Source organism: Giraffa tippelskirchi, chromosome 6 (assembly GCF_054371585.1).
Source record: "Giraffa tippelskirchi isolate mGirTip1 chromosome 6, T2T-mGirTip1v1.2.pri, whole genome shotgun sequence".
NCBI lineage: Eukaryota > Metazoa > Chordata > Mammalia > Artiodactyla > Giraffidae > Giraffa > Giraffa tippelskirchi.
The window spans coordinates 13,100-1,114,146 of record NC_137280.1 but is presented as its reverse complement, the minus strand read 5'-3'; the positions used below and the strand labels follow the sequence as shown (position 1 = coordinate 1,114,146).

Genomic DNA, 1,101,047 nt, shown 5'->3' with positions numbered 1-1,101,047 from the left:
GGCTGTTCTCTTGTCTCTTCATCCACTCCCACCCCCAGTGAGCCGCTGTGGGAAAGGCTTCCCCGCCCAGGGGCTCCACAGAGTCCTGCTCCATTTCGCTTTCCTTCACCACGACCTGGTGCCAGTGGATGGGCTTTTCTACATGCCAGGCAACCAGTTCGGTTTGGGAACGAGATCACCCAGCGAGAGTGTGATGTACAACCGAAAATTCGACTAAAGATGAAACCTCACCAAATGTTTGAAGTGGAAGCCTTTCAAGATATGCCTCCCTGGAGGAAAGAATTGCAGATGCTACGAGAAACAGAATAAAGCAATGTCCTGGGAAGCACACTGCCTTGTATTTACTTAAAAATCACTTCAGACAAGGAAGTTCTCATTCACAGCAAGATTTATTTCATTCTATGGGAAATACAGTAGTTTAGATGTTTAAGGACACATCTTTTATTAATTAAACTTTTTAGGCTTTGCTTGTAGAACAGTTCAGGAGGGGCCGCTGTGAGTAGATACCCCTTGTCCAAGGTAAGGAGCAGCGGCTGCACTTTGCTGGAGCAGCCGTGAAGAGATACTCCACGTCCAAGGTGAGAGAACCCAAGCAAGACGGTAGGTGTTGTGAGAGGGCATCAGAGGGCAGACACACTGAAACTATAATCACAGAAGACTAGCCAATCTGATCACACTGACCACAGCCTTGTCTATCTCAATGAAACTAAACCATGCCGTGTGGGGCCACCCAAGATGGACGGGTCATGGTGGAGAGGTCTGACAGAATGTGGTCCACTGGAGAAGGGCATGGCAAACCACTTCAGTATTCCTGCCTTGAGAACCCCATGAACAGTATGAAAAGGCAAAAAGATAAGACACTGAAAGATGAACTCCCCAGGTCGGTAGGTGTCCAATATGCTACTGGAGATCAGTGGAGAAATAACTCTAGAAAGAATGATGGGATGGAGCCAAAGCAAAAACAAGACCCAGCTGTGGATGTGACTGGTGATAGAAGCAAAGTCCGATGCTGTAAAGAGCAATATTGCATAGGAACCTGGAATGTTAGGTCCATGAATCAAGGCAAATTGGAAGTGGTCAAACAGGAGATGGCAAGAGTGAATGTTGACATTCTAGGAATCAGCAAACTAAGATGGACTGGAATGGGTGAATTTAACTCAGATGACCACTATATCTACTACTGTGGGCAGGAATCCCTTAGAAGAAATGGAGTAGCCATCATGGTCAACAAAAGAGTCCGAAATGCAGTACTTGGATGCAATCTCTGAAAGGACAGAACTATCTCTGTTCATTTCCAAGGCAAACGATCCAATATCACGGTAATCCAAGTCTATGCCCCGACCAGTAATGCTGAAGAAGCTGAACTTGAATGGTTCTATGAAGACCTACAAGACCTTTTAGAACTAACACCCCCAAAAGATGTCCTTTTCATTATAGGGGACTGGAATGCAAAAGTAGGAAGTCAGGAAACACCTGGCGAGACAGGCAAATTTGACCTTGGAGTATAGAATGAAGCAGGGCAAAGGCTAATAGAGTTTTGCCAAGAGAACACACTGGTTATAGCAAACACCCTCTTCCAACAACACAAGAGAAGACTCTACACATGGACATCACCAGATGGTCAACACCGAAATCAGATTGATTATATTCTTTGCAGCCAAAGATGGAGAAGCTCTATACAGTCAGCAAAAACAAGACCGGGAGTGGACTGTGGCTCAGATCATGAACACCTTATTGCCAAATTCAGACTTAAATTGAAGAAAGTGGGGAAAACCACTGGACCATTCAGGTATGACCTAAATCAAATCCCTTACGAGTATACAGTGGAAGCGACAAATAGATTCAAGGGACTAGATCTGATAGACAGAGTGCCTGATGAACTATGGATAGAGGTTCATGACATTGTACAGGAGACAGGGATCAAGACCATCCCCATGGAAAAAAATGCAAAAAAGCAAAATGACTGTCTGAGGAGGCCTTACAAATAGCTGGGAAAAGAAGAGAAGCAAAAAGCAAAGGAGAAAAGGGAAGATATTCCCTTCTGAATGCAGAGTTCCAAAGAATAGCAAGGAGAGATAAGAAAGCCTTCCTCAGCGATCAATGCAAAGAAATAGAGGAAAACAACAGAATGGGAAAGACTAGATATCTCTTCAAGAAAATTAGAGATACCAAAGGAACATTTCATGCAAAGATGGGCTCGATAAAGGACAGAAATGGTATGGACCTAACAGAAGCAGAAGATATTAAGAAGAGGTGGCAAGAATACACAGAAGAACTGTACAAAAAAGATCTTCACGACCCAGATAATCATGATGGTGTGATCACTCACCTAGAGCCAGACATCCTGGAATGTGAAGTCAAGTGGGCCTTAGAAAGCATCACTACGAACAAAGCTAGTGTAGGTGATGGAATTCCAGTGGAGCTATTTCAAATCCTGAAAGATGTTGCTGTGAAAGTGCTGCACTCAATATGCCAGCAAATCTGGAAAACTCAGCAGTGGCCACAGGACTGGAAAAGGTCAGTTTTCATTCCAATCCCAAAGAAAGGCAATGCCAAAGAATGCTGTAACTACCACACAATTGCACTCATCTCACACGCTAGTAAAGTAATGCTCAAAATTCTCCAAGCCAGATTTAGCAATACGTGAACTGTGAACTTCCAGATATTCAAGCTGGATTTAGAAAAGGCAGAGGAACGAGAGATCAAATTGCCAACATCCAATGGATCATCTAAAAAGCAAGAGAGTTCCAGAAAAACATCTATTTCTGCTTTATTGACTATGCCAAAGCCTTTGACTGTGTGGATCACAATAAACTGGAAAATTCTGAAAGAAATAGGAATACCAGACCATCTGACCTGTCTCTTGAGAAACCTGTATGCAGGTCAGGAAGCAACAGTTAGAACTGGACATGGAACAACAGACTGGTTCCAAATAGGAAAAGGAGTACGTCAAGGCTGTATATTGTCACCCTGCTTATTTAACTTATATGCAGAGTACATCATGAGAAATGCTGGGCTGGAAGAAACACAAACTGGAATCAAGATTGCTGGGAGAAATATCAATAACCTCAGATATGCGGATGACACCACCCTTATGGCAGAAAGCAAAGAAGAACTAAAGAACCTCTTGATGAAGGTGAAAGAGGAGAGTGAAAAAGTTGGCTTAAAGCTCAATGTTCAGAAAACTAAGATCATGGCATCTGGTCCCATCACTTCATGGGAAATAGATTGGGAAACAGTGGAAACAGTGTCAGACTTTATTTTTTGGGCTCCAAAATCACTGCTGATGGTGATTGCAGCCATGAAATTAAAAGACGCTTACTCCTTGGAAGGAAGGTTATGACCAACCTAGACAGCGTATTTAAAAGCAGAGACATTACTTTGCCAACAAAGGTCCATCTAGTCAAGGCTATGGTTTTTCCAGTAGTCATGTATGGATGTGAGAGTTGGACGGTGAAGAAAGCTGAGCGCCGAAGAATCGATGCTTTTGAACTGTGGTGTTGGAGAAGACTCTTGAGAGTCCCTCGGACTGCAAGGAGATCCAACCAGTCCATCCTAAAAGAGATCAGTCCTGGGTGTTCATTGGAAGGACTGATGTTGAAGCTGAAACTCCAATACTTTGGCCACCCCATGCGAAGGGTTGACTCATTGGAAAAGACCCTGATGTTGGGAAGGATTGGGGGCAGGCAGAGAAGGGGACGACAGAGGATGAGATGGTTGGATGGCATCACCGACTCAATGGACATGGGTTTGGGTAAATTCCGGGAGTTGGTGATGGACAGGGAGGCCTAGCGTGCTGCAATTCATGGGATCGCAAAGAGTCGGACACGACTGAGCGACTGACCTGAACTGAACTGAGCTGAGCTGTAGAACAGTTTAAATTTTCCCCACTAGATGAAGGTAGTGTTTCCTGTTTCACAGAGGAGCTTGCTTTGCCTTTTTGTTCTCCATTGCTTTAGAAAAGAGAAGAAATATCTATTAAATATTTACTGAGTCAGGCACTCAACTGTGTGTTCTGTATACATTATATTCTACTATCCTTGCAATAATCTGAGTCAAATCTTGGCATTCTGCTGTTCAAAATCCGCCAGTGGATTCTGATCACTTTCCGAATGTGTCGTTCAGTGCTAAGTTATATCCGAGTCTTTGGGACCCCATGGACTACAGCATGCCTGGCTCCCCTGCCCTTCACTGTCTCGAGGGGTTTGCTCAAATTCATGTCCATTGAGTCAGTGATGCTGTCTAAATAAAAGTAAAGTAAATAACAATAAAAAATAATAAATTCTGGTAACTTAAAAACACACTGTGTGAGAGTTGTGAATTTTAGTTTTATCAGGGTCTTTATGAAGACTAGAGCCTGGGAGGTAACCACGCAACATAAAGGAGGTAGGGGAGAAGCCAGCTTATATATGATTTTTGGCTAGGAAATATGCACAGTCAAGCATAGTTAACGTTAGTGTTAGTTGCTCAGTTGTCTCCAACTCTTTGTGACCCCGTGGACCGTAGCCCGTCAGGCTCCTCTGTCCACGGATTTCTCCAGGCAAGAATAGTGGAGTGGGTAGCCATTCTCTTCTCCAGGGAGTCTTCCCAACCCAGGGATTGAACCCACATCTCCTGCACTGCAGGCAGATTCTGAGCCACCAGGGAAGCCTACAGTCTCGCATACATCTTGTTAAAAGATTCCTGCTGATCACAAAGAACAGGTATATCAAGTTAATGATCTTAACGCTTTTGTACGTATGGGAAGATGCAAGAGACTGTGGTCACTGAAATTCTTCCGAGATACGCATCTAACTATCTAAGGGCCTGCTCATCCAAACCGTAGATTGCCTCCTCGAGTTTTTTATCCTGAATTCCTTTCAGGTTGCCCTGCCCATGGTCAGCCACAGTGGGTTATGATTTAACCCATGTAGAACAGGGTGGTAAGCAATGCTCTTTGTCTTCGTGATCTTGACTTGCGTGCACAGCCTCAAAGTCCTTATCAAGGCTCGCGAGACCCTATGCGATCTCCACCCCACTGCCCTCACCAGGTGCCCCTGCTGTCCCTGCATTTACAGGAAGCATTGCTGCCTCAGGCATTTCTTCTGTCAGTCGCTCAGCTGTGCAGCCCACCGGGTTCCTCGGCCCACGGGATGCTCCAGGCAAGGATACTGGAGTGGTTTGCCATTTCCTTCTCCAAGGAAATCAACTTTATTGAGATATAATTTAAGTAAAATAAATTGCATCCATTTAAAGTGTATAAATTAATGATTTGACAAATTTACACACTGGTGAAACCACCACCACAATCAAAATGCACAGAACATTCTCAGTACCCCCAAAAGTTTCCTTATGCTCTTTGGGAAAAGGACAAGAGATATTTATTAACTTCTAATTACTTGGGGTTTGCTTTACTCTTCTTTTTCTATCTTCTTATAATTGATTTTAGGCCTCCTTTACTAATATACACACTTAAAACTATAAATTTTTCTCAAAGCTCTGCTTTAGCTTTGTATTGTACACATTTTGAAAAGTTAACTTTCATTCTTACACAGTTCAAAATATTTCTAATTTTCTTTGTGATTACTTCTTTGACCTATGAATTATTTAGGAGTGCATTGTATTCCAGATTGTATTTGTATTTGTGATTTTCTAGGTATTTATTCATTTTTAGTTTAATGTTGTATGGTATGGCTTATACATGGAAAACATACTCTATATGATTTCAATCATTTTAATTTTATTGAGACTTATTTTATGGTTCAGCATGTGACCACCATGTTCCACCTCTTTTAATTCTTTCCTTCCTTTTTTGTCCTCCTGTGGATTTCTTGAAACCTATTAAAAAGTATTTCATATGCATAAGACAAATGCTCAGGGCTGGGGCAATGGGACGACCCAGAGGGATGGGATGGGGAGGGAGGGGGGAGGGGGGTTCAGGATGGGGAACACATGTAAACCCATGGCTGATTCATGTCAATGTATGGCAAAAACCACTACAATATTGTAAAATAATTAGCCCCCAACTAAAATAAATAAATTTATTTTAAAAAAAAGTATTTCATTATAATTTATCTACTGATCTTTTAGCCCTTTCTCTTTGCATTTTTAAAGTGATTGTCCTAGGGATTAAAATATACATCCTTGAAAAGGGAACCTCCTGTGCTGTTGGTGGGAATGGAGATTGGTGCAGTCCCTACGGAAAACAATGTGGAGGTTCCTTAAAAAATTAAAAGTAGAATTTCCCTAATGGTGATGTGTTGTCTCAAGAAAATGAGAATACTTAGCTTCCCTAGTCCATGCTCACGAAAACCCAGGAACACTCCCAATAACGAGATAAACCACCCCCTTCCCCACCTACACCCAAGTTTCCCAAAGGTATTCTTGAGTGGCCCCTTTCCTGCAGAGTCCCAGTATCATTTCAGTTCAGTTCAGTTGAGTTGTTCAGTCGTGTCCAATTCTTTGCGACCCCATGAACTGCAGCACACCAGGCTTCCCTGTCCATCACCAACTCCCGGAGTTTACTCAAACTCATGTCCATTGAGTCAGTGATGCCATCCAACCATCTCATCCTCTGTCGTCCCCTTTGCCTCCTGCCTTCAGTCTTCCCAGCATCAGGGTCTTTTCCAGTGAGTCAGTTCTTTGTATCAGGTGGTCAAAGTATTGGAGCTTCAGCACCAGTCCTTCCAATGAATATTCGGGACTGATCTCCTTTAGGATGGACTGGTTGGATCTCCTTGCAGTCCAAGGGACTCTCAAGAGCCTTCTCCAACACCACAGTTCAAAAGCATCAATTCTTCGGTGCTCAGCTTTCTTTATAGTCCAACTCTCACATCCACACATGACTACTGGAAAAACCATGGCCTTGACTAGACAGACCTTTGCTGGCAAAATAATGTCTCTGCTTTTTAATAAGCTGTCTAGGTTGGTCATAGCTTTTCTTCTAAGGAGCAAGTGCCTTTTAATTTCATGGCTGCAGTCACCATCTGCAGTGATTCTGGAGCCCCAAAAATAAAGCCCCTCACCATTTCCATTGTTTCCCCATCTATTTGCCATGAAGTGATGGGACCAGATGCTATGATCTTAGTTTTCTGAATGTTGAGTTTTAAGCCAACTTTTTCACTCTCCTCTTTCACTTTCATCAAGAGGCTCTTTAGTTCTTCTTCACTTTTGCCATAAGAGTGGTGTCATCTGCATATCTGGGGTTATTGATATTTCTCCCGGCAATCTTGATTCCAGCCTGTGCTTCATCCAGCCCAGCGTTTCTCATGATGTACTCTGCATATAAGTTAAATAAGCAGGGCGACAATATACAGCCTTGATGTACTCCTTTGCCTATTTGGAACCAGTCTGTTGTTCCATGTCCAGTTCTAACTCTTGCTTCCTGACCTGCATGCAGATTTCTCAGGAGGCAGGTCAGGTGGTCTGGTATTCCCATCTCTTTCAGAATTTTCCGCAGTTTATTGTGATCGACACAGTAAAAGATTTTGGCATAGTCAATAAAGCAGAAATAGATGTTTTTCTGGAACTCTTTTGCTTTTTCGATGATCCAGTGGATGTTGGCAATTTGATCTCTGGTTCCTCTGAATCCAGCTTGAACGTCTGGAACTTCACAGTTCATGTACTGTTGAAGCCTGGCTTGGAGAATTTTGAGCATTACTTTGCTAGCATGTGAGATGAGTACAATTGTGCGGTAATTTGCACATTCTTTGGCATTGCCTTTCTTTGGGATTGGAATGAAAACTGACCTTTTCCAGTCCTGGGGCTACTGCTGAGTTTTCCAACTTTGCTGGCACATTGAGTGCAGCACTTTGACAGCATCATCTCTTAGGATTTGAAATAGCTCAACTGGAATTCCATCACCTCCACCAGCTTTGTTCTTAATGATGCTTCCTAAGGCCCACTTGACTTCACATTCCAGGATGTCTGTTCCTAGGTGAGTGATCACACCACCGTGGTTGTCTGGGTCATGAAGAACTTTTCTGTATAGTTCTGTGTATTCTTGCCACCTCTTCTTAATATCTTCTGCTAATGTTAGGTCCCTACCATTTCTGTCCTTTATTGTGCCCATCTTTGCATGAAATGTTACCTTGGTACCTCTAATTTTCTTGAAGAGATCTCTAGTCTTTCCCATTCTATTTTTTCCTCTATTTCTTTGCATTGATCGCTGAGGAAGGCTTTCTTCTCTCTCCTTGTTATTCTTTGGAACTCTGCATTCAAGTGGGTATATCTTTCCTTTTCTCCTTTGCCTTTGGCTTCTCTTCTCAGCTATTTGTAAGGCCTCTTCAGACAACCATTTTGCCTTCTTGCATTTCTTTTTCTTAGAGATGGTCTTGATCATTGCTTCCTGTGGAATGCCACGAACCTCTGTCCATAGTTCTTCAGGCACTCTCTTTATCAGATCTAATCCCTTGAATCTGTTTGTCACTTCCACCATATAATTGTAAGGGATTTTATTTAGATCATACCTGAATGGTCTAGTACCATTTTTAGTTCAGTTCAGTTGTTAAGTCATGTCCGACTCTTTGTGACCCCATGAGTCACAGCACAGCAGGCCTCCCTGTCCATCACCAACTCCCGGAGCCTACCCAAACTCATGTCCATTGAGTCGGTGATGCCATCCAACCATCTCATCCTCTGTCGTCCCCTTCTTCTCCTGCCCTCAATCTTTCCCAGCATCAGAGTCTTTTCAAGTGAGTCAGCATTTCGCATCAGGGGGCCAAAGTATTGGAGTTTCAGCTTCAACATCAGCTCTTTCAAGGAACACCCAGGACTGATCTCCTTTAGGATGGACTGGTTGGATCTCCTTGCAGTCCAAGGGACTCTCAAGAGCCTTCTCCAACACCACAGTTCAAAAGCATCAATTCTTTGGCGCTCAGCTTTCTATATAGTCCAACTCTCACATCCACACATGACTACTGGAAAAACCATGGCCTTGACTAGACAGACCTTTGCTGGCAAAGTAATGTCTCTGCTTTTAAATATGCTGTCTAGGTTGGCCATAATTTTCCTTCCAAGGAGTAAGCGTCTTTTAATTTCATGGCTGCAATCACCATTTGCAGTGATATTGGAGTCCAAAAAATAAAGTCAGCCACTGTTTCCACTGTTTCCCAGTCTATTTCCCATGAAGTGATGGGACCAGATGCCATGACCTTAGTTTTCTGAATGTTGAGTTTTAAGCCAACTTTTTCACTCTTCTCTTTCACTTTCGTCAAGAAGCTCTTTAGTTCTTCTTCACGTTCTGCCATAAGGGTGGTGTCATCTGCATATCTGAGGTTATTGATATTTCTTGATTCCAGCTTGTGTTTCTTCCAGCCCAGCGTTTCTCATGATGTACTCTGCATATAAGTTAAATAAGCAGGGTGACAATATACAGCCTTGACGTACTCCTTTTCCTATTTGGAACCAGTCTGTTGTTCCATGTCCAGTTCTAACTGTTGCTTCCTGACCTGCATACAGGTTTTTCAAGAGGCAGATCAGGTGGTCTGGTATTCGCATCTCTTTCAGAATTTTCCACAGTTGATTGTGATCCACACAGTCAAAGGCTTTGGCATAGTCAATAAAGCAGAAATAGATGTTTTTCTGGAACTCTTGCTTTTCCGCTGATCCAGTGGATGTTGGCAATTTGATTCATTTAGTGTCATTGCAAAGGAAAACCACGTGGTGGCAGCATATACCAAAGTTGAGTATTTCTGACACAAGGTCGAGAACTTGGGAATGAGCTGGGCTGAGACAAGAGGACCTCAAATTTATTGGTAATGTTTTATTTCTATCACTACAAAAAGGTGGCAAAAATATTGAAACTAGTGTGAATGACGAACACATCAAAATTTAATTTTCTTCTATTTTAATTTAACTTTTAAAGACAACTTCCCTTCTTTAAAGGATCAACTGAAAGATCTGGACAGGATATTGTTAAGCCATCAATCTACTTCCATTCACAGAAAGAGAATAAAAATTGTGGCAGCTGGAGATTCTTGATTTCTATTAATGGTTAAGAATAATGTACATCTTTGAACGCCATGAGAATGTGTAGACAGAAGCAACACACCACTTGGGCGAGTGCGAGAGATGGCACAGAGAAGGTGGGATTTCAATTCTCCTTTAAGATCAGGTGGCAATAATACAGGTGTATACGAAGAGGTGGTAACAGTAATGATGAGTGTGTGTGTGTGTGTCAGTCACTCAGTTGTGTCCGACTCTTTCAAGACCCCATGGACTGTAGCCGGCCAGGCTCTTCTGTCCTTGGAATTCTTCAGGCAAGAATGACTGGAGTGGGCTGCCATTTCCTTCTCCAAACAGTAATGATAGCTAACATGTTATTAAGTTTGTAGTCGACAGTATTTTTTCTCAGATTTTATTACTCTTCTCACTCTGCTGTTCACCCCTTTTCCAAAACTATTCAAAGCGTGGTCTGCCAGCTGATAGCCCTTACCTGTATGGAGAGACACTGAGACTCACAGATATTGAGAGAAATCATTTAGAAATGTTTATAGCAATTTGACAATTTTCTGTCCGTTCACTGAATAGTAAAAAATTGGGGCTTCTGCTTTGTATGTTTTTTAAAATTGATTTTTATTGTATTTTGCCAAAGTGCCAGTCTTCAATGGATCAAAAACGCACACACTCATATGCCCATGCATGCACACATCTAATCCATATCTACCAAAAGCCTGAGTAGCACTGGTCCCGAGTGTGAAAACAGCAAGAAGGCATGATGCAGGTGAATGGGGAGAGCAGGAGGAGAAGGCTCAGCTTTAACAGCTTCTGTCTGTGACAGGTGGGCTCATTTAATTTTATTTAACCCTTCCAGCAGTCCCGTGGGATTGGTAGTATTATCCTGGTTTTGCAAAGGAAGATAAAATTTTAGAAAAGATAATGAACTTGTCTCAGTAGAGCCAGGAATCAAACCTTGATCTGCTGGAATTTTCCGTCCTTCGGAGACCCTGGATGAATCGCCGTGTCAGCGCCCTCTTCTTGTTCAGGAGCACCTGCAAGTCACACGCTGTCCGGGGCCGCTGCTCCAGAGCTCAGAGTCCTGGCCCTTTGCTCACTGGTCCTCTGGAGTCAGATCATGAACCTTTCCCTTAGTTAGGAGAAAGAGTCTGTTTTCTAGCCAAGTGGAACATGGTGTGTTTCCTACATCAAAAGAAAGATGAAAACAATAATAGCCTACTGGCATCCCAACTCCTGTTCACATCTACACACACACAAACACACACAGAACCTTCTCATTGAGCATGAAAAGTAAATTCTACACCACCTCTCACTGGAGTAGTGGTATCAGGTATACTACTGACTCGATTGTCTCCCTCCCACCCCCCGCTTATATTAAGGTCTTTTTAAAACAGATTTTTTAATCATAAACTTTTATGATAAAAGTTTCTATCATGAAGTTTTTATCACAAACTATTACACAAGAAAATATTTTACATAATTTGTTTTCATTTTCATTTTTCAGATGAAGAAAGCTGTCTGAATTCAAATGAAAACATCACTAGATTTAAAGGGAGAAATACCAGAAGACAATCATGATAGTGATATGATTTACAATATGCAGTTAGAGATTTTGGATAAAACAAAATATTGTTTGAAGAACGAATAATTAGGAATAGGTAAATTTTTTTTTCATTTTACACTTTCAAAAAGCTTAAAACTATTAAAGAGAGATTTAGTGGGGCCAGGTCTGCCCTTCTCTTTTCTTCATACTGAAGACCTATTAATAATCAAAAATTAAAGAGATAGCTTGAGAAAAATGGATTTGTTTGGAAACAAAAACACAGTGGAAAGTATCTGGCAAGAATTTCTTCACCTTTTCCTCCTCCTTTATCTTCTTCTTTTTAATATTAAAAGCAATAATGAGGGACTTCCCTGGTGGCCCAGTGGTTAAGAATCCACCTGCCAACGCAGGAGACCCATGTTTGATCTCTGCTCCAGAAGGTTCCACATGCTGCAGAGCAACTCAGCCTGCGCTGAAGCCCACAGGCCCTAAAGCTTGGGCTCCAAGTAAAAGGAGACACCGCAACGGGAAGCCCAGGCCTTGTAGTAGAGTAGCCCCCACCCTCCACAACTGGAGAAAAGCCCAAGCAGCAACAAAGATCCAGCTCAGCCAAATACAAATAATAAATAAAAGTATTTTAAAAGAGAATGATGTTAAACAGCTATTGAACACATCGCGTATACCTGGGAACTTTACATAATGTTATTTCACTTAAGTCACACAACATCTCTATAAAGTAGGAATTACTCCTGCTTTATTGATAGAAAATCGAGTCTAGAGAAGTTAAGTAACTAGCACAAGGTTGCAAAGTTGGTAAATGCCAGGATCAAGATAGAAGCTCCATGTTTGACGGTGGAATCCATACAAGCTCTTGATAGTCTTTGTAACAATTTTAGACTAAAAACAGGAGCAACAGCAAGCTGTTGATCTAATTAACCCTGGGCGCGCTACTCATGTGAAATGATTTTCATAATTTTTAGAGAATGAAGCTCAAGTTGCCTCATCTCTCTGGGCCTGCTTCCTGAGTAAAACCAGGACAATCCTCATTTTACCATTTGTTGCAATTAAAGGAGGTAACAACCACCTGAAGCATCTTTAACGCAGCAGATGTCAACACAGTGGTAGCCACAATTATTTTTATTTTGTAAAGGAAGAAACTGGGAATTAAGCACATTAGTTAAGAAATTACAGGTATGCCACTGGGTCCCAAGTCTGTCTGATTCCAACCCAACATTCTTCATTGATTACCCCATGGTGCTGGAGAAAACTCTTGCGAGTCCCTTGCACTGCAAAGCCGTCAATCCTAAAGGAAATCAACCTAGACAGCATATTAAAAAGCAGAGACATTACTTTGCCAATGTTGATATTTCCCTCTCGGCCCCGCCCCCCGGCCACGCGGGGCTCGGCCACGCCCCCAGGTGGGCGGGCTCTCCGGGCACCGCCCGCCGCCGCCCCGCGGCAGCCAATGGCGTGTGAGCTCCGCATGGCCCCCAGCAAAGATGGCGGGGGCGGCGTCAGTGCGGGCAGGCTGGGGCTCGGAGTCGAGCCCACGGCGGACCGCGGAGACGGAGGGCGCGGCGCGGGCCATGGAGGGGGGCGGCAGCGGCGGCGGCGGCGACGGCGGGGCGCGGCAGCGCGAGCTCGAGCGCATGGCGGAGGTCCTGGTCACCGGCGAGCAGCTGCGGTGAGGCGGGGGGCCGTGCCGGGGCGCCGCCAGCCCGCGCGCCCGCGGCTCCACTGGCCCCGGCTTCGCTGCGGCCGCGCGGGCGCGGGCGGCGGGCGCGCGGGGGGCTCCGGGGTCTTGCCAGCCGGGCCCCCGGGCCGGGGCGAGGGGCGCGTGGGCAGCCCGCAGCCGGTCTCACCGCAGCCCCGTTCCTGCAGCCCCCTGCCGCTCGGACGCGCAGGGGGCGCGCGGGGCGGTGAGGGGCTCGGGGAGCGGGGGCGGCTGGAGGCTCCGGCTGTGGGCGCGCGGGTGGCGCGCGCCCCTGCCCGGGCGCCGGGGTTTGCTGGCCCGGGCGCGAGGGGCGCGTGGCAGCCCGCAGCCGGCCCCGCCGAGGCCGCGCTCCTCCGGGTGGAAGCAGCCAGCCCACGACGCCGTCACTTAAGGTGCACGCTTCGCGTCGCTGCCTTGAGCCCCGGTGTCATCGTCCGTGAAGCGGGGCTGACCACGGCGCCCCCGCAAGGTCCTTATGGGGCCAAACCGAAGGCTGGAAACCCCGTGCCTGTGCCGGCGTCCGCACGCGCCCGTGGGTCGGCGCCCGGGTCCTCAAGGGGCGTGGAGGCTCGGGTCCCGCCCGCTCCCCGCGCACGCCTCGGGCGGAGCGCGCTGGCCCCGGGCGGCTGCGCCCCGACTGCGTCCCCGCGCCCGGCACCGGCGGGGCCCCGGGCTCACACCCCGTCACTCCCATCCCATCGCGGTCCTTGGATTCGTCTCTGAGGGTTGTACTGACGATCTGACGGGTTCCGCAGCTGCTGGGCTTGTGGTCATAGATCGATTTGCCAGGGAAAACAGAACTCCTTGGCTTTATCGTCAGAGCCCCTTGCATGTGGGCCGCTAGTCCCATCAGACGGCGTGCGCGCCTCTGCCTTCTCCTTGTTGGCCTGAGTCTCCAGGTTCGTTTTGGTGAATAAAACGCTAGTTTCAGAACCAAAGGAGAGAGACCCTTGCAAAGATCCCTAAAGGTTTGGTAACCACTCTGCTTGCTGCTCTTGGATTGAGGAAGTAAATATTGGAGGTCCGAATTAATTGAGTTTAACGTTATGAAAGGCAAATCGCACATTTCTATTCCTTGATGGTTTTTAATGTATAGCCAAAATTCAACAGAATAAAAGCTTCTTTTCCATCAAGAGATTTTCTAACTGAAAACAAAAATCAAAGCCTTTCTGATACAACTTGAAACACTAACATTTTAATTTATCAGCTCAATTGGGTACATTTCACTTCCTTTTAAGAAATATGGTTAAAATGGTATGTTCTAGATTATGTGACTTTTACCACAATAAAAAAGACATTTAAAAAAGACATCACATTATGAAAGATTGTTTTCCAAAGGATGCTCAAACTATCATCTCAATAATGAAAAAAATAATAAAAAAAAAAAAACCGTAAAATATTGCATGTTGCCTGTCTCCAGAAAGAGCTTTCTCCTTCAAACATGCGTAATTGCCCCATCCTTAGGGGGGTCCCCAGAGCACTTCCCCTCTTTCTCCCTGCACCCCTCTGCACTGCGGCAGGCTTAGTGTAGGAAGACAGGGGTCTCTCTCACTGGGGTCAGGTAGACCTGGGTTTGAACTTCTGCGCAGCTACTTTGTTGCCAAGAGTCAACATTAAATTGTTTTGAGGAAAACTTTAAAGCTCCGTGAATTGGGTTTGCTACTTTTACTGATGCAGGAGGCCTTGGACAAGTTACTTAATTAGGAATGACTGCTAATAATGGAACCTACCTCATGGTGTTGGGATGAGGGTTAAATAGCTGAGTTGGTGCTTGGAGCAGTACCTGTGATGCAGTCAGCACCATGCCAGCCTTAGTGTGACGGTTCTGTGACTTTGGACAAGTTAACTCACTTGTCTGGGCTTGTCTCCTCACCTGTGAAAAGGCAAGATAAGCACCCCATAGGGTTGATGACTTTCCTCTGGGCTTCAAGTATTAAGGAGCATTCAGCTGGTGGTTGCCATAGTTAATGAGGTTATTGGTCGCCTTGCATCACCCCACGTGCCTTCCAGTTGAGCCAGATCTAGCAGGAAGGCCTGCATGCTGGCTAAGAACACCGGTTTAGAACCAGCTTGCAGGGGCTTCTGATTCCGGCTCCACCATTTATTAGTCCTGTGACTTGGGGACAGTTTGCTTAACTTCTCGGTGCCTCAGTTTCCCTTCTCTTGCAGGGATTTTGTGAGGATTGAATGAGGAGATGCTACATGTAAAAGACTTAGTAAATGTTAGTTGTTTAATTTTACTTTGGAAACGTGTCATCGTTGTTTTTTAAAAATCTCTACCGTCTTAGCACTGTGGTGAGTACCAAGTACACAGCAATTCCTCAGATACTTGAATGACTAGTGTATGTAATTAAAGATACTATTGTAAATACAGATAATATGATATTCAGAATTTAGGGATTTAAGTGGCCGTGCACGCCAGTGGCTTTTTGGTTACTGGAGGAACCTCACACAAAGGAGTAGGGAGACAAACCTCCTTGCTGTCACTATCACAACATGTTTTCACATAGTGCTCCCGTACAGGCTGATTGTGGGGACTTTGTCATGTCCAGGCTTCCTGCCTCTAATTGCCTTACACACACACACACACACACACACACACAGAATTGCTCTCTTCCTTCTCCTTCCTTTCCATTGCTTTCTGGATCATCAAAGATGAAGCGAATAAAAGTGATGAGGAAAGGAGGCGCTATGATTGGGATTGGAGATGCAGAATTTGGCTTCCAGGTCCAGCTCTGTGAATGCTATTTATTTCACATTTGTTTATGAATGTATATATGGATGTTTCATATATGGATGATGTATTTATTTTTAACTATGTTTAGAAGTCAGTTACTCACTTTGGGCCTCAGTGACTGTGCCTGCAGAATGGGAATAATAATACTCTTCCAAGTAAGATTTGTGGTTTTGGATCAAATTGGGCATAATGTGGGAAGGAACTTTGTAAAATAAATCAATAAATCAAGAGTCGTGGTTGCTATGATTATTATAAGCTCCAGAAGTGAAATTGAGGGCCGGCTCCACAATCCTGACACTTTGGTAAGGGCAGCTGGTTGCGTAAGGATATGAAGTTGAGTAACATTTAAAGACATATTCTGCTTTCTTTTCTAGCCTGACTGTGGAATCGTTTTGCCAATCTCTTTGTGCTTTCTCTTGTCCTAAAAGATTTACTTCCTTGCAGGTTTTTAAATCTTTTTGTTTTTTTGAGTGATGACCTTAACAAGAGCAGGGTTTTTTTTTTTAACCTATGTATTTATTTTTGGCTGTGCTAGGTCTTCCTTGCTGTGTGGGCTTTTCTCTAGTTGCGGTGAGCAGGCTTCTCACTGTGGGGGCTTCAGGACTTGTGGCACACGGGCTTAGTCGCTCTGCGGCGTGTGGGATCTTCCCCAAGCAGGGATCGAAGCTGCATCTCCTGCGTTGGCAGGAGGATTCTTTCCCACTGAACCACCAGGGGAGCCCCAGGTTTTCGTGTCTTAGAAACGTATTTGAATACGCTTCACATCCCCAGGACGGCTACGGTCAGAGAGACAGACAATAACAAGTGTGGGCAAGGTTTTGGGGAACTTGGCACCCTTCTACATGCTGGTAGAAAGAGGAAATGATGCGGCCACTTTGGAAATCATTCTGGCATTTCCTTAAAGACTGAGCATAGAATTACCATGTGACCCAGCAATTTTACTCCTAGGTATATATTCAAAAGAAATGAAAACACACGTCTATATAAAAATTTGTACACAGATTTTCAGAGCAGCATTTTTCCTAGTAACCAAAACCAGGAACAACTCAAGTGTCTGTCAGCTGATGCATGGGTCACTATGTGTGATGTGTCTGTACAAGAAGTGTTATTCGGCAGTAAGAAGGACAGAGTACTGACATATGCCGCAGCGTGGATGCACTTTGACTTAGGCTGAGTGAGAGAAGATGCAGAAGGACACCTGACCTGTGACTCCTCTTACATGACGCGTCCAAAAGAGGCAGATCTCTGGAGGCGGGAGGAGGTGGAGGGTGGTTGCTGATGGGTTAGAGCTTCTCTGGGTGATGATGAAATGCTTTCACCTTCACTGCGGTAATGGTAACGTATCTCTGTGTATATGCTTAAAAACCACTGAATTGTGTACATTCAGTGGGTGAATTATGTGGTGTATGAATTATGTCTCAATAAAACTATTACACAGATGCGTTTGGATGACACATCAGAGTGGTGAAAGACAAAATATGAAAACTTTTCAAATAAGCTTTCTGCTCTCTTTTTGGATTGGCCAAAGAATGCAGGGATATTTATCATTAACTTGATAACAGCATGAATCACACCAGATGAGATGGGACTGATATTTTACATATATCTCTGTTTTATTAAATTTATTTTTTGGCCACATGGCACATGGGGTCATAGTTGCCTGACCGGAGATCAAACTTGTGCCCTTGCATTGGATGTGCCACATTATAACCACTGGACTGCCAGGGAGGTTCCTGCATATATCTTTTTACAGTATTATTCTTTGTTTTTTTTACACTATTATTCTTGATACAACACAGAGAAAACATGCCATAAATTGTCTCAGCACATTCTTAATTTGAAGATAATTAAGCACAAGCTGGAATCAAGATTGCCGGAAGAAATATCAATAATCTCAGATATGCAGATGACACCACCCTTATGGCAGAAAGTGAAGAAGAACTAAAGAGCCTCTTGATGAAAGTGAAAGAGGAGAGTGAAAAAGTTGGCTTAAAGCTCAGCATTCAGAAAACTAAGATCACGGCATCTGGTCCCATCACTTCATGGGAAATAGATGTGGAAACAGTGTCAGACTTTATTTCTTGGGGCTCCAAAATTACTGCCGATGGTGATTGCAGCCATTAAAAGACACTTACTCCTTGGAAGGAAGGTTATGACCAACCTAGATAGCATATTTAAAAGCAGAGACGTTATTTTGCCAACAAAGGTCTGTCTAGTCAAGGCTATGGTTTTTCCAGTGGTCATGTATGGATGTGAGAGTTGGACGGTGAAGAAAGCTGAGTGCTGAAGAATTGATGCTTTTGAACTATGGTGTTGGAGAAGACTCTTGAGAGTCCCTTGGCTGAAACTCCAATACTTTGGCCACCTCATGCAAAGGGTTGACTCATTGGAAAAGACCCTGATGCTGGGTAGGATTGGGGGCGGGAGGAGAAGGGGACGACAGAGGATGAGATGGTTGGATGGCATCACCGACTCGATGGACATGGGTTTGGGTAGACTCTGGGAGTTGGTGATGGACAGAGAGGCCTGGCATGCTGCAATTCATGGGGTCGCAAAAAGTCGGACACGACTGAGCGACTGAACTGAACTGAACTGAACTGGACTGCAAGGAGATTCAACCAGTCCATCCTAAAGGCGATCAGTCCTGGGTGTTCATTGGAAGGACTGATGTTGAGGCTGAAACTCCAATACTTTGGCCACATCATGCGAAGAGTTGACTCATTGGAAAAGACCCTAATGCTGGGAAGGATTAGGAGCAGGAGGAGAAGGGGATGACAGAGGATGAGATGGTTGGATGGCATCACTGACTCGATGGACATGGGTTTGGGTGGACTCTGGGAGTTGGTGATGGACAGGGAAGCCTGGTGTGCTGCGGTTCATGGGGTCGCAAAGAGTCGGACACGACTGAGTGACTGAACTGAACTGAACTATATGTAAATCATTCATGATAGTGAGGTTTCATACTATAACTTAAAATCATTACTTTTTTATGTTTATGTATAAATCTCTTATCTTGAAATTTGCCATGCAGCCGTAATTATGACATTCTAATGACAGCATCCAAAATCCACCTTATGTTTCTGCTATAGGTTAATTCCAAAAATACTTAGCAAGAAAGTGGTTTGTAAAGGAGCATTTAAAGAACCCCATAGAATATCCCTGTTCTCTCTGTGGTAATGGTAGGTGTGATAGTAATGACAGTAATACTTGTGTGTGCATGCTAAGTTGCTTCAGTCATGTCCAACTCTTTTGCGACCCCATGGACTGTAGCCTACCAGGCTTCTCTGTCCATGGGATTCTCCAGGCAAGAATACTGAAGTGGGTTGCCATGCTCTCCTCCAGGGGTCTTCCCAACCCAGGGATCGAACCCGCATCTCTCATATATCCTGCGTTGGCAGGTGGGTTCCTCACCACTAGTGTCACCTACTTATATGGCATTTATTATCTGCTAAAGACTTTCCGAGTGCTTCTATGTATTAGGAATCTATAGTGTGTGTATATATATGTATGCCTGTAAGCTTTATAGCTACTCTGTAGAAGATATGCTTGTTCTCCTCATTTTACAGATGGGAAAACTGAGGAACAGAGCAGGTGCGCTAACTGGCCGTAGATTATTCAGCAAGAAAGTGCTGGAGCTGAGAGTTCTTGCCCTTAAGCAAAATGCTAGACCTCAGTTTAACCGTGTCTCCAATGAGTAATTTAGAGGGTTATGAAGTGTCAGGATGCTGCTGCTGCTGCTGCTAAGTCGCTTCAGTCGTGTCCGACTCTGTGCGACCCCACAGACGGCACCCCACCAGGCTCCGCCGTCCCTGGGATTCTCCAGGCAAGAATACTGGAGTGGGTTGCCATTTCCTTCTCCAGTGCACGAAAGGGAAAAGTGAAAGTGAAGTCGCTCAGTCGTGTCCGACTCTTAGTGACCCCATGGACTATAGCCCACGAGGCTCCTCCGTCCATGGGATTTTCCAGGCAAGAGTACTGGAGTGGGGTGCCATTGCCCTCTCCGAGTGTCAGGATGAGACTAATGCAAAACAGAATCATGTGTATAAGACTATCAAAGTGTGATAACTTTTGCAAACAAGCAAGGAGACAAATGATTTTTCCCTTCTGCTGGGAAAAAGCTAATTAATTTCTAGAAGTGTTTATGTCTTGACAAGACAGAATGGTCACTTTCTCCATTAACTTTAAAACCAGGTGTTCCTTGCCATGTGGTCTTGAAAACTTAATTTGAACTCCACTCATTCTGAATTTGTAATCATTTTAATGGGAAGATATATTACAGTTCACTGTTTTGCCAGCTGTGAGGATGGGTGGGTGGGAAGGAGAATTAGGACCGTGATGAGGAATGCTTGATTAAGAAGGAAAATGCTTTAAGCTTTTCAGTTATGCTCATCTACCTAGACTAAATATGCTAATTACAAAAATCTCACCCAACCATTGAAGCTGGGTCCCTAAAAGCAATTTACTAGGCAGTGAGCTTTAGCTAAGTTGTAGGAAATTGCAGTTCTTTCAAATTGTTTGCTATCATTGCCTTTTATCTACAACAGACTGCCTTTCCAGACTCCCACAGGCTTGCTGTTGCCTTGTTCATAAAAACATGTTAAATCAATATTGAGTAGCTTTTCTGAATTTGCTTTGCCAGTGTTAACGCAGTATGCAAACTAAAGGTAAACAGTCAGGTGGTGGAACCAAAGGCCAATCTACCATAAAGTAGATATGAGATACAGAATTCAGAGATGCAGAGTAGAACAAGGAGAAATACAGTTGACCCTTGAACAATGTAGGGGTTAGAGCACCCACCCTCTGCACAGTCGAAAATCCGAGCACGACTTTACAGTCAGACTTTCTCTTGATCCCTGGTTCCCCATCCACAGATTCAACTCACCATGACTTGTGTTGTACTGCAATATTTACACTGAAAAAAGTCAAATATAAGTGGACCTGAGCAGTTCAGAAGGGGTCAACTGTAGTTCATTTTATTGAACTTTGAACTTAAGGAACTTGAAGATTGGCTTAGAGCAGGGGTCTCCAACCCCCGGCCATAGACCAGGACCGTCTGTGGCCTGTTAGGGACTGGGGTGCCCACCAGAGGTGAGCAGTAGCAGAGGAGCCTGGTGTCACCTGTGTTTACAGCCACCCCACCCCTCACAGCGCTGAGGAATCTGCCTACAGCACAGAAGACCAGGGTTTGATCCCTGGGTCAGGAAGATCCCCTGGAGGAAGAAATGGCAACCCACTCCAGTATTCTTGTCGGGAGAATCCCATGGACAGAGGAACCTGGCGGGCTACAGTCCATGGGGCCGCAAAGAGTTGGACACGACTGAGTGACTGAGCACACGCCCCTCACTCACGATGCACACCCCATCACTCGTGTCACCGAGCTCTACCTCCTGCAGATCAGCAATGGCACTAGGTTCTCAAAGGAGCGCCATGATTGTAAGGTGCTTGAGTCATCCCCAAACCAGCCACCCTCCACCACCACCCCCCCGGGCCCCATGGAAGCATTGCCCTCCCCGGAGCCGATCCCTGGTGCCAGAAAGGTTGAGGAGTGCTGGCTTAGAGAAGGTCTTTGAGAGTAGCCCCTATCGGTGTCCATCAGTATGGACGCTTAGCTCTACTAGACGTGGTAACCAAAGGGAACAGCAGGAAAGCTTCTGCCGAGATGCTCCTACTGAAATGTAGAGATCCAAAAGGAAGGAACATGCCTTTATTTTCCTAAACAGCAGAGAAGATATCCTGGCGTCTGGGAAATTACCACCTGTTCAGATTAAAAAAAAAAAAAAAGATGGGGAGCTTTAGAAAATGCAGTCATTGTATTTGGGGTCGGGCGGAGGAGCTGTGTGTAGAGCTGAGCTGCCTTTGGACCGGAGGCTTTTCCCGTTTACAGACCCTGTTCCATGAGTGTCTTTTCCGTTTCGCCCCCTGGATGCGGGGGCAGCGCACAGACCCGGCACGCAGCAGTCTCAGCAGAAGGTTCCTTTCTTTCCCGGAGAGGGAGCCTGGGAAGGTGCTTTGTCATTTGCAGGAACCCTCGTGCAAATGGGAGACAGTGTGTGCTCGGTAAATGATTGTGGGATTATTTTACACTTCTCTGCACTTATGTAAGCCTGTTTCTGAAATGACGGCAGTGTTGCTTGTGAATAATATGTTTGTGATGACTTTTCTAAAAGGCCAGTGCTGGTACTTAGAGCCTGCCTTCTGACAACTTTGGAATCAATAAACCTGAAAATAAGTCAGATGACTACCCCTCAAAAGAAGAGAATAAGAGGTGATGGATGATTCTTCTCTCCTGTAATTTCTAGTATTTATCTGGGTCGGACTCACATCCCTATTAGACAGTGGCTCTTAAATGGTTGGTGTCTCTGAGTTTAGTGAGGAGGAAAAGATGCGGGGAACAGTATCAGCTGTCTGTCTGCCGTTTCCTCTGTTCCTCATTACGCGCTAAGGAGAGAGGTGGGCTCCAGGTCTGGGACCCCTGTCCCCGTGTTACCAGCTTTAACCACACTGGGAGGCTTATGTCTGCGACGTTTATGGATTGTCAGACGCTGGGAGGCTACGGTGGGGCTGGGCTGGTAAACAGCCGTGCCCCGCGGCGCTGCCAGTGAGGGCGATGGGACTGCTCTCATCCGGGCTGAGATGGTCCACGCTGGATGCAGGGACTTACCGGGTCTGCACGAAGAGTCACTTTGCTGTAGCTTTTCAAATATTTTTAAGGGTGACGAGGAGAAGCAAGATGGAGAAAGAACACATGCCGGGGAGTGGGGGACAAGATGGCCTTTCATCCGCGCAGTTTGCTGATAGCAGCTGTTGCCAGGGTGTAGCAGGAGCAGACAGACTCCGAGGCCTCCAGCTGGAGGAAGCCCACGGCAGCTGCACGGGGCGGGGAGTTGGCCGCTAGCGTCATCAGAGCAGGGCCCAGCTCTTTCCCCTTGGAACCTTGAGCTGTTGCTTGTGGTTTTGTTAGTGTTGGTGGCGTGTGGTATTTGCTTTAACCTTGATGACACTGTCTCCCTGCAATACTTGTACTACAGATTTCTGATTCTGGTGTTTACCCCGAGGTTCCTGTCATGGAGGCAGACCGTGGCCCAGCACCCACTCAGGTCCTGGGCCCTCCTGTGATCGTCCAGCTCTGGGAGCTCTCCCTTGGCTGCTGAAGTTGGTACAGCTCCGACGAGCCGAACTCTGCGCTCCATGGCAGACCAGGTAGCCTTCTGAAGGATGCTCGTTCAAAAGGCTCAGAAGCGTCTCCGGTCACAACTTCAAGCATGAGAAACAAAGTGTTAGCGTGAACATCATCCTCTCATTAAGCAACAGAGCCGCGTCTCCAGCCGTCCTGTTTTCATCATGGTTACCTTAGTGCCTGCACTTTTATTTTGTGTGAAGTGTCGCTGTTTTTTAATGAGTTGTAAAATTCTGGAGGAATACACTATGAATGGTGTGGCCACAAAAAAGGAAACAAAAGCGAGGGGGGCAGGGAGGGGGGTAGTGCAGAGATGTATGATGAGGTGCTGCTTTAAGAACAACCAGCGTATAAATGGGGGCTTCCAGCTCAGGTGGTAAAGAATCCGCCTGCAGTGCAGGAAACCCAGGTTCGACCCCTGCGTCGGGAAGATCCCCTGGAGAAGGGAATGGCAGCCCACTCCAATATTCTTGCCAGTAGAATTCCATGGACAGAGGAGCCTGGCGGGCTCAGTCCATAGGGTCGCAAGAGTTGGACATGACTTAGCGACTAAACCACCAGGGTATAAATGTGCAAATTTGCAAAAAAAGATATATTAAGAAAGGACTGGTTTTTCCATCTTAAAAGGATTTGGCACATTTTCGATTGAGTATCCTGGGTTAGTTTTCTATCAAAAAAGCAGTTCTATTTATAAAGTTAGTACACTGTTTATAAAGAAAGCTGAGCGCCGAAGAATTGATGCTTTTGAACTGGTGTTGGAGAAGACTCTTGAGAGTCCCTTGGACTGTAAGGAGATCCAACCAGTCCATCCTATAGGAGATCAGTCCTGGGTGTTCACTGGAAGGACTGATGTTGAAGCTGAAACTCCAATTCTTTGGCCAGCTGATGTGAAGAGCTGTCTCATTTGAAAAGACCCTGATGCTGGGAAAGATTGAGGGCAGGAGGAGAAGGGGATGACAGAGGATGAGATGGTTGGATGGCATCACTGACTCGATGGACATGAATTTGGGTAAACTCCGGGAGTTGGTGATGGACAGGGAGGCCTGGCGTGCTGCAGTCCATGGGGTCGCAAAGAGTTGGACATGACTGAGTGAACTCAACTGACTCTGTTTTTAGGCACAGAAAGTGCCAGTAAAGCATGAGTTTTTGAATTGTAGAAATCCTGTTTTCCTTCCCGATTCCTTTCCTCTCATAGCTCAGCTGGTAAAGGATCTGCCTGCAATGCGGGAGACCTGGGTTCGATCCCTGGGTTGGGAAGATCCCCTGGAGAAGGGAAAGGCCACCCACTCCAGTATTCTGGCCTGGAGAATTCCGTGGACTCTATAGTCCATGGGGTTGCAGAGAGTTGGACACAACTGAGCGAGTTTCACTTTCCTTTCCTCTTCTCCAGGAGGAAAGGAGAATGGGGTAAACTTGTATCCTATTTTCATCGAGTATTTTTATAGAAATTCTACTTACCTTTGCTCTTTAACATTCCCATAGATGAAAATGAGTTTCACCTAATGTATTCACTGCAAAAGCCAGAGGTTTATTCCGTGTGGTGACATAAACTGTTGTATGTTGAGATGCCAAGTGCCTCTTATATCATCTTTAGTTAAGCTATAATAAGCTTGATAAAATAAGACTTCACCAAAGCTCCTACTTGTACTCTTTTCTTCTTAAAAACACAAGACTCAATTTAGAGATAAGGTTTTAAGACAGTTATCTGATGCATAACCAGGATTCATTTTCCGTCACATTTGTTAGAATTTACTTTGTTAATGACTGTATTGTAGACTCTGATAGTCAAACCTAACAGTGGGTATGACCTGTCTCTATGGGAGAGGATGAATAAACCTTGGTTGCCATGATGGAAGACACTTACCCTGCCACTATACTTGTGAGAGCCAAACGTTATCATAGAGTATTTAAGGACATTCACATATGAGGGACGTGAGTGAATCAGAGCTTTTACCTCCAACATCTGCGTGTATTTGCACTGTGTTATTGAATCCTGATAATTCTATATTATCCCTATTTTTAAATGGAAGAAACGAAGGCATGAGCACTTTGACCAAAATCACATGGGCAGTAAATACAGGAGCTTGGTGTTAATCCAGGCCCTCAGGGTTTCTGTTAGATGCAAACAAGTATGGAAATCACTCTGTAAACTGTCAAGAAGTGCGGCCCATCCTCTTGCCTTCAAGTCACAGACTAAGCCAGGTGGAGAGGGGAAAAACATGCAAGCATTTAAATAACTTATGGGGACGGTATAAGAAGAGGGATGAGTTGGAGTGGTTTGAACAGTGAAGGAAATTTCTTGACTTATGTGATGTTGAGTTTCAGAGGTGAGGAGACGTCACGTGAGACTCCCAGGTCTGTCTCTCTTTAGGTCTCTTGATTCTGCCTCTCTGGGCTCTACTTTGCCTTCAGGAAGGCTGCTTCTGTGCCCTGACGGTGGCCACCAGCGCCAGTCCAGATCCAGGAGAGAGGACTTCCTGGGGGCCCAGTGGGGAGGCTGTGCGCTCCCGCTGTGGGGGTTCAGGTTTGCTCCCTGGCCAGGGAAGTTCTGCATGCCACGGGCAACGGCCAGAAAGAGAGAAAAAAGACCGAAGAGGGGATTGCCTGCCGTCAACCATCTACGGAAGTTCTGAGGGGCTTTCATGTTCTTGGATCATCTTGACTCACAAGATATTAAGACACGCTAAGACAGCAAAGTCCTTCGCTGGCTTACCCATCTGCAGTGTCGCCGCAGGAAGGATGGTGTTACGTTGATTGCCTTAAGTCGGGCAGGAGGCCTGCTCCCCACTTTGGGGTTACAGGTGGGGTCCTAGCTGCCATACTGTGGTGGAGGATTCATTGAGTGTTAGGGGGATAAGCCCAGAGTCCTTCATAAAAGATTACTTGGGCTCAGTGATGAGAAAACACTGGAAAAAAATTATACAGTGTATGATGTCATTAAGGCCAAATTTTAGGAGAAATAAAGTTGGGAGATAGGGAGCTTATAGAGAAGAAAAATTGCTCACAGAAAAACCACAGGAAGGTACAATTTGGGAAAGGTTAGGAGACATTGGTGGGACTCAGTGGTAGAGAATCCACCTGCCAATGCAGGAGAAGGAGGTTTGATTCCTGGGCCCGGAAGACCCCCTGGAGAAGGAAATGGCATCCTGCTCTAGTATTCTTGCCTGGAGAATTCCATGGACAGAGGAGCCTGGCAGGCTACAGTCCATAGAGTTGCAAAGAGTTGGACGTGACTGAGCAGGCACGCAGGAGATGTTGGCATATATCCTGGACGCTAGTGATTTCAAAGCCCTTTTCCCTCTAAACCTCCCCGCCGTGACGGTCGCCTGCTCACCACCCACATGCTCCCTCCCTCACCTCCCACCCCTCACCGTGGTCTGAATTGGAAGAGATGCCTCTGGTGTTTGGGTTTTGCTCAGTAATAGAAGTAAGATAGAACTCTCAACAGATGACTAAATTGGAGGTGGCTCAGGTTCAAATTGCCGAGAATGATTTTTGCATCACTTGGGTTTTGATGTCTTTCCAAGTAACACCTCCACCCAGAAGGACTCCCAACCAAAGCTGTAGAAAAGTCATCTCTTTGTTTAAGCACGGCTGCTTTAGGAATAATTAAGTTGCAGACTTTCTGGGGAAGCTGCAAAAATGTTCGTTACTTACATAACTAAGAAAGGTCTTTCAGGTCTTACATTTCAGTATATTTTGTTAGTGTTTCCCCTGCCTTCTTCAGAAATTGGAAATAGGAGGTACCTTCAACGATCGAGAAGGCAGGTTTTTTTGCCACTGTTAGGAAGATTTAAGCTTATATCTCATTGCACGATTGCATTGACTTCACAATAGCGACTTTGGCAACCATTTAGTATCGCATCTTGCCATAAAGATAAGTAACAAAAATAAATCCAAATTTATTCTTCTGGTTCTTGGATAATAACTGCGTGAGTGTAGCTTTTTATTCTTCAGAGCGGGTGGCGTGTGCGCCGTTGCAGCACACCTTTCGTCCTCGAGGCCTGACAGGGACTGTGATCTAAGTTGGGACTTTTCTCGTGCCCGTGTTGGCTGCGAACGAGAGACGCTCCGGAGAAACCCATCGAGAAGGGTCCTTGGAACCTGGGAAGCTGGGCTCGGACCCAGTGCATTTGTCCACGTGTTCACCATTTGCCGACTTGGCAAGAATCAGGGCTTTACGCCAAGCAGAGCAGAGTGTGATTACTCAGGTCTTTATCATGATTTACAATCATGCCTCTCGAGTGGAGGCTTAGTGGTTAGGGCCAGGGGTTCCTTAGAAACCACGATCCCAGTGCACCGGCGGAGAAAACCTTCTGATTATTTCCAAGCCTAATGAGCCAGAGGGAGTCGCTTCAGTTGTCTCTCTGCGGCGCCACTTTGGGTGGTGATTTTGCTGCTAGATAACTTGCCTTCCGAAAGGGGAAGGCAGGGAAGGCGAGGAAGTCAGTTTGGCTCTTTGTCAGCAGTTCTGGAAGAATGTTTGTTCAGGGTGGAGTTTGAGCACTGTGAGAATTCGGGGATTATCGGAGCATTTTCAGTCCTTTGATGTCGTGCCTACCCAGCAAATGCTCCTTCGCTGATCTCCTGCCCTCTGCCAGAGAAAGCTGCTTGTGGCCAAGACTCAGTGTGCGGCTGGTGAGGTGTAGGCCCCCGTTAGCGTTGCAGTCATACTTAGGGAATCTGACATACATTTGGGGAAATCACTGTGGTCCTTATTGGTGGCTTATGTGAAAAAAAAAAAAAAAAAGATTTTTTAAATGAAATTTAGCCTAGCATTCTTAAAAGAACACCCACAATTTTTTTTGTTGTTGTTTTACTCTGTAGTCAAAAATGCTCCTCTTGATAAGAGCATAGCAGTAGATATTAAATTATGTAGCTTTGGGGGAGATAGGCCTTTATGGAGATTATAGTGCAATATGTAAAAAAAGAAAAAACCACTTACTTAGAGCTATTTGGTGGTCTATTCAGAGATGTGTTCAAAGGTTAAATCTGAGAGAGTCAGTGTGTCGCTTAAAAGCGCATATGCTGGAAGGCAGATGTTTTTCACTATTTCCCCAGGAGGCCTGGGGAACGGTGTCTAATCTGTGTGGTCTGGACCACCTCCTGTACCAGCAGGATTAGTCAAAGCAAGTGTGTTTCTCGCAGGGCAGATGTTTTGTTCTCCAAGAGCCTTGCAACGGGTTTGATGGGCCTCCTGGAGGAGGGTCAAGGTGATTGCATTCCTGCCTCCTCTTCCCCTCAGGCTTAGGAATGGAAGGTGTCAGCAAAGGGCGACACCTTCTAATTTTTTTTTTTGGCCATACCACAGGGCGTGTGGGATATTAGTTCCCCGATCAGGGATCAAACCCCCTGCCCTGGAAGCACAGAGACTTCACGCTGGACCGCCAGACAAGTCCAGCAGCTTCTGAAGGGCGCGTCCAGCTCTCCCTGCTGGACTGCTCCTGTGACCTAGAACGGGTGTTCGGAGCCACCCAGTGCCTCGTACAGACATCCGTCAGGGATCTGCACCCCTTTCGATGTTTGTCCTCCTTGTGTAGTGAGGGGGGGAGAAGGTGAATTCCTCGGGTTTTGGTGTGGATTAAAGAACACCTTTCCTGGGGTGACGCCTGCTCCTCCACCCCCTCATTATTCTGGAGTTGGGCGTAAGGGTGAAGTGGCCTGACTCACCACGTGGCTCTCCTTCACAGGAAGGACCCTGACCCCCGCTGCACAGCCTTCCTGTAACACAAGCGGAAGCGTGGCCTTATCCCTGTGTTACAAATAATGTGAACTCAGGCTCCTGAGAGTCAGAGCTGGGAAGTACCAGCTACCCTGCCCTGGAGCCCTGCAGGGCTGCTTTGAAGTTGCAGCCCCTCCTGCTGGGGAGAGAGCAGGCTCCAGTCCAGGGCGGCCCACCAGCCGGCAGGTTGAGGTGGGTCTCTCAGGTGACGTCCACAGATTCTGCTGAGTCCTTCCGAGGACTCTCTGCACACTCTCTGAGGGAACATGTGGCACCTTATTCTTTGTTAGATCCGGAACTTCTCTGCCTAAAATCCAGGAAGAGGCATTTCAATGCGCCAAGTGCATTTTGACTTACTCTGAAGTTTTGAAACGAGGACTTTAAACTTTACCTTATTTTATAAATGAGGGTATTTAGTTAAAAAGTCAAACTCGGTTAGGTCTTTTAACCTCTGGCCCTGTTTTTAATTGCTCAATACCCAGCTTCCTTTTGCTGGGACCTTTGAAGTTTGACTTGCCTCTGAATATTCTGTGTTGGGCAAAATTTCAACTTAGATATATAATAATACTTATTGTCTACACACATGAAAAAGATGAAGAGCAGCATTAATGCATTGAAAATTTTATTAAGAAATATTTGAAAGCTAGAGGGGCTTCCCTGGTGGTCCAGTGGGAAAGGCTCGGCGCCCCCAGTGTGGGGACCTGGGTTCGGTCCCTGCTGGGAAACCAAGTCCCTCATGCTTCAACCAAGAGTCCGCATGCCCCAGCGGGGATGCCGTGAGCTGTAGCTAAGAACCGGTGCAGCCAAAATGCCTTTTTTTTTTAAAGGAACCTTGAAGAGCTATAAAGCCTGGGTTGGTTGTGTGACTCAGTGGCTGTCCGCACTGCTGTGTACGGCTCGTTCCCAGGAAGCTTCTGACGAGCGCGTGTGCGTGCTGTGCCGGGTCAGTCTGTGTGTTTCACGTGAAGGTAACAGCAGACGCACTTCACCTGTGGATTAACTACAAATATCAGAAGTTCTGGAACGTGAGTCGACTGGGTCGTATTTTGGGCCCTGGAAGGATACTTAGTTATTACCACTTCTCAGCGACATAAAAGATGCATATCCCCAGATGTATGTTTTGCATGTGAGAACTAGATTGATCAGTAGAATCTCATGCAAGAAACATTAAAAGATGTTCCAGATATTATTTTGGAACTTTTCAAAGGGATTGCTCAACTTCTGTTTAGAGCTAGAGTAGATTTTTTCTTAGTTAACTGTAGATCCTTTAAATAGACTAGTACAGAGATTTTGACTTGTTGCCCTCAAAGAGTGCACGCTGAAACAGCCAGCGCTGGGCATTTCCTTTAAGATCCTCTGCTTTCCTTTGTAGGAATGCATGAGGCATTAATGATTATAACTGAATCTTTCACACCAAGCCTTTGGATTTGTAGGAAAATAGGTCCTGTATTTTAGGTGTTGATTTTAGGATTAGAAGAATGCAAAACTCTCAGGGTTGGGGAAGTTTGGATTCAAGGCAGAATAAGTATAAAGACTTTCTAAGCTCTCAGGAAATTTGGGCCTAATGCTAGAATTTCAAGTATCCTGAGAGGAAAAAAAGTAAAGACTTAATTAGCCATATAGAATCCTAAACTATTGGCTCTCTAATTACTCTCCCCATCATGTGTGCCTAAGGCCTGTGGCATCGTCACAGAGACCATGAATCATGGGTCTGTGACTGTAGACTTATGCGCTCTGAGCACTCTTGCCCCAAAGCCCATATTCCTTTTAGTAAAAGCCAGGTCAAGACTGTAATGCTGTTTTAACCAAATGTGAAATGTTTACTTTAGTTTCTCGCATATTTTTTTTTCCTTCACCCAACCCTCTGTCAGCCGCTATAGATACCATAGTGTTACAGTTATAAGGTCATATTATTCTTTAATGTCTCCTTTTCCTGTGATACAGCACTTTCTTCACTTTTGCCCTTCACTGAACAGTTGCTTGTGTGTATACATATGTTTTCAGGATTCTTCATAGCACTAAACAAGAAATTACATTAGAAATTAGTTCTTACTTAGCTGATTTGCACTTTAACCACTTACAACTCTTCTCACCCCTGTTAATTCTTACTCTTGGTCTCAGGACCTAGTCTAGGAACTGAATAAAGAAGGAATTACCTGCTTTTTCTCCATTCATCTCCATGTGTCCTGTTAGTGGGAAAAGTTGTGTGTCAGATAGGAAAGAAGGCATATCCGCATTCATTTAGACACTTACCATAAACTTGTAGAAGTTAATGCTTTACATCTATGCAGAAACCTGTGTGTATTTAAATTGTTAGTCAAGAACTTCACTTCAATAAAGTATCTATTTTCAGAGACAAGTCTTTTGTCATCAGCAATTGGAATAGGTTTTGCTTTGTAAAACCTTTTTTAACAAAACCTAACAAATCTGTTATGAAACAACCGTGGTTTATATTCTTTGAATCACTGTATAGCTCACAGAAACTTGCTAGCCTGTGTCAGGATCTTGCAGGGACTTGCCTGCTGGTCCAGAGGCTGAGGCTCTGGGCTCCCAAGCAGGGGACCCCGGTTTGGTCCCTGGTGAGGGACCTGGATCCCACATGTCACAGCTCATAGTCTGCATGCAGCAGCTGAAGATCCCACATGCCACAGAGAAGATGGAAGATTCCGCATGGGGCAACGGAGACCCACGTTGCCAAATAAATAAGTAAATATCCTGCAGTGTCTGTCCATCTCGGAGGTCCTAAACGTCACCTGGACTTTCTTACCTATCTGATTAGAAATCCTTCCAGCAGTTGGCCCCGCTCCCTTAGTGAGAGTCTTAGGCATATTCTCAGAGTGCTGTATATACAGTTCCTGTTTATAAGCTTCCTTCTGCCGAATTTGTAAGAGCCTCTGTATCCTTTCAGGAAAATCCCTTTTTGCTTAAATTAGCCAGAATTAGTTTTGGGTTCTCATAACCATCATTGACAAAGAAATTAGTACCAGGAATGAGGCATCTAACAGAAATCACAGATACCTATTACATGAATGTATTTTTTTTAGTTTTTCTTTTTTCTTTTTTTTTGTGCTAAAAGCACAGAGTCGGGGATATTTATATAAAATATTGTTGGTTACAAAGTGTCAACAAAGACTAACTTTACTTGGAATAGAATAATCATCTTACAATTCCTCCAATTTGTTTGAGCTTTACTCATACAGAAAGTGTTTGACTTGTAACCACATTTGTTATGTAGAAGGCTGCATGTGATTCTATTTTTGAAACTGGTGGCATCTCCACTGTTTAGGAATAGGGTAGAATATAAATAAATGCTTGTTGACTGGCCCCTTATGGAAAGTGAAATTGCTTTCAGTTTTGAAGTCATGAAGTTTCATTTTTCTCTTTCCTCCTTAAAAAATAGGGAAACTGAGGTTTTAGGAATTAAACTTCTCTCTGCTTTAGATTTGACATTAAGCATAAGAAGCAGGGTGTTTTATTTAATTCATTTGGTCGTGTGCAGTTTTAAATCTCTTCGTGGACAAGGACCCTTATGCAGTCCTATCATGAGCCAGTTAACATTTTTGGTCTGTTTGTATTTCTAGCCTCTCACTTCAGTGTGCTGTTTAAATTGCTACATATTTGGGGACAAACATAAAATCCCACTTTAGAGTCCTGCAATTGCATGTAAGATGACACGCAAACATTAATATTTTTAGCTTTCACAGATGCTATTACATGTGATAATTACAGCCTTGTGGATCCACAGCACCTATTAGTTGATGGTTCAGATGCCTTCAGGAAAAATGGAAGGAAGTCATACTGTGAGCCTTTGGTCTGTAAATTCAGAGCACCTGCTGGGTGAGATGAATATATTAAAAAATTCCATGATAACAATTCTTTCCTTTATCTGAGTTTATGTGATAAGTATTTGTGATACAAATCACAACAACTAACATGTAAACCGCATTTTTGTTTTTTATTTTAGTAAGAGAATGTATATGTGTCATTTTATTGATTTCTTAACATTTTCTTGATCCTTAACCTGTGAGTTAGGAGGAATCTGAGTGATTATTCTGATTTAGAAGAAATTTAGAAGCTTTACTGAAGTTCTTGTTCGTTGTTATGTCCCCACAAAGATGGGTACATGGAAAAAAATTGGCTCAGTGATAAAATAAATGCAGCTCAGGGAAATTAAGTGACTTGGGCCAAGGACACACAGTTACTCAGTGATGCAGGCAGAACTCAGATTTAAGGTTTTTGATTCCAGATCCCACGTTCATCTTTGTAATGCTGATGCCCCAACAAGGGCAACTGAAGTTGTGTTCAGTGGTAAGAGGTAAGATGATGAAATATGTTTGAAAGCTTAGAATGCCTCTCTCTTAAGTTGAATAAGGGACTGTTTTACAGCTGATACTAAGTTCTGATGCATTCGGGTGACATTTTAAGAAGTCGGTTGGAGAGCCGCTCTTGAGGGCCACGCCACTTCGGTGCTCACAGCGAGTCGAGTCTTCACATTTCAGGCCCTCAGATGTAAAAGTACCTTTACATGGTGGGCTTCCCTGGTGGCTCAGCTGGTAAAGAGTCCACCTGCAATGTGGGAGACCTGGGTTCAGTCTCTGGGTTGGGAGGATCCCCTGGAGAAGGGAGAGGCTGCCCACTCCAGTGTTCTGCCCTGGAGAATCCCACGGACTATACAGTCCATGAGGCTGCAAAGAGGTGGACACGACTGAGCAATGTTCCTTACTCACTCACTCACTTACGTGGTGGGGACAAGGAAAGTGAGGTTTACAGAAGTGCGCGCTCCGTGAAGGCAGAGTCCGCGTACGTCTTGTTACTTACAGTGCCTGATGGATGTTCAGTTAATGCTTGTTGACTGGACAAGGTCCAGGAGACGGACGTAGTTGCTCTCAGTCACAGTTAAGTGAAGGTCTTCCCAAAGGCTCGCTCGTAACGTGGTTGACTGACATGCCCTGTGCATGTCAGGTGTGTACCAAGGGGAGAGTGGTGGGTGGGATGAAAGAGGGCTCGGGACTGACGTTTATTCACTGTTGATACCGTGTGTAAAATAGATGACAAGCAAGACCCTCCTATAAGCACAAGGAATGTAACTCAGTGCTCTGTGGTGACCTAAATGGGGAGGAAATTCAAAAAAGAGGGGAGATATGTATGCATATAACGGATTCACTTTGCTGTACAAAAGAAACTAACACAGCATGGTAAAGCATCTGTAGTCTGATAAAAATTAATAAGATGTAAAAGCATTCTGGAAGTACCGCTCTCTCCCAGCCCATCTGTAAGCTCTCTGCCGACCTGGGCTCAGCGGCTGCGTCTGAGAGCAGGGTGTGGGCGCTCTCCCGCCCCACCTCTCCGCAAGGGGACGGAGGAGGAAGGAAAAGGCTCTGTGTGATTGCCCTCCTGAAGCTTCTGTCTTCAAGGTGATTGCAATTAAAGAGAAAACAGCTGTGAATAAATTTCTCACGTGCATGTGAGAGTCCCTGACGTGCCAGGCCTCAGTGATGGTCCTGTCCTTGAGAACAAAAGGTAAACCACGGGACCCCTGTCTTCAGGGAGCTCACAGACCAGAGATTCTCGCCAGCTAGTGCCAGGGCTGGAAATGTAGGTGGTTGTGACACAGCAGAATAAGATCTGGGACAGACGGGTGTCTGGGATCCCTCTGGGATAGTGGGAGCTGCAGAGACATGTGACCGACTTTGCCTCTGAGGGCCCCCTGAGCTGGGTTTTGAAGACGTTTACTCAGGAAGCAGGACTGTGAAGGGAGGAGATAGATGCCTTTTAGAGAAAAGAGACGGTAGAGAGACTTGAAGCTGGGACATGTCATAGCGCGTTCAGGAAAGTCCAACTTGTCCTGCAGTCCGTCGGTTTTCAAATGTCCTGCTTGCCCGTCCATACCTGTGCAGATATTTTGAGTATAGATTCCCCTCAACATCAGCATATTGCCTGTGATACCCATGGACTGCTGTATGGATGCATTAGGCATATCATAAACATACCCACCAAATAGAAAGTTAAAAAAATCCCTGTAAAAGTGAGATAAATACAGATGTTCTGGTATTGTCTAGCACACCCCAAAGGATGGTCTTAGGTTCCTCCTGTGGAAGCCACTGTCTAGACTTTCAGCCCCACGAGGGAAGTTGGGCTTTTGTCCTTCTCACGGCTGTTTCTCCCCTGTCTGGCACTGTTTCTTGCATTACTAGGCACCCAACAGTGTCACTGGAGAGTAAGCCTCCCTGATAGCTTCCCTGGTGGCTCAGCTGGCAAAGAATCTGCCTGCAATGCAGGAGACTCGGGTTCTATCCCTGGCTTGGGAAGATCCCCTGGAGAAGGGAAAGGCCACCCACTCCAGTATTCTTGGGCTTCCCTGGTGGCTCAGCTGGTCAAGAAACCACCTGCAATGCAGGAGACCTGGGTTTGATCCCTGGGTCGGGAAGATCCCCTGGAGAAGGGAAAGACTACCCACTACAGTATTCTGGCCTGGAGAATTCCGTGGACTGTATAGTCCCTGGGGTCGCAGAGAGTCGGGCACGACTGAGGGGCCTCCACATTCATTGGAGAGTAAGCCTAAAGTGGTGAGCTGGTGACAGATGCCTCCCAGCTCTCCTGAAGGAGGACCTTGGTGGGTTTTCCCAGGACCTGAAGCAGAACACCAGAGCCTCAGGTTCAAGCTCTGACTCCCACCATTTATCTTAGGGAGGGCAAGCCCCTCTCAGAATTTCTCTGAGCCTCCCGAGGGCACCTGCGCTGTTCAACAGGGAGCAACACTGTGCCCGCGTGTCCCGTGGGGCTGGTGGTGAGTGACTAACGAGAGTGGCATTGGAGGCGCTTGGCAGCGATGAAAGGCCTGTCCGAATGGTAAGCAGCCCTTGTATACGCAGGCGGGCAGAGGGAGGGCCATTCTCCTCCCACCAAGGCTCTCGTGGGTACTGAGAGCAACATCAAAAGCATATTTTTCTGCTTTGACTTTCAAGAATAAGGGTCTGTGGTCTTCTAGCCACAGAGCTGTCTTTTTCACACGGAGGCACACACAACAGAAGCCTGTCACAGTCCTTGCAGCTGATAAATGAGTTTAAACAAGACTGAAGGCAGTGTGTGAACTTCTTAAAAAGCGCAGTTAATATTTTATTATGGATTAGTTAAAATTATAGGGGAGGAGAGGGATAAATTAGGAGTTATGGATTAGCAGATACTACTCCGGGAGTTGGTGATGGACAGGGAGGCCTGGAGTGCTGCGATTCATGGGGTCGCAAAGAGTCGGACACGACTGAGCGACTGAACTGAACTATGTATAAATTAAACAGGATCCTGCTGTATAGCATAGGGAACTATATTCAGTATTTTGTAATAAACCATAATGAAAAGGAATATGAAAAAGAATGGGTATATATAAGTGAATCACTTTGCAATATACCAGAAACTAACACAGCATTGTTAAATCAAGTATGCCTCAATTTAAAAAAAAGATTATATACTTGTATGTATATATAGAATACAGATTTCTTCTGCATATTTCAGAAGAACCGAGATATACTCTTTTTTAATTTTTTCCTCCCAGAAAAATTTCTTATACACATGCCTGCTGATTATATTTTATCTTTAGTTAATCAGCCTACAAATATTTATTGAGAGCCTGTGGGGCCAGCTTTTGCTTGCATTGGAAAAAATATCAATAAATAAACAGCATGATTCTTGCACCCAAAAAGACAACCTTTTAGGTAGAGAAGTAGAATAGGACTCCATGAATAAATGGAGGATAATTGAACAAAATATTGTGAAGAACCCTGGGAAATTAAAGCAACAGTTTTAAAAAGGAGAACTCCCCATGACTAGAAAAGGAGGCGATGGCTTCGTGGGACGAGAGGGGAGATGAGTAGGTTGTGTGGAAGTGGGAGGGAGGAAGGTGGGTTCCAGGCAGCGGGAACACCATGGTTAAAGAAACGGGACTCTTAGTCCAGGATGGCTAAAGATACTGCCTGGTGGCTGGGACAGGTAGGGAGTCATTCCTAGAAGTCGGGTGTTCGGGAGGAGGAGCTAGCTTGGCAGGGAAGGGCGAGGAGAGAGCGTGTGTGCTGATGGGTGGGCATGTGGAGGGCGGGAGAGAGAAAGGGGGAGAGAAAAGGGGAAAAAAGAAAAAGGGGAGAGAGAAAGCCTTGAAATGGCTTGTGTCCGGCGTGTTCTGTGTACACTGAGTTTGGTGGAGACCCAGTGGGGGTGCTAGGCTCTGACAGTACCGCCGGGAATGCAGTGGATGGACACCCCTGTCCTCATGGTGCCCCCTGAACTGGAGTCAAGAGAGGGATCGCAGGTATCGACGCCGATTCTGGAATCAACTAGGAAGTTTGGAAGTACCGTGGGATGTAAAGTAAGACTATAGAACATGCAGAAAACATGCATACCCTCAAGTGCAAAAAGCGCTTATTATCTGGCTTTGAGTTTTTCACCACTTACTTTTAACCCAGGATGTTCACCGTTCTTTTGGTCATCTCCTGATCTTCAACTCATGTTTTCAACAAACGGCAGAATAAGCATCATATTAAATAAAAGTTCAGTGATCTACTGTAAGACTCAAGCGCAGTGGTACATTACAAAGACAAGTTGAATTCATTCTCAGCTCTGATGGCCACACTGCCGGCACAAGCAGCAGAAGTAGTTGTCCGTCCGATGTGATGCCTGGACTTTAGTCGTTGGTACACGAGTCATCAGGGCTCCCAGGTGGCTCAGTGGCAAGGAATCTGTCTGCCAATGCAAGAGACGCGGGTTCGATCCCCGGGCCAGGAAGATCCCCTGGAAATGGGAACGGCAACCCGTTCTAGTGTTCTTGCCTGGAAAATCTCATGGACAGAGGAGCCTCGTGGGCTTCAGTCCATAGGGCTGCAAAAGAGTTGGACGTGACTTAGCGACTAAACAACAAGATGATTCACTGAGGAAAGTTTCACTGGTTGAGTTTGGTTTGGGTAGGGGCTTATCCTTTGTATTAAATGTTCAGAGAAGATTTGGGAAACTAGGTAGTGTGGTCATTGCAGCAAATAAAAAAATAAAAAGGAGAAAGACTAGAGGAAGCAGGATTCTTTTTTGTGGAAGAGTTTTGGACATAATCGTAATAACCCAGGAAAGACTGTAAAGTATTGTGTGGCTCTGAACTCAGATGTGTTGTTTCATCTTATTTGTTCAATAGCTTATGTTCACCAACTATTGTATTAATTACCTCCAGACGATTCTTTTTCTGTTATTAAGCTAACACAAACCCCTATTACTTGGTTGATATTAGATCCCTTTATTAAAATGCATATTTAGGGGTTTCCCTGGTGAGTCAGGGGTGAGACTGTGCTCCCAGTGCGGGGGCCCAGGCTCCATGGGCCCCTTAATTCCTGGGGGGAATTAAGACCCCAGATGTTGCTTCTAAGCACACGCCACCACCAGAGAAGCTTGTGAACCCAGTGAAGACCCAGCGCAGCCAAAGTAAATAATAAATTAAAAACAAAACAAAATGCATATTTAATTGTTTAGTCTGAACCCCTCTTATTCTGGGCTGGTTCCACTGTCTGTCTGCAACTCCTCCCTTAAAGCAAGGAACCTGAAAACCTGAGTGGCTGTTGAATCAAATAGCAGTCTAATCAAATTGCGTATTTATCCCGTCGTTATGTAATCAGTGGGAAAGTTACAAGTCTGATGAACGGGGCCTGATTTGCAGGACATCGTAAGTTTTCTCAAGGACCAAACCAAATAATTTAATGTCTCAGACACTCACAGGACAGACACTGTGTTGTAAATGAGTCCCCTCGAAACAGACTCTAGGCTTAAACACATGCCTTCAGTTGGGACTTCCCTGGGGGTCCAGTGGTTAAGACCCTTTGCTTCCAATGCAGGGAGGCTCGGGTGTGATCCCTGAGTCGGGGAACTAAGACCCCACATTCCCCTTGGCCAAAATAAATAAATAAACATAAAACCCACTAAGTCACGGAGCGCAGGTATCATTTGCTTCTTGGCACCTAGAACGAGGGTGGTTCTGTTGGCTTCACTTGCTAGCCCCGTGCACACAGGAAGCAAACACTGGGATGGGAAGACGCTAGACACAGGCACAGTAGCAGAGCGAGTTTAAACTTTTAGAGACGTTCTGGAATCTTAGTGAGAGTCCATTTTGAGCTTCGCTCCCTCGCCTCTGGTGGCCTCATTAATAGTGTGACTTTTTAGCTGTGGAAATCCACTGCAGTTCAAGTGACAGGTGTCAGGAGAACATGGCTGAGAGCTGGCAAGATCTTCAGGCATCCAGCTATCTTTAGGAGACAGTGTCTGTGATGAGAGCTGCAGTTCATAAGTAGCCACAGGTGTTTGGAACCATGTTAGCATTTGGGGCTCTGAATAGAGTTTGATAAGTTTTCAGGTTCTTTATATAATCATCAAGGGAGTTTAAATACCTGCTCATCCACCATAGCAAAACCAGGAGTTGGAGAGAAGATGGAGTCCTTGGGGGTACTTACAAAGTAATGCAGGACCCTTGAAAAGCATAAATATGTGTGTGGCGGAGGGTTGGGAGAAGGGGTAGTGAGGGAGTTTGGGATCGACACTGCTGTGTTTAGGGTGGAGAACCAACACGGTGCCTCTGAGGAGCGCAGGGAACCTGCTCAACGCTGGCAGCCTGGACGGGAGGGGGGTTTGGGGGAGAAAGGACACACGGATGTGTTTGGCTGAGGCCCTTTGCTGTCCGCCTGAAACTGTCACAAGGTCGTTAGTCAGCTATGCTCCAATATAAAATAGTTCAAAAAAACTAATTTGGATACCAGTAAAGTTTGATTAAACTGTATATCTACAAGAAATTAAAGGACAAAAGTAGAGGATCGTTATAACTTCCTCCTTTTCTTCCTTATGACAAGTTTCATAATTTGTATTTTCCTAAAAGTCTGGGTGTTTAGACCGGCTTTTCTCACTTATTTTAATGTGTAAGGCGTCTTTGTTTTCATGTTTTATCTCTTTTGTAATGTGTCTAGCTTTGTTTTCTCAGTTTTGTTTTAGTTCATGACTTATGTATTTATTGGCATTTCTAATAAATTACTCCTGAGTTTACCATTTAAAAAAAGAAAATAAAGACATAAGTATGCAGTAACACTACAGATACAACCACTGATAGAACCAGCCACAGTCATGCAGGAAGATTCTTACGGACGAACGAGGTTAGGTATGCTCTACACGGGTCGTGTCTCGGCACGTGAGGTATCGTACGGTCTAGATGTGATATGTGGCTTTGCCGCTCGGAAACTGTTAGTGGCCAGTTCCAACCGCCGGAGTAAACCTTCTTCTCGTCTGTAGATAGGGATTCATCACCTGTCCCCTAGCTACCTCCCAGGGCTGTTTGCAAGATCCAGTAAGATGAAGAGTATGGAAATCACTGATAAGCCATAATGCGCTCAGCATATATATGGCTTTATTATTATGTAGAACCACGCTGGGACTCGGACATGGGAAACCGCGTTTGCCAGACTCGGCGCCGAGAGCCTGTCTCGCGGCAGCGCCGTCCCTTCTTGGCCGTGGATGGTGGTTTGCTGCACTTCCAGCCTCTTCTCTCTGACCCTCAAACAGTCTGAGTGACCTGAAACCCAGGTAAGTGTGGGTCTAGGAACGTGAGGTTGTAGGTACCAGAGCTCATTAAACACAAACATACACCAAGTGTGCTCAGCAACCAGAGTGCACACAAGCAGCCTGAAACTTTAAGCTGTGCCGAGCACCTGCCAGGGTCACTGTGTCAAGAAAGGTGACCCAGGCAGGAACACTGGGGTGGGAAGCCACTTCCTCCTCCGGGGACCTTCCCCACCCGGGGACCGAGCCCAAGGCTCCTGCGTCTCCTGCATTGGCAGGCGGGTTCTCTACCACTGAGCCACTCGGGAAGCCCAAGGAACAATTAACTCCCTTCCACTGAATGGTTCTTAGCAGCTTTCTTGTGACCTTTTTTGGTCTCCTAATTTGTGAAAGTGAAAGTCGCTCAGTCGTGTCCGACTCTTTGCGACCTCATGGACTATACAGTCCATGGAGTTCTCCAGGCCGGAATACTGGAGTGGGTAGCCTATCCCTTCTCCAGCAGATCTTCCCGACCCAGGAATCCAACCAGGGTGTCCTGCAGGTGGATTCTTTTCCAACTGAGCCACCAGGGAAGCCCGTGTGTGTGTGTGTGTGTGTGTGTGTCTGTGTGTGTGTGTGTGTCTGTGTGTGTATGTCTGTGTGTGTGTGTGTTGTGTGTGTGTGTGTCTGTGTGTGTGTCTGTGTGTCTGTGTGTGTGTCTGTGTGTGTCTGTGTGTGTGTGTGTGTGTGTCTGTGTGTGTGTGTGTGTGTCTGTGTGTGTGTGTGTGTGTCTGTGTGTGTGTGTTGTGTGTGTGTGTGTCTGTGTGTGTGTCTGTGTGTCTGTGTGTGTGTGTGTGTGTGTCTGTGTGTGTCTGTGTGTGTGTCTGTGTGTCTGTGTGTGTCTGTGTGTGTCTGTGTGTGTGTCTGTGTGTCTGTGTGTGTCTGTGTGTGTCTGTGTGTGTATTTTTACATTACTGCATGTGGAATTATCAGTATTCTCTCTCTTTATAATGTAGATGTTTTAAAGGGAGGCTTTGTTACTAATTTATTTGTGGTCGTTTCCCTCCTTCGTGTCTGTGCTTTGTCGCCTGTTCCCCGCCACCGAGCTGACTTGGCCCGCGGCATCTCAGGACCGGAGTAAACATGCGGCCTTCAGGTTTGGCTCCTTGGCCTTGGGGCTGCAGATGCTGTGGCCTTCTCCCGACTCCACTCCTGTCTGGTGGTCTGGCTCCTCTGTCCGTGGACTCCCAGGGGGCCCCGGCCACCGGCCTGAGCCCTTCCTGCCCAGACCTGCCTGGATCCTGGCAACAAACAGACCTGGAGCTAAAACCAGACCCCTGCCGTGTGCACATGCTGTGAAGGATGGTGTGGGCTCTTCCCGAGGGAAGAGTTGCTTAACGTTTCTTTTCCAGGGAACCAAACACACGCAGATGGTCCAAGTACCCCTTCATATTCATGGAAAGGCAGGGGAGGAACACTTTGAAGTACTGCCCTGTAAGGGCAACCTGGATGGGTCTGCAGCCACTAAAGGACCCAACACTGGAGACTCAAACCTACATTCTGTTCCGTGGTCAGATTTCTCTCTGTCCAGCTAAAAGCAAAGATGAAACCCAGGCTCATATTCTGAGCATCATTTACCGTTAGCCTTGTCCTAGACACTTTGGGAAATATGAAGAAAGGAGAGAGTTTTTTCCTCATTCAATTTGTGCTGTAAGTAATACAAAGTAGTATATGGGTAGACCTGAGCATCGTAGAACCTATGTCACAGAGGCATCAGGGAAACCAGGTCATATCTAGTGATTGAGAGAAGACATTACAGAAAAAGATTGAGTTGAGCTAGGCTTTAACAGAGCCTGAAGAAGGAAGGGCATAAATCTAGAGATAGAGGCAGAAAGGAAGGTGATGCATTTGCTAAAACAGGAAATAGATGAAAACCCTGCTGGATAGCTTCAGTTTTAACTGGATTGGGAGGATTATGGAGAATGTGACTGGCATGTGTGTGTGTCCTACATACATGGGATACAACATTTTCATTTGAAGAAGCAACATCTGTTTCAGTTACGGAAACTAGTCCACGCTAAGCTGTTATTTAAGCTATGCCTGGTATGCAGTTGGAGCTCCATGAATGTACATTGGTTGAGGAGCCTTTCACAACCCCTCAGGGGAAAGCTGCCTCCACCATAACCACAGATGTCCCTGATAACACTCTGGAGGGCTCTTGGAATATCTGTAAGGCATACTCGGTTTTATCTGTTCCCTGTTGTAGACCCACACACAAAACCTGTAGCCCTTGGACAGCTTCCCCACGTCTGTCCTGGGAGCTGAAAATAGACGCTGGTAACCCTAGACGGATCACCTGCTTAGCACAGGGTTCCCTCTGATATGTTCATCCTCACTTGGAAGCCCGAAGGAAATGCAATTCGCTATTTTGTGCTCTTCAGCCTTGTGGTTTGTGGCAGATCTTTTCAGTACAAAATGTGCCCCAAATGGCCTGTTCTATTTTGATCTAGTGAGTGGGGATTTACCCTGGAGGCTCTTCAGAATGTGCATTAAAAAAAACCAGAGAAGTTAGAGTTGAAAGGAAGTTTAGACATAAATCTGGTCAGCTTCCTCCTTTTCCGGGTTAGGAAACTGAGGTCGCAAGTTGGTTAGAGCTTTCCTCTGGGTCGTGTTCAGTTCAGTCCAGTCGCTCAGTCGTGTCTGACTCTCTGCGACCCACGCACTGCAGCACGCCAGGCTTCCCTGGCCTTTACCAACTCCCAGAGTTTGCTCCAACTCATGTCCATCACGTCGGTGATGCCATCCAACCATCCCGTCCTCTGTGGGCCCCCTCTGTCTCGGTCACGCCCCCTAGACAGGAATCCCAGGCACTAGGGTTCTGGTGGCCTCACACCTCCCAGCGCCAACAGGGCGCCGGGCGTCCGCGGACCCACCCCCGGGACGAAGGAGAAGGCGGCGTCCGGAGACCCGGTGCTGCTCTGACGTCCTTCTCCCTAGCCGGACCAGCCCTTTCCTCCTCTTTGCTTAGTCACGTGTCTGCGGGGATCCCTGGTGGTCAGTGGTTAGGACTTCGCCCTTTCTCCGCCGTGGACCTGGGTCTGATCTCTGGTGGGAGATCTACGATCCCGGAAGCGGTGCGGGAGGCCAAAGAAAAGCGTCACGCACCTTCCCTTTTAAACCTCTTCCCCGTCGACAAGGGCCAGGTTCACAGGGGTCGCTTATACCTGCTGCTCAACTGGTAACGTCTAACGTGAGTGAGCTTGTTGCCTGTTTCTCAGCCAAAGACCCATCTTTGAAAAGAAAAAGCCTTGCACACCTTATTGGGTGGAAGACCCTGCTCCCCCTCAAGCTGGAGGAGCACCAGCGAGCGGGTGGGGAGACGGTTAAAGGAAGGGGGCCCTGCAGCTCGGCGGGGGGCCGCCGGAGTGAGCTCCCCGGTGAGGTGTTGAGGAGGTGCAAGCCCACAGGGCACGGGTTCCTTACTCCCCGGGGAAGGCACCCCGGGGCCTGGAAACGCCCCCCGAAAGTATGTCCCCCTCTGAGCCCGCCCCGCCCCGCCCCCCACGTCTGCGGCTCCGCTGACGGCCGCTCCCCTCCCGCCTCCCAGCACCTTCCTTTCCTTTATGCCCCGGCCCGGGTTGCTTCTGTTCCCCTCCAACCCAGTGGTTCACAGAGGTGCCCCCTAAAGCCGCATCCGCGTCGGCGGGGCCGCCCCCTGCGCTGACCCCCGGACCTGCTGCGTTAGAAGCTCGCAGGTGGGGCCCGGCCTCCTGTGGTCCCTCGAGGCCTCCAGGCAACCTTCGCGCCGCGCCGCGCTCACCTTCTCTCACGTGAATCTCTGCCTCCGTGTGCACATCACCGGCTTGTATTTTTTATATTCCGGTGGGGAGCGGGGTTTTGTGTGCGCGCGCGTGTGTGCGTGCTCAGTCGTGTCTGACTCGCTGCGACCCCGTGGACAGTAGCCCGCCAACTCCTGGATTCACGGGATTTCCCAGCAAGAATTCTCGAGCGGGTTTTCATGTCCTCCAGGGGATCTTCCTGACCCAAGGATCCGACCTGCGTCTCTGTGTCTCCTCCATTAATTAGCAGGTGGATTCTTTTTCCCAGTGTGCTGCCTGGGAAACCCAGGAATCCTATCTTGAACAATATTTTAGTTACTGTCTCGTGATCTTTTGTACTTTATTTTTATGCACATTGTTGTTTTTCCTCAGGGAAGATGTTTTCGGTTTCCTACGTTAAATATCTTGTTGGAACACATGGTCTCGCTGTTGGCAGAGATGACTCCCAGGCTCTCGGAGGCAGGGTCTAGGCCAGCGTTCTTGGCAGTGACAGAAGTGCTCCTTGGGCTTCCCTGGTGGCCCAGTGGAGAGTCTGCTCGCCCACCAGGAGACAGGGGTTCGATCCCTGGACTGGGAGGATCCTGCGTGCCTGAGAGCAAGGCAGCCCTCACGCCCCGACCCCTGAGCCTGTGCCCTGAAGCCCACGCGCCCAGACCCCTGAGCCTGTGCCCTGGAGCCCACGCGCCCCGACCCCTGAGCCTGTGCCCTGGAGCCCATGCGCTCCAGCCCCTGAGCCCACACACCCCGACCCCTGAGCCAGGCGCCCCGACCCCTGAGCCTGTGCCCTGGAGCCCACGCGCCCTGACCCCTGAGCCCACACGCCCCGACCCCTGAGCCCACGCGCCCTGGAGCCCATGCGCTCCAGCCCCTGAGCCCACACGCCCCGACCCCGGAGCCTATGCCCTGGAGCCCACGCGCCCCAGCCCCTGAGCCCACGCGCCCTGGAGCCCATGCGCTCCAGCCCCTGAGCCCACACGCCCCGACCCCTGAGCCTGTGCCCTGGAGCCCACGTGCCCGGACCCCTGAGCCCACACACCCCGACCCTTGAGCCTGTGCCCTGGAGCCCATGCACCCCGACCCCTGAGCCTGTGCCCTGGAGCCCACGCGCCCCGACCCCTGAGCCTGTGCCCTGGAGCCCACGTGCCCTGACCCCTGAGCCTGTGCCCTGGAGCCCACGTGCCCGGACCCCTGAGCCCACACACCCCGACCCTTGAGCCTGTGCCCTGGAGCCCATGCACCCCGACCCCTGAGCCTGTGCCCTGGAGCCCACGCGCCCCGACCCCTGAGCCTGTGCCCTGGAGCCCACGTGCCCTGACCCCTGAACCTGTGCCCTGGAGCCCACGCGCCCCGACCCCTGAGCCTGTGCCCTGGAGCCCACGTGCCCGGACCCCTGAGCCCACACACCCCGACCCTTGAGCCTGTGCCCTGGAGCCCATGCACCCTGACCCCTGAGCCTGTGCCCTGGAGCCCACGCGCCCCAGCCCCTGAGCCCACGTGCCCCGACCCCTGAGCCTGTGCCCTGGAGCCCACGTGCCCTGACCCCTGAGCCCATGTGCCCCGACCCTTGAACCCACGTGCCCCGACCCCTGAGCCCACGCGCCCCGACCCTGGAACCCACGTGCCCCGACCCCTGAGCCCACGCGCCTCGACCCCTGAGCCTGTGCCCTGGCGCGCATGCACCCCAGCCCCTGAGCCCTCGGCCCCGAGCCCACGCGCCCCAACCCCTGAGCCCCCGAGCCGAGCCCTGAGCCCTAGCACCCTAGAGCCCGGGCGCCACAACCAGCGGAGCCGGCAAGTGGGAAGCCTGCACCCACCACTGGAGAGTAGCCCTGCTCGCCCCAACTAGAGAAAGCCCGAACAACAGTGAGGACCCAGCACAGCCAAAAGTGAATAAACTTAGATTAAAAAATGAGTAGAAAGTTAGCTTAAAAAAAGCACTCCTTGACACAGCTGGATTAGCGACAGCCTGTTCGTGGCTCCCCGGGCAGCGGAGGTCAGCAGGTGGCCTGGTCAGAGGCAGGACTCCAAGGTTGAACTTGCAGCAGGGAAAACACAGGCAGGTCACCCACTCCAGTACTCTTGCCTGGAAAATCCCATGAACGGAGGAGCCTGGCGGGCTGCAGTCCATGGGGTCACTGAGTCGGACACGACTGAGCGACTCCACTTTCACTTTTCACTTTCATGCCCTGGAGAAGGAAATGGCAACCCACTCCAGTACTCTTGCCTGGAGAATCCCAGGGACGGGGGAGCCTGGTGGGCTGCCGTCTATGGGGTCGCACAGAGTCGGACATGACTGACGCGACTTAGCAGCAGCAGCAGCACCGCATTTCTCCATCTGTTTTCCCGTCTGTAAAACAGTGATGTTGGGGACGGCTTGAACTAGATGGCTGGAAGTTTCTTGCCAGTTAAAACAATTCAGTGATTTTAGTTATCAGTTTGGTTGAGACCTTAGAAGAGGTGGGATGGATTCTAACAAACCCCACAGAAAAGCAAGGCCGAGATGTGTGTGCAAGGAGTGACTGAACACTCGCCCACCTTTGGTTCTCTCTGCTCTTACCTGGTAGCTCAGCTGGTAAAGAATCCTCCTGTAATGCAAGAGAGACCTGGGTTCAGTCCCTGGGTCGGGAAGATCCCCTGGAGAAATAGCTAACCCACTCCAGGAGGATTCCTGCATGGAGAACCCCACGGACAGAGGAGCCTGGCAGGCTACCGTCCATGGGGTCGCAAAGAGTTGGACCTGACTGAACGAATAAACTTTTACCCAAGAAGAAGGTGCTTAACAAAGAACAGCCCTGTCTCCGGCAGTTGCTAACCCACCCTGATTGTCCTGAGATTCAATCCCAGAGACATGAAGCAACTTCAGTTCAAAGTCCTGCATCCATACTAGAAAACAGTGGTCGTCAACTGAGGATTGCATTTGTTCTAAAAACCAACTGAAGTGCATATTTAGTGGCATTTTGATGGGGCTTCTGGCACGGTCTGACAAGATATATTCCCTGGGAATAGTAACAGCAGTGAGTCACCGTTTACTGCGAGCTTGCTGTGTGCTCAGCGCTGAACGTAGAGTCTCTCATCCCATCCTCACACTGTGACACGTGCATTATTCTTCCCATCTTATAGAGACAGTTGAGGCACTGAAAAGTTGAATGCTTTGCCCATAGTTACACAGCAGGTAATGACTGTTACTTGGATTTGAGCCCTAGTCAGTCTGGTTTCACAGCTCCGCTGTGAGTAATGATGAACAGTGAATCAGGAAGGCAGGAGTGGAATTTGGGAGCTAACGCAACTGAATCCCTATTCCTGCCTGAAAGGTATATTTTCTCTCTCTCTTTTTTCTGTTCTTTGGCCATACCACGTGGCATGCTAGATCTTAGTTCTCCAACCAGGGACCAAACCTATGCTCCCTGCAGTCGGAACGTGGAGCCTTAACCGCTGGACCACCAGGGAAGTCCCACCCACTGCCACCTGAACAGCACTGTTTATTGGGCCTGTGCCCGGTCTTGGGGAACAGGGTGAAGGAAGGGACGTGATGTTTGCTCCAGTTTGCAAACTGCTGTTCTGAGGAATGAGCAGAGCTCTGTGTTTCGGGGGGAAGGTGCCGGGGGCACCGCGGGGCCAGGCGGCCGGGGTCAGAGCCGCCCCGAGCAGCCGAGGGCCGCCCTGTCCTCTGCTGAGAGCAGGACCAGCGGGCTCAGGGCCCAGCGCCAGTCCTGGGAGTCCCTCTGTGTCCTCGGCGAGTTCCACGAACTGTTCTGAGCTTGTTTCTTCGTAGGTAAAATGGCACTCGGAAGCCTGATTCTGCTGGGTACAGTATGTAAACAAATAATGACGTGTTTGGAGAAAACTCTTGGAGCTTCTTGGAAAGGCACTATGCAAGCCGGAAGAGTACCTTTCTTGTGACTCATCAGAGAAAGAGATCAGAACTTGAGAGGCTGATACTGCTTCTTATTCCTCGGAACTGGAGACCTCCTAGAAAAATGCTCACGGGGAAGAAGAATTCAATGACAAATCTCAGATCTAACAAGATAAGGGAGGCTGACTTAGGGACCTTCCTGTCCTGACCTTGTATTTACATCTTATCTCAAGGATGAGATGAGGGGTTTCAAAGGGCCTTGTGAGCGGTTATGCACACATCATTAAAAAGTGTTTGTTAATAGGACCTTGTTGTTTATCCCTTCTACATACAACTGAGTCATTTTGCTGTAACTAACGCAACATTGTAATTCAGCTATACTTCAATAAAGAATTAAAAAAGCAAAGTGTGTGTTAGGGGAATTCCCTGACAATCCAGGGGTTAAGACTCCGGGGTTCCACTGCAGGGGGCAGGGGACATGGGTTTGATCCCTGGTCTGGGAACTAAGATCCCACGTGCCGTGTGCTTGGCACAGCCAAAAGCAACAGCGGGTTTTTGTTATGTGTCCCGAATGAGCTGATGCTGACTCTCTGGGTGTCATAAGTCACCGTGTTCCCTTCCGGCCCTTGGGGAATGTCATGGTAATTATACAACACTGGCTCAAGGCCATCATGAAGACAACGTGATGACTGATTTTGTAGCCCGTCTGTGATCCCCATCTGTATTTATAAGGCAGTGTTTGTGTGATGGATAAATTGCATGAATTTTCACCTCCCCCTGGCATTTTAGCCTGACTGGAATGTTTTCTCTTTCTTAGCCTGTATGAGCATAAACTAGGCAGAAGACAGGTGCTTCTATTTAAAGTTTGATGGCATGGAAAGTTCTCTAAACGTAGAAACTAGATCTGGGTTCAAATCCTAATCCCACCCTCTATTTTTAAACCATCGTCATTGCTTTGCTGTATGATTTTTTTTTTTTAGCATTTTGTTTATTTATCGGCCACGCTGGGCCTCCTTGCCGAGCTCAGGCGTTCTCCAGCTACGCTGAGCGGGCCGCCCACTCGCTGCACAGATTCTCATCGCATGGCTGCTCTGGTCGCCGGCACGGGCTCGGTCACCCTGCAGTGTGTGGGCGCTTCCTAGACCAGGGATTAAACCCGAGTCCCCTGTATTGACAGGAGGATTCTTAACTACCGAATCACTAGGGAAGTCTCCTGCTCTTTATTAGAAATTTAGCTTGAGCACATTAGGGCTTCCCTGATAAATCAGTTGGTAAAGAATCCACCTGCAATGCGGGAGACCTGGGTTCGATCCCTGGGTTGGGAAGATCCCCTGGAGCAGGGAAAGGCTGCCCACTCCAGTACTCTGTCCTGGAGAATCCCATGGACGGTACGGTCCCTGGGGTCGCAGAGTCGGACACGACTTTCATTTTCACGCTGAGCACATCACTGTCACCATTCGAGCTTGCTGCCTTCCGTGTCTCCTGAGTATGACAACGCCTGCCTGATCCACAGGGGTCCTGTCGGGCCCTTTCTGATGGTGCTCGCTTCTGTTCAGATGTGAAGTGTCAGCGTTATTATTTCTGCTAACACTCCATCATGATCTCAAGCACAACACCTGATACATGGGACTCGGAATCAGGCACGCTTCCTTCTCGGCTGTGTTTACCATCTCAGCTCGCTGAGGTGACGAGACACACAGCATGCGTGGGGCTTTGCTTTGCACTGACTTGGCATGGGCCGTGAGAGGGCTCTGTGCAGACCTGTGACTCAGGCTCTGTTCCTGATTCACAGAGCCGTTGCTCACTGCCCTCCTGAAAAGGGGGCTTGCTGATGGAGCGTCTGACACTACCACCAGAGGAGATGGCCACTGCAGCTCTGTAGTGTGTGTGCACGCGCGCGTGTGCTCTCAGACCAATTCCTTCTGGCTCCCTAGATCACACATACTCTCTGTACATTAACCGGTTCTTCTTTTTTTAAGTATAGAGTCTTTTTCTATTGCAGTAAAATATACACAACATACAATTTACCATGTTATCCGTTTAAAAATGTGCAGTTCAGTAGCGTGAGGTCTATTACACTAACCAGTTCTCTATTCTTTCTATCACCATCTGTATTATTCCTTTCTTCTCGTCAGGCTGAGAGAATTCAAGCGTCTTCTTGAAGCAAAACTACGTGAAATGTCTATTATGACCCTATTTTCTGTAAGAGTATATGTATACAGCTGCACACGTGGACATCGGAGGTTTTTTTCAAGAATACGTAAACAACTATTCGTACTGCGTTCCTTTGGAAAGTGTGGGTTGGGACTTCGCTGGCGGTGCAGTGGTGGACTTCACCTCTCAATGCAGGGGGTTCAGGTTTGGTCCCTGGCCGGGTCGCTATGATCCCACATGCCTCGTGACCGAAAAAAAAAAGCCAAGTCATAAAACAGAGGCACTAGTGTAACAAACTCTGTAAAGAGTTTAAAAATGGTCCACATCAAAAAATACTTATCTTAAAAAAAATGGGGGTCAAGGAATTTCAAACCCCTCCCAAAGTAAAAACAATAGTGCAGTGCACGCCCACACACACGTCTCCTGGCTTCAACGAGTATCAGTTCATCACCAGTTACCCAGCTTGAGGTTATGCATTTTTGAAATTTTTTAATCTACCAAAGGCATGGATTTGTTTGATCATTTGAATTTCTAATTATAAAATAAATCCAAACACGAAAAGAAATGCAGTGTGTTAGCTTTCATTGGTTCCTGTCTTATTTTCTTATCCTTTTAGACTTGGGACCTTTCAAGGGTGGGTGAGTAAGAGTGATTCCCTCTGAATTCTCCGGTCCCCGAGGACAGATACCGGCCATTCCTGGGCACCTGGAGCGGGAGGCGGCTTCGGGCTGAAAGCACATTGATGTCAGTGCTGTTGCCCAGATCACAAGGCTCACACTGTCAGCCACACTGTTCTGCTGGCTGTGTGTTTTAATTAAACTGTTTACTTCGGCTGGGATTTATGACGCTGTTTTTAAATGAGAGTATGTGGTTTCTAGCCCTCTTTTGTTCTTTTGAGTCCTGCAACTCGCTGCAGTTTTCCACGAGCTGTTTTTTTGAAAAACAATTTCTGCCTTTCTTATCTGATGGACGGTAATTTCATCGGGATTATTAGCACCCTGCACGCCGTAGTGTGTGTTCTCTTAAGAGCTAGAAGAGGAAATTGTCAGATGGCACTTTCAGCAGCTGGTTCGCTGGCAGTGAATAGAATATTACAGAATCACCTTGACTCTAAAGCCTGTGAACCAGCTGTCTGAAATGAATGATGGGAAGGTGGTTTTTGTATTTAAATTCTCCAGCCAGTGGCATAGAAAATGCAGTTAAAATAGAACTGATTATTCTTCCCAGGGGTTCAATGTGGATTGATTTGGACTCTCTTCTTCAGAAGACTCTTCTGCCGCATGCATCTCAAGGCTCAGGGTGTGGGATGCATCAGTTGATTTTTCCCATCAGTGAGACTCTGTGCCCTGCCGTGTACTAGGCACCGGAATTACAAAAATCAGCAGCTCTCCCCTAGCATCCCTCACCCACTCTGAGCGTAACGCAGTGGGATGAGTGCTCTACTTACCAGCAGAGGAGGGAGGGAAGCTCTTTTTCTGCTTTAGGGTGGCAGGGAAAATGTTCACAGTGGCGGTGCTTTTAAGCCGAAGAGCAAGTGGAATTTTTTTAGTTATTACAGGTGGGAGGAGGGGGTGTTTTAAGCCGAGGGGTTTCTGTCTTGAGGGAGGTGTGCAGGATGTCCAGACTGTGAGATGGGCACCCGGTGCGCGACGGTGAGGACGCTTGGAGGGGCCGCGCTCACTGCGGGCCTCCAGGGCCGGGGTGGGTGCAGGCCTCGTGGAACCGGAGCCGAGACTCGTCCGGAAGGGGCTGATCCTGTTCTGGTTACTTTCAGAGCGCGTGCAGCTTGGAGGAGGCTCTGAAAGGCTCGAAGGAAGCGCAGCGCCCGCGCCGGGGGGCCTCCGGCCGTCTCCCCCCTGCCCTCCCGGAGCTGGCCTGCGCCCCCGCCTTCCCTGGTTGCCCGGTTTCTTATGATCCTGAGGGTGTTTAGCCTGTGTTCTAAACACTTCATGTGTTGGCTTGGCCAAAGAGTCCACTTGGGTTTTTCCGTAGCATCCTGTGGAGGAAGCCGAACGAGCGGGCTGTGGGTCCGCCTGGTGGATGGTCCCCGGCGCAGGGGGTCTGCGCGGGGGAGCCGCCGGGAAACCGGGGGCGTCCGGGCCGCGAGCTCCCCGCTCTGAACCGGGACCCTCCTCACTGGTTCCCTGGGTGGGCGCCACCTCGAAGGAAGGCTCCCGGCACAGACAGGGCTCGAAACCGCCAACCCTGTTCCCGCGTTGGACGGAGCCGTCCTGCGTGGCTTGGCCGACGGCCGTCCCTTGAGTGGGGAGAATCCTGTGGCTCCGTCCCCTCGCCGAGCAGCCGGTGGGTGCGCGGGGTCCCCCGTGAGTCAGGGGCTCTCAGCCAGGCGCCGCCCCGGGCGGGGAGAACCAGCTCCGGGGGTTGCACCCTGCCCCGGGTGGCTGGGATGTGGGAGGCAGTCCGGAGCTGAAGGGGCTGTGGGCCTGGCAGATGGGGTGACGGGCGTGTGCAGGCACGGGCGTGTTTGCAAGGGCAGCTCAGCCCCGCTCAGCCTCTCACCGGGTCTTCCTGGAGAAGGCCATCCCAGAGAGGCTCACGTGTGCAGAATTTCTCTTTTCCTACAAGACTTTGAAATATTGCCTCCTCTACCCGCTTCTTGGGGATCATGCATATTCGTGTATTAAACGTTGTGGAAATTTGTAAGCAGTAAATTCAGTTCAAAGAAATGGAAATGCCTTTTTCAAAAAAAAAAACCAACCACATATACAGGGGGATTCCCTGGTGGTCCGGTGGTTAAACTCCACGCTTTCACTGCCGAGTCCCTGGTCAGGGAACTAAGCTCCCACAAGCCACACAGAATAACCGAAAAACAAAAAACCACATAGACACCCACACAACAGGGTTAAAACTTTGGGAGTGGACAGCCCCAGGAGTGAAGCCATAGACGTTTTTTTTTTTTAAGATAAATTCCATAATATTAGCTGTTCACTAAGTCGTGGGGTGAGAAGCTTCCCTACTGTTTAGAAAAGGGTGTCATTTCTGTTAGTGTCCCTGTATACTTAGTTGTTCACCAAATATTTATTAAGTACTCACAGTGCCAGGCAAAACACTTGGTTATTTAGAGTATGAAAATTCTTATCTCTTTATTGGGATCATTTTTCTGGAATTTTTCATGCTCATTTTTAGCATTCCGTGTTTCTATCAAAGAGAAACAGATGGTAACAGTTACTGAACATTTTTAACCCCCGATAACATGTCTGAAAAGATCAAGTTCTAGGTCTGCCTCCCAGATCCGACGTTCTTTCTCCTCAGTATTTCTGCCCGGTTACCTACACGTGGACATACACCAGATCCTGGTGGGGCTGTGAGGGTCGCGACCAGAGCTGCGTGTACTGTGCGGTGTGAGGTTCAGAGGGAGGCAGGCCTGCTCCAGAAGGAGCACCAAACCCAGTGCTGAAGGGAGGTAACCCAAAGGCTCTGTTCTGTAGTGTTTAAAGACAAACATCACCTAATACATTTTTTTTTAAGTTGGAAAGTTTACAGGAGCTGAAACTTGTCTCTTGGCTCATAACATATTCCTCCTCCACCAAATTATATAGCAGCTGATTCCACATTTCAATTTCTAGATAAATTGGTCCTCATTATTCTTAGATTCCTGACAGACATCTCGTGTGAGAATTAATGTTTCGCATTCTGCCACTTTGAGCATGTTAAACAAATTACTCAGTGTCATCATCACTGAATTAATTAGAATGATTCATGTGATCACAGCACACCAACGTGAACGTGCTTTTTTTTTTTAATTGAGGCTCATTTACTTCTTATTAATACTTACAGCTCTACTTTTATATTATCTGTGACTTTAACATGAGCAGCCTCGGGGAGCTGTCAGGAGGATTAATGCCAGTAAAGCAATCAAAGCTGCATGGCTTTTAGTAAGGGCTCAAATGCTGTCTTTATCCTTATTAACCAGCTTTGTGATCGTGTGAGGAGATAATCAGGGTAGATGCCCTTATCCTGGTTTTACCAGCAAGGATGCTGACACTCAGAAGTTTGGTCGTCTTGAATTACTGGCCATCAGGATGAGAGCCAAGTCCTGTGTTCCTGACTGTCCTCATAAGTAACATTTTGGGGTTTAGTATTTCAACATGTGAATTTGTGGAGGATGAAAGCGTTCAGGCCACAGCAGTTAAGTCATTCGTGAAAATGCTTAGTTCAGTGCTGAGCATATAGTAGGAACTCCATTAAAAGTGTTGTTTTCTGGACCTTGGTGGTCTGGTGGTTGAGTCTGCCTTGCAGTGCAGGGGACGTGGGTTCGATCCCTGGTCAGGGGGCTAAGCTCCTACGAGGCGCTGAGCAGCTCAGCCTGTGTGCCACAGTGGAGATCGTGCGTTCTGCAGCTGAATCCCAATGCAGCCAGATAGATAGATAAATACTAAATAGAATAAATGGTTCTTTTCTCTCCGTGCACTTTGTATCTGTTAGGACTCTCATCTCTCTTCTCTCCCCGCCACCCGTCAACACCCCAGCTGAGCACTTCATCCCCAGACATCTCTGGAGCCTCCATCTTCAGCAGTTGGTGACTGTCTTCACTCAAGCTGCCACAGCCAAGAATCACCGACTGGGTGGCTTAAACATCAGCAGTTCACTGTCTTATACTTCTCGGGGCTAATGATCTGAGATCACGGCACTGGTGGGGCTGGTCCTCCTGAGGCCTCTCTCCGTGGCCTGTAGACGGACGCCCTCTCCCTGTGTCCTCACTGGTCCTCTGATCTGAGATCACGGCACTGGTGGGGCTGGTCCTCCTGAGGCCTCTCTCCGTGGCCTGTAGACGGACGCCCTCTCCCTGTGTCCTCACTGGTCTGATCTGAGATCACGGCACTGGTGGGGCTGGTCCTCCTGAGGCCTCTCTCCGTGGCCTGTAGACGGACGCCCTCTCCCTGTGTCCTCACTGGTCCTCTGATCTGAGATCACGGCACTGGTGGGGCTGGTCCTCCTGAGGCCTCTCTCCGTGGCCTGTAGACGGACGCCCTCTCCCTGTGTCCTCACTGGTCCTCTGATCTGAGATCACGGCACTGGTGGGGCTGGTCCTCCTGAGGCCTCTCTCCGTGGCCTGTAGACGGACGCCCTCTCCCTGTGTCCTCACTGGTCTGATCTGAGATCACGGCACTGGTGGGGCTGGTCCTCCTGAGGCCTCTCTCCGTGGCCTGTAGACGGACGCCCTCTCCCTGTGTCCTCACTGGTCCTCTGATCTGAGATCACGGCACTGGTGGGGCTGGCCCTCCTGAGGCCTCTCTCCGTGGCCTGTAGACGGACGCCCTCTCCCTGTGTCCTCACTGGTCTGATCTGAGATCACGGCACTGGTGGGGCTGGTCCTCCTGAGGCCTCTCTCCGTGGCCTGTAGACGGACGCCCTCTCCCTGTGTCCTCACTGGTCCTCTGATCTGAGATCACGGCACTGGTGGGGCTGGCCCTCCTGAGGCCTCTCTCCGTGGCCTGTAGACGGACGCCCTCTCCCTGTGTCCTCACTGGTCCTCTGATCTGAGATCACGGCACTGGTGGGGCTGGTCCTCCTGAGGCCTCTCTCCTTGGTCTGTAGATGGCCGCCCTCTCCCTGTATCTTCACGGGTCCTCCCTGTTGGCCTGTCTGTGTCCTGATCCCCACTTCTTGTAAGGACACTACTCCTGTAAGTCCAGGGCCTGCCCTAGTGACCTCATTTGCTTGTAATTACCTTTTAAAAGACCCTGTCTCCAAATGCAGTCACATTCTGAAGTACCAGGGATTATAGCCTCAATGTATGAATTTTAGGGGAACCCAGCTCAGCCTATGACAGTGGTGTAGCAAAGAAGAGCATCTTGGTCTCAGAGCTCCAGCCCAGAATGTTCCCAACTCAGAGTCATAACCCCTGGGATATCAAAACCCATTAAATTCCCTTTAGTTCACTCCAGCTGGCTCAGTGGGTAAAGAATCTGCCTGCAGTGCAGGAGACACAGGAGACCTGGGTTCAGTCCCTGGGTTGGGAAGATCCCCTAGAGGAGGGCGTGGCACCCCACTCCAGTATTCTTACCTAGAGAATCCTCATGGACGGAGGAGCCTGGTGGGCTACAGCCCACGGGGTCGCAAAGAGTTGGACTTGACTGAAGTGACTGAGCACGCAGACACATTAAAAAACAACAGGCAGGAGCAGGACCTAGTTCCTTCCTTAGGGAAAGGGAGGGGGTGGGACCTGGTCTGTGTCGGCTGCTGTCCTGGGTTGCTGGTGCTTAACAGACATTGTGGCCCCAAATCTCAGCATCACCGAGGATAGGGTAGGTGCTGCTGCTGAGTCGCTTCAGTCGTGTCCGATTCTGTGCGACCCCACAGACGGCAGCCCACCAGGCTCCGCCATCCCTGGGATTCTCCAGGCAAGAATACTGGAGTGGGTTGCCATTTCCTTCTCCAGTGCATGAAAGGGAAAAGTGAAAGTGAAGTTGCTCAGTCGTGTCCGACTCTTTGTGACCCCATGGACTGTAGCCCACCAGGCTCCTCCATCCCTGGGATTCTCCAGGCAAGAGTACTGGAGTGGGGTGCCATTGCCTTCTCCAGGGTAGGTGCAGTTGCCTCCATCTGACAGAGGAAGAAAGAGATGTTCACCTGGTTTCTGTGCGATTACTCAGTCAATCCTATTTCTCTGCAATATTGAGATAATGAAGTAAGATGCATAGGAGTCATGTGGGTGACCCCATGGATGTGCACTGCCAGGCTCCTCCATCCATGGGACTCTCCAGGCAAGAATACTGGAGTGGGTTGCCATGTCCTTCTCCAGGGGATCTTCCCGACCCAGGGATCGAACCCGGTCTCCCGCGGCTCCTGCATTTGCACCACTTGCCCAGCCGGGAAGCCCTGGTCTGTGTAAAGAGCCTCACAAGGGGATTGGCTGTTGCTCCTGAGAGGACGAGACCAGCAAGGGCAGGCATCTTCCTGCGTTTTCCGACTTAGGTCTCTACTGCTCGGACGTACCCGATGGGCAGGTTGGGTAGACGCTCATTCGTGTTTGCTGTGTGATGGAGTAAATTCAGAGGGGTTGGATTCTCAGTGGTCTGTGATGAAGAGGAAGTACCTGGTTTCCACCAGTTTCTAGAAGTTTATTAGTTGGTCGGTTGCAACTGTAAGCCCGCTGGTGGAGAGAGAGTGAGGGAGGGAGGCAGGAAAGGGAGAGAATGCTCTCCGGACTGACGCGGAGCGCTGTGTTGTCAGAGCTTGGGTCTTCCTCCCCTCCCTGTGTCATTCTGGATCGGTGCGTGGGGTCACTTTCTGGGGCCTCTGGCTCTGACCGGAGGGAAATGGCCCGCTGACAGAAGGGTATTTGGATGGCACTCTGATGCGTCTCGGGCTTGAGTTTTGTTACTGCTCTCTGGGATTGATTCAGTGATGGCGTGTTGTCATCAGAATTCCTAAAGTGATTGCCTACTTTTCTTTCCAGGCTCAGGCTGCATGAAGAAAAGGTGATTAAAGATAGGCGACATCATCTTAAAACCTACCCAAACTGTTTTGTCGCAAAAGAACTGATCGACTGGCTGATCGAACACAAGGAGGCCTCTGACAGAGAGACAGCGATTAAACTCATGCAGAAGCTGGCGGACCGGGGCATCATCCACCACGGTGAGGGAGGTGCCAGAGCTGTTTACGGCCAGGCGCTGTAGCGGGTGGGATCATGGTTCCCCAAGCAGGGATTGAACCCGCACCCTTGACTGGGAGTGCAGCGTCTTACCCACGGGACCCCCGGGGAAGCCCTGTATCTTCTGTTTCAGAGTGAACCCACCCGTGTAAGAAACGGAGCATTTTACTTTGTCTCCCGTGTGCCTCGCCCCAGCTACATTCCCTCCCTTCTTCCAAGAGGCATTTGGGTTTGTTTCCGTGGGCTTCCTTCCTTACACTTTTCCGTTTCTGGGTGTGCACCACTGAGCAATGTAACACGTTGTTTTAAATCACTGTAGAGATGCATGTTTATGCTGCTGCAGTTTGACCGACACCCTGTTTGTGGGATTCACTCACGCTGATAGTGTATCTTGTCCGCTCCTTCTCACTGCAGCGTGTACCATGGGTCCTTTGGCCATCACACCTCCATCCACTCCACTGAGGGATGGTTGGGCCGCATCCAGGCTTTTCTGTCACTCTGTGTTTCCGTGGCCATTCCAACCGTATTTCTCTGAAACGTCTAACCCTGGCCAAGGCCCTTCACGTGCTGCTGCTCTCTTGGGCTGAAATGCCCGACATCTTCCTTTCAGCTCATTTTCTACTCCTTCTTCAGGTCTCCACTTGCACTCAGGCTCTTCAGAGGCGTACTTCCCCGCAGTGGGGGTACTAGGTGCTCCTTTCATATCTCCTCAGCTCTTTCGTAGCTGTATCACATCATGTTTTAATTACATATAGCTGCTGCTGCTGCTGCTAAGTCGCTTCAGTCGTGTCCGACTCTGTGCGACCCCATAGACGGCAGCCCACCAGGCTCCGCCGTCCCTGGGATTCTCCAGGCAAGAATACTGGAGTGGGTTGCCATTTCCTTCTCCAATGCATGAAAGTGAAAAGTGAAAGTGAAATCGCTCAATCGTGTCCGACTCTTAGAGACCCCGTGGACTGCAGCCCACCAGGCTCCGCCGTCCCTGGGATTCTCCAGGCAAGAGTACTGGAGTGGGGTGCCATTGCCTTCTCCAGTTACATATAGACCTGTTTCTATCTCGCTGGATTTCACATTCTTTCAGGCTGATGCCTACCCTATTATCGTGCTCAAGAAGAGTTTGTGGAAAGAAGGGTGAGTTGAGTTTTGTGACTCTCTTAACAAATGATGATGATGATAGCTAATAAAATGAGCACTTTTCTGTGCCAGGGACTGTGCTAAATACATGTATTAAATTGTAAAGTAGTATGCTTGAGAAATTAGGTAATAAAACAGATCTTAATTAGCATCTGCGTTCATCTGAGTAATTAATAAGAGGTTTGCTGTCTGTTTTTATTTGCCTCTCTGTGTATGTTGTCTTTCAGTCTGTGATGAGCATAAGGAATTCAAGGACGTCAAACTGTTCTACCGCTTCAGGAAGGATGATGGCACCTTCCCCCTGGACAACGAAGTGAAGGCCTTCGTGAGGGGACAGAGGCTGTATGAGAAGTAGGTTGCGTGTGGAACCCTCCGCTCAAACCTTGTAGGGCTCTTTGCATGTTTTATGATTTTGACTTCAGCCCAGCTCTTCCATGTGGGATGGTTGCATAACCCTTCCTTTTAATATGAGAAAACTCCATCACTCACTTGCTTTTATCTTTGCCAGAAATTAAGTTGGTTTCATGAGATTCTTCATAAGGAATTTATTTCAGTAGTATTTTCTATATTTAGGTCGATTTAACATACTCCAAAGGTGAAAACAGAAGGCTGGCCTTGCCGTCTGCCATGCGGCGATGCAGTTGCCTGTTTTAAGTGTTAGTGCTGGACTTGGCAGCACAGTCGTGTAAATGGCTGCAGAGGCATCGTCAAGTGCAGGGGAAGCTCAGGTTCAGGCCAAGAGATGAGCCGTGAGAACTTCAGAGGGCACAGTGGGTGAAGAGGAGTAACCTCTCAGCCCTTCGGAGGAGAGGACTGTGCTGTGGCCCCAGAGGCTTTGGTTGGTGGATCTGGGCTCTCCCAGCGCTTTGTCTCTGAGCTGACCTGCTGTTTCTGTGGTTCCGTCCCAACCTACCTCCCTGGTTTTTTCCAGGGCGACCCTTAGAGAAAGGAATGAAGGGGCAGTGGCGCCCTTTCCTGAACTCGGCCTGCCTTTCCCAGCACGCATTCATCACATACAAGAGCCTCCTCTGCAAGTGGGTGGGTGCCGGGGGCAGAGGCACCTGGGTGGTCCCATTAAGTACCATGAGGGTCAGGAGCCAGGCCAGCTTTGAGTTCTAACCGTGTGACCTCACCCTTGTGAGCCTCAGTGTCCTCCTTTCTGACATGAACGTGGGTGATGGCGCTGTTCAGCGCTGCTGTGGGAGCGTGAAGAATCGTCTGTGTCAAGTACTGAAACACCTGGCCCAGTAACTCTTGTGTGTCGTCAGATCCCGTGGAGGACAGCGTCTCAGACACCAGCCTGACGCTGCGGCCACCCTCGGTCCTGTCTCTCCCGTGTCCTGCCTCTGGCGCTGGGGCTGTGCAGACGCTTCCTGCCCTGTCGGTGCTATTTCTCCTGGTTCCCTCACCGCCTGCGCTGTCTGCAAGCATAGGAAACCCTCGTCTCCCTGATCTACGCGACTTTGACTGGGAGGCTCCGGTCAGCGCCTCCGCCTGTATCCTGGGGAACGTGCAGTGTGTCGCTGCGGCTTTCTTTTGCTTTCGTCGTTCCTTTTGGAAAATCCTAGCGGGTGTTGAGTATTTAGGACCCTGCTGGTCCGCTGACACTAGTAAGACTGTACGTCGTCAAACACACACTTGTCAGTGTTCCCAGTGGCCCAGTGCGTAGGATTCTGGGCTTTCCCTGCTGGGGCCGGGTTCAGTCCCTGGTCTGGGGACTGAGATCCTGCAAAAAACAAACCAAAAAAACATATCATTTCCACGGAAGGATGCCCAGGGATTCTGTAGCACTCTTTTCTAGCTGTACATTATCTCTTGAGACCTGGGTAGTCACCTTATGGGAGCCGGGGTCACTGACAGTTGAAACGTCTGACAGAGAACTTTCCTTACTAGTGGGACGGGTGTGATAAGAAAGTTGAAGGAAGTTGTTCACAGCGTCCAGAAAACGCTCACCCAGCCCCACCCTTTGCTGCTTCTCGCCTTACGTCCTCGGTACCATTCACACCACACTGTGCGTCTCTTCCGCCTCTGGGCACTCATTAATTCACGAACTATTCCACAGATGCTTACTGAGCCCTCCGCGCTTGGCAGGCACAGTTACAGCCCCTGGAAATGTGCCCTGGATCAAAGACAGACAAAGCCTCTGCCTCTGCGGAGCTCGCGGTCTCGTTGAAGAGGCAGATGTTAAAGGGGTAACAGGTGAAGATGAGTATAGTTTAGTACAGGGTGTGTGGTGATAGAGAGAGAGCCTTCCCGGGAGTGGTGAGGTGTGTTGAGGGACAGGGAACACATCCCTAAGAGGCGGTGTTTGAATGAAGCGTGGATCTGCTGGAACAGCTTCCCGGGTGGAGGGTGCAGCAGGGTGAAGGCTTGGGTGGGAATGCGCTCAGCGTGTTTCAGGACAGCGAGGAGGCCAGAGCGTCTGGGGAGAGGAGGGAGGGGGTAAGCGGTGGGACATGGACTGGGCCAGGCTGCCGCAATGTCGAAGGTTTCACGGGAGGTGTGACGGGAGCCCGTTGCGGGGGGTGGGTGGCTCCGGTGGTGACCTGATGTGCTTTTGCATATGATGTCGCCTTTGTCCAGCGGACTCTCTCTGCCAGGCTCAGCCCTTTCCCTCTGACTCTTCCGGGCCTTGTGTTCAGTATGACCTTTTCTGAGCATCCGTCCATGTCCCCTTAGGATGGACTCAGGTGATGCTCCTGTATGTTTACTCCGTGAGAGGGGCTGTATTAGATTTTCACCTTTGTGTGTCTGCAGCATTAGACAAGACATTTAAGCAGAGGAGTTGCTTTATACTTCTTTCTATTGCCTGCATGTTCACCTGTGCCTCGCCAGGCATAGATGGTAAATAATTTGCTAAAAAGGGTAACAAGACTTTTGATGCCTGGACGAGCTGACCAATGTTGCTGGACTTTTTGTGTGTGCAGTTGGCTTTCTATCCACTAGTGTTCAGTGTCTCGGTTCCAAGTAAATTTATTTCCTCAAACTGCTTGTAAAGTTAGCAGTAGGAGAAGTCATTTCATAAGCACCTACCCTGGCATGACCTAACTGTCACCTCACAAATCTTGGCTCCTACTTTTTCGATTGCCAGAATGCGTATGGAGCAAACTCTCAGGCCTTTGGAATTGATAGTTCAGTTTGCCTATTTGATCAGTTTAGTTTAGTTGTTTTTAATGCATTTTCCTTGTTTCTCTGGCCATCTTTTTCATGAATCTCAGCATGGATTATTATTTTCTAAGTTTTGGATACTTAAAAGGATAACATTAAGAAATGTTGGTTTTGTTTATGATTCATGTTTTCAAGAATTTTTATTATTTGAAAATTGACTCTGGGACTTCTCTGGTGGTCCAGCGATTAAGCCTGTGTGCTTCCACTGCAGGGGTCGTGGTCAGGGCACTGACATCCCACATCTCACATCCCACAACCGACAGCAACCAAAGAATTCACCTTTCCCCTCTGTGTTATTCCACCAGAACCTGTGTTTAGGATATTTGCAGTAGTTGGGAAAGAAGATCTTGCAAAATATATGTTCCTTTAGTTGTGTTCCTTTTAAGATAATAATAGATAATATTTGTTGATTGATAGCTATATATCAAATGTCTTGACTAATCTGTTTTATTTAATCATCATAACAACCCCCTACTTAGATGCTTCATTGGTCCCGTTTTATAGATGAGAAAAATGTCACAGGGAGAGGTTAAATATTAAATCTTTTATCCAAGGTCACTTCATTAGTAAAAAAGAAAACCAGCTGGGTATGAACCCAAGGGTCCAGAGTCCAAACATATTGTTACTACGCTATTAATGAATCTTTTCTGTTTCCTTCAATGGGGATTAAATGATTGGAATCAGTATTTACTTCCAAAATATAACATGGAGTTTGTGAGTACCCGAGTATAGAATTTCCTATAAAAATTTACTGAAACTATTCCAGGATTTTAAAGTAGATGTAGGAAAGGAGGAGTAAAGTGATTCTTATTCATGGTAAATCTCAGTGATGTTCTGTAAATATAATAAAAACAACAACTTTTATTTGTACGTTAAGCTTCTCAAAGCACTGCATTTAGATTATTTTGTCTGAACCCCCTGCATAGAGTGATAATAGAATAATAAATCGTAATAGTAATGACAGTAACGATAGCATTGCTGTTCAGTCGCTCACTCGTGTCTGACTCTGCAACTCCGTGGACTGCAGCACACCAGGCTTCCCTGTCCTTCACCATCTCCCGGAGTTTGCTAACTTATGTGCATTGAGTCGGTGATGCCATCCAGCCATCTCATCCTCTGTCATCCCTTCTCCTCCTGCCCTCAATCTTTCCCAGCATCAGGGTCTTTTCCAGTGAGTCAGCTCTTCGCATGAGGTGGCCAAAGTATTGGAGTTTCAGCTTCAACATCAGTCCTTCCAATGAACACCCAGGACTGATTTCCTTCAGGATGGACTGGTTGGATCTCCATGCAGTCCAAGGGACTCTCAAGAGTCTTCTCCAACACCACAGTTCAGAAGCATCAATTCTTCGGTGCTCAGCTTTCTTTATATGCATATGTGTGCTATGTGTTCAGCCGTGTCCCACTCTTTGCGACCCCGTGGACTGTAGCCCACCAGGCTCCTCTGTCCATGGGATTGTCCAGGCAAGCATACTGGAGTGGGTTGCCATTTCCTTTCCAGGGTCTTTGTATGCATAGTAAATAGTAATATAAAATGGGTGGGGCCTTACCTGACTGTCGCAGAAGGAGGGGAGTCTGGACCTGGAGCGGTGACGTCACCTCCGTGTTGCTGCCGCAGCTCCAGGGACAGGAGAGGTCAGCTGGGATGGCAGGTACGCGGCAGCCTCCCCGCCTGCCCGCAGCCCTGAGGGCCTGGCCCTATTGTCAGTATTTCCTTTGCGCTCTCCTCTGGCTTGTTTGTTCTGTGTTATTAATAGGCCTTTGTGTAACTTGGGGGTTTCTGGCCGGAGTTTTGCTGAAACATGCTGATTTGGGGGCCCTCTGCCTTTCTAACCCCTGGCGCTGTCAACCTCATGGACTTGTGGGTTCACGTGGATGGACTGGTTTCAGCACGTGGGGCAGGGCTACCCGAAGTAGGAGCCATCCCTGCTGCCAGCTCCAGGGGGTCTGAGAAGGAGGGCTGTGCTCCAGGTGTGTGCCAGACGAGCCATCAGGGGGACTTCGTCTCAGTCCCGCGGGCCGCTGCGCTTCAGCAGGCTTCCTGCCGCCTTCCTGGGCAGCTGTGGACTCAGGGCGCAGAGACGGGGCGCATGTCTCCCTGGGGGGCCTTCCGGCTCCACACTCACCTTTGCACAGACACACAGACTCACGGACACACAGACTCACGGACACACGGACTCACGGACACACGGACTCACACACAGACTCACAGACACACGGACTCATGGACACATGGACTTACGGACTCACAGACACATGGACACATGGACTCACGGACACAGATGCACAGACACACGGATGCATGGACTCACAGATTCACAGACACACGGACTCACACACAGACTCATGGACTCACACAGACTCACGGACACACAGACGGACTCATGGACACACAGACGCACGGACTCACAGACACGCGGAGTCACGGACACATAGACACACGGACGCTCAGACGCACAGACTCACAGACACACAGACACACGGACTCACGGACACATAGACACACGGACGCACGGACGCACGGACTCACAGACACACAGACAGACGCACAGACGCACAGCACAGGGACGGATCGCAGGTGCTCCCAAACAGGGCAGTTCTTAGTTCTCCAATATCACCTTTGAAAGGAGGAAAGGCATCAGTGCCTTAAAGCAGCAGCCCGGACTCTGCATGTTGCCCTCACATGGGAGGTGTGTTGTGTGCACCTTCCAGACTGCAAAGCTTGACTATCTTGCAGCACTTGGCACAGTAGATCTGTTTCAGAAAAAAGGGTGAGCTCAGGAGAACCAAGTGCTCCGTGTACTAACAAACGGTCAGCTACGCAGAGAGCATATGAGTGTGGGCACAGTCTGGACCGAGCTTACCAAGACTAACAGTTGAAACGCACATTTTTAAACTAACCTTGATCTCATCTTCAGGTGTAGAGGAGACTTCTTAGTTTTATTATTGTTTTTTTAATTTAGTTTTTATTTTATATTGGGGTATAGTTGACTTACAATGCTGTGTTAGTTTCAGGCGTACAGTAAAGTGAATCAGCTTAGACATATACATATTCCCTTTTTTTTCAGATTCTTTTCCAATAGAGGTTATTATAGAATATTGAGTCTAGTTCCCTGTGCTATACAGCGTGTCCCTGTTGATTATCTATATATATTTTGTATATAGTAGTGCATATATGTTAATCCCAATCTCCTAATTTCTGAGACTTCTTAATTTTAATTTAACTCAGTGTTAATATGGAGTTTAACCCATTCTAGGTCTGGTTCAGGAAGGCATTAGTTTTTCATCCAGAGGGTCTTAGTTTTCTTATTATCAGGATTTTTCTTGTTACCAGTTTCTGTCTCCAGTCACCAGCAGTCTATTTATTCTGCTTAAGAGGGTACACTGGTTGAAGAGTTAAAGTCCCGGTATGCCATTAGAGTTCTTCCAGTTCCCACTGCTTCCTTTACGTGCTCTATTCCATAGAACTGACGAGAAATATTAAGGAGAAACTGTATACAAAGGGGAAAAGCCCTTTTGTGTGCTTTATCTTATCAGAGGTTTCTCTACCATGTGCCCCTGAGATTTTTTTTCCTGTTCCCTCCCAGTGGCTGGCACAATAAATATTTGTTGAATGAACAAAGAACTCTACATGCAGGGATTGCTACGAGCTGCCCAACTGGAGCCACAGAAAAGCGAAACAGAGCTTGCTTTTCATGCTAAGCGATGGGAGTCAGAGGTCTACCTTACCTTACCTCTTCAAAGCTTACAGAGCATCCTGGCTGTTCACACGCCTGATGCTGCATAGCTCTCTGAGTTATACCCAGTAGGCACCGTTAATCCCATTGCAGAGATGGACACGTGAGTTGAAAGAGGCTTAATGGCTAATATAATGTGAAAACACGGAGCTGGAGTGTTTTTTTTTAAAGAGACTCAAGTTTTTGTTTCTGTCTTCTTGCATTTGCTGAATAAAAGTGCTTTCCAAACTGAGATCTTGAATTCTGCAAATTGATTCAGGTTTTATGTTCAAAATAGATCTTGATTATTTTCCAGACTGTAATAAAAGTACTTCCTAATGTGTTAATTAGTGGTTTCACAGATTCTTGGAGTAAATGTTTCCTTCTTGGATTATTTGAAGGGTATCCTAAAATTTCAGTGTAAGTGGATTAAAAATTGTTACCTTTTGTAACTGTTTGGTCTGGGGGACAAGGCATGGTTTTGATGCTGTGTGACACGTGTGGAGAACAGTCGGAGTCTTGCGATCTTATCTTACTTGCACGCTAACAAGTTCGCCTGCCGCCACTTCCTGGATGTGGGCAGGAGACCCCCAGGTCCGGGAACAGAGGACAGGTCATCATTCTCGTAGCGAGAGTGGCGTCACTTTCTCAGCAGTTCTTCTAAGCCTCGGCTCCCAAAGAGCAGCTCGGTGAGGTGCAGCTGATGCCTGCCCGGGTGGGGTCACCGAAGAGGAACCCAGGCTCCAACCTTGTAATGTCTTCAACAGACCTGCTTTCCAGCCCATAAGGAGACATTAGCTTTATCTTCCAGATCTGTTCACTGTGCAGACCTGCTTGAAAAGATGGTAGAGGAGTTGGAGAGACAGAGGAGGAGGTCTGAAGACGCTGGTGATCCTGATGAGGGGCTAACAGGGCATCCCCGATGCTCAGTGTAGACCGTGACTTTACGTGCGCTTTGTTAGCAACGCCTCCCTTCTGCACCAGGGAGATACAGACCGTGATTCTCCCTTCAGCAAGTAAGGAAATCGAGGCTAGAGGGCTGAATGAACTTGCTTACCTTCAAAGAGCCAGAAATCAGGGGGAGCATTTCAAACCCTGGTTTCCAGCTCCAGAGCCCATGAGCCCGCATGGAACCATTTTCAGTCCTCAGCTTTGAGTTTACAAAGTTTCTACCCCTTCCATCTGAGGTTGTAGCAGGAACGAACACCAGTAAACAGTGGTAAACAGAATGCAGCTTGATAGATTTTTAAGTGGGCCTGTGAGAAGCTTGCATCACCTGGTTCCTACCGAGGCCTTGGGCCTGGATTTGGAAATCGCGGTTCTTCTTGACTGCTTCTTGGCAACGCCGTGCTCTCTCTCGTACAATGAATACACGGCAGTGAGACTGGGGCTTTGTTAACATGCAGGACAGGCAGCAGGCCAGCTGCACTTGTCAGAAGTCGTCAGCCCTAGATTGTCATCTACAGATTTCTAGCCCTGGTTGATTATTCAGAAATGACTTGATTTAGAGGTAGACGCACCTAGCTGCTTCAACAGTAGAATTGATTCATTGACGGAGATTCATTGCCGGTCATTTCTGCCAAGTTTTGCTAATCTTGTGTAATCACAGGGCAGCGAACCAAGCCTCTGTAACATTGATTTCACCAATCAATCTCTGTAGTTATTTTTCAACTTGGTAGAATGGAAAGACCGTCTAAGATTTCTGGGGTTGGAGAAGCGTGTGTCAGAGTTCTTCCTCGGCCACTCAGTGAGACAGTCAACCTTTCTGAGTCTGTTTCTCATCTGTAGAATTGGAAGAACAGGCATAACTCACAGACTTGCCGTGAGGACTAGATGAGGTTAAGCTGAGCAGAGTCTCACCTCGTACTGGCTGTGTCGTTTCTGATATATAAGGGAAAACGCATATCGTCCAAGTTATCCTTGCATGACCCAAGCTGCATAAAAACACACGTGCTTTTATATACGAGAGTTGGATTCTGCACAGTGAGAGGGGCCTAGCCTGTGTGCAGGACATTTCTGTTTGTCTTCCACACTCATCCTCTGCTCTTTCTCAAGCTGCTGGGTGCCCTGGGGCTGACTTTCGTGGTGGCCGTGTCAACAGGCTGTGTTGCCATTGGGGGGTCAGCGTGAGGGCTCAGAGGGAAGTAGGTGGACGGGAGGAGAGAGAGGTCAGAACTCTGGTCTCTGCTCCCTCCCCGCTGTGAGGGGCTGAGCTCCCGTCAGCAGCCTCTCTGTAACACCCAACCCTCCCGGGCTCTGCACGCTGCTCTCCCTCCATAATCCTGGGGCCCGGGCTTGTTCATGGTCCCAGTCCCATGGGCTGGGTCTCCACCAGCTCTTCTAGTTTCCTATAACCCTGCCCGTAGCTTGAGTGGTTCTTTTATGATACACTACCTCTGTGGTAAAGAATCAGCCTGCAGTGCAGGAGATGTGGATCCAGTCCCTGGGTCGAGAAGGTCCCCTGGAGGAGGGCGTGGCAACCCACTCCAGTATTCTTGCCTGGAGAATCCCATGGACAGAGGAGCCTGGGGGCTACAGTCCACGGGGTCCCAAGAGAGTTGGACACGACTGAGGACTGAGCACACATGTGCGTGTGCCACAGGAAGCTCCCAGGAACCTCCTATGAGCCCATTTGTAACTTAAAAAAAAATACCATTTATATATGTGGCTGCGTTGGGTCTCAGTTGCAGGGTCTTCATTGCAGCGTGCACGATCTTCCTTGTGGCAGGCAGGATCTAGTTCCCTGACCAGGGATCGAACCTGGGCCCCCTGCATTGAAAGCTCGATGTCTTCGCCATTGGATCAGCAGCAAAGTCCCAGCCCATTTGTGCATTTTTATAGTTTCCTGCTGGGACCCTGATTGCTGGAGCCTGGAGACGCTACCCAGGATCTGAAACGAGTCCTCTCCTATCTCCTTGAATGGACAGGCATGCAGAATTGGCCCACTCTGTTGGTGAAAATTTCACTGGCTCTTTCTGTTTTTTCCTGAGCATATGCCATGTGGTGATGTCATGGTTGGAGCTGACGTGGGGTACTCTCCCTCTTGTATGAGTATGGAGTATGGTTGGGTTATAAGAAGGTTTTTTGGCTTGCTTTCTGTTCCCGTATCAACCTGAGTTCTAGCTCAGCAACCTCATCAGCTGTTTCTCCAAGATGGTTGTGCTTGATGTTTCTGTCTGTCCAGCTTGACTAGAAGCTCTTTGGGGTCGTGGACCTTACAGTTGCACACAACATCGGAGCCTCAGTGTCCAGCATATAGCATGTAGCAGATAGAAGTTTGCTGAAGAGATGAACAGATCAGTGAATGCATGGTCAGCCTTACTTAGGAGAGCCCCTTTCTGTGCTAACCTTGGAATGTTCAAGTTGAACTAAAGCCAGTGGTAGATATTTACTAGTCTAAGTCTAAGATCACTATTTGTATTTACTCATTGCAGGTTCTGATCACAAACATTCAAAGGATAAGAATGATCATTACAACCATCATTTTAAGCCATCGATTATAGCCATACTTACAGCCATCAGGACTCATAGTGAGGCTGAAACCACAGCCATACTCAGGACTTTTGTGCATTAGGAAAGGTACCTCACCATCTTAGAACACACCATGCTAAATATTTTAATTCTTGCTCCACTTCCAAGAGGGAGAGATTTTCCCCATCAATTTACAAGGAAGGAAGGCTAATTTGAGATGGGCCAAGTTACCTGCTTCAAACCTCCAGTTGCTAAAGAAGGACCCTGGCTGAAACTGCAGGCTCTGTCCTTTCCCACAAACGGCATTAAAAATTAAAAATCTCTGTTCCTCGAGCAAACCTGTGGAAGAGGAATGCTGCGTGCGCAGGCTTTGGATCCGGGGACTCGAGTAGCTGCGAGTGTCAGCTGATTCCATCCAGAAGAGATGGGGACGTGGAGTCTTCCAGCGGAAAGGGCTTTGGTCTGTTTTTAAGCGTTAGTCTGGAGAGACCGGTCCAGAGGGCCGGGCGGGGTGGGGCGCTGCCCGGCGTCCGCAGTGAGGTCTGCAGTGAACGGTCCAGAGGGTGGGCAGGGTGAGGCGCTGCCCAGCATCCTGCAGTGAAGTCTGCAGTGAATGGTCCAGAGGGTGGGGTGAGGCGCTGCCCGGCGTCCCACAGTGAAGTCTGCAGTGAACGGTCCAGAGGGCGGGGCAGGGTGAGGCGCTGCCCAGCATCCTGCAGTGAAGTCTGCAGTGAACGGTCCAGAGGGCCGGGCAGGGTGAGGCGCTGCCTGGCGTCCCGCAGTGAAGTCTGGAGGGAACATCCAGAGGGCCGGGGCGGGGTGAGGCGCTGTCCGGCGTCCCGCAGTGAGGTCTGCAGTGAACGGTCCAGAGGGCGGGGCGGGGTGAGGCGAGGCGCTGCCCGACGTCCCGCAGTGAGGTCTGGAGGGAACGATCCAGAGGGCGGGGCAGGGTGAGGCGCTGCCAGGCGTCCGCAATGAGGCCGCGGAACACCCAGAGTGGAGGAGGAAGGGCCTCCGGGGAGAAGTGGCTCCGACCCGAGCGGAGTGAACCGGACCGTCCAGGACTCACACCCGTGGGGTCTTCTGGGCGAGTGGGGTTTGGGTTGGAGCTTATTGTTCCATCATTAGAAGCTCTGCGTGGAGGCCCCTTGGGTAGGTGGTGTGGTCTATAAACGCAAAGATGACTCCAGAGGTGTAGATGCTTTTTTGTTTTTCTTGCTTTGTTTGCTAAATGGAAACATCCCTGCTTAATCACTTCTTCATGTAGAGCTGGGGAGTGTCAGCGATGGCTTTATTCTACCAAGTGGGAGAAGCACCCAATTGTCAGAAAGCATTTATTAGTTTCAGAGCCCCTAACGGAAGGCCTTCAGACCAGAAAGAAAATCCACAATGCATTTTTAACTTTCCTAAAGTTAAATGTGCGGTCCAGCTTTAACTAGGAAGTTAAACGGGTTAAAGTGTAGTGTGCATACCTTGCACGTAAGTGTGCAGCTCCGTGTTCACAAATTGAACACACACACGGAACAAGCACCCAAATGGTATTTTTATAAATTTGTCTTCCGTATTCTACCATGATTCAGGCTCCTAAACAAGGTTAACTTTTCTCTCAGTGGTAGCATTCTCTGGAACAGGAACTTCCCTTCAAAGTAGTTAAACATTTGCTTTTCTGCGTTTTATATGTCCTCTCCCCAGCACGCTTGGAATGGGTCCCTTTGGCCGGTTGGGAGGTTGTCCCATCTGAGAAGGACCGACAGGAATTGCTGAGGGCGCCCCTCCAGGGACGTGGCTGCTGGGGTGTGTGTGTGTGTGCGTGCCTGCGTGGATGCCTTGTTCACTGTGGCTCGGTGCCTTGTTCACTGCGGCTTGGTGCCAGGCGCTGTGCCGGATGCTTTACAGAGATTAGCTGTGACTTTGACAGCACCGTCGAGGTCAACATTCTTGTCTTCATGACACACAAGAAGAAACTCGGGGTCCCGGAGCCCGACCCCAGCTCGGAAGTCGCGGTCCAGAGGTTCAGACTGGAGGCTGGCCGTCACCGCCGCTGTCCCTTCAGACCCGTGGAAAGAAGGATGTCGTCCAGCCCGGTCCCACACTGCTCCTGCATGGACTGGGTATCGCTGTCCTCAGGAGATCGCCCACCTGCCCTGGGCCAGAGACTCGGGAAGACCGGGAAGTCTCTCCTTGCCAGCACGCGGCCCTCTCCGCCACACTCTTCCCTCTGGTCCGTGCCAAGAGGTGGCTGAGTCGCCTTGAGCAGTCACCAGCTGCTCCAGCTCACTGGGGGTCTCTTTCATCTCTTTTCTCCTGGACTGAGGTTATCGACTGGCCCTTTGCCGGTGATGGCTGCCTGCTGGTTTCCAGCAGGTGGCTGAAAGCAAAGTGTACAAGAGCAGTTTCAAGCTTTCAGGAAGTTTGGTAACCTTGCTTCGTCATCGTCCTTCCCGAGTAGGAACCCTGACTTGTTCTTTGTGTTCCAGTGACCGATGCAGGGCAGGGTGAACGGTGATATGTTTGTTGGGGGGGCAGTTATGATGGCACGATGGAAGACCTCGGTTGGAAGAACAGAGAAGAGACTGTTTCCCTTTCTTTTTCAGGTAAATTTAGCAAATAGGCAGGACAGAGCACTCTTTCTGTCACTTGGCCTGTGAACCTGCAGAAAGCAGTCCCTCCTTACTGTGTCCAGTTTTTTGTGATTTTTCCCTTACCTCGTTAACGTATACTCATTTGATATTCCCTAGTTGGTATTCTCTGTATTTTTTTCTCAAGTACTTTATCTTACCTCTTCTAACTGTCTTTCTTTGCCTTTTTTTACCCTTTGTTTTTGGCAGCAAATCCTTCTATTTTCTAATAATTATGGAAGCATCCAAAATAAATAATAACCATTCCCTTAAAAGAAGCCTTTATAATATGTTTGAGAACCCAGTTGCCCTTGACAGTTGTTTGAAAGGCCTCACAGAGGTTTGAATTGTTTTGAATTCAGCGTAGAAGGGCTTGATTTCTCTCCTTGTTTAATTTTTTGGTTATGAAATTGTAGCTGGACGCAGCCTTTTAGGACAGCCGTGGCCTCGGAATTCACACTCGGCTTCTGTCTAAAGCTGATTCAAGTTCAGTAACAACAACTGAAATGTTTAATGCAACCGCACTAAAAAGCTGATAATATTTAGTACAACAGCACTAAAAAACCATGGGGAATGTGAAAATTATAGCTTAGGTTCCGAATTATCAGTCTCGTCAGAGCATAAAACCAGCACTAAAAAAGTTCTTGCTTTTTTTTCCAGAAAATTTGAAATAGCAAGCAAAGAGGAAGGGATATTATCCTTCAAAGATAAATAACACTCTGTTACTGTTGCTTGTGGCATACCTTGTTTTCAGTCAGTTGATTAACAAATGTTTGTTCAGCACCTAGTATATACTGCCTCCCAGGGCTGGGTTTTCTAAGAAAGGAAAGCTTTGAATGCATGGTGTCTATCCTTCAGAAGCTTCCATCTGAGCTAAAGGGGTAAAAATAGTGTGCTAAAAATTGAGAGACTTTATATGAAACTATGGTATTGACTTAAAGTTCAAAAAAAGGAGAGATCTGTGTGAATTACTTCTAAGTTAGGCTGTTTTCAGAGAGAGGGCAGTACTTCCTCTAGCCCTTAAAGCCCCTTTGTGCAAATGAGAAGCAGATACCCTTTTGCCCTTTCCTTCAGACTCCTGCCATCCTGCTCGTCCTCAGGGATGGCTCCTGGGGAGCGGGCACTGGATCTTAGACCTCATTTGTCACTGAAGCCAGGCTCCCTTGTGCAGTGAACAACCTGAACCACTATGCAGTAAGCTTCCTATTTTGGAAGAATGGTTTAAATGTTGCCAGGGAAAGGGAGGAAGAAGGATGTGAGGGAACAATACAAGTAAGGAAAAATAGTGAGAAAGAGTATGTTCTGTTCAGTGTATAATATGAAGACAAGTGAAGGAAGGTGGAAGGTATTTGTTGGCAAAGTGTGTACGGTGCTGTTTTTCTTCCTTTTCCTTCACTTTTTTAGTATATACTCGGGTTTTACTGACATATAGGAACCAAACAGCTTTCGGTTTACTAGTTCCAAACCAAATGACTATGAAAATTTCATCTGTTTATCCCTATCACGTCTATTCTATAGAAAACAGCATAGTATTCAAAGCTGACCAGTGCTCACACGCGCATTTCCCCATGATTCGTACTTTCTTCCTCTTCACACAAGTCAGTGTTGTTCTTTCAAACTGTATTTTGGAAGCATACATCTAAATATGTAGTTTATACCTGGGGAGCAACTGTGTTATACTGAGTATTGATATAAGCATTTGTTCAGGGACAAGTCATCTGGTTAAATATAAAGTTAACCTTAGGGACTTCTCTGGTGGTCCAGCACTTAAGACTCCAGGCTCCCAACTCAGGGGCCCAGTTCTCCTGGTCAGAGAACCAGACCCACCCATCACAACTGAAGACCCTGCACACTGCAGCGAAGACCCCACGGGCCCTAACTCAGCCCTGGTGCAGACAAATAAGTGAAAAAATTACAGCATAAGTAAATAACCTTAATGTAACTTCTTTGTTGATAAATTCCCCCCTCCCCCCCGTTATAAGCATAGTATATTCTCTCTGGGGAATAATTTGAGTGATAGAGAATTCTATTAAGAAGAAAGGAAAAAGCGTTCAGAAACTGCCCCCCGGGGTAAAGTAACTCAATATTTGGATGAATAAATTTTTAATTTCTAATGGTTATCATGTATATAATTGTATGTTTTGCTCTTCAAAGTAATTTATCATCATATTAACACATGACTTTTTTTTTAAGCTTTCTAGATTCTAAAGCATCTTTGGGGCCTCATAGCCCGTGGGTCACTTTGCCTCCCTGGTAGCTGTGCCCTGGTATACTGTTCACATACGTTCCCACGTTATATGGGCCTTCTCAGTTCTTTTGAATTTTTTTTCAGTGCACAAGGAGATTGCCATCAGCTGATTTCTATTCCTGTCCTGGCCCCGAAATGTAGCAGTTCCTTCTATTGTGATGTTGCCTTTCCCCTGGGTTAGAGTGAGTCTGGGAAATATGACTCAGATATATATCCAGGAAAGGGTGAACTCAGTCACATGCCCAATAAAATCTGTGAATACTTTCAGGAGGTGAGTTTTGTTAATACCTAATACCTTAAGGCAGGTGACAGTCCCTGGGGTCACAAAGAGTCAGACAAGCCTTAGCGACTGAGCCACCCCCCCAGCACCTCACGGTGGCTCAGTGGTAGAGAATCGCCTGCCAGTGCAGGAGACACAGCTTTGACCCCTGGGTTGGAAGATCCCCTGGAGTAGCAAACGGCAGCTCATTCCAGGACTCTTGCCCAGGAAATTGCATGGACAGAGGAGCCTGGCAGGCTGCAGTCCATGGGGTCCTAAGAGTCGGACACGACTGAGTGACTAAACAAGAACACCTTATAGGGTGTGTGGGTTTGTGTTATGAGTATAGTCCCACACAGGGCCGTTTTGACTAAAGATGAATTTGTTCCATAAAAATGAGACTCTCAGAGCACCTTCCCCATTTGTCACCACTAATTAAAATAGAATTGGTGTTCTTGTATGTAGAAATATACACAGAATAGTAATTCATTTTGCCATAAAGAAAGGGGTTAAATCTTCGTAGTCGTTACCATCATCTTTACGGCTATAAGGTGTACTGGGCCCCGAGATTGAGGCATTTTGTGTGTTGTCACATTTAGGCTGCTTAGCAGGTCCCCGGGGGGGCACTGTCTTTATCCCCAGTTATGCTCGGGGAAGCAGTCAGGTAGCTAGCAGGTGTGCAGTTAGGATTTGAAGCTACATTTGTCATTGATCTCATGATTTTAAACCAGTGTAACTCAGGCAGTTGACATTCTGTGACTTCTGAGCCCAAGCAGCTTAAGAAGGCCTGGCATGGTTGCTTGGTTTTTAACAAAAGTCAGAAAGATAATTCAATGGAGAATAAATAGTCTTTTTAACAAAATGGTGCTGAGATAACTGGATAGCTGCATGCAAATAAGCAGTTTGACCTTCGCCTCATGCCTTCTAGAAAAATTAACTCAAAATGGATTATAGAACTAAATTTAAGAGCGAAAACTGTAAAACTCTTAGAAGACAATGCAGGAGTAAACTTTCATGGGCTGGTGTCAGGCAGTGTTTCTGACATGTGACCCCAAAAGCACAAGCCACAAAAGAGAAGCATAGATAAGTTGGACTACCTCAAAATTGAAAACTTTGGGACTGCAAATAGCCATGAAGACAGTGAGAAAACACCCCATAGAATGGGAGAGAATATCTGCAAATCATTGTCTGATTAAGAAGTTGCATCAAAGAATATATGAAGGATGCTTAAGTTCAAGCAACCTCATTTTCCAGTGGACAAAGCATCAGAATAGACGTTTCTCCAAAGAAGATATGTAAATGGACAACAGGCATACAAAACCATGCTTAATATCAGTAATCATCAGGGGAATGCAAATCAAAACCACTCTGAGACATCTCTTCACACCCGCCAGGAGGATCCTGATGAAGAACAGATGGCAAACGCTGGCGAGGACGTGGAGAAGTCAGGGCTCTCACACGGCACTGGTGGGAACGCAGAGTGGCACAGCCACTTTGGAGAATGTCTGGCGTTTTCGCAAAAGATTAAGAAGAATTATTATATGACCCAAGAAAACATATGTCCACCTAAAACCTTGTACATTATGTGTATATAATGGGGAATGGGGATGGGGATGTGGGGGATGATTGCTAATAGTACAGTGTTTCCTCTGGAGTGGTCAAGTATGTTAACATGGATTGTAGTGATGGATGTACACCTCTATGTATATACTGAAAACCATTGCATTTTACATGTTGAATGGGTTAGTGGTCTGGCAAGTGGATTATATTCTGCAACATCTTACAAAAAAACCTAAACAAACTTTTTGGCCAACCCAATATATTAACAATATTCTCTCATTATTATTAATGTCTTAATATATTAATGAAAGTATAAATGAAATTTCTGGCAGCATCTGCTTCCTTCCTCTTGAGCTGTGCATCTCAGTGTCCAGGGTGTCTCATGGGAGAAGCTATGTTGACTGAGGAGCCCCCAGGGCCAGCCATCCAGCCCGAGCCACCGTCTGCCTGTATTTGCATGACTGATCCCAAGCAAGGCTGACGGAAGAACTGCCCAGCTGAGCGCCGAGCAATCCACGGAGCTCTAAGATACAATTAAGTGCTGGTTTCTTAAAAAAATTATTTTATTGAAGTGTAGTTGATTTACAGTCTTGTGTTACTCTCTGGCATACAGCAAAGTGATTTGGTTATACATATATATTAATATGTGTATATGTATGTATGTGTATATGTATACATGTGTGTGTTTGCATATAGATGTATGTGTTATATATCTGTATCTGCTAACCCCAAAGTCCCAATTGGTCCCTCCCACACCTTCCTCCTTGACAACCACAAGTCTATTCTCTCTCTGTGAGTCCGTTTCTATTTCGCAAATACGTTCATTCATGTCATATTTTAGATTCTACATATAAGCGATATCATATGGTATTTATCTTTCTCTCTCTGACTGGCTTCACTTAGTTTGATAATCTCTAGGTCCGTCCATGTTGCTGCAGATGTTATTTCATTCTTCTTTATGGCTGAGTAGTATGCCATTGTGTGTATGTACCGTATCTTCTGTATCCATTCGTCTGTCAGTGGACATTTAGGTTGTTTCCCAGTCTTGGTTATTGTAAATAGTGCTTCTGTGAACGTGGGATGCATGTATCTGTTCAAATTAGAATTTTGTCTGGATATATGCCCAGGAGTGGGATTGCTGAATCTTAATGGTTCCCTGGAGGCTCAGCTGGTAAGGAATCTGCCTGCATTGTGGGAGACCTGAGTTCGATCCCTGCATTGGGAAGTTCCCCTGGAGAAAGGAAAGGCTACCAACTCCAGTATTCTGGTCTGGAGAATTCCATGGGCTGTATAGGCCATGGGGTCGCAAAGAGTCAAACACGACTGAGCGGCTTTCACTTTCATGGCAACTCTATTTTTAGTTTTTTGAGGAACTTCTATACTGTTTTCCATACTGGCCGCACCAATTTACACTCCCGTAAGTGGTGGTGGTTTTAAGTCACCAAGTTCTGGGGCAGCTTGTTGCTTAGCAAGAGATCCGTGGACCAAGTAGTGAGTCAAATGATTGTTTTAACACCATGACCACATGCTGATAGTAAAATCAAATCCCCGGCAAGGCTTTGTGGTAAAAAGGATCTGGGCAGGAATAGCAGGATTCCTGCTATTCCTTCAAGGAGTCTAAGGGGAAGTGAAGTCAGAAGACCTTCAGGGTTGCAGGGCACGTTTTAAACGGCAGGTGAGCCCAGCCTCACCCAGGGCTTGCCAGCTGGTCTCTTTGCTGAAGCTCACGTTGGCAGCGGCAACTGGCCAGCCATCTGTCCAGAGGCCACCAGCTACTCAGCAGGAGCTCCGGAGGGCTGTCAGGTCATGGCTCTGGTTACACGAAGTGACCCAGACAAACCCCTGTCCAGCTGTCCTCGCCACACCCCGAAGGGAAAGTTGCTGAGCTGGAAGGGACAGTGTGGTCGGACAGCAGGGGAAGGCTGGCGTCTGGGTCTGTATCTTAAATGGAGAGTCTCAGTCGGGAGGGAACTGCTGACTCACCACGTCTCCACGCGGGTCATTCTAAGGGTGACTTTCCCCCCCCTTTTTTGGCTGCCCTGCGGCGTGAGGCATCTTAGTTCTTGAATCAGGGATCGAACCCACGCCCCCTGCAGTGGAAGGATGGAGTCCAGGTCCTTGGGCTGCCAGGGAGGCCTGAGGGGGTCATTTTCTACATACTCCCGGGTAAGGCCCTGTCAGAGGGGAATGCAGAGAAATGAGCTTCACGTATTCATCCAGCAAATTCTTCTTAGGACCTGTGGTACTAGGAAACAGCTGTCCACCCCAGAGACAAGGAGCCTGGTCTCAAAAGCTCATAATTGAGTGGGCTGGTCGTGTCCGCAGGGAGCTGAGGAGGCCTTGCAGGGAGCCCTTAAAAGTGGCACATGGTCCAGATTAGTGGGATGGGCGATTCTCTAGAGAAATAAAGGCTAAAACTGGAAAACCAAGGAAGCTAGTTTTCCTCCTCTTCTCTCTACCTTATCTGAGGGCCAGAGAAACTGAAGAAATAACGCTGCGCTTTACTTTGGCATTTTGTTTCCTAGGTTCCCATTACTGATGTGGGCTCCCAGGCGTAACTCCATGCGGCTGTACTTTATGCAGTTTATTTCCAGGACCTTCTGGGATTCATTCACTGCCCTTTCAGTACCTTCCAACTGATGTGACATGTCTCTCTTTGTGGGTTTCACCTTTTGCCCTTACCCCCTGAGATGAGGTGGCTCAGTGGTACAGAGTCTGCCTGCAATGCAGGAAACGTGGGTTTGATCCCTGGGTGGGCAAAGTCCCCTGGAGAAGGAAATGGAAACCCACTCTAGTATGCTTGCCTGGAAAATCCCATGGACAGAGGAGCCTGGCAGGCTACAGTTTGGGGTTGCAAAAGACTCGGACACAACTTAGTGTCTAAGCAACATTGATACGAAATATTCTAGTTATCTATTCCTACAGAACAAATCACCTTCAGACTGAGTAGTTTAAAACAACAGATGATGTGTTATTTCTTCTGATTCTGTGGGTTTTAGGGCCATTCCTGTGCTGGATCCCCCCCGGGCTCATCCGTACTGTTGCTGGGAGGTCAGCTGAGCTGGAACACCCAACGCCGCCCCCTTCTCATGTCTGAGAGTCGGTGCTGGCCACTGCCTGGGCCTTGTAGCCTCTCCACCGCCCGTAGGTTACACTTGCTTCCTTACCCGGCAGCCTCAGTCTGGCATTCCAAGGGGGTGAAAGGGGACGTTGCAGGGCCTCCTAAAGCCTTACCTCGGAAGACAGTAATGCTGCTTCTGCTGCCTCTAGTGCAGCTCACAGAGGCAGCCCAGGTCCAGGGGATGGGGCACTAGACTCAGCCTCTTGATGGGAGAAGCAGTGGAGTCACATTGGGAAGAAGCCTGCGCGGAGCTGTGTGGCCACCTCCTGTGACGTGTCTTCAGGATTCTGGCCCTCGTGTTGATTATATGTGGCAGTTGTCCCTTCTTCTAAGAAGGGCCTGGTCATCATTACAGGCTTCCCTGATGACTCAGATGGTAACCAATCTGCCCGCAATGCACAAGACCCAAGTTGGATCCCTGGGTGGGGAAGAGCCCCTTTAGAAGGGCATGGCAACCCACTCCAGGACTGTATTACACACGGTTCTTACGGCTCATACACACTCAACTGCTCTAGCCCTCTGAAAGCAGCCTCAGAGCTATTTCTCAGCTGGATTGAAGTACAGAAGAGGGTTGACTTGGGAAGAGATCTAAATATTCTTTTCTGCAGATTTAATTTTTTTATTGAAGTGTAATTACAATATTATATTGTAATTACTGCAAATTAGTATTGTAATTTTTCTTGAAATAATTTGCAGTGTTATGTTGGTTTCACGTCGACAGCACAGTGATCCAGTGATGCCTGCGTACATACTTTTTTTCAGGTTCTTTTCCAGTGGAGGTTATTACACGAGAGTGGGTGTAGTTCCCTGTGCTACACAGTAGGTCCTTGTTGTTTACTTATTTGTATATAGTAGTGTATGTATTAATCCTGAATTAACCCTGATTAATCTCTGCCAAGCTGGTTTTATAAAAGGCAGAGGAACCAGAGATCAAATTGCCAACATCCGCTGGATCATCAAAAAAGCAAGAGAGTTCCAGAAAAACATCTATTTCTGCTTTATTGACTATGCCAAAGCCTTTGACTGTGGGCAATCACAATAAACTGTGGAAAATTCTGAAAGAGATGAGAATACCAGACCATTTGACCTGTCTCTTGAGAAGCCTATATGCAAGTCAGGAAGCAACAGTTAGAACTGGACGTGGAACAATGACTGGTTCCAAATAGGAAAAGGAGTACGTCAAGGCTGTATATTGTCACCCTGCTTATTTAACTTCTATGCAGAGTACATCATGAGAAACGCTGGGCTGGAAGAAACACAAGCTGGAATCAAGATTGCCGGGAGAAATATCAATAACCTCAGATATGCGGATGACACCACCCTTATGGCAGAAAGTGAAGAAGAACTAAAGAGCCTCTTGATGAAAGTGAAAGAGGAGAGTGAAAAAGTTGGCTTAAGGCTCAACATTCAGAAAACTAAGATCATGGCATCTGGTCCCACCACTTCATGGCAAATAGATGGGGAAACAGTGGAAACAGTGTCAGACTTTATTTTTTTGGGCTCCAAAATCACTGCTGATGGTGGTTGCAGCCATGAAATTAAAAGACGCTTACTCCTTGGAAGGAAGGTTATGGCCAACCTAGATAGCATATTTAAAAGCAGAGACATTACTTTGCCAACAAGGGTCCGTCTAGTCAAGGCTATGGTTTTTCCAGTGGTCATGTATGGATGTGAGAGCTGGACAGTGAAGAAAGCTGAGTGCTGCAGAATTGATGCTTTTGAACTGTGGTGTTGGAGAAGACTCTTGAGAGTCCCTTGAACTGCAAGAAGATCCAACCAGTCCATCCTAAAGGAGATCAATCCTGGGTGTTCATTGGAAGGACTGATGTTGAAGCTGCAACTCCAATACTTTGGCCACCTCATGCGAAGAGTTGACTCATTGGAAAAGACCGTAATGCTGGGTAGGATTGGGGGCAGGAGGAGAAGGGGACGACAGAGGATGGATGGTTAGATGGCATCACCGACTCAATGGACACGGGTTTGGGTGGACTCCGGTTGTTGGTGATGGACAGAGAGGCCTGGTGAGCTGCAACTCATGGGGTCGCAAAGAGTCGGACACGACTGAGCGACTGAACTGACTGAATCTCTGCCAATAAGATTTTTTTTTAAAAGAGTTCTAAATAAGGTTTTTAATGAGTTCAGTTATATGCTAATAGCTTTTATGTGTGCGTGAGTGCTAAGTTGCTTCAGTCATGTCACAATCTTTGTGACACAATGGACTGTAGCCTACCAGGCTCCTCTGTCCTTGGCATTCTCCAGGCAAGAGTACTAGAGTATGCTGCCATGCCCTCCAGGGATCTTCCCAATCCAGAGACTGAACCGATGTCTCTTATGTCTCTTGCATTGGCAGGCGGGTTGTTTACCACTAGGACCACCTGGGAGGCCCGGTAGATTTTATAAATACTCTTAATTGCTTCACGGCCTTTTGGCTAAGATCCAGTGTGGTATCTATTCTTACAGCGTATTAAAAAGCAGAGACATTGCTTTGCAGACAAAGGTCTGTCTAGTCAAGGCTATGGTTTTTCCAGGAGTTGTGTATGGATGTGAGAGTTGGACTATAAACAAAGCTGAGCGCTGAAGAATTGGTGCTTTTGAACTGTGGTGTTGGAGAAGACTCTTGAGAGTCCCTTGGACTGCAAGGAGATCCAACCAGTCCATCCTAAAGGAAATCGGTCCTGAATATTCATTGGAAGGACTGATGCTGAATCTCTAATACTTTGGCCACCTGATGTGAAGAGCTGACTCATTTGAAAAGACCCTGATGCTGGGAAAGATTGAGGGGGGGAGGAGAAGGGGGACGACAGAGGATGAGATGGTTGGATGGCATCACTGACTCAATGGACATGAGTTTGAGTAAACTCCGGGAGTTGGTGATGGACAGGGAGGCCTGGCGTGCTGCAGTCCATGGGGTCGCAAAGAGTCGGACACGACTGAGCAACTGAACTGAACTCTTAAATATAAAAGCATACACTATGTTCTTAGAACATTTTTTTTAACAGAAATTTTTAATGACAGCAATCCAGTGAAGGCAATAGCACATGTATTATTTTCCTCATTTATTATGAATTTGGGGACACTGGTGCAGTAAAAAAAAAAAAAAAAAGGAAACCGTGTCATTAGTTTGTGGCAGAGCTGTGTCTGAGTCCCATGGTCTTCCTTCCAATGCTGTGACCCTTTCATGGCTTCTGGTAGATCCCGGAAGGTTCTCGGGAGAGAGGAGATGACTCAGAGGAGTCCCCAGAGCTGTTGGTACAAATTCATCCTGCCCTGAGGAAGGCACCATGACTAGTTAAGTATAACACTTTCTATATACATTGTCTTTTGTATCGTTAAGTTGGTTTACTCACACTCACACGTGGTTCTCACAACAGATGGATGAAGCTATCATACTCTCGAGAGAAAGGAAGATTAAAAAAAAGAAAAAAGTGACTTGCTTTTCATCTCACAGTTACCACGTGACTCATGCTGAATAAACTTAAACCTTCAGGTTCCTGGTCCTGTGTTCTTGCCACAGCAGGACTGGGCTCTACGTCTCAAAGCTTGAAAGTGAGCATCGTGTAAGTACACATCCAGGTGTGCGGGTCAGTTGCCCGCGAATGATACGGTTTGTAAACATCGATACAGTGCTCGTTTGCATGACCCGGAGCAGGGAATGCTGGCATTCAGTGTTTCTCATTTGGATGAGAATTACATTTTTCTCATAAATAAAGAGGGAATTGTCTTACAGTGATCCCTAAGATTTCTTCCTGCTTTAGACTGAAATGATGCATTTTGTGTTGTATATTGTTGTTAGTTTGAGAAGATTAAACAGTGGAAGTGACAAACAGATTCAAGGGATTAGATCTGATAGTGCGCTGGAAGAACTATGGACGGAGGTTCGTAACATTGTGCAGGGAGGCAGGGGTCAAGACGATCCCCATGGAAAAGAAATGCAAAAAGGCAAAATGGCTGTCTGAGGAGGCCTTACAGATGGCTGGGGAAAGAAGAGAAGCCAAAGGCAAAGGAGAAAAGGGAAGATATACCCACTTGAATGCAGAGTTCCAAAGAACAGCAAGGAGAGATAAGAAAGCCTTCCTCAGCGATCAGTGCAAAGAAATAGAGGAAAACAATAGAAGGGAAAGACTAGAGATCTCTTCAAGAAAACTAGAGGTACCAAGGGAACATTTGATGCAAAGATGGGCTCAATAAAGGATAGAAATGGTATGGACCTCACAGAAGCAGAAGATATTAAGAAGAGGTGGCAAGAATACACAGAAAAACTATACAAAAAAGATCTTCATGAGCCAGATAACCACGATGATGTGATCACTCACCTAGAGCCAGACATCCTGGAATGCAAAGTCAAGTGGGCCTTAGGAAGCATCACTACGAACAAAGCTAGGGGAGGTCATGTAATTCCAGTTGAGCTCTTTCAAATCCTGCAAGATGATGCTGTGGAAGTGCTGCACTCAATATGCCAGTGAGTTTGGAAAACTCAGCAGTGGCCACAGGACTGGAAAAGGTCAGTTTTCATTTCAATCCCTAAGAAAGGCAATTCCAAAGAATGTTCAAACTATTGCACAATTGCACTCATCTCACACACTAGCAAAGTAATGCTCAAAATTCTCCAAGCCACGCTTCAACAGTATGTGAACCGTGAACTTCCAGATGTTTGAGCTAGATTTAGAAAAGGCAGAGGAACCAGAGATCAAATTGCCAACATCCGCTGGATCATCGAAAAAGCAACAGAGTTCCAGAAAAACATCTATTTCTGCTTTATTGACTATGCCAAAGCCTTTGAGTGTGTGGATCACAACAAACTGTGGAAAATTCTTCAAGAGATGGGAATACCACATCACCTTACCTGCCTCCTGAGAAATCTGTATGCAGGTCAGGAAGCAACAGTTAGAACTGGACATGGAACAACAGACTAGTTCCAAATCAGTCAAGGAGTACGTCAAGGCTGTATATTGTCACCCTGCTTATTTACCTTGTATGCAGACTACAACATGAGAAACGCTGGGCTAGGTGAAGCACAAGCTGGAATCACGATTGCTGGGAGAAATATCAATAACCTCAGATATGCAGCTGACACCACCTTTATGGCAGAAAGTGAAGAAGAACTAAAGAGCCTCTTGATAAAAGTGAAAAAGGAGAGTGAAAAGGTTGGCTTAAAACTCAACATTTAGAAAACTAAGATCATGGCAAGTAGATGAGGAAATAATGGAAATAGTGACAAACTTTGTTTTCTTGGGCTCCAAAATCACTGCAGATGGTGACTGCAGCCATGAAATTAAAAGATGCTTACTCCTTGGAAGAAAAGCTATGACCAACCTAGATAGCGTATTAAAAAGCAGAGACATTACTTTGCCAAAAATGGTCCATCTAGTCAAGGCTGTGGTTTTTCCAGTGGTCATGTATGGATGTGAGAGCTGGACTAGAAAGAAAGCTGAGCGCTGAAGAATTGATGCTTTTGACTGTGATGTTGGAGAAGACTCTTGAGAGTCCCCTGGACTGCAAGGAGATCCAACCAGTCCATCCTAAAGGAGATCAATCCTGGGTGTTCACTGGAAGGACTGATGCTGAAGCTGAAACTCCAATACTTTGGCCACCTGATGCAAAGAACTGATGCCCATCACCTGACCAACTGAACTGAACTTAGCTGTTTCAAAGACAGAAACAAGCTTTCATATAGAAGACAAGAACTCAGCAGGAATGGTTTTAAAGGAGGATAACGCAGTGATGGTAGCATTTTATGGAGTTATGTTTTTCATTGAACAAGGTTTCATGGACTCTCTCCTGTTGGAGCTTTTACTTGAGAAGGGAAGGTAGTCTATAACCTGATAATCACACAGACTGTGTAGGGAGCCCTTGAGGAGTAGAGAGATAGTGGAGTGAAGTGGAGGAGACCATTCCAGCTTTGGGAATGGCATGTTCAAAGGCCCTGTGGTAAACAGGAACACTTTGGTCACCTGATGTGAGGAGGCAACTCATTGGAAAAGACTCTGATGCTTGGAAAGATTGAAAGCAGGAGGAGAAGGGGACGACAGAGGATGAGATGGTTGGATGGCATCACCGACTCAATGGACATGAGTTTGAGCAAGCTCTGGGAGATGGTGATGGACAGAGAGGCCTGACGTGCTGCAGTCCGCAGGGTCGCAAAGAGTTAGACACGGCTGAGTGACTGAACAATAGCCGAATGTTTGAGCTGAAGGAAGGCCAGCCCCTCTGGATGATGGGTCAGAGGTGAGACTGTTCCACAGAGGCGGGTCAAGGTCATGCATGCATTATTGGCTGTAGAAAGGGTTTTGGTCTCTAGCCTAAAGGCAATGAAAAGCCATGGCTTTGTATCTTCCTCAGGGTCAGGACATTATCGGATGTGAATTTTTACTTTTTTATTTTTTAAAACTATTCAGTCCTGTGGCCACCTCGCGTATCATTTGCGGGCGGGGCGCAGAGCCTTGAGGGGACAGCGCGCACCGCCTCTGATGCTGTCAGAGGGGCTTCCTCATGCGGCGGGTGAAGCCTGTGCCCCGGGGGGCTGTCTGCACGTGGAGGCGTCAGGAGAGCCTGGGCAGGGGGGTGAGCTGTGCTGTCGGGCGAGGGGGCCCTAAGGGAATCACTCAGGTCACTGCCTCAGTTCAGGCCGCGTTAGCAAAACCACTCTAGACTGGATGGCTTAAATAACAAACACCGTTCCTCGCTGTCTGGAGCCTGGGAAGTTCAGGGTCAAAGTGCTGGCCGACCTGGCGTGTGCTGAGACACCTCAGTGTGCAGAGGTCTTCTCACTGGGTCCTCACGGAGAGGAAGAAGCAGCAGTCCCTTCTTATAGAAACAGTGATCGCAGCATGGGCGTGTAGGAGAACACATTTTGCCGCCCCAAAATATCTCTTTGGTACGTGGATTATTTTGAGCTAAAAGCAATCAAAGCCCAGAAGGGCTCCAGAGGAACATTTGACCTTTGACCTAAAAAAAATTTAGATAGAGGACTTGTTCCAGGAAAGGAGCAATCAGTGTAGATAACTACAGTCTGAGCTAGGTGCGGAGACAAGGAGGCACCCAGTGAAGTCTGTCTGTTTGGGTTCCTCTCTGCACCCGTTGTCTCTGCATGCCGCAGCAAACAGCCACAGCAAACGCTGGCTTACCAAACTGTGCCTTTTTGTCTTCATCTGAATCTCTTTCTTTCTCTTTGAAGTCCTGAACCATTACCCCCAACGTCCTCTTCTGACTTTGGTGGTATTTAAGGTTAAGGTTTTGCCCATTTTGGTGAGTTACTGTTTTCCTGTGTCTCTCCCCCGTACACGTTACTTAACTTTTGTTTAACTTTGTCCTGTTAATCTGTCTCATGTCAGTTTAATTCATAGACCAGCCAGAATAACCTACAAGGGTACAGGAAAATTTCTTCTTCCCTAACAGAGCTCCCCACTCATGAAATAATCACTTCTCCAAATCCCCATCTCTAAATTGTACCACATTTGTATTTAGTGTTCCAATATATATAAATTTTGGGAGGACGCAAGCATTAAGTCCATAGCAAGTAATCCAGTGATTTGGGAAAAGGAATCATGCCTTTAGGAAAGAGATGTGAGACGTGTTTTAGAAAGGGTGCAATTTGGTTAGTAACTCCCGTTCAAGAAGGCTAAATTGAATACCGAGCTTCCCAGGTAGCACAGAGGTTAAGAATTCACCAGCCATTACTGGAGACCCAAGAGATGTGGGTTCAATCCCTGGGTCAGGAAGTTCCCCTGGAGTAGGAAATGGCAACCCACTCCAATATTTTTGCCTGGAAAATTCCATGGACAGAGGAGACAGGCAGGCTATAGTCTATGGGGTCACAAAGAGTCAGACATGGCTGAGCAGCTGACCACACACACACACACACTGATTGCAGTTTGTAAAGCTAGAGTTCTGGATTGCATTTCAGTGTTCCTACTAATCACCAGGAAAAGATGCCTCTTGTTCACTTCTGAAGCAGCTGCTTCTCCTGATGGTTGCGTTCGGGGCAGCACATGGCAGCCACATCTGTCTGTCTGTCCGACAGCCTCGCTGTGATACTTCACGGAAGCCTGGGATGCGGAATTCCAACTAAGTGATTTTCCTTTTATGTAGGTTTCTTTTCTTTCTTTTTTAACTGAAGCATAGTTGATTTACAATATTACATTAGTTTTAGGTATACACCACAATGATTCCAAGTTTTCATAGATTATTCTCTGTGGGGGCTTCCCTAGTGGCTCAGCCAGTTAAGAATCCACCTGCAATGCGGGAGACCCAGATTCAGTCCCTGGGGTGGGAAGATCCTCTGGAGGAGGAAAGGGCAACCCCCTCCAGTATTCTTGCCTGAAGAATCCCATGGACAGAGGAGCCTGGTGGGCTACAGTCCATGGGGTCGCAAAGAGTCCCACACGACTGAGCAACTAACACTTTCACTTTCATACTATATGTAAAGTTAGTATAAAATATTGTCCATATTCCCTGCACAGGACCACATCTCCTTGTAGCTTGTTCATTTTGCACGTGGCAGTTTGTGCCTCTTGCCCCCTCCTCCCCGCCACTGGTACGTGCAGGCTGCCTTATCTCCTTTCCCTTCCTCCGCCAGGTTGATGAGCCCCGAGAACACGCTCCTGCAGCCCCGGGAGGAGGAGGGGCTCAAGTACGAGCGCACCTTCATGGCGTCCGAGTTCCTGGACTGGCTGGTGCAGGAAGGGGAGGCCACGGCGCGGCAGGAGGCCGAGCAGCTCTGCCAGCGGCTCCTGGAGCACGGCATCATCCAGCACGGTGAGCGCCCGCCTTCCCTAAGCGCGACCGCGTGCTCATTTCTCACTCGCGGCTCCCTGAGCCAACCGTGCTTCTGCTCGGGCTCAGCCTAGCTCGCCTCTAGGCTGGGGGTCAAGTTCCAGGCCTTCTCATGCTGGGACTCATATAAAGGAGCATCCACTCTCTGGGGTTTTTTCTTTTGGAATATGTTGTTTTGATGGATGAGGCCCGATCTAGAGCAGGCAAGTAGATTCTTTCAGTGTCTCCAAAACTTTCTGCTTGGGTGAAATTTAGCGTCACAGCTTCACATCCGACAACTGGTCATCTGGTCAAGTCTGGATGGGAAGTAGATGGCCCTCACAAAGCTAGTTGCAATGGAAGAATGAAGATTTGCTGAACCGTGGTTCAGGCTGCCATGCTGAAGAAGCATCCAAAAGGCCTTCGTCAAATTTCCCCCCGCCTTTTTTTAAGGGCCGAATCATAATAATGCAATATGTTAGTAGCATATTGTTGAAGAAGTGTATTAGTTACCTATTGCGGTGTAAGGAGTTCCTCTAAAACTGAATGCTATAAAATAATAGTGAGTGTTTATTATCTCGTACAGTTTCTGTGGGTGGGGAGTCTGGAGAGACACAGCGGGTGGTTTGGCTTGGCGGTCTCTTAGGAGGTTGGAGTCGAGACGTTGTCCAGGGTCAGTCATCGGAAGACCTGACAGTCCAGAGGGTCTCCTTCACAGTGGCTCGCTTGCATGGGCACCAGGTCGGGGCTGGCTGTTGGCAGGAAGCTTCTGTCCATTGCTCTGTAGACTTCTTCATAAAACTGCTTGAGAATTCTCATGACGTGGCAACCAGGCCTCTTCCAAAGGCGTGATCCAAGGGAATGTGAGACAGAAGCCAGGGTGTCTTTAGCAGAGCCTTGGAGTCACACACAGTCATTTCTTCACCACTGCTGGTTGGCAGGGCGGTTCCGTTCAGTATGAGAGCGGACGTGTAAGGGTGTGACTGCTGGAAGCAGGGATCACTGAGCCCCCTCAGTTCTCATGGGGCCGGCTTCCACGGGAACACAGCCTCTGGAATCCCAGCGCTACCGGTTATCAGCTACTTACCTTCTCTCATCTGTGAAATGGGAGTGCTTGCATAGGGTGCTTGTAGGAGCAAACGAGGCAGATGTAAAGTGTGTGGTTCAGTGCTCTGCTCTTAGTAAGTGCTCAGTCAGTTCATTTCCTTTGTGAAATATTTTCATTTATTTGATCATTTGTTCGGCTGTGTCTTAGTTGCAGCCGGTGGGATCCTTCGTGGCGGTGCACAGACTCTAGCTGTGGCTCCAGAGCATGCGGGCTTCATTGCTCTGCGGCTTGTGGGAGCTTGGTTCCCTTACCTGGGATCGAACCCATGTCCCCTGCACTGCGAGGCAATACTTCACCAGTGGACCACCAGGGAAGTCCCTCAATCAGTTTATTAATACAGCTGCATGATTGTAGGTTTGGAACAGTGAATAAAGGGCTGGAGCTAGATAAGCCTTTCAGCCTAGGAGTCAGTACGAGAGGTAATACCTGAATCATTCTTGCTATCAACTCCCCTCCCCACACTTCTACACAGGCCTAGAATTTCTCTCCCAGCGTTAGGGAGAAAACAATGAAATTATAGAGATGAAAGAAACTTTTGAAATTATTTGGAGCAGTGTTTTATAAACTGCAGATTGTAACCCTTTAGTGGGTTTAAAAGGGCTTCCCTGATAGCTCAGTTGGTAAAGAATCTGCCTGCAATGCAGGAGACCTGAGTTCGATCTCTGGGTTGGGAAGATCCCCTGGAGAAGGGAAAGGCTACCCACTCCAGTACTGTGGCCTGGAGAACCCCATGAACTGTATAGTTCATAGGGTCAAAAACAGTTGGACATGACTGAGCAACTTTCACTTCAGTTGGTTTAAATATGTAAAATAATTAAATTAAAATATTAAGAAAAATTTTAGCACAGGGAACTGTATTTAATATCCTGTGATAAACCATAATGGAAAAGAATATGAAAAAGAATATATGTATAACTAAGTCCCCTTACTGTATAGCAGAAATTAATACAGCATTGTAAATCAACCATACTTGAATAAAATTTTTTTAAAAAGGAACCACTAAAGAAAAAAAAAATTTTTTCAGTAGACTAGATTGGACTCTCATAATACTACTCAAGGTATGGTCCATGGATCCTAAGGGTCACCTGGGAACGTGGCAGAAATGCAGAATCTCTGATCCTACCCAAGTCCCACTGAATCTGATCTACATTTTAGCATAATCTCAAGTGATTCGAATGCACTGTAGAAGTCTGAGATGCAGTGGATTGGATTTCACTAGAATACATCATTTCAGAGCAGATTTTATATAGTAATGTCAAGGATTGCTTTGCAAAATGTTTATTTCAGTTAGAAATACACTATATAAACATATGGCCATGGTCATGTGTGCCGTGATTGGTAACATGAAAACTGTTCCTGTGCATTGGGTTCAAATACTTTGAAAACCAGTGGTTGGGACGCTCTGGTTTGAAAGGCACTCAGGCCACTCAGGGGGTTTGGGCTGTTTCCTCCTTTCTGATGTTGCCACAATCGCACTCTCAACTGTTTATGGATGGTCTAATATGTCTACGACTGGGCTATTGATTGAAGTTTGAAAGGTGAATAGAATTGTAAAATGCCAGTGTGGTCCCTGGCCTTAAACAGCTTATAGTCTTGTAGGGATTATAAAATGGTTATAGAAGCAATTAGAGATCAATCGAAGACGTACGATATATTTTGTTTATTTAATTTATATTGTGTGCCAGACACTTTTCTAGTGATTTTACACATTAACTTTTTGAAACCTCTTAAACTTTTGGAGGCAGATATATATATATATATATATATATATATTTTTTTTTTTTTTTTTTTTTTTTCCCATGTCAAATGGCTTGTGGGATCTTAGTTCCCCTACCAGGGATTGAACCTGTGTCCCCTGAAAGTCTCTCAGTCGTGTCCAACTCTTCACTGCGCTGTGGACTATACAGTCCATGGAATTCTCCAGGCCACAATACTGGAGTGGGTAGCCTTTCCCTTCTCCAAGGGATCTTCCCCACCCAGGGAAGTCCTGAGGCAGATGTTCTGTAGACTTGGCCCAGAAGTTCTTTGGGGTCTTCTCAGGGCATCGTATGGACAGACCCAAAGGAACACCTTGGCAGCCCAGTAGCTGTTTGTGCACGCGCTCAGGTGTGTCCCGTCTCTGCGACCCCGCGGACTGCAGCCCGCCAGGCTCCTCTGTCCACGGGATTCTCCAGGCAGGAACACTGGAGTGGGTTGTCATCTCCTCCTCCAGGCGATCTTCCCGACCCAGGGATCAAACCCATGTCTCCGGTATCTCCTGCATTGGCAGGAGGATTCTTTACCACTCAGCCACCTGGGAAGCCATGTTATTGTTGCTAAAAGTATCTTATTACAGTAAGAACAACTAAGGTGAGATCAACCATCTTAAAACATTTTTAAGTGAACAAATTAGTATCAGTAACTATCGGGGAGGTATTTTTATTATCAGCATTTAACAGATAAGGAAGCCAAAGCATCCGTAGGTTAAGTTATTTTTCTGAGGTCACTTAGGTAGTAACATCCAAGTGGGTATTATTGCTAGTACGCGTGAACTCAGAATTGATTGGAGTGACTGGGACTTTCCATTGGTAAAAAATGCCGTTTGGGTTGGAGTTAGTACTGTCATTTTTGCTCCAGACAGAAAACTTGGTGATATCAATTTCTAGAGAAAACCAGCTTTTTATGCTACCATTTACTGACTGATGCTATACACCTCAACTTCGGAGAGAAGACAGAAGATGCCACAAATGGTTTCCAAATGATTTCCAAAGAGTAAGTGATTACACCTCAATTACAGTGTAATTCTGTAATGCTATAAACGTAAATGCTGCAGTGTTGTGACATAAAGGGTAAAATAGGGTGTTATTGATTTGTTTTCCATGGTTTCAGGAGGATTGAATATCTCTATATAGAGCAGTCAGAGTTTCCAAGGGAGTTCCCATTTCTCAGCCCAGCAAGTCACTGCTAGATCACAGACTCTAACTTTGAATTATGAAAATATGACAACCACATATGTGTATGTTAGAGTTAATGATAAACACCAGTGAGTGTTTTAAGCGAAGCTCTGAATTGTTCAGCTAATAATTAGTTTAACTGGTTAAACATTAAAGAAAGTCAACCTTTAGGCTTTGAGCAAAAAATTTCTGGATAAAAGTGGTTCTCTAGCTTAAAACCAGTAAGCATAAAAATCAGGCCCAGGTATGAAATCCTGGCCAGATTCATTTATGAATGGTGCTCTATAATCAAGACAGAATTTGTTAGCTGAGTAATGAACTTACATGAAAATATATATGAATGTGTGTATATATAAATACTCCTGCATGTTTACACGTATGTAATTATACACCTGTATGGATGTTCATTAGTATGTACATATTTATCTAGATTTTTCATTTATTGAGGTTTACCATGTACTAGGCACTGGACTAGACACTGTATAAATTTTAATGTATAAATACATTGTGTATTTAATATTTACATGCTTCACATATATGGCATATATTGTCTATATAATCTCATTAAACCCTCACAGCAATTCTATGACATTGGTATGACTATTATAGTTCTACACTGAAGAAATCTGGAATTCAAAGCTTAAAGATATTTTTCCGAGGTCGCCTAGCTAACCAGTAGCTACCAGTCCTTGTGCCTTAGAAAGGAGTTTCCCTTGGTCCAGGGTGTATGGATTGAGGGCAGGAGGAGGAGGGGACAGCAGCGGATGAGGTGGTTGGGTGGCATCACCGGCTCGATGGACATGAGTCTGAGTAAACTCCGGGAGCTGGTGGTGGACAGGGAGGCCTGGCGTGCTGCCGTCCATGGGGCCGCAGAGAGTCGGACACGACTGAGTGACTGAACAGCAGCCACCTGGGTGTACAGAACTGGGTGCGGCTGGCTGTGGAATGAGCATGGCCTTTGGAGAGAACAGACAGGGTTTATATCCTAGCTCCTTCACTTACTGTGTGACCTTGTCACTCAGCTCCCCATTCCTCAGGTTGTGCAGTTTATGAAACTGGAGTCACACTATGTGCCTTTGAGAGTTTTGGTTGGTTGCTTGCTTGGATTTTTGGTTTTGTTTTTTGAAATCCTAGGACTACCCACATGTACCAGAAAGACTCAACATACGACTGGATTTCCGGCTCAGATTTTTTATGGTGCAATGACGCAGAGAAGGATCAGCAGGGGAGAAGGCATCCTGGGTGTTGTCTGGAGACCCCCAGGGGCCGCGGGGAACTGACTGCTTCCTCCAGCAGGGACCTGCAGTAGCATGCGCAGGACGTCTCTGCCCAGGGAAGCCCGCTTGAAACTCAGAGGGCAAGGTTTTTCTCAGTGGCTGCTCACAGGGGCATAGACTCGCCTGCCTGGGCAGCCCCCTGCAGCCTTCCAGACTCTCAGCAGGGAAGCACGTGTTCTCCATCAGTCACACTGTTTGTGCAAACAGTCTAGTCAGGCTGGTGCAGCAGAATGCAGTGCCCCAGGTAAGCAAAGGTGCCTTATCAGATGGTCACTTAGGGAACCTTCCAAAAGTCAAGTTCCCAGAAGCTAGCCGTGGACCAGCCCCACAAGCAGGCCTTTCTGTTTCAGGGCTGCTACGGTAACTGTTTCTTGCACAGAGCTGCTGTGAGAATTAAACGATAGTGGTGGTCAAAAGCTTTTAGCAGAGTCTACCTATTATGGCCCTCAAATGCAAGCTATTGTGCTTGATCTGATCATGTCTAAATAACTGTTAAAATGTACGGAGTCCCTACTATATGCCAGACACTGTTCCAGTTCCAATCACTGTCTTCATTTACTCATTTACCCCTTTAAATAATTCTATGAGTTAGTTATAATAAATCTCATTTTTAAAATTAGGTTAAGTAACTTGCTGAAGACAAGAGCTAGGAAAATGATAGATTCAAGATTCACATCAAAACAATCTGGCTCTTAATCACTAAAGAAGATTGGGTGCTAATTATAAGATTCACTAGAGGAGCTAAAAAATTCTCAACTTTTGCATCAGCTCACACAGCCTGTCAGATATTGCAACTGTAATCATCGTTAGCTCATAAAATAGTACACTGTTCCCTTTTTACACACAGTGACCAAGTGCCTTGAGATTTTTGTGTGACCTTTACAAACGTGATGAACACATTTTTTACTCCCACAAATATCTCCCTCAACTGCTTGAGCTGTTCTCCAGCTATCTTGTCCTTAAATGGAGGGCGGTAGACAGCAGAGAGTCACGTGGGTAAATTGCTCACAGCTGCAGCAGCTGACCCTGGATAGTCAGGCTACTGCGACTGTGTCCAGGCGTATAATTCCTCTTTTAAAGATTTAGTCAGAGCACTTTAACAATTTCAACACTTCATCAAGCCCCCTTTCTTTGTCTTTTGTCTGAGAAATATATTTATATAACATTGTGCAACGTGCAAAGCAGTTTTCCATGTATTATATTTTTAATCCTTCCAGCTGCTCCAGGGTAGTTTTGATGATCCCATTCCCCACTGGAAAACAGTCACTGAGACATTCTCCCTGGGAGCCATGAAGAAAAGAGCTTGGGGTTTTCTACAAAGGAAGCTAGCTGCCAGATCCAGACAGGAATTAACCCCATCTTCTCAGTGATTAAGAACATGGATGAGTCCAGCCCAGCCTAGAATATTCTAGCCAAAAGAAGAGCGAGGCGGGGAAGGAAGCGTGAAAGACGGAAGAACGGGTGGAAGGACAAGGGCGCTGATGACTGAGGAGGCTGAAGACAAGACTGCAGCTTGCCCAAGGCCGTGTGATGTTACAGGAAAAACAGTCATTCTGACGCTTGTTTAAGTTGTGAGGAGGGTTTTATTTAAGACTATTGCAATAGGAGTATTGCAGCGGGGGGAGGGAGATGGCTCACGTCCAAGTACAGCAAGAACAAGTGGGGATTTATAGCCTCGGAATGGGGTGAGAGGGATGAGCAGATGGAAAATTATGGGAGGCGCCAAGGGTTGAGGCCAGGGACGTAGACATCAAAGATGGAGCAGGATAAACTCAAAATAACAAGAGCATCGGGTGTCGCTGTTTCGGGGATAGCGGGATTCTTTGCTAAGGCTGGGCTAGGTTGGCCACATGCCCCCCTCCTGATCCTGGGTGATCAGGGCCCTTTAACTGACAGACTCACCACGCAGGGGAGGGCATTCTTCCACAAAAAGAAAAAAAATTGTTTTGGAAGTTCTGTAACCGTAGGGATAGGAGCCCAGGTGGAGGGCCGGTTGAAAGGAGGGCGCGGAGGGGCCGGGCTGGAGTCTGGATAAGTAGAGCACCTTCATCAGTGGCCCCGTCCTCGCCTGCCTGCCTTTCCTCCTCTGCATCAAGGCTGTCCCACTCACACTGTCTTACTTTTGCTTTTGTAACTCCTTGCCACCAGCAAGGGAAGACTCTTCCTTTATGGTTGGTAGCCAGCACCTTCGTCTTTCTTTCCTCTTAGCTAGAATGCAGGAGCTTTGAGGACAGAGGGTCTGTTTTCTTGTCTCTGCATTCCCCGTGCACGGCTTGGCATTTATATATTAGCTACTCAGTAAAACATGCATTGAATGAATGAATACAGTAGTGACCGCTTTTTGAGGAGTTGCTGGCCCAGTGCTGGGTGCTCATCCCAGGTAGAGTTCCCTGACTATTATAAGCAGGCGCAGTCATCACTTGCTTCAGATACATGGCAGAACTAGCTGATGGTTGAAACACGGAAAAGCCAGGCCGCCTGGAGAAGAAGCAGAGCTAATCTTGGGGGTCCAGTTGCCAGGAGCCTGCGATGCAGGGGGCCCGCACAGCTGGAGGCCAGCTGTTTCCTGCCTCTGCCCTCCCGCTGTCTGGAGGCTGCTTGTGGAGGACAGCTCTGACTGGCTGAGACCGGGTCACGGGCCCACAGCTGCACCCTGCACGGGCAGGGCCCTCTGACGGCCGCACCAATGGTGGTGGGACATTATTCCACCAAAAAACCGAAAGTTATTTTGGAAGTTCTGTTACCACAGGAAGTGAGTGCTGGGCAACTGGACGCAACAGGCAGGCTGACCTTTATTGCTATTAGTTCATCTAATCGTCCCCCAAATCAGTTCACTGGATCTTATTATCCCTGTTGCTTTAGATGACAATGTTGAGTCATTTGCAATGAGTATAATCATTCTTAACTCCTAAATATTAAACTCTGAATAGAAGAAAATAAAAATTGGGTAGAATATTTTCTCAATCTGCTTTCAATAATTAATGCTTCATCACTACTTCAGTAATTAAAGCATTATCTTTATCAGTAGCTGTTATTTACTATTAAAATTTTTCCTTTCTCAATTTACAATTTCTGGGCATTTTCCTGCTGTGTCCCCTCTGATAGGCTGTGGCTCTGTTTTACTTTTTATTACAGCCGAATCCAAGGCAGAAGGAAAACTGGCACAGCCAGCATGCTGTTGCAATGCCAACATAAGGGAACAAGGCTCCTTGGTAAAGTCACAGGCCAAGCCTTTGGCACACAGTATAGTGTTGGTTTTGTTAAAGGACAACAGGTCTGTAGCTGCACTAAGCGTTGACTTTTAGAAAGAATGAAGGAAGTGAGAGATGCCTCATCTCACGTAATCTTCCAGAAGAAGGGAGTTATGCACAAAGAACAGAGGTCTTTTGTGAAGAGTGTCATGACCGTACACATTTCTCTCCTTAGGTGACATCTGTATAGCTTTTGTCAGATGTCCAGAAACTGATCCTCTACGTACAGACTGTGTTTGGCTCTGAAGCCTGGGCCGCTGCTAACTCTTAACTTTGCTTCTGACAGCTTGTGGGCCAGTGGCCGCTGCAAGTACGTGGGCCTCAGTTCGCCCAAATGCAACTCTTTTACAGCAGCACACTGTCTCTGCGCAGATGAAGTGGGTGAAGGCGTGCAGTCTCCCCTAAGTCCTCAGCCGTATGTTCTCTGTCCTTTATATAATTTAAGGACTCAGAGGGGTTTCTCTGGTCATTTTTGGAGGGCCGTGGGGGCTGCGGCACCAAGTTTATTAAAGGAGCAGCTTAGCGGGATCTCCTAGATGGAATGGATGGCTCAGACAGCTGATGATGCTAACTCTTTCCCTCTCCTGGGCGAGAGGCAGTGAGTGGTCAGTCCTGGTTACTGATGGACGTGAATTTGACCGCAGCCCTCAAGGGGAGGCTGCGGGTGGGGCAGGAAGTCAAGGTTCTCACGGAGGAACAGAGCGCCTGTGTCCTTCTTCCCCTCACAGAGGCCTTGCTGGCTCTGACCCTGTTTCAGTCGTCAGGAAGCTCCTTTCTCAGCGAGAGGCTGGAGAGGAAGGGCAGGGATGCTCGTGGGGGACCCAGGCTCTCCCCGGGCTGTTGTGCTGAGTATTCCCACAGCCGTTTCTCTTGGCCACACAGCGGCGTCTCCTGGTTCCTCCTCTCGGAAGTCTCCACCCGCCGCTCACGGCTCTAGATTCTCAGCGGCTCGCTGTAACTCAGCTTTTCTTAGCTGATACACCCGTCTCAGGCTGCGTCTGGGTTGTCTTGTGTTCTGGCCTGTAGTTCTTTGGAAATGCTCCCTCTTTCTATCTGCCTCCTCCTTCTCCCCTCTTCCACCAGGAATGGAAAAACAAACTCCAGTCTGTTGATGCCATGGAGTGATTACTAGGTATAAAACTGACTGTATGTTAAACCACGGTGAAGTGTCAACTCCCGCTGGTCAGAATGGCCATCACCAAAAAGTCTACAAACAACAAAAGCTGGAGAGGGTGTGGAGAAAAGGGAGCGCTCCTGCACTGCTGGCGGGGGTGTGAGTCGGTGCAGCCGCTGCGGAGGGCAGTGTGCAGCTCCTGCAAAGACTAAAGCTAGGGAGTTCCTTGGTGGCCTGGTGGTTAGGATGCTGTGCGTTCACTGCCATAGCCCAGGTTCAATCCCACAAGATGCAGAGAGCTGCCAAAAAAAGGAAAAAAGAGTTAGCAGATGATCCAGTGATCCCACTCCTGAGCAAAATTCCAGAAAAGATGAAAACTCTCATTTGAAGAGATACAAGTACACAGATGTTCATTGCAGCACTGTTTATAATAGCCAAGACATAGAAACAACCTACATGCCTGTTAACAGATGTGCAGATAAAGACGAGGTGGTGTATGCATAATGGAATATTACTCAGCCGTAAAAAAAGATTGAAATATTGCCACTTAGAGCAAGATGGATGGACCCAGAGATTATCATACTAGGTGAAGTAAGTCAAAGACCAATACTATGTGACATCACTTATAATTCAAAAAATAGTACAAATGAAATTATTTACGAAACAGAAATAGATTCACAGATATAGAGAACAGACTTGTGGTTACCAAAAGGAGGAGAGGTGGGGGGGGTGAAGGATAAACTGAGAGTACGGGATTAATAGATGCCCACCACTGTGTGTAAAATGGAGGAGGAAATGGCAGCCCACTCCAGTATTCTTACCTGGGAAATCCCAAGGGCAGGGGCCTGGAAGGCTACAGCCCATGCAGAGTCAGACCTGACTAGTGACTGAGTATGCATGCATGCATATATAAAATAGATAAGCAATCAAGTTATCTGTATAGAACAGGAAGCCATATTCACTATCTTAATAATAACCTATAATGGAAAAGAATCTGAAAAAAATATGTATCCCTGAATCACTTTGCTGTATACCTGAAACTTACACAATATTATAAATCAACTATATAATTCAATTAAAAAAACTGGCCATACGTAAACTGATCATTGTGGCTGTGAGAGTATTAAGTTAAAATTTAAGAATTACACACACAGGCACACACATTCTTATTACAGTTGAGAAAACATGTTTATTAATATTCATAATTTTAGTTAGAACTGGACATAATTTTAGTTAGAACTGGACATGGAACAACAGACTGGTTCCAAATAGGAAAAGGAGTACGTCAAGGCTGTATATTGTCACCCTGCTTATTTAACTTATATGCAGAGTACATCATGAGAAATGCTGGGCTGGAAGAAACACAAGCTGGAATCAAGATTGCCGGGAGAAATATCAATAACCTCAGATATGCGGATGACACCACCCTTACGGCAGAAAGTGAAGAAGAACTAAAGAGCTTCTTGATGAAGGTGAAAGAGGAGAGTGAAAAAGTTGGCTTAAAGCTCAACATTCAGAAAACTAAGCTCATGGCATCTGGTCCCATCACTTCATGGGAAATAGATGGGGAAACAGTGGAAACAGTGTCAGACTTTATTTTTTTGGGCTCCAGAATCACTGCTGATGGTGACTGCAGCCATGAAATTAAAAGACACTTACTCCTTGGAAGGACGGTTATGGCCAACCTAGATAGCATATTTAAAAGCAGAGACATTACTTTGCCAACAAAAGTCCGTCTAGTCAAGGCTATGGTTTTTCCAGTGGTCATGTATGGATGTGAGAGCTGGACGGTGAAGAAAGCTGAGCGCTGAAGAATTGATGCTTTTGAACTGTGGTGTTGGAGAAGACTCTTGAGAGTCCCTTGGACTGCAAGGAGATCCAATCAATCCATCCTAAAAGAGATCAATCCTGGGTGTTCATTGGAAGGACTGATGTTGAAGCTGAAACTCCAATACTTTGGCCACCTCATGCGAAGGGTTGACTCATTGGAAAAGACCCTAATGCTGGGTAGGATTGGGGGTGAGAGGAGAAGGGGATGACAGAGGATGAGATGGTTGGATGGCATCATCGACTCGATGGACATGGGTTTGGGTGGACTCCGGGAGTTGGTGATGGACAGAGAGTCCTGGCGTGCTGCAATTCATGGGGTCGCAAAGAGTCGGACACGACTGAACGACTGAACTGAACTGAACCAATTTTAGTCTAATTTAGAGAATGACTTTTTGTAAACATGTTTGTTTTAAAATTGATGTGACATTTTGAAGTCTTTGGCATCTTGTCTGGCTTTGTTCTGAGAAGCTCCCCTTCTCTTTCTTGGCGCCCACCCCCTCTTCTGTCCACCCCCCGAGGAAAGCCCTCACATCGGGGTCTCCATGCTCCCCATTTTCCTGGAGCCGCTGCCTCAGCTGGCGCCTAGGTTTCAGTCCAGTGAGAAACCACCGAAGCCAGCAGGCCCGGGAGCAGGGCTGAGTGTGTTGGTTTTGGCTGCTGGCAAAACCGCTCCTGTCACTGAAGCCCTTTCCATGGTTGTTGAGCACACAGCCTGAAGCAGGGGTTCCTATCAAGTGGGAACAAAGTGTACTTCCTCATCAAAATGAATCAAACAGTATTGGGGCGGATAGTGTGAGGGGGAAGAAAACCTCACCGGACAGCAATGACAACAGCTCTTGACCACTTGACTGTCAGGAGCTCAGGATCAGGGTCACCTTCTAGGACAACGCCTCTCCAAGCGCTGCACGTAAGGGATGGACTCCTGAGCTGATAGCTGATCTGTGCCTGTGAGATACCAGCCTCAAGACTGGATTGCCACAAATGCAATCCATGTTTGTGATTTAAACTTTCCAAATCGCCTCTGCGAAAAAAAGTAGAAATAGGTAAAATTACCCTTAGCAATGTATCTTAACACACGATCTCCAGAATGTTATTTCAAAATACAATCAGCATGAAAAGTAGCAATCAGCTGTCTTACCTTCTTTTTTTTTAAATAGTTAATCTTCAAAATCCAGGCTGTATTTTATGTGCGCAGCTCATCTCAATTCAGATTCACTGCATTTCAAGTGCTTCTCAGCTGATGGGGAACACAGATCTAACCCTTTTTTGTTTTTTAATCACTTTATGTATTTATTTCTGGCTGTGCTGGGTCTCTGAAGCGTCATGGGCTTTTCTCTAGTCGGGGTTGGCAGGAGCTTTGGTGCCGTGCCTAGTCCCTTCTCTTCCTGCAGAGCACAGGCTCCAGGGCGCCTGGACTCAGGCTTTCTTTCTCGCTCTGCTTGGTCACTCGGTCATGGACCCCATGGACTGTAGTCCACCAGGCTCCTCCGTCCACGGGATTCTCCAGGCAAGAAGACTGGAGTGGGTAGCCATGCCCTCCTCCAGGGGATCTTCCTGACCCAGGGAGTGAACCCAGGTCTCCTGCACTGCAGGCGGATTCCTTACCGTCTGAGTCACCAGAGAAGCCCCTGGCTTTAGAGCATGGCCTTAAGAGTTGTGCATGGGCTTAGTTACTTTTCGGCACATGAAGGCTTCCCAGATCAAGGTTCAAACCTGTGTCTCCTGCAGTGGCAGGCAATTCTTTACCGCTGACCTACCAGGGAAGCCCTCTAGACCTTTTTGAAACCAGCACAAGTGTTGGTGGTGTCTTGGTGAGCGCATTTCATTTTTCAGCCCCTTAGCTCAGAGAACCTCAATGGTTGAAATGCCTGAAAATTTGTGTTGAGGAAGCACCTTGGTATCTCTACTTTGTCGTGCCAGTTTGGACACCTGAATAAACCGGGGCGCCAGCCACACAGGTTTCTGGAACGGAAATCACGTTTCTCTATTTAGCACAGTGGATTCATAGTCATGTTTTCTTTCTCCTCTGATTTTTTTTTTAATATTTCCTTTGATGAAATATTTGCACAGCTCAGAAATTGTTGACTGCAATCATTTGGACTCTGTCTGATCTCGGTAGTTCTCTTTTGGCTCAGAACAGGCTTATCCAGGATACGACCCAAAATTCAGGAGCATTTTCTTAACGTCTCTGTCTTTTGTTGTGGGATTCTTTGGGTTTTTGTTGACAGCAGAACAATATTATCTATTCATGTGTGGGCATCATTTGCAGTCCTGTCTTCAAGAGAGCTATGGCTTCCCATATGTGTATTAATTGCACTTGCTTTGGATTAAAGAAGTTACTGTAACTTCTTTTCCACAGATGGAAACAGTGAGACCCAGGGACTGTCCATAAGCAGCTGTGTCACCAGGGAATCAGAGCCGAGTGGGAAGGCGTTATCTTCTGCCTGTAAGACTTGCTGTCTAATCACCCTTGGCTCCTGACTCCAGCATAGTTTGTTATAAGGTGTGGGCTGTAGAAAAACAGAAAGTGTTGTTTTTTTAAGCCTTTGATTTCAGTCTCCAGACCTGAGTTTGGAATAATAACAGAACTGTGTTTTACTACAAATAGGAGAAAATGTAGCAATGCCTGCTTGAACACAGCAGGCGGGGCAGGGGGTGGGGGACGGTTTCCTTTTATTTAGGGAGGGTCACTTCCCCGGAGAGTTCTACCTGCAGCGCCAGGGCCGGATCGCTGTCACGTGGTGCCCTTTCCCGGAAGGCAATCAGTGGACCCTGCTGCTGTGGCCGGCACTCCCGCCCTGTGCAAATAATGAAGGACGAAGAGAGGGAGACTGGATTTGGACAAGCAGCTGGCCTTGTCAGCCACAGGACAAACGTCTTTTTCATTAAGTAACTGAGTGACCTTCCCTCCGAAACATGGGCTTCCAAAGAACAGCTTGCTTCCTGTGTCCACACAGGGAGTTCCTGGAAGCTCTAAGTTAGATTTAAAGCAGGTGGGTGTCCTGATGGTAACGTCTTAGTTTTTTTGACCCCTGTACCGCGTTTGTCTTAACATCAAGGGGTACTGGGTGAAAAGTATAGGAGAAATGTCCATACTATCGTTACAGCTTTTTCTGTATAAAACTGAAATTATTCTAGTACATAAAGTTTATTGGTTAAAAACAGGTGAAATTATTCCTATATTTTCTATCTTCCTTTTTTTTTTAAGAAAAAGTGAGTAGAAATATAAATAATATAGAAAATATATGAATAGGATGCTAGATTTCTACTTTAAAAATGAAATAGATATGAAACAAGCAACAAATATTACTGGGAACTACCGCACGTGGAACCATAGTCAGCATCTTGTAATAACCTATAATGGAAAAAATCTGAAAAACAATATCTGTGTGTATGTGTAACTGAATCACCTTGTGTACCTGAAACGATGTAAGTCGACTATCCTTCAATAAAACGTATATATTAAGGAAAAAAAGAAAATATATGGAGACAGGTTTTTGGGGGTTTTTTTTTAGCTACTAAATCTCACCGCTGACACCCTCCTTTTCTGAACATCTGTTTCCTCCTCCTACAAGGGTCCTAGTCTCTCCAGTCTGGAACACCTCATAAATTACTGTACAGGTTATGTAACAGGGTGCATGGTAGCCTTCCCCAGCACGGTGAGGCGATGCCATCTGGGCATAGTTCTGGTGGGCCTTCGCGCGCAGTGGTTCCAGGGTGGTATTTACTGTGATGCCTCCGGCGTCACACTGGATGTCCTTGTGTATGGTGTTGGCCATGCTGAGTTTATTTGGTGTAGGTAGGATGCTCCTGTTCCTGCAGACCGCTCAGAGTTTCCTCCAGACACACACACATAGGGGAAGTCTGAAAGGGGTCCCACCTGGGAAAGGTGTCCTTGGGACCCTGAACCGGTGGGCCCTCCCTGGAGGCCTGTGGGTGGCTGACTGCGCACCTCTGGGCGCTGGAGGCTCTAATGCACCGCTGACCTCTGCAGTTTCGCTACTCCCATGGCTCGTCTCTGTGGCAGAATAAAGCTGAAGTTCAGGGAAATTAAGACACTTAGTCAAGAGTGAACCAGCGTTCAACCCGGAGCCATCTGTAGGAAGAAGGGTGTTTACCAGGCCCTCGGTCGGCCCTTTTAATAAGCAGTTCAGGGTAATCAGCGTTTTACCCTGGCGAAGCATTTTGTAGGAAGCATGTTCAGCCAAACTGTCCTCTGTTACCTGGAGACAGGAGCAAGCGAGGAGAAGCAGGCTGTGTCCCTGGGTTTGTGAGCTCATCCCGCGCTCACTGGGTTACTGTGGGAGGGGGACAGTCTAGTGAGGAGAATAACCGACGGGGTCCTTAGACTTAGTGTTTCTTTCTCGGATCTTCTGGTTAATGACTGTGGGGCCTTGGGCAGGTTGACCTCGTGTAATCTCATCTGTAAACTATGAGTAATTGTAATAGCTCTCTCTGCTGCTTTGAGAACTGAATGATATAATCATGCCATGTGCTTAGCACAGGACCTGGCACGGTGTATCACTTTGTAAATGTTGGCTGATGGTTACTCTTATCATCAATATATCCTCATCATCAGATGCCTTGATGGGTGGAGATTAATAGGTTTAATGGCCTCATCCACTGCTGGTCCTAAACAATATCTTATATGTACTCTGTAATGAATACATACTGTAAAAAATCAATACTAAAGGCCCTTGGACTTATGTCAATAATTCCAAAAGATCTGGAATAGACTTGCAGATATCTTTTGTTGAATTTTGTATGTGAAGTGTTCCATTTGCCAAAGTAAATTTGTCTTCAGACCTCTCTGCACTTGTGACATGAATTAGTCTCTGAAAAACAACCTCATCTTTGAAAAACATGTGCTTTGTTCTGAATTTTATCACTAGCAGTACAAGGTTCTAGGCTTTGGAAGGTACCCAGCTATTATTTAAAGGTGCACAGAGAAGAACAAAATGTAACTTGACCTTCCATCTGTTGATCACCTTCACTTGTCTGGCAGCCAGCCAGAGCAGCAGCAGAAACCCGCACAGTCACAGCACGCGGCCTGCGTTTGCCTCTTTCCCGCTCTCTTACTGGAGATGCTTCCATCCTCGTTTCCCCTTTTCCAGCTCCTGGCCTCTCTTCCGTCAATTAAATGAGTGTCATTGGGTTCTAACCTGGCGTATGTGAAGTGTTTTGTTTTAGTAATGTCAGTTTGTAGAACTTTATGCCCTAAAATCAATTTCCTGCTTTCATATCCCCTTCTAAATGTTGTCGGGACTCAGGTAATTATGTTAGTTCTCTGATTCACTGTTGTTACTGCCTCTTGAAGAGGTTTGTATCCCAGGCACCTACTGGCCCCGTGTGGTGTAAACACTTGAACACAACTGCTTGACCTTCTCGAATCAAGGGCTGTGCTGCTTAGAAAAGCAGAGCTTTCAACTCCTGCGTCCCTTTAGGATGGTTTGAGGTGGGTTGTTATGGCTTTAAGTGTAGTCTAGATTTTCTTTAATGAATAGGTTTCATCTTCTGTTGTAATTAATGCTCAACTCATATTTTCCAACAGACACATGATTTAAACAGCATAATATTCCTATTTGTTAATCTTGACAGTTTTTTTTAATGTGCAGCATACTGAGTGACATGAAGTGCTTGGACTCGGTAGGACCGTGATCCAGCGGAAGTGGATCCAACCCAGGGCACGGAGACAGCTGAAAGCTTGTGTTGGAAGGGAAGATGCAGCGTCTTCGCAGGCAGAATTGGTTTGCCTTCTAGAAACACTAAGTCTAGGGACTAGATCTACCACATCCTACTCCTTGGGGTTTGTTGCTGCTCTTAAACAGTGCCTATGAGCGCTGAGTGGTCCTTCCAGAAGGAAGTACAGGTTCTGTAGGCTCTGAAAGAGAAAGCAGGAGGGATGGAGCCAGTGGTAAGGTGGCGGGACATCCCTGAGCCCAGAAAGACTCTCCACCCATGACTGTGCACCCAGGAGGTGGCACTCCATGCCCGCCCCTGCTGCTGTGGAATGTCCTTAAAAATAGTTTTATTTATTTATGTTTGTCTGGGCTGGGTCTTCACTGCTGTGTGGTCTTTTCTCTGGCTGTGGCGGACGGGCTTTTCTTTGACTCTGGAGTGCGTGGGCTTTGGTGGTGCACCTCTTGGGCTCAGTAGCTGTGGCACACGGGCTTAGTCACCCCGAGGCGTGTGGGATCTTCCCAGACCAGGGATCAAACCCGTGTCTCCTGTACTGGCAGGTGGAGTCTTTACCACTGACCACCAGGGAAGCCCCGGCATGTCCTGAGGGTAAGGATGCTGATCACAGCTTGCGAGGGTCCTCTCTCTGGAAGGTGACCTTGAGGACCTTGTAGTTTGACACTACCTTGCACTTTCAGTCCTGTCCCCCTCAGCCTCATCCTTTGCTGGCCTTTTTTCTTTGCCATTGTAATAGTCAGCATCCTTATTCCCCTGTTTAAGCACCGCCCACCGCTGTGGCTGTAATACAAGGCCTGTGCGACCTTTAGTTTCCCCTCCAGGCATCGAACCTGCGCCTCCCGCCATGGGAGTGTGGGACCCTGACCACGGGTGGTGGTTTAGTTGCTCAGTCATGTCCGACTCTTGTGACCCCATGGACAGTAGCCTGCCAGGCTCTCCTATCCGTGGGATTCTCCAGGCAAGAATACTGGAGGGGTTGCCATTTCCTTCTGCAGGGGATCTTCTGGATCCAGGGTTCAAGCCCAGGTCTCCTGCAGGCAGATTCTTTATCAAGTGAGCTACAAGGGAAGCCTTACTACTGGAGCCCCAGGCAATTCCCAAAGCTTCTTGACTCTTCCGAATTCTAAAACTTGTTAAAATTCCTGATGAGTTGCAATCTAGGAAACAGTTGATGTCCCCACTTTCTTTCCCCTCTCCACTCCTTAACCCCACCGTCTTACTTTCTTGTCACACTGCTGGATTCAGTGTGAATTGCTATTCCATGATGTCTGTTGTGTTATGTCATCTGTCAGCAAATATTTCAAGGCTGGATGAAAGTAAGTGATCTTCCTCCCTCCAACTAGAAAAGTAGCTTAAAATGTCTTCTCTATTCAACGGAACTTATGGGGCTTAAGTTGAGAAGTTTTTAGATTCATCCTTAGAATATATGTGTGAGTGGAAGAGAAGCCAATTCTCCTTCCTTCAGATAATCAGCTTTAAAAATTTTCTTCCTTTGATAAAATCACCCTAATAATTTCTAATGGGAAAAATGTAGCCATATTATCCTCCACAGAATGTCTCTGAACTATGTCACTTTACCCTTTTGGTAGATGCGCTGCGTGATAGCCCCTCCTGCTTTCTGAAAGGTGAAAGCTGCACTGAGCAGGGATCTGTCCCCTTTACCAGGTGTCGCCATTGTGAGTTCAGCGCTCCTAACGCCCGCACTTCCCTAGACAACAGGGCCGCCTTGTATTTGCTGCAGCTTTCTGGCTGTTTCTCCTTTTCCTTCTGTTTTATGTCACGGTTGGAGCCAAGCCAGGTCAAGCCCCTGGAGAATTCGACCAGGGCAAAAGGGAGTGCTTGGACAGTCCCAGAAAGTGTAAGCTGCATGAATTGGAAGTTGTCGGTGTTCAGCTGTAGCTGGGGTGGGAGCCCGACGAGCGTAGTAGGTGCTGGGAGAGCACGGTGCGCCTCGTCTCTTCTTACCGTTTCCCGATTAGACGGTAACCTTCTCCAGGAGCAATTCAGCCAGCTAGTCCTCAACTACTAGGCAGTAATGTTAGTTCCAAATCTGTGTAGTTGCCAACAATGGTGGTGTGTACATCTTAAGAAATATGTATTCTCAAGGAGCAAAGGACAAAATCTGTTAAATTATGTATGTACAACATTTAGCATAAAGGAAAGGTCTTGTGTGGACTGGAGACTGGAGATTGGGATTGGAGAAATGAAAAATTGGAATGACCTCAAGATTAGAGATACCAATCCCTGTTCTTGATTTTCTTTCCTTGTCTTTCATATATTTTTCCCAGACCTTAGGAGCTTTCTTGTTTATTGTTGTTGTTTGTTTTTTGAATTAACAAAGAACAGTTTGCATATGTAGCAAATGAATTTTGCATTTTATATAGAGATTGTCCCATTAAAGTATAGAGAAGAATCAATTCATTCCTCTCTCTGGAATATAAACTATATGTCATTTAGCCATTTTTATTTCTTGAGACTCTACATATGTAATTTGTGTGTGTATGCGGTCAGTCACTCAGTCGTGTCCGACTCTTTGTGACCCCATGGGCCGTAGCCCGCCAGGCTCCTCTGTCCATGCGATTCTCCAGGCAAGAATGCTGGAGTGGGTGCCATGTCCTCCTCCAGGGGATCCTCCCAGCCCAGGGACTGAACCTGAGTCTCTTGAGTCTCTACACTGGCAGGCAGGTTCTTTACCACCTGGGAAGCCCACATATGTAAGCTGTGCCTATACAAAAGAAACCTTTGGCTTTCTTAATCTAATTCCTTCTTAAAACTTCCTTTGTCTTAACTCACTCCTTTATGTCTTTCTTTTCTTTGACTTCTGAGATTTAAATATCTTCCAGTGGGATACTTGCCAAACTGGATATCTGGTTAAGATTTCATATTTCTTATGACTGAAAGGTGACTGAACTGCTCGTGGGAGCTGAACGCAGTATTCTTTGAAAGAAGGACAGGAAAGACAGAGGGCACGGCTTCTGTGCAGGGGCTTTTGTGATCAGACACTGAAGTCAGTCTTCAGGAGCCTGAGAAGAGCAGGCGCGGCCCCCAGGCGCGGCCCCCAGGCACGGCCCCAGGCGCGGGCCCCCAGATGCCATTTCAGGTCTCCTGTGGAAGCTGTCCTGTTTCTTCTTCACAGCAAAACTGTGCAGAAAAGTTGAGGTTTAAATTGGATAAGTTGCCCAGATCACTCAGCGCAGAAAGGTGGCAGGCCTGGGAGCAAAGCCGAGGTCTTCTGACACTTGAGCCCTCGCTTTTCATTGCGTAAAACTGTTTTCCGAACGTTATTCAGCATAAGAGAGTCTTCAGAAAAGTTCTGACTTAACTGTTTTGTTCTTAGATGAAGCGATGTCTCTTTGGGAAGACTTTGGTATTGATGACCTTGAAAGGAGGAGCAGCTGAAGGTGCCACAGTCCAGTCAGCACCCTAAGGGGACACGGCTGGGCTGGTGTGGGGCCCTCGCTTGGTGCTCAGTCAGCTGAATACGTGAATGACGTCACGAGTGCCCGACGGATGCTATAACATGGCTACCTGCAGTCTTAGCTTTCGTAACGACGGTTATCTCTGCTGTGCCTAGGAGCGCACTCACAAACAAAGCAGATGTATAAGACTGAGCGTTTGTGCATTTAAACTTTAATGAGAGGGAAAAATGAAAGAGCACTTTTAAAAGCCAAAGATTTCATTGAAAACAATGCAAGTGACACATGCAATTGTTATGTCCCTGTTCTGAGAGAAGGATTTCGTCTCCATCCCTGCTAGCCACACAGCTGAAGGGTGCACATGTGGAGGACTTCGTGTCACAGCGTGTGGCTGCTCCCGAGGCCCTAAAAACCAAACCAGTCCTTCAAAATGGAAGTGCGGCATTAAATGTAGTGTCGCATAAAATTGAATTCCCATAAGTCAAATGACAGTATATCATCAGCAAATGATGGTCACAGTAAAAACAACATGCTAAGTCGCTTCAGTTGTGTCCAACTCTTTGCCACCCTATGGACTGTAGCCTTGCAGGCTCCTCTGTCCATGGGATTCTCCAGGCAAGCATACTGGACTGCGTTGCTGTTTCCTTCTCCAGGGTGCTTTCCTGACCCAGGGATCGAACCAGCATCTTTTATGTCTCCTGCATTGGCAGGCGGGTTCTTTACCACTAGTGGTTGTAAAATAACAAATCTGCAATTTATTGAGTTCTTTCAATCTTGGCATTATGTTTACCAAGGATAGTCCACTATCTCATACAGTCCTAGTTTGTCCTGATTTGGTCATGTTTAAACATGTAGATTATTGGAGAGACAATGTGATGACAAAGGGCTATTTAAACTGAATCCTTGTATCTTATCTTAGGTGATATGTTTACCCTTTTAGATACAGGTGGTATAGAACTCAGGAGGTGGAGAATGGGAGTGAATTAACCCTTGGCTCAGTAGGTAAAGCCTGCAGATAACTTCAAATTTCCATTTCAATTAAAAATGTTTTTAAAGTACTTTTGTCTGTCATGGAATTGGTTTAGATTTAGAATGCTATTCTGTATTTATTTATACCAAAGCCAATGTTTTGTGTCATTCACTGTACAAAGACAAACCAGTAGGTGTTAATAAGGGTATATACAGTACTGTGTGTTTTCAGGTTATAATTTAAGATACTGTTGCCAAAGTCACCTTGAGGATTTTAAAAATCACAGTAAACTCAGAAAAGGTTGTCAGAAAAAAATAAGTTATCTATAAAATTAGTGTTATAGTATTACTGTATTATAGTATTATTGAATGTAGTGATGTAATAAATGTATATAAAAATATGACTATCATGGGAGCCACTATTTATAGATATCAAATCAAAATGTAATTGACCTATCTCTTGGTCTAAGATGTATTTATAATCTCCTGAATACAAGAATGTATTACTTACTGAGAACATGCAGCACCAACTCTGAATTAGATGTGTTTTCCTTCATGGCCAACATCATTCATTTAGTTGAAGTGAATAGTCTTTTGTTGTCTTTGTGTAGTTGCTAAATCACGTCTGACTCTTTATGGTCCTATGGCCTGCAGCACACCAGGCTCCTCTGTCCTCCACTGTCTCCTGGAGTTTGCTCAAATTCATGTCCATTGAGTCGGTGATGCTATCTAAACATCTCATCCTCTGCCACCCCCTTCTCATTTTGCCTTCAATCCTTCCCAGCTTCAGGGTCTTTTCCAGTGAGTCAGATCTTCACAGTTCAGTTCAGTTCAGTCGCTTAGTCGTGTCCGACTCTTTGCGACCCCATGAATCGCAGCACACCAGGCCTCCCTGTCCATCACCAACTCCCTGAGTCCACCCAAAACCCATGTCCATCGAGTCGGTGATGCCATCCAACCATCTCATCCTCTGTCGTCCCCTCCTCCTCCTGCCCTCAATCTTTCCCAGCATCAAGGTCTTTTCAAATGAGTCAACTCTTCACAGCAAGTGGATAAAATACTGGAGCTTCAGCATCAGTCCTCCCAATGAATATTCAGGACTGATCTTTAGGATGGACTGGTTGGATCTCCTTGCAGTCCAAGGGACTCTCAAGAGTCTTCTCCAACACCACAGTACAAAAGCATCAATTCTTTAGTTCTCAGCCTTCTTTCTAGTCCAACTCTCACATGCATACATGACTGCTGGAAAAACCATAGCTTTGACTAGACAGACCTTTGTCAGCAAAGTAATGTCTATGCCTTTTAACATGCTGTCTAGGTTGGTCATAGTTTTGCTTCCAAGGAGCAAGTGTCTTTTAATTTAATGGCTGCAATCACCATCTACAGTGATTTTGGAGCCCATAAGAATAAAGTCTGACACTGTTTCCATTGTTTCCCCATCTATTTGCCATGAAGTGATGGGACCGGATACCACGATCTTAGTTTTCTGACTGTTGAGTTTTAAGCCAACTTTTTCACTCTCCTCTTTCACTTTCATCAAGAGGCTCTTTAGTTCTTCTTCACTTTCTGCCATAAGGGGGTGTCATCTGCATATCTGAGGTTACTGATATTTCTCCCAGCAATCTTGATTCCAGCTTGTGCTTCATCTAGCCCAGCGTTTCTCATGATGTACTCTGCATATGAGTTAAATAAGCAGGGTGACAATATACAGCCTTGATGTACTCCTTTCCCAATTTGGAAGCAGTCTGTTGTTTCATGTCCAGTTCTAACTGTTGCTTCTTGACCTGCATACAGATTTCTCAGGACGCAGGTCAGGTGGTCTGGTATCCGCATCTCTTTCAGAATTTTCCACAGTTTATTGTGATCCACACAGTCAAAGGCTTTGGCATAGTCAATAAAGCAGAAATAGAAGTTTTTCTGGAATTCTCTTGCTTTTTCAATGATCCAACAGATGTTGGCAATTTGATCTCTGGTTCCTCTGTCTTTTCTAAATCCAGCTTGAATATCTGGAAGTTCACGGTTCATGTACTGTTGAAGCCTGGCTTGGAGAATTTTGAGCATTACTTTGCTAGCGTGTGAGATGAGTGCAATTGTGCAGTAGTTTGAACATTCTTTGGCATTGCCTTTCTTTGGGATTAGAGTGAAAACTGACCTTTTCCAGTCTTGTGGCCACTGCTGAGTTTTCCAGATTTGCTGGCATATTGAGTGCAGCACGTTCACAGCATCATCTTTGAGCATTTGAAATAGCTCCACTGGAATTCCATCACCTACACTAGCTTTGTTCTTAGTGATGCTTCCTAAGTAAGGCCCACTTGACTTCACATTCCAGGATGTCTGGCTCTAGGTGAGTGATCACACCATCGTGATTATCTGGGTCATGAAGATCTTTTTTGTACAGTTCTGTGTATTCTTGCCACCTCTTCTTAATATCTTCTGCTTCTGTTAGGTCCCAACCATTTCTGTCCTTTATTGTGCCCATCTTTGCATGAAATATTCCCTTGGTATCTCTAATTTTCTTGAAAAGATCTCAAGTCTTTCCTCTTCTGTTGTTTTCCTCTATTTCTTTGCAATGATCACAGAGGGAGGCTTTCTCATCTCTCCTTGCTATTCTTTGGAACTCTGCATTCAGATGGGAATATCTTTCCTTTTCTCCTTCGCCTTTCGCTTCTCTTTTTTTCTCAGCTGTTTGTAAGGCCCTCTCAGACAGCCATTTTGCCTTTTTTGCATTTCTTTTTCTTGGGGATGGTCTTGATCCCTCTCTCCTGTACAATGTCACAAACCTCCGTCCATAGTTCATCAGGCACTCTGTCTATCAGATCTAATCCCCTGAATCTATTTGTCGCTTCCACTGTATAGTCATAAGGGATTTGATTTAGGTCATACCTGAATGGTCTAGTGGTTTTCCTTACTTTCTTCAGTTTAAGTCTGAATTTGGCAATGAGGAGTTCATGATCTGAGCCACAGTCAGCTCCCCGTCTTGTTTTTGCTGACTGTACAGAGCTTCTCCATCTTTGGCTGCAAAGAATATTATCAGTCTGATTTCGGTGTTGACCATCTGGTGATGTCCACGTGTAGAGTCTTCTCTTGTGTTGTGAGTCTAGTGAGTGTGAAATAGCATCTCACTGTGATTTTAATTTGCATTTCCATAATAACTAACGAGGGTGAGTTTCTTGTCATATGCTAATTGGGTTTTTGGAGATAGAGTCTATTCAAGTGTTTTGAATTTTGGGCGGAGGGGTTGTTTGAGACTTCAGCATGTTGCTGGCCGGCGTGGAGCATTCTTGGTTACTTCCCAGAGACCAGAATGACCTCGGCATGTGGCTTTTGAAGCCTGATGTCTTGCCTGTTCTGCATCTCCACGATTCATGAGCTCAGAGTGTAAAATTGAAGTTGCAAATGGACCACAAGAAATCCCTGAGGTATAGAGGGTATTGCAGCATTGGGTGTAAAGTCTCTGTCAAGCCTGTTGCTCCTGTCTGTTGGCTGGAGTCTCCCGGCCGCAGTGCCCAGTGTCTGCCGGACACTGGACGGCCTCATCCGCTGCTTCTTCTCCGCAGTGTCCAACAAGCGCCCGTTTGTGGACAGCAATCTTCTCTACCAGTTCAGAATGAACTTCCGGCGGAGGCGAAGGCTGATGGAGCTGCTCAGTGAGAAGTCCCCGTCCTCCCAGGAGACGCAGGACAGCCCCTTCTGCCTGCGGAAGCAGAGCCTTGACAACCGGAAGTCTGCCAGCTTTATGTCAGGTGCGTGCATCCCACTCTGAGCACGTGTGTGTGTCTGCTGGGAAATAGCACAGGCACCACTCAGCTTTGTGAAGTCTGTTCTCAAGAAACCGTTTTATTTATAACCAAAAAGCTATATATTTATTTATTTTGCCCCCCAAAGAAAACATACAAACACACCGCCAAATTGTTCCTGGGTAATCAACTTCGATGCCATGAAGTCTGTTTTATAATTTTACGTATTTAAATTACAAAAGACCACTCAAGCTCTCACTCATAGCTTATTTACTTTTCATTTACGAACAATTCCAGGTCTCTTGTATTTCAGGCAGTTCTTTACTACCTGAGAAACAGTCCTTACATATCACTAATTATCCAGTTTTCTAAGTCCAGCATTGAAAATCCATATAAGGGTGAATAAGACTTTTGAGGGCATATAAAACTAAAAGGAAACTGATTATCAATCTATCACACAGGACAAGTTTAAACTATGAAAGGCAGACATAGGAGCTCAGAAAGCACAGTATTCTGGGGCATTATGTATAAGGTCAGACAGTCTCATATTGACAGTTAACCCGGACAGAAATGGTGACTGATGTTCACAATGATAACCCCACGTAAACAAGCTAAACTGAACAGAATGACCTCATTCACTCAGGAAAAGGCTAACTTGGCGTGGAGGATGGAGCACACTGTCTTCCACTCCTCTGGAAACTTGACACTGACTCAGGAAACTGGTCAGCCTGAGGCTCGGAGCCTACGGGCCCGGGCTTCACCCGACACCCAGAACAAAATGGAAACGTGTATTGGTTATAAACAGGAGGTGACAGAGAGAACGCTTACAACTAGAAGTGCCGGCACGGAGCCGAGCTTGACTGCGTAAATTTTCTCATTGAATCCTCACTGTTACTCTACGAGGAAAAGCCTTACTTATCCCCACTTTACAGGTGGAGAAATGCAGTCACGGAGCGGTCGAGTGGCTTAGGCAAGCTCCCACAGCTAGGAAGTGGTGGGCGGAGCTGGTCTCGCAGGAATTCTGTCCTAACCCAGCGGTCCTGTCCAGCCTTCCACATCCCAGGTTCCTCAGACATGGCTGGGAAGGGACAGAGAAGGAAGCAAGGGCTGCGCCAGGAGAGGAAACGCTAGCTGAGGGTCAGGGCCTGAGCCTGTGCTTGGATGCCCTCCAGCTGTATGCCCCTAAGGTGGCAGCCTCCTGCAAACGCAGAGGAACCGTCCACACCCTCCCTGTTCTTCACCGAGTCCCAGAGACCTGAACAGGTGACCGTGATAAGGATACGGTAACCATGGTGACCGTGAGGGCCAGCGTAGCTCTCTCCGCGGCTCCTTTCACTGCGTCCCACACCGTGCTCTCCTCCCGCTGTTGAGAGCCAGCCAGCTCCGCGGAGGGAAAAGCGAGGTCAGGTCCCTGAAGGGCTGCTTCAGTGCTGCACGCCTTCAAAGCCCGAGGTCATGCTCTGTGTTTTAATCTTCTTGCGTGGTGCTGGGTGGTGAATGGTTTAATCTTTAATCTGGAGGCACTTATTGTCACCGTTAGTTCATTAAGTGTCTTGCCGACACTTAATTTACATCCTCTCAGGGATGCTTGGCGTGAGCTCCGTGGTTCTTAAAATAGTATTTCATGTAGCTGAGTGCTTTCACCTATATAACCACGCCTGCACCAATCCCCATGGGAGAGCATTATTCCCACTTTACAGTTGGGGAAACTGAGGCTTACAAAACCCAAGGGACTAGGCCCAGCTTGTGCTATTCATAGGTGGCGGAGCTGCCCCTCAGACCCTTACTTTTCTGATGCCAAGGCCAGAGGGCTTTATTTGGGCACACAGAGGCTGCCCCACGACCCCGGCAGCTACAGGAGCGCCTGTTCTCGAGAACTGAGCTCACCGCCGCGTGTGACCGTGCGTGTCCCCAGGGACCCAGCCCATGGCTGTGACCGCGTGTGTCCCGGGGACCCAGCCTACCCCTCGAGTGACCGCACGTGTCCCAGGGCCTGGCCTACTGCTGTGGGTGACCGCGCATGTCCTCGAGAACCAAGCTCACCGTCACGCGTGACCGCGCGTGGCCCCGGGGGCCCAGTGGACCCCTCGAGTGACCGCGCGTGGCCCCGGGGCCCGGCCCCCGGCCGTGACCGCGTGTCCTCGCCCGCAGTCAGCCCCAGCAAGGAGATCAAGACCGCGTCGGCCGTGCGGAGGAGCAGCATGAGCAGCTGTGGCAGCAGCGGCTACTTCAGCAGCAGCCCCACCCTCTCCAACAGCCCCCCGGTGCTCTGCAACCCCAAGTCTGGTGAGTGGCCGGCGCTGCCGTCTGCCCGAGGCTGTGGGGACGCGGGCGGCAGCTGGCTTCCTTACGCGGTTATCTCATTAAGTGGAGGGGACGATCGGGGGGGGATCTAGGTGCGTGGTGCGATTTGGGGGCACCTCCTCTTGGATGGGGGCTTCCCGGCAGCGCTAGTGGTACAGAACGCCCCAGCCAGTGCAGGAGACGTAAGGGATACGAGCTCGCTCCCTGCGTGGGGACGATCCCGCCCCAGTGCCCGGAGAATCCCTTGGGCAGAGGGGCCTGGCGGCTGCAGTCCAGGGTCACAAACTTGGACACGATGGGCCCTGAGCAGGCAGGCGCGCCTGGGCGAAGGAAGGGAGGACGCAGGTGTGCAGACGGAGAACTGGGATGCAGTGCGCACCCCGTGACGGCTGCGGCTGACCCCAGGTGGCGCTCTGGAGTCGGGGGGCCTTGGAGACGGGCCCCTCTTGGGGGAGGTGGCCAGGCTGTTAGACCCTCACGCTGACCGGCCGTTGGATGCTGGCCGCCCCTTGGAGCGGGGCATGGCCTGGGGAAGTCGGCTCTCTTTGCAGACAGGGTTCCCAGGACAGCTGCGAACACCGGCCGTCTGAGGGCCTCCGCGCCAGCAGCACCAGCTCCGGGAGCAGCTGGCTTCTGCGGGAGGGTTTGAGCTGCGCCCCGCAGGGGCGGTGCTGCTGCCCGGATCCTAACTGATGCTTGGATCTGCCAGGTCTCTGCACCCACAAGGGAGAAGTGCGGAGCTCTGCAGCCCAGCTACCCTTGCAGAGGACTCTGCCTGCCTTGCGGTTTCAAACTCTACTCTTCAACCTCCATAGACTTTATGTTCCAGAAAAACAACAACCCAACAGCCTAGGCACAAAGATTGGTGGTGAACTCGCACTTAGACTGAGTCACTCCTCGGCCCCACAGCAGCCTGGACCCAGGGCTGCCTCCGCCTTCTCTCTGCCCCTGACCCCCTCCTTCCCAGGAGTGGACTGTGGTCCGCTGGGGCCAGCGTGGCCTCAAGGACACCTTCCAGGCCGCTTGTGTAGCGCCCGGCCCCGCGTTCAGTGTGGCACCTTCAGGGAGGAGGCTCTTCCTTTGTTCGTGCTGAGTCCTCACCAACAGATGCTGCAGATACGAGGAGGAGAGGTCACGTCCCCATCCTTCACTGAGCAGATCATCTCGCTGAGAAAAAAGTAAAAAGCTTTCATTAGAATGAGGACAAATAGGTGTTGTTGAAAGGCTTTAAGAGAAAACAGTCGTCTAATGCTGCCTTCTGTAGTGGAGGTCTAGCTCTTGGTATAAAGTTTTAACCTGCAAATAAATGAAAAAACTTGCTTCCACACTGGCTGGGAGATCTTCGTGCACCCATATATGACCAAGTGTTTTAGTTACTAGCGCATTGCTGATAAGGGAGTATGAGAAGAACCTTATTGTTAGAAATCTCATGTTTGAAGTCCTAATGGAAACCGAACACTCTTAAAACCAAAGGAGTTCCACTTCCGGACAGTGTCAGTTGCGCTAAGGTCGCTGTACGTGTTTTGATTGCTTGGCTGAGTAGGGACAGTGTCAGTTGCACTAAGGCCGCTGTACGTGTTTTGATTGCTTGGCTGAGTAGGGACAGTGTCAGTTGCGCTAAGGCCGCTGTACGTGTTTTGATTGCTTGGCTGAGTAGGGACAGTGTCAGTTGCGCTAAGGCCGCTGTACGTGTTTTGATTGCTTGGCTGAGTAGAAGGTTGCATCTTTTCCGCTTTCTCCTTGCCCCCCTTGGCCCAAAGGGGGAATTTCACTGACGTGCAGACAGAAATGGAAGGTTGAGTCTCTAAGGACCAGAACTGTCAGGACTTCGTTGTGGTTGGTAAATCCTACCTCTACGTTCTGACAAGCTCCTTTTTCAACTCTTTAGTGGATTCACAAGATGGAGGGAGTGATTTTTTTTTCCCTCAAGTAGGTAAGCAGGCTTCACGGTAAGGCATTTAATCATTGGGTATCCATCAGCATATATTTATAATACTGTATGTAAATCGGAGAAGGCAATGGCACCCCACTCCAGTACTCTTGCCTGGAGAATCCCATGGACGGAGGAGCCTGGTAGGCTGCAGTCCATGGGGTCGCTAACAGTTGGACACGACTGAGCGACTTCACTTTCACTTTTCCCTTTCATGCACTGGAGAAGGAAATGGCAACCCACTCCAGTATTCTTGCCTGGAGAATCCCAGGGACGGTGGAGCCCGGTGGGCTGCCGTCTATGGGGTCGCACAGAGTCGGACACGACTGAAGCGATTTAGCAGTATGTAAATGCCCTAATCCAGATTGTGTGCTATAAAAAGTATTACAATCAGTATCATTGTGATGAGTAAATAAGTTCTCAAGGGTATGAGAAGAGCAAGCTAGAAATGACTCCTTAGGTTTCAAAGTTTCTACACATTTTAACATAGGAAAGAGCGACAGTGTATTAAATGGTCAGCATTGTTGCCAAGTATTACAATATAGTGTGACTCAAAGTCACACTGAGACATCCCCTGACACCTGTCAGAAAGGCTGACATTGCAAACAACACATGTGATGCATGTTGGTGGTCATGCAGAGAAAGGGGCCATCGTGCGCGGTCGGTGGGAATGCAGACAGGCGCAGCCACTGTGGGAACCAGTATGGTGACTCCTAAAAGAAGTGAAAGAACTACCATGTGATCCCGCAGCTTCACTTCTGAGTGTCTATCTACGGGAAAGGAAAACGCTCCTTTGAGATTTTGTTTGCACCCCCATGTTTATCGCAGCATTGTTTATAATATCCAAGACATGGAAGCAACCTCCATGCCCGTCAAGGCATGAATGGATAAAGGAAATGTGATATAGATCACACATACACACACACATGCAGTGGAATGTTATTCAGTGATGAAAGTGAAGGAAACTCTGCTCTTTGCAACAAAGTGGATGAACCTTGAGGTCGATATGCTAAGTGAAATGTCAGACAGAGTGACGGATACCACCTGATTTCACGTGTATGTGGAACCTAACAGAAGCCTCATACATACAGAGAACCAGCTGGTGATTGCCAGAGGGGCTGGTCAGTGGGGGTGGGAAGGTTGAGTGGGCAAAGGGGTGAAGGGGTCAAAGGGCACACGTTTCCAGTCTCTAAGCACGTGCTGGGGAATGCAGTATACGGTGTGGTGACTGCAGTTAGTAATGCTGTGTTGTGTACTTGAAAGTTGCTAAGAGGGTAGACCTTGTTTTCTGTTAGTATTCTTGTTTATTTGGGTGCACTGGGGCTCAGCACAGGGGACCCTTAGTGGCAGCAGGTGGGATCTGGCTCCCTGACCAGGGATTGAACCTGGACCCCCTGCTTTGGGAGCTGAGGGTCCTAGCCACTGAACCACCAGAGAAGTCCCCAGGGTAGATCGTAAAAGCTCTCATTTCAGTAAGAAAAAGTTTGTAGCTACATGAGGAGATGACCTTAACTGGATTAGGTGATCATTTCATAATACATACATCATTATGTTGTAACACGAAATGAATCTAGTGTGTCAATTATATCTCAATAAAAGTAGACTGTGTCATAGGATATGGTGGCTGGTGTCAGATATCACAGTGCAGTGTGATCCCGACATCCACCCCATAAACCCCAGACAGGACCTGAGAGCTGAGGAGGGCTTAACCGACAGGAAGTAAAAAGGCTGCAGTCCTCAACCACGGGCCCCTCCTCTCCCCTCCTGACCATCTGCTGAGAGCTACTGTTCTTGATCTCAACCTTCTTGCTCTGTAAGGGAGACAGTAAACCCATGTCCTCCTTTATGAGCTTTCTGAAAGCAAGAGCGATCATCCCTGTGCGCCGTCGGGTCAGCGGGACGCTCCCCGTCGCCCTCGGCTGAGAAAGAGCCGGGCAGGGCCCCGCCCAACGGCCTGGCCTTGCCACCTTTTGTCCTCCACTGCCCGCTTGGCCCAGGCCTGGCCTCTGGCCCCCGAAGGCCCCGCAGAGGGGGTGGAGGCCGCTTCGCCGTGTTGAGCTCCGGCCCGCCCCTCCACTTTCGCCGTGCGCTCGGCTCATGGTGTCTCTACACCAGGTCAGACGGCCCCCGCCCCCTGCCTCCGGCTGCCTGGGCCGCCGCGGCGGTCTCTGCTGCTCTGGCTCTGCCTGAGCACCGGCTGGACAGGGCTCATTTTGCCGGGTGTTTAGGCTGCCAGTCAGGAAGGGACCGCGTCTTTGCCGTCTGCTGGAGCCCGGCGGTGGTCTGCTGGGAACATGCGGCCGTGTTGGGGCTTCTGCGCCCTTTCTCCTGAGGGTGGGCAGTGGCATCCACGCTTGAGTTTGCCTCTTGGGTCCGTTTGACGCTGAGGCCTTGGACACAAGCTCCGTCACTTTCCTCAGCTTGTGCTTCCTCCCCAGTAGACTCGGGATAAGGATGAAATGACCCATTAGTTCTTGTGATGATGAAACAGAGAATGTCAAGTGCTGAGCAGAGCAGCCGGCATGTGTTAAGGATGCAGAAAAGCTCCCCGGTGTCAGGGTTCAGGGCCAAAGGCAGTGCGCGCACAGCCTGGGACTTGAACGAGGAGCTCCGCGGAGCTCTGGTGAGCAGCATGACTACAGTGTGGTGGGGGTGTGGCTGTATGGCATTAGCTCTGGAAACGTGGCTCTCACCCTGCCAGAGCCGGGACTCCTCTTAATTTTGGCATGTCGAATGCCTTGTTGTTGTTGTTACTTAGTCACTAAGTCGTGTCTGACACCTTTGCAACCCCATGGACTGTAACCCACCAGGCTCTTCCGACCATGGGATTTCCCAGGCGACAATACTGGACTGGGTAGCCATTTCCTTCTCCAGGGGATCTTCCTGACCTAGGGATTGAACCCGAGTCTCCTGCATTGCAGGAGATTTCTGCCCATCTGGGAAGCGTTGAATACCTCCGTTCACTTCAGAGGCTCAGTCGTGTCCGACTCTTTGCGACCCCATGGGCGGCAGCACGCCAGGCCTCCCTGTCCATCACCAACTCCCGGAGTTTACTCAAACTCATGTCCATCGAGCCGGTGATGCCGTCCAGCCGTCTCGTCTTCTGTCGTCCCCTTCCCCTCCTTTTCCCTTCTCCAGGGGATCGTCCCAACCCAGGGATTGAACCCAAGTTTCCCACATTGCAGGCAGATTCCTTACCAGCTGAGCCACAAGGGAAGCCCGTTGAATGCCTATTTGGGCTTGAAAAAAAGAAATTCAAGACGCCCCTCGGCACCCCTGCTCCCCCCCCCTCGCTCCGTCCCTGCTTTCTGTAAGTTAGGGTTAGGGTTGTTTTCGTTTGCTGATATTTGCTGCCTCTGTTTGGCTAGAGTTGTAAACTGGGAGGCAGGGCTCTTCACCACTTTGGGTCACTGATGTCACAGTTGAGGCATTCAGGACGTTTCTCCTGAACGACTGAACCGAGGGCTGAGAGGGTTTGTGCCCTGACCCTGCGTCTGTCTTACAGTGTTGAAGAGACCCGTCACTTCTGAGGAACTCTTGACTCCCGGGGCTCCGTATGCGAGGAAGACATTCACGGTAGGCTCCTCCTTGGGGTTCTCCCCCGCTCTGCCCGCCTGTCTGGAGCATGTCAGCATGGCGGCATGTCCATGTCGGGTTTAGGGATGGACTTGGAAAGGTTCTCCCAGTTCTGCTTTGGTTTTGAGCGTCATTATGACAGTGTGACTTTCTTGACCCTTTGGCAATAAAATGCATTAGGACTTGACACAATTTATTATTATTAATCCAACATTTCAAATCGCTTTTGATGTTTCCCTAAAAAAAATTCATTATGTACCTATTCTAATATAATGACAGATTTAAAGGCAGGTGGTAAAACAAATAATGCCAACAATCCCTTTCAGCACTATAGTTAATTATAAAAATTATTTAAAGCATGTTGTTGTTTAGTCGCTAAGTCACATCCAAGTCGGCAAAAGAGTGTTTTGCCACTCCATGGACTGTAGCCCGCCAGGCTCCTCCGTCCATGGGATTCTCCAGGCAAGAACACTGGAGTGGGTTGCCATTTCCTTCTCCAGGGGATCTTCTGGACCCAGGGGTCGAACCCACGTCTCCTGCATTGCAGGCAGATTCTTTACCACTGAGCCTTCAACGAAGCCCTATTTAAGACATGAGGAAGTCTTAAGGTAGAGAAAGAAGGTTGTTCTGTGATGACCAGTGATGCTTTTGACAATATTTTAGTGCCTTGAATTACAGAAGGACCCTGTTTGGATGTCATACCTACCTGTGACCATCTGCCCTCTCTTGGAGGATCTTCAGCCTGCCTCCTCCTTCTTCTAAGGCCCCCTGGTTTCCTTCAAACAGAACCCAAGTGCTCCGTTTCTCATTTGTTTTTTTAAAGAATTTTGAAACATGAACCATTTTTAAAGTCTTTATTGAATTTGTCCCAATATTGCTTCTGTTGTATGTTTTGGTTTTTCGGCCGTGAGTCGTGTGGGGTCTTAGCTCCCCGACCAGGGATGGAGTCCACACCCCTGCATTGGAAGGTGGAGTCTTAGCCTCTGGACCCCCAGGAATTGAACCCGCAGCCCCGCATTGGAAGGTGGAGTCTTAGCCTCTGGACCCCCAGGAATTGAACCCACAGCCCCGCATTGGAAGGTGGAATTTTAGCCTCTGGACCCCCAGGGACGCCCCCAAGCTCTCTGCTTGACCTCACCTCCCCCAGTTCTGTCCACCTGCCTCTGTCTCTCGTCTCCTCACACCTACATCAACGGCTTCTTTAAAACTTCTTCTCATCTTTTCTTTAGTCTTCTAATGTTTGTTTTAATACCTCAAGGTGGGGAAAAGCTTTCCACTCGCATCCATGCTGCAAACATTTGTCAAGGACTGGAGCTCATTCTGAGCAGAATTAAAGCTGGTTGGGTCCATTCATAGCCAATCAATATGAAAAAAGCACTGGTAACACGTCCACAGCAGAGGAAAATGTAAACTATACATTTGGACGTGAAATCATATATAAAGAACTACTAGTGCCAAACCCTAAAGCCAACAAAGTACCTGATAAAGAACTCCTCCGCTCTTCCCTGCTGGTCCAGTGGCTAAGAATCCACCTTCCAATGCCGGGGACATGGGTCTGATCCCTGGTCTGGGAAGATGGCACATGTCATACGGCAACTAAGCCCGTGCTCCACAGTTACTGAATCCGGAGCGCCCTGGGGCCGGGGCTCCACAACGTGAGAAGCCACTGAAATGAGAAGCCCGTGCTCCGCAGCTGGAGAGCAGTTCCTGCATGCAGTGGCTGGCACAGCCAAAAATACGTAAGTCAAAGAAGAACTTTCCAGACAAGCAAAAACAGAGTTTATGAATACTAAACCTGCCCTGAAAGTCTTCAAGAATGGTCAGAAAAACGTCATTTGCTTCTCTGCTTTCCCTCCGTCTCTGGCATTCCAGAGACAGCGGCGTGTATTTTTTAGGTATATTTCTCTTTGGTTTTGCATGTCAGCGCTAGCATTGCTAGTAATTGATTGTGAATGGCTGCCGTCTGTATTTCGGCTGGGGTATGGGTCTGGGAGCTGCCCAGCAAATGCAACTGCCGATTCTAATTACAGTTCTGTCGGGAAGAAGCAGTCTTCAGTTCCAAACAAATTTTGGACCAGAGTTGACTTGAAAACGAAGAACTTTAAGTCCTTTTTCACTGTCTTTTCTTGGTACATTAAATTGTGTTTCAAGAAAGCCAAGACTGTTCATGTTTCTCCTTCTCAGTAATTGAAATGATTACTTTCGAGTTCAGGGACGTAGCAAGATCATGAGGAAAGCATCCTTTGGATGCAGGAGAAGAGAAATTGGACCCGGAGGGAAATTTCAACTGTGTTTTTCAGATCATCTAACCTTTCCGTTAGAGTCTGACGGTCAACTGCATGGCAGCCTAAGAAAGAAGCCATCTTCCACTTGTGTACGGGGTTCACAGAAGCACCTTCCTTCCGCCCACAGGTGTTTCTCGGCCGCACCTTCTGCGTAAACGTGTGAGCCTGTTTGTGACGGAAGCAGGCTGCTCCGTCCCGACGGCGCGGAGATGAGCCGGAGAAGACTGCCTCCGGCGGGCGTTCACTCTTGGGTCTTCTCTCCTGGAGGCTGGGCACCAGGGCCGTCTGCGGGTTGCTGACTGTGGTTTTCCTCCCTAGATCGTCGGGGACGCGGTCGGCTGGGGCTTCGTGGTGCGCGGGAGCAAGCCGTGCCACATCCAGGCCGTGGACCCCAGCGGCCCGGCGGCGGCGGCGGGGATGAAGGTACCGATGCGCGCGCCCGAGCCTCCGTCCGCCCCGTCTGTCCCGCCTCCGCCTGTGCTTGCTCCTTCCTGCCCTTCCTTTGCCCTTTCTGAACGCGGTTGAGTTGAAGCCAAGAGCCTAGGAGGTCGAAACTAAAAGAGCGCGTTTTCCTGTCCCTCGGACTCGACCTCTTTGTTTCCTAAATCTCCCTCAGTTTTTTGTTTGTTTTTTACATTTCTCTCCTTTACCAATACTTAATTTGAAAAAAGAAAGGTTCCTTTTGCTTCTTTTTTTTTTTTTTGAGTGACAGAAACATTTTTATTTTATTAATTTATTTAACTGGAGGCTAATTACTTTACAATATGGTGGTGGTTTTTGCCAAACATTGACATGAATCAGCCATGGGTTTACATGTGTCCCCATACTGAACCCCCCTCCCACCTCCCTCCCCATCCCATCCCCCTGGGGCCTCTCAGTGCACCAGCCGGGAGCACCCTGTCTCACGCATCGAACCTGGACTGGCGATTCGTTTCACGTATGATAATATACATGTTTCAATGCTATTCTCTCAAATCATCCCACCCTCGCCTTCTCCCACAGACTGCAAAAGACTGTTCTATACCTCTGTGTATCTTTTGCTGTCTCACATATAGGGTCATCGTTACCATCTTTCTAAATTCCATATATATGCATTAGTATACTGTATTGGTGTTTTTCTTTCTGGCTTACTTCACTCTGTATAATAGACTCCAGTTTCATCCATCTCAGTAGAACCGATTCGAATGTATTCTTTTTAATGGCTGAGTAATATTCCGTTGTGTATATGTACCACAGCTTCCTTATCCATTCGTCTGCTGATGGACATCTAGGTTGCTTCCATGTCCTGGCTATTGTAAACAGTGCTGCGATGAACATTGGGATACACGCGTCTCTTTCAATTCTGGTTTCCTCGGTGTGTATGCCCAGCAGTGGGATTGCTGGGTCATATGGCAGTTCTATTCCCAGTTTTTTAAGGAATCTCCACACTGTTCTCCATAGTGGCTGTACTAGTTTGCATTCCCACCAACAGTGTAAGAGGGTTCCCTTTTCTCCACACCCTCTCCAGCATTTATTGCTTGTAGACTTTTGGATAGCCGCCATTCTGACCGGTGTGAGATGGTACCTCACTGTAGTTTTGATTTGCATTTCTCTGATGATGAGTGATGTTGAGCATCTTTTCATGTGTTTGTTAGCCATCTGTATGTCTTATTTGGAGAAATGTCGGTTCAGTTCTTTGGCCCATTTTTTGATTGGGTCGTTTATTTTTCTGGAATTCAGCTGCAGGAGCTGCTGGTATATTTTTGCTTAACTATTATATGAGAACTCCACTGCCTTTGTTCTACACAGAGTACATACTTGTGGTGTTTATGCCACCGATAGAGCACGTTAAGACCATAAGAAACAGCAAATAGTGAGAAAAAGAACAAGAGTCATGGCGTTTGGAAGAAAAGTCATGGCGTTTGGAAGAGGAGTTTAGTGTTTTTTTTAACCAGCTGTTTGAATAAGTTTCATAACATCTCATTGCCTGTTTCCTCCTTTTGGAAATGATCATTGTATTTCATTCTGCTGTTTTATGGATTAGGTATGTTGAAACACTTGAAAAGTGCAAAGACCTACACACACATCAAACAATTGAGTGAATTGTGTAAGATTTTTGAAAATAATTTTTTCCTATTTTGTGCATTAAAGTAATGAATATAGAGTTAAGAAATTTTGGAAAATACACACAAGCAGGAAAAAAAATTATAATTGCCTATCATCTTTACTGAGAGATATGTACATTTTTAAGCAGCACTTTGGAAGTATAATTGACATAAAGTGTATAGCTGTTAACATCTTTATTTATATTCTTCCAGATTTCTTGTATGTACATAAATTATATATACATTGTTTTTATTTATAAAGAAATATGGTATAAGAGGATATTGAGATCATTGGTTTTCTGCTTCAAAACACGTTTATCTCGCAGTTTTGTCCTGTCTCACAGAGGGTGTTTATCTCTTGCTTATCTGGGATCATGGGCAGATGCAGAAGATGTGAAAGCCACAGGTTGTGGCTTTATGTCTCCAACACTTTCATCCATGCCCATGAGTCCCTCTTCTAGAGCAAGAGACCAGTGGAGCAGCAGGTGCGGTTTGGGTCTGCACTGCCCTGATGCCCAGCGCTTACCCCCTGGCAGTGACTCACCTTCTGGACAAGAGAGGTGGTCTGCCTAGACCGCACAGGTGAGCCCAGAGCAGGGATTATCGCCGGTCTGGATGATTGATGCCAGGTTTGGGATTGACTGCCCCCTGATTTGAACACCTCCTTCATACAGGGGCCTCTCTGGTGACTCAGAAGGTAAAGAATCTGCCTGCAATGCAGGAGACATGGGTTCAATCCCTGGGATGGGAAGGTCTCCTGGAAAAAGGAATGGCAACCCACTCCAGTGTTCTTGCCTGGGAAATCCCGTGGACAGAGGAGCCTGGTGGGCTACGGTCCATGGGGTCCCAAAGAGTCAGACACGACTGAGCATAAGCAGTTTCCTTTCATTCAGGGGCACAGGCGTGTGCTCTGGGCATGTTCCATGGGCCTCGTTGGCCGAGTTGCCTGTACGCAGTGGGCACGGTACCAAGGAACCCAGAGCAGGAAAGTTGGCAGGGAGCATTTGTCTCTGTGCCGAGGCTGAATTTTTTCATTTTCTAATGGGACTCTTGGCTGTAGGAAGAGTTTCATATTTTGTTTCCACAGTAAAGTACCTCCGTATAAATTGTTTTTGGCAGAGGGCGTCACTTCTGAGCGCACACTCACTCGCATGGCGCTTTGACTCAAAGCACATTTCCTTTGGGGAAAGCGATGGATTTACGTTGCAGCTAAAGACCTTGGTTTGCTTGCTGCTGCTGCTACTAAGTTGCTTCAGTCGTGTCCGACTCTCTGCAGCCCCATAGATGGCAGCCCACCAGGCTCTGCCGTCCCTGGGATTCTCCAGGCAAGAACACTGGAGTGGGTTGCCATTTCTTTAGCCAGGTGTATTTCATTGACTTTAGTTCATCATTGTCGATTAATATGCATAACTGTTCTAGATGTTGTCAGTTGCTTTATTAATTAACTCCTTGATATATCTACCCTGATTGATGGGTAAGATGGTGTATTTTTGTCAGTTTCAGAAGCTAACACTTCATACAGTTTATATTATTAGTTTGTCAGGGGGGTGTACAAAGGTTTTTGTATGTTTTAGGGCAGTACAGAATTCAGCAGAGCTACATTTCCAAACTTGCATTATACAGCTCTCTAGTCCAGCAAAATATCCTGTCCTGAGGTTTTGTGAACAAAACAGTTTTCAACTGTTGCACATTTTATTCCTGTCTCGAAAATTTACAGAAAAGCCTATTAGCATACTAAAAATGCTGGGAAATTGAGCCAAAGGAAAAAAGTTTGTTTAAATTATCTAACACAACATGTATCATTTAATAGAAGCACTGAAATGGAATCTTAAGACTAAGATACAGCCCTGTTCTAAAAGACTGCTTTTGATCAAACTCTGTATTGGAGTGAATGTATTGAGATGTATTTTTGAGTTGTACTGTTGGCTAAATGAAAATGACAGAGCAGAGTGAAAGAAGTCAGAAAGAGAAAGACAGACGTCATATATTAATGCATTTATATAGAGGCTAGAAAAAAGGTACAGATGAACCTATTTGCAGGGCAGGAATAGAAACACAGATGTAAAGAATGGACCTGTGGACACAGAGGAGCGATGGGGTGGGGAGGCTGAGGGTGGGATGAACTGGGAGAGTAGAGCTGACATATATACACTAGTGAAAGTGACATAGACACCAGTGACATATACACTGGTGACATATACACCAGTGACAGTGACATATACACCAGTGACATATACATTGGTGACATATACAACAGTGACATAGACACTGGTGACATATACACCGGTGACATATACACCAGTGACAGTGACATATACACTGGTGACATATACACCAGTGACATATACACCAGTGACATATATAGTGACATATACACCAGTGACAGTGACATATACACCAGTGACATATACACTGGTGACATATACACCAGTGACAGTGACATATACACCGGTGACATATACAGCAGTGACATATACACCAGTGAAAGTGACATATACACCGGTGACATATATAGTGACATATACAGCAGTGACATATACACTGGTGACATATACACCAGGGAAAGTGACATATATACACTAGTGAAAGTGACTTATACACCGGTGACATATACAGTAGTGACATATACACCGGTGACATATACACTAGCGACGTATACACCAGTGACATATACACCAGTGACAGTGACATATACACCGGTGACATATACAGCAGTGACATAGACACTAGTGACATATACACCAGTGACATATATAGTCACATATACACCAGTGACATATACACCAGTGACATATATAGTCACATATACACCAGTGACATATACACTGGTGACATATACACCAGTGAAAGTGACATATACACTAGTGAAAGTGAAACTCGCTCAGTCGTGTCTGACTCCGCGACCTCAGGGACTATACAGTCCATTCTTCAGGCCAGAATACTGGAGTGAGTCACCATTCCCTTCTCCAGGGGATCTTCTCAACCCAGGGGTTGAACCTAGGTCTCCTGCACTACAGGCGGATTCTTTACCAGCTGAGCCACCAGGGAAGCTACGATGTGTAAAATAACAGCTAGTGGACGGAGCTTGGCTCGGTGCTCTGTGATGACTGGGAGGGGTGGGGGTCCAAGAGGACGGAGTGTGTGTGTATGTATAGTTGATTCATATTGTTGTACACCAGAAATAAACACAACATTGTAAAGCACTTGTACTCCAATTTAAAAAGTTTTAATGAAAATGGCAGGGAACACCACGCTCTTCCACATAATTTACTTGTGTATATTTATTTGCTTAGTCCATTACTTTGTTACAGAAAATGGTGGATAGATGATTTCCTATTTTTGCCATATGCATTTGTTATAAAATAAGTTCTATGAAAAGCCCTTGTGTAACCCAGTCCTGGAGGCTTGTTCCCACTGACCTGTCGCGTTACGGCTGCTCTTGACTTCAGGGCAGTGTGTGTGGGCGGCAGCGCTGGCCCTATGAGAGCCTGTCCTGGGGCAGGAGCTGGTGACCTGGGCAGTGATCCACCCGCTTGGTCTGGGTGGTAGACGCTGCTCCAAACTCTGGCCAGACGCCTTTAGCCTTACCGACTGGCACAAGCTACCCTAAGACAGTGCAAAGCGCCCACCTTGGCCGCCCGCGTTGCCATCTCCCAGAAGAGCAGGCTCGCCCCTGAGGCAGAGCCCGCGTTCTCCTACTTTTCAGTGTAGACAGCGCTTTGCGTCTGGCCCTCTGTGACCTTCCCATCCAGCGGAATTTTCCTACTTTTACCGTGGCTGCCTAATTTCAATCCTTTCCTTGCCAAAACAGAAACTGTGCTGTAACCAGGTTTTGGTATGTTTATCATTTCTCAGTTTTAGTTTACTTTGGAGCTTGGAAACTTTTCAGCGTCAGGGCACCTTTGTGTGGACAGGACAGGCCCGCACTGGAGAGCCTGGGTGCTGATTCCCCTCTTAATGCTTCTTGATCTTTCTGGACCCAGAGAGGAGCGCTTTGCCTGGCTTAAAGGGAACCCTTAGTCCATGAAGGTTTCCCAAGTAGCTCGGTGGTGAAGGATCTACCTGCCAGTGCATGAGATGTGGGTTCGATCCCTGGGTCGGGAAGATCCCCTGGAGGAGGGCATGGCAACCCACTCCAGTATTTTTGCCTGGAGAATCCCATGGACAGAGGAGCCTGGTGGGCCACAGTCCATGGGGTCTCAGAGTCAAACACGACTGAACGACTGGGCAAACATGCTTAATCCATGATGAGGTGAAACCGTTGTGCCTGTATTAGAGTTTCCTTCTCTAGAAGTTCTGGAGGAGCTCCAGAGAACATGCCTGCTTAGGGAGAGTGAAGAGGATCACCCGCCTTCTCCTCTGGATAGGGTTGGCGGAGTCTATGACCTGCCCCCACGCCCAGGGCCTCCACGCCGCTGACCCTGCAGCTGGGGGCGGCTCAGGCAGCTGAGCTGCGGTGGGGATGTCGCTGAGACGCAGGCCAGGGAAGCTTCCAGCCTGAGTTCCGCTGGAAATGGAATCGACTCTTCAGAGTTTCAGTCAAAAGCCTTTTACATCATCTCCAGCTTGTTAGAAATTTTGTTTTCACTTTCTGTTTTCGTTCTTCCCTTCCAATCACCTCCTCCTCACGCAGTCATAGCACGTTTGTCCCAAGACACCAAAAAGGGAACAGGTGTTACAAGAGGCGCCAAATATAACCTTATTTTCGGTTCTGTCTGAATCAAGACTCAGGTAACAAAGACGCCAATTCATTACACCTTTTCTGATAAAGTTTTTATACTCTTTTCATACTTCTCTCCTCTGCTTTCGAGCCTGGAGAATAATGGTGATAGTATCATCGGAATTCTCACTTGATCCACCATCTTTGAATTCAAAGTTACTTTTTAAAGTAATTTTATTATTGTTATTGTTTTTATGGTGGCGTTTTCTTTGATGTTTATTTACTCATCTTGCTGAGTCCGGCCCTCGTTGCCGCGTTCCAGCTCTCCAGCTGTGGCACACAGACCTGTTGCCCTGCAGCGCGTGGGAGTGTAGTCCCCGACCAGGCATCGAACCTGCATCCCTGCATTGGAAGGTGGATTCTTAACCACTGGAGTGAAGCTGAAAGTGTCTGCTCAGTTGTCTCTGACTCTGTGCGACTCCCTGGACTGTGGCCTGCCAGGCTCCTCTGTCCATGGGATTCTGCAGGCAAGAATGCTGGAGTGGGTTGCCATGCCCTCCTCCAGGGGATCTTCCCGACCCAGGGATCGAACCCGGGTCTCCAGCAGTAACCACTGGACCATCAGGGAAATCCCAGAGTTGTTCTTATTTTGAAAGTTCTTCTACCTGAAAAATGAAATCTGCAAACCCCTGGCATGGAGGGCCTCTGCTTGGCATGGCAACTCTAGAATGGAGCATGAAACATGGGAACCACCAAAAGCTGAGTCGCCCCACGCCATGCGTTTTCCTCTGAAAGACTTTGGTCCCTACACTTTCCCCTCAGTGGCTGCTTTCATCCTTTAGGGATTCCATTCAAGTAGCTTCTGGTTCATTTCAGCGCGATGGGGAAAGGAGGAAAGAGAGAAAAGCGGTAACTTCCCGGGTGTCTTCTGTGGGCCCGATCTTTCTGTGCGTGAGTCCATTTCATATCAGCAGCCAAATAGTAAAATCCTAAAGAAAAAATGGTCCCAGGAGGAATAATTGTATTTCTTTAGTCTCTTTTCCCCTACGTTGAAAAAAGGAATAAAATTCCTTCCCCAAGATATTCTACAGGCTCCAGTCTAATAATATCACTTAAACTTGGTTTCATATCACAACCTTTAATGACATCCTCTTATTTTTTTAATCACAAAAGTCTGTCAAGTCTAAACCCAAATGTGGGTCCCATTCTCTATCCTAACTTGATTTTCATGATCCTCAATAGCTGCCTTCCATTTGAGTCAGGGAAGACCGGCAGATGCATCATGATTGTGCCTCGATACGTGCCTAGTTTGCCTAGTAAATCTAATCATATGACTTTCACTCTTTGTTTTTTAATCACCAAGTCGTGGATCCCGTGGACTGTAGCCCGCCAGGCTCCTCTGTCCGTGGAATTCTCCAGGCAAGAATCCTGGAGTGCGTTGCCATTTCCTTCTCCAGGGGCTCTTCCTGACCCAGGGATCAAATCCGGGTCTCTGCATTGCAGGAGGATTCTTTACCACTGGGCCACCTGGGAAGTTTGGCTTCCCCTTACAGTGAGAATAAATGCCAGACGCCTTCCATGACCCTCAGAGTCCATTAATCTGGGCTCTTGTGGTCATAGCGTTGTCTCCAGCCTTTTTTGCTTGCAGCTCCATTGGCCTCAGGCTGAATGACTGCTCCTGTGGTTGTCATTCAAGTTTCAGATTCAATGTCAATTTTTCAGAGAAGCCTTCTTTAAGCAGCTTGTCTTCCTCCAGTTACTCTTTATCGTATTACCCTGTCTTATCTTTTCAAGATGTAACACTCATCAGAGTCAGATAATAGCACTTAATAGTTTATCATTTGTCTCCAGTAGAACCTTGTCTGCCTTTAGCTACTATATTCCCCGTCCTTTCGTAAGTGCTAGAAGCACACGTGTTGCCTGACCCGGTGAGTTGGTTCTTCTGGAGAAAGACTAAGGCGCTCACTCATTGAACCCCTGCAATGTATTCCCACAGCTTTCATACCCACTATCTCTCTTATTGTTCTTACAAGTCTTGAAAGGGGGGTGGGAAGTGTCCTCCCCACTTTGCAAATGAGGAGACTGAGGCCCACTTAGCCCCTTTCTCAAGGTCACCAAGCTTGTGAATGCCAGAGCCAGCTTCAAATCTGGTCTCTTTTGCCCCAAACTCCTAATGATGTTTCCTTTTGTGTTCAGTTCAAGATGAGTTGTTGAGGTGGTCACATGTCCACCTGCCTTTGCTTGGAGAAGATCAAATAAATAATTCTTATTTTTGGCACCAGCCCCTCACCTAGGTCAGGACTAGATCTTGCGGGGTCATCCAAGTGAAAGACGTGAAAAAAAATGCACGTCTGCTAGTTTAATCAAACACTTATCTGAGCAAACCATTCAGCCTTCAGACTGTGAAGGAATTTGAGCCATATTTACAAATAAGAAACAAAAGATATCCTTGCTCTTTTCTGGGAAGTTTTTTTTTTCTTTTTTCCTGGTGGGAATAATTAAATCCTGTGAGAAATGGTATTGAGGTTTTCATGCAGCCTCATGCCAGCTCTCAAAGGGATTCCGAGACGCCTGGCTTCTCCTCTTGTTTCCTGCTGTTATGAATTGATGGATGTGGACGTGTGGGGCCTCTTTTCACTGTTTGTTTGTGTGTTTATATGGAGACAAAACCTTCTGAATCACAGTAAGGAATTAGTGGTCATTGTGTTCTTTTTTTCCTCCTTTCAAAAATTCCTATTTCTCATATAGAAGAAGAATGTCAAAATCCTGCTTTTTGCTCTTTCCTCCCCATGACCACAAAGCTGGTATATTTCATGGAATTTTCCTCCTAACCAAGAGAGGCCAAGTTGGCCTCCCAAATTCCTAATTAATCTGCCAAGACCGTTTGGGCACTGGAGTAGCAAATGTTGGGATGACAGTCAACGCGTGTGAAGAAAACTGCACACCGTGAGGTTTAAAAGTAGCTCCTTTCCAGCTGAGTTCAGGAAGGCCGTACGGGGGGATGCGCTGCGCCATGCTCTGCTCTCAGGGATGTGTCTGTTCTCAGTTGACAGGGAGCAGAAGGGCCAGTCCTTTGCTCACCCGGGCGTGGTGGGCGGGAGAGTCGGTGGCTCTGGCTGAGGGGGGCCTGCTCCTCGGGTCCTCAGCTCTGACCTCCTTTCTGTTCCCTGCCCTTCCTGACCGCCCTGGAGAAGACAGGGCAGCTCTGCAGTTCTGTGTTCAGTTCATATTTCTTGACCACCTACCGTCATGTCAGGCCTCCCTGGGATTTATGGTCTGGAGAGGGAGCAAGACAGTCACCCCAGAGCTCCACTCTGGAGTATGTAGTTATAAACAGAGATGCAGGGACAGAGGACCAGCGTGGGGATGACAAGGAGCACGTCCGGGGGAGGATGCTTGAGCTGAAACCTAAAGGGTGAATAGACACGGGGCCTTCCGTGGAGGTGCAGCGGTTAAGACCGCTTCCGGTGAAGGGGGCGCAGGTTCGATCCCTGGTTGGAGGAGTAAGAGCCCACCGCCCTGTGGCGCGGCCGGAACACCCCCGCGCTCGCGCACAGAAGGAGGAGGGGTCAAGTGGGCCTGAGCACATCTGTGCGTCGTGTGCGCATGTGTGTACACGCTCACGCACATGGTTGCAGTGTGTTCACATGCTCAGGTGTGTGCACGCACACACACACGGAGAGTTTATTCCATAAAGAAGAAACTCAGGGTGGAGCTGTGGCCGGGGGCAGGGATGGGGGAGGACAGCTTGGGAATTTGTGGTGGGTGTGCACACGCGGGGGGACGGCCGCAGGACCTGCTGTGAGCGCAGCGGCAGCCTGGATGGGAGGGGAGTCTGGCGGAGAAGGGATCCGTGGATGTGTGGCTGGGTCCCCGTGCTGTCCGCCTGAGACTGCCTCAACGTGGTTAATCAGCTGCACTCCACTGTGAAATAAAAAGCTAAAACAAAGAATGGAACATAGTTCCTTGGAAGAAAGGACTGACAGCTAAGACTTGACTGCACTGTAAAGGGAGTTTTGGAAGAAAGGATGGCAGTGAGTTGGAGCAGTGTCTCTCCACCTGTTTTTTCTATCTTCCTCTTAAGGAGCATTTTACAGACATTTTCCCCCTTAATCATCTCTCTCCGTAAATGTAGATACCACATATACCTGTTTATGGACTATCTGTATGTACGAATATGTATGTATATGCTTCATACATAAAAAGAGGAAGATTGTTTTTGATACACCCAAGAGGTAGGTTTTTTTCCCCTTTGGGAACCAGGTCACCCCCAGTGAGAATGCATGAGTTAGAGGGGGAAAGGTTAAGAGATTTATAAAGCTGGATTTTGAGTTGAGTCCTGACTTTCGTGTGATGGGTTTGGTGAGCTGGCGAACGTGCGCACCTGCGTAGTCGTGTCCGGCTGTGGACCCCGGGGACTGCAGCCGCCAGGCCCCTCTGCCCACCCGGTGCTCCGGCGAGGACACCGCCGCGGGTTGCCGCGCCCCCCTCCAGGGCGTCTTCCCGGCCCCGGGATCGCGCGGCGTCTCCCGTCTCCTCCGTCGGCAGGCGGCTTTCACCTGGGAAGCCCCCAGAAGGGCGCGCTCTGCTGCGCCCCGAGGCCGCAGGGGCCTGTCTGAACCCACGCCCCCCGCGAGCGCGTTGCCGCCCGTTCAGAAGCCTCCCAGCGGGCGCGCGCGCACGCTGCGTGTGGGCAGGTAGCCGACGGGGACCTGCCTACAGCGCGGCACTCCACCCGCTGCTGCGCGGTGAGCAAATAGGAAATGTAAACGAGGGGGATCCATGCAGGCTCGGGGAGGGGACGGATGTGCACCTGTGGCTGATCCGTGCTAACTGTGGCGGAAACCCACACGGTATTGTAATTATCCTTCAATTCAAAGTAAACAAAATTAAATTTTAAAAAAGGGGATATATGTGTACCTGTGCACTTTGCTGTACGGCAAGAAGCTAATAGAACATCGTAAAACAACTATACTTCAATAGAAATTAATTAAAAAAAAATCTCCGAGAGGATTCCCAGAAGTCATGTCTGACTTCTCCCTTCCATCTGATCCTTCACATCGCCTTTATCTTGTGGTCCGTCCCGTGTTCACCAAGGGCTCCGATCTCTTGCTTGTGTCTGGCACTGGGTCATGGGAGCACCCAGCTTGGGTGTCAGACACAAGATGTTTGAGTCCCAACTTCACCCCTTCCATAGGACCCAGGATAACCACTTAAACTCTAAGCCTGAACACCTTTTTACATTTTTTTTTTCACTGAGGTATCTTTGATGGGAAATATTATTTAAGTTTCAAATGTACAGCATAGTGGTTAACAATTTTTAGGACTTTCCCGTGACTCAGTGGATAAGAATCCACCTGCCAGTTCAGGGGACTCAGGTTCGACCCCTGGTCCGGGAAGCTTCCACACACCACAGAGTATGTGCTGCAAGTCCTGAAGCCCGTACTCTGCCTCTGCGAGGGGAAGCCCTCACCCCTCAAAGAAGAGTAGCTCCCGCTTGCTGAAACTAGAGGAAGCAATGAAGACCCAGTGCCGCTAAAAGTTAATTCACTTAAAAAACAATTGTTAAAGGTTATACTCCGTTTATAGTTATTACAAAATATTGGCTGTTTTCCGTGTTGTACTATAGATCCTTGTAGCTTGTTTATGTATTTTGAATCCTTATTTATTCGGCTGTGCCAGGTCTTAACTGCTGCCTGCAGGATTGACAGTCTTCGTTATGGCATGCAGGGGCCTGCAGGGTCTTCAGTTGTGGAGTTTGAACTCCTGGTTGCAGCATGTGGGAGCTAGTTCCCTGACTAGGGATCGAATCCAGGCCCCAGAACTGGGAGCACTGAGTCTTAGTCACTGCGCGGCTGGGGAAGTCCCAGTTTGTTTATTTTATACATAGTAGTTTGTCCCTTTTAATCCCCTACCCCTATCTTGCCCCTCCCCACTTAAATTCTTCACCTGCAACATGACACTTATAATAGTTGCATTAAATGAAGTGCGACCCAGCACGGTAGCTGGCTCATAGTAAACAGTAAGTGTTTGCAGGCGTCATTTATGATAGTGCTGGTTAGAATCTTTGTGTTCTTCTGTGTCTTCCGCCGACTCTTGCTTAAGTAAGTTTATGTTTACAAACACAGAGAGCACAAAGTAACAAAACAGTAGCCAAAACAGGGGATCGTGGGAAACAGAATCGGTGTGATCACGTTTCTGCCATATCGCAGCCATCACAATTCTGTCACTTTCGTAGAAACTCCAAACCTCCGTTTCTCATCTTAAAATGGCAGTGTTGCTTGCTTGATGGTGTCACTGTGAGGATGAATAAGAAATGTGTATGAAGTATCAAGCCCCTTGCCTGTCACATGATAGCCATTTTGTGAGCATCAGCTAACGTATTTCATCAAATATAAGATGCATAGAACGTAAGACGTGACCCAATCTCAGAGTTTATTAAAGGTGCATCTGACAACAAGCGCTTCCTGGTGTTACATCCGATTCCAGTCCCACTGACGGCTGTGCTTGGATTGGTGGGTTTGCTTTTGTTCCTTGCTCATCTGGTTGGGAAGATCCCCTGGAGAAGGGAATGGTAACCCACTGCAGTGCTCCTGCCTGGAGAATCCCATGGACAGAGGAGCCTGGTGGGCTGCAGTCCGTGGGGTCGCACAGAGTTGGACACGACTGAGTGGCTAACACACACACACAAGCTTGTTTTACGTTGAGGTGAAACTAAGCACTTTTATTCGCAACTGTGGAAAAAGGAATCTTACAAACCAAAGAATGGCAAAGTTTAGAAATATCTCAGTATAGTGCTGAGTGGTTCCCAAGTCGATCTGCTGGGGGATCCAGTGCTGGCTTCTTGTTTATTTTGCTTATTTATTTTTGGTTGTGCTGGGTCTTCGTGGCTGCATGCCAGCTTTTTCTGGTTGCAGCGAGCGGGGCTCTCTGTGGCCGTGGGAAGCTTCTCCTTGCAGAGATTCTCTTGTGTGGAGAACAGGCTCTGGGGTTCTCTGTGGCCGTGGGAAGCTTCTCCTTGCAGGGATTCTCTTGTGTGGAGAACAGGCTCTGAGGTTCTCTGTGGCCGTGGGAAGCTTCTCCTTGCAGGGATTCTCTCGTGTGGAGAACAGGCTCTGGGTGCACGCGCTTCAGTAGCTGTGACACTCCATGGTGTGTGGAGTCTTCCCAGACCAGGGATCGAACCCACGTCCTCTGCATTGGCAGATGGATTCTTACCTGCCGCACCACCTGGGAAGCCCTCATACTGGCTTTCTTTGCTCTCTGTCCCAGGAAGCAGAAGGGCAGCTGCCGAGACACGGACAGCCTGGAACCCCTCAGTCCTTAACAGATCGACGGGAGCCCGATCTTTCTGTGTGTGTGCGCTGTGCTCAGTTGCTCAGTCGTGTCCCACTCTCTGTGACCCCGTGGACTGTAGCCCACCAGGCTCCTCTGTCCATGGGGATTCTCCAGGCAAGAATAGTAGAGTGGGTTGCCATGCCCTCCTCCAGGGGATCTTCCCAACTCAGGGATCGAACCCAGGACTCCTGCATTACGGCAGATTCTTTACCATCTGAGTACCTGGGAAGCCAATTTTTCTGAGTCCTAACTACATAGTGTGAGGCCAGCTCCTGTCGACCCTCTGCAGGTCTCTTCAAAATCAGGTAACCCCTGATTACCTGATTACCTGATACACCTGCCTCTAGGTGTAAAGTCAGGGACCTCCCCAGACTGACCTATATCTGCTGTCTCTTCCACCTAGAATTCTCTTTTCTTGGCTCCTTATCTTCCACACCTCACTTTTCACACTTCCTCCTGTTTAGTTCTGCTGGGAAGGCTTTTTTCGTTTGTTTGTGTCTCACTACTCAGCACGTGGATCTAGCTTCCCCGCTCAGGGGTTGAGCCTGTCTTTCCTGTCTCTGCAAGTGTGTGGTGTACAGAAGATTCCACAGTTTAAGGTGGTTTATCAGTTATAATTAGCTTCCTTTATGAGCTACGTGAAATCTTAGAAAACAGTGGTTAAGATTAGTATTTCTTTGCCACATAAAAGTTGAAAGAAAGTTAGTTCAAGACTGAGATATCTCGCTGTGGTCTGTGTTTTCCCTTTGTTCACTTTCCATTCACAACCCCACCTCAGGGTCTAGGATGGCTGTTGTAACTCCAGCCATTAGCTTTACATTCCAGCTAGCCATAAAGTAAGAAGGGAAGCAGAAGGGCACTATTCCTCCCTTCAAGGTACTTCCGAGAAGTTGCACACACTGCTTCTGTTTATATCCTACTGACTAGCGCATAGCCACATATGGCTGCACTTAGCTGCAAGGGAATCTGGGAAATGTTGAGTTTATTCTGGATGAGTCTGATGGATTCAAGTGTGTCCTGGTCCCAAAAGAAAAGATATATTGAAGTCCTAAGTCCCAGTACCTAAGAATGTGACTTTATTTGGACATAGGATCTTGAAAGAGGTAATCAAGTTAAGATGAGGTCATTAGGCCTTCATCCAGTTTGACTGGTTTACTTATAAAAAGGGGCTATTTAGACCTAGATCCAAACAGAAGAAAGATAATGTGAAGACACGTGTGGAGAAGATGGCCACGTGATGGCAAGTGATGTATCTACACGCCGAGGATTGCCAGCAAACATTGGATGCTGGAGGGTGCAAGGAGGCGGTCTCCCATAGAGCAGGAGAAAGCACGTGGCCCTGCAGGTACCAGGATTCCACACTCCCAGCCTCCAGAGCTACGAGACAGTGAATTTGACTGCCTAATACATGTGGTTCCCTGTGGGTCCGCTGGTAGCAAAACAAGCTCCTGCCCTCGTGGAGCTTTGGGTCCAGTGATGAAGTAGATGGTAATTATTCACTCAAATATTTAAGTATGAACTGTGGTGTGTCTGTTTGGTAGGAACATGACTGGGTGCAAGACTTGAGGTCTCAAATACACATTTTTGTAAGTTTGCACATTTCATTCGTTTTCAGAATTCCATGCTCAAGATTGCAAAGTCGTGTGCTGAGCCTACCATTTTGCCTTTAATTTTAGAGTCTCTTACTTCTACCCATCGGTTTTTTTCTGCCAGATAAACTCAACTATTGTTCGTATGACAGTTACCACTTACAGGTCTCCCAGGAGAGCTTCTGAGGGAGAGTGAATGATGGGAGCCAAGTTGGGAGAACATTTGTTTGGCAGAGGGTCGGGTCCCTGGAACGGGACTCACGGATGTTGAGTTGATTGAATGCTTTGTTTTCCACATTCCTGTCCCTCCTCCAGTCTCTTCCATCTCAGTGAATCTCATTGCCGTCCACCCAGTTGCTGAGGCCAGAAACCTAGAAGTCATGCTTGCCTTCTTCTTTTCCCTCCAATGCAAGATGCTTCCAAAATGTATCTCAGATGCATCTGTTTTTCTTTATTTTCCCAAATCCAAACCACTGTCCTCTCACCAGGACTAATGGGGCTCTAACTGGTCTCCTTACTCCTACTCTTTTTTTCCTTACATTAAAAAAAAATTTTTTTTCAGAGTTTTGGCTGCGCTGGGCTGCTGCACACAGACTTTCTCTCGCTGTGGCGAGCAGGGGCTTTTCTGTAGCTGCAGTGCATGAGCTCTGCACTACACTGGCGGCTCTGGTCGCAGCACAGGCCCCAGGGCATGGAGTTGCAGGAGTTGTGGCGTGTGGGCTCCGTGGTTGGGGTTCATGGGACCAGGGGTCAAACCTGTGTCCCCTGCACTGGCAGGCAGCCTCCCAACGTCTGGGGCAGCAGGGAGGCCCACTTATACCAACTCTTGCAGCCTCATTCATTCTCCACCTGGCAACCGAAGGCAGCCAGGTTCTGCCGCTCCCCTGCTTGAGGGCCTTTGTTGGTTTCATGTTGGGATCAGGGTAAGATCTCAAAGGGTCACCTTAGCCTCCCGGTCCCAGATGATCTGACCTCTGCTCGCTTTTCAGAGCTTCTCTCCTGGCCTCGTCCCTCTTTGCTCACCTCCCTCACCACGTTTCAGTTCCTCAAGCCAGGGGTTGCTTTCTCTCTGTAAAGTGAAAGTGAAAGTCGCTCAATCGTGTCCGGCTGTTTGTGACCCCATGGACTGTCCATGGGATTCTCCAGGCCAGAATCCTGGAGTGGGGAGCCTTTCCCTTCTCCAGGGGATCTTCCCAACCCAGGGACTGAACCCAGGTCTCCCGCTTCGCAGGCAGATTCTTTACTAGATGGGCCACCAGGGAAGCTTGGATTTGCCGGCTCTTCCACCTAGAATTCTCTTTTCTTGGCCCCTTATCTTCCACACCTCACTTTTCACGCTTCCTCCTTTTTAGTTCGGCTGGGAAGCCTTTGTTCGTTTGTGTTTCACTACCTGGCACATGGGGTCTAGGATCCCCACTCAAGGATCGAGCCCGCACCCCCCGCAGGGGACGTGTGGTCTCAACCACCAGGCCACCAGGGAAGTCCCAGGAAGGGAAGTTTTCGTAGCGTTTCTGCCCACATCTCATTGGCTGAAATTGTACTGTCTGGTCACTTCAGAGGGGGCTGGGAATTGAGTGTTTCGTCTTCCGCCTTCCCTGGGGCGAGAGAGAGTGGACGGAATGAGGTGAGGTGGGCCAGACCGACAGTGTGTGCCAGAGCCCCCCATCGCTCAGAGCTCCCCGCTGGTTTCCTTCACGGGTGTGTGTGTTTTCTCTGATCCCTTCCAGGACACATGCTCTGTGAGGGCAGGGATAATATCTAACCCCACCTTTTTTTTACTACACGCACATTGAGTGTTTGTTGAGTCCATAAATTAACTGCTGTGGGTAGAGACAGTGGAGACTCTACTTCAAGCAGCATCACTGCTTTGCTAGAGTAAAAAAGCTTCTTAGAGTGGCGGGTAGACAGTGGAATTTCATTCTAACACCTACCGCGCCTCGTGACACTTAACAGGTGCTCACCGTTATTTTTTAAATCTCAATCGATTCCGTTTATTCAGGTGTCAAATAAATAATTGGGAGTCAATCCCCAAAGCTCTATAATTATATTCTAAGACAGAGAGACAAGTATAAGGTGTCCCTCAGACCAGCGGCGGCCATATAATTCATATGAAAATCGCTGGCATCTGGCCTGGTACAGAGTTGGTACCCATTTCTGTCTTCTAAACGAATTTGAAAATGGCTGTCCAGACAATATATTAGTTATTTCAGATAAAGAGGCAGATGGCATTGAATGTATTGTATAAAAAGGTAGTCTTTCCATTTAACATTTTGGAGCACCTGTCCGATCCTTTCAGTAGATTTGATGCAGACCTGGTGAAAACAGTTCTAAGATCAATTAAAGTCACATTGGTTGAGTGATATTACGTGATGAGAACCATGCTAGGTGTATTATCTCTGCTTTATCACTGATAACAGCAATTCTGGACAGAGGTATTATCTCTATTTTTACAGATAGAAAAAAAATGTGGTTCAGAGGGTTAAGAACTTTGCCTAAGGTGAAGATTTGTGTATGAATTCAGACATGCCTGGCTCTGGACCCTGTGCGTTGGAACCGTTATTGTAAATGTGAGGAACTGATTATATCAAGAGAAAAAATAAGCCAAAAATGCCCTTACTATGTCTTAGGGATTTAGATGATCCTGTGGACAGAAGGGTAATACTGCGTTTGGGTTGGCGCTGCCTTGGCTCTTGTGAAACTGTGTCCTCCAAGAACATGACAGTGATGGATGGCATTCTTGTGAGTTAAGAAATTCAGATCAATAAAATGCTTAAAAGTAAAGGCTTGAGCCGTGAAAACTAGAAAGAATGTGTCCATGTCTCTCAGCTTTCTGTATCCCAAGGGTTCGAGTGGCCAAAATCAGTTCATCTTTAGGCTGTAATATGACAATTGGAGAAGGAAATGGCAATCTACTCCAGTATCCTTGCCTGGGAAATCCCATGGATAGAGGATCCTAGAGGGCTACTGTCCATAGGGTTGCAAAGAGATGGACACGACTGAAGTGACTTAGTGCACCAAGCAGGGACAGACGTGATTTTAAGCGCTTTACCTTATGTACTGCTTCACTTAAGTCTCATAACGACTCTGAAAAAGTGTCCGTTATGTTCCTTATAAGCACAGATAGGGACTAGAGAGCTTTTATAGCTTCATAGACTGTGAATTGGTATGCTCCTTTGGAGGGCAATTTGGTAGTACCTAGCAAGAAAGCAATGGCACCCCACTCCAGTCCTCTTGCCTGGAAAATCCCATGGACGGAGGAGCCTGGTGGGCTGCAGTCCATGGGGTCGCTAGGAGTCGGACACGACTGAGCGACTTCCCTTTCACTTTTCACTTTCGTGCATTGGAGAAGGAAATGGCACCCACTCCAGTGTTCTTGGAGAGGGCAATGGCACCCCACTCCAGTACTCTTGCCTGGAGAATCCCATGGATGGAGGAGCCTGGTAGGCTGCAGTCCATGGGGTCGCACAGAGTTGGACACGACTGAGTGACTTCCCTTTCACTTTTCCCTTTCGTGCACTGGAGAAGGAAATGGCACCCACTCCAGTATTCTTGCCTGGAGAACCCCAGGGACGGGGAGCCTGGTGGGCTGCCGTCTACGGGGTCACACAGAGGCGGACACGCCTGAGCTCCGGAACGAGTATGCTCTGCGGGTTGGAAGGCTGAAGGCATGCGTCTCAGTGTCCCGGGGTCCCAAGCGTGCGTCCTGACGGGTGCGCGTAAGGGGCCTCGCGCATGCGTACCAAGCACCGTCAGCACCCTCGCTCCACGCAGCGCTTCAGCAGCTGCTTCCCTTCTCTCTCTGCCTGTCTGGCGCTGGTCGCGTTCTCCTGGCTGAGCCCTGTCTTTGGATCTGTCTGCCTTTGCCCTGAGGATTCGTTTTCGGCTCCGTTTGTCATTCAGCCGCCGTGCACACACATCCTCCCCTTAAACCGGAGAGTGGATCTTCAGAAGGCCTCCGGACTGGCAGGGACCCAGGGGGCTCTGGTCCCTGCAGGACTCTCTGGGCCAGCGTAGACCTTGCCGGTCTTTCAACATCGCTTTCAAACTAGTTTGACTTCTGGGAGGTGAAAGAAGCCGTTGACAGCATTTAATGGTCATTGGCTAGATTTTATTCTTGGCTTTCATCCAGGGTAGATTTATAAATGTGTTTCAAGTTCACCCATATAAAAATGTCTTTTGAATTTCCAACACCAATAGGAGTGTTATTTGCACTACCAGTAATCAGAAACTTAAGAGCTGAAAAGATTCCACTGGCTCTTAACATTATGTAGGGGTCATATGCCTCTTTGAGAATGTAGTGACAGCTATGGGCGTTTTTCCTAGAAAAAAAAAGGGGGTGTGTGTGTATGAGAGAGAGACAGAGAGAAAGTGAGAGACAGAATTACAGTTGCACACAGTTTAATGCTATTTCTGCATCATCTACCTTTGGACCCCAGGATCTAACTCTCCCGGTCTAACCTCCTTATTTTACAGGTAAGGAAAGTAGAGTCCGCAGAAGTGAAGTGACTTATTCAGGCTTAAGGAAGAGAACCAGAACTAGGATCTGAGCATTCCTGACCGTGCTGTGAAAGTGTGTGTGTGTGTCTGTGTGTGTGTGTGTGACCATGCTGTGAAACTGTGTGTGTGTGTGTGTGTGTGTGTGTGTGATACCAGTTTTAATGCCTGGCCTGGCCTGGGGAAACCCAATCTGTATTATTTCCATCCCCACTCCACCCCTGCCATCATAGTCACTTCAGTAATTAATATGATCTGGCCTCTCTTGAGTTTATATTGTGTTCAACTGTTTTGAATAGTAATAATGAAAATGCTTTGCTTTGGTTAAACATGGTCAAAGAATATTACATTTCTCACAACTTCCTGAAACAGAGCTGAGCGAGTACTATTAACTGCATCTTACATGTCAGAAAATCAGAGACCCAAGTTAAGTTGTTCCGGGCCAGCGAGTGCACAGCGGGTTCCGGCTCTTCTCGTGCCGTGGGTTCCAGCTGGGGGACTGGGCTTCTGTCTAATCCTCTTGTTTAAAATGAGCACAAGCAGGAACACGCAGGTCCTTGAGTGAATGCCCAGACCACTGTGCCCAGACCACTGTGCCCAGACGACTGCCATTCCTCAGCCCTCAGCATCCCTCAGAATCACCTGGAAACCCCGACAAAAATATCCAGAGGTTGGGACTCCCTGGTCTGGGGTGAGGCTGGGACATCAGCACTTTCCAGAAACTCACAGGTGATTTCCACGTGCAGCTGCCGAGTGAGGAGCACCACCCGGACCTCAGTGCTGCCTCATCCCTTCCTGCCGTTGGAAGAGAGGCTGTGCTGGTTCCATGCCTCAGATTCAGACGGAAGGTGGGGTTCCGTGGCTTCTCTCTGAAAGATACTGCAGAGGCGTGTGGATGCTGTGCGTTCGGCATGGAGGTGTTTCCTTGCCGCGTATCGGTTCCGAGCATATATGACACATGATGTCGAACTCCTCATGAAGCCAGACGGCAGCCCCCAGCCCCCGACAGCGTGCCCAAGCCCCTGTGACGTCTGCGTTCAGCTCGGTGGCTTTGAATCGTTGCAGCTGGGCCTGGTGGCGTTCCAGAAGCCCGGCTCCCTGAGAGCCAGCCTCAGTCACAGCTCTGCCCCACGTCCCTGAGGAGGGATGGGCTTTCAGGATGGGCTTCCTGCCCCTTTGGATGACGAGGCTGCCACAGAGCTGCCCAGAACAGCTGCGGTCCCACACCCTGGGGAGATCCCACTGTGTCGTCTTTCGGTTTAAAACGTGGGTTTCTCTGCCGAGGAGAAAGTGTTTCCTTCCCCTCTCTCCTCCGTGCTAGACCTGCAGCCGCCCAGATTTGGCTACAGCTTGTGCTGAGCGGTGAGAAGCTCCCAGGGCAGACACTGAGATGGGGCTGTCTTGGGGGCGGGGAAGCCCAGCCATCTGCCCAGGAGGCCCCAGAGCCCCCCGCTCTCAGACGAGAGAGAGCTGCCTTTGTCTGGGGCCGTGTGTGACCAGCTGCTGGACCGCAGGGGGCCACAGTGGCCACTGCACTGTGCTCTGGCCTGCACGTACCCACAGCTGGGGCCGATGAGATCAAGTTCCAGAATAATCAGGGCCAGGCACAGACCTTATCTTTGTGGGCCCAGAGGTGGCACGACCGCCTCCTGCCTTGGCGAGGTTGTGGGGGCGGGGTACTGTGTGTTCTGTGCATGCTGAATCACTCAGGCGTGTCTGACTCTTTGTGACCCCGTGGACTGTGGCCCACCAGGCTCCTCCGTCCATGGGATTCTCCAGCAAGAATACCAGGTGGGTAGCCATACCCTCCTCCAGGGGATCTTCCCAACCCAGGGATCGAACCTGATCTCTTATGGCACCTGCATTGGCAGGCGGGTTCTTTACCACTAGGGCCACCTGGAAGCCCTAGGTGCCGTGGGCCACCCCCTTCCATGTCAGCTGGAATCCAGAGCTGTGGGTCCGTGGGTGGGGCCCGACGTGATGCCTCTCAGACTCTTTGGAGCTTCTGATCATGTGGAGATGGGATATATACAGAGGGGGAACAATAGGTATCTATAGTCATGTGTTCCATTGGGGGGTTTTGTCTGTTTGTTTTCAATCTGTGCATCTGCAGCAGCTCTTCTTTGCAGCACGTGGGCTCTCAGGTTGCAGCATCTGAGACCCTAGTTCCCCGACCAGGGATGGAATCCGGCCCCGCCGTTGGGAGCCGGGAGCCTTAACCTCAGGACCGTCAGGGAGGTCCTGGGCGTTCCGTTTTGCAGTAACGAGTCCATGCCCGCCCCCACTGCAGCGTTCGCCGCCTCTGTCTCCGGACCCCCAGTGTGAGTCCTCGCCCCACACGCTCAGCGCTCAGGGACATGCTCCGTCTCATCTGGAGGCCGGCGGCCGGCGTGTCTCATCTGCGTAGCAGTGCCTCCAAGTCCACGCTCTACTGTGCCTTAAACCTGCTTCTTCTGTCAGTCCTCAGCTTCCATCCTCAGATCTCTCAGGCCTGTCTGTGCAGCCGTCTCCACTGCTGGAACCGGGGTCCTCACTCTCATGCTCGTCTCAAGCCTGTGTCACTGGTTCCTTGTTTATGCATCTTTTAGAGGGTCTGATGGTGGGCATGAGAGTCCTTCTTGTTGGACTGGCAGTTACAGATACAGGGTGGTGGTTGGGGAGGCAGGACAAGCTGGAGGCTGCCAGTCCTCTGCGTTTCTTTCTCACCTCAAGGGCAACGGAGAACAAGCTGCAATCCATTAGCGCCGCTGCGTGTGTATTGATAACTTCCTCCTCATTGCCTTCTCTGTGGGCTCTCAGTGAGGCCCTCGGCTGTTTATGGTTCCCAATCTTTATTTCTGGTTGGGTGACTCCACCTTTCTTTCCTGAAGGTTCTGGAAAGGGATTATCAGGGAGGCTGCTGAAGAAATCTCTGGAGGACTATCTGGGAGCCCTGGGTTCGAGCCCTGGGTGGGGAAGATCCTCTGAAGAAGGGAGCGGCTCCCCACTCCAGTACTTGGGCTGGAGAGTTCCGTGGACTGTACGGTTCGTGGGGTCGTGGAGAGTCAGACACGCTGGGGCGTCCTCACGTGGTGAGCTCACGGCCCGTGGGGTTGAAGCCGCTCTCCTCGGCCGGGGTCAGGACCCGGGTCCGGAGCTGCACAGGGCAGGACGGGCCGTGCTCCACGGCGTCTCTGCGGGCCTCTGTCACCAGGGCAGCCGTGAGCCACGCCGGCTTGCACCTCCACCTTCCAGATGCTACACGCATTTCTCCCGTGCCGCCGTGACTCCGAAGCTGCCTTGGGGAGGGACTCTGGGAAGTGGACTTCCCGCTTGGCCGAGTGGACGCCACGTCGCTCTGTTGCCTTGTTTATATGTACATCCTTCCTAGTAACTGGCCCTCAGGATGTTCCTGGTACAAGTATGAGGAGGGGATGGGGAGAGTAAACGTGAGATCCATCCAGCACGGGAGAATGAGGCACCCTCACGAGGGGTAGCTCTTTCTTTGCATGCGGTACCTGGTACATGCTGTTGTGTGTGGAATTGTGTTGCATAGTCTAGAATGAGGTTGCTTTCGCCGCTGTCTCTGTGAGCAGAAACCCCCCCTGTCTTGTCCCCTCTGGCTCCTTGAGGCCGGGGCCCAAAGTGGATGAAGTGTTTAAGACAGGAGTCCTCGCTTTGCTCGTCTCTCTCCAGACTTCTAAGAGAACTGGTTCTGGCAAACTCCAGTTGTATACACGACCTAGCTTATTTTGGCTACTGCGTGAAAGAAGCAATATGCCCAGCCTGAATATGGCCATCTGGAAAACATCCCTGGAAGCATTTTTGAATGCCCGGCATGGAAGTCCGCTTTTCAGGGTTAGCCTATAATCACTTTCTGACATACAGGCTTAGCAAGAAGAGTTTGGTCCTGGCTAAGAATCCAGTGGATTAGCCTTAGAAGTAAACATTCACAGGCATGCGAGCTGACCGGGAGGGTAGACTGCTTAATGTAACTATGTCTGGTATGTCCTCTGGGCATGGTGGGAAGGAGGAGCTGGGCTCGGTTGGGCTCAGACTGGCGCTACACCATTGCCTAACGCGTGTCATCTCCTGCCACCTTTGTCACACAGCCCTGTGAGCTGCAGATGAGCTGTGTTTTATAGTCGAGACTGAAAGAGTGACTCAGAGCCTCTGGTTGTGCAACAAATGACAGAACCAAAAGCCAGATTAGCCCAGGTCTGTCTGGCTCCAGGGCCCTCAATCCTTCCATTATATCATGATGCTCTTTGCATCAATTGACACTGTTTTCCTTTCTGCTCTTCAGCTGCTCCATCTGGCTAATCTTGGCAAAATGTGTTATCAACTCTGCCCGGGGTTAGGCATTTCTCTGGGAATAGAGATATTGGAGGGATGCCCAGTCTTCAAATCCACACGTTCTCTGGGTCTGGTGTGTGAGGCTTCTAACGTGGACACGACCCGGAGTGTGACACCCCGGGCTGTCCTCTGTTTACCGTGGACGGCGGGAGCCCGGAGGTGGACGGCTTTCCTGCCCCAGCCTTACGCCACGTCGGTGTGGAGCTCTCCTGACCCTTCAGCGCAAGTCCCTGAGCTGAGACGGTCTGTGGAGGCTGGTCGGCAGCCTCTTCTCTGGACACACGGATAGCTTGGTCCTGAGTACAGCCCCGGCCACTGGTAGAGTGAGGAAGGGGCTCCAGAGCAGAGCTGTGGGCTTCGCTCCAGCCTCCTCAAAGGCTGTCTAGGGGTCTGGGTCCCCAGTATCCTGCCCCACAGGAGGTTGCTCTGTGCTTAGTCCTGTTTATAAACCTTTTACTTTTCCCATCAAAACACTACCAACTAGAGAGTGGCCTGTGTATCTGTGCAGAGTGCGCACACACGCGCACACACACACATTTTGTTCTCAGGCCAAATCAGGGCAGCACCGCTTCTGAGGAAGAGGAACAAGACTGGCCTCACGCGGGAGCCCCTGGCCATCCAGCGGGGAGGACGCCACACTCCAGGGCAGGGGCCCGAGCTCGATCCCTGGTGGGGAACTGGGAGCCCGCAAGCTGCGCAGCACGGCCGAGTAGAAATGCTAGAAACAAACGGCGCAGGCTAGACTCGCCCGTGCGTGCTAGTTAAAAATAAGTGAATTTAGAAAATATACGACAAGCACATTGCATTTGTGAAAACAGTTGTAACGCCCGTTTTTGCGTTACGAAAACATGAATAACCTCATGGATAACCTTAATGTGTTCTGTATCTCACTGAATTTGAAAATCTTGGGTATAGTAATTTTACATTTTAGTATAATTCAGGAAAAAAAGCATAATAATTTCTGGGTGTCAAATGGCTAACAGTAAACACTCTAAAGGCAAATGCTAATTGAGTAAAGGTTTCTTGTGGAGGGAAGAATTCGGGGTCAGTGAGGAAGTGTGACCTGGCGCCTCTTTGCTTTGGCCGTCGGCTCCTGTGGGAGTGAAGGCTTGTCAGCTGGTGGCAGAGCCGGTCTGCACAGAGGGGGAATTCTCGGGAGCGTCCTGAGTCCGCGGGGCAGCCAGCTGTGTGGGAGGGGTGGGGGCAGTGATCACGGCCTGTCTCCTGCCGTGTGAAGGCTCCCGGGTGGCGGACTCCTCCAGCAGTGCAGGAAGTCCGGGGGTCCCGCCGTTATCGGTGCCTGAGTTGCTTCTCTTCACTTACCTGAACATTCTTATAGCCTGGGCACACCACCGGGTCAGAAGCGTGCTGTCTTTAGCTCAAGCAGACCTTGGACGCCGTCCCATGGCAGCGTGCGTTGCCTGTAGAGGTGACAGAACTGCCAGTGTGGACCACAGATGCCCTGTCAGCCCGGCCCGCGTCTCAGAGCATGGCCAGGAAGGCGAACGTTCATCCTGACCTTGGGAACCCAGGTTCTCGGGACTGAACCCGAGCTCCTCACGGCCGAATCCCCAGAAGGGCCTCACAACCACCCCACTCCTGCAACTGAGCAGAGTGGACCAAGGCTGGGCCTGGGTCTGACACACACCTTTGACCGGTTTGGGCTGGAAGGGAGCAGATTCTTTTTGAAAGCAGCAAGCACTTCGAGTTTTTCAGTTGACAACAAAAGTTCTTTAGTTGCTTTTTGTTGTTGCCCTTGTTGTATTGTGTTCTTGCACACCGTTGGCCTTTCAGGGCTAATTGTGGAGTCTGCTCTCTGGGGACACCGCAGAGCCATATAGCCTCTGAAAAGGCATCGAGTGCAGGGGAGACTGTAATTCTCCGGAGAGCGGCTCCTGTGTTTGTCTGAGAACCGGATCTCTGCCTCCTCCCACGCCAGCCACTCTCTAGCCAGTTGCATACTTGGTGGAGAGATTTATGGAACTGAACCTACAGCTGCAAATTTTCTTTTTCTTTTTTTCCAAGAACAGCGTTCTGCTGTCAGAGGTGTTATGCAATAGCATAGACACACAACTTCTTTCCTCCAGGAATGTCCAAAACTCCTGAGGAGTATCCATGTTGAATCTGTGCGTTTATAAACATACAGCATTCTGTGGATGGAAGGAACTCATTCAATAGATGTAACTGACATCTTGACTCAGCTTATGTCTCTAATATTTTGTTCAGGGACCATCCATGAGTCTAGTTAACCGCTGCACGGCTGCTGCAGTTCTAAAGCAACTTTATTAAAGTGAATCTCTCAGGGACCAGAGCAGAGATTCTTCTAACTGAACCCCACTGTTCTGCCTACTTTAAAACGATGCTGATTATTTACTAAGCTTATGGATTCTTTACCCCATGGGGTTCTCTTGGATTGGGAAAATTTTTCTCCTATCACCCTGTGGGTTTTTTTATGTTTTTCTTTTTTTAAATTTTTCTTTCTTTTATTGAAGTATAGTTGGTTTATAATAGTATGTTAATTATAGGTATTCAACACAGCAAATATATATATATATATATATATATATATATAAAATGATTCAGCAATTCAGAATTAATAAATATATATAATATTCTTCTTCAGATTCTCTTCCCTTATAGGTTATTACAAAATATTGAGTCTAGTACATGTGTTATACAGTTCATCCTTTTTGGTTATCTGTTTTATATACAGTAGTGTGTATATATTAATCCCAACCTCCTAACTTCTCCTTCCTATTTAAATTTATCCATTTAAAATAAGTATGTTTAAACTTCTGATCTGAATGAGTAACTGCAGCTTGACATCTGTTTCTGTTTCCCAAACCAGAGCCCGGCTGCCTTCCCACCTACGGACCTGTGCAATGGTCTGGCTCTGTTTCAGCAATCTGCATCCACAGGGCTCTTTTGGAGAGAGAGGTTGTACAGGAAGAGGGATAGAAGAGAAAAACATATATTTATTTAGCGTTCACTGGTATTAAACACAGGGCTTAGTACCTCATCAGGTTTGATCCCTATAATAAATACAATCCCCATTTTACAGTTGAGTAAAGTATAACTCAGAGAATTTGTAGCTTGGCTGAACTTGTAAATTATAAAAAGTAAGAGTTTAAAAAATTGATTGCACTGTATAGAAAACGTACAAATTATTCACGTACATTTCAAACTATATTACAAAGCAAATCACTACTGAAACTACTCCCCAGGAATTCTAAGATCATGGGTTAGTTGTCTGCTTCTGAAATTTGTATAACTTTATCGTATTGCAATCTTCATATTGGGGACATATTTGGAAGTGGACTGCTGGATCATAGGCTATTTGCATATGTTACACTTAATGAGAGTACTTGTTCTAAAAATCGTGTCTCCCTTGCAAATGTAATGTAAGCAAACTCCTGGCCTAGTTCTTAGCACCTAAGTAACCAGGAAACCAAAGTTGTTATAATAGTAAACAGTTGTTCAATCACTAATTAAGAGGAGTTATGTTTTCTTTTCTTCAATTTTTTTGACTGTGCCACATGGCTTGCAGGATCTTAGTTCCCCAACTAGGGATCGAACCTGTGCAACAGCAGTGAACACCTGGAATCCTAACCATTAGGCAACCAGGGAACTCCCAAGTAGGTATTTTTTTCTCATTTTAGAGCTGAAAGGTGCTGTAAAGTGTCATATAATAATACACATTTTCCCCCAGCCTCCCAGTTGATCAAATGAGGAACTAATGGTTGGAGAAGTGAAGTAGCATCTTCAGAACGATTCAGCTCTCTGGGTGCAGAGCTGAGATGAGGGTTTGTCTCCTGACTCCTAATCCAGGGCTTTCTCCACTGCCCGTGCTTAACTGATGTGTGTGTGTAGTCTCTCCCTCGTGTCTGACTCTCTGCGATCCCGTGGGCTGTAGCCCTCCAGGCTCCTCTGTCCGTGGAGTGAGTTGCCATTTCCTGTTCCCAGGGATCTTCCTGACCCAGGGATCAAACCCGGGTCTCCTGCACTGCCGGTGGACTCTTTCCCACTCTGCCTCCTGGGAGCCGCCTTGGGGAAATCCGCACTGGGGAGGCAGGAAGGAAGGAGAGAAAGAGCAGATCCCTGGAGACACGCGTTTTAGGACTTTTTCTTTTTTACGCGAGTAGCTGAAGTTTATGGACTGAAGATGCCTCACGTTGAACATGGCAGCCTCCGCGCTGTGTTGATCCCCTGACACCGCCCTTCTCGCCCGCCTACAGAAGACACAGGGCCCGCCGCATCTTCTGCTGGCGTTTCTGTTGTGAAGCCAAGATTGCAATAACTAAAAGGGAATGTCAGTTAAAGGCACAGAGTAGGTGATGTCATTGCCATGACAAATGGGGTGGCTTGGGGGAGCTTTCTGGCTGAGTTATATGCAGCATTGTTACCAAGGGTAATTATACAATCCTTTATTCATCTGGTGTCCTTCCTCTGGGAATCTTTAAAATCTGCATCCAGGAATCATGACTGTTCACCTCACTCTAGCAGAAGAGTTAAATGAATGTGGTTACTTACACTTTGGTTGAGGGCCGTAAGACCTGATGGTGCAGCCAGTTGTGAAGCCTAGTCTGGATTCTGCTTTTTTACTTCCGTGTCATTGTGTGTGTTTATCTGCCTGTGCTGGGGCTGAGTGTGCCACATGGGTTCTCACTGCGGCGTGCGGGGTCTTCAGGTGCAGCGTGCGGACTCTTAGCTGTGACAGGTGGGATCCAGTTCTTTGACCAGGAGTTGAACCCTGACCCCCTGCACCGGGCATGTAGAGTCTTAGCCACTGGACCACCATGCAAGTCCCTGAGTTATACTTGAAAGAGTAATACTGCCCCCTTACCATTTTCCGTCAGCTTCTTCCCTGATGATGAGGAAGCGAGCATTATTCCATTTTTCAAAGATGCTGGAAGGAAAAAGCAAATGCGTTGTTCCTAAGAGACGTGTGTGTGAGGTGCTTAGATACGAGGTGTGCCTCCCTGTGGGATCAGTGGCCGTTTGAGGGGAGCTGATTATCTGTCACTCAAGGGACAAGCTAGCCTGGGGCTTCAGTGTATAAGCTTGGAGTCAAAATCTGGGTTCCACCACTTACTAGCTTTGTGAACTTGGGTCAGTTACTTTTTTCCTCTGTTATCTGTACCCCCAACTATGAGATGTGTATAATAAGTGTACCCTCTTCACAAGATGTGTTGGGAATTTTAAATGAGATTGCACATGTAAAGAACTTTGGAAAAATGTTAGGCGGTCCTGTTAGCCATTAGAACATTGCCCGTGCTGACTGGCAAGTTGTACCCTGAGAAGTGATCCAGGTGTTTGGATCAAATGGCTAGACTTTCCCAGGTATGGATAACAAAGGAAAGACATTTAAAATCATCCATAAAGAGATAGTGCTCTATTTAAATATTTATGCTGTTGCTTTCACTGTCTCGTATGTTAGATTATGAAAGCCATGGTATATAATAATTTGGAGCAGAGTTTAAAGAACTTTGTGGTGCTAGTGGTAAAGAATCTGCCTGCTCATGCAGGGGACGCAGGAGACATGGGTTTGATCCCTGAGTCAGGGAAGATCCCCTAGAGAAGGAAATGGCAACCCACTCCAGTGTTGTTGCCTGGAGAATTCTGTGGACAGAAGAGCCTGGAGGACTACAGTCAATAGGGTCGCAAAAAGTTGACTACTACTGAGCGTGCATCGTTAAAGAAATAGGAACAATTAAAATATACCTTTTTTTCTTTCTAAACTTTCAACAGCTTTCAAATATTTCTTAATCTATTCATGACTTCCTTAATCCGGTTCACCCTCAGCCTTCTTTGTTTCGGATACTTGGCTGTCAGAAAGCCTCAAGCTCCATCCTAGCAGGTCTGGCTGTGGTGTGTATTTGCCACATTAACATTTGACTCCGGTGGCTCACATATTGCTGTAAAGTGTGTGTGGTAACAGGGTGGCAGGTTCGGTTGTTTGGGGTATTGCATTTTGAGCAACTTGGATATTATCTCTGACAATAGATCTCAGCTAAAGCATTTTATACATTGTTATTATTCATTTTAAAGTCTAAGAAAGAAAGAAAGTGAAGTCGCTCAGTCATGTCCAACTCTTTTGCGACCCCATGGACTGTAGCCCGCCAGGCTCCTCCGTCCATGGGGTTTTCCAGGCAAGAGTACTGGAGTGGGTTGCCATTCCCTTCTCCAGGGGATCTTCCCGACCCAGGGATTGAACCCGGGTCTCCAGCATCACAGGCAGACACTTTACCCTCTGAGCCACCAAGGAAGCCCTCATTTTAAAGAAATAGCAAAATTTGGCTTTAAAGATGAAATAGAAACTTCCCTGGTGGTCCACTGGCTAAGACTCGATGCTCCCAATGCAGGGGTCCTGGGTTTGATCCCTGATCAGGGAACTAGATCCCATATGCCACAACTGAGACCTGGTGTAGCCAAATAAATCAATAAATATTTTGAAAAAGTAAAAATTTAAAAAATTAAAGAGATTGCAGGCAAGTAATAATTAGAATAACATCTGAAATGTCCGCTCCCCTCTTGTATTTGGGGTTGTTAATTTTCAGAGCTGTAGGATGTATTCAGTTCAGTTCAGTCGCTCAGTCATGTCTGACTCTTTGCGACCCCATGGACTGCCTCATGCCAGGCTTCCCTGTCCATCACCAACTCCCAGAGCTTACTCAAACTCATGTCCATCGAGTCAGTGATGCCATCCAACCATTGAATCCTCTGTCGTCCCCTTCTCCTCCTGCCCTCAATCTTTCCCAGCATCAGGGTCTTTTCAAATGAGTCAGCTCTTCGCATCAGGTGGCCCAAGTATTGGAGTTTCAGCTTCAGCATCAGTCCTTCCAATGAACACCCAGGACTGATCTCCTTTAAGATGGAGTAGAATGTATTATCATGATACTAACAGGTATAGGATGGGCAGTGAGACTAACTTCTGGTACAAACACTTCTGGTGGACGCTTGATAGCAATGTCTTCCAACGTTGTGCTGTAGCAGAATCACCCGATACGCTTCATGAAAGTGCGTATTCTTGGGACCCACTCAGTGAAGAGTCAGATTTGTAGGTCTTGGGTTGTTGCAGTTCAGTCGCTCATTCATGTCTGACTCTTTGCGACCCCTCCCTGTCCTTCACCAACTCCTGGAGCTTGCTCAAACTCATGTCCATTGAGTTGGTGATAAGATCTGACAATTCACATTTTCAACAAGCCCTCGAAAGGTGACTTCTATTTACAGTGCAGCCTGAGAGCCGCTGTTTTATACTTGGGTGGGGTTTTCACTTAGGCAACTGAACAGGGACTTTCCTGGTGGTCCAGTGGTCAAGCATCCGCTCGCCAGTGCGTGGAGCACGGATTCGCTGCCTGCCCGGGGAGGACCCCACGTATCCGAGCAGCCAAGCCCCAGCACAGCCCGAAACAAACAAATGAATAGTTTTCTACACGTTGGCTTAAATAATGTAGACTGAATTTGTAGCTGAAACTTCTAACATGTAACTGGCTCAAAATAAGCTTCTTCACTAATCAGTGTATTTACTGTCACGAGGAACGTTCTAGTAGGATAGCTGGGATGCCTGGTGGGATTTGTAGAGAGGGATTCTACTTTTAGTGGGAGCTTGACTAGGGTGGTCTCTAGAATACATCTGAGGGTTCTACTTGATTAGGAATTCCAGTGTTAGCTTGCCTGTCACACCTTGGTTCTGCTTTCTGTATCCTTTGATTGGACAAGCTTCTGTTTCCTGCTCGCGGGGACTCAGCTCTCCCTGATTATTTTCAGTGTCTGGGTCTATCTTTTTTCCTTGTGACTGTTTCTGCCTCTGAAATATTATCTGTCTTGGTCTCTGTCTTGCTCAATGGTTTATTATTTTCAGGGAAAGCCTGAAGCAGCCTTTCCTTCCAACCCTTCTTTCTCTTTCAAGATCAGAAAGAAAAAAAAGAACAGCTGAGAGTAGCTTTCAGAGGAAAGTTTCCGTTGCAGGGACCCGAGGGGCCTGGTGGAGACAGATTTCCGGGGCGGAGAGAAGACACTGAGGTGACCCCCGGGGTGGTGTGTCTCCTCTGCCTCGTTCCACTGTGGATGAAACACTCAGATGATGTGATGGGCCCCAGCCATACGAGGACTGATGTGCAACTGCACAACGCCAAGGACACTCGGTCTGTTCGGAGGGTTAGCGGCCAGCATCCGAATGCCAGCACAGGTGCAGGGCGGGAGTTAGGGGCGAGGTTATTTCGTTGGTTTGGCTCCTTCTCAGGAGGAAGCCTGGGGTGCAGCCTCGGTGTTTATCCAGCCTGATCGCAGCCTGCGGTGTCCGAGTCCTGCCCCCTCTTCTTGTTACCTCCTACCTGACTGACTCTGGTTTTCAGAACCTTTCTGCACTGCCCTGTTGCTCAGAGACATCACATACCCAAGACTTAGGAAGGCTTTGTTCTTCCTTTTCATTAAGGATGGTGTTGTTCAGTCGCTCAGTCATGTCCAACTCTTGTGACCCCATGGACTGCAGCATGCTAGGCCTCCCTGTCCTTCACCTTCTCTCGGAGTTTGCTCATTAAGGATAATGTCTTTCATATCCCTTCTTTATAAAGTGAAGGTAAAAGATATATATAGGAAGACAAGAACTGAAGGTAATATGCAAAAATAATAAGTAGTTATATTCACTTGAATTATGAGTAGTTTTTTCATTTCTGCAAAGTTCTCTAATACAGCTGGTATACTGCTTGGTTTTTTAATTAGTAAACTGTTGTTTTTGTTTTTGTTTTTAGAGAAACAAAACCAAAGCACCGTTGAGATGAAAACCGGGATGCGTGAACTAGGGGGAGAGGATTCAGAGCTAGAAATTAGCAAGTTGTGAGGATGTAATGTACAGTGTAGGGAACATAGTGAAAAATACTGTAATGCCTTTGTATGGCGACAGATGGTAACTAGAGATGATCATTTTGTAATGTATAAAAGTATCAAATCACTGTGGTGGCACACGTGAAACTAATGTAAGTCAATTATACTTGAATTTTTAAGTAAAAACAAAAGGTTAAAAAAACAGTGAAGGTGTCCTCCTTGCAGGAGATGAGTTCAGAGCAGCTACAGGCACTTATAAATGAGTTCTTTTCAGTGAACTGTGGAAATGAGGGCATTGAAGTCAAATGTTTGAAAACCGATCTGATAAAGATAATTGTAAGCAGAAGAAAAACACCACAGCCTCCCTTGAACTTTCATGACCACCTGGGGTGGCATCTAACGGCCTCTGACCCCGGGCAGGAGCCGGAACAGACCCAAGGCTGGTCTGTTCAGCTGTCATCACGTGTCCTGTGTGGTTGTGCTTTTTCATATTAGTAGAGAAATCATTTCGCCCAGGCTGTGTGCTTTTCGTTGTTACCTGGGTGTTGATTTTCAGAACATAGTGTACCAGAGACGCTAGTTCGGAGTTCGTTAAAACCAAATACATTGCATAGCAGTACCTGCCTTTCCAGATCATTTTGCACATTTTTAGTAACAGGACATTGGAACTGCTGGAACCACAGTACTTGTTGGGACCACTTAGGGAGAGATGACATCTTTCCAACAGCCTGAGTCTAAAAATACTACCTTGAAGATAAGCAGGATACATGTTTGAAAGGCTTTTTTTTTTTTTTTCACTCATTCAAGGGGAAAAATGAAATAAATGTCTAAATTTCTGTATCGTTGAGGATTTTAAGTGACACAAGAAGCAAGTCAACCTTAACTAAGTAAAAATGTTTAAAAAGAAAAGTATGAAGTTGGAAGAGGCTAAACATCAACATCACAAGATATTTGAGGGAACCCAGACTGTTTAATTAGGGCTTCCTTGGTGGCTCAGATGATAAGAGTCCTCCTGTCTGCCTGCAATGCAGGAGACCTGCGTTTGATCCCTGGGTCGGGAAGATCCCCTGGAGGAGGGCACAGCTACCCACTCCAGTGTGCTTGCCTGGAGAATCCCATGGACAGGGAGCCTGGCGGGCTACAGCCCATGCAGTTACAGCAAGTCGGACAGAACTGAGCAACCAACACTTTCACATTGGTTTTGAAGCACCAAGCCCTCCTCTCCTTATCTCTCTCTCTGGTGGCCCCAGATCAGGGTTCACAGATTTTAAACACCTCTCAGCCAGGTGTAGGAAAAATAGGCAGTGCTGAGGACCATAGCAAACGAGAGAACGTGGACCATTACAAGGGGCAACCGCTATGGAGCCGAGTCCAGCGCCATCCACGTCTGGTGTGGTTAGATCTTCAGACTCTTCCAAAGACGCCAGAATCTGGAATTTTTAAAAAAATATTTGTTTTTATTTGTTTACTTATTTGGCTGCACTGAGTCCTGGCGGTGGCACGTGGGATCTTCAGTCGTCATTACTGCGTGCAGAACCTTTAGTTGCAGAATATGGCATCTAGTTCCCTGACCAGGGGTCAAACCTGGGCCCCCTGCATTGGGAGCGTGGAGTCTAGCCACTGGACCACTAGAGAAGTGCCCTAGAAATCTATATTTTTATGTGAAAATTTCCTAATTTTTAACTGTTGGTCAGCGGAAACAAACACTACGTAGGGGACAGAATACAGTTCTGGCTGAGACTAAATGCTGCAGGCATTCCCTGAGCAACAGGCAGACGTCTCACCCTTGCGAGCCTGTGAACGGTTAGCCAGAGTGTAGGCTCACCGGCAGCTGCTGCCCTCTCCTTGGGCAACACAGAAAGACTTTTCATCCGTTTGCAGGAAAGCAGCACCTTGCGCTAAAGTCAACACTCCGATCGGGAGGGGATGGAGTCTCGTTCTTTGACTCCTGAGCAGAAAACACAAAGCTCTGGCAAGTGTCTACAACGCTGTTGTTCAGTCGCTCAGTCGTCGCGACTCTTTGTGACCCCATGACTGCAGCGCACCAGGCTCCCGGACTTTGCTCAAACCCATGTCCATTGAGTCGGTGATGCCATCCAACCATCTCATCCTCTGTCGTCCCCTTCTCGTCCTGCCCTCAATCTTTCCCAACATCAGGGTCTTTTCCAATGAGTCGGCCCTTTGCCATCAGGTGGCCAAAGTATCATAAGTTCAGCTTCAACATTGGTCCTTCCGATGAATATTCAAGACTGATCTCCCTTAGGATGGACTGGTTGGATCTCCTTGCAGTCCAAGGGACTCTCAAGAGTCTTCTCCAACACCACAGTTCAAAAGCATCAATTCTTCGGGGCTCAGCTTTCTTTATAGTCCAACTCTCACATCCATACATGACCACTGGAAAAACCATAGCCTTGACTAGACGGACCTTTGTTGGCAAAGTGATGTCTCTGCTTTTTAATATCCTGTCTAGGTTTGCCATAGCTTTTCTTCCAAGACGCAAGGGTCCCCATTACAATAGCCCTAAATTGTCCTGCAAATTAGTCGTAGTTTGCTTCAGGACGTACTCTGACCTGCTCACGTGACCGAGATTCTGACCAACCACGGCTGAGAACTGCTGATTCTGTACAAGATGTGCTCTGGAAGTAAAAACAAAAAACATGCCCTGAATTCACGAGACAGGTTTGTGGAAATGGGAATGGAGAAACAGCGATGATTCTCCTGTACAGGACAACAGCGTAGTTTGTAGGTTGAGTGGAGGACACAGAGGTTTATGACAACAGCCTGTGTTTATTGAGTAAATAAACACTGTCTGCTACTCTGTACACTCCACTTTGTTTTGCATGTCACCTTGAAAAAAAGATATTTTTAAAGGAACAGAAGTTAATTGAAGCCAGTATTGGTATAGGGCTTGATATTTGCAAAGCAATTTTAAATTCATTAATTTGAACCGGTGAAGATAAGTGTTTTTATCCAACTCTTTCTTATAAATGATGTCACTGAGGCCTAGAGAAAGACAAATGACTTTATTAAGATCATCCAGAACAGGAAACTAGGACTTAAATCCATATCACTGTATTCCAAATCCTGTATCTTTTCCACACACAACTGCCCTTTTAATATGTTCCAATTTTGATTTATGTAAGTAATAGGTATAAGTATCTTTAGACTTACTAATATAGTATTTTATATGTTGTATTTCATATTCTATATTATTTATATTTCATATTTGTTATTTCTGTTAGTACAGTGTTTGAGTTTCTGTTGATCCTACCCACTCAGAAAACAATGAAAGGAAATTGTGATTTTCAGGTGTTTTAGTATTTTCACATTCTTTGTGTCATCAGCACTAACATAATTTATGAATAAATAATTGAGAGCAGGTGTGCACCTTAACGGGCTTCCCAGGTGGCACTAGTGGTAAAGAGCTCACCTGCAGGAGATATATGAGTTCAGTCCCTGGGTCTGGAAGACCCCCTGGAGGAGGGCATGCCAGCCCACTCCAGTATTCCTGCCTGGAGAATGCCATGGGCAGAGGAGCCTGGCGGGCTACAGTCCATGGGGTCGCAAAGAGTTGGACACGACTGAGTGACTTTCACTTTCAGCTTTAGCTTAACCAGTTCTGGTGAATCCTTGTTCTTCGCTTATGGTGAAAATTGGCATGATTTGACCTTCCCATTAGACAGGATAACACCTCTCAGCAGCTGTAGCTTGTATTCCCTCAAGAAGTGGGAGGGTTAGAGCCTGAGGTTAGCACCCCTGGTAACAGATTCATTGAATTAATCAATCTCAGGTGTTCCCTGATGGTCCCCGTGGTTAAGACTCCGAGCTTTCAGTGCAAAGGGCTCTGGTTTCGATCCCTGGTTGGGGAACTAAGATCCCACATGCTGTGCAGTGTGGCAAAAATAAATGAATATGTTTAGTTTAATTTTTATTGGAGTATAGTTGGTTTACAATGTTGTGTCAGTCTCTGCTGTACAACAGCATGAATCGATTGTTCAGTTCAGTTCAGTCGCTCAGTCGTGTCTGACTCTTTGCGACCCCATGAATTGCAGCACGCCAGGCCTCCCTGTCCATCACCAACTCCCGGAGTCTACCCAAACCTATGTCCATCGAGTGAGTGATGCCATCCAACATCTCATCCTCTGTCGTCCCCTTCTCCTCCTGCCCCCAATCCTTCCCAGCATTAGGGTCTTTTCCAATGAGTCAACTCTTCGCATGTGGTGGCCAAAGTATTGGAGTTTCAGCTTCAACATCAGACCTTCCAATGAACACCCAGGATTGATCTCTTTTAGGATGGATTGATTGGGTCTCCTTGCAGTCCAAGGGACTCTCAAGAGTCTTCTCCAACACCACAGTTCAAAAGCATCAATTCTTCGGAGCTCAGCTTTCTTCACAGTCCAACTCTCACATCCATACATGACCACTGGAAAAACCATAGCCTTGACTAGACAGACTTTTGTTGGCAAAGTAATGTCTCTGCTTTTAAATATGCCATCTAGATTGGCCATAACCTTCCTTCCAAGGAGTAAGCGTCTTTTAATTTCATGGCTGCAATCACCATCAGCAGTGATTTTGGAGCCCCCAAAAAGAAAGTCTGACACTGTTTCCACTGTTTCCCCATCTATTTCCCATGAAGTGATGGGACCAGATGCCATGATTTTAGTTTTCTGAACGTTGAGCTTTAAGTCAACTTTTTCACTCTCCTCTTTCACTTTCATCAACAGGCTCTTTAGTTCTTCTTCACTTTCTGCCATAAGGGTGGTGTCATATGCATATCTGAGGTTATTGATATTTCTCCCGGCAATCTTGATTCCAGCTTGTGTTTCTTCCAGCCCAGCATTTCTCATGATGTACTCTGCATATAAGTTAAATAAGCAGGGTGACAATATACAGCCTTGACGTACTCCTTTTCCTATTTGGAACCAGTCTGTTGTTCCATGTCCAGTTCTAACTGTTGCTTCCTGACCTGCATACAGGTTTCTCAAGAGACAGGTCAGACGGTCTGGTATTCCCATCTCTTTCAGAATTTTCCACAGTTTATTGTGATCCACACAGTCAAAGGCTTTGGCATAGGCAATAAAGCAGAAATAGATGTTTTTCTGGTACTCTCTTGCTTTTTTGATGAGCCAGCAGATGTTGGCAATTTGATCTCTGGTTCCTCTGCCTTTTCTAAAACCAGCTTGAACATCTGGAAGTTCATGGTTCACGTATTGCTGAAGCCTGGCTTGGAGAATTTTGAGCATTGCTTTACTAGCATGTGAGATGAGGGCAATTGTGTGGTAGTTTGAGCATTCTTTGGCATTGCCTTTCTTTGGGATTGGAATGAAAACTGACCTTTTCCAGTCCTGTGGCCACTGCTGAAGTTTCCAAATTTGCTGGCATATCGAGTGCAGCACTTTCACAGTGTCACCTTTGAGGATTTGAAATAGCTCAACTGGAATTCCATCACCTCCACTAGCTTTGTTCGTAGTGATGCTTTCTAAGGCCCACTTGACTTCACATTCCAGGATGTCTGGCTCCAGGTGAGTGATCACACCATCATGATTGTCTGGGTCGTGAAGATCTTTTTTGTACAGTTCTTCTGTGTATTCTTGCCACCTCTTCTTAATATCTTCTGCCTCAGTTAGGTCCCTTCCATTTCTGTCCTTTATTGAGCCTATCTTTGCATGAAATGTTCCTTTGGTATCTCTAATTTTCTTGAAGAGATCTCTAGTCTTTCCCAATCTGTTGTTTTCCTCTATTTCTTTGCATTGATCTCTGAGGAAGGCTTTCTTATCTCTCCTTGCTATTCTTTGGAACTCTGCATTCAGATGGGAATATCTTTCCTTTTCTCCTTTGCTTTTCGCTTCTCTTCTCTTCCCAGCTATCTGTAAGGCCTCCTCAGACAGCCATTTTGCTTCTTTGCATTTCTTTTCCATGGGAATGGTCTTGATCCTTGTCTCCTGTACAATGTCATGAACCTCTGTCCATAGTTCATCAGGCACTCTGTCTATAAGATCTAGTTCCTTAAATCTATTTGTCATTTATACTGTATACTCATAAGGGATTTGATCTAGGTCATACCTGAATGGACTAGTGGTTTTCCATACTTTCTTCAATTTAATTTAATTTAATTTAATCGGTTGTACATATTCAGATAGCAGCTCTGTTTTAGATTCTTTCTCCATATTAAATCATGACAGAGTATTGAGTAGAGTTCCCTGTGCTAAACACTTACTTATTATATATGTATTACTGTGCCAAGTAGCTTCAGTCGTGTCCGACTCTGTGGGACCCCATAGACTGTAGCCCGCCAGGCTCCTCTGTCCATGGGATTTCCCAGGCAAGAACGCTGGAGTGGGCTGCCCTTTCCTCCTCCAGGGGATCTGCCCGCCGCAGGGATCGAACCCCCGTCTCCTGTGGCTCCCGCGTTGGCGGGCAGGTTCTTGACCACCGGCGCCTCTCGGGAGGCCCCACGTACAGTCGCGTGTGTATTTTCCTCCGAATCTCCCCGCTTACCCCCGACCCCTTCCCCCTGGTAACAGCAAGCCTGTTTTCTGCATCTGTGACTCTGCTGCTGCTCGGAGATGAGCGCCTCGGCGCCCTTTTTAGGTCCCCCGCGTGCGCGATCCCGGATCCTGTCTGCCTCCCCCATCCGGCTGGCTTCACCCCGTGTGGCGGGAGCACCGCGGGATTCAGGAGATGCTCTCTCTGTCCCCTAGGTCTGCCAGTTCGTCGTCTCTGTAAACGGGCTTAACGTGCTGCACGTGGACTACCGGACGGTGAGCAACCTGATCCTGACCGGCCCGCGGACGATCGTGATGGAGGTCATGGAGGAGCTGGAGTGCTGAGCGCGGCCGGCCCGCGGGGCAGAGGCGGCGCGGCTGCGGGGAGGCGGCGCACGCGGGCGGCGGCCCCGGGATCTTAGGACGAGTTTCCTACACTGTTTCCCTGTTGAATGTGGAAGAACCAGGGAGCATGTCTTTAAAAAAAAGACAGCTTCTGTCATTGCAGAAAAAGTTTGAGAATAGAATTTTTTTTTTCACATAGTTGCATTGCCTTACTCAACTTCCTTTTGTAGTTCTCATCCATTGTTTTTGGTCTTGGTTCACAAAAAGTTGTTGAGATTCTTCTCTCGCCAAAACAGCAACGTGCTAAAATCGCCTTCATGGGAATCAGAAAAGTAGTTTTTCTAGACTTTAAGTTGTACTCTCAGCAAAACGAGCCTGGATCTGTTTATTAGAGGATCTCAGTTTCACTGAATTTCAAATTAAGGCAACATCCAAAGGAATCGCGCTTGTTGACTGGCGTTTTGAAGGCTCTAAAGCATTTTTTGACTTTTTCTTAATTCTTGCCTTTAGTACCAACTTTTAACTTAATGTGTGTTTTCAATTATGGCAGTGGTCGAAAAGCAGAAACTCTGTGATGACGTGGGGGGTAGAGAGAGAGATGATTACTTAAGACTGTGTGCGCTCCGTTTTCCCTTTCTGAGCCTGAATCATCTGTCAGTCAGCAGCAGCAGCTTTCTAGAAGTAATTCTGAACATGTTGAATGTCAAACAGACATGTTTGTATATACATAGATAATTCAAAATCATGCCTCTGGCAAGATTTCACTTTGAAGCTGTCCCTTGTGAAGTGATGTATTCTAGATCTTGGCCCATATATGATAAAACTTGAAACTAAATTGCCTGATTGGCCTGAATTCTCACTCGCCTTCTAGTGTGACGTATTCTAAGGACATGACATGCTGCTTATTTGGTGGGATTATTTTTCACCAAAAGCACCTTCTTGTGTTGTAACTTTTTTGCCCACTTGTACATATGCATGTTTTTCTCTTTTTTGGTCTCGAAGAGAATGCATTTTGGAGCCTGGTGCATAGAGGGAGTTCTCAGAGTGCCAAATTAGGGAGTCAGGGAATGCTCAGTTCCTCTTATTTTCATGTAACGGGTTCTGAATGACAAGGCTACTTTCTTATCATGTAGTAACAAAATATGAGTGTTGTGCCTCAGCCTTCTTTTAGTGATGGGTTATAACGTAGTGGTACTGGTGGAGTGGACACGCTGTGCTGAAGATATCAGACGCCTGTGCCCAGCTTTTCTCGTGTAGCCTTAGTCTGAGAGCAGGGCTGAAGTAATGTAGGATGCTGACTTTAGTCCTGTTGTCTCCGTGTGTCCGTGCGTTTACACTGTGTGCCAGGCGCTGGGCTCTCTTTGCATCCTCATCACAGCCCTGTGGGGAGAAGGCAATGGCACCCCACTCCAGTACTCTTGCCTGGAAAATCCCATGGACGGAGGAGCCTGGTAGGCTTACAGTCCATGGGGTCGCTAAGAGTCAGACACGACTGAGCGACTTCACTTTCCCTTTTCACTTTCCTGCAATGGAGAAGGAAATGGCAACCCACTCCAGCGTTCTTGCCTGGAGAATCCCAGCGACGGCGGAGCCTGGTGGGCTGCTGTCTATGGGGTCGCACAGAGTCGGACACGACTGAAGTGACTTAGCAGCAGCAGCAGCAGCAGCACAGCCCTGCGAGGCAGTCAGAACCGCCCTCATGTTCCCAGCTTGGAAGCTCAGTGTGAGCAAGTTTAGAAGTGGTCTCTCAGTCCCCACGGTGGCAGGAACTCCTGGGTGACAGAGCCTGGATTCAGACACGGTTTGTCTAATGCGGATGCCCTGTTCCCTCACCCCCAGCTCTTCCCCAGCTGGAGACCGTCCGAGACGCCTTCTTCTGTCCCCGCTGCTGCGCTCACATTGTGCCCGTCTGTCCTGCTGACCTGGGCGGTCAGCGGTGTCGTCACCTCCGTGTTACAGCTGAGGAAACGGGCTCATCAAGGCCTGAGGCTGTTAATAGTAAGTGGGAGGCGTTAACCATCAGGCTTTCTTTAAAAGGTCGTCCTAAACGCCTTCTGGGCCTGGATGTTCACAGTTGACTCGAGAAGAAGGCAGGCCTCCGGGAATGGCATCCTCTCGCCTGCTACTGCTCCTTGACTCCTGTCCTGATGACTGTTCAGACCTTGGCATAACTCCACGTCCCTTCAGCCAGTGTAAGCACCAGACAAGAGTTTTAATCAACCCCTGATTCAGAGGGTGGCGTTGATGTCTTTGCTGAAATGCAGACCCAGGTGAAGGAAGGAATACTAAGGTAAAGGGAGGGAAGCCTTTGGCTCCCACCACCCTGAGTTTAAAGCCCAGACGCCAGAGAGTTCTGCTTCAGGATGTCCCCTGAACCGTCGTCCCAGCCCATGCTGCATCCTCACCCTGTCGTCCACTGAACGCTCCTCGCCCACAGGGGCCTGGCTGAGCTTTCTCCAGCTTTTGCCCATGCGGTTTTTCCTCCCTGGAATGTTATTCTTTCTCTGTCTTTGCCTGGAAAAGTCTGTCTTATGAACTCCCCTTAGGTATTGTCTTAGATATTCCCTCTGAGAAATCTTCGCCAGCAGTCTGGTTCTGGGATGGGTGCCCTTCTCTGAATTCCCAGGGACCCCTGTACCCCAGCCCCCCTGTGACCCCAGCACTGCTGACATGCCCTCGGAAATGGTCCCGTTACCCGTCTGTCTCCCTGTGTTTAAAAATCACTGCTTTCAGTCCAAGATAGACTCTCACTTTTCCAAATACTCATTCCTTTCAATTATGTCATGAAAATAATCTGCTCTCAAGATCTGTTTGAATAATGTTAACTATTCTCTCCTGTTGAATATTAATCGTGTTTCATTTTGATTATCCATGATCGGAATAACCCAAGATCATTTCAGTTTTGCAAATTGGTTGGAGTCTGTTGGTGTCATTGACCATGGTTTTACTCATTCAAAGAAGAATTTCAGGTAGAATATGTTTTTCCTCAGTTCAGTACCAAGAGGACAAATCTACCATGTACCAAAAGGAAGTTCATAATCAAAGTCACTATATGGTATTGTCAAATGCATTAATATATGTACTTAATATATATGTTTATTTTTAAATTAGGTTTAAATTTATTTTCTCTGTTTCTTAAAAGTTACAGCAAAATAATTAAAATTATAACAATAGACAGTATAGCATGAAATAAATGTTAAATTTTTAAAACAATACCTTTAGGGTTTCAGCTTTTCTTTTCTTTAGAACAAATTAACCATTTTTTTATCCTAAGAAAGAGTTGATTGTAAAGCTGATCTACAACTAATCTATCAGAGAAAACACATGGGCCTGGTATCTGATTCTCTAATGTAACCAAAAGTGCCATTTGTAAAACTTCTTAATGATGGATGTTTTCTGAAGCTCTTTTGCCTGGAAAAAAAAAAGTGCATTAAAAAGGCTTTTTCTCTATTGTATTTGAGTTGAAATCATTTTCTCCCTACACAGTTATTGAAGAGTGTTGCGAAGAGTTGACTCATTGGAAAAGACCCTGATGCTGGGAAAGATTGAGGGCAGGAGGAGAGGGGACGACAGAGGATGAGATGGCTGGATGGCATCACCAACTCGATGGACATGGGTTTGGGTAAACTCCGGGAGTTGGTGATGGACAGGGAGGCCTGCTGTGCTGCGGTTCATGGGGTCGGAAAGAGTCGGACACGACTGAGCGACTGAACTGACTGATGGAATAGTCTATATGAAAAAATGCTATGTGGTTGCTATTTTTGAAATAATGCTATTTTTTTTTATTGTCAACTAATTAGGGAATCATTTCCACAATTCAATGCATGTAGGGTATAAGTAAGGAGGTGAGTGGTACCCAGACTACATTCAATATTAATGAAAAGAACGTTACATTTTTCTCTCATTTATTCATGTATTCACTTGTTCGTTCATCCAAGAAGCCTCACTGAGGGCTTGTGTGTCGCTGGGCAGAGGGCTTGTGTTTTGCTGGGCAGAGGGCTTGTGTGTCGCTGGGCAGAGGGCTTGTGTGTTGCTGGGCAGAGGGCTTGTGTTTTGCTGGGCAGAGGGCTTGTGTGTCGCTGGGCAGAGGGCTTGTGTGTTGCTGGGCAGAGGGCTTGTGTGTTGCAGTATATATAAGGCTCCCTCATGGCTCAGCGGTAAAGAATCTGCCCACCAATGCAGGATACATAAGAGACAGGGGTTCGATCCCTGGGTCAGGAAAATCCCCTGGAGAAGGAAATCACTACCAACTCCAGAGTCCTTGCCTGGAAAATTCCATGGACAGAGGAGCCTGGGGGCTACAGTCCACAGGTTCGCAAACGAGTCGGACACGACTTAGTGACTAAACATTATACAGGCCCCAGGAGCTCAAAGCTGAGCAGACAGGACCCTGCACTCAGCTTCACGAGTCACGTCTGGCCGCCTCTAGAAAGCTGCTCTCTATAGAGGGGGTGGAATATGCAATCCTGGGGCTGATACACAAACCGCCATCCAACCCCAGATCCAGAACAGCAGTGACAGCAGCTTACAGTTACCTGCTGGCCCTTCCCGATCCCGCCCCCACTTCCCCTTACCCAGGGTGAGCGCGGCGGGGAATATCGTCACCGTTCTCGTGTTAGTGAGAGCGCCACGTCCTAACCACTGCACCATCAGGGACTCCCCCGCCGTTCATTTGTTTGGGGGGTGGGGAGCCTGCCGCGTGTCATGTGGATCTCAGTCCCCAGCCGGGGACTGAACCCGTGCCCCCTGCGACGGAAGCGAGGCGTCCTAACCGCTGACACCAGGCAAGTCCCTGTGCTTTTTGTTCTGAATCATTGTTTGGGTGGTTGTGTTTGTTTTTTTTTTTAATGAACTTATTAAAAGAACATCCAGCTTTGTGTAGACTCTGGGACTCGCTTGTTTTTGTTCAGGATTATATTACTAAGATTCTTCTAGATTTTTGTGTATAATTATAATTCAGTGTTTACAGCTTCCTACATTTTCTGTTTATTTGTCTATTTTCTTGTCAGTGGGTATCTGGGTTGTTTCCATTGTTGCTGTTGTGGTTGTCATAAGTAGGATTACTATGAACAGTCTGGTACCATCTCCTGGGGACAAGTGTAGGAATTTTTCTTAGGAATCCACTTAGAGTCAGAGGACACGTGAATACTGACTTCACGAGGTCACATTTCACTCCCTTTCAAAGTGGTTGAACCAAAGTGGTTGCCCATCTGAAATATAAAAGTGATAGATGTTGATCAGTATCTTCTCCAAATTCTGAAACTTCTTAATTTTTGTCAAATGTTTATTTGGTCAATGATACTGAGAATTCTGATTTACTGCAAAGCTCATAAAGTTTAAAGTACAAAAAATGTGAGAAGTAGTTTGTCATCCTAACTTATTACATCAGTGTCTTCATAATGCCCAGGATGTTCTTGAAAATTTTATCGTGCTACAGCTCTGATTATTATGAGGCAAGAATTATTGGTGTTGTCAAAATCTTGACTCTGTGAGCCAATGCCAAACAGAAGTACTGAGACAGGGTTACAGCGGAGAAAGAAAGAGTGACTTTTTTACTTGCCAGGCAAAGGGGGAACACAGTAGGCTAGCTCTTCAAGAACTCTGCCCGCTCCCTGGTGAATACAGAGAGGACGTATAGTCAGGGAGGGCACCCCAGGGGGCACTAGTGGTAAAGAAAGAAAGAAAGAAAGGGAAGTCGCTCAGTTGTGTCCAACTCTTTGCGACCCCGTGGGCTGTAGCCTATCAGGCTCCTCCGTCCATGGAATTTTCCAGGCAAGAGTACTGGAGTGGGCTGCCATTTCCTTCTCCAGGGGATCTTCCTGACCCCGGGATCGAACCCGGGTCTCCCGCATAGAAGGCAGCCGCTTTACCCAAGCCACCAGGGAAGCCCTCCCATCTGCAAATGCAGACGTGAGAGGCGCGGTTCGACCCCTGGATAGGGAAGATCCCCCAGAGGAGGGCAGGGCAGCCCACTGCAGTCTTCCTGCCTGGAGAATGCCATGGACACAGGAGCCTGGGGGGGCCGCAGTCCATGGGGTCTCAAAGGGCAGGAACCTGAGCCAACAGTACACACACAGGCAGGCAGGGTGTGTGATGAGGATCAGCAGTCTGGCTTGCTTCTTTCTTCTGCAAAGTTTCAAAGGGTGGGGCTGCTGATACGATTAAGGTCTCCTAATCCAGCTTCTCCTGTCCCAGTAATCTTGCCTCGGGTGGTTTCCTGACTGCTCCTCCCTGGATTAGCAACTGTTCTGCCCTTTGGAACTCAGGGAAGGTCATGGAGGTTGGAGTCTTCCTAAAAGAAATGGAGGACAGAAAGCCCTTCCTGACCAGGAGCCCACAGGGCCCTGCCGGCATCACTGGAAGTCACAAATATTCAAAAGTGAGAGTTGCTCAGTTGTGTCCGGCTCTGCGACCCCAGGGACTATACAGTCCATGGAATTCTCCAGGCCAGAATACTGGAGCGGGTAGCCTTTCCCTCCTCCAGGGGATCTTCCCAACCCAGGGATGGAACTCAGGTCTCCCGCATTGCAGGTGGATTCGGCGGATTCTTTACCAGCTGGGCCATGTAGGAAAAAGGTCTTAGGTGTGGCATGGTTAGTTTTTATAGGCTAATGAATGGGTGGATTATTCTATTTCAAGGAAGGGGTGGGGATTTCCAGGTTTTGGACCACCGCGCACTTTTTGGCCTTTTAGGTTAGCTGCAAACTGGTGGCTGTGCCATTCAGTATGCTAATATATTACAGTGAGCTTATAATTGAGGCTCAAGGTCTACTGGAAGTCTAATCTTCTTCCATCCTGGATCTAGTTAGTTGTAACCAGCTTTTGTCGTATCCCATGGCTACGTCATTCTTTTCAAGGCTGTGCCCTGCCCCCTTCCCTCATGTTTCACTATCAGTTCAGTCACTCACTCGTGTCTGACTCTTTGCGACCCGATGGACTGCAATACACCAGGCTTCCTTGTGCATCACCATCTTCCAAAGCTTGCTCAAACTCATGTCCATCGAGTTGGTGATGCCATCCAACCATCTCATCCTCTGTCGTCCCCTTCTCCTCCCGCCCTCAATCTTTCCCAGCGTCAGGATCTTTTTCAATGAGTCGGCTCTTTGCATCAGGTGGCCAAAGTATTGGAGTTTCAGCTTCAACATCAGTCCTTCCGATAATTAATGTTTGTTAAATAAAAGTATGTGTTTGTAAAAATCTCAAACTTACAATGTACTGTGCTGGGATGGAAGTGGGTTTCGAAGTCTTGATACTGCCTCCTCTTTCCTTCCTGTGACTTAGGCGGCCCGTGGAAAGCCCTCCTCGCCCCTGGAAGCAGGCTTGTGTGTATCTTAGTTTTCCCTTGGTCCTCCCATGAGGTCAGAGTGACATCTACTGGGGCACAGGAGACCTTCAATGTGGCATCTTTCTGGGAGAAAGTAAATTTACAGCAAGGACAGGGAAAGATAAAGGGAACTTCTTTTTGTTATCCACTACCCCAGTCTTCATGGAGGAGGACATGGCAACCACGCCAGGTTCTTGCCTGGGTAATCCCATGGGCAGAGGAGCCTGGCGGGCTGCAGTCCACGGGGGCAGAAAGAGTGGACACGACTGAGCGTGCCCGCACCCCATCCTGTCCCTCCCTGCTTCCCCGTCCCCACCGGTCACCACTAGTTTGCTCCCTGTGTCTGAGTCACCTTCTCTTTTGTGATCGTCACTGGTTTGTTGGGTGTTTCGCCTCCACATGTAAGTGACATCACACGGTATTTCTCATTCCCTGACTTATTTCCAAGTCCATTCATGTTGCTGCAAACGGCAAAATTCCATTCCTTTTTAGGGCTGTGTAGGATTCCATTGTGTATATAGGTATATAGTTCCTTCTTTTACAGGGATATTTAGGTCACAGACACACCATAAAAGGAATCAAGGCAAATCTCCAGAACTCCAGGCTTCTAGGAAAAGTTTCTCACCGACAGTAGTGATAGCTATAAAATGTCCATTGTGTGCCGTGCCCATGTTAAGCATCTTATGCGTGTTACTGGTTTATTTCCTCTCTGCACATTGTCCCAGGTAACCGTTTTCTAATGCATCTCACAGCATTTCATCAGCTCCACCTTTACTTTCCATCCTCTACCTCCCCTACAACCTCCATCGAGAACACAAGGCCAGAGCTTTGTGATACAGCTAGACTGTGCACTCACGCACAAGTGCGCGTACACACGCATGTGAATGAAATTTGCGTCTTAATGCAAGTTGTGAGAGTTGCTGCTGTCTTTTCATCCCTGACAAATTCTTCATTCTTGGATCTGTTGTGCTTTTCGTGCACGAATTAGAAGTCAAGAAGAGGGTGTCGGATTTCCCTGGTGATCCAGGGGTTACGAATCTGTCTGCCAGTGCAGGAGAGGCAGGCTTGATCCCTTGTCTGGCGCTCGATACGCCAGCGAATCTGGAACACTCAGCAGCGGCCACAGGACTGGAAGAGGTCAGTTTTCATTCCAATCCCAAAGAAAGGCAACGCCAAAGAATGCTCAAACCACCGCACAATTGCACGCATCTCACACGCTAGTAAAGTTATGCTCAAAATTCTCCAAGCCAGGCTTCAACAATACATGAACCGTGAACTTCCAGATGTTCAAGCTGGTTTTAGAAAAGGCAGAGGAACCAGAGATCAAATTGCCAACATCCGCTGGATCATTGAAATAGCAAGAGAGTCCCAGAAAAACATCTACTTCTGCTTTATTGACTATGCCAAAGCCTTTGACTGTGTGGATCACAATAAACTGTGGAAAATTCTGAAAGAGATGGGAATACCAGACCGTCTGACCTGTTTCTTCAGAAAGCTGTATGCAGGTCAGGAAGCAACAGTTAGAATTGGACATGGAACAACAGACTGGTTCCAAATAGGAAAAGGAGTACATCAAGGCTGTATATTGTCACCCTGCTTATTTAACTTCTATGCAGAGTACATCATGAGAAACGCTGGGCTGGAAGAAACACAAGCTGGAATCAAAATTGTCAGGAGAAATATCAATCACCTCAGATATGCATATGACACCACCCTTATGGCAGAAAGTGAAGAAGAACTAAAGAGCCTGTTGATGAAAGTGAAAGAGGAGAGTGAAAAAGTTGGCTTAAAGCTCAACATTCAGAAAACGAAGATCATGGCATCTGGTCTCATCACTTCATGGGAAATAGATGGGGAAACAGTGGAAACAGTGTTAGACTTTATTTTTTTAAGCTACAAAATCATTGCTGATGGTAGCCATGAAATTAAAAGATGCTTACTCCTTGGAAAGAAGGTTATGAGCAACCTAGATAGCATATTGAAAAGCAGAGACATTACTTTGCCAACAAAGGTCCATCTAGTCAAGGCTATGGTTTTTCCAGTGGTCATGTATGGATGTGAGAGTTGGACAGTGAAGAAAGCTGAGCGCCGCAGAATTGATGCTTTTGAACTGTGGTGTTGGAGAAGACTCTTGAGAGTCCCTTGGACTGCAAGGAGATCCAACCAGTCCATCCTAAAGGAGATGAGTCCTGGGTGTTCATTGGAAGGACTGATGTTGAAGCTGAAACTCCAATACTTTGGCCACCTCATGCGAAGAGTTGACTCACTGGAAAAGACCCTAATGCTGGGAAGGATTAGGGGCAGGAGGAGAAGGGGACGACAGAGGATGAGATAGTTGGATGGCATCACCGACTCGATGGACATGGGTTTGGGTAAACTCCGGGAGTTGGTGATGGACAGGGAGGCCTGGCGTGCTGCGATTCATGGGGTCGCAAAGAGTCAGACACGACTGAGCAGCTGAACTGACTGGGAAGATCCCACATGCCTTGGGGCAACTAAGTCTGAGCACCGCAACTACTGAAGCACAAGCACCCTCGAGCGTGTGCTTGGCAACAAGAGAAGCCCCCACAGTGAAGCCCGGCCCTGCAGCTGGAGAGGAGCCAGCCTGCTCGCCCCGACCAGAAAAAAGCCCGAGGAGCAACAAAGACCCTCAAATAAATAGTTTTAAAAAAGAGCATGTTGAAGTTTTCACTGAGAAATGGGAACATGTCATCTGATTCTGGAAGGCTCCCCCAACTTCCTAGCTAAGTTACTCTGATAGATTTTCTTAGGAGAGAAAGGGGCTGTGAATAATGCAAGGTTGTTGGTGCCCAGGAGGAGAAAGCTCAGTGGCGACGCGTATCTGTGGCTGGTTAACACAACGCACGGGACTGTTAGGGGGCTGCTTGACTGCAGCTCCCAGGCTCTGAAGCAGAACTCCCCCCAGCCATGCTCATCCGAGCGGCTGGAGTGTCCTCTTCTTACTCCTCGGGACGCCTTCTGTTCTCATCCACTCTGTACCCGGTGCCTTTGGGTGACGTCAGCCTCTTCCCATGAAAAGCAGCAAGTCCAGAAACAAAGCGCGCCTTGGTGTGCCAGGCGGGGCTGGTGGGGCCGGACAATCGTGGGCTCCCCAGGGGCTGAGGCCCCCCGGAGGGACACAGACTCCTCTTCTGTGCCGGCGGAGTCCTCCCGCGCCCCGACCCCTGCCGCCCCGACCTCTGCCGCCCCGACCTCTGCCGCCCCGAAGGGAATTCTACTGCAAAACAACGAGAAGGGTGCTTGCACGGCGTCTCACCCAGGCCCTTCCGTGGTGAGAAGTTTCTTCATGGTTAGTGTGCAGACCAAGTTCAAGGAAAGCTTCCTTTTTAAAAAATGTATGCTGACTGTGAGCTGGAGTACAAGGCTATTTCCTTTTGATCCTCCTTTGCCTTTTGTTTCCTTGACACCAACTGCCTTTCTCTCTCTTTTCCTTCCGCATTTTGACTTAAAATCTGTTATTTCTCCTTATCAGCCTCCAGCAGGCTCTCCCAGCAGTTACCGAGTGCTGAAGTCTCTCTCTGGGCGCTGGCGGGGAGGCGGGAAGCGTCCACACGAGTGCGGATGTAAAGCCCCGCGATAGAAGTCGCCCCGGAGAAGCCGTGGGGAGAGGCTGTGTCTGCTGTGGAGACGCGCTGGGTGACAAGCAACAGGACCAAGGCCCTGCCTTTGCGAATCAGCCCCAGTTTAATCAGATCACAGGATTCAAGGCGGCTCATCCTTATGTAATTGTCTGCTTCATACTCACTCCAGACTGTCGTTGTATCTTATCACTGAAGATTTGAGCAGACTCGTTTTGGTGAATCTCACATCCCTGTCATAGAACTGCGTGACAAAATGCTTCATTTCCAAACAGAGATGGTCAAGACAGTACTAGGTGCTACTTTAGTGTCCTCACTCGGACAGTTGTCCTGTGGAATGTGAAATGCGCCAGCAAATGAAATGAATGATATTGGCCCCAGCCATTTCCACAGCACTTCTCTTAAATCCTTGCCCGACCGAGCTCTGTGATGCTGGCTGAGGGGACGCCTCACGGACAGACAGTGGGGTGGACGTGAGGCGAGAGAGGGAGAACAGAGGAGCCCCTCCAGAGTCCTGCGGACGCCAGCCAACACCGCTGTGTCCGGATCTCGGGTTACAGAAACGCACAACATGCAGAGGATGTCTGCCGGTCCAGGGGCTGAGACTCCGCACTCCCAGTTCAGGGAGCCCGGGTTCAACCCCTGCTCAGGGAACTAGTGATAGCTCCCATGTGCTGCAACTAAGGCCCAGTGCAGCCAGAAATAAATACGCAGCTTGAAAAATGAAGGAAACACACAATATATGAAGACTGGCTCCATGATCCCTGAGGGTAGTCAGATCTGGAATTCAGTTTTTCCAGAAAGATCAACCAGCTCGTCTCCAGTGTTTCTGAGCACTAGACACCTGCATTTTCAGAGCTCGGTCAGCTCTCATTAGGGTAGCCATACTAAGAGCTGGCAGAACTTCCCAACAGCCTTACTATATACACGTGGTCTAATATGCGTTTGGTTTCCTGGCCCTCTCTTCTCCCTAACGGTGCCCATATTCTGGAGGCGAACAGCCTCTCCCGCCTCCCATGTGGTCACGATTCGATGTCTATCATGGTGCCCTAGTTTCCCCTGATGAAAGAACGGGCCCCAAATCCAGGTTAAATCAACACTGTCTTCCAGGACTTTGGGCTTTGAGCAGAATAAACATGCATGGGAAAAACAGTTGATGTTCACAAACCCAGTGGTCCCTCAAACCTACCCTGGCTCTTCTCTAAGCCTGGTTCCAGAGCCTTCTGATGCAATCTGCGGGCTCTGATGACCTGTGGCGAAGTGTGCGGTAAAGGCATGCAGGGTCAGGACGAGGCAGTTGGGGGAGCTCGGAAGAGCACCAGGTGTCAATTCCACAAAACAGGTGGAGACCAAGGACCAGGTGGAGAATCAGGTATCTGCCAAAGAGTTCGAGCCGGTTAAGTTGAGGAAATTAGATTTCCTGATTACTTAGAAAACAGTGCTAAGTCAGCTAGGATGTTTTTGGTTGCAAATGACAGAAAACCAGTTTGAACTAACTTAAGAGGGGAAAGGACTTCATTGCTTTATTTAACCACACTGCAATAGGAGCAGTGATTATGTAATTTGTCTCCCACCTGGAACCCTTCGAGCATGAAAGAGGGAGACGTCAATGGCTAAGCTGGAACAACAGATGTAAACTGGCCTGCCTTGGGCGGACTGGGTGTCTGCTCATCTCTGTGCAAGGGAAGAGCCTTAAAGGCTGCCGGGGGTCTCTCTCTGTGCAGCTGTTACTTTTCTCTACTTTCTGTTTCTCTTCTGTGGGCTTATTTGCACAAGCATACGTAGTAGCGGCTTCCCAGGTGGCTCAGTGGTAGAGAATCTGCCTGCAGTGCAGGAGACCCGAGTTCGACCCCTGGGTTGGTAAGATCCCCTAGAGAAGGAAATGGTGACCACTCCAGTATTCTTGCCTGCGAAATCCCACGGACAGAGGAGCCCGCCAGGCGGCAGTCCATGGGGTGTCAAGCGTCGGACGCGACTTAGTGACATAACCACCACCAGCGTGTAGCAGGGGACACAGCTGCCAGAAGGTCCAGGCTCAAATTCTTACCGAGGGCAAGACAGAAAAAGATGTTTCCAGGATGAAATATCCTACCCCCGAACTTCAAGGTGTCACTTGACCATCCCTGGACCAACCTTCATGAACAAACGGATACATTGCTATCACCGGTTCGCATTGGGCCATCATGCCCTTCTTGTGTTGCAGATACAGGAGCGCCATTAATCAATAGTCCTAGCAGTTTGAAGCAGCATTTCCCCAAAGAGAAGAGCCATTCTGGGACCCCATATATCCATTATGACAGCACCTCATATAGATTGCCTGCAGTCAAGTCCACTGATAGTATGGACACGTAAAACAGAGTTGTTGGATAAAATGCATGTTATATTAAATAAGCTGTCCGAATGCCAGAGCTACCTAGTAATGGGTTAAACCGTGAACTCCACGAACCAGGAAACCCTTGACGATCCACTTTCACAAAGTGGGTTGTTCTACCCCTTTAGAGCCGAGTATATAATAGTCCATTAGAGGCCTGGAAAGCCCCCAAGGCTTGGAGTTCCTATAAGCCTCTAGAACCTTTCAAATGAAGTGAACTTACCCCCAAAACCATTGGCAGAAGCATAAGGGCGCTGGGCACCTTGAGTTTAAATGGGAAACAGGAAGCAAAGTGAGGACTCCTGTGAGAGGACAGAGAAAGAGGAGGCTGGAGACAGATTCCCCTCCCTCCCAGCCTGGCCAAGCTCCGGATTCTGCCCACATTGGCTCCCGTTTCAGTTTTCTTGTTGGAAAGTACCGTCCTTTCTTTCTCTCTTTTCCCCTTCTTTTCCCATGCCCCCTGCACTGGGAGTGTGGAGTCTCAAGTAGTGGACTGCCAGGGAAGTCCCAGCACCAAGATTTATGATAAAACTTGGAATCTTCCGCCACCCTGGGATGGTCCTCTCCACTCGGCGGAGGACTGCAAGATGCCTAAAAGTCAGCAGATGTCTCTTTGCCTCCTGACAGCCCTTCCCTGGGAGAAAAAGGAATGCATAAATGTCTGGGAGGCTGCCTGGGTGACTGTGGGCTTCCCCCCAGAGAAGCCACAGGGCAGACAGTGAGACTCAATGGAATGCGACTTCGCAACGGATCCCTTGCCACTCTGGAGAGCACAGTGTCTACCGGAGAGCTCTTCAACTCCAGGGTCCTCTGCGCCTCCCAGAAGACTGCAGCCTGAGCTCTAGTAAGGAACAGAGGGCTCCCTTTGGAGCTGGGGGGGCTGAGCAGCAGGAACGTTGCCAGCAAGCACCGCCCCTCGGAATTGCGGCCCCTGTTGGAGCGGCCCCTGTTGGAGGGGCATGTTCTGAATGGGAGATCCCACATGGCTGTTAATAAGGGGATTCTCTCCTGCAGGGTTCAAGCATCTGGGCCAGTCTCTGGAGATTCTTGGAACTAAACAGCATGTGAATACACAAGCAAGCATGCACATCCGGGGAAGTAGCTCATGACACCCCTCATAGCTCACCTTGTTCCGGAGTTCCGGGTCCTGAAACAGGTGGCCGAAATAATCACTGCAGTGCTGGTCCGGGGTCAGTGTACATATTGGCCAGCCCATTTTGTGCACTTGGTTGTTTTTCCCCGAATGTTTCCTCTCACTTTGCTCACAGTTCAAGACAATTTCTTTTTCAGTTTTTAATTCAAACATGGAGAGGTTGCTGTCGACACCTTCCAGACTGAGCCGCTGGGGGGCTAGTGGCCAGTAACTCTCAGCTGAGCCCCTTTCTGGTTGGAGCCCTCGGCTACCAGGCACTGCCCAGCATTATTCACAACAGTCAGGGTATGGAAAGAGCCTCCAGTTCCAGTTCAGTCACTCAGTTGTGTCCAGCTGTTTGTAACCCCATGAACTGCAACACGCCAGGCCCACCTGTCCATCACCAACTCTCGGAGTCTACCCAAACCCATATCCATTGAGTCAGTGATGCCATCCAACCATCTCATCCTCTGTCGTCCCCTTTTCCTCCCACCCTCAATCTTTACCAGCATCAGGGTCTTTTCAAATGAGTCAGCTCTTCGCATCAGGTGGCCAAAGTATTGGAGCTTCAGCTTCAACATCAGTCCTTCCAATGAACACCCAGGACTGATTTCCTTTCGGATGGACTGGTTGGATCTCCTTGCAGTCCAAGGGACTCAAGAGCCTTCTCCAACACCACAGTTCAAAAGCATCAATTCTTCGGCGCTCAGCTTTCTTTATAGTCCAACTCTCACATCCATACGTGACCACTGGAAAAACCATAGTCTTGACTAGATGGACCTTTGTTGGCAAAGTAATGTCTCTGCTTTTAAATATGCTGTCTAGGTTGGTCATAACTTTCCTTTCAAGGAGTAAGCGTCTTTTAATTTCATGGCTGCAGTCACCATCTGCAGGGATTTTGGAGCCCAAAACTATAAAGTCTGAGACTGTTTCCACTGTTTCCCCGTCTACTTGCCATGAAGTACTGGATGCCATGATCTTGGTTTTCTGAATGTTGAACTTTAAGCCAACTTTTTCACTCTCCTCTTTCACTTTCATCAAGAGGCTCTTTAGTTCTTCACTTTCTGCCATAAGGGTGGTGTCGTCTGCATATCTGAGGTTATTGATATTTCTCCCGGCAATCTTGATTCCAGCTTGTGCTTCCTCCAGCCCAGCGTTTCTCATGATGTACTCTGCATATAAGTTAAATAAGCAGGGTGACAATATACAGCCTTGATGTACTCCTTTTCCTATTTGGAACCAGTCTGTTGTTCCATGTCCAATTCTAACTGTTGCTTCCTGACCTGCATACAGGTTTCTCAAGAGACAGGTCAGACGGTCTGGTATTCCCATCTCTTTCAGAATTTTCCACAGTTTATTGTGATCCACACAGTCAGAGGCTTTGGCATAGTCAATGAAGCAGAAATAGATGTTTTTCTGGAACTCTGTTGCTTTTTCGATGATCCAGCGGATGTTGGCAATTTGATCTCTGGTTCCTCTGCCTTTTCTAAAACGAGCTTGAACATCTGGAAGTTCACGGTTCACGTATTGCTGAAGCCTGGCTTGGAGAATTTTGAGCATTACTTTACTAGCCTGTGAGATGACTGCAATTGTGCAGTAGTTTGAGCATTCTTTGGCCTTGCCTTTCTTTGGGATTGGAATGAAAACTGACCTTTTCCAGTCCTGTGGCCACTGCTGAGTTTTCCACATTTGCTGACTCAGTGCCTATCAAACGGTAAATGGATCAAACGATGTGATGTATCCATGTGACGATGGAGTGTCATTCACTTTCAAAGAGGAGGCAATCCTGCCGTTTGTGCCAGGTAGATGAACCTGCAGGGCATGATGCCAGGTGAGACGGGCCAGAGACAGACACTGCATGGTGTCACTTATATGTGGAATCTAAAAAAAACAAAGTAGACTATATAGAAACGGAGAGGGGAAAAGTGATTCCCAGCCTGGTGAATGCGATTGGTAATACTGTGTTGAATAATTGAAATTTGCTAAGACAGCAGAACTTAAATGCTCTCACCAAAGAAAACAATTTAAAAGGGAAAAAGAGAGAGAGAGAGCATTAAAGAAAAGACTAAGCTACTGAAGAGAAAATTCACAGAGACTTGAAGAGATTCTAGTCGAAAGGGAATATGTGGTTGAGTGTATCAGGCCTGCTTCCCCAGCGCCGCCAGGATGTCTCTGAAGGACCGTCTGTCGGTCATCTCAGGGCTCCCCGTGCCCTCTGCCAAGATGGCTCCAGTTGCCTGCGCTCTCTGCTCAGTCATAGGTTCTGGGAGCTCCCCCCAATAAACTTGTTGCATATAAGCCTCCCTTGTGGAATTTGCTTCCAGATAACCTGACCCCTGATAAGGTAAAATACAGATACAAACAAGTGCATTGGCCATAACTGTACAATTCAGTGAGTTTTTACACAGTGATCACAGCTGTAGTTCATGGAAGCTCGTGTGTGTGCTCAGTCGTGTCTGACTCTTTGCAGACCCAGGGACTGTAGCCCGCCTGGCTCTTCTGTCCATGGGATTTTCCAGGCAAGAACACTGGAGTGCGTTGCCATTTCCTCTTCCAGGGGATCTTCCTGAGGCAGGGATCGAACCTGTGTCTCTTGCGTCTCTTGCACTGCGGGTGGATTCTTTACCACTTGGGCCACCTGGGAAACCCCATACCTGGATGACCAGCACCCAAATCAAGAAATATCCAGCCAGGGTGGACAAAAATGTCCTACTGCATAGCACAGGGAACTATATTCAATATCCTGGGATAAACCAAAACGGAAAAGAACATAAAAAAGAATGTATATATACATGTGAAAGTGAAGTCGCTCAGTCGTGTCTGACTCTTCGTGACCCCATGGGCTGCAGCCTACCAGGCTCCTCCGTCCATGAGATTTTCCAGGCAAGAGTACTGGAGTGGGTTGCCATTGCCTTCTCTGAATTTAGCCAACTAGTAGGTAAAAATGATTCTCCATAACGCACTTAAGTACTTCTCATCTCCCCAATTAAGTCAGTCCTTACATAACCCCACTGGTGTAGCAAAACTACATAGAAAAGCTAAGATTAACAGCACTGATTAAAACTTCTGGACTACTCTGCTTCCACTACCACTTCCAGACCTTCAGCTTTTTTGCCCTCCCTTTGACTCACTTTGCTGACCAAAGGGTCTGGCCATGCAAGAGGCTAAACTATTTCTTTTATACCTTGTCTTGCTACACTCTTTCAGAAGCAAGTTATAGGAGTATCACCAGTATGCCTGAAGCATTCTTAACTGGCCGCACACAACTACGGGGCTAGAGCACTGAGATAAGACGTTCCGACCAATTCACTAATAACAGAGCTATCAGTATAATTAATTTAAAAAACACAATTGATCTAAATTGCTAATTTACAGCTTTAACATTTTCTTCCTAAGAAATCCAGCCTTCCAGGTGAAAATACCTGAGCAGGTTCTTCTGTCTGTCGTGATGTAAGTTTATTTTTCAGTGTGTATAGTTGATAGCTGCGGAAGTAACATTCTCTCCTCAGCTTTAAGATGACATCCTGGGCTTCTTTCAATTTCGACTTTTCATTTTCCAAAGCTAAGGCTAACATTCTGTTGTTGTCTTCATAGCTGAGCACTTTGGAAGTGTTGGTGATTGTTTGGCATGGCGCAATGATCAAAGACTTTCGTTTAATCTTTGTCAAATTTTTACTCCGTTTCTCTTTTGTTTCTTTATGTCTTCAAGACATAAAGAATATATGTATGTATATATATATATATATACATCTGACTCAACTTTGCTCAGCAGAAATTAACATAACATTGTAAATCAACTATAATTCAGCTAAATTTGCTTTTTTAAAAAAAAGACATCCCACATGCTCTCTTCCCATCGCTAAGAGTCACCATGGCTTTTTAAACAACAGTTATTTATGGACTTCCGGCTGCTCCGGTCTGCGCGGCTCCTCGGGGCTTCCTCTCGGCTGCAGGGAGCAGGGGCTGCGCGGCTTCCCTCGCTGAGGCCCTCGGCTCTGGATGCGCAGCCTCAGTGTGTGGCGTCAGCCTCGGCGGCCCCGCAGCATGCGGCATCTTCGCTTGTCCTCTGCAGCGGCTCACACAACCACTGGGCCGCCAGGGAGGCCCTGCTGTCGCTTCTAATAGCGTGGGTGTGTCTGTTACAGGGCTTTATTGAAAGGGCGTTATATAACCTGTTCTCTTTTTGTGTCGAGATTCTCTCGCTCACCGTTTTGTGAGATTCATTCATTCATCGCTGCATGAGGTCATACTGGATCCATCCCTAGGGCTATGTAGTATTCCACTGTGAGAATATAATGCCACTTATTTTTCTACGCTGTGGTTGATGAACATCTGGGTAGTGCCAGTTCGGTTGAGTGGGCATGAATGCTCCTGGGGCTTCCCCAGTGGCGAAGGAACAGTGGTAAGGAACCCACCTGTCAACGCAGGAGACACAAGAGACGCGGGTTTGATCCCTGGGTCAGGAGGATCCCCTGGAGAAGGAAATGGCAGCCCACTCCCGGATTCTTGCCTGGAAAGTTCCATGGGCAGAGGAGCTTGGCGGGCTGCAGTCCACGGGGCCACGGAGTCGGACACGACTGAATCAGCATGGAGCACTCCTCGCTGTCAGGGGTTTAATACTTGGTTAATTAGTAGAGATTGCCCAACAGTTTTCCAAAGTGTCCGTACTAAGTTCTGCTGCCACTTGCAGATCATGAACATTAAGACCAATTCTTGGTGTCTTCCATCCTGAGCCATGGTGATGATGAGTATATTGTGGTTTTAATTTGCATTTTTCTGGAGGCCACTGAAAGTGAAAGGGAAAGTCGCTCAGTTGTGTCCAACTCTCTGCGACCCCATGGACTATACAGTCCATGGGATTCTCCAGGCCAGAACACTGGAGTGGGCAGCCTTTCCCTTCTCCAGGGGATCTTCCCAACCCAGGGATCAAACCTGGGTCTCCCACATTGCAGGCGGATTCTTTACCAGCTGAGCCACAAGGGAAGTCCAGAGGCCAGTGAAACAGGCTATTTTCATGTTTCTTGGCCATTTGGATAGCCTCCTTTGAGAACATTCACGCCTTCGCCCATTTTCTGTTGGGTTATCAAGGCAGTTCTTTCTTTACTGTTGGCTGTCGGGAAACCCTACAGAGATCATCTTCAGTGTAGGGGAAAGAGGAGTGGTATTGTCCAAGGACAAAGAATGCAGGGAGGAATGTAGGCAGTGACAAACGTGAGCTTCAGAGCTTCTGGGCAAGGGAAGTAGAAACGAGATTCACCCTCAGCAGCAAAGCCATAGACTCCCGCGGGGAGCGTCCAGGGAGGGGAGATCCAGGGAGCCACGGACACAGATGGGCCCCTGCTGCCAGGTGCAGGAAAGCCAGAGGGTGGCTTTGGGTGGGCGCCAGCGAGCATCGCAGGAACCCACTACTGATAAGACCCCGCACACATGAGAATGCTCTTCAGGCTTGCCAGAATGGTGAGAAAAGACTGAGGTTCTTGGGTGGCATCCAAGAAGAGGTTGGAGTGAGACAGAATGGTCGTTGTTAGTCCTGTGTATTCAGGCAGAGTCACGAGATCATGAAGTGGAGACTGTGGTCCTGGAGCGCAGGAGAGGGTGCACCCTTCCTTCAGGTTCACTCAACCACTGCGTGTGAGCAACAAGGACAGAGTGACCGGGAACACAGAAATAATGCCGCCTGCCCGCGGTGGTCCTGGGAGCAGCCACAGCCTCAGACAGTGGGAGGGACCAGAGTCGGCTCTGTTAGGGCTCTGATCCTCTTTCTGCCCGTCTACACAGCCTCAGACCAGTCCTTGTCTGCCCGGGGAGTTTGGAAGCTACTCTGGATCTTGCTTTTTTTAAAATAAACAATCACTTACTTGGCTGTGCCAGGTCTCAGTTTCGGCGTGCGTGGTCTTTCTGGTTGTGCCACGTGAGAACTTCAGTCGCAGCGCAGACGACCTGGTTCCCTGACCCCGGGATGGAACCTGGCCCTCTGTATTGACAGTGAGGAGTCTCAGCCCCCGGGCCCCCAGGGAAGCCCCTGGGTCTTGCTTTTCCAGCCGTTTGCTGTGATGGGTTTCCTCATGATGATTCGTTCATCCCTGTGGCTGACCCTGAACACTGGGACCCCATTTAGTCTTTTTCATGCCCCTACCCGAGGACTTACGCTCGGTGAAGACCTTGTTGTTGTTTAGTCCTAAGTCGTGTCCAACTCTGGAGAAGGACATGGCACCCACTCCAGTGCTCTTGCCTGGAGAATCCCAAGGACGGGGGAGCCTGGTGGGCTGCTGTCTATGGGGTCGCACAGGGTCGGACATGACTGCTGTGACTTAGCAGCAGCAGCATGTCCAACTCTTTGTGACCCCATGGACGGTAGCCTGCCAGGCTCCTCTGTCCATGGGATTTCCAGGCAAGGATACTAGAGTGCATTGCCGTTTCCTTCTCCAGGGGATCTTCCCCACCTGGGGATCAAACCCACGTCTCCTGCACTGGCAGGAGGGTTCTTTACCGCCGAGCCACCTGCGAAGCCCAGGGACGGCCTTATTGGTTTGCTAAGAATAGATTCTCTTCAGGGAATCGTTTTATTTTAGAGTTGGGGCAAAGATGGAAGAAAAGAGATACTTTTGATAAGCCTAGTCCACCCTGTTGATCCTGCAGGAAACTTGTGCCTGTTAGTTATTAGATAAGGACACAGGAAAAAAAAATGACTATCATTTGTTGATTCAATGATACTTTTATTGCACATCTATTATGTTCCATGTGATGTGCACCCTGGAGACACAGCAGGACAGAAGACAAACACAGTGACTTCATGGAGCATTTATTCCAGGTCACACAGACATTAAGTAGGTAACATGAAGAATAGGGAAGCTCAGAGTCCACTCTCTCAAAGTGGTTAACCTTCTTTTATGTTTATGTTTTTTAATAGGAAGAATTCATTGAAAAACTCTAAACACACTTACTACGACAGTGGTTCTCAATGGGGGTTGATTTTGCCCGCGGGGGACATTTGGAAATGTCTGGAAACATATTTGGAGCATCTTAGAGGTAGCAGCCCTGGATGCTGCTAACACCCTACCGTGATGAATTCCTCAGCCATCCATTAGTTAGGACTTTGCTTTCCCTGCTGAGGGCTTGGGTTCAATCCCTGGTCAGGGAACTAAGATCCCAGAAGATGGGCAACACAGTAAAATAAAGTAAAATACATCCTACAGTGCACAGACAGCTTTCCATAATAAAGAACCTGCTAACTGCTAAGTCACCTCAGTCGTGTCCGACTCTTAGCTACCCCATGGACTGCAGCCTACCAGGCTCCTCCATCCATGGGATTTTCCAGGCAAGAGTACTGGAGTGGGGTGCCATTGCCTTCTCCGAATAAAGAACCATCCATCCTCAAATACCAGTAATGCTAAGGGTTAGAACCCTGATTATTCAGCTAATGCTGAAGCGGAAGCTCCATTACTTTGGCCACCTGGTGCAAAGAGCTGATTCATTGAAAAAGACCCTGATGCTGGGAAAGACTGAAGGCAGGAGGAGAAGTGGATGACAGAGGATGAGATGGCTGGATGGCATCACTGACTCAATGGACATGAGTCTGAGCAGACTCCGTGAGATAGTGAAGGACAGGCAAGCCTGGCGTGCTGCAGTCCTTGGGGTCACAAAGAATCGGATGTGACTGGGGGACTGAACAACAAAAGAACCCTGATACTGCGACCATATGACAAGACTTCAGTATCTTTCCTGAACATTCTACCGTGTGCGGGACAGCCCCCTCCCCCACAGGAAAGAGTCATCTGACTCCAAATTTTAAAAGTGCTGCAGTTGAAAAACCTTGCTCTGCACTCAACCCTGGCCCTGTCCAAGCCCAGGGGTAGCTTTTTTTGTTGTTGTTATTCCAAACCAAATTCTTTGGCATTATATTCACTCCAAATAACTTAGCAGCACTTACTATGAGACTGGCATCATGCTAAGACCTTTCCATTTATTATCTCATTTACTCATCAGGAAAATGATAATATTATCTTCATTACAACTAAAGAAACAGAGGGTCAAAGAGATTAAAGAATGTCTCCAAAGTCACACAGCTCATAAGCGGCAGAGCTGGCATTTGAAACCAGGTTTGACAAAGCCTAGGCCTTTAACCAACTTCCTTGACTAGTCCTTGTGCTGATTTCATTACTTGATGTTTTTATGAGGTTTTGTAGTTTTTAAAGCACTTTCACACGGTCAGCCCCAAAGAAGGGTTTTGTGGGATAGCACTGGCTTCAAGTCTAACCTGTGTTTAAGTCCTTGCTCACCTTGTGATGTCAGATAAATGACCTCTTTTTTCTCCTCTTTTTCAAATTCTTTTCCCATTTAGGTTATTACAGAATACTGAGCAGAGTTCCCTGTGCTGTGCAGTAGGTCCTTGTCAGTTATCTACTTAAAAACAATTTCATTTATTCATTTGTGTTTGGCTGTGCTGGGTCTTTGCTGCTGCATGGGCCTTTCTCTAGTCCCCGCAGCAGTGGCTCCTCTCTAGCATGCGAGAGGACGTCTCATTGCGGCGTCTCGTCTGGGTGGGAAGCCCGGGCTGCAGGGCGCGTGGGCTCAGAGCACAGGCTCAGGAGCTGTGGTGCTCAGGCTTAGTTGCCTCTTGGCATGTGGGATCTTCCCCCACCAGGGATCGAACCCGTGTCTCCTGCATTGGCAGGCAGGTTCTTTACCACTGAGCCATCAGGGAAGCCCTGGCTATCTATTTTAAATATGGCAGTATATACATGTCGGCTCCAAACTCTCAGTCTGTCCCTTCATATCCTCCCCACCAGCCCTTCCCCTTTGGTAACCATACGTTTGTTTTCCAAGTCTTTGAGTCTGCTTCTGTTTTGTATGAATGGCAGAGGGAAAGAGACCATGGTGACTCCCACACTGGCACTTAAAACTTCCACTTAGCCTGGCATGCATCACTTCTGCTCACACTTCTTTGGCCAAATCCCTTGATCACACCTACCCCCAATGAAATTCCAATATGTGCTTGGGGAAAGAACTAAAAATATCTGGTGCGCAGTGTGAATGACTCCTGCAAATATGTTCTGTGTTGGTTACTTTTAAGTGTCAGCTTGCCTGGGTCTAGACGGTGCCCAGATGTTTGGTCAAGCATTATCCTGGCTGCTTTTACAAAGGGGTTTTTGGATGCTATTTACATTTAAATCAGTGAATTTGAGTGAAGCTGATTGCCCTCCATCGTATGGGTGGGCCTCATCCAATCAGTCAAAGGTCTGAATAGAATGAAAGACTGACCATTCCCTGAGCAAAAAGGAATTCTGTCATCAGACAGTTTTTGGACTTAAAATACAACATCGGCTCTTGAGTCTCCAGCCTGCGCGCTCACTCTGCAGATGTTGGGTTTGCCTCCTTAATCAGGGGAGCTAATTCTTTTAAGTAATGATTTTATACATGCATCCTATTGGTTCTGTCACTCCAAAGAACCCTGACTAATAAATGAATCCACACTATGTGGGATGCATGCTGATGTTTATTTGTTTGTTTTTTCAATTTAATTGCATTTTATCCTGTGCTATTCTATTTTTTAAAATGCTAGTCACAATCTAATAAGTAGATTTCAAACTATCCTATGGATTGCAATTATAAACTCCAAAAAGACTGACTTACATCCAACTGGAAGTGAAACAGTTAAGAGTAAATTCTGATCTTAGCCAATCAGAGATTATTGTACTAGTTTTACACAAGAAATGTCATAGTGTCCATGTGTCTGCTTAAAGGGAAAACAGAACAGAGCCTTGCTTTATTCTAACACAACTAGCCAGGCTCTCTTCTCGTTACAGGAAGCAGCTCTGACCACATTCACTGATACAGCAGCAGCAGGTTATTGACCGGGCAGAACGTGTGCAAACCGCAGTGACTGAGCTGAGCAGGTGTCCAGAGTCAGGCTGCAGTATTTAGCAAACAAAGAAAGGCCACCTCTTGAATGCTGGACGTTATGGGTTCCATGGTTAGGAAACTTCCAGTATCTCAGACATTATGAAACAACAGCTGAATTTGTAGGGACTCAACCCATACTCTAGAATGAGAATTATTTACACTTTACAATTAACATTCTGTAACTATATGGCTTGAACTCCAGTTAGTGTGTTTGTATTCTGCCAGAGAACACCAATTACTCCTCACCAAGGAACTGCTGAAAATCATTAGTTTGTGTAAGTAAGTCTGTCCCAGCAAATTCTATTGTTGTTTCATAAAGCCCCGAGTTAAAAGAAACCCCCAACAAATTCTATTGTTGTTTCATAAAGCCCCGAGTTAAAAGAAACCCTCTTGTTGTTTAGTCACTAAGTCATGTCCAATTTTTTTGGGAGCCCGTGGACTGTAGCCCACCAGGCTCCTCTGTCCAGGTGATTTCCCAGGCAAGAACACTGGAGTGGGTTGCCGTTTCCTTCTGCAGAGGATCTTCCCCACTCAGGGATGGAACCCGCGTCTCCTGTGTTGGCAGGCGGATTGTCTGCTGCTGAGCCACCAGGGAAGCCCTGAAGAAGCCTTCTAGAAATGACCATAAATAGACATAAAATGGACAGGGCTTACTGATTTAAAACAGAGGTGTTCAGATACAAAATAGGTAAAACCATGCTTTCACAGGGCCACTGCATAAAGACCATGCTGGTTGCACAGTGGACAACTGCAGAGGGCCCATGCAGACAGACTTTGAGGAATGCTGTTGCTCAGAGTTGTGCAACATGGTGGCCTTGGGCAGAGAAGCAGTCTGCCTTATTGAATGTGCCTCATAGGGCTTTTTCCCTCTGGCTCTACCAGGTAACCAAAGCTCTTAGGAGTTAGTGATAGATAAAAAAACATTCTTCGACTCTATTTCCATATGAAGGAAAAGAGGCTTGGTGAAGCCGTGATGGGGACATCACCAACGTGTTGATAAGAGACAAAATCATGGGACCTCCCCCTGCAGTTCAGTGGTTAAGACTTCAGCTTCCAATGCAGGGGGGTGTGCTTGATCAGCACATATCCTAGGTCAGGGGACTAAGATCCCACATGCCCTATAGCCAAAAAAACAAAACATAAAACAGAAGCAATATTGTAACAAATTCAGTAAAAGACTTCAAAAATGGTCCCCATCAAAACAAACAAACAAAAAAAACATACACACAAAAAACAAAGCCATTACCGTATTTAGACCAGTGCTCTTGTCTGCTCCTCTATTTCTCTTTAAGATTGTTCACCCCTTCTGGTTGAAGAGCCAAAACAAAAATCAAACAACCCAACAAAACACAATCTTGAGACAATGCATTAAGTGGAATACTTAAACTGGAAAAATACGACTGAATTTAGGTGTGTAAAGACAGAATAGCCGTCTAAACTTTGTGTGAATATAACAGTTCGGTTTGACCTGATTTACAGGAATTAAAAATGGCGTCACTTAGAGCTCCAGCCCTGCATGAAAAAAACATGAAAGCAGGAAAAGGAACCCTCAAATCCAGAAGCTTCTCCCACTCAGCCCATAGCTTGGGGTGGTCTTTGGGCTCACAGCTTTCCCAGTGAGAAGATACCTGAATGCTTGGATCTGCCTGACATTTTGCTGTTTAAGGACAACACTGAGCCAAGAGTCAGTTCATTTAAAACATGTGAAAAGAGGCAAGTAATTTGTCTCACCTACTAGAAAGGCCAGATACATTGAAAAGATTAACAAGTTCAGCCTTCTGCTGAATCCGGCCCTGCAAACTGGGTGGAGAGCTCTGAAGAGAGCAAAGGGAGGCTCTAGGGGCTGGTGGAATTCGGTTGGGTGTGGGTTCTGTGTGCAAGAGAAGATCACCAAGCTCTCTTTGCGAAGAGAAGCCCCGCGACACAAGTCAGCGGAGTCCTGGTCCAGAGACTTCTGTTGCTGCTGTTGAAGAAACGCTCACCTCGAGTGCCTGACCGACAGGTGGGTGATGGAACGGTGTGGAGAGGCGCTGCCCACTGGGGCGGGCGGTGGGGCTCCGCTGGCGTAGAGGGCACGCGCCCCCGAAGGCTCCACTCACCTCACCCGCTGTTTCAGAGCGACGCACCAGAAAATGGCGGCCGCTCCGGGAATCTCGCCTGGAGAGTTCACGGACGGAGGGGCCTGGCGGGCGGGCTACAGTCCATGGGGTCAGAGTCAGACGCGACCAAGCAACTAACAACAACAAAATGGTGGCCGCTCCAGTGTTCTCAGCAGGAGAGTCCACGGACGGAGGGGCCTGGCGGCAGCCTACAGTCCATCGGGTCAGAGAGTCAGACGCGACCGAGCGACTAACAACAACAAAATGGCGGCCGCTCCAGTGTTCTCACCAGGAGAGTCCACGGACGGAGCGGCCTGGCGGGCTACAGTCCATGGGGTCAGAGAGTCAGACGCGACCGAGCGACTAAACCAACAACAAAATCACTGCTTAACAAAACAAACGAAACAAAAGGAAACACTTCTGCGGGCCCATGCTCCCCTCAACCCCACACATTAATTATCCGCGCCTCTGTGTGTTCTGAAGAAGCTCACAAATTTGCCACTCAATGGTCTTTTTAAAGTTTTTCTCTCTTTTTTTTTTCACGTGGACCATTGTAAGTCTTTATCGAATTTGTTACAATATTACGTCACTTTTGTGTTTTTGGCTGGGAGGCATGTGGGGTTTTAACTTCCCCACCAGGGACCAAACCCACAGACCGGGGACCAAACCCACAGCCGCTGCACTGGAAGCGAAGCCTTAACCACTGCACCGCTGGGGAAGTCCCACAGTTCTTCTTACTGGTCGCTTCAGCCTTGCTCATAGGGACAGTCTTGCTCCGATGATTTACCCAAGAACATGATGATAATTCTTTCTGGAGACAAGGATAGAATGCATTATATTAATTTTATCCAGGTGTGGCTATTTAATAAGTTAGCGTGTAGACTCTACACCAGGAAACAAGATTGCCTACTGATCAGTACTATCTGGGTATGGAAATGTGTTGATTTCCTGAGTTATTTAAACTTTATCAAAGCCACTATGCCAATAAAAAGATGTAACATTTATCATCCTTCTATATACTATATACTTTGCATGGAATAGCTCATCATCTCACTTAATGCTTGCATTAATAGGTATTGCTGTTAATTTCGTTTTACGGGTACGAATGCTTCCGAGGACAGAGAGGTTGTGCAACTTTCCAAAGTCACACAGTAAGTGGCGGAAATGGGATTTGAATCCGGGGGTGTGGCCAAGTAACAATCCATAAATCTAACTCCTTAACATACATTAAATCCCTTGTCCATCCGTGGACTCCACCACTTATTTTGAGTTCCTGCCCCGGCCAGTGGAGGGAGACCCTGCAGAGCTTTACTCTTGCAGCCATGTCTACTTCCGCGGCAGAAGAGATTCTCATGAGGGGTGTTCCTTGCAGCCCCCTGAACCCTATCTCTTCTTCTTTTTAAATATTAGTTAATGTATTTATTTTGGCTGTGTGGGGTCTTAGTTGCGGCAGGTGGGCTCAGCTGCACGTGGGATCTTAGTTCCCCGATCAGGGATCGAATCTTCACCCCCTGCGTTGGATCACCAGGGCAGCCCCCCTTCCCTCTTCTTGGGGCATTGTTATCTCTGTTGAAGTTCCTCAGAGCACTGGCGAATGTCTTGGAGTAAGGACCTAACTGCATGCTTCCTGCCAACTGGAGCAAGTGAGAGCCATCCCGGTTACACGAGGCTGGGTAGATGAGAGTTCTGTCAGCAGGAAAGCCTGATGCGTCATCCTCGGTGAGTGAGTTAGGACTGGATGGCTGTCCCCGGGGCTACAACTTCGAAAACTGGGGAGACAGATGGCTTCCTTTTGACCTCCCAGGTAGCATGCCAGATACAGAAGGCATGCCCCTTGAGGAGTGAACGTGTTTTGGGGTACAGGACCTTGGGGAAATGTTTGAGGTGTGCCTGCTGGGAATTAACAAAGAGAGAGCTTTTTAGTTCAGTGCTGGTCAAGTTGTTTTCTGCCCAGGGACTTGGTTTCAGGTAAAGGATGTAAAGGGATTACTAGTGAATCAGATAGTAAAGCAGAGCTAGGCACTCTTAGGAAAGGGAGGGGGCAAAGCTGTCCAGCTTGTGCTGTCATAGAGGACTTGGGCCCAGGTGGGAGGGCGTTTCAGTGCCTTCTCCCTTTAACAGGGTGTGGCTGTTGGAGTTGGTGACCTGCCTTGTCCCAGCCTGGCGGACAAGCCCGAGCTCCCCCCTGGCTGGCTCAGTCTGAATGGCCCCGTCCAGCCCACCTGTAGCTCCCCCCTAAGCCCTTGGCTTGCCCAGAGCCTGCGGGCTCCGCCCCGGGCAGCCTCATCCTTTGCAGAGGGTGAGGCTGCAGGTTCTCCTCTCTGATGCCCTCCAAGGTCTCCTGGAGCTTCAGGGACTAGAAGTTATGGCCTCCCTCTCTACTAACTCCCCAGGCCACCAGGTTGCCGGCAGTGGGTGTCACTGTCCATAGTCTGAACTGAGAAGGTGGGGAGAAGTCTCTCTTCCTGCTGGCTTTCTGCTCCAGGCTTAGCCTTTCTCCCAAAGAGGGGAGATCAGGACACTCTGAGCCCTGCATTCTCTACCTTCCCTGTCTGACATCCGTGATCTAAGTGACTTGCGAATATCCTCTCTGGATTTTATTTACCTCATTTGGCCCATTCTCGCTTTCTTCTTCCTACAATCCCATCAGTTAAAAGAGTTGAGCTTTTCTCTCTGTCTTTTTTTTTTTGGTTGCACTTTGTGGGCCTGCAAGACCTTAGTTCCCTGACCAGGGATTGAACTTATGCCCCTTGCAGCGGAAGTGCAGAGTCTTAACCAGTGGACTGCCAGGGGAGTGCCTGAGGTGTGCTTTCTCGTTTCCTTGACATCACAGCCACCTTGAAGCATGGAGCCACAGAGCGAAAGGTCTTGTGTCCTGGCTGTCGTGGGCAGAAAGGGTGGCTTTCACAGAAAGAACCTGTGAATCAGTCCACCAGGCTTAACCTCTTGTAGTTAAAAGAGAATTCCACAGTTACAAGCTACAGCAAACTCTCATTCTCTCTCCCCATAAAGCCTGATTTTATTGTCTTTCTAAAGAGGGCAAAAAAGCAAAATGGCTGGCTGAGGAGGCCTTACAAATAGCTGGGAAAAGAAGAGAAGCAAAAAGCAAAGGAGAAAAGGAAAGATATAGCCATTTGAATGCAGAGTTCCAAAGAATAGCAAGGAGAGATAAGAAAGCCTTCCTCAGCGATCAAGGCAAAGAAATAGAGGAAAACAACAGATTGGGAAAGACTAGAGATCTCTTCAACAAAATTAGAAATACTAAGGGAACACTTCATGCAAAGATGGGCTTGATAAAGGACAGAGATGGTATGGACCTAACAGAAGCAGAAGATATTAAGAAGAGGTGGCAAGAATACACAGAAGAACTGTACAAAAAAGATCTTCACGACCCAGATAATCACGATGGTGTGATCACTCACCTAGAGCAGACATCCTGGAATGTGAAGTCAAGTGGGCCTTAGAAAGCATCACTACGAACAAAGCTAGTGGAGGTGATGGAATTCCAGTTGAGCTATTTCAAATCCTGAAAGATGATGCTGTGAACGTGCTGCACTCAATATGCCAGCAAATCTGGAAAACTCAGCAATGGCCACAGGACAGGAAAAGGTGTTTTCATTCCAATCCCAAAGAAAGGCAATGCCAAAGAATGCTCAAACTACTGCACCATTGACCTCATCTCATATGCTAGTAAAGTAATGCTCAAAATTCTCCAAGCCAGGCTTCAGCAATACGTGAACTGTGAACTTCCAGATGTTCAAGCTGGTTTTAGAAAAGGCAGAGGAACCAGAGATCAAATTGCCAACATCCGATGGATCATCGAAAAAACAAGAGAGTTCTAGAAAAACATGTATTTCTGCTTTATTGCCTATGCCAAAGCCTTTGACTGTGTGGATCACAATAAACTGTGGAAAATTCTGAAAGAGATGGGAATACCAGGCCATCTGACCTGTCTCTTGAGAAACCTGTATGCAGGTCAGGAAGCAACAGTTAGAACTGGACATGGAACAACAGACTGGTTCCAAATAGGAAAAGGAGTACATCAAGGCTGTACATTGTCACCCTGCTTATTTAACTTCTATGCAGAGTACATTATGAGAAATGCTGGGCTGGAAGAAACACAAGCTGGAATCAAGATTGCTGGGAGAAATATCAATAACATCAGATATGCAGATGACACCACCCTTATGGCAGAAAGCGAAGAAGAACTAAGGAGCCTCTTGGTGAAAGTGAAAGAGGAGAGTGAAAAAGTTGGCTTGAAGCTCAACGTTCAGAAAACTAAGATCATGGCATCTGGTCCCATCACTTCATGGGAAGTATATGGGGAAACAGTGGAAACAGTGTCAGACTTTCTTTTGGGGGGCTCCAAAATCACTGCTGATGGTGATTGCAGCCATGGAATTAAAAGACGCTTACCCTTGGAAGGAAGGTTATGACCAACCTAGATAGCATATTTAAAAACAGAGACATTACTTTGCCAACAAAGGTCCATCTAGTCAAGGCTATGGTTTTTCCAGTGGTCATGTATGGATGTGAGAGTTGGATGGTGAAGAAAGCTGAGCTCCGAAGAATTGATGCTTTTGAACTGTGGTGTTGGAGAAGACTCTTGAGAGTCCCTTGGACTGCAAGGAGATCCAACCAGTCCATCCTAAAGGAGATGAGTCCTGGGTGTTCATTGGAAGGACTGTTGTTGAAGCTGAAACTCCAATACTTTGGCCACCTGATGTGAAGAGCTGACTCATTGGAAAAGACCTTAATGCTGGGAAGGATTGGGGGCAGGAGAAGCAGGGGACAACAGAGGATGAGATGGTTGGATGGCATCAGCGACTCGATGGACATGGGTTGGGATAAACTCTGGGAGTTGGTGATGGACAGCGAGGCCTGGCGTGCTGCGATTCATGGGGTCGCAAAGAGTCAGACACACCCTGATGCTTAGCTATGGCTCCCCTCAGAGGTGAGAGAATGCAGTAAAACATGACTCAAGGGTGAAATGCACCTGCTAACATTTGCAAACCACGTTTTTAAACTGTCACCCTCTAACCGTTCCCTCAAGGCCCCCTCTGTACTGAAGATCAGCACGTACTTAAATTGGGAGCATATTTCAGCTCCGAAAGTTGATTCACGTTTAACTCAGATGAAACTGTCCCTCTTCAGTACCGGTGTCTCTAATCCGTGTCCACGTGAATGCAGGTCTCACTCACGGGTCTTTGGCGAGCAGTTGACCCTTTCCGGCACACAGCAGGTGCTCTTTGACCCAGGAGCCTGTCTGAGACTCTGTGTGGTGGGAACGCTGTTCACCGTGCTCCCAGCCGGGGTCCTCGTTCTGCTAGTCTGAAGCCAGTCTTTGTTTTATTTTTTTATGTTTTGCCTTCTGTGTTTGAAGGGAACGTAAAAGGAGTCCCGTAATGACCTCTCTGACCTTCCATTTCCTCTTTCAATAAGACGCCCTTGTAAAGGATCATTGTCAATATTTATATACAAAACAAAACCCCAAAACAAAGCGACAAGAAGGCCCGGCTCCTTCAGCTGCTCCGTCTGCAGTGCTGTGGAGCGCTGCCCCCTTGTGTTTCCTCGGGGTTCTTCTGGCTTTAAAAATGAATTCTTCATTTAAAATGGATTACAATTCTTAATTTAAAAATTAACTTATTATGCTCAACTCCCACCTGGCCAACTACTCCTGATATCTGGTTTAAAAAATAAATGAAAAGAATCTCCCTTGTAAATACCAACCCCACTCCATTTAACCAGTCACCCTTCCATTTGGAAAGCTGAGGACACTCAGACGCACAGTCTTGTTATAGCCCATCTGTCACTTGGGAACATATTGTCCTTGTTTGGGGGAAATTGTGGAAAACATTGTCTAAACCCAAATTCCAGTTCCTAAGAGCACTTAAGGACCTTAAAATGATTTCCACTGTGCACTTCCCTCAGTGAGACTCAGTAAAAATCATATTTTTGAAAATCAATGTTTTAATAAAAGTATAACACATGTACAGAAACACAGAAACCAGAAGTGTACAGCTTGGTGAATTATCAAGAAATGCACCCATGCTGCAACCAGCTGAGTCGGGAGGCGAGCATCACCGGGGCCCCGGGGCTCCAGAGGTCCCCCAGCCCCCGCTTCCCTCCCGCTTCACAAAGGCGACTGCTGGGCTGGCGTCTGATGCCACAGGTTCCCAAGGCGAGGGTGAGGGCATCAGTGTGTGTCTTGATCTGGGGTGAATGTGGGGGGTGATGCCACATTTTATGTATTGCATATATAACATACAATGCGTATCACACAATTTATGTTACACGTTACCTATCAAAGGAGGGGGGTGTGGGCTTCCCGGTGGCGCTAGTGGTAAGAATCCGCCTGCAATGCAGGAGATCCGAGGACCCGGGTTGGACCCCTGGTCAGGAAGGTCCCCTGGAGGAGGGCATGGCAACCCTCTGCAGGGTTCTTGCCTGGAGAATCTCATGGACAGAGGAGCCTGGGGGCTACAGTCCATGGGGTCACGAAGAGTCGGACACGACTGAGCAAGGATGGATGGATGGTTGGATGTGGAGGGTGATGTCACATCCTATATATTACATATATAAAAGTACACTGAGACATCATACACAAAAATAAACTCAAAACAACTTAAAGACTTAAATATAAGATATGACACCATTAAACTCTTAGAAGAGAATATGGGCAAAACATTCTTTGACGTAAATCGAAACAATACTTTCTTAGGTCAGTCAGCCTCCCAAGGTAAAATAAATAAAAGCAAAGATAAGCAAATGGGACCTAATCAAACTTAGATGTTTTTGCAAAGGAAACCATAAATAAAACAGACAACCTACAGACTGGGAGAAAATATTTGTAAATGATGTGACCAACAAAGGCTTAATTTCCAAAATATATAAACAGCTCGTGCAGCTCCATATCAAATAAACAAACAACCCAACCAAAAAAGTGGGCAGAAGACCTAAACAGACATTTCTCCAAAGAAGACATACAGATGGCCCAGAGTATTTTGTAAAAACTTACATGGGAGAGAATCTGAAAAAGAATATATATGTGTGCATACATGTATAAAACTGAATCACTTTGCTGTACACTTGAAACTAACATAACATTGTAAATCGATTCTACTTCAATTTTAAAAAAAGGAAAGAAAACAATACACTGAGCTCTGAGCTTAAGTTTGTACATTTTGCTGCATGCAAATTGCACCTCAACAATTAATTTCCAATTTTTCTAGTTGGTTCTCAGTGGTAGACCTGACCCAAAATAACCATGTTATGTGAACACCTTCCCTAACCATAGTACGATCATCAAAACCAGGAAATTAAAATCATTACCATGCTGTTAACTACAATGCCGACCGCGTTCTAATTTCATCTGCTTTTCAGTTCCTGTCCCTTTTCTGTCCCGGATCGTCTCCAGGATCCCAAAGGACACTGAGAAGTGACTTCTCCTTCGTCCACTCCAGTCCGGGTCGGTTCTGACTGGAAGCTTCTCTTTCAGGCCCGCAAATCCAGTCACGCCTGGAATTTCATGGCATCTAACGGCTTCCTTCGGAGAAGGCAATGGCACCCACTCCAGTACTCTTGCCTGGAAAATCCCATGGACGGAGGAGCCTGGTGGGCTGCAGTCCATGGGGTCGCGGAGAGTCGGGCACGACTGAGCGACTTCATTTTCACTTTCCCTTTCATGCACTGGAGAAGGAAATGGCAACCCACTCCAGCGTTCTTGCCTGGAGAATCCCAGCGACGGGGAGTCTGGTGGGCTGCCGTCTGTGGGGTCGCACGGAGTCGGACACGACTGAAGTGTCTTAGCAGCAGCAGCAGCAGCGGCTCCCTCGGAGAGTGGGCCCTAGACTCCATTTCACCGGGTCTTCTGTTCCAGCCCCGCGTCACCCTGATGCAGTCCCCCGCCGTCCCCGAGGACACGTGGCCTTGTTCCCAGGGCCAATCGCTTCTCTCAAGGACTCACTGTCAGGGCAGGCCGACTCCACTCGCCTGGAATCTTAGGAAGTGATGTCTCTGTCTCGTGAGGCTAGAAATGCGTGCGATGCCGTCCCGGCCACCTGAAGACGGGCTCAGCAGCGGCGCTGACGGACAGCTAGCTGCACCGGCACTCCTGTTGGTCAGCTTCCTTGACCTGTGCCAGGGCGGGACGAGCTGGGCATGGCTGAGAGAGCATCGCCGTGGCCAGAACCAGCCGTTGTGTGTGGCCAGGTCACACAGGACGGGGAGAGGAACACACAGGTGTGTGGGAGAGAGCGGCGGACGCAGAGCGGGGGGGCTCGCACCCCGCGGTGTCAGACTCTCTGCAGCACGCCCTTCATCTGTCGGCTGCTCTGGGTGTGTGTTGCTGCGTGTGGGCCTTCTCTCGTGGCGGCGAGCGGGCACTGTCCTTTGCCAGCACTGCCCTCCCACGGCGATGGCTTCTCTGCTGTGGAGCACATGCTCGGCGGCAGAAGGGCTTCAGTGGTTGCGGCTCATGGACTTGGCTGCTCCATGGCATGTGGAATTTTTCTGGACCAGGGATCGAGCCTGTGTCCCCTGGATTGGCAGGTGGATTCTTAACCACCAGGGAAGTCCCTGTTAGGATCTTAATTCTTGCTTCAGGCTCTGTTTCCTAGAGAATGTCATCAAAGACAAAGGATTTATTTAAAATAATGATGGCTCATGTCTCAAAATGAACCTATGTCGTGCCAGGCACCGAGTCAGGCACTTTCTCTGGATTATTTTATACAAACCTCCCAGTAGTTCAGTAAAGTGACCTTATCTTGCAGATGAGGCAGTCAACCCTCAGAGAAGTTCGATAACTTCTAGGATGCTTTATTTTAGGAACATGCTGCTCTTCTGCCCCAAAGAGGGGCAGAATATAATCCTTTATATAGGATTACTTGGAGAACTCACTTCCCATAGCACCACAATATTAAGGACTTGGACATTCAATGTCTATATTATTCATGCAAAAAGGATTCTATCCAAGGAAGTAAAGACATCATAGTTAATTGTAAAAGGTTGAGAAAGTTTTTCTGAATGAGGAGCTTATTAAAATGTAGACAAGCATAGCACAAACTCGCTTATCTTTTTGTGGTGATGGTGTAGTATTGGGAAAAAGACAATTTTGTGTGAAAAATAAACCCATTAAAATTTAAGAGTTAATTTTGGGGAAAAAAATTGTTCGAATCAGCTTATGTAAATGATGTAGGGTAGGTTTTGATCCATTATTGGGTTGTGGAATAATTTGACTGGGTTGAAACCAGCCTCAAAAAATAAACAAAAGAAGAAACAAAATCTTAAGAAATAGGATACTAGAAATGATCTATTTACACATACCAAAAGTGTGTATTGTTTTGTGAAGAATTTCTTTGTAAATGCGTGTTAGAGTGTATATGTGTGTGGTGGCGGAGTGGTCACTAAGCTGTGTCCGACTCTTTGTGACCCCGTGGACTGTAGCCCACCAGGCTCCTCTGTCTCTGGGATTTCTCCCGGCATGAATACTGGAGTGGGTTGCCATTTCCTTCTCCAGGGGGTTTTCCCGACCCAAGAATCGAACCTGAGTCTCTTGAGCCTCCTGCACTGCAGGTGGATTCTTTACTGCTAAGTCAATGATATAAATTTGTTTTCATTGTGATGAAAAAGGTTTTTAAAACACTGACAGATTTGGTGACAGTATCACATGGCTTTTAAAAACAAAATGTTTTTGAAATCAGAGACGTGTGCATTCAAATATTTACCCAGTGATAAGTTTTGTAAGAGTTTTAGTCTAATCCATTTGCTCACTGCTGCTCTCCAAAGGGAGAGTCTTGTGGAAGACATTTAGAGAATCTTTTGAAGTTTCTTTTTGTGAGGAAGACTCTGTCTCTTAATGCTTGCGAAACATCACTAACATTTCTTGGAGGCTCTGCTCCAGACATGCTTTTACACATGATGGATGGGGCCCCACAGACCTCTGCACCTGGTTCCCACACATCATCCGTCATAGCATCTTTCTCATTCTCTCCACACCTGGGAGGATCTAAGGTTGTTCAGGGACTCCGGCTAGTGCTTGACTCAGATTCTGACATATTTTTGGTACAGAAGATGTTTATTCTCAGAATCATTTCTTTCCAGATGATTCATACCTGAGGCCAACAAAGCATCCAAGTTTTAGGGAAATTCTTGCGCAGGAGAAGACCAGGAGGTCATCTAGTGAAATGGAAAACAATTGAACTTTGAAGGAATCTGAACTCCCTTTTGGCAAGCACCCTCCATTTTCCCAGGCTCACTGCCCAAGCAGAGATTCACTCGGCCTCTTGGAGGTATCTACATGACGCAGTAGGAACCATTTCATGGCAGCAGTGGGGGCTGGAGAAGACCTGGCTTAAGATCAAAACAGATGGTCTGAGGATGGAGGGAGAGTCAGCTTCTTAATGTTTACAACTAGATTCCTCTTCCCTGGAATTTTAATTTTTACTCTGGAGCAGAGAAAAGCATTTTAAAATGCTTTCAGACTCAGAAAAGACCCACCCACAAATTAAAAAAAAAATAAAAATAACTTCTGTAAAAATTAGAAAAGACAGGCATAATAATTATAGAGAACATTAGCAACAGAGAGAAACAAAAAGAAGAAAATGTATATTATCTCACCACCCATGGAAAGCTGTGGTTTACACCTTGGCATATATTCTTCTAGAGTTTTTTTTCATGCACATAAGACACAAGTTGTTTGTTTTGCTCTTGTGATTATCCTTGTCATTTAAGATTCATGTATAGGAGACTCCCTACGGTCCAGGGGTAAAGACTCCATGCTTCCATTGCAGGGGGCACAGGTTCAATCCTTGGTCAGGTAACTAAGATCTTGTAAGCCGGTAGTGTGGCCAACAAAGAAAATTAAATAAAATCATTAAAAAAATAAAGTTCACATACAGCGATCATCATTCCTTAGGATAATTTCTAGAAGCATAATTGCTGCATTTGCTGAGTCAGAGATCACACACATTTTGAAGGTCTTCTCCCTTAGAGTCAGTTTTCCTATACACTCCTAGTGATCACCACCAAACTCTGAGAGACGGTGAAGGACAGGGGGGCCTGGCGTGCTGCAGTCCATGAGGTCGTAGAGTCGGACACAACTGGGCGACCGAACAACAGCCTAGCCACCCTTTGCCCTCTAACTTTTACGTGCAACCTGGACGAGCGTTGAGGTTCACGGTACTGCTATTGTTCCACTGTAGTCTGGAACATCCCCTTTTGTTGAGGAATTATTTTATGAAAGATAATATCTGATCATTTCTCTGCAGGGTAGCAGAATATGCCATCCCCAAATATGACATTTTGTTATAAAGAGTCTTTTGAACTGAAGACACATGAGAAGAAGCAGGTACAAGAAAAACTCTCTGCCCTCCCTTTGTTTAAAAGCAGAATACAGACTTACAAAGGTGTTCCTCCCTGCTCTTCTGTTCCATAAAGTGCAGAAGGTAATCACCACACACAGCTCGAGTCCCTTATGAGTTTATGAGATGGCATCAGATGAATCTACATAACAAACCTCACTAAACCTTTTCTTTTTTTTTTTTAACAAACAAAACAGTTTAGTCTTTGCAGAAGAACACAGGAGTGAACCACCCATTCTAGTGTCCAAGTAGTAGCTAGTCTGCTCTGAACAGGGTTTAATTTTCAGTTCATATATATACAGGCTCTGGTCTCTGAGAGCTTCAGTTCAAAGCACAGGAACTGGCAACACAAACTTGAATATTGATGGACGGGTTTGCACCCCTGGAACATCAATATTTAACATGTGATTTGTCCTTAAGCTGTAGGATCACCTTGATTCCTCTTCTTAAAGTGTTTCCTTCCGCTTGAGGCAGAGAAGGCTTTCCAAGGTGGGAAAAGAAAAGAAAAGGTACCCCTTTCTGCGGTGATGCCAGGGTTCCTGAAGCCCCTGGAGCCTCCGTTCCTCCTCTGTAAGATAGGGTCAATGAGGGTGACTCCCCTAGGGCAGCTGTGAGATGGAAGTTGCCCAACATACACTGAGAGCTCATCATCGAAGGTTACACTGATGGCAGTGATGATGGTGGTGATGGAGGTGGTGATGGGGATGATGGGGATGGGGATGATGATGGTGGTGGTGGGGATGGTGATGATGGGGATGGTGGTGATAATGATGATGATGGGGATGATGGAAATGATGATGATGGGGATGGTGATGATGGGAATGATGGGGATGGTGATGATGGTGATGGGGATGAGGATAATGGGGATGATGAGGATGATGGGGATGATGGTTGGGATGATGGTGGGGATGATGATGGGAATGATGGGGATGATGGTGATGAGGATGATGAGGATGGTGATGGTGGGGATGGGGATGATGGTGATGATGATGATGGGGATGGGGATGATGGTGATAATGATGACGATGGGGATGATGGTGATAAATGATGATGATGGGGATGATGGTGATGATGGGGGGTGGTGATGATGGGGATGATAGTGGGGATGATGGTGATGATGGTGATGGGGATGATGGGGATGGGGATGATATGGATGATGGGGATGATATGGATGGGGATAATGGGGGTGATGGTGGGGATGATGATGGGGATGATGGGGATGATGGTGATAATTTGATGATGGGGATGATGGTGATGGTGATGATGGGGATGATGGTGATTAGGATGGTGGGGATGATGGTGATAATGATGATGATGGGGATCGGGATGGGGATGATGGGGATGATGGTGATGATAATGATGATGGGGATGATGGTGATGATAATGATGATGGGGATGATGGTGATAATTATGATGATGGGGATGATGGGGATGATGGTGGGGATGATGATAATGATAGTGGTGGTGATGATGGGGATGATGGGGATGATAATGATGATGGGGATGATGGTGATAATTATGATGATGGGGATAATGGGGATGATGGTGGGGATGATGATAATGATAGTGATGGGGATGATGGGGATGATAATGATGATGGGGATGTTGGTGATAATTATGATGATGGGGATAATGGGGATGATGGTGGGGATGATGATAATGATAGTGATGGCGATGATGGGGATGATGGGGATGATAATGATGATGAGGATGATGGTGATAATTATGATGATGGGGATAATGGGGATGATGGTGGGGATGATGATAATGATAGTGATGGTGATGATGGGGATGATGGGGATGATAATGATGATGGGGATGATGGTGATAATTATGATGATGGGGATAATGGGGATGATGGTGCGGATGATGATAATGATAGTGATGGCGATGATGGGGATGATGGTGGGGATGATGATAGTGATGGTGATGATGGGGATGGTGATGATGGGGATGGTAATGATGGTGTTGGTGGGGGTGATGGGGATGGGGATGATGGTGGTCATGATGCTGCTGCTCACTAAACCTTTTGTCTACTATAAAGTTTCCCCATGTATTTGTAGTCCCACAGTTTGCCATCCCTAGAAACTCAATCTTTTTTGCTTTGTCACATCTCTAAAGATGCACTGCCCTTTCGGTAAGCTGTTCTATAAGCCCAGGTTCAGCCACCACTTTGAATTACTCATCACTGGAGACTCCCATATGTGTGCACAATGCACATGTTTGTAAACGGGCTTGGTTTTCTCTTGTTAATCGGATTTTAGTGGAACCCTAGCTGGAGAGCCTACAATAGACAACAGGAAAAGGTTTCATCCTCTAGACCCCCAAATGTAAATATTTTTTATTTGTATGCCATATAATTAAAATGAGCTGAGGAAATGATTTTGATACAGATACTGTGAACTGATATTGACGAGTACAGCAGTTTGATGTATAAGTATAACCAGAAAGCACAAAGAGTTAGCTTTTTCAGACAAAACGTGACCAATGGCAGGACTTGCCTGGTGGTCCAGTGGTTAAGAATCTGCCTTCCAATGTAGGGGACATGGGTTTGAGCCCCGGTCAGGGGACTAAGACCCCACATGATGCTGGGAAACCACGGAGCTCATGCACCACAACTAGAGAAGCCTGCGTGCCACGTGCCACAACGAAGACCCAGCACAACTAAAAAAAAAGAAAGAAGAAAAGAAAAATGATCAACGGATGGGGAGCTTGTCTTCTAACAGGTATTCTGAAAGGCAGCGTTGCAAGGGGAAGAAAGTTACAAGATAGTGGAGACAATTTACGTTTTCATACTCACCAAATTTCACATGAGAAGTCCAACACATTCCACCTTTAGCTCAAATTTTACTTTCTTAGTGGAGCCTTTTGTATCAGTCAGGGTGCAGAGAAGCAGAACCATTAGCAGATAAACACAGAGGTAAGAACTAAGCAGTCTTTGTAACACTATGTCTGGACAGAGTGTTTATCTCGGTATTTAAGAGTTCTTTACACATTGGTGATATTAGTTCTTATCTGCAATATACGCCACAAATATTTTCTTCCACTTTTTAATTTGCCTTTTGACTTTGCTCATAGAGTTTTGTGCCTTGTAAAGCTTCTTTTAAAATAGTTTAATTTTTATCTAGTTGAATTCATGAATCTTTTATTTTACTGAAATTTTTAGCTGTCTTTAGAGTTTCCTTCCAGATTTCGAAAGAGCTCACCTCTTTTCTTCCAGTATTTGCATGGCTTCATCTTTATAATTAGAGTTCTTATCTGTTTGTTGTTTTTTTCCTTTTGTACAGGGTGAGTTGGGGCTGTGATTTTATCTTTCTTAAAGGCTTTCCAGTTATTTTGGTCCAATGATTGGAGATGTCAACTTTATCATACATTACATTTCCATATATATATGTATATTTGTACTTTGTAGCCTAATCTTCTGATCCATGTTCTACTTATGAATTAGTCCCACATTCTTGCACTTAAATGGCTTTCTGATATATTTGACTCTCTTAGTGATTTCTGCCTATTCCTACCCCTCAGTGGCCCTTCTTTTTTGGTGGTTCCTTGGATATTCTTGCTTATTTATTTTTCATGTGATTTTTAATGTTAATTTATCTCATTTTAAGATAAAAGCTTTTTGGTATCTTTATGGAAGCTTTATAAAACATTTTTAAAGTTAACTTATGAAAAACTGACATCTTTATGGTATTGAGTCATTTTATTTAAGAACAAGGGATGCCTGTCCATTTAAGTTTATGTCTTCCAGGAATGTTTTGGCATTTTTTCATGTAGATTTTCCAAAATTCATGTTCAGCTTATTTCTAAGTAATTTTTCTTTTTCTTTTCTTTTTTTGCTATTGTAAATGGGATTTGCTCTTTCATTATTGTGTGTATATGAAGGATATTAATTTTGTTTGTTAATTTTATATTTTGCTATCTTTCTGATTTTTAAAATTGCTTGTTATGTGTTCTAGTATTGATTCTCTAGAGCCACTGTTTTTAACTTTTTAAATATTAGTTTTTTCTTTTCTCAAAATTCCTTTTTTCTTCCCAATCTGCTTAGTAATTTTTATAATCTCTTGTTCATACTTGTATATTTAATTACATCTTTTGTTTTATAAGCATTTTAAAATAGCTTATTAGTTTCACTATCTAAAGTCTTTGCAGATCTAATTTAATTCTATCATATTTGTATTATTTCTGCTGGCTGTTGCTCATGGTCTCTTGTTTCCTATGTGTTTTGAGACTTTTTTTGACCATGTATTCATATTCCTTGGAACTCTATCTGTGGAATTATTTGAGATCTCCAGTTAGAGTGGGGCTTCCCTTGTGGTTCAGATGGTAAAGAATCTGCCTGCAATGTGGGTGACCCGGGTTTGATCCCTGAGTCAGGACGATCTCCCAGAGGAGGGCATGGCAACCCGCTCCAGTGTTCTTGCCTGGAGAACCCCATGGACAGAGGAGCCTGGCGGGCTGCAGTCCACGGGGTGGCAAAGAGTCGGACACGGCTGAGCCACCAAGCACAGTCAGTCAGAGTGAGTTCCTCCAGAAACGACCCCATTTGCTTCTGCCAGATGTTGAAGGACAGTATCAACATGTGACTAATTCAAAGCAATTCTTAGCCTTGAGGCTTTAACATTCACCCATAGTATGAAATCAGACCATAAACATGAGTGAGGACTGTCTTAGAGCTACACCTTCTGGCACAATATCTCTTCCCACTCGTTCACCCAGTTTTGGGATTAGAAAAGCAAGCCAAAGCAACACTTCACTGTCTGTTTCTGAGAGTGGGTTTATCTCTGGATCGCCTTTCCTTTGATGACATATCTGTCTAGGTTCCCAGCTTTATGTGAGGGTCTCCTAGAAGAGTGCCCTCTTGGGGGGCCCTACCCGTGAGCTTGAGAGGCTGTGAAAACTGACCAGCCTCCGGGGCTGGAAGACGCCTAACGCCAAAGCGGGTTTGTGTGCTTGCTTACCTCTGGATTCCTGCCTCTTATTCATTTTTGCCTTCTAAGGATTAAAAAAATTTTTCTTACTGGTTTAATGATGTATTTTAATACCTTTTGTTTAAACATATTATATAGCTTTTTGGTTTTTTTAAAAACAAATTTGGAAATTTGTTAAGAATATCTAGGCTGTCCCACCTATACTACTGGACTTGGAGGTTTAAGGTGATTTTTAAAACATTGCAATTAATTAAAATGGTGGTATGATGGTCAGTGAGAAGAAAAAAGTTTACAAATTACAAAAAGTATGAGCACATCTCTAAAAATGTTTAGAGATCCCTATATACAGAGGAAATAGTTTTAAACATGGTGACTGCTTCAAGGAGGTTGAATATTGGGAGATTCTTTCTTTTATTTCTCCCTTTGTAATTTTTCATAATAAACATGAATTATTTGGCTAAAAATATTTTTAAAGCTATTTAAACTTTTATACGGAGAAGGCAATGGCACCCCACTCCGCTACTCTTGCCTGGAAAATCCCATGGATGGAGGAGCCTGGTGGGCTGCAGTCCATGGGGTCGCTAAGAGTCGGACAGGACTGAGCGATTTCACTTTCACTTTTCCCTTTCATGCACTGGAGAAGGAAATGGCAACCCACTCCAGTGTTCTTGCCTGGAGAATCCCGGGGACGGCACAGCCTTGTGGGCTGCCGTCTATGGGGTCGCGCAGAGTCGGACACGACTGAAGCGACTTAGCAGCAGCAGCAAACTTTTATATAAATCTGAATGGAGACATTTCAAAGCTAAGCAGGAATGGCGTTAGTCTTTTTCAAAGCCATTTGCATGTCTTTCATGATTTATCATCTATGATTTTAAGTCTCTCTCTCTCTCCTTCCTACCCACCTTGTGTTTTTTGGCCTGAAGGCAAAATCACTAGGGTATAGGCCTTGTCGTCTGTAGACCCATCTGGCCTCTAGGAGTGAAAGGCTTTCCTCAAAGGAGGCTGTCAGCAGGAAGGGGGCAGACGAGGGTAGTTCTCTTTCCCCAGAATCTTCCAGAAGTCTGAGGGGGTTTGAAGGAGTGAAGTGACGTAGATGATGTCTTCCCTGGAAGCACAAAATAGAGGAGCTAGTCCCCCAGAGGCTTCCCAGCGGCCGAGTCCACCACCTCGAGTGTTTCCTGGCTGCGGTGACTGACCCTTCTTTCTCTCCCACTTCATTTAACTAGCTCCAGATGAAGACGCTCACAGCTTTCAACCCTTCTAGAGTCTATCTTGTTAACGAGTCTTTCTAGAATTGACTAGAAAAGTATATAGGCAGAAATTCAGTATGAAAATCAGTATGCCATGAGCTCCAGGGATAACAGAACCTTTTCTGGGTGAGGTACAAGAGAATGCCACCCCAGTGAGACCAACTGTGCCTAAAAGCAGCAGCTGTAATGCAATGACAGTGTTCAGGAAAACAAAAAGAATGCACTTGAGACTCGAAAATTCCACTCGCACGCATCATTAAATGAGGGGGAAAAAGGATGACTGTAAGGTCAGTCAAGTCAATTAGCTTTTTTCACTTAGTCCTGCAGACTTGGGGGACAGTTTTTTAATTGTGCCGTTCAAACGTATAAAATATATTCATAAAATTTTAAAGGAATGCCTTCCTGAGATACATTTCAAGTTTATCAGAATTTCACAGCTTCACCAACAGAATTTTTACTTCCTCTCTTGGTGACTGAGTTGAAGAATTAAATAAATCATGAAAATAAAATCATGTTACAAAGGAATACAAAGTGATACAAAGGAATACAAATTGTACACCAGGAATAAATCTACTTTCAAAGATCAGAGGGATATGTTTATTTTGCTCACTGATTTGAAACCTCTGAGATGAAAATGCATTTTTGTCCTGTGCTGTAAGAAAAGATTTTGAAATCGTGTTCAATTCTATCATCACAGGTTGTCACAAATTACTTCATTATCACAAGTGCTGATGGATCAGACTTGGCAAGTTCACTTCACAGGAGGTTTGGAATGAGTTGAAGGTTTGTCAGGATTTCCCCCCCAGTTTAAGGCTGAGTCCCTGGGGAGATACCTCCTCGAAACAAGGATGTGTCTAACCCTGTATGTTCCCGGACCCTTCTCCACGTTTCTATATGGAACTGTTGTGCAGTGTTTCAGGAAATCAAGCACATTAAATATGCAGCATGTTGAACCCCATCCTGAAAAAGTAGTGCTTCCTGGGGATCTGCTATGAGCCACAAGAAACCTTTTTCTTATTTAATTTCTTCAAGATTGCATTTGTTTTTCCAAGTGGACAATACCGTGTGTTCTTTCTATAACCATAGTTTTGTGGTGAAGATCATGCATGATAGTTTATTTCAGGAAGCTTTGAAAGCACAATGAGTACCCCTTAAAAATTCTTCTCCTTCTCCCTCTCAGAAACAAAATTCTGCTCAAGAGGGAGGGGATATATGTGTCCTTACAGCTGATGCATGTTGCTGGTGAGGTAGAAACCAACACAGCATTGTAAAGCAATTATCCTCCAATGAAAAATTAAAGTCATAAAAAAAATATTTTCGGATGAGGGATGCAAATGAACAAGACAGACCTGGATGTCTGAGAGAGTCTTCTGGGAGTGAAATCTGACCAGAGCACCCGTGTTTCGAACTCCCCTTCTCACACGAAGTCCGAAGCCTCTGCCTGAATGCTCCTCTCTGACCTCGTGCTTCAGCTGTGCCCATCTCGCTCTCTCCTCTAAGACCTCATGGGCCCTTTGCAGGCGCTCTGTCCTCAGAAACGGCGTCTTTGTTTCTCTGCCATCCCTCCAGGGAGTCCCACGGCCAGCCTTGCCCTCATTCAGCCTCTGCTCAGACGTCCTCCCGGGCCCTCCTCCCTGACCTCCCTCCTCCTCTCCCTCCTCCTGGTCTCCTCCCTTCCAACGACATGAAGTGAAGTGAAGACGCTCAGTCCTGTCCGACTCTGCGACCCTGTGGACTGTAGCCCACCAGGCTCCTCTGTCCGTGGGATTCTCCAGGCAAGAATACTGGAGTGGGTATCCCTTCCCTCCTCCAGGGGATCTTCCCGACCCAGGGATCAAACCCAGGTCTCCTGCACTGCAGGCGGATTCTTTACCAGTTGAGCCCCCAGGGAAGCCTGACCAATGACATGATGTGAGATATTCACTGGTTTCGATGTTTTCTGTCCCTCCCTCTCCATGAGTAACTTCCCAGATGTTCCTGATTGAATAAGTACTTGTGACTGAAGGAATATGTAACTAAATGGATGGCTCCAGAGGTTCCGTCACCTTGATCACACAGCCAGCATGTGCTCCCCATATGGATTCAGCTGGACGACTTAGAACTGATGACAGCCACATGGGAAGAACAGAGGGGGCATCACGGACGGATTGCATTCGATTCCATGCAGCAAACACTTACCTCGCCCCTGTTATGAGTAAGGTCCTGAGTGGGCGGTTAATATTAGCACATCTGCTTCTCTGAAGAAGTCATAATTGATTTTTACACAGGAAGAACCAGAGCAGAAAGATTTCCTCAACCAGTTGGGACCCCCCCATCCCGCTCTGATCCTTGTTGAAATAAATGTAATTTGACAAACCTTTGTCGAATCCCCACTATTGTACGATCAAAGCACTAGACTGCTAATTAGTCCCACTGATGGACTTGACGAGGGTGTTGATCCTTCCCGTTTAAATAATGGCAAATCTAATATTCAGAAAAAAATAATTCAGTACAGCAAGATAGCATAAGGCTGTATTAACCTGAGTGCTTCCAGGAGTACAGATACTCAAGCTATTAGAGGGGCTTCCCGGGCGGTCCAGTGGTTAAGGCTTTGCTTTCCAATGCAGGGGGTTACAGGTTCAGCCCCTGGTCGGCAAGTTAAGATCCTGCATGCCTCACAGCCAAAACACTCAAAAACATAAAAAGAGAAGCAATATTGTGACAAATTAAAAAAGCACTTTAAAAAGGGTCCACATCAAAAAATCTAAATAAATAAATAATGCTATTAGAGTTCTGTCAGTCATTCACCCCCACTGGTCATGATGTGCCCAGCTGACGGAGACAAGAAAAAGAGTACTTACTACACATTAGCCAACAAATCGTATCTTTCCTCATTATTTTCTGGACACTTCAGACTCACTTTTTTGCAAATCCTTATATAGTTAATTTCTGGTGTATTTTATCTGTGTCATTTCACATGCTGCTGCTGCTGCTAAGTCGCTTCAGTCGTGTCCATGAGTACATTTTAAATGCACACATATTTATGTATTAGGACTTTGTTATACAAAGGATGGAATGAAAAGAGTGCCTAGCGCACAGAGAACCTGCTGGGGCTGACACTCTTCTGGGGCTTAACGGGCTCATTAGACTGGATGAACTAACTCACCAACAGTCACAATATGCCCATGAGCTACGTGCTCTCACCACTCCCATTTCACAAATTAGGAACCAGGAACAAAGAGAGTCGGTAACTTGTGCAAGGTTAGTAATCGTGCCAAGACTCTGTGCCAGAGCCCTTGCCCTTAACCACCATCCTGTTGCCTCTGAAGAAGCATGCATTTTACCCTGGGCAGGGAGGACAAAAATGTATTAAATATCGATCAGAGTTGACAGCAATAAAAGAGCCTTCTCAAAGTAATATATGATTGTTTTTTTGGCAAAAGTAGACAGTAATTACTCTAAGAGCCCGAAGGAGGGAAAGACAATGTTGCCTGAGACGGAATTGACCAAAACAATCAAGAATGGCTTCTTCGTTGCAACAGCAATGCTGGAAGCAGGAAATTCAGGTGTAATACCTTCAAAGTTTTGACAGAAAATAATTTCTAAGCTAGAATTCTTTTTTTTTAGAATTCTTTTTTTTAAAGTTTTTTTGAAAAACAGATTTTTTGTTTCGCTGCCGCACGTGGTCTCAGCATTGTGCAGACGAGTTGCGGCCCGTAGACTCTACACACTCAGGTTCAGGGGCCCTGCAGCAGAAGGGGGGGGGTCTCAGTTACCTGATCACAGATTGAGCCTGCAAACCTTTGCACTGCAAGGCAGATTTTTAACCGATTCTTAACCACTAGATAGTACGCTTGATCTTAGCCAAAAGGCCGAGAAGCGATACCAGTAGATCACCAGGGAAGTCCCTAAGCTAGAGTTCTACGCACAGCCAAACTAGTAAAGAAATTTGAACATAAGGACATACAACATCTCAGAAATGTATCGCCCACCTTCCTGCATGCACTTGTCTTAGGATATCACTAGAGAATGGCCTTCACAGTGAGGGAATATTTATCATCATCTCCTTATTTATATGAGATGATGAATGTTCACCAAGCTTATTGTGGGAGTCATTTCATGATGTATGTAAGTCAAATAATTTACTGTATGCCTTCAACTTTATGTCAATTATATCTCAAAGCTAAAAGGAAAAAATTAAAACACTAGACAACAAAAAAGAAGCAGTAAAATTCAATCTCGGGAGATGGACGAAATTGAGAACAGGATATCCAGCCGAGGAGAGAACCCCCGAGTAGTAACGGGGGGATAATCACAATTCTGGTGTCCAGGGCGTCAACCAGATGGGTGGAGCAGGACTCAGAGACAAGCTGTTTGGAGCTGCCAGCACCGTGCCTGCTGCTGTTGAACCACTTTCTGTTTTAATTTTAAAAGATTTCTGGTCGCTCCGGGTCTGTGTGTGCGCGGGCTTTCTCTGGCCGCTGCTGGCGGGGCCCCCTCCACCGTGGTGCATGGGCTTCTCATCGGCGGCTCCTCGTCTCAGAGCCTGGGCTTTAGGCACATCAGTAGCAGTGACGCGTGGGCTTAGTTACTCTGCAGCGCGTGAGCCTTTCCAACCAGAGGTCAAACCCGTGTCCCCTGCATTGGCAGGTAGGTTCCTACCCACTGCACCACGAGGGAAGTCCTGAACCATCTTTTAACCAAAGGAAACTCCTGGAGAAAGGGTCAACCCGAACGAGGGACTACACCGAGAAAGAGGAAGCTATGCTCTCCAGGAAACAGGGACCCAACCTTGAAGAAAGGAAGGAGGAATTCCAAGTTGGGTAGGAAACCAAGACCAGGGTGACAACTGAGCAGCGGGTCTGAAGGGAAACCTGCTTGGAGAAGCAGGGATGTTTAAAAACACTTACCTGATGTCAGTGACTTACAGATCGTTGCACGGAGATGCTGCTGATAGTAGCCGGAAAGATTAACAGAAAGCAAAAGGCAGATAAAACAAGGGAAAAATCAAGACAATTATTAATTTCAGAGAAAACCTAAATGTAGAAGGGAAACGATCACAATACATTATGATGCTTTTATAAGAATACTTGCATAGTGTAGGAATGGAAACATTGCAAATGAAGTTAACCAAGAAGGGTCATCTGATCATCTTGGGAAGATAAGAGAAGAGGGGATGATGGGAGCCTGAAAGAGCTACAGCCTCTTCTACCATAATAGGAAATGGAGAAATAATGTCTAACACTGTTTATTCATTTTATTTTTAAAAAATAATTTATTTTAATTGGAGCCTAATTACTTTACAGTATTGTAGTGGTTTTGCCATACATTGATATGAATCAGCTATGGGTTTACATGTGTCCCCCATCCTGAACCCCCCTCCCACCTCCCTCCCCATCCCATCCCTCAGGGTCATCCCAGTGCACCAGCCCTGAGCACCCTGCCTCATGCATTGAACCTGGACTGGCGATCTGATTCATATACAACAATATACATGTTTCAGTGCTATTCTCTCAAATCATCCCACCCTCGCCTTCTCCCACAGAATCCAAAAGACTGTTCTATACATCTGTGTCTCTTTTGATATCTCGTGTACAGGGTTATCGTTACCATCTTTCTAAATTCCATATATATGCGTTAGTATACTGTATTGGTGTTTTTCTTTCTGACTTACTTCAGTCTGTATAATAGGCTCCAGTTTCATCCACCTCGTTAGAAGTGATTCAAATGTATTCTTTTTAATGGCTGAGTAATATTCCGTTGTGTATATGTACCACAGCTTCCTTATCCATTCGTCTGCTGATGGACATCTAGGTTGCTTCCATATCCTGGCTATTATAAACTGTGCTGTGATGAACATTGGGGTACACGTGTCTCTTTCAATTCTGGTTTCCTTGATGTGTATGCCCAGTAGTGGGATTGCTGGGTCATATGGCAGTTCTATTTCCAGTTTTTTAAGGAATCTCCACACTGTTCTCCATAGTGGCTGTACTAGTTTGCATTCCCACCAACAGTGTAAGAAGCTTCCCTTTTCTCCACACCCTCTCCAGCATTTATTGCTTGTAGTCTTTTGGATAGCAGCCATTCTGACCGGCGTGAAATGGTACCTCATTGTGGTTTTGATTTGCGTTTCTCTGATAATGAGTGATGTTGAGCATCTTTTCATGTGTTTGTTAGCCATCTGTATAACTGTTTATTAAACACACAGAGTGTATGCATCACATTGAGAAATCCAGAGGTTTTAAATGTCAGAAAGAAAACTGCTAAAAGAGTCAAAAGTGATTACCTCTGGCAAGCAAGACAATATTTTTTAACAAGTTTTTAGTATTATTTAAAATTCCCAGGTGGCTCAGTGGAAAAGAATCTGCCTGCCAATGCAGGAGATGCAAGACATTCAATCCCTGGGTGGGGAACATCCCCTGGAGTAGGAAATGGCAACCCAGTCCGGTATTCTTGCTTGGAAAATCCCATGGACAGAGGAGCCTTGTGGGCTACAGTCCATCGGGTTGCAAAGAGTAGGACATGACTAAACACATACACATGCAGATTTTAAAATTGCACATATAAGTTATTTTAGTAAAATAATATTTAAAATATTAAGGGTCCACATGGGCTTTCTCAACGACTCAATGACTTGGTATTCAAATGACTCTCAGTAAAGCTTCTTCTTTCATGGTGTTATTATTTTAGATGATATTGAATCTAGTAATATCTGCCACTGATTCTTTCTGGGGACTTAATTCACCAGATCTCTGTTTCTTCATTTGTAAAGTGATGCGATTACTGTGTGTGTGTGTGTGTGTGTGTGTGTGTGTGTGTGTGTGTGTGTGTGTGAGATCCCTCGTGCCTGCTCCAGCCCTGTGTGTGTGTGTGTGTGTGTGTGTGATCCTTCGTGCCTGCTCCAGCCCTCTTATGCTGTGAGTTATGAGCAGGACCTATTACACAGTGTGCACACGTCGCACATGAGAAACTTGGGAGCTTTTAGAGTCCCGACTTTGATCTGGGCCGTGGAGCTGAGAGAATGAGGAGCGTCTCAATCCCGGTGCAAGGCCATGAAAGGTGACTGTGAGAAGAAGGGGGGTTACCAGCACCATGAAGGACACCATGAGTTTGACCTCTGCGATGATTCTTACCTTGCAGAGCTGATGTATTTAAAATGGGATGATGCATTTGAGCTTCCCTGGTGGCTCAGACGGTAAAATCGTCTGCTTGCAATGCTGGAGACCCGGGTTGAATCCCTGGGTCAGGAAGATCCCCTGGAGAAGGAAACGGCTACCTACTCCAGTACTCTTGCCTGGAAAATTCCATGGATGGGGGAACCTCATAGGCTACAGTCCGTGGGGTCGCAAAGAGTTGGACATGACTGAGCAACTTCGCCTTCACCTTCGATGTACTTGAATACCTTTTGCAAAGTGAAAATACTGTATAAGCACAGGCTGGGTCTCTGGCATCCTTTGGAAAGGGGTCGGTGCACTCCAGTGGCAGAAGTTCTGACCTGGGAGTGAAGACATTTGAATCCCAGGGCTGACTTTGCTGTTAATCCTCCGGTTGAGTTAGACAAGCTCTCTCAGGTCTTTTATCTCAGGTTCAAGTTTGGTAAAGTGAAGATTGACTTGGAGTGCTTCAGTTAGCAGTTAAAGAAATCAGATTTGGCAAAAAAAGGGTCGCTCACAGAACAGAGACAAGAGCTTCAGGAAGGACAGGAGCCAAACATATTGTGGAGTTCTGGGCAGGGCTGATCTTCAGATGATGGAACAAGAGACCCAGGCAGAGCCCAACAGGAGGGGAGCGAACAGCCACCCAGGAACCCGGGGGTCTCGGGGCCCGACAGGGTGTCTCAACCCATCTGAGCTACTGGACGAAATTCCATAGTCTGAGTAGGTCACAAAGGACAGAAACGTGTTTCTCAGTTTTGGTCTCTGGTTCCCAGCATGGTAGAGGGAAGGCTCACCTGAGGTCTCGGAGAGAAAGCTTGGGGGTCTCTCTAGGCAAGATCCTCAATCCCATTCACAATTCATGATAAACCCTTATGAGGGAAGCAACCCCCGAGGCCCCACCTCCGGAAATGATCACCATTGGGAGGATTTCAACATACGCTTTTAGGGACACACAGACATTCAGACTGTAGCCCAGGGGTCACCTCTTCAGCTGCTGGATCAAAGGGACCTCTGGGGCAGTGACCCCGGGAGGGGGTGGCGGGCAGAAAACACAGGTTGGGTGTGCTCGTCACTCAGTCGTGTCCGACTCTTTGCGACCCCGTAACTGCAGCCCGCCAGGCTCCTCTGCCTGCGGGATTCTCCAGGCCAGAATACGGGAGGGAGGTGCCGTTCCCTCCTCCAGGGGGTCTTCCCAACCCAGGATGGAACCCTGGTCTCTAACGTCTCCTGCCCTGCAAGTGATTCTTTACCACCGAGCCACCTAGGAAGTCACATGGTTGTGGGGAGGCAGCAGACAGGAAAGTATTTCAGCATCTTAACAGCCAGTACAGCTGTACTGATGTGTTTCTGCTGGTGCCTAGACATAAGGAGCTATTCCAGCAAAACCTCTGTTTCTGCATTATTGACTATGCCAAAGCCTTTGACTGTGTGGATCACAATCAACTGTGGAAAATTCTGAAAGAGATGCGAATACCAGACCACCTGACCTGCCTCTTGAGAAACCTGTATGCAGGTCAGGAAGCAATAGTTAGAACTGGACATGGAACAACAGACTGGTTCCAAATAGGAAAAGGAGTACGTCAAGGCTGTATATTGTCACCCTGCTTATTTAACTTATATGCAGAATACATCATGAAAAATCCTGGGCTGGAAGAAACACAAGCTGGAATCAAGATTGCCGGGAGAAATATCGATAACCCCAGACATGCAGATGACACCACCCTTGTGGCAGAAAGTGGAGAAGAACTAAGGAGCCTCTTGATGAAAGTGAGAGAGGAGAGTGAAAAAGTTGGCTTAAAGCTCAACATTCAGAAAACTAAGATCATGGCAGCCGGTCCCATCACTTCATGGCAAATAGATGGGGAAACAGTGGAAACAGTGGCTGACTTTATTTTCTGGGCTCCAAAATCACTGCAGATGGTGACTGCAGCCATGAAATTAAAAGATGCTTGCTCCTTGGAAGGAAAGTTATGACCAACCTAGACGGCATATTAAAAAGCAGAGACATTACTTTGCCAACAAAGGTCTGTCTAGTCAAGGCTATGGTTTTCCCAGTAATCATGTGTGGATGTGAGAGTTGGACTATAAAGAAAGCCGAGCACTGAAGAATTGATGCTTTTGAACTGTGGTGTTGGAGAAGACTCTTGAGAGTCCCTTGGACTGCAAGGAGATCCAACCAGTCCATCCTAAAGGAAATCAGTCCTGGGTGTTCATCGGAAGGACTGATGCTGAAGCTGAAACTCCAAAACTTTGATCACCTGATGTAAAGAGCTGACTCATTTGAAACGATCCTGATGCTGGGAAAGATTGAGGGCAGGAGGAGAAGGGGACGACAGAGGGTGAGATGGTTGGATGGCATCACCGACTCGATGGGTATGGGTTTGGGTAGACTCCGGGAGTTGGTGATGGACAGGGAGGCCTGGCGTGCTGCGATTCATGGGGTTGCAAAGATTTGGACACGACTGAGCGACTGAACTGAACTGAAGGTCTCTGCTAGAACGCATTGAGATAAAAATTTAGACTTTAAAAACTTCTTTGGGTTTATTTATTTTCTAACTGAAGGCTAACTGCTCTACAGAACTGGGTTGGTTTCTGCCAAACGTCACCGCGAATCAGCCGCAGGTACACTATGCCCCCTCCCTCTTGAACCCCCGACCCCCCTCCCCATAGGACTCTTCCTCCTCTGTCTTGTCGCTTTATACTCACATCTGAGGGGGAGAGCGGGTGGTTGGCCCGGTTTTCAGCTCGTGCCCACCGCGGCTGGAGGAGAACCGAGCACTGAATGACAGCCCCCCACAGCTGGGTCCAGCGGAGTGGAGGCGATTTCCTAAAAGACATCCGAGATCTGTTCCTCCATGGCGAGATGGGAAGTGTTTAACAGCTGGTATCACAGGGACACGAGGTGGGCTTGGCAGCCCACTCCCGTGTTCACGTCTGGAGACTCCCGTGACAGAGGAGCCTGGCGGGCCACTGTCCATGGGGTTGCAAAGAGTCGGACACAACTGAGCAACTAAGCACAGCACAGCACACCACAGGGACGTCCATCAAGGAGAAGGTCCATCAGCCCTTGGCCAGGAGGCAGGGTGCTAAAGGTTCTCTGCGGTGCTCTTGAAGACCAGGAGTCCCAGGGGTGCGATATCAGCGTGGAGGGTGGGGTGCGGGGGTGGGGGCGTGAGGCCCGGAGCTTGGGCCATGGTTATTGTTTATAGTGTGCTGTTGATATTATTTATCAGCTTGTACTTGCTACTGGCTGAGTATGATCCTTCTGTAACCAAAATAAGGGGGAATGGATGGGCTGGGGGAAAAAAAAAGTCATAGGTGACCATTACAGAGGGGTTGGAGTAGAACTGCCGAGAGTGAGTGGTTTGCGAGTCCTGCAGGACACGCGAGGTGCTCGTTTCGGTTTTCACCATGACTAGGCGATGGGACGACGCTCCTGGAATCTGGTGCTGGAGCTAGGAGTAACAAACGTTCTGCAGTGTCTGGGGCAGTCATGCTGACCTATCCAAAGGGTCAAAGCCCTCTATTGAGAACCACTGCGGGAATCACCCATAGGGGCTGCCGATGAGAGGAGCCCTGTGCGCCCTGGACAGAGGGAGACAGTGCAAGTTTGAGTGATAAGTCACCATTTGTCACTTAGTGAATTGGGTCCATAAACGCATCTGTCATTTAATCTGCACAACTATCTCGTGAGATATAATTAGTGACTTACTTGTTATACACAAGGAGTTAGGCGCAGAGAGGCAAAATAACTTCACCAAAGTGAGACAAGCAAGGGGCAGAGTCTCTTCAATTTAAGTCTGAGTTCAGAGTCTTCCTGCAGGGTTTCAGGGGACAGGGGAGAGAGGGGCAACAGGGTGTGCCTGGAGTCCTTTGAGAGAAAATCACAGTCTCGACACAAGCCCAGGATGAGATTCTAAGAAGAGTTTAGAATCAATGACTGTGGAAGCCAGAATTTTTTGATATCTTTGAGAAGGTATCAGCTATTCACATATTCTTTCAGAGATATATATATATTTTTTGTTTGTTTAGATTCAGAGAGGAGACCATTAGTGGGGTCTTCTGGGCTGGTTTCTCTGACTGAGTTCTCGGTACTCTTCCAGGTTCTGAGAAAAGACCTTAAGATAAATGTTGAATAAGCGATCCCTTGAAAAGGCTGGAAATTCACACACAGCTGCAATTAAGTGGAAAACTGATTAACACCAGCCATTCTGATTCAAGAGTAACTGGTTTATCTAGTTACATTGAAAGTGAAATAAATGCAAGTCAAAAGGTGAAAAGATGAAAGGACGAGTTAGAATTTTTAAAAATAACCTGATACATCATCGCAAAACAAAGTACCTTATCATGTAAGATTGTTACGAAACAACTATTGTGGTCCTCTGCATGAATTTTTGCACATACATTTTGCCTTTTAAAATCATCAGAGAAGTCAACTGTTGGTAAGAATATAGAGCCACCTGAAAAAGCGAAGAACTAAAGAGCCTCTTGATGAAAGTGAAAGAGGAGAGTGAAAAAGCTGGCTAAAAAAATTAAATAAAATCATCAGAGAATTGCTCATTTCCTGTGATTACTGTTGGAATTATCTATAATTCCATCATAAGCACTTTTTCTCCCTCTTTGCCTCAGACTTTATGCCAACACCCCACCACCTCCCTCAAGGGAATTACAGGTGAAGGTAAACTCACACTAACGATCTGTGTCTTGGTAAGAATGAAGGGCCCGGAGCAGACCTTATTAGTGAAAAGGGGACGCGGTTTGAAAGCAGCAGGCACTGCTAGGGGCGGGGCTAAGAATGAAGGGCCCGGAGCAGACCTTATTAGTGAAAAGGGGACGCGGTTTGAAAGCAGCAGGCACTGCTAGGGGCGGGGCGAGGAGAGACGAAGCTGTGACTCAGGTGGAGTAAGTGCGGGGTTGCAGCAGTCCCGGCCCCGTCCGTCCGTCCGTCTGTCTTTCCAGCCCGGCTCTGTCGCGACCCCCGGCGCAGGCAGCAGGTGGCGCCCGCACCCTCGCCGCGGAGCGGACGGAACCCCGGGTTCAGACCAGACGCGGTCTCGATAAAAACGTGCGCTGCGAACCGGCTTTAGCGAGGGAGTCGAGCGCGCCTCGGCCGGGCCCCGCCGGTTTGCAGAAGGACCGACAGACGGGGGGCGGCCGTGCGGGCTGGGCCCCGCTTCGCGCTCCCACCGCAGGGCCGGCGGGCGGCGGGGGCGGGCCGGGAGAGCCCAGGCCCTCCTGGAAGGGAGGTGCGCGGCCGCAGCCCCCTTTCCGCTTCTCCGGGCGGGCTCCGGGCGGGCTCCGGGCCTTCAGAGCACCGCCCCCTTTCTCTCTTCGCCAGCACCTGCCTTTCCAGGTGTCCGAGGCGAGAGCGTGCTTTTCTCACCGAGCGGCGTCTTGACGGATTCCCGGTGTGTAACCCCCTCCCGACATGTGCGCGCGCCAGCCGCGGGAGAGGCGGGAGGCTGTTGGTTTGGTTTCGTTAAAAAATGGGTGATGCTGCACTTAAAAAGAAGAAAAAAAAAAGGTGATGCTGATGCTTTTCCCAGGGGGTGCTGGGGCGGGCCCGGAGACCCGGCGCCTCCAGGGTTTCGCGGGCCGGCAGGGCCTCGGGGCGGCCCGGAGCAGAACCGCCGCGGGTTCGGGGGGCTCGGTCCCGGCCTTAGCGCAGGCTTCCTGACTCGGGATCTCGGTCAGGGGGCCTGCGCCCCGGGACCCCGCCGACGCGCGTCCCTTCCAAGGCACCGAAGCGCCTGGGAGCGCTCCCGGGCGGTGCGCCTGCTCACGTCCGAGCGTCGCTGGCCCGGTTCTGGGAGAGGGAGACGGGGTCCCGTCTTCTGTTTTTTGGGGTCCGTGCCGCAGAGCGCCCGCGATCTCAGTTCCCGGACCAGGGCTGGAGCCCGCGGCCCTGGCAAGAGAAGCCCGGAGTCTTAGCAGCCGGCGGCCGAGCCGTCTCAGCGGAGGGTCCCCCGGGCGCCCGGGCCGGGCTTCTCGGGGCTGCGGAGGCCGGCACGCGGCACCTGCACACGGACACGCAGACCTGGCGGGGCCGGCCCGGGGGCCTCGGTGCGCGGGGCCGGCCCGAGCGGCTCTTCCCTGGCCCCGCGCTCGCGGCCGCGGCGGGAGGAGGCGGGAGTCGTTGGGGACGGGGTTGCTGCCCGGGGGCCCCGCCCGCCCCCGCCGCCTCCCCGCCCGCCCCCGCCGCCTCCCCGCCCGCCCCCGCCGCCTCCCGCTTCAGAAGCGGCCGCCAGCGCCCTCCCTCCGCGCTCCTCTCTGGTCGCGGGCGCCCCGCAGGAGGCAGCGCCGCAGAGGAGGCGGCTCGGGGCGGGGAGCGCGGGGGGCGGGGGCGGGGCGGGCCAATTAAAGGGGCGCCGGGCGGGCAGCGCGCGGGAGAGCGGACTCGCGGCGGAACCGGAACGGTCCCCGGGCACCGAGAGCCACGCGGCCTGGGCTGGTGGAGTCGTGCGGGCTCAGGTCAGTGCCAGCCTCTGCTTCTCTCTGTAGTCGGCCCTGAGGGAGGGAAGGCGCAGGCGGCGAGCCCCCTGCGGGCGCCGGGCGGCTCCCGGTACCTGCTCTTCGCGCGCCCGCGCTGCCCGCGGCGCTGAGGGGCCGCAGGCGCGCTCGCCCGGCAGCGGGGTCCGAGCGCCGCGCTGCGCACACGCCCGGGGGCTGCTCTCCCGAGCCTTCGCCCCCCGGCTGGCGCTGCGAGCGAGCGGCGGGAAGGAGCGGGTTTTGCTTCCAGACGGTAGATGCCCACATTTCCAAGCAGAAAGGGCCTCCTAAAGGCTACCGTTATGGTGAGAAGGGGGCTGAGGGATTGCTTTGGAGGACTGTGTGTATTACAAACAGAAAGCACGCTGATGGCTCAGCGGGTAGAGAATCCGCCTGCAATGCAGGAAACACGGCTCGATCCCTGGGTCGGGAAGAGCCCCTGGAGAAGGAAATGGCTACCCACTCCAGTATTCTTGCCTGGAGAATCCCATGGACGGAGGAGCCTGGCGGGCTACAGTCCAAAGGATCGCAAAAAGTCGGACACGACTGGTGACTAAGCACTCAGCACTCCGGGGTCAGTTGGGAGAACCGTCGATGGAGATCACAGGGTGCAAAACTCACCCAGACACCCGCGGGTGATTAGCGCTGGGCACCAGGTGTCGAAAAGAGGAGCAAGCCCGCAGCGCCGCAGGGCTCGTCCGCGTCTCTGCGCGCGGAAACGCGGCTGCTTCGCGCGCTTTGCTTCGTTCGGTGTCTGGACCCAGGAGGTCGAGGCTTTAAGATGCACCGCCAGGCTGCGGCGCTGGAGGGCCTTCTCCTCCTGGGCTTCCCAACCCCTCGCCCCCTTTCACCCCTCGGAGTTTCTCGCTGCCTCAGACCCTCTAGTGCGCGCGGCTCGGGGGAGGCGAACTTCTGCGCGAGCTGGGATTTAGCGGGCCCCGAGCACGGGCAGCTAAAGAACCCGCCTGCGATGCGGGAGACCCTGGTTCCATTCCTGGGCGGGGAAGATACCGAGGAAAAGGGATAGGCTACCCGCTCCAAGTATTTTGGGGCTTCCCTGGTGGCTCAGCTGGTAAAGAATCTGCCCGCAATGCGGGAGAACTGGGTTCGATCCCTGGGTCGGGAAGATGCCCTGGAGAAGGGCATGGTAACCTGCTCCGGTATTCCTGCCTGGAGAATCCTGTAGACAGAGGAGCTGGCGGGCTCCAGTCCATAGGGTAGCACAGAGTCAGACACGACTGAGCGACGAAGCACAGCACAGGCAAGACAGGGTTAGCGCCCTGCGGGAGGAGCCGCGTTGTGCCCTGGGGTGGCCTCGGCCCTGACAAGGGTCTGAGCGCTGCCCGCTGTCACCGCACCTGCAGGCACCCTCGTCTAGGAGCTGGGGGCTTGCGTCCTGTCCGGGAAGCGCGCTCCGTGGGGCGGAGCTCGGGGACCCGGAGTCACCCGCTCTGCTGACACTGTCCCCAGGGCGGGTGTTCACGGGGGGCTGGGTTGCTTCTCTCGGGGACCTGGCTCCCCACCCCTCCGCTGCCCCCGAAACGCCCTGTGGAGCCACACTCAGAGCCTCTTTTCCTCTGCGAGTTTTGGATTCCCTTCTGGAAATTTTGGAGTGTCAGCTGCCTGCAGCAGCAGAAGGGGCGCGGCGGGGGGGAGGAGGGGAACCCAAAAAATATGCGGATGTTTTGTGGCCCTGTGGGGAGCAGAATTGGGAAAGCGTTTTCCTGAAACTCTCCCCCTAAAGGCTCCGGAGCTCCTCAGCTACAGAGGGTTAGGGGCCCTTCCTGGCTGTCCCGTGTGGTGAGGAGGCCCTAGCACCCAGCACAGAGGCGTAGCTGGATACAGGGCGGGGAGCTGATGCGGTGTTTCTGACAAGGTGGTCCGCTCCGCCCGTAGCTGTCTCGGGGAACTGTGGCGTGAGTGGGTGAACGCATGGATATCACTTGAACTTTGGGCTGTTTCAAAAGAGCAGCTTGCAAGGATTTCCTTTGAACCTGGTCCCAAGGGTGTGGTTACTGTAAGACAGACTTCAGGGTAGCATATTTTAAAAAAAGCAACTTTATTGAGTTATAATTCACATACCACACGTGTGCAATTCAGTAGTTTTTCATATTCAGGGAGTTGTACCGCATCCCCACAATCATTTTTAGAACATTGTATCACTCCAAAAAAAAATTCTGTACCTATCGTCGAACAGTGTATCACTCCAAAACAAAAAAAATGCTGTACCTGTCAGTGGTGTAACTGCTCATTCCTCCCCAACCACGCCATACCCACCCCCAACACCCTTGGCAACTGCTCCTTGACTTTCTGCTGACATTTCATATAAACGGAAGCATGCAATGTGTGTGGGCCTTCCTGACTGGCGTCTTTCACCTCATGAGGTGTTTTCCAGGCTTTTCCATTATGCACAGCACGCTCTATCCCTAAGCACTGGCGTCTCTCCCTCTGCCTGGGGGCCCTGAGCCAGGTGAGACCTGGACCTCCACTGCATCCCTGACCTCCTGGGGGTCCCTTTGAAAGGACAGATGCCACCCTGGTGAGGCCTCTCGATGACTCCCTGGGAAGGACTCCGTGGAGCCCGTCAGAATTCCTGGAGCAGTTTTGGGCAGATCTCAGACTTAGGATGGATGGGAGGAGTCCTTTGGCATCTCTCCTGCTGCTAACGGTCCAGCTGTGGATTTCAGAGAGCTCTTGGGGCCTTCCACGCAAATCCTGGGTTTTGGAATCCACCAGGGCTGGCTTTAAAGGATGGAGTGAGCAAATGGGTGTGATTGGAAGGGCACTGGAGCCCGCCGTAGCCCAGCAAGAAAAGGCTCCTTGGGGTACACGCCCTTTGACTCTCAAATCCTTCCTCGAGTCACCCAGTAAAACAGAGCTTTTGCCTGTTTTAAGCTGGGAGTCTGCAGTTCGTGACTCTATGAGCCACATATTTGCTGTCATTTTAATCCAAGCTCAACCAGATGACTGCTGTTTTCCCAGCCTGTGGAGCGTAGCCCAAGATTCCTTTTAGGGATGAGGGCCTTCCTGTATGGCTGCAGGCTGAGGTGGTGGTGTTTGAGCACCGCTGAGCCGACATCATCTGGGATTATGATGTGTAGACAGCAAGTGGTCACGGGCCCGGGGAGCGGGGGGTGCTGGGGCGAGGGGAGAGGAGGAACACTGAGGGCCAGGCCAGGAGCAAGCTTCCTCTCGAGCAGGTTTGCTCCGTGGTGATGGATGTCGGGGAGAGGTCTCTGCTGCGGCTCCTCTCCTGTACCTGACCACACTCAGCCTCCTCGCCTGTAACTGACCACACTCAGCGGCAGAGCCCGGCCACTCTCCGCTGTAGAGGAAGCCTTGGGAACACCGGGCCTCCTGGTCTCGTGGGCACATGGGTGTGAGTGCTGGAGACCAGTGTGCATTCTGAGTCCCTGCTTGAGTCCCTGCCACGGTCTCTCTCAGAAACACATGCAGGTCTCCCAATTCCTCGTGGACATAAGTGTTGTCCTTCTTTTAACGATCGGATCACCGAGATATAAACTAGCTGCCTGGAGTCCCAAAGCCAGCAAGTGGCGGAGTTGGGATTAAAGAAAGTCTGCCTGAGATGTGAGCCCTGACCCCGTTTCTGCACCTGCCTGTTGGGGGGTGGGGGGTGCCCCCGAGGACGCATGGCCCTGGGAGCTGGGGTGGAGGCTGAGGGCAGAGGGCCGTGGCCTGCGTCGGTGCCCCTTGCCGTCTCTGAGCTTCGCCGGCCTCTCCTCCGGGAAGCGGGTGCCGGGAGCCCCTGCAGCGTTGTTTCCAGGCCTGAACGGCCATGCGGTCCAGACGGCAGCGCTGGTGTCTCTGCTCTCCTGCTGCTTTCTCCTTCTCTTCGCCTCCGCCCTTCCGCTTTCCCTCTTCCCTCTCTGCTCCCTTTTTCTGAGGGGATTCTGACTAGGACGGCTACAGGAAATTCTGACAACTGAGAGTCTTTTAAGTCAGGGCTTAGAGTCTAGACTCTGCATTTCTTCACGGTAAATTTTTAACATTTTTAATTTTCATCTTTTACTTCAAGGTCATTTTTTGAGATTAGTGCTCTTGATGAATTTGTCTGCCAGTGGGCCTTTGTGGGAACTCAAGGCAAGGGTCCCTGACTTTTAATTTTAGGGAGCTGTGTTTGGTTCCTGCCCCGACACACACAGGTAGGTTGTGAAAATTGATCCAGAGAGAGGCTAGGCTTTGCTGAGCTTATCCAAGTGTCACAGGTTGAGTCTGTAGCTAGGAGTACTCGGGGTGGGGCTGGGGGTTCTTCTGTTGAATGAAGATTTACTCCTGGATGGCTTGCTGTCTGCTTTTGCAAAGGGGAACATGCTGAATTGATGATATTGAAAAACAGTGTTCTAATGAGGTTTAGAATGGAAAATAAAGATTACTACTGTAGGAAACCCAGGAGCAGCATCTGGCCAGACTTGGAAGATCAGGGAAGCCTTCCTAAAGGGTGAGATGTCAGTCCTGAGATGTGCAGCTGTCCTCTGTGATGCTTGCAGATACAGACTTCAGTTGAAAGCAATTCACGTTTCTTTGACCATGAAGCTCTGTCAGTCCTTAAAAAACAACAACAAAAATAGCCAAGTGATGGAACATTCCTGAGTCAAGGAAGTGTCACTACAATTTGCCGTGCTTTGGGGATGGCTCTTCTGTCACGTAGGATTCACAGCAGCCTACTTTCAGGCTGAGCAGCTACATTTCTGAGGATAGTCTGCAGTCAGATCCCTTGCATTTGGGCTACTCTGGTGGCTCACGGGTAAAGAATCTGCTTGTAATACAGGAGACACAGGAGGTGAGGGTTCAATCCCTGGGTCAGGAAGATCCCTTCGAGTAGGAAATGGTAACCTGCTCCAGTGTTCTTGCTGGGAAAATCCCATGGACAGAGGAGCCTGGCGGGGTCCATGGGGTCGCAAAGTATCGGACACATCTGACATGACTGACGCACGCACGCACGCACGCACACACACACACACACACACACACACCCCTTTGCATTTGAGCCATTCACTGGGCTGCTCACACACACACACACACACACACACACACACACACACACCCCTTTGCATTTGAGCCATTCACTGGGCTGCTCTGGTCCTACATAAGGTCTTTCTGTGAATTAGAAGGAAGTCCCTTCGGGTAGACCCTGTTGGGAGGAGAAAGAGACCCCTTTCCCCTGGAGAACAGTTTTGCACAAAAGCTGGAGAGAAGGCCTGTGGCGTTCCAGCATTACTCAGCCTCGGCCAACTGCAGGGTGTGCGGTGCGTTAGCTGTGTGCCTCAGCCCTGGTCATTCAGTCACTGATCGCTCAGTCAATCAGTGTCTATCGATTGACTGACTGTAATGCACTTTGAACCTTGTGGAGTATGGGTTAAACTGCCCACCTACAGGTCTTCTAGTCCCCAAGACTCAGGGAGCAGAGTTACTGGGGCTGTGAAGTCAGCTGGAGAGTCACAGTGGGGTGAGAAGCAGAGGTGATCTGTTGGAGCCTGATCACCCTAAACATTTTTCACTTCTATTAATATTTTAAATAAGCAAATTTTAGCCTTGTTAATTTTCACTAATATTAGTTTCAGGTATCTTTGGTTTTTAATGCTTATCTTTATTAATCCTTTCCTTCAACTTAATTGGGATTTTATTTGCTCTTTTTACGGCCTCTTTAAGTGAAAAATTAGATCATTGATTTTTAAGTCTTTCTTCTTTCTTACGTAAATATTTATCTCTAATTCTTAGGTTGCATCCCACAGATTTTCATGTGGAAAATATTTTTATTTTTATTCCCTTCCAACTATTTTTAAAATTTAAAATTTCCATTGTGATTTCTCATTTGACCCCTGGATTAATTAGAAGCATGTTGCTTAACTTCCATTTTGAGTTTGTAAAGGTATTTTATGTTATTAATTTCTAATTTAATTCTGTTGTCAGAAAACACACTCTGCAAACTTTGAGTCTTTTGAAATTTATGAACTCGTTTTAGGGCCCCAAATGCCTATTTTGTAAGAAAAGAATTTTTTAAAAGTGTATTCTGTAGTTATTGGATGTAGAGTTCAATAAATATCAATTAATAGTTGACGGAGTGGTTCACGTCTTCTACATCCTTGTTGATGTTTTGTCTAGTTGTTCAATCAATTCCTGAGAGGAGTGTTAACATTTGTAACTTTGTTTATTATTGCTGTCTTTGGTTCTATGGTTTTTGCTTTGTGTGTTGTGAAACTCTCTTGTGTTAAGTGTATATTCATTCACGATTGCTAAGGTTTCTTGACTACTGAAAGTGACAGTCGCTCAGTCATATCCAACTCTTTGCGGCCCCATGGACTATACAGTCCCTGGAATTCTCCAGGCCAGAATACTGGAGTGAGTAGCCTATCCCTTCTCCAGGGGATCTTCCAGACCCAGGAATCAAACCCAGGTCTCCTGCATTGCAGGTGGGTTCTTTACCAGCTGAGCTACCAGGGAAGCCCTGACTGACCCTTTATTCTGAATCGTCCAGACTCGAGGGGCGGGGTTTTTTTTTTTTTTTATATGTGTGTTGTCAATTCACCCTGCTTGTGGCTCACTCTTTTCTGAGGCGCCCTTTCTCAATTTTAGTCTCTGGCATTCCTGAACTCTCCCACCCTTTGACACTTTATGCTAATAAGACTGTGGCTTTCCACTTGATTTCTAATCACAATGCCTGCACAGTGGGGGTTCGGGCAGAGGAAGAAAGACTAGTCACCAAGCTCACAGTAACACAACTAGGGCTTTATTTCTGACTTGGAGCTGTTTTCTCCCCTGTCGTGATGCTAACAGAAAAGGGTGACAAACACTGATTTCCTCCAGGGTCTGTTTTTAAGTAGACTTCTTAATAGTCCTGAAAAGCCTCTTGGTTATTCTAGATGTGAGGAGGGTGGTACCTTCACTAGACAGAAGAAATTAGGAATACTAAGCAACACCAACACGCTGGGCTGTAACGTCAGCCCTGTTCTTAGTTTTTGCTTTCTTATCTGCAAATCTGTAGACACAGATCATCCACTGGCTGTAAAGTTCTCCTATAAAATGGATCTGTTGTTGTTATTCAGTCGCTAAGTCGGGTCCAACTCTGCCACCCTGTGAACAGCAGCATGCCAGGCTCCTCTGTCCCCCACTACTCCTGGAGTTTGCTGTCTCCCAGGAGTTAAAATGGATATTAAAATAATAATGTAGAAGCCAGAACAGGGCTTCCCAGGTGGCTCCATGCAGGACATGTGGGTTCGATCCCGAGGTCAGGAAAATGCCCTGGAAAAGGAAATGGCAACCTTCTCCAGTATTCTTGCCTGGAGGATTCCGTGGACAGAGGAGCCTGGCAGGCCACAGTCCACGGGGTCATAATGAGACACGGGTTAGCGACTGAATAACAGAGTCCAGAAAGAGTTCGCACATAAAGGTCATTTTGTTCAGTCCCCTGCCACAAATCCAGTAATCTCTTCTACAACGTCTCTCATGGGTAAAACGCAGCCAGCTTCTGTCTCAGACCTGCTAGTAAAAGGGACAAACGCGTTCCAAGTGTTAGAGAATGTTTCTGTCCAGATGCACATCTCTGTGGCTCCGTCTGTTGATTCGAGTTCTATTTGCAGAAGCTTCACAAAATAATCTTGTTTTATCTTCCACGTGAAAGCCCTTCAAATATTTGAAGACATCTATTATGTGCTTCTGATTCTTATTTTCCCTAGGCTTAATTCATGCTTAATAATTTCCATTTCTTTCAAATCTTCTTTGCATGGGCTTGTCAACCAGAATTGCTAAGTCTATGAATTATTCTTAAGTCAAATATTCCAAGTCGTCTTATGGTTGATTATTGTGAACCTGTACAGAGCTGTCATCTGGACAAGGAGAAAAAATGGATAGGAATATTCTTAGAAAAGTTTAAAGGAGTTCACCCGTGCGAATAATGGTGCCTGTGTCCTTATCTGGATCTTCTGTTTTTGTCTAAACCTTTATGCCAAGTTGGTTCCACACCCTCATGAGATGGGGGAGATGAAGACTTCTGGAGTCTCTTTGTCCTTTAGTATCTACCCAAGTAGTAAATTCATTGATGATTTAATTGCCTTTGCCTTACGTTCTTTCAGACTGTTGCTAGCATGCTGCTAGTTAGAACTGTTTGAGACCTACCTGTGTTTCTACATATGTTATTTACATTATCACAATCCTATAAGGTGGATGTTCGCTTGCACATTTTACAGATAAAGAAACCAAGTCATGGAGTGGTTAAACTAGTTGTTCAGGAGCCCCTAGCAAATTATTGACAGATGCGTCTTCCTCGTGTGCAGATTTCTGCTCATAGTTCCAGTCTGTGTGACCTCTGTTGTATTTCACACTTATTTCATTTAGTTTTGTAAATGTGCTTATGGTCTTCTTTTTCAATAAAATTATAAGTGAGCTGACACAGGGATCATATAGTATGAATTTTGTATCTCCCTTAGAGTAGAGTGGCTTGGTGGTTCAGAGGGTAAAGAGTCTGCCTGCACTGCGGGAGACCTGGGTTCCATCCCTGGATGGAGCAGATCCCCTGGAGAAGGGAAAGGCAGCCAGTAGGACTCTGAGTAGTGACTGCTGGAATGAAAATTCTGAAACTGCAAATAACCGTGTCTCTCAGGGCCTGGTATCCCAGATGGCTGGCAACAAGTTTAAGTTGATGGTTTTTTGTATGTCAGCGCTGACTAAGTAGAACATTATCCAAGGTTTGCACACACATGTGAGTTAAGTCTGTGTGTGTGTGTGCATGTGTGTTTATGAGTAGTTTACACAAACTTTAGGATAAATATTTTAAGGGATTTTGATAAAACTGGTTTGCATAAGGCCTCTGCTCCTCATTAAACTTAATTGTATAAATGAGATGAGATAAAACAAACGTGAAGCAGAGGACGGGTCAGTTGGTCCTGATGGGGAGGGTTTAAGTCACTGATTGTGTAATCGAGTAACAGTGTTTTGAGAAAACTTGTGCTAAATATTATCAACTTTCCCCAAATTGGGTTTATGCCTTCTGAAGTTACTACAGGTAAACGGCCATTTCTAACATGATGTTTTTAAACCAAAAAAAAAAAAAAAACATTAAGGCAGCGCTATTTGTGCAAGGTTTTAGGCAATGTTTCAACAAATTAGGCTTTGACGGTTTAAAATAGCTCATGGCAGTTTAACAGAAATTGGAATTTTTTTTTGCCCCTATTTTACTGTCCAAATGAAAGACTTGGCATAAAACCTTGGGAAAACGAAAATTACACTTCTCCCAATATGGTATTGCTTAATCTCATTTAAAATAAACAACAAGAAAGGAAGAATTTAAAGAAAAGCTATGGCTACAATTTTTTCCTGTATAAATAATATGCAAGGAAGGACTGATACTGAAGCTGGAGCTCCAGTACTTTGGCCACCTGATGAGCTGACTCATTGGAAAAGACCCTGATGCTGGGAAAGATTGAAGGCGGGAGGACAAGGGGACGACAGAGGATGAGATGGTTGGATGGCGTCACTGACTCAATGAACGTGAATCTGAGCAAACTCTAGGAGATGGTGAAGGACAGGGGAGCCTGGCCTGCTGCCGTCCATGGGGTTGCAAAGAGTCTCACGTGAATTAGTGACTGAACAACAGCAATAATAAACAGTTTTCAGAAAACAGTTGCCAAGACAAGGGTAGCACTAATTCATTGGTTTGTTTGTTTGTTTATATTGTGTGAGATGCAGATCAGCTTCTAATGTGGCCTGTTAAGCATTGCTTCACAATACCTGGACTGCAATGGACTGCAGTGCTTTGATGAGAAAAGAGAAAGGCTTTGGACTGCAGCTTGTAAACGGACTTCCTGTCCTGTGTTAGCATAGTGTTGTGGGATATCTGATCAAATCCCTGCTCTTAAAGGGCAAAAAGGCAAGTTGTTTGCCCTCCTCTCCTCTCTTTGCCATGTTCGCGTTGAGCCTGTGGTTATATTTGGGGAACAAAATCTTAGCATGTTTGTTTTGGGTTGAGAGTGACTCTGCTGTCGTCTCCCTTTGAGGGGCATGGCCTTGATCCTGGCAGAGCTGATGCCTGCTCCTTTGTCTTTTCAGACCCCCCATATTCAAGCTTTCTGTCTGCAGAAAAGTCACTCACAGCCCTTTGGAGTGTGTGCGTGCTAAGTCACTTTAGTCGTGTCAGACTCTTCGCGACCCCGTGGACTGTAGCCCGCCAGGCTCCTCTGTCCATGGGACTCTCCAGGCAAGAATCCTGGAGTGGGTTGCCATGCCCTCCTCTAGGGGATCTTCCCGACCCAGGGATTGGACCTGGGTCTCCTACACTGCCGGCAGACTCTTCACCTCTAGCGCTGCCTGGGGAGTCCCATGCATGTTCCTTTGGATAACCCACCTAATCTTGTTCTACCTGCCTCCATAGGGTTAGAGGTCTCGATGACTCGGGGCCTTTCTCCCGGTATTTTATCTGAAGTCACCATTTGTCCCATTTCTTCTTGCTTTGACAAACAGTTGGTTCACTAATCTGTAACTAATTAATAATAAATTCATCCAGGCTATAAAGCCATATATATTATATATAAAATAGCCACTCAATATATTGCCCATTCCATTAGGAATTTTAAGGGGCTTCCCGTATGTGAATGTCTTAATTTAAAATATTCTTTAGTAATTAGCATTTTGGAAGTCTGGTAGGCTGGTTGAGGGAGATATTTTTTGGACCTGTAAATATAAATGAGTACGTTCTTTATTTTTTTTTTATTATAGGACCTTAACTTGATTATTTATGTGATTATTAAAGCACATGTATCTTCCTTTACTTGGCAACACGAAAGAGTTGCATGCTAGACTGTCATTGGATATTATACAAAGTAGTTGCCAAGAAATATTTTTTATGAATGATTACTTGAAGGAATATAATTATTTCTCTGGATATACTGTGTTCCTCTGGAATAAAACCAGATTAAGTTTAAGTGCATGAATCATATTAAATCATATTGTTTTGAAGGTTCATAGAATTACCTTTAGCCACATTCAGTGAAATAATTCTTGTGTTAAAAAGGCAATTAAAGCTTGTATGTGGCTGCCCAAGCATATCCAGGGAAAAATTAATGACCTCAAATAAAGAATATTGCATTAAGGACTAAATAAACAAAAAAGAATAACAAAAATAAAAATAAGAGCAGAAAAGCAAAGATAAGTACAGAAGTAAATAAATTAGAAATCAAAAAATAATATTGGCAAGTTAAAAAAAACTATCCTTGACAAATATTTAGCTTGTCTGTTTTGGAGAGAAAAGAGCAAGTTAGGAAAACACCAGTTTGATACTGATAATGGAGCCTTCCCAAGTGGCTCAGCTGTAAAGAATCCGCTTGCAATGCAGGAAATATGGTTCGATCCCTGTGTTTGGAAGATCCCTTGGAGAGGGAATTGGCAACCCATTCTAGTATTCTTCCCTGGGAAATCCCATATTCAGAGGAATCTGGTGGGCTGCAGTCCGAGGGATTACAAAGAGTCGGACGTGACTTAGCAAGTAAACAACAGCAACAATCAGTGGGGCTATAACAAGAAAATATGTTGTCGACTGAGAGACCACACAACTCGGTGCTAATAGATGTGAAAATCACAATGAGAAGATTAGGGGTGGGCTGGGGAGGGAGCTGGGAGGGAGGATCACAGAGAGAGGACATATGCATACCTGTGGCTGATTCGTGTTGATGTTTGGCAGAAACCAACACGGTTCTGTAAAGCAGTTAGACTTCAATTAAAAAATAAATTTAAAATGAAAAAATAATTAGAAGAATAATTTTATGGGAAAATATCCAGACTAGAAAACCAAGAAGTAAATAAGCTAAGCAGATTTATAAATAAGCAAAAGATGTTTTAAAGTTGTGGGAAATAGCTTCCAAAAGGGAATAGGCTCATATGATTTTCTCTCTCAAATTACTCTTTGGCTTTTAAAGAGCATGTCATTCTCATGGTACTTAAGCTATTGCAAAACAATGAAAATATGGAAAACTTTCTAACATTTTTTAAAATGAAGCTAGAATGATCTTGACACCAGACCTTTTAAGAAAAGAATACTCTCAGTCAATTTTGGTTATTAACATAGATCTAGAAGAAAACAGTTACACAAAATTGACATGATATAAAAGCAGTAACACGCAGATACGAGAAAAGTTAGCTTGGGAGGAGGGTTCCTTGAGGGCTTTTTAGACCCTGAAAAGTGTCTGATTAGCAGATGCTAAAGGGACTCTTTGGTAATCCAGTGAGTTGCATAGACAGTCCAGGATTGCAAAAATTCAGGCCTGGGAGCATTCTGAAGGCTTGCTCGCAGACCCAAGGTGGACAGGACCTTGGATGCCCTCGGACACATCATTGCCCAGGTCTTGCCTCACAGAGACCTGACTCTTCATCTCTCAAGACTTGACTGGTGTCAGTGTTACAGGAACTTTGGAAGAGCAGGCAGCAGCAAAAGGCTGGATTCCAGGTGAAGCTGAGGTGCTCCAAGTCCTTGCCATCCCCTAGACCTGCCTCTGTGAGTTACGTGACCCTCCCGGAGGGACCCTGTGTGGGCAACTTACAGCGCCTCCTGAGCAGAGCTGGGTTCTGCTGAGAAGCCGCTAAAGGGGTCGCAGTCATCTCCTTCAGTGAGCTGCCGGGCAGAAGGACCACCGAAGAATTCATTATGGGAAGGATTCAGGGAGCAGTTGCCCACCAGAGGCGCTCTGAATGTGCCGCTGCCCCCAGCATCTGCATCAGATCCTGAATCCATGTTGCTTAAACGGGGGGATGACCATGTATTTCCAGTCATTCTCTTCATCTGCAGCATCTTGTCAAAAATCTTTCTTTTATTAGGTTAGAGTGAAATATACAGTGCCCTAAGGAGTGAGTTACTTCCTGAAAATACCAGTACATGTTGGCTTGTTTGCCTGTCCCAGATGACTGCATATATTTTATTTCCAGCCTTCGCTAAATACCCCTGTGCCCTCTGTTTCTAGGACTGCTGTTACATCCCATGTGAACAACAAGAAATAAAATGAAGATTTTTCACTGCAAGATGCAGTACTGGGTGTTTCCAGCATTTTTGGTGATTACTTATTTTCGCACCATTGTCCAGGGTCAAGGTATGGAAAACTTTTAAGAAATTCACTAGGGTCTGGGAGTCTAGCCATGTTGGTTCTGATGTTCATTTTTTATTTTATTTGCCTTACTAGTGCTTCACTGGTTCAGCTGTGTTTTTAGGCAGGGTCACATGTTGGCTTTTTCTCAGTTTTACCAGCTGTTTACATTGTAGAAATGTGTCACAACTTTGATGAAGTTACAGCTCACCAGTGGCTGAGTGTATTAATTTTGCGGTAGTTGGTTAAATAGCTCGTTTTTAATATACTTCTGAAATGTTACGTAAATTTCATAAGTAAAGTCAAATTTGCAAGATCACTTCTGTTAATAAGGAGCTGTGAGGTGTGTCCTGTGTGTCTTGATCCTGCCTTGTCTCTTAAAAAGTGTGTCTACAAAATATTTCTGCCACTTCATACCTGGTCCTTATTTTTGCTCCTTTCTGTGAAACTGAATGCACAGTCTAAGGGTTACTAAGGGCCTGACAGACGCTGAATAGATTCTATGCAAGATAAAAAGAACCCTCTAGCATATCCTATGATAAATTTCCCTCAAATTTTAATTTCTCCTACTTATAGAACAAGTGTTCTCTAAGTGCATTTAGTTAAAAGATGAGATTAAAGCTAAGGTCTTTTGTTGTTTGTTTGGGATTTTTGAAGATCACTTGGAAAAATAAGCCACATAATTTTCTGCTGTCTCAGTATCTTTTGCTGAAGTCATTTCTCTGAGATGCACCTAAACTGTGTTTTGAAAGGGGAAATGCTCTCGCTGCCCACATGGCTGCACTTCTATCACTCAGAGGTTTTTGGTTGCAAATTTCTCCGGCCGGTTTAAGCAAAACGTATATTTACTGGTAGATAGTGAAGTAGCAGTATATAAGTATCCCAGGGACGGGGGAGCCTGGGGGGCTGCAGCCCACGGGGTCGGGGAGTCGGACTCGACTGAGCGACTCCACTTTCACGCACTGGAGAAGGAAATGGCAACCCACTCCAGTCTTCTTGCCTGGAGAATCCCAGGGACGGGGGAGCCTGGTGGGCTGCCGTCTATGGGGTCGCACAGAGTCGGACACGACTGAAGCGACTCAGCAGCAGTGAAGTAGCTCATACAATAGTTAAATAAGCTTTGGAAAGTGTAGGAATCCGGGAACACTCTGGATATAGTTTCTAGGAACTAGTGACCATTTCTTTCAGGGCATGTTTTTGGAATGAAATGTCAGAGCTGTTTTCCATCCTTCCATGGCTGGACACAAGTTTCAGATTCTTGGGAGAGCCTGCCTGACTGCTTTGAGTCATTTTCTCACCCCTTCGCCAAGGGAGGATGGCTGACAGATAGTGCAGCCAAGGCTCCGTGCAGTGGGAGGGCGTGCTGTTCCTTGGAAGAAAACCAAGGTGCTGTTGGAAATTCAGAAGGGAGGTGACTGTGAGTAGGGAGGACCAGAAGATCCTCGTGTTAGTGTCCTTGGTGAAAGGTAGTGTTTCAATGAGGGACTTCCCTGGCGGTGAAAATTAGTGTTTCAAGAAGTTAATGAGACTATTTCATTAGAAATAAATATAGGTTGTCCCTTGTCAAAACAGCAAGATTTCAGCTGAGTTGAGTGGAAGTGAAAGGAAGGAAGGGAGGGCAGAAAATCAGTCCTTTGATGAATAGTCATATTATGAAATGAAATTTCCTAAGTACCTGATAACAGTGAGGCTTTTTTAGCATGAAATAAGCATTCCTGTTCTGCCTTTGAGCTTTGATTTCTATGAGGATTATTGTGGTGAAAATCTTTAAAGAAAATCTTCCCTCTCAAAAAAATACAGCACAACAAAATAAAAATACCCCTGTACTTTCAGCAACGAGTCTAACCCTGCAGTCAGCAGCTGGACACTCCTTAGTCTCCCTTGGCAATCCCCCTTCGGAATGAAGGTTACATTTTCACAAATGTTGTAACTGGCCCTACCTCACATGGAATGCCTGATGTCACTGTACGAAGGATGAGTTTGCTGGCTCACTCTGGGTTCTCAGCGTGTGCCAGAAATCAAGCTTTACATTTAATTTTTGTCTTTTTTAAGAGGAATAAATTTTAACTGTTGAGTGGAGGTTGGAAGGAGGCTTAGAGGGAGTGGATCTATGTATACATATAACTGATTCACTTTCTTGTACAGCACGAAGTTTCTGTTGTGCAGAAACTAGCACGGCATTGCAAAGCAAATCAAGAAAAAAAAAGAAAACAGTCCCATGTACAACTGCATCAAAAAGAAAAAAAAAACCTTGAAATTTAAAAAAAAAAGATTTAACTGACACAGATTAACTTTTGAGTCAAGTTCATGCAAGCATTTATATTTATTACTGGAGTTAAGCACATATACTTTTTGAAGGGGCTCCTGAGTGCTTGCAGAAAGAAAAATCACGGTTCTGGTATTAAATACACACGCGTTTCTGGTCCGCGAGGTAGGAACAGTGGCTTCTGCAGCGCACTTGCAGTGCCCCTGTGCGCCCTTCTGCCCTTGCTTTGGCGGAAGTCCCAGGGCCGTCCACACGGGGAAGGAGCTGTCTTGGAAGTTCAGAGCTGTGACATCACGCTGCTTTCTTTCTTAACTAACATATCTTCTTTTCAGTGTTGTTCCCCTAAAGGCAAAAACCTGAAGGAAATGTAAACTTTCTGTCTAACCAAGACTTTCTTTTAATAACTGTGAGACTATTGATGCATACATAAGCAACAGACGGGGTCTGTTGATAAAAGAAAATGGCAGTATTGCTTTTCGCTGGTAGTTGTAATGGGACCGTCATCATATAAACCACTTGTAAATTGTGTTTGAATATTGATGGATTGGGTTGTTGCCTTTGCTTCACTTTTATTTCCTGGAGCGGTTCAATGGAAGTCACTGCCATTCTGGGTCCTGGAGCACCATCCATGTTCTCTGGGCGTGATCTGGGGTGTCTGGATGTGGTGCATAGCATCCTCATTACTTCTCCTGGAGGTTCAGAAGGTCAGCTCTTTTGACTCAGAAGATGTTGCAGGCTAAAAGCTTGCATTCAAAGAGCAGTCGCCTGGGTAGAACATACTACAAAGATTTCTAATGTTTAACCTAGGAATCCTGAATGTTAATTGTTTGCCCTCCTTGAGATGTCAGGACACCCGGGGTGCAGATGGAATTGGGTGATCCTTTGGAGGCTGCCCAGACGGAAGCCTCCCCTCTGCCTGTGCTTTTTCACTCGGCGTTTCCCAGGCATGCCCACTTCCTGTCTCCTGTGCATTCATGCAAAACCTTGCAATAAGCTCGGCCAATGATGTCTACCAGCCCACTGGCAAGGTTTGGCTCAGAAACTGCATGTACTGTTTAACATTTAAAAATTCTTATTTTTAATTTTCTTCCGTAAAAAATAAGAATTTATGTATAAATAGATTTTTCTCCCCAAGTTCCAGAGGAAGAAAAACAGTTTCTCTGTTCATCCAGATTTTGGTTTAGCCAACCTTCTCTTGTAGCTCGAAATAGTATGTCTGATGATAAATCCATACTTTCCTATAAGCTGGAGAAATGTAGACTCATTCATGTCAAACTGAGACTGGGAAGCTGGTGTGTTTATTCTGCTTGACTAGCGTTCTTTACTGAAATGTAGTGAAGGGCAAGTCGAAAGAGAGCTCTGCTCTTAAGACTGTGTCCTTGGGTGCTTACTGATTTCAGATGAGCGGAGAGGCTGTTGAGGAGTAAATCGCTCATTCTTCTAGCTCAGTGAAGGCTGACTTCTTAATATAAATCTTCTCCTGAAGAAAAAGGAGCATTTTGTTTGGGGTCAAAGATGATCACGAGCCAGTATGTGAACCTGGATGAATGTCTTAGCGTCTCCTTGCTTCCCTTATGTATAAAATTGGGACAGTAATGTATTTTTGTGGGTATTAAATAAGCTTTAGAGATCATCCATTAGATGAATTAAGGGTGGATGGGAACAAACATTTGTTGAGTACATATTACAGCAGATTACATCCATTATTCTCTTTAACATTGTCACTTATTCTGTGCAGAAAGTATTGCTGTCACCTTTTCCAAAAACAAGGCTTTGAAAGAAACAATCACTTGCTCAAGATTATTCATCTAATAAATGACAGAACTGGGAACCAAACTAACATCTAAACCCCACCCCTACAGACCTATTGAAATGAGTATTTCTTTCCTTCCTTGGACTCGGTCGTAAAGTGGGAAAGAAAGGCCAGGCATAGAAATAGGTAATAAGTGCTAACTTTTCTGTCAAGTGTTAAATTTTCTTTTGTGACAAACTAATTTATGTATTATACAGTAAAAATCTTATGAAAGTATTTCTTTGGAAATTCTGGAACATTGATGTAGAGTTCCAGAACATGTTTTGAAGTTTGAATGACTTACACAAAAAAGCAGTATAGACCTTTTTAGTGAACTATTAGAAAAGATTGATCTTATTACTATGTCTGTAATAGCCTTAAATTATCATAGCGTAAAAATTACTGAATTAATAAAGTGGAAACCTAAAGGCATAAAACAGATCATGGTCTACATAGATTACAAAAGATCACGTGTTCAAAGTAGAAACATTCATCCTTGTAACATAATAAAATTACTTTGCAAGGTTGGCTTCGTTAATTAAGCTAGACTAGGGTGTTACATTCTAACCCTAAATCATAGTTGCTTGTCACAAGATCAGTTCAGTTCAGTCGCTCAGTCGTGTCCGACTCTTTGCCACCCCATGAACTGCAGCACGCCAGGCCTCCCTGTCCATCACTAACTCCTGGAATTTACCCAAACCCATGTCCATCGAGTCAGTGATGCCATCCAACCTTCTCATCCTCTGTCGTCCCCTTCTCCTCCTGCCCCCAATCTTTCCCAGCATCAGGGTCTTTTCCAATGAGTCAGCTCTTCGCATCAGGTGGCCAAAGTACTGGAGTTTCAGCTTCAGCATCAGTCCCTCCAATGAACACCCAGGACTGATCTCCTTTAGGATGGACTGGTTGGATCTCGTTGCAGTCCAATGGACTCTCAAGAGTTTTCTCCAACACTACAGTTCAAAAGCATCAATTCTTTGGCACTCAGCTTTCTTTATGGTCCAACTCTCACATCTATACATGATTACTGGAAAAAGTACACAAGATCAGCACTTCTTGGCAAATGCTTACCTCTTGAGTCAGAAACAAATGCTCTTGGGTTTGTGTTATTTTGCAAGCAGATCAATTCACTAACGGTATTGTAGAAAGAACGTGAAGTCTTGAGTATTCTGATTACATTACTTTGGCTTTTCAGTTTAACAATGAAAGCTTAAAAGCTTCAGCGTTTAAACAATTTTTGTTTTTCCTTTTCAGTCGCTCCACCCACAAGGTTAAGATATAATGTATTATCTCATGATAGTATCCAGATTTCATGGAAGGCTCCAAGAGGGAAATTTGGTGGATACAAACTTCTTGTGACTCCAGCTTCAGGTAAAAAAATCAACTGTGTTTTAGAGTATTAGCAACTTTTGGCACACAGGAAACTAAATGTTTAGTGCTAAGTGTTGCTTTAATCTTATTTGAAAGACTTTTGTTTTCTTTAGTCTTTTGAGCTTGAAATCTTATCCTCTACTCAAGAAAATAATATTGCCTCAAATCTAAAGACTAGCTACTGGGCTCACCATAATTTTTAGACTATCAAAAATCCTCACTACCTCTGTTTTAACATAGATGAATACATTTGGCCTATTGACACTTGAAAGTTACCTCCAACAGTTGTGACCAGCTGAGTAAATGACGATTAATTACGTTGTTCTTTAGTCGCTAAGTTGTGTCCAACTCTTTTGCAACCCCATAGGTTATAGCCTGCCAATCTCCTCTGTTCATGGAATTTTCCAGGCGAAAGTACTGGAGTGGGTTGTCATTTCCTCCTCCAGGGGATCTTCTGCAACCAGGAATCGAACCTGGGTCTCCTGAGTCTCCTACATTGGCAGGTGGATTCTTTACCATTGAGCCACCTATGAGTAATTTACTTAATAGAATATTATTCAGCAATGATGCATTAAGTTATAAACTCTAAGTAGACACAGTGGACATAAATGATGTATTAAAGCAAGAAAAGCAAAGATTAACCAGACTTACTGATCATGAGGATAAAATAGTTGTGTAAAACTTTTAACAATTAAGTTTTGGTTGTGTTTTCTCTTTCTCATTTCATGGTTTTGATTTATAATCAGCTGAAGCGGTGCAGAGCACGTCGGGGATTCCCTGGAGGTTAGGACTTGGCGTCCTCGTTGCCAGGGCCCCGGGGTTCAGTCCCTGGTCAGGGGACTGAAGTCCCACAAGCCACGCAGTGTGGCCAAAAACGAGACCAGCAAACAGACGTGCAGAGCGCGCAGAGGAACGCTGCTGCCTGGGCGTCATGAGGCCTGAGTTCAGACCCTAGTTCCTTCATTCCAGCTGGTTGTGGAGTCTCCCAGCGCCTCAGCTTCCTCTTCCATGGAACGTGCGACAGTATTGGTGCCCGCCTCACGGGGCCGCTGCGAGGTTTGAAACTCAGAACGTGGTCTGGGGACAGCAGCGTCACCCGAGAGCAAATATAGAATATGGGGCCCGCAGCCGGCCCTTTGCATTGGCACCTGAGTGTTAAGTTCCCAGTGCATAGTCACTTAGGAAGCCTGGTCACGGGGACTGAATGAGCTGATAGACGCCAAGCACTTGGCACAGAGACGGGCAGTTCTTGAGGGCTGGTAAGCCTTAGCCACACTCGTTACAAAGAGGCTCTGCAGTCTATCTGAGGTCTGGCTTCTTCTCATAAAATCCATTTTCACATAGTAAATAAATACTTAGTAATAGCCTATTTGATATAATATATATGTATTTATGTGAATGTAGCATTTGTTCTTCCTGTTGGTGATAAAAATGGTTACATAGATAGGGCTGGACTCCCTTCTGTTGGAGACCTCCTCCCAACTCATTTAAAGAGGAAGACAGATGCTCTATTACTTCTAAGAGGGGACATCTTACTCAGTAGTGGATTTAAAATCTCAAACAAAACAGACAGATGAAATGTTTGGCTTCTTACTTGGTCACTAAGAAGACACCTTTCCTTATTAACACATGTTGGGCACAGACTCCTTAGAATGACTCTGGTTCAGAAAACGGTGCACACCTTCCCCATGTTGGCCCACAGAACTGGCTCCATTATGGACAGCTTTATTTTATTCTCAGGCCTTTTTTGTAGAACACTGCCCGATTTTTAAATAACTTTGACTTCTAAAAATGCAGTTTGTTTTCTAAAATAAGCCATCATGGGAAATTTAAGAGGCTCTTGAACATTATTACGATGCTGACGGTCAGTATATAAGTCCCTTATTTGTGTACCTCTGAGAATTTCCTGTGTCTTGAAAAGTAATTAGTTTCCCTCCAGGTAATCAGTAGGTTAATTTTTTTGGATTAATTGCTGGTGACACCAAACTCTTCAGTCCTCCAAGCGAGTGTGACGGAAGCATCAGAACCTTAGCAGTGACTTGGGGGACTTCGCTGGGGGTGCAGTGCATGAGAATCCGCCTGCCAGCGCAGGGGACACAGGTTCGATCCCTGATCCAGAAAGATCCCACATGCCCTGGAGCAGCTAAGCCTCTGCACCACAACTGCTGAGCCCGTATCCTGCAGCTGCTGAAGCCCGCCTGCCCGGAGCCTGTGCCCCACAGCACGGTGCGTGCCTGCCTGCTGGTCACTCAGTCGCGTCTGACTCTGCGACCCCACGGACTGTGGCCCACCAGGCTCCTCTGTCCCTGGGATTCTCCAGGCAAGCACACTGGAGTGGGTTGCTGTGCCCTCCTCCAGTGGATCCTCCCGACCCAGGGATCAAACTGGTGTCTCCCCGAGTCTCTTATGTCCCTTGTGTTGGCAGGCTGAGTTCTTTACCTGAGTGCCCCCTGGGGAGCCCCCTACAACAAGATAAGCCACCACAGTGAGAAGCCTGCTCACCTCAACGAGGAATAGCCCCTGCCCACCACAACTAGAGGAAGCCCGCAAAAGCAGTGAGGACCCAGTGCAGCCAAAAATAAATAAACAAATAAAATTAGTTTTTTAAAAAAGAAATGACTCGGGTGGTTTTTGAGCCAACCTCAGTCTCACCCGTCGGTCATCTCTGCTGTAGCATCTCCAGAAGTAGACCTCCACTTCTTGCTCAAACACCCCAATGACAAACAGCAATGGAGGATGAAAGCGGATAATTTCTCCGTGAAAACTGGGTTTACTTTCCCTGGTGACCCAGTGTCCTTACTGCAGCAACCCAAGCCAGTAAAACAGTCTGGACACTCCGGTATCGACTTGATCAACCCTAAAATAAATAGAGTGAATACAAGGAGTAATAAATGAATGTAGACGCGGGGTGTTTGTAGATGTGTGAGCACTAGGAGATGCGCTCTGCGTATTGTTTATACCAGTCTTCCCGAAGCGTTTTCCATGGTATTTAGCAGGATGTCATAGTTGTTATACAATCAAATGGTTTAATGGTCAAATAAATTTGAAGAGTGCTATTCTAAACAGAGTTAAAACTTTTTTATTACAGGATTCTCAAAGTCTTTAAAATAGTATACCGTATGCCTCTCAGAGAGGAATTCTAGTACACGGAGTTTTTCTAAGGCATTTTTTTTTCTTCAGTGAAACACATTGTGAAAGATTCATTTGATGCCCTTGGTCAAGGATGAGTTTTAAATGATAGATTTTCTGAAACCAAGTTTAGCTTCTTGGACATAATGCTTGCGGGGAGGTGGGTTTGGCAGGAGGAAGGCTCAGCTCTGCCTTCTAGTAGTGGGCAACAGAGGTGATAGGATCATCGCTTTTCAGATTTAACATAATTAACTTTAATTTTATTGATTGCTAAGTCACTTCAGTCATGTCCAACTCTTTGTGACCCTATGGACTGTGGCCCTCCAGGCTCCTCTGTCCACGGGATTCTCCAGGCGAGAATATGGAGTGGGTTGCCACTTCCTCCTCCAGGGGATCTTCCCGACCCAGGGACTGAACCTGCGTCTCTTAGGTCTCCCGCATTAGCAGGCGGGTTCTTTACCACTAGCGCCACCTGTGATTAAAATGCATGGTAGCCTGTGTTATAGTTGATTAATTCAGCAAATTTCTGGCCCTTTTGCTGCGACTGCTGGAGGAGCAGTTTTAAGTTAATTTTCCTTTTCTCAGGCAGTAACCACTGCCAGAAATAGAGAAGGAATGTCTGGAACTTTGCTTTCAAGTTGATGCTGAATCACTAGCATTTTCAGCAAAACCTTGGAGGTCAGTCTGGTTTGATGGAGAGACACTGGGAGTTTGGAATCTTTTCCAGCAAGAAGCTGACTTGTCGGTAGCCAGACGATGAGCAGTTCCTCTAGCATCCTGAGCCAGTGACGCTCAGATTCAGGGTAGTTAAACCGCTAACGCTGCAGAGACTCGCTTTAGAGAGGCCATAGGAAAATGCCGGTGTAGGTAACTACATCAGCCTGTCCACATCTTTTCCTTCCTTTCAGGACATGCTTTCCTTGCAGAGCGTATCTGACACTGAGGGCTGACTGCCTTCTGACCGCCTGCTATGGCTTTCCCTAGTCTATCAAGGCCGCAGTGTGTTACATGAAGGATGTTTGTGAACGTGTTTTCATCCACTTTAGACAACTGTGTAAGTTGTCTAATGCAAAGAGTAAAGCTGAAAATGAGGATGGAGAGTATACGAAAAATAAGTCTTATGAGATACTCACCATTTTACCTATTTTTAAATATCTTCACCTTTAAGATCTAGATTTCTGACTAACGAAATTTCTTAATGGACACAGTTAATGTACTTCTTAGAACTGATTTATCTTTCTGTTTTATTTTAGGTGGAAAAACCAATCAACTGAATCTCCAGAACACTGCAACGAAAGCGATTATTCAAGGTCTCATGCCAGACCAGAATTACACGGTTCAGGTTATCGCATACAATAAAGACAAAGAAAGCCAGCCAGCCCAAGGTCTATTCAGAAGTACGTATTTACAGACTAGAGTGCTGCCATGGGACTCGGTTCCAGGGCTGAGTACGAGTCTGTGGTAAATATTGTACTGGGTTAATCCTGGATTGTTTAGATTCAACAAGATCTAAACAGACATTCAGTCTAATCTTCCATGAGTTCCTTTTGTCTCTAATATTCTTCTATCCCTTCCTTTGCCCATTTCACTGCACTGCTACTTATCCTTTCAGTTTTAGTTTAAAATTTTTTGTTGGGATACAGTCGCTTTGCAATGTTGTATTAGGTTCTACATCAAAGTGGATCAGCTGTCTGCCTCCAGATCCCTTCTTGGCTTCCTTCCCATCAGGTCGGCACGGCACAGTCAGCAGAGTTCCCTGCACTACAGGCTAGGTTCTCATCAGTCATCTCTTTTAAACGTGTGTGCGAATCGCTCAATTGTGACCGACTCTGTGCAACCCCCTGGACTGCAGCCCGCCAGGCCCCTCTGCCCATGGGATTCTCCGGGCACGAACGCTGGAGGGGGTGCCGTTTCCTCCTCCCGGGGATCTTCCTCATCTAGGGATCGAACCCACAGCTCTCATGTCTCCCGCATCGGCAGGCGGACTCTTTGCCGCCGTGTCGCCTGGGAGCCCGTTGTAAATGTCGCTCCCGGGCTCCCGGCCCCTCGCACCCTCCTTTCCCCGCTTGATGTCCACATGTTCGTTCTCTCTGTCCCCTTCTGCTTCGCACGTAGGTTCGTTTGTACCATTTTTCTAGGTTGCACACATGTGCATTAATATACGGTATTTGTTTTTCTCTTCCTGACTTACATTACTTCACTCTGTATAGCAGTCTCTAGGTCTGTCTACTTCTTTGCAAATGGCATAGTTCCACTCCTTTATGGCTGGGTAATATTCCATTGCATGTACGTGCCACATCTTTATCCATTCCTCTGTTGGTGGACGTTTAAGTTGCTTTCATGTCCTAGCTTTCACTTTCACTTTTCCCTTTCATGCACTGGAGAAGGAAATGGCTACCCACTCCAGTGTTCTTGCCTGGAGAATCCCAGGGACGGGGGAGCCTGGTGGGCTGCCGTCTATGCGGTCGCACAGAGTCGGACACGACTGAAGTGACTTGGCGGCAGCAGCGTGTCCTAGCTGTTGTAAATTGTGCTGCAGTAAACAGTGAGGTGTATGTATCTTTTGCAGTTACGGTTTTCGGTATGGAAGTGCCTTAAAAAATTAAAAATGGAACTACCGTATGACTTAGCAATCCCACCCCTGGGCAAATACCCAGAGAAAACCATAATTCCTTAAGTGTTGGTTTTTAAATCCTCTCCCTATTCCTGTCCCTGAGCCTTATCTAGACATGTTATCTACCCAGTACATAATAGCTGCTCAATAAATGCTTTCAGGGCTCTTTGAAAGAAGGTGCTGTCTCTGCTGCAGGAGTCAGCTGGAAAGAGAATGGATGGGCGATGTCGTCATATCTGAGTCAGTTCTCAGATACTGAGTTGGTCGAAGGACTTGCATCCAGAGACACTCTAAGCAGAGGAGAACGCTCTGAGGCGGCCCCATCCATGGTGGCCCTGTTCCCTTAGGAAGCTTTTCCTTATGTTGAATTTAAAAGTTATCCACAGAGGTCCTGATTCTTTTGCCTTTCAGAGGATGTTCGTTCATTCACTAATTTTTTTTGTCACTTCAGTGTATATTGCATGGCTACTAAGTGCCAGGCCCTATCCTAGGCCCTGGGAACACGGCACGTCCCCGCCCCCAGGGGCCTCACAGTCTAGGACCGGAGACTGCAGCAACCCCCTCTTCCTGGAGGTGTCCTGTCTGATTTGCGGGCAGAGTTTTGTGTATCGTGAATGTGAACAGGAGAGGTCGGTCCTGGTTAACTTTCTGTGTTACTTCATTGTTAAGACAGACTCCTTAAAAACCCCAACTCAATATTAAGTATAATTTTAAAGTTAAAAAATTGACAGAATTGTAAAATCAAGCCCCAAATACCCATCAGTTGCTTCAACGATTAACCATTCGTGGTCGGTCTTGTCAGTCTGCACCCCTGCACCCCCCTATCTCCTGTTATTTCGATGTAAATCCCAGACATCATTTCAAACAACAGTAGCTTAGCTGTAAAGGTATTGTTTAATTGGAGGAGAACTTCCTTATGACGTTGTGTTGCTTTCTGCCGTGCAGCGGTGTGAGTCAGCCGTGAGTACACACGCGTCCCCCCTTGAGCCTCCCTCCCACCCCACCCCGCCCTGTGCCTCTGCGTTGAGCGCCAGGCTGAGCTCCCTGGGTTACACACAACTGCCCACAGCGGCTTTACGTGTGGTTGTGGTCATGTCTCGATGCTGTTTCTCAGTCTGCCCCACCCTCTCCTTCCCCTCCTGAGTCCTCAAGTCTGTTCTCTGTGTCTGCAACTCCACGCTTGCCGCTGCAGAGAGGTTCATCAGAACCATTTTCTAGGTTCCGTGTATGTGTTAATGTTCAATATTTTTCTCTTTCTGACTTACTTCACTTTGTACAACAGGTCCTAGGTTCACCTGCCTCACTACAACTGACTCAAGTGTGTTCCTTTTTATGGCTGAGCAATATTGCATTGTATATGTGTACCATGACTTCCTTATCCATTCATCTGCGGATGAACACTTAGGCGCTTCCATGTCCTAGCTGTTGGAAATCGTGCTGCTGTGAACACTGGGCTGCATGGGTCTCTGAACTATGCTTTCCTTAGGCTGTATGCCCAGGGCTGGGATTGCCAGGTCATATAATAGTTTTATTCCTAGTTTTTAAAGAAAATCTCCATACTGTTCTCCATCATGGCTGTATCAATTTACATTCCTACCAGCAGTGCAAGATGGTCCCCTTTTCTCCACTTTCTCTCCAGCATTTATTATTTGTAGGTTTTTTGTTGAGGGCCATTCTGACCAGTGTGAGGTGATACCTCACTGTAGTTTTGATTTGCATTTCTCTAGTAATGAGCACTGTTCAAATAGCAGTAGCTTTTTAAAGGGTTGATCCACAGACCGGGGAGACCGTGGGTCCTAGGACTCTGTGTTCAGCAGTGTTCTACATGGATTTTTCTATCCCCCCCTCCTTTTTTTCTTTCTCTTCTAAGTAACATTTTATAAGTTGTATTTTGTGATTTTTTTCTTAAAAAAAAACAAAAAAAACCTCTGTTAACCTGCTGCCTCTTGAAACTTCTGAACAAGGACGTTTGGTAAACCCACCTGCCAGCAGGACAGACGGATATTTTAAAATGTTACATTCTTTTGAGATCCACATCATCTGAAAGCTCTGGGAAAGGGTTTCATGTTATTTTCAATATAAATCAGCCTCTGTCTCATTTTATTGGCATGGCGCTTCAGTTCCTGGCCTCTGACATTCCAGCATGAGTAAGGGAAATAACTTTTCTTAAAGTTTGTGAGAAGCAGGAAAAAGGACAAAGAGAGACGATTCATTTCACTTTAGTCTTAAGGTTTAGTGCGATTGATTATTGCAAATATTCCACTGACTAGCAGCATAAGTAGCCTTAAAAAGCTTTGTTGATAGCTGTTTACTCAGAACGTTTAAAAGGAAATGCATTTGCTTTCAGCTTGCTTAGCTCTGCTGAAACAATCTTAGTGACACAGTCTAATTGGTTAGTTAGATCAATTATACGAAGCATAGATACATTTGCGGGGGGGGGCATGCTTCCCAGGTGGCACCAGTGGTAAAGAGCCCACCCGCCAACGCAGGAGACAGAAGAGATGCTGGTTCGATCTCTAGGTTGGGAAGATCCCCTGGAGAAGGAAATGGCCACCCACTCCAGCCTTCTTGCCTGGAGAATCCCATGGACAGAGGAGCCTGACAGGCTACAGTCCACGGGGCTGCAAAGAGTTGGACACAACTGGAGTGACTGAGCACGCATACAAGCATATATATATGTTTTAGCTCTGTTATTTTTATTGGCAATATAGAGAGCTTAGTTCTTCCCAAATAACATTTTATAGGATGAAATGAAAATAACTTTGTTTGGAAGGCTGCCTTTTCGACTTTGCATTTCAGTTATGTGTTTGCTCCCTGTGAAGGGGAGCCAAAGACTGGCCTCCTCCCTGGAATCCTTTCTTGCTTGGGTCCAGGACGGTGAGAGTCCAGAAAGTCCCTGTGGATGTAGGCTTGAAATTAGTATAGGGATTCAAGTTCTTCATAAGTCCGTCTTCTGATACCCAGGGAAACATAAGTAACAGTCTTTGGATTTTGACGACAAAGAGGCATATTTGAACTGTTAGGATTCCAAATCAGGTGTGTGTATTTGGGCCAAGCAGTGTAACTACTTCTGCAAATGGGGAGATGATTTGTGCCTATTATTGTGTGCACTAACTCACATTAGCACATATTAGGGGCATGGTGGTGGTTGTTGTTATGATTAATACTACTTTGCTCTTGACAGTCTGTTTTCTAATTGATTTTGCCTCCTCTGTGAGCAGGCCAGCAGCTTGGTGTGACCTAATGACCCAATTCAAAGTGACTTACTACTTTTTTTTTTTCCCTTGTTCATCTGTAGAATGGATTTTGGCCTATTTTGGCAAACATTTTTTTGGCCACTATTTTTCTCTTTGGAACTAATTTTGCTAATCTCTGCCTGCAAAATCTTGCTCATATTTCAAAGTTTGGCCCAAATGTCACCTTCCTGGTGAAATTTCCCAGAGTCTCCACTTTTCCAATTATTCTTCCCCAGACCTGTTTTTACTTTAGCACAACTCTCCTCCCATCAGAGATGCAGACTTATTTTCTTTTAGAGAATGTAAGCTGTCTGAGGTCATGGCCTATGTGTGGGTGGGGTTGAAGATGTGGATTTGGAAATCATCCAAGGAGAGGGCAGATAAAATTGTAGGTGGGGTATGCAGAGATATGAGGCAAATGTTGTTTATGATTCTGTTTCAGGAATGGAAGCAGAAAAATGTTCCAAAGAATGAGAATGTAAAGGGGGACTGAGAGGAATATGAAAAAACCCAGGATAAGGCTTTTGTAAAACTTAAGAAAAGAATTTAAAGGAGCGGGTGTTCCAAAGTGGTTAACCCTTATAAAGAAATCAGAAGATGAAGTCTAAAAAACGGATTTAGAAAATTAGAACATCAGTGGAAATAGAAGGATTAAGGCAGCTTGTATTTATTACGATGTTTAATCGTGGAATTCAATCTCAAGTACCAGAAAGCCAAGAAAGGCTTCTAAGGGAAGGAATCATAAAACTAGAGAAACCTGACCTTGGCAGGTGGTAAGTCTCAAGTCTTTTTAGCAGTGGGATGGAAGCTGATAGAAGGAAGGGGAGGAAGAGGTGATAAAGGCAGGATTCATGGAGTAACCCTGGAGAAGGCAGGAAGGATGATGGTTCAGAGGAAACCACTGCTTACCCCGCAGAGCCCACTTCCAGTAAGTTTGCTGATTCCATGCAGTGGATGCAGTAATGAAATGGAATGTCTTGCCATGAGATCACTTCCTCCTGTTTGCAGGGTATTTTATTTGTGCACATACTGTTGCCACTTAGTGGTGACTCAGGGGCTTCCCTGGTGGCTCAGACCATAAAGAATCTGCCTGCAATGAGGGAGACCTGGGTTCGATCCCTGGGTTGGGAAGATCCCTAGAGAAGGGAATGACTACCCACTCCAATATTCTTGTCTGGAGAATTCCAGGTACAGAGGAGCCTGGGCTGTAGTCCAAAGGGTTGTAAAAAGTCAGACATGGCCAAGCAACTAATACTAAGAAACAACTTAAGGCGCCAAGCCATAGCAGGAAAGCTGCTGTGGAGAGAAAAGTAGAACCAGTGAAGTAGATTGGATTGAATGTATTCAAGGACCAAGGGTCATCCTGGGTCCTGAATTTTTCATAATGGAAGTAATGAACAAGTACTACTTTTTATTAGTAGGGAATTTTTTTTTTTTAAGTTTGAAAGAAAGTCTTCATGGAGTTCTCCATCTTTTATTGCAGACAGACCAACTTTAAATGAGGATAAATGTGGCTAAGACCCTTCTAGGACAGGGGCCACTCACAAGGCCTTCCAGAAACCTGAAGATATGGCTTGAGTCCTATGCCAACACTTTCTGATTTTATGAGATAAGTTTTAGCTCCTTAGCCTCCTAGTGCTTCATTCCATCATGTGTGAAATGGGGCTAATCTTGTGATTTTATGTTATAAAGGATTAAATTTGATACATCTGCCCATAGTGAATTCTTGACCAAAGTAAATCTGTAAGTGACTTCTACTCTTTCCCATGACAAGATTGAAAAAAATAGCAGCTCCAATCTTCTAGAATGAGATTCTACCATGTAGCTAATTTCTGCTTAAAACTCTTAATACTTGCAAGGAGTTTAGTAAAAGCTCACTGAATATTTTCTTTTAGATTCTAACCTAACATGTTGCTGTATTTTTACTTTTCTTCCAGTTAAAGATTTAGAAAAAAGAAAGGAGCCAAAACCCAGAGTCAAAGTTGTGGACAAAGGAAGCGAGAATAAACCATCTGTACCCGAAGAAGGTCAGATTTCATTTTTGTTTGCTTGTTTGGGAGCCTGGGCTGTCTTCAGAGCCTCGGAGGAGCAAGGATCTCCCGTGAAAGGTCCCTCGGCCCGACTCACCCTCTGCTCCCCTCCCCGCACGGAGTAGCTGTCAGCACTCCCCTCTCCCTTGCTTTCCGTATTTAATGCACCACTAACCCTAGTGAATGCATTTTCTATTGAAATACTGACAGAATCTGTTCATTTCTTTCCACGCCTATTGCCAATACGCCGCTAGGCTCCCCTTTCTTTCCTGGTGTGTATATTATTTAGCAAGATCTCAATTTGTTCTCTGCCCAGAGGTTAGAGCAATCCTTGCAAAACACATCCACCTCCGTATTTCACCCCGGACCTGCCGTGCCCCCTCTGCACCCGCCTCCCCTGCCCGCGTACCTTGAACCCCTTCCCGGCTTCAGTGACCTCAGACGCAGGCCAGACGCTAACAAGACCTTCAGGTCGCCTCAGCCTCCCGACCTCCTGCCTTCCCTCCTTCTCCATCTGACCACTCACTCTTTAAGTTTTAAACATTTCCAAACACACTGCAGAAAATACATACTCTGAAAATTAGTTTCAGGATTAAAAGAACTTTCAGGATTAAAGGATAGGCAAATTTTCCATCTTGGATAGAGTCTACCAGACAGACACATTTTTTTCAATAGTTTATTCTTAAAACATACATTCTTTCCAACTTTTGAAATTGTTTCAATGTTTTCCTATTTTTCTCCTAATAATTTTTGTATTTATGTATATTTTAAGAGTAAGTTATTGAAAAAATTGTGTCTGTATAGTGAACTCTACCAAAAATGTACAATTTGCCTGTCCTTTAACTCTGCAACTTCATTTTAGAAGTATGTATTTTTTGCAGTGTGTTTGTAGATTTTTGAGTATACAAGATATATGGGGCTTCCTGGTGACTCAGATGGTAAAGAATTGGCCTGCAGTGCAGGAGACCTGGGTTCACTCCCTGGGTTGGGAAGATCCCCTGGAGAGGAGGGAACGGCAACCCACTCCAGTGTTCGTGCCTGGAGAATCCCACGGACAGAGGAGCCTGGCGGGCTTCAGTCCATGGGGTTGCAAAGAGTCGGACACGACTGAGAGACTAACCCTTTCACTTTTATCATATCAGATATATAAAAAGTATAAAAATAAGTAATAAACAATTTTGTCAGGTTAAGAAAGTAAATATAAACAGTAGAGTTGGAGCTCCTTGTATATCCCTGTATATTCCTTTTCCTCCATTCTAAGAGGCTACCAGTGTTTGAATTCAGTGTTTATTTCAATATGTGTCTTTTTCGTTTCACTACATAAATATATGAATCCTGAAACCATATTTTAATTATGCATTTATATTTTAAATTTTGTATACATGTAATCAAAACATACTTTGCAACTAGCTTTTTTTCTCCATAGAATATTAGATTTTTTTTGACTTATCCATGTTGACTTATATAGAGGCAATTTATTCATCTTTGTTATATAGAACTCCATTGTATAAATATAACCCAATATATTTAATCTTATACTCTTGATGTTGCCAATATTTTGCTATTACAAAATTGATGTAAAAATTCTTATTTATTCAGCCTTTTTCACGTGTGGGAGAATTTCTCTGGAATCTACACCCAGGTTTTGAATTATTCAGTTATGTGTGCGTGTCTTCCTCCTGTTCATCTTGTCTATGGTGTCTTTTTATTTTATGTTTTTATAGCTAATATTTGCTTCTTTCCTTATCATATTTTTCTTTTACCGCTTCCTGAATTGAACGCTTATCTCATTAATTTTCGATATTTCTCCTTTTTATTGTGTGCATTTTAAGACTACAGATATCCAAGTACTGCTTCAGCTGTATCACGTAGATATTGATATGTAGTATTATTTTTATGTAGCTCATGCTGCATAATTTCTGATTTCTACTAGACTTTCTATTTTGATTCAGAGGTTGTTTATAAATATTAATTTCTAAACATATGGAGTTATTTTAAAAAGATAATGTATTTGCTATTGGTATCTAACAATTGCATTGTGGTAGGAATATTTTTAAAAAGTTTGTTCAGACATTTTTTTATTGTTGAAATGTGTTTTTTCCTTTTCTTTTCTCTCTCTCTCTCTTTTTTAACCATTTCCTGTATTCTTGAGAATACATTCTCAATGTATTCTTGAGATTTTTTTTTTATCTTTCCCTATATTCTTGAGAATACATCCCCTGTATTCTTGAGAAAAATTTTAATCTCTGTGTCAGAGAGATTTGTCCATTTCTTTTGGTAAATTCTGGCAATTTTGCTTTATATTAGAGGCTAGATTCATGACAAGTTGTTATATTTTCCTAGTGAATAATTCTTTTTTTAAAACAATTTTCTTTATTCTTAGTAATTCAATATTTTATTATAGTGATACCAACTTATTTTGTTTAGCAGTGACATGATTTATTAATTCTGTATACTTCAACTTTCACCCTATTTGTGTCCTAAGGTTTAAGGTGAGTAAATCTTTTAAAGAGTGTTTAGTTGGATTTTAAAAATCATCTCTTAAAATCTTTGTATTTTAATTGGTATCCATAGTCCACTTACATTTTGGATTTGCCATTTATTTTATGCTATTTTGCTACAATTTCCCTTGTGTGCCTTACTTAATTAGAATTGATCAACTTTTAAAGAAAAATACATTTCCTCTTTACTGAACTAACTGATATTTAATCCTTTTATATTTTTGTATGATTATAATTAAATTTTTGGCATTCATACAGCCAAAATCTAAAACTAATACATGTATTTACCATTCCCTAACCAGTCCAAGTTTTTATAGTACTTTAATTATCTACCTCCTATATTTTACATAATTATAACGAATATGTTAATTTTAGCATCTTTTGCCTTATAAAGGTTCACATTTATAACCATTATAACTGTAATAGTCACTGTCTGTCCAGCGCCCACGTCCGTGAATTTCTTTGCTTGTTACTCCATCTTCCATCTCGGGTTTTCTCTCTGTGTTCAGTCGCCGTTAGAGAAGATCTGTGGTAGTAAACTTAATTTTATTCACACAAAAATATCTTCAGCCCGCACCCAATTTGGAAGGACTAGCTGGGTGCCAGTTTGAGAGTTGTTTCTACTCATTTGGAAGAGATGTCACTCTCTTTGGCTCTTGTTCGTGTCAAGTCTGCCGACAGTCTGAATGTCCAGGTGTCTCTTTTTTCTCTACAGATGCTTTTCAGACTTTGTTCTTTGGTGTTTCCTTGTTTTATTACAATAAGTCTAGTTGTCGATTTATTTGTGCTTCCATAATCTGGATTTATAACTTTCACTAATTCTGGAAATTTCTCAACATGTAGTTCCTCAAATATTCTTTATCTTAATTATCTATTTCTTTCTCTTTTCTCTCTTTGTCCTCTGTATTCAAATTATACTTATCATAGATGGTCTCTTTTGATGATCTGTGTCTCTTAACTTTCATATACTCTACCTGTCTGATTTCATCAATGTCATTTTGGGTAATTTCCTTTATCTCTCTATCAGAATACTAATTCTCTTTTTATCTCTTTAAAATTTGCTTTTTAGCCTGTCCTTTTTAATGAGTAAATTTTTTATTTCTAGAAATTATAATTGATTCTTTAAAAATTTCGCTAGAAATTTATATGGTACTTTGTTCCATTTTAGGGTTTTTTTAAAAAAAATCATTCTGATGTCTTAATCATGTTTATATATTGAGTATTTTGCGGATAAGCTTTCCTTTTCCTTTCTTCACTGGTTTTCATTCATGGAGCTTTTCCCTTGTTTGATATGTCACTTTAATTTGTGCCCTCATTTGTGGGAGTTCTTCGTGGCGTGGTTGACGAGTGTGCACCTCCAGAGAGGTGCTCTTGGTCGCTGCCAGATTGGAGCCCTTTTATGTTAATTTCTTTTGGGGATGCTCTGAGCTTGTCAGTGGTTACAAATTCATATGGCACTGTGTAAACATTGTTTTTCCTTATTACCATTTTACCCACTTGTTTTAACATCCATTGATGATTCTTGCCTGAGTCAGTGACTACCGTAATGTTTCTGAAATGATAATTTTTGTGGCTTCATTGTTTAGCCTGCATTTATTAGGTGGCATTCTACTGTAGGGGAGATCTTTCCCTTCTTCCATATTTTTTTATTTATATAATTTTTATGAATTTTTATTGCATGTGATGAATTGTAATCCATTACTGTCATATATTTTGATGCTCAGATCATTCCAGAACTGCTCAGTGGGAGCTAGTTCAGTCTCCTATGCCCTGTTTCTCTTTCGGCCACACTGTACAGGATGTGGGATTTTCATTCCCTGACTAGGGACTGAACCCGTACCCCATACTAGAAGCTTGGAGTCTTAACCACTGGGCCTCCCGGGAAGTCCCTCTTATGACCTTTTAATATAACCCCCTTATTCTCTAAGCTTTTCCTTACTTTCTGGCACAAACCTTGCATTCCAGGCTCCTCATAGTTTTTCTGCCCTGCTCTGAAATCAACAGCTTCTTTAAAGAGTTTTAGTTTCCTTTTATGGAGAATGGTATTCAGATACCAAAATGTGGGTACTAGATGTCTTTATGCCTCTGGGTTGTCATTGCTTCTAGGCCCTGTTTGCTGAGAGTATACAGACACACACACACACACACACACACCGTTGTCTATCTACCTATCATCTCTTATTGTATCTTGTATCTATCTTATATCCATATCACAGAGTTTATTCTAGCATTTCTTTTTCCTCATTTATAACTCCCCTTTCAAGAGTGTTGGATAACATGACTCCCCAAATCTTAAATGCATCTACTTATATGCTCAATCATAAAAACAGTTTCAGAATTGCTAATCTATATACACACCAAAAAATTCTAATAACTAGAATTCAATATTTGCCTTTAGTGTGGGGTATATAATAAAATGCCTGTGTTCAAAAGGATCTTGTGTTAGTTCTTTTTGTCCCTCTTCACTGTGGTGTTGCTATTCGTTTTTAATACAGTTAGGTTAATTTGTGAATACATAAAACATTAATGTGGTTCCAAAAGTTTAAAAATGTACAAAAACGTAACACTCTAAAGAAGTATGACTTCCCCTGTTTCTTTCAGCCAGCTTTACTCAGCTCCTTTAAATAACCAAACATTAATTTCTGAATTACCTTCCTTGCATTTTTTTGAAAAAAAATTCTAAATATTTTTATGGAGGATTTTATGTGTAAGTTCTCAGCTGAGTTTTGGCTTAGCATTCTTTGCCAGGCACTACATAAAGAATGGCAATCAGGGTGAAATCTGTTTTGCATCCGTGGATTAGAGTTTGATCCCAGAATTTAGCTATAGCTAAATATTCCTAAAATGTCCTAAGTTCTCCATTCTTTTCCCCGATGCACCTTCCTCTTGCCTTTCTAAAATCTAGGATTGAGTGAAATGAATTGAACACAGGGAAAGAAACAGTGTAAAGTGAGAGTGATGTTTAATATACGTTCTGATAAATCCTCAGGAACATCTGCAGTTCTTTTCCTTTAGTCACTAGCGCATCTATGGAGAGGCCTTTCCTGAGCCCCCGTGTCAGTAGAGGCTGTTTCAGCGTGTATCTATTGCAATGATGACTATCTGGGCTAAGGCGGCAACCTTGAGGGGTTTTGTAGACAGAAGCAGGCTTCCTCTTTTAGTTCCCGTGAGGTGTGTGCCTGGGCAGTGAGGATTCTGAGGGCACTGGTGATTGAGAAAGCTGTCTTAAGAAGTAAGTTGTACACAGTGCTGAGAACCCAGGCCAGAGTCAGGACTCCCAGAGGTGCTGAGGGGGAGTGTTAATGGAGCCCCCTGGAGATTTTAGAAAGGCCCTCCTCTCCCAAGCCTTAGCTCCGTAGAATGTGCTCTCATCTGCTGTTCAGCTGTTAATCATGTCGGACTCTTTGCGACCCCCCGGACTGCATTGCACCAGCCCCTCTGTCTTCCACTATCTCCCGAAGTTTGCTCAAATTCATGTCCGCCGCGTTGGTAATGCCGTCCAACCATCTCAGCCCCTGCCCCTCCTTCTCTTTGCCTTCAGTTTTTCCCAACATCAGGGTCTTTTCCAATGAGCTGACTCGTCATATCAGGTGGCCAATGTATTGGAGCTTCAGTCTCAGCATCAGTCCTTCCAGTGAATATTCAGGACTGATTTCCTTTAGGATGGACTGGTTGGATCTCCTTGCAGTTCAAGGGACACGCAAGAGTCTTCTCCAACACCACAGTTTGAAACTGTTGATTCTTCAGCAGTCAGCTTTCTTTATGTTCCAACTCTTACATCCACACATGACTACTGGGAAAATCATAGCTTTAACTTTAGGGACTTTTGTCGGCAAAGTAATGTCTCTGCTATGACATATATATATGACTCTCATATATGTGGTTCCTGCTTCTCATAACCTCACATTTTGTCTTTTTCCCTACCTAAACCATGAATGCTCCTAATTAACATTGAATAAGTTAATATGTATAGTGTTTCGAACATAGTGCTAATGGTTATTTTCTGTTAATATTAGAATGTATAGTTTCCATAAATTAACAGCATCAAGGACCCCCTCTTTGGTGTTAGTGACTTAACAGTAAACGCATGGAAGAGATTTGGTGGCTGCCCTCCAGTGCTGACATTGAGATAAACAGTGGGAACCAACTGGTAATCCTGGCAGGCAGGGTCTGGCCTGGATTCTGTGTGTGCGTGTGCCCCATGCCTTCCTTGGGGAGCAGCACACACGTAGTCATGGTTGGGCACAGCCAGAGCGTGCGATCACTCCTGACGTGTATTTTCACTTACTGAAATTGCTTACTTTCTATAATACGTTTATGGTTCTTGGCTTGCAGCTAAGAGATCAATTTGAAAGTTTACTGGTTTTTCCAGTAACTATCATGGGCCTTAAATCCACTAAACCCAGCACTCTGAGTTTAGTTTGACCAGGGTGGAACTGGTGGACGTTTAATGTTGGTGATGCAGGAGTCAGAAGATTAGCTAATGCAGAGGGGGTGGGTGTGTTTCGTAGGTTAATGCTGGCTAGAGCTTGCTTTTAAAGAGAAGGGGAAGGGGGTGAGTTCACTCATAAGCCGGACTTTGGGGCTCGGTCGTGGTTGGGATTCACGCAGGTGAGGGTCTAAAGGACGCCTGGCCCCTAGAATACGCTCCATAGTGCTCCTCCTCCTCTCTGTCTTCATCATTCTCTCCTTCTTCATTCTCCTCCTCCTCTTCCTCATCATCATATATTTATAATTGTTGCCTAGAGAAGGAGAATGAACAGAGTTCATTTTTTTGCTTTGCTGTGAAGCATTATAATTCATGTTTTCAGGAACTCAAAAAGGCATGAAATAGGATCAATCATTCAGAAAATAATCATTGAATACCTGCAAAGTACATTACACCTGTGCATAAAATTGTAAGGTTTCCCTGAGGGCAAGGGGCTGAAACTCTCCTAGCAAAGCGCTCCTGTTTTCCCTGAGTCCCTTACACCCAACCGCTCTTTTTTTTTTTTAGATTTATTTTAAATTCAATCACTCTTGACATTTTTAAAGGATTTTTGATATCTTTTCTGTTGGCATCCAGCAAATTTTATCATTCTTAACCTGTGAATTGTGCAGTGGTAAAATATGTATTATATACATATATATATATATATATATATATACTGGGAAGACTCTTGAGACTCCCTTGGACAGCAAGGAGATCCAACCAGTCCATCCTAAAGTAAATCAGTCCTGAATATTCATTGGAAGAACTGATGCCAAAGCTCCAGTACTTTGGGCACCTGATGTGAAGAGCCAACTCATCAGAAAAGACCCTGATGCTGGGAAGGGTTAAGGGTAGGAGGAGAAGTGGACGACAGAGAATGAGATGGTTTGATGGCATCACCAACAGAGTCAGGCACGACTTAGCAACTGAACAACAACAGCAATATATTTTGTAGCTCTTCCTTAAATATGCCAAGTGTTCAAGTGTCCTCATTTATAAAAGAGCTTGTAGTACATCTTGTGTGAGATCAGATATTTGACAGCTGTGAGCACTGTTCCAGACTTTGGCAGAGGCTCAGCCCGTAGCAGTGCTTGGGCTTGTCCGACTGATACCTTCTCTCTTGTCTGAGAATTTTCTATGAAGTATCTCATTTCTATACCTGCAGGGCTGATGGTGTCAAATAAAGCAGGTGTTTCAGCTTGAGACATTGCAGAATGTCAGAGTCTGTTTGTTATTGGTGAATTGGAATAACAGGGGTGAATGAGCTATTGCATGTTCTCAGAAAATCACCTTGAACAACTAAAGTAAACATAAGGCCAAATCACGTGCTCTTATAGACAGAGCTGAAAATGCATGTGTGTGTAATACACCAGTTCCTGAATAGGTTCTGTGTTTAAATAGAGGTGATCAGACAAAATAGCCTCTCTTGGGTCAGCATTAACATATGAAAGTCAGGAAATAACCAGGTCAGTCATCGTACAAATAAAACTTGAGAACTGATTTTATCTAAAAGTGTTTTAAAAGGATCACATATATTTTTGAAGGAAATAAAGCCTGTTATAGGTATCTTGCAGTAGGGAGCCTTTGGAGAGGTTAGATAGGAAGACACGGAAGAGGGTGGAGAGGTAGTAGTAAGTCAGAGGTCTCAGAGCCGAGAACGTTTTGGGGGAAAGAGGACTGGTTGCATTGGGATGAGGTGAGAAGTCAGTGTTGACAGGTCCAGCGGAGCTCACGTATGGGGAGCTTTGAAGAGCCCTGTGAACAGTTCAGGCTTAATTTGATAGGGAAGGAAGGAAATAATCTTAAAATTTGGAGTTGGAGGGTAGCCTTGAGATCCCTGTAGTTCTCCAGTTGAGGGGACAGGGAAGGCTCTGCAGCCGTGCTGTTGAGGGTTGACCAGCATCCACGGTCGCAGACAGAGCTCTCACTGTTCCTGAAGCAGTGCTTTGCGAGTCTCGACTAGTAGATTCCTTCCTGGGCTTCCCTGGTGGCTCAGTGGTAGAGAATCTGCCTGTCAATGCAGGAAACAAGGGTTCGATCCCTGGGCCAGGCAGATCCCACAGGCCCTGGAGGAACTAAGCTCGTGCACCGCAGCTCCCCAGTCTGTGACCCGGAGCCCGCGAGCCGCAGCTTCCGAAACTGGGCACGTCGCGCCCTTGCTCGGCAACAAGAGAAGCCCCCACGATGAGAAGCCCCGCACCGCGGCTGGAGCCCCCGCTCACCGCGACTCGAGGAAGGCCCGAACAGCAGAAGACCCGACCGGCTACAGATAAACAAAACTTTTAAAAAAGGAAATCTCTTTCACGAGCTGAAATCTGTCTTCTTGTGGGCATTTAGGACACTCCTAGCCCCCTCTGTACGACAGCCCTTCAGATATTTGAAGGCAGCCGCCACGTCTCCCCCCAGCCCCTTCCAGTTTGTGAGCAGAGAAGTGTGATGGAGGTGGTGTTTACAGGATTGCCAGTTACTGTTAAGATGCAGAGATCTGAGTGACAGCTGAAACGTTCGCTTGCTGTGGGTCAGGGATGGGGCTTCACACGCCTGCAAATGTCGCGGTCTGCTTCTCCCCGGGTTGGCCACGGGACGAGCGTGCATGACTGAGACCTCCAGCTGTCTCTAAAGGCACAGCTTAGCAACCTCCCCTCCCGTCCTCCCTGCTCCCATCCTTTCTCCCTCCTTCCTCTCTCCTTCCCTTCCTTCTCTCCCTCCCTCTCTCCCTCTTGCCGCACCCCTCCTCCCTGTTATTTTATTCTTCCTTTCTTTCAAATACTTCTCTCATAGGAGCTGAGTTGCACAATAGCTAAATCTTTCAGGCTTTGGAGTCAGTCTTAGATTTGAATTCCAGCTTTTCGATCTGCTCCGCGTGTGATGAAAGGCAAGTTATTTAACCTTTCTGATTACTTAACCTTTCTTTTTCAATGGGGTGAAAAGAAACACCTGTCTTATAGGAGTAATATCAGGCTTAAATGGAAAAGACATATGCAAATCACCTGAGGAAAGCAGTCATTATGGGAAGTCTTTTTATTATTGGAAAGAAAGGAAGCGGTATAAAGCATCTGCTGCAATCAGTCAGTCAATCAATAATTATATGGGTTAGGGATCTCCAGAGCAGCAGGGCCAGTAGGATCTGTATAAACACAGAAAAAGATTTATCCTAAGGAACTGGGTCACATAATTGTGGAGTCTAAGGAGTCTTGAGACCTGCAGTCAGCAAGCTGGCGACCCAGGAGACCTGATGGTGTCAGTTCCCATCTGAGACCTTGCAGGCTCGAGACCCAGGAAAAGCTAGTGTCAGTTTTGAGCCGGATGTTCCAATCAAGGCAGTCAGAAGAGGTTCCTTTTTGTTCTATTCAGTTCTTTAATCAACTAGACAAGGACCAGCTACCAATCCACTTTACTCAGTCTGTGGATTCAAATGTTCATCTCATCCAGAAGCACCCTCCCTAATAATTTCAGGATAATATTTGAATTAATGTCTGGGCACCCCATGGACCAGTCAAGTTGACACATAAAATTTACCATCACACTGGTGTATTTCTAGGAAATAAGAAGTTCTGCAAAGAGAAATAAAACAGAATAAGGGAAGAGGGTGATGGGGAGTGCTGTTTTAATTAGGGGAGTCATCTGTCACGGATGCTTTGAAGGGTATGTCTCCAGTAAGACTGGGCTAACTGAACACTTAGCTCACTCTGATTAATGTCAACTCTGAACGCAATTGAAATGAACCCTTGTTCCCCTTCCAGGAGATGGACAACTTATAATGTTAATATGACAGGTAATTAGTGACCACTCATGTTGCATTATATGAGGACATCTTCTATGGTGCCGGTAGCCTACTAAACATTTACTAGACCCAGTGTCTAGTCCTGGCTTTGCTGTTGTAACCACTGAGCTATTCACATGTCTCTCTGAACTTCAGTTTCATTTTCTGAAAATTAAACACCGTCATGGCTCCCCACTAGAATGTTGTGAGAATCAGAATATGCCAATGTATTGAAAAACCCTTTTTGAACCACTGAGCTCTTAGCAAATGTAAAATGCAGTTCAGTTCAGTCGCTCAGTCGTGTCTGACTCTTTGCGACCCATGGGCTGAAGCACACCAGGCCTCCCTGTCCATCACCAGCTCCTGGAGCTTACTCAAACCCATGTCCATCGAGTCGGTGATGCCATCCAGCCATCTCATCCTCTATCATCCCCTTCTTCTCCTGCCCTCAATCTTTCCCAGCATCAGAGTCTTTTCCAGTGAGTCAGTTCTTCTCATCAGGTGGACAAAGCAATGGAGTTTCAACTTCAAGATCAGTCCTTCCAATGAATATTCAACTGATTTCCTTTAGGATGGACTGGTTGGATCTCCTTGCAGTCCAAGGGACTCTCAAGAGTCTTCTCCAACACCACAGTTCAAAAGCATCAATTCTTCAGCACTCAGCTTTCTTTATAGTCCAACTCTCACATCCATTCATGACTACTGGAGAAATCATAGCTTTAACTAGATGGACCTTTGTTCACAAAGCACTGTCTCTGCTTTTTAATATGCTGTCTAGGTTGGTCATAACTTTTCTTTCAAGGAGCAAGTGTCTTTTAATATCATGGCTGCAGTCACCATCTGCAGTGATTTTTGAGCCCCCAAAAATAAAGTCTGTCACTGTTTCCACTGTTTCCCCATCTATTTGCCATGAAGTGATGGGACCAGATGCCATGATCTTAGTTTTCTGAATGTTGAGCTTTAAGCCAACTTTTTCACTCTTCTCTTTCACTTTCATTAAGAGGCTCTTTAGTTCTTCACTTTCTGCCATCAGGGTGGTGTCATCTGCATATCTGAGGTGATTGATATTTCTCCTGGCAATCTTGATTCCAGCTTGTGCTTCATCCAGTCCAGCATTTCTCATGATGTACTCTACACATAAGTTAAATAAGCAGGGTGACAATATACAGCCTTGACGTACTCCTTTTCCTATTTGGAACCAGTCTGTTGTTCCATGTCCAGTTCTAACTGTTGCTTCCTGACCTGCATACAGGTTTCTCAAGAGACAGGTCAGGTGGTCTGGTATTCCCATCTCTTTCAGAATTTTCCACAGTTTATTGTGATCCACACAGTCAAAGGCTTTGGCATAGTCAATAAAGCAGAAATAGATGTTTTTCTGGAACTCTTTTCTTTTTCAATGATCCAACGGATGTTGGCAATTTGATCTCTGGTTCCTCTGCCTCTTCTAAAACCAGCTTGAACATCTGGAAGTTCATGGTTCACATACTGTTGAAGCCTGGCTTGGAGAATTTTGAGCATTGCTTTACTAGCCTGTGAGATGAGTGAAATTGTGCGGTAGTTTGAACATTCTTTGGCCTTGACTTTCGTTGGGATTGGAAACAAAACTGACCTTTTCCAGTCCTGTGGCCACTGCTGAGTTGTCCAAATTTGCTGGGATATTGAGTGCAGCACTTTCACAGCATCATCTTTCAGTATTTGAAATAGCTCAACTGGAATTCCATCACCTCCACTAGCTTTGTTCATAGTGATGCTTCCTAAGGCCCGCTTGACTTCACATTCCAGGATGCCAGGCTTAGGTGAGTGATCACACCATCATGGCTATCTGGGTCATGAAGATCTTTTCTGTATAGTTCTTCTGTGTATTCTTGCCACCTCTTCTTAATATCTTCTGCTTCTGTTAGTTCCATACCATTTCTGTCCTTTATTGTGCTCATCTTTGCATGAAATATTCCCTAGGTATCTAATTTTCTTGAAGAGATCTCCAGTCTTTCTCATTCTGTTGTTTTCCTCTATTTCTTTGTACTGATCACTGAGGAAGGCTTTCTCCTCTCTCCTTGCTATTCTTTGGAACTCTACATTCAAATGGGTATATCTTTCCTTTTCTCCTTTGCATTTCACTTCTCTTCTTTTCTATTTTTAAGCCCTCCTCAGACAACCATTTTGCCTTTTTGCATTTCTCTTTCTTGAGGATGGTCTTGATCCCTGTCTTCTGTACAAAGGCATGAACCTCTGTTCATAGTTCATCAGGCACTCTGTCTATCAGATCTAATCCCTTTAATCTATTAGTCACTTCCACTGTATAATCATAAGGGATTTGATTTAAGTCATACCTGAATGGTCTAGTGGTTTTTCCTACTTTCTTCAATTTAAGTCTGAATTTGGCAATAAGGAGTTCATGATCTGATCCACAGTCGGCTCCCGGTCTTGCTTTTGCTGACTGTATAGAGCTTCTCCATCTTTGGCTGCAAAGAATTTATAATCAGTCTGTTTTCGATGCTGACCATCTGGTGATGTCTATGCGTAGAGTCTTCTCTTATGTGGTTGGAAGAAGTTGTTTGCTATGACCAGTATGTTTTCTTGGAAAAACTCTGTTAAAATGCTGTTAACTCTTAAAAAAAAGAAAATAACTTCAAGTCAGTCTTGGAAGCAAACGCTTGATTTGGAAACTTGAGTTCAACCTTACCAGAGATTTATGTGAAAAATTACTCTGTGACCACAGTTTTCCTTCAGATGTCTTGGTTAATGAATGGCTTAGCATGATATTTTGCTAGTGGCATCGAGAAAAATGATTCAGAGGCACTAAATGAATCAGATTAGTTGTGGTGAAAATGATCATGAGATTTTCTGAGTGCATACTATGATAATGTGAATAAAAATAGTTCCTGCTCCCCTTTCATTTAGCTTTACCTCTGGCATCGGAAAATATTAATATCAAGGAAGACAAGCAAACATGATACAATCACCCTGACCCCTAAATAACCATAGTCTACTTTCCCAGTGTGGTCATTCAGCAGAGCAAGAGGAAAGCCCACATTTAATTGAGCCATCATGGTCTAGTTTTCTAGTGCTCTGCTGTATGTATGAATTATGTGAAAAGAGGAATTCTTTTTAACAAGACAATTCAGTGTGGTTTACATTTATTAATGCACTATGTGCCAAGACGTCAGCCAGACAAAGCACATAAAAATACAAGGCACAAATCCTTCACTTCTCAAAGAGTTCAGTATAGTCAGAGAGATAGAAATGGAAACAAATTATAATAGCCTGGCGTTTTGAGTACAATAAACCATGTGTACTAATGCAGAGACAGTCAAGAGGAGCAGGTAATGAATCCCATCTGAGGACTGCTGGAAGAGCTTCTTGGAGTGGATGAAGTGTAACCTGGATTTTGAAGGATGAATAGGAGTCTACCTGGCAGAGAAAAGCTGCTTCTGTTAATTCTCCCCTTTCTATTTTAATTAAAGAGTTGGTGAATACCCTTCTCCGTAAAACATTGTAAATATTTCTGTATTAGCCATAACTAGATCTTTAATTTTATGTCATTAGAGCAAAAGGAACGCTCTAAAAAGAAATGTTTAAATTTGGTAATTTCATACCATTCTAACTAAAGTAACACTTCCACCCCCAATTCCACTACTCTTTATATCATTCTGCTTATATCTATAAAGCTGTTTTAAAAATATGAAATTATTCTGTTAGTCTGTTTTCTCTCACCAAGAATTTAAACTGCTGGAAGGTAGGAATTTAATTGTATTCCTGGTTGCTCAGAATAGGGATATAGTAAATATTAAATAACTATATGTTTAATAAATAAATGTGTTTCATACAGGAAGTTAGTTAATATGAAATTAATATACATAGGTTTTGTGTAGACTGATTTAATACTAATTCAAACTCCCTGAATTAACTTGTATTCTCAACATAAAATTTTCTCATGATGTCAGTAACACAGTACAATTGGTGTAATATTATTGTAAAAGGGACATTTTTTATGTGGACTACTTAAGTGCTAAGTGCATTCATTTGGGAGAGAACAAAGTTCTAGACAGTGATGCTTGCAAGTAGCATATGCCAACTGTGGACACAGCAGGGGCAAGTGGTATGGGGACACAGACACGTCTTAGAGACTGTCCCCCTGCTTTCTAAATTGATGTAATAGGTACATTACTGAAGTCGGTGTGGTGGTGGTGGTGGTTTAGTAGCCAAGTTGTGTCCAACTCTTGTGACTCCGTGGACCACAGCCCGCCTGCCTCCTCTGTCCCTGGGATTCTCCAAGCAAGAATATTGGAGGGGGTTGCCATTTCCTTCTCCAGGGATCTTCCCAATCCAGGATTGAACCTGGGTCTCCTGTATTGCAGGCAGATTCTTTACCATTTGAGCCACTGAGATTCATGTACTACCTGTGTTCAGATCAAAGCTTTTCCTCTACCCTGGGTGGTACTCTGGGAAAATCACGCAGCCCATGTGTTTCACACTTTCCAGCTGCAAATGGGACTGATAGTGACGATACATGTCTTGGAGCTCGTGTGGGGACTAAGCAGGTGGGCAGCAAGGGCTCCTGATGGCCGTGACGTCCAGACACAGGGCTGTCGGTTTCTTCCGGCCTCATCAGGCACCTCCGGCCGGTGTTGGATATAATGGGAGTTATTTCTTCTGAGTCAAATGGTGATATTCAAGGTATTGTTTTTATTTGTGGGGTAGCCCTTGTAGCTCAGTTGGTAAAGGATCCACCTGCAATGCAGGAGACCCAGGTCCAATCCCTGGGTTGGGACTATCCCCTGGAGAAGCGATAGGCTACCTGCTCCAGGATTCTTACCTGGAGAATCCCATGGACAGAGAAGCCTGGCGGGGTACAGTCCATGGGGTCGCAAGAGTCAGACACAACTTAGTGACTAAACCACCAAGCACCACCACCAGCCCATATATTGGGTGCTTTCCTTCAATTATGATCAGCTGTCTACCTTTTTTTTTGGTACTATCTGTATTTTCAGAACTGCATTTTAGATAAAGTTCACATTAAGGCAAGAACTGAATTAAAATACAGTTCAAGTTCATTTCTTCTGCTCCTTTGCTTTAATTTTAAATACAATATTGAGGGTAAGAAGAATTTATATTTATTTAAAATAATAAATTGGACTAATTTCAGTTTGGGACTATCATGAATCAAATTGCCGTGAGCACTTGTGTACAGTTTTTTGTGTGTACGTTAGTTGTTGCTCCTCTGGAATGAGTCTTCTTGAGTGTAATTGCTGGGTTGTATGGTAATTTCATGTGTGTACCTCTCTATTCATGGCTGCTCTGGGTCGCTGCTGCTCCGCGTGGCTTGCTCTAGCTGCTGTGAGCAGGGGCTCCTCTTGTGGTCCACAGGCCTCTCCTTGCAGGGGCTCCTCTGGCTGCTGAGTGCAGACCTCGGGCAGCTGGCTGCAGTAGCTCTGGGGCACGAGCTTAGCTGCCCTACGGCGTGTGGAATCTTCCCAGGCCAGGAATCAAACCCATGTCTCCTATAATGGCAGGCATCCTCATTACCACTGGACCACCAGGGGATTTCTATGTATACTTTTTTAAAAAACTGCCGAACTGCTTTCTGAGTGGTTATACCATTTTATATTCCCATGAGCAATGTGTGAGTGGTACCGTTTCTCTACCTACTTGCCAGCATTTGTTGTTATCACTGTGTTTTATTTTAGCCATTTGGATAGGTGTGTATAGTGAAATTTCATTGTGATTTTAATTTGTATTTTCCTCATAGTTAATGATGTAGAACATCTTTTCATGTGCTTATTTGCCATCTGAATAAGGTATACAAATGGCATATCTTTGATGAAATATTTTGTTCAGGTTTTACCCATTTGCTAATTGGATTGTTTGATTTTATTTACTAGTGAATTTTGAGGTTTCTTTATATAGTCTAGACACTAATCCTTTGTTGAGTGTGTGGTTTACAAATATTTCTCCTAGTCTATGGTTTGTCTGTTCATCTTCACATGAGCTTTCACCCAGCAAAAGTATTTTATATTGATGGAGTCCAGTTGATCAAATTTTCTTTTTATGTGTTTGTACTTTTGGTATTAATGCTAAGAACTCTTCTCTGAGCCATACATTCCAACGACTTTGTCCTGCTTTTTTACTAAAAGCTTTATGGTTTCACTTTTTTACCTCTAAATTGATGATCTGCTTTGAATTAATTTTGGTATAAAGTATAGAGTTTAGGTCAAGTTTTCTTTTTCTTTCTTTTGCATGCATATTAGTTGTTCCAACACCATCTGTTGAAGTACTTTTGAACGTTGGTAAAAAATCACTATATGATTTTTAAATCACATTTAGATTTAAAACCATATTGTTCAGCATATTTGTATGGGTCTGTTTTTGGCTTTTCTCTTTTTCGCTTATGTAGGTGTCTATCTCTCTGAAATGCCCACTACTTAAACACAGTAAGCAGTCTTAATGTCTGGTAAAATGATTCTTTCCACATCATTCTTCATCAAGATTGTTTAACTATTCTAGGGTCTATGCCTTCTTATGTAAATTTTAGAATAAGCTTGTCCATGTCTTAAAAAACACTTTTCTGGAATTTTGATAGGACTTGCATTAAACCTGTCGATCAGTTTGGGGTAGTTGACATCTCTACTGTGTTCAGTCTTCCTGTCCATGAACATGGTAGACCTCTCCATTGATTTATGTCTTCTTTGACTTCTTCCATCAGTAGTGTAATTTTCACCACACAGGTCCTGCACATGTTGTAAGTATATACCTAAATATTTCATTATCTTTGGAGTAGTTATAAATAGTATTAAGTTTATTATTTTTGCATCTGAGTGAACACAAATTGTACCTCATTGTGATCTTGGTTTTTTTTTATTACCGTGATCAGCAGTGTAGTTGAACATTCTCTTTTTTTGTTTATTAACCTCACGTATATCTCCCCCACTCTCTTACATACCTGTTCATGTTTCTGTTCTTCACATGGATCCTCTTTTCTCATTTATTAACCTCACGCATGTCTCTCCCACTCTCTTACGTACCTGTTCATGTTCATGCTCCTCACGTGGGTCCTCTTTTCTCATTTATTAACCTCACTTGTGTCCCCCACTCTCTTCAGTGCCTGTTCCTGTTCATGCTCCTCACATGGACCCCCATCAGCTTTCATATTGCACATGTCTTCTCCCAGTTGCAGCTCATCTTTTTATTTAACGTGTTTTTTTTTTATTAACAGCTTAAAAATTTTAATATCATTAGATTTGTCAATCTTCCAATTTCTATTCAATTAATTTTATACCTTATTTTGGAGATATCTAGAATTTTTATCTCAAAGTGAACATAACTTGAATGAGCTAAATTAACAGCATTTTTATTGGAAACAACTTTAAAATGGAAAATACCAGTATTAATAGTCCTCTTTCAAATAAGCAGAGAAACTGTTCTCTAAGACCCTATATACAATGTACCCAAACAAATTTTTTTTTAGTTAAAAAGGAAAATAATATCTCCAATAATTCTGGAATAAAAAGAAAACTACTTTTTATTTCAGGAAAGTTTCCCCATAAAAAGTGAGGACATAGATTCTTAAAGCTTCTTCAGACTTTAATTTTCTCTGATTATTTCCAAAACACAAACTAATTTCTATCTCATGACTTCTTACATTGCTCTGTTTTAGAATATTTCAGTGTGGTACAGAGGACTGACTCTTAAGGTAGTAGTGATTTTGTATTTGGCTATTAAAGAAGGGAGATTTGGTGCCCAAAACTATAATATATAAACTTTGGGTTGAGCTATGTTGTTTAGCTTACATAATCAGCATCTGAGTATTTCCTTGGCAAATACATTTTTTCCCCATCTGGTAAAAGGATCTAGGTATTCCTTGAAAATGGAAAAAAAAACCCCCCACAAGATCCTTTTACTAAATGTGGCCTATAGATACAGAGCTATGTATGAAACTGCCTACCCTAACCATAATAGGTCAACTGTTTGCCCTCCAGGAAAATACATATTCAGTTTATTTATGAAGATTTGTTTATTTTATTTGTCATTACATATATTTTAATTTTTGTCTTATTGTCATTTTAATGTTTCAAAATGTTGACATGGACATACACACACATATACACTCACACAAAATATTCGTGATCTCCAGTCCTAATGTGAAAATTCAGCAAAATATGAGACATTACTTTGCCAACAAAGGTCTGTCTAGTCAAGGCTATGGTTTTTCCAATAGTTATGTATGGATGTGAGAGTTGGACTGTAAAGAAAGCTGAGTGCAGAAGAATTGATGCTTTTGAACTGTGGTGTTGGAAAAAACTCTTGAGAGTCCCTTGGACTGCAAGGAGATCCAACCAGTCCATCCTAAAGGAGATCAGTCCTAGGTGTTCACTGGAAGGACTGATGTTGAAGCTGAGACTCCAATACTTTGGCCACCTCATGCAAAGAGCTGACTCATTGGAAAAGACCCTAATGCTGGGAAGGATTAGGGGCAGGAGGAGAAGGGGACGGCAGAGGATGAGATGGTTGGATGGCATCACCGACTCGATGGACATGGGTTTGGGTGGACTCTGGGAGTTGCTGACGGACAGGGAGGCCTGGCGTGCTGTGATTCATGGGGTCGCAAAGAATCGGACACGACTGAGCAACTGAACTGAACTGAACTGAAGCCATTCTTTTGGGAAACACAAACTACAGTACGAAGCAAAGCTTCTAAAGACACTGACAGCATTGGGACATTTTTCTGGTATACATTCTGGTATTTTCGCTCTGTGAGAGGCGGTTTCCACCTCATCTAGCACAGACTCACCTCATATCAGACAGCCGCCCTCTTTGTCGCAAAGGCTTCTGTTTGCCTTTGCCTCTTTCCCGCAGTCTCTGTGGGCTTAGACTTACCCTGAGGGCAAGCCTCAGGGTACTGCCAGGCCAGCCACTGGGCATCCTTTTCTCAGTCCTTATTCTGAAGCTTAATTTAAGTAAATGAATTACTGAAATGACTTATAGGGATAAAATCTTACAGTCACACGGGCACAATATGTAAAAGGATTTGAATTGGGGGAAATTCTTGGGCTCTTTTCCAACTTTCTTCTTCCACAAACCCTTCCTATTTTAGCACAAGTCTGCGTGTCTTTCTGAGATTAAATGGCCCTGACTTTTCCTTGAATCCAGGAAGCCTGTGTTTGCTTCTCTTATCGCTTCCTCTTGCTCAGACTTATCAGAGCAGGAGAGTGCGCTCTGCTTCCTGGCCGCCTTCCCATCCCCGCTGACCCTCCGGCGCGGGTGTTGCTGAGATCTTTCCTGGAAAGAATCTGCACTCTAAAACCCAAAGCTGGATGCTCTTGCACAGACACTGCTTTATCAAATATGCAGAAGGCTCGAGTTGCCAGCGTGCTGTGAACCTGCCAGTGTTTGCTAACTATTTCCAGAACATTGGCTTGGTTGCCAGGTATTAACCATATTTTTTTTCTCCCTTGGTAAAAATGCATTTAAAGAAGGGTCATAAAAGTATGGTTGCTTTAATAGGAACTTTATTGTAATCTTAGCACCAAGTTACCTGAAAGACATTAACATAGACTCATTCTTTTAAAAGTTCCAACAGTAACATAGGTGCTTTTTTGGTCTATACTTTGCAGAAGTGAAATTTTTCTGTCAAACGCCGGCTGTTGCTGATATTGTAATCCTGGTCGATGGCTCATGGAGTATTGGAAGATTCAACTTCAGACTGGTTCGATCTTTTCTGGAAAACCTGGTTGCAGCATTTGACGTGGGCTCTGAGAAGACACGAATTGGTGCATCTTTTTTTAAATTAACAGCATCAGCTCCTAGTGTGAAACCACCAGGAAGCTTCTTAAGAAATTTCAAAGATTCTCTACCAAAATGTTTTTCAGAATTTTAGATTTAACTATAGGAATGTTCCCAAAAGGGCAAGTTTGCATCAATAAATATTTATTTATACTGATTTTTGCTATGACAATGTCACTCAATTAATTATTGAACATATTTCAGTTTTTCTGGAAAGCCAAAATCTTCTCTAATAATAATTATTATTATTTTATTATTATTAATAATAATTTTAAATAATAATTTAAAAGTTACCATTGGTTTAAGAATTTATCAGGTAAAAGTTTTCTTTTTATTTAAAAAGCAATTGAATCCAGTGAAATGTTTAGTTAACAACTGGAAAAAGTTTTATTGTGTGAGATAATTTTTGCCAAATTCTTGCTGTGATAAAAAAACAACAAAAAAGTTGTAAATCTTTGAGAAATATGTCCACTTTATCATATAAAGTCTCCTAGTTTCACTTCTAAATAGCCCTTAAGGAAACTCTTTTCTTCGGGAATAAAAACAAAATACAAACACTACAGTGTATACAGAAGTCAAAATATAATGTCACACATGAAGCTTGTATGAGGTTGTATAAGCTGGTATCAATATTACCTCAATAAAAAAATTAAATAAATCTAAACCTTTTATCTAGAAACATGATCAGATTTTTTAAAAATGCTAAATACCTGATTGGGTGCCTACTTCTGGAAAATAGATACATTCCATCAGCCTCCAGATATGTTGAAAAGTCTTTAAATTGATGTCAGGAACTCACTTTGAAATTTCTCAGTGAGACAGAGAAAAAAATGTTGCAAAACTTAGCCACCCCTGACCCCTCTGCCACCCCCGAAATTAGGCCCTTCATCATTCTAGTCTCTTGAATGGCCCACTGGACCTTCGAGTAACCCATCATTTCTGGGTGGGCCTTCTCATCTTTCTTTTCCAGGTCTGGCTCAGTATAGCGGTGACCCCAGAATAGAATGGCACTTGAATGCCTTTAACACAAAAGAGGAGGTGATCGAAGCTGTCCGAAATCTACCATACAAGGGAGGAAATACACTGACAGGTATGTTTTTGTTTAGTCCACATCTTTGGCGGCATATCTCGCCAAAGAAGAGTTTTATTGCTTCATTTTGTCACTTTGTGTGTCCTAGCATAGTATTTTTACCATAGTATTTTTAAAGCAAGCTAGCATTTAAAGTTTTTAGATGGCTCTTTTCTCTAACTCACATTAGAAGTTACATGCAGACATCTCATCCCTTTTGCTTTACACATGTAATGTCCCAGGAAGGGCTTGGTTGAGCTGGAAGAGTACCTGGCAGTCCTTGATGCTGACAGCCTTAGTAGCTGTCTTAACCCTTTTCAATTCATTTTCCTTTCTCTTTTCGCCTGTTTTCTCCTACTGTCACCCTGTCAATTAAATAAAAACAAATTTCTACCTAAATTTGCAAGGAAGATAATTTCTTTGCCCTTACTCTGCAATCAATAGTTATCATGAAAATATTTATGGAGCTTTGGCTCACCAGCTTTTTTGATAAATGAGTATAGTCAGCCCTTAGTATCTGCAGATTTGACGAACCAGGGGTCAGAAATGTGTGGGAAAAAATTCCAGAAAGTTCCTAAAAGTAAACCTTGAATTTGTCACAGGCTGGTAACTATTTACATAGCATTTACATTGTACTAGTTATTGTCAGTAATCTAGAGATGGCTCAGAGTGAATGAGGGGATGCACGTAGGTTACATGCAGATACGACGTCATTTTACATAAGGGACCTGGGCATCTGTGGCTTTGGGTGTCGTGGGGGGTCCTAGAACCAACCCCTTTGTGGATACCAAGGAACGACTGTAATGTGAGAGCATTTATATTGCAATTATCCATGGCCTAACCCCAAGAGCTTCCCTCGTGGCTCAGCTGGTAAAGAATCCGCCTGCAGTGTGGGAGACCTGGGTTCGATCCCTGGGTTGGGAAGATCCCCTGGAGAAGGGAAAGGTTACCCACTCCAGTATTCTGGCCTGGAGAATTCCAGGGACTGTATAGTCCATGGGGTCAAAAAGAGTCGGACAGGACTGAGCAGCTTTCACTTTCAACCCCAAGGGGTTATCACAGGTTTTAACCCTTACATGCTATTTCCTTCCATAGACCCACAATGTGGATGCTCAGTTTAAACAATAGAGATGCTATCATTGAATTTTAAATAAAGCACTAAAATCCTGATCATTACTTTGCCAGTTTGAGGCTTAGTCTAATAAGTTTTTTGTTAATACAACAAAAATGTATTAAGCATAAATTGCATAACAATATTCAACATTTCTTATTTTTGAGGGGTGAAGAATGTCACACTCAAAAGTCAGGAGTTCAATTACCGTTTTAGATCTCCCCTTCTACCCCTATAGATCAGGGAATCTGTGGTTTCTTTAGATCACCATGAACAGAATTGAAAGTATAGCCATAATATTTGGGACAGTTGCTTCTGTGAGGGTATTCTTGCTTCACTGTAAATTATAGAGGTTTAGATTTTCTTTTTTTTTTTTAATTTTTATTGATTTATTTTTTTGGCTGTGCCATGTGGCATGCAGGACCTTAGTTCCCCAACCAGGGATCGAACTTGCACCCCTGGCATTGGAAGTCTCGCCCACTAGGCCACCAAGGAAGTCCCAAGGGGTAGATTTCTTGTATGCAAATCTGTCAACATTCATTGTCTAGGAATCCATTGTTCTTTATAAATGCTAGTTTCTGAAATGACGCAGTATTCAGAATTTTTATTGCCTCTGTCTTGGTGGATTTTAGTGTTTCATCAGATTTGTCAAAGAATAGTTCATCGTAAAAATGAAGATGAAAGTTCACATCTAATAAAAACTCTTCTTTCTTATCTTGTGGTTACGTTTTGGAGAAGTGAAAGGCTTTTTATTTGAAATGGTTGGCTTGTCTTTATTTTTTCTTATTTTCTCCTAGGTCTTGCTTTGAATTACATTTTTGAAAACAGTTTTAAACCAGAAGCAGGAGCAAGGACTGGAGTGTCCAAAATTGGCATTTTAATCACAGATGGAAAGTCCCAAGATGATATTATTCCACCATCCAGAAACCTTCGTGAATCTGGTGTAGAACTGTTTGCCATAGGTACGTGTTAATTATGGTACTGTTTCAACAATGGACATGGACACACAACCACTTAAAACTATATATAATGCAAAGTGCACTTCACTGAAAGCCAAGAGACCTGAACACTTTTGAGTCTTTTTTTTTTTTTAATGTATTGGACTTTAGTTGATTTAGAGGATAGTGTTAATTTCTTGTGTACAGTAAAGTGAGTCAGTTATACGCATAGATCTATCCACTGTTTTAGATTCTTTCCCCATGTAGGTCATTACAGAGTGTTGAGTAGAGCTCCCTGTATACAGTAGGTCCTTATCAGCTATCTGTTGTATATATATGTGTATATATGACTCTCCCGATTTATCCCTTGACTCTAGTCCTAACCAATCATGTGATCTGAGTCTGACTTCCTCACATTAAAAATGGAAGTGGTGGAACTGAAGGATCTTATCATGTGAGAATCTCTAGGTTGAGACACCACAGATGAAGTGTTGTAAAAAGCATAAAGTGCAAAGATTAGGTCCATAATTGTTACCCTTTAATTAGTCAAGACGTTTCTCTTTTGAATCACTTAATAGCTATCTCTCCTCTGATAGTGTAGAGAGACACCAATCAAGGAATTGTGGTCTTGCAGCTAAGAAAGCACAGAGCTGTAGATGCGCAGTATTATTTCTTTGAAAATAACCCTTTGTAAGTATAGGTGTGTGGGAAGAATACATGTGGGACACACACAGAATAACTGCATAATGTTTAGTTGATGCAACTTTGCTCTTGGTTAAATTGTTTACGTTGTCTCTGGTCATAGGAAGGCCTTCTATTTAGTAGAGACTGAAAAAAAAAATAGAAACGATTCCTCTGACTCATTTCTAGGTTGGTCACTCAAAGTGTGGTTCATAGAATGTTTCACTGGAGAAGTATTTGCTTGTTTGCTGGATGGCAGGCATTGTGGTGGGTGACAGAGCGTACAGATGAACACGATAAATCCTTGCAAAACAAATTCCTTCCAAGTCATGATGACCATTTCCTCACTTTTCCATGCTCTTTACAACAGTGCAACTGTTTTGTTTGGAAAGGTGACAGAGAGAGGGATTTGGGGCTTATCGTCTCTAGAATATTTTTAAATGAATCCAGACTTGTTGGTTTTAACTGAATGCCATGAAAGTATTATTGACATTAAGCTCGTTGCTTCAGTATGCATGGTGTTATTTTGTTACTGTAGACACAGGTCCAACAGTGCGTTTCAGAAGCTATGGTAGAAGGCCTTCAGTCAGGAACCATCAGGGAGACTGGATTTAATGTTTATTTTTAGTTTTGCTGTACTTTTGTTCAACAACAACAATCCCTACGGAAGACTTACACTAATAGGGGATTAATTTATGTGTTTAATTCTGTGGTCTCGTTCATAATGAATGGATGAGTTTAAGTGAACTCATTCGGTTGTGATTTGGACTTTTTCTCTGGGAATTACCTGGAAATCAGTAGTGTTCATTTTCTTATAACCTCCTAAAGCAAATAGTTCAGAAACAATTGACGCTTTGTTACACAGTCTGTTGAAGCTGTGGGATAAATTAAATGGCACACAGCCAGGCATCTGAGAAGTCATCACTGTTGCCTCAGGTCATCTCTCTTCCGTGGGTCCCTGTTGCCTCTTTTTAACATCCTCAGATAATTACAGTGACAAGGAGTTTTGAAGAAATGTTCCTCCTCCTGGAGAAGAGAAATCTACACTTACACTCATGAAACCCAAGCTTGTGTCTTTTTCATTTTTTTAAAGAAGTTTTTAAAATTTATTTTTTTATCAATTGGCTATTTTATTTACTTATTTTAAATTTTGGGCAAACCCCATGAAATATGGGCTCTTATTTCCCCGACCAGGGATTGAGCTCACATCCCCGTTGCTGCAAGGCTGGAGAACTGCTGGGGAAGTCTCCCCCTTTTTCTCGTTTCAGCGGTGATACGTGCAGGCTTCTGCGGAGCAGCCTGAGGAGGCCGTTGAGGGCATATGAATCTGGTCTAGATTGACTGAGTGGGACCCTCGCTGTACACTTGCTGGCTGTGTTTCCTTGAGCAAGTGAATTAACCTCTCATCAGCTTACTTATCTGTGCAATGGAAGAGACAGTGGCGCCCAACTCACAGGGCCGAGTGTGAGGATTACACGGGTTACTCTGCAGAAAGCGCTGCCACGCTTGGCGCGTGGGAAGCACACGTTAACGTTAGCATCCACAGCTGCCATAGACCGAAAATTCCATGAAGGACAAGGGTTTTCTGTTTCAGTTTAAGTAAGCTAATTTTTATAGAAATTGAAGCCTGAGGTTCTGAGAGTGTAGAGTACTGGTTTAAGGCCTATTGCTTCTGCAACATTTATGAAAGGCAGAAGTGGGTTTCATCAATACAGCCTCCAAAACCCGGGTCTCTTGCATTGCAGGCAGATTCTTTACCGCCTGAGCCACCAGGGAAGCCCAAGATGGACTAAAGAAAGTTAGGATTTAGTAATCTGAGGACTTCCCTGGGGGCAGTGGATAAGAAGCCACCTGCCAGTGCAGGGACACGGGTTTGACCCCCGGTCGGGGAAGATTCCACAGGGCACGGAGCCCGTGCTGCGGATCCTGGAGCCCAGGCCTAGGGCCGGGGCACCGTGCAGCCCCCAACAGGAGAAGCCCGTGTGCCAGCTCGGGCGTGGGCTCCGCTCTGCCCAGCCAGAGAGAGCCGGCGGGCAGCAAGGGCGGCCCAACGCAGCCAAAGATAACTAACCAACTCAATAAAGCGGTGTGTCCATGTCCCCCCAAAAAAGATTTAATCATTTAATCGTTTGAAAGGGACTTTTAAAAACAGTCTGGCAGGAGATGTGCCTCTTTGGAGAAAGGCGCTTTGGTGGGGGTGCGGCTGGCGGGTCGCGGCGTGGAGTAGCTATCGCCAGGGGGATCCCGCCGCGTCTCCCGCGGGGCTTGACCGGCACGACCCTCCCTGTCGTCCCCAACGCCAGGGGTGAAAAACGCGGACGAGAAGGAGCTGCAGGAGATCGCCTCCGAGCCGGACAGCACGCACGTGTACAACGTGGCCGAGTTTGACCTCATGCACACGGTGGTGGAGAGCCTCACGAGGACCGTGTGCTCCAGGGTGGAGGAGCAGGACCGCGAGATCAAGGGTAGGTGAGCCTCGGCCCGCCGGGCGTCCCTCCGCGTGGCGCGCGGCCTGTCACGGCTTCGCGCTGATTCCGCGCAGCGCTGGGCGCTTCCGTCCCCGGCTCATCGGAGCAGACAGGGGCATCTGTGAGGGGCGGGGGGTCACGTTAAATCAACGGGTAGCCGTTTCCGTGCTGTTGCATGTAGACCATCATGAGTCTTTGCTTTTCATTAAGTGTTGGATTTTGAGATAATTGAACAGCCACATGAAGCTGTAAGAAATAATGTAGAAGGAGATTGTGGTATCTTGCCTGTTTCTCTCAGTGGTGACACATTATAAAGCCGCAGTATGATGGCACAGGCAGGAAATTCACAGTCGAGTCAAGATACAGAATGTCCCTGTGGCAGGATCATTTCGATTGTCCTTCTACAGCTATATTCCCTCCCTGCCCCAACCTCTTCCTAACCTCTGGCCAGCTCGAATCTGTTCTCCATCTCTAAATGCTTGTCATTTTGGAAATGTTAAATAAATGGAATTACGTAGTATGTAAACTTCGGGAATTGGTGTTTTTCACTCAGGGTGATTTCCCGGGGGTTCATCCAAGCTGTTGCATGTGTCAGTAGCTCTTGTTTTTATTGCTGCATCATGTTTCATGTTATAGATGCACCACAGTTTGCTTAGCCATTCACACATTGAAAGACATCTGAATTCTTTCCATTTTTGGCTGTTACCAAAAAAAACAAAAAAAAGGTCCTATGAACATTCATGTGTAGGTTCTTGTATGAACATAAGTTTTCATTTTTCTGGGATGAGGCCCAGGAGTGTGACCGCTTCATCACATTATGTGTTTAGTGTAGTTTGGCCTGAGAGACTGCCAGACTGTCCTCCACTGCAGCTGCAGCGTTCAGCATGCCCGCTAGCAACACATAACTGGTCCCGTGCCTCTGCCTGTCACTAACGTCTGCTATTACTGGCTTTTATTTTGGCCATTCTGATAGGTGTGGAGTGCAGCCTCATTGTGGTTTTAACATTCATTTTCCTGATGGCTAATGAAGTTGAACATCTTTCCCATGCTTTTGTTTTCTGTTTTTTAAGATTCAAATATTTTTAAAATTTCTTGACCAGAGGGCTGGGAGCCTCGCAGCTCCTCACCTGCGCTCTCCCAGGGTGTGTGCTGAGGCCACTACCCTCTCCAGTCGTCCAGTCTGCCCCTTGCCCACTGTGTTCACAAGTCCGTTCTCTGCCTCTGTGTCTCCATTCTCTCCCTGCAAATAGGTACATCAGTATTTTTCTTTTTTCTGGATTCTGTATGCATGTGTTAATGCATATTTCACGTGCTATTTTGCATCTGTATGTCCTGAAATGTCTGTTCATATCTTTTGCCTGCTTTCTAACTGGACTCATTTTTGGGGTGTATTTTTTTGTGTTGGCTTTTTACTTTTGAGATTTCTTTATTTTCTAGATAATGATCCGTTGTTAGATATGTATAGATATGTGGTTTGTTACCAGTAAGTATGTTAGTCACTCAGTCGTGTCTGACTCTTTGCAACCCCATGGCCTATAGCCTGCCAGGCTCTCTGTCCCTGGGATTCTCCAGGCAGGAATGCTGGTGGGGGCAGCCATTCCCTTCTCTAGGGGACGTTCCTGACTCATGGATCGAACCGAGGTCTCCTGCCTAGCAGGCAGATTCTTTACTGTCTGAGCCACCAGGGAAGCTGATAGTCCATTCTTAGACAGGTGGTTTGTTAATATTTTCTGCCAATTTGTAGCTTGCCTTTTCATCTTTTTAACAAGGTCATTTGCAGAACAAAAGTTTTTAATTTTGATGAGGTCCAGTTTATCAATTTTTCATTTTAGGGTTAGTGCTTTTGCTGTCAAGTCTAAGAACTCTTTACCTGACCTTAAATCCCAAAGAGTTTCTTTTTTTTATTTTTTCAGAAAGTTTTATATTTTACATTTAAAGTTAATTCTTTGTAAAGGACTTGAAGTTTAGTTTAAGGTTCTAGCACTACTTGCTAAAAAGGCTGCATTTCTGCCGTTGAATTACCTTGTGGCTTTGTCAAGTAGCAGTTGGGCAGATTTGCTTGCGTTTAAATCTGGGTTCTTTGTGGTTCCATTTATTTATGTCTCTAACCCTGTTCCAGTATCATACAGTCTTGATTTACTGTAGCTATATAAGTCTTGAGATTGAATAGACTGAGTTCTCTCATTTGATTATCCTTTTACAAAATTGTTTTTGCTATTATGCGTCCTTATATTCCATATAAATATTAAAGTAATACTCATATAATATACTGTATATAATTATATAATCTAATATAAATATTATAATAATTTTTATTCTACAAAATATCTTGTTGGGACTTTGATGGAAATTGCATTAAATCAATTCTCAATTATCAAATACCAACTTGGGAAGAACGGACATTTTTAATCTGTTGATTCTTTTAGTCCACAGACATGTCAAACCCTCCCACTTGTTTAGCTGCCCTTTGAGTTCCATCAGCATTTTGTAGTTTTCAGGATATAATTTTGTAGTTTTCAGGATATAAGTTCTATACAGATTCTGTTCTGCTCACTTTTAGTATTTAAATTTATTTCGAGAAATTTTAGTTGTATTTTTGGTTTTGGTGGTGTTCGTGTTTTTATTGCTGGTGTGTGCAGATCTGTTTATGTTTTTGTGTGCTTGCATCCGATGACCTAGTTAGGTCTCTTCTGACACCAGCCTGGAGGGGGAGGGGAGGGCGCCTGGATGTTAGCGCGGGGTTGGAGTCCAGCTCTTCTTGTGGTCTCTGTGGATGGCACACGTGGGGTGAGGTGGGGGGTTTGTGACCGTCTGTAAGGGACAGTTGCGTCTCCTGCCTCCTTGATCTTTCGCCCATCACCCCGGCTGTGTGATGGGATCAGAGTAAACGCGGGCCCTGTTACAGTCAGGAAGGGTGGAGTCTTGGCCCCCAGTTGACCTGGGTTGGCACGGTGGGATGGGGCCACAGTGGTTTCGTTTTCCTATGGTGTTTTTGTAGACTAGAGCAGTTGTTGCCTAAAAGCTTTTTGTCTTGGCGGGCTGCTCCTTTCCTGGTCCTTTGCCTAGAGAGAGCAGGCTTCATTGGATTGTTTTTGTCTGTATTTGTTTGTGTTTCTAGGTGGCTGGATTCTTTAGCTCTATGTTTGAGATACATGAGGCAAAAGGAACCTCGGGAAACTCACCACTGTACTATTCTGTGAGTCCCATGGTCCCTTGCCCATGTACCATCTACTTTTCAGGAAGTCATGCTTGACTTATAATTTCCAGAAATGTGAGTTGCATTCAGTGGGGATTGGAGGAAGGAGCCATGTGCTCTGTCTTCTGGGGGCTCAGCCGTCACAGGTTTTGACGCTTGTCCCCCGTGATGTCCTTGGGCTGCAGGTTGCATCTGACCCCTGGGGTGCAATCTGAGCAGGTGGTATCCAGACCCTTCTCTGAGAGTCTGGCTCCGGTTCCTGCCTGTGCTGTGTCCGGGGCGGGGATGATTCAGTCGGGCTGCACGTCTCTCTCTCATCGTCCCTCTCGCCCTGGACCAGGACTCTTTGGACTAGGCTGAGCCACCGAGTAGTGATTTCCTGAACAAATTTCTCTGAGCCACTTAATGACACTATTTTTGTCATTGCTGTTTAGTTGCTCAGTCTTGTCCAACCCTTTGCAACCCCATGGACTGTAGCCCGCCAAGCTCCTCTGTCCATGGGATTCCCCAGGCAAGAATACTGGGGTGAGTTGCTATTTCCTTCTCCAGCGGATCTTCCTGACCCAGGGATCGAACCTGCATTTCCTGCATTGGCAGAAGGATTCTTTACCACTGAGCAACCAAGGAAGCCTGAGACTATTTTAGAGCCCAAATTGTCCCGCAAAAAACTCTGCATGTGCTTGCTTATAAGGCATGCTTAATAAAGTACTCAATCGTAGTTATTGTTTAATAACTATGTTTTTCCCCATTATTATGACTACTAAAGTCCCTTTAAATAAGTGCCCCTAGCAGATAGGAAATCCTAAATTTCAAGGACTTTGAAATGTACAGGTCCCAAATCTTTCTCAGACACACTGTTATAACATGTATATAACACACAAAGTGTTTACATAATGTTTAGCTCACAGTGGACATTCAGTGTACGTTAGTTGCTTTTTCTTCTCTCTTTACTTTTAAATCTTGGCCATTTGTTGAGTTGAAGTCTTCAGTAGAGAGAATATATCCTCTACTGCTCAAAAACACAAGCTCTTGTGTCAAGAAGCTTACATATAAATCTCAGCTCTGATACTTACCAATTGTGAGACTTGGGCAAGTTATTGAACATCATTCTGACTTGGTATCCTAACCTGAAAAGAGGGAACAATAATAGCATTTACTGAGAACTAAATGAGGCAATACTTCTGAAGACATCAGAAGCGTATCTTTAGATTCACACAAACTCAGTGTTGTTGTTGTTGTTGTTGTTGTTGTTGTTTACTAATCCACAGCACTGTCTTTAGGAAAGTTCCTTGGAGTCAAGGACCATGTCTTATTTCAGTCAGTACCCTTAGAGCTCAGCGCAGTGGTTGATGCCTAACAGGCACTTCGGTGTTTCAGTGAAAAATGTAGTCCAGGCGCAGCTGGTTTTATTGTGCTTCTCCTTGTTGCACTTGGCAGGTATGTATTAAAAAATACATTCAAAAAGTTTCAAAAAATTGAAAGATTGTGGCAACCTTCTGTTGAGCAAGTCTATTGGTGCCATTTTCCCAAAAGCATTATTTTTAAATTCAGTTTTGTGTATTGGTTTTTAGACATAATGCTAGCTTCCCAGGTGGCGCTAGTGGTAAAGAACCAGCCTGCCAGTGCAGGAGATGTAACAGTTGCAGTTTCAATCCCTGGGTCGGAAAGATGCCCTGGGGGAGGGCATGGCAACCCATTCCAGTATTTTTGCCTGGAGAATCCCATGGACAGAGGAGCCTGGTGGGCTATAGTTCCTCAGGTTGCCAAGAGTTGGACACAACTGAAGCGACTTAGCATGCACGCATATGAAGGGTAAACCTAACTTTTTTTTTGTATTGGGAAATAAAAAAATTGTGTGACTTGCTTTCCTGCAGTGGCCTGGAACTGAACCCACAGTATCTCTTGAGGTATGCCTGTAATGAATTAAAGCCTAAAGTGAAGTCACTCAGTTGTGTCCAACTCTTTGAGACCCCATGGACTACAGCCTGCCAGGCTCTGCCGTCCATGGGATTTCTCAGGCAAAAATACTGGAGTGGGTTGCCATTTCCTTCTCCAGGGGATCTTCCCGACCCAGGGATCACACCCGGGTCTCCCGCATTGCAGGCAGGCTCTACCAGCTGAGCCACCAGTACTGAATTAATTTACTAGAGATGAAAATCTTGGACGCAGCATGAACAGTCGTTTCTGACTAGTGGGGTCTCCTAGGTTCACAAAAGTTAACTTTGGGAAAGAGGTTCATTGTCTGTGTTTTTAATTTAGCCTCAGCCCTCGCCACCATTGGGCCGCCTACAGAACTGATGACTTCTGAAGTCACTGCCAGGAGCTTTATGGTTAACTGGACACATGCCCCCGGAAAAGTGGAAAAATACAGAGTGGTGTACTACCCTACCAGGGGCGGAAAACCAGAGGAGGTAATAAGGAGACGGTGTTTTCAGACCATTTATTCTCAGGCTCTCGGGTTCTGTGCAGTAGTGAGATAGGACAGAGATGGATATGTAGGGAGACTGTTCTGTCACGAGCATTCACAGTTGTTGGACTGAATACATTTCCGTGTGTCCAGCTGGTTCTCCTGTGTCGAGCTTTTGGTATTACATCTTCTCCTCTTATTTCCATCAAAGAACCTGCAGAACTGGTCATGTATCCATTTCCAACACAACTTACACTGACTTAATTTTGTTTGTAATTTAAGAAATGAGTGAGTTCTAAGGCTAAGGGAATCAGTCGTTAATTATCTGGCTACAGCCCCCTTTGCTATTGATATTTTCTTTCCACTTTGGGAGTGGTCTGGACTTTCTGCCTTAAGGAAGTCTATGTGTTGCACATAATGTGGTCATGTAATCCTTCAAGGTTTGGGATTTCCTGGATTTTGTGGAGATCAGTGCAAATGAGACGCCATCATGAAGCGTCTGTGACGGGCCTTTCTCATGAGTTGGCCGTCACAGGAGAGACCCTCTATTGCCAGATGACAGAATGGTTCCCATTTCCTAATCTGTGATTCAGAAATTCATAGGAAATATGATAAAATGTGATGAAATCTCCCTATCTCTTTTTTTGACATTCTAAACTTTTGTTGTTCTAACCTCTGATTGGCCTCAGCGTGTTTCACAGTTTTCTTCTGCATTATGGCAGGATTTATGACCTTTTAAAGTGTTAGATTCTAGAGATTATGTCATCCAGACCAAAAAAAAAAACAAAGCCCAAATCACAGTGCTTCCAATAGCTCTATCTTTGTCATGACTAATAAACCTTTTAAATGCTTCCCAAGACTCCATGGAAAAATATCACATGTCACCTGTTACTAAGTGGATGAGATTAGCATAGCAATTAGCTTAGGAATGACACAGTTTTCATTAGGTGTGACCCAGTAAGGGACTCTTGGACATATTCCATAGAAGGTGGGTCCCATCGTGTGAGAGTTCAAGGAGAACTAACTGCCACGGTGGAGAAGGACGTGGTGCAGATAAGAACATGTTTAATGAAAACTTCTTGCTAGAGGTATTTTTGTTTTTTGACTTTCAGTTTGCATGTGAGAAATTCCATTTTCTCATTCCTCAAACTGTTCTTTAAACAGGTGGTGGTGGACGGACGCGTATCTTCCACGGTGTTGAGAAACTTGGTTTCTTTAACTGAATATCAGATAGCAGTCTTTGCAATATATGCTCACACGGCCAGCGAAGGCCTTCGGGGAACCGAAACCACACGTGTGTATTGAATTCTACCCTCTTCTGATTGTGCATAGCATCACTCAGGTGGCCTGGCTGTGCTTACATGGTACCGGGCCGTGCGTGTTTGCAGTTTGTGGGCGCCACATGTTTGGGAGGGATATTATAAAACTCTGGTATGTTTAGGAGAGAGAAACCTTAGTGATGAAGAGTGCAAAATACATCTATTCATGTAACAAACAAATAGTTAGTGAATGCCTATTATAAACTAAGCCCTGGGCTTGAGTTTACCAGTAGAAGCAGAGAAGCAGCTCTGCAGCTCTCCTGCCCAGTAGAAGACCGGGGAAATACGTCACATCTGTTTTCATTAGGAATATCACTGTCATTAAAATGTATGACTACTAGTCAGTCATTCCTTACCTGGGAAAGACCACGATCACAAACACACAGACACATGCACACACATTCAGAGAATCCCGGGAAAAGATAATCTTGAGAAACTTGATCGTGCACTCATTTAATTATTTCAAACATTAATTGAGTTCCTAGTACATGCCAGTCAATATGCAGAATTGCTCTGCCTCTGATAGAACAATGGCAATGTAAACAACTCCAATAACAAGGTACCAAGCATGGTGACAACCACGTTCCACGTCCAACACGTTATTGGATTTATTCCTGAAAACAATAGTAAGACAAGTTTTAACGCTCCTGCTTTCTTTTTAACTTTTTATTTTATATTGGAGTAGCGCAAAGAGTCGGACACGACTGAGCGACTGAACTGAACTGATAGCCAATTAACAATGTTGTGATAGTTTCAGGTGGATAGCAGAAGGACTCAGCCATACATATACATGTATCCTGGTTGGTGGTGGTTTTAGTTGCCAAGTCGTGCCCAACTCTTTGTGACCCCATGGACTGTGGCCCGCCAGGCTCCTCTGTCCTTGGGATTTCCCAGGCAAGAATACTGGAGTGGGTTGTCATTTCCTTCTCCAGGGCATCTTCTCAACCCACACAGGTATCCATCACCTCCTCAAACTTCCCTCCCATCCAGGCTGCCACAGAGCATTGTAATACTCTTGCTTTGCAGAAATATTTTTAGCAGCAATTTCTGCCCTTGAGGAAGTTTTAGTCTAGCAGGGGAGAAAAGGCAGACCAAGAACATGCAAGCCAGTTTGTGCACTGAAGTGCTGCAGGCATGCCATAGAAGTGTGGCAGGGAACTGTCCCGAATTTGACACTGTGCTTGGGAAATCTAGCAGGACCTGCAGTTGTATTTGAAAACAATGTTTCATAGCTTTTGCTGTCATCTTTTAAGCTGGGAACTTGCCGTTTATCCTTAATCCCCTTCTCCCTACTTCTCCAGTGTGGCCGGTCTTATTTCTTGGTTATTCTGTTTGTCTCAGACCCTATTGTTACCGACAGCCATGTCTCCTCACTCTCTCTGATTGAATGTGTTGAAGTGATTATTCATTCATGTATCTGTTCAGCCAGCCACCTATTCTGTCAATTAGTAAGTGACCCAACAGCTAGTTTTAGTGGCTGTTGCAGGTCAGACACTGTGCTTGGTAATGGGCATAAAACAATGGTCAGAAGAGTCTCCCTGCTCCTGACTGGCTCCCAGAGAAATGTGACCATCACTATAATAAGATATAACAAACTAAAAAATGTCATTTCTGCTTTTAAACTTTCATTATATTTACCTTTCCTCAAAGGGCTTATATGGCTATGTGAACAGATTCAAGGATAATGTTGTGATAGTTTCAGGAGGACAGCAAAGGGACTTGGCCATGCATACACATGTATCCATTGCGTAGACTGCCCTCCTAGCCAGGCTCCTGTAACCCTGAGCAGCGTTCCCCGTGCTGTGCAGGAGGTCCGCACTGTTACCCATTTAAATACAGCTGTGTGTACGTGTGGATCCCACTCCCTGACTGCCCTTCCCCCATCCTTCCCCACTAGTAACCGTAAGTTTGTTCTCTAACTCTGTGAACCTTAGAGTCTGTATATAAGGGATATCATATGATTGAAAAAACCCATCACTTTTAGAGCCTGAGCTATAGATACCTTGAAGTAAGAAAGCATACTGACAAACGGCTGACCATTGACAAATCTCCTCTTGCAGTCTCTTTACCTATGGTTTCCGACCTTGAACTGTACGACGTGACTGAGAACAGTCTGAGGGTGAGATGGAACCCTGTGCCCGGAGTGTCCGGGTACCTGATCCTCTACGCTCCCCTCACGGAGGGCCTGGCGGGCGACGAGAAAGAGGTAACTGCCCGCTGCCTGCTAGAGTCCTAGAATCTTTGGCTTCCTTAGCATTGTTTTTAGTTTTTTTTTAATATAATAATGTAATGTATAAAATTTAGAAAAGTTACATTAGTCAAAGAAAATAATCACTTGTAAGCCCACCACCTAGAGGTAACCATTGTTAACATTTAGTTAACAGCCTTTTACAAGGCATTTTTAACACAACCAGTGGGAATGGTTTTGTAGTTTTCCTTGTAATTTTCCTTTTGCTTGTTGTGAATATCTTTCCATACCATTAAATAGTATTTTATATAGTCATTTAAACAACTTCATACTATCCCATTGTTGGTTTGTACCAGTTTGTGTTTAATTAATCTCATGTTAATTAGGACATTTGGATAATTTGCTGTATAAAAGAATTCCCTGGTGGCCCAGTGGTTAGGATTTGTGCTTTTACTTCCAGGGTCCAGGTTCAAACCCTGGTTGGGAGATCCCACAAGCCAGGCCAAAAATAAAGCAAGATAATGTGCTATATAAATATACTTTGGGGACTACTTTTAGCATATAACTTTGCATGATTATCTGATTATTCCGTTAGGATAAATTCCTAAAAGTGAAGTTTCTTTTTGCAAAGATTATGCAAATTGTTAAGGCTTATACTAGGTATTTGGAGAAGGCAATGGCAACCCACTCCAGTGTTCTTGCCTGGAGAATCCCAGGGACGGCGGAGCCTGGTGGGCTGCCATCTATGGGGTCGCACAGAGTCGGACACGACTGAAGCGACTCAGCAGCAGCAGCAGCAGCATACTAGGTATTGCCACATTACTCTAGAGAAATTTCATATTTGTACATTTTAATTTGTGTTGCACTATGCAGTTCACAAATGATTGTGACAGCCTTATGTACACTGACTTTGAAAAATTTATTTTACTAGTTTGAGAGATATTATAGAGAAATATGAGTTTCTCAGGTGACTCAGTAATAAAGAATCCGCCTGCCAGTGCAAGAGATGAGGGTTCGTTCCCTGGGTCAGGAAGATCCCCTGGAGGAGGGCATGGCAACCCACTCCAGTATTCTTGCCTGGAGAATCCCATGGACAGAGGAGCCTGGCGGGCTACAGTCCATGGGGCTGCAACGGAGTCAGACACGACTTAGCGACTAAACAACAAAGAAATGTATCTCATGGATGTAGGGTTTTTTTGTATTTCTTCCATTTTTAATGATGACTCTTTGACCTTTGAATCACAGATTTTAGTCCTCATGTTTAACTTATAGGGAACAGTTACTGTAGTGAGGCTATACAAGGAAGCGAGAGGAGACGTCGTGCCTGCTGGAGTGTTGACTAGGCAGGTGGCGTGTTTATGAGACGGAGTGCAGAACTCGGTTCTTTACTGTTCTCTAAAGCCTGCCTCTGGCCACAGAACTCTTTAGGGCCAGGAATATGGTGATTCTAGCGTCTAGAACAGAATATGGGTGGCGTGTATTCCTTCATTTCCCACGCTTAGACAGTTTTTGCCTACTTGGGTTTAATGTCGATCTGAATTTTTTGGTGGAAGGGAAACTTAACAATAGTGCTAAAAAGACAGTCCGCTTTACTAGGAAAGACAAAAATAAAAAAGAGGACTACCAGTTCACATTCAATACATTGTTGTTGTTATGTGCTGTGCTTAGCAGCTCAGTCGTGTCTGACTGTTTGCGTCCCCACGGACTGTAGCCCGCCAGGCTCCTCTGTCTTTGGGGATTTAGCCAAGTTGTTTCTTTTTGGTTGTGTTGGGTCTTCACGGCTGCGGGGGCCGCTCTCCAGTGGCGCTGCGCGGGCTCCCCTTGCGGCAGTCCTCCTGTCGTGGAGCAGGGCTCGCGGTGGTCAGCCTGCGGTCGTTTGCGGTGCACGGGCTCCAACCGAAGGGTCAGTCCTTGCGTTGCGCGGGCTTAGCCGCTCTGTGGCACGTGGGGTCCTCCTGGAACAGGGCTCGAACCCGTGTCTCCTGCGTTGGCAAGTGGACTCTTTACCTCTGAAGCACCAGAGAGGCTCTCGCCAGGTTTAATTTGAGGTCTGACAACGCTGCCATCCGTGAGCGTGTGGGCACACAGAATCACTCGTGTAAACTGGTGTATCGATTGGTACAGTAGCCTTGGAGAATAATCTTAAATATTTCATCAAGCTAAAGATATATACACTTTTTAAGGTATATACTGTGGAGAAACATCCTTCAAGGACTTCTCAATGCAGGCACTTGGTCAGAACAAAATATTACAAGCAACTGCCATGTTCATTGACAGAATGGAAAATAACTGCATATTTTTATAAAAGAATCTCATAAGGAATTAAATAATGTCAACTCTGGCCCTGTGTTTCAACATGGATAAATCTTGAAACCAAATATTGCCAGAGAAAAAAATTCCAAAAATGTTACCTTGAATGTTCCATTTATGCACATCATTAAACATACAGAACCATCCTTTTTGTTTTTAATGTTACACACCTGTGTAAGTAAAGAGAAACATATCAGATGCACTTCAACATTAGCACAGAGGTGGTGAACAGAAAGAATGAGAAAGAATCTGTTTTATGTGACTAGTTCTTGTTAAAATAAGATCTGAAGTCAATTTGACAAAATGTTGATATTTATTAAATTTGAGTGATGGATGCATCAGGGTTTATTATGGTATTTTCTCTACCTTTATATTATAAACATTGAGATATTTTTAAATTAAAGTTTTTAATTTGACCATACCACTGGCAATTGTGTGAGAGGGGACAGTCTATGGAGTTATTTTTCTTCTTTCTAAAGCAGAAATAAAACCATCCTTGTCACACAGTTGTCACGCAACTGAGAATGTTGGCTTATTTGACCCCCAGGGTTAGAAACATCATCCCCCAAACCAAAAAGTGAATTGCCGATTTGGGCATCCAGTGGGTTGATCTCTTTGGAATCCTGGGAGAGGCTTGCAGTCCAGGTGGACAGGCCCCTCTGTTGAATGGGCCCTCAGTACTAGTCCAGTTTAATAGGACTTGAAGCAAAAATTGGGCCTCCAGTCAGAGGACTGGCAAGAATTAGGCCAGCGGTGAAGGATGCCCACTTGGCGTTCAGCTCCCAGCAGACCAGCCTGGACCTTACCCTCTTCCTAGAGAACGTTTCTGATTCATCTCCACCCACACTCTTCTGGGGACCAAATATTTGACACTGTTATTCTGGCTGCAGCTGCCACTTGTCCAGATGTAAAGAGTTATCCTAAAAGGGCACGCACAGTACATTCAGTTTTATATGGCTTCACAGCATCTGTTTCTAATACAAAATACCACGAGACAATGAAAAAAAACGGATGACTTGAAACCTGTTTGATGAAGGGGTTGTGAGGAGATGAAGTCTTAGTCCATGAAGTCTCACCTGTGTTCAGTTGTACTCTGATCAGTGTGAAAAATGGATGCTGGCAAACGATCTGATAATGTGTGTTCTTTGCAGGTGAAGATTGGAGAGACCCACACAGACACTGAGCTGAGGGGGTTGTTGCCCAACACGGAATACACAGTCACAGTCTATGCTATGTTTGGAGAAGAGGCCAGCGACCCTGTGACAGGCCAGGAAACCACACGTGAGTGGCTCCGCCGTTCGGGTGAAAGGCTGTAGCAAAAGCCCGAACCAGTGTGAGGCTTCTGAGCTAGAAATGCTAGTCTAGGTGAAACCCGTAAGAGCTAACTGTCATGTAACAAAGTGTATAGCTTATTTAGGGGAAGGAAGGGGCACTTCTTCCCGTTTTGTCATTACTAAGAGTCACACGGATTCTAGAATTGAACTTTGGCCTCCTTCAGGTTAGTGGTCCCCAACGTTTTGGCACCAGGGATCATCAATTTCATGGAAGACAGTTTTTCTGTGGATCAGGGAAAGGGGATGGTTTCAGGACGGTTGAAGTGTATTACATTTATAGTGTGCTTTATTTCGGTTATTACTGCATTGTGATAGCAATGGGAGAGTTGCACAGCTCCCCATCACTTGCCGCTGGCGGGCAGGGTTCTGAGCATCTGAGCCTGCCGGCCATTGACTGATGAGGTCTCCGTGCGACCCCCCCTCCGGGCTCACCTTCCTTGCAGCTCTTCCCCAGGACTGGATGCCGCCTTAGCTCCACATCAGGCTGGCAGGCGTTTGGTTCCCGGAAGGAGAGAAGCTGGATTCTCGCGTGCACAGCCCACAGAACGGTCTGAGCTCCTCCTGGTTGCTGGCCTGGCGGAGGCGGGGCACAGGCGGCTGCAGAGCCCTGGGAGGGGGCCCTGCTCTCAGTGATGCCGCGGCTCCTTATCAAACCCCAGAGCTGGAGCAGAATGTGGGGGGAAATGTGGGCTTTGGGATCAGAGCTTTCAACATGTAAATCCCAGAGAAAGTCACATTTTGGGTGGGTGACAGTGGGCAAGTGATGGAGCATTTCTGAGCCTGTAAGAGGAGGAACAGTAATCTTACGGCATGTGGTTGATAGAAGATTAAATACAGTAATACAGATGAAAGTAATTAGCACATAGTTACTCAATAGTTATTTCCCCCATGTTAAAATTAATACTTGTTTCTAAAAGTTTTTGATGCCCTTCATATCTTAGACTATTATGATTATAATTAGTTTTTTTAATTGAGTAAAAATTGTATATGAAAGTGTGAAAATATTAGTCGCTCAGTCACGTCTGACTCTTTGCAACCCCGTGGACTGTAGCCTGCCAGTCTCCTCTGTCCGTGGGATTCTCCAGGGAAGAATACTGGAGTGGGTTGCCATTCACTTCTCTAGGGTATCTTCCCAACCCAGGGATCAAACCGGGGTCTCCTGCATTACATGTGGATTCTTTACCATCTGAGCCCCCAGGGAAGCCCAAAAAATTGTATTGGCAAGCCTAATTTGGGTAATGTAGTGATAGTGTTTTTTTAGGAATTGTAAATATTTATCTATTTGAAAATATGATAGAGAAAATGCTGTCCTGACAAGCTCACAATGCTTTGTCACCGACCATTAAAAATAGGCATCTCTTCGTGGTGTTTTGAAGAAGACAGTGCAGGGAGATGGGATGTCTCACATCACTCTGAACCTGGGAGGAAGCGAATAGCACTGTGTCTACAAGTGCTTTTGTCTTGAGGATTCTACTTGAGCAGCATACAAAGAGATGTAATGATAAGGGAGTTTTCTCCTACATCCGTTTTTTATTAGCCAAGGCTGTGTTGTCTTGCTCTTCAGAGAAAGACCAATGTAGTTAAAACAACAAACAGCAAAACTGGGAAAGCCCAAGACGGAAAGAGGAAAAATAAATCAAGTCAGAAAGCATCTAATATATCACTTGTGAAAGTCACTCAGTTGTGTCCAACTCGCTGTGACCCCATGGACTATACAGTCCATGGAATTCTCCAGGCCAGAATACTGGACTGGGTAGCCTTTCCCTTCTCCAGGGGATCTTCCCAACCCAGGGGTCGAACCCAGGTCTCCCAAATTGCAGGCAGATTCTTTACCAGCTGAGCCACAAGGGAAGTCCAAGAATACTGGAGTGGGTAGCCTATGCCTTCTCCAGCGGATCTTCCTGACCCAGGAATCAAACCAGGGTCTCATGCATTGCAGGCAGATTCTTTACCAACTGAGCTATCAGGGATGCCCTAATATATCTCTTGACTTAAGTCACTGAGGACGCTGTTGATTTGGAAGGAAAACTTTTCCCAACCACCCATCTCTCTTTTTCACTCAGAATGCCTATTTCTTTCTACAGTTTTTCCTCACTATTTAAAAGTAGAATGTTCCTATGAAACCTTTTGTAAGCTGGAATAACAGAAAGCAAAGAAACAGTTAGTTTTAGGATATATCTTGCTAATGGATGCACAAAGCAGATCAAGATGAAGTACAGATGCTCAAAGACACAGTTCAAAGCTACGGTGGCCTGATGCTGAGATGCTGAGATGCTGAGCGTAGTCCCGGGAAGAAGCTTGGAGGGGCCGCTCCTGCTACCTGGGTCCTAGGGTGCACACTGGCTCCATAATGACTTGCTACAAAGCAAAGGCTGAATGCTGTTTTTGCTTTTTGCCTTTTTTTGTAAAAGCAAAAATCCTCCTTAGCTTTCTTTCAGTTAGTGAAGCTTTCATTTAAGTACTAATGTGGGTCTTTGGTAAGACAAGGGTCCCCAACACCCAGGCCATACAGCAGGAGGTGAGTGGTAGGTGAGCGCATGAACCTCATCTGTATTTTCAGCCACTGCCCATCACTTGCATTCCCACCTGAGCTCTGCCTCCTATCAGATCAGCAAGGGCGTTAGAGTCTCATAGGAGCACAAACCACACTGAACTATGCAAGTGAGGGATCTCGGTTCACACTGCTTACCAGAGTCGTCCCAAACAGACACTTAACTCCCGCCTGTCCGAGGAAAGACTGCCATGAACGCATCCCTGCAAGAGGGTGGTGACTGCTACTGAAAGGGCAAAGTGCCTGAAGCAGAGTTTCAAAACGCAGATCCTTGTGCTTTTAAAAAGTGTCCATGACTCTTTCCCATGAGTAGTTGATTTAAAAAAAAAAAAAGGCCTAAAAAACACTGTCCTGGCTGCCTGAGACTGACCTGTTTGTGCACTGAAGAAGCTAGAGATTGTCCCACTATACTGCTGCGTTTACCTGAACCCTAGACAAATTTAGAGCTAAGTGTGCACAGCACTTAAAGTACTTACATTGCTTTCTCTCCTACACTTCCTTTCTGGCTGCTTAAGCAGTGAGAGTCACCAGGTCTCTAGGCTCTTTATTACCGTATAATCAGTCTGCCTTGAATTAATGGCAGAGTTAGCCTTTAGGGTTAGGAAGCGTTGTGCTTTGCGGGACAGCTGGCAGTTGTCACGGTTTCTCGCCTAGGTTAGGCTCTCAAATCTGTTGATCGATTGCCCGGGTCATAGATTCCAACTGCTCTCCTGCTTGTGCTAACTGTGACCTTGGCCAAGTAACCTCAGATTCATGAGCCATGTAATGGGGCTAATTATAACTTTACCCTTGCCTTCTAGTGTTAGGATTTAATGAGATGATGTGTTACATCTCACACTCTTAGAAAGCATGCAGTCAATCGCAACAACTGTGTTTACTGTAAACCTGTAAAAACTCATAAAACTCTCAAAGATTATTGACAAATTTTAACCTGTTGACTCAGAAACAGGTCCCTGAAGAAGTACAAAAAGCCATGGAATTGGTAGTGAGGATCTGCAGAAATATCACCACCTATTCATACTTTTAAAGCCACAGTAAAGTCTTTACTTTGATCTAGTCTCATGAAGCCAGTGGGTTTTATCCAGGGGAAGATTCCTACTCCATGATTCAAGAGATATTTACTGAAAACTTACTCTGTTGGAGATAAAGATGGGAAAAAAGTTATATCAGAGTCTGTAATCCTGTGAGATGACAGTATATTGGAAGAGAGAGACAATAGACCAATAGTGAAAGTGAAGTCGCTCAGTCGTGTCCGACTCTTTGCGACCCCTTGGACTGCAGCCTACCAGGCTCCTCCACCCATGGGATTTTCCAGGCCAGAGTATTGGAGTGGGTTGCCATTGCCTTCTCCATACCAATAGATGTGCAATAAAGAATGAATCAGGGAAGAGAGGTAGAATTGAGGCGGAGGATTATTTTATGTAAGGTGATCATGGAAGACTTCACTGAGCAGGAGCGATACGTTCAGAAACCTGAATCTCGGATGACTCCAGGGTTTTTGACCTGAGCAATGGGAAAAATGGAGTTTTCATTTTCTCAGAGGGACAGGTTGAGAGAGAAGATTGGGAGCGGTGGCAGGAATCAGTGATTCGGATTTGGACATGTTGAGTTGGAAATGCTTAATAGACACCCAGGTGGAGAGGACAGATAAGAAACCCCTGCCACGTGGAAAATTGTGGATCAGAGGAGTAGGGCGACTTTGCCAGGACCAGATGATTGTTGAGTACAGTAGCTAAGGTTTAACTTCAAGTGTCCTGGCTTTTTATTCATTGGGTGTTCATTTATATCAGCAGGAAATAGTAGCTTTGACTGGAGAAGAAAGACACAGAAAATCCACCTGCACTTCATTTGTTTCTAAGCATGTGTAATCTGTGGCCGCTCTTCATTCTCCACGAGGAAAACTTTTTTTCTTTGTTAATTTGTTAATGTTCTCTGTTATAAGTTACTATCTGAGTGAAAATTTTCATATGTCAGTAGTTTAGGAGTCAAAGATGCCATGTTTTGGGGGTCCTTTTTACATATATGTTATTTAAAATTTTATTTCTTTTTTATTCCATTGACTGCGAAGTACCCTTAAGCCCACCCAGAAACCTGAGAATCTCCAATGTTGGCTCTAACAGTGCTCGATTAGCCTGGGATGCAACTTCAGGAAAGATCAATGGTTATCGAATTGTATATAACAACGCTGATGGGACTGAAATCAATGAGGTAAGCTGTGGAACATGAAGTGTGTCTTTCGAGTGGTTGGGTCTTAGTTTCTTAGGGCTATGTAACTGATCATCCCAAAACACAGTGGCTTGAAACAATCGCTAATTATTAATTTTCTCTCACCATTTTGGTGGGTCAGGAAGTGGATTTGACTTGAGATTGTAGCCAAATAGTGGCTGGAACCGGTGATGTCACAGCGGCTTCCATATTTCTGTCTGGTGCCCAGTCCGGGAAGCCTGGACCACCTGGGAGCTGGACCAGCTCTACATTTCAAAGTTGATCGTTGACACGATCCCTTCAGCAAGGCAGCTTTAGGGGAGACGGACTTTTTAAATCTGGCTCAGGAGTCCCCAGACAGGTATCCAGAGACACAGAGGGAGTGCTGCTTTCAATCCAGGTCCCTGCATGGTGCAAGGTGGGCAGGGGCACAGAGTCCGCCTCTGGCAGGTGGACTGGGGGGCAGGTGTTGACACAGCCATCTTTAGGAAATGCAGTCTGCCCCAGGAAGTGCGGATGAGGAAGTGTGTGTCTTCACAGAAGTGGTAAACTGAAATGTCAGTATTTGAAAGACCCTAGTTCAATGAGCTTACATTGAAAACTGAATCATTCAAGTTTTGTGTAGGAAGAAACTTCCAAGTAACAGAATTTATTGAAACCAATGAAGATACAGTATTTTGTGCTCAGTGACTAATACTCTTCAGAAATTTCTTGGAAATATATTTTAGCAGGCTAGATAGCAGTTATTTTTATGTTTTTCCCTTATCTTGGTCCAAGAAGCTAAGACAACAAGGGAAATATGTTGGATTGCATCATCTCTATTTCTTGACCAAATAAAGCATGTATTTTCATATACAGGGACAAGCTTTTTCCTACAATGAAATCCAAGCAATATTTTGCTGAATGTGCCCTCATACAGCATATAGGGTAATGAATGGATAAAAACTGCACATTTGCTAACAGTACAGAAATACTGTTCAATATCTTTTATTAAATCTTCATAAATACTGAGGGCAAATAATTCTGATGAAGCTGAAGTCATTTACTATGTGCTTTGCTTTTGAAGATGAGAACCTGGAGTAGTAAAAAGAAAGAATTGAAAAGCAGCGAGCTATCAGTATCTCTTTGTTATCAGTGATAAGTAAACTGCTTTCCCAAGGGTTGCAAATTCAGCTGTGTAGGAAGCTTAGGTGGATAATGTAAATCAGTGCAGAAATTGCTGCATCTGCAAAGAAATAGTCTCACCTGTTTTTCTTGAAACATGAGGCTCTCTTAGGTTATGTTTCACGTTCCCGTTTGGGGGCCATGCACATGGCAGAAATTCTCTACTGAAAGACTGATGACCGGTGATGACGGACCGTGGGTGACAGTGACGGGGGTGCTGGGCCTGGGGGACACCGTGTTGCTGGGGAGTTTGTACGTGTTCATCATGAGGCAGCCAGTGTTAGCTCCTGAAAGTTGTTGCTGCACAGAAATCTGCAGAGGCTGCCAGATCTTGTTCCCCTTGACTATGTGACCAGGGATTTCTTTTTATGTGAAATTTTAAAATGGTGACTCATTGAACAACGAAAATAACATAACCATATTCATTAATATTTGTTTACTGCAAAGCATTCTTATTGGGAAATAATTTTTCAGGAACCAAAAATGAACTGTCATATGTATGCATATATGAACTATATAATTATACATTTTTGTTGAGTGTAATTGACATGTAATGTTATATTTGTCTCAGGTGTATGACATGATGACTCAATATTTGTCTACATTGTGAAATGGCCATAAAAGGTCTAGTCAACATACATTTTTCCATTAAAAAATTACAGTTGTGTTTGTTGAGAAATACATGTGCTTTTTTTGCAGTGTTTTTCAACCTTGGGGATTGCCTCTGGTACTTGCTATTTCTAGTTTGTATTGTGCTGGGAAATTAGAAAACTATGTTTGATAAAACTGAATTTTAAAATATGAGTAAATAGACCTTGCATGGAAATCTGAGAACATCTCATCTGAGTGAAGTGAATAAATAATGTGTGGCTTTTGTAACATTTCCATTTTGACTGATAGGTTTGTTTTTCTTAATTTTGGTGTATGTGTTCTTAATTCTTAGTTTTTATTTATGCAACTGAGACTAAAGGTTGCTGGACAACTGTCTTATATGAGTCAAATACTACTTTACCTAGTTTTGGAATATATGATTTTAAGGGTGAATATCCCTACCATATTTTGCTTTATTTCTATTCATTTAAACTTTTATTGAAAGATAATCCTGCAATTGGATTTTTAGGAAATTCCCCAAATATTTTGGAATGAACTTTAAAATGTCTCAAGTAAAATCTGCTTACTACGTAATGTGTAATTGATTGTAAAAGCTTTGTTTTCAACTCAGTCCATATTTTTCCACTTCACTTCCTCTTCCATCTTCCCTCCTTCACTTGCTTTTCCTTCTCTGTATCTTTTCTGCATTATCTCTCTCCCTAACTTTTTGGAGACCAAAGAAGAAAAATAAAACAGAGTATGTAAACAAATGTTGACGATGACAGTGATGATAATGGTGGCGATAGTGATGGTGGTGGTGATGATGATGGCAGCTAACACACGCTGAGTACTTATCCTGAGTCAGTCTCTGAGATTTTTACAGAGAACACTTTGTGCAATTTTTATAGAAAATGTGTTGCCAAAGCCTGACCTGTCAGACTGAAGAAGCAGCCGTCTCATATAGCGTGCCCTGCGAATGGACTGGGGGAGGCGTGCAAGCACAATGGTGCCATCCCGGTTTGTAAAGGAAAGGCCACAGGCTCTAGACTCCAAGAGACGGGTCCAGGCTCCGACAGCAGTAGCCCAGAGCAGAGCCCAGTCCCTCGTTCCTCATCAAGGACTCTCTTCATCCATCCTGGAAAAGGCTGAAGTTTTTAGTTAGACTGTTGGAAAAATTATTCTCAGAAATAGTTGTGTAACAATGAGATCATAGCTATTTGTTACCATTTCCCAGATTCTTCTCCTACATCTTAAAAGTGCTACAAATAGAAGTGGTTCCAGAACTTAGTCTGAAGCATATTATGGAACAGTGAAAATCAGTGAGACCTGAAAGTTTTCACTTGATGCAATAAAATGATCGATAATTAACACATGAAACATGGTCTGTTCAGCATCAAATAAACAGCTTTTAATAAAACTAGATCTTTTCAATAGATGTATCTGTTGAAAAGTATATGTATAAATGTATATGTATTCAATATATAATGCTGAAATGCATATGCTTTTACATATATATGTACTTATATAGAAGTATATCAAGACCTAAGTATCCATTCCAGTTAATAGTTTTATGACTCCAGGAAGGTTAATTAAGGTCTTTGGGTCTCAGCTTCCTTGTTGGTAAAATAGTCATTAAACACCTAGTGAGAGGGAGGAGGAGGTGAAATAAAGCAATGAGTGTGAGGTCCCTGACGTATAAGTGCCCAGTAGATCTTAGCCAGTGTGGTCAAAACAACAGGAAGCAATAGGTAAGTATAGTTTAGAAGAACAACTTGAACTCATATTTTAAGTATGGATTTGTCTTTTCTGTGGGTTTAAGTAATGGAGCCCTACTGTAACTAGTATTTACAACCAGAGAATTTGGAGTGTGAAACACTTCTGTTTTAAGTCTTAGGAACTGGCTGACTTTCCCTTGGGCAAGTTCCTTAACTTTTTGAAGTCTCATGTTCCCCATCTTCCAATTAGGAGTAATGATTAGCTACCTTATAAGGCTGTGGTAGGGAGTGAGTACAACTGATGCACCGGGAGCATGCAGACCAGAGTAAACGTTAAACGCTAGGAATTGCCCAGAATGTTATCAGGCCTAGATTCAGAAGATAATACATGTTTTCAGTTAACTCTGGCTCTGTAGCCAGGACCCTGGCTTAAAATAACAACACACGATTGTGTAACTTGGGCAGGCCCAGCAGGTCCGCTGGTCTCCGGTCCATGTGGTGTCAGCTAAGGTGACTCCTGAGTTCATCTGGGAGCCTGGCTGGGCTGGGACTCGAAGATGACTTCACTCCCATGTCTGGGGTGGCTGAGAAGGTTGGGCTTGGCTGTTCCTCTTTAGCAGCATGGCTCAGAGGTCCAAAATCATCAAGAGGGAGGGTCCTCCCCCAGGGCTGGCAATCTTTCTCTGTGACCTGCAGTCAGTCCCTTTGAGATGCCTATGGTTTCTGTGTTAGCCATTTGTTCAGATGAGCCCTTTGTGTAATCTCTTGTAAAATGGATTTTTGGGGCCTCCATCTCAATTTCCGTTTACTTATTCTATTCACTCAATATATTTATATATAATTATATATATATAATTCAATATACAGTATTAAAAAAGCTAAACAAGGTCCTGCCCTCAAGAGGCTTACACTCTATGTTGGAAATAGTATCTTGTGCTTAGGAAATAAAATGATTCCACGCTGGGACTGGTGCCAGGGAGGAAACAAACAAGGGCCGTGTTCCAGGGACTCCGCCGGCGGTGAGGACTCCGTGCTGAGCGGCAGGGTCCACCCCTGATCGGGAACAAAGATCCTGCAAGCCACAGGTGTGGTCAAAAACAAGAAAGAAAAAGATACAAGGATAGTGTTAAAGATTCATCCTACTGAGACCGGTGGGGACATGAACACCTCCCCACCAGGAGAGGAAATACGAGCCCAATCCTAGTGGAGGGCGAAGCACGCGTTTTAGAAGCTCCGAGGAAATAGGGTCCCAGACAGCATGAACTGCATGTGCACGGGCCCTGAAGTGGGAAAGACTTGAATAGAAGGTTGTTGTGGCTGATCAGGGATTTCTCTTATGTGAAACTTGCCAATTAAAAAATGTTGGCTTATCGAACAACTGAAATAACACAGTAACTGTGCTCACCTCCACCTGCATGGTTGTTCATCTGTGTAACTCCTATAGAAGTTATTGTACATGACTGGCTCCTCCTAGCAAAGCCGGCTGTAATCATTACAGTAATTTATATTAGCACTGCAAAAATCGTGTGTACTTCACTTACTATAGCTTTAATGAATGGAAATAATATTGGTTGCAAGAATGTCTTGAAAATTAACAGGTAGGTATTTTATTTAACTGGAAAAGGTCAGTTTTCATTCCAGTTCCAAAGAAAGGCAATGCCAAAGAATGTTCAAACTACTGCACAATTGCATTCATCTCACATGCTAGCCAAGTAATGCTCAAAATCCTCTAAGCCAGGCTTCAACAGTACGTGAACTGTGAACTTCCAGATGTTCAAGCTGGATTTAGTAAAGGCAGAGGAACCAGAGATCAAATTGCCAACGTCCGCTGGATCATTGAAAAAACATGAGAGTTTCAGAAAAACATCTACTTCTGCTTTATTGATTACACCAAAGCCTTTGACTGTGTGGATCACAACAAACTGTGGAGAATTCTTCAAGAGATGGGAATACCAGACCACCTGACCTGCTTCCTGAGAAACCTGTATGCAGGTCAAGAACCAGCAGTTAAAACTGGATATGGAACAACAGACTGGTTCCAAATTGGGAAAGGAGTATGTCAAGGCTGTATATTGTCACCCTGCTTATTTAACTTATGTGCAGAGTACACCATATGAAATGCTGGGCTGGAAGAAGCCCAAGCTGGAATCAAGATTGCTGGGAGAAATATCAATGACCTCAGATATGCAGATGACACAACCCTTATGGCAGAAAGTGAAGAACTGAAAAGCCTCTTGATGAAAGTGAAGGAGGAGAGTGAAAAAGTTGGCTTGAAACTCAACATTCAGAAAACTAAGATCATGGCATCCGGTCCCATCACTTCATGGGAAATAGATGGGGAAGCAATGGAAACAGTGACAGATTTTATATTTTGGGGCTCCATAATCACTGCAGATGGTGATTGCAGCCATGAAATTAAAAGATGCTTACTCCTTGGAAGGAAAGTTATGACCAACCTAGATAGCATATTAAAAAGCAGAGACATTACTTTGCCGACAAAGATCCATCTAGTCAAAGCTATGGTTTTTCTAGTAGTCATGTATGGATGTCAGAGTTGGACCACAAAGAAAGCTGAGCACTGAAGAATTGATGTTTTTGAACTGCCGTGTTGGAGAAGACTCTGAGAGTCCCTTGGACTGCAAGGAGATCTAACCAGTCAATTCTAAAGGAAATCAGTCCTGAATATTCATTGGAAGGACTGATGCTGAAGCTGAAATTCCAATACTTTGGCCACCTGATGCGAAGAATTGACTCATTTGAAAAGACCCTGACTCTGGGAAAGATTGAAGGTGGGAGGAGAAGAGGATGACAGAGGATGAGATGGTTGGATGGCATCACTGAGTAGATAGACATGAGTTTGAGTAAGCTCCGGGAGTCGGTGATGGACAGGGAGGCCTGGCGTGCTGCAGTCCATGGAGTTGCAAAGAGTCAGACACAACTGAGCGACTGAACTGAACTGATTTTATTTAAGGATATGAGATTAGAAATGTGAATATATAAATTCACTATCTCTCTTTTTTTAATTGAAGTATAGTTGACCTACAGTGTTGTGGCTGTACAGCAAATTGACTCAGTTACACACATAGACAGATGCCTTCTTTTTTATATTCTTTTCCATTATGGCTTATAATTCAGCATCTCCTTTGTAGTACTTACAGCTCTACTGAACAGCCAAGTGAACAGCAGACTGGAATGTATCTGGTAGAGCTGTTATCACTTCTCTCTTTTGCAGGTTGAAGTCGATCCTGTTACTACGTTCCCTCTGAAGGGCTTGACACCCCTCACCGAATATACTGTTGCCATTTTCTCCATCTATGATGAGGGGCAGTCAGAACCTCTGACTGGAATTTTTACCACAGGTCAGTCTTACTATGGTTCAAAAAGTTTCTAGGAGTAACTGGGCAGAAACCAGAAGCTGGAGAGCTTCTTCAAGGGTGATTTTGAAGAGATTGCATTTTGGATATTTATTTATTTGGCTTCATCAGTTCTTGGTTGCGCATGCGGGATCTTCAGCTGCGGCATGTGGGGTCTAGTTCCCTGACTGGGGATCGAACCCTGGTCCCCTGGATGCGGAGCATAGAGTCTCAGCTGCTGGGCCATGAGGGAAGTCCCAAGACATTGCATTTTAATTTTTGTTTATTTAATGCTATTATTACCCAATGAGTGATAATTAGCTGAGTAGAATGCCTACTGCTTGATTATTTTCTCTCAAAGCAAAGAGTGATAGAATCATCTAAGTTCAAAGGTCTTTGCTAAATAAAAGTGTGCACTGTTTTCTTCCTAATCTCACACTGTTTCTTTTGTTCTAGTGACATAAAATTTTCACATTTCTTCCACTGATATATGTGTATATTAATTGAACTTCCAAAATTACAGCTCTTCAACAGTTTTTGGCCTACAAAAATGACAGTTACATACCATACAACCTAATGCATCAATCTATAGCCAATAAGGTATTTTCATGCTGCTTGGCAATAGTCATACAACAATATGGCATATTTTAAATACTAACACAAAAAATAAAGCATGAATGCACTATTTTTCTTTTCTGAATATACCCTGTAGTCATTCAATAAATGTAACTTCTTTTTTTTGCCTCTTGGTGGAAAAATTCTGTTGCTTGCTTTCTGGACTTATTAATTGCACTTGGAAACAAATTTAGTGCTGTACTAAGAAGAGAAGGTAATTTGGAGAGAGATGAGAAATAAGGAGGGTTGAGAAATAATGTTCACAGAAAAAAGTTCAGTGATTTTGCAGAATCTCCCAAAGGCTAACTCTAGTTGGAATTCTCATGATATCCTGTCAAAGAGTTTTAAAACCTCTGATTTCAAATAATAAAAATCAATGAGTTACAATTCACTTTGGGTGTAATTAGATGTTACGGTCTTTGTTGTATATCCCAGAAGCGTGTAAACAGTGTAATAGTGGATGTCTGATAAATGATATTTCAATTTGATGGCAGCCATGTGTACAAGATTAAAAGGATGAATGTTCTTCTCTAGGATTTAACTTATTACTGAAGAGTGGTTCAGGCCTGAGAGGGAGTAAAGCTAGAAGTGACATTTCTTAGGCTTCTAAGGCATCATTTTATGAATTTCTTCAGAATACTGGGAAAACAGTATCTTTGTAAAATAATGAATATGGCACTCTTATTTTTTTGTAATTAGTGAAAAGAGCCAAATAGAGACTCCAGGAGTTCTGGAAAGTGCTGGAAAACTGTAAAAGTCTGCTGTGTCCCGGTCTCCCTAACTTTCACTGTGGGTACATGCTGGACACAGAAACACAAGCCCACACTGACTGATTGGCACTGCTTTCCCCACTTCTACATGCTTTCCTGAAACAAGGGATTCGCCAGAGCCTTCTCTACCTGGGGCCCCTGGCGAGCCGCTTGAGTTATGGGTCTCTTACCTTCTCAGTTCCCTAACAGAATCTCCCCACTTGGGTTACAGAGGAAGTTCCAGCCCAACAGTACTTGGAAATTGACGAGGTGACGACAGACAGTTTTAGAGTGAGCTGGCATCCGCTCTCGGTGGATGAAGGGCAGTACAAGCTGATGTGGATCCCAGTCTACGGTGGGAGGACCGAAGAAGTGAGTGGTCTGAGGTCGAAAATTACTCCAGATCGTTTTAGCTGGATTCCCTGGTGGCTCAGTGGTAAAGAATCCGCCTGCAAAGCAGGAAATGCGGGTTCGATTCCTAGGTCTTGAATATCCCCTGGAGAAGGAAATGGCAACCCACTCCAGTATTCTTTTCTGGGAAATCCCATGGACAGAGGAGCCTGGTGGGCTACATACAGTCCATGGGGTCGCAAAGACTTGGACACGAGTTAGCGACTAAATAGCAACAACAACAATTTTATTTGGAAGTGAATGCCCACTGCTGACATTTGAGGTGGTCTTTGTTTTAAAATACATTGAGAATCCCAGAAAGACTCAATACTTTGCATGACCTGGAGTTTTATAAATGTCAAATCGTATGATTTTTATAAGATCAAAATGCATTTTTGTTAGGGCTTTAGTTATATGTGTTATATATTTCCAGTATCTTTGATTTCATAAATGACATTTAATAAAACTTCTAAAATGCTGCTTTTGCAATATTAATCATTCCTTTGCTGAGAGAATTGAAAGGAAAAAAGCCTCTGGTTTGACTTTAAAATTGAACTCAGTGGCCCTGGAGTTCCTTATGCTTAGTTACTTTTTGCTTATACTGGATAACATCTTTGCTTTTTATTAGTTTTTCTTAACTTTATTATTAACTTTTATTATTTTTTCTTAACTTGTTATTCACGTAAATCCAGTAAGGACCAAATACTTTTCAGGTTGTCCTAAAAGAAGACCAAGACTCGTACGTTATTGAAGGCCTGGAACCTGGCACTGAATATGAAGTTTCCCTGTTGGCTGTATTGGATGATGGAAGTGAGAGTGAGGTGGTGACTGCTGTTGGGACCACACGTAAGTCTTAGTTGGGCCAAGGTGGACTTCACCAGCTCCCACCATTTATTCTGACATCTTTTTCACCCCACTGGTTTCCCTGCCCGTCAGCCTTATTCCTGGCTACAGAAACTTCATCCCTAGAATTCTTCATACACCTTCACCTTTAATGAAATCAGTGTGTAGAGCGCCTTAGACTCTTGGTCTATCATCATCTGTATTGTTCACCATTATATCCCCAACACTTAACACAATTCTTGGCATATTTACCTGTGCAATGAATATTTGTTGAATGGAGGAATGGGTGAATGGATGGAAGAGTAAATGGATGGATGGATGAAATAATTTATAACCAAATAAATGAGCAAATCAGATAAATGTAGGGCAAAAGTGTCCAAGAGTTTCTGGAAAATCCCAAGTTGATCTTGGTTCCAAGAACCTTGCACAAAATTTGCTCGCTGATTCATTCATCCCCTCATTTTTTAAATATGAGGTATTAACCACACATTAAATTGTCTTTGATTGGGTTCCCTGGAACCAGATTCTGAAATAGAAAATTGCATCCAGAAGGTTTATTGAAGAGTGTAGTTGGGAGATACATCTGTAAGGAAATAAGGATGAAAGGATAGGGAATAGGGAAAAGCTAAAACCTCAGTGAATTCTGTTAGAAATTCTGGACCTGGTGTGGCCCTTCTGAGTGGTCCCAAGTTGATTCGAAGGGCTGGATCTTCGTACCCGCCCTGTCATTGGAGGTAGGCCATCCCCTGATAGAGTCTGCAGTCTCAGGCAAGGCAAGTCCCAGAGGTCTGAGCCAGTATTCTAGAAGCTGCTGGATGAGCATGTTGACCTCAAAGAGGGAATCTGAGCAAATAGCCCTTCTATCCCCTGGTTGCCCAGTATGGATACAGAAATAGCAGATGCGCTTCTTATTGTCTGCCTTGCTGGTCCTGCTTGGCAGCCCCTTTACGACTGTTTAATTTCCTTTAATCGTCAGGACTGTGCCCCGTTTCTAAGTGGATTTCACATTTTTATAGATGTAATTCAATATGAAGGCAGGTATCTGTGAGTAGAAACGAACTTCTTCAGCTTTTAGTTTCCTTGTCTGCCTTTTCTTTGAAAACTCTAAAATGCTATACACAAATGTATAGAGTTATCATCATTAGAGAATTTTAAAGTCATGAATACTTTTTTAGTTGACAGTTTTTGGACAGAACCACCTACGACTGAAGAAGCACCTACTAGGCCTGTGACATCAGGTAAGAGCAAATAGAAGCCCGTGTACCCGTAAGAAGAAGAGTTTGTTTTAAGCAGATGTTGTGTTGTCTCAGTTTTATCTGATTTATATTATTGTTAGGAACGGGACATGCGAGTCCAAATCTCACTCCTCTCGGGACTCTCCCCCTCTTCTTATCCCTGAGTGCTGATCGGTCTTCGAGTCTATTCATCTTTATCGCTGTGGTGCTCTCTCTGTTTCCCGTCTTCGTTTTGGATCTCCATCTAATCGTTTAGAGGATGTTAGTGTGAGCAACCCCAGCAGTCTCCTCTGCTTTTGAGCTCAGTGACTTCTGCTGCTGCTATCTGTTAAGAGTCGTTCATATCATGGTTTATGTGCATTTCTGAGGGTAACTGAGACCTGGCTGGTGTACTGGTCTTACATCAGTTATTTTCTCTCTCAATTTAACTTTCCCCTCCATTACAATACAGCACCCAACTAGCTGTCAGAGTCAACTAGATACAAGTTTGATGACATTTATTTCCTGACTTAAAACCTTTCAGTGGATCTCCATTATCATCCACTTATTCATCCGTTCACTGATTCATTCACTCTTCAGCTAACCTTTTTACTGAGCCCTTCCTTATGCTGGTAGATCTCTTTCCCATAACATCCAGAACGCTCCTGGTTAGATCCTGTTTCTCTTCCTGGCTTCAACCATAGCAGTGTCTTTCATGCTTTCCCCGTACCCTCCTGCCGTCTAGAGCTCCTCGTCCTCAAGGGGAAGCGTTGCACTCCGTACCGGAGCCAGGTCCCCTCCCCCAGTTTTGCCTAGGAAGGTCATTCTTCTGCCTCCTCTGTGACACCGCCACTATTTCTGTCGAGTGTTAAGCATTTGTGTCTTAAAGGCCTGACACCGTCTAACATACAGGAAGAGTTCAGTGAGTGCTGAATGGCAGTAAAGGAATGAAGAGACGAGTCAGTGGAGGTGGAGAGATTGGAAGGGAATTAGCACAAGAGGGAGAAGGGGAGATGGGACAAATGAGAGCCGTCGCTGTGGGAGACGCTGTGGGAGACGAGAGGAAACGGGTCCGAGAGCGCAGATGGATGCGGAGAGACCCCGAGGAAGGGTAGAGTCCCCGCGGGCTGAGCGCAGATGGATGCGGAGAGACCCCGAGGAAGGGTAGTGTCCCCGCGGGCTGAGCGGATCGAGGCCGCCGCGGTCGGAGACGTGTGCTTTGAGTGATGGTTGTTAACAGGAGGAGTGGCCAGGGAGCGTTCCTGGGGCTCCAGTGTGGAAGACTCCGTCTTCCGGTGCAGGGGCTGTGGGTTTGAGTCCTGGTCGGAGAACTAAGGCCCCACATGCTGCGGCCAACATTGTTTAAGAAATCTAGTAATAAAGAGAGAAATAGGTGAGCAGGCGACGGGGTGTGTGGGTCGGTGCTGCCTGGCACAGCGAGCTTGGCCACGTGGGCCCCTTGCCCTGCTTCTCGGCGCAGACTGAGTTCTCACCATCGGGCCCCCTCCGGAGCCCCCATTCCCTTCCCGAGCCTGAGAGCCGCTCCCCGTTCCCTTCGCCAGTGCACACAGAGCGCCGGCGGCTGTGAGGGGTCCGCAGACTCACCTTGAAAGCATTTCTTAAACCTCTTTTTTCTTGCTGCCAATCGGTGTCCTAGCTCCCCTTTAAGCACTGAAGCTGAGCAGTTGTTGCTTCACCTGGGTCAGCCTAACAGAGATGTATTAAAGGATGCTTGTTGCCATGTCCACAGATCACCTCTGTAGCTCACTTTGGAGTATGATGGATGAAAGTTCTTTACATCCTTGGTTGTGTTTATTCCAGTTTTCCGCACCGGCATCAGAAACCTGGTGGTAGGTGATGAGACCACGTCTAGCCTGCGGGTAACATGGGACATTTCGGACAGCAGTGTGCAGCAGTTCAGGGTGACCTACCTCACCGCCCAAGGGGACCCAGCGGAAGAAGTGCTGGGAACGGTGCGTATCAGCGCCGCTGAGAGCCCCCTGCGTCTCCTGACTGAGCAGGCTGACTGCTGTGAACGCAAGCTTCACTGCTCATCTCTCCATCTCTCTGGAAACTGATCTTTCTGTTTGACCCAAACTTGACGACTTTTCTATCTCTGAAACTGGCTCCGTCTTTGTAACCTGCTCTAAATAGATAAAGCATCTGAACCTTCTTTACCTCTTTGCTTCTGTTGCCTTGACAACTTGTTAGAGCACAAAAATTGGGTCACAAATAGTCCATTTTACGCTTGTCTCTGTGCGTGTGTGTGTGTGTGTGTGTGTATACTTTTGATATATAAACTTTTAATATATAAACATATACATATACACACAGAAAATTTTTTATGTTGGGAATCTGATTAAAACGTTCAGAAAAACATAACTCAAAGGTCTTCTTTATGTAGTTGAAGTGTTCCTAATAAAATGCCCTCCATTAACAATTAGTTGTATTTTTCCCTGACACTGACTCTGTTTGAGCAGATTTATAGTTGTTTCTAATGTATTCTTAATCATGAGTGTCTTCCTGAGGGATTTAGATTTTTGTGTGTTTTCTTGTTTCATCTCTATTTGTTTTTCTCTGTTAAAATACCTGGGTACCCTCTTTTTAAATTAAGAAACGAAGTGTTTTCATTTTTAAAATTTAAAAAATCATATAATTTTTAGAGGTTACTTTCCATTTAGTTAGTACAAAATATTGGCTACATTCCCTGTGTTGTACCCTATATCCTTGAGTCTGTCTTATAACCATGAGTAACATTACTATCCTTTCTTTCTCTTCCTCACTTATAAAGCTGTTGATGGCAAATTATTTGTATTTTTATGATATATAAACAATTGTTTGAGCCCCAGATTCTCTCAGGAAAGTGCCTAATTTCAGACTGATGGATGAATTGCCATAATACACGCTGATAACACAGTGGACAATAACCACGTCCACTGTGAATAACCAGAAGGTCCATGGAGTTGGTCTGGGAGCAGTTTTGGAAAGTTAATGGACACTTGAATAAAACAAGTTGAGTTATAAATTCACTCAGATTATAGAATTTCAAATGATCCATGATTGGAACATACCAAAAAGTTAAAATTGTGCTTACCCATGGTAACTGAAGATGTAATTTGGATGTTTCATTTTTTCCTGTTATTGTCCTCATATTTTAATCTAGTTCCTAAAATGAAACCCATAAAAACTTCCCAAAGTGAGGGTTTTGTTTTTTGGTTTTTGTTTCTACTCTTTCCAAGAAACACATTAAGCTTCTTGCTAAATATTCCCACTAATTTCGAATGAGTTACAGTTTAATCTCATGCATGCACTTGTAAGCCATACAAGGTAAAATAATAATAATATTTATTTTGGATTGTCTCTAGATAATTTTCCCTTTGCTAGTTTCTTTCATTTCACACTGTTTATTTTGAAACACTTGGACACCTAGATGAAGGAAAAAAGGATCAAAAGTCTTCAACACACATGTGCCCCAGTTAAACAAACGCTGTAATAAAAATAAAAAATATTGATAAAATTTGATGGTAGTTATTTACTGTGCAGAAGTATGTTTGCTATGCAAAAGAAAGTATTTTAGAATTTTTTAACTATCAAGCCCCTTTGGTGAATTCCAATGAAATTGAATTTGTGCACTCTTAATTTACAGACATATTTCCTGGAACTCTACTGGGCAGTAATTGAGAATTCATATCTGTGTTTTATGAAACGTTACTGCTATATAAGTGTAATAGATTATTATCGGAGGCAGCAAGTGTGTGCATTTAGATTATAAAACAAAGGTATGTCAGGCACTTGAACTATATTAATAGCTCCCACTCACCAAATAAATGTCTTAAATATTTTCTTTTTTTTTGGTTTTTTGAAGTATAATTGATTTACAGTGTTGTGTTTCTTTGCTCAGCAACAGAGTGATTCAGTCACACACACACACACACGCTCGTTTTTGTTATGGTTTATCATCCCTGTGCCGTGGGAACTTGATCCATCCGGTATATGACAGCTTACATCGGCTAACTCCAGCCTCAGCTCCGCCCCTCCCTCAACCTCCGCCCCCTTGGCAGCCACCAGTGTCCAACCCTTTGCAACCCCGTGGACTGTAGCCTGTCAGGCTCCTCTCTCCATGGGATTCTCCAGGCAAGAACACTGAAGTGGGTTGTCATTTCCTTCCCCAGGGGTCTTCCTGACCCAGGGGTGGAACTTGCATCTCCTGCATTGCAGGCAGATTCTTTACCACTGAGCCACCTGGGAAGCCCATGGCTTTTTTTTACCCAATAGCTATATGGGTCTCAGTTTCCTCATCTATAAAATGAGAGTAATGATACTTCTTACCTCAAAATGCTGTGGCGAAGAATAAGTGAGTTACTGCATTCAGATACTTAGCGCAGTACTTGGCAGATAATAACAGCTAGCCAAATGAGCGCTGTTGTTATAAAGCACAGAAGCTACTACCTGGCAAGTTAAATGAGCCCTGCAGAACAGTCCCACTGCTTTCCAGTGCCCTACAGGCTAAATCTGATTGGTCCCAAGTCCATGTGCTTCTAAGTTTGAGAGGTGACCTTATATAAGGAACATCAACATGGCTGGTTATATAGGCACACAGCTTGGAATCAAAGCCCAGGCTCTGGGCTCCAGAGGGTTATATCGAAAAGAAATGCCCTAAAGGAAGCTACATGGATGGGTAAGACCAGACAGGACAACCGCGATTCCTTTTTAACGTCTTCTTAATGCAGGGTTATCCAACTCCTTCTAGAATAAAGCAGAGCTCCTTGTGTAGAATCTCCCTCCTAGGACTGCATCGGTACCAGTACTACATCCCGGATATTCAGTGTCATTCCATATGAGGAGGAAAATCATATTGCTTTAGTATAAATCACCTAATGTAGACTTCCTCTTTTTATATTAACCCCACACCCCGGCTGCTGTTAGAACTTAGCAATGTCTTAGCAACAGCTACTTCCGAGTTCAACTTGAGGCTTTCTGGGGCTTATTCCATGATTTATAGGTTCCTTCCCTCATCCAGAAGTAGACAGCGTGCCCTTTGCCTGCTGGCATTTTACCCAGCTTGAATCCAAAACCATCTCCAGCTGTCCCAGTCTTGTGACTCCCTTAAACTTGTTTGGGTCAGTTCTTACATCCTAGCATTTTTTTCCAGCCACGATGAAGTCTTTTAAATGGCCCAGAAATGTGCCAGCATCTGACTGCTGAAGCCTGGGGAGAAAGTTTTGTGGCCTTAGTATTAAGAACATGTGGCTTTTCTGGTCCATGTATTCTTTTAGGGCTGGCAGGACTTGCCACATGGAGTGTTGCACTCATGTTTGGGTGGTGTCCACCCGACCGCTTCATTTTAGTTTCTGCAGCCTTTAGAGTCTGAGGAGTGGTGATTTCAGATTGAGGAAGACGTCTTTCAGAAATAAAGAAACTGCAACCTTTTTTAGTGTCACTGGTAAATATCTTTCGGCTCGGAAATCTGGGATTTAACGTGCGGTTGTGGTGTTCTTGGCTAGCATCCACCCTGAAATACTGGGGTTAGATGATCTCTGAACAGGGAGGAATGGAAGGCTGACTTTTCAAGAGGATATTTAAGTAGAATCAAATATGCTACGCAGGCTGTTTTATAGAATGAACACTCCTAAGCCATGAACACCTGCTTTCCAAAGAGATGATCGTTTTTTCTTCTGGCTGCTTTACAAATGCTGAAAAGATGTTGAGAGAAGGCTATTCCTGAGGGCTCAAGGGCTTCAAATTTAAGCCTTCTGCTTTAGTGATTAGAAGCTGAGGGCTGCTCTGAGGGGAGCTTCAGAGAGAAATGCTTCGCATGGATGCCTTCCTCTTATCACCCTCAAGGACATCTCCCTGCTTCTGATTGTTTCACAGTGCCTTAAGTCCTCCTCTTTAGTAGACCAGCCGGAATGCACGTCTGACCAAGACCACGGTCCTTTGCTTTTCTTTTCAGATTATGGTGCCTGGAAGCCAGAACAGCCTCCTGCTGAAGAACCTGCTCTCTGAGACGGGGTACAAAGTCACGGTGACGCCCATCTATGATGACGGGGAGGGGGTCAGTGTCTCTGCCCCTGGAAAAACCTGTGAGTGAAGCTTTCCCCCGTGGTCGCTCACTGACGGCTTAGGTGGGAGTCGCTGTCCTCTGTAACGTAGCTGCGGTGTCGGGGGTGGAAATGCGCTGAAAGTGTCGGTCGCTCACGTGTGTCCTGCTCTTTGCCACCCCATGGACTGTGGCCCTCCAGGCTCCTCTGTCCGTGGAATTCTCCAGGCGAGAATCCTGGAGTGGGTAGCCATTCCCTTCTCCGGGGAATCTTCCCAACCCAGGGACTTAACCTGGGTCCCCTGCACTGCGGGTGGATTCGTTACCATCTGAGCTACCAGGGAAGCCCTGACAATGGTATAGATGATCTTAGTTAAAAAGCAGAAATAGAGACACGGACATCGAGAGAACAAATGTATGGGTGCCAGGGCGAGAAGGCAGGGCTGGATGAACACGGAGACTGGGAGTGACATATACAACTACGATGTATAAGATAGGTAATAGAACCTACTGCAGAGCTCAGGACTCTACCCGGGCTCTGGGGAGACCTAACTGGGAAGGAAACCCCAAAACAGAGGGGATGTGTGTGTGCACATGGCCAATTCGCTTTGCTGCACAGCAGAGACTGACACAGCAGTGTAAAGCAACTCCACGCCAATCAAAAAGAGAAAAGGGGATTTGGAGAGAGAAAATCTGCTTGGATTCTGTCCTCACGCGTTCAAGCTGTGTGACTTCGGGCAAATTGCTTCACCGCTCTGGGTTCCGTTTTCTCATCTCTAAAACCTAAGACTTAAAAAACAGCTGCCTCTCCCTCCTCCAGCGTCTAACTCATCCCAAGTGCTGCGCGTCTCTCAGAGGCCCCTCCAGGCCCGTGCACGTCCCTCACCTAAGTGCTCACCCGGCACGTCACGCTCGCTCACCCGAGTGCACGCCGCATCTTCCTGCCCTCACTTCCAGACGCTCTGCTTGCCTCACAGCCCCGGATAAGCTTTTGAGATCTGGATGGTCTCATGTCTCACCTGTTTCCAGCCACCTGACGGCTTCGCATGGCTCTCAGCATAAACTCTAAGGTCCTTGCAGGGGCCCTTCGGGCCGAGGTGACCTGGACCCCACTGACCTCCTGAGCCCCAGCCAGCGCGCCTTCCCTGCACTTCCCCGGCTTTCTAAAGCTTGGCTCTGCCTTGGAATTTGACATGAGCCCCTCCTGCCAGACTGAATGTCCTATCCCAGAGGCTCGCGTTTCTGACTTCGTGTCCTTCTGGTCTCAGTTCAGTGCCCCCTGCTCGGGCTTTTCCGGCCGCCCAGGCACAGCAGTCCCCGTCTTCTCTCCTAGTTCCTGGGTTTCTGTTTGTCCTGTTTTGTGTTTGGTCCTGTCATGGCCCAGACTCTGGTGTAAAATAGGCTTGAGGATGTCTTGTACAACATGAGGAATACAGCCACTGTTTTGTCATAAGGTAAATGGAAAGTAACCTTTAAAATCTGTATACAATTTTTTTAAATGTTTGATTTGCATGATTTATAAAAGAGTTCCATGATGAACACACATATATACTCAAACAAACAAAAACTTTTAAAGGCTATTACTGTTGAAATACCATCTATACAGTAAAGTTATTTCAAAGGGTGTTCTTTGAAGTAATTTTGGATGGTCCACTTATTTTAAGCAGTGGTTAACACAACTAAATTCTGTCAACAACAAAGTAATAATGATAATATCCATCAATATGCATAATAGTTTACAAAGATCCTTCATGCAAATAGCTTTCATGTTTTGATAAAAAAATTGATGAATGATGATTAAAATTTCACATAATATAGGCAATATGAAAGTGTGAAAGTGTTAGTTGCTCAGTCATGTCTGACTGTTTTCCTACCCCGTGGATTGTAGCCCGCCAGGCTCCTCTGTCCATGGGATTCTCCAGGCAAGAATACTGGAGTGGGTTGCCATTACCTACTCCAGGGGAATCTTTCCAACCCAGGGATTGAACCTGGGTCTCCTGTATTGCAGGCAGATTCTGTACTGTCTGAACCACCAGAGAAGCCCCTAACATGAAGATGAAAGCAAAGAAAAAAAAATCTTACCTCCAAGAATTTCTATCACTACTGTTATCTAATCATCCTGGATATGATAGTGCAACAGAGAGATGTGTGACAGAAATGTTTTCATAAACACTACTCACTCCAATATTGCTTAAAAATAACCGAAGAAAAGGAGCCCAAGTTTCATTGAGTGATCTGCTGATCTTCAGATAAAAGTGTTTTACCACAAGAGCAATTATTTTCTGTTATTTAATATCTGACATTACCGTGGATTCTCTAAGCTTTCTCACTGTTTGCTTTAGTGCATTTTCCCTTGTAAGTATTTTTAACCTGTGGGGAGATACATTAGTCTCTGTTAACCAAAAGGTACGTTGTGAAGATGGAAACCACATTAAACCATTTTTTTTTCCTTTCCTTCCTGCCCAGTGCCGCCCTCTGGCCCCCAGAACTTGCGGGTCTCGGAAGAGTGGTATAACCGGCTGCGCATCACGTGGGACCCGCCGTCCTCCCCAGTCAGGGGCTACAGGATTGTCTACAAACCTGTCAGTGGTAAGTCATGCTTTTGAAAAAGATAATCTTTAAAGATAGGTTAGTTTTGTTTTTACTTTCCATCATTGATTTTAAGAAATGGGAAGAGTCTCTTCCCTTTTATAAAAAAAAAAAAATGTGTTGAAGTTACCACCTCACCTAAAAAACGCTGGTATGTTAATAAGCAGAATATATACTTGGTCTACAATTGACCTTTACCCACCCCAGACAAGGTGCCAGCCAAAGCAGACTCTGACTCCTTAGCAATAAGAGGTTTCTATGGCTTGATGGATATATAAGCTCTAAACATTTAGACTCTCCAATTTCTAATTCTTCTTCTGCCTCTTACTTCTTAGATTAGTTAGAAAGAGTCCATTTACCAACTTCTCAGTCTCCTCTTCCTGGAAACTGTGTTAAGGTATTTGTTGTTCTGTCGCTAAGTCGTGTCTGACTCTGCGACCCCGTGGACCGCAGCACACCGGCTTCCCTGTTCTTCACTATCTCCTGGAGCTTACTCAGACTCATGTCCATTAAGTTGATGATGCCATCCAGCCATCTCTTCCTCTGTCGTCCCCTTCTCTTCCTGCCCTCACTTCGAAAGCATCAGTTTTTTGGTGCTCAGCCTTCTTTATGGCCCAACTCTCACATCAGTACACGACTACTGGAAAAACCATAACTTTGACTATATGGACCTTTGTCAGCAAAGTGATGTCTCTGCTTTTAATATGGTGTGTAGGTTTGTCATAGCTTTTTAAAAATATTAATTTATTTATTTTAATTGGAGGCTAATTACTTTACAATATTGTAGTGGTTTTTGCCACACATTGACATGAATCAGTCATGGGACACATGTCATAGCTTTTTGAAAACTATGTTAAGGTATAAAATTCATCGGATTGAGGAAAACTTAAAAATCATCCTTTGGGTCATTAAAAACCTTTCTGTCCTCAAAAGCACTATGAGTCTTTGTATAGGACATAGCACAGAATATTTTTCCTGATCAATCAAAGATTCCACTGGATTGGAACAGAGGTGAAAATGTAAAAGCCCAAAGAAGCCAGATGGTCAAGGGACTTGGAGGAACAGTGTCATCTGTCTGACCTTAAACAGCAGAAGGGGCTGTGGAGCCCATACTGACGGCGTATGTGGCTGTCCCTTATGTGGCAAGGGCTGGCGTAGCGTCCATGATAAAATTTGCTGCTATGGCAACTTAATGCCTTCTGGGGACAAAGCTGGGTGTCCGAGGTGGGGTAACCCAAAATGACTTCTGTTTTATCACGTGCCCCAAAGCCTGTGACATCCTGGTAGCTCTGCTGTGAAGGCCTCACAGTATGGTGGATGCTGGACGGTGAGGTGAAGCAATTTCTTTGGGTAGTACTAGGGAAAGAACTATATTTAAGAAAAGGACTAGATGCCTTAAAAGAGCCCTGGCCTGGGAGTCAGGTAGGTGGGTAAGTCTTGGAGTGTGACAGGGCTGGATTCAAGCCCCACGCTGCTGGGTCTCCTGGGCAATCTGAAGCACAGTGGAAGTGTCTCTGTTTTTGCATATTCTCTCGTAACTGAAGTACGCTCTTTGTCCTTCAGTTGCCGGCCCAACCCTGGAAACGTTCGTGGGAGCTAACATTAACACCATCCTCATCACAAACCTGCTCAGCGGAATGGACTACAACGTGAAAATATTCGCCTCCCAGGCCTCGGGCTTCAGCGACGCTCTGACCGGCGTGGTGAAAACACGTAAGGCTGCCGCTGCCACGTGTGGCTTTGTGCTTTGTTTTCTCTGTAACTTAAGCCCTGCGGCAGCTCGGCAGTCGGTGGCTCTTTTCCCCAGCGTTGCCCTTTCTGGATGGTGCCTCGTGGAAAGAAAGGTGCGCTCCCTACTCGGGGCTGTGGTTCAGAGTCCTAGTTGGCAGGCGGAATGTCAGACGCTGGCGTTCAAACATACTTGATGGTGGCGGATGGGATTTCCTTCTGGAAAGTCTTTGTTGGTATTTTTCAAATTAGGTGAAATTTTCCATCCAGCCCATATAACCTGACGCGGTCAAAGCCAGTCCAAGCTGAGCCAGGGGAAACTTGCCTTTTGTCAAAGCCTTTGCCCCTCCGCACCCTCTCACTCCCTCCGTAAAACATACTTGCACCGCTCGAAAGACTTCCTTCTGTCTTTTAAGGGTTTGTATGCTGTCTGCACACCACCTGGGACTTCTCCTTGGCGTACATCACTCAGAGACACCCATGGCATAATACTGTGTTTTCCAAACTCCGGCACGTATGTTCCATATTCCTGCTGTTTCTTATGCTTCCACACCATCTGTTTAATATATTTCTTTAAATCAACTTACAGTTTCTTTTTGGTTTTACTTAAATGCTTTCAAAAACCACATAATAACTCTCAACAGAAAGCCAGCCTTTTTAATACACGTTGCTTCCCTGGTGGCTCGGCTGGTAAAGGATCCACTTGCAATGTAGGAGACCCTGGTTTGATCCCTGGGTTGGGAAGATGCCCTGGAGAAGGGAAAAGCTACCCACTCCAGTATTCTGGCCTGGAGAATTCCATCGACCGTATATTCCATGGGGTCTCAAAGAGTTGGACATGACTGAGTGACTTTCACTTTCACTTTAATACACGTTAAAGGTAATACAAAAATGACCAAAATAAAAATGGCTTGGCTGTCAGATGACTGACATTACCCTGAGTGTTATTGACAGCACGTGGCCCACACTGGAGGTTGTTAGTCATGGTTTAATCAGAAGTGTAAACCTTAAATCTGCTCACTAGCTAAGGCCTCGAGCAAATAACCTCTCACCTCTCTGAGCATACATTTTCTCAGCGCTAAAATGAAGATATAATATTAATAGTAATAACTCTTTATAGACTGTTTGGGAGGACTAAAGAGATAATGTATAGAAAGGGTCTGTTGTATGGCAAGCACTCGACAAATAACCACTTTTATCATTGTAATAATTGTGCTTTGTGAATTTGGGTCCTCTCTTACTCTCATTGCTAATCAAAAAACTATTCCAACAAAAGGGATTTTATAAGGATGAGGCATATATTAGACCAAACCCCAGGCCACCTGTGTCTGGCCACCCATGTTTAATATAGGGCCGCAGTTCAGTTCAGTCGCCTAGTCGTGTCCGACTCTTTGCGACCCCATGGACTGCAGCACGCCAGGCCTCCCTGTCCATCACCAACTCTCGGAGTTTACCCAAACTATGTCCATTGAGTCAGTGATGCCTTCCAGCCGTCTCATCCTGTGTCGTCCCCTTCTCTGCCCTTTCATTAGAGGAAGCTTCCTGAATTCATTTTTACAGAAACCTTTAAAATTAAAAAGCTAGATATGGGATCCATTTAATCTCAAGAGAAATAGTGTCTCTCTTCAACAGGGCTAGGAAGCCTTTGGTCTGTGGTTCCAATCTCGTACTTGGAAACTGAAATGATACTGTTTTAGGTCCTGTGAAGTGAAAGCGTTAGTCACTGCGGTCGTGTCTGACTCTTTGCGACCCCGTGGACCGTAGCCCGCCAGGCTCCTCTGTCCATGGGACTCTCCAGGCCAGAACACTGGAGTGGGGAGCCATGCCCTCCTCCAGGGCACCTCCCCGACCCAGGGCTTGAGCCCGGGTCTCCTGCACTGCAGGCGGCTTCTTTACCCTCCGAGCCCCCAGGGAAGCCCACCAGCATCGCTGCCCAACAGCCTTCCTCGGAAGCCCTGAGGGTCCCCTGTGCGTTTCCCACCTCATCTCCTCTCCCGCGGCGCCTCATCCTTTTCTTCTCGAGGTGACCGTCCTGTCCGGGCCAGCCCTCTCTCCCTGACCTGCGCGCTCCCTCCTCTTTCTCGCATCCGTCCTCTTTCCTCTGCTCCCCTCCTTCCCGTTTCATCCCTCTTCTCTTCTTTAATAAATGCGGTGAGTATTCCAAATGTGTTTTAAGATAATGAAAGCATTAAATTGTTTCATCATCTATCCTTAAGGTAAAAATTGGATTGGCTTGCTTTCTCTCTGTCTCCCAAACATAATAAAACCCTGTAAAATGGAAAATTAATTAATCCACGGTATTTTTACAATTTAGTGTGGGTATATAAGTCATTATTGGTTTCCTTGTTTTGTAGGGAGAGAGGGTTGTTTCATTTTCTTAGGAAAAAAGGTCTTCCTTTGCTGATCAACAAAAAGGAACAATGTCATGATGCAAATTGTTACTAATCCAAATTATTTTTACCATCTTAAAGAATGATTTTAAGCTATTGTTAAATTTTATAAAGTGACTAAAAGAGAGGGAAAGTACAAGAGAATAATATGGATGAAGGCAGGGGTCATTAGGAAAAGTAAATATTATTACTTTTCTGCTTTTTCTGCTTGGATCTAAGTGGTAAACACTGAATCCTTAGTCCTCGATTGTATTGGAGAAACAGTATTTTTGCTGCTTCTTCAAATAAACTCTCTATGATTAACTTTTGTATATAACTGTGTTCATTCTCAGATTAATAAGAATCTGTGTATTTTTAATCATTTTTTGTTTTCTGTTTAAATCTGTGCTCTTTAAATTTTTAAACGTTTCTTTATTCTCGTTCAGTCCTGTTTTAAAGGCCAGTCGGTGCGCACTGCTCGTGTTTGGGTGACCTTCTCTTTTATCCGCTTTGCTCTCCCTTTTATTTAAACCATGACTTTCTTTCAGTGGTTGATGAGTACATATTATGTTTAACATTTTTGCTATAAAAGTAATATATATTAATTGTGGAAAATTTTAAAAGCACGAATAAATGAAGAAGGAAGATTTAAAATCACCCATAATTTCACCATCCGTTGCAACTGACTTTTTCCAGATATGTATTTTCTTTTTTGTTTACAGAGAACAGACAAACCCTATCATACATCACATTCTGCAACTGGTTTTTAAAGTCATAAAATAGCTATCCTTTGTGTACTGATTCATGGTACCACTGGGTGTGGAACCTTGAATTCGAGTTGTACCAAAGTTGATTTCAGACTTGGGGATGATGGTGGCATTGTCTGCAGTGTGACCTAGTCGTGTTTCTATTTCACTGTAGTGTTTTTGGGTGTGACCGATCTTCAGGCAGACCCGATCCAAATGACCAGCTTGTGTGCCCGCTGGCAGGTGCAGCGTCATGCCACTGCCTATAGGATTGTCCTGGAATCCCGCCAGGGTAAGTGTAACCCATCGCCTAAGCTTTTTCATGCACTCGTGTATTCTGTGCAAATTACTGTGGACAACACACAAGCATCTTGATACGAAAGCATTCTGCTTGAGGAGGCAGTGTTATGTTACGAATTGTGTGGGATGTAGAGTTAGGATGGCTGGTTAAGCCAATTATTTAATCTCTCCAAATCTCCGTTTTTGCCATTTACGGTTAATAGGTAGCACCATAGTGCGGATCTTGGGGCATTCTGTGCGGATTAAGCTGAGATAATCTGTGTAAAATATTTGCAGCAGTGCTTTGAACGTATTAAGCACCCAGGAAATGTAGCTGCTATTGGTGGTAGGAGTTGCATAGGCAAGACTGATAGATACCTTAAAACCGTATGGGCTATTATTTTGGTCTTTACTCTGTTGAGATCTAGGTTTGACTTCAATGTTCCTCTCAGTGATATTTCTTTTTTTTTTTTTACTTTTGGGGATAATTGATGAGCAGCAAACTCTCATTCAGGAGATGAAATGAGGTATCTGTGCTATCCATGGGCAGTACTTTAGCATCACAGCTCTCAAATTCATCTACAGTTTGGGATTTGGCGTCAAAGGTGAAACACTTAAAATGTCTGCTTATTTTCACTAAAAGTATCGAGAACAGTAACAAAAGACTGATTCCCCAAGAATGAGTTTCCAGGAACTGCTAATCTTCTTTTCTCATTATCAGCATGAATAATATTCAGAAGATGGGATCAAATAATGAAAATTACTTTGATCAGATTTGTATTGTCAGTAGAAAAGATCGTCTTGTTGTTTGGGGGGCAGGGACAGAGCCGACATTACAGAATTCCAGATGGCATTTTTTAACCTTTCAAATTTGCTGATAAGGTCATTTAATTTTAGAATAATTAATTAATTCATTGCTGCTGGCAGGCTTTTCTCTGGCTGCTGCAGGTGGAGGCCACTCTCTAGTTGCGGCGCGGGGGCCTCATGCGGTGGCTTCTCTTGTGATGCACAGACTCGATACTCTGGCTTCAGGAGGTACAGCGTGAGCTCGGTAGTTGTGGCTCATGGGCTTAGAAGCCCCGCGGCACAAGGAATCTTCCCAGACCAGGGATCAAACCCGAGTCCCCTGCACCGGCAGGTGGGTTCTTATCCACTGGACCACCAGGAAGTCCTCATGGTTATTATTATTTCTGGATAAATGATAATGGTTTCCTCACTTAAAAAAGTAGAAAGGGCTAATTTTTCAGGTCTGGATGGGACTTGTGTGTAGTTAGTAGCATACGTCCCTGGCTATGACTACATTTAAAATGCAGAAATCTCACTTTTAATCTAATCCAGGAAATGGAAAGCAGAGTTTAGTAAAGTACTGAGAGTTTAGTAGAGAGCTGGAAAGGAGCTGAAAATACGAGATAGGATATTAGAAACACAAGAAGAGACTTCTGCCAACACTGACCAAGGCTCTGTCTCCGCGGGCGTGCTAATAAGCCACCAATTCCTTGATTCCCAGCTTGTGATCCTGTAAGGGTCCCTTTCACCAGACATCAGCTAAGCATATGGGAGTGGCTTTAATCTGCAATAAACATTGAATAAGGAAAAGTCAAGACAAATCACTTGGATTTTGTGGTGGTTTTATGGGATGCTTAACCTGGAATGTAAGGTCCATGAATCAAGGCAAACTGGAAGTGGTCAAACAGGAATGGCAAGAGTGCCCATTGACATTTTAGGAATCAGTGAGCTAAAATGGACTGGAATGGGTGAATTTAACTCAGATGGCCATTACATCTACTATTGTGGGCAAGAATCCCTTGGAAGAAATGGAGTAGCCATCATAGTCAACAAAAGAGTCTGAAATGCAGTTCAGTTCAGTCGCTCAGTTGTGTCTGACTCTTTGCAACCTCATGGACTGCAGCACACCAGGCCTCCCTGTCCATCACCAACTCCTGGAATTTACATGAAATGCAGTACTTGGATGCAATCTCAAAAATGACAGAATGATTTCTGTTCGTTTCCAAGGCAAACCATTCATTATCACAGTAATCCAAGTCTATGCCCTGACCAGTAACACTGAAGAAGCTGAAGTTGAACGGTTCTATGAAGACCTACAAGACCTTCTAGAACTAACACCCAAAAAAGATGTCCTCTTCATTATTAGGTGACTGGGATGCAAAAGTAGGAAGTCAAGAGATACCTAGAGTAACAGGCAAATTTGGCATTGGAGTACAGAATGAAGCAGGGAAAAGGCTAATAGAATTTTGCCAAGAGAACACCCTGGTCATAGCAAACACCCTCTTCCAACAACACAAGAGAAGACTCTACACATGGACATCACCATATCAGTTCAGTTCAGTCACTCAGTCGTGTCCGACTCTTTGCGACCCCATGAATTGCAGCACGCCAGGCCTCCCTGTCCATCACCAACTCCCGGAGTCCACCCAAACCCATGTCCACTGAGTCAGTGATGCCATCCAACCATCTCATCCTCTGTCGTCCCCTTCTCCTCCCGCCCCCAGTCCTACCCAGCATCAGGGTCTTTTCCAATGAGTCAACTCTTCGCATGAGGTGGCCAAAGTATTGGAGTTTCAGCTTCAACATCACTCCTTCCAACTAACACCCAGGACTGATCTCCTTTAGGATGAATTGATTGGATCTCCTTGCAGTCCAAAGGACTTTCGAGTCTTCTCCAACACCACAGTTCAAAAGCATCAATTCTTCGGCACTCAGCTTTCTTCACCGTCCAACTCTCACATCCATACATGACCACTGGAAAAACCATAGCCTTGACTAGACGTACTTTTGTTGGCAAAGTAATGTCTCTGCTTTTAAATATGCTATCTACCATATGGCCAACACCAAAATCAGATTGATTATATTCTTTGCAGCCAAAGATGGAGAAGCTCTATACAGTCAGCAAAAACAAGACTGGGACCTGACTGGGGTTCAGATCATGAACTCCTTATTGCCAAATTCAGACTTAAATTGAAGAAAGTAGGGAAAACCACTAGACCATTCAGGTATGACCTAAATCAAATCCCTTACGATTATACAGTGGAAGTGACAAATAGATTCAAGGGTTTGATCTGATAGAGTGCCTGAAGAACTGTGGACAGAGGTTCCTGACATTGTATAGAAGGCAGGGATCAAGACCATCCCCAAGAAAAAGAAATGCAAAAGGACAAAATGGCTGTCTGAGGAGGCCTTACAAATAGCTGTGAAAAGAAGAGAAGCAAAAGGCAAAGGAGAAAAGGAAAGATATACCCATTTGAATGCAGAGTTCCAAAAAATAGCAAGGAGAGGTAAGAAAGCCTTCCTCAGTGATCAAGGCAAAGAAATAGAGGAAAACAATAGAATGGGAAAGACTAGAGACCTCTTCAAGAAAATTAGAGATACCAAAGGAACATTTCATGCAAAGATGGGCAGAATAAAGGACAGAAATGTTATGGACCTAACAGAAGCAGAAGATATTAAGAAGAAGTGGCAAGAATACACAGAACTGTACAAAAAAGATCTTCATGGCCCAGATAACCACAGTGGTGTGATCACTCACCTAGAGCCAGACATCCTGGAACGTGAAGTCAAGTGAGCCTTAGGAAGCATCACTACAAACAAAACTGGTGGAGGTGATGGAATTCCAGTTGAGCTATTTCAAGTCCTGCAAGATGATGCTGTGAAAGTGCCACACTCAATATGCCAGCGAATTTTGAAACCTCAGCAGTAGCCACAAGACTGGAAAAGGTCAGTTTTCATTCTAGTTCCAAAGAAAGGTAATGCCAAAGAATGTTCAGACTACTGCACAATTGCATTCATCTCACACACTAGCCAAGTAATTCTCCAAGCAAGGGTTCAGCAGTACCTGAACCATGAACTTCCAGATGTTCAAACTGGATTTAGAAAAGGCAGTGGAACCAGCGATCAAATTGCCAACATCCGTTGGATCATAGGAAAAGCAAGAGAATTCCAGAAAAACATGTACTTCTGCTTTATTGACTATGCCAAAGCCTTTGACTGTGTGGATCACAACAAATTGTGGAAAATTTTTCAAGAGATGGGAATACCAGACCTCTTGACCTGCCTCTTGAGGAATCTGTATGCAGGTCAAGAAGCAACAGTCAGTATGGGACATGGAACAACAGATTGGTTCCAAATAGGGAAAGGAGTTCGTCAAGGCTGTATATTGTCACCCTGCTTATTTAACTTCTATGCAGAGTACATCATGAGAAACGCTGGGCTGAAGGACACACAAGCTGGAATCAAGATTGCCAGGAGAAATATCAATTACCTCAGATATGCAGATGACACCACCTTTATGGCAGAAAGAGAAGAACTAAAGAGCCTCTGATGAAAGTGAAAGAGGAGAGTGAAAAAGTTGTCTTAAAATTCAACATTCAGAAAACTAAGATCATAGCATCCGGTCCCATCACTTCATGGCAAATAAATGGGGAAACAGTGGAAACAGTGAAAGACTTTATTTTTCTGGGCTCCAAAATCACTGCAGATGGTGACTGCAGTCATGAAATTAAAAGACGCTTACTCCTTGGAAGGAAAGTTATGACCAACCTAGACAGCATATTAAAAAGCAGAGATGTTACTTTGCCAACAAAGGTCCGTCTAGTCAAGGCTATGGTTTTTCCAGTAGTCCTGTATGGATGTCAGAGTCTGACTATAAAGAAAGCCGAGCACCGAAGAATTAATGGTTTTGAACTGTGGTGTTGGAAAAGACTTTTGAGAGTCCTTGGACTTCAAGGAGACCCATCCAGTCAATTCTAAAAGAAATCAATCCTGATTATTCATTGGAAGGACTGATGCTGAAGCTGAAACTCCAATACTTTGTCCACCTGATGTGAAGAACTGATTCCTTGGAAAAGACCCTGATGCTGGGAAAGATTGAAGGCAGGAGGAGAAGGGGATGACAGAGGATAAGATGGTTGGATGGCATCACTGACTCAGTGGACATGAGTTTGGGTAAATTCTGGGAGTTGGTGATGGACAGGGAGGCCTGGGGTGCTGCAGTCCATGAGTTCGCAAAGAGTCAGACATGACTGAGCAACTGAACTGAAGCAGAATTAGATGAAAGACATGCAACTGTTTGACAACACCTATAAAATCTTGAGGAGTTATGTTTTATATATCCTTTTAAGACTAGCTGAGAGATACTTTAATATAGCACAGTTGACATTTATCACATTTGGTGGTACTTGTTAAGCCTTAGCAAAATAGTAACTTTAAAAATCACATGTCCATATTACCCCAGAATATTTTTATCTATGATACCATTTAAGAAGTTGACAGAATGGGACAGAGGCTCCTGTAGATATTCATTAGCTTTCATTGAAGATCATATTTATACAGATTGACATAAAGATATCAAAACTGTCTTTATCAAGGGATTAGTGGAATCCATCAGTGTTTTTTTTATTATTATTAAATGCTTTTACAAATAGCATTGGGATTCTTATCAGACAGTGTGACTGATGTGTCTGATAACATTGATCTGGTCATTGAAAACCTCAGTAAGCTCTTGGTGGACCTCCCAGGTGACTCCGTTTAAAGAATCCTCCTGCGAATGCTGGAGATGCGGGAGATGTGGGCTCGATCCCCGGGTTGGAAAGATCCCTTGGAGGAGGAAATGCAAGCCCATTCCAGTATTCTTGCCTGGAGAATCCTATGGACAGAGGAGCCTGGCGGGCTACAGTCCATGTAGATGCAAAGAGTCAGACACAACTGAGCGCCTGAGCGCGCGCGTGTGCACGTGCACACACACACACACACACACACACACACACACACACACACACACACACACACACACACACACACACACACACACACACACACACACACACACACACACACAAGCTCTCGATGAAGCCAAGTGTTTTACAAGAAATACGAGTCCCAGCTTCCTTCTTACCTTCCAGTTAAATTAATTTGTATTTTGCCAGGATTATTTTCAGGCTGCCAAAAACCTCTCCAACTGAGCCTCAACAGTCTCAACTCAGCAAGAATGAACAAAAGTGTTGTTCAGTTTATTCTTCATCAGCAGTTATAGCGGAACAATTTATGAGCCCAGTTAGCCTACATCTTACTCACTCAGGTGTCCAGCTGCATATTATTAACCGACTAGACAGCAACAGATTCTAACTGATGGCCAGGGGTGGGGAGTTAATGTGGGGAATATGTTTAAATATTTTAACTTACACAATTTAGGTCAGGGAATAGTCTTTCCACTTTGGTTTTTTTTTTAATTTAATTTTTATTGTATACTGGAATACAGTTTGATTTATAACGTCATGTTTGTGTTGGGTGTATGGCCACCTGATTCAGTTATACATATGCATGTATCTATTCTTTGTATTCTTTTCCCACGTAGGGTATTACAGAGTGTTGAGCGCTATACGGTAGGTCCTTGTTGATCATCTATTGTATGTATATTACTGTGTATATGTTAACCCCCACCTTCTAATTCATCCTTTGACGTCTTTCCACTTTGCAGTGGGGAAGAATTAGGTTAACTTGCTTTGTCTCGCAGAGCGATGTGATCTCATTCTTGATTGCTGTCGAGGGACATGTGATCAGATGTCCCTCCTTCCACGGGTGCCCGAGTCCCTGGGCTCCACTCTTTCACCTCTGTAACACCTCCCGCTGGCTACACGTGCTGCCTCTGCAGAAATGTCAGTCCTTCTGCTTCAGCCAGAGGAGAAATTAGAGAGAAACGGGACCTAGTTTCTCCGCATGATAGAGAAGAGCCTTACCCCAAGCTGGCTTATTTCTGAATGCCTCTGCCAAACTCCTGGGCTTCCCAGGCGGCGCTAGTAGTGAAGAGCCCGCCTGCCCATGCGGGAGATGAAAGAGATGCAGGTTCAGTCCCTGGGCAGGAAGATCCCCTGGAGGAGGGCATGGCAACCCGCTCCAGGATCCTGGCCTGGAGAGTCCCATGGACGCAGGAGCCTGGCGGGCTGCAGTCCACAGGGTCGCACAGAGTCAGACAGGACAGAAGCGACTTGGCACGCGTGTACGCATTGCCAAACTCCCACTGTTTGACGGGTGGTCCTCTCTCTCATTCACTGTGTGTGTTTGAAATCCCCCGTGCCCGATCTCGTGCACTTTTACTCTGAGATGAAGTCAGTATGTTTGCTTCTGCTCTACCCGCGACGGCTGGTCAGTGTTGTTCTCTGGGCTTCCGTTTCTCCCAAAGGACTTCTTCTGAGGACTTTACCTGTGGTCATACCTATAAATCTCCAAGGAGTTTGTGACTAAAGCAGCAAGGCTGTATCTCAGGTGTGCTTGCTTTGTTTGTAAATGGTAAAAAACACAAATAAAAGGGACTCAAGTAGCAAGGGCACCTCTTGGCTAGCGCACTGAGAAGTCCCCCAGCATCTGCCTCAGACGCGTCGAAGCCGCGGGGTTCAGACGCTGTTGCTGAGGTGAAGGCCGCCCCCATCCGCGCTCTCTCCCCTCCACCTTCTCAGCCAGACTGAGAGCTGGCCCCGGTCAAGTCCAGAGTACATCCTCCTAGCTTCAGCTTCATAGTCTCAGTTAGAAGAAAGCTCCTCTTTCTCAGTAATTCCCACAAAAGTCCAGGAACTTCAGTCCTGTTGGCCTGGTTTGGGGTCACATCCCCCGGAATCTGTCGCTGAGTTCACGGGCGTGGAATACAGAGAGTGAGACTGGCTCCTCCCCAGCTTGTGTCTGAGGAGAGGTGGGTATTCTTACTCAGTCCTTCCCAAGTCAGAAGACCACGTGGGGAGGGACGGGTTCAACGAAAGAAAGATTAGAAGTAAGACAGGCAAAAACAACAGCTGTCCTCCACTCGTGTAAATATTATGACAGTTTTCTCATAGCCAAGAAGAAAAAAAAAAAAGAAAGATTACCAGAAGGATCACGTCCTCTCAAGAGAGAGTGAAATCCAATCTGTTTTTGAGTCAGGCATTGACTTTCCAAATTAAATTGTAGGCTTTTGGTGGTTAATTGTAGGACAGACCAGAGCTTCAGAGGCTTTGGGTTGGTTTTGAGTACCTCGGAGCCCCGTGAGAGCCTCTGTTAGTTCTACAGACGCTGCAGAGAACTGCGTCTCTGTCCAGCTGTTTTTGAATCCATGCGGCACCTGAGGTTGGATGTATGCACCTCACACTGCATTCCCTCCCTAATCCCAGTAACTTGGTTAATTTCTTTTTAGCCTGATTTTTTTTTTAAGTTTCAAAGGTGGTCACCTTGTCTTCTATCTTTAGGTACTGAAATGTCTAGTTTTCTGTGTCATCTATTAACCAGAGTAGAGAATTGCAGCAAAGTGGAGAGCCTGCCTTATTAGGGACCAGATCCCAAAACAAAAGGTCACACGAAACGAAGCCTATTGCCAAGATTCAACTTTTTGAAGCACTGATACTATGTTTGGGGGTCACAGGATTTGAAAGACCCGGAGAGTGGAAAGTGTATATCATTAAATTCCAACTGAGTTTACGGGATCTTGGACCTTCTTTGCTTGTAGATCTCAGTAACCACTCCTGAGACATTTGGGTGTCAAGCTGGTGGCATGACGGTCACCCAAAGAATGTATTTAGCATGACTTCATGAGAATGAATGCTCAGAGACAGAATTTCCCCCTTGTTCCAAGAAACACATTTAACTTCTGGCTTTTGGCACAAGGGGTCAAGGAAATTAGTCATCATTTGATCAGTTTAAATGCTTTTCCTTAAGGCAAAGCCATGACTCATACATGCCAAAAGCAACGTGGATATACCCCCATTCATGCAACCCCTCTTCGTTAGCCTTGGGAGCAACCTCTGACTGTTTCCTATTAATTTTACAGTGCTTGTTCCAGTTTTCCAATGATTTGTAGGTTTTGTTTTGTTATGCAACAGTGAAACCTGTTTGTACTCGGTTGCCAAGGGTCTATAAAGTGCATAGGTATTCATGAGAAATAGAGGAAATGACAGAAAAGTGCATTTCCAGAATTAATTCCTGGAGAGTCGCACAGGTTTTTGTGAGGATAGGTAAAGATGATTCATGCATAGGATTTGGGGAATGTTTGTATTACAGGTGGCTCACAGAAGCTTGCAGGAGGCTCCACAGTGGTGAGGGTCAAAATAAAGCTGCTGTTACAGGGTTCTGAGCCCAGGAACCCAAGGCTGAGCTTGGACATCAGCCAAGTAGAAGGCAGGGTTTACTAATATTTTCTTACTCTTAAGTTCCTTTTCACAGCAATTTAAAACCTTGCAAACACTTTAAATAGTTTCAATTTCATCATTTTGTATAATATCTAATGAAGAAAACATTGAGGTAGATCTATATCATTTCAAAGAAATATATTACTAAACATTATATTATAAAGCCCACATTTGAAGCTCTATAATATTGACAATTATAAAACTAAATTTCAGATTCCATTCAACAGATGGCCTTACTTTAATTACGTTTTTTAAAAATCAGGATTTGTCCATAGATAAAGCCTTCTTGAGTAATTGCAAAGAAATAGAGGAAAACAATAGAATGGGAAAGACTAGAGATCTCTTCAAGAAAATTGGAGATACCAAGGGAACATTTCATGCAAAGATGGGCTCAATAAAGGACAGAAATGGTATGGACCTAACAGAAGCAGAAGATATTAAGAAGAGGTGGCAAGAAGACACAGAAGAACTGTACAAAAAAGATCTTCATGGCCCAGATAACCACAATGGTGTGATCACTCACCTAGAGCCAGACATCCTGGAATGCGAAGTCAAGGGGGCCTCAGAAAGCATCACTACAAACAAAGCTAGTGGAGGTGATGGAATTCCAGTTGAGCTATTTCAAGTCCTGAAAGACGATGCTGTGAAAGTGCTGCACTCAATATGCCAGCATATTTGGAAACCTCAGCAGTGGCTACAGGACTGGAAAAGGTCAGTTTTCATTCCAGTCCCAAAGAAGGGCAATGCCAAAGAATGCTCAAACTACCACACAATTGCATTCATCTCACACGCTAGCAAAGTAATGATCAAAATTCTCCAAGCCAGACTTCAACAGTACATGAACCGTAAACTTGCAGATGTTCAAGCTGGATTTAGAAAAGGCAGAGGAACCAGAGATCAAATTGCTAACATCTGTTGGATCATTGAAAAAGCAAGAGAGTTCCAGAAAAACATCTACTTCTGCTTTATTGATTACACCAAAGCCTTTGACTGTGTAGATCACAACAAACTGTGGAAAATTCTTCAAGAGATGGGAATACCAGACCACCTTACCTGCTTCCTGAGAAACCTGTATGAAGGTCAAGAAGCAACAGTTAGAACTGGTTTCAAATTGGGAAAGGAGTACGTCAAGGCTGTATATTGTTACCCTGCTTATTTAACTTATATGCAGAGTACATCATTTGAAATGCTGGGCTGGATGAAGCACAAGCTGGAACCAAGATTGCCAGAAGAAATATCAAAAACCTCAGATACCACGATGACATCACCCTTATGGCAGAAAGTGAAGAGGAACTGAAGGGCCTCTTGATGAAGGTGAAAAGACTACACTCAACATTCAGAAAATTGAGATCATGGCATCCAGTCCCATCACTTCATGGCTAATAGATGGAGAAGCAATGGAAACAGTGACAGACTATTTTCTTGGGCTCCAAAATCACTGCAGATGGCTACTGCAGCCATGAAATTAAAAGACACTTGTTCCTTGGAAGAAAGTTATGACCAACCTAGACAGCATATTAAAAAGCAGAGACATTACTTTACCAACAAAGGTCCATCTAATCAAAGCTATGGTTTTTCCAGTAGTCAGGTATGGATGTGAGAGTTGGACTATAAAGAAAGCTGAGCACTGAAGAATTGATGCTTTTGAACTGTGGTATTGGAGAAGACTCTTGAGAGTCCCTTGGACTACCAGGAGATCCAACCAGTGAATCCTAAAGGAAATCAGTCCTGAATATTCATTGGAAGGACTGATGCTAAAGCAGAAACTCCAATACTGTGGCCACCTGATGCGAAGAGCTGACTCATTTGAACAGACCCTGATGCTGGGAAAGATTGAAGGCAGGAGGAGAAGGGGACAACAGAGGATGAGATGGTTGGATGGCATCACTGACTCAGTGGATATGAGTTTGGGTAAAACTCCAGGAGTTGGTGATGGACAGGGAGGCCTGGCGTGCTGCAGTCCATGGGGTTGCAAAGAGTCGGACATGACTGACTGACTGAACTGAACTGAAATGATATGTATCATGGTTTGTTCTGACTTGTGTATTATAATAAATATATTTTTTCTCATATATGTATGTAAAATAGAGACTGAAATTTAATAGGTATTGTGCTTTCAAAATAGACCAAAATCACTGTTCAACATTTTCGTTATTTTATGCTTAAAAAAAAACTGGTGTTTTTTAGTATTTTCTGTATTTTGTTTATACTTAACCACTTAATAATAAGTATAATGGTTTTATCAGAGTAGTTTTTAACACAGTTTTTTTAAATCTTGTAAATAAAGCTATATAAAGTTTGAGAAGATGGGTGAAATATTAATGGATCAGATGAAAATGAATCTAGAGGGAAGTTTGCATGGTAGTTTTCTTAGTGGCAGCAGTAATTCTTTTTTTAAACCAATTTTCCATGTGGTTAAAAAAACAATAAGTACTCTGCTTATGAAGAAAACCCATTTGAATTTCTTCAGTAATTAAAGCCACCAGGGTAGGCAGCCATGTCCAGTAAGGTGACGGAGCGCTGAGCTATGAGGGCTCCTCATCTGATCGCCCAGCTATTGTGCTTACTAATTTCAAATGCACTCAGCAGTTCTCAAACTCTTTCATTTGAAAAATCACATGTTTAGCTTATTTTATGATATATTAGAGGGGGGCATGGCAACCCCCTCCAGTGGTCTTGCCTGGAGAATCCCATGGACGGAGGGGCCTGGGGGGCTACACTCCGTGGGGTCGCAAAGCATCGGACACGGCCTGAATGCTTAGCCCGCATGCACAGAGCCTGGTACCAAAATAAGCTCTCAATCATATTGGGAATTCTAATTTTTAAAAAATAAATATATTCACCTCCACACCTGTCCAAAAAATCAGTGAAGATGTGTGCATGTAAGTATAAACAGGAACAATTCTCTGTTTGTTAAGACCTCAACAGCCTTTTACTAGTCAGACTTTTTTCTGAACATCTGAAATACGATTTTCAATTTTTAAAGAAAAACATTAGATATATTAATTCTTTAAAAAAAGATGCAATCACTCAAACAAAGGAGTTATCTGAATAGGCCATACATACTAAGCATTTTAGAAGCAAATCATCCGTTGGTGGCCATTTTTAAAAAAATTCGTGTATGTTTTGTTGATATATGTTTTGTTTTGGTTATAGATACGCAAAAGCAAGAATCCACTTTGGGTGGTGGGACAAACAGGCACTGCTTCTATGGACTTCAGCCTGATTCGGAGTATAAAGTCAGTGTTTACACCAAGTTGCAGGAGCTGGAGGGACCCGCTGTGAGCATAACAGGAAAAACACGTGAGTCAAAGGTGTTCTCTCTTATCTCTGTGTCCGTGAACAAACCGTGTTTTGGGAACACGGTCTTGGTTCAGAAACCTTATTCCATCTAGAGAAACGTTCACCATTGTGGCCTGGAATGTCTGTGGACAGATCTCGCTCTGCGTACCCAGCCCCGGAGCTCGCTGCCTGTGGCCCGCTGATGTCGCCTGTGTGGGTTTCCCCATCCTCCGCCTGTTGTCACAGGGGACTGTGAGGCTGTAGGAAGGCAAAGCACTTGAAACAACGGCCCCTACAGTGATGCCTCCGTTAGGGACGTCTGTGGTGTGTGGCCAGTGAGATGAAGGGGAGGCCGGGGTCCTGACATGGAACCAGCGGCGCTGCGCTCCAGCCTCGAGGGTGGGGATGGAGCCAGGATGCGCCCACTGGCCGACCCGGCCTCGCCTCCCTAAGAGGCTCTGATGCTCTTTCCAGGTGGGCAGGAAATCGGACAGGGAAGGGAAAGGCAAAGTAGAAAAGGGAAGCAAGCACTTTCTACATATTCTAAAGAGCGAGGAAGGTGTCAGCTGCTCCGTATCCTGTTAATCAAAGATTCCTGACCTAGAGGCCATAAGCATTAAACTGGTTTAAATGGTACTGAATTCTGGGAGATATCTGTGTGTCCCCAGCTCAGTGTCTTGAACTTAAACTTAAAATCCCCAAGGACTGGTGTCCGAATAGGTGGCGGACGATGGGCTTTTGTGATAGCCCCTCTACCATGTTCCTGACATTTAGAAAGTTCTACCACCCACGTGTATAGGTCTTTCACCATCAACATGTAATCTTCAAACACAGAAGGCGAACGTGTAGCTAATGGAATCATCTACTTTCCAACACAAGGACTTTATTTCATAACACTGAACTAGTCAACATTGTACAACACATGGGTATTTTTGAGGTATAATTTGCATTCCATAAAATTCACCCATTTTAAGTGTACAACTCAATGATTTTTGGTACATTTCAAGAGTTGTGCAGCCATCACTGCAATTCAGTGTTAGGACATTCCCATCAACCTGGAGATCATTCAAGCTCATTCGCAGTGAGTCCTCTTTCCTACAGTCAGCTCCAGGCAGTCTACTTTCTTTTCTTATATATTTGTCTTTTCTAGACATTTCGTGTAAATGAAAGTATGTAACAGGTAGTCTTTTGTGTCTGGTATCTTTCACGTAGCGTATGTTTTTGAGGTTTATCCACGCTGGAGAATGTAGCAGTCGTTTCTTGCTTTTTATTGCTCATTAGAATTTGTTTTTTGGGTAGAGGATTATAGTTTTGAAATTATTAGGGGCCTGTTAGGGCTTGAGATTTAGAGTCTAAAAAGCTTGGTTGGGGTCCTTTTTAGCATTGTTGCCTTGGGCAGTTTAACATCTCTGAGCTGCTGTTTGCTTATCAATAAAGTTAAACACCATCTCTCTTAGCTTGGTTTGGTAAAGATCCACTGGGAAGACCCTGCTGAGAACTTTGCACCTGCATTTTATTTTATTGGAAAGTATTTTTGTTATCACTCTTACATCTTCCCTTTAAATAAAAAATCTTTAGGTTGCACCGTGCAGCCTGCAGGGCCTGAGTTCCCCACCAAGGGGTGACCTTGTGCCCCTGCAGTGGGAGCTGGGGTCTTAACTCTGGGCCATCAGGGAAGTCCCTCTTGCTGTCTTCCTGAAAGTCAGAAGCTGACGGCCATGAGGTTAGAGCTACCATCAGACATGTTTTCTCTGGGCCATTTTTTCTTTTAAGTTTTAAAGTATTCTCGAAAATTCGAAAGCTCTGACAACAACCCAGGGCGCACGTATCCTCCCGCAGCTAAACGTGTAGAAACCTAGTAAGTGCCGCGTCTTTGGCCAGTGTACACGCTCTGAAGGCTGCTATTCCTGAATGTTTAGGCAGAGTTCTTTGCTCCCATTCATTACATGCCTGACCTCTAAAAATATTTGAGTTTGGGGCCCCTGGTCTACTTCAACTTCCCTTAACCTTAACCTCACCACTGTTAACGACCAGTCCAGGATTCATTTGGAAAGCTCTGTTTGATGTAAATGTGTTCCTTCTGTGGGGGACATCTGTCATCGTAGAGCTTCTACCCACTGGCTCCAGTTCAGCCTCCCGAAGCAAATGCAGATCAAGACTGTCCCCTCTTCTGTGACAGCTTCTCCCAGACTTGAGGACAAGGACCCTCTGTGTGCCCGTAGAGAACATAAACGCTGTCGCCAGTTCATTGTGGTTCTTCTTACTGAGAGATTCTTGGGCCAGATGTTCTGACTGATCTGGCTGCCACAGGCACTCATTGATTTGGTTCTTGAATTTATTGACTGAACTTGCAATATATCTCAGCTTTTCACATTAAAGAAAATGCACAATTATAAAGACGACCAGCTGCTTCCACAGATTTTAGGCTTTAGAAACATTTTATAGTGCTTTCAAAAACGTTTTGCAATCCTAGTTTCAATACTAAAATGTCTCAAATGTTTTTAATTGTGAAAATTTTTAGTTGCCAAAAAATTGCCTTTAAAAGTTGAAAGTGATTTTCTCTATAATAATGCAACAGAAGGTACAGAGTGTGTTGTCACCTTCCTGCTTTTGTCATCCTGTTTTTCTTTTGTATTTTGGCCATGCTGTGTGGCACGTGATATGGTTCCTGACCAGAGATCAAATCTGGGCCTCTTCAGTGAAAGGGTTGAATCCTAATCACTAGGCCACCAGAGAATGCCCCCTTTTCTCATTTTTTCTCCTCCCCCCCAAACTCATTTATACCAGCTTGATCTCCTTCAAGAAATTCTGCCTGTTGTATGTAGTTATGTGTGTGTCAGATATATTACTGTATAGATATATATAGATAAACCTGTATTAATCAGTTACATAGAATTTTTTGTTTCACAAATGGGATCATACCGTTGTATTCCGCTTCATTTCGTATAACTAATCTCAAACATCTTTCTGTATCAGGAATACACAGTTACCTCGCCCCTTTAAATGTTGAATTGCTTTACTCAAATAATGTTAGTTTATTGGTTCCTGGAACTGGAAGAGATCTTAAAATTCATCTCCTCCAACCTTCCTGCCAGTGAAGGCACTCCCTTTACAACATTCACAGCAAACAGTCTGCCTGAGCTCAAATCCTTCCAGCTATTTGGTGCTTACTGTCTCCAGAGGCTAAACATCCCCCTGATTAGTTGAGAGTTTTCCCTTGTATTATACTGGGGTAAGAAAAATAATATTCTCAAGTTTTCTTTAGTATCAAATAAGCATTTTAAAAAAAGAATATGCAAAAAAATAATATTAGGATGTTTAATCCACTTAATGATGCCATGACTTCCTGATGCTTTGCCATGTGCACGGGTAGGAAAGTCACAGCTCTTACGTGACTATATTCATGGCCTTTAGCAAACTGCACTTCTGCGTTTGACACATTTCTCACTCCTCCTCACCCAGGTTAAACTCATCAGGACACGCTGCAGCCTCCCAATGTCCTGCCATTTGGTTCTCAGAACTGAAAGTTTCCCAGGCACGGTCTGACCGTGGCCGAGGGTGACTCAGGCTCTCTTGGGGACCATGTCCTGAGAATGCAGGATGAAAAGGGAGAAAGTGCTATTGAACATGGATTGATGGTCCATCCTTGGGAAGAATGGAGTTACTTCATGTGTGAAAGCAGCCAGAGACTAATCTGAAACAGGTTGTCAGGGTTCCCGCCTTAAATCAGCAATAAAACCACTCTGAAGTTGACGGTTTGATCGCACTGACTCCCGCTGGGTAAACTGAACTGTGGCAAAATGGCATTTCAAGCCTTTGGTCTGAGGTTGAGGAGATAGCTGGAACCAGTTTTCATAGACTTTGGCTGATTTAGAGTGGGCCCTACATTCACTAAGTTCTCAAAGAAGACAGCTGTCAGAATCATCGACTCCCCTGAAGGGTAAGGACTCCATGACCTCCCTCTCTTCTCAGAGGAGACGGTTAACTGATGTCCGTTCTCTCCTTTTCAGAATCGCCTCCTACTCAACCACCGACGTTCCCTCCAACCATCCCACCAGCAAAAGAAGGTAAAAACATAATTGTAATCATGATGTGATTTTAGGTTTTGGATTTCTGTTGGATTTGTTTGTTTCTTCATTTAAAAACCAAGGTATTAATAAAAGATAGTTTCTCCTTAATACAAGTGCTCATATCAGACCCTTAGGGGGTAGAGATTCACAGTGAGTAGGAAGACGTAGAGCCCTAATGTGCAGTGTAAGGAATGTGGGCAGCAGTATCGTACTGTAGTTATGTGGTGAGATAGAGGTGCTAAATGTTACCACATCAACCGAAGTACAATATATAAATGTAAATATATATTATATACAATGTAAATGATATATATACAAATATATATATAAAATGTAAATTATAAATACAAATCAAATTAATATATTGTGCATTTTAAATTTTTGCAGTGTCGTATGTCAAATATACGCAATGAAAAGCCATCTAAAAGTAGAATCTGCACACACCGAGTAGATCCTCAAACAGAATTCTTCCACAGTTGTTTCATTGACAATATCAGAATGGCACATAGTTGCCAAGGAAGAGTAGTCGTGTAGTCTGGGAGTGCAGGTTATGCCGGGTGTAAGCACGTGGCTGTGTGGGCCGCGATTCCGCAGACACGGGTCGCAGTGTCCATCCAGCTCACCGTGGAAACGCTGTGCCCAGTTGTGTTTTTCTGTCCACATCACAAGTTTGTCTTCACCTCTTACTTGAGCAGTTAGGGTAACTTTCTAAAAAACTTGCAAATGTAGTCGTGATGGTTATTTTTTTATCCCATTAATGAACATTAATTAACCCTGCTATTCATTCTCAAAGCTCTTATGCCAAGTACTTGGGAAACCATAATGATCTCTGATGGCTGCTCTCTGCTTATTTTCAGTATTGCAAGAGAAACAGGTGTTTACCCAGGTAATTACCAGCCAAGGAAATGAGTTGGTGTAGATTATACCGTAGGAGCCCAGAATTGAGAACAGTTAAGGCTGCTGCAATTTAATTACTTGTGGAGGAGGAGGAATTTGATTTACATTTTCCTGTAGTTGAATTCTAATCCCTGGGTCGGGGAGATCCCCTGGAGAAGGACCTAGCAACCCACTCCAATATTCTTTCCTGGAAAATCCTGTGGTCAGAGGAGACTGGCAGCATATAGCCCATGGGGTTACAAGAGTTGGACACGGCTTAGCGACGAAACCACCACCACCCGTAGTGTTGTGGTCGGAAAAGATGCTCGATATGATTTCAGTTTTCTTAAATTTACCAAAAAGGCTTGATGTGTGACCCAAGACGTGACCCAAGACGTGATCCTCTGAGGGACGCCCCAGACGCACCAGAAAGGGGGTGTACTCTGCTGCTTGGGGTGGAAGGTCCTGTAAATATCAGTCAAGTCTGTCTGGTCGAATGATCATTTAAGTCTGTGTTTCCTTATCGACTTTCTGTCTGGGTGATCTGCCCATTGGTGTCAGTGGAGTGTTAAAGTCCCCCATGATTACTGTGTTACTGTTGATTTCCTGTTTCATGGCTGTTAGCGTTTGCCTTATGTATTGAGGTGCTCCTATGTTGGGTGCATAGATATTTGCGATTGTTATGTCCTCGTCTTGGGTAGATTCTTTGAGCATCACATAGCGCTCTTCCTCATGTCTTGTAACAGTCTTTATTTTAAAGTCTATTTTGTCTGATATGAGTATTGCTACTCCAGCTTCCTTTTGATTTTCATTTGCATGGATTGATTTACATTTTGAAGAGTGAGTTTTACAGGTAAATAACGGAGAGATGAGCACTTAAAGTCATGGAGTGATCTAAGTGCATAATGTGTTTGGGGAACCGTAAGTGCTTTAGCGTGACCCATAGAAAAGAGTGAAGATAGTGTTATGAGATGGTTAGTGTGCCTGAGTAAGGAGGCTGGGCTTTATCCTGTGGTACATGGCATTGCATGAGTTCTGTGAAGGGAGGGGGACCTGCAGAAATCTATGTTTGAGAAAGATAACCCTGGTGAAATGGAGAGGAGGGAGAGTAAAGCTGGATCACATGGTGATCCACAACGTGGAATGTTGTTTTAGAAGACTTCTTCCATTTACCATGCATTCTAATAACTCTGTTTATTTGGCTGCGCTGGGACTTCCCTGCTGTGCGGGCTTTTCTTTAGTTGCGGGACGTGGGGTCTGCCCTCTAGCTGCAGTGTGGGTGCTTCTCTTGTTGTGGAGCACAGGCTCTAGGCACTTGAGCTTCTGCGGTTGTGGCTCCTGGGGTCTAGAACACGGGCTCAGTTGTGGTGCATGGGCTTAAGTTGCTCCCTGGCAAGTGGGCTCTTCCTGGTCCAGGGATGGAACCCATACCTCCTGCATTAACAGATGGTTTCATTACCACTGAGTCACCAGGGACGCCCTGCCACGCATTTTAGAACAGCTATTACATACCAGAGTTACAGTGAAAAATAATTGTCCTCACCTTACAAAGGGTTAGCAGACGTTTGGTTCATGTCAAAAGATCCATGATATTCGGTCCTGTCCAAAGCAATTGGCATGGACCAAATATGCCCATGGATATCTTGGATAGGATCAAATTTCAAGAACCTGTTGGTGTAGAACAAATGTCTTATTGATATTCTGGACAAGACCAAATATCCTGCAAAGGACAGGAGCGTAGTAAGAGCAGTCTGATGCTGGAGAGTGTAAGGGTCAAAGAAACGAAGAGGTAGTAAGAAACTCTACAAAAATAAAACCCGACATCCTTCCTAGCACGTCACACAAGATCTTCAATGATCAACCTACTCTGTGGCATCATTTCCCAGACTGTATTAGTTAACAGCAAAATGGCATAACTTCAGGTTCTCCATACGTGCCTTATGCTCTCCTGCATCTTTTAATGGTATTTGCTCTACTTGGGATAGTCAAAGCTGTGGTTTTTCCAGCAGTCATGTATGGATGTGAGAGTTGGACCATAAAGAAAGCTGAGCACCGCAGAACTGATGCTTTTGAACTGTGGTATTGGAGAAGACTCCGAGAGTCCCTTGTACTGCAAGGAGATCCAACCAATCAATCCTAAAGGAAATCAGTCCTGAATATTTGTTGGAAGGACTGATGCTGAAGCTCCAATACTTTGGCCACCTGATGCGAAGAAGTGACTCATTTGAAAAGACCCTGATGCTGGGGAAGATTGAAGGTGGGAGGAGAAGGGGACAACAGAGAATGAGATGGTTGGATGGCATCACCTACTCAATGGACATGAGTTTGAGCAAGCTCTGGGAGTTGGTGATGGACAGGGAGGCCTGGCGTGCTGCAGTCCATGGTGTTGCAAAGACTGAGTGACTGAACTGACTGACTACTTGGGATGCCAGACTCTTCCTTCTTCCATCTTCATATCTAGCTTTTTCTAGTTTAACTATCTATGATAATTTTCACTCTTGGAGCTGAAAACAGATCCTAACTGATGAGTTTATTAGACAGTTCTGATACAGACATTACAGGATTCCCTGAGGTCAGAATATTTTTATTTATAGCAGGATATAAGTATCCCATGGACGGAGGAGCCTGGTAGGCTGCAGTCCATGGGGTCGCTGAGAGTCGGACACGACTGAGCGACTTCCCTTTCACTTTTCTCTTTCATACATTGGAGAAGGAAATGGCAACCCACTCCAGTGTTCTTGCCTGGAGAATCCCAGGGACGGGGGAGCCTGGTGGGCTGCCGTCTATGGGGTCGCACAAAGTCGGACACAACTGAAGCGACTTAGCAGCAGCAGCATAAGTATCCTTTGATCAATATTTGTGAATGCTCATGGGAAACACATGATTTGGAAGGGTCATGAGAGTGAGGATTGATAATGTAGCAACATTGTTTTTGGATTAGTAGTTTTCATCATGATGGTTTTAGACAATGGGACTTTTGCAACTTGAACACATTATTCATTTTAGGTTCTATTTGTCCTGAGTGTATTTAATTTAAAAGCCTATAAATTTTTATTATTCAGGTGATACTGAGTATATAAAACATCCATTTTAAGAGATAGAAAAGAGTACAAAGAAGAAAATTAAAAGCACAATTTCATATCCCAGACATAATTCCTTCATGCATTTTGATGTATTTTCTTTTTCTTTTGTTTTATTAAGCACACTGTTAAATTTGAGTATATTTTCAAATAGATTTTGCTCTCATTTTGAAGGTAAAACCTGATCTGGGTTTCATGCTTCCTAGCAAACAACACCAGGTTTTCTTTTATATGCTTACAATGAGCAGATCTTATGATCCCTTTTGGCCTTAAATTCAAACCATAAATATGTAAAATTTTGTAAATCGTGGAGCTCAGGAGAACACTCTCACCAAATCCTTATTGTCCCTGGAGTACTAAGTTGCTTGGAGGTGGTTTATTTCACCATTTAAGTTGTAGTTAGCTTTGAGGGACTACAGTTGTAGTTAATAAAATAAAAATCAAGCCATTTTTTTCTAAAGAAAAGCAAAAGGTTCATTATCTTGGAGAACATTTGTGTGCCAGTGGCCCAAGATTAAAAGATTCAGATTATTAAAGATTAAATTGTTTGTTTCATCATAAAACAGAGTCAACCACCATGACCTGTATTAATCAAGGGGAAAAGAAGCATGGATAATCTGAAACAGGGTGCGATTCGACACTTAGAAACGCCTTCAGTGGGGTGGGTGTTTGCTAATCTGTTTTTGGCTTGTTTGTCAGGATTGATGTCAGTATTACTATTGATGAAAGTTTTCCCGAACTAGCAGTAGTATACATTTCTTGACATCAGGGCGTGTCCAAAGGGCACAGAATTTTTGAGCAAGGCTGAAATTGAAGTTTGTTTATGGCCTCAGTCCAAATGCATATCAAGTTTTAGATTAATCTGCTTTCATTGCGAGGCATGCCTTCCTTCTGGAAGCCAAAACCTCAGGTTATTAACTCGATCAGCAGTGCACAGGGTGCAGAGTGACAGCTTGGATTTCCCTCGAATCAGTAGGCACTAGGGTGTTTGCTGATGCCTCCGTCACTAAATCAGTTTAGTTCCACATTTTTCCATTCTCTCATTTCTATTCTTTGAGGCTGAAATTGGTGTTTTTCTTTTTCTCTTCTAATTCTGCGTGTTTAATAGAAACTTTCTTATTCATGACCTGGATACTTGAGCATAGGAGAACAATGATGGTCAGAAAACCTAGTGAGCAAGAATTTGGAATAGGATGTATACCTTTCCGCCCGGAAGGCTCTCTAGTTACCAGAGGGAAACCATTATCTGCTTTGTTGGTTTGATGACGACTGTTTTTCCCTTTTCTCTGATTCACTATTCCTGCTTCGTCTCCAGTGTGTAAAGCTGCCAAAGCTGACCTGGTGTTTATGGTGGATGGATCCTGGAGTATTGGTGATGAAAATTTCAATAAGATCATTAACTTCTTGTACAGCACTGTCGGAGCTCTGAACAAGATCGGTGCAGATGGAACTCAAGTAAGGCTGACAGATCAATCATTAATTCATTCTGTGCATTAAATAATTATTCCAGGCTATTATTATGGCTACTTTTTGGGGAATATGGGTAAAGAGCTATACTGATTTGACCCAACTCTAAATGAGAGACTGGACAGATCTGAGTTTAAAATCAGCTCACCGGTGTGTGACAGGGCTGGACAAGATGCTGATCCTTGAAAGCGAGAGAGTCCGGCAGACTGAGACCTGTTAGAACGGCCATGTCAGCACGTGTGTCTCCTATACACTGGGACAGAGTATGTACAAGTCTCTGTTAAGGAACATCCAGTATTCTCCTTGCCCTCGAGGACTTTAAAATCTCGAAGGACAGAGGTCATGGCCACAGATGACTATAGAACACGCAGAACATAGAAGACTAGTTTATTCATTCGACAAACATTTGTTGAGGGATTATTTGGTTAGTCCTGTCATCATGGGTATGACAGACTGTTCCCGATTTCATGAAGCTCACATCCTTGACGGTGGGGAGTGGAGGAGGGTGAGATCCAGACACAAATCGGCAAACATACACATTCACAAGGTCGGGTCACGCGCTTGTGAACTGAGGTTTACATTTACTGGTTTATTTTAAATTGAGAGATCGACAAGGGCTTCTTTGAGGAGGTGCCTTCTGAACTGAGGTGTGAGCACCTGATCCCTTTTCCTGACACAGGGATTGAACCTGGGTCTCCCCCACTGCAGGCAGATTCTTTATCGTCTGAGCCATCAGGGAAGCCCAAGAACACTGGAGTGGGTTGCCATGCCCGCCTCCAGGGGATCTTCCCGACCCAGGGATCGAACCCACGTCTCTTACATCTCCTGCATTGACAGGGAAATTCTTTATGACTAGCGCCACCTGGGAGGCATTTATTCTATAGTGATTCAGAACAGATTTTGAAGGCAAGTTACCTGACCTCACTGTCGGTCCCAGCAGTGGCCGCTCTAGTGACCTTGGGTAAGTCACGTGCCTTTTCCTCAATGTCCTGATCTGTAAAACGGTAGATAAGTAGGAATTATTTCATAAGCTTGTTCCATAAAGAAATCCTTGTAAAGAATCCAACCTTGATTCTCTGAACTTTGTCAAGGTAGAAGACCTAGGCTGCCATTTTTCCACCTGTCAAAGGAGATGGCAAAAAAGGCCTTCATGCTTTAGGGAGAGATTTTTAATCTACTTCCTGAAAGCACTTATAGAAAAAAATGCTCGTTAGTGTATCATCAGATTTGGTATGTAGCTTGTGTGAAATTTTAAACCAAAGAAATTGTGGACTGGGTTAAAGAAGAAATTATAACTATAATTATAATCATGTTATAGTGTATGCTGTCTGGCCCAGGGGAAGGCTGCAATATACATAAAAGTAAACACACCTTCTCTCTTCAGGTTGCCATGGTTCAGTTCACTGATGACCCCAGGACAGAATTTAAACTAAACTCTTACAAAACCAAAGAGACTCTTCTTGATGCAATTAAGCATATCTCATACAAAGGGGGAAATACAAAAACAGGTAAGACCCCCAAAAGCCCAGGTAAGACCCCCAAAAGCCCAGGTAAAACCCAAAGTAATTATTACTAATTAGTTAAATGACTTTTGAAGCATACTAACATAGACTTTTTTTTTTTTTTAAAGACTTTTCATTGATGAAAGAACTTTGTTCCTTCTCTTCCATCTCCAGCAGCACAAAAGTAGAAGGGAATGAAATTGAACTGTTGCCTTCCTTTGTTGCAGGAAAAGCAATTAAGCATGTCCGAGATAGCTTGTTTACTGCAGAGTCAGGGACCAGAAGAGGCATCCCCAAGGTCATCGTGGTGATAACTGATGGAAGATCACAAGATGATGTGAACAAAATCTCCAGAGAGATGCAATCAGATGGTAAGTTTTACACAGATAAGTAATAGTAGCTACCAAGGTTTCCTCGGTGGCCGAGTGGTAAAGAATCTGCGTGCCCATCCAAAGATCTGGGTTCAATCCCTGGGTTGGAAAGTTCCCCTGGAGAAGGAAATGCAAACCACGTCAGTATTCCTTGCCTGGGAAATCTCCTGGACTGAGGAGCCTGGTGGGCTGCAGTCCATGGGGTCGCAAAAGGGTCGACACAACTTAGGACTCAACCACAGCAGCAGCAGCGGCACCACTAACACTGCTGGCCTTGTTTTCTGAATGCGCGTTTATAGGCTACATCAGCCTGACTGCATGTTTCTAAATCTGGACAATGTGATTTTAAAAATACTTTCCAGTTGCCAATCTATTATCTTGCTGTATTTTCTCTAATACGTTTGTTTCATACAGGATGCTCTGTCGTAAGAAACTCCATCAGTTAAGCGCAGTTCAGGCCTTTCCTGGCAGTCTAGTGGTTAAGGCTCTGGGCTCCCACTGCAGGGAACACAGGTTCCATGGCCGAATAAAGAAAAAAGAAAGGAAATTAGGTGCCGTCCTATGAAAAGAACCAGGGGAGGGAACCCGGTCACAGAAACTGTTCAGCCTCAGCTTTCTCTTCTGTCAAATGGAGAACAAAAAATGTGGGGCTTGCACTGTGTAAGACCGACATGGCACAGACTAGCCTGATGCGAATTTGCCGAGCGTTGAACTGTGACCCACCTCAGGCGTCTAAGCCACTGATGTCTCAGTTTCCGTGGAAACTGGGATAACGTTTCTGTTTCAAGTGCACTTTATCCCATAAATACAAACATCATTGTTGATAACACGCAAGCATAGCGGCGTTACTCAAATAGTCACTGTTTTGTCTCAAGCGCTAGCTCTCCTAAGCCTCTTTAAAATGGAAGATCTCTTTGAGGAATGATGGGTTAATTATCGTATGGTGAATGTGTGCATGCAGATTTCTGATGAACTGTGAAGGGTGAATTATCCACCCCCACTGGGCCTTCTAAATGAACAGATTTTAAACATGCCGACGACGTGTCTTGCATTGCATTGTTTGTTTCTGGTGCAGTTTAAGCTCATCAGAAGTCTGTTTCCCTCTCACCACAGGCTACAGCATTTTCGCCGTCGGCGTGGCCGATGCGGATTACTCGGAGTTGGTCAGCATTGGCAGTAAGCCCAGCGCCCGGCACGTCTTCTTTGTGGATGATTTCGACGCCTTTAAGAAAATTGAAGATGAGTTGATTACTTTTGTCTGCGAAACCGCATCAGCAAGTTAGTTCTTTGGAATTTGCCCTTACATTGCTTAAAGGCTGAGATATTTATTCTGGTTAAATAATGAGTCCCTGATCTGAAGGAAAAAGAGGACTTGGAGACCTGTTTGTTATGTAGACATAGTTTCATGGTTTGGAGCACAGGAGACGTGAGCCTCCACCCTCCCACGTTCAGGGTTTAGCTTGATAAAGGCTTTCTCTGAAAAGATGAGAATCTGTATTTGAAAGAAACTCTCTTAATCATCTGTGGCAGACAGTTTTCAAAAATGGGTTAAGTCTGCTCATCAGGGTAACACACTGGGAGGGAGACATTTCCCAATACATGCTCTCCAGTGGCCACCGTCGATTTTAACGGACCCAGGAGATGAGAAGGAAGCTGGGACTTTGGTTTTAACAGAAGTGAGAGCCTTTCAATCTTTAGGAATCCACAAACAGCCATAGCCACATCTGGTTTGGATTCCCTCTCCACTTGACTTCCATGAAGATGATGTTAGCTTCCTGTTTTCAGGACAAGGGAAGAATATGTTTGGAAAATATCTAAATTAGGGCTTTATCGTCTTTGTTTTGTCTTCCAGCCTGCCCACTGGTGCATAAGGATGGAATTGATCTTGCAGGTATGCAGTATCGGGAATTTTCCAATACAAAGTATATTAACTAACTCCCTTTTGGGGTCCAGATTTTTTTAATCCTTAATAGACTAATTGTGAAATTTAAAATCCTACTGTGCCTATTTATTCTCTCTCTCTCTTTTTAAGGATTTAAGATGATGGAAATGTTTGGTTTGGTTGAAAAGGAGTTTTCATCAGTGGAAGGGGTTTCTATGGAGCCTGGTACCTTCAATGTGTATCCTTGTTATCAACTTCATAAAGATGCCCTGGTTTCCCAGCCAACCAAGTATGTTTCCATTGCAAGATACTAAAGCCAATTATTGTTTATTATTTCTCAGTGTGTAAATGATATCAACTTGAAATCATAATTTCAATGATAATTCCCAGCAGAAATTTCCATGATGGATAGAGCAGATGATGTTTAGATTTCTTTAAAAACATCAGACTCACATATAAGGCTGGTTGAACTTTCCTATCTGTTGATCTGAGAAAAATATAGATAGTTAATACTTGCATAGCACTGCCATGTACCAGGCATCGTTCTAAATGCTTGTGTATAGTGGCTCACCCAGACCTCGCTCACCCAAACCTCGCTCACCCGAACCTCGCTCACCCAGACCTCGCTCACCCAGACCTCGCTCACTCAAACCTCCAACACCTCTATGAGGTAGAGTCATTCGTTATCTTGATTTTACAAATAGTGAAACTAAAGCGCAAAGAAGCTAAAGGACGTGAGTGAGATCGTGTAGTCTGTTGAGGGTCATGCCGGGATTTGTACCTGGCAATCAGGCCCTGGAACCCACAACCTGAACCATTTTACTTACTCTAGAGGCATGAATTCAGAGGGTTTTTATCCTTGAGAAGTCACAAAAGCAACTCTGTATAGTTGATGTAAAAATCACATTATCTGGTCACTACACAGTCTGCGATGTACAGAGGGGTTCCTAGGGCCATTTTCAGCAGTTCTGCAAACTCCAGAGGTACTTGGGTTTCAGTTCAGGTCAGTCGCTCAGTCATGTCTGACTCTGTGTGACCCCATGGACTGCAGCACGCCAGGCCTCCCTGTCCATAGTCAACTCCTGGAGTTTACTCAAACTCATGTCCATCGAGTTGGTGATGTCATCCAACCATCTCATCCTCTGTCGTCCCCTTCTCCTCCTGCTGTCAATCTCTCAGCATCAGGGTCTTTTCAAATGAGTCAGCTCTTCGCATCAGGTGGCCAAAGTATTGGAGTTTCAGCTTCAATATCAGTCCTTCCAATGAACACCCAGGACTGATCTCCTTTAGGATGGACTGGCTGGATCTCCTTGCAGTCCAAGGGACTCTCAAGAGTCTTCTCCAACACCACAGTTCAAAAGCATCAATTCTTCAGCGCTCAGCTTTCTTTATAGTCCAACTCTCACATCCAAAGTAGGAATTCCTGGTTTAAGGGGTCATCTCTCAAGATGTCATCTGCTTCTTTACATTCCAAATCAATATTTATTTTTGTCTCCAAATACCTTCAGTATTTTAGTATGAAACATTTTTCATGTCCATACTTTGATATTTTGATATAGTGTGCATATGTGCATGCCAAAGTGGGGGCAGATGTTATTCAAGAATTAAATTCATCTGTCCAATTTATAGACCAGTTGCTTTTCTAGCTTCTTCCAGAATATTCTTTGTTGAATTCGAGCCTATTGCAGTACTATATGTGGTTTTAGATAAATCCAACATCTAAACATTACCTTTCAGCAGATTTTATTTTTGCCATTGTCTAGGGATGAATATTAAATAGGTATTTGAAAATCATTCCTGGAGGCCTGGCAAAAATGAGAATTGCCGGAGGGAGCCTTGTCTGCTGCCCTGCTGGGCTGTTCATGCGGTCAGCGTTGTCCTTGTCCTCCGCCTTGCTAAGTCCCGTCATTGCTTCCCAGCTCCCATCTCACTGCGTCTGTCTCCAGCACGCGACAGAGCTGAGCACAGCCTCCTCCTGGACTTCCTGCCTCCCTTGAGCTTCTCTTTACCTTACAGACTGTCCGTCTCCAGTGCTGGCTCCTCGTTCCTCTCCACCTCTGGATGCTGGGGGGGCCAGGACTTGCGTATGACCTCCTTGTCTTTTCTGTCTATCCCTATTTCCTAGCGATCTTTTCAGTATCATAGTGTTGAACCCCAACTATATGCCAAGAACTCCTAAATTTGTATTTACAAATTGCCCCCCAATTTTTTTTGGCGACACTGTGCAATATGTGGGATCTTAGTTCCATGACCAGGTATTGAACCCCCACCCGCTGCAGTGGAAGCTCGGAATCTTAACAGCCAGACCACCAGGGAAGTCCCAACTTCCCAAAATTTAGACCTATATATTCAATTGCTTCCCAGGTGGTGCTAGTGGTAAAGAACCTGCCTGCCAATGCAGGAGACATAAGAGACGGGGATCCGATCCCTGGGTCGGGAAGATCCCCTGGAGGAGGGCATGGCCGCCCACTCCAGTATTCCTGCCTGGAGAATCCCATGGACAGAGGAGCCTGGTGGGCTACAGTCCATAGGGTGGCAAAGAGTCAGACACGACTGAGGGAGTGAGCACGCTTGTGGTTGCTTCCTCGACATCTCTACTTGGATAGCTCATGGACAGTTCACACTTCACAGGTTCAATACAACATTGCTGCTCCTCTCTCCAGAGCCAGCCTCACCTACCACCTTTTCTGTCTCATTGACGACTACACCTGACGAATTTCTTAGGCAAAGAAGCCAGGCTCCCCCCATTCTCTCAGGCCTCGCACCGTCTACCAAGGAGTCCTCTTGCGTGTTGCTTCTCACCGCCTGCGCCGTCACCGCCTTGATACGAGCCGCCATCACCTGTCTCTTCCCTCGGTCATCGCTGCAGCCCCCTGTCTTCCTCCTGCTACCCTCACCTTCCGAGGGTCTCTTCTCCAAACGGCAGTCAGGGTGATGGTTTATAAATGTTTACCTCAGACTGGGTCACTCCAGAATCTGCCAGTGGTTCCCCATCCCCTTGGAGTGAAAGTCAGAGCTCCTGAATGGCCACAGGGCCCTGCATCACCTGGACGGCTGTTACCTCTGTGACTTCACCTCTTGTCTCTTAGTCTGTTCTCAAGAAGTACCGAACACACCCCACTTCAGTATCTTTGCACGGGCTGGATGTCTTCACCTCCTGTGAGTTTTTCTTCAAATGTCAGCTGCTCAATGAAATTTTGTTGTTTAGGCGCTGTGTCCGACTCTCTGCGGCCCCATGGACTGTAGCCCACTAGGCTCCTCTGTCCATGGAATCTTCCAGGCAAAAATACTGGAGGGCATTGCTGTTTCCTTCTCCAACCTTCTCAATGAACCTTTGCTCAAATAGTAATCCTCTCAGTGAATCTTCTAAGTAAAACCAATGCTGATAACTTTAATTAAAATTCCAAAATAACGCATTCTAGCCTTTCTAATCCCCTTTATGCTACTCTTTTTGTTGTTGTTTTTTGATGGCACTTATTACCTTCTAATATACGGTATAATTCACCCTGCTCAAGTTTAAGTGCTCATACAACAGTTCCTTGCAAGTTTGATTCACTGATGTGTCTTAAATGTGTATTACCATGTGTGGTAATTAGCAAACGCCCAACAAATTTTGAATGAATGAATGAATACGTACATACATACATATTTAATAAATACATACATACATATTTAATATATGCAAATCAAACTTTCACTTAAAAATTTTTTTTTTATTTTTATTTTTTAAAAATTTATTTATTTATCTACTTTTTACTTTACAATATTGTATTAATTTTCCCATACATTGACATGAATCCACCATGGGTGTACATGTGTTCCCCTTCCAGAACCCCCCTCCCACCTCCCTCTGCATCCCATCCCTCCGGGTCATCCCGGTGCACCAGCCCCGAGCACCCTGTATCATGCATTGAACCTGGACTGGAGATTCGTTTCACATATGATAATTTACATGCTTCAGTGCCATTCTCCCTTATCATCCCACCTTCGCCCTCTCCCACAGAGTCCAAAATACAGTTCTATACATCTGTGTCTCTTTTGCTGACTCGCATACAGGGTTATCTTTACCGATTTACTAAATTCCATATATATGTGTTAATATACTGTATTGGTGTTTTTCTTTCTGACTTACTTCACTTTGTATAATAGGCTCCAGTTTCATCCACCTCATTAGAGCTGACTCAAATGCGTTCTTTTTTTTTATAGCTGAGTAATATCCCATTGAGTATATGTACCACAACTTTCTTATCCATTCGTCTGCCGATGGATATCTAGGTTGCTTCCATGTCCTGGCTATTATAAGCAGTGCTGCAATGAACATTGGGATACACGTGTCTCTTTCAATTCTGGTTTCCTCAGTGTGTTTGCCCAGCAGTGAGATTTCTGTATCATATGGCAGCTCTAGTTCCCATTTTTTAAGGAATCTCCACACTGTTCTCCATAGTGGGTGTACTAGTTTTCATTCTCACCAACAGTGTAAGAGGGTTCCCTTTTCTCCACACCCGCGCCAGCATTTATTGTTTGTAGACTTTTTGATGGCAGCCATTCTGACCAGCGCATGTCAAGGTATTTTGACTTCTCTCAAATGGTTCTTGTCACGCTAATAGTAAGCTAGTTAGCAAATGTCACTGTGGTGTAAGTTTTGTGTTTGTGTGCTCAGTTGCTCAGTTGTATCTGACTCTGCGACCCCACGGACTGTAGCCCACAGGCTCCTCTGTCCCTGGAACTCTCCAGACAAGAATACTGGAGTGGGTTGCCATTTCCTTCTCCAGGGGATCTTCCCAACCCAGGACCTGAACCTGCATCTCTTGCATCTCCTGCATGGTTTTTAATCGAAGGATACTCCTTTGCAGAATTTTGTTGCTTTCTGTCAAACATCAGCACGAGTCAGCCATCGGTACACATACGTCCCCTCCCTAAACTTAGTGAAATTTAAAAGTGATTTAAACTCACACTGAATTCCCACCTACTCACAAAAGATTTGTTAATTTAATAAATTTAATAAATATTATGGGCCTCCTATATATCTAAAAGGCTACACTTGCTGCTTGGGGGCAGATTTTTAAAGGGCGTGAGTGATACACCTGATTGTTAGGCGGTGTTGTAGGCGGGGCTCCCAGGCCGCACATCCTGAGGTGGGTGAGTGCCGGTCGCTGAGGAGGCCGCGTCCTTCTGGAAGGAGCAGGAGGAGCCGGGGTCCGGCCCCCAGGAGCTTGGGCTCTGCAGCAGGCTCGGAGGCTGGCTGACTCACACACAGCCCTCTGAGAAGGGCACGTCTCCTCTGGAGTCAGAGGCTCTGGCCCCTCTCTCCGCTCAGAGACCAGTCCTTGAAAAGAGGCGCCATGAAAAAGTCGGCATGGCCTTGAGAGAGGCATCTCTCATCCGTGAAGAGACTCCTGGAGAGCCGGTGTCAGAACAGTCTGGACGCATCGCTCACCCCAGAAGCAGGAGCAAAGTGTAGACTCAGCACTTGATGTGGCCGACCCGGATGGTGCCTCAGTGCACAGCAGACGGGAATGCTCCCAACCGCAGCATGTGGTAGAAAGGGACAGGGCCTCAAGTTTCATAAAAAGACCCTGTGTGCTGTGCTGCGTCGCTGAGTCGTGTCCGACTCTTTGCACCCCCTGGACTGTAGCCCAGCAGGCTCCTCTGTCCATGGGATTCTCCAGGCAAGAGGACTGGAGGGGGTTGCCATTCCCTTCTCCAGGGGATCTTCCCCACCCAGGGACTGAACCGGGTCTCCCAAATTGCAGGTGGATTCTTTACTGGCTGAGACACTGGGAAAGCCCCCCAACTCCCCCCAAAAAGACTGTAGGTAGAAACAGTATTCATAGTACTAAAACTTGAAACTACTTAATTGTTTAATAAGAAGTGACTGGTCAGATAAATTATGGAATAGCCAAACCAGCAAAGGTTGTGCAAGTATTAAATATCATGCTCTTTAAAATATTTAAGGAAATATGAAATGTGTAGTAAATGATGCTAAGAAAAGAAAGGGGCAAAATTATATAAATTGGACAGATACTTACAGACATTCTTTAAAGACTGGAGGGAAATGCATGACCCCAAAAGCAGGATCCCTTCTGAGTGGGGTTAATGGTGATGTTTATTTTCTTCTTTCCTGTTGCTTCACTTCTTAGTAATGAAAAAGATATTTTTCCATTTCAAACAATGAAAGCACATTTGCTTCTATAATCATGTAAATAGCTTCTTGAAGAGTGATACAATAAAATATACTGTTTTCTTTCCATTTTTCAGATACTTACATCCGGAAGGATTGCCCTCTGACTATACAATCAGTATTCTATTCCGGATTCTTCCTGATACTCCAGAGGAGCCGTTTGCTCTTTGGGAGATTTTAAATAAAAATTCGGACCCATTGGTTGGAGTCATTTTAGATAGTAAGTATATTTGCACACATACGTACGGGTTCTGTACATGGTGCGTCATCTTGCCTGTTTTGTGTGTATTACAGGATAACTCCCTTATTTTAAACCATTGGTAAATACTAATAATGAGCGATGTTGACGGTTGAGTCATGCATTTGTCTACTGTGCTTTCAACAAATATTCACTGACTTCTACTGTGTGCCGACACTGGGTTCTGGGATTCAGTAGTGAGCAAGGCAAAGGGGAGACAGCTGTCCCCATCGCGACAGCTCCTGCGATGGGGAGACTGTAGGAAGGCCAGGCCAAAGCCGGGAGGATCTGTGGAGGGCTGGGATCAGAGGTCACTCTTTCTATGAGGACACTGTAAATGTCGGACGCTTCTTTTGGGTTCCTGGACCCGATTCCCACACATGAGCGGGGTCTGGGGAGTGTCGGGGCACTTCTCACACGCCAGGCAGTTCTTGGACAGCAGCGGCGTGTCTGAGACAGTTTGCCTGGAGCTGTTCCTCGACCCAGCGGCTGAGGCCTTCCTCCCCCCAGTTCAGCCGCCGGTGGCAGGCTCAGTCTGTTACCGGCTACACTGGAGGCGCCAACAACCAGCTCCAGCTCAGGATGTCCCCTGCACATCCAGGTTGTTTCCTGTACTTGTGACCTACAGTCTGTAAATCAGAGGGGCCCACAGATCCCTCCTCGGGTTTTATTAATTTGCTAGAGTGGCTCACAGAACTCAGAGAAGCCTTTCACCTACAGCACTGGGTTACCAAAGGAAGAGAAAGAGAAAGCGAAGTCGCTCCGTCAGGTCCGACTCTGTGACCCCAAGGACTGCAGCCTCCGAGGCTCCTCCCTCCGTGGAGTTTTCCCGGCAGGAGTACTGGAGTGGGTGCCGTTTCCTTCTCTATTTCACCTGTAGCGCTGGGTTACCCAAGGTTACCAGCGCATCATAAAACACTATAACTCAGGAACGGGTGGGAGAGACGCCTGGAGCAAGGCCTGGGGAGGGATGGGGGGCTTCCAGGTCCACCTGCACCACCCCGCAGCACCTCCTGTGGTCACCAGCCTGGAGTCCGGATCCCATCCTTCTGGGTTTTTATGGAGACTTCATTACACAGGATGATTAACCAAGGCACTGGCCGTTAGCAATCGAACTCAGTCTCCAAATGCTCTCCCCTCCGTAGAAGCTGAGTTGGGGGCATGGGGTTTGGACTGAAAGTTCTAACACCCAGGATTGGTTTTCCACGCAACCAGCCCACATCCTTAGGTGACCTGAGGGCTTTCCAAAAGCTGCCTTATTAACATAACAAAGGCACACGTATTGCTCTCACCACAGGAAATTCCAAGGGTTTCAGGAACGGTGAGCCAGACCTTAGACAAAGACCTAGTATATTTGACAAATGTATTTGGTCATCTGAATAGCAAATACTTCTTTCTTTTAAGTCACAATATTGCAGTTCCTCTCTATCAGAGAAAAAATGTCAGGTTGGCAAGCAGCATATTTGGGGAAGAATTCTGGGATGGAGATATACGTTTGAAAATGCTATTGATGGATGTGTGAAGTTTAAGTCCCAGTACTGGGTCAGAGCATCATAAGAGGAGTCCAGAAAGGAGAGAGAATAGTTGTGAAGAATGAGAAATTCCATTGTTGGGAGATTGGAAAGTTGAGGCGGAAACAATGAAGGAAACTTCTTAACCTTTTTTCTTGGAAGTCACAAATAATGATCACTTAAGAGAATTCTCAAGTTTTGGGTTAATGTCTCTGAGTTTTCTACATATATTTTTAGTGTGAGATTTCAGTGAAGCTGGGATCCAAAATTTGGTGGCTGTTATTAGGTACTGACTCAAACATTTGGATAAGGGAAGTATTTTAAGCTTATTTCCAAGTAGTGTTTGTTAAAAGACTTTTTAGTACATGGAAATAAATCAACAGCTAAACATTGAAAGCATTTTGCTTTGATACTGAAGCTAAGGGGAAGCTGTAGATTAAAAAGGTGTAAGCTGCTAACTATACACAACCAGGACTCGAAAACAAAGAAGTCTCTTAAAACGATTAATACTTGCTCCTTTTGAAAACCAAATGAAAAATTAAATTGTAACCTGGGACTGAATTAGTGAGAAAAATATTCCTTTTTTTTTTTTTTGTAATAAAATGTCCCTTGTAACATGAAGTACTCAAGAGTAGAAGGTTTTTGTTTATTTGTTTGTTCATAATGTTCATAATAAAAGACATTGGATTATGACTATTTTGGAGAGGTGTAAGTTACATGTCCTGAGAGAACTGGTTGCTTCAGTGGTTAAATAAGGCAGAGTCTGGTTTTTATTTTTTAACATTTTGTTACTGAATTAAGTCCTATGAACCCTGCTTGGCCCCTAGCCCAGTCCAGACTCTCTGCCTCAGATGGGGGAGGGTTCCTTTTCCATTCAGGCTTAAGTAGGCAAATGGGAAACCCAAGCTGAAATTAACACAGCATGCGCTTTATTCAGTGAGCCAAGAATGGAGAAGCAGGAGCTAAGTTCACAGATCAACTTCTCACCCACCTGGCCAGAGAGATGTGGAAAGTAAGACAAAGAGGAGTGAGGCTAATGATCCGGAGGCGTAGGCCTTAGTCCACGGGAAGTGCTGTGCGTGGTCGCTCAGTCGTGTCCGACTCTTTGCAACCCCACGGACTGTAGCCCACCAGGCTCCTCTGTCCATGGGATTCTCCAGGCAACAACACTGGAGTGGGTTGCCATGCCCTCCTCCAGCTACTGAGGAAGAGGCAGGGCTTTTTCCAAGGGAGTGGTCCTTAATGGCTGCCAGTTAGTAAGCGTGTCATTTACTATGCTAATATAGTAGAATCTCCATTTTCCTGGAGAAGGAAATGGCAGCCCACTCCAGTACTCTTGCCTGGAAAATCACATGGATGGAGGAGCCTGGTAGGCTACAGTCCATGGGGTCACAAAGAGTCGGACACGACTGAGCGTCTTCAGTTTCTTTTTTCATAGTAAAATCAAAGTATAATGAGACTCATGATCTGTTGGAGGTCAGATTTATCACCATCTTTGTCCCAGCTGGTTCTTTTTTCTTTTTCTATAGCTTCCTTGCTTATCTCTGGACCCTTTCACTTAAAGATTTACGTTCACTCCTGCTCAAGGTGGGGAGTTGGCAGGTTTTGAGCAAGAACATTCCTGCTAACGGTGGGGCTAGAGGGTTGATGAGTTTTGAGCAAAGATCAGGAACATCTCTGGTAATAATTTGATTAGCTTCTTTCTTCCGTTTGGTCTGCCTCCACTTCCAACTTCAGACAGCTCTTTCCCAAAATGGCGATGGGAACGCGTACAGGCAGGGAGGTACAGAGGAAGAACGTATGTCGGGGCCGCCTCATCGTCACCGCGTGGTTCCGTCAGTTAGTTTGGCCAATTGAAAGCCTAGGGCCTTCCAAGGCCGTTGCGTTACTCACTCACCACTTTAAAACACAGCCTCAAAGCAAAGTTTATATTATCTTGAGTTGACTTTTTAAAAAATTAGCCATTTTAATACTTTCTAGAATATTTTTAATCTTTTGTTTGATTAGATGGTGGGAAAACCCTAACATATTTCAACTATGACTACAATGGGGATTTTCAGACTGTTACTTTTGAAGGACCTGAAATTAGGAAAATTTTCTATGGAAGCTTTCACAAGGTGAGTAATGCCTTGTATGTATACATATATTCTTTATTCTATTTACTGTGGGCCAAGCAACAGAGAAGTGTGAAAAAAAAGAGAGAAACATAGTGCTTTGGATCTCCTATAGTAAGAATTACCTGTGGGGCTTGTGAACTGCCCAGAGATTCTGATATGGTAGTTCTGGGATGGAATCCTAAAATGTATGTTTTTATCCAGTACCCCAGGAGATTTGATAGTGTCGGGAGGAAGACATTTTCCACTGATCTTCTAGGTTCTTCTGGCTGGCCTAAGAATCAAATTATGGGAGAAACTCAAAAGTTTAATAACATATGTACATTGGGAGACCCAGGAAAACTGAGTAACTCACCAGAATAACCCAAACCTTACCTTAAGTACCATCTTCAGCTAAAGACAAAAGAGGATTATGCAAGTAGTGGTTTGGGTTTGGACTTCACAAATCACATGGAGATGGAAAAGCAAACGTTTAGTAAATAAATGAGTCAGTGGGACACAGATTCCCCTCCACACACACACACACACACACACCTAGCCATATTCTTTGCAGATATTGTTGGTAATAGCCCTGCTCTGGGAGCAGACCTTCTGTCTAAATTCTTTTAGGCAGTTAACATGAAGCTCAAAGTTTCACATCTGTGAAACATTTCGTCTTGGTGATCACTGGAGTAGACAGGCTTCCTTCCAAAATTTACTGTTTCCTTTGTAGTGAATAATCCCACTGATATCCGGGCTGTTAAAGAAGGCAACACCAAGGGTGCCAGAGAGCAGAGCGTTTACTCAGCGGTTTTGCAAAAAGCCTAGCATCTCGGCCACACCCTTCTTGTCCCGCCAGAGGGGGGGAGGGGACGTCACACAGCAGGCTTCGTCTGGGCTTCTGTTTCCTGATGTAGAATGTGGTCAGGTCTGTCTGATCTACACAGCTTTGCTACCTTCTGGGGTTTTGAATACCATCACTGTATAAGAGCAATTGTGTAACAAAATTCTCTCATTTTTGCATAAGAAAAGTTGCATAAAAATATTTTTTTCTTGTTACTAGGACTGTACAACCACAAGTGTCTTAAAATAAGGTATCTTAGAAACATGAGATGCAGATGATTTATTAGTTTATGGTTCAAAATAGTCCCATTAGCATTTCTTTGGAATTATTGTCATGTATTTATCAGCATCCTCTAGACATGATTTTTTCTTGGTTAGACAGTCACAGAGTAATCAAAAAATATTACAGAGGGAATAAAAAGCATGTGAGATTTCATTAGTGTTTATAAAAACTCATAGAGATGGTATCTGAATGTGGGATAGTCACGGAAGTGGTTTAAAGTAGAACCTTTCTTCTCAAGCAAAGTGCTTAAGTAGACAGAATTCCTTTTCTTTTCCTTGCATAGTTTTTAGTGATGAGTCATGCAATTATGTAAATTTGTTTGATATTTTCTCCTACTTCTTACCTTTTAAAACATTTTTACTTTTATCAGCTACATATTGTTGTCAGCAAGACTTTGGCCAAAGTAGTTATTGACTGCAAGCAAGTGGGTGAGAAGGCAATAAATGCATCATCTAATATCACGTTGGATGGTGTCGAAGTCCTGGGGAGAATGGTTCGATCAAGAGGACCAAACGGAAACTCTGCACCTGTAAGTGGTTAAATAAATGAATCTGTGTTGTTTTAAGGAAAAAAATTCTCTTAAAATATAATTATGTATTCTCCAGGGGAAGCGCTTGGTAAAGGGATAGATGGAGGGAGTGATGGTGAATGATAGTTGATGAATGATAAGTAAACAGATAATTAATGAATGAAGTTCAGATGAATGAAATGAATTCATTTAAATGAATTAAAACACGAACATTTGAAGCTCTTGCAACATTCTTCTGCTGTATTATACGGAGAATGTGCCAGAAATTAGACTAGTTTGTTTTCTAAATGAAAATTTTAATAGTAAAACATTTTTAAAATTCAGATAAAATACCTTGGCATAAATGGTTGGTTAATGAGAATCAAAACTGTGGACGAACCTCATTTATATGAGCAGATCCAAATCTATAAAACATGTTAACATTATACATGGGAAATTGACATAAACCTCTCACGTGGGTTAGATTTGGGCATTTTATAACTAGGTTCTTGCTATTGCTAATGTCAGGTTAACCCTTTTTATCATTAATAGTTATTTAAATAACAAATCATTCTAAGATATATTTTTTATCGTATTTTTTATCATGGAGTTTAAGACCAAGAGACTTCGAATTGGGAAAGAAATCACATTCTTTTCAGTTAATGCCTACAAAAAAGGGCAGTGTGCACAAACTTCTGTTTTGAGACCACACATTCGCAGCTAATTAGCAGCATTCTCTAGTCTGAGTCATTCTGTAATTAGAACCAATTAACCCGGAGGGAAGTTTATTCTCCTAAGCAATTCCAAATATTCACATCTACACTTCTCTTCTGTGTATTGTGCTTTCAGAGACCTGTAGAACTAGCCAGCTACACGGAATTTTATAGAGACCTGGTGATTCTCAAAGTCTTTTTAAGCTGAAATCATTTAGTATTAATACAAATGAAATCTTCTAGTACATCAAATAAATGAAAATGATTAAAACACACCCGTGCCGACTGAGTGGGAGGGGGACATGGGGCAGCAGGTGCCTGCCCCCCCAAAGGTCCCTAAGGGACTTTCGAGGTGCACACCTCTAATGCCTCTGCTCTCGGAGCGCCCACTCACTTCACACACCAGCAAACAGTCCCTGAGTGGTGAAGGGACTTACTTTGGGACAGTTCGCTGTTTCCTGCCATTTCTCTTTGTGGGAACAATAGAGATGCATTCTTTGTGTACAAAGGGGAACACTGATGCTTTCAAATCTTGATAGATGTGTGCTGATTAAACACTTGGCTTTGAAGTATCTTTATTATTTATACATGTACTTGTTTGTTTATGGCTGTACCGGGTCTGCATTGCTGCGAGGCTTTCCTCCAGTTGCGGGGCCTCCCTCGCTGTGGAGCCCGACCCAGGGCATGCCGGCCTCGGGGTGCGGGCAGATGCGCTCAGCAGGTACTTTTCCGCACTCTAGGGCGCAGGCGCGAGAGTCCAGCCTTAGCAGTTGCTTAGTAAAAAATAGGCCTGCCATGAGGCAGACCTGGGTTCGATCCCCAGGTTGGGAAGATCCCCTGGAGAAGGGAAAGGCTACCCACTCCAGTGTTCTTGGGCTTCCCTGGTGGTTCAGCTGGTAAAGAATCCGCCTGCGATGCGGGAGACCTGGGTTCGACCCCCGGATTGGGAAGATCCCCTGGAGAAGGGAAGGCTGCCCACTCCAATATTCTGGCCTGGAGAATTCCACAGACTGTATATAGTCCATGGGGTCGCAAAGAGTCGGACACGACTGAGCGACTTTCACTTTCACTTTCAGTCGCTTAAGTTGCTCCGCAGGGACTTCGTTTTCCCCAGCATGAGGATCAGGGGTCAAACCTGTGTCTCCTGCGTTGGCGCAGATTCTTTACCACCGAGCCACCAGGGAAGCCCCTGAAGCATCTTTTGAAGTATTTTTGTTTCTGCTTTGCTTTGGAGAACTATGGATTAGATGTTTGGAAAGAGAGAATATAACAGCTCTGGAAGGCTCCTTTGTTTTTAATCATGGTAAGAGACTATTAGAGGGCTTCGTTGGTAGCTCAGCGGTAAAAAACCTGTCTGCCCATGCAGGAGACATAAGGGTTTGATCCCTGGGACCAGAAGATCCCTGGGAAGGGCATGGCAACCCACTCCAGTGTTCTTGCCTGGGAAATCCCATAGACAGAGGAGCCTGGCAGGCTACAGTCCATGGGGTCACAAAGAGTCAGACACGACTTAGCGACTGAGCAACAAGAGACTTTTAAGAATGTTCATATGATACTGAGGAGTTACCGCTGCTGAATTCCACGTGGATATTCCTTCTGCTTCATGGAAGATATTTTTATGATAGCATACTCCTCCTGAATTTATAAGGCTCCAGGATTGGCAAACTACCAATATCTTGTATGGATAAATGGATGTATATAGATGGACGTGTAGATGAATGATTAAAGAGATTAACAAAGAGAAACAATTCTAGGTGTATGAGATTATGGCCCATATCACTTAGTACTATTATTATTTTTTAATTTTAGACATATTGCACATAAAATCCCTGACACTTAGGAGACATTCAATGAAGAGAAGCTAGGACGTCAACCATACATTTTCCGTCTCACCTTTCCTAAACCTCTAGTACTTGCTTAAGCCTTGATTACTTGTAGTCATGTATTGTTTTCTCGGTCTTTCATATACCTGTATTTTACCCCTCTAGCCAGAATATGAAAAGTGAAAGTGATGAAAGTGAAAGTGGCTCAGTTGTGTCCAACTCTTTGCGACCCCATGGGCTGTAGCCTGACCCCATGGACTGTAGCCCGCCAGGCTCCTCTGTCCATGGGATTCTCCAGGCAAGAATACTGGAGTGGGTAACTGTTGCCTTCTCCAGGAGATCTTCCTGACGCAGGGATCAAACCCAGGTGTGCTGCATTCCAGGCCGTTTCTGTACTGAATAGAAACCATGTCATGGTCTCCATTTGCAATCACGACCTTTGACCCTACATCACAGTATCTAATAAAGTTGTATGAAGAGTACTTTCTCAAGAAACACTTGTTAGAAATTAAATAGAAAGTCATCTATCTGAATTTTTCTTAAAATAGTTTGCATATATCATATTCCACCTGTGGTACTGACAACAGTCCACTAATAGATATCATACTGTCTCCTAATTATAACTCATACTATGCAATTACAGTGTTAAAATTACAGTTATAAATTAATTGTATTTCAAATTACACTCTATAGTAATTTTACTCCAAAATATATGACCAATTAAATATTAAGGAATTTAGTTCGGAAAGCAAACAACAACTATAGGTTTAGGGTCTACTAGTAATAAATCTTTACTTTTGTCCATGAAAGAAGAGCAATTAAACAGAGCACCCTCTGTTGTTAACATCCACCCAGCAGTAGACAAAAGGGAATTTATAGAAGTCAATCATTAAAGAGTTCTTTGTAAAGCTAGTAGGAAAAAGTTGTGGCTTTTGCTAGAATCTAGAAGTCTACAAAGGATTACTAGATTTTCAGTCTACCCACTTATTGAGGAATTTTATTATGTTGAAATGGATGATATTAGATTAGATCTCAAGAATGTGACTGAAAACTCACTAGGTTTTTTGGTTATAATCAATACTTGTTTCAGTGTAAGACAAGAGAGAAGCTTCGATCTTCAGTTCTCAATTTAGAAGTTTCAGGTTGCTAACATAATCTTGAAACACATGCGGACTCTAATACCCTGCAAAAGGGAATGTGTAATGCAAAAGTTTTGGGTCGTTCCAGGAGTAATTATCATCTAAGAGAGAGTAGTAGTTTATAGATCAGTATTCCCTGGCAAATTCAGCAATGATTCAAAAAATGCCAGATGATGGAATGATTCTAAATTTTCAGTTTTTAAAGAATATAATCTTTTCATTATTTTAAACTTTTAATTTTTATTTGAGTATAGACAATTCACAATGTTGTGATAGTTTCAGGTGGACGACAGAGGGACTCAGCCATGACTGTACAAGTATCCCTTCTCCCTCAAATCCGCCTCCCATCCAGGCTGCCACGTAACATTGAGCAGAGTTCCCTGAGCTCACAGTAGGTCCTTGTTGGTTGTCCACCTTAAATACAGCAGTGTGTACTTGTCCACCCCAAACTCCCTAACTATCCCTTCCCCCCATCCTCCCCCTCTGGCAACTGTAAATTCGTTCTGTGAGTCTGTTTCTCAGGCTATAGTCTTTTTAAACCAAAGTTGAGTGGAGAAGAGATTAATGGATTTAGGGATATAGTAACTACTGTATTGGTATTACTCATATTTGAAATAAAAACTTGTGGTCAGCAATGCAAGACTTTACCGGCAGCAAAAATTCTCTAGTGAGACTAAACTAACAAGCAGGCTGAATCGAGCTGTCAAAGCACTCAGGGGAGGAGATACAACACCTGGGCCTCTCCTTTCCAGTCTTCTTTGTCCTGAGAGGTTTCTTCTACTTTTTCTGATACTTAATGAAATGACCATGCTGCCAGTCACAGAAGATTCAAGAAAATTTTTGAGCTTCTGGCATTGATCATGTTTCTTAGTATCTTTTCTCCACCTTTAAAACCTAACACCTAGATAAGTATACAGTTATTTGTTTAGTTCTCTGATGTGTAAATAAAAATAAATACAAGTTATATTATAGAATTGTTAGTAATTTTATTTTCTGAGTTAAAGTTTTTATGTAGGAATCAATAGAAGACAAGTCAATGATCCTATAGAAACAAGTGTTTTTCAATTGTAAGGACATGGCTGTGTTTTCACTCGATTGTGTCTTTTAATCCTTAAAATGATGATAGTGACTAATATGTATTGCCTAATATGGATTAGGCCCCTAGAAAAGGGAATGGCAACCCACTCCAGTATTCTTGCCTGGAGAATTCCGTGGATGGAGGAGCCTGGCGGGATCCAGTCCATGGGGTTGCAAAGAGTCGGACACGACTGACCGATATACACACACGGACTAGGCAGTGTGAGCGTTTCTAAGATGTTCTCATTTAATCCTCCAATAACCCTGGGAAAATATATCATCCCCATTTTATAGATGCAGAAACTGAGACCTGAATAAGTTAGGGAGAGACCCCCTTGCAAACACGAGGAGAGTGAGATTAGGTTTGAGTTGCTGTCCATTCTGAGCTCTCTTCCATTGGGCCAGACTGATTATGATCGAACTTAAGGCAGAGGAAGGAATCTGGTCTGTGACAGTGACCATATGCCCTGTCTAATCACTGGCAAGTTCAAAAACTTAACATTATTTGAATTACAGCCTTGAAATAAATGTGATCAAAATGCGCCCCCCAGCATGTCTGCACCTTAACATTCTAATTACTACCGACAATTGCAACAGATGTTCACTTTCATCTCCTAATTGAATAAGTGCCATTATGGTTTCCCTTAAATTCAGTAAGTTGATTGAGAGCAAGTAAAAACACCCTGTTAAGTAGCTGACAACTGGTAAGTGCTTAATAAATCTTCGTTTGAAGGTGGAGTCAGTAAAAGTTACACACCAAATTGAAAGAAGAAGACGGCCTGGATCCCCAGAACTCTTTCTCCTGTGTTCTCAGGGAATGTAAAGCTCTCTAAATATTTGTATCAGATCAGGTACAGCTTGACTTCAAATTATAAGCTTAAAAATGATATGCTAGAAAAAAATCAGAAGATAAAATATGGTACTGAGTGGGAAGTCCCTTTTAATTTCCATTCACAGATTATAGTGCCTCAACTGCCAAAAAATATTTTAATCTTATTTTCATGCTAACATTTGACCCCAAATGACTTGCCTTTTGTGCTACGCCCAGACAAAAATGTCCAATAATGAAAAATGAGCATTTGTAATTGTCTAAGTATTCCCTTGAAAGAGATTATAAGAAGAATCTTTTGCAGATTTTTTTTTCATAATGCTGTTAGTTACAAAGGAAAAAAGTTGCAAAAGTCAAAAGGGGCTGCCTCTTAGACGCTTAAAGTATGGTTTATTTTGATCTATGCTGTCTTGAATTTTTAGGTATTCACATCTAAGATCTTTGACATATTATCTCTGTAATGTTTCCTCCATGATTTGTATAAATGTGTATTTAATTACTTCTGGAATAAAATCCAGATTTTAAAAAATCAGTCCCTAGAAATGTGACTTGGAAAAGAAGTCTCTAAATAAAGGCTGAGGAATCTAAACTATTACGAATGCAAAACAATTATGAATAAATTTGTTGTACTCACACAAAAAAGGCTTCTGACTTCATCTAACTTGAAAAAGAAAAGACAGCCCACAAGCATTCTTCAAATGATAGTATTGGCCTCATTCAGCACTTAGTAGGTATTCAACCTCTCGAATAAATAAAATGAACTCATAAGAATCCCAATAACTCAAGAGGGCAAAAGAAGTTTAGCCAAAGGTTTGTATGGAGACATTGTACTGTTATAGGTGATTGGGTGGTGAATGTTTATTTGAAAAACTTCAAGAAAGCCTGGTATATCCTAGAACTAGTGAAAGGCCTTGGCTTTAAATAAATCTTTTCATTCACTAAAATGTTTTCACACTGAGGGCTCTATTCAGAAATGGAAAATTTCTTAATGGATGAATGACTTACAGAATTAGCTGAATCTAATGCCGTCATAATGGGGCTCATTTAATAAAAGTCATTATAAAGTCAGATGGCATTGTCAAGTCAGGCCGGGGTATCTGCATTTTAAACATTAGACTAATGATCTGTTCACAAAATAAACCACAAGAAAATGAGGTGTGCTGTTCAGCTCTCAATAGGAATTCAGCTTTCAACATGTGCTTAAATTACTTAGGCTTTTTCATTCCAAGTCCTAATTTACAGAATGGGGTTGCTGCTGCTAAGTCGCTTCAGTCGTGTCCGACTCTGTGCTACCCCATAGATGGCAGCCCAACAGGCTCCCTCGTCCCTGGGATTCTCCAGGCAAGAACACTGGAGTGGGTTGCCATTTCCTTCTCCAATGCATGAAAGTGAAAAGTGAAAGGGAAGTCGCTCAGTCGTGTCCGACTCCTAGCGACCCCATGGACTGCAGCCTACCAGAATGGGGTAGACATTACTATTACCAGACCTCACAGTGGTGAGTGGAAGATTAAATGATATAGATGAAGTCCTTGGGATGGTGCCTGGCTCACAGCCAGGTTTTCAACAAATGTTTGCTGGTATTGTTGTTATTTGCTGAGATTTTTCTCAACCACAATATTAAACAGATATGATGATTGTGAACACAAGCTGCTGTTATATTTCTGCTCTCAACATCACATCACTTTCATCCTTTTGATGTAACTGTTTTGGCCTCTGTGTTATATACTCCTGCAGCTTACAGGTCAACTATGAAAGGGCTTTTCTACACATTGCTTTAAAATAATGTTTACTTTGTATAACTGTATTTCAGGAACTGTTCTAAATATTTCCCTTTAGGGGTTCATTTTGCTGTTATGGCTGCTGTTATCACTCTAATGAATAGCTGCTATTGCAGAGCTGCTGTTATTCTTCTGTTTTACAGATAAGGAAAACTGAGACTCCACCACCCTGAGCAATTTGTTTAAAATGGCTTAGCTTGTGAGTGGATCACACCCAGGCAGTCTAGCTCCATTGCCTCCTAATCCCTGTGCTCCTTGAAATACCTTTGCTGCTACTGTTGCTTATGAGAATCAGCAGCCACATTCTTCAAAAATGCTTTAACTTTAAAAACCTAATTTTTTTAATTGAACTTTTTGTTTTGTATAGGAGTATAGCCAATTAACAATGTTGTGATAGATTCAGGTGGGCAGCAAAGGGCCTCAGCCGTACAGAGACATGTACCCCTTCTCCCCCAGACGTAACATTGAGCAGGGTTCCCTGCGCTCTCCAGTGGGGCCGCGTTGGTCACAGTTTAAACACAGCAGTGTCTACCTGTCCATCCCAAGCTCCCTCACTATCCCTTCCCCCCATCCTTTCCCCCGGCTGCCATAGGTTTCCTCTCTGATTCTGTGAGCCCATTTCTGTATTGTAAGTTCATTTGTATCATGTCTTTTTAGATTCCGCATCTAAGAGATGTTGTACGATGTTTCTGCTTCTCTGACTTACTTCACTTAGTATGAACATCCCCAGGTCCATCCATTACAAACTTAATTTCTCGATGATCATAATTTAGTTGCGTGGTTGCCCTGAACAGAGTGAAATAGCATTCCCTTTGAAAAAAAATTTTTTTTAATATGGAAAAAAGAGTGTATTGAGCCATGCACTTATTACTTCAAATAATGCAATGGTTTTATATTGAAAAAAGAAAGCGTGATGTCTTGATTAATGGATCTGCTTTCCACATTTGTGTTATTAATCTTTCAAAACCCACTTGGGAAAAGATGTTTGCAGCAAGGCACAATTCTTCCTGGGTGTGACCAGAGAAACCCTGACTTCATTTTCTTTGCTGTCAGATGGGACAGATTCTTTCGTGATGCTGGAGGCACCGTTAGTAGCCTGTTTCCAGTCATGCCAACTGAATATTCTTATCTGCACCCAGGGGACCCTTGACAGGGATGAGAGAAGACAAGGCACCAAGAAGTTTCCAGTTTTTGCTGAAAATACCACTTGCTGAAGGCATCTTACAGATTATGTAAATCTAGGGATTGTCATACTAAGTGAAGTACATCAGAGAAGCAGAAACACCGTATGACGTCTCTTATATGTGGAATGTGGAGTCTAAAAAGACATGAGACAAATGAAGTTACACAATAGAAACAGGCTCACAGAACTAAAGAAGAAGAGAATTCCATCCTTCTGCCAGCTCTGTAACTGATGACACTTTTATTTTTAGTTGATTTACAATGTTGTGTTAGTTTCAAGTGTACAGCAAAGTGATTCTGTTATAGATAGATGTGTGCTATTTGCTAAATCGCTCAGTCATGTCTGACTCTTTGTGACCCCATGGACTGTAGCCTGCCAGGCTCCTCTGACCATGGGACTCTCCAGGCAAGAAGACTGGAGTGGGTTGCTGTGCCCTCCTCCAGGGGATCTTCCCCACCCAGGGATCGAAACTGTGGCTCTTTGGTCTCCTATTCTTTTTCAGATTCTTTCCACTGTAGGATATTATAAGATATTGAATGCAGTTCCCTGGGTTATACAGTAGGTCTTTGTTGTTTATCTTTTTTTATATATAGAAGTGTGTATCTGTTAATCCCAAACTCCTGAGTCCTGCTACATTTTTAGTCACTTAGTTGTGTCCAACTCTTTGCGACCCCATGGACTGTAGCCTGCCAAGCTCCTCTGTCCATGGGATTTTTCAGGGAAGAACGCTGGAGTGGTTTGCCATTTTCCTCCTCCTGGGGATCCCCAAACTCCTGATGACATGCAATATTTGAGAACAATATAGGAAGAAATATAGTATTAGAAATGGTTAGGTCATGAAGCTGCTGTGAGCCCTTAATGATATTATAATAATGTTTCTAAATATTTCAAAATATACTTTAAATTGTTGCCAACAAACATGAGTAGAACAAGACTGTCTAAATATTTATGGCGTGATCAATGGCTTGAATGAAAATGCACAGCACGGATTTTCACAGCGCCATATGTGAGTCTGTCATGACACTCACCACGCTGTAAACAGTATTTATGTGTCAGTCTCTTACTCCCTGTAAATTCTTTGTGGGCAAAAAGCTGGTTTTGCTCATTTTTATATCCTAAAGGTCTATGTGGTATCTGGCTTGCATTATACACTAAAGAAAAAGTGGTCAAATGTATGCGTGAATGATGGAAGTCAGAAATAATTCAACAAGCCTTCACGAATAGCTACTACGTGCCACCTTTTTTTTTTGCCATGCTACGAGGCATATGGGATCTTAGTTCCCCAACCAGGGATCAAGCCTGTGGCCCCTACAGTGAAGCTCCACGTACTGACCCTGGACCTCCAGGGAAGTCCCTGCATGTCACCCATTGTGATGGGGGCACGAAGATGAGTAAGAGATGCCGTGTCTTCAATGAGTGCCCACTCTGAGGGGAAATATAAATAAGGGCCCTGGATTGTGGGGGATGTGCTGTGAGAGATGTCCGGGGCCCGGTGGGTCACGGAGGCGGTGAGAGATGTCCGGAGCCTGGTGGGTCGCGGAGGCACTTGGCCTAACTGCAGTGGGCCGTAAGGGAGGATTTCAACAGAGGCTCTAAGCGTTTTTACATAGAGATGGGAGGAAGGATTGTGATGAATAAGGCAGTTTGGATGGTGGATGGAGTAACCACTGATAGAAGTCTTAAATCACTGTGTGTTTGAGGAATGACTTTTAAAATTTATTCACTGTAGTATTATAAGTGTGTTGGCGTCCTATTATGTAAGGTGGCTCAGATGGTAAAGGATCTGCCTGCCATGCAGGAGAGCCAGGATTGATCCCTGGGTGGGGAAGGTCCCTGGAGAAGGGAACGGCAACCCCTCCAGTGCTCTTGCCTGGGGAATCCCATGGACAGAGGGGCCTGGCGGGTACAGTTCACGGGGTCATGAAGAGTCAGACACGACTCAGCGGCTAGCAACACTATGTAATGTATACTGTGAAATCATGATAAATTATAAACACAATGTATCTTTTATTGAATATTGTGTATACTGTATATGTCTTTTATTGAATGGCAATTTTCTTTTTAAATTGCAGTTCCAGTTACAGATGTTTGATATTGTTTGTTCCACATCATGGGCCAATAAAGACAAATGCTGTGAACTTCCTGCCCTGGTAAGAATTCTTCTTTCACTGTTTCTGTTCTCTGCTGAAATTTTCTAAAGTTAAATTTAATTGCAATGCTGAAAATGAAATGCTATTTCACAAAACTTACGTCACGCATAATTCATTATGATGATGATGATGAAAATTAAATAACAGTTAAGAAGGAGGTATATCTGGAATCAGCAGAACACACTGACATACACGGTGAGGACTGTCCAGCTACATGGGGTGCCACTTACAGAGCCCAGATGTTCCCAAATTTCATGGTTCACGAATCCTTTGGTGTTGCAATAATTTTTTTTCATGACACCCCAGAGCCAAAAGAAATATCTAATAATTCCATATATGAGGTCATTAGGTCCAAATGTCTTCATAAGTGTTTGTATGTTAAAAACTCTGCTGTATGAAACAACAATATAGTAATATATAAATCAAAACTTTAAAATGATACACTTATTTTTAAATAACCACAGCTACTTACTAATGGGATGTGTGTGCCTGTTGAGAATGCACAGTTTCTCGGATCTCGGAATCTGATTGGACGTTACCACCCTCGCTTCTTTTTTTTTTTAATTGTTTATTTATGTGTTTCTCTGTGCCAGGTCTTAGCTGCAGCACGGGGGACCTTTAGTTGCAGGGGGAACCTAGCTGCCTGGTGAGGGGTCCGACTGGGCCCCGCACTGGGGGCTCAGAGTCTCAGCCTCTGGACCAGCAGGGATGGCCCACCTTCCCTTCTTCACGCTGATTTTCCCCATGGTATTTCTTTCCTTCATAGCAAGTGCTGATAAAACAGATTTACAAAGTTTTTTGTTGTTTTTTTGTTGTCTTTGGGATCTTAGTTTCCCGACCTGGGCCATGGCCCCCTGCTGTGGAAACAGGGAGTCTTAACCGCTGAACTTCAGGGAAGCCCCTTCTAGTGTTGAAATTGTGAACTATTATACCCTGAGCTTGTGGTGTACATGGAGTTTCTAGTGTTGAAATCGTGAACTGTTATGCCCTGAGCTCGTTGTGTACACAAAGTCCAATGGGTACCGAATTCTGCTGTTTCTCTTTTTTGAAAGCTCAGAGTGCCCCGGGAAATTTCCTGTAATGCCCCAGGCCTTCTTCCCACACAATCTGGGAACCAGAGTCATAACCTATTTAACGTAGGCAAAGCTGCTAGAAAAATAAACCTTTTCTCATTATAAATACCAAGTGTAACTTACCAGGGTGGATGACTGTATATTTAAAAATGGATTGTTCATATCTAAGGATCTTTAGGACCGGTGAGCTGAAATGTTGACCCTGTTATGTTTGGGCGGGAGTCCTGTCTTAAGAATTCAACCTGGACCACGGTCACGGGGAAGACTTCATCAAGTCTAAAAAATTTCCTCTTTGAAGACCTTACACCAGCTCACGTCATCTGCTGCAGGCCATGTATTTGTGATGACTTTGTTTGAGAAGGGAGTGACTTTTTTTTCATCAAAATAAGTTTCCATTAAACTATGGTGAGGAATTAAAGCAGAGACACTATGATGCTGTGCTTAAGGGCAGGTAGAGTGGAGATTGTAAGGAAGCACTCAGAATCCTGTCCTGCATCAAGAATGTAATCACCGTGTCTCCTAGGAAGATCCCTGCCCTCTCCGAGCCGTTCTTTTCCTTTCTGTCACTGAAGGTGTGCAAATCCCATGGTAGAAAGACTCAGATGGAGTCACAGTCAACAGCAGTGGCAAAACTGTTAGGCAGTCTCTGGGCACAGGAGGCCTGCTGTCAGCCTGCTTGGGGGGATCTTTCAGGATTCTTAAGTCTGTATTTCCTTCAAGCTGCCCAAGATATCAAACCAGATAGATGCGTTAGCAGGGTTTTCCTTTCTTGTAATGAGCTGAAACTTTTGAATATTGTCCGGCATTTGGAGAGAAGCATATAAAGGCTCTTTTGCTCAGACTCTTTTGGATTTCTGTTGTGAATATTCAGAACCTGAAATTATTTTCAACTTGACAATTTAATTATCATCTGTCCTCTATTCAGCTCTAACAGTACCTTTCCCCAAGATCTTAGAAAACAAAGCTCATTTTCTCTATCCAAAGGGACTGATGGACCCTTTCTAGTTTATTTATCCTAGGGCGGACTTTTTTGGCTGTTGCTCCAGATGGGATATTCGCAAATCATTCAGTAGCTCTCAGCAGGTGCCCTGTCTTCCTTTACACTCCAGTAACTCATTCAGGCATATTCAGTCTGACATAAATAATCTATCTTGTGGCATCACCTGGCATCAAAATTCTCCAAGAGGAAATGACGTCTTAACCCAAAGCTTAGATGGTGCTGTGGTGTCTTCTCACTTTCAGCCACGGAACGTGAGCAGGAGCTAAAATCGCTGCAGGTGTGTGTGTCTGATGCGTTTAACCAGCATTTTTATTTTCTTTTGGTTCTTAGTCTTCATGTGGATGCGGTTGTTTTGATGGACTATCCCTGCAAGTGTTCTTTTATCCTTTGAAATGGAAAAAAGTGTTGTATCACTAAGGACATTTTCAGGACCCTTAGTTCATGGAGTACCACTTATCCAACCGAATTAAATAGTAACCAGAATTTTTGGTTTTGTGCCTCCAGTTCTGCCTTTCTTGCTTCACCTGGATTCCCAAGCTGGTTTTGTCAACATCCTTTGATAACGATGATGATTAATGCCTTACTAGACACCCATTCATTGTTCTTTAAAGGAAACATTTTGTGGTCAGAAGGGAATATTCTCTGCCTTTCTAGACTAATGCTCACTGAAGGATTTTTTTGAAGTGTCTCCAAATGTTTCCTTTGAGTCATAAAGTCACTTGTATAGACCATCTTGTTAATAGTCGTGCTATTTCTTTTTCTCTGCAGAGGGATGAGGAGGCCTGTCCAGAACTCCCGCACACCTGCTCCTGTTCCGAAATCAACAAAGCGGCTCTGGGACCAGCTGGCCCTCCAGTAAGTCTTGCTTCATTTGAACTTAAATGTTATGTGATAGTTGTTACAAAGGTTACTGATTTCCCCCTGAATCATTTCTGCTGCTGCTTTTTTAATAGTAGATACTCCCCTGGGTACATGGCCAAGTTCATGGCCATTCATCTTGAGACTTGATTTCTTAGCAGTTATGCAAGTAAAGATGACCTTGTGACTAAGTTCCGGCCAGGGAGAGAGGAGGTGTATGCAGTCACCCTGGATGTTGCTCCTGAATGAAAGCTGAATGCCCTCCTTTGAACGTGTGGTGGTGGATTCACTGTGACAAGCAGTGCTGTCGGGCGGCACAGCAATAGGAGGCAAGCACCAAGGGTTTCACGCTGCCTGACGTGCTGAAGCGACGCTGCTGCACTAGGGCAGCTCAGATTCCAATATAAGAGAAGAAGAAATCTCCTACCGTGCTTAAATGTGAATATTGACCTCCATAAAAACAGTCAGACAACTTTCCAAACTAATAAACTGGGAATGCAATTCTAGATTAACAGTTATTTCCTCTGAGCACTTTGTAGATGCTATTACAGTATCGTATGGCTTCCATTGATGTTATAGAGAAGTCAGCTGTCAGTTGAATTAACTGTCATTTTCCTGTGAGAAATATTTTCTCCCTTAGTTTCTTTTAAGATTCTTTTGTCATTAATGATCAGAAGTTTCACTACATTATATTTTGATGCTACTGTTTTGTAGTCTTGGAAAGTTGAGGGCCTTATGAATTTGAATATCAACGTTTCTCATACATTTTGGAGTTTTCTTAGTCATCTTCTCTTTAAATATTCCCTCTCTCTGATCATCTCTATTTTTCTGAAATGCCAACTAGATGTGCATTGTACCTTCTAATTTCACTCTCATGTCTTTTTAGCCTCAGGTTTATTTTCTGTCTGTGTCCCAGGCTCTATTCTGTGTAATATCTTCAAAATCACTTTCTGGTGTGCTCTGTGCTTAGCTCTGTCTAATATGCTGCTTAACCTCTGTGCTGTATTTCTGACTGTGATTTTCATATTTAGTTTCTCTAGAAGTTATGTTTGGTTCCATTTCAAATCTTCTGGCCATTCGTATAGCCTCTTCTTCTTTTGTAACATTTTCAAACCTTTTTTCTTTAAATATTTTCAAGGTGATTTGCATTCTTTATCTAATAATTCCAACATCTGCAGTATATGTGGTCTTGGTTCTGCCATCTGTTTTGTTGATAGTGTTATTCCTGCTATATTGTCTCCACGTGTCTTTTCTGATTTCGGGAGGGGGGTGTGTATATCTGGGTTTGCATTACTTGAAACTTTCTGGGAATATTTTGAGCCCATGTTTGAGCAGTAGTTTTTGAGAGAGTGTATGTGTCTGCTTCTGTTAATATCCTGGTTGCACAAGCCAGCTGAAAGCCAGTAAATTCTGGTCCCTCAATTGTATGAGAATCAGTTTTTGGGTTGTATTTCTTAGTGGAGACATTTACTCCTCCCATAGCTAAAGTGGAAAAAATCTTGATTTTCCACCTGCTAGTGAGCCTTTTTTTGCTTGCTCTAGCTCACTCAGATTGCCGTCTTTGGAGTTCCTCAGCTTTAAGGCTCGCTTCATGGTCCACCTGGCCCCTGCCCGTCGTGGAGCCCGGCTCCCTCTTGACTGCCTTGTGGGGGCTGTGACCCCACTTCCAGAGACCTCAGCCACCTCCCTTCTCCTCCCCTGGGGCAGCCTCAGCCACCTTCCCCCTCTCCTCCCTCGGGGCAGCCTCAGCTACCTCCCCCCTCTCCTCCCTTGAGGCAGCCTCAGCCACCTCCACCTCCCCCCTCTCCTCCCTTGAGGCAGCCTCAGCCACCTCCCCCCTCTCCTCCCTCCGGGCAGCCTCAGTGAGGCCTGCTGCTCTGCTGCTTGGTCTCTTTTCCATTATGGTGCTTAAAGAGTCAATTCCTAATTAGAATAGCCTTTATTTTATTTTAATCAGCATTAATAAGCTTTTTTAGCTGGAGGCTTTCCAAGTTTTTTTCATCTGCAATGCTGCTGTAACAAGTTATAAAGTATTTATGTATGGCCTAAGAGTCAAACTTTGTAATGAGGAAAGAAGCAGCCCAGAAGCAGAAAAGCAGGGTTGAGCTCTGACTTGGGGAGAAGGACGAAGAGGTGAAATAGAAAAGCTATTGGCATTTTCAAGTATAATAAACTATTTAAGAAACAGTGTCCCAACAGTATGGCTTTCAACGTAGCTTAGTGGTAAAGAATCTGCCTGAATGAAGGAAATATGGGTTCCATCCCTGGGTCAGGAAGCTCCCCTGGAGAAGGAAATGGCAACCCACTCCAGTATTCTTGCCTGAGAAATCCCATGGACAGAAGGGCCTGGCAGGCTTCTTCCATGGGGTCGCAAAGAGTTGGACATGACTTAGTGACTAAGTAACAAAAGCAACAAATCCCCCAATGTATGCAATAAACCTTGTCTGATGATTTGACATAGTTGCGACTGTTTTCTTATTCAAGAATTTACCCAGTGATAGGTGCCAATAAAACTCCAGAAAAGCCACAGGACGCCATGGGTGAAAGAACCATATTCCTTTTGCCTCGACTAACCCTTTCTTACTAAAAGGATGAAAGTTCGCATCCACAAACATTTGTTGAATTGTTGTCACCGACTCCACAATGAAGGTTAGGTATAAGGTGGAAAACAAGTTAGAAGTATAAAAGGTTTCCTGGATTTTGTAGACTTGGTACCTCGGGTGTGAATATCTGTGAGCCACATTGCCACATTTGGACAAAACCTTCAACTGAAAGACAATCAATCATTTAAGATGAACAAACACAATTAAAGAGGTGTGCCAGAATGAGTATGTTAATTGGAATGCACTAGGCTTCTTGCAAGGAACAGAAAATTTGACTAATACAATGATGTAGATCATTGGGATGCTTAAACATTCATACTTTGCTCAGCAAAAGACCTAGAGGTAGGTGGTCACAAGCAAATTCGACTGCTCAACAACTTTATCAAGACCGAAACTTGTTCCAGCTTCCAAATTTACTTTCTTTAGACTTATGGCTTCTTGATCATGTTGGCCCAAACCAGTTAATGTGCCCATTCCTTGGAGGCTGGGCAAGCAAATCTCTGTCTTTATAGCAGGAAAAGTAAAATGGAGAAGGAAGTCAGAAAAGACACTTTGATAATCAACCAACAATGTCTGCCACAGTTGGGAAAAACATTTGCACATCTGTAACAGTTAAGGATGTAGTATCCAAATATGTGGAGAATTTCTGCACATTAAAGAGAAAAAGACACGTAACCCAATAGAACTGGAAAAGGTCAGTTTTCATTCCAATCCCAAAGAAAGGCAATGCCAAAGAATGCTCAAACTACCGCACAATTGCACTCATCGGCAATATGTGAACCGTGAACTTCCAGATGTTCAAGCTCGTTTTAGAAAAGGTAGAGGAACCAGAGATCAAATTGCCAACACCCGCTGGATCATCGAAAAAGAAAGAGAGTTCCAGAAAAACATCTATTTATGCTTTATTGACTATGCCAAAGCCTCTGACTGTGTGGATCACAATAAACTGTGGAAAATTCTGAAAGAGATGGGAATACCAGACCATCTGACCTGTCTCTTGAGAAACCTGTATGCAGGTCAGGAAGCAACAGTTAGAACTGGACATGGAACAACAGACTGGTTCCAAATAGGAAAAGGAGTACATCAAGGCTGTATATTGTCACCCTGCTTATTTAACTTATATGCAGAGTACATCATGAGAAACGCTGGGCTGGAAGAAACACAAGCTGGAATCAAGATTGCCGGGAGAAATATCAATAACCTCAGATAATGCAGATGACACCATCCTTATGGCAGAAAGTGAAGAAGAACTGAAGAGCTTCTTGATGAAAGTGAGAGAGGAGAGTGAAAAAGTTGGCTTAAAGCTCAACGTTCAGAAAACTAAGATCATGGCATCTGGTCCCATCACGTCATGGGAAATAGATGGGGAAACAGTGTCAGACTTTATTTTTTTGGGCTCCAAAATCACTGCTGATGGTGGTTGCAGCCATGAAATTAAAAGACACTTACTCCTTGGAAGGAAGGTTATGACCAACCTAGATAGCATATTGAAAAGCAGAGACATTACTTTGCAAACAAAGGTCCATCTAGTCAAGGCTATGGTTTTTCCAGTGGTCATGTATGGATGTGAGAGTTGGATGGTGAAGAAAGCTGAGCACCAAAGAATTGATGCTTTTGAACTGTGGTGTTGGAGAAGACTCTTGAGAGTCCCTTGGACTGCAAGGAGATCCAACCAGTCCATCCTAAAGGAGATCAGTCCTGGGTGTTCATTGGAAGGACTGATGTTGAAGCTGAAACTCCAATACTTTGGCCACCTCATGCGAAGAGTTGACTCATTGGAAAAGACCCTGATGCTGGGAAGGATTGGGGGCAGGAGGAGAAGGGGACGGCAGAGAATAAGATGGTTGCATGGTATCACCGACTCGATGGACATGGGTTTGGGTAAACTCCGGGAGTTGGTGATGGACAGGGAGGCCTGGCGTGCTGAGTTTCATGGGGTCGCAAAGAGTCGGACATGACTGAGTGACTGAACTGAACTGAACTGAACCCAATAGAAAACTGGGTGAAGAATATAAATTGGTAGTTGTATTGAGATGCAAATGGCAAAAGATGAAAAATGCTCAATCATAGGAGTCTTAAGGGAATGAAATAGGAGCAAGATATGATTTTTACCAGCTTCATAAAAATGTAAAATTTGACAGTATCAAGTGCTGACTAAAGTTTAGAGAAACAGAGACTCTCTTCATCAACTCCTAACAGCTGAATAAACTGCTGCAGTGTTTTTGGAGCACAGTTTGACAATATATATGCCTATCTATTACATTTCATTTAAAATTCTCCTTGTTGATATCTTAAATATTAAAATCTGTACTTGAATTTTAAAGTTGGTACTTAGGGCATGTGTAAGGATGGTGACTGTAGTATTGTTTAGACAGTAACAAATTGTGGGGAAAATTCCCTACATTTCCAGTAATGAAATAATGGTTAAACAAATTATCTCATTGTTCAGACAACTATGCAACTCATTTACAGTAAGTTAGATCTGTATGTCATGTTATGGAAAAACATTAAGTTAACTCTGAAATATGAAAAGTGGTGTATCATATATGTAATCTATATATGTCAAATAATACCACAGATACTGCAGGTAATATTTCCTATACAGACGTGTGCGCTACATACAGTACAATTTGATTACTGTATGTTAAAAACCTAGAAGATAAGCAGCCAGGTGATGCTGGGAGTGCGTGTAAGTGCTTAAGACGAACAAGAGGAGGCCGTGACTGTGGCCTGATCCAGTCTTTTCCCGAGGGAGGCAAGTGCTGATGGTACCAGAAGGACTATCAGTAGTTATGGCCGTAGCCGGAGGTCAAATGGACTCAGCCAGTGAGAAAGCCACTCCATTTTCAATGGTCTTTTCATCCTTCTGCTCAAGTGAAAGCACTATTCCTAGACCAGTGCCCCATGACCCTGCTAACCCTTACTCATGCCGCCTTTTCATAAAGAGTGAACCCTTGGCTCACAGCACCAGGGACAAAATCTAGCTAAGTTTAGTAACGTTATTTGTAGTATATTTTCAGGTTTGCCTCACATTCTTAGTAAGTAATACGTTTTTCCATCTGCTGTAGTACATAATATTTGCTTTTAAAGTAGATTTAAGTGAAGTAAGAGTCAAGTAAAAAATATTCAGAGTATATTTACATATATGTTATGCACACATATACAAAGAATATGTTTGCAAAGAGTGCATATACACATATATACATATTTATTGTATTATGTATTATGTACATAAATGTATAAACAAAATACTACTAAATGATAGTACAGGCAGTGCATTAATGTGACAGAAATTTTAAGGGGAAAATGCAAATAACTGAAGTTTCAGAAGCACTAAATAGCTTTTTATGATATAAATAAAGAGAATTAAATTATTACTATTTTATATGCTTTTTACAATTTAATATAATACAATCTAATTAAATAATTTAATCTCAAAGCCATGATATATGACATGCATATAAATTTACATTAAGTTTATTTTTTATTATTTGTATCATTAATAGCAGTAATCTTACACACTCATTCAAATGATCCTGTAGCTTTTTTTTTTTTTTTAATTTAAAGGGATTTAGTATAGAAAGTTTACTCAAACTCTGAAACCATTAACAAGAAGAGGTGAATCTGGGGGACAGACCTCAGTTGAGGAACATAATGAACGTATCATTACACAGTGTGTTGGCCTTTGTACAAAATAAGAATTATGTAACCCATGTTGCTAAGGGAAACAAATACACTCGATTGCTTTCAGGTTTGTCTTTGTGCTAACACTATCGTCTTTTTGCCAGGGGGGCCCAGGACTCCGAGGACCGAAGGGCCAGCGGGGTGACCCGGGGCCAAAGGTGAGGCTCTCTTTCTCTCTCATCCCCAGGCACGGTATAGTTTCGGAGTTAAGTAATATTTACCCTGGGCAATCTAAAGCTCCTTATATATTTTTTAAATTTTAAAAAATTTTATATCAGAGTATAGCCCATTAACAATGTTGTGATAGTTTCAGGTGGACAGCAAAGGGACTCAGCCAAACATACATAGGTATCCATTCTCCCCCAAACTCCCTTCCCATTCCAGGCTGCCACGTAACGTTGTAAAGCTTCTTATATTTTTATGGAAGTTGTGCTGAAGCCTTTCCCCTTATTCTTAAAAGCTTGTGTGTTTTCATCCGAAGAAACGCCCTAACTCAGCGGAAAGGTTTCTGGGTCAGACGGGGTATCAGTGCTGCGGGGGGTGCGCGCTCTTACGGTCTTGCTTCCTCCGTCTGCAGCAAAGATGCGTCTTAGGGGGAGCGCCGATCACAGCTCGGCAGCAGTCCTCCAGGTCACTGTTCAGGTTTTAGACTCCTCTCCTTGCCTCCCACCGCGCGCCCGTCAGACACACAGGCCTGTCTTCCATTCTCACTGCCCGAGGTCACCAAGCGGGGGGTTCCGTCTGTACACTTGCGGAGGCCCCGACCGAAAGGAGCGCGCCCACCCATCGGTCCAGGCACGCGTTTCCCTGCTTCGCACGGAGGCACCCGCGGGCCGGCAGGCGCCCAGCCTAAGCGCACTCAGCCCAACCGGTCGTCTCTATTTCTGGCTCCAGTGGCCTGATGGTTCTGACTGATTCTTCATATGTGCCCCCGATTCGTTTCTTTAAAGTCACACTGGATCACATCACACTCTTAAACCCTGCAGTCCTGTGCGACGGCTGGAGAGTCAGCCCCAGCTCCTTGGCTTCAGGCCTCTGATCGCTTGCCCACCTGTCTCACCGTCATGGTGCTGCCCTGCGTCGCCCCCAACCATCTTGCTTGACTTACTGCTTCAACATGGTCACTTATTAAATCTGCACAGCATTTATTCATGGAGAAGAGAACACTGCAGTTTTTTTTTAGTAGAAAATTGGAAACAAGTGGACCAAGGTAAGAGAATGGGGCGAGCCCGAGGGGGAGTCAGTGAAAGAAGGCTGGAGAGGATGCATTGGGAACTACCCGCTCAAAACTCAGACCACACGAGATCTCCTCTGTTGTTCTGTTTTACTTTTTGCGGTTGTGGCACGTTTTCTCAGGCAGAGGTGATGTATCCTACACGGCTCCATCTCTAACGGCTCACAATATCTTCGATAAACGCAGAGCAGCCCCCCAGAGATGACAGTTCACAGTAACGAAGGGAGGGAATGTCGTTTGGCTGGATGGTGGGAACCTTCGCAGGCCAAGAGGGTGGTCTTGTACCGCTTACATCTTTCGGATTTGTGATGCAGTGTGGGGGGTCTAATTACTCACGTTGTTGGCACAGCGTTTTTATTTATGGAAGCAAAAATAAAGTTGCAGCAACTACTGTGTGTTTACTCTCCTGGCTCGCTGATGACTAGGCCTGGGAGGTGAATCTGAGGCTTGGTGTCTTGCTTTCCTATGAGTGTTTTATGTCTTAGGAAAGTTAATGAAATAAAAGATAAATGCGCTCAGCAGGAACATTGGGGTAGCAGATATTTCTGGGTTCCAGAGGGTCTAACTTACCTTTGGTGTGGCTTTCTTGCCTTTCAGGGACCAGATGGCCCTCGGGGTGAAACGGGCCTTCCAGGACCTCAGGGCCCCCCGGGACCCCAGGGACCGAGTGGTCTTTCCATTCAAGGAATGCCTGTGAGTTGTGTGTGAACGTCCGGATGGGCTGTGTTGTTGTCGCTTCCCCGTGAGTTATATAGAATGAGCTTCTGTCTTCCATCCCTAGTAATGATCCACAGCCTCTTCCAGCTCCTGAAAGTAAGAACTGACCAATGAGCATCATGGCTGAGAGTTCCTTCATAAGCCAGTTTTTCACTCAGTAAAGGGGGCCTTTTACATATATATACCCACCCAGAGGGTAGGTATATCCACAGATAATTTGTCTGTAGAAGAGAAAGCAGGGCTTGACATGTATGACTCCTTTTTCTTGTGCGACCAAGTCCTTACTGGGTATGATAAAACCTGGAAAGTGACAAATGTCATACAACTTAAGTTTTTCATTTTGTAATTGTAGTAATTGTGGAACTACAACCACAAAAGCCATTTATTTAGATCTTTATCTCGACAGGCCATCAAAGTAGGCTGTGTTGAGTTTAACATTATAGACAATATGCTCTTTACAGCCACATGAGCTGTTTATACCATTGAAATCAAATTCAATTCCATTCACTGATTCTCATTTAACTTACTAGAGGAATCTAGGTTTAAGGAATAAAACCAGTCTCTGTAATTAGTATCTGTGCCATGATACACATTTTTAAGCACATTTTTAATGTAAATGATTTAAATACATTTTTAGCAAGTCTTTCTGTGTGTATGATTGTGTCTCCCTAGCTCAGATGTCTTCATTTCCAGAGTCATTTACACATGAATGAATTATTCTTATTTAATGTGCCAGTTTGTATAATTACAATTAATACTAAGTATACCTTGAGGTCTTGCTACAGGTCAGATACTGTGTTTGCTTTTGCCTTTTTATAAGTTTCTAGCCAAAACAAAACAAAAGTATATATAGATGTAAGTTTTAAAATCTAAGCTATAAATAATACTGAAATATTCAAGACTCTGCTCATATATTTACAGTATAAACTTAACTAAATCAGATTGTATACACTGTGTTTAAACTATTCTGAAATATAAACATTCTGCTCTGTAAGCATGCTTACATAAGTTGTGTAGCTTATGTGAAAAGTGAAATATGCTGTATTTGGATGTTAGTGTAAAAACAATTTAATGTTGAAAATGTTAGAAGAGTCAGCAGAGAAAAAGAAGAGACCAAGGATTTACTGTTTCCTGATGTGAACCTAACCCCGCGTCCTTTCCGATGTCCAGGGAATGCCAGGTGAAAAAGGAGAGAAAGGAGAGACCGGACTGCCGGGCCCACAGGTACTACTTTGATTTTTTGAGTCCATTGCTCTCAGTCCAGAGCTTTACCAAGACAAAAGACCATAGCTTCTGAAGGCAGCTGTGATCTTGGCAGTGAACGGTTTCTATACTGAGGACCAGCAGCCTGTATTCATGACCTTTGCCCCCATCTGAGGGTCCTCCTTACGCTCCCCTGGGTGAACCCCGGTGGGGGACATTTCCTTTCCTTCCGGTAAATAAGGTCTGGGTTCCGTATTCTCAGTCAGGAAAGCTTCACCTTTATGGTTGCAGGTTTATTTGGAGGCCTTGATTTATTCCGGGGAAGTTGGGTGAGAGGGTAATTGGTTTCCACGATTCTGACACCTTCCTGTCCTTGCTCTGTCCAGGGTGTCCCAGGAAATGTTGGTTCACCAGGACGCGATGGCTCCCCAGGCCAAAGGGTAAGGATTTGCCCAAGATTGCCCATTAGCGCAGTAGATTTCTCACCACGTCTCTCTTTGCTGCTGGCAAGCTCTATGCAAGGAAGTCAAACCGTGTGTTTTTTTTTTTTTCCGTTATTTTTTCTCCCATCCATGTACATTCTACTAATCCTGCATCTGTTTCCCTTAACTGGTGTTCTTCCATATCCATAACTGTCCTCAAAACCTAGAAACTTTCAGCAAACCTTCTCAAATCAGCCACACCTCTTTCTGAATGTTCCCAGAAGCTGAATGCAATTTGCACTGAATTGTGTGCATTGGTCTAACAGATTTTCCAGTTGTTTCAAATTCTCAAGGAACAAACCTAAAGGAAATCAAGAATCATAAGAATTGGAATTTAATGATGATGACTACCTGTAATAGTCTCCATTTATTTAGTACACATCAGCATTCGATTCTTGGAACCTGTCTAAGTGGACGGCAATAAGAGAAAGTACAGGGTGGGTGAGGGCTGAGTTAACATCTAGAGTTTGTTTGGTCAACATGTCTTCACTGAACCAGGTTTGAGGGTTTTTGTCCTCAAAGAGTTTATAGCTTACTGGGGAAAACAGAACCAAATAAGACACGTATGCTCTCCTGGGAGAATTTACAGAGCTCTGTAGGCACAAGAATAGATAACAAGCCAGACCTGGAGGGCTGGGGAAGGAAGGCTTCCCAGACGGGGCACCATATAGACTGGTTTTCAACTGAGGGAGAGCAATCAGGCAGATACACAAGGACAGGAAGGCTATTGCAAGTAGAGAGAACAGCATGCATGGCATTTGGAAGGGTGGAGTTGAAGAGAAGGTGGGGCATTTCCGTTACTGCACATGGTTCGATATGGCTGGAGATTAGAGGGCATTGTCTGTATGTGTGTCTGTGTGTGCACAAGTGTACACGTGTGTGCACATACCTTGGTGTGGAGAGATTGCCAAGAGATGGAACTGAAGAGGTAAACACAAATTCACTTACATCATCTCTTCTTTTTTTTCAGACCAAGGATTTTGAGCTTTTACAGGAAGGCATTAGAAAGTTGTTACATTTTCAGCAAGAGAGAGAGACTGGTCTTCCTCAAAAGGTCACTGGCAGCTGCACAGTTTTTCTTAAGGACTAGATTATATACACTTATATACACTTAGATCCTGTCCAGTAAAGAACAACACATTTGGCGACATTCGCTATATCGTAGGGGACAATTAACCCACTAGATTAGCAAAGGATTAGCTGGAGGACGTAATTCTCAGACCAGGTTGCGTTTAGCTATACTGCTCAAAAGTAAGGAAATAATTTTTTTCTACAGGGGTGCAGGTGTGGGAATTTAAATTCCTTCCATGTTGGTTTTTTTTTGGTTTCTCATCATCTCTCATTTGCTTAACATCTCAGTTTAGTCTCCATCCATCAAGTGGAATTAGTCGGTGAAGCATGTCCAGGTGGACGTATCTAAAAAGAGGCATTCTCAAAAGTGAGATTTATGGAGGTTTCTTGTACATGTGGAAGGAGTGTCTAAAAGTATTTATATGCTTTGGCAAAGGGCTTAGACTAAGATCCTGTGTGGTTACACACCTAGGTTCCTTCGTGACTCCTGAAGTTCTGAAAACAGCAATTCTAAAGGTTTGGTTCAGTGAATTTCCTTGATTTATCTATGCAGAGTCTAGTCTTGGAAAAGTTCTCCCAAAGCAAACATATTGGGTTAGTGTCTGGATCATTTGAGTCTGGAATTCTTTTAAAACCACTATGCCAACACATTTTTTATAAATATGTTGCCATTCTTCCAAACATGTTTCATTCTATAGGATAAAAAGTCTTCAGGACTAATGAAGTGTTAATATATCTGTACATAGATTTTATTTCCCTCTCTCCCTCAATTTGACGGTAAAACCTTCAGTTCAGTTCAGTCACTCAGTCGTGTCTAACTCTTTGTGACCCCAAGGGCTGCAGCATCCAGGCCTCCCTGTCCATCACCAGCTCCCGGAGTCTACCCAAACTCATGTCCATCGAGTCGGTGATGCCATCCAACCGTCTCATCCTCTGTCGTCCCCTTCTCCTCCCACCTTCAATCTGTCTCTGATGCCCATTTTGAAAAATTTGTGGATGGGAAGGGAATTACTTTTTTAAACTGGTTTCCAGAGGACACTCATTCTTTAAACGCGTTAAACAAAAATTTAACTCATTAAAAATTTAATGTTAAAAAAATTGTGCAAACCCTATCCCAGTTGCTTTAGGAAAGATATTTGAAGGTAATACTATTCCAGTGTACAACTCTCAGGGCATCATTAACACAGAATAATATGTAGTAGTATCTCCTGCAATGCCTACTCTGCTTGAGAGAGGGACCGCATGTATATATTTTCATTATCTTAACATCTTATTTAATAAGATATTAGTTGCACTCATATCTTAATTTAGTACGTGCCGCGTGCCATGTGGGCTTCCCCGGTGGCTCAGTGGTAAAGAATCTGCTGGCAACGCAGGGGGTACAGAAGACGTGGGTTCTGTCAGGAAGATCCCTGGAGAAGGGAATGGCAGCCCACTCCAGCATTCCTGCCTGGAGAATCCCAAGGACGGAGGAACCTGGCAGGCTGCAGTCCTCGGGGTTGCACAGAGTCGGAGGTGATGGCGTGACTTCGCTTTCATTCCTGCTCTGCCTTAGGCACAGTTGCCTTCAGAAGGAAAGTGATAATGGTGCTTGTGGTGATGATGCTGGCGGCAGCAGCTGTGCCACGGAGCTGTCTGAGAGCAGACACCTGGGAGGGAGAGGCTTCCTGCTGAGATGCCCGAGCAGCCACTTCTGGAGAACATTTTCCAGGGAATCAGAAAGGCAGTTTTTGTGTCGTTAACGCCAAGCGCTGAAATCACGCATTGGGCTTCCCCGGTGGCTCAGTGGTAAAAGATCTACCTGCCAATGTAGGCAACATGGGTTCGATCCCTGGGTTAGGACGATCCCCTGAAGAAAGCAATGGCAACCCTCTCTAGTATTCTTGCCTGGGAGTATTCTTGCCTGGGAACTCCCATGGATGAGGGGCTTGGTGGGCTACGGTCCATGCGGTCTCAAAGAGTTGGATGTGACTTAGCAACTAAGTCACACCACCACTGGAATCACTCATTCATTCATTGTTGTGGTTCAGTCACTCAGTCGCATCCGACCCTTTGCCACCCCACGCACTGCAGCACCCCAGGCTTCCCTGTCCTTCACGATCTCCCTGAGTCTGCTCAGTCTCAGGTTCTCATCCTCTGTCATCCCCTTCTCCTCCCGCCTTCAATCTTTCCCAACCTCAGGGCCTTTTCTAATGAGTCAGTTCTTCGCATCATTACTATGTCCCATTTCTTCTGATAATGAGTGATGGGCTATCCCTTACTGGTCATCCTTTTAAAAAATCTTTGTCTTATTCAGAGTTAAGAATTCACAGCCCCAAACTGCGATCAATACCCTGCTTATTAGCTTAGGGAAGGGTCAGCGTCCCTTACGTGGAGCCAGGGCCGATGTCACCCTTCCATTAAGTCTGCAAGAAGGGGAGTTTAGCAGAGAACAAAGAGAGGATTAAGCATCTCCTTTTTAAACAGGAAACATGTTTTCTTTCTAAAATTTCTAGCTTATTCTGGCTTTTCCCAAGGGGAATCATTGACTCGTAGAGGCAGCTCATATTCAACCCTGGGCCTCAGGCCATAAGCAAGTCCAGCAGAAGTTGGACTTCTTCACTGAACCAGCCTCGGCCTCTTGCTGGGAAGCCGGGGGAGCTCAGTGCAGGACCCCGCCGTGGAAGCAGCAGGCCTGAGTGAGCGGTGCTTCTCATCCTGCATCGTTCCAGCCGACAGCACCCTCATCCCGTCTTTCCTTTCCACTGTCCGGCTTGCCCCCTCCCTTCTGCCTTGTTCCTCCTCTCTGCTTGATGTCGGTGACCCCAGGGGCCACCCTGTGGCCTTTAGGCTCCTCTCACGTACGCTGGATGTCTCTGCCCCTACCCGGGACATCCAAGCGGTCCTAAAAGAAACCAGGAAAAACAGGCAAGACGTGGATGGTAAGTGTGCGAAGTGGAAGAAAGAAAGGAAAAACTACCTTTTTTCTAGTTCTGAGGCTCACTTATATCCAAGACCACCAGCTGTCTGTCAACCACTACAAATAGAAACTTTAAAAATTATTTTTATTTTCCAATTCTTACTATGGTTTTATAAAAAGGCAGAGAGACAAGAAATAAAAACGACCGGGAGATACATATTTTATGGCACCTGGAAGATAGTAGTAATTCCTTCCTTGTACCAAGAGTATTCGTTTTAGAATTCCAAGTAAAACTAAACTTGGAATGCTTCCCTTACTCCAAGTTACCACTCCCTACGCCTCCCATTTTCATGCCATAACCAAGGCTTCCCGTTTCATCTGTAAAGAAGAAATCTGTTTTAAAGTTCTACATATGAATTCTGCTGAACTTGTGGTTAGAAGCAGGATGGCCCAGTGGTAAATATCAGAGACTTGGACAGTTAGCCAGACCTGAGTGTGAACTCTAACCATGGGACCCCTAGCCAGTCACTTAGAGTGTTCAAGGCTCCCTTTCCTCATCTAAGTGGGAAAAATAATATTTGGGTCCATAGAGCTACTGTGGAAATTGATTTAAATAAGGACATGCTAAGTCGCTTCAGACTCTTTGTGACCCCAAAGACTGTAAGACATGCTTAGACTCTTTGTGACCCCATGGACTGTAGCTCGCCAGGCTCCTCTGTCCATAGAATTCTCTAGACAAGAATACTGGTGTGGCTTTCCGTGCCCTCCTCCAGGGGATCTTCCTGTCCCAGGAATTGAACCCACGACTCAGGTCTCCTGCATTGGCAGGCAGGTTCTTTACCACTAGTGCCACCTGGGAAGCCCTTCATATAAGGAATTTCTATGTAAAAATTCGACTCCAGCTGGTATGACTATTCACTACTTTCAGTGTAGAGCCAATAAGTCAGGACAGTACAATATTTTATAATGCCTGTCCTTGACATTATTAAGGCACCTTAAAAGATCTTAATGAGCTGCAAAAAAAAAAAAGAATAAAGAAAAAGCAAGTGGCTTGTTATTGTTTAACTTTCTTGGAGTCTGTGTTGAAAGGATCCTTGGACCATGTTTCCTTTTTATGTGGGTTTGATGTTTACAATGACTTCCCTGAAGGTTCAGACAGTAAAGAATCTGCCTGCAGTGCAGGAGACCTGAGTTCCATCCCTGGATTGGGAAGACTCCTTGGAGAAGGGAATGGCTACCCACTCCAGTATTCTTGCCTGGAGAATTCCATGAACAGAGGAAACTGGCAGAATACGGTCCCCATGGGGTTGCAAAGAGTCGGACACGACTCAGCGACTCCACAAAGGCTGTATTTGTGATGAATGTCCCACTTCATCAAAGCGAGTTGTGCTTGCTTAAAATATCCTTGAAGAACTGGAGTCAGCGATCTGGATTTAATTCCTATCATAAATGTCAAGCTCTGATGAGAGATTCATCTAAGGGATATTTTGTTAAATACTAAGATTCATGATAATTACCCTCTTGAGTGTCCTCCTCCTTCAGAAGAGAAAATACAAAAAACCAGCAGAAAGCTAATGGAGAGAATGATTTGATTTTCTTTTCCGTGGGTCTAGACGGGTTTTTGTAAAATCCCAGAAAAACATTCTCCCAGTCAACCACGGTGATGACAGTCTATGCAGTGGGGACTTGGCAGATTGTTCTAATAAAAAGAGCAGCGGCCACTATTATTGATTATCGACTCAGTGCCACGCTCTGCAAATGTGTTCTCCAGTCTTCAGAGTAACCACAGATGCTGGGCACTGTTACCCCGTTATAGACACAAAGAATCTGAAGCTCGGAAACTTGAAGTAATGCAAACAATGCCACACAGCTAGCAAGCATTGCAGCCAGGATTCTAATCCACTCTCAGGCTCCAACACTGCATTCTTTCTTTCCACAAAATTATGTTAAAGGTTAAAGTGGATTTTGTTAATATGGGCAACTCTTCCAGTAAAGATATTAATAAGCAGGACTCCATCACTGAAGACATCTCACCTAGTGTTTTGGGGGCAGAAGGAACCCAGTTTGGGTTACTTTCTTGATGAAGTAGAAGCTGATAGTTCACACACGAAGACTATGTTTCTTTGATTACATTTCACTTTTACTTGGATAACGGCCCATTTGAGGAGAGAACCATTACTTAGTGAATTAGTTTCTTGTTATTACTGGCTTTAAAGATGCTTCTACTAGGAGACAGCGTACAGATGATATCTATCTTGCAGTCTGATTCCAACGCTTGTCCTTTGGGGCCAAGACAGACATTTTCATGTTTGAAAGCTAGCAGCTCCACAACCGGAGTGATCAAGCGGCTGTTTTGTGTTCTCTTTGTGTTTTGAATATGCACATTCCTGAGCTTCAGCCTCAGAGATTCAGATGCCAACAGTCTTGGGTGTGACTTAGGAATGTATAGTTTAAAAATGTTTAATGATTCTAATAAACAGCTAGGTTTTAGAATCACTGGATAATACATTGTGTTAACCCTTTTGCATGTCAAAGTAATTTCTTGGGTTGAATATTGCTTTTGTTTTCATTCAGTGGAATCACCACTGCAGGTTACTAAAACTATACACGTTTATATATCTGTAGATACATTTCAGTTATACATGTAATACATATATAAATGTGTACATTTAAAAAACAGTGTATTGTGTACATATATAAACTATATATGTATATGTTTATATCTGGGTGTGTGACTGAAAATTCCCCAGTGTGACTCCACAGGGAAGCGCGCTCAGGACTGATCTCGGGTCTCTAACCTGGCCGGTGTTTCAGAGTCTGTGGCTTTTTGCTCCTTGGCCTCTTAATCTGGTGGCTGGTCTGAAGCCTCTGCTGCCAGCAGCAGCCTGTTTCATGTGGCCGACTGCCCCCTGGTCCCTGCCAGGGCTCTCAGGGTAGTGACTGTGCAGCAAGTCTCAGTGTTTCTTTAGTCCTCACGGCTCGAGGCTGTTCCGGTTCAACAGACTCGCCAGATGCCAGCGGCTCCCAGGCCCCACGGTACCCGAGGGGGTGTGTCTGTCCAAGGACCTGTTGGCCCTGTTTTAGTCAATCACAGTTGGTGTCCGTGGCCCACCACTGCGGGCTTCAAAGAGGGCGTGGAGAGTGACTGTCGTGGCTGAGTCACGGTCCGGAGGGCTATTTCTGATAGCTGCTGCTGCTGCTCGGTCGCTGTCGTGTCCGACTCTTTGGCGAACCCATGACCTGTAGCCCCCCAGGCTCCCCCGTCCATGGCATTTCCCAGGCAAGAGCACTGGAGTGCGTTGCCGTTTCCTTCTCTGGGGAATCTTCCCAGACCAGAGATCGAACCCGAGTCTCCTGCGTGGCAGGCAGATGCTTTACTACTGAACCACAAGGGAAGCCCATCTCTGATAACTACATAAACATAAATATTCTAGCCTCTGACTTTAATTTTAGTTACAACACACTCTGTGGGCACATCCATTTCATCCTTTCGATGCTGTAGACTCAGTACCTTAAAAGTGCAAACTTTTTAAGAGCCTACAAAATAATTCTTGCCACCTGAAAAAAGCATATGTGTTTCCTCTAGAGTGTGGAAAAGAAAACTGAAAAAATTAAAATTAATAAATTAGTTAAATGTGTATAAAACATTGCACTTTGCTAATTTCAGCCATAGTTAAATTTAGTATTTATTCAAATATCAGTGATTTTGAAAACATATTTTGCAATAGATTTCCTTTTGCTGACAAATCATGGCCAACCATAACTTAATAACCTGCTCAGAGCCAAATGTTTTCAAAAACAAAATATAAAAAGCCTTTCAAGTTTTTATAGCAAAAATTATTTTTAATGCGCGTTGTGGTTGCATGTTAATATTGTGAGGTGGGACTCTCAGACAGGAAACATGATGGGAGCTGCTCATGTTATAAAGCACCCGTTTGTAGGGAGCTGATTTTATGTATTAAAAAAGCGTGTGTCGGGTTAAGGGAATTCTCATGTTATGCTTATTGTTTAATCTCTCCCCTGTTGTTCATTCATCATGGCTTAATTGAAGGTTTCGGCTTTTTATGAGGGTGCTTAACCCACAGACACACAGGTACTGAGATTAGCTTCCTGATGTGAAATGGAACATTTATAGATCTGGAGATGTTTGGGAAGTGCAGACATTTTACGTGGTTTGCCTTTTCGCCAACTTTATTGCTTCGATATGAAAAGCTGCTGCCGTTGCCCCTCACCCTGGATGAAGGGCAAGGAGAGGCACCGGGGCCCGGCCTGAGCTGAGTGGCCCCTGGGGAGGGAGGGTGGACCAGCCTCCTGGGGCCCTTGACCTGAACTCCTCTTCTGGGAACCCCTCCCCAGACCCCCCCGCCACGACTAGATGCCCTTCTGCATGTTCCCATGGAACCCTCTAGTCCCCGCATGGAGGCTCATTGCTGTTTACTTTCAATGTTGACTTTTCTCAAAACCATCACCTCCTTGAAAACAAACTGTCTTGTTCATCATTGACTACCCAAAACCTAGCAAAATGCCCAGCACGCAGTAATTCCACAACTATAGTTTAATGTGCCAAACGTGAAGCTGACAAGTGAAAAAACCTTTCAGAGATGAATTTAAAATGTGATTGTTAAAACACAAAGCTATGTGATGAAAATATGAACTTTTTTGCAGTTAGAAAGAAATTTGGGGGGTGGGGGGAAATGGCTTTGATTATGTTTCTAAAATAATATAGAACGTAACATCTTTTTTTGAATATTTATTTACTTGGCTGTGCCAGGTCTCAGTCACAGCATGTGGGATCTAGTTCCCTGACCAGGGGCCGAACCCAGGCCCCTCTGCATTGGGAGCTCAGATTCTTAGCCACTGGACCACCAGGAAGTCCCCCTAACATCTTTTTAATTATAACCAGGTATAGCAAGTAAATTTTAATTTGGAATGAGGGAAACAGGAAACTCATAGTACCCTTAAGAATACCTTTACTCTTAAACTGTTATTTCTAAAATGTGCATTTGTTCATGAAAATCCATGCATGAAAGTGCTAGAGTGCACTATTGATACTGTGTATAAATAGATCACTAATGGAAAGCTACTGTAGAGCGCAGGGAGCTCTACTCATGGTCTGTGGTCACCTAAGTGGGAAGGAAATCCAAGAGGGGCTACACACACACGCACACACACACACACACAGACACACACGCACACACAGACACAGACACACGCACACACAGACACACACACACAGACACACGCACACACACAGACACACATGCACACACAGACACACACATACAGACACAGACACACATGCACAAACACACACAGACACACACACAGACACAAACACACACACGCACACACAGACACACATGCACACACAGACACACACACACAGACACACACAGACACACACACAGACACACACACACAGACACAGACACACACACACAGACACACACACAGACACACACACGCACACACAGACACACACGCAGACACAGACACACACACACACACACAGACACACATGCACACACAGACACACACAGACACACACAGACAGACACACGCGCACACACATGCACAGACACACGCACAGACACACACATGCACATGCACACACACAGAGACACACAGATGCACACACATGCACAGACACACACAGACAGACACACACGTGCACACACATGCACAGACACACACACGCACACGCACAGACACATGCACACACACAGACACACACGCACACACACAGACACACATACACAGACGCACACACAGACACAGACAAACACAAACAGACACATACAGACGCGCACAGACATATACACACAGAGACACACACACAGACACACACGTGCACACAACACACACACAGGCACAGACACACACATACACACACAGACACATGCACACAAGCACAGACACACACGCACACACACAGACACAGACACACACAGATGCGCACACACAGACACACACAGAGACACATGCACACACGCACAGACACACACACAGACACATGCAAAGATATACACACATGCACAGATGCACAGACATACACATGCACACACACAGAGACACAGATGTGCACACACACATGCACACACAGACACACACACACAGACACATACATGCACACTCACAGACACAGACACACAGACGCACACTCACAGACACACACACAAATGCACACACACAGAGACACACACAGACACACACACACAGACACACACACGCAGACACACACACAGACACACAGCTGACTCATTTTGCTGCACAGCAGAAACTAACACAACATTGTAAAGCAACTAGACTCCAATAACCATTTAAAAGAAAGTGCTAGAGTAAAATGCATGGAACGGATGCCACTGGTCCCCTGGTGAGAGCGCCTTTACCTGGCCCGTGTCCTCCACGCCCTGCTGCTAACAGCTCGGTTACCTCTGCTGTAGAGAACTGCCCTTGGAGATGCCACCTTGGCTCCGTGCACGTGTGCGTGCTAAGTCTCTCAGGCGTGTCCGCCTCTTTGCAAGACCACGGACTGTAGCCCACCAGGCTCCTCTGTCCATGGGATTCCCAGGCGAGAATACTGGAGTGGGCAGCCTTTCCCTTCTCCAGGGGATCTTCCTGCCCAGGGATCGAACCCACTACTCTTATGTCCCCTGCATTGGCAGGTGGGTTCTTTATCACCAGAGCCACCTGGAAAACCCAGTCGATGACCAGCTGATGTGAGTGTGTAAACCGTGCGGTGGGTTAACTCTGAGGTGCCTCTCACACTGCAGAGCTCCCCCACGAGACCAGCCCCCAGCGAAATCTAGCCCTGACCTAACCTCTGTGCCTGCCGTCTCCTGCCTCCCTACTACCTGAACGGTTTCTCCTCAGAACACTCCCTCTGTAAAGCATCTTAAACTGCGTCTTCCTTTCTGTCTGGCCGCACGGGGCCCTCGTGGCCGTGGGGGCTGGCTCTAGCTGTGGTGAGCGGGCTGCTCTCGCTGAGGCGCACAGGCTCCAGAGCGCAGTCTCCGTCGTGGTGGCACACGGGCTTAGTTGCTCCACGGAACGTGGAATCTTCCCTGACCGGGGATTGAACCCGCGTCCCCTGCATTGGCAGGTGACTGGACCACCAGGGAAGCCCCCTCCCTCTATAAACCAAAGGCGCAAAAGCCCAGTCTGCTTCTAGGAAACCACCCCTCAGGTAGTCACTGAAATGCGATTTCAGCTTCTGAGGCTGGAGAACTCCTGATCCCTTTCCTCCAGGCTTGCGAGGGTTCAAGAGCAAAGCCGGAAAAGGTTAGCATCTCCCACCACCACCCCCATGTGTTTCTGGGCTAATTATACCTGCAATTAATATTTATTTATTCAACATGATTATCAGAGCGCTTCTTCTAAGAGTCTCCATTTTATTCCACTTTAATTTTTTTTAGTATCTGTTTGGTGCCAGCCATGTGCTAGGAAGGTACTAGGAATAGAACAGTGAATAAGACATAATGTCTTCCCTGAAAGAAGAAAAAAAGAAATCTCAGTTTGCGATGAGATGGTTGGGTGGCATCACTGACTCAATGGACATGGCTTTGGGTGGACTCCGGGAGTTGGTGATGGACAGGGAAGCCTGGCGTGCTGCAGTCCATGGGGTCGCAAAGAGTCAGACACCACTGAGCGACTGAGCACCAACAGCTTCTGAGGATGCCCTTTAGGAAGAGCAGTGGTCCCCAACCTGTTTGGCACCAGGGACCAGCTTCGTGGAAGACAATTTTTCCATCGACTGGGGGTGGGGGGATGGTTTGTGGATGACTCAAGCTCATGACATTTATTGTGCAGTTTATTTCTGTTGTTACATCAGCTCCACCTCAGATCATCAGGCTCCTGGAGGTTGGGCACCCCGAGAACGCAGAATGAACAAACATGCAGCCTCCTCTTTGGATTCGGCCACACGGGAGCAACAGCCTCTCGGCCAAGTTTAGTTCTGCCTAACGACATTCCATCCTCTTTTCTTCCACGTGGTATGCACAAGGTGTCTGTAAAGCGAGTCCATTTAACACTGTTCTCGGTAGCATCCTTCCGGTGATCCAGCGGAGGGGAGCCCTGACGGAGCACTGCTTTGTGAACTCCTCCTCCGTGATCGGGAGGGAGGAGCCGATGAGCTATTTCCTGTAGATCTTCCCTGGAATAGCGCACTGTCTTTTCAGCAAATACGCCTTGGCTTGCTCCCTCTGCATAAAATTGCCCTTGCTTGTTTTTGAGATTTTTGTCTCTCTGGACACAGCCTGGAAAAGAGTCTGGGAAGGCTGCCTGTGGCCGTGCTACACTTTTGACTGCTGGGCAGTGGTGTTGGCCACGTGTCACATGCAGCCTTACACACGAGTGTGTGTTCGCTCCCCCTCCAGGGCTGGAAGAGTTTTAAGGCAGGAAGCAAACACTGTTCTTTTCAAAATGTCTTATTAAATTATTGAGTATGTCCTCGGAGTCCCTGCTTTTCTTATGTGAACTTCATGTAGGGAATAATAGATTAAAAAATTTTTTTTTAATGGTAAAGGCTCCTAATCTCTTTTGGTCCCAAATTTTCTCACTTATAATATGAAGCAGTTGGACTGAAGGAGTTATAAGGTTCTGTTTTTCTCTTACATGTTCTGATTTTTTATACCCTCTTCCTGGATATGCTATATTTAAACTCCATGTAAAATAATATCTTTCAACCTGTGTCAGTATTAATATTTGTTGTTTAGCTAGCAAATCCAAGGAAGGATGTGTGTGTGTGTGTGTGTGTGTGTCTGTGTAATTTAATCTATATCAGGGCCTATCACTGCAGCTTTCTGACTTAATAATATTTTTGAATGAATAACTGAAGTGACTGAATAGAAGTAGTAGTGAAAAATCCCCACCAGCTCGAATATTATGAATAGTATAGGATAACTGTTACAACAAAAGCCCTAAAATCTCAGTGGTTTAAAACAATAAAAAAATAATGAATGAAATGAAGTCTGTTGTCGGTCCCAACCCAGCACTATCGCAGAATGGGTAGAGGGGTTGGGTGGGTTTAGCCTCCGATCTCTACAGTCATTTAGGAACTCAAGGTCTTGCCATCTTGAGACACTGATCTCCAACACGTGGGCCCTGAAGCTGTTACGGAAAGGAGAAGAAGGTGGAGGATCACCCCCAGGAAATTCCTATGAGCCAGAGCTGGAACTGGCCCCTCTCCACTGGCCAGAGCTCAGCCCCAGGGTTCCCATGGAATTGCTGAGCAAGAGGCTGGAAGATGAAAGCTCACAACGTGCTCAGGCAGGAAAGGCAAACCATGAGGCTCGGTGGGCTCTGGAGCCTCTGCCTTATCTGGCTTTGAGACTTGCTGGTATTTGAACCTGGGAACAGGATGAAAGCGCCTGCGGACCATTGCTTTTCCTACACACGTATCCTTCTCGTTCTTCATGCTGCTCCTCATTTGATACCTTTCTCCTGACTCACACCATTTCCTTTTGTTCAGCCTCATCTCTACCCTCTTCTATTTGATTCCTGGAGATAAGGAGAGAGTGTGTGAAAGGGGACCACTAAGGAGAAGGGTTTTCATGCGCAGGAAGAAGGGGAAAGAAAGTTCACTGGAAAAGTGGGCACGCGTTTCAGAAAGCAAACTGGGAGAGGCAGCATGGAAGCTGGTGGATGTTGGTTTGCACTGATTTGAGATGAGAATGGATTCCCAGGTGGCGCTAGAGGTGAAGAGCCTGCTTGCCAAATGCAGGAGACTAAGAGACCCAGGTTCAGTCCCTGGGTGCGGAAGATCCCCTGGAGAAGGGGATGGCAACCCACTCCAGTGTTCCTGCCTGGAGAATCCCATGGACAGAGGAGCCTGGTGGGCTGCAGTCCATAAGGTCTCAAAGAGTTGGACAGGACTGAAGTGACTTGGCATGAGAATGGATTATTCTAGGAGGGGACAAATCCCAAGAGAAGAAGTCCATTTCTCCACGCAGTAGAAGATAATGTCTTGAACAAAACTTGATGAATTTATTATAAAATTGGGATCAAAGATCCTCCCTCATGTTTTTAATTACACTGGAAAGACCAGCACCCACAGCTAAGAAGTACAGCCATCTGACAGTAGGTCACTCCAAATGTTCTGTTTTTTTAACATTCACATAAAATTAATATACACACATTCAGTGATTTTTAAAAAGCATCATTTGCTTTCTGCCTTTAACTGTTCCATCATGTAATGAGAAGCAAACATGTATTCATGTTGACTTGCATTCAGCAAACTTGCCCAGCAGTCAAAACTGTATCACTGCAGCAGGAAGACCCCCAATCCACCCCTAGGCAGCCCTTGAAGAGCTTCAGAGTTACAGATGTTGTAGTGTGTGCATGTGTGTGTTAGTTGCTCAGCTGTGTCCAACTCTTTGCGACCCCATGGACTATAACCTGCAAGGCTCCTCTGTCCATGGAATTCTCTAGGCAAGAATGATGGAGTGGGTTGCCATTCCCTTCTCCGGGGATCTTCCCGACCCAGGGATCAAACCTGGGTCTCCAGCGTTGCAGGCAGATTCTTTACTATCTGAGCTAAAAGGGAGCCCGATACTGTAGTACTTCTGATCTGTAATACACTATTAGATTCCTGTGATAGGGATTCCCTGCCCCAAAATCTCTTAGGTCCTGAAAGACCCTAATTCATCTTTGTGTCCAGTCATTAATGACCAGAACTGATCCCCCTTCTCACTAGTTATGTTTAGTTTAATTAAAAAAAAAAAAAAAACACTTTCTGAAAACAAGTTCCTGTGTTAAGTTTATAAGTGGCATTTCTTACACCTAACATTCTTACATTGGGCAATTTCATAGAGCCAACAGACACAAAAGTCTTTGCCAAGAACAATTCCCATGAAGGGTTTAAAAGCAGTGAATCCTTGGAACTTTGGAGCGGACGACAGGACTTGCCCCCCCCAAATATGAAATGGGATTAAATGCACCTTTTCTGAAAGCCACATAAAGCAGCTGCAGAGTTGACACACCGTGTTTTTCTTCCCCCAGGGCTTTCCTGGAAAGGACGGATCCTCTGGCCCTCCAGGTCCACCAGGGCCAATTGTAAGTATTTCCAGGAACTACTGGGATGCAGTACTGCTTTAAAGCCATCCATTTCTTGTGAGAGCTTTTCTGCTGCCAAGCCTTTCCCTTTGCAGCCATCTTTGCTATAGTGTAACGACTCATTCTCTGGGACAGCACTCTTCCTAAGCATCCTCTAAAAGGAATGTGTCCAGGTGGCTTGATTATTCTGCCTTTGAGCCACTTTGCCATAAGATCAGCTGCATTGATTTCATTTTTACTAGACACAGGTAAGGCTTGAATTTGAAGGAACTATATCTAACCAACAGAGTGAAGACTTTTCCAAAAAGAGTCATCCTTAATTTTATGGTAGTTGGAAACAGGAATAAGCAGTGAGTCCTGAAGTCTTGGCTTCAGGAAGGTGGGAGGGGGTAACTGTTTGCTGCTCCTTCTGGAGAGCTGTTTTGTTGTGAGCATCCGTCTTTACCTTTGCTCCATCTTCCTGTCTACCAGGGCATTCCCGGAGCCCCTGGAGTCCCCGGGGTCACAGGAAGCATGGGACCTCAAGGTGCCCTCGGCCCGCCTGTGAGTATGTGGCCCGTCAGGGTGGCTGCCCCCCCGTCCTTCTGGCTTATTTATGTGTTTAAACTGACAGCGTCTCCTGTGATCAAAGGGTGTTTTCAGTATTGACTCTCGGGGAATCGGTGAGGAAAACAGAGACTCTCATCTTTTTTCGTTATCTCTGCTTTAGTCCACTTCCCGTAATGTGCTCGGGGGAACAAGAGTTCCAGAAGACGTCCACAGGGCTCAGAGAGCAAAGGGTTCTGGGTAAGAAAGTGTCAGAGACAGCGTATTAGATCTGTGTCTCAGAAAGTCATGAGAAATTTTAGGGTGTCAAAGGCTTTGAGGCATCTTGAGGTGAAACAGAAACAAACAAACAAAAAAACCCAAAACTGGTTTAAATTTGGTTGGACAATAAACAAATGCGTTCGTGCAGTGTCCCTTAATCCAAGTCGACTTGATGCTAATCCTACGGGGACGGGATAGGAAAGAAGAACAGGCTGTTGAGGGTGCTTGGCAGAGGATGGTGGGTGGGTGTGAGGGGACAGAGTGACCACGAAATGCAGTAAGGAGGGCCCCACCCTGCTAACCACTTGGCCTTTTGTAGCTCTAGAGCAGACTTTAAATATAGGCTTTAAATAAATTCAAGAATAGCAGAAATTTTTTCCTGGAACTAGAACACTTGTTACTATTATCTTCAGTTGTTGTAAATCAGCAGAAAAGGCCCCTTGATGGTGGCATTTGTTTCAAAGACAGCACTGGGTGTCTTCTAAAAGCCAGGTGCTCCCTGAAGCGTCCAGCACAGAGTTTTCTTGGGGCGCTGGGTGGGGGCAGCCACGCGCCTGCCTCCTGCCAGACTGGCTGCGTCTCACGGGATGAAGGCCTTGATTGATTTCGCATGGATGGCTGTCTAGGAAGGCACGAGGGAGAAAGACCAAGAGAGACACACTGCCCCACTGAAAATAGTTTGTTTCCTATAGTCACTGCCAGGAAAAGGCTTGCTTTTACACACGCTGCCTTCAGCTGCCGACTTCCCGGGGCAGAACGTGCATTGCCGCTGGTGCTGCTGTAATTCTTACCTGAGGCTTAAGCTCAAGGTGCCTCCCTTGCAGGAGAGCAGACAGTGAACAAGCATGTGCAAGAAGGAGCCGTGAGCTTAGCTGGAAATAAATACCAGTAGATGGGCCAGTGTTACACCCTTTAATGAACACTGCATCAGAAGTCGGAGAAGGCAATGGCACCCCACTCCATTACTCTTGCCTGGAAAATCCCATGGACAGAGGAGCCTGGTAGGCTGCAGCCTATGGCATCCCGAAGAGTCGGACACGACTGAGCGACTTCACTTTCACGCTTTGGAGAAGGAAATGGCAACCTACTCCAGAGTTCTTGCCTGGAGAATCCAAGGGATGGCGGAGCCTGGTGGGCTGCCGCCTAGGGGGTCGCCGAGTCAGACACGACTGAAGCGACTTAGCGGCAGCAGCAGCAGCATCAGGAGACCTGGGTTCTAGATGTTGCCCTCACCATGTGACCTTAACTGGCTGTGTGAGCCACATCGCTTAAGCTTCTTTATCTACCTTCTCAGAATGGCAGTTTCCCAATTAATTCATTCAAAAATATTTATTGAGTAGCTACAATATGAACAGAGATATGAAGGACAGGTAGGTGTCCATGAGGGACACAAAGATGACCAAGATATTTTTTACATTCATGGACAATCTAGAGAGGGTGATGATTTTGTTCAGTATATAAGAGGATATAATAAAAGGCAGAAAGTGGGAAATGCCTTACAGGAAAGGCCAGAAAGTTGCAATGAAATTTCCACTGAGGGAGACAGAGAGGCCAAGTCAGAGATGCAGTCTCCCCTGTCCCCTGAGTGGAGGGGTGGGGAGAACAGCTCCTGAAGGAGGCAGCGTTTGATTGATCTTGAAAGATGGATGTGGTCTCCCCCATGAAGACAGGAGGATGGCCTCCTTCAGAGGGGGACTGTAATGAAGCTAAAACGAACACAGGCAAGCCCGCCTGGTGTCCATTTTCGTAGTTTTCAGCTCTCTCTCGTGCTTCATCACCGCTGCCACCACTTCACCGTCACCATCACCATCACCTCTGCAAACTCTAATCTCAAGCCCTCTTAGTTTCTCACCAAGGTTGTCCTCAGACGCCCTAACGGGTTCCCTGCCTCTGTCTGGCGCCGGTCTGGTCCTTCCAGCAGTTGCCGAAAGACCTTCGCCGTCCAGATCTTCCTGTTGCGTCACTTCCTGTCTTGCGTCTCCTCCTGTTGCGTCACTTCCTGTCTTGCGTCTCCTGACTGGACCCCGTCGCCGGTTGGTGGGTCCATGTGTTCTGCTGGGTGCGGGAGGCCCTCGATTTGCACCCTCGCTTTCCCTCCAGCGGGGCTCCCAGGTCCCCCTGCTCGGAGCTGAGTCAGCGCTTTACTGAAAGCTCTCCCAATGTCCGTCATGCCGTTTGGCGCCTTGTGTGCCGTGGGGGAAGCTCTTCCATTTGTCTGGGTCGCTGCTTCTGCTTTCTCCACCTGGGGAGCTCCTAACTGTTTCTCTCTAAAACCGTGCACTTCTGGCGTGAGGTCCCCCTCACAGCCTTACCTCCTCAGGTGGGAGACTTGATTTCAACTGTCAGTGTCCATCTCTCCACAAAAAGCAGGGTTTCTTGAGGACAGAATTTTTTTTTTTTTATCATGCTCATGTTGTTTCTTATTCCTAGATCCCAGTTCAGCATCTCAGAGGGTAGAATAAGTCCATTCTGTACAAACGAGTTCCTTCCGAGAGCGCATCCATAAATCTGGTTTGTTTCTAAGTCCAGCAAAGTCAGCCTAGGTACCCAACTGGCACAGTCAGCAGGATTACAGCACTGTGATAGCTTTATAATACTTCTCACACAAATAGTACATAAAAGAACACAACAAATAAAGAAAACATGTTTAATCTTCCAGTACAATTCCTGGCAAAGTACATTCATCCAGGACAACAGCTGGCACACGGGGGCAGGCATCAAGTGGACAGGAAGGGGGTACTGACCGGAGCTGGGGGGGCAGACGGGCGAGCCTCACCGCGGGGCTGGCCCGGGGCCCACCCACACCTGGCTCTGACGGAGCGCGTGTTCGCATCTTTGCAAGTTCACAGTTTGAAGGTTCATGTGTAGGGGAGACTTACCGTGCTTAATAAGCGTTTGTTAAAAGAAAGAGCAAAAGTGTGATTACATTCTAGTTAGGCTGATACTCAGGTGAGTATGAGAAGATTATTTTTACAGGTTAGGGGTCAGGCATGGAAGACTCTTAGAGCTGAACTAGGGGTGTTTTGATTTTAGTTAGCAGACACCTAATATTTGGGACTTGGACAATGAGATCATTCTTCTTCAGTACTAAAATTCTGTAAATCTATGAATGTAGCTACTGTATTTTCTTTTCTTTGCATTTCAAGTATTCCTGAAATCAAAGGAAAATATGCCACTTTTCCTTGCCTACATCTACAGGGACTGTGTGTTTTCCATCAAAGCATGTTTTGGTGGAGTTATGGACCTTCGTTCACTCAGGAATTTTGAGTTTGTTTTTGTTTTATTTTGCAAAAAGAAAAATCAAAGGAAAGACGTCAGAGAAGTTGGAATAAAAAATAATTTCTTGTTATACAGATATATTCACTAAATGTACCTTTCCTGGAGACCACCTTGCTGTGTCCTGCAGCTGCTTAGTCACAAGCATTGGGAGGCTGAGTTTGAGAAATTTCAGGCCTAATTAAACACATCAGTCTCTGTACATCAGAAGGTGCCAACACCTGATGCTGTCCGTTTACCTTATCACTCAGGTTTGCACTGTAGTTTCTTTGTCCAAGTTTCAAACAGGAAAATTTAACACATAATTGCTGGCAATGGAAATATTAAGAATATGTTGGTTCAGAAACAAAAAGTATTCAAGAGAAATAGATTTTAAGAAATGACTCAGACTAATTCTGAATGACTGGAGTGAGATTTGGGAGATGTTTGTTTGCTTTTTAAATTATTGCATTAAGAAAAATATTACCTTCACTGAAATGGAAGATACAGGCCAGCAGATGTCTTGAGCATGTTCTCTTTCATGGCAGTGGTGGAGAGTACTGTGGCGAGCAAGGGTTCTGGAGCCCAGCTGAGTGGATTCTGCTCCCAGATTTTCCAGTTTCTTATTGTGTGACCTTGGGCAATATATTTATCCTCTCAGTGCATCACTCTCCTTCTGTGTAAAAAGCAGAGACATTACTTTGCCAACAAAGGTCCATCTAGTCAAAGCTATGGTTTTTCCAGTAGTCACGTATGGATGTGAGAGTTGGACCATAAAAAAGGCTGAGCGCCGAAGAATTGATGCTTTTCAACTGTGTTTTTGGAGAAGACTCTTGAGAGTCCCTTGGACTGCAAGGAGATCAAACCAGTCCATCCTAAAGAAAATCAGTCCTGAGTGTTCATTGGAAAGACTGATGCTGAAGCTGAAGCTCCAATACTTTGACCACCCGATGCAAAGAACTGACTCATTAGAAAGACCCTGATGCCAGGAAAGAGTCAGACATGACTGAGCGACTGAACTGAACTGATGCTGGGAAAGATTGAAGGCGGGAGGAGAAGGGGACGACAGAGGATGAGGTGGTTGGATGGCATCACCAACTCAATGGACATGAGTTTGAGTAAACTCCGGCAGTTGGTGATGGACAGGGAGGCCTGGCGTGCTGTAGTCCATGGGGCTGCAAAGAGTTGGACACAACTGAGTGACTGAACAACAACAAAATGGAAGTAACATCTCATAGGGTTGTTATAAAGAATAAATGAGCTTAGCTTATAGGAGTCTTGCAAGGATTAAATGAGTTCACCTCATAGGGATGTTAGACGCCTTAAATGAGTTAATGTGCCCAAGATGTGTACTTGGCACATGGTAAAAGCAGCTTGAGTTTTAAACTAGTAGTATTTACGATTTCTTAGTATATTAAAGATGAGGAACAGATACTAATTTTTGTTTGCTGATTTTTGGTTTTGTATTGCATCGAATGCTTGAAAAGGAAGTAGGCATCAGTCCTAGATTTATGATAAATATTTTGATTTAATTTTTGTCTCAGCTGAATATTCAAGTGACTCTTTTATGGAAAAAAGGGGCTAGGTGGTTTTGGAAATATAAAGTAATATAAGTTATGGTGCCCAGCTTAGAGATCTTACCGTCTACATAGAAGAGAAATCTTTTTGTTAACATGGTTAAATAGGGCTTTCTAGGTGACGCTAATGGTAAAGAACCCACCTGCCAAATAGGAGACGTAGGTGACACGGGTTTGATCCCTATGTCTGGAAGATCCCCTGGACAAGGAAATGGCAACCCACTCCAGTATTCTTGCCTGGAGAATTCCATGGACAGAGAAGCCTGGTGGGCTACAGCCCATGGGGTCGCAAAGAGTCAGACATGACTGAGCAACTCTGCACTCACATCGTTAAATATACATAGTGGTAAAGACTTAGTATGAAATGAGTGGTACTTGAGTATCGCATTCAGTTCAGTTCAGTTCAGTCACTCAGTCGTGTCCAACTCTTTGTGACTCCATGAATCTCAGCATGCCAGGCCTCCCTGTCCATCACCAACTCCTGCAGTCCACCCGAACCCATGTCCATTGAGTCGGTGATGCCATCCAGCCATCTCATCCTCTTGTCGTCCCCTTCTCCTCCTGCCCCCAATCCTACCCAGCATTAGGGTCTTTTCCAACGAGTCTACTCTTTGCATGAGGTTGCCAAAGTATTGGAGTTTCAGCTTCAACATCAGTCCTTCCAATGAACACCCAGGACTGATCTCCTTTAGGATGGACTGGTTGGATCTCCTTGCAGTCCAAGGGACTCTCAAGAGTCTTCTTCAGCACCACAGTTCAAAAGCATCAATTCTTCGGCGCTCAGCTTTCTTCACCGTCCAACTCTCACGTCCATACAGGACTACTGGAAAAACCATAGCCTTGACTAGACAGACCTTTGTTGGCAAAGTAATGTCTCTGCTTTTAAATATGCTGTCTAGGTTGGTCATAACTTAGAATATGCCTATTGCTGACACTTAATATATGAGATATACGCTTAATACCTTTCTCACAAGTGTTCTTATATAGTGACTAGGCCAGGTCTGCTGGAATGAGAAGTTGTACTTTTGATGACCAGATAATAGTGGAAGTTGGGGCCACACATTAGTAATGAGTCTTTGAAAGCGAGGACTCTGACTTTGTCACATGGATATCTAAGAATCACTAGGTAATTTTGAATAGAGGAAGAGATGCCATCAGTCAGAAGTCACTAAGCTTTCTAAATTGTATCCTGGCCGTACTAGGAGGACGAGACTCGTGGTTGTGCAGAGGATGAACTGGAAAAGGAGGGTCTTTCGTTAGGGAAGCTGACTAGAAGGAAGGTGCAAATGCCCTGGCGTGAGATGGTTGGGGTAGCAGCTGGGTGGTGGAACAGAGGGGTGGGTATAAGAGGAGCTGCGATGCCAAAGTGTGTGGGGGGCATTCCTCGGTGGTCCAGTGATGAAGACCCCAAGCTCCCACTGCAGAGGCTCGGATTCAGGGAACTAAGATCTCACGTACCACGGGGCACAGCCAAGAACAAAACAACACAAAAAGTGCGAGTGTGTGAGAGAGAGACGTGCGAGAAGCAGGGACGGAAGGACGGGAGACAGAGCGGTGGCGGGCGGGCCTGGGTTGCACCTGCTCAGGAGAGTGGATTCTACGCTTCTCTTCCTCTGAAAGTCCATCCTCAGTGACGGCGTGTTTGTTGCTTGGAGTCAGCCCCAGTACAAGTATTTACACCTCTGCCAGCCGCAAACAGTACAAGTCAGGGCGCTTCATTTTCCCAGAAAGCCGTTTAGCTGCACACAATGGAGTGAACCCAGAATTTTGATTTTGGATGACTAACTGAGTAGAGATTTTTGGAAAAGAGACCGAGTTTGATTTGGGACCTGGTGAGATTATGGTAACAACTGGGAACAGCCTGACAGCCTGACAGATTCCATCTGTAAATGGCACTTACGATCCTTCTGGTAGGGGTTATAAAAAAGTGTTGTTCAGTAAATCGATTACACTGCCTTGGAGTTGAAACAAGAAGAAGAAATTCTTCTGAAGACACGTGTTTTGCATTATACCTGTAATTTCATTGCAGAAACACTGAAAAAAAAAACGCCGTTGTTTTTCAGCAAAAGGTTTTACAGATATGGTAAGGTTTCCTATGAGTCAAAGAGTAGCTAGGCCACAAAACAAAACCATAGTTGAGCCGAGAATTCGTGTTAATACAGGCTCACATTACCAGGGAGAATCGGGGAGAAGGCCTCATGTGCTGTTAATCCCGAAATGGAAAGCAGGGTGAAGAGCTGGGATTTCACAGATTCTACCTTTAACTTGAGCTCTTAGGTTGGAAGATCTTTTCCTTTCTGTGAGAGTTATGCTTTCAGAAATGGAAACAATGTCTCTTCTCAGCAGAGATTTGTAAAATCGATTGTGCAGCATCAGGAGAGAGGGGCGTTTCGTGTGAAAAGATGTGAATGATTTATTCAGTGACCCTGTATTACAAAGCAGTGTTGCTGCACGATCCCAGTGTTTGTATTCAAACGTACTGTGACTTTGCATTCAGAGACTGGGAGAGTAAAATGTTTCAAGTGTTTAAAGAGTAAGATGTTTAAAGGACCGCAGTGGAGACGTGAACGCAGAGAAGAGACTTGTGGACGTGAAGGGGCGGGAAGGAAGGAGAGAGCGGGGCGAATGCAGAGAGTGACACGGACGCGCACCCTGCCATGTGTTAGACAGATCGCAGGGGGATTGGCTGTGTGACTCGGGGAGCTCAGACCGGGCTCCGTAAATCCTAGAGGGGTGGGGAGGGGGTTCAGGAAGGAGGGGACATGTATACACCTATGGCCGGTTCATCTTGATGTGTGGCAGAGACCAGCACAATATTGTAAAGCAGTTATCCTTCAATTACAAATAAGTAAATTTAAATAAACCAACAAGGAAACAACAACACAGAGACGTTGCTGCTTGGCGGGGTGACAGGTTGCTGTTTGTTTGTTCCTGTTGCTGTGTGTCTACTTTTGCTGCAGAATGATGAGAGCTAAGGAAAACGTCTTCACACAGTCAGAAAAGATACGCTATCATTATGCTTGGCTGAGTGCGGCATCCTAACTCGACAATTTACAATTTTGCAGGGTGTCCCTGGAGCAAAGGGAGAGAGGGGAGAAAGGGTGAGTATCTCTGGACCACTGGCTGAGTACCTTTGTCCGGGAGCCTGGGGAGGGAGGGCCGTTCTCTGTCCGGGTCAGTCACCACTTTACTACCCACCCCCCAGCTCACCTGACTGTGAGCACCTTTTCAAGCGGATCCACCGTACGGGCTGGAAGTCAGGCCTGCTGGCTTATCGTTGCAGCTCTGCTGGTCCAGCTAGATGACCTGAAGCCATTTGTTTAGGGATGAAATGGAGAGGATCACTCATTTAACTCACAGAGTAAATTTAATGAAGAAATTATATAGCGGATGTGAAAAGGTTTCAGAGAAGTAAATGCTCTATTCAAAACGCCAAGCAGTACACTGGCTGTGAGACTTGAAACAGGTTGTTTCAGGAGCCTTCTCTCTCCCTTGAGAAACTGTACTGCTGCTCAGATAACCATGCAGTCACTTCTGATGGATGCAGTGGTGACCTTGGGCACATCCGATGACCTCAGTGAAAACTTGGGCAGTAAGGTTTTAACTCTATAAACGGATTTAACATCTTTCCTCTGAGTTGCTATTAGTATTCAATAAGCCACTGCTTGAGAAAGTGCTGTATTTTATAAGCTCTAAAGAGTGATAAAGAAGGCATTAAATAATATATAGTTAACGGGCTTCTTTCAAAACTGTTCAATTTCTTTAGAACCTGGGACCGGAAGTGCGTGCTTAGCTTCCTAGTCTAAGCGGGCTCTCGGGAGCCCGCAGCGCGCGTGCCGGGTGCGCCTTCTCCGTGTGCACCTGTGGGCCATCCTGCCTGTGGCTCGGTGGCGAAGGGCCCGGGGGCAACAGTGGGTCGAGTCCCAGCTCTGTCCTGGGGGTCTTGCCGCGGGCTGGGCCGCGGCCGATAGTCAAGAGTCTGGTCTTTCTCTCCTCCAGGGCGACCTTCAGTCTCAGGCCATGGTGAGGGCCGTGGCGCGCCAGGTGTGCGAGCAGCTCATCCAGAGTAAGTGCGCTGTGGTCCCCGATGTTCGCGGTTACTCGGCCAATGGAAATTCGCCTTCTGCACAAGTGTAAAGACTCAGCATTGTCTTCCATGGTAGTTTATTTTCAGACACACCACCATCACAACTGTCCATCACTGACCCACCTGAGGTCACCACCTCTTTACATCTAATCTCATTACAGATTACCCTCGCGTTCTACACGGATGGTGCAGATGCCAGATTCCTCTCTGCTGTTCGTCTGGAAGCTCTCTGTTCGCCCGTATACATTTAACTTGACTGCCCAGATCAAATCTTTTATTTCTTCTTCACCTCTTCAAATAAATAAATCTTTTTTCTCAAGTGCTAAGGACTTGAAAGCTGCCAAACTAAGGCATCAGAACTTACCTTCCAATCTCTGGATTTAAATCAATATCTCTTTCTTATCCATTTCTTTGGTTAGCCCAAGGCCCTTCTCCTTAAGACTTATGCCATAAAATACAAACACAAACACGCATGCACACATGGGTACGAGCTGCGTGTAACATTTGACATGACCCTTGGGTCCATGCCAAAAATCACACTGGGACACACTTTACATCACACCTGTCCCATGTCTTCATTCTAAACTTGAACTTTCCCTCTGTTTTAAATGCTCCCTCTATTTTAACTTTATTCCATTTTATGTTATATAGTACACTAGTGTGTATGAAATAGAGAATTTACAAGTGAAACTACTTAAGTTTAATACCAAAATAAGAATCTCTGAAAACACAATTAATTATAGAAGGGAAACTGAACATTAAGTAGAAAATGTCTGAAGCTAACCTGTATCTTGGATTATTTTGTAGGTTTCTCATTTCAAGTATACAATGTAAATGGGTACATAATTATTTTAAGGAAACCTAAGGGTTAAATCCTAATATGACTCATTGACCATAACATAAGGACTATATCACAATAGATACTGTCTTATTCCACTTTGGAATAAAAGCATTATATGGATATGTGATTGTTTGAAATGTGGCCTAAAAATTGAGATTTCAAAATCCAGCTTTTCCCCTCAGGAATTGTCAGATTCCTGCAAATAATTTCTCGGAAACAGAAATCAGTGGAGTTATATCAGAGCTGAAGCAGGCCTGTGAAACAGGGAGGGCCTGCCTGTCAATGTCCTTGTTGGAGAGGAACACAGCAGAGATGGGATGTGGCTCTGTGAGCAACACTCAGCCTCCCCAGAGCCGAGTCTCTGTCATCCGAGCTTCACCTTTCCTCCCTTCAGCTCCACCTCAGAGCTTGATTATCACGTGGCTTATAATTCCTCACTTGCTTGGTTATCTGCTTTTTAGTCCCGAGCTAATCAGAAGAATTATGCTAGGAAAGGTGGAACTGTGTGAGGCTGCAGTGATGACAGCTGGAGCAGTGATGGAGGACAGCCCCTTTATCAGAGCAGGAAGCTGAAAGGCAGAGGCGGAAATGGCTGCTCCTACCCAGACTCATGAACGTGCCTCCTGGTGGCGCCTGTGCCGTCAGCCAGCCAGTCCTAATGACAGTCCTGCTCCTAGGCTTAAGAAGGCATTGACCGTATCTTAGAAAGCATCCCTCTAGAAATGGTGCCATTCCTTATTTAGGGTTGGATACTTAAAAAGGAATAAATAATAGTCATTTGGAAAATTCACTTCTGTAGGGAAATGTTGTCTACTGATGATGCTGGGAAAATGGGGAATTATAATATCAAATATTTTCTCAGTTTTTACTTGTAATTATTAATGTCCATTCTTACAGGCTCAACTGAGTTAAGGGATAATGAGAAAAAGCCAAATTAAAAAAAAAAAGCTAGTGAGAGTTTCTGCAGCTGGGACTCAAGTAAAGGTTTCTGCAAAAAGGCTTGGCAATGAAGCGATGAGTTGAATCAGAGCGCTTGTCTGGGGATTTGTGAGCAAGAGGGTGGGGCAGCTTTGTGGGTTGGAAAAAAAGACAAATCATTTGGGTGGAAATTACTGGAGAAAAGGGGCAGCTGGGTGAGGGTTTAGGGGTCGGATAAATGTTGGGGGTAAAGATAAAATTTATGACCTCTGCTCAGTGATATTTACTGAGATGCTGACGTGAGCAGTGGAATTCCAACCACATGAGATGGGATTTGAATACAGTCCAGCTGTTAATATCATCCAAAGGGAAATGCAAAATCTTTTCATTTGGAAATCAACTTAGTTCAGAGGGATGTGCCTCTTGCCTTGGTGGGTGTCTCACAGAATTGTTCGGGGCCTTGACAAATAGTACATCCAGTTCTCCCATTCCACGTACGACCGTTCATCGGGTGCTATCTTTGTCCTTCCTGTCTCAGGTCACATGGCCAGGTACACGGCCATCCTTAACCAGATTCCCAGCCACTCGTCATCAGTGCGGACCATCCAGGGGCCTCCTGGAGAGCCTGGGAGGCCAGGCTCCCCTGGGACCCCTGGTGAGCAAGGACCCCCAGGTGCCCCGGGCTTCCCAGGAAATGCCGGTGTGCCGGGCTCGCCAGGAGAGCGAGGTAAGCGGGCCGGGCCTCTCGCGGGGTGCGAGGACACGGGGGTAGCAGGGGCGCTCATGCAGGGACAGCGTTCCAAGGAACGGGCTAAATTAATTCTACCCCATCTATTCTCCAGCTTCTTGTGTATGTATCCCCAATATTGAAAAAGTTGAGTAAGCCACAAAGTGTTTATTAATAAAGCTTGCATGCAGAAGGAGGATCAGAACTCCCGATTCACCTCTAAGAAGCTTTTGAGCTAATGAGAGAAAGGTGTCCTCTCTGGATGGATGAATTAAAAAAAATATGCCCCAGCCAGGTAGAATTAGAAAATGCTACACCCAGATGTAGCATTCACACATATGTGTCAACTGAAACAGTAAGACAAGCACAACCTAAGGGCGAGAGCTGTGTTTATCTGGCAGACCTGCTGAGGACTGAAGCCCCGGGCGCAGCCCCTCAGGTGCCTCTAGGGAGGGAGGAGCCAGTTATATATGCCAGGTTGGTTTTGGCAACAGAAGCCGGGTAGTGGGAACATCAAAAGATGACTGTTAATTAAAGAAAAACAGACATCTCGAATGAATTTAGCGCTTTTATATGAATGTGAAGATGCAAGAGTCTGGGCTCACGGAAACCATTGCTTTGACGTGAACCTTGACTCCCTAAGGCTGGTATTCTGTTCTTCCCCATCCTGTATCGCCCCCCGGGCACTGCTGGGGGTGGCTTCGGTGGCTGCTGGCCTAATGGGCATAGCATTGTTTGCTGACGTGGCGGGCGGCATTCTTTTTCCTCATGTGTCATGGCGAGTAGAGAGCTCGCTCTCCAGGTCTGGTGCTGTTTTTGTGCAGTGCCCATACTGGGCAACAGTCAACAGCAGCCTCGAGGTAAGACGTGAGTCATATCAACTCAGTGATTCAGATGTGCCTACAGAGACCATGCCAATTCTAAACTTCAAATTAAATAGACATTTAATCTGTTTGTGGCTCATCTTCCTATAACATGAGGCAGTATTTTATTTAACAGTTCTGTGGGTCAATGTTTAATCTTTTCTACTAAAGTTTCTTTCTAATAGAGATCCTCCTTAGCCGTTTCTTCTACCCTTCCCAGGTTTCAGCAGTGTTGTGCAATGTAGTAATGGACTCTTTTGATCGAATTTCACCCAGTTCTGTAATTGACCAAGATCTCTCACTCCAGAAGCAGATCAGATCAAAGAGATGTGGGAGAATGGGGTTCCCGATTAACCACAAAGAGGTGATAGGAAGAATTTCACACTTTCCAGGACACGGTTTTATAGAATGCAGATCAGAGAAAAGCTAGCTAGTGAGACCTGCTCTATGAGTCATATTGCTTTAATGAGATGGGTTGGATATACTCCTTTGAGCAAATGTGGGATGCAAAGTGCAGATTACAGAGATAATATTTCATGTTGATTCTTGATCCATGCCAACAGGCCAGGTGCATTTCTGCCTCTGCACTTTTGGTACTTTGTTCTTCCCACTTTTGGAAATGTCCTTCCTTTTCCCTGTCTTATGTGTATCTTACTTTTAGTTCAAGACTCAGCTTAACCTCTGTCACGTGCATGAAGTTTCTGTTGGTGGTTCTAGACCCACAGGTGTCGCTGCCCCCTGAATGGCTGATGCACGGTCTCGCACACCCATTTCAGCCATCATCACATGTTAGTGACCAGCGTGATTGCAGAAAGCAGGGATCAGGTCTGAACTGCTTTGCAATAACAGGTCCTCGCTAGATCATTGTTGCTGTGATGGCAACCCAGTTCTGCTTTTCCTTTCTGAAAGATTTTCCTGTGCCAGGGCACTAAATCATCAGATGCAGAGAAGGACATAATTTCCTCGCAGAATACCATCGATCTAGCAGCTGGGACGGTGGCGGGCTGTGTCAGCAGGATGCCCTCCAAGGGTGCTGGTGATGGATGGGCTGTGACTCAGGGAGCACAGGGCCAGCACTGAGTCACTCGGCAAGGCACAGGTTGTCTTTGTTCTTTTTGGAAGTCCCATCCTTGTTCTTGCCAGGCTCAGTCTTTCCTGCTCTGCAAGAACACCTGAATGCTTGGAACAGAGGAAACCTCAGCCGGGAGTCCTCAAATGGTGGTCCCGACAACCCTTGAAATATGAGTTTCTACAATGTAATTTTCTGACACATATGTGTACATTCCTAAGGAGTATGGTAAGCACGCAGAATCCTGAGTTTCACAAGCGCGGGGTCGTGAGAGTCAGTGAGAGATGCTCTCTGAGCACGAGGGAAGGCGGACTTGTCACTCTATGTACTATCTTTTGTCTCTGGCTATGCTGGGTCTTCGCTGCCGCGTGGCCTTTTCTCTGATTGCAGTGTGCGGGCTTCTCCTCGCGGCTTCTCTTGTCCTGGAGCGCGGGCTCCAGGGTGCATGGATTTTGGTCATTGGGGCTCATGGTTCTAGAGCGCAGACTCTGCGCTTTGGGTCACAGGCTCAGTGGCTCCGTCGCATGTGGGATCTTCCTGGATCAGGGACCAAACCCACGTCTCCTGCACTGAGAGGCAGGTTCTTCACCACTGGACCTCTAGGGAGGCCCGGGAATCTGATGTTGGTTGATCACCAGCTGGAGTTGTGTGCTTTGGGGTGTCAGGTTGGGGTTTATAGGCCAACATCCAGAGAACTTTTCATTCCTGGCAAAGTATTTCAATCCCATTGCAACTGGGATTTGTGGTTGCAAGGAGAACAATAATTTAAAAAAGAAATTTATTGAAGTATTGTTGACTTACCGTATTTTGTTAGTTTCAGGTGTACAGCAAAGTGATTCATATTTTGATCTTAGCCTTGTGCTCCAAGTACCCAGGAAGGATTGATACAGAAAAATGTCTGCCTTTCCACTAAATCAAAACAGTCAAATTTTAAAACCAGAGAAATTTCAGCCATCTTTTCTCCTGACCTTTGCATTTTATATAAAAAAGAAGCATACAAAGATATTGAGGTCCCAAGAAGCTGGAAGTTAGCCAACGTTAGGACTGGAAGTGAAAAACAGGGATCATGTTTGAGTTTTTTTCTGTGTAAAGTATGATTATCTCTATACTCTAGAGTACAATTTTAAAAGTACACTATATTATAAGGGGTAAAAATAAGTATCATTAGTAGGCAGTTTACTTAGGCAAGTAATAAGCTACAAAAGAAAGACTAAAAGAAATGTGGATGTTGAAACTGGCATAGCATTGGGTGGGACCTCTTTCTGCTGAGTCTTCGTTAAAAAACATGACTCTTGTGCACGCTGCTGTCTTCACAATGGGTAACCAACAAGGACCTGTTGTAGAGCACATGGACTCTACTTAATGCTGTGTTGCAGTCTGGATGGAACGGGGTTGCGGAGGATGGATACATGGGTATGCATGGCTGAGTCCCTTCTCTGTTCACCTAAAATGGCCACGACACTTAATTGGCTATACCCTAATACAAAATGAAAAGTTTAAAGTTTGAAAAAAAAATCAGGACTCCATTGACTTTGGCTAATTTTTCATCAGCAGTGCTCCGTTCGATTTCTCTATTCTAATTTTTTGAAAAGTTTTTCAAACTTTAAAGTATAATCACAAGAGGAAATATACTTTACATCATGACACGTTATGCATATGCATATGCGTGCCTTCAGACTCACATGACTGAGGCAGATAGAAATAAACTTACCCTTAATATTGTCTCCTGTTTCCTTTGTTAAAAGGCTGAAGTGCATCACGGAGAACTCTCTTCAACACTCTAATAACCTATTTGGGAAATGGATCTGGAAAAGAATACATATATGTACACGTATAACTAAAGCACTTTGCTCTACACCTGAAACTGACACAACACTGTAGGCCAACTATGCTCCAATATAAATTTTTTTGAAAGGTTAAAGGTACCTTTGGATTTTATGACCTCAGTTTGAAACATACTGTGCTGGTTCAAGATCTTTGATTAACTCTGTTTTTACAATTGATATATTATAGACAAAGAATATGCATTTTTAGAGAACAGAAATTACAAAATATTCCTTTTATATTAGCTAGATGAAGTGATGACCGTTCATAACTTTCCTTATTACCTAACAGAAGACTGTACTTTCACTCCATCTGATTGTCTTCCTCGCTCTTGTTAACCCTTTATCTCCTTTACCTTAAACAAAGTATTGCTGTTGTTCAGTCGCTCAGTCGTGTCCAACTCTTTGCAACCCCATGACTGTAGCACACCAGGCCTCACTGTCCTTCACCATCTCCTGGAGTTTGCTCAAACTCATGTCCATTGAGTTGGTGATGCCATCCAGCCATCTCATCCTCTGTCGTCCCCTTCTCCTCCTGCCCTCAATCTTTCCCAGCATCAAGGTCTTTTCAGTGAGTCAGCTCTTTGCATCAGGTGGCCAAAGTATTGGAGTTTTAGCTTCAGCATCAGTCCTTCCAGTGAATATTCAGGACTGGTTTCCTTTAGGATGAACTGGTTTGATCTCCTTGCAGTCCAAAGGACTCTCAAGAGTCTTCTCCAACACCACAGTTCAAAAGCATCAATTCTTTGGTTGTCAGCCTTCTTTATGGTCTAACTCCCCCATCCATACCTGACTACTGGAAAAATCATAGCTTTGACTAGATAGAACTTTGTCGGCAAAGTAGTGTCTCTGCTTTTTTAATATGCTGTCTAGGTTTGTCATAGCTTTTCTTCCAAGGAGCAAGTGTCTTTCAATTTCATGGCTGGAGTCACCTTCTGCAGTGATTCTGGAGCTCAAGAAAATAAAGTCTGTCACTGTTTCCATTGTTTTCCCATCTATTTGCCATGAAGTGATGGGACCAGATGCCAAGTATTGGGTTGGCCAAAAAGTTTGTTTGTATTTTTTCCTGTAAGCTGGCTCTAGTACCGCTTTTGTTGTAATTTTAGTCACTAAGTCATGTCCAACTCTTTGCAACCCCATGGACTGCAGCCTACCAGGCTTCTCTGCTCATGGGATTTTCTGGGCAAGAATATTGAAGTGGGTTGTCATTTCCTTCTCCAGGGGATCTTCTCAACCAGGGATTGAACCCGTCTCCTGCATTGGCAGGTGGATTTTTCACCATTGAGCCACCAGGGAAGCCCCTAGTAGTGCTTAATTGTCTTTTAACTTCATTAGAAACAGTTAGATTGTATTGTGACAGCTGTCATATCAGTGTGCATTAAAAAGGTTATCAAAATTGGTGAATTTTTGTGTAGCCATTTTAATATTGAAGATGGAAGAAAAAGACTACATATTTGGCATATTATGCTTTATTATTTCAAGAAAGGTAAAAATGCAACTGAAATGCAAAATAAGATTTATGGAGCGTGTGGAGAAGGCGCTGTGACGGTCTGAGCTGCTGAACGGGGCTAATGGAGTTTCGTGCTGAAGATGCCTCTCTGGATCGGCTTCAGGGTCAGGTTGGACAGTTGAATCGACAATGATCAAATCAAGACATTCGCTGAGAGCCATCAGCATCACCCTGGGGCTGCCCAGGTGGTGCGATGGTAAAAAGCCACCTGCCAGCGCAGGAACACAGCAGATGCGGCTCAATCCCCGGGTCAGGAAGATCCCCTGGAGAAGGACGTGGCAACCCCCTCCAGGATTCTTGCCTGGGAAATCCCATGGACAGAGGAGCCTGGCGGGCTACAGTCCACAAGGCTGAAAAGAGTCAGACACAACACAGCACAGATAAACTGTTATATCACTTGAGAAATAGCCGACATACTCAGAATATCCAAATCCAGTGTTGAAAATCATTTGCATCAGTTTGGTTACGTTAATCACTTTGATGTTTGGGTTCCACATAAGTAGGAAAAAAAGCCTTCTTGACCCTATTTCTGCATGTGGTTATCTACTGAAACAGTGAAAATGTTCCATTTTTAAAACAAATCATGCCGGGCGATAAAAAATGAATACTGTACAATAATATGAGACAGAAGAAATTGTGGGGCAAGTGAAACTAACCACCACCAGCCACACCAAAGGCTGGTTTTCATCCAAAAGAGATGATGTTGTGTATATGGTGAGACTGGAAAGGAGTCTCTCATGAGCTCCTTCTGAAAAACCAAAGGATTAATTCCAACAAGTACTGTTCCCAATTAGACCAACTGAAAGCCACACTCGATGAAAAGCCCCCAGCATTAGTCAAGAATATGTGCAGTTGTCCATCAGGATAACGCAGTGCTGCATGTTTCTCTGATGACCAGGCGAAAGCTATTATTACAGCTTGGCTGGGAAGTTCTGATTCATCCGCTGTATTCACCAGACATTGCACTTTTGGATTTCCATTTATTTCAGTCTTTACCAAATTCTATTAATGGAAAAAATTTCAATTCCCTGGAAGACTGTAAAAGGCACCTGGAACAATTCTTTGCTCAAAAAGATAAAAAAAAAGTTTTGGGAAGATGGAATTATGAAGTTGCCTGAAAGGTGGCAGAAGGTAGTGGAACAAAATGGTGAATATAGTCAATAAAGTTCCTGGGGAAAGAGAAAAATATGTCTTTTAAGTTTATTGATACTTGAACACCCAAGGCACTTTTTGGGCAACCCAATATTGTTCATAAGATTGTGTGGAACAGTCTCTAGCTGTCTTCTGTCTTAGACTCTAGCAGAGAGAGGATCCTTGGAGGTTAAGGATTCACAGGGAGCCTGCAGCTCACCTTGTTCACCCAAAGCTTAAACTCTAGGTGTGGTTGTTGTTGAGTCACTCAGTTGTGTCCAACCCTTTGCGACCCCGTGGACTGTAGCCCGCCAGGCTCCCCTGTCCATTGGATTTCCCAGGCAAGAATACTGGAGTGGGTTGCCATTTCCTTCTCCAGGGGATCTTCCTGACCCAGGGATCGAACCCATGTCTCTTGCATTGGCAGGCAGATTCTTTACAGCCGAGCCACCAGGGAAGTCCAAAAAACTCCAACTGAGACTTGGCTAATTGCTGCATCCAGAATTGGAGGGGTCCCATTTGCATCACAGAAGCAGGATGTGAGGCAGCCCAGTTGCTTGCTTGCTTTCTGTCTTCGCTTATACCATATTGTTACCTAATGTCAAAGAATAGCGATTCCTCCATGGGCTAAAATTGTGCTGCCTTTCCCCGTTAAACCCTGCACCACCTCCAGGTAAACGGCTCTGTATCCTGGCTTCCAACATTCAGCAAGTGGGTCGGATCAGCTCTGCATTTCCTGTGTTGGCTCCTGACTATTCTGACTGCCTAACTCTCCAGTCACAGTCTCATATGATTCTAACTAGATCCTCCGGACAACAGCTCAGTGTCTAATTCCCATCTCTGCATGTCATTCCCAGATGACCGTCCTGTTTACTTCCTTATTCCATGCATCCAAATGTTCATTATCTGCACTGGGATCTTGAACCAGGGTTTCTTGTCTAGAAACCCAGACAACAATTAAATTCATTGGTCTAGAGTCCACAAAATTTAGTTTCTTTATTTCCCTGAAAAGGACGGAAAATTTCTTGATTTCTGTCTTCATGCAGTTCCTTCAGTTTCCATGATTCTCCAAAATGTATTAGAGTAGAGGGACCTTCCAACTAAAGATTTTCATTTTTAGATTGTGTACCCATAACAGCTGGAATTCATAGCGGGTTTACTTTGTATGATAAATCAACAAATATTTATGAAATGTGAGGTTTACGTAAGACTCTTGGCGGGGCACGGTGAGATAACACGATTATTTATGGCTTTTGCTTGTTAGGCATCAAGTGCATCTGCCAATATTGTGCTGTGTCCCATATACAGAGTCTCCTTTGGATAAAACAAACTATAAACTTTGATAAGAAGCAATGCTATCCACATGGAACTCTGCTCATTCCTATGTGGCAGCCTGGATGGGTGGGGAGTTTGGGGGAGAATGGATACATGTATATATATGTAAAAAGAAAAGAAAGAAACAGTGCTATCGTTTATTAAGCAATTACTTAATAAACTGTCAGTTGCTTAGTACATTATTAATGCTCATAAAAAGTTTATGAGATCAGTACTAGCCCCATTTTAGGTGAGGAAACCGAGGCTCAGTGAGATGGTCAGTTGTCATAAAAGCCACTGGCTGGACAGCAGGGGACCAGGATTCAAATCCAGACGTGTGTGGTTACAGAATGTCTATCTGAGCTTGCGCCCCTCTGCCCTGCCGTCGCCTGTGAATTCAGTGGGTAGTGGGGGTTTCACAGAGGAGGCCAGAGCTGTGCAGGGTTTGGTGAACCCGGTTTCATTATTGCTCCTAATATCCATAATTGTTTACAGCACGTAAACTGCTAGATGACCGGAGTGTTTTAGTGGGTTGTGGCTATACGATTTGCAAGCTTCTTACGCATTTTGTTCTGCTGTGTTTGAGTAGCCTTGGGGCCTCCATGACCTAGCAGTTGACCAGCTTTGGAATGAAGTCAAGTGAACTGTTTTAGGTACATATGAACACGATAAAGACATTTTCTATGGTTATACATTTTGGCACTTGACATTTCTTCTAGATTTTAGCATAGGCTCAGTAGGGGAGTAACCTATAGGGAAATCGGTCACAGATCTGGCAGTTTGAGATGCATGGATGGAAGGTGTACCTCTATTGCAATATCTCACTGTGGGGACAAATAGGGAGAAACCTGGAACAAAGTAATTTGATCTTGTTTTGCTTCTAATATTTTAGAATAGAACTGCTTACTGTTTTCACTTCACTCTGTATGATGCCCCTTTAGCGGGAAACAGAATAAGGTGATGGAAATAATGTATCAATAGTTAAGAGGTATCAGTCACATATAGGTTAGGATCCTAACTTTGCCACATACTAGCTGTGTAATCTTGGGTGCTTAATCTTACATTTTAGCCTTTCTGATTATTCATTCACCTAACCAGCACTTACTGAGCACCTACATGTCAGCATTTTCTTTTCAAATGCCTTGCATGGAGACAGACATTAAACAAAAAAAATACATGAATAGCTCAATTTCACTTGTTATGTGTTATGAAAAAATATAGGCTGCTCTATTAGCATGGAAGAGGGGACTCTGACTTAGCCTATTAAATCAGTGATGTTTTAGCCAAGACCTGAAAATTTAGGGGTTTGCCATAACAATAAGAAAAGAGTCAGAAGACAGTATTCCAGGCAGAGATAGCAATAGCCTGTGCAAAGGTCCTGAGGTGAGAAAGGATTTGAAACCAGTAAAGTCCTGATTCTCAAGCCTAGCAAACATAATGTCTCCTAATTTATAACAAATAATTTGCAGCATTTCTGTTACTGTTCTAAACTGAAACTTATAGATAATAAATATAACATACCTTCACACATAGTTAAAAAAAATAAACCAGAGTGCCCTAGTGTGTAATATAAAGAAGTAAAAGGAGAGTAAATGATTGTCAAGAGATTTATCCCTACAGGCAAATTTCCAGCATAACTACACTGGGAACATAATGAAGAAGTCAAATGTATTTAAGAATTATTAAAATGCAACAACTCCAAGATGATGTGGTTGAGCTTCATCCGTTACTATGTCTCTGCATTTGTCTCTGTTGTGCTCACAGTGAAGGTCTACGAAGACAGCAAACACATCACTGGCACTATGCGAATAATGCCAGTTACCTCCTCCTACCTTTTCAGGCACACCTTGGCTCACAGGTCTTGATTTTCCATCGTGTCTTTTTTTCCTGCTACTTGCGGTCAGTGTCTTTCCCTCTGCCAGCACCTGACAAAAAGTTTATGGGAAATGACTGGGAGGCAAAGACTTGCCCCGCTGGCACTGATCGGTTTCTATAAATTTCACTGGCACTTTACATCTGCTCTGTGGGATCAATCTTTTGGATGTAAGTGCTCTAGTCATTCCAATATTATTACTGAGGACTAAAAATGTCAATATTGAAATGTTACCCTTAATCAAGAGAGAATATCACATGTTTGTCTAAAGACTAATACGAGGGTGGTTTCTCCTGTAAAAGCTTGATGCTGGGGTGGTTTCTTCTCCTGTGGCTCAGCAGTAAAGAATCTACCGGCCAGTGCAGGAGACACAGGAGATGTGGGTTAGATCCCTGAGTTGGGAAGATCCCCTGGAGGAGGGCATGGAAACCCACTCCAGTGTTCTTGCCTGGAGAATCCCATGGACAGAGGAGCCTGGCGGGCTGCAGTCCATGGGGTTGCAAAGAGTTGGACACGAGTGAAGCGACTGAGCATGCGTGCATTCAGAGTGATTTCTACCCTCTGTTGGCTCCTCAGATTAATTTGTTATTGTTCTTTGAGGATAAAATCCCTGAGTAACTTTTGAAGTCCAGAAGTGACTCTCTTGGAGCTTTCTCTGCCACAGAAGATCAAATCTCTAATGATTGAATGTAGAGAAAGACAAGATTTAAAGATCAGTTTTCATCAGTCAGATTCTGTGGTTAACTTGGAAAAAAGATGGACTTTGTTTCAGAAAATGAGCAGAGGGAGATGGGAGGAGGAGATGAAACACAGCTGATCTCCGCCAGCAGAGGCAGAGACGGTACCAGCCACCATGGCGGCCGTGAGTCAGGGCCACCGCCTTTCAGAGACACCGAAGTGGCTTTCAGGGCGAGAGATGACGTGCCCAAGCTAAAGCTGATGCTGGGTCCCCTACGCTCTGCCACAGTCCCCCGGGCATTCACAGTGCTGAAAGGTCTAGAGGAAAAAAGAGTCCCGGAGGAGTCAAAGCTGGGAGAGAGAAGCAGGTTCTTGCGTTCAGTATTCCTGTTGTTGAAAAGAGCTGTTGGCACAGAAGATGCGTTTGGCAGAAACCTTTGGTCACAGATTCAGAAATGAAGCACAGTAGTTGTGAGCCAGGAATGCCTCAATGGTAAGCATCTGTGAAACTTCTTAATGTCCCTTGTATCCTGGTTTATCCCTGGAAAAATTTTCTTTATGGGACAGACCAACGTGATGAAAGATAGAGGGCCGGTAGAGCTCTCATGATAATTTACTGGTTGATGCCTGAATATTCACGAGCCTTCCCTGTGATACAGTATTATGGTCGATACTCAGTTGCATGAGGCATCATCTTGTCATTGCTGGTAAAAACCTGCTGAAATATGTGTTTGCCTTCGCCCTCTCTGGTGTCTCCATCCCCTGCCTCTCATTTCCTGAGAGATGAATTCCAGAGAAATAGAACTTTCTCTTTTCTTACCCATTAGTTATCTAGTAAAGTCCAATTTGAATGTCCTTTGGAACAAGACCTTTCTCTGAAAATTTGATGGATTGTATTTTCCTAATGTTTAGTGACCTTAAGGCCTTGGCAATGAATGCTTCTTCTTTTTATCTTTGTACCATGTTTTACTTTGTAGGGTTTTTTTTTCTGTGTTACAAAGTAACCCCTTGCATTCATCATGGCTGCAGAGAGAAGCTCTCGGTCCTGATCTGTTACTGTGAACAATTACGACTTAGCAGCTTCAAACAGGGAAGCGTGTATAATCACGGATTGCACAGTCTGGGGTTCAGGACCGGCTTAGCTGGTGCTTCTGGCGCAGGGCCTCTGGTGTGTGCTCACTTGCTCAGCCGTGTCCGACTCTGCGACCCTGTGGACCGTAGCCCGCCGGGCTCCTCTGTCCGTGGGATTCTCCAGGCAAGAACACTGGGTGGGCTGCCGTGCCCTTGTCCACAGGATCTTCCCCATCCAAGGATTGAACCTGCGTCTCCTACGTCTCCTGCATTGGCAGGCGGGTTCTGCACCCCTCGCACCACCTGGGAAGGCCGGGTCTCTCATGGGGCTGCAGGTAAGGTGTCAGTCAGGGCGCGGTCGTCTGCAGGCTCCGCTAGGGCGGGCTGACCTGCTGCCAGCGCGGCTGGCTCACCCCGCCCAGGACGATGGCGGTCTCAGGCGCTCCCTGGCCACACTGCTTACACTGCCTGCGAAGGATGCATCTCCGTGGGGACGCGTGGGTGTTCGCACAGCTGCTTTCCTCAGAACTAGTGATCCCGGGGTGGGGGGGCGTCCAAGGTGACTGTACGGACGCAGAAGTCACAGTGTCGCTTTCCACATATCCTCTTCCTTAGCAGAGAGTCCCTAAGACATGCCCCCGCTCAAATAGAAAGAGACTAAGCTGTACCTTTTGAAGGGAGAAATAGTACAGAATTTGGGAATATGTGTTTAGTCACACTCCTCTGAATTAAACCAAGGTTTTCTGCCCTTGCAGTATAACCAGGTGATGCGTTCATCTGTAAGAGTCATTTCCAACCGTCTGACTTCTAGAACTCTTGTGAAGGGTTGGCTCATGCTATGTCTGCCTGTTTTCACCATTTAAAGGGTGTCTTTCTCTCCTACCTCTTTTAAATTATTCAAATTCCAGATGTAGCTTTTTAAAGGAAAATGCAAGATGTAGATTTAAACACCTTGAAAGAATAGCACCTATTGGAAAATTCTTTTTGTAGACTAACACTTTTTTCGGTATCTGTTTCTGGAATTAATTGTAGTTAGCATAAAACCAATTTCCAGTCGAACACAAAGAATTACTTTAAGAAGTCGTCGACAAGTTACAATTATCATTAAATTGTGTCCCCACCTTTGTACTATTGTAATATGACTGTTACAATAACAAAAAAAAAACCCTGTAACTGGTGTTTTGTCTTCTTTTTGCCATGAACGCTGATACAGTTGTTTCCTGTAGCTTAAATTTTTTTGAAATCCTTAATTGGAAGGTCCGTGCAGTAAGCTGTAGCAGATTCTTACACTGGATTTCAGTCCTTGTCTGGGTGATGGGTATTGTGCCAGAATACTGCCCAATGTTAATGCCCTCTCGGTAGGAGATTTTTGTGTAGCCCTGTGTCCTATTTCCCCACCAGCTGCCCTTCAAGTCGGTACCCTTTGTTCTAGCCAAAAGGAGCTGCTCAGGGCTCTCAGTATTAGTCAGCTTTCGCTGCGTAACGAACCAGAAAAATCTCGGTGACACACAGCAGTAGGCATTATCTCCCACCACATGTCTGTGGGAGACAGGGCAGCCCTGCCCTGCCAGGGTCCTGGCTGGAGGGGCAGGAACTCCAGAGTATGTTCTCCTTACGGCAATGACAGCCATAAATAGGCTAACCCACCCACCTATCATATTTCAAGTCTTTGTTCACATCATTGTCACTGATACTCCACTGATCAAAGCAAGTCATGTGGCCAAGCCTAAATCCCAGGGGTGGGCGAATGCGTGAATCCTCTGCGAGAAGATGGAAGCGCAATTCTCCTGTCGAGCCCCGGAGAAGCCAGGCCGCCGCTTCCGCCCGCCGCGTTCTTCATCCGCGCCTGTTCCTTTCTGCCCTCACTGCTGACTCCTGTGCTGCCCCGTCCTTTCAGCCTTTCGTGGGTTTTCACATGTTCTTCCAGCTCCCCAGAACTCTCTTTCTTCCTCTGGTTTATTCAGACTCAAACTTCGAAACTCGTCTCGACAGCCAGCTCTGCCAGACCACCGCTCCTCCCCAGGGCTGACTTTGCCTGCTGTGCCGGCCACACCTGCCTCATTCCCACTGAGCCGGACCAAGTCCTCTCCTTTGTGCTTCCTGGTCCCGGATGCCCGCCTGCATCCTAGCTGTCTCCTTTACAGTGTGATTCTCGACGTTCTTGTCTGTCTTCCCACCGGTCTCTGGTTTCCCTGAATGGGACTACGTCTTTCCTCTGTACACCTTCCCCAAGGAACCTGAACGAATATTTGACAAATGAATCAACGGCTGACCCCTACCTCATTACCATGTGAAATATATCATGTAGTACCCAAGTTGAATATATTTTCTTGAATTGTCTCTTATTGGTTTTACTTCTGCTATTTCACCAATGAGACTACATGCTCCCCACAAACCAAATTCAATGTCTATTTTCCTTTTATTCGTCATAATACCTGACATCCAGTGGTTATTCCATGACTCATAAGTGATTTATGGTGTCGATTACCACTTTCTTAGCTTTTTGGCTGCCATTCCTCATTCAACCCTAGAGTCATGATAAAAGCAGAAGCCCACGTTGTTCTGGTTCATCTGTCCAAGGACCTCCTGTCAGGAGCCAATCACTGCCAAGGTGACAGTGTCAGCATTCTCTTCAAGTCATCATCATATAATTTTAGCCAGAACAGCATGGTAAAATTTTTAAGTAGAAATTTTGGTTATACTGGATATATCTAATATGCATTTCCTATTGCATATAAAACAGAAAATGCATTGGGCATTTCAGTGCCCAAATTTGAGTGTGTAATTTAGATGTCTGTGGTCCAAGGTCAAAAGACCTTCTGCCTGTACTGCCTGTGTGTGTACACAGATACTGTAGAGAGGAGGGAGAGAGACTTTATTTTCTCTTCTTCATTTTTAATTGAGGGGTAATTACAGTGCTGTGTGGGTTTCTGCCAAACGTCAACATGGATCAGCCGTAGGTGCATGTCCCCCCTCCTGAGGCTCCCCCCACCTCCCGCCCCATCCCACCGGTCTAGGTTGTCACAGAGCCCAGCTTGAGTCCCTTGAGTCATACAGCAGACTCCCACGGGCTATCTACTTTATCTTTCATTTCTTTTTTTTATCATTGTTTTCCTTTTTTTCTTCTAATTTTATTGAGATTTAACTAGCATACACAACTATATAAGTTTAGCACAATGATTTGGCTTGCATACGTCAGGAAATAGTACCATGATAAGTTTAGTGAACATCCATTCTGTTGTACAGATACAAAATTAAAGAAATAGGAAAAAGTTTTGTTTTTCTTTCTGTGAAAATACTTTGAGGATTTACTCTTTTGATAATTTTCGTATATAATGCACAGCAGTATTAATGTTTTTATCATGTTGTACATTCCTTCTCTAGTACTTATGTATCTTACAACTGTAAGTTTGTACCTTTTGATGCCTTCACCTGATTTCCTTCCCCCCAACCCCTTTCTTTTAAATGTAGGAAGGTACTTTGGCATTTTCTAAATTTCTGGCCCTGAGCATAAGCAAGTGAAATGAAAGAATGACAAATTTTAGTTTATATGATAAAACTAAAGCTGTTTATATTAGCTATGATAAACCATTTTCAGAGAATTTTTTGACATGGCTTTTAAAGCAATAAACACATTATAATAAACAAGTGTAACAGAATGCATTTATGTAGTAGGTGAAAACATACAGAGAGGAGATGTAGTCATTAACCCTCTCCATTTTCATTGGTTCTAATTTAACTTTGACATTAAATTACTATGTGTATGTGTGTTGGTGGCTCAGTTTTGTCCAATTCTTTGTGACCCCGTGGACTGTAGCCCTCCAGGCTCCTCTCTCCATGGGGATTGTCCAGGCAAGAATCCTAGAGTGGGTTGTCATTTCCTTCTCCAGGGGATCTTCCCCACCCAGGGATCAAACCCGGGTCTCCTGCATTGCAGGTGGATTCTTTACCACCTGAGCCAGCAGGGAAGCCCTTTTATATATATGTGTGTGTGTGTGTGTGTATATGTGTGTGTGTGTCTGTGTCTGTCTGTCTGTGTGTCTGTGTATAGCAGAGTAATTTGACTTTTCTGAACTTTTTGCTAGGTTGGGAAAACATGATGTGGATCGCAAATATACGATGTATTTATCTCAATAGTGACTCGTCCTGTTTATTAGTAAGGGCTGTTGGCTGTAACATGTTTTGTTTTAAAGTCTGTGAGACCCGGGCCTTGCCCAGCACCCTGACACAACTCCGTTCCTTTCCAAGAGTGGAGAGCATCACGTCACTTTTCGGTTCTGTGAGGATGAAGACCAGACCAAGCTCTAACTTAAATATTTATTTAAATATCACAGGCTGACTGAATGTTCATGCTGAGCCTATAATACCCACTTTTTAAACTGTAGCAATTGGCTCATTTTTCTGCTAAGTGTGAATCATTTATAATTTTTCCAACCGTCAATGCTAGACATGATATGATGACGTTTGAAGAAGAGCAGTCCAAACTTTGGAGCTGAAAGTGATAGACTGGCGTTTAGTCTGACACTCCTGTTAGGTCCCCGTAGGTCATAACACCAGTGACACAGCCGAGTGGACAGAGCCCAGGCTTCCTGCTGTGTAACCCCTGCCCCTTTCTGCCCTGCGGCTGCAAACAGCGAGATGCAGTTGGGTCGCTGATGAGCTGGGGGCCTCATCATCCTCTGTCCCCCTCACCCCTTCTCCCTCCTGTAGCTGCACTTCTTTCTGTTTCCAGGCTCCCTGGAGCTCTGCTCCTGGCCGGGTTCAAGCAGCGGGAGCCGTGGAGGAGGACTGGCAGGTCTGCCGAGGAGAGAAGTCAGGCTGTTCCCCCCTCACCCCACCCGGCCTCCTCAGCCACTCCAGCTGTGCCTAAGCCCCCTGTGGCTCCTGTGTCCACTGGACCACTGTCTCTCTCTTTCCAGATCCTTCCAGAAGGCCCAGGCACTGGGCTCCGGGCACACCAGGCACACCATCCCTTCTTGTCCCTGCATGCTTGGCAGTCATAGTTGCTTCCTGCTGCTGCTGGGGTGTAGGTTGCCTCATCATCTCTATTTGGCTTCTCAGCCCTTCTCTCACCCATATAACCAAATCTGTGCCAAATTCCCTCTTCCTGAAAGATCTAGAATGATCCCTGGCTGGACCCTGAATTATGGGGGCGTACTACATGGCCAGTTGTTTAAGGGGAAAGGCTGTAGAGATATGGACTATTAGCAATGGTTTGCAAAGATTGTTTACATTTAAAACCAATTTGAGGACTTCCCTGGAGATCCAGAGGTTAAGATTCTGTGCTTCTGCTGCATGGGGCACAGGTTTGATCCCTAGTCAGGGAACGAAGATCCCACAAACCTTGCCTCGCAGCTCAAAAACAAGAGAAACAAAAATATTTATTTTCTAGTCTTGGCCAGTGAAGCACAAAGCTTGGAGCTGTACATGCTGATACTAACCCTACAGCCCAAACGTGCAAAAGTAGCAGAGCCTGGAAAAGGACATAAGACACTTGTTGGATTGAGTCCAATTAATCTGCCATCTTGTAATGAGGTATTTGTTCCAGTACCTTGTACCTAGCAGGCATTCAAGCATACATTGAATGAAAAATGAACTCTACTTGGAATGTATTGCCAGCCATTTCCCAGGCAACAGACAATATAATAACACAGCTGAAGCCTTGTCTCACATTTTCTATGGCTTCTTGGTAGAATTACAATGAAAGCACTACCCAGGCCTTGCATCTCTGCCTGGGCATAAATTCTGAGAGTTGCTCAGAATAGCTGGAATAAAGAGGGAATGAATGACTGCTCCATGGAGTGCCTTGAGACTCCAGCCTGAGTACTTGCTGCGCTCAGGGCACCACAGAAATGAGTAAACTCTCCCCACTCCGAGGTCAACAGGCCAAAGAAAACAGGAAACGGATAACCAAAGGCCAGACCCTGGGCAAGTCATCAGTGTGGATAAGGTACATCTTCTGAAAGTCAACCCCAGGTCTCGCTCAGAGCAGAAGGCAAGTGTGCAAACCAAGGGAAATAAGCTGAGGAAATGTGATAACCACAGGACTGATTTCTGAGTGGGAAGCTGGAGAAAGCGTGTGGCTTGGTTGGACAGGCAGCTCAGGGAGCTGTGACGGCAGCGAGCGAGACAGATGCAGCCTCAAAATCCAGCTTAGGGTAGAGCGGCGGGGAATGCTGTAGTTAGTTCTGCATATAGGCTTCGGCATCAACTTGCCTGTGTTCAAACTGCAGCTCTTACTAGCTAAAGGCAAGTCTCTTAACCTGTCTGAATCACAGCCCACTTTTAGGGTTAAGAGTAGTACCCGCCATCGTGGTTCCTGTGAAGACAAGGTGAGTTTAAACATGTAAAACATTTAGATTCAGAACCTGGGGAGGCCGTGTATCGGCACAGGTGGTCAGAGTCCACACAGACTGTGCTTCATTCACCCGTCCCTTTGTTTGACAGATACTTCCTGAGTGCCTGCTGTGTGTCTGGTACCAGGAATACAATGATGAACTAAAACAAGCAGGTCTCTGCCTTCATACATCCATAAAGGAGATCCTGGAGGGACCTCCCTGCTGATCCAGTGGCTAAGACTCTGCTCCCAGAGAAGGGGGCCCAGGTTCCATCCTCGGTCAGGGAACCGGATCCCACCTGCCACAACCAAACCTGGTGCAGGCAAATAAATGCGTATTCTTTAGCAAAGAAAATATTGGAGAGTTGGTCTTAGGTTAGTGGTGAGGGAGACTCAGGTAACCCTAATGTGGTTTCTAATGAGATTTTTAAAAAATGTTATTTAATTGGCTCATTTGGCTGTATCGCGTCTGAGTTGCGGCTTGTGGGATCTAGTTCTCTGATATCGAATCAGATATCAAACTCGGGCCTCCTGCATCGGGAGCATGGGGTCTTAACCACTGGCCCGCCAGGGAGATCCCCCAATGAGACTCTTAAAGAAAGAATATGACAAACATGCCCCACCAGGGAGGGATGTCGATGGTGATGGAAGCCAGGCAAGCGCAGGGGAGGGGTGTGTGGGAGCCTCTCTACTTTCTGTGCACTATTGCCGTGAGCCTGACGGCGCTAAAAGAGTAAAGTCTGCTTTTAAAGTTTTTAAGTTTTTTTTTAAGTTTTAAAGATTTTCTGTTAAAAAGAAATAAGAGAATAAGATCTTAAAATGTTTAATGAGAGCAAGATCTAAGAGAGTAGATCATAAAAATTCTCATGAAAAAAAGGAAAAAAGGAAGAATGAACAAATAATAGAAAAGATTCTATTCTAAATATTTTTGGTAACTCCGCAGAAAACTATGGATATTTTAATCTTAGCTTAAGTCATATTTTTGGAAAGTTAGGTCTTCATTTCTATCAGCTATGCTCATTTTTTAAAAAAATGACAGAAACTCAAATTTAATTGGACTCCATGATATTCATCTCTACGTGATGCTAGTAGCTGATACGGCCACATAAGGAACTTGTTAGGAAAAAACAGTTTTCACAAAAGCCACACATGTGAAAGTAAAAGCGGGCTTCCAGCCTAAGAAATTTTGTTTGTTGATCCTTCAAAGGTCATGCCTGCTTTTAACCATCAGCTGCGTGATGTGTAGACATTCAGTCACTCCGTTCGTCTTCCAGCATTTACTGGGCCACCTACTATGTGAGAGCTTGGGTCTGACAGTAGAGCAATAAACACGGCACGACCCCGGCAGTCAGCAGGCTCCTGCTTCCAGGCCGGATGAACGTAAAAACAAGCAATGCGGTGGAATCAGTGCCACGGGAGGTGCAGATAATATGGAAGCAAATCATGCATTCATTTGTTCGTTCAGTAAATGTCTGTTGGTTATATGCTCTTTGGAAGGCACCGTGAATCGTGAAGCGTTCCATGTTTACAGGGCTTCCCTGCTGGCTCAGTTGGTAAAGAATCTGTCTGCGATGCAGAAGACCCGGGTTCGATCCCTGGGTCAGGAGGATCCCCTGGAGAAGGAAATGACAACCCGCCCCAGTATTCTTGCCCGGGAGATCCCATGGACAGTCTGTGGGGTCGCAAAGAGACATGACGTAGCAACTAAATCACCATCACCTAGAAATGTTGGGGATGTTCAGTTCAGTTCAGTCACTCAGTTGTGTCCAACTCTTTGCAACACCATGAATTGCAGCACGCCAGGCCTCCCTGTCCATCACCAACTCCCGGAGTCCACCCAAACCCATACCCATCGAGTTGGTGATGCCATCCAGCCATCTCATCCTCTGTCGTCCCCTTCTCCTCCTGCCCCAAATCTCTCCCAGCATTAGAGTCTTTTCCAAAGAGTCAACTCTTCACATCAGGTGGCCAAAGTATTGGAGTTTCAGCTTCAACATCAGTCCTTCCAATGAACACCCAGGACTGATCTCCTTTAGGATGGACTGGTTGGATCTCCTTGCAATTCAAGGGACTCTCAAGAGTCTGCTCCAACACCACAGTTCAAAAGCATCAATTCTTTGGCACTCAGCTTTCTTCACTGTCCAACTCTCACATCCATACATGACTACTGAAAAAACCATAGCCTTGACTCGACGGACCTTTGTTGGCAAAGTAATGTCTCTGCTTTTCAATATGCTGTCTAGGTGGGTCATAACTTTCCTTCCAGGGAGTAAGCGTCTTTTAATTTCATGGCTGCAGTCACCATCTGCAGTGATTTTGGAGCCCAGAGAAATAAAGCCTGACACTGTTTCCACTGTTTCCCCATCTATTTGCCGTGAAGTGATGGGACCAGATGCCATGATCTTAGTTTTCTGAATGTTGACCTTTAAGCCAATTTTTTCACTCTCCTCTTTCACTTTGGGGATGTCGCCATGAATGAAATAGATAATCCTTGCCCTTTGGATTTGTTGTGCTTCTGCCTGTTACGGGTGTAGAGAAGGTTTGAGTTGAGTCTTGAGGAATGAGAAGTATTTGTGGAGACAGCCAAGGTAGGAAGGGTATTTTGGGGGGGAGTGAGCTGTGGCCTCAGGAGTCCCCATGTCTTCGTGGACAGGGTGCTGGCACTGAGCTCTGGAGACCCCTCTTGGCACCACATGGCCCCACCTTGGACCCTCACCAGAGGGAGGTGTGAGGGAACCCTTATCACTCAGTCTACAGACTGCAGTGCTGCCCCAGGAACATTTACTGGCTGGCATTTTGGAACACTTGATTTCCTTTCTTTTAATTACAGCCTACAAAGCTTATCCAAAGACGCTCAGGGACTTCCCTGGTGGCCAGTGGTTGAGACTTCACATTCTAAGGCAGGGGGTGCACGTTTGATCCCTGCTTGGGGGGTTAAGATCCCACGTGCCTCATGGCCAAAAAGACAAAACATAAAACAGAAACGATACTTAACAAATTTGATAAAGACTTTGAAAATGATCCACATCAGAAAAACTCCTTTCAAAAAAAATATTTCCCGTTCTCTTTTTAGAGATCTGAGGTCTCTGAACTTAGCCTTCAATCTCAGTCCTCACTTAGCTACTTAAATAATGATGTTTAACATGGTTTTCTCATTCCAAAAAAAAAGGTTTATAACAAAGTTCAGCTTCATGAGTATTCCTGCAGTCTGAGAAACACCAGTGAAGACATAGGCAAATATTAACATATAATATATTATCCTATACGTAGTTGGAACATTTCATAACTTCAAGGATAATGAAATCTAAAATTCTCTGTTAATATATAACTATATCTTTACAGTTTTCTTTCTTTCTTTGTTTTCTTTTAAGGCATCTGGTGGTTTAGTTACTGAGTCATGTCCGACTCTTGTGAGTCCATGGACTGTAGCCCTCCAGGCTCTTGTGTCCATGGGATTTCCCAGGCAAGGATACTGGAGTGGGTTGCCATTTCCTTCTCCAGGGGATCTTCCTGACCCAGGGATCGAACCCAGGTCTCCTGCACTGCAGGCAGAATCTTTACCAGCTGAGCCACCAGGGAGGCCCTAAGGCATCTTGAGGGGCTGGAACATTCTTGTGAGGATTCTCCTCCTGCTTTGAGCTGTATTGCGGACAATATCAAATGCCCCTTGTTTCTCTCTACGCAGGCAGAAAATTAGAACAACCAGACTCTACCCCCCAGTGGCCCCCACCTTCTGCCTTCTTTGTGGCTAAGCAAAGGATCAGTCAGGAAGCTGCTGTCGGGGGGTTCTTTGCGGGGACTCTTTCCTGAATGTCCTCTTCAGCCAAATCTCCTACGTCTTCCTCTTATGAGGGCCCTGAGGAGCCGTCTCCTTGGCGTTGATGCGTGGGTACCGTGAGCTCTCGGGAGGCCTGAGTCACCGCGCTGTTAGTCATGCAGCCTGCCATCAGTCACCGGTGACCCTTCTCGTGTTCTCATTCTGTAACAGTGAGTGGTTCCCTGGGGGGAAAGCGGCTCCAATTCTCACAGAAGAAGGGGCGGTTTCTGATGAGTCCCTGACGCGTGTTAGGACACAACTGTCAGGCGAGGGCTCATCTACCTCTAATTAAAAGTAGTGCCCGCTCCAGCTGGTACCCAGTTAGCCGAGCTGGCAGCCACTAAGAACAACCAGTAGACTCATCAGGATGGTTTTCTGAACAACTGAATTTAACAATGGAGCATTAAGTGTTGATTCATGTAAGTTATGTGCTTTTTCAACTCAGGTGTGACTGTAGTTTTACTTTTGTCAGTTCCTAGAAGGGTTGGGCTCGGAGCAGGAGGTCAGTGCTCCGCGGTCAGCGCCCCGCCCTCTCCTTGCAGCACTGGTCTTTGCTGAGCTCAGAAAGGGCCTCCAAGGCCGCGTGCAGCACGCACGCGTGTTAGGGCAGCCTCCCTGCGGGTGGAGCAGTCCTGAGGACTGATAACAAGGAACTTTTCTAAAAGGTGACACGTATACCTTGACCCCAGAAAGTGGTCACCAGGAGCACAGCAGACATCAAAGGACAATCTTTACCTGTGCAGTGTAGAAAAAGCTGCTATTCCCAGAGCAAACACTACATCAATACCTTTCTTTCTGGAAGTTACAAACCAAGATGTCAAGAGTGATTATTTTCTAGGATTGGAGTCCTTGCTTTTTGGGTCTTCTAATTTGTCTACATGAATACACATTGCACTTAGAAGGGAAAAAAAGTTATCTGTGATTTTAAATACTTTAGAGCAGTCACATGCCGACTGCCTCTCAATTTGATTGTTTTCTTTTATGCATGTTCCCTCCTCGGCTTTCCTGACTCACACATAATTTCTTTGCAATTGCTCCACATCCTATTATTCAAAGTATTGTTATATGTATGAAAACGGACACTAAAGACCTTCTGTGCCGTGAACCACGGCAGCCCGGACCCGCGTCTGCCGCAGCCGTCCGTGCCGAGCTGGGCCTCAGTGTGGCTTTGACACCTGTCCAGCAGTCTTGCGTTCGGACTTGTTGGGACGATGAGGTGTCAGAGCGTATGTTTCTTTGTTTTTCTGCCTATGAAAATGTATAGTTTGTTAATAGCATCGTAAATTTTTTGGAAGAAGAGGTTTGTTCAGTGGAAAAGAAACATGAATAGGTTTAGATTTTTATGGAGCTGAATCAGCCAAATCAAACACAGGCTTTCCCTGAAGCTTCCAAGTTTTTAATGGAAACTCAGGCTCTTTAGAGCTTTGCTGCCTAATTATAATTCATGCCTTTTGCAGATACATTACAGCGTGGACCAAAAGGAAAATGTTAGACATGTCCACTTGTTATTTCTATTGTGCTCCTTGTGGAGTGCCAGCTGCATCCATCCGATGGCCTGTGTGTGCAAAACGCCGGCCAGATCCCCGCGGGCTGGGCTACCTCAGTGGAGGGGAGATGATAAACTTGCAGTGTTACAAGCACAGACAACACACTCAGATACAGAGCCAGCCTTCTGTATGTGGTTGTACAAAAGGCACCCGTGTCAGGATTCAATTTAAAAAGTCCTGTGGTAATCATAACCCCAAATCAACCCTCATCATTGTCCTCATCAGAGAGATCCTTGTGAAACCCAGGAAAAACAGAACCACCCAGATTTCATTTAAGGAGAATTTTCTTTTCTTTCCCTTTTTTTTTTTTTAAAAAAAAAAAAAAACTAGGTTTAACTGGCGTGAAGGGAGAGAAAGGAAATCCGGGCGTTGGAACTCAAGGTCCAAGAGGTCCCCCTGGGCCGGCAGGTAACTCTTCCTACTCAACAGCAAACTTCAGGGTGCAAACCCCAAGTCTTCATATTCCCTTGACATTCCAGGTGAGGCAGATGGCCATATTACATCCATGTGGCTGACTGGAGTGGCCATGTTATCATATTACATCCCTGTGGCCAACTGGAGTGGCCATGCTTCCATATTACATCCCTGTGGCCGACTGGAGCGGCCATGCTTCCATATTACATCCCTGTGGCCAACTGGAGCGGCCATGTTTGCATATTACATCCCTGTGGCCGACTGGAGTGGCCGTGCTTCCATATTACATCCCTGTGGCTGACTGGAGTGGCCATGTTTCCATATTACATCTATGTTGGCCGACTGGAGTGGCCATGTTTCCATATTACATCTATGTTGGCCGACTGGAGCGGCCATATTTCCATATTACATCCCTGTGGCCGACTGGAGTGGCCATGCTTCCATATTACATCCCTGTGGCCAACTGGAGCGGCCATGTTTGCATATTACATCCCTGTGGCCGACTGGAGTGGCCGTGCTTCCATATTACATCCCTGTGGCTGACTGGAGTGGCCATGTTTCCATATTACATCTATGTTGGCCGACTGGAGTGGCCATGTTTCCATAGTACATCTATGTTGGTCGACTGGAGCGGCCATATTTCCATATTATATCTATGTTGGCCAACTGGAGCGGCCATGCTTCCATATTACATCCCCGTGGCCAACTGGAGTGGCCATGCTTCCATATTGCATCCCTGTGGCCGACTGGAGTGGCCATGTTTCCATATTACATCTATGTTGGCCGACTGGAGCGGCCATGTTTCCATATTACATCCCTGTGGCCAACTGGAGTGGCCATGGTTCCATATTACATCCCTGTGGCCGACTGGAGCGGCCATGTTTCCCATTCCTTTCACTGGAAGGCCAGTGTGTTAGTAACGAGTCTCCCATACACCAGTCCCCAGAGGTACAGCATGTTCTAGGATCTTATTGTTTGCAGGGTCAGGCTGGGGCTAGGCTATGCTGCACTAATGAATCAATCCCCAGTGCTTCGTGGACTGACACTTATCCAAAGTTTGATGTGGGTAGGCTGACTTTCCCCTCATTTTAGAGCAAAGGGCCTTGAGGAGAAAGATCAGCTTCCTGAATGGAGGATGACAGATGGCCTTTCTGGTTATATTCCACTGTCTGGGACTAGCCACAAGCCCCAGCTGAACTGCATGGGAGGCTCAAAATCTAGGGGACACATGGTTGTCTGATGAGCACTCACAGTTTCTGCCACCATGGTCATCTCACTTCATGGGGTTTGTGCAAGTTTTGGGTTTTGTGATTTTACTATATGATTTTAGCTTGGTCTGCAGATGACCATACTTGTTTATTAGAATTGTAAGTTTTCAATCCTACTGATATTTACAATCCCAGTCTTAAGCATATTGAATCTAATGACTTACTGGTTTTTCTTGTTTTTCTTGCCAACCTATTGATGATTTTGGAAAATACTTTTTGTAGGAGAGATTCCTAATGCAATAGGTCTGCTTTGAGTATAGATACTCCTGTTATTAGAGATTGTATGAGGAACTGATCTAGATCATGCCTTATACAGGATGAATGCTTGGTGAATGTTAATTGAATGGAACTGAATTCACCAGAGATTTGCAACACTTTTAAAATACAGGGTGATACGTGTTCCTGATTTTCATTTTGGTTCTAGTCGAAGGGATTCATTTCTAGTTGAAAAAGACCTTTGAAACACTGTTGAAATCCAGGTCTAGAGCAAAACAAACACATGAGTTGGAAAAATTTCAGTCTGACATACTTCTTGAATTCACAAAAATTTTAACTGCCCTCTCACTTTCATTCAGTGCTAAGTTCTCAATTGACACAAGCTAGCCTGAAGAAATTTGGGGTTCATATATTGGGTCCAATTTCAGAATTTTCATTTTTCTACTGCAGTATAATTTCTTTCAAACTTAGAATGATTTGTTTTAATCATATGGGGCCATAACCCAGTAGGGGTTACCAGGTTGAGGTCAGGTGTTCCTGTGTGTGGAAGCGTGTGGTGTGTGCACGTGTCCTCACACCGGATCCGTAAGGAGCCTGCATTGGGAAACAGAGGCTCCGTAAAGAACACGAGGTTGGTGGTGGGCTGCTCTTTTCCCTTAATATCAAGAGGTGATGAAAAAGAATGCATTTTGCTTTCCAGTTTCCTGAGCTGATTGAAAGCATTGACCTCCAGAGAAGGTGTGATTGCAGTGTGATCCTCTGTCCAGGAAATCTAGTTCAGGAATAGAACTCATTGAGTAGAAAGAGGCAGATCACCCTAGTTGTCAAAACATGTAAGATGGCTTCTTGTAAGAGTTAGTTTACTTCTTGGTGGTCTGAAACCTCACCCTGTGATGATAAGAGACCAACTGTTTCCATTGGTCGACACTCCTTAGGGCCTTCTGGGGAGAGTCGACCAGGAAGCCCTGGGCCCCCCGGTTCTCCTGGACCAAGGGGTCCACCAGGTCACCTGGGGGTCCCTGGACCACAGGGTCCTTCCGGCCAGCCTGGATACTGTGACCCTTCTTCGTGTTCTGCCTACGGCGTGGGAGGTAAGTGTCAGCCCTTCGTGGGCTTTGAGCAAATCTTACTATCTTAGTACCATAATGGTGGGGGGGGGGGAACCTCTGAAAAGCAGACCTGTTTTGAGCAGGAAGCAGAGCTGGAATTGCTCACTACCTTTTAAATTATCCAGAGGCCTCTTCTGTGAAGTGCAAATTAATATAGAGGTTACATCATAAGGGGAAATTTAAAATAATGCCACATCTAAGTCTTCCTTGCTTCCAGATGGCCTCTGACCTCATATTTGATCCTTGAGGGACATATCTGAAAATTCTTTGGGGCCTCTCCTTCTGTGTTACTTCTGTGGTATGGCCATGATGTCCTATTAAATTTTGCTCTTGTTTTGGGGACACCTCAAACTTAGTGTCCAACTTTCCCCATAATTAGGAGAGACCTGGAGATTCCATTGGGTGACATCCTTCCCACCACATGCATTTTAAATGGCTTGGGATTATTTTAAGAAACAAAAGTGGCCACACTGTCCTTGCCTCTTATTAACTACTGGACTGAGATCCTGAAAAAATTACGCTTCCTAAAAGCATCCGTGGTCTACATGCTAGAGGGTTGTATAACGGGACATTTTCTAACATAGTCATTCTTGGAAGCATCGAAAGAGGTTCAGAGATTGTTTTGGGGCAATAAACTTATTAGCCCATGAATTTAAATTTTCTGCTTTAGAAGAAGTTGAACCTTATTTCCCAGAGGGACTGGTCAGAGTTTTGCTGATGTGTTTTTCTCTGTTCATCTCTTCCCTCCCCATTCTCTCAAACTTCCCTGTCTCTTATTAAGATCTGATCCCTTACAATGATTACCAGCACTGACGTGGAACTCTTCCACTCTGATTCCATTGGCCTGGGCAATTGGCTGCAGACACAGAACTGTCCTGTTGACCACGACCACCCAGCCCTGCCCCTGACCGTGGGCACTCCTCTCCCCTGCCCACCTGCTTTCTCACCTGCCCACCTCACCTGCCCTCCCTGCACCAAACAGTTCACCATGATAAGACTGGAACTGAACCGAGTCACACGTCAGTTGTCATAAAAACCAACTGCTCCATATCAGCCTGGGTGAAGGTGTGAGTTTGGCTGCCAAGAGTTATCCCAAACTTCCCCAGGTGGAGCCCAGGTGCCTTCTCCTCTTCCCATCTCACACACACATCGCTGGGCGTCTTTCTTCCTGATCCCCCTGCTGTCTGTTTCTCCTCTGATCACTCCCCTCTGCCTCCTGTCCCCTGGTGTTGGACTTCTAACATGAGGTTGGTTTTTAAAATTTATTTTTCTTTTGTCACTCTGCTGATATTCGGGTTTTCTTTTGTAAATAAAACACGTCATATTTAAGCAGTTTGGCTAACCATTTCTGTGGTGTACCTGGCCCTTCTTTTACTAACCATCTGAAACCTCCTGGAAAAGGTGCGCACAGCCTGGTGGATAAAGGGCACTCTCACTTTCTACCCAAGCAGGATATCTCTGTACTTTAGAGACCAAACCTATGCCTCTGCGGATCCAAAGGAGGGGAGGACATCAATTTGTGGCTCCTGGGTTCTGTCAAGCCCCCACCCAACTCTCCCCCTCTAGCTCCCCATCCTGACCAGCCAGAGTTCACCCCTGTCCAGGATGAGCTGGAGGCCATGGAGCTGTGGGGCTCTGGGATCTGACAGTCTCTCAGCGGAGCTCGGAGGACCGACCGCAAAAGCTCGTAAGGCGACTGACCCGGGAGGGACGTCAGCATGTGGTTTGTATGCTTCCTTTGGGGGCTTGTTCCATCAGCCTGTGTCTCCTGATTGGACACCGTTAGTATTATTGTTATATTAACAGGAAAGTGTATTAAAAAGAAACTCCTTAATCCGTACACCACAGGCCTGATTTCTGCTTGTTGTTTTAATGGTGTCCTCAGAGAAAGATCGGCCCTAATGCTGAATTCTGGAATCCTTTCTGCATCGGGTGATCGCGAGTCCTAAAATGCAACAAGACAGAAATGACTGTATTTGAGGGAGACGGGGCCCCAGAACAGGAATTCAAAGGGATTCAAAGATGATTCATTTATCCTTATCCCCTCTAGGAATGACCTTGGTGAAAAGAAAAAAAGGGACATGATTGGAGAAACTACCTCTTGCTTAATTAATTGATCTAACTCTGAGATCGCTTGGTCACTAGCTTCACTGGTATCCAAGAATATGTGTTAGAACATAGCCTTTCTGAATTTGGCAACTGTAAAACTAGATTCAGTTCTCTTCAGTGGCTTTTGACATGTAACCTAATGACTTCCCACTGACTCTGATACAAAGACTTCCAATTTTGATAAAAATTGATCCAGCAGTATGTTCCAGAGCTTGCCCTCCTTAACCACATAGATTACTTTGTACATGCAGATATGTTTTTACAAACCTATTTCCAACCTTTTTTTAATAAGCAAATAAAATTTTAAAACAATGTATATATGTTGCTTCTTTTTATTCCATTTCTATATATCACCTTAAACTTGTATAGTCTTGGCTGAGGTTTAACCAGAAAAATGATGGCTCTTTCCTTTAGACATGTATTCAAGCTTCCATTCATTCAGAGTGTGGTAGGGCGCTTAACAGAAAAACAGCAATTGTCTTGAGCCTCAGTGACTGGCAGAATTCTGTTATTCATTTATACCCCACCAGACAGCAATGACTGTGAAAATGTAAGACTGACGCTAAATAAATATTTGCCTGAAGAACTTATCTTTTGGGCTTAAGGAAAACCTTTAAAACTCTAGGAAACAAAGAAGAAATGAGGTTGAATCTAATAGATTCTAATTCTGAACTATAATTTGCCTTTTGCTCATAAAGGAAAACACTTGTTGTTGTTTACTTGCTAACTCTTTATGACCCCATGGACTGTAGCCTGCCAGGCTCCTCTGTCTGTGGGATCTCCAGGCAAGAATCCTGGAGTGGGTTTGCTATTTCCTTTTCCAGGGGATCTTCCCAGACCAGGGATCGAACCCAGGTCTCCTGCGTTAGCAGGTGGATTCTTAACCACTTAGCCACCAGGGAAACCCATGCTTGAAAAAGATTTGGGTTCCATTCATTGTTTGTTGAAAATAGAAATTTGAAAGAGAACCATAAACTGACTGTATATTCCTTTTTCTCTGTAGCGTCTAGTAACAGGTAATTGCCAAAAGTTGGGACAGGGTGTTTTATCACCAGAAGCTGTATTCTTCCTGAATCAGCTGTGTCTCTTGGACTTCTCTGAAGTTCACACAGCTTGGTTTAAGACCTTTTCATCTAAAATATTCAAACAAAAAGCTCTACATGTTCCTTTGGGGATCCAAGTAATTTTTTTTTTTTTGGTACCTGTGCAAGAAGTGAAAGCAGATAGTGAGCAGATGACCAGCAGTGGTTTCCTGTTAGTTATGGCACATGCTTCCACACATAGAAAGCAGGGCTATGAGAAGGAAAGTTTGCACAAGATGAGATGACCCAGAATCACCTGAGAGAACTCTTAAATGAGTGGGTGTGTTATCCGTCACTTCATTCCTTTGTATCTCAGATTGCGTGGTCTTAAACAAGTGAGTAGAGAGAAGGATATTCTATGTGCTGTGATGTTTGGCCCTTAGAAATGCATGGACTACTGTGTCACTCAGAAGACACTCAAAGTTTGATATAAACGGTGAAGGATCAACCACTAGAGGTTCTAGTCCATTCATATCATTCTTGAATTGTGCAAATAAACTTGGCTTTGATTTTACTTGGTGATCTAAATTTGTTTATTTAAGTTATGGGAACATTTCATTAGTTTGGAATTTGTCATCAGTTGGACCCTGTTCATGAGATTTTTATTGAGTGAAATGTTCATAATAAAAGGTATAATTCAAGTTCAAGATTTTTATGTTTACAATACTTTGCCTTGTAATAAAAGCTGATTCTGAAGTGCATTTTTATTGACTTACCTATTTTGGCAGGAATATACTGATATATTAACTTATACTTTATATCATTTCTGAAAGTGATCGTTTCATAAAAGGACATTACTCTTCAGAATTTTAATCACTTTGGTTAGAAACTTTTGATTTCTAGAATTACAGACTTGGGACAGAGTGATTGAAGAGTTCAGTTTAGGAGATAATTGTGTGTGAATCGAAGCTAGGAGAGCAATCTGTGTGTGTGTGTGAGAGAGAGAGAGAGAGAGCTCTCAGTCATGTCCGACTCTTTGTGACCCTATAAACTGTAGCCCGCCAGGCTCCTCTGTCCATGGAATTTTCCAGGCAAGGATCCTGGAGTGAGTTCCCATGTCCTCCTTCAGGGAAACTCCCCAAACCAGGGATTGAACCACCGTCTCACCCGGGAAGCCCCCAGTTAGTTATTCAATAATGACATTTAATTTCCAAGTTCCCTCAACTGTCTCAAAGAAGTACTATAGTCACACTCACTCCTTGAAATCAAACCAGGCTCCTCTTCCTGTGTGAGGCCTTCCCTGAACCCCACCACCCCCACCTGGACAACCTCCACGACCATGGTCCTGCCAGCCCTCCTGTTCTGGTCTGTTTGTTAGCCTCTGTGCTCCCATCGCACTTGCGTGCACTCTTTGGGAGGTGTGGGCTGCCTACACCGCTGTCTCTGCACTGGACAGCTGTGCAGAGAGTCTCTGTGGAGTCATCTCATGCTAGCGCAGTGGGCTTTGTAATCGGAGTCAAACCCTGCACTCCCGTCTACAGTGGGAAGAGTGGCTTTGCTGTCACTATAAGCCGGAACATTTGGGAGACAGCAGTGACGCCCAGGAATGAGGGATCAGTTCCTTAGAAGCTTGCAAATCAGATCTATTAAGTATTTTGGAATGTGAGGAAGAGGTATTTAAACAGAAATAGTCACAGATGTAGAAAAGAAACACATGGTTCCCCAGGGGGAATACTAGGGAGAGGGGTAAGTTGGGAGGTTGGGCTGACATATACATGCTACTATATACAAAGCAGGGAACTGACAAGGACCTGCTGTGCAGCGCAGGGGGCCCGACCCAGTATTCCGTAGTGACCTGTATGGGGAGTGAATCCAAAACAGAAGTGTGGTTACATGTAGATGTATAGCTGGACCACTTTGCTGCACACCTGAAACTACAACATTGTGAGTCAAGTATATTCCAATAAAAATTAGAACCAGAGAGTCACACACTTTGTGCGTTTTAAGTGACTTTAGGGAAGTCGTCCATCTTCAAATTTTAGAAATGTGCACCACTAATAAGTGCTTGTAATAAGTAAATCAATCTTGTGTTTCTATAAATGCATTCATGTGTTCATGTATTTCTCCATCTCTTTGGGCATCAAACTTTTAATTAGTGTCTGCCATGGGTTCAGAATTCCAAGGACAGAAGAGCCTGGTGGCCTACAGTCCATGGGGTTGGAAAGAATCAGACATGACTGAGTGACCTTCACTTCACTGGGGCTTCAGCCATGTATTAAGTGGAGGGGGAGCAAAGGCAAGCATGCTGGTGTGGGTTGCTTTAAGCTGAAGCAAGTGAGGTCATTTGGACAAGGCTGTGGAAGATCTATTGCATGATAAGACGTTCAGATTTCTGCCCGGAAGCAATAGGAAGTCAGTGGGGGTCTGTAAATAGGTAAGTGACCTGAAGGGGCTTCTTACTTGAAGACACAGTTTTTACGTAGTGTATTAGACAGGCTGGTGTGGGGAAAAGGGCAGGGAAGGAGACAGACGTGTAAGGACGACCTCCCACGTACTAGCTTATGTTCTGGATGTATTAAGTTGACTTGCACAAGCTAGGTTAAGTATTCCCTTTTTACAAATGAGCAAACGCACTAAGTAGAAAGTCCAGGGCGACACACATCCCTGGAGGAGACGAAGGATTCTCACAGGTTTGTTCCCCTGGCCCATGCCCCTCCTTTAGCGGGTTGGTCACAACTGTTCTGGCCAGCCTGATACATCCATCCCGCAATGCCTGGCGCAGGAGTTCAGATGATGGGCCTGGACCGCGGTGATACAGGAGTGAGGGGAGCGAGCTTTGAGAGCTGCTGAGGGAGAATCCTACAGGCAGAGCCTGGTGACCGATGGCAGGAGGTAAGAGTGGCTTCAAGATGGCAAGTTTGGGAGGTTGAGTGAATGGGAATTTCACTGAGTGAGACAGAGACTTGAGGAGGAAAGGAGAGTGATTTTAGAACGGCAAGTTGGTTTTGAGGTGTTCCTGCTTTTCTCAGAGTAAGTACAGTATTAACAGCAGATAGTAACTCAAGGAGATTGAGATGGGTGGGGAATGATGTTGGATGACTAATTCAGACCGTGACAGCCATCAGGACTTAGTCCCTTTGGGCCTGTCCCCCTTAAGAACGGTTGTTCAAATGCAGAATGGACGTTTCCAAGGTCTGAACCAAAATATTTGGTTTAAAAAATAACTTTTTGTTCTGATTTGATGTAGAATTGGAAACACTGATGTAAATGGTCCATTTGTGCTAAACAAGCTCAGAGTTTAGATAATTCCTTTGTTACGAAGTTCTGGTTATTCTATACTCTCTAGAATAACTATCCTTAACAAAAATTAACTGCATGAATATATTTGCAACAGTTTTACATTATTTATCAGACTGAATACTTGTATTAGAAGTTTGGCTGACACAAGATGCTTAAGTCTTGGTAAAATTTAAAAAGCAAGTTGCAGAACAATATTGTAATATTTACCTACTATTCTGTTCATCTATCCATAATGAAAAATTGGGACGAATAAACTCCAGACGCTTAACCATGCTTACCTCCTGGTTACGGGATTGTGCAAAGTGTTACTTTCACTTAACTCTTCATGTTTAACATTTCTCTATTGTTTGAAAAGTACTTTGCAACAAACCTGAGCACTCAGAAGCTTAATACTTTACAGGAAAATCACAGAAGATTTCAGAGTAAAATTCTACTTTACAAAAATAATATATCACCTTTTAGATACCCTTATCATAATAAATGATATGAATGAATGAAGAAAAATGAGTCACCAGTATTTAGAAAAATGGAGGCAGTGATTATTTTAAAAGCAGAATAAAAGGGTCAGTGGGCAGGGTGGGATGATTTGCTTGTTTCTAAATGCAGAAATGTTAGTGATGATTTATTTTCTCTGTATCTTCCTAATAAAAAACATACGCTGGCATGAATAGCATATTTCATTGTTTCTAGTATGTTTAATTGCATTTGATCTTATTGGTTAAAAAGATTACCATGACCAGTATAGTGAAATTGAACTTCCCTAACTTAAAAGAGGTTTTCTAACAGAATCTAGAGAAGTGAAAATATCTTTTCTTCAGATCCGAGATGAACTTTGTATGGTAAAGTCAGATAGAAAGAGAACGTGTACTCACTGAAGACGTTCGTCTCCATTTTCCGCCATCCTGTCATCCGGCCCAGAGTCGTAACTCCTGATAAAACTGTATCCCCATCATGTCCTAAAACTCACGTCACGAAATCATTAACCAGCTCGGCTTTCACTCTGAGAATAATTGTTATTTGAATGTGCTCAGATATTGAATAGATGTGTTGAAGAGAATTTGGTTATTAGAAAATTCACGTGTGTTCACCTTACCTAGCCTCTCTCACGTATGCGGTTATATTTCTGAGCTGGCAAGTGTGCAGACTGAAAGGACTAAGCTTCACAGAGTTCTTTGGCAAACATTCCGGTTATCAGATTTGGACACAAGCAGAAGCCCTGCTAAACAGACCTTCGTCTCTGGCTGCCCGCTCTCGTTCTTGGAGTGTTGCCAACGAGTTCTGTGTCTGAATTCACTTGAGCATGAGCGTGTTTCATCAGACCAGGAGAGAGCCGCGACTCTGACGGCGATGGACTACAGGAAAGCCAAAAGAGTGGGTGCGCTTCAAAAGCTGACCGCTCAGGTACCAGGACAGTGCGGGTTGTCCACAGCTCTGGAGCAATTTACTGTTCTCCTGAAATAGCCACGGGCCACGTCTGCAGGGCTTTCTGAAGGAATCGGGTCTGTACCTGCATGGCTGAAGATAGCCTTCAAGAATTGGAGAGTGATCCAAGGGACTGTGAACCTGGTCACCCATCTACCCAGCAGCTTGGCAGTGTGCAAACAGACTGAGGGTTTCTGCTGGCACAGCTGAGCAAAGATAATGGCTTGGACACCATTTCTGAACCTTAATATCTGCTTGTTTTCATTTTGAATGTTTATGCCTGTCAAAACAGTCCCTGACTGCAGCAGTGTCCCTTGTGTTTGGAATCCGTCACCTGCTGAGTTATTCTGAGTGCTGTACCAGCAGGCGCGCTCCGTCGGGTCTGCCTCTTTGCAGCCCTGGAAACTGTTACCCCCCAGGCCCCTCTGTCCATGGGATTCTCCAGGCAAGAATACTGGAGGGGGTTGCCATGCCCTCCTCCAGGGGATCTTCCCAACCCAGGGATCAAACTTGCATCTCTTGCGTCTCCTGTGTTGGTAGGTGGATTCTTTACCACTGTGTCACCTGGGAAGCCCAGTTACTCATGAGGGACCCTATTAGCTTGCAGTTGTTGTCCATACATTCTTCCCTCAGCTGATTAAAGACGGGATTTCTCGTCTCCCTAAATCTGGTGTCACCAGAGATGCTGTGCGGTCAGGCCACCCCAGATGGCTGTTCTCTTGCTTCCCCCTTCAGTGCTGCGGGGCCAGTGCCCGCGTCAAGCACACCTGACTCACCCGGCCGTCCCCCCCACCCCAGCTGCAGCTGGTACTTGTTCTCCTCAAAGGGGTGCTGACGGTGTGCCCGTCTGCAAGCCTCCTGGTAGCTGATGAGCAGCCTGCAGTCAGTTCCTCCTATAACGGGCAGCTTTCCCTTCTCTCCTGGGAGTGGAGACTGTACCATGCCTGGCCGCAGTCTGCTGCCCACAGTGGGCACCACTCCAGGATGCCACTCCAGACGTGTGAGATCCATTAAACCACTGACATCACTGTCACTGACTCCCACCTCGTTCTTCAGTCTTGGAGCAGGAAAGCAGAGATCTTCCAGGCCTGCATTGCAACCCAACACACTCCTACACAGTGCAGGCGCCTGCACGCTGGCTGTGGTGTTAGAGACAGTCTAGCCTCAGCTAAAACTATCTTCTTGTAATGCCATTGGCAGCAGCACGGATGGGTCTAGAGAATGTCACCCTGAGTGAAGTGAATCAGAGAAGGAGAAATATCACATGACGTCCTTTATATGTGGAATCTAAAAAGAAATGATACAGATGAGCTTGCTTACAAAACAGAAGGAGGCTCACAGACTTTAGAAAATGAACTTATGGTTCCTGGGGGGAAGGGGTAGTTAGGGAGTTTAGGATGGTCATGTACACAGAGCTATATGTTACATGGATGACCAGCGAGGACCTGCTGTGAGCACAGGGGCTGCTCCGTGTTAGGTGGCAGCCCGGACGGGAGCGGGGTTTGGGGGAGAGGGAGACATGTCTATGTGCGGCTGAGTCCCTGTGCTGTCCCCTGAGACTATCACGTTGTTAACTGGCTGTACCCAGATTACAAAATAAAAAGTTAAAAAAAACCCCACAAAACTATATTGTCTTCTCATTGAGCACAGGTTAGACTCTCATTTCCAGACTGCCTCGGGATGGCCACGTGACGTGTTCTCAGCCTACGGAGTATGTCTGAGGCTTTCGAGTCCCCGAGTTAAGAAGTGTGTGTGTCTTGTCTGCCTGTCGCTCCCCACTTGCGCCCTGTATGTCGGGGACTCCCCGGTTCTCTAGGAGCCTGGAGGCGGCAGACGGAGGGTGCTGGGTTCCAGAATGACTGGGGGGGGGTGCTGTGCTGACTCTCGCTCCTCCTGGGGTGAGTCAGGGAGCCTCCAAGCCTCTTCCCAGACGCAGGCTCGCACACGACTGCATCTCCAGGGGCGCTGTCCGGGTGTGCCCGCCTAACGCCGCGCTCACCCTACCCACCCGGACTAGTGTCAGACACAACGGGTTAAGGGCTCAGCTCCACAAGGCGGCCCCTGTCTCGGACGGCAGTCACAAGGCCAGGTGATCACTTGCGTGTCTGCCTATAAATCAGAGGTCTCCATGCTCACCACCTCCCTGCCCCCACTTGGGTTCCGTGGCTTTCCTGGAGCAGCTCACCACTCAGTAACCTTCAGGTTACTCACTCGATTGTTGGTTTATTGCAGAGGACATTAAAGGATATGAATCAACAGCCAGATGAAGAGATACCCAGGGCGAGGTCCTGAGCAAGGGAGCCTCTGTCCCCGTGGAGTTCAGGGCTCAGCACGTCGACACATGGATATGACTTTGTTGCCCAGCCTGGAAGCTCTCGGAATCCTGACCTTTGGGTTCCTGTGGAGGCTTTGTTACATGGGCACTAAATGGAACTTAACTGACTAAACATAGGTTGTTGATGAGTATTTCCACCTCCAGTGTTCATCCTCAAATGCGGTCCAGAAGCGCCTCATTAACATAACAAAAGACATCTCTGTGGCTTTCATCACTTAGGAAATGTGGAAGTTTTTAAAGAGCTCTGTGCCAGAAACAGGGATGAAGACCAAATACATGTATCCGTATATTGGGGGCTTCCCAGGTGGTGCTCGTGGTAAAGAATCTGCCTGCCAATACAGGAGCCACAAGAGACACAGTTTTGATCCCTGGGTCAGGAAGATCCCCTGGAGAAAGAAATGGCAACCCACTCCAGTATTTTTGCCTGGAAAATTCCGTGGACATAGGAGCCTGGTGGGCTACAGAGTCAGACATGGGTTGCGGAGTCAGACTTGATTGATCACACACACAGACATACACACACACACACACATAAATATAGATACATATTTCCCAGCCTAGCACTCTGTGATGACCTAGAGAAGTGAGTGGCTCAAGAGGGAGGTGATATGTGTATAATTGTGGCTGATTTGCATTGTTGTACAGCAGAAGCAAACACAACACTGTAAAGCAATTTTCCTCCAATTAAAAAATAGATTATCTAGTAGATACAAATCAAGTATGTAGTAAATATATGTATATACCAAGACATATCAAATATATAGGTATATATAATATATATCTCTTCTTATAGATCACAATAGCATACCGTGACACCAGGAAGCTTCACTCACGTGTATCTCAAGAGCCCAGGACGATTCCCAGGACCTAGTGTGGGCTGGATGGTATCTCAAGAGCGCAGGACGATTCCCGGGACCTAGTGTGGGCTGGATGACTGAGCGCGGCAGAGCCGCTGGCCCCTCGCTAACACAGACCCGTGTGAGTCACGCAGTCGCGTCTGACCCTCACAGGCTGCAGCCCGCCGGGCTCCTCCGTCCATGGGAGTCTCCAGGCAAGAGCACTGGAGGGGGTTGCCATCTCCTTCTCCAGGGATCTTCCTGACTCAGGGATCAAACCCGGGTCTCCTGTATTGCAGGCGGATTCTTTACCATCTGAGCCACCAGGGAAGCCCAAGAATAGAGAATATAGAGTTGGCTAATTAATGGCTGCTTCCAAGGTTCAGACTTAGAGATCAGAATTTCTGAAGGACGCACGCATTTACATTTCTCCACGATTTATCTACTGTGCTGGTAACAATGCATGATAATAAAATAATTCGTAATACTTTTCTAACAACTTAAAAAATATTTGGACTTTGTGAATTTGCCCCAAAGTTAAACACAGATAGGCTTTATGCTCAGAATTTCTTATAAATATTAAAAACCATTTTTAGTTTCATGCTTTAAAATGGCATCATCTGGAAGGGGAACACATGTATACCCATGGTGGATTCATGTCAATGTATGGCAAAACCAGTACAATATTGTAAAGTTAAAAAATAGATAAATAAACTAACTAAAAAAATTCAGCTACAATCAAAAAAAAAAAAAGCATCACCATGAAAGTGTTGCTTCTCCATGATTTAATACAGGCTGACAAGTTGGAGCTCCATAAGCCCAACCTATAAAGCACAGGTGTGCTGTGAGCAAGACACTCTCTGGCAGTCACTGTCTGCAAGGTTTTACTAGGTATTAATTTTGGAATTGAAAAGGCAGTGAAAGCAAAATGAAGACCTGAAATAAAGATTTGTTGGAAATCAGAGAGCTTCTCGTGGACCAAGAGGCCCTGGCGCCTGAGCGTGTCTCCCGCCGCAGCCCTGTTCACGCCATCCTCGTTGGAAAAGGGATCCGACACCTTGCTGGCCGCCAGCCTGATAAAAGTCGGCCTCAGCTGGAGGGACCGGCTGTTTTACTGAGAGCTGGTCTCAAGTTCACGTTCTTTTTGCAGGTGGAGTGCTGAGTAGTAGTGATGCTGCAAAACTACTCAGTTCTCTTTATTTTAGACTTTTGGGCGGGGGAATACCATTTCTCTGCAAGAGCCTGTCTTCAAGTTGAAATGGAATCTTAATGTCTGTCTTGGAAAGATCAAGCCTTCGTAAATAGGGTTCAATCCAGTCCAAACTTCACATTGTAGAAACTGGCAGCTATATCACTCCTGGGGCGTTTAGGTTTTGAGGACTCAGGATTTGCTACCTGGTCGATGGGAGAATTTTCAGCCTGGAGAGACCTGGACATGTAATGTTGTTCTTGACTGACTGTGGTACTAACCTCCCTGTCCAGGAGAAGGTAGGAAAGCAAATCATGCAGACTCGGGAAAAAAAAAAAATGGGGCACAGGTATTGTGACCCTGTCTGGATCCGACAAGGAGGAAATTAGCAAGAAAGGAGGGGAAGGAACTCTAGTAGAGGATCTGATTACTGCATGTATTTCTTCAAAACCTCCTTCATTTGGGTTAAACCTGACAAGTAAAACCAAATTCTGCTCTTCAATTGTTTTTAAAGACGGCAGCGTTGCTTCCTCACTCCACGCCTAGCCCCTGGGCCAGCTTACGGCCTAGTTTGTCTAAACAGAGAGACCTTATTCATCAGGCTCACCGACCACAGCTCTTGGTATTTGCTTTGTAAATTTAGAGGAAATAGGCGGAGAAAGGAGAGCCTTGCATTCTGGGTAGAGGATGGCTTTAATGACCTGCTTTAGTCCTTAGCTCTGCCTTGGCCCCCTGGCTAGGTCCTGGTGGAACCCTGGGATCCCCCAGGCCTGGAGACGGGGGCTGGCTGTGTCCAGGACATCACTGCGCCCGTTCAGGAACTTACAGCGAGGCGCACCCTACGCTGACCCAGGCGTGACAAGGGGGTGACGCCAGACTTGAGAACAGCATCTCCCATTTGGCCCCGTTTTCTGGGGTTGGGCGAGTGTGACCTCTTAGGACCCACCCTGGAAAAGTCTGCCTGATGAAAGGATGTGCTAAACCAGGATTTATACGTGAGTACTGCTGTCTGTACTATGAAGTGGCATATGCAGTCCTAAAAAATAATCCCTGCGTGATGTGTTATGGGCTTATGGGAAAACGGATTCGAGGCAGAAATCTCAAACCTTATACCATCTTGTGATACAAGAAAACTCTCAGAATTTTAAACAAGTTCCTAATTTAAAAAAAGTTACAGTAAATGTAGAATGCTGTTTTGATAAGACATGACGCTTGCTGGGTGGAGGTGATGATAGCAAACAGTTGTGGCTTTTGAACCGTGGAGGAGAGCTGGGAGGAAACCTGTAGCTTTCCAAATTAAATGGGAAACCAGAGATTGGTCTCTGTGGCTTATCGCTCTATTTCTTGTTCCTCTGAACTGGCTTAGAACAGAAATGCAGCTTTCCCGGCTTTGCTGCTCGCCCTTCTCCTAGAGCAGCGTCTGCAGGACCGCAGCTGAGCGTGGAGGACGCGTGTGCTCTCCTGCTGCGGGAGGTCGGTTGCCTGTGTCCTGTGCGCTCAGTCGTATCTGACTTGTTGCGACTCCACAGACTGTAGCCCGCCAGGCTCCTCTGTCCACGGGGATTTTTCAGGCAAGAACACTGGAGTGGGTTTCCATGCCCTCCTCCAGACTCAGGAACTGAACCCGCGTCTCTTGAGTCTCTTGCATTGGTTGGCGGATTCTTTACACTTGAGCCAGCTGGGAAACCCGCAGTTATCCTTAACCCACTGCAGATGAGTGCTTTTGGGGTTTCAGTTCCCCAGAAAGCAGGTGGTTATTGGAAACTTGATTAAGCTCTTTAAGTGTTGTCTCTGTGTTCGATAATGTGAGTACTTTATGCCCCCTGGCTATTGCAAAATTACTTTTCTCTCCTTTCAAAACTCCGCAATACTTAAGGTTTTTCCTTTTCCTTTGCTACTTATAATCAGGACACTAACTCATGCTTTACTGAAGAGAAACAGCAGGCAATCACATGGGTAAAATGGAGAGACAGCTGTTGTGAATTGTTCTTCTGCAGGTTCATTATGTTCGACTGGATGGTGTTTTTCACATTTAGCTGGTGTTCCTCAATAGCAGAACACTTAGCACCTGGTGAAACTGCACATGAACAAACAGATTTTTGGTTTTAGTGACTTGACTCCTTATCTGTTCTCATTTGCACATTACAGACACATGTTGCAACAGAATATGTCTATCAGCTTTCTTTTCCTCCCCATGTGATCTTTGGAGTAGAATTCCCTTCATCTAAGAGTTGGTTTGTTTTTCAGTTCTCGTTTCTTCTATTCAACCTATTTTGATTGGAGCGACGGTTCTAACAGTTCCGCTTGTCTTGCCCCCCTCAAGTTCCCGGTCCCCTACGTGAGCTGTGAGTTTTATTTGGCTCCCTGTGCGTATGTTCTCCAAAGAAACACCGAGATCTGGCTGTTAAACTCTCAAGGAAAGGCAACTGGGCAGGACTGGGAAGTCGGATAGCGTCTGCTTCTGAAAGCCATTTGGTACAAAAACCTCTTTACTCTGAAAGCAAAATGCAGTGAACCCCCGATAGCAGGAGGAATTCAGTCCAACAGCATAGCCCTTTTAGGTCTACACGGGTCTGTAGGATTGGACAGCCCCTCCGCGGCCAAATGGGCTCTCACTCAGCAAGTGAGAGTCTCAATATTCTTATTGAATATTTAACGCAGTGGTCCCTCGGTATCTGTGGGAGAATGGTTCCCAGGACTCCCTGTGGATGCCAAGATCTGAAAGCCCGAGTCCCTTCACACTGTGGTGTGATGTCATAAGCCCTCTGGACCCACTGGCTCTGCACCCGTGGAAGTGGAGGGCTGACGGTGTGACAGGCCTATATTTGTGGCTCAGTTGTGTCCGACTCTTTGGGACCCCACAGCCTGGAGCCCAGCAGGCTCCTCTGTCCACGGGGATTTTTAAACAAGAATACCGGAGCGGGTTGCCGTTTTCAGTTCCAGGGAATCTTCCCAACCCAGGGACTGGACCTGCATTTCTTGAGTCTCCTGAGAGATATGTGCCGGGCATGGTTCTAGGTGCTTGAGATATACCCCTTTTGGGGTTACAGAAGCCCCTCCCTACAAAAGCTGCTCTACCAGGAGCTGGGGACTTTTTTCACACTGGCTCACACCCAACATCACATGTCAAAAGTCGGGGGTGGAGCTTCTTTCTGGTCCAAAAGTCTGAAATGTAACTGCCACTTCCTCGGGAACAGTAGCTGTTGACTTGTAGCAGGTCATGCTTTTTGTTGAATTTGTGATACTCACATACTCACTTTTTCTCATCTAGCGGCTAAGTCCACGGCCTTTCGAGCCGGACTGCCTGGATTCAAGTCCTGATTGCACCGCCCTGCAGGTCTGTGATGTGGTCAAGTTACTTATTGCCACCTCCTTGTGCCCAGTTTTAAAAGGGGAGGTTGTCTTATGTACAATATTGGTTGATGTAGGAATTAATTTTAATTTATATAAAGCAGCTGCGTTTGGCACGTTAAAAGTGCTTAATAGCGACAGTCTACTGTCAGTGTTTTCCCCTAAGTGGACTTAAACCACAGCTCACGGTTACTTCAGCACCTTCCACTCTGAGGTGCACGTGTGTGTGCGTGGGTCGATGCCCAGCTCCTTCCCATGCGCGCAGACAGCAGGCTCTCGGTGGGTGAAGGTGTAGGGGAGGACGCGTCATCTGTTTCCCAACACCTGCCGCAGGCTTAGTATGTTTGCTGCATGAACGGGAGAAGTGGACTGACCCACTCCTTGATTGGCTCAGGCACACTACCATAAGAATCCCAAATGCAGCGTCTCAGCGGCTTCATTTCCCGAGAGGAGGTTTTGCTGGACACACTGATTCCAGCGGGCCCGTCTCAGCGCCCAGGACAGAGGTGAAGAGGAGCCGACAGGAGAGATGTGGACACAGCATCGCGGGGGGGCAGTGAGGCTTCTAGGGAGCAGACAAGCACTGCTTGTTAGCCTGGTGTCACGGAACGCAAGAAGCTCTATGGGACACAGAGAAAGGCGACGCAGTTTGAAGAGCTCAGGCAAACCCTGCCTTGCTGAGCTGGCGTGCTGGATCAAACGGTCACTGAAAGGAGACGTGGAGGAGGGCCTTGTTTCCCAGGCGTCCAGAACCGGGAGCTGAGCTGAGGAGGCAGCGCTGACGGGCACTGGGCAATCCCAACTGTTGTGCTACCCGGGTCTGCTTCCCCACTAAACGAGACACTGAACTAACGAGGGGCAGTTTATTCTTCTCATCTGTGACATTCAAACCGCATTATGCAATAAAACGATTCTATACAGTAGCATATCTTACTGCAATCTCCTAATGAAGGAACACCCCTTCCCGACCTTTCCCCGCAAACTTTCAGCCCAGACCCGGTTTCCTGTCAGAAGGCAGCTGTTGCTTCATCCCGAGGAAGGAGAGGCTCTTGAGGGAGGAGTTTCAATCGCCGCACCGTTATTTTCTGAAATTTTCTTCCTCCTACAGCCGATAATCCTCAGGTCTGAAAGACAAACATCAGTGTTTATTTTTTAACGACTCATCATTTCACTTTCTCCTGCCTGATGCAGGAAGATTATTTTTCCGATTTAAAATGAAAGCAACTGTTCACCAAGAAATATCTCCAAATATTATGTCTAAATTTTTGGTGAAAAACATTAAGGCCAAATTACTGCAAAGTAGAACAGTTAGGTGGCGATTTCCAAGCTCTTTTGAGAGTATAAATATAGGCTCCCACGTGCCTGTACATGAATGTATGTACTAAGAAGCCTGAATTCAATTTCCCCAAAGCCCTTTTAATAGAAAGGATGATATACAGATATGGATTTAATAATAGCAAATTCTGAATGAGCAAATAATTTCCCTATTTATATTATTTTTTCATACACTAAATTTAATTTTCACTATAATAGTATACAAAACAATTGTATAAACACCAGTCCTTTGGTACTTTAATTACACATACATTTATTACATATATGTATGTATATGTATATGTATGGTCTTTTATTATATACATACATAAGGTCTTTTCTTCATTTATATATTTATAGGATTAATCTTACCTGACAGTTCCTTCTAGTAGTATATTAAAACAAAGAACATTTTCAGAGAAATGTTGAATTTCAAAAATGGAGAAAATGAGGGAAAGGAACTTATAAAATGTAACAAGTGTTTCTGTCTCGTTACCTTCTACAGAGTAGTGTGTTTGTAGGCATTGGGCGCCTACGGAATCTTCAGAAGGAATTAAGTAAACTAAATAGATATTTCTGAAACAGCTGTAAAAATATTCGATAGTGTGAATTCCTTTACAAGGAAGGTGAACTCTGTTTGCCCTGAAACAACTTATCTCACCCTTTCTACATTTATAGAGCATTAAAAAAAAAAAAAAAAAAGAGACCAGATAGCCGAGATAGGAAGACCAACTTCTGGTACCTAAGTAAGTGAACGCCATTACACTTTAAAATTATCCAAACGTGCTTCACCATCATCATTCTGTAACAAGAAGAGAACTGCAGCATTTTGTTGCTGTTTTTGAAACCTCTTTCCAAATGTAAAAACTGAATCCGATGTCTGGGAAATGACAACTTGACAAGTAACAGCTGGAAGGGGCTCCAAAATGTGCCCTTTTAGTCTTGGGTGTGTGACTCAATACAGTCCAAGTTCCCAGTCAAGAGACACCAGTGCCTTTTAAGATACAATTTATTCTCCCATCCAGCTGGTTCACGTAATTAAAAAAGGGAGGCGGTGATGCCATTGGAAGGAAATCTTCTAAGATTTCTAACAAGGAGTCCTAACAAGAAGTTTCTACAATTCCACTCAAAATTAAACGTGCTTAGTCACAATCTGGTTGTTTCCACACCAAAAGTTAATTTATTCACAACGAGATGACAAAAGTACCTTTTAGTGGAACTTAGGAGTAAAATAGGAAGCGTGTGTGAAGGCTGTGATCTGTCAGGTAAAAAATGTTGATTGTGACCTGAAGGCAAAGGGGGCTAACAAAGCTCAATTCTGTTTCAAGAGCCTGTGGAGAAAGTGTGGAGGATGGAGATGAGGCCCCGTTAGGACTGTGGCAGGGCTGAGTGAGAGGAAGGGAGGTGCAGGACTTAAGAAAGAGAAGGCTAACTCGTCCAGGGAAGGGAGAGAGGGGTGGGACACCACGGAGGAAGGAGCTGCTGCAAAACGACAGTTCAAGAGTAACTATTAACCTTCAGCTCGAAGACCTTGGCAAATGGCAGTGCAATCTGTTTTCCAGGAGGGGGTGCAGGCAGAAGAGTTTGAAGGGAAGGAGCTTGGTTTTGTACGTGCTATCTGGACATGGCAGGCAGCCAGTAAGCAGGATTTGGAGTTTAGGAGAAACAGGGCAAAGAGAAAGACATCTGAGCGTCTCTAACAGTCAACGGCCATAGCACCTGAATGCCCGATCTCCTCTGAGAGTGTCTAACAGTCTACGGCCACAGCACCTGGACGCGCCCCAGTCCAACACAGAATGCTACCCCACCTCCCCAGTGAAAGCATTTTCACCAGCTCTCCACTCTTTGTCAGATTCAGACGTCCCAGAAGTCCACACACACCCAGCCCTCCGTAAGGGCCCCAGGTAACCGTCCCGAGCCATTCTTTCCACGCCCTGTCTGTTCCAGTCCCACGACACTCCCTGCTGTTGCCCAGATAAAAACTTTCACAGCACTGGACTTGGGTACTTGATATTTTCTGCATTTGAAATATCTCTTACGTTTCCCTGCCTGGTAGACTTGACTAATCCTGCAAAACCCACTCACAAAATCACATGTTCTGGGAAACCCCACACAACTGTTCCTTTCTGAGGCAGGGCTCTTTTCCCTGAGACTGCCAGGGAATCCATGCTTGCGTCTATTACAAAGTTTCTCAAACTGCGCTTGCCCCTAGTAAATGAGTAAATACTGCTCTGAATGTAAGTAATAGTTGGTATCTATGTAGATAACAGGGCCGGGTGCTTACAGATGCCATGAAGCACGTTAACTGCCTCACAAGCACGGTCTCACGTTATCCCCCACTGCTGTCAGCCCCCCACGGCTGACAAGGCGGCCCTCAGAGGAGCGGCGTGCCCGAAGGACACGCAGCCAGCAGGGAAGGGCGTGACCCGCCGCAGACTCGGACCCCAGCGCTCGCCAGCCCTGCTCTATCCATGTGTGCCTGTCACTGGAAAGCACAGTCCGGATATAACTCACCTTATACCTCCAGCAGTTAGGACAGTATCCTGCATGTTGTGGAGGCTTTAAGATACTCGTCATTATAGTGACCGCCTTGAAAACGTCACTGCGTTTATAAACTCACCCTTTCCTCTTTCGGAATTTTTTGCAGATGGTTAATTTGCTTCAGAGGTGGGGGTGGTGTGGAGAACAGTATCATGGCCAAGGGACTAGATATTTTAGGTGTTAGCAGGGCTAGAAAAATCAACTTATGTGGGAGGCAATTAAAAATATTACATGGCTTCAGGAGGTACCCCTGTGGGAAAAAGGCTGTATTTACATTAAATATGGTTCTATTTCTCTCTCCACCCACACAAATGAAAGCGGGTACACATACAGCATGCTTGGACTGCTCACTCCCTTCCACTTAAAGAAGGCAATCCAAGGTAATATAAGAAAGGGAGGGGAGGGTCATGTACCTGAATGCATTTCCAACTTCAGTGGGCATATGAGTCACTTGGGTTCTTGTAAAAATGCAGATTTTCATTCAGTTAAGTCTGTAAAAAGGTCATGATTCTGCATTTCTGACAAGCTCCCCTGTGATGCAATTCTGGTCCATGGACCTCAGACCTCCCACAGAGCTATTCATTAGACAGAGGAGGTGACTAAAGATGCTGAAGAAGCACTTTTTCAGAAATTTCTAAAGCTATGCTGTGCCTAATAGAAAATAACACAATTCCTTAATTAATAAGAGATGATTCCAGTTGATATATAGTATCCTTCTGGTTCTTTACCAACCAGAGGACTCTTATTAATAGGCAGTTTTATGCTTTTCTGACACAACAATAGCTAACTATAAATTATGATAACATCTACAGAGGCTGGATACTCAAATTCCTTTGACATCTATCATCAAAGAAAGATTAACTGTAGCTTTAACTGAGTGAATATCACTGTATTAAGGTTCTTAAAATTTTTTAAACTATATTAGTTTAAAAGCTAATATATGTACAGCAACATTACCTTAATCAGAACTGAATTCTCAGATATTGCTTACATATTTATCCTATTTTATGTTTAGATCTACATACTCTCCTTACTAGATAAAGTAATTTTTAAAAGCAAGAAATCTGGCAACTACTATATTCCTTTTCAGCCTATAGATACTTAAATGCTGTTTGAAACTTTAACGAACTTTAATGAAATGGCTTGATCTTTTGCCAAATGGATGACAGGTAATTTAGTCTGTATTAGCCATAGTTCTTTGTTTCTTTGCAAATACAAAGTATGAAGTTTTAAAATAGCAGATAATCTTATATGACATTAACATATTTGGAAATAAGGGCTTTCTTGGTGGCTCAGTGCTACAGAACCCGCCTACCAATGCAGGAGACGTGGGTTCAATCTCTGGTCCAAAAAGATCCCCTGGAGTAGGAAATGGCAACTCACTCCAGTATTCTTGCCTGAAGAACCCTATGGATGGAGAAGCCTGCTGGATTTCAGTCCATGGAATTGCAAAGAGTCACACAGGACTTAGTGACTGAACAACAACGATTTGTAAATAATAACAGCTTTCATTTTACAATAGTTTAGAACCTCAGGAAAACTTTGGGAGACATTTCAAATGATGTTATAAAAAGCTGCTGCTAAGTCGCTTCAGTCGTGTCCGACTCTTAGCGACCCCATGGACTGCAGCCTACCAGGCTCCTCCATCCATGGGATTTTCCAGGCAAGAGAACTGGAGTGGGGTGCCATTGCCTTCTCCATATAAAAAGCTAATACCTATTAATTTTTAATAGAAAATTATTGATAGAAATGTAACTTATTTTAATGAAATTAGCATGATCTTTTCTTTATATATGTAATACAAAGTACCCAAAATTGGGTATAGCAGAGTTGCACCAAAGCAGACTGTTGAGAGAAAATTCTAGTTTAGCTATAGGCATTAAGCAATATTTAAATAAGCAACAAAGACCAAGATATGAATTCATCATACAATGAATTAAAAGTCAATTCCTCTTTAAGGGAGGTAAGAGTCCACTCATTTAGTCCCCTTCAACCACGATTCCTGAGCATCAGGTCCACAGTGGGCACGGGAAACAGCAGAGAGTGAGACCCAGCCCTGCCTTTAGAGAGCACGTTTTTAACAGAGGGAGACACAGACACACACACTAACCTCTGAAGAGAAAGCCAAATGTCTGACGTTCTCATATATGCACTTAGGGTTTACTGGGGAGGTTAATGAATCTTCAAAGAATTTGCTTACATAAGACTTTAATTCATTTTCTAAAGTGTGCTAAACTTTCATAGGTATTCAATGCTTTACAGCAACAACTCACTTAGAACTTAATATTTGTCACCAGCAGAAAACTGCCTTTAAAAACAATGTAACTTTGCAAAATAATAATATCACGTTTTTTGAATGAAGACACAAAGGCCTGTGGGAGTTGTGGAAAGTATTCTATGGTGCTTGTGATTGCTTGGGCAGTTAAAATCACACCACATCTCACATGATTCCCAATTTTCTACAGCAAATCCTTTACCATACATATCCTTATGCAAAACACTACCTGTCATGCACCAAATTCAATAGGCACGACACTGTCACTCATGAAAACGAAGACATTCAAGTGCAGAACACAAAATACAAAGAAACCACACATCTGTATTATCTTGAAACTGGGGACATTTCTATGAAAGAATCTTCTGAGTTCAGGAAAAATCTTTTCGGAAATTTTAGCTTTCATTGTAAAATGGCAGAAAAAAATGCATTTGGTTTTTGAATAAAACGAAACATAAAGCTATAAAACACACGGTTTACATTGTAGTTCAAATAGAGATACAATAGTATGCATCCCATTATGATGAATGTATTTTCCAAGGGAAAAATAGCATTCAAATTTCTGTTGTAAATTCATGAAACTGAGTATAACTTAAGTGTAATAAATTTCAAAAATATTTTACTCTCCTTTAGGCTTTATGTCTCTTCACTTCTAAATAATATTTGTCAGTAAAATGCTTATTACTCCAACAAAACAGTTAAAAGACTGGGATAAAATCTGGATAGTGGACTAATCTTAAGAGATATAAATGGTCAGGTTGGCAGAGTTTTAAGTCACTTTCACTGGAAGAATGGAATTATTTAGTATAAACCACCCCAGGAAATCTGGTCACATCACATATTCCTTGAACTGAAGATGTCAGCTGAACAGGCAACAGGCAGAGCGACCGCGCCGCCAGACTCGCTCACCCAGACCCCGCGCCACCAGCCTGATCAGAGAAAGGCCAGCAGGGATTCTGTCAAAAACGAAACGCACTTTTAGGTACAATGGAATATTGCTCAGCCATAGAAAGAACGAAACATTGCCATTTGCAGCAACATGGATGGATCTAGAGATTATCATGGTAAAAGCCAAGACAAGCATCACATGATATCACTTAGGTGTGGAATCTAAAAACTGATACAAACTTATTTGCAAAACGAGAGACTCACAGACATAGAAAACAAACTTATGGTTATCAAAGGGGAGGGGGGAGGGGTACATGAGGAGGTCAGGGTTAGCACACAGTGCTCTGTGGGCTTGGTCAGTCGTGTCCGACTCTTCGCGACCCACGGACTGCAGCCTGCCAGGCTCCTCTGTCCATGGGATTCTCCAGCAAGAGCTCTGCAGTGGGTTGCTGTGCCCTCTCCAGGAGATCTTCCCAACCCAGGGACTGAACCCAGGTCTCCCACATTGCAGGCGGATTCTTTACCAGCTGAGCCACAGGGAAGCCCATATACACACTGTTATATATAAAACAGATAATCAACAAGGACCTGCTGTATAGCACAGGGAACTTGACTCAATACTCTGTAATAACTTATATATGAAAAGAATCTGAAAAAGAATAGACATATGTATATGTATAACTGAATCACTTTGCTGTACACCTGAAACTAACACAGCATTGGAAATGAACTATGCTCCAATATAAAAAAAATAAACTCACAAGATTGTTTGCCTTCTTTAAAAATCAAATTTTTTTCCAATTAAAATGAATAGGAATTATTGTCATACTCAACTGTCACTTTTAAGTCATAGCTCTATTGGCTAGGCAATATAAATGATTTGGTTTTGGTTTCTTACACAGAGATTGCTTTTTATTTTAGCAACCAGTCCTAATGTGTTCCTATCCAAAAGAACAGTCTAGTTTAGAAGGCTTGATTTGAGCAAAATTCAGGACTGGAAATGTTGAGGTCTATGGTTTAAGCCAATGCTGAGCTGGTTGAAATGATGGAAAAGTTGGAACATAAACTTGCTCCTCGAGTCCAGCCAATAACTTCTGACTGTGAAGAGTAGCAAAATTAAGTTAAATCTTGCAGGAAAATGCCACATGACTAGACTAGCATACAATTATGGAAAATCTTGAAGATGCCCAGATCCCCGTTCTTTATGGGTTTTGAAAAGGTAAAACTCCTCTCCACTGTCTTTAAGTAAGTCTCTGATCTGAAGCACACTGTCATAAAGCCATAGGTGAAATTATTGTTATTTGTTAATGGGCAGATGTGGGGGATGAATAGCTTTCCCACAGAAGAGCGAGCAGAAAGCTCACGTCCCTGCCGCGCCCAGGGCCGCGCACTGCCCGGACGGGATGCTCACCATGTCCCTCTGCCAGGCTTTCACTCCTGGCTCTGCGTGGAGGAACTGTTAAACCGCCCACGTCTAACCCTGCTTTCGGCAAAGACGACTGCGGGGCTCGTCACGCCTCCCCCGACGCCTCCCCGGCCCAGGCTCACTCCTAACCGCACTCTGCGCAGCGTCAGACCAGGGGCCTAGGTTCTCATCCCACAGTCTGTCTTCAAGCATTTACGGAGGCTGAGACTTCCCACTCTTAGTTTCTCTGCAAAGGTTAGGGTTATGCTTAAAATAAAGCATTACTGATTTAATGGGTGAGGAGTAAAAAAAACACATTTCTTTTTTGGTGTTGTTTCATCATTCTGTGGATACTGTGAAGCAATTCGAGTTGAAATTTTCCTTACACCTAGTTTTTTCCAAAGAAAAGCTCTCCTACAGAATTTTGAAAAACTGAAAATTAAAAAAGTTTCAAATGAAACAAGTTTTATTTTTACCCTACGTACTGAAAAATTTCCATTACAGTGACAGCATTATAATTTCCATGATTGTTGTGGTTTTGTAATGTGTTGGCAAAACCTCAATGATCCTGGAAATAATTATTTACGGAATTAAAATAAGCTGACCATTTGAAAGCTACAATCTCAGGCAACTGACTTGCGAAGAAGAGATGGTGCTATTTTTCTCTGAGAAACACGTTCCAAGGGCACGCCCTGCAGTCACCACGCTCACAGGGGATGCGTGTCTCCTCCGTGCCGTCAGGAAACACGAAGCGCAGCTCTATCACACGCGCCGACAGAACATCCTCTGACACAGCGTTTACATCCACGCGGTGTGAGAAATACTCACTCACCAAGGGCATACACTAATGTAAGAAGGGAGGCATATGGACGATACTTCTCATAGAAAATGGCTTTTAGTCATACAACATATTTATAGTTTCCTCATAAATACCACTTTCTTTCCGTCTTGTATACCATTGTTTTAAAAATAAATAAACAACCACATAAGAAAATCTAGAGTATGCTGAAGTTAGCCCTGAGGGAATGTAACTTTTTAAGTGATTTAAAATGATTTAAATGAAATCTCAACAATGGTAGCTATTCAGTTAAAATTAATACAATTTTGTTAGTCACCTACTGGGTGACTTGGTTTCAAGGTCATTCAAAGCTTAGTCTGACAACTGTTATTGCTGCTCAGAAGATTTTCATCTCTAACAGAAAAGCTAAAGAGCTTACACTGAACCGAAAGCTAATAAGAGTTGCAATTACAAAATGTACATTTTTATACTATAAATGTGTTCGCTTTTATTGCTAGGGAAACAGAAACCAGAGCAAGCTATTTTCATGTCTATTTATGGTGCAATCTAGGGACATCCGTTTCAGTCTCTGCAGGTTATCTGTCATATCTATCTTGAATAATTTCCAATTACTACATTCCAAAGGAAGATTATATTCTTGCCTTAGCTATTTGGGGTGGAACAAAAGCATATTTCAAGTAGGTTCCTTCTCTAAAAGGAGAAAAAAAATTTTTTCTCTTAAAAACCAATCTATTAGTAATGGGGAATCCCATTTTTAAGGACTGCATTGCATGGTGTGTCAAATATTTTAATTGTGATCCTAATATATATCCTATTTTATACTTGAACTTTATTAAGTAGTAAACAACTAAAACAGCACAGTCCATTAAAGTAGTCACCAGCCACATGAGGGGCTTCCCTGGTGGCTCGTGGTAAAGAAGCTGCCTGCAGTGCAGGAGACATGCGTTCAGTCCCTGGGTGGGGAAGGTCCCCGGAGAAGGAGATGGCAACCCCCTCCAGAGTTCCCGCCTGGGAAATCCCATGGACAGAGGAGCCTGGTGGGCTACCGTCCACGGGGTCGCAGAAGAGACACGACCGAGTGACTGAACAACAAGCCACATGAGGCACTAAACCTTAGGTCTAATTACATACGTAACCTTGAAAATTCAGCTCTCAGGCACACGAGCCACAGTGTCAACATTCAGGAGTCACAGGAAGCCAGCAGCTACCGTATTAGCTGATACGCGTCAGCGTGAAAAGTCTATCTGCCAGCCCTGAACTAAAAGAGCATCTGTTTCTTAGGCAGTAGGTTTTTGGTTGATACAAAAGTGTATATATATATTTTTGCTGGTCATATGCATTCTGTGACTTTAAAAAAAAAATTAGACTTGGTGTCAGCTCTAATACTCAGAAGAATAAAATGTTGAACAATTGAATAGCTAGTATACCTGTAATTTCAGTACGTGTATACTCACATAAGTTAACAGATGCTGTGTGGCTAGTGGTGAGGAAAGATCACACTTTATTCAAGCATACAGGGAAGCCTGGTGTCTAATGTGTATTCCTCAGGGAACCCGGAATGGAAAGAAGGGGCAGGAAAATCCATTCCCAGAACAATAACTCAAAAATGGTCAGGTGGCTTCCAAGTTTTACTAAAAGTCTCCTTAAAAATCATTCTAGAAAAGCCCTACTTCCCTTAATATAATGAAGGCACTCAGTCACCTTCTAGCTTGTTTTAAGTAAGCCAGAAACATTTAGCAATAAAACAAGCAGTTTGATCAGTACTCTTTGACTAAAATAACATTAAATATAATTTGCTGTGAATGGTTATTACACTATTATACTGGTTTAACTGACTTAGAACGTACTTTAGAATATTCACGATATGCATAGCCACATGCATAATATGTGTTTGGTCACATAAGTAAAGAGCACCTTTGGTGTTTCCAGTCTCTAAAAAAAGACATGTTTCCCATCTTGCTTAAGAATTATGACAGGGTTTCTGTAAGAAAATCAGGTATGAGATATTTAGATTTATAGAATAAAACTGATATCATATCTTACAGCCACTGAAGATCATGCTTGTGGGGAAAAAAAAAAACCTTGTAATTGGGAAAACATGCAGCAATTACTATATTTTGAGCAAGATCATGATTCCCCAAGTTTGTAAAACATATAAACACACACACAGTGCAAAAACTAACACAAAGAAATAGGAAGTTAGCACACCAAAATGTTAAGTATGGTGATATTATTTACTTATGTTTATGTCATATTTTTATTTTCTGCAATGAACATTTAGTAAACCCCCAAATTAAAACATTTTTTCAACTGAGTGCTCGAGTCTGCTTTTCCAGAGTTATTACGTTTGAAGTAAATGTTGTCTATGTTACATGCAGTCTATATTATTGTGAATTTTTAGTAAAGAAAAGGTTTCAGAGTGGTAAATTTAAGCTAATAAATGATTTCTAGAAGGATTAATTTAAATTGTGGCAAATTCCACATCTCCTTTAAAGAACTTATAAAATGTTAACATCTCCCTAGAAAAATGTTCCATGTTTACGTGAGCTGAGTTTTAAGGATAAATATAACTTCTATGTAGTTTAAATAGGAAAAAGTAGATTGGCTATGTCTTCAGTAAATGACCATGCAAATCTCTAAGAACAACTTAAAATGATTTTTCCTAAAATGTAAACTTCATGAAAGTATCAGTAGCTTCATATCTTCTAAAGATGATTTCTAACCTCATTTATAAAAGTTGATAAAAAGACACTCGGTTTTGTCACTGACTCATTCAGTAAGTGTTTGCTGAGTGCCCGCTTACTGAGTCAGTCACTGCTCAGCGCTCAGCAGACAGCACACAGGTCCCGCACAGAGTCTAGTCGGGGGGACGGTGAACAGACAATCACGCACGTGTTTAATCGCATGAGATTAAACACAGTAAAAAAATTTATTCTTTTACAACAAGACCCTATGGAGGTGGGCTAACCCAGCCCAAGGATTACAGGAAAGAAGTCACATCTGAAACATTTCCTCATCTGTATCCCTTTGGCATCTATCGAACTTACAGCACACGGTATAAACTCAACTAAAGTTTGTAAAACTGAATGAAATAATTGCTTTATGGTAATTTCTCCAACGTGGTCCCAGTGCTTACCATAGTTTCTTGCACAGAAGAGAGCGCTGATATATATTTGTTGAAAAAGACAATGAAACAGCTTGCTTTTGTGGAAAGAACACAGGACTGGGAATCAGATACAATTAGTTTCAAATTCAGGCTGTACCACAAATCAGCCAAACCTCTGGCTCAGTCTTAAAAATAGGAATAACGCATTTCTCTTACTGGCAAGAGAATTACATACAACGTATGTAAACCATCTAGCAGAATGTTGGGCGATTTGGAAGTAGTAATATAACTGATCACTAATAATACTATCTTGCTCATTATTTGCAGACTTAGGTGAACCCTGAAATAAGTCAGCAAAGTCAAAAACATTTAAAACAGAATACTCTAAAGACTTGTGTGTGCAAAGAGTGAAGTTATATACACACACAACGATTAGACTAGATCAAGGATTAGATTCCTGGATGCACTATTAATGCTGGGAAAACAAATTTTCACAAACCTACCTGGCCAAAGGGCCAGTCGAGAGACACAGATTTTCAGAGTACACTGGGTAAGTATCCTGTGGGAAAAGGAGCTGCCTTTTGTAGATCAAACAAAGAGGATGTGTGGTTCTCTCTAGACCTACGCAAACTCGGTGTAAATTCTGTAAACCCTCCTGAGCCCCTCTCATGTGAGGAACTGTTTGGGGTGCTGCAGATGCAGTGATGAACAAGATGCAGCCCTTGCTCTTGCAGTTTAGGTGAGGCTTCTTCAAGGAGACAGACATCTGAACTAACGCCTTAAGAATGGCTGAGGGTCACCCCAGAGGAGGAGGTGACGGGCATGTTGCTTTAGGCAGAGGTGACAGCGGAAAGTCATGGAAGAGCTAAATGGCATAAGGGGGGGTGCTGCCAGTTTTGTACAGTCTGCTACTGAGAGCCCAGCACAGTGAAGGGAGAAGAATTTAAGCTGAGGAGCTGACAAAGAGCCTGGCAGGAACCGCCTAGAAACAGCGAGACAGGAGTCGTGCGTCAGACCTAAGCAGGTTTCTGGTCACAGGTGGAAGACTTTGTAAAGAGGAGAGCAAAAAGTGTTTCTTATTTTATTCTTCTACTTGGATAGAGTATAAAACTATCCAGAATGGATGACTTTCATTAGATCATATTCTTGGCTTAGTGAACCAATCCCGAAAATGGAGAATTACTTGGTTTTAGGTAAAGACAATTCATTTATCATTCCAAGAGACCATAATCAATCCAAGTTATGTCATCCCAAACAAAACATCTGATAATTTATAGGCCCCTATGAACATCCTTGCACTTACCTAACAAAGTCTTAAGACTTTGAGACTTTTGGCCCTATCATCTACAGCTAGTTTATTTGCAGAGAAAAGCTGCAAAAGTATCCAAGGGAGTGAAAAAAGTTCATACTTCCCACCTTCAAGGACCTTATCATTTGGATAAGCAAACAGGAAACACTAAACTCAGGTTAAAAAGACGGTAAGAACAGAGACGGGAAGGAAACGCAAGACGTACGGAGACCAAACGCGGGGAAAAGCCTCTATTTCTTCCTGTGTGTACTCATCCAGACGTCTGGGCACTTTTCGTGGTTGAGGAAGCTCTTCTGTTAAATTCTTAAGAATATCTTCTGGTATATCCTAGATCAAACAAAAATTTAGGCTTAATTTTCTTAAAATCTATTCTTAGTAATTAATCAGTAATTCTTGTGTGTAAGTGTGTTAGTCACTTAGTTGTGTCTGACTCTTTGTGACCCCACGGACTGTAGCCCACCAGGCTCCTCTGTCCAAGGAATTCTCCAGGCAAGAATACTGGAGTGCGTAGCCATTCTCTTCTCAAGGGGATCTTCCTGAGCCAGGGATCAAACCTGAGTTCCGTTTTGCAGGCAGATTCTTTACCCTCTGAGCCACCAGGGAAGCCCTTAGTAATTCTTAGTAAGTATAAAGAAATAATAAACAGAAAAACGTTTGCAATAACACATTTTATATTTTAATCTTGACAAACATTTCTAATGATGAATTAGACATCTTCAATTTTGACAAGTATCTGGTCACTAAATTCTACTTTTTCTGAATATTGTTTAATTTTTTCCTCCTCCTTTCAACAGCAAAAAAGGCACTGCCTTGGATTATTCTCATAATGTTTCATCTGATGACTGTTTGTGCAAGGTCTATTGCTTCCAGTGCCACAACCTTTTTCAATTTATGCTCCATGTTTTTGCCAAAAAAAACTTTCAAAAATGAAAATCTGCTGGATCCTCGAGTCATTTAGCCAACAAGCATTTATTGAACTCCTTCTATGAACCAGAAATTGTGCTAGGGGCTGATAATAGAAAGAAAAATCAAAAGATCATGGCTTCTAAAGGCTTCCAATTTTTAGAAAGTTATTCCTTGGCTAAGACTCTCTCCAGACGCAGCTCTAACTCCTGAGCCACACTAGTGTGCTCAGTCCCAGCCCCCGTCCAGCTTCACTTCTGCACAAGCGCGAGCGGCTCCTGAGCAAACACCCCCCACCACTCGTGCCCTGGTCTCCGCTCGAATCCCAGTGTCTTTACTAACGGCACCGTCCAGAACTGCTTCCTGCTGGGTACACGGCCAAATGTTCAGAAAAATGAAAGGAAAGGTAAAATATGAACAAGTCTAAACCTGAGTAATGAAAAGCAGACTAAAGAGTAAAGCGTATCTTTGAGAGGCACCTTGAGAGAACTGGACTAAATAAAGGGAATGATAAAATGAAGAGCATGGATAACCAAAAGAATTGACATTTATATTGTGCTCCTGGAACAAAGGTAAGGGCAAGGAATTATATTGTGGATCTGAATGATGGGTTAATTCAGGAGAGTCTATTGAAGGAAGAGTAAGATATCAATATAGAAGTGTCCTACGGGCATTTCCACAGGGACTGCAGATATGATTCCCCCTCTTCACTTTTAGTGTGTTCCTAACCATTTTCAAAAAACAGGATGATTATACATTTGTCTGCAGAGCAGAGAGCAATAGTATAATTGGGAATCAAATATCTAGGCAAGCACATGGCATCAAACAAGTTACTCAGTTTGTCTTAAGAATCAAAATACAATTTAAAAATAGTTTCAAAGAATCACAGAGCTCTTACACTGTAAGCTGATTCTAAAACCCAATATGGCAAAAATTTAAAGATTTTTTTTAAACTTAAAATGACTTTCAAATTATGGTTTGGATAGGCTGGGTCACTATCAACATATATAAAACCACAATAAACACTACTCACAATTGTTTCTTCACTGGAAAGCATTTGAAAAATATTTAACTTTCCTTCCCCAGCATATTCAAATACACAAGTGTAAGCACACAGAATCAAAATGAGCAGAGGATGCCTGGATACATTAAATATTGTTAATTATTTCTTAATTTTTACTTACTATAAAGAAGTCTATCTGCCAGTTTGGTATTCATGAAAATGTATGAATATTTCACACTTCTTTGGAAAACTATTAAAAAAAATCCTTAGATCATATTTGCAAAGACAATTTTAACACTGCCAACTGCTCGTTCAGCACAGAGAATTTAGAACATAGTGGGTTTCTAGTAAATGCTTGCTGAATTGAATAGAATTTTGACTGAAATGAGCTTACCAAATTTCACCACTATTAAAGGAATCCATCGAAAGAATGGACAAAAATCAGCACACAGTTATGGATGGAAGATGCTGAGCGAAGTGAAACCAGAAAGGCGGGGAAGTGCCTCCTTTAACGGGCACGCAGGGAAGGGAACCCTCACATGCTGAGTGTTCACGAGTTTTTTTCTGTGATTATGTCTTCTGCAGAGTGGGTGGTTAACAGAAGAGGGAAATGAGGGAAAGAATAAAAGTAGAAACAAGAAGCATGGGGGGAGGTGATCGTTCACTCTTTTACAGGTTTCCCTCTTCATGCTTTTGTTTGTTTGCTGGCCGCGCCTCGCTGCTAGCAGGGTCTCAGTGCCCCAGCCAGGGATCGGACCCGGGCTCTGGGAAGTGGAAGCCGAGTCCTAACCTCCGCACCACCAGGGGAGTCCCAGTTTTTGCAATTTGTAAGAGAATTTCTAATCTACAGAAAAGTTGTGAAAATGAATGAACTTATCTAACCTTCACCTAAATTCGCTATTTGTTAAAATACAACATGATTGCTTTCTATCCATTCATAAGCACACATACACCAAACACTCTTTTTGACTGTACCATTTGAGAGTTGTCTGCCAATATTTCATCCCTAAATATTTCAGCATATGTATCTTCTAAATATAAGAATTGTTTCTGACATAACCACATTACAAATTCATGTTCAGGAAAACTAACACTGATGAAACATCTTTTAACCTAATATACAGTGTGCGCGCGCGCACACACACACAGTATATATTCAAATTTCCCAAAGTGGTCTAATAAAGTCTTACGTCGCTTTCTTTTTCTAATTGAAGGTCAAGTGTCACATGCTACAACTATTTTGTTACTATGTTGTTGTTTAACACACATAATGCATTCTTTAGTCTAGTTTCCTTTAATTGGACAGGTTTCCTTGGTTTATCTGTCTCTTAGGAAATTAATTTTTGAAGAGGCCAAGCCGACTGTGTTACAGAATATCCTTTTTCCTTTGGATTTGTAGAACTGCTTCCTCATGGCTAGATTCAGGTTAAACATTTCTGGCAGGACACCATATAGTTTATGTTGGGTCTTCAGTGCTCCATTTGAAGCAGGAGGCGTACGACATCAGTTTATCCCATACTGATGATAAATTTAATGTCTTGGTTACGGGTGGTGGTTGACCAGATGGCTTTAATGTAAAAGTATCTTTCCCCTTTTAAATAGTTAAGTACTCTGTGGCATGATGTTTTGAAACTTGGTGAATATCCTGTTCTACAACGTTTAACTCAATGGATATACAATACACTGATGGTGGTGGCTTTTCTAATTCAGTATTATTTTCTACATGTTTGAGATGATATTTTTCTCTAAAGAGCTCTTCCTTCTTGAAAAAGAAGGGAAATTATAATAAGTTAAAAATAATTTTTGGACGATCACTGTGGGCTCACAGATTTCTGTTTTCCATTCACAGTGACCCGTCGTCATGACCGTTCGTTTCCAGGCTCACACAGCCCGTGTTTGTTCAGCGGGCGCCTCTTCAGGTTGCCTCCTGTGTGCCGGGATTTCTCCCCGGGTCTTGAGCACTGTCCTACTTTCTGTTACTTATTACTTTGCTATTATAAACAATGCAGAAATAATAATCTTGTGCCTGTGTGTACTCCAAACTAAACATTTTTCATTCCAGACCTAGAATCAACCACTTCTCTAAGAATCACATTCCTTTTAATATGGAATAGCACTTAGAAAGCACAGTCTGGGAACTGCTTACTTCTATTGGTAAATAGTTCTTCTGGGAACCGCTTACTTCTATTGGTACTGTCATTTCATTTTTTTAATATGTAAAGTCTTAACATGATTAGAAAAAAAATCTAAAAAGCCATAATAATCCAAAAGGCTTTTCTCCAAAAATCTCCTTCTCTTTCCTACCTGTCCCTTCCACGTTTTTGTGCTCTCGATCTAGTGAGTAACCAAGCTCATCTTCTTGTTTATTCTTCCTGTGTCTCTTTATGCAAAAAGATATATACATACATGTGTATGTAAACCTACATATGTATAAATGCGTATAAAAGGTAGTATGCTACCTATATTCTTTTCCATCTTGCTTTTTTTCACTTAATATATCTTGGAAAGCATTACTTGTCAAGTCACAATGATATCTGTCATTCTTTTTTTTATAATTGCACAGTACTCAACTGAATAGATATAATTTAGCCAATTTTCTATGAATAAGCATTTATTTACTTCCATTACTATTATGGATAATATGGAAACAATAATCTTTGCATGTGCATCTTCAGGGTAACTTGCTATAAATGAGACTGCTAGAAGCATGAATCTCCATACGTGTGTCTTTGTGTTACCTGTCACCTAGTTCCCTGGATGCCTTGTGGGTGCACCACTTTGCACTGCTACCCGCAGTGTCTGAGTGCCCGTTTCCTCATGGCCATGACAATAAAATGTGTTGTCAAGTTTTTGAAAATTTAGCAATCCATTTTTGGGGAAATGGGCTCATTTATAGACTGAAATCATTTAAGCAATTTACACTGAAACCTATCTAACTTGATAACTGGGAAAAATGACATTACTATTTTCTTTGTCCCTTTTAGAAATTACGGTTGCTAAAAATATGTGAAAGTACAATCAGAAACAGGTTTAAAACCCTTTTAATTTCATGCCCAAGGCCACTCACCCTTACATGACGCCCACTCCCACGCTGGCTGCCTCAGAGGCAAAGTGAACGGGGGGTTACTCAGCTCACTCATGCAAGGCAAAGCTAATAAACCAGCCACTTTGGTAGAAGTCTGAGTCATCTACTTATGCATTATTTAAGCTAGCAACAGAACATACAAGACTCGAACAGTTGATAGAACTTGGTATTCTGGAATGAATTCTGTATTATTCTTTTACTAGGAACTATAACGACAATCATAACCCGTAATATCGATACCGACTAGTACTTAGTGTTCCAGGGCCTGGTCTAAGTACCTAAAAAATGTTATTTCATCTAATTCTTACAGCAATCTTATGATGTAGGTACAATTACCACACCCATTTCACAGATGAGAAAACAGAGATAATAACGGCCATGAAGTCAGTAAATGGTGGGACATGTATTCAAACCCAGGCAGTCTGATTTCAGAGCCTGGACTCAACTATTTTATATAGAACTTCTAGTGTTTATATTATAGTAGAGAGAAAAGCTAAGTACTCATACCAGTATAATAGTTATGAATAAAACTTTTTATTTTCAAGTACTTTTTAGCTGAACAAGTTCTGAGTAGGAATAAGTATTCTGAAGTTATATCATGGGAAATAATTAGCAATCAAAGCCAAGTTATTAATCTGTGATTCACAGAAGCTATACAGGTCACAAAAAAGTAAACTGAATTCATGAAATTACCTATGAGTACTCTCAGTTAAACAGGGGCTCTAATTATAGTTCCTTGTTCCAAAGAAAGTAGCTATTAAAATGAAAATATGGAACTTACAGACTTTTGATTTTTAGTTCAATGATGGTTCACTTTATGATTTAAAATAGAAGCAATTGTTTTTGTAGTGTATTCACTATAAAATACAAAAAAATATTTCAAAAATCGACATAAAATTACTGAAAACAAATACTACAATTACTTTAACATGAGAAAATATTTAATTAAAAATTTAATAAAGGATCTTTGAGGACTTACTTCATCTGGGAAAAGATGCAACCTCTGCATCAGAGTTCTTCTGTGAAGGTTTTTCGGCAGCATGCCATAAATAGCTAGTTTTACAATCTGAAAAACAGATACACAGAGTACTCAATAAGAAACATGTGATGGGAATATAAACACCATAAGAGATAGTGATGAAAAGCAGTGGGCTAAGACTCAATATGAATATGAAAGGAACAAAACTGAGACCTAAGCAGATATGTGGTAGCAATAAAAAAGAACTTATTATTTTGTACATTTACCATCTTCTTTTAAATCTCTGTATTTAGAAAAAGGAAAAAAAAAAGGAAGAGATTAAGAAAACCTGTGTATGTGTTGATTTTAGATAGAATGAAAAGAAATTCTCTAAGCTTATGCAAGAACTTGTGGCTCAAATAATCTATGACACACAGGTCACAGCAGATCCTAGGGAGGTTTCATCCCATTTCCCCAGGTGGGTGATCAGCAGACTTCCGATGAGTGAACTAAGCCTGGCCACACTGTCATGAGGCTGACTCTGTAAGTCACAAATCTAGAACAACGGTAACAGTGAGCATTCACTGAAACTTACCACGTGTACAGGGGTCACTGCATTAGATTTGCTATCTTGTTTATGTTACTAAGTTCCATTTCACAGACGAGGAAGCAATTTCAGTGAGGTTACAGAACCCACGCTAATTTCCTATATCTAATCAATGGTACTGGAATTCAAATCAGGTAGGCTTACTCCCAGGACAGACACATATCACACGCAAGCACATGTAACAGTGTGTTTCTCTCTGTCACTGACCAAGAAGACCAAGCCCCTTCACCCTGTCATACCCATCCCCAAGAGGGCACCCTAAGCTTTCTATGATTTGCTTTTCTCCTTGTTAAGGTTATCCTCACGGTTCATCTACTATTTAAACACTCTCCTTGGCTGTGCTGGGTCTGTCACCGCACTCGAGCTCGCTCCAGCTGAGACAAGCGGGGGCTTCTCTCTGCCTGCGGTGCGTGGCTTCTCCCGGGGCAGAGCCATGGGCTCCGGGGCCTGCGGGCTCAGCAGCTGTGGCGCACGGGCTCAGCTGCCCCACGGCATGTGGGGTCTTCCCAGCCCAGAGATCGAGCCTGAGTCCCCCGCGTTGGCAGGCGGATTCGTGAACACTAGACCACCAGGGAAGCCCAGGGTTATCCTCACTGCTGTCCTGGGTGTGGTTCTGAGTATGTTTTGCCAAGAGAAAGTCACACGGGGTCACCTGGTGCTCCGTACTTTCCTGTGGGCCTCCTGGCATACAGTGTGTACAGATACACTGCATGAGCCTCATAAAACTACTGACAGACATCTGGAGAGTCAAACCGATTTTTTCCATCTGCACTCATAGTTCAAGGATATAACGTGGCATGTATTAAACTAAACCCAGAGGCAGTGCATGTCACAGCAGGACTTCGCTGTAGAGGGTTTCCTTATCCTTTTATTTTCTCATCAAATCAGCCCACAAAACCTCAATATGTACAAATGCTAATGCCACACCACATATATTTTCCATCTATTTTCTATGGTAGTGCTGTTAAGGCTTTATATTCTAGAGACTTTATATTGTTAAAATTAAAAGCAATTAGAAATTCAGTGCCTGAATTATATAAGCTGCATTTCAAGTGGTCAACTTGCCACAGGTGACCAGTGGTTACTATATTTGATAGCGCAGACAAAGAACATTTTCATCAGAGCAGAAATTTCTATTGGGGTAGCACTGATATCAGTCTTTAAAATTTTTAATGTTTTAAAAGTCTTTAGTAGAAAGCGACAATGTTAAGACTACTTAGCATCCTGTCTGGATTAGCAAGTCATTGTATCTTCTGAACATCATCCTAACAGCCAGTTTATTACATTAGCAGGGTTTCTTGGTATTTGGTTTTCATTTTCTTAAAAAAATTAGTTTTATTTACTTGAATTAAGTCGGTATTTTTAAAATACACCTTATTTAAAAAATGCAAACATAACAATCAAATTAGAGAAAGCTGGAAAGTATGAAAAGGTTACAAGCTGCCACGTGAGAGAAAAAGATGACAGACATACGAACACACCTACCCCCCAGAAATGTGACACAAGGTGAACGCGGAATCAAGCAGTTCTAGCTTTACAGACTTGAGCACAAACTGAGGAATTCAGAAAGTGAGACAGAAGGAGACAGGGTTAATAAATATTAAAGACCTTCCTAACTGAATCGGAACCCAGGGCATGTGACATCTGTTCCACAAAAAATATCTTTATAAACTATAGGAGAGGTAATGAGTACGAGAAAGGAACCATATGAGAAGAAAAACGCAGGAACACAGAGACTCGTAAGGAAACTACAGTGTGTGACAGCCGAAGCAGGATAGAAAGAAAGGGCTGAATCAATACGTTTATTTGAGTTTAGAATTAGAGATCTGCTAAGTAATTACAAAAATAGATTGAAAAATATTTTAAAATCTACTATTTAAATGTATTAATCAATGTACTTTATTGTTCCCCAAAAACACTGAGCATTTGAACTGGTGGTAAAATAACTGACCTTTTCCTTAAGAAACCTTTATTTTTTTAAAAAACACAGTCAAAATTAAGACTTAAAGCCATCATCAAATATTTTGTAATGCATTTCAATCTCTGTTCATAAAAAATAGTTTGAAACAATTTCTACAAATGCTATCCAAAGCCAAATTCTTAACATCAAAAGTTGGATTATACCGCCTCCTAGTGGGTATTTAACATAGCTGAACAAACTAGAAACTAGTTTTAAAGACATTTAAAAACACTTACAAAGTATTAAAACTATAATTTGCTGTAAAAGTTATGGTATACATTAGCAGCGGCTCGAACAACAACTTTTTACCAGTATTATATGCAGTCCATATTAACAGTCAAAATAGGTTACTATATTTGATCCGTGATAATCTAAAAATACATGAATTATAAAGTAGAACATTAAATATTTTCTAAGAAACAATTCTTGAGCATGTTTTTATAAAACAGATTTGACACCCTTTTCCAACAACACAAGAGACGACTCTACACGTGGACATCACCAGATGGTCGATACCGAGATCAGATTGATATTATTTGTCGCCAAAGATGGAGAAGCTCTGTACAGTCAGCAAAAACAAGGCCTGGAGCTGACTGTGGCTCAGATCATAAGCTCCTAATTGCAAAGTTCAGGCTTAAGCTGAAGATAATACCAAAAACCACTCGGCCATTCAGAGGGACTAATGAAGTGGGTGAGACCTCTCAAGAAGCGAAATCTGTCTTCAAGCAAACTGAAAAGCACAAAGCTCAGGCTAATGTCCCTTCAAATGTGTCATCAGTTCCTGGTGGGTCAGGGGTGTCTAAGGAAGTGGGTGAAACATCTCAAGAAGGGAAATCTGTCTTCAAGCAAAATGAGAAAGAAGAACCTCAGTCCAATGTCCCTTCAGTGGTGCCATCACTTCCTGCTGGGTCAGGGCCTGAAAACTGTGACCTTCAAAAGAACCAGGATTGCAGCAATTAAGTATCTGACTTTATCCTTAACCACCTGAACTGAGAAGACTCTTGAGAGTGCTTGGAGCGTAAGGAGATCAAACCAGTTAATCCAAAAGGAAATCAACTGTGAATATTCATTGGAAGGACTGTTGCTGAAGTGAAGCTCCAATACTTTGGCCGTGATTTGAAAAGATGATTCATTGGAAAAGACTGTGATACTGGGAAGAATTGAAGGCAATAGAAGAATGTGCCGGCAGAGGATGAGATAGTTAGATAGCATCATCAACTCAATACACATGGATTTGAACAAACATCAGGAGATACAGTGGAGGACAGAGGAGACTGGTGTGCTTCAGTCTATGGGGTCACAAAAAGTTGTGAAATGTGTTTTTGTATTTCCTTTAAGTTCAGCTTACTAGTTTATAGTAAAATTTTCTTCAAAAGAGCTGAGTAAAAAAAAAAAAAAACAGATTTGAATGATAAAGAAGTAAAAATACACAGTAAAGTATGGAACTTCTAAATGTTATGTCAGTAATAAACATAGCTCTTCCCCTACCTTTAACCAAGAAAATTTTAGACAGTACTTGGATCGCAAGGAGATCAAACCGGTCAATCCTAAAGGAAATCAGTCCTGAATATTCATTGGAAGGACTGACTGATGCTGAAGCTGAAGCTCCAATACTTTGGCCACCTGATGCGAAGAACTGACTCACTGGAAAAGACCCTGATGCTGGGAAAGATTGAGGGCGGGAGGAGAAGGGGATGACAGAGGATGAGGCGGTTGGATGGCATCACCGACTCAATGGACATGAGTCTGAGTAACCTCCAGGAGCTGGTGATGGACAGGGAAGCCTGGCGTGCTGCAGTCCACAGGGTTGCAGAGTTGGACACGATTGAGCAACTGAACTGAACACCAAACAAATGGTTGCATTCTGACAACAGACAGTTATTTTTACTCATCATTTTAGGAAAATAAAAAGGAGTAGCTTCAAAACTTAACAGTTTGCTCATTTAATTAAAAAGCTGAAACAGCTGTGAATGGGGAAAACACTACCAAATCTAAGAGAACAATTCAAAGACTGGGTTATCAAGAGTTAAGGAAGAAAAAAATAAAACTGTGAAAGGGCAACAGGAGACTGCTTTTAAAATCAATACTGAGAACAAGCATTTGGATTTGGAACATCTTTTAGTACAGAACTCTAGTGACACATAATAAACATTAATGAAGTTAGTAATATTGTTTCTTTAAATAGTTCTAAAAGATGGAACTGACTGGAGGACAAAAATAGGAGGAACAAGAAAAAGAGCAGCCTGGCTGGCATCTGCCTCTGGGTGTCCGCTCGGCATGGGGCCTGGGTTCAGAGGACCGTGAACATGAGGTCTGCAGGCAGCATCAAGTCACCCCCATACGCCTGGATCCCCTGGGTCCCAGCAGAAAGGTAGTATTCAGGGTGCTGAGCGGGGAAATGGAAACATAAGTCTTTCTTGATGGGTAACTGCTAACTATGAACCTGATCTTGTAAGGTTTTCAGGCCCCAAATTCACCCGTTTTATGGGGGTCAAATTCCAGAAGCCCAAAGTATAGCTTAAAAGGGTCTTAGGTTGGGGTGTGTGTGTATACATGTATATCCCCAGGCACCAGCCAAAAGCTAAGTACATCTTTTCTAAGAAATTCATTTTTAACATAGGTCTCAAAAACTCTCAGAGATGAAGTTCCAAGGTACATGTGCTACCCTAGTACCGTGAGCAGAAACAATCAATTGCAGACCCACAAAGACCCACAAATATGAGTCAGATATAAACGCTAAGAATTATGTTTAATATGCTTAAAGAAATATAAGAGAGAACCAAAGTATGACAAAGGAACAGAAGACTATCAAAACTGACTAGCAAACTGAAAAAGAAACAAACAGCAAAAGCTTCCAGAAAAGGAAAAAAATACAACTGAAATTAGAAACTCAATAAAAGAGTCAATCAGATTAGACCTTGGTGAAAACATAACCAGAGAACAAGAACACAGATCTAAGGGAATTCCTGACAGTCCAGCACAGAGACAGGGAGATATAAATACGAGGAAGACACAAAAGAGGGAGGTACCGACCTGTGCACGACGGAACGAGGCTGTCTACTGTGTATACAGTCAGCTTCCAAAGGGAGAGGGCGAATGGAGAATAAAGGGGACCAGCAGCAAAAGATGTAAGAGCTGACAAATTTTTACAAGAGAAGAAACCAATCCTCAAGCAAAATAAATAAGATAACTCAAAAAATAAAAACCAAAGCCAAAGAAAAGATCTTAAAAGTATTCTGAAAGAAAAGACAGACTACATACAAATAAAGTGACATCTGAATCTGACATCAATAGCAATAATGGAAAAGTAAAACCTATTTGAAAGATACCTTCAAAAAGCTAAGAGAAAAAAAAACAAAGTTATCCTAGAATTGTGGAGATACACAAAACTTTTTTAAGAATGAAGGTAAAAATAGAGTTACAAACAGCAAAGGGGAGTTCACTGTTCAGAGACTGTTATGATGGGAATGTCAGTGAGGACACCTCAAGGGGGACGCTGATCCAAGTTAAAAGACTGCAAGCAAAGAGCGTAAAAACCCAGTAACAGTATGAAAAATGAGAACAAGAATGTCCAGCCGGAAGGGTTTGTAAACCATCTTGAACAGAGGAAACATACAGACGAGAGGGAGAATGGGTATTAAAATTCTTCCAGAGGCCTCGACTTGACTTTGAGGAAAGTGAAAATATTGATTAATCTTAGACGTCTAATAAATGAGCGCAGTCAACCCAAAAGCAAGCAAGAAGGGGAGGAGAAGGAAAACAAGACCTAGCTCCACCTGTGGACACAGCGTGGGGAGCAGAGCGGGACGGATTGAGAAAGGAGCGCTGACGTGCACCCCGTGTTCAGTCGCTGAGTCAAGTTTGCCTCTCTGTGACCCCACGAACTGCAGCCCGCCAGGCTCCCCTCTCCATGGGATTTCTCAGGAAAGAATACTGGAGTGGGTTGCCATTTCCTTCTCCAGGGGCTCTTCCCCACCCATGGACCAAACCTGCGTCTCCTGCACTGGCCGGTGTGTGTGAAACAGACAGCTGGTGGGAAGCTGCTGTAACACAGGGAGCCCAGCTCAGGGCTTGGTGATGACCAAAGGGGCAGGATGGGGGTGAGACCAGGGCTCAAGGAGGGAATATATACAGTTATGGCTGACTCACAATGACGTATGGCAGAAACCAACACAGTATTGAAAAGCAATCATCCTCCAATTAAAAAAATAAAATCTAGCTCAGTAAAGTTTAAAGATAAACTATAAAATGATATAGGCATCAAAATAAAAAAAGGTTGATTTACCTATATCAATATATAAAAAGAATAGACTACAAGTTAAAAAGCACTATTGGAGATAAAATCAGTACATACCCCAATCAATTCTTCAGGAAGATTACAATTCCAAACTTAAATTTATCTAATCCTAAATCTTCAAAACATACAAGGGAAAAAACTGAGAGAACTCTAAGGAAAAACTAACAAATCCATAATTGAGATTTTAGCATAACTCTTCAAGATAATAAAGTAAATAACAAAAATAGAGTGTAAGATTGGAACATACTTAGCAAGTTTGATGTAATTAAAATATAAACATATACATACATACATCTGTCTCCCCAAAACATTTTCAGCAATCATATATTCTAGGTGATCATGCAGATGTCAAAAAATTGAAAAGCATCAAAATTCTATGACTAAATGCAAAGTATATTAAATAGTAATTAGAAAAGATACAGAATGATTAAATATTATTGATACTTATCAAAACTTGTATGGTATAGTGAAGAACTCACAGCCTTGAACACTAGCTACATTAGAAGAGAAGGCAGACTGAAAACCCAGTTTCTGAACCAGTCTCTCCACAAACGATAAATAATAAAAAAATACACTTACTGCTACTGGATCCTTCCGGTGAAGCTGAGCAGCTGTCACTTGTCTAAACCCACCTGGGTAGCTATCAAAAGAAACAAAGACATTAAAATTAGGAATAGGCGATGGGACGGTCTCCTTGAAATGAACATTTTCTTATATGAAAACTATTTTTATTATGAAATTACATTTGTTTCTCCTGGAGGAGGAAATGGCAACTCACTCCAGTATTCTTGCCTGGAGGATCCCATGGACAGAGGAGCCTGGTGAGCTATAGTCCATGGGGTTGCAAAGAGTCGGACATGACTGAGCAACTAACACACATACTTGCTTCTGGAAACTATGGTCCTCATCATGTCTTAAAAATTAAGCAGTAACTATGCTATATGAAATTCTATTAAGTGATCAAATTTAGCAATCGTTGTTTTATAAAACCAGTCAAACCTAAAGGAAATCAGTCCTGAATGTTCACTGGAAGGACTGATGTTGAAGCTGAAACTCCAATACTTTGGCCACCTCATGCAAAGAACTGACTCAGTGGAAAAGACCCTGATGCTGCGAAAGATTGAACGCAGGAAGAGAAGGGGACGACAGAGGATGAGATGGCTGGATGGTATCACTGACTCAATGGACATGAGTTTGGGTAAACTCTGGGAGTTGGTGATGGACAGGGAGGCCTGGCGTGCTGATCACAAAGAGTTGGGACACAACTAAGTGACTGAACTGAATTTCATAAGAAGTTCCACATCTTAGAAACCTCTTGGCTAACCATTTTTAAAATTAATTAATTAATTATTGGCTGTGGTAGGTCTTCACTGGACTTTCCTGGTGGCTCAGCTGGTAAAGAATCTGCCCGTAATGCAGGAGACCTGGGTTCGACCCCTGGGTTGGGAAGATGCCCTGGGGAGGGAAGGACTGCCCACTCTGTCCTCACTGCTCCACGTGGGCTTTCTGCAGCCGCGGCAAGCGACAGCTACGCGTTGCTGTGGTGCGTGGGCCCCTCGAGGCACTGGCTTCTCTCGCTGCGGAGCGCGGGCTCCAGTAGCTGCTCCCAGGCGTGTGGCATCTTCCCGGATCAAGGATGAAACCTGTGTCCCTTGCACTGGCGGCAGATTCTTACCCACTGCATCACCATGGAAGTCCTTGGCTAACTACATTCCTATTGGAATTTAAGTTCATTCAGCATTCATTCATTCATTCAAACATTCACAGTTGCTTATTTCTGCTTGAATGAACGGAAAACAAAACAAAGTGCCCAAGTGCCCCCTGAAATAATTAGACAAGGTGAGTAAGCCGGGGTCAGGTCTGCGGAAAACGGTGGCCGACTACTTGGTTCTGAAGGCAAGTTAATCCTCTAAACAGGTTGTGTTCCTATTTCCTATTACCAGGAAGTCATATGCTGCTTGTGTTCAGATCAATATCATAAAATGGAGATTAAAAAAAATATTTGGGATAGTTATTGGAGATCTCAGTCACCTGAATACCCCAGACCCAGGTCTGGAATCAAGGTTTTGCCAGCAGCAACCAGTATAATATGAGGCACCTCATTTCATCTCTTTATTTATGGGTTTGCTCAGATAAGAAAAATGCTAGTATCTTCCCCATCTACCGCTGATGATTTTGAGAGGCGAGTAGCAAAGTGTTTGTGACAGCGCTTAAGAAACTTAAAACAAAACCAACATACAGATGTAAGACGTTATTACACTGAACGGATGAATAAAAGCCTAGATGATTTTCAAGGAAGGGAAAAAGAAAACGTAAAGACAGTGGACTCTGCAAGGGAAATTTAAAATTATCTAAATATGATTCCTCTTATAAGGTTCTTTCAACACTTAAAAACATTTTGAAGAGGATTTAGAGAGCCACGTTTTAGGAATAAAATTTAAGAAAGTAAATTTAGAAGTAGCAGAGAAAAAAGGATAATTTTCAAAATGATACTCTTTCATTTGTTTCATGGAGTTTCACCCTCATATCAAGAAATAATTGTCCTCTATCCTTTCTCTCTGGGAAGAAAGTACTTTATGCTTTTATCACGTGGTTATTTTGTGTGTGTGTGTGTGTGTGAAGGAAAGTTAATGTTTTTTTTTTTTTTTTAATTTATTTATTTTAACTGGAGGCTACTTTACAATATTGCAGTGGTTTTGCTATACATTGACATGAATCAGCCATCGGTGTACATGTGTTCCCCATCCTTATCACTTGATTATCTTGCATTTTCATATTTCTTTCCCAATTGCCTCTAAACTTTATAAAACTTTTTTTACATATATTTTACTTTGCCAAAAGTAAAAATGACTAAAAATGAATGTGAATTAATTTTTGTTAGATAAAGATTTCATGAAAGTGTTTAAGTATAGGAATGGGCAAAGGTTGGCTAACAAGCAAAAGTGTTTTTCCAAGCATTTAAGACCTACTTGGGCAAAAGCCGAAAAGAAACAGATGGGAACCTCAAAGCCGGCTTGTCTAAGATGAAGGAGCACTTGGAAATAAAGTAATTTTGATCAAGAATGAAAGGTCAATATTTCTAACTATATCTTGCATGACATTGAAGAAATTATGCTTAATAAAATTTGTACATGACCTGAAACTGAGGGGTTAACTAACACATTACCTGAAATAATCCAGATCTCAAAAGATCTTAAAAGGCTGGAGATAAAATTTAACATGGAGTAAACTTAGGGTACTACGGCTAGATTAAAATGCAACTGAAACACACAGGAAGGAGGATACCAGGTTGAAAAAGACTTGAAGAGTTTTCGCTGATCGCAAGCTCAGTGTAGCACACAGTGATGCAGCCTTGAAGAAGCCTTCTACCGCAACAGAAGACCGAATCACTGACAGATGGAAGAGTCACTGCACCAGAAAACCGTCAGAACACGGCCAGGGGGGTGTTACTCCATGAAGATCCTGATGAGTAATGAATGCGCCCAGAGAACAGTGAGCAAGATATAACGAAGACATTTGAAGGGAAGTCGCATAAAGAACTCTGCACGGACTACAGGTGTTTAGTCTAGAGAAAAGGCAGATCAGTGAGCACTTGCTGATCACTGTCTCACAATTACCTGAAGGAGGTCATGTGGTAGATACAATTTTATACCGTCCAAAAAGGAGGACAGAGGACGAGATGGCTGGATGGCATCACCAACTCAATGGACATGAGTTTGAGCAAGCTCCAGGAGGTGGTGAAGGACAGGGAGGCCTGGTGGGCTGCAGTCCAGGGGGTCGCAAAGAGTCGGACACAACTGAGCGACTGAACGACAGCAACAAAAGGCCATTATGAAAGCTGAAGACAAGACAGATGATGACTTAACAGCACTGAGACCTTTCCAAAATTCAGACCGTGTCAAAGGCAAAATGAATGGGCTGCCTCAGGAGCTAGGAGACTGCTACTATTCAAAGACAGGCAGACCTTTAATCTGAAAGGGATGCTGTGGAAAGGTATAACGGTGTCTTTCCAACGTGGGATTCTGCTTGCCATTCTTTCAACCTCTCATGCACTTTTAGAAGTTCAAGATGGTTCTGGAAAGAGCAGTAAGACGAATCAGGGGAAGCAGAAAGAAATGAGAAGAGTGACTAAAGAATGAGAAAAATCTAGATCAGAGAGGTTAACATGACAAGTACTCTCAGGAAAAACCAATAGCCTTGGGCAATTATAAGGATCTGGTACAGTTTTGTGGTTTTCTGATTGAGTAAATCACACATGCATCACAAACAAAATCGGTGTTTTCTTAAATTTCTTTTTCTTTCAAAATTATTTTATTATTTTATTTGTATTTTTTGGCCGTGCCATGCGAGATCTTAGTTCCCTAACAGCGCACTGAACCTGTGCCCCTGCAGTGGAAGCGCAGAGTCTTAACCACTGGACCACCAGGGAAGTTCCTTAAATTTCTTTTAAATATGATCAATAATATTACACTAATACATTTCCACTGCCTGTCTTCCCTGACAAAAGCATCATCTTACCCAGTGTGTGAGGAGTATACTTTTTGTTCCCATTTGTTTCCAGAAAAGGCAATGTGCCTTGTGTTCATGATGACAACATGATCCCCACAGTCACCTGGATTTAAAAGGACAAAGAAAGAAAAAAGGATTTTGGTTGAAAAATCTTGACTTCAAGAAAAGCGAACTTGGTTATTTACAAAGCTTTCCAAAGTCCAAAGAACACATCAGTGAGTATAAAGCATGCCACAGTTCAACCTCAAAATCCTTGAACAGACTGATGTTTTCCTTTTACATAACATCTAAGTATAGAAGGAGTTGGCTAGACATTTGGAAACTCTCAACACTGGAAGGTAAAAGAGAATTCGGTAAAGAAGCCAATAACAACAATAGGTCTTTGAAAGGCAAATTACTGTTACTCTTATTATCTTTGACCATTAATGATTACACTTCATTAAAATGTAATAATTACACTTTAATAACAATTACACTTCACCATTTTTAACTATCTAATACAAATTTCCCCTTAAAAATACAAGAGAAAATGAAAACAATATGCATAAAGATGAAAAAAGGTTTGTTTTACCAATAGGTAAATTGGAAACAAATGTAAAACATCACAATTGTTATTCATTTCAAAGTCAGAGAATAGAGTATTATGCTCTTCTGCTTAACTACTAACACAAGGTTTTTTCCAATCACATTTAACTAGTTAAATATCTTTTAAACTGGAAAAAAAAAATTTAAAGTTTGGTAAACAGCTTTCAGAAATAGGAATTGAGTTTATTTACAAAAATTTATCACCTTAGATTTCTAACCTTATTTGATTTCTGTTTATAATATTGGGCTAAGTTAAATGGCCAAATAAAATTCAAACTAATTCAATCAAGGGGAAAACTCAAAGATTTATGTCAGGAAATCTAACGTCTCATCATGGATCCACGGTCGTCTCCCTCCTTCCTCACATACAGCACTGCTTTTATATACTGATCTTACAGGATTTGAGAAATGTCTGAAAAACAGCCATTCCAATTTAGTGATAAATAACGGAAGTTTGGCTTTGGCTTTTATGCTTGTTTCCGGCCTTGATGCACAAATATCCAAATGCCTCCTTCAGTTTTTTTTTTCTTCTTTCAGTATCCCTGAACTTCTGCACGGCTAATGTGACGGATGATCCTGGAAGTTACCACAAAACCCACTGAGTATAAAGACACTGTGACAGGAACGCGGGGTGTCGTCCCAGTTGACCGCTGGCACATGAATATTCACTTTTGAAAGAGGTGAGTATTCTAGATATAACCGGGAGCAAAACCCTCAGTGCTTTGTATGACCATGTTCTAGGAGTAAGCTGAAGAACAAATGTGCGATTAACACTGTAAAATTTAAATGACATTGTTAACACTTGAAATAGACTGACTCAACTGATTAGTAAGAGAAACACTTTAGCTGGGTAACTTTAAGAAGAGCATTTTAAACTTTTTTTTTTCCCTAACAAATTCTTAAAAGGTTTAAATAAATAATGCAAAACAGAATACCAGAGATTAGATTAGTTGAGTTGTTTGAACTGTGTTTGAATTGCTAACATTCACAATGTAACCTTTAAGAACTGTGTGAAACTTATTTGATTTCATTCCATGTGCACCAGAAATATTTTAAGATGATCTGATAACTTCAGATAATGCTAACGAAAGGTTTCCCTCTGCTTCTTTTAAATGCTCATATAATCTTCCTCAACTGATTAACTTGTGGACAATGAAAATAACGGCGTTCTCATGAAGAGCAAGTCATAATCCAGAAATCACCAAGGCCCCTTCCTTTCCATTCATCAGTGAGAAATACACATGTTCAGAAAGCTCCCGCGTCCCCAGCTCAGGAGGGCAGCTCTAACTAGAAGGGAGTGGGTGTAAAGTGGTTCAAAGATTGTACACTCATGAATCTGAACATACTCAGAGGCCCACTGGGCTGGGGGAGATGCTGTGGCAAACCAACTTTCCATTTACGTGTTTATTTTTTTTCTTATGGAAACTGTGGTTTGGGTCAAGATGGAAATGCCATCAAATTAGAAGAACGTGCTCCTTTCACAAAACTGGGGAGAAGATGGAATCAGCAGTAGCCACATAATTCTTTTTCAAGTACAGCTCTTATCATCCATCCACTTAATTACAAGTAAGTCATCACTGCCAAAGCATTCCTCACGTACAGAAGAGGGAACACTCTGCCAGGACAAGATGAGCCTTTCTGTCAGGATGTCCTCTCCTAGGAACGGAGGAGAGCTTTCTAGGAAATCAGAAATTTACTTTTTAAAGACTAAATTGTATTTTTGTTTCACTGTATTTAATATTCCACTTTTATCAGCAGAAGTTTGGACTTTTCATGTCCCTAAGATCACTAAAATCAGAACTTAAACTGCAAAAAAACCTTAAACTGCAAGCAGTTTTCAATTTACAAATATGTTGTTTTAAGTGTTTTTCTAACATTTTTCAGTTCAATCAGCATTTATTATGTATGTTTTATGTGCTTATAAACATTATAAACATGTTTACTTGAAAACATACAGTTTCCCAGAAAAACAGTGTTAGAAATGATGGCCATATATACAGGAAGGGCTAGGTTAGTATTTAGGTGTGATAATGACATTTAGGTTATACTGGAGAATATATTCTTAGGAGACATATGCTGAGGTATTTAGGGGGAGATTTACTGATTATCAGTCATTTATTTTCAAATGATTGAGTAAAAATAACATGGTAAAATACTGTGTAATTTAGGTGGATATAGAGAAATTCACTGTACTATTTTGACCTTTTCTGAAACTGAAAATTTTTATAAGACAAGTTAGAAAAAAGTAAAAGACTAACAAACCAGTGGAAAAAAGGGAAGAAATGGAGACGTTTCACCGAATGGAAACGACAAAAAGGCCAAGGTATAAACGAAAAGATACTGAACTCCACGTGCAATTACGAAAACGCAAATTAAAACCACAGAGCATTTCCAGCTACCAAAGTAGAATGTTGCTCCGATGAGGAATAATGAAAACATCTGCATAAGAAGACTGACTAGGTTCCTGTGTATCTTTGAACCCAGTAATTCCTGTCCTACAGACCTCAGAGAAACTCTTCCACTCCGTGTCCTGGAAAAACGGTACAAGAATATTGATAGCAGTGTTATGTGTAAGAAACAAAAAAGGAGGTGAACCACCCAAATGCTGAGTGAATGGATATTTATATCATCATTATTATTATTTTCTTAAAAATAGTCTCTATATTTATACACAGATAAATGAATACATCCCTATCCATCTATACACATCTTTGTATATTTCATATTTCAAAAAAAAGTTAAAACTCTGATTAGTTGCAAAAAGCGTTGTTGACAGGCCAAGCAAGATGAAGAGTAAGAACTGACATTCGGGTCCTGCAGGGTGGACGGGGAGTGCCTAGGAAAGTGAAGTCAATCAAAACTACCTGGGCTAAGCGGAAGGCTTTTAGTACGAAAGCAACTGTTTTTTGTTTTGGAAAAAGGATATGGAAAAGCAAATTTCCTAACTCAAAACAGTGAAAAATAACTTTCCATACCTAGCTAGCTCTATATATCTCTCTGAAGGAAAGAGCCTTTAGAAGAGAGGGCAAGCTTATCTGAGTATTTTCAACAGCTCTCTATTGAAACACACGTTGCCGCATGAAGAGGCGTGCCGAAGAGTGAGCATTTCAAGTCCAAGTCAGGACATTTCTGAGAGTGAAAGGAAGAGATGCTGATGATTTTGCTGGGACAACGGCATAAAATGAGACTGTTTCAGGCAAAATGGTCTACGTGGTTTTCCTATAAGAAGCAAAATTCATTTTAGTGCCCCAACAGGATTTCGGTGAAGATGGAATAAGGGATCTTCAAGGTAAAAAAAAAAAAAAGAGATCGTTGCAGCAGTCCAGTCAAACATCTTCAAAATTCTATCCTCACATGACAACTGCATTTACCGACAGGTCTAAAATGATACTCACTCAGTTGATGGTACACAGGCTTATGCAATCCTTGAAGTCTAACCGATGCCAGGGCAGCAAGCTTGCCAGGGGGCTGCATTTTCCCATCTAAGAGATACCAAACTCGGGCAAAAGTGGCCCATTGCTTAAGAGACGGAAGAGGAAACAAGGAAAATTCTCATTAAATGGGAACACCTGAGTTTGTTATTGGATACCACTGTACACAATCGACAGTTAATGTCAATAATTACCACGAAAAAGATCCCATCGTTAGATAATTTTTTTCATTTCTATTTCTGGAAAAAGGGGATCTTTCCTCATTCTTCTGCAGAGATTAATGCACTCATTCTTCCTGCCTGCTCTTCTATTAGCAGTATGGATTATGCTTTATTAAAAACATTCCAAAGATATTATTTCCTTTTACATTTTGTATTTTTCGTACCATGTACAATAGACTGGAGGGTTAATGAGAAGCTCTTATGAAAGCAGAAGTTGTTTCTGAAGGTCTTTAAAAACACCTTGAGATCAGAAGATGCATTACATTGAAAGAAGAGTGGCCAGTTAGAAACTGATGACTGTTTAGGAGTTTAACTCTAGTGAAAGAAAGTGTGAAAAAGTGTTAGTCGCTCAGTCATGTCTGACTCTGTGATGCCATGGGCTGTAGCCTGCCAGGCTCCTCTGTCCGTGGGATTCTCCAGGCAAGAATACTGGAGTGAGTAGCCATTCCCTTCTCCAGAGAATCTTTCCGACCCAGGGATTGAAGCCAGGTCTCCTGAATTGCAGGCCCATTCTTTACCATCTGAGCCACCAGGGAACTAGCAGAAATGAAGCTGGAAAAGTATAGATGGATGATACCAAATAAACTTAGATTTAAAAAAACTGCCTTAGACATCTAAGGCTGCTGCAGGGTTAGATCATGGTCTTTGCAGTGTCTAACACTGCCTTCAAATGCTAAGAAAACTACAGGCCAGAAAGATCTTGATCAGATCCTTTGTCTATGGATATACACAAGGTGCCAAACAATGTTGGAAAAAGTACTGATACAACTAGGCTGGCTGGCTTTATCTTAAATTTAACCACCACAAACCTCAAATCAGTAAAACTGCTTACCCATCTGTTTTCCTGTTCTCATTTTCCTAGTCTCCATCCCATTCCCCTTGTATATCTTTTGTCAGGTTTATCTCTATTTCATATGTTTTGATGCCCCTGTAAAGTGTATTGCATTTTTAATTTAAATTTCTGATTGTTGCTAGTATATAGAAATACACTTCATTTTTATATTTTGGTCTTATATACTGCAACCTTGCTAAAGTCATTTATCAGTTCTAGTAACTTTTTTTAAATTCCCTTTTTTACACAGATGATCCTTTGCAAATAAGGAGAGCTTCTAGCCCACATACTTTCCATTTCTCTCTCAGTATATGAACTAAAAAAAAAATTATCTACAAGACAGTCATTTCTTCAATAAATTGCAAAGGAAAAAGATAGCATAGGAACCCATTATTAAGAGACTTAAAAAAAAAAAAAACCTCAGCAACTTACTGTACTTTGGATCCCATTCCAAAGGAAAAAACCATAAAAATATTCTGCATTAATATTTATATTATAAAATATATATGTGAGAAAATTGGAAATGTGAACATATACTGAATAATTGATACTAAGGAATTGCTATGAAATTTTCATTTAGCTTTGATAAATGGTAATGGGATTTAAAAAAATCTTTATCTTATAAAGAACGTATTGAAACATTTTCTGATGAAATAAGAGAAAGAAGTGAGTGAGGTACAGATTAAATATACTGTGAGCCTTCCGAAACTGGGTGATAATCTACTTTAATATCTGATTGAGATTATCCATAATAAAGTTAAAAAAACACAAAAAGCTACTCCTGACCTCCATTCCTTACCAGTGACTGCCTCATTTCTTTCCTTTTCTTGCAGTAAACTCTTGCAAAGACTTGTCTTTACTCCAAATTTCTCTCTCCTCATTCTTTCTTCAGGGCTTCCCTGGTGGCTCAGCAGTAAAGAACCCGCCTGCAATGCAGGAGATAGGCGTTTGATCCCTGGGTCGGGAAGATCCCCTGGAGAAGGAAATGGCAACCCACTCCAGAATTCTTGCCTGGAGAATCCCATGGACAGAGGAGCCTGGCAGGATGCAGTGTATGGGGTCGCAAAGGAGTCGGCACAACTCAGGGAGCAAACAACCACCAAAACCATGCGTTCTTCAGCCTGCTCCACCCTGGCTGTCTTCCCACGCCCAGCAGCAGCACACCATCGCCAAAGTTACCACGACCTCCACATTACTAAACCCCTCGGTCAGCTCTAAGTCTTTGACACAGTTGACCATTCCCCTCTCCTGGGTAGTCTTTCTTCACTTAATTTCTGGACCACTGTCTATCCCCATCCACCCATCATGCTGATTCTTTCTCTTGCCTCTGAAAGGCTGGTAAGTTCCACCGCTGTTCTTGGTCCTCCTCTCTTTTCTTTACTTACTTCCTCAAAGACTTCTTCCAGGCCATTTGTATGCTTATGATTACCTAATCTACATCTCCAGCTTGGACCTCTTTTCCTAACTCCTGAACTCTTTGAGACCCTATGGACTGCACCCTGCCAGGCTCCTCTGGCCATGGGATTCTCCAGGCAAGTATACTGGAGTGGGTTGCCATTTCCAGGGAATCTTCCCCACCCAGGGATCAAACCCAGGATCCCTGCATCTCCTGTACCAGCAGGCTGATTCCTTTACCACTGAGCCACCTGGGAAGCCCCCTGAACTATACACTTGTATTCAACTGCCCACCTGGCATATAAACTACAGTGTTTTCTAAAATTATATGTAGCAGAAGACCAGTTTTTCCCCAATCCATTGGAGACCAATACTCTGATAGGAAAAAAAAAACAACTTGATAAGGCAATTAAAATGCTGCTACAATGTCCAACTGCTACAGTTCTTTTTAATGATTAACTTTAATTCCTGTATTTCCTCCATCAGGGGCAGGTAATAAAGAGTTCAAGGAAGGAATCTCAACTGGGGCAGGACTAGGCTAAGAGGCATCTTAGAGTAACACATCCAAAACCCAACCCTGCTCTTCCTCTGAAACCTGCTTCAGTCTCAGCCTTCCCTTTCTCAGTTGATGGAAGGTCCCTCCGGTTGTTGAAACAAAAAAACCTTGGATTAGTCCTTGTTTTTTTCTGTTGCTGTCGGCCACCCTTAGTCCTTGGAAATCTGACTGGTTCCACCTTCACACGGAACGTGACCCCTTTTCAACACTACACAGCAACGAGGCCTGGTTCGCGCCACCGGCATGTCTAGCCTGGATTATTGCGGTAGCCTCCGAATAGATTCTTTGCTTCTGTCCTCCACCAATTTCCCATTTCTAAACAATTCGTTCCTAACTCAGCAGGCACCGGGTACTCCTTTTAACACTTAAGCCAGATCAGGTTACTACTTGGTTCGAAACCCTCCAAAGTGAAAGTCGCACAGAGTCATGTGCGACTCTGACCCCATGGATTATACAGTCCATGGGATTCTCCAGGCAGGAACACTTCCCAGGGGATCTTCCCAACCCAGGGATCACACCCAGGTCTCCCGCATTGCAGACGGATTCTTGACCATCTGAGCCACCTGGGAAGCCCACTGAACTGCATACCTGTGCTCAATCGCTCAGTCCTGTCTGTCTCTTTGCAGCCCCATGAACTGTCCACGGGAATTCTCCAGGCAAAAATACTGGAGTGGGTTGCCATCTCCTCCTCCAGCGGGTCTTCCCAACACAGGGATCGAACCCGCGCCTCCCGCAATGGCAGGCGCGTTCTTTACCAGCTGAGCCACCAGGGAAGCCCAAACCTCAAACCCCTACAAAGGCGGCCCTTATTTTGCTAAGTCACACTCTTCCAGTAGTCTACAGTGCCCTATGAGATACATCTTATTAGCTCCCCGACTGTCCCCCTAACGCCGCTCCGGGGTGAGGGGAGGCCAGCGAAGGGCGGGCTGAAAACGCCGAAGTAGGGCACCCAGAGCACTCCACGAAGTGGTGGTTAGCTGCGACCCTCGTCTGTGCTTTATCGAGGCATCTCCGGGCCTAGGGGCTGGCTCCCCATCCGCCTCGGCGTCGCCAAGTCCGGCCGCCTCCCGCTACAGTGAGGAAGCCCGCCACGCCTCGAGCGCCGCCTCACCTGGGGGGCCCTGGACAGACCCGCCATGTTCCCGATGGGGGGCTCCGCGCTTCCGCCGGGACCCGGGGCCTCCTCGCATCACGGCCCGGCGGGAAACGCGCGGAGCTGCGGATGACGGTTCCTAGGCCAGCAAGCCTTCGTCTGCTTCTCCGCGTTTCCCACGTCTCTTCCAGTCTTCCCACCACAACCATTCCGTCAGGAAGAGAGGACACAATGCGGTTATTGAGAGAATAGCCCCCGAAAGTCACTCGCCTGCTGGAAAAGGTGCGGAAGCCGATGGGGGACGGGCCGTTTCCCGCCGAGCTGAAGAGAAGGCGCCGGAAGTGCTTCAGGAGCGCGGGCGGTTTGGACGGACGCCGGCGCCTGAGGCGGCTGCGAGCGCTGAGGGATGGATCGCTACCTGCTTCTCGCGGTCTGGGGCGAGGGAAAGGCTGCGGCGGCGGCCCCGGGGCGTCGGCCCGAGGCCTCGCGCGTCGAGGGCAGCGGGAAGCCGCCGGGTAAGCGCCGAGCGGAGAAAGCGCGGGAGCGGCTCGCGGGGCGGAGAGGACTCTTTAGTTCAGTTCAGTTCAGTCGCTCAGTCGTGTCCGACTCTCTGCGACCCCATGAATCCCAGCACGCCAGGCCTGTCTGTCCATCACCAACTCCCGGAGTCCACCCAAACCCATGTCCATCGAGTCGGTGATGCCATCCAGCCATCTCATCCTCTGTCGTCCCCTTCTCCTCCCGCCCCCAATCCTACCCAGCATCAGGGTCTTTTCCAGTGAATCAGCTCCTCGCACGAGGACTCAGGGACCAGGTTTTTCTGGGGAGGTCTGGGCGGGGGGCCGCGGGGACCCGTGACTCCCTCAGGTCGGCCTGTCAGGGCTGAGAAGATGCTGCCCGCACGCAGAACGGGGCCAAGGTTCTGGGCGCGACATGCCCGCGCTCGGAACTTGCAGACGCAGTTTAAAAGTTCTCGGGCCTCGGAAATGGAATTTCTGCTCTTGAGACGTGTACGCCTTCAATAGGTAGTTCTGCCTCCTGTGTTCCAAGTGCGAGTCAGACGGAAAGGAATAAGATGGGAAGGGCTCTTACTCTCCTGGAGTTTACATCCTCTCAGGAGGAGGCATTCCGCACGTGGAAGAAGTTAAAAAGCAAGCGACAGATGTAAGACGATTCTGACCGTTTGGGATTGCACTCTTCTTGATGCTGCTGTCTGGCGTCTGTTGCATTTTATTTAGTTTGTTTTGATGGAGAGGTGTTTTGAGGAGGAAGTATATGTGCCTGTGTACAGAGTATTGTAACAGTATTTCCCATCTCGGTTTAAAAATTATTTGGGGGAGGGAGATTTTGGATTTGTGTTAACTGGCAAGCATGTGCAAACCGGGAACTTTACCTATTTTCTCTGCTTGCTTTAGATTATATTAAAATTTGAATAGAGTGTAGATCTTTTATGTATAGTATATTGTTCTGAAGAGGCTCTAATGGTGTAATTGAAATTGGTCTACCTGGTGTAATTCTTGAGCCCAGCTGAGTTTGATTTTTCTTTCTCAGACTTAAGAGCAGCAAATGTTTATCATCTCCTGAAAAGAAGCATTAGTGCTTCAATTACTCCAGAAGTTAGTACTTTCCCTGGTAAGTACAACATAAATCTTCTTTTCACTGGCGTAGCATTTGTATTGGAAATAAATTTAATTAATTTGGTCACATAAGAGTCCAAAAAACATTTGGTTTTTTTTCTTTGTTTGCTTTTGGGAGGGATATTAATAATGTCATTTAATTTTAGCTAAACGTATTTACAGGAAAATATTAGTGCAAAGCTATAATGCGTTGCCAATTAGCACAGAATATATAAATCTTTCTGTAACAAATTTTATATAGCACAGGATTTCTGTGTTATATAAAATTTCATATAACACAGAAATAATGTAAACATTAGACTAATTTAAAACTCCTGTCTTTTGTGGCACACTCTTTTACTTATTGTTACAAGATTTAAAAACTCTATCTATACACATTATTTGCCCATTACTATATTATATTCTCTATCTTTAAACTCAACAGGAAGCACTTGTTGACTGGGTGCAAGTCCCTGGGATAGGGAGCTAGCAAAAGAAATACGGGAAAAGCAAAAGAGGAAAACTGCTTTCCTTCATTGACTGATGCTTGGATGTCATAAAGTTGTTATGAAAATTATTTTATATTCTCATCTTGAGCGTTGTTCCCTTTATGAGATTTGCTTGCCATCTTTAGCTTCATGTAAAATAGAGTAACGTGGCTTTATAAGGAGGATGAGTGATTGTGTTCTGAGTACAAATACATTATTAATGTTCTTACAGCCATTTCCTTAACTGTTTTTTTTTTTTTTTTTGTCATTCTTACCTCTTAATAATTCTCTTAAAAGCACTTCATAATTGTCATCTTTTCTCCATTCTTATATGCTTGAACTTCTTCAAAGTCTTTGACTTTTTTGATCACCCTTTACTTTGGAAAAATTTTTTCTCCTTTGGTTTCTATTGGCATTATACAGATCCATTTATTACTTCTTTGGTAGTTACCCTCTTTTTTTCTTCCGTTTCTTGGCCTCTATCTGAGAGTGGACATGCCAGAACGGGTCTGAAAGCTGAAGAAGTTTCTGGAGACGCCAAGGAGCGTGTGCTTGTTTTGATGACTTTATAGTTCTCATGACTGAACACTGTTCCTTTCTGTTTTCTTTCGTCAGAGAACCTGTCCCTTGAGTTTCAGCTGTCATCTTTGGGGAATTATTTCTAATATGTGCTTCCCTATCTTGTTTGCCAAATCCTGGTAGTACTCATTAATTTTGCAAGTTGGTATAGTTTGAGTCAGTTCTACTATTATTACAATAGGATTTTAATGGAAAATGACATGGTCAGTGAAGGACATGTGACTAGTTGCCTGAAAGATTGCAAAGTAAAAATAGTTTGTAGAAGGTGGACACATGGGACTCCCTTGGTGGTCCTGTGGTCCAGACTCGGCCTTCCAGTGCGGGGGGTGTGGTTCAGTCCCTGGTCAGGGAGCAAAGATCCCACATGCCTTGCAGGCCAAAAAACCAAGACATAAAACAGATGCAATACTAATGTAATTTTAAGTTCAATAAAGGCTTAAAAAAAAGTTGGATACATGTGTCTGGAACTCCAAAGGAGAAGGGAGCTGAAGAAAGATTATAGAATCATCAGTATATAGATGTCAATTCGAGCCGTGAGGAACGATGGGATTGTTTTGGATAGTGAGAAGAGCAGAAAATCTTGAAATGAATTCCAAGGGATTCATTTTTGAAAGGATCTGAGCACCAGTTTTTAAAGAAAGATAGGTTTTCCACAGAAAGCAATTGTTCTCGGGAGGAAGTAGTCAAATGTGTTCTTTTTGATTGCTTTCTTAGTCTGAATGCTGAGAAGGCAAGTACCAGTAGGACTAAAAGCTGTTAGATTTAGAAACACGTTAGTCATTGGTGACTTTGGTGGTTGTATTTTCAGTGGCATGTTGGAGACAAAAGAACAGATTACGTTGGATTTGGAGGGGAGTAGAAAGGCACATAGGAAATGCAGACGATCAAGTGTAGACAGTGCTTTCAGCAAGTTTATCTCCCTGAAAAGTAAGGAAAGAGATAGAGTGGTTAACTAAAAAAGGGAAATTAATTTAAAGGTGATTTAAAAAAATAATTTGAGAAATACTTGTGCATATTTAGATGTTGATGGGAAGGAAATGGTAGAAAAGGAGAGATCAAAGATGCAGGGAAGTCAGCGGCCTGGTGTCCCAGTGGAAGTCCGGGGGATAGCCTTGGTCAGAAGGGTGGTATTTCTTACGTGTCAACGGGGAAGAATGAGGAAAGGCCTAATGGAAATGCAGGAAGGGTGGTATGTTTGTCTACAGGATGTTATTTGAGTTACTACCTAATGGCTTCTATTTTCTTAAGGAATTAGGGGGTAAAGTCTTCTGGAATTTTGGCAGAAATTGGCAATAGGCACTTAGCATCTTTCCTAACTTCTATGAGGTAAGCTGCAGTTACCATATATCTCCTTCCCTCTCCTTTGAATCCAATTTCTGTACATTGCTCTAAATTTTTCATTGATCTTCTGACTCATACCGTGGGGTGACCCTTAATTTCATATCTTCATATAATATTCCAGTCTCCAAGAAGATCATCTCCATTTTAAAGCTATAGTTATTCTTTATCTCCTCTCTCTTTAGTAAGGCTGAACCAAACCTTCATGGTCTTTGAAGAGGGAACCATTTTCCTTAAAATGCTTTGCATTTTTTGGTATTATTCAACAGTAATTGAGTGGGTGTATTTTTCAGCATCTTTAGATTTTAGTGTTTGAAATGAAGACTAATAATAATGATGTAGATTTTGAACTGCGATGAACTAAAGCAGAGTCTTCATAGAGAGGGAATAATTTTGCTCTTTAGGCAGATTTTCCTGTTTGAATTTCCATATTTTTTATATATATATGTATACACATACTTATATATATAACTTGGAGAACTGTATAATATGTATCAAAATTGCATAACCCTCTAAGTATATATGCTGTAACATCTTATTTGTGGCATTCCTTTCTTCTAATCAGTATGATTTTGCTTTCAAGCCTGTTCAGTGGGCGGTATACCTGGTTCCAGGAAGTGGTTCTTTGCAGTGCAGGCAATATGTGGATTTTATCAGGTAATATAAATAAGAAAATGGTTACTGGTGAATGTCTTTGTTAATACAAATAATTCCACGAACCCATTACTTAATGCAGTCTTTTGATATGTTAGTTTTGTAGTTCACACTGGGAAGAGATACATTTTGGTGCAGAGAAAGATGACATCGAAGATGTTCTTCAAACAAATATCGAAGAATGTTTGAGTGCTGTTGAGTGTTTTGAGGAAGAAGATAGCAATAGCAGGGAATCATTATCCTTGGCTGAGTATGCTTACATGCTTCCTATAATGTCTTTACAATATGGGACATTAGATTGTATTCTAGCTATGAGAGTAAGGATTTGATGTGTTAGCAGTTATAAAATTTCAACTCTTATTTTGGAAGATGAGCGGATTGGGCCTTTTATTTGAATAAAATCCTTTAAAATGCAAAAATTTGTATCTGAAAATGTTTAGCTTCTTAAGCTTACTTATTTGTACTGCTACCGCTACTGCTAAGTCGCTTCAGTCATGTCCGACTCTGTGCGACCCCATAGACGGCAGCCCACCAGGCTCCGCCGTCGCTGGGATTCTCCAGGCAAGAACACTGGAGTGGGTTGCCATTTCCTTCTCCAGTGCATGAAAGGGAAAAGTGAAAGTGAAGTCGCTCAGTCGTGTCCGACTCTTAGCGACCCCATGGACTGCAGCCTACCAGGCCCCTCCGTCCATGGGATTTTCCAGGCAAAAGTACTGGAGTGGGTGCCATTGCCTTCTCCACTTATTTGTAGGAGTCATAAAAAGTGATAATGTGTCACTTGCTTGAAGAAAAAGTCTGCTTGATGTTATATTTTAGGAGCTTGAATAGAAACTTTATTTAAGGTTAATAACTGGCATTCAAACCACAGTATCACTTTCATTTTGCTATTTGAAACTGAAATATATTTCTTCAGTTTATCTGTGTTTTCAGCATTTCAGGCATCCTTAAAATCCAGAGCTGCTAGGGTTATATGGGTGATTGGATTCACTTTTAGATTTTTTGAATTGTAGTTCGACATATATGGTGATTTTTAGGTAATGTGAGTTTGTGGTCATTATTTGTTCATAAAATACATTGTCTCTGAGCCATAATTTATTCTTGTCATTTTGGTCTTGTGTAATACTTCATTACAAAAAACTACTTTTACTTATTTTAATATTCAAGTATTATATTTCTATAAATTACTGCAGACTTCGAGTTTTCGTGTTTTCAAATCATATTTGTTTATATTGATTAATGAGGGGAGATGTTGTAGAACTTCAGAAAGGGCATTGAAATGGAGGCTGGTAGAAGTGGTCCCTAGTCATGTGATCTTGGGCCAGTCACTGAACTTCTCTGGTGTTTATTATCTCATCTGTAAAGTGCTGAGAGCCTTTTAGATGATTTCTAAGATGCCTTCTAGCCTTAGGGCTCTTCCCATTCCATGTTTTCTCACCACTATCGAAGATGGTGAGTGCAAAAATCGTTGTTTCTAGTAAGTGACTTAATAACTATTCCACAAGAGGGAGCTTGAGAACTGCGCTTTACCGTGAGATGCCGTAAGTGTTTTAAACAATGGTGAGTTTATAGTAAAAGATTCAAGTACCTTTATGCTGTATAATAAGCTATTTTGAGAAAAATTCATCATATGGATGAAACTAATAGATTTTAAAGAATTGGCGGAGAGTATCGTGTTTTCCTGTCGTCTGTTATATGTCATTCAGAGAAAAGCAGTAGCCTTCTTTATTGAACACTTAGGAATACTTTACTTTGTAGGGTTCAGAAAAACGTTTGGTCTTCTAGTTATGATTTATATTTAATGTACTAGATATAATTTAGGGAAGGTTTTTCCCCCTTGTTTATTACTGTTGTTTGTTTGGGGAGTGTGGCTTAGAACTTGGATTCAGGGTTTGAATCCTAGCTTTCATACTGACTACTGATGTGGACTTTAATTGAATTATTTAAAGTGAGGATAAAAATAGTATTAAGAGGATTGCCTCATGGGATTGTCGTGAAGATCAAATGAGATAATGCTAACATACTTAATAGTGTCTGGCACAGAGATCCATTTGATTAATATGACCTAATTGTGATTATATATAACTTTTTTTTCTATTTTCTCTTTTGTTTCAGCCTTTATGAAGAATCTGCAGACAATTTGCATCAGCTGTCAGACAAGCTTCCTGCTCCTGGTAACGTCTTACGGCTGCTTGCAGTTACTTGTCGTGTCGCACACTGGGCGTGAGTGGAGGATAGACTCAGTCTTTATGCCCGTGTTCTCACTTCTGATTTTTACATTCAAAATGAAAAATGATTTTTATTTGATGTTGTGAAAAACAACATGCTCCACTACTTTAACAAAGTACATTGTTGAGATATTAGTTTTCTTAATTGTTTTCATTTACTTAGACAAAAATTAGAACTTACAAAATTAAATATTTGTCTGTTTCCTCTTCAGTTCTTACTGAAGAAGAGTCTTTATACTGTCTACCATTGTTTTCCACAATGTTCTTTAGAACACTTGTCCCATGACAACTCCTGGAAAAATAAATTCTTTAATGTAGATCATTTGAGTAACATTCTTTCATGGTGTGACGTCAGCTAGATGTATTGTCATGTAGAAAGTCATACAGTAAAAGAAGCCCTTGCAGTTCACTTTTTTTCCTGTAATGGAAAGTGTATTTTATGAAATACTGTATTGTTTATTCTTAAAACTGTATTTTATCTTAATCTTTCTTAAGGTGAATCAGTTAGTTGATTCATCAAAAATTTGATATACTTTGGCATCCACAAATACTTTTAAAGAGTTTTCTGAATATTTTCATTATTGGAGGTCAGTTATTAAGCAGATACTTGTTGTGTCTATTATGTGTCAGGCGTTGTACTGGGAGCTGAGTATACAATGATGAGTAAAGTATATGTGATTATCATAAAGGACTAGCTCACAATCTAATCCTTATATTCAAGATTGTGTTTTAGCATAGAAGATCTTATATGGAAAATAGCTGAATACATTGACAAATAAGCATCAATTTTTTCTATGAAGTTCAAAATATGAAATGTAGAGTTGCTATTTTGGCAAATTGAAATACTTGCATTGTTATGTTTGGTTACTGTTTGATTTTGATTTTTCTTATCCTTCAGTAAAATTTATTTTATAAAATTTGAAGTTTCATGAAGTTAACCTTCTTTCTCAGGAACCAGTGATATTGTCAGTATAATTGAGTTTTATGAGTGTTTTATTGTTCTTTAAAAAGAGGAATAATTTATTTGAGCATTACAGTTTTACACTAATTCATTCCCTTTTGTGTAACAAAATTAAGTATAGAAGAGCATAATGAATTGCAGAAGTTTTTTTTCCCTCTGTTCAAAACAGCAATAGCATTGATGATCTCACGAGCAATGTATTATTAACCACTGGCACATAATTAGCAAGTGATTATGATATAGTTCATTGTTTTTCTGGCATATGCTAGCTATTTCAAGATAGCATGGCTTTAAATCAAGTGATGAACATTTAAAAATTTCGAACTCCAAAAGATGTGTATTGTTTTGAAGAATTTCAGAAATTAAAGTTAAAATCCTCCTTCGTCTTCTAAATAAACATAAAATTCAATTGTCCAGGATACCGTTTTGAGGCATTTCGTGTCTGATGTCTTTAAAAAGTTACACTTAATCAACTGTGCTCCAAAATAAAAATGTAAAAAGAATTATAAAAATGCCTTTATTTCTTTCTAGGTAGAGCAATGATAGATATAATACTGTTGCCTTCTGACAAAGATCCTCCAAAACTGAGAGACTGTTTGCCTACTGTAGGAGCATTAAAACATTTGAAGGAATGGTATTCAGCAAAAATTACTATAGCAGGAGATCATTGTGAAATGTAAGCTGTCTGTGCTATTTGTTTTTACAGTTAACTTGCTACCCTGCTTTTAATAGACCTGGCATTTGAAGTTTTTTGTTTTTTTTTTTTACATATACAGTCATCTTTATTAAAGTTCATGATTACATTAGAAATTGATGGATTTCTTTAAGACATGCAGATTCTCATGGGCACCTACTTTCCACTTTTAAGACTGACAGATAAAGAGGTCAATATCTTAGTGTCATTACATCAAGTTTTCACCAGATAGGAAACCTGAAAAGGTCTCTTGAGCCTTCCAGGTCACTGTACTTTCTAAGACCTGCCCATATGGCCTCTGGCATTTCTTGTAAATTTCAGTCAGTGCCTGGGCAACAGAGCACTATATAACTGCTGGGTTTTAAGATGCAGTTCCAGGGGTTAAATTACCGTACCTATACACTTCCAAATCTCCCAGGCTTATCTTCAGTTATGTATTACTCACTTTACTTGGTGTTTCAGAAGGTAAAGAATCTACCTGCAATGCAGCAGGATCTAGGTTCAATCAATCCCTGGGTCAGGAAGATCCCCATGGAGAAAGGAATGGTTTCCACTCCAGTATTCTTGCCTGGAGAATGAATTTTTGCTTTACTAATCTGCCTGTCAAAGAAAGACTCCAGAGCATTGCTAACTGCAAAGCTGGTGAGGCTCTTCTGTCCTGAAAATGACATTAAAAGAAAAAAGGATTAGATTCATTTGTACAGTCTCAGTTCACTTTAAAAATTTTTGTATACTGGATGTTTCCTGCATGGTTTGTCTCCTCAGTCATTGTCCATAGGACTCTGAGAAGCTGTAGGAATATGCAGGTGCAGACTCAAGGCCCAGCTTCATCTCCAACGCTGTGGAAAGAGACTGTACATCACTGGGCGGAGCCCTGTTCTCCCCTACGCCACCTGGACAGAGCCCGGGGAGAGTGACCTCCCAGGGTATCCACGTTGGACCAGATAGGGAACTGAAAAGGTCTCTTGAGCCTTCCAGGTCACTATACTTTCTAAGACCTGCTCATATGGTCTCTGGCATTTCTTGTAAATTTCAGTAAGTGCCTGAAGATTTTTTAAAATGTGACAGTTTTATGGGGGTGGCCAAGAAAGCAACATCTTATGGGAAAACTAAAACTTTTTGACCAACCCGATATGTCCTACTGCAATTAGAGATTTTTTTCATTGAGAAGAACCTAGATTTTCCTTATTTCATACTTTATATTTCTTAGAAGTTTTAAGTTTTTAGTAAATATTATGGATACTGTTTTTGAACTGTTATTGAGCATTATACTCCAAACACACTGTGTATTTTTAAATAGGTTTGTATTGTCCAGTGAGCACCATGATAAATGCCATGGGTGTATGGATACACTGGATTTATAATGTCGTATTTGTTTTTTGTTTTATGTGCAATGTAGGAATAAATATATACTGTTGTGTTTTATGACACTTGAGTAAGGATCAACTGTGTATTACAGTTTTGGTCCTTAAATAGATGTTGTATTTGTTCACTTCATGAGTTTCTTCATTCAGCAACTGTCTATTGACCAGTGTCGTTATGCCAAGCACAGCAGTATATACTGGGGAATTACAAAAGTGAGATTTGATCTTTTTCATTGAAATACAGGGAGGAACTGGAATGCATATAGTCAGGATAATCTGTCAGTGCCATTAAGGAATTTCATACACAACTGTTGCGGGAACAGTTGAGGAAAGCAGTTCTTTTGAAGATAAGAATTTAATTCTTTCTATCTGTATATGTGTGTACATATGTGTGTATCTGACATGTTAAAGCCAGTAAATAACAATAGGAAAATTATTCATCTGTAGCATTAAGGAGAATTATTCATAATTCACGGCAGTGTTGAGATTAAATGAACATATGCTGGAAACTTCTCCAGAGACTGACTGAATGAATGTTCTATAATATTAGAAGATAAAAGCAGAAATATAAACTTTACATTTTGCTTGTTTAGCTTGTAGTTAACTATAACCATTAAATCTAAGTCAAATTTAAAAGCCTGTATTGAATTATCATGAACTTTTTATTTATAGAAGTTATCAGAAAATTGCAGAATACCTTTCTGCTAATATTGTATCTTTTGAAGATCTCAGAAATGCTATTGATTCAAAGGAGCTATGGAGGGGAAAGATTCAGATACGGGAGACAAAAGTAAGTGGATTTCTGTTGTCACAGTTTACAAAGCAGGCCTTTCAACTTTATTTACAACACAGATAATATAAATGAATCCTAATGAAAATGTACCATGTGAAGATGTTCTGGAAAAACACTTATCTAAATAGAACTTCTTCATTAATAGAAATGTTCTGAATTTATACTTATGCAATAGCCCACTGGCTTCATGTTGCTACTAGAACTTCCTGTGTGACTACTTCAAACACAAAACTGAATTTTTTACTTTAAATAGTCACTGTGATTGTTTTGGACACTGCAATTCTAGAATGTAACATTCTTTTAAAACATAGCATTTAACATTAGTTGAGTTCATGTTTGTCCAAGCTGCTTTATTTCATTGCATGTAAGTTGTATCCACAATCAAATAAGTCTGGTATTTGATGTATTTCAGTCAATTATGCTTAGTCGCTCAGTCATGTCCAATTCTTTGGGACCCCATGGACCGTAGCCCGCCAGGCACCTCTGTCCATGGGATTCTCCAGGTGAGAATACTGGAGTGGGTTGCCATTCCCTTCTCCAGGGGGTCTTCCCAACCCAGGGATCGAACCCCAGCCTCCTGCACTGCAGGCAGATTCTTAACCATTTGAGCCACCAGGGAGTCCCTGTGGTTCCACAGAATGGTCTTAATATACTCCTGCAGGCTAGTAAAAGGCCAAAGAGAGCGTTTCATGAAAAATTCATGTATAAGTTGAAATACAAATGATGTGTACATAAATGGAAGAATTGCATTTTGAGCCGAGGAATCAAAAATGGATTTACATATGGTTTCCCTCTCAACTTTTATGTTGCAATAAGATGTATTAATCTTTATAACTTAATTCATGATGCCTGTAACTGTGCTCTCCATTTCTTTTCAGTTTGGAAGTGAAATTAGTTTTCCTGAATTTTGTTTAAAGGGTGTCACACCTCAGAATTTTAGTACATCTAATTTAAAAACTTGCTTTCTTGACAAAAAGATAATACCATCGAAGGATAAAGATATTTTGCCAAAGGTAATCTGTGCTTGTTTTTGCAATCATCCATTCATAAATATTTTTATAAGATACATTTGAATCTTCAGTTAACTAATATATGTGCTTAAGTGTGCCCACTCACACAACTTTAATTATAATTGTTCTTAAATTATACTGTGTTATCAGCATTGAATGTTGGCAAAACTATCACTGTTTTACATTTTTTTCAAAATGGAACGATCCTAATGTTAGGTCATTATAGGCCTGAAACCACTTTAGGTTTGAACTTTACCACGTGAGCTTTCTAGGATTCAGTTTGAAGGGAACATGACACAGGGGGAAGAGAACAGGCTTTGATCTCTGTCTCTGTATTCACACACACACGCACGCATCATCAGTTCAGTTCAGTCGCTCAGTCATGTCTGACTCTGCGGCCCCATGGACTGCAGCACATCAGGCTTCCCTGCCCCTCACCAATCCCAGAACTTGCTTGAACTCCTGTCCATTGAGCCGGTGATGCCATCCAACCATCTCATCCTCTGTCGTCCCCTTCTCCTGCCTTCAGTCTTTCCCAGCATCAGGGCCTTTTCTAATGAGTCAGCTCTTCGCCTCAGGTGGCCAAAGTATTGAAGCTTCAGTATCAGTCCTTCTGATGAATATTTCGGATTGATCTCCTTTAGGATGGACTGGTTTGATCTTTTTGCAGTCCAAGGGACTCTCAAGAGTCTTCTCCAACACCACAGTTCAAAAGCATCAATTCTTCGGTGCTCAACTTTCTTTATGAATCAACTCTCACATCCGTGTATGACTACTGAAAAAACCATGCCCTTGAGTATATGGATCTTTATATAAATAACACACTCTGTGTGTTGTGTATTTTTGTGTATGCGCACACATACGTGCCACATAATCATACGTGGTCAAATCACTCAGATTTCTGCAAGTTTAAAGTTTTGTTTTGTTTGAAGATGTTTTTGCTTTTCTTTGCCTTTTCTATTAAGTACTCTAACCCCAACCTTGGAAATGCCTTATTCACTAGCTCACTCTTAGCTTAGTTTTAGACTCTATCCAAAGAAATCCTTAATCTTATTCCAGTGGAGTTTGCTTTGTTAATTAGCACTCTTGGTTTCACTAGTTCTTTCTTTAATTACTTCAGTATTTTCTCCAAGGATTTATTTTTTTAATCTCAGCATACCAGTTAGAGCTCATTCTGGTGTGTCTTTCTTTTTCTTTCTCAGTTTTTCAGGCCCACTTCAGTAACCTAGCCTTCTGGCGTATCTGTCTGTCTAGCTAGAGATAAACAGAAAAAGTTGAGAACTCTTGTCCTCTGTTGCTTACCTCTTTCTAGACTTACTTTCTTCCTGTAAAACTCTTTGTAGAAACTTTCTTTTCTAGGAAATCTCCGTGTCTGTTTCTCCAGTCTGAAAGCTAGAATTGGAATGGAAGAAATTCTTGTCTGCTATAGAGAATGAAGTGTTTTGCTTGCATAATGTATAAACACTGTCTTTTTAAGACTCATTTTAAAGATTTAAACCCTGATCACTAATTTGTTCACTTTCATTTTATTTCTGGTATTTAAAACCTTACATAATTTTATTTTCTTTTTTAGGTTTTTCATTATTATGGCCCTGCTTTAGAATTTGTGCAGATGATAAAATTATCAGATCTACCCTCCTGCTATATGTCGGACATTGAATTTGAGTTGTATCCTTTTCATTTACGTATTCATCATAGATCACATGTTCTGTGTTAAGTAGAGTTTTTTCCTGGTACCACCACATTTAAATATTTGGCCGTACTTCTGTTGTTTTTCTTTCTTTTTTATAATATCAGTATTCCTTTCATTGCCATTTTTTAAGAGAAGTTCTACAACTTGCAAAAAAGAATCTTCCTTCAGGTAGTATATTTATGCCTTTAGGATAGGCAGAAGACTTCCTGAAATTATCACTCATTTGTGGGGTAGGGAAGAGGGAAAAATGTTAGGAATCTGTGAAGAAAAACAAAATGATTTGTATACTATTGGGAGGTTCAGATGTTTCTCTTGACATTGGCAGGATAGATAGAAGTGCCCTTCTACAAGTAACTATGAATGCCATCACATTTGTCTGCAAATATTCAGCATATTTTAGAATCTTTTTAAAGAAAATATATCTAAGACATTTTAAGAATATACCTAATAACAATATTTTGTATAAAAAGAATTTGTTGTTGGTTGGAAATGAAACACCTAGTACATACAGTGTTCTTGAATTTTTATTCAGAAGCTCCAGTTTTTAAAATCTCTGGTTCTAGTAGTTTGCAGTATAGCTACTTCTTGGTGTATTTTCAGAATCAGAAAAATAATTGTTCTTAAGGAGAGGAGTAATGGTGAGTTCCTGCAGTTTAAAGTTTTTGATATATGAATTTAAACATCTTGTGAGTTGGAGAATCAAACTTATTTTAGTAAGTTAAGTTATTTGACAGGTAACCATCCCATCACTTCTTTAACTCCTTAGTGCAGAGGATTGACAGCATACAGCACCGCGCGGAACTCCAAGCTGCTGTTGGAGCAGGTTTCTTCCCTGGGTGGCGAGGTATAGAGCGTGGGGTTCTGTTTGTTTTGTTTTTAACTCAGTCTTTACAGATGTGTGAGAAAAGGGAATATATAGTTTTTTAATCTTTGTGTGATGATTTGGTTTCTTTCACATAATACATTGTTTTGGTCCTAATTCATGTTAAAATACTTTGGACTTTTTATAACTCCAGAGTCGACTACAGACAGGAAGTGATTTTTGTTTTTGTAGAAGAGATTTTCAGAAGTAAGCTTCATGATTGGTAATTGCTTTAAAGTTTTAGGCTACGTTGGATTATTGTTAACCTACTCCTTTCACATTTGATTTCAGTTCTGTGGCGAGATATTTATATGGCCCAAATGAGAGACACACTTAAGTGAAACATTTTCCCGTAATGTATAAAGCGTTAGACACCCTCTTTTTGAAGTTACAATGAAATCTTTAGTCCTTAGTTTTATAGATAATGTTTCAAGTCAACATCAGACATATACCTGTAATTTGGCACAGGTATAAAATAATTATTAATCCATCTATTGAAGATAGGCGAGACTAATCCTAGAAGACAGCTAAACTGTTGGTATCTATCCATGTCATATTTTCAGTTGTTTTATTTTAAAGTTGTTGTGTTAGATGGTCATTTTTAGTGTTTCTTACGCAATGACCATAGAATATTGGACTGTACTTCATCAGTCAGGGACAAATATCGGATTTTTAAATACGTGTTCCTACTTTAATGCTGCAAAGGGATAATTTTTGGAAACATACATTATGTAATTTGGCTGATAGGTCTGTAAATGTGAAATAGTTCATTGTCCTTTTACACTGGATTAAAATGAGTCTTTTACACTTTTTGAAATAAAATTTTGAATTGCATGCTTATTGCTTGGAATAATCCTAGTGCTTTATACCATGGTTTTCATTTATTTATTCTTTTTTTTTTGACTGCCTGCCAGTTGCTTGTTGCAGGTACTGGAGAGAATAAAGTGGACAAGGTCCCTCCTTGGGAAGCTATCATGGTGCTTCAATTCTAGTGATTTATGTGATCCTAAGTCGACTTCTGAGCTTAAAAAGGATGTTTGATTATCCCCAGAATAAAAATAAAAGCCTTTTAGAGGAATGCTTATTAGATTAGAAAAAGGCAAAATAAAATCATTAGGGAATCATAATATCTATTAATCATATGGGCAGGAAACATTTTTGTTAAAGAGGAGAATTTATAAGGCTAAAATCACGATTGTCATATTAGTGCCTGCTTGTTTGGTGTTTGCCCCTTGAAAGGGGTTTGAAATGTTGTCTTAAATTTTGAAATAGGAGGTGAAACTAAAAGCATCATTCTCAAGTCTCTCCGAATTCATCTAAGGGTTAGTGTAGGAGTGAGCACGGCTGATCAGAATCCAAGTTTGTTGTCAGTGTCGTGTAAACTATTGACATAAATTTATTTTGTAGAAAAGTATAGCATATGTGATTTAGAAATGTTTATTTTCATTTTTGTAGTAAATGTTTAATCAAAACATTAAACTGTCTCAGAAATGTGGTTATCTGGCTGGTGGATCAGGATATTTATACCAGGGTATAAGTTATGCTTTGAACTGTGTTTAGCATCTCTACATTGTTAAGCTGTAACTATAATTTTAACGGTCATATAATTGTTAAACTATAATTGGACTCTGATCCAGCATACTCACATTACAGCTTTGTCTGCCCTTTGGGCCAGATGGTCTTGTCATGCATAAAGGAGGAAGAACCAGGACTTAATGTTTAGAAAGTTAAACATATATCTTTTAGAATTAATGATTATTTTCCTAAATATTTTTATTTTAATGTCTAATCTTGAGTATGTAGAATATATTTGACTTAAAAAGATTATGGCTATAATAATAAAGGAAAGTAAGCATATTTAATTTTACCTTCCTTATTTTGCCCCTGGTAGACTTATTTTTATAACTGCTAGTTAAGAATACGTAAGCAAAAATAATAAATAGCAAAAAATGTTAATTAACTCTGTATCACATATCATACAACCCATTTGTCTACAAAAGACAATTAAAAGTGACTTTGTTTTAGATTTGAGATGCCTTGTGCCTAAATTTCACCCAAATTTAAAATATATATATATATATATATATATATTGAGATGTGCTGATTTTGTAGCTCACATTTCTAAAATAACAGGCAAAGTACAGCTTTCAGGGTTGCAATCTGTATTGTTCAGTGCTTAATCAAACTGAGAATTTACCTAAATACGTTATGTTGAGTTTGGGGGAAACACATATTTAATGAAGATCGGTGCCCCCAGCCATGGGAATATGAGGATGACTAGGTTGAGCTTGCTTGTAAATCAGCTGGACGCTGCTGTATGTTTTCTGGCATATGATTCATGGTTTCTCTGAATTTTATGCCTATTAGCATTAAGTCTCTGATATCTAGGAACAGAAGTTATGAAATTGCCTTTTGATTCTAATTTTGAAGCCGGAACTATAATCCATTTAGACCCAAAGTTATAAAATTATGGCTTAGTGTGACCAGAATCTTTTGAGGACAGATAGAAATTGCGGCCTCTCATTGATTTGCAGATAGACAAATTATACCCACAACCTAAACTTAAATATTGTAACTATGGTTTCCAGATATATGACTCAGTGGAAGGAAAAGGAATACCTATAGCTGAATACCTTTCGATGTTTTTTGGCTTTTTCTTCTTTGGTAGAGGTGAGGCTGTGTTTTGGGTTTTTGTTTTTTAAGTTTTTATAGTGAAATTTTGGGGAGAGAGCATTATTAAAGATGTGTTATGTAGGTGAAATGTGAGTAGAGAATTGTCAGGTGATACTATTTTACAGTTGCTTTCTGTGTGCAGTCACTAAAAGTATCTTCTGTTTTACCCAGGCTGGTGCTCTTTTTGTATTGCCGTGTACCATTAGCAGCATGCTCAGTCCTCCTCCCAGCCAACTCAGTTCAAGAAGATGGAAGGAATATGTGGCTAGAAAGCCTGGGACAGTCAGTGGTGAGCAGTCCAGTTTTCATGGTGTAACATAAATAATGTACATATCAAATCTGAAATGGAGATAACACTTCTATATGAGAAAATGTTATGTATTACTACTAATTAAGAAGAACCTGTATCATATTAAGATTTTTTTTTTTATCTAACCACCTAGTGCAACATAAATACAACAACCTTAATTCATTCGTAAAATATCAGTGTTCAAAAGACAGAAATCTTGGTTAATTAGATAGCTAATTATATTGAACATGAGTTTCTTAGAGCCATTTCAGGCATAAAATTGATGGAAATAAAGTGATTAATTTATTATATGATATATTAAAAAAATAAACGTGTGGTTACAATTTTCTGAAGAAATTAGAATTTATTTAATAGCTTTTTATATGCTGTGCAGTGTTCTAAGTACTTTAGAAATCTTGATGCATTTAAATTTTATAATAACCTTATAAAATTATATTTATACCCATTTAACAGATGTGGAAAATTGGGGCGTGGAGAAGTCACAGAGCTATTAATTGGCAGAATCTTGTTTCAAATCCTGTCTCTTCCAGTTAATAGCTCTGTTAACTTCTCCAAGGATTTGAACCCAGGCCTCTGATAATCTGTTACATTCAAGATGTCACTAATTTCTATTATAAATTCATATTATTTAAATCTAAACTAATATTTCATGAAGCAATGGTGGGTCAGATGTTAAAGTCACTTGTGCAAAGTCACATCGCCAGAGTGTGTTCCTTTGTCCTCTTGGCCGGTGTGTGTGCTCATTGGACAGGCTCACGGACTGTGCCTCGTGGCTCAGCTGGTAGAGAATGCGCCTGCAGTGTGCAAGACCTGGGTTCAGTTCCTGGGTTAGGCAGATCCCCTGGAGGAGGGAACGGCTACCCACTCCAGTGTTCTGACCTGGAGAATTCCATGGACTGTATAGTCCTTGGGGTCGCAAAGAGTTGGACACGACTGAGCGATTTTCACTTCTTCCGTTTAATTTAATTCTGAGCTTCTGGTTAGTTTTTTTGACCCATGTTGTGATAGGACTAAAGACACGTATCTACCCGATTGTAATCTCTAGAAATACTCTCAAGTCAGGTGCTCGTGCTCAGTCATGTCCGACTCTTTGTGCCACCATGGCCTGTAGCCCGGCAGGCTCCTCTGTCCTTGGAATTCTCCAGGCAAGAACACTGGAGGGGTTGGCATTTCCTTCTCCAGAGGATCTTCCCGACCCAGGGATCGAATTCGGATCTCCCGCACTGCAGGTGTAAGAAGCCTGCATCTTCTGCCTCTCCCGTATCGCAGGCAGATTATTCACCGGGAAAGCTGCAGAGATACTCTAGAGCGCTAGAATGCTAAGGATTACAGTTTTACAATCAGCAGCTTCCCCAGTACTTTATAGGAAATAGGTGAGATATTGAAATCCATGTTAGCAAATGTTGAATTTGAAATGCAGATAGTAGCTTTGTAGAAAGTTAAAGCTAGAGTTTAAAGTTTTAGATGTGTATCTCCGTGAATCTTCAGGGCAGGAGATTTAGAATTTTAGTTTACCAGCTGTTTTGTTTAACTATTTTACAAGCCACCCTAGTTCAGTTGAGTTCAGTCGCTCAGTTGTGTCCGACTCTTTGTGACCCAATGGACTGCAGCACGCTAGGCCTCCCTGTCCATCACCAACACCTGGAGCCTACCCAAACTCATGTCCCTTGAGTCGGTGATGTCATCCAACCATCTCATTCTCTGTCGTCCCTTTCTCCTCCTGCCTTCAATCTTTCCCAGCATCAGGGTCTTTTCCAATGAATCAGTTCTTCGCATGAGGTGGCCAAAGTATTGGAGTTTCAGTTTCAACATCAGACAGTCCTTCCAATGAATATTCAGGACTGATTTCCTTTAGGATGGACTGGCTGGATCTCCTTGCAGTCCAAGGGACTCTCAAGAGTCTTCTCCAACACCACAGTTCAAAAGCATTAATTCTTTGGTGCTCAGCTTTCTTTATAATCCAACTCTCACATCCATACATGACTACTGGAAAAACCATAGCTTTGACTAGATGGACCTTTGTTGGAAAAGTAATGTCTCTGCTTTTTAATATGCTGTCTAGGTTGGTCATAGCTTTTCTTCCAAGGAGCAAGCGTCTTTTAATTTCATGGCTGCAGTCACCATCTGCAGTGATTTTGGAGCCCCCCAAAAATAAAGTCAACCACTGTTTCCACTGTTTCCCCATCTATTTCCCATGAAGTGATGGGACTGGATGCCATGATCTTAGTTTTCTGAATGTGGAGTTTTAAGCTACCATTTTCACTCTTCTCTTTCATCAAGAGGCTCTTTAGTTCTTCTTCACTTTCTGCCATAAGGGTGGTGTCATCTGCAGATCTGAGGTTATTGCTGTTTCTCCCAGCAATCTTGATTCCAGCTTGTGCTTCATCCAGCCTGGTATTTCGCATGGTATACTCTGCATATAAGTTAAATAAGCAGGGTGACAATATACAGCCTTGACGTACTCCTTTCCTGATTTGGAACCAGTCTGTTGTTCCATGTCCAGTTCTAACTGTTGCTTCTTGACCTTCATACAGGTTTCTCAGGAGGCAGGTAAGGTGGTCTGGTATTCCCATCTCATGAAGAATTTTCCACAGTTTGTTGTGATCCACACAGTCAAAGGTTTTGGCGTAATCAATAAAGCAGACGTAGATGTTTTTCTGGAACTCTCTTGCTTTTTTGATGATCCAGTGGATGTTGGCAATTGATCTCTGGTCCCTCTGCCTTTTCTAAATCCAGCTTGAATACCTGGAAGTTCACAGTTCACGTACTGTTGAAGTCTGGCTTGGAGAATTTTAGCATTACTTTCCTAGTGTGTGAGATGAGTGCAGTTGTGTGGTAGTTTGAGCATTCTTTGGCATTGCCTTTCTTAGGGATTGGAATGAAAACTGGCATTTTCTGTTGGGGTCCTTTAATGGACCAGAACCTGGTGGTACGGAGTTGACGCTAAGAAAGTAAAGGAAGGAAAGAGGCTGATATTCTCTGGTTCACACCCAGTGTCACTATAACTCTAAGAGAAAAAGCTAGCACCGTCTACGTAGGCTCAGGGCGCCCTGTCGAGGAGGTCTTGAAAGCCTGGGCAAGTAAGGAGACACAGCGGACCCCTGTGCTCCATAGAAGCAGCCTGAAGGAGAGAGAGAGAGAGAGAGAAATGAAGAAAGACACGGGGACCAATGTTCTGATGGAACAAGGGTGTTTATTCAACATATTGTGGGCATATATATACTGTCTTACAAGATAGCTTTTTCAGCAGAGATAGGGATCAAAATTCGCCCAGGAAACATGAGGCTAGAATCAATCTCAAAGAGAGGGGGTTGTAAATAGTTACTTTCCATATCAGAAGGGAAGAGAGTTGTAAATGGTTACTTTTCACCATATGGAAAAGCTAACAAAGGAAATGCATAGATTCCTTTTATTCCCGGGAGCTGTTTGCTGCTCCTCTCTCACCTGCATTCAGGAGCTAATAAGGAACAGGATTTATGCAAGACTGAAAACAGCACACAGGAAGCCTCCTGTTAAATGCTTCCTGACAGTTTTCCAGTCTGTGGCCACTGCTGAGGTTTCCAAATTTGCTAGCATATTGAGTGTAGCACTTTGACAATACCGTCTTTTAGGATTAGAAATACTTCAACTGGAATTCCATCACCTCTACTAGCTTTGTTCGTAGTGATGCTTCCTAAGGCCCATTTGACTTTGGACTCCAGGATGTCTGGCTCTAGGTGAGTGATCACATCATCGTGGTTATCTGAGTCATGAAAATTTATTTTGTATAGTTCTTTCCATGTATTGTTGCCACCTCTTCTTAATATCTTCTGCTTCTGTTAGGTCCATACCATTTCAATCCTTTATTGTGCCCATCTTTGATGAAATGTTCCCTTGGTAACTCTAATTTTCTTGAAGAGATCTCTAGTCTTTCCCATTCTATTGTTTTCCTCTATTTCTTTGCCTTGATCACTGAGGAAGGCTTTCCTACCTCTCCTTGCTATTTTTTGGAACCCTGCATTCAAAGAGGGTATATCTTTCCTTTTCTCCTTTGCCTTTCGCTTCTCTTCTTTTCTCAGCTATTTGTAAGGCCTCCTCAGACAGCCATTTTGCCTTTTTGCATTTCTCTTTCTTGGGGATGGTCTTGATCCCTGCCTCCTGTACAATGTCACGAACCCCCATCCATAGTTCTTCAGGCACTCTATCAGATCTAATCCCTTGAATCTATTTGTCACTTCCACTGTATAATCGTAAGGGATTTGATTTAGGTCATACCTAAATGGTCTAGTGGTTTTCCCTACTTTCTTCAATTTCATTCTGAATTTGGCAATAAGGAGTTCATGATCTGAGCCACAGTCAGCTCCCTTGTTTTTGCTGACTGTATAGAGCTTCTCCATCTTTGGCTGCAAAGAATATAATCAATCTGATTTCAGTGTTGACCATCTGGTGATGTCCATGTGGAGAGTCTTGTCTTGTGTTGTTGGAAGAGGGTGTTTGCTGTGACCAGCGCGTTCTCTTGGCAAAACTCTTGTTAGCCTTTGCCCTCCTTCATTTTGTACTCCAAGGCCAAACTTGCCTTGGAGATACTCCAAATTTGCCTGTTACTTTAGGTATCTCTTGACTTCCTTCTTTTGCATTCCAGTCCCCTGTAGTGAAAAGGACATCTCTTTTGTATGTTAGATCTAAAACTAAAAGGTCTTGTAGGTCTTCATAGAACCTTTCAACTTCAGCTTCTTCAGCATTACTGGTTGGGGCATAGACTTGGATTACCGTGATACTGAACGATTTGCCTTGGAAACAAACAGATCATTCTGTCTTTTTTGAGGTTGCACCCAAGTACTGCATTTCAGACTCTTTTGTTGACTATGAGGGCTACTCCATTTCTTCTAAGGGATTCTTGCCCACAGTAGTAGATATAATGGTCATCTGAATTAAATTCACCCATTCCAGTCCATTTTAGTTCACTGATTCCTAAAATGTCGATGTTTATTCTTGCCATTTCCTGTTTGACCACGTCCAATTTTCCTTGATTCATGGACCTAACATTCCAGGTTCCTATGCAATACTGTTCTTTACAGCATCGGACTTTACTTCCATCACCAGGCACATCCAAAACTGGATGTTGTTTTTGGTTTGGCTCCATCCCTTCATTCTTTCTGGAGTTATTTCTCCACTGATACCCAGTAGCATATTGGGCACCTACCGACCTGGGGAGTTTATCTTTCAGTGTCTTATCTTGTTGCCTTTTCATACTGTTCATGGGGTTCTCAAGGCAAGAATACTGAAGTGGTTTGCCATGCCCTTCTCCATGTTGCTCAATTGGTAAAGAATCTACCTGCTTGCGGGAGACCTGGGTTTGATCCCTGGGTTGAAAATAATCCCCTGGAGAAAGGCTACCCACTCCATTATTCTGGCCTGGAGAATTCCCAGACTCAAACAGAGCATCACCCTAAGTGAATTGCTTAAAAGAGCAAACAGTTTACTTGCTCATCGTTTGAGCAGGGTTCGCCTGGGCAGTTCTTCTAGCAGTCTTACCAGCGCTCATTGACTGATGTGTGGTGTCACTGAGCTCGTGGCCTGTGGGCGGTCTGGCCTCTGGCGGGGCGTCCCTGAGCTCGTGGCTCGTGCTCGGGCTGGCCTCGGACGGGGCGTCCCTGAGCTCGTGGCTCGTGCGCGGTCTGGCCTCGGACCGGGCGTCGCTGAGCTCATGGCTCGTGCGCGGTCTGGCCTCAGACGGGGCGTCACTGAGCTCGTGGCTCGTGTGCGGTCTGGCCTCGGACGGGGCGTCGCTGAGCTCGTGGCTCGTGCTCGGGCTGGCCTCGGACGGGGCGTCGCTGAGCTCGTGGCTCGTGCTCGGGCTGGCCTCGGACGGGGCGTCGCTGAGCTCGTGGCTCGTGCTCGGGCTGGCCTCGGACGGGGCGTCCCTGAGCTCGTGGCTCGTGCTCGGGCTGGCCTCGGACGGGGCGTCCCTGAGCTCGTGGCTCGTGCTCGGGCTGGCCTCGGACGGGGCGTCCCTGAGCTCGTGGCTCGTGCTCGGGCTGGCCTCGGACGGGGCGTCGCTGAGCTCGTGGCTCGTGCTCGGGCTGGCCTCGGACGGGGCGTCGCTGAGCTCGTGGCTCGTGCTCGGGCTGGCCTCGGACGGGGCGTCCCTGAGCTCGTGGCTCGTGCGCGGTCTGGCCTCGGGCGGGGCGTCCCTGAGCTCGTGGCTCGTGCTCGGGCTGGCCTCGGGCGGGGCGTCCCTGAGCTCGTGGCTCGTGCGCGGTCTGGCCTCGGACCAGGCGTCGCTGAGCTCGTGGCTCGTATGCGGGCTGGCCTCAGACGGGGCGTCCCTGAGCTCGTGGCTCGTGCTCGGGCTGGCCTTGGACCGGGCGTCGCTGAGCTCATGGCTCGTATGCGGGCTGGCCTCGGACGGGGCGTCGCTGAGCTCGTGGCTTGTGTGCGGGTGGGCCTCTGGTGCGGGCGGGCCTTCGTGCGGGCGGGCGCCTCGTGTGCGGGCTGGCCTCTCGTGCTGGCTGACCTCAGACGGGCGCAGGGAGAGGGCGTTTCACCACGTGGCGTCAGCGCCCTCTCCTTGCCACGTGCTTGTTTCTTGCGACCTCCATAGAAGATTAGCTGGAATGTTTACATGGTGATTCAGGATTTCAGGATGTACGAAAATTGAGGCTGCCAGGGCTTTTTAAGGCTTATTCCCAGAACTGGCCAAGTGTTACTTCTGCAGTATTCTCTTATTTAAAGCTACTCGCAAGCATGGGTCAGATTCAAGAGGGAGGTGACTCTGTCAGGGTCTGAATCCTGGGATGCCACCGATGTCCCAGCCTTCCACGGATGAGTGAAGCAAACAGTGGAAACTGTAGGTGTGGATGGAAAGAAACACATAGCGTGATTAGAGCTGGACCTCACATGTAATAGAACCTTTAGAAACACCTGAATTTAGGTGTAGTGGAGGGAATGGTTGTTGGAAAACTGGAAAAAATTATTAACATCAGTATTGAAATACAATTTATGACACAATGTAGAATATGGTGCAAGGTGTGGAAGATAACGGGGAGTCCAGCTAGGTTCTTACACTTGAGGAAATAGAGGCATGGTCCTTTTTTGTGAAATTTATAGCCAAATGAGGCAGGCACTTTGAAAAATCATTTTAAATCCCTTTAGCTGGCAGGGTGAAAGTGAAGTGGGGTATACTTCCAGGCTGTACGACCTCACAGAGCCTTACGGAGGGCTTCTTGGAGAAACAGACATTGTTATTGTAGCTTATTGCACTGAACTAGCTCATGAATAAATTCAACTTTAACCCTTCTCAGCTCACAGGGAATATGTGTATACCTGGTAATTTTGGCGGATGCTAAAACAAAGTCAGAAATGGACTTACTGGATGGCAAGAAGAGGCAGTTTCACCTTACTACATGAAATGATGGGATAGTATATTGTTCATCGATATCTGACTGTTAGCTGTACGTAAGGCTATTAACGTGAATTGAACAGTAATGTCTCTCAACTAAACTTGAGTGTATTCTGGACAGCCGTTTATTTTTCCTCTTGTAATTTTTTCCAAGATAATTTTTTGATTTAGAATTTGCTTTTTTTCATGGTTTTTATTGCAGCTCTAGGAAAATACCTCATCAGTGGTAGGATTTGGTGTTTTTATCCCCTCTTGAAATTTGGGGGTTCATACTGGTAACTCCTGAAAAACAGTTAGACATCTATCACACGACCTTCTTTGAAGGCAGATTGTTGATTACTGATTAGGCTGTATCATTAAGGGCTGATTAAGCTGACACTTTACAGTATTTTTTTTTTAATCTTAGAAGTAGAAACAATCAAATTGGACAGTTCATTATTAAGTTCTATTTTACTCATAATCCTTCCTGTAGGGGAAATTATCCCACTGACAAAACTTCTATTGTAAAGAGTAGCCAGGTTTTCGCTAGTGTAAGTTTGATGCCTCTTACATGGGAAAACATCATAGCCCTTTTGTGGCGCCCCTACCAGTAGTGTCAGATCAACCTTCTAAATCAAACCTCTGTTTCCCCACAGCCTGTTGAATCCTGTGCAGCTGTTCTCTGATGTTGCCTTCCGTGTTCCCTTTCCTCCAAACCACACTTCATACTCTGCTAAAACTCTTCCCTGATTTTGTACTTTTATGATCTTGTTAATTATTCATTCAAGCATACCTTTCTGTTCATGCTTTGTAGGTACTGTGAATCAGGGATGGTGCTACAACCTGGGGATTGGTGTGAGCAAGGCAGACATGGCTTCTCCTCTTCCAGAATTTACACTGTGACTTAGAAAATAGATACGGAGAAGGAACTCTTAAGTCTTATTTATACAAATACAAAATACTGTTTATACAAATACTAAATACAAAACATTGTATTTAGTAGTAACCAACTAGAAATAATCCCTAGGAGCTATTACATAAATAAAACATGTGCAAAGGTTATTATTGCTACCATTTGTAGTGTGTATCTGTTCAAGTATGTGAGTGTAAGCATTTATAAGTATTCAGACTTTTACTGAGCAGCTGAAATATACTAGGTGTGTTTTACATGTTGGACCGGCAGTGACGTGAACACAGAGCGTGCCCTCGGGGAGCTTGCATGGCGGTGGAGGACACAGGTTCAGTTCTTACCCGGACAGGCTGGGTCTCTCGGTGTTGGGAAACCTTCACTCCAAAGTCATTTTCTCATTCAGGACCTGCTGTTTGCTCTCCTGTCTAAAACTGCAGACAGACTGCACCCCGACACCCTCTCATCGTCCCAGCTCTATTTTTTCTCCTTAGTGCTTCCCACCATCTGATGTACCAACTGTGTGCTCATTGCCCTCACTGGAAAGGAGAAGAGACAGGGTGAACGTTTCACTTTTATCTGTTGCGTTGTTCTTAGTGCCTGGAGCACTGCCTGACACTTGATGGACTCCATGGCTGTGGCCGCCAGGCTCCTCTGCCCGTGGGATTCTCCAGGCGAGGACACTGGAGGGGTGGCTGTTCTCTCCTCCAGGGGAGCTTCCCGACCCAGGGATCGAACCCAGGTCTCTTGCGCTGCAGACAGATTTTTTTACCCTCTGAGCTACCAGGGAAGTCCTGACACTTAATAAGCACTCAAAAATAATTGTTAAATAATAAGTGAAATATATATTGTATTTCCAATTAGTAGTAACTGCTGTCTGGAAAAGTGAAGAAAGACTTTGAATGGACTGCAGTGTGAACCAAAATTTGTGCTCCAGTTTTTATCAGTTCTTCAGCAGGTTTAATGTAAGAAATCAAGGGATGTATATAATACATATTACGTATGTATTAGTTTGAACTGTGGTATGTCGAAACTTGTTAAATATCAGCAATTCATATAATTTGACATGAAATAGAACAGTCCCCAATTTGAAATATGCTTAAATTGAATGGCAAAAGAATGATTTTTAAAAGTGATTTTTGATGAAATACTCAAGAGTATTATGGTACTGGGAAAAATGTAAAAGGACTATGGAAACAAATGCAAGTAACTAAACCCTACTACGTTTCTGAAGAAAGGCCTCTGTATTTAAACTTGTATTAAAAGGCCAGTTGTATAATGTAAAGAACCTGGTACACCATATGCTCACAGAGATGTTTTATGAAATTGTCAAAAAATTGGATGTTGATCATTGCCTAATTTTATATAAAGAATGAAAAAGCTAAGGTACAGAGAAATCAGGAAGCTTGCCTAAGGTCACAGGGTGAAGTCAGAATTTCCACCCAAGTCTTTCTACTGGTCATCTGTGATCATTTTACCATCCTGAGTTCTGTTGTTGCCACAGTTTTTAAAAATTGGAATTCTTTTGAAAGGAAACATTTTGAACATATTCGGCAAAAATAAAATTATTAGTTAGGACTAATGAAGTACTTTGCATTGAGGAAGTTTGTGCCTTCTGCATACTCAAATCAGTGGGATAAAAGTGTTTCAAAACAGTGAGCTGAAGCTGACAAGGTTAGGGTGACTCAGTGTAATTTATTTTATAAATAATTTTGCCCTTGAGAAGAGGTAAAGGACTTGGATAAAGATTCTGAAAGATTTCAGTGGCAAAGACAAAGTATTCTTTCAGTCAGCAAAAACTTGTATTTATTGTGTACTTGTTGTGTTCAGGGCATTATTTTAGATGCTAGAAATTCAGTAGTGAAAACAGTCAACCAACTTTACTGTATTAACTTTTATTAAACATACCATGGAACAGCACACTTGTTCTCTTCAGGATAGACTGTATATTTGTTAGGCCATTAAACGAGGCTCAGTAAATGTAAAAGGATAAAAATAATACACAACGTTTTCCCCAGTTACAGTGGAACTAAATTAGAAAGCAACAGCAGAAAGAAGTCTGAGAAATACTTTAAATATTTGGAAACTAAAATTTAAGCACACTTCTAAATAGCCCATAGATCAATTTTAAAAAAATAATTATAACTGAATGAAGATAGAAACAAACATATGAAAAGCCCCTCATTGCAGTTTTAAGAGGATTCTAAATGCTTAGAATGGAAGAAAGATCTAAAATCAACATTAACCTCAAGAAGCTAGAATACTAAATCCAAGTTAAGGAGAAGGAAGGAAATTAGATCAGAAATCAGTGAATAAAACACAGGGGACTATATCTAACAAAAAGTCCAAGACCTGTACACTGAAAACTACAAAACATTACTGAGAGCTTTTAAAGAAGACAGCAGTAAATGGAGAGATACAGCGTGTTCATAGTTTAGAGAACTCAGTGTTATGAAAATGGCCCTTCTCTCCATACTGATGTACAGTAGTGGTGTAGTAGTGTGAGTCCCTCAGTCATGTCCAACTCTTTGTGACCCCACGGATTGTAGCCCACCAGGCTCCTCTGTCCATGGGATTCTCCAGGCAAGTATACTGGAGTGGGTAGCCATTCCCTTCTCCAGGGGATCTTCCCGACCCAGGGATTGAACCCAGGACTCTTGCATTGCAGGCGTCTTCTTTACCAGCTGAGTTACAGGGAATAGATTCAACCTAATCTCTAACGAAATTACAGGAAGCCTTTTCATAGAAATTGTCAAACTGATACTAGATTTACATGAAATTACAAAGATTTGGAATGGCTAAAACAATTTTGAAAAGGAAGAGCAACTTATGAGAATTTATACTACCTGCTTTGCAACTCACTCTAAAGCTGTAAGAATCAAGACAGAATACATGAGTGTCAGTGGAGCAGAATAGACAGGGATGCCAGTGAGAAAAGGATGGTCTTTTAACACATACTGGGATAATCGAATGTTCATATATAGAAACTCAAAAATTACATATATATATGTAATTATATATGTAAGATCACATATGCCTAAATGGAAGCACTAAAAGTATAACACCTGTGTAAGAAAACATATACCAAAAGGATGATCTATTAAAGAAACCTATAAATTCACCAAAGTTTAAATTTTTTGAATAAATTCACCTGTCCCCTTTTTGAAAAACTTTGCTAAGGAAAAACTTTAAAATCTACTAACTAAGAGGAAATAGTTTCAATCGTATTATCTTACAATGGACAGATTTTTTTTTTTAATTCTTGCAACTCAATAGTATGGAGACAACCCGATTAATAAGTGGCTTAGAGACATAAGGTGGTGCTAATGGTAAAGAACCCACCTTCCAATGCAGGAGACATAAGAGATGCAAGTTTGATCCCTGGGTCTGGAAGATCCCATGGAGGAGGGCATGGCAACCCACTCCAGTGTTCTTGCCTGGAGAATCCCATGGACAAAGGGGCCTGGCAGGCTACAGTCCACAGGTGGCAAAGAGTCGGACACGACTGAGCAACTAAGCACACAGCACACTAGTACTGACCATATTTCCAAAGGAAAGCTCAATTCTGCTCTCTGGCTTCCAAAATTCTGGAAATTATGTGGGCGAAGAAGGGTGAAGGGCCTCAGTATTCAGTATACCAGCATTCACTTAATACATGAATAATCAATTTCAGCCCTGAGCTCTGTTTTATATCTCGCAGGCCAGAGACATTTCGTTTTACTTTCTCCAGGGAATAACTGTTAGTCTCCTGGGTTGGGGAAAAGATGGTCGTTTGCCTGCGTTGAATAAGAAGGGATCTGGACACCAAACAGCTTTAAGACAGACTCTCAGCCTGTTTTACTGTTTCACCATCATTTTGTTTCCAGTGCCATCCCAGAGTCCCGTGTCAGGGGTTGTAGTATAAATTTTGTTGCTTCCAAACTTTGTGTGTGGTTTTTCTCAGCTTAGCAACTGGAAGTCTGGCGTCTGTTTCCAACTGTTCATCTTCTTTCCTACTTTCAAAGTTCAGTTGCTGCTGTCTCTTCTCTCAGATACTGGTTCTTGTAGTTCTCTGCTATTTTTAAATTTATTCTCATTTCATGGAATTTCAGGAGATAGTGAAAATAAATGCTTATGTCCAATTCACCATCTTCTACAAAGAGGCTTCTACTTCTATTTTTAATCTCAAAGGCTTCACAGTTTTTCCTTGACCTTCACTATAGCCCTCACTTGATTTGTTTTTAGCTGTCCTAACTGACCTTCGAGTTACTGGCATGCCAGATTAATGAGGGCTGTCCACCCCCTCTGTAAAGTATGTTATCGATGCGCAGTGCGGGAGCGAGACGCTATCTCTGGGCACGCACGCACTCCTTTCCCACCAGTGGAGCTGCGTGTGCATACAGGGCTCAGCTTATTCCGCTTTTAAAGAAACGAAAGCTGGAAATAGTAGTTGATACATATGGGTGTGAATATATAGAAAAGATGTAATAGAACTCTAAAGAGCCACATCAAAAGTTAATTAATGAGTATGCTGCTGCTGCTGCTGCTAAGTCGCATCAGTCATGTCCGACTCTGTGCGACCCCATAGACGCAGCCCACCAGACATCCCCGTCCCTGGGATTCTCCAGGCAAGAATACTGGAGTGGGTTGCCATTTCCTTCTCCAATGCATGAAAGTGAAAGTGAAGTCACTCAGTCGTGTCCGCCTCTTCGAGACCCCATGGACTGCAGCCCACCAGGCTCTTCCGTCCATGGGATTCTCCAGGCAAGAGTACTGGAGTGGTGTGCCATTGCCTTCTCCGATCAATGACTATACATAGTTTTAATTTAAAGTAAAATGTATATGCTTTGTGAGTATCATTTTTGTTTTGAGTCTCTGCTTTAACAGCTTCCTCAGTTAAATGAATAAATTAAATTAAAGATAAATAAATAGGGCTTCCCTTGTGGCTCAGCTGGTAAAAAATATGCCTACATTGTGGGAAACCTGGGTTTGATCCCTGGGTTGGGAAGATCCCCTGGAGAAGAGAAAGGCTACCCACTCCAGTATTCTGACCTGAAGAATTCCATGGACTGTATAGTTCATGGGGTTGCAAAGAGTCAGACATGACTGAGCGACTTTCACTTTAAATGAACAACTGCTGTTCCAAATATATTGGGTGACACCTTGTTTTAAAATAACAGAAATGTAATTATATCCTATGGATCAAATGTATGATTCTGCTGTGTTGTCTGCTGAATTTTCACATGCTTAACAAGGTAATTGTTTTTGTTTAGTTCCAGATGTTGATGTGAAAGGAGAGAGAGCTAGCTATTATTTCTTGTTACAAGGTAATGGCAATGGAAAGTGTAAAGCCACTTTGATTCACTCAGCCAACCAGATCAATGGCTCGTTTGCCCTCAGTTTAATTCACGGAAAGATGAAAGCAACGACAGAAGAAGCCAAATTGAGTAAGTGTTAACTTTAGAGGGAAAACAAAACATTTTTACATTTGTTTGTGTAAATAGTTAACTTATGTGGTTTTTAGTGAACTTATTGTCTTCAAACTGCATTTCACTTTTGGTAAATTTGCTTTTACTTTAGATATTTTATAACATATTTGAACAATTTAGAATCCCTTATGTTTCATACTTTTTAAAATGTAGCAGGTCACCCCTTCAATTCCGAATGGGAAAATTTTTAGTATTTTCCATTTTAAACAAATTATTTGTGTAGAGCTTACTTCTCCTTGTTATTTACTTTCTCTCAAGCATCTTTATTGCTCATCTTTTTTTACCGTCCAAGCTCCATGCTTGGGTTACCCATTACTGTGTGACAAACTGCCCCAAATTTAGCTTGACAGTGACTGTTTGTTATCATGTCTCATAGTCCTGTGGGTTGACTGGGCTCAGATGGATGTTTCTGTTTTGAAGGCCCACGTCTGATTGCCGTCACACACGGCTGGGGCTTCTTTTCCTTTGAAGACTTCGCGGGGCTGGGTGTGGAGGCCGGCTCTTCCCCGAATGTTGGTGCCTGGGCGGGGGTGGCTGGAGCAGGTTGAGCTCATTTCCTCTTCACACGCCCGTCCTGCAGCCAGCCTGGGCTTCCTCGCAACAGGTCGTCTCCAGGAAGTCTGATTTCTTTATGGTTGCCGCCTTCTCTTAGAGTGAGTGTTCTAAGAAGCTGTGAGACTTCCTGTGACCTGCGTCTTTCGCTGTCACTTGACCGTGCCTTACTGGTTTCCTGGGCTAACCTAGGGCCATTGTGGAAGGTGTGCCCAGCGGGTGAGCAGCAGGCACTGATTCATGGGGAGGCCGTCTGTGAAGAGCAGCTGCTGTGGTCCGCCAGCGTCTGTGCAGTGGTTTCAGGAGCTGCCCGGGGAGAAGAAGATGTAGTGGGGGGAGTTCTACTCTGCCACCTAAATTCTCTGAAGTTAACCAGCAGGTCAAAGTTTAGAATGCAAAATAATGTAGTGTGTTTATTTTCTGCTGTTCATTTATTCCTGTTTACTTTGAAATATGCAAGATGAAGAAAGATATATAATTGACTTTTATTTTAATTACGTTTTAACACATTTCTTGAGAACTGAATATTAATTGTTGTTATAAACCATCTTTAATACTGATTTTTTCTGTTTCTTAGGCTTTCCTCTTGACCTCCTGCCACTTCCAAGTTTCTCCAGGGAGCAGCTTATACAGAGAGAGAAACAGTTAGCCAGTGTTCAGGCTTTGGCTTTGAAGGAATATCTGAGTAAGTAATCGTGTGTGCATTTCATTCTGTTGTAAGAATGTTGACTTGTTCGGACCTAATGCTTTATTTTAACACTTTTCTTACTTTTTTTTAGATGTGGTACTTATTTGGAGAACGATGTTTTGTGTGTGGGAGGTGAAGCAGAAAAGAATAGCTTCATTGCTTTGCCAGGCAAAGGAGCCACAGTGGACTCCTGCCCTCGGAAACTGTGTCCCACCCCAGGGGAGTTTGATGAGAGGTTTTATGGCAACGGTTCAAGGGTGGCATTGCTGACAAAATTACTATGTGTGCAAGGTCTTAGGTGGTCAGTCTCCTAATCTTTTTTTAATTAAATTTTTTTATTGTAGTAAAAGTCACATAATATAAAACATACTATATTTTAATCATATTTAATTGTGCAGTTCAGTGGCACTAAGTACATTCATAATAGAGGTGATGTAGGGCAGAAACAGTCTGTAATTTTTTTCCCACCGGATTCAGAATATTCCTGTTTACTTGTATATTGCTATTACCATTTATAATAATATTTGTCCAGGAAAATTTAGTTTCTCATTATTTTTAATTGTATGCCAGAAAGGATACTTTCTGGTTAATGTAGTCATCTTTACAAAATTTCTCTTTATATCTTTTAGCTAGAGGAACGGAAGGTAGAGATTGTAAACAGAATAAAATACAAATCTAGAGAAATTAATATGTTAACTTGAGCTTTGCTTCTTAGACTTTAATCATAACTAAGCACATTGCACATACTGAGTGAAGTTGGATCATGGGTTTTTCTTTATTCAAGAAATTGACACTTTTTTTTTTAAATAAATTTATTTATTTTAGTTGGGGGCTAGTTACTTTACAATATTGTAGTGGTTTTTGCCATACATTGACATGAATCAGCCATGGGTTTACATGTGTTCCCCATCCTGAACCCCCCTCCCACCTCCCTCCCCATCCCATCCCTCTGGGTCATCCCATTGCCCCAGCCCTGAGCATTTGTCTCATGAAATTGACACTTTTTTAAGGGTTGTTATTTAAGACTTTTTCCTCTGTTTCTAAATGTTAACTTGGTTATCAATCTTAACATTGTTTTCATAAATAATCACTCATTAATACCTAATATGGACTTAAGCTAATTAATATAGAATTTCTAAAAACTTGATTCAAATTGTGAGGCTTCGTTAGTTGCATATAGAAAAAATGATTGTTAAGTACATACACTATAAAGTGAAAAATATCACTCTTTAAAAGCATTTAAAAATATTTTGTAATCAGTAGTTCATTTTATGGAGAAGGCAATGGCACCCCAACTCCAGTACTCTTGCCTGGAAAATCCCATGGACGGAGGAGCCTGGTAGGCTACAGTCCATGGGGTCGCTAAGAGTCGGACACGACTGAGCGACTTCACTTTCACTTTTCCCTTTCATGCACTGGAGAAGGAAATGGCAACCCACTCCAGTATTCTTGCCTGGAAAATCCCAGGGACGACGGAGCCTGGTGGGCTGCGGTCTATGGGGTCGCGTAGAGTCGGACACGACTGAAGCGACTTAGCAGTAGCAGCAGTTCATTTTATTCAATGGAAAATAATTTTAGAATACCTGGTCTTAATAATTTGTGTAAGAATTACAACTTTTTCGTTTGTACAAAGCCAGAGTAATTGTGTAGTCTTGAACTCCTCAATCCACTTTTTTTGACTATGAAAATAATAGAACATAATTGGAAAAGCCAAATTAGTTTCAATAAAAGGTAGTATGTATTAACCCAAGGGGAAAAAAAAAGAAAAAACCTAAAAATAGAGTTACACGTGACCCAGCATCTCTGACTCCTGAGCATATATCTGGAAAAGATGGAAACTATCATTCAAAAGGATACATGTACCCCAGTGTTCATAGCAGCACTGTTTACAGTAGCCAAGACATGGAAGCAACCTAAATGTCCATCAACAGATGAATGGATAAAGACAGTGTGGAATATGACTCAATAATAAAAAACAATGAAATAATACCATTTGCAGCAACATGGATAAACCTAGAGATTCTCATACTAAGTGAAGTCAGACAGAAGATAAATATCATATATCACTTACATGTGAAATCGAAAAGAATGATACAAATAAACTTATTTATAAAACAGACTCACAGACATAGAAAACAAACTTATGGTTACCAAAGGAGTTATGCAGAGCAGGGAGAAAGGTGGATAAATGAGGAATTTGGAATTAGCAAATACAGACTACTATATACGTACATATAGATATATATAAATATATATATATATATAATAGATAAACAATAAGGTCCTGATGTATTCAGCACAGGGAACCATGTTTAGTACCTTGGAATAGCCTGTAACGGAAAAGACTCAGAAAAAGAATATATGTATGTCTCTGAATCATTTTGCGACACACCTGAAAGTAACACACTGTGTAAATCAACTATACTTCAATTTAAAAGGAAGAAAAAGCTGAAATACTAGTGAAATACTAGTATTTTTGTGGATAAAACCCCTATATTTCAAACATCTACTTGCTTGGTATTATTTACTTCTGACTTTGTTCTAGCCCTGGCTAAACCCCTCTTTAGGCTTTGAATCTTTGCCATAAGCCTCTGGCAGCTCCTTAAAACTAAGTTCCTTCAGCATCTTCCTCTTTCATCTTCACCTCTCTTCCTGACCCTTGCAACCAGAAAAACTGAGAGCGGAAGAGTGGGCAGCTCCCTGAAGCTGCTCCGTCTCTCCTCTGGGTAAGGCCATCCCTCCTGCTTGGTTGGGAAGGGAATTATAATCAAGTTGTTGCCTATAGGTGTGACTGGAAGCTCTGCGTCAGGGAGCGGGGAAAAGAAGGTGCTAAATAAATGCTGAAAATGTGGAAGCACCAGCAGCTGAGTGATAACACGGGCAGGAGCTGTGAGGGTGGCCTCGACACTGTGCAAGGGCAGGTAGGGGGCTGGAGGCTGAAGGAGGCCTCAGAGCTAGTAGCTGCGTGAGATGTCAGCCTTGGGGATATCCACGCACTGGCCAAGTGCAATCTGAAGCGTTCAATCTTGATTAAGATGCTGCTGCTAAGTCTCTTCAGTCGTGTCCGACTCTGTGCGACCCCATAGACGGCAGCCCTCCAGGCTCCTCCGTCCCTGGGATTCTCCAGGCAAGAATACTGGAGTGGGTTGCCATTTCCTTCTCCAATGCATGAAAGTGAAAAGTGAACGTGAAGTCGCTCAGTCGTGTCCGACTCTTAGAGACCCCGTGGACTGCAGCCCACCAGGCTCCTCCATCCGTGGGATTTTCCAGGCAAGAGTACTGGAGTGGGGTGCCATTGCTGATTAGATGAGTGATCCACTTAATCCATTATGATGGAATTATTTGCTGAGCCAATCTCTCCTTTACCCAGAAAGTTAGTACCGAGTTGAAAATCTAGGGACAGAGATGCATCTGTTCAGATTTCATGTATCTCTGAAGATAGAGGAGAATGACAACAAATGAGGTTTCCAGTGTAAGAGAATCTTAGTGTCTCTTTCAGTGATTTTCAAAGAAGTGAATATAAATATAAAAGTATTTACATTGATGTAGTTAATTTATACCTGATGCAAATGAATAGGAAAGCTTTCTTTGGGTAAAAATTAATGTTTTAATATCAATACAGATTGTAGTCTCTGCTGGAAAATAAGACGTTACTCAAAATTCTTTTTAAAATTATTAATCACACATGGGGTAAACTTACTATCTCCCCCAATATTTCTCTGTACTGAGTTAAAAAGAACAACTGGGAAAGTTTGCATGAAAATTTTATTCTTAAAAATTAATTTTTAGCTATACATATTTAGATATAGACATTTGGAATGATACATAAATTTTATAATTTATGTTTAACTCATCTTTTATAATTCATAAACTTTTATAATTAGAACTATTAAATATCCTGTTTCACTGATTTTTGAAGAAAAGATTTAGGGCTTTCCTGGTGGTCCAGTAGCTGAGATGGGCTCCCAGTGCAGGGAACCCAGGTCTGACCCCTTGTCAGGGAGCTAGCAATGGCACCCCACTCCAGTACTCTTGCCTGGAAAATCCCATGGACGGAGGAGCCTGGTAGGCTGCAGTCCATGGGGTCGCTAGGAGTCGGACACGACTGAGCGACTTCACTTTTACTTTTCACTTTCACGCATTGGAGAAGGAAATGGCAACCCACTCCAGTATTCTTGCCTGGAGAATCCCAGGGACGGGGGAGCCTGGTGGGCTACGGTCTGCGGGGTCGCACAGAGTCGGACACCACTGAAGTGACTTAGCAGCAGCAGGGAGCTAGACCCCAGGTCCCACGACTTAGACCTGGTTTAGCCAAATAAAATATTAAAAAAAATAAAAAAGAAAAACGAAAAGGTTTAAGAACGCTGAATGATTTTTAAATAAAAACTGCTCAGTGTGATGCAGAACAGATTCCAAAATAGCAGCCTTGTCGTATGGCTCCAGGGCTGCGGTCACTACTCTGAGTTCCCCACATCTTTTTTAAATTTATAGAACCCGGTGCAAACCTGATTGATGTTCATTCTGCTGGTATTTTTAGACATTTTACACTCTATTTTTCTTTACTAAGTCCTGAGTTATTACTAGCTTGTTCTAGGAATAGCATTCTTTAGTGAATTCGTTTTAAGACTTTAGTCCAGTATTTTCTCCCAGATCTTTATCTGTCACTTGTGTCACCGACTTATCTGTATAGGGATTGTTTTTCACCTCGGTAAATTATCCTGCTCATAAACCCTGTTAAACCTCATCTGTTCTCTCTCTCTCTTGCTTGGTCATTAAGGTCAATAGGAAGTCATGCCCTGCTTTCCACATTGCCCAGTATTGTAATATAAGTGACGGTTTTAATGAGCATAGGTCAGTGATGGTGGTGGTTTAGTCGCTAAGTCGTGTCTTGACTCTTATGACCCCATGGACTGTAGCCCCCAGGCTCCTCTCTCTGTCTGTGGGATTCTCCAGGCAAGAACACTGGAGTGGGTTGCCCTGCCCTCCTCCAGGGGATCTTCCCAACCCAGGGATCAAACCCAGGTTTCCTGCTTCACAGGCGGATTCTTAACCATCTAAGCTACCAGGGAAGCCCACTTGCCTAACTATCTATAAATTTACTACTGAGTTATATAGTATATGATGGTCAATTCTCCTTTCTTGTATAATCTTTGTTTTCCTTGTGGTTGATAATCACCTTATTTTTAATTTGCCCATTCTTCTGTAGAGGCAAAAATACTTTTATGTTTCTCCAGAGCCTCTAACATTTCTGCCACACACCTGTCATTAAGTTTATGGTATATTCAAACACAACAGTTCCTTTTTATTTCTCTTAGTTTTTTTCCTGGAGTGTTTCATATTTTACTGTATTTTGAACAAAATGTGTCTTAGACCTACTGACATCTTAGTGACTTCTCTTTTGGAATCTCCTATTTTCTAGACCCCTTGACCTCTTTTTTTTTTTTTGGATCACTCCCTTGTTTGGTTGGGGCATATCTTGCATTAGCTTCCTGAGTAAAAGTTTGTTCTTGAGGCATCGAGTTTTCAAGCTCTTGCATGTCTGAAAATATCTTTACTAGACTGATAGTCCATCTAGACTTCCAGGTTAAAAATCATTTGCCCTCAGAATTTTGAAGACATTGTCCCCTTGTCTACTTTTTTGGCCACTTGATAGGATGTGTGGGGCCCCCAGCCAGGACTGAACCCACGCTCCCTGGCGTGGAAGCGGAGTCTTCACCACTGGACACGAGGGAAGCCCTTGTCCCGTTGTTTTCTCTGTTGCTGTGCTCCTGTTGACAAGTCTCACACTAGTCTTTCCTTTGAAGTGTCTGTTTTTAGTTTGCTTTTGCCCCCTTCTAGAACTTTTACCCCCAGAAGCTTTGCCTCTGGAAGCTTTACTCTGAATCTTAATGTGTGTACCCCCACTTTCCGCTGTCCAATGGGTTAAGCTCTGTACTTGATGAGCCACATCAATACAAGATTCACATTTCCTAAGTCTGAAAATTTTTCTTATTTCTTTAATATAATTTTCTTTCCCCCATTTTCTTTTTTCTTTCTAGAACTCTTACTGGTTATATATCAACCTTTTTTTGGATAGAATACCTGCTCTTTTTTCCTATTTCCAGATTATTATCTTTTTGTTCTAGTTTCTGGGGGATGTCTTGCAGTATTTTTAAATTTTGATCTCTCCTGTGCTTCATTTTACAAAATATTTTCTGCTTCATTGACTGTTCCTTTATCAGATTATCCTGTACTTGTTTCATGAGTATAGTATCTTTTCTTATTTCTTATTTCTGTGGTTTGGTGATTTAGTCGCTAAGTCATGTCTGATTCTTGTGACCCTATGGACGGACTGTAGCCCGCCAGGCTCCTGCGTCCATAGACGTTTTCAGGCAAGAATACTGGAGTGGGTTGCCATTTCCTTCTCCAGAGGATCTTCCCAACCCAGGGATCGAATTCGGGTCTCCCACACTGCAGGCCGTCTGAGCCCCCCAGAGAAGCGCTTATGAGAGCTTTAATCCCAGCAAACTTTCTCTGTTACCTAGGTGCTTTTGTTTCTGCTGGGCTCCTTTTTTCTTTTTGCTTGCTTTAGTCTTTCTTTTTCATCCCAGACTTGGTTTTTAGTTTGGAGAGGCCTAGTAAATAATACTTGTTTCCCAAATTTGGAACCAGCTGAGAAATAAACTTAAGAAACACACTGATGGAGATCAGTTCCTGGATTGAAGGTTATGACTTTTTAGAGCTGTAATGGGTTTTCTGCTGCATACACCCAGAACTGAACCTTCTCCCTGAATGACAGCCAGAGCTGGGCAACCGCAGATCAGGCCTGCTGGGACAGGGATCTCACCACCATACCTCAGGCGAGCGTCCTGAGGATTTGCTTGCTCAGGTGAAAGTTGGAAAGGGGAGTCCTGATCAGACCATGCCCTGTTTCTGTTCCAGACCAGCTCAGTGGGTGATGGGAGGGAGCAAGAAGCTGGAAGCACTGCTGAATCAAAGTCCTTACGTGTCTAAACATGAGACCGTGAAATGCAGAGTTCCCTGTCCCCTCCACCCCTTTCGTTAAAGTTCTGGTGATTTTTTTTCCCTCGTCCTGTTTTAACTGGGAAATTTTATGTGTCACTCGAATATAATATTTGGCAAGCTTCAAGAGTGTGGAGTAACTATTCAACATTTTGTTTGTGAGGTCCTATCCTTAATTCCACCGTAGTGTCAGTATCTAGCTTTTTCCTCCTGGGGCATTCAGTTTTTCAAAGGGAGAATCCTTTCATCTTTTCAGTGGGGCATCTGTAGCTTCTGTGTGTCTTTCTGGCCACCGGGTTGGAAGTCTGACCTTTCGGTACGTAGACTCTTACTTAATCTTGTAGTCTAGTCCTCCAGCATCAATACCCCTTTTTTGTTGTTGCTCGGCTGCTAAGTCGTGTCCGACTCTGCAACCCCGTGAACTGCAGCACGCCAGGCTTCCTGGTCCTCACCGTCTCCCGTTCCTCACCATCTCCCGTTCCTGATGTGCTGTGATCTGAGACTCCTCATCTCCTGTTTCTATCCCCAAAACAAGAGCAGAGGCGTCTGGCTTGAGGGCTGGAGGCTAGGCACACCCATGATTGGTCTCGTGTCAGCTCAGGACCCTCCTGTTTCGGCTGACCCTCTCTCTTCCCTGCAAACTCAGCTACCACTCCACCATCATCTTATCCTCCAAAATTTGTTGAAAACTGCCATCATTTAGTGTTTATTCTTTTGTTGTCCTTTTTTTATTCCTCGGTTGTGATTATGAGTTTTGAGTAGGAGAAGAAATAGACGGAAATGACCAAACCACCACGTTTAACCAAACGTGGTACAGGTTTTATTTTCTGTCAGCACCAACATCAGGCCAGTCTTCATGCTCTGCAGTGTATTTCTGAAAACTTCTGTAAACTTGTTTTGACTGTTGCTCACCTTTTAGTGTTAACACATTACTCTGTTTATTTCACAGAACTGAAAATTCTTCTATTACCTTCAAATGGAACTGAAAGGAAAACAGGCCTACGCAGGAATGCTGATTTGCTAGAGAAATTCATTTGTTTTACTTTTGAAAGTATTTCCCCTAAAAGATAGTAGATGAGCTCAAAGGGTTTAAAATAACAGTTATGTTGTTAATCATATTGATTTGTTGCCTTGTAGGAAGGAGAAAGTTGGCAAAGCAGCGTGAGGTAATTTCTGTGGATGAACTCAAAAGTCTGCTAACGCGCACAAGGGAACGCTTTTTAGATCATTTTGATGCTGTTATTCCTAAAACAAGTCTAATAAAGACAGACAAAACCTCCAATGTGTTAAATGGTAAGTTTTTTTTACTTTAAATAGTAGTCCTTTTTTTGTGTGTAGCATTTATGAGAGTTATTATTAAAACTTACAAAATGTATTGATCAAATCAAAATCTATCAAATTGTAGTAGTGATACATTTGTGTATACAAGTGTGTGTGTAAATATCAATATAAGTTATATTTTTCATCATTTAGACATTAGAAATTTTCTGATGACTTTTTTGTTAAGCACGTTCAGTATAATTGTTTTTGAGCAGAAGGAGAAGCACTTTAAGGTAATTCCTCTTAAAACTGTTACTAAGCTGCTGGAATGGATGGGTTTCTATTAAGCTATATTTCCATAAGGTGAGAAAAGTAGAACTTAGTAAACCTAATGTAGTTAAAACTACATATAATAAGATGTTCCACATGTTATAGCAGGAAGTCACCAAACTTACTGAAGGAGCAGGAAATCATTTCTATATTAACTTGGCATTTCTTTCTATTTTCCTGCTTTCTATTCTGGTGATGAATTTGCATAGAGTGAAGCTCTTCAGGATTTAACAAGGAAGCGTTGGACGATTGCCTGGCGTTTTAAATGTATAGGATAATTTTTTGTTGTTAGTCTGTGAAAATCATTTTTATCCCATACATTAATAAGAAAATGGCCATAGAATCAAGTTAATAATAATGTTTGTTGTGTGTCTTTTCTCTGTTGGATGCCATGAAGGCACATGAAGAATTAAAAATTTGGGTGGGTCCTTGACTTGCAGCAGCTTACGGTCTGGTTGGAAAACAAAGAATAAGCCTGGCATCTCGTGCCGTGTTTAAAGGCCCAGGCCTTGGGAGCTAGACAGCCGGGGTTCACATCTCCGCTGAGTGTCTTTGGGCAGGTTCTTCAGCCTCTCCATGCCTGTTTCCTCATGTTTCACTTGGAGATAATAATATTACCCAGTTACTAGGGTTTTTATGAGGATTAACTGAGTTAATTCCTATAAAACACTTAGAATGTAATCATCTCCAAAAAATTGTGACCTGTCATTTATATTGTTATTATCACCATTGTTAATATCAGTGCGTGCATGCTTAGCCACCAAATCACTCCCCTGTGATATATATGAGTGTTTGTCTGTGCCTTAATATTTAGCCTATGGCATTGACATTTATATACATTGTATACTCAAATTTAATAATTTATATTGTAATATTTAGGGGAATAATTAATGTTTACTTTTATTTAACATGGCTTGTATCCTTCTGTAAACATAGCCTGCAATTGTTCAGAACTACTAATGATTTTTTTCTTTATCCATTTTTTGAAAAGCCATGCCAGCATTATAAAGCAGATTATTTCATCATGAAGCTTATAATTCTATGAAATAGTCAGTATTTCACCACTCTTATTAAGAAGCAAGAACTACTATGCTTGGATGGTATTTGGTTGGGGCAATCCAATATAAGCATTAAACATATTTTTAACTATTCAAGACTAACCCTAAGCCCCATTCAAGGCTAAATGGTTTAAAAGTAAAGGAAAAATGATATGCAGTTGGCTTTTGTTTTCATCTGTGATTAATTTTTCTTTTTAGTTCAAAAGTTTCTTACCAAATCATTATCACTTTGTAAGACCCCAAAGTATAAAATGGGTATTTTTGGCAGGGTTGATGGTTAGTCAAACAGCTAATGTCCAGTAATTTTCAGTCAGTTTATTAGAGTAGTGTGTAATAGTTCAAAACAATGTAAAACACCAGATGGTTTTGGAATCCAGTAGTACAGTTAGTGATTTTGTCAGTCTTAAAACAGTTGAGATGTCCTCATAATTAATAATGAGAATGGAAGATGGCCCTCTGTCTTTAATGAGAATTGTGGATTATCAACAATCCCAATGTTAGTTCATTGCACCATACTGACCAAAAAGATAAGACACTCTTACATATAATACTTTATTAGTAGTAAAATAGCATTTAATGTTAGTGATTTACTTGAAAATGAATGTTAAAGCCTCTTACATTAATATATGTGAGAATTATTTCTGAAGTAATCTTTACCCTCAAACGTCTTAAGTTATTTATGGTATTATTGTACTTTTGAGAATGAAGTAATCTTTTAAAAATATGAATTTTTCAGGATATTGGTGCTAATTCCTCTTTCTAACATGGAGATCACATATTATATCCCATATATTCTCCACATTTAGAACTAATTTCACTAAAATAACAAAGTTAGCTTTCATTCCCTATGAGTCCTTGCAGTGCTAATTCCTTTTCGGAATTCTAGCCCATAACTTTTATTATGAGGAGAATGTAAAATAAAGCTCAATACTAATTTTTTTTTTATCATTTCCAAAGAACTTTTCTATGCCATTTTGCACAGTTTAGGTCATCAAAGATAGCCTGAATAAATGCCTAAGGTAAGCATTGTACAATTAATCCAACTGGTTTTTATGTGTGTATCTACATGTGCACATTTTTATATCGCAAAATTCAGTATGTTAATACCTTTCAGTACTCACATGTATTTCTTTCTCTTCAGATAACAGTTCACTGGAGCCTGCTTCTTCCCGCCTAGTGGAAACCAATCCTCTGGAGTGGCCAGAAAGGCATGTCCTTCAAAATTTGGAAACTTTTGAAAAAGCTAAACAAAAAATGAGGTAACGTTTAAATAGCTTATTATTTTTTATGACCTTTATTTTTTCTTAATCCTTAAATTGTGTTCATGAGATAGTAATTTGTGGTTTTATTGTAAAAGATATATATGCTTACTGTAGATAAATAGATAGATCGAGATAGACTATTGCAGAGTAAGGTGCCAGGAAATGCTCTTTTCCTTCCATATTCTACTTGTCCTTTTTGGGTGTACATAATCACAGGTAACATTTTAGTGTATGACTTTCCAGACCATCTTCCACAGAAGTACAAAAATATATGAATATGAAAGAAGAATTTAAAACATATAGAAGTATGTGTGTGTGTGTGTGTGTGTGTGTGTGTGTAGTCACTCAGTTGTGTCCAACTCTTTGTGACCCTATGGACTGGGGTCCACCAGGCTCCTCTGTCCATGGGATTCTCCAGGCAAGAATACTGGTGTAGGTTGCCGTTTCCTTGTCCACAGGAATGTGTAAAATAAAGTAAAAGTACTCTTTTCCCTCGAGCCATTTTAAAATGTTCCTGTTTTACATTTTTATGTTTGTATATATTAACTGTCTCTAAGAGGCCGAGTTTGTTTTTGCTTTGTTTTTGGTTTAGCACAGGGCAGGCACTCAGGACATACTTGTTGAGTGGTGGAAGAATAGAATAAAGAGAAGGAATCTGACTCTGTTGCATTGCCCTCCCAAATATTGCAAATCACATTTTTATTTTTAGCTCCTCTGCTGAGAACATTTATCACTTCAGGTCTGTCTAGTCAAAGGTATGGTTTTTCCAGTAGTCATGTATGGATGTGAGAGTTGGACTCTAAAGAAAGCTGAGTGCCGAAGAATTGTTGCTTTTGAACTGTGGTGTTGGAGAAGACTCTTGAGAGTCCCTTGGACTGCAAGGAGATCCAACCAGTCCATCCTAAAGGAGATCAATCCTGAATATTCATTGGAAGGACTGATGCTGAAGCTGAAGCTCCAATACTTTGGCCACCTGATGCGAAGAGCTGACTCATTGGAAAAGACCCTGATGCTGGGAAAGATTGGGGGCAGGAGGAGAAGGGGATGACAGAGGATGAGATGGCTGGATGGCATCACTGACTCAATGGACATGAGTTTGAGTAAACTCCAGGAGTTGGTGATGGACAGGGAGGCCTGGCGTGCTGCAGTCCATGGGGTCGCAAAGAGTCGGACATGACTGAGAGACTGAACTGAACTGATAACATTTTGTTCATAGATATCAACAAATACTTACTGAGCAGCAACTGTGTGTTAGGCTCTCCTCTTAGAGCTTGCCTTTTAAGGGGGAGAGACAGTCAACAGAAACCAATAACCAGACAAGTAAATACAATACTTGCAAACCGATCTGTGTGTAATGAATGAAGCAGAGGGACTGAAGGAGAGTAACTTTATTTGTTGGGATGGGAGGGGATGGTTGGGGAGGGCACTCCGAGGAAGTTACATTGGAGCTGAGACCTCGTGGGTAAATGAGTGAAGCACGTGCATTCACGTAGGCCCTTACAGATTTTCATGTGGTCTTTGAATCGTAAATGCATTGGTAAGCTTTTCATGGATTTTTTGTCAGAGTGATGTGATCTGATTTTGCAAAATAACTTACTTTTTTTGTGGTGAATAGATTGTGGAAGGAAGGTATTAGGAACAGACAGATCACTTAGGTGGCTTTTTCTGTAGGCTGAGAGGTAACTTTGACTTCTAACTGGAGTAGTAGTGGAGAACAAGTTTGGAGAATATTTTGGTGCTACACTAGGGAAAAAAAGAAACTTCCTGTTTTTTTCCTGCCCCTCTTCTCTGAGAAGAGAGAAAACGAGAGACATCCAAGTCAATTTAGGTTTGTGGCTTGAACAGCAAGTGGGTGGTGTTCTTATGGTTTGGGGAATATGGGTAAGTTGAAACAAGGGTGGATTGGGGGAGAAAGATCAAGAATTCTGCTTTAGTGATGCTTTATTTGACCTATGGATTATGCATGTGGGCATATTAGAAGGAGAAATCTGGGAGTCTGTTTGGAGTTACCATTTAAAGGGTTTCTTTAGTATATGCTAGTGGATGAGATCACATGGTGAGGCTGTATAGAAAAAGACAGGAAGGCTTAAGACCATTGCCTCAGGGTCTGTGGCCCTTGATTGTTCACAGCTAAGAATGGAGTCCTAGACTGTCTTATGTTGGTGGTCGCCTGCACTCCTCTCTGTATGTGTGGTTCTGTTCCCTGCCTGCTGTCACCTGACTTTATCCTGGGAGAAGGGAGATAATGGGCACCTGGGGGCAGGTAGCGTGGGTGCTTTACCCGTTGCTTAAATAAAGCGCTGTATTCTGGGGGCTTCGCCGCTGACGGTAAGGACAGGCACCTAGCTATGAATGTTCAGAGAGCAGTTTTTCTCTTCGAGGTAAAAGCATGAGTCTGAGATGTGGTGTGAGAGGGTGTTCTAGTAGAGTTCTGAAAATAGGTCACCTGGTGGCTGCCCGTGGCCCCTCTGAGCTCCAGTCTAGAGTCCCCTGTGGTTTCATGGGAGAAGAAGACATAGTCTACCTTTTCTATAGGTTTCTTTCTAATTCTTGTTGAGGAATATTCTAGTTTATTCCTGAAATTCATTGAACCCTTTGGTCCACTGCTCTTCCTTCTTCCTTTTTTGAGCCCTATTATAAATTTAGTGCCTAGTACTTCAGCGCTGTGATTTCTGTTTGTTTCAGTGGAGAGGTTAATGTGTGTATGTTTGATGCATCATCTTGAACCAGAAGAAGCTTGTTTGTCCTTTAAGTGTAGCTCAAATATCACCTTTCTCTTAAGACTTCTATAAATGCTGCAGTTAAAAGAACGTGCTGTTACTTCTTTCATGAAACTTATTTCATTGTGCCTTTTCTGCCTCATTCTACACTGATGTGTTTAGCTCCTTCTGCTCTCCTTCCCTCCTTTCTCCTACTTTGAGTCGTACCTGTACACAGTCATGAACAGTGATTGGGGGTCTATAAATTATGATCAGTGAACTTTTTTTTAGTTCATTACAGTGATAATTGCAGAGTAAATGCTCAATACATATTTGTGGACACTTCAAAATCTGGGAGGATACCACCGAATTCTTGACTGGGAACCAAAGTTACATAGTTTCATAATTTGTTTTATGTTAAAACAGATTCAACTGAAGAATAAAAGACCATTACAGAGTGACATTCAGAAATCATAAGAATGTGGTTTTGTTTATTTATTTGACTGTGAGAGAAAGTCTCTCAGTTGTGTCTGACTCTTTGCGACCCCATGGACTATACAGTCCCTGGAATTCTCCAGGCGAGAATACTGGAGTGGGTAGCCTTTCCCTTCTCCAGGGGATCTTCCCACCCCAGGGATGGAACCCAGGTCTCCCGTATTTGCAGGCGGGTTCTTCACCAGCTGAGCCGCAGGGAAGCCCTTGTTGGCTGTGTTGGGTCTTGATTGTGGAGTGCCGGCTCCTCGTTTGGTGGGCGGGCTTCTCAAGGTTTGTCACGCGGGCGAGGTTGCTGCTCTGTGGCGTGTGGGATCTTAGTTCCCTGACCAGGGATCGAACTTGTGTACCGTGTATTGGAAGGCAGATTCTTAATGACTGGACCACCAGGGAAGTACCAAGAATTTGGTTTTAGGCAAACTCAGTCACCTGTTATGTGACTTTGTTGACTCATCTGTAAGATGGAGATAACAAGCCCAAGTTCTACTTCAAAGTTGTGAAAATTTAATGAGATAATGTATGAAAAAATACTTTGTAAGCTTGGAAACACTAAAAAAGTGTTGTCAGTGTTTCTTGTTTTGTTTTTTACCCAAAATGTATCTTGTTGGTATACTTTATCACAAACTGGGCTTTTAAATTTTTCTGATATTTTTGTGTCCTGGGTTCTATGTAAATGCAAAGTATGCATTTCCCCATTGTAACTGGCCTATCAAAATGATTGAGAGTAATATTGATTAAGATTTTGTGAGCTACTGTTAGAGAATAGCTATATAGAAATTAAATTCAGCTCATCATGTAGTTCTTTTCCTCCTGGAGTATAGCATTTTGAGTGTTTTCTTGTTTGACTGTTTTTATTAGATTTTTATTTTCAATTTAAAAATAAAGGGAATGAGAAGAAGAAAGAGACACTGTTGTCATGTATAGAAACATGTCTTAAGGCCGTAATGTCAACATTTTAGTCATACGGTTATCAGTAAAAATGCTTGAGTGATTAATCAGGAGATAGTTGAATTAATATAAAGTCAGGAAATTAATGTTCTGTGCAGGTATTGAAAGACTTTATTTTTGCTTTGGTGACAGAGTAATAGTATGATTTGTAACTCAGTGCTTCAGAAAACCTGTAGCATTCTCTGAAACTATTTTCTTCTTTCCAGTTTTTAAAAACGGTGAGCTTTTTGGGTTCATAGAGCGATAGAGTCGAATTGGCACCTAATTCAGAGTCAGGCTAGTTCTGATTCTGTCATTTTAAAAACTTGGCACCGTGGGTCTGAAAGGCACTATTTTGTGGTAAGAATAGTGATCGTGTTTTAGGCTTGGTATGATACAAACTTTACAAAGTTCTTATTTTCAGGTGTTAATTTCATTTTGAGATAAGACCTGTCCTGTCTTTTTCAAGGGAATTTGTGAGGATTAAGAATATATTGTATGTAGTTTGAAAAGTATGAAGTCCTGCATATATTTCAGGTATAATAATAATTTAGTATTTATTCATAATGTCATAATCATGGCTAGAAGAGACCTTGGAGAAATATCTGATTACCATCTCATTTCATGGTTGTGCGTTACGTAATCTTTCAACTTTATAGAACATCGCAACATTCAGTCTCTGCCTTCAGAATTTACAATATTGTGGGGTTTTGGCACATACAAGAGAGTTTAGATTTAAATTTTATAGTATTGATGACTTCACACTAATAATGATAGTGTGATAGCATGATAGTGATCAATCATGCCAAATATAAAGAATATAATTATGTTTAGTTAAGTAGTAACATTGTTTTGACATGATAACTGCAAGTTTTCCTGTGACCTGTATACAGATTTTTGAAAATATGCTTTGATTGTAAATGATTTGCAAAGATTTTACTTTTTTTCTTTCTTAAATGTGTAGATCCTCAGTTTTGTGTGTGTGTGTATTTTTCTGGTTTCTGCTCATAGCAACTTTTCCCAACCGTGGAGAATTCTAATCTGCTTTTAATAAATCTACATAATTTTTTCTTTTTTGTCAGAACTGGTTCATTACCTCGTTCATCTGAACAATTGCTGGGCCACAAAGAGGGTCCACGGGATTCAGTCACATTATTGGATGCTAAAGAATTGCTTAAATTCTTTACCTCAGACGGATTACCAATAGGAGATCTTCAGCCTTTACAGATTCAGAAAGGGTAAGTTATAAACTTATATCTTCCAATTAATTTTTAAGGAATCATTTTAGAAGCGCTTTGCCTCTTACTTCTCCAGTCACGTGTTTAGATCTAACATCCGATTAGACGTTCTGTGCCATTTTGACAAAATCTACAAGTTTGAGCCCAGTGTTTATCAGTTGGCCTTAATTCTCACATTTTACCTTAGCCTAATGTTCTACTGTTTTGTGGTATGGAGTATAAAGGAAACAGGAGTAATAAAAACCACTTTAACATATTTCTTATAGAAGTGAGCTTCTACTTTGTAGACAGATGGCAATACTTTTTCAGAAAAATTATAATTTGACTTGCAAAAATTTTTTTTAAATTCTCTTTTCTATCACTTTCTAGTTTTGATTTTACTACTACTTAATCATGACATTGTCAGTTATGCCTAATAGTAGCAAGAAGGACAGCCTTTCAACTGAGAAGAATGGGAAAGTGTAATAAAAATGCTTTTGAAACTGTACCAAGTAAAACTAGCTGTCAACTTGAATAATTTACAACTAATTTGACTTCCAAGACAGCTTCCACTAAGTTGCTAGTTAATAAATTCTGGGTATTACTGAAGTTAACTTAATTACAGGCAAAATCGTGACATCAAATATTTGTGAGATTTGAATACTTTTTGTTCACTGCCCCAATTTCTTCTTGTTAATCCATTTTTCTGAGAATCTTCCAAAGGACCTTACAAATTATAGAACATTTTCATTACTTTTACAAAGCTTATTTTGGCAAGTACTGAATTTAAGGGTTGATTTTGGAAAGAATTTATCATGTGTGTGGTCACTAAAGAGAGAGAAAGACGGGGAGCAACTTAGGAGATATGATGGTCTTAATAGTTCTGAGTTTTAATGACTTAATGATTTTAATGACATAAAAACAGTGTAATTTTAGAGTAATTTTCCTTTTCTAATAGCTTTGAAAGATTGATAATCTTTTCTGTGGGAATCAAGAAAGGGAAGAATTATATATACGTTTTCATCTATTTAGTTATTGGATTCCTGTCCTTCCAGATTATTAAGCGTTAACTGGCAGAGTCAGATGGGTTTGCCAAAACTGAATTATGTAGGTTGTACTCTTTTTGACCAGAATGTCTTTGTAGCTGCAGTGTCAAGGGGGGATACTGTTAATTCTTCCTGTAGCTTGCCAGTGATTTTATCTAGGGAAGTTTGATATAATTCCTTGATGTTAGTAAAGAAGTGTGTCATTTTCAAATAAATCTTCTATTAAAGTTGAAGGATGAGCTTTCATGGTAATGACTCAAGGACCTGTGGGCTTTTATTAAATGTCTACCAAGGGACCACCTGAAATGTGATATTAAGCAAAGTACAGGAATGACACCTATATATGTAAAGGAAGTATTAAACATTGATAAAATACATACTTACTAAAATATTTCCTTTAGAAAGAACAAGGTGTGAGTAAAATTAAACAAAAATAGATAAAGTTGCTGGGAGAGATTAAAATAAGAAATGGAAGACAACATGGTAAAGGAAGGAAGTGAGATGCTAGGTACCTAAATAGTTTTATATTACAAAATTATTCACTTTAATAGTTAGTCATAAAACACTAGGATCGTTGCCATTTATTAGTGTTACTTTATGTGAAACACTTTAAATGGAGGCATTAAAATGTAAATCCTGGTTTTCAGGATTCATTAACTTGCATATGTCTTACATTTTAATGTAATCATTTCAAATGCTTATCTCAGTACTCGGTAGATGGTATTCAGGGACATATGGGCAGTTTCATTACTAAAGCCAGGGGGACAGTGTGATGGTGAGTTACTCTTGATACTCCACTACTGACCTGTGTTTCTGTTTACCATTTGTAAGTCTTCTGAAGTCAAGCCCTTGGTGCCCTTTTGCCTATTACCTGTGTAAAGACACCTGCATAATTCTCCCATCCCCACCTCTAACCTGTTCTGAGCTCCAGGAATCATGATGCAGTTCATCAGAACAGTGCCTCCCAACTCAGGCAGAGAAGGAGGGCGCTTCTTAGAATAACTCAGAAAGCTTAACCTGATCGCAGCAGCCTCCTCCCCTGCAGGTTCCGACGTGGAGGGCTGAGCATGAAACTTACATAACAGTCAGTTCACCACAGGACTAGTTCCAACACAGCTGCTGATTGGACACCTGCTTTAGAAGAAGATCTGAAATCAGCGGTTAGTCTTTATATCCACTGATATTTAGAAGGTCACTGATTCTTAAAATAGGTGTCAAAATGACTACATTCCCAGGCATAGAAAAATCTAGATTCCCCATGTGGTATAGTAGGAACTAAATACTTCTTTTGTTACTGAAGATTGGAGTTTGACTTAAATATTCCACTGCAAGAAAAGAATTTAACTACTAATAAATGCATAAGCATTTTACTACATCAGGAAAAACATATGCTTCAGGAGTAATGCTGCTTCTTGAATTTCCCCTACAAATCATGTTCTATTCTTGATGTAACCATTTCTCAGAATAGTTTTGTAAAATCAGTGATATTATCATATTTAGAAACTTGGGACAGAGAAGATGTAAGTGACGAAGCCCCTCGGCTTAGCCGTACTTCGTGTTCTTTGGCTTCCTGATGTAATTCAGTTTTTAATCCCATATAATATCTAGTTATAGAGAAGGAAGTCACACTTCCTTCTTTAGACAGTTTCTTGAACTTTCTCACCAAATAAATGCAAAGCTTTTTGTTTCAGGGAGAAGACTTTTGTCCTGACACCAGAACTTAGTCCTCAGAAACTTCGGGGTTTACCTTTTGAAAAAGCTTCAGTATGTCATTATCATGGAATTGAGTGAGTTTTTAATTTTCATTTTATTCTTATGTGTGTTCTTAATGTGGCTTATCTTCTGTGACTGTGAAGAATGACTGTAACAAACTGATAGAAGTTGAGATAGAGAGCCAAAGAGAAAATATGTCAAAAAAACCCTCAAAAAACAAGTATTACATACACAAATAATTTGTCTTCTGTTGGTTAAAAAAAAAAAAAAAGATATTTGTTGATTAATCAGTTTTACATTTAAATGTCCTATTAGTAGTTATTAGATATTTTAGTCAGAATTATTTTGGTCCCTACCTTGTATATTGTATATAAATGTATATTTAGATGACTGGGCACATTCATATTCCCTGGTCATTGTAATTGCTCAGAAACTATTAGATGAAATGTATTCGTTAATTGTGTGTACATTTTTACGGAATTTTAATTGACCTGTTTAAATAAAATTTCAAAGGGTTCTCTTAGAATTAGAAGCATTAGCAGTTTCTGAGGTCATGCTACCATTTTCACCAGGATAAGAAATGAAATGATGGAAATAATATATTTTAGATTAAATTAGTGATTCATTTTGCAAACTATTTCACATTCCTAAAGCAAAGCATTATTTTATATTGATTTTCCATAAATGAAAATAGAAAAGGACTTGAATTTACCTTGATCTCTTAGAAGTACCTTTATCAGTGAGCAAAAGAGATATACTACTTTGGTTATCTTGTAAACTTAATCTTTATGTCACACAACTTTAAACCTACTGTACTGATAGTTATTCACTCAGGGGCTAAGATACAAAGACTATAAGACAGCTAATTCTGCCCTTAAGAAACATGTACTCTAGTAGGGGGGAAAGAAAGACATGACTTTAGTAGGATGTAAACAGTGTTAAAAATACCAGTATATAACACTGCCCAGTGTATGGAACAAGTAAACACCATGACTTGTTTGAGAAAATTTTAATGAGTACATCAGAACTAAGTTTGAAGGAATGAAGAGGAATTTATCTGACCAAAAAGGCAGTGTCTATGGGAAGAATGAAAACCACAATCACAGAAAACTAACCAAACTGATCATATGAAACACAGCCTTGTCTAACTCAATGAAACTATGAGCCATCCTATGTAGGGCCACCCAAGACGGACGGGTCATGGTGGAGAAGTCTGACAAACACGGTCCACTGGAGAAAGGAATTGCAAACCACTTCAGTATTCTTGCCTTGAGAACCCCATGAAGAGTATGAAAAGGCAAAAAGATAATGACACTGAGAGATGAACTCCCCATGTTGGTAGGTGGCCTATTGGAGGTGCTACTGGAGATCAGTGGAGAAATAACTCCAGAAAGAATGAAGAGGCTGAGCCAAATCAGAAACGACATCCAGTTTTGGATGTGCCTGGTGATGGAAGTAAAGTCCGATGCTGTAAAGAACAGTATTGCATAGGAACCTGGAATGTTAGGTCCATGAATCAAGGCAAATTGGACGTGGTCAAACAGGAGATGGCAAGAGTAAACATTGACATTTTAGGAATCAGTGAACTAAAATGGACTGGAATGGGTGAATTTAATTCAGATGACCATTATATCTACTACTGTGGGCAAGAATCCCTTAGAAGAATTGGAGTAGCCCTCATAGTCAACAAAAGAGTCTGAAATGCAGTACTTGGGTGCAGTCTCAAAAATGACAGAATGATCTCTGTTTGTTTCCAAGGCAAACCATTCAGTATCACAGTAATCCAAGTCTATGCCCCAACCAGTAATGCTGAAGAAGCTGAAGTTGAACGGTTTTATGAAGACCTACAAGATCTTTTAGATCTAACACCCAAAAAAGATGTCCTTTTCATTATAGGGGACTGGAATGCAAAAGTAGGAAGTCAAGAAACACCTGGCGTAACAGGCAAATTTGGCCTTGGAGTACGAAATCAAGCAGGGCAAAGGCTCATAGAGTTTTGCCAAGAGAACGCACTGGTCATAGCCAACACCCTCTTGCAACAACACAAGAGAAGACTACACATGGACATCACCAGATGGTCAATACAGAAATCAGATTAATTATATTCTTTGCAGCCAAAAAAAGAGAAGCTCTATACAGTCAGCAAAAACAAGACCAGGAGCTGACTGTGGCTCAGATCATGAACTCCTTATTGCTAAATTCAGACTTAAATTGAAGAAAGTAGGGAAAACCATTAGACCATTCAGCTATGACCTAAATCAAATCCTTTACAGTTGTACAGTGGAAGTGGGTAATAGATTCAAGGGTTTGATCTGATAGACAGAGTGCCTGAAGAACTGTGGACAGAGGTTCGTGACATTGTAGAGGAGGCCTTACAAGTAGCTAAAAAAAGAAGAGAAGCCAAAGGCAAAGGAGAAAAGGAAAGATATACCCATTTGAATGCAGACTTCCAAAAAATAGCAAGGAGAGATAAGAAAGCCTTCCTCAATAATCAGTTTTCTTTTCAAGAAAATTAGAGATACCAAGGGAACATTTAATGCAAAGATGGGCACAATAAAGTATGGAAATGATATGGACCTCACAGAAGCAGACGATATTAAGAAGAGGTGGCAACAATACACGGAAGAACTGTACAAAAAGATCTTCATGACTCAGATAACCCCGATGGTGTGATCACTCACCTAGAGCCAGACATCCTGGAATGCAAAGTCAAGTGGGCCTTAGGAACCCTCACTACAAACAAAGCTAGTGGAGGTGATGGAATGCCAGTTGAACTATTTCAAATCCTAAAAGATGATGCTGTGAAAGTGCTGCACTCAATATGCCAGCAAATTTGGAAACCTCAGCAGTGGCCACAGGACTGGAAAAGGTCAGTTTTCATTCCAACCCCAAAGAAAGGCAATGCCAAAGAATGGTCAAACTACTGCACAATTGCACTCATCTCACACGCTAACAAAGTAATGCTCAAAATTCTCCAAGCGAGGCTTCAACAGTACATGAACCATGAACTTCAGATATTTAAGCTGGATTTAGAAAAGGCAGAGGAACCAGAGATCAAATTGCCAACATCCATTGGATCATCGAAAAAGCAAGAGAGTTCCAGAAAAACATCTATTTCTGCTTTATTGACTATGCCAAAGCCTTTGACTGTGTGGATCACAACAAACTGTGGAAAATTTTTCATGAGATGGGAATACCAGACCACCTGACCTGCGTCCAGAGAAATCTGTATGCAGGTCAAGAAGCAACAGTTAGAACTGGACATGGAACAACAGACTGGTTCCAAATAGGGAATGGAGTACGTCAAGGCTGTATATTGTCACCCTGCGTATTTAACTTATATGCAGAGTACATCATGAGAAACGCTGGGCTGAATGAAGCACAAGCTGGAATCAAGATTGCCAGGAGAAATAATCAATAGCCTCGGATATGCAGATGACACCACCCTTATGGCAGAAAGCGAAAAAGAACTAAAGGGCCTCTTGATGAAAGTGAAAGAGGAGAGTGAAAAAGCTGGCTTAAAACTCAACATTCAGAAACTAAGATCTTGACATCTGGTCCCATCACTTCATGGCAAGTAGATGGGGAAACAATGGAAACAGTGACAGACTTTAATTTTTTGTGCTCCGAAATCACTGCAGATGGTGACTGCAGCCATGAAATTAAAAGACACTTGCTCTTTGGAAGAAAAGCTATGACCAACCTAGACAGCATATTAAAAAGCAGAGACATTGCATTGCCAACAAAGGTCCGTCTAGTCAAGGCTATGGCTTTTCCAGTAGTCATGATGGATATGAGAGTTTGACTATAAAGAAAGCTGCTGCTACTGCTGTTGCTGCGTCGCTTCAGTCGTGTCCGACTCTGCGACCCCAGAGATGGCAGCCTACCAGGCTCCTCTGACCCTGGGATTCTCCAGGCAACAACACTGGAGTGGGTTGCCATTTCCTTCTCCAATGCATGAAAGTGAAAAGTGAAAGTAAAGTCACTCAGTCGTGTCCAACTCTTCACAGATCCCATGGACTGCAGCCTACCAGGCTCCTCTGTCCATGGGATTTTCTAGGCAAGAGTACCGGAGTGGGGTGCCATTGCCTTCTCCAAAGAAAGCTGAGCACAGAAGAATTGATGCTTTTGAATTGTGGTGTTGAAGAAGACTCTTGAGAGTCCTTTGGACTGCAAGGAGATCCAACCAGTCCATCCTAAAGGAAATCAGTCCTGAATATTTATTGGAAGGACTGATGCTGAAGCTAAAACTCCATTGCTTTGGCCACCTAATGCGAAGAACTGACTCATTTGAAAAGACCCTGATGCTGGGAAGGATTGAAGGTGGGAGGAGAAGGGGATGACAGAGGACTAGATGGTTGGATGGCATCACCAACTCAATGGACATGAGTTTGAGTAAACTCCGGGAGTTGGTGATGGACGGAGGCCTGATGTGCTGCGGTCCATGGGGTCACGAAGAGTAGGACACAACTAAGCAACTGAACTGATGTGAGGAATGAAGTGCAGGGGTACAGATTCTGGGAAGAGGAAGTAACATTTTTGTTTCTGAATGAGATTAAAATGTATACTGTATTGAGACCAAATCATGAAGATCATTGTTGATGTGGGAGGGATTTTGTTCCTTATTACTGAGGTAGTAAGAGGAAACCTTTATTTTTAAAACACGAATTCATATGCTTGGTTTGTGCCATTGAAAGAAATATTGTCCTTTGATAAACTGAGGTGAAGTATTTCAAGGAAGAGATGTGAAAGGACTGAAATACTGTCAGCACCGTGTGAATAGGGAGAGTGTGAGAGCTGGCAGCATCTAAGACCATTCATTCATGAGACAGGAGACGCATATGACCAGTACACAGTAAAAGATGTTTTCTTTACCAGTCAGCCTTTTAAATTTACATTAAGAATGTGAATTGAAACAGTGAGAATCCTTTCCACCCATAAAAACGTATTGGTGGTAAAGGGACATGAGCCAGCCAGCTTGGAGTCTAAATTGTGCAATCTGTCTGGGAGACTGATCAGTAATTTACCAAAAGCCATGTAATTTTTTATAATATCGGATTGATTACCTTTGCTCAATGATAAAATTAGTGTATACACTGAAAGTAATTTTGCAAGGGTACTTTTCACAGTTTTATTTCAAATAAACATTGGAAATAATGTCTAACTGGAGGAGCTTGGTTCAATAAATCATAGTACATCCATAAATAAAATTCTCTGCAGCCACCAGAATAGCTAAAATTAAAGACTGATAAGTATTGGCAAGTGTCTAGAACAATCAGAACTCTTCAACATTATTGGTGGAAGTATAAAATGGTATATTTAGTTCAGAAAAGGATCTGGCAGATTCTTATGAAATTGAACATAGCTCAGACCCCATGTCTCAGCATTTCCAATAGTCATTTTCCTAAGAGAAATGAAAACGTAACACCACAGAAACACTTGTAACAGAACCCACAGAGCAGTTGTATTCATAATAACCCAAACTAGAAATAGCCTTATTTCCATCAATAGGAGAATAGATCAATAAATAAGCTGATATGTGTATATAACCAGTACTACTAAACAATAATAAGGGGCAACGTGTGTGTATATGGAACAACATCGAACTTTTGTCTGTGGAAAAAAACAAACAGTTGAAATACGAATTTGAGGAGTTTAAAAAATGAAACCCCCTTAAGCAAATTAACATGGCTAGTTGTGACTTCATTTCTTTAAGCCTGGGCCATTGAAATCACACTCACGGATGTGCAGGTGAGCACAGAAGCACGCTTTTTTCAAGACTTGGGTGTAAACTGTGTAAGCCTCTTCAGTTAAACATAGATTATGTTTCTCCTGTAAACAAAGCTCAAGTGAAATTTTAAAGTAAATATGGAACTGCAGAGAATGCGCTCTCTTCCTACGTCACTGTGACCCTTGGGAGTCCTTGAGCTCTTCCTCTATTCAGGCTTAAGGAATATTTGGAAGAAATATATCAACTGTTCAAGTGCAAACCAGTGTTTTCCAAAGGCAAAATGAAATCTGTCCACTGTTGGCTCGTTTTTCACTTATTTCTCTTATCCTGGAGTGTAAGATCCCATTGACTGTAAGATGCAGTGTCTTCTTGAACAACAAATTGAAATTCCACTGTCAAACTGTGACTGTCAGGTGGCCACACTAGCCTCTTGTTGTTTTGAACTTTCTTTCTCTATTCCAGCATGTTTGGGAGTGTTACAGCATCCATTGGCATTGCTTGGTGTGTGCTAGGCAGTGTCTTGTCTGTTTTGTTTTGATAGGTTAGTACAGCGGTAGCTTCATCTTCTGTTAGGTATTTTTCTTTCTCTGGATACAGAAAGCATTTGGCTGTTGTTTTAGAGTGAATATTTACTTCACTGTTATCCAATATGCACCCTACTCCTGCTGCTCCATTTCTGTTCCTTTCTTAGTGACAGACTCACTTCTTGTTTCTGTGCCAAATCATAGTAGAATCACTCTGAAGACATTTTAAATGGCAATTAAAGTCAACATGGTGGTGCACGTGATTCAGTTAAAGGCGTGACACCATGAACAGCTGTGATCGAGAGACGTTAAACCTGGGAGGAAAAAATCTGCATCTTAGAATCAAAACCTTAGGGTAGGAAAAATTGTATTTGGAGTCAAACTGTACATGTTTTTTCCTCTCAAAAATTTCCTGTAGGCTAATCAGGGATTACATTTCCTCTTGCCTACAGCTTGTCCTTAGCATTCATGGTTCTTAGTTGTACTTTAGATTCTATCAGTTGCTCAGGATAGAAATAGGACTCATCAGTAATCCTTAGGGTTGCTACTGATTTTTAATGAAATATGTTTTATTAAACAATGGACTGGAGAAAGAATGTTAGAGAGTTGAGAGACCTAGGTTCTACTCACTTCTCTGCCACGAGTTAACAATCTCAGTTTTCTCCCCTGTTAAATTGTTGGGTTATATCAGAGCTATTTCAGTCCTAGCTACACTTTAGAATCACCTAGGTAGCTTAAAAAAAAAACAGTCCTAAACTTCAACCCCAGACCAGCTGAGTCAGAAACTCTGGGTGCTAGCATCTCATGAAAACTCTTCAGGTGATTCTAATGTGCATCTGTGAGCTGACCCCTGAGTAAGGTGATCCTTATCCTTTACATGAAAGCTAACATACTAAATTGTTTCAGGGCAGACTCTGAGGCCACCACCCTGGGTCTGAGTCCTGGCTCTGCTTGCATCGTTAGCGCACCATGAGATTTGCCGTGGTAGAATATAAAACCACTGTGATGGTGATGACAGCCGCAGTGTATGTTTATTGAATGCTTTGCTGGCAGCTTCCAGGCACTGATTCTGAGTGCTTGAGTCTATCCATTCATGGAATCTTCACAATAGCTCTTTGAGGTAACTGCTGTGAATCTCATTTTGCAGCAGCAATAGTGTACATAAAATTAAGTAGTTTGGCCATGTTCACACGATGGTAGAGGCAGATTTAAATCCGGGGAGTCTGGCTCTCTAGTATATACTCTTAGAAATCAAAATACCTGTCACAAGGGAAAGAGAAAGTCCTTAAAACCTCCACCAGGCAACCAGACATTGGGGTCATGATACACTCCTTAAACATTGAACTAAAAACTTACAGACCCAAAGTTCTGATTTAAGGAACGTCTTAGAATCTACAAGAAGACAGATAACAGAAAAAGTCTTTGATGTTTGTAGTCCTGTCATTGTATATGGAACACTGTTTGAGTTTCCTTGATATGTTGTACAAAGGGAGAAAGTGAAGGGTTTTCCAACATCATGTGTCTCATAGGTGACTTTCCTGATAAACTTATTTGTTGTCCTTAACAACATGGGAACTCTTTAAGTCCAGAAGCATTCACTGAACAAACATCTCACTGATGCCTTAAATCAGATTTTGCTAGAAACCAGATCCATAGACAGCGAAACTTTGAAGAAAAATTTGTCAATCAGTCAGTAAGGTGGAAGTCAGTTTCAAAGGGAAATTTCAAAGTGTTCTGAGCTGTGTTTGGTGAGCCAGTTTAGAATGCCTTTATACCCTCCTAATCTTTGTGTTGAACACAAACTTGCCCTTTCTAACAGAAGTCAGCATTTCACATCATTACGTATCAGCCATGCTGAGGAATCAGAGGTTGGTAGAGATTTAGAAAGTATCAAAACAGCAACTATATTATTTTGAAAATAAGCCAGAGGATTAACTTAATCTGTTGCCCAGAAACAGTCAAAGAGGAATCAGATTGTACCTCACTTTAAAAAAAAAAAAACTTTTGCCATGTCATGTAGCAGGCTGGAAAAAACTGAACTTGTGAGGGAAATTGGTTATTCACTCATGCTCCCAACAATTATTAGGAAGTTTTGTAAGAACTTTTTAAGTAAATGTTTTGCTCTTTGCTGGTGGCAGGAAATAGCCCATTGCTGCGGCAGTCTTTGATGTTAAAGATGTTTCTCTTGCTCAGGTACTGCTTGGATGACCGGAAGGCGTTAGAGAGAGATGGAGGATTTTCAGAGCTGCAGTCCCGTCTTATTCGTTACGAAACCCAGAGCACCTGCGCCAGGGGGAGTTCCCCCGGCCCCACCGTGCTCAGCCCTCTTCCGTCTCCCGCAGTTTTGTCAGAGCCCACGAGTGTCCCTGATGGAGAAACTCTGCAAAGGGAGCTCCGAACTGATGTCTCCCGAGTGAAAAGGAGATCAAAAGATCTGAATTGCCTTTATCCCCCCAAAAGGTGATATATGAAGTGCATCAAAATAGTAACTTGATGAAAAGTGTTTTAGTCTTAGGGTAATTTTTTTTCATATTAATCTTTCATATTTTTTAAGTTGCTTTCTGTGTAGATTTTCATACCAGGAGTTTGTTTCTATTGTGAGCAGTTGATGATTATGCTTGTAAGTTATGGAAAAACACATTCTTTCTGGCTTTATAATGCTAATATACAGTCCATTGGCACAAGGGATTGTAAAGTTTTTAAGCCATGGAACACTGGCGATCTTCTCCATAGATTAAGCAGTTGAGATGCTCTGTTGAAGAGGATCCTGAGGGATGCAGTTTTTCTGCCTCCTCCCACTGGCTGCTGCCTGCACTGGCCCCTTGAACGAGGGGCTTCAGGAGGCGCGGTTTATGACCGGATCCGGGCCTTGGCAGTGACAGCGTGAGTCCTAACCACGGGCACCGTTTTAAAGCAACATGTTTCACATAAAATACAGCTCTAAAGCCTCCATAATAATACTATAGAAATGCGATTATTCTAGCTACTTTATTTGCTAGCTAAATAAAATATCCAAACACTTGAACAAAAATTAGAAGCTCATGAAATAAACAGTCTAATTTCTATTGAATTTATATACCTTTGGAACTTTTGTCAAATTTAGGTCTTTGGCACCTACAACTAACCTTAAATTCTTATCATTTGTAAGCCTTTCAAAAAGTATCAAATATCTTAAAATGAAACTGTCCGGTCTTCTTTTAAACAGTTACAAGTATGAAGGCCTCCCTGGTGGCCTGGTGGGCGAGACCCCAGGCCTCCTGTGTGGGGCCTGCAGGTTTAGTCCTGCCCTGGTCTTAGCCCAGCAGGTCGTGCAGTGCGGCAGAACACACCTATCTATTAGGGCACTGTTTCCCTGATGTGAAATAACTAAATTATTGTCATAAGGACTTTACAAATTTATGATACTTTTTTCACCTGATAAGCTAAAAAGCAAATCCATTAACATTTAGGATACTATGTTTTTTAGTAATCTTTTTATTTCTGACTGTGATTGATCTCTATGTGTTCTAGAAAAGAGAGTAACACTGTGTCCTGTAGGTTAGCAGAATTGAAGAGTCTGAGACCCTTTCTTGGAAAAGAAATTTAAACATCTTAGAAAAATCGAAACAAAAGTCACTTTTATAGTTTTATTTCTGTTTGTTTTAACAACTTATCTTGTACAGGTAGTTGCATGGCTACAACAAGCATGATTATTAGGGTTTCTTTATCAAAATTAACTTAATAGAAAAGTATAATTACTTAATAGGTAGTACTAGGTCTATAAACAGTACCGCCTGGAGTGCCATCTCTGGTTTATGTGAGAAATTGTAAATTGGCAGGAAGGGAAACAGTAGTATCACTTGCTGCTTTCCCTCTGAGCTAAAATCCTAGAGTATTATTCATTGCCTTCTGTGTTCTCGTTTCTCATCGGAAGAACTAAAGGAGAAACTGTGATGCGGTGTTGATTGCTTATTTAAGGCAGTAGTAGCAAGAAATTGTGTTTGCTCTGCTGGGGTTTACACGTCGATGATTACAGCTGTAGTGTTGAGGACAGAAAAGGAACGTGATTGGCGAGTCCCTTAATCTGTGTTTTGGTCTTTCCCCCACAACAGACTTGTGAGATGTGGCAGTTCGGATTCTCTTCGTTCTCAGACAAGTGGCAGTACTGGCCCCCACCACGCGGTCCCATCCAGAAAGCCACGGGCAGAGCGACCGTGTCCCGTGACTTGTCCCTCTGCTCTGAGCAGTGAAACTCCCGGAGTCACCGCAAAGGCCCGTTCAGGTCAAAAAACTGTGCGTGAACCAGAAACAGCAAGGCCCACGAAGGAGTCCCGGTCTCAGAAGCACACACGGGTAACGACCTGCTTCCTGACTCTCAGCTCTGCACGGGGAGGAGCGTCTTTATCTGAGTCATTGTAAATGTTTGTCAGAAAAGTTTATGAATGAAATGAAGGGGTCTGTAATTTTCTTTAAAATAATACAGAGGAGTTCCCTGGTGAGGATTCCAGGCGTTCACTGCTGTGGCCCAGATTCAGTCCCTGGTTGGGAACTGAGATCCTGCCCCGTGTTGCAGCCAGAACCGTAAAAATAATAGTGCAGTGAGAGAAGGGCGATGGGAGAGTGCGAGTGGGGGTGTGAGGAGCAGAGGGGCCCAGATGGATCCCCCTTATCTATGCTTACATAGAGAGAGCCAGCTCTTATACATAGTCCTCATATGTATGTGTTTATATAGGTGTATAGCCAGCTCTTATATATAGTTCATATATATATTTATAATTATATATATAATTTATATATTATGTAAGTATATTTATATAAAATATATATAATTACAATCATAATTATATTTGTTTATATGTTTTTTTAATTTTATTTTATTTATTTTTTTAAGTTTATATGTTTATATTTATTCATATATTATATATAAATATGTGATGATTTATATATATATAAGCAGCTCTTGTATATAGTTCTGACATATGTATAGAGAGAGAGAGAGAGATGAGGATTTGTTACAGAATATTCTCTTTATACTGTTTGAGGTTTCCCATAATAAACAGTAAGGACACGCCTGCACATACATGTCCCTGCTGTGTGTGCCGCCCCCGCTCTGAGGTCGAGTCAGAGCCCAGCCCGTGAGCGCCTGTCTTCGGGGGCCCCGCCCGCGCTGCCTGGCAGACTCCCCGTGAGCGCCTGTCTTCGGGGGCCCCGCCCGCGCTGCCTGGCAGACGCCCCGTGAGCGCGAGGGCATCACTTGTTCAGCTCCCCTCTTCTCAGTGGTTCGGTCTCGGTGAGCTTAGCTGTCCTCAGCACAGCTACACGGTTGTGTGATTTACAGAACTCGGCTCTAAAGCTGAAATAATATGTTTGTACCTCTTCCAAGACATACTGGTCATAGGTTCTGTTCTGTTCCAGATACTGAAAGAAGTAGTTGCTGAAACCCTGAAGAAACACAGCATCTCGGAGGCTCACGAATGCTTCGCGGCTTGCAGCCAGCACCTCTTTGAGATCTCCAAGTTCTACCTCAAGGTACAGTGTCTTCTCTGCTGATGGCAAAATTGAGGTCAAGTTCTAATGTTGCTGTTGACTCAAGGTCATAGTAATTGAGTATTTTTTACACTGACAACTTATTGCCACATTTTTTAACGGAGGTAGAAAAATTGGAGTCAAAGTATTTTATGGTTGATTTTAGTTCTCATATATAGAAAACTATACCTTAACTGATACCCTCCTTGTTCCCCTAACAGGTCATTGACTTGATAATAAGCTCCAACTTATTTTATTTAATGTATTCAGGTAATTAGTATATACTGAGGCTACCCGACAAGAGTATCAAAACACCCAGTTTCTAATTCTGGATCCGTTCACAGCCCGCTACAGGGCAGACAGAGCGCGCTCAGGCGACTGGTGTGAAGCGTAGACGGCGTTAGATGAGCTCCAGCTTTCAGTTTCTGACTTGAACCACAGTTTTACGTGGGTTTTTTATTAAAAGTGCAAATGGACCACAGATGGAACACATTCCGTTCCCTTCTAAAATCTCTCAAGAAAAACAGTATTGAAAGTACAAAAGCCAAGAAAAGAAGAAAGGAGGAACGTAGCGGTGTTTTCATACGTTGTTGGAGCAGGAAGCACGTGGAAGCGTGGTGTGGCTGAGCAGCAGTGGCAGCCTCCATGCCTGCCTGGGGCCGAGAGGCCAGACCCGGCCCGGGCTTGGGCCTGCTGGGAGCCTGGCGGCACCAGGTGTCGTGGAAGGCGGGGGCAGAGTGCCGTGAAAAGTGGGAGTTAGGACCACGGAGTGAACGGGCAAGCCTCAACCTGCTCTGCACACTTTTCCCCACAGCGCTCGCTGCTGATGGCTGCATTACCCATGGCTTTGCTCTTCCCACCCCGCGACAGTGTGGGAAATAGTCTCCGGAGGAGAAACGCACGGGAGGCCACAGTGAAAAGGCCAACAACCTCTTCTTCCCCCCCTTGTAAAGGTGCCAGTGAGTAGGCTCTGCACACACAGAACTTCCAGTAAGATTTGTATCGTCTCATTTTAAAGTATGACTGGACAGGGACTTCCCTGGAAGCCCGGTGGCTAAGACTCTGCTTCTGCTCCAGGGAGCATGCGTTCGATCCCTGGGCCGGGAACTAAGATCCCACGTGCTGCATGGTGCAGTGGAAACAATTTTAGAATACCTGTGTGACCAGACAGCGGAGACTCAGCAGAGTTCTGAGGAAAGCTTCTAACACAGCAGGTGTCAGAACATAAAGCAACAAAGGGGACGCTGGAGGAGCAGAAACCTGAAGAGAACATCGTAAAAACTGGGTATCTCAGGAAGAAGACAATTGCATGTACAAAACCGGAGTGTGATGCTGTTTCCAAAAGCTATAGAACATGAAATCTCCTTAAAATTAAAAATACAGTAAAATCACTGTAATAGTCAACAATGAGAGTAAGAAATTTGCCAGAAGGTAGTATTAGTGACAAAATTGAGGACAAAAACATTAAACATAAGAAAATGGGGGAATTAATCCGAAAGATCCATTATGCTCATAACAGAGACGAGAGGAGAGAAAACCATCAAAAATGTAACAAGGCATCGCAGAACCGAAGGGTACAAACCTCCTGCTGGAAAGGCTGCGCGGCTCCTCCCGCCTGGTGGATGGCAAAGCCCCGTCATTGTGGAAGGTCCCATCTCCTCGGAGGGGGAGGGCATTCCGTAAAAGTTTTCTAGGAGAAAAGTAGTTGACATAAAGATTCAAGAATAAGGTTGGCATTGGACTTTTCTAGTAGCCTTGTATGCCAGATGGTAGAACATCATCTTCACATTCTGAAGGCAAGTGATTTACCTAGTATTTTTATGTCTGGCCCAGAAATCAGTCACAGGACTTCTCCGGTGGCTCAGACAGTGAAGAATCCGCCTGCAATGCAAGAGACCCAGTTTCAGTCCCTGGGTCGGGAAGATCCCCTGGAGAAGGGAATGACAGCTCCTCCAGTGTTCTTGCCTGGAGAATCCCATGGACAGAGGAGCCTGGTGGGCTGCAGTCCGGGGGGCCACAAAGAGTCAGATACAACTGAGTGACTGACACATAGAAGTCAGTCAAGTATGAAGATTCAATAGAGATGCTTTCAGACACAAAAGGTCTGAAAATTTTGTCACTTGTGTACCCTTTTGATGAATTTGTGAGAAGAGGAAATTCAGTAGAACAAGGGACTGAATCAAGAAATAAAAGAAAAACTACCTAGACTGGGAAAGATATGTCCCAGTGGGACCAGGTCCAGGAGGCAGCTGGAGCAAACTGCAGCCGGCTATGGGAGAAGGGGCTCCAGTTTTTAAAGAATGCAAAGCAAAAACGAAGGGAGAGATTATCTGGTATCCAAGAGTGTTTGAAGAACTTTGCTGTACATTTAATCAGTCTTTTTAATCAGAGTTGTGGGGGTGGGGACAGAATTATGTACATGGAAAGCTAAGAAAATATAGTTCAAGCACAGGATAAACAAAACATTAGATGAAAGAGAAATTATAACCATGACATGTTCCTTAGCTTGGGAGTAAACTTTATTTGCTCGAGTATAAAATGCAAACATTGACTATTTACTAATTTAAAAAAAAACTGTGGTGCAGCTGTTACTGAGCGAAGGGAGGTGGGAGGATTCAGAGACCTGAATCCAGGGTAATAGCAGTCACTGTCTGAAATTGTTAAATCACACAATAGCAGTAATAAGCAGATTATTTAGAAACATGAAGGTATAAATAAGAGAAACAGAAGAAAGAATTGAAAGTGACTACTTCGATGGAGCATAACTTGGAAGCACAGCAGAGGACAGCTTTTTTAATACAAGTGAATTTTTAAAATTTTATGATTTAATTTGTTATAGGTCATTAACTTTTTAAAAGTCAGAGATTTCAGTTTTATGTCCGGTGTCACCCTCTCTTGTGTGGAGTGAAACAGCCAGTAAGAAGAGAGGTAAAAGGTATTTTATCTGAAAAGTAAATATTAATTGTATATCCATTTCTGGAGTAATGAAGCATTAGTGGGTACACATCCCGAGGATGGAGAAGGAAACGGCAGCCCGCTCCAGTGAACGAGCCAGGAAAACCCCATGGACAGTGGGGCCTGCTGGGCTGCAGCCCCTGGGGTTGCAGAGTCAGACACGACTGGGGCGACTGAGCACGTGTCCGGCCGGTGCTGTTGGGTTTATGAGATCAGAGCAGCATGGACTTACGTACAGACGGGTCTGTTTTGGTTAGAGAACTTTGACCTTCCAGGATGGAGCTCAATTACAGTCTCTTACTGTGATTTCTCTCTCTTCACATTGATCATTATAGAATGATTTAGGATCATGTCAGGCTTATTTAATAATGACTTGTTCTTTGTAATTTAATGTACAGATTTGAAATGCTCTGTTTTGTTATGTTTAGGATCTTAAAACTTCAAGGGGTCTATTTGAAGAAATGAAGAAAACAACAAACAACAATGTTGTACAGGTAAATAAAGCATATTCCCAGGAAAGTACGTTCAGTTAAGTTGCTATTGTGTTTCAGGGTAGCTAGGATGCTGTAATATAAGCAGTAAGAATTAGGGAGTGGTCTTGTCAACTGTGTCCCTGTGACCACTCATTAAGATAGTTAATAATGGACTTATGTAAGTAGGGTCTTTAGTAGTGTTTAAGAGATTTCTCTGTTAACAAAAGAGCTTCTAAATTAATGTTCAGAAAGAAAAAAAGAATAATCCAAAGAGCTGGAAAAATTAATCCATTTTGATTAGCTGTTTTCAAAGCTTGGTTTAATTCTATTTTTAGTGATCCTTTAAAAACATATTTTCAAGTAAAGGTGAGAAAATAGAGCAGCATCTTCATTTTGTCCAGTGAGAACACCACCATTGTATTTTGCAACGTAAGTTCACCAAAAAGTGTTCTTTGGCAAGAAAATAAAATGTGTGATTTTTTTTTCTGTTTAAAAATTCATGATACAATATGTAAATACATATGCAAAGAAACACATACAATTTAAAAAAATTTTTTAAAGAGAAAATCCTTGGGATCACTATTCAGGCTGAGAAAAAAAACATTTCAGGAAACTTGGAAGCCCCAAAGAGTCTCTTCCCCGCCATGTCCTACTCCATCACCTCTGGGGGTAAATGCTATATTGATTTTTTTTGTGTTTGATAATCCTTTAATTGTTTTAAATTAAAATATAGTTGATGTATAATATGTAGGTTACAGGTGTACAGTATAGTGATTCACAATTTTTAAAGGTCACACTCCATTATAGTTACTATAAAATGTTGGCTATATTCCCTGTGTTGTACAGTGTATCCTTGTAGCTTATTTTAAACATAATAGTTTGTGCTTTTTAATCTCCTACTCCTATATGGCCTCTCCCCCCCCCCCACTAGTAAAGTATATTTTTAAGAGTCTGATGTGTTATTTTTTTGTCTTAAATTTTCTACCATACTCTTTTGAACACTGTATTTTCCTATCACTTTTGTTTTCAAAAGAATGTACCATAATCATATTTTTTCTCCCCGTAGGTGATTGAATGGGTGTTAGAAAAAGCAAGCAAGAAATAACACAGAATCATTCCCTTTGGATGATTATAAATTGGATGGATCTATTATATACCACTTCCTTCTTTAGTTTGAAAATTATAAATTTCAAACTTCATTCAAAGAATTAATGTTCCATTTCTAAGGAATTTCATAAATACCCTGTATTTATATAGTTTTGAAGTTGCTCAGTTAATGTAATTTTAATTTGTATACTTATAGTTTTACTATATTTTAATTTTTAAAGTTAATATTTTTATGTATGTTTAAAAATTTTACTCTTGGTTATTTAATTATTTCAATAAATAGAAAAAGATATTTCTTTACTTCTTGGTAAATGTCTTTGTTGTTAGGTATACTTAAACTACTGAGTCTTAAGTAAAACATTGCCAGTGGCTTTTCTCATGTGTTACAGCAGCTTGATTTATTGGATGACCCTTGGTTTAGAGAATATTGGCAAAAAAATTCATATACTCAGTCATGTTCCCTTACCCCTGCCCTGAAACCACCACTGTTGGAGCTATTTATGTTTATTTGGGATGAAAAAAAGAGCAAAAATTGTGAAAATAAGACATGGTGAAAATGACTTAAGTACCTACTCCCAGAAAAAAAAAATCTTTTCCCATGACAGTAAATTTGGAAAATGTGGAAAATACTAAGAATGGAAAAAATTCCAATACTGTTCTGTCTATACGTATTTAATATTTTTAAACATTGTATTTTCAAAATTACAGTCATATGTGTGTATGTTTATATATATGTGTTTGTATGTGTCATGTGTATGTGTATTAATTTATAGCCAGCTTTTCACTTAACAATGTGATATAACAATAATATATAAAATGATTTTTATATCATATCATTAATAACTGCATGATTTAAGTGAATCAGTTTATTTAACCAATCCTGCACTGTTGGATATATGAGTTCACTATTTCCTTATTGTAAATGAAACTGAAATGTCTGTTGCTGGTGCATCACTGATCATTCCTTAGTGTAACTTTTTCAGAGTGGAATGTGTGGGTATCCGAGTGCACTGCTGTAACTTCACTTCAGGGCTGCGCTCATACTTAATAACTTTTGTGAATGTCCCATGAAAATACTGGAAAGGGCGGCCCCTCCAGTCTTCCTGCCTGGAGAGTCCCATGGACAGAGGAGCCTCGCGGGCTACAGTCCACGGGGTCACAGGAGTCGGACACAAGTTAGTGACTGAACCACCGCCACTACCATAAAAATACTTCAGAGTGAAAAGTGACTTAAGATATTTGAGATAAATGTGAAAGCAGGTACACGAGAGCGATCTAAAAGGCCCAGGGACTTCAGGTCCGTTTCTGGCACGGACTGAACTCGGGAGAAGCTGCAGGCCGGGCCGAAGTCCAGCTGCGCGTGCGCCGCGCCTGCGTCCAGGAGAGGACCCGCCGGCCGCGCCCATCTGTACGTGGGACCCCCGAGCGCGGGACCGCGAAAGGCAGACCTGAGAGGAGTAGGCCTCAGCTGTTGTGATGTTAATTCCCGCGCTGGGAGTAATGCCTAAAACGTCCACTCCTTGTGAGGACTTGAGAGAAAAAGGGAGCCACAAGGCCCGACTAGCTCACCCTGTTCCACAGTGATGGTAAGTTTGGGAAAATTGTTGCCTGGAAAAGAGAAGTTGCCTTCTTTGTGGCTCAGACGGTAAAGAACCTGCTTGCAGTGCAGGAGACAGGAGTTCGATTCCTGGGTGGGTAAGAGCCCCTGGAGAAGGAGATGACAGCCCACTCCAGTACTCCTGCCTGGAGAATCCATGGGCAGAGGAGCCTGGCGGGCTGCAGCCCTTGGGGTTGCAGAGAGTCAGACACGACTGAGTGACTGAGCACACACATACACCCTGGAAAAGAGGAGTTGCACCAGATGGACTCACGGATCTAATTGAGGTTAGTTCCAAACAGAATGTTGAAAGTAGTCGATGAGCCACTTGTTTGTGTGTTTGACTGAAAACAGCCAAGGCACAGTGCAAGCTAGATGAACTGGAGGGAGACTGCTTGGTTTTCTAGCAGCATTTTGAGGAGATACAGAAGACTTAGAATATTCTGGATCGGAAAATGAAATGCTTTCCCACTTCATCTCCAGCGGCAAAAGGTTCTCAAAGTAAGTAATAGCCTCAAGAGCAAACCAAAGGTGCAGTGATAAACGCTTCATTAAAACCTTAGAAATACTTAACCCTTTCAGCAAGACAAAAGGACTTGTGAATCTGAAGGGTGTTGCCCCACAGCGTTCTGACAAGCCAAAGAGGCCCTGTCTGGTGGGTGCGGTTTTCATCTGACAGACTAGACTGTAACTTTGGATACACAGAAAGCCCACACGTCTTATTATTGGTGATGTAATTCACACATTATGAAATTCACCCTTCATGGGATATAATCTAATAGGTTTTAGTATATCCACAAAGTTGTGTACTCATCACCACCGTCTTAATTCCCTCACATTTCCATCACCCTAGTAGAAATTCCGTATCTACGAGCGGTCATTTCTGTTCACCCCTGTCAGGCACTGGTCTCCTCTCTGTTCTCTGGGTTTGCCCGGTCTGGACATGGATGGACGGGACTAACGCAGTGTGTGGTCTTTTGTATCCGGCTTCTCTTGTTTAGTCTCAGACTCTGGACTGTAACCCGCCAGGCTTCTCTGTCCGTGGAATTTTCCAGGCAAGGATACTCGAGTGGGTTGCCATTCCCTCCTCCAGGGGACCTTCCTGACCCAGGGATGGAACCCACGTCTCGTGCATTGGCAGGCAGATGCTGTGCATGAGGTGCTCAGGGCTCACCCGTGTTGTAGCGTGTGTCAGCATTTCATTGTATGAACCTGTCACAGTTTGTTTATCCATTCACCAGTCGATGGACACTGGGCTGATTCCCCCTTTTGGCTATCGTGAATAATGCTTCTGTGGACGTTTGTGTACAAGTTTTGGCACAGACATATATTTTCCATTATCTTGGGTGTATGCCTAGGAGTGGAACTGCTGGACTCGATAGTAACTCTGTGTAATTTTTGAGGAAATGGCAGGCTTTTCCACAGCAGCTCTCCCGTTTGATTTTTCTGTCAGCAGCTCCAATTGCTCCACCTCCTTGCGAATTCTCGTTGGTATTTATCTTTTGACAGATGATAGGAAATGTGAGGTAATATCTCATAGTGGCTTTGACTGGCATTTCTCTGATAAGTAATGATGTTGAGCATCTTTTCATGCACTTATTGGCCAGTTGGATATTTTCTTTCAGGGAAATGTCCACCAAATCCTTTCTTAAGGACTTTTCAGTGGGGTTATTTCTCTTTTTATTGTGGAGTTGTAAGAGTTCTTTATTGTTTCTGGATCCTAGTCCCTTATCTATGATTTACACATATTTCCTCTGGTTTTCAAATAGTAAAAGACTTCTCAACCCCAGCCTGTTGTATTTGTTACAAGTAACTTGAACACAAGCCAAGTTCTGGTACTAAAGAGAATTTGAGTATTTGGAGCTTGGTGTATAAATAAAATCCCATGAAAATTGAGTTAAAATGAGAGTTGAAAACCCTAAGCCCCAGGTGAAGGCCCAACATGAAACTGTACACACAAAAACCGCTCGTGGCGCCCCCACCCCGACCGTGAGCACCTTCTAGGCCAGTCTCAGAGGAAGAGACGAGCAAGATGTCTTGATGCTCCCGTATCCCTCTGTGGCTATTAAGGAAACCACCGGCCAGCCCACCATACGCAGAGGTGAATATCTATTTAATTCATATATAAATTTTACAGGATATCCATAGTACTATAAACATAGGCACATTTTATAAACTCATGGTACATTCATAAATTACTTTCTCACCCCAGTCCACTCCAGTCCCCTCAGGATAGAATATCTAATATCTGTAAAACAAGGGCCAGAAAGGCCCCACTCATTAATTTTAGAGGACTCCTGCCCATTAAGACCGTTCCTTCTGACTTAACCAAACCGGGTCAACAAGCATTTGGACAAAGCAACATGCATTTTTTCAGCATTTCAGTGCATCAATTGATAAAATTAATTAAATGCATCTGCCTGAATGGTTTTTAAAATAGATTTATAGTTTTGTTTCTCCTACTTAGTCAAGTCAGAAAAAGAAATGATATATCTGTATTCCCGTTGGTTTTCTTTAAATTCCCATGGGATGGTTTAGAGCTACGTCACCACACCAAAGGGCTCACCTAATTAACAATTGGGCAGCTTCCCTCAAAGTCTAGTTTAAGACATCATTCATTGGAGTTGGTTTGCACCTAAAAGAACAGACATTGTGAATTTAATAATTCATTAATTCAAATACGAGACAGATTGATCACAGAGGGAACTGGGCAAAAACAAATCCCCCAAGATGACTCCATTGATTTGCTCTCTGTACCCAGGTATGATTCAGATGTATGAATTTGTGTTATTCACATCATTCATAATGCACATCAAGACAAGATTAAAATCTACAGTGTGAAGTAATAACTTGTTGAATTTGAATTGAAGGAGAAAAAAATACTTGCATTGATTCATCATAGCCAGTCTGATATGATACAATTTAATTTTGAGAAAGAAAAATGATTTATATACACAATTCTTAGTAAAATTTTCTATTTCTTGCTAATAACATTTTAATTCAGAAAATGCATTGATTTTATTCAAATATATTTTTCTAAAATATAAATATTTAAATTAAATTTTTATAAATGCAGAGTATGTAGTTTCTTTTGACCCTCACCCAGATATTAGTCTAAAACTCAAGTGATGAAGAAATAGTATTTGTAATTATGATCATTTTAATGTGTCTATAAATATATAGTAGGATCTTTGCAACTTAATTATAAGTAATTAACTCACACTTCATGTAGTACTGAGCACCTTAGATTACATATTGTTGAATTAAACTATTGGCATTAATATCTGTATTTTCATGTTATTTACAATACACAAGTATAATTTTCTTGTATAACAACATTCCAGTGATTTGGAAAATACATCATGGAAGAGTGTGTTACAATTTACAGATGCATCAAAGCTTTCCTACAACGTTCAGGCTGGCACTTCACTCTTCAGCATTTTAAAATTGGAAACAAAACAAAATCAGTGTTAAAGCTATGTTTTCCAAAGTGATTGTTCTGTTTGTGTGTGTGTGTTTAAACACTAGTTTCATAAGATGTCTTAGAAAGTAGTTCTGCAGCTGTGTTAGGGATGACATAGGATCACCCCTACACGTTAGGGTCATTTCCCCTGCAAAACTGCAACGTGCAATGAAGGCTTTGAAGAGGGTTGCCACCATGAACTCTGTATAACATTTTTAAACGCAGTATTTAACAAACAGTTTTTGATTACTAATGCTTTTATTTCCCTCTACACAAAATACCATTCAATCAATACCCTTTGGAACTTGAATTAATGTTACTTGTATTACTCTGGGGAAACACCTATCTAAAATAAAATGCTGATCTAAAGTAAAACTCCATAAACACATGTATCTCAGTGAACAAAACCACTTTTTAAAGCTTTTTGCATAGCTCTCTGAAAAGACACACAAATCTAACCTGGAACAGTTGTCTGTGTAAACTACAGAGGAGAGAAGTGTTGCAAATACAGAAATTCTAGAGCTAATTTTCAAGATTTGAGGAAAGTGACTTTAAAATCAAATAACAGGTTGTTTTCAGTGAATGTGTTTTGAAAGACAAAAGCAAAAGTGTTAAATCAATAAGACTATGCTGTCTGGGACCTCCCTGGTGGCTCAGCCTACAGTGCGTCTGCCTACAATGCGGGAGACCCGGGTTTGATCCCGGGTCGGGAAGATCCTCTAGAGAAGGAGATGGAAACCCACTCCAGTATTCTTGCCTGAAAAATCCCATGGACAGAGGAGCCTAGTAGGCTACAGTCCATGGGGTCTCAAAGAGTCGGACAAGACTGACCGACTTCACTATGCTGTCTGAAAATATTCTTGTAGAAAAATATCAGGTCATTATATTATTTCCCTGGAATTCAAAAAGAGCTGCGAGTGCTATTCATGGGTTTGGTTATAACACTGGCGCTCTATGTAAAACCCAGCATCAAACAGAATCATATAAGGCTCTATTACTTGCTTGAAAATGCATGCATATAAACACAAGCAGAAATAAGGGCCAATACATTGCTCAGTACTTCCACTGAAAACCACAAAGTGGATATAATTAGTTAACCTCCCGTGAATTATTATATATATATCTCAATGACAATCTTTAAAAAAAAAAATCCATAATTTGCTTTCTATAAATAAAGCTCTAAGTCATGGCTCTAAAATAGCAGGCCTTGGTATGAGTGTAGTCCCAGAATTAATTCTTTCACACAAACCACTCTTCAGCAAAGCTTTGCAATCTAACAGTCTACTCTGGCTCAGAATCCACTGGCTTACAGCTCAGATAAGTATCTGATGCGTTAATTCCCACTCATCATATGCTCATGAGAACACTGCAGAATCATCCTCCTTCACTGAAAGATGATTCATTAAGAAAAAGTAACAGCTGTTACTTAAATGAAAGGTGGGTTTCCACTTGAGTGCTTTCCTTGCCAGTGGAAGTCAACTCGGTTAGAGTAGGAAACAGCACAGTTAAACACAGGGTCCTTACCCGGGTGGGGAGGGGAGAGCTGGGAAGTGTCCTTTTCTCATCTATTCAGCCCTGGCTTAGCGGGTGAACCCGTTGCCTAGAAACGGTATGGTTAAGAGCTGCACATGCTGTTTCAGTAGCATCTCCTTGATTGTCATTACTTAAGAGCTATGCTGTGTATTTCCAATCAGCCTCACCTCTTACCCTTTTACTGTGCTAAGGAGAGTTTCCTTCTGAGAGTCCTTGCGGTGTTTTCTGGGGGTACCCTTTATAGCCGCTGAAACTGCAGAGAAGCCGGGCACGGCTCCACGGGACTCGGGGTCTGAAGCTGACAAGCTGCATCTGGCGTCACTGCGAGTGCTGTCCGCTACGACGAAGTCTGGGGGTGCGCACCGAAGCCGCCTTTTCTCAGAGGTAATTCGCCCCTCTGCTCAGGCCACCAAGCCCAGCCTTGTAATCTTAGCTGACAGGAAGGAATGGATGATGAAAACAATCGGCTTGGGGCAGGAGTGGAGGTCCAGCTGCTGAAATTTAAAAAGAAGAGAACATGAAAAATTTTAAATAAGTGCTTGATACAAAATAGTGATTTACACATCAAACAGATCCAAGCACTTCCTGCTTTTAAGTGTTAACTGGAGCAACTGTGTTTTTAAAATCCTTGCCCCCCAATGAGATTAAAAAAAATAACTCTTTGAAGTTACTCCTTACATCTCATAGATCTTATTTCCCAAAATAAGTTCTGTGAAATTTATACATACCAATAGCATACCTATCAGTGCTGCCCTTCTTGACTGTCTAACTCTTTTATTTTTGGTGTCACAGTTATTTATGTTGGATTAGGTACCTCATGAGGCAGTGCTGTTTCCCATCATAAATTTGAGTCCTGGTTCTAACTTTTCAGGTGTGTACATAATCTTGGACAACTCATTTAAAATTATTCTCTGTCCAACCTAACTTACAGGATAGAGTGTTAAAACAAGATCATTTCAGTTCAGTCGCTCAGTCGTGTCCGACTCTTTGCGACCCCATGAATTGCAGCACGCCAGGCCTCTCTGTCCATCACCAACTCCCAGAGTCCACCCAAACCCATGTCCATCGAGTCGGTGATGCCATCCAACCGTCTCATCCTCTGTCGTCCCCTTCTCCTCCCACCCCCAATCCTACCCAGCATTAGGGTCTTTTCCAATGAGTCAACTCTTCGCATGAGGTGGCCGAAGTATTGGAGTTTCAGCTTCAACATCAGACCTTCCAATGAACACCCGGGATTGATCTCTTTTAGGATGGATTGATTGGATCTCCTTGCAGTCCAAGGGACTCTCAAGAGTCTTCTCCAACACCACAGTTCAAAAGCATCAATTCTGCGGCACTCAGCTTTCTTCACCGTCCAACTCTCACATCCATACACGACCACTGGGAAAACCATAGCCTTGACTAGACGTACTTTTGTTGGCAAAGTAATGTCTCTGCTTTTAAATATGCTATCTAGGTTGGCCATAACCTTCCTTCCAAGGAGTAAGCGTCTTTTAATTTCATGGCTGCAGTCACCATCAGCAGTGATTTTGGAGCCCCAAAAAATAAAGTCTGACACTGTTTCCACTGTTTCCCCATCTATTTCCCATGAAGTGATGGGACCGGATGCCATGATCTTAGTTTTCTGAATGTTGAGCTTTAAGCCAACTTTTTCACTCCTCTTTCACCTTCATCAAGAGGCTCTTTAGTTCTTCTTCACTCTCTGCCATAAGGGTGGTGTCATCCGCATATCTGAGGTTATTGATATTTCTCCCGGCAATCTTGATTCCAGCTTGTGCTTCCTCCAGCCCAGCGTTTCTCATGATGTACTCTGCATATAAGTTAAATAAGCAGGGTGACAATATACAGCCTTGACGTACTCCTTTTCCTATTTGGAACCAGTCTGTTGTTCCATTTCCAGTTCTAACTGTTGCTTCCTGACCTGCATACAGGTTTCTCAAGAGACAGGTCAGATGGTCTGGTAGTCCCATCTCTTTCAGAATTTTCCACAGTTTATTGTGATCCACACAGTCAAAGGCTTTGGCATAGTCAATAAAGCAGAAATAGATGTTTTTCTGGAACTCTTGCTTTTTCGATGATCCAGCGGATATTGGCAATTTGATCTCTGGTTCCTCTGCCTTTTCTAAAACCAGCTGAACATCTGGAAGTTCACAGTTCACGTATTGCTGAAGCCTGGCTTGGAGAATTTTGAGCATTACTTTACTAGCATGTGAGATGAGTGCAATTGTGCGGTAGTTTGAGCATTCTTTGGCATTGCCTTTCTTTGGGATTGGAACGAAGACTGACCTCTTCCAGTCCTGTGGCTGGAAACAAGATACTGCAGGTGAAAATCCCTTACAGACCAGAAAATACAGGAGCTCTTATCACGAGCAGCCGCGTCCCCACAGCTCGTGGCACGACGTAAGCACCTACAGCACTTGTCTGCTGAGGCTCCTTCTGAGGGCTTGTTGTCTCTGCGTGTTCCTACAGAGCCGGCCCAAGGTCAGAGCCTAACAGGTTGAGTTTTTATCACCTGACCTAGTTCAAGAGCACTGTGTTGCTCCCAATACTTTTTTTTTTAGCTTATTTTTTTCTTTTTATTGAAGTAGATTACAAAGTTTTTAATCCTTGTTATACAGCAAAGTGATTTGGTTATACATATACATATACATACATTCTTTTTTTAATATTCTTTTCTAAAATGGTTTATCATAGGATATGATAAACTGGGGATAACTGTTTTACAGGGCTGTGTGAGTTTCTGGTGGGCCTCAGTGTGAATCAGCCGTGAGCACGCAGACAGGGCTGTGTGAGTTTCTGGTGTGCCTCAGTGTGAATCAGCCGTGAGCGTGCAGACAGTGCTGTGTGAGTTTCTGGTGTGCCTCAGTGTGAGTCAGCCGTGAGCACGCAGACAGGGCTGTGTGAGTTTCTGGTGTGCCTCAGTGTGAGTCAGCCGTGAGCACGCAGACAGGGCTGTGTGAGTTTCTGGTGTGCCTCAGTGTGAGTCAGCCGTGAGCGTGCAGACAGTGCTGTGTGAGTTTCTGGTGGGCCTCAGTGTGAATCAGCCGTGAGCACGCAGACAGTGCTGTGTGAGTTTCTGGTGTGCCTCAATGTGAATCAGCCGTGAGCACGCAGACAGTGCTGTGTGAGTTTCTGGTGTGCCTCAGTGTGAGTCAGCCGTGAGCACGCAGACAGGGCTGTGTGAGTTTCTGGTGTGCCTCAGTGTGAGTCAGCCGTGAGCGTGCAGACAGTGCTGTGTGAGTTTCTGGTGGGCCTCAGTGTGAATCAGCCGTGAGCACGCAGACAGTGCTGTGTGAGTTTCTGGTGTGCCTCAATGTGAATCAGCCGTGAGCACGCAGACAGTGCTGTGTGAGTTTCTGGTGTGCCTCAGTGTGAGTCAGCCGTGAGCACGCAGACAGGGCTGTGTGAGTTTCTGGTGTGTCTCAGTGTGAATCAGCTGTAACCACGCAGACAGTGCTGTGTGAGTTTCTGGTGTGCCTCAGTGTGAGTCAGCTCTAAGCACGCATCCCTCCCTCCCTCCTGGTCCCTCCCACCCCTCTAGGCCACCACAGCACCTGGCTTAGCCCCCGCGCCCTCCAGCGGTGTGCCGCGAGCTGTTTGCCCACGGCAGTGTGCACACCAGGGCTACTCTCCCAGTTCCTCCTCCTTATCCCCAATTCTATTCTGATGCTGGAGAATAACAACCTGACCACAGTAACATCCAGCGAAGTTAAGTAGTACTTAGCATGAAGCAGGTGCTGTGTGAATATTTTCTGCACGTTATCTTAGTCAATTCTCACAGAATCCCTCTGGGGTAGCTACTGTTGCTATCTCTATGTCTTAAATGCTAAACTAAAATTTGGTGAAGCTATAAAACCTTCTAAGACCATACAGCTTACAGTAAAAGCGAAACCAGGAACTCCGATGCAGGTGTGTCTGATGCCAGGCTGGGCCTAAGCACCGCCTTCTCCCCTGATTTTGGTGGCGCAGGGTGTTTCCTGCAGCGCTGGGTCTCTGTGCTCGCCTCTCCTGTAGTCTGTGGTGACTGGGGCTCCCCTTATTTCAGAATACGGGCTCCAGAGCAAGCGGGCTTAGATGCCCTGCCGCATGTGAGATCTTAATTTCCAGACCAGGGATCGAACCTGTGTCCTCTGCATTGGCAGGCGGATTCTTAACCACTGGGCTGCCAGGGAAATCCACTTCCCCACCATATTCGCTTTTACTAACACAGAACGTAACTTTTCAAACTAACCTTAAAGGTGACCTACTTCAGTCACTGTGTTTTTTAGATGGGGAGACTCAGAGCCAAAGAAATAAGAGGACTTGCGCAAGACACTTGATGAGTTAGTTCCAAACTCAGATGAGTTAGTTCCAAACTCAGAAAGACTGTACGGGTCTCTTGACCCTCCGCTTATTGCATTTTCTACCACTCACCTCTGCTCCCTTCCCTAGCACCTGCCTCTGGGGGTTGCTTAGCTAGATCCTGGGGAAGGTGTGTCTGAAATTGAGCGTCTCAGACTAACGTATCAACAGCAGAAAAATCAGTCCTTCCGAAGTCTTTTCAAGTCAGGTCGCAATTATAGGCAGAAAGCCCAAATTTAGACATAACTTATTTTTCCTCACTGGCAAAAAGCCTTGAATTTTCCAGCCATGTATAAAAAGCAGGAGACTCCTTCTTGGGACCAGTCACCTTTAGCAAAAAGTGCCCAGTTGGGTGATGGATAGAGCAGCGAGTGAACCAGAAGTGTTCTCAGCAAAATGGACCTGCTGATCACTTGTTTCTTTCCAAAGTGGTGCTTCCGACTGAATTTACTGATTGCAACACACAAATAAACAACAAAATTCTATAAAACTCTGCGGATCCACTTTAAATGTTAGGAAAATGACTAGCTGGAAATTGTTCTTAGCAAGCGCGTTCAGGCCTCCTTCAGCCACAGGGCACCAACTTCATCATGACTCCTGTGGAATGGCATGACCCCAGAGGAAGAAATCTGGTACTGTACTGTTGCATGCCCTGGAACACTGCAACACAGATTACAGGCGTGGAGCTAGCGGTTAAGAACCTGCCTGCCAGGAGATGCAGGCGACTTGAGTTCGATCCCTGGGTCGGGAAGATCCCCTGGAGGAGGAAATGGCAACCACTGCAGTGTTCCCGCCTGGAGAACCCCGTGGACAGAGGAGCCTGGCGGGCTACAGTCCACGGGGTCGCAGAGTCAGACATGACTGAAGCAACTCAGCACCCACAGGTACTCTTTTTTTATTTTTAGTTATTTGACTGCACTGGGTCTCGGTTGTGGGGTGTGTGCTTGGTTGCCCTGCAGCACGCTCTTTAAGTGTGGCCTTTCCTCCCCAGAGACTGGAGTGGGGGTGGGAGGGGCTGTGGGTGTGCTCAGTCGTGTCCGACTCTGTGTGACCCCGTGGACTGGAGCCCACCAGGCTCTTCTGTCTGTGGGCTTCTCCAGGCAGGAACACTAGAGCGGGTTGCCATGCCCTCCTCCAGGGGACCTTCCCGACCCAGATATTGAACCTTTGTCTCCCGTGGCTCTTGCAGTTCAGGTAGATTCTTTACCACTGAGCCACCAGGGAAGCCCTGGGGGAGGGGAGGGTGATACAAGCCTAATAGCTGAGTTACAATGACTACATCTTATTTTTAGAGATTTATCTCTGCATTTTATATATCCCCCATCCAGGTTATCAAGTATGAGTCAATAAATATTTGTTGACTAAGCCAGTGACTAGGAAGGACCTAGACAGAAACCGGCTTTTCCAAATCAAAGTCCTTTTTTGCAGCTCTACATTCCACAGCTTAAATGAGATGTCTTCCTGAGAACTACTCGTGCTAGAAAGTGGAGGAAAGCGCGACTTTCACTCTTCAGAGGAACGAGAGTGATGTATTTTTTCATTATGGTAGTCGGTAACAATCGCAGGAAATCATGATTTTAAACACATCTGCTGTGATAGAAGAAGTATAAGTGTTACCCTGACTGACAGATTCGCTGGTTTTGCTGGACACCTCCTGACAGGAGCTCACAGTTCCCGGTCCTTGTCTGGCCCTCTCTCCACTCAGGGGAGCTGACCAGTGTTGCTGAGTCTCCCGGCTGCCCCTTCCCCTCTGGGCTCTTCACGGTCTCCACTCCTGAGACCTCGGAGACTGTGGGCAGGACCGGTATTTTACATCCGTGTATCCCTGACACGTCGCACAATCCCCAGTTTAGATCAGATGCTTTTAAACAATGAATGGTACATTTTGACAGTGGCGGGGCCCTCTTTGAGAAGAATTTAATACTGACTATATAAAGGATCCTTTCCTTTGATTCAAATATTTCTGTAATATTCAAATGAGACCAAAGTAAAGGACTGAAAAATTGGATACCATTACTATTTGTCAAGGATCCATGAAGACATGAACCTGTAAGTATTTTGTTAATAGTCAAATGCTAAATAAATATAAGGCAGTATTATGTTTGAGAGCCAGTATGGGTGAGTTGCGTAAGGAAATACACGAAATCACACAGTCTAAAGAAAAGTGCACTTACAAGCTCTCCATCTTTGCCTCCAAAATCTAAATACAGCATCCTGATTCCATCATCTGAAGACATTTTCAGCTTTTCATAAGGAGCCTGTATGACTGTCTTGGGGAAGGCACCCTCCTGTGGTTCAGTGGTAATCGAAAATCCATTCTCGTAATGTATGGTCAGTCGGCACTCCTGGTTTTTGTAGGTGCAAGCTGGGAGAGACAGAGAAGGAAGGGTGAGTGGTGGACAGTGGAAGCCCGTCCATTCTCCCCGGCGCTTAACCTCGTCTCCCCGCCCCCAGGGCCCAGCCACAAAGCTTCTTTCTAAAGTTAAAAATTCATAATGTGCATGAAAGTATTCTCCTTAGATTGATTATGATATTGTCATTTAACTTGTCTTGTGAAATGAAGGGAAATAAACAGAAAGAAATTCCTTTCACTGCGATTTACTGCATTTTATCTGGGCTCTAGCCCTAATGTAACCATCTGATACGTATCTAGGGAGACAGGTGTTCCAATGACCTTGTCTCAAGCTTGAAAAAAACCTGACACTAAAAAAAACATTTACTTGGCTGCGTTGGGTCTTAGCTGCGGCTCGAGGGACGTTCTCTGCAGCCGGAGGGCGACTCTCTGTTGTGGTTTGTGTGCTCAGTTGCCCCCAGGGACGTGGGCTCTTAGTGCCCCAACCAGGGATGGGACCCGAGTCCCCTGCGTTGGAAGGCAGATTCTTAGCCACTGAATCACCAGAGAAGTCCCTGATTTTCGATTTAGAGTAAGCTACCTCTGATCATTGTCTTCATCATCATACACACACATACACAAGCTATAAATGAATCAATCATCAATCAATTAATGCAGCACCTATCACCCGATGAAAGAAGCAATCACTCCCCCAGTGACATTACCCAAGTTAACAAAAACACATGTAAGAAGCCAGGAGCGAGCTGTTAAAAATAACCTGAGTTTTAATTTTAAAAAGTCAAACAAAGCTCCTTTTATAAACAGAAAGGGGAGCTTTTAGACTTGCCCTGATGATCTGATCATCCCGGGTCCTGAAGAAGCGGCTGCCGCAGATCGTGGTGCAAAGGGACAGCTTCTATGAAGGAGCCGCGTCCCCCGCTGCCCAGGGTGCAGGCAGCCTTGACTGCTGCCCACAGGCGCCCCCTGATCCCAGAGAACAGCAGGAAAACCTTCCCATCAGGTTAGGCGCCAGCAGTTCTCTGCCTTTAGGAAAAGGTGCCAGCCCTTTCCGATTACGAGCAGCAGCCTGCCTCCTGATTCCAAGTTTCTGTTAGGAAGCCCTGTGAGTGTTAAAACCCTTCACCAAAGCATTCTGGAGGGAATTCCCTGGCAGTCTGATGGTTAGGACTCCTGTCAGGCCCAGGGTTCAATTCTTGGTTGGGGAACTAAGATCCCTCAAAACGCACAGCCCCCAAAATAAAGCAGAGAGTTCTGGGAAAGGTGATTAAGGATCAGATTGGATTTTTTTTTTTTTTTTTGCCTTACAAAACACCACATTTAACAGACCCTGGTAACTCAACTGGCGCTGGCCTTCACATACATCTGAAAGCTCTTTAGGGAAGCAAAAAGACACCTTCCTTCTGAGGGAGGCATAAAGATGAAGGCAGCATTGATTACTCTACACCCTCACTAACTCAGCTTTATAAACCGAAGTGAGTTTCACCCTCCTGCACTTGGGAAGCTTAGTATGAGAAGTGAAAAAAGCGAAGCCCAGAGCGGTGCTGCTGCTGCTAAGAGCACATTGCAACCCGGTGGTTTCGACGCAGGACCCAGTCCTTCCCTCCCGTCTGTCTCCCGCTCGGCGCGCAGGATGCAGAGAGGTGTGGACAGGGGTCCCGGCCGAGAGACGCTCAGGGTCATAACGGGCTGGGGCCCCAGAGTTCGGGGGACAAACAGGCTGTCTCTCTGCTCTCAGAATGAAGAAGCTTTTAACTGGTTAAAATACATACTCTTTCCTTCCAAGGACCGCAGCCATCTTTCAACTTGTAACTAAGGCCTGACATTTCCCAAAGACGTCTTCTCTAATAGAGCTGAGTCCTGGGCAGAGGCCCTTGGCAACTCCCACACTGTGCTCTCGGGGGGGCCCTAGACCTCCGCCGCCCGTCTGCTTCAAGGATGACCAACCCGCAACACAGAGGTAGCACAGCTGGAGTGATGGCTTCCCATCTTTTTACGTTTGTTTTTAATGGAGTATAACTACTTTACACTGTTGTATTATTTTCTGCTGTACAATGACGTGAATCAGTTATACATATACACATATCCCCTCCCTCTGAGACCTTCCTCCAGCCCCCAAACCCCATCCCACCCCCTAGGTCACTGCAGGGCACCGGGCTGAGCTCCCTGAGCGAGCGCAGGCTCTCAGCGGCCCCGTTGTGCACACAGTCGTGTGTATGTGTGTGTGCGCACACGCGTGTGTCAGAGCCGCTTTTCCGGATCGTGTTCCCCCCACTCCCCGGCCCCCCGCTGTGTCCACACCGACACTCTCCACATGCGTGTCTGTCCCTGCCCTGCGCACAGGTTCATCTGTATGCGGCTTCCCGTCTTGAATCTTCATTTCTGACACTGTGTAACGTTGCAGAATGCGGGCAACTGGGCTCTAAACATGTTTTTCCCCTTTTCTCTATGTTTGAACTTTAAAGCTATGCCACTGGATGGTCTAATTAACTGATCATGATTCCTTTTAATTCTAATTGACCTAAAGTGGTATTTGTGGCCTTGAAATAATGGAATCGGTTACCTGAAGACGCTCTTAATCTACACAGGATAAATTGAACGCAGTATCAAGCTAACGGAGGCTCTGATGAAAACGCCAGCCCCTCCTCCCAGCCCCCTGCAGGCTTCTCTGCCTCTGAAACTGGGCTTTGGTCATTTCCATAATTCTTCTCTCCCACCACTGGGCTTGCTCACTCTGCACAATTCTTTGTTGTTTTCCTGGGGCTGGTCCATCAACAGCCTCAATGTTTTTCTGTCAAAGTAGATTTGAGCTTACAGAGAGAAGAAGTTTATGAAATTTGTGGACTGTAAATTAACCAACCCCCTTTGGCCACTTTATTCTTTCCTAGAACACTCCTGATTGTTGCTAGGAGTCTGGGCTTCTCTGCTGTCATACATACAACTTCAGGAAATTTCGCTTTCAGGTGACTTGAGCCTTTACCAGCTCTCAGGTCCAAAACTCTCATTTTGCTCTCCATACAGAATACATATCAAAAATAAAAACTTCAGTGACACATCAAGAAACATTTTCAAAAATGCTGGAAAATATTGGAAGTGCTAACCATCTTCAGGATAACTTTTAAAAATAGCTTTATTTCTGGCTGTGCGGGGGCTTCGCGGCTGTGCAGCTTTTCTCCAGTTGCGGTGAGCGGGGCTTCTCCTCCTGGCAGCGTGCACGCTTCTCATCGCGGGGGCTTCTCCTCCTGGCCACGCGCGGGCGTCTCATCACGGGGCTTCTCTTGTTGCCGAGGACAGGCTCGCTGGCATGTGGCTTCAGTAGGTGTGGCCCGGGGCTCAGGACCGTGGCTCCCAGACTCCAGAGCACGGGCTCAGGAGTTGTGGCGCATGGGCCCAGTTGCTCCTTGGCATATGGAATCTTCCTGGACCAGGGATCAAATCCGTGTCTCCTGTATTGGCAGGTAGATTCTTCACCACTGAGCCACCAGGGAGGCCCCAGGATTGTTTTTAAAAGACACTGATCATCTCAGAGATGCTGCAGTAGAAATTCTACAAAATACCTGGTTTTTCATATTTGCACAAATGAAGGAAATGTGGAGAAACCCTGCTACATGTTGGTGTGTGTCCCATCTTTTATTTATTCATTTTTAAGTCCATCTCACACGCTAGCAAAGTAATGCTCAAAATCTCCAAGCCAGGCTTCAACAACACATGAACCGTGAATGTCCAGATGTTCAAGCTCATTTTAGAAAAGGCAGAGGAACCAGAGATCAAATTGCCAACATCTGCTGGATCATCAAAAAAGCAAGAGAGTTCCAGAAAAATATCTATTTTTGCTTTATTGACTATGCCAAAGCCTTTGACTGTGTGGATCACAATAAACTGTGGAAAATTCTGAAAGAGATGAGAATACCAGACCACTTGACCTGTCTCTTGAGAAACCTGTATGCAGGTCAGGAAGCAACAGTTAGAACTGGACATGGAACAACAGACTGGTTCCAAATAGGAAAAGGAGTACATCAAGGCTGTATATTGTCACCCTGCTTATTTAACTTATATGCAGAGTACATCATGAGAAACTCTGGGCTGAATGAAGCACAAGCTGGAATCAAGATTGCCAGGAGAAATAATCAATAGCCTCAGATATGCAGATGACACCACCCTTATGGCAGAAAGTGAAGAAGAACTAAAGAGCCTCTTGATGAAAGTGAAAGAGGAGTGAAAAAGTTGGCTTAAAGCTCAACATTCAGAAAACTAAGATCATGGCATCGGGTCCCATCACTTCATGGGAAATAGATGGGGAAACAGTGGAAACAGTGGCTGACTTTATTTTTTTGAGCTCCAAAATCACTGCAGATGGTGATTGCAGCCGTGAAATTATAAGACACTTACTCCTTGGAAGGAAAGTTATGACCAACCTAGACAGCATATTAAAAAGCAGAGACATTACTTTGCTAACAAAGGTCTGTCTAGTCAAGGCTATGGTTTTTCCAGTGGTCATGTATGCATATGAGAGTTGGAATATAAAGAAAGCTGAGCGCAGAAGAATTGATGCCTTTGAACTGTGGTGTTGGAGAAGACTCTTGAGAGTCTCTTGGACTGCAAGGAGATCCAACCAGTCCATCCTAAAGGAGATCAGTCCTGGGTGTTCATTGGAAGGACTGAGGCTGAAGCTGAAGCTCCAATACTTTGGCCACCTGATGCAAAGAACTGACTCATTTGAAAAGACCCTGATGCTGGGAAAGATGGGAGGAGAAGAGAAGGGGACGACAGAGGATGAGATTGTTGGATGGCATCACTGACTCAATGGACAGGAGTCTGAGTAAACTCTGAGAGTTGGTGATGGACAGGGAGGCCTGGCGTGCTGCAGTCCATGGGGTCGCAAAGAGTTGAGTGACTGAACTGAACTGAACTGAAAGTTTTATTGATTCAGTTGTGTATCTTTGGCTGCACTGGACCTTCTTTGCTGCATGCGGGCCTTCTCTAGTTGCCAGAGTGGGGCTACTCTCCAGCTTCGGTGCACGGGCATCCCCTTGCAGGCTTCTCCTGTGGGGCGCAGGCTCTAGGGCTCGCAGGCTTCCGCAGTTGCAGCTCATGGGCCCTGGAGCACATGGGTTCAGTAGCTGTGGCGCACCAGCTTAGTGCTTGACAGCTTGTGGGATCTTCCCAGCACAGGGTTCAAACCTGTGTCTCCTGCATTGGCAGGTGGGTTCTTACCCCGTACCACCGGGAAAGTCTGACATGTGGCCCATCTTCTAGAATACTCTTGGGTGCGGGGGAAGTTGCAGTCTCGTGCAGTACTGCTCACAGAGTGGCCCACGGAACAGCAGCATCAGTACCGCTGCGATCTCACTAGATGCACATTCTCAGGCCCCAGCCCAGATCTGTGAGCCAGCATCTCCAGGGATGAGCATCTGAGTCTGAGTCTTCTGAGGGTAAGACTGTAAACCTCTTGTTGTTTCAGTGTGACTGAAGTTTGGACGCACTATACCTAAGAGGTCTTGTGGGAAAATCCTAGTCATACAGAGCAGAGTTACACCATAGGGCTTTCTACCGTGATGGAAATGTTCTAGACTTGCACTGTCCAATGTGGTAGAAATGACATCTGACAGCCAAGCTACCCACTTTTTCTGCAAGAAGATGAAATAAGAGTTTTCATAGTCAAACCCCTAGGCTGCATGTTAGTAGACCATTACTAAAGGCACTAATAATGTCCAGTAAAAATCACTTGTGAAGATCCCTTTTATCTCCCATAAAGTGTAGTTCTCATCCATGTCTCAAGAAGTCTGGCATCACTGTTCTTTTTCAAGCTTTTGAAAAAGTGTTTAATTACTTTATTTACTTTTGGCTGAGCTGGGTCTTCATCGCTGCTCTTGGGCTTTCTCTAGCTGTGGCGGGGCGGGGGGATTGCTCCCTAGGTCCCATTTTACTAGGGCATTACTAGTGCCTTAATTTAGAAGAATTTGAAATTTATCTCCTCTGGAATTTTAAGGACCCCAAAAGGAGCCAGCAATGGAATCTCCTTTGAGGCATGATGCAGTGGAGGGAGCCTCCTTCCCATAAGGATGTGACGTCACAAGCCCGGATGCGCACCTGTGCTGATCTCCGCAGTGAGCTCCGCCGAGTTGTGGCAGCCCTGCACTATGCTCCGCGTCCAGTGTGAGAGGTCCCTGCTGGCCTCAGCCCTGAAGAGGTGCGTTTCAATCCCCTGCTGGGTACCAGTTCGTGTTGCAAAAGACAGATCCACAGCAGCCTGGGGTGATCCTTTTCCTGGACCGGAATGGACCAGCCTGTTGAGAAGAAGAGGGAGAAATTATCAAAATGGAAACCACTGTATTCACCTGAAACATCTCTTGAGAAAAAGCTCCAGCTGGTGATTTGCCTGAATTGCTCTCCTTTTTCTGATCCGGAACCCAAAGATCCAGGACACCCTAATGTTCACAGTGGTTTCTGCCTCCTTCTCACTCAGTTCCCCGCCAGTGGTAGAGGGAGATGAAAACAGCGGCCAAGAACCGGGCATCGGTTGACTATGCCGACACTTAGACCAAAAAAGGAAGCTACGGAAAGGACTGAGAGAGAACAGTTTTAAATAGTGTGTAACCACCCCCCCCCCCCCCGTCACTGCCGCTACATACGTGTGACCCGCTGCAAGCATGAGACAAGGAAGGATATCTGTTGTTTTCTGAGTTGGATTTAGCCCCTCCACACACACCATTTTTCTTGTACTCTGGAGCATCTGGCTGCAGAGAATGCACTTCTGGGTGTGCATTTCTCATGCACTCAGCCTCCAAATGCAAGCAGACAACCATGGGACTCAGCTAAAGAAGTAGCAATCTGTGTGTCTGTGTAAAGCTTGAAAAAGAGGGCTTCCCTGGTGGTCCGGTGGTTAAGAATCCACCTTGCAATGCAGGGGACACCGATTCCATCCCTGGTCCAGGAAGATCCCATATGCCTTGGGGCAGCTTAGCCTGTGAGCCACAGCTAGAGGCCAGAGCCCGTCCTCCACAAGAGAAGCCCCGCAGCAGGAGCCGGGGCGCGGCAATGAGAGAGCAGCTCCCGCGCCACAGCTAGAGAGAGCCCGCAAGCAGCGACGGAGTCTCAGCACAGCCCAAATCAACCTGAATCGTTTAATAAAACTGTTTGCAAAGCTTGAAGAAGCACAGTGATGCTGCACCTCACCAGACATGGAAGAGAACTGCACTTAATGGGAGATTAAAGTGATGTTCAAGAGTGATTTTCACCAGACACACTGACTTTAGAGCACACATCCAGCATAACCTGTGACTCCCATGGTCCATCCTTTCTAAAGGCCAGAGGAAACCAGGCAGCCGGTCGCGGGGGCCGCCTTCTGGGCAGCGCTGGCCCCTCCTCGTCACTTGCCCCGTTTAAGCACTCGGATCGCTTATGCTTGCCCTGCTCCTCCTCCATATCCAGCCTCCTTTTGGGAGAGACTCTCGTATCATTGATTTGCAGGGGAGCACGAGAGCGCAATGTAGGAAATGCTACTCGTCTCCAGGATGTTTGCGTTTTCAGCCTCTTCCTTCAACACAGAAACTAACAGCTCATGGGTTGACGTGGAATTCCAGCTGTGATTCACTTGGTGGGTGGGAGAGTTATTTTCTTAGGCAAAGGGCTTCTTACCTCTAGATTAAAAGTTGTACAGAAGAAATCCAAAGGCTTATTTTCTCTTGAAGTTTAAATACTGTAGACCAAAATTATCAGTGAAATAAAACCTACTGTAGCCCACTGAATTTCTAGTGACAAGTTCCTATAACTCTGAGGAGCTTTCTTTCACTTTACAAAGTTGAAATTCGGTGGGAGGGGTGGTTTGCAATGCTGACTTGAAGAAAAAGGTTCATTGAAAAAGGCTTTTGATTGTACAGTTCTTTGAAGATAGAGAAGGTACAAAAGAGAGCAAGTGTTGGCAAGGAAGCGGACGAAGGGGGCCCTTGCACACTGTGGGTGGTTGTGCCAATTCGTGCAGCCACTACGGAAAAGAGCATGGAGGGCCCTCAAAATGTTAAAATTGGCACAACCAAGGGGCCCAGCAGTGCCACTGCTGACAATATATCTGAAGGAAGCAAAATCAATATCTGAAAGAAGTGTCTGCACCCCCAAGTTCACTGCAGCACTATTTATAATAGACAAACTATGGGAGCAACCTGAGTGCCCATCTGTGGATGAATCGATAAAGAAGATGTGAGGCATATATACATAATGTAATATTATTCTGCCTTAAACAAAAAAGGAAATTCTGCCATTTGCAACCTTATGGATGAATCTGGAAGCATTATGCTAACTGAAATAAGCCAGACAGAGAAAGATAGATACTGTATGACATCATTTAGACATGAAATTTGCTAAAAAATAAAATTTGCAAAAAAAGAGGTAATGATGTGAGGTAATGGATGTATTAACTTGATTGTGGTAATCATTTCATAATGGATATGGACAGGAAATCATCATGGTATACATTTATTTGCCAGTTTTGCCTCAACAAGAAGTGAATACAAGACAGAGAATTTCCCTGCAGCTCGCTGAGAGGAGGAGTCTGGGACGCCGTGACGGACACTCTGCTGACACCGTTCCTCCCCGACCGTCCCAGGGATTTCACGTGTAGAGACTGAGTCCAGCTTATCGGGAGGAAGGAGAGCGCTTTGTGATGAGAGTGACTGAGAAGCTGCCTGAGGCTTCAACGTCTGGGGGAGAGTAAATAAAACAAGAGCATTTCTCAAAAGTCTAATAGAGAATTTAAAGGGACTGAGGGGCGGGTAAAAATTCATTAAGAAGCAGCACGCAGAGAAAACGCAAGTTCACACTGTTTTCTTAGTTGCTCTGAAGTGTTTTTCTACTCAAAGGTGTTTACATTTCAGTCATTTTAAGAAATGTATCTGGGGCTTCCCTGGCCATCCAGTGGTGAAGAAAGACTCTGCGCTGCTGGAGCGAGGGGTGTGGGCTCTATACCTGGTCAGAGAACTAAGATCCCCCCTGCTGTGCAGTGAGGTCAAAAAAATAAATGAATAAAAGTTAAAAAACCCTGAAGATAGAAGTAAAATGAATGAAATAAAAAAGACAAATATATCTAATGCTTCCTTTTTAAAATCTTAAAATCTGTGTCAGTTGGACATGGCTGGCCGGCTGCCCAGTCAGCTGAAAAGGGACACACGTTTGGGAGGAATGGCCACCTGCCTCAGGACCCTCTTCTGCCGTCTGAGTTAAACATTCCAAGAGTCGTCAGTTCACAAAGGAGGGCTGTAAAGGTTGAATGAACAGAACCTGGATCCGGTTTGTACGCAGTAAATATTCCCATCCCTGGCCCCTGCCCTCGGTCTCCTTACCTAAAAAATGTCATTCCTGCCTCACAGGATTAGGGTCAGCATTGCTGCGCTGTGCTCCGTCGCTCAGTCGTGTTCAACTCTTTACAACCCCGAGGACTGTAGCCCGCCAGGCTCCTCTGTCCACGGACTTCTCCAGGCCAGAATACTGGCATGGGTAGCCTTTCCCTCCTACAGGGGATCTTTCCCACCCCAGGGATCGAACCCAGGTCTCCCGCATGGCAGGCGGATTCTTTACCACCTGAGCCACCAGGGAAGCCCATGAATCCTGGAGTGGGTAGCCTATCCCTTCTCCAGCGGATCTTCCTGACCCAAGAATCAAACCAGGGTCTTCAGCATTGCAGGCAGATTCTTTACCAGCTAAGCTACCGTATTAAATACTAATATAAGAAAATATACAAAGGGACTTCCCGGGTGGTCCATGGTTAAGAATCTGCCTGCCAATGCAGGCGATAAGGGTTTGATTCTTGGCCCAGGGAGAGTCCACTGGCCTTGCGCAGCCACGCCTGTGCACCTCGAGCCTGTGCTCGCGTCGAGGGAGCCAGCAGCACGAGAAGCCTGCCTCGCACCCAGAAAGGAGCCCTTTCACTGCGACCGGAGAAAGCCCATGGCAGCGAAGACCCGGCCCGGCCAGAAGGAAACCGTTCTAAGGAGAAGATACCTAAAGGACTTGATTCAGTGCCCAATGCATCCTAGTAAGCGGTCAGTAAGGGTTAGTCTCCTGATGACTTCCCTGCTCATACTCTCTCTCTCTATCCACTCAGCTTCTACCCAGGGGACATCGACTTTGCCACAGTCCATGGCCAGCAAAGCGTAACCCAGAGGCACGAGTGAAGCGAGGCACAAAATGCAACCTCACGGAGAATGTCCTGTGCTTGCGCATTTCTCACTCAGATTTCTTTTCCTCCAGAGACACTAAAATTAAAGCCAATAGTAACTGGAGAATGCAATGTGTTAGAAATTCTGCATCTGGTAAGTCCGGATGTAAGGAATGAAATCACTAACCCAGTATAGCAAGGATTGAGCAAGCCTCGTACGAAGCTGACCCTTACCAGGCACAGGGAGTTTTGATGGGGAAACTCACTGTTACAGGAAATAGTGGTGAAGAAGAAAAAGCGCCTTTGGAGGAAGGACTATTGGAGTACTTCGTTCTTTCTCTTATTACCAAATTCTCATTGAAGAAGAAAAGGGAAGGGGAAAAACAGATTTTTCAACTAGCCAAGTGTGACAGTTCAGCTGGTAAAGAATCCACCTGCAGTGCAGGAGTCCCCGGTTCAATTCCTGGGTCAGGCAGATCCGCTAGAGAAGGGAAAGGCTACCCACTCCAGTATTCTTGGGCTTCCCTTGTGGTTCAGCTGGTAAAGAATCTGCCTGCAATGCAGGACACCTGGGTTCGATCCCTGGGTTGGGAAGATCTCCTGGAGAAGGGAACGGCTACCCACCCCAGTATTCTGGCCTGGAGAATTCCATGGACTGTTTAGTTCATGGGGTTGCAGAGAGTCGGACACAACTGAGTGACTTTCACTTTCAAGTGTGAATTATCAAATATCTGTGTTAAAGAACAAGTTGATTTGCCATCTGAAGAATAGCAGACATACTGAATTGTGTGTTCTTTTGATTATACCAATCTTGGTTAATGAAACATGCAGTACGGTATGTCAACTGTGAGGTAGAGTGAATTGTCTCTTCTGCTACGTAGTACGCATACTGGTAACAAAAGGACACTCCTTCCAGATGAAAATCAAATGAACTACATCAGATATCTACACAACACACACGGGAACACATCCTCAGGATGGGGAACAGCATAGACCTAACAAATTATTTGTAAATATGTGTGAATGTGGGGAAATGCACCTATATTCACTGAGAGACTCTTGATAAGCAGGGCTTCCCAGGTGGCTCAATGGTAAAGAACCCACCTGCCAATGCAGGAGACACAGGAGACACAGATTCAATCCCTAGGTCGGGAAGATCCCCTGGAGGAGGAAATGGCAACCCACTCCAGTCTTCTTGCCTGGAAAATCCCATGGACAGATGAGCCTGGAGGGCTGCAGTCCATGAAGTCGCAACGAGTTGGACACGACTGAGCAATTGAGTACAGGTATGCAATTCAATGGGCTTCCCTCGTGGCTCAGCTGGTAAAGAATCCGTCTGCAATGCAGGAGACCTGGGTTCGATCCCAGGGTTGGGAAAATCCCCTGGAGGAGGAAATGGCAACCCACTCCAATATTCTGACCTGGAGAATTCCATGGACTGTACAGTCCATGGGATTGCAAAGAGTCGGACACGACTGAACAACTTTAACTTACTAAGTTACTATGCAATTCAATGATATAAAACAGAAGCTTGCGAACAAATCTATTAAAATGTCAAGCAATTTTGTGGGTGGTTTTATTTCTACTTATTTTTTTAAAATTCTTAAAAATTTCTCTAAGCAATAAATAGCACACAATGTAAAGATTAGCTTTACAAGGCTATGGGGCTAAAATGAACCCAAATCTTTCACTTTAATGTTTAGAATCAGGACTTCCACGGCACTGAAAAATAAATACATTCTGACTCAGTGCGCAATACATGTTTTGTTTGTTTAATGTTGGTGGCAGTTCCGCGGCGGAATACTAGATGAAGTCATCCGCATCGTCTTGCACTGGTCCCTGTCTTGTTAGTCCAAGTCGTTCATGTCTGGCTCCTGTCACCTGACATCGCAGGCTGAGAGATGGCCTTTCCCAGGATGAAGCTAACCGACCCAGTGCGGTGAAGGCTACACTCGTGACCTCATTGACCCCTCACATGCCCCTACTGGCCGCCAGCAAATGAGACAGGAGAGAGCTGAGCCCTGCCGGCGGAAGTTTCAGGGTCCTTCTGGATTCCGGGGTGCCCTGCGGGGTCTCGGGGAGCCCTTTCCCTCTCCTCCTCCTGAGCATCAGAAACCGCTGAGAACGCAGTCTGGAGAAGAGAGGCTGAGGAACGCGAAGGAGGGAGGAGGCCCACGCGTCTGCGGCGGCTGTGCCGGGCAGCGCGGGCGCACGCGGACGGGAGCGCTCTCGCCCTGAGATCCGAGCCCTCCTCGGGCCTCGGCCCGTCCGTGAGAGCCACGCTTGGAGCAGACGACTTGCTTCCTGGGATCTCGGGTGAGCTGAGCCTGCCGAGGCTGGAGCCCCTGGGCTCCTCCTGCTGTGTAAGGCTTCCTGCTCAGGTGTTCACGCTGACAGGTCCGGGGTGAAGGAAGAGGCTGGGGGGAGCAGCTGACTGCTGAGGCTCAGCCATCTGCTGGTGTCCAAGAGCAGCACGATCTCCTAAGGTGGGCGCCCGTTCCCTGCACTCCACACATACCACCAATCCACTGCTGCAGAGCAGGGGTCGAAGCTGAGCCCCTGCGTTGCCCGTGCAGAGCCTTAACCACTGGGCCGCCAGGGAAGTCCCCACCCTACTGCTTCAAGACCACCTCCTCATCTCCCCTGATGTCCTTCGGGGTAGGAGGCTTGTCCCGTCTCTCACGGATTCCCTCGTGTCTAGTATCCTACCTGACTTATGGTGAGAGGTCAACACATACTGCCCGAGTAACTACATGAACGCTAGTTTTTCAAGATGTTTTTGAAACGTGAATTCAAGAGGACAGTGAAAACTACTCATGCACGCACCCACACTTGACCTATTTTGAAATCCTTTGAAATGTGCGGCCACTGAAAAGTTTTTAATGGCTCTTCACTTGCCAACTGCATTTGGGAACACATTACAGTGACCAGATTTGGGATACTATGTACTGAGTAAATGTCAGCTGGACATTATTATTTTAAAAGTCATCACTTGGACACTGGAAAAGGTAGGGCTAAGGATAGAATCTGTTGGCCTGACTTTTCCCCATCCTGCCAGGAACTGCCTCTTCATATTCCTCCCAAGATTCTTTCCAAACATCTTTCCTGATCTGTAGTCCCTGGGGAAGATTCTGAAATAGCTATTATTTATCTTTCAATTATTTTACATTTTAAGTTATTTGTGTATCCTTGAAAATATGACCATCTGTTTCTTATCTGCAGCTGGGACTAAACTATAGAAACCCAGAAAATGCTGTCTCCCTAGAGAAGATAACTTTCTTACCCGACGAGAAAAAAATACTGGTACCCTGGGACAAGTTTTCAAGCTGCAGTTCACACTCAATTTCTAAGTTTTCTCTGAAACAGCTTGAGAAGTCCAAGGACATGTTTTGTTCCCAGTTACAAAATTCAGATACACATTCCCATGGTTGGAATCAAAGCCACCAACTCCAGCAAGAGTTTACACCCCCTATGATCGAGTGTAAGAGTGCAGGTAAGTGAACAAACGAATATAATATGAGACAGCTGGGTGAGAGAATAAAGCCATCGGTGTAAGAACTCAGAGCAGAGAAGCAGACACTCCATCTTGGCTCTCAGCCAACTGCATGCCCTTGACGAGTTTCCTTAAAAAGAAATCATTTGGCTGCCTCTGGTCTTAGCTGTGGCATGTAAGATCTTTTCCTGCAGCTCCTGGGCTCAGCTGCCCCACAGCCTGCGGGATGTTAGTTCTGGGACCAGGGGTCGAAGCCACCCATGGCCCCACATTGCAAGGTGGATTCTTAACCACTGCACCACCAGGGGGTCCCTTGACAAGTTTCTTAAACTCTCCGTGCCTCGGGGTCTTCAAACGCAACCTGCGATGGGTTAGCAGTCTGTTTGGATGAGCTGAGTTTCAGGAATACTGTATGAAACAGTATCTGGCACAGACTATACTGTAAGAGTCATTAGTGTAATTAATTTGAGCTGGGTAGGACTTTTGATTTGATTACCCCGTGCTGCCCACTTGGCACCTAGAACAATTCCAGGCACATGGCAGACAGTATTGGTTAAATGAATGACTGAATGAACAACTGGAACACAAAGAGGACTCTTTTCCAAGAGGGTTGATTAATTACTGCTCTGAGGTATTACCGCTTTCTCCCCTCTCTGCCCCTCAGTGATACCAAAGAGAACTTACGGCTCAATCCAAAGAACCTGGATTTGCATCCACTAAATGCTAATTTCCAGATTAATTCATCCTGAAAAAAAATGATCTTGAAAGGTAACTGGGATCGAATGTCGTATGAGCCTAACATCCATTCCCTGTTTCTGCCTTCCAAATCCATCTTTAGCAACTAGTGCTTTCACTAGTGGCTCAGGGATAAAGAATCTACCTGCCCACACAGGAGATTCAGGTTTGGTCCCTGGGTTGGGAAGATCCCCTGGAGGAGGAAATGGCAACCCACTCCGGTATTCTTGCTTGGAAAATTCCATGGACAGAGAGCCTGGTGGGCTACAATCCATGGGGTTGCAGAGAGTCGGACACACATGAGCACATATGCACTACTATCAATAAACAAATGGGTGCCTAACCCATCTAATTTTTCTAAGACAAAAAGAAAGGGTGAAATGTTTTAAAATTATGTCCTATGCCCAAAGCGGTGGATACCAGGAGGCTCAAAGAGGTTGTGTGATAAGCCCCCTTTCAAGTCAAATTCTCTGTCCAAGATTTCGGGAGCTTGGCAGTAGAAGCAGTCATCTCTGTGGGGGCCAGCCCACATCCCGCAGCCAACAACTGAGGTGTGACGTGAGGCTGCATATTGTTCCCTGATCCTCAGAGAGGCCCCTTTCGTCTGACTAGTTTCAAGAAAAACACAGACAGAAAACCCTCCCTCACAAGGGATGCTTACGCACTAATTTAATTCTGGATAAGGCGTTAGAGAATGTTGCATAAAATGTTCCATTAAAAACATTATTATTAATATCCTTAATTAAAACCAAAACAGTTGCAGCACACAGATTCAGCCAAATTAGTAAAATTACAGATTAGGTAACTGGGTTGCTAAGCAATATTACACCCTCATTTTCCTTAATAGCTGTAATTAGTATCTCCATGCATATGCCACAGTGCAAGTCACAGAAAAATAAAGAAAAGAAAGAAAGAAAGGAGAAGGAAGGAAAAGCAACTGGTTAGACCTCTTGAATGGTCCTGCTTCTCTTGAATTCTGTGTTTCATCAGCTGGCCACCCTAACTTGGGGGTCAACAGTCAACAGTCTCCAGGGAAGAAGTGAAGGGGAAGAATCCCCAACAAGCCCCGAACTATCAGACAGGAAGGGCTGCCCAAGAATTAGCCTGTTGTCCCTCGGCCAAGAATAATTGAATACCTGCCTCACTGCTACCTTCTCAACTTCTTCCATCTGAATATGGTGGTAAAGGAATCAGGCAAGGTCCCATCTCTCAGATAGTGGACACCATTAGGGATCCTGAGTGGAAGCCAAGACCCATTAAACAAAGGAGAGTGAGCAGCGAAGCAGACTGGAGCCCAGTTCCGACCAGTGCTTATCCAGGTACACTTTCAGAGCCACGCGACCGCCTGCCATGCATTCCCCACGGGAGCACCCAGGACTAGCTTCATGCTGTGAAGTAAGGGGTTCCAGGGTCCCTATTTCCATCTCACACTTCCCAGTCCCTGCAAACAAATCCATGGCTCTTTCTTAGCCCAATCCTCACAACTCAGTGACTTTGGTTTAAGACACTACAAGTCCTTGGCAAATGCAGTATCACATGCAGGGTCAAATAGATCCAGTTCCTTTTCAGCCATTCATGCATTAATGCCAACTATTTTCTCCAATAATAATGACTGCTAGCATTTATCTATCACTTATTATATCTGTTACATGCTGAATGCTTACACACACTGTAAGACTGATTGAGAAATCCATCTTATCAATAACTGGAAGCAGCAGAAGTTACTATTACCTGCTTCCTGTAGATGAGGAGACTGGGATTCAGAGAAACTGATATTAATACTTTGCCCCATTGCAAGCAGAAGTCTCAGAATCTGACCCCTGGTTTGTCTGATTCCAAAGTCCACGAATCTCCTCGCTCAGCTAATCCCCCCGCGTCTGAAGGGCTCCCGCAGCAGCTTGAGTGAGGGCGGCGGTGGCCGTTAGTGTGCACCGGACACGCAGAGACACACACGTGATGGACAGTGTGAGGGCTGGCCCCACATTTCTCAGTCTGACACAACACGGGTTCGCGGGCACGCGGCTCCTTCTGCGCTGCCCGAGGGGAAGCCCGTGGAACAGGCCCACGTCCTCTAAGCAGAGGGGCCTCCCAGGCTTAGTGTGAAAACCACAGGCTGATTATAATTCAGAGTTTGACAGATGCAACTGGCCAGCCTTTCCTAGTGGAAAGCATTCCTAAAACATCTGCACCTGCCTGAGGCGGCAGCTACTTTTAGCACTTAGAAACAGGTTAGTTCCTAACGCACCAAAGGTTCCCCGACACGTTTAGTACAAACGCTGCGCGTCTCTGGCTCCCAAGTGACATCAGGGGGGAGCGGTGCATGTTCGCCGGTTGGCTTTCTTCAGCTCCTCCAAACGGACAGGTCGGGAAACTGGGCTCAGAGCGGCTTCATTCTTTCTACAAGCTCTGTGCTCCTGAACTGTTCCCCAACCCCTGGGACTGGGTGGGCAGAATTTTGGGGCTACACTTCTTCTAGAATTTCAGAAATATTGCAACCTCAATCCTAGTTCTCTGTAGACCTACCTCACTCACCAGTGATGACGACAGTGACAAAAGACAAACACACTCCTCTATGGGCAAGAACCCCTTCCTTTTTTTAATCTTCAGCAACATCAAATAAGCTTTCGCTAAGCGAAAAACAGAGGAGCCTGGTGGGCTACGGTCCATGGGGTCGCTAAGAGTCGGACACAACTGAGCGACTTCACTTTCACTTTTCCCTTTCATGCACTGGAGAAGGAAATGGCAACCCACTCCAGTCTTCTTGCCTGGAGAATCCCAGGGAGGGGGGAGCCTGGTGGGCTGCCGTCTATGGGGTCGCACAGAGTCAGACACGACTGAAGCGACTTAGCAGCAGCAGCAGCAAGCAAAAAAATGCTTTCCCAAGGACTCATAAAAAGCTGAGAGATGAGAGCAGCTAAAATTACAATATGTTTGCAAGCTTCCTGAGCACACTCTGTGAGCAGCACCATCAGGGCACGCAGGCACCTTGGAATGCTGTCCCCGGGAGAAGAGGCTGCCTGGAAGCTTCCTGTGGCAGCTGACACCAAGACCATTGTGAGCATTCCTAGTGCCTCTGCCTTGAAATGCAATCACATTTTCATCTTCCAGAAAAATATAAATTTGATATGTCTGGATGAACCCCCCCCGCCCCCGCCAAAAAAAGAACTACAAACAAATCAACAAGTCAGCTATGAAATGTCTGAGCTGAGGAATGACTTGATTTCAGAAGAAACCTGTTTCCTACTGGCTGCAGTCCCAGACAGTTCTTCTTCTGCAAGAGAAAAGACCCTCTGGCATTCTGAACAGTGCTTTCCAGGACTGCTAGGATGGAGGCACCAGGACTGACAGCTGCCAGTCTTGCTGTGCATCATGTTAAACAAGCTGTACTCGTGTCAGTGCAATGGTTGAATTCTGCCCCAGCCATCCGTTCATACAGGGAGGCTGCAATCTACAATGTGATGGTATTGAGAGACAGAACCAAGGTCCTTAAGGTAAAATGAGGTCACAAGGGTGGGGCCCTGCTCTGATGGGGTTAGTGTCCTTGTAAGAAGAGACCCAGAGAGCTCAAGTTTTCTCTCCTCAGGGACACAAGGAAGTCATGTGACCATGACAGCCATCTACAGCAAGTCTTAGGACTTGCCTGGTGGCCTAGTGATTAGGACTCTGTGTTCCCAACACAGGAGGCTCAGGTCTGATCCCTGGCCAGGGAACTAAGATCCTGAGTGAAGCACACACACACACAAAAAACAGAGTTCTCCCAGAAACAAACCAGGCTGGTACCCTGATCTTAGACCTCCAGCTGCCAGGATTGTGAGAAAATAGTTACCTGTTGCTTAAGCCACCGATCTGCGGTATTTTGTTGTGGCTATGTGTCAGGCATCACGCTAAACAAGTCTGTACTTGAGTCATTGCTATGCAGTAGCATCCTGTGTCCTGGAGGATCTGCTGATGGGGCACTGTGCAGTCATTCGGAGGAAGCTGAGGTAGAGGGCAAAGGACCAGTGGAAAATGCCTATAAGATGGAAGAGCAGGGCAGCCATATGCACATTCTTGGAACTGCTGATGACTCTGTGGGCACCTGGGTCCAGGACAGCCTTCAAACTAACTCATCAGTGGTCACCACTGCTTGAAACAAACGGTGCTTCTGCAGAATACAGAGGACAAAGGCCCCAGCCCTGGCTACGGCGTTTCCTTCCCACCAGGAACCCTGGGAGCCAGAAGAGTCTTCTGAACCGGCGGCTCTCATCTGCCCACATCAGAAGCACCTGGAGGGCTTGTGGCCTCACATACGGGCCGGGCCCCAGTCCCGGAGTTTCTGATTTAATTCTTCTGAAGTGGGATGGGGGGTCTGCAATGTGCCCCCAGTTCCCAGGTGGTGCTCACATTCCCGGCTGGGGATGACACTTTGAGAACCCCTGGCCTAAGTCCTGGGCGTAAACTCCAGGTCTCAGCGAGTCCCCAGCTCTGTCCTCACTCTGCTGTAGGATCTGGATGGTGCTCTATTCATCACTAAGCTGTCAGGAGCGCTAAGGAAAGATTTATATGATCCACTCAGCAAATTCGAAGAGCCACGTAATCTTCAGCGGATACGAAACACGCTCCTGAGAGGCTGCAGAGAATGGTGGCTGCTGTTGTTGTTCAGTTGCTCAGTCGAGTCCGACTCTGCGACCCCATGAACCGCATCACGCCAGGCCTCCCTGTCCATCACCAACTCCCAGAGTCCACTCAAACCCATGTCCATCGAGTCGGTGATGCCATCCAACCGTCTCATCCTCTGTTGTCCCCTTCTCCTCCCGCCTTCAATCTTTCCCAGCATCAGGGTCTTTTCCACTGAGTCAGTTCTTCCCATCAGGTGGCCAAAGTATTGGAGCTTTAGCTTCAGCATCAGTCCTTCCAATGAATATTCAGGGTTGATCTCCTTTAGGACGGACTGGTTGGATCTCGAGTCTCCGGCATTGCAGGCAGATTCTTTACCATCTGAGCCACCATTCTCGCTTTACTGAATGGTGGTTAAGAAGGTGAATTCAGGGCTTCCCTGGTGGTCTCCTGGTGAAGAATCTGCCTGCCAATGCAGGGGATATGGGTTCGGTACCTGGTCTGGGAGCATTCCACATGTCGAAGAGCAACTAAACCTGTGTGCCCAGCTACTGAAGCCTGAGCGCCTAGAGCCTGTGCTCCACAAGACCGGCCACAACAAGAGAAGCCTTCACACCACAGCGGGGGAGTAGCTCCCGCTTACCGCATGCGGCAGCGAAGACCTAGCGCAGCTGAAACCACATAAATGTTTTAAAAACAGAAAGTGGATTCAGAATCAGGATTCCGGGTCTGTTTCTCTCCCGCTGTACAACTGTGGGTAAGTTACGTAACCTCTTAGTTCCTCAGTTTACTTCTCTGTGAAATAGGAATAAGACCTAGATGTCGCAGGGCTGCGAGTGTTAAACGTGGGAACCCTGAGGACCACACCTGACGCTTGTTAAAAACAGACCCCTGGCCCCCAACCCCGAGGACCACACCTGACGCTTGTTAAAAACAGACCCCTGGCCCCCAACCCCGAGGACCACACCTGACGCTTGTTAAAAACAGACCCCTGGCCCCCAACCCCGAGGACCACACCTGACGCTTGTTAAAAACAGACCCCTGGCCCCCAACCCCAAGGACCACACCTGACGCTTGTTAAAAACAGACCCCTGGCCCCCAACCCCGAGGACCACACCTGACGCTTGTTAAAAACAGACCCCTGGCCCCCAACCCCGAGGACCACACCTGACGCTTGTTAAAAACAGACCCCTGGCCCCCAACCCCGAGGACCACACCTGACGCTTGTTAAAAACAGACCCCTGGCCCCCAACCCCGAGGACCACACCTGACGCTTGTTAAAAACAGACCCCTGGCCCCCAACCCCGAGGACCACACCTGACGCTTGTTAAAAACAGACCCCTGGCCCCCAACCCCGAGGACCACACCTGACGCTTGTTAAAAACAGACCCCTGGCCCCCAACCCCGAGGACCACACCTGACGCTTGTTAAAAACAGACCCCTGGCCCCCAACCCCGAGGACCACACCTGACGCTTGTTAAAAACAGACCCCTGGCCCCCAACCCCGAGGACCACACCTGACGCTTGTTAAAAACAGACCCCTGGCCCCCAACCCCGAGGACCACACCTGACGCTTGTTAAAAACAGACCCCTGGCCCCCAACCCCGAGGACCACACCTGACGCTTGTTAAAAACAGACCCCTGGCCCCCAACCCCGAGGACCACACCTGACGCTTGTTAAAAACAGACCCCTGGCCCCCAACCCCGAGGACCACACCTGACGCTTCTTAAAAACAGACCCCTGGCCCCCAACCCCGAGGACCACACCTGACGCTTCTTAAAAACAGACCCCTGGCCCCCAACCCCGAGGACCACATCTGACGCTTGTTAAAAACAGACTCCTGGCCCCTAACCCTGGCCTGCTGAGCCAGGGTCTCCAGGCCGGGTGCTTGCGACCAGAATCTTTAATGAACAGCCAGGTGATGCTTAAATTGAGCAAGTTTTGCAAACTCAGGTAGAATCCATGTAAAGCCCTTGGCCTTGTCTACACTCCTTCCACAAAGGTCAGCCATGGGTTTATTAGCAGCTGGGTCTAGGCATTTGCAGATGGTACATAATGGTCTTCCTGATAAAGTTACCCAGGATGATTAATTAGCAGACACCCTAACCTATAATAAAATTTTAGACGATGTGGCTCTGTATCTATAAATAAAAATTGAGTGAACTATATACATTTAACATTCATGTATAGCACTGTTTATAAATAATACCTTAACAGAAGGTCTTCAAAAGAAATTTCAAAAAGACATGACTCCCCTTCTTCGGAAAAATAATGCTACTAGACAGGCTACGTGCCTGAATGCTCATATGCCAAGCGCACAGAGCCACAGGTGCGTGCGTGGAACACGCGAGAAGTAAATGAAAGAGTCGCTTGATGCGCTTCACCGCGAGGTCGGGGAGCAGCCCTCCTTCCCAGAGGAAGCGCCGGGGTGACCTCTGTAACGGGAGGATCGGGGTTGGCCTCCCGCCTCAGAGTGAGACGCAGCAGGGCCTGAGGCCCGGGCCCCCACCCCCCACGCCCCCTGTCTGCCTCTTGTCTGTGGAAAACTCTAGTCAAAGGATGGGTTTAATCAGAGAAGGGAGAAACGGGGAAACAGCGGACAACAGGGCAGGAGACGAAACACATATATATATAATAATAACAATGGGGTCATGAGGCATGGCCAGAGGCCTTCAGTTCTTTCTCAGGGGCTGCAGATAATATTCGGAGACCCAGCGGTCTTAGCGATACTAGGACACTAGGTGGGAGAAGTCAGCTACACGATGACCAGATGTTACCCAGGACACGAGCCGCCACACTTCTGAGAACTGGCCTCAGAAAAATGAGAACAAATGTCCCCAGAACTGAAGATTAACTGTCCCTGAAACCACCAAGACGACGCGCGTCAGACCACTGAGGGCCGATCTGGAGACCACGGTCAGAGCTGCCCCACGGCGTCCGCAGGCTCCCCGGCCTCGCTGTCTGTGAGAGCTCTCAGCCCGCTTGTCGGGGGCGGACTGGGCCTTTGCACAGACGTCCACCCCCCGCCCCCAGTGGCCGGCCCCTGAAATAAAGCAAACTTTCCACCAACCTGGCCTGTTTATTGGGTTTTGAGCGACAAGCAGCCGGACCCACCACACACCTTCCAGTAACAGGAGAACCGGCCGGCCGGCCGCGCAGGGACAGGGTCAACCTTCAGGGCAGGAACGCTGCTCCCAGCCTGGGGCCGCAAAGGGGCTGCGTCTCCGCTGTGATTACACGGGAGACGGAGGGGTCGTTTTCCTCGCTGTTTGTTTCCATAAGTCTTCTTCTAGACCCGTGCACAGGGTCCAGGAGGGAACCTAGCCAGGACCAAAGCAGGCAAACCACGGGAGCTGGTGAGCCAGTGAAAGATCAGTTAAAAGCCCGTTTCCCTAAGTGCACCCCCCGCTGGGCTGGGCAGAGGGCAGCTTTCGACCAAGGGCGTGAACAGCCAGGACTGGGGAGGAGGGAGGTGCAGCGACCCCGGGCTAAGCCCTGTCCTGGGAGAGGAAGCGGAGGATGGGAGTCCAGCTCCTCTGTCTCCAGGCAAGAGCACGAGGGGCTCAAGCAAGGAGACTCCCAGTGCGGCCTCCACATCTTAACTGCCTCCCGGGCTTCCAGCGGAGGTCAGGGGCACGATTACGGGCCTCAGTTTATCATTGCTCACGGGGCTAATACACACACATCATGATGAGCTGGTCTGCAGTTCAGAGTCAGTAATCTGGGAGGGGGTGGCGAGATGGGAAGTCAAGCATCCCTAGCACGTCTCCTTTATATTTAGATGGCACTCCGATCTTTTTCCTTCTTTTTAAAGCCTTTATTGACCCTGTTACAATATTGCTCCCATATTATGTTTTGGTTTCTTGGCCACGAGGCAGGTGGGGTCTTAGCTCCCCAACCAGGGATCCAATCTGCACCCCCTGCACTGGGAGGCGGCGTCTTCGCCACAGGACCCCCGGGGCAGCCCCTGGACGCTGGTCTTTTTAGATGTTGCATCTTCAGTTCTAAATGAGCACAGCTTGCACCAAGTGGGAATTCCATCTTCTGTCTCCATATTGGATGCTGGCTTATGGTTTTAGGTTATTCATATGATTTGCTCATAACGCAGACCTGACATCCGTATGGCTGGTGAGTCTAAGATAGGTGCCTTGGTGCCCACCAAAAGCTACTCAGCTACAAATTACTGTGTCTGTATGCCCATCCCTCCTTCAGAGGACTTTGCTTTTGTAAGAGTTCATATTTTGAAGCTGAAGCTCCAATACTTTGACCACCTGATGCGAAGAGCTGACTCACCGGAAAAGACCCTGATGGCGGGAAAGATTGAGGGCAGGAGGAGAAGGGGTGACAGAGGGTGAGATGGTCGGATGGCATCACCAACTCAATGGACGTGAGTTTGAGCAAGCTCTGGGTATTGATGATGGACAGGGAGGCCTGACGTGCTGCAGTCCCTGGGGTGGCAAAGAGTTGGACACGACTGAGTGACTGAACTGAAAGCTCGGGGAGTTGGTGATGGACAGGGAGGCCTGGTGTGCTGCAGTCCCTGGGGTCACAGAGAGCCGCAGGTGCCCAGCTTCTGCTGACACCCTGCAAAGCCTGGAGGATGAAACCGCCCGGGCAGCCTGAGCTTTTAACGGACTGCTGGGGACAAATTCCAAGGGAGTCATGTATGCTCCGGGGCACTGCTGTCCAACAGAATGTTCTGTGATGGTGGAACTGTTCTAGATCCATGCTGTGCAAAATGGTGGCCACCAGCCCCAACTGCTGAATCCTCAAAATGTGGCCAGTGTGATCAAGGAACTGAATATTTAAAATCCTGAATCAATAAGTATACGCACACAGGAATGAAACAGCAGCCTCCACTAGTCAGAATGCTCAGAAACTGAGAGACAAAAGCTGTGTGCGAAGGTAAGTTTTATTTTCAAGTTGCCTGAAAAGTCCCTAGAAACGCTACCTTCTTTAAACTTTGTTCCTGAAAACCATTTCAAGAGGCACGAGTCCAGTATATATTCTTAGTAACTGGAAGACAGTGACTATGGTCTAATCTTCCTTTGGTTTCAATTACAGGAATGTCTCAGAGCCCGCACACCAGTGCCCATGGGTGAAGGGAGTGGATATTAACTGTGGACAGTGACAGGGATTGGGCTGAATTTGAACAAAGCCTAAGAAACAGCCTGAATCTTTGCAGGAACATCTTAGGATACTTGTATTCTGATTATTGAGGTTTTATTGAAACACGAATAGTATTTTAATAGTTATCCTGCCAAAATTTTTGAGGCTTAAGGACTAAAAAGTTAAATTACTGTTTTATTTCATTTTATTTACTTGATGAATGTCTAAGTGATCTAGGCCTGGTCCTCAGCCCCTGAAGGCTTCCTCTATTCACCTCTGAGGCCAACAATGGGTACTCTTAGGATATCCTTGCTGTTCCCCATAACCAACCATGATGTAAGTAGGAGAGAGTTCAGGGAGCTCTGTTCACTATTGCTGTCTTGATTTTTGTGGTACTTCTGCTCTGCTACTGGGCCTCGTTCTCTTCTTGCACCTGAGCTTTGAATATAACCCGTTTGGCATCTCAATCCATTCAGATAGGAGAAGCCATCTCGACTGTCTCTCTCACCCAGAACAGATGCCCCCAAACCTCAGTCCACTACACTCTGTCCGTTGGACCAAACTCCTTTCAGAGCCTGCCCCACATTGTTCAATAATTCATTCTATGGACATTTAAGGGCCCCAAGTTGCCAGGAACTATGCCAGCAGGGGCCATAAACATTATGGACACATAGCTTCTGGGTAGAGAAAGAGACACAGCAGGAGTAATGAAAACTAAACCCATTATCAAAAAGCATATACAGAAAGCCAGCAACAGGAGCCAGGTCTGCAAGCAAGAGTCTGTTCTGATGTGCTTTCACGCTCAGGATATAAAGGCGGGAAAGGGGCAGAACAGGGAGCTTCCAGGGCGGCCATCGCCCCCGGGGGCCACCCCAGCCTGGGCCGTACCTGCTCTTCCTGGGGCGCCCCGAGAGCGGGCCTTGAGCTGAGCCTGAACTCTGCCACATCCAAGTCTGGGGTTGTTAGAAATGGGGGAGCAGAATTAGAAGAAAACTGCCTGTGCTGAAATATATATTTCCGTGGGGTTTATTTATTTATTTATCTTTTCCTTTTCTTTCCTTTTTTTTGGAGAGGTCCCTGCAAGGCCCCTTCCCAGGCTGGGGAGGGACCAGAATGCCATCAGAGTAGGAGGGACGGGAGCATCTACAAATACTGAAGCGGGTACACAGGCCTAACGTTAGCTACAAGGAAAAAGGACGCCTTCCACACCTTCCTTTCGTGCTCAGGACTTTAGAGAAGGGACTTAAGCACACGATGCATTAGAATAAAGTCACATGAACAACAAAAGCGCACTGAAGGTGCTGAGCTACAGACCCCAGCAGCCCCACTTCCAGGGCAAGCACCCCACCACTGCAGAAGGACTTGCTGTGGTGTCTCCTGCTGACCGAGCTCCAAAAAGCACAGTGGGCCATTCCCACACGACATTCTTTGTGCCACCAAGTGAAGACCCTTACTTGATTCTACCTGAACTTCAAGAGCAGACACGTGTGGAGTTCATCTCAAAGTGAACGGGATGGAGGCCCAGGAAGGTGACTAGGCTGCGAGCATGTCGCTGCTGCCACTGTTTCTCCGTTAGGAAGAAATGGCTTTGTGTTGCCCTGTGTATGGTCAGAAATGATAATTAATCTAAGTGGCTAAAAATGTGTGCCTACATCCTGGAGGAACTCTCAGCTCCTGCTGCAAGAGGAAGCAGTAATATCACATGCTGAAATATTATCATTGATTAAAAGATTCAAACAGCAAACTCCTCACACCCAGACACAAGACCATGGCTACCTGGTGGCAAGAAGTGGGTACGTGTGAACTGGGCTGAACCAGGCTTCCTTTCTCCGTGGCATGCTGTCATAAATAAGAAGGTCCTTCTCAGTCAGTACAACCAGGGCTGGCTTCCACTGCTTCTCGCTGTCCCCGGGCACCTGAAACAGAACGCAGAGAAGCATCACGCACCAGCCTGAGGTGAGAGTAACTGGAACGGAGAAGCTGGCGGCTCCCAGTCAGAAGGCCCCACAGCACAGGTATCTTTTGGTTCAGGCTGAGTCCCCAGGTGGCTCAGTGAATCTGCCTCCAATGTAGGAAGCACAGGAGACACCGTTCCATCCCTGGGTCAGAAGATCCCCTGGAGGAGGAAATGGCAACCCAGTCCAGTATTCTTGCCTGGAGAATCCCATGGACAGACGAGCCTGGCGGCCCCAGTCCACGGGATCGCAAACAGCTGGACACGATGCACGCACGTAAAATCAAAGTGAGAGTAAACCATTGACGGTTGCAGGATTCTGGATCCTTGAAAATATGTCTTCTCCAGGGCCCTGGTTTATACAGTCAGTGCAGCCAAGAAGCAGCAGGCAGCCAACACCTGCCAGCCAGCACAGACGTCTCTATTCATAGCGGGGCGACATGCGTAAGGGAAGCTGTGTGACATGTGTGGGGCGACATGCATAAGGGAAGAAGCGCTCCCAGGTGGCTCTCTGATGGAGCGCACTGGTTTTACTATGAAATGGTCTGAAAACCTCTGAATCAATATCCAGAGACTCTAAAAATGTAGCGCAGAGGCAAGCGTCTGTCTGCGCTGGCATCAGACATCACAGCTCTTCCAAAAGTCTTCCGCTCTTTGATGGTTTCTGTGATTCAGGCACCATCTTGAAATTCTCTTGTTCTATTGAATGTTTATTTCCACTCATGGCAAATACTTTAACTCAAGGGCTGAGATGACCTGGCAGGGATTCAACAGGATTCAAACATCAGCTGGATGTTTGGACCAGATGACCTTTAAGGTTCCTTTCAATCCTAAGATTGAATTTGTGCAGCTCAGATCTTATTTCATGGGTCATCCCTCTTCTCTCCAGTGTTGATTTGACCAAACTCCCTAAGTGTTCTTCCATCTATGAAAATGTCTTCCTCCCCATTTTAACTCTGGGTCCTGGAGTAAATCTTTTTGATCAGTTTGGAAAAGCTCAATACCCCAGCCTTCCTACTCAAAGCAAGCACGGATCATGTTCCAGCAGCATCGGCATCATCTGGACGCTTGCGAGGGATGCAAAATCTCAGCTCATCCCAGACCTATTGAATCAGCATCTGCATTTTCACCAGGTCTTCAGGGTTCATATGCTCATTAAAGATAAGAAACCCTGCTCTAGATGAGGTTAAGGTTGTCTTTGACTCTGGCAACTAATCCAGTGAGGATTCAACTCTCTCATAATGAACCACTATCCCACATTGACTCAGAATGAAAGGAGACAGTGAGCCAAGTAAACAAACTAATCAGGAAGCTAAATAAGTGATAAAGCTAATTTCCTCCCTTCCTGTTCTGATCATTATCTTTTCTTAAGTGCCTCGGTGAGATCTGTGTTGAGGTGGAAGCAAGTGTGTGCGGCTTCAGAAACGACTGATCAAAAAAGACGCTGTGCAGGATGATAGGAGGGCTGTAGCTTGCAGGCTGCCTGAATCTGAGACCCTGCTCCATTATTCATTGCCTGTGTGACTTGGGGCAAGTTGCTATTCTCTGTGCTTCTGTTTCCTCCCTGATAATGATAACATCAATATACAACAGTATATTCTGGAGCTAGAAGCCCTGGACATAAATCACAGCTCCACAGTGCACTGCAGGATCCCACGGGATCATGCGACATTGAGCAAGTCAGCCAGGCTCTTTGTATCTCCGTTTCTGTATCTGTGAAATGGGGAAATAATAGGACCTATAGAGGGTGGGTGTGAAGATTGAGTTAACATGTCTAAAATGCAGAATAAACACCATTTAGAGTCTGTTTATGGACATGAGATCAAACCAGTCCATCCTAAAGGAAATCAGTCTTGAATATTCACTGGAAGGACACATGCTGAAGCTGAAGCTCCAATACTTTGGCCCCCTGATGTGAAGAGCTGACTCATTGGAAAAGACTCTGATGTTGGGAAAGACTGAAGGCAGGAGGAGAAGGGGATGACAGAGGATGAGATGGTTGGATGGCATCACTGACTCAATGGACGTGAGTTTGAGCAAGCTCTGGGAGTTGGTGATGGACAGGGAGGCCTGGCGTGCTACAGTCCATGGGGTCGCAAAGAGTTGGACACGACTGAGTGACTGCTACAGTCCATGGGGTCGCAAAGAGTTGGACACGACTGAGTGACTGAACAACAACAACAGCAGAAGCCTGTTGAGTAGCAGGGCCCTCATAAGACTGGCGTGCAGATCAAATGAAGCAGCGCATGTTATGTGCCGCACATTGTACCTGGCAGACGGTAAAGCTCAGGGGGAGAAAATGACGGAGGATTCACGGATGTTTCAGTTCAGTTCAGCTCAGTCGCTCAGTCATGTCCAACTCTTTGCGACCCCATGAACCGCAGCACACCAGGCCTCCCTGTCCATCATCAACTCCCTGAGTCCACCCAAACCCATGTCCATCGAGTCGATGATGCCATCCAGCCATCTCATCCTTTGTCGTCCCCTTCTCCTCCTGCCCTCAATCTTTCCCAGCATCAGGGTCTTTTCCAATGAGTCAGCTCTTCGCATCAGGTGGCCAAAGTATCGGAGTTTCAGCTTCAACATTAGTCCTTCCAATGTACACCCAGGACTGATCTCCTTTAGGACGGGAAGCGAAAAGCAAAGGAGAAAAGGAAAGATATACCCATTTCAATGCAGAGTTCCAAAGAATAGCAAGGAGAGATAAGAAAGCCTTCCTCAGCGATCAATGCAAAGAAATAGAAGAAAACAATAGAATGGGAAAGACTAGAGATCTCTTCAAGAAAATTAAGAGATACCAAGGGAACATTTCATGCAAAGATGGGCTTGATAAAGGACAGAAATGGTATGGACCTAACAGAAGCAGAAGCTATTAAGAAGGGGTGGCAAGAATACACAGAAGAATTGTACAAAAAAGTTCTTCACGACCCAGACAATCACGATGGTGTGATCACTCACCTAGAGCCAGACATACTGGAATGTGAAGTCAAGTAGGTCTTAGGAAGCATCACTATAAACAAAGCTAGTGGAGGTGATGGAATTCCAGTTGAGCTATTTCTAATCCTGAAAGATGACGCTGTGAAAGTGCTGCACTCAATATGCCAGCAAATTTGGAAAACTCAGCAGTGGCCACAGGACTGGAAAAGATCAGTTTTCATTCCAATCCCAAAGAAAGGCAATGCCAAAGAATGCTCAAACTACCGCACAATTGCACTCATCTCACAGATGTTTAAACTTTTCAAAAAAAGGTATTCTTTGGAAATGGCAACAATATGACAAAGTACTGACTTTCCTTGGGAAAAATGATATGGTAAGCCAAGAACATCTTCGGTGCTGACAATTTCAATTCATCCTCCTCCCAGGAAGAATTCATTGCACAATGATCATTTTTGTTTTTTAATGCCCTTCTTCCAGTAATTCCAAATAAGAATTTCCTTGTTAGAATGAAGAAATTCCCTGTAAAGTTATTAATACTAGAATATGAGTGACTGCCTGGCTTATTTTCTCCTTTATGCATTTTATGCACAAAAAAATATCGAGCTCTAGCAGGACAACAGCATCTTCAAGAGATCAAAGTGAATTGATAGAGAAGGGAAGGTACCAGACTGTACAAGCTGAATTAGCTGTGGTCTCACGGCATAAAGTGCTTCAGGGTTGGAATAAGTTTTTTCCAGCCTCTACATTAACCATGAAATTCAAACATACTTGCTCCTTGGAAGAAAAGCTATGACAAGCCAGACAGCATATTAAAAAGCAGAGCCATCACTTTGCTGATAGAGGTTCATATAGTCAAAGCCATTGTTTTTCCATTAGTTATGCTCAGATGTGAGAGTTGGACCATGAAGAAGGCTGAGCACCGAAGAACTGATGCTTTTGAACTGTGGTGTTGGAGAAGACTCTTGAGAGTCCCTTGGACTGCAAGATCCAACCAGTCCGTCCTAAAGGAGATCAGTCCTGGGTGTTGATTGGAAGGACTGAGGCTGAAGCTGAAGCGCCAATACTTTGGCTACCTGATGAGAAGAACTGACTCATTGGAAAAGACCCTGATGCTGGGAAAGACTGAAGGCAGGAGGAGAAGGGAGTGACAGAGGATGAACTATTTGGATGGCATCACTGACTCAATAAACATGAGTTGGTGCAAACTCTGGGAGACAGTGAAGGACAGGAAAGTCTGGCGTGCTGCAGCCCATGGGGGCGCAAAGAGTCAGACACAACTGAGGGACTGAACAACAACATTAAACTTAGTAAATTGCTTTTCTAGCTCATTACACAGAAATGGAGAAGCTATAGACAATCCTCCAAAAGTGCCTATCTTACTTAGTCAGATCTGATCCCTTGACTTTTTCTGGAACCAGTCTTCTCAATGTGAACACAACTAAGAATCCTTCTTCAAAAACAATATGAAGCTTGCAAAATAAAAACCTCAACAGTACATACCCTCAGCAACATGCGGATCTTTCTAACGGTGGAATCATAAACCAGCCCATGTGTCAAGTGCTATATACAGGAAGGAACAATCCCAAAGCCCCAGCCACAGTCTGTGGCTTATTAAAAACCTCTGCTGATAGGTTAACTCTGCTACTAGAAGACTCAGAAAGTTATGACCAACCTAAATAGCATATTAAAAAGCAGAGACATCACTTTGCCAGCAAAGGTTCATCTAGTCAAAGCTATGGTTTTTCCAGTAGTCATGTATGGATGTGAGAGTTGGGATATAAAGAAAGCTGAGCAATGAAGAATTGATGCTTTTGAACTGTGGTGGAGAAGACTCTTGAGAGTCCCTTGGACTGCAAGGAGATCCAACCAGTCCATCCTAAAGGACATCAGTCCTGGGTGTTCATTGGAAGGACTAATGTTGAAGCTGAAGCTCCAACACTTTGGCTACTTCATGCGAAGAGCTGACTCATTGGAAAAGACTCTAATGCTGGGAAGGAGTGGGGGCAGGAGGAGAAGGGGACAACAGAGGATGAGATGGTTGGATGGCATCACCGACTCGATGGACATGAGTTTGGGTAAACAATGGGAGTTGGTGATGGACAGGGAGGCCTGGTGTGCTGCAGTTCATGGGGTTGCAAAGAGTGCGACACGACTGAGTGACTGAACTGGGGTTGCAAAGAGTGCGACACGACTGAGTGACTGAACTGAACTGAACTTAGGAGACTCAGAGAGGGCGACCCCACTAACTCTGTGTGCAGAAGGTTCAGTTTGATACTACATGGATGCTCAGAGGTAACGGAAGTCTGCCCATGAAGACCATTGACTTTATAAGGAGAGAAAATTCATGCTGAAGAGCAGATTTTTAAAACCATACTTTGGGTCACATGAGCCCATATTGTAAAGTCTTTCAAGGACACTTTTATTCAGGCTTGAATATTTAGGCTGTTGCTTGGTGCTAACTTCTATTACAAATCCAAATTTCCTGGCATCCAAAGATTCTCCGATGTTAATGCAATGGTTCTGGGGTTGTGTCTGCATTTTAGTGAAACGTGACTCCTGAAACTGATGTGACAACTTCCACTCCGATCCTGGCTTCCCGCCATCAGATCTGCATAGAGCAGAGTCTCAAGAACTGATCGTGTTTCTAATGAAGAAGGTGAAAGGAAAGAAACGGGGAAACAGACCTGCAATTCAGAAATTATTCTGACACACAACTGAGCTAAACCCCATAAAGAGTTATTCCACAGTCACCTCTGCAGAGCAGGAGAGACAAGGTATACAAAATGGCAAGAAGGATCTAAGAGTATAAAGAAGTCATTGCTAAGCATTGAGGGAACAGGGACTTTCCTGGTGGTCTGGTGGTTAAGAATCTGCTTTGCAACACAGGGGACATGGGTTCAATCCCTGGCGGGGGTACTAAGATCCCACAAGCCGTGGAGCAACTAAGCCCATGGACCAGACCGGAGAGCTGTCGTGCTGACCGCTGGGTCTGGGCACTTGAGGGCCTGCGAGCCACACACACTGCGCCCACGCAGCACAACTGCAAGTCCACGCATTGCAGAGGATCCTGGGTGCAGCGACTGAGACCTGATGCAGCCAAATAAACATCATAAAAACTAAGAAAATCGAGGGAATACACAGATATAAATGTATGACGTCAACATGCTGCACACCCGAAACTTTACACAATGTTCTGTGTCAATTATATGTCAATTTTAAAAGAGATATTGAAGGCAGTAGTCACTGAATCCTCAACTTGAGACAGGACTCATAAGTCATAAAACAAAATGTGGAACAATCGAAAGAGAGTTTGTATAGGGTTGCAGCCTGGTTGGGGTCCCAGATTTTATGCCTTTTTCTTCTGACAACTCACACCTCTGAGCACGGTTCCTAAAAAACACTGAAATACAGTTTGAAAACTGCTGACCTCATTTCCTCTAAAATATCTGAAATCTGCAGATTACGTTCAAAGAGATGGTTTTACCAAAATCTTTCCGTGCCCTTTCTGCAGGTATTTCAAAGAGAAGAATGACACTGTTGCCTCTTAGAGTTATACAGATAAAATGAGTTCACACACACAGAGAGCTTAGAAGAGTGTCCTGCATACAGTAAGCAGGCAAGCCTGAAACACGTTAGCTTTTCTTGTGAACATTTTGCAACGTCTAGAAATACTGAATCACTGTGTTGTGCACTTGGAACCAATAACGTGCTGTAGGTCAATCATACTTCAAAGAAACGACAAACTCGCAGAAAAAGAGATCAGATTTGTGATTCAGAGGTGGGAGGAAAGGAACAGGAATTGGAGGAAGATGGTCAAAGGTACAAACTTCCAGTTATAAGGTAAATAAGTATTAGTGATGAATATGATTAATATATTAACATTGCTGTGTGCTATATATGAAAGTTTTTAAGAGAGCAAATACTAAGAGCTCTCATCACAAGGAAAACAAATTTTTTTCTTTTTCTTTTATTTTGTGTTTTTATGAGATGGTGGATATTCACTAAACTTATTGTGGTAATCAGTCCATGAGGTATGGTAGGTAAAATCATTATGTTGCACACCTTAAACTTATACAGAGCTGTATGCCAATTACATCGAAATAAAACTGGAAGAAAAATAAATAAATAAAACGTAATATAAGTAAAAATTAACAAACAGTAAGTAAAGAGGCCTATGGAATTAAAAAAATATTAGCCCTTCCTACTAAGAATATTGAATTAAAGATCTGAATGACCTCGGGGGAGAATTATTTGCCTTTGTAGCTCTAATGTCCTCATCTGCCAAAGGGTGGGGTAAGTCTAAATTATTGCTAACAGCCTCTCCAAACTCAAAATCAATCTTGTTGTTTTTTTTTTTTTTTCCGGTATAAAGTTCCCTGCTTATGGGCTGGGGCTGCTTTAGCTTCTAGACTCTTGCTTTAAACCTCTCAGTGTTCGGTGGACTTTGCTCACCTGGAAGAAGACAACGTGTGGGCTTCTCTTTCCTTCCTCACACCAACTCACTCTGCCCAACCTACTCATTTTCCACCTTCTGCCTGAGCACAAGGTGGAGGGGGAAGGAGGCAGGAAGAGCTCAGAGGCTTTGGAATCAGATAACAACATCTTCAAAAGCGAGCTTTACCAGTCCTCAGCTGGAACTGCTCTAAGCACTTGCTCTCAGATGTGGCGGGGTTGCTGGTTTAGTCGCTCAGTCATGTCTGACTCTTGTGACCCCGTGAACTGTAGCCCGCCAGGCTCCTCCGTCCATGGGATTCTCCAGGCAAGAGTACTGGAGTAGGTAGCCATGCCCTCCTCCAGGGGATCTTCCTGACCCACGGATCGAACCTGCGTCTGCTGCATTGCAAGCCGATTCCTTACCACTGAGCCACCAATGGCCTCCTGTGTATATTATGTGAGGATTAAATGCAATAATGTATATAAAGCACTTCCCATAAGGTAGGTGGGCTTCCCTGATGGCTCAGACAGTAAAGAATCTACCTCCAATGCAGGAGACCCAGATTCGATCCCTGGGTCAGGAGAATTCCATGGACAGAGGAGCCAGGCGGGCTATGGACCATGGGGTCCCAAAGAGTCAGACAGGACTGAGCGACTTTCACCTTCACTTTTTTTACATGGTCGGTACTAGCAGCTTGATTTGTCCATTTCACACCTAAGCACACTCTTCCTCCAGCCGTGCTGCTCAGGAGGGACGTCTAGAACAGACAGTGACTAACAGCAGACGGAAAGAAGCTCGTAAGGGAAGAAGGTCAATCACAGCCTCGTTTTAGAGATTGTAGTTATTTTGACAACCTTTTTTATAAGATTTCTTTTTTTCTGATGTGGACCATTTTCAGTCTTTATTGAATTTGTTGCAGTACTGCTTCTGTTGTTGTTTTATGTTTGTTTGGGGCTTTTTTTGCTTCAAGACAAGTGGGATCCTAGCTTCCTGAGCAGGGATGGAACCCCCACCCCAGCATGGGCCGCCAGGGAAGGCCCTCGACTTTAAAGTCTTTTCACTTCAGGTTGCTAAGTACTGAGAACAAAGGACAAGATGCCAGGGTAAAATAATTACAGTTGCCAACTTCCAGATGCTTTACAAACATTAGACAATTAGTCCCTGCACCAACTCCCAGAGAGGCGGGTAACGATCCTCCCTACACTACCAAGGGAAGCGGGAGGGGTTTACATGAGGCCACACGGAGGCCAGGGAGCCGCTCAGCAGGCCCACTTGGCCTGCAGCTCTCCTCCAGCTGGGCCTGAGCCGCCTCCAGACCCGCAAGGAGGGAGCCCGATGGGACCTCCACACCTGGATGCAGAGGAGATGGAGAGAGAGGAGAGAGGAGAAAGGGAAAGAAGGCTGGAAAAGGGAGGTTCAGGACAGGGTTCGGGGGAAGCCTCAGGTTCACAGGACTAATTCCTCACCTCTCACACAAATCCCAATTTGTTTGGCACCTGGATAACACAAGGAATTCAAGAGTGGCTTACAGTGAGGAGCAGACTGGGTGATCCCTTTGTTTAATGGGTGTCAAGACAAGGATAAAAAATATTAGAGAAAGCTAAGTGAAAACTATGGGATGAAAAATACAGTCTGACTATTGGACACTTGGAACATTCCCTGCTAGCTCAGTAGTAAAGACTCTGCCTGCAATGCAGGAGACGTGGGTTCCATCGCTGGGTCAGGAAGATCCCCTGGAGGAGGAAATGGAAACCCACTCCAGTGTTGTTGCCTGGAGAATCCCATGGACAGAGGAGCCTGGTGGGCTACAGTCCATGGGGTTGAAAAGAGTCTGGACATGACTGAAGTGACTGAACATGCACACACATATATTTCAATATGAACTCAACTCATCTCATCTGCAAAGATCCTATTTCCAAACCAGGTCACCTTCTAGATTTAGGGGGCAGGCTTAAGGCAAGAAATTCATCATAAGAAAATGGTCTGAATCTACTACATCTTCAGTTTTCAGTTTTATTTTTTTCCATAAACATTTGTAGACTTGGAGTACATTTGTTGAAAGTTATCTTATTTACTGAGTATGCAGAAGGTCAGATGCTAATGGACTCTAACATAGGCCTTGATGACTCTATTAAAAGTAACGCCTTGGTCCCCGAGATCTCATTATTAAGCCAACCTTAGGGCAGCTGACACATATCCAAGGAGATCGGTGCAGAGCCAGGGTTTAAATCTCCTCTCATCACAGAGCATCACGCAAAGAGGAAGTGAGAGGCATGAGAAGGTCCAGTCTCCATCATGCCCTGAGCATTCTAATCATGCCAACTGGACCTTTCAACCGCCTTGCCTCATTGGCTTACTACTATTGAAATAGCTCTTCAAAGTGATAACAGTCTAAGAGACATCCCAGGAAGTGATTCCAAGGTCTCTTCTTGCTTTAAAAGGTTGCTGGATTCCACTTGGAGTTCTTTCTATCTCTGTTTTACAGTGAGTGCAGGCTAAACATAGTCAGCATGGACTAATGACCTGAAAGAACCAGATCCGTCCACTCCAGCCTGTGCCTCACTAAGTTTGGGATGATTTTTCACCCAACAGGCTTCCCTGGTGGCTCAGACGGTAAAGAGTCCATCTGCAATGCAGGAGACTGGTGTTCGATCCCCAGGTTGGGAAGATCACCTGGAGAAGGAAATGGTATCCCACCCCAGTATCCTTGCCTGGAAAATCCTCATGGACAGAGGAGCCTGGCAGGCTACAGTCGGTGGGGTCGAAAAGAGTCAGACGGGACAGAGCGACTTTCACTTTCCACCCTACACCTGCCTCTGCCTTTTGAAAAACAGGACAGGCTTGCTGGAGCCTCCACTACAGGGAAAACAAATCACCCCATCCCTCCTTTTTACCCTTTCCTCTACCTCAACCTAATTAATTCTCCCTCCAAGGAAAAAGGTGTCCAGATCTAGGAACCAACTATTCATCTCTAATTGTCCCAACCTAGGAACTGCCATTGCACGCATGCTAAGTCGCTTCAGTCGTGTCCGATTCTTTGTGACCCCATGGGCTGTAGCCCACCTGCTCCTCTGTCCATGGGATTCTCCAGGCATGAATACTAGAGTGGGTTGCTGTGCCCTTCTCCAGGGGATCTTCCTGACCCAGGAATTGAAGCCAGGTCTCCTGCCTTGCAGGCAGATTCTTCACCAACTGAGCCACCAGAGAAGCCCTTCCAGAAGAAGGATGAGCACTAAAATATTGCCAGTAGTTCTCCTTGACTTGTGTTAATCCAAACACACAAACTCAAAAGATTATCTTATTTTTTAAAACATATTATTCTGCATTCTAAATATTATTTATAGTAAGGTGAAATGAACAGTTGATTACGTGCTAGAATTTGAAAACCTTGCACATCCTTCTGCCATTATAGCTCCATTCCACTTATTCTTTAACTTTTTTAAAGAACACAGGATCTTCAAGGTTCGTCGCAGCGCATGGAATCTTTACTTGCTGCATGCAGACTCTAAGTTGTGGCGTGTGGGATCTAGGTCCCTGACCACGGATCACACCCAGGTCGCCTGCTTTGGGAGCAGAGTCTTAGCCATTGGACCACCAGGGAATTTCCCCATTTAACCTTTTTTCTTTTTAGGTTGGATTCTGTGGGGTTCTAACCTTTTTTGATTGGAGTGTAAGTGCTTTACAATTTCGGGTGGCGTTTCTGCTCTATAAAACAGCAGCCAGAAGTACACATATCTCTCTTCTTCTTGAGCCCCCCCCCCTCCCCAGGTCCATCCAGAGCACTGTACTGAGTTCCCTGTGTTATTACAGCAGCTTCCTACTGGCTGCGTGCCTGATGCGCGGTGGCGTACACGTGTCACCGCCCCTCTACAATCCGTCCCGTATATGATGTGTGTACAGAATCTAGGAAAAAGGTGCTAATGCACCTGTCTGCAGGGCAGGAGTAGAGACGCAGGTGCGGAGGACGGACCTGCGGACACCGCGGGGGAAGGAGCGGGGGAACCACTGCATTTAGAGTCAAAGATTTATTCGAAGCTCCCCTCAGCGCCTTGACTCCACTGGGAACATGCTGGGTTCTCCCCCAGGACGTGGCCACTCCCTGCGGACCACTCAGAACACCGGCTGTTTGCAGTGGAGACCAGCAGTTTGCATGAAACTGCATTCTTTAGAGTGCTTCAGGATCCTCTATTCTTTTAAACCTTTAAACATTCCCTTTTCATCCTGTTTACTTATTTGCTCAGCTCAGTCCTTTCTGAGAAAAGTCCAGAAGTTAATTTCAACTGCCTGAATTATAGAATGTTATAACTGAGTAAGTCAGGGTTGTTTGGGGGTTGCTACATCATCAAGTCTCTCAAAAAGAGCAGCAAGTTAGAAGAGGCAGTTGAGAGAGGTCTGGAGAGAACGTGTGTGCTCCAGCGGCTTCAGTCTGTCTGGAACTGCAAAGGCGATGCGTTCTGTTGTTTAATCCACCCAGTTTGTGCCTGCTGTCAAGGCAGCTCCAGCACGTAAGACGAGCACCGTGCTGTTTCACTTTTTTGACGCCTGTCAACATTTTCTGGCATTTATTACACCCCCGTCTTACAGAAGAAGAGACTGGTTCAAAGAGGTCGCGGACAAGCCAAGGTTACATTAGTTCCTGTCTTCAGCGCTGTGATGATCGCAAAGCTGCCTCCTGTGAGGAAAGGGGCAGGATGTGGACAAAGGGGAAAAGCAGAAGGGCTGGCAGGAATCCCGCGGCACCGCCTCCCCTGCTGGAGGGCAAGGCTCTGCCAGGCCGCAGGCTCCTCTTGCTCCCTTCCCACCTCCTGGCGCGGGCGGCTTCATCAGGCCAGACACCAGTTTAATCCGAGTTCCGAATGCCCTCCTAATCATCGAAGCTCCTGACTCCCCAAGTCTCACATCTGATTAAAGTAATTCAAGACTAAGCCGTCGATGACTCATAACCCATAAGACGCTGTTCCATAAAGGGCTATTTCTATTTTTAGCAAGTAGCTGGGACCAAATTAGTGTCTCATGTTTATTCTTCATCACACAACTGAGGGGCTGGTAAATGAAACAGTTTGCTTTCTAAAGGGGATGAAACACTCCATTATACTATAAATTTAATTTGCATGTTTTTGTTGTTTTAGTAAACTCATTTCCTCGTGGGTGCGGCTCGCCTAGTACAAATGTTAGCAAATTCTAAGAAAGCGAAGTCCAATTTAATATGCTGTGTAGTTTTAAATCAACCACATTTCATACGTTAAGGGACAAATAACAGATAAGTACAGTAGGCTGTGAAATAGTGTTTGAACATTTGCAAACTACCAAACTTCTCTAGATGTTAGAACCGGTAGGAAGTTAAGCGGATCCTGACCCTTCCGGTTCATGGCTTAAAATAACAGTTCAAAACACACGCTTTCAGGACTTCCCTGGTGGTCCAGCGGTGAAGACTCCGTGTTCCCTCTGCAGGGGGCACAGGTTTGATCCCTGGTTGGGGAACTAAGACCCCACATCCTGCATCATGTGGCAAAAAAAAATGCATAAATAAATACTCCATAAAATATGCATGCTAAGTTGCTTCAGTCGTGTTTGACTCTGTGTGATTCTGTGGACTGCAGCCCGCCAGGCTCCTCTGTCCACGGGATTCTCCAGCAAGAGCTCTGCTGTGGGATGCCATGCACTCCTCCAGGGGAGCTTCCCAACCCAGGGATCAAACCCTCATCTCTTACGTCTCCTGCACTGGCAGGCAGATTCTATACCATTAGCACCAGCTGGGAAGCCCTCTATAAAATACAGTATATGTAAAAAACAAAAACACACACTTTCAGCAAAGTTATAGTGGCTATATTAACCACAGAATCTTCCAGGCAGGGAGTCACAAATCCAGAGATGACATAGGACCACACATAAGAAAAAACCAAACTAACCACATCCCATTTATAAGGCAGCTTCCTTGGAGCTTTCACCTGTCACTGCCAGGAAACACTGTGGGCTCAACACTGCCCAGTCTCTGATTTTTTCAAAAGAAGCCCTAAATGTGTATTTTTATGCGAATGCTCCCTAATTTAAAAGTTTGTGTATTAGTTTCCTACTGATGCTCTAAGAAAATAATGCAAACACAGGGCGTTTATCTCTTACAGTTCCGGAGCGCAGAAGTTCTAACATCAAGGGCTGCTTCCTCCATCTGGAACCTGGAAGGGAAAACCCACTCCCTGCCTTTTCCAGCTTTGGAGGCTGCTGCCCGCGTTCCTGGGCCCTCGACCCCACCCCACGCTGCTCCTTCCGGTTCTCTCACCATGTCTCTGGTCTGGACCCTGACCCCTCTGCCTCCCTTTTGTGAGAACCTGTGTGGGGAAATGGGTTAAGCTAAGTTTCTCCAGTCGTGTCTGACTCTTTGGGACCCTATGGCTGTAGCCCACCAGGCTCCTCTGCCCATGGGATTCTCCAGGCAGGAACACTGGGTGAGTTGCTGTGCCCTCCTCCAGGGGGTCTTCTTGACCTGGGGATTGAACCTGAGTCTCTTATGTCTCCTGCATTGGCAGGCAGGTTCTTAACCGCTCTCTATACCTGATGCAACTGGGGCCACCCATATAATCCAGGACAGTCTGACCATCTCAAGATCTTTAACTTATTTTTAAATATTTTTATTGAAGTATAGTTGATTTACAATGCTAATTACTGCTGTATAGTAAAGTTATTCACTTGTATCTATATATGTGTGTGTTTATATATATACATACATATATGTATATATACACATTCTATTTTATATTCTTTTCCACTGTGGTTTATCACAGGATATTGACTATGGCTATCTGTGTCAAGATCTTTAACTTCATTACATCGGGAAAGCTCCTTTCCCTGCTAAGCAACATGTCCACAGACACTAAGGATCAGGCTGTGGACATCTTTGGGGACCATTATTCTGCCTACTTCAGGCGGCAACTAGTTCAGGTCAGAAAAGTAACACAGGGAGTGAAGGGATCCACAGTTGGCATTTGTTTTAAAAACCCCCCACCTCTGCTCCCCAAATGGGAACAAGATGGACAAAATATTGACAATTATTAAACCTGGGTTATGGGTACCTGAAGGTTCATTATTCTTTTTTCAATTTTAAAAGAAAAAATTTTTAAAAGAAAAAATTTTTAAATTCTGTAATTAAAAAAAAAATATGGGATGAAGGTAATTACACCCGCAAGCCAGACGTGACCCATACATTGCCGGTTTGCTGAGTGAGCACCTACCTATTGAGATACACAAAACACAAGAACACAATCACTGCCAACGCATTCACATATCCAAGACACAGTGTTTCAACAAGTCCCCCGAGTTCCTCAAAGGCCCCCATATTCTGCTGAATTGCAAGTGTGATCTGAATTAACTGAAGGCTGAGATATGAGAGTGGGTATCAGCTACTGAAACTGGCTAAGAGGAGCATCTGTCCTCAAAACTCACGTGCACGCGAGCACATGTGTGTGTGTGTGCGCGCGCGCTGCTCCAGTGGCCCAGTACGTGACTCTCTTGAAGGAATCCCATCGTGGTCTCTCCCTGAAAAGTGGAACCCAAACAAATGAACTCCTAGTGCAAGGGATGCAGGTGAAGGGACAGGGAGGGACAGAAATTCGTGGCCTTTCTTGGAAAACTGATGTCTGGAGAAAATGCTTATACAGCGGCTTCAGAATTTACGGATTCCTCAAGCTTCTGAAGCTCTCACAAATGACAAAGGTCTTTACAACGATCCAGACTCCTCGCTTCCAGTGCTGGGGACGTGGGTTCAACTCCTGGTTGAGGAACTGAGACCCCACATGCCCTGCGGCACAGCCAAAAATCAGACAGCAATCCTCTAACATGCTACTCATTCCTATTCCCTATTCCTCTAACTTTTGAAAAATCAGCCTCTGGAAATTCTCATCTGTGGGAGGCGTTTCCTTTATGCACTCACAGTTTCATCCTGTCTCTAGGTATGCATGCTTCCTACACGATGCCTAGGATATAGAGGGTGCTCAGTAGACTCTGGCTGAATGCCAAGGGGCTGAAGTCATATCTGGGGGGCTCAGGACCCTGATAAACGCCGGACTGGGCTGTGCTGTGCTTAGTCATTCAGCTGTGACCGACTCTTGCGACCCCATGGACCGTAGCCCGCCGGGCTCCTCTGTCCATGGGATTCTCCAGGCCAGAATACTGGAGTGGGTTGTCACGCCCTCCCCGAGGGAATCCCAACCCAGGGATTGAATCCAGGTCTCCCGCATTGCAGGTGGATTCTTTACTGTCTGGGCCACCAGGGAAGCCCAGTACACGTGGCAGACAGGACGCAGGACCTCCACCCTGGCTGCGGCTGGAGCCCAGGGCCCCGTGATTGCTGTGCCCTCCACGGGCATTCCTCACGTACCCACGGCTCCAATTCTCATTCCCGCCACCTCCCTGGAGGCTCAGACTGTAAAGAACCCACCTGCAATGCAGGAGATCCAGGTTCGATCCCTGGGTAGGGAAGATCCCCTGGAGGAGGGCATGGCAACCCACTCCAGTATTCTTGCCTGGAGAATTCTGTGGACAGAGGAGCCTGGCGGGCTACAGAACATAGGGTCACAAAGAGTCGGACACGACTGAGCAACTTTCACTTTTTCACTAGGTGTGAGCTGTCCACACTCAGCTTCCAGAGATGAAGGAAAGGCTGCTTCTAATCTGTAATGCTCACAGATAATTAAATTAGGCTTCTCTCAGTCTGCTGGGGAAAAGCTATTTTATACTTTCATTAACTCCAAAGGGCTGTATCAATTCCAGTCCCTGTTTGGTAAACAAATTATCTTTGACTTACAGCCTTTCCTTCTCTAATGTCCAGGAAATTTGCCCTTTAAAGGGATCCTAATAGGCAGCAGAAATTTGTAATTTTTAAAAAAGTTATCTTTTGAAAGACAGTTGACATTATCACTAAATCCAAAAGAGCAAATTATTTTAAAACCTAGTCTATGCTTCAGCATCCTCTGTTTTGTTTTCACTGTATGTTTGGGCTTCCTTTTCTATTTCCTCATTTTATTAATTCTTCAAAGGAGAAAACCAAGAGTTCTTTGAAGGAATAAGTCATGAGGATGTAGCATACAGCATAAAGCAGACGGTCAATAATATTATAATAACCATGTGTGGCGACAGACAGTTACTAGATTTATCGTGGTGACCGTTTTATATGCATGCAAATATGAAATTATTACATCATATATCTGAAATTAAAATAATACTGTACATCAACTATATTTCAATTAAAGAAAAGACTATCAAAGGCAAAGAAATGTAGGGAGTGTTGGCCTCAAAGACACATCAGCGTTTTTTTTTTCCACAAAATGTTCTGTATTATGCATCACAGCTGCCAATATGCCCTCTGAAGTTTTCAACTTTTTTTTTCCCACTTTTTGACCTTGCCCCACACATGTGAGGTCTTATTTCCCCATCTAGGGGCTGAACCCACACCCCCTGAGCTGGAGGTGTGGAGCCTTAACCACTGGACCACCAGGGAAGTCCCTAAAGTTTTCAGCTTCTTGATGACACCAGAGATTTAGGGCACATCAGCCTTTTCTAAAGTCATGGCCTAGTTGAACATGTATTCAGTAATGCCAGACACTATTCCACTATTTACTGTGTGAAAAAAGAACATGTTTGCTTTGAGTTGCATATTTCAAAGTTTTATAACTAAACAAAAAAATAAAAAAGGATTCATTTCACAGACATCTCCAACTGTGTGTCCAAGGACGAATGACAAATTCCCAAGTCCCCTTACCCTACTTTTGTTTCAATGCCTTCACAAAGCCTGTCCCAACTGCCAACTGGGAAGATTCATTTTTTTTTCTCTGACCTCCTGGAAGCAAGGAGGCAATCTGTATTAAGATCATAAATCCTGTTGTCAGACAGTCCTAGGCTCTGAGTCAGCTCAGCTATTCACAGTGTGATCTTGACCTAGTTTTCCCCGGTTCAGTTTCCACATCTGTAAAATGGGGAAATTAAAGTCCCTATGAGATTATCTGAAGGATGGAATCAGATATGTGTAGATGTTTTATAGGACAGTGCCTGGCAAATACTAAGTTCTCAAAAATCATTGTTTCTCCATATTTGGTGTGCGGATCACCTGCTTTCAAACCAGCTGGGCTGCTAGTTACAAATTCAGATGTCTGCCCGTTCTAAGATCCAGTTCTTCAAAAATGCTGGGGGTGGCACTGGGAGCATGCATTTACGCCAAGCGGCCTGGGAAGTTACGTGCCCACTATTCTTTGAGGACATCACCAGTAGGCGTCAATCACCACGACCACAATCATCGTGAGCAGAGCACTCACTTTCCATCTGTAATTTCCAAAGACCAGTTCCCCTGGATTCTCTGCCTTGGTATCACGAGGGGACTCCTTAAGTGCATAGATTCCTAACTCCCAAATCCAGTGAGCCACACAGTGTACCTGGGGGCTGACACTACACATCTCTCATTTCTGTATCTTCTTCTGGAGATGATGATGCTCAACCTGCTTTGAGAGTCCCTGGAGCACATGACTCTGACACTGGATCATAGCCCTTTCTTTTTTAACCATTTAGTCAGTGTCTATGATGCTATGATAAATGTTTGTGCTGCAATGAGCTGAGCGGAATAAAGGCGTGCTGGCCGGAGTAAACCCCTCATCTATGGCCGGCTCTGCTTGGGGACCCCCTTCATTCCTCCCGAATATAATGTCCACGGACATCTGATTCCTGCACAGTGGTTTCTCCAAACTCCAGCCATTAATGTACCATTTTCAAGATCTGTTTGTATTTACTTATGAGAACAACTGCTAGCCGCCCACCCAAAATCTATTCTTTTTTGATTAAAGGAATTAGAATTACTTAAATTATCAGGAGAAACTATATGCGGGTTAAAACATTCTTACTCCCAGCTCCAGCTTTCACAGGCCTCCATACCCACTCTCTTCTGACCGTCCCAGTGCAGGGGCGACCTCCTCCTCTCTTCTATTAGGACTGCTTAAAAATCCAAGTTCATATACATTCGTTTAATCACACATGCAGGCACCTCCTTCTCTGAAAAGAAGTCTCTTTCATGTCTACAGCTCACTCTGTAGTTATCACACAGGGACCAATATAAATGTTATTTCCAGATAGAAAAATAACTGTGAAAACGTAGAGTGACATGTGTTTTTCTTTCTCTCTCTATCCTAAGCAGAATTAAATGAGACATAGGAAGGCATGTTTCAAATGCAGTAGCACGTCAGGGTTGAAATCTTTCCAAAGGTGGACACTTTCTGGATGTTCTTGAACCTCCCGGGAGGGCTTTTAATGACAGGTTTCATATAAAATTACCCTCATACTAATTAAATCTGAGATCTAACTACAATGCATAAAAGTGATAATGTAGCACACTAACTACTGAGAATCTAAAAAGAATGTTGCTTTCTGTAAAAAATATCTTTCTTATCATTTTTTTCTGTCCCGCTTTCAGAACTCATTCATTCATTCACAGAGTATTTATTTAGCATAAATTGTGAGCTAGGTCCTCCGCTCAATGTCTCAGTCACTTAATGGTGGTGGAAGGTAGACAAGGCGGAAAAGAAAGTAAATCAGCAACCAATATAAAAATGTTAACTTGGCAAGTATTGTAAGGGGACAAAACAGGCTGAATTTAATTAAATTCATTTCAAATGATTTAAATACAAAATATGGCTGAAATTTCATTTACAAATACTTTTCATTACTTTCCAGTGACAGTGCCACATTCTAACTCTGTGGAGAATATTTTTAAATCTAAATTTTGGCCTCCATGTTATTTAGCGGATGCCCTGAGTGCAACCTGGCTTCTCCTGCTCCTCTCTTCTGGTTTCACCAGTGCCTCACATTGATCTAATTTAACAACATAACAGTACCTACTTCTCAGGATAACTGAGAACCAAATGAAGTAACATAGGAAAAGTGGAAGTATTGGAAGTGTTATATAAATATCAACAGGAGTACATGTTTAAAAGCACACAATCACTAATAATGCTTCCTGGAACTGCCACAGTCTGCAGGGCTTATCGCATACGAAGTGATGTCCACTGTTACATCAGCACATCCTTAACAGGTCTGATCCTGGCTACCCCTGTGCTAATCCTAAGGTCTCAACTGGACACAAGCAACAGCACTTCTGGTTCTCTGGAAGGCGCTGTCCTTGAGGCATTACACAGTCACCCCAGGGACTGGTTCCTCGACCTCTCATGGGTACCAAGGCCCACGGATGCTCAAGGCCCTTAATGGGAGTGCAGTCGGCCCTCCGCATCCACCAATGCAGAGCACACAGGCTGGGAGAGCTGACGGCTCTTCCCCTAAATAAAGCATCCACAGAATCGGGTAACACACAAAACACACACTGTAATATGTCTGATGCTCAGAGTCCTGGATTCTTGGACACCTGTCTCCTAGATTTTCCTTGGTCCTTGGACCATCTGAAGTTCTGAAAGTTCTGAAATTTTGAAGTTCTGAAAATTTGCCAACCTCAACTCCACAAAATCACTGCAGATGGTGACTGCAGCCATGAAATTAAAAGACACTTGCTCTTTGGAAGAAAAGCTATGACCAACCTAGACAGCATATTAAAAAGCAGAGACATTGCATTGCCAAAAAAGGTCTGTCTACTCAAAGCTATGGTTTTTCCAGTAGTTGTGTATGGATGTGAGAGTTGGACCATAAAGAAAGCTGAGAGGAGAAGAATTGATGCTTTTGAACTGTGGTGTTGGAGAAGACTCTTGAGAGTCCCTTGGACTGCAAGGAAATCCAACCAGTCCATCTTAAAGGAAATCAGTCCTCAATATTCATTGGAAGGACTGATACTGAAGCTGAAGCTCCAATACTTTGGCCACCTGATGCGAAGAACTGACTCATTGGAAATGACCCTGATGCTGGGAAAGAGTGAAGGTGGGAGGAGAAGGGGAGGACAGAGGATGAGATGGTTGGATGGCATCACCGACTCAGTGGACATGGGTTTGGGTGGACTCCAGGAGTTGGTGATGGACAGGGAGGCCTGGCGTGCTATAGTCCATGGGGTCGTAAAGAGTCGGACACGACTGAACGACTGAACTGAACTGAACTGCACAAGAACATACTTCCTGTCTTTCCCTCTTTTTTTTGGCTACATCACAAGACACGCGGGATCTCGGTCCCCTGAGCAGGGTGTGAGCCCCAGCGAGGGAAGCACAGAGCCCTGTGCGCCGGGTCGCCAGGCCGGTCCCTCGTCTTCTCCTTTGTTCCCAACGCTTACTTCTCCCTATAGCATCTTCTTACATGCTTTTCATGCACCAAACCCTGTTAGATTTAGTCACCTTCATCTCCACCTTTTGACCCTTAGATAATCGGTGATCTTTTTCATTAGAGCCACTTTTTTTCCCCCATCCATCTTAAGACCTGAAGATCATAGGCTTACGTGGTATTCTATATGAGATTTGCCAGAGAAACATAACTCTGGGACCTCTTCACTCTCTGCCAGGAAGGACTGTCTGAGAAGAACTCTGGCTTTAAACTCACCATGTGGGGAGTGTAAGGTCTGGAACAGAAACGTATCACCCATGACAATGTGCTCAGTTACAGACGGGCTACAGTTGGCGTCAACAATGGCCCTGTTTTATGCGTCTGTAAAGGCACTCATTCTAGTCTCTTGCCTCATACGAACCTCACCTCCAACAGATTTTGAGGTCCTTTCCAGCCTTGTCCCCCAAGGGTGAAGACCGCCAGTCCAGTCTGCACACTTTTCTCTCCCACACCCGTAAGCAGTGTTCTTTCATCTTCATTGTGCACAAAGGAATACGGGTTAGGTTAAAGGAAGCAATTTCCATAACATGCCAGCATTTGGTCTCAGTGGCTGCAAAGAGCCATTCTCATTAAATTAAATTGAAAAAGGGATCCTTCAGTTGAAAAACAGAAAAGCTGATGATGATGAAAACAAGTAAAAAAAAAATAGACCACGAGTTTAATTTTACCACTTTCTTATATAAAGAAAATGAAAAAAGTGAAAGTATTACTCAGTCGTGTCCGACTCTTTGCGACCCCATGGACTGGAGCCTGCCAGGCTCTTCTGTCCACGGATTTCTCCAGGGCAGACAGAATACTGGAGCGGGTGGCCGTTCCCTTCTCCAGGGGATCTTCCCGACCCTGAGATCAAGCCCAGTTCTCCCGAATTGCAGGCGGATTCTTTACTGTCTGAACCAAACTGGGATGAATCTCTTCCCACTGTTTCTATTGTAAGTCACTAATGACCTACAGTTGACCCCATTCATGAGAAAAGTTCAGTCATCTATGAGCATCAATTTTTTTAAGTGTGAAAAAAGTTGGAAAGCTTTGCTAGAAAGCTACTCAGAGAAAAATGATAAATGAACAGTTCTATATCCAACTAAGGATCTGAACAATTGATAAAAGCCCATTTACACCATCAGAACAGGCCCTCCTAACTAAATGAGGTAGTAAGTATTCATTCATGGAAGAAATATTTTTGAGTGGAAGAAATATTTTTGAGCACATGCTATATGCCAAGCAGTAAGCCAGGAGCTGAGCGCGCATGTTACGACAAGCAGAACTGGACAGGACTTCCCAGATGGAGCTTATAGGCTGCAAGAGGAGACAGATGTCACAGAAATCAGCAACCAAACAATAAATATCAGTTTTAAACTCTAGGGGCTGCTGCCACTCACCCTGAGGCTTACATCAGAGTCAAGTCCACTTTCTCTTACTCGGGAAGCTTTGCTCATCTTAACTTTGAAATTCCGTTCGAATTAAATGCCATTCAAGGCAAGTGCTAACGTGGGTCAGTGAATTCGCAGCGCACACCGGAAATAACAAGTGCATGGAGGTGCTGGCTTCCTGTGGATATTTCTGCAAACAGCAGATTCCTTTGCCAATGATCCTTCACCCACGCCATGTTCGCAGGCTTTTTTTTTTTTTTTGCAAATGTTTATACAGCTGTTAAGAAGAAAAACCAGGAAAAACAACTTTGGGGACTGAAAAAAAAAAAAAAAGCCAACCAAAACAGATACTCTTCTCTTGCTTTGATTTTCCATTTTCTCAGACTGTAGAAAACTCCATTCCAGGGAGTTTTGATTCAGAGGGCAGATAATGAAGAGAACTGTGAGGTCACAGTGAAGTTTAATCATGGCACCAGGTGTGATATTCAAGCTATTACCAACCAGCACAGGCCCAGCAACGGGAGGGGGAGCCAAGAGGAAGCCAGGCCCAGAGGCAGCGACAGCAGGCCTGGGAGGCGGGCCCACCCCCCGCCCCGCGTTTCTCCCGCCTTCCGTAACGTGCCAGCACCTTTCCGTCTCGCGTCTGATTCCATTATTTCAAGGTCCCCATCCAATCATATCTTTATTGAGTACATCCATTGTCATTGTATCCCAGGCACTAAATAGTGATGAAGACATAAGCAGTCTTTGCCTTCATGAAACTTAACAGTTTATGGGGGTGACAGACAAAAAAGCAAGGAAACACAAAACGATTCCAGACTATAAACAGAAACAAAGCAGGTGATGAGAAAAGGGAGCAGGGAGAGGGAAAGAGTTAAATAAACCCATTCTTGTAAGGATCCGTAGGGCTTAAAGGGGCTCCCCTAGTGGCTCAGATGGCAAAGAATCCGCCTGCAATGCCAGACATCCGGGTTTGGTCCCTGGGTTGGGAACCCACTGGAGATGGGCAGGGCAGCCCAGTGCAGTGTCCTCGCCTGGAGAGCCCCACGGACAGAGGGGCCCGACGGCTCCCAGTCCGCGGGGTCCCGCGGAGTCAGACACGACTGAGCCCCATGGACAGAGGGGCCCGATGGCTCCCAGTCCGCGGGGTCCCATGGAGTCAGACACGACTGAGCGACTAACACTCACCAGTGCTTAAAGGGTTAGTCTTGTACAAGGGTTAATCTTCAGAAGGGACAAAGCATTAAGCCCCAAACCGAACTGCTAATGACAGAGTTTCAGCCACCAAGTGGCATAATGAGAACGTTATTTGGGGGCATGGCATGTTGCACGGGGCTTTTTCCTAATCCCATAAATCACCTCGTCTAGAAAGCCATCTGGGGAGTGTATTTTTAAAGCTGGCTCAAATTCACAAATACAAAAAAGTCCTTGTCTTGAAGAAGGGAAACACTGAACTGTTCAAGGATGATCAAGCAGAAACAGAGGAAGGACTTTCACTGTTTATTTTACCCAATTCTCTAATGTTTGAACTTTTTATGAGCCTTGGTCAGTTACAAAGTGGGAGGGTTGTCTCTTCTAAAGAGCTCATGCCTTCATGTATAAACCTCCGATGATTTTGATATTTCTGGATCTGGATCATTTCAAACTTTGAAGTTTGTGGTCCTTTGTTTATAGCAGCTATAGAAAAGTAACGCAACACCTGGTGTGGGGCCCGGAGGCGTTAACCTGCCTCCCACCAGGGGCATGAAGGATTTTTATCAGCCTGCGTGATTTGTCCATGCCTGTTTCACAGCCAGGGTTCTTGCTAAACTGGCATTTTTACAGGATGGCAGTTTTTAGAAGGACCAGTGGAAAAATGAGTGTTCTTCACAACAGAACCACAAGGAAGGATCCCAGTTAGTGAGCTCGCTAACTGATTACCATTTTGACTGGTAAGCTCTTGATGAGGACGTAGGTCTTCGTTATACAAAGCAAGAGCCCGGGAGCACCTCAATCGGACAAGGCAGAGCCAGCCGATCTCTGCAGACCGGGAACGATCCATGGTTCTGAGCCACACGGGCCGCGGCAGGACACGGTTCTGAGCCACACGGGGCTGCCAGAGACGAACTTGTGCTTCCAGCCATCTTGCAGCTTCAATAACTTAAGTTCTGCAGACACTTAATGCCCTTAAAAGGTTGTGGGTTTACTTATCTACGTATAATTCAAAATGAAACCAAGATTTAATATTAAAACATTGTATGCTGAAATTAAGAGTCTCTCAGTGGATTTTCTAGTTGCAAAACTCTGCATTAATTCTTCAAAGATAAACTTTTCTCAGACTTCCCTGATGGTCCAGTGGTTAAGAATCCGCCTGTCCATGCAGGGGATGTAGGTTCGATTCCTGGTCCAGGAAGAGTCCACATGCCCTGGGCAGCTAAGCGCTGAGCCATACCCGCCGAGCTCACGCTCCGGAGCCCGTGGTCCAGAGCAAGGGAAGCCAGCACACCGCAGCCAGGCGGCAGTCCCCAAACGCCGCAACTGGGGAAACCCTGGGCAGCAGTGAAGGCCCAGCACAGCCCAAAATAAAGCATTTTTAAAAATTTAAATCCAAGTTAACAAAATTCTATGTAAGTAATTTGTAATAGCAGTCGGTTGTATAACCGTGTGATTTCTAACTCATGAGAATCTAGCTATTGCCTCTCAAAAACAGTAAAATGGGCAAAAGGACACTGTATGCACATATAGATTTTTTGGTAAATTTCTGAAGCTAACTGCTTGATGATGCTTTTGCTAAAAACTCTCATTTTACATTTATTTACGCCTAATTTCAAAACAGGTTTGGAGAATTAAATACCATTCTGATAATAAAAAACTTTGCTAAAAATACAGGCCATTGGCCAGTTCACTAAATGTTCAGACTGGTCATTCTACTGTCAGAAAAATCTACTTCCATTCATTACAAATGGATAGGTATTAGTCAGTTGGGCCCTGAAATCTATAAAGAATAATGAAGGGTTAGTGGTTATTTTGCAAATGTCAAAGATATGTATTACTTGTAAAGGATAGAAGATTGGTAAGAATCATTGTATTTTATAATAGATCTTTCCTTTTAAAAATTCAATTTTTTTTTTGTCTTAGCAAAAAACAATTGCCACTGAATTGCATGGTATGTTCAGTTTGTTAAAATCCCTCAAGCACTACTAATGACATATGCACATATATGAATGACTAATACTAATGACATATGCACATATATGAATGTTTTGCTGTTGTTGTTGTTCAGTCGCTCAGTCGTGTCCGACTCTTTGCAACCCCTGGACTGAAGCTTTTCTTCCAAGGAGCAAGTGTTTTTTAATTTTGTGGCTGCAGTCACCATCTGCAGTGATTTTGGAGCCCCTCAAAAATAAAGTCAACCACTGTTTCCACTGTTTCTCCATCTATTTCCCATGAAGTGATGGGACTGGATGCCATGATCTTAGTTTTCTGAATGTTGAGTTTTAAGCCAGCTTTTTCACTCTTCTCCTTCACCTTCATCAAGAGGCTTTTTAGTTCCTCTTCGCTTTCCGCCATAAGGATGGGGTTATCTGCATATCTGAGGTTACTGATATTTATCCTGGCAATCTTGATTCTAGCTTGTGCTGCATTCAGCCCGGCATTTCTCATGATGTACCCTGCATATAAGTTAAATAAGCAGGGTGACAATATGCAGCCTTGACGGACTCCTTTCCCAATTTGGAACCAGTCTGTTGTTCCATGTCCAGTTCTAACTGCTGCTTCTTGACTTGCATACAGGTTTCCCAGGAGGCAGGTCAGGTGGTCTGGTATTCCCAATGAAAGCTTGTTGCTGAACCACGAACGACGCCAGGATTCTTGGCCTCCAGAAGAGAAGAATCCAATCTGGGGCCAGATTGGGTGATCGCTCAGAGCTTTTGTGTAATAAAGTTTTATTAACGTATAAAAGAGATAGGGAAAGCCTCTGATATAGACATCGGAAGCGGGCAGAGAGTGCCCCGCTGCTAGTCTTTAGCTGGATGTTATATGGTTACTAGCAGTCTGCTAATTAAAGAAAGGAATGTCTCAAAACTCAGAGAATGGCACCAGGCCCCTCACCCACAGGATGCATTCTTTCTTCTTTTAAAGTTTTTATTATGGAAAATCCTAAAACATACAAAAGTAAAAAGAAAGCGAACAGCACCCATGTTTATCTCTGTTGTTTAGTCGCTCAGTCGCGTCTGACGCTTTGCGACCCCACAGACTGTAGCCCACCAGGCTCCTCTGTCCCTGGGACTCTCCAGGCAAGAATACTAGAGTGGGTTGCCATTTCGTTCTCCACACAAGATGCATTCTGAGATAACCTTGGCACCAGGTGAGTCATCTTGAAGAAAGGCAGATTTCCAAGCAAATATATAGTTTCATTAGCGTAGATTAGGAGAACAAGGTATAAGGAAAACATACTGGTTTGTCAAGTCAGTTCTGAGCCTTTAGGGGAACCGCTTGAAGACAGAGTCTGGGGTAAATGCACAGCACACTCACATAGCTTCAGACAAACATTTCCATAAGAAAAATGCACTGCTTAGCTCAAGGTGAGAGAAAAGTTAAGTTCAGGTGGAGCCAGGAGTCATTATAGCAACACAGAATTTTAAGAGAAACCTCTTGTTAAATTTGTATAGAGAAGGGGGAAAAAAATGCAACACTTGTTTCCTCCTGCTGCTTAAGAGAGAGATAAAAAATGTCTGACACTTGCAGCCTATTTCCTCCATTTGGAGACCCCTGGCCTTCCTGCCTGTTACCCTCTCACCATCTCATGAAGAATTTTCCACAGTTAGTTCTGATCTACACAATCAAAGGCTCTGACGTAATTAATAAAGCAGAAGTAGATGTTTTTCTGGAACTCTTGCTTTTTCTATGATGCAAAGGATGTTGGCAATTTGGTCTCTGGTTCCTCTGCCTTTTCTAAATCTAGCTTGTACATCTGGAAGTTCTCGGTTCACATACTGTTGAAGCCTGGCTTGAAGGATTTTGAGCATTACTTTGCTAGTGTGTGAAATGAGTGCAATTGTTTGGTAGTTTGAGCATTCTTTGTCATTGCCTTTCTTTGGGATTGGAATGAAAACTGACCTTTTCCAGTCCCGTGGCCATTGCTGAGTTTTCCAAATTTGTTGGCATATTGAGTGCAGCATCATCTTTTAGGATTTGAAATAGCTCATCTGGAATTCCATCACCTCCACTAGTTTTGTTTGTAGTGATGCTTCCTAAGGCCCACTTGACTTTGAACTCCAGGATGTCTGGCACCAGGTGAGTGATCACACCATAGTGGCTATCGGGTCATGAAGATGTTTTTTTTTTTTAGAGTTTTTCTGTGTATTCCTGCCACCTGTTCTTAATATCTTCTTTTTCTGTTAGGTCCATACTGTTTCTGTCCTTTATTGAGCCCATCTTTGCATGAAATGTTCCCTTGGTATCGCTAATTTTCCTGAAGAGATCTCTAGTCTTTCCCATTCTATTGTTTTCCTCTATTTCTTTGCACTGTTCACTTTAAAAGGCTTTCTTATCTCTCATTAAGATAAGAATGTATTGTACTTAAAGTTAAAAAAATCAATTTAGTATTGCTAGAAAAAAATCAGAAAATACAGTGAAGCTACAAGAAGTACATAAAAACCATTACCTCCTCAAAATGTTAATGGGAATGTGCCAGTCCAGCTCTTCCGTATCCATCTGTTGCGTTGTGTTGATGCGGTAGATTAAAGATGGATAGACATCTATCAAGAAGCGGAGTCTCTCTCCCTCTGCAGCGGCCCTGTGACTAGTTCTGACTAATGTCGCTGCTGTAACTCCTGAGATTAGATTTTAAAAGATGCGCAATTTCTGCTTTTGTATGCTTTGAACTCCTGGGGTCCAGCTGCCAGGCTTCAGGAAGTCCCTGGCATACAAAGAAGGCACCCACAGGACCGAGGTGCTCCAGCTGACAATCCCACCCGAGCTCCCAGCTGACACCCAGCACCAATGGACAACCAGTGCGCCGCTGTGGATGGGGCAGCCAGGTCCAGCCTGCAGATGACCGCACTGCAGCCAATAGCACATGGAGAAGAAGCACTTTCCAGACCAATCCAGTCAGCCCGCAGAATTTCAAGAGAGGAGACAATGATTATTGTTTTGAAGCCACTGCGTTGCTTCAGTCATGTCCAACTCTTTACGACCCCACGGACTGAGCCCGCCAAGCTCCTCTGTCCACGGAAATTCTCCAGGCAGCAACGCTGGAGTGTGTTGTCCTGCCCATCTCCAGCGTATCTTCTCGATCCAGGGATCGCACCCACGTCTCTTATCTGTCCTGCACCGGCAGGCAGCTTCTTTACCACAAGCGCCACCTGGGAAGCCACACCCCAATTCAAAAGCCATTTAATTGGCGTCGATATGATTGAACAACAGATAGCTGAAATTGTCCACTATTGTGCCTATCCATTTATTACTTCATTTACCTACAAAGCGTCTTGGTCAGCATAGTAGTGTCTCCACAGCCCGACGGGATGGTTTTGGAATCCAGGTTCAGGCTGGCCATGAGATGGGGGAGAACTGGGCAAACTGGGCTTGGTCACTGGGAATCGGATGGGCCGCTGCGGCGAGACTGGGGAGGGCGAAGGCAGAGCAGGACTGTGAGGGCCGGTCCACCGGAGGCCAGACTGAGCGCCCGACGCAGCGGGCCAGCCTGGCGACCGGTCAGGTGGAAGCTGGGAGGAAGCGCGAGGGCACAGAGGGGTCAGCACGCCTGCAGGCGCCCTCGCTCGGGGGTGAGAGCCCGGTGCCCGCGGGCCCGGACCGAGGGCGGGCCTGGCGTCCGGCCACCTCCCGCGGGGCCACATCGGGGGCATCTCCCAGCCCTGCGGGGCACCGCCGGGTCGGGCTTGTGGGGCGCTCGGAGAAGACCCTCAGTCTCGGCAAAGGTGGGCCCTCCTGCCCCGCCGTCAGATGGTCCCCGGGGCCCGCAGGCGGGCGAGGCGGTTCTCTAGAGCCGAGGATGCGATCTCAGCGTCGGGACAGGTTTCACTAGTCTCGTGAGGACGAAAACACCTGAGATTCTGAGACCGTCTACTTGGATGACACTGTGAAATGACCTTAAGAACCAAACCATTAAACTGTAAATGTGTTATCAGAAATAACTCACGGGCATTCCTTAGCTCGTGCTGAGCCTGACCCCAGCTCTAACCCCACTTCCTTCACACTTAAAACATGATCCTTCATTTTAAAGCCGTTTATATAAAAACCAACAAGGACTCACGTGTGTTCCAGACAACTTCACCCACTTCCTGTGTCTCCCTCCGCCCAGGACTCACGCTGGGAACCCGGCCGGGGAGCAGGGGCGCCCAGCAGCCTGGCTAAGCTCCACGTGTTAAGAAATCTCAGGTTCACTTGTGTAACTTTTAAAGTATATCGGCGAATAGTTGATTTACTACGTTGTGTTAGTTTCAGGTGTACAGCAAAATGATTCAGTTTATACAAGTACATATAGTTTCTTTAGATTCATTTCTCACGATTAAAAAATTTTTTTCCATGTGGGACCATTTTTTAAAGCCTTTATTGACTTTGTTACAACGTTGCTTCTGATTTATGTTTTGGTTTTTTGGTCATGAGGCAGGTGTGATCTTAGCTCCCTGACCCAGGGATCAACCCACACCCCCTGCACTGCAAGGCGCAGTCTTCGCCTCTGGACCTCCAGGGAAGTCCCACCGCATAAGTTTCTATAACCAGCAAGAACCTGCCGCAGGGACTTCCCTGGTGGGTGAAAGTGTTACTTGCTCAGTCCTGTCCGACTCTTTGTGACCCCGATGGGCTGTAGCCCGCCAGGCTCCTCTGTCCATGGGGATTCTCCAGGCAAGAACACTGGAGTGGGTTGCCCTTTCCTTCTCCAGGGGTCTTCCCGACCCAGGGATCGAACTCACATCTCCTGCTTGGCAGGTGGATTCTTTACCACTTGAGCCAACAGGGAAGATTTCCTTGCATTCCCTTTAATGTGCTTTCTCCAAAAGTATGAAAGCAGGTTTTCGGTCTGTTCTGTTGATTTTATGAAGAAGTTTTCTAAAGCAGAGGCTTTCACATGTTTAAATCTGCGGATCACCCTTCTTAAGACATCGTGAATCACAGGCCAGTTCACCCGTGTGCAAGCACGTTGTGTGGAGGTGGAAACAACACTTTCACAAAATGATATTTTTACTGTGTGTGACATTTAAATTTTTTTATGTCAGTTTTATATGCTGGGCTAGGCTATAGAGCACAGTGATTAAACAGTCTAGATGTTGCCATGAAAGAATTTTTTTAGATGTGATCAACAATTCATCTGGGCTTCTCTGATGGCTCAGAGGTCAAGAATCCACCTGCCAATGCAGGAGACCGGGGTTCAAGCCTGTGTTGGGAAGATCCTCTGGAGGAGGAAATGGCAACCCGCTCTGGTATTCTTGCCTGGAGAATCCCATGGACAGAGGAGCCTGGCGGGCTGCAGTATATGAGATTGCCAAGGGTTGGACTTGGCTGAGCACATGGCATAACTGCATCACTTGTTTCATCAGTGCTCACGCGGCGCCCCCCGCTCTCTGAGGCTTGGAGGAGCCCCAGTGCACGGCTGAGTCCTCCGCTGTAGATGCACACAGACCTCCGTCTGCTCGCAGGAGGCTCATGCGCTCCTCCCGCTCTACATAACTCACTCAGGAGAAACACTGTGCCTGCTCCCTCTCCCACAGACTGCCAGCCTCCCAGGAGACAGCTACAAGACCAACGTGGTTTCTGCTCGTGCCACTCTAGAAATTTTGCTTCAAACAAAAGTAATGTACACCCACAAGACAATTTATGACACGTAACTCTGGCTAGTGCTTGTTAAGTAGTCATGCTGAGTTCAACTCTTTTTCAACCTCATTCCTGACCACTGCTTAGGAAACTGCTTAGTAGATGTTGTTGACAGTGATGAAGGTGGTATCATGTTTCAAAACTGAGAGCCATAAAAGGGAAACTTCTGCAAAAATTATCTTGACTTGTTAAGGCCCAGATTAGGCAAAGCCCCTGTAAAATACCTGCATGAATTTCACTGCGACTTTGATGAGGTGTGTATGGAAATAGGCTTCAGATGACTGCGGTTAACCTACCATCCTGTGGACCCTTGAGAGACTTGGGGAAAGGCGCCCTCTCCTGGAAGGAAGCGGCCCTGCAGGTGCCCTGTTGAGCGACACCCATGGGCGGGCCCTTTCTTCCCGGGGGTCAAGTTCCTCCACCACCACCACCACCAGTGCAGGAGCCTGGCAAGTGGAATGTCATCTGGGGTTTGCCCCCATTATTCTTCACTGCTGGGCACCTCTGTGGGATGCCCAAAGTGTACCACCAACACAGCAGACGTAGAGAATACCATCAACCTACAAATACACACAAAACAGACCAGGGTTTTGCAGCTTATACATCTCAAAACAACAGCTATTCCTTTAAAAGTTTGCATGGAGACACACATGTTTCAATTCCAAACATTATGCTGCTTTTTTATTTTTCTCACTTGCTTTTTAAAGAGAAGAAAACCTGATTTAGATTTTCAATAAGAAATCGTCAATAGAAAGTTTGAACAGGCAAGTTTTATTACTTCATCTGATAACCAAAAGTGGATGAAACTTCCGCTGTAATGTACAATGAAGGTCACTGCCCACGCAGGTCCAATTTTCAGTGACTTGTCTTTAAAAGAAAACTGAGCAAACTGGGCATTTTCTGTGTCTCACAAAACCAGGTGGTGGCAAGAATTCAACATGACAATGTACAGAAAAGTGCTTTTAAATTCTAAACACCTACAGAAATGTCAGTCACTTTAATCTGCGAGCTGGCCAGTGTCAAACTTAAGAAGAAACCATGAGAACCATTCCTGTTTAAGTCGGGGAAGAGAAAATGTCAGGATGCTTTCTGTCTTCATTATTACAAACTACTGCTAGGAAAATACTATCAACCCAGCAAAATGAAATAAAATAGGGTCATAAGGAACTGGAAGACAGAGGTAAACTTACCATAGTTGGGGACTGAGATGATGGAAAACCCAGGAGAAGCAATGGAGAAAGTTATAAATGACAGAAAAATTCAACATGTTGGCTCGGTACAGCATTGTATATATAGATATATATATATATATATATACAGAAATCACAGGCTTCATATAGTCAGTGAAAGTGAAAACTGAACAGATCCTATGTATAATAGTTAAAAGTAAATTAAAAAAAATTAGAAGTACAAATCCATCTAGGGAAAATTAAAAAGAATCAAACAGAGAGATTCAAAGAAAATCTAAACAAATACCCAGTCCTTAGAAGGAACTATTCATCATTAAGACCTCATGCCTCCCCACGTTAAACCGAAGTTTAAAGCAATCTCAATGAACCCAGTATTTGCATTTTCATTCTGGCCGTGGGAGACTAGGTATCTTGAAAATGCTGAAAACACTTAAAAACGCTGGATAAAATCCAACTTATGTCCTTCTAAATGAATACCTTAAAGTCTCAGGTGCAAGAAAAAAAGAGGGAACCACAAAGCAATGGGTTGGTGCTGTGGCTGGGCTGGGGTGGAAAGGCTGGGGCAGAATGAAGGAGAGTCTGTTGGCTTCCAAACCAACTCCTGGCTCCGGCTTGGGAGAAGCTTGCCACCCAGCTCCACAGACGGCCAGGCCTGCAAGAGAAGAAGCTGTAATTGACGTCCATGCGTAAATCTGAACCCTTTAAGGAATTCACAGTGAGTGAAAGAGGAGACAGAAAACAATCTTCTTGACAACACCTGGTGATCTTTTTATCCTGTGGAACCACAGGCTATGGCTCTGGGATCAGCGTTTATACTGTGTACACGATCCAGGAAACCCCAAGCTGGGCAATTATCAAAAAAGTTGACCTCAGCCACTGAAACTCTGACGGTACCTGGCAGATCCTTCAGGATAAAGCTGCTCTGTAGGGACACAACTCTGACTCAGGCACATCGTATTCCCACAATTATGCCCTCAGTGGAATGAGCTCACAGTCCACAATTTCAGAACACATGTAATAAGATCCTCCATGAGACCGAGTTAACAGACATATCGAGTAGGGTCATTAGAACACTAAGACCTTATGCTTAGGCTGAATCGTGTCTCCCTTTGTCCCCAAATACATAGTTGAAGTCCTAACCCCCAGAACCTAAGAAGGTGATTGTATCTGGAGATACATAGGGCAGGGGGGTGTTAATTCAATACGATGGTTGTTCTTATAACACGAAGAGACTGGGACACATATAAACAGAGGGAAGAGCATGTGAAGACACAAGGAGAGGACAGCCGTCTATGAGGAGAGGGGCTTCAGGAGAAACGAACACTCTCAACACCTCGATCCTGAACTTCTAACCTCTAGAAGAGCGAGAAAAAAAACTTTCTGTTGTTTAAGCCACCTAGTCTGCGGTTCTTTGTTACGGGAGCCCTAGTAAACTAATGGAACTACATACAATAAAAAGGACAGACACTAACATAGAAGTCTGTTAAAAATACTGGAAACCATAAACAAAGAATAAGACACTGAAAATAAGAAAAGAACTCCTGCTGGAAAAAACAAAAGCTAAAAAACCTATAAAAACATTAAAGAAGTATTTCATGAAGAAGGAAGCTGAATTCCAAAGGAAAGAGTGGGGTGTGGAAAGCAATGATGAGCAAAGGAAGCAGGCATCTTATGTTTAAATCTAAGCAAGTATCTGTTGTTGGATAAAAAAGTGACAGCTAGTTTGGGGACTATAAAGCAAGATGGCAAATACTGCACTGAACAAAATAACATGTAAGGAGCGGAGCAAATGCTTCCTAAGATCCTTGTGTTTGGGGTTAGAGACGGGCTTCCCAGGTGGCACTAGTGGTAAAGAACCCACCTGCCAATGCAGGAGACAGAAGAGATGCAGTTTTGATCCCTGGATGGGGAAGATCCCCTGGAGGAGGGCACGGCACCCCACTCCAGTGTTCTTGCCTGGAGAGTCCCATGGACAGGGGAGCCTGGAGAGCTACGGTCCAGGGGCTGCAAAGAGTCGGACACGACTGAGTGACATAGGTTAGAGACCTTCACTGTGTTTAGACTTTGTGAAGTCACACAGGCATATTAAAATGAAAGGGAACCGACTAAAAGAACAGAGCATAAAATTTCCAAAATAAGCAGAGAGGGAAAATAAGGAAAGAATAAAGGTATTAAATCCAGTAGCAGGCAAGAAAAAACAGAAATAAGAAACAGAAAAAGCGAAGATTCTAGCACAGGAGGACCCCGGTATACACTGCCCGTTTCCTGTCAAAGCAAAGATTCTACCATAGGAAGACCCCGGTGTACAACGCCCGCTTCCTGTCAAGGAGAAGATTCTACCATAGGAAGACCCCGGTGTACAACGCCCACTTCCTGTCAAGGAGAAGATTCTAGCACAGAAAGACCCTGGTGTACAACGCCCGCTTCCTGTCAAGGAGAAGATTCTACCATAGGAAGACCCCGGTGTACAACGCCCGCTTCCTGTCAAGGAGAAGATTCTACCATAGGAAGACTCCGGTGTATAACGCCCACTTCCTGTCAAGGAGAAGATTCTAGCACAGAAAGACCCTGGTGTACAACGCCCGCTTCCTGTCAAGGAGAAGATTCTACCATAGGAAGACTCTGGTGTACAACGCCCGCTTCCTGTCAAGGAGAAGATTCTACCATAGGAAGACTCTGGTGTACAATGCCCGCTTCCTGTCAAGGCAAAGATTCTAGCACAGAAAGACCCTGGTGTACAACGCCCGCTTCCTGTCAAAGCAAAGATTCTACCATAGGAAGACCCCGGGGTACAACGCCCGCTTCCTGTCGTGCAGTCATGACCCTGTTCCTCAGCTGAGGGAAGTAATGGCGTGGACCCCGGACAGCTCCAGGCTGGAGCGTTTCTCTCTCCAGTGATCTCTGTGGGCAACCCAACAATCACCAATCAGCAACAGCCCAGTGACCAGGCATCAAGCCATCCTGAATCATCAGAAAAGACTGGCCGCTAAGGTGCGAAGTTCCACCCCAGCCTGCCTCCCATCGCCAACCGTCTCTCTGGGGAGAGCTGGGGCCTGCAGAGCCATCCTTGCAAAATTCATGACCACATTCAATGAGAGGACGGGACCTCCCTGGAAGTTACGACTCCAAGCTTTCCCCGCAGTGGGCACGGGTTTGATCCCTGGCCTGGGAACTAAGATTCCGCATGCCACGCTGCACAGTCAAAAAAAAAAAAAAAAGAATGGACAATAGTTTTTACAATAAGCACATACTGACTTTCAAAAAGGAAACTATGTTTTAAAAAATGTCCAAACTGAGTGAAAACCAATCATGTCACTCTCCTTTTTTGCTTGGGAGGGAGAGAAGAAAAACATGTGTCACTTTACCTAATATTTCATGTCTCTGTGCAGAGAGCAGAGATATTCTGTTTTCCAGGCTTGTAGGAAATACTTGAAAAACTGGCTTGATACACATAGACCTGATGCCTCATGTGAAAATATGCTATTCCTAAAAGGTACTGGAGATGAGACTTAACTAAATTCATATTTTGCACCTAAGTCTTTCCTTTGGGGCTCTCCATGAGGCTGGAGCAATGGTCTCAGCCCACCTGATCACATGTGTATCTAATTAATCACAGGAGGACTTTTATTTAGCCCAATCAGAGTGTGGCTTTCCCTTACACGTTTTGTCTATGGATCACTATTTGCTTTTGAAACTTCTCACTTTGCTGTTTCCTTCCTTGATCAGCTTATAAGCTACTTGAGGACAAGGACTATTTTTTGCATCTGTAGCCCTTGAACAAGGCTGACCCTCCCACAAGCGATTAACCTAACTTTGCTGAATTTTGTTGATAATGCTAACCAGAGCACTGAAGAAATTAATGCTGGATGTTATTAGTTTTATCCATCACTAAGCTTGGAGGTAATTAAACCTTGGTTCATGGTCACTCTTAGCCACTTGTTGGCCAGTTACCAAAGAGCGGGGAAAAGAGAGAAGCAGAAAAATCAAAAGTTACCAAATAGCAACTAGAGGCTGCAGGGGGGAAAAGTCAAAAAAGAAACTGGAACTATTGTTTTAAACTATTTTGAATATTTGTATAGTCTTTTTTTTTTTTTTTTTAACACTTCCTATGACAGTCTCTGGACCTTCCCTGATGACTCAGCAGGTTAAGAATCTGCCTGCAATTCAGGAGAAGCCGGAGACACATCCCTGGGTCAGGAAGATCCCCTGGAGGAGGAAACGGCAACCTACTCCAGCGTTCTTTCCTGGGAAATCCCACGGACAGAGGAGCCTGGCGGGCTACAGTCCATGGGGTCAGAAAGAGTCGGACACGTCTGAGCGCCTGAGCACATGCACACAAGGACAGTCTCTGCAGAAAATTAAATCAGAGAAAGATTAGTTATCTTTGGACATAAGGTGATAGGATGCCAAATCGCAAAGCTACCAGGAAGGCAATGCCAGATAACAGTAAACTTCCTTGAATTTTTGGGGTTTTTTTGGTTTTTCTGTTTATTAGTGAGGTTGTTTTGTTCTTACCTGGAAGACAACCTACTTCAAGATTAGCTCACGTATCATCTTTGTAGAGCCTTCCAGGTGTCCTTCCAAACAGTGAATCACAGAATTTCCGTATCGTGGTGTCTGTAGTTAACTGATAAAATTTAACTTTAGCACTGGACAGAATACACTGAGGTAAAGTGACCATGTCTATTTCATGTTTCCATCTTGTATAGCGGTCACAAAAAAAAAAAATAAGTAATAGTAGTGTGTTAAAGTGTTAGTCACTCAGCTGTGTCTGACTCTTTGTGAGCCTGTAGATTACAGCCCGCCATGGAATTCCACGTCCATGGAATTCTGCAGGCAAGAATATTGGAACTGGTAGCCATTCCCTTCTCCAGGGGATCTTCCTGACCCAGGGATCAAACCCAGGTCTCCTGCATTGTAGGCAGATTCTTTATCATTTGAGCTTTACTATAATGAGATTTCATCATATCACATGCTGCTATGGTCTGAATGTTTGTGTCTACCCAATATTCATATGAAGTGAAGGGACAGTCACTCAGTCATTTCCAACTCTTTACGGCTGTACAGTCCATGGAATTCTCCAGGCCAGAATACTGGAGTGGGTTGCCATTCCCTTCTCCAGCGGATCTTCCCAAACCAGGGATTGAACCCAGGTCTCCTGCATTGGCATATGGGTTCTTCACCACTTTGCCACTGGGAAGCCCTACTAATCCCCCAGGTGATGGAATTAGGATGTCGAGACTTCGGCAGGTGATTCCACGAGCAGGGCAGAGGCCTCATAAGTGGGCTTTTACCTCCTATGAAAGCGACTCCACGGAGATGCCTCCCCACTCCTGCTGAGTGAAAATACAAGAAGTTTGGGCCTGAAAGAGGGCCTCACACTGGCATCCTCATCTTGGACTTACAGCCTCCAGAACGTGAGAAAAATGTCTCTGCTGTTCACAGGCAGCCTGTCAGTGGCATTCGGTTACAGCTGCTTGGATGGACTAGGACACATGCTGATAAGCGTTGTGCCTACGTGGTATCATTGAATACTCACAAAACCCTTGCAAAGTAGTTATTATACCCCTTTCACAGATAAGGGGTATGGAGCGGGCTTGTCCAGGTCACGCAGCTGGGAGGTCATCACAGCAGGCAGTCCTACCCCACAGTCCACTCTCTTCTTCACCATGGGACGCAGCAGCAGTTACAATCGCCAGCGTGCTTCAGAAGCCCCAGGGAGCTCGCTGAGAATGCAGATTTCCAGGCTGGCCTCCTGGGGTGATTCTGATTCCGTAAGTTGGGGATAGTGCCCTGGAATCTGCATTTTAACCAGTAGAATCCTCTCTCTAGGCAATTCTGATGAAGTTTCTTACAAAACTTTCGAGAAACACTACAATACTGCTGCTTACACACCAGATACTCAGCGATGGTCAGTAAGTGCATATAACATCTATCGACACTTACACAAGATAAGCACATGACATTCTTTGTATCTGCTTCGGTAAAGGTAAAGATGGAGAATTACCATGGTGAGACAGATTTAGGGACCTCTATGTCAACACAGTCAAAGGGTTTCTTTATATCAAGACCTCTCAGAGCTTTCAATATAGGTAAAATATAGCCTTTGGGGGGCTTCCCAGGTGGCACTAGTGGTAAAGAACCTGCCTGCCAATGCAGGAGATGTAGGAGACACAGGTTTGAATCCTGGGTTGGGAAGATCCCCTGGAGGACGGCGTGGCAATCCACTCCAGTATTCTTGCCTGGAGAATCCCATGGACAGAGGTGCCTGGTGGGCTACATCCACAGGGTCTCAAAGAGTTGGATGTGATTGAGTGACTCACACACACACACACACAGCCTTGTTTTCAAAGTTATTTGGTCATGGATCCCATTCTTCTTTATCTTTTACATTACCTCTTTTAAACTGTACTAACAGTTTGGAAAGCAATGTCATGAAAAGCAAATTCATAATAAGAGCTGGCACTTGCATGGAGCTCTACAGTTTACAGAGCACTCTCACAGGCACCATGGTCACCTTTTGCAGGGCTGCGTGCGAGGGTTCAGAGAGGCCGTCAGAGGTGTCCCCAAGAAGCAAGAACTGGACTGAGCAGGCTGAGGGGCAGAAGGGGCCTTCAGGGCTCGGTGTTCACCGTCGACCCGGGCCGTCAGAGCAGGCAGTCTCCTTTCTTACAGAAACTTAATGCTTAGGGGAAGCAGTGCAATAAAGTGAGACGTCATTCAGCTTTCTTTGCCTCAGTTTCCTCATCTGTAAAATGAGGCAGTTGGAACAAACTTAAGAGAGGTGACGTGGCAAAGTCAAACACTCTCTTTCGTAGCATGGCTGGATTTGTAATCGATTTTCTCAATTCCTTAACCAGTTCAACCTGCATGCCGTGAACTAGGAGCCAGTAACAGTGGTGGGCATTGTGGCTGCAATAAAAAATTAGGTGTGATTCCTTCTCTGGCATATTCTGTCTCCCAGAATGTGCTGGTAGAAATGTTTGTGTGCAACTGTCCTCTAAGGCCAGAGTTCCATGCCCTTTTGTACCTCTGACCTGTCATCTCCTGAAAAAAACAAACAAAAACCAGATAACACAGCACTGCCTTGAAATGTCACCAGTGTCCTTGTGGTCAGTGCCTCATGACCATGCCCGGAGGTCTTAAATCTACTGTTACTCAACAGCAGGGTTGGAAGTCAGCTTCCCTTTGGTAATAAAAGCTATTACCCAACTCTTTAAACATTTCAACTTTCCTCCCTATTTCACAGTTCATAAAGCACCTCTCTGATGTGGAAGGATTTTTTATTTAAAAGGAGATATAAGATACCATGCTTTTCCACTTCTTGATGGCTTATTACTTCCCAGAAGCTAAGAAGCAGTGATTCTGCAACACAGCTTTGCTAATTGCTCACGTCTGTTAAGATGTCAGTGCCCTGGGCATCGTGCTGCCCCCTCTGAACTCCATCCCATGGGGAGTCTGGCATTAGCACAGCCAGAGCCTGGGTTAATACGTACCCCATACAACTCATTAGCTGCACATTAGTATTGGAGCCAAGAATCAACACGACGGATCCAGCAATGTGCTGGAGCCTGGGTCAGCGTCTCGGCTGAGGGCTCCTCGATGCCGAGGTCAGCAGCTCGGTGCTGGCCCCACAGTCCACACCGAGCACGTCGCGCTCCACGTGGCCGTCGGGGAAGACGGCAAACATGGGCCTCATTACAAACTGACGGGAGGAGAAACTCCGCTCTGCAGGACCCACGAGGCTTCGCGGTTATTGACCTGCCCTTCCACGCACATGAAACGTTTGCTGGGTTTATCACCAAAATAAGAGAGCCCTGAACAGTCAGGGGGTATTATCATATTTCCAGGAGTCAGAAACCATGCATTTAGGGATCCAAGTGAAAGTTTTAAGCATATCTCTTTAAATGTACATGTTATTTTTTGTAACATTTGCTGGTTTAAATAGAGTGGAGGTAAAATGATTAAAGCGCGTGTTTCTCTCCCCTCCCCCCCTCCATCTCTCCTCCCTGCTTCCTGTTTCCTTCCTTCCTTCCCACCAACTTCTTCCTTAAATGGATACGGCAATAAATAGCCCTTTAAAAACTGTGCTTCCCAGGGCGGGCCTCTCAAGTCATCCCTCGTAACACATCATTTGGCACAAAACGCTGCTCACACACCTCCCATCACCTTCTCCCGGAGGACAACAAACCCTGCAGGGCAGAAAGATTACTTCCGAAAAGAAAGGCTTCCTCAGGTCTCCAAATCCGTCATGTCTCAAAGTAATTGCTGAGTAGGATATTCTGGGTAGGGCTGTCTTGTTATTATCAACAGTTTTCCTTTCTTTAAGAGTGGAACAAGGACATACAGGCTCCCAGCAGTTGGTATTTTAGAGATGATTACCTGACCCTACACGGGTATTTCAAATTGGCTTGATTTTTGTAGGTCTGGTTTGAAAAAAGAAAACAAATCCAACACTTCATGTTTAAAATTACAGAGCATGCAGTGCTCACATTTTCATAAAACCGCTTAAAAATGAAAGGTCGAACTAATCATTTCAACACTGAGACTCAGCTTTCTTGTCGGCACGATTCACAAAGCGGCCCTTGCTTTCACGGATCGCACCGTTTTTGGGCGGCATCCCAGTGAGCACTTCGCATCCGGACAAGCGCGAGGCGCACAGCATCTCCCGCGGTGCCTGTGTGCTGCCTGAAGACGGATGCGATTCCTGCAGACCAAGGAGGCTGCCGCCTCCGAACCGGGCACGTGGCCTCCTGCTCGCTTGTCAGGAGGCCGGCCCTCAGCTCCGCTCTGGTGTTAGATGGAGCAGAACCAGCCAGGTCCTGGAAGTGTCAAAGGGAATGAAGATGGAATCACTAGGAAGCAATGCCGTTATGGCCTGAATGTTCGCATCTCCCCAAGATTCATACGTTGAAAACTAACGGACAAGGTGATGGTATTAAGAGGTGGGGCTTCTGGGAAGTGATTAGGTCATGAGGGCATGGAACCCACATGAGTAGGGTCAGTGCCCAACAAAAGATATTTCAGAGTGACCCCTGACCTCTTGGCCCTCCCCTATCTGAAGACAACAAGACTGCAGTCCAGAAAGCGGTCCTGGCCTCCCCATGCCGGCACCTTGATCTGAACTTCCAGCCTCCAGACTTGTGAGAAGTACATTTCTGTTGTGCATAAGCTACCCAGTCTATATGTGTCTGTGTTCAGTCATGTCTGACTCTCGGCAACCCCATGGACTGCAGCCCACCAGGCGCCTCTGTTCATGGAATGGGCTGCCCATGGAGTGGGCTGCCATTTTGTACTCCAGGGGACTTTCCCAACCCATATATCAAACCTGCATCTCTTGCAACTCCTGCATTGGCAGGTGTACTCTTTACCACTGTGCCACCTGGGAAACCTAGTCTATGGCATGTTGTTATAGCAGCCCAAAGAAATCAAGACAACTGTTTATTATAACTTGGGTGGTTCCTGGATTGGGAACCTGAAGAAGGACAGTTCTGTGAGAGACACACTGGAGTGTTCACGTCTAGATCTGTTTCAGCACAATGCATAAAGCCTAGACTAGATTTCATAAAAAGCAGTGTGTCCCTATTCTCAAACTTGAAAAAAAATAGGTAGTCCCGAGCCTACGATTTACATGTACTGGGTGAAAATATAATGGAATTTACATGTAAAACTCACTGAAGCTGGTGGTAAAGCGGAACAGAGCACCTGGCCCAGTGGCAGGGACGGCGGGCTCTCTAGAAACGCTGCTGAGCTATTTTCGTAGGAATTTATAGCATTCAGCTTCCTCAGGCATTTCGGATGCGGTGCCCCTAGTGGTCAGGCTTAATTGGCACAACAACACTGTCCATCGCCAAGTCATGTCCTCATGGACTGCAGCACGCCAGGCTCCTCTGTCCTTCACTATCTCTTGGCGTTTGCTCAAATTTATGGCCATTGAGTACCTTGATTCATGGACCTAACATTCCAGGTTCCTATGCAATACTGCTCTTTGCAGCATCAGGCTTTACTTTCACCACCAGACACATCCACAACTGAGTACCATTTCTGCTTTGGCGCAGTTGCTTCATTCTTTCTAGAGCTGTTAGTAATTGCCCCACACTCTTCCTCAGTGGGTTTCCCTGGTGGCCCAGACGGTAAATAACTTGCCTGCAATGCAGGAGACCCGGGTTCCATCCCTGGGTTGAGAAGATTCCCTGGAGAAGGGAATGACAACCCACTCCAGCATTCCTACCTGGAGAATTCCATGGACAGAGGAACCTGGTGGGCTACAGCCCACGGGGTCCCAAAGAGTTGGACATGACTGAGCGATTAGCATACTTCCCCAGTAGCATACTGAACACCTTCTGATCTGGGGGGCTCATCTACCGGTGTCATACCTTTTCGCCTTTTCATACTGTCCATGGGGGTTCTCTAGGCAAGAATACTGGAGTGGGCTGCCATTCCCTCCTCCAGTGGACCATGTTTTGTCAGAACTCTGCACTATGACCTGTCTGTCCTGGGTGGCCCTTCAGGGCTTGGTTCATAGCTTCAGTGAGTTATGCAAGCCTCTTTGCCATGACGAGGCTGCGATCCATGACAGCATGCCCTACCATAGTGCCTGGGCAAAAGTCAGCTCCAAGTCCCTAGCTCCACGAGGCTGGAGTTATTGTCTAAAGGGGTAGAGGGTGTTGGGACTGAGCCAAACAGGGTGAAGGTGAAAGAGAGAGAGAGTAAGGACATATCTGGACCAAGAGAGGATGTCTATATAACTCTAAAGCAGATATTCATACATTGCTAAGAAACTGTCTTTGAAGGCAATTCCAAAGAAGAATTCTAAAACGCAATACAGCAGCATTTGAGTGAAGGTACCACTGTCTAAGAGTGTTGCTGAGAAAGACAGAATGACCTGAAGGTATATATTCAATGCTCCAGTCGTCCAAGATTAATGGCTGTTTTTAAAAGAATGGCCATGTATTTGCTCCATTAAATCTCTGTACATGCTATTCTTGCAACCGAAAATGTCTTCCTCTACCTGATTTTTAAGATTCACCTTCACATGTTTCCTACCCTCTTAGGCCAAGTTAGATGATTTCTTCCTATGAACTCTCACAGGATTTAATACCAAATCAATACAGAGTTCTATATTTGAAATTCTAAGATTGCATGTCTGTCTTCCCCATTTGTTAGTTTCTCGAGAACCTCTTTGAATTTCCAACCTACTGCCTTGCCCATCATGAACAATCATCTAAGATCACTTCCTAGCTCCTTACGTGCAAAACACTCATTCCCTTTATAGCATTAATTGCTATCTGAATTGCTTGCTTTCTTGTGTATTATCTATCTCTCCTGTTGAAATGTAAGCTTGATACAGCAAGGAACTTGTCTGCTGTGTTTACTATCATATCCCCAGTACTCCAACCTGCCTGGCACAGTGTATGCACTGAGCAGTTATTTATGGAATGAATGGGTTATAGATACTGAATGTGTGTGTGCTCAGTTGCTTCAGTCCAACTCTCTGTGACCTCATGGACCGTAGCCGCCAGGCTCCTCTGTCCATGGGACTCTCCAGGCAAGAATACTGGAGTGGGTTGCCAGGCCCTCCTCCAGGGGATCTTTCCCACCCAGGGATCGAACCCACATCTCCTGCATCTTGTGCATCACAGGCAGATACCATTTCTTTATTTAATCAAGTTTATGCAAACTTTAGAAGAGTGTTTTTATAATTAATAGTTGATTAAATACAAAATTACTTCTAAAGCTTAATAATACAGTTTTGGTTAAAATTTTATATATAAAATCTGAGCTTCCCTGGTGGCTCAGACTGTAAAAATTCCGCCTGCAGTGCAGGAGACCCAGGTTCAATCCCTGGGTCAGGAAGATCCCCTGGAGAAAGGAATGACTGTCCATATAAATGAATTTCACATTCTTTTTAGATGGAAATTGAGATTACATAACTTTGGCTTTATGACATCTTCTCCAGGCATCCCATACATGCTCCTCAAGTCTATTTTTCCCCTCAAGCTTTCCCTAGAAACCCCAATCACCCTGTTCCTTCCTTCTCCCTAAACCTGGCAGCATTCTTGGGGGCTACACATTTGGATTCAGCTTGTCCTCGACCACGAACAGCAGACCTTTGGCTCTCATGGATTTAACAGAGTTGTTACTGAGCATGACTTGTCGTCAGTTGTCATTTTGCTAAGGTCAGATCTGAAGGTCTGGCTGCCACAGCCCCAAGGGAAGCCAGTGGAGACACACAGCGCACACATGTCCACCCTGCTCAGCTGCTCCTTGGAAAATGGCCTAAAAAGCCAAACTCAGTGTAAAGGATGGAACGCTACGAAAGTGACGGTTCTTTGCAGAAAACAGAAGTTGGGGATAAGTGAAGGAGAAGGACGTTCACCTGGTCCTTCTGAGCCACTGATTAATCAAGCATTGGGTGAAACTACCGGTGCAAGTCCTCACTGCATTTGATAGAAGAAAGTATGTACTGTGTGTTAGCAGCATTCACAAGTTTGGGAGTTTATGAAAGCCTCTATACAAAGTTCACTTTAAAAATATTCTTTAGATGAGAGTGCTACCTTTCCAGTAAGATGTGCGATGAGAGACCTGTCTTCATACGCTGCACTACACTTAGCAGATGCTATGTGCCAGACCCTGTGCCAGACACTGTATACAAAACTTTTCATTTAAACCATATAAATCCTCTTTTGAGGTAGGTATTAATGTCTCTTTTTCTAGAGACACAAAAACTGAGGTTCAAAGACTTAAAGAAAGTTGCCTAAAGTCACCCAATCAACAAGAAACAAGTGACAGTCGTTCAGTCGTGTCCAACTCTTTGAGACCCCGTGGACACGGACGAAGCCCGCCAGCCTCCTCTGTCCATAGGATTCTCCAGGCGAGAACGCTGGAGGGGGCCGGGGGGAGGGATTAGAGTCCAGCAGGGCGCGTCCAGCGCCTACGCTCCTGCCTCTACAGTATCTTGTGTCCCAACCCCCACCCCTTCCCTGCTTGCAGCCTATTTGTTCAATTGATTCTTATTGGATTTATTGACTCCAATCTCATTTCTAGGTTTCCCAAACTCACCTTAGCTAAAATGCTTGCTACGTTGAAGCATTTTAATCGCATAAGATATGTGCAATTTAACTATATATTGTGCACACACACACACAAGAAATGATTTTGCACTGACAATACTGACTTCAGGTTGTCTTAGTGTGTCTGTGTTGGGAGACCTGGGTACATAAGATAAATGTTCATCTGAAGTCCTTGTGAAACACCCATGTTCACAAGCTCCATCTTCACTGGTGCAGTCCCTCCCCACCCCCCTCCACCAACACATTTCCCCCTCAAGGCTTCTGGAAAGAATCCAATTCAATAAAATTGCATTTCCCCCTCTTTCACACCCAGTACTGGAGGTGCTAATGAGCAGAAAGCAGCCCTACAGGTAGACAAACAAACCAGAGAAAAGGGTGTATAGTGGAGAGCCCAGGACACCTGCAACCGAGAAGAGTCAGACCGACTACAGTTCACACGAGATTCAGTCCATCTGCACGCAGAGCAGAGTGTAAACAATGAGTCCGGATGAGGAGGCAGGCGAACCATGCAGCCAGATGTTCTGTGAGCCAAAATAAAGTTGCTGGGCAAATCATTGTTTGGCAGTAACAGGCATTACGTGTGTGAAAATTACTCAGTCATGTCCAACTCTTTGCAAACCCATGGACTGTAGCCTGCCAGGCTCCTCTACCCACGGAATTGTCCAGGCAAGACTACTGGAATGGATTGCCACTCCCCTCTCCAGCGGATCTTCCTGACCCAGGTATCGAACACAAGTCTCTTGAATTGCAGGCAGATTCTGAGAGAGTCAATTCCTAGGCAGGTTGATAAGAAGCCCACGGTCCCTGGGGAGGAGACAGGGGTCTGGAATTCTAAGGAGGAGGAAAGGGCAAACGTTTTTTCTCTACATTCCTTAGTCTTAGTCACAAAATGTTTTCTTCTTTAAGCCCAGAAATGATGATATACAATAAACAACTCAGTTTAAACTCTGTACTAAGGATTATACAACAATAGCGTATCCTGCTTGAGGACAGTTTCTCCTTCCTGAAAACCTTCTGACTAATCCTGATATCTTAGAATGTATATTATGCGAATGGTAAGATCTGGTAAGATCTTTCTATTGTTAGTTCTAATCCTGTCATCTTAAAATGTAAATTATGGGAGTGGGTCTAGTAAGATCTTTACAGCCTTGATTTACTGTAATCACCAGTTGAAAACGTATACAGCTCCCTTGGTTAGACTAGCAGGGGGCACTCTCCACCCCCTTCTGGTGTCTATGTCAGAAGCTTTCTCTGCCCTCTTTCACTTTAATAAGCTCTGCTACACAAAAGCTCTGGAGTGATCAAGCCTGGTCCCTGGTCCCAAAGCTACATCTTCTTCTTTGGAGATCACGAATCCGACACCATTCACCATACGCTATCAACTCTTTACCATCTGAGCCACCAGGGAAGCCCAATAACCATTGCCAGCACTATTTTAAAAGACTTTCAGGACAACAGGAGAGTGTCAGTGCTACTTAAGGCAAGAGAGGCTGTGGCCAGCGAGTCCCCCTAGCCAGAAATCATCTCACTCCACCTTCTTTCTCCGCCGGCGCTGCCCAAGGCTTCCCTTTCACCCTCTTGTCAGAGACCTTTTCCACTGTTTGACTCTTGCGCATCCCTAGCTTTGATCTCAGCAAAGTCCTCGACCAGCCTCCCCAGCCTCCCCAGCCTCCCCAGCCTCCCCAGTGGAGGAACAGCTGAGAGGTTCATATGCTTGCCTGATTCTGAGGAGCTCCTAGAACACTTTACATGACAGGGAGGTGTACCAGGTGGAATGCCTTAGACTGAAACTCAGAGTGGGTTTCAGATTCACACCTAAGGCTAACTAGCTGCACGATTATGACCGATTAACTTACAACTGTCCATTCATGTTCTATTATGCTTTGTACCTTCTAGCTCTAAATCTCAATGAAAACTCGACATTTCCCCCCAGAGCAATCGGCAACCTCAGTTTACAGTTCTCCAATTCTGAGTTCTAATCTAGCATTCTTTTCATTAAGAAAGATGATAAATTCACAAAAATAAAATATGGCCACTCAAAGACTTGGGGAAGGAAATGGCAACCCACTCCAGTATTCTTGCCTAGAAAATCCCATGAACGGGGTAGCCTGGTGGGTGCAGTCCATGGGATCACAAAGAGTCGGACATGACTGGGCAGGCACTCAAGAGACCATCCACACATGCATCTCACTCAACATTGAGAAGCCTGATATTTTAAGGAAATCCCTAAGGGTTACCAAGTTTATGATCTGAGAGTTCCCATGTGAAAGGATGATTGCTCAGAACTCAGAAATGAGGGTCGGGTGCCTGGACCTGAGCCCTTTGAACACAAAATGTGAAGCTGTACTTTATTTCCAGAGAAAATGCTTAGTAGTGTCTGCTGGTGACCAGGAATACAGGCTATGGCTGGAACCCCTGGTGCACTGACATACATTTGAGAAATATTGGCTGACCACCTAGCGTTTCCCAGACACTGCTTAGGCACTGCACCTACAGACCTAAAAAAGAAGTCGCCTCTTTTCAAGGTTACATCCTATAGGATATAAACAGATCAAGTGATATTTTAGGGCTTTCCCTGAATCATAAAGAAGTAGAAGTGAGTAGGGACAATTCTGAGAGTCTCACTTGACTTCTGAGGCTCCATAAAGATCCTCACTTTTATCCTGATGCAGACCACATGTAAATAGAATTATTAAGTAAGTGTTAGTCACTCAGTCATGTCTAACTCTCTGCGATCCGATGGCCTATGGTATTGGGAAGTCCATGGGATTTCTCAGGCAGGAATACTGGAGTGGGTTGCCATTTCTTCCTCCATGGGAGCTTCCTGACCAGGGATTGAACCTGTGTCTCCTGCAGCTCCTGCATTGGCAGGCGGAATCTTTACCACGTGAGTCACCTGGGAAGCCCATATGTAAATAGGGAAATGTAAATATGTAAATAGGGATGTTCTGAAATCAGGTTCTAGAACTCTAGATACACCTGTATTTCGAGCCCTAATCCCAAATAAAATTGATATAAAGAAGTTCCAGTTTATGCACTTGATAAAACCAGGAACTGATTCAGCTGCAAAAGCCTGAAAATACCAACTTGAAGGAGTTTCAGGATGAAAAATGAAATGTGTTAACTTGCACTGAATTTGTAAAGTTGTAGTCTACTCCTATTAGAAGTAATAAAAAGCCCAAGCCAAAAATGTAAGTATGTAAAGGGACTCTGAGATAACATTTGGGAATTTCAAAGCATTAAAAGTATCTTTCTCTCTCTGCTACTTAAGGGTGCCGTGTGCATCTGCTGGAATTTTTTCCCCCGTGTGGACACACCAGTGATTATAGCAGGTACTGTTGGTCCCAAAACAAAATTCCCTGATGTGAACACTGACGCTCAGTGGATGCTTTGCCTTCTTTAGAGAACTGCCTGTGGCTGGCAGGCGGGGCCTCCTGTGACCTCCAGGGGAGCCCACAGCCCACCGCTGACTCATGCGGGGGACCAACCCCAGCTCGTGGCTCCGGGTGGAAAAGTCCATGCTGCCATTCCTGCTGCAGACTCCCCGCAGGCTGGGCCGGTTTGGAGACGGGAAGGGGCAGGCAGTGTGACTTCCAGCAGACCACAAGCCTCAGTATACACTCATTGTAATACATCGGCATATGCTAAATGACACACCCATGGTGCCATGCCAGTTCCAAGGCCGACCATGAAAGACCAAGAAGTAGGTGGTGACCCAATGCCTGGAACCCCCCGCCCTTTCCCCCAAATAGTTGAAATAATCTTCCCACTCATCAGCCTGTGAAATTGCTGAATTGTTGTTGTATTGTTTAGCTGCTAAGTCATGGCCAACTCTTTGTGACCCCATGGACTGTAGCCCGCCAGGCTCCTCTGTCCATAGGATTTCCCAGGTAAGAATACTGGAGTGGGCTGCCTTCTCCTCTCCAGAGGATCTTCTTGACTCAAGGATTGAACCCACATCTCCTGCATTAGCAGGCAGAGTCTTTAACACTGCGCTACCAGAGAAGTCCAGCCTATGAAGTTACCCAGCCCGTAAAAACCCATATCCTCTTGCCTTCTGAGATGACCCACACTCTGATTTCGGACTGTGGATCTCCCGAATAAATCTGCTTTCACTGTACTTTGGCTTGCTCTTGAATTTCTTCATGTGCAAAGCCAAAGGCCCTCACTTGGCAGCTGGTCCCAGGGACTCGCCTGAGACCCAGGGCATGACCATCCTCTCGCAGCCCACTTTTTTCCTGCAGCATCACCACATCATCCATGCTTTGCTTCCTCCCCTGTCTAGGCCGCTTCATTCACTTCCTTACAGGTTTCTCCTAAGAGCTGTTAAATTAAGTAAACAAGGAGGCCATTAGACTGAGATGGATCTATTGCTTAGGAGGTCTATGTGAGCAACCAAAATCTAAGCCCTGAAATGCCTTGAGGTTATGAAATCAAACTTAAGGATAATCAATCACAGCCAATGAGGGCTTTAGGCTATAAATGATCGAACATTTCTTTCCTTTGCTTCCACACTTTTTCTATATAAGCCTTTCCCTGAGCTCCTAACCACTTCCAATTTGAACTGATATTTGCTCAAACTCTGAAAATGTCTAACATGCCTCAGTTTATCGTATAACAGAGTCCTCCCTTAGCAATCTCCCCTAGAGAATCTCCATTTCAGATTCAGCTTCCAAAGAATTCTACCTAAGACTGTCATCAATATATGATCTATTTCATAAAGGAAGAGCAATCTGCAAAGCCTAATAAGATAAACTAAGGTTTAGTCTGCTAGCCAAACAACCAGGCACAGGCAGCTTTCTATCTTGAGTCTCATGATCATTTCCAAAGAGATGGAATCAAGTGAATTTGTGTGAATCAATCTATGAGAACTAAACACACACACCCCCATCTCTCTTATGCAGGCAGCTCTGAGGTTTCCACCCCAGGGAGAATGACTCAGGACCAAACTGCACTGTGAAGTCATGTATAAAAGTCGGCAAATTTTCACGCTTTCATTATGGTTGTCTCTGTCTCCATGCCAACATCCATCCTAATTTTAAGTCTTTGATTTTTATTAGAGCAAGACAATTTGAACTCCACTCATCAGTTCAGTTCACTTCAGTTGCTCAGTCGTGTCCAACTCTTTGTGACCCCATGGACTGCAGCACACCAGGCCTCCCTGTCCATCACCAGCTCCCAGAGTTTACTCAAACTCACGTCCATTGAGTCGGTGATTCATTCTGGCACATTTAAACGCTTACAGTAAGAGACTAACAGGAAGATAACCAAGCTGTTGCCAGGTTTTCGTGTCCTGCTCCATCTCAGAAGTGATTCACGCAGGAACTTGCTGACTGCATTTTACAGCAACACATCAGGCCTGTTACCACTTAACTGCATTAACTGTGTCCCCAGCACAACAGACAGTCTTGATTTACAGACAGTGCAGTCAGGAACAGCCTGGGCAGTAGCTCTATTTCCATTTACCAGATGGGAGTCCCCTCAGGTCAGAGACCACTTTCTCCCTGGAAGAAGGGGTAGGTAGTTCTTACTTAGGTGATTTTAGGCAGATGGTGGAGCTGATATATTTAGAGGCTCCAGAAATATCGTTCCACTAATTACACTGTCCAGATCTTGATTACCAGCAGCCTGTCTGAATCAGGCCAGGGCTGGTCTACATTTACATTTGAGATTCTTCAAATATAGCTGGGCGATGTAGCTAGAGGATAAAATCACTTGGTTACATTTCATCTGGAATTTTGGGGGAATGAATAGATTGCTATTGTTGGAACTGAACATTAATGGTGGTCTAGTGAATTAAGTAATAATATAAAAATGTGATAAACTGATGGATGGACAGACAGAAAGAGAGGGACAGATAGCAACAGGAGACAGCTGGCTAAGTGGATAGGGAGGCAGAAATAGATAAGGATGCATAGAGATGAATAAGGATAGAGAGACAGAGATAAGGTAGGTGAATGAACGGATAAATAGAGGGAGAGATGGATAAATGGAGAGAAAGAGACAGAGAGACAGAGACCTGCCTTTGCCCGGCAGCGGTGGACAAATAAAAATGATTGTGCAAGCTGAAACCGTACAAAGTGATCTCAATAATCAGTTGGAAAAACTGGTATTGTTCTATGGATTTTCAAAACTGTTATCAAGACATTAAAATTGTCTTACTGTCAGTTATAAAAATAGTAAAATTAATATTTACTAAATAATCTATAATTTAAACCATTAGAAAGATCGGGAATCCAGTGCTTTTATTTCTTCACTGAAAACCTACTGAGCAGCTTGAGCAGCGCTTGTCACCTTCTCATCACGTTGCTTATGAGACGTGAGCATCCTGTCGATGCCTTGACAAGTCATTATCCTCCTTTCTAGGTCTGGATCAGCTAGCAACTTCTTACACTGCACTTGGAACTTCCAGTGATGTGAAGCTTCTCTGAGAGCTCCATGAATGTGAAGTTTTTCACTGGCGTCACTCTTCCGGGTCACCTTCATCCTTTCTTCACAGCTACTCTCATAAGCTTACCTTCACCCTCTCTTTCTAATATCCATTCCTGCCAATGTCATATCGATTGATCCCTGGGAGACAAGGAGGAAACACACCTATTGCCCTTGCTGTCTGTGTATGAACTAACAGGTGCGCTGTGACCAGTCACGGCAGACTGTGAAATAAATGATGTGACTGGTTGTCATCACAATGTTCAGCAGCTACGTGCACACGTGATCTGTGGATAAAAACTAGCAGAAAATGTGTGCTTTACAAAATTACTTACAGTGAATATGCAGTTAAAACACAGTTAAAATTACTTACAGTTAATAATACAAAATTACTTACAGTAACTGAAATCTGAACCATGTTGTTGACTGGGATTACACAATTAAACCATGATAACGGAAATTCACAGACACTGGAAAACATGCAAAACAAGGCCAGCGCTCTCTCTGTGCATCTGCTGTTGTTCTTCAGCCGCTCAGTCGTGTGCGACTCTTTGCCACCCCATGGACTGCAGCTCGCCAGGCCTCCCTGTCCATCACCAACTCCCAGAGTTTATTGAAACGCATGTCCATCGAGTCGGTCATGCCATCCAGCCATCTCATCCCTTGTCGTCCGCTTCTCCTCCTGCCCCCAATCTTTCCCAGCATCAGGGTCTTCTCCACTGAGTCAGCTGCTCGCATCAGGTGGCCAGAATATTGGAGTGTGTGTGTGAACACAGATCACACTCGTGGAGTGTGCCTGTGTCCTAGTGCTCCTCTTAACCTCTCCTACCGAAGGCCGCTCGGTCTTCGTGGGGCAGGAGAGAGGAGACTTCAGGAAGCGCTGCGCTGCTGCGGTCCGCGCCCTCTGCTGCGGACGGGGTGTTTCCCTCCCCCTCAAATTTACATGCTGGAGCCCTCACGTGATGGTTTCTGGGGGGGGCCTTGGTGAGGAGATTAGGTCGTGAGACTGGAGCTTCCGTGGTGGAACTGGTGTCCTTATGAGAGGAAGAGCGGCTAGCCCCCCTCTCTGCCACGTGAGGATACGGAAGAGGGCTGTTTGTAAATCAGGTTCCATGCTGGGACCCTGATCTTAGACTCCCAGCCTCCGGAACCATGAGACATACATTTCTCTTGTTTATAAGCCATACAGTTGAGGGTGTTTTGTGACAGCAGCCCGACAGCCAGCCTTTATTTCCATAAAGGCGAATGAAGGGCTGAGATATTTTGATAGGGCTCTTAGTTATGAAACTTTGCTTTAGGTATGGGTTCTGGGGGTTCTGGGGGTCTCACTCATGCGAACACTTGCTCCCTGGGTCCCTTTAGCTTAGCTTAGTGGAAAGTTCTGGCCTATAGACTTAGAAAGAGGGGTTCAAACTCTGGCTCTGCCTCTTACTAGAGGAGTGATCTTAGGAAAGTTCCTTAACTTCTCCAAGCTTGCCGCCTAGGCTAAGTCACGTCCAACTCTTGTGACCCCATGGCCTGTAACCTGCCGGTTTCTCCGTCCACAGGATCTCCCAGGCAAGAATACTGGAGTGGGTTGCCATTTCCTCCTCCAGGGGATCTTCCCGACCCAGGGATTGAATCCTTGTCTCTTCCATGGCAGGCGGATTAGGGATTATTTAAAGCACTCTAGCTGAGACAGACTAAGCACATAATAAATACTAATGACCAACTTACTTCCTCTCCTCCAGGACCACCCTGGGGAGGCACAGCCCTCCAAACATTCTCATTTGAAAGGAACTTTTGTGGAAAGGAGAGGAAGTTAAGAACTGAACTGGCATCTCAGAGCTCCCAACTGAGGTTTTTTTTTTTAAATCATGTTGTGTTTTTGTGTTTTTAATCTGACAAGAAATAGTTTGCAAACTGAGATAAGAAGGTAAAAGTAAATACAATACCTGGTAAACTGAGCACAAAACAGAATTTAACAATTCTGCCATGTATTTGCTTATTACTGTTTTTTTAAGTAGTGAGTCAGAACTTTATTTTTTTCTGTTTATTTTTCCTTTATTTATTAATCTTTGGTTTATTTTCTCTTTATTTTTCTTTTTTCCGAAATAGGACCATTAAAGACACCTCAATAATAACCATAAGAAGACTACCTAAAGAATGATGATTCAAAAAATTTATTTGGGGCATAATGCGTTTTACAGTTCAGGGTAGAGCTGAGCACTTATGGGGCAAGCGGGGCTTGCAAGGAGTTAAAACGGTTTGAGGCTAACTTGATGGCGGGAAAGACTTTTCCGTTGGTGCACCTGGCCCATCTACAATGAGAGTACCTGCGGGGAAAGCAGGGCTCCATCACCGCGGCCCACAGCTCTCAGACCCACGGACATCAAGGGGACGCAGTAACGGCCCCGTTGGGAGGGGCGGCATGGCTGACCTTGACTGCAGCAGGCTCAGAGAATGGCCGCCAGAGTCCAAGGGGAGAGGCAAAGTGACTGCGCGCTTTCAGAAGATCCCTGACCCAGGGACCGAACCCGTGTCTCTCCCACCTCCTGCACTGGCAGGCAGGTCCTTTACCCCTCGCGCCACTGGAGGCCATCCCCTGCCTTTCTCTGGTGCTCATTCCTGGGGGAGTGACTGAGCTCTCCCCTGACTCAGGAGCATTTCTTGAGAGCCATTCTTCAGGTCCCTGGATCATCTCACTGTAAAGAAGAACGTTAATACAAAGTTTTCCTTCTGTGTAGTGAAGAGGAAGCTTGAGGATTTGCACTGAAAAGAATTTTAGAAGGGAAACTGTTGTTGCTTCCTATTGTTTTAGTTCATGTAAATGCCAGTTCTAAAAACTCGAAGTTGAATATAATATGTACAAACTTTGTCCCGGAGCTACTGTTATTAGTCCAAAAAAAAATCAAAGATTAACAGTATAGGAAAAGACAAAGGATATCAATTTAAGATAAATTACAGTTGAATATGTACAAAATCATATTTTATATCTTTACAAATACCAAGTGAATTCTCTGATATTTGTGGTAATATAAGAAAGCCACAGTATTAAGGATTTGCCATTCACTGTAACATTTTGCTAAAACCATTCTTACGTCTCCACATCAGGATTCAGTATTAAATACTTATTCAAAAAAATTCCAGTTTGAATTTTCTCCCTTGGACTTGATCTATGGTAATCTTTTAAGAAGTTTTGAAGATGAAGGCAATAAAAGACATTCTCCCTTCTGATAATTATCCATGATGAGTCGTTACTGATTGCTCTTATGGGCATAATGCACGATACAATTTAAAGAAACATCTGATGATCTGAAAGTACATCAAAAGAACAACAATATTCTAAAACCAGAACACTTTTTATGCACCTTTATGACTGCTCCATTGGAATGCTTAATGTGTCTACAGAAAATTTGGGATAAACAAAAGGCATAAGCAGACAGTTTATAAGTGAGAAAATGCAACCTTTGGAAAAAATGCTAATACCACTACTAATGACATAATAACCATTTTTCAACTATCCAAATGGTAGTGGTTTTAATTATATTTGGTGCTGAAAGAGATGAGAGAACAGTACCTTCTAGAGTTGACAGCATCTCGGTTACTTGCAAGGTGGGGGAATGTGTGTGCTGGACAGCCTCCCCTTGCCTCCAGAGCCAGGCTCCACTATCTGCTGCCTTGCTCGGTGCCCAGGGAGGCTGACCTTAACAGAGCATCTGTGGCCCCTCGCCTCTGGCTTCCAGGCAGCCTCAAACCATGGCAGACACCAGTAGGAGATCAGCAGGCAGGGGTTCACGGGGATTGTCTCTCTGCTAAAAGACCACAGCTCTCAGTGAGTAGCCCTTCCCAGAGCTGCAAGTCTCGCAAGCTTCAGGTAACTGCTCCTCTTCCTGGCCACTTCCATTCAGCTCCTGGTTTCCTCTGTCTCAGCCACACTCATAAACTGCTGCTGTGTTAAATCCCGTCCAATCATGCCGTCTGAGTTTGCAATCCATCTCCTGCCGGACCCTAACATACACAGCACATACCTGCATCCACTCTGGACCCTAACCCAGTAAAGACATTTTTCATCCTGATCAACTCCTCCCCATTCCCTTCTACAGCAAATGTCTGTTGTTTTTGCTTCCCCAGAATCCATTCAGTCTTTTTCTTGCACTGTAGCCTACTTTTCCATTTCAGAACTACCTCTCCTCATCCATCAGGGCACAGTTTGGATAAGGCTGACCTTAGGACTTTTGTTGGAAATATGGGAGCAAAGAGCCTTCTGTTCACTGAGGCAGTCAGCTATAACAACAAAACAAAAAAACCACCCAGACAAACCTGGAACTCTTGGGCCAAAGAAAAGGGCGCTTGCTAGGGTATAAACCAACAAAGTGGAGAGGGTACAAAACATGTAGAGGCAGGCCCGTTAGCCTTCTGTGAACCCTGGATCCCACCATGCCTGAAGCTTACCCTTGGACACTGTCGCTATCAGAAGCGGTAGGTCCCCTTTTATGTGCTCAAGCTGAGCTGAGCTTTCTTGTCACTTGCAACTGAAAGATCCCAGACTAACAGGACTTCTCCTAAAACAAACACATATGATCGGAGAGAGTGAAAAGTGGAGAGGGGGAGAGGCTGTGACTTCTAACACTGCCGTGCAGATTTGCAGTGCTGTTTTCATCAAGAAGCCTCACACATCAGGTCACGAGACACTACCTGTGGCTTTTGTTTATTATGATCTCGGTGTCACCACCACCTGCATTGTCCCTTATACCACAGCAAACAACGCACTTTGTGCCGAAGTCGGTGGCTGGGACCCACGCATGAACTGATGCAAACAGAGAACAACGGTGGAAAACAGCCAGCTGCCTGTTCAAGTGCCACTGAACTAGGCCTTCTCAGATGACAGGTTCATTGGCAGGAAAGCTGTTATTGCAACAATCATTATTTCCATTTACTGCCTATTAGAATGTGAGTCACTGGGAAGTCAGACTGTCCCCAAAGCCCAGTGTTCCTGAGCACTCACAGTCAAGTTCAAGGAACAGCAATCAGGTGTAAGGACAATGGCAAAGGCTCAACGTTTTGAAATCAAGAGGACGGTTAACTCCCAGGAGATTGCTGCAAGGTGAGTTTTACTATCTCCAATATATCACATCACTTGGGAAAAGAAATCAGAGTGACGGTGCTACCACGACCCCAGGTCCCTCCCACTGCAGCTGTCCTCCTTGTGTCCATGTTTACGCTCCTGTCCCTCTCCTGCCCAGCACCGCGCCTTGCACAGAATAGGTGCTCAGAAATGATGACATTCAGAGCCTGCTGGCTTAAGAGTACAAATAAAAGAGGACATCTGAGAAGAACGCGCACAGAGTGGTTGCTTTAATCTTCGCTGTTATCATCATTGCTGTGTGTGTGTGCACTCAGCTGCTCAGTCGTGTTGACTCTTTGCAACCCTATAGACTGTAGTCCACCAGGATCCTCTGTCCATAGGATCTTACCGGCAAGAGTACAATTGCTTTATTTGCAAAGTATCTGTGTTAACAGTTAGGTCCACCAAAACCCACACAAATCCCTTTTTAAAGCAACGATTCCGACTTCCTTACCTGCCAAGGTGACAGTTCTATTGTGCGTCTGCATTATTTCCCCTGCCTTTCCCCTTCCCATGTACATATGAGAACCAAACTGTCCGGCCACTTGCTCACTCATTCATCCAGACAATAGACAGTGAGTGACCACCTGCATTTTGCCACATACTGGACTGTCTGTGGGGGAATCAAAGTTGGTGAAGAGACAGAGCCCCTGCACGATGCAGACCTGCTGGAGACGGACAAGAAATCCCAGTGAGAGACTCAGCCTGTGGAATGAGGCACCTGACTTTAGGGGCTGCAGCGCGTGCTGGGAAGGCCTGGGGAAGACGCCTGGATGGGGGATGCTTCCTTACCTTTTCTGCAAGCCAGCCGAGGTGCCTGATCTCCCGGCCCCCAGCAAGGCCCGTGGAGCCCAGCTGCTCCCGGACCTCGGCGACCACGTGGGTCAGCAGGTCACTGACGGTTGTGTGGATGGCGTTGAACCAGGCCTGGGCCGTGGCAGAGTCCTTGCCCCTCAGGACCACTGTGTGCTTAGCATCTGGAGAGTGGATTTCAAGCTGCCTAGAGGAGCAGAGAGAGAAGGGTTAGGAGGTTCCCTGGCAGATTGTGTCTCCTCAAGTCCTGAGCTACAAAGGTGAATTAATTTCTTTTTTCCATCATACATTTTAGTTTTAATTTTTTTAGCTTTTTAATTAAGGGTTTTTTTGGAGTGGGCTTTGTTTCTTTTTTTTCCTTTTGGCCTCTCCATGAAGCATGCGGGATCTTAGTTCCCTGACCAGGGATCGAACTGGCGCTCCCTGCAGTGGAAGCACAGGGTCTTAACCACTGGACTGCAGGGGAGTCCCTAATTGAGATTTTTAAATTTATTTTTTAATCGAATAAAAGAGTCTTTAAACTCTAGAGTGCTTTACAATTTCCAAGTTTCACATAGATGAGTTGATATCATCCTATGATAACCCTTTCCCTCCCTCCTATCCCTACATTGCCTCTCCCCACTAAAGTGAACTAATTCTTCATTCTTCCTTTTAAGCTGCTTTTGCATGATTATCTTAATGGCCCATCATCCACCCATCCATTCACTCACTCACTCTTTCATCCACAAACACTGACTGTGCCCAGGCATTGGTTGAGCTACTGAGGGCATAGCTATCCAGTCACCTAAATTAAGGATGCCTGGTCTTCCTATTATTCAGCTGTGTCTTATTAGCAGCATCATATTAAGACTTCCAAGCTGGAGCTGATATTAATCTGCCTTACTTCTCCATCCCCAGAGGACTTTAACAATATGCTCACATCCTAGCAGATGCTGGTGGGATGTAGACTGAAATACCTATCCACCTGCTTAATTCTACTGTTCATTATTAATTGTGAATATTTTAGCATCAGAGATGACCAAAGTTTTGCATTCTTCAGGAATCCTGTCCGTGGCACATTTCTGTCCCACTTCATCTTTGGGCATGCATAACGCAAGGCTCCCCAGCTGGCTCAGTGGTAAAGAATCTGCCTGCTAAGAGGGCGCACAGGTTTGATCCCTGGGTCAGGAAGAGCCCCTGGAGGAGGGCATGGCAACCCACTCCAGTATTCTTGCCTGGAGAAGCCCACGGACAGAGGAGCCTGGCGGGCTGCAGTCCATGGGGTCACAAAGAGTCGGACACGACTGAGCGACTGAGCCTGCCCGCAATGCAGGAGTGAACTGGCCTAGGGTGAGATGACAGAGGCGGAAGAGATGCACTAAAAAGTGGTTTTTGTTGTTGTTTGGGGGCTTTTTGGTTTTTTTAAACCTGCACTGGGAGGCTTTTGGGATTTTACTTCCTGGACCAGCGATTGAAGCTGAGCCCCCTGGGGGTGAAAGCTTGGAGTCCTAACCAATGGACCACCAGGACATTCCCAAAGAGTTACATTTAAAGCCAAACGTCAAAGTTTATGCAAGAACTCCAGTGGGATCACCCGAGATTCAGCGGGAGATTTACATAATGTGATTATATGGTAAAAGGCAGAAGTTCTTGACAGATGCTCTTGGTTTTTTAATTTTTTATTGTGAAGCACTTACAGATTTACACAGCACTGCAAAATCAGGACAGACGAGTCTAGCACACCATTCACTCATTCCCTCATTCCATTCACTCTGTTTACTCTGAGAGTTCTATTTTATATAGCTGTAATATATTATAATATCAGGGCTTCCTAGGTGGCTCAGTGGTAAAGAATCCACCTGCCAACAAGAGATGTGGGTCTGATCCCTGGGTGGGAAAGATCCTCTGGAGGAGGAAATGGCAATCCACTCCAGTATTCTTGCCTGGGATTTCCCATGGAGGAGCCTGGCGGGCTACAGTCCACAGGGTCAAAAAAGAGTCAGACCCAACTTAGTGACTAAACAACAACAATATCATATCAAAACCGGGGCCCCGGCACAATGTTAAGTGTATAGCTGGACCCCATTCTACCACGTGTAGATTCATGTAAACCCACTGCAAGCAAGGGACAGACAAGAACCATGCCGTCACCATACGGCTTTCCCCCCAGCCACCCCTAGGAGTCACAAGTGCCGCCCTCCCCCACCACCCCAAATCCCTGACAAGCATTCCCCACATCTGTAATTTTATTGCAGAGAGAAAAATATACATTTTATTTACTCATTCATGTATGTATGCAGGCAAATAAATCCCACTTACTAATTCGTGTTTGCACTAGAAAGACATAGGGATTGGGAATTTCAGAAGTGAATGAAATGATCGACGTATCAATTTCCTTTCATCCCTCAATAATAATAGTAACATTCTTTGAATTTTTATTATGCATTGGGCAAAAATTTAAATCCTTTTATATTATTTTTTGTAATTTTCCCAACAGTCCTACGATTGATATTATTAATCTCATATAACGGGCTTCCCTGGTGGCTCAGTTGGTAAAGAATCTACCTGCAATGCGGGAGACCCCGGTTCAATCCCTGGGTAGGGAAGAGCCCCTGGAGAAGGGACAGGCCACCCACTCCAGTATTCTTGGGCTTCAGTTGTGGCTCAGCTGGTAAAGAATCTGCCTGCAATGGGGGAGATCTGGGTTCGATCTCTGGGTAGGGAAAAATCCCCTGGAGAAGGGAAAGGCTACCCACCCCAGTATTCTGGCCTGGAGAATTCCATGGACTCTATAGTCCATGGGGTTGCAAAGAGTCAGACACAACTGAGCGACTTTCACTCTCACATCTCATATAATAGAATTAAAGGGGCTTCCCAGGTGGCCCAGGAATAAAGAATCTGCCTGCTAATGCAGGGGATGCAAGAGATATAGGCTCAATCCCTGAGTCAGGAAGATCCTCTGGAGGAGGAAATAGCAAGCCACTCCAGTGTTCTTGCCTGGAGAAGCCCATGGACAGAGGAGCCTGGCGGGCTACAGTCCATAGGGTTCCAAAGAATTGGACACGACAGAGCAACTGAACAACAACAAAACTGGGAGGGACAGAGAATTGACCCAAGGCCAGAAAGCTGGCGACACGGGACTCAACCCATGTTGATAAGGCTCAAAAGGCCATGAACTTAAATACTGTATTACTATGTCCCTCCTTTAGACGGGACGGCATCCAATAAACGTGCATCGGTTGTGTTCCACAGCTGTCCCAAGGCATCGTCACCCACACGCGTGCGTGCTCAGCTTCGCAGCTGTGTCAGGCTCTCCGCGACCCCGAGGACTGCAGTCTGCCAGGCCCCTCGTCCTCGGGACTCTTCAGGGATGAACGCTGCGGTGGGGGAGGGGGAGTTGCCGTTTACTCCGCCAGGGGATCCTCATCAATAAATAAGCCCAACAGTGTCCTCCTTAGCTCCTGAGCTTAAACAACAATTCTGCAGATCGCCTGAAAAGCAGAAGTCCCAATGCAACCTGGGCTCATTTACATTCGAAACCAGCCTTTTAGAGTGAGTAAACCTTTTCACTCATAAACTTTAATTACAGAAAAAGAAGGATTTAAAAAATAAAATATCTCTAGGGGAGTTTTAGCAATAACTAGCATTTTTTTCAGTAAGAAATCTTCAAAACAAGTCTCCTCACTAAGAATCCAAAGGTTTCCTGTGATGAAACAGGGTATTTTTTAAATGACATTTGTCCTTACCAAGAAGAAAAATACTCTCAAGTCTCTCAGGCATTTTTCAGAGAAATGGTTGGTCAATCTATGGTGAGTTTTCATTCCCTCCAAAAGTTTTTGGAGGAGATGGCAACCCACTCCAGTATTCTTACCTGGGAAATCCCATGGAGAGAGGAGCCCGGCAGGCTACAGTCCATGGGGTCACAAGAGTTGGACACGACTTAGTGACTAAACCACCACCATCACCACCAAAGGTTTTACTCTTCAGTAAAGCTGACTAGCCAAGCACAGACTAGGATACTCTGAAAGCATTAATGAGAGCTCAACTTGCTTTTTCAATTATTCTATCAATATCCACTACTCAAGGAATTTAAAACACACAAATGTTTTTCTTAGAATATTTACCTTTGAAGACCTGGATTTTGTTTTTTTTTTTTTGGTGACAGCTTGGGAAGCAGTCACTCGTCACGAATCACACACACGTGCAAAAATGATGCCAGTGAAAAAGAGAATATTTCTTTGTTGAGTTGCAGCATACCCAGAGGAAAGTCGGTTTATAAACAGAGGTACAGGCTAGTGAGGAGGGGGCCTGTTTTCCCCAGATTTTGACAGCATTTACCTTTGCTATTAACTTTTAAGTCAGCTTTTAAAGTACAGCATATAGACAGAAAAGTGCACAGATTATAGTGGATAGCATAGATGTATTTTCACAAAGAGCGCACGTTCGAGTCAACCACCAACCAGTCAGACCAAGAAACAGGTCATTACAAGTGTCCCGGACACGGTCCCCTTCCCGTTACTTCCCTTCAAATAACCCTTGTGAGGATTTCTGTCACCACAGATAACTTCGTCTCAGGCAAAATGGATAAGGTCTTACTTGTTTTCATTTGCTGTTATTCTTGCCTGCACTATTGGAGGATCTTGGACTGTTTCTGAGGCCAAGTTTAAACACCAAGTCCTGTGCCTCTCAGTGGCGGTTCTCGAAGTATGACCACAGACTGGCAGCAACAGAATCTTCTGGGAACGTCGTAGCAATGTGGATTCTCGGTTTATACCTGGACCCACTGAATTAGGAACTCCGGGAGTGAAGCCCAGCAATACTCCTCCACGCAGTGTTGGTTGCTCGGTCGTGTCTGACTCTGTGACCCCGTGGACTGTAGCCTGCCAGGTGCTCTGGCCATGGGATTCTCCAGGCAAGAGTCCTGGAGTGGGTTGTCATTTCCTTGTCTAAGGGATCTTCCTGACCCAGGGATCCAACCCAGGTCTCCTGCATTGCAGGCAGATTCTTTACCGAATGAGCCACCACCTCCAGATAAATCTGATGCAATTTAAGTTTGAGAAGAGTGCTCTATAGATTCACAAGAAAAAAGCCCTTGTTTGCCAGGGTTCCCAGCGGCTGAGGCGAACATGCTGAAAGGTGAACTGAGCTCCCCCCAGTCAGCGTCAAAGAAGGAGCACAGAGGACACAGGATAGAGGAGCCTGTGGCTTTTTACAAACACAGCAGCAGCAGCAGCAGCAGCAGTTCTCCATCGAATGTATTCTTCAGGAACCCGGGAGGAGTTTATTATTATTTTTTTTAAAACCATTCAATTAAATATAGATGTTTGGACCTCACTGCAGAGCTATTAAGAATTTCTAGAGATTGAGGCCTGGGTAAGTGCTTTCCATGGTCCACAGATTATATGGATTAAGGATCATGGCCGGCCTCTCCGAGCCCAAGCTCACACCTCCCAAGGAGCTGGCCTGGAGGGGATTGTCACCAGAAGGACAACACAACTCAGGGCTCCTGGGGGCGCAACCCCCTGCCGAGTAACAAACTGCCCCAGAATTAGGTGATTTGAGATGCCGAACTGTTGCTACCTCACAAAAGCTGCTTGAGTGTCCACGACACGGTAGCTGGATTCCCCCGGAGAGCAAGAAGAAACCAGAGTTCCTTTTAGAGCTGGTCCCCAGAGGCCCACAGCAGCAGTTCTTTGCGCTGCAAGCGAGTCACTAAGCCCAGTGCATGCTCGTGAGGAAGAGCTAAGCTTCACTTCTTGAAGGGAACAGAATCAAAGAATTCAGGGACACACCTTCAACCACCACAGAGTGGCTCCGGATGAAGCAAGGTCTGGAAGAGAGCCGATCCTGAGTGTTTGGGACCGAGAACCAGCAGACCAGAAAGAAAGCGCTTACACACGTGAGTGAGGAGGAGGACTCTTGTTTCTGACAAAGCTGCAGCTTCAAGTTCTCAAAAGAGACGGGCTGTGGATCGAGAGGGGGTCAGAGTCAAGAGAGGGAGGGAAGGAGGCTGTCGGTGACGGCACACGGGGCTGCGCAGAGCCACCGAGACGGCGGTGGACGGAGACCCGTCGGCTTGTCTGACGGAGAACAGGCGTCAATTATCTGTGTGACAAACACAGAAGAATACAGCGATCTGCATTCACTTCTCCATCAGCTCAACAAAACTCAAAGGGGAGAAAGGAGGAAAAGCACAAACTTTTTATTTTAATACCTAAAAACTCTACACACTGAAGCAAGCAATAAGCATCTGGCAGCATGCAAGTCCCTAGGAGCTCCGAGGGACACACAAGACCCTGGTCGAGGTCACGGAGGGATCGTGCGTTGGGTTGGCCGAAAAGTGCATTTGGGTTTTTCCTAAACATCTTATGGAAAAACTTCAATAACTTTCTGTCCAACCCAATATATATATATATATATATTTATTTCTTATTACATTACCTAGCACAAGTCTCAAAGAAAATTTTTCACTTAGCCTCATTTTGTCAAAATGTAAATGTACTCAGTGCAATGCATGTCTTGGAGTAAAAGGAGAGACAGAGAAAGAAATTCCATTCCTGGGCTGGCCATGCAGTGGTTTTTTCAGCAGCTTTTTTTTTTTAAAACAATTTAAAACAATTTAAAAGCGCAAGTATCAGGGGTAGTTGTTAAGCATGTGGATGTGGGGGTTCAAGGCTGACTTTAAAACGTGCTGGCTGTGAGCCATGATCCATAATCTCCCTAAGCTTCGATCATCTTCTCTGTAAAATGGCTCAATCTTGCCTCTCAAGATTATTGAAAAGACAGAAGTGAGATAATGTGTGCATGAGATGTCATAGTGAAAAGCTAATCTTGATCAGTTCTAGTTTACAACGCGGAGAAGGCAATGGCACCCCACTCCAGTACTCTTGCCTGGAAAATCCCATGGATGGAGGAGCCTGGTAGGCTGCAGTCCATGGGGTCGCTAAGAGTCGGACACGACTGAAGCGACTTAGCAGCAGCAGCAGCAGCAGTTTACAACGAAGAGTCTTCCCAGTTTGAGTACAAGCAAATGGTGGTGGTCTAGCGAGGCAAGGAGGAGAGTCCTCCAGGGTGGGCTCTGGTTCAGTTCCTTTTCAGAGTGCCTGCACTTGAAAAAGGCAAGCCTCAGAAGAAACTGAAAAGTTATGCAGGGGCTACTTCCGGCAGCTTGGGACGGAAAAAATAACTTCGGGAGAGATGCATGAGTTTCTTGAGAGACACTGGAAGACCTGGGGCAAACCTGACTCTGCATTCCCCCCTCCATCTACTTATTTGTTCGACCTAAAAGGACTTTATGAGGTTCACGTTCAGGGGCACAAGTTCATATGAGCTACAAGTGTCTGTCGAAGTCCCTTTGCTTTCTGAGCTGCCTGAGCTAACCAGTGCCTCCGGGGGTGTAAAGAGATTGGAAATGGTTTCATCTTCCTACAGTATTTTTCTGACAACATACCCACAAAGAACTATTCTGTAAGGTCAAATATTTCATGTAATTCATTTTTTAAAAGGGCACTTTCAACGCCAATAATTCTTCATCCATGTGTAAAAGAGAGATAAAGATGGAAGGAGATAAAGATGAGGAAATAAAGTAGAAAGAGGGAAGGGGGAGGGGCGCGGGAAAGAAGAGGAACGTGAAGACTTAAGGGTGGAAGAGTAACCAAGGGGTCTGTGAGAATGGCCCCGGGGTTGGGCGGCTGAGGTCGTTAGAGCCCGAGAACCAAAAACGCCTGCTACAGCGGAAGTAAAACCTGCACGGGGCAGACAGTGAGAGCAGCATCACGTCACCGAGGGAAAAATGATCCAATAATGCTCGTAAGCCCTGGAGAAGGAAATGACAACCCTCGCCAGTATTCCTTCCTGGAGAATCTCACGGACAGAGGAGCCTGGTGGGCCACAGTCCATGGGGTTGCAAAAGTGTTGGGCATGACTTAGCGACTAAAACAAATGCTTCTAAGTGTGGAGACTAGGGCTGGAGAGGTATACAGGTAGGTTCAACTGGGAGGGAAATTGAATGACCAGACAAGATAAGAAGGGAAACTTTCTTTTCAATTTTTAAAATATAAAATATTTTATTTCAAAAGATAGTTCTATGCTAGATTTTATATATGGAGAAACATGTAAACATACTGACATTCAGTATTAGAAGAGCTACAATAGTCCCCCAAAGTCAATTTCTATAATTGAAGTCATATCTTTACAATACGGATAGTACCAAAATGTGTTTGCAAGCCACATAAAAACACAGCCACGTCACAAAAATCGCCTTATTCTGCCTGAATACAAACACCAACAAGCAACCTGAGAACACGATCAGTCTTTGCAGACCATCAGAACCAAAGTGAATCAGCAAACCTACTCACTTAAGAAGAGAAGCTTTCACGGGATAACTCTGTATTTTCTGAATTTTGTTCTATGTGTATGCGCTGCGTATTCACTGTATTTGAACAGGAGAAGAGGAGGAGAAAGTGGGGGAGAAAAAGCGACAGGACTGGCCTGTGGGTTGAAACAACCTTGTTCTAAAGCGCAGGCTCTGTCATTTATAACCTATGCTTCCTCATGGACATCTGTGGTTCTATGGGCCCACCTTACACTCCCACCTCTTCTGATAACAGGGTTTACCTCCGTCCTCAGTCTATGTGATCTGGGGCATTGATGGGCTAAAGGTTGTAGGTGTGACGCCATTTGTCCAAGGAGATCCAGGCCCGGGGTTTCTTCAGGAGTCAGTGTTGGGATGATGCTTTTCTCTCAGCATGTGTACAGAGAACGGTTACAAGCATGGGTCTGCAGACGGCCATCTGGCCATTGAGAGCGGAGGGCTGCCGACAGATGACGCCCACGCAGAGGAAAGCAGACGCCTGATCCAGCCGCACCTGACACTTGGTAGATCCTTGTATTTTCTTCCCAGTTCCTCTTTTGCAGAAGCCAATTTGAGTTGAGTAATTTTCAAATACAACTAAAGGTCCTGACGCTTCAAGTTTATCCCTATAAAACAGGGATGACGACGATGATGATGAAAAGTGATAATACTGATTATAATGAAGGTGACAATAATAACCTTCATGGGATTACTAAGGAACAAATGAGATAACTGGGCTTCCCAGGTGGCGCAGTGGTAAAGAATCCTCCTGCCAGTGCAAGAGATGCAGGAGATGCGAGTTCGATCCCTGGGTGGGGAAGATCTCCACAAGAAGGAAATGGCAACCCGCTCCAGTATTCTTGCCTGGGAAATCCCATGGACAGAAGAGCCTGGTGGGCTACAGTCCATGATATCGCAAAGAGTCGAATATGACTGAGCACGCGTGCATCAAATGAGACAATAACTGTGAACATGCTCTGTGGCTTGTAAATCCTGATGTTGGTAGTTGTCATTTAAGCTTTTGGCATTTTAAACACTGCTGCTGGCTCAGTTACCGGGAAAAGAAACTCTATGAGTGGATGTAATGTTTTTACACATCTGGACACACGGGTACCTATAAACAAGTTAACGCTCTCTTAGCTACACTATGAGTAAACAGACAGTCGTAGCTATTAAAACAGAAAATCCCAGTAAACCTCTTGGGTTACACAACAGAGTCGGGAACATGCAGTGATTTCTTTACAGATGCACAAATATGCTGTGAGCATCTGTGAGTCTTCCAGACACACACAGGTGTGTCGGGCGCTGAAGAGGCAAGTGGAATGCATGGGTCCCCGCCCTTAAGAAGGTCACCATGTGCAGAAGGTTCGATAATATCTCCCCCAGTCCATGTCTATGCAGAAACTCAGAATGTAACTGATTTGAAAGAATCTCTGCAGAAGTAATCAAAGTAAGGATGATGGTGAGATCCTTATCTCATCAATCTACCCACTGGATGAGGATGGGTCCTGAACCCAATAAGAATGTCAGAGACGTCCAGAGACACAGAGGAGGCCCGGGGACGATGCAGGAAGACGCTGGAGAGATGCATCAAGTCCAAGCATTACCTGGGAGGGTTTCTCCCGCACAGCCCAGAAGGGACCAACCCTGCCCATTCTCTGACTTCACACTCAGGCTTCCAAAACTGAAGCTTTTGTTTTAAGCTCTCCGGTCTGTGCCCATTTCTACGGCCATCCTGGAAAACTGATAGGCCACGGAGCTGTCTTCCTGCGCAGAGCTGAGTAGGGGCCGCACTGACGTTTAACATATATGGGTGCTTAGAGTCAGGACAGATATTTCACGATGACATCATCTGAATCACTACATCCACCAGGCCTATAGCTGGAGCCGCCCATTTGAACTTCCTGGTTAAATGACAGAAGATGTCCCTTTTGTCATCTAAGTAGTTTGAGTGGAATATCTGTCACTTTCAACAGAAAGAGTCCACAGCTACTTTTCCTTCCTGTCTTCAAGATGGTCTTCATAATACTTTTAAAGTTAATTTTTCCTAGGTTTCAATTATTATTTACGTTTATGCTATTTATTTGCTACTTATTACTTATATTTGACTTCCTTGGTGGCTCAGATGGTAAAGCATCTGCCTGCAATGCGGGAGACCCGGGTTCGATCCCTGGGTTGGGAAGATCTTCTGGAGAAGGAAATGGCAACCCACTCCAGTATTCTTGCCTGGAGAATCCTACGGACGGAGGAGCCTGGTAGGCTACAGTTCATGGGGTCGCAAAGAGTCGGACATGACTGAGCGACTTTACTTTCACTTTCACTTTTATTTACATATTGGGTTGGCCAAATGGTTCGTTCGGGTTTTCCTACAAGACCTGCTGAAAAACCCTAAAGAACTTTTTGGCCAGCCGAATACATGCACATCTTCTTGGAAACAAATAATATTTTGCAATTTTACTAACTGAAAATGAAATTATTATCGAGAAACTTGGAAAAAAATCAGCTTCTATCCTCTGCTTAGTTAAAACATGGTATTTTATCATGGTTATATTTTGTATAACTCAGTGCTTTGTTACAAAGCAAGCACCCACTTAACCAGAACAAGAAACAGCATGGCCAGCCTCCTCGCTCACTCATGCTGCCTCTGGGTCACTGTCTCCACCCTGCACACAAACACAACTACTACTCTGATTTGATGGTAAATGTCTCTATAAATCTCTCTCTCTTAATATATATACATGAAATGCAAGGCTGCCATACAAAACTTGAATATATAATAAATAAAATATAATATAAAAATATAAATATTAAATATACAATATATATAATAAATATAATAAATAAAACATAACTTGTAACTAAGTTACACTATAACTAATATAATAAATAAAACATAACTTGTAACCTGGCAACTAAGGTTTCAAGTGACCTTTCCCCTCCAGTGTGAGGCTGGAGAAAACAGACGAATGTGTTTAGGCAGAGGTGGCTGGTGGACTCGCAGCCACCACTGGGAATCAAGCGGAATTCAAACCACATGGTAGCTGATTCACAAACCTGTGGGACTGGTGGCTGATAACCACCACCCAACAGACAGATCCACGGCCACCCTCAGCCGCGGCCGCTCTAGGGAGGGGAGTTACACTGGTGCGTGTGCGCACTCAGTCACTCCGTCGTGTCCGACTCTTTGCGACCCCAGGGACTGCAGCCCCCCAGGCCCCTCCGTCCATGGGATTCTCCAGGCAAGAGTACTGGAGGGGGTTGCCATTTCCTCCTCCAGGGGATCTTCCCGACGCAGCGGTCAAACTGTCATCTCTTATGTGTCCAGGATTGGCAGGTGGATTCTTTACCACTGGGAAGTATTTACATATATGTATAATCTGCCTGCAATGGGGCAGACCCAGGTCTGATCCCTGGGTCGGGAAGATCCGTGGAGAAGGGCACGGCTACCACTCCAGTGTTCCCGCCTGGAGAATCACAAGAGTTGGGCATGTCTGAGGGAGCAAGACACACACGCGCGGGAGCTAAAGGGACGCGTGGGATGCAGGTCACTCAGGACTGAGTCGACCCTGCTTCCATCTCAGTGCACCTTGGTATTAAAAAACCTTTTCCTTGGCAACATAATTTTACTTCTACCCACACGCAATTCTATAACCCAGAAAGAAAAAGAGAACCCTGCTGAAGGGAGAGGCACCCAGTGGCACACTGGCCCACAGTAGGTCCACACTCAGTAAGCGGACTGAGCGCCTAGTGAGGAGAAACAGTCTAGACAACTTGTCTGAGAGCGGACGAGCCCGACATTTCCAGAGCTGGAGGGGACGGGGAGGGAGGGAAGGAGCAGCCAGCCAGGCCACGGATGGAGCTATTTCCAGCTGGCCCGGCCTTCCTGACTCCAGTCCTGTTCCCCAGCTGAACTGACCACTGCTTGATGAATTGTGTTTATCTGTAGTTCAGCGATAAAGTTCTCCTTTAATTCCCTGCTGAATAGAAATATTTAGGGCAGTGCCACAGCTGTGTTTATTCTCGCACTCCACCACGGTTATGTAAATACTGCCTATGGAACCATTTCTGATAGAGGCCCACACCAGCCCCGAGGAATCAGGCGCTGTCGAGACGTCTGCCAAGACGCGCCGTTTCCATGCAGCTTGGCACGGCCTGTGAGCCATGTCACAGCGTCTCAGAGATCATTTGGCAAACCTCACAATAAAAGAGTAATTTTCTTCCCCTCTCACTCTCTCAAAGACTCTCACAAAGCCAAACAACATTTCCCAGCATCCTCTACTTCCCCTGCTTGGAAACGCGGGATGGGCACACAGAACGTGAAGACCCTAACAGGACGTTAATGAGTAAAGCGGGACTTGCTCCCTGCAACGCAGGTTTCAGGCGGCCTTTCCCATCCAGTGTGAGGGTGGAGGAGACAGACGAAGGGGGTCAGGAAGACGTGGCTGTGGACTCGCGGCGACCCCTGGGAATCAGGGGCGCTCAGACCGCGTGTTTGTTTACTGTTTCGCAAATCTGTGATGCTGGTGGTTGATAAAAAACTTCCCAAGAGACAAATCCATGGCCACCTTTAATAATGGCTACTCCTAGATGGTGGAATTTTAATGTATTTTTATTTCTACTTTTCTGTTTTTATGCAATTTCTAAAAACTTTTTGGCAATGTGATCAGAAAAAATACTAGAAAAAAAGTTTAAGAAAATGAGTGCTTGCATGCCTTTGGCCATAATGTTGTTAGCGAAATGATTCATTAGGAAAATCAGTCTTAAGTGAAAAAAGAAACTGAAAGTTGCCGAGTCGTGTCCAGCTCTTCGCAGCCCCAGGGACTGCGCAGTCCATGGAACCCTCCAGGCCAGAAGAGCTGTGCCCTTCTCCACGGGATCTTCCCAACCCAGGGACTGAATCCAGGTCTCCCAAATTGCAGGAGGATTCTTTACCATATGAGCCACCAGGGAAGCCCATGAGAAAAAGACAACACTAAAGAAAAGAAATGTTTTAAATCACTAAATCACATTAGTGTTGTAATGTGAAAAAGACAACACTATAGAAAAAAGAGATTCGTTAATAAAATCCCCAAAGTGGTTGTAGCTAAAAGATTTTAAAAGAAAGAGATAAAATATGCTAGTAACAATATTCAAAATGGGGATGAGTATTTGTCCTGTGGCGAGGTAAACTCCACCCCGAAACGAGTATATTTTTCTCCTTTTACCCTCACCACCCTCCTACAAGAGGAATGCTAGTAATGTGCTTACATCACGGATAAGAGAGGGCACCTCCAAGGGGCTAGTTTGTTTGGTCTCCCAGAAGGTGAAGCTAGAACTGGAACCAAAGTCCATCTAAATGCAAAGCCTGTACCTTAATCGTTACGTTCGTAAAGCCTGGTCGGTTGCATAAAAGAGAAGTGTACATTTTTCATGTTGGTTGTTGTTCAGTATCTTTTGCACTCCCTTCCTACCTATTTGGAAAGTTTTCCCACCTTAAGTTGAGCTTCCCCAAGGTAGAAGCCAGAATTCAAGTTCTCAGCCTCCCTTGCTGCTAGGGCACCGAGCCCCTCACTCCAAACGGCAGTTCTGAAGAAGGCCATGTGAGAAGGTAGCTGCCTACGGGACCCATCCTTTGGCACATATGGTGGTGGGGTTGCCCAGCTCTTACTGGCAGCAATGGTAGAGCTTGGCCAGTGCCAGGGAGTCACAGGTGCAAGCTGAGGCAGCTGTGTGGGCTGGGATGGTTGTTCAGCGGTGGCAGCAGAGGTGTTTTTCTAGCACAGCTTCCCCATGTGGCTGGATGTGGAACTTCTTAGTCTGGCTATGTGGACTCGATGAGAACACTGTTGTTGTTTGGTCGCTAAGTGGTGTCCGACTCTTTGCAACCCCATGGGCTGCAGCACGCCAGGCCTCCCTGTCCTTCACTGTCTCCTGGAGTTTACTCAAATGCATGTCCACTGAGTTGGCGATGCCATCCAACCATCGCATCCTCTGTCACTCCCTTCTCCTGTCCTCAATCTTTCCCAGCATCAGTGTCTTTTCCAATGAGTCGGCTCTTCACATCAGGTGGCCAAAATATTGGAGCTTCAGCTTCAGTATCAGTTCTTCCAGTGAATATTCAGGGTTGATTTCTTTTAGGATTGACAGGCTTGATCTCCTTGCAGTCCAAAGGACTCTCAAGAGTCTTCTCCAATATCACAGTTCAAAAGCATCAATTCTTGGGTGCTCAGCTTTCTTTATGGTCCAGCTCTCACATCCATACATGACTACTGGAAAAACCATAGCTTTGAGATATGCAAACACCCTCTAGCCAGAGTAAATTCTACTGCTCAAAATGACACTGCCCAGCTAAGAATGCAGATGGAGGAATCTGGCTGCCATGAGGGAGCCCATGAGATCATCATGGGATGTGTCAAGTGTGAGCAGTTAATGGAAAAGAAGCCTGAAGAAAGTGTTCTGCTGTTTTTTTTTTGCAAAATCCCATTTCAAAAACAGGTCATGCATGATATAGTATCCTGCTCAGCTCCGAGGAAACCGGACAATATCTCTTGCGTTGGCTAGGTTTCAGTGTTTCAGTAATACATAAATTTACAAAATATGTGAAGAATTTCAGCACTTTGGCCTCTCCTAGGGAAACAATATTGTTATCAAAGTTTTAGAGGAGGAGTTGGCTAATGTCAAACCGTCAAACCAGAGAAAACATTTTGTTTTTCTGCTCCACACTTCATCTGCACCTTACAAAGTATTCTGTGGTCTGACTTTACTCAACTGGAGTTTTCCTTTTTTTTTTTTAAAGCCACCTAAATACACAGGTGTTCTGCAGGTTGAATAGATATACATTTGTCTCTAGAATATTAGCACCAAATACTGACAAAATAATTTACTCCATGGTTCGATCCAGAGCACAGCATTTGGAGCCTAAGGACCAATTTTTGCTTCTTTTGAATTAGATTAATTGGGCTACGGTTGCCAGGTTTCACATATAACAATATAAGCTGCCCAGTTGAGTCTGAATTCCAGATAAACAATGAATAATTTTTTAGTGTATGTCGCGTGCAATATCCAGTGGTGGAAATGGTATGACACGCACGGATTAGAAATGTATAGAAAAGAAAACTGCTGGGACTTCATGGTGGGTTAGCTGAGAGCAGTAGGAAGCGGGGAGAGTTGAGGGGGCTGCCTAGTTGTCTGGCTTGTATAACGGAATGAATGGCAGTGCCAGCTACCAAGAGAATAAAAAAATAAAGAAGGTCCAGATTGTACAAGGAAGTACAGTAACATAGAAGTAAAGTACTTGAGTAAGTAGTTCTTTACGCATGGAAGTCACGGGCACGGCGGCGGCGTCAGTGGCAGTCATGCTCACATTTCTAGAAACGTCTAGAGAGCATTTTGATACGTAGCTCTGACACGTACTTCTTTATGGCCCTCCCTACGGTCCATTTTTGGTTCTCATTTTTGGTCACCTGATCATTTCTTTCAAGATTCCTCCTTTTATAGTTTATCTCCCTTACCAGATTATAAATTTCTTGAGGGCATGGCACAGACCAGCATTATCTTCATTTTATCCCCACCGCCTGACACCTGGAGGCAGGTGTATTCCGTAAGTGTTGGCTATACTACCGGCTCAGGGAATATTCCGTAAGTGTTGGCTAAGTGAATGGATGGCTCTGTCTACTATGAAAAGGTTGTCTCGTCTCTGTGGTAATTTCCCTTCTAGTCAAAGTTCTGTAACAGCCTCCACTGGCTGTTTTTTGTTTTTGTTTTTTCCCTTACTAGAAATTAACCTTTCCAGTCCTTTTGAGGGGGGTGGATTGCATTTATTTATTTTTAATGTGTATTTATTTGGGCAGGCTGTGCAGCGTGTGGGGTCTTAGTTCCCCGACCAGGGATAGAACCCGTGCCCCCGGCATCGGAGGGGCAGAGCCTTGGACTGCAAGGGAAGGCCCAGCCTTTTTAGTCTTGAAGAATGGAATTTAATCCTATGGCACAAAGTGTCTCCAGTTCTAAGTCATAAGCTTAGGATACTAAATAAGTCAAACGTGTTTCAAAGTCCCATGAGAAGGCTGGTTTACGTGGGTATCGTGCAATAGCAATCAGCTCAGAAATATTTATTGCATTCTATCTCATATTATAATGTTTATCACACAACTTGCCATACATAATCTTGGGCTAAAATAATCAATGTGAGATCTTGTGAGCCTTTTTACCTGGGTTAGATGTAAAAGAAGGCAGCCTCGTAAATGAGTCAAACAGGGTGAAACAATGACACAGAACTGAAGCAGCCAGGAGGATGAATTCAAAGTGCTTATCTCTGCGGGGCAAGGACAGCAGTGGATGCCATCTAACTCATTTATGTCAGAGCTTATGTAAAACAGCAAGATTATTGATCTGACATACTTACAAAATTGTGAGATGCCTTTTTCATTTGTTAACTTATCAATTATTTACTGAGTCTCTGGTACCTGCTAAACACGGTGTTAGGCACAGGAGGAGAGGGGCAACTCGACACTGTTTGGGTTCCTGTAATCACTGAGATTACAGCCTAGCAATCCTGGACAAGCACACACACTTTCTTACACTTTCAAATAACATGAGAAATTCCTAACACAAGAGAATAATCTGTATTCATTTGAGGAGCAGAGAATTTTTGCTAAATTGTCAATAAATTATTTAGGCAGTAATGGACCACGTGAAGTCGGCAGCTGCTCACATACAGCAACAGCTCCAAAATATCACTCAGCCATTCAGTTCTAACTTCAGCTGAGTCCTTCTTTTCAAAGAGGGAGGGAAGAAAAGGGCAAATCACTGCCTGTCTCTGTGTGAGTGGCTCAGTCGTGCCCGAGGACTCTTTTGCTAGCCCAGGGACGGTAGCCCGCCAGGTTTGTCAGTTCACGGAATTCTCCAGCAGAGAACACTAGAGTGGGTTACCGACCGCATGTCTATGGCCCCCATATAAATAAAGGCGTGTCAGCTGTGGAGGATGGCACCTAAGCCACTAATACCCATGAAGCCTTCCACAAAGGTCATTAACAGCCACCGGCCAGCAGAGAACAGAGAAAGAATGAGTGGTCAAAGCATTAGCAATCTAGAAGGAAGTGAGAGATCATTTAATCCAAGCACTCACTTTAAACATAAAAACAAACCAAAAACCTAACTCCCGGAAAAAGACAGGTGACTCAGTCAAGGTCACACAGGTAGTATTATTACTGAGCCTAGAACCCAACTTCTCAGCACCCATGTTTATCCATGTTCAGAGAATAGGGAAAGAATGGAGAACTCACAGCAAATTTAACTGCCTTCACCATTTTTCGGAGGGTTTGTCCTGAATTTGAGGACAGTCGCTTTTTCTGTATTTGAAACATTCATTATAGTGTTTGTAACAATAATAATAACCTCGTAGTTTTTTAAAAAATAAAGTTATGTGATTATTTATTCATTTATTGGTTGCGCTGGGTACTCGCTGCTACGTGCGAGCTTTCTCTAGTCGCGGCGAGCGGGCTTCGCAGCGCGTTGGTTCCTCTCGATGCTCAGCACCGGCTCTGGGCAGCCGGGTCAGTAGTCAGGCTCGCGGTGTGCCGGCTGAGCTGCTCCCGGGGCGTGTGGGGTCTCCCCAGACTAGGGGCCGAGTCTGTGGCCCCTGAATTGGGGGCAGGCTCTTCACTACTAGACACCAGGGAAGCCCACAGAGTATTCTGTAGATATTTCACTGTCAAAATATTTATGAAAATGACAGCTTCATAATTATTTTCTCCGTGAAGCCTCTGTTCAAAGACACTTTCCCCTCTTGTGTAGATAGCAATAATCATTTTCATTACATGAAGGATTTAAACAAGCAGAAACAAATAAATCAGCTACCCACAAAATTGCTATGTAAAAAAAAAGCTCTATCTGAACTATCTAGACAAGTTTTAAATTGTCATGCAATTCTGCACTGGTTGTAAGAGAGGGTGAAAATCAGAATAATGCAAATGATCATCCCTCATTTCAAAAGGTCACACTACACGAGATTCAGTCTCCCTCATTCTTACAGTACGTGCCAAGGTGCCAAGGTGCCAAGGTGCGGAGCAAGGTGGGTAGAGACTCAGTCTCTCTGTGAAGCCGCAGAGCTGTGGGTTAGATTTGTTTAATTTTGTTGTGACTTCATTAGTTTTTTCTTTTTTTAAGAAAATAGATGTTAAAATAGTGGAACTGGGAAATTGTTGCAAATGAAGGAATTACAGCTTTCTACTCCTGGCATGAGAGTGTGGGGGAGGGGAGGTGGCTCTGGGGGCAGGAGGAGCCAGCAGTGGAGAGAGACCTGCCAGGACACGTCTGTGGGTACAGGGGTGCATGCAGTGGAGAGAGGCAAAGGAGAGAACATCTAAGAACTAAGCTTAAACTTCAGCAGATGAAAGCACATTCTACTACGACCACTTGATTTATGAATTAATATGTGTATCTTTGGAGAAATGGGTCCTCCAGATATTGAACTCCACAATATCCATATATGGGACTTCCCTGGCAGTCCAGGGGTTAAGACTCAACACTTTCAATGCAGGGGTGTGGGTTCGATCCCTCGTTGGGTAACTAACATCCTTCATGCCACACAGCATGGCCAAAAATTAAAAATAAATAAAATAACAATAAGAATAATAAAATAATTTTTTTTAAAAGACATGCTTAAATACCCATACATGGATACAGGAGCCTTCTAGGCATGATGTGGGGTGGGATATAAAGAGAAGCTGGATGTCACCCAAACCATTTACAGTCTAGTGAGGGGGACAGACCAAAATAATTATACCACATGGCAGAACTGGGGTACCATTAAAGAAGTGCAGATTATCCAAGGAAGGCTGCTAGATTGCAAGGATCAGGAAATACTTCTGGAATACAAGGGCATTTGAGATGGGGCTAATGGAGCAAGAGGATTTTGACAGGCAGAGAAAGGGCATTCCAGTCTGGGGGTGGGGGGACCACGACCAGGGACAGAGAGGCATGGAAGCTGAGGATGTGCACACACCGAAACAGCCCAATTCACTGGAAAGTCTTTCTAGAACTGCGTCCATTTTTAATTAGTGTTACTGAGTTATAACTGACATACAATAAACTGTACATAATTTTAAGTGTATAAGACTTAGGCATACGTATACCCCTCTCCCCAAGGGCCCTTCCTCCCTTCAAGTCTCTTACTAGGGCTTAGTCTACATTATTGAGTACTTTAATCAATGGAATCATACAGTGTATATCCCTTTTTATCTGGCTGCTTCTACACAGCACAGTTATTCTGAGACTCATACATGCTGTAGCCTGTGTCAGTAGTCCACCCCCTTTTATTGCCAAGCAGTAATCCACTGTATGGATACACCACTGTTTATCTACCCACCTTTTGATAGAGGTATGAGTTGTTTGTAGTTTTGGGTTATTGCAAATAATACTGCTATGAACAACTGCACCTTTTTTATGGACACATGCTTTCATTTCTCTTGGGTAAACAGCTAGGAGTGTATTGCTGATTCATATGATAGATGCGTGTTTAACATTGTAAGGAATTTACAAACTGTGTACCAAAATGGTTGTAACAATTTTTCATTTCCAATCAGCACTGTATGGAGGTTCCGATTCTTTCAAACCCTTGTCAACACTTGATATGATCAGTCTTTTAAATTTTAGCCAGATTAATGTGTGTAGTGTTATCTCATTGTGGTTTTAATTTGCATGTCTGTAATGACTAATGATGTAGAACACCTTTTTATGTGCTTACTTCCTACCCATCCATCTTCTATGGTGAAGTGTCTATAAATTTTTGCTCTTAAAAATTGCATTATTCCTTTTTTATTATTAAATTTAGAGAGGTTTTAATATATTATTCCAGATACAAGTCCTTTATCAGATATGGAGTCTGCAAATATTTCCTTGCGTCTTCATTCTCTGAAGGATAGGTTTTTAATTTTAATGAAATTCAGTTTATCATTTTTTTTCTTTATGGATTGTGTTCTTGGTAGCCATATATAGAAACCTCTGCCTAACCCAAGTTCACAAAAGTTTCCCCTTATGTTTTTAAGTTTTACATTTAAGTTGATGATACATTTGAACTAATTTTTATATACAGTGCAAGATATGAATTCAAGGACATTTCTTTTTCACGTTTGGGTAGTCATTGAAAAGACTATCCTTTCTCCTACTTCTTTGCATGCCTGGTAATTTTTTAGTAGATGCCAGACATTGTGAATTTTACCTTGGTGAGTTCCATGTATCTTTATATTGCTAAAAATATTCTTCAACATTTTTTTCTGGGACACAGTTATTTGGAAACCATTTGATCTTTTCAGGTGTGTATTTAAGGTCATGGCAGGACCGGGCGGCGTTCTATCTAGGGTGATTCTATCCCTCTGCTAAGGGGAGGTCTCCTGTGTAGTCCACCCAAGGTCCTTGAATCATGACATTTTCCAGTCCCTCTGGCAGAATAAGAATAATTCCTGGCCTCGTGTGAGGGCTCAGCGACATGACTTCTAATCCTTTGGGGTAGTTTTCTCCTTGGGCTTTTGCAGTTTCCTCACACACATGTGCTGATCCCTGTTCAGCCAAGGACTCTTCAGATCTCCAGAATTCTTTCTGTCTTCTCTATTGTCCTGCTGTCTGCCCTGTGAATACTAGGCCGCTTTGGTTTCCCTGGACTCTCAGCTCTGTCTTCCCAACTCAGGGAAACTTTCAGGCTTCACTGAGATTCCTTCTCCCTGTGCCATGGCTGGAAAACTCTCTCAAGACAGAAAGTTTGGACAGCCTTAGGGAGTGCTTGGTTTGTTTTCCAGCTCTCAGGAATCACTGCCTGATACCCAAGGTCCTCAGCCATATTTTGCCTGCTCTTTGAGTATTTCAGCTGGGAGCTTAAATCTAGTTCCTGTAACTCTGTCGCGGTCAGAATGAAAACCTTGTGCCTTGCCTTTCAATGTAAGTCTTTAAGATATACTGTTTTCAGTATGGTAGTGTTTATTCTGAAGGCATTATAGCATTTGCTATCTCTGATGTCTGTAAGTGACAGATTAGACTGTACTCCATTCAAATCAGTTCAAAGACATTTAATGGGCAGTTTCTGTGTGCTTGGCATTGAGTTTATAAAGATCTGAAAGTGACAGTCACTCACTTGTTCGACTCTTTGCAACTCATGGATTGTAGCCCGCCAAGCTCCTCTGTCCGTGGAATTCTCCAGGCAGGAATACTGGAGTGGGTTGTAATTTCCTCTCCAGGGATTTTTCCTAAACCAAACCCAAAGAGCCTCTGCCTTCCTAACATCAGTTTACAGATACAGCAAATACCTTTGGAAGTAACTAATTATAGGATTTGTGTATAACCCATGCTTTTAATATTCCCTCCTTTTTTTTCCTTGTATCTGCCAAATGCCATCACTAGTTTTGCATCAAGGATAGTTTATTTCTTTGAAATAAAAGACTCAAGTCACAGGACTTTACCGACTGTAGGCAGCCCTTAGGCTTAGACTTAGGGGCAGAAGGTGAAACTCTAGAGGCAACGGTTTCACGCTGATGACCTGTCGACTTCCCTGTTTCATGCTATCCGTCTCCCCCCATAACCACAGCAGAAAGCTGGCTCTGCTTCAGGTGGGTGAAAACAAAGCCTCAAACGGTCCCGCCTTAGACCCAAGGGAACAAAGCTGGCTGGACCAAGGGTCCCAGGTTGACGACACTGAGGTGTGAGCTTACATCTTCGTGGTGCTTCCATTTTGAGATGGGCGTAAAAGTCGTTTGAAATAATGTGTTGACCTTTCATGAGCTGGAGCAGCTGACATTTGCCTGAATCTGAGCCAGGCTGGGTGCTATTCTAAATGAGAAATCAGTTTTCCCAACTGCACTGAAGGAACTTTTTCTGATCATTTGTTAAAGCTTTGTTTCCAAGGCACTGAGTGAATTTAATTAATTTCGCCACTACCTTCCCCTCCTTAATAAATTCCTCACACATGTGGATTCACTAGGAAATTGAATGTCATCTTCAGAAAACAAAAAAACAACAAAACAGGACAGTCAACTGGAGGACGAGAGGTTAGTTTGGTGAAAGCCCAGTGACAGAGTCAAAATGAAAAAGCCTCTCCAACTGTAATGAGATGAATCTATTCACATGCAGGTTCTGGTTTCACAGGTGCAGGGAGGGGGGCTAAGACTCAGCCTCTCCCAGACCCCCAGGGGGTGCGCTGCTGCAGGTATCTCTCTATTGTACTGAGACATCGAGACAGCATCCTAAGGCATCGTTCAGGGCTCACCTCACCACTAAGGCACTGTCGTATCCTGGGAACCCTTCTCATCTGGACTTCAGTTTAGCATCGATACAAGTTTTTCTCTAAAGTTCCTTCTAGCTCTTAAAAATGTATCTTGTTCAGGACTCCCATGGTAGTCAAGTGGCTAAGATTCCGAGCTCCTAATGCAGGGGACCTAGGGTTTGATGCCTGATCAGGGAACTAGATCCCACACGCTGCAAAGAAGAGTCGGCACGCCACGACTGAAATAACTCACATGCCTCAGTGAAGATCGAAAATCCTGTGTGCCACAACTAAGACTCGGTGCAGCCAAACAAAATAAAAATTAGTATTTTTTAAAATGAAAAATAAATGTAAAAAGTGGTTTGTGTTCTTGAAAGTATAGGTCTAGCTTCGCTGTCCTCATAAATCTACCCATACTAATGGCAGACAAGTATTGAGCACCTACTATGGGTCAGGCACTGAATAAGACAGTGACCAGCTAAGTATGCACTAGATCGAACCCTGGCACTAAGAAATCAATTGAGAGAGAGAATGAGGCAATGATAACAAGATGCCATACATGCTACAAAGCTGCTTAAGCCAGCGGTTGTTAGGAGTACACAGAGGGCTGAGAATTGAACTGTATTTGGATACCAGGCAGGACGGGGGCGCCATCGTATCGCCATCGTATCGCGGGTCTCAGACGTGATGTGCATCTAAGTCACCTGTGGGGCTTGTTAAACAGAGACCGCTTGACCCTACCCTCGGACTTCCAAGAGTCCTCATGTCTAACACATCTCTGCGTGATGTTGATGGTGCTGATCTGGGGCCACACTTGACCTGTTCTGTTATGAATCACGCCATGTGCTAGATTTTAGGACACAAAAGTGAACAGAGCAAGGGGTTTGCTCTGGAATGGACGACTACAGGAGTCACAGCTCAACGGAAGACATAGGCTTTCCCCCTTTACCCCATGCAGAAAGGTTAGGGCAACTTTGGAAGCAGGTTGAAGAGAGAGAGAGTGCATAAGGTAATGGTTCTGAGCAGTCAAAGGGATGCGCTCGAACCCAGGTCTGTCCCTTACTGCCTTGGCCATTTTTTTATTGGAGTATAATTGCTTTACACTGCTGTGCTGGTTTCTGCTGTACGGAAGAGCGAATCAGCTGTGTGCACACGTGTCTCTGCTCTCTCCTGAGCCTCCCTCCCACTGCTGCCAATCCCGTCAAGCCAAGCTCCCTGCACTACTCAGCAGCTTCCTACCAACTAGCTATTTTACACCGAGTCGTGTGTATATGTCAATGCTAATCCCCCAATTCATCCCACCTTCCTCCCCTTCTCTGTGTCTCTATTCCTGCCCTGCAAACCAGTTCCTCTGCACCATTTTCCTAGATTCCATAGATAGGCATTAATATATGATACTTGTTTTTCTTGGCCTTAGTCTTAATACAGTAAGTGCTGTAAAATGAAGGCTGTAGCAATGATTCTCCTGTCTGGAGAGAGGGAGACAGTAAAGACTTCCCAGAGTAGGTGGTATCTACTCTGGTGTGATGATTAAAGAATGACCAGGAGTTTAGGAGGTAGATCCGTTAGGGGTCAGTGGGTAAGGAGGTGAATGAATGGTTCTGGGTGGAAGACATCACCAAGGTGTCAAGAAACGCACTCCTCTATCCCTGAATACTTTCTGGTAAGTATGCAGGTACTATAGCTTTGTGAATAGAATCAAATTTCTAATTCTTTGGGGGGAAACCTGGCTGTTTAAGGAATTCCTATGTATTACTGCTCTGTGAATCAGCCAAAAGACAGGTTTCAATGGAAAGTTCATGGTGAACATAGACTAGAAAGTTCTAAGTTCCAAATCTGCCTTCTAGCAGCTCTGCCACATTTGGAGTATATACATAGGTCCTTTCCATTTTTAGCAACCCTATCCTGTAGCATATCATCATTGCTACTATTCTACACACAGGCAGTTGCTTTGCTCTTGTTGCTATTTAGTCGCTAAGTCATGACAGACAGGGAGACTGAGGCCCAAAGGGACTGGATGAAACGCTTGAGGTTATTAACTAGTGAATCCTGGCATAGCCAGTATTTGAGTTCCAGTCTACTGGATCAAATTTTATATTTTGGAATTTTTGCTTTTGCTTGGTTATTTCAAAAGGGGATTTTCCATACTTAATGGATGATTAGACATGCCAAGAAACTGTGTTAAAACTGCAGGTTCCCAGGTTCTTTATCTGGAAGTTCCCGTTCTGGGGTTCTGGGGTGGGATCAGGAATCCGTATGTTTAATCACTGACTCCTCCCCCATGAGTGTCCCTGAACCCTGGATGCTGGTAACACCACTTCCCTTCTTTGTCCCTTGAGCCTAAGAGAGCTTGCTCCCCTTTGGGAGGTCTCATCACCCCTGCTGGCATCTCAGCTCTTCCTTCACCAGTATAACCTATTCCCTGCCTTTAATCCCCTGTTTACAATGCCCAGAGGAGTCTGTTTTCCTGGTTGGACCTTGAATGAAATCCATTTGCAGGCTGGATTTTGATTTCCTGTGTGGGAAGCCGTCCTCCTTGCTTGGATATGTAGGCAGTGGGGCGACAGCTGCACAATCTGGAGCGGAATGAGCTCCATCCGACTCCAAGTGCCAGGAGCCGGAGCTGCCGAGCTCCAGGGCCTCCTGGAGGGGAGGGAGACCGGCTTCCCCAGGCCGATCCCCGGGCCAGTCCGCCGCCCAGCCAGGCCCTCTGGGCTCAAGTTCATGGCTCTTCAGGGACAAGTGATTCTAAGCTGCAGGACTAGGACATGCAATAAGAGCAATGGCCACATGGAGTTAGTGAAGCTGCTTACGGTATTAAAGCTATTTCAGGGCCTTCCCTGGTGGTCCAGTGGCTAAGACTCTGTGATCCCAATGCAGGGGGCCCAGGTTGGAGGTCTGGTCTGGGAACTAGATCCCACACGCTGCAACTAAGACCTGGCACAGCCGTGTGTGTGTGTGTGCATGTGTGTGTATGTGTATGTAAAAGCTATTTCACTCTTAGAGAAGCCAACAGAGAGTCTCTTGAAAAAAATGAGTATGCTGCCCCTTGGTCATAGTTAGAGGGTATTTTTCCTCTAATAAGTGGTGCCTCAGGACTTTTGCAATCTAATACACTGACTGAGGCAATCACTGTAAATAATTTTTCCATCTGGGGACCAGGAGTACCTTGAGGAACTTCCAAGGCACCACACAGGTCAGAGTGGAAGAAATTCTAAAAACATGTTTGGCCCACCAGTGGTCACCTGCAGACTATAGGAATGCTGGATAAGGAAGGTGAATAATGCTTTCCTACCTCATGAGTCTTTCTTTTCCCCTCATCCATTCATCCACAAATGATAGCAGTCCCCCAAAGCAACAGCTATCATTGCAATACTTACATCCAACAACTGTTCATTCACGACCTGCCCTGGGCCTTCCGCTGATGAACAAAAGCAAACATGGCCACTGGACTCAGGCCGCTTGTGGGAGAGTCAGATGTGAGTCAGATAAAGACACAGATAAATGTAAAACCACCACATGGTAAGAGCTACGAAAGGGGGATACACGGGACTCAAACTGGGGGAGCTTTGGGTTTCTTTGGGCCCCAACGAAGGAGTGAAGAGGTATAGACATCTTCAGTGAGGTACGTTTTTCTCTTACATTCTTCTTCTTTTTTTCCTCTAGAGCACAGAGGCTCAGTAATTGTGGCTCACAGGCTTAGCTGCCTGAGGCATGTGGGACTTTAGTTCCCTGACCAGGGATTGAACCTGGGTCCCCTGCATTGGCAGGTGGATTCTTAACCACTGGACCACCAGGAAAACCCATTCTCTTACATTCTTATAGCTTCATACATTGTGAACTACTTTAACATACATTGTCTCACTTTCTTTTTCCCATCAATTCTGTAATGACAAGATTAATAAAAAAGAAGCCTGAGAATTACTGTGGAGGAATCTAATCTAGATGAAAACCTGAGAGAATGGGTCAGGTAAATTAGAGAGGAGAGGGTCTTCAAGTTTGTTCTTCAAAAACTGGTGGTTTCTAGAGAGGGCCATAGTGAGTGAAGTAAGTCAGACAGAGAAGGAGAAATATGTATGACATCCCTTATGCGTGGAATCTAAAAAGAAATGATACAAATGAGCTTACCAAACAGAAAGAGACTCGCAGACTTAGAAAACGAACCTATGGTTGCGGGTGGAAGGGACAGTTAGGGGGCCCAGGAAGGTCATGTACCCACTGCTGTGCTCAAAGTGGATGCCCAGCAAGGACCCGCTGTGAGCACAGGGCGCTGCTCAGCACTGTGTGGCAGCCCGGGTGGGAGCGGGGCTGGGGGAGGGGACATGGACAGGCATGGCTGAGTCCCTCAGCTGTTCACCTCAAGCTACCAGAAGACGGTTGATTAGCTAGACTCCAATACAAAACAAAAAGTTACAAGTTTCAAAAAATTAACAGACCAAAAAACATTAAAAGAAACATTGGTGGTCATGGGAATTCCCTGGTGGCCCCGTGGTTAGGCCTCAGTGCCTCCTCTGTGGTAGACCAGGCTCAGTCCTGGTTGGGAACTTCGATCCCACAAGCCTCAAGTCACAACTGAAAAAAAGAATTATTGGTCTTGTCTTCAAGTGCAAGTGTGTAATTATAATCTAAAAAGGCAGAAGCGCCACAAACACACACATCCCAACATGTGAACTGTGGCAGAATTTGGTTATGCTGCAATGGCGACCCACTCCAGTACTCTTGCCTGGAAACTCCCATGGACGGAGGAGCCTGGCAGGCTTCAGTCCATGGGGTCGCTAAGAGTCAGACACGACTGAGCAACTTCACTTTCACTTTTCACTTTCATGCATTGGAGAAGGAAATGGCAACCCACTCCAGTGTTCTTGCCCGGAGAATCCCAGGGACGGGGGAGCCTGGTGGGCTGCCGTCTATGGGGTCGCACAGAGTCGGACACGACTGAAGCAACTTAGCAGCAGCAGCAGCAGTTACACCTAGTTTTGCTGAGGCAAGTAGAGACAATGCTTCCTCTTGAACAAAGGTGACCTCTAGACCCAGAGGGAAAGTGCGTTGGCCACAAGTAATAGCAGTCCCCAAAAGCAACAGCTCTAATCGCTTTAATGAAAGAGGCTTTTCACATGTTCTAAGCGTGAAAAGGCCCCACAGTCCTGCATCTGGTACTTAAGTCATGCTCATTCGCTTGGATGCCTTCGACTAAAAATAGGAAAAACAAACAAGCAATTTCTTTTTTTAGGCTCTAAATTAAAAACTATATAAAGTGGGAAAGAGAAAATTCCTTTTACTTTTTTCCCATTTTTTCATTTAAGGCATTTTTAGTTGAAGGCATTTAGTTGAAAAAAGAATATTTACTGGTTTGTTCAGTCATTTAGTTGTGTCTGACTGTTTGGACACTTTTGTCTGACACTTTGGACTCTTTTGTCCAATCTCATGGACTGCAGCATGCCAGGCTTCCCTGTCCATCACCAACTCCCAGAGTTTACCCAAACTCATGTCCATCGAATCGGTGATGCCATCCAATCATCTCGTCCTCTGTTGTCCCCTTCTCCTCCTGCCTTCAATCTTTCTGAGCATCAGGGTCTTTTCTAATGAGTTGTTTCTTAGCATCAGGTGGCCAAAATATTGGAGCTTCACCTTTAGCATCAGTCCTTCCAATGAATATTCAGGACTGATTTCCTTTAGGATGATCAGGTTGGATCTCCTTGCAGTCCAAGGGACTCTCAAGAGTCTTCTTCAACACCACAGTTCAAAAACATCAATTCTTTGGCACTCAGCTTTCTTTATAGTCCAACTCTCACATCCATACATGCAAAATCCATACTAAAAATCCCTAGTTTTGACTATACAGACCTTTGTTGCAAAGTAATGTCTCTGCTTTTTAATTCGCTGTCTAGATTTGTCCCACCTTTTCTTCCAAGGAGCAAGCGTCTCAATTTTGTGGCTGCAATCACCATCTGCAGTGATTTTGGAGTCCAAGAAAGTAAAGCCTGCCACTGTTTCCAATGTTTCCCCATCTATTTGCCATGAAATGACGGGACCGGATGTCTCCCAGTAAATGGGCTTCCCTGGTGGCTCAGAAGGTAAAGAACCTGCCTGCCATGCGGGACACCTGAGTTTCATCCCTGGGTGGGGAAGATCCCCTGGAGGGCGATAGTCCACGGGGTAGCAAAGAGTCAGACACGACTGAGTGACTAACACTTTCACCCAGTAAGTAACAATCAGCTTGACTGAGTGGTTAGTGCATTTACACAGTGATCATAGTAGTAATGATGAGACAGGTTTAATGCAGTATTAAGTTATCCTGAAATTTCAGTCATCTAACATAACCAGACTTCACGAAAATAACATGTTCTATGTTCAACAAGGGTCTGAGGTGGACGGGGTGGGGATCTGCTCAGGAAGCCTCCCCATTTTGTAGCTGCGCCTCCAAGAACACATGTGCCCATCATGGCCTCACCCCACAAGCGTGCCCATCATTTCTACTCATATTTCATTAGCTAGAATTAGTCACAAAACTTTAAGAAGGCCCGGAAATTTGGAAGAACAAGTGGATTCCTCGGTGAGCGTTAGTCTCTCTGCCACTATAACGTATTTCCAGAACTCTACAAAACTGATCCCAGAGAACTTCCCTGGTGGTCCAGTGGCTAAGACTCCACGCTCCCAATGCAGGGGGCCTGGGTTCGATCCCTGGTCAGGGAACTAGATCCCACCTGCCAAAACCGAAAGTCTGCATTCTGCAACTAAAGATCCCACACAGCACAGTGAAGATAGCAGATCCCATCTCATGTGCTGCAACTAAGACTCAGGGCAGCCAAACAAATAAGTCTGTAAATATTAAAAAGAAAAGAAAACAAAACTGACCCAGGGAGAAGGGCCTGCCTTTGCGATAATTCCACAAACCAGATAAAGGCTCAGACCTCCCTTCAAGCTCTCTCTCCGCCCCTTTTTTTCGAGCCTTCTACAGAAGAAGGGAGCAGGATGAGCGCTGCCTGAGCTCCTGCCGTGTATCCAACACTCTGTGTGATGGAGACTATGAACTGGCTTATTCAGACTCACTGGACTCTCTTTATAATGTAGACTGCTTAAAAAACATACCCATCTTTCCAGATTCCCTTGCAGCTAGGGTTCCAGAGACATAAGATTATGTCAGATATAGCTTTTATCTATTCCTATGAGGTTTGGAAGAGATGGACATACTTCTGATGTTCTAACTGCCACTGCTGGCAAGCCAGGCTGGCAACACAGAAAGGAAGAGGCAAAGGCAACTGGCTTGCAGCTGCAGTGTCTAATCGCCAGTTTTCTGTGTGTCAGGAGACAGGTGCAAAGTTCCACACCCTGATCTCAATTTCCTGATTCCTGATCACTGCTCCGGTACTACATAACTTCAACAGTTTCAGGGGCAACCTCCTGGTTCCCCACTTTCCTGATTATATCAGTTCTATAGAGTTCTGAGGGTCAGTAAGGGAGACGCAATCTAAAGTCTTCCCATTTTTTGGTAAGCAATGAATTCCTTTTATTAAATCCCTCTCTGTTTAAGTTACCTTGACTGAAGGAAACGGCAACCCACTCAAGTATTCTTGCCTGGAGAATCCCAAGGACAGAAGAGCCTGGAGGGCTATAGTCCATGCGGTCGCAAAGAGATGGACACGACTGAAGTGACTTAGCACACAGCACATGGACCGGCTTCTATTTCTTCACTGTGATGTGACTGACAACATTTGCTAAATACTGTTATATACACAGGCTCTTCTAACAACTTTCTAAGAACTCTTCATTGCTGAAATGAGTAAACATGTACTTTCAGGAAGTTTAGGTTTTAGCTAAAATAACTCCAAGCTTAAATTTGTTTGAAGTCTCACATTTTAGCTTTGCAATTCAAGTGAATGAACTCTATAATAAATTCTACTCTCCCAAAATTAAGAGTGCAATGCATGTTCCTAGAAGGCACACACTTTCATTCAGTTGTCTTACATATTGCCTGCTAAAACCTACTTTATCTAAGAGGCTATGCATATCTCATTTTGAGAGGCATTTAATCTGTGTAACAATTCTGAAAAGTAGGCCTCATTATGCCCATTTTATAGGTGGATAACTGGGGCTTAGAGAGATAACATAAGGTGTCCAAGATCTAAGGGCCAGGGCGTAAACCCAGTCCTTCTGTTGTCAAAGGCACAAGCTCTTACCACTAAAACACAGCGACTTCTAGGAATCAGCAACTCATTAGTTCTTAGCTTCTCTGAACACTGGTTTCTAATGGAGGTTTGATTAGTTCATTCAGCTCAACACTGGTATATACTAGTTAGTTCTTCCTTCCTCCACAGACATCAAAAGCTCTAAGTATCCACTTCAAAATGGTGCATTTCCCATCTTATAAAGAATTCAAAAAGAAAAGATGGATGGAACATAAGAAAAGCATCTGCAGATCCAGAAAAAAATGACTAAAATACACATTCTCTCTTGCTGGTCCCCCATGAGCAGCACTATTATAATTCTGTGCACAGACATGATGACAGATTTGTGAAGCATGGAAACCTGATGCAAACTGAAGTCAACAGGATCCGGACGTCACTGCGGGGCCCACAGTGATATTTTGGGTTGAATTCCTACTCTGGCACACTCATGTGTTTTATTTATCACGCTCCTTCTTTTCGTATCTGACAGTGAGTTAGAGGATTCTTCCATCGAGACTTATTGGAAAATGTTTATAAAAATGCAAGTGGCCTTGGTAGGAGTCTACCCCTTCTTAGTGATTCAAGTCCTGTCTCCTTCCTGGAGAAATTAATCTAAAGATACTATTTGCAGTTTGACCTACTTCTTCAAACTGTCAGCTACTACAGATGCAGTATCAGACAGAAGCGTATAAAATCCGGATAGGGTTTCCATCTACTAAACAGCTATTTTACACTTTCCAACATAATATTTCACCCAGGGCTTTCCCAGCACTTAATAAAACTACCTAAAAAATTCTTAACATATCTTCATGACACTGAAAGAATCTCTTGATAATCTTTTTAGGGGTGGTTATCTCTGGATAAGAAAAAAGGAAATGGGAAGAGATTAAGTAACTACTATGTGCCAGGCAATTAGGCACACAAATGGCAAGCTGCTCCAGTATTCTTGCCTGGAGAATTCCACGGACAGAGGAGCCTAGTGGGCTACAGTTCACAAGGTCACAAGGAGTCGGACACGACTGAGCGACTAACACTTGAACTTTAAAGTTGCTTCATTCCTAAAATAGCACAAACAGAGAGACATTGTCACCCTCATTTCATATATTGAAAAAAAAACTAAAGACGCTAAGTAAATTGACCAAAATCACGCAGATAGGAAGTAGAAATGCTAGCAGTGAAACTCAGGTTGGCCTGGCCAAAGTCAATCATCTTTTCAAGACAACACAATGCACCCAGTAAAAAAATCTAAATCTATATATATTTATATATTTACCGGGGAGCTTGGGAAAAACAGCCCCGAATTCCAACGTCCGGGGCTAGTGTTTCGTTTCCAGGTAACATGAGGGAATATTTTCCACTTGCCTGAATATTTAATAACACAGGAAATGAAAACAAATTGTACTACTTGGCCTTCACTGTGTGTTTCATAACAGAAGCAGAGGAGAGGGTTTTATTCTAGGAAAAAAAGCATGCTGAATTCCAAGTCAACGAGCGTCCATAACGTGCAAATGATGAGGCACCTTCGATGAGAGCAAACGAACGTTACAAAGATTCCCACTGACCAAGGCTGCTGCTCAAAGGCACCCCCTTCCTCTGTCGCCCTGTCTGTCGCCTTTTCAAGGGAGAGTTCAGCCTCAGAAGCAGCTTGGCAGAGGGACCGCAGGGCTCACCTGCCCTTCCAGCCCCAGCTCTGTGCAGCGGAAGAGGACGCCCCTCCGGACCCCTGCACTTTCTGAGGAGATGACACCAGTCATCATCAACCCACTTCTCAGTACACTGCCCTGCCTGCTCCCTGTCTCTCTGCCCTTCTGGCAGCTTCCAGCCTGAATAAAATCAACTGTCTTTTTCTCTAAACCTCTCAATTGTCATCTCTATATCCAGGTCACATCACCGTGGTGAAAAGAAATCTTAACCAAACCTCTGAATTGTGTAGTCACCCAGTCGTGTCCGACTCTTGGCAACCCCATGGACGGCAGCCCATCAGGCTCCTCTGTCCTTAGAATTCTCCAGGCAAGAATACCAGAGTGGGTAGCCATTCCCTTCTCCAGGTCTCCTGACTTGCAGGCAGATTCTTTACTGTCTGAACCACCACGGAAGCCCCTTAGACAGGGTGTAACTCCACTGATGAAGCAGGAATCTATGAATATCACTTAGGACCTGTCCAAGATGTTTCTATCCAACAAGGTCAGGAAATGAAGTGCTGACGTCAAATACACTGTTCTTATGACAAGTTATCACTTGTCACATACACATCAGACCGATGTTCAAAAGGCAGAGTGTAAACATACTTCTGTGATGTTTTTGTTTCTATACTTGCCTCCAGATTCATTCTCTCCCTTCTCTGTCCTGCTCTGTGTTTCAAGATGTCAAACTCTAACTATTATTCACGCTCGCTAGCCTTGGCTCCTAGTTGCGTGCAGCCGGTCAGAAGCATTGTCTGATGATTCAAGAACAGAAGAAGAGAAAGGTTGAGGATGCCGCCCTACCCCCCCACCCCCCACCCCTGGGCCACCATGTGTCTCCAGGGCCCTGGGCCTCAGCAGTTCCCTCTGTTCCTCAGTCCCAGCAGATGGGACCAGCTTCCCACTGTTCCTAAGCCCTGGGTCCTTTTTCATCCATCGTGGGTTCCTTGAACCCAGTCCACTCTTCAATAAATGGTCCCTTCATTAAGCACACTCTTCAGTTACCTTTCATGAGGGACACCTGCCAGGACACTGACAGGCATCACTGCAACTGCCTTCTGCACTCTGTGAGTGATTTCTACATGCTCTTGTAAGACCTGCAGCAAATGCAAAAGAAAAACAAGACATGCTCTGGTCCTCACCATTCTTGAACATCCATTTAGGGACTGAAAACTGTTCTAAGGCGTCATATTTGGACTCTCAAACGAGGCAGTATCTCCAAAGACCTACACTTATTCTTTGCCTCTGCCTACCCCCAACCCTGCACCAAGGGCCAGGGCAGGAATCGGGGAAACAGAGTGTGGCACCACGTCCGTGTCCACGGTGAGCTCTGGACGCCTTCTTTCACTTCATGCCTTCAGGCCCGCTTGATTGGGAACTCCTGCAGATTCTCTCTCTTAAAGTCTCTCAAATTCATCCAGCTTCTCTTCAGTGCCTCTGTCCTGCTCTAGTAGACGCCCAGATTATTTCTTGTCTCCGTTTCTGCAAGAACCCCTCATGGCTCCCTGGCCTCCAATCCTGGCCCTGCTTCCGTCCACACTTCACTGTGAGGTCTGAGAGGTCTTTGTTACATTATTCCATGGCTCCAGACCCTCCAGGATAAAGTCCAGCCATAAATTGGCTTACCCCGATTGTGCCAGCCTTTCCAGACTCTTGACATGGTTTTCCCATGACTGCTCCAAAAAGGACTGACTTCTTCCAGCTCTGCAACAGAACTGTGTCTTCTCTTGCCTTGGTGCCTAGACTTGTACTATTTCCTTTGCCAAGAATCCCTTCTCTGCCTCTCTACCCCTAACCATTGACCTAACTAGCTTCTGTTTTATGAGTCAGGTCTCCACACAGACATCACCCTCTCTGACAATCATTCCCTGTTGGCTCACCTACCTCCCCTCCAAAACCTGGACTCTGGATTAGGCAGCTGTCCTGTGAGGCAGCTTCCCTGGCACCCTTCCTCTCCCCCAATGTCTTTCCATAGAATTGCTCTGTAGTCTGGCGTCCTTGTCCCCGTTCCCCACCTGATGGTAAGCTGTGTTGGGGAAGAACTCTATCTATTACTGCTGTAGCTTCAGTATCTAGCAAAGAAGAACCAAAAAACTATTCATTTAAAAGTTGAAATTAAGAAAAGGAAACAGAGACTTCCCTGGTGGTCCAGTGGCTAAGACGCCGTGCTCCCAATGCAGGGGGCCTGGGTTCAATTCCTGGCCAGAGAACTAGATTCAAATGCTACAATGAAGAGTTTGCACGCCACAACTTAAAAAAAAAAAAAACAGATCTCACATGCTGCCACAAAGATTGAAGATCCTGTGGGCCACAGCTAAGACGTGGCACAAATAAATAAATAAATATTTTTAAAAATAAAAATGGAAAGAAATCTCAACCAGGTACTAATGGACTGGCAATGTCAAAATTCTTATTCGAGTATCATTTAGAAACAGAGGGAGTATCTGTCAACAGATGCAGGCCCCGTATGCACAAGTGGGTGTTTTTCTGAATATGTCTGCAGTTCTTTGTGCCCCAAGCCCATCATCTACCAAGGAAAATAAAATTCCATGTGTGCATTGAAGAGAGGAAGGCAGGGGCTGCTCCTGAACCTCCCCCCCTCTCCCTGTCCCCACGCCCGGGTAGGAGATGCCTACTGGAACAGAGAAGGCCTGCGTGAGAGCACTGGGGTTATTTTCAGAGGCTTCATTATCTCAGCTGGAAAATCCTGGGGCAGCTTTTTGCAAACCAAATGGAGTTCAATTAATATATCAAGAACAAAGGATCAAGACCTAAATATTGAGAGTCAACATCAGCAAAAATCTCTCAGTACCCAGATGGTCAAGTTCAATGTCTCAAAGTGCTCTTAGGAAAGGGGAAACTGAGATTTTCCTGGAACAGTGCTTAGAGGAACAGGGATGGACTCAAATGAACTCACTTTACTGTGTATTGATGAAATCACAGAATCATGCCTGGTGAGCCCTCTCCTCAACTCTTTTTCTCAAGGCTAAAACTAAAGATAGCTAAATTCCCTTTTGTAACTTGCTTACCATTACCAGGGAAGCCTGACTAATTCATCTCCCACTGATTAAAAATGTATGATAATTAGGATGAATAAAGTACTGAAGTATATCTATGAAGGAAACTGATGTTCTTAAAAATAACAAGACTATGAAAATGTTGTTTAAGCTCATTAAAATGAGCCTTTAGTGCATTCTGTTGTATACAAAGATGCAAATTATGCAAGGGTTCTTATTAGGAAAAAAACAGTGGCTTGGCCATCCATGTTCATATCGTCTCCCTTAAAAGATCTCAGTAAAAAGACAACAAAATAGGTACAAAACCCACAAGAAAATAAGACAGGCAAGAGTTCAGTATGTGTCTGAAGCTCAGACAGCAGTGGAGCCAGGTAACTGATGCGGAGTAGGGCAAGAGGCAAGGATTTAATGACACGACTCAGACACTGAAGACAGGGTTCCAGTGACGTGTGAGCCTGCTGACTCTGCAAACACGCAGGGCTTGGAACCTCCAGAGAGACGGCCAGCGCTAGTACAGGGCTGAAAACAAGCATCCCACACGAGTTCTGCAAGCTGAGCGGTGGGACGCTCAGAAAACTGGCGGAGAGACATTCCCTACTTTTCCCATCACCCACGCCCAAGGAAAGAGAAGAGGTGGTTCTCCCTTAAGTAACTCAAACTTCCAAACACCAACATTTGCAGGATCGGAAGGTGTCTCTTAGCACCGCTGACTCACCAAGCAACAACTGCCTGTGAATTCTCCCCAATGATTAAGCCCCACACCCCACGCACATAGGTTCCAACAGGCTTCTTAGTCTCTCTGTGTAAAAAAGGAACTGATAGCAATGATCACCAGATATTTGAGGAGAACCTCCAGCAAGGAAGATGAAATTGAAACAAACAGAACAAGGTAACATGAAAAGGAAAGAGTGCAAAGAAAATAAATGAATTAATAATCTACAAGAAGTAAAGAAAATTTGGCACCAACAAAACAAGAACAAAATTACCTTAATAAAAGGAACATTCAAAGAACAAAAAGAGCTAAATATAATAGCTGAAATTTAAACAGGATACATTCATGAGAAAGGTCAAAAAGTAAAGTGAAAAAACATGATAAAGAGAAAGAAATAGACTTAGAAAATCAATCCAGGAGGCCCAATACTCTTCCAACAGCAGAAGCAGAGAGAGAGAGAGCAAAGGAAACAGAGGAGAATTTTATCCAATAAATAATAAAAGAAAATTTCCCAGATCTCAGACATGAGTCTCTGGATTAGTTTACAAAAGGGCTGCAGATTAATGATGAAACATATTGCTCTTTTATAAAATAAATCCTTTATATTTACTTGATTTTTAAACTATCTGCCTTTATTGTTTTGTTAATACGTAAACTTTCATTTAAAATTACTTTAAAAAGGGAGTGTCTTACAAATTTTCTTAGATCTGCTATGAATGCTAAGAGGCATACTGCCTTGCTTTGTCTCACTGTGTACCCTTAAAAACAATATAAGTGGGCTTCCCTGGTGGCTCAGTGGTAAAGAATCCACCTGCCAATGCAGGAAACATGGGTTCAATCCCTAATCCGGGAAGATCCCACACGCTGCAGAGTGACTAAGCCTGAGCGTGACAACTATTGAGCCTGTGTATAGGAGCAAATCTACTGAAACCATGTGCCCTGGAGTCCACCAAGGCTGCAAGGGAAGCCCATGCACCGCAACCAGAGAGCAGATATCGCAGCAGCGAAGAGCTAGCCAATAACAGATAAATAAATAAAATTATACACAAAATTCCCTGGTGGCTCAGACAGTAAAGAATCCACTTGCAATGCGGGAGACCTGGGTTCAATCCTCAGGTTGGGAAGACCCCTTGGAGGAGGGCATGGCAACCCACTCTGGTATTCTGGCCTGGAGAATCCCACGGACAGAGGAGCCTGGTGGGCTACAGTCCATGGGTCGCAAAGAGTCAGACACAACTGAGCGACTAAGCACACACATATGTAACTGATTAGGACTTCCTACATCAGACTAATTCAGCCCAGCCTCCCCGAATGCCCCCTTCCCGGCCATCTTTTGCTAAAATAAGCTTTATATTCAATTCTCCATATTTCCCAAATGCAGGATGTGAGCACAGTCAAAACAAACACCAAGGCCATCTCTTGTTTTATGCACATTTTTCCTACAGTAACAAAATATTTCACTGGACTTGTCTAAGTAAGAAACAAGACAAGAGGCTTCCCTGGTGGTCCAGGTGGTTAAGAATCCGCCTTCCAATGCAGGGGATGTGGGTTCAACCCCTGGTCGGGAACTAAGACCCCATGTGCTGCAGGGCGACTCAGCCCTCCTGCCTCAGACACTGGGCCCAGTCACTCCAGACCCCATGCTGAGCAGCCCGAGAAGCCTGCGCACTGCAAGGAAGACCCAGCGCAGCCACAAATGGAGCAAGAAACAAGAGCAGACGGATAGGGAGATAAACGGACAGGCACAGACAGACGATCAGCTTGACTCCACTGGCGCTCGGGGTGGTGGGGGAAGCCCTCACGTGTGAGTGAAAGCGGCAGACCATCCGGAGGTTGACACTCATTTTGCTTGTCTTCAGTTTTTCACATGACAGTAAAGCTTATTTTTTTAAACAAGCTGAAAACTAGAACACTGACTTCTGTTCATGAAACACAGGGCCGATCACGAGCACTTCGTAGCCCTGCGAGGAGGCTTCCAGCTCCAGCACACAGGTGGTCAGCGCCAACTCAGAGACCCTGCGGTGACCTCCTAGACATGCGGGGTAGGGGTGATAGGACAAGTTGGCTTGTTTAGGTTCTAATGTAATGCTGAGCTTGCAAGATAGACAAGGCAACTCCTAGGTATTACAAGAAAGGGTAGGAGAGCCTTGGAAACTAAGGGGTGAGCATTCAAGCTGACCATGAGCACCCCTGGGAAATGGGCTGCGGGCGGGGTGGTGGCCGAGAATGCTGGGTGGGCGGGGGTCTTTCTAGATACACAGATGACAGCTAAGATTTTGTGAGTCCAGGAGGTAGGAAACTGGAACTGACCTTTCTGCAGACAGCCACTCATTTCAATAGGCTAAAACCCTCTGTGAAAGGATGTCTTACAAATAACTTCTGCTCAGCAGCTTGGTGAGATGATCCAGAAACTCCTCTCTGCTGGAAAGAACCCCCCACCCTCACCCCCACCCCTCTTGCACCCAGGAGTGAGGATATTTTGGTTGAAAGCTGCGTTTATGCTGTGGTTACGCTGCCAGGATATCTACATTAAGTCATCTAATCATCACAGCAATCTTATGTGGTCAGTATTTTAAAATAAAGCACATCTTATAGATAAGGAACCTGGGAACCAGAGAGATTAGATACTTTGCCGAAAGTTGAAGGGAATAAGTGACAGAATTGGGATTCAAACCCATATTTTCTAACTTCGACACTACAGTTTTATTCATTGATACTGGGTTTAATCTGGGACTCTGTTTCAGATACTTAAACTGTGTCCACTTACGACAACACCATTATAAATTGATTTTACATTTTTCGTTTGTTTCCAAAATGTTAACATCAATCATGATCTGCTGGTGATATTTTCGGTTATGAGGCCACCAGGATGTGTCCAACCAAGAGTGAAGAAAACAGAGCCAAGAAAATACACGCTTTGTGAGCCTCTTACCAGGAGAAACATTGTTCACAAGCAAGGACTCACTGTGGAGTGAAGATGGTTATAACACCTCAGGCATCGCTACTCTGGATGCACTACTGGGTACTCTGGGAGGGAGTTTTTCAATAGTATTCTTTTCTGAAAAAATATTTATTTTAATCAATGTATTTATTGGCTGTGAAGAGTCTCAGCTGTCTCAGCTGTGGCGTGTGGTACCTTTCATCTTGGTGTGGCGTGGAAACCCTCCTCAGCTGTGGCATGTGGTACCTTTCCCCTTGGTGTGGCGTGGAAACCCTCCTCAGCTGTGGCACGTGGGACCTTTCATCTTGGTGTGGTGTGGAAACCCTCCTCAGCTGTGGCACGTGGGACCTTTCCCCTTGGTGTGGCGTGGAAACCCTCCTCAGCTGTGGCATGTGGTACCTTTCCCCTTGGTGTGGCGTAGAAACCCTCCTCAGCTGTGGCACGTGGTACCTTTCCCCTTGGTGTGGCGTGGAAACCCTCCTCAGCTGTGGCGTGTGGTAGCTTTTCCCTTGGTGTGGCGTGGAAACCCTCCTCAGCTATGGCTGTGGGAATCTGCATCCCCAGCCAGGGATTAGACCTGCGTCCCCTGCATTGGGAGTTCAGAGTCTTGGCCACTGGACCACCAGGCAAGTCCCAATCATCTTCTGAGTGTAAAGAGTACAGCTGAGAATCTTACCTAAGCTCTCAGGGTGGAGGGGGACAGGACAGTAATGTGGGAAAAGGAGAAAATAAGGCTAAACCAGTAAAATGATGATTCGTCTGTTGCAGGGGAGCCACTGAAAGACCATCTGTTTATTAATGTGTAACTGAAGTATCTGGCATCATCTAAAACTCTGAACAAGGGGATAAGGGAGCAACTTCAGGGCTCCAGGACTGGAAAATGATTTAATTTGATCAGAAAAACTCAGTCCGCTATTCTGATCCATCAGGAATAAGACCATGTGTGACTCAGAGGGCAAGGGAGAGCCACTCGGGGAACCTGGCCCCTTTACCCAGACCCAAGGACACGGGGGTCCCGGTGGAGCGGAGACTAATACAGCGGCCACCCTGGAGGAGGAACGGGCAGCCCACTCCAGCGTTCCTGCCTGGAGAATCCCACGGATGAGGAGCCTGGTGGGCTATAGTCCATGGGGTCGCAAAGAGACAGGCATGACTGAGCAACTGACACTTGGCAAAGACCTTTGGATCTGGGAAGGCATGGCTTCCAGCTTCCTCATCTAAAATACATTTCTTAAGGTCGGTTGGCATATCTTGTCTTGATAACCTTGGTGACCACAGAGCTGGCCTATGCGGAAAGAATGCATTGCTTAGGTTGACTTGAAAGTCCTCCGTGTTTTTATTACTTGGAGTTCTGGTGTTCTGCTTATTATGTACACTGGTCTTCCAATATGGCCTGCCCCTAATGGGGACACAAGTGTCCTCCTACACAAGTGTTTCCATCTGCTCGACAATCGTACTGCCCATTAGAAGTGAATCCTGACTTGTTCGGTTAACACGTGTCCACCCCTTGACATTGGAGATGGGTCCACTGTGTCTCTAGTGACGTTTCTGATTCTCCGTGGCTGAAGTCTGGACGCTGGACTGCAGTGACATCATTGAGGGAACTTTGAGGGAACAAATCCATGCACACTACAGAATTTATCAGACCATACACTCTAAACCATGGCGTGCTGAGTGGAGCGCTTCCATTTGAGACCACGGTAATGATTTCTGTGAATTTTTCACTTGTGTGTACACTGTTGTAAACAGAGATGTACACTGTTTTTCACAAAAAGAGTGTGTGCTTTGGGCTTCCGTGGTGGCCCAGTGGTTCAGAATCTACCTTGCAATGCGGCTCGATCCCTGGTCCGGGAAGATCCCACACACGACTAAGCCCATGAGCAGCTACTGAAGGCTGCACACCGACAGCCCACGCCCCACGGGAGGCACCGCAGTGGGGAGCCCATGCCCACTGCAACTAGAGAGAGCACGCATGCAGCTAGGAAGACCCACCACAGACACACACATAGATAAATCTTTAAACAAAACTACGTGCGCCTTGCTCCACAGTTTAACCATGAAGACCTACTGTAGGGTCTGTCACTGTTAATACTGCACACAGTCATGACCGAAGTTCTGTACCCCATCTTCCCTACTGGTTCGTCCGCTTTTAACCCCATGATGGGCTTGGTTAATTAATTCTCTTGATTTAAGTTTGCTGGGCCTGGCAGCATAGAACTGTGTTTTTCCTCTTATTCCCAAGACTATTTAGTGAGAGATTTTTTAAAAAGAACTTTCTGAAAAGGTAAGAATACCCCAAATGGTCAGATAAATATGCCATTTATCAGCTATTAACATATCATATATTTTTGAATGCCTTCTTTGTATTAAGCAATGTTCTAGAAAGCTGAGTTTTTTTGGCAGTGTGCAGGTCTTTAACTTTTTTTTAAGAAATAATTTCAAATTTACAGAAAACATGGAAAATGAGCAACGGTGCCAAGAACAGATGAGTCCTCAGGTGCGCCTACTGCTAATGTTTCCCTCCAAGAATAGATGAGCCCCCCGGTGTCCCTACTGCTAATGTTTCCCTCCAAGAATAGATGAGCCCTCCGGTGCGCCTACTGTCCTCTGCTGCTTATCTTTCTTCATAACGATTTTTAGAAAGCTGGGATATTAAAATAAAAGCACAGGGCATCCCAGACCTCAAGGGTCTTCTGGCTTTAGGAACTGGGTAATCATGTTAGAAACAAACATCGTTAAGTCATTATAAAGGATGCCATCACGATCGGATCTACACACAAGGCATATGTGTGAGGCTGAAGGGCAGCTCGGAAGCTGTCAGGGAGGCGAGTGCAGGGCAGGCACGGGTGTTGAAGGGCTCCTGGGCGTAAATGACGAGGGGCCGCGGAGCTGGACAGTGAGGAGGGACGCAGAATTGCAGTGCTGAGAAGCTTCAGTACTAGTGAAGGCGACAGGAAGCCGTTTTGACCAAATGGACAAATTCTGAATGTTTCACACTCCCTTGGCTGGCTGTGAGCAGGGTAGATGTCAGGGATGACAGAGGGCAAACTAGAAACTCGAAAAGTAGTCAAAGTGTTATATGCTGTTATGTCCAACTCTTTTGTGACCACATGGACTGTAGCTCACCAGGCTCCTCTGTCCATGGGATTCTCCAGTCAGGAACACTGGAGTGGGTCATCATTCCCTCCTCCAGGGGATCTTCCTCACCCAGGGACTGAAACCGGGTCTCCTGCATTGCAGGCAGATTCTTTACCATCCAAGACACCAGGGGAGCATCTAGTAAAAATCTGCCCAAATAGTGTAGACCAGCGGTGTCCAATCTTTTGGCCCCAGGGGCCGGTTCCATGGAGGACAGCTCTTCCACGGACCGGGGGTGGGAGCAGGATGGTTTCAGGGTGGTTCAAGCGCTTTGCGTTTGTTGTGCACTTTGTGTCTACTCTGACGCTGCTGCAGATCCTCAGCCCAGAGGCCGCAGATTTCTGGTCTCGAGGATGTGGAACAGTCTGGGCCTGGATGAGGGCAGTGGCCATGAAGGCAAAGAGGGGACCATGAAACACAAGAGATATTTAAGAGGTGGAATTCAAAGAGAAAAAGCTATTGCAATCCTTGATAAGCAGCACGAGCAGTGACATATTCTTGTGGATTCAATGCCTGCTGGCTGACCTTTTTCACGGAAAGAGCAGCAATGCTACCTGCTGTTCTAAGGCTGTTTTGATTTGAGAAACTGAACATTAGAGCTTTTAATGCAAACTCTAAGTAGCTGTGTGTCACCAATCGAGGGGATTAGCCCCAAGAAGCTGAGGTTTTAGCAGCCAGGAAACCGTTAATTCCTGGTCATGGTGCTTACAGTTCAGCTGAGCTGTTCTGTCAGGCGCTAAAAACTGGAAGCAACGGGCTATCTTGATTGAGAAACTGAGCTTGGTGTCAGCCGGGCCTGGGTCTGAATTCCAGCTTTCCTGTTGGCTTCAATTCTTGTTTCTGAACTAAATTTCCCTGTCTGTGAAATAGAGATTGGCCTCCCAGGTGACTCAGTGGTAAAGAATCCACCTGCCAATGCAGGAGCCGCGGGTTTGATCCCCGGGTCGCAAAGGTCCCCTGGAGAAGAAAATGGCAACCCACTCCAGTATTCTTGCCTGAAAAATTCCATGGAGCCTGGCAGGCTACAGTCTATGGGGTCGCAAAGAGTCGGACATGACTGAGCACGCACAGGCATGTAAAATACAGATTAGAGTACCTGAGACCTAAGGTTATTTGCATTAAATGAGATACTTAAATTCACACATAAGTGATGGAGCTAAGATTCCACCACAGAGTTAGCCGATACAAGTCAACACCCTCTCTTTTCCCTTCTTTCCCTCTTGTATTTAATATATGCACTATTTTCATTACTTTCTGAAAAGCTACACTTTCACTTTCTATCTCCCTGTTAACCCAAGAGTTGTTCATCTCAGAGGGAGCTTTTGAAAAATCCACAAAGAAAGGCTTTCTGGGCTTTGGTTTTGTTACTGACTTTCTAGTTTTATTCCACAGTCATTAGGGGATGTTGTCTGTATTATTTCTGCCTTATGGAAATTTCAGAATTTTTGGTGACTTAATCTATGGTTAATTTGGGGAATGTTCTATGTGGATTTGAAAAGAAAATTGTATTTTTTGTTATCAGGATACAAAGATTGTGATGTACCCAGACCTCCCTTAATTATGCCAGTTGGGTCTTTTGTACCTTTATTTATCTTCTGCCCAACTGCCCTGTCTTGGGTTGTGAGTAGTATGTTGAACTACTTAATATTAGTGTGCTTCTGTTTCTTCTCGAATTTTATGCAGATTTTGCTATAGACGTTGCTGCTATATTACTTGATGTGCATTCATAACTGCTGAAAAATCTATTCCTTGTGAACTCTGACCTTAAGCATAAATCAGTCCTTCTTTGTCTTGTTTTGTGCTTTTTCAGTCTGCACTTTACCCTGTCATATATCAAGATAAATTGATGGGTTTTTTTGTTTGTTTGTTTTCGCTGTTAGTTTGCATTTGCCTTGTATAATCTGCCCAGCCCTATACCATATTTCTTTTTAAAAACTGTTTTGACTGTGCCACACGGCATGCACGATCTTAGTTCCCAGACCAGGGATTGAACCCGCATTTCCTGCATTGGAAGCTCGAAGCCTTAACCACTGAATTACCAAGAAAGTCTTGCAAAGTCCATATTTTTGAATGGTATATTATACTCGGCCTAGCACGTGACTGGAGTTTCACAAAGTATTTGTTGCTTTTGTCTTTTCTTTTCTTATTCAACAGGGTCACCTAGTCTTTTTTTTTCAGTTTTAATGAGGTATAATTGAAAAAATTATAAGATACGTAAAGTTTACATCATGGTGACGTGATACACGGATTTACTGTGAAAGGTTAATTTACTATCAGCAGTTTTGGATCTGTTTGGACCAAAATCCCCTCCTGGACCCTCTGGCTTAGCTGGATTTTTGTTTGCAGTCACACCTTGCCGGTTCTCACACCCCAGAGGACAGACTTTCCCTCACCAGGTAGGAGGCCCTACATACACTTACCAGTGATCAACTTGAAGAGCACCAACATGAAAGTTTAAAAAATGGGAACTATATTCAATATCCTGGGATAAGTCATAATGGAAAAGAATACTAAAAAGAGTGTATATATGTATAATATAACTGAATCACTTTGCTATAGAGTAGAAATTAACACAACATTGTAAATCAACTACACTTCAATAAGATAAACTTTTTGAACTAAAGCCTGATGTCTCTCCAAAGATTCTTTAAAAGGTAACTAAATGCTTGGGAGAAATGTGATAGCATGGAAATCCACAGCTGAAAGGAACCCTAGACTGTCTCAAGCTCTCTCCCCAATGCATGAACCACTTCTACGACGGCCCAAGCTTTCTAGTCTCTGTATTCTTCTGGTAACGAACACTGTCACCCATTCTATGGGAACAAGAAGAAAGCCCAGTTGTATCATATACTAGTTATGAAGATAGGGACGTATATAAGCCCCGAGCCTTAGTTATCTTTATCTGTAGAATGGGGATGATGACAGACTCAGAGGTATCTAAGCGTGGTTACAAGTTCAAGGACTAGGTGGAAAATGTGAAGACCCAGACAGGTAATTAACTGAATCCCTTAAGTGTAAGGCATTAGGACTGATGAGAAGAACTTCTTCTCTTTTCAAAGGAGAGGTCTTTTCTGGGCTCTTACAGAGCCCTGCCTGCAGCAATGCAGGCCTAAGGATATCACTAGATCTTCCAATTTTTCTAGAAAAGCAGAAATCTGGCTTTTTAACATGAAATTTCCCAACTAGTCAATGTGGCAACTAATTCACAGATCTCTTTGCAACCCTAGACAGACCATTAAAAAATAAATAAATAACATAACTGTGGGCTGGGAAGGCCACCAGAAGGCGGCCACTTTGCAGTCTCTGGGCTAAAGTAAATAGTGTGCTGCCTGGCACAAGACTAGCAGTGGGTAAGTTACGAATTCATCAGATCTGAAAACTCAGACCTCAGAGTCTTGGAAGGAAGGACTTGTTCTGACTGGGTGGGTAAAAGAGTCAGAGAAGAGGAAACTCAGTGCGTGGGACGCTGCTGCAGGCCCGGGAAGGCGGCAGAAACGGAGCAGGCGTGAGGCCAGGGCAGGTGGGACCAGCGCGGGACCGCCCTCCCCGCCTCCTCCGCTCTCTTCCGCAGGGGCCTGGCTGTCTCATACAAAGGCCCATCTCTGACCCCCGTGCAGGTACAACTGACCGAGGAGACGGCAGCCGGCTGGGGTCAGAAGATCAGAAGGGCCGGCAGCTTCCTCAGCCTGAGTTCACAGGGAAGAGAACCAAAAAGCCCTGAGCTGGGAGCCAAGGAGACAACTTTCTCCTTGTTTCTATTTCCTTTGGGTTCCCCCCGCAGCAGCCCTGAACCTAGCTGAGCACTCCCTCCTCGGGAGGGTCACAGCTGTCCCACATGTGTTGGATAAGGGCCAGGAGAGCTATTTTTAGATCTAAATGTGGGTGCAAAGGCCACCAAGTTTTCCCCTTCGCTGGCTCCATTTCCCTCTTTCCTTTCTACACGTCTTTTATTTTCATTCCAGATGTACATTTTCTGTGCAGAGGAGATGAAGACTTTGGGGGGAAGAGAGACCCCAAATATTTGCTCATCTTGCCTGGACTCCTTCTGATTGCCATGGATTGGTTTATGTATCTCACCTGTGACAAAAAGTCACATACAGACTTTGGGAAACAGCACCCTAGACTTGGATCAAAACCACTCCATTTCCTCCCTTGAGAATAAACAGAGGTTCAGAGCAGAAAACAGCAATGAAGATCCTCTCCCTGAACCCTCCAAGGGCACAGTTGAGGGCACCAGGGCCCAGAGAGGCCGATATGCTTGTCACTGTGCATGCGTGCTCAGTCCCTTCAGTCGTGTCTGACCTCTGTAGCCCACCAGGCTCCTCTAGGCATGGAATTCTCCAGGCAAGAATACCGGAGTGGGTTGCCATTCCCTCCTTCAGGGGATCTTCCTCACCTGGGGACTGAACACTCCCACAGCTCCTGCACGGCAGGTGGATTCTTTACCACTGAGCCCCTAGGGAAGCCCGTGCTTCTTACCACCCGCCATCAATAACAGATAGTATTACAGCCTATATTCACGGAAGGCTCTTCTGGGCTAAGTACTTCACATGGATTTCCTCATTTAGTCTTCATAACTCAGGGAAGTATGGATTTCAATTATTTCCATTTTACAGATGCCAAAACCAAGGCTCAGCGCTTGAGAAACTGGCCCAGCATCTGGCAGAGGCAGACCCAGCAAAGAGACATAAGAACCTGACTCCATGGATTCAACATTTTCCGGAACGAGAGCTTAACACACAGATTCCTCATGAGGATAAAGGAAGAAGGAAAAGGAGGAGGGAGGAAGAGAGGAGGGAGGCCGCGCTCGACACACACATGCTCGCGGTCCTCGCAGCTCGGAGGGGCCCGCCCGCTCGTACCTGCTCTCCGGGTCGGCCAGCGCCAGGCTGCGGGTGACGAAGCACATCCTGAGCGGGATGCTCCTGCGGTCTCGGTGGAAGGACGGCGGCTGCGACGCCAGGGGGTCCGGGGCGCCGGCCCCGAGCCGCGGGGACTCGGGCGGCGGGGTCTCCCAGCCGATCTCGGACACCGGCGAGCCCTTGGTCACGTAGGGGGTGGCCTCGCGCATGTACTTCACTGCAAGCAGAGAGCGGACAGTGAGCCGAGGGTCAGCGCCGAGGGTCCGGCAGCCTGCGGCTTTCGGAGAGCGCGCTAGACCAGCTCCGCACAGGGCCCTCTTAAATTCCCCGGATAATAGTTGTCTGTCCCTTAAATTAGGTGCCAACCTGGTTTTCAGAACCTGCCATTAAGATGACCTGAACTTGAGAGTGACTCTCAGCTTTTTTCCATTATGACAACGTCTATCTTTTCTGATTATGAGGTGGATTCTGGGGAAGAGGCCAGAAAACAGATGAACAGAGAGTGAGAAAGCATATCTGAGGCAAAAGAAATACACAATTATTCAGTACAGAAGTAGGGTATCTGGTGCCCACATTGACCGTCCACATTACCGTTATTCTGCTGGGAAGCAAGGAAATCTTTTCAAAAAACAGTGCTGAGAACATGTATGTAAAGAAATACACAGAAAAACACTTATTCTGTAATGGTAAAAATCTATGATGGCAAAAATATTACTTGTAAGAGCTGAAAACTAGGAACAACCTAAATGTCCAATAAAAGAGAACAGATTAAAGAAATTGTAAGACACCTTTACGTTCATTTAAAAATGGATAGATACAGATGTCTTGATGTAGAGAAGCCTATAAGATCTACTATCCATATTAAAAAAAAGCTATACAGAACAGTGCATATACTATAATCATTTGTGTATACAATCATAGATATATATGCTTCTGTAGCTACTACAATTAATGGATAGAAATCTAAGAAAACGTTAATGGTAGTTAGCTCTGGGAGTGGATATGGAAGTCAAGATGATGGCGAAATAGACCTTTATTATTCATTTATTACTTTTATATCATTCTCATGTTTGGCCACTGTGTTATATACTGTGTTTTAAAATGTAAAGAAACAAAATCGTTTAAGAGCTGAGTGGAGCAGACTGAAATTCTGCTCTCTGATATGTTTACTTGATCTCAAGGTGTTACTTGGGGCTTCCCTGGTGGCTTCCCTCTTGTTTAAAGAATCTGCCTGCAACACAGGAGACCTGAGTTCCATCCCTGGATCAGGAAGATCCCTGAAGAAGGAAATGGAAACCCAGTCAGGATTCTTGCCAGGAAAGTTTCATGGACAGAGGAGCCTGGTGGGCTACAATCCAAAGGGTCGCAAAGAGCTGGACACGACTAAGGACCAAGCACACATCAGGGTGTTATTTGCTGATTCTGAATTTAAGCACTCGGCCCTTAGAGAGCATTTGAGTTGACAAGGCACCTGGATTCTTGAAACATGCAATATAAACTTCTATATCCTTCTTTCTGCCATTCACACAGCCTGGTTCTCTGCTGCTTGGAGCCTGGGGAGGGACCTGGCTAAGTCCCTTAATGGTATCTGGTATTACAAATGGCAGTGGATTAAAATGGGTGGCAAACCCAAGGGGCAGTTCCTCCAGATCTTGGGAGATTCAGTTGCACAAACTAGTGCCTTCCCTGTAGGAGACATGGAGTCAGGTTCCTGGAGACGGCAGGAACAGACATTACGTGGTTTCCATACGTAAGAGTTACAAAGTCACAGGGCACTGTCGTGGACGCTGTTGTGTGCCAGCAGACCCCTTTCTGCAGGACCTGTATCCTAGCTGCCGTGTGTTGCTGAGAACCACTCTGAGCTGCTCTCCTGCTCTGGAACACTGTACTTGGACATCAGAGGTCGTCAAGCCCGAGAGACGACCGGCCCACTGCTCCATCCTCCAGACAGAGGATCTGCTTCTCTGGAACCCCACCTAACACAGCGGCATGAAACAAGTATAGAAGCGATGGCCTAAAGCAGAATGAGCTATAATAAGAAGAAAGGACCCTGGAAGAACTCATCAGAAAAATGGATCTAGGAGTTTGAGTGACAGGTTAGGTTCACAACAATTTAATAAGCAGACCAAACATACCCAGATGCAAGCAATATGGGCATATATTGGGAGATCCAATCGTAGATATTAAAACCAGCCATTATTAATTTAAGACAGAGAAGATGTCATTAAGCACCAATACATATTTGAAAAGATTTCAGGATTTTCACTGAATATAAATGCAATTGGGAGAAAACAGCTCCCTGGTTGCCGCAAACCTGTTAGCACAGGTTGCAGACAGAAGAAGAAAGATTATTCATGAACAGTGTATTTTAAGGAATACCATTTAAAAAGGAGCACAGACATACCTATGAACAAAGGCAGAAAATTCAGCGGGACAGGTTTAAGCTGTCTAAAAACTGGAATAAATAGACCTCTTCTGATGTTACTGAATTTTTTTTTTATCTCCAAGTATGTTTTTGTAGAAGCTGGAACTCTGCTTAGCTTTGTATATTGTTGAATTATACTTATTGATAGTGGGAAACTCAAGTATCACACCCAAGATCGTTTGACGATTCTCCATTGATTGCATTATTATCCTTCTGGCTGGAGGAGGGGTGAGTGTTGCAAAAGTGACAATCCAGGGATGCTTCTTGGAGTAGGTGGCATTTGAATTTGACTTTAAAGGGTAGCTAAGTAGAAGTAAGAATAAAAGTCGTTTTATATAATGTGCATGCATGCATGTTCAGTCGCTTCAGTTGTGTCCAACTCTGTTCGACCCCATGGACTGTAGCCTGCCAGACTCCTCTGTCCATGGGATTCTCCACACAAGAATACTGGAGTGGGTTGCCATATCCTCCTCCAAGGGATCTTCACAATCCAGGGACTGAATCTGAGTCTCCTGCGTCACTGAGCCACCGGGGAAGCACTTTTACATAATGTACTCTGATTTACAATTTTTATCACAACTCCATAGGAAAGGAAAATCAGACCTCAGTCTGGAAGGGGGCTAAAGAAGGAACATCGATCATACACTTAGTGCCAAGTCTGGAATCAGGGGCCTTCCATAGCTTCTTGCATGTAAGCTTTAAAATGACCATTTAAAGCCTGAATTTACATAGAAGAAAACCAGGTCTGGAGAAGAAATGGATAAGGGATCTTTCACTTATCAAGTGTCCATATGCATGCCTGCGTGCTCAGTCATGTCCAACTCTCTGTGACCCCATGGACTGTAGCCCACCAGGTCCTCTGTCCATGGAATTCTCCAGGCAAGAATACTGGAGTGGGTTGCCATGCCCTTCTCCAGGGGATCTTCCCAACCTAGGGATCGAACCCAGGTCTCCGCATTGCAGTCAGATTCTTTACCAGCTGAGCCGCCAAGTATCTATGTGTCCACAAGCAGTAAAAGAATACATTTTAAAAGAAGAATACACTACATTGCTATCCCTTTTAGAGCCTGTTAGAAAGAAACATATGGCTATTCTAATGCCGGGGGCCACTGGGAGCTTTACATAGGCTATTCCTTGCAAGACGAATGTTTATTATTTTACACATGAGCACACCAATGCTCAGAAATTTAACTTAAGTGGCTAGTGGTTAGTGAAGCTGAGTTTGATATCCCAGAGATCATATTCTTTCATGAAATCTGAAATATTTCAAGATGAAATATTCAAAATGAGGGGCTAATAGGGTTAGTTATTCTTTGTTCGGTAGGCAATAGCTACAGCCCTGGTGATCTAGGGGCAAGAGGATGGTAGAACTGCGGGTTAGATTTGTAGAGAACTCCAGAAAAGGGGGGCTTCTGGGTGGCGCTGATGATAAAGAGCCCATCTGCCAACACAGGAGACCTAAGAGACGCAGGTTCGATCCCTGGGTCGGGAAGGCCCCTGGAGGAGGCACGGCAACCCACTCCAGTGTTCTCGCCTGGAGAGTCCCATGGGCAGAGGAGCCTGGCGGGCTACAGTCCGTAGTGTTGCAGGGTCGGACACGACTGAAGTGACTCAGCAAGCAAGGATGCACCAGGAAAGAGAGACTGGGTGTAGCAGAGGGAGAAGATGCTGGACGCTGACCTGCCAGTTACACGACCATCAGGGCTTACTTCCAGAGATACCATGAACACTCAGAATACTCATATAAGGTGTGAGTCATTACAGAAATGTGTGGTTTTGTCCATCATGAGTAGAGGCTGGGGAAGTATAGCAAATCTCAGCCTAGAACCAAAGATTTATCAAGCAGTGTGGTCTGATGCAAGGAGGGTAAAGGGTTACCTAAGACTAGAGTTTTTAAAAATTTATTTATTTTTATTTGAAGGATAATTGCTTTACAGTACTGTGTGGCTTTCCATCAAACATCAGCATGAATCAGCCATAGGTTTACTATGTCCCCTCCCACTTGAACCTCCCTCCCTCATCCCTCCCCATCCCACCCCTCGAGATTGTTACTGAGCCCCGGTTTGAGTTCCCTGAGTCATAGAGCAATTCCCGCTGGCCATCTATGTTACCCATGGTAATGTAAGTTTCCATGCTACTCTCTCCATACATCCCGCCCTCTCCCTCCCACCAAGCTGTGTCCATGAGTCTGTTCTCTGCGTCTGTGTCTCCATTGCTGCAAATAGGTCCATCAGTACTATCTTTCTAGATTCCATATATACATGTTAGTATACGATATTTGTTTTTCTCTTTCTGACTTACTTCACTCAGTATAATAGGCTCTAGGTTCCTCCACCTCATTAGGACTCAGATGCATTCCTTTTTTATAGCTGAGTAATATTCCATTATATATATGTATATATATATATATATGAAGGAAATGGCAACCCACTCCAGTATTCTTGCCTGGAGGATCCCGTGGACAGAGGAGCCTGGTGGGCTGCTGCCCATAGGGTTGCACAGAGTCAGACACGACTGAAGCGACTTAGCATTAGCAATATTCCATTGTACATATGTACCAGTTTTCTTATCCATTTGTCTGTCAATGGACATCTAGGTTGCTTCCATGTCCAAGCTATTGTAAACAGAGCTACAGTGAACATTGGAGTACATGTACTAAGATTAGATTTGACAGTAATAAGTGTATTAAATAATACAGAGATTTGCTTTTCTTTTACCAAAAGTCTCGGGTGAAACAAAAGGGCTGCCAGGGCAACTCTCAGCTCCCTGAAGTTTTAAGGTCCTCAGGCTTCCTGCTGTACATCATCAACCTGCCATGTAATGACCCAACAGTGCTGCTTGGGTTCCAGCCATCACGACCAAATTCCCATTAGTAGGAAGAAGGAAAAAGTAAAAGACATACTACCCTTCTTCCTTCAGGGTCAGTTTTAAGAAGCTGACACATTATCTGCTTACAACCCATCAGCCAGAATTTAGTCACGTGGTCACTTCTAGATAGAAATTTACTCTTAACTCTGGACACTTATATGACAACCTGGCTAAAAGTTAGTGAGAAGGGAGGCTATTACTGTGGAATAAAAAAAGGGGACAATACTTAGCTTTTGCCACAGGGAGACATCCCTAATCATGCCAGCTTAACACAACTAGGTTTTATAAGCCATGCGTAAGTTGTTTCAGTCATGTCTGACTCTCTGTGACCCCATGGACTGCAGCCCGCCAGGCTCCTCTGTCCACGGGATTCTCCAGGCAAGAGTACTGGAGTGGGTTGCCATTTCCTCCTCCAGGGGCTCTTCCTGACCCAGGGATCGAACTTGCGTCTCTTAGGTTTCCTGCACTGGCAGGCCGGTTCTGTACCACTGGTGCCATCTGGGCAGCTATAATTTATGTCTCTTTATAAGACATAAACACAAGTGAACATATTGGAGCAGTCAGTGAAAGGAAGAATGACGAGGTTCCTCAAACTCGGCTAAGCGTTTGCTGTGTGCTCACTTGAACCTCACAGCAATCCTGGGATACAGACACTGCAAGCGTTCCCATCACCAAAGGCTCTGTAACAGAGACAGACAGAGGGAAGCATACGCCCATTCCCATTACCAAAGGCTCTGCAACAGAGAGAGACAGAGGAAAGCACACGCCCAAGTTAGAAGGCAGGGAAGCGGCAGATACATGAATCAAATCCAGGCAACCTGGCTCCAGAGTCCCTCCTTTTAACCACGAAGTGATACTGTTTCTCACACTTTAAAAAAATTTAATTGGGTGAGTATGTGTGCGTGTGTGTATGTCTGTGTATTTAAGCCAACATTTTTCTGTACTGGGAGAAAACATCCAATTAACAGGCTATTGCCGGTAACAGAGCTTGATTTTGTAAGCCTGAACTATTAAACTATGGCATTTCAGTAAATGCCTTTTAAGACACTGTAATATGTATTTATAATAGGGGGTTTAACCTGGCAGAACTGAGCAGCTAGTGTCTGCATAATTATACCTCCCTGTGCTCACAGACAGTAATTTCAGGCAAAGAACTCCTGAAACTGATCAAGCAGCAGCCAGGCCCAGCTCGGGGCGCCTCCTAATCAGGACTAATTAATACACCATGCCCTTTCTGGGCATGATGAAGTAAAAAACGTGGTTGAGCAATTAAAATTTCAGTCTTCTCTTGCAAAAGAGGGGGAGAAGAGAAGTAAGAAGTGGTCCCCAAACCAATAATGCACCAAGTTGCTTTCAGTATGTTTCCAATTTTTCGTCTGCAAGGTAGACAGATATGACGATTTAAAAAAACAGTCAGTAAAGCCTGTGTTTGCAAAGGCCCCAAGTTGCCACAATTAAATCTTTGTTGAGGAGGCCAGCTGACATTTGAAAGGAAAAGCAGAAACAGGCTACTAATGAGGAAATGCTTTAGGCAGATCCAATCAACTCCCCTACCAGGCTGGTTTCTGAAGAACCAGCAAGGCCCTCTGTTACGTGCAAGTTTTCCTCTTAAAAATAGCAACAAAACAACAAAAAAGGGATTTCCAGATTACAGGAAGGAAAAGAAATATTTCATGACTCAAGGCTATGGTTTTTCCAGTAGTCATGTATAGATGTGAGAGTTGGACAGTGAAGAAAGCTGAGCGCCAAAGAATTGATGCTTTTGAAGTGTGGTGTTGGAGAAGACTCTTGAGAGTCCCTTGAACTGCAAGGAGATCCAACCAGTCCATCCTAAAGGAGATCAGTCCTGGGTGTTCATTGGAAGGACTGATGTTGAAGCTGAAACTCCAATACTTTGGCCACCTGATGTGAAAAGCTGACTCATTGGAAAAGACCCTAATGCTGGGAAAGATTGGGGGCAGGAGGAGAAGGGGACGACAGAGGATGAGATGGCTGGATGGCATCACCGACTCAATGGACATGAGTTTGGTAAACTCCGGGAGTTGGTGATGGACAGGGAGGCCCGGCGTGCTGTGGTTCATGGGGTCGCAAAGAGTCGGACACGACTGAGTGACTGAACTGAACTGAAGGGATGGGAACATGAAATGTAGATTTTCCAATGTGATTAAGGGGGAAAGGAATCAGCCGGAGGCAAGAAACCTCCGTTTTCAGACCTTCGGTGCAACTTGCAAATGGGGGACAAGCTGGTGACAGTGGGGTTTGCTGACAAAAACGCAGCGCACGTGTGTCTTCTCTTAAAGCCATTTCCTGGGTCATCTTGGGGAAGATGCAGCGGGAGATCATCGATATTCCCAAAAGGACCAAAAAATGATGAAAGAGGTAGGACAGACTTCTCAGAAACTACAGCTGACCTCTCAGGAGGCCGAGTGGTGAGCTGGAAAGAGAATTGGCCCTGGGAGTCGGGACCTGGTTCCAGTTCCGACTCGGCGCTCACTAGCTCTCCAGCCCTGGGCAAGTCATTTCACCTTCTGGTCTCCTTCTCCTCACCTGTGAGGACTGGGAAATAAGGTTCCTGTCCTTCAAATACCCTCTGATTCCTTGGGAAACTGCCTCTTCTGACATTCTGGTTTTGTTTTTAAAAGAATGTTTCTTATCCTGCTCTTTGTATCATCACAGACAAACAGCCCCGTGAAAATGTCTGCCAAATCCTTTGGCCTTAGGCAGGTGCGCCTTCTGACTTTTTACCAAATCCTATGGGCGTCTGAGGGGCTTTCCTGATGGCTTGATGGGTAAAGAATCTGCCTGCCAATGCAGGAGACGTAGGAGATGAGAGTTTAACCCTTGGGTCGGGAAGATCCCCTGGAGAAGGAAATGGCAACCCACTCCAGTTGGGAAAATCCCATGGACAGAGGAGCCTGGTGGACTACAGTCCACGGGGTTGCAAAGAGTTGGACAGGACTGAACGACTAAGCACGCACACATGCAAACAGGGGAACCAGGGTGTTAAAGGTTCAAGACATAAAGAAAACTTAGGTTAAATGAGAGACATTAGAACACAGTAGTGAAGACAAAAGTCTGCAGTCTAAGGAGTCCAATTCCTGTCTTTTCTATCCCCTAGCTCTTGAGCAAATAACAGTTTCCTCATGTGTTATTTTTCACCTATCTCACAGGATTGTTGTGAGGATTAAATGAGTTAATATAAGTAAAAACATGCTACAGAACTTGGCATAGGAAACACCATAATGGTCAGTTACCATTATTAGAAGTTAACCAAGGGACTTCCCTGGTGATCCAGGGGCTAGGACTCTGTGCTCCCAATGCAGGGGGCCTGGATTCCCCCCGCCCCGGTCAGAGAATGAGACTCCACACACCGCAAAGACCCAGAGCAGCCAAGTAAATAAATTAAAAAAAATTAAAAAGAAGTTAACCAAAAAAAGTGAAGATTTATGGCGCCTAAATAACCGAGAGTTGTACCAAACTCACTACATGTATCTCTGCAGGGTGGAGTCACAATCAGTGAACACAAATTATGAGGTTATATTTGGGTTCAACGTGAGAAAACACTGTGAAGTAGAGAGTTCCCTATTGTGAGTGACATTCGAGTGGAAACTGGATGAACTGTCTCCCACGTGGCAGCAAAGATTCTTTTACTCTGTGGGGGAACAGCTGCTTCTAAAACCCCTTCAAACCGTCAGGTCCTATGTTCCTTCTGGAATGTAGTTCATGAAGATGCAGAATTAATGACTCCGATACAGTGAAGGTGGGTCATGGTTGTATACTACACAAAATCGTTCCTTTACTACTATATGCTTGTTAGCTACATAGTAGCTACATATTAGGTGACAATGGGACAATTTGTTGAGCTCTCTAAATTTTGGAAGCCTCATTTATAAAACGAGGAACACAGCGCCTTCTTCAGAGAGGCAATAAAATGCACTAGTTTAATAAGGGCTCCAGAGTCAGAGGAAAGGAAAGTGAGTCGCACAGTTGTGTCTGAGTGTTTGCGATCCCATGGACTGGAGCCCAGCAGGTCCTCTGCCCATGGAATTCTCCAGGCAAGAATACTAGAGTGGGCTGCCCTGCCCTCCTCCAGGGGATCTTCCAGACCCAGGGACTGAATTTGGGTCTCCTGCAATGCAGGCGGATTCTTTACCAACTGTGCTACTAGGGAAGGCCCAGAGTCAGAGATCTCAATTCAAATCTTAAACCTAACTTTCCTTTTCTTTCTACTTTACAAGCTGGGCTTCTTCAAACAAAGTATGTAACCTCTCTGAACCTCACCTCCTCACCTGATTATAACAAGACCTATCTCATAGAATTGTCATGAGGATTAAATAATTTTTTTAAATGTATGCAAAGCCATCAGAACAGTGTCTGGCACATACTTGGCACTCACATTAACTGTTACTGCTATGTTGTTGCTATTATTGCTCTGAAATTCACATGAGAACATGTATTGCAAGAATACCTATCTACTTTTTAACTCTAGGAACCATCAAAATCATCAGTACTTAGTAGATAAAGTATCATTTCATTCATTCATTTACTGCACATCAATTAAATCTGGGGATTGCTACAACATATAATTCAATACATACTCACAATTGGACTAAAGGGTATTCATTAGCTATTAATTAGTACTTGAGAGAATATGGACTAATGGTGTCTACAGACTTGATCCTCCAACAGTTCGCTAGTCGGCTCCTCACCATCGCCAATAATCATAGTTTTTCTTCCTTGGGAAAATACGGTAACTGTTTTAACAGCTATACCTTAACATCTGAAGACAGGAAGTGAGTAATGGGCAGCAAGGACGTGTGAATGCTCAAGCCCTAATGTTGTTTTTAGTCTTTTCCAGACAGAAGACCATGTGTGAATAGGACTTTACGTCAAGAGGCAGGAAGGGCTGCGCTCACTTCCTCCTGACAGGTATCTCTGGAAAATAAGCTTCTATTATTCCAGGTGTAGCTTGGTAACAACATCCTGCAAGTCAGACTTGGGGCTCAGTAAGCTCGCAGTTACTTTTCAGTGGCAGAAGCCCAGAGTCATCAAGCTTTTCCAAAGGAAACACATTAAGTAAACAAAATACCATGACCAAGGGCAGACTCAGGCCGGGTCTGAGTTTCTTTTCCACCCTCGCCTGAATATGCAGCAGACCTAAAGCAACTACAGAAGCGTCTGGAGTCAGGGAGATGGGGGTGGGGCATCAGTGTCCGTCAGGCTGGACAATGTCACAAACTCCTGCCATTTTCAAAGTGCTCACAGTTTATAACACTTTGTGCATAATCTCACTTACGCCTATTGTCAACCCCACCGACAACACATGAACCCTAAGTCCTGTAAGAAGCTGGCTATGCATTTGTTTGCCTGGGATGTCCATGGCCCAGGAGGTAAGAGCTTAACTTTCCCCACCAAACTCCACCCGCTCCTAAGCACACATGTGCATGCATGTCTGCTCAGCTGTGTCTGACTCTTAGCGACCCCACGGACTGTAGCCCACTAGGCTCCTCTATCCACGGGATTTTCCAGGCAAGAATACTGGAGTGGGTTGCCATTTCCTTCTCCAGGGGATCTTCCTGACCCAGGGATCGAACCTGCATCTCCTGTGTCTCCTGCATTGGCAGGGGACTTCTCAACCACTGAGCCACCTGGGAAGCCTCCCAAGCATACATACATGTACACAAACACATTTTGTTCAACAGAATTAATGCCTGTTGGCCACACTTGATGTGCTGGATTTTTTTCCTGCAAGCCAAACTTAGCTTGACTCTGCTTACAGGCCTTTTGGGAGAGGAATCGCCAAGAACTACAAGAACTGATCAGCATGCCAGAGGAGAGCCATAAGCAAACTTCTTGGATCTGATTGCCAGATCCAGGAGGCTCAAACCTCACAAGCTCTCCTCCAAGCCTCCAGAAGCTCCCCTTGATTCTGAGCAGTCAAGATAGGAGGGCTTGTTTTGTTGCTTGATATGTTTAAAATGGGCTTCCCTCATAGTTCAGTTGGTAAAGAATCCACTTGCAATGCAGGAAACTCCGGTTCAATTCTTGAGTTGGGAAGATCCGCTAGAGAAGAGATAGGCCCACTCCAGTATTCTTGGGCTTTCCTTGTGGCTCAGCTGGTAAAGAATCTGCCTGCAATGTGGGAGACCTTGGTTTGATCCTTGGGTTGGGAAGATCCCCTAGAGGAGGGAAAGGCTACCCACTCCAGTATTCTGGCCTGGAGAATTCCATGGACTATATAGTCCATGGGGTCACAAAGAGTTGAACACAACTGAGTGACTTTCACTTTTCAGGAAGGAGTGATGGTGAGCATCCACAAACGGATATGACTTTTTATAATAAACAGACTCATGGGAAATTCTGGCAACAAAAAGGTGGGCAAATTGGGGTTCAGAGGGCTTAAATATATCACCTCAAGTAAGAAGCAGACCTGGAATCTGTTCTCTCATGTTTTAAATCTAATATCTAATCTAATAAATCTAATAACCTCAGCTTCAGTAATACAAATAGTCCAAGTGACATGGAGGCATAGGCTAGATGATTGTGACTTAATAACTAACGAGTTACAACTGGTGCTGGAAAAATGTACGGGTATTGGGAGGAACTAAATTAATAAACATATTCTGCATGATTATATCAGAATTTGAATTATCAAAAGATTCTACATGATAAGGGAAAAATCTAAAGGTGGTGTAGGAAAGACTAAAAAAAAAATAAAGAGCCTCCTGACATGTTTGATGAAATAAAAAGAGGTAACAGAAAGTCAGTATTACAGCTAGAAGGGAAAACAACTAGTCACAAAAGAGATTAAAAAGATAAAAAAATAGAACTTTGGACAGATTTATGATAATGAATTTGAAGTCTTAGATGAAATGCACAAATTTCTGGTGGGGGGAACCTTACTAAAATTCACCTAAGTACAAATAGGAAGTATGGCTGTTCCTATAATTGCTAAAGGAAAAGAAGCACTGGTCAATATTCTTCCCACAAAGAAAAGAGCTCATTAGTGAATTCTATGAACTTTTCAAAGAACATATCATACAAATTATTTCAGAAAACAGAGAAAGAAAAGACTCCCCAGTTCATTTTATGAAGATTAAAAAAAACAAAATCAGACAAGAAAAATTTCAGAAAGGAAAACTGCTAACCCACTTCATTCATAAATTAATAGCAAAAATTATAAACAAAGTATCAGCAAATTAAGCCAAATAATATATTAGAAGACAGTACAGCATGGCCAAGTTTGGGTTATTTGAATAATGCAAGATCAGTTACATATTAGAAAATGTATAAATGTCATTCAGTATGTTAGCAGAAAAAAAAGGAGAAAAACATAAGATGACTTCAATGAGAAAAATCATTTTATACACTAACAAGCAGTTATGATGAAATAAAAAAGCCCTTTTTAAACCAAAAACAGAAGGCAACCTCCTTAACTTGACAAAAGTATCTACGAAAACGAAAAACACACATACACAAAACAGCACAAAAGGGAAAAACAAACCGCTTGACATCAAACATCATAAATGAGGAAATGCTGAAAGCATCTCCCTAAAAATCAGGACCAAAAAACTGACACCCACTATGAATACATTATTCATTATTATAACGAGAGGCACCAGGCAATGTTAGAAGACAAGAAGCAATTAAAAGTATAGGATTGAAAGGTTTACAAAAAGGGAGTAAGTGAGAAAGTGAAGAAAGAGAGGAAGAAAAGAAAAGATATAAGGTAAAGTACTTAGAGCGCATTGTACCTGGATTTCCATTCTGGTTGGGGTCCTAATTTTCTGTGTGGTCATTAAAAATCATGTAACCTCTAATGTTTGTAAGCTTCCTTATCTATAAAATCAGAGCTATCAAATATCTTGGTTAATTAGGTAACAATGATGCCATTAAAAAGAACAGAAAATATGTGAGGAAGTGCAGATTTGAGACATGAGGGTAAACTATTTAAGTTTTGAAGATGTAAGGCTTGAGATGTAGACAGACCATCCATGAACAGGCTAAACGGCAGTAGAATTCTGAGTCTGAAGCTTTGGGAAGTGGTGAGAGTTCACCTCAATCCAGGAGAAGGAGCTAAACACTTACTGAATGCTAACTCAGTTCAGTTCAGTTCAGTCGCTCAGTCGTGTCCGACTCTTTGCGACCCCATGAATCACAGCACGCCAGGCCTCCCTGTCCATCACCAACTCCCGGAGTTTACCCAAACCCATGTCCATCGAGTCGGTGATGCCATCCAACCATCTCATCCTCTGTCATCCCCTTCTCCTCCTGCCCCCAATCCTTCCCAGCATTAGGGTCTTTTCCAATGAGTCAACTCTTCGCACGAGGTGGCCAAAGTATTGGAGTTTCAGCTTCAACATCAGTCCTTCCAATGAACACCCAGGATTGATCTCCTTTAGGATGGACTGGTTGGATCTTCTTGCAGTCCAAGGGACTCTCAAGAGTCTTCTCCAACACCACAGTTCAAAAGCATCAATTCTTCAGCACTCAGCTTTCTTCACCGTCCAACTCTCACATCCATACATGACCACTGGAAAAACCATAGCCTTGACTAGACGTACTTTTGTTGGCAAAGTAATGTCTCTGCTTTTAAATATGCTATCTAGGTTGGCCATAACCTTTCTTCCAAGGAGTAAGCGTCTTTTAATTTCATGGCTGCAATCACCATCAGCAGTGATTTTGGAGCCCAAAAAAACAAAGTCTGCCACTGTTTCCACTGTTTCTCCATCTATTTCCCATGAAGTGATGGGACCAGATGCCATGATCTTAGTTTTCTGAACGTTGAGCTTTAACCCAACCTTTTCACTCTCCTCTTTCACTTTCATCAAGAGGCTCTTTAGTTCTTCTTCACTTTCTGCCATAAGGGTGGTGTCATCTGCATATCTGAGGTTATTGATATTTCTCCCGGCAATCTTGATTCCAGCTTGTGTTTCTTCCAGCCCAGTGTTTCTCATGATGTACTCTGTATATAAGTTAAATAAGCAGGGTGCTAACTAAAGGTCCAGAATTTTACATAGATTATGTCTTTTAATTCTCACAACAACCTTGTAAAATAGGTACTCCTACTTTTCATAGTTTACTGATGAGGACACAGAAGTCAAAAAAGTTACTCTAAGACCTTACAGCCTCATAGTCACGGTGTTTCATGATTTTGATCCCCTCAAGCCTGGATCCAGTTGCAAAGTCCTTCTTCCCCACTGTGCTGTGCTAAGCTGCCTTTAGGAATCAGATCTGATGTAGAATCTTCTCTCATTCTCTCTGAGAGCTTGAGCAAATTGCTAAGACTCTCTAAGCCTGAGATTTCCTCTCTTAAAAATGAAGTAACACTAATCACATGGGCCTGTTGTATTAAACCAGATGCTATATGCACAAAGTCTGGTACTAAAAAGGTGCCCCATAAATGGTATCTCCCGTTGTTCTTTCCAACCAGGGCAAACTCCATAAACAGACACAGAGAACCAGGACACTGGGGCAGAGGGAGCTGGCAGGCATCTAACACCCCAGAGTCATTTCGGGAACGACAACCTGAGTGATATCTTCTGCTCCAAGTCATCCACATCTTTGCAGACAGCTCAGGGCCAAGCAAAGGGCAAAAGGTAATGGTAGAAGCTTAAGGGAAGTAACTGGCGAACTGAACAGATGACTTAAACCATTTCCTGTTCTACACAATCTATGTTCCATGACCTAATCTGGGAGCAGGAAAGAAGAGAAAGGAGACTGTGGATTTTATGAAGTGAAAGCTCAAACTCAATTACAGGAGGATGACTGGGTTGTTCAAGACCCAATACAGCTCAGCTAAAAGATGACAGACCTCGAGTGGTCCTGACTCCTCCACAAATGGCTACACAAAACATTTCCTAACTTCCCTAAACCTCAGTATCTGCAACCCTTAAATGAGGCTAACATACATGTTTACTATAAATATTCAGTTGGATATGTTGAGCGCATGTGCAGAGCACCCTCAAGAGACAGCTGGTTGCCCTGGAAGCTGTATGTCCTGTGCTGAGAGAAGAACCCAACCCCAAAATCCTCGTGGCTTGTGCTCAGTCGCTCAGTCATGTCCGACTCTTTGTGGCCCCACGGACTGCAGCCCACCAGGCTCCTCTGTCCACGGGACTCTCCAGGCAAGAACACTGGAGTGGGTTGCCATGCCCTCCTCCAGGGGATCTTCCCGACTCAGGGATTGAACCTGGGTCTCCTGCACTGCAGATAGATTCCTTATTGTCTAAGCCACCAGGGAGGCAAAATTGCCCCCAAGTCCCTCTGAGGCAAGGTCCTACCGCTTCCCCATGCTAGTTTAAGGACTGCAAAGTGGGAAATCCTGGCAGTGAATTATAGACTGATCATCATTTTTGTCTGTTGTCTGAGGTATCCAGGCTTCTCTCCATGCAAATGTGCCAGAGAAACAGAAGTTGCACATATTATCAGACATCTTGAACCAGAAAGTTTAAAGCATTTCTGCTTTATTTCCTATCAGGCTCCAAATTTTTACCCCTTTTTCTTTTTTTTTCAACAGATAAGGCTTATCTAAAATATAAGCCTACAAGTCAAGCAGGATTTGTGACCTGAGCCTGCTCAAGAGAGCTCTGATTTATAATAATCAAACATTTACAGTTTAATATGCTATCTATAATAATAGAATCAGAACTGGAAAAACAAATTTTGCCACCCAAGCTGTAAGTCTGTTTATCATGTCTCAAAAAAAAGACTCCTTTTTTTAAAAAAACCCTTGAATAACACTCAAACATTTTTTAAAAGGAATATTGTGCTTTAAGAGAGCCCACGTACATTAAACTATGTAATATACTAATTACTTCCAAGAAATGGTTCCTTCAATTTCTACAGTCATTTACAAACATTAATACATAGTTCAGTGAATCATTCCCAGAGTTTATGAAATCATAGATTTGTAAGTGAATTATAGTTGGAATGATTTTCTCCCAAAATTTAGAAAAATACATGACATTATCCACATGGAGAATGAAGTGCGGTGTCAATATATTAGTAAATTCCAAACCCTCAAGCAAAAACTTCAGAAGAATCTGTTAACCGAACTAACAGAAGAGCTTTGGAAACGACCCCTTGTTCAGGTGGCAACTTGGGCAGGAATAATACCCTCCAGGGAAGCAAAGGTATATAAAATTTATTAAAATATCAAGTCACATTTGGAGAGAGGTATAGAAGTTCATTTCCTCAATGTTACTGCCAGTCTGTGAGCGTAAGTTTCTCTCCTGCTTCCTGTAGAAACAACATCTGCTCTTAACATTCAACCCAAGCCACCTCTGATATTTATTGCATTTGCTGAATGCTGAAAGGATCTGAAATGCTAAACCTCTTGGTCTGTTGGCACTCTGGGATTTCTGTGAAAAGATGAGCTACATAATAGCACAAACTGGAGAAATATCATGTACCCAAAAGACATAAATCCCCAATCATAGTGGAATTCTTTTTCAATACACAACTCTAGAAGTTGTAAAAATAGATCCAACCTTTATCTTGTAATTTTCTTCTCCTTCTTCCTCAACATGTGTAGCTCCATTTGTTTAAATAAGTAATGTACATTCAAGGTCATCCAGTCTGGACTTAAGCCAGTCACTTCTCCAAAGCAAGCTTAAATGCATGAAAGTCAAAGCATGTGTTTGGTCTCATTAAGCTCACAATATCCTTAGGAGAGGAACAGAGAATTTGGTTTATTATCCAACTGTTAATGAAGGGTGCATTGCTTGCATTTAAGTGAGATCTACAGTGTATTTTTATCCAATGCTCAGGCTGCTTGATTCTCATCGAAATGTGAGGCTGGCAGTTACTCAGCAGAAAACAGAAAACAACAGTAAACAAGTTTTCATCACATGAGCTGAGCATCTGGGAAAGAAAAGTAGTTAAAAAGAGAAAAAGAAAGGTTTGGTTTTTGTGATTTAAAGATGTCTCCTTTAAAGGAGTGATAAACATAAGAAATGCCTAGAAACATTATAAGCAAAGAAGATGGAAAGGACTTGAATAAATGTCTAGGCAAGATTTCAAGTGAAGTCAAGCACTGAGATTAGCTACTTGGCAGAGAAGAGAGGGTCCCATCTCCAGGGGCTGAAATAACAAGCAAGCGCGCTGGCATCTTCTTCCTTTTTCGTCCTCCTCCTAGTTTCGCATTTGTTAGGCGCGCTCTGTGTTCACGATACTGTCTGGCTCGCAAGGCAGGGGGGGAAATATTTGAGAGATTTTGAGAAACTAATCAAGAGTCTGGACTAATCAAAAAGCCAGATCTCTATCTCATCAAGGGACTAGGGTTTTCGGAGAATGCAATGAAGACAACTAGCTGATTCCATCTGTGACGGCCCCATTTACCTTGGGAAATTCCTTCTGATTTAATCCAGGTATATTTCTTCAGTTCCTGGTAGAACCCCAGGAATCTTGGTCTCAGTGAGTCACAATGGATGATTTAAATCATCTTCTCTTCAACCAGACCCTGGGATCCTTCACAGGAGGAAAAACTCAAGTCTTTCGTCCCTGCTATTTTAGGGCTGAGTTTGTACCTAATAAATGTTTGGTGAATATATGAATATATATTAACACATATATTACTAAACCTCTTGGCTGTACACCTGAAATTAACACATTGTAAATCAACTATATACTTCAATAAAAAAGTAAACAGGAAATTAAATAAATGATTGAATAAAAAATACATTTCCCCACCTTAAACACATCTGCTACAGGCTAACTGCTTGAGGATAAAGTAAGTATACCCTCTCTGCAGTATTCCATGATTATTGTTACCATTATTGACAGTTCTCCCTTGAAACACACTTCAAAGTCTTGTCACATAGCAATCATCTTAAATTTTTTTAACCCCTATTTAAGCTATTCACATCATATTCTGTTATTTTCTTCACAGTCACACAGAACGAAACCGGTTCCTCAGCCAACATTCTACACTCTATTTTATGAAGGTCAATGCTTGTAGTTAATCATCTTTTCCAGCAGCTAACTTTGCAAATATATGTCCTTCCTCCTTCAGGGAGGATACTAGAGGTTAAAGGTCTCTGTCTTGGGACAGCTGGTGTTCCTGACTTTGGGGAATAAGAACTTGTAAGAATCAGAAGTGCCCACGGCTACAAGCCGTGGGTTCCCTGTCCCGGGCGGTTGCTCTCGGAAGCAGGACGTCTACTGGACAGCACCCTGGAGAGAAACTGAGCAGCACAGTTTGATTCGGTTTTTTGGGTTTTTTTTGGCTGCACCGCGCAGCATGTGGGATCTTATTTCCCTGACCAGGGACCAAACTCTCGTCCCTGCATTGGACGCAGAGTCTTCCCCACTGAACGGCCAGGGACGTTCAGATGCGTAACAGTTCAGATGCGCTTACCTTCTCCTGCACCTGAAATTCTAAAACTTCCTGATTTCCCACTGGAAATAGAAGTTGTTGCTAGCCCTGTGAAGTAGTTTAGGGGCTGATAAATAATTCATGCAAGGGCAGAAAAGACGTCCAGAGCCTGGGCTTCTCTGAACAGCAATTTTCTTACTGATCCCCTCACAGGAGTTTTCACAGGTTTCAATATTCAAGCCAAGAGAGCCATAGCTCTCTGAAGAAATCCTTAGGTTTTCTAGAAGTGGCCCTTTCGTTAATAACGAAAAGTTCTTTAACTTGTCACTAGCCTTCCCCGGGCTCAACTTGCTCCAGGCTTTCTCCTGGATGACCTTTTCCCCCATGAAAGGTGGCTCAGCCTACTGGGGTCAACTAACCGTAGGCCGGTGAGAGACCGCCCAGGAAGACATCCGGCAGACTGACTAGACCGCTCTGACTCTGACCCTCAGGCCACTAGGGACCTCGCCGATAATGCAAATGCAGCTTATGATCCTTTCAGGCTGCTGTCACAGAGCCCTGGATGCAGCCACTGAACCCCACTCAATCGGCCGGCTCCGTATGAAGGCTGCTCCCCCACTGTGAAGTCAGGGTGAAGACCCAGAGTCCCCGCATGAAGGTGGCCGGAGCCAAAGGGTTGCTTGGGTGACTCCAGGGCCCAGAGAATACGACCAAACAAAGCTGCTCCTCAGCTGTTTCTTTGTTCCAACTTCGCCACAACACTCTCTCTGATTTCATTTTCGCTGATGGAGATTCTCAGCTAGCAAATAACGTGGCGCCTCCAGAGCACTGAGGTCTGCCTTCTCCATCGGGGGGGGGGGGGAGCTCCCAGCCTTGCTGCAGAGGCTGGACAGGGATCTAGCCAGTTAGCATGTGTCATGAGTCCTTCCCGCAGTACTGATGGTAAGTGGCCAGGAATGGTGTGCAGGGCGGAGGGGAGCCAGGGAAGGCCAAGATGAACTTTCTGCTGTGCGCTTCAGACACAGAAACAGGGACAGAGTTAGAAGCTGCTTATTCAATCCCCACACTTTTAGAGAGAGGATCTTCAGGATACTTTTAGAGGAAATAAAAATGAAATGAAAAACAGAGCCCTCTTCCCTCAAGTGGCTCAAACAGGAGAGGACGTCCATGGTACCTGAGGACAGGCTGAAGGTGGAAGAGACGAGGTGTTAGATGTGCCACCGATCAGCTCTGAGTCCTGCCTGAACCAGACAAGAGAGGCCACTGCCCTGAGCTCCTCTTGAAGGACTCGGCTCCCGTCTGTCTCTGGCCACACCCCTCCTGTCTGAAGGGGTGAGTCCTTCAGAAATGTGCCCAGTTGGAGCCTGTCATGGCTTCCCTTTCGATTCCCTGGAATTTCCTGTCTAATTGGCCCCAAGCCTGGTTCCAGGGTATGCGGGCATCTCTCTTCCTTGTCTTTCCTCCTGAGGATCACTGAGCCAGAACACACCAACCTCAGGCTCAAGAGAAGCAAAAGCAACACATGTTCGTCGAGGCAGGGCTTGGACAGAGCTTGTGTGGGCTGAAGCACCTGCTCACACGAGCATACCGCGTGTGATGGCGTCTGTAGGGCCCAGGGTGGGGTGAGAGGGCACAGGTCCCCAGGGCACCTCTCCACCTGCTCCCCCACTGGTTTCCCTCACCAATTTCTGCAGTGGAACACCAAGGAATCTGGGAATCTTATTTATAACTTTTTTATATTGGCTGTGCTGGGTCTTCATTGAGACAAGCAGGTTTTCCATTTCGGAGAACAGACTTTTCCTTACTTGTAGGCCACGGGCTTCTCACTGCAGCATACAAGCTTAGCTGCCCCGCGGCACGTGGATCCTAGCTCCCAGACCAGGGACTGAACCAGCGTCCCCCGCATTAGAAGGTGGATTCTTCACCACTGGGCCACAAGGGCAGTCCCTGAGAATTTTAAATATGATCCAGCAAAGGAGATGGCCACATTGATTTTATTTGATTTTAAAAATCTGTTTGAAAATGTTAAAATATTTAGACCTGTAGCGTGTGGATCTCCACTTGTATTCATGCCCAGGGCTCTGAAAATCTTACTGTTAGGAGCAGGCCTGTTTCTGACACATCCCTCACTCACTAACTGCTTCTTGGGAGGGAAAGAGAAAGAAAAACTAAATGTTATTTGGGAGATGGGCAGCGAGGCTTCTGGGAGGCTGAGTATAAGGCACCATGAGCTACTAAAACAAAGGGAGAAGCTCAGGGAAATTAAAACCACCAGCAAGAAATCAAAATAGAGCACATTCCTCCCTCAGAAGCTCCAAATATTACATGCACTCCGGCAAAAGAGTGTCAATTCTGTACCAGAAAGGAGGAAAAGAGTCCTTTATCCTGCCTCCGCCTCTGTGATTCTGAAGTCCTTTGAAACCACGAGCAGGAAAGGGCAGCGGAGGCGTCCATCAGGGTCCGCTTCTAGCCCTGAGCCTCCCTCCATCTCAGACGCCAATGCCTGCGTGTTAGAAAGTCTTGTCCAGGACGCTCCTGGCGTCCCCGGAAGACTTCCCTTTCCAGCGCAGGGGTGGGTCCCAGCCCGGGTCAGGGAGGATCCCACCTGCCTCTCAGCCAAAAGAATGGAAACGTAAACCAGAAGCAATATCGTAACAAATTCAAAAAAGACTAAAAAGGTTCAGAAAACCAAAAGTTCTTATTCTCCTGTTTGTAAAACAGCTTCAAACGATCCATTTATTTCAATAAGGACTGTACGCTCACTGTCAGGATCAGAACATGGTCGTGCGGGGGAGGAGGGGGTGGGACGAGTTGAGAGTGTGGCACTGTCACACACACCGCGTGTGTGACACCGACGGCGAGCGGGACGCAGCCGTGCGACGCAGGGAGCTCCTCGGGCGCTCGGTGAGGACCCAGGGGGTGGGGGCGAGGCCGAGGGAGGGGGGCGCGTGCGTATCTATGGCCGATGCACGCGTACAGCAGAAAGCAACAGAACCCCGTAAAGCAATGATCCTCAAAGACAGGGAAACTAGAGAAAAGAATGCAGCCGCAGATTCTGAGAAGTCTGGTCACCACACCATCTGGAGGGGAGGGCGTGGTAGCTACACGGACGGGGTGGAGGGGCCGGCAGCACACCCGGCCGCGCCCGCTAAGGGACAGTGGAGTCGCTCAGTGGAACCTGGGCCTCCCGCATTGCAGACAGACGCGGCACCATCCGAGCCACCTGGGAACTAAGGCCGCGCCGGCTAAGAAATTTCAGTTTCCCCTAGTGTGCCGTGTCAGAAGCCTGTGGACAAATCCCCGTGTGCCCTTTGGGGGCCCAGTGCTAAGCGTATTAGACCTTGCCTGGCACCCAAAGAAAGAGAAAACTTTCAAGTTTTCCTTCAAAGCACCCAGAGAAAACGTGAAGCTTTCCTTTCTTCCCAGCTCCCTATTTGGCCTCTGCTCGAGGGCCCAGCGTCCTGGTTCTGATACCAGCCTGACATTAGCCAGACAGGATAGACTGAGTCTTTCTCAGCATAAGAGCATAAGACACAGCCAATCAGGATAGACTCCCTGACCCTGCGACCTCATTCTGACGAATTTCTTTTCCTTACACCTCAAATCTGCCTGCGTCTCCTGCTCCTATCTGCTACAACTGAAGCCGACTTCGCAGAGACTCCTCAGGTCAGGTTGCAGACAGGCTTCCCCGTCTGCCTGCCCACTGCCACCTCCGCCATTCTGAACGGGGTTACGACAAGGAGGGTGAGAGATACATTCAACTGCTATGAAGGGCATCACCAGGAGTGTTTCCAAACCCAAACTCTGAAAATACACCGAGGTGAATGTCTCCTCTGCCCAGGCGATGTAAAGAAGTCCCTACCGCTTTGGCAGGACATTGACGGTAATCAGAGAGTGATGCTGCCTAGTCCTGGTGAGGGGGGTTCCCAGGGGACTCAGCCATAAAGCACCTGCCCGTGCAGGAGACGCGGGTCCCAGCCCTGGGTCGGAACGATCCCCTGGAGGAGGAAATGGCACCCCACTCCAGTGTTCTTGCCGGGAAAATGCTATGGACAGAGGAGCCTGGTGGGCTACAGCCCATGGGGTCGCAGAGAGTCCCACGTGTCTGAGCACAGGGGCAGGCAATCACAGGCACCCATGACGCTACAGCAGCCTGGGTGAGAGAGTGTATTATATTCATTCAGTGAAAAGGACGGTGACCAACTTCCTCACGCCCCATAGAAGCCTCAAGCTAGCAGTCATGAAGGATTTTCTAAGAACCCCTATTTACTGCACTAAATTCAGGCCATAGCTTCAGAGACTTGACTCAGGCAGGAGGAAAATTTTCTGACATTATGAGGGGATTTAAATACTTGGGTATATTCCTGAGGCAGTCTTGGGTAGCTTCCCTGTTTTCCAGTTTTTATAAACTGATTAGATTTTTTCAGGGGATGCTATTAATATATCAGTGGTTTCCTAGCTAAGTTCCAGAAAACTCTAGAATGTCACGGAATCTCAGACTTCTATAAAGTGTGCTTTAAAGGGCTACACAAATATTTGGTTAAGATTTCATTTTTCAGCGAAAACTTACCTTTGATTATTTTTTAAACAGTAATAAAAAGCGGTACTCATGGATTTCAATGTGTCTTATATGAAACTGACAGATGGGTGCACACCAAGGTTTGGACTTCTGCTGAGAGGTTAATTCGTGTTTCTAAGGACCTTGAAATCAAGCTTCTCTTGCAGCACATACTCTGCTAATTGCAGCGGCATGTGTTAAACACTGAGGACTGGTCACAGATACTTATCTGTGTGGGCCATGCCCTGCCCATCATCACACAGTCAAAACGAGATGCTGAGGTGTACATAAAACTGCAAGTGCCACTTATAACTTCCAATTAAAAAGGGTTGTCTAGCCAAAACAGCCTTATTACTTTAATTGGTTGCCTTCTTAATAAGTAAATATGCAACACTTATAAAATAAATGTATACAAATATAACCCTACTGTCACTTGTGTGTGCTTAGTCGCTCAGTTGTGTCAGACCCTTTGCGACCTCACAGACTGTAGTCCGCCAGGCTCCTCTGTCCATGGGATTCTCCAGGCAAGAAAACTGGAGTGGGTTGCCATGCCCTCCTCCAGGGGACCTTCCTGACCCAGGGATCACACCCAGGTCTCTCCCATTGCAGGTGGATTCTTTACCATCTGAGTCACTAGGGAAGCCCTGTTGATATTCTATATAGATTTATTGAGAAAAAATAATAAGTCATGATTAAAAAAAAGTTTGAGGGACTTCCCTGGTGGTCCAGTGGTTAAGACTCTGCAGTTCCAATGTGGGGGTGCAGGTTTGATCCCTGGTCGGGGAAGTAAGATCCCACATGCTGCACAGCACAGCCAGAAAAAAATTTTTTAATTTTAAAAAGCTTGAAAACACTGCTTTAGATAAATGTGGGAGTGACTTCAAAAAGTCCCTTCCAATATAACTCTTTTATAACACACTTGTTCCATCTATATCAAAGAAATATTTTGTATGGAAGAATATTCATATTGTTATGTTAAACAGACGGTTCAAATGAGCTCTATACAGCACAATATTATACATATATATATATAAATACACACACATACACATTACATGTTATACAAGCTTATAGAAGACTTAAATTGTATATGCCAATGTTACAAAACTATACAGAAAGCCGACTGAAATTATTTTTAGAAAGCAAAGCAAAGGCATTTCCTCAGTGTTAGAAGGATGGATGTGATTGGCATTACTTCCAAATGCTGAGACTAAATAAACGTGTGAGACGAGTCTGGGATTTGCTAGGCCTGCTCTGTGAATCCCTTCATTCATTCCTAGTTGGTCGATTAGGAAAGAGGCACCACACAGCTCAGGTCACATGCTCGAGCTTAGACATAGAGGCCACTGGGTCCAAGTTCCAATTCTGCCCCCTCAAAAGCTGTTTATCTTTGGCCTCTCTCGGTATATCTTTCTCTCTGGCCTCCCTCCGTATATCTTTGACCTCTCTCAACTTCAAAACTTTCCATCAACACAATGAAGAAGATAATACCTTCCCAGCAGGACCACCATAAAGGAAATGAGACAGGCTTACGGCTGTGGAACCGCGTCTGGCTCATACTGAACGTCCCATACATGGCAGCTACTCTTCTTCCCAAGATACGCTTCCTGCCACACGGTGCTTCCAGTCTCACAGAAAGACAGCAGACGTGGAAACAGGTAATGATGCAGTGGGCTTCCCAGGTGGCTCAGTGGTACAGAACTTGTCTGCCAATGCAGGAAACATGGGTTCGATCCCTGGGTCAGGAAGAGCCCCTACAGGAAGAAACGGCAACCCACTCCGGTAGTCTTGCCTGGGAGATCCCACGGACAGAGGAGCCTGGTGGGCTACAGTCCATGGGGCTGCAAAGAGTTGGACATGACTGAGCGACTCAACAACAACAACAAATGATGCCACACTGCGTCATCACTGCCGCAGAGGCGTGAAGAGTGTGTCTCGGGAACTCAGGGGCAGCATGCGTGACGGAGCATGAGTCAGGGAGTCTCAAACTTGTGCTCACTCACCATGCGGGAAGGAGACTAGTTCAGGCTCTGCCAAGATCTTCTGGGTCCCTGAAGCTGGAAAGGAAACCAGCAGAGAACAGCAGAGGGAAAAAAAGGCTTTGGACATTCATCAGCCTTTCTACTGCAGCATCAGCCTGGGTCCCCTGCAAATCCCCTGTGCCAGGGGCACAGACAACACGCGTGTGGGTCACATGGCCAGTCCGAGCTCTTGGACACAGGGTCGGGCTCAGAGTGACAGCGACGGACCCGGGCCTGCCTACTTTGACGCGTTCTGGTTGGCACACACCATTAGATTCCTGCCCTGCTGCTAGGAAACAGGGAGGCCCCTGCTCAGTCCAGTGTGTGCCCTGCGACTCTCAGATTAAAGCTCTCCCCAACAAGCTGAACCCTCGATACACACCACACTCCAGCTCCCGAATGCTGAGCCTTATTTTCAGGAGCCATTCCCTTCTAGGGAACATGGAATAGGGGAAAGAGTCATTTGATGGAAAGAAAGCACTCGATTTTAAAGCTATGGCTGCAAATTAGTTCACAGTGTCTTTTATGATCTCTAACCTGATACACGATTTGAACTTTGGAAACCACTTCTTCTCGGTCTTTTTCTGTTTTGAGGAAACGGAAAGCAGATTAGAAAAGGTAAGGCCGCCAAACAAGATGGGATCAGCCAGAGGAGGAGAAAGGCAGGGATGGGAGAACCGCACAGCTGAGTGAGGAAGACAGCGGGCAGACAGACCCCGGGGAGAGGAGGAGCGCAAGGAGGCCAGGTGCCACTGAAGATAGCGGACAGAAGTGCAAGGCGGGAGCAAGTGGACCGTCTGGAAGCGCCAGGGGCGGAGAGCGGGGCCGGTGAGTGAGGGGATCAGGCTCTGTGGCAGCTGCTGCCGGGGGCTCCACGCCACTCCCCGTGGCCCCTCTGACTGGTACCACGGGTGACTTCACTCCCTGTGGTGGACAGTTCTTTAGACACCGAGGGCCTTTCATCTTAAGGCTTTTCAACTCCTCTGCCTCAGAACTTTCTCTAAAGCTGCAGAAGGTGTTCACGCAGCCCAGCGTGGAGGAGTGAATGAGGCGGGGAAGCGAGAGGGAAGGTAAGGGGCAGGAGGAACTGGCAGGCGATGCTGCAGCCTGCAGACCTCTGCGGGGGGGTTGTCCTGGGTGCATTCGGAACAATTCCTACACGAGCCTCCAGTGAGATTAAGCCCCAGTAGTCCAAAGCGGTAACGAGCTCAGCATTTCAATCTGTGCTCTTCATGAACTTCCATTCTTTCCTGTAGCAACCTCTCTGCCCTCAGCCCAGCTTCTTGAGATCACCTCCCAAGCAACTCCCTGCACCGAAGTCCTTGTCTAAGACTCTGCTTTCAGGGGCCCCCAAACGGAAAGAGGACTGAAGGAAGGAAGTTGGTGGCAGCAGCTGCAGCAGAGGAAGAACGGCTCTCACGCCCGTTAAGTGGTCAACAATACAGATATTAGTCATAGTAAATAGGCTGAAAGGAAACTAAAGATGTGATCTAGTCTGCCTTTTAACTTTAAGACAGGTGCTTCATCAATCTCAGGCAGGTGAGACTTTTTCAGGAGTTGCTATGTGAAATCCTGCAATATCATTAACCAAATCTATTAAGTTAATCATTATTATTAACACTGATAATGAATTAGACCACTAGTATCAAAAGCCTTAAAAAAAAAAAAAGGTGTGCCCGTTGACTTGTTACAAACCAATCCAATCAACCTGACCAACCTGCTTGGGGTGGTCAGCATCTCATTCCACTGAAACTACGTACTACCACCCTCTCTCTTCCCACCACGAGAAGGCTTCTGTGTCCACCATATATTTAACTTGAACCAAAGTCGTCCCTGCTCACTGATGCAGCCTAACTAGAGCTATTATGCTCATCCTTACTTACATGTTCTGTGTTCATTTAGTTTTGAAAATCTATTTTTTAGCACTTATATTTCTTTTTAATTCTTATTTTATATTGGAGCATACTAGACTAACAATGCTGTCTTGTCTCAGGTGAACAGCAAAGTGATTCAGTTACACATATACATGCACTTTTTTTCAAATTCTTTTCCCATTTAGGTTATTATGCTCAAAACTTACATTTCTTTAAAAATCATCAGCTATCACTTAATAAGCTGAACATTATTTTAGCCCAGATGCTCTCTTCTCTAGTTTCTTAGATGACCTCGGAGATACCATTGACCACTAAGTGTAAATTTTATTGGATAAGGATTCGATTTGTTGCTCTGTAAAGAACCATATATTTCAACAGCAAAGCTATTTTCTTTATTAAATCACCCTTTGTGGATTAAACTCCTCTTTCAGCATCGATATCAAACATGTAATTCCCAGAATTATTCGAATGGCTAAATACATTTCTGAATAGATTTCTGATACCATGTAAGATGAAGGTGGACATTTTGAAATAGACTCGTATTTAAACAATCATTACAGGGAAAATCACTCTTAAGCAGAAAGATAATAGTTTCATCTGATTTTTTTTCATGGTACATAAGAGAAAAAAATATATTGAAAGATACATGTGTTCTAAGAGGGAAAATTAGAGCCATTATCTGGACTATTTGTGAAAGTGCTGCGGAGTAAAGAAAGCAATTAAAGGCCCACAATGTACAGCTTGCACATAGCTGGTTGTAATTGACAATGAACTTCCACAGTGTCTGGAAGAGGAATCCTGGCAACGTGGAACAGTGGTGGTAATTAAACAGTCATAAACATCTGAAACCGGACGGCGGACAAAACAGCGTCCAGGCATTCCTAGCACTAAGAGGCTAATAGTCAATCTGCAGCTCTTCTCTTCAGCTTAAATAATGTTTCCAGAATTCTCAGGAAATACTTTTCTCCCTTTCTTTTTGCATTACGCTGCAGAAACTGCATGGCGCCTGCCGTGATCAAGAGATGAAGGGCAGGAAGGTTCTCCCGAACGGAGGGCTGGAAGATGAGAGCGGCAGAGGTCAGAAAATGCACCTCTGTACAAGCCCCTACCTGCTGGCCAAGGAGGCAGAGAAGAACACAGCACTTCTGACACGTGGGCTCAAGGTGTGCCTCATCTTGTTATTCCTTTTTGCAACAACTTAACGAGGGATGTGAGCAGAGAACTGGGCTGAGATGTAACAAGTTCACTCTCCCCTGTGACGTCCAAGGGGTGTGTCACAGGTGTGAAGCCGTCAGAGCCAGACAAGGGGCAGGCTGGCGTGTGAGGAGGAGGCACAGCGGTTTCAGGCAACTCAGAGTTCAAGTCCTGAGGTGTCACTCACCCAAGGGGTGACTGTGCGAAAATTATTTTTCTTTTCTGTTCAGTTTCTGGTCTGAAAAGTACTAGTAATGATCTTATAGGGTTGCTAGGAGCCTTAAATGTGATCATGCATGCAAAGTGCTCTGTACAATGCCTGGCACAGAGTAATACTCAGTAAATGCTGGCCACTGCTTTCAGAGACCAGAAAAACTACTGCCAGATGTTTTCACAGTATGTGGCAGAGACCCAGGTAGAATCAACAAACTACAGAGGAGATTCATGACAAAGCAGAAGTTTCTACCATTCCTGTATCAAATCCGCCATGTACCCAGCACTGGGCTGGGTAGCTGCTTATGAGAATTCTGTCTGCTGATCACTGGGAAAATCAATGGCTAAAAAACTCTGTGTGAGTTTGATTCCAAGCCCCATGGTTTTTTAACCTCCTACTATAGCACAGAGGAACAAATGGAGATTAGAAGCCAACCTCCTGGGCAAATCTGTCTGACCTTTACTGCAGAATGGTATTATTACCTCCCAGGAAAATATTCTCCCTGCCTCTTGCTCGTTACCTTTGTGGATTAATTTATTAAACAAAATATGTATTAAGTGAAGTGTCCTTCCTTACATGAAGGACACTGTTTTAAAGTTCTGTTTTCCAAGCAAGGTATAAAATTGTGTAAAATGAATTACTCTTTGTGGAAAAAAAATACCCAAATATTTAAGTGCTTATACATGTCTAGAGAAGGGGACGACAGAGGATGACATGGTTGGATGGCATCACCGACAAGATGGACAAGAGTTTGAGTAAGCTCCCGGAGTTGGTGATGGACAGGGGAGCCTGGCATGCTGCAGTCCATGTGGTCACAAAGAGTTGGACACGACTGAACAACTGAACTGATGTCTAGAGTATCTCTGGAATATTCTGGAACACACCAGTTGCTTCTGGAAAGGGAACTGGGTGAATGAGAGGGAAGGCTGAAGGTAGGACTTCAGTAGCTGTTGAATTATGTACCCTATGCATGCATGAACTCTTGAAAATTATTTTGAAAAATATGATTTTCCTATGTAGCTACAATTATAATTATTATCAATTATCGCTAAAAGCGCCACACTTTGCCTACATGTTCTAGGCTTACCAAACGTTCCCAAAGGGAAAGTTGTGTCCCTTTTGGAACAGGCTGAAGGAACAGGGCAAGGGCCATATCTAACATTATCATAAACCTCCTGCAAGAGCAGAGCTACTGCTAAATGTGTCTGAGAAGAAAGCTGTTCATTAGATCTAATCTTTTCACCAACATATTTTAAACAGAGAATGTGGGTTCATGTCCTGGTGTCCCAACAGCCACCATGCCAATGCCTATGGCATCAGGTCAAAGTGCAAACATGGAGGCTACAAAAGCCATCATTTCAACTCAACAAACGCACTGCTGAGTGTATCATTGACCCCACAGTGACGTTCCATTCATAAACCCCATGTTTATAAATCCAAGAATCTGTTCAAGTGAGGCTTCCCAGATGGCACAGTGGTAAGAATCTGCCTGCCAGTGTAGGAGATGTGGGTTTGATCCCTGGGTGGGGAAGATTCCCTGAAGGAGGAAATGTCAACCCACTCAAGTATTCTTGCCTGGGAAAACTCATGAACAGAGGAACTTGGTAGGCTGCAGTCCATGTGTCTCAAACAGTCTGAATAAACACACCCATCTGTTCAACCATACTGAACCCACTCTATGCTAGGAGATGTTGTAAATGAATTCTAAATCAAGTGGTGAACTTAAAATGTTTTATTTTGCAACAAATTGTTTTAGAAATGGAAGTGGAAACATTACCCCTACATATATCTTTCAATATGTTTTATACATATTGATATATATGTATATGATATACATCTGTATGTATATATAGCATATTGTAGTTACTGGGATGAATAGCTCATTACTGGGATGAATTGGGATCTCAGTTACACCACAAATTGAGTGACTCTAGGCAACTTAATTGGAGAAGGAAATGGCAACCCACTCCAGGGTTCTTGCCTGGAGAATACCAGGGATGGCGGAGCCTGGTGGGCTGCCATCTACAGGGTCACACAGAGTCGGACACGACTGACATGACATAGCAGCAGCAGCAGCAGCAGCAGGCAACTTAATATTTTTGCACTTCAATTTCATCTTCTGTAACGTGGGCATAATGACACCTACCTTTCATGGTGATTTATTTAGATTTTAAATAGTATGTCTAGAAAGAAAGCTTAGCCCAGTGCCTGCCATGGGATGGCTTAATAAACAACAGCTAAGAAGAAAAAGTGTTTCCAGTTCAATGAATAAATCGCAGTTTTATAAATCCAGGTCAAATTACACCATTATTTTAGTTTGCTCAAGAAAAAGAAAGACTGCTTAGCTCTCCCTTTTTTTCTCTTTAAAATAATCTACACAACCACAGCATTAAGGAACCATACATGTTCCATAAAATCAGGCAGCAGTAGCTTCTTAGTTTCAGACCCAGAGAGTGTGAGATGGGGAGTCCATGACAGAGCATTAAATGGATCAGGAGGACAATATTATCTTCCTAGGCCAGTTATGAAATCCTGCATGGACGGGGTTTGGAAGAGATGGCTTCTGAGACTTAAAATCCTGATTGCTTGATATTTCATCAGAGAAGTTTAGCTCCCTGGTCTTGCCAAGAGTCACAGAACATCCGTGGAGGAAAGACTATGCAAAATCATGTCATCACAAGGGAGGAAGCTGGGGTCCACTGAGGGGTGACTTGTCTTGAACCGCTCAGTGAGTGAGGACCAAACCCAGAACCAGGAGCCAAACCTGCAGATGCCCACAGCAGGTCTGCCTGTCCTTCAGCACCCCAGCTGTTCCTGGAGACCATGGGTGTAATTCTAGGTAACGGTTATGACTTGTTCAATTTTTAACTTCCCCTAAAATGAACCCCAATGGAAAACACTCAGCACTCCCAAGTGCTGTATAATTTCTGCAAAGGCAACTAATATGACAATTTTATTTCATGGAAATGGGAGGACTGCGTAAGCAGTGAGCAGTGTCTCAAAACTGGAGCTTCTTTTGACAGCCAAATGAAGCAATTTGGCTCTTTTTAAGATGCTTATCTTTCCATGAGGGCATGAAAATTAAAAGTTGGAAAGCTCAACACCTTTGTAAAGAGTTTATTACCGACACTTTTCACAGGATGCAATGGCTGTGTTCTTTTCTTCAAAGCACAGATATGACTACTTTTTTCTTCAAGTCTCCCTTGGTTATTAAATAGCTTCCTATAACTTTTGGTTATCAAATACCTTAACTCTCATTTTTTCAACCTTGGACCACTGAGAGGAAAACAGAATTATAGTTTACAATTTTTTATAAAAGGCAAGGACATTCAAACTGTTTGTTATCTCTAGCAGAACTTCTACTTTAAAGTAGACTTTTCTGGTTATTCCTCACTATTAACCAGAAAAGCGGAAGCCTTGCTGAGGGGATGTGGGTTCTGGGTTCTTGAGCATGAAAAGTTTTCCTTTTGCTTTCACATCACTATGTCATTTGCCTCAGCGCAGAGCTGATCATTTCTATTTCAAGCAAAGGAATATTTGATGGATAGGGAGCACGTACACTGTGTCTCTGAGACTCTAGCAAGCTGACAAGTAAAAAGGGCATGGAAGTTTATGTAATGGGGAAAACACCAACTCTTGTTTGCCTACGCCTTCAGGAATTTATATTTTGGTGTAAAACACATTGCTTGCAAGGGACAATCTGAACTGTAGCTAATTCATGTGACAAACATCAAGGGGGTAACAAGGAAACTAATTTCATTCAAGAGACCCTAATAGGGAATACAATTATATGTATGCAAAGTATGAAGTAGATAAATATCATCTCTGAGAAGTACTCCCAAAGTGTTTTTTAAAAAGCACACTAGTTTATTTCAGAGTCATTCGTGGCCTGCTCTTTCCTCTTCCTGAAGTGAGTCTTCGTACCTGAGGGATGACTGTGTACGGACAAGAACGTCTACCCACGTTGACAATCTGGCTGTGGTTCTAACTGAGGGCTAGGAAAGGCAGTGTGGCTGGCAGTGGTGGTGTACACGTGGGCGTCTGCATCCTCCTTCTCTCTGAAGCTTTACTTCTGGGTTGGTGCACTGCTCTGGGGAGCCGCATGGTCCAGGCAGACTCAGTGAGGTCGGATCTCCAAGCAATAGATCTGTTCTAAACTCCTGTTCCACCAACCAAATAACTGCCTTCTGTGAGGATGTTGGCTGGGAACTTCAAGCTCTTTGATCCCTCTTGAAAGAAAGAATGGAGCTTGGGTCTGTGTGTCTTGTTTACCAGGTAATAACAAATAATAAGCTCTAATCTAAAAAAATACAAGCAGCCACACGCTCTCCACTCTCTTCCATCTCTAAGCTTTCAGGATCTTCGTTGATAAGAGCCCTAAGAGATTGGGGATATAGTTTCACAACATGGAGCACTTAGCAACAGGAAGGCCGATTGTATTTAAAATCCAGGATCCAGCAACCATTGTGAAGAAGTAGCCAACCATTCCAGGAGAGCAGGCTGGTGTGATGACTGTACTGTAATTACTAGCTGATCATCTGACTTCCCCACTATACTGCAAGCTCTAGGAGGTGGGTACAACATCTGTCTTGTTCAAGGCTATATTCCCAGGATGGCGAAGTTATTTTTGTAATAATATCCAGCTCAAGGCTTACTGTGAGGAATCAAGTAAGATCAGTGAACGCAAAGATCTTAGCACAGTGCTTAGAATATACCAGTTATTTAGCAAATATTTTGTTGAATAAAAGTAATAGAGGAGCACAAAGAGAAAGAAGGACACTTCTAAAATAAGAAGGTCAAGACTGTCACCACATTTTATTTGCACAGCAGCCATGAAAGCTGATATTTATTAAGCGCTTACTATGTGCCAGACTTTATTCCTGTATCTAATGACTGACAACAACGCAAAGAAATATATACTCTAATTATCACTATGAAGAAGCTTGAGACCTTTGGAAAGTATTGGTAATACTCCTTAGATGAGTGGCCATTCTAGGGTGTGTGTGCTAAGTCACTTCAGTCATGTCCAACTCTTTGCAACACCTTGGACCGTAGCCCGCCAGGCTCCTCTGTCCATGGGGCTTCTCCAGGCAAGAATACTGGAGAGGGTTGCCATGCCCTCCTCCAGGGGATCTTCCTGACCCAGGAATCAAACCTGTGTCTCCTGAATTTCCTGCACTGGCCGGCAGATTCTTTACCACTGCTGCTGCCGCTGCTGCTGCTGCTAAGTCGCTTCAGTCGTGTCCGACTCTGTGTGACCCCATAGACGGCAGCCCACCAGGCTCCCCTGTCCCTGAGATTCTCCAGGCAAGAACGCTGGAGTGGGTTGCCATTTCCTTCTCCAATGCATGAAAGTGAAAAGTGAAAGTGAAGTCACTCAGTCGTGTCCAACTCTTAGCGACCCCATGGACTGCAGCCAGCCAGGCTCCTCTGACCATGGGATTTTCCAGGCAAGAGTACTGGAGTGGGGTGCCATTGCCTTCTCCGCTTTACCACTGCACCACCTGGGAAACCCAAAAAGACCTTAGGTGAGCGGGAGACTTTGCAGCAGGCAGAAGTCAGAGATGCGGAAAGTATGGTCAGCAGAGTCCGAAGAAGAGCTGGGAGCCCGTGAACGTGAGTCTGCTTCCCTCAGAATTCTGTCAAGGGACCGAAACTTCTGCGGCTGTGAATAGCATTTCCACAATGTTTGTTGGGAGGTCAAGAAACAAAGTAGATATAAGAAGGCTTCACAGACATTTTCATCTGAACAGTTTGGATTTTATAAGGGAACCTCTGCCTCCTCTGGGCCCCCCGGGGACTGCCATGGAACCAGCTCTCAATACGCGAGGGCTGAAGCAGTCGGGCTGAAACATGGCGCCTGAGAAGCCGGAAGCGGACGGAAACGCAGCCGCCTCATTCCCGCTGGCTCCTGGGTTACATCACCGTCCAAAGACCCCCCTCCCCGACACTTCTTACCTGACACCCTACATGTGCCTGGTGGGGTGTTTATTACCTCTCACCTATGTCTTAGCGAGTCAACATTCGAAAACCTCTCTGAGTTCTATTGAGCTGTTATGACAAAATACCATAGACTGGGTAGGTGATGAAACAGAAATTCATGTCTCACAGTTCTGGAGTCTGGAAGTCTGAGACCAGCGCGTCAGCGGGCAGGGTGAAGGCCTCTTCAGGCGGCAGACTTCTCACCGTGTCCTCGTGATGGAGGGGCCACAGAACTCTGGGGGCGTCTGTTTTATACGCGGGCTAATCCCATTCAGAGGAGGCCCGTCCTCACCACGCAAGCCCTTCCCAAAGGCCCCGCCTCCTAAAATCATCACACTGAGCATTAGGATTTCAATATATGAATTTGGGCTTCCCTGGTGGCTCAGTGGTAAAGAATCTGCCTGCAATGCAGGAGACTCAGGAGACGTGGGTTAGATCCCTGGGTCGGGAAGATCCCCCGGAGGAGGAAACGGCAATCCACTTCGGTATTCTGGCCTGGAGACGCCCATGGACAGGAGGACTCCCATGGACTGGTGGGCCACAGTCGATGGAGTCGCAAAGAGTCGGATACGACTGAGCACTCACACACACGTGAATTTGGCGGGGACACACTCACACCACAGCATGTGCTTGCATTCCTTCCCTCTTCTTTCTCTTTATCTCTCTTCCTTTTTCTCCTTTTGTCTCTCTCTCTCTCTCAATAGTTTGTAACATGGAATCCAAACTTAAATGTTCAAATAGTTGGACCATTCGTCATGACATGTTAGCATGGTGAAAGGGCAGTCTGACTGATGGATCCACCTTTGACTTGTCCTGTAACCTTAAACATACCACATAACCTCTCTGAATTTGTTTCTTCATCCATAAATGAGAGGTATTAGAAATATGTGTTTTCTGTATGCTGGGGGCTAGGCAGAGCTCTTAATAAACATCATCTTATTTAATCCTGTCAATCCTGGGAGACAGGTATGTATTATTACCTTCATTTCTCCCCCAAAACTTAAGATTCTTATCCCACAGAGTCAGTGCTCTAACTAAATTACATAATATTTGAAAAATACTTTGTCAACTATGAAGCATCAAAGAAATGTTAGCTATGAATTTGCCTAAACAAATCTCAAGACTTACATAGCATATACTCCTTCTAATGATGCTTTCTAAGTGGGGAAAGGAAGGCAATTTGGGTCTAAAGCTGACATTATCTCCTATAAACCAATGAGCTTTGATAGAAGAAATGAAAAACAAAACAAGCTGAGAAAGACCTAACCGCAAGGAACACCCAGAGACTTGGGGGCCATGAGCATCCTGAAGCTGCTTAGGGAGTCAGATCGACCGTTGACTTTAAAGGCTGGAGAATCCCATGGACAGAGGAGCCTGGTGGGCTACAGTCCATGGGGTCACAGAAGAGTCAGGCATGACTTAGCAACTAAATAACAACAACAAGGTTGAAGATGGTGGTGGTGGTTTAGTCACAAAGTCACGTCCAACTCTTGAGACCCCATGAACTGCGGCTCACCAGGCTCCTCTGTCCATGGAATTCTCCAGGCAAGAATAGTGGAGTGGGTTTCCATTTCCTTCTCCAGGGGATCTTCCCAACCCCGGGATCGAACCTGCATCTCTTGCGTCTCCTGCACTGGCAGGTGAGTTCCTTACCACTAGTGCAGCCTGGGGAGCCGACTTTTCATCATGCAAGCACTAACATCTATTAGAACTTCTAAAGCACCTTGTGGATGAAGTAGGGCTTTCATATAGAACCTAACCATAGGAAATCCAAGACAAATAGGGTAAAGATTATTATTATCTTCATTTTTCATGTAAGGAAAGTAAGTCTTGATGAGGCTAAGTGATTTCTTCTCTCATTCCCTGCCTCCCTATGTCCTTTTTCTCTTCCTTCTTGCATGAAAAAGAAATACCCCCCAACACCCCTGAATCATTTATCATAACTCTGTTTTCTAAAGTAGTCACTGAACATCATCCATCAAAGATTTCAATAATAGTACTTTAGAGCTGAGATCATATACAGAACTGTCCTAAGCAAATTGCAAAGCACAATATAAATATATCTATCCTCAGATAACTGCATGCATCACCATTCAGAAAAAAGCACAAGGTTTTATTTTTTTTTCTTTGTTTCACTAAACATCAGCCTCAAGAACTCCAGAATCTATGCTCTGTGTCCCAATAAAAGCTATAGAAGACTTCACGCATCCACCATTCCTGTAATTTAGAAATAAACTAAAACTGCAAAGCAAATCACTGTTCATAGGAATTGTTTCATTGAGCAGCTGAGGTGGGGGTGACCCGGGCATAGCAACTGACCAGGAGAAGCCAAAGCGCTCCTCTGAGTGCAGCAAACCTCCCTGGTGACAAAGTGTCCAGACAAGTGTTTGCTGAAAAGCTCTCGTCATTTCAAGAGAAACGGCAGAGCTAATCTGGGAAAATCTCCATGCATTATTAAATGTTTTTTAATTTTAAAGAACTGTTTATTTATTTGTGACTGTGCCAGCTGGCATGTGGGGTTACAGTCCCCCACCAGGGATCGGACCCTCAGCCTCTGCCGCCTCCATTCACCTAGCGGCTCGCAGCATCAGTTGGGAAACCGTGCTGACACGGCAGACTTGGGGCCTCACCAGTGACAAGGACCCCGCGGGGCAGTGGTTGGAGGGAAGCCTGTCTGTGGACACATGCGAGCCTAACCAGAGCGAGGACCACCCCCACCGCGGGGGCCGCTCTACACTAAGGACACGCAGTCCAGCCCAACACAAAGAAACACTTTTGTCAAGACAGGGGATTTCCCAGTGAGGCCTAAGTGTTTCTGTGCCAGCATTAAGGAACTCAACACAGACAGCAGGCCTCGGGGCCTCCTAATGAGCTAAAATGACTCTTTGTAAAGGGATTTAAGTGGGTTGGCCAAAAAGTTCTTTCAGGAACCCTAAACGACCTTTTTGGGCCAACTCAACAGAAGAAGAAAAATAAGAAAAGGAGAAAGGGTCAGAAAATCTCAGGGTCCTCAGTGTTTGGATTGGGAAATTAAGCACATCTAGAGAGGTGTCATAACAAAAAGATGAATGTTGGTTTCCATACTCCCCTGACATTCACCTCAACTACTAAGTATGAAATATTTACAAAGCACTTGGGCTTGTGAAGTGCGCTCTGATTGTCCCTCACATTTCTGCCTTCTGCTCAGACAGCTAAGTGTTGCTATTACTCCCATTTTATTGGTGAGGAAGTGGAGGATCCTAAATGCTGAGTGACTTATTCAAAATTGCAGATTAATGGAAAAGTTGGGGGTTGGCCTGAGTGAAAATAACACAATCACGCATGAACCCATATTCCTAGAGTAACCAATCCAGACCAAGGAGGAATCAGTCAATTGTCCTAAAGGAAATTTAACAGGAAAGCAGTTGTCTATATCCTTTCCATAAAAAAATTTATGATCTGTTTGCCATGGACAGGATAATACAGGATATTTTAGTGACAGGATATTTTAGTGACAGGATAATTTTAGTGACATGAAGAAAGCTGGAGGGAAAGGGAAGGGACAGACCACTTATAAACAGGGCTGAAGACAAGACCAAGACAGAGGCCAGCTAGGGCCTGCTCACTTTCCCTGTCTTCTGAGTCACGATGCTGTCATGGTCAAGAACTTGGCACAGGCTCTAGTTCATATTTTCGGAGAAAGCAATGGCAACCCACTCCAGTATTCTTGCCTGGAGAATCCCAGGGACGGGGGAGCCTGGTGGGCTGCCGTCTCTGGGGTCGCACAGAGTTGGACACAACTGAAGCAACTAAGCAGCAGCAGCAGCTATTTCATATTTTAGAAAGAAAAAAGCACTCAAGTTGAGGTTCCCCCATCACTTCCACATCTTTCCTCTATAGAATGATGTCTTAAGAAGGCATCATCTATTCCCTTTATTGGATTTTGCAGGCAAACGATAATATTCACAATAATAACAACATATTAATAGAGCATTTCCCATGTGCCAAAAACAGTTTACACAGTTTAAATCTATTGACTCCATTTTCCCAGCAGGACTATGGAGTGGTTACAATTATTACTGCCATTTTACAGATGTGGAAACTGAGGCCCAGAGGGTTTAAGACTGACACATCACAGCTTGTCAGTGGCAGAGCATGGATCTGAACCCACAGCTCATGCTCTTCATTGCCAGGCACAGCAGTATCACATCAGTCTTCTGTCCACACCAAACACTGGGAGTGAGTTTGCACACAAGGATGCATCATCTTCTTCCTTTAAAAGTTGAAATATGGTTGATCTATGTTTTGTTAGTTTCTAGTGTACAGCAAAGTGATTCAGTTACATATACATATATATTCTTTCCAAGATTCTTTTCTATTACAGATTATTACAAGATATTACATATGGTTCCCTGTGATATATAGTAGGGCCTTGTTTTTTTCATCTATTTTATATATGTATGTACATGGGCTTCCCAGGTGGCTCAGTGGTAAAGAATCTGACTGCCAGGCAGGAAACTTGTGTTCGATCCCTGGGTTGGGAAGATGGCCTGGAGAAGGACATGGCAGCCCACTCCAGGATTCTAGCCTGGGAAATCCCACAGAGGAGCCTGGCGGCTACAGTCCATGGGGTCACAGAGAGTCGGAAGCGACTTACTGACTACAGCGCAGCAGCAGCAGTACACACACGCTAATTCCAAACTCGTCACTGCCCCCCCCACTCCACTTCCCCTTTAGTAACCACAGGTTTGTTTTCTGTGTCTGAGGCTCTGTTTCTGTTTTGTAAATAAATTCATTTGCATCATTTTTAAAAATACGTATTTATTTATTAGGCTGCACCAGGTCTTTGCTGCAGCTTAAGGATCTGCATGTGGAATCTTTGGTCGCAGCACGTGGGATCTAGTTTCCTGACCAGGGATGGAACCCAGGGCCCCTGCGTTGGGAACACAGTCTCAGCCACTAGGCCACCCTTCTCACCCAGAGAAGCCCCTTATTTGCATCGTTGTTTAGATCCATGTATAAGTGATATCATAGGTATGTGTCTTTCTCTGTTTGACTTACTTCACTTAGTATGATATTCTATAGGCCCACGGATGCAGGTTCTTGGTGTTCAGTGCATCCATATCCACTTCTTATAGCTCTTTTCCTTTCGGATGAAGCATTATCCTAAAGAGAATATATGACAGACGTACACTCAAGTCTACCTAGTCTTCTTGGCAACTACTCATAAATTTTACTCCTGTATTAAAAATCTCTAGGTAACCTTGCTTCATGTTCTGTGCATTGGTGTTCAGATAAATATTGGAAGTGTGGTATTTTACCACCTCAAATTTAAAAAAATAAACGAAGCATCTTCTCATTTCTACCCTTTTGTATCAGGGGTCTACAAGCTATAGTTCACAGGCTAATGTGATTGACTCTTGACCTGTATTTGCATGGCTGGCACGCTAAGAAGGAATATGTGACAAAGACTATATGACCAACAAAGCCTACAGTATTGACTATTTGCCCATTTATAGGGAAAAAAATTTTGCTGACTCCATATTTTATATAATGTCTAAAGTTTATCAGAGAAAAATATTTTATATTTTTCTTTGAGCCTTTTGCTTCATCCATGATTAAAGTTAAGTCCTCTTCATCTGATTAGCTCATTCTGAGTAAAGAAATCAAAAGAGGCTTGACAGCAGCAGCGATGAGCGGTTTTGGAGCTGGCTTGCACAAGTGACTATGAGCACCTTTTCCGAAATCAGCACTGGATGGACTCAGCCATGGTGAGAGTGTTCACACCATGGAAACTGGCAAACACTGTCAGCTTTACCAAACCACATGGGACAAAATACATCAAAATACATGAAGTAGCTCTGCATTCTCTAAAAATATCCTGGGGTCAGGACTGAAGTTTAGTTTGTACAGGAGACACAGAGGTGACCATAGCTATGTTTTTTCTTTTATACAGTTGAGAATGTAAGAGTTTAAAATTCACAAAACCCAAGGATCACAGGGCCTGGCAAGGTGGAACACAGGTAACCAGGCTGCATGAAAAGCAGCAGGAAGTGGGGACTTCCCGGCAGTCCAGTGGTTAAGACTCTGAATTTCCACTGCAGGGGGTGGAGGTTTGACCCCTGGTCAGGGAACTAAGATCCCACATGCTACATGGTTTGGCCAAAAAAGAGAGAAAGAGAAAGAAAGAAAAGAAAAACAGTAGGAAACGGCAGGGCCTATGGAAACAAGGAAACAGAATCAAGGACATTTAATTAAAAAAAGTCAAGCCTCTTCCAGCCAAGCAAAACACTGCCTGCCAATTTGTGGCCCTTGGCTTAAGGGAAAGCATTTTGAGGTATAAAACTGTGCCTTTGAAAATCCTTTTCCTCTGTCTCCTAGGTATTGCATTGTGTTGGTTTAAAAAGCAGTAAAAAGGACTTTCACGAGATATAAGGAAAAGTGTACCAACTTAGGATTACCAGGCAATGGATACGTTACTGAGACAGGCAACCAGCTCACCTGCTCTGGAGGATGTTTCCAAATGAAAGCATCACATCCGTCTGAGGCCATTTATGTTCCTACAGAGCAGAGGCGCTGATTGACAGGTGCCCCGACCACCCTGCCTGGTGGTGTGACTCCTAGCCCAGCTTCCCCCTCCAACATCTTTCCAACATCTGTTAACTATTCAAGCCACACAGGTGGCATTCATTCAGCTGTCTCTTTCAGAAGCTTTAAAAGATCCCCAGACAGACTGGAGGCATGGATCTGCCTTTCAGAGTAAAAAAAAAAAATCCTTTTTCTTTCTAGAAGTGATCAGACAGATGTGTATTGCCTTCCCTGAAGGCAAATGCAAAACGATGCATTTGGGGAAAAGATGACAACCACACAGATAGGATGCTAAACCAGCCTTTGCAGTCACAGAAGAGCGTGGAGGAAGCAAGGAGGTAGCGTCCTAAAGCCACCACATCAGGCTGAGCACAGCAAATCATCTGTTCTGTTCTTCTTGACCCCACCATGGACATTACACCCATTATGTGTTATCAGAAAATGCTGGGCAGGCTTCCCTGGTGGTTCGGCAGGTCAGTGGTCCAGTGGTTAAAAATCCACCCTGCAATGCAGAGGACAATGGTTCGATCCCTGGTCTGGGAAGGTTCCTCAGGCTGCTGTGCAGGAGAAGGCCCATGCACAGCAAGGAGACCCAGCACAGCCAAAAATGAAAAATAGAAATAAATTAATTTTTAAAAATGTTGTCACTAAAATGGTTTAAAATAATGGCTAAATAGTCTTTTCTGTTTGTTTTTACTATTGCTGTGGACTGAGTATTTGTGTCTCCTCCCCACCTTGAAATTCATGTTGAGATGCTAACCCCTAAGGTGAGGACTTAGGAGGCGGGGCCTTTGGAAGGTACCCCACCCTCAAGAATGAGATTAGTGTTCTTATAAAAGAGGCCCAAGAAAGCTCCCTTGACCACGTGAGGACGAGAATGCTGTGAAGACAACCAGCTATGAATAGGAAGTGGGCACTCACAGGATACAGAAAGTACCAACACCTTTAACTCGGACTTTGCGGCCTCCAGAACTGTGAGAAATTACCGTGAGGGGTTTATAAGCCACTTGGTCTGTGGGGTTTTTTGTTTTTGTTGTTATAGTAGTATATGTTTTCATTCTTTTTTTTTTTTTTAACACAGCAATCCCTTTATTTCTTTTTATCCTCTTCTCTTTCCTCTTTTTTTTTAAAGATATTTTATTTTGTATTGGGGTATAGCCGATTAACATTGCTGTGACAGATTCAGGTGAACATCAAAGGGGCTCAACCATATATATACATGTATTCCCCAAACTCCCCTCCCATCCAGGCTGCCACGTAACATTGAGCAGGGTTCCCTGTGCTTACAGTAGGTCCCTGTTGGCTCTCCATTTTAAATATAGCAGCGTGTATACATGCTTTTGAACAGACTAAGAGAGCAATCAAAAGTTACTTATCAGGGGCTGAAGACCCTTGAGTATACGCACAACCAGTTTACAGGCTTACTCTGCTGAACAAGGGTGACAACTCATCCTATGTAGAGAGTAGAGGAACCTTTGGGTTCTTAAATGTAAGGCCAAAACCCTGAAGGGCCAGAATTACTGATGAGAAATTTCTCAAGGTCCCTAACATGGTATTATGTATACAAACTTTTAAAGTAATTCCTGAGCACGGTCAAAACCTCAAAACCACAGAACTCCTAAAGGAAAGGTCAAAAGTTCTACAGTCAGATGTTGACAACAGAACCAGCATTCTTTTGGGATAACTATCAAAACTTTAGCTGTTCTTGGAAGATAGCTAACGTCGAACATGTTCTTACTTGCCGGGTTTCTGGCCATTCCATTAATATAACCCTTGTTTTTCTCTTGTGAGTATTAAAAAGGGTTTGGAGTTAGCAATTTGCTCTGGCACCTTTGGGTTCTAAGTCAGTGATGGTACTATGGAAACAGAGATTCTTCTTTGTTGGTCTTTCTGCTCAATCATCTCACAAAGAAACCTCTGATTAGCAGGGACAAAGTATGTGAGGACCAGTCCAATGAAGCTTAATCCTCAAAGGACACGAATCTTAAAATGACACTGAGTGTCTGTGTTTCATTATCACTTGGCGTCTGGAAATCACATGGAACACAGAGGTAATGAGAAATGAGTGCTGGACACCCTTTCCTTGGCTTCTTGGTCGATGTTCCTAATACCTGGCTGGTATCACTCTAGTTAACTGAGCTCTGTAATGCGAGTAGGGGTAATCAGACCATGTCGACAGAATGCCGAGGGAAGGCTCACGCGAAGGTCTGTGTCCGTGAAAGAAGCTGAAAATCTCATGGAGTTTGATTTGCAGCAATGGTCCAAGTGTTAATTCTCTTCCTCCTGATAAAGTAAGACCCTCTTGCAACCTATGAATAAAACATTCAATTAACAGCAGTTAGTCTAGCAACTGAGGGGCTATGGGAAGGGTCGGATATTGTGGATGTCACCGTTACTGTATCAGCAGATGGTGCCAAAACAGCCTCAATCTGGTGCTTGACTGCGTGTCTCAGGCTAAAGCACAGAGTACAGTACCGTTATACCACTGGGCCAAGAGAAGAAAATGCAGTGCTTTTTCATTTTGGCCTGGAAATCCCTCCTAAGAAACTAATGTGCTGGGGAACGTGTCTTCACCTCCATTTATTTCTGATTTCATTAGGAAGAGAATTTGATTAACCTTTGGAAGAAGGTGAGTCTACTAAAAATTAACTGGTACCCCTTACTTCCTTCTAAAAGCTGACAGATTCATATATGCCAAGATGAATACTAACAACACAACTCTATGGAATAGAAGGGTTCTGTTGATCCTATTTATACAGACTCTGAGCTGCTTGAGAAGGTGATCAGGAACTGTCGTCTGTCTGGGCCCCTCTACCAGCCTTGGGGGAACGGATCCTTCACACCACCCCCTGCGCCCCCACCAGAATACAAAACTAAGCTTTTCAGTGGCTCTTAACATATTTGATGGAGCACAAGTTCTTAATATTTTTGATGCAGCATTTTACCAGTAACTATAACATATTGCTGTAATTATAACTGATGTAACTGGGCATAACATTTTCCTTTTATTTTAATATTCTATTATTAGATTTTAGTGTTGGTAGAGTCTTTCCAGAACAAAAGAAATTTTGAATAGATGCCATACATAGATTAATTGGGGGCATATTTTAGCCTTCTAAAACCAAAACAAGGGCAAGCAAATCATAAATACATCTGCTGTCCCCTTTTTCTCTATCTAAAGCATCTAGTATTAGTGTCATGTTTAAAACAAAGAATTAAAATACTAAAATATCATTGTTTTAAATCCAGATATTCCAAGGCCTTGAGTTTTCTGATATACCCTTTTTAAAAATTATCCAAACAAAATGCAATAGTATTCCAGTTACAACTCCCTACCCCCAAGTCCGCGCCACGCCTGCTGGTGTCCCGGTAGACTGGCCCCTGTGAATTCCCCTGCCGGGTCTCCTTGCCCTGCGACCTGTGTCGCTTTGGTCTGGCCACCGAGAGCACAGGCAAGAGGACAAAGATGGAAGAAGGGGTCTGAGTGGTCACTTTAACAGCCCGGCCACCTGCATTCAGCCCCGACCTGGGTGGCAGCAGCTGCAGGCGAGGCTCGGAGGCCCCCGGCGCGGAGTCTTCACCCCAGCGCCCCCGCCAAGGGGTCTGAGCCCCAGGCCTGCGGCCCCGGGCCCCCCAGCCCGGCTGTTCCGGAGCCGGCCCCGCCTCTGTGTCCTCCACGTCCCCCCCGGACTGCCCGGCACAGCCCGGCCCACGGACACACAGAGGTCCAGCCTCCCAGGCCTTCTGAGGCTCTGGGAGGAGCAGGGTTACACTTCTCCGCCACCATCTGCCTAGATCCCTTCTCGGGCTTGACTCTCACACGCTCGCCCATCACAGCACCCCGCCAATGTCTCTTCTCCCCCTGGGGAACCGTCCCTGTCACCCTCGTTTCTCCAAAGCACACGACCCAACGCAGCCCATGGGGCGGAATCTTATGGGAGGCCTCCTGCAGAGAGCATAGCAGGAAACAAGTTAATCTTAGACCGGAGGAAACTCCTCAGCCAAGTCTCTTCAGCCACCCACCCCAGAGGGAATTGCTCTCCGGCAGGCTTCGGAAGCCTCGCTCTCAGCCCTGCACTGGGCTTCTTCTCTGGCCCGAGTTCTCTCCCGCCTCCCAATCCTTCGCCCCTTTCTTTCCCGCCCCGCTACAGCAGTGTCCCCGGGAACCAGTGCCTCCTTCCTGCAAGGCACTCCTGTCTGCTCTCCTTAACAACCCTTCTGAGGGTCTAGCCCAAGGGGTGGCAAACTATGGCCCCAGGAGTCAAATCAACCTGTGTTTGTGAATAGTTTTGCTAGAACGCAGCCACAGGCCTTCACTATGGCCTTCAGCGGTTGCAACAGAGACTTTCCAGCCCACAAAGCCTAAAATATTCACTATCTGACCCTTTACAGAAAAAGTTTTCCACCCCCTGGGTCTAGCCTTTCTCACCTAAAAAGGTCAAGGAGGTATTTTCCTAAATAAAAGTTTCAGTCTTAAGATTAATTTTGCCATCTGTCAGGTTGCCAACCAAAATAAGTGGCCGGCTTTTAAAAAGATGATTTTCCTTTTATTACTCAGGATCATGGATATTCAGTGTCAGTGAAGATTAGAGACATGGCATTTCTTATATTCAGACTGTAGACTTTTCTGAGGACAGTTTAATCTTGAATACATGCAGAGCTTTTAGCCCAATAAATGCCTTTTACTTTTATTAATTCATCCTAAGGAAATCAGTATTGGATAAGGATTCAGCCTACAAAAGTGTCAACATGGATAGTTTATAAAAGGTAGGTAGAAAGCAACATAAAAAGACAAGTCTAGTATATTCACTCAAGGAATTGTCTGAAGCCATGAAAAACAATCATGCAAAACATTTGCTTTCAGGAGTTCCCTAGTGGCCTAGTGGTCAGGGTTTCGGGCTTTCACTGCTGTGACCCAGGTTCAGTCCTGGTCAGGGAACTGAGTTCCCATAAGCCTTGCTAAGTCACTTCAGTCGTGTCCGACTCTGTGCAACCCCATAGACGGCATAAGCCTTGAGTCATCGGCAAAAAAAAAAAAGGAAAAAGGAAAGAAAATTGTTTTTCAACCAGTGAGATCCATGTTGTATTTTCAAGTAAAAATGGCAGAATAATACACCAACTTTTCAACATGTTTGTCTCAGAGTGGAGAGGAAAAAAGTGATTATTTTTTCCATTTTCTCTATTTTTTCCCCCAAAATACATTTTACACTTTACTAGGCACTGATTGTCTCCTTGATGAGATCTTAAATGGACTTCTTTGCCAGAGTTTAACTGTCTGATGCCTGCTGAAGAATACCCTTTGACTTCTCTAATCAACCCAAACCTCTCAGCCCATTTCCTGCTCTGCACACAGGCCTTCTCTCAGACACGTTACATTCTGACTCGATTCAAACAAGTTCTGTTGTAGCAACAGTTGACATCCTGTCCATTCTCGTGGACGTGAAGACTCCTGCATTCTCTGTATTAGATCAGGGAGTTGTTTGTTTGGGAGTGGGTTTTTCTCCCCCTCCTTTTCAACTGGCTCTAAAAATATATCCATCCACAAAAAATAGAGCTGATGGAATAAAAAAAATATTTTGGTCCTCATCCTTCCGCGGTCTGGGAACCGTGGTCTGGAAATTCAATACAAAGGATCTGTTTTCTGAAGCATCTGGCACATAAAGGAATTGTAAAGATGAGAGAGGAAGAAGGATGGTCAAGTGATATGGTATCTGGGAAAGTCAGATTCCTGCATCAGGGGCCACAGGACCACTTTGGAGCTGCCCAGAGAAGCGGAGGCATCTTGGTGCTTGTCAAGGCAGAGAATTCCAAAGGAAAATAAAATACAAACATTTCTTCCGGGGTAATGTCATTAATACTTAAGTGCCCAGCAAAAGGCCAGCATGGTACTAATGCCACATCCTTGTTCACTGAAGGCAGTGTTCTGGTTTCATCAAGCCCAGTGCAGTGGAAATAGCCCAGGCTTTGGAGGCAGACAGACCCAGGTGTTGGGAGTCCTCGGCCCTGTGACTTCACAGCTGTGGGCCTTTGAGTTGACATCCCTCTGGGCCTCGTTTCCCTCTTCTAAAAATACAAGAAATAATAATACCAACCCTTTAGCGATTTCATCATTGTTAGTAATTATATGTGTAAAGGGTAGTCCAGTGCCTGGAACCCAGAAAGGAAATAGTAAAGGGTGGCTACTTCACTAACAGTTGAAATGTAAGTAATACAAATATAATTTCAAACACTGGTCATATTCATAATAATCTTCCAGTTTGCCTGCTTTTTCAAGCTCTGAATCAGAGGACAGTCTGGAAAAAGTTTAGAAGACAGCCTCTAAGGGATTTGTTAGGAGGTCTGGGTCAGATCCTATTTCTAGCTAGTTTTTCCAACCTGCTTTTCTCAACTTTAAAAATTAACCACTAGGGCAAACCTTCCAACAGTTCAAGGGCTGCAGATGAAAATAAAAGAGAAAAGAAAAGCCTTCTCTTTCCTCTTTATACGTTTGTAGAATCTTGACATGACCAAGGCTGTCGTAAATAATTCCCTATATTATATGCTAGCGATTGACCAGACTGCTTACCAAGAAGCCAAAGCACTCTCTCTTTTTTTAAAGACTATTTAAATTTATTGATTTTTCTATATATAAGAGTTGTTTACTGTATTCAGTATACTGAATACATGTATTCCATGTATGTGAAAGTCAAAAATTTGTGAAAGTATTAATCACTCAGTCGTATCCGACTCTCGGCAATCCTATGGACTACAGCCCACTGGGCGCCTCTGTCTGCAGAAATCTCCAGGGAAGAATACTGGAGTGAAGCCATGCGCTTCTCCAGGGGATCTTCCCAACCCTGGGATCGAACCAAGGTCTTCCACCATGCAGGCAGATTCCTTACCATCTGAGCCACCAGGAAAACTCCACTCCATGTACACTGTTTATAAACTCCTACAGTCTGTCTCTGTATGTGCCTGGCGTTTTTATTTCATTCTGCTTCTCTGGTAGTATCCTGTGGTTGGTTGTGTGTACATTATGAAGAGGTCCCTGTCTTGCGGTTGCCTGTGAGTTTCTTGGTTACTAGGAAAGGTTTGTGAAAAATGTTGATAAAGGTTTGCAATGAAGAAAACTGAAACAGACTTGGAGGAAGTTAGGAGCTAGCTATCTTTCTCATCTTTACCTCTCCCCTGAAAGCCCAGCTCGCTGGAGTCTAGCAGATTGGCTTGAAATACTTCCCTGGTGGCTCAGATTGTAAATAATCTGCCCACAATTCGGGGGACCTGGGTTCGATCCCAGGGTAGGAAGATCCCCTGGAGAAGGGAATGGCAACCCACTGCAGTATTCTTGCCTGGAGAGTCCCATGGACAGAGGAGCCTGGTGGGCTACAGTTCACGGGGTCGCAAAGAGTTGGACACAACTGAGCGACCAACACACAACACATACATTAGTATGGAAAAGTCTGTGCTGATCTAGGAGTCCCTGTCTGCTAAAGTGCCCATCTGTGAGCTTACCTAACTCCTTAGGAATCCATTCTGTTTCTTCTTTGGGTGAACCGACCATTCAAATCTTTGCATTAAAGATGTTACCTGATTCTTCCCAAGCTTTAAAGACTTCACTTTGTTAATTTCTAGGAATCATGCGATGTGGCTAGAGACTTCCACTTTCAATTTTTCAACTGCATAATAACAATCATTATTTTCAGGGTTAAAAAGTCTTATCCCTGGTGGTCCAGTGTCTAGGACTCCATGCTCCCAATGCAGGGGACCTGGGATCCATCCCTGGTCAGGGAACTAGACCCCACACGCAACAAGTGAGTTCGCCTGCCACAAATAAAGATTCCATATGATGCAACAAAGATCAAAGATCCCTCATGTCACAACAAGATCCAGCAGAGCCAAATAAATAAATAAACTATCTTAAAAAAAAAAGTATTAAGAAAGCTCATGTTATCTTTCAAGGCCAGGCCTCTCTACTAGAGACAGATTATTCCACCACTAGGCTCATTATTCTAACTTCCTTCCTTCTTTTTTTCTGTTCATTCTTTCCTGCCTCCTTCATTTATGCACTCATCAAGGGCACACACAGAGATGGCTCTCTGTCTAGCTCCTAAAACAATACCAGACCCACAATGAGCCTCCAGTGTGTTCAGCTAGAATGGATGGAACATGGATAAATAGACGCCTTTGCTCACATGGCCAGTGGCTCTGTCATTACCCCTCAGCAACACTATGGCAGGGATTATACACAGGGATTATACCCCACAGAATCATTAGTAATGCAAAGCACTATGTTTATTATTTATTATCAGCATTTTTATAAGTTTTACTCCACAAAGATAACATGACTCATACGATACGGTAGCACCAACTTGGGGATGGGCCTGGTGATGGAGTAGGAAAGACAGATAGCAACCTATCCTTGTTCTCTTGGACTTTACAGCTGAATGATGGTGAGGGCCACCTCGCAGATAATCACACGAGCAATAAAATCTTTACATGTTCTATGGTGGAGAAGCATAAGGATGTTTTGAGAACATACAGTGGAAAACCATATCTTGTACAAGAAGAAATAGGGAGCAGGACCACTTCAGAGCTAGTTACCTTGAGTTAGTTAAGCTGGGACTTGAACGGTGGTGACCAAGAGCTTGTTACAGGGAAATTAAGACCTAGGCAGAGAGACAGTATGTAGGAAGACCTGAGGTGACCAGAAAAAAAAACACGTGGGAAGTGTGCAAGGTCTTGGAAGGAATGCAGTAAACAGGAGATGATGATGGAAAGGGATGGAAATCAAGGACTATTTAGAGGTGGCATTAGCAGGATTCAATAATAAGTTCAAGAAAGGGTAGAGACAGAAGAATTAAGAATGAGCTTAGGATTCTGGCCTTAGTAAATAAGTGGCTTTATCTTTAACTCATTTGTTTTAGAAGCTGAATTCACTATTAAAAAGCAGAGACGTGACTTTGCTGACAAAGGTCCATATAGCCAAAGCTATGGTTTTTCCAGTAGTCATGTATGTGAACGTTGGACCATGAAGAGGGCTGAGCGCAGAAGAATTGATGCTTTTGAACTATGGTGTTGGAGAAGACTCTTCAGAGTCCCTTGGCCTGCAAGGAGATCCAACCAGTCCATCCTAAAGGAGATCAATCCTGAATATTCATTGGAAGGACTGATGCTGAAGCTCAAACTCCAACACTCTGGCCACCTGATGCGAAGAGCTGACTCATTAGAAAAGACCCTGATGCTGGGAAAGATTGAAGGTGGGAGGAGAAGGGGATGACAGAGGATGAGATGGCTAAACAGCATCACCTACTCAGTGGACATGAATTTAAGCAAACTCTGGGAGACAGTAGAGGAGAGAGGAGTCTGCCCTGCTGCAGTCCACGGGATCGCAAAGACTTGGACACGATTCACTGACTGGACAACAACTGTCACCTTCGGGTAGAAAGCGTTGCTGAGAGGAGGCAGCTGTCAACAGGTCCACATTTCTTAGCTGACCCAGCAAAGTCCCCCATGATCTGGCCTTTCTCTTTCTCTCCAGGAAATGACATTTTCTTGCTTCAGGAAAAACCTCACAGTTCCCCTGACAGTTCATGCATTTGCTTGACTTCCCTTTTCTAGTCCCCTCTGAATGGAATGTCCATCCACCGTTTGCCACCTAATTAACACCTCAGCTTTTAACAACACTTCCTCTCTGACACTTCTCAAAATAGGACTGACACCTTCCTCCTTCATTCCCCACTGCACCCTGCAGCAGCAGTTTCAAACTGGGGAGGCAGCCAGGCAACACATGCAAACGAGAGCACTCGCCTCTGCGCCCCCGGCCGTACTGCGCACAGGGCGCCGGGGCAGCCGTGGCTCCGTGAGCCAGCCACCTCTAAGCCAGACAGATGTCCGAAGCGGGATGAGGGGCCCAGGTTCCCAGCTCTGAGAGACTCGAAGCTCAAAACCTGTGGAGCGCGCGTGCGTCTATGGGAGCTGGGCGGGCGGGCAGGTGTGTATGACCTCCCGATTTTTCACAAAATGACTTTTTATACTCTGAGCCGGTTGTTGTAAACATGCCAGTTGTGTAACCTCTGCTCTATACGTTTCATCTTCACTGGTTTGTTCAGTGTGTCTTCTAATCATCTGGGTTATCTGGGTATATCTCACGCGTCTGCAGCCGAGTCCCCTGAAGCCCGGCACCACGGTGCCCTCATTCCCTACTGCCCCCCGCAGCGTGTCCCCACGCCTCTACAATCCCCAGGGCTGAGCCCTGTGTCTGCCACACAGCAGGAACTCAACAAATACTTTGAACTAATGCATGTCTATGGCTGGTCATTCTACAGAGATTGACCAAGTGTCCACAGTGGGCACTGACTTGCTAGTTCCTAACCCCCCAGTGCCCACCGGCTTGCTTGCAATTCCTTCAACAGCGATGAATCCGTCTGGCTGGTTTCTCTCGGTGCCCCCTCACAGAGGTAACACACGGAGTGCTCATTGTTCACGGACCGAAATCGAATTCATCCCTTTATATTCATTCTCTCTTAAATCACTGTCCTCAGATGCTGGTCACTGTGCTCCGACTCGTGATAATGTTGCCAATACAGTTTGTAAAGTGCTCTCTGACCCTTGGAAGAAAGATGCTGCAGGAAAGGGAATTGATTATATAATAATTGAATACACCAGGGTGTATCTGGCCTTCTGTTTAAATGGAACTGACTCACTAAGGGTCACAGATGCTCATTTGTTCAGAGAAGGATGCTGAGCGATAAGGAGAAGCGGAAGAGACATTTCCATCTGTCATGAGGTGTCAGGTGGAACACGAAGGGCTGGCTTCCACTTTATAAGCAGTACCAGCTTTTATGCACAAGCAAAGGGGACTGTGACTCAAGAATGTGGAAAGGCTCCTGGAGAATTTAAAAGAACCCTGTCTGCTTCCTCGAGCCATCCCCTCAACCTAAGATTCTATGATTCAGATGCTGAAGACTCACAGAATTAGCCTGCTGCTTAAAGATGATGATCCTGTGTGTTAAGGAGAGGAATCATATTATCTACGGCTAAGGGATTCCAGCTAATGACTCACCCATCATCAGGCACTGTCTGCTCTAGAGAACAAAGGAGCGGGGGCAGATTCACAGGATGCAGAAGTGTTGATGGAGTGAGACTCACGTGGAAGCCAGAGACCAAGAGAGGACCTAAGTCATCTCAGGGCAGGAGACTGGGGGCAGTAGGTGTGAAAAGAGAAACTCTGAATTTTGATGAAATCTGACAGGCTATGGATGTGTGGCCCACATTACCAGGACACCTAGAAAAACCATGCCAGGACATTAGTCACTAATGAAGGAATTTCAGACATGACAACTGGGTAGAAGAGAGAATTTGGGACAGAAGAGTTCAACAAAGCCACTTTATATGCGTTTACTTCCACTTCTTTTTTACACGGTTCCTTCAGATATCCATACAAATTAAATCTCAAAGGCTAGATTTTTTAAAAAAAAACTTTTAATTTTATATTGGAGTACAGCTGATTACAAATGATGTGACAGTTTCAGGTGGACTCAAAGGGACTCAGCCATACACAGACGTGTCCCTTCTCCCAGAAACTCCCCTCCATCCAGGCTGCCACGTAGCACTGAGCAGGGCCCCCCGTACTTACAGTAGGGCCTTGCTGGTTATCCGTGTTAAGTATAGCGGTGTATACCTGTCCATCCCCAACCCCCTAAATACCACTTCCCCTCACTCTTCCCCCCGGCAGCCATGAGGTCGCTCTCTGTGTTAAAGGGTACATCTTACGTGTAAGAAGTCTATCCTTGTCAATCGTGTTTCTACCTGCAGTGGTGACAATATTGTTATTGGCCCTGGAAGCAAATGCCTGCCTTTACATCTGGTCATGGTTTTTCTTCTCCCTTCTGCATTTGGCTCGTGACTAAAGCTTTCTTCCCTCGTGGGCCAGTGAACTATTTTAGATTAAGAAATAAGTTCTCAAACCAGCAGCTCCATCACTTATTAGTTATAACCTCTTAAGGTACTGATTTTTACTCTGTAAGCTTCCATTTCTTTTTCTGGAAGTGGGGGATAATAATAGTATGAGGATTAAAAAAGAAACATCCTGTAAGAGTTGAGTCCAGTGTCTGCACACAGTGGGTGCCCAATAAACGTCAGCCGTTATGATCAGGTAACTTTCTTGACCCATTCTCTTCCCTTCACCCTGTGCTAGCTTAAAGCAGTCAGACACAAATGCTGTTGCCCAACACGCGGCTCATCGGGATGTTCTGGAGAATCTTGACATCATAACCTGTGATCCATTGTCAGTGATGGTCTTGTATTCTTCTTGCCTGTAAACCTCCCCAAAACACTGTGTGATATATATGTCTCATTAGAAACAACATACAGAGTGAGAAAGGGGTATCAAATTTAAAGAGAGAGTTAACGAGAGCCAAGTCTAACAGGAGAGCAGGGTTACTCTGTTCATTAGACAAAAAGGTAATGAAAAATCCAATTTGACCTCAGGTCACGGAACTTGGAGAAGTTAAAGTTCCCAGAAACACAGCGTTTAGCGAAACACACACACACATTATCAAATGTAAAATAAATAAAATATGCAACTAATATTAAATATGTATCACTTAAAAAAATGTCATCTCTGAGACAGTGGCAAGTAAGGTACAAGTGTTTGAGCTGCAGTTCAAACCCAGGTGAATCCATGGTTTGATCTTTTATTTTTCTTAAGATTTTTTGTTAATGTGGACCATTTTTAAAGTCTTTATTGAATTTGTTACAATATTGCCTTCTGTTTTATGGTTTAGTTTTTTGGCCACAAGGCCTGTGGGATCTAAGCTCCCCAACCAGGGATGGAACCCACACGTCCTGCACTGGAAGGCGAAGACGCAACCACTGGGCCACCAGGCCGTCCCCGTGGCTCGCTCTTAAGAGCACGATGTGTTGTCTCCATGGCTAGTTACTTTCAGAGAATTAGGTGGTATTCTGGGCTAGCTGGCCTTCCATTGCTCAATCCTCCAAGTCAGTAAGATTCTAGGATTCCTAGCGAGCGTATCTAATGATTATTCCCCCACCCTCCTCAGCCCCAACAGCATTTTCCATTTCCTCACTTTGTTTTCATTTTCATTACAACACTCAACACTCCTGACATTAATGCATTAATTTATGTATTGGTTTTCTGTTTCTTTCACTAGAATGTAAACTCCACAAGGCCAAGAACTTGATGTCAGTCACACCCAGTACCTGGAACTGAACACTAATAATAGAAAAGAACAAATACTACTTTATTCAATGGATGAACAGATGGATGTGGATGGATGGATAAGGTGGTAAAGATGGATTTAGTTTGGTGCAGGACATCCACTTGGGTAATGATGTAGGGAAATTTCAGAGGTATTCATTTACAGAGCAAGCTCTGGGGACACTAAATTGCCCTTTTCTGAATGGCAGAAGGTAAGTATTAGAAAGTAAAGGGAATTAAATCTGGCAAACTGAGCTAGAGCCAAAATCTGGAGAGATTCAAATGCCAAGACATTTCCCCAGAGTAGTGATACGAGAACATTCTTCCTTCAGTTGAGCTGAACCAGTTGGGCTGGCACTCCCAGGAAAGCCCCAGAAAAGAATCATCTCTACCTTTAGGGTCTCTAATAGCTGACCTGGATGGAATTCAAGTTCCGTCCAATTCCCTAGCTTGGGATAATAGAGCTTTTATTTCCCTTAAGACAATTGGCCTAAGGCCTCAGGTAGAACAAGAGAAAACCTCCTGCTACGTGCCCAGAGGCCTGAGCACAGCGACTGAAATCTGAAGCCTGCAGGAAGGAGAAACCGAAGCCCCGAGGCCCAGGCTGTGCCTGCCAATCTGTTTTTCCTTTTCCAGGTTAGGAAAAGTCTCGTCTCTTTCTCCACAGACCAATCATAGAGGATTGGGTCTCTGACCACACGTCCCTTACCTGTGGGATGTCAGGAATTAAGGTAACAATCATGATGACAATAACAACAGCTATCATTTATTTGGGGGCGGGAGGGTTGCTTCCCTGGTGGCTCAGATGGTAAAGAATCCGTCTGCAACGCGGGAAACTGGGATTCGATCCCTAGTCGGATGATCCCCTGGAGAAGGGGATGGCAACCCGCTCCAGTATTGCTGCCTGGAAAATCCCGTGGACAGAGGAGCCTGATGGGCATTTATTTGGGTGCCTACTTAAATGTCAGACCTGGAGCTATTAGGTATTAGTCCAAAGTCCTCATGAGAACACTGCGAAAGGCTGAGTCCGTTTCTCAAGGTCACAGTCTTACTCAGTGGGAGAGATGGAATCAAAACAAATCTATCAGGTTCCCAAACCTGTTTTCTACTGAAAGAACTGCATTCCTACAGGACCCTGGGTAACAGGCCCACAGCTGCCAAGGCCAGCTGAGCACAATGAAGGGGAAGCTTCGGGAAGAGGGTGAGGAGGGCGATGTCCAAGAAGCTCCTGAGGCGTTGGAGGGAAATGGGAAGGTCACCCACAGACGGGACCCGAGGCCAGGGGACTCTGCAGCAGTCTAGACGGTCAGATGAGGAACCTTTGTTCACAGATCTGAAAGGTCACAAAGAAGGAAGGATGAACGCATTCTGTCTTTCAGGAGGAGACAAAACTCGAAGTACGAACATTCAATTTTTATTTAGGAAAGCATTCTCAAGCACCCTAGATGTCTCTAATGTCCACCCCTAGATTCATCAGTCTGACATTCCTCCTTTTTCTGTGAAAGACTTCTTTTTATTCCAACCGTAGCATTCCAGCGGGGGTGTCCTTCCTTCCTGGCTACTTTGGCTGAATGAGTACAGAGACCAGATGGGAGGTAAGCTGACGAGATCATCCCCCTCAACAGGGAGCACAAGAACCAGAAAGAAAAACACGAAACCCTTTCCAACTGTGAAGCATGGACTCGTGAACCGAGGAAGCTGCGGGCGGCCGTTTCCCACTAAGCGGAGAAAGCCAACCCCTGCTCAGAATGGAGGAGAAGAACAGCAAGACTCAGAGACAGACGAGGAAAGGGGGGCTGAGGGAGACAGGGAGCGGGTGGAAAACGGGTGGATTTCCAGGCCGCTCATCCTTGAAACCTGCCCTTCCCAAGTTTTGTCAAGAGAGCTGAAAAGGTTTCTTTTTCCTAAAATGAGTTTAGGTGTGGAGTCACTTGCAACCATGAGCTCCCTGGCCAACGGAATCAGAGTGAGCCGTCCCACGCGTGGGCTGAGAGGGGCGCTGAGCTCCCCACCTCTGGACACATCCAAAAAGGGCCTGGAGGATGGTCACAGGACACAGGTTTCATGCAGGCGATTTCTGCACCCAGTTGCAAGTCTTTATCAAGTCTAAATTCTATGAGAGCTGCAAGACAGTCAAGCACATGCTCTTCATTTGTGCCTTATTCACTCCTGCGAGGTCCTTGGCTCACTGTTTCTCCAGCTCCATTTACATGCAATGTCATCTGTTGATGGCTCACTTACAAGACCTCCTGGGGGGATTTCACAATCACTCTGATAACGAATCTAAGAGAAGGCAAAGAAATACACCTTTGTTTCCGTGCCAAACCACAGCATATTGTGCAATCAAGGCTGCAATTTGGGGACACAGCCAGAAGACTCAAAGCTGCTATTGAATCATGAACTAGGCTGACCTTAACTCTACAGCCTCCAAAGAGGACCCAGGAGGCTACCGTGGTCATCTCACTTTCCTCAAGACTCTGAACCTCATGGAAGTTATCATCAATGAATAAGGAAATCAAGATTGTATATTACTTGCTGCCTACAGCCACCCTATTATATAAGCCCATCACAGAGCTTCCCCTGCATCAACCCACTTAAGATCAAGAAGTATTTCTGAATCTCACAGCTATAATACATATAGCTACGTGTTATGTTAGTTACACAGAACCCTAATTCCTGAGAGTCCCTTGGACAGCAAGGAGATCAAACCAGTCAATCTTAAGGGAAATCAACCCTGAATACGCGTTGGAAGGACTGATGCTGAAGCTCCAGTATTTCTGTCATCTCTGATGTGAACAGCTGACTCATTGGAAAAGTCCTTGATGCTGGGAAAGATTGAGGGCAGAAGGAAAAGAGGGCGGCAGAGGATGAGATGGCTGGATGGCATCATGGATGGAATGGACATGAACTTGGGCAAACTTCAGGAGATGGTGAGGGACAGGAAGGCCTGGCGCGCTGCAGTCCATGGGGTGGCAAAGAGTCAGACATGACTGGGCAACTGAAGAGCAACACCACACATAACTATCAGGACTGAAAGAGTTAAAAACAGGTTATGGCCATGAGTTCTAAAGTCCCTATTCTCTATGGAGATCATAGTAAACTCGTTCTGTATCAGAGGATATACATAAGCTCGACAGCTAGTGGTTTAGCTTCTTTTCTGCATGAAACCCAAGGCAGCCTTCAGAGGACTGGGAGCAGCCAACATGATCAGCAGAGCTACGATCAGCCCGGGTATGTTCACGTATTTCTGCCTGTTTATAAACATTCAGGAACTTCTCCCCGTTCCCTGGTTATTACTTCCTGAGATTACGTTGGTAGTCCGCTTCGAATACTTTTTTGATAAATGAGCACACTCCCTCCCAAAAGCAGTATACTTCTTGGTAACTTAAGAATTGAAAACCACATTTTGAACACATTTATTCTTGCCTGAAGAATTCCATGGACAAAGGAGCCTGGCAGGCTACAGTCCACGGGGTTGCAGAGAGTCAGACACACCTGAGCAACTTAACACTTCCATAGCGTGCCTACGTGAAAGCGGCATCACAAAACTAAAGTGGTCAGGGGCGTCCACAGCCGTCAGCGATGCACCCCGAGCCCGAAAGCACAGCACGCCCGGGCAAGAGAGAGCTCCCAGGGTAGTTAGGAAGGTCTGGGATCCACACGCGCACACGGCTGTATTTAAATGGAAACCACCAAGGACCTACTGTACAGGGAACTCTGCTCAGTGTTACGTGGCAGCCTGGATGGGAGAGGAGTTTGGGGAGAAGGGGTACATGTATTATATATAGTATAATACATACTATATATAGTATATATATAGTATATATGTAGTCCACCTGCAACTATCACTGTAGTGTTAATCGGCTATACTCCAATACAAAACGGAAGTTTAAAAAAATTAAACGGAAGTGTACAGTGAGAAGAGTGTGTGTGTGTTAGTCACTTGATCGTGTCTGACTCTTTGACCCCATGGACTGTAGCCCGCCAGGCTCCTCTGTCCATGGGATCTCCAGGCAGGAATACTGGAGTGGGTAGCCTTTCCCTTCTCCAGGGGGTCTTCCCAGGAGACCTTCCAGGGATTGAACCTGGGTCCCCCGCATTGCAGGTAGATTCTTTACCAGCTGAGCCACAAGGGAAGCCCAGAAAGCTTGTGATAAAATGATAAAGAAATAATTACATTTCATGTCAATGATATCTCAATAAAACTGGAGGAAAAAGGAAATAATTACAAGTGTGAAAAATTGAAGCATGTATCATTAAATAAAAAGTAAGACTGTAATATGTAAAAAAAAAAAGAGTGCGTTCCCTCCCCGTACATTCTGCACCGCATCAATTCGGCTACCGTCTAACAGGTGGTCACTGCTAACGCCAAGGCTCAGATCCTAGTTTTAACGGAGTCTCCAGGGAAACCCGAGACCACAGAGAACACAGAAACAAAGACATCAGAAGACCCGAGCCTCTGACACCCACAGCGCCAGGAAACAACACACACAACTTAATTCCTGGCAGATAAACAGCCCGATAAAAGGGTGTGAGCCGGAAATGGCCCATGGGTCACAGTTGGTACACCCTATGCTCGATATAGGTTACCCTGTGAAGCCACTAGAAACTTTTATAGAAGTGTTTCTTTTTATCAAAATGGTAACTCGGGTCATTCTGCAGGATTCACATAAGCTCATGGGCTCCAGTTACCCATGTTACTACGGTCTGAATGTTTCTCCCTGCCCCTTTCATACACTGACATCCTAGTGCCCAGCGTGATGAACAGGCAGAGTCTTTGGAAGGTGCTTAGGAAGTGAGGGTGGAGCCCTCATGAATGGGATTAACACTCTTACAAAAGAGACCCCAGAGAAATCCCTCAAGCCTCCTTCCTTAGGTGAGGGTACAATGAGAAGTCTGCGCCCCACAAGAGAGCCCTTACCCCACCACACTGACACCTTGATTTTGAATTTCCAGCCCCCAGACCTGTGAGAAAGAAAGTGCTGTTTTTCACAAGGTGCCCAGTCTATAGTATTCCAGCAGCTGGCAGAGACTAATAAGACATACGTGCTTCAGCTCATGGACTGCTGGTTCTTTCAAAATAAAACCACAGGAAAGGAACCCATATGATGCTTTACAAAAATATCGACCTCTTTTTCTCAGCCCCTCAGAGGTTTTTTCTCTTCCAATGAGACAACACCACGTTTAAAACCACCTCTACTCCGGATTCCAGAGAACTGAATTTGATTACTCATTATGCCCCAGCTTTACTCTCAGAATTGATTAGAGCGAATTTCAAGAGTTACATAAAAGAGCACTAATAGCACCAGCTGGCATGAGGCAAGAGACACCCCAGCGTCTGCAGAAACGTCCTCCCGGTCACGACAGCTCTATTCTCTGACAAAGGCCCTGCTGTTTTCCAACTGCAGGTCCAGCAAATTGCACTTCACTAGGGTGGCGGTTCTGCAAAGCAGGCAAAATGTTTACCAGGATGAGCCCAGCCAGGAAACCCATTTCCTTTATCCTCTAATCAGGATGAAAAGAGGAACTGGGTTCATGCAAGTCTGTGCATTAGGACCTGATCCGGCGCTGTCATCTCTCGTTTCCTGCATGAAAGAAGGGGGCTCTCTGGGTTTGGAGGGTGGGAAGGAAACGCCCACTTGATTGTCCTGCCAGCCGGCGCTCACCCACAGGCTGGCTGCCAACAGAAGTTACTTCGCTCTGGGTGCCACCCCTCCTCCAGTTTGTACAGGGCTTTTGCCTTTATTGATCTAACAGTAGATTTTTATCAACATCTTGCTCCCATACTTCTAGTACAACCTAAAACTCTGGTCTTTGATAATAGGCACCTGGTTTAATCTTTTTTATGCCCCAGAATCCAGTACAGTGTTTAGTAACCAATGGGCACTCATTAAATATACTTGCTGAAAGAAAAAAAAAAATGCTAGCAAAGGAATTTTACCGAAACAGGATAATAATAAAAATAGTAGTATCTTATTGAGCATTTGAACTTTCAAGAGTGCCTGACAATAATCCCTTATAGTTGGTAGTACTATATTCCCATTCTATAGCTGAAGGAACTGAAGCTCAGGGACTTCCCTCGTGGTCCAGTGGTTAAGAATCCGCCTTCCAATGCAGGGTCTAGTCCTTGTCGAGGAACTAAGATCTCACATGCCATGGAGCAACTAAGCCTTTGAGCTCAACTACTGAGCCAATGCACTGCAGCTAGAGAGAATCCCACACGCTGCAAGTAAGACCTGATGCAGCAAATAAATATTACAACAAAAAAGAATGAAACTGAGGCTCGGGGTTATGTGCAGCCGGGCACACAGCTGGGACTGAAACGGGCCCTCTGAAGCTCAGTCTGTGATCACTACAATGGACCATCTTAGGAACTTCTACCTCCAGCATGATGTACGTGATTCCCAGGAAATTCATTTTGCTATTTAGACAGTAAGAGTCTATATATCCCATTACTATAGGTGCTTATTTCCCAAGAACTGCTTGCTAATGATGCTCATTGTAAAATGCAAAGCTCTTCTTAAAAGGCAGGCAGAGGAATGCAGGCTTCCTGGAATACTCTGAAAAATAGTTAGTTCACTCAGCCACAAAGAAACCTGCAATAAAGCCGATTCCATTGCAGGCCTAATTGTTAAAATGTTCTTTCTTCTTGGAAGAGCAGAAATCTGTTTTCTCATAATTGGTAGTTATACAGATCTTTGTCTGGACATACTTCTTTTCAACAACCACCTGGCTGGTATCTGGAACTGGTTGCCTGGTCTCCATATCTTTGTGTTAGACATCAAAAGGCATGGAATTATTAGCATAACTGGTTTTTTAGCACATAAAATGTAGAGGTCATCTTAAAACAATACACCTTCAACAAAATAAATTACAGATGGATCAAGACATAAACAATGGAACCAATAAATATTAAAAGAAAAAATGACCTTTTAAAATAATCTAAGGGAAGGTAAGTCCTTTTACCTGGGACATATATCCTGAATGACATTTTGAAAAGATTCATAAATTTGACTATATAAGCATTTTAAAAATTTCTGCATGAAAAATATACCATAAAACAAAGTTAAAAGACAAATGGGAAACACATTTATAACTTACAAAAGGTCAGTTTCCTTAAACTGTAAAGAACACTAACAAAAAATGGGTGAAGAATATAAATGGAAAAAATACTAAAAGATTCTTAAGTCTCCAGGATGAGGCTTAACCTCATTTAAAATAAGTGGAATGCAAATCAAAGCTTCAGTGCTTTTTTTTCCCCCCACTGATTAGATGCGCAAAGTTCAAAAAGTTGATAACACAATGCAATGGGCAAGAGAATGAAGAAAATACATTCTCAGTACTTGGCTGTAGAGTGTAGACTGTTGATAGTTCTGGAGAGCAATCTGGCAACAGTCTAAAGTCACGAGTCACACACCTTTTGTTTTAGCATGAAAGTTAATGCTTGGAGTACTTTTACACATTTGCAAAGTGACATGCTTCTAAGAATATTTATTACAGTCTTATTTATGATAGCAAAATATTAGCAAAACCTAATGACTATCCAAAAAGATGTCATCAAGAAAATAAATAATGGTACACCCAGGCAGTGATACGTATCACGCAGAACAGGGTCCTCCCGCCCCATCCCCATGCCTCCCCTTTCTCCCTGCCTTTTGCCTTCCTTCCCATTTTATCTGAAAAATCAAGGGAACCAGCAGGCAGGAAAGGCTGGTTACTGGGGCCAGTATTTTACCTATATTCGCTCGTTTAATCCTCACCACAATGAGGTTATTTCCATGCTTGAGACGACAATGAGGCTCGGAAAGGATGAATAATTGCTCCAAGCTAATCAATAGCAAAGCTGTGGTTCAGAGCCAAGTATGACTGATGACAAAGCCCGTACTCTTACCACCAATTTATCTTTGTATTTCTAACAGCTTTTGCTCCATATATTTTATAGTGAAGCTTTTTGGCACATAAACTTTTGAATCTATTATGTCTTCACTATTGATTATACCATTTATCAGTGTGAAACCACTCACTCTCTTGTGTATAATACTTTTGATTAAATACTAGTTTTCTCATATTTTTATCCACTTATCTTTTTATAACTAAATCATTTAATGCATATTTGACAACCATATACCAACTATACACTGGCAATATCAAAGTAAGTAAGACATAAAGTCTGTCTTCAAGGTAATTAGAGACAATATTAACTAACAAAATACTGTACAATGTGATAATTGACTAGACCATTTTATTCACTGGGTAATAATGCAAATAGCTGAATATTGCTTTTTAGTTCTCTTCAAACCATTTTACGTTCTAACAGAATTTAAAACTATGTATTTGCCACAACGCACACACTTGGGGTTATTATTGGTGCTTGTTTCCTTACTTTTTAAGTTCTTTTTTTTTTTTTTTGATGTGGGCTCAAGTCCTTATTGAATTTGTTACAATACTGCTTCTGTTTTATGCTATGTTTTCATGTTTTGGCTACAAGGCATGTGGGATGTTAGCTGCCAACCAGATACTGAATCTTTACTCTCTGCATCGAAAGGCAAAGTCGTAGCCACCGGGCCGCCACCAAAGCCCCTCTGTGCGTTTTATTCTCCACCATTTGTTTTCTGTAGCAGATCCTTTATGTCCCGAATCCACTCAGGAGACAGGCATCTTCTCTTTAATTACATGAAGAGTTATCTTAGGGTTTTTTTCACAAACACACAAAATATCTTATTTATCTTACCAAAACAAATGAACAAATAAAAGTGTTTGATAATCTTTAATAGACGCCTAGACATTCAGTCTGGTACATCTCTCAACACCACTGTCGTCCATTAACCAGTCTTTATTAATTTATCTGAGTTCCCAAGTCTAGTCATTACCATGTGTGTGTTTTATTCTCTTTTAAGAACCTTTTTTTTTTGTCATTTGTATTCCAGTTTGTTTCCATGGTTACAGCAATTATTAGCATCTGTTCTTATGCTGGTTGTTAGTATTTTTACTCACCTGACCTTAAAGTTCAAGCCAAGCTGAAGGATGACTCTCCAGGGATTCCTGAATTGGGTGGGAAGCTGAAATACCCTGCTTCTAAAATCCCTTCCCACTCCAGCATACTTGACAACTGAATGCAATGTCTACGCGTTGTTCACACACACACCAAGCTTACATAGCTCAAGAACACAAACAGCTTACTTGCTAGATGTATTAATTGGCTTGCTTATACACTCTTTAGACCTTGAAAATGTTATCAACAAAAAAAGAAAGAAAAGACAGGAAAAGGATCCGGTGATACAGTTGCTTAGAACTCAGGCTCTATAGCTAGACTATCGTGGCTCAAACTTGGGCTCTGACTGTGACCCTGGGCCCATCCCTGAGCGTCTCGGCCTCAGGCTGCCCACGGTCGAGTGGAAGGGACTCATTTCTCAGAGGATTCTCCGGAGCCTTTAATATGATAAAACACACAAATCCCTTGCAAGATGTTTCAGTAAAAGAGTTTCTTCTATTACTAGGCTTTTATCAGACTCTATTAGAGTCTGTTTTATCAGACTCTGGAGCACAGTGGTAGTATTATAAATACGCTAGTAACTGCTGTTTATATCCTTCTGCACTTTTCAACACTCAGCTCTCTCCTTCTTGATAAACTGTAAATGACGACTCTCATGAATGAAAAAAGAGATGCTACTTCTTTACTTCCTACAAAAGACTTGCAGGGATCCCTCGGGAAAATGGTCACAACCTCATCAAACTGCAGGACCCTTCTGGGGTCTGGATTACTTCAGCCACATTCAATTGGTCTGTTGATCCGTGGAGGAGCCAGACAACCATTTTGATGTTCTGAGCACCCAGCTAGAAACAGGCAGTTGTTTCTGGCTGTGAAACTCACCACAGAAAACAGCAGCAGAGCCAGGAACAAATAACCTGAAATGGAGCCTAACCCACCGTAGAAGATCGCACCAGTGTCACAGGAGACGTCCTGTCCCCACGCCGCTCACGCTCCAGGGGACCAGCACCCATCACGAATGCCCGTGCCCCCCATCACTGGCACCCTGAAGCCAGGAGTGAGGGACGCCGGCAGCCCACATCCTCAGAGCCTCATCGTGGGGGCACCCTTCAGGCAGAAGGTACTCACTGAATACAATAGGGAACACCACCCTGTGTGCAAACAATAGGAGCTTGTACTTGCACATCTGGTACACTCCAACCACATCCTTTGCCTTTGATCACATTCGAGTGAGAGGCAGACAACATGCACACGAACAAGCACACTGACTGTGTGGGATGGTAACAGGGGTGATGGAGAGAAACAAGCAGGGACGGCTTCAGCGAGTGGCGTGTGTTGGCCAGTCAGCAAATCTATTCTGAGCCTCAGTTTTCCTCCACTGCAAGAGAGGGCCAGTAAGACTCTGCCATCACTTTGCCAACAAAGGTCCATCTAGTCAAGGATATGGTTTTTCCAGTGGTCAAGTATGGATGTGAGAGTTGGATTATAAAGAACGCTGAGTGCTGAAGAATTGGTGCTTCTTCAATTCTTCAATGCTTCTTCTGAACTGTGGTGTTGCAGAAGACTCTTGAGAGTCCCTTGGTCTGCAAGGAGATCCAACCAGTCCACCCTAAAGGAAATCAGTCCTGAATAGTCATTGGAAGGACTGATGCTGAAGCTGAAACTCCAATACTCTGGCCACCTCATGAGAAGAACTGACTCATTTGAAAAGACCCTGATGCTGGGAAAGATTGAAGGCAGGAGGAGAAGGGGACGTCAGAGGACGAGGTGGTTGGATGGCATCACCGACTCAATGGACATGAGTTTGAGTAAACTCCGGGAGCTGGTGATGGACAGGGAGGCCTGGCGTGCTGCAGTCCATGGGGTCGAAAAGAGTTGGACACGACTGAGTGACTGGACTGAACTAAATACTCTGCAAAAGTCTCCTGCATGGACCTGTGAAATGTTACAGGAAGGAAGAACGCCTGAAACCCCTTGTCCTCCCCCACAGCTCTACGAGAGATGGAGAATTTGGCTCTACCTCTCAAGAAAAAGCAGGACCACGAGGACACTTCTGGTCTACCTCGGTGGCACCCCACCACAAGGAGGAGAGGCTGAGCACTTCGAAGCTGCCCGTGAGCGTCTCAGAAGCTCCTCTCTTTGGATCTCTGGGTCTTGACTTGTTTGCATCACCTGGCAGGTCCAGCCAGGAGTCTACTTTCCTGGTTCTGGGCAAGACGTGACTTGGAAGAAAAAGTGAAGTCACTCACTCGTGTCTGACTCTTTGAGACCCCATGGACTGTAGCCCACCAGGCTCCTCCATCCATGGAATTTTCTAGGCAAGAGTACTGGAGTGGGTTGCCATTTCCTTCTCCAGGGGATCTTCTCAACCCAGGGATCGAACCCTGGTCTCCCACACCGCGGGCAGATGCTTTATGGTCTGAGCCACCAGGGAATCCCCCATGTGTCTTGGAGGGTTACCCATTTAGGCTCCAGCCCCCTCCACCACCGCTTTCAATTCAGGGGGGAAAGGGGTAGAAAGCTCTTATTTCAGCTAGAGCAGGTTGTGGCTTTTGACACAATTTTAGCGACAATAAAGGTGCTATTTGGAGCCTCGTTTTGCAATTATCCTTTACAACTATCTTTTTACAAACAGATTTCTGGAAGAGGACCCTAGTTGGACCTTTTCACAGGAGTATTCAGTAATGCCTTGAGGTAAAGATGGCCACACAATCTTTGACACTCTTTTTATTGCGAGGTGGGGTCAATCTCTCTTCCCCTTTAACCTGGGAGAACTCTGGGAATGTTTTGATCTATGGAATATCTGACGGAAATGATGCTGTGACAGTTTCTGGCCCCAAATTTAAAGGTTGGCGCCAGTGTTTTAAGAGGTGCTTCCATTGCCTGCCTCTTGGAATACTTGCTTTGGGGGATGCCAGCAGCCATGTGAGAAGTCTAACTATCTGAGTCCTCCATGCCGTGAGGAAGCCCAGACTAGGCACAGGAGAGACTGGACAGACAAAGCCGCCTAGAGTCCGCAGCTGACCCAGCCATCCCAGCCCGGCTTGCAGACGAGTGACTGGAGCCTTCAGATGCTTCACGATTTGTCTGCAGCTCCATGTGCATCATGTCCCATCACGCGATCACACTGTCCATCGTGGTTCTGTCACTGAATGAGTTTCACAAACTGTTCTTGTTGTTTAGTTGCTCAGTCGTGCCGGACTCTTTGTGAGCCCATGGACTGTAGCCTGCCAGGCCCCTCTGCCCAAGGGGTTGCCCAGGCAAGAATACTGGAGGGGGTTGCCATTTCCTTCTTTGAGGGGGGCTCCTGACCCAGGGATCGAACCCGAATCTCCTGCACTGGCAGGTGGGTTCTTTACACTGAGCGCCCACCGGGGAAGCCCTTGCAACTGCATGGAGGGACCCAAAAAAGAACTATCCAGTTGAACACAATGTGAAAGAGAATGACAATTTTTTTACTAAGCTTCCCCAGTGGCTTAGTGGTCAAGAATCTGCCTGTAATACAGGAGATGCAGGAGACAAGGGTTTGATCCCTGGGTTGGGAAGACCCCCTGGAGGAGGGCATGGCAACCCACTCCAGTGTCCTTGCCTGGAGAGTCCCATGGACAGAGGAGACTGGAGGCTACAGTCCATAGAGTCGCAGAGTTGGACATGACTGACGCAACCTAGCACAAGCACTGGATGGTTTGTTACAAAACGGATAACCAGCACGTATAAAATGCTTTTAAAATGCTCAGTGTATTTCTATACATATGACATTATTATGTGATGAACCCAAACTCACATAAATCTGCTGTTGGGCAGGTGCCCTCTGCCCCACCCCGGACCAGGGCTCTCACTACCCCACATAGTTGTTCTTGCTACTCACTGGGCAGTTGGTTATAATCAGCCACTGTATTCTGTGATCATGAAACGTACCAGTCAATGTCTGTAACTGTTTCTGCATCTGACTACAGTAATCGGTCTTGTGACGCTGTCCTCTAGTAATCCTACGTTGCCAAGTGGCTTTTCCTCCCAACATGCATTGATCCCAGGGAAGGGGCTGACATAAAAGGGTAAGAAAAACAATCACCATTCACTTTGCAGAAAGTAAAGTCAGTGTGGATCCTCCCGTTTCCTTCATTTCTTAGAACCACCCCTATCCTATCAAGGATGGATAGGATCCATGCCTAACATCCAGCATTCCTTTGCCTGATTTCAAGGGCTTAATGAAAATATGGACCTTAAAACAATCTACCTTTCAGTGTTAAAAGGGAGACTGTAAATCCTATGTGCAGGATGTAATTCTTAAAACACAGACTCTTGACTATGGGGTCCTCTAATGTACATGGACCGTGCTCATTTTATAGCAATTTATTTCTGGTACCAATCTTTACCTACATGTAAATTAAGCTGGGTTATGGGGAAAACAGGCAGACATATGGAGTAATGATCTCGGAATTCTAACAGTATTACTGACCAGGGTTCTTGGCCTTCTCCAATCACTGGAAGTTGACTAGAGCCCAGATAAGAAGTTCAGGCAAGGTTTTATTGGGGTCTCTGCTGCAGTGGGGGGAGCAGGAATGAACAGGCTCCCTTGTCCACTCGCTCCTCAAGGTGGGAACAACCTTGCTTCCTATTTGAGGGGGTGTGTCTGGGGGTGGCTTGGGTGCTCTGCCCGCCCCGAGGTGGTGCTGAGCGCAGAGCTCGTGCAGGGCCCTGTCCAGGCTCTTCAAAGCTGGCAGTTGGGTTCTTTAGTCTCGTTGTATATTTTGGGTCCTGAATTTGCCCCAGCTGCTCATGCATGAAGTTATGAGTTTCTCTGTCTTTTGTTGCTCGAGGAGAGGTGTGTCCGGGTGTATGCACTGCAGCAGTGCCGTGAGGGGTCCCAGGCCTCTCTCAACAGGAAGAGTCCCTCTGGCCCCTGTGTTTCCAGATTACTGCCTCCGCGGAAGGGTGAGAAAAGCATCACGGGAGCAGATCAGGAAGATCTGGCAGCTGCTGTGGGATCAGGTTTGCGGCCCAACGTCCTCCAGAAAGGAAACTGCTCGTCCCAGAGGGAGGTGAAGAGAGTTTTGAGAAAAGAAAAAGATCCCGGACTCAGTCAACAATCAGAATCTCAGAATCCAGAGAATGAGGTCAAAGGAGTCAGAATCTACAAATTAAAGGGAATCTTGAGTGGTGTTTTCTTTTAGTCTCTATTATTTCTCTTATGTGCAGAGTGGAGGAACAATTACTCTTCAGGAAAATGCACCTGAAAATGTTGTTTCTGTACAAAACTAAAGAAAAAAGCTACAGATTGAGGGAAAAATGCATAAGCAATTTCTGTCTCCTTAAATCACAAGCATTTAGGTTTCTTTGCTAACAAGGTGAATACAACGAAGATGCTGCAAATTCAAGGACTGAATGCGCTTCTCTTAAACAGTCAACCAGTCTGAACCAGAGAAGCCCTTGATGGCCTTCTGTCTTCTTCCCAATCAAGAATCACTTTCAACTCGAAGGTCTGAGTTGAAGACAATGGGAAAAACATGCTTAAAACAAAATAAAATCACACTTCTTTTCTTTGAAACTTAACCCAAATCATACAGCTTTAATTTACATCAAGCTCTCCAAGCATCTCTAGAAAAGAATTGAGCCCTACTAACAGAAATTTTCCAAAATAAGCTGCTCTGCGGAGTTCTGTCTGGGAACGATGTTACAATACCTATTTTATATCTGTCTTGTATCTGTCCTGTCCAGAATCATCTGGATTGCCTTTCAGATATAAAGGTTAGGGACATACTTTTTTTTTTTTTTAATACAAAGTATAACAAAGGAGGTAGATAAATGCTTCCTGGCATCCAGTACCTCTGGGGTCAACTAAGCTAAAATGAGAAGAGTGGGGAAAACTCAACATTGTGTGTGCCTGCCTCAGACAGGGCAGAGGAGAGAAAGACCTTGAATAGGTAGATTCTAGGTCCAGTGCAGGAATGGAAGCTCTTTGGCGGAAAGCAGGGATCAACAAACTCATTCAAGGCTAAAAAAACCTGTTGGAGGGAACAGGAAGAGAAGGAAGGAAGGGGAAGAAAAGATGTCGTTATACAAAGCAGCCTAAGAGGTAACACCTTTCATTAAAAGCACAAACAAGTGATGCTGGTGGTACCAACATCATTCACAGACCAGAGAAGAAGACAGTCCCTGTTGCTGCCAAGTCTCCCAATTCTACAGAGGATACTCTTGCAAAATAATAATTTCTTTTAAAAGTATCAATCAATCCTAAAGGAAATCAACCCTGAATATTCATTGGATGGACTGATGCTGAAACTGAAGCTCCAATACTTCAGCCACCTAATGTGAAGAGCTGACTCACTGGAAAAGACCCTGATTCTGGGGAAGACTGAAGGCAGGGGGAGAAGGGGACGACAGAGGATGAGATGGTTGGATGGCATCACCAACTGAATGGACATGAGTTTGAGCAAGCTCTGGGAGATGGTGAAGGACAGGGAAGCCTGGTGTGCTGCAGTCCATGGGGTCGCAAAGAGTCAAATAGGACTTAGCAAGTGAACAACAAAAAAGTAGTGAAACAGGAACTGAGATCTAAAGGAGAGATTTGAATGGACTTGGGGAAACACGAGGAAAGCTTCTTAGAGGAGCCAGTTTTTAACAGATCATAAAAAGAGGATGGTATGGACAAAAAAATGGGGGAACATCCCAGAAGAAGCCCAACTTGTATTGTTAACTGTAGTGAAAGTGAAAGAAAGTGAAAGTCGCTCAGTCATGTCCGACTCTTTGTGACCCCAGGGACTATACAGTCCATGGAATTCTTCAGGCCAGAATACTGGAGCGGGTAGCCTTTCCCTTGTCCAGATCTTCCCCACCCAGGGATTGAACACAGGTCTCCCACATTGCAGGTGGATTCTTTACTAGCTGAGCCACCAGGGAAGCCTGTTAACTGAGGTACAGAATGAAAACTTCAGATGAAATGCTCCTGGTTTTATCCATTTGAAGAAACAACTTCTGAATGTTTATTCCGTGTTTCCTGGTTATCCCTTAGGATACCTGCATGAGTATGGCGTAGCCTGACTTCTTTAGGAACCTCCTAGTTGGTGGGGAAAGGACAACTTAAGCAAATGGTGAGCATGGGAACAAAATGAGTGCGGCCAACATCCACTGCATGATTGCCATGCGCCAAACATGCAGACGTCACATCTACCGTATTTCATATTCCCAAGTAACCCACAAGGTACTGATAGGCTTTATGATCATACAGATGAGGACGCTGAAAGAACAATTTGCTCAAGAGAATGACACTGTTCAAGGTCACTGATAGGATAAGTGGGGGAGCTGGGCTTTACAGCCACATGATCTGGAACGGCTATATTCTTTTTTTAAATTAATCAATCACTCACTTTTGGCTGTGACTGGCTTTTGCTGCTGTGCTTGGGCCACTCTCTAGTTGCAGTACGCGGGCTTCCTACTGCAGCAGCTGCTCTTGTTGCAGAGCATGGCTCTAGAGCACGTGGATTTCAGCAGCTGCAACTCTGGGGCTCTAGCACACAGGCTGGTGCTCGGGCTTAGTTGCCCCGCAGCACGCGGGGTCTTCCCGGACCAGGGATCGAGCCCGCGTCCTCCGTACTGGCAGGCGGACTCTTAACTACTGGACCACCAGAGAGGTCCAGGATCGTATTCCTTTAATCACTGTGCTCTATCTCTGTACAGTTTGCTGGGAGAAGGACATGAGTCTTTCTTGGAAACAGTGCCATTTTGTTTAATCCTATCACGGAGTCGACGAAGTGGGCTACGGATGCTCTGGGTGACACAACTCAGATTCAGAGCAAAATGCGTTGTCCAGATCTGCTTGGTCTAACTCCAAAGCCCATTTCTGTCTAATAAGCCACCAACTAACAGAGAGGCTCAGAAGACGTGATAAAGAGTGGAGAGAGTGGAGCTGAATCCGAGAACGAGCGGGATGCGACCCGTGGTGAAGGCATGTCCCGGGGGTGAGGCGGACTGAAGTAAAGTCCCGAGGCCGCCCCGGCTGCAGAGCACGGGGTCCGCTCCCGGTCCGGGAGCTCGGCGCTTCTTACGAGGGAGCCTGGCGCATCCAGCTTTGCGTCCTAGACAGACCCTCCTGCAGCCTCGGGGAGCGCCGGAGTGAGGCGGCAGAAACCGACCCACACACTTTCGGAGGCCGAGCCCGGGAGTGGAGGCTGAGCCCAGGGACTCCGGCGGGAGCCTGGCGGCAGAGTCTCAAACCAAGGAGCAGGAGCAGGTCCCCAAGGGAAGCAGCTGCTGGCCGTCTGCACGATGAGCCTGAAAAGCCTCTGGCACACTGGGTGACGCTACCCACCAGGCGGCTTAAAGATAATTCTAGAATTCCAAGGAAAACACGAGGTTAAACTTTTGTCATTCTGCACTTGTCTAAAACCCAAAGAGAGAAATAATACACGTGGGACAGGAAGGCACGTAAGTCACTCCGGCCTCGGGTGTCTGGTGTGTTTGGAGGGCACTAGCGGGTGGCTTGTGTGTTTTTTTTCTTTTTTTCCCTCCCTCCTCCTCACGCAGCTGGGACTCCCTGAGAAACCTGGCTGCAGGCTTTTCATCCAAGAGGCACCCGTTCTGCTCAGGCTAGCGGCACCCTGGCCCCGGCTTCCAGGAGACACGGGCGACCTCGTGGAGAAACCCTCCTCCAGCCCCAGGCGAGATCAAAACACGCAGCACAAACGCTGCTCTGATCAAAACCCAGTTTTCGGCGTTTGATGTGGCCCAGCCTCTATTGCTGGTAAGGACAACGGAGTAGCGTGGCAAGAGGACTTTGGCAATAAGTGTAAAGCAGGATGCACTCCATCAAACAAGAACGAGAGAAAGTGAGAGCGACAGAGAGAAAGGAGGAGAGAAAGGGAAGGAAGGGAGGGAGGGGGAAGTAGACGGAAGTCAGGCAGGATCCCGGGAGCGCAGGGGACCAAGGGAAGCACTGCATGGCTTGCCGAGGGCCCCCTTCTATGGAGGAAAGGTCTGAGCGATCAGGTGAGCAAGTCTTCATCGCAGCCTCACTCTGCCATTAGCCACCGGGCTGGCTTTAGGAGGCCCCGCACCTTCTCGGTCTACTCCCCAGAGGCCGAATCCAGCCCTTTCCAGGCGGCTGACATTTATAGTCCATGGCTGCCGCCAGGAGATGCTGCTTCATCCCCGCAAACCACCTTCTTTCTTTCTTGGAGGAAAGGATGTCTGATATCCTGTGTGGCAGTGAGACACAGGGAGGGTGTCTGAGCCAGTCCTTAAATCTCCCTGAGGTGGTACCCGGCTCACTCCCACTTTCAAAACTCTCAATATGCTATAGAATTAAGACATGCCAAAGCAGGATGACCAACTCTCAAATAGTCTAAAACGCTCATACTTCACAATTACCCTTATTTACTATCAAAATAAAACCTCATTTGGGGACAATGTCAGGAGTCTCAATGTGAGGCCTTTTATGAACACGAGGCCTGGAGCTAAACGGCCCACCTGCTCTTCCTCCTAAGCCTGGCCATCTGTCTCCACACCCCAGGAGGTTAGCACGTTGCCGTCACATGGTGGGTAATAAAGAAGTACATGCAAAATGAATCAGAGCACACACGGATGCATCAACGGTCTGCATGCCCTTGGGCTCTGCACACTTCATTAGGAAATCAATAAGAAGGCAATATAGTTATCTGAGAAGCATGTTGACTTAAATCAGGCCCTTCGACCAAGCAGATCCTCAGAAATCACCTTCAACTTTCAGATCTAAGGGACAAAAATAAAACTGTTGCCTAGAAGTAGAAATAATTAATATCCCAGTTTCGGTTGCATGTGTGTGTGCTCAGTTGTGTCCAATTCTTTGCAGCCCCATGGACTGCAGCCCGCTCCTCTGTCCACGGGATTCTCCAGGCAAGAATACTGGAGTGGGCTGCCATGCCCTCCTTCAGGGGAGCTTCCTGACCCAGGGATTGAACACACGTCTCCTGCATTAGCAGGTGGATTCTTTATCACTGAGCCACCTGGAAAGCCCTTTCTCCTTGATAGATATACTGAATGAGGACTTCTGCTTGGTGGCTGTAAAGAGCCATCTAGGTGTTATAGGAAAAAAAAGAATCAGATGCTAAAATATGTCAGTTCCACGCACTTCAAAATGGTATGGTCATTTCCCAAGATTGGCCATGCATGTACTTATCCAGCCTGTGCAAATCTGAGTTTCCTATTCACAACCCTTGGAAGGAAGAAAGCACGAGTTGGGGTCCACCGCTCTCACAGGGTTCCTGGAGAGGATTACTGAGTTAATAAGCATTAAGCAGGCTGCAAGCCACAGGGGACGGGCAAACATGATTAGGAACACATTCTTCCCACCAAAGTGGTTCAGACTTTCCACAGGAGGTTAAATCCCTGGAGAAATATCTACTTCTAATACAAGGAACTTGATGCCGACTCTCAAGAAACAGGCTGCCTGTGAAAATGCCCTAGGCTGTCCAGTCACTGGTGGCAGGGACAAATTTAGATAATACAAGGGCAATGACATCCCCTGAAGCACCATCGAAAGCAACTGAAGTAATAAGCAACTCCAGTTAACAGTGGCATCTGCAGTAGCAGCAGAAATGCTTTGGTGAGAGGATGCTTCTCTGAACTCTCCCTTGATCTCAAGTCTCCAACTTATTGGGCTGTTCTGCCAACTTCAGCTCTGCCAGCTTCAGATGTTAACAACATCCAGTTGTTTGCTTCAGCCACATGGAGACTGTGTGCACACGAGCACAGCCTCCTCAAACTGCAACGTCTACATGCGAAGCCGCTCAGTCGTGTCTGACTCTTTGACCCCATGGACTGTAGCCCGCCAGGCTCCACTGTCCGTGGCATTCTCCAGGCAAGAATACTGGAGTGGGTTGCCATTTCCTCCTCCAGGGGATCTTCCTGCCCCAGGGATTGAACCCACATCTCTTATGTCTCCTGCACTGGCAGCCATGGTGGAAGCCCCAAACTGCAATAACTGTATTTATCTGCTACAACTCAGATGGTTTCCAAGACTTCTTAGGAGAGAAAGTACAGAGTGATGAAGCTCACTTTAGCCTGAGAGATGTCTCCTTCCTGTTCCCAAGAACATCTCCTCCTAACTCTATATTTACTCTCAAGTACAAATATTGCAAAATGGTGAGGCAGCAAAGATTCATTGAAAGGCCTCCTATGCCCCACAGAATGACACTCTACTCATTTTGAAGCCTCAGATACCTACTACTCTAAAACCATCAGAGTTCCAAAAGAAGGGAAAACTTAGATGCTTTCAAAAAGGCAACAACCTCTAAACCAAGAGTCCTGACCCGATTTCATCAGTGTTCTTGTGTTTTTGCAAACTTCTCATTTTCAGGACAAAGGGATTAAGCGAGCAGGGCCATGAAGAGTAGACATTTTGTAGAGGTTTTTCTTCCCTTTTCTTTCTTTCTTATTTTGGCTGTGCTGGGTCTTCATTGCAGAGCATGTGGAATCGAACCCTAGCCCCTGTGTTGGAAAGCAGATTCTCAAACCCTGGACCACTAGGGAAATCCCTGGCAGTAGATTTCAGGATGGGAGAGTGAAGATGGGGTAAATTCTTAGACAGCATCACAGAGCTTCAGGAGAGATACAATGAGAGTCTGAAAGAAATGAGTGGTGTGGGAATTCACACATGGATTGATTGCCACGTGTGCCAGGCTTTGTGTTAGGAGTTGAGTCTCCATTGCCTTAAAGCATCCAAGTGTCCCTAAACACCCAGTATAGACGTAAATAACCATGGCATTTATTAACCGCTATGACTGTAGTAAGAATAACATGTCTTCAAATCACAAATTGAGAGAAAACTGAATCTGGATCATCATGAAAGACTTCACAAAGATGACACATTTATGGATGGGATTTCACCCATTCTAGAAGGGAGGAAAATAGCTTTCCTGGCAGTATGAGGTAAGAATATCTTTGGCAGGCTCAATACCTGTTGAGTCATTCATCCATTTACTCATTCAGTCTTTCTTTTGCTCATTATTCATTTATTCTTCAAGCCTCTACTGTGTGCCAGGCCCAGTGGGCACAGAAGAAGTGGCGGACGTCAGGCTGTGACGTTTTGGTTGTATCCTGACAGTTGCTAGCGATCAAGCAAATATGATGATCACAACTTCTACTAAGTAAAATAGTTCTGACATAAAATGAAGTTCAACAGTGGAGGATGAGGGAAGCTGATGGCTGACAGCCCAGCTCTGAAGACACCACCACAGCCAAGGAACAGGATGAGAAGCCCCGGCTGGGACGTGAACGGTGAGCAAAGGAGGACCGAGGCTCGTACAGTGTGTGAGCAAAGAAGGACCGGGGTTCACAGTGTGTGTGAGCAAAGAAGGACCGGGGCTCACAGTGTGTGTGAGCAAAGAAGGACCGGGGCTCACAGTGTGTGAGCAAAGGAGGACCGGGGCTCACAGTGTGTGAGCAAAGGAGGACCGGGGTTCACACTGTGTGTGAGCAAAGAAGGACCGGGGCTCACAGTGTGTGTGAGCAAAGAAGGACCGGGGCTCACAGTGTGTGAGCAAAGGAGGACCGGGGCTCACACTGTGTGTGAGCAAAGAAGGACTGGGGCTCACAGTGTGTGTGAGCAAAGGAGGACCAGGGTTCACACTGTGTGTGAGCAAAGAAGGACTGGGGCTCACAGTGTGTGTGTGAGCAAAGAAGGACTGGGGCTCACAGTGTGTGAGCAAAGGAGGACCGGGGTTGCACACACTGTGTGGGCAAAGGAGGACAGAGGCTCACAGTGTGTGAGCAAAGAAGGACTGGGGCTCACAGTGTGTGAGCAAAGGAGGACCGGAGCTCACAGTGTGAGCAGGGTGAACCGCACTCAGAGACGAGCAGGTGCGGTGTGCCAGCCCGTTTCCTGGGGCAGGTGGGAGGGCAAAACATGAGACTGCAACCCCGCTGAGGGGCAGTGGGAAGAGGCAGGTCTGAGCACGGGGGTCAAAGATGGGGTTTGTCTGCGGCATGTGCCTTATTTGAGAAACTTCTGGTCACTCAGGCAGGAATGTCCATTTGGCATGCCATTAGTTCAGGAAAGGGGGCAACAGCTAGAGAAAGGGATCTGGTAACTGTGTGCAAATAAATAGCAGCTGAAACTATGGAAGTGGAAAAGACGATTTTGCATACAGACCCTTGCCAAAGCCTATTAGGGCCATATGCAGGACGGCGATCTAGTGGGAAAAGGCAGATGGCAGAGCAGGAGAGGACAGGGCGCTATTAGGAAGCCAACAAGGCGGGAGGGGGAACTGCCTTCCCTGCAGCCCACTGGTTGGAACTCCAAACTTTCACTCCCGCTTCACTCCTGTAGGTGGGGGTTTGAGCCCCGGTGAGGGAACTAAGAGAGAATCTCCAGGAAGAGGGCTGTTTGTGTTAGTCGCTCAGTCGTGTCCAACTCTTTGCATCCCCATGGACTGCAGCCCCCCAGGCTCCTCTGTCCATGGGATTCTCCAGGCAAGAATACTGGAGCAGATTGCCATTCCCTTCTCCAGAGGATCTTCCTGATCCAGGGATCGAACCCTGGCCTCCTGCATTGCAGGCAGATTCTTTACCATTTGAGCTACAGGGAAGTCCTAGAAAGGGGGCTGGAAAATAGCAACAAGTGCTGAAAACCCAGCTCTCCCTTCTACATTTCTTTTTTTATATCGGAGTACTGGAGATTAGATGATTAACAATTTTATGCTAGTTTCAGGTGTACAGCAAAGTGATTCAGTTGTACACATACACGTATCTATTCTTTTTCACACTCTTTTCCCATTGATGTTGTTACATAACATTGAGAAGAGCGAGTTCCCTGTGCTGCACAGCAGGTCCTCGTTGGTCCATTTTAAATACAGCAGTGTGTGTACGTTTGTTTTCACTCCACCACCACATTTGTTTGTCCCATTTGTAGACATATCCTTTAACATCTCCCATTAAGCTGTGAGTTAATATGCATCTTAATATGCGGCTATGGTATGCATGATAGTTAAATTTAAAACTCCATCAACGTCAGTGTTTCCTGTCCCCACTTTGGTGGGGAGATCTGACATGATCAAGAGTTAGAAGTGAACAGCAGACATGTGTCAGATTATTTGAACAGGTTCAAAGAAACCCCAGCTGGTCAACATGATAACTTTTATAACACATATTTTATTGACATTATGGATGATATAGAGGTTTTCTAAATTATAAATCAATGTCATTTACTTAACAGCATTTCCAGAAAAATCTGTATTGCAGAAATGCTGTGTTTCCAAGAAATAGCAAGGGTTTCTTCAACTTTGTATCTTACTCTTTGGATAGCCAATTACAATTTTCTGAAAAAGAGCAGTTGCAAAACCAAATCAAACTAGTACTACAAGTGGATATCAACTGACACTTTCAGAGCAGTTGCATCAGTATTTAAGAATCAAACATCTTACCTGTTGAGCATCTCGAAAGTTTATTATGAAAGATGAGCTATCAGGGTAGATATTTTTTCTTTTTATAAAAATAACATATAATATTTTGTTTTACTTTATTTCATTTAAAGTAAACATGTGCAGACAGAAAAAACAGAAAGGAGTAAAAACATAACAATGTAGGCCTGATCTGAGGCTGGGTAATTAAACCAAACTCCTTCCTGACAGTTTGTTATGCCCTGTGGAAGTCAGCTAATCCCTGGTTTCCCTCTGACAGAAGCTAGAGTTCTGTTCTCAAGTTAGATCCACAGAGAGTGAGACTCCTAAAGGGACCGGCTGACCCACAGGCTATCAGGAATGTCTGCTGAATCAGTGATTCTTCACTTTAAAACTAGTAAGTGGTGGGGAGTAAAGAGCTAATGTCTGGAGGTGATCATCAAGGAAATGTAGCATAAGCATGTCATTAAAGAGAGGCCGGTGACCACTAAAAGAGCTAAATATGGAGACTGTTCAAAGTGGTTTCCTCTGGGAAGTCAGCGAGGAGTCAAGGAGGGCGGGGATTCTTCACTTTAAAAAGAGTTAAAACTAGGCTGAAGCAGGAGCCTGTGATATTCATTATAACATGTTCTGTACTTTGCAATTTTCTGCAACCAAGAGCATTTTTATTTGGAGAATATGAAAGTGGAAAAGAGCTATTACATGTTATGACTGCATGTACGCTTACTTTGTGGGCTTCCCTGGTGGCGCAGTGGTAACAAATCTGCCTGTGAAGCAGGAGACAAGGGTTTAATCCCTGGATTGGGAAAATCCCTTGAGAAGGGAATGGCAACCCACTCCAGTATTCTTGCCTGGGAAATCCTATGGACAGAAGAGCCCGGCTTGGCTATAGTCTATAGGGGTCCAAAAGAGTTAGACATGATTTAGAGACTAAACAACAACAACGATGCTCACTTTGTCTTATGTAGTCCAGATTTTTGAATTTACATTCACAGAGTCACAAAAGGACAGAGAAGATTTTCTATTTTGCAAAGAAAAAGGCTGAGACTCAGGTAAGTTAAGTGAGCTGTCCAAGGTCACACAGCTAGAGTCAAAGCTAGAATCCAGCCCCTCCGCGAGGTCTCTACCTTACCCACGTGCTCCCCTCCGCGAGGTCTGTACCCTATCCACGTGCTCCCCTCCGCGAGGTCTGTACCCTATCCACGTGCTCCCCTCCGCGAGGTCTGTACCGTATCCACGTGCTCCGCTCCGCGAGGTCTGTACCTTATCCACGCGCTCCGCTCCGCGAGGTCTGTACCGTATCCACGTGCTCCCCTCCGCGAGGTCTGTTCCTTATCCACGCGCTCCGCTCCGCGAGGTCTGCACCGTATCCACGCGCTCCCCTCCGCGAGGTCTGCACCTTACCCACGTGCTCCCCTCCGCGAGGTCTGTAGCTTATCCACGGGCTCCCCTCCGCGAGGTCTGCACCGTATCCACGTGCTCCCCTCGCGAGGTCTGTACCGTATCCACGTGCTCCCCTCGCGAGGTCTGTACCGTATCCACGCGCTCCCCTCCGCCTGTACCATATCCACGTGCTCCCCTCCGCGAGGTCTGTACCTTATCCACGTGCTCCCCTCCGCGAGGTCTGTACCGTATCCACGTGCCCCCCTCCGCGAGGTCTGTACCCTATCCACGCGCTCCGCTCCGCGAGGTCTGCACCGTATCCACGCGCTCCCCTCCGCGAGGTCTGTACCTTATCCACGCGCTCCCCTCCGCGAGGTCTGTACCGTATCCACGCGCTCCCCTCCGCGAGGTCTGCACCGTATCCACGCGCTCCCCTCCGCGAGGTCTGTATCGTACCCACGTGCTCCCCTCCGCGAGGTCTGCACTGTATCCACGCGCTCCCCTCCGCAAGGTCTGTACCTTATTCACGTGGTCCCCTCCGCGAGGTCTGTATCGTACCCACGTGCTCCCCCCCCCCGCCAGGTCTGCACTGTATCCACGTGCTCCCCTCCGCGAGGTCTGTACCGTATCCACGCGCTCCCCTCCGCGAGGTCTGTATCGTACCCACGTGCTCCCCTCCGCGAGGTCTGCACTGTATCCACGTGCTCCCCTCCGCGAGGTCTGTACCTTATCCACGTGCTCCCCTCCGCTAGGTGTGTACCGTATCCACGTGCTCCCCTCCGCGAGGTCTGTACCTTATCCACGTGCTCCCCTCCGCGAAGTGTGTACCGTATCCACGTGCTCCCCTCCACGAGGTCTGTACCGTACCCAGGTGCTCCCCTCCGCAAGGTCTGCACCGTATCCACGCGCTCCCCTCCGCGAGGTCTGCACCGTATCCACGCGCTCCCCTCCGCGATGTCTGTACCTTATCCACGTGGTCCCCTCCGAGGTCTGTATTGTACCCACGTGCTCCCCTCCGCCAGGTCTGCACCGTATCCACGTGCTCCCCTCCGCGAGGTCTGCACCGTATCCACGTGCTCCCCTCCGCGAGGTCTGCACCGTATCCACGTGCTTCCCTCCGAGGTCTGTACCTTATCCACCCGCTCCGCTCCGTGAGGTCTGTACCGTATCCACGTGCTCCCCTCCGCGAAGTGTATATCGTATCCACGTGCTCCCCTCCGCGAGGTCTGTACCGTACCCAGGTGCTCCCCTCCGCGAGGTCTGCACCTTATCCACGCGCTCCCCTCCGCGAGGTCTGCACCGTATCCACGCTCTCCCCTCCGCGAGGTCTGTACCTTATCCACGCGCTCCCCTCCGCGAGGTCTGCACCGTATCCACGCGCTTCCCTCCGCGAGGTCTGTACCTTATCCACGCGCTCCCCTCCGCGAGGTCTGTACCGTATCCACGTGCTCCCCTCCGCGAGGTCTGTACCGTATCCACGTGCTCCCCTCCGCGAGGTCTGTACCGTATCCACGTGCTCCCCTCCGCGAGGTCTGTACCGTATCCACGTGCTCCCCTCCGCGAGGTGTGTACCGTATCCACGTGCTCCCCTCCGCGAGGTCTGTACCGTATCCACGTGCTCCCCTCCGCGAGGTCTGCACTGTATCCACGTGCTCCCCTACGTGAGGTCTGTACCTTATCCACGTGCTGCCTCCGCGAGGTCTGTACCTTATCCACGTGCTCCCTCCGCGAGGTCTGTATCATATCTACGTGCTCCCCTCCGCGAGGTCTGTACCCTATCCGCATGCTCTCAAGCTGCTGCTTGTGAATCTCACGAAGCAGGGAATGGATTCATTCTCTTTTAGGACATGTCGGACTACACCACAGAGTTCCCTGGAAAATTATTGTATCAGAGCTCGGCCTCATCAGACATTATAAATGTCTGACATTATAGAGAAAAAGGAAAAAGGAAAATAAGAGGTGGTGTATGGAGCTGGAATTTCCAAAATGAAGTCAGTTTTTACGGGGGGGGGACCCATGGCACCTGTATAGTCACCCCTGCTCAGCTGATTAGATAGCCAAGTGGATTCGTTTGTTAAAGCTGCCATCACAAAGCATCACAAACTGGGTGGCTTAAGCAACAAAAATTCATGGTCTCTCAGTTCTACAGAACAAAAAAGTCCAAAATAATGGTGTTGGTAGGGTTGGTTCTCTCTGTGGGCTGACAGGGAAGGTCTCTTCTGGGCTTCTCACCGTGGCTTGTAGATAACTGCCCTTTCCTGGGTCTCCTCCATGGTCTTCCTTCTATGCATTCCTGCGTGTCCAGATTTCCCTTGTTTATAAGGGTACCAGTGACACTGGATGGGCTTGCCCTCATCCAGGATGACCTCATCTTAAGTAATTACACCATCTGTTGTTGCTGTTCATTCACTAAGTCATGTTAGACTCTTTTGCAACTCCACAGACTGTAGCCAGCCAAGTTCCTCTGTCCGAGTTTTTTCCTGACAAGAATACTGGAATGAGTTACTATTTCCTCCTCCAGGGGATCTTCCCAACCCAGGAGTCGAACCCAGGTCTCCTGTGTCTCCAGCTTGGCAGGCAGATTCTTTACTACTGAGCCACCAGGCAAGCCCATTACACCCGCAACAACTCCATTTCCAACAAGGGCACCTTTGGAGGTACTAGGGACCAGGACTTTAACATATGAAAATGGGGAAACACAGTTTAACCTATAAAACCAGAAAATGACCAGATCCTTGAAGCCTTCCTCCAAACGTGTACAGAGTTTACTGAAGATTTTCTTTATCTAGGAATATGTCCCATTGAAAGTTAAAACTGGGACTTCCCCGGTCGTCCAGTGGCTAAGAACTCCGAGCTCCCAACACAGGAGCCCAGGTTCAATCCCTGGTCAGGGAACTAGATCTTGCCTGCCACAACTAAGCGTTCTCATGTCACAACTAAAGATCCCCCACTCTGCAACTGAAGATCCCCCATTCCAGAAGTGAAGATCCCCACCCGCAACTGAAGATCCCCCATTCCACAACTGAAGATCCCCATTCCACAACTGAAGATCCCCCATTCCAGAATTGAAGATTCCCATCCACAACTGAAGATCCCCATTCCACAAGTTGAAGAGCTGGCATGCTGCAAAGAAAATAAAAGACCGGGCATGCCTCAACTAAGACCTGGCAAGGACAAATAAATTAACAATTAAAAAAAAAAAGACAATTAATTGGAAAAAGATTTGAAAGAAGAAATTCACTTTACATTTGAAAGTCTGAAAGTGTTAGTCGTTCAGTCGTGTCCAACTCTTTGCCACCCCATGGACTGTAGCCCGTCAGGCTCCTCGGTCCATAGGATTCTCCAGGCAAGAACATTGGAGTGGGCTGCCATTTATTGCTAAATCCTCTACCAAATACAACGGAAGATACTAACCATAGCGTTACTTCCTGTAGATACATACATACCCTAGGATGATTTAGGATCGAAGGAAGTAAGAATAATTTAAATTACAAATAAATACACTTACATCTAACCATGGAGACACATCCACTCAATAGCTATACTGAAAGGTTCACCCCTCAAGTGGCTGTGTCACATTTTGAGGGGTCTTGTCAATTTTAACTGTACAGCTGAATGAAGACTGAGCACCCCAAACTGGGGAAACACATATAAAAATTTAAAATCCAATTTACTTTCCATTCGACCATGATATTTACCTTTTGCTTTCCACTCAGAAAGAAAAGCAAGGATGACAAGTTTCCCTTTGATTTCTACTCTACTCTTCTTGGACAGGTTTTCACAGCAAGGACACTTCACAGGAAGTTTACAAGGGGACATTTTTCATTTTACTTGGTTTATCTGATCAATAGTTCTCCTATAATATGCAATTGCACATTTGCCTAAAAAGCTTTTGCAAATCTGTCTAACTTGGGACAGCTATTCTGGGTTAATCTTAAAAACATGCTCTGGCAGCAAACTGATAGAATATAGCAAATATTTCTTACAAGAGTAAATTATATAAAGCTGATGGTTTTCCAAATGTCCCCACTCTGACCCTCAGTTTATCTGTTTTATACAAACTCACTCATTCACTCACTTTTCATAGAGTCATTCAACAATTATAGGTGAATCCCAACCCTAAAGTGGGTTACTTTCCTTTAATTTATAGCACCATTGTTTGGAATTGGAATGTATCGTTTAAAATACAGGCAATGTTACTCATGCAGACTTGGTCTTGTGTATTCCATAAATCAATATCATAATGAGATAATGAAAAAAAATATGTCAATACCCATAACAAAGCATAAACTAAAATGAATTATGTTTACTGATGAAAAAAAGAACTTTTCTCCTTATCTTTAATATTTTCTTAAACACTCCCTCCTCCTCCTACTTGCCCTGACAGAAGGCTTTCCCCTGAAAATATCACTTTCTTTGTAAGTCCAAGTCTGATCTCTCCTTCAACTTCAAGGGCACTATCTAACTTCAAGAGCAAAGAGGAGAAGTTGGCAGACTCCTTGTTCCCCACTGTCCCTGCCAGACACTTGATCTTCTTTATTTGAGTGTAGCATTTTTGGATATAAATTATTTTTAAATTAATTTATTTAAATTTCAGGCTAATTACTTTACAATATTGTGGTGGTTTTTGCCGTACATTGATATGAATCAGCCACAGGTGTACATGTGTCCCCATCCTGAACCCCCCTCCCACCTCCCTCCCCGTCCCATCCCTCAGGTTCATCCCAGTGCACCAGCCCTGAGCACCCTGTTTAATGCATCAAACTTGGATTGGTGATCTCTTTCACATATGGTAATATGCATGTTTCAGTGCGATTCTCTCAAATCATCCCACCCCACGTCTTCTCCCACAGAGTCCAAAAGTCTGTTCTTTATATCTGTCTCTTTTGCTGTCTTGCATATAGGGTCATCGTTACCATCTTTCTAAATTCCATATATACGCATTAATATACTGTATTGGTGTTTTTCTTTCTGACTTATTTCACTCTGTATATTAGGCACCAGTTTCGTCTACCTCATTAGAACTGATTCAAATGCATTCTTTTTTAATAGCTGAGTAATATTCCATTGTGTATATGTACCACAGCTTTCTTATCCATTCGTCTGCTGATGGACATCTAGGTTGCTTCCATGTCCTGGCTATTGTAAACAGTGCTGCGATCAACATTGGGGCACACGCAGACTCTTGATCTTCCACAATCTCTTGATGAACTCTGCTCCTTAAGGCATTCAGAGGTGTGGCAAGTGATTCTCATGTCCCCTTTCCCAGATCAGACCCTCCAAACTCCTGCCCACTGAGACCCTGGCCTTGTAGCCAGATTTCCTGGACACAACTATCTGGACAAAGGGGAGACACCTGACCTGAGCCATCCCAGTCAGATTTCCTCTCTCTCAAAAGTCTAAAATTGAAATGGAAGAGGAAAATATCTACATTTGCGTCGATTTTTACTTCATACTCCAAATACTGACGAATTGCCTGCTGCTGTCAAGGCCTGTGGCAGAGCTTATACGACACCATGTTTTCAGGAGGCGAGAACAAGACTGAACTAAAGCCTCGTGTTCATGAGATGAAACTAGGATGAGGCTAAAGCTGTAGCAGATTCTGAGGACAGACCAAAGGGTGAGGGTTGTGTCTTGCAGTTAAAATGAAGAGCTAGCTTGTTTTACAAAAAGCAAACTCACATCAAGAAGCCCTCTGCTTCAGACACACCAAGGGGGAAGCGGGACGGACTGAGAGACTGGGGCCGCCATACACACAGTGCCGCGCATAAAACAGGCAACCAAAGGGAACCCCTGTACAGCACAGGGAGCTCTGCTCGGTGGGACTAAATGGGAAGGGGATCCCAAACAGAGGGGACATGTGTAGACACACGCCTGCTTCTCTCTGCAGTACAGCAGACACGAACACAGCGGTGTGAGCAACTCCACGCCAGAAAAGAAGAACCTCTGCTTCCCCCTCACTCGTCTTCAGTACTCATGCTGTGAATGCAACCAAAATTGATTGAATTTTGTGTGTTGGAATTTTTTACAATTGCAACACACTTTTTTTATTACTAGACTTGAGCTATCTGTTTACATCATGGTTCTCCCTGATTCAGTGCAAGATCAAGTAGAATGGAAAAATGAGAAGAACGTGGCTGCTCTGTAGGTCTCTCCCCCCAGGGGACTGTAAGCCCCTCTGGAAGCTGCTATAATGCTCAGTACTTAGGAGATGCTCAGTCAGTACCTTTGGACTGGAACTGAATAAGAAACATACCTCATGAGCTTGAAGATGCGACTGGAATGGAAAGAGTTAAAAAAAAATCACCCAGGATTTCTGAACGAACACCTTGCTGGGTGTGGAGAGTAAGTCTGGGAAAGGTGCCTTCTCTGGCATAAAGATGGGGTGGGAGGAAAAAGGAGTGGAAGGAGAGCCAAATACTTTCAAAGAACAACCTTGTGTCCTAAGGAGAGAGTGACTTAACGGTGTGACAACGGGCAACACACCTGTGCCTGCCCAACGCACAGTGATTAAGAAATACTGCTATCGCCTTCAAAAGGAAGTTTTCTGAAACATTAAATATGATAACCTCCTGCTGGATTTTTCCACAGCGATTGCAGTAACCGCTTCTAATCGTGCAGCTGAAAAGATAAGGCAAGTTGAGATCTAAGAAAGAGAACTCCAGCTGCCCAGGGAGAGATGCTGTTCCCCGAGGGGGATCAATCAGCACGCGAGCTATCAAGTGTTCCACTCGAGGGACCAACTGTGGTTCAAAAAAATATTTTTTTTCTTCCAGAGTCCCTGGCTTCTGATAACTGTAATTATGAAGATGTAGGCAGTGACGGTCCAGGGAGTTGTACAACTGCAAATCAGCCCATTTAACTTCAAACCCTACATTGTTTTAACTAGTCAGGTACAGATTTTCTAAGGTGATTAAAAAAAATCCTATTTACAACATTCTAGAACACATTAGCAATCAAAGATTTAATCCAAATTTTAATGCTGCTGCCAAGGAATGAAAAAATTATTAGGCTTTTTTCCCCACCATTATATATTTATTTGAAGCACATGAAAGAACTTTCCTCTCACAGTGTCTTTCTCAAAGATAAATATATGCTTCAGCTCATGTTTAACACAGGTCAAGCAGGATCATATCTTTTTAATGCCGCAGAAAAGGGAAAAACTCCTGCAACTGGGTTAGTTACGGCAGCAACAGGGTCTGATCCAGGCGATGAAACGTCTCTTCCCACATGCCTCTGTCCCCTTCATGAAACCAACTGCAGGGAACAGGAAACGGTGGGTGAGTTCAATATTGAGAAGATTAACTTCACTGCCGGTTAGCAAGAAGCTGGAGAGGCTCTGAGAAGTTCGTTAGACCATACAACATCTTGAAGCCTGACACAACTCAGTAACTTGGAATGGAATGCTGCAAAGTCTTGGAAAAAAGGATCCTTCCCTCTCTAAATTCCTCCTACCTCTGCTCTCAGCCCCCACCAGCCCAGAATAATTTGCAACAGCAGAAATTTTTCAGACCTTCACATAAAAAGCTCTGAGGCTCAGGCCTTTCTTTCGAGTTGACTAACCTAAAGGTTACTTAAAGAGAGCAATTTGCTCATTCATTCACTCACTTATTCATTCATCCAAGTAGTAGTTACTGAGTGCCCAGTGAATTCCCAGTAATCCTCTAAACATTGGAATATAGCCTCCAATAGGGGGAGTCAGATCAGAAACCAATAAGCAATACACAGTAGCACATGCACTATTTACATGTACATATATTCACATACATGCATACATGCTGGATGCCTGCAAAGTTGCTTTAGTCATGTCTGACCCCGTGGACTGTAGCCCGCCAGGCTCCTCTGTCCATGGGGGTCTCCAGGCAAGAACACTGCAGCGGGCTGCCATGCCCTCCTCCCGACCAGGGATGGAATCTGAATGTTACGTCTCCTGCAGTGGCAGGCAGGCTCTGCGCCACCAGCGCCACCTGGGAAGCCCACACACACACACACACACGCACACATCTGCCCTCCGTATCTACAGAGGTGGGACCTGCAGTTCCCAAGGGATGACTGCACTGCCCCACCTTACATAACCGATAGGAGCATCAGCGAATTTCGGAGTCCACAGGGGTCTTGGAACCCATCTTCCAAGGATACTGAGGGGCAACTGTACTGAAGAATATAATAAGTAAGTATTGGATTGGCCAAAAAGTTTGCTCACCCTTTTCCATATCTTACAAAAAACCCAAACGAACTTTTTGGCTAACCCAATACTATGACGCTGTAGAAAGAAATCAGGGTAAAAATATAAAGGAGGTTGTTATTAATAACAATCTTATTAATTTTACAACTATAGCCTCAAGACACCAGTTCTTCAGTTTTCAGATGATAACTCCTCAGTTCACATTCGGCAGTGCCGGTTTTGATAGTGACCCAGGGATGATTCTAGATGTGGGGTCCTAGAGCGTGCCCCTCACCCCCGTGTCCCACTGAGCACTCCCGACCCCCGAGACCCTGGGGATAAAGAGCAAAGGGTTCAGGGAAGGAACAGGCTTGGGAAGTGCCACGGTCACACCTTCTGTGCAGCTTCCTGGTTCTCGTGCATCTTTGCTGCTGCTGCTGCTGCTAAGTCGCGTCAGTCATGTCCGACTCTGTGCGACCCCATAGACGGCAGCCCACCAGGCTCCCCGGTCCCTGAGATTCTCCAGGCAAGAACACTCGTGCGTCTTTACAAAGCCTTTTTTAAATGATCCACCCCCTGATTGGTTCACTCTAGTGACTCAGGGTTCTGTCACTGACTGGCCACATGGCATTGTGGATGTGTTTGTGTGTTTCCAAATTCCCCCTCTGCATAAGGATACAGCCAGGGGCCCACCCTACTCCAGTATGACCTAAACTAACTACATTGGCAAGGATCCTATTTCCAAAACACTGGGGAAAGGACCTCAACACACAAATTGGGAGGGGACATACTTAACTCAAAACAAAGAGTAGAATCTGTAAATGTGCTAAAACAAGACTGGAGAGGAGAGCCCAAAGTCAAGACCAGCGTGGATACGAAACCTGGCAGGGAACTTGTGAAGTGGGGGCAGGAGGCTCCCCGGGCCTGGGAGCGGCCTCAGGGATCTCACTATCCCGCCTGGGCGGAGGGGGCCGGGGAGATGGAGGGGGCCGGGGAGATGGAGGAGCCCGCCCTGCAGCCAGTACGCGGCTTCCGCACGGCACAGCTGCAAGGAGGCAGTGGCCGACAAGAACGAATTCTTCTGTGTCCAGCTCAGGCCTTGGCTCTGCAAGAGCATTCCGTGCCATGCCCAGCTTTCAGGATTCCTCCCCGTCACGGCTGCAGCCCTTACTCTCCATAACACGCACTCAGACAAGCTGCCGTTCTGGGTCAGGGGCGCTTTCTAGGTCTGTTCCTTCTCTACAACTATACCAGCGAAACTTTCCATTTTCCCAAAATATGCCCACACATATACACATATGAATATATCTTAAAACATTAGGTAGCTGAGAATGGAATTTTATAAATCAGTGTCTGAGATTCATCCTTTAAAATTGTTTCAGATCATCCTTCCAGGCCTTATGGACATTTTCAAAGAATATATAACTTAATTCAGGACTTGAAACAGTTATAAAGTTATATTCATTTTCCCTCTGACAAATACAGACTGATGAGCATGGGACACAGTCTGCTGTCATTTCATAATTACTGAGGCAAAGATAAATTTGTGGTGAGTACATTTTCTCGCAGAATGAGAAATAATGATTCTGGGACACCTATAATTGAACATGAAATGTACTCACATAAAAATTGTAGTGTTCAAAAAACTTGAAAACCACTAAATCCATTTAAAAATTCTGTTTACCAAGTGTTAGACGGATCAGGATAGAGCACCTAGGTTTGTGAATCTGAGTTCCTCTTCCAACCAGGGACTGACATGATGAAGACCTGTGACCCGGAGACGTTGCCGAACAGTTGTTTATCCAACACACGTGCATTGTTTGGGCTTCTCTGATGGCTCAGTGGAGAAGGATCTGCCTGCCAATGCTGGAGACACAGGTTCGATCCCTGGGTCGGGAAGATCCCCCGGAGAAGGAAATGGCAACCCACTCCAGTGTTCCTGCCTGGGAAATCTCACGGACAGAGGAGCCTGGTGGGCTACAGTCCATGGGGTCGCAAGAGTCAGACACGACTTAACAACTAAACACCACCACCAACAGCGTACCTTACTGAACCATCTATAAATCTTACCAACCAAAGTTGCTTGTTTCTTAGTTTTACCCAAATCTTGCTGTGTTAGGGCCATGGCTAATGATCAACAGACAACTGTCAAGGAGTCAGTGCTGTTCAGTTCACTGAATTGTTTACGGTGGATAAGGCCTGATCTCTTACAATCATTTAGTCAAGTGCAGGAGAACAAATATATCGTAATAATAACCAACACCCTTCAGTACTTTGATACAACACACGGTGCTAAATACTGTATTCAGTTCTATATTCACTCTTTCAATCCTCATGTCAGCCCCATAAAGAAAGTGCCACTGTTACCCCCAGGTAAGCCATGGGAAAACTGGGCTCTAGACAGGGGAGGCTGTTGTCCAAGGTCACACGGCTGGTTTGTCCACTTTGCTCGTGCAGAGTCTACCTTGGTCTGTCACTCCGAGACTCAATAGCTCCTTTGTCACCATAACAGGAGAGTACATCGGAAGAAGGGTATGATGTTCATGTCGTCTGTGCACCCTAAAGTGTAAATAAAGGAAAACCAACCCACGAGATCCAGAGACAAAACAGAAAAGAGATGGCTTCCGTATGGTAATAAGCGCCTAAGCTGCCCACCTTAAGACGGATCAGACTAGCCCAGTTCACCGTGAGCTCCACCACTCCTGACTGTCTTAGACTCTGTTCATGACCTCGCAGGTAACGAGCAGGTGCTTTGGGCCAGTGGTTCTCAGCCCTGAACATACATTAAAATCACCCGGGGAGCCTGTAAACTGACTAATACTCAGAATAAATCTCTGACTAATTAAAATCAGGATTCCTTAGGGAGGGATCCAGACATGAGGATTTTTAAAGCTTCCACTACTCTTGCCTGGAAAATCCCATGGACGGAGGAGCCTGGTGGGCTGCAGTCCATGGGGTCGCTAAGAGTCGGACATGACTGAGCGACTTTACTTTCACTTTTCCCTTTCATGCACTGGAGAAGGAAACGGCAACCCACTCCAGTATTCTTGCCTGGAGAATCCCAGGGACAGCGGAGCCTGGTAGGCTGCCATCTCTGGGGTCGCACAGAGTCGGACACGACTGAAGCGACTTAGCAGCAGCAGCAAGTGTCTCTAACATTGGAGCCATATGGCTCCACGGTTAAAAAAAAAACAAACCAAAAACCCTGCCAATGGAAGAGACGCAGGAGACATGATTTCGATCCCTGGGTTGGGAAGATCCCCTAGAGGAGGCAATGGCACCCCGCTCCAGAATTTTTGCCTGGAAAAAAAAAAATCCCATGAACAGAGGATCCTGCGGGGCAGGGTGGGGGGTGGGGGGCCTCCAGTGCCTGGACAAAGAGTCAGAATGACTAAGTGTGCAAGCAAATGTCTCTGACACCTGGCCAAGCTTGAGAAGCTGTGGCAGGCTGTACAGCAGTGCCGATTTTGCCCTCCAGGGGACATCGGGCAATGTCTGGAGACATTTTGTTATTACAAGTAGGGATGGAGGATGCCACTTGCATGCAGTGTGTAGAGGCCAGAGATGCTGCCAAACATCCTACGTTACAAAGGACTGATCTAGTCCAAAAGGTCCATGGCACTGAGGCTGAGAAATGCGATGCTCCCCTTTGGTTCAATTGGTCTAACTTGTGCATAACCTACCTGCAGGGACTGTGCAGTCAGCTAAGTAGAACTGCAAGTCTCTCCGCTAACCATACACTCACAGAAATGAAAGACTAGGTGAAGGTGGCCAAACGTTTGCATTACAGGGTTTCCCAAGTATAATATTCTCAATCTTGATTGTGTCTAAACCAGCCTTTCCGAGAGATTTGGGATGGAAATCTTCCATCATGCTTTCTTCTGAACACTTTAAATCAGGAAACGAGACTCCAGTGAAGCCCAAGTTGATATACCATGCCTTCTCCAAAGCAGTGAATGGCTCCTAGAGTGAATACTTTCAGTTCTCTGCTTGGAGGGCATCTTCTGGGCAGGGGGTACTGGTGACCCTCCCCATGGAGTAGGGAACAGCTATCCTCTCCAGCATTCTTGTCTGGAGAATCCCATGGACACAGGAGCCTGGTGGGCTGCAGTCCATGGGGTCGCAAGGAGTCAGACAGGACTGAAGCAGCTTAGCACGCATGCACTGGTGACCCTCACAGAGACACCAGCAAGAGTATCAGCGAGGTAATACCCCCACCAGTCAACCTTAATGAAATGATGATGACAAGTTGGTAAAATAAGTTTTACTCCCTTCCGCACCTCTCCTGGGACCTGAGACATTCCAGAGTGGCGGGAGCTAAGGGGCTCACAGTGGGGTCCTTATGGGTTCATTTTCATCATCATCTTACATTCCCACTCTACTACCAGTGTTTTCTGGGGTGCTATCCCAAATAAAATTCTTATACTGAGATGCTCATCTCAGGTTCTGCTTCTAGGGAACACAAAAATGAAACAAATCTCAAAATATGTGACACTATCAGATACGAACGACACACTGGAAAATGCAGTGGACAGAAAGGTACGTAGAGAGATCAGAGTCAATAATGGGGCAAAAATACATCTCCAAGAAACCATTATTCACAGATTCATAGAGAACAGCCAAGTTACTGCATCCACAAGACAAGAGGATGATACATATGTATAAAACAGAATGCACCATGAGGCCAAGAAAATGTTCTGGAACTTAGTGACCGGACAGATAAAATTTCTAAAGATTCAATACGAGAGTTGTAGATACAAATCTAGTAACTGCCCCTGAAACTGAACAAACACAACGGAGGGCAGCAACCAGAGGGAAAGATAACAACGAAGATCAGCTTCCTCCGGGGCCAGGACGGGGGGCCCATATCCAGCTGCCAGGACGTGCACCCTGAGAGCGGTGGCAACAGAGGGGAGGAACTGCCAAAGAAATAACACAAGGACGTGTTCCCGAACCGAAGCCAAGGAGCCTCAGACCACGGGCCCCAATCTACTCAGTAAATGGCCCCTAAATGTCTTAGTTATTTTTTCTTCATGACATTCCCAGGCACAAAGAAATACCTAACAATTCGATTTATTAAGTAGTTAAGTCCTAACAACATAGTACATGTTTGAAAAAAAATGAAAGGGTGAGTCGCTCAGTCATGTCTGACTGTTTGTGACCCCATGAACCATAGTCCGCCAGGCTCCTCTGTCCATAGAATTCTCCAGGCAAGAATACTGGAGTGGGTAGTCATTCCCTTCTCTAAGAGATCTTCCCGACCCAGGGGCTGAACCCAGATCTCCTACATTGCAGGTAGATTCTTTACCATCTGAACCATCAGGGAAGCCCCTAGTACATTTTTATGTCCTGAAAAACTGGCGTTTGTTGGGCACTATACAACTTCTCAAGCCTTGAAATCATATTGGATGCTGCTACTTCCACTTTCTGTTCCACACTACTTTTCATTTAGCACTTATTTTAATTTAAATTTAATTTCTTATCATAGCAATTACAGAAAATCCATCTTTGCAAAGATACTGACATCAATGAAGGAATGTAGCAATTTAATGTTGAAACTCCCTTTAGTGGTTTGCCTGGTGTACAACAGATGTTGCTGCTTTCCTTGAAACCTTAAAATATTCCACATGGTATCCTGGTGAGTTCACTGGGGCACCCTATGGAGCCTTGGTACACAGTTTGGGAACTACTGCTCCGGTAGTGCTTAGAAAAATGATTACCAAAAGCCTCACACCTTGTCAAGTTACTCTACACAACTGAGACTATCAGAGATAAAAAAGAAGTACTAAGACTTTCCAGAGAAAAGAAATAGTTCACATATGAAAGAAAGAGAATGAGAACGGCATAAGACCAGTGAGAAAAGAAATCAAAGATATTATCACATATTTACTTCCCAAACGTTCTTTCTCAGAAAGCCACTGAAGAATGTGCTCCAGCGAAACTAGGAAGTAAACAAAAATGAAGGTGACATTTGATGCAGGAAAGCAGACACAGGAGAAAGCCAAGGATAGCCTGAGGAAGATGGTCAGACACCAGCCCAAGACCGAGCTGGTCCAGAGTGGCAGGGCTCCAGGAGAAAACAAACAGAGTAGGGGGATTATTTAATATGTGTGAACATTTGAAAAAAATTATTGCCTGAAATTTGACACGTTAGTGCTGCATTTGGAAAAAAAATTGAGCTAGGCATAAGAAAACAAAGCAAATGGAAAAAAAAGAGAGAAAAACTGTTAGTATTAATAACTGTGAGAATCCTGATCATAGAATACTACTTAACTGGAAAATGGAGCGATATTGACGTCATTATAATTTTATATACATAAAGCAATTTAGTCAGTAATGCCTAAATTTGATATATCAAGAAATAGAAGTATAGGCATATTATTCAGAATATTAGAATACGTATTCTAGTATGTAAAAATATGTATTCCAGTATTCCAAATAATCTGCCCATACTGCTATTAGAATATTCTAAATAATATGCCTATACTGCAATATACTCTAATATTCTGGGGAACAGGAGAGAAGATATGAGGGAGGGTAGGTGAAGGAATGCTATAAACATGTATTATTTTGATTTAGAAAAATTCTAAAAATGAAGTAGAGAACAGAGGATGATATGTGGATATCACAAGCAAAAAAGAAAAGCCATTAACTTGATCTTCTATGCAGACGAAAGGGTGTTTCAGACGAAAGTCCATGAGGTGCAGGCCCCAAAGAGCCACGTGATTCCTGTACTTTACGCCCCTCTCTCCTGTGGTCCTACTGGGCAAGTCACTCTTCTGGGAAGCTCTCCTTTCCACTTCATGAAGACTTAGTACCTTCAGATAGTCCATAAGTTCTGTTACAAGATTTCCTCCTTTGTAATATATATGATTACAGAACTTATCTGTAATTTATATAAATGCAGTTTATTACTCTACACCTATCTCCCCCTCTGGGCTGTTTCATTTTAGAAGAGCAGGAATTTCATTTCATTCCTCTATAGATTTTTGCTTCAACCTACCAACAAGGTCCCACCTTGCTAACCATCCTAAGACAGATGATTTTCTTTCTTTGTTTTTGTTTTGGTGGCACTGGGCTCCTGCTGCAGGGTGCACGCTCTCCCTCATGGCAGTGCTGGGGCTTCTCTGGTCGCAGGGGCTCCATGCGCGGGGCCTCTTTAGCTGCAGCGCCGGGCTGAGCGGCAGGGCTGCATGGAAGGGCTTAGTTCCCTGACCAGGGAGCGAAGGGACCCACAGCCCCTGCATTGGAAGGTGGATTCTTAGCCACTGGACTACCAGGAAAGTACCGAAAAATTATTTTAATAACTAGTTGTATAACAATTTTACACCATAACTCATCAATTCAAACTGCCTGTTTTTTCTTTTCTTCATATTTTATGACTTCTGAATTGGGGAATGGCCTTAAAGTTTCTGAAGGCCTGGATGGAAACCAAGTTCTTACACAGAGTATTTATAATTTCTCCTCTCATTCATTGAGGGCCTTCCCAATCTGAGGACACTTTAGATTATCTGCCTAAGTACTTTTTAACATTCACACTGACATTGTAAATTCAGATCTAAATATTTATTAGAACCAACTTGCAATTCAGGGCTTCCCTAGTGGTTCAGCAGTAAAGAATTGGCCTGCCAATGCCAGAGATACAGGTTCGATCCCTGGGTCAGGAAGATCCCCTGGAGGAGGGCATGGCAACCCACTGCAGTGCTCTTGCCTGGAGAGTCCCAGGGACAGAGGAGCCTGGCGGGCTACAGTCCATGGAGTCACAGAGAATTAGACATGACTTAGTGACTAAACAACAGCAACAAAACTTGCAATCAGAATCATAGGGGATGTATTTTTCCTTCTTTCCACCAGTAGCAAGTTTGAAATGAGTTCTTTTGTTGTCCCTTTCTATGTGATGGCTTAATTTCCATTTAGCCCTGCACTGAAGGCATAACACTTTGGTGTCCTAATTTTAAGCAGGTATCCTATTAGACTCCCCATCTTAGTTTTTTCTTTCCTAACGATACATAAATTTATCTTCCACTGGATGGTCTCTTGGATTCCACAAAATACAGTACTAAATAACAAAATAAAATAAAATAAAGTATATTTTTATTTAGTAACAGTTATATATTTTACATTTTTAAATAAAAACACTTGGGTTTCTTTGGGCTAATAAGATCTTGACAATCCTATAATTACCAGAAAATTTTTCAAAGAGTTTTGAATTTTGCTTTGTTGTTTAAATCCTTATTTGCCCACTATCCCTTCACAAAACACTTTTCTGCATGTTCCTGCATATCAGCATTTTAAGACACAGTTCACATTTTTCCACTAAAAACCACAGCAGCCTACGCTGTGGTTTGGTTGAAGGAAAGTATCTAATGCGACTAAAAATCATCAATGAAATACACTCTCGTGGGATCGTAACTTACCCCCACATGGCAAACGAACTCTGCTAGGCCATCTCTTACATCAGCCAGTTCCCTAGCATGGTGAATTCCAAACTGTCCCCTGTGCCTGCATCATAGAACCTACGACTGACCCTCTGACCCCTCTATCCCAGAATAAGACTCAGCTAAGCATGAGATCTGACAGACTGTACGGTCAGTCATCATTTAGTGCAGACTACATTCCAGGCAATGAGCTAACCACTTCACACACACAATCACTCTATTCCTCACGATGAAGCTATTGATTAAGAAACTGAGGCTTGTCATTAAATACTTTGCACAAGATCACAAGCTAGAAAGCGGCAGCATGCAAATTGAAGCCCAGACAGAATACATCTAAAGCCTACTCTCTAAACCACTGCTTTTTACCTCTTTGAGGGAAAAATAAAAATTGCAACAGGAAGAAACAAGGGCAGTCTGAACAGCAATGCAAACAAACTAGACATGTCAACTGCAGCCATCCTCAGCAACTGTTAAATTTTAGTCACAGCCTCTTGCATTTATGCACATGCTGATACTTCCGTCCACAGGGAGGAGAAGCAGTTTTAAAAAGTACTGAGCTGAAGTATGGGTCATCCTTTTAATTTCCATGATAACCACTATTAATCATGAACTTTTCCATCTTGTCTATTTCATGTTGGGGATGGGGCTCATTTGCATGGGTCTGTTAGGACATTTATTTCATGGTGCACGTTACATATTTTCTCGTAAGCCTCACTCTGCAGGCCAGAGCTAAAGGCAAGTGCTATTACAGATCAAAGCCAGTGAAGTGGGTAATGAGGTTTGGTATATAAAACACGTTATAAACGCGGCGGGAAATTCTAGCTTTTCTTTAACATTAACTGCTTTGAAATGCATCATCTGAAGTAGAATTCTCAGTAGGCCACAGGCTGCCAGAGGAGGAACTTCCCCTCCACATGGACCACTGGTAGCCTTGGTTAGATGTGTTTCACAAATGTAGACCCTGCGCAATGAGCTATTTTTAGTACATACTCCATGGTATGTATTAAAATGCAGCACTGAACGAGAGGAGCAGCCCCCAGCCCAGCAAAAAGAAGGAACTAAAAGATCAGCTTCACTTAAGGAATACGGCCTGAATTCTCAGACTGATACATAAGCTTAAAAAAGAAACAATTAAAATATCTAAGCAGACAGTTTTCATCTCCTCCAGTAGAAAGCATTCTTACTTATTTGGACATGGAGGTCCCTGAGCCACAGGGGGGCAAAGGCAAAGTGGTTCTAAATATAGCATGAAAAGGATAACTACCCTTCCCCATCACTTGTAAAATCATGTCTGGCTCCTCTTTTGTCAACTGTCTTTCAAGGCTGGTCTATGTTAAGTAAGTGCTTCCTGGGTTTATAAAGTCCCTTCTTCACTCCTCTTCTCTACAGGGAAAGGTACAGTTTCCTTATCACGTGCCAAATGCTTATCGCCGTATCTAACAGCATGAGTGCTGGAGAATGGGAGTCGTCAAGAAGGGTCACTGACACGTCCCCTAATTCTTTCTCTCTCTCCCTCCTTCCTTCTGCCTGTCCTGCCATTTTTTTCCTCCCTAACACAGTTTAACAGCTTAACGGATGCCAGGTGCACGCATGAATGCTCAGTCACTCAGTCGTGTCCAATTCTTTGCGGCCCCCCGGTCTGTAGCCCACCAGGCTCCTCTGTCCATGGGACTCTCCAGGCAAGAACACCAGAGGGGGTTGCTGTTTCCTCCTCCAGGGCATCTTCCCTGCCCAGAGATTGAACCTGAATATCTTCCGTCTTCTGCACTGGCAGGCGAATTCTTTACTACTGCACCACCTGGGAAGCCCAATGTATGCCAGGTACTATTGCTTTATAAGCTGGGCTAAAAATCACCCTATTTGTCTTACTAATCTCCACTACTTCACATGCATGCATGTTAAGTTGCTTCAGTTGTGTCTGACTCTGCAACCCTATGGACGGTAGCCTGCCAGGCTCCTCTGTCCATGGGCTTCTCGCAAGAATACTGGAGTGGGTTGCCATGCCCTCCTCCAGGGGGTCTTCCCAACTCAGAGATCAAACTCGAGTCTCTTCTGTCTCCTAGATTGACAGGGGGATTCTTTACCACTAGCACCACCTGGGAAGCCTTCCAAGTACTGCACAATCAGCCTTAAATGCCCTACCTCCCTGCTTACTGCAAGGAGAAGCCACATCTTCCTCTGAGGCTTCTCCCAGTCCCTGCATGATGTCTTGGGTTGCTGTCAGTGTGCAGCAGAAAAGCTGACGGAGTGGCAGGTAACCTGACTTCCAGCTCCATCACTGACGAAGTAACCTGAGGCCCATCTCCCAGCCCTGGCACTTCCTTTCCTTCTGTACAAACGGGGAACTACAACACCTGTCCACTCATCCACAAAGGGGCGACCTGGTGACAAAATCATAATGCGTGTGAAGCCCCTCTACAAACCTAAGTCCTGCTCAGGAAGGTGCCCCCAAGTAGAATTCCGGATCAGGTGCCTGCAGCCCAGGGCGGCTGGGTGGGCGCAGGGGGCCGCTCACCTCACTAGTCTCGCTGACTTCACACTAGAAGCACGCTTGAGGGAGTGAGCTTCTGGAAACGCGAAACCAAGAGTGACTTTTCCCTGCCTCAAATGCTTCACCCTCAGAATGAAATCCAGCTCCTACTCGCCCTGCAAGCCTTGACCCTGCTCGAGCCTCTCATCTTTTCTCACTCCTGCCCCTCAAGGTCTAAAGGGTACATTCTTCCCACTCACACTCAGCTACAGCTGACGGCCAGGCTCTTTTTTGGGCTGAGGCACTGGCCTTCCCTAGCCCAAGAGGGGTTCAGCTTCCCTTCCCACGGGCAACCACCACAGCCCATAATGTCCTTTGAAGTTCAAATTCTCATCCAGTTCTGAGGCCATACGCCAGCAAAATAGCTATCCTTCCCCTGCAGCCTCCTCTCCCTGCCCCCCACCTCCTTCCAGCACTGGAGAAAGTGGTTGTCAAAGTGACATTTGAGAGACTCTCCACACCAAGCATTCCTGGGGTGGTACTGAGGAAGGAGCTTTGAGGGACAGGGTAAATGTCAACAACCGTCTCTGACGTTCTCGCTTGAGTCTCCAGTTTTTCTAGTGCAGTTTCACAGAAGACTTTTGTACTCAAGGATAATTCTCTCCACCCCTCACCTCCACTATCAGAATACCCTGTACTCCTTGATCTCAACAAATTCTAAAGAAACTGACTTTATTGTCGCTTCAAGTACAAAAAGGTTGATATAGTTCAAATTATGATTTTACTATTAATATAAGGGCAAAAACTCTCTCCCTTTCCCCCTCCTCTACCCAAAGCTTCCAAAGGCATTTATGCAGGTGTGCCCTGCCCTACTCTAGAGGGTGCACCCCTGGAGTTATGGGGCACAATATCTGCACAGCTGAATGCAGGGTCCCTGTTCTCCACTCCCTAAAATGGGAAATGAGTCTGTAGTGTGAAGATTTCTGATCTTAACTTTGATGCACGTTTGGTTTGACACTGACTTAACTGGCATAGTTTATTCACTATTTAAAGTCTGAATTGCAGTTTAGTCTCTTTGCTCGCCATGTGTCCAACAATGGAGGCTCCATCGCATTGCAAATTTGGGCCATATCACGGCAGCTCTGTCTTGACAGCCAGACACTTGGTGATTAAGTTGGGGCTCACTGTCCACTCCTGCCTCTCCCTCCGAGTGGCCGTAGAATGTCCGTTTCCGGTTCGAGGCTGCGCCTGATGTCAGAGTGCGAAGAGCACCCTGATCCGATAGCTGATGACGCTGCCACCGACTCAAGCAGACAGCAAGCAGAAGTCAGTGTCAGTCTCACCTCCAGCTTTTAGGTCTGACAGGCCTGGATATCTTCTGTCAGCTGAAGCAAATAACCTGTTGTCTATCAGCTTCAGTTTCCATTCAGTAAAATTAGCAACAGTAGCACTAGCCTCAAAGACTTACTCAAAGTGTAACAGCAACAAATGTAACAAATATAACAAATGCAGCCCTGCATATATTAAGTACTCAAGAGATGTGAGCTGTTGCTGTGATTCCTTTTGCCCAGAGCAATGGTTTCCTAATGTTACAGTTCTATAGTACAAGAAAAATAAAAATAAAATAAAAATGTAAAAATATAAACTCTAGTAGAGGAACGGGAAACGTCTGTCCCTTAGAAGGGGCAGCTCCACCTTCATTTGAGCCATAAACTAACTAAGCGCAGCGGGCGTTTGACAGATGCCCCCCCCACCCCCCCCCTTTAAGAAAGCTCTGAGTGCTCTTCTTACAGCAGCCCGGCAAGTACCATTCATTTACTCTCATTTTTCAGAAGACACTAAGGCCCGGGGAGGTTAGGATCCTTCTATGACAGAATCTAAGACTAGAATACAGGCACTGAAATTTGCTGGGCTTCATCTCAGAAGAAGTACCATTAGTAGATGGGCAGAGGAGCCTGGGGGGCTACAGTCCACGGGGTTGCAAAGAGTCGACATGACTGAGCGAGGCACGCAGACACCATAGGTAGAGGCAGTGAGTTTCCACTAGGGGGCACATGTCAGGAAATGAGTGGTCATATCAGCATTGGTTGAAGAACTCAACTAGTCTCCATCTGCTCCCACAAAAATCAAACCAGAAAAAGCAATCTAAGTTAAAAAAAAAAAAAAGTCTTTGCCATATAAATATATATTGAATGCAGCTCCCTTAGCCCTCTCATCCAACTAGATTACATCTGCACAGTCTTTCCTATGTAGCAATTCTGGAATCAAGATGGCATTTCAATGCAGGAGCAGTGGACAGGTGATTTTTAAAAGCCCTTCTGGTGGTTCTGGTAAGTCCCTTCAGCTGGGAACCCTATACTAGTACTAGCCAAGCTACAAGAGAGAAGTTGTGTGTTATTTGACTTGATGATACGTGACCATGCCCACCTCATTTAGGATCAATACTCTCAGAAGAAGAGATACTGTTTTGGTAGGGAGGGGTTTCTGGTTTATCTTAATAGCAGTTGATTTCTGAACACTCAGGCTTAGAGTAAGACTGCTCCCCAAAGCCCAAGTGGGTCTTGTCCAGGAAGCCCACAGGTCTTCCCCTAAAGCTCCTGCCTGGAACACACAACAATCTGTTGTAAGACTGTTACATTTAGAGGTTTTTACAAAACTCACTTTTCAGTTGCCGCACCAATAAAGTCAGACAACTGCTTGAATTATTTTCTTGACTAGATTTATTTTTAACTCCTGGAGTCATATTTTCTTCCTCTTTTGGGATGAGGTAGATTTCTGTATTTATTTCTTTGCTAAGTCACTATTCACTAAATTGAAACAGAGGGGGAATAAAACAAAAGACATTATCAAGGGCAGTGCCTGAAATAGAAATGACCTGCCTTTGTGCCCCCTGATATTCTGCAGTAATATTGCAAGCCGAGCAGGTGTCCAGCCGTTTATAGTCCAAACTACACTTGCTCCAGATTCCACCTGCCCCTTGTCACACAAGCCAACACACACTTGAATCAAGAAACTTTTTTCTGTTTACTTATGTTAATCATCAAGCCAAAGCAAATAGCCTTCCACTTTCTGGATCCCGGGTAGCAATTAAATATGAAGACATCACAAATACTGTAGACAAATAAGGGGTGGGGAGAACCTTCTGTATTCTAGGCCAAGAGGTGGGCCACCATGGACCAGAGTTGCATCAGCTGTTACAGGGAAGAGCAGTTGGTTTCCAAACTTCAAACTTTCTCAGTTTCACAGGCCGCACCGCAACTGATGAGCAGGAAATTGACTCAAGTTCTTAATTTAGGACTTAAACCAACCACCAGTTTACAAGCTGTCAGTTGAAACATTCTGTTTCAATGGCCATGGTTCCATTTATTCATTTACTCAGCAGGCATAACATGGAGCTCAAGGGAGAGGACCCATAATCCAATAAAAGACCCCAGACCACTCAATCTACAGTGTGGGGGCAGCTGGCTAAACAGACACTTCATGTCACACAAAGAGGTATGTACTCCGCAGCTGAGCGGCAGCCAGGGACACCGAGGGAGAGACGGGAGCGCAGCTGTGGCGGGAAAGACGTCCACCCCCTCAGCGCCCCCACCGCCCCTCTTACGCACAGACGGTCACACAGCCACACCAGGACACACGCCGCACACCATTCTACTCACACTCTGTAACCGGGGGGACGGGGGCTTCAGGTCTCAGGAGACTTCACGAGCAGGGGAAACCGTTTACAAATGTAAAGCTGTTTCCACACCACTCCGAGGGGGTGCAGGGGAAACACGGGGAAAACTCAGGCAGGGAAGAACCCTCCGGCAGCCCTCCCCCCGGAGCGACCTGGAATCCAGACCGACCGGCCAGGCGCCTGGCAGCAGAAGCAAACTTTTGCGTAAAGCTGCAGCACACTTCCCAGCCCTTGGCACGACTCGCCAGAAGCCCCGTCTCCAGTTTGGAAGGAGGGAAGCCGGGGAGGGTGGTGGGAGGGTGGCATTCACGCGTGGCCCCCTCTCTCGGGCCCCTTTGACACTCAACCCCCACCGCCTTTTTCACGCCGGGCTGCCCAGGCCTCTGAGAAGAAAATCGTGCCCGAGCAGAAAACTGTCAGAGTCGCGATCACTCGGTGAGCCGGCTCCGTAACGCGGCCGTGAACCCCTCGCCGCCAGCTTCACCGGCAGCCCCTACACGACACCGGGATTTCGCGCGGATGAAAACGAGGCCACGTGCAGCACGCCGCCGGTCGTCTGCCGGGCACCGGGCAGGGGCTCAAGAAAGCTCGCCCTCCCGGCCCTTTCCTCCAGCCCTGCCAGGTCAGCGCCCGGGACGACCCAGGGGTGGAGACGAGTTGCCCCCAGGAGGGTAGAAGTTGTCACAGCTCCGCGCGCCGCGGCCCCCGGAGAGCGGCTGCAGGCGGGGGGCGTGAGGGCGGGGGTTGGGGTGGGGTGGAGAGGGGTGGTGGGGGGCGCACCCCGCGGGGCGTGAGGACGGGCCGGGGTGGTGGCGTGTGGGGGGCGCTCCCCGCCCGCCCCGCGCCGGCCGCTCACCTTCCAGCAGCACCTCGCGGCCCGCGCGCTTCAGCGCCTGCACCGCCTCATCGTGGGTGGCGTCGCGCAGGTCGGCGCCGTTCACCGAGAGGATGGCGTCGCCCACGTAGAGCGCCTGGGTCTGGTCGGCCGCCAGCCCCTTGAAGATCTTGCTTATGAGGATGGGCATCTTGTTCTCCTTGCCGCCTTTGATGCTGATGCCCAGCCCGCCCAGCTCCTGCTTCAGCACCTTCACGCCGCGCTTCTGGCTGCACACGGCCTCGGGCACCCGCTCGGGCGGGTCGGTGAAGGCGGTGCGGACCCCGGCCGCCTCCGCGGGCTCCGCGGCCCGGCGGGACGAGCCTCCGGCGGCCGCCCCGAGGCCGTTGGCCGCGCCGTCCTCGCAGCTCAGCAGCAGGGCGTCCTCGCCCAAGTTCACCAGAACTTTGTGCCAGCGGTCCCGCACCAGAACTTCCAGCAGCCCGCTGCGCGGCGCGCGGCCGCCCCCGCCGGCCGGCCCCGCCGCTACCGCCATCTTTCCGGCATTCTCCGACGCGCGCCCGCGGGGCAAAGTGCGGGGGGCCGCGCGGGGAGCGAGGAGCGCGCCTGCGGGGAGGACGCGGCTCCGCTGCGGACTCGCCGAGCCGCCCCGCGCGAGCTGACGGCCGCTCTCGGGCCGGCCCCCGGCCTGATCTGGGCGGGGTGAAGCGACCTAAAAGGAGAGACGGAACGGGAGGGGAGGAAAGGGCCAGCTGCAAAACCCCGACCGAGGGGGCGGGACGGCTGCGCGCCGGGCGGGGACGGGCGGGGCCCGCGGCCGCTCACCTGTCCCGCCGCCGCCCCCGAGACCCCACGCAGCCCCGGGGACCCCGCCCCGGGGACCCTGGGACCCCGCCCCGCCCCGGGGATCCCCTCCCCGCGCCCGCTCCCCGAGGCGCGCCCCGCGCCCGTCCCCCCAGGACGCTCCCAAGCCCCGCCCCCTCACACCCTCTGCGGGATCGCCCCTTGGTCCGAACCCCAGCCTAGTCTAGATTCAAGCCTCCTGGTTTCCTCCTCTTGCCCAGGTCTTACCTGTCTCTCCTCTCCGCCGGGAGGCCCAGGTGGATTCAGAGGCCCAGGGTTCCACGAGAGTCACGAAGGAAAGGCTGGCCCGTGAATCTCAAGTGAAACGTCAGCATAACCCGAGTGCGGGGCACTGTCTTTAAAGGCAGGGCATCTTTGTGCCGCGTCTTGGGAGACGTGTCTCCGCTGGCTGGGGCTTTCGGCAGGTCACCGCCTGCCCCAGGCCCCAGGGACAGATGCTCTTCCAGTCCTAGCAGAATATATACTTTTTGCTTCTGACCTATCTCCCCCTCCCCACCCCACCCCCACGCCACCCCAAATGCTTCCTGTGACTTTCTTTATTCCGAAGATCCAATAGAGAAAGTCTATCTTAAAGAACGCAGTTGCAATGGATTGTGTCTCCAGAGTTTCTTTATGGGTGACTTATTTGCAGCTCAAGCTGCATTTTCCTGGAATGAGACAGTATAATCCCTGGTTACCTTCCCAGTGGTAAGGTAAGCACTGGAAATGCCAACATAACCCTTAGATGAATCTTCCAGAACCCTCCTAGTCCTTGAAACTCTTCAAGTTCACCTCCACCCTGCAGCAGGTCTCACGAGCTCTGGAAGTGTTTCACATTCCTCAGTTATTAATACCTCCCTTTCCCACTTCTCTGTGTCCTCTCTCCAAAAACAAACAAAATTCACCAATCCCAGAATTCCTAAACATAAACCCTACCCGGCAAAGCATCAGGAGGAAAGAAATCTCAGGAACACGGTCCCACTGATGCGTATCATCACTGAAACTTCTAACCCTTACAGCATGACTCACACTTTTAAATGAGAATGTTTAAAAACCCAGACCAATCCCCAAAGATTGGGTGGTTGGGATTGCCGGCCGGGACCCAGAATAAAATGAAAACATTGGATTTTTTTTTTTTTTTTAGGAAGTCACTGCAGGTAGGTCAAGGGGAAGGCTTAGATTTATACTTCTGCTTGCAGCATCCTCATTTCCGATGTTGCTAACCCACCAGTGCTCTAAAATCTGTTTATCCTCTCATTAGCAGTCCTCACTTCCAGGATGCTGTTGGGTGGGAAGCCGTTGGGTGGGAAGTGTTGGGTGGGAAGCTGGATGGTCCCGCCCTCTGCTCTAGAGCTGAAGACAAATGCCCGGAGCCTCTGCCAAGTGCGCTGAGATGGAGGTGGGCGCCAGAAGGCCAGTGTGATGATTTAGAAATCAAACCAGCCCTGCCCTGGGACTGACATCTCCATTCACATTGCATCTGGATCTCGCCTTTGTGGTCAAGTGATGTCAGAGGCACAGGCATAACTAGAAGTAATGTATCGATTTGTCATCAGAAATTGCGAGCTCTGGGATGGCAATTTCTCAGAATCCCCACAATAAGCACATTTTTTCTGGGTAAGCAAACCTACATGGGAAGGAGTAGGTTGCTTTGTTGAAAGTGGCGTCAGAAGCGGAGCAAATATTCAGTATCATTAGGTCCAAGGCTTGCGTGTCAGCCAGAGACGGCTTTGCCAGTGAAATTGGAATAGCAGCCCTATTCTAAACGCTTTGCACATGTTAACTTAATCCTCCCGGGAATTCTTGGACTGATAATACTTCCTATTATCATCAATCCTATGTCACAGGTGGAACAGTGGAGATGCAGAGTTTTAAAACTAGCCCTGGTCCTGTAGCTAATAAATGGCAGAGTCAGGATACAAACCCAGGTGTGAAGAGTTTGGACTCTTCACCATCGTCCTCTGCTCTCCAAAAAAAATTCTTAGAACCTGTCATCCTAGTGTTCAGCTTGCACTGAGGAAAGCATGTCCACTGGGAGGGAGGCCCTGAGGGTTAAGCCCCTTCCCCTAGAAAGGTGCAGACTTCCCAGATGGCTCAGTGGTAAAGGGTCCACCTGCCAATACAGAAGACACAGGTTAGATTCCTGGGTGGGAAAGATCCCCCTGTAGAAAGAAGTGGCAACCCACTCCAGTATCCTTGCCTCATGGATAGAGGAGCCTGGCGGGCTGTAGCCCGGAGGGTAGAATGGGTCAGACGGGACATGGCAACTCAACAACAACTAGGGAGGCGCGGCCAACTTTGTCTCTCCAGCCTCTGCCGCTCCCCAGGGTCAGAGGACACCTGCTCCCCTAGAGTTAACACATTCTTTTCTCCAGACGTGTTAATAGGTCGGAGCTGGCGATGGTTGTGGTCTTGCTGGCCTGGAAGCCCTGTCTTATCCCTCAGACACCTCTGCACACCTGGCCCCTGATTAGGAAAGCTGCTGGCCCTCAAAGGTAAGCTTGATCTAATTTCTTGGTACTAGACAGGACTGCCGCGCAGTAGCCCTGTAATGCATACAGCCGGGACAGATTACGTTCTGTTCGGTCTCCCCTTGTGGAGACTGGCCCCTGAACAGGTCTGAAAAGACTCCCGGCATCCTCACTTTACGAGTGTGGCGTTTGAAGCTGAGCAGAGCAGTGACGGCTTCGAGGCCCGGTGATCGGTCTGTGACGAAGCCACAGCTGGGGCAGCGTGACTACCTGGCCACCTCGAGCCTTCCAGAAGTGGCACCTTAAGTCCCCTCCTCCTTTTTTAACCAGATCCCTTTCACTCAGCTCTGTCTCTGGTTCTGCTTCCTCCTTCGGTCCTCCGCTTTTGACTTCAGTCTCCACCCAGCCTGAAGTGGGATCTTCCTGTGGGTGCGTCTTTGCTGTGGGAGGTGCATCTTCCTGCAAGTGAGGGGTGGACGTCAGCCTGCAGAAGTCCTCAGCCCATGGGGAAGGGGCAGTGTCTGCTCTCTTTCCACAAAGTGGTTTGTCACCTGCCCTGTCCCAGGCGCTGTTTCAGGTGCTGTGCTTGTGACCGGGGAGCAGACAGACGCCAGGACGTGCCCTCGGAGGTGCCCATCGTAGCGGGCCACAGGGTGGAGGTGGAGAAAGACTGCAGACGTGAGATACTTTCATGGAGAAGTAAGTGCCAGGAAGAAACTAAAACAGGGCAAGAGGGTCTAGAGTGACTAGGGGCAGGTTTTCTCCAGTAACAACAGGGCATCTCTCACAAGATTCCTGCGCTGGAGCTGCGAGGAAGCGGAGCTGTCCGTCGCAGGGCTGAACGTGATGGCGGGGGCCCCGCCCTGATCTGACCCTCTGCTGTGAGGCCGCTGAAGCCTCACGGAGACCCACTGAGGAGTCTTAACGGGTAACAGAGACCTCTCTGAGAAACCAGAAATTGCCCTGGTGCAATTCTTGGCCTAAGAGGACCCATAAGGCTAGTTACTTTCTGTAGGAAGAGACCCGTGGAAGACTGCACACTGGCTCTCAAAGCCTCTTCAAAGCATGTGAGCAGTGACTCTTCCTTTCAAGATGAAGTACTGGGACTGGGGGGTGAGCACGTGAAGAGAGCGCCGGCACGCCCCAGGAGGCCCACGGGCACATCATCCATTGTGAATGGGCTGGCCAACACCCTCCATTGGCTAGACTGGTATTCAGCTGGGTGGATCCTTGGTAAGCTAGACAGACCACCACCCAGACCCTCAGCCAGCCGGTTGGTCAGGTGAATTATTTGACTGCTCACTGTGTAATGTTGTGGTGGTGACTCTTTTGCGAGCAGAGCTAGCCCAGGGCAGGATTGTGATGCAGTTAGGTGCTTATCCTTTCTCTCCTCTTGTTGAGTTCCATTCTCTCTGGTTCTCTCCCATAACTACTTCTGCTGAGACAAACCATATCCAGTCTTTTAATATCTGTGCTCTAAATTTAAGTCACTTTTCCTAAAGGATCTTAAATTTGATTGTTTTTGAAAACTGTAGGATAGGTGAGATGTCACATTAAAGATGTTGAATAAAATGACTCTAAAACTCTCGTAAGCAAGATACATCCCACCAAATACTAGAAGCCTTAGCAAGTTGGCCTGAGGAGGCATTGAAAATGTCCCAGGAAACAGGTGAAGAGGAATAAGAAATCAAAGGTTTCTTTCATACACGTCTTTAAACAGCAAGGAAGTGAAAAGTCAAAGGATGATACTTGGAAAGTGTTGAAAGCAGAGTTGATTTGGTCTGGCGACGCGTTTGAATATGGGAGCAAAGGGAACGTGTTTACGGGGAGAGAAGTTCACAACTACTGTGCCAACTTTTGAACCGCTTCTCTTCATAATTAAACTAGAGCCATACAAAAATAGCCCCAGTTAACTGGACAACTTGGACACCCAAAGACAGAAGACATATTTAAAGGCAAAGGGCTACTGCCCGACTTCTAAAATGAAAATTCAAGCCTTCTGAGGCATCATAAGACACTGTATTTACTTGAAGTAGCCATTGGACTAAACTCCAAGTGGGCAGTCAATGCCTGAAATCTCTGATCTGCTTGGTGAAGGGACCAAAAAAAAAAAAAACCAAAAAGCTAGAGGCTGAGCCTGAAGGCAGTCCCAGGCAGCGGCGAAAGCGAACGGAGAGGTTCTCAGGAGCACGCGAGGACAGACAGGCAGGTCTCAGGAGCAGCCAGAACGACGGCTAGGCTAAACAGCGTGGAAAAATACTCTCAGCAGTATTCTAAAGGAAAAACAAATTGTCATAGATTGACTAGAATTTCTGTTTTCCATGTGTTTCTGTTACGCGTTAGTTTCTCCAACACTGGGGATTCCACGGCTATTATAAAACTGCAGTTTCAAGGAAACACCTGTCGGTTGTTCTCAAAGAGGGGAGGGAATTAGCACCACCTGGGGGCCGTGTTAGACAGGCAGGCATCGAATTCAATAACCCCTTCCGCATTTATTAGCAGGCATACCTCTGCAAGGAGGAACTTTCTTCTATACACAGTTTTCAGGTTGAGTGTTTGTTTGGCATGCCTCACAGCATGTGGGATCTTAGTTTCCCGACCAGGGATCGAACCTGTGGCCCCTGCAGTGGAAGCACAGAGTCCTAGCCTCTGGACCTCAGGGAATCCCCCTATATACAGCTGTTTTTGTTGTTGATTTTTAATTTCACTATGATCTAGATTCTTATGTAATGTGCTCTAATTCATTGCTATCATTACCCTGTTTTCTGCTTAAATATATCAAATTTGGCCAATATGAGCCTCCTTAACCTGACTCTTGTGTTCTTTTGATGGGTCTTCATTGTCTTTAAGCACTTTTTACAAGTTTCTGCTTTTTGCTTTCTGGCATAACAAGCTCTTCCAGGATTAATTTGTATTTTATATGCCTAGCCCTGGGATCAGTCATTCCTTAAGGAGCCCTGGTTCCTTTTAGTGGGAAAATTATTTAAAAACCAAGATATGGAGATTAGGTGTGCTTATTTATACTATGATAATAGGCAGAAAAGAGTTCATATTCATATTCTCATTTCAAATCCTACGCCGTAAGGTACTTTCTTACTTTTCCTTATTCCATATTTGTGTCTCCCAATATGTGAGAAATCTGATTTTCACACATGTCAATAGAGTTATTCATTTTGGTGTGTCCTACAATACAGAAAAAAATAGTTCAGAAATAACTATTCGTATTTTGATAGCAGCACCAACAACAAACCTACTTAGTAAGTTCAAAGTGTCTCTGCAGTTCATTTATCCTTAGAATACGTATCAGGAAAGGTACACATACCACCATACAGATACTTGATCCAACCCACCATCTAAATATACAAACATGGGCAAATAGGAAGATCCAGATGGCACGGATTCTATAACACAAGTGGCCTGGTCATCTCAAAAATGTTAAGTCTTGGAAGACAAAACACAGGGTGGAATTTTCTAAAAGGAAGCTAGAGGGGCATGAAACCCAGATAAATTGTAGGATCTTGGATTCAATCGTCAAAGAAAAACTGCAGGGACTTTTTGTGTGTGTGGCAATTAAAGATATTTAAATATAGATTGTATATTTGATCATGTAATTGCATCCATGTTAATTAAGTTCCTTGGGGGCAAATATCATAGAAAGATTTTCTTCTTAGAAGGTATGTGCTGTTGTGTTTATGGGTGAAATGATGTCTACAGTTCAGTTCAGTTCAGTCGCTCAGTCGTGTCCGACTCTTTGCGACCCCATGGACTGCAGCACGCCAGGCCTCCCTGTCCATCACCAACTCCTGGAGTTTTACTCAAACTCATATCCATTGAGTCAGTGATGCCATCCAACCATCTCATCCTCTGTCGTCCGCTTCTCCTCCCACCTTCAATCTTTCCCAGCATCAGAGTCTTTTCCAGTGTATCAGTTCTTCGCATCAGGTGGCCAAAGCATTGGAGTTTCAGCTTCAGCATCAGTCCTTCCAATGAATATTCAGGACTGATTTCCTTTAGGATGGACTGGTTGGATCTCCTTGTAGTCCAAGGGACTCTCAAGAGTCTTCTCCAACACCACAGTTCAAAAGCATCAATTCTTCAGTGCCCAGCCTTCTTTATGGTCCAATTCTCATATCAATACATGACTACTGGAAAATCATAGCTTTGACTAGATGGATCTTTGTCGGTAATGTCTCTGCTTTTTAATATTCTGTCTATGTTGGTCATAGCTTTTCTTCCAAGGAGCAAGTGTCTTTTAATTTCATGGCTGCAGTCACCGTCTGCAGTGATTTTGGAGCCCAAAAAAGAATAAAAGTCTCTGACTGTAATGATGTCTGTAACTGACTTTCAAATGGAGTAAGGCAGAAATTACCAAGAAAATGTGGCAGAGTATCAACCAACTTTCAAATATAGAGACAGAGACGAGAAAGAGAAGGAGATCTATATCCAAATGTGGCAAAATTAATAGTAAGTGAATCCAGTGAGAGATAAATGGGGATTCATTGTACGATTCTTTCAAATTATTGATAGGCTTAATACTTTAAAAAAAAAAAAAAGCATAGAGTTGGGAATAATAGTGCAGAAGCTTAAAGCCCCCCTCCAAAAGAGTCTGATGCTTCTGATCTTGGGTAGGGCCTGGGAACAGACATTTTATCAAGGAGATTCTGAAGCAGCAAACTGTGGTCCCTGGTCCAGCCTTTGTTTTTGTAAATAAAGTTTTTTCGGAGCACAGACATTTGTTTATAAATCGTCTATGTCTGTTTTCATACTGCAATGGCAGGCAGGGTTGAACAATCTGATAGATTATAGAGACCTCTGACCTTTGAACCCTTTGAGATGATCATCAGTAGAGATGATCAGAAATATGAAAATATTCTAACCCAGCCCCGTACAGAAAAATGACGCGACCCCTCCCCCACCAACTTGGGCCTCCCGGCCGGCGGGTGCTCCAAACTCTGCCTCCAGTGCCGGCTGCACGTCTGATCCCTGGTCAGGGAGCTGAGACCCCACATGCCTCGCACCTAAAAAACCAAAACATAAATCAGAAGCAAAACTGTAACAAATTCAATAAATACTTAAAAAAAAAAGAGAGAGACTGACCCCTGCTCTAGTGTATTCAAATATAAGAAAAGGACTAGAGCAACTTGAAAAGCAGGGGAAACCTGGAATTTAGGTGAGGGGCTTTGGTCTGGCGAATAGTAAACATTCCAGTCCATGGTAGCTAATGTAATTATATATAAAGGAAACAAACCAGAAAGAATCAGAATCAACACTTGGGTGTGCCTACTATGGGCCAATTTACCTTTTCTCATGCAATAGTCACATCAGTTTTGTGAAGTAGAAATCATCTAAGTTTCATAAAGAAGTTCTTGGAACACAGAGAAAGACAGAAGCCCACTCAAGGTTACATAAATTTTGGGGGGAAGAGCTCAAATTCAGACTTAGGTTTGACAAACTCCACCAAATAGCCTTTACCACTGAGTCACTCTGCCACTTTCACCACATTTTAAGCTTCAGTTGATTGAAACTCGGATTTTACATCCGAGGGCGTCTGAGCGAGGGCCTTTACAGTCATTTTGGAAGGGAAACCACAAGAGGATCAACCTCTTCCCAAGACTGAGGCTTTGGCAGCCCTACCACTGCTCTGTTTTAAACTCTGTCTCGCAGACCTTCTGAAAGGTGGAGAAACCTGCGGCTGCCTCTCTCTCCCTCACCAGCACCAGTGCCCCCAAGAAGAAGCAGCTTCAGGGTACAGTCAGAGCAAGGGAGTCTTACATTTTTCATGGATGCAAAAATACTTTATTGCCATTTATTTTCTTTCCAGAAAGTCAAGCAACTGCAAATTTTGTTTGGGGCTGTCTGGAGACTTCTTTCTTTCTTCTTTTTTTTTTCGAGAGAATTTTGTTTTTCCCAATAAAGTCTGTTTAGAATGAACTTAGATGCTGTCACAAAACATCCATTATAATCAGTGAGTTCTGAAATTTTTTCACGACTAAGGTTGTTGTGATTTTGCTTTGGGGAACAAAGAAGCTTACGATTTTGATGATTTTATATATACGTATAAAATGAGAATGTTTATTTTTCACCCTCAAGAGGAAATATGTCCTTTTTCAATTTTCTTAAAATACTCTGCCCTCCAGTTTTCTATTAAGCTTTCCAAATTTTGATAGAGACATAAGTATAGATTAGCTCTTTCTCCATAAATAGCACGGTAAATGATTCCAGTGTTGGGTAATAATCAGAGGTGAGAGGGGCACACACCCGGAGAGCACAAACTTCCTGAAAGGGCTGGCCCGCTCAGCAACAGGCAGTGACTGTGGCCATGTGAGAAAAGCATAGGGACCAAGTCCTCTGACTTTCTAAGACAATTGAGAGATATACTTCTAGATGATTTTTAAATGTGGCTCAGCCTATTTAAAGGGCTATTATTAAAAAGTCAAGAACTAACAAGTGCTGGTGAGGATGTGGATAAAAGGGAACTCTTGCACACTGTTGGTGAAAATAGAAGTTGGTGCAGCCACTGTGGAAAATGGGCTTCCCAGGTGGTGCTAGTGGTAAAAAATGCACCTGCCAAGGTAGGAGACATGAGAGACTCAGGTTCGATTCCTCGGTGGGGAAGGGCCCCTGGAGGAGGGCATGGCAACCCGCTCCAATATTTTTGCCTAGAGAATCCCATGGACAGAGGAGCCTGGTGAGCTGAAGTCGCTGGCGTCGCAAAGAGTCGGACAAGACTGAGCACGCATGCACGCACTGTATGCTTGAAAGTTGCTAAGAGAGAAGGTCTTTAAAGTCCTTATGATTAAAAAAGAGTTAACTGTGAAGTGACGGATATGCTAACTAACCTAATTGTGGTAGACATTTCACAATATGTTTATCTAATCATCATGTTGTACATCTTAAACTTGCCTCATGTTATATGTCAATGGTATCACAATAAAAGTGGAAAAAACTTTTTGACTCAAGTTTGCATAAAATTTATTTAGCCCCAGAAATAAAATAAATGACAAGCAAAACAAAGACTCATACAGGTGGAGCTGGCCTTCAGGTCATGACTGTATCTCCCACTATAAGTAACTGAATTGGAGGTGTGGATTTTTATCTCAATCTCTGGGAAGTCTGCATATGGTTGGTCTGTCTTCAGTAGATAATCTGATACAATCTCATGCTCTTCTAGCACAGAACGAAAGCTCTGAGCCCCGAGAAGTTCCCACCCCTGTTCATACAATGAATGTAACGTCACAAGGTAGATTTTATGGCAACAAGCCAGCTGGCCTTCCTTCTGCTTCACGGCGCGCCTGCAGCCTACACCACTGTCCGAACTCACGGCAGAAACAGGACGCTTTCTACTTCTTCTGTTTTCTACTATAATGTTTCAACACCGGACTCAATGTTGTCTGTTAGGTTCTTGCAAAAAAGGCACAGAGCAGCTCTCAGATTGTAATTTTCCACCTCTTTCCCAACTCCTAATTGTCAAGTCAAACACTTCCACAAGCTTGCAGCAAAAACAAATGAAAAAAAAAATTTCAACTTGATCCAAAAAGTGCTAACAATGGAACTTGAATAGAGATAAATTTGGGATTTATTTGAATCTATAGGCCATCCCAGGATTCTCTGCACTTTACCTTTTCTGGAAACACAGGCAATTCAGAGAACATTTCTGGGTAAATGCCTGCACTTTGCTCCCCATAAAGGCTCCTAATATTTTAGAAATTCACCCTAGCCACTGCAGGCTTAGCTGGGGCACAGGAGCGGAGTGGAAGGAGTTAGCAGATCTGGCTTTGAGCAGTCTTGGGAGGTACAGCCTGACGCTCGGTCATCCAGGAGAAGATTGAATTATCTACACATTTCAAGGCTATGGATCCTAATGCTGTTCAGCCACAGGGCAGTTTCCAGGAGAAACAGTGTGCCTCCTTCTTCTCTCCCTAGGTCATCATAAGAAGTCTAATGGACCCAACCATTCTCAGCTCTTTCATTTTTAGACTGCATTATGGTTTGAAAATGTTTTCGTACAGACGGTGGCAATTGATCCTCAAAATGTCCCAGAAAGGCAGGCAGGTCAGATATTGGTAAGCATTATTTATTGACAAGAACACAAGGTTGTGTGACTTTATCAAGGTTTCCAAGGTTATTATGGGCTTTCCTGGTGGCTCAGAAGGTAAAGAATCTGCCTGCAATGCAGAAGACCCGGGTTCGATCCCTCAGTTGGGAAGATCCCCTGGAGAAGGGAATGGCAACCCACTCCAGTATTCTTGCCTGGAGAATCCATGGACAGAGGAGCCTGGCGGGCTACAGTCCATGGTGTGGCAAAAGAGTCAGACTCATCTTCACGACTTCACTTTCACTTTCAAGGTTATTATAACTCAGGTTTTCTGAGTCAAATTTCAGCATTTTTCTTGAGTTTCTGGAGAATCATACTCTATACAATACTGTGTCAACAATCTGTTGAGGCCATCAACTTTTAAACCTGATTCACATGATTCTCTCACCTTTCACCATAATATTATGTCAATATTCCAATAATTTCAGAAACAGCTATTGACTAATCCATAAATAACCTGTGTTAGACACTTTTATGAAATTGAAAAAATTTCATAGGGCTTGATTTCCGATCGCAAGGGATGAGTGATTTGGACTTGAAAGAAAAGGATTACGTGAAACTACCCAAAAAGAGAGTTCAAGCTAAGAATAATGGATCTCATAGCACCAATCGAGCCCAGAGCTAAGCATTTTACATATATTATCTGATTTAATCATCGGAACACCTTTCCAAGGCAACTGTGATTATCCACCTGACAACGGAGGAAGCTATCACGTAAGTTGCCCAAGGTCATAGCTGGCAAATGTCAGAGCTACTGTTCAACTGTATTCCTGCCAGATGTCAAAGTCTCATGACTTTCTGACTTCCCAAACACACAGGAGCCCATCTTGATGAGGACTGAACACTTCATTGTCCAGGAAAATGTAAAAGATGAGCAACCAGAAGAGAAGGGCAAGGCCAGGGAAGTGAGTGTTGAGTTGGAACTTGAATGTGGAGAGCAGGTTTGGTGCAGACCCAGCGGCAGTAAGGAGGGCACAGGTGGGTTGTAAAAGCATAAGTAATGAGTGGGTGATCAGTTAGAACCGTGATACGCAGTCTGCCTCAGAGGTCAGATGGCTTACCTGACTGGAGAGCTGTGGCTTAGCATGGCCTGTTCTCAGAGCTGGATTAACAATTGTGCCTCTTTGTTCTAAAGGAGAATTTGTGGCTTTTGCCAAGTGCTTTGGCTTCCTGAGTTCAGGTACTCCCTGAAGTGGATGAAAAGCCAGATTTTGCAATATCTGTGAAAGAAGAGCGAAGGGGCTTCCCTGAATAAGGCAGAGTGGGTTGAACCATGCTGTTGCTTAGGGGACAGTGAAGGAGCGTGTAAGAGGCCTCTGGAAGGTCTTAAGCATGCTTTGCATGCGTGCAAAACCATGGTTCGCATAGGTTCTTACAAACAGCTTCTTCAAATTGTTTACCTACCAAAATGACAGGCCACAGATGTACTTTGCAAAGCTAGAGCTTCATATGGTAGACTCCAATTTCTCTGTTATTTCCTTTGTATTCTGAAGCTTCAGTTATTGCTGGGAGGTGCTGTCAGGAGCCCTGGGAAAATTATTAGTCAGAGTCAACCTTGTGAGCTATAGATGTTCCCAAGGCTGTGGGGACCTTATTGCCTGGAGGACCCTGTCCCTCTCAACCATTCCCAAAGGGATTCACCTCTGACATAGGCTGACTGTAAGGTGGTAGAGCTTGCTGGGCTTTTAAGAGTCATGGCTTCTCACTGGGAAACAAGGTGCTGCTGGAGATGCTGGACTCTGCCTGAGGATTCACACCAGCTTGGAGAGGCTCGGGACTATACTGATGCAGCCCATCCCTCTGACTCACAGAGGAGACAGAACTCAGGGAGAGAAGGGTGATAGTTTTCATTCTGTCACTTAACTCTTTAGGATGAGTGTGTCCAAATCTGCCACCAGAGCCCCTTCTCATCTACTTACAACTATCTACTGGCAAGTGGAACCAGGACACTCAGAACAAGATGCAGCTGAATGAATGGCTGGTGTCAGAAATCAGATGGAGATTGTATTACAACAGGAGTCCCTACGTGTGGTGGCCCAGGGCATGGAGAGCTAGAATCTTTGTGGAAATGGTGGTTTTGTCACTAAGTCATGTCCAACTCTTGCAGCACCATGGACTTCGGCTCCCCCAGCTTCTCTGTTCATGGGGTTTTCCAGGCTAAAATACTGGAGTGGGTTGCCATTTCCTCCTCCAGGGGATCTTCCCAACCCAGGGACTGAACCCAGCTCTCCTGCACTGCAGGCAGATTCTTTACCGACTGAGCCACCAGGGAAGCCCCTTGAGGTAATGGCAAGATTCAAATACTGGAAGGACATAAACGAAAGACTTCACATAAAAAAATAAACAAAACAGATAAATTATAAATTTCCCAAATCTTCTCAGTTCCACTCACAATAATAATTAAAACAATAGATCATTGTCTTTTTACCTCTCAGGTAGGCAAAGATTTGAGACATTTGATAACAGTCCATCTTAAAGAAGGTGTAGGAAGATAGAACTCACTTTCTCTATCCATGGTTTATAATTTGAAGCAAACTTTTTGGAGAACTTGTCATCACTTTCTATGATACACATGGACTCTGACCCAGCTCTTTTCTTGGGGGGATATTTTTTTGGACAGATATACTCACACAAATGTACAAAGGTACTGTGTATTTTATAATAGTAAAAAGCTGAAGACAGTTTAGAAAGCCATGAATAGAGAATACCATGCAAACGTTTTTAAGGCTGTCAAAACAATATTAAGTCAAAAGATACGCACTTCCAGTTATAAGATAAATAAGTCCTGGGGATATACAGTATAGCGTGTTGTACATTTGAAAGTTGCTAAGAGAGTAGATCTTAAAAGTTATCATCATGAGAAAATAAATCTGTAACTATATGTAGTGATAAATATTAACTAAATTTGTGATAATACACATTTCACATATCAAATCATTATGTTGCATACCCTAAGTGAATACAATGTTATATGTAAATTATATCTCAATAAAAATAATAATATTAAACAAAAAACAAATAATAGAATAATAGGTATAGTATGAGCTTTTCTGTATGAAACAGCAGCAGATGATATGTATCCATATGTCTGTCTGTATGTCTATGTATGTCTATGTATGTTTCTCCATGCATGGAACATACCTGAAAAGATGCATGTGTGATGGTTAATGATCACCACTGGTAATGACAGGGAGACCAACGTGTGAACGAACATTTTGAATTTTGATTCACTGACTTATATATGATTTGAATGTTTTTAATGAATGTTTATTTCTTTCACAATTAAACAACATTTCTAAACAAACGTATAAAGGATAAAACAGACAGTAACTCTATACTAGGGAGATCAAGTGCTATCAACATAAAGTTCAAAGCATGGAAAATGCTAATGATAATAATATTATAATAATATTAATAATAACAGCACACACTTAGGTAGCTCTTCTTTGTTCCAGACACTGTTTAGCATAGAGTAACTCATTTAAGCCTTAGAATAATGAGTAGTTAGCATTTAGATCACCAGTGTAGTGAGGAGGAGCTGAGGCATAAAGAGGTTGACCCACTCTAGGACGCACAGCGTGTAAGAGGTTGAGCAGAAATGGGTGAGTCATGAGTTTCTGCTTTGGCCTCCGTCCTATCTGTATCTCGAGGTAAGACGGAAGGCCGCAGAGTTTAAGGCTGAGCTGAGAACTGATCTGAGCCTGACAAGAGGGAGCCAGGAGGTCACTGTACAGTCTCGGAGGTTCCCCCGGTCACCATTACCAGCCTCTGGGTACTTGGCGGTACATGAGTTGAATTGCCTCAAAAAGTCAGAGATCCAGTATTTCTGCCCATATGAGTTTGGCTGACTTGACAACAGTATCCGTTAGATTTGGGGAGGGAGGGCTGTGTATGATGGTAACAGAATAATGTGGTTGCTTAAGTAGGATAAATATTTACCCTTTGCCCATGTACGAAAAATCCAGAGGCAGTCCAGAGACAATTTGTTGGCCAAATGAAATTAGAGACTGACACTCCTTCCAGCTTTCCATCCACCATCCCTTCACAGACATGTTTGCTGTGGCTACTGGAGTCCCAGCCACAGCATCTCTATTTCAAGGAGAAAGAGATGACAAGAAGGGAGAGGCGGGGTGGACACTGGATACCTGAGTATGCTGCTTGAAATCTGCTAAATAACAGTTCTCCTTGTATATGATTGTCCACAATGTAGTCTTTTATTCACAGCTGGCTGTAAGAAAGCTAGGAAAATTCATCTTTTTTTCTAGACAGCTGTTTGCCTGGGGGACAATTTTGGGTTCTATTAGTAAGGCAGAAAAAAAGAATGGCTTTTAGAATAAGTTACTAGCAGTTCTGCCAAAAACAATCCATTTCTGAGTGTTAAGGATGGAGTCTCATCATTATAGTATCAAAATACCAAAGGTCATTCTGCCTATGACTTTGAGTCATTGAACAAGGGGCATTTTGAGGACACTGGGCTAAAGGGGCAGGTTGGTAAGGGGTGCTGAGCAGGGGTAATAGACTTTAAGAAGGAACAGCAGTGCTCAGAAAGTAACTTCTACCCCTTTGCCACTATTACAAGCGTCAGACTTGAACTTTGACAATTTTACTTTATTTGGGCCTTTCCTACAAGAAGGCATCCACACTGCTGTGTCTACTAGCACCTTTAAATTCTCTTCTTTGGAAAATGGGAAGGAATGATTTAGGGGTCACCCAACACTTCCATGAAGACATCAGTTCAGTTCAGTTCAGTTGCTCAGTCGTGTCCGACTCTTTGCGACCCCACGAATCGCAGCACTCCAGGCCTCCCTGTCCATCACCAACTCCCGGAGTCCACCCAAACCCATGTCCATCGAGTCGGTGATGCCATCCAACCATCTCATCCTCTGTCGTCCCCTTCTCCTCCTGTCCCCAATCTTTCCCAGCATCAGGGTCTTTTCCAATGAGTCAACTCTTCTCATGAGGTGGCCAAAGGATTGGAGTTTCAGCTTCAACATCAGTCCTTCCAATGAACACCCAGGACTGATCTCCTTTAGGATGGACTGGTTGGATCTCCTTGCAGTCCAAGGGACTCTCAAGAGTCTTCTCCAACACCACAATTCAAAAGCATCAATTCTTTGGTGTTCAGCTTTCTTCATCGTCCAACTCTCACATCCATACATGACCACTGGAAAAACCATAGCCTTGACTGACGGATCTTTGTTGGCAGAGTAATGTCTCTGCTTTTAAATATGCTGTCTAGGTTGGTCATAACTTTCCTTCCAAGGAGTAAGCGTCTTTTCATTTCATGGTGGCAATCACCATCTGCAGTGATTTTGGAGCCCAAAAAAATAAAGTCTGACACTGTTTCCACTGTTTCCCCATCACTTCACTTATTATCAGTCTCCCCACCTGGACTTATAAAGGAATGAACTTATTAACTCAGAGGAATGTGCCTGGGACTACTGAGGTAAAAACAAAATGGGCTGGAAGAACAAGAAGGAAGATTCTGCCAAGTGTTTCAGAGTCACATCAGGGCAGAGACTGTGATGGGTTCTAATTGGCGCCAGCAGCAGCCACGACATTCTTACTTTCAGCTAAGTGGCACGCAGGGAAGGTGAGAGATTATTTTCTACTTTAGAAAACATCAAAGAAAATCCAGTAACTCACACTTTAATAGCAACAAACTAAAACCAACAAAGGTCCCTGCCAACACCAAGGAGAAGAAAAACTGCAAGAAATAATTAGAGAGAAATTTGGGTAAGAAATGATTTAAACAGGGGAACAGCAATGGGTAGTCCATAGGCTGATTTTGGCCCAACACTGTTTTGAATGTGGCCTGTATTTATATGGCTAAGAATGGGCTTTACATTTTTAAATACTTGAAAAAATTCAGAAGAAGAAGAATGTTTAGTGACACAGAAAAATTGTATACAGTTCAAATTTCCATGTCCATAAATACAGTTTAATTGAAACACAGCCATGCCCACTGATTTATGCAGGCTCTCTGGCTGTTTTCACTCTGTAACAGTGGAGTTAAGAGTAGTTGCAAAGTGTAAAATATTTCCTACTGTTCCCTTTACAGAAAAAAGTTTGCTGAATCCTGATTTAAAGTACCAAAAAAAAAAAAAAAAGCATGCCTCATCACTGACAAGTGGTATGAGCTTAAAAAAACTACTTTTTGAATCTCAACACCCTCATTGTTCGGATGGGAATAATAATCTGCTTTATAAATTGTTATGAGGATTAAATGAGGTAATTCACTTAAAGCATGCGCCTGGAATACAGCACATTGTCAGTAAATGGTAGGGGTTTTGCTGTTATTTATTCCTTTGGTAGCTAAATTGTAATTTTCATTGAAGCTCGGAATGCTTCTTGGTTTTTGAATATTTGTTTATTGATTTTGCTGTGCTGCGTCCCGGTTGCAGCATGGGGCACCTTTTTGGTTGTGGCATGCAGACTCTTAGTCGCGGCACGTGGGATTCAGCTCCCCGGCCAGGGATTGAACTCAGGCCCCCTGCATGGAGAGTGAGGAGCCCTGGCCACTGGACCGTGAGGGACGGCCTTCAGTCTGCCTCTTGAGCTTTCCTTACTCTTCAAGTTGGACCAGGTGTCTTTCCTCTGTGTCCCCCGACTCAGAACCTGGTGCTTTTCTCTGTCACTACTCACCACTTTGTATTGTAAGCATCTGCTTGGACGCTTGGTCTCTCCTATGAGCCACACGTCTCTTGAGTGAAGGGGCCGTGGCCAATTGGTGTCTGTCTTCCCAGCGGCTGTCACTGTGACGGAATACAGTAGTGCTGGAGTATAAGGGTCCCCGCCGCCAGGCTGGAGGATGTTGCTTCCTAATACTGAACTCTAGGATTTGATAGGCCTGCTCACTCAACCACAGGGTCTTTGAGCCAAGACAGCCTCCCCACCCATCACAGAAGTAGGGCTGACCCAATTGTGGTTTTTTTTTAAACAAAATTTTGGACAGGAAATTTATTTATTTATCTAATTTTATTTTTTGGCCAAGCCAGGTGACATGTGGGATCTTAGTTCCCCGACCAAGGATTGAACCCATGTCCCCTGCATTAGAAGCAGGAAATCTTAACCACTGTAATGCCAGGGAAGTCCCTGACTCAATAGTTCTTAAGGGATGGAGTTGTCCTGTCTCTTCTCCCAAGCTTCTCAAATAATCTCCTAATAATCATTTCTTTGCTGAGAAGAGTTAGTCAAAGGGTAGAGAAGAAGGCCAAGAGTGTTATTAGAGTGGGACTACCTTTCTGGAAACTTGAAGTAGTGGAGGAAAATGTTTCCCTTTAGCTTGTGGCTGCTCCTCATATGAAAACCAAATAAGTGATTCCCAGGGAATGGAACTCTGTCATAACTCACTGTGCTCCAGAAATCTGTCATACTTGCCATGTCATCTGTGGTACCCAGTGGACTATGGGAGCTGACACTCTTTTCCTTAGGGATGGTTCATCGCGTCCAAGGCAATAATGTCTCTTCAGTCAAACACCTTGTTTCTGTGGGTACAATTTATAATTAGGTGGCAAGGCTCAAGGCTAAAACTGAACTATGATACCTCCTGCTCAAGGCCAGAAAAGGACAGAACCAGTATCTTTAGTAGCATCAAACAACAAAGCTTGCAAAGACAAATATTGACTCCTGTCCAAAGGGCAGAAGAGAATCCCAAACAAGACATGATACTAAAGGTCAGAAGACAAAAACAAAGTGGACTTGAAATGGAAGAGGTTTGGAAATAAATTGCAGAGGAATCTGGAAAACTGTTTTCCTGGGAAACTCTCAGTATTTGCTGGATGGAGTCTATTTTTCAGTTTTTTCCACCAATTGTACAGATTCTTGTTTACTTTATTTATTTATTTTGTAGCACAAAAGCAACAACTGGCAACAAAGATTTCAAAATAATTCATGAACAAAAATACTAGTGAAAGAAAAGACTTTCATTTGACTTTCCCCATTTGAAAACTGAGAAGACACACGTGTGTGTGTGCCCGCGCGCGCGTGCATGTGTGTTCGTGTGCGCATGCTCAGTCGCTCGGCTCTGTCTGACTCTTTGCCAGCCCACGGATTATAGCCCACCAGGCTCCTCTGTCCATGGACTTTTCCAGGCAAGAATACTGGAGTGGGTTGCCAGCCCTCCTCCAGGGGATCTTCCCAACCTGGAGGTGGAAGCCGTGTCTCCTGCGTTGCAGGCAAATTCTTTACGCACTGAGCCACCCGGGACAGCCCATGGTAATATACAGTATGGATCCTAACGATCTCAGTCCTTGTAAGCATTCAATGTGGCCCATGGGTACCCTTCCAGGCAGGGCAAGACTACAGGAACTCCTTTATACCTGTACATCACAAGGTCACGAGAACTCCTTGAGGACGTGAACTGAGTCTCCCTTGATTGCCATCATGTCTGCAGTGCCTGTTACAATGCCTGGCATGTAGGAGGTGTCAATACTTGTTGAATAAATAAGTGGAGTTTTCACGTTTCTCTTCTCTCTGGTTTTAGTACTAATAAATAAGCTGCTTCATGGAGTCACTCACTGCATCTAAAATTGTCACTTCCCTTGTCTTATTTCACACCTCACTCAGTCACAGTCATTCTCAGAGGCCAAATAGTTTCCACGAAGCTCTGGATGGCTCTCAGCACCTGTTACTTCACTGTGGACCGTGGCAGGAGGGGTTGTGATGACTGAATCTAAGGGCCCATTTTTGCTTTCCAGTAGATATTTAGTTTGATATTCCATCAAACATGGAATTAATATTACTTGCAGTGTCTGAATTTTTATAGCCTGTTTTGAGCACTATTAGCTCATCAAGGCTTTATTTCCTCTTATTTTATCTTAGTGTTTGCTATGTTTCTGTGTCGGGCTGTTACACCTTAGGGCCGATCATTTTCCAAAGGAATGTACCTCTAATTTTCAAATGTGAGTTATAGAAAAGTTAGGAATTTTTATAACCAAAACAGGTTAAATATTCCATTTCTCTTTGATTCCACCTGAAGATTCCATCAAGCCCTCTGAGGTGGATACTCCCTACGGTGACCCCTCAAAGAGCCACACACGTAATTCCCTCCTTGTGAGTGTAGGAAGGACAAGTGGATTCCTTACAATCAATCGAATATGATAAGGGTGCTGGGGTATCGTCCCTTTGATTAGGCTGTCGGCAGACTGGGGAGTGGGACTCTCTTCTGACTGAGAAGCAGTTTGTCATGTTGTGGGCCACGGCAGCCAGCTACCAGCCTTCCTCACCCAACACAGGAGAATCAGTTCTACCGGCAATCTGAATGCACTTGGAAGTGAATTCTCTTCCAGCTGAGACTCCGGGGACACACGTAGCCATGGCTGTCTCACCCATGTCCTTGTCAGACCTTGAGCAGAGGGCCCAGTCAAGCTTGGGCCAGGCTCCTGACCCACGTAAACTGTGAGATGGTAAATGCGTGTTAGTCTCAGCCATCAGGTTCATAATACCTCCTTCTTATAGTTTGATCCTTGGACACCTGTTTTAAAAGGTTGAAATATTAAAGTGTAAATATATGTATGTATGTATTGCTGGAACCCCGGTTCCTACTGTTCCCCTGAGTCTATTTAATGCTCCAGTCATACTGAACTTACACAGTTCTCCAAATCTGCAGCCCTATTTCATGGCTCTGCTGGGATGTCCCTTTTTCCGCTTGTCCACCTACACTACTCCTACCAGCCTTCAATCTCACTGCAAATACCTCCTTTAGAAATCTTCCCTGAGCTTCTCAAGTAGAATTGATCACTCCTTTTTTTCCCGCCATCACAACAACAGTTCTACATGTTTGTCTCCTGTCTGGAGTTGGGACCATTGTATTATATTCACCTCTTATGTACCCAACACTTAGTATAATATGTAAAGGTAAACATCCACATATTAAATTACAGACCCATCTGCAGCCCCCTAACATGCATTTAAATAATTCCCTTGATGGTAGCGATTTTCTTTGCCCAGTTATTTAAAATTCCTTATTTAGGCACCATGGAGCTTATTGTAGTATGAAAACTCATAAACCAACCTGACCAGTTTTTAAAATCTGGTCTCTATTTATCATCGGCTGCTCTGGGTCTCCGTTGCCGCAGGCGAGTTTTCTCGCCTTTGCAGCGAGCAGGGGCTGCTCTTCCTGCGGCGCCATCTCCTCACTGTGGCGGTTTCTCTAGTTGCGGAGCGGGGCTCCAGGCACACGGGCTCAGGAGTTGAGGCTCATGGGCCTAATTACTCAGCGGCATGTGGACTCTTCCTGGACCAGCAATCAAACCCGTGTCCCCTGCATTAGCAGGCAGATTCTTAAACATTGGACCACCAGGGAAGTCCTTTGAAATGACGACTAAGACTTATGTTTAGAAATCAGATTCTTAATGTTATATATCATGATTTTTTAAAATTTCATTTAGATTTATTTTGTATATGAACCAGATGGATTATCCTGGGATAGAATCTGATTGCTGACAATTTAGGTATTTTTTCATTGCTTTCGTAGCTTTTCTGACTCTGGGGCTCCATATAATAAATGGGTACTCAGGCCTCTGGATCCACAAAAGAGTTAACCCAACACCCTCAAATGCCTATTTTACAACTAGCAAACTGCTCATATACTAGGCTGTTTTATTACAGAACAAAGACTTCAAAACCAACTTTTTTGAAAAGAGACATTTGGATTAAATTTATTTCTAGAATATTCTCTTAGAACAACCCTTTTTTTCCAAACAAGTGTCATGAAAAGGTTTATTTTTAGCTTTAAGGTTTATAGGAGCTGTAGTGTACTTGGCTTTCTACGCTAGATTTTTATAGCCCTCTCACATTTCTCAGAAAAGAAGGCTATTAATGTTGCCTTCCAAATAGTTTTGATTCTGTAGGGAAGATTTATTAAAAAAAAAAATCATCTTAGCCCTTGGGAAAAAATAAACTCAGTTCAAATGCCATATCAAACATTTGATATCCAAAGAAATGCAATGTGGATAAAAGCATAATTTTGAAAAAAATGCCAAGGAATTGTTGGATACCATTTTAGTGAGCATAATATTCTCTTTGCAAGTTAGAAAAGAACCTGAGAGAAACCTTCTTGTTACTGCTTAGTTACTCATTACTGTTATTTTCATTTATATGCTGAAAAAATCATTTAACAATTCTTTCCTCCCTGTAGAAATAGAATAGAACTAGCATAAAACTGTATTCATAGGGCAGGTGTTGGGAATGGACTGCTTCAATAAGCTCTAGTCTGCTGAGAAATATGGAAATATTTTTCATGTAAATAGAAACAATGATATGGAAGCAATGAGAATAATGGGTTTTCTCCTGTGGTTCCCACACAAGCAACTTTCTATTTTCAGGAGGTGCATAGCATTGCCAAAGAGTTCACTTTCATTGCGGTGACTTTTCATTGCTATTTTAACAGTAAAAGTATATATATATATATATATATATACTTGCCTATGAAGCATTTATTTATGAGTTTATAAATAGGATACCTATGTATGTTTCCAATCATTAATGCAAAGGTGAAATTATTCTTTCATTGCAGGTGGGCCAATTAGCATCTTTTAAAGAAGCTATCATTATGTTAACAAAAACTTGGGTTTGCTGATGAATAATGATTTTATCTCAAAAAGCACTCTGAAAACATTGCCTAATTAATATGACTCAGAAGACTCAAATAAAAATATATTCTATGCTCTTAGACTTTTAGTTCAACAGAAGCACTTTGGGAAGCAAAGAATGATCAATAGGAAAATTACATTTCTCCTTTGCCGGTTGTAATGCCAGTTGCAGTACAACTTTTTAAAAAAATTACTGCAGTTGTTTGTGTCAGAATGAGGACAACCTACATTTTACTATGGGAAACATATTTTAAAATAATTGTTGTATGTTTATACCTTGGAACATGGTGGAATAGACAGCCTGAAACTTTCCTAACAAAAACATTTCAAAGTGCCAGTTAAAATACAGACAATACCCTTTTGAGTTCATCCTTTGAGTTATCAGTGAGTAAGGCAGACATGAGGTGCCAATGGAACTGTTAAAGGAGTTGATATGGAACAGTGGAAGCACTAAAGTTGGTGGTTGTCAGTGTTAATAACTTATGGTATTAGGTACACACACTGGGGCAGGACAAAATGGGCCAACAGGAGACAAAGTTGATAACTTAGACCACTGTATGAAGCCTGGCCTTCAAGGGCTACCATCTTAGTGAAAGGATAGATTAGACACAAACGAACCATCGTCACAGCAGGATGACAAGGAACCTTATCTGCCATCCTGGATTCCAAGTGGGAGCAAAGTTTCTTCTGATAAATGTAACCACTGATATGTTCTTATGTGGATAAGAGATTGTTCTTTTTACTGTCTGTATGTTTGGAAATTCCATGATGATTAATTAACACAAAAATGGTTCTAGCATTTTTCAGAAGGTCAAATTTTTCTCCTGAAGGATGTACACTCAACTATGATACATAGGATTTTTACTGAGAAATTCTCTTTTTGAAGAGAAACTCAACAGTGATAAATCATAAATCAGTTAAGAAAATAATTATTCTTTAGAATCAGCACACATACAAATAGCAGGGCTTCCAATGACGAAATCAGGGCGAGTAAGACGGTTAAAGAACTACAGAGAGGGCTGCAGAAAAGCAAACACAGGATAAGAAGCTATAAAAAAGACAAAGTGGAAAATCAAATAGAACTTCCGTAAATGTAAAATGGAGTCATTTATATTAGAAACTCAGTGGATGAGTTAGATTGTAGGTTAGTTGCATTGGAAGAGAGAATGGGGAAAAGTAGAAGGCACAGTTGAGGAAATTATCAGAACAGAGGGATAAACAGGTAATATAAAGAGAGGTTACAGAGATGCCAGTTAGAAAGGAGAGGCCTAAGGTATGTTGAGTAGGACTACAGAAGGAAAAGATGGGGAGAATAAGAAAAGAAGCAATGCTGGAAGAGAAAATGGGTGAGGATATTGCAGAACTGATGAAAGACTTGGATTCTCATATTTGGAAGTGCAAGAAGAGCATAAGAGTGCTGCTGAACCAAACTTGGGTCCTCTTGCCCCAAATGCAGCAAAGCTACTCCACTGACACTGGCCTGTGGTAAAGGAAATACAGCATTTATTGCAGAGTGCCAAGCTTGTGTCCAAAAAACACAAACTCCTTAATGGCTTTCAGGGAAATTGTGTTTTGTTTTTAATTTACTTATTTCTTTTAATTGGGAGATAATTACTTTACAACATAATGATGGTTTTTGCCATACATCAATATGAATCGGCCCAAGAGGTATTTTTTAGACAATGTGAGAGAGAGGGTCTCAGGGTGGATGATCGGCTCATGTCTGGTTCTCTGACTGGTTGATAGTGAGGTAACACAGTGATGTTTCAAGAATCTCAACCATCACCTCTCTGGTTTCACCCAGTCTGGGGTCTGTGTGCTGGTGATCGGCAGGGAGTTAAGTTCTTTCACTGGTCAGGGTTTTAATACCTGCAACTGAAGGATATGACTCAGGATATTATCTGTAGCTCTTGAGGAGGAACTAAAGGTCCTTGATGGCTAACTATTATTATTTTGTTTTGTTTGACTGTTGTCTTTTATTTCTGCATTTTCTCACTTCTCTGACTAAATTTGCTCTTTGGGACTCAGGGAAAGAGGCTACAAACAACTTTTTCTACAAACACAGGGGTCTGTCTCCAGGAAGGCCCCACAGGGGCCTGCTTGGTTCAGCAGAACTGGGGAAGGGCTAAACACATCACAAACTGCACAAGAGTCCAGACAGAGAGGTGATTTTAAACGCAGCAGGAATGAAAATAGAAAGTGTCCTCTAAACTCTCCAGGGCGGAGTAGCCAGGCAAACAAGTCTGCGGGGTGGGCGGGAGCACTGGCGTGGGTGGGAGGTCACCGAATATTGTTTCTGTCTGGAGGGCTGTAGCATCAAGCGGGCTGCAAGAGGCAAGCTTCTCAGAGCGGAGACAAGCAGCGCGCGTCGGGGTGCCGGGGTGCCGGAGCAGCGGAGAAGCCTGGCGCACCGGCCACAGCGTCAGCGGATCAAACCCCCAGGGAGAGGGGAGGCTGCGGAGGGAGCGGGGGCCCGCGTGGGCAGGACTCAGAGTCCCTGTTGAGACCGTGAAAGGTGATCACCAGGCCAGACCAAAGAACCACGTGTGTTCTGGGTGTGTGGCTGAGGCCAAGCGCCGTTGGATGTCTAACACCTGTACCCCTCCGGACAGTGCGTCCAGGAATCGCGGGAGAGCGCCTCCTTACTCAGCCCCATCCATGCCCTCCATCCAGAAACCTCAGCTCACTGCACAGAAGAAAGGCTGAAAGGAATTTCTCCCACCATCGCAGAGCACATACTAACGGGTGAATTTCAAGATGAGAAGTAATAAATTGATAGGGGACATAATAAACTTTAGATAAAAGGAAGTTGACTATAGAACAAAGAAGTGTGATACAAGAAGGTAGGTGTGTTCAAAGAAAACAGCAGATAATACTGTGGGGAAATCTAAATGGCAATGGCTGTATATGAAACAATAAAGATAACAGTGATTCATTTGGAGGGTGTAAAGCAAGCTGGAAGTAAAATACTGGAAAACTAATACATATAAAAAGGAGAGGCATGATAAGAGTAAAAGTTTTCAAAATCTCTTCAGTGTCATAGAAAGAAGGAAGAGATTAACTTTTCTAGGAGTCATTTTTTTTTACTGTTTTCTCTTTTTCATACTCCAAGTTTACTAATCTGTTAGCAAATCTTGCCAGCTGTATCTTCAAGCCGTATTTGAATACATTCATCTTACTGCCTTCACTGACACCATGCTGGCCTGGGCCACAGTAGTGTTTTACACGTTCATCTCAATTACCTTTCAACTGTTCTCCCTGGTTCTGCCCTTTGCCCATTAGTGCTGTTCACTCTCCCTCTTGCCCGCTTTGCCCAAAGTATATCTCAATAGCCTGTTCATGATATTATTCATATTGATCACCTCACGCATCTCCAGTAACTTTCCATCTCACTTATGTACACATGAACCTCGCTGCAGGGTTAGACTACAGACACGGGCACACAAAGACTTGTGGGCACTGTGGGGAAGAGCGGGGGGACGACTGGGAGAGCAGGAGTGACCTGTGCACAGCACCGTGTGGGAAAGAGCTAGTGGGAAGCTACTGTGTAGCACAGGCAGCTCACATCTCTGTGACGACCAAGGGGGTGGGTCCAGAAGGGGACCGGGAGGGAGGCCCACGAGGGAGGGAATATAAGCATCTGTCAGTTCAGTCGCTCAGTTGTGCTCTGCGACCTCATAGACTGCAGCACGCCAGGCCTCCCTGTGCATCACCAACCCCCGGAGTTTACTCAAACTCATGACTCTTGAGTCGGTGATGCCAGCCAACCATCTCATCCTCTGCTGTCCCCTTCTCCTCCTGCCCTCAATCTTTCCCAGCATCACGGTCTTTTCAAATGAGTCAGCTCTTCGCATCAGGTGGCCAAAGGATTGGAGTTTCAGCTTCAGCATCAGACCTTCCAATGAATATTCAGGACTGATTTCCTTTAGAATTGACTGGTTGGATCTCCTTGCAGTCCAAGGGACTCTCAAGAGTCTTCTCCAACACCACCTTTCAAAAGCATCAATTCTTTGGTGCCCAGCTTTCATTATAGTCCAAATCTCACATCCATACATGACCACTGGAAAAACCATGGGTTTGACTAGACAGACCTCTGTCAGCAAAGTAATGTCTTTGCTTTTTTAATATGCTGTCTAGGTTGGTCATAGCTTTTCTTCCAAGGATCAAGTGTCTTTTAATTTCACGGCTGTGGCCACCATCTGCAGTGATTTTGGAGCCCCCCCAAAATAAAGTCTCTCACTATTCCCATTGTTTCCCCATTTATTTGCCATGAAGTGATGGGACCAGATGCCATGATCTTCGTTTTTTGAATGTTGAGTTTTAAGCCAGCTTTTTCACTCTCCTCTTTCACTTTCATCAAGAGGCTCTTTAGTTCTTCTTTGCTTTCTGCCATAAGGGTGGTATCATCTGTGTATCTGAGGTTATTGACATTTCTCCTGGTAATCTTGATTCCAGCTTGTGCTTTATCCAGTCCGGCATTTCACATGATGTATTCTGTATAGAAGTTAAATAAGCAGAGTGACAATATACAGCCTTGACATACTCCTTTACCAGTTTGAAACCAGTCCGTTGTTCCATGTCCAGGTCTAACTGTTGCTTCTGGACCTGCATACAAATTTCTCAGGAGGCAGGTCAGGTGGTCTGGCATTCCCATCTCTTGAAGAATTTTCCAGTTTGTTGTGATCCACACAGTCAAAGGCTTTGGCATAATCAATAAAGCAGAAGTAGATGGTTTTCTGGAACTCTCTTGATTTTTCTATGATCCAGCTGATGTTTGCAATTTGATCTCTGGTTCTTCTGCCTTTTCTAAATCCAGCTCAAACATCTGGAAGTTCACAGTTCATGTACTGTTGAAGCCTGGTTTGGAGAATTTTGAGCATTACTTTGCTAGCGTGTGAGATGAGTGCAATTGTGTGGTAGTTTGAGCATTCTTTGGTATTGCCTTTCTTTGAGATCAGAATGAAACTGACCTTTTCCAGTCCTGTGGCCACTGCTGAGTTTTCCAAATTTGCTGGCACATTGAGTGCAGCACTTTAACAGCATCATCTTTTAGGACTTGAAAGAACTCAGCTGGAATTTCATCACCTCCACTAGTTTTGTTTGTAGTGATGCTTTCTAAGGTCCATTTGACTTTGGACTCCAGGATGTCTGGCTCTAGGTGGGTGATCACACCATCATGGTTATCTGGGTCATAAAGATCTTTATTGTACAGTTCTTCTGTGTATTCTTGCCATCTCTTCTTAATATCTTAAGCTTCTGTTAGGTTCATACTGTTTCTGTCCTTTATTGTGCCCATCTTTGCTTGAAATGTTCCCTTGCCATCTCTAATTTTCTAGGAAAGATCTCTAGTCTTTCCCATTCTATTGTTTTCCTCTATTTCTTTGCGTTGATCACTGAGGAAGGCTTTCTTATCTCTCTTTGCTATTCTTTGGAACTCTGCTTCCAGATGGGTATATATTTTCTTGTCTCTTTTGCTTTTAGGTTCTCTTCTTTCTCAGCTATTTGTAAGGCCTCCTCAGACAGCCATTTTGCCTTTTTGCGTTTCTTTTTCTTGGGGATGGTCTTGATCCCTGCCTCCTGTACAATGTCACGAACTTCCATCCATAGTTCTTCAGGCACTCTATCTATCAGATCTAATCCCTTGAATCTATTTGTCACTTCCACTGTATAATCATAAGGGATTTGATTAAGGTCATAGCTGAATGTCTAGTGGTTTTCCCTACTTTCTTCAATTTAAGTCTGGATTACCTAATTCATTTTGTTGTTTGACAGAAACTAACACAACATTGTAAAGCAATTATATTCCAATTAAAAAAAAAGCAAAAGCCCTGAAAATATTAATAGCTATGAGGCCCCACGTGGCCTCCGTCCTCACTCTAATCCAGCGTTCTTCCTTCCTGAGCTCATCCTGCCCTCCCCTCTCCCTTACTTATTCTGTGGTTGCTTCCTGGGTCCCTGTGCTCTTTGATTCTATCAAGAATGTTCCGCCTGTAGGGCCTTTCTGAAAGTGGCTTTCCTGGTGGCCCAGACAGTAAAGAATCTGCCTGCAATGAGGGAGACCTGGGTTCGATCCGTGGGTCGGGTAGATCCCTTGGAGAAGGGAATGGCAACCCACTCCAGTATTCTTGGGCTTCCCTGGTGGCTCAGATGGTAAAGAATCTGCCTGCCATGCGGGAGACCTGGGTTCCATCCCTGGGTTCGGATGATCCCCTGGAGGAGGGCATGGCAGCCCACTTCTGTGTTCTTGCCTGGAGAATCCCATGGACAGAGGAGCCTGGCGGCTGCAGTCCATGGGGTTGAAAGAGCCGGACACGACTGACTGATGACTAACACTGTCACAAACTTTCACTTTCCACACCCTCACTTTCCTGAGTTTTTACTCCAGTGTGGCTTTTTCAGTGAGCTCTTTCTTGTGACTCCTACACATTGTCCAGCCTGCTTCCCTTTCCCACCCTTGCACTCTTTATCTTTTTTCTTGATTTTTTCTGTTGTACTTACCACCATCTGAAATTCTCTGGAGCCATCCTCAGCATCTGAGAGGGACTGGTTTTGGGACATCCGGAACACCAAAATCTGCCAATGCTCAAAGAAGAGTGAAAGTGGAAGTGTTAATTTTACTACTTTCTTATAAAGAGAATGAAAAAAAGTGCAAGTCACTCAATTGTGTCCGACTCTGCGACCCCGTGGACTGCAGCCCGCCAGGCTGCTCTGCATGTCGAATCATCCAGGCAGGAACACTGGAGTGGGTGGCCATTCCCTTCTCCAGGGGATCTTCCCAACCCAGGGATTGAACCCTGGCCTCCCACATTGCAGGCAGAGCTTTACTGCCTGAGCCACAGGGAAATATTCCAGTGCTTAAGCGTCTTATAAAAATGGCAGCACAGTTGGCTCTCTGAACCTGCCGATTCCGTGTCAGTGGTTGGGTGAATGGGAACTTCGGATACTGTATCCCTCTCCTTTCTTTCTTTCTTTCCCACCTCCTCCCTCCCAATAATGAGAGTCTCCCCCACAGGAAGCTTTCTGATGACAGGAACTCTTGTTTCCATTGTTGCTTTCATGGTGCCTCAAGGGTGTGAAGACGTGGCCTGACAGGCAGTAGTCACGCAAACCTTTGTTGAGTAAGTGAATGAGTGAATACATGAATTAAGCCAAAATAAAAACAAGGAGAAGCCCAGAAAAATTTAAAAACTCAACTAAGGAGCTTTATCTAATGGATTTACCTCGAACTCCAGACTTAACAATTAGCAACTATACATTTGCTAATCACACTGTGAATACATATTGATCATTTGCCAGAATCAATTATGCATCTACCTCTAAAGCATGTCTCAGTGAAAACCAAAGTTGCAATAGTAATACATTGACTCTCTTCTATAACCACAATGCAATTGGAAGACTACAATAGAAATAAACTAAACAATTACTAGATGTGATTGGAAAGGAAAATGAGCAAAAAAACAAAAAAAATTAACCTTTCTTCTTACTCATTGATTACATAGTAGTCATTATGTAGTTCAGAAAATACTTAGAACTGCAATACATGAGCTTTTTACACATCAAAAATCTAAAGCAGTATTATGCAGAAATTTATATCCCTTGGAAAAAACCCAGATGTTTAAACATAAAACAAGTAGAGGAAGAAAAAGTAATAAATTTAAAAGCAGAAGTAAGTAAAGTAAAGAACAACAACTTGAAAGGATCAAAAGCCCCCAAACTGATTCGATGTGAAAAATAATGATAACACAGGCAAACTGTGAGCCAGTTGATTAAAAAAAGAGAGAATACTGAAATATACATGACTGGCAAAAAGGGGTACCTAGGTATACATGACAGAGATTTTAAAAAGTAAATTACAATAAAGATTTTTATGCCAATACATTTTTAAAATAAGAGAAAATAGACCATTCTAAAAATGATAGTCACGTTATTTTTCCAAGTTAGTTAACAATTTTATTAAAATTTAAAATGTCCTGTATATTAAGATTCCAAAGAAGGAAAGCATTTGGTTTTTGAAATCTTTCTAATCATCTTTGGTAAAATGAGCAAAAGGATGTATTTTTCAGTTTCTTTATAGAAGTTAAAAATTCTAAAGTGCTTTAATCAAAATCCATTTAGTCACAATCGCAAATCAAACTTTTCTAGGCAAAAAAGGATTTATTGGCTCATAAAACTAGAACTTCAGAAGTGTTTGTAGCTTCAGGAGGGCTGGATCCAGTAGCTAAAATAATGTAACCAGTAAGTTGCCTTGTTCTCTCTCTTGGCCCTGCCTTCCCCAGTTTTGGATTGATTCTCATGAAACTAATGTGGTCATTAACGTGGTCACCAGAATTTCTAGGCTTACATCATTCTCACAGCTAACGATCACAGAGAACAAAGAACTCCTCTTTCCTGAGAGTTTCAGCGAAAGTCCCACGGGTCAACACTGACTGACCCCTGACGTCATGTGCCCATCCTTCAGTTGATCCCTTTGACCAATGGAGGGAGTTGTCTGGCCATGTATCTGCCCCTGGATCAAATTCATTCTTTCCACATCATGTAGACCAAGAGTTGAGATAAGCCATGTTCAAAACAGCTTCCAGTTGTCTCCTATAGACACCATGTCAGCAAAAATGACACAGAGGTTACCAGATACTTATTTTTACACGCTTTATCCAGTCATCATCGATGTCTACAGGATAAAGTGACAGGTTTTTTTTTTGGTCTCCTCTTGTTCAGAGGCAGCAGTGAAGCTGGAATGTTAATCTAACTGGAATTTCCCTTCATCCATATACTGTCCTGATTGTTGCTGTTTTTCTCTAGCATTTCCAAGTGCCAGGAACATGGTGGAACTGAGGATCCAAGGGAAGGAGGTGGCTTTCTCTCAGCCTTGCATCCAGTCTTTAGAGAAAAAGGAGAGAACACAGGATGAGAAGAACAGGAAAAATTGGAGGGAGGTGGAGAAAGAAGTCTCCTGTGTTCACAAGGGTTGCAAGCTGTTTTCATCGAGGGTATATGGAATTAGGTAAAATTCAAGGGGGCAGCAGGCTTGCCTGGTGGCTCAGAGGGTGAACAATCCATCTGCAATGCGGGAGACCCAGGTTTGATCCCCAGGTCAGGAAGATCCGCTGGAGAAGTGAATGGCGACCCACTCCAGTGTTCTTGCCTGGAGAATCCCATGGATGGAGGAGCCTGGTGGGCTACAGTCCCTGGGGTCGCAGAGTCAGACACGACTGAGCGACTAACAGACACACAGTGAGACAAAAAAAAAATCCTGCATTGAGATTATGTCAGCTAAGTATCTGCCAAACTGGAAGTCACTACGTGAATGTGAGAAATTCAGCCATATCATATCTGGAGTTCTTATCTCTCTTCGTCTGTTTTTTAACAGACATAACTGGGCAAAATGTTTCCCCAGAATAGAACATTCTGTGACATAGACTGTGAGAAAATGTTTTCATAATCACATAAATCTGGTAAAACCAACATATTCTGTACTCATGGTGTCTTACTATTCACATATTAAATTCTACAAACATAGAAAATTTCAGATTTTATTTAGTCTTACTGACTGTAAGAGCTGTCCTACCCTACCCCTCCTTTTTGTGTGTGTGTGGTAAAGCCTTTACACATACTCTGGGAAAGACGAATTTTTCTCCCTTCAAGGAGGAACTAAATGTGGAAATCGGTAATTGACTTACAAGGAGTTTTTGTAGTTTCCATACAACTGCTTCTCCTTTCTCTTTTTTCTTTCCCTCTTCAGTTCCCATTTCCATAGCTCACTGATTTCTGCTAATGATATTAATCATAAATTGCTGGTTGCCTTCAGGGCGTCTCATTCATGACTTTACAATGAAGCAATTGGTATGTTTCTTCACTTCATAAATGAAGGGTGAGGGGTCAGGGGCTGAGGTCATGTGATTAAGGACAACAGTAATGACCCTGCATTATTGCTGAAAACAAAAAATAGTAGCTGCATTGTGAGGGTGTTTGAAAGAAATGTGGTTTGCTGGCGCCAAGAGGGTAAAGCTTCTCTCTCTTCCTTAAGCTTCCGGTGAGTTCTTCTCACAGATGGAAGTCTGCTCAGGGTTTCACTACCCCAAACTTTGTTGCCCTAAATCATTGTTTCCAAGGATACTTGGAGACAAAGGAATGTTCATCACAATGGACACAGTTGTGCAAATTATGTGGACTGTTAAGCAATATACATATTTATTCAAATTAGCCAACAAAAATACCTATGATAGGTTTGACGGAAGGAAAGGTCAGGTTTTGGAAGACATGATGGAGCTACAATTTCAAGTTTGGGGTCAGATTTGGGGTTATTGTCTTCAGATGACTGGAATGAGAATATGGCCGTCAATTTTCCAGTCAGTGACTAAATAAGATGTCTGCCTGGCAGACTTCAGAGTCCAATAGTTACTGGCCTCCAGAACAAAGGAGAAAGGGACGAGCGGAGGGAGAAGGGAAGGAAAGCAGGTGGTAAGCACTACTGATTGGTCTGCTCTGCTCAGGGTCCGTGTACTTTCAGCGGAGTGTTGAGTATATTAGCCTTTACAAGGCTACTCGCCTAACCTCTTGGGAGTTTTCATTTTCTTAATCTATATATACCTTTTTTAGTTACTTTGCAGGATGGTTTTAAGGCTAAGCAGAAAGAGAGATGGGACATGGAAGGGGCTGGATATGTGTGAAAAGCAGCACAGATGTCTTTATTCATGTCATAGCATGGTCATGAACACATTTATATCCAACTTCAGGCGTAAATATGACACACGTGTAACATACGTGTGGGCCGAGTGAAGATTTGTGCTCTAGTGAGCACTCTCTCTGTGGTTGGCAGATGGACTACACAAAACATAGAAAAACAAAAAGCTTAAGAATAAGAATTTTAAAATGGTGTAATTTAATTGTTTTAATGAATTAATTAAAAGCCACTTTTAGAGTTTAGAAAGAGTGACATTAATATTGGTTCTGGACAGTTTTTGGAATTGATTTCAACTACTGCTCTGTGGTCTTGGCCTCAGCTTTAGTCTTTGCTTGCTTTTTTTCAATTTTCTTGGAGAAGGAAATGGCAGCCCACTCCAGTGTTCTTCTCTGGAGAATCCCATGGAGAGAGACGCCTAGCAGGCTACAGTCCATGGGGTCCCAAAGACTGGGACGTGACTGAGTGACTTCCACTTCCACTTTCCACTTAACTCGATGGATGTTTCAGCCTCCCAGAAGCCAGGTGCCAGAACTTCTGTTTCAGGCACTCAGAGGAAGCCACTTGGCAGATGAGTACATCTGATGATGAGCTGGTTTTCCTCCCCTAACACAGTCCACCTAAAACAGATGTAACTAACATTTCAAGTTTGCCACAGATTAGAGTTTGGATTATTATGTGGGACAGTAATGTGGCTGCAAATTTGCCAGGCGGTGGTGGAACTGTTTCCTTGACTTAAGTCAAGGCTGCTTATGAAATTGATTTTTTCAGGTGCGTGCATTTCTTTCTCTTGGTTTGGTCTCATCGCAGCAAAGATTTGAAACAATGGACCAGTGTTATAGCTCAGTTAGAGCTCAAGCTTTTATTAAGCAGACAGCAGATCATACACCCCTGAGAGGTGAGGGCAGGCGGACCCTGAAGAAGTGGCCTCAGCCTGTCTTAGCTCCTCCTGTTTATGCTTTTTGTCTCCTTCCCCCAGAACCTGATTGGTTTTGCCCTATGCAAAGTAGGGCTTGTACAGGCCATCCATCAGGAAGGTGGTGTTTTCTTTTTTGTTCCCACTAGAGGTTCCCACTCCGGTCCTCAGATTTTTCCTTTGTTCTCTTGTTCTCAGGCTTTTCCCTTTCTTTGTTTGCCTTTTAGCTGCCAATTTTTAACCACCATTTTGGATTCCCTGTTTTCTACTCTGACTACCTAAGAGTTACAATCCACTTTTGTAGATAGAACCTTAAGATGAACACCACCTTAAGGTGAGAGCAAACCCACAGAAAATTTTGTTTCTAGATAATTCTTCCTAGATGTTTAAATTTCTAAAGAAGAGTTACTGAGTTGGAAATTTTTGTTGTCAGTATTTCAGGCTTGTTTTTTCAGTTATATTTGTTTTGATTTTGCTGTGTTTTTTTTTTTTTTTTCCCACTTGTGGTTAAAAAAGAAAAGAAATGTCTAGGCCTGCAAAGGTCAGTTCCTGAAATTTGTATGAGCTCCAGGTAAACTTTATCTGAGTTTATCATACTAAAATTGCCTGGGCCTAGACACAAAAAAAATTTTTTGACAGTGGTGACCATGTATCTCTTGATTAAACTGTCAAATTTGTAGACTGATTGACCCAGAGATAGGATTTCAATTATTGCTTTTGATGGTTCTGGAATTCGTATCTAGAGATAAGACATTCGGCCCTGGGAGACATTTTCTACTGGTGGGGGCAAGAGATGTAGGTCACTGTAAGTGCATGAAACTTTATAAACCAGTCTGGTTTGTTTACTCCAAGAGTTTTACAGCCATCTGTGGCTGTTTCTTGGTCTGTTGTGCAGAAACCACATATGCGTGGCCTTCACACTTCAGAGCTGAGTCACATAGTTTAAATCCCAGATCCTTTACCTCCTGTCCTTGGGAACTTAGGCAAACACTTCACTTCCCTGTGCCTCAGTTACTGCTGATGGTAAGGAAACGATGGTGCCTGCCTGGCAGGATGTTGGAATGGATAAATGATCCTAGGACTGGGCACATTATTGTTATTACTAGCATCCCCTGGAAGGACAGTATTTAAAATCTGTTTACATTTGAAATTTTATTCATAGTTTATAAAGTATTTATTATTTGTGAGAATAGTTCATGTGTGAAAATATTAAGGCAAGTATAAAAACTTCCCATATTTTTATTCTCATATTTCCGCCCTTATTTATTTATTTATTTGGGTTCTGACTATGCAATCTGAAGCATGTGGGGTCTTAGTTCCCCAACCAGGCTTTGGACCCACACCCCCTGCATTGGAAGTGTGGAGTCTTAACCCACGGACAGCCAGGGAAGTCCCCAAACTTCCCATTTTAAAGATGAGAAAACCGAGGCCAAGATACAAAAAATGGATTTTCCAAGGTTCATGACATTGCTGCTGCTGCTGCTGCTGCTAAGTCGCTTCAGTCGTGTCCGACTCTGTGCGACCCCATAGACGGCAGCCCACCAGGCTCCGCCGTCCCTGGGATTCTCCAGGCAAGAGTACTGGAGTGGGGTGCCATTTCCTTCTCCAACGCATGACAGTGAAAAGTGAAAGTGAAGTCGCTCAGTTGTGTCCAACTCTTCGCGACCCCATGGACTGCAGCCTACCAGGCTCCTCCGTCCATGGGATTTTCCAGGCAAGAGTACTGGAGTGGGGTGCCATTGCCTTCTCCACATGACATTGCAAATCAAGGCAAATCAAGAAAACTGCCTTAGGTCAGCATCATCCCTTATTACCTATAACAAAGACTGTCTTCTTGATTAAATTCCAAGCTCTCTTGAACTATTTCTCAACTAGGCTTCAACTCTTGGATTTCCATATTTGTTTCTGCATTTTCCAGTTTTAGTAAGAACCCTGCAATGTCAGATTAGCTAGAATTTCCCAGCCTCAATATCTGATCACTCTTGATATCTAATTGGGTTTCTCACCTTCCACCATCCCTCAAGTGATGTTTGATCACCCTGTACTACCTTCAATAAGACTCTTGTTTGGTGGGTTAAGCAAGAATCTTCCCTTACCCCAGATGTTTTCTCTTAGTAATTTTCTATCTACTGACCCCCATCCTGCTCCTTGGCTATAAATTGCCACTTGCCCAGGCTGTGTTCAAAGTTGAGATCACTCTCTCTTCTCTACTGCAAGACCCTGTTGCAGTGGTCCCTCAGCCAATCTCAATAGTCTCGCTTTGAATGAAATCTGTCTTTCATCTTTAACAAGTGTCATGAATAATTTTTTCTTTTTAACAACATCTAGAATAGGCCTTGGCTTTTCATAGGTCTTAAGAACATTTTTGTTGAATAAATGATTGAATGAAGTACTTGAAGCAAAAATTCTCTGACCTCCAGGTTCACTACTATTTTTATTGCACCCGAGCCGCATATCTAAACCAGGGTCATATTTTCTTCTAAAGACAGCAGAAGAATGGGTATGCAGATAGAGTGTGAGCTTCTCTGGTGGCTCAGTGGTAAAGAACCTGCTGGCCAATGCAGGAGATGTGGGTTTCATCTCTGGGTTGGGAAGATGCCCTGGAGAAGGAAATGGCAACCCGCTCCAGTATTCTCACCTGGGAAACCCCATGGAGCTTGGTGGGTCTCAGTCTGTAGGGTCAGAATGAGTCAGACATGACTTAATGTCTGAGCAGGCATGCACACAGATCAAGTATAGCTTGTTTAATGAAAGTGTGAGCTGAGTCACATTTGTATGTTCCAGAATGCTGGCGGGATCCCCCCTTTTCCCAGGGAGTCTCATTGAGTATCTAGTCTTCAGGGCATTGAATTGAGATGGTTGAAGTACCCTCAGCTTCTGGAAAGAGTGATCCAATGATTTACCAGCAACAAACCATTAACCAGGTCACCTGAAGGAGAGAGACTCTTGGTAGCTAATGTCCACACAAGCCACAGAACAGGCTGCATCAGGAAACATGCCTGTATCTGAAAGAGCACACATTCCTTCAATTCCCTGAGACTGTCCAGAGTACAAGGACTTTTTTCCCTTGAGTGAAAAAGAGCAGTGATTCAATGAGAAGGCCTTGAGAAATTTGACTGAACTTCATATTTGAGTACTAAGAAAAAAATTGCTGGGAGAATATACTTATTTGGCAAGAAGATTTAATGGTGAATTACAGATCCCTCTAATAAAAATATTTCTGATGGCAGAGGCTGCTACCATGAAAAGAATGCTTGGTGGAGAGCAAAGACTGGTTCCTAATTCCAAGTCTGTCATGAAGTAGCAGCAGGGCTCTAACCAAGCTACTCAGCTTCTCTGGGCTACATTTTCTTCTGTAAGTGAGTTGGTTACATAAATAATATTAAAGGTTCCTGAAATTCTAAATTTATATATTCATGAGAAACGTTTTGGATCCACACAATCAAAAAAAAAAAAGCCCTCCTGTCTTTAAAAACAAAAGGAACTGAGTGGCAATCAGCATTGAAACAGAAATTAATTCATTAGCATTTAAAAATATCTCAGTGGCAATATTTCCCGAACAATGACTTCATTGATGACATGAGTGGGCCATTGTGCCTTCTGCCAGAAGAACAGACACCACTTTATTCTTAGCAGCTGTGGTCCCTAATTGGAAAGGGGACTGCTCCAAAAATGATAAAGGGAAACTGCATCCCAGTGCTGAAAAGGAGCATGGAGCTCAGGGGCTTCCGCCACGTTGGTCATTGTTCATCCCTTGAGCTTCTTGTCAAGGAATTTGCCCTCTAGAGACTGAAGCCCCATGGTGGCTCAACTTTTTCTGTTGGGATATTTGCCTGAAAAAGTTCCTTTTGCTCTCTTTATTGCTAAAAATAGTATGCATTCATGCTAGTTGCTTCAGTCACATCCAACTCTTTGTGATCCTATGGACTATAGCCCGCCAGGAGGCTCCTCTGTCCATGGGGATTCTCCAGACAAGAATACTGCAGTGGGTTGCTATGCTCTCCTCCAGGGGATCTTCCCAACTCAGGGGTCGAACCCACATCTCTTTACATCTCCTGCATGGACAGATGGGTTCTTTACCACTAGTGCCACCTGGGAAGCCCAAAAATAGCATAAAAAGGTCTTATTCATAGAACCAGTTCTTCAATGCAGTGTCCCCTGTACTTGAGCTTTACTTAAACAGTTTCTCCTATTTTGTATTTTTTAATTATTATTTTTTAACTTTTGGCCACACTGGGCCTTCATCATGGCTTCCCCCAGTTGCAGCATTCAGGGGCTTCTCTCTCTTCGCTGCTCATGGGCTTTCTCTACCTGCAGCTCTAGGGCTTCATTGCCCCATGGCATGTTGGGGCATGTTCCCTGACCAGGAATCAAACCCAGGTCTTCTGCATTGGAAGGCGAATTCTTAACCACTGGACCACCAGGGAGGCCCCTCTATTTTCCATTTCCAAATAATTTTGAAATAGGGCAAAGCAGAAGAGACTAAATGTGATTCTTGAATCAAGTATTCAAGTTCTGAGGAATGATGATTCTCTAGATTTATTCAAAGAGCCATGAGTTCTTGCTACTTCCTTTGCTGGGGAAGCTTTTTAAGTGAACACCAAGGCTCTTATCTCAACCACTTCAGAGCTTTGCTCAAATGTATCTTCTGTGAGCCTTTCCCTGCCCAAACATGTGCACTACTTCTGATCCCATTTCCTCTTCCCCATTCCTGATTTATTTTTCATCATAGCATCCCCCCCCTCACCGTCTCATCAAGGATAGCATCTTTCTGATTATTCTCTGGATCTCAATATGTAGTGGTGCAGTGGTGAAGAATCCACCTGCCAATGTTGGAGATGCAAGAGACACAGGTTCAGCCCCTGGGTGGGGGAAAATCCCCTGGAGTAGGAAATGGCAATCCACTCCAGTATTCTTGCCTGAAGAATTCCATGGACAGAGGAGCCTGGCGGGTTACAGTCCATGGGGTTGCAAAGAGTCGGACAAAACTGAGCATGCATGCACGCACACATGGTACCTAGAACAGTGCTAGTATGTACCCTGTATGTATTTGGTGAATGCTTGAACCTTGGATGGCATCTGAGAAAGTACTGTAATAAATATTTCCTAAAGGGATAAATGTATCATTCAGAAAGGGAGTCCTTTGAATTCCCGCTGGTCTTTTGATTTTCATTCTGGCGGAGCACGGAGGTAAACTGACTTGACATTTGATGTAGCTTTTCTGAAAGTCACCTACTTCTTCAGTGTTTCTTTGCTGCTAGGGGTGATTTCATCCTCCCAAGGAAGGGAAGGCTGTTGAACACCAAAGGGACATGTTGAAATTCACTGTGATATCCTTCTGGATCTCTCTCGTATAGTTCAGTTTTGTCTTGGTTTCTCCTGGAGGCTTTCTTTCCTCCTGTCCTCTTTGGAGATTTCTTATCCCACATTCAAATAGTTAGTGGTGGTAAAGTACAAAAACATAGAAAGGGAGCATGTTAGATTCAGGAAGAACCATTTAGTCTAGTGACTTCTAAGCTTCTTTGCATCCTGTGACTCTTTGGAAAGCTTTTCTAAGTACGGATACTCACAGCCCACCTCGGACTATTCAACTAGAATCTCTGGAGCCAGATCCACATCAGGATAGCTTTCAAACTCTCCTGCCGATGCTACTGTGTAGCAAGAATTGAGAACTAACAGTCTATCCTGCTTCCACTCCCGAATCAACTGGTGAAAAACTTGCACTCAGATGTGTTAGTTTCCCATGGCTGCTGTAACAAATCACTATGAACTTCATGGTTTAAACCAGTAGACATATTTTCTTAGAGCTCTGTGGCCAGAAGTCCAAGGTCAGTATCATTGAGCCAAAATCAAACATGTTGGTAGAGCTGTGTTCTCTTTGGAAGCTCAGGGGAAGACTTGTTTTCCTTGTCTTTGGTTTCTGGTTTCTGGGAGACCTCTGGTTCATGCTGACCCTTTCTTCCATCTTCAAGGCCAGCAGAGTAGCATCTTTAGATCTGTCTCTCTCTGCTTCACCTTTACACTACCTTCTACTCTCTGTGTATCTGAAACTTCCTACCCATCTCTTATAACCATTTCATGAATCACAGCCTTGTCTAGGCAAAGAGGCTTGTGTAACTCAATGAAGTTATAAGCCATGTCTTGCAGGGCCACCCAGTACAGACGGGTGCATAGTTCTGAGAAAACGTGGTCCACTACAGGAGGGAATGGGAAACTTTTGACAAACCTAGACAGCATATTAAAAAACAGAGACATTACTCACCAACAAAGGTCCATATAGTCAAGGCTGTAGTCTTCCCATTGGTCATGTACAGTTGTGAGAGCTGGACCATAAAGAAGGAGGAGTGCCAAAGAATTGATGCTTTTCAGCTGTGGTGTGGAGAAGACTCCTGAGTCTCTTGGAGTGCAAGGAGATCCAGCCAGTCAATCTGAAAGGAAATCAGCCCTGAATATTCACTGGAAGGACTGATGCTGAAGCTGATGCTCCAGAATTTTGGTCATCTGATGTGGACAGCCAACTCACCGGGAAAGTCCTTGATGCTGGGAAAGATTGAGGGCAGAAGGAGAAGAGGACATCAGAGGATGGATGAGATGGCTGGATGGCATCCCTGATGCAATGGACATGAACTTGGGCAAACTTTGGGAGATGGTGAGGGACAGAAAGACCAGGCATGCTGCAGTCCATGGGGTCACACAGAGTCAGACATGACTGGGTGACTGAACAAAAAAAAAACAACCCTGTGTGCTATTGGCTTGTGAAATTCCTGAAGGGCACCTGCATTAAATAGGCGATGCCTCTGCCTGCCTCTTGCATGCAGCGCAAAGCAAGACATGCTTGTGTGTGCGCTCAGTCATGTCCAACTCTTTGCAACCCCAGGGACTGCAGCTTGCCAAGCTCCTCTGTCCATGGGATTTTCCCAGCAAGGATACAGAGTAGGTTGTCATTTCCTCCTCTAGGGGATCTTCCCAACCCAGGGATCAAACCTGAGTCTCCTATGTCTGCTGCATTGGCAAGAGGATTTTTTTTTTTTACCACTGAGCCCCTGGAAAGCCCTTTCTAATTTATTGGATCTTTTATATGTATTTTGGCAAATCCCATTACGCTATTAAGATTGTGTGATGAAGTCTGAGATGTTACTTATGACTACTATGTGGCCATGGTGGAACTTTAGACAGATCTTGCCTCACTTCCAATCTTTTAGCTTTTTCTACTGTCTATCTGGTTTGCCCCTGGAGAATTATAGAGAATCCATCAGCTAGATGCTCAGGGATACTCTTATTACTCCAAGGAACCAAGGCTTGTGGTTCAATCATTTCATTTGCCTGCAGGAAGACTCAGAACCCAGCATCACTATCTGGGAATAATTTATCTTGTTCTTGAGACCAAACACAATAACAAAGACTCAAGTTGGAATTTTTATAGGCACAGAAAACAGGCAAGATTAAGTGGCTTTTAAGCATTCAGTTTGGATAGGAATGAAAGCAATAGCAATAAATTAGGTGGTGTTAGAAAAATAAATCATGTATGGAAAAGAGGAAATACAATCTCATTTTGGAGTAATATCACTGGTCTAGAAATCAGAATACTTGGAAACAAGTGTTGACAACAATTGTGTAAATTTAGGAATGTCAGTTATCTTCTTTGGGCTCCTCGTACTCCATACCTATAACATGGAGGTAATATATAAGCTACCTGGAAAATATGTAAAGTTTGTAGAAGACAGAAAAAAGTACTCTGTGAATGCAACAAAGCAATATGTTTGAAAATAGATAAATCTGGAATATGTGTGCTGTGGGCTAATTTATGTGCCTCGCAAATCTGTGTGTTGAAGCCCTGACATCTAGAGCCTCACAATAGAACCGTACTTGGTAATAAAGTTGTTGCCGTTGTACTTAGTTAAGGTGAAGCCATTTGGGGTAGAATGGGCTCCGAGCTGATATGACTGGTGTCCTTAAAAAAGGGAAAACATGAACACAGACACACTCACGCAAGGAGAACCCCACGTGCAGACTGTAGTTACGCCACCACAACCCAAGGAGCCACCAGAAGCTGCGAGAGGCCGCAGCCGGTCCCGCCTTAGCGCCGTCAGAGGGAGCGGGTCCTCCTGACAGCTCGCTCTCGACTTCCAGTCTCTAGAGACGTGAGACAATTTCCGTTGTTTAAACCACTCAGGTTGTGGTACTTTGTTAATGCAGCCTTAACGAACAATTACGGTATCCCTGAAATGTTCCTATAGTGAGGGCTATCTGAATGTGCCGCTTAATGTCACCTCGTGTAACAGATCCAATAATTCCATTAGAAGTCCAGACAGTGAACATAATGCCATTGTGAAGATCAAGAAGATGGGGTCTGTTTTCCAATATGCAAACTTCTTGATTTATAGATAAAAGTGAATCCCAGGGAGGTGGTATATTTTGCCAAGATGTTCTTAGGACTAGAACTTCACGTGGTAAATTATTGAACCCCAAAGAGTGGCTAATTGCAAAGTCCCTCCTCGTGTCGCCAGAGTGGGTGTCATAGATAGATGTGGGCTTTATTGATTCATTTAATCAATTATTACTTATTGAATGTTGATTATGCAAAGTTCTGATCTCCTCCCTCAGAACATTTTCATGGAAAGAAAGTTGTGCTAACTTTATTTAGCTAACTACCATGATGCCAACTACCATGTTTCTCCACATTTGGGCATCCTGAGAAACCAATCTGTATGCCCTACTTTCTTTTCTCTTCTCCCCACCTCTTTTTTCAACTCAAGATTTTCCTTTTTACCCACATTTGGACAAGAAGAGCCTTTGACCTAAGACTCTGTTTTAGAAGGTCTTATATATTACACCCACACGAGTGAGTGTGAGTGATAGTTGCTCAGTCATGCCTGACTCTTTGCAACCCCATGGACTGTAGCCCGCCAGGCTCCTCTGTCCATGGGATTCTCCAGGCAAGATTACTGGAGTGGGTTGCCATTTCCTTCTCCAGGGGATCTTCCCGGTCCAGGGATCCTGCATTGCAGGAGCATCTTTACCATCTGAGCCACCAGGGAAGCCTACTATTAAGAGACATTTGTAAGTATAAAGACAGGTCAACTTAAAAAGTATCAGCAGATACATGCTTGACTTTATCTTATAATCTATAGACAATACTTCAGAATATTGGATTAAAATAAAGGTATAATGAATCCATACACCTTTTCCAAAGGAATACCCAAGACAGAAGTAGCAATAAAGTTATAAATGACAGTCATCAATCAGATGAAATAATTTAGATGAAGCTTTTCTCTCTCGAAGAGATGGGGACTGGGCAAGTGGTCAGGAAGGAAATACAATGTGCTTTTAACTTTGTATGAAAAATAATGCTCAGTTCCACATTGCAGAACATAGTTCTGTTTTTGCCAAATAAATCCTCTACTTCAAATTACTGTCCAAATGCTTTAGTAAAACTCCACTTCTGCCTCTGTTTTGGAATCTGTTAGTTTTGTTGCCGCCTCCTGCTCGCTGACCTCTGAAGCTCCTACTTCTTTCCTGCTGTCCCCTGAAGCCTCCCTCGATTGCCTTGCCGCTGTCCTCGGAAGTTGTAATATCCTTCCCGTGGACCTTCTAGCTCTGGTTGCTCTGTGGCCACAGAAAGCTGCCAGTGCCGTGAATCATGCCACTTTTCCTGTACTTCTGTTACTGATGCAGTAGGGCTATCAAAGCAAACACTCTGCTTTCCTTTGAGAAAGACCATTCCCTTCACTAGCATAACTAATATTTGGCATTTCAATCGAGCACCGCAGAGCATGGTCACCAAGTCTGCTTCTGAGTTGCTCAAGGAGTGCTAGTCTACCGACGTGGCACCGGAGAAGTGGGCCAGGGCGGCTGCCAGGGCTTCCAGGGCTCCCTGCTCCCCAGTCAGCTTCTCGGCTGACTGCTCGAAGTGACTGAGCGCAGTGGGAGGCACAGAGCGCAAGAGCCTGATGGCATCTTTGCCAGAAGCTGTTATTGTCTCTGTTGCAGAAGGAACACTTATTCATTTAAATTGAATTCCCGCTTTTTGCTCCACTTGGCCTAACTGGTGTTCCTCTTTGTGTGGGAAAAGCAGATGCAAACCCCGGTCCTCCCAGCTCTACCTGTTCGCCCACAACGAGGAATGTATGATTCCACATCCTTTGGTGGAGAACTTTGAACAACCAGATCAACCTTGGGGATGTCTAACCCATGTGCAGCAACATTGGTTGCAACCCAAACTCCAAAATCACCATTTCTAAAACCTTTCAGGGTAATTTCCCTTTGCTTCTGTGGAATGTCTCCGTGTAATGACTGGGCATCCTGTCTTACAGCCACATTCTGCGACAACTCCAGGCTTCTTTCTTCGTTTCAAAAAATATGATAGTGCCCCCTTGAAAACCACTGTACACTCAGATCATGTCTCCAATAACTGCTGCCCTCTGAGTCCAGTGGCACTTGATAGCCGGATGCTCTACAGTTACTCGGAGAAGGAAATGGCACCCCATTCGAGTATTCCTGCCTGGAGAATCCTGTGGACGGAGGAGCCTAGTGGGCTGCTGTCCATGGGGTCGCACAGAGTCGGACACGACTGAAGCGACTTAGCTACAGTTACTGCCGTTTTCTGAGTCTTTTTGCCAATCAGGTCCACTTGTTCATATGTAGATTTAATGTATTTCTTAGCAACAGTATACACCCAATGGGGGCAAGTTGCAGAAAAAAAGCAATTTTTTTTTTTTTTTTCTGCAATACCCACACAGCTCAGGCTTTAACAACAACAAAAAAACCTTTTTCCACTTCCCTGTTCTGGGTAGGACAAGATCATGGAGACAGATACTATATCAGGGTATGGAAATAATTTGAGTGGCAGAACTCATAAATAAGAGAAAAACAAACTAACAAATTGTTTCTCTCAGACAACATAAAGTCAACAGATTTAAGGAGATAGAATTTCCAGTAAGGGGCAAGAAGGCATGCATTAATTGGCTCAATGTGCCAACTGAGAAATATTTTGCAATGTGAAAAATTCATATTGTTTGTTAATTTGTTTATATGTTGGTCAAGATCTATGCTATCCAATATGGTGGCTATTTAGATTTAAATAAATTGAAATTAAACAAATGAAAAATTCAGGTTCTCTGACCATTCACCACAATTCAAGTGTTCAACAGCCTTGTATGGAGCATGGTTGCCATATTGGGCAGTTCAAATACAGAACATTTTCATCATTGCATAAAATCCTATTTGACAACATCAGTCTAGATGTAATAAACACGGAGCTTGACATTGATTTTTTATATTGGCAATTAGGTTGATATAGAAGCTGGGATTGTGAAAGTTTTATTTTTACACAAATATTTAATTTAATTTAATAAATTCTCAAAAAGTATTTGGCTTATTTAAGTAATTAAAAGATCAGTCAGAAAAGGCCTAAAATAGAGGCACCAAATGGTAGCTAAGGTAAAAAAGTGTGCAAAGGAGAATACTCGCTGAAATACAGATGTATTTTGTGTGCCATGTAAGGTGCAGCATCTGAACTTGTTACTAGGAGGACGGTCTCAATGATGCTCATAGAAATGATGTTGGGAACAATTCAGAGACTATGTTCTCTGGATCTAGTGAGTGGAGGGACATCTTGCTGAAACACGTATCAAATCTGATGTCATAACTATTCTCAGATACATGCTAAGCATAATGACTAAATGCTCTTAAAGCAACAAAATTAAATTTAGATTAACATATGAGATTCACCAGAAGAGAGAAATGAGACATAGGTTTTATGAACTTGAACGTTTCATCCAGAAATGCTAAATTTACAATGTACTGTGGTTTATGTGATAAAATTAAGATATTTTATAACATCTTTGTATTGAAAGTGAAGTGAAAATTGCTCAGTCGTGTCCGACTCTTTGTGACCCCATGGACTATACAGTCTATGGAATTCTCCAAGCCAGAATGCTGGAGTGGGTAGCCTTTCCCTTCTCCAGGGGATCTTCCTAGCCCCTGGGAAGATCGAACCCAGGTCTCCCGCATTGTGGGCGGATTCTTTACCAGCTGAACCATAAGGAAAGCCCAAGAATACTGGAGTGGGTAGCCTATCCTTTCTCCAGTGGATCTTCTCTGCCCAGGATTCGAACCAGGGTCTCCTGCATTGCAGGCGGATTCTTTACCAGCTGAGCTATCTTTTGTGTTAATAATTTATTATATGTGATCACATTAAAATGTTTTAAATGCTATGTAAAATTATAGTTAATTTCTGAAGCTAAGTTTTGCTTCAAGAATTCATTGACAATGTTAATTGCTATTTCTTCAAAAGAGGGAAATTTCTCTACATTGAATTTAATTAAGAAAACTAAGAACTACAATGACTCAAGAATATTTTGTCTAATTTGCTGCCAATTTACCCAAATTATACAAAAAATCTTTAACAATGTAATTAGTGTGATGAAATAAAGGCAAGACAGATTTTTATGAAAAATATAATAATTTATGAATGGCATGTCTTTATAACTCATTTTAACAAGGGCAGTGTACCAACAGAGCTCTGTCACTTGAATTAAATTCAGTTATCTTTGACATTATACTTACTTTTGATCATTTAAAACTAATGGTATTAAAAATATTTTTCAATTTTGTCGTTATGAAGGTTTACTTTTCAAGGAAGGAGGATACAACGCATATGTTTAAAAATTGTGTTTATTTATTGGCTGTGCGGCACAGTGTGTGAGATCTTAGTTCCTTGACCAGGGATCAAATCCGAACTCCTGTAATGAAAGTGCAGAGTCTTAACCACTGGATGACCAGGGAAGTCCCATAGGACAGATTTTAACCAACGGTCTGTCAGCTTGATGTGTACCTTTAAAATATATTGTTATATGGTATGTGGGCCTCTGTTTGTTCCCTGGCCTTTGGTCTGGGAATAATAAGAGTGGCCTGGCTCTGTCTGTCAGTCCTTCTGGAGGAAGTAAAAAATACCTTTTTCCACAGGTTAGAGCTTCCTGTTTCAGAGCCTGAGAGACCTTACGGAGACAGGTGCACAGGATTCTAGTTCAGCTTCACAGTTCACCTGTAACAGTCATGTCATTTCAGATACTTGAGGGTTGAGAATATTTAGAGAAGATTGTGCTTACATATTTGCAACAGGTTATACTTCAGTGGGGGCTTCCCCGTTGGCTCAGCAGTAAAGAATCTGCCTGCAATGCAGGAGCCTCAGGAAACACGGGTTTGATTCCTGGGTTGGAAAGATGCCCTGGAGGAGGGCATGGCACCCTGCTCCAGTATTGTTGCCTGGAGAATCCCATGGATAGAGGGGCCTGGTGGACTACAGTCCATGGGGCTGCAACAGAGTCGGACACGACAGAAGTGACTGAGCACGAATACTTCAGTGGATACCAACCCGTCTTATGTCACCTCTACAGAAACAGAACAACAGGAAAGAGAAACGATTAGGCTCTGGTTTGAGGGATTTCACTTGTGCCCCAGGAAAAATGTGTTTGGTAGCAGAGTTGCCTTAAACTGTGGACTGGTTGATTGAAGGGAAGGTAGGACCCCCCCCACTGCCCCCCCTCCCCGTTCCCTTGGGCTCTGACTGGATTTCTCTGATTTGAATCGTATGGATCTGGTGGAGTTACATCTAAGAGCAGACATAGGAATTATTTCCAGTTTTATTAAAGTATAATTGACAACAATTGTAAATATTTAAGGTGAACAACTTAATGTTTTGTATATGTACACATTGTGAAATGATCAATACAATCAAGCTAATTAACATATCCATCACCTCAACAGCTACTGCTTTCTTTCTTCTTCTTTTTGGTAGAGTCTTTACAGGTCTAAAAGATTAGGATTCTGTGGCTTGCTGCTTTGGCTTCCCAAGTGGCTCAAGTGGTAGAGAATCCACTTGCCAATGCAAGTACTGTAAGACTTCAGTTCGATCCCTGTATCGGGAAGATCCCCTGGAGAAGGAAATGGCCACCCACTCCAGTACTCCTGCCTGGGAAATCCTGTGGAGAGAGGGGCCTGGCGGGCTTATGGTCCACGGGGTCACAAAGAGTCAGACACAACTAAGTGTGCAAGCGCAGACACAGACAAGTCTGCTGTTTAAACACTGCACAGTCACATCGCTGCGGCTCAGAGGCGGGAAGGGAGTTTTACCCCAGTTTCCCTGGAAGTAAGGAACAGTCTCCATGGGTTGTGAAGCTACACGCTCTTGCTGTTTTGCATTCTTGCTAAAGCTTGTTGAAGCCCTTCAACACTGGGACTTTGGGTTCTGTTTTTACCAGTGACCTAATCTGTTGTGGATAACCACCAAGAGAGTGGCCTGCGTTATGCTCCCACTGGCCAGGCAGCTGTGACACATCATGGCAAAGACTGGCTTCCTCAGATGCCTGGCCTGTGTGAAAGCGTGCTCCAGCCTGGGCTGACATTCTGTCCACCCCAGGCCCGGACAGGAGGGCCATTCCTGGAGCCGCTGCTGGAAAGGGCTCTGGGCTCAGGTTTCAGAAGAGCAGCTGCTGGTCGTTCAGGCGTCTGAAACCTTTGCATGGAATGTGTAAAGTGTCTGACTTACAAGGAAAGCTGGCAGCTCTGACCTCAGGGAAAGAGATGGCTTTTGGAAAGGAAAGATGAGCTGGAGCAGGAAAGGGCAGAGGCGGCAGGATGAAAGGGGCGGCGTCTGTGGGCTGGGGTGGCAGAAAGAGGGGCACACTTCCAGAAGGGATGACTGCCAGTTAATTTATATGTGTGTGTGCGTGTGTATGTGTGTGGGGGTGTGTGTGTGAGAGAGAGAGATGGGGGGGTGCTTGAGTGACAGCTGACTAAAATGAAGGCCTTGGGGCCCCTTAGAAAGTGAGCTAATGAGTGTGTGAATGCTCAGTCACTTCAGTCGTGTCTGACTCTGAGACCCCATGGACTGCAGCCCACTAGGCTCCTCTGTCCTTGGGATTTTCCAGGCAAGAATACTGGTGTGGGCTGCCATGCCCTCCTCTAAGGGGTCTGGTACCCATGTCTCATAAGTCTCCTGCCTTGGCAAGCAGATTCTCTACCTCCAGCACCACCTGGGAAGCCCCTGAACTGATGAGGCAGAGACTACATGAAGAGAGAGCCTGTTGGCTCCCTGCTTCAGGGTCAGGCCTGAGATGCTGAATGCGGAGGAGGTGATCAATAATTGACTAGGAATTAACCAGTGAGAGAATGGCTCAGCACATCTGCGAATTTCTTGAGTGCCCTTGTGGCCTACTGGAAAGTGCTTGAAGGTTCGACCAGATGTGTGTGGGTTTAGAATAATGGCTCCTTCTATGTGAGCTCAATGCTTCCAGCCTCAATTTTAGCTTCTTCTTTTTTTTTTTTTTTGATTTCTTTAAAATTTTGGATTATAGTTCATTTCAATGTTGCATTAGTCTTAGGTGTACAGAAAAGTGATTCAGTTAAACATATACACATATTCCTGGAGAAGGAAATAGCAATCCACTCCAGTATTCTTGCCTAGAGAATTCCATGGACAGAGGAGCTTGGCAAGCTACAGTCCGTGGAGTTTCAAAGAGTCAGACACAACTGAGTGATTAACACATACATATATTCATTCTTTTTTCAGATTCTTTACCTATTTAGATTATTACAGACTACTGAGTAGAGTTTCTTGTGCTATATAGTTGGTTCTTGTTGGTTATCTGTTTTATTTTTTTAAATTGATTTTTATTGAAGTATACTTGCTTTACAATGCTGTTAGTTTCCACTGCACAGCAAAGTGGATCAGCTGTACATGCACATGTCTCTCCTCTTTTTTGGATTCCCTTCCCGTTAGGTCACCGCGGAGCGCTGAGTCGAGTTCTGTGCGCACAGTAAATCCTCGTTACTTATCTACTTGATGCACAGTATCAATAGTGTGCACGTGTCAGCCTCAGTCTCACTATGCATCCCCCCTCCCCACCTTTCCCCCTGGGCATCCATACACTTGTTCTTTAAAATTTGCTTGATGATAACAGCTTTGCTCAGTTGGTGAGAATTAAAGTGGCATGTAAGTTCTAGGTGTGTCTGCTTAATCTTTTTCTTTTCTAGAAGCTGGGAAAGGGTAGTTGTAATGGATCTGCCCATGTGATCTGCTTTTAGTAGTCAACGTTATCTGATACTTAGAAATACGGCAAAGAGGACCGCGTGTTCTTTCAGCATCACCAGGGCACACGGAGTGATAGACCTCTCCAGTGACAACTTGATATTCTGAGAGAAGATGCCTGCCTTTGATATTCTATTGTTTATGGATCAGGGCCTTAACTCTGTCATGGTACCTTTTAGCTGATTTTTGTTTAGTAGAAATGCAAATTTCTATCCAATAGAAAATTTAGCTGCAGAGGACAGTTTGTTTTCTACCTAACCTAGCAATTTTACTTCAGTGTTCTTTAATCCCTGTAAATTCTCAGTTGCTATTTGATACTATTTTATGATCCTGATGATTCCCTCTTAAACTGATCAGATAAATTGATCCTTCTATAATAAATTAGTAACATAAATTGATCATGTGAGTCATGTTTTCAACTTTTGGAAATCATACTTTGACTGTATTTAGAGATTTCCATCTTTCACTATCAATGCCTAGAACAAACCTATGTTGGGCACCCAGCATAGTTTTTTTGAATAAAAGGGTGAAGAATAAACGAAAATGTGAACTGCTAAAGGTGAACAGAAGGAACCCTGAGTTCTTCCAACTTTTGAGAAAACTAATATTTAATGAGTTTTTTAAAATATTACGTTTATAGCAGAAGTTTAGAATTCTGAGATAATTTCCTTTTTACTAGTGTTAAAATGATTTTTATATATGAAATTATGGTAATAGTACTTTGAGTTTACTTTTGAATGTTGTCCTTGGAAATAAAAAATTGGAAATTTGCATCTCTGTGCTGGTTCACTGTTTTTAGAAATGTCTCTGCTTGTATATTTTTGACATTAATTGTTTGTCTGTTGCTTCGTTTGCTATTATTTTCTCCCATTCTGAAGGCTGTCTTTTCACCTTGCTTATAGTTTCCTTTGTTGTGAAAAAGCTTTTAATTTTAATTAGGTCCCATTTGTTTATTTTTGCTTTTATTTCCAATATTCTGGGAGGTGGGTCATGGAGGATCCTGCTGTGATTTATGTCGGAGAGTGTTTTGCCTATGTTTTCCTCTAGGAGTTTTATAGTTTCTGGTCTTACGTTTAGATCTTTAATCCATTTTGAGTTTATTTTTGTGTATGGTGTTAGGAAGTGTTCTAGTTTCATTCTTTTACAAGTGGTTGACCAGTTTTCTCAGCACCACTTGTTAAAGAGATTGTCTTTTCTCCATTGTATATTCTTGCCTCCTTTGTCGAACATAAGGTGTCCATAGGTGCGTGGATTTATCTCTGGGCTTTCTATTTTGTTCCATTGATCTATATTTCTGTCCTTGTGCCAGTACCATACTGTCTTGATGACTGTAGCTTTGTAGTAGAGCCTGAAGTCAGGCAGATTGATTCCTCCAGTTCCATTCTTCTTTCTCAAGACTGCTTTGGCTATTCAAGGTTTCTTATATTTCCATACAAATTGTGCAATGATTTGTTCTAGTTCTGTGAAAAATACCGTTGGTAGCTTGATAGGGATTGCATTGAATCTATAGATTGCTTTGGGTAGTATACTCATTTTCACTATATTAATTCTTCCAATCCATGAACATGGTATATTTATCCATCTGTTTGTGTCCTCTTTGATTTTTTCATCAGTGTTTTATAGTTTTCTATATATAAGTCTTTTGTTTATTTAGGTAGATATATTCCTAAGTATTTTATTCTTTTTGTTGTAATGGTGAATGGTATTGTTTCCTTAATTTCTCTTTCTGTTTTCTCATTATTGGTGTATAGGAGTGCAAGGGATTTCTGTGTGTTAATTTTATATCCTGCAACTTTACTATATTCATTGATTAGCTCTAGTAATTTTCTGGTAGAATCTTTAGTGTTTTCTATGTAGAGGATCATGTCATCTGCAAACAGTGAGAGTTTTACTTCTTCTTTTCCTATCTGTATTCCTTTTATTTCTTTTTCAGCTCTGATTGCTGTGGCCAAAACTTCCAAAATTATGTTGAATAGTAGTGGTGAAAGTGGGCACCCTTGCCTTGTTCCTGACATTAGGGGAAATGCTTTCAATTTTTCACCATTGAGGATAATGTTTGCTGTGGGTTTGTCATATATAGCTTTTATTATGTTGAGGTATGTTCCTTCTATTCCTGCTTTCTGGAGGGTTTTTATCATAAAAATATACAAGCAACTCCTGCAGCTGAATTCCAGAGAAATAAACGACCCAATCAAAAAATGGGCCAAAGAACTAAACAGACATTTCTCCAAAGAAGACATACAGATGGCTAACAAACACATGAAAAGGGGCTCAACATCACTCATTATTAGAGAAATGCAAATCAAAACCACAATGAGGTACCATTTCACACCAGTCAGAATGGCTGCTATCCAAAAGTCTACAAGCAATAAATGCTGGAGAGGGTGTGGAGAAAAGGGAACCCTCTTACACTGTTGGTGGGAATGCAAACTAGTACAGCCACTATGGAGAACAGTGTGGAGATTCCTTAAAAAATTGGGAATAGAACTACCATATGACCCAGCAATCCCACTGCTGGGCATACACACTGAGGAAACCAGAATTGAAAGAGACGCGTGTACCCCAATGTTCATCGCAGCACTGTTTACAATAGCCAGGACATGGAAGCAACCTAGATGTCCATCAGCAGATGGATGGATAAGGAAGCTGTGGTACATATACACAACGAAATATTACTCAGCCATTAAAAAGAATACATTTGAATCAGTTCTATTGAGATGGATGAAACTGGAGCCCATTATACAGAGTGAAGTAAGCCAGAAAGAAAAACACCAATACAGTATATTAATGCATATATATGGAATTTGAAAGATGGTAATGATAACCCTATATGTGAGACAGAATAAGAGACACAGATGCATAGGACAGTCTTATGGACTCTGAGGGAGAAGGTGAGGGTGGGACGTTCTGAGAGAATAGCATTGAAACATGTATATTATCATATGTGAAACAGAACACCATTCCATGTTCGATGCATGAGACAAATGCTCAGGGCTGGGGCAATGGGATGACCCAGAGGGATGGGATGGGGAGGGAGGTGGGAGGGGGGTTCAGGATGGGGAACACATGTAAAGCCATGGCTGATTCATGTCAATGTATGGCAAAAACCACTACAATATTGTAAAGTAATTAACCCCCAACTAAAATAAATAAATTTATTTAAGTGTTAAAAAAAAAAAAAAAGAAATGTCTCTGACCGTTGTAATTCACTTGATCGCTAAGATTTATTCCTCACTTGAAATGATCATTATGGGAAAATGAGATTTGGTTTACTTTAAACAGGTCATGTAGCTTCCAGCAAGATTTCCAAGACTTACTATCATTGAGAGAGATGGCTGTTTTTGAAAGGCACCATGCGTGAAAACTCTTTTATTCCCACTAATTTCAGTTTTTAAGTAGCTTTCAGAATAAAGGAGAAAAAATTTCCCTTTACCATAAAAAGAAACAAGATGGTGTGGTCTACGTCAAAGGTTCATGTAATTATCATTAAGCTGGTATGATGCCTGAAATATATTAGGTACTCACTTCATATTTGTGAAATACATTTATTTTTTACTTTAAAAATTATTTTTAATGGAGTTTAGTTGGTTTACAATGTTGTGTTAGTTTCTACTGCACAGCAGATAAATCGGCCATATGTAGTCCTTTTGGATTCCCTTCCCATTCAGGCCACCACAGTTTATTAATAGAGTTTCCTGTGCTATGCTCTTGTTAGTTATCTGTTTTACACATAGGGGCTTCCCCTGTGGCTCAGCTGGTAAAGAATCCACCTGCAGTGCTGGAGACCTGGGTTTGATCCCTGGGTTGGGAAGATCCCTTGGAGAAGGGAAAGGCTACCTACTCCAGTATTCTGGCCTGGAGAATTCCATGGACTGTATAAACCATATATATTTATACATAGTATCAATTGGAACTCATTTAGACAAGGTTCCTTCTTGTTTCCCATCTTTCATTGGTCAAGCCTCACCCTCTAGGGTTTTAACTTATCACCATTTCACATGTTTGTAGAATGAAAGAAAAATATAGGCATCTATAATATCTTCATATCATAAAACATAACCAGCAGTAATCCTATGGGTATTACATGAGAAAATTATAAGATGCATTTTTAAAAGTCTTTTAATATTGATTGTCACTATTAGGAAATGACAGGAGTGGGCTGTAGCAATAACAAGGAAAGCAAACCTTCTAAAAGAGGAGCCTCACATGCCTCACATTCCCTTAGGAGGCTGGAGCAGAGATAAACGTGCCAACGGATTAGCCTTAATTCTCTTTATTACAACAGATGACAGTGCTTTGTTCAAAACAGTTGTTGAGAAAATATTCTCAATAAGGAAAAAGACAAGGGTTAGAGGGAAAACAATAAACTGCTTGTCAAATAGAAAACCTGACAAGTGATTACGAAGCCCCTCTGTGTTTCATGATGTAATGACGAACCGACACTAAATACTAACACATCATCGCTAATTTGCAGAAAGGTAAATTGTCTGCAAGGAGAAGGCAATGGCACCCCACTCCAGTACTCTTGCCTGGAAAATCCCATGGACGGAGGAGCCTGGTAGGCTGCAGTCCATGGGGTCGCTAAGAGTCGGACACGACTGAGCGACTTCACTTTCACTTTTCACTTTCATGCATTGGAGAAGGAAATGGCAACCCACTCCAGTATTCTTGCCTGGAGAATCCCAGGGACGGGGGAGCCTGGTGGGCTCCCGTCTGTGGGGTCGCACAGAGTTGGACACGACTGAAGCGACTTAGCAGCAGCAGCAGCAGCAAATTGTCTGCAAATACAGCAGTCCCCCTGAAATATGTTCACAGTCGCCTGTGACTACCTATCTTTTGAGTTTATTTAGGCCACTGTAAGTGTTCAGAACATTTGACAATTGGGTTTAAATCTAAACACTCTTTTTTTTTTTCCCTAGAAAAATGACTTAAGCTGGAAACTAAACAAATATTTGAAGTTGGTGAAGGAGTGATGAGTAGATGAAGAACTTCAGATAGACTTTGACAAGATGGGCATAAATTAATGTTGAGTATTAAAGCAATGGCGTGTGATACATTCCTATATTCCAAGAAAATGAGAAATCTACATGGTACTTTCAACTTGATGCTGCCCAGCTCAACAAACACACAGAAGAAAACCCAGGCTAAAGCAGATATTCAGATGTGTCCACTGAGTAGTTCATGGCTTGTGCTTATTATTCTGTTCTGTGGTCACAGTTCTGGGTGTAATAGTTTGTGATATTTTACAATGTTGAAGCATTCTATGAAGAAGTCTCTGCTTTCATAACTAAGGACTGGTGTCACTTCTACATTATACAGCTTGCAGAATTACAGTCATGGCCAAAAAAACTATGGTTACATTTTTCAGTATATTTTCCCTCTCATTTTTGATTTATCTGTAAGTAGATAAAAAATGATCATATATTTAAGGATAAGAACTTTTTGAAATACTATTTTCTTGTTTAACTACATCATTGCTGTTTGCTTCAAGTTACACTTTTGAATGAGTACAAAAAGGACTTAAAATGAGCAGGTATTATTTTTTCACTAAGAAAATAATATGTGCTCATTATGAAAAAAGCTACTCTTATGAAAAGAAAAAAGTTATCTGTATTCTCATCACTTAGTGACAGTCAATGTTAGCATTTGCGTGTGTTTCCCTTCCAGTTTTTTTAAAAAAATGAATCACTTAGTTTTTAACATACTGTGATCATACCAAACATACACGTTTGTGCAGAATGTTGAACTAGATTTTACCAATTCTTGTTAGTGAGTAATAGAAAAAAAAAAGGCCAGGATAAATGAAAACTGAAAATAGATGAAAACTCATTGTAACCAATAGTCTAAAATTCCTCTTCCATCAAATCTTTTTTTTTTTAAGTTAAAGAGCACCTTTTCTTTTATTCTTTTTCTAAATAAAGTAGCTAATTACGTGGTTACGGTGATTTGCTCATCACCCTCTCAGGTGAGCCTCTTAACAAGTACAGTCAGTGGTAGTCGTTGGACTTCCCTGGCGGTCCAGCGATTAAGGCTTTGCCTTCCAATGCAGGTAGGGTGGCTTGGACCCTTGGTTGGGGAACTAAGATCCCATATGCCTTGTGGCCAAAAAGCCAAAATATAAAACAAAAGCAATATTGTAACAAACGAAATACTTTAAAAATGAGCCATGTCAAAAAATAACTTAAAAAAAAGATGTAGTAGCTGTACCACTATTAACATGTTCTGATACAGTCAGGTCTAAGAACCAGGTGTCTGAACTCCACAGTGTTCTTCCCATTGCATCAGGCTCCCACCTTTGGGCTCTGATTGGATGCAAATGCTTTTGCATGCTCTTCCTAGGTCACAATTGTCTTTGTCATTTTTTTGGCATCTGAACTTGAATAAGCTGAAGAGATCTTAGAGTTCTGGTATAAACACCAAGGGCCATGCCTGGCTCCCAATTCCAAAAGTTGGTTTGTTTTGTTGTACCCATGATATGAACACTACAATATATGAAAGGCAGATATTTTGATTGGAATCTTTGTTCCATTTTTTCTACTTGTGTGATTTGAAAATTTATTTCTAGTTATGTATCTGAACTTTAGTTTTCTGATCAGTAAAATGGGAATAATATTATCTCCTACGGCATAATATTATCTTATGAATTTTGAATGTGATCATACAACTTAAAAGTGACTGATAAAAAGCACTCACCACATATTAGAAGGATAAATCAGGTCAACAACAATCAGATATAATCCCTTAAGTGATGCTGATAAATAACTAAGCTTCTAAAGACTAGGGGCTGTGGAACAAAGGGATCCGCAGTTAGCCTTCTGTCCAAGGCTTGCAGAGATGGGAAGATACTCAGGACTCTGGGTGAAAAAAAGGATGGAAGTAATTCAAAGCCTTCTCATTGCTTCCCAAAGAGCTTTCGATAACAGTGACCTACCATCCTCGTCTTTGAGCCTCCAGTGCCCTGGTCCTTCCTAAGTTAGTGTGTGTGCCAGAAACCCTTCTAGATGCTAGGGGCTTTCAATAATCGGTTTTCAAATGAATCAGTGTATGGTGGGGGTGACTTATGCATGTTGCAAAGGGACGTTTTATTTTATTTTTTTAATTAATTAACTTTTTTGGCTGCCCTAGGTCTTTGCTGCTGTGCGTGGGCTTTCTCTAGTTGTGGTGAGCAGGGGCCACTCTCAGTGGAGCAGGGGCTCCAGGCGTGCAGGCTCCAGGAGTCGAGGCTCGTGGGCTCTGGAGCACAGGCTCTGTGGTTGTGGCTCGTGGACTTCAGCTGCTCCATGGCAAGTGGGATCATCCCAGACCAGGGACTGAGCCAGTGTTCCCTGCATTAGCAGGTGGATTCTTCATCTCGGTACCACCGGAAAGTCTCAAAGGGATATTTTAAAATAAATTTTATCTTCTTTTCTTCCTCATCCTGCTCTTCAGTTTGGACCAGTCTTCGAAGGAAATGGCAACCCACTCCAGTATTCTTGCGTGGAGAATCCCATGGACGGAGGAGCCTGGTAGGCTACAGTCCACGGGGTTGCAAAGAGTCGGACACAACTAAGCGACTTCACTTACAGACAATATTCTGATTTAATTGATATTATTTAGTCCTGGGATTTGAACTCAAGATTACTTGATTCTATATTTGTTTCTTCTTCTGCCATGAACACCTACCATATATCTGCTTCTATAGTAGCCTCAGAAAGGATCCATAAATATAAATCTTTGAAATTCGATACTCAAAGAGCAGAGGGGACAGAACCAAATAAAAGAAATAATAGTGGTCCAGTATATTAACAGTGACTCAGTGTATTAAGAAAGTATATTAACTTTTTAATTATCTCCTCTCATCAGAATAAGGAAGGCCACATGGGAGAATTTTCCAGGTAATTGAGGTAATGCTTCTGCAAGTTTCAATACAATTTTGATTTTCATCATTTTTATAGTGAGGAATCCTATGCTAGGACTATATATTATTTTCTGCATTTTTAACCAGACAACACTGAATGTAATTTTACCTTTTATCAAGGATTGGGACATTCTCTTTTTTTGCTCATGAATGTCCTTGGGATTTTGGGTTTGTTTCTTCTGTCTCTCTCTTTCCTCTTAGTCCGAATCTTGATCATCACTTCTGCCTTGTTTATGCATCTTTTCTTTATCTTTTCCTTTGGTTTATTCTTTGGTTTCTTTCCCTTTCCTTGGTTTCTTCTGTTTGCTGGTGCTAGTTTTTCTGGCCTAACAATCAGATGATTGAACAAGTTAAAACTAGCCAAGGTCTCGTGTCCACTGAGTAAAGTGCAAATTTTAATAAGGATGCTATTTATTCTATTTTTCTCATTTATTTCAACTGTGGGTGTTTTTAGGGTAGCCAGGAAAGGGGGGCTTAGTGAGAGGCACAATGACTTCCAGGTAAGTGAGTGCGAAGAACTGTAGTAATAATTCTTCAAGAAAGTCAAGTGTGGCAAGAACAGACGGAGATTAGCAAAGGTTGGGCAGTCAAGGCTGGAGCCAGTTCTCTGGGAAGAACTGGATTGGGAGTTAGGGAGACACAGAGAAGGAGATAAATGACAAGAGATGAAGCTGGAGAGGAATGAGAGTAAGTGCCTAAAAGGGAAAACGAAATGACTTGTCACATAAATACCATGCATCCTATACAGCCTGGCTATATTATTTAATCCTCTGAGCACATTATGTAGGTGTTATTACATTTATATGACCCTCCCCCCCCGAAAAAGATTTATTCTTTACCCTTCCCTTGCCTTCTCCTTTATCTTTTAAGTTCCTATTGGGTTTGGTCCATAGGAGACTTTGATAGGTAATGGAAGGGGAAAAGAGACGAGGTCGGGGTATTTATTTCTCTGGGTCACTACAAGGCTGTATCTGTCAACACTGTGGCCCCAGCACCTCCCTTGCCCCCTTAGGCCTCGTGCCATAATTGCTCCAGGCTGCGGGTTCCTCTAGACCCTGCCCACGTCTTTCCAATAGTCCTTGTATTAAATTCTCATCAATTACCAATTTTATGGTGTCATTGTTATCCTGCTGTTACCTTGATTGACCCAGGCACTGTGTTTTTATTCTTCTGTTATAAATGGGATGAGCGAATTTTAGAGATTTTTATGTAACATGCCCACATTCACACATCTAGAAATAGTTGGCTCTGGGATTTGTAGCCAGGTCTGTCCAATGCCTATGTCCTTTGCATTATGCCAGGCTGGATGAGTATTTATGGGAGAAACTAGGGGACCAGTGTCCTTAGCTGGAAAGGATTCCACTATGAGATGAAGAAAGAAAAAACTATGATCTGTGTATGTTCACTGACTGTCTAACTGGGCAAGATGCTGTACCTGGAGCGCTGGGACATTAGACCTGGGGTGAGTTTTCATGCTGTGTCTGATGGAGCCGTAGGAGTCCCCCACAGAAACACCTGGAACTCCATGAGGAGCAAAGAGACACAGGCTGGGCTTGGACATTCTCATCTGTTTTCTTGAGGACAGGTACGCTTTAATCAGCTTTATTATTTTTTTCTCTGTGCTCACCAATTAAAATTATGAGAGAGAAGTCTCTAAAGCTTTCTTTGGTTTCTTCTTTAAAGCTAGACTGTCCTATCCCTTAAGATGGTTGGTGCTATTATTGAGATCTCACATGTAAAATGCCTGGCTCTCTATAAATGTATATTTTTCTTCTTCTTTTCATTCTTCTTGAGTATATCCAGAGAATAAAATCCAGTTTAGGCCATGACTTTTTTCAGTTACATCTCTAGCCATCAGTAGTTGCCTAAGTGTGGCTGTGGTCTTGTGACTGAGCAGGGCCCTATGGAGTCTTCCCAGGACAGACCCCACCCCCACCCCCTCTGCAGTAGCTCCTCTCTGGAGGACCTAGATAACAGTGTGTGACGCACACTTCCTGAGCTGTTTTACAGAGGCTGAAAACCTCACCCGATGGAAGAAATTAACTACTTGATGACCATGAGCATGTAGCCCCTGGATCTACTGGTAGCTAAAGATTGAGAATGTTAACTAACCCCTGTGACACAGTCTTGTTACCTCACCATCAACCAATCAGAAAATTGAGCATAAGCTGATCACATGCCCTGCAACCTCACTCCCTTACTTGGCTTTTTAAAATGCTGTGCTGAAACCCTTCAGGGAGTTCAGGCTTTTAGGGTAACATGAACCACCCTCTTCCTTGAATACCTCTACAATAAACCTTTTCTTGCTCCCAATTCTGACATATTTTTTGTTCGCTTGTCTGGCCTCACTGTGCATCAGGTACCTGAACTGGAATTTGGTAACAGTCTGAAAAATTGCAGCAACTAGAAAGCTGAGGAGAGGGACATGAGTGTTCTCCGAGCTCTGACAAACCAAACATGCCTTCTCTGGCAGGATACAGCTGTGTGGTCCCTCTGACTCACCTTGATGAACAGATGATCAAAGGGCTAATCCATGAGACACAGGCTCTCACCCAGCTACAAACAGCTGCCCCTGAAGCCTTCACCCACGTGAGCATCATCATCATTCTCACTCTTGGGGCTCACTAGGTAATCCGAGTTGGAAAAATACCATTTGCTAGGCATTTACCTTGAACCATGTTTTTCCCACAACAATGTTTGATAACCGCTGATCTAGAGAGTTAGGTGGAAGGGATAGTCCATTATATATGTACAGTCAGTTGTGTGTGCACACAAACATCTAAACACACACTAACACACTGCATCCATTCCTTTGTAGTATAAAGTCAGTATAACTACATGTATATAATGTATTATAACTAAATACTTGAGTACATCACATCAGTGGTTCTCAAGCTTGGCTGCATAGTAGTAGAATCACCAAGAGGGCTTAAAATTTTTTTAACGCCCAAGTGGCATCCCAGAATATTTAAATCAGAAACTTTTGGAGTGATATTCCAGGTTATGCCAAAGCGCAACCAATTTTGAATATCAGTGTACCAGATTAAACGCTTCTTATGATGAAATGCCCTTGGAATGCGTTCAGTTTGATATAATAAGACATTTAAATTTTTATAAATGGCCAAATTTCATACAGGTTTACTTCTGCTTCTGGCTGTGATGGAGTAACTGTGATAGGACATACCCCTCCACGGCAAACAGTGAGAAAACTGCATAAATATATGAGGCAACTTTCTGGACATCAGACAACACGCAGTGCAGGACTGTGATCCACGAGAAAAGGAATGAGCAGCGTGAACCTTATGTTCATCTGGAGGCACTTCCCGGATTGCGGAGAAGGGAGGAGAAGCTGAAGCGAAGCACAGCAGGGGAGAGAGAGCGGGATTTTGGACGAGCGAGGTGTCTGGAATTCAAGGGTCAGAGTCTCAGGGAGGAGGAAGCTGCCTGGAGAAAAAGCTCCCAAATCTACGTAAAGGTCCCCTTGAGTATTGTGTTGAAGAGTAACCTACAGATGTGAAGGGTGAGCCTCCATGAGGCTGGGCAGAAGAACAACCGAGGAACTGTAAGCTGAAGGGGGCTGGGAGGCGTCCGAGCTCTGGTCAGCCGCAGTGGAGAGCTCGTGTGGGGCGCCCAGGACGCCGGAGGTGCGCGCCGAGGGAGACAGAGCGAACTAGCTCAGAGCAAAGACACTCAAAACGTGCCCTGAAACACTTTCAGGAAACTCTGCAATTCTCAGACTGAATAATAAGTAATTTAAGTGAACGAAGTCCAATGCCTTTTAAAGGAATGTATATTAAAAGAAAATCCAGCATTCAACATTATAAAATGCACAGTGTCCAGGATGTAACAGAAGCAAAATACTAGATGTGTGAAAAGCAGAAAAAGTACAACCTACTACAAGAAGAAGCAACAATTATTATAAACAAAATAAAAATGACAAAGGTAATAGAATTAGCAGATGAGAATCTTAAAATAGCTAATAACCTTCAAGGATTTAGAGGGAAAATATAAGTCAAATTAGAAGAGGAATGAAGGACTTTAAAAATGGAATTTCCAGAAATGAAACAATATCTGAAATGGAAAGATTCATTGGAATGGATTAGTAACTATTAGACTCTAAGAGGGAAAAAGAAAATCACTGAATTTGGAAGTGTAACAATGGGAACTATGCAAACTGAAGCACAGAGGGAAAAAGTCAACATGAACAGAAACTTACTGGCCAGGAGATACTGTCAAATGTCAACATATGTGTAATCAGAGTTTTATATAATGTAGAGAAAAAAACCCAGACAATTATTTGAAGAAACACTAGCAAATGTTTTGCAAACATGATGAAAACTATTGATACACATATTCAAGATACTCAACAGACTCCCAACAAGGATAAGGAAAGAAATTGTCGTATTGAACAGCATTTTTGAAAATCTATGGTAAAGAATAAGTCTTAAAACAAAACAAAAGCTATCGACCTAGAATCCATTATTCAGTGCAGATACCTTTAAAAATAAAAAGGAAAGAAAAACTCTTTCAGAGACGAAAATCTGAAAGAATTCAGACCTGCGTGCATACCTGCACTATAAAAAATATTTTTTAAAAGTTTTTATTGTTTTTGTTTGTTTGTTTTTTAACATGGAAGGCAAATACCAGATGAAAACTCAAAACTTGAAAAAATAAGTAACACTGGAAATGGTAAATATGTTGATTTATACATGAAAGACTTTTCCTTACCAACATGCACTAAATACATAAAATTATTAATGAGATTTTTACACTTTTTTCTTTAGTACTAAGTGTTTGAAGTCCATCACATTTCGTCTTGGACTAACCACATGTTAAGTACTCAACTACCACATGTGGTGAACGGTTACTGTAGTGGGCAGCCCAGCACTGGCCCATCAGCCTGGTTTGTTTCCTCATTTATAGTTGACCCTTGAACAACAGGGTTTAAACTGCTTGAGTCCACTTGTGAGTTTTTTCAACAAATCCATACAGCAAGATCTGCAGTTGGTTGATCTTAGGATTCAGAGCTAGATACAGAGGGCTGACTATAAAGTTACACTCAGGTTTTGAAATGCACAGAGGCTCAGCACCCTTAACTTCAGCATTGTTCGTGGGTCAACAGGATTTATTGTCATCTGAAGACAATGTACTTCATACTTATTTTCTGTCTCTAAAATGTGAGCTGCTAATAGAAAGGACACAATTTGGTTCACCGCTGTGTGCCCTGTGGTTAGAACAGAACCTAATACACGGTAGGTACTATTATTTATGTCTTGAATAAAAGGTGTTTTGAACAAAAGACCTGGAAACTATATACATCAGATAGGGATTCTGCTCTATATAATTCCTTTATGTTCCTTTAAAGTCAATTTTCTCTTCCTGACTCCTGGTTCTTGGCAACTGTTGGTCATCTCTATTTTACTATAGTTTTGGCTTTTCTAGAATTTTACTTGAATTAAACCACACAATGTGTAGTCTTGTGTATCTGAATGCTTTTACTTAGCAAAAATATTCTTGACATTTATTTATGTTATTGCTTTTATCAGTAGGTCATTTCTTTGTATGCTGAATTGTACTGATGTTAACATTTCATTGTTTATATATATATATATATACATATACACTACAATCTGTGTAGGTTAATTAGATGTTAATGGAAATTTGAATTCTCTACAATTTGGGGCTATTGTGAATAAATCTCCTTTTGAGTGTAAGTATAGACTAATGTTTCCATATCTCTTGGAATTTCTGTGTGTATGTTAGATTATGTATAATTTTCAAACTGCTGCATGATATGTTCAAAATATTGCATGACTGTACTCATCTCACAAGCTAGCAAAGTAATGCTCAAAATTCTCCAGGCCAGGCTTCAGCAGTACGTAAACTGTGAACTTTCAGATGTTCAAGCTGGTTTCAGAAACGACAGAGGAACCAGAGATCAAATTGCCAACATCCGTTGGATTTTTGAAAAAGCAAGAGGGTTCCAGAAAAACATCTACTTCTGCTTTATTGATTGTGCCAAAGCCTTTGTGTGGATCACAACAAACTGTGGAAAATTCTTAAAGATGGGAATATCAGATCACTTGACCTGCCTCCTGAGAAATCTGTATGCAGGTCAAGAAGCAACAGTTAGATCTGGACATGGAACAACAGACTGGTCCCAAATTGGGAAAGGAGTACATCAAGGCTGTATATTGTCACCCTGTTTATTTAACTTCTATGCAGGGTACATCATGAGAAATGCTGAGCTGGATGAAGCACAAGCTGCAATCAAGATTGCTAGGAGAAATATCAATAACCTCAGATATGCAGATGACACAACAGTTATGGCAGAAAGTGACAAAGAACTAAAGAGCCTCTTGATGAAGGTGAAAGAGGAGAGTGAAAAAGTCTGCTTAAAACTCAACATTTGGAAAACTAAGATCATGGCATCCAGTCCCATCGCTTCATGGCAAATAGACGGGGAAACAATGGAAACAGTGACAGACTTCATTTCAGATTTTATTTTCTTGGGCTCCAAAATCACTCCAGATGGTGACTTCAGCCATGAAATTAAAAGATGTTTGCTCCTTGGAAGAAAAGCTATGACCAACCTAGAGAGCATATTAAAAAGCAGAGACATTACTTTGCCAACAAAGGTCCATCTAGTCAAGGCTATGGTTTTTCCAGTAGTCATATATGGATGTGAGAGTTGGACTATAAAGAAAGCTGAGCACTGAAGAATTGATGCTTTTGATCTGTGGTGTTGGACAAGACTCTTGAGAGTCCCTTGGACTGCATGGAGATCCAACCAGTCCATCCTAAAGGAAATCAGTCCTGAATATTTATTGGAAGGACTGAGGCTGAAGCTGAAGCTCCAATACTTTGTCCACTTGATGGGAAGAACTGACTCATTTGAAAAGACCCTGATGCTGGGAAAAATTGAAGGCGGGAGGAGAAGGGGATGACAGAGGATGAGATGGTTGGATGGCATCACTGACTCGATGGACATGAGTTTGAGCAAGCTCCAGGGTTTGGTGATGGACAGAGAAGCCTGGCATGCTACAGTCCATGGGGTCACAAAGAGTTGGACACTGAGGGACTGAACTGAACTGAACTGATGTATAATTTTAAGAGAAATCCCCACTGTTTTCCCATGTGTATTTTCAGTAATGATGTAAGAGAGCTCTGAATGTTCCATATACTTGTCAATAGCTGGTATTGTCAATCTTTTTGATTTTAGATTAATAGATATGTAATAATATCTCATTGCGATTTTAGATTGCATGATGATGAATGATAGGCATATTTTCATGAACTTATTTGGCACCTGTATACCTTGTTTTATGAAGTATAGTTTTTACATGTATTTTTTTAATCAAGTTATTTTCCAATTATTGTGTTATAAGAATTCTTTATGTATTCTGGATGAGAGTACTTTGTCAGATATACACGTATTGTAAGGATGTTGTTTCAATCTGTGATTGCCTTTTAAAATTCTTAACAGAGTCTTTTGAAGAACAAAAGTTTAAATTTCAATGCAGTGAAATTTGCCAAGTTTTTTTTGCATGTGGGATATTTATTTATTTTGGAAGGGTTTATTTATTTATTGGGCATTGAATTATAGTTTATTCAAATGATTTAGGTGTATAGCAAAGTGATTCAGTCATGAACATATAAGTGAATTTTTTTCAGATTCTTTTCCATAAGACACTGAATATCGTTCCCTGTACTATATGGTAGGTCCTTGTTGTGAAAAAGTTTTCTTTTATATTTCATACTTTTGGTGTCATATTTAATGTTTGCTGAATTCAGAAGTGCTAAGATTTTTTTTAACTTTCTTTTTCTTTTTGGCTAAGCTTTTTATGTAGGTTTTTCAGTAGACATGTTTTTATTAGTTGAGGAAAGTTTCCCTTTACTCTTAGTTAGCTGAGCATTTATTTTAATTTTTTTAAATTATTAATGGGCATTGAATTTTTTCAAATACTTTCTCTGCATACGTTGTGCATTCTTTGACTGATGTAATCAATATGCTTAAATATTATGAGGGTTCAAGCTTTATCATGCTAACATTATTATCTAAACCTCTTCCTTTAAAAAAAGTTCATTTAAAAGTCATCTGGTCTTCAGGGATGGCTGGATACTTCTAAATACCACTTTATAATTCTGTGTTTACACCCAAGCGTAGATTTTCTCAGGCGAAATCTGAAATTTGATTCCTCTTCTCCAACTTGCCTAACATGGGGGCAATGAGAAAGTTCAAGGAGTTGAACTAATTCAACCTTTTTGTCTCTGAATTTCTCTATAATGAAATAGAAAGGGTTGTTTGTGAGAACTGAGTGAGATAACATTTATAATAGACTTAGTACAGTACTTAGAATATAGCTGTTATTTAAAAAATCCTTTTTAGTTCAAAAACCTGATTTTGTTCTCGTCTATCTCGACCTTCAGTTAGTTTAGGATATGACCTCAACTTTTTTCCTTCCAAATAGTTTCTATACTCAGATTGCTTGCCTGCATTCACAATCTTTAGATATGCCTTCATGAACCGAAGACTTCTTGCTTTGGGTGATAACTTGAAGAGTTCAATATTGCATGTTTCCTAATTTTCTCTTCCCTCTATTGTCCCTGTCATTACATAATGCAGTATTAAAGCAAGCTTCCACTGTGTTTTGGAAAGTATTGTTTGAGCACTTTTGATTTAAAAAAGGGAGTAATTGTAACAGATTCAGTTCACTTCAGTTCAGTCGCTCAGCTGTGTCTGACTCTTTGCGACCCCATGGACTGCAGTACGCCAGGCCTCCCTGTCCATCACCAACTCGCAGAGCTTGCTCAAACTCATGTCCACTGAGTCAGTGATGCCATCCAACCACCTCATCCTCTGTCATCCCCTTCTCCTCCTGCCTTCAATCTTTCCCAGCATCAGGGTCTTTGAAATGAATCAGTTCTTCGCATCAGGTGGCCAAAGTATTGGAGCTTCAGCATCAGTCCTTCCAACAAATATTCAGGACTGATTTCCTTTAGCATTGAGTAGTTCATCTCCTTGCAGTCCAAGGGACTCTCAAGAGTCTTCTCCAACACCACAGATCAAAAGCATCAATTCTTCAGTGCTCAGCTTTCTTTATAGTCCAACTCTCATATCCATACATGACTACTGGAAAAACTATGGCTTTGACTAGATGGATATTTGTTGGCAAAATAATGTCTCTGCTTTTTAATATGCTGTCTAGGTTGGTCATAGCTTTTCTTCCAAGGAGCAAACATCTTTTAATTTCATGGCTGTAGTCACCATCTACAGTGATTTTGGAGCCCAAGAAAATTAAGTCTGAAATGAAGTCCATCACTGTTTCCATTGTTTCCCCGTCTATTTGCCATGAAGCAATGGGACTGGATGCCATGATCTTAGTTTTCCAAATGTTGAGTTTTAAGCAGACTTTTTCACTCTCTTCTTTCACTTTCATTAAGAGGCTCTTTAGTTCTTCATCACTTTCTGCCATAACTGTTGTGTCATCTGCATATCTGAGGTTATTGATATTTCTCCTAGCAGTCTTGATTCCAGCTTGTGCTTCATCCAGCTCAGCATTTCTCATGATGTACCCTGCATAGAAGTTAAATAAGCAGGGTGACAATATACAGCCTTGATGCACTCCTTTCCCAATTTGGGACCAGTCTGTTGTTCCATGTCCAGATCTAACTGTTGCTTCTTGACCTGCATACAGATTTCTCAGGAGGCAGGTCAGGTGGTCTGGTATTCCCATCTCTTTAAGAATTTTCCACAGTTTGTTGTGATCCACACAAAGGCTTTGGCGCAATCAATAAAGCAGAAGTAGATGTTTTTCTGGAACCCTCTTGCTTTTTCAATGATCCAACAGATGTTGGCAATTTGATCTCTGGTTCCTCTGCCTTTTCTGAATCTAGCTTGAATATCTGGAAGTTCGTGGTTCACATACTGTTGTAGGCTGGCTTGGAGAATTTTGAACATTGCTAGTGTGTGAGATGAGTGCAATTGTGTAGATTATAACAGATTGGTTTCTCTTATTTAATTACAGAAATTAGCTTTAGGGGATATCTACCGTTGACTCTGAGTTTACACTGCTTAAATACAAAGCTCTTCTTTGTTTGTTAATTTTCTTGGCTACTGTTTTTAATAATATCATACCTCTTAGGTCTTCCCTCATAGCTCAGTTTTAAAGAATCTGCCTGCAATGTAGGAGACTTGGGTCGATTCCCAGGTTGGGAAGAGCCCCTGGAGAAGGAAATGGCAACCCACTCCTGTATTCTTGCTGGAGAATCCCATGGGCAGAGGAGCCTGGTGGGTTACACTCCATGGGATCTCAAGAGTAGGACATGACTTAGAGACTAAACCACCACCACCATCCCTCTTTCACTGTGGTTGGACACATAGATGCACTTGAGGTTCTTCTTGAATTTCAGCTCTTGAATGTTTAAAGCAGAAATAAGGGCCAGATTATGGGAGCATTTTTAGTGCCCTCAAATCAAAGGAAGTCACCTACAACAACAGGATGGAATCGATGGCTAGAATAGGTTTTAAGAGAATAAAATTTCAGAATCACTGAATACAAAATGGATACTTCAGGGCTCTTTATATTTGCAGAGGTGTATACGTAGTTTCAAATTATTTTTTCTCATTTTAGGCAACATTTTCATTGCGGAAAATATTTTAAAATATGCACATATAAAGAAAATAAACTTAAAATTAGACATTTTTATTGAAAATATGCCTTAAAAATATATATAGATGTAATTTTACAATTCATAAATGTCATATCGTACCTATTGTTTTTCTGGTGTAGCTTTTGACTTCTTGGTTACCTTTTTCTCTCTCTTTTCTTATCCACCAAATAATTCTTTTTTAAAATCTGATCTACATCCTTAATGTATTTTTTGCCCATGTTTGCGAGATAATAATATATAGCAGTTATATGCATATTTTAAAGCTCACCTATACTGGTATTTACTGAATATTAAAGGTTACGCTAAATGCTTTATGTGAATTTTCACCTTTCATTCTCATGAAAATGCCCTGTGTAGTTACTATATTTTTCCCACTATTTCAAGGATGAAGGTATTTAGCTACAGAGAAATTAAGTGGTTTGATCCAAGTTACTCAGGAAACAAAAGAATTAGAACTTATACTTTAGTTAATATGTATTTATTTTAGAATATTATCTACACATACTGCGGAACAGCTTTATTTTTGTTTAATAATACACTGTAAATGTTTTTCTGGATAGATACTTATTGTAATGTAATATATGTCAGATGTTGTTCCATTTGGCTTTCATTTCCATTAAATAAGATCTCACGAAGGGCTCTGAGGGCACGTTTTCCCTTTATTTTCAGTAGCCTAGAAAGATACCATCTACCCTTTCTTTGAACAAAAGGGAAAGCAGACTAAAGGTGATCAGGGAACAGCTTGCCAGGGGGCCCTTTGGAAGAGCTAAAAATTATGTCACACTTCTGTGAAGTGTTCATGGCTCTGGCCTTAAAAATCCCATATCACATCAAGCCCTTTCATTCCTCTGTTATGACTAAATATATGTCCATCATTAGACCCAATCAGCTCCCAAAGGGGACAGATTTTGTCTCTCACCCATTCACATAGCTCCCCAACCTCAAGATGAATAGAGTTGACCTCCAGACATTTGTTCCCATGGAAACTCAACAGGCATTTAAAAGGAGAGTTCAAAATTATGCCTCTTTACAGGCCAGAATCCATTAGGCCTGGACATGTGGCTATAAGTTCCTTTACGTGGTTATTTTAAAGTAATGAACCAGAGCCTTTCCAGGGTCTGATTCATGCTTTTAAATGGCAGTAAGAGATCCCTTTCTGAAAAAGAAGTTATCCTCAGCCTATGTTCATCAGTAAGGCAGCCCTTAATACAAGTGGGTGATGAAGGCCTGTCATCCCGCTATCATTTGAAAACTGGCATCAGCTTCAAGCTTTGGCTTTACAGGACATGTGCAGACCCTGTAAAGAGTTCTAGAAGTGTATTCTTTTTCTGCCTGATTTATTTCCCTTCCCAAGGAACTTCTCTAACTCTGATTGCGTTCTTGGAGCCAAATCATATTAGACATGGAATAGTGTGGGGTGGTGCTTCATATGGAAAACATTATAAAGGCAAGAAGGTAACTGGCATTCTTCGAATTCTACTATTTCCCAAGCCCTCTGATAGGGAGATTGTGTGTATATATTTTACATATGCATGTATATGCATAATATAGGTAGTACAAAAATTATATAGTATTATGTTTATATACAATATATGAAGATATAATAAATATAAAAATAAACAAAATATATCTTTTATTTTGCGTATGTCGATTATACATATATGTTTGTAATTCAATCTTGAGGGCAACATTTTTTCCAACTCTTTGAGACCCCACAGACTATAGCCTGCCAACTCCTCTGTTCTTGGGATTTTCTAGACAAGAATACTGGAATGGGTTGCCATTTTCTTCTCCAGGGTATCTTCCAAACCCAAGAATTGAACCCACAAGTCCTACATTGGCAGGCAGACTCTTTACCACTAAGCCACCAGGGAAGCCTTATAACATATAATAAAATATAAAAATAAATTAAATATACCTTTTATATATGTCAATTATATATATTAAATATAGATATATATATGAAAGTGAAAGTTGCTCAGTCATGTCTGACTCTTTGCCACCCCATGGACTGTAGCCTGCAGGTTCCTCTGGCAAAAACACTGCAGTGGGTAGCCTTTCCCTCCTCCAGGGGATCTTCCCAACCCAGAGCTCGAACTCACGTCTCCTGCATGACAGGCAGATTCTTCACCATCTGAGCCACCGGGGAAGCTGGTCAAGCACTTGTAATTGAAACTTGATGGCAACATTTTGAAGTAGAATCATCTCTAGGAAGAGCCAAGCTCCAAAAATATTTCTGGTGCTTATACTTCTCAAGTTCTTGCATTCTCTATTAGTGTGTGTGCATGTGTGTGCACAGCTACATATATTATACAAAGCTTGTGAGAATTAGATTATGCTATTGTAGTATCTTTCTACCTTTTATAAAATGGCACCCTAAGTATTTTAGCATACTAATATACCTAAGTTTATTTGCCAGTGTTTTATTTTTGGTCATTGAGATCAGAAAATATTGTATCATATATACCATCACTGATTTATGTAACTACACTGTGTTTTTTTTTTTAATATTTAGTTGTACCCTTTTTTCCCCCACCATACATAATATTGTGATGAACATTCTTGCATTTGCTTGATATTTTTGTTAGGGCAAATTACTAGAATTGGAATTACTGGATTAAAGGGCATAAATATTTCTTCATAATTTTTTTTTCAAAATGTCATAAATGTTTTAGTTAGGCTTGCCTAACTAAAAAATTAGGCAAATATTATTTGTATATGTATGCAAAAACTTTTCTACTATGCTTGATAAAGGCTTGAGAAAGAACATAAAAAAAAAAGAGAGATGGAGAAATTCTTTAAGATTTTTTATGTGGACTATTTTTTAAAGTCTTTATTGAATTTGTTACAGTATTGCCTCGTTTTATGTTTTATTTTTTGGCCACAAGCCATGTGGGATCTATATGAAAATGTGGGATGTAAAATCCTAGTTTCATTCTAATAAAGTGGATGAACCTAGAGCCTATTATACAGAGTGAAGTCAGAAAGAGAAAATCAGACACCCTCCTGACCAGGGGTTGTACTCATACCCCCTGAATTAGAAGGTAAAGTCTTAACCACTGGGCCACCAGGGAAGTCGCAGGGAATACATATTTCTTAATGGCTCTAAACAGTGAAGTGAAAGTTGCTCAGTTGTGTCCAACTCTTTGCAACCTCATGGACTATACAGTCCACGGAATTCTCCAGGCCAGAATACTGGAGTGGGTAGCCTTTCCCTTCTCCAGGGGATCTTCCCAACCCAAGGATTGAACCCAGGTCTCCTGCAATGAAGGCAGATTCTTTACCAGCTGAGCCACAAGGGAAGCCTGTGGCTCTAAATACATATGGCCAAATTGGCCTGCAAAAAGATTATAGTGCCTACACTTGCTCTAAAGTGTTACTCAGCTATTAAAAAGAACGCATTTGAATCAGTTCTAATGAGATGGATGAAACTGGAGCTTATTATACAGAGTGAAGTAAGTAAGAAAGAAAAACACTGATACAGTATATTAATGTATATACGTGGAATTTAGAAAGATGGTAATGATGACCCTATACGCGAGACAGCAAAAGAGACACAGATATAAAGAACAGACTTTTGGACTCTGTGGGAGAAGGCGTGGGGTGGGATGATTTGAGAGAATAGCATTGAAACATGTATATTACTGTATGTGAAATAGATCACCAGTTCAAGTTCGATGCATGAAACAGGGCACTCAAAGCTGGTGTACTGAGAAGACCCTGTGGGATGGGATGGGGAAGGAGGTGGGAGGGGGGTTCAAGATGTACACCTGTGGCTGATTCGTGTCAATGTATGGCAAAAACCACTACACTATTATAAGGTAATTATACTCCAATTAAAATAAATAAATAAATTTTTTTAGAAAAGTGAATGACACTTATGTGCAAACTCAATATAGACTCAAGCGCCATCAGTTTGTAAAGCTGTTGTCAACTTTCCGTGAGAAAGATACGAAATACAAATTCTACACCAAAAAAAAAGAAAAAAGTGTAGTGATTAGACTTCCTCTGGAAAAACATAAAATTTCCGCCTTCCCCACATGTTTGCTAAACTAGATACTTTCATTCTTAGTCATTACCAACCTGATAGGCAAAAGGTAATATCTCACTTTAATTTGTATTTTCCGATTAGGATTTTAAGGATCTTAATATGGTATCTTGAGCAGAAACGTGTTGGTCAAGAAAAATAGAATTTAATTCTACTAAAATAAAAAAAGTTAAGGATGGTCATTTTAGTACCCGGGAAATATTTTGAAACAATTTAAAATCAGTGACTTGATTAGAACTTCATTCTAGTTGTACACGGTACTTAGGGAATCTTTTTTTCCATCTAATCATGCTGTGTATAATTACATAAAGACCCAGCAGAAAAGAGACTCTTTTTTGAAGAAATATCTGAAGCCAAGTTGGAAAGACATCCCTCATGATGCATGTCATTCACGTGGTAATTATTTTTGCAAGCATTTAGTACACAGTTTGAACCTTGGTGTTCATAGCAGCCACCATTTTCTCTGCATATGACAGAATTATGCATTCAAAAATATGGATAAAGGAGCATTTCTATTAAGACTTGTTGCATAAAAATCTGACTCAGTTCTAATAAGGTGAATGAACCTAGAGCCTATTATGCAGAGTGAAGTCAGAGAGAGAAAATCAGACATCGGATATTAACACATTGAATGCAATATAGAAAGATGGTTCTGATGAACCTGTCTACAGGGCAGCAGTGGAGAAGCAGACACCGAGAACAGACTCGTGAACACAGTGCGGGAAGGAGCACGTGGGATGGACGGGGAGGGGGCGCTGAAACACGTGCACCGCCACATGTGAACGTAGCCGGTCGGAATTTGCTGTGTGTCGCAGGGAGCTCAAATCTGGTGCACTGGGACGACCCTGAGGGATGGGATGGGGTGGGACGTGGGAGGGAGGCTCAAGAGGAAGGCGACATGTATATACCTAAGACTGACTCTTGTTGGTATGTGGCAGAAATCACCACAATAATGTAAAGCAATTCTCCTCCAATTAAAAATAAATAAATTTAAAAATAAAAAAAAAACCCACAATGACACAGGGAACTCAGTTCAGTATTTTGTGCCAACCTAAATGGGAAAAGAATTTGAAAAAGAGTGGATACGTGTATATGTATAACGGAATCATTTTGCTGTTTGAAATTGTCACAGTATTGTTAATCAACTTGCTCCAATATAAAATAAAAAGTTAAAAACCTCTTCTGAATGAATGACAAGTCTGATAAATTCTCTTTTCAGTTGAAGATTGTCTATTTGCTCCTACAGTTTTTTTTTTTTTTAATCTTACAGTGTGAGGAATGTGTACAAAATTTGAACAATTATGTGTAATGGAAAAAGCACTGTACTACCTGAAGTGAAAGTCGCTGTCATGTCCGACTCTTTGCAACCTCATGGACTATATAGTCCGTGGAATTCTCCAGGCCAGAATACTGGAGTGGGTAGCCTATCCCTTCTTCAGTGGATCTTCCAGACCCAGGAATCAAACCGTGGTCTCCTACATTGCAGGCAGATTCTTTGCTGGCTGAGCTACTAGGGAAGCCCCAAACTACCTGAAAGAAAACTTCAATTTCAACCTAGAATTCATTCAATGAAAAGCTGGATCGCATTAGCCAGATAACTTCACATTTCTGGTCTTTAACTCCATCATCTGCAAAATGATGCTCTTCTTTGTAAACCTTTCCTCCTAATATCTTTTCTTTTCTGCTCACAGTATGATTGAAGCATATGACTGGACACTTTTTCTACTTTAGCCTTTATATCAATAGCTTACTAGTCCTAGAGTCCCATTGTCAACTCGCTGAAACATTCCCCTACATCCTTTTCAACTTTGACGTGCAGGAAACTGTATTTTTCAAAATACCTTGTCAGTTGCCTTCTGTCTAGGTTCCACCAAAGAGACCACTAGTGAGAGCCTGAAGGAGGGGAAGCCCTGACCCTCCGGGTTCTGCCTCCATTGGCAGCATCTCCAGTACAGGCCAGGGCTGCTGCACGGCTCCAGGTTCTGACAAAGAGCCTCTGCGTCCTGGCAGGCTGTCTTTGTCTCCAGCTTCTAAGAGACCCCCAGACCTTGACTCCAATAAGAGCCTTCTTCCCATTTTTGCATCAGCCGTGGGGGTGGTAACAGCTTCTTGATGCGATTCATCCCTGGTTTGCCTCACTGTCCCCTCTTTCACGTCTCAGTTCTTATATCATCCGTGTAGCCAATTCTCTGTATTAAATTCCTCCTGTTTAAAATACCTGCAGTTTTTCTGAATGGACTCTGATTGATACAGTTAAACATTTTTGTTTCACTTCTGTCAAATACCTAGATATGAACATTATTGGGCTTCTCTGGTGGCTCAGCAGTAAAGAATTTGCCTGCAATGCAGGAGACACCTGGGAAATCCCATGGATAGGGAAGCCTGAAGGGCTACAGTCCATGGGGTTGCAAATTTGGACATGACTTAGGTTTTAAAGAAGCCTCCCCGTTTCCAGCTTCTCTTTTTTTCTGGGTTGGAAGACTTAGTATTTTTATCCATTTCATTGAGATATAATAGGCATACAGATCTAAATGTAAGGTATACCTCGTGATGACTTATACATACACTGCAAACTGATACCCACAAAAAGTTTAGTTAATGTCCATCTCTCATACAGTTACAAAAAAAAAGCAAAACAAAACTTATCCTTGTGATAAGAAATTTAAGGGTTTATTTTCTCAACAACTTTCAAGTATACCATACAGCAACTATAATCACCATGTTGTATATTGCATTCCTTGTACTTGTTTATCTCCCAACTTTTCCCAGCTTCTCTTTTTTAAAATAATGCAAAGAGATTTATTTGCATTCACGACAGCGAGGACTAGGATCTGAGATTAAAAAGAAAGCACACTTCTGTCAAATGGAGAAGGTCAAGATTTTTAAGTGGCTAACTGTTGGGTGTGCTGGGTGGAAAGACTTGCTGTGTTTTCAGTTCACCTGTTCACAAACAAATTATATGTCTTTAATGTAGTTTTCATCATAGCCAAACTTCTTGTGGTTTGTTCTTGTGTGGAGCATAAAATCCGGTCTCCTCAGCCCTGAATTGAAGAATTCCAGAATGCAGACAAAATTCATCTTTCTGTCATGATCACCAGCCATTTTGATTTCTCCACTGTTTGTCTTTTCTCAGTCCTTTGTGCTGACTCCCGTGAGTGCTGCGTGCTAAGTCGCTTCAGTCGTGTTTGCCTTTGTGTGACCCTGTGGACTGCGGGCTGCCGTGCCTCCAGGGCTGACGCCTCTGCTGTTCCCTTATACTTGGTTCCGGCTCTGCCGCCTTCGAGGGCTGAGCGCCCATTTCTTCTCTGCCTTCTGAGTGTTCCCCACTCTTCAAGGCGCAGTGTGAGCCCCACGTCTTCTGTGAAGCTGCTTCTGACCGTTGCAATCTGTGTCAATCCTAGTTTCCCTGAAGTGTGAGAGCTGCACGTGCTACTTCATGTCGTTACTTTCAGGTCTCAGATCCGCACATGAGCAAAGACGATCGAGTGCTGTGATTTGTTTCCCTGAGTATATCTATCCCCGAGTTATTGGAAGAACTGCAAGAAATGACATAGATCCTAGAACAGGGAGAGATAAATCAATGCTAGTTCCCTTATGGCTTTTCCAGATATTTTTTATCGAATGAGCTAGTTCCATTTAGTGTTTGGTTATAAATGTAAAAGAAGTAAGACTTAGGTTGAATGTTTGCTGCCCACAAGGCGTATGCTGAAAATTTTTGTTTTGAATGTATCTCTTAGTATGAATTTGTTTTCTTTGGTTTTCTCATTTTCCTAAACTTGTAATGAGAGGAATGGGGAATACATTCATTTGTTTATTCAACATTTGTTTATCTCATACCACATGATAACTACTCTGCTAGCCCTAAGGATAAGAGATAAGGAGTTATGTCCACTTGACATCAGTCTTCATGGTGCTTGAATTATAGTGAGAAAAAAGAAAAAGAAAGAACATATACAAATAAGGATGTCATAAAGGAGAAAACAATTTCCTTCTATGCTTCTAGGTTCTGTAGCTGGTCTAAGAATTAAATTGGCATAAGACAGATTAACAGGAGAAAAAAATTAATTTTAATTCCATACATACACAGGAGAGTTTCAGAAAAATATGAGAGTCAAGAGGGGTCCAGCTGAGACTTGTATACTATCTGGAATTATGGAAAGGAATGGGGTTGGGGGGGTGAATTAGGGGAGCAAAGGAAGCATCTGGTAAGTTAAAGGCTGCCTGGTTTTACAGGTAAGAGTCTCTGGGGTAAAAACAAAAAAAGTAAGTTGTCTCTGGGTGTAGCTTTTCTCCTAACACAGATGCCTTTACTAATGGAAAATTTGTTTATAAATGCAAATTTCCTTTACAAAAGAGGAAATTTATGCTTTGTTTTAGGCACTTAAGGGGGAGATAAAGAGCTCTCCAGCATCTGTTGGATCTGATCACCTTCACCTCAAAATACTTCATGTGCAGAAGCAGCCTATGTTAGGGTGTCATGTCCTGAGCCCTTCAGGGAGAGTGATCAGAAGCACTGTGAAGACAAAGGGCTGGGCTGAGGGGCAGGTCTGCTGTTGATGGAGTGATCATAGGGCTTTTGCCTGCAGTGGTGACGCTTACGACGGGGCCAGATGGTCTTCTCATTGGTGAGGGGCTGAGAGGTGTGGGGCTGGAGCTCAGCCAAGGGAGACAGGCAGGCGCTCGCTCTGCTCAAGGAACGGAAGGAAGTCCAGTGTGGTCAGAGCATAGGGAGGGCGGGAAAGGAGGAGGTATGCAACAAGGGATGCTGAGAGGATCGGACAGATCACCAAACTGAAGGTTCCGATAAGCTGGACTCCTTTAGACACGGTTTTGTGAAAGAACACTCTAGTACTTATCAGTCTCATGAGATTTACTGTCAAAACTGAAGAGTTGAGTTTGAAGAGCGTTAGACCACTGGTTGTCGACTTCTTTTGGAAGATTTTAAAATGAACTCTCTGAAAGATTTCAACAGTCTTCCAGGGATAGAATTCTTGGTAGAATGGACTGTGACCCTGAATTCATGTTTTATTTTTTATTTTACTTTTTGTCTATTTAACAAATACATAACACAAAGCAGTAGACTAGCTTTGGGAACAGGAACTGAATTTTCATTTTGTACGTGGACATTTGACATAGATGTACATAGGACAGCCATCTTAAGTCCCAGCAGCTCAGAGCCTCCTCTTTAGTTCTTGTATCTATCACTGCAGTGCTGGGGCCTGATGTGCCTTTGTTTGTCTTCCTAAAGAGAGATCCCAGAGTTTGTGAAACTTCAGTGTCTCTTTTGTCTTTCCTCTGCAGCAATGGGCTAAATGTTCTCTTGAGTGGCAGGCATTATTTATGACAAAGGTTCCCTCAATGTCAATTTGTCCACAGAGGGAAGCGCAGCTCCAAGGGCACGTTCTTCTCCGGATGCCAGACCCAACTCCCATTAACAGTAACGAGCTTTACGTGTGTGACTGCAGCCTTTTCTGGGCCATTGCGGCATGGAGCAATGCCTTTTGTCATCCATCATATCTCCAGAAAGCCCCCTCTCTCCTCCTTTCTCTAAATAGCTTTCCAAACAGGAAAGTGAAAACATTGTTTATCTCTGACCAAATGTTCTTTCCAATAACAGTAACGAGGTCTTCTGAAACCAAAAGGCAGAGTTTGCTCTCCCTGGACACAGGAGAGTGCTAAACGGATTGACCTCGTGGGAAGACCTTGTGGAAAGCTCCCAAATCTGGGACCACTTTAGGGGTGTATTGTCATTTCTCGGAGCTCGGAAACCCTGACTTCCTTGGATCCAACACAGTCCTTAGCCTTCTGAGAGGCAAGTAGCAGGTGCTCTATAATTACAGCCAGCTACTTGCTAAGCCCTTCACATGTATTATCACAGATCAATTGACTTGCTATGTCTGATGGCTATTGTCATCCTTTTGGTCTGCCCAACTTGAGAAGTCTATCCTATGTGTGAAGAATTTTTCATTCAGGAGACTCAAAAAGGTGCTGGATGATCGTTTCCCTGGCCTCTAATGCAGCTATGAGGGGGGTGGGCACAAATTCACTCTTCTCTCATCATATGGATACTCTGCAGACTTAGAGTTACTGGAAGGAACGGGGACCACAAGGAAGATTTTTGGGGGCAGCAGTAGTAAAAGCAAGACTAACCCCAAAGAGCAGAGGGAGCAGAACTGCAGGGTGTTCTGACATCAAGGGTCAGTGGTGTCCGCACATGACAGTGGGCAGAGCTTACTAGCAGCAACAGTGATTTCCTCTCTCGGAAAGTTCTGTGGCATAAATTTGGGCATTGTTCTTTGCTTTCTAGATGAAAACCTGGTTATCTACTGTTCAATCAAGTCTGTGAGCTGTTCAATATCTTTTTATTGGTTGGCCAAAAAATTTGTTTGAGTTTTTCTGTACCATCTTAATGTAAGTACCCAATACAGTATCGTTAGTTATAGGCACTACATATGTCTGTAAATTATTGTTTTCATGCATAGGATAGGGATAATTTGATTAAATAATTATGCAGCTCAAAGCAATGTAATTTTATTTAAATTGCATTTGAATTGCTTCTCTCCATAGAAAATAATAGTATAAAATTATTGTCATGTGAAGAGATAATGATACAAAAAGTATACAAACAAAAATATAGGAAAAGAGTATAATACAGGTATATTGTGTTATTTTTGAGATTTTGTCACATTTGTGGTATTTGTCAACTTTTAAAAAAATAATAAAGTTAAAATTCACATAACATAAAATTTACCACTTTTACCATCCAGTCACCCTGCTTATTTAACTTATATGCAGAGTACATCATGAGAAACGCTGGGCTGGAAGAAACACAAGCTGGAATCAAGATTGCTGGGAGAAATATCAATAACCTCAGATATGCCGATGACACCACCCTTATGGCAGAAAGTGAAGAAGAACTAAAGAGCCTCTTGATGAAGGTGAAAGAGGAGAGTGAAAAAATTGGCTTAAAGCTCAACGTTCAGAAAACTAAGATCATGGCATCTGATCCCATCACTTCATGGGAAATAGATGGGGAAACAGTGGAAACAGTGTCAGACTTTATTTTTTTGGGCTCCAAAATCACTGCTGATGGTGACTGCAGCCATGAAATTAAAAGACGCTTACTCCTCGGAAGGAAGGTTATGGCCAACCTAGACAGCATATTTAAAAGCAGAGACATTACTTTGCCAACAAAAGTCCATCTAGTCAAGGCTATGGTTTTCCCAGTGGTCATGTATGGATGTGAGAGTTGGACACTGAAGAAAGCTGAGCGCCGCAGAATTGATGCTTTTGAACTGTGGTGTTGGAGAAGACTCTTGAGAGTCCCTTGGACTGCAAGGAGATCCAATCAATCCATCCTAAAAGAGATCAATCCTGGGTGTTCATTGGAAGGTCTGATGTTGAAGCTGAAGCTCCAATACTTTGGCCACCTCGTGCGAAGAGTTGACTCATTGGAAAAGACCCTAATGCTGGGTAGGATTGGGGGCAGGAGGTGAAGGGGACGACAGAGGATGAGATGGTTGGATGGCATCACTGACTCGATGGACATGGGTTTGGGTAGACTCTGGGAGTTGGTGATGGACAGAGAGGCCTGGCGTGCTGCGGTTCATGGGGTCGCAAAGAGTCGGACACGACTGAGCGACTGAGCTGAACTGACTTTTAGTACTTTCACAATGTTGTATAACCATCACCACTATCAATTTCAGAATGTTTTTCGTCAACCACACATAAACCTTGTATCCACTCAGCAATAACTGTCCATTCCCTCTGACCCTCAGCTCCTGACAACCACTAACCTGCTTTGTCTCCATGGATTTGCCTATTCTGGACATTTCAAATAAATGGAATCATTTAGTAGGTAGACTTTTATTTCTGGTTTCCTTCACTTGGCATAATATTTTCAAGGTTCTTTGTTGTAGCATATATTAGTACTTCATTCTTTATATGGATGAATAATATCGACTGATTGGATATACCACATTTTGCTTATACATCAGTTGATTAACGTTTGGGCTGATTCACTTTTTTGGCTGTTATGAAAGATGATGCTACGGAAATTCATACGCAAGTTTTTGTTTGAATGTATGCTTTCAATTCTCTTGAGTATATACCTAGGAATGGAATTTGCTGTATTATATAGTAACCCTGTTTTACTTTCTGAGGAACTGCCAAACTGTTTCTCACAGTGACTTCAATATTTTACACCCTTCAAAAATGTATGAGAGTTACAATTTCTCACCAATACTTTTTGTTCCCTATTTTTGTTTTTAAATTCTAGTGGATGTGAAGTGCATATTATTACTGTTTTTATTTGTATTTCCCTAATGATAATGACATTGAGCTTCTTTTCACATGCTTCTTGGCCAATTGCAGAACTACTTTGAAGAAATGTCCATTCAGTTTCTTTGTCCAAGTTTTAATTAGGTTATTTGTCTTTTTATTGTTGAGTTGTAAGAGTTCTTTTTAAAAAAAATTCATCGGTTTATTTATAGCTGTGCTGAGTCTTCACTGCTGTGTGGGGGCTTTCCCGAGCTGCAGTGAGCAGGGGGCTGCTCTTTGTTGCAGTGCAGGGGCTTCTCTTGTTGTGAGCACAGTGTGTGGACTCAGTAGTTATGGCACACAGGCCCTAGAGGACGAGGGCTTAGTGGTTGTGATGCATGGGCTCAGTTGCTCCATGGCATGAGGGATCTTCCCAGACAAGGGATTGAACCCATGTTCCCTGCATTAGCAGACAGATTCTTAACCACTGGACCATCACGAAAGCCCCTATAGTTGTTTTCTTAAATTCAGTTTTGAGTTTTTCACTTTCAACTGTGTAGAAATAAGACTGATTTTTGTATGTTGATATTGTGTCCTGAAACTTTTCTGAACCAGTTTACTAGTCCTAATAGTTTCTTTGTGAATTCTTTAGGTTTTTCTCTATATAATGTCATGTCCTCTAGAGATAGTTTTACTACTTCTTCTATTTGTATATCCTTTTATTTCCTTCCTCCCTCTCTCCTTCCTTGCTTTCTTCCTTCTTCTCCCCATCCCTGAACAATTGTCCTGGCTCAAACTTCCAGTAAAATACTGACTACTTATCTTGTTACCGATTTGAGGCATAAAGTTTTAACATTAAGTATGGTTGATGAAGATTTTTCATAGATGCACTTTATTAGGTTGATAAAGTTTCCTTCTCTTTCTAGCTACTTGAATGTTTTCAATTCTCTTGACTATATAGCCTCAAGTGCAGCATCCTAGTGTCCAGTCAGAGGCTGAGGGTTAGGGAGGGTAAAGTATCCCTAAAATAATCAGAATTATGGTGTCTCTAGTTTCTACCACATGTAACTTGAGAGGCTTAATTAGTTTTGCTCCTGCCAAAATAGAGAGTGTCCTCAAGCCAAAAAGAGAAAGGTCTGCCTTGTTATCACCCACCTATCTGTGTTGAGTGTTGTGACTCACATGTCAAGGCATAGCTGGAAGTCTGCTAAAATTCTAAAAATGAATAATGCATGATATAGTGCTGTGTCCCAGAACTTGTTTTATTATCTAAATTTTGCACACATTAATATGCTTCCCAAGAAGGTGACTAGTTTCTGAAATATCACAAGAAAATGCTAGAGAAACAAGAACTGCAGAGGGAAAAAAAGGTTATGCCAAATGATTTCACTGCTTTGGTAAGTGAATTTGAATTAGTAAGTGAATCTATTTCAGTATAAATTTTATTTAGAGAAAAATCTGTTTCTTCCTACCCAAATAAGTAGCTATTGAACATTTGCTTGAAATACCAAATTATTAGCTACTGATATTGCCTGCATGGTTTGCTGTGAACCTGCAGAAAAATCTAAGAGGTAAGCAGTGAAATGATGGAACAAGGTTGTGTGGACTTGTTCCCATGCATTGTGTGAGTTGCAAATTAAGCCTAGGGTTCTTGGGAACAAAGACACCACTCACAACTTCACCTTAGAAAACTTTGTTATGAGCTGAAAGTTTGTGTCCACAGAATTCACCTGTTGAAATCTTAACCCCCAAATTGATGGTATTAGGAAATGGGAACTTTGGAAGGTAATTAGGTCATGAGGATGGAGCCCTCATGAGTGGGGTTAGTGCCCTCACGAGAAGAGACATGAGAGAGCTTGCATCTGCTCTGTTTTCCGCCACGTGAGGATAAAATGAGAAGATATCTGTCCGCAGACCAAGAAGAGTGTCTTCACCAGATGCCATATCTGCTGGTACCTTGATCTTGGTCTTTCCAGCTTCCTGAACCATGAGAAGCAAACATTTGCTATTTAAGCTGCTCAGTAATGGTACTCTGTCTTGGCAGCATGAACTGAGAATAAGCTGCTCCGTAATAGTACTCTGTAGTTAACGGTACTCTGTAGTAATGGTACTCTGCTTTGGCAGCATGAGCTGAGAATAAGCCACTCAGTAACGGTACTCCGTAGTAATGGTACTCTGCAGTAACGGTACTCTGTAGTAATGGTATTCTGTTTCAGCAGCATGAACTGAGAATGAGACATGGCTCCTCCTTCTCATGTAAATACTGGAGAGATTTTGTTGCTGTTTTTGCTCAAAAAGAATGTAACAAACAGTTTCAAATAAAATGATTCATCCACTTGTTTTCTTTTAATTAAAGTGATTTAAGTCTAGTTATTTTTATACTTCTGACAAAAGTCATTTCCCAACCAATTGTGAATTTTACCTTTGAGAGAAAAAATGAGCTTATATATTCATATATTAAATAATGAATTGAGAATCTCTATATGCCAAAATTTGTGTTAGCTGCTGAGTGTACAGAGATGAATAAGGAATGTTCCCAGCCTTTAGAGAACATTATCATTCAGGAGATTAAATATAATACAAAATTTGCTATTTTGATGAGGGCTGAGGTACACGAAGTCATGAATTTGGTGCTTATTTCAACAGCTCAGTTCAGGAAAGTGCTAAGTGGAGTTGGTTGTCAGCTCATGCCCCATGACCATGAATATCTCCAAAAGTTCAATTTGTATGTGTTTGGTTACTTTAAAGACCATATTGAATAAACAATTGACTTACCCAGCAGGTGACTGATAGCTTTTTGCTTACTTTGGGATAAGCCCTGTGTGGTTCTCAGAAATCTCTTAATTGTTTGATTATTTAACAAAAAATTCTTGCTTGTTAAGACTTCAAAACCTTCGAAAGTCCTAGTAAGAATTAGTTTTTCATGCTTTTAGTCATTGTGGGCTCATTTCCCCCTTGCTCTTGAAAAGGGTGATGAGACAGATTTGTTTACAAAGTAGCTGTTAATAAGTGAGATGGTGCCTGGTTTAACTGGACACACGCTAAAGTAGCCACTGTCTCCCTTTGCCTGTGATCAGATTACTCCAAATAGGGCCACAGCAATTAACTCAGTAGGTGATCAGTGAAGGTGTGTGGAATGAGTGAGTGAGTCATTTACCATGGACTAATTTCCAAAGCTGATTCTCTGATTCTGTCACTTACATAATGAACATTACAGAGGCACACCTTATTCTGTGGAGCATAGTTTAGTTTCTGTTTTCAAGAATGTGAGTACTATGCTTGTGTTCATAGTACTATGCTTGTGTTCACATAGGCTCACCTTTGTGTGGTGATGCAGAGCCTTCTGAAGGTAAATGTTGTCTTGAAATGATACCTCTCTATATTTTAAGAAGCCCAGTTCTCACCATTAGGCAACACACAGTGAAGACAAACCTTCCGTCTAAATAACCAGGCCTTGGAGTAAGCAGAAGGCCTTGTCCCCTGCACGACATGGAAACTCCTGCTCTTGTGGTTTATTTATTTTACTTTTAAAATTTCTGGCTGCCCTGGATCCTATTTGCTGCACGTGGGCTTTCTCTTGTGCAGCACAGGCTCTGTGGCGTGGGCTTCAACAGCTGTGACCCGTGGGCCTGGTTGCCCCATGGCATGTGGGGTCTTACTTCCCAGATCAGTGATTGAACCTGTGTCCCCCATGTTGGCAGGCGGATTCTGAACCACTGGACCACTACAGAAGTCTCACTTGTGGTTTATTTTTAATCTAAAATTGTGTTCCACATACTCTTTGGGCCCCAGTTTATTCACAGTTTACTGTATCAAGAAGCCCACTCAAATCCTCTAACCCTGCCTATCACTAATCTCTTAGCAATCATAGGTGATATGCCTTGTCAATCAGCTTTTGGCAGAAGCCTCAAGAACAATACCTTTCTGCTTTTTACTTTTTGAGGAAATGGTTTAAACATCCTTCTACTTACAGCTTAAAAGAAAATGACTGTAGAAGGTATATTAGATCATCTATTTAAACCATTACAAGCTGGATTCCTCACCCAGGGATCAAATCTATGTCTCCTGCGTTGGCAGGCAGACACTTCACCACTGAGCCACCAGGTAAGCCCATTGAAGAAAACCACTGGTACTTAAATCAAGTTGGCAACCTCATCTTTGACCACAAAATAGATATATTTCTGCCTATTCTACTAAGAGATCAGGAGCTGCGATACCTAGTAGGGTTTGCAAGCCACTACCTTGAGTAATCAACTAATTATTGGTCAGTAATAGTCAATGGTCAATCCCATTGTGTCCTAGAGCCATAAAAGAGCATCTTGCCAACCGCAGATGTAATGCTACTTCTTTACATCGTAACGCAGAACATCGCCCTGGCCTAAGGTGCCTAACAGGAAACTCTAGATTTTTTCTAAAGCAAGGAGAGTCCTTTAACAGCAAAACGCTGGGGTTGGAATGACTGTGGCTTGACTCCTTACCACTACATTTTGGGTAATTGTTGCAACTTCCCTGAACCTTAGTTTCTCATCCTATTTTGGAAATAAAAATAACATAAATGAATAACTCATTGAATAACTCACGTTTTCTGTCTCCTATCCTTGCCTTAATCAAGAATTGGTTCACTCAACACTGATTCTCCTTTGCTTTGCTCTAACACAGAGACAAAAAAGCTAAGCATTCAGTTTCCCTAGCTGCAATCTAGCTAGCGACCAGAACTGTGATGCAACACAGTTCTGACCAATGAAATGCCAGCTTAATCTGATGGGAAGGGCTTCCATTAGGCAGAAGACCAGTGGCCCTCCTACCTTCTTCCTGACTGGGAAGCAGGCATGATGGCTGAAAGTGCCGGATCTCCTGCCATCCTGAGAACGAGAGTCACATCACAAGGACAGTGGGGCCAGGGGGTAGAAAACCCTAGTCCCCAACAATATCACAGAGTGGATATTCAGATTACTGGGCAAGTGAAAAGCTTCATTTACCAAAACAGCTTTTATCATCCTTCTTGAGAGATTAGTTTTCTTCTTATTGTTGTTGTTTTAGTCGTAGGTTGCATCCAACTCTTTCACAACCCCATGGACTGTAGCCCACCAGGCTCCCCTGTCCATGGAATTTTCCAGGCAAGAATACTGGAGTAGGTTGCCGTTTCCTTCTCCAGGGTATCTTCCCAACCCAGGGATTGAACCCGTGTCTCCTGCATTGGCAGGATTCTTTACCACTGAGCCACCTGGAAAGTCCTTTCTTCCTATTAGAATAAAATAGACCTATTTTGTCTGATTTTGCTATGCTGAGAGAGGATGTGCCTACTCCTTGCCCTGAGTTACATTTCGGAATGATGGACTGTGTGGAGAAGGGGCAGGATCCAGCATATTCTCTACCAGTAATGAGCGGCTAAAGGTTACTCAAGAACCGAGAACAAAGAAAGGACAATGTAATCAAGTGTGGAACCCAAAATATAACAACCAGAGTCTGAAACGGAGGATGTAAACTCCAGCAGGAAAGCTCCACAATGCCTCAGCCAGTCAAAACTTCCCATATCAACTCAGATCAAGAAGCTAAGTGCCTCTTTACCAAGAATGCTGCCTTGGAGCATCCAGACTATCAGTGATGGAGCATGTCAAAGTATGTGTCACAAGAAATACACCAACATTTTCTGTGACTTTAAAGACTCAATGAAGTCAGATCACAAGTGAGAAACTGAAAGAGTTGTATTAGAAGCTCTAGAAAAACTGGGTTCAAAATGGAAATGGAAAAAACATAAGCTGTAAATAAAGCTATAGCCAAAAGACAGGGTAAAATGGACAGAAAATGTAAGCAAGTAACGCTGAAGAAGCTGAAGTTGAACGGTTCTATGAAGACCTACAAGACCTTTTATAACTAACACCCCAAAAATATGTCCTTTTCATTATAGGGGACTGGAATGCAAAAGTAGGAAGTCAAGAAATACCTGGAGTAACAGGCAAATTTGATCTTGGAGTATAGAATGAAGCAGGGCAAAGGCTAGTAGAGTTTTGCCAAGAGAACACACTGGTCAGAGCAAACACTCTGTTTCAACAACACAAGAGAAGACTCTACACATGGACATCACCAGATGGTCAACACTGAAATCAGATTGATTATATTCTTTGCAGCCAAAGATGGAGAAGCTCTATACAGTCAGTAAAAACAAGACCAGGAGCTGACTGTGGCTCAGATCGTGAACTCCTTATTGTCAAATTCAGACTTAAATTGAAGCAAGTGGGGAAAACCACTAGACCATTCAGGTATGACCTACATCAAATCCCTTATGATTATACAGTGGAAGTGAGAAATAGATTTAAGGGACTAGATATGATAGACAAAGTGCCTGATGAACTATGGATGGAGGTTCGTTACATTGTACAGGGGACAGGGATCAAGACCATCCCCAAGAAAAAGAAATGCAAAAAAGCAAAATGGCTGTCTGAGGAGGCCTTACAAATAGCTGGGAAAAGAAGAGAAGCAAAAAGCAAAGGAGAAAAGGGAAGATATTCCCTTCTGAAAGCAGAGTTCCAAAGAATAGCAAGGAGAGATAAGAAAGCCTTCCTCAATGATCAATGCAAAGAAATAGAGGAAAACAACAGAATGGGAAAGACTAGAGATCTCTTCAAGAAAATTAGAGATACCAAGGGAACATTTCATGCAAAGATGGGCTCAATAAAGGACAGAAATGGTATGGACCTAACAGAAGCAGACGATATTAAGAAGAGGTGGCAAGAATACACAGAAGAACTGTACAAAAAAGATGCTCATGACCCAGATAATCACGATGGTGTGATCACTCACCTAAAGCCAAACATCCTGGAATGTGAAGTCAAATGGGTCTTAGGAAGCATCACCACGAACAAAGCTAGTGGAGGTGATGGAATTCTAGTTGAGCTATTTCAAATCCTGAAAGATGATGTTGTGAAAGTGCTGCATTAATATGTCAGCAAATTTGGAAAACTCAGCAGTGGTCACAGGACTGGAAAAGGTCAGTTTTCATTCCAATTCCTAAGAAAGGCAATGCCAAAGAATGCTCAAACTACCACACAATTGCACTCATCTCACATGCTAGCAAAGTAATGCTCAAAATTCTCCAAGCCAGGCTTCAACAATACATGAACCGTGAACTCCCAGATGTTCGAGCTGGTTTTAGAAAAGGCAGAGGAACCAGAGATCAAATTGCCAACATTCGCTGAATCATCAAAAAAGCAAGAGAGTACCAGAAAAACATCTATTTCTGCTTTATTGACCATGCCACAGCATTTGACTGTGTGGATCACAATAAACTGTGGAACATTTTGAAAGAGATGGGAATACCAGACCACCTGACCTGCCTCCTGAGAAATTTGTATGCAGATCAGGAAGCAACAGTTAGAACTGGACATGGAACAGCAGACTGGTTCCAAACAGGAAAAGGAGTATGTCAAGGCTGTATATTGTCAACCTGCTTATTTAACTTCTATGCAGAGTACATCATGAGAAACGCTGGGCTGGATGAAGCACAAGCTGGAATCAAGATTACCGGGAGAAATATCAATAACCTCAGATATGCAGATGACACCACCCTTATGGCAGAAAGTGAAGCAGAACTAAAGAGCCTCTTGATGAAAGTGAAAGAGGAGAGTGAAAAATTTGGCTTAAAACTCAACATTCAGAAAACTAAGATCATGGCATCCAGTCCCATCACTTCATGGCAAATAGGGAAACAATGGAAACAGTGACAGACTTTATTTTCTTGGACTCCAAAATCATTGCAGACGGTGACTGCAGCCATGAAATTAAAAGACACGTGCTCCTTAGAAGAAAATCTATGACCAACCTAGACAGCATATTAAAAAGCAGAGATATTACTTTGTCAACAAAGGTCCATGTAGCCAAAGCTACGGTTTTTCCAGTAGTCATGTATGGATGTGAGAGTTGGACTATAAAGAAAGCTAAATGCCAAAGAACTGATGCTTTTGAAGTATGGTGTTGGAGAAGACTCTTGAGAGTCCCTTGGACTGCAAGGAGATCCAACCAGTCAATCCTAAAGGAAATCAGTCCTGAATATTCATCGGAAGGACTGATGCTAAAGCTCCAATACTTTGGCCATCTGATGCAAAGAACTGACTCATTTGAAGAGACCCTGATGCTGGGAAAGATTGAAGGCCGGAGGAGAAGGGGACGACAGAGGATGAGATGGTTGAATAGAGTCACCGACTCGATGGATATGAGTTTGAGCAAGCTCCAGGAGTTGGTGATGGACAGGGAGGCCTGGTGTGCTGCAGTCCATGGGGTTGCAAAGAGTCGGATATGACTGAGCAACTGAACTGAACTGAACGGAGGAGGCATAATATGCAGTCCCATTGGGTACTCTGATTAACTTCAATTGGTTTTTCTTTGTATTTTTAGGAGCGCATTCTTAGAGATTTGGCACTCTGTGTAAGGGTTGAGTGACTTTGAGGCAAAGATGTGTGCCCATAAAGTGGAGGTTTCAAAACACAGGATTGGTGCAGGATGGAGAAATCTTAATTTTATTTTTGCTGCGTTAATAAATTGAGGATGATGAGATTTCTGCTCTTTTTGGTGACAGTTGAAGTGGAACATGTCTAAAATAGAAAGCAATTAAGAGAGTAAACCATGTTATATGAATGATGGCTGAAGGATCTGGGAATATTTACCCACAAGAAGGAGAGCTCCAGGTGACACGATTGCCAGCTTCAAATGTTCAAAAGCCTGTCACTTGGAAGAGAGATTACACTACTCTGTATGGCCCCAGGCCACATCTGCGCTCAGTAGTTAGGAGTTATAGAAAGGCAACTTTTGACACAGAGCAGGCAACTCAAATAGCGACTTCTGAGGATAGGATGGACTGAGTTCATGACCAAAAAAGGAGGCCGAGCATAGGCTGGCAGCAATACCATGGCAACAAAGCTGTGCGGCGTATTAGCTGGATCCTAGACATGGGATTGGATTCCAGTTTTGGCACTTACCAAATATAGGACATATGGCAAGTTACTTCATTTTTCTGCTTCATTTTCGCAATACTTCAAATGAGAAAAGGCATAATTATTGGCAAGGCTTTAAATAATTAACTTCATTGTCTAGAAAGGGGATGAGTGTATGTGAGTGTGTGTGTGTGTGTCTGTGTGTGTGTGTTTGGCACTTCTGTTTCCTCTTAATCTGAAGTTCTATGATTCCAAAATCTTTGGTAGAGAAAAGCTGAAAAAATAAGCTATTCTATGCATTCCTTAGGTACTGCTCAGTATTTTGAAATGAGCTTAAAAGCCTTTGGAAGGGCTCCAGTTCCTTATGAAATTGTTTTGATGTGGTTTTTCTCCAATCACAAATTCAGTTTAGAACAGGTGGAAAATATTTAACACTTATTCTAGTGCTACCTAAGACTGAAAAATGTCCCTCCCTTTGCCTGTGCAGAATGAGGTATGAGGATATTTACCAAGAAGTTGAAAAAGACAGAGAAGGATGAGCAATCACAAATCAGTTCCCTGGTTAATAGTGCAATTTGATTATGTTTACATATCAGACTTGTGTTTGGGGACCTCTGAGCCTCTGTGCACGTTTATCAAATTGCAAACAGCACCACTTATGCGCAGCTGGTGATAAAGTACCACCACACAGCTGAATAGCTCTCCCAGTAGAAGATGATTATTTCCCAAGATAAAAGCCAGCTACCTGATGCCAAAGCAATTCATCAATTCAATGACACAGAAAAACCCAAAGTCAGACACACCACTCTTTTGGTGTAGAGTAGGATGAACAGTTGGTTGATTGACAGGGTTTTGGCTGCAAATACAGCCAAAGCAAACCTAAGGCAGCATTAGGAGTTCATGGGAATTTTCATTATAATGAAATTGTTTGTGCTAAGCCTTCTTTCTGGTTTCCAATTTCTTCCCATGTTACCTATGAGGGTGGAAGTTAGGTGGCCCCTCACCATTAACTATGAGGTGGAAGTTAGGGGGGCCTCACCATTAACTATGAGGTGGAAGTTAGGGGGGCCTCAGCATTAACTATGAGGTGAAGGTTAGGGGGGCCCTCACCATTGACTATGAGGTGGAAGTTAGGGGGGCCCTCACCATTGACTATGAGGTGGAAGTTAGGGGGGCCCTCACCATTGACTATGAGGTGGAAGTTAGGGGGGCCCTCACCATTGACTATGAGGTGGAAGTTAGGGGGGCCCTCACCATTGACTATGAGGTGGAAGTTAGGGGGGCCCTCACCATTGACTATGAGGTGGAAGTTAGGGGGGCCCTCACCATTAACTATGAGGTGGAAGTTAGGGGGGCCCTCACCATTGACTATGAGGTGGAAGTTAGGGGGGCCCTCACCATTGACTATGAGGTGGAAGTTAGGGGGGCCCTCACCATTGACTATGAGGTGGAAGTTAGGGGGGCCTCACCATTAACTATGAGGTGGAAGTTAAGGGGGCCCTCACCATTAACTATGAGGTGGAAGTTAGGGGGACCCTCACCGTTAACTATGAGGTGGAAGTTAGGGGGGCCCTCACTGTTAAGGATGTTTTGGGTTTGCAGATAGGAATTATGGTTTTCACTTCCAATCTGATGACACTGTGCAGTTTTCAATGATAATTTATTTGGATGGGGACGTTGGGTTTGTAAAGAAAGAAACTCAATCCTGGTATCATGACACCACAGAGGAGACATCTCAGAATCTAAGAGCAACTGCCATTTGAGTTTTGCTTGTCTAACCACAAGTAAGGTGCAGTAGAATAAACCTGGCCTTTGAAGTCAAAAAGAACACATTCATTTGTTCATTTACCCAGCATATTTTCATTGAGATCCTTTTTAAGTGCCCAGTATTCTGAGGCTTTGGGGATTCAGCAACAGACTGACAAGCTTCTTGTTCCATAGACATGACAACTTCCTAAGGCAGTGGAGGTGGAGGGACTGGATGATAAACATACCAATATTCCTAAACTCTGAGTCTCTGTATTTTCTTTTTTTTTCGGTATGACCTAGGGTAAGTTATTGGTCTTCCCAGGTGACGCTAGTGGTAAAGAACCCACTTCCCAACTGCAGGAGATATAAGAGATACAGATTCAACCCCTGGGTTGGGAAAATCCCTTGGAGGAGGGCACAGCAACCCACTCCAGTATTCTTGCCTGGAGAATCCCATGGACAGAGGAGCCTGGAGGGCTACAGTCCATGGGTTGTCAACAAGTCGGACATGATCGAAGCGACTCAGCATCGGACAGGGTAAGTTATTAGGGGCTTCCCAGGTGGCTCAGTGGTAAAAAATCTGCCTGCCAATGCAGGAGACGTGGGTTCTCTCCCTGGGTGGGGAAGATCCCTGGGGAAGGAAATGGCAACCCACACCAGTATTCTTGCCTGGAGAATTCCATGGACAGAGGAGCCTGGTGGGCTACAGTCCATGGGGTCGCAAAGAGTCGGCAGGACTTAACAACTAAACAGCAACAACAAAGTGTAAGCTGTTAACTTATTTAAGAGGCCCAGGGCTCAGCAAATGATAATTTTCTCACCTTCTCTACTCCCTACACTACAGGACCCTAGAAAAAGAACAAACGGTCTACTTAGCTTTGGTTGATGCCTTTCTTGGGGCCAGAAAAATGAAGATCCTTGTCATCCTACGAACTGAAGGCAAATTCAGGATGAATTGGTTTATTGTCCAGTGTTCCTGTGAGGGTCTGTCTTTTATGTCCCAGAGCTAATTAACTTTTTTTTTCTTTTTGCCTTGCTAAAGAAAATACTTCCAGATGAACTACTTTCAACCCATTAATACTATTTAAAAAAACAAAATAAGCAATAAAATGCCTACTGCAAATAGATTGTCTTGACTTACTTTATCTTTTCCTGAATTTTCATCAATTGAGGTGATTAAGTAAAACTGAAAAGTAGTGGATTTTATAATCACTCTCCTGGAGGCAGAGGTTGTTTTAGGGGTACTGTTAGGGTGACTATGTGGTTACCTGGTTAGAGATTAGACTTTGATGAACAGATGGTAATTGACTGATAGGGAAATAAATGTCATTATTAAAAAATAAATACCACTATAATTTTAAGTGCAAACACAACTGATGATGGATAAAAAAAAATGTAGTCACAGTGCTGTTTCTCAAATAAAATGTGTCTGGAGTTTCACACAATTGAATTGAGACAAATGTTTGGACTCTCTATGCAGCCCACTGGGAAGCTGAGGGGACTGATAAGAGGTGAATGAATACCCCCTTGACCCTCGCTCATTTCTCTTCTCTTGCTCCAGGTACTTACACTTCGTACTTCATCCTTAGTGTAGATTTTATATGTGATACCAAAATCTTTTCACCTTGTAAACTGAGTAAATCTATAATTTGTAGAGAAGTTATTATTGTAGAGAAAAAAATTACATTGAAATATTTACATAACTCTCACTCTCCCCAGAAGATGCTTGTGCTGCTCTGGTAAATCAATCTAGCCCTTTAGTTGTGTTAACTGGACAAGCAGCCAAAGGGAAATCTGGAAACGCCTGGAAGAGACAAGAGGGATTTTTATTGGAAAAGGCAGAGTTATTGGCAGAAAGGGGAAAATACAGAAAGGATAGAAGAATACAGAAAGGATAGAGGCAGAGAGACTGTTGGGAGAGATCTTGGGAGCTTGGGGGAGGGTTGAAAAAGATTTTGTGAGTAGCTGTATCTGAAATACATAGAAAGAATAATGCAGGAAAGAAAGAGACTTTTAAGAAGTTTGGCTCTACATTGTAAATGGAATCTACTCCTGGCCTTCTTTTAGGAGAATACAGTAAAATATAAATTACATTCCAATTATTTTGACTGCTAAGTAGGTTTTTTTTTCCCTTATGCAATACTAAAAAGAGATGGCACCTCAGAATGACTTTATAAAGTTTAACTTTGAATGAAGCATTGAAGCCATTCTGGCATTTTTGTGCCTTAAAACTCCTTGTTTCTCCAGGCACCCTTTAAATACATTTCTTCCAGCTATAAAATAAATAAGTCATTGGATGTATTGTATAGTATAGAGAATATACTCAATAATATTCTCATAACCCTGTATGGCGACAGATAGCAACTAGAGTTACCATGGCGATCATTTTGTAATGTGTAGAAATATCAAATCACTACATTGTACACCTGAAACTAATATAATATCATATGTCAATTATAATTCAATAATAAAAAAGACATTTCTTCAGTTTTGAGGAGAAATGGCTAAAAATCCATGGGCTTTGCAGTTAGACAAATCTGGGTTTGAATCCTTACTTACTAGCTTGTCTCCAAGGACAAGTTATGTTGTCTCAACAAGCTTCAGTTTCCTCATCAATAACATGGGATTAAGAGTACCTACCCTGTACGACTGTTGTGATCACGGAAATAAAGGGATGTCTAGAAGAAAACCTTGAAAGGGGTGGGTTTCCTCAGCCTGAGTTCCTGTAGGAAACAGATGGCCCATTCAAAGCAGAAAAATTTGAGGAAAGTGTAGCAGCAGGACTATTTTAAAAATGTATAGGCAAGGTGTAGGAAAACCACAAAAGATGGTGCAATACTCTATTTACAATAGCCAAGACATGAAAGCAAACTAGATGTCCATCAGCCGATGAATGGATAAAGAAGATGTGGTGTGTATATATGTGTGATGTATGTATGTGTGTGTACATATATACACACAAAGGAATATTACTCAGCTTTAAAAAGAATATAATAATGCCGTTGCAGCAACATGGATGAACCTAGAGATTATCATAGTAAGAAAAACAAATATCGTATGATATCACTCATATGTGAAATCTAAAAAATGATACAAACCAGCTTATTTACGAAACAGAAAAAGACACACATTTAGAAAACAAACTACAAACTTATGGTTGCCAAAGGGGAAAAGGTGGGATATAAATTTGGAGTTTGGCATTAATAGATACATACTACTATATACAAAACAGATAAACAACATGGACTACTGTATAGCGCGGGGGACTATATTCAATAACTTGTAATAACCTATAATGGAAAAGAATCTGAAAAGCAACAAATACATATATATATTCAGTTTTATTTATGTGTATATAATTGAATCACATAGCTGCACACCTGAAACTAATACATCATAAATCAATTATGCTTCAAAAAAAAAAAGACCAGCTGGGGACACCAGCTTCAGATCTGAAGGTTTGGTTAAAAGCAGGTTTCCTGGGACCTGGAGACAGAATGTTGTGTCAAGGGAGCTACCGGAGAGGCGCTGAGACCTGCATGGAGACAGGGCCAGTTTTTGGCAACCGCTGGGTGACTGGGCTATGACACCAATTGGTAAGAGAGTCCGTTAAGGTCACGGGACGGGATCCAGGGAACAGATGGAGAAGGGTGGAGTGAGGATCTGGGGCTGAACTGAACATACCCACCAGGCTCCGTAAGTGTTATCTCACTTTTTTTTCCTCTTTCTGAGAGTGCGGACAAGAAGGTATCTTTCCCATAGGAAAATAAGAACATAGAGAGCTATTAGTAGTCTCTGAAAGACTGTGCCTTCTATGTGAGTTCTGTAGTTTATGACACTTCACAGATACAGCTCTCCAGTTGGAAACAAACACGGCAATCTTTATTAAAGGGCGATGGGAGGGGCACAGATGGCTAGCGGCTGATTCTCCAAGAGAGTGAACGAGGCAGAGCTTGTTACGCCTCTCAGATATAAACAGGAGCTCTTGTTTCAACAGTGGCTTTTCAAGTTTGTCTCTTGGCATGAAGCTAACTCTGGCAGAGGGTATCACATAAACAGGCCACATGCTCAAGCATGTAGGCCAGTCACTACTTGTTGGACACATCTTTATCCTTTAGCCCATGGCTCGCAGCTAGCCGACAAAGCTGTTGGCAGAGCATCATTTCAGAGACGGTGTTATGGACTACTTGGATCTACTTCAAAATGAGTTGGAGGCCTCTTTTGGAAAAGAGTGTTTTGTCATCCCTGGTGGTACAAAGCAAATATTTGATTCATTCCACTTGTAAAGTGCTGGACTTCGGATAAATAACTGTTCTCCTAAAATAAATAAATAAAAATCCTTTTCCTTTGCCTACCATAGTGGGCTGAATAGTAGCCAACCCCCAAACACATCCATGTTTTAATCCTCAGAACCTGGGCATGTTACCTTATTTGTAAAAAGGGTCTTTGTAGATGTAATTAAGGTAAAAGATACTGAGATGAGAAGATCATTCTGGATTATCTGAGTGGACCCTAAATCCAATGCCAAGTATCCTTATAAGAGACATACAGAGGACAGACACAATGAAGAGACGTCTATATGAAGATGAGGGAAGAGACTGGTGTGGTGTGGCCATAGCCAAGGATGCCAGCAGTCGCTGGACACAGGGAGAGGCCTGGCCTGGACTCTCCCCTAGTGTCCTTGTAGGGAGTAGGATTCTAGTTGTGGACTTCAGGCCTCCAGCATTGTGACAGAATGAATTTCCATTTCTGCAAGCCAACAAGTTTGCTTATTTGTTGCATATTTGTTGTGCAATATTTGTTACATATTTGTTACAGTGGCCCTGGAAACGGATGCATTTCCTTTGAAACCATCTGTGCGGACGCCTTGATCGCTGAGCAGACTGAGTCCTAGCAGCCTGGAGAATTATAGAGTTAGTGCGGGATGAACATCGCGAATGTATTTTTATGAAGATTATGAGAAGCCATCCCAAATCCAAGGAAGCTGTGTTATCTAATTTACATCACAACCAGTTGCAATGGAATGTCCTTAAGTTGAATGAGAGGCAGAAGGAAGTACATTGGAAGAAGGAATCAAGTGTCCTGGATTCTATTAATATCACTGGCTATAGTATTCACTGGCTCTTTGACCTTGGAAAAGTCATTCAAGTAGTCCAAGCCGAGATTTTCTTATCTTTAAAATAATTGTCTCACCTACTTTACAGTGTTGGCAAGAAGGTTAAATTATTTAAGTGCTTTGAAATAGTAAAGTGCTATTCATTAAACTGAAAAATGGTATATGATACATTTCATGATTCATAATATAAACACAACATATACTTGCTGAACTAAGTTCAGTTCAGTTCAGTTCAGTTCAGTCGCTCAGTCGTGTCTGACTCTTTGCGACCCCATGAATTGCAGCACGCCAGGCCTCTCTGTCCATCACCAACTCCCGGAGTCTACCCAAACCCATGTCCATTGAGTCGGTGATGCCATCCAACCATCTCATCCTCTGTCGTCCCCTTCTCCTCCCGCCCCCAATCCTTCCCAGCATTAGGGTCTTTTACAATGAGTCAACCCTTCGCATGAGGTGCCCAAAGTATGAACTAAGTTAGATCCTACTAATTCAGAATTTGCCATGATTTTGGAAAAGGGCTACGTCTGAGATAGGAAATCAGGGTTTTAGCCTTGGCTCTAAAGACTAAAGAGCCAAGTAACCGTGGACAAAGTATTGAACATTTTATAGGCACAGTTTCTGTAGTTGTTAAGTGAAGGAGTTTGACTGGATAATCTCTGAAGTTACTCCCATATCTCTTATTCTATAGAATTTGAAGAAAATTATGATTACCTAGATGGTTCTTTCCCTTGGTAAATTTGTTCCTTCTCATGGATTAAACTCACTAAATTTTGTTGATCCTGAGCTTGTCTACTGAGATTCAGATTTGTATAACCAAGAGTCTGGATGTCAAGAGTACATCAGCTGAGAAACTCTAAATGTAAAGGAAAGGCAAAGCAAAACTTGGTTACAGAAGAAAAAAAGAAAAGAAGAGAAATGAAAATAGAATTTCTTGGCTCACTTAATTGGCAAGTCTATGACTAGAATTTAGTCATAGAATATAGCTAGTTTTAGCTATAGCTAGATTCATGACTTGAATAATGTCATCTGGATTTACTTTCTTTCCATCTCTACTTCTGTTTTGCACAGAGTTGGCTCCATTCTGCAACTTCACATGGTGCAATAGTGCAGTTGCAGTATCTCTTAGTTACAAGTATCAAGGGAAAATGGAAGTGTTTTCTCAGGATGCCTAGCAAAAATCTCATTGCATCTCATTGACTCCATTTGGCTGAAATGTCCAGTTCTGAACTAATCACCCGATGAGAAGGCATTCAATGTGATAACCAGCTTAGATCTGGGTCATGTGATTCATTGCTAAGCCAGAAACATAGTCCCAGTATGCTAGAGCCAGTTGACTATAACAATCTAGTAGTTTTCTGAGTTGGTTGTTAAACTGTTGTGACCATGAAATTGGAAAAGATGGGAGTAGTCACAGCACAGATTAGGCTGTATCCGTTCACTTTGGAGAGCTCGTTTACCAGCATCGCTAGGGATAGCTCAGTCCAAGCAGAGGAGGTGAGGGTAGGATCACTTTGCCAAAAGGAGGCTGTTATCAAAACAAGGCAAAGATAAGCATTGCAGGGGCAAGAAAAAAAACCCAGCTCTCCCTTCACTAAAACGGGAGCTTACACTCAAAATGTAGCGTTGAATTGACTCTTGTTCCTCAATCTGCTTTGTCTCGTGGATTTTCCATCTTGACTGGTAACCATCATTCCAATCAGACGCTCATATTAGCTAATTAAAATATGACGTTTAAGTTTTCAATGTTTTTATTTCTCACATAACAGAATTTTGCTTCCTTAGTCTTTTAAACCCATCTCGTCCGCAATCGCTTCTGCCAAGTGCTCTCACCTAGACTTGTGTTCAACCCCCGGCTGTCTCGGGGCTCTTCCGATCCGCCTGCCTTCAGTCTCACCGTTCTCCATCTGCCCAGCATGTCACCAGCAGAGCGATCTACCTAAAATAAAGCTGACCCAGTCGTTACTGCTTCCTAAATTTCTTTCCATTCCATGATAGATAAGGTCTGTGATGGTTTTAAACATGTTCAAAAATTCTTCCTCCTTGAAGAGGTGGAGCTTAATTCTCTAGCCTTGAGTTTGGCTCAGAGAAGAGAATGTGACAAGCGTGATGGCGTGTGGGCTCTGTGACTGAAGCTGTGGCTTCCTCCGTGCCCTCCTGGCTGCCCCACTCTAGGGGCAGCCAGCTCTTGTCCTGTGAGAGCACTCACACAGCACTACAGTGGGGCCCACGCAGCAAAGCGCTGAGGCCTCCCGCCAACAACAACCTTGGAAGCAGATTCTCCGGCCTCCGTAGAGAGATTCAGCGACTAGAGTCCAGGCTGATGTCGTGACTGAAACCTCAAGTGAGATTCTGAACCAGACCCACCCGAGTCACTTCTGAGTTCCTAACCTGTTGAAACTCTGAGAAAGCAACTGATGACCATTTTAATTTGTTAAATTATTCGTGTCTGTCTGTCTAACTTGGAGGGTGTTGCTCGGCAGTGCTGCGCTGCTCTCTGCCGCCGCAGACAGACCGGCCATGGGTGCCCGGGTCCCTCCCTCTTGTCCCACCCTGCTCGGCCGTCACAGGACCATGCACGGGCTGGACTCCCTGTGTCTCATAGCAGCTTCCCAATAGCTGTCTATTTTACACTTGGCAGGGTATATACAGGCTTCTCAGGTGGTGCTAGTGGTAAAGAACCCGCCTGCCAGTGTAGGAGACATAAGACACGTGGGTTCAATCCCTGGGTTGGGAAGAGCCCCTGGAGGAGGGCATGGCAACCCACTCCAGTACTCTCGCCTGGAGAATCCCATGGACAGAGGAGCCTGGCGGGCTACAGTCCATGGGGTCACAAAGAGTCGGACACAGCTGAAGTGACTTAGTGCACACGTGCACACACACAGTGCATATATGTCAGTACTACTGTCTCAATTCATCCCACCCTCGCCTTCCCTAAACTGTTAAATTCTGAGTGTAGCAATAGATCATTTGTTCTCAGCCTAACACTTTGTTTTTTCTCCACTGAGTTTACACACCACAAAACCATATGGGTTTGTCTTCCTCATTATAATTTGAGCTTCCTGAGAGCAGGTATTGTAACTCCAAGCACACTGCTATATCCCTGAACAGTAGATTGTATTTCACAAAGATGGCTGCAATGATAGCTCTTATTTCAAGCACTCTTCCAGAACCTTACCCCATCCAGAGCTGGATTCCCTGTCTCTTCTCTTTGGACCTGGATGGAACTTTGTGACTCTCTCAAACAATAGAGCTGAAAGGATGCTCTGTTATTTCCAAAGGTAGGTCATCAAGATACCATACACTTTTGCTTCTTTCCTTCAGACACTTGTTCTTGGAATCCAGTCAGTGTGCTGTGGGGAAACTCAAGCCATCTGTAGAAATGCCACAGGGAGAAGAAGTGAGGGCCCCAGCCCACAGTTGGAGCTGAGCTCCCAGACGACAGCCAGTGCTCACTAGCCATGTGAGTGAACCATCCTGGAAATCGATCTCCAAGCCCCTAGTTGAATTTCCCAAGCCATCGTTCCCTGGATCAGAGATGAGCCACCCCTGCTGAGCTCGGCTCAAATTGCAGTTCTGTGAAGAAGATAAATGATTGTGATTGCTTTAAGCCACTAAATTTTAGGATAATCTGCTATGCAGCAATATGTAATGGGAACATCCAGCACAGGATATCTGTGATATCACAGGCATTTGACAAGTATTTGTAAACTGGCTGATGATTCTAGTTTCCTTATACAGCTGCTTTCTGGGCACATTAATACACTTGTTCTTCTTTAAACAAATCTTGAACTCGTCTGACTTGAGATTTGTGTTCAAGCTATTCCTTCTGCTATAAATTGCCTCCCTGCTTTCCTTCTACATTTACCTGCTCAAGTATTACATTTCTGAAAAAAATTCAGTTGGATAGTCCTTCCTTTATTCCCTCCCCTCCATCCTTTTAATAAATGTATCGTGAATGTCCTCTCGAAGCCCAGGATATGGAGCAACATGGACCAAATCCCCATCCCCTTGGAGCTTTACATTTCAGTGGGGGATCCAGTCAATAGATAAAATGTAATTAAAAATTATAGCATGTGATTCATGTCTTAAAGGAATTAGATAGTGTGCAGTAATAGAAAATGATGGCGGGGGTGGGAGGGGCAGAAATGAGGTCCTATTTTAGATGGAGGGTTTAGGGAAGATCTCTCTGAGGAGATGATATTTGAGATAAGAACGATAAGAGGGAACAAGTCCAGAAGAAAAGATCATGACAGCCTGGGCAGAGAAAACAGTAAGTGCAAAGCTATGAGATAGGATAAAGAATGTTTCCTGTTGGATAAAATAAAGGTGGTATTTATGGCTTCTGCCTAATGACTGGAGAGAAGACACTGACTAGAAGAAGTGGGAAAGCTAAGCAGGCACCAGATATTTATGCTTAGCATCATGGAAAGGAATTTAGATTTAATTCTAAATACGTACGCTAAGTGATTCAGTCATGTCCTATTCTTTGCGATCCTATGGACTGTAGTCTACCAGCTCCTCTGTCCATGGCATTCTCCGGGCAAGAACACTGGAGTGTGTTGTCATTTTCTCCTCCAGGAGATCTTCCTGACGCAGGGATCAAACCCATGTCTCTTATGTCTCCTGCATTGGCAGGCGGGTTCTTTACCTCTAGCGCCAACTGGGAAGCGCAATTCTAAATACAAATGATAATTATTGAAAGTCTGTAAAGTGGGAGAGTGCCAGCGTCTGCTTTGGATTTTAAGCTTATTCTTGCTGCTATGCAGAGAATGGGTTTTAGGTCGGCTGGAAGGGGTACCGGGGTCAGTAGGGAAACCTAGACAGACATGAGGTGGTGGTGCCTCGGGTTAGGGTGGGAGCAGCAGACAGAGAGAGAAAAAGGACGTTTGGGGATAAAATTTGTGACTGTAACATACAGGACTTAGAGACGGGAGCTGAAGGGAGAAGAGGATTTCTGGCTTTGGTAAGAGGTTTGAGCAAGGCAGTGGGGAGCCGTGGGAGGGTTGGCAGTGTGCGCTCTGTCTGCTTTCCCAAGTCACTCTAGATGCCGCCTCACGGCGTTAATCTCTCTCTGTGTGTGTGTATTTAATCCTGGTTTTGACTCCTACAGGGGAGGTAGCACCAGGTATGGGTTAGAAGCATGAGGAATTTTGAGGGCTGAACTGATGTGGGTTAGTTTGGGTTCCACCTCCGCTCATATGAGGCGTAAGAGTTGGAGAAGCCCATTTGTCTCTGTGGCCTCAGCTTCTCCAAAGGCTGGTAGCATCTATGTTAAAGGTTTGTTGGGTTCACTAAATGAAACCCTGGAAGAGAAAGATATACATTAGGAAGTTTAGGGAGAAGACCAAGCCTTCCACTAACTTTAAATTCTGCTGCTGCTAAGTCGCTTCAGTCGTGTCCGACTCTGTGAGACCCCATAGACGACAGCCCCCCAGGCTCCCCCCTCCCTGGGATTCTCCAGGCAAGAACACTGGAGTGGGTTGCCATTTCCTTCTCCAATGCATGAAAGGGAAAAGTGAAAGTGAAGTCGCTCAGTCGTGTCTGACTCTTAGCGACCCCATGGACTGTAGCCTACCAGGCTCCTCCATCCATGGGATTTTCCAGGCAAGAGTACTGGAGTGGGGTGCCATTGCCTTCTCCGCTTTAAATTCTAGTAATAATTAATTCTAATATATATGGAGCACCTACCATGTGCCTGATACTAAGTGTTCCACTCTTCATAACAACTGTGTGATTTAGCTACTTGTATCATCCTCCTTTTCAAGTAAATACACATAGGCAAGGGCTTCCCAGGTGGTTCAGTGGTAAAGAATCTACCTGCAAATTCAGGAGACGCAGGAGACACGGATTCAATCCCTGGATCAGGAAGATCCCCTGGAAGAGGGCATGGCAATCCACTGTAGCATTCTTGTCTGGAGAGTCCCATGGACAGAGGAGCCTGACGGGCTTCATTCCATGATGGACTCAAAGCGTCGGACACGACTGAGCGACTGACACGCTAAACGTGCACACACACAGGCACAAAGAGCTTGCAAATCTGCTCAAGGCCACAGCGCAACACTCGTATAGATTTGTGCTTCGGTATCCCTGTTTCTCCCCGTTTTCTCAGACAGAAGGGAGTGTGTATGTCTTGCTCACAACACTCTTCCCTGTCCCTGGCACACTGCAGAAAGTCATTTCACGTACACTGAGTGGGTGAACTTTCAGGCATTGACTCACGTATCAAAGTCTGGGTCTTGACGAGACAGAAGTCAGAGTTTCGGGGCGCTGTTTTCACTTGAGGAGGCCCAGCCAGTTGAGCTGGGAGAGTCCTGAGCCAGGCTGGCTCGGAAGGCTGGTGAGACCCATGAGGAGATCAGATCTGCATGGGGTCAGCCCCGGCTGCTGGGTCCACCACTCGGCGGTGGTGAGGCTCGTCCAGTGTGTTTGGTTTCAGAAGTGCAGCAGGGGCACAGTGCAGCCTTTATAACAAGACGACGCGGGATGGCATGTTCTGACTACCCAGGAAGAACTGACGGTGCCTTTGTTTAACCCCTTTTAGAGTCTCTGTAAAATGTGGTGGCTGTCTGTTTTGCCTTGGTCAGAACTGTGCGGTAAACATGATTTGTGTCTTGAAGTTCTCATCCTCCGATCTTACAGTGGGGTCCGTGTTTTATTCTAAACATAATTACTTTGGAGGGGAGTGTGTGGAGGAGATTAGGCTAAACATACTCTGAGGTGAGGTGCTACCTCGAGATGCTCGTTTTAAAATCACATAGTGATAGAGACTCATATTCCTTCAGAAATGCCCCTAAAAAAAAAGAGTGATGGAAAAAGGGAAAATTAGTGAAGGCTTCCTGTAAATATCAGTTTTATTTCTCCCATAAGAAGACTGTAAAATGATGTTTACTTATCAGAACTGTGCTTGTTCTGTGTGGTTTAGTATACGTAGCTTTCCCCCCACTGGTCTGCAGAGTAAGAAAGAAGGCAAAGGGAGCAGTCCCGGGTGAGGGAAGAGTCAAGAAGGGATTGTTTTGTACCCTTTAAAGGGAGTCTTGAGTGAATTTACCAGGAGAGCAAAGTGCACTGTGATAGAAGGGGACATGATGTGATTTCAGCAGGCACGCTGAGAAGGTCCTTCTGCCAAAAATAGACCCACCTGCTTGTGAATGTGTGGCATTCCTTTGACTGGGGACGATGCCAGAAAGGCCAGCTGTTAGCTCAGATACTCCTCCCACGGGCTGGCTGAGACCTGACATTCCAGCCTTGAACTTAAGGCTAAATTTTCCTCCACAATCTACCGCAAAGCACGTGTTCCCCTCTCTACCCTCCTCAACTCTAAAATAAAGGTGTTAATAGCTATTTATACCACAGTATGAATTATATAGATTTGAGCAAAGAGCAGAAATTATTAAGCAGGAGAGTCCTTGGTCCGCTCCTCCCCACATAACTCTTGTGACTTTGGTCAAATCCTTAACTGCTTAAGCAATCATTTGCTTTTCTATAAAATAAGACTAAGCCAAAGCATGGAACTTCTCAGGTGGCACAATGGTAAAGAATCCACCTGCCAATGCAGGAGACACCAAAGACGCAGGTTTGATCCCTGGATTGGGAAGATCCCCTGGAGGGGGATTCTTGTCTGGGAAATCCCATGGACAGAGGAACCTGGTGGGATACAGTTCATGGGGTCCCAAAGAGTTGGACACAAACTGTCAGACTGAGCACACTCACAGAAGGCAAAGCAGCTGGATTCTTGGAAGGGCAACGTAAGATAAACATAGAGAACTAACTAGCAAAAGGCTAGACATGACCCGGATGTCTATCAAAGGGAGGCAAATAAAGCTTGGAGCAGCCACACAATGCCACATTATGTATCCATGAAGGGGAACCAGGAAGCCCTCTACACCCCAATGTACAGTGGGCTGGGGCATATTTTTAAGTAACAAAAACAAAACGCATCATGGAGTTTGCATAATGTAGTAGTTTAGATAAGAAAGGAGAAGACATAGTAAATACACACTTATGTATAATTTCTGTAGCTGGATAAACCAAAAATTAATTTAAAAATGGGATGGAGGGAACAAGGAAGTAGAAGATATGAAAGGGATATAGATTTCTTTCTGAAACAATTTGTTCTTTGACCTTGGAATCATGTAAACATCTCACCTAGTTAAAAACAAAGAGAAAAGCACACCAAAACACAAGTCCTAAAACTTTAAAATAAACTGAAAAAAAATGAACCTAACTTTATATCAATTCTCTGGCATAACAATCTCAAGAACTATAGCAAATGATTTTGAAACACATATTTAGACTGTACATCCGTAGGGAGATATATTCTAAGGACAAAAAGAACTAGAAGATCTCTTACACAAATAAACGTTTCCACAAAACATTAGACTCACAGACACAGAGAACAGGCTTGTGGTTGCCAGGTGGGTGGGGGTTCATATAAATATGTCAAGTCAACAGGCATACACCTTAAATTTACACAATGTTATATGTCAATGAAATCTCAATAAAGCTGGATAAAAAAATTCCCTCTATTCTAATGACTCCATTCCAGTCATCAATATCTGACAAAACCATTAAGTGAAGACCTTTGAGGAATTTTATGATGGAAGTAGGCATGTGATGCTCAAAACAAAACAAATAGTAGATTCCACACGTATGCGTTAATATATGATATTTTTCTCCTGGTTCAGCTTGGTGCTCCGCGGTGACTTAGATGGGTGAGATGCGGGGTGGGTGAGAGGGAGGGCCAAGAGAGGATATATGTGTACCTACAGCTGACTCATGTCGCTGTATGGCAGAAACTAACACAACATTGTCAAACAACTATGCACCCCCCAAAAGAAACAAACAAACAAACAGTAGGCAGTTTTTTGCAAGTGACAAGGCTGTAGCACAGAAAAGGCTCCCTCCACGGTAAACGCAGATGTGAGCTGCCCACGACCGTGTATGGAGGCAGGGAGCAGCTGCAGACTTGTGGGTTTGACGGCGGGTAGGATCCACGTCTCCCCACCTCCCACTCTTCTGATTCTCCCCTCACTGAACTGCACGGGCCTGACTTTCGGGAGGAGAGGGGCAAGTGCCCGGGCTGAGCGCAGAGCCCTCAGCGGGTGACGCTGTCTCTCCACATCCTGCCCTGGCGGAGGAGAGAGTCTCTGTCTCGGACCTGGCATTTCTCCACCTCTCCCCTTCGTAGCTGTGGGGCCCTGGGTCTGTGAGCCTTGGCTTCCTCTACTGTGGAAGGAGGATGATAAGACGGTGTCCTTGGGAGAACCAGGTGAGGTGATAATTCAAGCACCGGGCACCGCCAACGCCCGGAGAGCTGATGCCAAGGCCACAGACGCCGCGGGCCTCTGTACCCAGGGGTGTGTCCTCGCTCCGGCAGAGGCGCGGTCTGCGCGCTCCTTTCTCGCTCAGGAAGATTGTGATTAGAGCCGAGCGCTAAGACTCAGCTCAGTGAAGTAGCAGTTACCAATTTTGCTGTTTTAGATAAACCAGTTTTTCTTTTTCTACACTGGCTGTTTCACTTCTTCAAAGGGGCCTGATTTTTATTGCTTTCAGTTATACTCTTGAAAATGTCTCTCTTCTCTTGGCCATTACCCTTGGCTCCACGCAAAGGGAGCCCATGTAAGTCCTGCTCAGTTCATACCTGGCAAATGTTACTCAGGTGAAACTTTCACCAAATGTATCCCTGATTTGCCTAAAATACTTGCCTCACTTTGCCGTCTATGGGGTTGCACAGAGTCGGACACGACTGACGCGACTTAGCAGCAGCAGCAGCATCTTAAATCAGAGGCACGATGACCGGCAAGACCACAGTTGCTGCAGTATGTTTTTTATGCCTCTGATATCAGTTAAATTATGGGCTTCCCAAGTGGTGCAGCGGTAAAGAACCTGCCTGCCAATGCAGGAGACGCGGGAGACGTGGGTTCGATCCCTGGGTGGAGAAGACCCCCTGGAGGGGGAACCGGCACCCACTCCAGCACTTCTGCCTGGAGAACCCCGTGCCCAAAGGAGCCTGGCAGGCTACAATCCAGGGGCTCACGAAAGAGCCGGGCACGACTGAGTGACCGAGCAAGCTCAGAACGTCTCTTTAACGGGCTGGTGATACAGCAAAGGAGGAGCACAGACAGCGTCCTGTTCTTCAGGGGATATTGTTCTATTGTTCTTCATTCCCACTTGCTGAATACCCAGAGGCAGTTCCTCCAAGTGGCCATCAGGTACGGAACAATGGAAGGAAATGAACATTTAAGTTACTGAAAGGCTCTTTCACAGGACTTACTCATCGTCCACCGTGTAAACGGCCTTCTTTTCCCAAGTGCGGCCCTGCTCTGCCTAAAAAACAAAAAACAAAAAACAAAAAACACCACAACAAAACGCAGCCTGGAGCACACGGTTCGTTTTCCACTGCTGCCATCTAGTGGTGACATGTGGTAATGCGTGATGAAGTGAGGACCTGGGTTTGGTTTGGCTTTGTTTCTCTTCCCTGGAACACAGGTAGACCTAGACTTAACAGGGACGGGGAGCCGGGCGGGCTGCCGTCTGTGGGGTCGCTGAGTCGGACACGACTGACGTGACTTAGCAGCAGCAGCAGCAGCAGCAGCAGCAGCAGACTTACATCTGTGAGCCAGCTCTTGTGGGAGTCGATAGCCTAGTTGGAATTAGTTAATTTGTTTTACCCTATCTGGGAACTGGTTCATCTGTATGCATCGATGCTGGAATCTGTTTGTGCCGTTTCTGTTAGAATTTGTCTGCGTATGTTGTGTTTTGTTGTTATAAAGCTTACAAAAATAGGAAATATTTCCTCTATCCTGAAAGAAAGATTTTTGGGGTGCACATTAGATATGTTAAGATCAGAAGAGCAATGGCCCCTGAATGGCTCACAATCTGGCCATCAGAAGTGCTTTACAAAGGAGAGGAACACTCTGATAATGAACATCCCTGGGGTGGGAGGGTGCTCAATGGACTGGAGGTGTCCAATTCTAATTTCCCCTAAAGGAGCCCTGGAGAAGGAAATGGCAACTCACTTCAGTTTTCTTGTCTGGAGAATTTCATGGACAGAGGAGCCTGGTAGGCTACAGTCCATGAGGTCACACAGTCAGGCAGGACTAAATGACTAACACTTCACTTCATATATATATATGTGTGTGTGCACATGGGTGTGTGCGTGTGTGTCTACGTGCGTGTGTGCATGTGTGTGCGCTTGTGTGCTTAGAGGCTCAGTCATGACCGACTCTTTGTGATCCCATGGACTGTAACCTGCTAGGCACGTCTCTCCATGGGGATTCTCCAGGCAAGAATGCTGGAGTGGATTGACATGCCCTCCTCCAAGGAATCTTCCCAACCCAGGGATCAAACCCAGGTCTCCTGCGTTGCAGGCGGATTCTTTACCAGCTGAGCCATACAGTGACAGACTTTATTTTCTTGGGCTCCAGAATCTCTGCAGATGGTGACTGCAGCCATTAAATTAAATGATGCTTGATCCTTGGAAGAAAAGTCATGACCAACCTAGACAGCATATCAAAAAGCAGAGACATTACTTTGCCAACAAATGTCCGTCTAGTCAAAGCTTTGGTTTTTCCAGTAGTCATGTATGGATGTGAATGTTGGACTATAGAGAAAGCTGAATGCTGAAGAATTGATGCTTTTGAACTGTGGTGCTGGTGAAGACTCTTGAGAGTCCCTTGGACTGCAAGGAGATCCAACCAGTCCATCCTAAAGGAAATCAGGCCTGAATATTCATTGGAAGGACTGATATTGAAGCTGAAGCTCCAATACTTTGGCCACCTGATGCCAAGAACTGACTCATTTGGAAAGACCCTGATGCTGGGAAAGATTGAAGGTGGGAGGAGAAGGGGACGACAGAGGATGAGATGGTTGGATGGCATCACTGACTCAAAGGACATGAGTTTGAATAAGCTCTAGGAGTTGGTGATGGACAGGGCGGCCTGGCGTACTGCAGTCCATGTGGTCATAAGGAGTCAGACATGACTGAGTGACTGGAGTGAACTGAAGTGATCCAAAGAGCTCTGGTCTAATGGTATAGAAGGATTTGTTTCCTCAGGGCAAGAATTCTTAAAGAGATCATTTTTTTTCTTCAAGCTTTCTCTGGAGTCTGAAGAATATTGTGACCACTTCGTCAAAAATCATATTTTTCTGTGGTCATAATTTTATAGCCAAAATTTAGACCGGATAGTGTTCAACTTGGCCCTGATAACAAGGGCAGATTGGTTCCAGCAGGGATTGTGCCTCTGGGGAAGTAGCAGTCTTAGTTTGATCAGCCCCAGGCTGTTGACTACAGGAAGTCCTGGACATAAAGGAACTTCAATCCATTTTCTGATCCTATGTCAATAAAGATCTAATATTTTTCATCCATTTTTTCCTGTCATTGGATCTAGCTATAGATTGACTAGTCCAAAGCAAAAAACATTTTTTTCTAAGGGGTTCCCAGGTGGAGTGTGGAACCTTAGCCTGAGCAATTCCCATGTTAGCTTGACCAGTTTGTACTAGATGTCTGTGCTCTCAAACCAAACCAACAGAACTAAACCAAACCAGAATTTCACCAGCCCAGAGTCACACTCCAAATGAAACAAAAAGCAAAGAGATGCCCAGAAATCAAAATCCAAGTGGCAAGAGTGCCCCCAAAAGATGGTAAAGGGATGCCCAGAAATCAAAAGCCAAATAGAATAAATGCCAAATGTGACTTCCCAGTTCCACTAGACCTGTGACCCAGCAGAGTCAGTGCTAGAAGCCTTTTTTAGTTCTGATATAGTTTCAAGCAATTTCTTGTTGTTTTCCTGTGAAGAAGTTATTTTCCCGTTTCCTCTTTTAGAATCTTCCATCCTAAAGGAGATCAATCCTGGGTGTTCATTGGAAGGACTGATGTTGAAGCCGAAACGCCAATACTTTGGCCACCACATGCGAAGAGTTGACTCATTGGAAAAGACCCTGATGCTGGGTAGGATTGGGGGAAGGAGGAGAAGGGAACGACAGAGGATGAGATGGTTGGATGGCATCACTGACTCGATGCACATGGGTTTGGGTAGACTCTGGGAGTTGGTGATGGACAGAGGGGCCTGGCGTGCTGCAATTCATGGGGTCGCAAAGAGTCGGACACGACTGAGTGACTGAACTGAACTGAACTGAGATACCAGTCAAAGTAAGTATGGTCGGCCTTTTCTAATTGTGCATGCAAAAGTATCGATTTTGGGATACCAGAAAAACCCCAATTTGGCCATTTTAGGTTGAGATCTCTTTTAGTATAATTTCTCCAACTAACTAGATCTTGCAAGTATGAGTTCCATATGTACTGTGCATGTATCTGCCTGGAGTGTTAGTCAGAGGCTGGCTTTCTGACACCCTTGTTTCTGTTTTTGAGATTCTGTTTCCCACTTTAAGCTGAATTTGTCAGGGATAAAAATCACTAGTGAACTTGTGTAGTGGGCCCGTGTGCTGCTTGTGAGCCTAACTCCTCCAGGAGTCGCCCCAGAGTCGTCTCAGCCGGTCTTTTGTGTCTAGCAGTCTGCCTCCGGCAATCTAAGACCACCGTGGCTTCTCGGGTCGCTGAATGGCCAGTTCTTATGTGTGATCCCCGGACGAGCAGGTATTTTAATTAGTGAGTGGCTTTCCTATGGGACCGCTGCACAGTATGTATGAGGACTGGGTCTCCACCACTCCCGTAAATTTCTCAGTCACCTGAGAAAACCGAAACTGGCCAGGAGGAGTCTTGTCCCTTTTCTTCAGAGCAAAGCTCTCATATATTCTCCTCACTTTTATCCTGACAAATTCTATAATGGCGGTCAAATAGAGGAAAAATGTCAGATCAGCCTCTCACTTAACCTCTCAGCCAAGACCATTCAGTCCCCTACAATGGAGCGACCTCAGCATCTTTCAGCTGAGCCCTGGGTATTTCTCAATTTTTTTTCACAATCGAGCCCCCACACCCAGTATCTTTCCGCTGGGCACTCCCCTCGCATCTTTCAGCCAGCCCCCCACACAGCGCCTTTTGACTGGGTGGGAATTTCTCAGCACCTTTCTGCTGAGCCCCACTCAGCGTCTAGCCCGTGAGGAGTGTGCCCCGGATGGTTCACCTGGCCGCCCCCCCGTATCTTTCCTCCTGGGAGGGGGCAGACAACCTGCTCCATTGCCAAATAAAACAGAATCTCAGCCAATATGGGAGATTCAAGAACCAGGACAGACTTACCCAAATTCGTCTGCACTCCCCGAGGAGGTGGATGGGCGCAAGGGGCTGCTGCTGGCACCAAAGCTCCAGTTCCTCGCGAGTCCAGTCGAAGGAAGGAAGTCCACTCTGGGTCACTTCGTTGGTTGCCATAACTGTCGACTAAAAAAGATGCATAGCTTCAGAGTTGTGAGTTAAGTTTTATTTGGGGCACAATGAGGAATGAAGCCCAGGACGCAGCATCTCAGATAGGTGAGAGACGGCTCCAAAGTAGCAGCAGGGGAAGGTCAATACATAAGGTTTTGGTGAAGCGGGGCAGGGGGGAGGGGTTTCCAATACCATGAAACACTCATTTTACAAAAGGTTTTTTGTTAGTCATGAGGATCTGATGTCACCATGAAGGGATTTAGTGCTTCTGTAGGTATGAGGAGATGCAAGGATTGAGATCATAAAATCTGTTCCTAAAAACATCCAACTATCAAGGACCTGTCCCACCAGATTCCCTGGAGCATAGAATGCCTCACTCCACACTGAACTCCCTCCGGAGTTGTTGAAAGTCAACAACTATAACAGCATGGAGTTCAGTCTCTGTAGAGGCAGATGGCAAATGCCTTTGTTGTTCACTCATTGGCAATGCTCTTGGTAAGTAACAATTTGTAGTTGACACAGTTTACCTTGATTCATGGACCTAACACTCCAGGTTCCTATGCAATTCTTTACATAGGTAAAGATATGATGTTCTTTACAGCATTGAACTTTACTTCTACCACCAGACACGTGGACATCACCAAATGTCCAATACTGAAATCAAACTGATTACATTCTTTATAGCCAAAGATGGAGAAGTTGTACACAGTCAGAAAAAAACAAGACCTGGAGCTGACTGTGACTCAGATCATCAGCTTCTCATAGCAAACTGCAGGCTTAAACTAAAGAAAATGGGGAAAGCCACTAGGCCAGCCAGGTATGATTTAAATCAAATCCCAATGAATATGCAGTAGAGGTACCAACTAGATTCAAGGGATTAGATCTAGTTAACAGTGTGCCTGAAATGTTGCAGAAACCAGTACTCAAGAAACCAGGCACCACACTCAGAGAGCTGGAGAACTCGGGTTTATTATGTTGGCGGGCCCAGAGGGGTTAGCACTCCAAGCTCTGAGCCCCGAACAGAGGGGTTACAGTTTTTATACCTGGACAGGCACAATTAAGCGGGTTTGTGGGTTTGCAGGGGCCAGAGTAATTGCAAAGAGCAGGACAAGGGTAGTGAGATAAGCTCCAGTTCCTAGTATTGTGAGTCCCCACTTTCTGAGACCTACATGATCTAGGCTTTGCAAGGAGCAAGCTGAGTTACAGAGGCAGAAAGAGAAGGAGGTAAATTTTTAACTTTTCCTCTTCAGAAGAACTATGGATGGAGGTCCATAATATTGTACAGGAGGCAGCAAACAAAACCATTCCAAAGAAAAAGAACAGCAAGAAGGTAAAGTAGTTATCTGAGGAGGACTTACAAATAGCTAAAGATGGAAGAGAAGTGAAAAGCAAGGGAGAAAGGGAAAGGTATACACAACTCAATGCAGATTTCCAAAGAACAGCACAGAGAGACAAGAAGGCCTCCTTCAATGAACAGTGTATAAAATAGAAGAAAACAACAGAAGCAGAAAGACCAGACATCTGTTCAGGAAAATTGGAGATATAAAGGGAATATTTTTCCCAAAGATGGGCACAATAAAGGACATAAATTGTAGAGACCTAGTAGATGCAGAAGAGATCAAGAATAGATGGAAAGAACACACAGAAGAACTGTATGAAAAAGATCCAAATGAACCACATAGTGCGGTCAGCCACACAGAGCCAGACATTCTGGAGAATGAAGTCAATTGGGCTTTAGGAAGAACTGATGCTAATAAAACTAGTGGATGTGATAGAATTTCAGTATAACTATTCAAAACCCTAAAGAACGATGCCATCAAGGTGTTGCATTCAAAATGTCAGCAAATCTGGAAGGCCCAGCACTGGCCCCAGGGCTGAAAAAGTCAGTCCTCATTCCAATTCCCAAGATGGGTAGCACTAAAGAATGTGCTAACCATTCCTTGCTAGTGTGGTCATGCTTAAAATTTTGCATGCTAGGTTTCAGCATTATGTGAACCAAGAACTTCCAGATGTCCAAGTTGGATTTAGAAAAGAAAGAGGAACCAGAGATCAAATTGCCAACATTCACTGGATCATAGAGAAAGCCAAGGAATTCCAGAAGAGCATTCACCTCTGTTTCATTGACTACACCAAAGCCTTTGACTGTGTGGACCATAATAAACTGTAGAAATCTCTTAAAGAGATGGGAATACCAGACCGTCTTACCTGTCTCCTGAGAAACCTGTATTCAGATCAGGAAGCAACAGTTAGAACCCTGTATGGAACAACTGATTGGTTCAAGATTGAGAAAGGAGTACAATAGAACTGTCTGCTGTCACCCCGTTTGTTTAATCTATACACTGAGCACATCATGAGAAACGCCAGGCTGGATGAGTTACAAGCTGGAATCAAGATAGGCGGGGGAAACATCAACAAACTCTAATAGCAGAAAGTGAAGAGGAACTAAAGAGCCTCTTGATGAGGGTGAAGGAGGAGAGTGAAAGAGCTTGCTTAAAACTAATTATTAAAAAACTAAGATCATGGTGAAAACAATGCCCAGTTGTTGATGTGACTGGTGATGGAAGTAAAGTCCTATGCTGTAAAGAACAATATTGCATAGGGTTGTCAGATGACCATTATATCTACTACTGTGGGCAAGAATCCCTTAGAAGAAATGGAGTAGCCCTCATAGTCAACAAAAGAATCTGAAATGTAGTACTTGGCTGCAGTCTCAAAAATGACAGAATGATCTCTGTTCATTTCCAAGGCAAATCATTCAATATCACAGTAATCCAAGTCTACGCCCCAACCATAAATGTCGAAGCTGAAGTTGAACAGTTCTATGATGACCTACAAGACCTTCTAGAACTAACACCAAAAAACGATGCCCTTTTCATCATAGTGGACTGGAATGCAAAGGTAGGAATTCAAGAGATACCTGGAGTAACAGGCAAGTTTGGCCTTGGAGTACAAACTGAAGCAGGGCAAAAGCTAACAGAGATTTGCCAAGAGAACGCACTGGTCATAGCAAACACCCTCTTCCAACAACACAAGAGACAATTCTACACATGGACATCACCTGATGGTCAATACCGAAATCAAATTAATTATATTCTTTGCAGCTGAAGATGGAGAAGCTCTATACAGTCAGCAAAAACAAGACCAGGAGCTGACTGTGGCTCAGATGATGAACTCCTTATTGCAAAATTCAGACCTAAGTGGAAGAAAGCAGGGAAGACCACTAGACCATTCAGCTATGACCTAAATCTTATACAGAGGAAGTGACAAATAGATTCAAGGGATTAGATCTGATAGACAGAGTGTCTGAAGAACTGTGGACGGAGGTTTGTAAAGCTGTACAGGAGGCCATGATCTAAACCATTTCCAAGAAAAAGAAATGCAAAAAATGCAATAGTTGTCTGAGGAGGACTTACAAATTGCTGAGAAAAGAAGACAAGCAAAGGCAAAGGAGAAAAGGAAAGATATACCCATGTGAATGCAGAGTTCCAAAGAATAGCAAGGAGAGATAAGAAAGCCTTCTTCAGAGATCAGTGCAAAGAAATAGAGGAAAACAATAGAATGGGAAAGGCTAGATATCTCTTCAAGAAAACTAGAGATGCCAAGGGAACATTTCATGCAAAGATGGGCTCACTAAAGGACAGAAATGGTATGGACCTAACAGAAGCAGAAGATATTAAGAAAAGGTGGCAAGAATACACAGAAGAATTGTACAAAAAAGATCTTCATGACACAGATAATCACGATGGTGTGAACACTCACCTAGAGCCAGACATACTGGAATGCGAAGTCAAGTGGGCCTTCAGAAGCATTGTTATGAACAAAGCTAGTGGGGGTGATGGAATTCCAGTTGAGCTATTTCAAATCCTAAAAGATGATGCTGTGAAAGTGCTTCACTCAATATGCCAGCAAACTTGGAAAACTCAGCAGTGGCCACAGGACTGGAAAAGGTCAGTTTTCACTCTAATCTGAAAGAAAGGCAATGCCAAAGAACACTCGAACTACTGCACAATTGCACTCATCTCACATGCTAGCAAAGTAATGCTCAAAATTCTCCAAGCCAGGCTTCAACAGTATGTGAACCAAGAATTTTCAGTTGTTCAAGCTGGATTTAGAAAAGGCAGAGGAACCAGAGATCAAATTGCCAACATCTGTTGGATCATTGAAAAAGCAAGAGAGTTCCAGAAAAACATCTACTTCTGCTTCATTGACTATGATAAATCCTTTGAACTGTGTGAATCACAACAAACTGTGGACAATTCTTCAAGAGATGGGAATACCAGGTCATCTTACCTGCCTTTTGAGAAACCTGTATGCAGGTCAAGAAGCCACAGTTAGAACTGGACATGGAACAATGAACTGGTTCCAAATTGGGAAAGGAGTACGTCAAGGCTGTATATTGTCACCGTGTTTACTTAATTATGTGAAGAGTACATCGTGCAAAATGCCAGGCTGGATGAAGCACAAGCTGGAATCAAGATTGCTGGGAGAAATATCAATAACCTCAGATAGGCAGATGACACCACCCTTATGGCAGAAAGTAAAGAACTAAAGAACTTCTTTGTGAAAGTGAAAGAGGAGAGTGAAAAGTTGGCTTAAAACTCAATATTCAAAGAACTCTGATGGCATCCAGTCCCATCACTTCATGGCAAATAGATGGGGAAACAATGAAAACAGTGAGAGACTTTATTTTTGGGGGGACTCCAAAATCACTGCAGATGGTGACTGCAGCCATGAAATTAAAAGATGCTTACTCCTTGGGAGAAAAGCTATGACCAACCTAGACAGCATATTAAAAAGTAGAGACATTACTTTGCCGACAGAGGTCCATCTAGTCAGATTTGGATTTTCCAGTAGTCACATATAGATGTGAGAGTTGGACCATAAAGAAAGCTGAGCACTGAAGAACTGATGCTTTTGAACTGTGGTGTTTGAGAAGACTCTTGAGAGCCCCTTGGACTGCATGGAGATCCAGCCAGTCCATCCTAAAGGAAATCAGTCCTGAATATTCATTGGAAAGACTGATGCTGAAGCTGAAACACCAATACTTTGGCCACCAGATGCGAAGAACCAACTCATTGGAAAAGACTGTGATGCTGGGAAAGATTGAAGGTGGGAGGAGAAGGGGATGAGCTGGTTGGATGGCATTACTGACTTGATGGACATGAGTTTGAGCAAACTCAGGATTTGGTGATGGACAGGGAAGCCTTGTGTGCTGCAGTCCATGGGGTCACAAAGAGTTGGACACAACTGAACAACTGAAGTAATGATGAAGGAAGTATACTTTATTTAATTCCTTAATAATGGCTTATAAAATTCAGTGTACATGAAGTGAATGGAAGTCAGACATTTTTTTATTAAGACATACTCTTACTAGAGTGATGTGCTTCCATCCCACCAAATTTTAGTTCACAGGTAAATCCGGCAGTGACCTGGCTTCAGTGTGTGTGTTTCCTGACATCCAGAAAGAAAAGGTGAGGGAGCCCTGACAAAACTGATGCTGGTGTTGCTGTTTCTGATTGGCATTTTATCTCAGGGCTTGGCAAAAAGAGGACCTAATCTGTTTTTAGAGTTACATATCAAGGCTTGCTCTGACATTTTACATCCATTGATAAACTGCTGATTATTTTCAACAAATGACAATGATCAACACTTTCTATTTACTATTTGTTGCTTGAGCTGGAATAGTTGTCACTCCTTTCATTTCAGTACTTCATGCTGAAGTAGGCATACCTGAAGCAGTACCATAAGATGAACGAATGTGTAATGTAGCCATCACATCCCATGAATTTGTAATAGTTTTTTTAGTTATACCCATCCTAATTGGAGCACTTGGAAACTGATTTGTCCCAGTAATACTTGGAGTACCTGGTATAACATTTCCTTGAGTAAATACACACTTGAGTAATTCTTCCAGTGTTCTTACTCCTCTTCCTGTCATAAAAAGTAGAAGTTGATGGCAATGGTTCTTGAAATGTTTGTTGATTCCCAGGTAGCACAGCTGGTAAAGAATCTGCCTGCCAATGCATGAGACACAAGAGACCCAGGTTCAATCCCTGGGTCGGGAAGATAACAATTCATACACTATTTTTATGTGAACAGATTTTACATTCATGAATTTTTCTCTTCTGTACACATGAAAATCAATGGTATTCAAGGACATTAAAGAATCCTAATATTGAATAGCTGCCTCAGTGAAATATTTTGAGAAATGCTCTTCATTCATGGTATGGATTCAAGAAGCTAAATAGCATTAATCCTTTAAGTTGACAACTGGGAGTTTAAACCTCCTGTGAATCACATGTGATAACTACGTACACCAACATGATTTATTAGTATTATATCAATATGTTTAGTCCTTTTGTGTGTGTGCTCAGTCATGTATGACTCTTTGCAACCCTGTGTTCTGTAGCCTGGCAGGCTCCTCTTTCCATGGGATTCTCCAGGCAAGGACACTGGAGTGGATTGACATTTCCTTCTCCAAGTATTATTGTATTTCAACTAAAATATCAATATATAATTGTATATGAAGTCAAGACATAAAACCAATGCAAATACAAAATATCCCATCCTTTGAGAAAGACAGCGAGCGAAAAATCTATGTGCTTTGCCTAATGCTATTTTATGTATTAGGTCCTTAAGTATTTTATTCACCACACCCAACTGAGTGACTGACAAATGTTTCAGAGAAGAAAGGATCATTTCTCTTTAACAATGAGTAATTCAACTCCTCTGAAAACAATTACTGGACATTAATAACTATAAAGGACAAAGTTGATTGTTAATATTATATTATTTATTAGCTTGACACCCTTAGTAGATCTGTTACCACATTCATTTATAATCTCCACATAACTCTCCATAAATTCGGGAATAACAGTCTTTTTGTGAACAGGATGTGTCATAAGCAGCTTCTGTGATAAAACAAAAGCGTGTCTATCTGACTGCCTTCTACAAGGAACAGTAACTGTTCTTGTGGTAGTAAACATTGACAGTATTGGGTTATTTTTCTAAGTGAGAGTTACAGTGATTCAACTAATTGCTAATATCACAACTGGCCGTGTATTTCTGTACTTAATGGGAGAGGCAATCCTGACCAAGTAATTAGTAGGTTTCATGAGGTTAGTTATTGTCATTCTAGCCATTTTTCTTGAATTTGCAGTGTTATTTGCCATTTTATTTGAGATTATATATTCTTCTTGCTAGTAAGCCTCTATTTACATAACACATAGAGACCCACTAAACTGATGTATATCATGTAGTAAATTCCAGCCCCGATGTCTTATAGGAGCCTCTCAAGCCATTGTCATCAGTTAGCCTAATTGTGTGAGGCCACGTGAACTCAATGTTTTTATTATGCCTGTGTGTATGATGGGAGATCTGAGAAGGTCGTTTTGAGTCTATTTCACATCAGTTTGTCTCATTCTTATCGACTTTTTAGAGGTTTAATCACTCAGGCGTTGCTTCTACACTTGTAGAACATGCCCTTTCTCCCTTAGTGCAGTAGAAGTTATTACTGCTTTGCCACATCTCTGTCTTCTGTCCTTGGGAGTATGTACTGTTTGAGCTCACCAGAGACTGGTAGATGGAAATTGTCAGAATATCCTTTTTATTACAATCTCTTCAGGAGGTTACACTGCTGCAAGTCTCAGGCTATTTCAAAGCAGCTTTTACAATGTCAGAGGGAGGACCAAGGACAACACTCGTAACAGCTACAGGCTTCCATGGCCTGTAGATGATCGCCAGCTTTGCTTTCATAGTCATCAGCTTATTACACCAAGTAAAATTTCATTGAATTTCTTATCATCATTTTATCTTTGATGGTTTTTAGATGTATTATGGATTTTCCTATACATCTCCCCTTATTGAGGAGGGTCTTATTTTAGTAAAAGTCACTAGAATTGACTTCTAGTCAGTTAGTGTTGTTAGAATTGGAAAAAGAATGATCAACTTTATATTATTAGCATTATTTCTTAATATATTATTAGTTTTATTGTTTGTATTCATCACGTTGTAAGTTTCTGAAGTAAGAATTCAGAAAAATCAGGTCCTTTTGAATGTCCAATTGACTGCATAGAACCATGGCAATGTTATTACATAAAATTGTTTACAGCATCCAGTGTATTTCTCGTCTTTGTCGTAGAAATTTCCCTTCCTTTGCTTCTACTGCTAGTATTGCCAAAAAAAAAAAAAAAGCAATAGTAATCGTAGCTCCAATTGTAATTTTACTGTTAGCAATAAATATAGCATACAAATGAACACAGAAGATGTTTGAATGGACCAAATATGAAAATTAGTTTAAAGTAAAATATATAATGTTGAATTATTACAGTAGGATTTAATTTATAGTTGTTAAGTTCCTTGGCAATAAGGAGTTCATGATCTGAGCCACAGTCTGCTCCCAGTCTTGTTTTTGCTGACTGTATAGAGCTTCTCCATTTTTGGCTGCAAAGAATATAATCAATCTGATTTCGATGTTGGCCATCTGGTGATGTCCATGTGTAGAGTTTTCTCTTGTGTTGTTGGAAGAGGGTGTTTGCTATGACCAGTGCGTTCTCTTGGCAAAGTCTATTAGCCTTTTCCCTGCTTCATTCTGTACTCCAAGGCCAAATTTGCCTATTACTCCAGGTGTTTCATTTCTTGACTTCCTACTTTCGTATTCCAGTCCCCTATAATGAAAAGGACATCTTTTTTGGGTGTTAGTTCTAAAAGGTCTTGTAGGTCTTCATAGAACCATTCAACTTCAGCTTCTTTAGCATTACTGGTCAGGGCGTAGAATTGGAATACTATGATACTTAATGGTTTGCCTTGGAAACGAACAGAGATCATTCTGTCATTTTGAGATTGCATCCAAGTACTGCATTTTGGACTCTTTTGTTGACTATGACGGCTACTCCATTTCTTCTAAGGTATTCCTGCCCACAGTAGTAGATATAATGGTCCTCTGAGTTAAATTCACCCATTCCAGTCCATTTTAGTTCACTGATTCCTAGAATGTTGATGTTCACTCTTGCCGTCTCCTGTTTGACCACTTCCAGTTTGCCTTGATTCATGGACCTAACATGCCAGATTTCTATGCAATATTGTTCTTTCCAGCATTGGACCTTGCTTCTATCACCAGTCACATCCACAACTGGGTATTGTTTTTGCTTTGGCTTCATCCCTTCATTCTTTCTGAAGTAATATCTCCACTGATCTCCAGTAGCATATTGGGCACCTACTGACCTGGGAAGTTCATCTTTCAGTGTTCTATCTTTTTGCCTTTTCATACTGTTCATGGGGTTCTCAAGGCAAGAATACTGAAGTGGTTTGCCATTCCCTTCTCCAGTGGACCACATTCTGTCAGAACTCTCAACAATGACCCGTCTGGCTTGGGTGGCCCCACAAGGCATGGCTTAGTCTCATTGAGTTAGACAAGCTGTTGCTCATGTGATCAGATTGGCTAGATCTGATCTAGACAGATCAGTTTGTCTTCCTGTTGATGCTCTCTCTCAGCACCTACCATTTTAATTGGGTTTCTCTTACCTTGGACGTGGTTAGGGTTAGGGTTAGGGTTAGGGTTAGAAGGTTAGGGTTTAGGGTGTCAGGTTAGTGTGTCGGGTTAGGGTTAGGGTGTTTGGTTAGGGTGTCGGGTTAGGGTTAGGGTGTTTGGTTAGGGTGTCGGGTTAGGGTTAGGGTGTTTGGTTAGGGTGTCGGGTTAGGGTTTAGGGTTAGGGTTAGGGGGTAGAGGTAGGGTTAGGGTTAGGGGCACAGAACTGGAGGACAAAGGATCCACAGAGCTGAGTTTGCTTGACACCTACTGATTTCACAAGATAAAATAGGGCCACTGTTTCTGGCCCTTAGCTAGCTTTGCTTACAGAAAGATAACATGATTTCGATGTATTGGAAGCAACATACCTGACTGTAGATTTAGTATCAAGTGGTGGTTGGGAGTCTGGATGGAGAAATATTACCAGGAAAGTGAGTTTACCTCTTGGTGGTGTTGAGCCAGAAGATATAACCCAGCCTAAGTTCATGGGAAGGAAAAGTATATTACTTGCAGAGCTATGGAGAACACCATGGAGCTTTCCAGAGCAGTATCTCTCTAAACTGCAAAGTTGGGGAAGTTTTAATCTATGGGTACAGGCATGTTCAGGCTTCTGTGGTGGCTCATATGGTAAACAATCTGCCCACAGCAGAAGACCCAGGTTCAATCCCTAAGTGGGGAAGATCCCTAGAGGAGGGTGTGTCAGTCCATTCCAGTATTCTTGCCTGGAGAATCCCATGGACAGAGGAGCCTGTGGTCCATGGGGTTGCAAAGAGTCAAACATGAGTGTGTGTCTAACACGTTAACTTTACAGGTATGTTCATTAAGGGTCTTGGGCTGTGGCAGACTCCAAGCTTCAGTTGATTGAAGTCTTGAGAGTCAGAACCAGTCACCATTAGCATCCCTTACATTCCAGCTGGTCTGGCGTAGATATAGGTATCTATTCTTCTTCATATTCTTTCCCCTTATCAGTTCAGTTCAGTTCAGTCGCTCAGTTGTGTCTGACTCTTTGTGATCACATGGACTGCAGTTCGCCAGGCTTCCCTGTCCATCACTAACTTCCAGAGCTTGCTCAACTCATCTCCATTGATTGGTGATGCCATCCAATGATCTCATCCTCTGTTGTCCCCTTCTCCTCCTGCCTTCAATCTTTCCCAGCATCAGGGTCTTTTCCATTCAGTCCTTCGTATCAGGTGGCCAAAGTATTGGAGCTTCAGCTTTAACATCAGTCCTTCAAATGAATATTCAGGGCTGATTTCCTCTAGGATGGACTGGTTGGATCTCCTTGTAGTCCAAGGGATGCTCAAGAGTCTTCTCCAACACCACAGTTCAAAAGCATCAATTCTTTGGCACTTAGCTTTCTTTATAGTCTAATTCTCACATCCATACATGACTACTGGGAAAACCATAGCTTTGACTAGATGGACATTTTTTGGCAAAGTAATGTCTCTGCTTTTTAGTATCCTGTCTAGGTTGGTCATAGCTTTTCTTCTAAGGAGCAAGTGTCTTTTAATTTCATGGCTGCAGTCACCATCTGCAGTGATTTTGGAGACCAAGAAAATAAAGTCTGTTACTGTTTCAATTGTTTCCCCATCTATTTGCCATGAAGTGATGGAACCGAATGCCATGATCTTTGTTTTTTGAATGTTGAGTTTTAAGCCAGCTTTTTAACTCTTCTCTTTCACTTTCATCATGAGGCTCTTTAGTTCTGCTTCACTTTCTGCCATAAGGGTGGTGTCATCTGCATATCTGAGGTTATTGGTATTTCTCCCGGCAATCTTGATTCCAGTTTGTGCTTCATCCAGCTTGGCATTTTGCATAATGTACTCTTCACATAATTAAGTAAACACGGTGACAATATACAGCCTTGACGTACTCCTTTCCCAATTTAGAACCAGTCCGTTGTTCCGTGTCTGCTTCTAACTGTTGCTTCTTGACCTTCATAGATATTTATCAGGAGGCAGGTAAGGTGGTCTCGTATTCCCATCTTCTGGGCATTTTCCAAGAGTTTGTTGTGATCCACACAGTCAAAGGCTTTGGCATAGTCAATAAAGCAGAGGTAGAAGTTTTTCTGGACTCTCTTACTTTTTCTATGATCCAGTGGATGTTGGCAATTTGATCTCTGGTTCATCTGACTTTTCTAAATCCAGCTTGAACATCTGGAAGTTCTTGGTTCATGTATTTTGAAACCTCGCTTGGAGAATTTTGAGCATTACTTTGCTAGCATGTGAGATGAGCCCAATTGTGCAATAATTTGAACATTCTTTGGCAGTCCCTTTCTTTGGGATTGGAATGAAAACTGACCTTTTCCAGTCCTGTGGCCACTGCTGAGTTTTCCAAATTTGCTGGCATATTGAGTGCAGCACTTTAAGAGCATCATCTTTTAGGACTTGAAATTTCTCAGTTGGAATTCTATCACCTCCACTAGCTTTGTTCATAGTGATGCTTCCTCAGGCCCATTTGACATCACATTCCAGGATGTCTGGCTCGAGATGAGTGACCACACCATTGTGATTATCTGGGTCATTAAGATCTCTTTTGTATAGTTCTTCTGTGTATTCTTGCCACCTCTTCTTAATATCTATTGCTTCAGAAATGGACCACACCATTTCTGTCTTTTACTGTGCCCATCTTTGCATGAAATGGTCCCTTGGTATGTCTAATTTTCTTAAAGAGATCTCTAGTCTTTCCCATTCTATTTTTTCCCCTCTACTTTTTTTTTTTTGCATTGTTCACTTAAGAGGTTTTTCTTTTATCTCCTTGCTATTCTTTGGAACTCTGCATTCAGATAGGTATATCTTTTTCCTTTTCTCCTTTGCCTTTAGCTTCTCTTCTTTTCTCAGCTATTTGTAAGGCCTCCTCAGATAACCCTTTTGCCTTTCTGCATTTCATTTTGGTGGATGATTTTGATCATGGCCTCCTGTACAATGTTAGGAACCTCTGTCCATAGTTCTTCAGGCACTCTGTTTATCAGATCTAATCCCTTGAATCTATTTCTCACTTCCACTGTATAATCATAAGGGACTTGATTTAGGTCATACCTGAAAGGAGAAGGCAACGGCACCCCACTCCAGTGCTCTTGCCTGGAAAATCCCATGGACGGAGAAGCCTGGTAGGCTGCAGTCCATGGGGTCACTAAGAGTTGGACACCACTGAGCGACTTCACTTTCACTTTTCCCTTTCATGCACTGGAGAAGGAAATGGCAACCCACTCCAGTACTCTTGCCTGGAGAATCCCAGGGACGGCAGAGCCTGGTGGGCTGCCGTCTATGGGGTCGCACAGAGTCGGACATGACTGAAGCAACTTAGCAGTAGCAGTAGCAACATACCTGAATGCCCCTGGGGTTTTCTCTACTTTCTTCAATTGAAATCTGAATTTTTCAATAAGGAGGTCATGATATGAACCACAGTCAGCTCCCAGTCTTGTTTCTGCTGACTGTATAGAGCCTCTCCATCTTTGGCTGCAAATAACATAATCAATCTGATTTTGGTATTGACCGTCTTGTGATATCCATGTGTCGAGTCTTCTTTTGGGTTGTTGGAAGATGGTGTTTACTATGACCAGTGTGTTTTCTTTGCAAAACTCTGTTAACCTTTGCCCTGCTTCATTTTGTGCTCCAAGGCCAAACTTGCCTGTTACCCAGGTATCTCTTGACTTCCTACTTTAAAAAAAAATTTATTTATTTTAATTGGAGGCTGATTACTTTACAGTATTGTGGTGGTTTTTGCCATACGTTGACATGAGTCAGCCATGGGTGTACATGTGTCCCCCTGTCCCAAAGTCCCCTCCGGCTTCCCTCCCCATCCCATCCCTCTGGGTTGTCACAGGACACCAGCTTTGAGTGCCTGTTTCATGCATCGAACTTGCCTAGTCATCTGTTTCACATATGGTAATATACATGTTTCAATGCTATTCTGTCAGCTCATCCCACCCTCGCCTTCTCCCATAGAGTCCAAAAGTCTGTTCTTTATACCAGTGTCTCTTTTGCTCCTGTGTATAGGGTCATTGTTACCATCTTTCTAAATTCCATATATACGTGTTAATATACTGTATGGGTGTATTTCTTTCTGTCTTACTTCACTCTGAATAACAGGCTCCTATTTCATCCACCTCATTAGAACTGACTCAAATGTGTTCTTTTTAATGGCTGAGTAATATTCCATTGTGTATATGTACTACAACTTTCTTATCCATTCATCTGCCTATGGATATCTAAGTTGCCTCCATGTCCTAGCTATTCTAAACAGTGCTGCAATGAACACTGGGGTATGGGTGTCTCTTTCAGTTCTGGTTTCCTTGGTGTGTATGCTCAGTAGTGGGATTGCTGGGTCATATGGCAGTTCTATTTCCAGTTTTTAAGGAATCTCCACAATATTCTCCAGAGTGGCTGTACTAATTTGCATTCCCACCAACAGTGTAAGAGGGTACCCTTTTCTCCGCACCCTCTCCAGCATTTATTGTTTGTAGACTTTTTGATGGCAGCCATTCTGACTCGCATGAGATAGTACCTTACTGTGGTTTTGATTTGCATTTCTCTGATAATGAGGGATGTTGAGCATCTTTTCATGTGTTTGTTAGCCATCTGTATGTCTTCTTTGGAGAAATGTCTGCTTAGTTTTTTGGCCCATTTTTTGATTGGGTCATTTATTTTTCTAGTATTGAGGTGCATGAGCTGCTTGTATGTTTTTGAGATTAATTCTTTGTCAGTTGTTTCATTTGCTGTTATTTTCTCCCATTCTGAAGGCTGTCTTTTCACCTTGCTTATAGTTTCCTTCATTGTGCAAAAGGTTTTAAGTTTAATTAGGTTCCGTTTGTTTGTTTTGCTTTTATTTCCATTACTCTGGGAGATGGGTCATAGAAGATCTTGTGATTTATGTCAGAGAGTGTTCTGCCTATGTTTTCCTCTAGGAGTTTTATAGTTTCTGGTCTTAAATTTAGATCTTTAATCCTTTTTGAGTTTACTTTTGTATATAGTGTTAGAAAGTGTTCAGTTGCATTCTTTTACAGGTAGTTGACCAGTTTCCCCAGTACCACTTGTTAAAGAGATTGTCTTTTCTCCATTGTATATTTTTTGCCTCCTTTGTCAAAGATAAGGTGTCCATAGGTGTGTGGATTCATCTCTGGGCTTTCTGTTTTGTTCCATTGATCTATATTTCTGTCTTTGTGCCAGTACCATACTGTCTTGATGACTGTAGCTTTGTAGTATAGTCTGATTGACTTCCTGCTTTTGCATTCCAGTCCCCTATGATGAAAAGGACATCTTCTTTTGGTATTAATTCTATAAGGTCTTGTAAGTCCTCATAGAACCATTCAACTTCAGCTTCTTTGGGATTAGTGGTTGGGGCATAGACTTGGATTGCTGTGATATTGAATGGTTTGCCTTAGAGATGAACAGAGATCATTCTGTAATTTTTGAGATTGCGCCCAAGTACTGCATTTTGGACTCTTGTTGACTATGATGGCTACTCCATTTCTTCTAAGAGATTCTTGCCCACACTAGTAGATGTAATGATCATCTGAATTAAATTCATCCATTCCAGTCCATTTTAGTTCACTGATTCCTAAAATGTCAGTGTTCACTCTTGCCATCTCCAATTTATCATGATCATGGACCTAACATTTCAGGTTCCTATGCAGTATTGTTCTTTATGGCATCAGACTTTACTTCCATCACCAGTCACATTCACAACTGGGCACTATTTTCTCTTTTGCTCCGTCTCTTCATTCTTTCTGGAGTTATTTCTCCACGCTTCTCCAGTAGCATATTGGGCACTGACTGACCTGGGGAGTTCATCTCTCAGTGTCATATCTTTTTGCCTTTTCATACTGTTCATGGGGTTCTCAAGGCAAGAATACTGAAGTGGTTTGCCAGTACTGAAGTGGTCCCTTCTCCAGTGGACCATGTTATGTCGGAACTCTCCACCATGACCCGATCATCTTGGAAGGCCCTACACAGCATGGCTCATTGTTTCACTGAGTTCAACAAGGCTGTAGTCCATGTGATCAGTTTGGTTAGTTTTCTGTAATTGTGGTTTTCATTCTGTCTGCCCTCTTATGAATAAGGATAAGGGAGTTATGGAAGCTTCCTGATGGGAGACAATGACTGTGGGGGAAACTGGGTCTTGTTCTGATGGGTGGGGCCATGCTCAGTAATCTTTAACCCAACTTTCTGTTGATGAGTGGGGCTGTGTTCCCTCCCTGTTGTTTGGCCTGAGGCCACAGTGTTGACCCAGGCTTCCACCAGAGACCCATGGACTCTCGCAGGGAAGTCTGACTCAGTCACTTGCGGGGACCCTGCTCCTTCCTCCTGGTGCACACACGGTTTTGTTTGTGCCCTCCAAGGGCCTGTTTCCCAGTCCTGTGCAAGTCTTGTAATCAAATCCCACTGGCCTCCAATGTCTAATTCCCTGGGGGTTCTCAGTGCCTTTGCCAGATCCCCAGGTTGGGAAATCTGTTGTGAGTCCTAGAACTGTCTTAACAGTGTGAGAATTTCTTTGGTATAATTGTTGTGCAGTTTGTGGGTCATTTGCTTGGTGGCTCTGTGGTGGGGCTAATGGCAACCTCCTCCAAGAGGGCTTATGCCACACGCTGCTGGACCAAGGTCTGCTGCAGCCAGAGCCCCTGTCCATGCGGCAGGCTACTGCTGACCTGCACCCCCGCAGGAGACACTCAAACACTCAAAGGCAGGCCTGGTCAGTCTCTGGGGCCCCTGGGGCCCAGTGCACACAAGGTTTTGTTTGAGCCCTCTGAGTGTCTCTGGCGGGCATGGGGTTTGATTCTAAATGTGATTGTGCCCCTCCTACCATCTTGTTTGGGCTTCTCCTTCACCCTTGGATGTGGGGTATCTTTTTTTGGTGGGATCCAACATTCTCCTGTCGATTGTTGTTGTTGTTTTGCAGTGAGTTGCAATTCTGGAGTTCTTACAGGAGAAGATGACTGCACGTCCTTCTACTCTGCCGTCTTTCCCCTTATAAGTTATTAGAAAATGTTGTGTGTAGTTACCTGTGCTCTACAGTAGGTCCTTGTTGATTATCTATTTTACCTTAATTTTTTTAAATGTTGATTTTATTTATTTCATTTATCTATTTTGGGCTGCATTGTCTTTGTTGCTGTGCATGGGTTTTCTCTAGTTTCAGTGAGTGGGGGCTACTCTTCCTTGTAATGTGAGGGCTTCTCACTGCAGTGTCTTCTCTGGTTGTGGAGCACAGGCTCCAGGGTGCGCGGGCTTCTATAGTTGCAGCACATGGGCTCAGCAGTTGTGGCTCCCAGGCTCTCGAGCACAGGCTCAATAGTTGAATGAGAAGCCCTCACACTGCAACAAAAAGAAGCCCACCCTCTCCTTAACTAGAGGAAAGTCCATGCAGCAGAAAAGACCCAGTACAGCCAAAAATAGACAATAAATAAATAAGATTATAAAATAACAACAGCAATAAACACCCACAAAAATCAGAACTGGTATCAGGTAGCCCGGTAATTAGGTCTGTTTGTCTCTTGTTCATTGCACTGCGGCTTTCTTTCTGAAATGCAAAAAGAAGGAGAACTACAAGGGGTGGTCTGTGGCAAAGGCAAGCTCCAGGGTGTAAGTAGCATGGGGTTAGAGGAGAATAGGTGCAGGATGCAGCTCAAGCAGAGTTAGGGGCAGAAAAGCAGACTTGGTTGCAGAGCACAGAGCAGGAGCAGGAAAGGGAAACCTAGGAGGGATCCGGCCTGCTCACTGTTCTCTTTATCTTCTTTGTTCTCAGGAAAGAAAAGAAAATCATTCCTCTCTTTTCCTTTTCACTGCAACACTGATAGAAGCAACTTAATGAGAAGGAGTGGCTTTCAGGAGCCCGGCCTCCTTCTCCAGTTCCCGTATAAAAGCAGTGAGTTTGAGACATCACCAGGAGAAAAGCAGACATTTAATAACTTGTATACCTCCTGTATATAGGGGAACTATCCAGGAAACCTGAGTCACTCCCTGAAATGTCCAAAGCCATCACCTCAAGTACGATCTTTAGAGAAAAATAAAAGAAAGACCTTGGGGAAAGGGGGAAGCTTGTTATGACAGGTTAACATGCAAACATAGTAAAGAAATGTATGATTGTTGCAGATTTAAGTCAGGACCTCTCCATTGATAAGAATTACGTGACAGTTACTCCTCATCTACCTCTGGTGCAAAGAGGGATAGCCCGTAAATATGTAGAATTCTCTGTTGTAAATGTCCTTCACAAAAGGGCAATGGCTACTTAGTTTTCTGAGATTTCTGTTTTTTCTTTTTTAAAAGTTAGACTGAAATAATCCTTATGCCAGAGAGGCATATTTTGAGGTGGCATATTCTACTCATCTTATCATGGATGCACCCCACTTTGCTTATGCTTTCATGTATTGAAGGATATCCTGATTTTTTTTCAATTTTTTAGCTATTATGAATAGTGCTGCTGTGCATAATTATAATCCTTGTTTGAATTTGGGATAAATTTTCAAAGCAGTTGACAACACTGAACACATGATTGTTGGATCCAGTGTTCTGGCTTTGGAAAACACTGCCCAGCTGTGTTATAAAGTGGCTGTACATACATCCCACCAGCAGTGAGGGAGACTTCTTGTTCCTCATCCTCCAGCAGTGGATATTGTCATGTATATGGAATTTAGTACTCCTAATAAGTGTGGCGTGATACCTCATGATTTTAACTCAATGTTCCCTAGTTCAGTTCAGTTCAGTTCAGTTCAGTTGCTCAGTCGTGTCTGACTCTTTGCTACCCCATGAACTGCAGCACGCCAGGCTTCCCTGTCCATCACCAACTCCCAGAGCTTGCTCAACTCATGTCCATCGAGGCAGTGATGCCATCCAACCGTCTCATCCTCTGTTGTCCCTTTCTCCTCTCGCCTTCAATCATTCCCAGCATCAGGGTCTTTTCAAATGAGTCAGTTCTTCGCATCAGGAGGCCAAAGATTTGGAGCTTCTGCTTCAGCATCAATCCTTCCAATGACTATTCAGGACTGATTTCCTTTAGGAACGACTGGTTTGATCTCCTTGCAGTCCAAGGGACTCTCAAGAGTCTTCTCCAACACCACAATTCAAAAGCATCAGTTCTTCTGCACTCAGCTTTCTTTATGGCCCAACTCTCATATCCATACATGACTACTGGAAAAATCATAGTTTTGACTAGATGGACCTTGGTCAGCAAAGTAATGTCTCTGCTTTTTAATATGTTGTCTAGGTTGGTCATAGCTTTTCTTCCAAGGAACAAGCGTCTTTGAATTTCATGGCTGCAGTCACCATGTGCAGTGATTTTGGAGCCCAAGAAAATAAAGTCTCTCACTGTTTCCATTGTTTCCCCATCTATTTGCCATGAAGTGATGAGACTGGATGATCTTAGTTTTTTGAATGTTGACTTTTAAGCCAACTTTTTCACTCTCCTCTTTCACTTTCTTCAAGAGGCTCTTTAGTTCCTCTTCACTTTCTGCCATTAGGGTGGTGTCATCTGCATCTCTGAGTTTATTGATATTTCTCCTGGCAATCTTGATTTCAGCTTGTGCTTCACCCAGCCTGGCATTTCTCATGATGTGCTCTGCATGTAAGTTAAATAAGCATGGTAGCAATATACAGTCTTGACATACTTCTTTCCCAATTGGGAATCAGTCCAGTGATCCATGTCTGGTTCTAACTGTTGCTTCTTGACTGGGATCAAGTTTTGCAGGAGGCAGATAAGGTGGTCTCATATTCCCATCTGCTTAAGAATTTTCCGCAGTTTGTTGTGATTCACACAGTCAAAGGCTTTAGCATAGTCAATGAAGAAGAAGTAGATTTTTTTTTTCTGGAATTCTCTTGCTTTTTTATGATCCAGCAGATGTTGGCAATTTGATCTCTGGTACCTCTGGCTTTTCTAAATCCAGCTTGAACATCTGGGAGTTCTTGGTTCATGGACTGTTGAAGCCTGGCTTGGAGAATTTTGAGCATTACTTTGCTAGCATGTGAAATCATTGCAGCTGTGTGGTAGTTTGAACATTCTTTGGCATTGCCCTTTTTTGGGATTGGAATGAAAACTGACCTTTTCCAGTCCTGTGGCCACTGCTGAGTTTTCCAAACTGGCAAACTGAATGGCAAACTGAGTGCAGCACTTTTACAGCATCATCTTTCAGGATTTCAAATAGCTCAGCTGGAATTCCATCCCCTTCACTAGCTTTGTTCATAGCAATGCTTCCTAAGGCCCAGTTGACTTCACACTCTAGGATGTCTGGCTCTAGGTGAGTGATCAAATCATCATGGTTATCTGGGTCATTAAGATCTTTTTTGTATAGTTCTGTGTATTCTTGCCGCCTCTTCTTAATATCTTCTGCTTCCGTTAGGTCCATACCATTTCTGTCATTTATTGAGCCCATCTTTGCATGAAATGTTCCCTTGGTATCTCTAATTTTCTTTGCACATATTCGAATATTTTAACTGGGGTGGGTGGAGAACGTTCAGGAGCAGCTAGCCTAGGGATCAGGCAGCATTTACTTCAAGATGCCTCTGCGTGGTCCCCCAGCTTCCCACTGAGGACCCTCCTTGTGGGAGTGGGAGTGGGGGGTTGGGAGGGAAGAGGAGGGGGTTGGGAGTGTGGAGGAGGGTGTGAGAGTGGAAGGGCTGCTGTCTGCACGTAAGTTCCCACCCCCGACCATCTCCAGCATTGCTCATTGGTGTAGCAAGCGTTCTAATTGGGTTTTCACCTGTGTATCTGGTGGGTTCTTAATGAGCAATGTGAACAGTGACATTTAATGTCCTCAGTCAGGACTAGATACTTACTACGCCACATACAGGTGTAAGAACCTGGGGAGGCATGTGCAGCCAGTACCCCTAGGGACAGGGTTCAGACTTGACCCCTCAACATTTTGTGGTCCAGCGACTGCTTTAGCATTTCTGAGGGCCCAGTGCTGACTCTAAGGGTGCTGTAATCCAGCCTCCATCTTCCTTTAGTGTGACCCACACTTCTAGGATCCTACAGAGCAGGGCCTGTGTGAGTTCTCTGTGGCTTCTCTAACAGACGACCGCATGTTGGGTGATTTAAAACAATAGGAGTTCATCCTCCCCCAGTCCTGGAGACCAGACACCTGAGATCAAGGTGGCGCAGGGCTGAGGTCCCTCCAGAGACTCCAGGACAGGGTCCTTCCTGCCTTTTCCAGCTTTGGGGCTCCAGGGGTCCTAGGGCTTGTGGCCCCCTCCCTCCCATCTCTGCCTCCATCTTCACGAGGCTTCTCGTCTGTGTCCTCTTTCATCTCTTATAAGGACTGTCAGTTGGATTGAAGGTCACCCTAACCCTAGATGACCTTACCTTGAGATCCTTAACTACATCTACAAAGACCCTTTTCCCAGATATGGCCCTGTTCCCGTTTCTGGGGGGACACATCTTTGGGGCCACCATTCACCCCATTATCTGTATATAAAATAACTCTTATTTTAGGAGATCACCACAGGCCCATATAGACGGGCACAGACAGCGGCCACACAGGTGGGGTCTGGAGAGAATGAGGATCCTGGATCACCTGGAACGGATCAAGGCCTGGCTTCATCAGGTGAGGGGAATCACAGGGAGGAGGGGGCACGGTCTTGCTCAGGCTTCAAAAGACCATGTTGGGTGGGATGTGAGACGCACCGTGAGGGCGGGGAGCTTTGTCAGGGCCTGATGGAGGGATTAGGCTTGGGCCAAGGCTGAGGGTGCAGAGGGGAATTAGTGTGGGGGTTGGCCGTACGCCCTGGAGAAGGAGCTGACAGTCCCTGGGGCACAAGAAACTGGGAACCTGGGAGGCTCCGTGTTCCTGAACCAAACTGGAGTCCACACACCTGAGTGCAGTAAAGCCAGTTGCCTGACACCAGTTGCCGTAAAGGAAAGTGCAGCATTAATTGTAAAGGCACCAATACGTGGAGACAGGTAACTCGTGCTCTAAACCCTGAAGTCCCTGAGGGTTTCAGGAAAGCAGTTTTACAGGCCACATGAGGGAGGGGGGTCACAGACTATGTGATTGGCTGGTGCACGGTTCTCTGGTTGGTGAGGTAACAGGCGGCTCACCTCACAAATCCTCAGGCACTGGACACTCTAGGGGTGACGTGTTCATGCTCATCAAGTAGTTAACTTCTTCCACTCAGTGGGGCTTTTAGCAGCTGTAAAACAACTCCCTGAGTGTGCCTCAGATACTATTATCTCCATACTTCAGAGAGGAGCTGCAGCAGAGGATACGGGACGGGGTCTGTCCTGGGAGGGCCCCATAGGCTCCTGCTCGGTTACATCAGGTGTCGGGGCTCAGCAGCTGGAGAAGTTGGGGCTGCCTCCTGGCTGTGGACAGCAGCAGGACTGCAGTCCTCGAGGGGCCTGTTAGCCCCCAGGATGAGATGGGGAGGCCATGGATGGACAGATGCACCTGGCCTGGGAGAGGGGTGCAGGCTGGAAATGTTGCTGGAATCATCACAGGGAGGAAGGGGAGAGGCCAGGAGGGGGCAGGTGGGTTACAGCACCTACATGCAGGTGATGGTGGTCCTGTTGGACACAACTCAGAGCCATAAGGAGTGGTGGTCAGGGGCTCAGCTTCATCCTCTTGTTCTTTGCTCATCTGTAACTTCCCACTCTTGCAGCGAGGAGCCTGGGCCCCACCATCTGCATTTGTCAGCTCTTTTCTCCTCTTCAGATTACATGTACAGTGGGCTCAGAATTGCTAGCTACTGCACTCTGGAAAGATCTCTATAAAATGAAGCCCAGTGTTTATGTGCAGGCCATTTTGCCTTTTGTGTATAGATTTCATTCATTTCCAAAGTCAACACATTTTGCCCCATCTCCTACAGTGAGATACCTTTTTCATGCATTTCTAATGTGGTTAAGTTTTGTTGCATTGTGTATTCTGTCCTGCGACTCTCCTACACTCTAAATAACTATACTTGAATAGATTGTTTGATCCCTTGGGCTATACAAATTGATGAGTATAGACAAATGCATAGTGACCATTCTAAAGCATCACAGGGAATACTTCAACCCCCTTCAGCAGATGATCTGCTTATTATCTATGTAGCTTTGCTTTTCCTAGAATATCATAAATGAGGTCATACTGTGTGCTGTCTCTCCAGACTGTATTCTTTCACTGAGTGATATGCACGTGAGATTTAACCATGCTTTTCAAGGTTTGGTGGTTCATTCCTTACTACTGATGAGTAATACTCCATTGCATGTGTATGGGAGGAAAAACAATTTTCACTCTGCCCTTCTGTAATAAAAGACAAATTACCAGGAGAAAAAACAGAAGTGTATCTCCTCTATGCTTCCCTGGTGGCTTAGTGGTAAAGAATCTGCCTGTAATACAGAAGACTTGGGTTTGACCCCTGAGTTGGGAAGATCCCCTGGAGAAGGAAATGGCAACCCACTCCAGTATTCTTGCCTGGGGAATCCCATGGACAGAGGAGCCTGGCAGGCTACAGTCCGTGGGGTTGCAAAGAGACGAACACTCCTTAGTGACTAAAACAACAAATAGCTTCTGTATACAGGGGCGCTACCAAAGAAACCTGAGTCACTCCCTGAAATGTCCTAAGTCATCACCTTAAATACCAACTTCAGCTAAAAACAGAAGACCCTGAAGAATGGGAGAAGCCCATTATGGAAGGTAATTATACAAAACACAGTAAAAAAGGGTATGATTGTTTATAGATTTAAGTCGGGACCTCTTCATTGATAAGTTATTTGAGTTTTAATGCTCCTTTTATTTCTGGTGCAAACAGGGACAACCCTTAAATGCAGAGATTTTTCTGTTGTAAATGTCCATCACAAAACGGCAATTGCTATATATTTTCCTGAGATTCCTCTTTTTTTTTTTTTTCATGGAAGTGGACTTAAGCAATCCTCACAGCAGAGAGGCATATTTTGGGGTGGCATGTTCTACTTGCTTTGACATGGATATACCCCAATTTGATTATGCATTCGTCTATTGAAGGATACCCTGATTACTTCAAGCTTTTAACTATTATGGATAGTGCTGCTGTGCCTAAATTCATCTTTATTTGCATTTGGGCATGGATTTTTCAAAGCAGTTTCCTAAATACTGGAAGTACGCTTGTTAGATCCCAAGGTGAGGTTTGTTTAGCTTTGGAGATAACTGCCCAACTGTGTTACAAGGGAGCTGTGCGTGCGTCCCACCAGCAGTGAGGGAGCGTTCCTGCTAGTCCTCAGCCTCCAGCAATTGGTATTGTCATATACTTAGAGTTCAGCAGTCCTAATATGTGTAGTGTGATAACTCGTGACTTTAATTTGTAATTCCCTAATGGTGTATGATGTTGAGCGTATTTCTGTTTTGTACTATCTTTATAATCTCTTTGGCTGGGTGTCTGTTCAAATCTTTGCTTATTGTTTATAGGGTTGTTCAAGAGGTCTGTGTTTATTTTGTGTCCAAAATCCTGTATCAGTTATGAATTTTGCAAATATTTTTCTCCCAGTTTGTGGCTTGTATTTTGGTTTTCTGAATGAGGTCTTTCAGAATAGACATCTTTATTTCAAAAAGTCCACAATATTTTTCTTTTGTGGACTGCCAGCTTGTGTGTTAAAACTCAAAGCTCATGATACACAGGCCAAACCCAGGGGCATGTAGATTTTCTATGTTTATGTCCACAATTTTGATAGTTTCAAAATTTAAATGTCTGTTAATAAATTTGAGTGAATTTGGTGACTACATTTCATTCTATACAGTGTCAAGTTAATTATTCCTTAACTATTTTGGAGAAGTTTTGGATATTGGCAATATGTCAGTTTGAATTTCCATAGTTAATGGACCTGGCGGAACTGCCCTGAGGGGCGGAGTCTCCACTTAGCTGTGCCTGCGCGAATGCGGGAGGCTTGATCTGCAGGTCTCATTGGCTGGCAGGGAGCGAGGAGCCCGCCTCCCTGACCCACTCCCACCCCAAGCGGAACTCCCGCTCTGACTGAGCACCTGGCTGTGTGTGGCTGCTGACAGGAGTGTGGTCTCCTCAGGACCCATTGGGGCTTCAGCTTTGGGACGTTGTGGGGTTCAGTTCAGGCTGAAGGGAGTCTGGTCTCCTCAGGACCCATTGGGGTTTCAGCTTTGGGACTTTGTGGGGTTCAGTTCAGGCTGAAGGGAGTCTGGTCTCCTCAGGACATGCTCAGGTTTTGGCTTTGGGACATTGTGGGGTTCACTTCAGGCTGACAGGAGATGGGTCTCCTCAGCACCCACTGGGGCTTCGGCTTTGGGATGTTGTGGGGTTCAGTTCAAGCTGACGAGAGTCTGGTCTCCTCAGGACCCACTGGGGTTTCAGCTTTGATACATTTTGGGGTTCAATCCAGGGTGATGGGAGTCTGGCCCCTCAGGACCCATTATGGCTTTGGCTTTGGGACATTGTGGGGTTAGTTCAGGCTGATGGAAGTCTGGTCTCCTCAGGACCTGCTGGTGGTTCAGCTCTGGGACTTTGTGGGGTTCAGTTTAGGCTGACAGGAGTCTGGTCTTTTCAGGACCCACTGGGATTTCAGCTTTGGGACATTGTGGGGTTCAGTTCAGGGAGACAGGGGTCTGGCCACTGAGGACCCGCTAGAGCTTTGGCTTTGGGACATTGTGGGGTTCAGGTTAAGCTGATGGGAGTCTGGTCTTCTCAGAACCCACTGGGTTTTGAGCTTTGATACATTTTGGGGTTCAATCCAGGGTGATGGGAGTCTGGCCCCTCAGGACCCATGAGGGCTTTGGCTTTGGGACATTGTGGGGTTCAGTTCAGGCTGACGGGAGCCTGGTTTCCTCAGGACCTGCTGGGGCTTCATCTTTGGTACATTGCAGGGTTCAGTTGAGTCTGACAGGAGTCTGGTTTCTTCAGAACCTGCAGGGAGGTGGTGCCGCTGAAGGAAAAGGTGAGGAAAATTGGGAAGAAACTTTCTGTGTGTGGCTGTTGCTGAGTGTCTGTCTTCAGAGAACGCAGGACAGTTAGGGCTTGATGTGGAAAGTTGTGGGGTTTTAGTCAGTTTTTGTCTGTGGTATAGAATGGTGTCCAGTGTTGTTCCTTGGTGTGTGGTGTCCATTTTTCTCAGCATAGTTTACTGAGGGGACTGTCCTTTCCTGGGTGTATGTTCTTAGCTCCTTTCTTGTAAATTGATTACCATGAACCTGTAGATTTATTTCTGGGCTCTCTGGTATCTGTGCCTATTTCTGATACAGTTCCACACGTCTTGTGGTGCCTTTAGGTGCGTAATGTAGATTGAAGTCAGGGATGGAGGTGCTGCCAGCCTGTTATCCTTTCTCAGGGTCACTTTGGCTCTTCTGGGTCCTTTGTGGTTCCACATGGATGTTAACATTGTTTTTATTTCTGTGAAAATTGTCAGTGAGATGTTGGTAGTGATTCCATGAATGTGTATGTTACTTTGGTTAGAATGGAGATTTTAACAGTATTGTCACCCATGAGCATGGGATATCTTTTCATATCTGTTCAGTTTAATTGAGCACTATGTCTTGCAGTTTTTAGCTTGCAGCTCTTTCAAGTCTTTGGTTAAATTTCTAGTTTTGGGGGGATGCAATTGTACAGGGGATTATTTTCTTAATTTCTCTTTCTGATAGTTCATTATTAGTGTAGAGAATCACGCATGATCTTGCAGTTCTACTGATTTATATTTTGGCCATGCAACTCAGCATGTTGGATCTTAGTTCCCTGACCAAGGATCAAACCCGTATCCCCTGCAGTGGATATGCAGAATCTTCACCACTGGACTGCCAGGGAAGTCCCTGAATTCACTTTATAGTTCTGACAGTTGCTTCGGTGTGGTGATACATGGAAAACTAGAATTCAGACATCTCATAGTTTCAGTTCCATCAGGGCCATCCACAGCACCCAAGGCATGGTGGCTACTCTTCCTACGGTGACTTTCAATACCATGTGGACTACTACAAGGCAGTTAGCATCACTACTTTAGTTGAATTTGGTCTGGTTAAGTCTTGGACTCTATTGCAATGTTTGATGCCATCTCTGATTTTCTGGCATGTTACTTACATGGTTGTACTGAAAAGTAATTTACTTTCTAGTAAAATTTCAAGTGTCAAGTTTAAATAGTGGTTTTCTATATTCACACCAAAAAATGCAATGTGTTTTACCCAAAACAGGTCACTTACCCAGGGAACCAGCCCATAACCCCCAAATGGGGGATAGTTATGGTGTCCACATTGCAATCCTATCCATAGGACCACTTCCACTTGCACCAGCTGCCCAAACTTTGTACAAATGTCTTTCTCCATTCTAATGCACTTTCCTTTTTCTGGGACCACCACTGGGGCTTTCCCTCATGTTAAAAACTTCCATGGATTTAAAGTGACAAGTTGACTATGATCTATGTGGCTTTTTCTGTGTGGCTTCTTTCACTGAGGATGTTTTCAGTGCTTTTCCATGTTGTAACCTGTATCATTTTTAATTGTGATTACAAACATATAATATTTATCATTTGAGTCATTTTAAGTGTACACTTCACTCATGTTGTAAAAATATCCTCACCATTTATCTCCAGAATCTTTTCCTTTTCCCGAAGTGACGCTGTAACCATTAAACAATCACCACCCTCAATCCCTGGCTACCTTATTCTACTTGGAATTTGTCCTATATGGATATCTCGTACTGGTGGAATCACAGAACATCTTTCCTTTTGTGTCGGCCTTGTTTCAACTTCACATGATGACTTGAAGGTTCATTCACGTTAGAGCATGTGTGAGAGTTGTCTTGTTTTTAAAGGTTGAATCATGTTCCGTTGTGTATATACTACACTGTGCTCATCCATTCATCTGTGGAACGCTTGTGTTGCTTCCACCTTTTGGCTACTGTGAATAATGCTTCTGTGAATATGGGATACGATGTCTGTTCCAGTTCTTGGTTTTAAATATGTTGGGTGTATTCCCTGGACCGGAATTGATGGATTCTATGTTAACTCTGTGTTTGTTTTTGAGGAGCCCCCTACTGTTTTCTGCAGCTGCGGCTCTGTTTTACTATATTCCTTTATACGGCAGAGGAATGCATCTATGGATGGAGCTACCTTATTTTGCTTATTCATTCACCTGTTGGTGGACATTTTCATTGTTTTTACCTTGGGCTGTTGAGAACAGTGCTGCTATGAATATTGGTGTACAACTTTATATTTGAACACCTGTTTTAAATTCTTTGTATGTATGTCTAGGAGTGGAGCTTCCAAAACATATGATAATTACATTTCTATATTTTTGAGAAAATGCTGAAGTTTTACACACATTGATTGCACCATTTTACATCTCCACAAGTAAAGTTGGAGTTCCAATTTCTGTACATTTTTGCCAACATTTGTTATTTGTCTTTATTGTCAGTTTTCCCCATGTCCGTCCTGTGTGCCTTATTACGGAGGAAGTCATAATGCAGGACCGGCACTTGAGAAGAGGGGACTTAGCTTCACATACTTGATGGACAGCTGAGTGTCTGCATCAATTGTTAGAATCTTTCTGCATAGAGATTTTTATTCAACACTACTCATAAAACCTATGTAACTTTTTTTTTACACCAGTTTGGACACATGAAAATTATTTTAAATTTTTGGTTATAATCCAGCATTATGTTATTAGACTGCTTATTCTTGCTTTGGCTATTGAGAGGTTTTTCCATGCTCTCCTGTTTTTATTTTACATAATTCAGCTTTCCTGGGGTTTTTGGGTACTTCTTTCTCATGCTTTAAGATGATCTTGCTTTACATATTTACTGTCTCAGTCCTAGTGTCAGCCACATATTTAAAGAACACTTATTCCTTTTTATTAGAGAATGGTAATAAAAACTTGCATGTGGGAACCTGCTATTCTCAGCAGACAATGCATGAAAATACATATGCATGTATCCCAGACTGTGCATACACACAGTTATGAAGATTTTCACAGGGAGCTATGTGTTTCTGTATTAGGCTAAAGATAGTTTATAATTATGTCTCCTGACCTGTTATGACACAGGTATTGTAACCTTCTCCCTTTGTCTGCCTGTAACTTCCCACTCCAGGGGCAAGAAACCCGGCTCCCACTACTTGTCATTTATCAAGTCCAGTGCCTGTTCCGTTCGATGACTGATACAGTAGTTCCAGTCCTGTTAGCTACACGCTCCCATAGGAAAGAACTTACAGAGTCCATTGTTTGTGCATGGTACACTTTGCCTGTTAGCTACACCTCCCATAGGAAAGAACTTACAGAGTCCATTGTTTGTGCATGGTACACTTTGCCTGTTAGCTACACCCTCCCATAGGAAAGAACTTACAGAGTCCATTGTTTGTGCATGGTACACTTTGCCTGTTAGCTACACCTCCCATAGGAAAGAACTTACAGAGTTCATTGTTTGTGCATGGTACACTTTGCCTGTTAGCTACACGCTCCCATAGGAAAGAACTTACAGAGTCCATTGTTTGTGCATGGTACACTTTGCCTGTTAGCTACACCCTCCCATAGGAAAGAACTTAGAGAGTCCATTGTTTGTGCATGGTACACTTTGCCTGCAGATTCCATTCATTTCCACAGTAAACTTAGGTCAGCTCATTTTGTCCTACCACTAAGAGTGGGTTTTTTCTTTTTCTTCTTTTTTTTAAAAAAATTTCTCTTGGCTGTGCTATATGGCATGTGGGATTTTAGGTCCCTGACCAAGAATTGAACCCACATTTCCTGCATTGGCAACGTGGAGTCTTAACCACTGGACCACCAGGGAAGTCCTGAAGTTTTTCATACATTTCTCAATCAGTTAGATTCTTTGTTAAATTCTGCATTCCAGTCTTTGACACTCCTATACCATAAATAAATAAATTTGAATAGGTAATAATTTACTTGTTGGGTTCTAAAAACAAAAATATATGTGCTTAGACAAATGTGTAGTGGCAGGTATTCATCACTACAATACCATATGAAATATTTCAACTACATATTCCATAAACTGTTTATCATGTCTAGTTTGCCTTTTCTAGAATGTCTGATAAGTTTGTACAATGTGTAGCACTTGAGGCTGGATTCCTTCACTTAGTAATGTGAGTGTTAGATTCATGCTTTTTTAATAAATGGGTTGGTAGTTCATTCCTTTGTATCTCTGACTACTGTTGTGTTGCATTATTATCTATCCTTTGATGTTCTTCATTGAGATCCTCATAATGAAAGAGAGATGAACTGGAGAAAAACAATCGGAGGTTTAATATATGCCATGCATTCGTGTATAATTGAAAGATACCTGGGAAAACTGAGTCACCTCCTGAAATGGTGCAAGTTCAGTTCAGTTCAATCACTCAGTCGAGACTAACTGTTTACAACCCCATGGACTGCAGCACACCAGGCTTCCCTGTCCATCACCAACTCCCAGAGCTGGCTCAAACTAACGTCCATCGAGTCAGTGATGCCATCCAACCATCTCATCCTCTGTCGTCCCCTTCTCCTGCCTTCAATCTTTCCCAGCATCAGGGTTTTTTCAAATGAGTCAGTTCTTTGCATCAGGTGGCTAGTGTGTTGGAGTTTCAGCTTTAGCATCTGTCCTTCCAATGACTACTCAGGACTGATTTCCTTTAGGATGGACTGGTTGGATCTCCTTGCAGTCCAAGGGACTCTCAAGAGTCTTCTCCAACACCACAGTTCAAAAGCATCAATTTTTCAGTGCTCAGCTTTCTTTATGGTCCAACTTTCACATCCATACATGACTACTGGAAAAACCATAGCTTTGACTAGACGGACCTTTGTTGGCAAAGTAGCGTCTCTACTTTTTAATATGCTGTCTAGGTTGGTCATAACTTTTCTTCCAAGGAGCAAGTGTATTTGAATTTCATGGCTGCAGTCACCATGTGCAGTGATTTTGGAGCCCCCCAAAATAAAGTCTGTCACTGTTTCCATTGTTTCCCTATTTGCCATGAAGTAGATGTTTTTCTGGAATTCTGTTATTTTTTCTATGATCCAGTAGATGTTGGCAATTAGATATCTGGTTCCTCTTCCTTTTCTAAATCCAGCTTGAACATCTGGACGTTCATGGTTCACATACTGTTTAAGCCTGGCTTAGAGAATTTTGAACATTACTTTGCTAGTGTGTGAGATGAGTGCAATTGTACGATAGTTTGAACATTCTTTGGCATAGCTGTTCTTTGGGATTGGAATGAAAACTGACCTTTTCCTGTCCTGTGGCCACTGCTGAGTTTTCCAAATTTGCTGGCATATAGAGTGCAGCACTTTCACAACATCATCTTTTAGGATTTGAAATAGCTAAATTTGAATTGCATCACCTCCAGTAACTTTGTTTGTAGTTATGCTTTCTAAGTGAACGGTTGTTTGCTGAATCACGAAAAGATGGCCGGGATTCTTGGCCTCCGGAGGAGAGGAATTCAATCCGGGGCCAGATACGAGGCTTGATCGCTCAGAGCTTTTGTGCAATAGAGTTTATTAAAGTATAAAAGGGATAGCGAAAGCTTCTGACATAGGCATCAGAAGGGGAGAGAAAGAGTACCCCCTTGCTAGTGTTATCAGTGGAGTTATATACTCTAAGATAACAGGATTAGCCAGAAGGTTTAATCCAGAGACTGTCCTTCAGGCAGGATACATTATTGTTATAATCCTTGTAAAGACAGACCTACTCCCATAATTTACATTTTAAGATAACAGAATTAGCCAGAAAGTTTAATCCAGAGACTGTCCTCAGGCAGGATACATTATTGTTATATAATCCTAAGGAATGTAGAGAGAAAAGAAAAAGTTTGTCCTTTCTTCCTCCTTCAGAATTCCAGAACCCTCTCTCCTTGGGGACCCCTAGACTTCTTATCAACCTGCCTAGGAAATGACTCTCTCATAAGGCCCCCTTGACTTTGCATTCCAGGATGTCTGGCTCTAGGTGAGTGATCACACCATCGTGGTTATCTGGGTCATGAAGATCTTTCTTTGTATAGTTCTTCTGTGTATTCTTGCCACCTCTTCTTAATATCTTCTGCTTCTGTTAGGTCCATACCATTTCTGTCCTTTGTTGTGCCCATCTTTGCATGAAATATTCCCTTGGTATCTCTTATTTTCTTGAAGACATCTCTAGTCTTCCCCATTCTATTGTTTTCTTCTATTTCTTTGCATTGATCACTGAGGAAGGCTTTCTTACCTCTCCTTGCTATTTTTTGGAACTCTGCATTCAAATGGGTATATCTTTCCTTTCCCCTTTGTCTTTAGCTTCTCTGTTTTCCTCAGCTATTTGTAAGACCTCCTTAGGCACCATTTTGCCTTTTTGCATTTCTTTTTCTTGGGGGTGGTCTTGACCCCTGCCTCCTGTACAATGTTATGAACCTCCATCCATAGTTCTTCAGGCACTCTGTGTATCAGAACTAATCCCTTGAATCTATTTCTCACTTCCACTGTAGAATCGTGAGGGATTTGATGTAGGTCACACCTGAATGGTCTAGTGGTTTTCCCTACTTTCTTCCATGTAAGTCTGAATTTGGCAATAAGGAGTTCATGATCGGAGCCACAGTCAGCTCCTGGTCTTGTTTTTTGCTGACTGTATAGAGCTTCTCCATCTTTGGCTGCAAAGAATATAATCAATCTGATTTCGGTATTGACCATCTGGTGATGTCCATGTGTAGAGTCTTCTCTTGTGTTGTTGGAAGAGGGTGTTTGCTATGACCAGTGCCTTCTCTTGGCAAAGCTCTGTTAGCCTTTGCCCTGCTTCATTTTGTACTCCAAGGCCAAGTGTGCCTGTTAGTCCTGGTATCTCTTGACTTTTGCATTCCAAGACTGGTCTAAGAAATGGTCCAAGACTTTACTTTTAATGATATCATCAACTAAGAATGAAAGGAGGAGGTTAGGGAATGGAAGAAGCCATTCGAGGGAATTTATTAGGTGAATCACAGTAAATAAGGGTATGGTGGTTTTGCAGATTAACATCCAGCTTAGACAAGTTTTCCTGATATTTAGTCATCATCCAATTCCTGTCCCAGAGAGGGACACAACCTTACAGATGGAGATATCCTTAATAAATGTAAATCTGCTTCATAAAATGGCATTTCTACTTGGTTTTCCAAGATTCTCCTGGTGCTGCTGTTTTTTAAAATTAATCAGCCCAAACTAATCCTTTTGTCAAATGCGCATATTTTGGGTGTGCTGTATTGTGCTCCCCTTGACATGTCTGTGTCCTGATTTACTTATGAATGTGTCTATGGAAGGACATCCTGATATCTTTAAGTTTTTAACTATTATGAATAGAGCTCTCATACATTACTTGATGCTAGTTTTTATTTAAGTTTTGCAAAGCAGTTGTCTAAATACAGGAGATAAACTTCTTGGATCCTGAGGTGAGACTGTTTAGATGTGGAGAAAAGTGCCAAACTGTCTCTCAAAGTTGACTGTACATGCATTCCACCAGCATCTTGAGTGTACTCTTGTATGCTTATTTACAATCTATCTTCTTTGGCCAGGTGTGTATTTCAATCTTTGCCAAATTTTAAAGAGGTCGTTTGGTATGATTTGAGTCAGATCCTTTTTCAGGTATGTGTTTTGGAAATGGCACTAGTGGTAAAGAACCCACTTGCAAATACAGGAGACATGGGAGATGCGGGTTTGACCCCTTTGCTGGGAGGATCCCCTGGAGGAGGGTGTGGCAACCCACTCCAGTATTCTTGCCTGGACAACCCCATGAACAGAAGAGCCTGGCAGGTTACAGTCCATAGGGTCACAGAGTCAGACACGACTGAAGTAACTGAGCATACATACAGTATGTGCTTTGTCTTTTGGTTTTCTGAATAAGGTCTTCCATAGAGTAGACATTTTTAATTTTATAAAGTCCACATTATTTTTCCTTTTGTTGATAGACTTTTATTAAAAGTTATTTTTTTGTTTTATTTTTATTTTTGGCTGCACTGGGTCTTTGTTATGCCCGGGCCTTTTCTGGTTGTGGTAGTGGGGCTGCTCCTAGTTACAGCATGTGGGCTTCCCTTGGAAGTGGCCTCTCTTGCTGTGGAGCATGGGCTTCTAGGCTCTTGGGCTCAGTAGAAAATATTTTAGAAATATTTTTCCTGATGTATGAGTATAGGGTATTTTTCTTTTCTGTTTTCAATTTCTTTATCAATGCCCTATAGTTTTCTGATTATAGGTCTTTTATGTCTTTGGTTAAATTTATTCTTAGCTTTTTTTTTTTTCTTGAATTGTGAATGGGATTGTTTTCTTATTCTTTTTGATGGTTCGTTATTCATGTGTAGAAACAAAATTGGTTTGTGTGTATTCCATTTTTTGTGTGTGTGCTGAATTTATCTTTTAATGTATTTTTTGAAATAATGTAAAAGATTCTGAAGCTGAAATCTCAGTTTCTCCTGCAATCCAGATCATCCACAGGACCCACGACTTAGTGGCTACTAACACCCTCTTCCCACGATGCCTCTTAATACTAATACCATATGGACTCCTATAAGGGAAATAAGTTCAACTTTGGTTGAACTTGGTCTGGTGAGTCTTGGCCTCTATAACAAAGTCTGATGCCTGTATTACCTGAGTTCTTGAATGGTATTGTCATGGTTGTTTTGAAAAGTAACTCACTTTCCACTAATTTAAAATGTACAGAAAGCTTTTAATAATGGCAGAAAGTACTCATATTTGCAAATTCACACAAAATGTTCAGTGTGTTTTACCCAAAACAGTGACACTCTCCTGAGGAGCCAGCACCTAGCCCCCCCATGAGGAAAGCATGAATTCTGTGTTATGGTTTAATACACAGGCCCGCTTCCCCTGTCACCTGCTGCCCCAACTGTGTGAAGATACCTTTTTCCATCCTGGTCCAGTTTTCTTTTCTGGGAACCATTACTGAGTTTTCCCCTCATTTGGACAGCCTTGATGGATTTAAAGCAGGTAAGATGAATATGGGATCTGGGTGGCCTTTTCTGGTATGGCTTTTCTCACTAAGGACGTTTTTAATATTCATTTATGTTGTAACAATTATGACCACTACACTTTTTTCTCATTGTCATTAAAAATACAAAACGTGGCATTAACTATTTAATTCATATTAAGTATGCAGTTTTGTGATATTAATTACTTTCACATGGTTGCATAAATAACTTAAATAATGTGTATACCGCATGTGTGCATGGGAGATACTCATGTATATATATATATATATATATATGAAGTGAAGTGAAGTTGCTTAGTCGTGTCCGACTCTTTGTGACCCCATGGACTGTATATGTATATGTATACATATATGTATATATGTATATATGTACGCACACACACACACACACAGACCACAGCCACACACACATCTTTATCCATTCATCAGTTGTTGGACAGGTAGGTTGCTTTCACATCTTTGCTGTTGTGAGTAGTGCTGCTATAAACATAGTGGTGAATGTATCTTTTTGAATTATAGCTTTGTCTGGATATATGCCCAGGAGTGGGATTACTAATTAATATGGCAACTTTTTAGTTTTTTGAGGATCCTCCATACTGTTTTCCACAGTGGCTGCATCAATTCCCACCAACAGTGTAGGAGATTTCGTTTTCTCCACCCCCTCACCAGCATTTGTTATTTGCAGACATTTTATCGATGTCATTCTGATGACTATGAGGTGATACCTCATTGTGGTTTTGATTTGTGTTTCTTTAATAATTAGCGGTGTGAAGTGTCTTTTTATGTGCCTGTTGATCATCTGTATGTCTTCTTTGGAGAGATGTCTATTTAGACCTGCCCATTTTTAAATTTTTTTTTTGAGATGCATGTGCTGTTTGTTTGTTTTGGAAATTAGACCTTTTTGGTGGCATCATTTTCAAATATTTTTCCCCAACAATTACTACAGGTGCTGGGACAACCAGATCCCACATGCAAAAGATCAAAGTTAGACCCCTACTTCCCTCACTATACAAAATCAACTCAAAATGGATCAAAGGCCTAGATGTAAGAACCAAAATTGTACACCCCATAGAAGAAAACATGAGAGAAAAACTTCATGACTTTGGATTTGGCCATGATTTCTTAGATCACAAACAACAAAAGACAAAAGAGATGAATTAGACTTCTTCAAAACAAAAGTTGTTGTACACAAAAGGAGTAAGGAAAAAGATCCACCATCCAAAATGGCACAAGATATTTGCAGATCATGCACCTGATAAAGGTCTGTAGCCTACAAGCCGAGACCCTGCCGGCCCAGTGGGGTGCCCGTGGGGCCCCTCCCATCCAAGGTGATAAGGGGGTTTCAGGCCCACAACACCCTTGGGCTGGACACTGGTCATCCTCAGCACCCTCAAGGAGTGAGTGCTGGATGGTTTTGAGCACAGTTCCTTCTCATCACTGCCCTCAAAGACTGGAGGCTTCAACATGTCTCCAGAAGAACACAGAATCTTTGCAAGTCTTTGAGAACCAAGGGATCATCCTTCACTTTCTTGAAAAGTGCATCTTACTTCATAGCAGGGACCTTTTCCAATGCGGCTCCCGTGGTGTTCTCCCAGCTTGTTCATTTCTCTGAAAGTGGCCAGGGCAGTTTGGGTGTCTCCAGTCCCCACACCAGGTGACAAGGCCAGGGGGCCAGGTCCTGGTGGTCCTTACGTTCCCTGGATCCTAACTCAGACTCGCAGGCTGAGATTGAACATGGATGTCCCTGCTTCTCCATCAAGAATTCTCATCTCCTCACCTTCTCTTTTCCTTTTCAGTTTCAGATCTACCTGACATCACAACTCACAGTTGCTGAAGAGCCCAGAGATTTCTCCTGAAGGAAATGTTCTGAGAGATTCAGAGGGATAAATAAAGAATGCAGATGATTCCTACCTCGTGCTGATGCCTAGAGGGTGAGGAGAGTGAGAGTTTTCTCATGAGAATTGTAAAATCCTCCAAGTAATAGATCATTGGGGGCGTCCTTTGTCTTCCTGCTCATTCTAATAATGTTCCTGAACTTTAATTCAGAAAAAATTTATCTTATAAATATGCCAAGGGGGAGACCCATTTAAAAATGTTACTGAAGTAACTCCAAGGTTTTTACAACAAATAGGGACACAGAACCTGAGGTCAGACACTGGCTGAGAGATTCCCACTCTGAGCCACTGTCCATTGGAGGGTGGAATGGCCATGAGCATCCTCTGGTAGGTAAGCCTCCTCAGGCACATCCTATGTGGGACCACCACATCATAGAATCTTAGATTGGCCAATGGCAGGCAGCTGGCGAGAGATGAGGAAAACAGAAAGCTGCCCAGCAGCCTGGGACAACTCCTGGGCAAGGACTTAGTAAGGGTCAGTGTCAGGCCATTAGTTACAGCCAGCATCAGGGCCTTAGAGACAGTGTCAGGACCTCGGAGATAACTTGATGTCCTTAGCAAGAGTCAGTTAAGGCTGTTCATTAGGGACACTTCAGAGACTTTATTAGGGACATACTCAGGGCCTTGGTTATGGGCAGATTCAGAGGGATATTTAGTGACAGCATAGACTATAAGGGACAGCATCAAGGCCTAAGCTACGGACAGTGTCAAGGCTTCAGGTAAGGTTGTTCCTTAGGGATATCTCAGGGCTTTCAATAGCACCAGCGTCAGGGCTGTAGTTAGAACCAGTGTCAGGGCATTAGTTAGTGACAAAATCAGGGTGTTACTTAGGGAAAAAGTCAGGTCATTATTATTGACAGTGTCAGGGCCTTTGTGAGGAGGAGGTTCTTAACCTTACGAAGGACAGGATCAGAGATAGGATCATTTTCAAGTCATGAGTTAGGGCCACAATTAGAGTGTTATATAGGGAAAGAGTTAGGTTATTAATGACAGTGTCTGGGCCTTAGGTAGACTCATCATTAAGACCTTAGTTTGGAAGAGCTTCAGTTCAAGTCAGTCACTCAGTCGTGTCCAACACTTTGTGACCCCATGGACTGCAGCAGGCCAGGCTTCCCTGTCCATCACCAACTCCAAGAGCTTGCTCAAACTCATGTCCCTCGAGTCAGCGATGCCATCCAACCATCTCATCCTCTATCATCCCCTTCTCCTCCTGCCTTCAATCTTTCCCAGAATCACGGTCTTTTCAAATGAGTCAGTTCTTTCCCACAGTTGGCTGAAGTATTGGAGCTTCAGCTTCAGCATCTGTCCTTCCAATGACTGTTCAGGTCTGATTTCCTTTAGGATGGACTGGTTGGATCTCCTTGCAGTCCAAGGGACTCTCGAGAGTCTTCTCCAACACCGCAGTTCAAAAACATCAATTTTGCAGCGCTCAGTTTTCTTTATAGTCCAACTCTCAAATCTGTACATGACTACTGGAAAAACCATAGCTTTGACTAGATGGACCTTGGTCAGCAAAGTAATGTCTCTGCTTTTTAATATGCTGTCTAGTTTGGTCATAGCTTTTCTTCCAAGGAGCAAGCATCTTTGAATTTCATGGCTGCAGTGACCATGTGCAGTGATTTTGGAGCCCAAGAAAATAAAGTCTCTCACCGTTTCCATTGTTTCCCCATCTATTTGCCATGAAGTGATGGGACCAGATGCCATGATTTATTTTTCTGAATGTTGAGTTTTAAGCCAACTTTTTCACTCTCCTCTTTCACATTCATCAAGAGGCTCTTCAGTTCTTCTTTGCTTTCTGCCATAAGGCTGGTGTCATTGTGTATCTGAGGTTATTGTTACTTCTCCCGGCAATCTTGATTCCAGCTTGTGCTTCATCCAGCCTGGCATTTCGCATGATGTACTCTGCATAGAAGTTAAATAAGCCAGGTGACGATATACAGCCTTGACATACTTCTTTCACAATTTGGAACCAGTGTGTTGTTCCATGTCCAGTTCTAACTGTTGATTCTTGACCCGCATACAGATTTCTCAGGAGGCAGGTCAGGTGGTCTGGTATTCCCATCTGTTTAAGAATTTTCCCCAGTTTGTTGTGATCCGCACAGTTAAAGGCTTTGGCGTAGTCAATAAAGCAGAAGTCGATATTTTTCTGGAACTCTCTTGCTTTTTTGATGATCCAGCAGATGTTGGCAATTTGATCTCTGGTTCCTCTACCTTTTCCAGATTCAGCTTGAACATTGTACATTCATGGTTCACGTACTGTTGAAGCCTGGCTTAGAGAATTTTGGGCATTACTTTGCTAGCATGTGAGATGAGTGCAATTGTGATAGAATTCCAGTTGAGCTATTTCAAATCCTAAAAGATGATGCTGTGAAAGTGCTGCATTCAATATGTCAGCAAATTTGGAAAACTCAGCAGTGGCCACAGGACTGGAAAAGGTCAGTTTTCATTCCAATCCCGTAGAAAGGCAATGCCAAAAATGCTGAAACTACCGCAAGGAGTTGGACACGACTGAGTGACTGAACTGAACTGAACTGAACTTGAACACTCTTTGGCATTTCCTAGTCCTGTGGTCACTGCTGACCTGAATGTCTAGTGGTTTTCCCTACTTTCTTAAATTTAAGTCTGAATTTGGCAATAAGGAGTTGATGATCTGAGCCACAGTCTTATGGCTCAGTTTATGATCTGAGCTCCCAGTCTTGTTTTTGCTGACTGTATAGAGCTTCTCCATCTTTGGCTGCAAAGGATATAATCAATCTCATTTCAGTATTGACCGAAGAGTCTTCTCTTGTGTTGTTGGAAGAGGGTGTTTGCTATGACCAGTGTGTTTTCTTGGCAAAACTCTGTTGGTAGGGCAAAGGATAACAGGAAGAGCATCAGGGACTCAGATTCAGCATCAGGACATTAGTTAGGGCCAGCAACAGGGCCTCAATTCGGGACGTTGTTAGGACCTCAGAGATAACTTCATGGCCTGAGTAAGAGATAGTTCAGGCTGTTAGTTAGATGCACTTCAGTGACTTTCTTAGGGACATAATCAGGGACTTAGTAATAGGATCGGGGTGTTATTTTGTGACAGCTTAGGCTATAAGGGGCAGTATCATGGCCTCAATTAGGGGCAGTGTCAGAGTTAGGGACAGGCTTAGGGCCCTCATAAAGTATAGTTCAGGCCTTAGCTAGGGACAGTGTCTGGGGCTTAGTTAAAGACAGTTTCAAGGCTTCAGTTAGAGATAACTTGAGGGCCTTAAAGAAGTTCAGGCTGTTATTTAGCAGCATCTCAGGACCTCAATAGGGCCAGCGTCAGGTTCATAGTTGTGACCAGTGTCACGGTGTTAGTTAGGGACAGCATCAGAGACCTACTTCAGTACATATTCAGGCCTTAGTTATGGACAGGATCATGGCAAAAGTAGGGATATTGAGGGCTATTAGGGACACCATCAGGGCATTAGGATGAGTCTCAGGGTGTTATTTAGAGGCAAAATGAGGATGTTAGTTAGGGAAAGAGTCATAAAATTGGTTACAGACAGTACCAGCCCCTCAGGTAGAGACTCCTTCAAGGCCTTAGTGCCCTGAAGTGAGGGAGAGCATCAGGGGCGCATCTTCAGTGCCTGAGAGAGGGAGCGCATCAGGCCGTCACTTAAATACAGCGTTAAGGGCTTAATTAGGGAGAATGTCAGGGCCTCAGAGAAAACTGAAGACCTTAGTAAAAGACACTTGAGACCATTTGTCCCAGGGATATTGTCAGGGTGTTCATTACAACCAGCATCAGGGCCTTAGGGAGAGAGTCAGGGAGAGAGTTAAGAGGACAGTTTGGGAAAGCTCAGGCCATCGGGGACAGCTCAGGGCCATAGTCAGTGTAGGGTCAGGGCCTGGGAGTGAAATCGAGCAGGACCCTGTGAGGCTCCTGGGCCCAGAAGCCTTTCCCATGTCCCCTGTTTCTTTGTTGGGAATAGACTCCCGGCTCCATGACCTACCCTGAACTCCAAAGGGCAGACTGGAAGAGGTGCTAATCAGGGACGGGAGCGGATGCAGAGAGAAGGATAGAGCAGTCAAGAAAGAGTATTCTGTCTTGGGTCAGGGTCCTGTTTCTGTCAAAAGGGATACACGCAAAAATATCTCTAAACTTTTTACCCAGCTAAACATCCTCTCCAGCAAAATGGAAGATTGTAGTGTTCTTCATTCCAGAGAAGCTCACCAAGAGACCACCTGAGATCAGATGAAGGGAGTTCAGGCCCTGTACACACCCTAATCCTTACAACAACTCTGCCCTTTAACCATCGCTATAAAGTGAAAGTCACTCAGTCCGACTCTTTGTGATCCCATGGACTATACAGTCCATGGAATTCTCCAGACCAGAATACTGGAGTGGGTAGCCATTCCCTTCTTCAGGGTGTCTTCTCAACCCAGAGATCAAATCCAGGTCTCCCGCATTGCAGGTGGATCCTGTACCAGCTGCTGCTAAGTCGCTTCAGTCGTGTCCGACTCTGTGCGACCCCATAGACGGCAGCCCACCAGGCTCCTCTGTCCCTGGGATTCTCCAGGCAAGAATACTGGAGTGGGTTCCCACTTCCTTCTCCAGTGCATGAAAGGGAAAAGTGAAAGTGAAGTCGCTCAGTCGTATTCGACTCTTAGCGACCCCATGGACTGTGGCCTACCAGGCTCCTCCGTCCATGGGATTTTCCAGGCAAGAGTACTGGAGTGGGATGCCATTGCCTTCTCCGTGTACCAGCTGAGCCACCAGGAAAGCCCAAGAATACTAAAGTGGGTAGCCTATCCCTTCTCCAGGGAGTCTTCCCAACCCTAGAATTGAACCAGGGTCTCCTGCGTTATACACAGATTATTTACCAGCTGAGCTACCAGAGAAGCCCATAGCTATAAAACTCCTAAGCAAATCCTCCTGCCTTGGGGCAGTTTTTGAGGGCATGAGTTTTCTGTGTCCCTCTTTGCTAGCAAAGCAGTATAACTTGCTTTTCTACTTCACCTGAGACTCTACCTCTGAGATTCGGTTTAGCACAGGTGTACAGAGGTGGCGTTTTGGGATCAGATTTGGTGCTCATTGTCGGGCTGACTTGGGGATGGCCCCTGTGGGTCCTCTGACTTGATCAGATGCTCCAAGATTTTGTCCATGCCAGCCTCTTTCAAGAGAGTGGAAGGTTGGAGAATTCCATTAGAGGGCAGATCACCTGGCATTCTTGCCTGGAAAAGCCGAGACCGAGTCATACCCCATCTGGCAATTGGAACTCCAGGGCAGGTGCAGACAGCGAAGAGGGGCTGCCCTAGCTGCTGCCAAGACCAACTCTGCCTTGAGGACAATCCTCTCTTCATCCTGTCTGGACTGTTCCAAATGTCCTACTCCAAGGAATTAATCTGGGAAACTAGGAAAGTCGCACTTGGGGTGTTTCAAGAACTCAGACTGTGTGATAACTCGCTAGCATGCACTCTGTGATTCTGTAGACGTAGGATAATCTTGGTTCCCATTTTGGTGGTTGTTCATTCCAGGAAATCTCATCTGGAAGGTGCTTCTGAATTCCTTTGCTTTGAAGTGATCTGTATTTGTGTTTGAAATAACTTCACTCTGTTTATGTAGGTATTGTATGGCATATTTTAACAGTTCTTTTAGAGTCAGGCCCAAGTGAGGACCAGAGACAAGGTTGAAAGTGTAGTCAGGTCCAGAGTAAGAGCATAGCGAGGACCAGAGTCAGGTCGTAGTGAGGTCCAGAGACATGAAATAGTGAGGACCTATGTCAGGGAGTAGTGAGGACCAGGGTCAGGATGTAGTGAGGACCAGCAGTGGGCCAGTGAGAGGGCCATTGGCAGGCGACGAGAAGGGACTAGCAGCAGGCCGTTGAGAGGACCTGGCGACCCGATTCTGGCCGATGAGAGGACCTGGGGGGGACCCACGGAGAGAACCTGGGCGGGGGGGGGGGTGGTTAGCGGAGGGGACCCTGAGGGGAGCAATCAAGCAGACCTGGGGTGGGAAGTCGTAAGTGGACGAGTGGCGGCGCACGGGGTCTGTGGAGAGGACCTGAAGGGGGTCGTCAAAGGGCATAGAGAGGAAAGAACTCAGGGCCGGTCACAGGCAGTGTCAGGTCCTAGAGAGGAAAGACGTCGGGGAACAGTGAGAGGCGGTGTCAGTCCTAGAGAGGAAAGACGTCAGGGAGCAGTGAGAGGCGGTATCAGGTCCTAGAGAGGAAAGACGTCACAGAGCTGTGAGAGGAGGCGTCCGGTCCCAGAGAGGAAAGACGTCAGGGATCAGTGAGAGGCGGCGTCCGGTCCTAGAGAGGAAAGACATCAGGGAGCTGCGAGAGGCTGTTTCAATCCTAGAGAGGAATACGTCAGGGATCAGTGAGAGGCGGCGTCCGGTCCTAGAGAGGAAAGACATCAGGGAGCTGCGAGAGGCTGTTTCAATCCTAGAGAGGAATACGTCAGGGATCAGTGAGAGGCAGCGTTAGGTCCTAGAGAGAAAGGCCGCAGGGATCAGTGAGAGGCGGCGTCCGGTCCTAGAGAGGAAAGACGTCACGGAACAATGAGAGGCGGTGTCAGGTCCTAGAGAGGAAAGACCTCTGGGATCAGTGAGAGGCGGCGTCCGGTCCTAGAGAGGAAAGACGTCATGGATCATTGAGAGACGGCGTCCGGTCCTAGAGAGGACGACCCCAGGGAATCAGTGAGAGGCGGCGTCCGGTCCTAGAGAGGAAAGACGTCATGGATCATTGAGAGACGGCGTCCGGTCCTAGAGAGGACGCCCTCAGGGATCAGTGAGAGGCGGTGTTCCGTCCTTGAGAGGAAACACGTCACAGAAAGACGTCATGGATCATTGAGAGACGGCGTCCGGTCCTAAAGGGGACGACCTGAAGGAGCAGTGAGAGGCGGCGTGAGGTCCTAGAGAGGAAACACGTCAGGGAGTAGTGAGAGGCGGCGTCCGTTCCTAGAGAGAAAAGACGCCATGGATCATTGAGAGACGGCGTCCGGTCCTAGAGAGGACGACCTCAGGGATCAGTGAGAGGCGGTGTCCGGTCCTAGAGAGGAAAGACGTCAAGGACCAGTGAGAGGTGGCGTGACTTCCTAGAGAGAAAGACGTCAGGGAGCCGTGAGAGGCGGTGTCACGTCCTAGAGAGGAAAGTGTGGGTCACGACTTGGGGACCGAACAAAGAGGTACTCATAAGCAAAACGCATAAAGTTGCTATTGTAGGGAATGGCCACAAGGCGGCAGGATTCTTTCATGCCCAGTTGTGATTCCTTGGAAATGAAAGCTTTCGAGTTTTAACTCAGGACTGTAATTTAATACGGAATGTACCTGAAGAACGGAGAAGGCAATGGCACCCCACTCCAGTACTCTTGCCTGGGAAACCCCATGGATGGAGGAGCCTGGTAGGCTGCAGCCCATGGGGTCGCGAAGAGTCGGACACAACTGAGTGACCTCACTTTCACTTTTCACTTTCATGCACTGGAGAAGTAAATGGCAACCCACTCCAGTATTCCTGCCTGGAGAATCCCAGGGACGGAGGAGCCTGCTGGGCTGCCGTCTATGGGGTCGCACAGAGTCGGACACGACTGACGCGACTTAGCAGCCGCAGCAGTACCTGAAGAAACAGACAAAAGCCTGTGTGTTCTTCCTGAACATTCTTATTTATTTATTTTAATAATTTTATTTATTGGCCATGCCATGCGGCTTGTGGGATCTTTAGTTCCCCACCCAAGGATCGAACCTTCGCCCTCTGCATTGGAAGCACAGAATCTTAACCACTGAACTGCAGGGAAATCCCCCTGGGCATTCTTTTTTTAAATGAACCTTTATTTTATATTGTAGTAACACTGATATACTATGTGTTGTTGGTGGCAGGTGAACCGAGTGTGTTTTCTATTTTGTTGTTCAGTCGCCAAGTCACGTCTGTCTCTTTTTGTAGGAGCGTTCCCTTTTCACCAGGCCCTGTTACACTGGTAAAACATCTATTTGTACAATAGTTAGAACTGGACATGGAACAACAGACTGGTTCCAAATAGGAAAAGGAGTACGTCAAGGCTGTATATTGTCACCCTGCTTATTTAACTTATATGCAGAGTACATCATGAGAAACGCTGGGCTGGAAGAAACACAAGCTGGAATCAAGATTGCTGGGAGAAATATCAATAACCTCAGATATGCGGATGACACCACCCTTATGGCAGAAAGTGAAGAAGAACTAAAGAGCCTCTTGATGAAGGTGAAAGAGGAGAGTGAAAAAGTTGGCTTAAAGCTCAACGTTCAGAAAACTAAGATCATGGCATGTGGTCCCATCACTTCATGGGAAATAGATGGGGAAACAGTGGAAACAGTGTCAGACTTTATTTTTGGGGGCTCCAGAATCACTGCTGATGGTGACTGCAGCCATGAAATTAAAAGACGCTTACTCCTTCGAAGGAAGGTTATGGCCAACCTAGACAGCATATTTAAAAGCAGAGATATTACTTTGCCAACAAAAGTTCGTCAGTCAAGGCTATGGTTTTTCCAGTGGTCATGTATGGATGTGAGAGTTGGACGGTGAAGAAAGCTGAGCGCTGAAGAATTGATGCTTTTGAACTGTGGTGTTGGAGAAGACTCTTGAGAGTCCCTTGGACTGCAAGGAGATCCAATCAATCCATCCTAAAAGAGATCAATCCTGGGTGTTCATTGGAAAGTCTGATGTTGAAGCTGAAACACCAATACTTTGGCCACCTCATGTGAAGGGTTGACTCATTGGAACAGACCCTAATGCTGGGTAGGATTGGGGACGGGAGGAGAAGGGGACGACAGAGGATGAGATGGTTGGATGTCATCACCGACTTGATGGACATGGGTTTGGGTAGACTCCGGGAGTTGGTGATGGACAGAGAGGCCTGGCGTGCTGCAATTCATGGGGTCACAAAGAGTCGGACACGACTGAGCAACTGAACTGAAGTGTACATAATTACAAATGTCTAGGTACATAGATATATAAATGTCCAGACTGATAGTGATATAAATGTCTAGGTACATAGATATATAAATGTCCATATGCATAGATATATAGATATATAAATACCTAGATACACAGAAACATAAATATCTATACATAGACATATAAATATCTATGTACATACAGACAAATATCTATGTACATACAGATATAAATATCTATTATAGATACATATAGACATAGATATATAAATATCTGTATACATGGAAGATGGTTACACAGTGAAAAGTGCAAGAGACAACCTTATAGACAAAATAAGTGACACAGATGGTGGCATTTATAAGAGCATCCTAGGAGAGAGAAACATAAACAATTTCAAACAAAGAGGACAAAGATTCCTGTAACTAGTTTTAATCTGGTGGCAATAAACCAAGTCCACAGGGGAGTCAGTAGATGATGGCAAATTCTGGAAGGGTCAGATAGTGAAAACAAGTTCAATGTTTCATCTTTGTTTACAAAGTATACCTCATCAATTTATGGATTCATACCTGTAGATACCTCCTTAAGTGTGTGTCATCCTATATATATCCTCACATGCTGACATCCAAACTATTTCAACTCAAATCATTCCAAGCAGAATTCCAACTTATTGCAACTCTAGTTAGTCAACTGTTGCAATTTCACAAAAAAGGCACATTGTGATTCTTTCGTAGAGACCAGTAAAGGCTAGGGTTTCTGTCTAATTTTTTCAGAGGCCTTAGAAATCACTGAAAATTTCAACTCTTCTCCCTGCTTCACCTTGTTCTGATTCAGTTGACATGGGAAAAGCTATGGCAAGAGTGTTTAATATAATCTGAACTCACCAGGTATCTATTATTTGGTATACATGAAGATCTGAGAAGTAGACTTTGATGGATATAAAAAAAATATTCTGAATGTAGAACATAATTAGAAATTACAAGAGTCGTTTGACCAGAGAACAATCACAATGGATCAACTTTATCTCCCACACCCATGAGGACAAGTTTATCTTGGTAGTAACATCAGCAACTGAGGAGTTAAAGTGTTATCACTGTGAAAAATGATTATGAAAAGAAATCTATGAAATGTTTAGAACACAACTTTCCAAGAGGCTTTAAATTTCAGGTAAATGTTTTATTATTTGAAATCTTGAGTGGATTACAGACTCTGTGTAAGTTTTACAGACTGTTCAAAGTAACATTCTATTCCATCCTGGAATGAATACATCACCTTTTGATTCATGCCCTTGTGACACACTTAATCAGACTTAGAGACAATCTATGCTGGAGAGTGTTCTAAACCAATTTGTGCATACCAGCTGCAGATCTGACAAGAAACATTTACTCTCAAGTTGTTGTTTCTGTTCAGTTGTTAAGTTGTGTCTGACTCTTTGTGACCCCATGGACTGCAGCGCGCCAGGAATCCCTGTCCTTCACCATCTCCTGCAGATTTCTCAAACTGCTGTCCATTGAATTGGTGATGCCATCCAACCATCTCTTCCTCTGTCTTCCCCTTCTCCATTTGCCTTCAATCTTTCCCAGCATCAGGGTCTTTTCCAGTGGGTCGGCTCTTCACATCAGATGGCCAAAGGATGGGAGCTTTGGTTTCAGCATCAGTCCTTCCTATGAATATTCAGAACTGATTTCCTTTAGGATTGACTGGTTTGATCTCCTTGCAGTCCAAGGGACTCTCAAGAGTCTTCTCCAGCACCACAGTTTGAAAGCATCAGTTCTTCGGTGCTCTGCTTTCTTTGTGGTCCTACTCTCACATCCGTACATGACTGCTGCAAAAACCAGTAGCTTTTACTCTCACATAGGGGATATCAAATTTGCTTTTACATATTGCCTGCTATATTTAGACTCTTGGTTCATACTTCATGTAACCGTGTAGTGTTGTATTTCAATCCAACTTGAAACAAAGCGTTAAGAATGTTTTGCCTACTAGTAGCGTTCTATTTTCACCAGCACCTCTTACCTTGGTGTGACATCTCAAAACTCAGAAATTCTTACATGTTGATATGAATATCAATTTCATTTTAGCAGAGTTTGAACAGAGAAGTGAAAAAATCAGGATGCCTATTTTATCAGATTTCTCCAGGCAGAAAATTGAAGCTTATTGCTGTTCAGTCACTCAGTCGTGTCCAACTCTTTGCAACCCCATAGATTTCAGCACACTGGGCTTCCTTGTCCTTCACCATCTCCCAGAGTTTGCTCAAACTCATGTCCATTAGGTCCGTGATGCCATCCAACCATCTCGTTCTCTGTCATCCCCTTCTACTTCTGCCCTCAGTCTTTGAAATAGAAACTGTTAGAAGGCAGAGTTCTTGCAGCTTATGGGCTCCTTGACTCAATTTTTTTTTGCAGGAATTTTCTCATGTATATTTTCAAGTGTGATCTTTCCTTCATACTATAGCAAATAAACAGAATTAGAAGAAACTAATTTGAAAGGATGGATTGTTTCTACCCTGACAATCCGAACACAAAGGAACCAGTGGGAACAGCAAAGATCTGCGGGCCAGGCTTTTAAGAATATTTTATTTTGGAAATAAGAACTAATATGCTTTCAATTTCAACAATTTTTATTCTGATAAAGAATACCCCTTTCTAGAAGGCTTCCAGTGTGGCTGCCTCGTGCTGGAAGCCTTGGGTGATGGAATCAGGGCACTTTCTGTCTGTCTGTACAGGACCCTGGGCTCAACTCTAAGAAACCCCTGGATCTCCCCTGGATCCTGACCACCACGTGCCCAAAGACACTGGTAACGGTTTGGTTTTGCCTGTTGAAGTGTTTAATGACAAAGATTCTTTCAGTTTCCTGGTGTGGGTGACATGTGGAGCCCAGTGATGATTTTTTTCTTTAAGAAACTTACTTGCTAGTTCCCACATGAGGGTGAGGCCCCTGTCCAATGATGAGAGACCCTGCATGTGTGTGACCTGTGCCTCCAGGGAGAGCAACCTTATGCTAGTTTAAACCTGACCACGTTCTGTCTACATGGTAGAGTTAGACCTCCCTAAGTCTTGTCTAGGGGCTTCCCCGGTGGCTGAGATGGTAAAGAATCTGTATGCAGTGCAGGAGACCTGGGTTTGATCTGTGGATCGGGAAGATCCCCTGGAGAAGGGAATGGCAACCAACTCCAGTATTCTTGCCTGGAGAATCCCATGGACAGAGGAGGCTGCAGGGCTACCATCCATGTGGTCACAAACAGTCACACATGTCTGAATGACGAACACCTTGACTTTTCAATCCCGTCTGCACTGATTATGTTTAGACAAGACTGTGTGCTTTCTACAATGAGTCCATGTCTTGCCTATTGAAATAGTGTGAGAATATTGACACCGACCATGTTCTGTGTGCACTAGGACGTGGAGACCTGGGTGCAGACTGAGCCTGTCCTCTGTCCTGGAAAACTCCGTGCCTGTGTCTGAATGTCAGTGCTCAGAGGTCTGGGGTCTGGAGCTGAGGTGGGCTCCTCTGGGTAACGTGCCCTCCTCTGAGTGGGCTTCCGTGGCCCTCCCAGGGGTCAGGGCTGCAGTAGGGCTCTTAGTCTTTCCTCCTGCCAGGTTCCCCTGCCCTGGGGTTCACAGAGACACCTCAGGTGGGCTACCTGATAATTAGTCCCATTTTCCAGCACATTCAATTTGAGTAGGAAGCAGGTTCACCTGGTAAGTTGATTCCAGGTTACTGGGATGAGGCAGAAAACCAACGGGCAGCAGGTGAGGTTGCTATGGTGATCGCCTTCCGGTCGGCCGTCCCTGCTCAGCAGAGACCAGACCTGTCCCTCGTCTCCTAGCCCCGTGCCTGGTGTGTTTTCTCAACACCTCAGTGGGAAAACGAGGGACCGAGCCTGCTGGAACCAAGGTAGTGTCTTCAACATTATCGTGACAGCTGTAAAAACAGTATCAGACAGAACCGAAGGGCGGGAGAGGAGGACTTCCCTGAGACAAGTGTGGGGAGAGGAGACCGAACGCTTCTTTCTACCATCCCAGGAGGTTCCAGGAACCCATTCGTTTCCACCTTAGGGGCCCAGCCAGCAGAGACCTGGTGTCCTAACCAAGAGTCACGCGACCCCAGATGCAGGGTCCGGGGATTGTGTGGGTCTCACCCCATCCACGTGGGTCTGGATCCCGTACTTGGAGACTCTGGGTCTGCTCTTGCCCCTCGGAGATTCCCAACATCTGAATTGAGGGTGTTGCCCTGATTCACCTGTGGTCCTTTTTCTTCTCTTCATCTTGGGACATTCACGTGAGGTCAGGCACCTTTGAATGGGTTGCTGCTCTGGGTTCTGCTGAGTGAAAACCTTTGGTGGTGTCATATTAATGTCATAGCATATCACATATCTAATCCATAGGGTCGCCACTGTCTGGGGTTCGCTAGACGGATTTCAGGTTATATAATTTATATTTTCTTTTAGAGTCAAGTTGACTTCCAATGTTTTGTTAGTTTTAGCTGTACAGGAACTTAATTTGATTTTACATAGAAGTGTATCTATTCTTTTTCCATTTTTTCCCTCATATAGATTATTACAGTCTGTTCAATAGAGTTCCCTGTTCTATTCACTATGTCCCATTTGATTATTAATTTGTTAGATATTAGTGTGTATAGTTAATCCTAAACTCTTAATTATCCCTTCTTTCTTACTTTCTTTTGATAATCATAGTTTGATTTTGTCAGGCTGTGAAGTCTGACATCAATTCTTAGGCATTCAGCTTTCTTTATGATCCAACTCTCACTTCCATACACGACTACTGGAAAAGCCATAGCTTTGACTAGACGGACCTTTGTCAGCAAAATATTGTCTCTGCTTTTTAATATGCTGTCTAGGTTGGTCATAACTTTTCTTTCAAGGATCAAGCATCTTATAATTTCGTGGCTGCAGTCACCATCTGCAGTGATTTTGGAGCCCCGAAAAATAAAGTCTGTTATTTTTCCATTGTTTCCCCATCTATTTGCCATGAAGTGATGGGACCAGATGCCATGATCTTTGTTTTTTGAATGCTGAGTTTTAAGACAGCTTTTTCACTCTCCTCTTTCACTTTCATCAGGAAGCTCTTTCGTTCCTCTTCACTGTCTGCCAAAAGGGTGGTGTCATCTGTGTATCTTGGGTTATTGGTATTTCTCCTGGCAATCTTGATTCCAGCTTGTGCTTCATCCAGCCCAGCATTTCACACGATGTACTCTGCATATAGTTAAATAAGCAGGGTGATAATGTATAGCCTTGACGTACTCTTTTCCCCTTTTGGAGCCAGTCCATTGTTCCATGTCTGGTTCTGTTGCTCCTTGACCTGCATACAGATTTCTCAGGAGGCAGTTCAGTTGGTCTGGGGTTCTCATCTCTTGAAGAATTTTCCACATTTTGTTGTGATCCGCACAGTCAAAGGTTTGGCATAATCAATAAAGGAGATATTTTTCTGGAATTCTCTTGCTTTTTCTACGATCCAATGGATGTTGGCAATTTCATCTCTGGTCCCTCTGCCTCTCTAAATTGAGCTTGAACATCTGGAAGTTCATGGTTCACGTACTGTTGAAGCCTAGCTTGGAGAATTTTGAGTGTTACTTTGCTAGCATGTAAGATGAGTGCAATTGTGCGGTAGTTTGAACATTCTTTGGCATTGCCCTTATTTGGGAATGGAATGAAAATTGACCTTTTCCAGTCCCGTGGCCACTGCTGAGTTTTCCAAATTTGCTCGCATATTGAGCGCAGCACTTTCAAAGCATCATGTTTTAGGATTTGAAATAGCTCAACTGGAATTCTATCACCTCCACTAGCTTTTTGTAGCAATGCTTCCTAAGGCCCACTTGACTTCACGTTGCAGGATGTCTGGCTCCAGGTGAGTGATCACACCATCGTGGTTATCCGGGTCATGAAGATCTTTTTTTGTATAATTCTTTTGTGTATTCTTGCCACCTCTTCTTAATATCCTCTGCTTCTGTTAAGTCCATACCATTTCTGTCCTTTATCGTGCCCATCTTTGCCTGACATGTTCCCTTGGTATCTCTAATATTCTTGAAGAAATCTCTAGTGTTTCCCATTCTATTGTTTCCTTCTATTTCTTTGCATTGATCCCTGAGGAAGGCTTTCTTATCTCTGCCCGGTCTTCTCTGGAACTCTGCATTCAAATGGGTATATCTTTCCTTTTCTTCTTTTCTTTTCACTTCTCTTCTTTTCACAGCTATTTGTAAGGCCTCCTCAGACAACCATTTTGCCTTTTTGCATTTCTTTTTCTTGGGGAAGGTCTTGATCGCTGTCTCCTGTACAATGTAACGAACCTCCATCCATAGTTCTTCAGGCACTCTGTCTATCAGATCTAATTCCTTGAATCTATTTCTCACTTCCACTGTAGAATCGTAAGGGCTTTGATTTAGGTCATACCTGAATGGTCTAATGGTTTTCCCTACTTTCTTCCACTTAAGTCTGAATTTGGCAATAAGGAGTTCATGATCAGAGCCACAGTCAGCTCCCGGTTTTGTTTTTTGCTGACTGTATAGAGCTTCTCCATCTTTTGCTGCAAAGAATATAATCAGTCTGATTTCGATGTTGACCATCTGGTGATGTCCATGTGTAGAGTCTTCTCTTGTGTTGTTGGAAAAGGGTATTTGCTATGACCAGTGCATTCTCTTGGCAAAACTCTGTTAGCCTTTGCCCTGCTTCATTTTGTACTCCCAGGCCAATTTTGTCTGTTCCTCCAGGTATGTCTTGACTTCCTACTTTTGCATTCCAGTCCCCTATGATGAAAAGGACATCTTTTTTGGGTGTGAGTTCTAGAACATCTTGTAGATCATATCGCATTTACATTTTTTAGATTTTTTGGTTGTTTGTTTTTAGAGGTACGTTCTTTGTTGACAAGCTTGTGACAGACATAACAATATAGCAATATTTAACTTATAATAACCCTAGGCACTATAAAAATTTTATGCTTAATGTTAATGACTCTTAGACATGTCGATATTAGAGTAGCAAAAAAAAAATACTAGATATTTAATATTGACTATTTCCCAGTTCACATGAATCTAAAATTCATTTAGGTCAATTTTTTCTTGTATTTAGAACTGTTTGATTTGTAAGGGCTTCCTTTTCTTTAGATTATTTAAATAAGAACTCACTTACAACTTCAGCAATATTATCAAAAAACAGAAGACTCACACTGAGACATACATAAATTCACACAGACGGACAGACAGAGATCTTCTAGTTTTCCGCCTGAGATTTAAAATATCTCTTTGACCTCCTTTTTTTAGGGGGGGGGGGCTTGAAGTTCTCATTTGCCCAAGGCTGAGATCTCAGGCAAAGTGGGCAGTGTTTTTCAAGGAAAGGGTTAACTTCAAGCTTTGCCCTAGGCAGGCTTTTTAACAAGCTAATTGTTCTTAATTGCATATGCAAAAGAACCAGCTTTACAATTTCCAAGAAAAAAAATTTTTTTAACCAATTTTCTCTGCTTCTATAGAATATCATGGCCATCCTAGGTCAGGTCATCTTTCCTTTCTGTAGTCACAGTTTTATCCCTGAATTATAGAAGGATCAGCGGATAGAAAGCTCGGGCCGTCTCGGTGGGGTGGATTTGCTCGCGGATGGATGTCACCTGGCGGCAGTAGCGAGGCCCGCGGGCCTCTCCTGGGAGCGGGCGTGTGGGCGGAGCACACCTGGCCGCGTCGGGGGCGGAGCGCGCCTCCTCCGAGCTCCTAGGCAGTGGGTCCCGGGTCTCAGGGGTCTCCGTTGCGGCTGCGAACGCCCATTTCGTGGGCTCCTGGGTCCGCATCGATCGGCATCCAGTGAGCGGAGCGGAGGGGTGCGGACCACAGGTAAGGGAACTGGGGCTCGGTGGCGCAGGGCGGAGCAGGGAACCACGTGTTCCGCCCTGTCTGTTGGCACAGTCTTGGAGCCCCCTAACCTGGCGGTGGCAGAAAGGCCTCGCCACTGGGGTCAAGGCCATTATTACCACTTTACCCCGTCGCGTAAAGCTCAGACCCGCGCGGTTTTCCCAAGCAACCTAGTGCCAGCAGCGAGGTCCCCAGGAAGTCCAAGGGATTTATGCTGCCTGGTGATTTCACCTGCTGGGACTCCACAACCCTTCCTCTGGCCGGCTGGCCCAGCCCTGCTTCCGGCAGTTTGCAGCCCAGCGGCCCTTGACCACCTTCTGGGATGGGAAAGGAAGGGTCCACGAATTGCACCCTAGAAACTTAGTAGGGTGCGTGGATTTAAAAACCTGGCGGCCACCCAGGCGGAAAAGAAGGGAGGAGGGCACCTTGCCGCCCTTTCATGGTGGCATCTGTGGCTGTCCTGCTGAGAGGGGGCCTTTCCATGGGGACCCTGTGCAGTAAGTGCGGTGTTTTGGAACTGAATAATTAGAACGTGTAAAATTTTTAAATTATGTGGTGCTTTAATTAAAAACAAAAAAGCTCCAAGTTTTTTGCAAATTGAGGTCTAAAAATTGAAGGCCTATTTTCCTTCCACTGTGGCATCCTATGAAGAAATGTGCGTGTTTTTCAGAAAAGAGTCAGAAAAGTGAGGGAAACAGAAAACCCAGAGGTGCCCCTGTAGTTTGGTGACGGCCTTAGGAGGTCACTCGTAAATGCTGCTGGCTGGCGGGAGGCAGTCTCTTCCCGTGGCTGATGGGCACAGAGCTCTGCAGGCTTGTCCTTCGCATGGATGTTATTGTTTGTGGAAATCCAGCTCGGAGCCATCTCCTGATGTGTAAGAATTTCCCAGACTAGACCCCTAGGCAAATCCCGCAGGGCCAGGGACTCCTTCCTTCATTGTATTTGTCTGTTTGACTGAAAAGCAGCAATGCCATATTTTTCTTTTAATCTGGTCTATCAGCCAGGCCTTGGAGTAATATTTCCCATCCCTCTCAATAGGCTTGGGTTCCAGGGGTGAATTATAGTCAGTTGTCCATGATTTTACAGGTGAGGAAACTGAGACCCAGAGAGGGTGGAGGACTGTCCAAGGGAGAATGGGATATCCTTCCAGGAACCCTGGCTCCTGTGTTTTTAATGAGCTTCCTACCCAGCATGGTCATTAACTGGCAAGTGTTGACATTGAGAATAAACTATTGGTGGAAGTGTAAAAGGCTTTTTTAAAGAATGTGCCTACCAGCTGTGCATCTTATGGAGTATTTTCATTATACTCCCCAACCCTTGGAACGTGCTGGGCACAGGGCAGATGCTTCATCATTTTTATTGAGTAAGTTCAATTTCACACATTTATATCCATAGTGTCAGCAACACTATGAGGTATATTAGAACAGTGATCGTCACAGTTGGTGCTTCACAGATCAGTAAAGAAAGAAAACATTTTCTTAAAGACTGTAACAGAATTGCTAAGTTTTAAGTTTATCCCACAAGGATATTAAAAAAAAAAATGAAACAAATCTCTCCGATCATCACCAAGGCTATCGGAGGTCTGTTGAGGATCCCGTGCAAGGGAGGTTCTACCTCTTGGGACACCCCTGCTTCAGCATCTCCCTAAGCCAGCAGCCTGGGACAGCTGAGTACACTTGAAGTTCCTTCCTTGACCTCGGGAGTTTTTCTGGAAGACAGTTTTTTGACCAACAGGGGTGAGGGAGGTTTTGGGATGTTTCAAGTGCCTCCGTTTACCGTTCGCTCTGTTTCTATTTCTGTTCCCTGGAGGCTCAGTTGGTAAAGAGTCTGCCTGCAATGCGGAGACCCGGGTTCAATCCCTGGGTCGGGAAGATCTCCTGAAGAAGGAAATGACAGCCCACTCCAGTATTCTTGGCTGAAGAATTCAATGGACTGAGGAGTCTTGTGGGCTACAGTCCATAGGGTCACAAAGGGTTGGACACGGCTGAGTGACCAAACACTTATTTCTATTATTATTGCATCAGCGCCACCTCAGATCATCAGGCATTAGATCCTAGAGGTTGGGGGCCCCTGCTTTAGTTCCCTCTTTCGTCTTCTACGTAGCTCCAGCCTGCTTCCTCCTCCTCTTCCATCTGCAGAACTACCTGCTGGGCTTCTCTGAATGTGACTCAGAGTCTCCTTCCCTCACTTCCTTTTCTCTGAGTCCCTTCTCCTAACTGGGTTTCCCTGATCTCCATTTAGGCACTTTTGCCCCAGGTGGTGCTAGTGGTAAAGAACCTACCTGCCAATGCAGGAATTGGATCCCTGGGTTGGGAAGATCCCCTGGAGGAGAGCACAACGCACTCCAGGATCCTTGCCTGGAAAATTCCCATGGGCAGAGGAGCCTGGTGGGCTCTGACAGTCAGACGTGACTGAAGCGACTTAGCACAGCACCCCGGAGGCCCTTTGAACTGCGGACTCCTGTGATAGTTTTGGCTCCTTGGAGTCCCTTGTCATTCCACGTGTATGGAAGGACAGCCTGATATCTTTTAAGTTTTTAACTATTATGAATAGAGCTCTTGTACATTACTTGATGCTAGTTTTTATTTCCCAGTTTTGCAAAGCGGTTGTCTAAATACAAGAGATACACTTCTTGGATCCTGAGGTGAGACTGTTTGGATTTGGAGAAAAGTGCCACTGCCTTCCAAAGTTGACTGCACCTGCCTTCCCCCAGCATCTTGAGGGTGCTCTTGCGTGCTTATTCACTGTCTGTCTTCTTTGGCCGGGTGTGTATTCAATCTTTACCAAATTTTAAAGAGGTCGTTTGGTCTAATTTGAGTCAGATCCTTTATCAGATATGTGTTTTGGAAATGGCACTAGCGGTAAAGAACCCATTTGCAAATACAGGAGACATGGGAGATGCGGGTTTGACCCCTAGGCTGGGAGGATCCCCTGGAGGAGGGTGTGGCAACCCACTCCAGTGTTCTTGCCTGGAGAACCCCATAGACGGAGGAGCCTGGCAGGTTACAGTCTGTAGGGTCACAGAGTCAGACACGACTGAAGTAACTGAGCATACACACAGCGTGTGCTCCGTCTGTTGGTTTTCTCAATAAGGTCTTCCATAGAGTAGAAATTTTTAATTTTATAAAGTCCACATTGTTTTTTCTTTTGTTGATAGACTTTTATTAAAAGTTATTTTCTGTTTTATTTTTCTTTTTGGCTGCACTGGGTCTTTGTTGTGCCCGGGCCTTTTCTAGTTGTGGTCGTGGGGCTGCTCCTAGTTACAGCATGTGGGCTTCCCTTGGAAGTGGCCTCTCTTGCTGTGGAGCATGGGCTTCTAGGCTCTTGGGCTCAGTAGAAAATATTTTAAAAATAGTTTTCCCTGATGCATGAGTATAGGATATTTTTCTTTTCTGTTTTCAATTTCTTTATCAATGCCCTATAGTTGTCTGATTATAGGTCTTTTATGTCTTTTGTTAAATTTATTCCTAGGTAGTTTTTTTTTTCTTGAATTGTGAATGGGATTGTTTTATTATGCTTTTTGATGGTTTGTTATTCTTGTATAGAAACAAAATTGATCTGTGTGTATTCCATTTTTTTTGCTGAATTTATCTTTTAACATATGCTTTGAAATAATGTAAAAGATTGTGAAGCTGAAATCTCAGTTTCCCCTGCAATCCAGATCATCCACAGGACCCACGACTTAGTGGCTACTAACATCCTTTTCCCACGATGCCTCTTAATACTAATACCATATGGACTCCTACAAGGGAAATAAGTGTCACAAATTTGGTTGAACTTGGTCTGGTAAGTCTTGGCCTCTATAACAAAGTCTGATGCCTGTCTTACCTGAGTTCTTGAATGGTATTGTCATGGTTGTTTTGAAAAGTAACTCACTTTCTACTAATTTAAAATGTACAGAAAGCTTTTAATAATGGCAAATAGTACTCATATTTGCAAATTCACACAAAATGTTCAGTGTGTTTTACCCCAAACAGTGACACTCTCCTGAGGCACCAACACCTAGCCCCCCCCATGAGGCAAGCATGAATTCTGTGTTATGTTTTAATACACAGGCCCGCTTCCACCATCACCTGCTGCCCCAACTGTGTGAAGATACCTTTTCCATCCTGATGCAGTTTTCTTTTCCGGGAACCATTACTGCATTTTCCCCTCATTTGGACAGCCTTGATGGATTTAAAGCAGGTCAGATGAATATGGGATCTGGGTGGCCTTTTCTGGTATGGCTTTTCTCACTAAGGACGTTTTTAGTATTCATTTATGTTGTAACAATTATGACCACTACACTTTTTTCTCATTGTCATTAAAAATACAAAACATGGCACTAACCATTTAATTCATCTTAAGTATGCAGTTTTGTGATGTTAATTACTTTCACATAGTTGCACAAATAAGTTAAATAATGTGTATACAGCATGTGTGAATGGGAGATACTCATATATATGTATGAAGTGAAGTGAAGTTGCTTAGTCATGTCCGACTCTTTGCGACCCCATGGACTGTATACACACACACACAGACACACACCACAGCCACACACACGCACATCTTTATCCATTCATCAGTTGTTGGACAGGTAGGTTGCTTTCACATCTTTGCTGTTGTGAATAGTGCTGCTATGAACATAGTGGTGAATGTGTCTTTTCGAATTATAGCTTTGTCTGGATATGTGCCCAGGAGTGGGATTACTAATTCATATGCCAACTTTTTAGTTTTTTGAGGATCCTCCATACTGTTTTCCACAGTGGCTGCATCAGTTCCCACCAACAGTAGGAGATTTCATTTTCTCCACCCCCTCACCAGCATTTGTTATTTGTAGACATTTTATCGATGCCATTCTGATGACTATGAGGTGACACCTCATTGTGGTTTTCATTTGCATTGCTTTAATAATTAGCAGTGTGAAGTGTCTTTTTATGTGCCTGTTGATCATCTGTATGTCTTCTCTGGAGAAATGTCTATTTGGACCTGCCCATTTTTAATTTTTTTTTTTTGAGATGCATGTGCTGTTTGTGTATTTTGGAAATTAGACCTTTTTGGTGGCATCATTTGCAAATATTTTTCCCCAACAATTAGTACAGGTGCTGGGACAACCAGATCCCACATGCAAAAGAACAAAGTTGGACCCCTACTTCTCTCACTATACAAAATCGACTCAAATGGATCAAAGGCCTAGATGTAAGAACCAAAATTATACACCCCATAGAAGAAAACATGAGAGAAAAACTTCACGACTTTGGATTTGGCCATGATTTCTTAGATCACAAACAACAAAAGACAGAAGAGATGAATTAGACTTCTTCAAAACAAAAGCTGTTGTGCACAAAAGGAGTAAGAAAAAGATCCACCATCCAAAATGGCACAAGATGTTTGCAGATCATGCACCTGATAAAGGTCTGTAGCCTACAAGCAGAGACCCCACTGGCCCAGGGGGTGCCCATGGGGCCCCTCCCATCCCAGGTGATAAGGGGGTTTCAGGCCCACAACACCCTTGGGCTGGACACTGGTCATCCTCAGCACCCTCAAGGAGTGTGTGCTGGATGGTTTTGAGCACAGTTCCTTCTCATCGCTGCCCTCAAAGACTGGAGGCTTCAACATGTCTCCAGAAGAACACAGAATCTTTGCAAGTCTTTGAGAACCAAGGGATCATCCTTCACTTTCTTGAAAAGTGCATCTTACTTCATAGCAGGGACCTTTTCCAATGTGGCTCCCGTGGTGTTCTCCCAGCTTCTTCATTTCTCTGAAAGTGGCCAGGGCAGTTTGGGTGTCTCCAGTCCCCACACCAGGTGACAAGGCCAAGGGGCCAGGTCCTGGTGGTCCTTACTTTCACTGATACTAACTTAGACTCACAGGTTGAGATTGAACATGGATGCCCCAGCTTCTCCATCAAGAATTCTCATCTCCTCACCTTCTCTTTTCCTCTGCTTTTCAGTTTCAGATTTACCTGACATCACCACTCACAGTTCCTGAAGAGCCCAGAGATTTCTCCTGAAGGAAAGGTTCTGAAAGATTCAGAGGGATAAATAAAGAATGCAGATGATTCCTACCTCATGCTGATGCCTAGAGGGTGATGAGAGTGAGTGTTTTCTCATGAGAATTGCAAAATCCTCCAAGTAATAGATCATTGAGGGCATCCTTTATCTTCCTGCTCATTCTAATAATGTTGTTCTGAATTTTAATTCAGTAAAAATTTATCTTATAAATATGCCAAGGGGGAGATCCATTTAAAAATGTTACTGAAGTAAATCCAAGGGTTTTACAACAAATAGGGACACAGAACCTGAGATCAGACACTGGCTGAGAGATTCCCACCCTGAGGCACTGTCCCTTGGAGGGTAGAATGGCCATGAGCATCCTCCGGTAGGTAAGCCTCCTCAGGCACATCCTATGTGGGACCACCGCATCACACAATCTTAGATTGGCCAATGGCAGGCAGCTGGCGAGAGATGAGGAAAACAGAAAGCTGCCCAGCAGCCTGGGACAACTCCTGGGCAAGGACTTAGTAAGGGTCAGCGTCAGGCCGTTAGTTAGAGCCAGCATCAGGGCCTTAGAGACAGTGTCAGGACCTTGGAGATAACTTGATGTCCTTAGCAAGAGTCAGTTAAGGCTGTTCATTAGGGACACTTCAGAGACTTTATTAGGGACATATTCAGGGCCTTGGTTATGGACAGATTCAGAGGGAAATTTAGTGACAGCATAGACTATAAGGGACAGCATCAAGGCCTAAGCTAGGGACAGTGTCAAGGCTTCAGGTAAGGTTGTTCCTTAGGGATATCTCAGGGCTTTCAATAGGACCAGCGTCAGGGCTGTAGTTAGAACCAGTGTCAGGGCATTAGTTAGTGACAAAATCAGGGTGTTACTTAGGGAAAAAGTCAGGTCATTATTATTGACAGTGTCAGGGCCTTTGTGAGGAGGAGGTTCTTAACCTTATGAAGGAACAGGATCAGAGAAACAGGACCATTTTCAAGTCATGAGTTAGGGCCACAAGTAGGGTGTTATATAGGGAAAGAGTTAGGTTATTAATGACAGTGTCTGGGCCTTAGGTAGAGTCCTCATCAAGACCTTAGTTAGGAAGAGCTTCAGTTCAGTTCAGTCGCTCAGTCGTGTCCAACATTTTGTGACCCCATGGACTGCAGCAGGCCAGGCTTGCCTGTCCATCACCAACTCCCAGAGCTTGCTCAAATTCATGTCCGAGTCAGTGATGCCATCCAACCATCTCATCCTCTATCATCCCCTTCTCCTGCCTTCAATCTTTCCCAGCATCAGGGTTTTTTTCAAATGAGTCAGTTCTTTCCAACAGGTGGCCAAAGTATTGGAGCTTCAGCTTCAGCATCTATCCTTCCAATGACTGTTCAGGTCTGATTTCCTTTAGGATGGACTGGTTGGATCTCCTCGCAGTCCAAGGGACTCTCAAGAGTCTTCTCCAACACCACAGTTGAAAAGCATCAATTTTTCAGCGCTCAGTTTTCTTTATAGTCCAAATCTCACATCTGTACGTGACTACTGGAAAAACTATAGCTTTGACTAGATGGACCTTGGTCAGCAAAGTAATGTCTCTGCTTTTTAATATGCTGTCTAGTTTGGTCATAGCTTTTCTTCCAAGGAGCAAGCATCTTTGAATTTCATGGCTGCAGTGACCATGTGCAGTGATTTTGGAGCCCAGGAAAATGAAATCTCACACTGTTTCCGTTGTTTCCCCATCTATTTGCCATGAAGTGATGGGACCAGATGCCATGATCTTATTTTTCTGAATGTTGAGTTTTAAGCCAACTTTTTCACTCTCCTCTTTCACATTCATCAAGAGGCTCTTTAGTTCTTTGCTTTCTACTATAAGGCTGGTGTCGTTGGGTATCTGAGGTTATTGGTACTTCTTCCAGCAATCTTGATCCAGCTTGTGCTTCATCCAGCCTGGCATTTCCCATGATGTACTCTGCATTGAAGTTAAATAAGCCAGGTGATGATATACAGCCTTAACATACTCCTTTCCTGATTTGCAACCAGTCTATTGTTCCATGTCCAGTTCTAACTGTTGATTCTTGACCTGCATACAGATTTCTCAGGAGGCAGGTCAGGTGATCTGGTATTCCGATCTGTTTAAGAATTTTCCACAGTTTGTTGTGATCCGCACAGTCAAAGGCTTTGGTGTAGTCAATAAAGCAGAAGTCGATATTTTTCTGGAACTCTCTTGCTTTTTTGATGATCCAACTGATGTTGGCAATTTGATCTCTGGTTCCCTACCTTTTCCAAATTCAACTTGAACATCTGGACATTCATGGTTCACGTACTGTTGAAGCCTGGCTTAGAGAATTTTGAGCATTACTTTGCTAGCATGTGAGATGAGTGCAATTGTGATAGAATTCCAGTTGAGCTATTTCAAATCCTAAAAGATGATGCTGTGAAAGTGCTGCACTCAATATGTCAGCAAATTTGGAAAACTCAGCAGTGGCCACAGGACTGGAAATGATCAGTTTTCATTCCAATCACAGAGAAAGGCAATGCCAAAGAATGCTCAAACTACCGCAGAGAGTCGGATACGACTGAGCGACTGAACTGAACTGAACTGAACTTGAACATTCTTTGGCATTTCCTAGTCCTGTGGTCACTGCTGACCTGAATGTCTAGTGGTTTTCCCTACTTTCTTAAATTTAAGTCTGAGTTTGGCAATAAGGAGTTGATGATCTGAGCCACTGTCTTATGGCTCAGTTTATGATCTGAGCTCCCAGTCTTGTTTTTGCTGACTGTATAGAGCTTCTCCATCTTTGGCTGCAAAGGATATAATCAATCTCATTTCAGTATTGACCGTAGAGTCTTCTCTTGTGTTGTTGGAAGAGGGTGTTTGCTATGACCAGTGTGTTTTCTTGGCAAAACTCTGTTGGTAGGGCAAAGGATAACAGGAAGAGCATCAGGGACTCAGATTCAGCAGCAGGACATTAGTTAGGGCCAGCAACAGGGACTTACTTAGGGACGTTGTTAGGACCTCAGAGATAACTTCATGGCCTGAGTAAGAGATAGTTCAGGCTGTTAGTTAGATACACTTCGGTGACTTTCTTAGGGACATAGTTAGGGCCTTAGTAATAGGATCAGGGTGTTATTTTGTGACAGCTTAGGCTATAAGGGGCAGTATCATGGCCTCAATTAGGGGCAGTGTCAGAGTTAGGGACAGGCTTAGGGCCTTCATAAAGTATAGTTCAGGCCTTAGCTAGGGACAGTGTCTGGGGCTTAGTTAAAGACAGTTTCAAGGCTTCAGTTAGAGATAACTTGAGGGCCTTAAAGAAGTTCAGGCTGTTACTTAGCAGCATCTCAGGACCTTAATAGGGCTAGCATCAGGTTCATAGTTGTGACCAGTGTCAGGGTGTTAGTTAGGGACAGCATCAGAGACCTACTTCAGTACATATTCAGGGCCTTAGTTACGGACAGGATCATGGCAAAAGTAAGGATACTGAGGGCTATTAGGGACACCATCAGGGCATTAGGATGAGTCTCAGGTTGTTATTTAGAGGCAAAATGAGGATGTTAGTTAGGGAAAGAGTCATAAAATTGGTTACAGACAGTACCAGCCCCTCAGGTAGAGACTTCTTCAATCCTTAGTGCCCTGAAGTGAGGGAGAGCATCAGGGGCGCATCTTCAGTGCCTGAGAGAGGGAGAGCATCAGGCCGTCACTTAAATACAGAGTTAAGGGCTTAATTAGGGAGTGTGTCAGGGCCTCAGAGAAAACTTGAAGACCTTAGTAAAAGACACTTTAGACCATTTGTCCCAGGGATATTGTCAGGGTGTTCGTTACAACCAGCATGAGGGCCTTAGTTAGGGAGAGAGTTAAGAGGACAGTTTGGGAAAGCTCAGGCCATCATGGACAGCTCAGGGCCATAGTTAGTGTAGGGCCAGGGCCTGGGAGTGAAATCGAGCAGGACCCTGTGGGGCTCCTGAGCCCAGAAGCCTTTCCCATGTCCCCTGTTTCTTTGCTGGGAATAGCCTCCCGGCTCCATGACCTACCCTGAGCTCCAAAGGGCAGATTGGAAGAGGTGCTAATCAGGGGAGGGAGGGGATGCAGAGAGAAGAGCACTCAAGAAAGCATATTTTGTCTTGGGTCAGTGTCCTGTTTCTGTCAAAAGGGATACACATAAAAATATCTCTAAACTTTTTACCCAACTAAACATCCTCTCGGGACAGAGAGGCCTGGCGTGCTGCAATTCATGGGGTCGCAAAGAGTCAGACACGACTGAGCGACTGAACTGAACTGAAACATCCTCTCCAGCAAAATGGAAAATTGTAGCATTCTTCATTCCAGAGAAGCTCACCAAGGGACCACCTGAGGTCAGGTGAAGGGAGTTCAGGCCCTGTACACACCCTAATCCTTACAACTCTGCCCTTTAACCATTGCTATAAAGTGAAAGTCACTCAGTCCGACTCTTTGTGATCCCATGGACTATACAATCCATGGAATTCTCCAGACCAGAATAGTGGAGTGGGTAGCCATTCCCTTCTTCAGGGCATCTTCTCAACCCACAGATCAAATCCAGGTCTCCTGCATTGCAGGTGGATTCTGCACCAGCTGAGCCACCAGGGAAGCCCAAGAATAATAAAGTGGGTAGCCTATCCCTTCTCCAGGGAGTCTTCCCACCCCAAGAATTGCACCAGGGTCTCCTGCGTTACACAGAGATCATTTACCAGCTGCGCTAGCAGGGAAGCCCATAGCTATAAAACTCCTAAGCAAATGCTCCTGCCTTGGGGCAGTGTTTGAGGGCATGAGTTTTGTGTCCCTCTTTGCTAGCAAAGCAGCATAGCTATGCTTTTCTACTTCACCTGAAACTCTCTCTCTGAGATTCAGATTGGCACAGGTGTACAGAGGTGGCGTTTTGGGATCAGATTTGGTGCTCATTGTCGGGCTGACTTGGGGATAGCCCCTGGGGGTCCTCTGACTTGATCAGATGCTCCAAGATTTTCTCCATGCCAGCCTCTTTCAAGAGTGGAAGGTTGGAGAATTCCATTAGAGGGCAGATCACCTGGCATTCTTGACTGGAAAGGCTGAGACTGAGTCATACCCCATCTCGCAATTGGAATTCCAGGGCAGGAGCAGACACTGAAGAGGGACTGCCCTAGCCGCTGCCAAGACCAACTCTGCCTTGAGGACAATCCTCTCTCCATCCTGTCTGGACTGTTCCAAATGTCCTACTCCAAGGAATTAATCTGGGAAACTAGGAAAGTAGCACTCGGGGTGTTTCAAGAACTCAGACTGTGTGCTAACTCGCTGGCATGCCCTCTGTGGTTATGTAGACTTAGGATAATCTTGGTTCTCATTTTGGTGTTTGTTCATTCCAGGAAATCTCATCTGGAAGGTGCTTCTGAGTTCCTTTGCTTTGAAGTGATCTGTATTTGTGTTTGAAATAACTTCACTCTGTTTATGTAGGTATTGTATGGCATATTTTTAACAGTTCTTTTAGAGTCAGGCCCAAGTGAGGACCAGAGACACGGTTGAAAGTGTAGTCAGGTCCAGAGTAAGGGCATAGCGAGGACCAGAGTCAGGTCGTAGTGAGGTCCAGAGACGTGAAATAGTGAAGACCAGGAGTTGGCCAATGAGAGGACCATTGGCAGGCGACGAGAGGGGACCAGCGGCGGGCCGTCGAAAGAAACTGGCGACCCGATTCTGGCCAATGAGAGGACTTGGGGGGACCCACGGAGAGAACCTGGGCGCGGGGTGGGGGTGGTCCGCGGAGAGGCCCCTGAGGGTAGCAGTCAAGGGGACCTGGAGTGGGGAGTCGTAAGTGGACGAGCGGCGGCGCACGGGGTCTGCGGAGAGGACCTTAAGGGGGCTGTCAAAGGGCATAGAGAAAGGAAAGAAGTCAGGGCCGGTCACAGGTAGCGTCAGGTCCTAGAGAGGAAAGACGTCAGGGATCATTGAGAGACGGCGTCAGGTCCTAGAGAGGAAAGACGTCAGGGATCAGTGAGAGGCGGCGTCCGGTCCTAGAGAGGAAAGACATCAAGGAGCAGTGAGAGGCGGCGTCCGGTCCTAGAGAGGACGACCTCAGAGATCAGTGAGAGGCGGCGTCTGGTCCTAGAGAGGACGACCTCAGGGATCAGTGAGAGGCGGCGTCTGGTCCTAGAGAGGAAAGAAGTCACGGAGCCGTGAGAAGTGGCGTCACGTCCTAGAGAGGAAAGACGTCACGGAGCAGTGAGAGGAGGCGTCAGATCCTAGAGAGGAAAGACCTCAGGGATCAGTGAGAGGCGGCGTCCCGTCCTAGAGAGGAAAGGCGTCGCGGACCAGTGAGAGGTGGCGTGGGGTCCTAGAGAGGAACGACGTCAGGGATCAGTGAGAGGCGGCGTCCGGTCCTAGAGAGGAAAGACGTCACAGAAAGACGTCATGGATCATTGAGAGACGGCGTCAGGTCCTAGAGAGGAAAGACGTCAGGGATAAGTGAGAGGCGGCGTCACGTCCTAGAGAGAAAGACCGCAGGGATTAGTGAGAGGCGGCGTCCGGTCCTAGAGAGGACGACCTCAGGGATCAGTGAGAGGCGGCGTCCCGTCCTAGAGAGGAAAGGCGTCACGGACCAGTGAGAGTTGGCGTGGGGTCCTAGAGAGGAAAGACGTCAGGGATCAGTGAGAGGCGGCGTCCGGTCCTAGAGAGGAAAGACGTCAGGGTGCTGTGAGAGGCGGCATCACGTCCTAGAGAGGAAACACGTCACAGAAACACGTGATGGATCATTGAGAGACGGCGTCATGTCCTAGAGAGGAAAGGCGTCACGGACCAGTGAGAGGTGGCGTCAGCTCCTAGAGAGGAAAGACGTCACAGACCAGTGAGAAGTGGCGTGACGTCCTAGAGAGGAGAGACGTCAGGGATCAGTGAGAGGTGGCGTCATGTCCTAGAGAGGATGACCTCGGGGATCAGTGAGAGAACCCCGCCCCCCAATCAGGTCCTAGAGAGGACGACCTCAGAGACCAGTGAGAGAAGGCGTCAGGTCCTAGAGAGGAAAGCCGTCACGGACCAGTGAGAGAAGGCGTCAGGTCCTAGAGAGGAAAGCCGTCACGGACCAGTGAGAGGTGGCGTGAGGTCCTAGAGAGGACGACCTCAGGGATCAGTGAGAGGCGGCGTCCGGTCCTAGAGAGAAAAGACGTCACGGAGCAGTGAGAGGCGGCGTCAGGTCCTAGAGAGGAAAGGCGTCACGAGAAGACGTCATGGATCATTGAGAGACGGCGTCAGCTCCTAGAGAGGAAAGGCGTCACGGACCAATGAGAGGTGGCTTGAGGTCCTAGAGAGGACGACCTCAGGGATCGGTGTGAGGAGGCGTCAGGTCCTAGAGAGGAAAGACGTCACCGACCAGTGAGAGGCGGCGTGACGTCCTAGAGAGGAAAGACGTCAGGGAGCGGTGAGAGGCGGTGTCACGTCCTAGTGAGGAAAGTGTGGGTCACGACCTGGGGACTGAACAACAAAGAGGTACTCATAAGCAAAACTCTTAAGGTTGCTATTGCAGGGAATGGCCACAAGGCGGCAGGATTCTTTCATGCCCTGTTGTGATTCCTTGGAAATGAAAGCTTTTGAGTTTTAACTCAGGACTGTAATTTAATACGGAACGTACCTGAAGAAACACCCAAAAGCCTGTGTGTTCTTCCTGAACATTCTTATTTATTTATTTTAATAATTTTATTTATTGGCCATGCCATGCGGCTTGTGGGATCTTTAGTTCCCCGCCGAAGAATCGAACCTTCGCCCTCTGCATTGGAAGCACAGAATCTTAACCACTGAACTGCAAGGAAGTCCCCCTGGGCATTCTTTTTTTAAATGAACCTTTATTTTATATTGTAGTAACACTGAGATACTATGTGTTGTTGGTGGCAGGTGAACCGAGTGTGTTTTCTATTTTGTTGTTCAGTCGCCTAGCCATGTCTGACTCTTTTTGTAGGAGCGTTCCCTTTTCGCCAGGCCCTGTTACACTGGTAAAACACCTATTTGTGTATACATAAGTGTACATAGTTATAAATATCTAGGTACATATGTATATAAATGTCCAGACTGATAGTGATATATCTAGGTACATAGATATATAAATGTCTATATGCATAGATATATAGATATATAAATACCTAGATACACAGAAACATAAGTATCTATATACATAGACATATAAATATCTATGTACATATATACATAAATATCTATGTTCAATTCAGTCGCTGAGTTGTGTCCAACTCTTTGCGACCCCATGAATCGCAGCACGCCACATACAGATATAAATATCTATTATAGATACATATAGACATAGATATTTATATACATAGACATATAAATATCTGTATACAAGGAAGATGGTTACACAGTGGAAAATGCAAGAGACAACCTTATAGACAAAATAAGTGATACAGATAGTGGCATTTATAAGAGCATCCTAGGAGAGAGAAACATAAACAATTTCAAACAAAGAGAACAAAGCTAACCACGATTCCTGTAACTAGTTTTAATCTGGTGGCAATAAGTCCACAGGGGAGTCAGTAGATGATGGCAAATTCTGGAAGGATCAGATAATGAAAACAAGTTAAATGTTTCATCTTTGTTTACAAAGTATACCTCATCAATTTATGGATTCATACTTGTTGATACCTCCTTAAGTATGTATCATCCTATATATATCCTCACATGCCCACATCCAAACTGTTTCAACTGAAATCATTCCAAGCATAATTCCAATTAATTGCAACTCTAGTGAGTCAATTGTTGCAATTTCATGAAAAAGGCACATTGTGATTCTTTCCTATAGACCAGTAAAGGCTAGGATTTCTGTCTAATGTTTTTTTTAGAGGCCTTAGAAATCATTGAAAATTTCAACTCTTCTCCATGCTTCACCTTGTTCTGATTCAATTGACATGGGAAAAGCTATGGAAAGAGTGTTAAATGTAATCTGAACTCACCAGGTATCTATTATTTGGTGTACATGAAGATCTGAGAAGTAGACTTTGATGGATATAAAAAGAAATATTGTGGATGTAGAACATAATTAGAAATTGTGAGAGTCATTTGACCAGAGAACAATCACAATGGATCAACTTTATCTCCCACACCAATGAGGACAAGTTTATCTTGGTACCAACATCAGCAACTGAGGAGTTAAAATGTTATCACTGTGAAAAATGATTATGAAAAAAAAATCTAAAAAAAAAAAAAAAAAGAAAAGAAAAGAAATCTATGAAATGTTTAGAACACAACTTTCCAAGAGGCTTTAAATTTGAGGTAAATGTTTTATTATTTGACATCTTGAGTGGACTACAGACTCTGTGTAAGTTTTACAGGCTGTTCAAAGTAACATTCTATTCCATCCTGGAATTAATACATCACATTTTGATTCATGCCCTTGTGACACACTTAATCAGACCTAGAGACAATCTATGTTGGAGAGTATTCTAAACCAATTTGCACATACCAGCTGCAGATCTGACAAGAAACAGTTACTCTCACGTGGTTGTTGCTGTTCAGTTGTTAAGTTGTGTCTGACTCTTTGTGACCCCATGGACTGCAGCATGACAGGAATCTCTGTCCTTCACCATCTCCTGGAGATTGCTCAAACTGTTGTCCATTGAATTGGTGATGCAATCCAACCATCTCTTCCTCTGTCATCTCCTTCTCCATTTGCCTTCAATCTTTCCCAGCATCAGAGTCTTTCCCAGTGGGTCGGCTCTTCACATCAGGTGGCCAAAGGATGGGAGCTTTGGTTTCAGCATCAGTCCTTCCTATGAATATTCAGGACTGATTTCCTTTAGGATGGACTGGTTTGATCTCCTTGCAGTCCAAGAGACTCTCAAGAGTCTTCTCCAGCACCACAGTTCGAAAGCATCAGTTCTTCGATGCTCTGCCTTCTTTGTGGTCCTACTCTAATATCCGTACATGACTGCTGCAAAAACCAGTAGCTTTTACTCTCACATATGGGATATCAAATTTGCTTTTACATATTGCCTGCTATATTTAGACTCTTGGTTCATACTTCATATAACCATGTAGTGTTGTATTTAAATCCAATTTGAAACAAAACTTTAAGAATGTTTTGCCTACCAGTAGCGTTCTATTTTCACCAGCACCTCTTACCTTGGTGTGACATGTCAAAACTCAGAAATTCTTACATGTTGATATGAATATCAATTTCATTTTAGCAGAGTTTGAAGAGAGAATTGAAAAAAATCAGGATGCCTATTTTATCAGATTTCTCCAGGCAGAAAATTGAAGCTTGTTGCTGTTCCGTCACTCAGTCGTGTCTTTTTGTGACTCCATAGATTTCAGCACGCTGGGCTTCCCTGTCTTTCACCATCTCCCAGAGCTTGCTCAAATTCATGTCCATTAGGTCGGTGATGCCATCCAACCATCTCGTCCTCTGTCGTCCCCTCTTCTTCTGCCCTCGGTCTTTGAAACTGAAATTGTTAGAAGGCAGAGTTCATGCAGCTTATGGGGTCCTCGACTCAATCTTTTTGCAGGAATTTTCCTATGTATTTTTTCAAGTGTGACCTTTCCTTCATATAATAGCAAATAACAGAATTAGAAGAAACTAATTTGAAATGATGGATTGTTTCTACCCTGACAGTCTGAACACAAAGGAACCAGTGGGAACCGCAAGGATCTGGGGTCCAGGCTTTTAAGAATATTTTAGGTTGGCAAATAATAACTAATATGCTTTCAATTTCAACAATTTTTATTCTGATAAAGAATATCCTTTTCTAGAAGGCTTCCAGTGTGGCTGCCTCCTCCTGGAAGCCTTGGATGATGAAATCAGGGCACTTTCTGTCTGTCTGTACAGGACCCTGGGCTCAACTCTAAGAAACCCCTGGATCTCCCCTGGATCCTGACCACCATGTGCCCAAAGACACTGGTAACGGTTTGGTTTTTCCTGTTGAAGTGTTTAATGACAAAGGTTCTTTCAGTTTCCTGGTGTGGGTGACATGCGGAGCCCAGTGATGATTTTTTCTTTAAGAAACTTACTTTCTGTTTCCCGCAGGAAGGTGAGGCCCCTGTCCAACGATGAGAGACCCTGCATGTGTGTGACCTGTGCCTCCAGGGAGAGCAACCTTATGCTAGTTTAAACCTGACCACATTCTGTCTACATGGTAGATTTAGACCTCCCTAAGTCAGCAGCAAGTCTTTTCTAGGGGCTTCCCTGGTGGCTGAGATGGTAAAGAATCTGCATGCAGTGCAGGAGACCTGGGTTTGATCTCTGGATCGGGAAGATCCCCTGGAGAAGGGAATGGTAACAGACTCCAGTATTCTAGCCTGGAGAGTCCCATGGACAGAGGAGCTTGGAGGGCTACAGTCCATGTGGTCACAAACAGTCAGATTTGTCTGAATGATGAACACTTTGACTTTTCAATCCTGTCTTCACTGATTATGTTTAGATAAGACTGCGTGCTTTCTACAATGAGTCCATGTCTTGCCTATTGAAATAGTGTGAGAATATTGACACCGACCATGTTCTGTGTGCACTAGCGTGTGGAGAGCTGGGTGCAGACTGGGCCTGTCCTGGAAAACTCCGTGCCTGTGTCTGAATGTCGGTGCTCAGAGGTCCGGGGTCTGCAGCTGAGGTGGGCTCCTCTGGGTAACGTGCCCTCCTCTGAGTGGGGTTCCGTGGCCCTCCCAGGGGTCAGGGCTGCAGCAGGGCTCTTAGTCTTTCCTCCTGCCAGGTTCACCTGCCCTGGGGCTCACAGAGACACCTCAGGTGGGCTACCTGGTAATTAGTCCCATTTTCCAGCACATTCAGTTTGAGTAGGAAGGCAGGTTCACCTGGTAAATTGATTCGAGGGTACTGGGATGAGGCAGAAAACCAACGGGCAGCAGGTGAGGTTGCTCCTGTGATTGCCTTCCGGTCAGCCGTCCCTGCTCAGAAGAGACCAGACCTGCCCCTCGTCTCCTAGCCCCGCGCCCGGTGTGTTTTCTCAACACCCCAGCGGGAAAACGAAGGACCGAGCCTGCTGGAACCAAGGTAGTGTCTTCAACATTATCATGACAGCTGTAAAAACAGTATCAGACAGAACCAAAGGGCGGGAGGGGAGGACTTCCCTGGGACAAGTGTGGGGAGAGGAGACTCTACGCTTCTTTCTACCCTCCTAGGAGGTTCCAGGAACCCACTCGTTTCCGCCTTAGGGGCCCAGCCAGCAGAGACCTGGTGTCCTAACCAAGAGTCACGCGACCCCAGACGCAGGGTCCGGGGATTGTGTGTGTCTCACCCCATCCACGTGGGTCTGGATCCCGTACTCGGAGACCCTGTGTCTGCTCTTGCCCCTCGGAGATTCCCAGCATCTGAAATGAGGGTGTTGCCCTGATTAACCTGTGGTCCTTTTTGTTCTCTTCATCTTTGGACATTCACATGAAGTCAGGCACCTTTGAATGGGTTGCTGCTCTGTGTTCTGCTGAGTGAAAACCTTTGGTGGTGTCATATTAATGTCATAGCATATCACATATCTAATCTATAGGGTCGCCACTGTCTGGGGTTCCCCAGATGGATTTCAGGTAATTTAATTTTTATTTTCTACTGGAATCAAGTTGTTTTCCATTGTTTTGTTAGTTTTAGCAGTACAGGAACTTAATTTGATTTTACATAGAAGCGTATCTATTCTTTTTCCATTTTTTTCCTCGTATAGATTATTACAGTCTATTAAATAGAGTTCCCTGTTCTATTCACTAGGTCCTATTTGATTATTAATTTTTTAGATATTAGTGTGTGTAGTTAATCCTAAACTCTTAATTATCCATTCTTTCTAACTTTCTTTTGATAATCATAGTTTGATTTTTTCCAGGCTGTGAAGTCTGTTTTGTACATTAAGTCATTGGTATGAATTTATAGATTGCACCTGTAAGTGATATCTCATGATATTTATCTTTCTCTCTGAGTTCCCTCACTTACTGTGATGATTTCTTAGTCCATCCATGCTGCTGACAGCATCCTTATTTCATTCTGTTTTATGGTTGAGTAGTATTCCAGTGTATAGATGTACCCCCTAGTCTTCATTATTCTGTCAGTGGACCTTTTGGTGGATTCCATGTCTTGCCTATTGAAATAGTGCTGCCCTGAAAATCAAGGGGCACGTGTCATTTTGAATGGTGATTTTCTGCGGACCTGCACTTCCCTTGCGGCTCAGCTGGTAAAGAATCCGCCTGCAATGAGGGAGACTTGGGTTTGATCCCTGAGTTGGGAAGATCCCCTGGAGAAGGGGAAGGCTACCCACTCCAGTGTTCTGGCCTGGTGAATTCCATGGACTGTATAGTCCATGGGGTTGCAAAGAGTCAGGCACGACTGAGCTAATTTCCCTTCACTTTCTCTGGACATAAGCCCATGAGTGGGATTGCAGGGTCATATGATACCTCTGTGTCTTGTGTTTCTTGGAATCTCCATGCTGTTTTCCATAGTGGCTTCACCATTTACACTCTCAAAAAGATTGTAGGAGGATTTCATTTTCTGTATATTCTTTGCAGATCTTTTGTTTTATTTATTTATTTTATCTTTATTCTTTGTAGATCATTTTGATGATGGCCATTGTGACCAGCTCGAGGTGATACCTTATGGTAGTTTTGATTGGCATTGATTTAATAATGATTAGTGTGGAGTATCTTTCCATGTGCTTTTATTATTTTATACTTTGTGAGTACAATTTACCTCTTGAAAATGGCGTCTTGAATCTCGGCCCTGTTTGGAATACTTTTCTGATGAAATACCTCGGACATTTCTTGAGGGCAGATGTCATTTAAAGCCCTGTCAAACTTGTGACTATTTAGAGCCCTTCAGCACCTGTTTTATGGCTTCCCTGCTCGCTCAGTGGTAAAAGAATCCACCTGCAATGCAGGAGACTTTCAGGAGACCTGGGCTCAATCCCTGGGTTGGGAAGATCCCCTGGAGAAGGAAATGGCAAACCACTCCAGTATTCTTGCCTAGAGACTCCCATGGACAAAGGAGCCTGGCCGCTACAGTCCACGGGGTTGCAAAGTGTTGGACACGACTGAGCAACTAAACATCAACAACTGCACCCATTTTGACATGTAAATCTTGATCTGTGCCAGCTAATTACTCCCCCACCCCCTGCTACCTTTCCATTTGGCCACCTTTCCATACGTTTCTGAGTCTGTGAATCTGTTTGCCTTTTGTAATGACGTTCATTTGTATCCATTTTTAGATTCCACAGAAGTGATACTCTCTATTATCTGACTTTCCCTTTCTCAGTTATTTCGCTTAGTTTGATCACCTCTAATTTCTTTCCTGTAACTGGAAATGGTGTTACTTCATCTTTCTTTATGTCTGAGCAATATTGCATTGTGTATATGTGCCTCATTCTCTGTGTCCGTCTGTCTGTCCTTGCTCACTGAAGTCGCTCCCTTGTCCTGACTGTTGACCCGGCGCTGCCATGGTCTGTGGAGTGTGGGTGTCTTTTAAAATGTTGCTTTTTTTTTCTGAATCTCCTTCTAGGTGTTGGATTTCTGGGTCACTGGGTACTTCAGTGTTTAGTTTTTAAAAGAACCACCATAATGTTCTCCCTAATTGCTGTACCAGTTTACATTCCCACCAACAGTGCAGGAGGGTTTCTTTCTCTCCACACCCTCTGCAGAATTTATTGTTGTAGGTTTTTGATGTGGCCATTCTGACCAATGTGAGGTGATGCCTCGTTGTACATTTGATTTCCTTTCTCAAAGAACTAGTGATGCTGAGCATCTTTTCATGTGCTTTATGACCGTCTCTATGACTTCTTTAGAGAAACATGCATTTAGACCTTTGGCTGATTTTTTTTTTTTTAGTTTTTTTTTTTTTTTTTTTTTAGCTGAGGTGTACTAATAATTTGTATGTGTTGGAGAGAAAGTTCTTGTGGAATCAACCCTGAATATTCGTTGGAAGTGGAAGGACTGAAGCCGAAGCTCCAATCTTCTGGCCACTGGAGGCGAAGAGTCGACTCATTGGGAAAGACCCTGATGCTAGAAAAGATTGAGGATGGGAGGAGAAGGGGCAGCAGAGGATGAGGTGGTTGGATGGCTTTACCCACTCGACAGACATGAGTTTGAGCAAACTCCCAGGGACAGTGAGGGACAGGGAAGCCTAGCGTGCTGCAGCCCATGGGGTCACAAAGAGTCAGACATGACTTAGCAACTGAACAACTACAAAAACCTGGATCTCCCTGAATATTAACTGCCTAGCAATTCAGCTGGCATTTAATATTCAGCTGCACAATATGAAAAGACAGATATGACACTGAAAAATGAACTCCCCTAGTTGGTAGGTGCCCAATGTGCTACTGGAGAAGAGTGAAGAAATAAATCCAGAAGGAATGAAAAGGCTAAGTCAAAACGGAAACAGTTGTGGGTGTGTCTGGGGGTGGAAGTAAAGTCTGATGCTGTAAAGAGCAATACTGCATAGGAACCTGGAATGTTAGGTCTATGAATCCAGGTAAATTAGATGTGGTCAAGAAGGAGATGGCAAGAGTGAACACTGACATTTGAGGAATAAGTGAACTAAGAAGGATGGGAATGCGTGAATTTAATTCAGATGACCATTATACCCACTACTGTGGGCAAGAATCCCTTAGAAGAAATGGAATAGCCCCGATAGTCAACAAAAGAATGTGAAATGGAGTACTTGGCTGCAGTCTCAAAAACAACAGAATGATCTCTGTTCATTTCCAAGGCAATTCATTCAATATCAAAGTAATCCAAGTCTATGCCCCAACCTCTAATGCTGAAGAAGCTAAAATACAGATTCTATGAAGACCTACAAGACCTCCCAGAACTAAGGCCAAAAAAAGATGCCTTTTCATCATAGGGACTGGAATGCAAGTTATCTATGAAATTTCTACTTTTTTTCCCCTGACTTTTTGCCTTAGAAGGTTGAGCAGAGTGGTGAGCATCAGGTCCTTGTGAGTTATTTATATCAGATACACTTTTCTGTGATTATAAACAGGAAGATAGGAGATAAATTTTATGAATTACCTCTTAGAGACAAAGATTTCTGTGCATATGTTGAAGGAAAGAATGAAGGAAGGAAGGCAGAGGATTTTCCTTGTGGATTACTTGTTACATATATTGATTTCTTGTCAATTTATGTATGGACCTCCTGATGCATCCCATCCCTTCACTTCAATTTTTTTCTGGAACCATTTGTTTGATTTGAATTCTCAGAGTCTCTTTCAGAATTGGAAATTGGTTGACTTGTACATCTTTTTTTTAGTTTACCTGGACAATACCTCATACACCATGTTCTACCTCTGCCTTAGTGTATGATCCTTCAAACTCCATCCCTGTGACTACCAGTGTCATAATTCCCTAACTTCAGTGGCAGTTTTATATGAGTGAGAAATAGTCTACCGTATACATGTAGCACATCTTGTTGTTCAGTTGCTCAGTCATGTCTGACTCTTTGTGACCCCATGGACTACAGCAGGCCAGACTTCCCTGTCCATCAGCAATGCCCAGAGCTTGCTCAAACTCATGACCATCGAGTTGGTGATGCCATCCAACCATCTCATCCTCTGTCATCCCCTTCTCCTCCTGCCTTCAATGTCTCCCAGCATCAGGGTCTTTCCCAATGAGTCAGTTCTTTGCATCATGTTACTAAAGTATTGGAGTTTCAGCTTCCGTATCAGTCCTTCTAAAGAACATTCAGGACTGATTTCCTTTAGGATGGACTGGTTTGGTCTCCTTACATTCCAAGGGACTCTGAAGAGTCTTCTCCAACACCACAGTTCAAAAGCATCAATTCTTTGGCACTCAGCTTTCTTTATGGCCCAACTCTCACACCCATACATGACTACTGGAAAAACCATAGCTTTGAGTAGATGGACTTTTGTTGGCAAAGTAATGTCACTGCTTTGTTGTTGTTGTTGTTGTTGTTCCTTAAAAAGATCACACTTTGGTTTACATTTATTTTAATTCACTGCTTTTTAATATGCTGCCTAGGTTGGTCATAGCTTTTCTTTCAAGGAGCAAGAGTCTTTGAATTTCATGGCTTGAGTCACCATGTGCAGTGATTTTTGAGCCCAAGAAAATAAAGTCTGTTACTGTTTCAATTGTTTCCCCATCTATTTGCCATGAAGTGATGGAATCGAATGCCATGATCTTCGTTTTCTGAATGTTGAGCTTTAAGTCAGCTTTTTAACTCTCCTCTTTCACTTTCATCAAGAGGCTCTTTAGTTCTGCTTCACTTTCTTCCATAAGGGTGGTGTGATCTGCAAATCTGAGGTTATTGATATTTCTCCCGGCAATCTTGATTCCAGTTTGTGCTTCATTCAGCCTGGCATTTCGCATGATGTACTCTGCACATAAGTTATGTAAACATGGTGACGATATATAGCCTTGACGTACTCCTTTCTCAATTTAGAACCAGTCCGTTGTTCCATGTCTGGTTATAACTGTTGCTTCTTGACCTTCATACAGATTTCTCAGGAGGCAGGTAAGGTGGTCTGGTATTCCCATCTTTTGGGAATTTTCCAACAGTTTGTTGTGATCCACACAGTCAAAGGCTTTGGCATGGTCAATAAAGCAGAAGTAGGTGTTTTTCTCGACTCTCTTACTTTTTCTATGATCCAGTGGATGTTGGCAATTTGATCTCTGGTTCCTCTGCCTTTTCTAAATCCAGCTTGAACATCTGGAAGTTCTTGGTTCACGTATGTTGAAACCTCACTTGGAGGATTTTGAGCATTACTTTGCTAGCATGTGAGATGAGCGCAGTTGTGCAATAGTTTGAACATTCTTTGGCAGTGCCTTTCTTTGGGATTGGAATGAAAATTGACCTTTTCCAGTCCTTGTGGCCACTGCTGAGTTTTCCAAATTTGCTAGCATATTGAGTGCAGCATTTTAAGAGCATCATCCTTTAGGACTTGAAATAGCTCAGTTAGAATTCCATCACCTCCACTTGCTTTGTTCGTAGTGATGCTTCCTAAGGCCCATTTGACATCACATTCCAGGATGTCTGGCTCTAGGTGAGTGATAACACCATCGTGGTTATCTGGGTCATTAAGATCTCTTTTGTACAGTTCTGTGTATTCTTGCCACCTCTTCTTAATATCTATTGCTTCAGAAGTGGTCCATACCTTTTCTGTCCTTTACTGTGCCCATCTTTGCATGAAATGTTCCCTTGGTATCTCTAATTTTCTTAAAGAGATCTCTATTCATTCCCATTCTATTGTTTCTATTTTTTTTTTTTTTTTGCATTGTTCACTTAAGAGGTTTTTCTTATATCTCTTTGCTATTCTTTGGAACCTTGCTTTCAGATGGGTATATCTTTTTCCTTTTCTCCTTTGCCTTTAGCTTCCCTTCTTTTCTCAGCTATTTGTAAGGCCTCCTCAGACAACACTTTTGCCTTTCTGCATTTCATTTTGGTGGATGGTTTTGATCATGGCCTCCTGTACAGTGTTAGGAACCTCCGTCCATAGTTTTTCAGAGACTCTGTTTATCAGATCTAATCCCTTGAATCTATTTGTCACTTCCACTGTATAATCATAAGGGATTTGATTTAGGTCATACCTGAATGGCCTAGGGGGTTTCCCTACTTTCTGCAATTGAAGTCTGAACTTTGCAATAAGGATGCCATGGTATGAGCCACAGTCAGCTCCTGATCTTGTTTCTGCTGACTGTATAGAGCTTCTCTATCTTTGGCTACAAAGAACATAATCAATCTGATTTTGGTATTGACCATCTTTTGATGTCCGTGTGTAGAGTCTTCTTTTGGGTTGTTGGAAAATGGTGTTTGCTATGACCAGTGCATTTTCTTTGCAAAACTCTGTTAACCTTTGCCCTGCTTCATTTTGTACTCCAAGGCCAAACTTGCCTGTTACTCCAGGTATCTCTTGACTTCCTACTTAAAAAAAAAAATTAATTTATTTATTTTAACTGGAGGTGGATTACTTTACAATATTGTCGTGGTTTTTGCCATACGTTGACATGAGTCAGCCACGGGGGTACACCGTGTACTTGTGTCCCCCTGTCCCAAACCCCCCTCCCACTTTCCTCCCCATCCCACCCCTCTGGGTTGTCCCAGTACACCAGCTTTGAGTGACCTGTTTCACGCATCGAGCTTGGACAGGTCATCTATTTCACATGTTTCAATGCTATTCTGTCATATCATCCCACCCTCGTCTTCTCCCACAGAGTCCAAAAGTCTGTTCTTTACATCTGTGTCTCTTTTGCTCTTGTGTGTAGGGTCATTGTTACCATCTTTCTAAATTGCATATATGTGCATTAATATACTGTATTGGTGTTTTTCTTTCTGACTTACTTCACAACAGGCTCCAGTTTCATCCACTTCGTTGGAACTGACTCAAATGTGTTCTTTTTCATAGCTGAGTAATATTCCACTGAGTATCTGTACTACAACTTTCTTATCCATTCATCTGCCTATGGACATCTAGGTTGCTTCCATGTCCTAGCTATTGTAAACAGTGTTGCAATGAACATTGGGGTACAGGTGTCTCTTTCAATTCTGGTTTCCTTGGTGTGTATGCCCAGCAGTGGGATTGATGGGTCATATGGCAGTTCTATTTCTAGTTTTTTAAGGAATCTCCACACTGTTCTCCATAGTGGCTGTACTAGTTTGCATTCCCATCAACAATGTAAGAAGGTTCCCTTTACTTCACACCATATCCAGCATTTATTGTTTGTAGACTTGTAGACGGCAGCCATTCTGACTGGCATGAGATGGTACCTCATTGTGGTTTTGATTTGCCTTGCTCTGATAATGAGTGATGTTGAGCACCTTTTCATGTGTTTGTTAGCCATCTGTATGTCTTCTTTGGAGAAATGTCTGTTTAGTTCTTTGGCCCATTTTTTGATTGGGTCGTTTATTTTTCTGGTATTGAGCTGCATGAGCTACTTGTATATTTTGGAGATCGATTCTTTGTCAGTTGTTTCATTTGCTATTATTTTCTCCCATTCTGTCTTTCACCTTGCTTATAGTTTCCTTCATTGTGCAAAGGCTTTTAAATTTAATTAGGTCCTGTTTGTTTATTTTTGCTTTTATTTCCATTACTCTGGGAGGTGTGTCATAGAGGATCTTGCTGTGATTTATGTCAGAGAGTGTTCTGCCTATGTTTTCCTCTAGGAGTTTTAGAGTTTCTGGTCTTAAATTTAGATCTTTAATCCATTTTGAGTTTACTTTTGTGTATGGTCTTAGAAAGTGTTCTAGTTTCATTCTTTTACAGGTAGTTGACCAGTTTTCCCAGCACCACTTGTTAAAGAGATATTGTTTTTTCTCCACTGTATATTTTTGCCTCCTTTGTCAAAGATATAGTGTCCATAGGTGCGTGGATTCATCTCTGAGCTTTCTATTTTGTTCTGTTGATCTATATTTCTGTCTTTGGGCCAGTACCATACTGTCCTGATGACTGTAGCTTTGTAGTATAGTCTGATTGACTTCCTACTTTTGCATTCCAGTCCCCTATGATGAAAAGCACATCTTTTTTTGGCATTAATTCTAGAAGGTCTTGTAGGTCCTCATAGAACCATTCAACTTCAGCTTCTTTGGGATTAGTGGTTGGGGCATAGACTTGGATTACTGTGATATTGAATGGTTTGCCTTGGAGATGAATAGAGATCATTCTGTCATTTTTGAGACTGCACCCAAATACTGCATTTTGGACTCTTGTTGACTATGAGGGCTACTCCATTTCTTCTAAGGGATTCTTGCCCATAGCAGTAGATGTAATGATCATCTGAATTAAATTCGCCCACTCCAGTCCATTTTAGTACACTGATTCCTAAAATGTCAATGTTCACTCTTGCCATCTCCTATTTGTCCACATCCATTATCCCGTGATCACGGACCTAACATTCCAGGTTCCTATGCAATATTGTTCTTTACAGCATCGGACTTTACTTCCATCACCAGTCACATACACATCTGGGCACTATTTTCACTTTTGCTCCGTCTCTTCATTCTTTCTGGAGTTATTTCTCCATGCTTCTCCAGTAGCATATTGGGCACTGACTGACCTGGGGAGTTCATCTCTCAGTGTCATATCTTTTTGCCTTTTCATACTGTTCATGGGGTTCTCAAGGCAAGAATACTGAAGTGGTTTGCCAATACTGAAGTGGTCCCTTCTCCAGTGGACCATGTTATGTCAGAACTCTCCACCATGACCTGATCGTCTTGGGAGGCCCTACACAGCATGGCTCATTGTTTCACTGAGTTCAACACGGCTGTAGTCCATGCGATCAGTTTGGTTAGTTTTCTGTGATTGTGGTTTTCATTCTGTCTGCCCTCTTATGAATAAGGGTAGGAGAGTTGTGAAAGCTTCCTGATGGGGGACAATGACTGTGGGGGAAACTGGGTCTTGTTCTGATGGGCGGGGCCATGCTCAGTAATCTTTAATCCAATTTTCTGTTGATGAGTGGGGCTGTGTTCCCTCCCTGTTGTTTGGCCTGAGGCCACAGTGTTGACCCAGGCTTCCACCAGAGACTCCTGGGCTCTCGCAGGGAAGTCTGGCTCCGTCACTTGCGGGGACCCTGCTCCTTCCTCCTGGTGCACACACGGTTTTGTTTGTGCCCTCCAAGGGCCTGTTTCCCAGTCCTGTGCAAGTCTTGTAATCAAATCCCACTGGCCTCCAATGTCTAATTCCCTGGAGGTTCTCAGTCCCTTTGCCAGATCCCCAGGTTGGGAAATCTGCTGTGGATCCTAGAACTTACTTAACAGTGCGAGAATTTCTTTGGTATAATTGTTCTGCAGTTTGTAGATCATCTGCTCGGTGTCTCTGTGATGGGTCTAATGGCAACTTCCTCCAAGAGGGCTTATGCCACATGCTGCTGGACCCAGGTCTGCTGCAGCCAGAGCCCCTGTCCATGCAGCAGCCCACTCCTGACCCTTGCCTCCGCAGGAGACACTCAAACACTCAAAGGCATGTCTGGTCAGTCTCTGCGGGGCCCCTGGGTCTTTGTGCACACAAGGTTTTGTTTGAGCCCTCCAAGTGTCTCTGGCAGGCATGGGGTTTGATTCTAAATGTGATTTTGCCCCTCCTACCGTCTTACTGGGATGTCTCCTTTCCCTTTGGATGTGGGGTATCTTTTTTTGGTGGGATCCAACATTCTCCTGTTGATGGTTGTTTCGCAGAGAGTTGCAATTTTGGAGTTCTCGCAGGAGAGGATGACCACATGTCCTTCTACTCTGCCATCTTTCCCCTTATAAGTTATTACAAGATGTGAGTTTAGTTGCCTGTGTTATACAATAGGTCCTTGTTGATTATCTATTTTACCTTAATTTTTTAAAATGTTGATTTTACTTATTTCATTTATCTATTTTTGGCTGCACTGTCTTTGTTGCTGTGCGTGGGTTTTCTCTAGTTTCAGTGAGTGGGGGCTACTCTTCCTTGTGATGTGAGGGCTTCTCACTGCAGTGTCTTCTCTGGCTGTGGAGCACAGGCTCCGGGGTGTGTGGGCTTCTGTAGTTGCAACCCATGGGCTCGGCAGTTGTGGCTCCCAGGCTCTTGAGCACAGGCTCAATATTTGAATGAGAAGCCGTCACACTGCAACAAGGAGAAGCCCACACTCTCCTCAACTAGAGGAAAGTCCACGCAGCAGCAAAGACCCAGTACAGCCAAAAAATAGACAATAAATAAATAAATAAGATTATAAAATAACAACAGCAATAAACCCCCACAAAAATCAGAGCTGGTATCAGGTAGTCCGGTAATTAGGTCTGTTTGTCTCTGGTTCATTGCACTGCTGCTTTCTTTGGGAAATGCAAAAAGAAGGAAAACTACAAGGGGTGGTGTGTGGTAAAGGCAAGCTCCAGGGTGTAAGTAGCATGGGGTTAGAGGAGAATAGGTGCAGGATGCAGTTCAAGCAGAGTTAGGGGCAGGAAAGCAGACTTGGTTGCAGAGCACAGAGCAGGGGCAGGAAAGGGAAACCTGGGGGGGAGGGGCCTGTTAGCCCCCAGGATGAGATGGGGAGGCCATGGATGGAAAGATGCACCTGGCCTGGAAGAGGGGTGCAGGCTGGAAATGTCACTGGAATCATCACAGGGAGGAAGGGGAAAGGCCAAGAGGGGGCAGGTGGCTTATAGCACCTACGTGCAGGTGATGGTGGTCCCGTTGGACACAACTCAGAGCCATAAGGAGTGGTGGTCAGGGGCTCAGCTTCATCCTCTTGTTCTTTGCTTATCTGTAACTTCCCAATCCTGCAGTGAGGAGCCTGGCCCCCACCATTTGCATTTGTCAGCTCTTTTCTCCTCTTCAGATTTCATGTACAGTGGGCTCAGAATTGCTAGCTACTGCACTCTGGAAAGATCTCTATAAAATGAAGCCCAGTGTTTATGTGCAGGCCATTTTGCCTTTTGTATATAGATTTCATTCATTTCCAAAGTCAACACATTTTGCCCCATCTCCTACAGTGAGATATCTTTTTTGTGCATTTCTAATGTGCTTAGGTTTTGTTGCATTGTGTATTCTGTCCTGTGACTCTCTTACACTCTAAATAACTGTACTTGAATAGATTGTTTGATCCCTTGGGCTATACAAATCGATGAGTGTAGACAAATGCATAGTGACAGGTGTCCATTCTAAAGCATCACGGGGAATACTTCAACCCCCTTCAGCAGATGATCTGCTTATTATCTATGTAGCTTTGCTTTTCCTAGAATGTCATAAATGAGGTCATACTGTGTGCTCTCTCTCCAGACTGTATTCTTTCACTGAGTGATATGCACGTGAGATTTAACCATGCTTTTCAAGGTTTGGTGGTTCATTCCTTACAACTGATAAGTAATACTCCATTGCATGTGTATGGGAGGAAAAACAATTTTCACTCTGCCCTTCTGTAACAAAAGATAAATTACCAGGAGAAAAAACAGAAGCATACCTCCTCTATGCTTCCCTGGTGGCTTAGTGGTAAAGAATCTGCCTGTAATATAGGAGACTTGGGTTTGACTCCTGTGTTGGGAATATCCCCTGGAGAAGGAAATGGCAACCCACTGCAGTATTCTTGCCTGGGGAATCCTATGGACAGAGGAGCCTGGCGGGCTACAGTCCGTGGGGTCGCAAAGAGGCGAACACGACTTAGTGACTAAAACAACAAATAGCTTCTGTATACAGGGGAGCTAACAAAGAAACCTGAGTCACTCACTGAAATGTCCAAAGTCATCACCTTAAATACCATCTTCAGCTAAAAACAGAAGACCCTGAAGAATATGAGAAGCCCATTATGGAAGGTAATTATACAAAACACAGTAAAGAAGGGTATGATTGTTTATAGATTTAAGTTGAGACCTCTCCATTGATAAGTTACTTGAGTTTCAATTATCCTTTTATTTCTGGTGCAAACAGGGACAACCCTTAAATGCAGAGATTTCTCTGTTGCAAATGTCCATCACAAAATGGCAATTGCTATATATTTTCCAGAGACTCCTCTTTTTTTTTTTCATGGAAGTGGACTTAAGCAATCCTCACAGCAGAGAGGCATATTTTGGGGTGGCATGTTCTACTTGCTTTGACATGGATATACCCCAATTTGATTATGCATTCATCTATTGAAGGATACCCTGATTACTTCAAGCTTTTAACTATTATGGATAGTGCTGCTGTGCCTAAGTTCATCTTTGTTTGCATTTGGGCATGGATTTTTCAAAGCAGTTTCCTAAATACTGGAAGTATGATTGTTGGATCCCAAGGTGAGATTTGTTTAGCTTTGGAGAAAACTGCCCAACAGTGTTACAAGGTGGCTGTGCATGCATCCCACCAGCAGTGAGGGAGCGTTCCTGCTAGTCCTCAGCCTCCAGCAGTTGGTATTGTCATATATTTAGAGTTTAGCAGTCCTAATATGTTAGTGTGATAGCTCGTGACTTTAATTTGTAATTCCCTAATGGTGTATGATGTTGAGCGTGTTTCTGTTTTGTACTATCTGTATAACTTTTTTGCCTAGGTGTCAGTTCAGATCTTTTTTTTTTCTTTTTTTAAAAATTATTTTTTATTTTTTAACTTCACAATATTGTATTTGTTTTGCCATACATTGACATGAATCCACCATGGGTGTACATGTTTTCCCCTTCCAGAACCCCCCTCCCACCTCCCTCCCCATCCCATCCCTTTGGGTCATCCTGGTGCACCAGCCCTGAGCACCCTGTATCATGCATCAAACTTGGGCTGGCGATATACAGTTTCAAGTTAATTATTCCTTAACTATTTTGGAGAAGTTTTGGATATTGGCAATATTTCAGTTTGAATTTCCATAGTTTAATGGACCTGGCAGAACTGCCCTGAGGGGCGGAGTCTCCACTTAGCTGTGCCTGCGCGAGTGAGGGAGGCTTGATCTGCATTCTCATTGGCTGGCAGGGAGCGAGGAGCCCGCTTCCCTGACCCACTCCCACCGCAAGCGAAATTCCCGCTCTGACTGAGCACCTGGCTGCCTGTGGAGGCTGACAGGAGTCTGGTTTCCTCAGGACTCATTGGGGTTTCAGCTTTGGGACGTTGTGGGGTTCAGTTCAGGCTGAAGGCAGTCTGGTCTCCTCAGGACTCACTGGGGTTTCAGCTTTGGGACGTTGTGGGATTCAGTTCAGGAAGACAGGGAGTCTGGTCTCTTCAAGACCTGCTCAGGTTTTGTCTTTGGGACATTGTGGGGTTCACTTCAGGCTAACAGGAGTTGGGTCTCCTCAGAACCCATTGGTGTTTCGGCTTTGGGACATTGTGGGGTTAATTCAGGCTAAATAGGTGTCTGGTCTCCTCAGGACCTGCTGGTGCTTCAACTTTGGGACTTTTTGGAGTTCAGTTCAGGGAGACAGGAGTCTGGTTTCCTCAGGACCCACTGGGGTTTCAGCTTTGGGACTTTGTGGGGTTCATTTCAGGCTGGAGGAAGTCTGGCCACTGAGGACCACTGGGGCTTCAGCTTTGGGACATTGTGGTGTTCAGTTCAAGCTGATGGGAGTCTGGTCTCCTCAGGGACCACTGGGGTTTCAGCTTTGATACACTTGGGGGTTCAATCCAGGGTGATGGGAGTCTGGCCCCTCAGGACCCATTATGGCTTTGGCTTTGGGACATTGTGGGGTTAGTTCAGGCTGATGGAAGTCTGGTCTCCTCAGGACCTACTGGTGCTTCAGCTCTGGGACTTTGTGGGGTTCAGTTCAGGGAGACAGGAGTCTGGCCACTGAGGACCCACTAGGGCTTCGGCTTTGGGATGTTGTGGGGTTCAGCTTAAGCTGACAGGAGTCTGGTCTTCTCTGGACCCATTGGGTTTTGAGCTTTGATACATTTTGGGGTTCAATCCAGGGTGATGGGAGTCTGGCCCCTCAGAACCCATTAGAGCTTTGGCTTTGGGACATTGTGGGCTTCAGTTCAGGCTGACAGGAGCCTGGTTTCCTCAGGACCTGAAGGGAGGTGGTGCCGCTGAAGGAAAGGGTGAGGAAAATTGGGAAGAAACTTTCTGTGTGTGGCTGTTGCTGAGTGTCTGTCTTCAGAGGACCCAGGACAGTTAGGGCTCGATGTGGAAAGCTGTGGGTTTTTAGTCAGTTTTTGTCTGTGGTATAGAATGGTGTCCAGTGTTGTTCCTTGGTGTGTGGTGTCCGTTTTTCCCAGCATGGTTTATTGAGAGGAGTGTCCTTTCCTGGGTATATGTTCTTAGCTCCTTCCTTGTAAATTGATTACAATTTACAAGTCTTGGACTCTATTGCAATGTTTGATGCAATTGTAAAATAAATTGGTAATCAATTTATTTCTGAGCTCTCTGGTATCTGTGCCTGTTTCTGATACAGTTCCACACATCCTGTGGTGCCTTTAGGTGCGTAATGTAGATTGAAGTCAAGGATGGAAATGCTGCCAGCCTGTTCTCCTTCCTCGGGGTCACTTTGGCTCTTCTGGGTCTTTGTGGTTCCACACGGATGTTAACATTGTTGTTGTTTCTGTGAAAAATGTCAATGAGATGTTGGTAGTGATTGCATGAATGTGTACGTTACTTTGGTTAGAATGGAGATTTTAACAGTATTGTCACCCATGAGCATGGGGTATCTTTTCATATCTGTTCAGTTTAATTGAGCACTGTCTCTTGCAGTTTTTAGCTTGTAGCTCTTTCAAGTCCTTGGTTAAATTTCTAGTTTTAGGGGGATGCAATTGTACAGGGGATTATTTTCTTAATTTCTCTTTCTGATAGTTCATTATTAGTGTAGAGAATCACACATGATCTTGCAGTTCTACTGGTTTATTTTTTGGCCATGCAACTCAGCATGTTGGACCTTAGTTTCCTGACCAAGGATCAAACCCATATCCCCTGCAGTGGATATGCAGAACCTTCACCACTGGACTGCCAGGGAAGTCCCTGAATTCACTTTATAGTTCTGACAGTTGCTTTGGTGTGGTGTTACATGGAAAACTAGAATTCAGACATCTCATAGTTTCAGTTCCATCAGGGCCATCCACAGCACCCAAGGCATGGTGGCTACTCTTCCTATGGTGACTTTTAATACCATGTGGACTACTACAAGGCAGTTAGCATCACTACTTTAGTTGAATTTGGTCTGGTTAAGTCTTGGACTCTATTGCAATGTTTGATGCCATCTCTGATTTTCTGCCATGTGACTTACATGGTTGTACTGAAAAGTAATTTACTTTCTAGTAAAATTTCAAAAGTGTCAAGTTTAAATAGTGGTACAAAGTTTTCCATATTCACACTGAAAAATGCAATGTGTTTTACCCAAAACAGGGTCACTTTCCCAGGGAACCAGCCCATAACCCCAAAATGTGGGATAGTTATGGTGTCCACATTACAATCCTATCCATAGGACCACTTCAACTTGCATCAGCTGCCCAAACTTTGTGCAAATGTCTTTCTCCATTCTAATGCAGTTTTCTTTTTCTGGGACCACCACTGGGGCTTTCCCTCATGTTAAAAACTTCCGTAGATTTAAAGTGACAAGATGACTGTGATCTGCGTGGCTTTTTCTGTGTGGCGTCTTTCACTGAGGATGTTTTCAGTGCTTTTCCATGTTGTAACCTGTATGATTTTTTCATTGGGATTACAAACATATAATATTTATCATTTGAGTCATTTTCAGTATGCACTTCTATAGCATTAACTGCACTCACGTTGTAAAAATATCCTCACCATTTATCTCCAAAATCTTTTCCTTTTCCCGAAGTGACACTGTGACCATTAAACACTCAGCACCCTCAATCCCTGGCTACCTTATTCTACTTGGAATCTGTCTTATATGGATATCTCATACTGGTGGAATCATAGAACACTTTTCCTTTTGTGTCGGCTTTGTTTCAACTTCACATAATGACTTGAAGGTTCATTCACATTAGAGCATGTGTGAGAGTTGTCTTGTTTGTAAAGGTTGAATCATGTTCCATTGTGTATCTACTACACTGTGCTTATCCATTCATCTGTGGAACGCTTGTGTTGCTTCCACCTTGTGGCTACTGTGAATAACGCTTCTGTGAATATGGGATACGATATCTGTTTCAGTTCTTGGTTTTAAATATGTTGGGTGTATTCCCTGGACCGGAATTGATGGATTCTATGTTAACTCTGTGTTTGTTTTTGAGGAGCCCCCTACTGTTTTCTGCAGCTGTGGCTCTATTTTACTATATTCCTTTATATGGCATCTTATGGATGTATCTACCTTATTTTGCCTATTCATTCACCTGTTGGTGGACATTTTCATTGTTTTTACCTTGGGCTGTTGAGAACAGTGCTGCTATGAATATTGGTGTACAACTTTATATTTGAACACCTGTTTTAAATTCTTTGTATGTATGTCTAGGAGTGGAGCTTCCAAAACATATGATAATTATATTTCTATATTTTTGAGAAAATGCTGAAGTTTTATACACATCGATTGCACCATTTTACATCTCCACAAGTAAAGTTGGAGTTCCACTTTCTGTACATTTTTGCCACCTTTGTTATTTGTCTTTATTGTCGGTTTTCCCCATGTCCGTCCTGTGCGCCGTATGACGGAGGAAGTCATGATGTGGGACCCACACTTGAGGAGGGGAGTTAGCCTCACACGCTTGATGGACGCTGAGCGTCTGCATCAGTTGTTAGAATCTCTCTGCACAGAGATATTTATTCAACACTACTCATAAAACCTATGTAACTTTTTTTTTAAACCAGTTTGGACACATGAAAATTATTTTAAACGTTTGGTTATAATCTAGCATTACGTTATTAGACTGCTTAGTTTATTCTTGCTTTGGCTATTAAGAGCTTTTTCCATGCTCTCCTGTTTTTATTTTACATAATTCAGCTTTCATGGGGTTTTTTGGTGCTTCTTTCTCATATTTTAAGATGATCTTGCTTTACATATTTACTGTCTCAGTCCTAGTATCAGCCACGTATTTAAAGAATCCTTATTCCTTTTTATTAGAGAATGGTAATAAAAACTTGTATGTGGGAACTTACTATTCTCAGCAGACAATGCATGAAAATACATATGCATGTATCCCAGACTATGCATACACACAGTTATGAAGATTTTCACAGGGAGCTATGTGTTTCTGTATTAGGCTAAAGATAGTTTATAATTATGTCTCCCACCTGACCTGTTATGACACAGGTATTGTAACCTTCTCCCTTTGTCCACCTGTAACTTCCCACTCCAGGGGTAAGAAACCTGGCTTCCACTACTTGTCATTTATCAAATCCAGTGCTTTTTCCATTCGATGACTGATACAGTAGTTCCAGTCCTGTTAGCTACACGCTCCCATAGGAAAGAACTTACAGAGTCCATTGTTTGTGCATGGTACATTTTGCCTGTGGCCTGCAGATTCCATTCGTTTCCGCAATGAACTTAGGTCAGCTCATTTTGTCCTACCACTAAGAGTGGGTGTTTTCTTTTTCTTCTTTTTAAAAAAAAATCTCTTGGCTGTGCTATATGGCATGTGGGATTTTAGGTCCCTGACCAGGAATTGAACCCACCTTTCCTGCATTGGCAACGTGGAGTCTTAACCACTGGACCACCAGGGAAGTCCTGAAGTTTTTCATACATTTCTCAATAAGTTAGATTCTTTGTTAAATTCTGCATTCCAGTCTTTGACACTCCCATACCATAAATAAATAAATTTGAATAGGTAATAATTTACTTGTTGGATTCTAAAAACAAAAATATATGTGCTTAGACAAATGCATAGTGGCAGGTATTCATCACTACAATACCATATGAAATATTTCAACCACATATTCCATAAATTGTTTATCATGTCTGTTTTGCCTTTTCTAGAATGTCTTATAAATTTGTACAGTGTGTAGCACTTGAGGCTGGGTTTCTTAGTAAAGTAAATGTTAGATTCATGCTTTTTTAAATAAATGGGTTGGTAGTTCATTCCTTTGTACTCTGAATACTATTGTATCGCATTAGATGAGAGGAAAGATCATTTTCCCTCTGCCCTTCGATGTTCTTCATTGAGATCCTCATAACGAAGGGGAGATGAACTGGAGAAAAACAGTTGGAGGTTTAATATATGCCATGCATTCGTGTATACTTGAAAGATACCTGGAAAACTGAGTCACTTCCTGAAATGGTGCAAGTTAAGTTCAGTTCAGTCACTCAGTTGTGACCAGCTGTTTACAATCCCATGGACTTCAGCACACCAGGCTTCCCTGTCCATCACCAACTCCCAGAGCTGGCTCAAACTAATGTCCATCGAGTCTGTGATGCCATCCAACCATCTCATCCTCTGTCGTCCCCTTTTCCTGCCTTCAATCTTTCCCAGCATCAGGGTTTTTTCAAATGAGACAGTTCTTCACATCAGGTGGCTAATGTGTTGGAGTTTCAGCTTTAGCATCTGTCCTTCCGATGAATACTCAGGACTGATCTCCTTTAGGATGGACTGGTTGGATCTCCTTGCAGTCCAAGGGACTCTCAAGAGTCTTCTCCAACACCACAGTTCAAAAGAATCAATTCTTCAGTTCTCAGCTGTCTTTATGGTCCAACTCTCACATCCACACATGACTACTGGAAAAACCATAGCTTTGACTAGACGGACCTTTGTTGGCAAAGTAACATCTCTGCTTTTTCATATTCTGTCTAGGTTGGTCATAACTTTTCTTCCAAGGAGCAAGCGTCTTTGAATTTCACGGCTGCAGTCACCATGTGCAGTGATTTTGGAGCCCAAGAAAATAAAGTCTCTCACTGTTTCCATTATTTCCCCATCTATTTGCCATGAAGTGATGGGACCAGATGTCATGATCTTAGTTTTTTGAATGTTGACTTTTAAGCCTACTTTTTCACTCTCCTCTCTCACTTTTATCAAGAGGCTCTTCAGTTCCTCTTCACTTTCTGCCATAAGTGTGGTGTCATCTGTATATCTGAGGTTATTGATGTTTCTCCCAGCAATCTTGATTCCAGCTTGTCTTTCATCCAGCCCAGCATTTCACACGATCTACTCTGCATATAAGTTAAATAAACAGGGTAGCAGTATACAGTCTTGACGTACTCCTTTCCCAGTTTGGAACCAGTCCCTTGTTCCTTGTCCGATTCTAATTGTTGCTTCTTGACCTCCATACAGATTTCGCAGGAGGCAGGTCAGGTGGTCTGGTATTCACATCTGTTTAAGAATTTTCCACAGTTTGTTGTGATCTGCACACTCAAAGGCTTTGGTGTAGCCAAAGCAGAAGTAGATGTTTTTCTGGAACTCTCTTGCTTTTTTGATGATCCAACAGATGTTGGCAATTTGATCTCTGGTTCCTCTACCTTTTCCAAATTCTGCTTGAACATGTGGACATTCGTGGTTCACGTACTGTTGAAGCCTGGCTTAGAGAATTCTGAGCATTACTTTGCTAGCATGTGAGATGAGTGCAATTGTGATAGAATTCCAGTTGAGCTATTTCAAGTCCTAAAAGATGATGCTGTGAAAGTGCTGTACTCAGTATGTCAGCAATTTTGGAAAACTCAGCAGTGGCCACAGGACTGGAAGAGGTCAGTTTTCATTCCAATCCCAAAGAAAGGCAATGCCAAAGAATGCTCTAACTACTGCAGAGTTGGACATGACTGAGCGACTGAACTGAACTGAACTGAATTTGAACATTCTTTGACATTTCCTAGTCCTGTTGTCACTGCTGACCTGAATGTCTAGTGGTTCTCCCTACTTTCTTAAATTTAAGTCTGAATTTGGCAATAAGGAGTTTATGATCTGAGCCACAGTCTTATGACTCAGTTTATGATCTGAGCTCCCATTCTTGTGTTTCCTGACTGTATAGAGCTTCTCCATCTTTGGCTGCAAAGGATATAATCAATTGGATATTGACCGTAGAGTCTTCTCTTGTGTTGTTGGAAGAGGGTGTTTGCTATGACCAGTGTGTTCTCTTGGCAAAACTCTGTCAGTAGAGCAAAGGATAACAGGAAGAGCATCAGGGACTCAGATTCAGCAACAAGACATTATTTAGGGCCAGCAACAGGGCCTTAATTAGGCACAGTGTTAGGACCTCAGAGATAACTTCATGGCCTGAGTAAGAGATAGTTCAGGCTGTTAGTTAGCTGCACTTCAGTGACTTTCTTAAGGACATAGTCAGGGCCTTAGTAATAAGATCAGGGTGTTATTTTGTGACAGCTTAGGCTATAAGGGGCAGTATCATGGCCTCAATTAGGGGCAGTGACAGGCTTAGGGCCATCATAAAGTATAGTTCAGGCCTTAGCTAGGGACAGTGTCTGGGACTTAGCTAAAGACAGTTTCAAGGCTTCAGTTAGAGATAACTTGAGGGCCTTAAAGAAGTTCAGGCTGTTACTTAGCAGCATCTCAGGACCTTAATAGGGCTAGCGTCAGGTTCATAGTTGTGACCAGTGTCAGGGTGTTAGTTAGGGACAGCATCAGAGACCTACTTCAGTACATATTCAGGGCCTTAGTTATGGAGAGGATCATGGCAAAAGTAGGCATATTGAGGGCTATTAGGGACACCATCAGGGCATTAGGATGAGTCTCAGGGTGTTATTTAGAGGCAAAATGAGGATGTTAGTTAGGGAAAGAGTCAGAAAATTGGTTACAGACAGTACCAGCCCCTCAGGTAGAGACTTCTTCAAGGCCTTAGTGCCTTGAAGTGAGGGAGAGCATCAGGGGTGCAACTTCAGTGCCTGAGAGAGGGAGAGCATCAGGCCGTCACTTAAGTACAGCATTAAGGGCTTAATGAGGGAGAGCGTCAGGGCCTCAGAGAAAATTTGAAGACCTTAGTAAAAGACACTTTAGACCATTTGTCCCAGGGATATTGTCAGGGTGTTCGTTACAACCAGCATCAGGGCCTTAGTTAGGGAGAGAGTTAAGAGGACAGTTTGGGAAAGCTCAGGCCATCATGGACAGCTGAGGGCCATAGTTAGTGTAGGGTCAGGGCCTGGTAGTGAAATCGAGTGGACCCTGAGGGGCTCCTGGGCCCAGAAGCCTTTCCCATGTTCCCTGTTTCTTTGTCGGGAATAGACTCCCAGCTCCATGACCTACCCTGAGCTCCAAAGGGCAGATTGGAAGAGGTGCTAATCAGGGAAGGGAGGGAATCAGAGAGAAGGAAAGAGCACTCAAAAAAGAGTATTTTGTCTTGAGTCAGGGTCCTGTTTCTGTCAAAAGTTCAGTTTAGTTCAGTCACGCAGTCTTGTCCAACTCTTTGCAACCCCATGAATCGCAGCACGCCAGGCCTCCCTGTCCATCACCAACTCCCGGAGTTTACCGAAACCCATACCCATTGAGTCGGTGATGCCATCCAACCCTCTCATCCTCTGTCATCCCCTTCTCCTCCTGCCCCCAATCCTTCCCAGCATTAGGGTCTTTTCCAATGAGTCAACTCTTTGCACGAGGTTGCCAAAGTATTGGAGTTTCAGCTTCAACAACAGTCCTTGCAATGAACACCCAGGACTGATCTCCTTGAGGATGGACTGGTTGGATCTCCTTGCAGTCCAAGGGACTCTCAAGAGTCTTCTCCAACACCACACTTCAAAAGCATCAATTCTTCAGCACTCAGCTTTCTTCACCGTCCAACTCTCACATCCATACACGACCACTGGAAAAACCATAGCCTTGACTATACGGACCTTTGTTGGCAAAGTAATGTCTCTGCTTTGAAATATGCTATCTAGGTTGGTCATAACCTTCCTTCCAAGGAGTAAGCGTCTTTTAATTTCATGGCTGCAAACACCATCAGCAGTGACTTTGGAGCCCAAAAAAATAAAGTCTGACACTGTTTCCACTGTTTCCCCATCTATTTCCCATGAAATGATGGGACCAGATGTCATGATCTTAGTTTTCTGAACGTTGAGCTTTAAACCAACTTTTTCACTCTCCTTTTTTCACTTTCATCAAGAGGCTCTTTAGTTCTTCTTCACTTTCTGCCATAAGGGTGGTGTCATCTGCATATCTGAGGTTGTTGATATTTCTCCCAGCAATCTTGATTCCAGCTTGTGTTTCTTCCAGCCCAGCATTTCTCATGATGTACTCTGCATATAAGTTAAATAAGCAGGGTGACAATATACAGCCTTGATGTACTCCTTTTCCTATTTGGAACCAGTCTGTTGTTCCATGTCCAGTTCTAACTGTTGCTTCCTGGCCTGCATACAGGTTTCTCAAGAGACAGGTCAGATGGTCTGGTATTCCCATCTCTTTCAGAATTTTCCACAGTTTATTGTGATCCACACTGTCAAAGGCTTTGGCATAGTCAATAAAGCAGAAATAGACGTTTTTCTGGAACTCTCTTGCTTTTTCGATGATCCAGCAGATGTTGGCAATTTGATCTCTGGTTCCTCTGCCTTTTCTAAAACCAGCTTGAACATCTGTCAAAAGGGATACACATAAAAATATCTCTAAACTTTTTACCCAACTAAACATCCTCTCCAGCAAAATGGAAAATTGTAGCATTCTTTATTCCAGAGAAGCTTACTAAGAGACCACCTGAGGTCAGATGAAGGGAGTTCAGGCCCTGTACACACCCTAATCCTTACAACTCTGCCCTTTAACCATTGCTATAAAGTGAAAGTCACTCAGTCTGACTGTTTGTGATCCCATGGACTATACAGTCCATGGAATTCTCCAGACCAGAATACAGGAGTAGGTAGCCATTCCCTTCTTCAGGGCATCTTCCCAACCCAGAGATCAAACCCAGGTCTCCCGCATTGCAGGTGGATTCTGTAGCAGCCGAGCCATCAGGGAAGCCCAAGAATACTAAAGGGGGTAGCCTATCCCTTTTCCAGGGAGTCTTCCCAACCCAAGAATTGAACCAGGGTCTCCTGCATTACACGCAGATTACTTACCAGCTGAGCTACCAGGGAAGCCCATATCTATAAAACTCCTAATTAAATCCTCCTGCCTTGGAGCAGTTTTTGAGGGCATGAGTTTTCTGTGGCCCTCTTTGCTAGCAAAGCAGTATAGCTTGCTTTTCTACTTCACATGAAACTCTATCTCTGAGATTTGGTTTAGCACTGGTGTACAGAGGTGGCGTTTTGGGATCAGACTTGGTGCTCATTGTTGGGCTGACTTGGGGATGGCCCCTGTGGGTCCTCTAATTTTATCAGATGCTCCAAGATTTTCTCCATGCCAGCCTCTTTCAAGAGAGTGGAAGGCTGGAGAATTCCATTAGAGGGCAGATCACCTGGCATTCTTGCCTGGAAAGGCTGAGACCGAGTCATACCCCAATCTGGCAATTGGAACTCCAGGGCAGGAGCAGAGAAGAGGGACTGCCCTAGCCGCTGCCAAGACCAACTCTGTCTTGAGGACGATCCTCTGTTCATCCTGTCCGGACTGTTCCAAATGTCCTACCCCAAGGAATTAATCTGGGAAACCAGGAAAGTAGCACTTGCGGTGTTTCTAGAACTTAGACTGTGTGATAACTCACTAGCATGCACTCTGTGGTTCTGTAGACTTAGGATAATCTTGGTTCCCATTTTGGTGGTTGTTCATTCCGGGAAATCTCATCTGGAAGGTGCTTCTGAATTCCTTTGCTTTGAAGTGATCTGTATTTGTGTTTGAAATAACTTCACTCTGTTTATGTAGGTATTGTATGGCATATTTTAACAGTTCTTTTAGAGTCAGACCCAAGTGAGGACCAGAGATAGAGTTGAAAGTGTAGTCAGCTCCATAGTAACAGCATAGCGAGGACCAGAGTCAGGTCGTAGTGAGGTCCAGAGACGTGAAATAGTGAGGACCTATGTCAGGATGTAGTGAGGACCAGCAGTTGGCCAATGAGAGGACCATTGGCAGGCGACGAGAGGGGACCAGCGGCGGGCCGTCGAGAGGACCTGGCGACCCGATTCTGGCCGATGAGAGGACCTGGGGGGGACCCACGGAGAGAACCTGGGCGGCGGGGGGGTGGTCCGCGGAGAGGACCCTGAGGGGAGCAGTCAAGCGGACCTGGGGTGGGGAGTCGTAAGTGGACGAGTGGTGGCGGACGGGGTCTGTGGAGAGGACCTGAAAAGGGCAGTCAAAGGGCATAGAGAAAGGAAAGAAGTCAGGGCCGGTCACAGGCAGCGTCAGGTCCTAGAGAGGAAGGACGTCAGGGATCAGTGAGAGGCGGCGGCCGGTCCTAGAGAGGAAAGACGTCAGGGATCAGATCAGTGAGAGGCGGCGTTCGGTCCTAGAGAGAAAAGATGTTAGGGATCAGTGAGAGGCGGCGACCGTCCTAGAGAGGAAGCACGTCAGGGATCAGCGAGAGGCGGCGTCCGTCCTAGAGAGGAAGGACGTCAGGGATCAGCGAGAGGCGGAGTCTGGTCCTAGAGAGGAAGGACCGCAGGGATCAGTGAGAGGCGGCGTCAGGTCCTAGAGAGGAAAGACGTCACGGAGCCGTGAGAAGTGGCGTCACATCCTAGAGAGGAGAGACGTCAGGGATCAGCGAGAGGCGGCGTCCGTCCTAGAGAGGAAGGACGTCAGGGATCAGCGAGAGGCGGCGTCCGGTCCTAGAGAGGAAGGACGTCAGGGATCAGCGAGAGGCGGCGGCCGGTCCTAGAGAGGAAGGACGTCAGGGATCAGCGAGAGGCGGCGGCCGGTCCTAGAGAGGAAGGACGTCAGGGATCAGTGAGAGGCGGCGTTCATTCCTAGAGAGGAAGGACGTCAGGGATCAGCGAGAGGCGGCGTCCGGTCCTAGAGAGGAAGAACGTCAGGGATCAGCGAGAGGCGGCGTCCGGTCCTAGAGAGGAAGGACGTCAGGATTCAGCGAGAGGTGGTGTCCGGTCCTAGAGAGAAGGACCGCAGGGATCAGGGGCAGCGTCCGGTCCTAGAGAGGAAAGACGTCACGGAGCCGTGTGAAGTGGCGTCATGTCGTAGAGAGGAGCGACGTCAGGGATCAGCGAGTGGCGGCGTCTGTCCTAGAGAGGAAGGACATCAGGGATCAGCGAGAGGCGGCGGCCAGTCCTAGAGAGGAAGGACGTCAGGGATCAGTGAGAGGCGGTGTTCAGTCCTAGAGAGGAAAGACGTCAGGGATCAGCGAGAGGCGGCGTCCGGTCCTAGAGAGGAGAGACGTCAGGGATCAGCGAGAGGCGGCGTCCGTCCTAGAGAGGAAGGACGTCAGGGATCAGCGAGAGGCGGCGTCCGGTCCTAGAGAGGAAGGACGTCAGGGATCAGCGAGAGGCGGCGTCCGGTCCTAGAGAGGAAGGACGTCAGGAATCAGCGAGAGGTGGTGTCCGTCCTAGAGATGAAGGACGTCAGGGATCAGCGAGAGGCGGTGTCCGGTCCTAGAGAGAAGGAGCGCAGGGATCAGAGGCAGCGTCAGGTCCTAGAGAGAAAAGACGTCACGGAGCCGTGAGAAGTGGCGTCACGTCCTAGAGAGGAGAGACGTCAGGGATCAGCGAGAGGCGGCGGCCGGTCCTAGAGAGGAAGGACGTCAGGGATCAGCGAGAAGCGGCGTCCGGTCCTAGAGAGGAAAGACGTCACGGAGCCGTGAGAAGTGGCGTCACGTCCTAGAGGGGAGCGACGTCAGGGATCAGCGAGAGGCGGAGTCCGTCCTAGAGAGGAAGGACGTCAGGGATCAGCGAGAGGCGGCGGCCGTCCTAGAGAGGAAGGACGCCAGAGATCAGCGAGAGGCGGCGTCCGTCCTAGAGAGGAAGGACGCCAGGGATCAGCGAGAGGCGGCGTCCCGTCCTAGAGAGGAAGGACGTCAGGGATCGGTGATAGGTGGCGTCCGGACCTAGAGAGGAAAGACCTCAGATATCAGTGAGAGGCGGCGTCCGGTCCTAGAGAGGACGACCGCAGGGATCGGTGAGAGGTGGCGTCTGGTCCTAGAGATGAAGGACGTCAGGGATCAGGGAGAGGCGGTGTCCAGTCCTAGAGAGGAAGGACGTCAGGGATCAGTGAGAGGCGGTGTCCGGTCCTAGAGTGGAAAGACATCATGCAGCCGTGAGAGGTGGTGTCAAAGTCCTAGAGAAGATTAGGGTTAGAGGGTTAGGGTTTAGGGTTAGAGGTTGGGTTACGGTTTGGGGTTAGGGTTAGGGTTCAGTACCCACCTTGAGGCCAGGGTGCAGTCTCACGGTGTCGTCTCCCCGCAGCGGGGCAGGAGGCTAGTGTGCCAGTCCCAGCCACCTGCCCTGAAGACCAAGGAGCAGTCCAAGCACGAGCTGATGGACAAGGACAAGGAGGAGCAGCTGTTTTTCTTCACATAGCGCGCGGGGCTCCTGCTGGCTGAACAGAAGCAGAGACGGAGGCGTGCGGAGCAGAGGCGGAGCTTGCACACCAGCACTGGCCCCCTGCCCTTCGCCCCTCGCCCCTCGCCTTTCGTCCCCCGTGTTTTGCCTTGAGACTCACCTTAAATAAAAGCTGTGTTGCTCAGGTACCTCCAGGCCTGTCTCGGGAGGCAGGCACGGTAACAAAATGTCTGTCTCCCCTCATTTGTCAGTTAAACCAGCAAATGATAAGGGATAGAGGAAGAGATGGTTGGGTGGCATCACCGACTGAATGGACATGAGTTTTAGCAAACTCCGGGAGATAGTGAAAGACAGGGAAGCCTGGTGTGCTGCAGTCCATGGGGTCGCAGAGAGTCAGACGTGACTTAGTGACTGAACAATAATGATAAGGGATGATGTGCCCATTTGGATTTCCTGTCAGTCAGCTGCTGAGACAGACGTCCTGCGGTGACTGGGGTGAGATCAATTGCAGTTCTGCACAAGGTGAGATGGGAGATCAACTGCATGTTAACCTGAGGCGACAGGTAAAAACTCCAGTGTAAACCGAGGTGATGTGTGTGATTCAGCCTAGATCCACCCTGGGATCTTCTTCAGCTCCACCCAACACTGATGGGTTGTAGGATGACTCCTAGCTGCCAAGGAACTCAAGTGTGGGAACAAGCACTGTTACACTTGAGGTGAGATGTAGGCTCAGACTCAGGCTCTCTGAGGCTAATGGTGAAGTTCATCCATTTTTTCTACCCAAGGGATGTAGAGGATCATCTCTAGATGGAACTGAGTGGAGTTGTGGGGTCAGCTCAACACACAGGGTGAGGTGTGGGGTCAGCCCAAATCCACCACAGGGTGAGGCGTGGGGTCCACCCAACTCCACTGTGGGCTGAGGTTTGGGGTCAGGCCCAACTAGACAGGGGGGTGAGGTGTGGTGTCCGCCCCAGCTCCACTGTGGGGTTTGGAGTCGGTTCACCCCGAACTCCACTTGGGGTGAGGTGTGGGGTCAGCCCCCAAATCCAGGGAGGTGAGGTGTGGGTCACTGCCAGCTCCACCATGGGTTTAGGTGTGGGGTCAGCCCCCAACTACACATGGGGTGATGTGTTGGGTCAGCCCCAGCTGCACCATGAGGTTTGGAGTGGGTTCACCCCCAACTCCACTTGGGGTGAGAAGTGGGTTCAGCCCCAGTTCCACAGTGGGGTGAAGTGTGGGCCAAGTCTCAGCTCCACAGTGGGGTGAGGTGTGGGATCAGCCCCAGGTCCACCTTGAGATGAGATGTGGGGTCAGATCCAACTCCACCTGGGGTGAGTTGTGGGTCAGCACTAGCTCCATAGTTGGGTGAGGTATGTCGTCAGCCCGAACACATATAGGATGAGGGGTGGGTTCAGGCCCATTTCCACTGTGGTGTGAGCTGTGGGATCAGCCCCAACTCCACTTGGGGTGAAGTGTGAGTCAGCCCCAGCTCGATCGTGGGGTGTGTTGTGGGGTAAGCCCCATCTCCACCGTGGGGTGAGGTGTGGTGTGAGCCCTAGCTCCAACTTGGGGTGATTGTGTGGTCAGCCCCTGGTCCACCAAGGCATGAGGTGTGTAGTCAGCCTCACTCCACCATAGGGTGTGATGTGCCGTAAACACCATCTCCACCATGTGGTGAGGTGTAGGGTCAGCCCTAGCTCCCCTGTCCGGTGAAGTGTGTGGTCAGCCACAGGTCCACCGTGGGGTGAGGTCTGGGGTCATTCCTCAACTCCGTGGGATGAGGTGTCATCAACCCCAAATCCACTGTGGGGTGAAGTGTCGTGTCACCCCCAAATCAACTGTTGGGTGAGTTGTTGTGTCAGCTCTGAGTTCACCATGGGTGAGCTGTGGGTGCAGCCCCCATTCAGCCGTGGAGTGATGTGATGAGTCAGCCCTGGGTCCACCGTGGGGTGAGATGTGGTGTCCGCTACAACTCCACCATGGGGTGAAGTGTATAGTCAGCCACAACTCTACCTTAGGGTGTTGTTTGGGGCAAGCCCCAGCTCAACCGTGGGGTGAGGTGTGTGGTCAGCCCCTGGTCCACCGTGGGGTGAGGTCTGTGGTTTACCCACTACTCCTCTGTGGGGTGAGTTGTAGGGTCAGTCCCCAACTCCTCAGTGGGATGAGGTGTCGTGTCAGTCTCCAATTGACTGTGGGGTGAGTTGTTGGATCAGCTCCGGGTCCACCGTGTGTGAGTTGTGTGTTCATCCCCACCGTGGGATGAGGTGTGGAGTCAGCCCCAGGTCCACTATGGCGTGAGGTGTCGGGTCAGTCCCCTACTCCTCCATGGGGTTAGGTTTCAGGTCAGTCCCAATGCCACTGTGGGGTGAAGTGTGGGGTTGGCCCCCAACTCCTCCATGGGGTGAGGTATGGTGTCACCTCAACTCCACCATGGGATGAGGTATGTGGTCAGCCACAACTCCACTGAAGCATGTGGTGTGGGGCAAGCTCCAGCTCCACCATGGTGTGAGGTCTGTGGTAGGGCCTTGTTCCACTGTGGAGTGAGGTGTGTGGTCAACCCCACTGTGGTGAGTGTTGTGGGCTCAGACCCAACTCCACTGTGGGGTGAGGTATGGGGTCAGCATGAACTCCACCGTGGGGTGAGGTGTGGTGTTGGCCCAAACTCCACCATGGGATGAGTTGCTGGGTCAGATAGAGGTCCTCTGTGGGCTGAGGTGTGGGGTCAGCCCTGGATCCACTGTGGGTGGGGTGTTGGTTCAGCCCCAACTCCACCTTCGAGTGAGTTGTGGGGTCAGCCACAACTAACCATAGTGTGAGATGTGGGGCTAGCCTCAGGTCCTCTGTGGGGTGAGGTATGAGTTTGGACCCAGCTCCGCCATGGGGTGAGGTTTGTGGTCAGCTCCATCTCCACTGTGGGATGAGGTATCATGTCAGCCCTAGCTCCTCCATGCGTGAAGAGTAGGGTCAGCCCTATCTCCACCATGGGCTGATGTGTAGGGCCATTCCACAACTCCTCCATGGGGTGAGTTTGGGGTCAGTCTTAACTCCACCATGGGGTGAGGTGTGGGATCAGCCCCAACTCAACTGTGGGGTGAGGTTTGCATTTAGGCCTGTCTGAATCGTGGGATGAGGTGTGTGGTCAGCCCCTACTCCACCGTGGGGTGAGGTCTGGGGTCAGCCTCAGGCCCTCTGTGGCATGAGGTGTGTGGTCAGCCTGAACTCCACCATTGGGTGAGGTGTGAGGTCTGCCCCAGCTCCTCTGTGGCGTGAGCTGTGGGGTCAGTCCCCAACTTCACCATGGGGTAAGCTGCGATGTCAGTCCGAATTCCAGCATGGAGTGAGGTGTGGGGTCCACGCCTAACTCCAATGAGGGGTGAGGTGTGTGGCCATCCACTGCTCCACTGTAGGGTGAAGTGTGTGGACACCCCCAGGTCCTCCATGGGTGAGGTTTGAGTTCCATCCCCAACTCCTCCGTTGGGTGATGTGTGTGGTCAGTTGGCAACTCCACCTTGGAGTGAGGTGTGCAGTCAGTTCCCACCTCCTCTGTAGAATGAGTTGTGGGGTCAGTTCCTAACTCCTCGATGGGGTGAAATGTTCTGTCAGCACCAACTCCATCGTGGGGTGTGATGTGTGGTCAATCCCAGTTCCACCTTGGGGTGGGGTATGGAGTCAGCGCCAGCTCCACTGTGGGGTGAGTTGTAAGGTCAAACCACAGGTTCACAGTTTGGTGAGGTGTGGGTTCAGTCCCCATCACCACCATGGGTTGAGGTGTGGATTCAGCACTAACCTCACTGAGGGGTGAGGTGTGGGTTCACCACCAAGTCCACCATGGGGTGAGGTGTGGGGTCAACCCACAAGAGTACCGTGGGATGAGGTGTGGGGTCAGCACCAGGTCCAACGTTGGGTGAGGATGGTGTCTGCCCACAATTCCTCCGTGGGGTGAGTTGTGGTGTCAGCCCCAACTCCACCGTGGGGTGAGGTGTTGGGTCAGCCCCAGCTAAACCGAGGTAAGGTGTGTGGTCAGCCCTGGATCCACTGTGGAGAGAGGTGTTGGGTCATCCCCGGCTCCACCGTGGGGTGAGGTGTGTCCACAGCCCCAGCTCCAACATGGGGTGAGTTGTGGAGTCAGCCCCCCAATCCTCCATTGAGTGAGGTGTGGGGCCACTCCCAGCTCCACCGTGGGGTTAGGTGTGTCCTCAGACCCAGCTCCACCGTTGGGTGCAATGTGGGGTCAGCCCAACTCCACCATGGGGTAAGGTGTGTTCTCAGCCCCAGCTCCACTGTGGGATGAGGTGTGGGCTCAGACCTAGCTCCTCCGTGGGTGAAGTGTGGGGTCAGCCTCAACTCCATCATGGAGTGAGGTGTGGGATCAGCCCCAGCACCACTGTGGGATGAGGTGTGGGATCTGCCAAGCTCCACCAAGGTGTGAGTTGTTGGTCAGCCCCAGTTCCACCATGTGGTGTGGTGTGGGGTCTGCCTCCAGCTCCTCTGAGTGGTGAAGTGTGGTGTCAGCCCTAATTCCACCATGGGATGAGGTGTTGGGTCAGCCCCAGGTCCACCATGGGGTGAGGTGTGTGGTCATCCACGACTCCACTGTAGGGTGTGGTGTGGGGTAAGACCCATCTCTGCCGTGGGGTGAGGTGTGGGGTCAGCCCTATCTCCACTGTGGAGTGAGTTGTGTGGTCAGCCCCAGCTCCACCGTGCACTGAGGTCTGGGGTCTACTCACAAGTCCTCCGTGGGTTGAGGTGTGGGGCCAGTCCCCAACTCTTCCATGGGATGAGGTGTGATGTCAGCCCCAAATCCACCGTGGGGTGAAGTTTGGGTCAGCCCCACTGGGGGTGAGGTGTGGGGTCAGCTCCCAATGCCACCATGTGGTGAGGTGTGGGGTCAGACCAACTCCTCTCTGGGGTGAGGTGTGTGCTCAGCCCCCAGCTCTACGTGGGGAGAGGAGTGGGATTAGCCAAAACTCCATGTGGGTTGAGCTGTGGGGTCAGCCCCATCTCCACCTGGGTTGAAATGTGGTATCAGACCCAGGTCCACCGTGGGCTGAGATGTGGGCTCAACCCCCAACTCTACGTGGGTTCTTGTGTGGGGTTAGCTGCAGCTCCACGTGGGATGAGGTGTGGGGTCAGATCCAACTCCACTTGGGGTGAGTTGTGGCTTCAGCAAAAGCTCCACAGTTGGTTGAGGTGTGTCGTCAGCCCTAACTCATGTGGAATGAGGTGTGGGGTCAGGCCCATTTCCACCGTGGTGTGAGCTGTGGGATCAGCCTCAACTCCACGTGGGGTGAGGTGTAAATCAGGCCGAAATCCACTTGGGGTCAGGTGAGGGGTCCACCGAACTCCACGTGAGGTGAGGTGTAGTGTCAGCTCCAAATCCACCATGGGGTGAAGTGTTGGGTCAGCCCCACTGGGGGTGAGGTGTGGGGTCAGCACCAACTCCACCATGGGGTGAGGTGTGGGATCAGTCCCCAACTCCTCCGTGGGGTGAGGTTTTGGGTTAGTCCCAACTTCATCATGGGGTGAGGTGTGGGGTCAGCCCCCAACTGCTCCATGGAGTGAGATGTGGGGTCATTTCCCAACCCCTCCATTGGTGAGGTGTGTATTCAGCTCCAACTCCACCATTGGGTGAGGTGTGGGTTCCTGCCTCATCTCCATGGGGTGAGGTATGGGGTCAGCCCCAGCTCCACCATGGTGTGAGGTGTGGGGTAAGTCCAACTGTGGGCCGAGGTTGTAGGTAAGCCCACCGTGGGGTTAGGTGTGGTGTCAGCCCCAAATCCCCTGTGGGGTGAGGTGCTGGGTCAGCCCCACCAGGGGTGAGGTGTGGGGTCAGCCCAGCTGCACCATGATATGAGGTGTTGGGTCAGCCCCAGGTCCACTGTGGGGTGATGTGTTGAATCAGCCCCAGATCCACTTGGCTTGAGGTGTGGGGTTGGGCCCAGCTCCACTGACAGGTGAGGTGTGAAGTGAGCCTCAGCTCATCCGTGGTGAGACGTGTGGTGTCAGCCCCAGCTCCTCCGTGTGGTGAGGCGTGGGGTTAGAACCAGCCACCCCATGGGGTCAGGTGTCGGATCAGTACCAGCTCAACTGTTGGGTGAGGTGTGGTGTCAGCCCCAGCTCCACCGTGGGGTCAGGTGTGGGGTCAGCCCAAGCTCCATTGTGGGGTTAGTAGAGGGGTCAGGCCCAGCTCCGCCATTGGGTGATGTGGGGTCAGCCCCAGCTTCCCCATGGGGTGAGGTGTGGGGTCATCCCCACCGTGGGTTGAGGTGTGGGGTCATCCCCACCGTGGGGTGAGGTATGATGTGAGCCCCAGCTCCACCGTGGGGTGAGGAGTCGTAAAGGGAAGAGAAGGGAGCGACAGAGGACGAGATTGTGTGGATGGCATCACCAACTCAATGGACATGAGTTTGAGCAAACTCTGGGAGATCGTGAGGGACAGGGAGGCCTGGCGTGCTGTGGCCCATGGGGTCACAGAGTGTGGGTCACGACTTGGGGACTGAACAACAAAGAGGTACTCATAAGCAAAACTCTTGAGGTTGCTATTGCAGGGAATGGCCAAAGGCGGCAGGGTTCTTTCATGCCCAGTTGTGATTACCTAGGAAATGAAAGCTTTCGAGTTTTAACTCAGGACTGTAATTTAATATGGAATGTACCTGAAGAAACACCCAACAGCTTGTGTGTTCTTCCTGAACATTTTTATTTATTTATTTTAATAATTTTATTTATTTATTGGCCATGCCCTGCAGCTTGTGGGATCTTTAGTTCCCTGCCCAAGGATCAAACCTTCGCCGTCTGAATTGGAAGCACAGAATCTTAACCACTGAACTGCAGGGAAGTCCCCCTGAGCATTCTTTTTTAAAATGAACCTTTATTTTATATTGTAGTAACACTGATATACTATGTGTTGTTGGTGGCAGGTGAACCGAATGTATTTTCTATTTTGTTGTTGTTGTTCAGTCGCCAAGTCATGTCTGACTCTTTTTGTAGGAGCATTCCCTTTTCGCCAGGCCCTGTTACACTAGTAAAACATCTATTTGTGTATACATAAGCGTACATAATTACAAATGTCTAGGTGCATAGATATATAAATGTCCAGATTGATAGTGATATAAATATCTAGGTACATAGATATATAAATGTCTATATGCATAGATGTATAGATATATAAATATCTAGATGCATAGAAACATAAATATCTATATACATAGACATATAAATGTCTATGTACATAAAAACATAAATATCTATGTACATACAGATATAAATATCTATTATAGATACATATAGACATAGATATTTATATACATAGACATATAAATATCTGTATACATGGAAGAGGTTACACAGTGGAAAACGCAAGAGACAACCTTATGGACAAAATAAGAGATACAGATAATGGCATTTATAAGAGCATCCTAGGAGAGAGAAACATAAACAATTTCAAACAAAGAGAACAAAGCTAACCACGATTCCTGTAACTAGTTTTAATCAGGTGGCAATAAAACAAGTCCACAGGGGAGTCAGTAGATGATGGCAAAGTCTGGAAAGGGTCAGATAGTGAAAACAAGTTCAATGTTTCATCTTTGTTTACAAAGTATACCTTATCAATTTATGGATTCATAATGTTGATACCTCCTTAAGTATGTATCATCCTATATATATCCTCACATGCCCACATTCAAACTGTTTCAACTCAAATCATTCCAAGCATAACTCCAACTTGTTGCAACTCTGGTTAGTCAGTTGTTGCAATTTCACGAAAAAGGCACATTGTGATTCTTTCGTATAGACCAGTAAAGGCTAGGATTTCTGTCTAATGTTTTTTTAGAGGCCTTAGAAATCATTGAAAATTTCAACTCTTCTCCCTGCTTCACCTTGTTCTGAATCAATTGATATGGGAAAAGCTATGGAAAGAGTGTTTAATATAATCTGAACTCACCAGGTATCTATTATTTGGTATATATGAAGATCTGAGAAGTAGACTTTGATGGATATGAAAAGAAATATTGTGGATGTAGAACATAATTAGAAATTGTGAGAGTCATTTGACCAGAGAACAATCACAATGGATCAACTTTATTTCCCACACCCATGAGGACAAGTTTATCTTGGTAATAAGATCAGCAACTGAGGAGTTAAAGTGTTATCACTGTGAAAAATGATTATGAAAAGAAATCTATGAAATGTTCTCATAGATAGAACACAACTTTCCAAGAGGCTTTACATTTCAGGTAAATGTTTTATTATTTGAAACCTTGAGTGGATTACAGACTTTGTGTAAGTTTTACAGACCGTTCAAAGTAACATTCTATTCCATCCTGGAATGAATACATCATTTTTTGATTCATGCCCTTGTGACACACTTAATCAGACTTGGAGACAATCTATGTTGGAGAGTGCTCTGAACCAATTTGTGCATACCAGCTGCAGATCTGACAAGAAACAGTTACTCTCACGTGGTTGTTGCTGTTCAGTTGCTAAGTTGTGTCTGACTCTTTGTGACCCCATGGACTGCAGCACGCCAGGAATCCCTGTCCTTCACCATCTCCTGGAGATTGCTCAAACTGCTGTCCATTGAATTGGTGATGCCATCCAACCATCTCTTCCTCTGTCGTCCCCTTCCCCGTTTGCCTTCAATCTTTCCCAGCATCATGGTCTTTGCCAGTGGGTCGGCTCTTCACATCAGGTGGCCAAAGGATTGGAGCTTTGGTTTCAGCATCAGTCCTTCCTATGAATATTCAGGACTGATTTCCTTTAGGATGGACTGGTTTGATCTCCTTGCAGTCCAAGGGACTCTCAAGAGTCTTCTCTAGCACCACAGTTTGAAAGCATCAGTTCTTTGGTGCTCTGCCTTCTTTGTGGTCCTACTCTCACATCCATACATGACTACTGCAAAAACCAGTGGCTTTTACTCTCACATATGGGATATCAAATTTGCTTTTACATATTGCCTACTATATTTAGACTCTTGGTTCATACTTCATGTAACCATGAGGTGTTGTATTTAAATCCAATTTGAAACAAAGCTTTAAGAATGTTTTGCCTACCAGTAGCGTTCTATTTTCACCAGTACCTCTTACCTTGGTGTGACATCTGAAAACTCAGAAATTCTTACATGTTGATATGAATGTCAATTTCATTTTAGCAGAGTTTGAACAGAGAAGTGAAAAAATCAGGATGCCTATTTTATCAGATTTCTACAGGCAGAAAATTGAAGCTTGTTGCTGTTCAGTCACTCAGTCGTGTCCAACTCTTTGCGACCCCATAGATATCAGCACGCTGGGGTTTCCTGTCCTTCACCATCTCCCAGAGATTGCTCAAACTCATGTCCATTAGGTCGGTGATGCCATCCAACCATCTCATCCTCTGTCATCCCCTCTTCTTCCGCCCTCAGTGTTTGAAATTGAAATTGTCAGAAGGCAGAGTTCATGCAGCTTATGGGCTCCTTGACTCAATCTTTTTGCAGGAATTTTCTTATTTATTTTTTCAAGTGTGACCTTTCCTTCATATAATAGCAAATAACAGAATTAGAAGAAACTAATTTGAAATGATGGATTGTTTCTACCGTGACAATCTGAACACAAAGGAACCAGTGGGAACCGCAAAGATCTGGGGACCAGGCTTTTAAGAATATTTTAGGTTGGCAAATAATAACAATATGCTTTCAATTTCAACAATTTTTATTCTGATAAAGAATATCCTTTTCTAGAAGTCTTCCAGTGTGGCTGCTTCCTGCTGGAAGCCTTGGATGATGGAATCAGGGCACTTTCTGTCTGTCTGTACAGGACCCTGGGCTCAATTCTAAGAAATCCCTGGATCTCCCCTGGATCCTGACCGCCATGTTCTCAAAGATACTGGTAACGGTTTGATTTTGCCTGTTGAAGTGTTTAATAACAAAGATTCTTTCAGTTTCCTGGTGTGGGTGACATGTGGAGTGATGGTTTTTTCTTTAAGAAACTTACTTGCTAGTTCCCACATGAGGGTGAGGCCCCTGTCCAACGATGAGAGACCCTGCATGTGTGTGACCTGTGCCTCCAGGGAGAGCAACCTTATGCTAGTTTAAACCTGACCACATTCTGCCTACATGGTAGATTTAGACCTCCCTAAGTCTTCTCTAGGGGCTTCTCTGGTGGCTGAGATGGTAAAGAATCTGCATGCAGTGCAGGATACCTGGGTTTGATCTCTGGATCAGGAAGATCCCCTGGAGAAGGGAATGGCAACCGACTCCAGTATTCTTGCCTGGAGAATCCCATGGACAGAGGAGGCTGGAGGGCTACAGTCCATGTGGTCACAAACAGTCAGACATGTCTGAATGATGAACACCTTGACTTTTCAAGTCCTGTCTGCACTGATTATGTTTAGACAAGACTGCGTGCTTTCTACAATGATTCCATGTCTTGCCTATTGAAATAGTGTGAGAATATTGACACCGACTATGTTCTGTGTGCACTAGGACGTGGAGACCTGGGTGCAGACTGGGCCTGTCCTCTGTCCTCGATAACTCTGTGCCTGTGTCCGAATGTCAGTGCTCAGAGGCCTGGGGGCTGGAGCTGAGGTGGGCTCCTCTGGGTAACGTGCCCTCCTCTGAGTGGGGTTCCGTGGCCCTCGCAGGGGTCAGGGCTGCAGTAGGGCACTTAGTCTTTCCTCCTGCCAGGTTCACCTGCCCTGGGGCTCACGGAGACACCTCAGGTGGGCTACCTGGTAATTAGTCCCATTTTCCAGCACATTCAGTTTGAGTAGGAAGGCAGGTTCACCTGGTAAATTGATTCCGGGGTACTTGGATGAGGCAGAAAACCAACGGGCAGCAGGTGAGGTTGCTCATGTGATCGCCTTCCCGTCGGCCGTCCCTGCTCAGCAGAGACCAGTCCTGCCCCTCGTCTCCTAGCCCCGTGCCTGGTGTGTTTTCTCAACCCCTCAGTGGGAAAACGAAGGACCGAGCCTGCTGGAACCAAGGTAGTGTGTTCAACATTATCGTGACAGCTGTAAAAACAGTATCAGACAGAACCAAAGGGCGGGAGGGGAGGACTTCCCTGGGACAAGTATGGGGAGAGGAGACCCTATGCTTCTTTATACCATCCTAGGAGGTTCCAGGAACCCACTCATTTCCGCCTTAGGGGCCCAGGCAGCAGAGACCTGGTGTCCTAACCAAGAGTTATGCGACCCCAGATGCAGGGTCCGGGGATTGTGTGAGTCTCACCCCATCCACGTGGGTCCGGATCCCCTACTCGGAGATCCTGTGTCTGCTCTTGCCCCTCGGAGATTCCCAACATCTGAATTGAGGGTGTTGCCCTGATTAACCTGTTGTCCTTTTTCGTCTCTTCATCTTGGGACATTCACATGAGGTCAGCCACCTTTGAATGGGTTGCTGCTCTGTGTTCTGCTGAGTGAAAACCTTTGGTGGTGTCATATTAATGTCATAGCATATCACATATCTAACCTATAGGGTCGCCACTGTCTGGGGTTCCCTAGATGGATTTCAGGTAATTTAATTTTTATTTTCTATTGGAGTCAAGTTGATTTTCATTGTTTTGTTAGTTTTAGCGGTACAGAAACTTAATTTGATTTTACATAGAAGCATATCTATTCTTTTTCCATTTTTTTCCTCGTATAGTTTATTACAGTCTGTTCAATAGAGTTCCCTGTTCTATTCACTAGGTCCTATTTGATTATTAATTTGTTAGATATTAGTGTGTATAGTTAATCCTAAACTCTTAATTATCCCTTCTTTCTAACTTTCTTTTGATAATCATAGTTTGATTTTCTCAGGCTGTGAAGTCTGTTTTGTACATTAATTCATTGGTATGAATTTATAGATTGCACCTGTAAGTGATATCTCATGATATTTATCTTTCTCTCTGAGTTCCCTCACTTACTGTGATGATTTCTTAGTCCATCCATGCTGCTGACAGCATCCTTATTTCATTCTATTTTATGGTTGAGTAGTATTCCAGTGTATAGATGTACCCTCTAGTCTTCATTATTCTGTCAGTGGACCTTTTGGTGGATTCCATGTCTTGCTTATTGAAATAATGCTGCCCTGAAAATCAAGGGGCATGTGTCATTTTGGAGGATGATTTTCTGTGGACCTGCGCTTCCCTTGTGGCTCAGCTGGTAAAGAATCCGCCTGCAGTGAGGGAGATTTGGGTTTGATCCCTGGGTTGGGAAGATCCCCTGGAGAAGGGAAAGGCTACTCACTCCAGTGTTCTGGCCTAGCGAATTCCATGGACTGTATAGTCCATGGGGTTGCAAAGGGTCAGACACGACTGAGCTAATTTCCCTTCACTTTCTCTGGACCTAAGCCAATGAGTGGGATTGCAGGGTCATATGATACCTCTATGTCTTGTGTTTTGTGGAGGCTCCATGCTGTTTTCCATAGTGGCTTCACCATTTACATTCTCAAAAAGATTGTAGGAGGATTTCATTTTCTGTATATTCTTAGCAAATCTTTTATTTTATTTATTTATTTTATCTTTATTCTTTATAGATCATTTTGATGATGGCCATTGTGACCAGCATGAGGTGATACCTTATGGTAGTTTTGATTGGCATTGATTTAATAATTAATTATTGGTGTGGAGTATCTTTCCATGTGCTTTTGTTATTTTGTACTTTGTGAGTACAATTTACCTCTTGAAAATGGCTTCTTGAATCTAGGCGCTGTTTAGAATTCTTTTCTGATGAAATACCCGGGACATTTCTTGAGGGCAGATGTCATTTAAAGCCCTGTCAAACTTGTGACTATTTAGAGCCCTTCAGCACCTGTTTTCTGGCTTCCCTGCTTACTCAGTGGTAAAAGAATCCACCTGCAATGCAGGAGACTTTCAGGAGAACTGGGCTCAATCCCTGGGTTGGGAAGATCCCCTGGAGAAGGGAATGGCAAACCACTCTAGTATTCTTGCCTAGAGACTCCCATGGACAAAGGAGCTTGGCTGGCTACAGTCCGTGGGGTTGCGAAGAGTCAGACACGACTGAGCAACTAGAGAACAACAACTGCACCAGTTTTGACATGTAAATTTTGATCCGCACCAGCTAATTACTCCCCCACCTCCTGCCACCTTTCCATTTGGCCACCTTTCCATAAGTTTCTGAGTCTGTGGATCTGTTTGCCTTTTGTAATGACATTCATTTGTATCCATTTTCAGATTCCACAGAAGTGATACTCTCTATCATCTGTCTTTCCCTTTCTCAGTTATTTCACTTAGTTTGATCTCCTCTAGTTTCTTCCCTGTAACTGGAAATGGCGTTATTTCATTCTTCTTTATGTCTGAGCAATATTGCATTGTGTATATGTGCCTCATATACACGTATAAACTTAAGTTGCTCCCCTGTCTTGGCTGTTTCTCTGTGTCCGTCTGTCTGTCCTTGATCACTGAAGTCGCTCTCCTGTCTTGACTGTGTATGTACCTCATTTTCTGGATCCGTCTGTCTGTCCTTGTTCACAGAATTTGCTCCCTTGTCTTGGCTGTGTATGTACCTCATTCTCTGTGTCCGTCTGTCTGTCCTTGCTCACTGAATTCGCCCGCCTGTCTTGTCTGTTGTACCCAGTGTATATGTACCTCATTTTCTGTGTCCATCTGTCTGTCCTTGCTCACTTAAGTTGCCCCTGTCTTGGCTGTGGGTGTGCCTCATTCTCTGTGTCCATCTGTCTGTCCTTGCTCACTGAAGTCGCTCCCCTGTCTTGACTGTTGTACCCGGTGTATATGTACCTCATTCTTTGTGTCCGTCTGTCTGCCCTTGCTCACTGAAGTCGCTCCCCTGTCCTGACTGTTGTACCAAGTGTGTATGTACCTCATTCTCTGTGTCCGTCTGTCTGTCCTTGCTCACTGAAGTTGCTCCCCTGTCTTGACTGTTGTACCTGGTGTATATGTACCTCATCTCTGTGTCCATCTGTCTGTCCTTGCTCACTGAAGTCGCTCCCCTGTCCTGACTGTTGTACCCAGTGTGTATGTACCTTATTCTCTGTCCGTCTGTCTGTCCTTGCTCACTGAAGTCGCTCCCCTGTCTTGACTGTTGACCCAGCACTGGCGTGATCTGTGGAGTGCAGTGTCTTTTAAAATGTTGCTTTTTTCCCTTGATCTCCTTCTAGGTGTTGGATTTCTGGGTCACCAGGTACTTCTATGTTTAGTTTTTAAAAGAACCACCATAATGTTCTCCCTGATTGGTGTACCAATTTACATTCCCACCCACAGTGTTGGAGGGTTTCTTTCTCTCCACACCCTCTACAAAATTTATTGTTGTAGGTTTTTGATGTGGCCATTCTGACCAATGTGAGGTGATGCCTCATTGTACATTTGATTTGCCTTTCTCCAAGACCTAGTGATGCTGAGCATCTTTTCATGTGCTTTATGACCGTCTCTATGACTTCTTTAGAGAAACATGCATTTAGACCTTTGGCTGATATTTTTGTTGAGTTTTTTTTTTCTTTAGCTGAGGTGTACTAATAATTTGTATGTGTTGGAGAGAAAGTTCTTGTGGAATCAACCCTGAATATTCATTGGAAGTGGAAGGACTGAAGCTGAAGCTCCAAACTTTTGGCCACCGGAGGCGAAGAGTCGACTCATTGGAAAAGACCCTGATGCTAGAGAAGATTGAGGATGGGAGGAGAAGGGGCAGCAGAGGATGAGGTGGTCGGACGGCCTTACCCACTCGACAGACGAGTTTGAGCAAACTCCTAGAGACAGTGAGGGACAGGGAAGCCTAGCGTGCTGCAGCCCATGGGGTCACAAAGAGTCAGACGTGACTTAGCAACTGAACAACTACAAAAACCTGGATCTCCCTGAATATTAACTGCCTAGCAATTCAGCTGGCATTTAATATTCAGCTGCACACTATTAAAAGACAAAAAGATATGACACTGAAAAATGAACCCCCCTAGTTGGTAGGTGCCCAATACGCTACTGGAGAAGAGTGAAGAAATAAATCCAGAAGGAATGAAGAGGCTAAGTCAAAACGGAAACAGTTGTGGGTGTGTCTGGGGGTGGAAGTAAAGTCCGATGCTGTAAAGAGCAATACTGCATAGGAACCTGGAATGTTAGGTCTATGAATCCAGGTAAATTTCATGTGGTCAAGAAGGAGATGGCAAGAGTGAACGTTAACATTTGAAGAATAAGTGAACTAAGATGGATGGGAATGAGTGAATTTAATTCAGATGACCATTGTATCCACTACTGTGGGCAAGAATCCCTTAGAAGAAATGGAGTAGCCCTGATAGTCAACAAAAGAATGTGAAATGCAGTACTTGGCTGCAGTCTCAAAAACAACAGAATGATCTCTGTTCATTTCCAAGGCAATTCATTCAATATCAAAGTAGTCCAAGTCTATGCCCCAACCTCTAATACTGAAGAAGCTGAAATACCGAGTCTATGAAGACCTACAAGACCTCCCAGAACTAAGGCCAAAAAAAGATGTCCTTTTCATCATAGGGACTGGAATGCAAGTTTTCTATGAAATCTCTACTTTTCCCCCCCAACTTTGTGCCTTAGAAGGTAGAGCAGAGTGGTGAGCATCAGGTCCATGTGAGTTATTTATATCAGATACACTTTTCTGTGACTATAAACAGGAAGATAGGGGATAAATTTTATGAATTATCTCTTAGAGACAAAGATTTCTGTGCATATGTTGAAGGAAGGAATGAAGGAAGGCAGGCAGAGGATTTTCCTTGTGGATTACTTGTTACATATATTGATTTCTTGTCAATTTAGGTATGGACCTCCTAATGCATCCCATCCCTTCACTTTAATTTTTTTCTGGAACCATTTGTTTAATTTGAATTCTCAGAGTCTCTTTCAGAATTGCAAATTTGTTGACTTGCACATCTATTTTTTAGTTTACCTGGACAATACCTCATACACCATGTTCTACCTCTGCCTTAGTGTATGATCCTTCAAACTCCATCCCTGTGACTACCAGTGTCATAATTCCCTAACTTCAGCAGCAGTTTTATATGACTGAGAAATAGTCTACCGTATACATGCAGCACATCTTCTTATTCAGTTGCTCAGTCGTGTCCGAATCTTTGTGACTCCATGGACTGCAGCATGCCAGGTTTCCTTGTCCATCACCAATGCCCAGAGCTTGCTCAAACTCATGTCCATTGAGTTGGTGATGCCATCCAACCATCTCACCCTCTGTCGTCCCCTTCTCCTCCTGCCTTCAATCTCTCCCAGCATCAGGGTCTTTCCCAATGAGTCAGTTCTTCGAATCATGTTACCAAAGTATTGGAGTTTCAGCTTCAGTATCAGTCCTTCTAAAGAATATTCAGGACTGATTTCCTTTAGCATTGATTGGTTTGGTCTCTTTGCAGTCCAAGGGACTCTCAAGAGCCTTCTCCAACACCACAGTTCAAAAGCATCAATTCTTTGGCATTCAGCTTTCTTTATGGTCCAACTCTCACATCCATACATGACTACTGGAAAAACTATAGCTTTGACTAGATGGACCTTTGTCGGCAAAATATTGTCTCTGCTTTTTAATATGCTGTCTAGGTTGCTCATAACTTTTCTTTCAAGGATCAAGCATCTTATAATTTCATGGCTGCAGTCACTATCTGCAGTGATTTTTGGAGCCCCCCCAAATAAAGTCTGTTAGTTTTCCATTGTTTGCCCATCTATTTGCCATGAAGTGATGGGACCAGATGCCATGATCTTTGTTTATTGAATGTTGAGTTTTAAGACAGCTTTTTCACTCTCCTCTTTCACTTTCATCAGGAGGCTCTTTAGTGCCTCCTCACTGTCTGCCAAAAGGGTGGTGTCATCTGTGTATCTGAGGTTATTGATATTTCTCCTGACAATCTTGATTCCAGCTTGTGCTTCATCCAGCCCAGCATTTCACACGATGTACTCTGCATATAGTTAAATAAGCAGGTTGATAATGTACAGCCTTGATGTACTCCTTTCCCCATTTGGAGCCAGTCCATTGTTCCATGTCTGGTTCTAACTGTTGCTTCTTGACCTGCATACAGATTTCTCAGGAGACTGTTCAGATGGTCTGGGATTCTCATCTCTTGAAGAATTTTCCACATTTTGGTGTGATCTGTACAGTCAAAGGCTTTGGCGTAATCAATAAAGGAGATGTTTTTCTGAAATTCTCTTGATTTTTCTATGATCCAATGGATATTGGCAATTTCATCTCTGGTTCCTCTGCCTTTCTAAATCCAGCTTGAACATCTGGAAGTTCATGGTTCATGTAGTGTTGAAGCCTGGCTTGGAGAATTTTGAGCATTACTTTGATAGCATGTGAGATGAGTGCAATTGTGTGGTAGTTTGAGCATTCTTTGGCATTGCCCTTATTTGGGATTGGAATGAAAATTGACCTTTTCCAGTCTTGTGGCCACTGCAGAGTTTTCCAAATTTGCTGGCATATAGAGTGCAGCACTTTCAAAGCATCATCTTTTAGGATTTGAAATAGCTCAGCTGGAATTCTATCACCTCCACTAGCTTTTTGTAGCAATGCTTCCTAAGGCCCAGTTGACTTCACATTCCAGAATGTCTGGCTCTAGGTGAGTGACCACACCATCGTGGTTATCTGGGTCATGAAGATCTTTTTTGTATAGTTATTCTGTGTATTCTTGCCACCTCTTCTTAATATCTTCTGCTTCTCTGAGGTCCATACCATTTCGGTCCTTTATTGAGCCCATCTTTGCATGACATATTCCCTTGGTATCTCTAATTTTCTTGAAGAGATCTCTAGTCTTTCCCATTCTATTGTTTTCTTCTATTTCTTTGCATTGATCCCTGAGGAAGGCTTTTTTTTTATCTCTGCTTGCTCTTCTTTGGAACTCTGCATTCAAATGGGTATATCTTTCCTTTTTTCCTTTTCCTTTCACTTTTCTTCTTTTCACAGCTATTTGTAAGGCCTCCTCAGACAACCATTTCGCCTTTTTGCATTTCTTTTCCTTGGGGAAGGTCTTGATCCCTGTCTCCTGTACAATGTCACAAACCTCCATCCATAGTTTTTCAGACACTCTGTCTATCAGATCTAACCCCTTGAATCTATTTCTCACTTCCACTGTGGAATCGTAAGGGATTTGATTTAGGTTATACCTGAATGGTCTAATGGTTTTCCTTACTTTCTTCCATTTAAGTCTGAATTTGGCAATAAGGAGTTCATGATCGGAGCCACAGTCAGCTCCCGGTATTGTTTTTTGCTGACTGTATAGAGCTTCTCCATCTTTGGCTCAAAGAATATAATCAATCTGATTTCGGTATTGACCATCTGGTGATGTCCGTGTGTAGAGTCTTCTCTTGTGTTGTTGGAAGAGGGTGTTTGCTATGACCAGTGCATTCTCTTGGCAAAACTCTGTTAGCCTTTGCCCTGTTTCATTTTGTACTCCCAGGTCAATTTTGCCTGTTCCTCCGGGTATCTCTTGACTTCCTACTTTTGCATTCCAGTCCCCTATGATGAAAAGGACATCTTTTTTGGGTGTGAATTCTAGAACATCTTGTAGGTCTTCATAGAATAATTCAATTTCAGCTTCTTCAGCATTACTGGTTGGGGCCTAGATTTGGAACTGTGATATTGAATGGTTTGTCTTGGAAATGAACAGAAATCATTCTGTCATTTTTGAGACTGCACCCAAGTACTGCATTTCCAACTCTTCCGTTGACTATGAGGGCTACTTCATTTCTTCTAAGGGGTTCTTGCCCACAGTAGTAGATATAATGGTCATCTGAGTGAAATTCACCCATTAGAGTCCATTTTAGTTCACTGAATCCTAAAATGTTGATGTTCACTCTTGCCATCCCCTGTTTGACCACTTCTAATTTACCTTGATTCCTGGACCTAACATTCCAGGTTCTTATGCAATATTGCTCTTTATAGCATGGGACTTTACTTCCATCACCAGTCACATCCACAACTGGGCATTGTTTCCACTTTGGCTCCATCTCTTCATTCTTCCTGGAGTTATTTCTCTCCTCTTCTCCAGCAGCATGTTGGGCACCTACTGACCTGGGGAGTTTATGTTTCAGTGTCCTATCTTTTTGCCTTTTTGTACCGTTCATGGGATTCTCAAGGCAAGAATACTGAAGTGGTTTACCATTCCGTTCTCCAGTGGACTACATTTTGTCAGAACTCTCCACCATGACCTGTCTGTCTCGGGTGGCCCTACATGGCATGGCTCATAGTTTCTTTGAGTTAGACAAGGCTGTGGTTGTTGTGATCAGTTTAATTAGTTTTCTGTGTTTTGGATTCTACCTGAACTATCTATCTGGATTCTACCTGAACAAACAGAAAAGGCCTTGAGTCTCACTACTATTTCCCCATAGAGCATCACACAAACACCCAATCCAGACTCATCATTTTAGGGTCCACAGTACACTACTGAGGGTGCTTCTATGCCAGGAGGCAGCGTTGTCAGGAAGGAGGCTTGAGCTAAGATCCCCAGGACCAGCAGAGGTGAAGACTGGCTAAATTTTGCCTTGAAATTTCTAGCGGCCTCGATCCCACAATGTAATTTTGTCCCAGCCTGACACAGCACACACTAAACCTTTAAAAATTGTTCACTGCCAGACTGTTTTGACCCCACCCCAGTTTAGCAGTGGGACTCAAGCCTGCTCGGCCTCCAGGGATGCTGTAGCGTCCCAACTTAGGGAGGTCGAACGTCATATAGTAGACACTGCTTTCCTTCCCTTTTCTTTAACATCTTGCCAATACTACCCGCAGCATAGTCCAATTGACTTGCTGTGATGGTTGTCACTGCACAGTCGCCTGATTCACGTATGAAATCATCTATGGGTTTTCTCTATGGTGTTGGGGAGACTATCTGCCTTAGGAGGTCGAGCTTAGTGGTGAGCATCAGGTCTTCATGCCTTTTATACTTCAGGTTCCCTTTCTTTTTTTTTTTGCCAGTGGAAAGCAGGAAGATAATAGATAACTGGTATGGATCATCTCTTAGAGCTACGGAGTTGTATGTATGGATGGAAGGGAGGAGGAAACGGTACAGCCCACGTGGGTGATTCATTACAGGTACAGATCTGCTTTAGCTTTGAGTACTTACTTGCTTATTTGTTCCAGGCCGTGCTCTTTCTTTCTTTCCAAAACCCTTTTTTTGACTTCGAATTCTCAGCATCTCTTCCTGGGATGTCAGTTTGTCGCCTTCTCTCTCTGTCCTCACTTGGCCTAGACTAGACCTCATATACCCAGTTCTTCCTCTGACTGACTGACTACTCTTGGCCTCTGATCCTTCATGGGCCATCCATCCGTGTCTCCCAGGGTTGGAGTTCCCTACTTTCCATATCTTTTTTTTCTGTGAGTGAGAAACCATCTACCGGCTCTGTGTACAACATTTTCTTTAAGCTTCAGTCTCTCATTGGGGATTTTGCAGGCTGTGCATCTAGGCTCCTGAAGGAAGCAGTGCTGGCGGTCTGTTGGGGTGCATATGCCTTTTGATCGATGGAGCTCTCAGGATACAGGCCAAGGTGTGGGAATGACATAAGGCCTGACTTGAGAGTGTTTCTTTCAGGCGTTCAGAGTCTGCTGTCTCCCTTCTAGCGGCTGCTGTCAATGGGTGCTCCCAGCCACAGTCCAGGGTGGTTCTTCTTCCTCCAGACTCTCTGCCACGTTGATTGCCTATAGCCTTGCCATGTTGGCATTTGTGAATGTTGCAATGTGACTTCCCATTGTCCTTTCGATTGGCATTCCTGCGTTAATCAGGGATGCTGAACGCCTTGTTTGGTGGGGGAGGTTGAGTGCATCTGTGCTTTCTGGTTTTTTCTTTCTTTCTTCTCCTTTAAGGGTGTCAGGGCGATTTTCCTTTGGCAGTTGGCTTCCTGAACATCAGCTGCCATTCCGTGGGGGCAGCTGGCTGGAAGGGAAGCTCAGGCCTTGTGGATTGACCTGAGGTTCCTGTTGTCATGTTGTAGTTACAAGAAAGGGCCACAAGGTGGCAGCACTTTCCCATGCCCACCTTTGGATCCTGGGGGCAAGCAGAGCCTTAGGGCCAGCTGGCTTCCTGGCTGTGTAATAAATGAGTGGGATGTGCCTGAGCAAAGAAGATTGGCCTGAGTCTCACCCCTTTCCCCCTACAGCATCTCACAAACAGCCCTTCCAGACGAGTCCCTTCAGGGTCCACAGTGCACTGCTGGGGGTTCTTAGGAGTTAGAAGGCTGCATTCTCAGGCAGGAGGCTGGAACTGGGCTTCCCAGCACCAAGAGAGGGAGAGGCTGCCTGAATAACCCCAGTTACGCAGATGACAGCACCCTTATGGCAGAAAGCGAAGAACTAAATAGCGTCTTGATGAAAATGAAAGGGGAGAGTGAAAAAGCTAGCTTAAAATTCAACATTCAAAAAACGAAGATCTTGGCATTCGGTCCCATCACTTCATGGCAAATAGATGAGGAATCAGTGGAAGCAGTGCGAGTGTTTTTTTTTTTTTTTTCCCTTGAGCTCCAAAATCACTGCAGTTGGTGACTGCAGCCATGAAATTAAAAGACGCTTCCTCCTTGGAAGAAAAGCTATGACCAACCTAGACAGCACATTAAAAAGAAGAGACATACTTTGCTGACAAAGGTCTGTCTAGTCAGAGCTATGGTTTTTCCAGTAGTCATGTAGGGACATGAGAGTTGGACCATAAAAAAACTGAGCGCTGTGGAATTGATGCTTTTGAACTGTGGTGTTGGAGAAGACTCTTCAGAGTCCCTTGGACTGGAAGGAGATCCAACCAGTCCATCCTAAAGGAAATCAGCTCTGAATATTCATTGGAAGGACTGATGCTGAAGTTGAAGCTCCAATACTTTGGCCACTTGATGGGAATACTGACTCACTGAGAAAGACCCTGATGCTGGGAAGGATTGAAGGCAGGAGGAGAAGGGGATGACAGAGGATGAGATGGTTGGATGGCATCACCGACTCAGTGGACTTGAGTTTGAGTTAGCTCCAGGAGTTGGTGATGGACAGGGAGGCCTGGTGTGCCGCAGTCCATGGGGTTGCAGAGTCGGACATGACTGAGTGACTGAACTGAACTGAACTGAGGCAAAAAGGGCCTGACTTCCTCAGCTTTACCCTACTCTGGCGATCCCAGAACCTCTTATTTAAAAATAGGAATTTTGCTTTGGCTCGATTTATAAATTGAAAAAGGTCTGTGCTGAATACCTTATACAATCTTTGAAGGCATAAAAATTTAACTCTGAAGTTACAGAACATAGAACTTCCTAAAAGAAATTTCCAGCCAGTGAAGAGGGGAATCCTGTAGGGTCATGCTTTGAGAACTGCACCCCCTCCCATGAGGAGTCCAGGGGCTTATATAAGACGAGGGCTTGCAGTCAGGACTTAGTGATGGGGAACAGAGGTGTTAGGATCTTGTCAAAAACAGTCCTGGGCTGGTGTCAATAGCCCAGTAATTGAGTCTAGCAGTTCAGTGACTCTGTGGCCTTTCTGATATGTAACTACAAGGGAAAGGGAGTGTTGTGAGGATAAGCAAAGGATAAGATGTACAACACTGTGTCCTTACATGGCAGGGAGAGAGACAGAGAGACACACAGGCAGAGCAGACAGTCTTTTAGAGAGAATTTGCTGAGAACAGAGGACTGAGGTAGGGAGGGCCACTGATGAGAGAGCAGGCAGACTTCCTGACCGACCAGGAAGAGCTGATCTCTTTCATGGGCTTGAGCTAATTGTTATAGTCTCAGGACAAAGAAAGTTCCTATGAAATGGGATGGTGTTTTCATTGGTTGGGGGTCTTTTGATTGTCCACCTTGCCTAATATGGAGGTTGGAACTTGCTATTTAGGGGAAGAATGTGAAGTGAAAAGTGAAGTGAAGTAGCTCAGTCGTGTCCGACTCTTCGCGACCCCGTAGACTGTAGCCTACCAGGCTCCTCTGTCCATGGGATTTTCCAGGCGAGAATACTGGAGTGGGTTGCCATTTCCTTCTCCAGAAGATCTTCCTGACCCAGGGATTGAACCTGGGTCTCCTGCATTGTAAGCAGACAGTTTACCGTCTGAGCCACCAGGGAAGTCCAAGGGCCAGAATGACGAATGACAAACAGAATGGCCCATGACAGTGGTTGCCATGGAGCTTTGCTAATTCTGGAAATATTGCCCTATGACCCCAGCATGTGGTTCCATAGTTTATGCTTCAGAAAGACCATGTTGAGATGGGGTGTAAGATTCACCGTGGGGGCAGGGAGCTTTGTTAGGGCCTGATGGAGGGATCAGGCTTGAGCTGAGGTTGTGGCCCTAGAGGGAAATCAGTGTGGGGACTGGCCATAGGCTCTGGAGGGGGAACTGGCAGTCACTGGGGCACAAGGAAGTGGGAGACTGGGAGGCCCTGGGCGTCTGGGCTCAGCAACCAGGGGAGGTCGGGCTGCCTCCTGGGTGTGGGAGCAGCGGGATCACAGTCCTCTGTGAGGCCTCTTGGCCCTCAAGGTGAGACGGGGATGCGGTGGCTGGACAGATGCACCTGGTCTGGGAGAGGGTCCAGGCTGGAAATGTCACTGGAATCGTTGCAGGAAGAGGAGAGGCCGGGCAGGGGCATGTGGGTCATAGCAGACTCCACGCGGGTGACTGTAGTGCAGTCCTGGTGGAATAAACTCACAGCCAGAAAGGGCTGCCTGTCAGGAGCTCAGCTTCTTTCTCTGTTCCTATAAAACCCCCATGTCAGTCTGAAACCCTATCAGGAGACTTCTGAGACCAGTGTTGCATGGTTTCTTCAAAGGGCATGTGACCATGCTCAGTCATGTCTGACCCTGTGGACTGTAGCCCGCCAGGCTCCTCTGCCCTTGGAATTTTTCAGGCAAGAATACTGGAGTGGGCTGCCATTTCCTCCTCCAGAGAATCTTCCCAACCCAGGGATCAAATCCCCTTCTCCTGTGTCTCCTGCATTGGCAGGTGGGTTCTTTACCACTGAGCCACCCGGGAAGCCTTTTCATCAAAGGGTCCCAGGGGAAACAGAACCACTGCCGGCCGCGCCCGTGTCCTCACTGGCGATGAGCCCCATCAGGGCCCCGAGGCTCACAGACGACAGGGAGCTCTTGCCCTCAGGACTGGCTCCTCCTTCCAACCAGCTGCTGGTTAGAGGCCCAGGCATCCCCATCCTGGCTCCAGGCTCCAGCGCCTGGCTTCTGTGATAGTTTAGGGGTAAGGAAGACCCTCACACTCCTGTACTTGCCTGGGGTCAAGAATGTCTTAAAATCAGCACCTTGCAGATCATGGAGGGCTGAGTGTTTCCAGCGGGTATGGGGAAACCATGGGGCGTGAGGTTCCTGGGTGTGCAGGGCCTTCCCAGTGCAGAGGTCTGTGCGTTTCCCCAGCCAGTCGGCTCCCCACGTCATCCTCCCAGGAAGCCCAGACCCAGGGTCACCAGGGCAGAGGCCCTCTCTCCCTTTATGTGTAGCTGTCAGTCCCACAGTGAGGAACCCGATGCCCACCCTCCACCGTTTCTCTGTGTGCTGCTCCTTTCCAGATGACATGTTCAGAGGTTTGAGCATTCTCAGCTGCCACACCCTGGAGAGACCTCTGTAAAATCAAGCCCACTGTTTATGAAAGCTCCGTTTTGCCTTTAGTCTACAGATTCTGCTCATTTCCAAAGCTGTCAGCGCCTTTTGCCTCATCCCGCACAGTGAGGTTTTTCTATGTAGTTCTATTACAGTCAGATGCGGTGTCCCATTGTGTGTTCCACTCCTACACCCAAAATAACTAAAATCAAATAGATTATAATCGACCCCTTGGGCTATACACATCTGCAGGCTCAGACAAATGCATAGTGACAGGTATCCATTCTAAAGTATCACATGAAATCTTTTAAACCCCCACCCCATGATCTGCTTATTATTTGTGTAGCTTTGCCTCATCCAGGATGTCATAAATGGGGTCTCAATGATGTAGGAGATAGCTGGGCTCCAGGTTAGACACTAGCAACTGGCCTCCTGTTTGCATTTCACGGGACATGAAGAAGTGGGCTTCAGCTGGATACTCACAACGTTTAGCATTTCCTGAGACAGATAGCTGGACGCCAGTTAAGGCATTTACAATCAGCCTCTTTTGCCTTCTGAAATGGAAGTAACAACAGAAACAGGGTAAATAGCCAGGGTTTGTCTCTTGGAAACACGTTCAAGTAACAGTTATGGCAATAGTCAAGGTAATAGTCAAGGTAAGGACAAAGAGGGGCAAAACCCTGTGTGAGAAAAGGATTCAGGAATTGCTGCTCCCCGTCTTTTGGGACAAAGGAGATACTCCACATGCACAGGAAGGCTCTTTGTGGGTTGAAAGTCTGGGGACAGTGCCAGGCCATAATGAGTCTTGTGCCTCCCTTCACTTTGAGGTCCATCTTGGCTGACGGGTGTGTGCTGAATTTCTTATCTGCAGCAGAACTGCACATATCTGCTCCACGGCCCCCTGGAGCCTACTCCCTCTGAGATCCAGGAAACAGGAGGACCCACCAAACCCAGCCCATCCCTCATCAATGAGGTCAGGCTTCACGCTGTCTCTTCAGACTGCGTTCTTTCACTGAGTAATATGCACGTGAGATTTAACCATGCCTTTTGAGGGTTGGTGGTTCATTCCTTTCTACTGATGAGTAATACTCCATTGCATGTGTATGGGAGGAAAAACAATTTTCATTCTGCCCTTCCATAATAAAAGACAAATCACCAGGAGAAAAAACAGAAGCATACCTCCTCTATGTTTCCCTGATGGCTTGCAAAACAGGGGAGATGGGTTTGATTTCTGGGTTGTGAAGATCCCCTGGAGAAGGAGTTGGCAACCCACTCCAGTATTCTTGCCTGAGGAATCCCATAGACAGAGGAGCCTGGGGGGCTACAGTCCATGGGATCCCAGAGTTGAACATGACTTAGTGACTAAAACAACAAATGCCTACTGTATACAGGGGAGCTACCAAAGAAAACTGAGTCAGTCCCTGAAATGTCCTAAGTCATCACCTTAAATACCATCTTCAGCTGAAGACAGAAGTAAGACCTTGGGGAATGAGAGAAGCCAGTTATGGAAGGTTATCATCAAGACACAGTAAAGAAGGATGATTGTTGGTAGATTTAAGATAGGACCTTTCCATTGATAAGTTACTTGAGTTAATTATCCTTCTATTTCTGGTGCAAACAGGGGCAACCCTTAAATGCAGAGATTTCTCTGTTGTAAATGTCCTTCACAAAAGGCAATTGCTACTTAGTTTACTGGGAGTCCTCTTTTTTTCCCCTTGAAGCTGATGTAAATAATCCTCACACCAGAGAGGCTTATTTTGGGGTGGCCTACTCTACTTGCCTTCAAGTTTTTGACTATTATGAATAGCGCTGCTGTACCTAAGTTCATCTTTGTTTGCATTTGGGCATGGATTTTTCAAAGCAGTTTCTTAAATACTGGAAATAATGATTGTTGGATCCCAAGGTGAGGTTTGTTTAGCTTCGGAGAAAACTGCCCAACTGTGTTACAAAGTGGCTATGCATGCATCCTACCAGCAGTGAGGGGGCATTCCTGCTGTTCCTCAGCCTCCAGTAATTGATATTGTCATATATTTAGAATTTACAGTCCTAGTAATATGTGTGATGTGATATCTCATGATTTTAATTTATAATTCCCTAATGGTGTATGATGTTGAGCATGTTTTCGTTTTTGACTATCTGTATATCTTTTTTTGGCTGGGTGTCTGTTCAGATCTTTATTCCTTTTTTATGGGTTTGTTCAAGAGGTCTTTGTCTATTTTGAGTCCAAATCCTTCATCAGATATGAGTTTTGCAAATACTTCTCTCCCAGATTGTGGCTTGTCTTTTGATTTTCTGAATAAGATATTGAAGAATCAGTTCAGTTCAGTTCAGTTGCTCAATCTTGTCCGACTCTTTGTGGCCCCATGGACTGCAGCACACCAGGCCTCCTTGTCCATCACCAACTCCCGGAGTTTACTCAAACTCATGTCCATTGAGTCAGTAATGCCATCCAACCATCTCATCCTCTGTCGTCCCCTTCTCCTCCCACCTCCAATCTTTCCCAGCATCAAGGTCTTTTCAAATGAGTCAGCTCTTGGCATCAGGTGGCCAAAGTATTGGAGTTTCAGCTTCAGCATCAGTCCTTCCAATAAATATTTCAGGACTGATTTCCTTTCGGATGGACTGGTTCATGCCCCTTGAAGACTACTGGACTCTCAAGAGCCTTCTCCAACACCACAGTTGAAAAGCATCAATTCTTTGGTGCTCAGCTTTCCTTATAGTCCAACTCTCACATCCATACATGACTAGTGGAAAAACCATAGCCTTGACTAGATGGACCTTTGTTGGCAAAGTAATGTCTCTGCTTTTTAATATGCTAGGTTGGTCATAACTTTTCTTCTAAGGAGAAAGCATCTTAATTTCATGGCTGTAGTAGTTGTGCATGGGCTTAGTTGCTCCATGGCAGGTGGGATCTTCCCAGATCAGGGATTGGACCCATGTCTCCTACATTGGCAGGTGGATTCTTAACCACCAAGGAAGTCATTCCCCTCCCTCCTTCCTGCCAACCTCCTCCTTTAAAAAAAGACTAAAAGCTACCTGTTTAGTAAGTTTTCAGGGGTCTGAGCTCTGAAGTCAGCGTCTGTGGTGTCATTCTCCGAAAGGCTTCAGATACCGGTTGGGCTCATGAGTCTGGCAACCATGGTGGTCTGGTGGCTGAAGACAGGCTTGGCTTCTGGACCTCTGCCCTCACCGACTCACGTAGGGGCCCCGAGCCCTGGCAGCCAAGCAGAGCGGCGCGCATGTGGGGCTGGTACAGCCGTGGGACCGCTGCAGTCAGAGTGGAGCCTGCGGCGGAGGCAGCTGGCTGTCCGTCCCCGTGACTGCTGCTGTCCTGTGTGCCCGTGCAGGGCAGTCACGGTGTCAGGTGAGGCCTGGCCGCTGTCATGGGGACAGGATGGGACCTCAGACAGCTCACATCCCCACCCCACCCCACCCCACCCCACCCCACCCCACCCCACCCCACCCCTGCTTCAGGTCGTGGCTTGTGGCTGCTGGAAGCTCCCTGGGCTGGGAGACTGTGTAAAGCACCAGTCCCATTGCTCAAGGTCAGCTGAGACCCCAAGCTCTGGGGTCACACACCGTCCCCACCACCATGCAGGTCGTCCCACTTCTGTGAGGGAGGGCCTGTGCGGGGCTGTGGGTGATGGGGGATTTGGGGGTGTTGTGGGCTGGCCCAGGAGTCAGCTTTTTGAGGGGAAGAGAGGGGAGCAGAGGGGAGGGAGAAGCTATGAATTGCTCAGGCTCCCAGGGGATTCCAGGCGCAGCTCCGGTGGGAGGTGCAGGTGAGAAGCCCCTGCAAGTTGCTCGGTCCCCACCGTATTTCAGTTGAAGCCCCTCTGCCTGCACCACCCTTAACTCTCCCTCCCGTGGCCCCTGCCTAAAGCCGCAGAAGATGGGGAGTCTATACGACCTCCCTTCCTGTAGGGAAACCAAGCCACAGACAAACGTGTTCCTTTGAGAAAGCATGAAAGAAACGAGAAAATAATAATGGGTGGTTATTACTGACATGGTTCATGTAGAGACGCTTCAGAAGCCTGGCACAGGGAGGGAACTGAGGGCCGTCGCCCCCAGTCCTGGAGTTTGCACCCTCCGCCCCCTTCCCTGTGGCCCACTCTCCCCTTGGTGTCTTCTGGTGACTGGGCGGACTTCAGCCTCCTAAACACATCCTGGAAGGATGAGGCCAGGGCAGAGGTCATTCACAGAGGGGAGGGTGTGGTCGACTCTTTAGATCGCCATTGTCTCCACTCTGTGTCGGAGCTCAGTTCTGGGTCTAAGCAAGAGTGGCTTCCTGATGGGGTCCCCACCTTCACTCACCGGGGGGCCTTTGTGTCCACCTTGTCCCTTCGTGCAGCCTGGTCACCCCTGGGACCCGTGCTGTGCGTATCTGCTCTGCTCACAGCACACCCCTGGGTCCATCAGACTTCACTCATAAAAGGGACGTGTAAGGATGAACTATTCCATAGTTAAGAATTTCAAGGTCATGACACCGTTGGCCAGAGCATGTGGACACAGGTACGAGGCCCGTGCATAGAGAAGCCGCTGTGTGGGCTTTGAGGACCCTCCGTGTGGGGGTGGGATGGGGGTCGGACACACGCGGCTCCAGGCTCTGTTCTTGGCAGGCGGACGACTGTCGGCACTGCCTGTCTGTGGAGGGGCTCTGGGGCTGCCCAGCTCAGCAGGAACGGCAGTGGTGGGAAGGGAGGTCACCCTCCCTTAGCAGCCCTGACTTCACACCCACTCATCAGGGCAGCGAAGTGCCTAAACGGCCCCTTCCTCATCTAGCTCTGAAGACCTGGAAGGTGTGGGGGCTGAAGGACATGCAGAAAACAAAATTCTGTAAAGCAATTATCCTTCAATTAAAAAATTAGAAAAAGTTAAAGAAAAAAACACAAAGAACAGCAAAGGTGGGGTTTGCATTCTCAGCCAGCCTCTGCGAGATTCTCCTTGTGCTCATGCATCAGACTAAAATGCTGCTGACTCCACCGCGTATCACAGATAAGAATAGAGACACAGAGAGGCTGAGCATCTTGCCCCAGGTCACAGAGCTGAGAACTGGATCCCTGTGGTTGAATCTGGAGTCCAGATGCTGTGATGACCCTGAGGGAGCGGCAAAGACCAGATGGCCCAGGCTGAGCAAGGCGCGCGCGCACACACACACACACACACACACACACACACACACACACACACACACACACACACACACACACACACACACACACACACACATGCATGAGGCCTTCACCTTTGAGGCCACGGAAGTCAGAGGAAACCAGAGGGCAACCAGGAGAGGCCAAAGGAGAGTCGAGGTCTATAAGGAGGAGAGACCACACTTCCCAGGAGGCCGAGGAATTCTCTTCCCTGGTGAGTCTGTCTCAAACCCTAGATTCCTCTCCCTGGACCCAGGAACCGACTGTCCCATGACCTAACTGAGTTGGCTCCAGAATTATGCCTTCTCAGGGGTTCAGCTACCACTGGACCCCACTGCTCTCAGTAATAAGCGGGGAATAAGTACGTAGTCTGGGCTTCAGATTTGTTTGGAGACAAAATTTATTAGGAGTACAAAAAACCATGAAGGCAATTGGCATGAACATCTCCAGAACACTTAAGAAACCCTCTGCTGTTTATCTACTTCCTCTCCTGTCATGAAAGTGGAAGGTCTATTTAATCAATTCTGTGTTTATCACACTCTTTCTTTAAAATGTTTATTTATGTATTTATTTATTCGGCTGCACTACGTCTTAGTTGCAGCATGTGGGAGTTAGTTCCCCAATCAGGTATTGAACATGGGTCTCTGCATTGGAATCTTGGCCACTAGACCACCTGGGAAGTCTCTCCTCATACTCTTGGGGACAGTAACGGGTCATAGACCTCCTCTGAGGCCCCCTTAGAGCTGAGGCATGGGGTGGCTGCAGTAATCTTCCTGTGGCTAAGATGTGGTTTGTTGGTCATGACTCACTCACACTCCCTGCACACATAGGGCTTCTCCCCTGTGTGTGTCTTCTGGTGTGTGATGAGATGGGACTTATGACTGAAGCTTTGCCCACACTCCCTGCAAACATAGGGCTTCTCCCCTGTGTGTGTCCTCTGGTTTGTGATGAGACTTGACCTATCCTTGGAGACTTGCCGACACTCTCCGTACTTGGCTTTTATAATCCTTGAGACCCCTGCCCCCATGAATAATTTGCCTGTGTCCTCTGGATTCAGTTTCTGGCTTGTGCTGGGCTCTTCTGTCATTCTCTCATGCACCCCAGAACCCTCCACTTGCCCTCTGGGTGAGTAGGAAGAGGCCCTTGAAATCCTCTTCAGCCTTATGCTTTTCAGCAAAGGTTGGGGCCTTTTTTTTGCCTCGTGACCCTCAGGTTTGTCACTCGGGCTGTGTGGATCGGAATATCGCTGCTGCTGATTTTGATTCCCTGGGCAGAGATCCTCTGCTTGGAGATGGTCTCTTTCAGATGATCTCAGGAGTGTCTGAGAGGGGTGACTGTGTTGGACGTGTTCGCTGAAGAATTTCTGACTGGAGAAGGCCAGAGAGCAGGAGGCACATGAGTGGATATTGGGCTTCGGTTTTGCTGAAAGAGGAAGCTTTTGGTCAGGTAGCTGGTTTGCCATGGTAAGGCCTGCCCACTAATCATCTTAGTGTTGACAGCGCACGATTTGTCTCCCATCAAGTGTGTCTTTACAGTCCACTTTTCCATTCTATTCTTATTCTCTACATCTACAGAAATCCAGGAAGCCTGTGTCAACAGCCTTTTCTACATATCACTCAGACTAGGGACCTTCCAGCAGCATCAGAGGCAGCGTCTCTCCTGAGAGAGGTGGATCTGCAGGGACCTTTCCCTGCGTGTAAGTATCTGAAAAGTCATGTCACCGTGGCCACAGGTATTTTACCCTACTGAGAGATTTATGCTGCCTGGTGATTTCACCTGCTGGGACTCCACAACCCTTCCTCTGGCCGGCTGGCCCAGCCCTGCTTCCGGCAGTTTGCAGCCCAGCGGCCCTTGACCACCTTCTGGGATGGGAAAGGAAGGGTCCACGAATTGCACCCTAGAAACTTAGTAGGGTGCGTGGATTTAAAAACCTGGCGGCCACCCAGGCGGAAAAGAAGGGAGGAGGGCACCTTGCCGCCCTTTCATGGTGGCATCTGTGGCTGTCCTGCTGAGAGGGGGCCTTTCCATGGGGACCCTGTGCAGTAAGTGCGGTGTTTTGGAACTGAATAATTAGAACGTGTAAAATTTTTAAATTATGTGGTGCTTTAATTAAAAACAAAAAAGCTCCAAGTTTTTTGCAAATTGAGGTCTAAAAATTGAAGGCCTATTTTCCTTCCACTGTGGCATCCTATGAAGAAATGTGCGTGTTTTTCAGAAAAGAGTCAGAAAAGTGAGGGAAACAGAAAACCCAGAGGTGCCCCTGTAGTTTGGTGACGGCCTTAGGAGGTCACTCGTAAATGCTGCTGGCTGGCGGGAGGCAGTCTCTTCCCGTGGCTGATGGGCACAGAGCTCTGCAGGCTTGTCCTTCGCATGGATGTTATTGTTTGTGGAAATCCAGCTCGGAGCCATCTCCTGATGTGTAAGAATTTCCCAGACTAGACCCCTAGGCAAATCCCGCAGGGCCAGGGACTCCTTCCTTCATTGTATTTGTCTGTTTGACTGAAAAGCAGCAATGCCATATTTTTCTTTTAATCTGGTCTATCAGCCAGGCCTTGGAGTAATATTTCCCATCCCTCTCAATAGGCTTGGGTTCCAGGGGTGAATTATAGTCAGTTGTCCATGATTTTACAGGTGAGGAAACTGAGACCCAGAGAGGGTGGAGGACTGTCCAAGGGAGAATGGGATATCCTTCCAGGAACCCTGGCTCCTGTGTTTTTAATGAGCTTCCTACCCAGCATGGTCATTAACTGGCAAGTGTTGACATTGAGAATAAACTATTGGTGGAAGTGTAAAAGGCTTTTTTAAAGAATGTGCCTACCAGCTGTGCATCTTATGGAGTATTTTCATTATACTCCCCAACCCTTGGAACGTGCTGGGCACAGGGCAGATGCTTCATCATTTTTATTGAGTAAGTTCAATTTCACACATTTATATCCATAGTGTCAGCAACACTATGAGGTATATTAGAACAGTGATCGTCACAGTTGGTGCTTCACAGATCAGTAAAGAAAGAAAACATTTTCTTAAAGACTGTAACAGAATTGCTAAGTTTTAAGTTTATCCCACAAGGATATTAAAAAAAAAAATGAAACAAATCTCTCCGATCATCACCAAGGCTATCGGAGGTCTGTTGAGGATCCCGTGCAAGGGAGGTTCTACCTCTTGGGACACCCCTGCTTCAGCATCTCCCTAAGCCAGCAGCCTGGGACAGCTGAGTACACTTGAAGTTCCTTCCTTGACCTCGGGAGTTTTTCTGGAAGACAGTTTTTTGACCAACAGGGGTGAGGGAGGTTTTGGGATGTTTCAAGTGCCTCCGTTTACCGTTCGCTCTGTTTCTATTTCTGTTCCCTGGAGGCTCAGTTGGTAAAGAGTCTGCCTGCAATGCGGAGACCCGGGTTCAATCCCTGGGTCGGGAAGATCTCCTGAAGAAGGAAATGACAGCCCACTCCAGTATTCTTGGCTGAAGAATTCAATGGACTGAGGAGTCTTGTGGGCTACAGTCCATAGGGTCACAAAGGGTTGGACACGGCTGAGTGACCAAACACTTATTTCTATTATTATTGCATCAGCGCCACCTCAGATCATCAGGCATTAGATCCTAGAGGTTGGGGGCCCCTGCTTTAGTTCCCTCTTTCGTCTTCTACGTAGCTCCAGCCTGCTTCCTCCTCCTCTTCCATCTGCAGAACTACCTGCTGGGCTTCTCTGAATGTGACTCAGAGTCTCCTTCCCTCACTTCCTTTTCTCTGAGTCCCTTCTCCTAACTGGGTTTCCCTGATCTCCATTTAGGCACTTTTGCCCCAGGTGGTGCTAGTGGTAAAGAACCTACCTGCCAATGCAGGAATTGGATCCCTGGGTTGGGAAGATCCCCTGGAGGAGAGCACAACGCACTCCAGGATCCTTGCCTGGAAAATTCCCATGGGCAGAGGAGCCTGGTGGGCTCTGACAGTCAGACGTGACTGAAGCGACTTAGCACAGCACCCCGGAGGCCCTTTGAACTGCGGACTCCTGTGATAGTTTTGGCTCCTTGGAGTCCCTTGTCATTCCACGTGTATGGAAGGACAGCCTGATATCTTTTAAGTTTTTAACTATTATGAATAGAGCTCTTGTACATTACTTGATGCTAGTTTTTATTTCCCAGTTTTGCAAAGCGGTTGTCTAAATACAAGAGATACACTTCTTGGATCCTGAGGTGAGACTGTTTGGATTTGGAGAAAAGTGCCACTGCCTTCCAAAGTTGACTGCACCTGCCTTCCCCCAGCATCTTGAGGGTGCTCTTGCGTGCTTATTCACTGTCTGTCTTCTTTGGCCGGGTGTGTATTCAATCTTTACCAAATTTTAAAGAGGTCGTTTGGTCTAATTTGAGTCAGATCCTTTATCAGATATGTGTTTTGGAAATGGCACTAGCGGTAAAGAACCCATTTGCAAATACAGGAGACATGGGAGATGCGGGTTTGACCCCTAGGCTGGGAGGATCCCCTGGAGGAGGGTGTGGCAACCCACTCCAGTGTTCTTGCCTGGAGAACCCCATAGACGGAGGAGCCTGGCAGGTTACAGTCTGTAGGGTCACAGAGTCAGACACGACTGAAGTAACTGAGCATACACACAGCGTGTGCTCCGTCTGTTGGTTTTCTCAATAAGGTCTTCCATAGAGTAGAAATTTTTAATTTTATAAAGTCCACATTGTTTTTTCTTTTGTTGATAGACTTTTATTAAAAGTTATTTTCTGTTTTATTTTTCTTTTTGGCTGCACTGGGTCTTTGTTGTGCCCGGGCCTTTTCTAGTTGTGGTCGTGGGGCTGCTCCTAGTTACAGCATGTGGGCTTCCCTTGGAAGTGGCCTCTCTTGCTGTGGAGCATGGGCTTCTAGGCTCTTGGGCTCAGTAGAAAATATTTTAAAAATAGTTTTCCCTGATGCATGAGTATAGGATATTTTTCTTTTCTGTTTTCAATTTCTTTATCAATGCCCTATAGTTGTCTGATTATAGGTCTTTTATGTCTTTTGTTAAATTTATTCCTAGGTAGTTTTTTTTTTCTTGAATTGTGAATGGGATTGTTTTATTATGCTTTTTGATGGTTTGTTATTCTTGTATAGAAACAAAATTGATCTGTGTGTATTCCATTTTTTTTGCTGAATTTATCTTTTAACATATGCTTTGAAATAATGTAAAAGATTGTGAAGCTGAAATCTCAGTTTCCCCTGCAATCCAGATCATCCACAGGACCCACGACTTAGTGGCTACTAACATCCTTTTCCCACGATGCCTCTTAATACTAATACCATATGGACTCCTACAAGGGAAATAAGTGTCACAAATTTGGTTGAACTTGGTCTGGTAAGTCTTGGCCTCTATAACAAAGTCTGATGCCTGTCTTACCTGAGTTCTTGAATGGTATTGTCATGGTTGTTTTGAAAAGTAACTCACTTTCTACTAATTTAAAATGTACAGAAAGCTTTTAATAATGGCAAATAGTACTCATATTTGCAAATTCACACAAAATGTTCAGTGTGTTTTACCCCAAACAGTGACACTCTCCTGAGGCACCAACACCTAGCCCCCCCCATGAGGCAAGCATGAATTCTGTGTTATGTTTTAATACACAGGCCCGCTTCCACCATCACCTGCTGCCCCAACTGTGTGAAGATACCTTTTCCATCCTGATGCAGTTTTCTTTTCCGGGAACCATTACTGCATTTTCCCCTCATTTGGACAGCCTTGATGGATTTAAAGCAGGTCAGATGAATATGGGATCTGGGTGGCCTTTTCTGGTATGGCTTTTCTCACTAAGGACGTTTTTAGTATTCATTTATGTTGTAACAATTATGACCACTACACTTTTTTCTCATTGTCATTAAAAATACAAAACATGGCACTAACCATTTAATTCATCTTAAGTATGCAGTTTTGTGATGTTAATTACTTTCACATAGTTGCACAAATAAGTTAAATAATGTGTATACAGCATGTGTGAATGGGAGATACTCATATATATGTATGAAGTGAAGTGAAGTTGCTTAGTCATGTCCGACTCTTTGCGACCCCATGGACTGTATACACACACACACAGACACACACCACAGCCACACACACGCACATCTTTATCCATTCATCAGTTGTTGGACAGGTAGGTTGCTTTCACATCTTTGCTGTTGTGAATAGTGCTGCTATGAACATAGTGGTGAATGTGTCTTTTCGAATTATAGCTTTGTCTGGATATGTGCCCAGGAGTGGGATTACTAATTCATATGCCAACTTTTTAGTTTTTTGAGGATCCTCCATACTGTTTTCCACAGTGGCTGCATCAGTTCCCACCAACAGTAGGAGATTTCATTTTCTCCACCCCCTCACCAGCATTTGTTATTTGTAGACATTTTATCGATGCCATTCTGATGACTATGAGGTGACACCTCATTGTGGTTTTCATTTGCATTGCTTTAATAATTAGCAGTGTGAAGTGTCTTTTTATGTGCCTGTTGATCATCTGTATGTCTTCTCTGGAGAAATGTCTATTTGGACCTGCCCATTTTTAATTTTTTTTTTTTGAGATGCATGTGCTGTTTGTGTATTTTGGAAATTAGACCTTTTTGGTGGCATCATTTGCAAATATTTTTCCCCAACAATTAGTACAGGTGCTGGGACAACCAGATCCCACATGCAAAAGAACAAAGTTGGACCCCTACTTCTCTCACTATACAAAATCGACTCAAATGGATCAAAGGCCTAGATGTAAGAACCAAAATTATACACCCCATAGAAGAAAACATGAGAGAAAAACTTCACGACTTTGGATTTGGCCATGATTTCTTAGATCACAAACAACAAAAGACAGAAGAGATGAATTAGACTTCTTCAAAACAAAAGCTGTTGTGCACAAAAGGAGTAAGAAAAAGATCCACCATCCAAAATGGCACAAGATGTTTGCAGATCATGCACCTGATAAAGGTCTGTAGCCTACAAGCAGAGACCCCACTGGCCCAGGGGGTGCCCATGGGGCCCCTCCCATCCCAGGTGATAAGGGGGTTTCAGGCCCACAACACCCTTGGGCTGGACACTGGTCATCCTCAGCACCCTCAAGGAGTGTGTGCTGGATGGTTTTGAGCACAGTTCCTTCTCATCGCTGCCCTCAAAGACTGGAGGCTTCAACATGTCTCCAGAAGAACACAGAATCTTTGCAAGTCTTTGAGAACCAAGGGATCATCCTTCACTTTCTTGAAAAGTGCATCTTACTTCATAGCAGGGACCTTTTCCAATGTGGCTCCCGTGGTGTTCTCCCAGCTTCTTCATTTCTCTGAAAGTGGCCAGGGCAGTTTGGGTGTCTCCAGTCCCCACACCAGGTGACAAGGCCAAGGGGCCAGGTCCTGGTGGTCCTTACTTTCACTGATACTAACTTAGACTCACAGGTTGAGATTGAACATGGATGCCCCAGCTTCTCCATCAAGAATTCTCATCTCCTCACCTTCTCTTTTCCTCTGCTTTTCAGTTTCAGATTTACCTGACATCACCACTCACAGTTCCTGAAGAGCCCAGAGATTTCTCCTGAAGGAAAGGTTCTGAAAGATTCAGAGGGATAAATAAAGAATGCAGATGATTCCTACCTCATGCTGATGCCTAGAGGGTGATGAGAGTGAGTGTTTTCTCATGAGAATTGCAAAATCCTCCAAGTAATAGATCATTGAGGGCATCCTTTATCTTCCTGCTCATTCTAATAATGTTGTTCTGAATTTTAATTCAGTAAAAATTTATCTTATAAATATGCCAAGGGGGAGATCCATTTAAAAATGTTACTGAAGTAAATCCAAGGGTTTTACAACAAATAGGGACACAGAACCTGAGATCAGACACTGGCTGAGAGATTCCCACCCTGAGGCACTGTCCCTTGGAGGGTAGAATGGCCATGAGCATCCTCCGGTAGGTAAGCCTCCTCAGGCACATCCTATGTGGGACCACCGCATCACACAATCTTAGATTGGCCAATGGCAGGCAGCTGGCGAGAGATGAGGAAAACAGAAAGCTGCCCAGCAGCCTGGGACAACTCCTGGGCAAGGACTTAGTAAGGGTCAGCGTCAGGCCGTTAGTTAGAGCCAGCATCAGGGCCTTAGAGACAGTGTCAGGACCTTGGAGATAACTTGATGTCCTTAGCAAGAGTCAGTTAAGGCTGTTCATTAGGGACACTTCAGAGACTTTATTAGGGACATATTCAGGGCCTTGGTTATGGACAGATTCAGAGGGAAATTTAGTGACAGCATAGACTATAAGGGACAGCATCAAGGCCTAAGCTAGGGACAGTGTCAAGGCTTCAGGTAAGGTTGTTCCTTAGGGATATCTCAGGGCTTTCAATAGGACCAGCGTCAGGGCTGTAGTTAGAACCAGTGTCAGGGCATTAGTTAGTGACAAAATCAGGGTGTTACTTAGGGAAAAAGTCAGGTCATTATTATTGACAGTGTCAGGGCCTTTGTGAGGAGGAGGTTCTTAACCTTATGAAGGAACAGGATCAGAGAAACAGGACCATTTTCAAGTCATGAGTTAGGGCCACAAGTAGGGTGTTATATAGGGAAAGAGTTAGGTTATTAATGACAGTGTCTGGGCCTTAGGTAGAGTCCTCATCAAGACCTTAGTTAGGAAGAGCTTCAGTTCAGTTCAGTCGCTCAGTCGTGTCCAACATTTTGTGACCCCATGGACTGCAGCAGGCCAGGCTTGCCTGTCCATCACCAACTCCCAGAGCTTGCTCAAATTCATGTCCGAGTCAGTGATGCCATCCAACCATCTCATCCTCTATCATCCCCTTCTCCTGCCTTCAATCTTTCCCAGCATCAGGGTTTTTTTCAAATGAGTCAGTTCTTTCCAACAGGTGGCCAAAGTATTGGAGCTTCAGCTTCAGCATCTATCCTTCCAATGACTGTTCAGGTCTGATTTCCTTTAGGATGGACTGGTTGGATCTCCTCGCAGTCCAAGGGACTCTCAAGAGTCTTCTCCAACACCACAGTTGAAAAGCATCAATTTTTCAGCGCTCAGTTTTCTTTATAGTCCAAATCTCACATCTGTACGTGACTACTGGAAAAACTATAGCTTTGACTAGATGGACCTTGGTCAGCAAAGTAATGTCTCTGCTTTTTAATATGCTGTCTAGTTTGGTCATAGCTTTTCTTCCAAGGAGCAAGCATCTTTGAATTTCATGGCTGCAGTGACCATGTGCAGTGATTTTGGAGCCCAGGAAAATGAAATCTCACACTGTTTCCGTTGTTTCCCCATCTATTTGCCATGAAGTGATGGGACCAGATGCCATGATCTTATTTTTCTGAATGTTGAGTTTTAAGCCAACTTTTTCACTCTCCTCTTTCACATTCATCAAGAGGCTCTTTAGTTCTTTGCTTTCTACTATAAGGCTGGTGTCGTTGGGTATCTGAGGTTATTGGTACTTCTTCCAGCAATCTTGATCCAGCTTGTGCTTCATCCAGCCTGGCATTTCCCATGATGTACTCTGCATTGAAGTTAAATAAGCCAGGTGATGATATACAGCCTTAACATACTCCTTTCCTGATTTGCAACCAGTCTATTGTTCCATGTCCAGTTCTAACTGTTGATTCTTGACCTGCATACAGATTTCTCAGGAGGCAGGTCAGGTGATCTGGTATTCCGATCTGTTTAAGAATTTTCCACAGTTTGTTGTGATCCGCACAGTCAAAGGCTTTGGTGTAGTCAATAAAGCAGAAGTCGATATTTTTCTGGAACTCTCTTGCTTTTTTGATGATCCAACTGATGTTGGCAATTTGATCTCTGGTTCCCTACCTTTTCCAAATTCAACTTGAACATCTGGACATTCATGGTTCACGTACTGTTGAAGCCTGGCTTAGAGAATTTTGAGCATTACTTTGCTAGCATGTGAGATGAGTGCAATTGTGATAGAATTCCAGTTGAGCTATTTCAAATCCTAAAAGATGATGCTGTGAAAGTGCTGCACTCAATATGTCAGCAAATTTGGAAAACTCAGCAGTGGCCACAGGACTGGAAATGATCAGTTTTCATTCCAATCACAGAGAAAGGCAATGCCAAAGAATGCTCAAACTACCGCAGAGAGTCGGATACGACTGAGCGACTGAACTGAACTGAACTGAACTTGAACATTCTTTGGCATTTCCTAGTCCTGTGGTCACTGCTGACCTGAATGTCTAGTGGTTTTCCCTACTTTCTTAAATTTAAGTCTGAGTTTGGCAATAAGGAGTTGATGATCTGAGCCACTGTCTTATGGCTCAGTTTATGATCTGAGCTCCCAGTCTTGTTTTTGCTGACTGTATAGAGCTTCTCCATCTTTGGCTGCAAAGGATATAATCAATCTCATTTCAGTATTGACCGTAGAGTCTTCTCTTGTGTTGTTGGAAGAGGGTGTTTGCTATGACCAGTGTGTTTTCTTGGCAAAACTCTGTTGGTAGGGCAAAGGATAACAGGAAGAGCATCAGGGACTCAGATTCAGCAGCAGGACATTAGTTAGGGCCAGCAACAGGGACTTACTTAGGGACGTTGTTAGGACCTCAGAGATAACTTCATGGCCTGAGTAAGAGATAGTTCAGGCTGTTAGTTAGATACACTTCGGTGACTTTCTTAGGGACATAGTTAGGGCCTTAGTAATAGGATCAGGGTGTTATTTTGTGACAGCTTAGGCTATAAGGGGCAGTATCATGGCCTCAATTAGGGGCAGTGTCAGAGTTAGGGACAGGCTTAGGGCCTTCATAAAGTATAGTTCAGGCCTTAGCTAGGGACAGTGTCTGGGGCTTAGTTAAAGACAGTTTCAAGGCTTCAGTTAGAGATAACTTGAGGGCCTTAAAGAAGTTCAGGCTGTTACTTAGCAGCATCTCAGGACCTTAATAGGGCTAGCATCAGGTTCATAGTTGTGACCAGTGTCAGGGTGTTAGTTAGGGACAGCATCAGAGACCTACTTCAGTACATATTCAGGGCCTTAGTTACGGACAGGATCATGGCAAAAGTAAGGATACTGAGGGCTATTAGGGACACCATCAGGGCATTAGGATGAGTCTCAGGTTGTTATTTAGAGGCAAAATGAGGATGTTAGTTAGGGAAAGAGTCATAAAATTGGTTACAGACAGTACCAGCCCCTCAGGTAGAGACTTCTTCAATCCTTAGTGCCCTGAAGTGAGGGAGAGCATCAGGGGCGCATCTTCAGTGCCTGAGAGAGGGAGAGCATCAGGCCGTCACTTAAATACAGAGTTAAGGGCTTAATTAGGGAGTGTGTCAGGGCCTCAGAGAAAACTTGAAGACCTTAGTAAAAGACACTTTAGACCATTTGTCCCAGGGATATTGTCAGGGTGTTCGTTACAACCAGCATGAGGGCCTTAGTTAGGGAGAGAGTTAAGAGGACAGTTTGGGAAAGCTCAGGCCATCATGGACAGCTCAGGGCCATAGTTAGTGTAGGGCCAGGGCCTGGGAGTGAAATCGAGCAGGACCCTGTGGGGCTCCTGAGCCCAGAAGCCTTTCCCATGTCCCCTGTTTCTTTGCTGGGAATAGCCTCCCGGCTCCATGACCTACCCTGAGCTCCAAAGGGCAGATTGGAAGAGGTGCTAATCAGGGGAGGGAGGGGATGCAGAGAGAAGAGCACTCAAGAAAGCATATTTTGTCTTGGGTCAGTGTCCTGTTTCTGTCAAAAGGGATACACATAAAAATATCTCTAAACTTTTTACCCAACTAAACATCCTCTCAGGACAGAGAGGCCTGGCGTGCAGCAATTCATGGGGTCGCAAAGAGTCAGACACGACTAAGCAACTGAACTGAACTGAAACATCCTCTCCAGCAAAATGGAAAATTGTAGCATTCTTCATTCCAGAGAAGCTCACCAAGGGGCCACCTGAGGTCAGGTGAAGGGAGTTCAGGCCCTGTACACACCCTAATCCTTACAACAACTCTGCCCTTTAACCATTGCTATAAAGTGAAAGTCACTCAGTCCGACTCTTTGCCACCCCATGGACTATACAGTCCGTGGAATTCTCCAGACCAGAATACTGGAGTGGGTAGCCATTCCCTTCTTCAGGGCATCTTCCCAACCCAGAGATCAAACCCAGGTCTCCCGCATTGCAGGTGGATCCTGCATCAGCTGAGCCAAGGAAGCCCAAGAATACTAAAGTGGGTAGCCTATCCCTTCTCCAGGGAGTCTTCCCACCCCAATAATTGAACCAGGGTCTCCTGCGTTACACGCAGATCATTTACCAGTTGCGCTACCAGGGAAGCCCATAGCTATAAAACTCCTAAGCAAATCCTCCTGCCTTGGGACAGTTCTTGAGGGCATGAGTTTTCTGTGTCCCTCTTTGCTAGCAAAGCAGTATAGCTATGCTTTTCTACTTCACCTGAAACTCTATTTCTGAGATTCGGTTTAGCGCAGGTGTACACAAGTGGCGTTTTGGGATCAGATTTGGTGCTCATTGTCGGGCTGACTTGGGGATGGCCCCTGTGGGTCCTCTGACTTGATCAGATGCTCCAAGATTTTCTCCATGACAGCCTCTTTCAAGAGTGGAAGGTTGGAGAATTCCATTAGAGGGAAGATCACTTGGCATTCTTGACTGGAAAGGCTGAGACTGAGTCATACCCCATCTGGCAATTGGAACCCCAGGGCAGGAGCAGACAGCGAAGAGGGGCTGCCCTAGGCGCTGCCAAGACCAACTCTGCCTTGAGGACAATCCTCTCTTCATCCTGTCTGGACTGTTCCAAATGTCCTGCTCCAAGGAATTAATCTGGGAAACTAGGAAAGTCGCACTTGGGGTGTTTCAAGAACTCAGACTGTATGCTAACTCGCTGGCGTGCACTCTGTGGTTCTGTAGACATAGGATAATCTTGGTTCCCATTTTGGTGGTTGTTCATTCCAGGAAATCTCATCCGGAAGGTGCTTCTGAGTTCCTTTGCTTTGAAGTGATCTGTATTTGTGTTTGAAAAAACTTCACTCTGTTTATGTAGGTATTGTATGGCATATTTTAGCTGTTCTTTTGGAGTCAGGCCCAAGTGAGGACCAGATACAGGGTTGAAAGTGTAGTCAGGTCCAGAGTAAGGGCATAGCGAGGACCAAGGTCAGGTCGTAGTGAGGTCCAAAGACGTGAAATAGTGAGGACCGATGTCAGGGAGTAGTGAGGACCAGAAGCGGGCCAATGAGAGGACCATTGGCAGGCGACGAGAGGGGACCAGCGGCGTGCCGTCGAGAGAACCTGGCGACCCAATTCTGGCCGATGAGAGGACCTGGGGGGACCCACGGAGAGAACCTGGGCGGGGGCGTTGGTCAGCGGAGGGGACCCTGAGGGGAGCAGTCAAGCGGGCCTGGGGTCGGGAGTCGCAAGTGGACGAGTGGCGGCGCACGGGGTCCGCGAAGAGGACCTGAAGGGGGCCGAATAAAGGCCGAGAGAGAGGAAAGAAGTCAGGGCGGTCACAGGCAGCGTCAGGTCCTAGAGAGGAAAGACGTCAGGGAGCAGTGAGGCGGCGTCAGGTGCTAGAGAGGAAAGACGTCAGGGATCAGTGAGAGGCGGAGTCCGGTCCTAGAGAGGATGGCCTCAGGGGTCAGTGAGAGGCGGCGACAGCTCCTAGAGAGGAAAGACGTCAGCGATCAGGGAGTGGCGGCATTTGGTCCTAGAGTGGACGACCGCAGGGATCAGTGAGAGGCGGCGTCCGGTCCTAGAGAGGAACGACATCACGGAGCCGTGAGAGGCAGCGTCCGGTCCTAGAGAGGACGACCTCAGGGATCAGTGAGAGGCGGCCTCTGGTCCTAGAGAGGAAAGACGTTACGGAGCCGTGAGAAGTGGCATTGCTTCCTAGAGAGGAAAGACGTCATGGAGCAGTGAGAAGTGGCGTCACGTCCTAGAGAGGAAAGACGTCACGGAGCGGTGAGAGGCGGTGTCAGGTCCTAGAGAGGAAACACCTCAGGGAATCAGTGAGAGGCGGTGTCAGGTACTAGAGAGGAAAGACGTCATGGATCATTGAGAGACGGCATCAGGTCCTAGAGAGGAAAGGCGTCACAGACCAGTGAGAGGTGGCGTGAGTTCCTAGAGAGGAAAGACGTCAGGGATCAGTGAGAGGCGGCGTCCGTTCCTAGAGAGGACGACCTCAAGGAGCCGTGAGAGGCCGCGTCAGGTCCTAGAGAGGAAAGACGTCATGGATCATTGAGAGACGGCGTCAGGTCCTAGAGAGGAAAGGCGTCACGGACCAGTGAGAGGTGGCGTGAGTTCCTAGAGAGGAAAGACGTCAGGGATCAGTGAGAGGCGGTGTCCGGTCCTAGAGAGGAAAGACGTCAGGGTGCCGTGAGAGGCGGCGTCAGGTCCTAGAGAGGACGACCTCAAGGATCACTGAGAGAAGGCGTCAGTGAGACGTGGCGTCACGTCCTAGAGAGGACAGACGTCACGGAGCTGTGAGAGGCGGTGTCAGGTCCTGGAGAGGAAAAACGTCCCAGAAAGACGTCATGGATCATTGAGAGACGACGTCAGGTCCTAGAGAGGAAAGGCGTCACGGACCAGTGAGAGGTGGCCTGAGGTCCTAGAAAGGACGACCTCAGGGACCAGTGAGAGGCGGCGTCAGGTCCTAGAGAGGAAAGACGTCGCGGAACAGTGAGAGGTGGAGGGAAGTCCTAGAGAGGAAAGACGGCACAGAAAGACGTCATGGATCATTGAGAGATGACGTCAGGTCCTAGAGAGGACGACCTCAAGGATCAGTGAGAGGCGGCGTCAGGTCCTAGAGAGGAAAGACGTCACGGACCAGTGAGAAGTGGCATGACTTCCTAGAGAGGAAAGACGTCAGGGATCAGTGAGAGGCGGCGTCATGTCCTAGAGAGGAAGACCTCAAGGATCATTGAGAGACGGCGTCATGTCCTAGAGAGAACGACCTCAGGGATCAGTGAGAGGTGGCGTCACGTCCTAGAGAGGAAAGACGTCACGGACCAGTGAGAGGTGGCGTGACGTCCTAGAGAGGAAAGACGTCAGGGAGCTGTGAGAGGCCGCGTCATGTCCTAGAGAGGACGACCTCAGGGATCAGTGAGAGGCGGCGTCACGTCCTAGAGAGGAAAGTGTGGGTCACGACTTGGGGACTGAACAATAAAGAGGTACTCATAAGCAAAACTCTTAAGGTTGCTATTGCAGGAAATGGCCACAAGGCGGCAGGATTCTTTCATGCCCAGTTGCGATTCCTTGGAAATGAAAGCTTTCAAGTTTTAACTCAGGACTGTAATTTAATACGGAACGTACCTGAAGCAACACCCAAAAGCCTGTGTGTTCTTCCTGAACATTCTTATTTATTTATTTTAATAATTTTATTTATTGGCTATGCCATGCAGCTTGTGGGATCTTTAGTTCCCCGCCCAAGGATCACACCTTCGCCCTCTGCATTGGAAGCACAGAATCTTAACCACTGAACTTCAAGGAAGTCCCCCTGGGCATTCTTTTTTTTAAATGAACCTTTATTTTATATTGTAGTAACACTGATATACTATGTGTTGTTGGTGGCAGGTGAACCGAGTGTGTTTTCTATTTTGTTGTTCAGTCGCCAAGTCGCGTAGGAGCGCGACTTTTTGTAGGAGCGTTGCCTTTTCGCCAGGCCCTGTTACACTGGTAAAACATCTATTTGTGTATACATAAGTGTACATAATTATAAATGTCTAGGTACATAGATATATAAACGTCTATCTGCATAGATATATAAATACCTAGATACACAGAAACATAAATATCTATATACATAGACATATAAATATCTATTTACATACAGATATAAATATTATAGACACATATAGACATAGATATTTATATACATAGACATACAAATATCTGTATACATGGAAGATGGTTACACAGTGGAAAATGCAAGAGACAACCTTATAGACAAAATAAGTGATACAGATAGTGGCATTTATAAGAGCATCCTAGGAGAGAGAAACATAAACAATTTCAAACAAAGAGAACAAAGATTCCTGTAACTAGTTTTAATCTGGTGGCAATAAACCAAGTCCACAGGGGAGTCAGTAGATGATGGCAAATTCTGGAAGGGTCAGATAGTGAAAACAAGTTCAATGTTTCATCTTTGTTTACAAAGTATACCTCATCAATTTATGGATTCATACCTGTAGATACCTCCTTAAGTGTGTGTCATCCTATATATATCCTCACATGCCCACATCCCAACTGTTTCAACTCAAATCATTCCAAGCATAATTCCAACTTATTGCAACTCTAGTTAGTCAATTGTTGCAATTTCGCGAAAAAGGCACATTGTGATTCTTTCGTATAGACCAATAAAGGCTAGGATTTCTGTCTAATGTTGTTTTAGAGGCCTTTGGAATCATTGAAAATTTGAACTCTTCTCCCTGCTTCACCTTGTTCTGATTCAATTGACATGGGGAAAGCTATGGAAAGAGTGTTTAATATAATCTGAACTCACCAGGTATCTATTATTTGGTATACATGAAGATCTGAGAAGTAGACTTTGATGGATAAAAAAAAAATATTGTGAATGTAGAACATAATTAGAAATTGCGGGAGTCATTTGACCAGAGAACAATCACAATGGATCAACTTTATCTCCCACACCCATGAGGACAAGTTTATCTTGGTAATAACATCAACAACTGAGGAGTTAAAGTGTTATCACTGTGAAAAATGATTATGAAAAGAAATCTATGAAATGTTTAGAACACAACTTTCCAAGAGGCTTTAAATTTGAGGTAAATGTTTTATTATTTGACATCTTGAGTGGATTACAGACTCTGTGTAAGTTTTACAGGCTGTTCAAAGTAACATTCTATTCCATCCTGGAATGAATACATCACCTTTTGATTCGTGCCCTTGTGACACACTTAATCAGACTTAGAGACAATCTATGCTGGAGAGTGTTCTAAACCAATTTGTGCATACCAGCTGCAGATCTGACAAGAAACATTTACTCTCACGTGGTTGTTGCTGTTCGGTTGCTAAGTTGTGTCTGACTCTTTGTGACCCCATGGACTGCAGCGCGCCAGGAATCCCTGTCCTTCACCATTTCCTGGAGGTTGCTCAAACTGCTGTCCATTGAATTGGTGATGCCATCCAACCATCTCTTCCTCTGTCATCCCCTTCTCCATTTGCCTTCAGTCTTTCCCAGCATCATGGTCTTTTCCAGTGGGTCGGCTCTTCACATCAGGTGGCCAAAGGATGGGAGCTTTGGTTTCAGCATCAGTCCTTCCTATGAATATTCAGGACTGATTTCCTTTAGGGTGGACTGGTTTGATCTCCTTGCAGTCCAAGGGACTCTCAAGAGTCTTCTCCAGCACCACAGTTTGAAAGCATCAGTTCTTCGGTGCTCTGCCTTCTTTGTGGTCCAACTCTCACATCCGTACATGACTACTGCAAAAACCAGCAGCTTTTACTCTCCCATATGGGATATAAAATTTGCATTTACATATTGCCTGCTATGTTTAGACTCTCGGTTCATACTTCATGTAACCATGTAGTGTTGTATTTAAATCCAATTTGAAACAAAGCTTTAAGAATATTTTGCCTACCAGTAGCATTCTATTTCGGAGAAGGCAATGGCACCCCACTCCAGTACTCTTGCCTGGAAAAGCCCATGGGCGGAGGAGCCTGGTAGGCTACAGTCCATGGGGTTGCTAAGAGTCGGACACGACTGAGTGACTTCACTTTCACTTTTCCCTTTCACGCACTGGAGAAGGAAATGGCAACCCACTCCAGTATTCTTGCCTGGAGAATCCGAGGGACGGCGGAGCCTGGTGAGCTGCCGTCTATGGGGTCGCACAGAGTCGGACACGACTGAAGCGACTTAACAGCAACAGCATTCTATTTTCACCAGCACCTCTTACCTTGGTGTGACATTTCAAAACTCGAGCCTGGTGAGCTGCCGTCTATGGGGTCGCACAGAGTCGGACACGACTGAAGCGACTTAACAGCAACAGCATTCTATTTTCACCAGCACCTCTTACCTTGGTGTGACATTTCAAAACTCAGAAATTCTTACATGTTGATATGAATATTAATTTCATTTTAGCAGAGTTTGAACAGAGAAGTAAAAAAATCAGGATGTCTATTTTATCAGATTTCTCCAGGCAGAAAATTGAAGCTTGTTACTGTTCAGTCACTCAGTCATGTCCAACTCTTTGCGACCCCATAGATTTCAACACGCTGGACTTCCCTGTCCTTCACCATCTCCCAGAGTTTGCTCAAACTCATGTCCATTAGGTCGGTGATGCCATCCAACCATCTCGTCCTCTGTCGTCCCCTTCTTCTTCTGCCCTCAGTCTTTGAAATTGAAACTGTTAGAAGGTAGTGTTCATGCAGCTTATGAGCTCCTTGACTCAATCTTTTTGCAGGAATTTTCTTATGTATTTTTGCAAGTGTGACCTTTCCTTCATATAATAGCAAATAAACAGAATTAGAAGAAACTAATTTGAAATGATGGATTGTTTCTACCTTGACAATCCGAGCACAAAGGAACCAGTGGGAACCACAAAGATCTGGGGGCCAGGCTTTTAAGAATATTTTAGGTTGTCAAATAATAACTAATATGCTTTCAATTTCAAAATTTTTATTCTGATAAAGAATATCCTTTTCTAGAAGGCTTCCAGTGTGGCTGTCTCCTCCTGGAAGCCTTGGATGATGGAATCAGGGCACTTTCTGTCTGTCTGTACAGGACCCTGGGCTCAACTCTAAGAAATCCCTGGATCTCCCCTGGATCCTGACCACCACGTGCCCAAAGATACTGGTAACAGTTTGGTTTTGCCTGTTGAAGTGTTGAATGACAAAGGTTCTTTCAGTTTCCTGATGTGGGCGACATGTGGAGCCCAGTTATGATTTTTTTCTCTAAGAAACTTACTTGCTAGTTCCCACATGAGGGTGAGGCCCCTGTCCAATGATGAGAGACCCTGCATGTGTGTGACCTGTGCCTCCAGGGAGAGCAACTTTGTGCTAGTTTAAACCTGACCATGTTCTGTCTACATGGTAGAGTTAGACCTCCCTACGTCCTGTCTAGGGACTTCCCTGGTGGCTGAGATGGTAAAGAATCTGCATGCAGTGCAGGAGACCTGGGTTTGATCTCTGGATTGGGAAGATCCCCTGGAGAAGGGAATGGCAGCCGATTCCAGTATTCTTGCCTGGAGAATCCCATGGACAGAGGAGACTGCAGGGCTACTGTCCATGTGGTCACAAACAGTCAGACATCTCTGAATGACGAACACCTTGACTTTTCAATCCCATCTGCACTGATTATGTTTAGACAAGACTGCGTGCTTTCTACAATGATTCCATATCTTGCCTATTGATATAGTGTAAGAATATTGACACCAACCGTGTTCTGTGTACACTAGGACGTGGAGACCTGGGTGCAGACTGGGTCTGTCCTCTGTCCTGGAAAGCTCCGTGCCCGTGTCTGAATGTCAGTGCTCAGAGGTCTGGGGTCTGGAGCTGAGGTGGGCTCCTCTGGGTAACGTGCCCTCCTCTGAGTGGGGTTCCATGGCCCTCGCAGGGGTCAGGGCTGCAGTAGGGCTCTTAGTCTTTCCTCCTGCCAGGTTCACCTGCCCTGGGGCTCACGGAGACACCTCAGGTGGGCTACCTGGTAATTAGTCCCATTTTCCAGCACATTCAGTTTGAGTAGGAAGGCAGGGTCACCTGGTAAATTGATTCCAGGGTACTGGGATGAGGCAGAAAACCAACGGGCAGCAGGTGAGGTTGCTATGGTGATCGCCTTCGGGTTGGCCGTCCCTGCTCAGCAGAGACCAGACCTGCCCCTCGTCTCCTAGCCCCGCGCCTGGTGTGTTTTCTCAATTCCTCAGTGGGAAAACGAAGGACCGAGCCTACTGGAACCAAGGTAGTGTATTCAACATTATCGTGACAGCTGTAAAGACAGTATCAGACAGAACCGAAGGGCGGGAGAGGAGGACTTCCCTGGGACAAGTGTGGGGAGAGGAGACCCTACCCTTCTTTCTACCATCCCAGGAGGTTCCAGGAACCCACTCATTTCTGCCTTAGGGGCTCAGGCAGCAGAGACCTGGTGTCCTAACCAAGAGTCATGCGACTCCAGATGCAGGGGCTGGGGATTGTGCGGGTCTTACCCCATCCACGTGGGTCTGGATCCCATACTTGGAGACCCTGTGTCTGCTCTTGCCCCTCGGAGATTCCCAACATCTGAATTGAGGGTGTTGCCCTGATTAACCTGTGGTCCTTTTTCTTCTCTTCATCTTGGGACATTCACATGAGGTCAGGCACCTTTGAATGGGTTGCTGCTCTGGGTTCTGCTGAGTGAAAACCTTTGGTGGTGTCATATTAATGTCATAGCATATCACATATCTAAACCATAGGGTCGCCACCGTCTGGGGTTCCCTAGATGGATTTCAGGTAATTTAATTTTTATTTTCTATTGGAGTCAAGTTGATTTCCATTGTTTTGTTAGTTTTAGTGGTACAAGAACTTAATTTGATTTTACATCGAAGCGTATCTATTCTTTTTCCATTTTTTCCTCTCGTATAGATGATTACAGTCTGCTCAATAGAGTTTCCAGTTCTATTCACTAGGCCCTATTTGATTATTAATTTGCTAGATATTAGTGTGTATAGTTAATCCTAAACTCTTAATTATCCCTTCTTTCTAACTTTCTTTTGATAATCATAGTTTGATTTTCTCAGGCTCTGAAGTCTGTTTTATACATTAAGTCATTGGTATGAATTTATAGATTGCACCTGTAAGTGGTATCTCACGATATTTATCTTTCTCTCTGAGTTCCCTCACTTACTGTGATGATTTCTTAGTCCATCCATGCTGCTGACAGCATCCTTATTTCATTCTACTTTATGGTTGAGTAGTATTCCAGTGTACAGATGTACCGCCTAGTCTTCATTATTCTGTCAGTGGACCTTTTGGTGGATTCCACGTCTTGCCTATTGAAATAGTGCTGCCCTGAAAATCAAGGGGCATGTGTCATTTTGAATGGTGATTTTCTGTGGACCTGCGCTTCCCTTGTGGCTCAGCTGGTAAAGAATCCGCCTGCAATGAGGGAGACTTGGGTTTGATCCCTGGGTTGGGAAGATCCCCTGGAGAAGGGAAAGGCTACCCACTCCAGTGTTCTGGCCTAGTGAATTCCATGGACTGTATAGTCCATGGGGTTGCAAAGGGTCAGACACGACTGAGCTAATTTCTCTTCACTTTCTCTGGATCTAAGCCCATGAGTGGGATTGCAGGGCCATATGATACCTCTATGTCTTGTGTTTCTTGGAAGCTCCATGCTGTTTTCCATAGTGGCTTCACCATTTACATTCTCAAAAAGATTGTAGAAGGATTTCATTTTCTGTATATTCTTTGCAGATCTTTTATTTTATTTATTTATTTTATGTTTATTCTTTGTAGATCATTTTGATGATGGCCATTGTGACCAGCGTGAGGTGATACTTTATGGTAGTTTTGATTGGCATTGATTTAATAATTATTGGTGTGGAGTATCTTTCCATGTGCTTTTTTTATTTTATGTTTTGTGAGTACAATTTACCTCTGGAAAACGGCTTCTTGAATCTCGGCCTTGTTTGGAATTCTTTTCTGATGAAATACCCTGGGACATTTCTTGAGGGCAGATGTCATTTAAAGCCCTGTCAAACTTGTGACTATTTAGAGCCCTTCAGCACCTGTTTTATGGCTTCCCTTCTCGCTCGGTGGTAAAAGAATCCACCTGCAATGCAGGAGACTTTCAGGAGACCTGGGCTCAATCCCTGGGTTGGGAAGATCCCCTGGAGAAGGAAATGGCAAACCACTCCCGTATTCTTGCCTAGAGACTCCCATGGACAGAGGAGCCTGGCCGGCTACAGTCCACGGGGTTGCAAAGAGACGGACACAACTGAGCAACTAAACAACAACAACTGCACCAGTTTTGACATGTAAATCTTGATCTGTACCAGCTAATTACTCCTCCACCCCCTGCCACCTTTCCATTTTGCCACCTTTCCATACGTTTCTGAGTCTGTGAAACTGTTTGCCTTTTGTAATGATGTTCATTTGTATCCATTTTTAGATTCCACAGAAGTGATACTCTCTATTATCTGACTTTCCCTTTCTCAGTTATTTCACTTAGTTTGATCTCCTCTAGTTTCTTCCCTGTAACTGGAAATGGCATTATTTCACCCTTCTTTGTGTCTGAGCAATATTGCATTGTGTACATATGCCTCATTTTCTGGATCCTTCTGTCTGTCCTTGTTCACTGAAGTCGCTCCCTTGTCTTGATTGTTGACCCGGTGCTGCCGTGGTCTGTGGAGTGCAGGTGTCTTTTAAAATGTTGCTTTTTCCCCTTGATCTCCTTCTAGGTGTTGGATTTCTGGTTCACCGAGTACTTCTATGTTTAGTTTTTAAAAGAACCACCATAATGTTCTCCCTAATTGGTGTACCAATTTACATTCCCACCAACAGTGTAGGAGGGTTTCTTTCTCTCCACACCCTCTACAAAATTTATTGTTGTAGGTATTTGATGTGGCCATTCTGACCAATGTGAGGTGAAAGCTTATTGTACATTTGATTTGCCTTTCTCAAACAACTAGTAATGCTGAGCATCTTTTCATGTGCTTTATGGCCGTCTCTATGACTTCTTTAGAGAAACATGCATTTAGACCTTTGGCTGATTTTTTTTGTTGAGTTTTTTTTTTTTAGCTGAGGTGTACTAATAATTTGTATGTGTTGGAGAGAAAGTTCTTGTGAAATCAACCCTGAATATTCATTGGAAGTGGAAGGACTGAAGCTTAAGCTCCAATGTTTTGGCCACCTGAGGCGAAGAGTCGACTCATTGGAAAAGACCCTGATGCTAGAAAAGATTGAGGATGGGAGGAGAAGGGGCAGCAGAGGATGAGGTGGTTGGATGGCTTTACCCACTCGACAGACATGAGTTTGAGCAAACTCCCAGAGACAGTGAGGGACAGGGAAGCCTAGCGTGCTGCAGCCCATGGGGTCACAAAGAGTCAGACGTGACTTAGCAACTGAACAACTACAAAAACCTGGATCTCCCTGAATATTAACTGCCTAGCAATTCAGCTGGCATTTAATATTCAGCTGCACAGTATGAAAAGACAAAAAGATATGACACTGAAAAATGAACTCCCCTAGTTGGTAGGTGCCCAATATGCTACTGGAGGAGAGTGAAGAAATAAATCCAGAAGGAATGAAAAGGCTAAAGTCAAAATGGAAGCAGTTGTGGGTGTGTCTGGGGGAGGAAGTAAAGTTTGATGCTGTAAAGAGCAATATTGCATAGGAACCTGGATGTTAGGTCTATGAATCCAGGTAAATTAGATGTGGTCAAGAAGGAGATGGCAAGAGTGAACATTAACATTTGAGGAATAAGTGAACTAAGATGGATGGGAATGAGTGAATTTAATTCAAATGACCATTATATCCACTACTGTGGACAAGAATCCCTTAGAAGAAATGGAGTAGCCCTGATAGTCAACAAAAGAATGTGAAATGGAGTACTTGGCTGCAGTCTCAAAAACAACAGAATGATCTCTATTCATTTCCAAGGCAATTCATCCAATATGAAAGTAATCCAAGTCTATGCCCCAAACTCTAATGCTGAAGAAGCTGAAATACTGATTCTATGAAGACCTACAAGACCTCCCAGAACTAACACCCAAAAAAGATATCCTTTTCATCATAGGGACTGGAATGCAAGTTATCTATGAAATCTCTACTTTTCCCCCCCCAACTTTATGCTTCAGAAGGTAGAGCAGAGTGGTGAGCATCAGGTCCTTGTGAGTTACTTATATCAGATACACTTTTCTGTGAATATAAACAGGAAGATAGATAAATTATATGAATTATCTCTTAGAGACAAAGATTTCTGTGCATATGTTGAAGGAAGGAAGGAAGGAAGGCAGAGGATTTTCCTTGTGGATTACTTGTTACATATATTGATTTCTTGTCAATTTAGGTATGGACCTCCTAATGCATCCCATCCCTTCACTTTAATTTTTTTCTGGAACCATTTGTTTAATTTGAATTCTCAGAGTCTCTTTCAGAATTGGAAATTTGTTGACTTGCACATCTATTTTTTAGTTTACCTGGACAATACCTCATACACCATGTTCTACCTCTGCCTTAGTGTATGATCCTTCAAACTCCATCCCTGTGACTACCAGTGTCATAATTCCCTAACTTCAGCAGCAGTTTTATATGAGTGAGAAATAGTCTACTGTATACATGCAGCACATCTTGTTATTCAGTTGCTCAGTCGTGTCCGAATCTTTGTGACTCCATGGACTGCAGCATGCCAGGTTTCCTTGTCTATCACCAATGCCCAGAGCTTGCTCAAACTCATGTCCATTGAGTTGGTGATGCCATCCAACCATCTCACCCTCTGTCGTCCCCTTCTCCTGCCTTCAATCTCTCCCAGCATCAGGGTCTTTCCCAATGAGTCAGTTCTTCGAATCATGTTACCAAAGTATTGGAGTTTCAGCTTCAGTATCAGTCCTTCTAAAGAATATTCAGGACTGATTTCCTTTAGCATTGATTGGTTTGGTCTCCTTGCATTCCAAGGGACTCTCAAGAGTCTTCTCCAACAGCACAGTTCAAAAGCATCAATTCGTTGGCATTCAGCTTTCTTTATGGTCCAACTCTCACATCCATACACGACTACTGGAAAAGCCATAGCTTTGACTAGACGGACCTTTGTCAGCAAAATATTGTCTCTGCTTTTTAATATGCTGTCTAGGTTGCTCATAACTTTTCTTTCAAGGATCAAGCATCTTATAATTTCATGGCTGCAGTCACCATCTGCAGTGATTTTTGGAGCCCCCCCAAATAAAGTCTGTTAGTTTTCCATTGTTTGCCCATCTATTTGCCATGAAGTGATGGGACCAGATGCCATGATCTTTGTTTATTGAATGTTGAGTTTTAAGACTGCTTTTTCACTCTCCTCTTTCACTTTCATCAGGAGGCTCTTTAGTGCCTCCTCACTGTCTGCCAAAAGGGTGGTGTCATCTGTGTATCTGAGGTTATTGATATTTCTCCTGACAATCTTGATTCCAGCTTGTGCTTCATCCAGCCCAGCATTTCACACGATGTACTCTGCATATAGTTAAATAAGCAAGTTGATAATGTACAGCCTTGATGTACTTCTTTCCCCATTTGGAGCCAGTCCATTGTTCCATGTCTGGTTCTAACTGTTGCTTCTTGACCTGCATACAGATTTCTCAGGAGACTGTTCAGATGGTCTGGGATTCTCATCTCTTGAAGAATTTTCCACATTTTGGTGTGATCTGTACAGTCAAAGGCTTTGGCATAATCAATAAAGGAGATGTTTTTCTGAAATTCTCTTGATTTTTCTATGATCCAATGGATATTGGCAATTTCATCTCTGGTTCCTCTGCCTTTCTAAATCCAGCTTGAATATCTGGAAGTTCATGGTTCATGTAGTGTTGAAGCCTGGCTTGGAGAATTTTGAGCATTACTTTGCTAGCATGTGAGATGAGTGCAATTGTGTGGTAGTTTGAGCATTCTTTGGCATTGCCCTTATTTGGGATTGGAATGAAAATTGACCTTTTCCAGTCTTGTGGCCACTGCAGAGTTTTCCAAATTTGCTGGCATATAGAGTGCAGCACTTTCAAAGCATCATCTTTTAGGATTTGAAATAGCTCAACTGGAATTCTATCACCTCCACTAGCTTTTTGTAGCAATGCTTCCTAAGGCCCAGTTGACTTCACATTCCAGAATGTCTGGCTCTAGGTGAGTGACCACACCATCGTGGTTATCTGGGTCATGAAGATCTTTTTTGTATAGTTCTTCTGTGTATTCTTGCCACCTCTTCTTAATATCTTCTGCTTCTCTGAGGTCCATACCATTTAGGTCCTTTATTGAGCCCATCTTTGCATGACATATTCTCTTGGTATCTCTAATTTTCTTGAAGAGATCTCTAGTCTTTCCCATTCTATTGTTTTCTTCTATTTCTTTGCATTGATCCCTGAGGAAGGCTTTCTTATCTCTGCTTGCTCTTCTTTGGAACTCTGTATTCAAATGGGTATATCTTTCCTTTTTTCCTTTTCCTTTCACTTTTCTTCTTTTCACAGCTATTTGTAAGGCCTCCTCAGACAACCATTTCGCCTTTTTGCATTTCTTTTCCTTGGGGAAGGTCTTGATCCCTGTCTCCTGTACAATGTCACAAACCTCCATCCATAGTTTTTCAGACACTCTGTCTATCAGATCTAATCCCTTGAATCTATTTCTCACTTCCACTGTGGAATCATAAGGGATTTGATTTAGGTTATACCTGAATGGTCTAATGGTTTTCCTTACTTTCTTCCATTTAAGTCTGAATTTGGCAATAAGGAGTTCATGATCGGAGCCACAGTCAGCTCCCGATCTTGTTTTTTGCTGACTGTATAGAGCTTCTCCATCTTTGGCTCAAAGAATATAATCAATCTGATTTCGGTATTGACCATCTGGTGATGTCCGTGTGTAGAGTCTTCTCTTGTGTTGTTGGAAGAGGGTGTTTGCTATGACCAGTGCATTCTCTTGGCAAAACTCTGTTAGCCTTTGCCCTGTTTCATTTTGTACTCCCAGGTCAATTTTGCCTGTTCCTCCGGGTATCTCTTGACTTCCTACTTTTGCATTCCAGTCCCCTATGATGAAAAGGACATCTTTTTTGGGTGTGAATTCTAGAACATCTTGTAGGTCTTCATAGAATAATTCAATTTCAGCTTCTTCAGCATTACTGGTTGGGGCCTAGACTTGGACCTGTGATATTGAATGGGTTGTCTTGGAAATGAACAGAAATCATTCTGTCATTTTTGAGACTGCACCCAAGTACTGCATTTCCAACTCTTCCGTTGACTATGAGGGCTACTTCATTTCTTCTAAGGGGTTCTTGCCCACAGTAGTAGATATAATGGTCATCTGAGTGAAATTCACCCATTAGAGTCCATTTTAGTTCACTGATTCCTAAAATGTTGATGTTCACTCTTGCCATCCCCTGTTTGACCACTTCTAATTTACCTTGATTCATGGACCTAACATTCCAGGTTCCTATTCAGTATTGCTCTTTATAGCATGGGACTTTACTTCCATCACCAGTCACATCCACAACTGGGCATTGTTTTCACTTTGGCTCCATCTCTTCATTCTTCCTGGAGTTATTTCTCTCTTCTCCAGCATCATGTTGGGCACCTACTGACCTGGGGAGTTTATCTTTCAGTGTCCTATCTTTTTGCCTTTTCGTACCGTTCATGGGATTCTCAAGGCAAGAATACTGAAGTGGTTTACCATTCCCTTCTCCAGTGGACTACATTTTGTCAGAACTCTCCACCATGACCTGTCTGTCTCGGGTGGCCCTACATGGCATGGCTCATAGTTTCTTTGAGTTAGACAAGGCTGTGGTTGTTGTGATCAGTTTAATTAGTTTTCTGTGTTTTGGATTCTACCTGAACTATCTATCTGGATTCTACCTGAACCAACAGAAAAGGCCTTGAGTCTCACTACTATTTCCCCATAGAGCATCACACAAACACCCAATCCAGATTCATCATTTTAGGGTCCACAGTACACTACTGAGGGTGCTTCTATGCCAGGAGGCAGCGTTGTCAGGAAGGAGGCTTGAGCTAAGATCCCCAGGACCAGCAGAGGTGAAGACTGGCTAAATTTTGCCTTGAAATTTCTAGCGGCCTCGATCCCACAATGTAATTTTGTCCCAGCCTGACACAGCACACACTAAACCTTTAAAAATTGTTCACTGCCAGACTGTTTTGACCCCACCCCAGTTTAGCAGTGGGACTCAAGCCTGCTCGGCCTCCAGGGATGCTGTAGCGTCCCAACTTAGGGAGGTCGAACGTCATACAGTAGACACTGCTTTCCTTCCCTTTTCTTTAACATCTTGCCAATACTACCCGCAGCATAGTCCAATTGACTTGCTGTGACGGTTGTCACTGCACAGTCGCCTGATTCAGGTATGAAATCATCTATGGGTTTTCTCTATGGTGTTGGGGAGACTATCTGCCTTAGGAGGTCGAGCTTAGTGGTGAGCATCAGGTCTTCATGCCTTTTATACCTCAGGTACCCTTTCTTTTTTTTTTGCCAATGGAAAGTAGGAAGATAATAGATAACTGGTATGGATCATCTCTTAGCGCTACAGAGTTGTATGTCTGGATGGAAGGGAGGAGGAAACGGTACAGCCCATGTGGGTGATTCATTACAGGTACAGATCTGCTTTAGCTTTGAGTACTTACTTGCTTATTTGTTCCAGGCCGTGCTCTTTCTTTCTTTCCAAAACCCTTTTTTTGACTTCGAATTCTCAGCATCTCTTCCTGGGATGTCAGTTTGTCGCCTTCTCTCTCTGTCCTCACTTGGCCTAGACTAGACTTCATATACCCAGTTCTTCCTCTGACTGACTGACTACTCTTGGCCTCTGATCCTTCATGGGCCATCCATCCGTGTCTCCCAGGGTTGGAGTTCCCTACTTTCCATATCTTTTTTTTCTGTGAGTGAGAAACCATCTACCGGAACTGTGTACAATGTTTTCTTTAAGCTTCAGTCTCTCGTTGGGGATTTTGCAGGTTGCACATCTAGGCTCCTGAAGGAAGCAGCGGTGGCAGTCTGTTGGGGTGCATGTGCCTTTTGATCGATGGAGCTCTCAGGATACAGGCCAAGGTGTGGGAATGACATAAGGCCTGACTTGAGAGTGTTTCTTTCAGGCGTTCAGAGTCTGCTGTCTCCCTTCTAGCGGCTGCTGTCAATGGGTGCTCCCAGCCACAGTCCAAGGTGGTTCTTCTTCCTCCAGACTCTCTGCCACGTTGATTGCCTATAGCCTTGCCATGTTGGCATTTGTGAATGTTGCAATGTGACTTCCCATTGTCCTTTCGATTGGCATTCCTGCGTTAATCAGGGATGCTGAGCGCCTTGTTTGGTGGGGGAGGTTGAGTGCATCTGTGCTTTCTGGTTTTTTCTTTCTTTCTTCTCCTTTAAGGGTGTCAGGGCGATTTTCCTTTGGCAGTTGGCTTCCTGAACATCAGCTGCCATTCCCTGGGGGCAGCTGGCTGGAAGGGAAGCCCAGGCCTTGTGGATTGACCTGAGGTTCCTGTTGTCATGTTGTAGTTACAGGAAATGGCCACTAGGTGGCAGCACTTTCCCATACCCACCTTTGGATCCTGGGGGCAAGCAGAGCCTTAGGGCCAGCTGGCTTCCTGGCTGTGTAATAAATGAGTGGGATGTGCCTGAGCAAAGAAGATTGGCCTGAGTCTCACCCCTTTCCCCCTACAGCATCTCACAAACAGCCCTTCCAGACGAGTCCCTTCAGGGTCCACAGTGCACTGCTGGGGGTTCTTAGGAGTTAGAAGGCTGCATTCTCAGGCAGGAGGCTGGAACTGGGCTTCCCAGCACCAGGAGAGGGAGAGGCTGCCTGAATAACCCCAGTTACGCAGATGACAGCACCCTTATGGCAGAAAGCGAAGAACTAAATAGCGTCTTGATGAAAATGAAAGGGGAGAGTGAAAAAGCTAGCTTAAAATTCAACATTCAAAAAACGAAGATCTTGGCATTCGGTCCCATCACTTCATGGCAAATAGATGAGGAATCAGTGGAAGCAGTGCGAGTGTTTTTTTTTTTTTTTCCCTTGAGCTCCAAAATCACTGCAGTTGGTGACTGCAGCCATGAAATTAAAAGACGCTTCCTCCTTGGAAGAAAAGCTATGACCAACCTAGACAGCACATTAAAAAGAAGAGACATACTTTGCTGACAAAGGTCTGTCTAGTCAGAGCTATGGTTTTTCCAGTAGTCATGTAGGGACATGAGAGTTGGACCATAAAAAAACTGAGCGCTGTGGAATTGATGCTTTTGAACTGTGGTGTTGGAGAAGACTTTTCAGAGTCCCTTGGACTGGAAGGAGATCCAACCAGTCCATCCTAAAGGAAATCAGCTCTGAATATTCATTGGAAGGACTGATGCTGAAGTTGAAGCTCCAATACTTTGGCCACTTGATGGGAATACTGACTCACTGAGAAAGACCTTGATGCTGGGAAGGATTGAAGGCAGGAGGAGAAGGGGATGACAGAGGATGAGATGGTTGGATGGCATCACCGACTCAATGGACTTGAGTTTGAGTTAGCTCCAGGAGTTGGTGATGGACAGGGAGGCCTGGTGTGCTGCAGTCCATGGGGTTGCAGAGTCGGACATGACTGAGTGACTGAACTGAACTGAACTGAGGCAAAAAGGGCCTGACTTCCTCAGCTTTACCCTACTCTGGCGATCCCAGAACCTCTTATTTAAAAATAGGAATTTTGCTTTGGCTCGATTTATAAATTGAAAAAGGTCTGTGCTGAATACCTTATACAATCTTTGAAGGCATAAAAATTTAACTCTGAAGTTACAGAACATAGAACTTCCTAAAAGAAATTTCCAGCCAGTGAAGAGGGGAATCCTGTAGGGTCATGCTTTGAGAACTGCACCCTCTCCCATGAGGAGTCCAGGGGCTTATATAAGACGAGGGCTTGCAGTCAGGACTTAGTGATGGGGAACAGAGGTGTTAGGATCTTGTCAAAAACAGTCCTGGGCTGGTGTCAATAGCCCAGTAATTGAGTCTAGCAGTTCAGTGACTCTGTGGCCTTTCTGATATGTAACTACAAGGGAAAGGGAGTGTTGTGAGGATAAGCAAAGGATAAGATGTGCAACACTGTGTCCTTACATGGCAGGGAGAGAGACAGAGAGACACACAGGCAGAGCAGACAGTCTTTTAGAGAGAATTTGCTGAGAACAGAGGACTGAGGTAGGGAGGGCCACTGATGAGAGAGCAGGCAGACTTCCTGACCGACCAGGAAGAGCTGATCTCTTTCATGGGCTTGAGCTAATTGTTATAGTCTCAGGACAAAGAAAGTTCCTATGAAATGGGATGGTGTTCTCATTGGTTGGGGGTCTTTTGATTGTCCACCTTGTCTAATATGGAGGTTGGAACTTGCTATTTAGGGGAAGAATGTGAAGTGAAAAGTGAAGTGAAGTCGCTCAGTCATGTCCGACTCTTCGCGACCCCATAGACTGTAGCCTACCAGGCTCCTCTGTCCATGGGATTTTCCAGGCGAGAATACTGGAGTGGGTTGCCATTTCCTTCTCCAGGAGATCTTCCCGACCCAGGGATTGAACCTGGGTCTCCTGCATTGTAAGCAGACAGTTTACCGTCTGAGCCACCAGGGAAGTCCAAGGGACAGAATGACGAATGACAAACAGAATGGCCCATGACGATGGTTGCCATGGAGCTTTGCTAATTCTGGAAATATTGCCCTATGACCCCAGCATGTGGTTCCATAGTTTATGCTTCAGAAAGACCATGTTGAGATGGGGTGTAAGATTCACCGTGGGGGCAGGGAGCTTTGTTAGGGCCTGATGGAGGGATCAGGCTTGAGCCAAGGTTGTGGCCCTAGAGGGAAATCAGTGTGGGGACTGGTCATAGGCTCTGGAGGGGGAACTGGCAGTTGCTGGGGCACAAGGAAGTGGGAGACTGGGAGGCCCTGGGCATCTGGGCTCAGCAACCAGGGGAGGTCGGGCTGCCTCCTGGGTGTGGGAGCAGCGGGATCACAGTCCTCTGTGAGGCCTCTTGGCCCTCAAGGTGAGACGGGGATGCGGTGGCTGGACAGATGCACCTGGTCTGGGAGAGGGTCCAGGCTGGAAATATCACTGGAATCGTTGCAGGAAGAGGAGAGGCCGGGCAGGGGCATGTGGGTCATAGCAGACTCCATGCGGGTGACTGTAGTGCAGTCCTGGTGGAATAAACTCACAGCCAGAAAGGGCTGCCTGTCAGGAGCTCAGCTTCTTTCTCTGTTCCTATAAAACCCCCATGTCAGTCTGAAACCCTATCAGGAGATTTCTGAGACCATTGTTGCATGGTTTCTTCAAAGGGCATGTGACCATGCTCAGTCATGTCTGACCCTGTGGACTGTAGCCCGCCAGGCTCCTCTGCCCTTGGAATTTTTCAGGCAAGAATACTGGAGTGGGCTGCCATTTCCTCCTCCAGAGAATCTTCCCAACCCAGGGATCAAATCCCCTTCTCCTGTGTCTCCTGCATTGGCAGGTGGGTTCTTTACCACTGAGCCACCCGGGAAGCCTTTTCATCAAAGGGTCCCAGGGGAAACAGAACCACTGCCGGCCCCGCCCGTGTCCTCACTGGCGATGAGCCCCATCAGGGCCCCGAGGCTCACAGACGACAGGGAGCTCTTGCCCTCAGGACTGGCTCCTCCTTCCAACCAGCTGCTGGTTAGAGGCCCAGGCATCCCCATCCTGACTCCAGGCTCCAGCGCCTGGCTTCTGTGATAGTTTAGGGGTAAGGAAGACCCTCACACTCCTGTACTTGCCTGGGGTCAAGAATGTCTTAAAATCAGCACCTCGCAGATCATGGAGGGCTGAGTGTTTCCAGCGGGTATGGGGAAACCATGGGGCGTGAGGTTCCTGCGTGTGCAGGGCCTTCCCAGTGCAGAGGTCTGTGCGTTTCCCCAGCCAGTCGGCTCCCCACGTCATCCTCCCAGGAAGCCCAGACCCAGGGTCACCAGGGCAGAGGCCCTCTCTCCCTTTATGTGTAGCTGTCAGTCCCACAGTGAGGAACCCGGTGCCCACCATCCGCCGTTTCTCTGTGTGCTGCTCCTTTCCAGATGACATGTTCAGAGGTTTGAGCATTCTCAGCTGCCACACCCTGGAGAGACCTCTGTAAAATCAAGCCCACTGTTTATGAAAGCTCCGTTTTGCCTTTAGTCTACAGATTCTGCTCATTTCCAAAGCTGTCAGCGCCTTTTGCCTCATCCCGCACGGTGAGGTTTTTCTATGTAGTTCTATTACAGTCAGATGCGGTGTCCCATTGTGTGTTCCACTCCTACACCCAAAATAACTAAAATCAAATAGATTATAATCGACCCCTTGGGCTATACACATCTGCAGGCTCAGACAAATGCATAGTGACAGGTATCCATTCTAAAGTATCACATGGAATCCTTTAAACCCCCACTCCATGATCTGCTTATTATCTGTGTAGCTTTGCCTCATGCAGGATGTCGTAAATGGGGTCACAATGATGTAGGAGATAGCTGGGCTCCAGGTTAGACACTAGCAACTGGCCTCCTGTTTGCATTTCACGAGACATGAAGAAGTGGGCTTCAGCTGGATACTCACAACGGTTAGCATTTCCTGAGACAAGAGATAGCTGGACGCCAGTTAAGGCATTTACAGTCAGCCTCCTGTTTGCCTTCTGAAATGGAAGTAACAACAGAAACAGGGTAAATAGCCAGGGTTTGTCTCTTGGAAACACGTTCAAGTAACAGTTATGGCAATAGTCAAGGTAATAGTCAAGGCAAGGACAAAGAGGGGCAAAACCCTGTGTGAGAAAAGGATTCAGGAATTGCTGCTCCCCGTCTTTTGGGACAAAGGAGATACTCCACATGCACAGGAAGGCTCTTTGTGGGTTGAAAGTCTGGGGACAGTGCCAGGCCATAATGAGTCTTGTGCCTCCCTTCACTTTGAGGTCCATCTTGGCTGACGGGTGTGTGCACGCCAAGGGGAGGGTCCCAGCATAGATCAGGTTGAAAAAGAAACCAGATAACTGGATGATGGAAGACAAAGACCTGGAAGAACTGACCTGTATGAATGACTTAACCGCCTCTTTACTGCGCTGCTCCTCCCCGGGGGGGGGGGGGGGGGGGCTGCCCACACACTTTGTCTCCAGATGCGTGTCTCTGCCTTGCTTCTGTCTCAAGTAAACAAATGGTTTCTCTCTGTGCTCTCCCACTTGTTGTTACACTATGTCTATGATAATGAATTTTATACTTGCATTTACAGTCTCTGCCTCCGGGATAAATGCATTTTTCCCTGGGACAAAGAGTCAAGGGAAAATATCTTCTAGCCTGTAGCCCTTGCTGCTCTGGTGTCTAGGATTCCTGGTTTTCATCCAGGCTGGCCGGGGTCAGTTCCTAGGCAGGGAATTAAGATCCTGCTTCATGCCCTGCTCACTGTGTTACCAAGTCCAAGCTCACTCTGCTCGTCACACAACAGGCCAATGAATCCAAGAGACAAGGTATCGAGGCAATGAAGAGACTTTAATTGGGGAGCCAGCTGACTGAGAAGACGGCAGGCTAGTGCCTCAAAATATCCATCTTGTCAGGGCCTGGTGGCCAGGCTCTTTTATGGATCAGAAATGGGGGCAGGTGAGGAAACAAAGCAAGAAGACTTTTCAATCCTTGCAGATGTCTCCTAGAATGGCAAGCCTCAGGCAGGGGGATGTGTTAGTCTCACTTGCTTACAGTCCTTCATAGGGGGCTCAGATTATCTCCCAGAGGCAGGCCATTATGTATATTTATTATAACAAAAAAGAGTTACAGTCATAGAAGCAGAGCCAGTGGAAATTTAAAATTAACCCTCCCTGGTTACAACTGCTGCCTCGTTGAGTTCAATAGTGTGTGCAGCTTCTTTAGACCGGATTCTTTCACTAACAGTGTATGAGCTGCTGGTTCATTCCGTTCTATTGCTAAGTGATGTTCCATTGCTTATGCTTGTAAAGAAAAACAATTTTCCTTGTACCCTTCCAGATTTTTGGTAGAGACTTCCCCTGTAAAAAAGAAAAAACAGATTACCAGGAGAAAAACAGAAGTTTAATAACCTGTATACCTCCTGTATGGGTTTTCCTGGCAGCTCAGATGGTAAAGAATCCACCTGCAATGCGGGAGACCTGGGTTCGATCCCTGGGTTGGGAAGATCCCCTGGAGGAGGGCACAGCAACGCACTCCAGTATTCTTGCCTGGAGAACCCCCCTGGACAGAGGAGCCTGGCGGGTTACAGTCCATGGAGTCGCAAAGAGTCGGACATGACTGAGCGACTAAGCACATACCTCCTGTATATACAAGAGCTACCCAGAAAAAGTGAGGTACTCCCTGTAACGTCCAAGGCCATTATTTAAAATACTATCTTCAGATAAAAACAATAGGAGAAAGTCCTTGGGGGAGGTTATCACGCAAAAGACAGTAAAGAAATGTATGATTGTTTGCAGATTTAAGTCAGGGCTCCACCATTGAAAAGAGCTAGTTGAGGTTTAATCATCCTTCTATTTCTGGTGCAAAGAGGGATAGCCTTTAAATATGGAAATTTTTCCATTGTAAATGTCCTTCATCTCCATACAGTTTTCTGAGATTCCTGTTTGTTTTTTTTTTAATGAGACTGAAATATTCCTTATGCCAGAAAGGCATATCTTGGGGCGGCGTATTCTGTTTGCCTTGACATGGATGTATCCCACTTTGCTTGTGCATTCAAGGATATCCTTATTTGTTCAAGTTTTTAGCTATTATTAATAGTGCTGCTGTGCATAATTTCCTCCTTGTTTGAATTTGGAGATAGGTTTTCAAAGCAGTTGACTAAGTACTGAGCATGCCAAGGTGAGACTTGTTTAGCTTTGGAACAAAATGCCCAGCTGTGTTACAAAGTGGCTGTACAGGCATCCCGCTGTTAGGGGAAGCACACTGACTGAGACCGCCCACCCTGCCCAGGCACCATGGTAACCATTTGCTTGAGTTGTTTTATGACTGGAGGTCCTGGTAAGGAACATGGAACTCATAAACCACCACCAACCAAAAGAGTTCGGGAAAGGTCAAAAGGAGACACCATATGTCCAGCCACCTCCTAGAATCCTCGCTGGCATCCATCTTGGCTGAACAGGGTGTGCACTGTTGTAGCCACGCTCTCCGGAGGCAAACTCACTCAGAAGGACAAGCAAATAGTGGAGAGCAATTTATTACACGGGTGGGTCCAAGGCAGAGTCTCCTCTTAGCCAAGAACCCCGACCAGTTTTTGTGACAACCTTATATACCATAAGTGTACGTGCCTAAACCCACATCCCCAGATTCCTTGAAACTAGTCTGGATAGTGTAAAGGAGAGATATAATCAAGGCTAGCTGTGATTTATATGCAGTAAGTCTTAGTTGGATAAACAGGGTAACATATATCAATAGATAATGTACAGATAATTTGTTTTGCTTTGGGGTAAATTAGTACACTCCCTTGGTGACAGTCCTGAAGGCCTTTTATCCGGGGGTCAGTTTTCCAATTGATACGTCGTCTCCATGGATACTGGGCATATAATTTAGTGTCCATCGGGCGAGCACCCAGGCATATAGTCCAAAGTTCACAGTGGTTTCAAGACGGAGACTGATTTTCAAGATGGAATCTGTTCGGCCTACTTTCCTCCTTCAGCACCACCAGGCAGGACTCTGAGTCAGAATGATTGGCCAAAGACAACCCGGAAAATAATCCCATCACCATAAAACCTGGGTTCCCTTCCCCTACTGCTCTCCACCCGGGCGCCCTTCCCAATAAAATCTCTTTCTTTGTCAGCACGTGTGTCTCCTCGGACAATTCATTTCCGAGTGTTAGACAGAGCTCAATTTCGGGGCCTGGAATGGGTCCCCCTTCCTTCAACACCACCAGCAATGAAGGAGAGCTTCTGTTGTTCCTCACACTCCAGCAATCGCTACTGTCATATATTCAGAGCTCAGCAGTGCTAATACGTGCAGTGTGTTAACTCATGATTTTAATTGTTATTCCCTAGTAGTATGATACTTTTGTATAATTTTAGTATGATATTGAGCATCTGCATATCTCCTTTGGCCAGGTGTTTCTGTTTAGATCCTTACCCATTTTTTTTTTTTTTTAATTTAAACTGGGGCTGTTTTAGAGGTCTTTGTCTATTTTAGGTCCAAATCCTTTATTAGATATGTGTTTGCAAATATTATTCTCCCAGTTTGTGGCTTCTCTTTAGACTTTCTGAATAAGGTCTTTCAGAGGAGAAATCTTTTATTTTATAAAGTCCACATATTTTTTTCTTTTGTGTATTGGCGTTTTCTGTGTTACAACTCAAAGCTCATGATCTGCAGACCAAAGCCAAAGTCATGTATATTTTCTTATATATACAAGTAATTTTGATTGTTTTGCATTTTAAATGTCTGTTAATGAATCTGAGTGAATTTGGTGTAAGTTTTACAGTTTGTGTTTACAGTCATTTCATTTCATATGGTTTCCAGTTGATTGTTCTGTAACTATTTTGGAGAAATCATAAGATATTCATCTCTATTTCAGTTTGAATTGCTTATCTGCAGCAGAACCCCACATATCTGCTCCACGGCCCCCTGGGGCCTGCTCCCTCTGAGATCCAGGAAACAGGAGGACCAACCAAACCGAGCCCATCCCTCATCAATGAGGTCAGGCTGCGGGCTATCTCTTCAGACTGCATTCTTTCACTGAGTAATATGCACGTGAGATTTAACCATGCCTTTTGAGGGTTGGTGGTTCATTCCTTTCTACTGATGAGTAATACTCCATTGCATGTGTATGGGAGGAAAAACAATTTTCATTCTGCCCTTCCATAATAAAAGACAAATCACCAGGAGAAAAAACAGAAGCACACCTCCTCTATGTTTCCCTGATGGCTTGCAGAACAGGGGAGATGGGTTTGATTTCTGGGTTGTGAAGATCCCCTGGAGAAGGAATTGGCAACCCACTCCAGTATTCTTGCCTGGGGAATCCAATAGACAGAGGAGCCTGGGGGGCTACAGTCCATGGGATCCCAGAGTTGAACATGACTTAGTGACTAAAACAACAAATGCCTACTGTATACAGGGGAGCTACCAAAGAAAACTGAGTCAGTCCCTGAAATGTCCTAAGCCATCACCTTAAATACCATCTTCAGCTGAAGACAGAAGTAAGACGTTGGGGAATGAGAGAAGCCAGTTATGGAAGGTTATTATCAAGACACAGTAAAGAAGGATGATTGTTGGTAGATTTAAGATAGGACCTTTCCATTGATAAGTTACTTGAGTTAATTATCCTTCTATTTCTGGTGCAAACAGGGGCAACCCTTAAATGCAGAGATTTCTCTGTTGTAAATGTCCTTCACAAAAGGCAATTGCTACTTAGTTTACTGGGAGTCCTCTTTTTTTCCCCTTGAAGCCGATGTAAATAATCCTCACACCAGAGAGGCTTATTTTGGGGTGGCCTACTCTACTTGCCTTCAAGTTTTTGACTATTATGAATAGCGCTGCTGTGCCTAAGTTCATCTTTGTTTGCATTTGGGCATGGATTTTTCAAAGCAGTTTCTTAAATACTGGAAATAATGATTGTTGGATCCCAAGGTGAGGTTTGTTTAGCTTGGGAGAAAACTGCCCAACTGTGTTACAAAGTGGCTATGCATGCAGCCTACCAGCAGTGAGGGGGCATTCCTGCTGTTCCTCAGCCTCCAGTAATTGGTATTGTCATATATTTAGAATTTACAGTCCTAATAATATGTGTGATGTGATATCTCATGATTTTAATTTATAATTCCCTAATGGTGTATGATGTTGAGCATGTTTTTGTTTTTGACTATCTGTATATCTTTTTTTGGCTGGGTGTCTGTTCAGATCTTTATTCGTTTTTTATGGGGTTGTTCAAGAGGTCTTTTGTCTATTTTGAGTCCAAATCCTTCATCAGATATGAGTTTTGCAAATACTTCTGTCCCAGATTGTGGCTTGTCTTTTGATTTTCTGAATAAGATCTTTAAGAATCAGTTCAGTTCAGTTCAGTCGCTCAATCTTGTCTGACTCTTTGTGGCCCCATGGACTGCAGCACACCAGGCCTCCCTGTCTATCACCAACTCCCGGAGTTTACTCAAACTCATGTCCATTGAGTCAGTGATGCCATCCAACCATCTCATCCTCTGTCGTCCCCTTCTCCTCCCACCTCCAATCTTTCCCAGCATCAAGGTCTTTTCAAATGAGTCAGCTCTTGGCATCAGGTGGCCAAAGGATTGGAGTTTCAGCTTCAGCATCAGTCCTTCCAATAAATATTTCAGGACTGATTTCCTTTTGGATGGACTGGTTCGTGCTCCTTGAAGACTACTGGACTCTCAAGAGCCTTCTCCAACACCACAGTTGAAAAGCATCAATTCTTTGGTGCTCATCTTTCCTTATAGTCCAACTCTCACATCCGTACATGACTAGTGGAAAAACCATATCCTTGACTAGATGGACCTTTGTTGGCAAAGTAATGTCTCTGCTTTTTAATATGCTAGGTTGGTCATAACTTTTCTTCTAAGGAGAAAGCATCTTAATTTCATGGCTGCAGTAGTTGTGCATGGGCTTAGTTGCTCCATGGCAGGTGGGATCTTCCCAGATCAGGGATTGAACCCATGTCTCCTGCATTGGCAGGTGGATTCTTAACCACCAAGGAAGTCATTCCCCTCCCTCCTTCCTGCCAACCTCCTCCTTTAAAAAAAGACTAAAAGCAACCTGTTTAGTAAGTTTTCAGGGGTCTGAGCTCTGAAGTCAGGATCTGTGGTGTCATTCTCCCAAAGGCTTCAGCTACCGGTTGGGCTCATGAGTCTGGGAACCAGGGTGGGTCTGGTGGCTGAAGACAGGCTTGGCCTCTGGACCTCTGCCCTCACCGACTCACGTAGGGGCCCCGAGCCCTGGCAGCCAAGCAGAGCGGCGCGCAGGTGGGGCTGGTACAGCCGTGGGACCGCTGCAGTCAGAGTGGAGCCTGCGGCGGAGGCAGCTGGCTGTCCGTCCCCGTGACTGCTGCTGTCCTGTGTGTCCGTGCAGGGCAGTCACGGTGTCAGGTGAGGCCTGGCCGCTGTCATGGGGACAGGATGGGACCTCAGACAGCTCACATCCCCACCCCACCCCACCCCACCCCACCCCACCCCCGCTTCAGGTCGTGGCTTGTGGCTGCTGGCAGCTCCCTGGGCTGGGAGGCTGTGTAAAGCACCAGTCCCATTGCTCAAGGTCAGCTGAGACCCCAAGCTCTGGGGTCACACACCATCCCCGCCACCATGCAGGTCGTCCCACTTCTGTGAGGGAGGGCCTGTGCGGGGCTGTGGGTGATGGGGGATTTGGGGGTGTTGTGGGCTGGCCCAGGAGCCAGCTTTTTGAGGGGAAGAGAGGGGAGGGAGAAGCTATGAATTGCTCAGGCCTGCAGGGGATTCCAGGCCCAGCTCCGGTGGGAGGTGCAGGTGAGAAGCCCCTGCAAGTTGCTCGGTCCCCACCGTATTTCAGTTGAAGCCCCTCTGTCTGCACCACCCCTAACTCTCCCTCCTGTGGCCCCTGCCTAAAGCCACAGAAGATAGGGACTCTATACGGCTTCCCTTCCTGTAGGGAAACCAAGCCACAGACAAACGTGTTCCTTTAAGAAAGCATGAAAGAAACGAGAAAATACTAGTGGTTGGTTATTACTGACACAGTTCATGTAGAGACGCTTCGGAAGCCTGGCCGTTGCCCCCAGTCCTGGAGTTTGCACCCTCCACCCCCCATCCCACGGCCCACTCTCCCCTTGGTGTCTTCTGGTGACTGGGCGAACTTCAGCCTCCTGAACACATCCTGGAAGGATCAGGCCAGGGCAGAGGTCATTCACAGAGGGGAGGGTATGGTCGACTCTTTAGCACGCCATTGCCTCCACTCTGTGTCGGAGCTCCGTTCTGGGTCAAAGCAAGCGTGGCTTCCTGATGCGGTCACTACCTTCACTCACCGGGGGGCCTAGGGGTCCACCTTGTCCCCTCGTGCAGCCTGGTCACCCCTGGGACCCGTGTGTGCGTATCTGCTCTGCTCACAGCACACCCTGGGGTCCATCCGACTTCACTCATAAAAGGGACGTGTAAGGATGAACTATTCCATAGTTAAGAATTTCAAGGTCGCGACAGTGTTGACCAGAGCACGTGGACACAGGTATGAAGCCCGTGCGTAGAGAAGCTGCTGTGTGGGCTTTGAGGACCCTCCGTGTCCGGGTGGGATGGGGGCCGGACAGGGACTTCCTTCACACGCGGCTCCAGGCTTTGTTCTTGGCAGGCGGACGACTGTGGGCACTGCCTGTCTGTGGAGGGGCTCTGGGGCTGCCCAGCTCAGCAGGAACGGCAGTAGTGGGAAGGGAGGGCTCCCTCCCTTAGCACCCCTGACCTCACACCCACTCCTCAGGGCAGCCGAGTGCCTAAACGGCCCCTTCCTCGTCTAGCTCTGAAGACCTGAAAGGTGTGGGGGCTGAAGGGCATGCAGAAAACAAAATTCTGTAAAGCAATTATCCTTCAATTAAAAAATAAGAAAAGGGTAAAGAAAAAAACACAAAAAACAGTAAAGGTGGGACTTGCCTTCTCAGCCAGCCTCTGCCAGATTCTCCCTGTGCTCATGCATCAGACTAAAATGCTGCTGCCTCCACCGTGTGTCACAGATGAGAACAGAGACACAGAGAGGCTGAGCATCTTGCCCCAGGTCGCACAGCTGCTGAGGGCAGGGCTGAGAACTGGACCCCTGTGGTCGAATCTGGAGTCCAGATGCTGTGATGACCCTGAGGGAGCGGCAAAGACCAGATGGCCCAGGCTGAGTGAGGCACACACACGTGCACACACATACGTGCACGAGGCCTTCACCTTTGAGGCCACAGAGGTCAGAGGAAACCAGAGGGCAAACCCTAGATTTGCCTGTCTGTCTCAAACCCTAGATTCCTCTCCCTGGACCCAGGAACCGACTGTACCATGATGTAACTGACTTGGCTCCAGAATTATGCCTTCCCAGGGGTTCAGCTACCACTGGACCCCACTGCTCTCAGTAATAAGTGGGGAATAAGTACACAGTCTGGGCTTCAGATTTGTTTGGAGACAAAATTCATTAGGAGTACAAAAAACCACGAAGGCAATTGGCATGAACATCTCCGGAACACTTAAGAAACCCTCTGCTGTTTATCTATCTCCTCTCCTGTCTTGAAAGTGGAAGGTCTATTTAATCAATTAATTATGTGCTTATCACACTCTTTCTTTAAAATGTTTATTTATGTATTTATTTATTCGGCTGCACTGTGTCTTAGTTGCAGCATGTGGGCGCTAGTTCCCCAATCAGGTATTGAACATGGATCTCTGCATTGGAGTCTTGGCCACTAGACCACCTGGGAAGTCTCTCCTCATACTCTTGGGGACAGTAACGGGTCACAGACCTCCTCTGAGGCCCCCTTAGAGCTAAGGCATGGGGTGGCTGCAGTAATCCTAAGATGTGGTTTGTTGGTCATGACTCACTCACACTCCCTGCACACATAGGGCTTCTCCCCTGTGTGTGTCCTCTGGTGTGTGATGAGATGGGACTTCCGACTGAAGCTTCGCCCACACTCCCCGCAAACATAGGGCTTCTGCCCTGTGTGTGTCCTCTGGTGTGAGATGAGATTTGACCTATCCTTGGAGACTTGCCCACACTCTCTGTACTTGTCTCTCATAATCCCTGAGACCCCTGCCCCCATGAATGATTTGCCTGTGCCCTCTGGATTCAGTTTCTGGCTTGTGCTGGGCTCTTCTGTCATTCTCTCATGCACCCCAGAACCCCCCACTTGTCCTCTGGGTGAGTAGGAAGAGGCCCTTGAAATCTTCTTCAGCCTTATGCTTTCCAGCAAAGGTTGGGGCCTTTCCTTAGCCTCGTGACCCTCAGGTTTGTCACTCGGGCTGTGTGGATCAGAATATTACTGCTGCTGATTTTGATTGCCTGGGCAGGGATCCTCTGCTTGGAGGTGGTCTCTTTTAGATGGTCTCAGGAGGGTTTGAGAGGGGTGATTGCGTTGGACATGTTGGCTGAGGAATTTCTGACTAGAGAAGGCCAGAGAGCAGGAGGCACATGGGTGGATCTTGGGCTTCAGTTCTGCTGAAAGAGAAAGCTTTGGTCAGGTAGCTGGTTTGCCATGGGAAGGCCTGCCCACTAATCATCTTAGTGTTGACAGCACACAATTTGTCTCCCATCAAGTGTGTCTTTACAGTCCACTTTTCCATTCCATTCTTATTCGCTACATCTACAGAAATCCAGGAAGCCTGTGTCAAGGGCCTTTTCTACATATCACCCAGACTAGGGACCTTCCAGCAGCATCAGAGGCAGCGTCTCTCCTGATACAGGTGGATCTGCAGGGACCTTTCCCTGCGTGTAAGTATCTGAAAAGTCATGTCACCGTGGTCATAGGTATTTTACCCTACTGAGAGATAAGACTCTTGATGACTTAGGTGGAATCTTCCTGAGCAGCTCCCTGTGAGGGGAAAGGGTCTATTAAGTTAGGGGCGCCTGGCCTGGAGCTCTCTGCATATGGGAGGCAGCACAGGGGGTAGTTAGAGCAGGTGTGAGTAAAGCTGACTTTGCGGCTCCTGGTTCAAAGAGCAGCCTTTGTGCCGATCTCTGCAGGAAGTGGGTTTCAGACTGGATGAGACCGAGTGGCCCAGGTCCCACTGACTACAGGTCTCTGGCTCCTGCTGCCCAAACTGATTCACAAATTGCTCCTCTCTGAGTTTTCCATAAATCAGAAAATAAAGGCATGTCCTTTCTCAAGCCTCAGCAGTATTCATACCTCATTTATTTCATTCAGTCTTAGCTCATTTAACATGCACTAGGAAGTCCTGTTTAAGAATACATCTCCAGCCAGACTCCTCACACCCTCACTCCCGTGCATCTTCAGCCAGCCCACTCTCCCCTCGTGTCTGGCAATGAACTGACCTCTGAGGGGACTCCCCGCTGCTGTCTCTTCCCCAAAATGAACCAAAGCATCGTCACAGAACAGGGAACATGCCGCTTGCAGCTGAAAGCCTCACGGTTGTTCTGTGTCACCCAGGAAGAGCCCCGGGGCCTGCACGTGGACACGGGCCCTGAGGCTTCCATGTCTGGTCCAGCCTCCTTCCTCGCCCTCTGTGCTTCCTCCTGTGACCTCGGGCATGGCCTCTCGTCCCGGCCCTGGGGCTGTGGCACTGGCTGCTCCCCTGCCTGGAATCCTTTCCCAGGGGTGTTATCTCTGCAGAGACCCTGCCCCACCATCCTGCGCCACACCCCACCCTCTGCTCAGGCTGATCCGAGGCACTTTTCCTGCGCTGTTTTCCTCAGAGCACCAGCCCCTGTCTGGTGTGAAGCCCGTGCTGCCCCAGGGCAGTGGTTTTGTCTGTTTCGGTGGGTGGAGCCCTGTCTGGCACAGAGTATGAGCTCACATGACAACAAACTGAAACAGTGGCTGAATGCAAATCACTGTACACGTGTCGCTTAGAAATGGGAGGAAATGAGGGAGAAACAGGGAGAGGTGAGAGGGTGGGTAGGTGCTGGGAAACCTGCTGTTTGCTTCTGAGCCTTTCAGCAGAAGGTGATGTGACATAGTTTTTGCACAAAATTTTGAAAATTTGAAGTAACATTTTTAATATAAAAATCTTTCCTAACAGTCATATGAAATGAATCAAATTCTGAGGCATTTTAATGACGACTTGACTGACTTTAGACTGGATTGTACTCTGCTTCGGAATTGGACCAGGGAGGCTCCCCAGGATGGGCTGGGGCGCTGGAAGAGGGGTGGCGCTCCTCTCCCGGCCGCGAGCTCGCTCTTCCCCCTGCTGTCCCGCTTGATGCAGAGGTGCTGGCCATACTCGTCCCCGTACCAGACCAGCAGCTCCCAGCCCAGCCTGACTACCTGGCAGGTTCGGTAGAAGATCTGCCCGTGATACTGGAAGGGCACCAGGTTCTGCTCCTAGTAGTCCCGGGCACAGTTCACATACCTGGGGTCGAGGCCAGGAGACGGAAAGAAACCTCAGGTGATGAGTGCCCTCCAGGGTCGGACCATGCCCAGCTCCTTGCCTTCAGGCTCTGAGGCTGCCGTGGTTCCCACCGCCCCTCATGGGGACCTTCTGTTCACACCTTCGACCAGGCCGTGTGAACTCTTATTTCCAGATCCTGTTTCCAGTCCTCTTCCTGGCTCGAATGCTTTTCTCTCCTTACTTAATTAGTCATTTTCCAGAGCCCAGTTCTAGACTCATCTCCACCTGGACTGTCCACGAGGCTGGTGACCTCCAGCTCCCCTAAACTCTAAATTAAGTTCTCTTTCATTCCACAGGACTTGGTGCTCCTTGGCTAGCACACACCCCGCAGCACTCACCCCGGCCTGCCTTCTCTCCCGAGGCTTTTCTTCAATCTTCCCACGTGTATCTAGGGTCCTACTCACTTGCCCACCCCGTCCCATGGAAACTTGGAGCGTGCTCTGACATAGCTTGAGACCCAGAACAGTAAGTTTATTCACTTTCTGCCTGCCCTGATGAAAGGAGAGGCCTTCAGAGAATGGCCATGCTCACAGCCATCCTGCCCCCCATTCCTTCCCACACCTCAGGGCTCACTTCTCACTGGAACCGAGCCTGGGGAAGTTGTTGCCCACATGGACTCAAGGTCTCCTGTGTTAGGTTATCCTGGCGCTGTGCAGTTACTCAAAGATAGAAAAATTAAGGTTACTGTTCCTAAAATCAATTGGCTAATGTCTGTCTGCAGTATGTTCTCCAAAAGGACATGGTTTGTGTGATCTACTTTAGTAATGAAGTTCGCTGACTAAACTGAAACATTAAGTGCTTGGTAAGTGTCAATTAAGTGAGTTAAAGTGTCCCTGGTGAATCTAGACTCCTCAAGTTGTTTTCAAGTCCCCCAGTTTTGTTCAGCATATAGCCTTATATTTTGAGGGCACATGCTATATTTTTATTTCGTTCTTTCTAATGTCTTTTGAAATGAAAAAGCATGATATGGAGGGAAAAGAGGAAAGAAGATGTGAAAGCTATTGAGGGAGACAGGTTGAGAAGGAAAGGGGTGTGGGCTTGAGGGAAGAGCAACATCTACAAACTGCAGACTCACTGCACTCACCTCATTCAGTTGGCCAAAGACGTGTCCTTTCTATCCACATACTCACAGCAGTTTCTCCCTTTGGTGATCTGAGTGTCAGAAAAAGAGTTACAATCTTTCTTCTCGCTTTTATTTATTTATTTATTTTTTGGTAGGAAGCAATAGAAGAACTATTTCTCTATGCTGTCATTGGTGCTCTTCAGCCTGCATGGATTCAGCTGCTTTCATCAAGAGCCTCTTTAGTTCTTCTTTCCTTTCTGCCATAAGGGTGGTGTCATTTGTATATCTGAGGTTATTGATATTTTTCCTGGCAATCTTGATTCCAGCTTGTGCTTCATCCAGCCCAGTGTTTCTCAGGATGTACTCTGCATATAAGTTAAATAAGCAGGGTGACAATATACAGCCTTGACATATTCCTTTTCCTATTTGGAACCAGTCTGTTGTTCCATGTCCAGTTCTAACTGTTGCTTCCTGACCTGCATACAGATTTCTCAAGAGGCAGGTCAAGTGGTGTGGTATTCCCATCTCTTTCAGAATTTTCCACAGTCTGTTGTTCCATGTCCAGTTCTAACTGTTGCTTCCTGACCTGCATACAGATTTCTGAAGAGGCAGGTCAAGTGGTGTGGTATTCCCATCTCTTTCAGAATTTTTCACAGTTTATTGTGATCCATACAGTCAAAGGCTTTGGCATAGTCAATAAAGCAGAAATAGATGTTTTTCTGGAACTCTCTTGCTTTTTCCTTGATCCAGCAGATGTTGGCAATTTGATCTCTAGTTCCTCTGCCTTTTCTAAATCCAGCTTGAACATCTGGAAGTTCACAGTTCACTATTGTTGAAGCCTGGCTTGGAGAATTTTGAGCATTACTTTACTAGCGTGTGAGATGAGTGCAATTGTGCAGCAGTTTGAACATTCTTTGTCATTGCCTTTCTTTGGGACTGGAATGAAAACTGACTTAACAACCTAGATGTTTTCAATTGCATATGCTAAAAGAACCAGCTTTACAGTTTCCAAGAAAAAAAAAGTTTCATTTTAACCAATTTTCTCTGAAGTCCAAGGAATATCATGGCCATCCTGCATCAAAAAGTCATCTTTCCTTTATGTAGTCGTAGTTTGATGCCTAAATTATGGACCCAATGGTGCTGAAATTGACTCTGATATCAGGGGCAGATCAGCTGATAAAAAGCTTGGATGGTCCCTCTGGAGGGAAGTGAGACCTTGGTCCCATCAGAAGAATCTGAGGGCTTAAGGGAATTTGCAGGAGTGGGGAAAGCTTGATCCATCCTACATGTACCATAATCTTAAATAATGCTTATTTACTTTACTGAAGTAAAAAAAAGATTATAAAAACAAATATAAATCACTGAAAGGTAAAGAAATTCATAATCTGTGATCGAAAGCTACATTCTAAGAAAACTGTTCTCTTAACCTAGAGACTAGACTAAATTCCAGTCTGCTACCAGCTTACCAGATAACAAAAAATATTGTTTACGGGTAAGCTTAGAAAAGTCTTTTCCATATATCTTGAAGTAGCAGTATTTTTGCAAAGGCATCAGTGTGAAACCATAGAAGGCATGTTTAAAACCTGATTAAGTTGAAATTGACAAAGTAATCTGGTCATTGCTGTGACTTGAAACACTTTAATATGATGACTAGAATTATAACTGACAGCATTTTACCAGAACATATCAGATTTTCATGAATGTCACATAATTTCTAGGATATCTGTATTAGTATCATCAACCATACAATATAACTTGAGAAGATTCATCACTCCTCTGACAACACTTCCCATGCAGTTTAACAGGCCAAATGAACTCAGGTTGTTTAATATCTCTCTTTGGGAGGTCTCAGAGGCCCTCTGAAGCATCCCAAAGTTAGCTAGAAGTCAATTATTTAAGAAAGTTTGTTCATAAATATCAAAAGGGTTTATAACAGGTAGGATCACATAAGTCACTGTGAAACAATACTTATCCACTTAGGCAAAGTTAACAAAAGATTTCAAAGGTAAACCTAGAACAGATCACTTAAGAGGTAAAGAAACTTAAAATCCATTAGCAAAGGCAGTTCAATATCTCAAGAAAACTTGTACTAGGCACAAAACTCTTTTCTGGGGGTCCACTTTCCATAAAACCTCCTTATCCCTTTCTGTACCCATTCCTTTGCTCCTCCTATTCTGAAACTGCCACCTATAAGTCAGAACTACTTTTTCCTTCATAAAATGTGATTTCATTCCTCACACAACAAGACATACATTTTCCTTAAGCAACCAAGAACTGACTTTTTTATTGGCATTCTATAGATTGGTGAACATATGTATCAGTGATATTATCTAAAAAAATTTTTTTTGCTTTCTTATATTGAACATCTCAGGATGGCACCAGACACTATTCATGGATAGTCAAACATCTCTTTAGTTTCTGTGTAAGAGGAAAGTCTTGTCAAATAGTGAATGTTTCAGAACCTTAATTTATTTGCAAATGATCTAGCTATTCAATACACTGTCATCACTTAGTTTAGCACAACGATAGAAATTCAGGTAACCAAAATCTGGAGAAACTATTGTAAATTCAGTTCAGTTCATTTGCTCAGTCGTGTCTGACTCTTTGTGACCACGTGGACTGCAGGATGCCAGGCTTCCCTGTCCATCACCAACTCCTCGGGCTTGCTCAAACTCATATCCATGGAGTCAGTGATGCCATCCAATCACCTTATCCTCTGTCTTCCCCTTCTCCTCTGCCTTCAATCGAGACTATTATAGACAGATATTTTAAAGTATAACTATTTTTAATAGTTTATCTAAAAGCTCATATCGCATTTACATTTTTTAGGAGTTTTTTTTTTGTTTGTTTGTTTTTAGAGGTGCTTTCTTTGTTGACAAGCTTGTAACAGATATAACAATATAGCAGTATTTAACTTATAATAAACTTGCTGCTAAGCTGCTAAGTCCCTTCAGTCGTGTCCGACTCTGTGCGACCCCAGAGACGGCAGCCCACCAGGCTCCCCCGTCCCTGGGATTCTCCAGGCAAGAACACTGGAGTGGGTTGCCATTTCCTTCTCCAATGCATGAAAGTGAAAAGTGAAAGTGAAGTCTCTCAGTCATGTCCGACCCTTAGCGAACCCATGGACTGCAGCCTACCAGGCTCCTCTGTCCATAGGATTTTCCAGGCAAGAGTACTGGAATGGGTTGCCATTTCCTTCTCCGATAATAAACTTAGGCACTATAAAAATTTTATGCTTAAAGTTAATGACTCAGACGTGTCTATATTAGAGTAGCAAAAAAAAAAAAATACTAGATATTTAATATCGACTATTTCCCAGTTCACGTGAATCTAAAATTCATTTAGGTCATTTTTTTCTTGTATTTAGAACTGTTTGGTTTGTAAGGGCTTCATTTTCTTTAGATTATTTAAATAAGAACTCATTTACAACTTCAGCAATATTATCAAAAAACAGAAGACTCACACTGAGACATACATAAAACCACACAGACAGACAGACAGAGATCTTCTAGTTTTCCGCCCAAGATTTAAAATATCTCTTTGACCTTCTTTTTTGGGGGGGGGGGCTTGAAGTTCTCATTTGCCGAAGGCTGAGTTCTCAGGCAAAGTGGGCAGTATTTTTCAAGGAAAGGATTAACTTCAAGCTTTGCCCTAGGCAGGGCTTTTTAACAAGCTAATTGTTCTTAATTGCATATGCAAAAGAACCAGCTTTACAATTTCCAAGAAATTTTTTTTTATTTTAACCAATTTTCTCTGGTTCTATAGAATATCATGGCCATCCTAGGTCAGGTCATCGTTCCTTCCTGTAGTCATAGTTTTATCCCTGAATTATAGACAGATCAGCGGATAGAAAGCTCGGGTTGTCTCGGTGGGGTGGATTTGCTCGCTGATGGATTTCACCTGGCGGCAGTAGCGAGGCCCGCGGGCCTCTCCTGGGAGCGGGCGTTTGGGCGGAGCACACCTGGCCGCGTCGGGGGCGGAGCGCGCCTCCTCCGAGCTCCTAGGCTGTGTGTCTCGGGTCTCAGGGGTCTCCATTGCGGCTGGGAACGCCCATTTCGTGGGCTCCTGGGTCCCCGTCGATCGGCATCCAGTGAGCGGAGCGGAGGGGTGCGGACCACAGGTAAGGAAACTGGGGCTCTGGCGCGGGGCGGAGTAGGGAACCATGTATTCCGCCCTGTCTGTTGGCACAGTCTTGGAGCCCCCTAACCTGGCGGTGGCAGAAAGGCCTCGCCAATGGGGTCAAAGCCTTTACCACTTTACCCCGTTGCCTAAAGCTCAGACCCACGTGGTTTTCCCAAGCAGCCTAGTGCCTGCAGCGAGGTCCCCAGGAAGTCCAAGGGATTTATCCTGCCTGGTGATTTCACCTGCTGGGACTCCACAACCCTTCCGCTGGCCGGCTGGCCCAGCCCTGCTTCCGGCAGTTTGCAGCCCAGCGGGCCCTTGACCACCTTCTGGGATGGGAAAGGGAGGGGTCCACGAATTGCACCCTAGAAACTTAGTAGGGTGCATGGATTTAAAAGCCTGGCGGCCACCCAGGCGGAAAAGAAGGGAGGAGGGCACCTGGCTGCCCTTTCATGGTGGCATCTGTGGCTGTCCTGCTGAGAGAGGGGCCTTTCCATGGGGACCCTGTGCAATAAGTGTGGTGTTTTGGAACTGAATAATTAGAACGTGTAAAATTTTTAAATTATGTGGTGCTTTAATTAAAAAAACACAAAAGCTCCAAGTTTTTTGCAAATTGAGGTCTAAAAATTGAAGGCCTGTTTTCTTTTCACTGTGGCATTCTATGAAGAAATGTGCGTGTTTTTCAGAAAAGAGTCAGAAAAGTGAGGGAAACAGAAAACCCAGAGGTGCCCCTGTAGTTTGGTGAAGGCCTTAGGAGGTCACTCATAAATGCTGCTGGCTGTCAGGAGGCAGTCTCTTCCTGTGGCTGATGGGCACAGAGCTCTGAAGGCTTGTCCTTCGCATGGATGTTCTTGTTTATGGAAATCCAGCTCGGAGCCATCTCCTGATATGTAAGAATTTCCCAGACTAGACCCCTAGGCAAATCCCGCAGGGCCAGGGACTGCTTCCTTTATTGTATTTGTCTGTTTGAAAAGCAGCAATGCCATATTTTTCTGTAAATCTGGTCTATCATCCCGGCCTTGGAGTAATATTTCCCATCCCTCTCAATAGGCTTGGGTTCCAGGAATGAATTATAGTCAGTTGTCCATGATTTTACAGATGAGGAAACTGAGACCCAGAGAGGGCGGAGGACGGTCCAAGGGAGAATGTGATATCCTTCCGGGAACCCTGGCTCCGGGGTTTGTAATGAGCCTCCTCCCCAGCATGTGTCAAGTGCCGTCCGTTTCCCGTGCGCTCTGTTTCTATTTCTGTTCCCTGGTGGCTCAGTTGGTAAAGAGTCTGCCTGCAATGCGGAGACCCGGGTTCAATCCCTGGGTCAGGAAGATCTCCTGGAGAAGGAAATGACAGCCCACTCCAGTATTCCTGGCTGAAGAATTCAATGGACTGAGGAGTCTTGTGGGCTACAGTCCATAGGGTCACAAAGGGTTGGCTGAGTGAGCGAACACTTGTTTCTATTATTATTTCATCAGCGCCACCTCAGATCATCAGGCATCAGGTCCTAGAGGTTGGGGGCCCCTGCTTTAGTTCCCTCTTTCGTCTTCTACGTAGCTCCAGCCTGCTTCCTCCTCCTCTTCTTCCTGGAGAACTGCCTGCTGGGCTTCTCTGAATGTGACTGAGTCTCCTTCCCTCACTTCCTTTTCTCTGAGCCTCCTCTCGTCTCCTAGCTGGGTTTCCCTGATCTCCATTCAGGCACTTTTGCCCCAGGTGGTGCTAGTGGCAAAGAACCTACCTGCCAATGCAGGAATTCGATCCCTGGGTTGGGAAGATCCCCTGGAGGAGAGCACTCCAGTATCCTTGCCTGGAAAATTCCCCTGGACAGAGGAGCCTGGCGGGCTGTGACAGTCAGACATGACTGAAGCCACTTAGCACAGCACCCCAGAGGCCCTTTGAACTGCAGACTCATGTGATTGTTTTGGCTCCTTGGAGTCCCTTGTCACTTCACGTGTATGTTAGGGTCAGCTCGTGTATTGCTTCCTAAAGGCCTCGAGAGGGTAACAGGCAGGAAGGCCAAGGGTGTCCAGACAGAGGGAATAGGCTGCAAGTGTCTGTCGTTTTATCTCTCTCTTAAGAGGCAGGAGGAAACAAACTAGTGTTACATTTTTTCCCCTTCTTGATACAAATTTAAAAGGAGGTTTCTCTTAAAAACCTGTGTTGCCATGACGACTCCTGGCTCCACCTGAACTTAACTTTTCTCAAACCTTGAGCTAAGCAATGCATTTTTCTTATGGAAATGTTTGTCTTAAGCTATGTTAATGTGCTATGTGTTTACCCTAGACTCTGTCTTCAAGTTGGTTCCTCCTAAAGGCTCAGAACTGACTTGACAAACCCGTATGTTTTACTCATACCTTGTTCTCCTAATCTACGTTAATGAAACTATATATTTTCCTGGAAATCTGCCTTTCTTCAAGATTCATGTCAATCATTTTATGGCCCGGGATGACTCACCTGCTGCCAATGTTATGTCATGCATGTTGTGGGTGAGGGGCCTGGTGCCGTTTTCTGAGACATTGTCTTTATTTAATTAGCAGACTGCTAGTGGTCGTATAACATCTGGCTAAAGACTAGCAGGGGGTACTCTTTCTGCCTCCTTCTGATGTCTATGTCAGCAGCTTTCTCTATCTCTTTTATACTTTAATAAAACTTTATGACACAAAAGCTCTGAGCAATCAAGCTTCATCACTGGCCTTGGATTGTATAATTTCCAGTGTGCCTGCCTTGTCATCCTCATGACATCCGTGGCAAAGTATTTTATTAATGCTGATATTATTGAAAGGGAATTGTTTTTTTAAATTCCTTTTCAGATTGTTATTTGCTAGTGTATACAGATAGAACTGTGTAATCATTCATTTTTATCAGTTTGGACAGCTTGATAGTTGTCTTTACGTTCTTTACTTTCTCATAATTTAAGATTACCCTGGCTTATATATTTACTGTCTCACCCCTAGTCTCAGTCATTTCTTCAAAGAACTTCTGTCCTTTTTTTTTTTTAACATTAAATTATTTTTGACTATGCTGGGTCTGTGTTGCTAGATGTCTAGTTGTAGTGAGCAGAGGCTACCCTCTCGTTGCCATCCCATGACTTCACATTGCAGTGCTTTCTCTGGTTGCAGAACTTGGGCTCTGGAGCATGCGAGCTTCAATAGTTGTACGGGGGCTTAGTTGCCCCTGGGCATGTGGAATCTTCTGGGACCAGGGATTGAACCCGTGTTCCCTGCATTGGTAGGCAGGTTCTTTACCACCGGGCCACCAGGGACGTTTCCTGTTCCTTTTTTATTAGAGAATGATATTTAAAACATACATGTAGGAGCTAAATATGCTTGGCTGACAATACATGGAAATATATACGTGTATTCCAGCTTACCTTTGAACATATTCAGTTAAAGGTAATTTGTGATGATGTCTCCAACTTGATCCACCATGACATGGATATTGTAACCTTTCCTTTTGTGTATCTGTAACGTCACATTCCAATGGTAAGATACCTGGCTTCCACCACTTGTCATGTATAGAATTCAGTGCTTGTCCCATGGGGTTACTGAAAAAACTGTCAGACTGTCTTCCAAAGGGGGCTGTGCATGCATCCCACCAGTGTCTTGAGTATGTTTTTGTATGATAGTTTACTATCAGTATACCCTCAGTGGCCAGGTGTCTATGTCAGTCTTTGCCAGTTATGAATGGGCTTGTTTGCTCTAGTGTTCTTGGACAATTTGAGTACAGATTCTTTGTCAGATATGCATTTTTTAGGAAAACGATGTTATTTATTTTTGGCTGTGTTGGGTCTTTGTGTGTGGGCTTTTCTCTAGTTTTGGTGAGCATGGGCTATAACTAGTGGTGTGAGGGCTCCTCACTGCAGTGGCTCCTCTTATTGTGGGGTACAGGCTCACGGGCTTCAGTAGTTGCAGTATGTGAGCTTGGCGTTGTGGCTTCCAGAATCTAGAGCACAGGCTCAGCAGTTGTGGCACACGGGGTTAGTTGCTCTATAGCATGTGGGATCTTCCCACACCAGGGATCACACCTGCATCTCCAGCACTGGCAGGCGGATTCTTGACCACGGAGCCACCAGGGCATATTTTAGATTCTAGCTTTCCACACATGTATCTGGTGAAAGAGGCCAGGATCAAGAGGCCTGGCAGCTGGGAGTCCTCAGGCACAGTTCTGGCTGTGCTATCAAAAGCTCTGGGCCCTTTGGCGAGCGCCTCAACTTTCCTGGGACTGTTTCCTCCACTCAGAAATGCCCTGCTGTTGGACTGTAGCCCACCAAGCTCCTCTGTCCCTGGGATTTGTGAGGCCGGAATACTGGAGGGGGTGCCATTTCCTTCTCCACAAGACAGCATTTTGAAGATATTTTCTCCTGGGTATTGGTTTTGATGAAGGAAAGGGGATCCCTTCCGGGGCTTGAGAGTGGGTTCTTGTCTGACACTTGGAAGTGAGTTGTCCGAGGACGGAGCGCTGTCCAAGCGAGAGGCTTGATTGGGAAGGGCTGCCGGGGCGGAGGGCGGGAGGGCGAGGGAAACGGAGAGAACTGCTCTGCCACACGGCTCACAGTCTCAGGTTTTATGGTCATTGGGTTAGTGTCTGGTTTGTCTCTTACCCGTCATTCTGAATTGGGATCCTTCCTGGGGGCACACACATCCCTCAGCTGAGAAGGATTCCAGTGAGGAGGATCCTGGGAGGTTGGTAGGACCTCTGGACTGGAGTCCCCCATCTCCTTTTGACCTCTCCAGAGTCCTGGTTGGTGGTAGCTGGTTAGTTCCTGGCTCCTTACCAGGACCTCCTGTTGTAAGATGACTCCTGCAAGTGTTTTCTCTTCTCTGGGGCCTGGCAAGGGCTGGTGGTCAGTGGTTCGTTTAACAGTTTGTCTTTTGGTTCTCTCGAGTAAGGTCCTTCACAGAGTAAATGTATAAAATTGTAAAAGTCAATGTTGTAAGTAATTTATGTTAATAATTTGGTAAGTTGGCTTTTTTGTTGTGTTAGAACTCATCACCAGAACAAAGGTCATGTAGGTCTTTTGTTGTTTTCTAAAATTTTTATAGTTTTTAAAATTGAATTACAGTGTTGCAAAGTTTGTGTATATGTTCATTTCATTCCATATTTTTTTTTTAACGGTTATTTATTTTTATTGATTGATCGTTGTTTTACTATATTGGTTTGATTTGTCATACATCGACATGAATTAACCATAGGTGTACGTGTGTCCCCTCGCTCTTGAATCTCCCTCCCACGTCCCATGCATTCCCACCTCTCTAGGTTATTACAGAGCCCCAGTTTGAGTTCCCCGAGTCATACAGCAAATTCCCATTGGTTGTCTATTTACAAATGTTGGTGCACGGGCATCCATGCTGCTCTCTCCATTCATCTCACCCTCTCCCTCTTGTTCCCCACCCTTGTCCGTCAGTCTGTTCTCTATGTCTGTATCTCCATTGCTGCCATGTGAACAGACTCATCAGTGCCATCCTTCTAGATTCCATGTTTTTCTCTTTCTGACTGTCTTGCCTGTTTAATACGCTCTAGGTTCATCCACTTCATCAGAATTGACTCAATTGTGTTCCTTTTTACGGCTGCATTCCATATAGTCTCTAATTGTTCCTTAGCCATGTTTTGAGGAGGGTCATGGAGCTATTCTGCTCCATTTCAGTTTGGGCTTCCAGTCTGAGTGCTCAGAGCAGAGCTGCTTCTGGGTGAGCCCTCTGGTCTCTGTGAGCGCGGGGCTGCCCGCTCTTCTCTGGCGGCCCGCAGGGGGGCGCCAAACGCCCCTCTGACCCGCGGGCACAGGACGCCTTGCCTTCAGACTCGGATTGGTGACCAACTGGCGGGAGCTTTGTCTCCTCAGGGGCGTCAGGGCTAAGGCTTCTGGATAACGGGGCTGAGCCCAGGCTGAGAGGAGTGGGGTTGCCTCAGTGCCCGCCAGCACGGAGGCACTGCAAGAGGGAAAAATGAGGATGAAGTAGACGTTTCCTGTGTCCAGCTGAGCGCTGACCGGAGGTCCATCTCAGAGGACTCAGGGGGGAAAGAGCTCCATGTGCAAAATAGTGGGTTTTTAGTTAGATTTCTGTTAGATGATCTAGAGGATGACCAGTGATGTTCTTTAGTGTAGGTGGCCAGTTTTCCTGTCACTGTCTCTCGAGAAGACTGTCCTTTCCTCTTCGCTCGTTCCTGGTTTGATTTTCATGAACTGACCAGTACATGGGGGTTCGCTCTTGGGCTCTCTGTTCTTTCCTCGAGTCCGTGTGTCTGTGTTCGTGCCAGTTCCTCACTGTGGTGGTTACTACAGCTCTGGGAGGTAGTTTGAAGTCGGAGAGGAAGATGCCTCTAGCTGTGTTCTTTTTTCTCAGTCTTGTTGGCTGTTTAAATTCCTGTTCAATATTAGCAGCCTAATATTAGGCATATTTCTATTTCTGTGAAAAATGCCATTGAATATTATTTTGTGATTGCAGTCAGTGTATTTGTTGATGGCTTTGGCTGGAATGGACGCTTTAATTCCTCATTGTTGCAGTGCATTGAGCATGGAAGAGTTTTCTGTTTATTTGTGTTTTCTTTGGTTTCTTTATCAGTGCTTTCTAGTTTTCTGACTACTGGTCTTTTATGTCCTTGATTAAGTTTGTTGCTAGATGTTTTATTCTGTTTGATGCAATGATAAGTGGGATTTTCCTAATTTTGTTTCTGATTGTTATTAGTGTAGAGAAACGCAACTGATGTTTGCATATTGATTGGGATTGTAAATTATAATATTTTATATGATTGTAAATTGATCCGAAATTATTCAGCTTTACTGAATATAGTCTAACAACTTTTTGTGAAGTTATGTGGAAAATTTTATTTGTAAAATCTGTTTCTCCTGCAGTAGGTCATGCAGAGGACCCAAGACATGGTGGTTACTAATAGACTTTCCACAGTACTTCTTCATTCCATGTGGACTCCTACAATGGCAGTGAGCATCACAGCTTCCCTTGAACCTCGTCTGGGTAAGTCTTGGTCTGTATAAGAAAGTTTCATGCCTGTCTAATCTAATTTTCTTTTGTGGTATTGACATGGTTGTTTTGAAACATAGTTTACTTTCCAGTAATTTAAAATGTACAGAAAACTCCTAGCAATGGGAAATAGTACTCACATTTGCCACATCATCTAAAATACTCCATGTGTTTTATCCAAAATGGGTGCATTCTCTTGCAGAACCAGCACATACCCTCCAAAATCAGGAAATCATGTGGTTTCTCCATTATAATGTAACCCACAACCCCACTTCCACTTTTAGCAATTGTTCAATTGTATGAATATATCTTTTTTTCCATCCTCATCCTTTTTTCTTTCTTTAGAGTGTTACTGAGATTTTCAGTTATTTGGACAAACTTGATGGATTTAAAGCAGACATGGTGAATATGGGATCTGGGTGGTCTTTTCTATATGGATTTTTTTCCACTAAAGATGGTTTTAACGTTTATTCATGTTGTAACATGTATGAATACTGCATTCTTTTTTCCCCATAGTAGTTAAAAATAAATAACATGCCATTTACCATTTAGATATTTGTAAGCATACAGTGTTGTAGTATGAACTACCTTTACTTGTTTTGCCAACCAGTTTAATAATGTGTACCTTGTGTGTGCTTTGGAGAAACTGAGGAAACTGAGCCAGTGACTGAAGTGGCCCAAGATATCATGTTAGGTACCATCTTCATCTAAAAACAAAACAGGGGCTTCCTGGTGGTCCAGTGGTTAAGACTGGACACTCCCAAAGAAGGAGGCCCAGGTTCAGTCCCTGATCAGAGAACTAGATCTCCCATGCCACAACAAAGAGTTTGCATGCTGTAGCTAAATATCTGGCTTGCCTCAATGAAGGTCGACCTGGCACAGCCAAATAAAAAAACAAATAAATATTAAAAAAATAAAACCAAAGGAAAGGAAGGGTATGGTTGTTGTACAGATTCACGTCTTAGCTTTCCCTATTGATAAAAAAGAGTTTCACAGACTGTCATCCTTCTATCTGGTATATACAGAGGATTCCTTTGAAAATGAGATTTCTCTGGTAAATGTGACTCACAGAAGAGCTGTGTTGAACTTCAGTTTCAGAGATGATCATGTGTCCTCTTAAAAAAAAAAAGTTAATTAGGTCCAACTAATTCTCATGCTGAAGTGGTATATTTTGGGGTAGCATTTGCTCCCCTTCACTTTGGATGTATCCCCATTTGTTGACACAGTCATCTACCAAAGACATCCTGATATGTGAAAGTTTTTAGCTATTACAAGTAGAGCTATTGTGTATAATTGTGTGATAGTTTTTGTCTGGACACTTTTTCAAAGCTCTTTACTAAGTACTAGATGTGTACTGTTCAGGTCACAGGTGAGCCTTGTTTAGCTGTGGAAAAATCCAGCTATGTTTCTCTGTGGATCGAACTTGAGTCTCTTGCCTTGTCAGGCAGATTCCTTACCACTGAGCCACCAGAGAAGTGCCCCCCAGCCCTTTTTTGAGTTTACTGCATCTAATAGATGTGCAGTGCTACTTCACTGTTGTTTTAGTTTGTAATTTCCTAATGATATATGATTTTGAGTATTTTTGACATGCTTATTTACTATCTGTATATTTTCTTCGGCCAGGTGTTCAGATTTATACATTTTTAATGAAGTTGTTTGTTCCAGATTTTTTGTTATAGTTGGAGTACAATCCTTGATCAGATATGTATTTTGTAAATGTATTTTTATGTGGCTTGTGTTTAAGTTATGTGAATAAGGTTTTTCACAGTTTAAACTTCTAATTTTTTAAAGTTCATGTTGTATATGTTTTATATCCTTTTTTGGATAGACCTGAGTGTTTTTTTTTGTTGTTGTTAAATTTCATAAGCAAAACTGAGGTACTGTAGATACAGTTTTAAGCAAAGCTGAGGTACCATAGATACAGTTTTGGCTTTTGTCTATCGAGAAGTTTGAGTGAGGTTGGTGTACACTGTAAAATTATGTCTACATTCATTTGATTGGATATGGCTTCCAATTATTTGTATAATTGGTTTTGGCGATGTCATGGGAAGTCAGTTTCCCCAAGGGAAACTGGGTGGGGTCCATGAAACATGAACTGTCTTCCATCCCTGGGAATCACTTTCTGCTTTTTCTGGCTTTGGATTTGACTTGTTTGGCTATCTCATACTAGTGGAATCACAGAACGTTTGTCCCGTTTTGGTCTGGTTTATTTCACTTAATATAATGACCATAACGTTCGTCCACATTGTAGCATTGTCAGAATGACCGATTTTGAAGGGCTGAATCATATTCCATTGTGTGTATACCACAGTTTGTTTATGGAATTGGCTGCCATGGACACTTAGATTGCTTCTGTTTGTTGGCCAGTGTAAATCATGCTGTTCATTCAAGCAATAGTATCAAACAGCAATGGCATCAATTATAGATGTGAATCCGTTTCACTGTGACAAGTTATTATTTAAGGTATTCTATTAATGCCAGTAACAAAGCTGTCCAGAAATAATACAATGATTATTAAGAAAACAAGATTTACTACTTTGTTTTATTATTCTATTTCTTTTGAACCGATTTAATGACAACAGGCTTAACTTTTCATTAACTTGTATGACTATCAGCAGTTTGACCAAGTTGAAGAACATGACTCGTTTGTAGTCTTCCTCATCAGTACATTCCATCTACTAGCTTTAAAATCATTTAGTACAGAGCTCAAACACTGTCTAGGTGTTCATCCAGTGTTTTGTTTGATTATCATGCAGAATCATTTTACAAGTAAAAGTATGCCTGTATGAGTTAGAGCTCTGATCCCAACAGTCCATGTAGAAGCTTCCACTGAGAAATGTATAGATTTTGCACCAATGCCACTGACATTTGTGAATGTGGTATACCGCGAATCACAATAAGTGTAAACAGCTTCCCATGCTACCTATTTGAAACGACCACTATTAATGACATTTTCATTCACTTGAGGACTAAATATAGCCAACTTATGCTGCATTTGCCAAATAGACTTTGAAGTATTCTTCACATAGTCCTTCATCGGTCCATGGCACCTGTCAGATTGAAGAAACCCTTGCTACGTCAAGGTTGTGAACACGTCTACTTGTGTTTTGTTTGAGATTTTAAAGTCATTCTTCAGTTTTCTTTGAGGAATGGTTCTGTATATGCCCCGTGGATCCCAAAATCCACTGATGTTCATGTGTCTAGGTGTTTCCCAGGTGGTGCTAGTGGTAAAGAACCCACCTGCCAATGCAGGAGAGTGCCCCCCTGCTCATCTTTAGCCGGATGTTATATAGCTACTAGCAGTCTACTAATTAGAGAAAGGAATGGCAGCAGGCCCCTCACCCACAAGCTACATGGAGATAACCATGGCACCAGGTGAGTCATCCTGGGCCATAAAACAATTGATATGAGCAAATATATAGCTTTCTTCACATAGATTAGGAGAACAATGTATGAGTAAACCATAGTGGTTTGTCAAGTCAGTTCTGAGCCTTTAGGCAGAACCTACTTGAAGATAGAGTCTAGGGTAAGTACATAGTACATTCACATAGCTTAAAGCAAACATTTCCAAAAGAAAAATGCATTTGTTAGCTCATGGTTTGAGAAAAGTTAAGTTCAGGTGGAAGCAGTTGTCATTATAGGAACACAGATTTTTAAGAGAAAACCTCTTTTTAAATTTGTATAGAGAAGGGGAAAAAAGATAACACTAGTTTGTTTCCTCCTGCCTCTTAAG

The 1,101,047-nt window shown here is 44.6% G+C and overlaps 6 protein-coding genes, 17 long non-coding RNA genes, 1 other non-coding gene and 1 pseudogene across 42 annotated transcripts; 12 read left to right on the top strand and 13 right to left on the bottom strand.

The window, feature by feature from the left end:
- Positions 1 to 12,968: 12,968 nt before the first annotated feature.
- On the top strand, positions 12,969 to 166,915 carry DEPTOR (DEP domain containing MTOR interacting protein). Of its 2 annotated transcripts, XM_081504805.1 has the most exons (9): positions 12,969 to 13,163; positions 57,643 to 57,821; positions 59,199 to 59,322; positions 87,705 to 87,883; positions 113,033 to 113,218; positions 115,364 to 115,498; positions 120,952 to 121,022; positions 123,626 to 123,730; positions 163,332 to 166,915. In XM_081504805.1, the coding sequence occupies exons 1-9, from the start codon at positions 12,979 to 12,981 to the stop codon at positions 163,458 to 163,460; spliced, it is 1,293 nt and encodes a 430-aa protein (XP_081360931.1). In that variant the 5' UTR covers positions 12,969 to 12,978; the 3' UTR covers positions 163,461 to 166,915. The 2 variants fall into 2 exon arrangements, with proteins under 2 accessions (XP_081360931.1, XP_081360932.1); XM_081504806.1 differs by lacking the exons at positions 57,643 to 57,821; positions 59,199 to 59,322 and having other exon boundaries at positions 12,996 to 13,163.
- LOC145511474 (uncharacterized) lies at positions 40,257 to 48,471 on the top strand. The gene is made up of 2 exons (XR_014057885.1): positions 40,257 to 40,418; positions 47,985 to 48,471. It is a non-coding gene; the product is annotated as an uncharacterized LOC145511474 (long non-coding RNA).
- LOC145511479 (uncharacterized) lies at positions 71,320 to 82,686 on the top strand. Its single transcript, XR_014057891.1, has 3 exons — positions 71,320 to 71,917; positions 82,322 to 82,422; positions 82,501 to 82,686. It is a non-coding gene; the product is annotated as an uncharacterized LOC145511479 (long non-coding RNA).
- On the bottom strand, positions 116,318 to 123,432 carry LOC145511477 (uncharacterized). Its single transcript, XR_014057889.1, has 2 exons — positions 122,502 to 123,432; positions 116,318 to 116,683 (listed from the first exon to the last, which is right to left on the bottom strand). It is a non-coding gene; the product is annotated as an uncharacterized LOC145511477 (long non-coding RNA).
- Positions 166,916 to 184,581: 17,666 nt separating the features above from the next.
- Positions 184,582 to 190,227, bottom strand: LOC145511471 (uncharacterized). The gene is made up of 3 exons (XR_014057882.1): positions 189,772 to 190,227; positions 189,036 to 189,095; positions 184,582 to 188,401 (listed from the first exon to the last, which is right to left on the bottom strand). It is a non-coding gene; the product is annotated as an uncharacterized LOC145511471 (long non-coding RNA).
- Positions 190,228 to 219,407: 29,180 nt separating this feature from the next.
- Positions 219,408 to 435,841, top strand: COL14A1 (collagen type XIV alpha 1 chain). 8 transcript variants are annotated; one of them, XM_081504793.1, is made up of 49 exons: positions 219,408 to 219,462; positions 234,017 to 234,142; positions 239,446 to 239,562; positions 243,945 to 244,088; positions 250,479 to 250,568; positions 270,918 to 271,073; positions 272,057 to 272,176; positions 274,064 to 274,228; positions 277,189 to 277,350; positions 282,809 to 282,960; positions 284,121 to 284,250; positions 286,336 to 286,481; positions 289,925 to 290,054; positions 294,727 to 294,866; positions 301,566 to 301,692; positions 303,283 to 303,422; positions 304,154 to 304,286; positions 305,459 to 305,521; positions 307,319 to 307,470; positions 311,451 to 311,580; positions 314,004 to 314,126; positions 315,690 to 315,839; positions 319,145 to 319,261; positions 331,566 to 331,712; positions 335,702 to 335,758; positions 341,033 to 341,172; positions 342,569 to 342,692; positions 342,914 to 343,057; positions 344,171 to 344,335; positions 344,910 to 344,948; positions 345,090 to 345,228; positions 351,198 to 351,340; positions 354,877 to 354,986; positions 356,459 to 356,617; positions 367,211 to 367,288; positions 370,130 to 370,216; positions 376,611 to 376,664; positions 378,338 to 378,433; positions 379,628 to 379,681; positions 380,047 to 380,100; positions 395,111 to 395,164; positions 395,636 to 395,707; positions 403,869 to 403,904; positions 404,803 to 404,869; positions 407,188 to 407,376; positions 430,740 to 430,817; positions 433,243 to 433,398; positions 434,983 to 435,103; positions 435,467 to 435,841. In XM_081504793.1, exons 2-48 carry the CDS (start codon positions 234,055 to 234,057, stop codon positions 435,060 to 435,062), a joined length of 5,397 nt encoding a protein of 1,798 aa, XP_081360919.1. In that variant the 5' UTR covers positions 219,408 to 219,462; positions 234,017 to 234,054; the 3' UTR covers positions 435,063 to 435,103; positions 435,467 to 435,841. The 8 variants fall into 8 exon arrangements, with proteins under 8 accessions (XP_081360919.1, XP_081360915.1, XP_081360917.1 ...); XM_081504792.1 differs by lacking the exon at positions 219,408 to 219,462 and adding an exon at positions 219,487 to 219,973; XM_081504790.1 differs by lacking the exon at positions 219,408 to 219,462 and adding an exon at positions 220,657 to 221,036.
- On the bottom strand, positions 394,856 to 397,940 carry LOC145511472 (uncharacterized). Its single transcript, XR_014057883.1, has 2 exons — positions 397,824 to 397,940; positions 394,856 to 395,946 (listed from the first exon to the last, which is right to left on the bottom strand). It is a non-coding gene; the product is annotated as an uncharacterized LOC145511472 (long non-coding RNA).
- Positions 435,842 to 440,522: 4,681 nt separating the features above from the next.
- On the bottom strand, positions 440,523 to 443,654 carry LOC145511475 (uncharacterized). The gene is made up of 2 exons (XR_014057887.1): positions 443,481 to 443,654; positions 440,523 to 442,556 (listed from the first exon to the last, which is right to left on the bottom strand). It is a non-coding gene; the product is annotated as an uncharacterized LOC145511475 (long non-coding RNA).
- A 6,175-nt stretch (positions 443,655 to 449,829) lies between these two features.
- On the bottom strand, positions 449,830 to 488,995 carry MRPL13 (mitochondrial ribosomal protein L13). 6 transcript variants are annotated; one of them, XM_081504810.1, is made up of 8 exons: positions 487,548 to 488,134; positions 485,808 to 485,934; positions 483,920 to 484,043; positions 479,949 to 480,042; positions 476,010 to 476,070; positions 468,588 to 468,674; positions 462,823 to 462,944; positions 449,830 to 450,104 (listed from the first exon to the last, which is right to left on the bottom strand). In XM_081504810.1, the coding sequence occupies exons 2-8, from the start codon at positions 485,820 to 485,822 to the stop codon at positions 450,083 to 450,085; spliced, it is 525 nt and encodes a 174-aa protein (XP_081360936.1). In that variant the 5' UTR covers positions 485,823 to 485,934; positions 487,548 to 488,134; the 3' UTR covers positions 449,830 to 450,082. The 6 variants fall into 6 exon arrangements, with proteins under 6 accessions (XP_081360936.1, XP_081360935.1, XP_081360938.1 ...); XM_081504809.1 differs by having other exon boundaries at positions 488,071 to 488,134; XM_081504812.1 differs by lacking the exon at positions 485,808 to 485,934.
- MTBP (MDM2 binding protein) lies at positions 488,401 to 555,888 on the top strand. Of its 4 annotated transcripts, none has more exons than XM_081504798.1 (23): positions 488,401 to 488,567; positions 489,604 to 489,684; positions 492,657 to 492,730; positions 492,826 to 492,977; positions 494,840 to 494,898; positions 496,445 to 496,589; positions 498,644 to 498,761; positions 499,643 to 499,777; positions 501,348 to 501,442; positions 502,239 to 502,311; positions 505,174 to 505,291; positions 518,832 to 519,005; positions 520,177 to 520,284; positions 520,379 to 520,510; positions 528,427 to 528,582; positions 531,079 to 531,196; positions 536,400 to 536,555; positions 539,272 to 539,367; positions 547,742 to 548,008; positions 549,640 to 549,880; positions 550,943 to 551,056; positions 554,437 to 554,502; positions 555,548 to 555,888. In XM_081504798.1, exons 1-23 carry the CDS (start codon positions 488,459 to 488,461, stop codon positions 555,584 to 555,586), a joined length of 2,826 nt encoding a protein of 941 aa, XP_081360924.1. In that variant the 5' UTR covers positions 488,401 to 488,458; the 3' UTR covers positions 555,587 to 555,888. The 4 variants fall into 4 exon arrangements, with proteins under 4 accessions (XP_081360924.1, XP_081360927.1, XP_081360925.1 ...); XM_081504801.1 differs by lacking the exon at positions 520,379 to 520,510 and adding an exon at positions 491,984 to 492,061; XM_081504799.1 differs by lacking the exon at positions 520,379 to 520,510.
- Positions 497,343 to 497,546, bottom strand: LOC145511806 (small nucleolar RNA SNORA73 family). Its single transcript, XR_014058180.1, has one exon. It is a non-coding gene; the product is annotated as a small nucleolar RNA SNORA73 family (small nucleolar RNA).
- Positions 555,889 to 560,086: 4,198 nt separating the features above from the next.
- On the bottom strand, positions 560,087 to 802,616 carry SNTB1 (syntrophin beta 1). 3 transcript variants are annotated; one of them, XM_081504802.1, is made up of 7 exons: positions 802,000 to 802,616; positions 699,433 to 699,649; positions 652,336 to 652,543; positions 594,733 to 594,872; positions 574,963 to 575,159; positions 568,697 to 568,887; positions 560,087 to 562,675 (listed from the first exon to the last, which is right to left on the bottom strand). In XM_081504802.1, the coding sequence occupies exons 1-7, from the start codon at positions 802,511 to 802,513 to the stop codon at positions 562,583 to 562,585; spliced, it is 1,560 nt and encodes a 519-aa protein (XP_081360928.1). In that variant the 5' UTR covers positions 802,514 to 802,616; the 3' UTR covers positions 560,087 to 562,582. The 3 variants fall into 3 exon arrangements, with proteins under 3 accessions (XP_081360928.1, XP_081360929.1, XP_081360930.1); XM_081504803.1 differs by having other exon boundaries at positions 560,087 to 562,672; XM_081504804.1 differs by having other exon boundaries at positions 560,328 to 562,719; positions 568,674 to 568,887.
- On the bottom strand, positions 667,614 to 672,097 carry LOC145511478 (uncharacterized). The gene is made up of 2 exons (XR_014057890.1): positions 671,707 to 672,097; positions 667,614 to 670,855 (listed from the first exon to the last, which is right to left on the bottom strand). It is a non-coding gene; the product is annotated as an uncharacterized LOC145511478 (long non-coding RNA).
- Positions 735,998 to 739,482, bottom strand: LOC145511476 (uncharacterized). Its single transcript, XR_014057888.1, has 2 exons — positions 739,090 to 739,482; positions 735,998 to 737,581 (listed from the first exon to the last, which is right to left on the bottom strand). It is a non-coding gene; the product is annotated as an uncharacterized LOC145511476 (long non-coding RNA).
- Positions 745,877 to 756,970, top strand: LOC145511481 (uncharacterized). The gene is made up of 2 exons (XR_014057892.1): positions 745,877 to 746,654; positions 753,605 to 756,970. It is a non-coding gene; the product is annotated as an uncharacterized LOC145511481 (long non-coding RNA).
- Positions 802,617 to 803,795: 1,179 nt separating the features above from the next.
- LOC145511469 (uncharacterized) lies at positions 803,796 to 812,239 on the top strand. Its single transcript, XM_081504813.1, has 6 exons — positions 803,796 to 804,438; positions 805,197 to 805,316; positions 805,439 to 805,525; positions 805,623 to 805,721; positions 805,858 to 805,991; positions 811,958 to 812,239. Exons 1-6 carry the CDS (start codon positions 804,395 to 804,397, stop codon positions 811,987 to 811,989), a joined length of 516 nt encoding a protein of 171 aa, XP_081360939.1. The 5' UTR covers positions 803,796 to 804,394; the 3' UTR covers positions 811,990 to 812,239.
- Positions 809,771 to 888,214, bottom strand: LOC145511473 (uncharacterized). The gene is made up of 8 exons (XR_014057884.1): positions 888,124 to 888,214; positions 842,838 to 843,003; positions 834,011 to 834,198; positions 831,480 to 833,858; positions 820,768 to 820,874; positions 820,033 to 820,142; positions 814,792 to 814,914; positions 809,771 to 810,310 (listed from the first exon to the last, which is right to left on the bottom strand). It is a non-coding gene; the product is annotated as an uncharacterized LOC145511473 (long non-coding RNA).
- On the bottom strand, positions 845,985 to 880,764 carry LOC145511431 (nucleolar RNA helicase 2-like; annotated as a pseudogene).
- Positions 888,215 to 947,846: 59,632 nt separating the features above from the next.
- On the top strand, positions 947,847 to 1,100,123 carry LOC145508618 (uncharacterized). Its single transcript, XR_014055479.1, has 3 exons — positions 947,847 to 947,977; positions 949,775 to 949,909; positions 1,097,188 to 1,100,123. It is a non-coding gene; the product is annotated as an uncharacterized LOC145508618 (long non-coding RNA).
- Positions 967,263 to 972,663, top strand: LOC145508617 (uncharacterized). The gene is made up of 3 exons (XR_014055478.1): positions 967,263 to 970,797; positions 971,694 to 972,006; positions 972,545 to 972,663. It is a non-coding gene; the product is annotated as an uncharacterized LOC145508617 (long non-coding RNA).
- On the bottom strand, positions 1,001,861 to 1,010,289 carry LOC145508619 (uncharacterized). The gene is made up of 2 exons (XR_014055480.1): positions 1,008,323 to 1,010,289; positions 1,001,861 to 1,007,264 (listed from the first exon to the last, which is right to left on the bottom strand). It is a non-coding gene; the product is annotated as an uncharacterized LOC145508619 (long non-coding RNA).
- On the top strand, positions 1,009,614 to 1,011,286 carry LOC145508615 (uncharacterized). The gene is made up of 2 exons (XR_014055476.1): positions 1,009,614 to 1,010,676; positions 1,010,964 to 1,011,286. It is a non-coding gene; the product is annotated as an uncharacterized LOC145508615 (long non-coding RNA).
- Positions 1,034,134 to 1,059,411, top strand: LOC145508616 (uncharacterized). Its single transcript, XR_014055477.1, has 7 exons — positions 1,034,134 to 1,034,421; positions 1,038,590 to 1,038,852; positions 1,042,213 to 1,042,334; positions 1,046,239 to 1,046,368; positions 1,047,444 to 1,047,577; positions 1,048,116 to 1,048,259; positions 1,059,284 to 1,059,411. It is a non-coding gene; the product is annotated as an uncharacterized LOC145508616 (long non-coding RNA).
- LOC145508620 (uncharacterized) lies at positions 1,048,798 to 1,054,083 on the bottom strand. The gene is made up of 2 exons (XR_014055481.1): positions 1,052,986 to 1,054,083; positions 1,048,798 to 1,051,814 (listed from the first exon to the last, which is right to left on the bottom strand). It is a non-coding gene; the product is annotated as an uncharacterized LOC145508620 (long non-coding RNA).
- On the top strand, positions 1,073,709 to 1,074,405 carry LOC145508621 (uncharacterized). The gene is made up of 2 exons (XR_014055482.1): positions 1,073,709 to 1,073,846; positions 1,074,092 to 1,074,405. It is a non-coding gene; the product is annotated as an uncharacterized LOC145508621 (long non-coding RNA).
- Positions 1,100,124 to 1,101,047: the final 924 nt, after the last annotated feature.

Excerpts from the sequence above, each read along its gene's own strand:
- DEPTOR (XM_081504805.1), top strand. The coding sequence starts at position 12,979 with ATGGCGGGGGCGGCGTCAGTGCGGGCAGGCTGGGGCTCGGAGTCGAGC. Across the intron at positions 87,884-113,032 it reads GCACGGCATCATCCAGCACG|TGTCCAACAAGCGCCCGTTT; the intron begins GTGAGCGCCCGC and ends TCTTCTCCGCAG. Across the intron at positions 123,731-163,331 it reads CGGCGGCGGCGGGGATGAAG|GTCTGCCAGTTCGTCGTCTC; the intron begins GTACCGATGCGC and ends TCTGTCCCCTAG.
- COL14A1 (XM_081504793.1), top strand. The coding sequence starts at position 234,055 with ATGAAGATTTTTCACTGCAAGATGCAGTACTGGGTGTTTCCAGCATTT. Across the intron at positions 331,713-335,701 it reads GAGCATAACAGGAAAAACAC|AATCGCCTCCTACTCAACCA; the intron begins GTGAGTCAAAGG and ends TCTCCTTTTCAG. Across the intron at positions 395,708-403,868 it reads AAGGTGCCCTCGGCCCGCCT|GGTGTCCCTGGAGCAAAGGG; the intron begins GTGAGTATGTGG and ends ACAATTTTGCAG.
- MRPL13 (XM_081504807.1), bottom strand. The coding sequence starts at position 488,097 with ATGGCGGGTCTGTCCAGGGCCCCCCAG. Across the intron at positions 485,935-488,070 it reads GTCTGTCCAGGGCCCCCCAG|GCGGGTTCTTTACTGCTGAG; the intron begins GTGAGGCGGCGC and ends CCTGCATTGCAG. Across the intron at positions 462,945-468,587 it reads TGCATCTTTTCCCAGATGAA|GATATACCAGAAGATATTCT; the intron begins GTAAGTCCTCAA and ends TGTTTGATCTAG.
- MTBP (XM_081504798.1), top strand. The coding sequence starts at position 488,459 with ATGGATCGCTACCTGCTTCTCGCGGTCTGGGGCGAGGGAAAGGCTGCG. Across the intron at positions 505,292-518,831 it reads AAAGCCTGGGACAGTCAGTG|TTCCAGATGTTGATGTGAAA; the intron begins GTGAGCAGTCCA and ends GTTTTTGTTTAG. Across the intron at positions 549,881-550,942 it reads GGTCTCAGAAGCACACACGG|ATACTGAAAGAAGTAGTTGC; the intron begins GTAACGACCTGC and ends GTTCTGTTCCAG.
- SNTB1 (XM_081504802.1), bottom strand. The coding sequence starts at position 802,513 with ATGGCGGTAGCGGCGGGGCCGGCCGGCGGGGGCGGCCGCGCGCCGCGC. Across the intron at positions 652,544-699,432 it reads CTGGCCGACCCGGAGAGCAG|GCAGCTTGAAATCCACTCTC; the intron begins GTACGAGCGGGC and ends CTGCTCCTCTAG. Across the intron at positions 562,676-568,696 it reads GAGGCAAAGATGGAGAGCTT|CAGCTGGACCTCCACTCCTG; the intron begins GTAAGTGCACTT and ends TTTAAATTTCAG.
- LOC145511469 (XM_081504813.1), top strand. The coding sequence starts at position 804,395 with ATGGCAATTTCTCAGAATCCCCACAATAAGCACATTTTTTCTGG. Across the intron at positions 804,439-805,196 it reads AATAAGCACATTTTTTCTGG|ACGTGTTAATAGGTCGGAGC; the intron begins GTAAGCAAACCT and ends TCTTTTCTCCAG. Across the intron at positions 805,722-805,857 it reads GAAGTGGGATCTTCCTGTGG|GCGCTGTTTCAGGTGCTGTG; the intron begins GTGCGTCTTTGC and ends GCCCTGTCCCAG.